The sequence below is a fragment of the Canis lupus genome, chromosome 20 (assembly GCF_011100685.1).
Source record: "Canis lupus familiaris isolate Mischka breed German Shepherd chromosome 20, alternate assembly UU_Cfam_GSD_1.0, whole genome shotgun sequence".
NCBI lineage: Eukaryota > Metazoa > Chordata > Mammalia > Carnivora > Canidae > Canis > Canis lupus.
Genome location: NC_049241.1, coordinates 38,510,778 through 39,605,613, shown reverse-complemented (window position 1 = coordinate 39,605,613; position 1,094,836 = coordinate 38,510,778). Strand labels below are relative to the sequence as shown.

The 1,094,836-nt window shown below is 46.6% G+C and overlaps 26 protein-coding genes, 11 long non-coding RNA genes, 2 other non-coding genes and 3 pseudogenes across 102 annotated transcripts; 21 read left to right on the top strand and 21 right to left on the bottom strand.

The window, feature by feature from the left end:
* The first annotated feature begins 32,501 nt into the window (after positions 1-32,501).
* Positions 32,502-62,343, top strand: SEMA3F (semaphorin 3F). Of its 3 annotated transcripts, none has more exons than XM_038566389.1 (19): positions 32,502-32,559; positions 36,540-36,699; positions 51,214-51,374; positions 51,480-51,542; positions 51,660-51,779; positions 52,476-52,568; positions 54,056-54,149; positions 55,664-55,783; positions 55,987-56,126; positions 56,239-56,353; positions 56,516-56,585; positions 56,747-56,891; positions 58,028-58,250; positions 58,842-58,930; positions 59,060-59,101; positions 59,261-59,418; positions 59,611-59,678; positions 59,975-60,108; positions 60,986-62,338. In XM_038566389.1, exons 2-19 carry the CDS (start codon positions 36,588-36,590, stop codon positions 61,397-61,399), a joined length of 2,361 nt encoding a protein of 786 aa, XP_038422317.1. In that variant the 5' UTR covers positions 32,502-32,559; positions 36,540-36,587; the 3' UTR covers positions 61,400-62,338. The 3 variants fall into 3 exon arrangements, with proteins under 3 accessions (XP_038422317.1, XP_038422319.1, XP_038422318.1); XM_038566390.1 differs by lacking the exon at positions 32,502-32,559 and adding an exon at positions 33,811-33,835; XM_038566391.1 differs by lacking the exon at positions 52,476-52,568 and having other exon boundaries at positions 60,986-62,343.
* A 2,301-nt stretch (positions 62,344-64,644) lies between these two features.
* Positions 64,645-69,679, top strand: GNAT1 (G protein subunit alpha transducin 1). The gene is given in 9 exon segments (NM_001003068.3): positions 64,645-64,874; positions 66,062-66,104; positions 66,213-66,354; positions 66,452-66,609; positions 66,704-66,832; positions 67,102-67,231; positions 67,505-67,658; positions 67,794-67,985; positions 68,380-69,679. Coding segments are annotated over 8 exon segments (1,053 nt in total). The 5' UTR covers positions 64,645-64,768; the 3' UTR covers position 67,985; positions 68,380-69,679.
* Positions 66,083-69,289, bottom strand: LOC119877324. Of its 2 annotated transcripts, XR_005374933.1 has the most exons (5): positions 69,099-69,289; positions 68,770-68,993; positions 67,808-67,895; positions 67,529-67,605; positions 66,083-67,281 (listed from the first exon to the last, which is right to left on the bottom strand). It is a non-coding gene; the product is annotated as an uncharacterized LOC119877324 (long non-coding RNA). The 2 variants fall into 2 exon arrangements; XR_005374932.1 differs by having other exon boundaries at positions 67,529-67,895.
* Positions 69,680-75,380: 5,701 nt separating the features above from the next.
* SLC38A3 (solute carrier family 38 member 3) lies at positions 75,381-89,783 on the top strand. 2 transcript variants are annotated; one of them, XM_038566387.1, is made up of 16 exons: positions 75,381-75,491; positions 83,252-83,401; positions 83,496-83,577; positions 83,746-83,861; positions 84,423-84,496; positions 84,580-84,672; positions 84,775-84,856; positions 85,961-86,043; positions 86,135-86,193; positions 86,458-86,622; positions 86,703-86,782; positions 87,023-87,123; positions 87,361-87,485; positions 87,571-87,715; positions 88,643-88,746; positions 88,835-89,783. In XM_038566387.1, the coding sequence occupies exons 2-16, from the start codon at positions 83,301-83,303 to the stop codon at positions 88,937-88,939; spliced, it is 1,515 nt and encodes a 504-aa protein (XP_038422315.1). In that variant the 5' UTR covers positions 75,381-75,491; positions 83,252-83,300; the 3' UTR covers positions 88,940-89,783. The 2 variants fall into 2 exon arrangements, with proteins under 2 accessions (XP_038422315.1, XP_038422316.1); XM_038566388.1 differs by lacking the exon at positions 75,381-75,491 and adding an exon at positions 76,352-76,718.
* Positions 89,784-101,847: 12,064 nt separating this feature from the next.
* LOC119864586 lies at positions 101,848-103,210 on the top strand. Its single transcript, XR_005374446.1, has 3 exons — positions 101,848-102,264; positions 102,412-102,592; positions 102,917-103,210. It is a non-coding gene; the product is annotated as an uncharacterized LOC119864586 (long non-coding RNA).
* A 243-nt stretch (positions 103,211-103,453) lies between these two features.
* On the top strand, positions 103,454-123,058 carry GNAI2 (G protein subunit alpha i2). Its single transcript, NM_001003364.1, has 9 exons — positions 103,454-103,607; positions 117,533-117,575; positions 117,840-117,981; positions 118,154-118,314; positions 120,591-120,719; positions 121,120-121,249; positions 121,329-121,482; positions 121,825-122,039; positions 122,618-123,058. Exons 1-8 carry the CDS (start codon positions 103,490-103,492, stop codon positions 122,013-122,015), a joined length of 1,068 nt encoding a protein of 355 aa, NP_001003364.1. The 5' UTR covers positions 103,454-103,489; the 3' UTR covers positions 122,016-122,039; positions 122,618-123,058.
* On the top strand, positions 103,615-117,526 carry LOC119864689. Its single transcript, XR_005374929.1, has 3 exons — positions 103,615-106,189; positions 106,423-116,295; positions 116,800-117,526. It is a non-coding gene; the product is annotated as an uncharacterized LOC119864689 (long non-coding RNA).
* A 7,817-nt stretch (positions 123,059-130,875) lies between the features above and the next one.
* SEMA3B (semaphorin 3B) lies at positions 130,876-145,025 on the top strand. 6 transcript variants are annotated; one of them, XR_005374924.1, is made up of 22 exons: positions 130,876-131,048; positions 132,105-132,154; positions 132,422-132,607; positions 133,308-133,465; positions 133,606-133,668; positions 134,073-134,192; positions 134,272-134,365; positions 134,519-134,638; positions 135,519-135,664; positions 135,756-135,867; positions 135,984-136,053; positions 136,131-136,275; positions 136,596-136,815; positions 137,063-137,154; positions 137,250-137,291; positions 137,531-137,688; positions 137,793-137,848; positions 137,931-138,070; positions 138,530-139,439; positions 140,067-140,124; positions 143,171-143,570; positions 143,684-145,025. XR_005374924.1 is itself a non-coding variant. In XM_038566381.1 (18 exons), the coding sequence occupies exons 2-18, from the start codon at positions 132,499-132,501 to the stop codon at positions 138,929-138,931; spliced, it is 2,247 nt and encodes a 748-aa protein (XP_038422309.1). In that variant the 5' UTR covers positions 131,098-132,154; positions 132,422-132,498; the 3' UTR covers positions 138,932-139,530. The 6 variants fall into 6 exon arrangements, 1 of the variants encoding a protein (XP_038422309.1); XR_005374926.1 differs by lacking the exon at positions 130,876-131,048 and adding an exon at positions 131,098-131,279; XR_005374922.1 differs by lacking the exon at positions 130,876-131,048 and having other exon boundaries at positions 131,098-132,154; positions 140,067-140,110.
* On the top strand, positions 140,133-145,025 carry LSMEM2 (leucine rich single-pass membrane protein 2). The gene is made up of 4 exons (XM_038566386.1): positions 140,133-140,741; positions 143,460-143,570; positions 143,655-143,840; positions 144,017-145,025. The coding sequence occupies exons 1-4, from the start codon at positions 140,723-140,725 to the stop codon at positions 144,148-144,150; spliced, it is 450 nt and encodes a 149-aa protein (XP_038422314.1). The 5' UTR covers positions 140,133-140,722; the 3' UTR covers positions 144,151-145,025.
* Positions 144,642-150,593, bottom strand: IFRD2 (interferon related developmental regulator 2). Of its 2 annotated transcripts, none has more exons than XM_038566383.1 (12): positions 150,443-150,593; positions 147,493-147,612; positions 147,322-147,406; positions 147,092-147,216; positions 146,849-147,006; positions 146,636-146,686; positions 146,367-146,545; positions 146,176-146,281; positions 145,710-145,847; positions 145,496-145,624; positions 145,317-145,412; positions 144,642-145,179 (listed from the first exon to the last, which is right to left on the bottom strand). In XM_038566383.1, the coding sequence occupies exons 1-12, from the start codon at positions 150,474-150,476 to the stop codon at positions 145,099-145,101; spliced, it is 1,302 nt and encodes a 433-aa protein (XP_038422311.1). In that variant the 5' UTR covers positions 150,477-150,593; the 3' UTR covers positions 144,642-145,098. The 2 variants fall into 2 exon arrangements, with proteins under 2 accessions (XP_038422311.1, XP_038422310.1); XM_038566382.1 differs by lacking the exon at positions 150,443-150,593 and adding an exon at positions 149,722-149,970.
* Positions 150,594-150,788: 195 nt separating this feature from the next.
* On the bottom strand, positions 150,789-156,237 carry HYAL3 (hyaluronidase 3). Of its 2 annotated transcripts, XM_038566384.1 has the most exons (4): positions 156,106-156,237; positions 151,699-152,609; positions 151,203-151,292; positions 150,789-151,087 (listed from the first exon to the last, which is right to left on the bottom strand). In XM_038566384.1, the coding sequence occupies exons 2-4, from the start codon at positions 152,590-152,592 to the stop codon at positions 150,821-150,823; spliced, it is 1,251 nt and encodes a 416-aa protein (XP_038422312.1). In that variant the 5' UTR covers positions 152,593-152,609; positions 156,106-156,237; the 3' UTR covers positions 150,789-150,820. The 2 variants fall into 2 exon arrangements, with proteins under 2 accessions (XP_038422312.1, XP_038422313.1); XM_038566385.1 differs by lacking the exon at positions 151,203-151,292.
* NAA80 (N-alpha-acetyltransferase 80, NatH catalytic subunit) lies at positions 153,295-156,107 on the bottom strand. Its single transcript, XM_038565355.1, has 3 exons — positions 155,921-156,107; positions 154,464-154,613; positions 153,295-154,338 (listed from the first exon to the last, which is right to left on the bottom strand). Exons 1-3 carry the CDS (start codon positions 156,105-156,107, stop codon positions 153,512-153,514), a joined length of 1,164 nt encoding a protein of 387 aa, XP_038421283.1. The 3' UTR covers positions 153,295-153,511.
* A 168-nt stretch (positions 156,238-156,405) lies between the features above and the next one.
* On the top strand, positions 156,406-163,866 carry LOC111091327. Its single transcript, XR_005374921.1, has 3 exons — positions 156,406-156,700; positions 160,107-160,155; positions 162,250-163,866. It is a non-coding gene; the product is annotated as an uncharacterized LOC111091327 (long non-coding RNA).
* On the bottom strand, positions 157,733-163,569 carry HYAL1 (hyaluronidase 1). The gene is made up of 4 exons (XM_038566379.1): positions 160,209-163,569; positions 158,763-159,686; positions 158,320-158,409; positions 157,733-158,125 (listed from the first exon to the last, which is right to left on the bottom strand). Exons 1-4 carry the CDS (start codon positions 160,236-160,238, stop codon positions 157,808-157,810), a joined length of 1,362 nt encoding a protein of 453 aa, XP_038422307.1. The 5' UTR covers positions 160,239-163,569; the 3' UTR covers positions 157,733-157,807.
* On the bottom strand, positions 163,721-168,849 carry HYAL2 (hyaluronidase 2). 5 transcript variants are annotated; one of them, XM_038566377.1, is made up of 4 exons: positions 168,727-168,849; positions 165,524-166,494; positions 164,925-165,014; positions 163,721-164,456 (listed from the first exon to the last, which is right to left on the bottom strand). In XM_038566377.1, the coding sequence occupies exons 2-4, from the start codon at positions 166,439-166,441 to the stop codon at positions 164,046-164,048; spliced, it is 1,419 nt and encodes a 472-aa protein (XP_038422305.1). In that variant the 5' UTR covers positions 166,442-166,494; positions 168,727-168,849; the 3' UTR covers positions 163,721-164,045. The 5 variants fall into 5 exon arrangements, with proteins under 5 accessions (XP_038422305.1, XP_038422302.1, XP_038422303.1 ...); XM_038566374.1 differs by lacking the exon at positions 168,727-168,849 and adding an exon at positions 168,553-168,686; XM_038566375.1 differs by lacking the exon at positions 168,727-168,849 and adding an exon at positions 167,322-167,433.
* A 1,911-nt stretch (positions 168,850-170,760) lies between these two features.
* On the bottom strand, positions 170,761-173,719 carry TUSC2 (tumor suppressor 2, mitochondrial calcium regulator). Its single transcript, XM_038566380.1, has 3 exons — positions 173,443-173,719; positions 172,218-172,338; positions 170,761-172,086 (listed from the first exon to the last, which is right to left on the bottom strand). The coding sequence occupies exons 1-3, from the start codon at positions 173,586-173,588 to the stop codon at positions 172,021-172,023; spliced, it is 333 nt and encodes a 110-aa protein (XP_038422308.1). The 5' UTR covers positions 173,589-173,719; the 3' UTR covers positions 170,761-172,020.
* An 885-nt stretch (positions 173,720-174,604) lies between these two features.
* On the bottom strand, positions 174,605-183,351 carry RASSF1 (Ras association domain family member 1). Of its 2 annotated transcripts, XM_038566372.1 has the most exons (6): positions 183,087-183,351; positions 181,121-181,227; positions 176,717-176,821; positions 176,239-176,536; positions 176,003-176,118; positions 174,605-175,560 (listed from the first exon to the last, which is right to left on the bottom strand). In XM_038566372.1, the coding sequence occupies exons 1-6, from the start codon at positions 183,334-183,336 to the stop codon at positions 175,414-175,416; spliced, it is 1,023 nt and encodes a 340-aa protein (XP_038422300.1). In that variant the 5' UTR covers positions 183,337-183,351; the 3' UTR covers positions 174,605-175,413. The 2 variants fall into 2 exon arrangements, with proteins under 2 accessions (XP_038422300.1, XP_038422301.1); XM_038566373.1 differs by lacking the exons at positions 181,121-181,227; positions 183,087-183,351 and adding an exon at positions 180,428-180,739.
* A 293-nt stretch (positions 183,352-183,644) lies between these two features.
* ZMYND10 (zinc finger MYND-type containing 10) lies at positions 183,645-187,890 on the bottom strand. 2 transcript variants are annotated; one of them, XM_038566363.1, is made up of 12 exons: positions 187,656-187,890; positions 187,285-187,393; positions 186,242-186,358; positions 186,068-186,121; positions 185,813-185,947; positions 185,618-185,706; positions 185,425-185,525; positions 184,925-185,097; positions 184,578-184,703; positions 184,374-184,495; positions 184,128-184,253; positions 183,645-184,039 (listed from the first exon to the last, which is right to left on the bottom strand). In XM_038566363.1, exons 1-12 carry the CDS (start codon positions 187,745-187,747, stop codon positions 183,964-183,966), a joined length of 1,320 nt encoding a protein of 439 aa, XP_038422291.1. In that variant the 5' UTR covers positions 187,748-187,890; the 3' UTR covers positions 183,645-183,963. The 2 variants fall into 2 exon arrangements, with proteins under 2 accessions (XP_038422291.1, XP_038422292.1); XM_038566364.1 differs by having other exon boundaries at positions 187,703-187,845.
* Positions 187,891-187,943: 53 nt separating this feature from the next.
* CYB561D2 (cytochrome b561 family member D2) lies at positions 187,944-195,062 on the top strand. Of its 3 annotated transcripts, XM_038566370.1 has the most exons (6): positions 187,944-188,244; positions 188,848-189,054; positions 190,909-191,052; positions 192,915-193,066; positions 193,525-193,562; positions 194,231-195,062. In XM_038566370.1, the coding sequence occupies exons 4-6, from the start codon at positions 192,940-192,942 to the stop codon at positions 194,732-194,734; spliced, it is 669 nt and encodes a 222-aa protein (XP_038422298.1). In that variant the 5' UTR covers positions 187,944-188,244; positions 188,848-189,054; positions 190,909-191,052; positions 192,915-192,939; the 3' UTR covers positions 194,735-195,062. The 3 variants fall into 3 exon arrangements, with proteins under 3 accessions (XP_038422298.1, XP_038422297.1, XP_038422296.1); XM_038566369.1 differs by lacking the exons at positions 187,944-188,244; positions 188,848-189,054; positions 190,909-191,052 and adding an exon at positions 192,319-192,497; XM_038566368.1 differs by lacking the exons at positions 187,944-188,244; positions 188,848-189,054; positions 190,909-191,052 and adding an exon at positions 192,323-192,488.
* Positions 188,818-192,318, bottom strand: NPRL2 (NPR2 like, GATOR1 complex subunit). 2 transcript variants are annotated; one of them, XM_038566365.1, is made up of 11 exons: positions 192,091-192,317; positions 191,450-191,541; positions 191,169-191,337; positions 190,921-191,029; positions 190,299-190,435; positions 190,115-190,212; positions 189,958-189,994; positions 189,746-189,839; positions 189,546-189,663; positions 189,122-189,264; positions 188,818-189,036 (listed from the first exon to the last, which is right to left on the bottom strand). In XM_038566365.1, the coding sequence occupies exons 1-11, from the start codon at positions 192,166-192,168 to the stop codon at positions 188,969-188,971; spliced, it is 1,143 nt and encodes a 380-aa protein (XP_038422293.1). In that variant the 5' UTR covers positions 192,169-192,317; the 3' UTR covers positions 188,818-188,968. The 2 variants fall into 2 exon arrangements, with proteins under 2 accessions (XP_038422293.1, XP_038422294.1); XM_038566366.1 differs by lacking the exon at positions 189,958-189,994 and having other exon boundaries at positions 190,141-190,212; positions 192,091-192,318.
* A 634-nt stretch (positions 195,063-195,696) lies between the features above and the next one.
* On the bottom strand, positions 195,697-200,451 carry TMEM115 (transmembrane protein 115). The gene is made up of 2 exons (XM_038566367.1): positions 199,116-200,451; positions 195,697-196,465 (listed from the first exon to the last, which is right to left on the bottom strand). Exons 1-2 carry the CDS (start codon positions 199,964-199,966, stop codon positions 196,261-196,263), a joined length of 1,056 nt encoding a protein of 351 aa, XP_038422295.1. The 5' UTR covers positions 199,967-200,451; the 3' UTR covers positions 195,697-196,260.
* On the top strand, positions 196,319-199,906 carry LOC119864687. The gene is made up of 3 exons (XR_005374919.1): positions 196,319-198,235; positions 198,398-198,456; positions 198,924-199,906. It is a non-coding gene; the product is annotated as an uncharacterized LOC119864687 (long non-coding RNA).
* LOC111091325 lies at positions 200,273-203,120 on the top strand. The gene is made up of 2 exons (XR_005374917.1): positions 200,273-201,266; positions 202,542-203,120. It is a non-coding gene; the product is annotated as an uncharacterized LOC111091325 (long non-coding RNA).
* Positions 202,768-341,088, bottom strand: CACNA2D2 (calcium voltage-gated channel auxiliary subunit alpha2delta 2). Of its 7 annotated transcripts, XM_038566362.1 has the most exons (40): positions 340,874-340,991; positions 315,481-315,562; positions 270,298-270,414; positions 263,860-263,979; positions 234,595-234,654; positions 227,372-227,416; positions 224,036-224,177; positions 220,611-220,742; positions 220,391-220,448; positions 219,461-219,511; positions 219,237-219,336; positions 218,971-219,129; positions 218,628-218,735; positions 218,452-218,530; positions 217,864-217,913; positions 217,602-217,691; positions 217,358-217,429; positions 217,080-217,154; positions 215,672-215,746; positions 215,524-215,595; positions 215,366-215,437; positions 215,200-215,261; positions 214,243-214,319; positions 213,088-213,108; positions 210,356-210,416; positions 208,147-208,244; positions 207,853-207,943; positions 207,674-207,736; positions 207,421-207,524; positions 207,067-207,165; positions 206,886-206,974; positions 206,635-206,685; positions 206,336-206,407; positions 206,070-206,222; positions 205,862-205,914; positions 205,692-205,747; positions 205,404-205,530; positions 205,147-205,256; positions 204,966-205,054; positions 202,768-204,874 (listed from the first exon to the last, which is right to left on the bottom strand). In XM_038566362.1, the coding sequence occupies exons 2-40, from the start codon at positions 315,559-315,561 to the stop codon at positions 204,734-204,736; spliced, it is 3,375 nt and encodes a 1,124-aa protein (XP_038422290.1). In that variant the 5' UTR covers position 315,562; positions 340,874-340,991; the 3' UTR covers positions 202,768-204,733. The 7 variants fall into 7 exon arrangements, with proteins under 7 accessions (XP_038422290.1, XP_038422283.1, XP_038422284.1 ...); XM_038566355.1 differs by lacking the exon at positions 263,860-263,979 and having other exon boundaries at positions 206,635-206,682; positions 340,874-341,088; XM_038566356.1 differs by lacking the exon at positions 263,860-263,979 and having other exon boundaries at positions 204,966-205,048; positions 206,635-206,682; positions 340,874-341,088.
* On the top strand, positions 245,912-263,738 carry LOC119864688. Its single transcript, XR_005374920.1, has 3 exons — positions 245,912-249,901; positions 255,576-255,682; positions 263,620-263,738. It is a non-coding gene; the product is annotated as an uncharacterized LOC119864688 (long non-coding RNA).
* Positions 294,482-296,015, top strand: LOC111091326. The gene is made up of 2 exons (XR_005374918.1): positions 294,482-294,576; positions 295,822-296,015. It is a non-coding gene; the product is annotated as an uncharacterized LOC111091326 (long non-coding RNA).
* Positions 341,089-370,674: 29,586 nt separating the features above from the next.
* LOC102152848 lies at positions 370,675-378,620 on the bottom strand. 2 transcript variants are annotated; one of them, XR_005374916.1, is made up of 3 exons: positions 378,395-378,620; positions 374,259-374,549; positions 370,675-370,952 (listed from the first exon to the last, which is right to left on the bottom strand). It is a non-coding gene; the product is annotated as an uncharacterized LOC102152848 (long non-coding RNA). The 2 variants fall into 2 exon arrangements; XR_005374915.1 differs by lacking the exon at positions 378,395-378,620 and adding an exon at positions 374,856-374,990.
* A 9,862-nt stretch (positions 378,621-388,482) lies between these two features.
* On the bottom strand, positions 388,483-398,619 carry C20H3orf18 (chromosome 20 C3orf18 homolog). Of its 6 annotated transcripts, none has more exons than XR_005374913.1 (7): positions 398,359-398,617; positions 397,192-397,307; positions 396,452-396,840; positions 393,564-393,589; positions 392,875-393,022; positions 390,722-391,649; positions 388,483-389,613 (listed from the first exon to the last, which is right to left on the bottom strand). XR_005374913.1 is itself a non-coding variant. In XM_038566351.1 (6 exons), the coding sequence occupies exons 3-6, from the start codon at positions 396,683-396,685 to the stop codon at positions 391,569-391,571; spliced, it is 489 nt and encodes a 162-aa protein (XP_038422279.1). In that variant the 5' UTR covers positions 396,686-396,840; positions 397,192-397,307; positions 398,359-398,617; the 3' UTR covers positions 390,117-391,568. The 6 variants fall into 6 exon arrangements, 4 of the variants coding, with proteins under 4 accessions (XP_038422279.1, XP_038422280.1, XP_038422281.1 ...); XR_005374914.1 differs by lacking the exon at positions 388,483-389,613 and adding an exon at positions 390,117-390,503; XM_038566351.1 differs by lacking the exon at positions 388,483-389,613 and having other exon boundaries at positions 390,117-391,649.
* A 1,469-nt stretch (positions 398,620-400,088) lies between these two features.
* On the top strand, positions 400,089-410,515 carry HEMK1 (HemK methyltransferase family member 1). Of its 10 annotated transcripts, XM_038566343.1 has the most exons (13): positions 400,145-400,240; positions 400,377-400,513; positions 401,247-401,349; positions 401,474-401,825; positions 402,113-402,204; positions 402,513-402,606; positions 406,708-406,842; positions 407,108-407,172; positions 407,446-407,495; positions 408,448-408,556; positions 409,400-409,495; positions 409,648-409,761; positions 410,104-410,515. In XM_038566343.1, the coding sequence occupies exons 4-13, from the start codon at positions 401,598-401,600 to the stop codon at positions 410,195-410,197; spliced, it is 1,077 nt and encodes a 358-aa protein (XP_038422271.1). In that variant the 5' UTR covers positions 400,145-400,240; positions 400,377-400,513; positions 401,247-401,349; positions 401,474-401,597; the 3' UTR covers positions 410,198-410,515. The 10 variants fall into 10 exon arrangements, with proteins under 10 accessions (XP_038422269.1, XP_038422276.1, XP_038422275.1 ...); XM_038566345.1 differs by lacking the exon at positions 401,247-401,349 and having other exon boundaries at positions 400,377-400,507; XM_038566342.1 differs by lacking the exon at positions 401,247-401,349.
* A 21,810-nt stretch (positions 410,516-432,325) lies between these two features.
* Positions 432,326-437,707, bottom strand: CISH (cytokine inducible SH2 containing protein). Its single transcript, XM_038566340.1, has 3 exons — positions 437,574-437,707; positions 434,185-434,405; positions 432,326-433,937 (listed from the first exon to the last, which is right to left on the bottom strand). The coding sequence occupies exons 1-3, from the start codon at positions 437,591-437,593 to the stop codon at positions 433,405-433,407; spliced, it is 774 nt and encodes a 257-aa protein (XP_038422268.1). The 5' UTR covers positions 437,594-437,707; the 3' UTR covers positions 432,326-433,404.
* Positions 437,708-438,036: 329 nt separating this feature from the next.
* Positions 438,037-441,199, top strand: LOC102152043. 2 transcript variants are annotated; one of them, XR_005374445.1, is made up of 4 exons: positions 438,037-438,354; positions 438,828-438,887; positions 438,975-439,163; positions 439,335-441,199. It is a non-coding gene; the product is annotated as an uncharacterized LOC102152043 (long non-coding RNA). The 2 variants fall into 2 exon arrangements; XR_005374444.1 differs by having other exon boundaries at positions 438,038-438,354; positions 438,975-441,199.
* A 621-nt stretch (positions 441,200-441,820) lies between these two features.
* Positions 441,821-469,437, top strand: MAPKAPK3 (MAPK activated protein kinase 3). 5 transcript variants are annotated; one of them, XM_038566335.1, is made up of 12 exons: positions 441,821-442,140; positions 442,395-442,662; positions 454,551-454,673; positions 460,323-460,462; positions 461,643-461,707; positions 462,153-462,232; positions 464,604-464,727; positions 465,910-465,985; positions 466,335-466,459; positions 466,911-466,996; positions 467,270-467,350; positions 468,042-469,437. In XM_038566335.1, the coding sequence occupies exons 2-12, from the start codon at positions 442,447-442,449 to the stop codon at positions 468,195-468,197; spliced, it is 1,272 nt and encodes a 423-aa protein (XP_038422263.1). In that variant the 5' UTR covers positions 441,821-442,140; positions 442,395-442,446; the 3' UTR covers positions 468,198-469,437. The 5 variants fall into 5 exon arrangements, with proteins under 5 accessions (XP_038422263.1, XP_038422264.1, XP_038422265.1 ...); XM_038566338.1 differs by lacking the exon at positions 441,821-442,140 and adding an exon at positions 451,994-452,170 and having other exon boundaries at positions 442,527-442,662; XM_038566339.1 differs by lacking the exon at positions 441,821-442,140 and adding an exon at positions 451,994-452,246 and having other exon boundaries at positions 442,527-442,662.
* A 24,264-nt stretch (positions 469,438-493,701) lies between these two features.
* On the top strand, positions 493,702-998,494 carry DOCK3 (dedicator of cytokinesis 3). 12 transcript variants are annotated; one of them, XM_038566316.1, is made up of 54 exons: positions 493,702-493,775; positions 571,770-571,853; positions 621,457-621,497; positions 665,814-665,869; positions 690,663-690,759; positions 791,639-791,787; positions 808,495-808,579; positions 832,648-832,689; positions 833,311-833,465; positions 871,546-871,627; positions 876,734-876,794; positions 878,071-878,218; positions 890,678-890,766; positions 895,656-895,781; positions 905,825-905,949; positions 907,587-907,749; positions 908,280-908,386; positions 908,963-909,134; positions 909,509-909,606; positions 912,263-912,346; positions 913,416-913,516; positions 916,878-916,959; positions 921,493-921,663; positions 924,556-924,748; positions 928,693-928,820; positions 931,235-931,339; positions 933,296-933,394; positions 943,059-943,153; positions 945,322-945,397; positions 945,921-946,021; positions 946,282-946,340; positions 948,495-948,643; positions 955,884-955,969; positions 958,326-958,352; positions 958,489-958,584; positions 963,376-963,436; positions 963,952-964,045; positions 966,477-966,625; positions 971,646-971,732; positions 973,181-973,285; positions 976,935-977,076; positions 978,301-978,467; positions 978,599-978,685; positions 979,147-979,326; positions 979,958-980,041; positions 980,165-980,281; positions 982,491-982,612; positions 983,874-984,012; positions 984,532-984,679; positions 988,671-988,789; positions 989,954-990,041; positions 993,865-993,987; positions 994,523-994,605; positions 995,403-998,494. In XM_038566316.1, the coding sequence occupies exons 1-54, from the start codon at positions 493,739-493,741 to the stop codon at positions 995,910-995,912; spliced, it is 6,174 nt and encodes a 2,057-aa protein (XP_038422244.1). In that variant the 5' UTR covers positions 493,702-493,738; the 3' UTR covers positions 995,913-998,494. The 12 variants fall into 12 exon arrangements, with proteins under 12 accessions (XP_038422244.1, XP_038422246.1, XP_038422245.1 ...); XM_038566318.1 differs by having other exon boundaries at positions 931,235-931,381; positions 984,598-984,679; positions 988,689-988,789; XM_038566317.1 differs by having other exon boundaries at positions 931,235-931,381; positions 984,598-984,679.
* LOC119877299 lies at positions 535,544-536,703 on the bottom strand (annotated as a pseudogene).
* LOC100687728 lies at positions 583,961-584,690 on the bottom strand (annotated as a pseudogene).
* MIR8799A (microRNA mir-8799a) lies at positions 674,563-674,656 on the bottom strand. The gene is given in 1 exon segment (NR_128739.1): positions 674,563-674,656. It is a non-coding gene; the product is annotated as a microRNA mir-8799a (primary transcript).
* On the top strand, positions 684,934-686,394 carry LOC100688337 (annotated as a pseudogene).
* LOC119864803 lies at positions 691,611-691,714 on the bottom strand. The gene has a single exon (XR_005375289.1). It is a non-coding gene; the product is annotated as a small nucleolar RNA U13 (small nucleolar RNA).
* LOC119864685 lies at positions 980,740-992,337 on the bottom strand. The gene is made up of 4 exons (XR_005374912.1): positions 991,912-992,337; positions 991,062-991,764; positions 990,309-990,478; positions 980,740-981,290 (listed from the first exon to the last, which is right to left on the bottom strand). It is a non-coding gene; the product is annotated as an uncharacterized LOC119864685 (long non-coding RNA).
* An 838-nt stretch (positions 998,495-999,332) lies between the features above and the next one.
* On the top strand, positions 999,333-1,003,005 carry MANF (mesencephalic astrocyte derived neurotrophic factor). Its single transcript, XM_038566334.1, is given in 5 exon segments — positions 999,333-999,370; positions 999,372-999,547; positions 1,000,274-1,000,401; positions 1,001,123-1,001,264; positions 1,002,580-1,003,005. Coding segments are annotated over 5 exon segments (669 nt in total). The 3' UTR covers positions 1,002,765-1,003,005.
* Positions 1,003,006-1,005,296: 2,291 nt separating this feature from the next.
* Positions 1,005,297-1,011,887, top strand: RBM15B (RNA binding motif protein 15B). Its single transcript, XM_038566333.1, has one exon. The coding sequence runs from the start codon at positions 1,005,297-1,005,299 to the stop codon at positions 1,007,997-1,007,999; it is 2,703 nt and encodes a 900-aa protein (XP_038422261.1). The 3' UTR covers positions 1,008,000-1,011,887.
* Positions 1,011,817-1,089,440, bottom strand: DCAF1 (DDB1 and CUL4 associated factor 1). 7 transcript variants are annotated; one of them, XM_038566327.1, is made up of 25 exons: positions 1,089,317-1,089,440; positions 1,074,247-1,074,364; positions 1,069,107-1,069,183; positions 1,066,667-1,066,740; positions 1,063,872-1,063,985; positions 1,056,712-1,056,849; positions 1,054,699-1,055,211; positions 1,054,293-1,054,394; positions 1,049,734-1,049,892; positions 1,047,825-1,048,004; positions 1,046,550-1,046,759; positions 1,045,667-1,045,836; positions 1,042,654-1,042,778; positions 1,040,449-1,041,712; positions 1,039,657-1,039,855; positions 1,038,227-1,038,309; positions 1,037,579-1,037,663; positions 1,034,604-1,034,837; positions 1,033,925-1,034,018; positions 1,033,287-1,033,391; positions 1,033,000-1,033,073; positions 1,032,177-1,032,278; positions 1,022,780-1,022,788; positions 1,016,931-1,017,183; positions 1,011,817-1,012,791 (listed from the first exon to the last, which is right to left on the bottom strand). In XM_038566327.1, the coding sequence occupies exons 2-25, from the start codon at positions 1,074,354-1,074,356 to the stop codon at positions 1,012,733-1,012,735; spliced, it is 4,533 nt and encodes a 1,510-aa protein (XP_038422255.1). In that variant the 5' UTR covers positions 1,074,357-1,074,364; positions 1,089,317-1,089,440; the 3' UTR covers positions 1,011,817-1,012,732. The 7 variants fall into 7 exon arrangements, with proteins under 7 accessions (XP_038422255.1, XP_038422254.1, XP_038422256.1 ...); XM_038566326.1 differs by lacking the exon at positions 1,089,317-1,089,440 and adding an exon at positions 1,084,105-1,084,261; XM_038566328.1 differs by lacking the exon at positions 1,089,317-1,089,440 and adding an exon at positions 1,084,105-1,084,261 and having other exon boundaries at positions 1,022,780-1,022,785.
* Positions 1,089,441-1,094,836: the final 5,396 nt, after the last annotated feature.

Genomic DNA, 1,094,836 nt, shown 5'->3' with positions numbered 1-1,094,836 from the left:
ATCAGCCTTGGGGAGGAGCTCAGCCCCACCTCCAGAGCCTTGTGCATCATGGACATGCTGCTGGTCTTTGTGCCTGGGTAACAGTCATAAGCAACCTAGTTTAATGGATCTGACAGCCAGTATGGGAGATTCTTACAGATGAAGACCTACATCCTGAAATCTGGGAAGCTCCTAATTACATGCATCCAGCTCATTAAAGGCTTAGTGGAAGCCTCTTGACGGGGTGGAGGGGGCCAAAGCTGAGCACTGGCTGGGGAGCCAGGCCCCCTTCAGCCATCTTGAGCCCCATATGGGCTGCCCCACACCAGGAAAGCACTTGAATCTGTCCCATACCATTTGGTGCAGACATCATTTTCTGCTGCTCAGAGGTCCCACAAAGATTGCTCTGGACCATAACATCTTTCAGCCTGGCATAGGCTTCCCTACAAACATGATGTCTGTGTCTATCCCTAGTGGTTTGAGCCAGCCCCTCAAGCTGGAAGCCCCCATTTCCATTTACAACCTGCTGCCCAGCCACACCCATCACTGGCATGCCAAACCAGTTAACTACAGCCTTCACCTTCCATCTGAGCCCATTTCTTGAAGTTTGACAGGCTGTACCTCTGGTTCTGGCCTCATGCTAGGCCACATTTGGGGGTTTCTGGGTATTGAATGGCTCTCATCCCTGAGGACCAGAGCTGAAGCCCCAAGAACCCAGGCATGCCCACTCCCCACCAGTCCTCCATGGTCTGCTCCAACTCCAAGGCCAGGGATGAGTGTGCTATGTCCTGCCCAACTCCCAGAGCTGTTAATCCTCCCCCTCCATGCCTGATGGGGTGCTGTGAGGGCAGTGCAAACGTCCTAATCAAGGAAACCCAAACGCCAAATTTGGAAGGGTCTCTTGCTGGATTCTCTAGGGATCCCAAGTCCAGCCTGCCCTTGGCTGAGACAACTGCTGCAATATTCAGGCTTTGAGGGCTATCCAGGAGCAGCTGTCATGGCCATGCATCAAACAAGTTTCAAAGCCCAGATGAGCAGCCAGGCCTGAGCTAAGCTCCCCAGGCATGCAATCTGGCTGGGGGGGGGGGGGGGGGGTCTCAAGGGCACCCAGATTCCAGCCACTAGTCAACCTGATTCCCAAGGTGAATGTCCTCAGGGACAGGTGGGGCATGAAGGGGAGATGGCCCTGGAGGAGGACACTGTGCTGCTGGTGGCCACCAGATGGCAGCACTCCATCGTCTATGGGGCCAGGCTGGTTTAGGTTATGGGGGGTGGGGGTAGGGGTTCTCAACTAGTTCTGAGGTACTGGAGGGTCCCAGGGCCTCTTCCAGGTCTCTGAGAGTCAGGAGGACCTGACCTAGCCTCGCTATGTGTGGAGCCAGACAAGCAACAAGTTGTCAGACTCTGAAGGTCCCCTGCCCCCACCCCCACCCTGGAATTCCCTCAGGCTGGAAGGGGCATTGTTACCCAGCTGTGGGGCAGGGGCCAAGCAGGACCCCTGCACAATGAGTGCTTCAGTCTCTTAGCATTTCTTTCCAATGCAGGTAAATAATTTCTGTGGTCGATAAAATGCATTTCTGCCTCTCACACTCCCTTCACCCACCAGCCTGATTATTGACTCGCAGAAATACTTTTTGCAGGGCCCACTACGACCCCACAGCCTGTTTGTACAGTTGAGGAGTTGGGGCAAGCTTGCCCAGGGCTTTCAGCAGAAGGCAGGGGATACCCACCTACTCTCACCCAGCTTCCCAAAGATGGAAGCCGGGGGGGGGGGGGGGGGGGGGGGGGGGGGGGGGAGGTTTGCTTTCCAGCTGGAGGCACAAACCAGAGGGAGGGCCCTCCTGTCCCACTTAGTCCCTGCACTGCTTTCATCTGGTTTAAAGAGGAAACTGAGGCTCAAAGCAGAACAGTTGCTGGAGGTTACCAAGCTAGCAAGTGCTGAGTGTGCATTCCAACCTAGGGGCTCCTGCCTAGCTGGCCCCCCAGGCAGAAGGAACTCCATGGAGAAGGGAGACCTTAGCTGCAGGCACAGGGACAGGCTCAGGTTTGGGCCGGACTAGCTCTAGCTCCAACTGAGGAGCTGAGGGTGGAGTGAGCTGCGCCTTGGGACGCCTCCCCCCACCCCAATGCCCTGGGGAGAGAGAGAAGACGTGAGAGGCAGAGAAAAAAGACAACTGCAGACAAAGCAAGGCCTAGAGGATGCTGGGAAGAGGAGCAGGAAAGGTCTGTGGTGCTGCAAGCTGCAGGAGGAGGCTGTGGGGGCAAAATAACGCGGAGTAGGGGTGGCTGGGTCTGGGGGAGTCAGCTCCTCTCCAACTCCACCTCCACCACCCCCCCAACCACCCAACCCCACCTTAGCGGCCCAGATAAGACAGCTGAGCACCAGTGGTGAATTCTGCATGCTGATGGGGGAGCTGAGGCCACAGCAGGCAGGGACAGAGGAGGGACCAGGAGGCCTGGTCCAGACCCCCAGTCGCCTGCCAGACTGAAAGGCCCGCAGGAGCCCAGCACACCCAGGCCGGCTCCCGGCTCCCAGCCCCAAGTAGGCACCACCACCCCTGAGGCCGGCTGGACAGGAGCTATTTGAGAATGATTCATGAATGTAATTAAGTGTCCCCCCACTATCCTCTTGCTCAGCCCTGATGGGGGTGGTGCAGATGTGGGAGCCCAGCCGGCTCTGTAAGGGTTAGGTTCAGTGCAGAGTGCCCCAGGATGCATCTGCAGGGCCTGGAGCAAGGCAGGGCTGGACCCAAATCCCAGGGCTGCCTGGCTGGGGGGCTTCCTCCCCTTTTGCTTTTTGCCCAACTCCTTGGGCTGAGGGTCAGCCGTTTTTACTCACAATTATTCAGCAAGAGTACGAATGCACATGCACACACAGGCCCAGATAGTCACCCGGCAGCAGCAGCAGGTATACTTCTCCAGCACCCACCCTCTCGATGATGTGTGTGGGGTAGGACACGCAGATGCCTGCAGACCCCAACACCCGCACACACATGTGTGAAGCATACAAGCTCACACATACCTCTCCCTGACCACCTGGACGTGGGCAGGCCAGGTCCAATCAAGAAAGCTCACCTCTGTGCACACTTGCAGCCTGCTCTGGCCCAAGGGTACAAAAATCATACTCTTGCTCCCCCCAAAAGAAGGAAGCCTGATCTGGCCGCCAGGTGGGAGCTGGGAGCTGGGAGGCCATACCGCAGCCATGGTGCTGCAAGGCTAAGGCTGGAAGAGCCCAGGCACACCCTTGTGCACTCCCTTACTCACCCTGTGGCTCCCTCTTCCCCAGGTAGGAGGATTTGGGGGGGTAGGTTCCACCCTGACTAGGCTCTTTTTATAAAAGATTTTATTTATTCATGAGAGACACAGGCAGAGGGAGAAGCAGCCTTCCCCAGGGGGGAGCTTGATGCAGGACTAGATCCCAGGACCCTGGGATCATGCCCTGAGCCAAAGGCAGACGCTCAACCACTGAGGCGCCCAGGTGCCCCCCAACCGGGCTCTAGAGCTCACTTCACAGAGTCCACTGCTCAGCTCTAGGCTTGAGACAAGAGCTGAGGTAGAAGGGGAAGCTAGGAGGGTGGCGCAGTGCTCCTGAAATAGATTGGCTCAAAGCTCAGAACCTTCCCTTCTAAGACTTGCAGTCACATATAGTGGGGAGAGGAGGAGGCAGCCTTCTCCAACAAACTGGTAAACTGAGGCTCAGAGATGGGTAGCAGCAAACCCTGGCTAACAGAGTTTGTTCACAGCTCATGGAAACCCAGGGCTGCTGCCCTTGCCCCTAGTCATTCCCGTGGGTTGGTGTCCTATCTCCCACCCAACACTGGACTCTGCCTGGATGGCAGACTGGGAGACCCTAGGACCAGGTTGGCTCTGCTACTCACTCCCCACCAAGCCTTGGGGTCCTCAGAATCTGCAGGGCTCTGCAGACTCCCCTTGGACTAGGTACCCCAGCACTAGCTTGGCAGGGCCTCTCTAAAACTAGGAGCCCCAGCCTGAGCCCCTCAGGCTCTACCAGATTCAGATGCAAAAACGTGAGCAGCTACCACACGCCCCGCTGTTGCCCCCCCCACCCCCCCAGATTTTTCTGGTTCTTATTAATGTAAATGAAATCTGCTCCGAGCAAGCGTCCTTAATGGAAAGCGTTCCTGGAATTTGTGCACACGTGGTGGTGGTGGGGGGGGCACCCTGAGATTAACTCTTGTGCAGCCGGACCCAGACTCCTCAGGCTGCAGTGACCCTGCGGCCTCAGGCTGGGGTGGGGCTTGGGGGGAAGGGATAGTCCCTCAGCTCCTCCCAGAACTGTGTCCCCACAACAGCAGGGGTGGCCTGAGGACCTTACAGATTCTGCCCTCCTCCCTGGGACCGGCGGGGCGAGTCCGGAGGTTTCTCAGAGCCTGAGCAGGGTAGTCCTGACAGGAAATGGGGAGCCCTGGAACGCCTTTGATCAGGGAGGCACCCAGCCAGAGAGACTGGAGGGGCCGGGAGGTGGCGAGGTGGGCAGCTGACCTTTCCGCTGTCCATCCTGCGCTCCCAACTCAGGAGAGAGTTGGGAGGGTGGACCTAGGCACCACCTACTCTTTGAGCCTCCCCACCCCGCAGGGAGAGGACTCCATCTCTGTGATGCCCCCCATCCCTTCTTCGCCTCTTACTCCTGAGACCGATGGGCCCAAACTGGGGGTGGGGGCCACAAAGGAACTGGGGACCTGAGAGTGGGCACCAGGAGGCGGTTGTCTGTGAGGTTGGGGGCGCAGAGCCCTGGCCTGGAGCCCACACCCGAGTCTGGACGTTTGTTCTGGTGCAGCCCTCAGCGGCCCCGGGGGGCTGTTTTACTGCCTTTCACGGCCAGGACAGGGATGTCTGCCTCGCAGGCGCAGGCGGGGGCAGGGGAAGAGGCTAAGATTTCAATTTCTCCCAGGTGTGGCTCGGTCTGGAGTATGCCGGGGGGAGGCCGGCTGCGGGGCCAGCACCTGGGGGAAGGGGCGGGGTGCCGGGAGGGGAGGGGCCCACCGAGGGGGTCTCAGAGAGGGAAGGGGGAGTCCCGGGGGAGCGGGTGGGCAGGGCGGGGCTCCGGGGAGGGGTGGCTTCAGAGTGGGGCCGATCCTAATGGGGGACAATAGGCTGGCAGTCCTCCCTCCCACCCACACCTGTCAGGCAGGCTGGGGGAGGGAGACTGACCCACTTAGCTGCCTCCCCTTCCGGGCTTCCACTAATGAGCGCTCTGGGCTTTGGGAGCCAGCCTTCTCCCCCCACCCCAGGCTGTGCCTGAGGCTGTCCCTTCCCCCATAGCCCCTCATTATCTACTGGGGTTCTCACTGGTTCAGGCTGCCCCCCTTATCTGCAGCTGTGCCTGCCCCTGGCAGTAAGGAGAAGGCTCTGGGCCCCCAAACGTGCCCTCTCTGCCCTGGGCTCCCTACACCCCCAGGGCTGGGGAGACAAAGGCTCCCGGCTCCCCGCTGTGCAGCTCAGCTCCGGCTCCAGCTCCAGCTCCGGCTACGAGCTGGGGCTTTGATTCCACCTGTGGGTCCCACTAGCATGCCAATGAGGGGGGCGGGGGGCGGGGGGGCGGCGGCTCCACACACGGGCTAGCCTAGCCGGGACTGCGTGCCAGCCTGACCTTTGGGACGGGGAGTCGGCCCTACTGCCCAGAGCCTCTGTGGTCGGAGTCCCACTGGGTGGGGAGAGGGGCTCCTGAATGTGTGAGAGCATAGCTCTGGAGGATGGAGAGTGGGGAACAACCCCTTTTGGGGTTTGGGGAAGACTCAGTGCCAGGAGGCAGGTATGGAGTCAGGAGAGATGGTGGGGCGAGGTTTATGTGGGGCTCAGCTCCTTGTAGATGGACAGTACTCAGGGAGCACAGCTCTGCAGGTACAAGAATATGTAGGAACGGGATCCCTGGGTGGCGCAGCGGTTTGGCGCCTGCCTTTGGCCCAGGGCGCGGTCCTGGAGACCTGGGATCGAATCCCACGTCGGGCTCCCGGTGCATGGAGCCTGCTTCTCCCTCTGCCTGTGTCTCTGCCTCTCTCTCTCTCACTGTGTGCCTATCATAAATAAATAAAAGTTTAAAAAAATTTTTTAAAAAAAAAGAATATGTAGGAACACAAATCTGGGAGGATGCTGTTGGTGGGCGCAGAGCTTCAAAGGATGTGATGAGGGAAGCACAGCTCTGGGAGGATGGGGGGACAATTATGAGAGCACGAGCACAGTCTGGGGGCTGATGTGTGGGGAGCACACTTCCCAAGAACACGACAGTTCAGGGAGGAGCCTGCCATGTCTCCCCTAGCCTTGGCCTCTTCTGAATCCTCCTCCCCCACATTCCTGGGGTGCAAAGGGAGGTCTGGTTGCTGGAGCATGCCCAAGTTCCCCCAGGCTCCCCCTGACTGTCCCGCTGTCCATCTGTCCTCCCCCTCCCCAAGGATTCCAAGGCCCAGGTGGCACACTCTCCTCATGGCACCCTCATTAGGAAAGAGCTTTGAGATCCTGAATCATCTGCCCCCTCGCCGCCCGCCCCACCCCCCCCCACCCCCCCACCCCCGCCCCATCCCTAGCCAGCTGCAGGCTCTGGCCCCTAGAGCATGATAAATATTTATGACAAGATAAGCAGGATCTGCCAGGTCCCAGCCCAAACCATTGTCCTGGGAACCAGAGTGGGAGGCAGGGTCAAAACTTGAGTTTCTAAGGGCAGAGCTGGATCTCCAGGTTCTGGGTAGAGGCCAGCCTGAAGAGTAGGCCTCCTAGGCCAGTGAGGGGGCTGGGAGGGGACCTCGCTCAGGATTCAGAGGTCAGCGAGGTATATAGGTACATACTGTGCTGGAGACACATTGAATCCCTGCTCTAGTGTGGACAGGATGATACCCTGTCTACCACTATATCCACGGTTGCGTTGAAGCCACATTTAGGGGTCAATCCTTAGTTTAGGTGTTCAAAGCCACCCTGAAATTAAAAATGACATCAATAATGGTGAGTCCATTGAGACCCTGAGCATTCCTGGCCCAAAGGGTGGGGTCCAAGTGATCCATGGGGTTACCATGGATTCCAAACCTGCCCACAGAGTGCGATCCCACAAGGCAACCCACTCAGTTCTGCCAAGCAGGGTAACCCCTGGTGATGAAGGGGGGACAGCCTAAGGAGGCATGGGGGAGGAGTCCCCACCTCTCTCAGTTTCTGGGTCCTGCCTAATGGGCCTCAGATCTTTGTCCCTCTGGCTTACTGGTGTTGGGAGCCTGGGTTTCACCTGCCAAGCCCTCTGGGAGAAAGGCCCGGTTTCTTCTGCTGTGAGGCAGTGGCTGAGGTGGACTAGCCCAGGCCAGGGTGCTCAGCTCCTGCCTGGGCCTCTTACAGGTAGCTCCAGGTGCTCCAAGCATCACATACCAGCCCAGGGCAGTGGCAACTATGCCCTTCTTGACATGGCCCAGGGTGAGGGTGGGGACAGAGACTGATGTTGGCTCAGCCTGGGGACAGCTTGACGGTCCCTGCTCTGAAGAGGGCCCAGCCACTTTGGGGCCAGTGTCAGGAGGCTGGAGTTCCTGAGTCCTCGCAGGCCAGCTCTGCTGTGCCATGGGCCCCTGTGTGTTCCCAGGTGTGTGAGTGAGAGACATGACCCACCCTGCCAGGGTCAGTGCCCCCATCCTGCCAGCCACAACTTCAGCCAAGCTTCAGAGCTACCTTTCAGACCTACCAGAGCTGGCCAAGTAGGGGTGCCATCAGGCCTTCACCAGCATGTTTTTCCTGTTTAGCAGAATTGCTATTGCCAAACAATTGTCATTTGTTAACCTAGAGCCACTTGGGCTGGTGGGGAGGCAGGACCCTGAGGGGGCCACCTTGGGCTGGATCTCCCCTCCCAGAGCTTCGTGGAAGACCTTGGGCAGACCAAGGCCCGTCTGGATTCAGCTTTTGTGCCTGTGAGGGGCCAGCTGGGCTGGGACTCCCTGTGTGAGGCACTGACTTGCCCTGGTGCTGGCAGAGCTGGGGACAAATGCAGCCCTTTTACCAATGCTAACCAACCTTCAGGAAGAGCAGGCCAAGGCAGCCTCGAGGGAGCCAGGAGGCCTCAGAGTGCCAAGGGTTCTTTCCTGCTTCTCCAGAGTCAGGGGGCATCTCTTACCTGCCTGAGGGCTGCTTTCCCCTCTACTCTCCACCCACCCAGGTACACCTAGGGGTTGCACAGCGTCCCTGATGCTCCAGCGTCTTCTCAGAACTCTTGTTCCTATGCCACACTCTCCACAGAAGGGTCTGGAAATCTACATTGTAACAAGCCTGTTTGAGGCTAGCAGACCAGGAAGGTAGGACCCCCTCCCCCGTCGCCAACCTCCTGCACTGACCATCCAGCATGCACACAGCTAGTCTGGTGAACAGAGCCACATCTCCAAGGCCACAGGCAGCCCACATCATCTTTGAAACTTGCCTACACTAATGCACTAATGGAAAAGCCCGAGACTCCAGGAGCTGAGACGCTCCCAGGTGTGTCTACCAGGCATCTTATGGAAGCACTGGGATCCCCAGAGACTGACTCTGATGGTAGGCTGTCAGGCCACAGGCCATGAGCCTGAATGTCCAGCCCCTTGCACGGAGCCTGCAGGTGGGAGAGGGTCAGCCCGGGGACCCAGTGGCTGCCCAAGTCAGTCCTAGATCTTCACCAGGACCTGTTGAATGTGACCTGTGCTCCTGCCTGGCTGGCTGTCCTGGGCTTCCAGAAAGTGTCCTCAGTAGTGACAGAACAGGAACCTTCCTGTCCCTCCTTGGACCTTCATACTCAACCAGGGTCCCAGCGATAGGGCCAGAGTTGCAAAGGCTGTGGCTCTTGGAAGACAGGACTGCCACTTTGAGGAGCTGTCCTCCAGGTGTGAGTATGTGGCAACAACCATCCATGTATGCATAACTACCTCAGGTGCATCATAGTAATCCTCGCTGAGCGGATTCCGGGCCATGTGCTTCTCTTTCTCGGGACCAGTGACTATAACGGTGACTCCCAGACTGCCACTCCCTGTGGTCAGGAGCCGACTTGGATGGTCTCTAAATTTCAGGATCTGCCCAGTTTGGAGCCCAGTTAAGTAGGCTCTGGGTTCCACTCGGGGCTCCTACGGTGGAGACATGTAAGATAGAGGTGGGTGGCGGGGGCCAGGGGATTTCTCCCAACAATCTGTTCTCCTCTGACCCCATGCCTGGACATTTGGCCCCTGGAATGGTGGGGCTGGGTGATCCCAGGTTGTGTAGCGCCCCCATCTGCTCTCACTCAGGCCCAGCCTCCTCCGCCCACCCCCTCCGGCCACATCCCAAATCCCCAATCCCAGCAGCAGATCTCGGTGTTTGCCTGTTACCATGGCAATGGGATGCACCTTTCTGTTACCATGGCAACCAGCCAGGGGTTTTTAAAATTCAGTTGAGGTAATTTCCACCCCTCAATCCTCATCCTCAGACACCTCATTCTTCTTTTTTTCTTCTCTGAATCTTAGAAGGTTGGGTTGAGGCGGGGGTGGGGGGTGCTACAGCCACCAGCCAGAGGCGGAGGGTCAGAGGGGCTGGTGGGAAGACTCAGGCCTCTTTCCTCCCCAACTACTCCACCCAGACTAGACCCTAGAGAATAGGACAGGCTCTTCCCCCATTCCCTCTCCAGGCCCAGCTCTGCAGTGAGAAGAAGGCTTTGCCTGGCTGGGCAGGCAAAGGGCAGCAGACCTGGGAGGCCTGGGTGGGGGTGCAGCCTATGTGGCCACTTGTCTATGTAGGAGCAGTGAGGGTCAGCAGAGACCCTCCCGGACCTATGTCACTAAGGATCTCAAGGCTCCAGGGCCCAGACCCCAGGACAATAGGGGACAGATGTTGTTTATGCCCTATGCTGGTGCTAAGGAGCTTAGCAGAGGGCATCAAAGAAAGATAGAGAGAAGGGGATGCAGATACTGTCCACTACCTGTCCCTCCCCCTCCCTACTAAGGAACTCTCTCCCTAGGCACCTGCTTCATTTGTCTGGTCATTGTAAATTCATGAGACCCAACATCCCCTCCATGCCCCCCTCCTGCCTCCTGGCTAGGAGAGGAGAAGCTGACAATCCAGGATGAACAGGTAAATGCCCCCTGAGCTGAGTAGACTGGATCTAGGAGATAAGGGGGTTCCCAGCCCCATGCACTGCCTGACTTCACCTCATCTGCTGGTAACTCTTTCATACCTTGACCTGTGTCTCTAGCAGACTTGTGCTCCCACAGGTGAGAGGGTACCCCAGAAGAAGAGTTGTATATTTTTCTTTTTTTTTTTAAGATTTATTTATTTATTTATTTATTTATTTATTTATTTATTTTATATGATTTATTTATTTATTCATGAGAGACACACAGAGAGAGAGAGAGAGAGGCAGAGACACAGGCAGAGGGAGAATGGGCTCCCTGCAGGGAGCCTGATGTAGGACTGGATCCCAGGACCCCGAGATTACGCCCTGAGCCAAAGGCAGATGCTCAACCACTGAGCCACCCAGGGGCCCCTAAAAGAAGAGTTTTCAAGGAGAAAGCAGTTGGAGAGAGCCCTGTAGCAGGTGTACCCCCATCTCCCCTCTTCTGTTAGGCCTGTTCTTACACCCTCAGTCATTTTGGGGGGCCGCTCCCCCAGGATGGATGCGAAGTGTCATGATAACTCCAGCAGCTGCAGGCCTGGTTCTAAAAGCCTGTGGGACCATGGGGGAGCGGGGATGCCAAGGTAGAAGGGAAATCACTTCCAGCTTCCCTGTCCCTTGGGCTCAAGGGCTAAGACCCCATAGCAGCAACACTTCTGGAGGCACAAATGGGCAATCTGACCTTGGTGGGCTACAGAGAACCCCAAGATTGAGGTCCAGGCTGTCTGAGGCCCTGCCCACTCCCGCTCTTCCCTCACCCAAGACAGGAAACTCCCAGGGACAAGAAGGTTCCTTTGGGTAAGCATTGCCCTCCCCAATCTCCTTTATGATTTAAAAATATTTATTTACTATTTATTTTAGAGAGAAAGAGAGAGTACCAGAGGGCAGGGCAGAGAGAGAAGGAGAGTCTGAAGCAGACTCTGCACTGAGCACTCTCAGGACCCTGAGATTATGACCTGAGCTGACACCAACAGTCAGAGGCTTAATGGGCTGTACCACCCAGACACTCCCCACTCCCCAATCTCCTTTCTTTTTTTTTTTTTTCCCCAATCTCCTTTATTAAACAGCAGTCCCAGAGGGACCTGGCAAGCTCAGTTTCTCAGTCTGTGTAGAGCGTGTGACTCTTGATTTTGGGGCTGAGTTTGAGCCCCATGTTGGGTATAGAGACCACTTAAGAATAAAATTAAAAAAAAAAAAAAAAGAATAAAATTTTAAGGATGCCTGGGTGGCTCAATGGTTGAGCGTCTGCCTTCAGCTCAGGGGGTGATTCTGGAATCCCAGGATTGAGTCTGGCATCGGGCTCCTTGCAGGAAGCCTGCTTCTCCCTCTGCCTGTATCTCTGCCTCTCTCTCTCTCTCTCTCTCTCTCTCTCATAAATAATTTTTTAAAAAATGAATAAAATTTTAAAGTCTTAAAAAAAAGTCCCCCCACAAAAAATAAAAAAATATAAAAATATTTTAAAAAAGTCCCAGCCCAAGGCCACTCCACCTGAGGGAGGGGCTCCTGCTGCCCTTCCCACCAAGGACTCACAAGACCCTCACAAAGTCCATGAGTGCCTGAACACCTGGGGATGTGGCCCCCCACGTGCGGATAATAAAATCTGTATTTGCCGCTTTTCAGGAGTTATTATTCCCACCAACCCCATAGTTTCCATTGGCCCAGACAAAACCACAGGGATCTCCACGGCAGGCATGGTTACCTCTTTTCTGTTCTCCTGCCAGCTGGTGGGAGGGCTGGGGGAGGAGAAGTTACACCTGAGACCTCTGGGAAAGAGGTGATGGGGCCCAGGGTTGGGGAGGACAGGACAGAGGAGTGTGGTGGCCACCAGCCCACCCCACCCCTGCACCTGCCCAAAGAGTAGGGGCTCTTTAACCCCTGCCCCTCCAAGGCTAGGTGAGAGTGGGGATGTCCTAGGCAGGAACACCCTGTCCCTGAGCCTTTCTCCATGCTGGTAGGCACCTGTCACTCACCTATTCTCTGCAGCCCCCACCCTTCCCAGGATTATGGAACACAGGGAAGAACAGGCCCCTTCTCTCCCCCCCCAGCAATTTGTGGCTCTGAACCATACTACAGTCTCCACACTTGAGACCTCGAGGCTGAAGTACTAGGGAGCAGGGCTCCAGCAGGTAGCTGGCTGGTGGGCCTCACTGATGGGGGCTTGGCATCAGTTAGAGCGCTGCCCGCTGGGCAGACCTTGCAGGGAGGTCTGCTGGCCCTGGCAGGACCCTGCAACCCTGGACTCCCACCTGGAGTCAGAGAAGGGTACGGGAGAGAAGAAGAGGATCAGCAGGCTAAGACAGGGCCGAGGCAAGCCTTCTGCTGGGGCAGGACAAATGTCAGCAGGATGGGAATAGAGACCACCTCATCCTGGGACACCTAATGGCCTAGATTCTGGGCACTGTGGAGACTCTTGGCACCTTCTCTCCTCTGGGGTCAGAGCCAGCACCCTGTCCCCCACACTCCGTGTGCGCACATCATGTAAGGAGCAGCCTCCTATGGCACTGCTGGTATCCCGGGACTAGTCTGATCCCTGAACATCAGGAAACCCCAAATTGCTCTGCCTCAGTCAAGAGGGGTCCCTAGGGCTCCAGGACCAGGAATCAGGGCTCAGAAACCGGCCTCCCCAGAGGGCATTTAAAAGAGAAGCTGGGGAAATGCCAGCAACTGTTTATAGCCCGTGGGAGATGCCAGCCCAAACCCAGAAAGCATGTCCTCGTTCTCCTGCCAGCCATGGGGTAGGCATCCTGCTCTAGAGCTGGGAGACCCCAAAGGCCCAGAGAGAGCAGGAGACTCATCTGAAATCCCACAGCTCCTGAGCCGCACAGCCCTGAGAGCCAGATGACGGGGGAAGAGACGATGCCTCCTAACGCAGGGCACAGCGTGGGGGGACGGGGGCCCTGGAATGGAGACACTCATTCAGATGGCCAGAGCAGGCCCTCAGCCCAGGACAGGAGAGGTGGGCCTGGTTAATGGGACAGTGGGGCTGAATAGGCCTCCTGGTGGGGCAGTGAAGCGTCCAATTGGTCTACGTGGAGCTGAGGCTGTCTGACAGTCTGTAGGAATGGATGTAAGGGTGGTTGCTAAGGAATGGAGGAAGTGAATTGTCTTGTCAGCTGTTTAGGTGACCCAGCCATGGGGCAGGAAGCAGATCAAAGCTGAGAGTAGAGGGGGCACTAGGTATCATCGAGGCTCATCCTCACAGCTGGCTAAGCAGACTGGAGGTTGGAAGCTGAAGAAGCCCTTCCAACTCCCCTCCCCCAATGACAGTGCTATGAAGTCTCTGGAGGAAGCACCCTTGACTCCTGACCCCAACAACCCAGCCTCTCCTGATTTTCTGACAGCCCTTCCTTGGCTTCTCTGGGGTCCAAGGGCATGGTACTTACTTCCTTTATCCCAGTCCTGTCCTCCTGGAAGATTCTGAGCTCTGGGCAGATAGAAAATATGTCTGGCTAATGTCCATACCCCTCTCCACCTGCCAGCCAACTCCAGGGGCTGAGAAAGACAGGGGCACACAGGCTGTTCCATATTCGAGGCAATGAATGATTTTGCCATAAAGTCTTAGAAATGTACTGTGCCTTGTAGTCAGTCAGTTGACTGAGGGGTTACCCAGTGCAGCTGGGAACCGAGGACCACGTGTGTGAGTGAGACAGATGTGGTGTCCATCCTCCCAGAGCTCCGAATCCCATGGGCAAGGGAGACAAAGCAGATAAGAGCAATTCGGCCTGTGATTAAGGCCACAGGGGCCATGGGATGCCAAGGCAGGGGGACTAGGGTATCTTCTTCTTCTTCTTTTTTTTTTTTTAAGATTTTATTTATTCATGAGAGACACAGAGAGAGAAAGAGGCAGAGACATAGGCAGAGGGAGAAGCAGGCTCCATGCAGGGAGACTGATGCGGATCCCAGGATCACGACCTGAGCTGAAGGCAGGTGCCCAACTGCTGAGCCACCCAGGTGTGCCCTAGGGTATCTTTGAGGAGAAGGCGCTGAGCTGAGCTGGCCTGGATGAGGGTCTCCAGTCTGCAGCCTGGTGGGAGGTGGGAGGTGGGGGTGGGTGGGGTCAGAACCCAGGCAGCACCCCTCGGGGCTAGAGCTGCCTTGATAGGCCTTCTCTAAGATAGGTCTCGGGGAGGGGAGGTCAGAGAGGAACAGGATGGGCACTGCTTGTCCACAACAGGATAGCCAGTTATGGAGCCAGCACAAGGCAGTGGCAGGACCTTGGGTCACTGCCTGTCAACTACCTGAAGGATGGGCCAACTCAGATCTCACTGGCAGCTGGCTCCACTGATCTGACTGGAGACTGAGAACCCAGCAGGGAACGACCAGGCAAAGTTCAGGCCCAGAGCACTGGGGAGCGGACTGAGCACAGAGCCTGGAGCCCTTGGGGGGGCCTTGCCATCCTGGCCTCATCTGGACTCAGCCATGTTCCTTCCCCGCAGGCGCAGCATAGCTCCTGTTGCAGCCAGCACAGGCCGGCCAGGATGAGCCCTGATGCACTCACTGGGCATACACCTGCCCCCTCCCAAGGGCACAGGGCTCGATTTACCACATCTGGACAGGTAAAGCCTATTCTACTAGCCACCCGAACAGAGCCAGCCTCCTTCCTGGGAAACTCTCTGTCCAGCTCCGGTGGCCTGAAATGAGTACCAACATCTGAACAAACAGCCGTGGAAGCAGGGGTAGGGGTGGTAGGAGGGACGCAGCCCACCCAGCCCCGCTCCGGAGCTCCAGTGACTTCCTACAGCTGCCCGCGGCCTCGGGCCTGGCTGATGACCACAGGGACCTCCAGCCCTCGGTGCCAGGGCTGACCGCTGCCTGCCCACGTTCGGCCCAGCCGGTCAGAGCTCAGAGCTGGGCTGGGCCCGGGGGCAGGAGCTGCCTATGTGAGGTCCACACTCTGCCCACCTGGGAAAAGGAGGGACTCGCAGGACCCCTCCCCCGTTCGCCTGGCATCCGGCACTGCCTGTGGGCAGCCCTGTGACCTGGGGTGGAGGAGCAGCCTCTTGGGGCCTCAGAGTTCCGCAATGATAACCCCCGCATCTCTGGGGTTTGGGGCCTGCTGTGGATATAGGGTGAACAGTGCTGGACACACCTCAGAAGGTTTCAGCTTCTGCTTTGCCTGCTGCCTGGGGCTGGGGGCGGGGGTGTATCGACCTTTAATGCATCTTTGCCCAGGAGGGACTGTCCTGCTCTCTGTCTCCTGATGGGGTCTTCCAGATAGTGCAGGGGTGGGGGCTGTGCATCCCGGCGGGCATGGACCCAAGGGCACACAGGGATTCCCGACCACCTGACTGCACCCTTGCTGCCAGACCTTGGGCCGGTGGGGGGTGTGAGGCTGCCAGCCCCTTCCTCTGGGGACTCCAGAAAAGCAGTGAGCGCATCCCCCAAAGTTCATTTTCCATTTCCTGTAGGTCGGCTCTCAACCTGACAGGCGTCCCCTCTCACCTCCCAATCACTGTTCCTCGCGCCCCTCCCCCCCACTTTCTATTCCCCACCCCTCCCGCCTACCTAATCGGACGCCCCCACCCCCACAGGGCGGCTTCCTCTCCCGGCGTCTCACTCCCACCGTGGGAGAGGGGGAGGCGGGCCCTCCTGCCCCTGCCTCCCCACAGACCCAATCCTCTCCCCTGCACACCTCTGGGACACCCCGCTCCGTCCTGAAACACCCCACCCTTCTGGATCCCTTCTCCCCAACCTGGGATTCGGTGTCCCGGCCCCCACCCTCGGCAAACTTGGCTCCTTTCAGCTCCCCTCCCTTGCGGGCAGAGGCAGGGCGTTCAAGTCCATTTAATCTTGGCAGAATGCAATTTCCTGCTTCAGGGAGCTGGCGGGTTTAGGAGGCTTAATGAGGGGGGAGGGGGGAGACGGGGAAGAAGGAGGCTGCACTGGGCTAGAGATGGAGACGGAGTCCCGGAGAGGGGTGGTCCAGGAAGCTCGGGACGTGTGTCTGGGGCTTGCCTGGGGGCGGGGGCGGTGTTTGGGATCACACAGGGGTCAGCCCTTGTCTTTGAGCTCCCACTGGTGGTAGGTCAGGGGCTGGGCTCCCACTGGTAGGTGGGGGGCCTCTCTACAAACCTCCCCACCCCCAGCTAGGTGGGGTGGAAACGGGGCGTGGGGGGGGAGTGGAGGGGCCTCAAAATGGCCCACTATCAACAAAATGGGGAGGGGAAGGATGTGTGTGTGTGTGTGTGTGTGTGTTCGCGTTCGTGAGGCACGTGTCCTCTTGGCCAACAGGGCAGTAGGGGTGCAGGTCCAAGTGTACAGACGGGAGAGGGAGTCCTGGGGAAAATGTGCAGCTGGGGGGACTTTAAATGGATTGTGCGCTCTGGGTGCGTCCTGGGGAAAGTGCAGCTGGCAGGTCCCAGACCCCTAGGTGGGGGACCCGGCAGCCAGGCTGGAATTTCAGTCTCAAATAGGATGCTTATCTGGATACAGCCACCAAGGCAGAGAAGATAAGAGACAAAGGGACCTCTCAGCTGCCGGAAGCCCCACACCTGGTGAGGGCAGGATGGCCCAGAGCCCTGCCCAACACCCAGAACACAGACAGCCCCTGGGGAGACCGAAGCTGAGCATCTTCTGAGGGCCCCTGCACTGCCACCCCATCTCATCCCCTCTCCTCACCCCTCCCCATCTCTCCCTGATTCTGTTCAGCAGATCTGTTCCCGGGAGAAGCCCTTGGAGCAGCCATAACCCGTGAAACTGGGAGTCCCCAGGCGGAGCTGGTGGAGAGGGATGGTCAGGACTGTTGTAGGACCCATCCCCAGCCCACAGGGAGCAAGCCAGGGGTGGAAGGTCTTCACAGAGAGAAGCAGGCAGCCTGGCATCCTCCAGGAGCAGCACCCTGAAAGCCTGGGGGCCTTTGGGGAGAAGATGGGGCAAGGAGGATGAAGCAGGTTTAGGGGCTCTGGAAGGCAGGGCTGGGACTGCCAGAGGTACTTTAAAGCCACTGTGCAGTCTGCGCCCACTCTTTGTTCTGGGATTTCTCATTTCCAGAGGCCTGGGAAGAAGGCCCATGGAGACACTGGAAGGCTGAAACTGGGCCAGGCCCTCTTCTGGGCCTCGGTTGTACCATTTGTGAACAGGATGCTAGGAGAGGGTCTCTGAGGAATAGCCCATGGTTCCTTGGAAGCTGGTGGGCCCTGCTCCTGCCCAAGGGTCGTTGTGGGTGTGCATGAGTGGCAGCCAGGTGTGTAGAGGAGGACACAAGGAAGCTGGGGAGGGTGAAGGTATGTGAGGGACACATCCTAGGCCTTGTGCCATCCTAGATGCCTCAAGGCCCTCCCAACCCCCCACCCTCCTGAAAGCAGCATGTTCTCCAGAGGAGGCCACCTATCCCATTGGGGAAGATAACTCACCATCTGCCAGTAGATCGAGCTCAGAGGCAGCAAAGGCCCTGCAGGCTGGGGGTCTCTAAGAGCCCCCTGCCCCAGCCCCTTGCAGGAGGATTGTCTTGGCTCCTTGCCCCTCTGCTTCCCCCTCCGCCTAGTTTACCAGTTCCCTGGGGTCACTGTCTTCTCACTTGGCCTCTTCATCTGGCTGGGGCCTCCCCAAGGACTGCTCCAAGGCCCACATCTCCCTTCCCTCTGCATCTTTGCTGAACTCAGCCCCAGCCACTCTGGCTCTTGTAAGCATTGGTAGAAATGGAGCTCGTGGGCCACTGCTGCTCCCCATGCCCCCCACCCCTGCCCCATGCCCACCTCTAGTCAATTCTGACCTGCGAGTCCCCTTCCAGACAGCTCCACATCTGACCTCTAGGACAGACCTTGGCAGGTCAACCTCCAGGTTCCTGCCCAGGTTTTCCCTTCAGCCTTCAAGCTGTAAGTTTTCTAATTGGTTCTCTGAAGGTCAGTGGCAGGGACTCCTGGGTGGCTCAGCAGTTGAGTGTCTGCCTTCGGCTCAGGTCCTGATCCTGGGGTCCTGGGATCGAGTCCCGCATTGGGTTCCCTGTGAGGAGTCTGCTTCTCCCTCTGCCTATGTCTCTGCCTCTCTCTCTCCCAGTCTGCCTCTCGTGAATAAATAATAAATAAATAATCTTAAAAAGAAAAAAGATTGAAGGTCAGTGGCAGTGTCATCTCCTCTAGGTGGCCTTCCCTGAGTCACCCTACCAGCCCTCTGGTTACCTACCTTCCCCACACCCACCAGGAGACCCCCTGTTGACCCAGAGCCTCAACACCTTGCTGACTCCCACAGCATCTAGTTCATAAATGTTTGGAGGAATTGTGGGCTGGACCCTGGGGTCATGGCAAAGCTGGAACAGGCAGGCCTGTTTGAGGAGGTGTGATCCAGCAGTTCCAGGTGGCTGCTCTCCTAGCACTGCATTCCCATGACAACCTGCATGCAGCTCCTCTCCCAGGGAAGATATTGAGGTCACCTTTGTGGTGAAGGCTCCAGTGAGGGTTAAGTGTGGGTGCCACTATGCAGGTACTGGATTCCTGCCAAGCGGGGGCAGTGGCAGGATATGGGGTCAAGGTGGCTCATCCTGAGCAGACCCTTATCCTGGATGAAAAGGCAAACACTGGGATGCCTGGGTGGCTTGGTGGTTGAGCATCTGCCTTTGGTTCAGGTCGTGATCCCAGGTCCAGGGATCTAGTTCCACACTGGGCTCCCTGCAAGGAGCCTGCTTCTCTCTCTGTCTGTATCTCTGCTTCTCTCTGTGTGTCTCTCGTGAATAAATAAATAAAATCTTAAAAAAAAAAGAAAAGAAAAGTCCAACACCGACCTACTCTCCCATGCAGAGCAATCCAGGTAAGCCTTCATGCCCCTGGGGATGGCACCCAGCTCTCCCTGTCATCCACTGGGGAGACACAGTGAGTCAACAAAGAGGATACAAGCAGAGTGTGTCCTACATATTAGATGCTGCTCCCAGCAATCTGCTCTTGGTAGCTGGTTTCACCCTCCCAGCACCTGGGTGGGGTTCAGTGGGGAGAGGGAGCAACTCGATCTTGTGTCCCAGACAGGAAACATAGTCCCAGAGGGTGGGTGAGTAAATGCATGGGGGCAAGTGAGAGCCGCTTGCATGCAGCCAGACTTGGAGTTGAGGGGTCCTTGGGGGAGCCAGTGGCCTTCTTCCCATGCATGCATGTGTGTGCACACATCTGGCACTCTAGACTTCCTGGCCCTGACACTTGAGTAAGTAGAAGGAGGCACAGTGAAATCAGAGCCCAGTGGCCCTGACTGCATCTGCCCATGGTCGCACATCCACGGAAGCTCTGGGGGTTGTGCAGACCACAATGCCAGAGCCGCCCAGCTTCTGCCTTAGCCCAGGCAGCTCACTGACCTCCATGCTTCTGCAGGACCCATGCTTCTCTAGATGTCAGGCCCTTTCCCACCTGGAATCCATCTCCCAGCCCTCATGGAGCTTTTCCAAGATGTAGGGATCTGGGTGGGGCCTGGGCCTCTCAGGAGCTTGAATCTCCAACACTGACTGTGCCATCAGGTCCCCGAGGCAGCCCCTACCCCTCAGCCCCAAGCCTAGAAGCCTAGCCTCCCAATCCTTGTAGTCAATTTTGTTGAAATTTCAGGCCAAACTGGAGTAGAGAATCAGCAGTAGGGGAGGGGATGAGAAGTTGGTGCCTTCCTCACTGGTGCTTTTCCTCACCCAGTAAGCAGGAGTTCAATGGTAGTCTGGCCCATTTTCTCCAGAACCAGCTCTGCACCCTTAGCCCAGGGAAGACTCCATAGACCCTCTGGAAAGTTCATGGCTCAGAACGCAGATGAGATGTGCAGGATATCAGCACCTGTGGCCTAGTATTCAGCACGAAGCTTGGGCACACATGATGTCTGCAGAATGAATGAATGAATGAATGAATGACATTTGACCAAGACACAGGCAGAGGGAGAGGCTCTCCCCTGGAAGCTCAGAAAACAGACTAGCTGGACAAACAGGGGAGGCTTTTTGGGGGAGACAGCGCTTGAACCAGGCCAGAAGGATCATGACAACCTCTCCAGGGAGATCAAAAAGACATTCCTGGGCAGCCCGGGTGGCTCATCGGTTTAGTGCCGCCTTCAGCCCGGGAGTGTGATCCTGGAGACCCGGGATCGAGTCCCACATGAGCCTGCCTCTCCCTCTGCCTGTGTGTTTCTGCCTCTCTCTCTCTCTCTCTCTCTCTCTCTCTCTCTGTGTGTGTGTGTGTGTGTCTGTCGTGAATAAATAAAAAAAAAAAAAAAAAAAAAGAGACATTCCTGGTGGAACAGTAGCCTGGGCAAGGGCTTGAGAGCAACATGGTCCTGGGTGTGATAAGGAGATGGCCCTCCAGGAATCCCGTAGGGGCCCAAGGAGCTGCCTGGTCCTGCCGTGGGACGTGGCTTCCAGGCGCTAAGAGGATGGCCCTCTGGCTGACTGCCTGGGCCCCATGGCAGGCAAAGCAGGCTCTGTTGGTTCTGCCTCACACTTTCCCTGGGATACCTTCAGGGTCCTTGTTCTCTGCATTTGCCAAGTGCTGCCTTTGCCTCAGGTCTGGCCTGATAGAGGGGTGAGGGGTCCCTGGCATGGGAAGATACGAAAACAGCATCCTGGAGTCCTGTGGGGAGAACACGGGGTACAGGTGAGTCTTCTAGAGTCCAGGACCTAGAACCTAGGGTTTGTGGTCCCATCTGCCAGAGTGGGGAGTAGTGCCCTTGATCAACAAATGACAGAGGGAGTGGGCTCCCAGCTCTCCTGGGAGCCCCTATTTATCCCCCACAATGAGCCCCATTGTGAGAAGACACTGGGTCCAGGGAAGCAGATGAGGAGCAGTGGTGCTCAGAAGAATTCAGCATCAGAATTTCTTATTTATTTATTTAAAAATAAACCGTACCTCCAACATGGGGCTTGAACTCACGACTCCAAGTGGTGAGCTATACTGACTGGGCCATCTGGGCACCACAGCAATCAGAACTTCTTCTAACTCTGGCTGGAGGAGCTCTCATGCCTTGTGCCCCCACCAGTCCAGGCCTTATCTCCTCCTCCAGAGTCCCTTCCCCATCAGAAGGGAAGTCCCCATCCCAGGATAATGGGAGCCCAGCCTGGTCCCCTTGTGTCCATAAGGCTGCAGAGCCTAAGACCTGAGCAAGCCAACAGTCCAGGACTGGGTCCCCTCTCTGGGTGACTAAAATTACAGCAAGAAATGCCCAGTGTTGGGATCTCTGGGTGGCTCAGCAGTTTAGCTCCTGCCTTCAGCCCAGGGCGTGATCCTGGGTTCCCAGGATCGAGTCCCACATCGGGCTCCCTGCATGGAGCCTGCTTTTCCCTCTGCCTGTGTCTCTGCCTCTCTCTTTCTCTGTGTCTCTCATGAATAAATAAATAAAATCTTTTAAAAAAAAAAAAAGAAAAAGAAAAGAAATGCCAGTGTTATCCAGAGAATGGGCCCCAGCCAGCCCTGCTTGACCCCGCCCAGCCCAGGGAATAGGAGCCCTCCATAGCCTAGCCTGAGCCCAACCGGACCCCTGGTTGGGAAATGAGGGCTTTCTGAGGCTCTGCATTGACCCAGGGCTTTGGGTTGTTGCCTGAGATCCCTTCTTTGGGCCACTCCAAGCAGCGAGACCCCTCTCAGGCTGGGGTACAGCTGTCCTTGGCTGGGAGGCACTGATTTTGGGGGTACTCAGAGGCAGCTGCAGAAGGGCAGGGGGATACTTGAGATAGCCCAGGCTCAGGGAAGGAAGTGGAGATGGGTAGTCTGTGGGCCCTGGCCCTCAAGGGAATAGGTCAGGGAGCCATAGCCCAGCCCTCCCCACAAGCCTGGCTCTGCCCCCAGAATGGGTGCCTGAGGCAGGGGGAGTGAGGAAAGAAGACTTGGGGTTTCCTCCTGGTTCCAACCGCCCACGTCTCCAGGTACGTCGTCTCCCCTAGGCAGGAGTTGGGTGCACAGAGGGAAGACAGGAGAAAAGGCAGCCTGTGGTAAGGGTGGTGTGGGAAGACCACAGTGAGGCATGGGGGAAAGAAACTGGGGTACGCAGCACTAGAAGACAAGAATGGAGGTACTTTGGGAGAGGACAACGCGTGGGCATGCCTCAGTTTCCACTCAGGGATTGTGTGGAGCCCAGCGGTGCGTGGGTAGGGGGAGGGCACTTGCCTGCTTCTGAGGAGGCAGCACCACTCTGTGCCCCTGACCAGCATCCTCAGGAATCAAAACCTGTTGGGGCCTAGGCCAGGTTAAGTGCCTGGGACTCTCTCCTGTGGCCATGACTGAGGTAAAGGTGGCACATAGGAGGTGTCGGGTGTGCTGTGGGCACAGGAATGCATCCTTCTAGGTGGCAAGGACGAGGTCCCTGGAATTAATCTGGAGACACTGGAGACCTGCAGGGCTGGGGGCCGGGTGTGGGTTTTGGCTCTCTGCCTCCACAGGCCCTGCCCCCTCCCTTCCATGTCCCACCCTCTTTATCCCTCCATCTCGGCTGGTGCCTGCTCCTTCTGGCAGCAAACATGAGCTTTGCAGAAACTTGTCTTTGGATTAAAGCTTCAACCACTGTCTCAGGAGAAGGGGGGGCAGGGAGGCCAGCCAGCCAGACCCCATGTGGAGAGTATATGGGACAGGGAAGGAGGCCTCTCTTCCCACCTCAAAACCCCAGGTCATACCTGTGGATGAGCCCCAAGGGAAAGATGAGGGGCTGGGACGCCTGGGTGGCTCAGCGGTTGAGCACCTGCCTTCGGCCCAGGGTGCAGTCCTGGAGTCCCGGGCTAGAGTCCTGTGTCAGGCTCCCTGCATGGAGCCTGCTTCTCCCTCTGCCTGTGTCTCTGCCTCGCTCTCTCTCTCTCTCTGTGTCTCTCATGAATGAATAAATAAAATCTTAAAAAAAAAAAAAAAGATGAGGGGAGTCTGGCTGAGTCTGAGGGCAGCCAGCAGCACCCCTATGATCCAGCTGGGTCCCTTCCTCCCTCTCCTGGATGCCCACAGCTTGCTTTATGGCCCTCCAGGAGCCAAAGGAATCCTTTTAAAATTTAAATCAGGGGATCCCTGGGTGGCGCAGCGGTTTGGCGCCTGCCTTTGGCCGAGGGCGCGATCCTGGAGACCCGGGATTGAATCCCACGTCAGGCTCCCGGTGCATGGAGCCTGTTTCTCCCTCTGCCTGTGTCTCTGCCTCTCTCTCTCTGTGTGTGACTATCATAAATAAATAAAATTAAAAAAAAAAATTTTAAATCAGACTATGCATGCCTCATCACCCTCAGGCCAGTCCCCCTCTCCTCTCAATCTGAGGCTGCACCTCAACATTCAAGGGGGCTCTAGTCTGGAATCCCAGACAAGGCTGTCCAGGTCCCTGCCCCTCCAGGTCTCGGTATTCCCTTCTATTAAGCGGGTATACAAAGATGTTCTGGCCACTGTAGGGCAGGGGCCTGATCCTTTCTAGGACTCCATAGGTAGTGCAGATAGAGTCCCAAGTTTCTTTTCCTTTTTCTTTCTTTCTTTCTTTCTTTCTTTCTTTCTTTCTTTCTTTCTTTCTTTCTTTCTTTCTTTCTTTCTTTCTTTTTCTTTCTTCTTTCTTTCTTTTTCTTTCTTTCTTTTCTTTCTTTCTTTCTTTCTTTCTTTTCTTTCTTTCTTTCTTTCTTTCTTTCTTTCTTCTTTTTTAATTTATTTTGACAGCTCAGTGGCTTTACTAAGGAGAGCCAGGATTACAGTGGACTTAAGAGTTGGCACTGGAGGGATCCCTGGGTGGCGCAGTGGTTTAGCGCTTGCCTTTGGCCCAGGGCGCGATCCTGGAGATCTGGGATCGAATCCCACGTCAGGCTCCCGGTGCATGGAGCGTGCTTCTCCCTCTGCCTGTGTCTCTGCCTCTCTCTCTCTCACTGTGTGCCTATCATAAATAAATAAAAAAAAAAAAAAAAAAAAAGAGTTGGCACTGGAAAAAAAAAAAAAGAGTTGGCATTGGGGCCCTAGTTCTTGGTTCTTGCCAAAGGTGGGTGCAATACTGACAAAGTGTGGGTTGTCCAGCAACCCCCCTTGGCTTGGCCTGTCTTCTCTTTTTCCTGTTTGACCACCTGGGGAGACTGCCCTCATACTTTCCTTTCCCACCCCTGGCCAGGGAACCACAGGCTTCACCTCTCAAAGCATGCAGCTGGCTACTTCCAGGGCGGTCAGAGCCTCAACGCCACACTGACCCAGGGTAGCCTCAGCCCCTAGGGGCGAGCCTGCCAGAAGCACGGCTGGATCTCTGGGGACCATGGCCTCTCGATCTGGATGCAGCTCCTGCCCGTCACCTGGAGGGCACTGACAAGGAGCTATGTGACTAAACCACAGACCACCGAGAGGATGCAGTAGCAAACAAGTGGAGCCCCCAGTTCCCAAGAGCAGGTCCAGAGGCCAGGGATGGCTACAGTCTCCACGCTGTCCTGTTAAGTTTGGAAATCAGCCCTGGGACACCTGGGTGGCTCAGCAATTGAGCGTCTGCCTTGGGCTCAGGGCGTGATCCCGGAGTTCTGGGCTCGAGTCCCGCATCAGGCTCCCTGCATGGAGCCTGTTTCTCCCTCTGCCTGTGTCTCTGTCCTTCTCCCTCTGTGTCTCTCATGAATAAATAAAAATCTCTAAATCTCTAAAAAAATAAAAAGGATATTAGCCCCTCACAGGACAGTAAGCCCTATCCAGGGGTGGGGAGCCTGGGCTCCACTTTGCCCCCCTGCCAAGCACACACAGAAGCCAGGAAGCTCATCACTGTGATGGAGTGCTAGCAAGTGCCCCGTTGGCCAGGGAAGACCTAGCTCGCCCCCACCTACATTAGCCCTGCTGCCCAACTCTTGGAGACCGTGTGCTATGAAGGGAGACGGTACACAAGGACTGTTTCTTCTTGGCCGGTCCTAATGCTACTATGCCACAGAGGCCCTGCGGTGCAGCACAGGCAGCAGTGCTGGGCAAGGTCCTCCATTTCCTGGCTCACAGGGGAGGGTGACCAAGATGGGGTATTCTTGCCTTAGACCTCTGGTCTGAAGGTACGGACACTGACCTCATATTGCAACACTTCCTCAGGGAAAACCTGGAGCCCGGCTGAGAGAAGAGGGCCAGGATGGCAGGGTGCCCAGGGTCTGCCCACCAACCCCTCCTCTGTTCAGGGGGCTGCCTTCATCTGGGCCCCACTTCCCTGCAGGGAGTAAGGGACCAGGGAAGGCCACACTGCAACTGTCACGGAAGGGACATTCCCCAGTCATTTGGAACTAAGTAAGTCCAGATCCCAGCTTACAGGCCTGGCTGCAGGACTCTCCTTGGGCCCCCCTCCCCCAGGACTGGGCCACACAGACACATGGACCGGGTGTGTGCAGCAGATGTGAGCCTGAGAGGCAGCCAGAAACCCCACAAATCAGAGCCCATCACCGTCAGCTTTGTTGGGGACTGCCCAGGTCTCCCACCAGCTCTGAGGCTCTGCCTAAGGGACTAGACCCCTCCCTGGGGGCAGGGGTGGGGGTGGGGGCCACTCACAGCTGGAGCTTCACTGACTTTTAAGTCAAGGCAGAGTCTACCCTGAGACCCTGCTGCTGCAGCTTGAGACACTCTCTTCTCAGCTTAGCTTTTAGGTAGAGGAGGAAACAGCAAATGTGCACCCATCTCTGCCTCATCCTCAGCTCCAGGTGAATGTGAGGAAAGGGTCCAAGATGAGGGTAGAAAGCTGCTCCCCATCTCTGATCAGAAGGCCCTGGCCCCCGGATGCCTGGGTGGCTCAGCGGTTGAGCGTCTGCCTTTGGCCCAGGGCGTGATCCTGGAGTCCCATGATCATGTCCCACGTCAGGCTCCCTGCAGGGAGCCTGCTTCTCCCTCTGCCTGTGTCTCTGCCTCTCTCTCTGTGTCTCTCATGAATAAATAAATAAAATCTTTAAAAAATAAAGGGGGGGATTAAAAAAAAAAAGGCCCTGGGCTCAGCCCCTCCCGTTCAGGGGTGATGATGATCAGATATTATCTGAGCAGAGACCTGAAGGAGGTAAGCCATGGAAGTGTCTATTGGAAGGCCACCCAGACAAAGGGAATAGACATTGCTGGAGCCCTGAGGCAGGAGAGGTGTGGGAGGAGGAGTGAAGAGGCTGTGGCCAAGAACAGGGAAACATGAGTCAGAGGTGGGGAAGGGGGCTGGCAGGTCAACCACTTTTAAGGACATGGCTTTTACTCTCAACAAAGTTGGAGACTTTTGAGAGCTTTGGGCAAGAGAGAGACCCGACCTGGCTTCCATATTAACGGGGTCTCTGTGCATCCTGGTTGACTAGATTGTAGGAGACAAGAGCAGAAGCTGGGAGCCCAGTAAGGAGACTGGTGTACTTGTCAGGAAAGAGACAAGGTTGGCCATCTGAGTGGTGGCTGCATAGGCAATGGCTGCAGAGCCGGGCACCAGAGAGAAGGTGGGAAGTGGTTACCTAATATTTTGCACACTTTAAGTTGCAAGTATTTGCTGATGGTTTGAATGTGGATGTGAGTGAGAGAGTCCAGTCTGGTTCTGTGGCTTTTTGGCCTGAGCAGTTGGAAAGATAGAGCTCCTCCAACTGAGTTGGGCAAAGGCAAGAAGTAGCTGGTGGGTGCTCCCAGGTGGGCTCCAGATCCAAGGTCTTCTGCACACAGCCCCTGTCTTAAAGCAGGCTCCACACCCCTGCCCCCCCCTCCCCCCCCCCCCCCCCCCCCCCCCCCCCCCCCCCCCCCCCCCCCCCCCCCCCCCCCCCCCCCCCCCCCCCCCCCCCCCCCCGCCGCAGTGGCTGGTGCTGCCCAATCATTACTACTCCAGCACCTGGAGCAAAGGCCTCTGCAGTGACAGCAGAGGAAACAGAATTCCCATCCCAATTCTTAGTGAGGAGGCCTCTCTAGAGCCAGATAAAGATTGAGCTCTAGACCCAAGACTTCGGCTCTCCAGCAGGGGCTGGGCAGGCCCAAGTGAGTGAGGGATGGCTGTCTGGCTTCTGTCTAAACAGGATATGCTCAGGCTGGCCGACGGTCATGGGTCACTTGGCAGCCAGCCAAGCCTGGGCCCACCCAACCCCCACCTCCCTCACACATTACACACACACACACACACACACACACACCCCCCAGATGAGGGGCATGGGGTAACATGTGAGGATCTCAGAGCCCTGTGTTCTCCCTTTCTTGTTCACTCTGAACTCAGAAGGACCTAGGTCCCCAGCAACATCTCTTAGGGTCTAGCTGGGAGTGCAGGACCAGCAGCAGCCCAGGGAAACTCCACTGGGATTGACTTCCTGGGAGGTAATATCTTCCCAGAGGCCTAAAGGATCTAGAAGTAAATAGGAAAGGAATTCCAGGTACAGGGGAGCAGTACGTGCAAAGACCAGAAGATGAGACAGTGGAGAGCTCCTGCCTGCAGGAAAGGAATGAGGCAGCCTCCAGAAGGGAGGTTTGCCCCTTGTGCGGATGGGACAGTGTTTGAGGGTAAAGGGGGGGGCCGAGGGCTCAGGTCTAGAGGAAACTCGGTTGACACTGGTGCTGAAGTCTGGGAAGAACATTCCTGGTAGAGGCGACAGCAGCAGAAAAGGCCTAGAGGAGGATTTGGGAAGCAGCCAGGAGGTGGCTTGTTCCAGCTTTTGATGGGCTCTGAGCCAGCCCCTGGGGCTGGCTGGGCAGGAGGAGGCTGAGGTGAACCCCATCCTGAGCCTGGGCTGCAGGCACTCCTCACTGCCCCACTCCTGGTGCTGCCCGAGCAACACCTTGCACCCCCTCTCAGGGCCCCCTTTGCAACACTCCCCTTCTCTGGGATCTAGTTCCGGGAGGCGGCGGGTGAGGGCTGCGCCTGGGGCAGAGGAGATGAGAAAACCAGAAAGTGGGGAAACCTGAGCCAGCAACACTGAGGCGGGCGGGCCAGGGCTTGCTTAGCCTGCTAGGCCCGGGAAACAGGTTCCCCGGAGACTGGGCCAGAGGAGGGGGGGCTGGCTTTGTTGCCACCTTCATCCAGGGGGCATGGCAGGTCTCTGAGGCCCAGGCCTCCAAGTCTGGCCTTCTAGAGGCTGAGGCTGGAAGGGCAGAGCATCTCTCAAGGTTGCCCAGCATAGCAGGCTTCTCTCACCCACCTGGAGGTAGGCCCAACAGAGGCAGACAGGAGAGACAGACAGGATGGACAGGGTCACACTTCTATCCCCCACAGCACAGTCTGGAAAAGCCAGAAGGAACAGAAACAGGCATGTGTATGGGCAGAAGCAAGGGCTGGGCCAGGTTGAAAGGCTGGGAGTGTTTTGGGGAGGAACCCCAAAGTGCTCCTGCCCACTGACAGCACCAGCCCATCACCTGGAGGTGGTGACTAGGACAAAGGGGCCCAATTCCTTCCCAGTTATAACCCTTGTGGTTGGGTTTTGTAGCATCTCAGAAGCTCTGGGAGGCTGAGCCATGAGTGTATGACCCAAGACCATATGGCCAGGATGTCATCCCAAGGGTCTATCTTATAGGTACTCAGAGACCATCTTGAAAGGGAGAGGGGGCTACACCAGGAGGCTAGGTCAGAGGAGAAACCGGACCTGGCCTAACCATCTCTGTGTCCACCCTCACCTTGTATATCCGGACCAGAACCAGGAATGTCCATGAGAGCTGGAGGAGAAGCATGCCTGAGATCGAGTGTCCTGCAGAGGAGGCAGAGAGGCATGGCATGGCAGGGTGGGGGGTCAGCCTGGCCTGGCTGTTTCACTTCAGGTGACCCCACAGGGCATCTGAGGTGGCTCTCAGGTGGAGATAGCAGCCAAGCAAGGAGCTTGCTTTTGGAGAGCAAGACAGGAGGACTCTGGGTGTCAGCTGAGTGTTTGGTGGGGGCAGCCAGTCCAGAGGAGCTAGGTGGTAAGACCAGGAGTTGGCTCTTGGCCTCTTGGTTCTTGGCTCATGTTCCCTCTTGGATCTGGTGCTGCAGGGATTTGCTCTCTTATTCATTCAATAAAGATTTATTGAACTCTGGAAGTGCTGCGCCGGGCTCCAGCACTCATTGCCAGCCCTGAGCGCCTGCCTCTGCCTTGGTTATAGACCCTTGGCTCCATGTGGGCCCCACAGCCTGGCCCTTCCCTCCTGGAGCCTTCCCATAACTCCTGAAAAGACCAATTTTTTCTAACCCCACAGCCCAGTGGCTACAGGCCTCATGCCACTTCTCTCAGTATTCTCTCCTTTATCCGAATAGTGGGGACTCAGGAGGAACTGCGAAGTACCTGGAGGTAAATAACCATAAATTCTGCTGGCACACAGGGCCCCCCAACCTGGCACCCAGGGTTGGTGTCAAGGCATCTTTGGATGCTTACATTAAAGGATAATTGTAGGAGGGCCCACTATATTCCTCCCAATAATGCATATTTCATATGTATAATAATGTAAGTAGGGATAGAAAATGGCCAACTCAGCATGGACACCAGATGGGGGTGCAGTGTGGCTTCACTACTGCAATGAGAATTGCTTTTCTTTCTCTCTTTCTTTCTTTCTTTTTCTTTCTTTCTTTCTTTCTTTCTTTCTTTCTTTCTTTCTTTCAAGATTTTTTTTAAAGATTTTTATTTTATTTATTCATGAGAGACACGGGGAGAGAGAGAGAGAGAGAGGGTCAGATATATAGGCAAAGGGAGAAGCAGGCTCCATGCAGGGAGCCCGACGTGGGACTCGATCCAGGGACTCCAGGATCACACCCTGGGCCAAAGGCAGGCGCTAAACCGCTGAGCCACCCAGGGATCCTTTTTTTTTTTTTTTTTTTTTTTAAGATTTTATTTATTTACGAGAGAGAGAGAGAGACAGAGACAGAGACAGAGACAGAGACATAGGCAGAGGGAGGAGAAGCAGGCTCCATGCAAGGAGCCTGATATGGGATTAGATCCTGGGACTCCAGGATCACACCCTGAGCAAAAGGCAGATGCTCAACCACTGAGCCACCCAGGTGTCCCAAGAATTTCTTTTATTTCTATCTATTACTCAGCCTTCTCAAATTGTTTAGAAGACAACTGGCATTCCATTGTGAGGTGGAGATAGGTCTCTTCCCTCTCCCTGTCTCCGCACCCCCCTTCAGAAGGGCTTCATGCACTAGGTCCATTCTATGTGTTTGAGTAGAGATCCATGGACAATTCAATTGAGTCTCTTTTCTTCCCAACCTAGCACCCTGGAGCCTTCAGTAAGTCTTAACAGTTCTGCTTCAGTGACATGATGATGATCATGCTGGGGATGGTGACAGGGGTGGCTAGGGAGACTGGGGGTGAAGGGGAATAGGAGAATGTGGAAGAGTTGGTGTTGGAAACCATAGTGATGGTGATGTAAGCTGCACTGGTAATGGGGGTGCAGTGGTGGTGACTTCAGGGGTGACCCTGGTCCAGAGGAGTAGGGATTATCACAGTGTTAATCGTGTTAAAACACGATTATCACAGTGTTTTAAATGAGACATAATGGGATGCCTGGGTGGCTCAGCAGTTGAGCGTCTGTCTTCAGCTCAGGGTGGCTCCTGGAGTCCAGGATCAAGTTCTGCGTCGGGCTTCCTGCATGGAGCCTACTTCTCCCTCTGCCTGTGTCTCTGCCTCTTTCTCTCTCTCTCTCTCTGTGTCTCTCATGAATAAATAAATAAAATATTTTTTAAAAATAAATGAGGGCAGCCCCAGTGGCGCAGTGGTTTGGCACTGCCTGCAGCCCAAGGCGTGATCCTGGAGACCCTGGATCGAGTACCACGTCGGGCTCTCTGCATGGAGCCTGCTTCTCCCTCTGCCTGTGTCTCTGCCTCTCTCTGCGTGTGTGTGTCTATGAATAAATAAATAAAATCTTTAAAAAAATAAAAATAAATGAGACATAACAGAGAAGAAGGGTGTAGGTACTGTCACTGTAGCCAGCATAATCCAGGCTGGTGTGTCCTTGCTTCAAATGGTCTCTGCTTGGAGCATGTGGGCCAGCATTCCAAATCCAGTCCAGGAGACCCTCACCTGGGTTCTAAACATCCCACCTGATCCTACATTCACAGTCAACCAGTCAGTAGGTCAGAAGGAGAGATGCCTTCTTCCTGCCTTAGCCAGGAAGAGAAGGGGGAGGAGGAAGAGAGTGAAGAGGAGGGGAAGGAAGAGAAAGAGACAGGAGAGAAAAGAAAGGAGAGAGGAGAAAGGAGAGGACAGGAGAGGGGAGAAAGAGGGAGAAAAGAAGACAGGAAGAGGAGGGAATAGAAGAGGGATGGAGAGGAGGAAGGAGAGGACAAAGAGGGCCTGTGCCCCTTGGGACCTCAGCTAAGTGCATGGGGCAGGGCTGACACTGTGGTCCTGGCTGGTGAAGCTATGGTCTTGGGAGTTGGGTTGGGTGTCAGGTCCCTTCCTGGGATCAGGGTAGGCGTTTGGCTCAGTTGCTGGGCCCTGGGGTCATCATGAGGCCAAAATGTCCCTTTCGGGAGAGGAGGCCCAGCCTATCTGGCTTCTCTGGCCGTATGGAACTGTAAGGAGTGGGTCTGTGAGGCTGCTGGTTTGAAATAGGGCTGGAGGCTGGGGAATCACAAGTAGCCCTTGGGTGGTTGGAGAGCAGTGAGGCTGGGCTGCTGCGACCTGGCGGGGCTGGAGGCGGCGAGCGTGTCCGGCGGTGGTGCCAGCCGTCCCAGGGGCTGCACCGCCACCTGCTGAGCGGCTGGGGCAGTCCTGGGTCCTATACTGCGGGACTCAGGCGCGGGGCCCGGCGCGGCCCGCAGCAAGTGGGAAGGAGTGACACGGCAGTGTGTGCGCAGGTGAGCGCAGGCTCGGTGCTCCCCGGCGCGCCCGCCCTTCCCGCCAGGGAGTTGAGTGCCCGGGTAAACACCAGGCGCGGTGCGCGCGGTGTATCCACGGAGAGACAAAGCCAGGGCGGGGCGGGGGCGCCGCCCGCGAAGCCGGGGCGGGGGCGCGGGGTGCAGATTGGTCTCCCCTGGCTCGGGTTGCCCCACCGCCCGGGAGCCCCGAGCCCGGCTCGCGGACAGGTGGAGCGGGGGGCGGGGCGGCGGCCGGGCGGGTCCCGCCCCGGGGGTGGGGCCGGGCGGGGCGGGCGGGGCGGGGCCGCGCTATGCAAATGTCGCCCACGGGCGGCCAATTGCCGGCGCTCCCCGCGCGGCTCCGAGCGCCCCGTCCCGCCGGCGGCCGCGAGACCAGAGCGAGCTAGCGAGCGAACGGCCGCGGTCAGGCCAGCCCCGAGCGCAGCGCAGGGCCAGGGCGCGCCGCGAGCAGCGGCGCAGCCCAGCGCGGCCGCCCGGCCCCAGGCCAGCCAGCAGGCGAGCACCGCCGGGCCGAGACAAGCGCAGCGCCCCGGAGCCGAGCGCGCGCCGTCGCCCGCGCCCCGCGCCGGGGAATGCGCCCTCGGCGCGCCGGCCAGGGGGCGCCCGCAGCCCACCCGGGGGGAGGCGGCCCCGAGCGCCCCTGAGCCTTCCCATGGCCCGGGCTGGGGCCCGGGGCCTCGGCTGCTGACGCGCCCGAAGCCCGGGGAACCCGTTAAAGCCGGGCCGCGGCGTCGACCCCGGCTCAGGCACAGAGGCGAGAGGGCGCGGGCAGGGCCATGGCCCCGGGGGGCCGCTAGCGCTGGCCGGCCCGACCCGGAGCCGCTCAGCCGCCGCCGCCGCCGCCGCCCCCGCCGCCCGGGAGCCCAGGCCCCGCCGCCGCGGAGGAGGTGAGTGCGGCGGGGAAGCGGGAGGGAGCGGGCAGGCGGCCGGGCCACCCCGCGATCCCTCCGGGACCTGCGGCACTGCAACTCTGCGGAAGTGTCCGGGGCGCGGGACTCGGGGAGGCCGGGGGCTTCCCGGGGACGCAGGGGCGGTGGGACTTGAGTGGGCGCTGTACCTGTTCGGGCTGCCCCGACCCTTATCGGTGCGACGTGGGCATGTGGCGATGGTGTGCCCTGCGGGGTCACCAGTGTGCAAAACAACTTTTTCTCCTAAGATTCTGGGTGTGTGTGGGGTGTCCCATGCGCCCCCCGCCCCCCCCACGTTCCTGGAGCAGGAGTACGACTGCCCCTTCTCCTGGCTCAGCTCTTTCCCACCAATGCCTCAGGCAGAGGGCTCTTCCACGTAGCCTGTGCCTGGCCTGCCTCAGTGTCCCCATCCAGATCGTCTGCTCTAAGAGAAGAGCTACACCGGCAGCCCCCACGTGGAGGGGGGACTGATCAGCAAGGCAGGAGGACCTCCAGCCCTGAAGGTTTTCTCCCAACTCTGTGCTAGCCCCTTGACCCCCCAGATGCCAGCTTGGGTTTGCTTTTCCAGCAGGGACTCTTGCTTGGCTTAGGGGCCTGTGTGAGGAGGTGTAGAAGATCTGGGAAAGCCTGCAGTTAAGCCCCCCACTTGGGCAGGCTGGGGCCCCAGGGGTGAAATGGAGCAGGGGACTCCAGAAGCTTGGTGGGCTCACCTAGAACAGGTGAGACCAGAGAGTGTCAAGGTGGCCCAGGAATGAGGCAGGCCTGGCGGGATGGGTCAACTGGAGCTAAGGCTGAGGTCCTGGCTGCTTAAATAACTTGTAATTCTTGAGATAGCTTTTGAGAACACTATCCCATGAGCACGTGGGGGGGGGGGGGTGACCTGAAGGCACTGGTGTGTCCACTCTGGAGCTGGGCCAGGTTGGGGGTTCCTGTCTTCCTGAATTCACCCAGATTGTCTCCCAGAAGCCTCTGTCCTAGTTGCAGAGATAGGAAAACTGTATCCAGGGGTTGGGAGGCTCATCCCAGGCCCGGGGGTTGGATGGAGCCGGGGCCGGGTTGGATGGAGCCGGGGCCTTTTCCGAGGCTGCCCGGGAAGTGTGCCTAGATCCCTGGGATAAGGTGTGCTGGAAGGCCAGGGCCCTGGGCAAGCCTATCCCTGCTGCTGACCCTCGGTTCTGAAGGAGCCAGGCCCGGAAGTGTGGGAGGTGTGGGGAGAGAAGACCAGCAGCCTAGCCTCAGTGCCCCCCATGTTCTGGTAGGCATATCTTGGTGGGGAGGATGAGGCTGAGCCCAGGTGACCTTGACTGGGAAACCCCTGACCATGAGAGGGGGTTTTCAATCCCACCTATGGTGGGGTGGCTCTGCTTCCTGGTCCTTGGGGTATTGGGGGAGGGGGAAAGCCAAGAAGCCAGAAAGGAGCTCTGGCCTGCGGGGGTGGGGGGTGGGGGGTGGGTACCATAGGGCTAGGGTGCTGGTAATAATTTCATCTCCATGTTCCCCCGCAGCCCCTGCTCCTGCCTGCCTTCCATCCAGGCAGTTCTTAGCTCAGAGGAGCTAATCTCTCTCCTCTGAGGCCGGCTCTTCACCCCCCACCCCCCCTACAAGCCTGGGAGGTCTGGATCAGGCTGGACGATTCGACCACCTAGCCCCCTGCCCTACCCCCAGGTGCCTCCAGACCCCCTTGTCTGGCCGCCCCTTCTCTGCACCCCTTGCCAGCCCCAGCTCCTCGGTTCTTTGTTCGAACGTCTTTCCTCCGTCCCTCCCTCTCTCCTCCCTCTCTCCTCCTCCCTCCCGCCTGCCTCCCTCCCTTGCTCCCTCCCGCCAGGCTTCTTTCCTTCTTTCTCTGCTCTCCTCCTGGTGGGCTCCCAGGTGGCGGTGGCTGTTCCTTCTCTGTCCACCCACCTGGCTCGCCTGACTGGGGGCTCCTTTGGGGCTGGGGCTAAGTGGAGTGCATTTAGGGGCTGGCAGAGGGGAAGTGACTGTGGAAACCTCTCTCTGTCCCTCTCTTCCTCTCATCCCCTCTCTCTTCTCTCCTCTCTTCCTTCCCCTATGCTGCCAAAGAGGGGTCCTGGACTGGGATCTGAGGCCCCAGCAGACTTCAACATCCCCCACTCACTCCTTTAAAGGGCTAGAGCATTGTGGGAGGTCCCTGTAGGGGCCCCAGTGGGGCAAAGCCCTCCACCCTCCTGGCTACCTTGGGGGACTCTAAAGCTGTCCCTGGTGACCCTGACCTTGTTACCATGAAAATGGATGCAGGAGAAATGAGGTCATGAGGGGGTTGTGAGTCATCCTGAGCCCCCTGATACATAGGATCAAAGATCTCTGAGGGACCCGGACTGCATCCTGCACCCCTAAGCCAGGACTGTGTTCCCCAGCTTCTTTCAGCCCCACCCCACTAGCAGGTCAAGTTCTTAAGCAAACACATGCTTGTGAGGACGTGTGTGGGCATGCAAGTGTGGACGTGTGTACATCCACAACTGTTAGTGGGGGCCCCCTGGGTGCACCCGAGGGTGATGGTGGCTGCTTAGCCCTTTCTCCTGCCTGCCCCCCCTCACCAGAGCCTTCAGATTCACTCAGCACCAGCTTTGTATGCCCGCAGACTGGGGGAGGGGCTGGTTCCAGTCTCCCCTCCCTCAGCCAGCCTCCCCAGGAGGGAGCATCTGTGATGGGGGATCTTGAAGGAATTTGAGAGGTGTGTCAGGCCCTCTAGAGAGGGTGTTCCCGCTGAGGGCACCACCTGGGGAACAGGCCAGGAGCCCTGAAGCTGTACTTCCTGTCTGAAGAACCACCAGTGGTTTGTCCTGGCAGGAGAGGCAAGGGCTCCGGGGAGGGGAGGCGAGGCGAGTGTGGGGAGGGCCTCGGGGTCTGTTGAGTGGGGCCTGACAGATGTGGAGGCTGGGCCTTGCCTCAGCATATGTCAACCAGTGCAAGGGATTAACAGGCTGCTACCTCTCACCCTCACTCCAGGGTCCTAGAAATGGGCCTAGGGTCCTGCATCCCGTGGGAAAGGGGAATTGACAGGGCAGATCCAGAGGATGGGGCTCACATTCTCATTCTCTGTGCCCCCACCCCCAGTGTATCTGAGGGGGGGGGGAATTGGCGCTGATTTTTGCCGGGAGGGAGCAATATGTTCCGACAACTGGTGCTGGGCTGCGTTTACCCAACAGCCAGTCTGCCTGGGGAGACAATATTGGAAAAACATAATATCGAAAGTTGGACCTGCTGGGGGTATGGGAGTTCTGCTGGGGACACTGAGGTTGGCTCAGACCCTGCCCCAGGCCTGCTGGCTATCCTAGCTCCCCTCTCTTTGCCCTCTAGAGGCAGAGCTGGAACTTTACCTGGCAGGAAGTCCTTCTGTACATCTGACCTGGATCCCTCCTGCTGTGATTTCAGTAAAAGTAGACCCTGCTATTCTTTGCCTCTCCTTTTCTGGCTGCTGTCTCTTCCACTTTAGGCTGTCTATGTGGGTCTTACTTATCCTCCACTCTTCTCCCATGCCCTCCACCCCAGGAATCAGGTCCGGATTTTCTTGTATGGGGAGAAGAGGTTTGGCTGGAGCAGGCAGGGCTGGATCCAGCTCTTCCCCCATTTCTTGAGGAGCAGCCCATTTGGTTGGAGGTGGGCACTGAGGAGAGAGGCTACTGGGAACTGGAGGAAGCTGTAAGATGGCCTGTTTGAGCCAGACCCTGTGGATGGAATTTAGGATGCTGGAGGGTGGGGCATTGTTTGAATTTCCAGTGGCCCCTATTAGCTCTGGTGACCCCAGGCTGCACCTGGCTGCTTGGTCTCCAGGCCTGTTGACTACACCTTTGCAGACAAAGGCAGGGACAGGAAAGCATGTAGGGTTTGCACACTGGGGCATTCATAGCTACAGGCTGAGGGTGTGGACAAGGAGAGTTGGTAGGGCAGGACACCCCCATCTGCCTTACACATTTCTGATATGGATTCCCCCTTCCCAGGTGTCCAGAAAGCCCAGCCAGTGTCCTGGGCCCTAGGCCCCTCCCACGATGCCTGTCGCTGGTCTCCTCCTCTGGGCTTCCCTACTGACTGGGGCCTGGCCAGCCACCCCAAACCAGGACCACCTCCCGGCCATGCCCCGTGTCCGGCTCTCATTCAAAGGTAAGAGACTGCCTTGCCGTTGCCCAGCATCATCCTCTGTCCATAGCACTTGGCCCGCTGCAGAGGCGACAGGAAGAGGCAGGCAGAAAAAGATACTTTGTGCAGCCCACGCGGGTCACCCTGGGTATGTGGGTGGGGAGGAGAGGACCGTGGTAACTTGCCAGGAAAGACTAGAAAGTGGGCCATGTAGACATTTCAGGGATGTCTTCTGAGTCTGGGCCCCTTCTTGAGGCAGAATGTGGGGTCTCTGGCTGGGCGACATAGGGTCTGCAAAGCACCTCCCTCGGTGTGTTAGACAACTGAGGAAGAGAGATGCCACTTCTTCACACTTGTGTTTGTGGAAGCCCTTCCTTGCCACGGTTCTGCATCTGGTCCTGCCCTGGGTGGCCCCTGAGGTGGAGGCTCAGGCAGTCAGGCAGCACTTGAGGCCGCAGAAAGCTGGAGGAGCAGGTGTGGGTCTCCATGTGGGAGGGGTTCCCGGAGAGCAGGGAGGGTGCTGCTGGGTGGGAGGGGAGGGGAGGGGAGGGGAGGCCACCTGGCAAGTTCAGGGACAGCGCATGCTATGTGACAGGTCTGAGTTCCTGAGCTCCCCAATGAGCGCTTTGCTTTGGGAGGCACTGGAAGGCTTTAATGGTGGGTTGGGGTCTGGAAAGTGAGAGACAGGCCCCTCAGCTCCATCACCTTTGTACCTTACCCACCGGCAGGTGAACACACATGGCACACACTCGGGTCCAAGTGTCACTAGCCACTTTCTCAAAGGTGTGTGTGTGATCAGAAGACTCCCCCCGCACCCCTGCCTACGGAAAGGGGATGCTGGGACCTGGGGGACCTATGGTCACTGCTGACTTCTCCTCTGGCCCAAGGTCACTTTGTCCAGCCGCCTGCCTGGGGTGGGGCTGACTTCGCCCTGGCTTGCCAGATTTCCGGGCACATATATTGGGGTGAAAGGCTGGGCTGACTTTTCCTTCCTCAGGTTTGGCTGAGGTCCAGCCTCTACCTCACCACGTTCCCATGTCCCCTTGTCCCCATGTCCCCAGCAGAGCTCCTCCCCTGTCCTCATCCCACCCTGTGAGTTGATAGGGGGATTGGGGAGTGAATTTCTGAGGATGTGCCTGGAAGGAGTCCAGCGTGGGGCCTGAGGAATGGGCGGAAGTGTGATGGGTTTAGTTGTAAGAGCACCCCTGGCCCCCAGGCCTGGGAAGGGGAGAGGTTTATTATGCTGATAACTCCACCCTTCCCCAGCGCATTTCCTCAGAGCAGATTAATAAATCTTGAAGGGGCTTGGCCCTCCTCTCCCTGCCTTCCCAGCCCAGGATGCTGGCAAGGGGAGCAGAGTGTCCCCTCCTCACACAGGGGAAGGAAACAGGGGCTTGTCTCCATACCCCTGGGATCCTAGAACCCAGACATCCATTCTGGGTGTTATATTTGCCATCACCCAGAGACCCATGAGGGGAAGCAGGAGGGATAAGACACAGGGAGGTCCTCTGGACGCATCTTTTAAACCTTAGACCTCCAGAGACAGAGGGCCTAAGACTTTTGTTCCTGTTTTCCAGAGAGAGAAACCGAGTCTCAGGCAAGGGTAGGGCCAAGGTCAGGCAGGAGGCAGAGACGAGGCCAGAAATAGAACCCTGGTGTCCTGGCCTTGCTGACGCCCACATCAGTCAGGTCGATTCCTTCTCAATTAGCTCTGAAGCCGACACCCGCGGTGACTAAAAGCCTGGCTTGCTGGCAGCCATCCTGTGGTGCTGACTGCTATGGCAGCCTGTGGTGGGGCCATAGGAGGCCTGGGGCCACCCCATCCCAGGCCCCTGTGCCCTCATACACACAGGCTTCCCTGCCTTGAATGACCTTCCCCATTCCCCACTCACCATATGGCCTAGTTGTGGCTTAGATGTCACTTAGTTTAGCAGATGCTTGAGTCCCCACTCTGCACCAGGCCCGGTGCTGAGTACCAGGGAGTCTGCAGTGAACAAGATGGTGAGCTCACTGTTACACTGGCTGAAAAGATAATGGACACCCAGTTGGTCAGTACCAGCCAGGAGCCCCGCACTTCCTGCGCCCCGGGCGCTGTGCATCCCCTCATGCTGGATGGCCTCAGCCTGGTCAGGTACACAGAGTGATGCTCAGTAAGGAGTAGGTCCTCACCAAGCATCTATAGAGTGGTTACCAACACCCATAGAAACTGGGATTTTGGACAGCCTGGGTGGCTCAGTGGTTTAGCACTGCCTTCAGCCCAGAGCATGATCCTGGAGACCCAGGATCAAGTCCCATGTCGGGTTCCCTGCATGGAGCCTGCTTCTCCCTCTGCCTGTGTCTCTGCCTCTCTCTATCTCTCTCTGTGTGTATCTCACGAATAAATAAATAAAATCTTAAAAAAAAAAAGAAAAGAAAAGAAAAGAAAAGAAACTGGGATTTCACAACCAGGCCAGGAACTGGGAAGGAGGTGGAGGCCCCTTCTCCTGGGTACACATGAGGGGCACAGAGAGGATTGTTCTCAGAAGCACCGGTGGTCACTCTTGCTCTTTGCCTCAGTTTCTCCATCTGTGCCTTGCCTGGATATAGCAGTGCATACCAGGCCTCAGGGACTCGGCCTAGGCTCCTCCCCTCCCCTCCCCTGAGTCCTGCTGCCTTCGGGAGGTGCTAGTTCCTGCCTGGTTGGGCCAGACCCTGCAAGCTGGAGGTGCTGGCATGAGGGGCCACGCTGTCCGGAGCAGCTAAAGGAACAAAAGCAGGAACTGGTCCAGGCTTGGTCTTGCTGCCTATGCATCCGCCTGGGCACCCCAGCCAGGCCTAAGGCTGAAAGGGTGGAAGGGAGATGGGGCCCAGAGTTCAGTTAGAGTCGAGGTCGGAGTGAGGGAAGGCAAGGTGGAGGGTGCTCCTATGGCTCATCTCCTGAGCTTCCATTATTAGCACAACCAAAGTTAGGCAGAAGTGAGAAGATTTCCAGGAGAGGTGAGGTGTTCCCTGATAGCTTCTGCTATCAGACGGCCTGGCCAGTAGCACCCTCTCCTCCACCCATCGTGCCCTGGAATCCCCTTAACCCCAGGGTCCCTGGCCAAACCTGGGTGGGGAAAGCTCTCCCTTCCCGTGTCCTGAGATGACCCAAGCCAGGGGGCACCCCCTCCCTCTGTAGCAGGGGGGTGTGAATGCCCTGCCAGCTCCTTTGTTCAGCTCAGGGAATGTTTACTTTATCCCGGGAAGCCACCTCCACAGTAAGCCACTGCCTGCTGCCTGGGCTGGCTTTAGTCAGGACATGGGGCCAAAGAGGCCTTTAGTGGGGGAAAGAGGTCCTATGATGACACGAGGTGGCTGGGCTACTGGGGAAACTGAAGCAGGAGTAGGGAGGTGGTGAAAAAATCAGGAAGGATGAAAGTAATAGAAATAACAGTAGGTATTCATGATGATAACCACGTGGTGTTCTCTCCAAGGCCTGAGGGGTTCTCCCTGGGTTTCCTGTGAGGCTTCCCGTCACTCAGGAGCAGGATGAAGCTGGAGCCTGGCTCTGCCTGATGTCTGAGCCTGTCCTAGGACTGAGAGAGCAAAAGGTCGGTTGAGGGAAGCAGGCACTGCTCTCCCCCATGAGCTCAGGACAGGATTCCAGGATCCTACAGCATTGGTCTTAGCCTTCCCAGCCTCATTTCCCAAGGAGATGGCTGAGGTCCCACTGGGGAGGCTTCTCATGCCCTCTGCTTATGGAAGCAACAACACTTGAGTTTGCCTGCTTCCTGTAGATCTGGCCCTCCATCACCCAGTCTTCCAATGATCATAGTCCCCTAGGAAGCTCTCTCCTTTTGGAAAGAGGAGAAGGAAAACCAGGGTCTAGGAGAGGCAAGGACTCTTGTGTCCAGAGTAGCCTTGGGATTTGGATCTTCTCTAACTCCAGGTGTAACTGACTTACTCTGTGGGGAAGGACACTCTGCAGATGGAGGGCAATGGGTGGGTGCTGGTCACTGCCTGCCCACCCACCTCAGCCCAGCCTCCAAGCCTCTGGGGCTAATGGCCCAGCATAGTGCTACTGCTTACATCATCTGTATGTGGCATCAGACAGCCAGAGTGGCCAGGCCTCCTTGTTAGGAAGTGATGACATTGGAGGTTAGGAGAGGTCGTGGTCCATTTACTTCACCCAAGGGGGAATGGAAAGTGAATATGGGTTGAGGTAGAGGTGACTTTAGCTCTGATGGAGCTAAAGCTCTGATGGATGCCCCATCCCCAAGCCTGACTGTAGGGTGAAGAGGGGGCTTGGAGCTAGGAGATTTAGCATCAGGAGAAGGAAGGAAGGGAAGGAAGTTGGGGGGCAGGGGGAGGCCCAGAAGCTTAGGGCCCAGAGGTGGTACCAGGGAGCTGAGTTGAAATCAGGTGTTCCTGACAGCTACAGTGGGATTTGGAGCTAGCAAACTGGGGAGGGGCCAATATTCCAGATAAGCCAGGAAGAGGAAGGTAGAAAGACCCAAAGCATGAACTTGAGCCCAGATTCCTGCATTTGAGATCTCAGTTTTCCAGGAAATAGGAACTGTCTTACTCCTGAGAGGGGACTTGGAAGTGGCCACTTCGGGAGTTGGGAGGTCCTGGAGGCTGACTGGCTGCCCCTTAGCTGACCAGCACTTGACACTCAGAGATAGTGGAGCAAGTCCTGGTGCATGCTGAGAACCTGTCTGAGGCCCACCCTGAGTCATCCGGGCCAGAGCCGGGGCTGTGGGACTTCTACCGTGGTCTTTCCAGGTCCAGCCAAGCCTCAAATGGGACCGCCACTAGCTGGGCCTCAGCAGCCTAGGCCTTGTCTCTGGTTCCCTGGCATGTCGCCCGCCCCTCCCTCCCTGGCTCCAGCTTTCCTTGGCACTGAGCAAGGAGCTGGTGCATGCTCAAGGAGTAAATCATGTTCCTTGGCAGCCCCCGCTGCTTCGTAATCGTAAAGAATTTAAAGAGAAACCGCCAAGATAAAAATCTCATCTCAGCCCATAAAGGTATCTTTCACTCTGTGGCTTTAGAGGCAGCAGCCTCGGAGTGGGCTCCTGGCTGTCTGCACCTGTGTGCGTGCACCTCCAACCCTGTGACCTCTCCAGAGGTGGTGGGGGCCCAGAGGGTGTCTTCAGAGCTATGGGTACTTGGCCCTGATCCCTGGGAGACCTGCTCCTTCCCAGGCATTAAATGTGGTAGAAGGCGAAGGTGGTGGTAGTGGTGTTTGAAAGGGCTGTCCCTGAAGGCAGACAGACCTCCATTCTGCCCTTGTCAGCTGTGTGACCTCAGGCAGGTGGCTTAGCCTCTTTAGAATCTGGTTCCTTCTGTGTAAGGTGGGGATAGCTGTGGCCCAGTGGAAGCGACATCCTAAGGGCTCAGGCTGCCTTGCTGGCGTCCTGGCCATGGGTAGTTCTCGAGTAGTGAACTTCTCTGTGTCCCTGCTGCATTGTCTGTAAAATGGGGATGAGAGTGGGGCTTACCTCATTGTGCTGTGGGAGGATTAACTCTGTGAGCCCAGTTACAGCCCTGGAGAAGGGCGTCTCAGTAACTAGGAGCCGCACCTAGGGTGGCAGAGGGGCTAGGGCTGGTCCTGGGAGAGGCCCAAGGAGTCCCACACTGCCTCACCCCTCCCTGTAGATTTCTAACCTTTGCTGAAGGTGACTGTGTTTGGAGAGAACTGCAGGAGGTACCCTGAGCCCTGTGCCAGGAGTGGAGTCAGGTGGAGATAGGTTGCCTCTACTGTGGGCATCCGATCAGGCTTCCTGGAGGAGGATGCATCTCAAACGGAGGAAGGGAAACTGTGGGCAGGAAGAGCAGGAACAGAGGTGAGGTGTGTGTGGCCTAACACGGAGGGGGGTGGGTGGGGGGGAGGCAAGATACCATGGAGTCTTGCTCTTGGTGCTAGGATGGAGCGTTTGTGCTTGCTCTTTGTGGGTTTTAAGTTCTTTGTTCTTCTTGGCAGAGGCATCAAGTGCATACGGTGAGGAAAATCCAATGAGAGTGGTGCACTGGGGAGGGGATGCCTTGTAGGGAGCTCCCCCCACTGAGATGAGCTGCCCACTCTGATACCCCTCCAGCAGCTGTAGTGACCCCTCCCTGAGTGCTGTTCTGTCGTCGTCTGCAGCTAGGGGCGACCAGACGTGGATCACTCACTTGGGCATCTGCATCACTGGGCTGAGAACATGGCTTCCTGGCCTAGCCTGGTGCTGACCTGGGAATCTGAGCCCTGTCTCAAGGGAGCCCTTGGAGTTTTGGAGAAGCAGAGAAGATTCCTGCTGCATTTTTCTTAGAAATAGCAAGAGGGCCTTTGCCAGAGGCCTGGATGCCAGAAGGCTCCGGTCTGAATCCAAAGCTCAGCTCACGTGGGTGCCTGAGCTTGGCAGGCCTGCAACCACCACTGCCTGCCCCTCAACATACCATACCCCAGGCTGCTGAGCGGTCTCAGGGAGAGGGTGGAGGCCTCCTGGGTTCCTGACCACTGGTCCTGACCCAGCGAAGAATGGGCCTGGGTGGTGGCTGCTGTACTAGGATCCAGGAGGCCTGTCTGTCGGGGAGGGAGGCCTCAGCTGGGCCGACTTGTGGCATTCTCACAGGGGCTGCTGGCAGGTATCTCTGTATCTCTGCCAGACGGGGACAGCCCCAAAGCAGCAGGCCCCTCCAGGGGTCAGGAAGTCTTTGGGGCATGAGGCCTCAACTCCAGAACCCCCTGCCCCCAGTCTTCTTCCTTCCTTCCTCCCCCTTATCCCCCCCCCCGCCCCCTCCCCCTGGCCTCCCTCCCTCCCATCCCCACCCTGACCCCTCCTTGGCTTCCTAGCCGGACATGCTCTTTCCTCTGAGGTCTGTGCACCCAGCCAAGAGCCATGTTTCTTTCCATTCAGGGCTCTGTGCTGATGCTCTCATTTCCCTCCACGGGCAGAGTCCACGGCTGTGTACTTGCTAGTCAGCCAGCAGGGTGGGCCCCTGTGGATTAGACACTACAGTTGGCAGAGGAACAGCTAGAACTTGGAGGGCCTTGTGGGCTCCTGCGGCACCCCGGGGGTGCAGGGCTGCTGCCTGCCCTGGGACCCCATCCTGTCCCAGCACCAGGCCTGTGTGGGGAACTAGCTGCCTTCCCAGATGGATGACTGGCTGAGTCCTGCTTGGGGTCCTGACTCTGTCTTACTGCGTCAACCAAGGCTGACCCTGAATGACTCACCTGTTGGATGCCTCACTTTCCCCATCTGAATGTTGGAGAAGGGACTGAGGCTGTCTGGGATGTCCTGGGAATCTCTGGGTGGGTGGTATGTAGGGCTGCAGGGGCCCCAAGAGTCCAAGGAGGGCAGCAGAGTTGGGGGCCGGGTGCAGGGCAGAGGGAGGGTCTTGACACCCACCAGCCTGTCAGTCCCATCCTGGCCTGTCCGTCTGGTTGATTTATCGGAGTAAATGAGCCATGGAGAGTTTGTTGTCTTTTGCAGTCACAGGGAGGAGGAGGTGGGGGGGGGGGGGAGGAGTGAGGGGTTTCCGGGCTAGGTCTGGAATGCAGGAGGCGGGGTGGGCCCCGAGGCCTGTGGAACTGGAAGCCTGATCTACTCTCCCCACCTGAGAAATGGATCAGTACAACCCTCCCCTCAGGGCTAACTGTCTTCCCACCCCCTTCACGCTTCTTGGGGTGCATTCCTGTGTGAACTGTTTGCCACCACCTCCTGCCCCATGCCCAGGGGCTACCTGTCCCTCCAGGCCAGCTTCTGCACTGTGACCTTTCTGAACTGGGCTAGAGCCCTGAGCTTTCGCCGGGCTGGTGAATGCCCAAAGATGTCCTCATAGGCAGCTGTGCATGCCGTTAAGGATCCACGGAGGGCCTCCTGGCCTCCTGAGTCACCAGCCCAGACCTAGAATGACCAGGAGCCATGGAGCTGTGGGGGCGGGGAGGGATCACTGGCGGCACTGAGGCTGGAGAGCCCCCTAGCTGCTGGGGCAAAGTGGTCCAAAGTCATCAGACATCGTTGTGGGAGAGAAGTGTAGAACCTTGGGTTTCCGGCAGGCACCATGTGCCAGGATGTGACTCTGCTGCCCCTTCCCCCTGGCTTTTCCTGGGTCAGGATGAGCTGTGCCCCCAGCCTGTTCTCTCCTGGGCGGAGCAGACGGGCACTGGGGCGGAACGGGCGTGGGAACAGCATGGCTGAGCCTGCGGGCCCCAGCCCCCAGCCCCCAGCCCCCAGCCCCCAGCCTCCAGCCCCCAGCCCACAGCCCACAAAATGGGAGGGAAGCCTACAGTGGAGCTTTAGCCCAGCTGGGTGGCTCCAGCTCGGCTCTGGCTTGGTGTTTACTGAACAGCTGGGATGTTTACAGTAGCCCTTAAGGAGGGGCCTCTAGTTCCAGAGGATTTCCCAACTTGAGGGTCCCACTGGAACTGTTCAGACTTCACTACCTTCCCACACCACTGGAATAGCACGTTAGGGAGACAGAGATTGCACCCATCCCTCCCCTCACCCGGGCTGGGCCAGTGTCACAGCACCTGCCCCTCCACCCTCCATCCTGGCCTTGTGTCCCTCTCTCCTAGAGGAACCCACATTTCCAGGAAGTGGCTGCTCTAGATGGTGGAATACGGTAACTGGGTCCCCAGTTCAGACTTTTAAATTAAATTCAATCAGAGCGGTTATTGAATATAAACACGCCAAGTCATTTACATGTTAATTATGTTGAATGGACTACGAGGCCATAATTAGTTGCTAATTGGGTGAGAGCGGCTGTAATTGGTTTTGTTGGCACCGACCTGGCTCACCTGCCTGGGGGAAGGGGGCTGAGTGTGGATGGCTCCTGGGGATCTTGTGGATCTCCAGTGCTAGAGAGCCTGGCCCAGGGCTGGGATTGAAGGGGTCAGATATTGAGGGGCTTGGGGCCATAGGAACTGGAGCCTACCCCCCAGGGAGGAGGCAGTTTAAGCCTCAGGCAAAACTCTTGGTCTGGTCTCTAGGGATTCCTATCCAGAACATTTCAGGGATAGAAAAAGGGCTAGGAGAGCAAGCCCCTGGATCAGTAGTGACAGCCTCCCCTGCCCAGCTCTATGTGGGACCTGGCCCTGAAGAAATGGGAAATGCCCCGGAGAGCCCATGGGAGCACCAGACAGATGTCACCCTGGAATATCCAGGGAGATGCTGGGGCTGTTGGTTGGCCAGGCCAGTGTTGGGGTGTCAGCATTGTGTATGAATGAGGTGGGTGTGCTGAGTAGAATGGGGGGAAGGGTGCATGCAAAGGCTTCAGGGGCTGCCCTGCCCCCAGCTCGGCCTGGCTGGGGCTCCCAGGGTTGTAAGGCTGTGGCCAGGGGCTGAGGCCTTCCGGCTGGCCGCTCATTAAAAGAGGATTAGGCTAGGAGCCAGGGGGCCAGCCCAGCCCCCAGGCCTTCCTCTGGGGCCCCTCACAGCTTTGGGGGAGTGTTAAGAGGCTGGGGGCCACCTCTCCCTAGAGTGCATGGGGACATCCAGTAGGGACTGTCTAGGTCCTGCCACTCCTGCTTGCTGCCACTGCTGCTGCCACCTTGTTCACCTCAGTTTCCTTCCTCGGAAGAGCAGGAGGATAAAGCACTGACAGACACCCTGGCCAGCACCCCCACCGCTCACCCCCACCTCATCGCTCTGCAGCTCAGGGATTAGGGCTGCACTAGCCTACATGAGGTCAGAGGTCAGGGCTGGGCTGCAGGGACCCGTCTATCACCCCCCCAGTACCCCAGCACAGGCCCGGGAGGTGACACTGTCAGTCAGGGCCTGCCACTTTGTGGGGCTGTAACCAAGGGGGCGGGGTGCCCACCTCTGCTCCAAAGACCCCCTTTTGACAGCAGCCTTTGCCTCACTGGCCACAGAGCCCGTGTCCTAGAGACGGGCAGCAGGGGTCAGGGCCTCCCACTTGGGGTCTGCGGGGGTGAGGGCTGTGGACACACCTCCTCAGGGCTGCCCACGCTCACTGACTCCTTTAAAGTAAGGCACCCGCTGCTTCCCAGAGGGGAGGAAATGGAGACCCCCCAAGACTAAACCCCTATATGCTGAGAATGCTCCTGTCTCTGGACCTTTGCCAGGCCATTCTGGGCCAGGACCCTGAGTGTCTAATGGCCACAGGGAAGTTCTAGAGGCTGGGAACGGCTGCGGAAATGAGGTGTCTGATGCCAGAAAAGGCTCTTCCTTCCCGATGACGGGAAAAGCCTTCCCGGATGTCACCCCACCCAACCTGTGCCCAGCCTGGGTGAGGGTATGGGGGTGGGGAGCCCTTCCCAGGAGGCATTATCCAGGCTCACCATCCTCTGTCCCCAAGGTCAAAGCTTATCCAGATTTAGTCGTATGTCCTCAGAAACTTTGTGTCCCAGTCACCCCCCATCCCCCCTCCCGCCCCAGTATTGCCATGGAGAGGGAGGAGGGGTGACACTCCTGCTATCAGAGCTGGGCCTGGGACAAGTGCATTGGAGGAAAGGACTGGCCTGAGCACATAGCCAGGTCCGCATCACCCACCCTCCTCAAGCACGAATGCCCCCTTGGGACCCCAGGACCCCCTTGGCCCAAGTCTCTGCTCCTTAGTGGGCTGGGGGCCAGGAGGATCTAGCTCTGCTGACACTACAGGTATCAGAGTAGGAAACCTAGGACTACTCGTCCACTTCCTTCCCCCACCCAGGCTTCTTGGAGGAATGAAGGTCTCTAGCTCCTTTGCCCTATGACAGGGTGGGGAGGAGGAGACAAGACACCAGTTTTACTTCTCACCCTGTGACTTGAGGGGAACATCACTCTTCCTTGGGCTTCAGTCTTCCTGTCTGGAGCTGGGGTACAGGACTGTCATGTGGCCCCTTGTTTTAATCTTTCCTACAATCTGGCATGAGTGAGATGAGCCCTCCAGCCATGGGTTGCTAAGTCCAGAGCCTGACACCCAGTTCACTCTGGGATCCTGGAAAAGCCATCCTTCACTTCAGTTTGTCTTTCTGTAAGCTGGGTTTAGATGGATGATTCAGGATTTTTTTGTTTGTTTTAAAGATTTTATTCATTTTTTAAAAGATTTTATTTATTTATTTATTCATGAGAGACACACAGAGAGAGAAGCAGAGACACAGGCAGAGGGAGAAGCAGGCCCCATGCAGGGAGCCTGACGTGGGACTCAATCCCAGGGCCCCCAGATCACGCCCTGGGCTAAAGGCGGCGCTAAACCACTGAGCCACCTGGGCTGCCCAGATTTTATTCATTTATTCATGAGAGACAGAGAGAGAGAGAGAGAGAGAGAGAGAGAGAGAGAGGGCAGAGACACAGGCAGAGGGAGAAGCAGGCTCCATGTAGGGAGCCCAATGTGGGACTCGATCCTGGGACTCCAGGATCACGCCCTGGACCAAAGGCAGGTGCTAAACTGCTGGGCCACCCAGGGATCCCCTGATTCAGGATTTAGCTCTGCTCCTGTGAACTGGGGGTGGGGTGGAGTGGAGACAGGCTGGAATTAGGGGAGGGTAGCGCTGAGTCAACAGGAAGCCCCTTCCTGCCCCATTATCGTCTCTGCTCTGTACCCCAACACTAGGAAATAGTATAGCAGGAATGGGACTGAGGGTGGATATCCTCCAAGAGATGGTGATATCTGGGAGCCAGCTTGCATGGGGAAAGAACTTGGACCCTCATCTCATTCTCTCCTGGCCAAGGCAGAGACCGCCTGTGAAGAATAGTGGGGGGAGGGCCCAAAGAGTGCTCCGCTGTCAGTATTTCCCAGAGTTCAGAGCAGGACCCTCACCTTAAAGGATCACCTTGAATATTGGTACTAGGAGGGCTCAAGAGACCATCTAGAGAGGAAAATGAGGACAGAATGCCCTGACTGGGGTCATGAAGCCTGCACCGGAGCCAAAGACTTCTGACCCTTGGTCCCACCCCTTTCCTACCCCTCATGGCCTCGTGGGGACTCCCCCTCAGAGTTTCCACAGTGACCGAAACATCACGTCCTGTGACAACAGAACCATTGACGCCATATCCCATGGCCACTGGGAGGCATCCCCAGGGTCCTGAGTCATGTGCCGTGTTGATGGAAGGGGAGTCACCTTCAGGCCCTCACCCTCCCAAGGGCAATTCCCGCCCAGGACAGTCCCCCCTCCACCCCCAGGACTGGCTCTGCCTGGGCTTGCCTTTCCTTCAGTCCCAAAGGCCATAGACCTGGGTGGGAATCCTACCCCCATGCTGTTGGGCCTGGTCCTTCTCTGTGCTTCCATGTCCTCATCTGTAACCTGTTGTGATGTTGTGAGCTCAGGGTTTTGCACAAAATAGGTGCTTGATGAGTAAGTGGGAGGCTCCCTCCATCCCCACTTCTGGGGCAGGGAGGGCAGGGAGGGAGGGGAGGGATGAGGGAGTGCAGGTTTAGGAGGTAGGAGTCTCCCAGTCCCCATATAGGTCCCCATGTAGGCCTCTCCCCTACCATTCTCCCAAAGGGGGATGGAGCCTGGAGAGCTCAGGCTCTGAGTGTTTTAAGCTCAAAGGGGGACTTGGACTTGAGGCTTGGGCACTGGTTCCTGCAGAGGGCGAGGGTCCAGAGCGCAGAGGCTGGAGGCTGGGCAGGGATGGAGGGTAGGGATTATAACTGCTTGTGTCTCTGGGGCTAGATGTTTGGAGCTTCTCCTACCCCAGGTGCCTATGTCTAAAGGTACCCACTTGAGCCTCTGCCTCCCTCCCCTCCATTGCCCCCACAAATGTCCCCTAACCCAGAAGGACGGGTAAGGGTACAACTCAAGGCCATGCCCCCAGCCAGGGTATAAATAACCCCTGGCGGGCTGTCCCAGCCTGGGGGGGCTCCGCTGGCAGCCCCACTTCCTCTCTGGCTGCTTCCTGGCCCTGGGGGTGGGGGAGTGTTTACTTTCCTGTTGTCACTATGGCTGGGTGGCCAGGCGGGGGACTCCAAGTGGCCCAACAACAGGTGCAGGACAGGTGCCCAGGCTGCCCTGCCCAGGACTTCAGAGGCACCGCCGGACAGGCGGGCAAAGCCGTAGCCAGGCAGGGATCGGCCCTTTGATCCCTTGGCGTCCCTGCGTCCCAGCGGTTGGCCAAGGTCATCACCTGTATTCTCTTGTGGCCACATAGGGCTGGGCAGGGCAAGGCCTTTGCTTGGCCCGCAGCCCCTCAGATGTAGGCTCTGGGTCTGCTGTGGGAATCTCCTGGCTCCCTGCCCACCTCCTACACCCATCTGAGCACATCCTGGAGCTCCCATCGAAGCTGCTCTCAGGCCCAGCCCCTCCAGCTCTGCTCCAGGGTTCACAGCACACACCAGGGTTCAGGGTCAGCCAGGCCCATCAGAGACAGCTGCCTGAGTCAGTGGGATGGGATGGGGCCACCTGCTGGTCCCATTTTCAGACAGCATCTAGGGCATCTGATCCCAGCTGTTCTCCCTCTCCAGGCCTCCCTCTTGATTGCCCCACCTGGGAAATGGGTTACCAGCCATAGGGCAGGAAGGTGGGATATGTATGATTGCCTTCATGAGTGCCTCATGTGATGCAGGATGTGTGCGCACATGCATGTACCTGGGCCGTGTGCATACATGTGCGTGCTCTTCTGTGGGCTGCCATCTCGAGCCTCCTGTGCTGGTGAATATTCATCACCTTCATTACAGTCTTCCCTCTCCTGCTAAGCTAAAAATAGCTGGAGATGGATGGAGGAGGGGCTTGCCAAAGACCCCTTGACTCTCCCCCTCAGAAGAAGGTTCCCAAATTATCTGGAGTCCTGTGTTTGTCATTGGCCAGTCACTGGCCAAGTTCCTTCCTGTCCTTCATCCCCAGGAAGGAGGACTTTCCCCCAGCCATCGAGGGTTGGGAGGGCCAGGGCTTTAAGACTCATGCAGAAGAGAAACTAAGGACTCAACCGGACCCTGCCCCAGCTTGGGGACATGGTTGCACTAGGAGGAAGACTTCTTTCCTAGCAAAGACTATTCCTGACTGGCTCAGAGTGGCCTGAAAATTCCACCTTTAGCAACCCAGTGGGATCTGGGGGGATCCGGGGGGATCTGGAGGGAGCCCAAAGTCAGTTGGACAGGATAGCTCCAGCGGGCCTTTCTGGTGTCCTGGCCAACCAGCTTCAGACAAGGTGGGGACCCTGTTGTGTGCCAGCTTTGCCCTCTGTCTGGTGGGCAGCTGGGGTGAAGACCAGGCATCCCGGCTCTGTGCCAGCATCTGTGGGCTGTCCTGAATGCACCTGCCCCCCACCCTCTTGCTCATTAACCCTTGTAAGCCCCTGTGGGAAGCAGGCCCCACCCTGGGCGTGGGATCATTAACCCCCACCCGAGTAAAGACTCTTTGATGCCATCACGCGCCCTGGCCCGCACCCACTGCCCTTTCATTGGAACCCAGAGACTGGCTGGGGCTGCTGATGAATCAGGGCTTTAGCTTTGGGTGTGGTCCCTTCGCTGGCCTGCCCACCTGTCCCACTTTCTCCTCACAGCATGTTAGGGACTAGCAAGGGAGCTAAGTAGGCCCTGGGCAGGGAGGAAGCTGGGGTTTGAGATGATCGTGTGGTGGAGGTCCCCCCTTTGTCAAAGGGTCCTGTTGAGATGGTCTCCGATGATCCTAACTACTGCCCTGCTCTCTACCCACAGAGCTTAAGGCCACAGGCACTGCCCACTTCTTCAACTTCCTGCTCAACACAACCGACTACCGAATCTTGCTCAAAGACGAGGACCACGACCGCATGTACGTGGGCAGCAAGGACTATGTGCTGTCCCTGGACCTGCATGACATCAACCGTGAGCCCCTCATTGTAAGGGCCAGCCTAGGTGTGGGGTCAGAGGGATGAGGGATATGGGGCCCTGGGACTGGAAGCCCCATTTAGCGGGCTGTACCCTCTGACCCCCATCTCCGGCAGATCCACTGGGCAGCCTCTCCACAGCGCATTGAGGAGTGTGTGCTCTCAGGCAAGGATGGCAATGTGAGTGAAGTGGGATCTATAGGTGGGATGAGGGGTGAATGGGGGTAGGTGACCTCAGGGAGGTTGTGGGGCCAGGCTGGCATCTAGGCACCTCCTTGGCTTTCCCTCTGGCCCCAGGGTGAGTGCGGGAACTTCGTCAGGCTCATCCAGCCATGGAACCGAACACACCTGTATGTGTGTGGGACCGGCGCCTACAACCCCATGTGCACCTATATAAACCGTGGCCGCCGTGCTCAGGTAAGCCGTGCCCACGTTGGCCTTGTGCTCCCCTGTTAGTAACCACATGCCAGGGTTCTGATGGGAGGATGAGCTTGAGCCCCAGCCCTGCCACTTCCAAGCCCTGTGACCTTGGGTGAGTGACTCCTTTTACTGCCTCACCTGAAGATGGGGCTAATAGCTACGTTTCTCACAGGTTGGTGTGAGGAGGAGGCAGTGAGCTAATGCTCCCAAAACTGTTAGCCTTGTGCCTGGCACGTAGTAAGTGCTCATTCCATTAGTGCAACAGTTTTCCTGGCTGTGCCTGTGGACCATGCCCCTGCAGCCAAGCCAGAGGGCCTGGTGGAGGCCTCAGCATCAGGAGGCTGGACACCTGGGTCAGCTTTTTCCACATGGCCTGGGGAAGAGCTGCCCCTTCCCCAGCTCTGTCTTGCCCTGCCCGCTTCTGCCCTTTTTCATTTCCATGTGTGCATGTTGTACGTGAGCTGGTGTGATCTGGTAGGACATATGTGAGAGTGATTGGACTTAGGGACATGTGTGTGCAGGCGCGTGCCAAGCTGTGTGCATGTGTGTGTGCATAAGCACATATGTGTGCTCTGGGGGCCTGGTTGCTCACGTGTGTTCCTGGGATGTGTGGTGTGAGAGGCTGGCAGCCCGAGCCCGCTCCCCCAGCCCCTGCCACCCCCGACTCTAACCCCCTGTTCCTCATCTTCTCAGGCCACGCCCTGGACCCAGATGCAGGTGGTCAGAGGCCGAGGCAGCAGAGCCACGGATGGTGCCCTCCGCCCGACGCCCACAGCCCCACGCCAGGTGGGACTCATCCCTCCAGGCCCTTGCCAGGCAGCCTCCAAACTGCACTGCCTCCAAACTGAACTCACCCCGGGCCTGGCCTTCCTGCTGGGAACCCACACCCCCGAGAGCTTCCTGAGAGAAGACCCCTGTCCCAGTCCTTCCCCCACAGTGCCCTCAGGCATTCCCAGCAGGATTCATGTCAGCCTTGGTGAACCCCCATAGGCAAGACATCATGAAGCCACAGGCAGAAGACAGCCTTGGAATAGCAGTGCCTCCACCCTCAGAACACATGTGTGTAGACATTGCACGAGCATATACCAACATACACTTGGGCATGTGTTGTGTACTCAAACCCACATCTCAGGGTCAGAACACAGCACATGTATGCAATCTGACATATTACTCTCAAGTGTCCATGCCCCATGCCTCTGTGGGTCATGGGTAGACACAGATGTCCTGCTTGAGACTCTGCTCCCCTGGGTTGGAAGGGGCAGAGCTGTCTGTCCTCTAGTCATGACCCGGGACTGGGCTGGGGGGGCTGGGGCTGCCAGTGAATGATAGAGCAAGTGGTCACTTGAGCGTGTGTGTTTGTGACAGGGAGTGCTGAAAAGTGGGACCGCTCAGACTGCACGTGTGCCCAGGGTGTGAACGGTGGGTTCCATGTGCTGCCAGTGATATGTGCCAAGATGTGTGTGCAGCCCCATGTGTGCAGAAAGTCACGTGTGCAGAGTGTAACTGGAAGCAGGCCTGTGTACACCTTCCCATCACCATCCCTGCCACCTGCCACCACCTCCTTCCTGCCTCTGTCCCTCTGTTCTCCCTCCCCATGAGCTCATCTTGGTCCCAGTGCCTTCATCAACTTTTCTGCTAGCATCTTCAGAGCTGGGCTGGGAGGTATGGGGGGTTTGCGAATCCCTTGTGATCTGGGCTGGACCTCTCAACTCCTGACTCACTGGGAAGACATGGGGACCTGGGGCCTCTGCTGAGTGGCAGGGGGAAAGCCATGACCTATTAGTCTGTCCTGAGGACCACAGGTAGGACATAAAGCTTGAGGACACAATATCCTCAGGGCCCTCTGGCCTGGTGGGACCTGGCAACAAAGGTCAGGGCCACAGGGTCTTGGCCCATACCTCCTGCCCTGGTCAGGTTGGCAGCCCCATGTTGGCCCAGGATGGCAGCCACAGCTCAGAGTTGTACCTCTGTGGCCCAAGGGGCCCTGACCAGCGTCTCCCTGAACCAGTTGGCATAGAGGGGCTTCAACCCCTGATTCTTAGGTCTTGTCTGTTACCTGGGACCAGGAATTACTTCCCTTGGAACGTGCATCATGGCCCTGCCCTGGGAGACCTGACTGGACAGAGTTAAAACCCAAGGATATCCAGGGAGTGAAGGGATGAGGCTTCAGGGTGTCTCTGGAGACTTGCTCTCACCCTGGGAGCCTGATGACCCTTACCCTTCCTGACTATGGGACCAGCTTGGACAATGCTGAGCTCCCCTCTGCCCTGCAGGATTACATCTTCTACCTGGAGCCGGAGAGACTCGAGTCAGGGAAGGGCAAGTGTCCGTACGACCCCAAGCTGGACACAGCCTCAGCCCTCATCAGTGAGTGCTCCTACCCCACCCTGGTTCTACAGCCTAAGTGTATGCCTCTGCCTCTGGAATAGGGAACATGGTACCAACATTTACACCAGGGCAGAGACCATGACCATGCCATCCCTGAACCACCCTCCCATAGGGCCCCATCCCATCAGGGGGAGAGGTATGGACCAGACCCCCTTGTGAGCTGAGGGGCAGACTAGTGGTTGTGAGGGTCTCATCTTGGATGGGAGTGTTTAGCGGGCCAGATCTTACCCTGAAATAGGGTCTATGCAAAGCTAGCCACAGGCTGCCTGTGAGAGAAGATGAGTTTGGTCTGTACTGGGAGTGGTAGAAGGGGAATGGTTCCATATATGTTCTTGGTTTGTCTGGGAGGCTGGGAAAGGCCCACAAGGAAGCACAGATGGAGAGTCCTGGCCCTCTCACCAACTAGGGAGGACAGGGTTTGTTTCTGGTCTGGTCAGGTATCTAGGGGAGCTAGGGGAATGTTGTCTGAGGAGGAGTCCTGCCTCAGGAGCAGCTGCTGCCCCTACCTCCAGGTTGGGCAAGCCCACCAGGACCCTGGTCCTTGTACTTTACCTATTTTCTGGCTGCCTATCCCAGTCTGCCTCTCAGAGCAACTGCTAGGCACTGTGCAACCTCCAGCCCTGGGAAAGGCCTTGGGCGGGGGTGGACTTCATCCTCCCCCTCTTGATGAGTGAAAAGGTCCTAGCCTGATGGTGGCCCCCCAACCAAGGAGTCTGATGGGGGAAGGCAGGGCCTGCCCTGGGCACATCTAGAGGGAAGAGGTGGAGTGGTATGCTAGAGCCAGTGTGGTCACTAAATTTTCTGCAAATTTTCAGGTTTTTGTGAGCCAGCTATTACTAAACACCAGGTTATATAATTTACAAATAAATTACTTTCAAAACAAAGGTAAAAATACTCAAAACTCATTAGTTCCTAATCATACTACTATATTTTATTATTATTTTTGTTTGTGAGGTTATTTACATGTGTTATATTTGTGGGGTAGAAATATGATACGATGGTGCCAGCAGCTCCCCAACTCCACTGTCAGTGATCCCAGGTTAGTGGCTCGAAGTCAGCTGTGGTGGGAGTATTTATACCACCAAAATTGGCTCTTGCTACTAATCAATGCTAATTGCTCCTTTTTCCTTTTTTTTTTTTTTTTTTAAAGATTTTATTTATTTATTCATGAGAAAGATTGAGAGGCAGAGACATAGGCAGAGGGAGAAGCAGGCGGGGAGCCCAATGTGGGACTTGATCCTGGGACTCTGGGATCATGACCAGAGCCAAAGGCAGATGCTCAACCACGGAGCCACCCAGGTGCCCACCCCCCCCACCTTTTTAAAGAGCTAATTGCTCCTAATCCCAATCCTCCCAGAGGCAGTTCTTCAGCATTAACCAGCACCCCACTGGTGAGACAGTCATGCCCTGGGGGAGCCTAAGGGGGCGACATTGGGCTGTGCCCCGGTCCTAGCCAAGGGCGGCCCCTGACTGAACCCCCCGCCCACCCACAGACGAGGAGCTCTATGCTGGTGTCTATATTGACTTCATGGGCACCGACGCAGCCATCTTCCGCACGCTGGGGAAGCAGACGGCCATGCGCACGGACCAGTACAACTCTCGGTGGCTGAACGGTGAGGGCCACCTGTGAGATCCTGGGTGGGAGCATGTCCGGGACGCCCCCAGGTCCCCAGGAGGCGCTCATTGGAGGCCTGAGCCCATGACAGGCTGGGACGGGGGAGGGGTCTTGTCTGGGGAAGAGTGGCCCCGGGGTCCTGTTGAGAAAAGAGCCCTTGGGGGAGAAGAGCTTGCCCAGCTGACCGCTTCCCACCCGCAGACCCTTCCTTCATCCACGCCGAGCTCATCCCTGACAGTGCGGAGCGCAACGACGACAAGCTCTACTTCTTCTTCCGCGAGCGGTCGGCCGAGGCGCCGCAGAGCCCCGCCGTGTACGCCCGCATCGGGCGCATTTGCCTGGTATGCGCCCGCGGGGCCCCACGCCCTCCCGGACCCAGTGCTGGCTCCAGCGTCCCTGCTCTGGCGGGGTCTTGGGAGTGAGAGCTGACCCGACCCTGCCCCCTGTCCCCAGAACGACGACGGCGGCCACTGCTGCCTGGTCAACAAGTGGAGCACGTTCCTGAAGGCACGGCTGGTGTGCTCCGTGCCCGGTGAGGATGGCATCGAGACTCACTTCGATGAGCTCCGTGAGTACCCAGCGTGCAGGCTGGATCCTATGGCTGTTCTGGGAGGGGTAGGGGCTGGATGGGTAGTCAGGGCATGTTTGGTGGGCCCCTCGGGCGGAGTGGGCAGGGCCCTGGGGCTCTTGGCTAATGTACCCCCCCAATGTCTTCTCCCTTTGCCCCCAGAGGACGTGTTTGTCCAACAGACACAGGATGTGAGGAACCCAGTCATTTATGCTGTCTTTACCTCTTCGGGGTGAGGCTGGGGCTGGGGCTGGGGCTGGCGGTGGCAGGGCTTGGCTAGACTGAGGGGCTATGACGTGTGGAGGACCCCAGCCTGGTGGCAGGCTATGGGATGGGGATGGGCTGGGGAGGGGCCCTGGGCCGAGGGTCAGCAGCAGCCTGCCTTGCCTGCAGCTCCGTGTTCCGAGGCTCTGCTGTGTGTGTCTACTCCATGGCTGACATCCGCATGGTCTTCAATGGGCCCTTTGCCCACAAAGAGGGCCCCAACTACCAGTGGATGCCCTTCTCAGGGAAGATGCCCTACCCACGGCCCGGCACGGTGAGAACCCCAATCATTCCACCTTTTCCTTTCCTTTCTGTTTGTGAAGCTTGCTCTGTGTTAGCTACTTAGCAGATGTGGGGCCCCACCATCCCGGAGTTCACAGCCAGGTAGGAGAGGTGGACCTTACACACAAATAAACCTACCATTTATCCATTTAAATAAAGCTGCATTAAAAACAAAACAAAACAGGGGTGCCAGTTGGCTCAGTTGGTAGAGTACGCAACTCTTGATCTCAGGGTCATGGGTCTGAGCCCCACATTTGGCATAGAACTTACTTTAAAAAATAAATAAATAAAACAAAATGAAACAAAACACTGTTTACAGCATCAGGCTGTGAAGAACCCAGCCAGGAACCTGGAACAAAGATAGCAGCCAGGTGTGGCAGGCTGCTTGGGGGTGGGGTGAGGGTGCTGCATGGGAGTCAAGACAAAGCTGGAGGGCAGGTTGGAGGCACTGTAGCTAGCTAACTGTAGCCAGGGAGGTGATGGCAGGCAAGGTCTGGCCTGCAGGACCTTCATGGTGGTAGGAGGCGACTCACTTGCTCTTGGTGTAATGCGGGCCCCTACAGCAGTCGAAGCAGAACAATGGGATCCGTTTGGGCTCCTTGTTGTCAGGGCTGGGATGGGGGAGCTGGTCTCAGCCTTGGCCAGGGAAGTCTTCCCCTGAAGGTGAACTTGGAAGCTGGAAGGATGGCCTGGAGTTGGGCTGGCAGAGGTGCAGGGCAGGCAGAGGGAAAGGCACCAGGAAAGGGCACGGCACCTGAGGGTATGAAGAGAACTTGGGGCCGTAGTCCCTTGAGCAGGGGGGTAGTGGGTGTAGGGGGCAGATTAGAGGAAGGAGACAACAGGGTGGGAGATGAGGACATGAAAAGGGAGTAGTCAGCTCTGCCTAATGCCACCCAAAGCCCTGGCAGTGAGGCCAGGGAGCGGCTGTGGGATCTGGCTATGTAGGACCTTGGGACCTCGGCTGGAACAGCATCTGCAAATAGGTTGGGCGAGGGGGAGAAGCCCGGATGGGGGTTCTGAGGAGCAGAGCCAATGGATGTGATGGGGACGGACAAAGGAGAGGCCGCTCCTGAAGCTAAGGGGTTCAGCAAGCGCCAGGTGGGCCTGACGCTCATCACGTGCCTGCAGTGCCCTGGAGGAACCTTCACACCATCCATGAAGTCCACCAAGGACTACCCTGATGAAGTGATTAACTTCATGCGCAGCCACCCGCTCATGTACCAGGCCGTGTACCCTCTGCAGAGGCGGCCCCTGGTCGTCCGCACAGGCGCTCCCTATAGGCTCACCACCGTTGCTGTGGACCAGGTGGATGCAGCCGACGGGCGCTATGAGGTGCTTTTCCTGGGCACAGGTACCCACTGCTGCTCCCAGACCCTCCCACGCTGGGCCCATTGGGTGGAGGGTGCTGATCCAGGGGGTGGGGACCTACCCTGCTTCAACTCTGCTACCTTCATCCTTTGGAGCCAGGATAACTGAGACAAGGGGTGGGGAAACCCCATCACCATCCCCAGCTCTTGGGGGCTGGGAGAGCAGGGCCACTGGGCACCTGGGAACCCATGTGTGGTCAAGAAAGAGGGAATAGGTGGTAGACACCTCCAGGATCCGTGGGTCCAAATACTGACATACGTGTTCTCGTGACACGTGCACCACAGATCCAGTCCCTCAACACAGGAATACCTCCAGCATCCTATTCTCAGCAGTCCCAAAATGAGGGTCTGGGGTGGGAGGGGCAGACCCCAGCCATGACATCCTCCCCACCCACCCCCGATCCCTTATCCTGGGCCCCTTCATCTGGGGGACATTCTTCAATCCTTGGTACAGGTTGGACCTGTCCTGCTCCACTGCCCTTGGGGGGTCGGGGCCTGGTGGGGGAAGGGGCTGAGGCTGGTACCCCTTCCCCAGCATCCTCAGCCCCACTGAGGCCCTGCCCGGCCCGTTCCAGACCGCGGGACAGTACAGAAAGTCATCGTGCTGCCCAAGGATGACCAGGAAATGGAGGAGCTCATGCTGGAGGAGGTAGAGGTCTTCAAGGTGGGTATGATGCCCAGTCCTATTCACCCTGGCCCTCCTTAGTACCAGCCCCTTACCTTGGACCTCATACCTCTAGATCAGGGCAGGGAAGGAGTCCCCAGTCCCCAAGCTATCCCTGTCTTCTTCTAGGACCCAGCACCTGTTAAGACCATGACCATCTCTTCCAAGAGGGTGAGTTTTGGTGAGGTGGGCTATTCTCCCTTGGGGTCATGCCCTTGGTATAGGGATGGGGGAACTGAGGCATGGAACAGGAAGGGAAGGAGCCCAACAGGCTGCCGATGGGGGCTGGCCATGGGGAAGGAACTGACCAGCCCCTCCCCCTGCCCTCAGCAACAACTGTACGTGGCCTCAGCCGTGGGTGTCACACACCTGAGCCTGCACCGCTGCCAGGCATATGGGGCTGCCTGTGCCGACTGCTGCCTCGCCCGGGACCCCTACTGTGCCTGGGATGGCCAGGCCTGTTCCCGCTACACAGCATCTTCCAAGAGGTGTGGACCCCTCCCCCCAGATCCTTGGAATTTTAACCACCAGACCGAGGGTCCTGTCCTGGGGGTTTGGTGGTGGATGTGATATTACCCTGGGGGTGATGGACAAGACTCCTTTGGAGTATTGGAGGTACAGGGGCCTAGAGGCGGGCAAGCTTCCTCCAAAATACTTGTTCAGGAGCTCTCCTCATCTAGGCGGAGCCGCCGGCAGGATGTCCGGCATGGGAACCCCATCAGGCAGTGCCGCGGGTTCAACTCCAATGGTGAGTATGTGGTGCATCACCACTGGGCACCCCTCATAGTGCGTAGAGCTGTGCAGCTCTGGAGCTGCTCCCAGGGCTCCCCACTGGAAGGACTCTCACAGAATGAGGAAGCTTGTAATTTGGGAGATGGGATGTCCCTAACCACCCACTCAAGGAAGAAGTGGATGCCCGATAGTACAGCCCTGCCTTTTTCCAGGGTGGGTTCCCTATATGGGCCCCTTGGCACTTGCCCTTTGCCAGCTTGCAGTCTGCCCAGAGGCAATGCTGCTTTCATGCCGCGCCCTCTTGTTCTACAGCCAACAAGAATACTGTGGAGTCTGTGCAGTACGGTGTGGCAGGTAGTGCGGCCTTCCTTGAATGCCAGCCTCGCTCACCCCAGGCCACTGTTAAGTGGCTGTTTCAGCGAGATCCCAGTGACCGGCGCCGTGAGGTGATTTCCTGTACCCTATAGTCCTCACCGTGGATGTGGGAGTCCCCCGTGCAGTAGAAATTCCATGTGGGTGAAATGTGGTAAAGGAGCCAATCTGGGGCAGCCCCATTCTAAGAAAGCCCTTCTAAGTTCCCTTCCTTTAAAAAAAAAAAAAAAAAAAAAAAAAAAAAAAGATTTATTTATTTATTCATGGTCTCTCAAGACACAGAGAGAGGGGCAGAGATATAGGCAGAGGGGGAAGCAGGCTCCTCACAGGAAGCCCCACGTGGGACTCGATCCCAGATCCCGTGATCACGACCTGAGCCAAAGGCAGGCGCCCAACCGCTGAACCACCCAGGCATCCCCTAAGTTCCCTTCCTGAAGTGGGTCCAGTTTTGTGGAAAGTCTAGGATTTCCATATTACATGGAAACCCCTTATAAGCATGCCTTTTTCCATGAAAAGCTCATACGTGTGCTCCATTGGAGGTATACTTCATTGTATGGAAATACCATGCGGTTGGGTTCCAGGATGTGGAAATTCTGTGGAGTAGCTCTCATTTTATGGAAATGTGTTCCAGACACCCCTCCTTAAGATAGAATCTTCCTGGAGATTCTATAAGGATACCTCAGTTGGGTATTCCCCATTAAAAAGAAATTCTGTGCGATTGCTCCAAAATTCTCTAATTGTACAGAATCCCCTCACAATCACTCCTCCTGAAATGGAAATGTGTACAGATGCCGTATTCAGATGCTATGTGGAAACTTACTGTGGGTTTTTCTTTGTGGAAATTCCACATGAGCCCCTTACATGGCCACTGAGGTGGTCTGCTCCGGGAGCTGGCTGGGCAGCAGGTGGGCACACAAGCCCTGCCTGAGCCCTGGCTCCCTGCCCCTGCAGATTCGTGCAGAGGACCGCTTCCTGCGCACAGAGCAGGGCTTGCTGCTCCGCGCCCTGCAGCCTGGTGACCGTGGCCTCTACTCCTGCACCGCCACCGAAAACAACTTCAAGCACGTTGTCACGCGGGTACAGCTGCACGTCCTGGGTCAGGACGCCGTCCACGCTGCCCTCTTCCCCCCGCCAGCTGTGAGCGCCCCGCCACCACTCCCTGGCGCGGGCCCCCCCACACCCCCTTACCAGGAGCTGGCCCAGCTGCTGGCCCAGCCAGAAGTGGGCCTCATCCACCAGTACTGCCAGGGCTATTGGCGCCACGTGCCCCCAAGCCCCAGGGAGGCACCAGGGGCGCCCAGGCCTCCTGAACCCCAGGACCAGAAAAAGCCCCGGAACCGCCGCCACCACCCGCCGGACACATGAGGCCAGCCGTCTGAGCCCTGCAATGGGCCAGCCTAGGCCTGTCCCTTTTAATATAAAAGATATATATATATATATATGTATATATATATAAAATATCTATATTCTATACACACCCTGCCCCTGCAAAGACAGTATTTATTGGTGGGTTGTATATAGCCTGCCTCAGCGGCAGCAAGGTCCAAAACTTAGACCCACACTGGTCAGAGACTGCAGAAGACAGAGCCCGCCGAACCAGGCCCAGCCAGTTGGCAGGGCCAGGCCAGGACCACACAGTCCCCAGACTCAGCTGGGAGTCCACCTGCTTGACAGCCACCACCGGAATCTACAGGACACAGGGAGGGAGCAGGCTCTACCTGGACAGGGCACGGACTGCGTACCTTTGCCAACGTGTGCTATCAGGCTGTGCCGCTGGCACAGACACGGACGCGAGGACTGCTTTGGAGACGGGGAGTGGGGGTGGGGGGCTCAGATGCACTCAGAGAAGGGAAGAAGGGGCCGTCACAGGAGGCCGGCCCTGCCTGGGAGGGGGCACTCAGTCAAGGCCAGCCCCCTCCCGGGTATTTATTCTCTATTTATTGGGGACAGGAGCAAAGGAGCCCTGCCTGGCTGGGGCACACTTCCAGCCCCTCCTTCCCTCCCTGCCTGGCCACTCTACCTCCTCTTCGCTTTTTCTGGGCCACTGTGACTTGGGGGCTGGGAGAATAGTAGAGGGGCAGGTGCAGGCAGGGCTGAGGGAAGAGGGGGCCATGGTGGAGGCCTGGGGCCTTTAGCCCTCACCCCCCCCCCCCAGGGCTCCCTTCTGCCCACCACTTCAGATGATGGGTGTAAATAGCTCTGGGGGGCTTTGGGGGTAGGTGGGAGGGGCTCCTGGCAGCCCTCGGCTGCCCAGGCCACAGCCTCCCTTGGGTTCCATCTTGCTAATAAACACTGGCTCTGGGACTGGACTTTGGCTTTTCTCCTTGGCAGGGGAGGGAGGATGGGGATTCAGCCTCTGCGCAGATTGTGGCCTAACTGCTACTCCCTTGATGTGGCCTGGCCATCACCCCCACAGCTCCCACAAGCTCAGCTTCCACTTGCTCATTCACAGGTTTGATCACTGGTTTCTCACCTGGCCTTGCAGTGGGCTTTGCACTGGGTGCTAAGGGCTCAGTATTGGCCAGACAAAGCTATAGCCCTCACAGTCAGGCTGCCCCTACTCTGAAAACTGACAACATTCTCATCTTTCCTGCTTCCTTTCAGTGGGCTCTCAGCAGAGGGACTGGTGTGAGCAGATGTCCAGAGGCGGTGAAGGCCAGGACAGGTGGGGTGCTGCTGGAAGAGAGAGAGGAGAGAGGGGCTGGGGGCCCTGGTTCAATTTAATGAGTCAAGCCCTGGCAGAGGAAGCTAAGAGCTGGGGAGGCCTGTGGATCCAGGAGGACTTATGGCCATACCTGGCTGGCAGGGAGAGCCAGGTGGTCACTGGGGGACCGTGTATGGCCCAGTTTAAATAAATACAACAGAAACCAGATTTGCCTTCATGTAACAAACCTGGGCTTCTGCATGGCCCCATATCCCTAGGAGCTGCAGAACCACTTCCAGTGTGGGAGGTGGGGGATGGGTGGAACCTGGAAGCTAAAAGTGGTGCAGATCTTCTGTTGCTCCTGGTGGTTCCTTACCAGACCCCACCCAACAGGGTAGACCTGAAGACACCAGCCTCTGCCCAGAGGCCAGTATCCATTTCCCACTGGTTAGGGACAGTCTCCAATACTGAAGATCTGAGGCCCTGGCACCCCCTTGTGGTCTCTTGGGTCTGCAACAGAGTTGAGTACTAAAAGGCTTTGGGTTTCCAGGAGGAGTCCAACCAGAAGACTCTGAAAAACTTGAGAGCCCAGGGTTTGGGGCTTTCTACAGGAAGTGGGAAATCTCCAGAGCCTGGGAACTCGACACTTCAGGCTTAACTGAACAACTTCCACCCAGCAGTAACTCCTTGTCCCATCCGAACCTATACACAGACTCTACACCCCCTAAGCTGAGGCAGGCATGCCCTACAGATGCCCTTAGGCAGGTCCCAGAGCACCCACAGGGAACAGATCAGGAGTAGAACAGGAAATGAGTCCCACTCCCCCGTGCCCCTGGAAACCTGCTCTAGGACTCATTTTCCCCATCTGACCACAGGCCTGCAAAATATTCTCTGGAAGAGCCAGGCCATCTCTGCACATTAGAGACTTTGTTGCACTCAGGTATACATGTATACATAGGCAGAGGCACAGCAAGTATGCACATATACAAGCATACACGTGCATAAATGCATACCCTCACAGGCACATGCTCACATGCACAGGCACATGCACACTAACGCATGCACGGCTCATGTACATGCATTTATACACCCAGACACAAATACCTTGGTGCACATGTTACCACATAAGCAAAGTACACATACAAGCACATGGAGAAAAATTAACAAAAGTGTCTCTACATATGTGCACACATGCACTCACAAAACACAGACACGCAGGCACATCTGTACATGTGAGTATACACATGGACAAGCATATCATATCACTGTGGTTGATGCCAGCAAAGGAGACACACACACACACACACACACACACACACAGGCACATGTGTGTAGCAGACATGCAGGTCCCCTCCCCAAGCCTGCTGAATCGAGGTGTGTAGAGGCCCTGCTCAGGTCGGATCCAGCCCTCAGTACAAGTCAAACACAATGTCTTCCCTTCCTTCTTGACTCTCTCAGAGTATGGAACCCTGATCCAGAGTCACCCAGCCCTTCTCAAACACTTCCTTCTGTGTGAGCCTCTACTTCCTCATCAGTAAAATGGGGCTGATGATGTGGGCACCCATCCACCAGGGCTTGTATGAGCTTACAAAATAAGGAGTCCAGGGCTGGGCAGGGGTAGGTGCTCCATGCTTGCTTCTCCCTCTACTCTCTGCTACCCAGCCCCACCCCTACTGCCCTGACTCTAGGGGCTCAGGGTCCTATTTGCCCCTTTCTAAGCCTGGACCCTACTGAGCTGTGGCGCAGGGGCTAGACTGTTTCCAGAGTATCTCCCAGAGGGTTGGGGCTCATAGAGAGGGGTGCAGAGTCAGCAGTTGAGGGATTGGGGCCATGCCAGCCTGATTAGAAGGGGTGGGGGCTGAGCTGGATTCACCTGTCCTTGTCTCTCATTGGCTCTTGGGAACTCCTGGCCCCCAAATCCTACTAAGCAGCCCTACCAGGGGGTGCACAGGTCTGTGGAAAGCCAGTTGATTGCCAGTCCTGGGGTCAGAAGGGTGTTGGGAGACCTGAGGCCAGCCTGAGCCCGGCTCTGGGGATCCTCTCCATCTAGAAGAACCAAATAACCATCCTGTTCACCTGTTGCCGGGACCATGGGGGCTGGGGCCAGCGCTGAGGAGAAGCACTCAAGGGAGCTGGAAAAGAAGCTAAAAGAAGATGCTGAGAAGGATGCTCGAACCGTGAAACTGCTGCTTTTGGGTACGGGTGTGGGTCCAGGTGGGGCCACTGCCACTAGGTGAGGGGCTAGGGGGTGGAGAAGGGGACAGGCAGGTAGCCCTCCTGTGAAACATGGGTGACTTGGGAAGCAGAATGACCCTAAGACAGATCAGGGAACCCAGTGGGAGCCCTGGTCCTGATATGCAATACCTTGACTCCCCAGGGCTGGGTACCCCATAGAACCCCTCTCCAGAGAGCCCTGCCTCAGGCATTCCCCCCTCTGGAGAAGTCCTGCTGGGCAGGGATCAGAAACCAGAGGCTTCCTTGGGAGTCTTACAATAGGGCTGCTTCCTTAGAAGAAGAGGATAACAGTCCTCCTGGGAGTGGGCATCCTCTAGGACATCCACAGACAACGGCCCTTAGATTCCAGAGCTTTGTTGTTGGCAGACCTAAGAGGGTGTCCCTTTTTAGAGGTAACATGACCCAGTGGAGAATAGAAAAAACACTGTCCATAGTCCCATGGGGGGTGAGGAGAGGTGCAATGTCTCCAGGCCACTAGCTCCCTACAAGTGGAAGAAGGAGCTGCTTTGAGGGGGCGGTGCAGGTTCCACCCAGGTTCTCCAGGATCCAGTCAGGCATCAAGATATTGGGCAGAGGGACCAAGCCAGAGCACCCCAGGGAAGACAGAGGCTAAGCCAGAAATCTCATTAACTGTGCCCAAAGCCCTCACGAGGGCAAGCTCAGAGGGGCTGTCGGCTCTGTCTTCTCCCCCACTCAAAGGCGTAATTCCCTCTGAGCCTCTTGGAGGCACTCCTCCTCCCTGCACCAGGTGAAAAGCAGAGGTTGACCCGGCTCTAATAATCCCCTGAGTGCAGTACCAGAACCTTCCACAACGTGGCGCTCCAGGTTTTCTTTATTTTGGTTTCAGCCTAATCAAGAATGCAAATATCAGGGGGCTTGGAAGCTCCCCAGCACACACGAGGTCGAGGTCGTTGATTGCCCCCGCCAGCCCCCTGTCACTCCTGGCATTTACGAAGAACGTTTTTCCTCCAGGGTGCCAGGACCTTGCTTGGGGGGAGTCGGGACAGGTGGAACTGGGGGTTGGACTGGTACCTGCCTTGAGTCCGGTGGCCTGTCCCCATCTCCCGGGCCTGGTTGCAGGGTGAGGGGTAGGGGGAGGTTGTGGGAAGGTGCAGCCAGCTCAGCTCTGAGGCAGGCCTTCCCTCCAGGTGCGGGGGAGTCCGGGAAGAGCACCATCGTCAAGCAGATGAAGTGAGTGCCTTTGCCCTTTCTGAGGTCCCTGAGGGTGGGGACGGACGCGCTCCGGGCCTGTCCTTCCCCACCAGTCCCCTGGCCCTGACCGGCTCACCCTGGCCGCAGGATTATCCACCAGGATGGGTACTCGCTGGAAGAGTGCCTCGAGTTCATTGCCATCATCTACGGCAACACGCTGCAGTCCATCCTCGCCATCGTGCGCGCCATGACCACGCTCAACATCCAGTACGGAGACTCTGCCCGCCAGGTGTGCAGGGAGGCCGACTGAGCAGGGCCTCTGGGGACTCGAGGCGCGAGACCCGGCTCAGGGCCACGGTCGCCACCAATTCCCACCCTGCCCTCAGGATGATGCCCGGAAGCTGATGCACATGGCAGACACCATCGAAGAGGGCACGATGCCCAAGGAGATGTCGGACATCATCCAGCGGCTGTGGAAGGACTCGGGTATCCAGGCCTGTTTCGAACGCGCCTCTGAGTACCAGCTCAACGACTCCGCGGGCTAGTGAGAGCGCGGGGGGCGCGCGGGTGCGGGGGTCCCAGGCGGGGTCCCAGGCGCCGCTCCACCCCACCCACCCACACCCCGCGGTCCCCCGCAGCTACCTCTCGGACCTGGAGCGCCTGGTCATCCCGGGCTACGTGCCCACTGAGCAGGACGTGCTGCGCTCGCGTGTCAAGACCACGGGCATCATTGAGACCCAGTTTTCCTTCAAGGACCTCAACTTCCGGTACGACCCGCGCCCGCCCTCGCCCTCGCCCTTCCTCCGCGGCCTGGCTGCTGGGGCGGCGCCCCGAGGCCCCAGCAGACCCGGAGGCCCCTCCCTAGGGGCCCCTGCCCCTTCTCTGATACCCGCCGGGAGAAAGGCCCGGGCCCTTCTCAGGGCAGGCCCCTCTGAGGGTTCCCCCCCGTCCCAGCCAGCATTAGGAGGCAAGGGGATGCTTGTGGGGCGTCCAGGGGGCTCCCTGCGCGGGTTCAGGCCTCAACTGCCCCCCCCAGGATGTTCGATGTGGGCGGGCAGCGCTCAGAGCGCAAGAAGTGGATCCACTGCTTCGAGGGTGTGACCTGCATCATCTTCATCGCGGCGCTGAGCGCCTACGACATGGTGCTGGTGGAGGACGACGAAGTGGTGGGTGCCAAGGAGGGCCTGAGTGCTTAAGGGGGAAGCCGGAGACAGTCCTGCGGGAGCGGGGCGGGGGGGGGGGGGGTCCGAGAGCGGACATTCGTCCCAGAACAGCCCGAATGAGGACACAGGACGGCCAGCAGCCACGCTGAGGGGGGCCGTGGGGGAAGCGGACTTGGGGCTGTCTGAGCCGGATGGCCCGGGCGCCCCGCAGCCTGTGGGCCTCCGCGCAGGGACGGCTGCCCGTGCCCCCCACCCGACAGCTTCTGCCCTCCTCAGAACCGCATGCACGAGAGCCTGCACCTGTTCAACAGCATCTGCAACCACCGCTACTTCGCCACCACGTCCATTGTGCTCTTCCTCAATAAGAAGGACGTTTTCTCCGAGAAGATAAAAAAGGCGCATCTCAGCATCTGCTTCCCCGATTACGACGGTGAGAACCGCCCCCCCCCCCCGCCGCGGCCTGGCCGCCAGGCGGCGCCCCACACCCGTTATCTGGGCCTGCGCTTCTCTCGCCATGGGAAGGACCTGGGACCCCCGAATGGGAGCACCCCTCTTTCCCCGCCAGGGCCCAACACGTACGAGGACGCGGGCAACTACATCAAGGTGCAGTTCCTCGAGCTCAACATGCGACGTGACGTGAAGGAGATCTATTCCCATATGACTTGTGCTACAGACACACAGAACGTCAAATTTGTCTTCGATGCCGTCACCGATATCATCATCAAGGAGAACCTCAAAGATTGCGGCCTCTTCTGAGGTGGGCTCCTCGCGGGCTGGGATGCTCTCCTGGCTTGCCCTTTGGTTTCAATACCTCTCACCCCGTCCCCAGCTCCCCACCCCACCCCACTAGGGAAGACCCCACTGCAGGTCCTGCCCCAGCTCTCTGGACGCATTCCACTGCCTAATGCTGGCCCCCAACTTCCAGGCCCCTACTCTGGACCCTCAGGCTCCACTCCACTGCCCTCAGGCCCTACCCCCTCCAGGTGCACAAGTCCCACCCACCCAATCCCTTTTGACCTTGACTGATCCCTCTGGTTGTCACCACTTATAAGCCCACCTCCACAGGGTCTCTCAGGCCACCACCAATTATTTTGGAGGCCAATTATTTCGGAGCTCAGGGATGTTGACTCGCTTCCTTTTTCTGTTCACAGGTGCCTGAACTCAGGCTTGTTCCTGACACCCTATAGTCCTAGCCTCCTAGTAGCCCTAGCCCACAGGAGCCTATCAGCACCCCCAACACACCCCCAGAATCCTGGGCCCCAGCCTGTGGTCCCACCTGCCACAGACCCAAAACCCTGAGCCCCACTAGCCTTGAGGCCCCAACCCCCCCCCACCCCCCACCCCTGTGTCTCCCAGAGCCCAGTGCCCCCAACCCCACTGCTGCCCTTCACGGCCTGGCTGCGCTGGCCTTGAGGACCCACCCCAGCCAGCCCCAGCTAGGAGCAGGCAGGACTTGGGACAGCTAGAGCTCACAGTGACTCAGCAGTGCCCAACTGACCAATCTCCTGCAGGTCTCTCTCCCCAGGGGGCCCATGACTCACCTGGTGGGTCTGGGCTCAGCAAACAGCCCTCCCTCCCAGTTTCAAGAGGGGGGCGGGGCAGGCAGGGATTCCTCCTCCAAGCAGACCTGCTGCTTACCATCAGTCCAGTCCAGCCTTACCACCTCCATGTGACAAGTCTGACACCTGCCTACCCAGGGGCCAGTGACTGTCCTTCTCAGTAGCTTCAGGGGTCCAAAGTCCAAGCACTCTGGCCTGTGTAGCTCCTGCATAGATGAATTAGTTAGTAGGGGGCAGGCCTAGGAGCCCCTGGGTGTCGGGAAGAGACTCAAGCTGGACCCTACCCCACATAGCAGGCTCAGCGTAACTACCTGTCCCCTTCCCCCACAGGCTCTGCCTCCTCTGTCCTTGGACACCAGATCCATGTCCTACTTCACCCCCTACACACACACCCACAGTACTCTAGGCCAGCCGGCCAAAGGGATGGTCTGTTGAGGGAGGGTACTGTTGACACCAGCTCTGACCAATGGTCAAACTGTCCTGAGGGGTGGCTGGGGGCAGAGTCCAGCTCCATCGATCAGCCCCAGGCAGAGGATTTGGGACATGACTGAGGCCCACGTTGGGCCCAGAGGGGTCTACCTCAGATGGGGTCACAAGCAAACCCAGGTAACCCTCTTGTCCCTGCCAGCAACTTCTCATACTCTTTCCAATCAGGGCCCATTCCCTGGCATGAAAAACTGAGGGCCATGCCCGAATTTTGTCAGGGACAGAGGCCCATATCCCTACATCCCTGCTCCCTACTTCCTCATCATGCCCTGAGTCCTGGCTGTTGCCTGTGGGCCAAGACCTATGCTGCAGTTGAGGACAGGGGCTTCCGTCTCTCCAGACCAGAGCACAATTCACACTCCCCTCAGGTAGATGCACAGACTCAGCAATAAACCTTTGCATCAGGCCCCGGCTGTCCTTTCTTGTGGGAAGAGAAAAACGTTAATTATCATGAGTCATGGGCATTTACGAAGTGTCCAGCGCTAGGCTGGACATAAATGGGAAGATCAGCCCTTCCAGGGAGAAGCCCCTGGCCCGGCATAAAAGGAGAACTCATGGGGGTATGGGACCAACCTGTGCCTCTGGAGAGAGGTTGAAGGGGAAAGGAGCATGGGAAAGATTTACAGGGATTATTTTGGATCAAGAGGGAGTTCTGTCAGGGAAAGTAGAGTGTCTAAGGCCCAGAAACACAGGCTTGTGGGCCATAGTTCAACAGGCAGGAGCAGGCAAAGGGGACATGGGGTGGGTAGTCAGTGGGCAGGAGCCAAGTGCCAGCCTGAGGGCCTGAGCTTTCTCCAGAAGATGATGGGTCTCAGAAGCCCTTGAAGCTAGAACCTAATAGCAGGGCTGAAGCAAAAGAGGCACTCACCTGGGGTGCAGAATTTAAGGTGGTGCCAAAAAGTTCAGTAATTGAGATAAATAATATATGAATGCAATACTTTTTAAATTCAAAATTACTGCAGGGGCGTCTGGCTGGCTCAGTGGGTAGAACATGTGACTCTTGATCTTGGGGTTGTAAGTTCAAGCCCCATATTAGGTGTGGAGCCTACTCAAAAAAAAAAAAAAAAAAGAGAGAGAGAGAGAAAGAAAGAAGGAAGGAAAGAAAAGAAAAGAAAGAAAGAAAGAAAGAAAGAAAGAAAGAAAGAAAGAAAGAAAGAAAAGAAAGAGAATGACTGCAACAACAACAAAACCCCATGATGAGCAAAATATCAAAATTGTAAATAAAAACAAGATCCAAGAGAACTCTGCTGAGCTATATATTGGAGCCTGAAGCAAAAGGAAACTGTTGACTCCTATATATGTTTTTATGTATTTTTAATGGTAAATGTTGAGAATATTAAAATAGTTGAAAAAATTTCAAAATAGGTATATGAAAACTCAACATTATTTTAAGCTTAGCTATTTTATCTGTATCTTAATTTATAATCTTATTTTCCTGGCTTTAATGGAAATAAAATAATCAATAATATTTTACCACTCTTTCTGGAAAAAATAATCATTAAAATGTTTCATGAAAACAGGTATGTAGGGACGCCTGGGTGGCTCAACGATTAAGCGTCTGCCTTCAGCTCAGGGGGTGATCCTGGGGTCCCAGGATCAAGTCCCACATAGGGCTCCCTGCATGGAGCCTGCTTCTCCCTCTGCATGTATCTCTGCCTCTCTCTGTGTGTCTCTCATGAATAAATAAATAAAATCTTAAAAAAAAAAAAGGTATGTAGGGGCACACATTTTTCCTGGGGGTCAGTGTGAGAGGGTATGGGGGAGGAGAACAGTGGGGCTATGGAATCCATGAGGAAGAGAATTATGTCCCCATTACCCCATGGGACCAAGATCTGCGATGGGGTTCAGCCACAAGGGTTCTGGGTCTGTGCTATTGACCAAGTGCATGTGATGTCCCCATCAAGCTGGGACTGCAGAAGTGTTGAGTGGACTGGGTTTTCCAGACCTTTGGCGACCTGAGTGAGATGTCCAGGAGGCAGACAGATACCCAGGGCTGTGCAGAAGGCAGCATTTTCAATGTCCAGGTGGAACGCTAAGCTCTGAGCCTGAAGTGAGCTGCAGAAGGGGTGTGTGAGGGTGCCCAGGCCTGAGCACAGGGTGGTGGTAGAGCACTGGATGGGTTAGAGAGCTCAGCCACGCTGGTGCTGCTCAGATGCCTGAGGGGGGGATGGGGCTTGGGCCAATGGTTCAGGACCCTCACTGGGCCGTCTTGGTCCTGGCTGAGCCTGGCTGCTCATCTCCACTACAGACCCTCTCATTGAGCAGTTTACTGGAGTGAGGTGGAGCAGGGGAATAACCTCAGGATTTAGTGGGAGGCCAGGCAGCAGATAAGAGGCTTTGAGGAGCTAGAAGTGGTAGGCTTGGGAGGGAGGAAGGTGTAAGGTGAGGTGGGCTAATGGGGTCTTCCCTGTAGTCACCTTGTCTTGGAAGAAAAGTAATGAGCTCCCCAGCCTTCTTGAGCAAGAGGCAAAGAGAATTCCAAACACCAGGCAAGGGCTGCACTTCACCTTGCAGGAAGTCCCCTCCACACACAGTTCTGATTGCAGGGTTCGGGATTGGTATTCCTGGATCTTATGGGCTGGGAGACAGAGCCTGGCCCCAAGTTGCCCTGCCTATGGCCACAGGTATGCTGGGGTCAGGGTGGGGGTGAGGAGTGGTGCTGAGTCTCCTAACTCAAAGCCTCCTTGGCCCCATTCACCACACTGGTGTAATTACACCCTAAGGAGCAGGATCAATGGGTGCTCGATGCCTGATTCACAGTGGAGGGCAGAGGATCAGAGCTGGCCACAGTCAGCACAGTGGCCACACCCTAGTCCCATAGGTAGGGGTCATATACTGTGGGCACCTCTAATCACCGCCCTCCCTGCCTGACCTGCAACCCTAGGGTACACCCAAGGGCCCTCACAGCCTTCAGCTCTGGCTCTGGCGGGAATAACCTGGCCCAGCCAGTGACCAGAGATTAGACAAGCCTGGTGGACGGTAATGCCGCTGACGTCAGGGCCTGGTCGGGTGGCCACTGGGGGCTTGGGCCCTCCCCACAGGCAGTAGCACAGCCCATGTGACCTGGGCTCATTAAGCCGCTTCAGTGGCCAGAGAGGCTGGGGGCCAGATCTCAGGGGAGAGAGGGAGGGCATGCCAGAGGTGTGGGAGCAGGCCTCAGCCAAGAGGTCGTCAGCTCTGGGGACCCAGGCTGGGGGAGGACTGTCTGCCTGTGGGTCCCTCACAGGGTTCCACACCCTGTATCACACCAACTAAACCCCTGCTTGTCCCTGAAGAAGAGCCTCCCAGACACCAAAGTGGGCAGAATATTGTCAGGAGCTACGGGTGTGGGTACCCAACCCTGGGGCGTGGAGGTGAGGACCATCCTCTCCTATGAGGCCTTGAAACCCTGCACACGACTCTAGGCCAGTGTCCTGGCCCTGTACACAGCCCTCTACCTGCTGGTGCTAGTCCCACACTCGTACTTATGTTTTCGTGTAGCCAGGCTGTTTCCTCTATCCTTATGGCCTTTCCCCAGACCCTGGCGTGTGTCTTTCTTCCCCTTGGCAGAACCGAGCCCGCAGGCTTTTCCCAATTCATGCCCTCCAACCTGGCAGGAGTTTTCCTGTCTAGACAACTCAGAGGGAGCACCTGGAGACATTGAGGCTGTGTGGTGGGATGGCAGGCGCGGCCATATGAAGGACAGGAAGAGCTGGCCAGGATATTCAGGGGGCATCTTCTATTTGAGTGTCGAAGGACATGTACGAGCCTGCTGAGGAGTGAGGGAACCAGGAGGGCCGAGGGCCAGGGAGGGGAAGGCTGGTGTGTTCTGAGAAAGGCAGGAACATGTGTGGCCAGCCAGGTGGGGTGGGCAGAGGCCAACTGGGACAAGAACTCGGTTGGGAGGATGTCAGGAGGCCAGCTGAGTGCAAGGCAGGCCCCTGCAGTCAGTGGGTACCGATGCTGGGCTCTGAGGAGGACTGGGTTGGAGGCGAGGATGGGCCTCACTGTCAGAGAAGAGTCTTGGGGCACTGTGTGGATGATGTGCTGGGGGAGGTGGTGACGTGGTGAGAGGCGGCCGCCTATGTGGAGGCTGGGAGGACATGACTGAAGAAGCAGGAGGAGAGCAAAGGGCTGCCAAGACCCCGGAAGAAGAGTCTGAGTGATCCTGGGACCCTAAGTTCTGTTTCAAGTCTCTTGCAGCCTGTGTCTCAGGTTCTGGAGATGGCGGAGTGGTAGTGGGGGCTGGGCCGAGGGCTGAGAGAAAGCTCCCCTAACTCTCTATTCCAGGTGGTTGCCCCCATCACTGTATTACAGGGATGGACCTTCCCTCTGGTCCCTGGGAGAAGGCACCCGGCAGCTCTCAGAGTCCCATCCCGGCTGCCAGCTGTCCTGCCACCACAGGCTGGGCTGGGAGATTCGGCAGGTGGCGGGGAAAGGCCTCGGGGCTGTGTTTGCCCTGGCTGGGGCCCAGACCTAGCATCAACAAACAGGCAGCCCCTCCCCTCCTGGCCACAACTGGTCTGGCCCAGGGACCCCACATCATGCTGCCTCAGGCCACCCACAGCAGCCCAGCCCAGCCCAGCCAGCCCCTGCTCCCTCCAGTCAGGATTGAGGACCCCAACACCCACATGCTGGGTGACCTTGATGCCAGGCCTGGCCCCTCAGGAACTGCCAGAGGGAGCACTCAGCCCTTTGGAAAAGGCTACAGTGAGCATCTAGGATATATGTAGCTGGGAGGTGGGGGGCAGACCCTGGTCGGTACCTCCCCTCCTGACTATCCAATGGGCAGTCCTCAAGCCCCTTTGGAGGGCTAGAGACTTAGGGTCCCTCATGACCAAGGTAAGCTCTGATCTGGGGATTATGCTAGCCCCAGATCAGGAGCGAAAGCCAGTCCCTGCCTGTTTTTCAGCCATCAGCCAGACGGGAGCTTGGGTGGTTTAAGGGATTGCCACCATCCTAGTGCTTTTCTCTTTAGTCCTCCCAGCTCCCTGGCACTCCCAGCCAAAGCTGAATCCCCTGCCGCCCCCCCTCCCCCATTTACACCTTCCCCTTCATCCACTCCCCTCAGGCCAGGGGAGAGGACAGAGCCATTTCCCTATGATACAAGGGGAAACTGAGATAGGCTAGGGTTTGGCTCTGGTGGTGCTGTGAGTCAGTAAGAAGAGAATCCAGGAGTCCTGACTCCTAGCCCAGGGCAAGAGAGAAGTTAGGCCTGTCTTCTGAGGGCATTCCCCCAGTACCAGGACTGGGGCAGACATGACACAGAGACATCCAACTTGGCTAGGAACAGCAGAGGCCATGGGATTAATCGGATCAGAGCCAGTGGCTGAGAAGCAAGGGACACAGCTGTTCTGGGAACCCCCCCCCCCCCCAGCTCACCCCCAAGGTCAAGGCCTCTCCCAGCTCCCTGCTGGCTAGGCCTGAGGGGCCTTAACATCTACCACCCACCTCTGAACACCAAGGCCTCGGGCAGGAAGGCAGGCAGGGGTGGGATAGGAGTCCCCAGCCAAGAACAGGACAACCTAAAACCCCTCCCCCATGGCACTAAGTTCAGGGCCCCACTTCCCATGGGCAGATACAGTTGTCGCTTACTCCTTAGAAATAAGGAAATGAGGGGCACGGCCAGGGAGAGCCCAGCGAGGGCTCAGCACAGGCCTAGCCATGCTCACCTCCTGTCCTCACTGGCCCTACCCTGTCTCTCCTGGATATCTGGGGTGAAGACAGAAGACTTGATGCAGGTAGCCTCCGTCCTCACCCCCATCTCATCTCTGTTTGGGGAAGGGTGAGGCAGGCAGAAAAGACATTTTGTGACTGATTGCTATCTGGAAGTTCCCCCACTGAAAGCACCCCTCACCGACGTGAAGCATCACTCTGTTCCCTTCTGGCTCCAGGCGAGGTGAGGGCAGAGCATTTCAGGGGTTAAGGGGGCGCTCAGAGACAGTTTACTCTGGACTGAAGCCTTCCTCCTGCGGGACTCAGTGGAGTCCTCCCGGGGCAACCGCTCTCCTACCTAGGGGCTCTCGAGCGCTCGGGCTGCCCGGTTGCTCCCGGCGGGCGGAGGCCCCCCGCCTCTCCCCAGACCAGCCCCTCCTCCCGCCCGCCGCCTGGGATTGGCGGGCCGGGGGCGGGCCGGGGCGGGGCCGGGCGCCCTTCATCCCCCGCCGCCGCTCAGCCGGGAGTAGAGCGGACAGCGCCAGCCGGAGCGGAGCACCGCGCGTCCCCACCCGCCGGGCCAGGTACCGCTGGGGGCGCCGACCTCAGCCAGGGCACGGGGGCGCAGAGCCCCACCGCGCACCCTCCCGTCCGTAGCGGGGCTCTGGGCAGCTCCCCTCTCCCGCCCCGCCCCGGGCGGGCGCCCCGGCCTCCCGCCAGCCAGAAGCCCGCGCGCTCTGGGCTCGGGTCCGGGGACCCGCCGGTCAGGACTGAGCTCCGGGCTGGCGCTGGTGTCCCGGGAGGGGCACCTCGTCGCCCCGGGGCCTGTCGGCGGGGCCGGGCGGGGCAGCAGGAGGTCGGCAGCCCTCAGGGCTGGGGCCGCCGGACGCCGTGTCGGGGCTCGGGCGGTGCGCGATGGCCTTCCCCAGGCCGGACCCCGCGGGCACGAGCCGGAGAGGGTCCCGGGGGGCCCTGAGAGGGGCCGGGAGCCGGCCCTGGAGCGCTGCCCCGACGGGCGCCGGACAGGCAAATCTGCAGGGCTGGCACGCCGGCAGTCCGAGTATATTTATCCCGGCTGCGCCGGGCAGGGGCTTGAGGGCAGATCGGGCCAGGCTGCCGGAGGGGCCGCGGGGCACATGTTGGTCCCAGAGCCCGTGCCATCTGCAGCCGGGCCAGCGGGCACGGCGGACACAGACGCGTGTGGCTCCCGGGCCCGAAGGCGGGGCTCCGTGCGCGCTCCTAGCCGCCTCGCTCCCCGGCGGGGGTGTGCGAGCCGGCGCCGCGCACTCGGGCGGAGAGCCGCGGCCGACGCTGGGTTTGCAGGAGCCCGCCCCCGCGCGATTAGCCCCTTGGATTGGCCGCGGAGAATGCGTGCGTTTGTTTACACCCGGGGAGGGGGAGGCCAGGGGCGGGGCCTGTGGGAGTCCGCCCTCTCCCCCGCGGGGACCTGAGCCTTGAGCTCAGGTATAGGCTCTGAGACAAGTCTGAGGGGGACTGAGTCAAAGGACCTTGCACCTTGCACCCTGGGGGACACCTCGACCCAGGCTCATCCCTCCTTCAGCCTGCCAGTCCTTCCTTCCATGGCGGCCTTGGGCCACTGTTCTGACTCTGGAAGAAGCCTTTGGACCTTCCACCCCTTCCTCTTCAGTACACAGTCTGGCATGGAGCTCAGTCCCTCCTAGAAAGGAAGAAAATCCGTCAGAGCTTCTCAGTCTGGAGCATAGAAAGCTGGAGAGATCTGGGGATAGTTCCATTTTGAGAGGGGGAGGCTCTGCACAGCCTTGGAAGTCTTCGTGCAGGAAGCACCAGAGGTGAGAGGAATCAAGGGTGGGTGAGGCCAGGCCTGGCGCATCTCCAAGAGGGCTGGAATGACTGGAATCAAAAATGAGAATCTCTGACCCCTTGGGGTTGGGGACAGGGGGCCAGTTCTCTGCGAAGGGTATGGGTGTGTATCTCAAAACTTCACTCTGCCTGGGCTCATAGAGCCCATGTCTTCACTGGCTTCTCAAACCATTCTTTCTTCAGTACTGGTTCTTTTGGCCCACATCACTCTGCCCCCACCCCCACCCCATCCCTACCCCAGTCCAGGGCTCTAGGTGGCCAAACCATGATGACTAGGTTGTTCCTGTCCTGGTGCCTGCTGCCCTAGCAAGTGGCCTTGGAGCCTTGGGCAAATAGAGAAACTGAGACACAAGACAGCCTGGGTGGTTCACGGCCTCTGAGTAGGGTCAGTGAAGGTTTTTTTTTTTTTTTTTTTTTTTTTTTTTTTTTTTTTTTTAATTTATTTATTTATGATAGTCATACAGAGAGAGAGAGAGAGGCAGAGACACAGGCAGAGGGAGAAGCAGGCTCTATGCACCGGGAGCCCGACGTGGGATTCGATCCCGGGTCTTCAGGATCGCGCCCTGGGCCAAAGGCAGGCGCCAAACCGCTGCGCCACCCAGGGATCCCTCAGTGAAGGTTTTTGAGCCGAACTGACTACACCCTGAAAGTCTAGGCTGAGTGTGGAAACAAGGCACTCATTCTGAGGGGAAAGCGTGTTTTAGGGGCGTGGTTGACTGCAAGGGAGGTACAGTTTTGGTATCTGTGTGCACAGTAAGCTGCAGTGGGATGTGCAGCCTATGCCATGATAAGATAGGAACCCTGCAGGCACATGGTCTAGTGCAGACATGGCCAAGGGCCAGGGGCCACTCAGAGCTTGGCTCAGAGGGGCTGGGGGCTTGCTAAGGACCTGGAACCTCTTCTATTCATTTAACAACAGGTACTGAGCGCCTCCCGTGCGCCCTGTGCACCTTTGGTCTGGGGGATGGAGGGCTGGCCTTTGACTCTGGATAAGAAGACAGATGTGGCGGGGTGGGGGGTGGGGGGCACTCTAGAAGACCAGGCAGAGCTGCTGGGGGCCAAAGGGAAGGACCAGCTGCTGGGGCAGGAGGGGCTTTCCGGTCAGCGGCCTGGGGTGGCTTGGTTTTGAATTTCCGCTCTGCGGGCCACGTCCTGTACACAGCCTCTCGGCCGTCACGTCTGCACACGTGCGTGGCTGCTGAGAATGGGGGTCACTTCCATTGACTGTCACCTCTGTGTATCTTTTCTATTGTGCGGGTAGATAAGTGCCGGACTGGGGAGTGGTGAGCTTTCTGGCTGGGACTGGCCACGCAGCCCTCGTGGGCTCAGTCCCACCGCATGGATGTCCCTGCACCTAGCTAACAGCGCCATAACCTGCCCTCGTAGGAACCTGCAAATGCTGTGGCTGCCTTTTGCAGGGTCCTCCAGGGTTTTGCCTGGCCATCCCTGCGGTCCCCGCTGGGCCTGCTGCCCACTCTCACCTGGGCCTCTGGCTCCCTCTTCCCTTCTCACTCCTTCTGGGGTTTTCTCTGTTGTTCATTGGCTGTCTCCCTGTTTCTCTGGCTGGTTGGCCATCTCTCCTCTCACCTCCCTGGTTGCCTCTCTCTCTCTCTGTCTCCCCATCTGAATGTCTATCCACCACTCTGGTGTGTCAATTTTCCTGTTTGGGTACCTCTGTATCCATCTGCATTTCTCTATCTCCCTGTGCCTGCCTGTCTGTCTGTCTGGATCAGTACGCACACACATGTACCATATGGATGTGCTTCCTGTCCTTCCTCTTTCCCTGTCTCTCTCCTCCCTCCCTCTGCCTCTCTGCTTCTGCCTGACAGTGGATGGTGCCTCTCCTGCAGGCCGACCTTGCCTTCAGCTGCCCCCACCAGGGTCTCCAGTGAGTCCTCAGCTGCCTCGGGCCCCTGCTCCTGCTTTCCTTGGGGCCAGAAGTCCGGCTGTCCAAATATTTGGCTGCCTCCAGGGGATTCCGGGTCAGGAGGGAGGACGATGGGCTGGCTGGCCCGGGGTCTCCCCTGCCCCTGGGGGGGCACAGGCACGTGATGTCCTGTCCTTTGCCTCAGCTGGGGCTCGGGCTGCACGTCCGTCTCAGCAGGCTGGCAATGGGGGGAGGGGTCTGCTGCTGGCTCTGGCCCAGTCTTGAGCAGAGAGGCTCCAGCTGCAGCTCCCACTGGGGGAGCAAGGAAGGTCCTGGGCTGGGTGGGAGGGAAGGCCTAGGTGTCTGGGCCTAGGCCCAACTCTAAGCATCTGTTGGGTGTCTAGAAAATGTACCCTGTCACAGGAAAGTCCAACTTCCGGCCTCAGCTGGGCGCCTCAGATCCTCCTAGACACTTCCGGATGCCCAGAACACAGAAGCACAGACCCCAGACACCAGGGCCAGGGAGCTAGACTAGGAGGGATTGGTGCTGCTGATACCTCGATGTTCTGAGCCATCTTCCTTTCTCTGGATGTGCTACTTCCTGCATACCACCCACCTCAGTGCCCACCAGGTGTTGGCCACTTACCCAGTATTGTTGGAAGGAGTAGTGGATGGGGTACTGGATCGACAGAGGTCAAAATCTGGAGAAGGGGCTAGGGGTGTATGGGGCTATAGTACTCTCCCATGTTCAGAACACCCTTCCACATGCCCTTTCTCTAGTCGCCTGACCCCAGCAATCATCTCCCCACCAATCCCTGGGGCTGTGCCCTTGAGAACATATAATTCAAACATGTCCATTGAGTCTACTTTCCTTGTTGACTGATAGCTTGTCCTAGGATGGTGTTTTCCCTCTGAAGCCTGGAGAACCAGGTGGACAAAGGGGTGCCATGATAGGAGGGTTACCTTGTCTCAGCCAAGGAGGGGAATAAGGATGGGTGAGCTGGAAGCGGAGGCAGCCCTCATCCCTGAGCCTCCAGGAGTAACCACAGTGGACCCTCAGGCCAGACCAGCTGCCTCTACCCTGAGACGTGGGCTGAGGTTAGGCCTTCCCATGCATCAGATACTTGGGGGCCATGGCAGCAAGTTCTATGGGGTCTGTGGCTCCACTAAGCATATGTGGCCACAGGGCTGAGGGAAGGACAGTGTGGATGCCTCTCTGTAGCTAGCCTGCTACTGCAGACCCACTTATGTCCCTGAGCATTGAGGAGGAAAGCAGGACTCAAGTCCTTGGTGGCTCCAAGGACCTTGATCATGGGACAGAGAGGTATGTGTCCCACAGCAGCTGATGCAAGCAGTGGCCTTGCAGTGGCCTGGATTCCTGGGCCTCAAAATCTTTAATTACCAAACTCAACACCTTTTGAAGTGTGTCTGACAAATTCTCACCCTGTGATGCCTGCGTGGGCGAGCATTACCTGCTGCACTATCCCTGTGGCTCCTGGCCTCTCCTGGCCCTTATCTCCTAGCAGAGCAAACAGGCCCTGGGGCAGTGGCCTAGGCCATCGATTTCCTGCCCAAGTCCATGCTGCACCCATGACAGATGCCATTCTGACGATCTGCCCAAGGTTGCAGTGATCTCTCTACCCTGGAGGCTGACCCCTTCCTGGGAGCCCATGGCATGATCTGGAACAAAGGCCCTGGGGAGGATCCTCACTCTGTCCCCAGGTTTGCCAGACCTCACGGGACCTCTGGAGGACAAGAGGACACCGAGGTCCTGAGTGAGGAATACTCTGCCCATGGTCATCAGTGAGGCAGGTCCAGGCTGGGACTCAGACTCAGAGTGTCTGCTCTGGGCTTTCCCAACAGTAGGTCAGGATTGGCTGGAAGCTTTCTTTACGCAGAGGCTATCCTTGGATCTACCCTGACTCCTTGCTATAAAGAAGCCTGCTAGGTGGTAGGCCTCAAGGATGGGAGATGTCAGGAATGGGTTGCCAGCCTCAGAGAATGCCTGGGGGCCCACATTCCAGGCTAGCACTCATCTCCACCTTGGCTTCTCAGCCCCTAGTCCTGCCCTACACTGAAGTACAGACTCCGTGACTTGGTCTTCAAGGCTTTGTTGGGTTTGTCTATGGCCATGGAACCTTCATTCTGCCTCATACCACACCTTAGAGCCTTTGCACATGCTATGCCTTCTGCTTCAGGTACTCTTTCCTATTCCACACTTTTTGGGACTCCTCCTGAGATGTCAGAACTGGCTCTACCACCTCCTCCTCCAGGAAGGCTTCCTTGATGCCTCTGTCTCCCCTTTTTCAAATCCCAGCACTCTGTGGCTCACATTCAATTGCTGTAGGAGCCATAGAGTGGGGGATATGTTTGGGGATTTTGTCCCTTTCAGACTAGAAGTCACTTAAGGAAGGATATTCCATGTCCTCTCTGGGATCTCAAGCCAGGCCAAGACCCAGCAGTGACTGGTTGTGAGTAATAGACAGGCAATGAAGGTCTAGGCCTAAGTCCTGCTAGGGGGATGGGGAACCTGGAGATAGGAACTCAGGCACTTTGGCCATGACCTTGCAGTGGGCTGTGGTCTCCCTGGAGGTAGTGCCTGGCTGCTAAGGAAGCATATTAAGACAGAGAAGGGTGCTTTGTCCAAGCTGCCAACTCAGCACACTCTGAGGGCCTGTCCCAGCCTGCCCAGGGTAGGAGTCCCTACCTAGCTGAAAAGGGCAACACTAGCTGAGAGCCAGGGGGCACTCTGGAGTGACTCTGGCATCTCCACACCCACCTGGGATCCTTGGAGAAGTGCTGATGGTGAGGCTTCAGGCAGGCACATGAAGACAGGCTGACTTTGGGGGCTCTCGTCCAGGGGAGGAGAGCACAAGAGGAGATGGCCTCTTGTCATGGACATGGTCCTGAGTGAGCAGGGCTGGAGGTAAGATAGGTTCAGATGCCAGCATAAGAAGAAGGAGAGGCAGGTTGAGGGAGTCTAAGGGTGCCAAGTATGGAGTCCCCAGGACCAAAATGCCCAGGATCTGAACTCTGGCCTGGGGCTGCCTGGGGCAATGGTAAGCTGGTCCTGCAGTCGGTTCTTTGTGGCTGCTGCCTCCAGGATACTGGGGCCTGAGGTCTGAACCTAGCTTCCTGTCCCCACGTATAGCCCCGAGTGCTAAGAACCCTGGTGCTTTGGGTTCTAAGCAGACCTGAGACCACCAAGATCCAGAGTGGGGATAGGGCATTCAGGGCAAGATTCAGAGTTCCCAAGCAGAGGGGGCACCATGGCATCAAGACTAGGTTCCAGTAGGGGTGACTGGCTGGCTCAGTCGGGAGCATGCAACTCTTGATCTTGGGGTTGTAAGTTTGAGCCCCACGTTGGGTGTCATGACTACTTAAAAATAAAACCTTAAAAAAAAAAATAGACTGGGCTGTGGCGGACGTGAATGGCGGTGTTGCCCCCTCCTCGGTCTCCACTCGGGTCTTAGCTCTTCTACTGGCCTCCCTGGCCTTCAGGATGTCCTTACAGATCCTGGGGCACTGTACCCAAGTAACTTCTGGGCATGGGGTAGGTGGCTCCCAGCCCCAGGGATAGGAGAGGGGCTAGTGAGAGGCAGGGGGGCAGGCTTGGTGTGAGGCAAGGAGGGAGCTGGCTGCTTTGAGACCTAGCAGAGCCATGGCCTAAAGGCAGGGAAGGGAGGACTGACCCAGTGACCCAGGCCCTTCTGTAGCTGCGTCAGGTCCTGAGTTCCTGGCCTGGGGTTCCAGGAAATGGGAATTTGCTTTAGGGGTCCACTCCTGCAGGGTGGCCCCTTAAGGGGTGACAGTATTCCCTAGCAGGGGAGGAGAGGCTTGAAGGAGAACATGGCCCTAAGGCGAGGGCTGTGTGGAGGGTGATGCCTGTGTGGCCCAGAGAGCTCGGCCCTGGGACACTCATTTCCTGGAAGGCCCCCCGAGGGCCCTTCGTGGCCAGGCGGGCAGGGCCCAGGTGTCCAGCCACCCAGCACTGCCTCAGGCCTCCTGGCTCCGGGGGGGTAGCCTTTGCGCCTGCCGTTCCCAGCGCCAGCTCTCAGACCACAGAAGGCCCTTTGTACTGGCTGCCAGCAGTGCCCGCCGGGCGGCTGGGAACAGGGCCCACAGCCCTCACCCTCTCCCGAGGCCTCCAGCCGTCGGGCAGTGCCATTCTAGGTTGGCTAGGAGGCCCCTGGCACACAGGGCCAGCACAGGAAACCGTCTCCTGGTATTAATGTCAGGGAAGGGGGAGTCGGTCCAGGGCCCACCCCCAGAGTGGGGCCTGGATGCTCGGGACTCAGCATCCTAGGGTCTGGGCACCACTGGGCTTTGAACTCAGGTCATCCAGCTGATCCTCACTCATAGACAGAGAAACTGAGGCCCCCATGGGCTTGCCTGGGCTGGTATGTGGGGGAGTGAGGGGCACTATGTATTGGCTGAGGTGTCCCCCTGGGATGTCCTGGAGAACTCAGTTATCTGAGCTCTACTCCCCCAAAATGAGGTCCCAGGGAGGCAGCAGGCACAGCTGCATACACACGTAAGTCCGCGTGAGACCTTCTGGGAGGTGTGCTATGGCTGTAGGGAGGCTGGGCCGCAGCCCGGGAGCAGGGATAACCAGAGGGACCCATTGCTCTGCAGAATTCTGTGTCGGTGTGAGAACTAGCGCTCCTGGTGGTGGCCGCTGACCATGGAGGCACCCCTGCAGACGGAAATGGTGGAGCTGGTGCCCAACGGCAAACACTCGGAGGGGCTGCTCCCAGCACCCACCCCGATGGCAGGCCACCAGAGGTGAGCAGAGGGGAGACCCAGGCATGGCTCAGGGCAGGGCAGGGTGCAGAGCAAGGGCTGGAGGTGAGCTGGCTGCTCTGGCCTGTGCCTGCAGGGTCGAGGGCCCCAGACGGAGCTGTGTTGAGGGCGAGGGCTTCCTACAGAAAAGCCCCAGCAAGGAGCAGCACTTCACTGACGTGAGCCGGGGCAGTGGGGAGCTCGGGACACCGTGGGGAGCTTGCGTGCAGTACTGAAGTGCTCTGGGGCAGCTATGGGAGGCTAAGGGCCAGTGAGGGGGCGTGCTGGGAGGCCCTCCATGCTTTGCTGAGTCGTCCCCACCTCCCATCTCCCTCTGGTGCCTGCAGTTTGAGGGGAAGACCTCATTTGGGATGTCGGTGTTCAATCTCAGCAACGCCATCATGGGCAGCGGCATCCTGGGGCTCGCCTATGCCATGGCCAACACGGGCATCATCCTTTTCCTGTAAGTCCCCTCAGCGAACCCTCTGGAGACAGGACCCCTAAACAGGCCAACAGCCATGACCTCACAGGCCCCCAGTTTGCCATCCCAAGACGCAGACTGCAGTGCATGGGTTTAACCCAAACCACAGCTAAAAAAAACCAGCCATGGCCAGACAAATATCCCTCATTTCCCAGTAAACCCGCTGAGATGACAACACAGGGGAAGCCTAACAGACCTGAGTCTATCCTTCTACCACCTTTATACGTGATGAATGAACCCCCGTGGCCAGGCCTTGTGTGGGCACACGTGTCCTTTACCTGGGAGCTCTGCCCTGCAGCCCAAATGGAAAACATGTTTGTTCCAAGAACTCAAGGAGGTGGTGCTCAGAGGCCCCTCCTGGGTCATGTCTTACCCTGGGTCAAACTGGGTGGCATTCACCACTGCTGGGACCATCAAACTTGCACCCCTACCTGTTGGGGGTCCAGACACAGATTCACACACCCACACCTCTCAGGGCTCATCACCCCACCAGCAGCAGCCATAAAAGCCCCAGGTGGCTTTTTTTTCATCCATCTTCCTCAGGTTCCTGCTGACAGCCGTCGCCCTGCTCTCCAGCTACTCCATCCACCTGCTACTCAAGTCCTCAGGGATCGTGGGTGAGCCTCCAACCCAACGTGGAGCAAGGGAGGCCTGGATTGGGGAGAGCACTCCTGACTATTTTGAGTCCTTGTCCCCACAGGCATCCGTGCCTATGAGCAGCTGGGCTACCGTGCCTTTGGGACCCCAGGAAAGCTGGCCGCGGCCCTGGCCATCACGCTGCAGAATATTGGAGGTGAGGCTGGCAGGCCGACACAGGCAGGTGGTGGGCCAGTGGACAACCTGAAGGCTGGATGTTTTAGCTGACCCCAGCACCTGCCTACCCCTCTCCCCCCAGCCATGTCCAGCTACCTGTACATCATCAAGTCTGAGCTGCCTCTTGTCATACAGACCTTCCTGAACCTGGAGGAGCAAACCTCGTGAGCTCCAGGGTGGAGTGGGGCTGGGTTAGGGTGGAAGGCCTTAGTTTGCCCTTCTGTGTGCACTGTTGGCCCTGGGAACCCGGGCTGGGCTAGTGGGAGAGACGAGACAGTGCTTGCAAGTGGCTGGTGGAGGGGCAGAGAGCTACCAGCACAGCTGACATTTAGTCTACACCCGGTTAGGGAGCACCTAGGGGAATCCCCCAGGAGGGCCAGATCAAGCAAGGGGTAGGGTGAGGCCGAGGAATTTGGGTCCCACCTGGGCCCGGACCTGAGCACGGGAAGTTGGGTCCCACCTGTGAGCACAGGAGGACCTGAGAGCCTTGGGCTTAGCTCTAAGCGCCTGCTATTCCTGATCATGGCTTGGGTGTTAGCCCCTCCCAACCAAGAAATTAAGCCCATGGTGTCCCAGTTGTCCATCATCAGTTTAGCCAGCACTAATGGCATCAAGGTAGTTCCACACAGGCCACACAGCCTACACAGGGGCTTGAAGTTGAGAGCCACTCTGGAAGGAGAAAACTTGTCAGGATTCTTCCCCCGGGTCCTGGGGGGCCCTTCCAAGGAGTCAACCTTTAGGCTTCCCTGGGAAAGAGGGTCTGATTCCTTATCCCTTTAGTTCTCTGTGCCCCCAGTCCCTTGGTGGGGGTGGGGTGCGAGATGATGCAGGATGCAGATGCCAGGAGGGACCACCAGGTGTACCGGGCCTTGGCAAGTCCCCAAGACCCTCACAGAGAATGTCCCACCACCCCACCACCACCCCCGCCAGAGCCAGGTTCTTTCATCTCGCTCACCACCTCCCTGGGCCCCTTGGGGCCACTTCCTGGGGAGACTGGACCCAGACCTGTGTGTCCTGAGAAGAGCAGCAGTGACTATACCTGTAACAGTCACCAAAGCAGGAGCTGAGCGCCTTAGTCCTCACCTGGCCCAGGAGAGTGCTGAGAGAATGTCCATTTCACAGATGGGGAAAGCGAGACTCAGAGCTATGAACAAGTATTTTTCAGGGGTCACTCAGTAACACCACTGATGGCACTGATTAGGTATGGAGGCAGTCCCCCCAACCAGGCTGAGCAGACTGATGTTGGCTCCCCACTCCTGTCCCTGCAGGGACTGGTACATGAACGGGAACTACCTGGTGATCCTAGTTTCTATCACTGTCATTCTGCCTCTGGCACTGATGCGGCAGCTTGGTGAGTGTGGCAGGGCCAGGGCCTTGGAGGGGGATGTTGGAGGGAAGCCTGGGAGGGGACCCCAGTCTCACAGCCCCTCCCCACTTTGCAGGCTACCTGGGTTACTCCAGCGGCTTCTCTCTCAGTTGCATGGTGTTCTTCCTAATCGCAGTGAGTCACCCTTCATGCTGGAGTGGAGGGCAGATCTCCTGGGGGCTCCCCTCTCAGGGGGAGGGCAGATCTCCTGATGGGCTCCTCTGTCAGGGGGAGGGGTAAACCTGGGGTGGGGGCCTCCCCTGTCAGGGGAGGGGTCAGGCCTTTCTGGGAAGCCTGGGTCAGAAGACAGCTCCTTTTGTCCTGATCTAGATGTGGCTTCTAGTGATTTCTGAGCAAACCTAGTCTAGCCCTGATCTTCGCATCCTTTCCCCAACCCAGGTCATCTACAAAAAGTTCCACGTGCCCTGCCCACTGCCCCTCAACTTTGCCAACATCACAGGCAACGTCAGCCTCATAGAGGTCACCAAGGAGGAGGCGCAGCTGCAGGTTGAGACAGAGGCCACAGCCCTCTGCACCCCAAGCTACTTCACACTCAACTCACAGGTTCCAACAGGTCAGGGTGGAGGCGGTGGGCCCTGTGAGAGTGAGGGAGCTGCCCTGACGCAGTCCTCATGTCTCCCTAGACGGCATATACCATTCCCATCATGGCCTTCGCCTTTGTCTGCCATCCGGAGGTGCTGCCCATCTATACAGAGCTCAAGGAGTAGGTGTTTGGAGAGAATGAATGTGGTCCTGACAGGATGGGGTGGGGGGTGGGGAGCGACAGGAGCCAAGTCACTTTATCAAAGATCTCCATGGCTGCCGTGAGGGGTGATGGGGGCAAGAAGGAGACTTCCAGAGCTGCCAAAGGGTGAGGGTATGGTGCCAGAGAGACCCCAGGGCACATGGGGATCTCCGGTGTGGTTCAGCTTGGCAACCAGTCCCCTCTCCTGCTTTGCCATAGTCCCTCCAAGAAGAAGATGCAGCATATCTCCAACTTGTCCATCGCTGTTATGTACGTCATGTACTTCCTGGCTGCCCTCTTCGGCTACCTCACCTTCTACGGTATGGCTGTACCATGGGGGCAGAGCAGAGGCAGGCACCAGGCTGGGGGGCATGGGGCTGGCCAGTGGCCATGACACCCTGCCTACTATAGGGGCTAACTAGGTGTGTGATGCCTAACTGTGCCCTGCAGCTGTGGAGGTGAGTCTGTGGCCACTTCCCACAGTATCAGGGTCATCCCAGACTCAGAGCCACCCTCTCCCCGGGCCACCTGCTGACCACCTTCCCTGCCTGCCATAGATGGGGTGGAGTCGGAGCTACTGCACACCTACAGCAAGGTGGACCCATTTGATGTGCTGATCCTCTGTGTGCGTGTGGCCGTGCTGACAGCAGTCACGCTCACCGTGCCAATCGTTCTGTTTCCGGTGAGCCAGTGGGTAGGTGGACGGATGCAGGGTGGGACTGATGGAGCCAACAGATCGATGACTCTTTCCACCTCCTACTCCCCAGGTGCGCCGAGCCATCCAACAGATGCTGTTTAAGAACCAGGAGTTCAATTGGCTGCGGCACACGCTCATTGCCATTGGCCTGCTCACTTGTATCAACCTGCTGGTTATCTTCGCTCCCAATATCCTGGGCATCTTCGGGGTCATCGGTGAGGGTCTGGCCCAGCTGTATATAGAGGCAGGGCATTGGCCCAGAGAATTTCCTATCTGCAAATCTTGGCAGATTCCTGAGATCATACCCTACATTTAAGTGATGGCTACTGGTCACGTGCACAGCTTGGCTTCTTGTCTGAGATTTTGTCCTTAGGGCTACTCTAATCCTTTCTGAGGGCTCAGAACCAGAGTCAACTCCCCATGCTTTGGGACAGAGTAGAGCCCAGGTGCCAGGGGCCTCCACAAAGGATCTCATTGGGTCTTGTCCCCATTTCACATATAAGGAAACTGAAGTCCATAGTGATTACAGGAGTAACAGAGCCATCAGCTGGTAAGTGGGGGGCCTTGATTAAGCTCTAGGATCAGGGGACTATAGGTTTGATGCTCTATCCACTGTCCCATTCCAGTTGGGCCTCTGAGCTGGAAGATCAGACCATTATGAGATATCTTTGGGGTGACCCAATTCAGGAGACTGATTCTCCAACCCAACTCTGCAGGGACCAACACACAGGCCTCGGGGCTGAGCGTCACAGATATCATAGACAGGACTGTAGGTTCTATATATCTGAAATCCACCTCAAAATGATTTAAGCAGAAAGGAATTTATTGGCTCAAATAATGAAAAGGCCATCAGGAATACCTAGAAGCTCAATATCTTCAAGGCTTTGTCTCTGTCTCTTGGTTTGCCTTTTCTCTTTGCTAGCTTCATTCACTGACAGATTCTTCTACTGCCAACAGCACTAGCTTTCCATCCAGGTAGACAGAGAACAAGGAGAGGGACCTGGAGGCCTCCCCAGAATTAGACAGAGTTCTCAAGTGGAGAACTCTCATCTTGAGTCTCCACCAACAAGGAATGATTGATCTCACTGAAGGGTCCACCCTTGGACCTTAGCCAATATGTGGACATGCCTTGTTCTTTGCAGGTGCCACATCTGCCCCATGCCTCATCTTCATCTTCCCTGCCATCTTCTATTTCCGCATCATGCCCACCGAGAAGGAACCTGCAAAGTCTACCCCCAAAATCTTGGTGAGTGGGTCCTGGAGGTTGGGGGCCTGGTATGGGGCTGAGGGGGCTACCCTGACCACACACCTGATTCTGACTCCTGACCCCACAGGCCCTTTGTTTCGCTGTGCTTGGCCTCTTGCTGATGACCATGAGTTTGAGCTTCATTATCATTGACTGGGTGTCAGGGACTGACCGGCATGGAGGAAGCCACTAGGAGGAGACACCCATCCTGTTCTGTCTACTCGTCCAAGTACCCCCAGAGTCTTCAGCCCTTGCTCCCGGATCCAGCCAAGGGGGAAGAGAAAGACATGGTTAACACTATGGCATTTGGCCCTGCCTCACATCCTCTCTGTGGAAGGTTTATGCTAGAGCCAGGACCAAGGCCCTTGGACCATTACCTTGCTGGGCTCCTGGGCTACAGGGGCTTCCAGAGCTGAGAGCAGGGTGGGACTGTATGCTTGCTCCCTTCCTCTTGCCTCAGATCCCACCCAAGTCTGTCCTCCTTGCACAGATGCATACACTGAGGCCCTGCAGCTGCCTCCTGAGGTCACACAGCCTATAGGGCACATAGAGCTGGAACCCACGCCTGCAGCAATCTCCCCACTTTGCTGCTGGCCCATGGCTTGCACCCTGGGGCCTCATCTCCCTCAGTGCACTTTCCTTCCCCCACTCCTTTCCCCGAGGCCCCTTTCAGTCACTTGGACTCAGGCCTTGGATACTCTTGTCTCCATCTCCCATCCCTGTCACCAGAAGCAATCCACCCCCCATACCTAGAGCCAGCAGGTTCTTTTGAGTGTGAGGCTGGTGTGGGCACCTCCAAGGGATCCCTACCCTGCCGCTTCACCAGTCCTGGGGAGGCTGGGACTCCCCCACCCCCACCCCAAGCCTGGGCCATAGCTTACATTCCACTACTGGGAGAAGAAAGAGGCTGGGGCCCAGAGTGTCTCTATCCCTGGGAGCCAAAGACCCCAGGGGCTGGTCTGGGGCAGGAGTGGAGAGGCGGTGGGCCTCCTTTTATAAATATTATACATAAGACCAGCTATGTTGTGTATTCTTGATCCCCGTGGACCCTGTGCTTCTGGAAAGTGGGTGGACGTTGGGACACGGATGGCAATGGGGGCCCCTCCTGCCTCCTTCCCTGAGATGAGGGTGGGACAGGCCCCCTTCCTCCCAAACCAGCCAGTGGCATGCTCAGACTCAGCCCTGGACCTGGGCCAGGCTCAGCACAGACCTGCTTTCTCACGGGGTGAGGTGGGGAGGAATTAATGAGGCTTCAGGAAATGGGACAGAGAGAGGCCTCCGGAAGGAGGCAACGTGAGGTGCATCCCCAGCAGCTCCGGGGAGGGTCTGAGCTGGGGGCAGCCGAGCCCTGCGGAAGCCCTGCCGAAGGGCCCCCTGCCCTCCCTAGCTGCCATGTCAACCCTCTGTCAGTGCCTTGAGTCTGGGGACAAAAGTCCAGAAATCCTGTGACCTGTCAGGCGGATCTATTAATAGTAAAACCCAGTGTGAATAAAGGTGGGTTAGTGAGTTCCTATATTAGGACACTGAGTTTTGAGTAGGGGGTCCAAAGCAGGGCAAGGCTAGTCTAAGGATGCAGGGTAGCCTCAGGTGCCTTGGCCCCAGATGGGATTGGGAAGTTGCCCACTGCCTGGGGCAGGCCTAAACCAGTTGGTACCCAGCAAGATGGAGCTGTCCAGGCCTTGGCACCAAACCCTCATTAGGAGAGACCCTGCACCAGGCTAGGCTGCTGGGGAAAGGGCAGCAGGAAAAATCCGGTTTGAACTGGCAAGGCAGTTGCCAGCTTGGGAAACCCCTGAAGAAAGAATTTCCTCAAGCTGGTGGCTGCTAGGCCCATGGCAGTGCCAGCTGACCAGAGGGGGGCTTCCTGAGTCTAGTTCCCTTTAGCCCCAGGCGCCTGACTCCAGCTTGGGGACTTACCCGGGCGCCCTGAAGCCCCAGAAAAGAGCTGGACGCTGGCCTAGAGGTGGCTGCAGCCCAGAGTGTACTGGTGTAAGGGCTGCCTTCTGGGGGTCTCTGGCTTCCTTCTGATCAGATTAGGTCACAGCCCTGCATGGGATCTGTGGTTCTTGGAGAGTGGGAGGCAGTGGAGGACAGGGTCCATCCTACTGACAGACCCTAGGGTCTTTTCTCATACTCCCTCTGTCCAAAGAAGGCTGCAGGTCAGAGCAGCAACAGGACTGCTTGGATTCTCTTAAAACCCCAAGCCTGGCTTTAGGCCTCTCAGACCAAGAGGATATGCTGACTGTAGCTCCACCTGCTCCTCCTCCTTCCCCCCACCCCCTAGAGCTGGGGTGGAAGAAGGACTCTGGCCCCCCCAGAGACCTCTGCCTGCCCAGCAAGGTCTCCTCCAGCCTGGCCAGTGGGCAGCATACCCCAGGGGAAGGAGGCAGGCAATGTGGCTACTGGACTATATATCTAAAAGCTGAGTGCCCATGTGACTGAAAACGAGTATCCCTTGTCCCTGGCTGTCAAGGTCCAGCCATTCAGGGGTGCCTGGGTGGCTCAGTAGTTAAGCATCTGACTCTTGATTTCAGCTCAGGTCATGATCTCAGGGTCATGGGATAGAGCTCCAAGTCAGACTCTGCCCTGGGCAAGGAGCCTACTTAGGATTCTCTCTCGCTCCCTCTGCTCCTCCCTCACCACCTCCCCCATTTGAGTTTCTCTCTCTCTCTCTCTCTAAAAAAAAAAAAAAGGTCCAGCCTCTCAGTTTCCATAAGGATGGATCTGCAGGCCCTTGGTCATAACTAAGCATTTTTGTATGTTTTGAAGACTTTCCTAGGTCTTTTTTCTCTCCTTTTTTGCTTTTTAAAATTTGCTCTGCTTGGAATATTAGCAAGGTAGTGCAGCCAGAAAGTCCAGCACAGAGGTCTTCTCTATTTTCACTGCTTTTCTTATGACTTTTAAAATTTTAAGTCAAATTCAATTAACATATTATTGGTTTCAGAGGTAGAGGTCAGTGACTCATCAGTCTTATATAACACCAGTGTTCATTACATCACATGCCCACATTAATGCCCATCACCGAGTAACCCCCACCATCCCCGTCCCCTTCAGCGACCCTCAGTTCCTATGATTAAGAGTCTCTTACGGTTTGTCTCCCTCTCTGATTTCGTCTTGTTTTATTATTTCCTGTCTTCCCCTATGATCCTGTTTTGTTTCTTAAATTCCACATATGAGATCATATGATAATTGTTTTTCTGTGATTGACTTATTTCACTTAGCATAATACCCTCTTGTTCCATCCACATCACTGCAAATGGCATGATTTCATATTTTTTGATGGCTGAGTAGTATTCCATTGCATATATACCACGTCTTTTTTATCCATTCATTCGTCGATGGACATCTGGGCTCTTTCCATAGTTTGGCTATTGTCTAATGACTGTTCATAGTAGTAAAATAAGATGATATAGACCAGGGGACACCTGGGCGGCTCAGCGGTTGAGCTTCTGCTTTTGACTCAGGGTGTCATTCTGGGGTCCCAGGATCAAGTCCCACATTGGGCTCCCTGCATGGAGCTTGCTTCTCCCTCTGCCTATGTCCCTGCCTCTCTCTTTCTGTGTGTCTCATGAATAAATAAGTAATCTTGTTAAAAAAAAAAAAAAAAAGACGATATAGGCCAGGAAAGGGGGCCAGAGCCCCTCCTTAATCTCCTCTGACCAGCAATCTCCCCTGCCCCTGCCCTCCTCACCTGTGTGCACTTGCACACCTTCACCTATTGATGGAAAAGAGATTCTTTTTTTTTTTTTTAAGATTTTATTTATTCATGAGAGACACACAGAGAGAGAGAGGCAGAGACACAGGCAGAGGGAGGAGAAGCAGGCTCCATGCAGGGAGCCCGATGCAGGACTCAATCTGGGGACTCTAGGATCATGCCCTGAGCCAAAGACACTCCACCATGAGCCACCCAGGTGTCCCGGAAAAGGGATTCATTCATTCAACAAGTATTTATTTTTAAAAATTAAAAAAAAAACAAGTATTTATTACTTGTGCTAGGTACTCTTCCAGCACCTGTAAAAACAGCGGTGAACAAAGTGAAGACCCCTACACATCCTGAATTCAGGTGGGGCATTGAATTCACACCAAAAACATGACACATAATCAGTGAGTTACATAATTTGTTATAAGACAGTACACAGGAATTAACAATGACAACGTAAGGACAAAAAAGAACAGGGATTCTAGAAGTGGGCCCAAGGTGAGCTTTACTGAGAAAGAGATGTTTGACCAAAGATTTGAAGTGGGAGGAAGTCATGTGGATGCCTGCAGGGAACATTCCAGCCAGAGGGATCAGCCAGTGCAAAGCCCTGAGGCAGAATGTGCCCGAGTGGGGCAGCCAGGAAGTTGTCATGGCTGATGCCAAGCGAGACCATAAAGGGTAGAAGGACAAGAGGGGACTTTTGAGGGGGGGAAGATGTGGTAGGGCCTTGTCAGCCAACATAAGGACTTTGGGTTTTTTTCTGGAAAAGAAGAGAGCCAAAGCCAATTCCTAAAAAGGAGGGGGCAGGGTCCAATGCAGTAGCAACTCTAAGTTCTGTTTTGTTTTTAAGATTTTATTTATTCATTTTCATGAGAGAAACAGAGAGACAGAGAGAGGCAGAGTCACAGGCAGAGGGAGAAGCAAGCTCCATGCAGGGAGCCTGACATGGGACTCGATCCTGGGTCCCCAGGACCACGCCCTGGGCCAAAGGCAGCGCTAAACCGCTGAGCCACCTGGGCTGCCCAGCAACTCTAAGTTTAAATGGATTATTTTAGTTGCTACATTAAGATTAGATTCTGGGGTGTGAGATGGTGAGCCAAGGGTGACACTGACACAAGGGCTACTCCAGCTGTTCCAGACAGACTGACCTGTCAGGTAGCTCAGCCCAGGTAGTAGCACAGTTGGACAGTAGAGTCAGCAAAGTTCCCTGATTATTTAGGCATGGAAGGAGGGACAGAGACAAATCTAGGGTGACTCTAAGGCTGTCTAGGGACCAAACTGCCATGGCATCCACAGAGGGAGGAAGTTCTTGGGAGGGAGGAAGATCAGTTTTACCCATGAAAAGCTTTAAACACCGACTGGACATCAAAATGGAGATGCCAAGTCAACTGCTGGATATGTGACTCAAGTTCATAGAGTGCCCAGCGCTGGAGCTTGGGTCTGGGAGGCAAAGGGGCCTGGATGAGATGAGGGTGGTGGGGGTAGACAAGAGGTCAGCAGTCAGGATGGAGCTCTGGAACACTCCTGTTAGGAAGTAGGAGAGATGAGGTGGAATCAGAAAAGGAGCTGAGCAGGGGTAGCCAGGAAGAGGTAGGAGGAAACCAGGGAGGAAGTGACAGTTGGGAGCCAGGCAGGGGGTCAAGTGCTGGAGGAGGTGAGCCTGGAGCTTCAGCTGGATTCAGGAACTTGTTGGGCCCCAGGGCCCTGGCCAGGGCTGTTTTGTGGAGGGAGGGGCAAGCCTGACTGGAGTAGGTAGAGGAGGGAGAGTACGGCCTGTGAAACCAAGTATAGATGACCTGTGTGAAGTGAGAGGAACAGGGCCAACACAAGCTTTTAGGAAGACTAGGAAGAAGCTACTGGGGCAAAGACATGGGACCATGCTTGGAGGCAGGTGAAGGCCAGGGCTCTAGAGACACTGGGCTGGAAGACAGAAGCTGGAGGTTGGACGGCTGGTACCAGGGAGTGTGCAGGGCAGACACCACCGGGCCTGGCCAACTTTGGTAGTCAGGGACATGGAGGAGCGCATGGAGGGACCCAGAGAACTCATCCAGATGTCTGCCTTGACTAAAGTCACCCACTTTCAAACAACTTGGAACAGTAATAATTGACTGGAACTTACTTAGAAAGAGGGATCCCTGGGTGGCGCAGCGGTTTGGCGCCTGCCTTTGGCCCAGGGCGCGATCCTGGAGACCCAGGATCGAATCCCACGTCGGGCTCCCGGTGCATGGAGCCTGCTTCTCCTTCTGCCTATGTCTCTGCCTCTCTCTCTCTCTCTCTCTCTCTCTCTGTGTGACTATCATAAATAAATAAAAATTAAAAAAAAAAAAAAAGAAAGAGTAGTCCTGGAAAAAATCTGAAAGAACATAACTGCTTTCACATAAAACAAATAACATAAATAATAAAACACATAAAGTTGCAAACCTGCCCTGCCACACACAGCAGGACCCGGACAAGATTAGACTGCCACCTGATCCCCACCCCCCACCCCCACCTGAGATCTGTAGGAGGCGGACTCTGCTGTCCCCTGGCGGCCACGGCTGGAGTCTGGGCGGCGCTGTGACCCACTCGACACGTTGCAGGGCTGGGTGGCTGGGACGGTCAGCTACAGCTCTGCAGCCGGGCCCTGGGACTCCAAGGCAGTCCCCAAAGGCTTCCCGGCTGGTGCGTGGAAGGAAGGCGGGCAGGAAGGCTCCGGGAGGGACAGGAGGGGGGAAGGTGGCCAAGGAGTGGCCGGGACCTTGACGGGGGGCATCCTGGGCAGGCGAGTGAGGAGCTGCCAGTCCTACCCTTGGCCAGGTCCGCAGGGGGCCAGGCCTGGACCTCCAAAGGGTTGCCAGATCTGGAAGGAAGGAAGGGGCTGGACTCCCAGAGCTACTCTTGATCTAGCCTTCTGAGAGCTCCTCCCCGCAGGTCGGAACTCCTCTCCTTATCCTGCCCAAGTCTGCGCGGGGGTCAAACTCTCAAACTCGGCGGGCACCCAGAGCCCCCACTGCGCAACCGGCCCCAGGCTGGGCGCGGGCGGTAGACACGTAGCCGCCGGGAAGTGCCCGCCGGGAAGTGCCCGCCGGGATTGTCCCCCAGATCTGCGTCAGATCTCGGATCTCCCATCTCTGCTGTGAATTTGGGGAGGGGGAGGAGGAGGCAGAGGCGGAGGCGGGAGGGCGTCCTGGAATGGTGTGTGTGTGTGTGTGTGTGTGTGTGTAAAGGTACCAGGGCCAGCAGAGGGGGGAGGTTGTCCTGGAATGGTGTGTGTGTGTGTGTGTGTGTGTGTGTGTAAAGGTGCCCTGGAATGGTGTGTGTGTGAAGGTGCCAGGTGTGTGTGTGTGTGTAAAGGTGGCAGGTGTTTGTGTGTGTGAAGGTACCAGATGTGTGTGTGTGTAAAGGTGCCCTGGAATGGGGTGTGTGTGTAAAGGTGCCAGGGGTGTGTGTGTGTGTGTGTGTGTGTGTGAAGGTGCCAGGGGTGTGTGTATGTGTGTAAAGGTACCAGGTGTGTGTGTGTAAAGGTACCAGGGGTGTGTGGTGTAAAGGTGCCCTGGAATGGGGTGTGTGTGTGTAAAGGTGCCCTGGAATGTGTGTGTGTGTGTGTAAAGGTACCAGGGATGTGTGTGTGTGTAAAGCTGCCAGGTGTGTGAAGGTGCCAGGTGTGTGTGTGTGTGTAAAGGTGCCCTGGAATGGTGTGTGTGAAGGTGCCAGGTGTGTGTGTGTGTGTAAAGGTGCCCTGGAATGGAGTGTGTGTGTAAAGGTGCCAGGGGTGTGGGTGTGTGTGAAGGTGCCAGAGGTGTGTGTGTGTGTAAAGGTACCAGGGGTGTGGGTGTGTGTGTAAAGGTGCCCTGGAATGGGGTGTGTGTGTGTAAAGGTACCAGATGTGTGTGTGAAGGTGCCAGGTGTGTGTGAGCAAAGGTGCCAGGGGGGGGTGTGTGTGTGAGGTGCCGGCCGGAGAGCGCAGAAGGCGGCCTTGGGGCCCAGGCCCGAGGGAGCCTTGCTCGTCTAGGGCGGGTCTCGGGCGGGTCTCGGGCGGGTCAGGCCCGTCTAGCTGGGAGCAGGAGCGCGGGGGACGGGGAGGGGGGGGCCGCCGCGGGGCGCCTCAGAGGGCTCGGAAGGCTGCTGCCCCGTGGACCCGGGGCCTCGCTCGCCTCCGAGCGGCGGCCGAGCCGCGGAGGCCGGGGCCAGAGCCGGAGAGGAGAGGAGCGGAAGGAGAGGCGAAGACTGCGCCGAGGCGGGAGGTGCGGGGCGGGAAGCGGGCAGCGTCGGGCCGCGCCGGGCTCCCGCGCTCGCCGGAGGCTCGCCAGAGGGCGCCGCTGCCCCGCGAAGCTGCGCCGGGCCTCCGGCGGCCACCGAAGTCCCTCACTCCCGCCTAGAGAGGCCCCGGAAGAGGCGGGGCGAGCGCTCAGAGGCCGCTTCCGGCGTCAGCTCGGCCTGGGAGGCGGGGGGCGGGGGCGCCGTGGGTGGGACCTGGCTGCGAGAATTTGGGGAGGGGGTCGAGAAGTGGGGCGGCGCTAGGGGGCTGCTGTGGGCGGGGTGGAGGACGGGGGCCGGAGGCCGCCGGCGCCTTAACCGGAGCTAGTCTGCGAGCCTGAGCCCTCGGAGCTCCCCGCCCCTTGCCTCAACTCCGAGCCGTTCCCTTTTGAAATACAGTCCCGGGGCTCCTGGGGGGCCTCGGCGCGGCGCCAGGCCTGGGGGCGGGGCGGAGAGTCCTTCGAGGGCTGGAGAGATGGGGAGGGAACTCCAGCCCCGCGGGAGGTGGCAAGTCCACAAAGGTGGGGAAAGCAGATCTGGGGCGCGGGGAGCCCTTCAGACCTATTTTCTTTAAATGTTGTCCCTTTGGAGGAGAGGACATTTCTCCAAGTCTGTGGAGAAGGCTGAAGGGAACCAACTGGCCCAAACCTGCTGGAGGAAACAAGGTCCAGGTGTACACGCCCCCCACTCCTGCCCCTGGAGCTACCTCCCAGCGGATGAGGGACGGCCGGGTCTCCGTAGGCTTCCCTCCACCACCGTCGCCCGCTGCACCACACGGTAGTCACCCCCCGCCTCTCTCCCGCCTTCTTTCTTGTCCACGGGGGCCGTAAGCCTCGTAGCTGCCAGTGGGAACTTTAAAATAGCAGATCCTGTCACCCTCCTTTAAAAACCGCTAGTTAGGGGGATCCCTGGGTGACTCAGCGGTTTGGCGCCTGCCTTTGGCCCAGGGCGCGATCCTGGAGTCCCCGGATCGAGTCCTGCGTCGGGCTCCCGGCATAAGCCTGGGTGGCTCGGCGGTTTAGCGCCGCCTTCAGCCCAGGGCTTGATCCTGGGGTCCCAGGATCTAGTACCGCATCCGGCTCCCTGCAAGGAGCCTGCTTCTGTCTCTGCCTCTGTGTGTGTCTATCGTGAATAAAATATTTTTTCAAAACCGCTAGTTGTTTCCATCACAGTTACATTCAGAATAAAATCTAAACTCTTCCCTGCTCCCATGGCCTTGATGATTCGACCCTGCTTCAGCCTGCACTGGACTGTGACATCCCCACATCCCATGCTGGCCCAGGACTTTGTCCTCTCTGATAGCATCGCAGAAGTTTTTCTCCAGCAGCCTGAAGCAGGGCCCCACCAGGCTCATTCCTCTGTGTAGTTGGCTTCAATGACAGCATTTGCTCCCTGCAGTAGGGCAGAGCAATGTCCCCCGCTCCCGGGGCTCAATGGCCAGCATCCCTCCCAGGACAACTCCCCCTTCCTCTTGTCCCTCTACTCCCATTTACCATCTACAGGAAGCCCCTGAGCCCAGGTGACCGGGCCTTGGAAGCACTGCATGGGCTGCTTGCTCTTGCGTCACCTTCATTAGGGCTGTTTTTGCTCCTTCATTAAATTAAATTCCTGGAAGCATTGCTAATGAAGGCCCTAACAAGTCGCTGGAGAGGCTACCAGCCCCAGCTTTTGGATGGCATGACAGGGAGGGCTAGGCAACAAGGTGAACAGAAGAGTGGCTCCTGGGGATAAGCTGATTATCATTTCCCAGGCCCTCTGAGGACCCTGGGTTTCCTGGGGGAGGTGGTCTTTAGAGACTGTGTATATGGCAGACAACAGTGGCAAGTTGGAACTCTTCAAGGGCAAGGAGAGGGACAGAGTTTAGACTTGGCTCCCTGGGCAGTTGTCTCCCAGTCGTGTCAGTAGCAGCCTAAATGCCAGAAACAGTTGGATTTGCAGGGCCTGCCACGGGTCATTGGCCTAGAGATGCTGATGCCTGTTGCAGCCTCAGATGTACCCCCCCTACCTCAGCATCTCAGGGACTTGGGAAACTCCTGCCTGCCCTACTCCTCAGTAGGGCCTCTTGGCAGTCTTTTCTCGCATCACTGTACCTCTTACTCTTGCTATTCTGGTCACGGTGGCTCCCTTTCTGTTTTAGGAACACCTAACGTCTTTCTACCCTAGAATCTTTGCACTCGCTGTTGCCTCCATCTATCGTTCTCTTCTCTTAGCTTGTCATATGATTGATCTCATCATTCAAAGGTCTTCTCAGACTGTTACTCCTGCATATACTCCCAGTGGCTCTCTCGTCACCCTTTTGATTTCCTCTGAAACCGTGGAGTTCATTCCCTGTTCACTTGTTTGCCATGTGCTCTTCAAGGGCAGGGTCTCAGCTGCCTCTCTCTCCCAAAGTTTCTCAGCACAGTGGCACATATGGATTCAACAGTAATCACTAGTTGAATACATAGCTCCTCTTCCCAGACCCTCCTGCCCCCCTGTCAGATGGAGCCCCCTAGCCCATCCAGAAAATTCTGGCCTGAGTTCTCCAGGCCAAAGTCAATGATCTTTGAAGAAGGTGGATGATCAGGAGGGGGGACTCTGGACCTCAAGCCCTCCCAGGCTTGGAACTCTTCCTCTGTGGGTAAGAGAAGCCTGGGAAGAGAGGTTTGAAGGAAGAGGCAGAGAGGGCAGGGTAGCCCACTCCAATCTCAGAACTGCTTCTGGGCTAAGAAGCAGGAAGGGGGAAGTGCAAGGGATGTACCAGAAGGTGGAGCCTGGGTCAGGGCTGTAGGGAGGAACCAGCTCTGGCTACTGAGATCTAAGAGCAGAAGCTGCTGAGGCTCTTATCTGCAAGGCTTGTGATTTGGTGGTCACAGGGTCTCACTGGGGACTTACTGCCACCTAGGAGCCATGGAAATAGGGTGGTCAGGCTGGATTCTGGGTATCCCTGTGGGGTCCTGCTCCTGGACTCTGGGGGAGGGCAGACACACCTACCCTGAAACTGCTTTTGAGGAAGTGCTGGTAGCTTCCCCTTCCTGGAGCCTGTGGGCTGGGGTGTCACAGCCCACTGAGAGGGTCTCCATTCCTCATCCTGTTCAGCCTGGTCCGTGCTAGGAACTCTATACAAGCTGGACCTGCTCTGTAGCCTGTGGTGAGCCCCTGGGCTATTCTAGTTGTCCGAGTGGGCAGGCAGCTGCCACTTCTCCTTTCCAGCCAGAGTGCCACCCTCAGTTCTGTTGGTTGTCATTTCACTTTCTTTTAGGGTCCAGTCCCAGGTGTTGCTGGACCATTGTATACACAGGGACAATCCTGCCTCCTCCTATGCCCATGAGGTACTGGCTAGGCAGCTATTTCCTATTTTTTTTTTTTCTATTTTCTCCCAAACAACATCTCTTAAAAGGACTCCTAGGTTCCCACATGGGAAGGAAGCAGGTGTCTGTGTTGTGCCTCACTAGATGACCAAGGCTGGGTCCTGTCCCCTTCTGATCTTCAGTTGCCTCAGCTGCAAAGGGTTTCTCAGCATGACCCTTGATTTTCTCACTGGCCCTTCCCCAAACCCACCCTCACTGTCCCACCTCCCAGTTCCCTCTTCCTGTTACAGTTGTCCTCAGCATTCTCTCCTTCTTCTACCCCTTCCCACATGACTTCCACCAAAAGGCCTCCTTCCCAAGCACCATTAGTTTCTCCCTTCTCTGAACACATGGCTATGGCAAATATTGTTATTGTAGCAGCAGGATTAGCTGTTTACAGCTTTCCCAGCTCCAGGAAGGGGAGACCCCTGGAAAGGTGGGGTAGGGTTTATGTGATTCATTCATTTAATTTGACAGATATATTTATCTGCCACCCTCAAGGATTATGCTGTAAGGGGTCTGGAATCAGAGGCCCGGGTGGCAGAGATTTACCACCAGGATAGTGGGATCTGGGCCTGGGGCAGGGGAAGCTCCAGGACAGTGGAGTCCTAGAGGCTCAGCTCACAGGCAAAGAATGAGAGATAGGGAGGAAGAATGAGTGGAGTGGGGATCAAGGGGAAGAGCAAGAGGATGGGGTGATTAAGGGCAGTCAGATGGCTTGAGTGCTGATGTGTTAAGTGGGGTGAGATGAAGTGGTCTTGAGTGGAGACAGGACTTTGCAGAAATTGCTATTATAACAATTCATTCCTACTTAAGAGTTTTCCACGTGCCATACATATTCTGAATATTTTACCTACACTTCCTCCCTTAGTGCTGCCAGTGTAGTGGGTAGATATTACTGTTAGGCCCATTTTACTGATAAGCAAACTGAGGTACCAGGAGTTTCTGGTATTTCTCCAAAGTAATTTGCAGCTGTCAAGCTCATAGACTGCTCCCCAGAGTCAACCACTATCAACCACCAGTCTACTACCCCTACCTCCTGCACAGTCCAAACCAGTGTGGGTGGGTTTTATCCTCGGGACATTGGGGAGCCACAGAAGGTTTGTGAGAAGAGAGTGAAGTGATTTCTTTCAGCAGGATCCCTTGGCTGCCATGTAGAGGATGGATTGTGGAGGAAACGAGAGAGCTAGGGAGGAGGCTGGAGGCCCACAATAAGGGAATAGAAGAGGGACACATTTGATGGGGGAGTTGGGAAGGGGAAGAAGCTGACAGGATGCTGGGCTGGGGAGCGGGGTGGTCATGGCTCTGGCTGGTGAGAGGCCACAAGGTGGAGAGACCAGGAACAGGAACCACTGGAGATGCCTGAAGTGTCTGGGGGAGGTTTCAGACCAGTGATGGACATGGGGCTGGTGATTAGAAGAGAATCTGGCTGGAGATGGCCAAGTGGGGTTCTAAGTTCCTGGAGTGGGAGGGAGGCATGTGAGTGGAGTGGCAAGCAGAAGCCTAGCCATAGCCCTGGGGCCCCCATGAAGCCAGAGAGGGGGCAGCCGGGAAGGGTGAAGCAGGGGTTGCTGGACACTGTTGGAAGAATGCACAATTGGAGGGAGTGACGATCTGGTGGAAGTGTGCGAGGACTGCACAGTCTGGCCTGGGGCTGGGGGAGGACATGCCTCCCCGTGGCCCTGTCCTGCCCTGCCTCCATCGATTGGGGTCTGTGTCTGCCCACCTCTGGTGAGCCTGGTCTCCAAGGGGCTGACAGGTTCTCCCCGTTGCCCGGCAACTGCAAGAGCTGTTAGCTGTTGCTAGGAGCCAGCTGGGGAGGCCCAAGGAGGGAGGATCAGCTCTCAAATGTGGGGCGGGGCTGGTGGGGGAAGAGGCCGGCCTTAAAGCTAGTTTTGTAGGATATGTGTGGACAGGCTGTGTGTTTTTGGCTGCAAGCACCCATTTTATAGTGTGTTCTGTGGATTTGAGGCATGTCGGAAGCTGGGCCTATATCTGGATGAATAGTGTACATCTCTGAGTGCCTGTGTCCCTGGATGGCCACTTTATTTTTTCATCATGTTTGCTGCATGCTTGTGGCAGGGCTTGCCTGAGCTTTGGCTCCGGGCAGGAGAGAACCTGGAGGAACCACTGGAGGACTTACAGGCCAATGGCTCCCCAACAAGGGAGCCATTCAGATAGGGATCCATAGACCCTCCAGGGAGAGCAGACGGCCTGAGGATTTGGAGCTGAGACAAGATGTGTGGCCCGGTGGTAAGGAGGGAGTTTATGCTGAACAGGGGGCTGTGGGTGGCCAGCTCCCTTCCTGGCTTTGTAGACCTTCTTGGTCTTTGGGCTGGGGCGTCCTCGCCTCATGGTAGTGGGGCCACACAGGACATATTTCTCTGTAACCCTTGGCAGACCTTTCACTGGAAGTCCATTAGAGGTCAGGGCTCCCTTCCTGAAGAGGATCAGAAAGACTGCAATGTTCTGCTAGAAACGCTGCTGGCCTCCGTCCACCTTTGCCCAGCCATAGGGGTGCAGCCACTGTCCAGTGGGGACAGGTCATAGGATCAGCGCCACTCATCTATCCAGAAATCAGGTAGACCTTTCTTTTCCCCACCCCCCACCTCTCTCTCTCTGGGCCTGGTTGCCATGTCCCAGGCTAGAGTCCCGGATGACTACAGGCAGGAGGATGCTTCCCAGATCGATGAAGGATATTTAAAGATTTGGGTGAGGAGAGGAGGCACCCGGCTGAGGGAGACAGCTGGGCAAAGGTGTAGAAGTGGCAGCAGACATTTTTTAAGCTGCAAACCGAGAGAGAAGAGGTCAAACCCGCCTTAAGACAGAGAAAGCCGAAGTTTAGAGAGGCTCCGGGGCTCTGAAGATCCCGAAACAAGTTTATTGGGTTCATTAACTTTAACAGGACGAAGACACGCCTCCTCCACCCCGCTAGCCCAACTTGCTTAAGCTCGAGGGTTGGTTTCTGCCCAGCCAGCGAGGTGCCCCGGATCCCCACCCTCGGGCTACAAGATCCGCCCGCCCCCGCCGTCGGGCCGCGGAGCGCCGAGCGCTCGGCACCCAATCGGAGCCCAGCCCCGCCCGCAGCTCGCCCCGAGCCCAATCCCTCTGGGCTTGGCTCCGCGCCTGCCCCTCTTCCTCCGCGCGGCTCCGCCTTCAGCCCGGGCCCGGGTCTGGGCGGGGCCTAACTGCCATTCGCTCCGCCCTCGAGCCAATCAGCGGCCCCGGTTCTCCCCTGGCCCCGCCTTCGGGCCCGCCCCGGCCCAGTCCCGGGCCTGGCCTGCTCCGGCCCCACCCTCGGCCCGCCCCGCCGTCGGTGCGCGGCGGCCGGGAAGGCGCCGCCCGCAGACGCTCGGAACTGCCGACCCGAGAGCTACTCGTAGAGGCCCGGCGGCGGGAGCCGTGTGGGTCGGGCGGGGCCGAGCCGGGCCGGGGGCCGTGCGGGGGCCGGGCGGCGGCCGGGCCGGCGGACGGCGGGATGGGCTGCACCGTGAGTGCCGAGGACAAGGCGGCGGCCGAACGCTCCAAGATGATCGACAAGAACCTGCGGGAAGACGGGGAGAAGGCGGCGCGGGAGGTGAAGTTGCTGCTTTTGGGTGAGGCCGCGCCCTGCTCTGGGACCCCCGATTCCCCGCCCGAATCCCCAGACGAGGACTTTGACCTCCAGACTAAGGGCCTTCAAGTCCTGACCTCACCCCCTATACCTGGACTTGAACTCCCAGACCCCGCCTGGCCAGGACACCCAAATAATGGTTCAAAACTCTGGGTTGGCCTAGATCTCTGATCGGAAGCCCAGACTGTAGATCAGACCCTCAACTCGCAGACGCCTAACCCCCAGACCCAGAACCTGCTTGACCATCGACCCTTGCTGACCAACCTCACAGACCCTCAGAGTCCCCCTGCCTTGTCCTTCCATCCTTCTCTAGACTTTACTCAAAAACCCAGAACCCCACTTGCCCCCACTCTCAGGCACCACCTGTTTCCCCCACCTGCTCACCTTGTTCCTATTGGGCATAAATATCCATGGGGCCCCTGCCAGCCCCCACCTCCCTCCTTCCCGCTCTTTGCCCCATCCCTACTCTGAACCCTGTATCCTCCACCTGTGCACCCTGACTCCAGGGTACTTCTTCAGTGGAAACTGTGATTGCCCATGAGCCCTCTCTCCTGCCAGAACCCCTAAACCTTTAGATACTCCTCCCTCCATCTGGCCCACCAGGTCGCTCTCTGCACACAGTACTACTCAAACCCCCTGCTTCTCCTCCCCTAAGTCCTTTCCCCACACTTTGGCCTTCCAGATTCCCCCACCCCTCCTGCACCGGTGGGCTGGGCCGGGCCCGGCGGGGTGGTGGGGGCCCAGACTCAGGGGCTGGACTGAGGCTCCACTGGTTGCGCTGGGGGAGGGAATCGGGCCTCAAGCTTCGCGGGGAGATTCCTCCCGCTGGCCGTTTCCCAGTTTCTAAGCCCCATCTGGGCCGGTGAGGGGGGCGTCTGGGGAGTAGGAGGGAGTGAGTATGGAGGAGTTTGGGTTGCGGCGCCTCCAAGGCCAGGGAAGATGGTGGCGGCTTGAGGGGTGGGGGGAAGTGGAAGTGGTGAGACAGCCGACATATTGCTGCCCCGGCGGGCGGGCCGAGGAGATATGTTGACGGGTGCTGGGCTTCCCGCACCCTTTCTGGGCCGAAAGGCCAAAGACTTGGCCTCCGGGAGTCAGGGGGCCTGTCAGATCCTGAGGCCCTGTAAGGGGGAAGTGGCGGACCAGCTAGATGAGGACTTGGGGGCCAGATGGAGTTGGGAGGCATCTGAGGTGGACTTTCACGAAGACTGTGGGCCTGGAAGCTGTCCCTAAGCGGCCTCCCGCCGGGAGCAGGTGCGGTGCCCGGTGGCAGCCTGATTCGGGGGCTTTGGGGTTGGGGGAGAGGTGCCCTCGCAGCAGCTCTGGAGGCTGGACAGTGTCTGTGGGGGGGTGTGGCCCCTCAGCCTCAGAGCCGCGGTGGGGTCCCCGGGCTGTGAACAGCAGAGCCTCCTTGCTGGGGGCCTGGCCGAGGGACAGTGTGTCTCCCATCTGAGCCCATCTGTTGACTGTCCCTGGGGGCCTGGCCTCAGGGGCACAGCCCAGAGGTTTCAAAATGGCATCCGTTCCGCCGCCGCTGCGGGTAGGAAGAGAAGGGGCGGGAAGGGGCGGCGGCCCAGCCTCCTGGGCTGTTTTGCGTTGGGCGCTTGCCTCTTCCTGTCTTTGCTGCGAGTGCGGCAGCACCAGTGAGTGGGTGTCGCCAAGGTGGAGGGCCCGTTGCCGCTGCCCACTGGGCCTGGGTAGGGTCCTTCTGGTATCGCTGTCCCCTGGTGCCCACCCAGGGGCCTCTGGCTGGCCCCTTCTCGGGCTGATGGGCTGAGGAGACGTGGGACTGGGCCATAGGGCCGTGACACAGAGGGCTCCTGGCCCTCTGTGCACCAACCCCATTCCACTAGTCTTGTTCCTTGGAGCTCAGCTCAGGTTTTGGGCCTGGCATCCCCTCCCACACTGGCCCGGCAGCAAGCAGGGGTGCAGGGTCTGGCTCAGCATTTTCTAGGCTGAGGAGTCCACCTCAGCATCCTGCTCCCCCTCTGGCCTTTGCTTCTTCTGTTGAATGGGCTTCCTGGGTTGGGGCCAAAGAGCGCTGGGCCCAGGATGGAGGGAATAGGGGCCCCGTGGAGGTTCCTGTTGGGGGTAGGGGATGGGAACTAAGTAAGGCCTTGCAGAGGGTATACAGCAAGGGGCTGAGAGACCTACCTCTGCCTGAAACTGCCAATCTGCCATGGCTGCCTGGGTAAGGGTCCTGGCTGGCCCATCCAGGTACCGGGAGGTGATGGGAGCCCAGCTGGGGCAGCTTCAGAGTGCTGGGTGCCTGTCCCATGTAGCGGGAAGAATTCTGTCCAGGCAACGGGACTCTTAGGTTGGGCAATTGCCAGCCTTCCCTTCCAGCCAGAACCACGCCTGCTGCCCCACCCGCATCCTGGCTCCTTGCCCTCCTGGGTAGCCCTGCTGGCGGATGGGCACCGGGGGCAGAGGCAGATGTGGTACATGCCATGAGAGTGTTTTTCCTGGAGCTTGGTCGAGAGGGGCAGAGCTGCTGATACCAGCCCTACTTCTGGGACACCCCCACCACCACCACCTAGTTCAACCTGACTGACCAACAGTTCCCAGGTGGGATGTGGGGCCTTGGCTTTGTGTTTTGGGGGAATGTCTCTGATTTGGGATGGGCTGGTGTGGGCAGCCTACAGAGAAAGGAGAGACTGTCCCTTGTAGGTTTCATGAAGACTTCAGAGTATAAATACAGCCCTTCTCTCTTGCCCCTGGCACTTTGTGTCTACTGTCCTAGCTTGGCATGCATTTCCCTTCTTTCCATCTAACTCACTCCTACTCGATTGTTCTTCAAGACTCTGCTCAGGGACCACCTCCCAGGATCCTTCCTTGACAAGGCCCCTTCAGACCAGCTGCTGAAGCACCTCCTCTGGCTCCTGGTGTTACTGCTTCCCCCATCGGAGCATCATATTTGCCTGCTGCCTCTCCTTGAGACTACAGGGGCAGGGCTGTGTCCTGTTCACCTCTGAGCCTTCTGTACCAAGCATGGAGCTTGGTGCCTATTGAATGCTTCTTGTCTGTTTGTCGAATGAACAAAGTGCTACTAGTCTGAGCTCAGTCTTGGGGATGGGTGGGTAGATGGGGGAATACAGTGACGGTCACTGAGCCTGACATATTGTGGGTAGGCAGCAAGGGCTCCACGTCAGGCCAGTGCAGTGTCTGGGATTGGTGGGGGATAGCAAGAGAGTTCTTCAGGTTGTTTCTTCCTTAACTCCCCACCTGCCCAGCTGGTTCCTCAGAGGCAGCCCTTATCCCATCCTGTGCGCGCAGAACTCTTGCAGTGCTCTGTCCTGTAAAGTCCGTAGCCTGTCAGAGGACAGAGCACGCAGTAGGGACTCCAGCTGTTCTTTTTTTTTTTTTTTTTCTTATGATAGTCACACGGAGGGAGAGAGAGAGAGAGGCAGAGACATAGGCAGAGGGAGAAGCGCTCCATGCACCGGGAGCCCAACGTGGGATTCGATCCCGGGTCTCCAGGATCGCGCCCTGGGCCAAAGGCAGGCGCCAAACCGCTGCGCCACCCAGGGATCCCGACTCCAGCTGTTCTATGAGAGTGGCTGGCCATGCTTCCTTTGGGCTCCGGCAGGCCTGCTGTCTTCGCCGCCCCAGGAGAGGCTGTCTAGCTCTCAGGGCTGGGACCACCCCGCAGCCACGGGGTTCAGGCCAGAGCAATGCCATGGCAGTGCTTGGCCTGGCCAGTGCAGGGACTGTACCTACAAGGCCTCAGGCTTACCAAAAAAAAAGGGAGTTCTGGGGTCTCTGTCCAGTCTGTGTTTCTAACAAGTGGCCTGGCATATAGTCAGTGCCTATTAAGCATGTGTGGAAAGAATGAAGCTCTAGAGCACAGCCATGAACGGAGATAAGTAATTCTGGGGATGTTGCGCGGCTCTTGGTCTAGCTGGAGAAGGGGTAGCCTGGGATCCTGGTTGGTGGAGTAATGAATGGGAAGAGACTGAATGGAGTGAGGGTGGGGGTCCTCTGAGTGGCTTTGAAAAATGAGCAGCATTTGCCAGGCATAGGGATGGGGCAGAGGGACCACCTCAGCAGGAGCACTGAGGCTGAAAGGAGGAGGGCTCGGACTAGCTCTTGGGATCACTCAGACGCAGGTTCCAATCCCAACTCCACCTAGTGCATGAGCTGAGAAACGCAGCGACAGGTAAAATCTTGTAGGTGCTCTGTTCCCCTTCTGTGATCTGGGAACTGGGCGCCTGCCTGCAGCCACAGGTGTTGTGGGGACAGTGCACCAAAGCCTGGGAGTGTGGAAACCAGTGAAGGAGCCGAGCCCCTAATGGCTCCTACAGAGTTGAGAGTTCAGTGGGGAGGGCTCTCCCCAGCCTGCAGGCTGCCTGGCCCCAGTCTGGAGGCCCTGGGGGAATCCCCACCCCTTGCCCTCAGGCAGCTGCTCACAGCAAGTAGGGGCACCGAGGTATATAGACAATTGGTGCCAGCTGGAGTGACAGACTGTCCAGGGGACCATAGGCCCAATCTCTGGGGACTGAGCTGCCTTCCTGGGGGCCTGAGGTTGGGGATGTGGCTGGGCCCTAGGCACCAGGTGGGCTGGTACCGAGGCCAGCCTCCAGCCTACTGGTCCTCCCCGCTGTCTTCGAGGTCCGGGCTGGAGCTCATTAGCACTTGAATGGGGGGCGGGGTAGCCTGGGCCTCCAGTCTCTCCTTCCCACCCCTCCCCCAGGCAGGGCCAGGCTTTGTCTTCCTGAGCAGCATTGGAGCTCCCACGCTGGGAACTGAGCTAGGGTCTCAGCCATTTCGGACTCCACCCTCTCCCCTGTGCTTGCATCTCACCCAGTCCCACCAAGCTCAGCCCCTGCCCATGACCCTAGTGTTGGTGTAGCCAACAGGAGGGACTTCTGGTTAGGAGTGGGACTGGGTTCTTCAGGGGACACCCCGAGCCAGGAGACTGGGTGAGTCAGGATGGCTTTGCAAAGGAAGTGATGCTGGAACTCCGCTGAGGGCATCCCAGGGGGCAGTGAGGTGGAGAACCCCAGATAGGGCTGAGCAGGTGGCAAGGAGAGGGAATGAATTGCCGCCATAAGCTGGAGGTGGAAGTCAAGCCAACTGGGCAGCACAGGCTTCCATGCCAGGCCCTGGGGCAGCATCAAGCCACCCACTGTGCTGAGGCGGACCCTAGGGTGCCAGATGGGGGCTGGCGTGGTCAGGGATCCCTTAGGGCATGGGCAGCCTGTCAGAGATTGGCCCTGGGCTGGCCTGAGCTGCAGGGGTCACTGGGTAACATCATTGGTGTCCTTGGCCTGCAAATGTTGCCCAGCAAGTGACAGCAGGTAGGGGTGGGGCCTCATCCCATCCCGTGGAGGTCAGTAAGCCTCCAGCATCACAGGGGCTGGCACTTCGGGTGGCTTGGGCCACAGGTGAGCACAGCAGTCTCTCTTGGTCTCTGTCTCTAAAAGCCACACATTCTTTTGGCAGGAACAGGATGGAAGACACTCTGTCCACATAAGCTTTGTCCATTGAGGGACCAGGGCCTCGCCCCATCACGCCCTCAGCAGAGGAAGAGATAGTCTGACCTGGAGCCTGAGTGCTGCCTCCCTAAAACCCCTTTATGCTTTGGGAGGCAGGACTAGGCAGCTGGGGGCAGGGCCCAGGTCAGCATCTGTGAGGTCTTCACAATATCTTGGGGCAGGAGTCCCAATCTAGGAGTACAATGAGAGGGAAGGGGTCACAGCTCATGGTGTTCATCTTGGTGGTTTGAGAGAAATAATCTCCTTGGAATAAGCAAACAGCTGCTGGGTCGGGTTGGGTCTCAGCGTTGGCCTTCGGCGCACACTTCCAAGGCTTGGCAGTGAGTGCCAGGTCAGCTTGAAACAAAGCCTGAAGGTGGAATTGTCTAAAGCTTGTTGAGAAGGTATCCTCATGGCTTAGAGGATTCTGGGGTACGAGGCTGCTAAGCTTCAAAATCTGCAGGGGGGTGTTGATGGTGGCACCCACTGCGCCCTGGACGGGAGGAGGGGCAGTGAAGTCTGCATGGCAGGGCTGGGCCTCTCGGGGAAGTGGTGTCCACACCAGAGGAAAAGGAGGAAGCAGCTGGAGGAGGAGGAGCCCAAAAGAGGAAGAGGCTAGAAGGCTGCTCCTACTCTGTGCTGGGGTGGGGGTGCGAGCCCTGTCAACTGGGGGATCTGGAAGGTGAGCCCCACCTGCTCAGGCTCAGCTCTAGATAGCCCTCGGGGGGCCACCACTCACCAGTGGTCACTAGGTTGACGTCATTCCAGGCTCCTCTGGCCCTTGTCCTGCCTCAGCAGCCACTGCGCCCAGCATCTCAGAAAAGGTGGTGCCTTTGAGAATGATTCCAGGCCCCTCCTTTGACCACAGGAAGTGGTGGTGGCTGGGAGAGGGACTGCAGCAGTGGGGGGAGCTAGCAGGAAAGCAGAGGGCTGCTCTTATATTCCCGAGCGGCCATTGCCCTGCAAAGCCGGAAGGCCGGCTACAGGCCCAGATGAATGCCCGGAAATGGAGCAGCAGTCCTGGGATTAGCTCACTCTGGGTTTCCCCTGTCCGGGAGTGGACAGAGGGACCTTACTCTAGCCCTGGGATTGCCCTCTACTGCTACTGTCCGCAGGGCCCGGGGGTCTGGTCACTGGGCGTCAATCTCCCCTTGGTCACAACAGCTGCTGTCTCTCATTGGGCCGTGACTGTCATGTAGGACTGGACTCTGCATGGCCTCATTGTATTTAACCCTGCGAGGCTGGGACTGACATGATACCCATTCCACTGATGGGGAAACAGGCTCGGAGATGTTATGTGACTTATCCAATAAGTGGAGACACCACACGTGACCAGATACTGACAGAGCACCTGTCCACACAACTCCCCCTTCCGTCAGGAGTCTGTGCCCCACTGGCAAGAGTTGGTCAGACGGGGGGATGAGAGTCAGATGCTATGGGTCCACGTGTCTTCTACTTATGCTTGGGGACCTGTTTAGGGGGTCGGGGGCAATTCCTCTTTTAGGAGATTGAAAGGAGCCTACCTCCTCTGGAGGCTGGGGACCCAAGAATCTGTTCATGAATGTGTTTCCTGTTCAGAGCCAGAAGTCTGGTGTGTGGCCACGGGGTGACTCTCCCAGTGCAGCTGCCCATCTGCCTCTCAGCCCACGTTCCCTCACAGGAAGACTCAGATCATTGCTAGGCCACTGAGTACTTAACTCGTCTCCTGACATTATGCTGCTCCTCCCGTAGCATAACTCAGGAGGATGGAGACTAACTAGGTCTGAGGGAGGGTCGGGGCTGTCAGAGTCCCTGACAGCTGGAGGAGGAGGCATAGTAGACCAGGTCTTGGTTGCTAGTGCTTCCAGGGTGGGGGTCCCTAAGTCTGGGAGTTGTCCGGATGAGGAGAAGGGAGGAGCTTGCCTGCAGAGGGCTCCCACTAAGCAAAGGCTGTGGTGGGCTGCCTGCAGCGCTGTGTGGCAGCTGAGTGTGTCCACAGTGTGGGCCGGCAGTAGCATAGTACGTGAGATCGGTCCTCATGCTCCTCAGCCTGTGAGTCGGAGTTTTGTGGCCTTGCCTTCCCCTGCGGAGGTTCCTGGGGGGGTCTGCTCTGTCATCAGGCCAGGCCGCAGGGGGCTGAGGAGCCTGGGGAGCCTTAGGACAGCTAGAGCAGATGCTTCAAGGACTTGCTGGGCCATGAGGCCATGCACAGAACAAAAAACCTGCATCTTTATGGCCACTCAAGACCTTGGGTCCCAGAAAGCCCACTCCCCCACCTTCTTCACTGTGTGACCTCAGGCTGTCCTTTGCCCTCTCTGTGCCCGGTCCTGAGACTGTGATGTCATGATTCTCAGCAAGGCCCCATGGCTTGTGGGCACAGAGACAAACTGTGTGCTTGGGCTGGACCTTGGGGCAGTTTGGAGTGAGTGTGAAGATCCAAGGGAGGCTGCTCAGGGCAGGCCTTGAGTTTGGCACACTCTGTGGAGGGCTACAGTTCATAGATGAGAACATTGAGGCCTGGGGGCTGGGCATCTCCCCACAACAAATCTGAAGAGAGGTGGGGTGACTCAGATTCTTCGAAAACAGCAAGGGGATTCCTTCAATGAAGAAGCATCCAAGAAGAGGAGTGTGTCAATTGGCCTGGTTCCTTGTATGACCTGGGCCCTGTCAAGCATCTCCTGGCTCCTGGAAAGGGTGAGACCTGTAGACTAGGCCAACAATGAGCAGGTCTCAGGGCCTCCTCCCTTCCAAGCTGGCCTGCCTTTGCCCAGTGCCTCAGTTTCCCTTTGTCCAGTGGGCAGGGCTCCACTACAGGGGACACGGCCCTGTCCCTGAAAGCCCTCTTCATGTCTGGTAGGTCCCCAAGCCTCTCCCTTACACAGAAAGCTCTGACTTGGGAAGAGTAGACCAGATCTTGGTTGCTAGTGCCTCCCTGGTGGGGGCATCACAAACCCCTGGAAGCCACTGGAGGCTGCCCAAGTGGTAGAGACTGGAGAGAGGGGAGTTCCAGGTTTATGAGGGCAGCTGGGGGAGGCAAGGCCACACTTGTGGGTGGGGGTGTCGCCGCCTCCTGTCCCTGCCCCCCACAGCGCCAGATCCTGATGACAGCCGCCTTGGAGGCAGTGAGGGTACCAAAGAGTAGCACCTGGAGGAAGGAAGAGACGCCAGGGGCGGGGCTTGGAGGGCCTTTGTCTGGCGGGCGCCCTCCCCCTCTCTCCCATTTCCATTGTTCCCTTGTGTGCCGGGTCTCCGGCGGCTGAGGGCCTCCCAGGCCTGGGAGAGGACTTTGAGTGAGGGTCCAGGCACCTCCCCCAGCTGCCCCTGGCCTAGGCGGCTTTTCTGGAGCAAATACTCCCCAGCCCTGCCCATGCCCCGCCTCCTCCACCGTCTCCGGCTGCCGGGCGCCCCCTGGTGGCGGCGGGGCTTGGGACCCTGAGGCCGCAGGGGAGGGGCCAGAGAGCCGAGGGGCCCAGGAACCGCTGCCTGGGCCAGAGACGTGGCACCTTCCTGGGATGAGAGTGGGAGGTGGTGGCCAGGCTGCCTTTGGGGTAGGCTTCCCAGGGTTCACCCCCACCTTCTCCCTGTGCCCCACTAGGGCAGCCTGGGGGGTGGCAGTGGAGGCGGGCCTGGTACTGTGGGTTTGAGCTGGGCTGCAGCCCAAGTCTACCCTGTGGTCCCAGCCCTGCTGCTTATGAGAATCTCTGCCCTCAGGCCGCCACGTCAGCTGGCTGCTCTCCCTAGCCCCATGTGTTCCAGGGGAGCCCACCAGCGAGGGAGCTTCTGCCCAGCCTTGTGAGCACAGTCAGTGAGCAGTGTCTGCGGCAAGGCTCTGCAGCGGGAAGGAGGCCCCAGCTATGTAGCAGTACTGGCTTATGTGGAGGGGGAGTGACGAACTCAGAGCCAGAAGCCCAAAAAGGACCAAGTGGCTCTGACTGCTGTCCCATGCTACACAAGTCCCTGCAGGGAACGGCAGTGCCAAGCCAGCTTGTTAGCCACTGGTCACAGCCCTCCATGGTGCTTTGTTGGAAAGCCTCAGACACTCTCCTTCCAATGAGGTGGCCACAGCAGGCCACTCTGCAGGTTGTGGTTACAGTGACCTATGCAGCATGGCCATTGTAGGCTGCAGGAAATGAAAGGTTTGGGGTTGCCTGTGATCTTCCATAGAGGAGAAACATAGTGATGTGATGATAACTTTTATCTGAGCGTTCACCGTGTGCTGGGCACTATGAGAAGCTCTTTGTGTCTAATCCTCCCCTCCCTCTTGAAGGAGATAATGGTGGTGTCCTGTTTCACAGATGAGGTGCCAGAGCAAGGGCAGGAAGGGGATGAGGTTCTTGGAAACGTCAGGAAGGATCAGGGTGGGCACCAGGGCCATGGAAGGTCTGAACCTCTCTCTGGGAGAGGATCTGAGAGTGAGAGATGGGCCAGCTGGCCACTCGAGGCTTGGCAGCCTCTACAGAAGGGAAACTGAGGCCAGAAAGGACAGTGGTATGTCAGGGCCTCCCAGCAGGGGCAAAGCCTGGTCTGGAACATAGAGGGTCCAGGATTGACAGCCGTGACCTGATGCTGGGGCTGGGATGGCATCAGGCAACTCGACCAGTGGTCCCATCTCTGCTGCAGAGGCCCTGGCTGGCCTGGGCTCTTGCTCGGGCAGGTGGAGCTGTGCTGTCTCCCTTCCCCCATCTGTTCCCTCCTCTATTGGGGCCCAGCACTCCCAGAGTGGAAGCAGATGTTCTAATGCAGAGCAGCCGCTGTTGCCAGCACATCGTGGCAATTACTGCCTGCCTGCTGGGGGCCCAGCATCTGCACCCTGGGGCAAGGGCTGCAGAGGTTTCTTCTTGATGGGAAGAGGTCTGGCGCAAAAGGAGCACTGCAGCCAGCCTAGAGAGCCTCTGTGGACCCCTCTGATCTCACCCAGCTGGAGAGGGGAGCACCTGGTGGGGTCCTCTGCAAGTTGGAGACTCCCGCCACCTTCCGTCATCAGAAGCACTCATCAGAAGCACATTTGCAGCAGTCGTTTGCAGCAGTCCGGAGCCAGCTAGTGAAGACCCCTCCCTTAAGGGGAAGGTCAGGGCTGGGTGGGAAGAGCCAGGTACTCAGCATCAGCAGAGTATCAGCAAACTCCAAGCCAAGTACTAGCTTATCTGATAGGGGAGTACGGTCAGGCCCTGAAGGGATGGGGCCCTGGGGAGGGGGTGAAGGGCGGGGCTGGGACCTACGGCTCCTGGGGTGCCTCGCCCCACCTGTTCCACCATCTCACGCACCTCTACCCCTGCTCCCTAGTCTGCTTATTGTAGCTGCTCCTGGGCCATGGCTCTGCTTCTGTCCCTGTGTTCCCACAGCTTCCTGCCTGGCCACCAGCACCACACCCTTGTCCTGCTACTCACTCCTTCCTGCTTGAGTCACAGCCACTGGGAGGACAAAGGGACTGTCCCAAGTCCAGGGATGGAGGCTCCATGATTTTTGTTTGTCCACCTGTCAAACGGGGGCAGAGAATGTCCTCCTAACCCTCAAAATGTGACAGGAAGGGAGCCCGAGGCCCAAAGGGGATAGGAAAGTGGGCCCTCAGTTGGCTGGGACAGGGAGCAAGTGTCCTGGCTGCTGCCTGGTCCCCCATGTACTGCCCACCTCTGTGTCTGCCAGGTCTCCTGCTGCTAGGAAAATCAGATGCAAAGCAAGTTTGTGCTGTTATCCCTATCTCTGGGCAGGGTCATGGAACACCACGCCACTACCAGGAGAGTGGTCAAGAGGCCAGACAAGGAAACTGGTGCCTTGGGTGACATGGTCCTAAACACACAAGAGGGGATACCTCACCAAAATCTCAGGTCTCCTGTGCCCTGCAGAGGTGTCCACTCTGAGTCTAGGTTTGCCTGGCTGGGGCCGGCATGATTGATGACTCATCACTTCAGATCCTTTGCCTCTGGTCCCCCATTGGGACCCCAATCCTAGCTAAGACCCCTGATTCCTGAGTCTTCCTCTGCCCCAGGATGTGCTTCCTTTCTCCTGCTCTGTGGGAGCAAGTGTCTAGGTGGGAATGACAGCCAGGAGGTCTGTCAGGCTAACACTGCCCTCCCTGGTCCTAGATATTTGGACCCTGGAGGATGGGCCTCTGTGGTTGGGCATCACTCTCAGACCTTCCTAGGCCCTCGCCCCATGTCTCCACTCGACAGGTGTGGCATGTCAGTGTGGGGGACTCTGCTGTTCCTCTGTCACGCACAGCCCAGCAGAGAAACAGTACTGCCGTTTGACCAAGCCCATGTCCAGGGGGATGCACTGGGATAGGTGCTTCAAGTGCCTAGAGGCTGAACTGATAGAGAGGCTTGTTGCCTCACACCACCCCCCAGCCTACCCAGAGCCTGTACCCTTGGGGGCTCCCCCTCCCCGCCGCCCATTAGTCCTCTGTCCTGGGAAGCAGGCCTGGGACAGTCAGAAGCCTGGTGATACCAGGCAGCCATTGGCGTTTGTGAAGAGAGCCCAGACCCTTCTCAGGAGGCCACTGGGTTTTGGACATACCCAGCCTATGCCCTGTGAGGGACCCAGCTTGCCTCTGTTTGTCCTGGTAAAATGTAGCTCTGGGGTGGGGTGGGTACGATAAATGGAGGTGGGCAGGGACCTTGGCAGGGACAGGGTGGGGGTGCTCTACTACCGCTTGGAGTGCACTGCAGAGATTCAAGAGCAATGTCGGCCTGGGAAGGCAGGTGGTGAACCCAGCAACAGGTGCAGTTGAAGCTCGAGGACCTTGTAGCTCAGCTGCAGTACAGGGCTCTTGGGTCAGCCCTAGGAGGCCAGCGAGGTGGGCCACCCACAGGGGGGATTATGACTGCGTGACAGCAGCCACTCTGTTTCCTCATTTGTGAGGTGGGATTGCTGTGATTCAGTTGCTTAGTAGGCGTAGAATAGCATCTAGCACATAGAGGGCGCTGTTTGTGGCTTTGCCATCAGGATGCTTGCTGACACTATTCTAGTTTATGTTAGCCCCTCACCCTCTGAGATTGTCTTCACCTACCCTGAGGGATGAGGGAGCCAGAGTTCCCGAATGTAACCTCCCCACAGACCCCACCACCTGGCCTGCTGAGCTGCTCAGAGGGACAGACCTACCACAATGATCAAGAGGGTTTAGGACACACATAAATGGGGCATGGGGCACATATGCCCAGCAAAGAAAACTACCTGGGCAAATGCCTAGTGCTGGCAAGAGGCAGAGCCTGGCAGGTGCAGGTGTGATGGGCAGTGAAGGGGGAGGAGCAGAGGGATCAGTCTGGGCAGGTGCTGGGAGGGAAAGCTGGCCCCACTGAGATGTGTTCTACTTGGAGTTTAAGACAGTAAAGGAAGAGATGAGGTCCTGCCCCCACTCCCACCATCCTGTGCCTGGGAGATAGGGTAGCCCTCCTGGTCTTCACACTTCCCTGCAGACTCCCTGGGGAATGTGGGTTTCTGGGCTGCACCCCTCGAGATCTGGCTTTGTGTGTCTAGGGTGGAACCTGGGAATCTGCTTCTTTTTTCTTTTCTTTTCTCTTCTCTTCTCTTCTCTTCTCTTCTCTTCTCTTCTCTTCTCTTCTCTTCTCTTTTTTCTTTTCTTTTCTTTTCTTTTCTTTCTTTTCTTCATTCTCCCAGGCCCTCCTGCAGTAGAGCCACATTTTGAGAAAGACGGGGCAGGCCAGACATCGTAGTCCTATGTGTCTCCCTGCCCATCTGAACCCTGGCTGTACAATCTTTGGCCAGGACTACTTTTCAGTGCCTCAGTGTCCTTGTCTGTAAAATGGGAACCGAAACAATATGTTTGTGGAGCTAATAGGACAGTCATGGGGAAGAGTAGTAGCAAATCCCTCAGTAGTGGCCGAAGAGAACACAGAATGGGCCTCTGCTAGACTTAGAAACATCTTGCATCAGCCCAGAGGTGTGTACGTATGGGTCCGTGTGTGTGTCTCCCAAGTCCTGGCCTCCATCTGCTTAGGGTAGACTTGGGCCATGCCTGGGAGCCAGCAGTATGACACTGTGCCCCAGCCCAGGCCCCTTGATGGTTCAGAGTATGAGGAGAAGAGGGCCTACTACACTGCTGGAGTGTGCAGGGCTGCTTCCTGCCAGCTGTGCCCAGGCCTCAGGTTGGCAAACCTACACACATGAAAATGACAGGGAGACTCCTGAGGGCTGGCCTTGTCTCCAGCCAAAGCCCCTGAGCTCAGTCAGTGGCGGGTGGGGGTGCCATGGTTTGCAGTGAAGCTTGTGGGAAGCCAAGGCTTGGGGTGAGTCCACCAGGGGTGCAGGTGGTCTAGGTTGCCTTGACCACTGTGGCCCTGCCAGCTGTACCCTTGGTAGCTTTGCTGCCCACCAGGCCCAACTGTCTCTTTCTCCCTGTGCAGTCGATGGGGAGGGGCTGCTGGCAGCTAGGCCACTGGTTAGTTATGCGTGTAGCCCCACTGGGCTGTTCCCTGACCGTCTGTGTTCTCTGTTCCAGGTGCTGGGGAGTCAGGGAAGAGCACCATTGTCAAGCAGATGAAGTAAGTGCTGTGTGTGAGAGGCAGCTGCCAAACCCTGGTTTCCCCTCTTCTTCCTCTGGGTCTGTACTGCCCCCTAAGTAATGGCCCAGCCAGTCTTCACCAGGCCCAGGACCTTGTCCAAGGCAGTCACTTATCCTCAGGTCCCAGGGGGTCGGGGGAAGTTTCCTCCTCTCTGTAATAGACCCTGCAGGCCCCAACAGCTCCAGGAGGCCATGTGTGGTTCTTGTGCCCTATGGGCCCTAACTCCTGACCCCTGGCTGCCAGGATCATCCACGAGGATGGCTACTCAGAGGAGGAATGCCGGCAGTACCGGGCGGTCGTCTACAGCAACACCATCCAGTCTATCATGGCTATTGTCAAAGCCATGGGCAATCTGCAGATTGACTTTGATGACCCCTCCCGAGCGGTATGTCCTCCCCTCAACCCCCACCTGCCTCCCTAAAGGCCTCAGAGCAAGCCTTGTCCTGGGGAACCTGGGAATACACAAGCATGGGCCCCAGGATGGAGGCGTCCCTGCCTTGGACAGGTAGGGTGGGGGGTGCTCCTGTGACTGGCTGACACCTCATCACTGTGCCCAGGATGATGCTAGGCAGTTGTTTGCACTGTCTTGCACTGCTGAGGAGCAGGGTGTGCTCCCTGAGGATCTGTCTTGTGTCATCCGGAGGCTCTGGGCTGACAACGGTGTGCAGGCCTGCTTTGGCCGCTCCCGGGAGTACCAGCTCAACGACTCCGCTGCCTAGTGAGTACTTCAAGGGGCTGGGCAGGGTTCGGGGGTTCGGGACCACAGGCTGGAGTGGAGGGCTGGAGCACCCTCAGAAAGACACTGCCAGTCTTTGTTTACGAAGCTGATGACTGTCAACCAAGGCCTTGGTGTTTTTGCCTTGAGGTGGGGGGCCTGGCATTGAAAGCCGGGAGGGGAGGAAGAGCCAGCAGGGCTGCTGTTCCTCTACAGCCAATTGAGTCTAATCTGTCTGTAGACGTAATCATTCTAAAGAGCATTTGCTGCCACCCGTGCCAAGCCCTGTGCAAGGCTTGAGGGACCCAGTGATGAGTGGAGCAGACAAATCCCTGAGCAGTGACTACTCCAGGTCGGGGTCGTGGTGGGAGTGGGGGAAGGTCCAGAGGAGGGACTGCCTCAGCCAAGTTCTGCATGAGAGATGGGCAGAGGAGAAATAGGAAAAGCTCCTTGAGGGGCGAGGGGTGGAGCGCAGCATGTACACAGTCCTGGGGGGAGTAGTGCTGGCCGCAGATGTTCAGACTGGCCGGAGGGGAAGACACCAGGAGAAGAGACTGGGAGCTGCCAGATGTCGCGTGCAGATGACAACCCAGGGCTCCGCTGGGGAGTCACGGGGGTTCTAGGAGTTCCAGAGGCCCGGCCCATAGGCTCATGCTCTGAACTCCACCCCTGAGCTACCTATCAAGAGCCAGGCCTACTGCAGGGGGCTGAGCACCCATAGAGAACAGGACAGGTTGGTGGCCAGTGCTGATGGCCGTGGGGCTGTAGGGGACATGCACAGGCTTTTTGGATTGTGTCACCCAGATAGGGAGCTGTCCTTGTGCTCATACCTGCCCCTCCCACCTCCACTGAAGTCAGCCCCTCTGTTTGCCTCCCCTTTCTCTCCTGCTGCCCATCTAGCCCTGAGCCTGCCCAGAGAGGGGCTGGGCCAGGGCCAGGGTAGGTAGGAGGCCAGCCCTGCCTGGCCCTGAGCCCTGCCCAGGCACATGGACTGATTCCCTCTCCTTACAGGGGCCTCAATGCTCTTGTGAGTGCCCCCCACAGGAACTGCAGAATCGCAGCCAAACACAACAACACAATGAGGCCTCTAGACCTCAGGGCCTCTAGACCTCAGCGCCCCACCCCCAGAGGTCACAGAGGCTCAGCGCCAGCAGAGCAGGCAGGGGTAGGCCTTGTCAACCATTAGCACCTGTGTGTCTGGGGCATTCAAGGAGATGGGGATGGGGCCACCTTCAAGGCCACTCCCAACTTGTTCATCGTGCATTCTTCATTCCCCAGACATAAAGCACCCACTGTTTGCCCAGCACTGTTCTAGGTGTGGGGGTTCAACAGTGACACAGGTCCTGCCCTCCCAGATCACCCCGGGTGGGGAGTGGATTGGAATGCTGCAGGGAGCAGTCCTTCGAGGTTGCTGGTGGGTGGTGGGTCCCTGTCTGTGGTGAGCCCTGCTGGGGAGAAGGGAGAGGCTGGTGTGGAACCCAGCCCCTAGGCAGGAGCTTCTCCAAAGGCTTCAGGGTCCAGTAAGCGGGTCATAGCACATGCGTCATGGACCCTCGTGGTCCTTCCTGTTTTTCTGTTCTGTCCCCGCATCTCTGAGGTCATTTCCCGCTGGCCCCAGCAGGCCTGCGCCAGGATTGAGACACCAGCACTGGGTCAGCAGCTCGAAGGACCCAGTCCCCAGGGCAGAGCTAGTCCCAGGGCCTGGCAAGGGGCAGTGTTGATACTAATCAAGGGAGCTGGTAATGAGGAGCCCCTGGGACTCCTGCCAAACAGGTGTCCATGCCTTCCCCCTGAGGAGCCCAAATTTTATTGGGCACTGGGCGCAGAGCCCATTGAGGCTGGCAGGCCCCAACCTGTCCAACCCCACACCAAGGGCCACAGCAGGCTACTCTGCAGTGGGTGCCATAATTGTGTCAATTAGCATCCTGAATCCCTCGCAGAAGGACTAATTTGCCCCCTCCCACCCGCCTCAGTCTGCAGCCCCACTGGCTTGGATCCGGTCCGAGGCAGGCCTGGCTCAGGCCTGGGTGCTAGGGCTTGGCTGGCCAGGCATAGAGTAGCACCTCCTCTGGGCCTATTCCACAGGCAAGAGGCGAGGGATTCTGGTCCAGTTTTTCTCGTCTGAGCAGTGAATGTAATGAGGGCAAGGGTCAAAAAGGCAAGGGCTTTGTCTGAGAAATGAGGGGATGGGAGGGAGAGGGACCTGGGTCAGCTTGCCCAGGGTCCAGGTACAGAGGCCTCATGCTGGCCCCCACTGACCCACCTGCCCCCACCTCTAGCTACCTGAATGACCTGGAGCGCATTGCACAGAGTGACTACATCCCCACACAGCAGGACGTGCTACGGACCCGTGTGAAGACCACGGGCATCGTGGAGACGCACTTCACCTTCAAGGATCTGCACTTCAAGTGAGCTGGCATGTGGCAGGGTGGCAGGGCAGGACTTGGAAGCCTTTGGGGTGACAGATGGTGGGGGGCACCCTCACCCAAGGCCTGTTAATGGCGATGCTGGGCAGGATGGGCTATTCTGGGAGTCCCCAGCCCTGCTCCGAGGTTTCTCAAGGCTGTGTGGTCGCCAGTGGGTCACCTACTCTGTTGCCTCCGCCCCCTGTGGCTGCCTTGCTGACCAAGTCTGGCCCTGCCTGCGCAGATATACTGGCCCAGAACCAGGCATAAGGCAGACAAGTATGGATAATTCCATGACAAGAGCTGCCCCACTCTGAGCCGGTGTCTGTCCTCGGCCAGCTTGTGCAATGGGGACCCTCTTGGAATTGCCTTTTCTGGAGCTAAGGTGACCTTGTGTCTGCAGGATGTTTGATGTGGGTGGTCAGCGGTCTGAGCGGAAGAAGTGGATCCACTGCTTTGAGGGTGTCACGGCCATCATCTTCTGTGTAGCCTTGAGCGCCTATGACCTGGTGCTAGCTGAGGATGAGGAGATGGTGAGAGGCCGAGAGGCCACTGGGGGGATGTGGGGGTGAGGGGCAGGGGCAGGTGCTGACCGAGCTGTCCTGCCCCCAGAACCGCATGCATGAGAGCATGAAGCTGTTTGACAGTATCTGCAACAACAAGTGGTTCACAGACACGTCCATCATCCTCTTCCTCAACAAGAAGGACCTGTTTGAGGAGAAGATCACACACAGCCCCCTGACCATCTGCTTCCCTGAGTACACAGGTGTGGGGACTGGGCCTCTGGGGAGGAGCTGGTGGTGACCAGGTGGTGCACAGGCGCCCCCCGCTGGACAGAAGGGTAACTGCAGGACATTCATGCAGGAGCTGGTGCCTCACTTAGGCTTAGGTCCTTGTGTCTGCACATAGGGCATGTACCCCTTACATGTGCACAGTTAGGAGCCCCTCTTTATACACTCAGGTGTGCATGTACACTCACATTGTCACCCCTGACACGTGCACATGTTCTATGTTTGTCTGTTTACACGCACAGAACTTTCTCGTTCATGTGGGATAGGCCTGCCTATCGTACAGGTGGCACAAGTCCTCACCATTGTGTCTCCCACAGGGGCCAACAAGTATGAGGAGGCAGCCAGCTACATCCAGAGTAAGTTTGAGGACCTGAACAAGCGCAAGGATACCAAGGAGATCTACACGCACTTCACGTGCGCCACTGACACCAAGAACGTGCAGTTTGTGTTTGATGCCGTCACTGACGTCATCATCAAGAACAACCTGAAGGACTGCGGCCTCTTCTGAGGGGCAGTGGGACCTGGCAGGATGGTGAGCCTGGGGTGGAACAGAGTGGAGCCATAGAGCCTAGAGAATGGACCGGTGGGGGTGGGGAGGTTGGGGTGGGGCGGGGGTGGAGAGCCTGGGAGCCCAGGGCAGTAGGGCAGCTGGATGACTGAATGAGGGGCGCCAAGGAGGCAGCACACAGGTAGGCTGGGCAGAGGTCCTGACAGAAGCACCTGGCTGTGCACTAGGGGAGAGCAAAAGGGCTGACTTGACCTCCCTAGGAGAATATTTACCTCCTCACCCCCAAAGCCACTGGCCAAGCTGCTGGCCCCTCAGTGTGACTAGTCTGGGCTTAGCCCTGTAGTCTTTCCCTCAGAGCTATCTGAGGGTCCTGGGCTGACCCTGGCCCCATCAGCCCTGGGGGAGATGGGGAGGACTCCCGCTAGTGCTGTAGACTCCCCTCCCTCATGTAACCCAGCAACAGACCCTGGCTTCTGGGCAGCCCTTGTATCCCTGGTAACAGGGGAATGAGAAAAACGAGAGGGTCATTGTTTAGGGAGGTGGGAGGAGAGGCATACTCTGGCTACCTCCCGACTCACACTCTGACTGTCCCCCATCTCCAGGGCCACCGCCGACTCTGCTCCCCCCAGCTCCTGAGGAAGACGGGGGCAAGAGGACCACACTCCCTGCCTGCCCCCCCTTCCCCAGCTGCTTTCCCCCCTCTTTACTCTCTCTGTTCTTGGCTCCCCTGTCCCCCCGCCTCAGTTCCAGAGACTCGGGGTGGGGAGGAACTGCCACAGGCCTCCCTGTTTGAAGCCACCCCTTGTCCTAGGTGCCGGGAATGACCGCGGTACCCCCTTCCCGGGCATCTGTTTTGGTTTTAACCATTGTCTTATTCTGTGACGGGGGAAGGGAGCATATGCTGAGTCTCCCAAGGCCTGTGTCTGGAGGGGCACTCACTTCTCCAGCCTGGGACCCCTGGCTTCGCTCAACACCAGCCCCTGACCCAGCCCAAGTCCAAATGTTTACAGGGAGCCTCCTGCCCGTCCCACCCCTCCAGCCGCTTGGAGGCCCCAAAGGAAAAAGCACAAGAAGCGTGAGACGCCACCATTCCTGGAGACTACAGTCCACCTGCTCATTCTCGTAGCTTTTTAAAAAAATGAAAGTAAAGGAAAAAAAAAAAAGATAAAACTGCAAACCTAGAAAACTTTTTAGAAAAAAACTATTTAAAACTGTCAGATCCTGACCAGCGCCCACCCAGCCCCCTTCCAGTGATTCCGTGCCTTGAGTGTGTCTGCGTGTTTACACCCATCCCTCTGCTGGCTACCCCCCGCAACCCATGCGGGCAGCTCCCCTGCCCTTCCCCGCCCTGCCCTCCACAGAATTGGGTTCCAAGGGCTGTTCCAGACAACTGCCAACATCACCGAGGGCCCCATCCCAGTGGTCCTGGGCCCTGGCTCCATTAACCTAAATGTAGCTCTTTAGCGCTAACCTAGGAACCGCCGCTGCCTGCTGAGGGCCATGCCCCTCATGCCCTTGCCCCAGGCCTGGGTCCTTCAGCGTTGAACACTTCCTTGCTTTTTTCACATGTTTTATGGAATTGTTCACCTGGTTTGAAATAATAAAATGTAGAAAGAAAAAAAATACCAAGTACTGCTCAGTAGCTCTTCCGTCCAGGGCCAGAGACTGAGACTAAAGCTGCGTCAAGGTGCTAGTGACCAGAATCCTCATTTGTGGCTAGCGCCCGGGGTGCCCACTCCTCCCAGCGCCCTGGCAGCCTCGGGTTTGTGGCAGTCTTCAGGCTCTACCGGAGCCGTTCCTCTAAGGGATTCTTCTCTATGGGGAGCATGCCCAGTGAGCCTTGCAGAAGGAAAATGTGACTTCTGACCTCCCAGGCCCAAGGCTCAGAGACCACGAGCTGCTGAGCCGCTCGTATACCCTCCCCTGTTCAGGACTGGGCTTCTTGGGGTTGACTAAACAGAAAGTTGGGGTACATGTTCAAAAAGGTCTCTGCCCCAGTGGTCCCCCTCCAAACGTGGAGGGGAGTGACAGGCAGGTGGCTACACTTCAGTGTGTGGGTAGCCAGAGGCCCAGCGGCCTGGACGACGGCAGGCTTTGGTTGCATTGGGACGAAGGCCCTAGAAAGGGGGAGACTTCTGTGAGCCTATGGGGGCACGCACGCCGCTGGAGGAGACGACGGCAAATGACAAGGCGCGGAGGGTGCCTTGGGATGGGCCCTGAGCGCCGGGCAAGGCGCCTGGACTTTGTCCCGCGGCTGGGCCTCCGGCAAAGGGCTCGGCTGGGCGGGGCTCGGGGACGCGCTGCCCCGCTCCGGCCGCCAGGGGGCGCCGCAGTCCGCGCCCGGTCCCCGCCGGCCTGGTCACGGAGGCTGACGTCAGCGGGTCCCGCGGAGGCCGCGGGGCACAAAGGCAGCTTTGTGGGGCAGCGACGGCTCCGCGCCCGCGGCGGGACAAAGCGGCCTGGGCCGGGGTCGGCGCCGCGGAGGCGGGGAAGGCGGGGGGGGTGGGGGGCGGGCTCCCCCCGGGGGCGGGCTCCCCCCGGCCCCGCCTCCGCACACCTGCCGGTCCGCGCGCGGCCTCCGGGCCCCGGTGTTTGGCAGGAGATGAGAGGCTGGGGCCGCCCGGTCGGAAGGAGGTGGACGCCCCGCAGCCTCCGTCCCCGCCCCAGCCCCTCGGGCCTTTCCTGCTGCCGCCGCCTCCGAGGCCGCACGGAGAGCAGGACCCCGCGTCCAGCCCCGGGGCTCTGCCTTCGGCGGTCAGGCCTGGACCCGGCTGGGCCCCAGACACGCGGGCGGGGCAGGAGGGCCGGGCCGGGGCCTCGATGCCCGCCCAGCAGGAAGCCGCCGGAGATGGTTCCTTCCTTCCCTCCTGAGGGGAACCCCGCGCAGAGGGACCATTGAGAGGTCGGCATTGTCTGCCAGACGCACCCAGTGCCTCTCTCCCTGGGTGGGCTCTGCGGGATTCTGGCCAGGATCCCCCTGTACCCAGCTGCAGTGGGGCGGGGCGGGGTCCTGGCAGGCAAGGCTTCCCTGGGTGCAGACAGCTAGGCTCCCACCTGCCTTCTGCCTTCCTACCCCTGCTCCCATTTGGAGGGCATAAGGCTCCATTGTCCCAGCAGGGGCGGGGGCGGCCTTTCAATTCTTCCTTGTCTTCGGCAGTTGGGAAATTCCCAGCCTTGGGGGGCAGCTGGGGATGGCAGGGGTTGGGGGTGGCATCCCAGGTGTCCTGCACCCCAAAGGGAGGGACTCCATACGGTTGACTCCTAGGGATCCTCTACTGCCTGGAGCTTTCCAGGGCCTGAACCTCTCAGTCTCTCTCATCCCTGGGAGCAGCTGGGTGAGGGCAGCCAGGGATTCAGTGCTCCTGGACCCCATGGACGCCAGCACACTCCCCGCTTGAGAAGGCCCATCTGGGACGCCTGGGTGGCTCAGCGGCTGAGCATCTGCCTTCCGCTCAAGGCCTGATCTTGGTAGGGGGATCAAGTCCCACATTGGGCTCCCTGCGAGGAGCCTGCTTCTCCCTCTGCCTGTGTCTCTACCTCTCTGTGTCTCTCATTTAAAGATTTTATTTATTTATTCATGAGAGACACACACACAGAGAGAGGCAAAGACAGGTAGAGGGAGAAGCAGGCTCCATGCAGGGAGCCCAATGTGGACTCTATCCCAGGTCTCCAGGATCACAACCTGGGCTGAAGGTGGCGCTAAACCACTGAGCCACCCCGGCTGCCCAGTAAATAAAATCTTTAAAAAAAAGAGAGAGAAGGCTCATCTTTGTGGCCCCACCCATGGGCAGCTGCAGCTATGAGGCCTGGGACCCTCAGACCGGCAGAGCTAGGGAAGGGACCCAGGTTCTTGCTTCCAGACCAAGCTTGTGGGTCCCAGGATGAAGTGAGCTGTTGCCAGCCAGCCAGTGGAGACCTCCATGAGGCTGATCCACCTCTCAGAGGGCCCACCCCGCTCCAAATAGTTGCACAGGCTTCTGATGTGGTGGCAGCCTCAGTATTTTTAACCCATCTGCAGGGTGGGGAAACAGCTGGGAAGAGAAAGACAAGCTCTGAGAGCCCAAGGGCTTAGGAGGGCAGAATCTAGGGAGACCCTCCTCTCCCTCTAGGGAGAGGATCCAGATGGGCAGCTACTCCCCATCTTCAGCCCAGGCCCCCCACAACAGGTGGGTGGGGGCCAAGATGTGAGGGGCAGGATAGGGAGGTGCCCCATGAGTTCTGGGACTTCTGAGGCCACAGGGGCTGCCAAGTCCTGGAATGACACCCACCATGTCCCCGGCAGCCCCATGGTTCCTTCTGAGGTCAGGAAAACCTACTCCCCACCCACTCAGAGCCCCTCAAATCATTACCCCCAAAGACCCCCTCCCAGACCCAGAATTCTAGGCCAGCTGGAGAAGATAAGCACTGACTCCAGCCACCTGATCTGTGGCATGGCCAGCCAGGTCCTAGCTACCCTGGGAGTCAGGACAGGGCAGGGACAGGATCCTAGCTTCCCTTGGTTGACTTCTGGGTTCAGGCTCATTCCCAGACAACTGAGCCCAATCTTTGTGACTATTGCCTTGAAAAGAGGGTTGTCTGGGTGGCTCAGCGGTTGAGTGTCTGCCTTTGGCTCAGGGCATGATCCTGGGGTCCTGGGATTGAGTCCCGCCGCGGGGAGCCTGCTTCTCCCTTAGCCTGTGTCTCTGCCTCTCTCTGTGTGTGTCTCTCATGAATAAATAAAGTCTTTTTTTTTTTTTTAAAGAGAGATCCTAGGGGCCCACATTCCCTGCCCTGGGGCTATGCATTCCCCTAAAGCCTCCTGGACACCAGAGAGGGAAAGCCAGCCCCCATCACACACACATCCAAGGAGGGCGCCAAGCCAGCTGGGTTATGCGTGCAGTGAGTGTGTCCATACTTGCCAGCCACTCAGCTCTTCAGTTAATAACATCGATGGGCACCCATGTCCAGGCGGGCAGGGGTCAACACTGTGGATCACCTTCTCTTCCCTGTCTTGGTCTTTCCCCTCGCAGGAAATAAGCCCCAAGGTTTTTATTTAGGAGAAAAATCAGTTTGCTATCCCTTCCCGTTGACTCTGCTTTCCAGCCTCACTGTGGGTGGAGGAAGTCAAGGCCTGAGGAGCTGGTGCAGGGTCAAGGAGGGACTTGGGGTGTTCCCTGTCCCTCAGTCTCCCATCCCCCCTAGGCTCAGCAGGCCCAGGAGGGTGGAAGGGCTTCCTGCAGGCATTCTGTCACCTACCACCCTGTGCTGTCCTCTGCTGGGTCCTGGGGCCCCTAGTCATGGTAGCCACCGAGAGACCTGGAGGCTGAAGAGAGACTTGAACCCCAGGCGCTCTAGGCATCTAGGGCTTCACAGAGGAGGTGACACCCAGAGAGCTGGATACTGAAGGATGAAAAAGGGAGTCTAGCAGGTGGTAAAGGGGAGGGCCTACAGGGCAGAGGGCACAGTCCAGGCAAAGTCCTGGCAGGGAAAGAGCCGCCTCCCAGAAATCTGGTGGCCAGAGCACTGGCAGGGTTGGCTAAGGCTGAGCCTGGGAACCCCCGAGCTCCAGCGAGCTCCCTGAGGTGGGGGCGGGGTACTGCAGAGGGGAGGCATTGGGAGGAGGAGTGGCAGAAAGGCCACAGGGGCACAGTCTGGGGGTAGGTGAAGAGGTCAGGCCGCAGGCCCACTGGGGGAGGAGGTGGGGCCTTGTCAGTTTAACCAGGCAGAAAGGTCTCCCTGAGATAGGGCCTCTGGGAGAAGGGATGCGGGCTTGGGCCCTGCCACGGCTGGGTTGGAGACTTGGAGGAAGAAGACTGGGGAGTCCTCAGGGGTTGGGGAGGGATGGAGGTTCAAGTGTGGGGGGGAAGCCATCATGCTGGGGGCTGTGGCAGGGGTGGGGGAAGAGGAGAGGAGCCAAGACGGAGCAGGGGCCCTAGTGAAGCTGGGCTGGAAGAGGCAGCAGTGAAGGGTCTGCCCCAAGGCCTGGATGCCTAAGATGCCCGGTGTGGAGGTGGCACCAAGAGTGGACACCTATGTTCCCCCACCGAGGCCAGACCTCCCAGGCCTGCTAGCTGCAACCGCAGGGCTGGTGAGGGGAGAGATCTGAGAGGTTCAGTGTCTCCCTAGGGACACACAGCTGGCGAGCAGCAGTCACCATTCCACCCTGCCCCTCCCAGCCTACTAAGGGGGGTGGATCCCTGGGGCAGGTTCTCCCTCACCCCAGCATCCAGAGCACCCCCTAACCTGCACTCCTGCGCAGCTATCCCCAAGCCCATTAAGGGAAGGTAGCATTTATGTTAATATATGTTAATAAGCATGGAGTGCCACCCCAGTCTACTTTGGCTGCATTCCTGGCACCCCCTCCCACACTCCCCTAGGCTGTGGAGGAGGGGAAAGGGAGGCTCCACCCGCCCCCACCGCCCTGCCCTCCCCTGCTGGGCAATGAAGAAAACAGGAGCGAGAGGAGAGCTGTGATGTGGCTGGTGGGGGGGGCTCCCCCATCCCAGAGGGGCTGACCTCAGCCCAGGAGGAATGTGCAGGAGGCGGAGGGCTGGGGCGGGTGGGGGCAGGGCCACAGCCAGAGGCCCAGGGTTCCTGGCGGTCCCTCCCTCGGCCCCTCCACCTCAGCACTGACATGGCCCTCAGAAGGGAAGGGGAACAGGCAAGGAGGGGAAGAGCTGACTTTTCCAAAAGGTGGGCCCAGGATCCCCGGGAGTGTGGATACCAGGCTGGGGGCGGGTAGGGGAAGGGCCCCAACACTTTTCACCAGGAGATCTCCCCAGGGTGGGTAGTAGCTTGTCAGGGAAGTCGGCCTCAGTTAGGCATCCCTGTGCCCATTCCTAGCCCCCAGCCTCCCTGCCCCCATGCCTAAGTCATGGTAGTGAGTCCTGGTAGTGAGTCCGAGTACCCACGTGGCCAGAACTAGGAAAGCTTGTGACGTTGAAGCCACTAGCCTTGATGGCTAAAGCAGGTGTGAATGGGGAGCCAAGACCTGACCCAGCCCAGTCTTGGCACTGGGAGGGTTGACTCTAGCCTTCCTCAGATGGATGTCCTACTCCACCCAGAGTCCAAGCAAGGGGCAGGCCCTGCTGGTAATGAGGGGTCAGGAGGCAGTGGTAGGATTTGGCACGACAATTGAGTTGTTTCCAGAATGAAAATCCAAGGCCTTGGTAGGCTGTGGCACAGTGACCGGCAGCATCAGGTGGTGGATTCCCTGGCAAAAGCTAGAGGCTAGGGACCTGTGGTGGCCTTGGGCAGGGGTGCAGGTAGGAGTAGGAACCCCAGCTGTCTTCCCTAGTTTGCTCCATTGTCAAGAAGCAGGCCAGGGCTTCTTGATTCGAGAATCATCAGAGACTCCCAGAGTCTTGTGTAAGCCACAGCCAATGACGCTGTTCCTGGAGCGCTGCCTCCATGAGGTCCCCACCCAGGGGCTGGCATACACTTGGAGCTGCGGCTGAGGGGCAGAAAGACCTCGTGGGGACAGGGACAACTAGGGCTCCCACCCCAGAAGATCTCCCTTCTGGTCCCAGGGAAGACGACACATCAGGGGCAAGGAAAGCAACACAAAGGGCCCAGGTGGGCAAGAGACAGCCCCAAGATGTTGGGAGGAAAGGTGGTGGGGGGTCCTGGTCCCACTGATCAGTATGGATGCAGGGCTGGGAGGAGATGAAATAGACTGGGGACCCTGAGCCTGAAGAACAAAAAGCAGTGGGGGCAGGTAGGGGGCCCCCGTGGGGGTGGGCGGGACCTCAAAGGCACTTGCTGATCTTGGCTGCTAGGGTGGAAAATTGTAAACAGCCGAAGAATTTTGTTTGCTTGCATGGGGCCAGGAGAGGCTGCCCAGGTCCAAACCAGAAGTTGGGAGGAGAGAGAGGCTGCATCCCGGAAGTCCAAGAGCTCAGAATGGGGTGCATCCCTCCACCCTCCCTCCTGAAAGCCCCTGGTCCTCCCACTGACCCCCACCCTTCGTCTGCCAGCCAGCCAGCCAGCCAGCCAGGCCAATCCAGGAATACTAAGGCCTGAGACTCAGGCAAGAGGGGCACGGCCCCACGCTGGCTGGGCACAGACACTGCTGCTCCAGGGGAGCTGGCAGCAGATGGGCCATGGAGCTTGAAGCCCACGGCCTCCCTCACTGACCACTGCGGAGCTGCTGACCAGCCTTGGGAGGTTCAGGGGGATGCCTTTTGGAGAGGGGGTTGGGAGGTGAAAGTCCATCCCCAAGCCCCATCACGTTCACCCGGGTAGACCCCTGGCTAGGGTCGTGCACCTGACTCAGCTCCTGGCCAAGATCCCAGACCCTTCCCAGCTGAGGCCCCGAGGCCCCATCCTGAGTCACCGGGTCGCACGGGATGCCCCCTTCCCTCCCAGCAGAGCCGCAGGACCACCCATCAGGAGGGGTCTCGGATGGCGTGAAACCCAGGGGCCTCTGGCATCTGCTCACTGCCCGGCCTGGCCCTCCCCGGCCCTCCGCTGCCGCCGCCAGCCAGGTGGCAGAAGCCCTAGTGGCCCAAGTGGTGAGGAAGGGCTGGGGGTGGCCACACGCCAGTGAGGACCTCCTCCGCGAGCCCCGGCCTCCCCGCCCCAGCTCCGCAGCCTGTAGACCCGCTGTTCCTCGCCTCACCGGGCGGGGCTGGGGGGCCCAGGGCTGCCTCTCCTTGGCCTCCACGCCCCACCACCGCCCCACACCGCCCCACTGCCTCCCGGCCCTGGCGCCGAGTGCCCTGAGGCCTGACAGGGGAGGGGTCGCCCCTCCCCTGCGCCCGCTCCCCTCGCCCGGCCTGGCCACCGGCTCCGCTGGCCCCGGCGCCCGCCTGGTCACCCGATCCGCCCCGTAAACTTGACGGCGCGTGGGGCGGCGGCTCGGTGGAGGCGGGGGCGGGGGCTGCGCCTTAAAGGAGCCGTCAGAGGGTGCCCGGCGGTCCCCAGGCTTCTCCCCTTCGGGCCGAGGGGCTGGGGTGGCGGGGCACTGCCGCCGGCCGCTGGGGCGTGCAGGAAGGCAGCAGGGTGCTCTGTGGCGTCGCAGACCTCACGGGCTCAGAAGAGGCAGTGGCAAGTGTCAGTGGGGGGCCGGCGGGAGGTGGGAGTCCCAGCACGGCGGGGGTGGGGAGCTGTGGAACTGGGCGGGGGCCTGGGGGGAGCGATCTGGCCCGTGCCCTGGCAGTTGCGCCGCTTGCCTGACGGCACCCCGGGACCTTGCCCTCCGCCCAGCACCTGCCCAGCCAGCTCTGGGAAGGACGGTGGGGACTGCAGCCAGAGGCTGGCCCCAGGAAGGGCCCTGGCTCAGAGGTGGGGGCTCAAAGATGTGGAAACCTGAGGGCGAAGGCAGGGGAGGGAGAGGCCCGGAGGCGGTAGAGGCGCAGAGAGGGACCAGGCTCACCTGAAGTGCGGGGGAGAGATTGCCCGACACCCCTGGCTCTCCCCGACTTGGTTCCTCTTGGGTCTGAAGTCTGAGCTCACAGAATTTCTGCGTAACCAGCCCTTCCAGGCCCCGGTGGGGAGCGAGAGGTCAACACAAAGCTGGGGCGGCCATCCCGAGGCTCCCCTCCAGCCCTGTCCCGCCCTGGGGCTCCTGCATAGACTCCTTCTGAGCGGTGGCTTTCAGGCGCATCTCAGAGTTGCAGGCAGTGATTGTTGCGGTTGTACTTGCTCACCTGCGTGTCCAGAGAGACACGCATACACTTGTGTGTGCACACACGTTCCCACACACATGTGTATGACGCACGTGTACACATGTATGCAAAGTACACACACCATGTATCTACACATGTAATACAAGACTCATGCCACACACTGTCACAGATCTGCACACATGTCTGCATACACCACACACACACACACACACACAACACAGATACAGATACACAAAGGGACCCTCAGAAACACACTGACAGGTGCCCACACCATTGGCTCCAGCCCCGAAGGTGCCTCTGTTTCTCTGTGGGCCTGTGGGTGCACAGCCACCTCCAGCCTGACCCTCTCCTGTCGCCCTTACTCCCATGACTGGTTTGTTTTGCTCATTGCACTTGGCGCCCTCTGAAATGACTGTACTGATCTGAGTCCTTGTTGGCATTCTGCCCTCTTCTGCATGGGGACCTTGTCTGTGTCCCCCAGTGTCCCAGGCTGGCATGAAGTAAGCGCACAGAGTTCGTGAATTAATGCCTGTGAGTGCCTACGGGAGGGGGGGTTACCCGGGAGGGTGACGTGGTGGGGCGGGCGCCTGCCAGTGTGGGGGTGACCCCAGGGTGTGCCCAGCGTGGGTGTGTCTGTGATTGTGGCCAGGCCGGGCACACTCAGAGGGAGGGGAGAGCTCGGAAGTGGAATGCGACCCCCCAGCCCCTTTCCCCAGGGGCTGTAATCTGATCCCTGGGGACTCCCCCCCCACCCCTAGCCTCCCGCCCTCGTCCTTGCTGCAGCTCCTTGTCTTCCAGATCCTGGGGCAGAGTCCAGGGCGGCTCAAGGCTCCTCCACACGCGCCCGCTGAACCCTGAGCACCCTGAGCCGCAGGATGGGGCGGGCCGGGGCTGCCGCCATGATCCCGGGCCTGGCCCTGCTCTGGGCAGCAGTGCTGGGGGATGCTACCCCCAGCCCCCCACGCCTTCGGCTCTCCTTCCAAGGTAGGTGCACCTGGCAGGCGGGAGGGCTCAGCTCTGGGCGGGCAGGAGAGGGGCCCAGGGTGGGTAGGGGACACTGCATTTGCTGTTGCCAAGTGCCACTGGCTCAGGTTCATCTGGGAGCACGCTCAGGCCATCTCCGGTTAACCCTGTCCTGGCCTCAGCCCCCACACTTTCGGTGCGCACTCTCCTCTTGCTTTCTGGGGAAGACCCCTTCCATTCCCTTGGCAACAGCTCCCACCTGTGTCCCATCTACTACCCACCCCCAGGGAAGCTGACGTGTGGGGGCCACTAGAGCCCCCTTCTAAACCCCCTACACAGGAGGGCGGTCACTGGTCACTAAGCAGTGGCATCATGCTGAGCTCAGGTTGGTGGCGGGGTTGGGGTTCTGGCTTTGCCAACTGGCTCAGCCTCCCCCAGCGCCTGGCCTCCCAGTGTGCCTGCCTGCAGACACTGCTTGCCCAAGCACGCCCCAGGAGTTCAACCCTCTCTCCCCTTGGAGGGGTGCTGCACTGCCCACCCTGGAAGCTTCACGCAGGGGTGGGCCTTTCTTCACCAGTGTGAACTCACACACTTGTAATCTCACATGTGTGTGGGCCAGGTCACATGTACAAGCATGACTTGTGAGAGAGGCAACAGGCAGGGTCTGGGGGGAAGCTTCCAGCATGGCTGGCCAACCCTCAGCGGGGTCCCCATCTTGCAGAGCTCCAGGCGCGGCACGGTCTCCGGATCTTCAGGCTGGAGAGGACCTGCTGTTATGAAGCTCTGCTGGTGGATGAGGAAAGAGGACGCCTGTTTGTGGGTGCTGAGAACCACGTGGCTTCCCTCAGCTTGGACAACATCAGCAAGCAGGCCAAGAAGGTGCCAGGGACCCCACCACCACCCTGCAGCCTCGGGGCTTCCCAGGCTGATGTCCACCCCCCACCCCCCAGCAGACACCCTCTGTGCAGAGACCCTGAAAAGGCTCTGACCTGTGTCCCATTCCCCTGATGTCCTCACAGCTGGCCTGGCCGGCTCCTGTGGAATGGCGAGAGGAGTGCAACTGGGCCGGGAAGGACATTGGTGTGAGTGCCGGCTTCCTGGAGTGGGAGTGGGGAGGCCAGCCCCTCACTTCGCAGACAGCAGCGCTAAGACAGAGGCCTGCCTGTTCTGGCTGGGATGGGGGCAGTGGGTCAAGATGGCTGAAGTTTGGAGGTAGTGAGTCAGGGTGGAGACTCATGTGATTCCTCCTGGGGGGCCTCTGAGTCACAGGGGGCAGTATAGGCCTATGTTTTTCTTCATACCCTTCTGGTGAAGGGTGGGCTGTGCTGGTCAGCAAGGTGCACCTCGGTCCCTGCAGCCCATGTGGGTGCCTGTCTGGACTGATGCAGAAGAGAGGAAGGGGTGAGGTGCCCCTGGTGAGCTGGGACCCCTGAAGGCTGCCTCCCTGGGGGAGGCCTCATTGTCCCTTCCCCGGCTCGCCCGCTAGACGGAGTGCATGAACTTCGTGAAGTTGCTGCATACCTACAACCGCACCCACTTGCTGGCTTGTGGCACAGGGGCCTTCCACCCAACCTGTGCCTTTGTGGAGGTGGGCCACCGGCTGGAGGTAAGGCCAGAGCTAGGCACAGAGGGAGGCTGGGAGGTGAAGAAGGGCCAGGAAGTAACAATGGCACCCCGCCTCCCAGGAGCCTGTGCTGAGGCTGGATCTTCGAAGGCTAGAGGACGGCAAGGGCAAGAGTCCTTATGACCCAAGGCATCGGGCTGCCTCCGTGCTGGTGGGTGAGTCCAAAGGCTGGGGGTCCATCAGAAACTCTAGACCCTCCTGAGAGCCCCAGGGATCCCCTCAGGGCCTCACCAACTCTACAGGCACCCCACACACACTTCCCACTAAGAGTCCTCAGATTGGCTAAACAGCCCTCACCCTATATGCAGGAGAAGAACTATACTCAGGGGTGGCTGCAGACCTCATGGGCCGAGACTTCACCATCTTCCGCAGCCTGGGCCAGCGTCCAAGCCTCCGAACAGAACCACACGACTCCCGCTGGCTCAACGGTGAAGGGTGGGAGGGGCTTTTGGGAGGGGGCCCTCATCCCCGACAGGACAGGCTAGGTGCCGAGTCAGGCTCCTAAAGGAAGTGAACAGCGGGTGCAGCCGGGTCCCACCAGGCTTTTACCATGCATCCAGCCCTGTGCTGGGCACTGTGGTTGCAGGGCAGACAAGATGTGCGGCCCATGCCCTCTCTCAGTTCGCAGACCTCAGAACAGATACATGGTCAGGTTGCTTCCAATGGCCACGAGACCAGTGATTGCACAGACAGAAAGGGAAAAGGAGACCAGATAGTGGTGGTGGGAGATCGAGAAAGGAAGCCACTCCGCAGAGAGAGGGGTGAGCTAATTCCCAAAGCACGGCAGGATTGAGGGAATAGCATTCTGGGCAAAGAGGACAGCTCGCACAAAGAATCCGGGGCAGGAACAAGCCAAGGAACAGACTCGGGAGAGGAGAAAGGGTAAGGGGTCTGCACTGTCAGGGGCCGGAGTCCTTTGTTATAAGAGAGAGGAGACCGAGCAGAGTGTTCACAGCAGGAATGGAGGCATGTGCTTCCTGCCCAAGAGGAAGATTCACGGGAGAAAGTAAAACTGACCCGCAGTCTCCCCTCCTTTCTCTGCCCACCGGCCTGGGGACCTGTCCGGGTGAGGTGGGAGGCTGTCTCGGTCTCTGCTGCCCTCTTGTGGCTGCTGCTTGACTCACAGGCCCTGATCCTCCAGATTCTGTGGGATGCCAGCACCATCCCAGTGAACTTGGTCCTGGGGGCTGGCTGGTCAGGTACTGCCCCACAGGCTTCTGGGGGCACCACAGGAAGGAGAGGGAGTGTGTATGGGTCTCATGAATGGCAGGGCCGGGACCCTGCTGACCCCACACCTCCTGCTGCTAGAGCCCAAGTTTGTCAAGGTCTTTTGGATCCCAGAGAGCGAGAATCCCGATGATGACAAGATCTACTTCTTCTTCCGGGAGTCGGCAGTGGAGGCTGCACCGGCACTGGGACGCCTGTCTGTGTCCCGTGTTGGCCAGATCTGCCGGGTGAGGAGTCCCTGGGCCACATCTGGTGACCATGCCCCTGTCCTCTTGCCTGTCTGGGCCTCCCCCTCACACCCTCTGATTGACCCTGCAGAATGACGTGGGCGGCCAGCGCAGCCTGGTCAACAAGTGGACCACGTTCCTGAAGGCACGTCTGGTGTGCTCAGTGCCAGGTGCCGAAGGTGACACGCACTTCGACCAGCTCCGTGAGTGCCAGGACTGGAGGATGGAGTTGGGGAGAGGGTGTGCCAGGGCCCAGACTCAGGAGCCAGGCTTCCCAGAGGGCTGTGTGCCCTCCCCCAACGAGGCCCCTTCCCCACAGAGGATGTGTTCCTGCTGTCCTTGAGGGACCGCTGGAGCCCGCTGCTCTACACTGTCTTCACCACGTCCAGGTGAGGGGCGGGAGGTAGGGGCAGGGCAGGTCCAGGCTCTCCTGGGCCTCTCACTGTGCTTCCGTCTTCCCTTCCAGCACCATCTTCCAAGGCTCTGCAGTGTGTGTGTACAGCATGAACGATGTGCGCCGTGCATTCCTGGGGCCCTTTGCACACAAGGAAGGGCCCATGCACCAGTGGGTGTCCTATCAGGGCCGAGTCCCCTACCCCCGGCCAGGCATGGTGCGTAGCCCCGGGATTCACACCACAACCCACTTAAAGTCTCAGGAGTGGAGAACTTGGCCTGGGGTTTTCTTGGTGAATGTGGTTTCTTCCTTTTGTTCTGGGCAGATAAACATCACCTTCATCAGATAGGGCTTCCAAGAGAAAGGCCGCATTTCCCCCTAAGACTCCCAAGGGCAAGGCTGGGTCTGCTCTCTTCGGATTCCCAGGGCAAGGCTCTGTCCGTTAGCACCCCCCCACACTCCCAGTTCCTGCAGGTCTCTTGTGGGCTTCCCAGGCCCTCATACCCACATCCCTGTCACGCCTCCCCCATCTCCCAGTGCCCTAGCAAGACCTTTGGCACCTTCAGTTCTACCAAGGACTTTCCTGATGACGTCATTCAGTTTGCCCGGAACCACCCGCTCATGTACAATTCGGTCCTGCCCATGGGTGGGCGCCCTCTCTTCCTACAAGTGGGTGCTGGGTACACCTTCACCCAGATCACTGCAGACCGTGTAGCAGCTGCTGATGGGCACTACGACGTCCTCTTCATTGGCACAGGTCAGTGTCCCCCCATGACCACTCATAAAACCCAGTCTGGACTCTGGCCTGTCAGTGGAAGCTGCCCCTGTCCAGTCTCATCTCCACATCTTTGCCTGGGTTATGCCCCCATCCCCTTCTGGATGCTGCCCTTATTGTTCCAACCCACATTCTTCACCCACCCAACCACATGCTCAGGGTAAAGGCCTCAGGAGTGAGGGGACCCCCAGCAGGAGCTATCAGGGAACAGTCCTTCTCAACCTTGCAGATGTTGGCACAGTGCTGAAGGTGATCTCAGTGCCCAAGGGCAGCCGGCCTAACGCGGAGGGGCTGCTCTTGGAGGAGATGCACGTGTTTGAGGTGAGGCTTAGCCCCCTCCGCCCCGCCCCTCAGCTGCCTGGAGTAACTGCACCCCACTGATGCCTGATCCCAGCACTCCTCCTCCTCCTTCTCAGGATTCGGCTGCTATCACCAGCATGCAAATCTCTTCCAAGAGAGTAAGTGACCAGAAGGCTTGGGGGTGAAAGGGCCCAGTGCGTTCCCCGGGTGCCCCCCAACCCCCACGTCTCCCTTGGTAGCTCGAAGCCCTGGGTTGGAGTTTAGGTTCCGCCTTCGTAGACTGTGTGACCTGAGACCTCAGTGTTCCAATCTGTCAAGTGGGGTGAGGGATCTCTGACCAATGGGAGGCGGGCACAGGGCTGCCTTCGGTCAGCCCGGAGCCCCTCGTGCCCCCTAGCACCAGCTGTACGTAGCCTCGCGGAGCGCGGTGGCCCAGATCCCCTTGCACCGCTGTGCTGCCCACGGCCGCGCCTGCGCCGAATGCTGCCTGGCGCGTGACCCTTACTGCGCCTGGGACGGGGCCGCGTGCACGCGCTTCCAGCCCAGCGCTAAAAGGTGGGCAGGGTTGGGGGCGGGCCACCCAGAGTACTGTGCCCCTGGCTGCGCCTGGCCGAGTGAAGAAGGGCTCACGGAGGTTCCATGTGGCCCCCTCCCCGCAGGCGGTTCCGGCGGCAAGACGTGAAGAATGGTGACCCCAGTACGCTGTGCTCAGGCGGTGAGTGCCCCGGCTGCCCCACTTCTCCGCCCTTGAGGACGCCCCACCCTGCCCGAACCTGACAATCCCTTGCGCTCCGCAGACTCGTCCCATCCCACACTGCTGGAGCGGAGGGTGTTCGGTGTGGAGGGCGGCAGCGCCTTCCTGGAGTGTGAGCCCCGCTCGCTGCAGGCACGCGTGGAATGGACCTTCCAGCGCGCGGGGGAGGCGGCCCGCACCACGGTGAGCCGCTGCCCCTCCGCTCCGAGCAGGCCCTTGGCCAGCCCCCGACATCCAGGAGAGGCCCCGCCCCAGCCTAGACCAGGGGCGCCCCGCCCCGCCCTAGCCTAGCCCCAGCGCTGGACCAGGTCGGCCCCGCCCAACCAGCCCGCTTCTGTCATTTGGTCCCTGACCTGCACGCCACACCCTGGGGAGGCCTCAGCGCGCCTAACTAGACTCCTGACACCCCCTCCCCCATCCGAGAGGAGCCCTGCCCCGCCCCCATGTCCAGGTGAGCCCTCCCCGTACGGGGATCCACTTTTGGATCCACTTTTAGAACACCGGTCCCAGGGCACCCAGCCTTCAAATGCGCACCTGCGGCCGCCCCTTTCCTTGCCCCTCCGCCTCTCCTGGTCCGGCCTGGAGCCCGGTTTCCCTGTTCCCGACCCTGACGCCCACGCCTCCCGCTGGCCCGGCCTGCAGGTGGCTGCGGAGGAGCGCGCGGAGCGCCTGCCCCGGGGACTGCTGCTGCGCGGGCTGCGGCGCGGGGACTCAGGCGTGTACCTGTGCGCAGCTGTTGAGCAGGGCTTTTCGCAGCCTCTGCGTCGCTTGGCGCTACACGTGCTGAGTGCTGCGCAGGCCGAAAGGCTGGCCCGGACCGAGGAGGCTGCGCCCGTCGCCCCTCCGGGCCCCAAGCTCTGGTACCGGGACTTCCTGCAGCTGGTGGAGCCGGGCGGCGGCGGCGCTGGCTCCCTGCGAATGTGCCGTCAGCAGCCGGAGTCGCGCCCACCCGCTCCCGAGTCGAGGAGGAAGGGCCGAAACCGCCGAAGGAACGCCCCGGAGCCGCGCGCCGACCGGGGGCCGCGCAGCGCCGCTCACTGGTGACTCGGTCGTCCACGCCGGGTACAGGGAAGGAGGCCACAGGCTGGAGGGGGAGGCCAGACCCTGGGGGACGCACCGCTGGGGGGCCCGGCGCACTGGCCCCTGGACGATGGATGATGGAGACCCCGACCGACAGGCCCTAGCCGAGGGGCTGCCTCGCCGGCTTATTTATTAACAGAGGATAACCCTTGAATGTAGCCCCGGGAGGGGCGGCCCAGGCCTGGCACAGGGTCCTGTTGGTGTGAGGAGACAGAGAAACAGGGCTTCCGAGCAACGACCTGGGTGGAGGAGGTGCCTGGAGTGCCCACCCTGGGGGAAGGACCGCCTCCCTGGGCAATGAGCAGAAAGCTGTGAACAGGCTGAGCGGGTGGGGGGGGGGGGCAGGCCAACTGTACTAATGCAATAAACACATTATCAGCCGAAGCTGGAATGGCCCCAGTGGACAACCACTGTGTGGCCTTGGGCAACTTCCTACTGGTCTCAAGAGCTCCTTTCTGCTAAGGATCCTGTGGTGAGGATTAAAAATGGTTTCCATGTGACTGAGTGGATTCTGTGGGGCCTTTTGGGGTCCTACTGACATACACAGTATATTCTGAATAATATGATTTCTTGGCAGAGTGCTATGAAGAAAATGAAATTTGGTGATATGTAAAATAATGTGACAAAGCATTGCTGAGGGGTTGACATTTGAGCTAAATGACAAGGAGCCAGCCCTGGGAGTAACGGGGGGGGGGGGGGGGGGGGGGGGGGGGGGGGGGCGGGGGGAGTGTGTGTGTGGGGAGCATTCTAGGAAGGAATAGCCAGTGCAAAGGCCCTGGGATGGAAACAAGGTTGCTATGTGTGAGGAACATCAAGGAGGCCAGTGATATAATGAAGTGATGGGTTTGGGATGTATTAGGAGGTAGAGCCCATTATTGTCTTGCTTTGTCCCAATTGGGAAGGAGGGCCTTGGGGTGCAGTAGCAGAGGGTGGGCCCTAAGCTCGGCCACTTACTCCTTTCAAGGGTAAAGTACCATGTCTCCTCGAATGACACTGTGTGACTTGTATACCCTTGTTAGGAGAGGAAGGATCTAACCTGCATTATATTAAGTGCTTCTGACATGTGGCTATATTTCCATCTTCATGTATCCTGTGCCAGGGAGGAACCATTGTCATTCCTGTTTTATGGATGAGAAAATGGAGGTCAGAGACATAAGGTTGTAAGCTTATTAATATAATAGAAATACTAATCTTCAATCTAACTTTGCCTACTGACCAACATGAGTACCTACATGTATATGTGTGTCTGCCCTCTTTGGGGGTCTCAGAGCCCTCATGGCCCTGGGCTCGTTATTCATCACCCCAATCCCTGGGGTCACACAGTGCTTGATGACCCAGCTTTGAGTAGGGGTCTTTAGGGGTGGAGAGGCGCAGGGCTTCCTTACAGATCTTGGCTGCCATGCAGGGCATCGCTGGAGGTAAACATGAGGTAGCTTGTCTGGATAAAGACACCAAGGCCTGTGCATATGTAGGGGAGGCAGGATTCCCCAGGAAAGACCCTGGACACGTGCATTAGATGGGCTCTTGTTTGGGCTCCATCACCAGCTAGCTAGGCTGGCCCATATGGGTCACTCTACCCCTCCCATGGTTGAGAGCTGCCCCCTCTAAATATAGCCCAGTGGGCTGAGCTCAGGCCTATTTTAGGCCCAGGCTGGGAGGTGGCTAGCCTTCCCCAGGCTCTGGGAGCCACTGCTGCCTCCATCCTGTCCTGCTCCTGGGTGCTATTATCAGCCCCTCAACTGCCCACCGCCCACCATGCCTGAGGAGACAGAAGGTAGGAAAGGATTATGGGGGAGGGCAAAGCTGCAGGCCTATGACCCTGGGAACCACGAAGAACCACGGAGCAACCCTGCCCCATCCCACTGACCTTACTTCCTTGACTAGTCCCCAGTCACCATGTCCCAGCTTGAGTAAAGGGACTTGCCCCGTGTGCATGGAGAAACAGCTTACGTCTAGATCCCCACCTAGCCTCAGGCCCTGGTTGTCTCCTCTGCTAAGGACAGGGAAGGTTTGGCTGGCGGAGTGGGGTGGGGGGCTTCCCAGTTTGGGGGTAGTTAACTACAGGCTATGCTCAAGTGGGCGTGCGCAGGGCAGACGCCTAGCTAGTTCAGCTCTTCATTCAGGGAGGAAGCTGGGATCCAGGGCGGGCAGTGGTTCCAGGAAGCATTTGGGCATGTGGCCCAGAGACTGCGAATGGATAGATCTCTGGCCTCCTCCAACTTGGGTCTAAATGGACCCAACCATTAGCTACTTGGAATCCCTCAGCTTCGCCAGACTGACAGCTAATTAAGACTTTGGTGCCACTAGCCTAACTGCTCCACTGCATGCAAGGAGTACAGAGGTTCAGAAGGGCCAGAACAGGGACAGCCAGATTCTCCACTGCTCCAGGTCGGTCCAGCTGGTCAACTCCTTTATTACATTTTCAACATTTCAACTGAATGGGAGGGGCCCAGCACCCAGGAGTGATGGGGAATGTTTGCTTCCTTTTGGGGTTCTAACAGCATTTACAAAAACAACAACAACAAAAAAACATTTACCATGTTCTTCCTGGGAATGAACAGAATCTGAGTTCAATTTAGAGAGTATAGGGTAAGCAGAACCAAGTACAGAGAAGAATTTAATATGACCCCCAGCCCACCACCCAAACATGATTGGCAGCATCCCTCGGTTTGCTTTGGAGCACGTCAAGGGCCAGTTTCAAGCAAATCACAAAGGCCAAGTTACTGTTCTGAAAGTGATAGACTCAGAGTCCAATCACCCTTGCCCCTTTCAGGAGGCGTTATCTCAATGCTCCCTACTTTATTACCTAGCATCCAGCTGGGTATCTGGAGGTTCAAGAGGCCAAGATTGAAAAAAAAGAAAAAGTTAAAAGAAAATATAATTTTTAGGGATGCTTGGGTGGCTCAGCGGTTGGGCGTCTGCCTTTGGCTCCTGGGGTCCCGGGATGGAATCCCACATTGGGCTCCCTGCATGGAGCCTGCTTCTCCCTCTGCCTGTCTATGTCTCTCATGAATAAATAAATAAAATCTTTAAAAAAAGAATATTAAAAATATATAATTTTTAGATATCACAAAATACTTTTTAAAAGATTCTATTTATTCATGAGACACACACACACACACACACACACACACACACACAGAGACACAGGCAGAGGGAGAAGGAGGCTCCATGCAGGGAGCCCGATGAGGGACTCGATCCCAGGTCTCCAGGACCACGCCCTGGACTGAAGGCAGCGCTAAACTGCTGAGCCACGGGGCTGCCCTCACAAAATACTTTTGATGGGTCTAAAAATAAGTAAAATCACAAGAAAGTAGAGACCCCAGAGATTAAGTGGGCAGAAACTGGGAATGGAAGAGGGCACTCCAAGGAAAGAAACCCAATCGAATAGGTCAAGAAAGGTCTTTCTCATCCCCAGTTTGGCAAACTTGTACACATGTAATTGTTTTTTGTTTTTTTTTTTTTAATGATGAAAAGGCCTAATGGTGGCGATGTACACATTTGGGGGCTGTGGACAGTCATTCTGAAGGACAGTCTGATGATGGCTTAAGAGAAAGTCCAGGGCAGCCTGGGTGGCTCAGCGGTTTAGCACCACCTACAGCCCAGGGCATGGTCCGGGAGACCCGGGATGGAGTCTGCCTGTGTCTCTGCCTCTCTCTCATGAATAGATAAAAAAAAGAAAAAAAAAGAAAAAAAAAAAAGAGAGAAAGTCCCTACTCTTTAAACCAGTAATTTTGCTTCTAGGGAGTCTGTCCTTATTAAGGATTAGGAAATTGGGAAAACCTTCATACTCAGTGATGCATGTCCTCTCCTAGGGGTTATTAACTTTTGAAGGGAACTATAAACAACCTAAATGCCCAGGCAGCCTCAAAGGGAGGCCTCAGAAGCCTGTGGAACAGCTTGATAACAAAGGCAGGTGTCCTATTATGATGTTGAATGAAAACAGCAGGGTTCACAGAAGTACAGCCAAATCGCAAATCACAGCTGAGTCCTTAAAGCAGAGCAAAGGCCACAAGGGACAAGCACCACCTAGTGAGGATAAGACTGCTTCTGCCCTGGGGGTGTGAAGGTGCTGGCACTGGGTCTGGCCTGATGGCTAACTCACAGGGTCCAGGGTCTGCAGGGGAAACTGACAGGAAGAGGCAGGGATGAATTTCACGCACTGTGGGTTTGGTCTTCCACGACTGATAAACTCTTCTCTAGGAACGAACGAGCAGGCAGAGGAAAGCCTGAAAGTCCTTCCGGTGCTTGGAAAAACCAAAGTGACCAAGTCAAATGCACCTCTTGCTACTGTGGGTGTTAACAAGTCTGTGGGATCCTGAGGTCATCCTGGCTCCAAATCAAGGATCACCCCCCGAGATGGTTTTAGGGCCTTAGGAGCCAGTGACTTTTCGTCCTTTGCCATCTTCTCTGAGCCCCTGCTGCTGCTGGAAGCCACCTACAAGGGAGGGGGGTGACCTGCTGGCTGCTCAGCTCTGCATTGTCCCAGCAGACACCATGGCACTGACGCAGAGTCCGAGGAGCAAGGCACCACCGGCCCCCAACCACATAGAGGAGGTGCGCCTGCACCAGGTGGAATCCATCAGCGACCTACACAGCGGAGGTGAGGGGGGTCAGGACAGTGGGACTGACATGCTGGGAGGGGGCAGAAGGCAAGTACCACCCCTACCCTCCTGACGCCCCATAGGTTCGCTGCACCCCTATCTGGCCGAGCAGGTGCAGCCGTGGGACGAGCTACTGGGCATCTTGCCACCATCGCTGTGTGCCCAGGCTGGCTGCAGTCCTGTGCAAGGCCGGGGAGGCTTCCTGTTGCTGCTGGCATTGCTGGTGCTCACCTGCCTGGCGCTCGCCATCCTGGCTGTCTATCTGAGCGGTAAGGCGGATGGTGCAAGGGGCAAGTGGGAACAGAGGGCCAGGATCTGGGACCGGAGGGCCCTTCTGCACACCTGGAGGGAGCAGCTACAGAGGCTGAGGCAGTGAAGGGGGGGGGGCAGGGAGGTGTAGGGTGGCACGTGGTCTCATCACCTCCATTCTCGCCCGCCCACCCAGTGCTGCAGAGTGAATCTCTCCGCATGCTGGCACATACACTTCGCACTCAGGAGGAGACGATACTCAAACTCCGGCTCGCCAGCCTCAGCCAGCTGCGGAGGCTCAACTCCACTGAGGCCCAAGCACCCAGCTGAGATACCACTTGGACCTGGGGGTTGGGAGGGTGTGTGTGTGGGGAGGAATAAAGTGGCCACTGGCAGGTTTCTCCTGACCCACTGCTCCACACTACTTCCTTGGTGAGGTTTTTGTACATGAGTCTAACCTGACCCCACAGCTACCTGCCTCTCCTGTCTTCGGGCTAGGCCTAGCCAAGTTTTCTGGGGCCAAGGACCTGCTTTGGGTGGCCCAAGGTCAGAGGAAACGACACCAGCCTCCTGGCTCCTTCTGTGGCCTGTCAGCAGCCTCTGGCTTCCCCCAGATAGCAGGTTCAGAGTCTAGAAATAGCTGCCCCCCCTGCTCAATTGCTCAAACCCTGCCATGCCTCCCAGCAGGGGTCGGGCCTCAGCACTCAAGCAGGCAGAGCTGAGTATGGGAAAGAGGGCCACCTGAGGAGACGGTCTGGGAGGGCACAGCTGAGATGGAGACAGGGGTGGTGGATGAGAGGGCAGGCAGAAACACCCAGAGCTAAGGGCTGCAGAAGGCTGAGCAATCAGTTTAATCATCTCTAATAATCTTTACAAATCAGCATATAGATCCATTCCATGTAGCCTCACCTCCCCACCTGTTTTGGCGCCATCTGTCCAGATGCCATTCCCTTCAAGAAAGTGGGTCATCCCATGGGAGCAGGGCCTGAGAAAGGACAGAAAGGGACAGCCCTCCTGCTGTCTGCCCCACGGCTCTGGGACAAGCACACATTTGGTCTGGCCTGAGACAGAGCAGGAAAAGGCCACAGCGTCGTGTGCAGGGGCAAGGGGCCAGGATCCCGAGTGCCCTGGCCTCCAGCTACCCATCCCCATGTCTGTTTTTGGTTTTGTCATTAAAAAAATAAAGCGACAATTCCTGGCAGGGACCAGTTGTTGCAGTGTCTTCTGTTAAAAACACAGGCACAGGTGTGGACCGTCTCCTCTTCAGTGGGCCCCACCTCAGAGGATGTCTGCCCGCTTGTCCCGCACACGGCTGCGCGCCTTGGTTCGGGCTTTGAAGGCAGCCGCGTTGTATAAGTGCTGGAGTGGGGACAGAGAGTGAGGACCTGGTGAGCCAGGCAAGGGGAGGCCCAGGGCTTCTCCTCTAGCCCCTGCACAGCTCTAGGCCTTTTGGCCACAGGAGCGGAGGGAAGAGTAAGGGGCCCAAGGGCGCAAACCTTCTCAAAACGTGAGATCTTGCAGGCCTTCAGGGCAGTGGCATCCAGCACCAGCACAGGGCCCAGGCCAAAGATGTCACGGAGTAGCTCATTGTTCTGAGGATGAAATGGGCAGTGAGCTGAGACTGGTCCCAAATAGCCAAGCCGGGTACCCCCCCACCCCCCGCCTGCCTTCCCACCTGGAGGTGGTGGTGCAAGCCTGATCCCAGCACGTCCTTGAAGGCGGCGTAGATGCGGCGCCGAGCCCAGCTGTCTACATAGAGCACCTCGAGACCAAAGCGTACCGACTCTTCCTCACACTCACCACCCTGCAGTGTGGAGGGACCCACAGGACAGGGCTTGGCAGCTGTGCCCAGGGAGCACTCTCACCAGGACACAGGCTCTCACACGTACCTCAACGAAGTGCAGCACGGCGCGGAAGGTAGAGCGTTGTCGCCGGCGGTCGGCCTTGGCACGGTATTTGTTGCTGTCGGTGGCCAGGGTCCGCAGGGTGCCACAGAGGGCCTCCATGTCCTCATAAATAAAATCCTCCTGCAGTGGGAGCAACAGAGGGTGTGTGAGCAGAGGCCCAGGCTCTGCAGGCTCTCAACATGGGTTTGCCCAAATCCTTTCTTACACAGAAATGGTTACCTCTTCCACCTGGCCCCCAGGAATCCCTTCTTGGCCCCTGCCTGAGCCAGATACCTCTGCTCAGAGCCCCTACCATGGCACCCGGCCTCTGAGCCTGTATTAGGGCTACCTCCCCTCCGTAAGGATCTGAGGCTGCCCTATCTTCTGTGGTGTCCCCTGCGTCCAGCCTAGGTTGGACAGGTGGTGTCGGAAGGCCCCCTCCCTTCCCTTCCCCCCGACCCCCTCACACCTCAAGGTCCCGGGCAAGCTCAAAGAGCAGTGCGATGGTCTCGCCGGCAGCGATTCGCAGGTTCACGCTTTCGCTGGACAAGAGCTGGGGCAGCCGGGGCAGCTGCCTGGGGAAGGGGCAGGCTGAGCTATGTCTGGGTTAGGGGCCTCTTCACCTTTCCCCTCCCACTCGCAGAGAGCAGTCGCTCTTACCTGTCCAGGATGTGGCTGATGTGGGTGCTGGGGCAGACGGTGAGGAGCAATGCCCAGGCTTGCAGGGCAGCACAGAGCAGGCCGTGCAGGCTGGTGGGGACCACAGGGGCTGTGGAGCCACCCGTACCACACGACCGGCTGAAAACACCTTCCAAGCAGTTGAGGCAAGACACCAGGTCCTAAGGACACAGGGAGCCAGTGGGAATGGCTCAGGGGCAGAGCTGGGGCCTAGGTGCTCTCTTACCTGTGCCCAAAGGCCACTTACTTACCTGGACATCGGCAGCAGCCACATAGCACCCCAAGCCAAGAGCAGAAGCGCACTGTTGGAAGGGGGGCAAAGCCATGCCATGGTCAGAGAGTGAGCCTGGGTTCCCGGCCACAGGGCTTACCCTTAAAGTAAGGGAGCCTCAAGGCAGGTGGAATCCACCTCTCTGCTTGGGGATTAGGGGAGCGAAGGGTGTCACAGGGCAGGAAACACTCACATGGAGCCGGGCGGCAGGGCTAGCTGTGCCATCACTGAGCACAGAGACCAGGAGGGGCTGCAGGCTGTGAAAGAGCTCCTCGCCCTTGGGACCCGGGCCCAGCTGCACACAGAGCAGGCCTAGCACGGCAGCGGCCAGTGCCTGTTCCTCGCCCTTCCCTGCAGGAATGCTTTCCAGTGAGCCCAGGCAGCAAGAGTCAGGACCCAGCCAGTTCCAGTCTCCCATGAGCCCCCAGGGCCCAACCTTTCTTGAGGCACTTTTCCAAGGCATCGGCCAGCGTGAGGCGGCGCTCCAGCAAGAAGTCGGGGAGTAAGCGGGATGCCAGGGCCAGGCGAAGGCTCTCAAGAGCACCCTGCCGGGTCTTGGCACTGGGGGATGAAAAAAGGGGATGCTGTGGGCCAGCCCTACCGGGTCACACTTGGCACAAGCTGAGCAGGGACAAGGGTGAAGGGCTGGCTGGCAGTCAGGGGTACCTCTTGTCTGTGAGGCAGTCCACATACTCCTTCAACTTCTCCTCAAGGTCCTCCTGCTGGCCCTGCTCATCCACGGCATCCCCCCCTGCAAGGCCAGCTGGTCAGCCCTGCGTCTTGCCATACCCCAGGGAATCCCCACAAAGTCCCTGCCAAACTCCCGCCCACTCTCACCGAGGCTGTCCTCTGCTGTGGTGCTAAGAAGGCTGGGGCATTCACTGGTGGTGCTACGGGCCTCACTGACAGCCTCATCCTCACTGGAACCTGAGTCCGCTTGGGTACTGCTCCGGGCACCTGGGGAAGGTTGAACACACTGTGGTAACACTTGGCTTGCCTCCGTTGATGAGCGATGGCAGGGGGTGCCTCACCCAACTTCATGACCCCACAAGAATAGAATCTTGCCCCTCTCAGAGATGAGAAAACAGAGACTGAGGTGGGAGGCAGAGGGGCTGAGGCAGGGGCCATTGAACCAGGAAGGAGGAGAAAGGGAATGAGGTCCATCAGCTGGAGAACATCAGGCACTAGGCCCAGCCTATGAAAACCTGGCAGGCTTAGTGAGTAGAGCCTCCCCTCCCTGAGCCTACAGCCGGATTTAAGGAGACTGAGCCTGGTAGAGGAAGAAGGTGCTGCATAGGCCCCACCTAGGCCTGTGGCTGAGCCTGGAGTGCGGGCCTATCTAGGCAAATCCCAGGGGAGCTCAGCCATTAGCCCAGATTATGCCTAAAACTGGCCAGGGCAAAGGTCAGAAGCTTAATTATATAATCTGTATGTATAGAACCATATAGACAGATACAGGATTCAAATTCCAGCTCCGCATTTTAAAAGGTGTGTAACCAAGTTAAGTGCCTAGCCTTTACTCCCTCAATTTCTTCACCTACACAACAGAGATGCTAAAGGACCTCTTTTGGCATAACAATCGAAGACAATAACTAAATAAACAACTAGTTATGGCTCTTCTGTGGGCCGACAGCATCAATCTGCCTTGGGGCAGAGGCCAGCTCCTAGTGGATTGGAGGGGGGGGGCTTCAAACATACTCTCTTCTTTTTTTTTTTTTAAGATTTTTTTTTTAATTTATTGAGAGAGAGAGAGAGAGAGAGAGAAGCAGAGGGAGAAGTAGGCTTCATGCAGGGAGCCCGACGCTGGACTCATCCCGGGTCTCCAGGATCACACCCCAGGCTGCGCTAAACCGCTGCGCCACCGGTGCTGCCCAAGCATACTCTCTTCTGAGCTCCCTCTGACCATCCCAGGCCTTTAGCCCTGGGTGAATGGACACACCCTGGGTGAATGCTGACCCTGAGAAATGCAGAAAGTGGAGTGGCCCCTGACCACATGAGTCCCTGAAAATAGGTAAACACGGGAGAATGTCAGGGTCAGCAAAGCTGGTATACTCCTCCGTGTGGGTGCTGCCCAGGGCCAGGGGCTGACTTTGGCAAGGGCAGCTGCTGCAGCAGAGCCCCAGATGGGTTCTGGTCACTAGGCTGGTCCCACTTCTCAGGAACTACATACTCCACGTGCCTGCTGGACAAAGTCCAGCATGCATACAGGCCTCTGTTCATCTCTTACTACCTTAACCAGCCAAAGCAGCCCCAGCCTCTCATTTGCTCCCTCCAGATGCCAGGCCTTTGCACAACTTTTTCCCTCTGCATAGTGCACTCTTCACCTTCTCAGGATTCACCCAGAAGCTCCTCGAGGATTCCTTGGTTCCTATCTGGGGCTGACACCATTTAGTGAACTTGTCTTCCAGCACCAGTCCTTCTGGAATGTCCCTACCCTCTTAAGACATCCATCCCCACACTCACGTCCCATTAGGGTTGTGGCCAAGTCTGAACTCTGCCTAGAAGGTACAATATTCCTGCACAGTAAACATATGTGTTTACTGCACCAAGACACACTCCTGTTCAAAACTGATAAGTCTCAGGACTGCCTCAGGCTGCAGGGCACTCCCCAGCCCTCTCGTGCCAGGCCCACCAAACCCCGAATCCTGAAACTTCCCTATCGCTGCCCCCCACCCACCTCGGTACCCCCAGACAGGCTAGGCCTCCCACCAATTTCCTAGTCCAGTCCAGGAAAGAACCAGGGAGTGGCGAGGGGGCAGGCTTCCTGCTCCGTCGGGCGGTTTGTCCACCACAGGAGGCAACCTGGATGGAGCGGCAATGGGGATACTGTGGCGAGGAGGCGCCCACCGCTTTAGGGCCAGTAACGCGAGCTCCTGAGCAAGCAGCACGCTCAGGTTGGACACCCACGTGGCCGCTGCCTCCTGGGGCACGTGTCGGCCGCGGGGGAACTGGGGACGCAGCGCCAGGTTGGTCGGGGCAGGAGTCTTCGCCCAAGACCCTCGGGGACACCGACGGGTAAGCCACGCAGGATCCCCACTCGTGGCTCATTAGCTGCTCTCCACTTACCCGCTCCGCGGCGCTGGCCGCCCTTGCGGGGCGCGCTACCCTTACGAGCGCGGGGCATGCCGGGAATCAGGAGCGCGGGCGCGCGGAGGGCGCGGGGTCAGGGACCCGGCGGGCGAGGGCTCCAGATCGGCCAGACGCGGGCCGGTGGGCTAAGCTGAGACTTGGGCAGACGACGGGAGCCACACGCCACATGCGACACCATCTTCGCGAGGCGCCCCGCCCTGCCAAAAGGGTCGGAGCGCCCCGCCCTGCCAAACGGGTGGCCGGGAAGGCGAGTTCTTGGCCATTGGGTTCAGACCCACAGCCACGCGGCTGAAACTACTAGTCCCAGGAGGCTGCGCGCGCAGATGACTGCCGGCCCGCCGGGCGCAGAGCACTCCGGGAATTGTAGTTTACTCCTGAGACCCAAAAGCCCACGACGCTCTAGCTGAACTATGCACCCACAATACCCTGCGTACACCCACTCCCTCCTCCCGCGCCAATGTACGTCCAGGCACGGTCGTTAACTCTGAAGCAGCCGCCTTGGAGCCGCCTACCACGGCAGGCAGGCTATCTCTCGGTACTTGAGGCTGGACATTCACGACAGGAAGAACGTGGAGCTTGGTAGAACTGTGTGAACAGTCAAACCTTAGGCAGTGGAAGAAAAAGTGACTTTATGATGAAGCAGAGGACAGAAAACAGCTTAGCACTTACAGACCTGAGCCAAAATCTTGGAGCCCACCTGTCCCTGGACGGGTCTCCTGTGACCTCTCCATGGACCCAGTGAGGAGTTGGAACAGAACTCTCGGCTGGCAACCCTAACCATCTGGAACGCTGACTCTCCCTGGGGCTGTTTCCTTATCAGAAGGGTTCAAGTGATCTCAGACGACTTTTGGTTTTAAAATGGTATAACCAAAAAATAGTAATATAAAATGGTGTAAACATCTTTTTCTGGCCCCTTCCACTTCCCAGGGATCCCATGGGAAGCTGGGAAGGTGTATGGGAAGACTGACCATAAACTGAATAGGACAATAGTGGGACAGAGTCCTCCCTCCAGGACTGGAAAAATGGCAGCAGGGACAAGAGACTCAGAGGCAGGTAACTTCTGGCTTTATGCTGCTTATTCAGGCCTAGCTGCAGGCCTGGGCTCCTGGCAGGTAGGGCCAGCCCAGCCCGGATAACATCGGCAACTAAAGGACTCCCAGGCTCCAGGGCTGCCATCTGGCTGCAGGTGCAGAAAGGCTTCCAGCTGTCCTCCATCTTGCCAGGCACAGCGCCCATGGCCATGGCACTGCTGGTGACTGCAGGCTATGGCTGCCCTGGTCACGTTGATTACATAGGGGCCCAGGGTGTCCACTAGGTAGTCACGGAGATGCCAGCACTTCTCCTGAGGAGAGGAGAAGGATGTATCAATGCTCCTGCTCCATGGCTCTGACATGGTCTTTCCCCCAACCCTGGGACTCCAGCATGGGTTGCATGGCAGGTTGGAGGGCAATGATCACCTCAGAGCTGGAGAAGCTCAGGTCCCCCCAGAGCACCACGCCGGCTGCCCCTAGTGTTGCACTCACACCAATGGTCTGCACAAGGTCATCCTGGAGGCAAAGAGCTGCTAAGCCAGGACTGAGCTGGCCAGATCCATCTGGGCCTACCTCTACCTTCCCAGGAAATTTTCTGGTTTGTTGTTAGGATCTGATTCCACCTTTAGAGTAAGGTTTCTTGGCACTTAGCCTCTGAGTGGCTTCTCAGGTCCTCCACTCAGAGAATGTCTCCCCTCAGACCAGTGCTCCAAAGGCTGGGCTTCGCCTTCCCCCTCAAGATTTTCCAAGGCAGAGGCATATTTCCATTTCAGATGATCCAGGATAGGATAGGACCTCCCCATTAAGACCTAGATCAGGGCCTCCCCATCAGACTCCCCTGGGCAAGGGTATTCTCTTCAGACCTTCCTAGGACAGGGCCATCCTTCCCCACTCAGACCTCTAGATCTCAACTTTCACTCACCTGGGACAGGAACCTCCCAGTGCTCCGATATGTGAGGCGGGCATAGGCTAGGACAGGCAGGGGATGTGGGTGCCCAATGAAAGCTACACGGAAGGCCTCCTCCAGGCGGTATCGGACAAATGCCTGGTGGTGAGTAGGTGGCAGCCTGGGTGGGAGGTAGATGCTAGGGAAGAGGGCGCTGGAGGCAGCCCAGAGCCAATGAAGTTGGGTGTTGCGGGCGAGAGCAGCTGGGTGGCAGTGGCCTGTATAATTGGAAGCAGTACCATGCCAGCCATTGCTACAGGCTGGGAAGCGATAGAAGCCCCAGAACCCATGGGGCTGCAGTGCCTGGCCCAGCCTCAGTGTGTCCTCCATCAGGGCACGGGCTGCCTGTTCAAAGCCAGCACGGGCCTTGTGGAACTGCTCCTGGGGGTCCAGGTGGGGGAATACCCGTTGTGCCCAAGCCCATGAGGCTGCCTGATAGGCTCGGCGGCGGCCCCAGTTCCCAGCCCAAAGTGGGCTCCATTCCTCCCAGTCTAGCACTGCCAAGCCAGTGAAGCCACGACCTAGGCTTCGATGGATCTGGTAGGCAGCCCGGGCCAGGTGGCGGTCAAGAGGGACAACCTGGGGGATGCCCCCATTGTGAGTTATGCCCCTGGGTCCAAGGTAGGGATAGAGGCCGAGCTGGTTCTTGTAGAAGATGGTGATGTTCTGGCCACGGAAACGCTGGCCACGGTTGGCTGTGATGCCCAGGGCCTCTAGTGGCAGGTGCACACCAAAGCGGGTCTTACAGTGTGCTGAGGGTATGTTCCACAGCACAGAGAAGGGGCGTTCAGGAGCCCACAGGGGAAGCTGGTCAAACCCCAGGCACAGGGCCACTCCAAGCACCAGGGCCAGGCCCAGCCGCATGATCATGCCCCAGGGATGGAAACCTGCAGGAGAGAGGGGCTGAGCTTAGAGGCCATGGCCATGGCTGCACCTTGCACATAGCAGGGAAAGTCAGGAACATTCCCCCAACTACTCCCAAGGATGGGGTGGGGGGGCAGGGAGAGCATGGTCCCCAGGTGGTCCTCCAGCCCTCTCAGACCAGCTATGCCATATATCAGCCTGGGCAGCTCCCCTCCCATGCTTCCCGTCTCTGTCACGGCACCACTGCACCCTCTGGTGCACTGCCCATTCACAGCACTCACCAGGCCCCTTCTGTCCTCTGTCCACCTTATTCTCTGCCCCAAGAACTTAACACCCTCCCCCTTGCCTGGTTTAACTCCTCCTTAGTGCTCAGGTCTCTGCTGTGACAACATCTCCCCCTGATCTCCAAATGGACTGAGGGCACTCGCGCTCCACTGTCCAACATAGATCCTGCCACTGCACACCTGTCTACCTAGTTGCCCATTGCCTTGGTCCAGCCTAGGGCCTAACATACAGTAGGCACTCAGTGGATGGTGATGAGTGAATGTGGAAGGGAACAAACATCTTGTCACCTGGGCCTGGGAGAGTAAGAGAGGCAAAGGGCAAAGGTGTCCCTTTATCCATGGCCCCAGGACCAAGGTGGATCTAGCAGATCTCACAGAGATAGGGGATCTAAGATGAGGCTGGGTCAACAAATAAACTGTCACAGCCACACCCAACAGAAGCCTTTATTCCACCACGTTGTCAGCTCTGAGCCACAGCTATGGAGCAATCAATCTCCCAGCCCCACTGGCACTCAGGAAGTGTGGTCAGGCTAAAGCTGTCCCCAGGGGCTAGAGCCTGAGGTATGGCCCATGGGCTGAGGCTGGTAGTGTCCTAAGCAGTCCATCGACCCTGAAGGACAGTGCCCTGCCCTGGGTAGCCCTCAGATGTCCTTTTCCATCCAGAATATGGGGCATCCTCTCAGATCCTGGTACTGAGTCTCCAGCAGGCTTTGTGGAGGGAGCCCAGCGGGAGGTGGGAGAGAGGAGGTCAAGGGCTCAGGCAGGGGAGGGGGTGGTGGCAACGATGGCCCCTTGTGGGCTCTTGGGGCAGTTTGGGCAGTTACACTAGGAGCCTTGTAGGGTGGCCGGGGAGAGGGGGCTCTGGGAAAGGCCCTGAGCAGGGTGGCAGATAGCCGTCGGCTAGTGAAGACTAGGCCCTGCACAGGCTCACCCAGGTGATAGCCCAGGTGGGCATAGAACTGCAGCTGGTCGTGGGTGGTGAGGTGCAGCCGGCGGAAGCCCCGGGCCTGAGCAAAATCCTCCAGGCCTTCCATAAGGCGGCGACCAAAGCCGCGGCCCCTCAGAGCCCGGGCCACCACCACTGTCTCCACTAGGAGGCTCTGGGGCCGGTCCAGCACCCGTGACAAGCGGGCATGACCCACCACAATGGGGGCTGCCTCGGGTGTGGGGCGGGGGCTCAGCAGCATCAGGCAGAGGGGGAAGGCATCTGAGGACTGGCCCAAGGAGTGCAGGCGGGAGGCACGGCTGCGGGGCCACTGCTCATTGATGAGGTCGGCACAGGCATCCAGGAGCTCAGGTCGGCAGTGCACAGGCTCCAGGGTCAGCTCAGCCAGGCTGGGGACGGGGGTCTCCTCTGGCTGGTGTGCGGGCTCCAGGGTCAGCTCGGTTGAGCCAGGACTGAGGGTCATCTCTGGATGGCATGCAGAACCCGGGGTCAGCTCAGCTACCCTGGGGCTCAGGGTCAGTTCTGGCTGGTGTACAGGATCCAGAGTCAGCTCGGCTGGGCTGGTACTCAAGATCAGCTCTACCTGGTGTGTAGGGTCTAGGGTAGGGGCCAGCTTTGGTGGGCCGGGGCTCAGAATAAGCTCTCACCTACATGTAAGTTCCGGACCAGGCTCAGCTGAGTCAGGCTAGGAGCCAAGGTCCTCTCCTGCTGGGTTGCAGGTGTCTCACTCGCAGGCTGGAGATTAAGGGTACAGGCTCCAGACACTGGGATCTCCTCAGAACCCAAAGGTGCTCTTCCTGTGGACAACAGCCATGCTAGGCTGTGCCAAGACGGAGGACAGACAGGATTGGGGCAGGGAGGGCCTGACCAAGTGCTAGGTAAGCCATGCGACCTGGAACTGGTAAGCTACACCTTGTCCCCATACTCACCTGATGGCACAGGTGACCTGGAGACCATCCCCTATACCTGACTCAGGTGGACAGCAGAGAAAATAGGGTGTCCTGCCCTATATAGGAGGGAGGCCGAAGGCTAAAGGCTGGGAAGAACCCAAAGGTCCTGGCCCCAGCCTGCTGTGGCTACAACTTTGTCCTCCACAGGACAGTGGATTTAGCTTATACTGTCTTGGCTGGCTGGCCATCAGACAAAACACGCAAGCTAGGTGCCATGACCCTCTACTTAAACCTACCCAAGATTCCCTTTGCAAGAAGAGCAGCTCCCCGTCCCTTCCTTTTCCCTGCATTCTAGGTCCCAGCCTTTCTGACCACTTGGACCATGCCTGCCACCTGACTGATCCTCAGGCACCACTCACCCACCCATTAGAATCGGTTTTTCCCCTTCCTGAACCGGCTTTCCTGCCAGGAGCACAGAGCCCATGCCCCCTCCCCAACACTGCGCAGCTTGGGACACTTTGCTTGGGCACAGACCCAAGTATCCCCTCAGATGGGGCTCCAGCAGCAATGGCAAGGGGCCTAGCTCAAGGTCCCACAGCAATGTGGCTCTTGCAGGCTTGGTTCCCCATTGGCCTGAGTTTCATAGTCACCCTAGATAAGGACCACAGCTTCCTTCCTAAATCCACAAGGGTGTCCAACGGCCACCAGGTTGGGGGCTCAGGCCTCCTGCGCCTAACCCCCATTGTTTGCCCTTCCTACCCCAGGCCCTGCTGCCAGGAGGGTCCATGCTGGGGGTGGTGTTTCTGGCGGTAGGGGGTCCACTGGGCCTCACCCTTCTACTCACCTGCTCCAGAGGACGTCTTGGCTCCCCTTCGCCACCTCCCCAGAGTCCCCTAAGCTTGAGGCCAATTCCACACGGCACAGGTAGGCATGCACAGGGAGGCGTCTCCTCCCCTCCCCCACTACACACACTCAGAGGGCCGAACGCCCCTCACCTGCACCAGCCGCCTCCGCAGCTGCCTCAGCCCTGGCTGGACCCAGAGGGAGGAAGCCCCAGGATCCGCCCCCAGGCTTGGAGCCCCAGACTTCCCCGCGGGCTTAACCCTTTCGGTGCCGACCCCACCCATTGTGAGGGGGGCTCCTGTGTCCTCAGAGAGAGGCAGGAAGGCTCTCCTGTACCTCGGTTTCCCCCTCCCTCCTAGTGGGTGACAAACCGTTGAGTCTTGGGGGGGTACTTCGGGAGCTTAGCTGGGTGGGTGTGGCTCGGCACGCTCTGGGAGGGAACGACAGACGCAGGGAGGGCGTGCGGGACGACACAGCCACTCGAGCGCCGCACGCGTGGGGAGGCGGGGGGCAGGGAGAACGAACACGCTCCGAGGGGGGACGGGGAGGTACTGACATGCTGAAGCCAAGGTCCGGGATGCTCCGCGTCCTCGCTGGGCTCCGGCCTGTTCCCGCTCTGTGGCGCGCACCCGGCCGGCCTCCCGCGCTGCCCCTAGCGGTGCGGCGGACGCACTGCAGCCGTCGCGGCCCGCGCCGCCCCGCCTGATGCGCGACCCCCCTAGGCCCCGCCCCCGGCGCCCGCGCCCCGCCGCTGAGCCCACGCACACCCACAGCCGGCCTCGGCCGCGGCTCCGCCTCCTGCCCCCCCGCCCTCTTCGCCCGGGGGCTGGGACCCAGCGCAGGTCCGCCTCCTCCTCGCCGCGCCCCGCCCTGAGCCCGCGTCCCCGCTCCTGGCCGCTGCCGAGGCGTCCCGGATTGCGCTCGGCCGGGGTCTTGCCGGGGCGCATCCCGCCGGATCCTTGGCCGCGGGCAGGCTCCCTCCACCTCGCTCTGCTTCCGCCTCGCCTCCTCCCGCCCCGCCCTAGGCTCGGCAGGTCTCCGTTCCCATTGGCCTCCGGGAGGAAAGGGTCCAGCGTGGAAACGGTCAGGGAGAGCTTCCTCCTGAAATTTGGACCGCATGCTCGGAAGCGGCCGCCCTCGACAGCCATCAGGTCTGAGTGAGAGAGACGAGCGTCTTCTGTGCCCTCTGGATCCCAGCGCCGGCACGTCTTAGCCACTCACTAGCTCTGGAAGCAAGAGCTTTATTTGCGAGGCTCGGCCCTCTGAGCAGATTCAGGTTGCAGGGCTGGTTACTCTCAACACACAGTAGGAGCCAAAGGGCTTTACCTCGATGGCTAGACAGCCTGGGTTTGATCTCAGCTTCTCTATTTTTGGCTGTGCAGCCTTGGGCAAAGTGCTTGCCCTCTCAGTTGTGTGCCTGTTGCCTCAGAACGTCGTGTTAGGACCGAATGAGCTATAGTCTACTTAAAATGCTTAGCACAGGATTTGGGGAAGAGTAGGTGCTCAGTGAATGTCAATTCTTGTGATTGCTACTGTTTAAAGACTGGCTCGGTGTCTCTGGAGAGGTTTATGACCCTGCTGGGTGAGTGCTGAGGCTCTAGCCCCTTAGGTAACTATCCTGGTCTGTTAAGCATTTGCACAGGTGCAGGCATATGCTCTTTTTTTTTTTTTTTTTTTTTTTTTTTTTTTTAGGCATATGCTCTTGATGGTGGCTGAGAGTACTCCTGACTGTGATCATGACTTGTTTTACTTGTGATCATGATCATGTTTTACTGCTTGTACTTGAGAAAGCTGTGGCCAGGCTCGGAATTCATTAGGTTGTGAAACCGAAGAAAAGAGACCTCATTTTAAATGGAGTCAAAAGGCAAGAAGGGGGAATTCAGACATAACCATTTCTTGAAGCCCTTTACAGACCCAACGAGAAGCCTACTTTACTACCCCTGTGGGAGGAAAGATTTTTCTGATTGCAGCCCAGCCAATGAGAGCCTCGTAACAATGAAAAGCCACCACCCTCAAACTCCTGCTTCACTCCAACGAGTTCTGTTTATAACAGGCCCTTCCCACTCCCCCCTTTATAAAACAGCATTCCTCTTCTTTGTTCTCCGGACTTGGCTATGGTTTTGCAACAGCACGCCGCATCTTGTCTCAAATTGCAATTCTCTGCTGTTCCCAAATAGACCCACTTTTGCTGGCAAAATAACGATTTTATTTTTAAGGTAAACAAGGTACTCAATGTGTATATCCTGGTGTGTGGCCAATTACCGCATGCCCTGCTGCTCACACCGCACTCCCTTCCAGCCACGATAGCAGCGACATTGAAACTCCACAGCCATCCTCATCCGATCCTCACGGGAGAGGGCACCTTGTAGGGTCAAGGGCCTGCCACCAGGAGGGAGCTGGATGGAGAAACTGGTGGGGTTGAGGAAGAGGAGGGCCTCAGGGTAGCTAGGGCGCCTGACACAGCGACCATGGCCTGAGCATAGGGCTTGACTGCACAGAAGAACCCCACTGGTCACGTTGAGGATGAAGGGCCCCAGGGTGGTGTCCACATACTCCTTGATGGCCTGGCATGATTCCTGAGTGGGGGGGAGGAACATCAGGGACACCATGATCACGCATGGGCCAATCTAGGGCATTGACTCGCTCTTTTACCTGCTGGCCAACCAGGACTGCAGGGATAGAAAGGGTGGGCCAGGGTCTCCCCTCCCAGTCAGCCTGGCAGCCCCACCCCTGCCCGCAGCCCTCACCCCCATCCTGGGCCTGAGCTCACCTTGGTTCTTGTGTTCTCCCAGCTTACCCAGAGCACCACTCCTGCTGCCCCCTGGGCTGCACTTTCCCCTAGGCTGTGCTCCAGTTCGTCCTGGGGAAAGGGACAATATGGCTCTGAGAGGCCTTCCTCCCTCCCCTCAGCAGATTGCCATAACACCGCTGGATGGGACAAATAACTCATAACCGCCACCTGGGGCTGCTCTGGCCCTGGTGGCAAGAGGCAAGCCTGTCCTCCCTCTGGCCTGTGAGTGCCACACAGCAGGTACTACATCTTTGTGTGATGAATGCTGAATCGCCTCTACAGAGCACAGAACTTGGCACACAGTAGGAGCTCAAGGAATGGAAAATAATGGATAAAAGTGCCCCAAGGCTGTGGGCCTCACTTATTAGACCTAATGCCCGAAAAGATAGGTTACAAGGTGGGTGGGGTCACAGGAGACTCACCAGGGGCAGAACGCGGTTCGTGTTGTCATAGAAGATCTGAGCATAGGGCAGCACTGGCAGATAGGGGTCCCCAACATCCTCAGCCACACGGAATGCCTCGCCTACACGGTGCCGCACATACATCTGTCCCTTCCCTGTGCCCTCCAGCTCTGTGGGCAAGTAGATGCTGGGGTAGAGGGCACGGCTCTGGCGCCATAGCCATCCCAGTTGGTCATTCTGGGCACCAATACCTGGTGGGCACTCGCCTGTATAGTTGGGGCTTAGAAAATCATAGTTATAGCAGTCAGGGAAGCCATAGAAGCCCCAGAGGCCACGAGGCCTCAGTGCTTGGCCCAGCTTGAGGGTGCCTGCCATCCAGGCCTGTGCAGCTTTCTGGAACTGGTCCCGAGCTGCTGCCTCCACCCGAGTAGCTGGCCAGTCTGGATGCTGCCCCCGTACCAGTGCCCGTGAGCGCTGCCGGTAAATGTCCTTGCTGTCCCAGTTGAAGGCCCAGCGTGGGCGCCATGCCTCCCAGTCGATGACCGCCAGTCCTGAGAAGTCAGACTCAGGTATGGCAGCCTGAATGTCCTGGAATGAGTGGACCAGGTGGGTATCCAGGCTGGCATTCTGGGGCAGGCCACCAAACACAGGCTCCCCAGCAGATGTGTAATATGGGTAGGTGCCCAGCTGGTAGCTGTAGAAAATGGTCATGTCGGGGCCACGGAAGGTCTGCCCTGGGTTGGCCACCACATCGAAGACACTGACATCCACATCCACGCCGTATTTCTCCAGGCACCACTGGGTGTTTGCGTTCCAGATGGTGGTGAAGGGCTGGTTGGGTACCACGGAGCTCCTGGAGCCTTGGGCGGTGCCGAGCAAGGTCAGGAAGAGGGCATAGGTGGGAAGCAGATGGACTGCCATGGCAGAGGATGAGTCTAGGGAAACCTGGCCAGGGGAGGCAAAGCTGAGAGCAGGTTCTGAACTCTCTGACTCCCTACTCAGAAAAGGCCAGCCAAGCCCCTTGCTCATTAATCCACCCCAGCTCCAGCTTTAGGTAAACATTGACCTTGGCTCAGGGCTCGGGGAGGTCAGAGGGCAAAGGAAAGGCACGGAGGGGGTGCATATCTGAGTTGTCTCTAGGATGGGGCCTCTGCCCTCTTGTCTCCCACAGACTTTGTCAGGCTTTGTGTGTGTGTAGTGTGTGCCTAAGCTAACGGATCCCCTTCCCCCGGGGTGTTGCGGGGGTGGGGGTGGGGGCGCGACAGAAGCTATGACTTCTGTTTTGAGAAGAGCTGCTGAGAGCCAGGCCCTCAACCCCCAGGCTGACCTGACTGATGGAGGATCCTTTCCTGTCTCATCCCCTAGGAATCCTGGCCAGCCACTGGAGGAAGAGATGCTCAGCGACCAACGACAGGTCAGCCCAACCCTCCAGGATACCCGCGAGTCTGCCCACTTGTCCCTGCTGACCTCAGGGCTGAAGGGCCTCATCCTCCACATTTCCTGACCCCCGAGTGAGGGCCTAGGCAGGGCTCAGCAAGATTCTGTTCCTCAACTCTGGCCCCAGCGGCACCAGACTCTGGGAGGAAGCTGCTGCTGGAAACTCTGAGCTTTTGTCAGGGGGTCACCCCACCCAGTCTGGGGGCGGGCTGAGGGGCAGGCCTGGGGCCGGAGGGCTGGGCCAGGCAGCAGAGCCACCTCGCATCCCTAACAAAGTGCCTTGTTAGGAGGTGGGGCTGGGCCGGAAGCGGCCCTGCCCACACGGTCAACACCTCCACTGGGCTTTGTGGCTTTATTTGGGTTGGGGTTCGGGTGGGGATGGCAGCAATGCAGGGGGCCTGCCTGGGTGGCAGACCCTGCTGGACAGGCCTGTTTGTGATACTGGCATCTGGGATCCTTGGTACTGGAGATGGAGGGAGCATACTCTTGTGCAGGGGTGCCTTAGGACATTTGTGGGGCTCGGGTACTTTCGACTTTCTGGGCCCCTTCCTCAAAACATTAAAGAGTACATTTTATAGCTATGCTGGTACAAAGACAAATGCAATCCAGACTGAGGTCATTATCATATATTCATTATTAATCTGTATCTTCCTCTGATTAAAAAAGTGAAGACCTTTTTTAGGCCCCAGGCCCAACACTGACTATGCCCAGGGGGTAAGTCACCTGTGCTTTTGGGACAAGTGTGAAAGGCACTGTGTCTGTGAAGTTGGGCTGGTCACTGAGCGCATCCTTGTGAAGCCCTGCTCAGCTTTGCTCTAGGCTTTTGTGCAAGCTCCAGTAGAGCATGTCTGTGCAAACATGGGATCCAGTGAGACTGGCAGTGAGACTCCGGTCTTGTGACTATGAGACCCCATGTTTGTGTGACCATGGGTGTGTCAGTGACCACATGCTTGTTCATTCCATTATGATTTCATTTCTTTGCTGATTCAGAAGCTGGTTCTTGAGACCTGCTAGGTGCCCACACCCAGGTTTACCTGCCAGGGTGGAAGGAAACGTCATGTCCCTGGTCCAGGTGAAAGTGCTACCTGACTCTATGGCCCAGTCTGAGCCTGAGCCAGTGCTGCCCCCTGACAACAGTGGTCAATGAGTCAGTCACATAGCTTGCGGTCATCTGGACTTGGTCCTCCAGGCTAGGATGGAGAAGCTGACTGCATTGAAGCAGGAGGACCCAAGCACAGGATCACCACAGAGGTGGTGGCTACTGATCCTGTTCACAAAGTAGAGTCCCAGAGTGATGACCATTAGGCTCAGAGAGCCTGGCACAACTCCCAAGGGCTGAGTGGACAGAACATCAAGACAGCCCTGACTCCCTCTCTGAGGGTTCATACTACCTTCTGGTGCCCCCAGAAACCTAGTGCCATGATTGGCACAATCCAGCCAACCACTGGGCTGGCGTTCTCTATCTGGATTCAGTTTAGCAGAGAATCTCTAATGGTGGAACAGCAGGAAGATGCTGGGGCACCTGAAGTCCTCCCCAACCTGAGGGCCCTGCCCCTGCTGAGCTGGTCTGGCCGGAATGGTCCAAGTGCTGTGTGTGTCTGGGGTCAGTCCACCTTCGTGGTCCAGCCCTGCCTGCTCTCTCTGGTTGCGTGCCTACCCCGGGTCTGAGCCACCTCGCTCCCCATTACTCTCACCCACCCATCCACAGCTGTGGCGGTCCCTGCACCTTCCATGAGACTGTCTTCCAGGTCCTCCTGGAAAGTGATGTTATCACAGGTTTGCACGGAGGGGGCCACAGCTAGATGGGTACAGGTCACAGATGTTGGGGGGAGGAAACCGTTGTGTAAGATCATATGTGTGGGGGAAATCTCAGCTTTGCATAGGTATGAAGAATTCCTAGCTAGATGGGAAGTCACAGAGGTTGGGTATTACAGATGTGGGTAGGGTAGTTCACAGGTGTGTTTGAGGGTCACAGCTGGGTAGGGGAAGTCAGAGGTGCGAGGGCAGTAAGTCACAGCTTCTTCCTTCACCTATTTTTCCTTGACCAATATTTTCATCTTCTGCTCAGCAGGCTTCTCCCCACCATGGCCATGAGCAGCTGGGCACCCCTCCTCCACCAGGTGAACTGACACTGCCTTCCCGGATGCTACCACCAGCCCCTTCCCTCCATTCTCTGCCATCACCAGCCAGAGGGACGAGGATCACTTTACAACCTGAGCTGACATCAGTTTGGTGTGGCTCGCTTCTCCAGACTCTGCTCCCCCGAGCACATCTGAATTGGCCTTTGCATCTAGTGTGCACCCCCTTGACGACAGCACTCTTTCCTGGTGTGGCTCACAGATGCAGCCTAGCACCGGCATGTGTGTTTACTGTGTGTTTACTGCACAGGTGAGATGGTCACCGCCATCAGGCAAGGTCAGGCGTACACCCCGCCCCACCTGCAGTAACCCCTTGGCCACCCCGCAGCCTCAGATTGCCATAACCCCTTGGCCACCCCGCAGCCTCAGATTGCCAAGTCCCAGCTGTGTTCTGACTTCCTCCAGTCTTTGCCCTCACTTTATCTTTACTATCAAGCTTCCGCTTCCACTTTCAAAACTCAGTGTAGAAAGCACTTCCTTGAGGATACCTCCTTTGAGTCCTTGCGGCTGGAATGCCCCCTTCACCACTTGGCTGATTCTGGAGTGTGTCTCCTCACCTTCAGTGTATGCTGAGGGCAGGGCTGGCGTCATCACTAACACAAGGGGACCCCAAGTGTGGGTCTGATGACTGAGAAGAGAAGCAGAGACCCTCTGCTCCCAGAGACCAAGTAACTTCAAAAGCAGGGGAGTGAAGTAGGCCAGAGCTAATCTGATTACTCCAGCAGCTACCCCTCTCCCCTGGGACAGCTAGGGATAAGCCACATTCTCCCATGGCCAGGACAGGGCTGACCTCTGAGGACGTCTCTGCTCCCAGACTCAAGATGCCTCCCTCTCGCGCCACTGTGCATCTTTGCAGCGGGACAGGAACGAGGTCCCAAACCCCAGTGGAGGACTGTGACCCAGCTGGGAAGAGGCATGTGTGGCTGGAGTTCACTGCCCTTGGGAGCTGGGAGTGGAGGAGACGCCCCTGCCTGTGGGAACAGTAGGGAGGGGTGGTCTGGCTACTTGCCCAGCCAGGGAATATCAAATATCTACTTCCCCTTTCTCCCTGGATGGGCAACGTGAGGTGAGTGGCACTGGCCCAGCTAGGGACCCAGGGGCAAGTGGGCGAGCACAATGAGTCTGGTCCCTCACAGAATGTCGGGCCCAACTGCTTTCTTATCAATATGGAGAAAGCAAGGTCCTTGGTGTTGGGGTGCAATGTGAATCCTTCTGTTCCCAGTGGCCCCTGCCCCAGCAGAGCAGCTGCAGAATGGGCAGCTCTGGGCCTCCGGGTTCCATGGACTGCATATAACAAATAAGATGTCCCCAGCAGAGTCTCACAGGGACAGAGCTGAGCTCAAACCTGAGAGACCCCGAGTCTCTCACGTGTCCTGGCCTAGGTAGGTGCAGATAGTCCAAGCATAGAAGCAGTTGTTTTATATTTAATTTACAAAAGAGACCCCAAAAAAATAATAATAAACTATTCAGGGGCAGGAGAGTAGGGTCAGGTCCTCTCTGGCCCGGCTGTGCCCCTCTTCCTCTCAGGCTGGGAGAGAAGGGGCCTCTCAGGGGACTGCCCCTCCCCCTTAGAACAGGGGGGTGAGAGCTGGTATGGACGCGTTGGGGATCCCAGGGGCTCTGCCCCCCCTCCCCAGGCTCCAGTTTGTCCACCCCTCGCAGGCTCCTACAGGCCTAGCAGAGCTCTTGTGGCAGAGGCCAGCTTGCCTGGCAGCCAGGTGAGAGACCTCTATGAAGTCCAGGTGAGCACCAGGGCTGCCACAGCCAGCGGGCCGGTGAGGTGGGACCCAGCCCAGGCCCCCCGGGCACCCCCAGCTGCCCGTGTATGGTCCCACTGGCATTGCTCGCCACCCCAGCCTAAGTAGCACTGGCAGCGGAAGTGTGTCTGCAGGTGATTGAGATCAGCCCAGCTGAGCTCGCCCTCTGGTCGAAGCTGGGGCTCACCAGGTACGTGGCTAGGCACCAGGCGGAAGCTGCTGGCACTGAGGTGCAGAAAGGTATTGGCGCTGGGGTCACGGCGTACGCAGCGCCCGTGGCCATGGCACTGTGCCCAACTGCAATACTGGGCGGCCCAGGACACGTTGACTACGTAGGGAACCAGCAGCCGCTTCAGGTAATCCTTGAGGTACTGGCAGGTCTCCTGGGGGCAAAGGCCAGGGATCAGAGTCAGCCGCCTCAGCCCACAGGCCCAGATGGACATTCTGTGTTCACACTGCAAGGTCTGTACTTTCTTTTAACAGTGTCCACCTGTGTATGTGTACAGGCATGTTTGAGCCCTACTGTCCCTGTCCCTGCAGAGAAGGGAGGAGGGGACGGGGATAAGCCCAGCAGGGGAAGAGGGAAATGCAGGGGGGGCGGGGCGGGAGAGGGGAGTTAAGGGGGTAAGGGTGGAACTCAAAGGCTGTTCAGGATACCATGACTCCTTTCCTGGGACTAGGGGAAGAACGCTTTCTTCTCTGTTGGGATCAGAGGTGCCTGGGTGTGAGACAAGGGACCCAGACTAGGTTGGTTTGCCCACCTTAAGGTGGGCAGCCCAAAGCTGCACCTGTCTGTCTGCCTCCTGCAGACTCCACTTTGGCAGGCTGGTGGAGGGGGGGTTCTTACTCACCGTGCTAGTGGTGTAGCCTGCGTCGCCCCAGAGGATGACCCCGGCTGCGCCCAGGGCTGCACTCTCACCAATGGTGGAGATGAGATCCATCTGTGTGGGAGGAGGAAGAGAGTCAATGGGGAAGACCGAGACCACAGGGTGAGGACAAGACAGGCTGGGCAGGCCCCAACCCTGTTCTGACTTGCTGATCCCTCAGCCCAGTACCCCTCCCCAGCCTAAGGCAGAGGTTGTTAGATTTTCTCATTAGATGTGCAAGCCATTTGCTTCCGTACTTTGGCTTCCATTTCTCAAGCCAATGGCCCACTTGAATCTAGGATGTATCTATCAGGATGAACTCCAAAGTCAGAATGCCTAGTCCCAAGTCCCTGCTCTGCCTCGGGTGTGCTGGGAAGCTTTGAGCAAATTTCTCAGTCTCTCTGGATTTCGATTTTCTTACCCACAAAATGGAGAGACCTACTCTGCCACCCTTTCACAGGATCCCAGAGAGAATGACGGCAGGGGATTTAGGGCAGCTAGTCAGCTAGGGGGCAGGTCCCCCTGCTATCCCAAACCTGCAGTGGTACCCTGGGGAAGAAGGCAGGGCCCAGGAAGGCACGTACCTCGCTAAGGCCTGTGAGCCTGCGGCTATAGGTGGGTCGTGTGAAGACGTAGACCGGGAGCGCATGGTTGGCGTGATGGGTGTGAGCCACGCGAAGGGCCTCCTGAACTCGGAAGCTGACAAAGTTGCGGCCATGGGTGGAGGACGCAAGCGTCTCGTCCAGGTAAACAGAAGGGAAGAGGGCTGTGCTCTCGGCCCAGAGCCAGGCCAGCTGATCGTTCCGGGAGACCTCAACGTCAGGGCAGCGGCCGGTGTAGGTCTCCCAGTTCTGCACATAGTCGTGGTTGTAACAGTCGGGGAAGAGGTAGAAGCCCCAGAGGTGCCGTGGCCGAACTGCCTTGACGAAGCGCAGGGTCTCCAGCATGAACTGCCGGGCAGCAAACTCAAACTCGTACTGCGCCTGCTTCACCACACGGTCTGCAGGCCAGTCAGGGTGGCGAACAGCCACCAGCTGGCGCGATGACTGGCGGTATATGTCCTTATCCTGCCAATTGCGCACCCACACAGGCCGCCAGTCCTCCCAGTCGATGACTGCCAGGCCTGCAGGCTCCTGTGAACGAATGTAGTGCTCCACATGTTCCTGCAGCATCTTCAGATGTGCCCAGAGGCTGCCATTCTGTGGCACGCCACCATGCACAGACCTCCCCACTGAACTGAAGCGTGGATACAGGCCCAGCCGGTCATGGTAGAAGATGGTGATGTTCTGGTTCACAAAACCCTCATTGGGTGAGGCCTGCACATCAAAGGCCTTCAGGTCCAGTGGTACCTTGAGACGAGGGCCACAGTCTTGTGTGGGCACATCCCATGCTACCACAAAGGGCCGGCCGGTAAAGATGGGTGGTGCTGTGGGTTTGAGCTGGGCGGCCCATGCCACCACCACCAGGGCCAGTGTGACGGCAGGGCCCAGGCCTGCCCACATGCTGGGGGCTGCAGGGAGACGGTGGTGTCACCTGCCTGACACCAGCTCAGGAACTGGGGGAAAGATGGGAGAGAGCAAGTCAGTCTACAGAATCCTGGAGGTGTCCACCACAAACCCATTCACACCCCCAAAGCCCAAGCTGTGTGGGGCACTGTGCCCAGTTAGGGGACTGTAACAGGTCTGAGAGACCACAGACCACTGAGAAGGCAAGACACCCTGGGAACTCACTGCCAGGAACATAGGGCTCCTTCCTGGAGCAGGTGGCTTATGGCTGGGCAGAGACCTCTGGTAGATCTGTGGGTCTGAGAATTGGCAGGCTGAGCTATGGACTCGCTGCTCAGAAATACAGATGCCTGCACACCGCCCAACAACACACGGTTTCAGAGAGCCCCAAACCCAAGGCCCACTCTGTACCCCGTGAAGAACTCCTGATCTAGAGAAATGCTAGCATTGGGATAAGGCAGGGCAGAGCTCAAGCAGCCACCAGGAAGCTGGAAGACAGCCGCAGAGCTGGTATCTGTGCAGCACCCGCCTGGCGGAAGAGCGAGGCTGTCAGGACTGTCTCAGGCGCAGACCTTCTCTCCCAAGCTCGGTGGAGGCCCCACCGGGACAAAGGGGCGGCAGACCTCCCATGGCGGCGCCGGCGACCGGCCCTTCCCTCCGCAGCCACCGGGAATGCGCGCGCCCGCTGGCCAGGCGGGCCCGGGGAGGAGCTCACTTCTCCTGGCCTTTGTGCGGGACCCCGCCCCCGCCCCGCACGTGGGGCCTGAGCCGGGCCGGGGGGGGGGGGGGGTCCCTGGGCCGCCCCGCTGGGCGCATCCCCGAGGGTCCAAACCCAGCCTACGGGGAGAGCCGCTAGGCTTGCACCGTTCGCCCTCACCTCGCGCGGGGCGCCGCCGGGACCCGCGCCACGGCCACCGCCATCCCCGACCCAGCCCGGCCCGCTCCGGCCGCTCGCCCAGGCGCGGTCCCGGCTCGGCGCCTCTGCTGCTCCGCCCCCCACCGCAGCCCGGCCCGCGGGCCCTTTAAGAATCCAGCGTGGAGGTGGGCCCCGGGCAGGACTTGCGGCGGCGGCGGGGAGGTGGGCCTCACTTTCGCGCAGCCAGTGCCGCCTTTAGGCCTCCAGGGTCCCCAGATCCTCCGCCGAGGAATGTGGCCACGCATCTGGGGTCGTGAGGCCCCTCTAACGGGGCCTTCTTCTGGAGTCTCAGGCGCGAGCTCCAGTCAGTCCAAGATTTCCTCCCCCACCAGCCCGCGGCCGGTGGTACAGTCCTCCGCTCGGCCGCGCGACCAGCCAGCTTAAAGGGACAGCATCCGGGACGCGAGTCGCGGAGGGAATAAAGAAGGCGGTGTTCCTCCGCCCGTCCATAAGGTGGTGCTGCGGCGCCCGGGGCCTTGGCTGGGGGCAGCCCAGGATCTGGCCCTGTACCCGCGAGTGTAGCTTCCAGCCCTGGGGCCGTAGTTTGGAGAGAGAGACGGTGACCAGAGCCGACCTCGGGCCTCCCTGGACAGTATTGCCAGGTCCCTACGGATCAGGGCTCCCCTCCCCCCGTCCCAGTCTGAAGGGAAGCCCCGCCCCCTGCCCGACTGGGAGAGAGGGGGCCAAGCTCCTGCCGTTTAGCCCTCGCCGGGCTGGGCGGAGGCAGTGGTTGTCTTGGCAACACGAGCTTTGAGTCGCAGCGTGGCCGGCCCCGCTGGGGGCCGGTAAGCCCAGCGGGCCCTGGGGGTAGGGGCCCAGTCTCTGTGGAGGCCCGTAGGAGCCCCCCAGGCCTTAGTTCAACTCTGAGAAGGCTGCTGCGGTTGCAGCAGTGCCCGGCCCGACAGCAGAGAAATTGGCCTGGCTAGAGGGGCTTCCCCGAATCTCCACCCGCTATCAGGAGCCCTTTCGCCCCACGAGCCCCTCCTGTTGAGGAGCAGGCTTGGAGCTAGACCGGGCCGCCCTGCCTCTTCCTAGATCCTCTCCGCCGAACCCCGTACAGGGCTCAGCTCCCCAAAGGGCCTGGGTCTGCACCAGCAGCCCATTCCCGTCCGCGTGCCAGGGACAGGAGAGAGGTAGAGCTCCTGCGAGAGGATCTACGGGGTTGCAGGCCAGTCGCCTGCACTGGGCTCACCTGTGTGGGAGCCCGTGGGCCCAGTAGGTCGGCGGCCTCCCTCCTTCCCCGGGTGAGCCTCTCCGGCTAAGCTACTCGCACCAGCTGCTGCCCGCCGGGCAGCCCGCCGGCGACTTGATAAACCCCATCCCCTCCCACCCGCTCCCGCCTCCCACCCCAGCCCTTTTTCCTCACTTCCTGCTGCCCCTCTGAGAGGAAAGGGCCAGGAACCGGCGCGGGGGAAGGGACCGCCTTGACCCTGTTTCCCTCCGGCTTGCCCTGCTGGCTGGCTGCCTTCCCCCCTCCTCCCCCAGTATGCCCTGGCCCTGCGAACTGCACCAGGTGACAGGAAGGCTGTGGGACTTGGCTCAGGTGACAGCCTGCGCCATGCCGGCAGGGCAGCTTCCTAACCCCGAGAGCTCTTCTCCTTAACCTTCCCTTGGGATTGAGGCCCATCCTCAAATCCAGTAGCCTGTGAGTGCAGGGCCCCAGTGGTGGGATGCTTGCCTCAAGGTCCCCAAAAACAGGTGGTGAAGAAGGGAACTGGCTCTGAGGGGGTTTGGGGGAACTTCCAGGAGCTGAGTCAATTTTTTTTTCCACTGAGAGCGGAAGTATCCCAAGTGACAGACTGGACAATGTGTTGATGTGTGTGACTGCAGGGTTGGGGTGGGACAGGGGCTGGGAGGGGTCTATAGGCCTCCAGCTCTCCTGCCAGAGGACATTCCTGGGTGAACTTCACCAAGACACTGTAGAGCAGGGAGCTCATAACTGGTGAGAAAAGGGTTGTTTCCATAGGAAGAGGGTGCCTATAACAGGGCTGGCCCGAGAGAGCTGCAGCAGAGTCTCAGCAGACTGTTCCAGAGGGTTGGACAAGTATGCACATCCTCAAGTCACCCTGAGCTTACCTTGTTCACCCTACCAGCCCACCTCCTTGATACCCAGGGCCTCTGTCCTAACAGAAGGCTGCAGAAGACTGGGCAACTGGGGCAATTGGGTACATGCCTCAGAGTCTGTCCCTGAGGACCAAGGAGTCCAGGACATGGCAAGGGAGGGTGTGTCCTCATACCACTGTGCTAGCTCCACAAGGGACAGAAGCCTTGGAAACTGCGAGGGTGGGGGCCCCTGGGGAAACAAAGGCCAGACCAGACTGTCCCAGGGCAGGACACTTCCTCAGGCAGCCAGCAGGAAGGAAGTGAGCACAGCCCAGTGGAAGGGAGTGGAGGAGCACTGCCCTGACCCCCCATTGTTTCCAGCTTTGGGGTCAGCTGGGGCAGGCTGAACACAGGGAGTTCCCCCACACTGGGAGAGTGGTGATGGGAGATGGGATGCCATCTGGCATGGAAGAACCCTGGCCTTGGGGCGGTAAGGGGGATAACGGAGGATGACAGGCCTTATGTCTGGCATCTGATCAGGAAAGTGGGAAGGTGCCCAAAGAACTACAAAGGCTGCACAGGATGATCCTCCTCCGGATGTGACAAATTTAAGCCTCCAAAAGACTGGCAGGCCAACTCCCCAGACCCAGAAGCCTGTGTCCCTAAACTCCCTCTTCCCTAACGAGAAGAGGGCTGATGGCCAAGGGCTGAGCTGAGAAGCAGCCTTATAGCAGGGCCTGAGAGGTGCAGGCCAAATGTACATAGGGTGCAACTAGAGGTGAGAACACAGTGTCAGAAACGGAGAACATACTAGGTGGGTGAGTTTGCATGATGGAATAGAAGCCCCAAGCCCATTCTCCTGGTGGAATCCACATGCAGTCCTGGGAGGAAGCAGGTGGGTTTGGGCTACATAGCCTGGCAGTAGGCCAAGGGCATGGTGGCACCCATCTGATTGCTGTCCACTTAAGATGGGTCTTGGCAGTCCATGGGGTTTGTGCTGTGACTTCATGTGAGGTCAGCTGGCACTGCTTGGGGCAGGATAGCTGTTGGAGAACTACCTGAGGTGATGGTCTCACATCAGGTCTGGCAGGTGGGGCCAATCCCTAGTGAACCACCCCAAAGCCTTCCAATTCCTTCCAATAGTCCCCACCTATTAAACACAATAGACAAGTTAGGGCTTCCATTCTGAGGGGGCCTGCCCTGAGGGCTGTGAATACACTGCCACCTGCTGGTCACAGCTGGGATGACCACAGGCTGGGCTCAGGCTTACTGGGACTGAGCCTTGCTGATATACATGGGGGGCCATCAGAGTGGCCCAATCTAGACACTGGATGTCACAGCAGATGGCACTCTTGTATGCAGGGTCTACAAATAATTTTATTGAAACTAAACAAATAACACAACAGCTTTCTTAGATTGGGGACCACCCTTCCCAAGCCATTTCCCATACTCTTAAAAGCACAGAGCTTGCACAGTAAGGAATTAAAAAAAAAAGTCATTTTGATGTAGAAATCAGACTCTGCCCCAACATCATGGACTAGACTATTTACAAACTTTCACATTTTAAGTATTCCTTTATGGTTGATCTCTCCTTTATGTCTCTACCCAGGGGCTCTAGTACCTTCCGTTGACTGATCCTGAGGGATGGGTATACTGTAGGAAAAAGGGTGGTGGGCTCCTTACCGCTACTGGCACCAGCCCTAGCGTGCTGTCCCTCACCAAAGGGTGGCAGATGATCTCCTCCCAATAGCAGGGGTAGGTAGGTGTGTGTGTGTGTGTGTGTGTGTGTTGGGGGGGCTGGCACAAAGGCAAGGAGGAATAGACAAAGTAGGTGGGTTGGGGCAATTCCCCATAGGCACAGGCATCATAGCCCTTCCTGATCCCGTCTGTCTTATGCCCTCTCAACTGGGTGTGTGTGTGTGTGTGGGGGGGGGGGGGGGGGGCAACAGTAGTTGCAATGGGGGAGGGATCAGTCCAGCCCTGGGTGAAGGGAGAATCCTCCCACACCAGTCCCATCTCCTATTAACAGCCAGAAAACTGTCCATCCATCTGAGAGTCGGAACAGATGAGCAGGCAGGCAGGAAGAATCAGGCTTGCACTGCTCTCTGCCTCTGTCCAACACAGAAGGAATCGAGGTAGCAAACGGCTGAAATGCTCCAACAAGGGGGTAAGGGAAATGAGGGAAAGGAAGTTCCCACTTGTGTATAGCTCCCACAGCCCAGGGGCTGGAAGAAGGCAGACCTTGCTTGTAAAGTGCTGTAGCCCCTAGCAGGGCTGGGCCCTAGGCAAGCTTGGAAGAAAGCAGGCCAGGCAAGGGTGCAGGAACCAGGCATTCCTGACCAGCATATGCCCTGCCATGCTCCTTATAGGGATTGCTGGGGAAGGTGGGCTGGTAACTCTGCCATAGCCCTCGCCAGCCACCAGCCACCTCTTGTCCACATACAAACCAACACCCAACCAATATTGCAGGACTGCCCTGCTCACAGCTGAAGTTTCCAGGCCAATGCAGTTTATTCAGGGTTGTGGCCCCAGCTTAGGTTCCTTAATGGAAGCCACACCTTGAGCCTGGGACTTTCTCGATGGGGTAGGGAGTGCTTATGCCTGCCACTCCCCAGGCTCACACCTCATAGAGGATCACAGGAAAATCCACGTGGATGCGGGGAGGATCCAGCTTCACGATGCCCTGCCATGGAAACAGAGGCTTGTGAGGGCCAGCTCCTCCCCCCAAAAAGCCCCCACCATGACAGCAGACCCCATCTGGGTCTACTTCCATATACTCAACATAGGCTCTATGACCACTGCCCAGCCCCTCACCTGAGGAATCAGGTTCTTATGCACCCGCCTCAGCTTGGCCCGCTTCTGCCCGTTCTTGGTGACGATTGTCTCCTCGTAGAACTCATGAGCCAGATCCCCATCCTCGTCATAGAACATGGAGCTGTGTGGAAAGACAGGGAACGGGCTGGGCTGGAGCCCCATACCCGGTCATGGCAAATGACCAGACTACAGGGAAGTGTACCCATCTCCAAATGGGGAGGAACAACGTTGGTGGGAGGGAGAGAGGATAATAAGCTGGAAGAAACCCTTGTTTAGGGCCTGGGTCTACTAGAAGCAAGTGGGGAGTGGGATGGTAGCCAGGGCTACCCTCTCAGGCTCTAGGAAGAGAGATCGTATCAGAGCACATTGCCAAGGCCAGTTCTCATCATTGGTTTGTTAAGCAAAAAGTAGCCACGTCAACATCAGGCCCTTGCCTTCACCCAGGACTTCTAGAGTGGGTAGCATGATGACCTAGGCATGTGTCTCACTCCAGAAAATACTGCTGGCCTTGGGCCAACCTGAGATGGCAGCTGCCTGAGCTAGGAGGGAGCCTAAAGAGAAAAAGGTTGAATCCTCCCCACCCACCCCAGGTGGCTGTTGTAGGCAAACTACCACGGTTGGCTCTTTCTAGTATCTACAGTCAAGTCTCCAGCATCACGAGTACCACTTCCCTGGGCCCAACAGGGGCAGGCCAATATAGTAGTCCGTCTGGGCCCATGGAAAAGATAGGGGAGGTCAGCACTCCAGATCTGAAGAACGTATCTGGGTGAGGGTCCTTTTACCCAGGCTCCATCCTCAACACTAGGATCCTACTTTCCTGGCTACTACCCTCAGAGACCCAACGCCACCACGGTGGGGTATGGAAACAGCCAAAATAGGGTTATTCCTCCTTCAGAAGAATTGGAGGAGACGGAGGCTAGGAGCCTTCAACTTGCATGCTGAGCTGGAAGGGATGAAAGGAAGAAATCCTGAAGTCTCAGGGAGGCTTTATCTCAGTTTTACCGTGCAGAGGGCCTGCCCATGGACAAGCCGCAGGCCCAATCTTCCCCTAGGGAAACCTTCAGAGCATCCAGGTCTCTAGGAACTGACTGCTCTGCTTTCCCCACCTCTTGATCCCACGGGGGCCCGAAACATGGGACTTTTCCTGGCTCGAACTGGAGATCCCTCTGACGTGGGGCGCCCCGCCGCCCGCCTGTTCTCCCCGGGGCGGAATCCGCACCCTTACCCGCGGCGCGTGAATACGAAGGGGGGCACGACTCGACCTCGCGGCCGTACCAAAGCTTGCTCAGCGACTGCCGACTCCGGGCCGCCGCCCCCCGCCGCCGAGGCGAAGGGCCACAGGCCCCGAGCTTTGGAGCCGCTGGCGCCCATGTCAGGGCCGCCGGCGCATGGCGAGCCCCGCGGCCGCTTTGCTCTCACAGGACAGTCGGCGCCGCCATGCCCTGCTTCGGCCTCCGCTGGCAGGTGCTGCCGCTGCCGCCGCCGCTGCCGCCGCCGCCGCCTTCCGCAGGCTCCGCTGTCTCCACGGAAACCTCACTTCCGCTTCCGCACGCTCTGCACGCTGCCTTCTCTGATTGGCTGGCTCTCTCGTCGGTCCTCGGGGCGGGACCAATAGCCTTTTCAGAAGCTAGGCATCCCAGCAGGCACCGCGAAACGTCAGGTCCCAGCAGGCCACGCTCTGTTCAGCTGGGACAGCTCCCACCCAGTAAAGTGGACGCTGTGTCCTCCTGCTTTCTTCTTGTGTGGCGGCTCCGACGTCCTCGACCCGCAGAGGTCAGGTCCAGCGGGCCTGCCCAACCACCAGCTTCCCCGCAACCAGCACTTTAGGGCTGCCCCAGGCCAGGCGGCGCACTGCCCTCTGGACTCCCTTTTACTCCCAGTTTCTGCGATCTACACTGTCGCATGTAGAGGAGAAACAAAACCTAAGGAAAATTAATTGGTCAAATGTATAGCTACGTTCAGTCTGAAGAATTTCAGTGTTCTTTACAAACTCACTAGGAGGCATGCTTCACGAAGGCAAGAATTAACAGATGTCGCATCTTCGGTGCCATGAACAGTATCTGGTCCACAGTAGTAGCTCAGTAAATATTTGGTGAAAACGCCTCCCACAGCTTGGGGTATATATATATATATAGTGTGTGTGTGTGTATGTGTGTATTGGGAGGGATGTGAGTTCCCTAAACTCTAGCTTATATTCTTGCCCCTACCACCACCTGAACCCCATGGTGCTGTGTAATAAATGATAGAACATATTTGTACCCCATATCCTTCACAAATTGATCACATGGTGACTTTGAGAAGGTGCTCTGTGAGCCTGTCCATCACCCTTGGCAGCCACTGACATAAGGGGCAACTTCAGTTGAGGGCCCATAATAAAGAGTTCAAAAGCAGAATTCTTAAATCTTTATTCAGCCAAATCTCTCAGGCCCCAGGCCCTGATGATGACTGTCACCCCCACCCCCTTCCCCACAGGAGGTATGCAGCTGAGGCCACAAAACATTACATACATTCGCACACATCATCAAAAATAACTGAGGGAAAGACCCTCGCTTTGATTGGCAAACAAGGCACAGACCTGGACCAGTGCTTACACTCACACAGACCCTGGCCTAGGGACATCCTCCTTGGAGGAGGCACTGAGGCACTGTTGCTGCACCATGAGCAAGCATTCCCTGATCCCAGTGTGTATGAGGAGTCAGAAGCCACTGTAGAGGGAAACCTAGACTCTTCCCCTATGCTTGCCTTATCTTGAACACCCGCCCTTGGCTCTGACTGTCCTGACCGCCCCCATCCAAGACCCAAAACATACGACCTTTCTCCATAGATGAGGGCCCTCCTCCCTCCAAACATGACCCTATTCTGTTTGTAGGGTCTCCCAAGATTCTGGTATCTGAGACATGAATTAAGGAGACTTAATTCTTCTCTATCCCTGCTGCAAGCTTGGAGCAGCTTCCAGGGGCAACCCTGGCCCACCATGACCCACTACACGAAGGGCAGAAGGGTACAGAGCCATACTCTGCTACACTCATGGGTGGACACAGGGGGCCAGCTCCCTTGCTGTTCTCTGGGCTCATTCCCCCAGTAAGTGACGACCTCCATGCACACTCATTCTTCAGGCCACATGGGCCCTGTCACACTCACACGGCACGCCCTCGGCGCTGCCTACTCTCCTCCTTTCATCCAGGGGTATGAGAGGTCACCCCAGGGGGCAGGCGTGAAGGGCTTCCTGGATCTTCTGACGGCAATAAGAGTACTTTTGCAGGATCTGGCGGAGGTGCTCCTCTTCCTCCCGCTGAAGGATGCGCAGGAAGTTGTGTAGTTCAGGCATGCTAAAGGCATCCCACTGCAGGTGGAGAGGGGGGAAACAGGCTGCAGCAGGCATGGCCAAACCAGGAGGCCCTCCCCAGAGAAGAGCAGCAGTCATGTCGCACAGCTAGGATGAGGCTTTCTGTTAGGTTCTGGCCTGAATGGCCTGAGCTAGGATTCTTGACAATAGTCTGTTTAGAAGATGGGCCCCACAACGTAGAGCAATCACCTCAAAGACAGGCAACCAAACCAGATGTTCCCCAGTAATCTGTGGACAGGTTATGCCCACACTGTGTCTCCACAGACCCAATACTTTGGAGCCAGAAAGTTTCATTGTAGCTACAAGACTCACATACTCCTGGAGAGGCTTTGCATGGCTTTTTCTCCAGTCCTATTCCTCCTTCCAACTTTAATGCAGCTGCAATCCACTAGCCCTGCCCAATGACAACCAAGAAACCGAAAGAGGGCTGTGTACTTACATTCACCTCCCCAGAGTCATTCTCCTTGAGGACAAAGCTTAGGGCCTTCTCGCTGGGCCCTGCAAGGAGCCGCAGACGCAGGGGCTGTTCATCATCCGACAGCTTCCGGAGGTACACTGAGGGACAGGCAGGGAGGCAAGAGTGTTTGATTAGAGTCAGGCCCAGTGCACTTAGCCCCTCACACATGGTGCATGCATATATACCCTCATGCATGGTGGGGTAGATGGGAAGCCCACCTTGGCCATGGCGCTCAGCCCGCTCAAAGAGTGCAAACTTGCGGGGGTCATCCACCACCAAGAATTTGCGAAGTAGGGCCTCAATGACCTCACGTGCCCGCGTGCGTGACAACACATGCAGGTGCTTGACAGCATCCTTGGGCAGGTAGAAGGAGGTGCGACGCTTCACAGCTGTGCCTCGCCCTGGGCCCCGCCTCACATCCTGCAAGGACGGTGGCTTTTTGCTGGAGGGCACTGAGACAGGGCGCACCAGCTTCAGTTGAACCTTGATGAAGCCTGTGTAGGAGCCATCCTTGTTCTGAAGAAGAGAAACCGAACCATGACTAGGTTCTAGTGAGATGGAACAGACTTGGACACCGCTAGTCCACTTGGGACTAGGCTGGATGTGAATAAATCACTGCTTAGGCCCACCCAAGAATACCTTATACAGGAGAGCTGTAGCCTCTCCTCATACCCCTTCCCCAGGCTGTCGACTCACCAGGCTCATGAAGAGGTTGCTGTTGATCTGGCTATTGTATTCCTTTATCTTCTGCTCAACCTCAGCCTGAGAAAGGTCAGGTATCTCCCACTCCGCAGGCTCATCCTGAAAGATGGGACAGGATGGACATAGGGCCCTAAAAGAACCTATCTCACTGCAATGTGTGTTACAGACAGGGAGGTGAGTCTGTGGGCCACTTTGAAAAACTGCGTCTGGGGGAGCCTTTGGAAACTGACTACAAAGCTTGAGTCCTGATGAGAAGAATCCATTACTGCTCCTGGTTTTGCATGCTATGGATGGGCACAGCAAAGGCAGAGTCATTTGGCTTCTTAATGCTGCCCACATGAGGTCTCCTCAGCACTGGGTGAGGCCCTAAGGATACCTTAAAACCAAGACAACTGAATATACAAAAAAAGATGTGGGATTCTTTTTTTTTTAAAATAAGATTTTATTTATTTATTCATGAGAGAGAGAGAGATTGGCAGAGACACAGGCAGAGGGAGAAGCAGGCTCCAAGCAGGGAGCCCGATCTGGGACTCAATCCCAGGACTCCAGGATCATGCCCTGGGCTGAAGGCAGGCACTAAACTGCTGAGCCAGGCATCCCAAGATGTGGGATTCTTATTGACAGTAAAACCACCTTTCAAGTGCACAGCCTGACTTCAGCATCCTAGTTAGGTGGGGTCAGAGGTGTCCCAGAGAAGGGAGACTACTTGGCTACTCTGCCCTGGCAAAGGGCCATGACCACAGGGTGAAAGGTATGGGGACTGGTGTACACCAGGAGCTCAGCTAGCTGTGGGTATGAGGGTGAGGGCAACCTGTACAATGTTAACACCCTCTCATGGGGGACTTGGGGCCAGCTTTGTTATGTTTCACACATTGGGAGGAAACCACTGTGACATGTCATTTGATCTTGACACAAGCTGCACAAAAGGTTGCTTCAGGCCAGGCTCCAATCTGCCTCCTAGTAGAGCCTGTCCCACGAGTGCCAAGCAGGTAGGCTTCTGTACCTCCTCCCTCCTATCTGGAGGTTCAGCCCAAAGAGTTTTAGCTCTACCACTCAGCACAGCCCCTAATCCTCCAGGGGCTGGATTCTTGTTGGAAGGGTAGAGTAGGGACCAGGGCAGCCAGAGCTCTGAATTAACTTTTTTTTTTTTTCTACCAAACTCCCTGGTTCCGTTGCATCAGCCTTACTTCCTGTTGACGTCAGCCCTGGTTGAAATGGGAGTGTCACAGACACAGCTGAGATCACTGCTGACCAATGCTTTGTCCCAGGGGAGTTCTTACCAGCTGGTCTCCTGCAGAATAACCTCGTGTCCAGCTCTGAGCCTAGGAGAGGCAGGCTTCTCCCTGACTGCTGCCTTGGAGCCCCTAAGCTTAAACCATCTGATGGGGATGAATAGGGAGGATAGATGAGACTGTACACCTGGAACAGCTTTTTAGCAGTATGCTCTTTACCTAGAACCTGCCAGTAAGTATGTGGCACTGAGGACTGAAGTGGGGGCCTCACAGGGAAAAAGTATTAGGGGAGAGGTGGGGACTGAAGCCTGTTTGCTCCCCCAGGTTTTAAAAAAAAAAATCCTCTGGATGGAGGAGAGCACTAAGAAGTGAAAACTCCAGTAGAAATCTTACTGGGGGGAGGGACAAACCCTCTAAGACTAGTAATGAACAAATAGTGTGGGCCCTCGGAAATGGGAGATTGGAAGATTGGCTGGTAAAATGAAGGCTGGATCCTGGGAATAAAGGGTGGATGTATTTGTTCAGGCCCAAGGAGAGGGCTTGGGACAGGAAGAAGTACCAGGATGGGAGAGTGCTATGGGGCAGGAGGAGAGCGGAGTAAACTCTAGTACCAGGACCAGAAGGAAGAGAATTCTGTTTACAGAACAGTGGGCAGAGAGATGGCACCAACCTATTTCCCCTCCTTGGGATGGCTCTGAGCTCCAGCCTGAGGATGAGAACACTTGCTTCTTACTCATCCCTTCCTCAGTTATCAAGGAGCCCTGACTGAGGTGCAGCGACCTATGTTCTAGTCTCTTACCCTCTCCAGGCAAACCTCCCTTAGTACTTTTTTTCCTCCTTCCTTAGCATCTTTACTCATATAACAAGGGACTTGGACAGGAGGCACTGCATTGTCCTGCCAGGATTCTAAAAGAAAAAAGTTTCTTTTTCCACTTCCAAAGCTTCCTGTTGGAGGATTCCAACAGCCATCGCAGAGGTGTGCACAGCAGGACCATGGAATTTCCCTTCTCCTGCACTACACTGACCCACTGTCCACTCTACCACTGTCCATAGTGACTGATGGTTTTTACTTTACATACAATTGGGGACTCCCCAGACTCCTTTCTTTCTTTCTTTTTTTTTTTTTTAAGATTTTATTTTTTGATGAGAGAGAGGAGAGAGACAGAGAGAAAGAGACAGGCGGAAACACAGGCAGAGGGAGAAGCAGAAGCCACGCAGGGAGCCCGATGTGGAACTCGATCCCGTGACTCCAGGATCGCGCCCTGGGCCAAAGGCAGGCGCTAAACCCCTGAGCCACTCAGGGATCCCCTCCCAGACTCCTTTTCAATTGGTTCATGTCTTGTGGTTTTCTCACCGTTCCACAATGGAAAATGGCTCAAGCCTGAGTGACAGTCCCAGGGATCCACATTCAAACCTTATATTTTAAGATCTGGGCTGAACTTTTGAGTAAAATTTAATCTAAGAGTATAAAATTTTCATCTGAAGAATTACTCACAAGTCCCTTTTCGAGGTTCATGTGAGGAACTCTGCCCTATTGCTGCAAGATATCCTGAGCTTCAGGGTCCCCGTCTCTCTTCCCTGATGCTCTGTCCAGGGTGCTCCCCTGAGGTGTACCAGCTCTAGAACAGTTACCTGAGCTTGGCCTTCACACTCATGACACACAGCACAGAGGTGTCTGGTAATGGGGACACCTAGGAGATTCCGAGAGGAACAGCTGCTCTAGCACCACATCTTACAGTCTTGGGTTAGTGGCCCCTCTTTCTTGACCCCTCCTCTGGGCTTTGTACTATCTAGCCTGCCTCACTTCCTGTGGATAAGATGCTCCTGTTTGCTAACAGTCCAGAACTAGGCTTCCTGCCCATCCATTCCCAAATACTCTTCCTACAGGTCCACACCAATTTTAGTATATGTGCTCCCGAAGCGAGCACTCCAGGCAGGTCCACTCCAGAATCCTCCACTTTCCAGCAGCTGGTGGCAGGCCAAGCTGGGTAAGAGGTGGGGACTCAGTTGGCTCCGACCAGGAGTACAAACGCAGGGGCCCGAACCTTCCTGCTAAACACATTTCCCAGTTCCCGGCGAGGACACCTCCCCTTCCACTTCCTCCCACCACCCCCACCTCCACCCCCGTCCCCCAGAGGCAGTGGGAGCGTCCGAACGCAGAAACCGAGGTGCTCGTCCAGACTGCGCAGTCGGCTTTAGTCATAGGTGGATCATGCCCGTCCCGGGTCTACCCCAAGCCACGTAGCTGCTTCCCCTGGTTCAACCGGTCTGTGACAGAGACGACAAGGCCTCGGCGCCCGGCACCGAGGCGCGAGAGCCCGGCACACGGTTCCGCGGGCGGGCCCCGGGCCGGTATGGAATCCCCACTGATGGGAGAGAGGGACTGCGCACCGACTCGAGCCGGCAACTCAGCGGAAAGGCGCAGGGGCCTGGCGATCATCACCGGCCCGCCGCCCAAAACCCCGGCCCCCACCTGGTCCCGACGCGGCCTGCGCGCCAGTGAGGTACGCGCGGTGAAGTACTGCTCCAGCTCCGAGTCCGAATCCTCCTGGCTGCAGTAGCCACTGCTCGTCGTGCTGCTCCAGGTCATCTCGAAAGAAGGCGTCCCCGCGTCCACCTCGCCCATCGCCGCGCCCGCCCGCCAGCTCCTCGAGCCCCGTGCGCCCGTGGCCTCCAACCACCGCCCGAGACGCGTGTGCGCGTGCGCTGGGATCAGGGTTCGCGCCGCAACCGTTAACGCCGAGACGTAGACAGCCACGATCTGGCTCCCTTCTCATTGGGGGGGGGACTTCGAGGGGCGGGTTCACACACGCCCCGCCTCCAGGAGTGACCTCATAGCCCAGGCAGCCCAGCTCGGCTCCGCCTCGCAGACCACACCTCTTTTGGGGAACAAGTCGGCGCGTCTGCGCATGTACACCAGCGTGGCTGCACGACCGGATGCGGATGCGGGAAGGTGCGGAAATTGCGCGGGCGTGGAGCCTCGGCTATTCCGGGCAATCCGCGCGGAGTCAGCATCCCTGGTACCCCTTCCAGCCGCTCTCGGCCGCGGGAAAACCCGCTGTTCGAACGCGCATTGCGCGTAACCGGGCGGCCCTAAGCAACTCCTGCCGTGTGGCCGGCTGGTCTGCGCACCTTTTCCGTACGCCACCCCTTGCCCCGCGCTCACCACGTTCGTGTCCCGCTCCAGCGCAGGTTCCCAGCCCAGGTCCCGGGGCCCGCAGCAGTCCAGGCAGACAAGCGCGCGGCAACGGTAGTGGCATGTGAACTTGCAATCTGCAGAGAGGCCTGGCCGTGAGGCGGAGCCCCGGCTCCAGTTCAGAGAAGCATCCCGGGGACGGCAGAGAAACCCCGGGACGAAGGCGGTTGCCCGCCAGGCTTTGCATGACCCGCCTTGTCTTACGGCCCGGGTACCCTGCCGCTGCTATGCAGATTCTAGTGTTGGTCTCCCGACGTCTGGAAACTGGCGGGAAGGCCTCAGGCGGTTAGGGATCCAGGCCGGTTGAATAGCTGGATCTCTAGCACGGAGATCCCCCTTCCGCACTGTCAAGCGCCCCCCCCCCCCCGCCCCCAGCATTTACTTGAAGGGCAAACCCCCCAAATCTTTAACCCTTTAACCCCTTTAGCTGTCATCTGTCTACATCCCTCACACCAAAACATATCATTTATCTGCATACACAGTGTAATTCCTCATCTTCACTCTCTCCTTTACCCATTCCAGTCAGGCTTGATCCTCCCTCCAGGATAATGGTTAGGGTCCTTAGCAACCTGTGCACGTTCCAATGCCAGATCCCTTCTGCATCCTCACCATGCCCCCCAGCATCGTTTGATGCTTGCTCCCCTTGGCTTCCAGGGCCCCCCATTGCCCCGGTTTTCCTCCCATGCCCTGCAGCTCCTGCTCAGCTTCTTTGGTTCTGCCTCAACTCCCAGATCTAATGGGCAAGAGTGTTTGAGACTCAATCCTGATCACTGCCATTGCCCTGCTCTGTGTACAACCCCAGATCCAAGTCTTCCATCCCTAACCTCCCTCCTCAGATCAAAGCCTGTGTCAACCCAATGTGACCAAAACCAACTTTTCTTTCACCTCCCCTCTCCTCTCCCCAGAGCTTCTCATCTTAGCAAAAATCACTACTGTCCCTGTTTGAGGCAAAAATCCCAAATCACCCTTGATCCCTCTCTTCTCTTTGCTTCTGACACATTGTCCTGTATTTCATCCCTATGTCACTTTATTTCTCCATGGGATCACTGCAATGTCTCAGCCCTTGCTCATGCTTGGTTTTCTGTCACAGCTCTGGTGTTCAGGACAGACTCTTGTACTGGATGAGAGGGTCTCTACACCTACATAGGCCTAGGATACCTTCTCTAAATCCCTAAATGGGCCAGAGGAGTGATTCTCAATTGCTCTCAATTCCAGGCTGCCTACTGAAATGATTTTTTTTTTTTTTTTTTTTGTAAATTGCTGATACATTCCTAGTGATGGATTCAACAGGTCTGAAGTCCAGGCATAGGGGTTTGGAGGGCTGTAAAATCCCAACCAATTCTAGCTGGTGTATAGCCAGGGGGACAGCAGCCTCTGCTTGCTGGCAGAAAGACTGCTGGTGTGTGATGTTTTGTGTTTTAGCACCTGGTTGGCTGGGCCTGCAATAGGTATTTGCTCAATTAAATTCTTGCTTGTAGAAGACCCACCCAAGGTACTTTTTCCCTGCTTGCCTCCATAGGTGGGTAAATTCCCCCTCCTCCCAGAGATTCTGGGGGGGTGGGGCAGTGAGTGAATCTTTGGGAAAGAGCAGGCTTGGGAACATGGACTTAGAGATTGGTCGAAATACAGACTTCTCAAGAAGAGCCAAGGCACTTAAAAGATAAAAAGCTTGAAATCAGCACCTTGTTCATAGTTATTCACAGGCATCCGCCTCTGCATAAATGTGCGCCCAATGCAGGTGGTATAGAACAAGGCTATAAACCATCTGTCTGCCTGCACTTTCTTACACGATGGAGCAAAGGCAGTGGACCTGGCCCACTGCCAGTTAGGAACCGACCCTGCCGACCGACCCCCTCCTTTGCGACTTGACACGCAGCGACGGCACTGCCCCTTGGCCGCGCATTTCGCTCTCCCAGCGCGCGGGGCTGCTACTCACGCGCGCACTGCAGGCCCTTGCGCACGACGCCCCAGATGAAGTCGCCGCAGAGGTCGCACCACGTGTGCGTGGCGGGCCCCGCAGGTTGGAAGTGGTGGCCGCGGCCCGCGACCAGCTGCCGTGCCGGATTGCGCGCGGTCCCCGGTGCGATGCGCAGCGCGTTCGCTCGCTCCAGCCGGCTGCGGCCCGGACCTCCGCGCCGCGCGGGCTCCAGTTCCCTCAGTTCAATGAGCTCGGGTTCGGTGGACATGGCCGGGTCGGGCCCGGACTCCCGCCGGCTTTGGGCGCGAGCGAGCGCGGGGCGGGCGGGGCCGCGGGGCGGGCCGCGAGGCGGCGCCGCCCCCGGGATCTAGGCTGGGCGGCGAGAGAACCAGGGCGAGCGGCGCAGTGCAAACCCGGGTGCCCGGGCTGTGTCGGCCCGCAGGCGGAGTAGGGGCGGGGGGCGATCTCGCAGAGTCCCGGCGCTCCCTTTCCTTTTCTTCCTGCATCCGGGTGCACCCCACCCCCGCCCCCCGTCCCAAGACGACGACCACCAAGAAGGGCCACTCGGAGACAGGCTGTTTCTAGAGACTAGCTTTACTGTGCTAGAGGCACAGGGTCCCCACATCCGGCCCTTGTCTTGCCTCGCCCAGGCCTCCCGCTCCAGCTGCTGAGGCAGCACCCTCAGCCTACCCGCAGGGTAGGGCAGGAAGCGAGCAGCCTTTACTGGGGAAGATGGGTCAGCAGCTTGCTGGGCTCGCTGTGCTCACTACCTCGCGGCGCTCGCTCTGCTCACCACCTGGGAGGCTGGAGCCCTGGCTGAGGTTTCGAGAGGTTCAAGGGCACACTGGGGGTGGGTTGTAGGGCATGGGTGCTTGGCCCTCAGCAGCTGCAGCTTTCACTTGGCTCTGTTACCTTGGGCTGCCAGGACACAAGCCTTTCCATGCTTCTTCCAATGCTTGACTTGGCACTCCCTGCAGGCAGGTGGGCTGGTAAGCATGCAGTGCTTGTGCGGGGTATAGAAGTGGGGCTTAGGGGTCCAAGTTCCTAGGATACCCTCACCTGCAGCAATACCATTCATTCTGGCACCGTGAGCACCGTTTGGAGGCATCTGCACTGCAGTAGGCACAGCGGGGCCGCTCTGGGGTTACTGCCTCTAGGACGTCCAGGCTGTAGGTCTCAGCCCATCTAAGAAAGAGGTCAGGAAAGGCTGGCTGTGCCTGGCCAGTGGGGGCACAAGAGCACCTCTGCCTGTGTCCATGCCTTCTGCATCCCTCCTATCCCTTCTGCCCACTCAGTGGGCCTCACCTTCGTGCCTGTAGTCGCAGGTCCTGCTCTGAAGGGCTGAATATGTGCCTCAGCTGGTGCTTGGCAATAGCCTGCCACTTGCCTCTGTTCTCTCTTTCTAGCCGCTCCCAGATTTCTGGGATCTGAGAGAGAAAAGTGGAAAGTGTCAGGGAGGAGCTGGCAAGGTGGGCAGTAGTCCTGAGCAGCTGACTTCCTGGTACCTACCTGTTCCAACACCAAGTCCTTCTTTGGGGGCTGGGTTTCCGTCAGGGCCAGGTGGGCCAGGAAACCCTGCAGGTCTGCCAGGTTGGGCAGCTGGTCGAGCAGTGTGTCTGTGAGGAAGGCCCGAAGCTGCAAGGGAGTCCAGGGAAGGCCAGTGTGAAGTGGTGCTGACCAGGGAGGGCCTGGGCTGGGGTGCCTGTGGGGACCACGTCCCACTAGCTGCTGCGACACCTGAGCTTCAGGGTCTGGAAAGAGGACTGGGGCTGAGGCAGGTGGGCAGTGATAAGCAGCAGGGGTGGGGCAGGGCAGGGTGGGATGGGGTGGCACTGGTGCAGGAGGAGCTCCCCCACCTTGAGTAGCTGTCCCTTGGCAAAGCTGGTGACGCAGTAGCGGGTCCGGGCTTCGGGGCTTAGCAGCAGGTTGTATAGGGCGATCCACACCTGCCCATCCAACTTGCTCAATTTTGGGTGCTCTGTGGGGGCCACTGTCTGCCAACGGCCACCCTCAAATTGCTGCATCTTGCCTGGAGAGAGGAGCCAGAACACTAGGAGCAGGTGTTACACACTCTGAGTCAGCCAACTGAATGGGCTGGGGTCCTGAGTGCTGCCCGGGTGCACGACTCACCAAGGCTGGTGTCTGCTTGCTCCAGAGCGGGGTGAGTCTTTAGCAGTGGACACACAGGCCTTACCTGCTGCAAAGCCCAGGTCTAAGCTAGTTTGTGTGAGGCATTCTGGGCTCCTCTATGAGCTAGCGGGCAGTTTGTGAGCAAGCTGCCTGTCCCCATCAATCCTGGGGTATGTCTGGGAAGCCATGAGCTGGGGCTTAGGCAAGGGGGTGGGGAAGACCTTACCACCTTCCTGTCGGCTCCAGGGACTGTGTTCCAGCAGTTCCACCAGGAGGCAGGGCAAGTTGTGGGTACTGAGCATGCAGTTCAAGGTGCTCAAGGAAAGGCTAGGGGTGGTGGTGGAGAGAAGTGAGCGGCGGCTACAGGCCCAGGATCCCAGTCCTCCACTGCAGGTCTTGGGCCTTGCAGGACTGCCCACCTGTCCACACAGTCTGTGATGTAGCGCAGCACTGAGAGGGCCTTCAATGCGATCTCAAACTCCATCAGCTCTGCTTGCTTCTGCAGCTCCTGGGTGGCAGGGGCACATGGTGCTCTAGCTGGGCCACCCCCTGCCTGCTCAGGCCTTGAGAGAGCGTGTTATACCCACTGGCACCTCCAGGGACCCTCAGCCTACCTGAATGGGGGTGCTCTCCTGAGACTCCTCCTCGGGAGGGCTGCCACGGCCACTTCGGGCCACCAACATAGTCAGTTTTCGGTGGCAGTAGTCTACCAGGTCCAAGACAGCGTCCTCTGCTGACTCACACACCTCCTGAGGGACAGGCAGAGGGGAACATTCTGTCTCTGATGCTCTCCCCACACAGACACAACCCCTCTTCCCAGTCAGGCCTTAGCCTGTGGCAACAGCTTGTGGACAGGGCTGATGCCTCACTTTATGGAAGAACACTGTCTCCAGAAGGTTGATGATAGAGGCCTCGTGGTGTACCTGTCAGATAAAGAGAACAGAGCGTGGAGCCACTGAAGGAAGAATCAGATTACCAGCTCTCTTGTCAAATCCAGAGCCCTCTAAAGGCATGAGCAGGGTGTGACCAGGGGCCCAGCTTACCACCATGTATATGGGAAAAGTGTTCTGGGGCTTGAAGTCCTCCAGCTTGCACAGCACAGGGAACACCTTCTGCTTCCACATCTCCACTGCAATCAGCTCCTCCACCAGTGTTGGGATCTTTGAGGGGGAGAGGAAAGGACAGAGATGAAGTAGGCCTACCTTGGCCTTGCCACCCTCCCATCCCTGGCTTGGTCCTGCCTGACTCCTCAAACTCCCCTAGGCTCCTAGATTCTCTCCATAGGTACCTTCCCAAGCTCTCTCCTGCACCTTAGACCTTCATTTCTAGCTGCTCTCAATAACTTTGTGGGGACATTCCCCATGCTTCCTATAACTGGCTCTTGCTTTGTCCCTGGGCTGCCTTGGCCCCCTACACCTCCCCACCCCAACTACACCCTTGTCCCCTCTGTCCTCATCCAGGTGTTCCTCTCAGGCTGGCTCTCCTGTTCATGCCCTCCTTGTCCCTGTCCTCCTGCCTTCCAAGGTTCTCATGTGCCTTGACCTCACCCTTACTCAGGGCCCTGCACAATTTCCTAGTCCTCTCCCACCCTCCAGTAGGGGGCTCCACCTTTTCTTTGCAGAGGAACCCTTTTGTCAAGTGATATCTCAGGTCATTTATTTGAGTCACCTCCTGGCTCATTTTCCAGGTAGGCTCATCCCTGGTTTCTAATTCTTCTCTCAAGTTATGAAGGCTGCCTTCTTCCATGCCAAAGTTCCACCTCCACTTCAGTGAGGGCCCCCTCTGGCCTGACAGTCTATTCAAGGATGTCTTTAGAACGTAGGCTCTCCCCCTACAGCCTGGGCTGCTGTATGATCTACGACTATCTCTCAAATCAACCAACGTCTCACACTTGGCCTAGTGTGCCAGTGTCCTGTCCAAAAGGGATGCAAAATCAAATCTGTAACACACTCCTCTCTTTTCTCTTGGGGAAGACAAGAGTACCATCTAGAGGGAAGTGAAGGCATCCGAGGTGCTCCTGAGAGGTAGAGTGGTGGGGTGAGAGGTGGTAGGAAGGGCAGGAACCCTGCCCGTGACCCCAGCATACCTTCCCATGGGTGACCAGCAGCTCCTGGATGGGCTCACCCTGGCTGGCTGTAGCATCAAGGATAGCCTGCATGTTCAGCTTCTCCAGGTTCTCATGCTGCTGGTTCCACCTGCCCCAGAGAGAGGGGGTGGATGTGTTTTGGGGTGCTACTGAAGCCTAACCTGGGTTTGGGTACTATTGAATTTGGGTATTACTGAACCTAATCAGCCTAACCTGATCCTGAGGGGCCAGAGGGGGCTCAGAGATCTTTGTCTCCTCACTTGGGGATTCCTCCACACTGGGTACCCTCTCCCCCGTGTCAGGCCCATACTCCTCCATTCAAGGACTCTGACTCTGTGACACCGCCCGACCCTTGGATCCAGCTGCCTCACCCTCCGGAGCCCATCTCGCGCAGCGGGAAGCTGCGCAGCCCCCGCACCAGCACGTCAGCCTCCCCCGGCAGCAGCAGCTCCAGGTCGCCCATGTTGTGGCCAGGGCCAGGGAGCCAGAAGGCGGGATTCAGTTGACCCCGGACAGCAGCCGGCGCTGGGGCAGGGGAGCCGAAAGTCTCCGGCTGGGTCCAGGCTGTGGACGCAGCTGTTGCGGAGCGGTTGGGGCGCGTGGGTCCTCGCCGTCATGGAAACGGTTAGCTCGGCGCCTGCGCAGTGCGGCCCGCGCAGGCTCCGGCCCCGCCCCCGGCCCCGGCCGCCTCGCCTTCCCCGCGGCGGGTAAGGAAGCCCCTTGGATCCCAAACTTCTCCCTCACCTCCGACTGCGGCTCGAGGGTCTGCCCTGAGCGACAGACTCCTGTGGCCTAAGCTCCCTCCTCCGACGTCAAGACCAGCTCAGGGACAGGGTCATGCTGCCCCCACCAGCTCTTCCTGTCGCGGCTCCAACTCCGCCGCGCGGATGCCCCTCTCCGTGGCTTTCTCGCTCCACTACGTCTGGCGCCGGGCTCCGCCTGCTGGCTCTACCCCCCCAGGTACTGCGTAGGGGCCACGTCTTTCCATCCCAGTCTAACAGGCTGCCACCACCTCTCGTGAGGAACTAACTGCTGTAATCTTTTTCTGGGTGACTGTATGGCTGCCTCCAGTTCTTGAAATAGTATGTCCAAACCAGCTTACCAGCATCTCTGCAGTATCACTTTTGCCCCTTCGGTACTTCATTTCTTGCCCCTCTCCCCATTGCCTCTTATGTTCCAGCCTTGTGGGCCTCTCTGGAGTTCCTCATACATCCTAAAGCTGTTTTTGCTTTGGGGCTTTTGCACCTGTTACCCCAACCTGGAATACTCTTCCTCCATCAAGCCTCAGTTCAAGTCACCTCAGGGAGGCCTTCCTTGCTTATTTAATCCAGAACAGCTTCAGCTCCCACCCCACCCCATTCTTGATCACAGCTACCTGATTGTTCCTTTCTGGCTGTTTATTTCAGTTCCTAATTAGTGGACACATTTGTCCATAGTTAGTCCTGCCACCAGATGGCGCAGCAGTGGGCCAGGACCACCGCTATTTCACTGCCAGTTCTCAGGTGGCTGGTTCAGAGGCGATACTCAATAAAGGTAGGTTGAAACAGATGCTTTTATTTACAGAACTGAGGGTCACCCCTGAGACAATACGGACTAGTCTACGGGTCTAGCCCTCATGCACCAGACAGCGCTTTGCAGGACGAAAGCAGCCACAGTCGTGTGCCTAGTTTAGCCCCCACCAGCCTCACTTCCAGCAGATGATGATATTGGGGTCATTTTCCAGCCGTTCATCAAGCTCGTGGTAGCTCATGCCTGTTTGGGACAGTGCAGGTGAGATGAGCAGTCTTGCCTTGGCCACCTGCCCTGACCCCACCCCAGCTGCAATGTCTGCCTCCACCTGTCTTGCAACAGATCTCATCATAGCTGTGGCAGCCTGTGTAAAGCCGGGCAGGGTGGCTCCGCTCCTCCCGAGACACCCGCACGGGATACTTCTGTAGTCGGCGGATGAGGTTCTTCATAAGCCCAAACTGGATCAGCTTTCTGGGGTGGGGTTGAGGGAGAGAAGAGTGATGCCCTGGCTGGGCCTTCCTCCAGCCAAGCCAACCCTTTTCTGCAGTCTCCCCTCAGATTTTGTCTCAATGACCAGACTGCCTTCCAAACCCAAAGCCTGGGGTTTTGGAAAGCCTGCCTAGACTAGTAGTGCCACATGATTCTGCTCACTGGGAATCTCCTGCTTCCTCTCTAACCCAAGGCTCCAGAGACATACAGAGTGTATATGCTTTTAGGTAAACCCCTCATGACCCTGGGAATCCCCTTCTGACCGTTCATCAACACGCTGCAGCTGCTGGGGGTGGCGGCCAATGAGGTCTCTCACAGTAGTGCCAGGGCTCAAGCTGCAATACAGCTGGAACACATCCCGAAGGCTGGCCCTCTTGTGCCCTATGGGTACCAGGGGTCAGCTCTGTAGGTGGCTCTGCCCGCCCCCCGCCCCGCCATGGCCTCCCCCAGAGCCCACTACTACCTTGTTTGGTCACATAGGATAAACATGCCTCTTGCAGGGACTTGTCATCTACCAGGTCCTGGACCTTCGGTGTTGGGCAGTACACATTGGAATACTGGAGGGTAGCAGGAGGCACAGGGGCCTGAGTGAGGGGCTTGGAAATCTGACATAGCCCTAGTCTGGCCAAGCCACATGATTCATTCTCCCCTTAACCAAAGCCTAGACTCACCTACCTGGAGGATGGACACCAGTGTCACAACTCCATAATACCTGGGGGAGATAGTGTGCTCAGCTTCTGAGGGTCATGCCTTCCCACCCCACACACTCAGTGTCCTGGGGCTCTTCCCTGGCTAGCAGCTCTGTCCTGAGTGTGGCTGTTGCCCTACTCACAACAAGTTCTGGATGGCGATGCGCACCAGGTTTAGCTCCACATCTGCCTCAGCTGAGATCTTCTGGACATGGCGGAAACCATCAATGTAGGGCAGGATCTGGGCAGGGCAGGATCAGTAGAGGTGGGATGAGGCCAGAGCTGTGGCCACCCCTAGGTGATGATACCCAGGGAGGGACAGCTCACCTGTTGTGTGGTGAGGTCCCATTGTGAGTTGAAGAAATCTTCCTTGTCCTTGGTAAAGACAGGCACATCATACTCCTGCGCCACAGGAGGGTCAGGCCGCTGCTCAATCACCTTCAAGTGGATGGTGTTGGATTCATCTGTAGGGGCCCCACCCATATCTTCAGTGTCATCTCTTTCAAGAGGCCCTCAATTACCCTTCAGTCCTCCCAGCAACCCTTGAAGCAGATGGGTGGCCCTGGGTAGGGCCGATCTCCCCCACCCCCCACTTCTTAAGTAAGCTCTGCGTCCAACGTGGGGCTTGAACTCACAACCTCAAGATCAAGACTCACATGCTCTACTGACTGAGCCAGCCAGACACCCCCAATCTTCCTTTTTTATGGAGCAAAAGACAGGTCCAGAGAGGAACAGGAACATGCCAAAGGAGCATAGACAGCTCTCTGCTGGCCTCTATATCCCAAATCCCAACATGCACTGGACTCTGGACATCATCAACCCAGCTCATGGCTATTTATTAGCCATCAATTTGTTCATGAATCTTGTCCATGGCTGGGCTTGCCTTCCCTTGCCATGTTCCTATCCCTCTTCTACCCTTCTGTTCTCCTTGGTAAAGGCTGGGTCATACCGATTGGCAGAGTGCACCGGCCTGAGGCATTTAGCTCCTCCAGCAAGATGGTCATGATGGGCACCAATTTCTGCTTGCTCTCCTCTGTTGACACGAAGCTGCTCTCTAGCTGGATGGAGCATGGACAAGATGGTGGGTATACCCTGGGACCCCTGGCTGGCATCCTGCCCTGGCAGATACCTAGGTCTGTAGGGCTTTGGAAACATTTGTCTGCCTGCCCATCCACTCAAGCCCATTCTGTTGCAGACCTCCAGTGTGGTCAGGTAGCCAGCCAGCTTTTTGACGATGGGCTCGAGGGCACAGGTCTTGGCCTGGGCATCACACACAAAGCCTAGGTTGAAAAGCAGGGCATTGCGGCTGTACTTCTTGTGTTCAATGCACACAGGGCAGCCAATCAGTTTCTTGTCCATGGCTGTGCTGGATGGGGGGGGGAGGGGGGAGAGGTGGGTACAGAGTCAGGCTCCTCTTGACCCAAGCTTGTTCACTTCTCCTGGGACATCCCCCCCCCCCTTCCCCGTTAGGGCCTCACACAGTGATGAGTTTGTTCTGCAGCTCTGGCTTGGTGATGATGTACACCTGGACTGTGTCAAACAGCTCCCTGGAGATGAAGTCTTCAGGGACCTGGGGGTGAGGGAGTGGGGGAGTGGCAAGAGGCCCCTCAGTGGACCCTGGGACTAAGCAGAGTACAGTAGGAGATCCCCAAGGCCTAAGCCCTCTTGTCCATTATTTCTCCTCTCTCCCATCCACCCAGACCTACTCCTCCTTTGTGTTTCCAAACACTTGCCATGTTCTTACCTGCTTCCTGGCTTTGCATATGCTGCTTCCCCTACCTGGCACACTCTCTCCTTCACCTAAGTTCCTAAGCATCCAGGAATACTATTGGACTGCGCGCCCCCGCCTCTCTTGGACCTGGCACCTCCCCACAGTCCGACTTCCCACAATCACTGCCTATGGGATTGTTTGTCTGCCCCATCAACACGGGAGTCTGGGACTTGGGTCTGAGTATCCTCTCGGTCACGATTCTCTGCGAATGAAGAAGTGGTATGCCTGCGTGCAGCACCGGGCACGGGAATCCACCGCTTCCAGGAAGCTTGCTGAGCTCCCGAGAGCGTCCCTCTTCCACCGCCCCCCTCCCCTCCCTGCCCCCGGCCCTGAGAGCCCGAATGGCACCTGATAGGTGATTTTGGGTCCCAGCGTGGGATGGAACTCGCTGAAGAATATGCATTCGATGCGGCAACCGCTGCCCATGGTGCTGGCAGGGCCCAGGTGTGCAGCCCCTGGCGCCCGGACCCCTGTGAACACCCGTCGGAATCAGCCCGCAGGCCTGGAGCTCCAGATCACGCACGCCTGCGCACTCACACCCGTTAAGCTGTGTGCTTAACAGCGCCTGCGCAGCTCGACTGAGCGGTGTGGCTGGGCGTGGAGGCGCTCGTCTCAGGAAGTCCCGGCTGGGTAGACGTCGCACCCGGAAGTGAAGCGGCTCCGCGACGGAGCGGCGGCTCGCACGGCAGGGCCCCGGGTACCCCGCTTTCTCGGGAAGAAGCCACCGCGTCGGGTCAGCGCTGCGGGTGAGGCAGGCGAGTCCCTAGCGTGTAGGGGCAGCATGCCAGCAGCACGTGGGGAGACTAGTGCGCGAAGGGATTCAGGCTGTACTATGATACGCAGATGGGAACTACAAAGACCGTAGTGCTTCACGCTCTTCTAGCTGCCGCTTCCGCGCGGCGACGGCATGATGCACGCTGGGATTTGTAGTCTATTACATGGCCTTGCGCATCCTACCTGGAAGGTGGGCCAGTGATCAGTGCCAGCCAGTTCAGATGCGGGTACACGCTGCCACGCTGCCAGTCCTCGACTATTTCTGGTACCCGTGTTGGTACTGTCCCTTCCTACCTTACTTCTTGGAAGAGCGTGGCATTCCTGCCCTGCATCCCTTGCTCCAGTGAGGAGTGGACAGCAGGCACCTCAGACCCTTGCTCATTCTACTATGCTTTCAGGCTACAGTCACTGGCCTGGTTGACCATGGCTCTTTCTGTGGAGACGGAGTCGCACATCTACAGAGCTCTGCGCACTGCCTCTGGGGCTGCTGCCCACCTTGTGGCCCTGGGTTTTACCATCTTTGTGGCTGTGCTTGCCAGGCCTGGCTCCAGTAAGTAGAATTCATAGTTGACTTCTGGAAAGGAAAGTGCTCCTTCTCTTGGGGAGCAGGAGCAATAGGAAGCCTTGGGCCTGACACCTGGGAAAGGCTTGGCTGGTTGGGCGACATCCTATGCTGGAGGGATAAGTGGGGAGGAGGTGAGTGTTGGGGGCTCTACCAGTTTGGCCAAGGTACCTGGCTTCTCTGGTCTTGGTGCTCCACTTGGCTACCTTTTGTGAAGTGCTACAAGGAGGGAGGACTGCCAGAGTGGCAAAGGATGGCCTCTGCTCCAGGGAGGGACCAGGAAGCAAGGATAAGTAGGGGGTGAGCTTGTTGCAGTAAGAGGGGGCTAGCATTTTGGCAGCACTTCCTTGGATGATGGGTGGCTCATTTTCCTCACCCTGTAGGGATTGGTGTGGCTGGGTTCTTCTTGCCTCAGCCTCACAAAACAAACCTCCTTTTCATTCCAGGTCTGTTCTCCTGGCACCCCACACTTATGTCTTTGGCTGTAAGTAGTGGGCCTGGCCAGCTCTTAGGGGTGGGAGGGAGCATAGGTACCAGGGGTGGCCCTGACAGGTCTTTGGAGGGATGGAATGTGGGATTGGAAAAGTTGCATGCTCCAACTCCTGCCCATGGTATATATCCCAGACTGGAACTGTAGTGTTCAAAACCCAGGGCAAATTTGTCTAAGCAAATTTTCACCTATCTTCAGGCAGGAAGCTTAGAAAATGCATTTGAGTGTACCTGTGTTCCCTTTTACCTTAACTTAATAGCGATGCATCTAATTTTCCCTGAAACAGTGCACCCCTGTGGCCAGCTCTTGCCAAGAAATTTTATCTAGCTCCATTCAAGGAAACAAAGCTTGTGAATCGTTTATAACTGCCACATCTCAAACCTTGTGTTTGCTGGGTAATATAGCAGAGATGACATTTCAAAATACCACCTAGGAAGGAGTGTGGAGAGGTGCATACCTCTTGCCAGTTTTTTGGGGCAGATGTTCTGTCCCTGATGAAGTTCCTCACTCCTGCCCCACCCAATGGATACTCTTGTCATTGGGGAGAGAATGAAGAGGTGAACTTTGCCCAGAATGACTGGCAGTTTAGAAAGTTATCTAAATCTCTTTTTTTCTTCTGCTGAGCAGCACCCTAACTTCGTTTCCCATCCCTATCTCCCCAGTTCTCTTTCCTGATGACTGAAGCACTGCTGGTGTTCTCTCCTGAGAGTTCGCTGCTGCGCTCCCTCTCACGGAAGGGCCGAGCACGCTGCCACTGGGTTCTGCAGCTGCTGGCCCTGCTGTGTGCACTGCTGGGCCTAGGTCTTGTCATCCTCCACAAGGAACAGCTTGGCAAAGCCCACCTGGCCACGTGGCATGGGCGGGCAGGGCTGATAGCTGTGCTATGGGCGGGGTTGCAATGCTCAGGTGGGGTGGGGCTGCTCTACCCTAAACTGCTACCCCGATGGCCCCTGGCTAAGCTCAAGCTATACCATGCCACTTCTGGGCTAGTAGGCTACCTTTTGGGCGCTGCCAGCCTTTTGTTGGGCATGTGTTCACTGTGGTTCACTGCCACGGTCACTGGTGGGGTCTGGTATCTGGCTGTGCTCTGCCCTGTCATTACCAGCTTGGTCATCATGAATCAGGTGAGCAATGCCTACCTGTACCGCAAAAGGATCCAGCCGTGAGCTCTTCCCAGCCTAGAAGCCTGGATTTGCCTCTCAGTGTAGTAGCTGGGGCTGGAACCTCCTGGACTCTTTCAGCTAAGTCATGGGGACACCTCAGGCACTGGGGCAGTCTAGAGTAGGAGTCTTGTGTGTGACATTTTTGGTTGCTCCTCATCCTGGAGTGCTTCCCCTTTCCTTCTGTACTGTCCCAGAGGAGCTTACAGATGATGTGTCTGGATGAAATTGGGGTTGCAAGGCTACTTCCCCAGCAACTCAACTCGTACTTGTACTGGTATGTCCAGAAATTACAGGAGAGAAAAAAAAAATAAAAAAGAATGACTGAAAAGACTGGATGGGAGGAATAGCTTAGAGTTGGGGATAGTTCTTGCTAATGCATGAAAAAACATGCAGCTGGGCAGGATGGGGAGCCCTGTCCCTGACCACTCACTGAGGGGCTGAAGCTCTCCCAGCACGCAAGCTCCCAGGATCTGGCTGCTGAGTGGCCTCTGCCACCAGGGCCCTAGAGCTATAGCTGTGAATGGTACAGCTGTGTGTCCCTTCAGTCTCCCAGCTGCCCACTGTGCTGGCATCTCTAGACTGTGGTGGTTAGATGTGGACAACGATAAGATACGGAGGTGGGGATGGGCTATTTCCATAGGCGTCAAGCACTGAGCACTCTGTTTTTGGCGTGAGCCATCAATAACAGCTCTTTAGGATAGAGGGGCCCTCAATCATCAGATCTGGGCAGGGCCTTCCTGACTGGGAATCAGGGAGAGAAAATGAGTAGGGATCTGAAGTGATAGCTCTGGGAAGGTTATTTAATGGTGGGCATGTGGTGGTAGGGGGAGTGGGGGCAATAGGCTTCTTATTGAGCTGGAGTTGCCATGGAGACCAAGCCCTAGAACCTAGAGTAAAGTCCCTAACTTTGTAGTTGAACATGATGAGGGGGCTGCATGAGGTGGTCTGACAGAGCTCAGGAGCCATACCTCAAAGAACTGCTTTATTGATACTGCGAGGCTGGGCATGGCTGCCCACTCAAGTGGTCCTGTAGAAAATACTTGGGAGCTGTGGCTCTTCTGGCCCAGAAGCAGCCGTAGCCACCACAGCAGAGGGAATCAGAAATCTTCACATGAACATAGTCTTTCTGAGAGTGGGCAGGGAATTGCAGCCCTGCGCTGGCTGGACCCCCAGAATGTTTTTGGCAAATCCTTGCCTTGGCTCAGGGCTCTTGGCAACCAGTATGAGGCATAAGGGTTGGCCCAGGAGCTGTGGCACCGGTGTCCCTGCAGCCACTTGCCTGGGGCTCTCTGCTGAGGTACAGTCTTACCTCAGATGGCCTGGGCTGTCTGATGCCTGGCATAGTGGTTGTCTGGAGTTGGAACCAGATAGCAAGAGTCCCGGGTAGTGTTGGCGAGAAATAGCAGAAGGCTGTGGAAACCCCCAGCAGGCCTTCTTCCCTCTCCTCAGAGCAGTCAGTGCCCTGGAGTAGCTGAGAGGTGTCAAGGGGGGCTTGGGAGAGGAGGTGCTATACTCAAGGTGGTCTGGAGTTACAGCTTCGGGGGAGCTGCCTCGAAGGTGATCAGGCTGGATTCTGGGGCAGCCGCCTTCCCTGGGAGTGTGGGGGCCTTGTCTGAGGGTAGGGGGCTATCCACCTTGGCCCCTGCCTCCTCTTCATCGTCATCCATGCTAGGCCAGACGGACTGGTCCTCCACTCTCTTCAGCCGCTCATTGAGGGCCTTCAGGGCCAGTTGCCTGGAGCCAGAGGAAAGATGACAAGTCACTTTGGGTTTGGATTTGGCTCATGCCCTATACATTTCCCCATGAAGCTGACTCCTCCTACCACCCAGACTTCTCTCAGAATCCTGTGCAGGGACTGGACAGGGCCCAATCTGCCATCAGAAGGAGGATTCAAAGGCTATATAGAGCCTTCTCTTCATAGGGCAATTCCAGGCTGAGAAGGCCAGTAGGGTGTCTGGCAGACTGCCCAGCAGGCCAGGCTCAGGAATGATTCTAAGGGTGGTGCCTAAGCATGGACAAAGCTGGTAACCCAAGGAAGATGGGTGGAAGGGTAAGTCACTTGGATGTGGACACTAGCATCACATCCAAGGAGAGGGTTATTACTTCTTTCTCTCCTTGTTAGGTGTGTTTTGAGTCTCTTGGCAAGGGTTGAAGGGGAATGCTGGAACTCAAGCACCTATGTTGGATCTCAATCTGGGAAGCAGGGCCAACTTAGGTCAGCCCATCCTTCCTGACTAATGTTCTCCTACCCCAAAGCCACCAGGACCCGTGTTAGAGCAGGAACATACCAAGTGCTTGGAGAAAAGAGGAGGAACAACGTATGTGTATAGAACACAAGCCAGAGCCTACTGGTTCCAATGGACAAACCCTTTTGGACCTCACTTTGAGGGGAGGTGGGAAAGTTGACTGGAAGGTATACATGTGTGCATGTGACCCTACCCAGGAGGTGGAATGCCCATGCTGCCAGGTAATACTTCCAACAGTGGTTACTGTGGAACCCTGATGTCTCACCCTGTCTGTGCTGTAGGTATGGGGGACAGCCTATAATAGCCTTCTAAATTCCAACAGAGAAGCAAAGCCTCCAACGTGTCAGGAAACATGACAGGAAAGGCAACAAGAACATGGGCACAGAAAACCCTAGCACAATTCCACCGTGTGCTCCAGCCTGACACATGGCAAATTGGCACAGAAAGGACGGTTCTTCCCCATGCTACCCAGGCTCCCATCTTGGAGACTGCCTTGCAATTCTCTCTAAAGCCTGCTAAAATGGAGAGACAGTGGCATACTAATAACTTTCTCACAACGGTCAAAGATAGGAAACCCTGCCTCCCATTACTAATAGCCCTTTGGGCTTGGGCATGGCATGCTGCCAGATGCCCAACTGGTTGGAGAAGTAACAACCACAAGGCTGTGTCAAGAACCTGCTCCCTGACAACCTTCTGTACCCCGGTCTGCCATTTCTTGGGCCAAAGCAGAGGTGTTTTGAATTTCCAGCCAACTCTAGCAATCCAAGACTCACTAAAGGAGGAGTCACCACTGGGAGCTGCAGAGCTCTGAGGACAGCTCAGTTTCTATCAGGTCTAGCCCTCTTGGTCCTACGTCTCCACTGGATAAAGTGAAGATAGAGCTCAGTCTTTACGATTCATCAGCTACAGAGACACCATAGGGCCCACATACTGACCTGCAGCATGCTTTGTGTGCTTTTCAACACCCACCACTTTAGGCAGTAGTAATCTGTGGCCCTTCCCCAGCTGGAAACTCCTTCAAGAAAGGGGTGTGTCTCATGCTCTACTCCACCGCCCAGCGGAGAGTAAGCACAGGGATAACCTTTCAGCTTAATTCATAAAGCTGCCTGCCAAGAATCCATTTCACAGGTGAGCAAAAGTAGAAGCCTTTGACAAACCAGAAAGTAGGAACAGAGCCTGCTCCAGATTTTGCTACTAAAGTAACTGCCTCAAAATACCCCTCAGCGATAATGTTGGAAACGGAGTAGTGACAACTCTGGTGAGTATGGACCTGGGAGAGAGGGACAGAGGGAGGGGGGAAGGAGGGGGGGGGGAGAGAGAGAGAGAGAGAGAGAGAGAGAGAGAGAGAGGAGAGAGAGAGAGGAGAGAGAGAGAGAGAGAGAGGATTGGATTAAAAAAGATCTGCCCTGCCCTGTCCAAGGTGCATCCAGTGAATAATTCAGCTGGGACTCCAGATGGTGCAGATGGCTTAGTTTACAGGTAATGAAAACAATCGTCTCCACTCCCTGTGTGGTCAGCAGGCTCCCTTGGTGGGTCACATGGGCTGTCCCCTGGGTTTGGTGTCACATACATGCTGAAAGGACAGAGTGGTAAATCTAGTAATACCCCCAAGGTTCCCTCTCAAATACGTGGCAGAGAAGCACAGCATCTGAATTAAGACCCAGGAAGAGGATATGGTTCAGCATTTTGAATTTGGGGTGGCCCAGACTGCCTCATAAAGAAGGTCTCCTTGTCTGTCTCTCTCTCACTGGGGATATAGGACCAGTAGATTGTTTCTGGCTCCCACAGGACCAGTGTCTAGGATTCCAAGATTCTGAGACAATGCCAGGATTATGTGTATCTGGCTGTCCATTAGCCCCTCACACAGTATCAAAGGAAACTGGGCATCTCTTAGGACTTATTAAGCTGTCTGAGTGGTGAGAAAGGCAAATTTCACTCTAATGTAGGAAAGCACTACTGGAGCCCAGCATGTAAATGCCGAGTTTCTCAAGGCCACAAACCAGATTTTATCTCCTGAGGCTGCCCCAACACCTGACCCTTGGCTGCCAGTCAACACACAGCAAGCACAACAGATGGAATGGGACTTGATCAATAAAAAGTCTCTTAGCTCAGTAAGGTTTTGGAAGACTCCACAGTACCTTCTCCGCTCTGCGTCTTGAGGGTCTGTGCCTGGGAGGCTGATGGTGATGGAAGATGGGGCACCTACATCATAGCGCTTCACTGTCTTCTGGCATATCTTTACCTTCACCAGGAGGCCGTGCACCAAGTTCGCCAACAGCCCCACCACAGGCTGCAGGATCTCAGGAAAGAAGGTGGCAAAAGCAAAGTGGTCAGCCATATCCCCTCGGCCTCGGCTATGGCGCTGGTAGAAGCGAAGATACACCCAGCTGGAGAGCAGCCCAAAGCCATAGGAGGCCAGCGCTGGGCTCTGGAGCAGCGTGGCCAGCCGCAGCAGCAGCAGCAGCCCCAAAAGCAGCATGGGCACCACGCTGACGCGCACCTGCGGCACACGCAGGACCACGCAGTCCCCCATGGTTTGCTTGAGTGCCACCAGGACACCACCTAGGAAGCCCAGGGCTCCGTGGATGCGGATAGTGAAAAGGTAGACCAAGTTGAAGGAAGCCATGTAGGTGAGGAGGTAGGCGAAGGCCCCCAGCAGCCCCACAGACACGTTCACCACTGAGAAGAAGATGAGCAGCTCCAGGGCCCCCCAGAGGGGCTCCAGCAAACGTCCAGCCACCACCACTGTGGCCAGGCTGATGGCCACATCCCACACGTGCTGTTCCATCAGCCCATGGGTGGCCAGAGTCCAGATCCAGAAATTGGGCGGAAAGAGGTAGCCTGGGGTGACCGCCAGGCAGCCCGTGTCCACGGCAAAGGACAGCAGATAGAGGAAGAGTACTGCCGCGCACAGGGTCTTTACCACCACGCTGGCGCTGGCCAGGATGGCCCCCAAGTGCTGGCGGGCGCCCGGTAGGGCGCGCTGCATCTTCCCGAAGGGCGTCGGCCTGAGGGAAGGGTCTAGTGTGTTAGGGGCCTCCCCGGGGCCTCGTCCCAGTCCGGCCCCGACGGGAGGCCCGCGCCTAGCCTAGTCACTGGCCTATGGCCCCGGTGGAGACTCCACTTCTGGTCGGGTTGGCTCCGGTCCAAAAGGGCCAAGCGGGGCCTGTTAGAGGGCCCGGGACCTAGGCCCCTCGCCGGGGACCCGAGCGAAGGCCCTGGGAGGCTTCGGCACGCCTGCCGGCCGGCCTGCCCACCCTGTGGGCCCCGCGCCAAGCTGACCGGGCGGGCGTTGATCTCAGGGCTCGGCCTATTCCATCCACTCGAGAGCCCTGCGGTCTGCGCGGGGATGGAGCCTAGTTCCGGGCCCCGGTCAAATCTTGTCAGCTCCGGCTCGGCCTCGGTCTTGGTCTTGGCTGCGAGCGTACCCCCTCCCTTCCCAGGCGCCGACAAACAGCACTGCTGCGCCTGCGCGCCTCGGGCAGCTGCGGGATACCCTTCCGGTTCCACGGCATGCTGGGACACCGAGTCCTGGGCGGAAGCCGGGCACGAGCGGAAGTCAGGGTTCTGCGTAAAACTACAAGTTCCAGGAAGCTGTGCGCTCCGGCCGTTCCGGTTGGGAAGAGAAGGGTGTGCTGGGGAGTTGTAGTTCTCCAGACCGTTTCGTCTGGTTGCCCGGAGGCGGGGAGGAGTGAACCGGCTTCGTTAACCTCGGGAAAGCTGCGGGTCCCCGCGCGGCTGCGCAACTGCAGACACGCGCTTGCTGAATTTCCTGGTACATCTGAGTACATCTGAGTGTGTTTTGTGGACAGGCGTGTAGGTAAGAATGTAGGCGGTCTTGGTGTGCCTACCAGGGTGCGAGAACTCCCGAAATTTCCGCAGTCTCGTGTGCGCCTGACCCAGGTTGTATGAGTGTATGGGACCTGACACATGTTGGAATTCTTGCTCTGCCATTTGGCGGCTCTGTGACACTGGCCAAATTCCTCAATTTCTTGGACCGTAAAATGGAGATGAGCGAGCGTTCAAGGGGATTGTGGTGTAAAATGCCAGTCCAGCCTGGGTGCTCAGTGAGTGTGTTGGCCAGGCTAACCTTGTTACAAGTGTGGTGGAGCTGCGCCTCCGACGCAGGCCTCCTGCCCCCAAAGAGGCAAGGCTGCGTGGGCTGCTTTTAGTGACTCTCTTCCCCACTACAGATTTCTCATCTCTGGCCCTGAGGAAGAGGGGTCACTACAGACTTGGGCCAGGGTGTCCCTGGGCCTCCACTTTACTGCATCGGTGGCTTCCTGCAGGTTGTATCCTGTTCACGGTTTTTTTTTTTTTTTTTTTTTTTTTTTTTGGTGTATTGAGTTACTTTTTAAAAATGTGCATATAATTAAAATAATTATATGTCAAAGCACATGTTTAAAGTGCAGAGCCCCTTCCTTTAAGCCACTGATCTCAGTCACAACTGCACACATAGGCTTCCAGGTTACAAACGGTGTTGACACCCGTTTCTTTGGGGTCTAGGTTCTCACTGGCTGCCACCAGGGTAGAGTTGCCAGATTTGGCAAATCAAAATACAGGGTGTTTGTGCTTGCTTCGGCAGCACATATACAAAATACAGGGTGTTCAGTCAAATTTGAGTTTCATATAAATGAATAGTTTTTTAGTGTAAGCATGGCCCCAGTCTTTTTAGTATAGTTATGTGTCATGCAATATTGGAGACATACTAAAAAATATTTGTTGTTTATCTGAATCCAAATTTGACTGGATGTTCTACATTTTATCTAGCAAGCCTACCCCAGGACCCAGCGCTGTTGCAAGGCATGGAGCTCTCTCAGGTTACTAGTTAGGCATTGCTCTGTGGCCAACTCATGGAGGGGAATGAGGAAGGATGTCTTTGCTAAGGACTGGAATGCCCTCCTCCATTTATTTAGTATCTAAGGCCCCCCAGCCACAGGTCACCTCCTCTCCGAAGCCTTTGCTGATTTCTTGCCCTCCTCTCCAGTGGGGGGAGAGGATTTCTCCCAAGTCTCACTTTGTCTATCTGCAGTATGGAGATAAACTAGTACCCAACTCTAAGGTTGTAAGTTGGCTGCTTACTGGGTGAGTGCAAAGTGTGCATCATAAGAGAGTGAACATCAGTAGTACTGGGAAACCTTTACACTTGGTGGTTACTAGTTTCTCTCCTTGAAAAGAGCGTGAGGGGTCACATGGACTAGGGTTATTTAGAGAGTTGGGATTAAAATGGACACGGGCAGGCCAGAGGAAGGTCTGAGAGGATTCACCGAAACAGACTCCGTTTTGGGTTCTAGTATGAGCAACAGCAGTCAAGAGCACTGGGTCTTAAGCCTCCCCTGGGCTGGAAAGGAGCCATGGTCATGCTAGTGGGTGGGCCAGACCCTGGCCTCCTCTGGACAGCAGGATGGGGCCCTCAAGCACCAGGTCCTGGACTTGGGCCAGGTACTAACTCATTGCTCCAAGTGGATGACCTGCCCGTTAAGCCCTGGTGGTCTGACCTGATGCCTAGATGCCTGCCTAACCTTGAATCTCATCTGTCTTCTTCCACTATCCTGGCCTTTAAGGACAGCTTTTCTCAGAGGCTTTTGAGATTATATGAGACAAAGGATGTCAAGGATCCGGCATTTTGGAAACCTAAGAAGCATTATGACCTATACCCTCTTGGGTACCTGGGTTGCAACGGCCTTCACTCCCAGCGGAGTGGTAGATGGGACTTTGAGCTCATGGCCACCTACCTGTCTTCAAGCTACCCAATCCCCACCCTCAGGCAGACACAGTGGATGGGAACCATTTGAAGTGAAAATATGAACATTATTTAATAACTGATCTTCTGTAATAAACCATTTGAAAATATTTTACAAGGAATCACACACACAATATTTTACAAAGTTTCTTGACTTTTTTGTCACTGTTGTTTTTCTGACTTGTCTGTACAAAATAGAACAACAACCAAAAAAAAGGGCAGAGAAAAGGAAATGGCCCCCCAGTCCCCCACAGATCCCCCGAGCCCGAGGTGAGGGGGCAGCCAGGTCGGGTGGGTGATGAGAAGGATCAGACCCAGCTGGGGGTTGGACAACTATCTGATGGGGATTGTTTGTCTGTTTTCCTGTTTTTTAAACTTAAAATAGATATTTTTCTATATATGTTTGATTCTTTTTTATTTTTATATTCTCCATTGAGCACCTGACTACACTACAGTTACACACACGCCCCCGCAAGACATGGCTGGCATCTAGGCTGGGTGTACAGCATGGGTGCCCACCCTGGCACCAGCAGCGGGCATGGACCATACACACACACTGAGAAAGCAACAAGCAACATGACATTAATTAACGGAGCCATTAATTAATGCATCACCCTCCCCCCTCCTCCCAGTCCATCTGAACCTCATGGCCACGCCCCCCTGCCCTCAGTCCCCCACTTGCCCCCAGGCTGGGATGCCTTTGGGGGAAATGATCAGAATGAAAGGTGTAAAGACATGTGCCTGGGCCCAGCCTCTGTGTGTGCACAGAGTGTGTACATGTGTGTATGTGTGTGCAAGTGTATTCAGCAGGGAGGAGCAGTCTGCCCCCCCCCATTGGGGGCAGGGTGTGTGTGTGTGTGTGTGTGTGTGTGTGTGTGTGAGAGAAGAAACAGGGAATAGGCACAGGCCTGAGTGTGTAAGGGCCAGATTGGGGATGGGATGGCCCAGCCAGGAGTGATCATGTCACTCTGGCTAAGGCAAAGGGCAATGTCTGGTGAAGATTCCTCTGCCAAGAGGTGCAGGCAGTCGCATGTGGTCCCACTGGGGGCCTGACACTAGTGCGAAATGGTTACAATGAGCACCTGGCGGGGTGAGGGACGTTTCCGGGATACTGGCGGCTAGGATGGGACAGAGGGGTCTTCACCCTCTGCCCCAGCATTTGGCACTGTTTGACATTCAGCTTTAGAGACAGAGGACCAGCTGGGCTGCAGGTCAGATTAGAGGCGGGTGGTGAGCAGGAGATGAAGTGTGCACATGCCAACCCTCCCACCGACCCCATGCCCTGTGTAAGGCTTTGTGAGCCCCCGCCCCCACCCCATGGTATATGTGTGTTTGTGTGTGTGTCTGTGTGTGTGTGTGTGTGTGTTCTCCTTGGTATGTCTAATGTGAGTCCAGTTTCTGCCCTCAGGGCTCCAGGTGTGTATGGGGTTGTGTCTGAACCAGTGTCAGTCACTGGCTTGTCACCCCCACAGCTGGAGGAAGGTGGCTGTAGGCCTGAAAGGGGCAGGTGCCCATTGTGGGGCTGCCTCACGAATTCTCTCCTGCTAGAATGGAAGCTGGGATGCACAGGCCTCAAACTGCCCATCTCAACTTCATTATTCCCAGGGAATCCAGATTTGCTCCTGGGTGGGGCATAAGGGCCAGGTTAGAGGAGTCCAGCTGGGGCAGGGCCTAGGTCTCCCGCACAAAGGGAGCCTTGGGGCAGGGTGGGCAGTGGAGGCCTGGTTTGGCACCAGTACTGTGGCTTCCCTGTCCCAGCCCTCAGGGGTGGGTACGTCCATTGGGAATAAGGGGTCTGGGGTCACTTTGACAGTTCAGCGGTGAGATGTGGCTTGGGGGCCAAAGACCTGTGGCACCCTCCTTTGGGACCCCCCCACTCCAAGGCTCAGACCCTGGGGCCTGGCCGCTCAGGTCCTTCAGTGAGGGAGGAGGCGAGGCTCTAAGGCGGGGTATGTGGGGCAGGGGAGCAGGGGAGAGGCGGGGAAGCCTGGAGAGGGGCAGGAGGGGGGGCGCTCAGAGGCGGCGCGAGGCGTGGGCGGGGACTTGGGGCTGAGGCCGGGGAGGCAGGCCCAGGAGGAGCAGCAGCTGCAGGGAGACCAGGACGCCCAGCGACGGCGGGAAGGAAGCTCCGCGGCCGCAGTCTGAGGTATCTTCCTGCGGGAAGAGGCAGGGAGCGTGTCGGCCGGCGGCGCGGGGAGGGGAGAGGAAGGGAGGGGGGAAGTCAAGTGCGCCGCCCCTTCCTCACCGTCGCGTTGTAGTCAAAGCAGATGTGCGGGCCTCTCCGGTATCGCGGTCTCTGCACCAGTTCACACTGCTCCGGGCCGTCCGCTGGGCATGGGTGGGGAGTCAAGGAGGCGGCAGGGCACGGAGGGGGCGCGGGGGACGGGAGGGGGCGCGGGCGGCGGGGAGCAGCGGGGGCAGGATACAGTGTGTCTCCTTCTGCAGCAGCCGGCCAGCCTCACACTGGCTGCACAGCGGCTTCTCGGCCACCACGAAGAGAAGGTTGGTGTTGGTCAGTCTCTGCGCGTGGAACAGCCTGCAGGCGGCACGGAAAGGCGGGGCGTTGGGGCTCGCCCCTCCCCTCCCCGCCGCAGGCCCCGCCCCTCCCCGCCGCAGGCCCCGCCCACCCGGCCCGCCCCCGCGGGGCCCCATTGGGTCCTCGGGTCCGGCTCCCCGCGGGCACCTGGAGCAGTTTCCGCAGTCGATGATGGCGTTGTAGGAGGCGTTCACCGACCCGAAGTAGTACTGAGTCTGTTTCATGACGCAGCTGCTCTCGCGCGCCTCGGGGCTCCCCTCGGCCTCCGCGGAGTCTGCGGGGCCCAGAGCGCCTCAGCCCCACCCGTACACCCTGGCCAGCTCTCCGGCCCCAGCCGCGCTCAGCCGTAAGCCCCGCCCTCTCTTGGCCGGGGTGTCGTCTGAACTTAGACTGGGGAGGGGAGGTTCGAGGTGGGGCCTCCAGAGCCCGACCTACCTGCCTGGAACCAGCTGTGATAGATGAGGCCATAGAGGAGCTGCTGGAACAAGGACCTGCAGGGTATGAGTGAGAGTGCTCACCAGAGACCAGTGCCCTGCGCCACCACTTCTCTTGTGCCCTCCTGCCCAGGGAGCCCCCGCCCTCCCCTCCTCCTCCCTGGGACTCACCAGGCTGCAGCGGAGGTCCACCAGGCCAGGTTAAGGAAGTCTGCAATGGTGGGCTGCAGTGAAGAGAGGGGCATGGGCTGCCACTGCTGTCCCTGGACCCGGGTCACCCCCAGCTCTCTCCTCAGAAGTGGAGCGTCGTCTGTGGGCAGGTCTCCCATCCCCCCCCACTCCTCCCGCAATCTCCTGGCCAGGCATCGCTGAGGCTCACCACAAAGACGCCCCGCGGTGCAGCACCCAGGTTGCCAGGGGGCTGGGGGGCGCAGGCTGCCTGATAATCGTAGGACTCTTTGCGGGTGTAGAAGGAGTTATTGTAGAGTGCCAGCATCAGGTTGGCGTCCACCTCACTGAAGAACCTGCCCACCTGGGAAGGCCGGGAGGGAATGGGAGGGAATGGTAGTCACGGAGCAGGTAGTGCCACACCCCCAGAAGGCTCAAACCCTGGCTCCCTCCTTCCAACCTCTTCCTGACCCTCACCTGGTCCCACTGATGATTCTGGTTTGACAGCACCAGGAATCCCCCATCATCAATGAGGACACAGAGCAGGTCCTGAGAGGTGGGGAAGGGGGAGGAAGACGGAGACTCAGGCACAGATCTTCCTCCCCAGACCCTGGCAGTCGGGTCGTTGGGTAGAAGGGCCACCACTCCCCCCAGCTCTGGTAAACCTGTGAAGTCAGAGTGGGATGTTGGGACCCCCAGGCCAAGGGATGGGCTAGGAGTTGTAGTGGGGACTAAAGTGTGGGATTGGAGTAAGCTAGGGTTCAGGGCACACATACCTCATTGTTAACCTCGCAGTCCATCTCACAGTGGCTGCTAGGGCCACACTGCTGGGCAGAGAGCAAGGACAGTAAGGTGCCTGATAGTTTCCCCCCTCCATCACCCTTCGTATATCTGGGTCCCCACACTATTTGCAACAGCCACTGCCTCCCCAGAGGCACAGGAACCACTCTGAATGAGTGTTAGGGGTTCCTGGGGGCCTCTAGAGTTAGTACTGCTGGGCTTACTGGCCCCACCCCCACTCAGGTACCTTCTGAGGCTGGTCCTGGTGGGTACGGTTGCTGGCTAGCACCTTGAACTTCTCAGCCCAGGCCTCTAGGTCCAGCTTAACACCTACCACTAGAGAGGACAGCAAGGGGCCATCAATGCCCACCTGCCTGGGCAGCACCCTGCCCATCGTCTCTTTCCCCACCTCTGCCCCAGGCATTCACCTGCTGGCCTCAGTGTGCGCCCGCCCAGGCTTAGCTCCACAGCTGTGCTGACGAGGATGCCCACCGTGTCATTCTCCAGCTCCAGTGGCCTTAACAGGGCTGGAGGGGGTTGAGGAAGTTAGGAGTAGAGCACATGGATCACCCTGTGCTGGGCCTGTGTACCCAGAAGCCCAAGCCAAGCCCCCAGTACCCAGTGTAGTGTTCGGCACAGCCTAGCTCTGTCTTCTCATCTGCCCCAGTCTCAGCTAGCCTCGTGTTTGAGAGGGGTCTCAGACAGCAGAACCTAGCCCTGGCTGAGCAGACAGGGAAGCCCCAACTTCCCACCTGCTGCTAGGCGCCTGGGAGAATACTCACCATCCTGATGTGGGGGTTTGAAGATATAGCCGTGGTTGTCCAGGCTACGGCGATAGAAGCTGGCATTGAAGGGCTCCGGGTTCTCCGTCCAGTCCTCAGCTGCTCTGGTTATCCGAGACAGACAGAGAGGTTGGTGGAAGGGGTGGTGTGTGGGGACCGTGTCTCAGCAGGTGCAAAGAGGCCTGTGGGCAGCAGGGCAGAGGCAGGGTCCTAGGCAGGGGCAGGGTGCTGGGTGGCAGGGTAGGTCACTTACTTGTTGGGGAAAACGCGAGTGATGCCGCCGTCGGTGGCAGCAAACACGGCCAGAAGGCTGTACCTGGTGGGGGGGGGGTGCAGCAGGGAGGTGAGTCATAGGCCTGCCTTCTTCAGGGCAGGGCCAGGGCCTCCGGGCCCATCCCCACCTCCTGCCCCCACAGGCTGGGTGGTGCCTACGTGTTGAGATCTTGGTCCCGCCACACTCGCTCTACCAGCTGCTGTGTGATGCCCGTGTCCAAGATTAGGTTGTGCAGAAGAAAGTTGTTGCCTGGAACGGGAGGGTAGGGGTGGAGGGGGTGTCATCTCATGGCTTCCTGTCCGTTCTCCCCCACATACTCAAGGCTCCAAAGGAGCCTTCCTCACTGCCTGGGCTTGGGTCTGCCTCATACCTGCCCCATCTCTGGGTTCTTTTGGGCTGCCCCCTTCTGGCCTGGGCACTACCCAGACCCAGCTGCCCCACCAGGCACTCACACTGCTTGGAGTCTGGAGTCACTTTCTCCATGAGCTCAATGAAGTTTTTCAGGAACTCGGTGTTGTTGTCTGAGGCATTCAGGTCCTTGCAATACTCTCTGGGGGTGGGGAGGGGCAAGAAGAGTAGGCTTGGGGGGCTGGACAGAGCAGTAGTGTTGAGGCTTCCCCACAGGCCTGCCTGGCTGTTGGCTGAGAAGCCTGGGCCTCAGGCAGGGGCATGTGTATTTTTATGGGTTGTAGCCACTACATGCCTGGCAGGCTGCCACGTCTGAATAGGGGCAGAGCTGACACAAGAATGATGGTCTGCTTCCTCCAGCCTGGCTGTTTCTCCCCCCTGGGTATAGCCCTGCAGGGCCTCCCACGCCTCCTGTGGAGCTGGACCCACACGGCCCACCTGGGAGGCCCCAGGCAGTGTGTCACTTCTGGCTGGTCCACCTGTATGCTGTCGTGTTCCCGCGGGCACAGGGTGGGTGAAGTCCCGGCACCGGCTTCGTCAGCCTGGGTGTGAGACCTCAGCCTGCCGCTTCCTGGCTTTGCACCTCTGGACAGCTCACTCAAGCTCTCCAAGTCTCAGTGTGGTCCATCATACCACAGAGGGTGTCAGGAAGCCAGTGGGAACACGTGGGGCCTCAGACTGGTTGTTCCCCCAGCCCAGAATGCTCTTCCCCCAGAAGCAGACAGGCAAGATCCCTCACTTCCTTCAAGGCCCTTGCTGGGCTCAGGCTCCGGGGCCAGAGAACATGGGAACTTTGGGGGCATGGGTGGCCTGCTTAGGGCTCTGGTCCCCAGGAAATGTTGGCGAGCAGTCCTTCTACCCTGCTAGATGGAGCTCTCTCTCCTGCCCAATCCCTCGTTCACACTTCTGCCACCAGAGGCCTTCCCACTGGCCTGGAGGCAGCAACTTTGGGAGTTTTTAGAATGCACTGCTTCCCTGGGCTGTGCTAGGGCCCATGGTTTGGTGAGGGCACCTGGGGTGGGGTTTCAGCACCCACTTGCTCTTTGGCCCCGATGGTCTTGTACAGTGCCCAGCCTGTACTTCTGTGGTAGCGGGCACACCAGACACATCCAGAGTGACACCCATCCAGTTGTACTTCAGATACAACTCCCCTGCCGTCCCCCCACCCCCCGTCCCCCAATAATATGTACATTTACGGTTGTGGATTACTTCATTCATTCACTCACCCAACACGTGTTCATTGAGCTTTCCCAAGCCAAAGATACAGAAGTCAAAAAAATAAACAGTCCCCTCTCTCAGGGTCATGTGGGCCACACGGGCCTTTCTCACTCATTTCCACAGTCATTCAGGCACACAGCCCACCCCACATTTACATTCAGACCCTTATGAATGTACACAATTGCTCACAAATACAAACACACCTACAGAGAGTCAAGAGAAATGTGTGGGTGCATGCACACACGTGCACACACATGGAGGTCAGGAATGTCCAGAGCCCCCGTGTGGTGCCAAGAGTCAAGAGTGCCCCTGGGTCTGTGTCGGCTGCATCCACCTGTCCTCATCCAAAGCCAGGTCACAGTGGAGGGCTTCACCACCTGGGGGCCTGTCGGCCTCCTCACTGTGGGCCAAGAGGCACAGGGTGTGCACCCAAGGATGTGTGTGCATGCTGACTGTGCACTTCAGGGCTGGTCCAGGGTGCGGGGCCCCGACCCCTCACTTGACAGAGCAGCTCTTTGAAGGCCTTGTACTCCCCACCTCCCCCCATCCTCCGTGAGCCACCACACCTGAATTCAGCACTGCTGACAGGGGCTCTGGCTGGCTCATCCCCAGACCACACAAACACTGACTGACACAGGACAAGGATGGGGTGCGGGGCAGGGGGTGGGAAGGGCACCACAGACCAGAGCAGCAGCTGCCCAGTGGAGAGTGTGCTGCGGACAGCCTGTCCAGGGCAGAAAGGGTCCGTCCTGGTGGCCTGGGAAGGCAGGGAAGAGCAGTGGAGTCTGGAACCCTCCTGTCCCAGGTTCAGTGGGGGCTGGCGCTGTCGGCGGCTGGCCACTGCTGCCTGGTGCGGCTGCATGGCCCGGGTATGCACATGGCCGCACATACGGGGCTATGCATGGGGTGGGGGTAGGGATGGGGGCGACACTGCACAGGACACACACACACAGAGCTCCGGGCAGCAGTGCAGGAGGCAGGGCCAGGGCAGTTGGGGTTGGGGAGGACACCTCAGCAAGGCCACACGCAAGCTACCTGGGAGCAATGAAAACATGTCCTTCAGACTCAAAGCTGCTGGGGAGCAGGAACTCAAAATCTGCAACAGAAACGGGGGGTTATCCGGCGGGGGCTGGGGAGGCAGGAGGCCAGGGGGCTCAGAGCTGACAGGGCTGGAGGGACAGGGAAGAGGGTGGCTTGAGGGAGGGGGAGACACCAGCAAAGAGGGAACCCGCCACTTCCACGTTCAAGTTCGAGCCAGAGAGAAGGGGCGGGCAGAGAGAAGGGGCGGGCGGGGAGGGGTGGAGGGCCTGTGGAGACTACAGCATCGCAGGAGGAGGGCAGTTATAGCCAATATGTTGCCCAGGCCTGGTCCTCTGTCGGCAGTGAGTCCCGTGGCGTGGCTGTATATGCTTCCATACGGCTGTATAGCACATATACACGGACACACACACACACATATATATATACACACACTGCTATATATATGCATGGTCTGGGGGAGGCACCGGTCTTGCTCTTATCATATCCATAAAGGAAAAAACCGCATGCTGAGCTTCCTTTGCCTCCAAAGAGACTTTGAGGAAGGGAATTGGCTTTTGGCTGCGGATTTTTATCTCTCTTTCTTTGCTGCAGCTGTTTGCATTTTGGTAGGTCTTGCTTTTGTTCTGTGTCAGGCATCAACATGGCCAAACCGAGGGATTTCTCACGGGCACAGACAGTCCAACCAGAGACGGTATGGGCAGCTGGGGCTGGGCTGCAGTGCATTGTGGGGGTCCAGCGGTCCTTCCTGGACTGGGAGGCTGGGTGAGGGGAGACTCTTGAGGTATCTGGGAATGTCCCCATGCTGTGGGAGGAGGGTCTGGGAGCCAGGAGGGGACACCTGCTTGAACCTGTACACCTGCCCTCTTGGGCTGGAGGTATGAGGGCAGGTGGGGAAGAACAACGAGCCTCCAGGACCTGTTGGTTCAGAGCAGCCAAAAGAGGAGTGCTGGGGCTCCAGAGTGGGGTGCTTTTCAGGGATCCACCAGTTAGGCTGTGCACAAGTTTGAGAGTGAGCATATATGTACATGGGAGAGCATGTGTGTTTGCATAAGTGTGCATGTATACAAGTGTCTCTGTGTGGGTTTGTGAGTGAATCTGAGGCTTCTCTGTGGTGTCTCCCTGCCCAGGTGGATCAGCTACCTGGCTGATCCGCATCTTGGAGGTGTGCCCCTGCTCCTTGGTCTGCTGCACCCTGGGCAGCCCACCTTCCAATCCTGTCTTCACCAAGGTTCCGACCTCTCTGTCACCCTAGGGCTTTATTTTTGCAGAAGAGGGGTCTTCTGTGTTCCCAGATACTCCCACAATGCACTGCAAGATTCTGGGAAGTGGATTAGGGGTGCCTGGAGGGACTGGGCAGTCACTGGTTGGACTGTTGCTTTCTGTTGGGACTGTGAGGCAGGGTTTGGACACAAGCCGACAGGGAACGGGTGTGGGGGAGGGGAAGGAGGAGAAAGAAAAAGGAGGTAGGGAGACTAGGCTGTAGTTGTCATTGTAACCAGAGCCCTGCATTTCTGGGGACACTGGGAGGGATGTGGAAGGGGGAGAAAAGACAACTCAAGCCAGTGGGGGTAGGGCCTATCCCCCACCCCCACCCAGGCCACTGGGGCCAGCTATATCCCTTTTGCTGGACTAAGCTGGACAGGGCCCCTTGGGCTTCCTGGGCCATCCCCTGGTTGCTCTCCATGCCCATCTACCCAGGCATGCCCTGGGAGCGGTATCTCTGTGCACCAGTGGTGGAGACCCTCATGAGCTTCCCCCTCCACTCCTCTTATTCTCCACCCGAGTCTGTGAGTTCATTGCCTACGTTACTCCAGAGTCTCTGGCTTGGGTATCTCTAAGTGCCAGAATTTTTCTTCACTCCCAGATTGATTCCCTCTGAGCTCTTTTGCTGGCCTTTGGGGTCCAGATACATTTCCTTCCATTCCTGGCTAGGCGCACCATTGGGAGTCTGCTTTTATTCCCCAGGGGAAGGCCTTCTCTATACCTGAGCACCTGCCCCAGTGGCAGTGGGTACCATGGTTGAGCTGGGCCAGCAGGCTTTAGCAAAGTCTAAAGTAGTGGAGGCAGCAGGGGATAGGGGCGTCAGCACCTAGGCCAGTGCCCTGGATGGTTGGGTCTGCCTTGCTCTCCCAGTGGCCTGGCTGATGACCTATCCTGCCCAGAATCAGAGTGGGGGGCTTCCAGAGCCTTCCAGAGCCAACTCCTTGGAGAGCTGCCAACTTCTGGACCATCTGCCAGAGATCATAGGAGGGAGAACTAACCCAGAGGAAGGCTCATGTGGCTGCAGCTTTCCTTTCCCGTAAGCCTCTCGTAAGCCCCACTGAGGATTCATCTAGCCCTTGCCTATCAGGACTCCTGCCCTGTTGGGTGGGAGGTGGTGGAGAGGCATCCAGCCCTATCCCCACTGTTGAGCTGTCTTGGAGGGACAGAGATTTTGGGGATGGGCAGGGACCTGCCCAGAGGGAGCAAGAAGGATGAGGAGGGGGCCTGAGTTCTCAGAACACCCGGAGACCACCCTGCAGGCAGGGCCAGGAGAAGGGCCGCTGGCTGTAATTGGGGTTTTAGGGATGAGGGAAAAGGCAAGAACTAGAGGAGCCAAGGGGATGCTGGGAGAGAGCCCTGGAGAGCAGGGGTTTGGCTGGTCCTGGGCAGGGAGGGGGGCAAGCAGGGGTGTGAGGGTGGGTGGGGTGGGGAGAGGAGGGTGCACTGGTTCTGAATATACTTGCCCTTCAGTTTGCTGATTGGCACTGGGACAGTCCACCAAGAGAGAAAGCGAGGAAAACAAAAACAACACAAACACAAAAACAAACGAAAAGGGGGAGGGGAAGGGGAGGGGCACAAACAATATTTTATTCAATGGCTGTTTGAATGAAAATATTGTGTCTCATCATCATACCGAAAGGAAACTTCTTGCAAAAAAACGACATGAGAGAGAAAGAGAGAGCGAGAAAACTCAAAGGAGATGAGCCCCAGTCGGCCAGGCAGGTGGGGGGCGCCCGGTGGGGCCGGAGCCCCAGCCTCCCTCCCAGTGACTTCGGGCGGTGGGCAGGCGGGGCCACAGGCTCCGGAGGCCTCTTGGGGGAGGCCCAGGGTGAGCAGGACATGCAGGGATGAGCCACAGGCAGAGGAGTGGGCGAGGGAGGGAAGGAAGGAAGGAGAGAGGTCCTAGAGGAGGAGAGGGGGGTGAGGGAGAAGGAAGAAGAGGCAGGGGGGTTGGGATGTAGGGGATGAAGATGGGGAAGAGAGCAGAGGGAGGGAGGGAGAGAAACTAGGGATGCTGGGAGAGGGGGAGAGGGAAGGAGCAGAAGGGAGGGGGGAAGAGAAGGTGGGGGTACAGGGAAAGGAGAGAGAAGGAGGGAGGGAGGGAGAAGGGGAGAGAGAAGGGAGGGAAGGGGGGAGAGAGACAGAAGGGCAGAGGGGGTCAGAGAAAGGAGGGAAATGAGGATGAGTGAGGGGGCGAGGAGGGGGAGAGAGACCCTGGGGGGTGTGGCACCACAGAGGGGGAGAGCTACAGGGCGCAGGGGGGAGGAGAAATGAGAGGAAGGGGTGTCTTCCAAGAATGCAGCCCCCAGGGGTGTGCGGTGGGGAGGCAGGCTAAGGAGGGAAGACACGCAATAGGAGAAACTAAAACCAAAACCTCAACGGAAATCATGAGAGAATGATCTGGAACCAAATCTGAGAAAAGGCGAGCATGCAGATTTCCACAGACTTTCCGATGGCTGGTGCCCCAGCCTGCGGGTGCCTGGGGTGGGGGTGGGGTTGGTCAGACTGGGCAGGAGGGGCTGCCTTTGCCGCCAGTGGCTGGCTATGCTGCCTGGGGCCGGCCAGGGTGCGGGGCAGAGGCAAGGGTGCAGGGCGCAGGCAGGGGGCGGGCCACTTACACTTGACCTGCAGGATCTGGTCGCTGAGGTTGGCTTGGAGGTAGAAGGTGCTGTAGGGTGGGAGCACAAGCCCGAGGCTAAGGAGGAGGGGAGGGGAGAAGCATCTGTCACTGCTGGGGAGAGGTGGGCCACACTGGCATCTATCCCCCCACTCCATGGCCTGGGAGCTGGGTAGAGTGGCCTGGGCTGTGATGTCCCCTTTCCTGACCACCAGGGCCACCTTTCCCTGTTAGCTGTGGGAGAGTCATTCCCCAGACTCTCATGGAGGCCTCAGAATGCCCAGTCCCAGAGGAAGTCCCCACCCCACTCCCCACCTCCAGCAGCACCCCCCAACACACATCAGGTACCCAGGCAGCCTCCTTAGCCAGGCCAGCGGCAAAATCACAAGGCCCAGAGTACTGTCAGTGAGCTAGGCTGCTGGGTGCACAGCCATAGGATTGGGTCCTTAGTCCCCAGGGACTTAGGCCATGTGAAGCCAGTGAAAAGCAGGCCTGGGGCTTACATGGTGAGAAGCAACCACACACTGGGATTGGGGTGTGAGTGAGACCAGTTCTGGGGGCACAGGAAGACAGCCTGCACTGCCTGGGACTGACCACAGGGTACTCCTCCGAGGGCTGTGGTGCCTGTTGAGAGCAGGCCTGGGGATGTGCTGAGGGACATCCTGGGTGCAGACAACCAGGGGTACAGTCCAGGCAGGGGTGACATGAGGGGCTAGTGTGGCACAGGGAGACATCAGATGCACTGTCTTGTCTCTGTCCTGTGCTCCGGGAGATGGCCCTTGTTCCCGAAGGGCCAGCAAGAGGCCCTTGGGGGACCGAGAGTCCTGGGGTGAGTAGTGAGCAGCCCTAGCTGCTGGTGCTCCACGAGGATCATGGCTGTAGCTGCTAGGCACCCACAGACCCTGGGCTCTGGGGCTGCCCCCGCCTCTCCCTGCCGGCCCAGCCCTGCCCCACTCACCTGTAGTTGGTGCTCCTTATAGGCACCCAGGTGTAGTTCCGCACCACCTCGTCTACGTACCTCTGAGAGAAGAGGCTGGGTCAGGTACTTGGGCCAGTAGGCAGGGGTGGGATGGAGAGTGGGAGGATGCGCACACTGATTCTGTCCCCCTCTACCACCTTCTCACCTCGTCCAGGGACTTGACCAGTGTTCTGATCTGCTTGTGGCCCTTGTTGCCATCAATCATGCTCCGACGGATCTGGAAGCACCAGAGACATGAGGGGTGCAGCCCCCGCTCCCGGCTGCTCTGGGTGCTCCTATCCATCCTCCCCTCCTTTCCCTCACCTCCTCCTTGTTCTCATCCTCCAGCTCGGCGTCCAGGAAGTCCAGAGTCACAGGCTCTCGGAAGTTGGTGGTCTGTGGAGGCAGGGCAGGAAGTCAGGGGTCCCCATTTTGTAGGGTTGACCCTCCTCCTGGCTGCTCCCTGGCTCACCTGGGGCTTGAGGTTGGGGTGCAGCAACACGTAGCCATTCAGGTCAATGGCAAACACGTACCCGTTGGCTCCAAGCTGGGGGCACAGATTGGGGGCTCAGAGCTGGGAGGGCTGGGCAGGGATTCCCCAGACTCTCGAGCTCTTCCTTAGCCTGCTTTCCATACCACTGACAGGCACCATTTGCCTTCCCCGGGCCAGGGGTCCCCACACACCATGTGGCCTTGAACCTGTTTCTCAAGTCCAGCCTGGCAGGCTGGTGGCCCTTGCTGGGGCAGGTGGGCTCCATGGGACCCTGATTCCATTTGGCCTTCTGCCCCCACAACTCCTGATTCTCTTGGAGGTGTCAGGCAGCTGGATGTTCTGCCTCCAGGGGTCCCTCCCTGTGCCCTCCCCACTACTGCCTCCTCCTGCTCCCAGGCTCAGTAGGGCACATAGGGAGGGGGGTACCCATGGAATCCTTGGGTACTTCTTCCAGATAGAAGTGATGGAGGAGTGAATGGGATCCTGGACTCACCCTTTGCTCTGTAGGCTGTTTTCTCACTGCACGTGGAGGACAACGACAGGGGGCCTTCATGTGGCTTGGGCCTGGGCGAGCTGTCACACACGTCCCACTCCCCACCCCTTTCACAACCAAGACTGAAGCTGAAGGCCTGATTTCACTACAGGCCCTGGGCCAGCCGCGCTGACCTTGCCCCTACCCTGCTTTATGACTTTGGTTTTCATCTTCAGTCCTTTGCTCAAAGAGTTTACTGTAACTCTAAGGTATACCTCCTGTCTATTTGACTATCCAGGGGTTGGCAAATTATGGCCCATGGGCACCATATGGCTAAGAATGTTTTTTACATTTTTCTTTTTTTAAAGATTTATTTGGGAGAGAGAGAGAGAGAGCGTGCACGTGCATGTGTGTGCACTGGTGGCGGGGAGGGACAGAGGGAGACATGCTTCTGCTGACTCCCTGCCAAGCGGCCTATGTGGGACTCAGAGCTGACACCAAGAGTCGGACGCTTAACCTGGCGCCCCTGTTTTGTTATGGTTTTACATGGTTGAGAAAGATCATGAATGTGAAAATTACATGAAACTTATATTTCAGGATCCACAAGCAAAATTGTATTGGAGCACAGCCATGTCCATCTATTTGTTTTGTCTGTGGCCATTCTCAGCGCAATAGCAGAACCGAGTATGAGTATTTACGCTGGCAGAGCCTAAAATATTCATGGTCTGGCCCTTCGCAGAAAGTTTGCTGACCCCAGCTCTAGGCCCAAGGTCACCTCCTCCAGGAGCCTTTCCTGACTGCCTGAATTCACAGGTTTCCCTGGAGGTGCTATCATCCCCATCTGACTCCTTCTGCTGAGCCTGGCTTGTGTCCAGGGGGAGGCAGAGCTGGCTAGATGGGCAGATGGATACTTACTGTGTAGTTTGGGGTCAGCCTCTTGATGTCATTCAGAGCCACATCGATGCCCATCACACCCAGGATCAGCTGGTTCTGGGAGCAGAGGCATGGGGCGTGCCATGGGCTCAGTTCCCCGGAGGAGCCCCAGGGTCCAAACCTCATGCCGCTCTCAAGTCATAGTTATCCCTGTCCGGTCTGAAGGCTTGCCTGTCCCTTCTCCATCTCAGGCCTGCTAGGAGCCTGCCCAACCCCCTCAGGGATGCCTGGCCCTTCCCAGGGGGGAGGGGGAACCTTACCTTTTTCTCCCCAGGGCCATCCTGTGTCAGGTTGAAAACAGGGAGGGTCCCTGTCACCACCAATCCCAGCCCCTGAAGGGAGAGGATGGTAGGTTAGTCTCCTGTGGCCAGCTTGCCCCACCCTGAGTGGTCAGAGGATGGGCTCAGGCATAGGCTCGTTTTATTCTTCTCTGGTTTACTCCCACAAAGGGGCCCTTAAGGAACTTGGCCTTGTGGGCCCATCTGTGGGGGCCCGAGGCCTTACCAGAGCATCCTCATACACGTTGGTCCATTGCACCTGCTTGGCCTCCTTGCCAGCTAGCACCATGGGCCTGCCCAGTACGTCCAGATATTCCTGGGGAGAAGGTGACAGGGGTCACAAGTCCACTTCCCACTGCACCTTCCCTGTTCTGCCTCCCTCTATATCAGCATGCCACCAGGGGGCGCTCTCACACCACAGCAGCCCAGCACTCACACTGTGCTCAGGAAGCAAGGGGCTAGGAGGAGGGGGCCCCCTCGGGTCTCACCTGCGTGTTAATGCGGATGGCTCCAATGGAAGGGATCTCAAAATAGTAACCTGTGAAGGAAGGTGAGGCAGAGGTGGGCCTGGGTGGTACTTGGGACCCATGGCACAGGGGATCCTGTACCCTGGGGTGTGTCCAGGCCCCTTCTCTTTCTGGTGTCACTACCCCCAGACTCCTATCCCTTCAGTGCCCCCTTCCACTGCCCCATCAATGGGGCCAATGCCAGGAAAGGGGCCATGAGTGTAGGGGTGCAAGGAAGCAGAGGCAGGGTAAAGGCAAGGGCCTGAGGCTGAGTCCATCCAGGGGCCAGGCCCACATGCATGGATTGGGAGACTGACCAGCAAGCAGACATAGGAGCAATAAACTGGGAGATGGATGGACAACGGACAGACAGATGGTCAGAAAGATATGCAGTCAGATGGACAAACCACATGGCCAAATAGAGACGGACAGTCCCATGCACAGGCAGGTGTACAGTGGATAAGCAGGCAATTGGAAAGCTGGACATACGGGTGGACAGTTGGACAACCAACCCGATGGACAGCAGGGCATGGCCGGCAAGCCACCAGGCAGTGATGCTGGATGGGATACCTTTGTTGGCGCAGGCCATCCACTGCAGGGGTGTGACGTCGTAGTTGTGCTGCCCCACGGAAAAAGTGAACACGCGCACCTGTTTGGGGCTGGAGGTTACTGCTGTGGCCGCTAGAGGACAGCCCTCCCCCTACCGGGTACGGGTCAGGGCGGCCCCCACCTGGGCTGAGCCTCACCGTCCGGTTGGGCCAATTGTACTTCTCAAAGACATCCTGCACACGGTCCTCACCACCGTCCGTGAACATCATGATCATCTTATTGCAGTTGGCACGAGTGATGTTGGACTGGTCAGGAGCAGGGCTTGGGTCAGGTGGCTCTTGGCCCCTCCCTGGTCCCGGGGTGGATTTCCCTCCCCTGGAAGGCCTGGTCCTCAGGCCCTCTCCCCCACAGCAGATGGTGCAATCTGCCCGAGCTGCCTGTTGGGCGCTAACAAGGCCATTCATCTTGATTTCCCTGGTGTCACCAAGGCCAGGCCTTTGCCTGTCCCCAGCCACCCGCTCATCCACCCACGGGGCTCACGTTCTGCAGCTGGTCGAAGGCATACTCAAAGCCGGCCTTGTAGCCTGTGGTGCCCTTGGCCACCATGCCCTGCACGGCTTCCTTGAACACCTTCTTGTTACGCACATTGGCCTGCACCAGATGTGTGAAGCATGACACAGGCTGTGCCTTTTCATTGAACTGTGGGGACAGTGAGGGTGGTGAGCGGCCTCAGGCTGGCCAGGGCATTCAGCATGGGATGGGGTGGGGTGGTCCATTCCTCACCCACCTGCCACCTTGGCACTCACCGAGGCCACGTTCACATAGTCATCATCTGAGAGCGTGTCCAGCATCTCACAGACGGACGTCTTCATCAGCTTCAGGGTCAGGCCGCTCACACTGCCACTCCTGGGAAGGTCATGGAGGCGCCAGGTAGGCCTCAGGAGTTCTAATGCTGTTCCCTTATGAGGTTCCCAGGTGGCAGACTCTTACCCCGTTCCTCCCCATGCCCCTGTAGGCAGTACACACTCACACGTCCACGATGATGACCATGTCCTTGGGTGATGAGGCCCCCTGGATATACCTGCCCGGGAGAAGCCTCAATTAGGGTCAGCCTCACTCGGACCCTGTAGGCCTTGTCTTCCTTTACCCACATATTGATTCAACATGTTTCTATTGAGCGTCTACTGCATGGTCAGACAGTGTTCTAGGCACTGAAGATACCACATTTAATAAAACAGTTCTGGAGCACCTGGGTGGCTCAGTGGGTTGAGAGTCTGACTATGGCTTGGGTCATGATCTTGGGGTCCTGAGATTGAGCCTCACATCAGGGTGTCCCCTCTCAGTGGGAAGTCTGCTTGTCCCTTTCCCTCTGCCCTCCCCTGGCTCATGCTCTCTCTCTCAAATAAATACAAATCTTAAACAAACCAAAAACCAGTCTTTGCCCATTACATGAGTGACCTAATCTCCCAGCACATGAATGACCCCAAGGAGGGATGAATGGGTGATCCAGAGAGGGGGCAGGAGGTATGTTCCCTGGTCTTAGTGGCTTGTCATGTCCCCTGTCCCAGGACAAGACCCTGAGGTCTGAGTCCTTGCTGTGTGTGGGACTGAACAGGAGAGAGGAGGTCATGGGATGCTGCAGGAGAGGCAGAGCAGAGGGTGGGGTGTCCAGGGCTCAGATGGGTGGCGTGGGGGCTGGCCACCCTTGGAAACCCCCACTGGCCCAATCCCTCAGTCCCGAGGGGGTGGAATGCCAGGCAGTGGATGGGGGGCAGAGGCAGCTGGGAGGCCTGCCTGGGTGATGGGATCCATTTTCCAGTGGCAACGATGTGTGAAATGAAAATTGGATAGAGCTGGCTGCGCCCTGCTCCGAGTCCTGGATATCGGGAGGGAGGGGAGCAGGCAGCAGAGGTGGGGGAATGGAGGGGTGTTCCTGCCCGGCTCCTCCTTGCTCACTCACCAGGGTCTCCTTCGGACATCATACAGGTCGATTTTCTTGGGGGCTCGCCATGGGGTGGCTGTGGGAGGAGAAGGTCAGGGGGTCTGGCAGGGAAGGGCCTGGCCAGGGTAGGCCGCCCTTGCCAGAGTGGCTACCCCACAGCCCACAGGGTGACCAACCACCCCATATGCCACAGGACAAGTGGGGGGTGGGTGGACAGGAGAGATGGGCTGACACCTACCTGGGTAGTAGCGAGTGACTCCCGTGGCACTTCCGAAGACCTGCCACAGCAGCGTGGGGTCCTGCCGGCGATTCTCAATGAACACATTCTCCAGGGCTTCTGTCCAGTTGAGTTCGTTAAGGATGACAGTAGCTGTGGGGGAGACAGGGGTCTGGGGTGAAGAGTGCCTGGGCTGTCCCCCTGCTGAACCTCACCAGGACACCCATGCACATATCCCCCACTTAGAGAGTCTCACCTGCTCTCTGCTTAGCTGGGCTCTCATTCCTCAGGGCTCAGCTGAGGGCTGTGCCAGCTCCTCCAGGAAGACTTCCAGGTCCTCACCCCTCCCAAGCCAGCTTAGCCTACCCTTCAGTCAGGCCCCATATGATCAGGCAGGCAGCTGTGGCCTGTGGCCCCTGGAGAGGGGCTGCCCAGGTAGCAGGGGTTGTAAGTTGGGATGCCCATCCAGCATGCTGCCTGGAGCTTGCAGCTGGTCCCTTGGGAGCTCACCCACTCAGCATGCACTCCGGGCTGCAGCCACAAGAAAGCAATTAAGGGCCCGCTGATGGGGCTGGAATTATTCAGCTATTAAGGTACCTGATAAGCTGGAAGCCACTCAGCTCCATGATTAATCAACTGGGGCCAGAAGCAGGCAGGGGCGGGGGAGGAGGCTCTTGGAGGGGCAGGGGCTGTGTCATGATCCTGCTCCAACACAGGCACGTGCACTTGCACAGACATATACATGCATGCACACAGACTGTACTCCCTAACAGGTATATCTGCACTGAGCCTCTGTGTTTCCAGCCAGGTGTGTGAGTCCCTGGTCCTCAAACCTACCTTCCCAGCAGCCCGAATGCTGCTGCGGGCATGGGCACGCATGCTCACACCTGCACAGCACTCTGTACCCACAGGAGGACAGCACTGGGTCTTGCTCTCACACACCCCTGTGACTAGTTACCCCTACCCTCCCTTTCCCCTGACCTCTGGTGGCACATGTGTGATCCCCTGGCCAGACCCGCCCCTGCGTACACTCACAGAACGAGGCTTCTCTCAGATGAATAGGCTCAGTCCCATAGATCCCTCAACTAGGGCAAAAACACAGGATGGCTTGGGCAGCACCCCCATCCTCCAACTCAGGACAGCCCTAAATGAATGTGTGTGTGCATGTGGTATACCTGTCTCTGCATGTGTGTCTTGCATGCAGTATACATGGTCTCTGCACATAGGACACTTGAAGAAACCCACCAGGGGGGATCCCTGGGTGGCGCAGCGGTTTGGCGCCTGCCTTTGGCCCAGGGCGCGATCCTGGAGACCCGGGATCGAATCCCACGTCGGGCTCCCGGTGCATGGAGCCTGCTTCTCCCTCTGCCTGTGTCTCTGCCTCTCTCTCTCTCTCTCTCTCTGTGACTATCATAAATAAATTAAAAAAAAAAAAAAAAAAAAAAAAAAAAAAAAAAAAAAAAAAGAAACCCACCAGGTGCTAGACACCTACCACTGTCAGGCCTCTGTACCTAAACCCCTCCCCTAAGGGCCTATATTTTTTCCTCCACTTCCTTCCTTCCCAGGTGGAGCCCTGATACCATCGCCCCGAGATCCCTATCAAAGATCCGCCCCAAGTGAGAATCAGAGAATGCTTTCCAAAAACGCACAGCCCTTCTCTTCAGAGCAGAGCCTCGGAACACTGAAACCTATAAAGCAGATGAAAAGCTGTGACTGAAAGATACAAATGCTCAAGGCTCTCACAGTCCGGGGGCGCTGACACATTGCTGGGCACAGGCCCTCTGCTCTCGCCCTCCAGCGTGGGGCCTCTGCTGCATATTGTCTGCGGCCTGTTCTCTCTCTCTGCTCCCACTCCCTTCGCTCGCTCTGTCCTTGTAGCTTCCCTTAACTGACCATAATGTGAAAACAAAACACATTTCTAGCATTGGCTGTGCCTATTGAACAGTATGTTATGGTCCTGTTCCTAATTTAGAAACTTAGTGAGTCGAACAATTTCTATTTTTCACTTTAACGAAAAAATAAAGCTGGGTTCTCAAATGTTTCGTATAGTACTGCCTGCCCTGGGAGAGTCAGCCTGGTAAGTCCCAACCCTTAGTGGGCCTCGGTTTCCCCATCTTCCCAAGGAGAGGCCTAGAGCCGACTGCCCTGGAAGCCCTTCTAGCTGCTGGCAGAGGGGCATTTCTGATTCAGGTTAAGAGCCAAGGGTAGACCCCTGCCTCTGGGCTGCCCCTGCAGGTATCCACAACAAGATGTACACACACGCCTTCACTCTAAGACACACTTGTGCAAACACTCCAGCCTCCCTGCCTGGAAAGGGCTTGCTACTCAGCCCTACATACACACACCCGTACCCACGTGCACACACTCTCAGATCACGCTGAGTTGGGAAACGGGGACCATGCCCCCTCAGGCAGGCGATTACAGATTTAATTAAAAGTGACACAGTAAATAAAAAACATATAAAATGTAATTTGTGTGGGTAGCGAGGGGTGACTGGGGAGGGCGGTATGGCTCCTGTTTTAATTAGTGTGCCTGCCCGTGATAGTGCTCCTCGACTGGCTCGGGCAGGTGGCCTGCGGGCGGCCGGTGGGAGGGACTGCAGGGGTGGGGGGAGCATCTCTCCTTACCCCCACCTGAGGCTGCCTAGAAGGCCTGGCTGACCCCCAGTGCGTTGGGGGCCTCCCTGAGGACCCTGGAGGATTGCCTGCATTCTGGAGACCTTCCAGAAGCTCTGGGACCTGTGTACCAAGCTCCTCCACCCAGTGATCCCCCTTGGGTCACCCTGTAGGTGCTCACAGAATTCTACCCAAACCAGCAGACTCCAGGGCCCTAAAGCCTGCTGCCAGAGCTCTCTCTGTAGTGCGTGACTCTCGGCCTCGTCCCCCTACACCTCCTAAGATCTTCAGGAAGTTCCTTCATATGTCTGACTCAAATCCTTTCAGCTATAGTGACGTGGTTCCCCATCGTGCAAAGCTGCCCTGACCCTGGCCAAGGAAGGAGGTGTTCTAGAGTTGGCAGCTGTTGAGTGAGGAGTTGCACCCTTTCCCCCAGACCCAGTGTTCCTCTGATGCAGCAGCTCCTCCACCATTGCTATCTGGGGCCAGGGAATGGGGGGTGGTGGGGAGGAGTTGCTTTGGGGGCACATGGGGATTTGGTCCAGGCTTGTGGGGGAGCAAGTTGTGTGTGCACATTTGTGTGGGCACATGCAAACGCAGGGGCAGGAGATTGTGCACGCACAGGGGTGAGAATCCGAGGATTTCATAGCTTGCTGCGAGTTAGTGTGAGGCTGTGCCTGAGGATGACTTGACGCCTGCGTGTGGGTGGGCACGTGTGACCTTGGGTATAGGGGGCTGAAGGCAGATGGCACTGGCTGAGCACCCGGGACGTGGCAGTGCCCAGGACGTGGTGGGTGGGGAGGGCTGTTTCTGATCGCTCTGCACACTCACAGCCTTTGTAGATGTCCGTGGGGATCTGCACGGCCGTGTACGAATAGTTGACTTTGTTCTTGAAGTTTGAGTCCTCAACGAAGTCCAGCCTTAGGGTGCTGACCTTGGACCCCCTCTCCACATCCTCACTCTCAGGGTCGTCCTGCAGAAAGGGATATCGCCCCCCACCCCCCACGGTAGTATCAGGGCTGGAAAATGGTGGAACAGGGTCAGACAGCTCTGCAGGCAGGACAGGGCCAGAGTCCAGTCTCAGAATCAGAGACTATAGCAGCCAGAGATGGGGAGAGATGGAGAGACACAGGGACAGATGGATAGGGAGTATGGACCTCTCACCCAGGAGGCTTGTGACTCCCATCTGCCCCTCCCCTCCCACACCATCCCTACATTTGTTAAATCCAAATTTCAAAACCAAAACCAAATTGACCCTTCCCCACATTCTTGAAAACCAATTATCAGTGAAGAGGACAAATCCCAGTGAGAAGGAGCAGGCGGCTGACCTCTGCTTACAAGGACGGGCTTGTGCGATCACAGGGAGGCCAAGGCAGCCCTTCCCAGGAGCCTTGGGCCGCACCCATCCCTGCATGCAGTTCCTTTGGCAACAGGGAGTGCGTCCTTGCCCCATCTGGGGGAGGGTCATCACCCCTGCAGCAGGTGGCTGTAAGGGTTGAGTTTGGGGGGAGAGCTGGGTTGGGGTGGGGGCCAGCATTGAGACCGGGTAACTTCCAGAGGGAGGGTCCTCAGCGCCTGATAGCAGCAGGATGGCAAAGGCCCCTGTTGACTTTCTAAAATGAGCTGCAGCCGTCTGACAGGTGCCAATTACAGCATCTTTCGGCCGAGCAGGCTAAGCATGCGCCGTGCACCCCCGCCCACCACTACAGGCTGGCAGGAATGGGTCTGCGGCTACAGCGTTGATGCTGCAGCCGAGCGGTGGTGGTGGTGGTGGTGGGGGTGGGCAGGCCCGGGTGCAGGTGTGCAAGGGGGAAGGGAAGATGGTGGTAGAGAGTGAAGAGGAAGACAAGGAAGAGCCAGACAAGGAGGAAGGGAGGGACGGAGCCCAAGGCAGAGCAGGGGCGGGGGGCTTATGCCCTGGGAGGAAGGGATGTAAATAGCTGGACCATCCACAGGCCCCCTCACTGCCTCTCAACCCCTGTGACCACTGTCAACACCGGGCTCAGCTCATTTCCACCCCCTGTGGCTCTGCAGACCCCACCGCTTGCTGGGTCCTGGGACACGTTGTGTTCCTGTCTCCTGCTGTATTTTGTCCAGGGAAAGGGTGATCGTGCCTCCCTACCCAGCCAGATGTGCTCTCCCCACCCCAGGAGTGCTCTGGGTCCCTCCTCCTGCCTGAATGGGGCTGTGGCAAATACCCTTGGAGTCTCTTCAAGGGTGGATTCTGTACAGCAAAATCCAAGCCAGCTGCTGTCCACCCCTCACCCCTTGCCACGTGTGCCCCCTTCTGGCCACCTCGGCACACCCTAGGAGGACCCTCAGAAGCTCCTGGATGCTGGGTAAAGCCAGGGCAGGCAGCTGCCGAGCCTGCTGCCTCTGAGGCCTCTGAGGCGTGAGCCACTCACGTTCTGCTTGCAGGAGGGGGAAGTGCGGGAGAAGAAAGCCCCCGAAATGTCAGCGGCAGATGAAGGGCGCTGGAAAATTTAATCTCCCAACTTTCCCAACTAATGTGACATTTGGATTCCGTTCTGATAAGCTATCAGCTGGCGAACTTTTTCCTTCCTTCTCTTTCCCCCACCCCCACCTTCTGGCTGGTAATTTAAAAGTAAATGGTCTAGAAAGATCTCTAACTGTACCTCTGGCAAAGATTAAAAAAACAAAACAACACAACAAGCACGGGAGTCGGCAAATGTGTGCATGTCGATATTTATAGAGGGCTGGGCTTTTGGCCTGACCTGAGCCCAGCCCCAGCCAGGGTGACTCTCCCGCCTGGGGCTGTCCCTATCCTGCCTCAGGGCTGCAGACAGAGAATCAGGGATTTAGGGGGGGTGGGGGAGGGACCTAGACACTGGGAGCTCAGTGAGTTGAAGGGATTTTGGCAGGGGACGGGGCACCAGAATGGCCAAGGAGCCCCTCTGTGCCACCCCCACACCCGGGGGTTTTGTATGGTGGGCAACCACAGTCTCCTGGTTTATATTTAATGCACTGATTGCTAAAATTACAGCCTGCTGCTGAGGGGGGTAAGGAATTAGATTCAGGGTCTAATTAAAGGTTCGCTCTTCATTTGAATTTCAGATTCCAGCTTTAATTTTAGCAACTTCTCTGGGAGCCACGGAGGCTCAGCCAAGGGGGAAGCACACCTGCTTTAGCCCACCCACCCCTCCCTCTCAGGCCCCCTGCCCGCCTGCCCTCTTGAAGGCTCACCCTGGCCAGCCTGGCACCACAGACCCTCTGCAGGGATCCCCTCCTGCCCACCCACCTCCTGGTGTCATTGTCTACCTCCTGCTTGCCCCAGGAAATGCCCCTGGCCAATACGCCTGGGAGAGGAACACTGGATTTGGGGTCTCCTGCCCCAGTGACAGCGGGTGGGACCCCAGAGAATGAGCTGTTATGACACTTCTGTTTGCAGAGGAGACAGTCAGGTTCAACTACTTTTGCCTCAAAGGCAGGCAGATGGACTTGGGCCTTGACAGTTTCAGCAAACACTGCCTACTCTGTGTGTCCTGCACTCTCAGACACTCTGGCCTCCTCTGGAGGTCCCCTGCCACCAAATGGCCATCCGGCTTTTCTATGAGGCCTCTGGTGATGGGGACCCAAGCAGACATTAGCCAGTCAGTGGCACAGAGGCAGAGGAGCAGTGTGGGTCTGGGTCGTCCAGTAAAGCTCTGGTGCCATCACTTCCGGGGCAGTGACCCCAGCAGAGCCTGGGCCCTGGCCTTCGTCGGAGGAACAGGCACAGGGCTGGGCTGCCTCTGCAGCTGGAGCAAGCCTGACTGAGCTCAGGGGAGCCCCCTATGGTAGGGCCAGCTGGGGGGTATGCAGTACACTGAAGCTGCTGCTTCCCTCACCACAGGGAAGGAACCTGCATGAGCTGAAACACATGGCCCCTGCCTGCCCGCCTCCAGGAAGCCCTCTCAACTGCTCCCTCTCTTCCCTGCTCCCATAGTGCTCAGCCTCCTCCATGTTGGCAACCTGGACTGACCCACAGGAGGAGATCCAAGTGCCTCGCTACTACCTGCCTGAGGCCGGTGCCCCTGTTATTCTGCAGGGTGACCTCAGAACGTGGGAGAGAGCTGAGACCTCACATTTTACAGCTGAGGCTATTAGCCCAGGGAGAGTGTGGGGCTCTGGCAGCCCTCCCTCCCCCAATAGAGGTGGGGCACTCACCAGCTCAGCGTCAGCCTTGGCGTCATAGTACAGGATATCTTCCTCCTGGTGAGAGAGAGACCCTCATAGCTCCTCAGAAGTTGAGGTGCAGCCAGGGCCCCCTGCCTCGAGGCCAGCCACAGTCCCCTCGGGGGTCCAGAGCAGCCTTGGGGAGGGCTGGCTGAATCAGGCCAGGCATCGCCCCCTCAGTCCCCGACCCCCACAGACAGACTCCCTCAGAGGCCCTCACAGTCTCCAGGACCAGGGGTTCTGCCTGCAGTCCAGCTGACAGGTGGGGTCAGGGCCAGCCTCTCTGCAGAGACTCTGGCTGAGGCGGACCCGGGGGAGTGAGGAAGATGGGAAAATAGAGCCGAGTCTGGGCCAGAGTGAAATAATGACTCGACACCGCATCTTCCAATTTCTTCTATTAAAAAGCCTGCTCATTACAGGCATGTACTTATTAATTATCTGTGATTTGTTGTGAAAAGCAAGGGGGTTTACACAACAGGAGTGGGAGAAAACAAAGCTCGGCCCCCATGCCTGCCTCCCAGGCCCGCCGTGCCTGCCGGTGTGAGCCTCGCCTGGCCTGGCCTCGCCCGCCGGCCCGAAGCCTGGGTTCTTGGCCATCTGCACGTCATAATCACCCGCCACCCCGGGGACCCGTAACACAAACGGGCTAATTTCATGTTTAATGATCTTTAATCAGAACTGAGCGTCGCTGACAGAGGCCGCCAGAAGGTGAATCTGGTGCCATCCAGTGCCACTGGCTCAGGAGGGGCTGCCCCACTCCTGCCCCTATGGGCTCTAAGGTCAGGACACAGGATAAGGCCGAGGTCTGAGTCACCCTGCTCTAGTGCTCCTCAGTGCTGTTTCCTACAGCAAAAATTCGGTGCGTGGCCCTGGCAGCCTGTTTCTTTGTGGTCTGGAAATGGGGGTGTTGACCAAGTGTGCTCCCAATGGTCTGGCTATAAAACAGCAGAGAGCCAGCACTTCCTGTTTGGTGGGCAGAAGTCACCTTGGCCACCCCTCTGCTGTGTGACCTCAGGGCTGCACTGTTCCCTCTCAGCTCAGGCTCCTCAGGCTTCAGGGAGGGGCCTGGCTTTGGTGACTGCCCAGGCGTTGGGTCTGAGGTCATAGTTTGAGGCGGTCAGTATGGGGGTGCTTGTTGTGAGGACAGTTGTGAGTTGTCTCCCACCAGAGGTCTGGAGGGGGGGCGTGGTACAGGCCACTGGCTGGACCCGTAAACGCAGTCCAAGCATTCTGCAACACTGACTACATGCCTGGCAGCACACTTGGGCCAGACCACAGCAGCTTGATGGATAGAAGGCCAGAGGCGACCTGACCACTTCAGTCACCAGAGGCATCTGCTGCGGCCGGCGCTTTGCACGTACTGTGTAAAGAGCTCTCCCAAGAGCCCTGCGACCCCCATCATACAGATGCGGACATGGCATGGGTAAGAAAGCCTTTGCACCCAGGCTCCAACCCGCCTTCCCTTGGCATCTTCACCCTTTGCCACACCACCCACCCAACAGTCCAAAAAGACTGGAGCCTGGGTGGGCCCAGGGTGGGGGCCGGGGCCGGGGCCCAGGCTCCAGGGTGCTCGGCCTTCCCTTGCGCCTGGCTCCAACCTAAGCACATAATGAAAGCTGACATTACATCAAACACAATAAGGAGTTTCGGTTGATGAAGATCATTCCTGAACACACAAACCCATTAAACCGAGGGGAAAAAATATCAATTCAACACACTCGCTGGCAAAAAGAAAATGTGATTTGTTATCTAAAAGGGGGTTATAAACACGGCTCTGATGCTCTTTCCCTCCGTAATGAAAACAGGCGGGTGCGGTGGGAGGACTACAGATTAGAACACAGGGCTTCACTCACCAACTTTTTAGGCAAACCTCCTGCAAGGACAGGAAAGGGCATGGGTGGGGGTCGGTAACTCCAGAGGGGGGGTGCCAGGAGACATGCGTTCCTCTCATAGGCTGGGCTGGGTTTTGCCTGCACTCGGGCCACCCCTGGGTCACCCCTCCAGCTGCTCCTATGGCTCCCTTTGTCTTTTTGTCCTGCTTTTTCATGGTCTCGGCAGAGGATCAGATGCTGGTGGCATCAGTGACACAGGGGGAATGTGTCATACAGGAGGATTCCAGTCCCCTGTAGATAATGAGTGAGGCTCAGGAATCGGTATGTGGCCCTTGTCCCCTCCCTACTTCTACCTTGACAGGGTCAGGCCATGCCCCTTCCTTGGTAGAGAGAGGATGAGCATTGGGTGGTGGCGGGCAAGGTCACATGTGTAAAAATGCATTGTAAACCCAGCTGTGGTCTTTATGCTCGATGTAGTGTGGAGCTGGGGGTGTGGCAGAGTGGGGCCAGCAGGGTTCGGGTGGGAGGGGCCCTGGAAAGGCCTCTGTGTCTGCCTCAGCCTGCACACTGTCCCAGTGTCCACCATTACTGTCCTGCCTTGGTTAGACCATGAGGAGGTGGTACTTATCGATTACACACAGGGGCATTGGCTAAGGGTGCTGGCCTCAAATCCTGACCCGAACATGTGTACTCTGGGATTTTGCATGGTGTGTAAAGACTGAGCCTGAAGTCTCCAAAGTCCCCAGGGGCCCCGTGACTACTCCCGGAGGTCACCCCCATTTCAATGATGAGACAAGGGTGCCTGTTAAATCCTGTAGCCTCAGTGAAGCTTTGCTTCAGGGTCTTGATTTCCCACTTGTAAAATGGGGATGACGATGCCTCCTCTGAGGGCATAAAAAAGGGAGCTGGGCTCCTCCAGGCGTTTGGGCCAGCCCTACCCATGGGAGGCTCTTATGTTTGCTCCACAGCCCTGGGAGGGGCTGGAATTTGGAGGAAACCCTCTGGTTGAGGAGAAATGGGCATCCTTAATGTCTGGGGTCCATACCCAACACCCTCTTGTTAATGGTATTTTAGGGGCCATTTTGCTCAAACTTGGCAGGGGTGGTGGGAATCGCCCCTTCTGAACTCACATTTCTCCCCCTTGTAGATTTCTGTACACAAATGACACATGAAGGGTGGGGCTAGGGGGCCTGCAGGGCCTCTGTATAGATGACATATACACTGTCCCTAGCTGGAGCTGAGCCCAAGAGAGAGCACAAGGGGTGCTGGCAGGTGGGAAATGAAGAGGGGGTGAGCACGGGCTAAGCATGGAGAATCGCAGTTGGTGTCTATGTCTGGTACTGTGGGGTACAGTGAGGATACTTGGCCTTCCTGCCCTGGCTCATGGCCAGCTCAGCTCAGCCAAAAGGACCGTTTTCTGAGAGAGCCGTCTGTCGCCGGCTTGGCAGAGAGGCAGGTGGCAGGCCTGATAGCTGGGGCAGACCTCGGGCAGGGGAGGCCACCTGTCCTGTCCAGCCGGCTCCTCTGGCCTGGTCCAGCCTTCACAGTCTTCCTTTTGGGTTCCCAGACAGCTATGTCTCCCATCAGACCCGCAGGGTAGGGCTGTGTCTCCCCCTTCAGATTCTCCAGGGTAGGACTACTTCCTCTCTTAGACTCCCAGGGCAGGACTTTGTCCCCCGCAGGCCCTGGTGTTGGCACTGAGGGCCTGGGGCCAATGGCCTCCCCCACCTCCTCCACCCACGTCCTGGCTCAGCTCCTCCCTGGTGGCAATCTAGACGGCAGATAATGCTGGCACAGCGGTACTGGTGCCAGGCACCATGTCCAGCAAGCAGGACATTGTCATCTACCCTAAACGTTATGGGCACCTGCTATGGGTGCCTGCTGCCTGTCTGCAGCAGGGTCACGGGAGCTGTTGCTTCTAACAAGGACCATGGTTTCCCTGTGTCCCAGGGCTGCGGCCAGGTCTGTGGCCACAGGTTCCCTGCTTCTGCCACAGCCGGTGTGTGGAGTCCTGGCCCGAGACTAAGAGGGGAACAGGGGCCTTCATGTGCAGACACCTCTTTCTCTCTCATGTGCCAGTACTGACTCTGTAGACCCCAGGAACCCCCCAGGTCCCTGGGCTGGTGTCAGTGGTGTCTGTCTGTGTGTACCTGTGGCTATACCACTACTTCTCAGAGGTCTGCATGTAGACCTCCTGTATGCTGTTGACATAGGGAGGGCCACACCCTGCTGATCACACAGGGGATTCCAAGTGCCAAGCAGCCTCTCTGTGCCCAGAACTTCCGGGTGCCATTCTCCCATCTCAGAGGTAAGAAGACCGAGACCCAGCTGCTCTTGGCCAACTTATCCACAGGGCCCTTGGCTGGGCACGTGGACAGGTGATGGGCAACAGTGAATCAGGCCCAAGTGCTTCTGGCCTAGAGGAGCCCTGAGTGGGGCAGTCAGATGAGTCCACTGGGATACTGGCCTGGGGCAGCTTGTACTGGGAACTATCAGGGTAGGGGCTCCGGAGATGGACGCTGGGGGCCGTGGGGGCTAGTCCCAGGCCTGAGACCAGAGAGAAGATGCCCAGGGAGATAACTGGAGAGGGAGAGGCATTGCCCTTCTGAAGGGGTGGGGGGGGGGCATTCCTGGGAACAGACCCAGCTTGCGTAAAGGGCCCGAGTTTGCCACTGGCATTGTGGCTCTCCTGAGTGCCACATGGAGGAACATGCTTCTCATCTGTACCTCCTGAAGGTCACTGAGAAGGACATGGTTTCCAGGGTGGGTGGCGTGCCCACAAGGGACAGAAATACCATCCGTTTCCCAGCCTCAAGTCCCCATATCCCCCTGGCATGGGCGGTCTCCACCTGCGGCTGCGGCCAGCTCTCCCTGGCAGCCCAGGCAGGACTGGCTGGTGTGCCAGCTAATGGGCCCACCTTTAGCGTGAGTGCCTTTCAGCCTGGCAGCGGGGGTGACTGCAGTGCTTCTGCTGAAGAGCAGGGCGCTGACCCTGCAGCTGGGAAGGAGGGGCTGATCACAGCTCCACCCTCCCAAGATACAGACAGACACGCAGCTTAATGGACCGAGGGGGAGGCGGTGGTAAACACCCGCTGGCCCTGTGATCACTTCCACAGCTGGGGGCATCCCAGGTTGAGCCAAGGGGAGGGGGCCAGTCAGAGCCCACTCCTGCCTCATCTTGGGGCAGGAGCACCCAGGGCCAGAGATGCATCTACAGTGTCACCAAACTGGCATCTCTATGGCCTGCCGTGTATACCAACCCTTTCACACCCCAGGCTGGGCCAGTAGGAGGCATTAAACACCAGAGTCCTTTGCCAGATGGGGAAACTGGAACCCAGAGAGGGGCAAACCCTTGCCGGGCTCCACGGGGACTCAGTGTGCAGGGAGCATACTGCTTCAAGCGCACTCGTCTCAGCACCCCTAGGATGCCCCTAAGACCTTGGCCCTCCTTCCTGGCAGGTCCCCGTGGTCCCTGCTCTGGCTTGGGATAAGCTGTTCCTGCCTTGGGGAGTAGCTGAAAATTAGGCGTCAGGAGTCTGGCGGGAAGATCCTTAAATTCAAACAAACAAACAAAAAAGATCCTTAAATTTTGAGTTTTCTACAGTCAGGAAAAGAAAATAGGTTTGTGGCTAAGGCAGCCTCTTTGTTTGTTTGGGGCCTGGCCTGTGAGGGAGAGGAGACCAGGCTGAGGGCACAGCTTTTCATTCCCTATTCCCTAGTCCTTCATTCTGTCCTGTGTCTGCTCTGCATACCACCCTGGAAGGGAGGAAGGACGCAGATATGGCAGGAACTAAGGAAAGGCAAGAGCAGGAGCTGAGGGTCCTGGATGCCCAGAAGGTGGAGGGGCTGATGGACTGGGACATAGGAGCAGCCTCACTGGGAAGGACCAGATGAGTCAGGCCACCAGGAGGTACAGAGGCATTTGGGCAGAGACCAGGAATGGGCCTGGAGTGAGGTGTTCAGCATGGCTGGAACACAGTGAGGAATGAGGTTAACAGGGGGACATGAACAGCCTGATCCTGGGGCCCTAAGTGCAGGCTCAGGCTGGGCCTTGAAGAGGACATGCCAGGGCAGGGGCTGTTCATAGGTGGTAGCCTAGTTGGAGTGGTGGGTGCGAGTCTGCTACCATGGGTGTTTCTGATCAAAGGACCGAGGAGGCATGGCGACGCAGGGATGGGTGGTGAGAGGGAGAGAAGGGCCAGTCCTGAGCTCCTGGGGGAGGTGGGGTCAGCCCATGGAGTCATCAACTCATTTATGTGTTCGCTGTAAAAAATCATGTTGCCTCCATTCCCCCCCCCCCTTCCATGAGCTCCTTAAGGGTAGCACTCAGCACCTACCAGGCAGCAGCAAAGAAAGAATGCCATGATGTGGGCAAGGCAGGAGAGGACTCAGTGTGGCCGGGAGGGATGGAGGCCAGGGAGGAGGAACAGACAGGTTCAGGGGGCCTGGATCATAGGCATGAATCCCCTGGTACCTGACGGCCTGGCTGTGAATCTCCACCATCAAAAGATACCTCAGGTAGGTCCTTTAAGTAGAGATAATAATCCAGCTGCTCACCAGATATGCAAGGCCCAGAGCTGGAGTGGCAAGGGCCTACCCTACCTTATTGGCCCCTGGGCCTCAGCAGGCAGCCTAGGGTGCCTCTTCCTGTGGTTAGCAGAGAGACCATGGCTCTGAGACACTGGCGTGACGGAAACGGTGCAGGTGTATCCAGCACCAGCCCAAATCAAACATAGCTGCCTGAGTTTGTGAGGGCCACCTGGGTGGAGACTGGCAGACAGTGAGGGTTCCCTTCCCTTCCCCACATTTGGGGCCTTTCAGCCCTCAAGAAGAGACCTAATATGAGCTTCTCACTCCACCACTCCCTTGGCACCTGGCCTCCTTCTGAGCTCTCCTGGTGGAAGCAGAAGTTTCTGTGGCTGTGACAAGCCTGGTCCCTGATCCTAGTCTGATGGTCTCCTGGAAGACAGGCTGTTGCTCAGGTTAGTCCCAGGAGAGGACAGAGTTCCCTTCTTGCAGGGACTCTTCGAGGTCAGTGTATCAAAGTCTGAAAGATCCTGGAGCCAAGGGATTTCTTTGCCCTGGGTCTCTCCAGATGACACCAACTTTGGGGAGCATCACTTTATAGCACCCTGTCTGCCCACAGGGGACTCCACAGCTCTTCTAGGGTGGCATGAGAGGTTCATTTCTGCACCCTGTGTCCCAGCACCAAGAGGAGCCTCAAATACTTGCTGAATGCTGGATGAAGGTTCCAGGCTCCACTCCAAAGAGCCCTCAGTGCTACCCTGTGAGTCTGGGCAGCACTTCCTTCCCCAAATTCACATCTGCCCTTTCTGGGGATGGGCAGGTCGTAGGGGCTGGGGATGGCACTGTAGTTCTTACCTTGATGTTGTCCTGCCAGCGGTGGGCTTTCTGGAAGTTCTCGGCAGCATCGGCCAGTCTCTGAGGAACAGAGCACGAGGAGGTCAGAGGCTGAGGAAGGTCCATGCCCAGCCTGAGCCTTCTCTCCATCCTTAGTACTCTCTGGGGCCAGGCTGGCTCCGGGTCTCCCTTGCCCCATCCTGCCAAGCACTCAGGGATTCCCTGGCTCAGACCTTTACCAGCTTGCTCAGTGGGCGCTGCCCCCCCCCAAAAGCTGGGTTCACACAGGACAGCTGAAGCCTGCACAAAGTGACCAGAGTGCATCTCTATGGGACTCCTTATGCTTCAGCCCAGCCACATCTCCTGCCCACAGGATGGCTGGGTGACTCCCAGGACCTTGTGGACCCAGGCCCTGGAGTCAACCCCCATTGCCACTTTATCTCTGATGAACTAGTGTCACTCCAGTGCCAAGAGGAGGTCCTCCCTAGTCAAGGGTGAGCCGCCACAAGTGATGGGGTGTCCTGCTGATGCATCTTGGGCCCCAGCTTGCTCAGGGCTCAGCAGGAGGTGCCCCTAGCACATTTCTGCCCACCTAGGCCCATTCACACTGTCCTTAACCCAGCTTCCTGAGCCCCTTCCCAGCATGGCTCTCCAAGCCTCTGTCCACACAAGCTTGGCCATCCCTTGGGGCTGGTCCCCGCATTCTCCTCCATCACGGCCCCTCTGCTTGTGAGCAGCCCTTCTATCCCACACCTTGGTACCGCTATGCCTGGCACATGCTGATGTGCAGAGAGGTGGCAGGCCACCCCGGACCCTCACAGTCTAGAGGAGGAAACAGACACAAAACTGGGTAGGACAACTGGAACAGGAGCAGCTGAAGTGTTTCCAGGAAGCTTAGTGCGATGGGAACTTGGGGCATCAGGGAAAGCTTCCAGAGGAGGCATTAGCACTCTGCCACCCTCAGGGCCTGAATCTTGGCTGCCCAGTAATTCTTATTTTGCACCTCTGTGGATACTGTCCCTCCAGGAACTCTGGAACTCCTGAAGATGGCCCTCTGGGGCCTCCTGCAGAGCGGAGTGCAGTGAAGTCCTATTAATCATATTGATGACTGTTATCATGAACTGGTCACTTACTACATGCCAAGCCTGCCACCAGGCCAGTGACACATCATGTATACCTGTCTCTGTCCATGCCTAACATCTTTCTCAGATGAGGACACCGAGGCATGGAGACAGTGAGCAGCCTTCCCAAGGTCACATTGTCTAGGTTAAGCTGCAGCCCAAAGTCTGGGCTTTACAACCACGTTTATCTTGCTCAGCCCCTGCACAAGGTCTGAAGGCACATTCCATGGGCCCACCATGCCTGGTGAGGGACAGGGCATTTCTGGTGGGGGTAGGGGCTCTGGTCTTCTACCCCTGCCCCACTCCATCCCATGGGTGAAACAGTGGGTCCTGCCTCCTGGCCTCCAGCCCTTACTCAGAAGGCCCTGGCCTCTTGGCATTTAGGACACGTGCGCCCATCCATGAGTCCAGGCCTGGTGTGGCCAAAGCCTGGCAGCTGCCCATAATGGGGACATGGGAGCCGGGACTCGGGATACTGGTTTTGCTACCCCCTAGCATGGAACAGGGTGGTGGTGGTGCCTACATTCTCTGGGGCAGGATGTCACCTCTGGCAGTTAAAAGGGCTGACCAGGGCCATCCTCAATCCCACTGGGCCTAGCTCCCCTTCCTCAGGCCAAGAACAATGAGTACTGGGAAGACTATGAGTTGGGGGTCTTGGGGACAGGGTAGGAAAGTCCCTCTTGAAGTCAAGCACCCTCCCTTTACAATGCTGAGCCCCTCTTGGCCTCCAATTCTCCCTCCTGTTATCCCACCTGTCTTCTTTGTAGGTTCCAGCCTCTGCCCACCTGTTATGCTTGGGGGGGCCCCACCCCCTTTACCGAGCTTCAAGGACCACAGGCCTCTCTACTCCCAGAAACCTCCCATATCTTGCCTCCAATCCTGGCGCCCCCGGGAGGTCCTGGACACCCTCCTAGGGTGGCCCTCAGGCCCACTGGAGTGCATGCCATCCCCTCTTGGAATGAACCCATCCCCACTAGAACCACTGCCACCTATCTCTTACTTGTGCTATCACTCAAATCACCTACCATTCATCCCCAGCCCTGGCTCTGTCCTCCCTCAGGCTCCTGTATCCTCTCTCACCCTTTGTCATCTAGTCTCTCACTGTGGATCTGATCCTGTGGCCACCCCCCTACCCCTTCAGCAGCTCCCTATGGCTCTGCATAGAAAAGGCAAAGTTTTCTTAGGGTCCCCAGGGGTCCACTTATACTCACTTCCATCCTGGGGCCTCTTCTCAGCCTAAATGACAAATACCCCTATCCTAACCCCAACACCCAGGATGGGGGAGGCCCCTGATTCACAAGTCTGCAGTGTTCTTTTGCAGACAACATTACTATGTAACATACATGGCACAATAGCTGTTATTACTGTTAACTGAGCATCTACTGTGCCAGCTTAGCACCTGGGCTAGATGAGAGGGTGGGAAGCCCAGGGACAGCCCCTGCAGGGTGAGTCTTGGGCAATCACTTCATGCCCCCTTTGCTTACCCAGTGGCCTCTACCTTCCCAGGGACCCCAGACCTTTCTCAGAGTAGGCCTGAAGCCCACGTGGGGCTCCCCTGACACCAGTGCCCTTCATGAGGGGATGAGGCGATGGTAGTGTGTGGGATTAACAGGATCAGGCCTCTTGCTTCAGAAAAGCCACAGGCTTGATGGGGTGGCAAACACCAAACTGACATCAGCTGGAGTCTCCCAACTGGGCCGCAGCCTCAAGGGGCTGTCCTTTCCTGAACCCACCTTCCCTGCTGGCCAGGGGTGCCAGCTCTTTCACCCTCTCAAGGCTCAGCTCTGTCTGTGGGAGGCCCAGGCCCGAGGCCCAGGGCTCCCTAGCTGCACAGCTGCGATGAGGAAGACCGAGGGGGCCCTAGCCCTGAGCCTCTTCGAAGTCCCACGGGCTTGAAGGCCCAGGTCAGCCCGCTGACTCGTGAATAACGGGGCTGCAATAGCCACAGCGAAAGGATTACGTTTAATCCTCAGTAACGATCAAGCCATTATTATTTGTTCGGTGTTACAGATCAATCAGCCCATCCCGGGGTGGTGGACGTGTGGAAACTGCTAAACACACAGGCCTGGTGGTGCAGGAGGACGGGTGGAGACAGCGGAACGGGGTTGGAGCAAGCAAGGAGGCTGTGGCTGCTGGAGGTCCCATCAGGTCTGAGGGGGCGAGGGGAGGAGGAGACCCGGCCCACCCACTGGCCTGCCTGGGGGGGACCGAGCAGCCACCAGAACCTGGACTCCTGGAGTCTTGAGCCCTGGCCTGGGTTCAAAACCTAACTTCCTTGAGTAAGTGGCTTCCCCTGCTGGCCCTTGATTTCTTGTCTGTAAACTGGAGGGGCCAGTGCCCTGGGGTTTCTCTTGTTGGCTCTGAGCACACAAGGCTTTTGCCCACCTCTGGGTCTTCCTCTGTTACCTACTTTCTGCCTGGGATGTGCTCCCTCTCACCTCAGTCAGCCCTATCAGATTGTCACCGCCCCTGGATGCCTCCTTTTGCCTCTGCCCAGTCCCTGGGGCTCCTCTGCCCTGTCAGGCACTCAGAACCTTGGGCTCCCATCTCCCCAGAGCCTGGGCGGTCAGCCCTGCTCAGGGCCATGTGCTCAAAGCTGAGGCTCACCCTGCCCTAAGGTTCATCGTGCTAGCACATCCTTCCTACCTCTCCTGGGTCCTTATGACAGCCTCTGGGCAGGCAAGATGGGGAAGGAAACTGAGGCCCAGGGATCCCTGGGTGGCGCAGCAGTTTAGCGCCTGCCTTTGGCCCAGGGCGCGATCCTGGAGACCCAGGATCGAGTCCCACGTCGGGCTCCCGGTGCATGGAGCCTGCTTCTCCCTCTGCCTATGTCTCTGCCTCTGTGTGTGTGTGTGTGTGACTATCATAAATAAAAATTAAAAAAAAAAAAAAAAAAGAAACCGAGGCCCAGAGGTGAAGACAACCCACAAGACTCTCAGCAGGGCCAGGGTAGAGGTGGGTTCACAGCCTGGTCTCATGTCCGCGATACTGTCTGCCTGGGGAGATATGCTCTGTTCTCATCCCTCAGCCACTGGTAGCCTCCTGCTACCAGCCCCTGCACTCTGCTTCTATCTTGTGCATCATCACCCAGACTGTTCAGGGGGTTTGCTCCCTCACCCCTGAGGTGTTAGCTTAGGTCTCATACCCCTTCTAACCACTCCTTGACTCCTGCCAAGCCCCCATCTGTCCCTATCACATCTCATTGTTTTCTTCCTTGAGCTCCAAGCTTGGTGAGGGCTGTATCTGATAGCTGTTCACTTTACAATAAGCTGGCCTCTTGCACACAGTAGGTGTACAATGAACATCTGCTAACTCAAGGTCAGGGTATCTCTGAACTGGGTAGAGACTCAGCCAGGAGTCTGGCTCTGCCAACCAGCTGCGTGACCCCAGAGTATATGGTTTAACGTCTCTCAGCCACTTTTCCTCATCACGCTGGGGAGGGTTAGTGTGGCCTCTGAGGGTGATGCTGCTGCAAAGCTGCTGATGGTGGCTTGCCTGGCCTGAGACGTCCTCATTGTGGCCAAGGCATTGGCAGGAGCCATGGTGGGGCTGCTGGGCAGGGCTGCTCATGGCCAAGTCCATCACAATAACAGCAGGCATTTCAGAGGCAATTATCAGAGAGTTTCACTTAACAATCAATTTCCCTCAGCTCTGGAAACTGTTCTTACAGGAAAAGGCAAGAGAGAGGAGGACTGGTGGTGTGCTGGGCTGGGGATGCAGCTCCCCTGCGGAGCAGCCCTGTGCAGACACCTTCAGATTTCACTAAGTTAAAGGTCTTTCCATTGCCATGGAGCTGATGATCTCCAATGAGGGGCCTGAAGCCTTGGTGGGTGCCCCTCAGAGGCCAGCAGCTGGTGGTGGTGGTGGGGGTCCAGCCCCTGCTGCACGCTGGGAGGGGCGGGGCTTGGGTGTGAGGGGGCTGGAGCCCTTAGGCTTCTCCCTCCTTATTGGGGGCCCACCCCTCACCCAATGCTGGGTGCCCCACTTCCCCCAAGCCTCCTCCTCTCACCCCAGTGCTGGCCTAGTCCGAACGGGTCCGGGGAGTGACTGTCTATCAAACAGGATTTGTTTCGTGCAGCCCAGAGGGAAAGATTGTACGAGGTGTTTCATCTTAATTAGTTATAGCTACTCCCTCTTCCAAGAGGATACAAGAGGCTTAGGATGAAAGGCCCTGAACCCATGGGGAGCAGGATATTGAGATCTAGACCCCTGAGGGCTGAGCCTGGCAGAAGCTATGATGGGAGACCCTGAGATGGAGGCTGGGGGCTGCAAAGTCCTAGCACCAAGCAGATACCCTGCAAACATTGCCTGAGGGTTGCAAGGAAGGTACTGGTGGCAGGTGACACCAGACCCCACTCCTGGCAGCTCCCTTGGGCCAGGGCTTCACCGACTGTGCAGTTCATCCACTGAAAGGTAGAAGACTGGGCCTTTCCTTTATCTGCCCCATCCTATCCTAGCAAGACACTGGAGAGGTGGAGTCTTCTGTTCCCCTGCCTTTTACAGGGGGAGGGGACCGAGACTTGGAGCAGTAGTGCCACTACCCTAGGCCTCTGGTGGAGAAGCGAAGAGGGGCCATGAACCCAGGGCTATCAGTAGTGTTGGACAGTGAGCATCTTAGGGAAAGTCTAGGTCTGGCCAAGCCCATGCTTGGGCTCCAATGCCCCCTACCTGCCCCTAAGAGCAGTTCCTTTGTCCTTTTGTCAGGAGAGTGGATCAGTAACTGGGCTCCCAGTAACTGCTCTGAGCCTGGAGAGCTGACCTTGGAGTCACGGGCCCAGACCTTGGGAGGGGTTAAGGACTAGGGTGTCCAGCAGCTCCTGATCAACCCAGCACTGCCACTGATACCACCCTGCTTCCCTCCCTGCCTGCGGGCTCTGTATTAGCTCTGTATTGTGCACTGATAGATACTAAGTACAGATTTCCAATTTCCAGAGCTGTTATGGTCTAATGAGTAAATAATATACATATTTAAAACTGTCTAAAAACATATCTGCATAATTAAAATATCTGCATAATAATGAAGCAAGATGCAACGTAGCAAGGAGGCAGCTAGAGCTCCAGGGCTGACAATAAGGGTCGATGTGCAGGTGGGATTGGGGGTCACGGCCCTCTGGGTGTCTTCCTTCCTGCTACTTTGGCCTGAGTGGCCATTTGTCTGGGTGGAGAGAAAGAAGCACACTGGCATGGGCAGAATGGGTTGCCCTGGACCCGTGACTTACACACGGTAGTCAATGGAGATGCCTGTGCCTTTGCCTTCCTGTCAAATGTACATGGACCCCAGTGCCGCTTGGGCAGGACAGCTCCTTGCCCTCCCCCACCCCCTCCCTGCCTCCTTCCTCTCCTCCTGCCTCTGTCCACACTGGACACACCTGGCTCCTGTCCTGTGACACCCCTGACCCACCCTTTCTGTATGAGCCAGACTTTCAGCTGAAAGATAAAACCACCACCAAAACAATGAAAAACAAACACTCAAACCTCAGACCAAACTGCAGGGAAAACAACCAACAGGCCTCGAAGTGAAGGTAGCCTTGGGGAAAAGCCATCACAGGAGGCCCAAGCTATTGTTGGCAGCAACAGGCTCCCTCACCTTTTCCCTCACCAGCTGCACATGTTCTCTATGAGTTTATTAAAAAAAATTAGTAAGATGGATTTTTTTCCTTAAAAAAAAAAAAAAAAAAAAAGGTCAGAATAAATGTACCAGGAAAAAAAAACATTCGAGTTGTGGTTCCCCTCTGGAGAGGCTACTGCCTCTCCACCCCAAGGCCCAGGCTTGCTTGCTCTTTGTGGGCATCTTGGGCTCATTATCGATTCCTGTGCCTCCCCTGTCCTCCCTGCAAGGACAGCCTGTGCTTTAATTTCTCAGGAAAAATAGGAAGAAGTGAGGGGTAGCTTGTACTAAAAATGGGGATGGGGCTGGGGAATCTGGTATCCCAGAAGCTTGAATTTCAGACAGGACGGGATTTCCCAAAACATCCTGGGCGCCCAAGGAAGGTTGCTGTGTTGTATTTTGCCTGGGGGGACTTTTAAAAAACCTATTCTCTCGTTACTGATATGTTACCCTATACTGGATAGTTTAACATCAAGAGTAGGAAGCCATGTGGGAAGAGTAGGAAGGAAAGGAGGTGAATTGGCACTCAGGTTGATGACATAAATTCCACTGGCTTCACTGTTTTAGCTTTCAGTGGGAACCACAGTCAGTATAGAAAGAGCTGGGTCCAGTGTATTATGGGGCAGGATCCAAATGTATCCACTGTGAATGGGGCAAGGGGCACAGAAGGGGGGGGGCCTCTGTGGCTGGGCAAGGACATTCACAAGGGCCTGCTTGAATTTACGGAGCAGTTGTCAGGAACTGCGGATGAAGTCCACCCTTGGGAAATTTCAACTCTGGTGTTGGGCTGCTTTAGGAAGATATGAGTGTGGACAGCCTTGTGCTGAGGGCAGCAGGATGGGCCCGGCTCTTGGGGCCCTGCCCTGCCCAGTCACTGCTGCTGCTCCTGAGTTTCCTGACAGGTACCTGCAAGAGTTTCCCTGATGAGAAATGAGCCAATACATCCAACACACAGGTCAGAGCTTGGGCTGCGGCCTCAGAGCCCAGCCGTATGCAAGCACCTTACCCCCAAGGAGCATGAGCTGGGGGCTGGGCCATGTGGATTCCAAGGCTGAAGGGGCTCCTTCCAAGGTACTGCCCCACTCAGCACAATCCCTCAGGTAGGCTCACATGGGTGAGAACCCACCAACCTAGCTGGCACCCCCTTAGACTCCAGCATGAAACCTGTGTATCTCTATAGGTGAATTGGTCCCTGGTGAGCCAGGTGAAATTTCTCATAAAATTTCCAGTTTTGTCAGGTTCCTCCCTCTGAATGATCACCCAGTGTAACTCACCAATGTTTCTTTCATTCCTGATGATAGCATCAGGTGAGGGTGCCAGGCCCAGGGCTGTTGGCACTCTCCAGTTAGAGGAGATGAGCGACACACCATTTATCAAAGTGTACCATGGAACTTGTTGCTGACTTCTTTCCCTCATCAGGCCACGTTCTAGAGACAAAGGTATATTACAATGGCCCTGCCACAGAGGCTAGGAGGCCTGAGCTCCTAAGGCTGGCCCAGTGTATAATTTGGGAAGCGATGCCTTCATCTCTCTGGACCTGTTTCTCACTTGTATGATGGGGACCAGAATCCCACCCGGGCTTGCTTAGGCCCATGGGAATTCAGATGCAGAATAAGGTCTAGACAGAGAGCAGGATTCTGAGCAGGATGCAGACTCACTCTGGGTATTAGAGATAGAGCCCCAGGTCCTAGGCTGCTCCTTCCCTCAGCTCTGCCCAAGGACCCACCGACTGCTCTATCACAGCCTTGGATTCTCTTAGGCCTTCTGACCTTGGCTTGACCTGGCTTCATTTGAAGCGTATGCCAATGGACTGTCCCTCTCCTCAGCCTCGCCTTTGTCCACTGGCCCCCAGCACCCTGCCTGGCCTCCAGCCTAACCCTGCCTTGGACAGAACAGGGAAGTGGGGGGATCCATTTGAATGTCCTACTTGACCAACTCTACCCAAGCTGGGCTGTCATTTCCCCAAGGCCATCCCTTGGAAGCTGCTCTCCTCCAAAGCCCCCTACTCCTGTGACTCTCTTCTCCCTTCTGACCGGACCTTTCCAAAACTGCCCTCAACCCAACTTCAGACTCCTACCCAAGCTGCTTAGCATAAGCTCATCCTCCCCAGGCCCCCACACCTTTAGGCCTCCCACATAGGCCCATGTCCTTCCACCACCTCTTTCCTGTTGTCACCCTTTATGGGGACCTGTGTGGCCTGGCCTTGCCAACCTAGGCACTCTTCCCCCATGTTGACCTGGAGTTCTGCCCTTCCACCATGCTTAGGTTCCTTCCCCTTGTTTGTGCTGTACTCTAAACCTGGACTGGTCCCTCCACCCCCTCACCTGCTCATCCACCTCCTCCAGGAAGCCTGGTACTCCTGCCAGTCTGGTTTCCAGAATTCCCTATGGTACTTCCATCACTACTTTGTCTGATTCCCCCCATATGTGGGCATGGACTTGATTCACGGATGTGTGTGACCCTGGTGCCAGGTGTAGGCTTCTCCCTTGGTCAGTGAGGTGGGGTGGGGGCATGATCAGAAGGTGCCCTTAGAGATCTGCTGGCTTAGAGACCACAGATTTCCCTGAGGGTTGGAAATGGCAGAGAACAGGCCAGAAACAGCACTGATGACAGAACACGGGGATCCCAGAAGGTGCAGAGGTAAAGGCTGAGTGAGGGTAATGGGTAGAGTGAGGCTGACTACAGGTCCGACAGAGCACCCCATACAGAGGGGTCAAGAGGTTGCCTCAGGGGTCTGAACTGAAGATGTCTGCCTTCCAGGACCCCAGCCTCACTCTGAAATTCATGAAAATGTTGTCCACCAGTCCCACTTGGCTGTTGCCAAGTCAGTGATAAAATGGTTTAGAAGCAAAAGTCACTGAAGCCTTGCCAGAGTGAGAGGCTGGGGGGTGATGGACATGGGTCTCTAATCTGGCCAGGTCAGCCAGGAGTTGGGTCCTCCTGCTCTGGCCCCAGACCAGTGCATTCTCCTATAATGCTCCAATACCCTCCTCCAAGAAGCCTTCTCAGGTGTCCTTATGCCCCACCATGGCTCAGGGACAGGCCATGAGAGGGTAGTGGTTCCAGTGGGAAGAGATTGATATGACCTTCCTTCTTTTCTGCCAACAAATGTTTATTAAGCACCTACTGTGTCCCTGACCTATGCTAGGTTAGTACAGATGTGGTACTGCTCTTAGGCAGTGTACCCTCTGTAAGTTCTTCTTTATATCCCACCTATCTTATCACTACAACTCAGTCCTACTGTCCTAAGCATGGAACTTGGTAGAGGCCTCTACAGTAACAGCTGCCCAGGGTAGCAGCTTTATTGGTAGAATTTAGGGGTGCTAGAGGCCTCTCTGTTATGAAATGTATTTCCACATAAAAGCTGAAACTGAGCACCCCCCACCAACTAGAGTAGAGGAGTCCAGGCCCCTGCCTGTGAGGACAGCAGAGCCCAAGCCCCCACCCAGCCACCATGCTCCCTTCCCATGATGTTATTTTTATACTTTTTCCTAAAACACAGCCTGAGCGGGCCCTTCTCGACTCTATTAACATTAGGAATCTAATCAGTAATCAGGCAGCTCATAATTTTCTGATTAGCTCTGATTAGACCCAACCTCAGGGGGAGAGGGAGTGGGACAGTGAGAGGGGAGGTGGGGCCAGTGGGGCACCAGGATATGCCTGAGGGGGCATTGGCTGGATTGAGGATGGAGGGCAGAGGGAAAGAGCCTCTTGCCCCACTGTCCTCTATCCTGGCAGAGGGTACAGGGTGGAGTCTTGGGTTGCACTGGGTTAGAAAGGTCCAGGGGTCAGAGAGCAGGGCAGTAGGAAAGGGGCGCCCAGTCCACTTGCTGCAGCGACCCCAGAGCAAGTTGGGCCTGGACTTTCAGAACCATGGACAGAGGCAGGCAGGCTTGGCAGGGTGGCCCAAAGGGCCAGGTTTAGGCATCTACCTGGGTCCTACCCTGTCTAGGTCACATTCCAGGAATGATCCCAGGAGTTGCCTTAAGTGGTGATGACAGTGATGGGATCCAGCTGCTCAGAGGGCTGCAATGTGTGACCTTCACATGGAGAACTGGCCCTGGCCACTGTTGAACACACTATAGGCAGAGCTTGATGATCATCACCTTCAATGTAAAGACAATGAGGCTGAGGGTCCCACTGCACAGTGGGGGAGCCAAGGCCTGGACAGACCACCCAGGTGATGGTGCCAGTTTGGGGCAAGCCTGGACCTATATGGAGGCTTCCCAGACCAGTCTAACCTTTCTTCTGCCTGAAGGCTGTTTGTCACCTTTACACCACATGCAATGGATGGAATCATCGTGCTGGTCAAACTAGACCTCCTAGACCTACCACACATGGAGCTGGACCTCTGGTCTGTCCCTAGTCCTGGCCGATCATGGATACTGACCTCCTCCTTGCCCCCCTTCACCCCTGTCTAGTGGCTTTCCCCACAGGCCCAGACTCTTCTGAGCCCCAGTCAAGTTAGGGTCAGAGTGGCCCTGCCCTTGCCCCTGGTCTGGATTACCCCTTGTTGGACACAACCATCCAGGTGACCTCTGATGAAGCGCATGAGCCCTGTTGGAGGAGATGTGCACAGCTAATGCCATGCAAATTGGCACGGAGGCAATCAGCCTGACTCTACAAGCTGCCCCACCGGCCGCAGGCTGGCTCATTGTCTTTTCTGTCAATTTGCATCTCATTACCCAGAAGGCTATGCTCGCTAGAGGTTAAAAGAAAAAGAGAATCAAGCCCCACCGCACCCTGCCTCCAGCTAGAGCACAATCCACACATCGGACAGAGCTGCCTGGTGCACTGCCTCATGAGGTACACTCCATGGGAAGCCTACCAGCTCTACCACCCCCATCTCCATCATCACCACTGATGCCCACTTAACCACTACCAACATTGCTCATCACCCAACACCATTATTCCATCACTGGTCCTCCCATCACCAATCACCACTACTATTATTACCTTCATCTCCATCATCACAGGCACCAACACCATCACTGTCACCTCCACCACCACCACCTTCACCACTGTAGCCATCACCCCACTGGGGCATCTCTGCTAGCACCTCACATTACCTCATGATCACCAGCTGCTTCATCACCTCTGCATCCCTCAGGGAAGTCTGGTGAACAGGTAGAGACCACGGACTCTATCTTTCTCTGACCATAACCCTCCAGCATTATGTGAAGGTTAGAGAAGCCATAAACAAATGATCCAGTGATCAGAGACCTCATAACTCAACCACCTGGACACTGGTGCTTATAATTGGGTGTCCCAGGAAGGAAGCCCATAAGACAGGGTCTAGTTGAGGATGCCTGCCACTCGACAGAGCCCCTAGGAGACTGGGCTTTGTTTACTCCCCTGATTAGCACTCACTGCATCTTGAGGGGCAGAGCAAGGAGCTGCATATGTGACACGGTGACTGACACCCTGTCTGAACCTCGGTTGCTTCATCTCCAAAGTGGGGCTTCTAATCGTCTTGACCTCATAAGGCTGTGTGAGGATGAGAATAGATAATGAGAGGAGAATATTGAGCATCCAGGACCCGTTGGATGGTCACATAAAACCTGTGGGCAAGGAAAGTGATTAGATCAGGCTGGGAAGGCTTCTGGGAAGAGGGGGCAGCAGAGCAGACTTGAAACAAGGTCAGATGGATGGGAAAAAGGAGCAGACTCCAAGTGGGAGCCTGAACAGGGCCAAGTTGTGGAGGTGGGAATGAGTGGGCTGCTTCTCTGTGGGGAGAGGACAGTCAAGGCCAGGGCAGCTGAAGCAGGCCTTTGCTCCTCCTGAGCATCCTTGGGTATTTGTGTTCACGGTGTGGCTAAGACTCTTCCATAGGACACCATGGTTTGCATCTTGCTTCACACATGTGTTCCCTCTAAGCCCCATGGAGCCCAATCACTATGCCCATTCTACTGACAAGGGCACCAAGGCGGAGACGAGCCTAACCCAAGGCAAAGTTAGGGGCTTCCCTGCAGAGGTCACCCAGAAGAGTGGGAATTGGAGCCAGATCTTTCCACTCAGGCCATTACTCTGCTGGGTGTGATGCCTGAGACTCAACCTCATCACTATCCACCAGCTTTGGTGGCAGCAGCATGAGCACCACCTGGAATACAAAGCTGGGCACTGGTTGGCCCGGAGGCAATGCTGGGGGCCTGGGAAGAGCTGACAGGCAGACAAAGGCCTGGAGGTGGAGGGTGGGGTGGGCACAGCCTGGTTGCCAGGAGGAAACGCCCAGGGTAAAAGCTGCTCTGAATACTGGCTGCATCCCGCTGCTGCAATCAGCTTCGACACTTGGTTATTATGAGGAGTAAAGGCGGCCGGCGGGACAGCTGGAGCCTTGGCGACAACATTTAAGGCGTTTGTCAGAGCCATGGGACACGGGCTGCCAGGCGCTAATGGCTTCTGCTTGCTGCTGCCAAGTGATAGGAGGGTGGGCAGGTGGAGGCGGCCTTGCTCCTGCCCGGGCCCCATGCCCACCTCATGCATCGTGGCTGCTCCACGACAGGTAGGGCCCACCTGGGCCTTACAGATGCCTAGCAACGGCCGCAGAGCCATGGTACCAGCTGGGGAGGGTGGGGCAGGCGGCCGTGCAGCACGTGCCTGCCTGTCTAGGACGTTATCTTTTCCATCTCCATTCAGCCTGCGGCCCTGCTCTGCTGGGAAGACGGTCTGGTAGTCTGTCCTCTACCATGCCATCTCCCAAGAAAGGGGTCCTGGATCCCAGGGGGCTAAGGCTGCTCAGCCCCTGATCTCAGCCCTTTGGGTTGGACTTTGTGTGGAAGGGACCCTTCTAGTGACAGACCCATGGTGGACTCAGATCCATCCTGACTGGGTGATTTCAGCTCTCCTAGCCCCAGTTTTCCTCCTTGAGAAATGGGAAAATGGAACCATCCAATCAGGGAGCCTGCATCAGTGAGAAAACAGGGGATGCTGAGGTGCTGGTGATAGGGAACCCAAGGGCACCTGAGCTTATTAGGAAGGGCTAATGTCCCAGTCACATGTCACCTGGCAGTAGGGGGAGTGTGGCCCCCGGGCCTGCCTGAAGACGAGGACAGCCCCCAGAGGAAGAACCAGAGAAAACTGCAGAGATCACAGCCAGGGATTTTCCAGGGAGGAGAAACCCATGGCCAGGTGACCAGGCAGGGCTCTGAGTAAAAAATGTTCCTGAAACATCCATGGCCAGGAAGGAATTCCTGCATCTGGAAGTGAATTTGTAGTATCTGTGCTTCATACACACTGAGTGCTCGATGTGCCCCAGCACCGTTCATTAATCCCTAGAGCAGCCCCTACAAAGCAGGTCCCATTTCTAACCTATGCTGCAGATCAGGAAGCCGAGGCTCAGATGTGGTTGCTCAGTTTGTCTGCAGCCATAGCTCTCTGAGAGCAAGGAGGAGGGCGTTCCCCCTCCTCCACTCACTGACTCATCCATGAGACACCCTGAGCCCCTACTGAGGAGGAAGTGGGTCTTTGGCTGGCTATGGATCAGAGAGCATGGGGTTGGAGGAATGCCATGGGGCTGGGAGAGGGATCCAGGGCACAGGAGAAGACCTGGATGGGCCTGAGCTCAGCCTTAGCTTTCCTGGATGACCTTGCACTTGTCATCCTGGGAGTTCCTGTCCATCCCTCTCGCTCTGGCTGACGCCAGAAGAGGCAAGAGGGGTCCCTAAGAAGGTGGGGAGCTGTGTGCTCTTACCAAGGCCACCCACGAGCTCTGGCCCCCAGGAGCCCTCTGCCACCTACAGTCAGCCTCCAGCACTACTACTACATGGAGGATGTGTGTGCATGTGCATTCAAATGTATACACAAGTACAAGCATGTGAGCATGGGAACACACGCACAGACGTAAGAAATCATATGTGAACACAGATACACATGTGGGAGTATATGAACAGTGTATATGTGCATGCATCCCCACATGCGCTCAGGCGCATTCACACAAGGCTGTTAAGTCCACACCTTCATGTCCTGGACTCCCTTCCCAAGGCACAGGTGGCGAAAGGCCTCTTCCTGCTGTGGTTGGGTGTGGGGTGGCTCACTGGGCCTGTGGCTCCTGCCCACTCCTCCCTGGTCAAACAGACTCTTCTGGCTACCACCTGCCTTGTTCCTGCTGAGTGGTCCCTCCTGAAATGTACCCTCAGTTTATTCCCTGGTCTGCCTTCCTTCCTGACCTCACTCTAGCTTATGATCACTTTGCTTTGTGTGATCTTATCCCAACTAACACCATAGTATGGAATAAATGAAAAGGTGACCCCAAGACCCCTCTTCTTTCAACAAGCATGTGTGTGGCCTGCGCTGGGGGCTGGAGACACAGGGTGAATCAGACCCAGTCCCACCCTCCCAGACTGCCCAGTGGAGGGTAGGGGCTTCCACCTGTCTCCATGCTCACCCTCCAACCCCGCAATCACAGTACAGCCAATACCAGGCCAGATGCACATGCAGACTGAGGAAGTCTTGGGCATAGTCTCACAGCACCTGCCTGACAGGTGCCTTCATCATTACAGTTATCACTCATGTGACCAACACAACCATGGGGAATAAGGCTGGTGCTACTGATCTGTTTTTCAGAAGAAAAACTAACAGGAGGAGGATCTGGGACCCAAACGTAAGTCTGTTTAGCTGCTAAGCCCAGGCCTGCATTGCACTAGCCTGCATTGGCCGTACCTGTGTGACCAGCAATCCCAGCACTCTCAGTGGCTCTGAGGCTGAGGAGGTGGGACATCCCCAGGGTCACACTACAGCCCATGTGCTAGGTCCCAAACCGTTTCTAGTAAAGGCAGGAGGGGCTGAGGGCACAACTGTCAAAGTCACTCCCAGACATAATTCCATGGGAAGTGGGAGTTGGCTTCTATGGGAATTTGATCTCAATGTCTCCTCTTCTATAGTTAGAACACAAAGCAGTGGGTATCCCGTTTTCCTTTGGCTACCAGGAGGCTCAGAGTTGACTTAGAGACTCAACTAGACCAAATGCTTAGTCTATCAGGTGTTGTTTACCATGGCTCTTTTGTCTCATCCTTATTATTCATATTCTATGTTTTACTAAGTATGTTTTTGTGAAGAGATGCTCAGTACTCTGCTGAATGAACTAGTGAATAGACCACATTAAACTGCTACCCAACCTGTCCATGCTTTCCTTTCCTTTTTTTTTTTAAGATTTTATTTATTTGAGAGAGAGCCAGACAGCATGAGCAGGAGGAGGAGGAGGAGGAGAGAAAGAGAGAGAGAGAGAATCTCAAGCAGACTCCCTGCCGAGCGTGGAGCACGATGTGGGGCTTGATCCCAGAACTCTGAGATCATGCCCTGAACTGAAAACAAGGGCTGGATGCTTCACTGACTGTGCTCCTCCACCACCCAGTGCCCCCTCACATTTCCCTTTTCTAAGAGGCAGCTAGACCCCTTGGAAGGAACACTGGACAGAAGTCAGGAGGCCCCAGTGCTCCATGGGCCAGTTGCTCCCCCCAGCTTTAATTTTCACCCTTCCTGTGCCCATCTCTGCATCCCCTCCCAGTCCAGCGGGGCGGATTCCTCCATGAGGCTAGATGGACTGGGGGTGGGCAGTGAGGCCCTGCTCGGAGCCACCACCCCGCCAATGTGGTAGGCCAGCATCTGGCAGGGACAGCCGTCTCCCTGGAAAACGAGACGCTTCTTATTGAGATAACGAATCGCTCCATTTAGATCCAAATTAACCTCCCCCAATTACCCCATTTTCTACCACATTTCACCAGATCGAAATCCCCTTCTGCCCACAAAGTCATGTGCCTTGCCCCTCCTCACTCCCAAAGCGACATTCAGCGGCCCAAGTGGGGCCAGCCAGTGCACCTCCCCCTCACCGTGACCATGATTTCTTTTCTTTCTTTCCACGGGGTGGGGGGTGGGAGCAGGGAATGGGAAGCTTGATGCAGCTGTCGCTCTGAGGAGTGAGAATTTTTATTTTATTTTTTTAGCTCATTCTTTGAAATAAGGATGCAATATGGGATCAATTTTTGATGACAGTGAAGTAAAAGGGGAAAATAGTAGCAATTTTCTCTTCTGAACATGCCCTATTTAATGGAAGGATGTCACGGTGGTTTTATCCAGAGGAGAGAGAGGGCCTGGTTCTAGGGACACATGGTCAATCAGAGATGTCTGGCGGGATCTCAGCCTTGGGATGGCCGGGCACCCCCACTTGCCAGTGCCCCCCTGTTGCTGGGGCCCAGGACTTGGTGAGAGGAGATTGAGGCTGCAGGGTCCATGTCACCGACTGGGGGCCAGCTACTATGGATTGAAATTCCATCTCCAATGACCCAGCCCCAGGTGGACCCTCCCTGCCTTGTGCTCTGCTGGTCTCGGCCTGCATCAGGATTCTAGAGCTGGAACCCCAGGGAATCCAGTGTTAATTAGGGTTATAAAATCCTGCCCAGCTGCTGCTGCTGCCTTTGTGTTAAACCTAGGGAGCTGAGCTCCGGTTGGCCTGGAGCTGGTGAGGGTGAAGAACAGAGGTGGAGGCTGACAGGGAGGGTGGGAGGGGATGGGGATGCACTAGGATAAGAGTGATTGAAGTGCTGAATCCAGAGCTGGCCAGGATTGGGGGATCAGGCATCCAGCTCTTTGTCTCAGGGCTCAGGAAGGAGAGATGGGATGATAAAGGGGACAGTGGTGGGGGAATTTCTCAGTGGGGGTGTTTCTCAGGGACACTGCAGTAGGAATTATGTGTCCCAGCCCCAGTCCCTGTGTTAGAGATGACCTGGAGTCACACCTGGGCTGAGGGAGTCAGGAGGCCTTCAGACTCAGTCTGGCAGAAATCCTGGGACCCTTGCTGGGGATCAGGAGGACTGGCCCTGCTCTGCTGCTCTAAGTTGCCCCAGGGGAGGTTAAGATCCCAGGGCTGAGCGTACTAGGAGGCCAGGGGGCTGGCTACCAGGGCCCCATCTTCACCGGGAAACCCAGCCATTCACCATGGAGCCCCCTTGAAGTCTGGGGCACTCCCAGAGCAGCTGAGGGACACCCTGGCCAGCCTTGGCCTGCCCTTCCTGAGGTCTAGTCCCCTCTGGCCATCAATCTTCCAAATCCTTCACCTTGCAGAGCAAGGACTAGGAACAAAAGTGAATTAGAGCCATACCTTGAAGGACTGAGCTGCTCAGCTGCGGGCATCTCATTCACAGACACATGCAGTCACCCCACGCTGCTTATGACCCGCAAACACAGCACTTGGTCTCGCCATCCCCACATGCTGCCATGTGCCTGTATAGAGCCCCCAGTTATGAAGACATCTAGCCACACGCCCTTGCAAGCACAGCCCCTGCCTAGGTGTGGTTGTTACAACCAATGACTTTGACTTCACACAGTGAGAAAAACACTGGCCTCTCTGAAGCCTTTTTCCACTCACCACTCATGGGCCCACCATATAAACAATCTCAGACCCCCAAAGTGACCTTCCAGAATCCCTACTAGGAAGCCAAAACAGCACTGGCAAGAACAGGCCCTGCTGCCTCCTCTAGGGCACTCCTTGCCCCCAAATATCTGCAGATCCTAGGCGACAAGTAGAGAGGTGGCCGGCTGGGCTTATCGTCGACAGATGCCACCCCAAAACTGCGCCCGCCACCTCCCTCCTCTCCTCGGCTGTGGCCGGGCCTCTGAAATAATTAGCAATTCTGCTCGACAAAACACTGGCCCGATGGGATAATAAACTCCAACATCTGTCAGAAGAGCGAGCTCCTATGGAATTGCCAAGAGAAACATTTTTCTCCTCATTCAATTCACATTTAAATCGAAAACAACCCCTCCAAGTCTGCGCCAGGCCGGCGGCACGGGGCTCCGGGAGCCCACAAGCTGTTCCCGGGCCTGCAAAGAGGCTCGGACGAGTGGTGATCACTCACTCAAATTAACAAATCATTTTATTTAGAAATGAAGAGAATTTGTAAGTGACGGATGGCTTGAGAGCCACTGAAGAAAAGAGGCAGCCAGCCATCGGCCCTGCTGCCACACTGGGGGGCAGCCCTGGGTCTCCACCACCCCTTCTGGCCCCTGGCAGAAAGGCCTCTTCGGGAGCTCCAGTCATGGGAGCCAGCACTCCCCATTGTCACAACTGCCCTATGTGGTAACAGGCCAGGAATCACGTTGCTATTTTGTAGTGGGAAACCGAGGCTTAGTGAAATGCCTAAGACCCCAGTAGTTCCTGCTGGCCTGAGAAGGACACAGGCCCCTGTGTGACAGAGCCTAGGTAGGGCTCACTCTGCTCCCCACCCCTCCAAAAAAAACTACAAAACAACACTCAGCCTCCTGGGCCTGCAATTCCATTTCTGGGCTGGTGGGGGTGCTGTGCAGAGAGATCTGGGTCATGTGTGAGTCCAGGGTGCAATCCTTGCTTTATCCACTATAACTATATTCTTTCTTTTTACAACTGCACTCTTGAGACAGGAGCCCTAGAGACTTGAGTTCTGGGTCTAGGGCCCAGCTTTACTGTCTATACAATGTAAGATGTAGACCTGGATTGCCAAGGGCCTTCCCAGCTCTGAGGGCCTCTGAAAGCTGGATATCCAGTACTGACAAATGAGCCCCAGTCCTGGCCACGGATCTCCCTGGGGTTCTGATGGTGTCCTGTGTGCCTCCATAAGGTTTCCTCTTGAGGGTTCCCCAAATGCCAATATGTCTCCCATCACACCCCTCCTCAGAGTTCTCCCAGGACCTACACGCCCTCATCAAAGACGTCCCTGCTCTGTCACATGATTTCCCCAACAGGCTGTGCCCAGTTCTTGGTAACTCTTTGCTGCATAAATGAATGACTGAAGAAATGTCTGGCTGCACAGACACTCAAATGCATGAGACAGGGGCTCGATTAAGTGTCTGATTATCATGATATCTCATACCTCCATGCTTTTGCACAGAACATTCTCTCTGCCTAGAATGTCATTCCCCTCCCTGCTCTGCCTACACAATTGTTTCCTGCTTCTTAACGTCCAGCTTAGTTGGACTCTGTGCTGAGCTTCTTCCTGCTTAGCCTCTCACAGCTGTGGTTACCACCTAGGCACCAGGCTATTTTAAAGGCTGGCCACCCTGGACCAGGTTCTCTTGAGGTCACAGTAGGGTCTGAGGGCTTGGCCTCCCTCTGAGAGTTTTCCAGTTGGGGATGTCAGGAGCCGCTGAAATTGAGGAATAGCGTTGGAGGGAAGAGGGGGTTGTGGTGGGCCTGTAGGACAGAAGACAGGGCCAGAGGGATGGGGAGAAGAGGACAGACTCCCAGGAAGACAGATGGTCAGAGATGGGATTGTTGGGAGTGGTGGTAAGGCCTGGTGGAGGGTTTCATTGCTTCTGTAGGCCACTGTCCTGCACGAGGCTCAGGGAAAATGCTTCTTCTCAAATTGTAACTGTGAGCTCGGATGCTCCACTGGGGGCTTCAGGGAGTCCCTGCCCAGGAGAGAGCAGACAGGAATAGGGTGCCCTGAAAACAGCATGCCTCTGTCCTGGACTCCACTGGCTCTCAAGGGAGCATCGGGAGGCCATGACACTAGCTGTGGGGCTGTGTCATACTTAGATGGGATCCGTGGAGACTTGGGCTCAAGCTGGAGCCATCCAGCGCTCTCTGCCCTTTGCCTTTCTGCACCTCAATTTGCCAGTCTGTAAAACAGAGCCATCCTCCACTAGGTGTGTGGTGCAGAAGGGATGGAGGGATGAGAGAGTTATGACAAAGGGTACCCATACAGGAATGGTCATGTGCAGGGGTGTCTACCCGGGACACACAGTTGCACACATGTGTGCATGCACAGGCCGGGCTGCACACATACATGGGAATCACCTGCAGGTATGTATGCCTGTCTATCTGTAGTCACTAGTGTGGGTGCATGGGCTTGGGTGTGCTGCTTTGGCTGCAGAGCAGGAGATGGGATGGAAGCACATGGGTTTTACACATATACGTGTCTGTGGGTGCCTGAAGCATGCCCACATGCGTACCTGTGAAATGGGCCATGTTGGGCAGCAGGAACCTTGAGGTAGGAGAGCTCTTCCCAGCCTTCCCACCCCCAGCTCTTCAGACTCTTCCAGTGCACACCCTGCGTATCACACGTACACCCATGCATGCAGGCCCTATCACGGAGGGCCCTGGCCTGCCCCTAGGCCATACACACAGGCATGCATATCCATTCAGCACCAGCCCTGATATGCATATGGGGCACATCCCAGCCATATTGGCAGCCTCCCACAAACAGAGACATACTCCACTTGTGTTTTGGTCTCAGGTAGGCTCCATCACCATTGTTGAGAACTCTAAATGGCAGTTGGGGTTCTCTTTTTTCTGACATGAGCAGCTGCCTAGGGTGGTCTGGCACTGGGCAGCCCAGGAAGATCCAGCACTGCCTGCTGAGCTGACCCTGCATCTCCTACCACCTGCTTGGAAGCAGCGCTCTGTGCACAGGTGGGTGTCTGCAATCTATGGGAGGCTCCTGTTGACTCTGGTTCCTGGCAGGAGCCGGGTTGGGCTGTGGGAGGGAGACCCCATAGATGCTCAGGAAGTGGTGTACCAGGTCGGGAGACTGGGTTTGATCTTGAGCCGCTGCGGCCCTGCTCAGCTCTGAGATGTGTGTGTTTGGGTGCCAATACCCACTCCTTGCCTCCCTGATGTGACTGTTTTCTGACACCCCTCTGAAACCCCATTATGCATCTTCACATTACTTGTTTACCCTCTGCCTCCTAGCTGGACCACAAGGTCCCAGAAAGCAGGACCAGGTCTGCTTCTGTCACTGTGGAGTCCTCAAACAACCAGCCTGACATTCGGTATATACCTGGGAAATGAATGGATAGGTGGAAGCTGACATGATGGGTCCAGGGAGCACGGAGATGTGCTGCAGTGGGAGGAAGAGTCCCCCAGCCCTGCCTATATCAGCTTTGGAAATCACTCGGCCCCGTGAAAGAGTGAGCCAGGAGGAGAGGGCAGTGCCGTGAGAGGCAGGACTGTACTTCTGCTCCTATGAGTCAGAAGAGGCTGCCCCCTCTGTCTTGCGGGGAATGCACAGGCTCCTCCCCTATGATCACTGCCAGTGACATCCCCAGAGCCACAAAGCATCTGCAGTGAGTGTGGGCACTACCTGGGAGCTGGGCCACAACACAGGACCTGGCAAGCAGTAGGTGCTCAATATATGCTGTATAATGAACATCCCTACCTTACTCAAGAGGCTGCCAGGGCTTCCAGTACCTGCGGTCTAAATCCCTGTGCTTGGGGTTCAAGGCCTCCCACTGCCATTTCTACCTTCTTGGCCGTGCACTGCTTCCACCTCAAGCCAGCCCCTGCCCTTGACCCCTTCATACATTTGTGCTATGGTTCTGTCTGGCCTGCCCCTCCTCCTGGCCAATTCCTTGGCCAAATCCTGTCCCAGTCCACCAGATTCTGTGGGGATGTCTTCCCAAGTGCTTCTAGGGCCAGCCAGGGCAGCCTCTAGGTCTGTGGAGCAGGATGCACACAGTGTGTCAGGAGGGGTGCTAAGGGTAGCCCAGGAAGAGGGGGGTGGGGAGACCTCTGTTCTAGCCCCTCAGAGCCGATGTCCCCATTGCATCCCCTTCTCTGAGCCATTGCAATGCTTCCATGAGGGCTAGCAGTGTCCTCTGTCCACTGCTGTGGGCTGGACAGGGAGAACAAAGCACGTAATAAGGTGCTGGGTCCCTGGAGGCATGGGCTCTGCTGGCAACGTCTCTGCTCTTTCCCTGGGCTCAGGCCTGCCTGGGGTCTTGAGTCCTGAGCCTTTGGGGGCTTGGCCCTTGGGGGTGGGAGAGGTGCAATCTGTGCTGGGGGCATTGTAGGATAGGACAAGGATGAGTCTGAGTTTGTGGGGGGCTTCCTGGGCTGTGCCTGGACACCTTCAGATGGAGTCCCTCAGCCTGGAGAGGAAGGGAGGAAGAGATGGGAACACAGGGAGGTGGCGACTCAGTCCCTGTCTCCTGGTCTAGGGAGGGCTTTATGGGCAATGGGCAAGGAAGTGTAAGCCAAAATTCCCTAGAGGTGGAACCAAGGCTTAAGATTTAGCAAGAAAAATCATGGTCTGACATTAAGGAAGAACTTCCAGACATTTGGTGGGCTCCAGCTCTGGAAAAGGAATCTGACGACACAGGGGCATTTCCCTCCAGAGTGAGGGGTAGGCTAACATACCACTGTTTGCGGGAAGGGGAGTGGGCCAGCCTCCCTCCAGCCCCATGATTAGAGAAGCTGTTCTGGTTTCCTGGGATCAAGGACCTGTGTCCAGCATTCCTGGGGCCACAGTCTTGTGACCTGACCTTGTGCCCCTAAGCTGAGCTGGGAGTTCTGTATATGAAGTATCTATGACCTAGCTGGTGACCTCGGGCCTCCGACACCAACCCTGGGAACACTTCTCCAACCTGTGATCGACAGACTCAGGAGTGACCCTGAGGCCACTGGAGCAGACAACACTTTCATGAAAAAGCAGGAGCCCCTTCCACTCAGTGGTAATCTTGAGTGATTGCACAGGGCATGGTAGGAGTGTGTGAAGGCCCTCAGGGGCTGGCACCATTCCTAAAATCTGGCTGTGGCACCCAGGGCTGGAGCCCTGAGATGCCTCCCTCAATAGCCAGGAAGCCAGGGAGGGTGATACAGGGCAGGGGGCAGCCGGCTGCCTCCTCCAGGCCAGGCCCTGGCTCCCTTGGGTCCCTTACAGAGACTCAGGAAGGCCTGACCTCCACTTCTTGCCCGCCATCCCCTTCCCCCCATCTCTCCTTCTAAGAGGAAAATCACAAGGAAGCAAACCTTGGGGGGAGAAAGGAGAATGTTTTTAATTAAAAGTTTAAGAGAATTCACGTCCTGAGGGAGTTGAAGCAAGAGAAGGCGGGGAGACAGTAGGGGCAAGGGGGAGGGTCGAGGGAAAAAGTAGGCCACGCCAGCTGAGGGCTGGAGCCCGATCCTTCCAGCTGCCCAGGCCCATGGCTGCAGCCAGCTCTGAGCCTTGAGGCCGGGGCAGCTCTGGTCTCCCATCTGGGGAATGGGTGGGGGAGATGGGGGCAGGGGCAGAGGCTGGGCAGCGATGGCTGGATCAGAGTAGCACCAAGCTCTGAGGCTTAATAAACAGCTCAAAGTCCAGCGCTGTTCCTTCTGCCTGGCCTCACTGCTGGAGGCAGACGTTCCTGGTGCCCCTGGCTGGAGCTGTCTGCTTGGTCAGGGCCTTGGCCCTGGTCACCTGTGACCCTCCTGGGTGGCTCCATACATGCCCTGTCCATAGTCACAGTCCCAAGCAGCCCTCACCTCACAGCTAGACCAGACCCTGGTTGGGGCAGGGGGTGGGATGATTTGGGGGTTCAGGGTAGCCTAACTGCTGTGGCACTTTGTCCAATGGGTGGGGGTGGCAGACAGGTGATAATGAGGACCACTGGGATTCCTATAAACCAAGTACTGGCTGCACACATGGCTCAGCCCATCCACACCGAGCAGAGGCCTTTGGCATTCTGCCCCCTTACCCCCAGCCTGTCTGCCATACACATGCCTACAAGGGGCAACTCCACTTAGTAGCTTATTGGTCTGAGCCCAACTTGGGCCTGAGCCGTCCCTGCATGTGAGCATGTGAGCAGGTGTGCAGAGGGTGCTCCTGAGCAGGGCTTGGTCAGCCTTGCTCCATCCCTTCCTCCTGATGGAGGGAGGGCATGGATACCTTCAGCCCACTGGCCTCCATCTGCTCACCAGGCCCTGGTGCCAGGATGTGTGTTAAGGGGGCCAATGCATGTATCAGAGTGTGGGGGGTGGTGGTGGCCAGGGCTGATGTAAGGTAGACTCATCCCCAGTAATCTTCCTTGACCCCATCCCCGCCTACCCTTTCCTGGGAAAAGGAAAAGGCGGTGGGAAATAAGACAGATGCAATATTTTGCAAAATGAGCTAATTACACGGCAGTCACACAAGGAGATGAGATTAGCAGAATATTTCATAAAAGGAGGCACAGGTATGCATGTGGGGGGTGGGGAAAGGTCACTGCTCTTCCTGGGAAATTGTGGGGCCCAGTACTTCTGCCTGGGCCACGGGGAGCCAGGGCCGCAGCCCTGTCACTCAGGCCACAGTCACGTAGGTCTGTCCTGGGCCACGTGACAGCTACAACCACAGGGAAATAGGTATGTGCAGACACACGAGGAACACATGCTCATGTCTAGACACCCCCATGGGATACTGCACACATGTGCCCAGGAGAAAGAAGAATGGCCACGCTCTCTCCGACCTCCCCGATAGCCTCTCCCTTGCAAGCTCATGTCTGGGGGTTAGGGCTGCACTTGGGGTAAAGGTCCCACGCATGAGCTTCTAAGACGGAGGACAGTGCAGCTGCAGCTGCCACCAACCGGGCTGTCACTGCTGTTACCAGAGCACGGTAGGTCCATTGCTCTGTTTAAATGCCCATTACTCATCTGCTGGCCCCTGGAGTCAGGACCCTCCCACCCGAGGGGTGTGGGGACACTTTGGCCCAGGCTGCTCCTCCTTACCCCATGGTGCCTACTCTCCAGTTCTTTAGCCCTTGGTACTCTGGGTGCACAGGAAGATGCTCTGGGACCCCCAAAGCCCACATCTAAAAACCAGCCCCCAGCAGAGCTCTGAGGCCCCCAGTGACCAGAGTCAAAGATCCAAGATGCAAGCTCAGAAGACCCTCAAGCCCCTCGGAACTCTGGGCGGGAATGTATACTGATGCTAAGCTTGCGCAGGGACTGAGATGTGAATGGGTCTGGGTGGAAGGCCACACGTCCCACCCCCTGAGACCTCGAGCACCGGCATCACTGCTGCACACCAGCCTCACTTGGTGGCCCTCTGGGGGGCGGTCAGCAAACACCTGGGGAAGGAAGGTGGGGGCAGGCAGGCATGCTGCCTACTTGCTGACAATCCCCATTGACTCCCGGGGGTTCAGCTTGTCACTCCACAGCCTATCCCATCTAAGACCCCCTGTCCCCAGAAGCGCCATCTTCCCCCACCCCGCAACCCCAACCCAGAACGTGGAGGGTTCTCCAGCAACCACGCTGGACTCTGCCTGACCTCCACTCCTACTTGTAGGACCCCTCCATGCTCTTCTCTTTCTCAGAATGTTCTTCCCCACCTTCTGATAGGCAAAGCCCCTCCTTCCCTCCAGCCTCAGCCTCAGCACTACTTCGCTGTGCTTCCACATAACTGGGACCTGTTGATGAAAGTTCAAGGTGAGGTCAAGTGACAGGATCTTCCCTGAGGTCCAAGTCCCTGTCCTGGAACAGTGATGACCTCATAGCACACATGTGTCTAAGAGCCAGCCAGGTCTCAGCTCAGACAAAACACTTGGCAATCCCGCCAGGTGGACTCTTCTCAATCCCCTGCCCTGACCCTGTCTCAATGCTTGTCTATCCATCTGTTCACTTCCCTGACTGCTGCTGGGTCCGAAGACTAGGAACAGGGTTGGGGGTGGGGGGTGGGAGGGTGAGGGGTGGAGCTGGGCCTGGGGAGGGATTCAGCATACGGAGTGGGGAAGCCCTAAACTTGGCCTTCAGATGCCTGAAGGCTGTCTCTGCCAGGAAGCTCCCGAGTGATGCCAAGGGGAGACTGTACTGGTCCCTCTGAGTCCTGCTCTCTGCCTAGCTGGCTCCCCATACCTGCCCAGCCTAGGCCCAGCAGTCCTGTGGGTGAATAGGTGGGTCGTAGGTGGGGAGCTGCCCACTTGCCCACAAACCCCAATCACCCAGGGAGGGGCTGAACCCAAGGCACCTGGGCAGCTGGCAGATAGGCCCTCATACCCTCGGCTCCAGCTGGTGTTGACACAGCAAACATGCTGCAACTCCCATTCGCCGAGGCACAGAGTGGGCAAACACAGGAAGGCTGGAACAAAGGGCCTGACGACCGTGACCAGCCTCTCAAACAAGGAACCCAAGTCCTGTGCCAGGAGGCAGGAAATATTAAGCAGCTTGGACAGTGTGGTCCACAGAAGTGGAAGCTAGGGACAGGCTCTTGATGAGGCATCCAGAGCAGGGCAAGCTGGCACAAAGATGGAAGATCCAGGGTTGGTCCCATTCTGGGCACAGGCCAGTCTTGTCCACGGGGCCTATCCCATGTGTATCCATTCTTGAATCAGCATCACCAAGGCCTGGGCATAAACTCTGATGAGGCCATACTTGTTCCTATTGTACAAGTAGGGAAACTGAGGCTCAGAGAAAGTGAAATTGCCAAGGGCTTGGTGTGCTTCTCAGGTACAGAGTGGGGGCTGCAACACAGCAATGGTTGAAGTCCCTGATTCTTGGCCACCTTCTGCTCTGGGCCTGGTCATGCATATCATGAGCCATACTTGCATTTTTCTGTGGGACTCATGGCCTGAGTTTCTTTTGGGGGCAGCACGAGGTCTGGACTGTGCAAGTTGTGGTCACTAGGCCAGTAGACTCCAAGGAATGGTGACTGCACTGGGCACAGCCATGCACATCTCTGCTTCAAGACATGCCTCACTGCATTATGCACATGCTCTGCAGAGCCAAGCCACCGAGCAAGACCCTCCATCACCACATGCATGCAAACGCTCCAGTATGAAGACATGCATGTGCTCTCCCTCTGGTCTGTACACTGCCGTGCCACTGACTTGGAGCCCATACCTCTGTCTGGCTACATCTCCAGCAGCCTCCACCCCCACCTCAGGTCCCCTAGGCCTGGTCAGTATCCATGGGCTTACCATCCTGGCTCCACACTTTGTGGCATGGGTCACAACACTGTCACCTCCAGCAGACTGCACTCCTCGAGGGAGGGGCCCCATAGGTCTATTCCCTCATCTCTGTACCTGGTAACCTAGTATGGTGTTTGTATACAACAGGTGCTCAGCACTCAGTAAACAGAGGCTGAAGGAGGCAAAGGGCACCTGAGGTACCTGGTATCTCATGACACAATGAGCCAGGGTCAACTGACCTCTTCCAGGAAAACCTTAGGGGACTCTGCTCCCAGGGTCACCATGGCACCAGGAGCTGGCCCAGCCCTCCGGTGTGTCTGGAAAGACTAATGAGGGACCACACCTGTGCTGGGTCCAAGGGACCAGGCCCTCCCTGCTGGCAGCCCCAGGAGTTGGCTCACTTCTCCCGAGGTACTCGCTGTCAGAGTTAAGGCATTGGTCCCTATGTATTTTAAGCCATAGAAAATGGGGTGACATAAGTAACTGGCCGCTCCCAGGGCCGCTGAAATGTGAAAGGGCCATGCTTACAGATGTGCAGCTACCACCCCAGAAGTCAGGTGGTGAGCCCTGCCCCCTGCTTCTGTCACCTCTCCATCCCCTGTCCCCTCCAGTAGAAACAGTGATGCACAGGCTGTACCTGCCCGGCTTCCTTACAGCCCACCACACTCCAGCAGACAGCCTAACTCACTTCTGCTCATTCTGTCAAGCCAGGGCTTGATGCCTTCCTTCTTCCCTTTCTCCACTTTTGGATATTTCACCAGCTTAAGTGCCACCACCTCCAGGCTGTCTCCTTAGACTTGCCCCTCCCATGTCAGCTGTTCTGCACACCAGGACCTCTTAGCTTGTTTGTCTCCTCGAAGGCTGGGGTCCTAAAGGATGGGGACTAGCTGGGCCACTGGCCTGCCCTGCCTTAGATGCACTCTCCCCTCCCCCAGCACTTGTACACGAGGATTTCAGAACAAAGGGCCAGAAGCTATTAAAACTCAATTAAGTTTCTCACTTCTCTGATCCTGATTTAGACTGGTTTTGTCCCTGTGGCACTTGCAGGCCCGTTTCCTTCCACACTCCAGCATCTGCCCTCACGTGGCCAGCTAGGACCCCCCAAGGAGGTGGGCAGAAGCTGGAGAGGATCTTCCCTCGGTGCAGGCTTCTCTGGGGGAGTGGAATCCAGTGTGTCTCCATCTGGTCAGCCCCTCACCCCCATGACCTGATTCCCCCTCCTGTAGGGGTCAGGGTGCAGACATATTGAGAAGAACTTAGGGCAATGGTTCTCAGACCCTTCTTTGTGATCTGACCTCTGACTGGCAGAGCCTCAACTTTTCCCTCCCCGACCTGGGGCTTCCTCCCCATCCTTGGGAGCTCTGGGCAGGTACACAGGCTCAGGAGCCAGGGTGAGCGGGGGAAATCATGACCCTGCTTTAGCCAGGCAGTAGCCAGGGCTGGCACTGTCTCTGCGCCTGTCTTCTCATCTGTAAAATGGCAATTCTGCTCCATAGTGAGTGGAGACTGGCTCCACACCCAGGGTCAGGCTGCGGGCAGTGGGAAAGTCTGCTGAATGAGTGTGCAAGTCAATCACAGGGAGGCTGAGCAGAGCTCTGGGGATGCACCTAGCATCAGGAGCAGGGTCACTGGGCAGGCAAGGCTGGCACCCCATCTTGGAGGGAGATCTGGGCCTGGGTGCCTCAGCTAAGCTGTCTCCTCCTGTCTCCACAGGAGGTAATCCATGCTGGTCGGGCAAACAGGATGTGGAGCTTCCTGGCCTGACACATGGCCCTTCAGTTTCCTCTGACCTGCAGCCACTCGGGAGAACTCAGCAGGAGGGCGAGTGAGTGTAAGGCTGACCCACCAGGTTCTGGGGACCTCAGGGGTTGTACCCCAGGCCCCCTGCCCCTTTGGCTAGCAGATGCTGGGGAATGAGCACAGCTCTTCTGACCCTTCTTGATGCCCCCTTACCTTATAGGAGGAGCCAGGAGAGGCACAATCCCATGGATCGAAAAACCAGGCCCAAACACACAGCTCAGCCTTTCCTGAGGCCTGACAGGCCCATCCAGGCCGACATCTGGCCACCACCAGCTAGGATGGGTAGGAGAAGAGGAGGAATATTTCCCCTGAGGATCCTGTGGCCACATCCTACCTGCACGGTCTCCCTCTTCCCAGGAGGCCAGCTGAGCCAGGAAGCCTCCGAGGGGGCTGTGGCTTCTTGGCCATCCGGTGGGGACGCAGATAGGGGAGGCCGCCTGCCTTCGCCCAAGGCTCACCTTCCCTCCCGGCCACATTCAGGCCTCCCCCTCAGAGGAGCTCCCTCGGAGCCCTGTTCCTGAGTGGTCACTCTCCCCCACCGCATGCTGCCTAGCCTCCCCTGAATGCTCACCACCGCCCGGCCCCGCCCTGTCTCCTCGCTGGCCGGCTCCCTCGCTGCCTTCCTCGGTTAGGTGGGGGGCCCCGAGGGTTCCCACGCAAGGAGCCCATTCACTCATTCAGCATTCCCCCCATCCCTGGGGGCCCCAGGTGGCTCCTCTGGGTGGCACTGGCACCTTGCCAGGAAGTAGCAGCGCTGTTTGGGTGAGGGGAGAATAATGAGCTGTAAACGCCGCAATCAGGGAGAACCGGCTGCGCAGGCCCCTGGCGCCCACGCGTGCGCCTAATTGGCTCCACGTGTCTGCGGCTCCTTTCGAGAGCGGGAAAGTGGAAGGGTCAAGATCTCTTAATGTTCGTAATGAAGGGGAGGCAGAAGCCACCGCCGGCCCCACATAAACACCTTTTAATTGCGCCAAGAAGGGTGGGCGGGGGCAGCGCATGCTACAGAGTCCCCCGCTTGTCTGTCCCCCCTTACTGGGCCTTGTAGAGCTTTCCCAGGCTGGAGTCAGATCCCAGCAGCTGACCTCTAGCCAGAAGGCAGAGCCACGGCCCTTGCACTTGTTCTACTTCTACGAATATTCCCAGGCCAAGCCTCCTCCAGGCCTTTCCTTGCCGGGCTGATCTACTCGTCGGACACCCAGCAATCAGTGCACCACACTGATTGCACCTAGGTCTGAACCAGTTTCCAGCTGTCCCGTGCCAAATTTCCCCCTCTAAATCTTTGCTGCCTCCTTCAGGCAGCCCTAAGCTCACTTTTACCCTCTTAAACGGAAGGAACCTTCTTCCTGCTGGGGCTGGTCCAGTCCATCTGTACCTCTCTGAGGTCCCCATGTCCCCTGCTTACTGAGCTTCTATTCATCATGGCTGCATCTCTCCCATTAGACCAGTGGTTCTCAACTGGGGGCCGGGAGGGCGGGGGCTTTGCCCCTAGGGGACATTCGGCAAGATTTGGACATATTTTTCCGTTGTTACAGCTGGGGGAGTGGTGTACTGCTGGCATCTAGTGGGTAGAGGGCAAGGATACTGCTCAGCATCCTGCAAGGCACAGAGCAGCCCCCACAACAAAGAATTCTCCTGATCAAAATGTCAGTAGTGCCGACACCCTGCCTTCAATGAAGCCTTAGAAAGAAAGCAGCCAGTAAGCAGGAGCTAGAGCTAAGTGGAATGAGCTCCCTCCTGAAAGGGGTGGTCTGCTCCACAGCTCAGGGGGCGTCCTCGGCCCCCTCCCTGGCTCATTCCTCTTGTTCCTCTGAGCACCCAGCCCAGAGCCGGGTTCCTGAACAGACCTGGCCACACTGCCAACAATGCATCAGTTTAATTGGGTTAAGTGGCCATTAGCAGCAAAAGCAGGGCGGCTGTGTGCAGAAGGGTTTTTAATTTTACTCTTTAAATGATGCTCGCTCTCCAGAGAGGCGAGGGTGGGAGGGTGGGAATGCTGCCCACTGGAGCCCCCGGATCCAGGGCTGCAGCTGTACCACCCCCTGTTCTATGCATCTGGGCTTCATGGGGCTGGGCTGGGAGGGGTGCTCAGTCTCCACTGCCCAAGCTCTGAGGGGGCAGAGACTTGCCCAAGGTCACTAGGTCATCCCAGAGAAAGGCCCCGTCAGAAGAAACCAGAGCCCCATCTCTTGCTCCCTCAGCCCTGCCTCCCTGCAGACAGTGAATGTCATGTGGCCTCCAGCAATAGTATAGAGCGGGTCAGCACTAGGAGGCAATCTGTGGGTTCTGAAACCCAAGTGCCCAGGTCTAAAGCCTGAATTTGGTGTGAGACCTGGGGTCAGTGGCTTAACCTTCTCTGGGGTTCAATTTCCTCAAATATAGATGGGAATGAGATTCCCTTGGCTTGTACAGAGAATCTGGAGCAAGCGATCTGGAGTGTTCTGGCTCATGGCACTTGCTCTGGCACTTGGCAGGTCCCAAGAAAGAGGCCAATAATCACGGAAGGGAATTATTTCTGCCCATTTTAGGGGAAACATTCTGACCTCTGAATATACACAGAATCATCTGTGGAGCACTGGAAAATATTGAAGCCTAAGTCTACCCCTGGAGAATCTGATGTATCTGGTTTGGGTTGGGGCCTGGGCATCATGATTTAAAAGCTCCTCAAGTGACTCCAATGTTGGAGCAGATTTTAAAACACCACATGAAGACAAAGGTACAAAAGCACGGAACCTGGAAAGGTCTTGGCCCTGGGAACAGTGGGAGGTACCTGAGGTGGAGCATGGGGAACATGGCATGGCAGGAAGGGCAGAGCTAAGGACCAAGGTGTCTACCTGGATCCCCAGGCAGGCCTCTCCACTGCCTCTGGCTTGTCTGAAGTTGGAGGTAAGGAGGTCCCCCTTAGAGCAGGTTTCTAGAAACATTAATGTCCCATTCTCTGGAAACCAATACAATGAAGCCACAATGCCCAGGGCCTCACCCCCAAGAGGAGGCTGGAGCCCCCTGCACTGGGGTCACTCCTCACCTTACCAAGCCTGTGTCTCCTCCTGTGGCCCTTTCTCTAAGCCACATAGCAGAGGTGCCAGGGATGGTGTTGAAGGTGGTACAACCCTTCGGGACGCTTTTTTCTTTGTGGCCTTTATAAATGATGGCTCCTGGAGCTGAGACCAGAAGTACTGCTGGGATGGTCTCATGTACCTATTTTACAGAAGAGAGACTAAGGCCTGGGATAGGACTGAGTGCTCTATGAGGGCAGGCACAGGGCCTGTCCTGCCCCTTGCCCCTGTCCCCCCGACACCGCCTGGCACACAGGAGGCCACTAGTGACTGTGGATGACTCAGTGGAGAAAGAAATACAACCAAGTGGAAATGATTTTTCTGAGAGAGGCGTTGTGTGTCAGGGGCCCCGCAGGGAGTCCAACAGTGTCCTGATTTGGGTCCATCTCTGCCTCAATGTGTTGTAAGAACTCAGGTACCTCCTTCCCTCCTCCTGGGACTCCGGACCCTTAGAAAGTGGGCCCTGCTCAGAGGACCCCTCTCCCTGGGTAGTATAAGTCACAGGACAGTGTCCCTCCCTGTGTCCAAAGCTGAGGCCCCAGCAGGTTTCCTGGACTTGGGAAGGCTGGTTGCCTGTGTCGCAAGGCCCCTGACCTGGCCTGTCCCTGCCTGACTCTTGGCCCCATAAATCACCTTGTGCAGCTTGGAGAAACTCGTAACAAGCATCTGATTGTCCCTGATTAGATGAGACAATGAACTTCCGTCCTGCATTGCTCAGATCCCTCTTTGCAAGCCCCCAATTAAAATTCCAGACCAGAGCAAGAGGATTTAAATTGGATTACTGGATGGGGTCCAGGGAGAGAGGAACAATGGAGTGGGGGGTGAGGGGTCCAGGCCCCCACATCCTTGCCTCCATATGCACTCAGGCTGCAAACAAATGTGGGAAAGGAGAGAAGGGCCAGAACTCGATTAAAAGCAAATTTAAAACATAATTAAGACCGAAGCTCAGCCTGAACAATTAGGACCATGGCAAGGGAAGGATGGTTGTCCTCTGCTTCCTCTGGGGACATGGACAGAAGCATCTCATGGGCATAGAGCCAGAGGCACTGCAGCAGGAAGGAGTGGGCCAGCAGAGCACTGGGAAGGTAAGGGCTGTGGGTTCTGTGTGTACCTTGGGACTCATGTGCGGAGTCAAGGACCTGGCTTAGCATCAGATTGACCTGGGTGTGTATCCTGGCCTGATGCATGGCATGTCCAAGTCTCAGCAAACCTCCTCTATGTGAAGTGGCCCTCCCCCACAGGGTGATTGTGAGAGTGGCTTGTGGCACATACGCACATGGTGAGAACCCAATTGGTGAGTCCCCTTTCCCATTATTCTGCTATTGAAAATAATTCGTATTTGGTGCCAACTGTGGACCAGGCCATGGGCTAGGTTGTAGATGCAGTGGGGAGGGAAGAGCCATCTGCCCTGCCTCATGGGGTAGGGGACAGCATGTGGGGTACAGAGAGAGGGTTGGGATCAGGACCCAGGCGTTGGGCTCTCTCCTCCCTGCCAAGCTCTCAAGGTTGATTGTTTAGGAGTGGGGAGAGGAATTGGGGGAGGGCCCCCAGCCCTGTAATGCCCAGAGAGTTTGGGCAGGGGGGCTGGGCCCTGGCCTCTATGTGTGCTTGGCAGGCCAGGCACCTGTCATCACCAGTACTCAGCACCGCTCACTGAGGTGACAGTCCCAAAGCTGGGGTCGGCAGCAGGCCTTAAGGCCCAAAGGACGCCTCTTCCCAAATTCATCAGAAGGTTTCAACACAAATTCAGGGCTGGTGGTCTGTACTTTGTAAACTGGAGCAAAGCGACAAAGTAGTGAGCAAATGAGGAGTCTGGAATGAATGGGACAGAGAGACCCAGAGAGAAGAGAAAGGAGGGAAGAGCATGCAGGTCAGGCCCAGTCTTGGGAAAAGCAAGGAGAAGACATGATGTGCTGGGTGGATGGGGCAGTAGAATGTTTCTCACAATCAGAGGAGACACTCATGGATTCCCCCTCCAGGGACTGCTGTTCCAGCCAAAGGCTGGGCTTTACCTCCTTCCCATGGCACTACCTTTCTCCAGTCATCTCCCCACCTGTGACCCCATGAGATCCTGAAAGTCAGGCTGGGCTGGAGGCTGAGCCCAGTTCCAGGTCGTTTAGATCCACACTGGGTGGGAGGCTGTCAGGGTCCACCTCCTCTGGGCCTCTAGTCCCAGGATGCCAACCTCTCCCTATCCTGATTCTAGGTCACATGGGATGGGCAAGGGACCCCAGGGGGAGAGCAGGGCTCAGGTCCTGGGGAAGTGGATCCTAGTTCTCTCCTGGGCCTGGATGTGGGGGGTGTTTGGGCCAGGTCACTGCTCTGATTTGACTCAGCCAGGCCCCTGGCATGAGCTTGGGTATGGCTGTGTGGATTTGCTCATCCTTTTTTGTCACTAGTTTTACTGAGACACATTCACATACTACAAAATTTGCCCACATAAAGTATATATTTCAGTGTTGGTTTTTTTTTTAAAGCATATTCAGATTTGTGCAACCATCACCACAATCTAATTTTAGAATATTTTCATCACCCCCAAAAGGAACCCTGTACCCATTAGCAGACACTCCTTATCCCCCCTCCCCTTCCACCCTCTCTTCTAGCCCTAGGCAACCACTAATGTACTTTCCATTTCTATGGATTTGCCTATTCTGGACGTTTCACAGAAATGGCATCCCACAATAGGTGGTCTTTTGTGGCTACCTTCTTTTGCTTAGTAGAATGTTTTCAAGTTATCGAGGTTGTCATGTGTATCACTACTTCATTCCTTTCGACTGGACTCCTCTTTCTGGCACTGGCTAGGGCTGGGGCAATGGCAGCTGTGCCTCTGATCTGGGGGCAGCTTGGACACCCTTCCTCATTTATTGTACAACCCATGGCAACCCATATGCCCCAGGGCACCTTGCAGCTCCAGAAGCCCCTCCCCACCTGTACTCCCTGGGATGGGTGGAGGATGAGGGGTCTGCTGGCTTTGTCCAACTGATCAGGGCAGCCTAGCAGGTTCTGTCAACTTGCAGAACTATAGCACCTTGGAGCTGATAGGCACAACCTCTCCAAGATTAGAGGGGGAAACTGCACTCAGAGGGAGGCAAAGAAACATTCAAGGTCATGGGCAGAGCAGAGGCTCTGACCTCTAGCATCACATGGTTCCAGCATTCTCTATGTGGGCATTCTGGGCCACTCCACACTCCCTCCCCATCAGAGCTGCAGCCCACCCTCCCAGCCATCAACAGGTGTTCCCCCAGGGCACACTCATAGTACAGAGGAATCAGAGGACTCTAAGACTGCCCGGATCCCACCTTCATGCCCATGGAAGGCCCCCAAGACCCCAGATCAGCCTCATGGAGCTTCCTCCTGATAAAACCACCTGCTCCTGCCAGACCTGCCCATATCCAGGTGGGCACAGGATGGCCAGTGACAGCCCAGCCTGAATTTAGAGGGCCAGGAAGGCCATGTGTTCACACCAGGTGGGGACATCATCCGTGCACGGCAGCGCTACCCCACCTGGCCCTCCCTTAGCCCACACAATGGCACCTACCTTCAGGGCCCGCACCTTCCTGTCCAGCAGGCTCTCAATGTCTCCTGCCACCTTTTCCACCAACTTCTGAGGCTCGTTCTCCTGCACCTCAAACAGATTCCGGTTGTCCTTGTAGATCTAGAAGGAAGCAGGAGCCAGGGGTGAAGCCAGGGTGGTCCCACAGTCTTATGCCACAACCCCCTGCATATCCTCTCTGCCCAGTATGGTCCAGCCCTTGGCCCTGCCCCAACTCTGGCTCTGGCCATGGAGAGAGTACGGATGTCTGGGGCTTGGGCCCGGTGCCCTCCTGAACATGAAAGATGGCTATAGTCATAGATTCCACAGCTGGCCCTGGCTGTGGCTGATGGGATGGGGCTGTCACTGCCTTCTCTGGACTCAGGATTCCTCTTTCACAGGTGCATGAGCAATACCCCCCTGCTGACTTCAGAGCAGCTGAGAGCAGCAGAGGCAGAAGGGTGGGCTGGCGAGGAGGCAGGGTGGGTGTGTGGGGGAGACAGAAACACTAAGCACACATTGCATACCACATGCCGGCTGACACGAAGACACTGTCATACTTACTACGCACACCTACATACGCATCAGAAACCCAGAGCCACCCCTCCCTGAGGACTCAGGCATCTGTACCCCTTTTTGCTGGTGCTGCCCCAGGGCACTTACAGAAACTGTAGTGGGAACTCTGGGCATCCCTAGGGGCTCCTCTGTCATTCAGGGCACAGAATAAGGGGGCAGGGACCCAGGAAAAAGGTAGGTGGGAAAGACAAATCTGCCTCCCTCTCCTCCTTGGGGACTGGGTCTGTGCACACATGCACATGGATGTGGAAAGCTGACAGTTTGCATCTGCATGTATGAGTGTGTTATGGCTCAACACATCCATCTGTGTGCACGTGCCTGCGTGCTGGGGGTGGGGTTAGAGCCTCTAGATGAAGCCTGGGGCTTCTATGTGAGTCACAGAAGCAAAATTCAGTGAGCCTGTTTGTTCCAGGCCAGGGTCTTGGGTGTGTGCACATGTGTGAGTGTGTGCATGTGCATGAATATGTGTGTGTGCATCGTACACCCCTGCATGTGTCCATCCAGATGACCCCAGGAGGTCTGTTCCCCAAGCTGACTCTTTCCCAGAGGTCACGTGCCACTACTGAACTGCCACCACTGGGCCGTGCCATCGGGCTGTGCAGAAACGGAGGGATGTAGAGAAAGAAGAGGTGATGAGGAGATAAGGAGGTGGGAGAGGCAGCTGATGAGAGACAGACAGGCAGGCAAGATAAGGTCGGGAGAGTGACAGCGAGACGTGGGGGAGATAAGGCCTCCAGCAGCTGATGAGGGAGGAAGTAGGGGGCTGGGTGCTAGAGCCTGGGCCCTGCTGCCCAGGCAGCACCCAGCAGCCCAAGGGTTAAAGTGCCACACAAAGCCAGCTCAGGCAGTCTCCTCCTCCTGCCGCCCCCCCATCCCTCCTGGCTTCTCTTTTTGTCCTTCTCTTAGAACAAAATAATTTGTGGTGAATTCACTCCTTCCCACAGAGCAGTGGCGATTAGAGGGTGAGGCGTGAGGCCTGGACACAGGGCAGGGAGGATGGGGACCTCAAGTGGGCACCACGGCCAGTCTGCTCCCTGGGCTCCTTAGGGCAGAGGTCCCCAGATGAGAGGCAGTGATGGGGACAGAGGTCAAGGAGGGGTCTGAGCTCAGTGGCGGAGGCGGGGGTCACAGGGAAATATGGGGACCTTGGAGCCTAGGGCCCACTGTTGGGGGAAACTGAGGCTCAGACACAAGAAAGGACAGGTCAAGGCCACATGACTCTGAGTGGCAAATCCAGGTCCTCCATCCTCCCAGACCTCTCCTTCCCAGGTTTCAGGACTCTCAAGATTGATTGATTGACTGATTCAGATCACAGGTAGGAGGGGCAGAAGGAGAAGAGAATCTCAAGCCAAATCCGTGATTCCTGGTGCCCTGAGGGCAGAGCTCTACACCGGGGGCTGGATCTCATGAGCTGAGATCAGGGCCTGAGATCACAACCTAAGCAGAAACCAAGAGTAGGTCGCTTAACCACCTGTGCCCTCCAGGCGCTCCCCAGGTTTTAGGACTTTAAAAATACACACTTTTCTAATCATGGGCCACCGCCCCAGGCACTCCTTGAGCCTCATCTCAGCCACACTGGCCAAGCGCACCCTTGGTCCACTTGCACCAGCAGGGGGCGCAGCTGCCTGACTTCTCAGGGCAGGGAATGAAGTTCCCACACCGGACTCCTGTCAAGGTCATTCTCAGGTGTCCCAAACAGGGTTGCCCATAGCAGTGGCAGCCTCCTGACAACTCTCCCCCGGGAGCCGGGGAGTTCCTCTCCATTGGGTCCAGGGTATCCCTTGCAGCCTGGCATGGTGACTGGGCCAGGCTCTGGGGCCACAGAGGGAATGGGTCTCCAGGAGGCAGGGTCATACCCCAGGGCTCTGAAAGGTGGCATAAGGGCTTGAAAGCAGGCACTCTGTCAAGAGTCACCTCTGAACCTCAGTGTCTGATTTATTAAATGAGAGAGCAGCTGTCCCCACTTTGCAAGCTGATGGAGGCCTGCAAAGAACCTATGCTATTGTCACTACTGCTATTGTTGAGGATCACCAGAATTCTGCAGAAGGAATCACAGTCCCTCCCTGCCTCCACTCTGCTAGATCTGTACACTAAGGATCTGAAGTCACTGGCTCTCATTCTTGGGCAGACAGCCTCGGTCTCCTGGGGTTGGCCCACTTCCAGCCCCACCCTCTCCCAGGCCTCCCTGGTGGCCCCTCTCCAGCCATCCTGTCTTTGTCTCCAACACCTCAGGCTGGGCCCTGGAAGTGACAACAGGGGGACCTAGACACAGGGACGCCACTGATACAGCATAGCAAGGACAGCTCGCTTTTAACTCTCCCAAAGTACTGGGCCTGTGTGTAATGGACCCTTGGCAAATGCATATGCCCGATTCCATGTTCAAGAGCAGAGCTCTGAGACCAGCTAGACCGCAGGCTGACCCTTGTATTTCTGCTTGCAGCTGAACTACCCCTTGGAGCCTGGGGCTGCATCTGCCATGCTTCCTTCCTGTCCCAAGAACCCTCTATGACACCCTCCTGCTCAATCCTGGTGGCAGCCCATGGGCCTGGCATGCCCCTGCAGGCTTCTGGGTCCCCAGCCCATCCTGATGCCCACTACCACACTTTTGCTCATGCTGTCCCTGCTTCTTTTCCATCCTTCCCTGCCTAAATCCTTCGTAGAGCAAGGGCTAGAAGGAATTTCTGGGGAGATGAGAGCTGAATCCTAGAACTGCAGGGGCTGGTCAAGCTACCAGCCAACACTGTCCCCCAATCCTAAGAGTCCCTGAGGTGAAACAGCCCTTGTTCCCTCTATCTCAAGTGCCTCACCCCTCTCAACATTTCCCTGGACCTGTTCCACTTGCTCCTATCCCCTGGGATAGGCCCTGAGCTGAGCCCTGTGTCACAGGGAGATCTGAATGATAGAGTTCAGCAGATGGTCCCACCCTGGGAGATAGGTCATCTCTCCATTGATGCTGTCTGAGGAGGTGCTTTCTACCTACAGGCCGAGGAGAGAGCCTGGGAGAGCCCAGGGCAGACAGCATGCCCAGGGCTGGCTCCCCTTGAGCCCCAGCCTCTAGCCCTGGTCTCTGGGGCCAGCTTGGATGCAACAGACAGGCCAGGGTGCACCAGTGCAGGGCCTTAGCAACCACAGCAGGACTGCATGCCCGCTGGTGTCCTTGGCCCAGCAAGCTAATTGGAAAAACCCAGCAGCTCCCACAGTAGCACAGCCTCCAAGGTCTCCACCTCTACACAGGCAGGTGGATTGAGGAAATAGATGGCGGCCGGCAGGTCTACAGGTTGTCACAGTTTCACACTAGCAGTTATGGGGAAGGAGGAGGCAGGGACTCCATCCCATAGAGATGGTGAATGGTAGTGGGACAGGGCAGCAGACTAGCAGACAAGCTGGCTGGAGCCCGGTGAGCATGTAGGGGTGGGGTAGGGGGAACAGGGAGAACAGGGGTGGCTGAGACCTCAAGGGACAATAATTCAGAAGGCAGCTTGCAGCCTCTTGTTCCCAGGAGTTCCCGGCTCCCCTCCCTTGTACCAGATACCTATGGCCTCCTCCCCAAAAGGGCACCTCCCCCCATCGGTCCCTCCATCTCTCCCCTCATCTCCTCACCTCCTTCCTTGCCCAACCCCCCACCCCCGGCCCTGTGCTGGCCCCAACCCCAACCCTCTCTCAGCTCTAGTGATTCTTTAGTTAAGCAGCATTTCTGGCCAGCCTTTCAGCCTAGGGATTTCCAGGGCCGGTGGAGGCTAAGGCCTCCTCAGGGGGTCCAGAGCCTCCGCCATGGCCCCTGCTTCTGGCTCCACATAAAGAGGTGAACCTAGAGGACACTTTGAAGAACAGCGACCTTGGACAGGAGGCACAGGGACATGCACAGGGGCAGATGGAGCCAGCCTCAGCCCCACAGCTCCCAACAGCTCTAAGAGTGGGGTCGAGTTCTGAGGAACCTGGAAACAGAAAGCCACTGCAGGAGACAACAGGCCTCAGGGCCAGGGACCCGGACAGGCCCCTGTCAGACCAGAGAGGACTCTGCAAAGTCTCAGAAAGCCAGCAGCAGTGGGGCCTAGCCCTGAGCCAGCACTCGACCTGCCTGGGGAGAGGAGGAAGGTGTGGGGAAAGGAGAGGAAAAGGAAGGTGAGGAGGGGAAGCAGAGAAGGGCGAAGTTGCAAGGAGGATGGAGGCCCCGGAAACGCTCCTATGCAGAGTGTTTTCACACTCGACCTCACCGATCTTGAACAACCCAAAGAGGGACACTTCTGATCACGTCTGTTCAGCAGACAGGACACTGGAGGCCAGAGAGTTTAAGTTATGCAGTAGAACTCAGATTCAAAGGGGATCTGTCTGACCGAAGCCCCTGTTTCAGGTCATACTCATTCTCATACTTGAAGGTGAGGTACAAGGTGAGGTGGAGGGGCACCAGGGATGGGGGGGCCTGGGGGGCAGACCTGGGTCACAGCAGGGGAGCTGGCCTGGAGGGGAGGACCAGCAGAATCAGCCTCATAAACTAACCAACCACCCAGCCCGGGGAGTGAAAACAGATGCAGACGCATGTGAGGCTCCTCTCTGCAGCGAAGGTGAACGGGTCCTAATCTCTGGAAAATTAAATCAGAAAGAAAATGGAACGAGGAAGATTTGACACAGGCTGGGCCCTGCTGCTGGCTGTGTCCTCAAAGGCTCAGGCTCGGCTGGGTGTTCGGCTACCTGAGGGGCCCTAGCATCCTGGCCCCCACCCCCCCCCATGTTACTGGGGAGGGCGCAGGCTGGACTGGGGATGTGGAGCCCCACAATACAACCCCCAGGGATGTGTGTTCTGCAACCCCCTCCTCCCCTCCCCCTGCCAGTCACATCTTGGTGTCCTGTCCCTGGTCTTGCAAGGAGCAGCCGGTGGGGGTCCTGACTGCCCAGCCCTCATGCCAACAGCCCCCTGGAGGGAGAACAGTGAGCAGACCAGAGATGGCGGGCTAGACCCCACAGGGCAAGCACTGGAAAGGCCACAGGGGCTGGGACTGGGGACAGCTGCTGGAATGGGGTGCACCTGTGCCAGGGATCAGGAGAGTCTTGGATGGGAGGACAGGGGTCTCACGGTAGTTTAATGATCCTGATCTGGGCCAAGAGGTGGGGGAGACAGGTGGTGACTGATCAGGGACCCCAGCCTGTCAAGACAAAGCTGGGCTCTGGGCTTCTGCCCTTCTGTCAGGCTGGTGCCCATTTCCTGCATTTGTGGGGAAGATCGAGGGTACTGACATAGCTGCTAATCACCCTTGAAGACCATAGGATCGAGGGAATAGTCAGATACCCTGTGGTCCCCTCCCATGGAGAGCACTCAGGACAGATCCAGGACAGGCTGTGGCTCCTGGGCTTTCCCTTCACCCGAACCCTGAGCTCCACAGCTCAGCTCCTGATGGGATAATGGGGACTACCCCACTGTGCGTGCAGAAAAACCCTAACCCAGCTGCTCAGGAGACACACCAGGCCCTGGTCTATGTATGTGTGTGACTGACAGCTCCCCAGGGCCAGTTGTAGCCCCTCCCTTGCCTACCTAGTACAGGACTTACAGTAAAGCAAGGGCCAGGGAGCCTCAGAGCACATAGTCAGTGCACAGGCAGGGATTAGGTGCCACTCACTTGCATGTTCACCAGCTGCTGATATTCACCTGCTGCCATGGTAGTTCTCATGTGGCCATGCCACACCGCCACCATCCTGTGGTGGGCTGGGTCCATAGTTAGCTGTAGATGGTGTCATGCCACTAGCAGGGCTTGCACATTGTGATGCTCGCTGTTACATGATTAACATTCATACTGAATAGGGATTTCCTGGAATGAACCCTCCGTTTAGAGGAAGTTGCAGACACCACCCAGGCCTTTACAATGCAGCCCTGTGTGAGCTACAGTGGAGAACACAAGGCAGTGTGGGGGGAGCGGGGAGGAGGGCTCCTGGTGTGGCTTCTAGGAGCGGGTCAGACATGGCCCTCCTGGGTCAGTGGCCTATTAATTGCTCCATTTCCTCCCCACCCCCGCCCCCATATCCTTACATTTCCATTGGGCCATGCCATATTCATGCCACAGGCTCTGGGGCCCTCTTGAGCCCAGGGCAGCAGAAATGCACCAGATCTTGTCCCTGCCTTCCTGGGACTCACCATCCAGAGGGGACAGATGTTCCTTCAGACTGCTAAGAGTAGAGGGGTGGCAGAGGGGAGAGGTATGCAAGAGACACAGGAAATGGAGCAGGCCTGCTTGGGTACAGCCGCCCTGGAGGGAGCCGCCCAGGAAAAGACTGGGATGGTTTTACAGGGGAGAGTCTGAAAGGCTCAAGTGGGAGTCTGCCAGACTTGGGGGTGGCTGGGGGCTAAGAGACCGGGCAAGAGTAATTGTAGGTGCAGAGGCTGGGAGAAGGAAAGTCAGTGGACTCTGCAGCAGCAGGAGCACAGGGGCTTGTGAAGGGCAGAAGGGAAGTGGGGGGCTGGGTGGGGGGACAGATTCTGAGCAGATAGGGGGGTGGATACCCAGGTGGCTCAGTGGAGGGAGAGTGTGGCCTGGATTATAAGGTAAGCTGGCCCTGGTGGCTCAGTGACCCCTTGGCCCCCAAGAGGCAGCTGCTAGGAGCTCTCACCAGCAGATTTCCCTTCGAAAAACTCACAGGGGCACAAAGCCCCCACCGCCACCCCCAGCAACGCCTCCCTGTTTTTAAAGTTAAAGTTTAGTTGACTGTCATCCATTACCGCAATTAGTACATTATGTCTAATTATGCAATTAGTGTAAAAAGTGCACTTGCTGCTGAGAATGGGAAATTACGCTGCCTCGTTACGCTGTAAAATCCATGTCATAAAAAGGCTCAGTCTCTTGTTTTTCAAAAGACACAAAACCCAACACAAAACAATAAACCAAATCCTCCCAGTTGAGCTAGGGCCAGTGTACGCGGCCCTCCCTGCACTTGCCCCCACACAGACCCCCACCTCCGGGAGGCCAGCTGTACATACCCCAGGCTGAGGCCTGGGCCACCACAAGGATAGGCTGTTTGCGGGGCCCATTCCTGGGTGTGGCCCGTCTTCATACTCTGAAACAGATGTGAATTTCTAAGCTGACTTTAAAACCGTGGTAATCCTGATTATCCATCCATTATTCCAGACTTGACTTGGAGCAAGGCCTCCCTGTTAAGGCCTATGTATTTCAGGTGAGAGCAGTCCTGGAGGGGCATGGCTCCACCCAGCTCTAAGTACAAGACTTTTCTCCAAGGTTCCTGAGGGCACAACTCTGAGGTTCCTGATGGCATCCGTGACGACAGGTGCATTTTCCAGATCAGGGGAACTGAAGGAACTTCCCCATGCTCCAGGCTCCCAAGCCCCGGGAACATTGCCTGGATAAATAGGGAGCTCTCCATCACAAGAAGCATACAAGCCTAGCCATCAGGGGTGTTGAGCAGGAATTCACTTATGGTCACTTTGCACAGGGCTGGTCTCCAGGCTGCCATTAGCAGCAGCATTCCCACGGCTGTGCGCCTGTGTGAAGCTTGTAGTCTGTGACTTTCTTCCCTAGGTTCTGGCTCCCTTGGTGGTCAAGCAAATAGTCTGGGGACAGGAAGGAGATGAGAAAGGAATCTGACAGGGTAGGGGGTTGTCTAGCACCTCTGCTCTACCACAGAGGTGACAGTGCCAAATGGTCAAGTGCATGGGGGCTGGGAGAGCACACTCCAACGTCCCTGACTGCCTGTGTCAGCACTGGGCACCTGTATCTCAAGAGGGTGATGCAGTGCCACGGACACCCCTTCCCAGCCATGAGTCTGCCCTGACCTCAGGGAGATGATGCACGAGCCTCCTAGGGCTGCCACTGCCGAGCTCAGACAAGGTGCTCACGGAGCAGAGAACCAGAAACATGGAGCCCCAACATCCCAGGGCCTGTGGGGCACCAGGGCCCCTGCCGCCACACCCACCTATACCATACAGCCATTAGTCCTGGGTGTGCCTAGGTGTCTGGGTGCTGGCCACATCCCAGTGGGAAGCACGCACTGGGAACGCAGCTGGACTGTGGGGATGGAAAGGGCCTGGATCTTATTAGAGGGACACCTGTCGCCCAAACACAAGGCATGGGTTGCTGATGGTTCCAGCCTCTAGGCCTCTGTCTGCTCAGGTGCCCTTGAAGAGCAGGGGAGCATGTCACGCCTCAGCCACCTGGACACCAGAGGAGATTCTTAGGGCCCTGTCCTCCGGATTTGGTTCAGGATAGCATCAGGAGTGAGGGACTTGAGCCCGAGGTGAATGGAACTGCAGGCAGAGCCGGGGCCCCTGCTGGCTCCCAGCCCTGAGCCGGGAGCACCGGCTGTTGAGGCAGCTGGGAGGGAAGCTGTGCCCAGCACACCAGCCGGCACGGGGGAGTGCGAGTAAACACACCCGCGCTTCCCAACTCGTGTGGCTGGTGTGGGCGCCTGTGTTTATGGGAAACAGGTTGTTTGTGCCAGCGTCTGGGCCCCCATGCCACCCACCCTGGCTCAGCTCTCTCCGGCTGCCTCCCCACCCAGTGGGACCCGCCTTCCTTTTCCCAGGACTCCGCAGCCTCTCAGCTGCAGAGGGACAACAATGACGACAGGTTCTACCCTTCAGGTGCTGAGACAGGGCTCAGCACTTTACCCAATGAGGCAGAATATTCCCCAAAGGCAGGTATGGTTATGATCCCCGCTTTACAGCCGAAGAAACCAAGACTCTGGCATCTGGAAAAATGGGCTGGACACTAGGCTGGGGGTGGAGGAGTCCATGACACTGGGTTTCTCAGTCTAGTCATCAGTTTCAGGTCCTAGGGCCTCCAAACCACCCCTACCCCCGAAAGCCTGGTCTGCCCTTTACCTGGGGCACCACTTCGAGGAGCCCTGGCCCAGCATGGCCTTAGATGTGTACCCTGCCCTCTGAGCAGGGCACACGGCCCGTTTCTCCCATACAACAGCCTAAGGAGAGAGACCTGGGGCCTGGTCACTGGTCTGCCATCTGGCCTTTTCAGGTCCTTCATCCTCTGACCTCCTGCCTCTCAGGGGCAAGAGTCTTGGCAGGGCAGGGTACAGGGCTCTGGGAGTCAGTGTGGACAGCGGCTCCAGCAGACCCTTGGGAACCCAGGGAGGACTCTTCAGCATTTCATGGTTTTAGCTATTATGGAGATCTCCTCTGTGACTGTACCTCGGTCCAGAGTAGCAGAAACTTAGCCCCATAAAGACCCTCATGAAATAGGTTTGAGGCTGGCTAGAGGCAGTTTTGAAGGCGATGGGGCAAAGAACATAGCCTGCTTCCTTTGCCCACATCACCTCCATTCCACCCTCCCAGCAGGTTTGGCAATCCTCTTCAGGGTCTGGGATAGGTCTCTCAGGGACCCCAGAATGTCCAGAAACCAACCCTGTCCTGAGAGTCCCCGGGCAGGCTTCCTGGGGAGGGAGGTGGGTTCACCTGATTTTTCTTTATCCATCCCCCTCCCTGACCTGTGACAAGGACACCAGGAGGTGCTCAGCAGCTAGGCAGCTTCTGATCTCACAGACGAGGAAACTGAAGTGGCAAAAGAGCCAGAATTTGTCCAAAGGGGAGCCCTTCCTGCTCCTGAGTCCTCTCCACTTGTAGCCAAGAATGGCTAAGAAGCTGTGGCCCAAATCCTGGCCCTGCTCTTTACCAGTCAGGTGGCTTGGCACGAGCCTTCGCCCTCAGCATCCACACAGCCTTGAGCTGCCTCAGCCAGGCCTCGTGGGGGTGTTCCTCGATGATGAAAGGTCACAGGCAAGATGCTGCTGGCTTCTCATGGGGCCTTCTTCCAGGGCTGCTCTCAAGGCTCTGAGAGATTTCCCTGCCCCATGCTGCCCTGCAGGGCCAGACCTTCTAGGCCTTGCAGGCGAGAGGTCTGCCCTTTGCTCCTGCTGCTGAAGATGTCCCCAAATAATGATAGCACTGATCACAAGGAGAAGTCCTCTGGCCAGCTGCTTTTGTGAAAACATGAGATTTTTGCAAACCAGGTATCTTCGCAGAGACAGAGAAGTAAGGCTGGGAGGTGGCCCTGCATCCAGGGCCGGTCTGGGGGTAGGGTCATCACAGGGTCCCACCCCATCCCTGTGCACACACTATAGGTCCAGGCGCACCAGTTAGACCTTCCAGATCAGCTCATACACACTGACCTCACCACATTCACACCCAGTGCCCAGGAAGCTGCTCTGGACCGTGCCCGGCCTCACACTTAGGCTCACAGAGATAAAGCACCACAGCCCAGATGGATCCACTGGCTGTCACTGGATGTCACCTGGGGTAAGCTCTATGGGTTTCTGTACCTCTGCAGTAGACTGGAGCCATCTGAAATGTTTTAAGCAGTGAAACTTCTCTGGCGCCCTATGGTTGGGGCTACCCGAAGGTCGTGGTCCTAAATCCTCCTGATGGACACAGTCCTGGAGAGGCTCCACACAGCCAGGGTGCTGGGCCTGGTGAGGGCCAGGACATGCCTGAGTGATGGTGGCTTCTGGAACAGGTCCCTAGGAGGGTCACAGTGCTCGAGTGTCAGGCACTGATAAGGCAGTGGGTACCAGAGCCAAGTGGGAACCTGACTGTGGTGAGTGTGCAAGCGAGTGTATGAGGGAACACAGCCATGCTGGCCGATCTTGTCCACATCCTGCGTCAGCACCTCCCAACCCCATCTTTGTCCTTCCCCTTGTTTTTCTTTTATTTTTCTCCTACTTCCAATTTATAGGCTCTTCTCGAATTTTATGTATCTCTGTAAGTGCCCTTAAATCTTCCGTAGACTACGTCGGAAGCATACAAAAACAAACAAATAGTACTTGGACACGGAGGCCTTGCACATGCTGAAGCCATAGTGAGGACAGGCACACATTAGGGATGTGTGTACATCACAGACATGCACATGCTGGGGACACACCAGAGGGCCCATGGTCTCCTGTCATTCACAGGCTCTCCTGATCCCTCAGAGAAAAGTTCCCACATTTGGACAGGAAAAATTCAGAGTAGTCACCACACGAGAGTGTCCCAGAGCTAGGGGGCCAGGATCTCCACACCCCTCCAGGCTAGGTGCTCCTGATCCAGCCCTTGCCCCTCTCTGCACCTCAGTTTCCCCTCACTATACTGTGGGGAGGGAGGGACAATCTTTGGCGCCCACAGCCCCAGGTTCTCTCTCCATGAGTGTAAGAACCCAGAGGCTGCTGGGGCCAGCATTTGTCTTCACTGCGTCCACGCGCAGTGTTTGCCATGCAAACGAACTATGCACACAGGACCCAGTGCCCAGCCATACTGGCAAATGCTATGAAGGCCCTTATCTAAACATGAACTTCCAAGTGAGAGTGCTGTGCTCAGGGAGGCAGATGCTGTGTCCAGACTCCCACTCCAGGTGGGCCACCCCTTTGGTGCCCAACTTTGGGGGCTACTTTATGGGGTGAGGACTGCCACAGGAAATGCTAACACCAGCCAGCCATCCGTTAGATCAAACCCTCATAAGCCCTAGACATTGTCCCCATTTCATAGACAAGGCCACTGAGGTACAGAGTAATTAGTGGAGCTGGGATTCAATGACTACTACACAGACTAACCACACACTAGACCATGTTCCAGACCCCCGCCCCCTCCTTCCACCAGCTGGTCTCCATTGCATGGGAACCCGTGACCCTCCACAGCCCCAACCTTGTCCCCCAGGCCTCCTCCTCTGGGAAGCCTCTCGAATGCCCCCTCAGCTATGTCCATGAGATCTCTTGCCTTAGGGCTATGGGCATCAATGGGGGGTCAGCGAACTCAGGTGTTTGCAAATCTTGCCCTGTTTTAAATGTTCTTGGAAAGCTCATCTTTCAAAGGCACCTGGACCAATCCTTGCAGGAAATGCAGCCCCTTCAGGACCGCGAGCCCCTATTTCATCTGCCCAGGGTCATCTGCTCAGATTGATGCATGGTGCCAACTGAATCCTCAGTGGCTCCACCAGCACCCAAAGGACCCACCAGGCCCTGAGGTCTGTCATTTGCCCAGCCTGTCTGCTCAGTAGGACTGTAGGAGGGACAGGCACTGATCTGCACTTGACCCAGTGGTGGGCATGCCCCCAAAGAGGTGCTTCTACCTGCAGAAAACCATCCTGGCCTTGCAAGTCTGGAAGTCTAGGATCTCAGGATACAGATGGGTAAACTGAGGTCCAAGAGGGAGAGGTAAGTAGCAGGGCAGGGCCAGGAAGACCCAGGTTCCAGCTGCTGGCACCTCCTTCTGTACTAGGGAGGGCAGAGAAAACTTTCCAGAAGAGGAGTGGGCATGAGTGGGGAAGAGAGAATGTCCATTTGGCAGGGGAATGGCCAACAAAGGTAGAGGTGAATGGGCAGCTAGGCGCAAAGCAAGGAAAGAAAGCTGCTGGGCAGGGGTATCTAGTGGCAGGGCAGAGGCAACTTTGTCCTCCACCCCTCACTGGAGCCTTGGGGGAATGGTCTGCTGGTGTGAACGCTCTCAGAACTGTGGGGTCACCTGGCAGACCGGAGGTGGGAGGTCTGGGCTTCTGTCCTCTCTGCACCCCCTTGTCCCTGGGGCTAGGTGCCCACCAGGTCTTAGCAGTGTTGATGCTATGGGCTCCTGTGTCCTCTGCTCAGCGACCTCTACCAGAAGGACGGACGCCTGAGCTTCTAGCTCTGTCAAGGGCTCCCTGAGCAAGGAGGCGATGAGGGCAATGATGCCAGCAGGACAAGAGCGGAACAAATTGCCCCAATTATGTAAGGCGCCTCTATTTCCTCCTTAGCAGGGAGAGGAGACCAGGGAAGCTGTGTTTCTCTCAACTCCACCCCCACCCATGCCACTGGGCCTACTGGGAGACCCCTCACAGGGGCCCACTCAAGTCCCCCCCAAGCAGGGTCTGTAGGCCCAGGTCACTGGGGGTACTGGGGAAGGATCTTTGGAAGATCCTGCTTTCCCCTTTCCTGGGGCCTACAGGATGGGACCAGGGCAAAAGGCCTGGGTCTGATCTGTTCAGTCATTGTTCCTTGAGTGTTTCTGAGTGTACCCTAGCCTCTCTGGTTTTCTTGCCTGTACACTGGGGTGGGCAGCCCATGTGTTAGGCCTCTCCCCTGCCCCGGCCACTATGGAGCCCTGGGGAACTCTGAGCCTTTCCAGAATCCAATTACAGTCCCTACCTTGTCATACCCTCACTAGGACATGCTCAGGTCTGTTCTTCCTAGTGACCCATAGGGGTCCAAGCAGGAAGCCCCTTTCTCCAGACTCCAGAACCAGACTAATATGCCATACAGCCACATCCTCAGCATGGCCTCTGGACTGCACTTGCCATGAACACAGTCCGGCCTCCACTCCCACCCCAGGGCCTGGACCCCTCTGAGTTGCTCATCCTCCATCCCAGGAGAATGCCCTGGGGAGCACTGGAGATGCCCCAGGCCAGCGCCTTAAGGTAGCGCCCTGCTTCTCATCCCTACCTTGGCACAGGTGGTCTCTACCCAGGCCCCTCTTCCAGCTGGGAACTGAGTGTGCCCGGAAGGCTGGCCTGCCAAGCTGACTGGGAAAGTCCTTGTACACAGCCCCATGCTTTGCTGGGTTGCCAACATGCCATGAAGCCCCAGCTAGCAGGCTCTTTGAGTTTATGGTGCTAGCAGGTGAAGGTTGCTAAACTGTAAATTTATCTCTTGCCATAAATGCGGGCAACACAGGGGCCAGTGTATATGCCTGAGTGTGTGTACATGGGTGCCTGGAGGCATCACGTGCTGTGTACAGCAGAGTACGTGTGCACAAAAGAGGGTTGGTGTTCCTGTGATTTTGCAATGCACGCCTAAGCACGCGTTCTAGGGTGTGTCCTGGGACATGAAGGTCTCCCCAGGTCTGTCCTATGCACAGTGTATACACAGATGTTCTCCGAGGCCTACTGTGTGCTATACTTGAGCAGAGGGACAGGGGACTTGGGGCTGCACTCAGGGAAGGATGCACCTGACCTCATTTGTAGTGAGCTTTTCCTGTGTGCACATGTGAGCCTGGACGAACGCACACCAGGATATGTGCTCCCCAGGGCACTCTCCTGGGATGAAGGAAGAGACAGCAACTTAGAGGGGTCCAGGCCCTGGAGAGGGAGTGGAGGCAGGACTGTGTTCATGGCAGGGGCAGTCCGGAGGCCGTGCTGAGCACATGGCTGCATGGCATCTTTGTCTCCCTGCCTGTCATCTCAGAAGGATGAGAGCCCAGTCCTGGTTACAGAGCCATACTGGGCTGGTGCCTCTTCCAGCCACTGACCCCACCACCACAGAAGCCCCCCTGTACACTCTGCCAGGCCACAGCATAGAGAGCCCCAAGGCACAAACTCCGTCCCGTGTGTGTGTGTGTGTGTGTGTGTGTGTGTAGCAACAATGGGACTGCAGGCTGAGGTGATCCTTCCTGCCTACCCCCACTCCCAGAAGATGTAGAAACACCATGAAAACAATTGATCTCCTTGTTGATAGTGGGTGAGAAAAAATTGCCTTTCTTTAAACACTAAAAATAATGCCCAGTTTCCTAAAAGCAGGGCTCTCCTCAGCCCATGGCTGTAGCCAGGTCTTGTTGCTAATTCCAAACATGGATTTGTTGGAGAAGTGGGGTGCTAACCCTTGGCTGCCTCACCAAGGGGCTCAGCCTTGGGGCAAGATGGCAGCCCCCAGGATCCAGGCCCAGATCTTGGCTATGCAGTGAGCCCAGATGTTTCGATCTCAGGCAGGCGGGAAGAGGGCAGCAGGAACTGGGTCCATATGCTGCTTGTGCCCAGCTAATGGGCTGACAAATTAGCAGGTCTCCCCTCTAAGAAGTGATGAATGAGCAACTGCCCAGGAGAGCTGGGGGATGGGCCACCTCCCCCACGGTACTCCTTAGGCTCAGCCCTGACTTGGCATCTCTGGGGTGCCCAAGCCGGAACCAAGACTCTTGAGGGGTGAGGGTTGGAGGCTGGGATGGTGGGGATTGTGGGTATGAACAGGGGGGAGGTAGAGTGGGTATAAGAGGGTAACCCCAGCCTTGGAGATGTCCCCACACACGTGGGCCCAAGTCAGGGAGGCCTGAATTCCCTGGGCTGTTGTCATGCTCTGTGAAGGTCACCATGGAGGAAGGGGTTAAAGTGCAGCTGACCTTCTTCAGCCTCCTAAGACCACTGTCACCGCACACAGAGCTGCCTGAGCTGGTCCAGGATGGGTCTGCAGTGTGGGAGCCCTTAGGACTGATGACAATAGGGGGACACCTGAGCCACCCATGGAGCAGAGCTGCTTCTCCTGCAGAACAAGAGGAGGGCAGGCTCTCAGGCTGACAGGGGTTGTGGAGGAGACATACAGACAGAGGTGAGATGCCATGTGGGGAGGGGTCCAGGGAACCGGAGTCAAAAGCAAAGTGCTGCCTCCAGAGTTAGTGAGCCCTCATCACAGAAGGGGTCAGCCTCAGTCAGTCCTTTCTGGCCAGGGCGGGGGTGGGGGGAGGTTGGATCAAATGGTCTTATCTGTCCTTTCTGACCTGAGAGCCCAACATCCTTGATTTGCTCCCCAAATAGTTATATGGTCCTCCTCCTCCATGTACTCAGAACATCTAAAATAGGGCAGGGTTTACACATTCTTTTGACAGAGGTTGCCCTGGCTTCCTAGGAAAGCTGTCCGGCCAGGCAAGGCAGCCTCTGACCAAGGTCTTCTGCAGGCTCCCTGTCCAAACAGCCCCAAGCCCTGGGCTTGTACTGCCGCCCCCCAGCCCCCAGCCCGCCCCCACCCCGTGTAAACAGAACCCGCCCGCTCTCTCCCAGGGGCTGCTAATTCCTCGCCAGAACTGCTCGGACGTGAAATTGGAGTGAGACAATGTGTGTTTAAGGAAATGAATCTCGAATCTTAAGAGGCTCGGGGAGCCCGCCCTGCACCCCATCACCCTGCCCGCCCACCCAGAGCCAAGGAAGGAGCACTTGGCATCAGGGAAGAGAAAGGCGGAGGTGACATTCAGTGCCAAATTAGCAGCCGCCACAGCCAAATATTGTACTTGCCTCCAATCTTCTTTTATTTTTCAAAAGAAAAGGCTTTTACAAAGTGAAAGAGGCTGTTGGAACACCAAGGCTGATGATAGTTTTAAAAGGCATGCCCGCCATGCGCATGCCCATCGTAGAGCCTCCCCTTCCTCCCAGCTTGCTGTCTCTTCCCTGCCCACAGGCACCCCCACAGGCACCTGCCCCCGTGGTCAGGCCCCACTGCACCAGCCACTCGGGCTGACATCATAGGTGTTTTTGGCCAGCATGATCCAGAGGCTCTGACCCTGTGCCAGTCTTGGACATGGGACAGCCTCTGAGACACCTCCCCACCTGCATGGAGCCTTTGCCACTGAAGGGTCAACTGTGGCATATACAAGACCACTCCTGAGAAGGCTCAACAAAAGTGACCAGCCTGTGGCCTCTGCAAGGCATCCTTGTCCACCTCCTGATAGCCCTCAGTGCCCCCACCATGGGCAGCCATGCTGCCTGTGCTTGCCCCCATCATTACTAGCCCCCTCCACTCGCAGTTAGATGCCTGATGGTCCCTAATCTGGTCACTTTGTTGTAAAAATGACACCAGTCATCATGGAGTCCAGCTCTTGGAACCCAGCCTGCCACCATGGGCCACTAATTTATTAACCCATGGAACAGGCTGAGCAAACACTCTCTGCTTGTTCCTCCAGAGGAAACACTTTTCACCCTTAACCCCTCGACCAAGAGCTGGGTCATCTCACTCATTGCCAGGAGTCAAACATGATAGTGTTTTATCAACAATGCAGACTTAGTCCATGTTTCCCAATTCTTTAAACTGGGGCTGCCTCAGACCTTGGTTTCCTAGTTGAGGGAGAGGATGGGGCGCCTGCTAGCTCCAGTGGTTGGAGGCCCCTAAGCCTGAGCCCCCACCTGGATGGTGACTAAAACTTGGCCCTGCCCCCCCGCCACGTGCAGCCTTGGGCTCTTTCCAGTCTGGCCCCTGAGTCCTATACCTAATAGTCCTGGGGTTGGAGGCTTAGCAACCCCTTGTTTTACAGTTGGGACACTGGGCTCAGGGAACTCTTGGGACTTGCCCGAGGTCTCAGTTGGTAAGAGGCACAACTAGAACCTGGATCTGAATCATGTGGCACCACAACATGGACGCTGTGGTGTGCTGCCCAGACTGCCCCTTCAGGACAAGGCCCTCATTCCCCCAGCTGCAAGACACTGCCCACTCTCCACTGAGTCCCTGCCTGGGCTGTGGCCAGAGCAGGAGGGAGCCACCTTATCCACGCTCTGGTTGACACACAGATCATGCAGAGAAGCACAAAAGGCGACCTCAGTTGGGGACAACTCTGAGGGGTGAGGCCAGCTCCAGCACCCTCTGCAGAACTGGCTGAGGCTTCTGTTATGACTGCATCATAACCAAACTTTTGCTGCCCAATCCGGCTTCCTTTGCCCCTCCTAGGTGTGATCCCTGAGAGTACACCCCAGGAAACACCTGCATACACCTGATTCCAGGGAACTGACCCCACCGCAGCTAGTGCTGGGAGTGGTCCCTGAAAGCCAACTTTAAAGTGGGCACTGTCTTGCTGGCACCAAGGGCCTCACCATGGTGGTAGGTGGAGCCTGCGATAAGGAACAATTGATCAAATGTTCACCCATTATGAACTGATGTAGGATAACAGGGGATGGGTACAATATTTCAGGTGTCTGAGAGTTTCAGGAAAGTGTAATTATAAGGACTATGGAATGGGATGGCTGTTGCTGAGGGCTATCAATGCTTTGGACAGAGACAATGAAAGGCTGAGTGTGATTAATCATGAATTTAAGGTGAAGTGTGAAAGTCAGAAGCCCCCTTGGCGGGATATAAAAAGACTCTCATCTCCTGCAGCCAGAGGGAGAAAAAGCTGAGGGTCAGGCACAGGACTTAATTAGAAGAGTGGCAAAGATCCAGAGGGAGTTACAGTTTCAATCCTAGCAGGTTGGTTACCCAAGGTCAGGACCCTGATTGGGAAAAAGTGGGTCCTTGAGTTCTGGGATGGGGACATCTGGGTCATTAAATTAGAGACCTTGAAACTCCAGACTCCCCTAAACTCTCTGAGTCTATAGCAGTGGCCACTCCTCCTTGTTGATGCTAGGGTCCCCCAGACCCCTGCCTTGCTTAAAGATGATTAAGAGATCTCCATGTTGGGATCCCTGGGTGGCGCAGTGGTTTAGCGCCTGCCTTTGGCCCAGGGCGCAATCCTGGAGACCCGGGATCGAATACCATGTCGGGCTCCCGGTGCATGGAGCCTGCTTCTCCCTCTGCCTATGTCTCTGCCTCTCTCTCTCTCTCTCTCTCTGTGTGACTATCATAAATAAATAAAAATTAAAATTCAAAAAAAAAAAAGAGAGAGAGAGAGATCTCCATGTTATAAAACAACACACACTCCCCTCAGGATCTGTACCTTCTAGTCACCAGACCAAACACAACATAAAGTCAAGTCACAACGTAACCAATCCAGGAAGTGTGGGGCCTGCTTTGGGAAAAGAAAGGACTATCTCTGAAGGTGCTCTAGAACCTAGCTGACAGTTGGCACCGGATCCTGAGGTTGCTGGATCGAGGATGGCAGAAGACAGGTTGGATATAGGAGAGATCATTAATATGGAAGTACTTTCCCACGATATGGGATCTAACACCCTAGCAAAGACCCCAGGAGATTATGGGAAGGCTGGCAAAAGCAAGGGCCTATACCAAGGGAAGTAGAAATGCCAGAATTCCCATAAAAAACAGTTGACAAAGGGATCAAAGGCTCAGACAAGTGGACATACCACAATGGTTCTACCACAAAAAGCCAGAAAACCTACCATGACCATGTTTCATGGGAAGGCTGTTCGCCAATCTGAGAAGGACACAGTCATAGAGAGAAACTCAGGCAGGGTTGTCCTCTTAGACCAGCCTGGCTGGAAATACTGCTCCATCTCATAGACCAGGTGACATGGAAGGACCTCAGTTCTGAGTGAAGCCCAGAGTGAGAAAGGGCTCTGTGGCAGGTTTAGGATGAGGTGAACAGGGCCCTGCAGCTTGGGCTGTGTGATCTAGCTGGTCCATGACATGAGAAGTATCGTTTGGGGAAAAGATGCTGTGTGGAGTTTATGGCAGATTCTATTTTTAAAAAATATTTTATTTATTTGTTTGACAGAGACACCAGGAGAGTGAGTAAGAGAGCACAAGCAGGGGGAGCGGCAGAGGGAAAGGGAGAAGCAGGGAGCCCCGATGTGGGGCTTCACCCTAGGACCCGGGGAGTACGACCTGAGCCGAAGGCAGACGCTTAACCAACTGAGCCACCCAGGCACTCCATATGGCAGATTCTAATAGAGAACCACAGTATAGTTGTAGGGTCCAATCAATTTTCAACAAAAAAAATGTACCATTCTGATAGCAGCTCCTGATTGTTACTGGGTCCTGGCAGAGATGGCAGGTGGAACATGATTAATGACCAAAGCATATTAAATCATTTGGCTTTTGGCAGACCCATGAAATCATGAGATCTTACAAGCCCAAGAGCCATCCACCTAAGAAGCAAGAAATGCATCTTTAGTCAAGTATGAGCCTGGTCAGAAGACACAAGAAGGCTGCATAAGCATGTGGTCCAGATCCCATTCATTCACTACCATTGCATGAGTGCCTCTCTCTCATCCTCTCAACCAAGACTGCATGAAGGCTGTGGGGCCGGAGGGGGGTTGTTCCTCATGACCAATGGTTGGAAGATGAAGAAGATTGAGGTTATTCTCAGATGGGTCAGCTTGGTATGAGCTGAAAATAGATAGCAGCTATATTATGCCCCACTAGGATGGCCCTGAAACATAGTGTAAAGGAGAAATCCTCCCACAAAGCAAAGCTCTGAACGGCAGCACACTTGGTCATCCACCTTGTATAAAAAGTAAAGAATGGTAAGAATATATACAGATATACGGAAATTGACAAACAGCTTGGCCAAATGTCAAGATGAAGAAAGTCTGGAAGATCATGGACAAGAAAGCCTGCTAAAGAGGTATGTGGATGGACCTATGGGCACAGACATGAAGATCTGTGAGTGTCAATGACTATCAGCACTATCAGGAAAGGGGCACCAAAAAGCTGGACAAAATGACTCAGCTGGTTGCCATCAGCCAGCCTTTGTCATTGGCCACTCCAGGGCTGGTATGATGGGTGTGCAAACAGAGTAGCCATGATGGTGGGGATGGAGACTATGCATTTGCCCAAGCCCAAGTTTGATCTAGCTACCGCTGCTGAATGCCCAACCTGCCAGCAACAGAGACCAAATGGTGAGTTCCTATGATGGCACTATTTCTCAAAGAGATCAACCACCCTATTTGGTAGAAAACTGATTACACTGGACCTCTTCAATTTTAGAAGGGGCACTGATTCATCTTGACTAATATTGGCACATATGCTGTTACACATCAGGTCAGTTTTCCTTTCCTGTAGGGTACTGGCTGTTTGAAAGTTCATCAAGTGTTTGATCTACTGACATGGGATCCCATCGGTTTATGCGATCAAGGAATCCACATTATAAAAAAAAAAAAAAAGGAATCCACATTATAGTATAAGAGGTGCTTCAGTGGGCACATGAACACAGGATCCACTGGTCTTATTACTCATCTCACCACCCCAAAGCCACCAGTCTGACAGAATGTTGGAATGACATTTTTCTTTCTTAATAACAGCTTTATTAACATGCCATGAAATTTACCTTTTAAAGTACAAAATTCAGTGATTTTTGTCTATTCATGAAATTATACAAGCATCAACACTCTTAATTTTAGAATATTTTCATCACTTCCAAAAGAAACCCTGTACCCCATTCCTGCCACCCTTGTCTCTGGCAATCACTAATCTACTTTGCGTTTCTGCAAATATGTCTATTATGGACATTTTGTATAAACTGAATGGTATGTCAATATGTGCCCTTTTGTGATGGGTGTCTTTCACTTAACACACTGTTCTTAAGGCTTGTTCACATTATAGAGTGTATCAGAACTTTATTCCTTTTCACTGCTGCATAATATTCCATCACACAGCTATATACCACATTTTGTTTATTCGTGCATCAGTTGATGGACTTCTGAGTTGTTTCCACTTTTAAACAATCTTACAAATACTGTTGCTATGAACGTTTGTGTACAGGCTCTGTGCGGACGGACGGACACGTTGACAATTCTCTTGGGTGGAATATCCTTTAGAAGCATGGCAAAGCCATCAGCTTGGAGATGATATCTAGCAAGAATGAGGACTCACCCTCTAGGACACAGTACACACTCTCAATCTATGAGCATATAAGTGCCACATCCTGGGGCGCCTGGGTGGCTCAGTCAGTTAAGCATCTATCTGCCTTCGGCTTGGGTCAAGATCCTGGGGTCCTGGGATCAAACCCCATATCAGGCTCCCTGCTCAGTGGGGAGTCTGCTTCTCCTTCTGCCTCTCTCTCCCTTTGTGTGCTTTTGCTCGCTCACTCTCAAATAAATAAATCTTAAAAAAAAAAAGGTGCCACATCCCTGATAGGCAAGAATACAATGGTTTCACTCCCCTCACTCCCAGTCTCCCACTTGCAGACGGGGAATTTTGGCTTCTAGTCACTTTGATTTTAGGCTCTGTGAATCTACAAGCCCTGGTTCCTGGAGAGGGAACGTTATCACAAGGGACACAGTGAGAGTCTCAGTCTAAGTTTCAGCTGCTGGCTGGTCACTTCAGGCTCCTGAAGCCACAAGAGCAGCAGCCACGGAAAGGTAATTGATTCTCATTATCAGGAGATGCCGGAGCAGGGAAATACACATTGAATACCCAGGTGACACACTGGGGAACCTCTTTGTACTCCCACACGTCTAATTGTTACAAAGGATGAACAAATGCATCAGCCATGGCCTGAGAAGGGCAGAGTATGTGGGGCTCAGGGATGAGGGCACGGATCAGGGTGAGGGGAATCTAGGGTGGTTGGGAAGGGAGGGAGAGCATGTGTAACAACTCTGGCTTTTTTTTTTTTTTAAGATTTTATTTATTGAGTGGGAAATATCAGAAAGGGAGACAGAACATGAAAGACTCCTAACTCTGGTAAACGAACAAGGGGTGATGGAAAAGGAGGTGGGTGGGGGGTGGGGGAGAGTGGGTGACAGGCACTGAGGGGGGCACTTGATGGGATGAGCACTGGGTGTTATGCTATATGTTGGCAAATTGAACTCCAATAAAAAAATTAATTAAAAATATTTTATTTATCTATTTGACAGAGAGATAGAGTGCACAAGCAGGGGGAGTGGCAGGCAGAAGGACAGGGAGAAGTGGGACTCAAACCTAGGACACTGGGATCATGACCTGAGCCAGGGGCAGATGCTTAACCAACTGGGCCACCCAAGTGCCTCCAACTCTGACTTTTATGTTGGGAGGGCAAAGCTCATCTCAGTATCCTTCCTCTTGCAAGTTTCCCAGCTAAAGGGACCAACCAGAATTCCAGAGCAACTGAGTTCCCACGTAGGTAAAACTTACTACATGAAGCAGGGTGTCCAAGTGACTGAAGAGACAGGCTGCTGTGGATACTGCTGCAGGTTCCCCCTCCGAATCAGCTCTCATTCCCCACCTGTCAGATGCTGAGGGCCTGCAGCAGAGTCTATGTGGGACTCCCCTCTGGTTGAAGGGAGCCACCTCATCCGTGGTCATGCCCCGTCCTTAGCAGTAGCCTGCATCCAGGCATGGGGCTGTGCCGAGTACAAAGGCTAGGACCCCAGCCTCAATTTAGGACATCTCTAAGGAGCCATCCCAGACCCAGAGCTCCCCAGGAGGGCAGGCTGAGACCTCCATTCAATTGCATGTGGTCAGCTTCTCTCCCTGCCCAGGCCTGTTCTGTTCATCCCTTTACAAGTGTGGTTCCTCAGAGCACCCCCTACCCCCAAATGAATCTTCTGTTTGCGAATCTTAGTGTCTTAGAGCCTGTTTCCCAGGAACTGACCCAAGACATGGGGCCCAGGCTATCTGCCCCCATCCATGTCAAACCCCGGATCAGCCTGCAGAGGCTCAAGAAGGCCCTTGCCATGGCAGCTGCTGGACCTCCAGCCCCCCAGGCCTGCCTTCACACTCCCAAGCCTACATTCAGGCCCCACCCTCTTCAGGGAGGTGTGATTACAAGGCCCTTTTACAGGTGGAGAGACCAAAGCTCTAGAGGCGAACTAGCCCATCCAAGGTCCTGGTGCTAGAAGGGGGCTAATCAGAGTTGGAGTCCCAGTCTGTCTTAATCTCCTTGACCATCATTCCCATGACTTCCATAATTCCTGCCATAGCAAGAGAGAGGGACAGGTAACAGACTCTGAGAGCTTGGAGGGAACAGCTCATCTTGGCCTGGAGAGGTGGAAAGGAGCTCCAAGGAGGAGCTCTGGGGCTCAGGCAGGTAGAGGTGCAAGGAAAAGTGTTGCAGGAAGACGGAGCAGTGAGGGCAAAGGCTGGGAGACAGGCGTACTGTGGGGTGAGGCGCCCTGGTTTAGGGTGACAAGTAGGGGAAGGGAGGTGTGATTTGTGTGAAGGTCGTGATGGACACAGATCAGGCTCAGGTCCTGCATCTGTTTTACCCTGCCCCCACCTTCCTGTGTCCCATCTCCCCCCAGGTTCCGGTGCCTGCTCAGAATGGCCAATGAGGCCATCTGATTGGCTCATCAAGGGCAAATAATAGTTTTTGCTGAATTCAGCTGCAGCCAATCAGAGGCAATCAAGCACACAAGAGGCCTGATGGGCCACACAGGCGGGTGCACCCACAGGCACCAGAGCTGGCCCCTCAGTCAGGTTCGGGAAGTCTCCTTCCCTCCCCTACCTTGTGTGGGAGAACTGAGGTGGAGGTTGGGAGGGTGCAGGGGGTCTTAGGAAGAAAAGAGGGAGTGACCCAGCTGGGCTCCAAAGCATTTACTTGGCACCTGCTGTGTACCCAGAGCTCTGGAGAAGCTGTGTCCTGATAAGGAAGATGCAAGCAGAGGATACACTCACCCCAGCAAACGCTCTGCAGAGCAGGCCCAGCTCACAGGCCCCAGGAGGGGGCCTCCTTAGGAGAAGCTTTCCTGAGCCCCATAACAGCCTCCCAGCATTTGTCCCTCAGCCGCCTCCAGCCTGCCTTCCCGAGTGTCACTGTGCTAAGTTCTTGCCTCTTCCCTGAGGAAAGTGGAGCCTCCAATCAGACCCTGGGAAAGCAATTTTTCAATCTCCAACTGCAAACACTAATACTGCTGAAGCTAATTTTATAGATTTCCACTTCGAGGCCTCGCCTTTGTCCCAGAATCCCTCAGCCCGGGAGATTAGTAGTTTAGAGACTGGAAAAAATAAGGTATTTTAAAATTCAGCATAAAACCCTCTCTTAGATTCAGTGAGCTTAAAAAAATTTATTTTTGATTAGAAAAGAGCCTGTTAGTGGAGGAGCCAGGTCTGGTCCCTGCTCCGCCAGGTGGCCAGAAGAGGGGCACTGCTGTTCCAGCCCCCGATGCTGACAGCCTCTGCGACACAGCTGGGACCCACAGCCTTGGAGTGGGGGGAGGCTGGAGAAAGGCGAAGAGTCAGGCCCCATCCTGTGTGCTGGGAACCCATGGGCCCTCTGCTCAACCCTTTGGGATGTGTGCACCCCTTGAAGCTACCCAGGATTTCCCTGAACCCAATCCTCAAAGCCTGATGGGCTATAGAGAAGCTTCGGCCCCTGGGATAGAACAGGCCACAGGTGTGCTGCCCAATTTGCTAGTGAGGTGATTCCATTCCAAAGCAGACTCTCTCTGGGCCTCAGTTTCTCCATCTAGCCAACTGCCAAAGTCCCTGGCCACGTGGCTCACCTGGAGCCATGCAGCCCAGCACTGCACAGCCACTGCACATGCACACACTCGCTCAGACCCCTGCCCTGGCACAGACCATCAAGCACGGGATGTGTTTGGTGGTCCTCACTCCATGAGCACCTCTCTATTGCGTCTCTCCCAGATGAACAGCGTCATCACTCTGGCTCTCTGGGAGCCACGAACTCAGAAACAACCTAATGAAAAATAAATGTATTTACAGGGAGACGTCAAAGCCGCCAGGACGAGTCAAAGTAATATGCCTGCGACCGGCACGTGGACTTTTATTTCTTCCCCCTCCACGCTCCAGAGCTGCTCCTGCGGCGTGGAGAGATAAATATTTTAAATAGCGACACTTTGGCGATGCACAGTTATGCAAGACAAGGAATAATTAGAAAATAAATTACTTTTTTTAAACACGGCGTTACAAACATCGGGCGCATCAGATGATTCCTCCCCGCGGTCCAGGGCTGCACAGCTCCAGAGGCCAGCCTAGCAAGGACCTCGGGGAGCGACCACACTTCAGCCTGTCCCTACAACCCCCAGACGGTGACATCCCCTCCCGCCCGCTTGGGGAGGCTCCCAGAATCGAATTGAAGACCACACTTGGCAGCTTCTAGAAAATCTCAGCGATGGAAAGGCTTCCTCCGGCGTCTCACCAGCAGTGGCGCAGACTAAAAATAGTTTAATCTCCTTGAAAGCAAAAGGAGCAATCAGCAAAACAGACATTCAGGCTTGCATGCACCCCCCACCGATCCTCACCATGCTCTGCCCCCATCTATCTGGGCCTGTCCCGACTGCCAAACATCATCCATTTCTGGCAGACCCCTGGGCAGCATCCTGTGATCCCCTCTCCCCCAATCTGAGGAAGACAGCTCTCACCCATCATTCAAGGCTCCTAGTACCTGCAGGCCCAGACCAAGATAGATATAAGATATATGTCCTTTAAACCTAGTGAAACCCTAGGAGGCAGAATGGGGAGTACTATCTTTGCTTTACAGATGAGGAAACTGAGGCAGCATAGAGAAGTAGAGTCACTTGCCCAAGGCTAGAAAGGATGGAGAAGAAGTCAGACCCAGACAACTCTAGTTACTAGCCCGGGCTGGATGCTAATGGCAGAGGGCTTTGGCCTCTGCAGAAAGGAGGCTTGGTGGCTTTTCATTAGCACCAAACCTGAGTCTCCAGAGACGGTTTCTGAGAAACAAAAGCTGCCCAGGGCAAAAAGGGGCAAAGACCGGTGGAGTGGGGAATTCCCGGGAGAATCTCACACATTCAAGAGGCACAGGACTGTTGGGACAGGTCTGTCACGTGGATGTGTCTTGCCTCCTATGGCCCAGGTGACATTGTAATCTCCCCTATTTTTACCCCCTGGCCTAGGATGGACTCTGCACACCTGTGTTCTGGCCCAGCTCTGCCACCAGCTCGCTGTGTGACTGAGAGTCTGTCCCTGTCCTCTCTGGGCCTCGGTTTCCTCAGGGATGGCCAAATGATCTGAGGGACAGAGGCCCTGCCAGGAACTCTGCTGCCCTCCAGGCCTGTACCCCCTCCACTCTCTGCCTCTCTTTACTCAGCCCTACCTTTCCACCTTTGTCCACTTGCCCTTCCTCCTTGCCCACCTGCCCCACATCAGGAGCATGGACTCTTCTGTACCCCAAGCTGGTTTTACAGACAAAAGCTCAGAAATGGGGAGGGGAAGGTCACATGCCCAAGGCCACTGTGTGGAGGTCAGAGAAGGCACAGCCAAGGGCGGGACCTGCTCTCTGATCCAGTTCCATGCCTTTCACGATGCTCTTCATGAGCTCCCCACGAACGCTGCAGTCTCCTCAGAGTTCACAAGTATCTTCTGTTCCCTGCCCCCATCCTTTGGAGAAGGAAGCCAGGGCATAAAGCTATACATCAGGCTCTGGCGGGTGGTCCAGCTTGCCCAATCTCCCAAAATGCCATCAGGGAAGTTGGAACTGAGACCTCCTTTCATACTAGTATCTTTCCTGGTAACCAGTAGCTGCAAAAAATTACTCCATAACCTTGCTCTGAGCTTTTCAAAAATAGCCTGTGGGCCTGCTTCTAGAAGGCATCAGACAGCCCAGCCCTATCTGTAGCGCCGAGGAAGGTAGCTTCATCTCGCCTCAGCCCCTGGAGCCCTCTGCCCTGGCTTCCTGGTCCATCGCTCAGCCTCCCTGTTCCACTGGCTAGCCATGCCCTCACATCCAATCCTTGCCTCCAGCCGAGTCCAGCCCCTGGTCCCTAGTCCAGCTCTTGCCACTGCAGCTTAGCATACATAGGGCTTGGTGCTGTCACTTGCAGCAACTCCACATCTTTTGTCATCTCAATCCAACCCCAGGGGCAGACAACCCTCTCTCTTTTATAGATGAGGACACTGAGTCTCAGGTCACCTGATTGTGAGGGGCAGGGCCCCACTCACCGTGACAGCTTCAGGAGAAGCTGAATTTGAACAGGTGGAGACTAAGGAAGGTGGAATAAGCAGGGCAAGGGTATGGCCCTGGCTGGGGAGGCTTAGACATGTTGTGCAGAGCTGAAGAAAGGACTCTGACTCACTCAGAGCAGCCTGAGTCTTTGGGAGCTGCTCTAGTGGATGATGCCCCAGCCCCCAACCAGGCTCAGGGAAATGCCCTGCCCTGGTCATGGGAGCCCTAGGTAACCCTACCTGAGCATGAAGAAGGTGCTTGCTGCTGGCGGCACCCAGGGAATAACTGGCATGCTGTTATTAAGGCAGAACTTTTTTTTTTCTTTTTAAGATTTTATTTACTTATTCATGAGAGAGAGAGAGAGAGAGAGAGAGAGAGAGAGGCAGAGACACAGGCAGAGGGAGAAGCAGGCCCCTTGCAGGAAGCCTGACATTGGACTCGATCCCTAGTCTCCAGGATCACACCCCAGGCTAAGGGCGGCGCTAAACCACCAGGCCACCAGGGCTGCTCTCAAGGCAGAACTTTATCTGCAAAGCTCTTCCCCACTGCTGACTGCATAAGCCAGGCTGGTTGGGGCTTCCAATGGCACAGATGGGGGAGCTGAGGCTTGGGATAAGGGGCACCTGGTCATAGGGAGAGAACTTGGCTGCTGAAGTTTCCTGTTGCGCCCCCTGCCTTTCTGCCTTCTCTCCAAATCCCTTCCTCTGTTCTCAATGCTAACCCTAAGTCAAGCCCTGGGCCTGCTGTACTCCCAGGCACAGGGCAGCAGTTCTCAAAGTGTGTTCTCTGGAACCCTGGTCAGGAAGCAGCAGGGATCATGTGGAAGATCAGGGGTTGTGAGAGGGAGGTCAGGAGGCCAGCCTGACTGTTGCCTCCCTCAGCCAGAGAACCCCCACCTTATCCATTCACTGGCCGGGGCCCTGCATGGATTTCACTAAAAAAATGGCAAGGGCTCAGCTGCTCGAAGAGCATGACAGCGGTGGTGCCTAGTGGATTGAACTTCTTTTTTTTTTTTTTTTAAGATTTTATTTATTTATTCATGAGAGATACAGAGAGAGAGAGAGAGAGAGAGAGAGGCAGAAATATAGGCAGAGGGAAAAGCAGGCTCCATGCAGGGAGCCTGATATGGGACTTGATCCTGGGACTCCAGGATCATGCCCTGGGCTGAAGGCAAGTGCTAAACTGCTGAGCCACCCAGGGATCCCCGTGGATTGAACTTCTATTCTTTATCAAAACTCCCTGAAACCACAAGAAAGGGCTATTCAAAATGGCAAAAACCTATGAGTCAACGAAAACATGGAGGAGGTGCCAGAAACAACATCTGGAAGCTGGAAGCAGATGGACCATGATGACTGACTCAGCAGGCCCTGGGAGGGTCACCTGTGCCAGCAGTAGGTTGAGGTTGGGGAACCCCAAAGAGTAAGCCCTAAAACCCCAAATGGGAGGCTAAAAGAAACTTCCCTGGGAACCTGTAGCCCAGAAGAGCCATTGGCCAGATTACCCACAATGAAACCGAAGTCCATGAACACCCATACCCCTACTCCCGTGCCTGGAGCTCTCAGCTCCACATTCAGTGGCCCACTCTCTGGTGGTTTTTGATGAGGCTCCGAGGGTTGTGAGCTCCACTTCTCAGTTCCTATTACATAATCTCCTGTCTGCTTACATATATGAGTAGACTATATGGAACCCCAAACATGGAGGGGAGATGGGCACATAGTAGTCAGAGACCAAAACAAAAAATACCTGAAGGAACCCGGGCTACACAGAAACGGAAGTGTGAAAAAAGTTCCATCAACTGTGCATGCTAGGGTTGAAGAAATCTGTAAATGTATTATAGACAATGAGAACTGGGTGTCTCACTGTTGGAGAAGGAAGTCACCAAAGAGGAAGGGAGGAAGACTTGATTGAGCCTGTTGCATTGGACTGAAGACATGGGTAGCAGACACACACATATTTCCCATTTCCATGTTCTGATCGCGAGAGGGCCTGGAAGCAGTAACACCCTAGGAGCAATGAGCACACACGGCACACAAATCTTAATTTCTAAGTACCATCCGCCAATAAATGGAACCAGAACTCCTCGGAGAAGTGGGTGATTCCAGGGAAAATACAAGATGATCTTGGAGTATCTTGTAACAACAGAAAGTAAGAAAGCGCTCAAATAAGGAGAGGAGTATGTTAAAAGGGCAGAGGAGTCAACATGGAAGAGATCCCAATGGCCAAAGTGGGAATAATTCTTTTTTTAAAAAAAAAGGATTTTATTTATTTGAGAAAGAGAGTGAGTGAGAGAAAGAGCATGAGTGGGAGAGAGGGGAGCAGAGAGAGAGGGGGAAGCAGGCTCCATACTGAGCAAGAAGCCCAAAGCAGGGGACTCGATCCCAGGACCCTAACATCATGACCTGCTAAAGGCAGATGCTTAACCGACTGAGCCACGCAGGCACCCTCAAAGCTGGAATAATTCAAGCAACAAAATAAATAATGATAATAGTGAATTATAACCCATAGAGTAATTCATGAGTTGATACTGATATAAATAAGTAAAACAGGGGAGAAAGGACAGTTTTTCCTTATAGAAAGATTCTGATTAATAAATGTAGAAGGAATGAGAGGATAGAAAAGCACCATTAGAACACCACTGCAGGCAAGACCCACCAATGGATGCTAAAATCAATGAACAAAAGTTTCAGAGAATCAAGATATTTGTTTAACCTCAAAGCTTTTCCCCAGAAATTTATTAATTATAAAGGGAAAATAGCAACTTTATAGTGGGGGAAGCAAGCAGACACTACCTTAACCAAATTACCAAAGTTAACATCACCAATCGTACTGACATAATGTACTCCCCGGTATACTGATATACTGAAAACACATCATTCCTATGGTGTTCTAAAAATGCGTAACCTAAGTCTACACATAGAAAAACATCAAACACAAATGTTAAACAAAATAACAGATGGGTACTTTTTAAAAAGTGTCAAGATCACAAAAAAGACACTACCAAAACTGTCATGGATTAGAGGAGCCTAAGGAGATATGCAGTGTGGGATAACAAAATGCAGTGTGGGATCCTGGTACAGAAAAAGGACATTAGTGAAAAAACTGGTGAAAGCCAAATACAGTCTTTTCTTTGGTTCATAGTAATGTACCAACGTCAATTTCTCCTTAGCTTTCGTACTTGTACTATGGTTATGCAAGATGATAACATTAGAGGAAACTGGGTGAAGCGTTAGGGAATTTCTGTGCTATTTTGCCAAGTTCTCTGTAAGTCTAAAATTATCTCAAAATACAGGAGTGTGTGTGTGTGTGTGTCTGTGTATGTGTGTGTGCATGCACGCATATCTGTGATTTTAAGTAGGCTCCATACCCAGTACGAGGCTTGAACTCATGACCTCTAGATCAGAAGTCCCATGTTCTACAGACTGAGCCAGCCAGGGGCCCCTAAAGGAATTGTTTTTTTTTTTTTTTTGCTGTCTTTTTTAAGCTATAATACTACCATCCTCAGAGAGCTAACAGACATTGTGGCAACAATGAAACAAGAGCTAGATGTTATTTGTTAAAAGGACCAAAAAGAGATCCTGGAAATCAAAAACATGGTAAATAAAACATAAAATTTGATAGAACTGTTGGAAGATAAAATTAAGAAACCTCCTGATTTAAAAAAAAAAAACACAGAGATGGAAAATCAGAGAGAAAAGAGAGGGGAAAAAAAAGGTCTGAGTTAAAGGTTCTAGAAAAAGAGGAGAGAAAATATTAGGGAGGAAATGGTCAAAGAAATCATTCAAGAAAACTTCCCAGGCCTGAAGGATGTAAAAATCCAGCTTGAAGTGTCTGCTGAATGGTAAGGAGTGAGAATAAACCCCACTAAGTTATGGCAATGTGGAATTTCTGAACACTGGGCACAGGGAGAAAGTTTCTAGAGATAAAAACCAGGTCATGTACAATGGATTGGGAATCCACATGAACTTTGGATCTCTCCAGAGCAATTCAAGGAGCTGGAAAGAATGGAGCACTGCCATAGGAACTCTGAGGCAAATGGTTTCCATCCTGGACTTGCACACCCAACCAAAACCTCTGCCAAGTGTGAGGGAAAGGGCAGGCTTTCTGGAATGTGAAAGTCTCAAGTCTGGCTCCTGGGTACCTTTCCTCAAGAAACCAACTGAAAATGTCCTCTACCCAAATGAGGGAGAAAATCAGAAATCAAGGAAGTAGAGCCCATGATATCCAGGAATCCGGGGTTCCAATCCAGATGACAGGGGAAGGGAAATTCTAGGCACAGTGTGAGTCCCAGGCCAGAAAAGCAAGTAAGGAGGCTCCAGGTAAGACTTCTCTGAGTGGTTAATTGGACAGAACCCCAGCTGCATCTGCACTATGGCAGGACGCTCAGAGAGGAGGGCAGGGAGTTTAGGAGGCAGCATTAGCAAAGATTCACAGAAAATGAAGCAGTCCCCAGACAATTGTTAACCTGCAAGAAAAAAATGCAAAAATTGTACCCCAAAGTGTGTACTGAGTTACAGCTCTGAAGAGCATTTGCCCGAGTCAAGACCGTGTCAATCAACCCTGTATCCTGATCCACCAGTCCTGACCCACCCACATGACCATGGGATGGTAATGGGAGGGTTAGAGATAGGGCTATGCATGGGAAGAAGAGGAGTGCTAAGAGCTAAGTCCTCCTCTCTCCCAGTGCATGTCCATGGATAATGCCTAAAACTGAACAATCATGAAGTAGTGACATATAAGTATGTCATTTAGAGATATGGAGCTCTGAGACAAGAAAGTGATAGCCTCTAGGGAGTTGGAAATGGAAAGGAGGGGATGCTGCGCCCCTAACACAACATGCCTGGTAAAGCTATGGTGCTACACCATGTGCGCATATGACTTTCATTTTAAAACCCTGACTTTAAAAATCCATCTAGAAAGGTAAGAAAAAATTTTAAAAATATGAAGAAAGGGAGGAAGGAGGGGGATGTGGAAGAAAGGAGAAAGGATAATGTAGGCAGAGGAGTCGGGGCAGGAGACTGACTGCTTTGACTCCAGCCTCTGGAGGCCCCCAAAGGGCAGAGCTGATATCATGCTCTGTTGACATCACAACCACCTCTGTTTACACTTCCAGCAAATGAAGACAGTTCTAAGGTTTCAATTCCCTGATCAGCTAAGTACACAGACCTGGCTCCTTAGGTTAAAACACCCATTTAGTATCTGGGTGACCCCTCACCCTCACTTCTACATTTCCCCAAAGTTGAAGGTAATCAGAAAGCAAGCCGAGGGACAGTGGCCCACAGTGGGGAGCAATACTGGATGGGAGGAAGAAGATCCACACCTTCCTTGTGTGGATCTGTGTCTGAAGCCATGGTGTACTCACTACCTCTGCCCCGACCTCTGTTTAAACTGATGCTGAGGTGAGTCACTGAGACTCACAGGCAGCCATGCCTGGGGAGGGCTGTGGAGGGAAGGGACCACCTGAGAAATGGGGCTGGGTGAGCTACAAACATCTGTACAAATTCTCACTCCCTCCCTGGAATCCCCAACTAATCATGCAATTTTCTGGCAAATGTGAAAACCTGCAACTCCTTTACCCACTGGCTTCCTTGGACTGGACAAATGTTCATCCCAGGGGCCCCCAGTCCCAGGGAGGGAGGGAGGACAGGTATGAGACCTGCATGGAGAAGCTGCATACAGAGTATAAGCTCAGATGAGAGTTGGGCTCAACAGGAGGAAATCCGGAACCCTCGGAGAATGGAGAACCAGACATTGGACCCAGACCCCCGGTCTATGTCTCAAAAGGGAAGATCGAAAGCCAGACAAGTACCCTCTGTCACCCAGGCCTTGTCCCACTCATGCCCCTTATGTGCCTCCTTGTGCCTCACTGCAAAAGGAGCCCCAAAGTCCCCAGGAGGCAGGCAGTGGCTCACCCAGCCCCAGGGATGGACATGACCTTTTCCAGCTCGTCAAGGGTTTCTGAGGAGGCTCGGTGGGCAAATATGCTGCTGGTGAGACTCATGCAGGTGGCAGAAGCATGCCTCCTTAGGCAGCAGGGAAGCACATGTCCTACCCTGGGAGCCAGTTCAAGGTGAGAAGCAAAGGCCCAGTCTGATGGCCCTGTCCAATGAGAGAGCTCCTTGGCCTCCAGGGAGATCCATTCTGCTGTGGGGTGCAGCCACCACCCTCATATAGCTGTGGTCAGAGGAGACAGCGTGCAAGCCCTGGAGGTCCTAGTCTGAGCTGGGGGGCTGCCAGACCCTCCTTGATGTGGAGCAGTGAGTTTTCAGGGCCAGTCTCCTGCCTTCCCCCTGCAGAAGGCTCCAGACCTCCGTTCCCCCTGAGCAGCTCCTCTACTTAGCAACAGACAATTTACATAATGCATCGAGTGTAAGAGCAATAATGGCTGGGGAAGCAGGGTGCCCGTTAGTGGCTCCTTGGGAGAGAAAATACCTGTTCCCACACCACCACCTCCCCCATCATGGATCTGCCGTGATGCTGCTGGGAAGCAGGTGCCTTTAAGTGCTCAGTGCTGCCAAGAGGGGCCTTGGAAGGGCCGAACCAGCCCTGGAATTGGAGCAACCTTGGGACAGAGATGCATGCAAGAGGAAATTTCCAAAGCACCCGAGTTTTCCACATAAATCCACCCAGCCGTGCTCTGGAGCCTGCACCCCTGCTGGGCCGGGGCCCTGCATCCAGAGACTTCCCGGAGGAGGAGGCACTCCAGCAGGCATGAAGCTATAGCCAGAGGCCAGGGAGCTAGGCTGCAGCTGCCCAGGAGGTGGTCACGTTCAAACACAAAGGCAGCGATGGAAGGGGGAGAATACATAAAAATTACTGGCATGGTAATTGCTTTTTATATAAATGTTCTTTTTAAAAGTTTTCCCCAGTGTGAAAGTCCCTCTTTAAAAAGAATAAATTCACTGCACACCAATTTATTCTGTGCCTGTAGATGGAGCATAATGAAGGCTCCTCCGTCAACACCTGATCAAGAGGCAAGTGACTGCCACTTGACCCAGCTTCCGGGTCTCTCTGCGCAAAGACGACACAGGCAGCAGCAGGGCCAAGGGGTCTGTGGGGGCAGCAGGAGAGTGGGGAGCTGGCATCCAGGAGACTCTGGGCCTCAGAGCCAAGCCCGACATACCCCATTAGAGCCTTAGGAGCTGCACTTAAATGGAGGATTTGGAAGAGGGGCAGCCACCATCACATACACGGGGAGATACGTGGGGCTGTGGGAGCTGGGGTGCATAGGAGGACAGCAGAGGGGAGGTATTCAGCAGGCTTTTGGGGGGGGGGGGCGGGATCAGGCCCTGGGCCTGCCTGCAGGGCATATACAGGAAGCTAGCTGGTGACAAGGCACTGGCAGTTGTATGTTGGAGAGGTCCGTCCTGTGCTGCAGGAAGCTCTGGCTCTGCTCTAAGCCCACAGGCACCCAAACTCTTCGGCCACCCCCAGAAAGTAACACTTCAGGGGGCAGGAAGGGTTACTCTCCCTCACCGGGATGCCCAAGACATGGAAAGGAGGTTCCTGCCCACACCCCTTCACAGCCACGGTTCCCTCATCTGTGAAATGGGAACACTGTCTCAGGGGCCTCACCACCCAGCCTTTCTGAGCACTGGACTGGGGACAATGAAGACTGCCTGCACAAGCCCTGTGCTCTCCAAAGAAGGGCTGCTTGGTTCAACACCCATCCCAGGATGCAGACACACGGGGCTGTAAGGACACAGATCCACAGCCGACGGGCACCCTTTCCCCTGCAGGGCTGCCAAGCACAGCGCAGGAGGCAGAGTAACTGGGTGGGGAGGTGGGGAGGATGTTTACTGCGCATGGGAACATGGCGTGTGTGCATGAATGTGAGCTCCTCGCCCACAACTGAGATTTCTCAGCTTCACTAATTAACCAGTTCAGTAGTTCTCGCCTGCTCGGGTGACACAGAGCTCCTGGCATCTGCCTCCTCGTGGTCCCACCCTGCTCTGTAGTGTGCCCGCTCCCACCTCCACGCAGAACTCAGCCGCATACACATGCTTGCGTGTACACACTCACCTGGTCACACCCCCCTACAAAGCACACATGCTCTCCCGAGCACACACTCACACATGTTTGCACCCGCACATGCAGCACGCATGCACACAGATTTGCAGGTCCTCTCCCAGGCGCACATACACTCCCATTCCCACTCGCGGCATCATGCTTCTGTCCTCTCCCACATGTGGTCAGCCTCACTCCACTTATACCAGCCTCCGCAGGTCAGAGAGCCTTCTCCCAGTGAGACAGGGATCAAGAATCACGGTGGGGAGTGCCCCGGGGGCTGCTTGCCTTCTAGGTCTGACTGCCCGTGTTCAGGTGGACTCCAAGGAGCCTGGGCGTGACCCTGCCTCCTGGTCACGGTCTCCCTACCCCATTTGATGCCCGCCCCAGGGTCCTGGCAGCTCCTGCCTCCTGTCTGTACCCAAAGCAAGCAAGCGCAGAAGGTTGTAGAGAGCACTGGACACTACTGGCTTCAGCCCTGACCTGGAGGGCTTCCTGGGTGAGGGAGCTTTGGCTGGATTCAAAACTGGGGTGAGGCCTGGAGGGGATGGGGGTGTGTGAGGAGAGTGGCAAGTGCACTAGGGAGAGAAGGTGGGATGTCTAGCTGGGGACCGGGAGGGCACAGGGATGGCTGGGAGGCCCAAAGGTTCCCTGCTCCCCTGCCCAAGCTACACACCTTGGCCAGACCTTCAAGTCACTCCGGTAACAGCCCAGCCTCCCCCACCCCAGCCTGACATCTGGGTGCTAGCACACCTTGCAGCTGGCTCTTCTCTTGGCCCTTCTTCCAGACCCCCACACCCTCCATTCCCATTCCCTCACAAAGAGCAATCCAGGACCCTCTATGTGAGGTCAAGCAAATCCCATGCGAGCCTACTTCTCCCAAGGCATCTGGCACTGAAGCTGTACTTTGATACACTGGATCTGTTTCTCCATATGGGCTGGGTAGTTCCCAAGGTCCTGTGGGAACGCCAGGGTCCTGGTCTCCCCCTTGTCAGTCTTCAGATGCCTGCCGCTTTGCTTATCTACCCATTGAACAGTTACTAGGTAAACAGTTACTCCTTGCCAGCCTTGTGGGCACATATATGCATGTCTGTGCACCACAGGCATGTGTGTATATGTGCACCCTGTGCGTGTACAGCCTGCTTCTTCACCCAGAATGTACATCCCCCAGCCCCCAACCCCACACTCTTAGACCAGGACGCTTAAGCCTTGGAGTTTACTGATTCATGAGAACCCAAGGATGCACAAGGAGTGAGCTGAGGAGTCTGTCCAGGATCCCCCTGACCTCTGCCTCATCTGCCCCCCTGCCCCACCCCACCCACACACACACATAAGTAGCCAGCCAGCTGCCCTGCAGAGCCACTAGGTCCCAGGGCTGGGAGAGAAGTATGTGAAAGACAGGAAGTTTGGGGCTTTGTAACGTTCCCCAAACTCTAGATCTTTGCTCACAAGGCTCAGAGAAGGTGGAGGGAGGCCAGGCTGAGCCTCCGTCTCCTGCCTGGTCATGGTAAATGCTGCTCATACCACCCCTGAGGCCAGCTGTGGTTTGTCAGAACCAATTACTTCTCTGCCTCTGCCAAATGCTTGGGGCTCCACAAATCTCAGGCACATGTCCCCATGGCTGTCACCAATCCCGCAATAGATGGGGGTGGAAGAGGAGAGAGGAATGCATATCGGGTCAGCCATACCCGGGGGTGCAGCATGGAAACCCATTTGGCCCTCTACCCCCATCCCCCATTTACCACCCCTGATGATCCAGACGGGCCCTTAGCTCTGGATCTGCAGCCCCATTGCTCCTGAGATGGATGCAGAGGCCAGGATGGAGCAGAAGAGTCCCTGGCCTCTTTTCAACTATCTGCAAGTACTGGGCCCCCCTTGGAGCTGATCCCCAGCTGTCCTGCTACAAGGCCAGCCTCTCTGGGGACTCTAGGGGAGAGCCAGGGTGTTCATTAGAACTATCTTACTGCATGTGTGTGTCGGTGGAGGGGTGTGTGTGCGTGTGTGTGTGTGTGTTTGTGTCAGGGAAGGAGCGTGCAGCAAAGCCATGGGTTCTCAACTATAACCAGGCCTCTGAGATTGTCTTTTCTTTAAACTGAAGGACCCCAGGCCTGGTTGGCTCAGTTGAAGGAACATGTGACTCTTGATCTTGGGGTGGCAGATTCAAGCCCCAGGTTGGGTGTGGAGATTACTTAAACAAATAAAAATAAGGAAACTGAGGGACCCTAGTCACAGAACCTTCCAGAGAAAGGAAGCTACCACCCTTAAGAACCCATGATCCTCAGCCTTGGGTTTAGCCACATCATTTTCTGACCCACTAACCTATCCCCAGTGCCAATACCTGGGGCCAGCCCTTCACTCCAAGCCCTGTAAGGTTTCTAAAGATGGCATGCTCAGTCAGTGCTAGGGACTGAGTTACCTGTGCCACCCCAAAATTCATGTTGAAACCTAATCCCAACATGACTGTATTTGGAGGTGGGCTCTATGGGAGGTAATTAGGTCATGAGGGCAGAGCCACTTGTGAAGGGGATTGGTGTCCTTATTAAGGACCCTAGAGAGCTCTTTCTACCGCCTTCTACCATATGAGGACATGGTGAGAAGACAGTTGTCTATGAACCATGAAGTGGGCCTTTGCCAGACACCAAACCTGTTGACCCCTTATATTGGGCTTCTCAGCCTCCAGAACCATTAGGAAGAAATCCTGTTGTTTCTAAGCCACCCAGTCTATGGTATTCTGTTATAGAAGCTACAACGGACTCAGACGGCAGGGACAAGAAAACTGATTTCCAAATTCCTGGGTTAAGCTAAGCAAAAGGGACATCGTGGGCATCTGAACTTCCTCAAACTATGACTAATTCCTGGAAGGGCAAGGAGTTGATAGTGGAGCGGGGGCAAAGGTACCCCCACATTTATAGGGCTCTGTCTGTAGCCTTTCTTTGCCCGTGGTCCCTTGAGATCCTCTTGTCTCCCGTGAGGACAGAGGTGCTCAGCTGCCCATTTCACAAGTGGAGGCTGGGAGGGGCAGGACAACAAGCTCCAGGCCCCTCAGCGTGGGAAGGCCCAGCACTGCCATTCCTGCCACCCGACTCTTTCCACCACCTCCTGCCGGGGGGTTGCTGCCCATGGCACAGGTGCCAGATTCAAGTCCCAGTTCTGTCATGTACCAGCTACGGGACCTCAGGCAGGTCTCACCTTAGGAATGCACAACTCTTTTCTCCTGTTCCAACCCAGTCCCCATCCTCTGGAGGTGACCTCAGCCATGGCACTGTGGTGACCTTGTGGCATAAACTGGAAGCTGGTGGTCCATCTGCCAGGCCTGTGCCACCAGCCATGGGTCTGCTAATCACACCCAGAGAGGCCTCTCCCGCAGACCTGTCCCCTCCACACCCACAACCTCTATAGGCACTGGGTAGCAGCTCTTCACTGAGGCTGTGCCAGAACTCCCAAAGCCTCCTACCAGGGCTCCCTGCTCTAGCCTCCCCCTGCAAGACTCCAGAGCAATGGGCTCTGAATTGGCCATGGAGGCAACCACCCACTCATGCTCCTCTGGGGACTTTCCTATCACTGCATCCTCCACCTGCTGTGAAGCTGTTCTGTCCTAACACACTCACATCCAGGGGAGTAGGAAAAGGAGAGGCCTGGGAGGGGATGGGGGCTGAGAGGGTCACAGGTACTGGCCCAGCCTTAGCAGCTCTGGAGGAGCCCTTGGGGTGCGGGAGGCTCCAGTAGCTGGTGCCCATGGAAGGCATGATCAACGTAAACCAGGGTCCCCAGGCAAAGTGTCTCGGGGCAGCCCTCCCCCTACACTGACCTCCCTGCACCCCTTCTCTGATGGGAGGATGCGTGGAAGGGGTGTTGGAGACCCAAGCTAGTCAGCTGGCCCGCAGGCAGGAGCTCCTGCCACTGATGAAATGGCTTTTGAAAAGCTTCAAAAATGGAATTTCCTCCTGTAGGCGACAACAGAGTGTGTGTGGGGAGGGGGCAAGTAGGACACACAGTCTCCCTGCCTCCTGGTCTCTTGTCTCCCCACCCAGTACTCAGGAGACAGCACTCCCAGACCTTATGTGGGGGAGGGGCAGAAGAGGCCACCCCAGGGCAGGTCTGGGAAGGGAAGGAGTGGGGAACAGATCGGGCTGGGGGGACAGAGAGGGGGTCCAGGCAGGCTTTGGCCGGGCTTCCCTGCATCTGCCTCTGTGTATCTAATTATGCTCAAGTGGCGGCCTCACCACGTTTCAGACGCCCTCCCAGGAGCCCCTCCTCAGCCCCATGCATCCCCGCTGGGTGCCGAGCAAGAGGACCATATGGAGGGAATAATAAGACAATTAACTTTCCATTAAAGAATAATATATGTGGGTTTTTAGAGAGGCGAGCGGCAGCAATCCCTACCCAGTAGCATATTTCACACCCGTGCCCCCCACCACCTCCACCCCCATGCACCCCACATCCTGATCATCTTCACCGGGAGAAAGGAGGGCGCTGCTGGGCCTTACTGGGAGGTGGCTGGAGGAGGGGTAGGGGCTTTGGGAGGAACAAGAGCAGAGGCCCTAGGACTAAGGTTCTGAGGCTTCTGGGAGACTTACGGAGGGGTTTTGATAGGTCTGTCTGGGCTCCCTCACACCCTTCACCTGACTATGAGCACATCAGCCAGGACAGCTGTGCCGGTCTCTGGGCGGGTGTGTGTGTGTGTGTGTGTGTCCCAGTCCCTCTAGGGTTCTGAGCTTCTCTGGCGCTCTTGAACACTGCTACTAACCGCATCTGAATGCCCAGATACCCAGAGAGGACCCTCCACAGATGGGGGCCAACCACAGCCTTGGCCAGTACCCCTGAGCCAGCATGTGAGAATGCATGAGTTGCAGGAATTGGCAGTACCAGCCAGGGGGGAGGGCTGGAGGGACAGTGGGAGGCCTGTTTCAAAGGAAATGTATGAAGGAACCCCTGTCCTTGCTTCCCTGAGCCCCTTAGGAAAGGGGCCCTTTATGTGGCCAGACTTTGGTCCTTGCCAGGAGCCTACTCCAGATGTGGCCCTCTGCAGATACTAATTACACATTCCCAGGGAGCATGAAGCAGACAGGGTACAGGGATGGCCAGGGGCAAACAAGATGGGCTGGGACTGGCACCATCACCCATTCAGCAGTGCCATTCCTGGCCACCTGGAGAAGTGAGGACACATGGGCGCCATCAGTCTGAATCACCATGGCTATCCAAAGGAGCACATCAGTGGGGAGGGGAGTAGGAGTTTTGGGGTTAAAGGTCTCTGAGACCTGGGTTTCCTGTTCTTTGTGGACACAGCTCAACAGCTGAAGGGAGGGGCTTCCTCGGGGTAGCTCCTCCAGACAGGCCTCAGACCTGCACCTCTGGCTTAGTACTTCTCCCCGATCCCACTACCACTTAAGACTGGCCTGTCGGGGCTCCAGGATGGGACTGTATGGTGGAGACAGTTGCTCAGGACCCTCGTTTTCCCATTTGTACATTAAGACCACAGGAGTAACCAGCAGCATGCAGCTGAGCTACAGTCATCATGGAACTGAGGCAGCCAGGGATGTTGACAGGGTTCTAAGCCATTTCTGCCCCAGTTGGAAGGTGAGGTAGGAGTGGTTGATGTCAATACAAAGGCTCCCAGAGCCCAGGCTTGGCTTGACACTTTCCAGAGAGTGGTCTGTGGACCCCAGACACGGTCATCCTAGGTCTCTGTTCCCAGCCCAGCTTCGGCCAGGAAGCCTCCTCTCACCCCAGAGAGACGATCTTCTTACATCCTTCTCTAGAGACCCTCCAAGGAAGGTGTTTCACCCAGGTCAGGAACCCATCTCCGGATGGTGGTGCACTTTTGAGCCACTGGTTCTTCCTTACGTCTGACTATAATCTCTCCTGCTTTGCTTTCCCACAAGGTCCCTAGAGTTGTTCTCCTTTTGCACTGGACACTCAGTCAGAAGTGAGGAGGTTCCTGGCTGTACCTGTCAGAGTGACCTGGGCTTCAGAGTTGGGAGACTGGCCATCTCCATATCTTCCCCCAAGCACCCCCAGGCACCTGATGAATTATTCATCCTGATCAGCCTCATTATGTAAATGAGCTCAGAGCCCAAGCATCTGCTCTCTGCTCTTCACCTCCCCTCCCCCCAGGATGGGGACAATATGGTGCTGATGGGGGAGGGCAGAGAAGGAACTTGGAGATCTTGATCAGCCTCCAGGGGTTCTGGAGAGGGCACACTAAAACAGAGTCCACACTTCTGTGGCTTGTTCACATTAGGAGTAGGCCAAGGCATGGGGGGGAGTAGGGTACCCAGCGGGGACATGGCTCAGGGGCGTCTGGCTAAGCATGGGGGTGGGGATGGCACATGAGCACCAGGCCACAGTGGGAGCACCCACTATGTGCTGGCCCTGAACTCAGATGAGGAAACATGGTGGGGTCTTTGCAGACAGCCCACACACCCCACCTTGGTGTGCTATGGTTCCTAACCTATAAGTGGGCCCCAGTCTGTACCCAGCCACGTCCCCAAGGGGTTGTGCTCAGGAGGAGCAAAGTGCCAATGCAAGGAAAGTGCTCCCAAATGCCACTGCCTGCAGTTTCTGGACTCTTGTAGCTGCCAGCTCTTGCGGTGTCTAGCTTCTGGGAGGGGGACAGCCTCTAGGACTGGAGTAGAGGCAGAAGGCAGCCATGCAGGGGAAGAAGGCCAAGGGAACCCAGATGCCAGGACACCTTAACTGCAGGGTGTTTGCGGGGAGCATAGAGTCAGCTCAGGGAGCCTGGGGAGGCCACTGGGGGCTGAGGTTGGCAGCTTGGCAGAGCTGGTGCCAGGATCCCCAGGAGCATCAGCAGTTGGGTCAGGGCTGTGCTGCAAGCATTCTCCTGACTCAGAGCTGGACATAGGCTAGGCACACAGGCCCACTCATACGCATTTGAAGGAGAGCTGTGGTGACTCAGTCAGGTTTGGGGTGGATTGTGGGGGTGGGGAGGCTGGCTCCCTCCCACTCCCATGGGATTGTCCTTCTCTAGAACTCTACCTGCTTCTCTACCACCCACCCTCACCAGAGTGCCTGGTGCCAAGAAGCAGCCCCAGAGCTGTCAGCAGGAACTAAGAGACTGAGGAAGCAGGTGAGAAAAAACTGGAGCAGGACAGAGAGCCGCTGGAGAGCTGGCAGCCGGCAGCAGGCAGAGGATGCCAGGAGGAGCCAGCCGGGAACGCCAGGTCAGCACTTCTCTGCCTGCGGCCAGGCTGGCCACAGCCGCAACAAACATGGCCCCTACTCCAGCCCAGCTCCCCACTTCCCCAGCCTCACCCTGCCTCCCTTCCAAGAGGTGCAACCAGAGAAGGGGTAGCGCCCTAGAGTCAGGAGCCCTGGTCCAAGCCTCAGGTCTGGCGTAGCCAGCTGTATGACTCTTGGTATGGCTGGCCGGGTGGGGGCAGGATGTGCTCATTGATGAGAGTGTCTGGAATCACTCAACTCCCATCAGAAAGGAAGGGACCAACATGTCCTAGGAGGGAAAATGATCAAGGAAGGAAATTCAAATTTCCAGAAAAGGTGGTGTCTGTGTCAGTCCATCCACTGTTATTCTCACCACCTCATCCTCCAATCATACCTCCTAGCCACACCATAGACCAAGAGTGAGGATTACAGAGGGTCTAGGACTCGCCCAGAAGCACACAGTGGGGATGCTGAGCTAGCCTTCCATCTCTGCTTCTCACCAGCTAGGGAGCTCAATGGTTCACAGAATCAAATCTCACGCATGAAATGTGTGCATTATCTTCTCACTGGCAAACTTTCGTGGTCTGAGTTGCCCATGACCATAAAATAAGCAATGGCCTCAAGCTGAAAATTCAAAGCATGGAAGATTCTTGACTGGAGGTGTTTAGTTAACTGCTTATATGGGGTACATCTTAGGTTCCAACACAAAACTTGGAAAGGCACATGACACATATTCAGGGTACTATCCCTTCTTCATTAACCTACACGGCTACACTTGGCAGAGCCCACTTAGAACCTAGTCAGTGCCGGGTGCAATTCCTGAGCATAAATTGACTTCTGTTCCGGAACAGCTTTTCCTACAGTGCTTTCTCTGGAAAGCTCTGCTGGCCTCCAAGTACGGCTGAGTCATTGAGAGTTCACAGGAAGAGTGGGGTGGGGGTTACTGCAATTCAAGCCCAGCAATTACGGTGGAGGAGTTCAGAGAGACTGGGCCACTAGTCCAGTGCCAGCCCCACTTCCTGGGTACCTGCTCTAAGCTAAGGAGGAGGAAAGGACCGAGGAGAAAACCCCATGGTAGCTTCCCCACACGCACTGAGCCCAGTCCTGACCAAGAAGGATGTCACAAACAATGTCCAGACCCAGACTCTTGGCTGAACCACCAACAAGAAACTCTGTTTACTCTGCTGTTCCAGGACAACCATCGGCAGGTGAACCCTGTTATTTCCCTGCTTAGGTGTCCTGGCCCAAGCCTTCAGCAAGAGCTTCTTGAAGTCCCCATAGGTCCCTGGGAGTCCCACGCAAGCACTCCAAGAGCTCAGCTCTCCGAGCCTCTGCATTTCCACATAACGAGCGACGGCTCAGGAACCTGACAGCGACACATTTTGCAGCCTTCTGGGGGTGACGGATGGCCTGCTCTTCACATCACTATTTCAAACATTAACATAATCTCCAAGGATGAATGTGGTTGCTCACGCCTAATCAATCACCCCCTCCTGCCCTGATCCCTCAACTCACCAAGCACAGGCTTTCAACCCGTCTCCTGCTACAGTGTCCTGTGTGGCCAGCGCAGCTCTCCACTGTTGTTCGGCCTGGACACCGCACTCATTGTGTGGACAGCCCCTCAGCCTCTGTGTGCAACCACATCCACTGCACGCTCCAAGGCCTGGCCTTTTGCCTCAGGCGCTACCACAAACACAGACCTCACCCACTTAAAAACCTGAGAGCCTGGCATGCCTGAGTGGCTCAGTCACTTGATTCCGGCTTAGGTCATGATTTCAGGGTCATGGGATCAAGCCCCATGTCAGGCTTTGTGCTCAGTGCAGAGTTGGCTTGTCCCTCTCCCACTGCTTAGAGATAGAGCACAAGTGAGCAGAGAGGCAGGCAGAGGCAGGGGGAGAAGCAGGCCCCCCTGCTGAGTAGAGAGCCCAATGCAGGGCTCGATCCCAGGACCCCAGGATCATGACCTGAACCAAAGGCAGACACTCAACCCACTGAGCCACCGAGGCATCCCAATAAATAAAATCTTTAAAAACAACAACAACAACAAAAACAAATCCTAAAACCCTGCAAGCCCAACACCCTGACAGCAGAGCTCATTGGATAGTGCTCAGTACCAGGAAGAGCAGGCTGTTTTTCTAGTTATTTCCTCAACTGCCCTGATGAGCCCAGCAGTGTTCCACCACACCTAACCTCACTCCTTATCTTTGAAGCCCTTCTCCCATTCCCAGTCAGAAGAGGAACCCTGAGCAGAAAGCAAAGAGTACCACACTTACCTCACGGAGCTGCTGGACACCCCCAAAGATCCGCATCACGCCATCAATCTCTTGCTCCAGGCGTCGGGCCCAGTGCTGCATCCTGTGTGCAGAGAAGAGAGGTGTCAGGAGGGCCCCCCCACCCAGCACTGGCACAGCCCCACACCAAGTGATCTGGGGTGTGACCAGTAGCAACCACTCCTTCAGAACCCAATTTCCACTGGAGGAGAAACAAAGGCTAGGAGCCACAGTAAGCCTGTGATTGCCTTTGAAGCCTAGACCTGGTGGCCCAGGCTCTCCTCATGTACTATTGGACAGACAGGGAGGAGAGCGGATTGTAGTTTAAATGCACTGAGGGAGTCTAGCAGCTCCAAGAAGCCTGCAGGGAGACTATTTCTCACCGTGAAGAGTCAGCCCTTGATGTTGCAGCTCTGAACATGGGGACTCTGGACACTAGGGAGGAGGGGAATATGAGTGAGCGATGTGGGGGCTGCTGGTTCTCAAAGCCTCCGGTCCTCGAGGCTCCATGAGGCCTGGAGTCCTGTGTCCAGCTAGAGTCACTGCTGTCACCACCAAGTCATTGTGTAGCCGGGGCAGGTTCCTGCCCTTGTGGGCCTCACCGGAGATGCGGACATGGAAAGCTTCTGGTGGAGGCAGCCCTCACCTTTCTGGCTCTCTAAAACACAGATGCTATGTGAAGCTCACTGCTGCATGCCGTGCATGAACTGTCCACCTGCAGGTCCAGTTCGGACCATCCTGACCCTTTCTGGGGGCCTGGGAAGCCCCATGAGTCGTTCACCTGAGCCACCAGCCTAAGTAGGCCTCCTTTACGCTGGCGTTACTCTGAACTCATTCGAACCCATCTGTGTCTCAGTTTCCTCCTCCAGAAAGTGGGGATAACTTGGGGCCACCTCATAGGGTATGAGAAGGAAAGGCGGTCAAGAGTGCTACACAGGGATACTTGTGAGTGGACAGGAGGGACAAGTGGCCTCATGGCCCAGTATTTCCAGCCCACACCCACGAACAGGAATGGCATTTGGGGAGAGGCTTGGTCCACCTTCTAACCTGTGATCCTTCCTTCAGGCAGTGCCAGATCAGGTGAGCAAAATCCTACCAGTCTTTGCCAAGAGCCTACCAGGGAGATGTTCTCCACACTTCCAGAGGTGTTCTCTGCTGTGACCAAGAGCCCCTGCCCTAATGCATCTGAAAAGGCGCCTCCACTTCCTCATCCCATCACACACAGAACGAGGCCATTCCAGGGAGGGCTCATAGGAGAGTTACCACAAAGATTTAAATGCACCATGGGTTAGGCATAGCCCATTGGGAAAGGTAGGGGTGGGTGATGCCAGCCCCCCAGTCTCTGGAGGAGTATCCCAGAACCCACAGGACCCAGGAGATGGCGCCTGCCCTGGGCCTGCTACCTGCCTTACCTTCCCCAGTGCCATGCGGGGCCAGGACTCTACTAGCTCTCTGGGTCAGAAGAGCCTGAGCCTCCACCCCAGCCCCCTGCCCCACATCCATCTTCAGGCCTGTGGCTGGGGGGCTGGGCCTGTGCCATTGTGTGTGCCTGGGTCGGTTGGCATGGGAACTTGGAGCGGGAGGCGGGCGGATCACTAATTGCAATTTGCCAAGCTGAATGTCAGGACCATGATGGAAAAAAAAAAAAATCAAACATCAAAAGAAATAGGTATTAGCTTCAGCATGTTGCTGGCTAAGCCACAGCCTGATGCCCACCTCCACTCCCGGGCACAGGGAAAAAGCTAACCCCAAGCTCAGGAGGAGGCAAGGCTGCAGACCAGGCTACAAAGGGCAATCAGGCCCCAGCTGCTAGCCAGGGGAGGGCAAAGCCCAGCAGAGAATGGAAAGCCTGCTTGGCCCCTGTTCCTATGCACCAGGTGCTGATCGCTTGGCCTTGGCTGTGGGTGGACGGGGGGCAGGTGGCTGTTTTGTGCTCCTGAGACAGAGCCCAGGGCGGCCAATGTTGAGATGGCTTGCTGCACAGTCCTGCGTCCAGCTAGATACAAAAATGGGTGAGGTCAAGGAGCTGATCTCCAAAGGGAACCATTAACTCTGCTCTGCCCCTGCCCTCAGCCACTCATTGGTTTATGGGACGAATGCCAATCATAATCCTTTATGGGACTAATATGTACAAGGGCACCCATTATGCATATGGAGTGGTGCCAGCGTGCCACTTGCTCTCTTGCTTCAATCCTCACAAAGCTGTAAACATCATCATTCCCAATTTACAGATCAGGAAACTGAGGCACGGGGGCTTTACGTGACCAGCCAAAGGTTACCCACCTAAGAAGTGGTGAACACAGAACTTGATACACAGACGTGCTAGAGTCAGCAAGAGCCAAGCAAAAGGGTGTACTTCCTCCCAGCTCTGCAGCTAGTACTGTCACTTTGAGAACTTGAAATCGGCCATCGTGGGAATATTTATACCACAGAAATCGGCAAATGTTACAAATCACAGTTTTTTCCCCCTGGAGAGGGAATTGTAAACATTTACTAGCACACCACTGATTCAGCCCCAGGCTGTTGACTCTTTTCTACTGTATCTATAGGTCTCTGGTTCTAGAATTTCACAGATAACTAAAAGAAAATTAATTGGAAGAACAGACATGGATGCCAAGTTTTTATTTTGTTCAGACAACACATTATTATTATTATAATCACCATCATTTCATCTAAAAAGGCTATTTCAACACTAAAAGAATTTTAGAAGAGCCAAATCTCAGGATAAAGTCCAATTCTTTCCAAGACACACACACTCTTTCCTTCCCTCCCTCCCTGCTACTCTCTCTCACACTCATACACACCCCCCCCACACACACACACACACTCACATGGTTTCCCCACTTCTTCCCCCAGACTCAGCAGCTCTAGACTCTGCTGTAGGCCACAGGGACAGTCCGCCCATGACACAGCAGGACACACACATCCTCCTGGAACCTGGGGATGGCCCTAGCCCTTGGTCTAGCACCTGCCTGATGGACAGACCCCCAGACCCTAGCTGCACTGAGCATCAAAACAATGCCAGGGAAAACAAGTTGTTCTGATAATTCACCTAAACCAAACCCAATTAGGAAGGCAATTATGTGTGCCCCAGTATTAAGAAGAACATGATAGATAAATCATTTCACTATCATAGAGATGAGATTCTGTGGGCTCCAGGGTTTGGCTGGTGTACAGACCTAGCTACAAGGTGTGACACCAGGCACATTGGGTCAGAGGCAAGCTGACAGAATCTTGCCTGGGCTCCCATCAGCCTGGCTCCAGGTGCCACGCCTCCCTATCAGACAGTGTTGCCCAGGGGTCACCCTCCCAATAGGGTAGACACACCTGCTGGTTCCCTCCATCCCTGTGATTTTCCATGCTCTTCATCGAGATGACACTGTTTCTCTATAAGTGTCTCTGAGTGCCAAATTAGCAAGACAGGAGGAGAAAAAGTGTCTGGGAGGAAGCACATGCAGCCAGGGGCTACAGCCCTTGGGATGACTGGTATGGGCAAGAGAGGCTGAGGACAGACCCTTGTGTCTGTGTGTCCTCTATGTGCCTGAATACAGGGAGGTGCAGCTGCCAGGCCCCCATTACGCAAAGGCCCCTGGCAAGGATGGCTGAGGGGCCACCTACTCACAGAGAAGCCAGACCTGTCCTTCCTGCTCTATCAGCTCCCTGACCCCACCCATCCAGGGTTCAGCAACTTCTGGGAGGCCTCAGGCCCAGGAGGCTGTGTGACCTTGACTCAGGGAGTCCAGCTCCCTTCAAATCTCAGTATTCCTATCTGTAAATGGGGGGAATGACTGGCTGAAAGCTTCAATGGCCAAATCCTCATGGCAGCCTCAATGCATAGTTACCAGGGACTCCTGGGGACTACAAGAACACCCAACAGAGTGGCCCAGGGCTTAGGAAATCTCCCACGAATGCCCACACTTGGGAAGAGGGGTGCGGGGGGAGGGAGTGTGGAAAGAATTCCCCCAAAGCCTGAGAGAGGCAGGGAGTGGGCACAGGGCAGAGAGCACTCATCCTGGGCCTGCCGGTCGGAGGGCAGCCCAGTGGGAAGAAGAACCAAGGTGCTGCAAGACACCAGGCCTTGCTCTCCAGGGCACGCTTCAGAACCTAGAAGGGTGTGTGAGAGAAGAGGCCTTGTCACTCTCAGGCAAGGGTGTGGGCTCATCTGCGTGTAGGCCGAGGACCCCTTCAGCAGGCGGACCCACAGAGAGCCCAGCTTGAACCTGGGGAGGCCAGCTGTGCAGGCTCCCCCAGAGGGGAGCAGCAGGGCAGGAGAATGGGGCAGGAAAAGGGGGGGAGGGGGAGAGGAGAGAGGGAAAGAGCCTGCGTGCAGATGCCGCAGGACAGATTAAACTGTTGCCAGTTGTTAATTTTATACACGAAGTTGTTGATCAGAATGTGATTTAATTGTACAGTATAATCCAGGCTTTTGGAATAAATTATGCAGAAAACTCATCTATAATTAAACAAATCAAAAACCCAGAGACAGGTGACACTGCAGGTTTCCCCTCAGAGGGCATGGGTGGGTGTGGGCATCTGGACCCTGCAGAAGGGCAAGAAGGGAAGGAGGCAGGCTTTGTTCCAGAGCAGACAGGGGCAGACCCAGGGAGGCCGAGGCCTCAGGACTACCAATCTCTGCCTCTGCTGGCCTCTTCACCACTATGGAGGCATTTTGCCATCAAAGCCCTGCTGCAGGATGCCTCCACCAGGCAGACTGCCTGGATAAACCTGGTTCCACTGGGGACCTATAAGCAATCTGCTGTCCTCCCACTAGCTTAGCAGAGCAGCCATCGTGACAGGGCGGGTGGGCGGGTAGGTGGGGGGCAGGGTGCAAGGGTGGGACTGCAGGTGAGGCAGGAGGGGTGGATGGGCTGGGGCAGGTGAGGGCCATGAAGGCCACTTGCTGCTAAGGGCATGCAAACCAAACCTGGCAGTGATGGCAGCCCACAGGTCTCCTACTTCTCTTGTGACAGGCTGGCCAATTATTCTCCCAGCGCTGGGGGAGGCAACGATTTAAAATAAATTGTTATTTAATTATTCTGATTATATTTCACCTGGCCTGCCACCTCCCACCTCGGCGCCTTCACAGTCTTCTAAAGGGGAAAGAAGAAAAGATAGGGCAGGAGAAGGGTGGTGAGGGAGAGACAGACAGAGAGACACAGACATGAAGAGAGCCCCAGAGATGGGCTAGAGGGCCTGTATCAGGCTGAGCCCAGCCTGGGGGAAGATGACTGGTGAGTGGGCCTGGAGAGGGCACTAGTCCCCCAACAGCTACCCCAAGCTCAGAGAGCACATGTGGCCCCTAGACCATGGGCACATGGCAAATGGCAGGAGGCTCAAGGCCGCACCCCAGGATTGTGGCATCTCCACAGCCACCTCCACCAGGGAGTCCTCCCTGACTGCTCGGGTGGATGTCCCTCTCTACCGAGACTGAGTGCCAGGATCAGCCCTGGCTCTTTTGAGGCCTTGAACCAGACGTGTCCTGTTAGGCCCCAGTTTTTCCATCTGGAAAATGGCAATAAAGCTCACCACTTGTCTATCTCTCACAACCCTTAGAAGAGGCAGGTGGAAATCACAGCCCTATGGAAGGGACATCAGCAGTGCTGCCTGCCCCACACACTCATGTGCACAGACCCACAGTCCAATCTTCTTCCTCAGACCTGCAGCTCATTAAGTGTGGGGTGGCCTTGCCTTTTCCTTAGACTGAAGCCTCCAGTTGGGCTGCAGCACCCCCCTGCACTGCCTCAGAGACCCTGACAACAGGGGCAACCCCTCAGGAAGGCCAGGGCCTCCTGTGATAGGAGCATCCTTCCCTTGTCTACTCAGGAGAGAAGATGCTTGGGCCTCAGCGTCTTTTGGGGCTCAAAGCCCGGGGTATCACTCTGGACCCTGATCTGATTACAGTCTCCTGAGGACAGCAGAGGGGAAAAGTCTAGCCAAGGTCATCTGCTCCTGAGAGGCCAATTGGGTCCAGGCACTCCTGGCCAAGGACATGAGAGTGCCTACAGAGGTAGAGGCCAGCCAGCACAGTTTGTGGGGAGCATGCTGGCTCAGCTGATTCAGGGTGGAATGAGGCTCCCCAGCTAGCTGCCCACCCCTTCAGCATGTAAACTGAGGCACAGGACTCAAAGGAACCGAAACCGGCCCATCCTCAACTGATTTGGGATTCAGCTAAGGAAAGCCCTATAGTGTGAGCAACATGGTACCCAAACCTTCCCCCAAGTCATCCCTCCCTAGCTCCCAAGCCCCCATTCCACATACACAGAGACAAAGGCAGTCCACTTATCACAAGAGATCCTCAGGGACCCTGGGGAGCTGGGGAGGAGCTGATGCTGCCGAAGCTCGAATTAGTCCAAATCCATTGGCCTCGACTATGTGTGTCTTGGGACCCTGCCCAAATACTGCTCCTTAATGAGGTTATTAATTACGGGCTGTCCCTTCCCTATCTTTCCCCGGGAAGACGCTTTTCCTTCTAGTTGGCTCTCGGCTAGGAGGCAGCGGTGGCAGAGAGACTGTGCCTCCCCCCTCAGACTAACAGTGAAGAATCATCCAGCTTTAATTAGGGCGCTGGGTCCAGCCCAGTATTTACTCCTAACAGCCTGATGAGGGGAGGACAGGAGAAGACCCAGAGCCGGGAGCAGCATGGCCCAGGGCTGGGAGAACCAGGCAGCCCACCTGGCCCAGAGAGGGATGGACTCACACAGCAAATGGTCACAGACCTCAGCCTCATTCCACAGAATGCAGGATTAGGGTCCACAGGGGCCCCAGCAGTCAGGAAGGACCCACAGATGCGGCAGGCCTCAGCCAGGGATGTGGGGGCGGGGCTCCCCAGTAGTATGGAGGGTCACTTGAATTTGACTTCTGTTTCTGTCATGGTTAGCTGTGTGACCTTGGTAACGTGCTCTCATTTAGAAAGTGAGGTGGTTGTCATCACCCACAGCCACAGGGTTCCTGAGCAGCCCCCCAGCAGGACGCCCCTCATCATGCCTGGTCTGAGGTTTCCAGCAGTGGGGAGGAGGCCCTAAGGGGGACTGCTCCAGCTTCCATGGAAGCAGCCCTTGCAGTACTATCAGAGTGGCTGGAGAAGTCGCCAAGGGGCAGGGGAGGAGTGGGGCTCCAGGCCAGAGCTCAGGTTGGAGGGTGGGGAGGGGCCCTAGAGCCGTCTTTCCCTCAGCCATTGTGTACCAGCCATAGCACTGTGCTTGGCCTCTCCAGATCTCTGTTTCTCTCTCTTTGCCCAAAGAGGGGTGGCCTGAACCCTCCACAGGCCATGTAGGGATTCATTTCCCAAGGGCTGTAATTGGGGTCTTCCTTCCCCTGTGAGTTGGGTGTTGCAGCGGTGACTGAGACTAGGGCTCACACTGCACTGCCTCAATTCATCTTCATGGCTGTCAAACCCTCATCCCTACTCTTCAGAGGAGAACACTGAGGCACAGAGCAATTGAGTGATGAGGTCAAGGTCACACAGCTAATGAATGCCCATCAGGATGACACATACCTCTCCTCTGGGTCCTGGTCTCAAATGCCCGGTTGCTGGGTGCCAGGGCCATTGGGATGTCCAATAGGTCTCTAGAACTGAATGGATCCAAAACTGAGACCCTGACTTCCCTCTGGATCCACATTCTCCCTTCTCTCCCTCACTGGCCACCGCCTCTGGCTCAGCTGACAGCAGGTCCCACTGCTTAGCCCAAGGCCTCAGGGTGACCCGGAACCTGCTTTCTCTCTATCAGCAAGTCCTGTCGGCTCCACCTGCACTAAGTATCCAAATCTGCCTACTGCCTGCCACCTCTCTGGCCCACAGCCTGCCCTGGGCCACTACCATCTTCCCCCAGCACACGTGCCGTCACCAGCTTCTGCCCTCACCCCCACTGCCCCTAGTCTGTTCACATCCACATGCAGCCAGAGTGTCCTGTTGGAATGGTGTCCTTCCTCTGTCAACACCATGCTGCAGCTCCAGGCCACCACAGGAAAGGTAAAGTCCATCCAGCGGCTCTGCTCCCAATGGCATTCTTGCCCTTACTCCTCAGGCCACACTGGCCTCCTCACTGGGGCTTAAATACACTCCTGTACTCTATGCACAGGTCTTCGCACATGCTGTTCCCTCCGCCTGGATTGGCCTTTCCTCAGAAGTCTAGAAGGGCCCTCTCTCACCACTTCCAGGTCTCTGCACACACATCACTGGCTTGGTAATCCACTCCCCCACCCCACTTTAAGTAGGCCTCCCACGCAGCAACTGATCTCCCCATGCGCCGTGGGGTTACTCTTTTAGCTAGCATTCTAGTAGACCTCCTCTCTTTTTGTCTACTGTCCGCGTCCAACCTGGTCTATGAGAGCCAAGAGAGGAGCCTCCTGCTCTCTGGCCTGGAAGAACGGGCCATGTGCTGAGTGGCTGCACCTCCCCAGAGTCGGAGTGGCCTCCCCACCACCCTGCCCTAGCTTGCGCGTGGCCGGCATAGGAGCAGGCAGGTGGGTTGGGCAGCAGAAGACTGCAGAGGGGCTGGCAGTGCTGCAGCTGCCCCAGGGCTGGCCCAGGAGGCCCTCCCTATCCCTGGCTCCTCTCCGTATGAATTATTAAAGCTCATTTATGATGGGCCTGCCTAGGCCTGTGGCTTCTGTGCATAATTCATGGCTCTCCCAGAAGGACTGGGTGCTGGAGCAGCCAATTTTTCCAGGAAGCAAGAAGAAAGTACAGAGAAGGAGTAGCCCAGAGCTGGGCTGTCTTCTGCGAATGTCTGCCTCCCTGTCCCACCTGGGGCAGCCCAGCACCTCCACCCACCCTTGCCCCATGCTGCCTTCTCCGGCATACTTGGATTCTGGTTCTTGGGGCCTGAGTCCCTGGGCTTTGTGCAGGCTCACCCACTCCTGTCTCTGTGCCTCAGTTTCCCATCTGTGGACAGATGGGGTTGTGGTTTTCAAACTGCAGTGGCACCAGGATCATCCGCCTGGGCTCCCCTGTTGGGTGAGGATCATGGGTCTCAGGGTACCAACACCTAGGTGTCACTGTTTGCAAATTTCCTAGCAGTCTAGAGCTGGGATGTAGCAATGAGCAAGAGGAGTTCATGAAGCAGCTGAGGCCTCCCCCGAGCAAAGCAAAGGGTCCAGGCCAAGGACACAGGGTACCTGCCAGCCAGTCTGCCCAGGATCCACCGTCTGCTCCCCAGGCCAGGAGCCACCTGCCCTAGTTACTGGCACAGATCAAGGCTGTTTTTGGGTCTGTAGCACCTGCTTCTCACCCCAGTATATTCCCCAGGGAGTCAGGCACAATGGGAAGGTAACCCCTAACCAGGCCCATTTAGCAAATGGGTAAACTGAGATTTAGCAAAGCTGACTCTTAAGAGGCAGATATATTGATGCAGACCCCATGTGCTCAGCCCTGTGCTGTGATAGGGGAGCCATGCCTGCTCTCAGGAGGTACACAGTATGGATGAAGCCCCTCTAGAGGCCACCGGGTGAGTCAGGGAGGAACCTAGGAGCTCCAGCCACCTCTCCCTGCCCCACACCAATAGCTGAAGGCTGACTGGAGATGGCAATATAGGTTCTATCCGTGTGTCACCAACTACTTCAGTCAGATTCTGTGATTCACACGTCCCCATCTCCCCTCCTGCACATCCTCCCCACCCCCTAGCATGAGTCAAATCCTCGCTGAGCCACAAATAGCTGTCCTCTATGTTCATCCTCGACATGGCCTCCTGCCTTGAGAAGAACAGAAACCCCTTACTTGGGGGTCCTTAGTTCCTTCTCAGGGCAAAGATCCGTCTGTGGAAGCTGGCAGGTCCCTGGAGGACACCCAGGTACAGAGAAGAGGTAGAGCAAAGACCAGAATTCAACCTATCAGGCCAGTTTTGTTCTCTGGCCTTGACTCACCTCTACCAAGTCACCTCCACCAGGAAGTCTTCCCAGATTTCCCCCATGCCCTCTCAAACCCATAGTTCTTATCCCACTTTACTAACCCTTGCCTTAAGTTGGGACTGTAGCCTGATCCCATCACCAAGCTCCCTGCAGAACTTAGCTTGCAGGCTGGCAAAGAAGAGTCTTCTGGAAATGCCTAGGGACAGATTTATCCAAACATCCTCTGATACCCAGACTGGCACCTGCCTTGTTCACCTACCTTAGCAGTGGGGCAGAGGCTGCAGGGCAGGCTGGGAAAGGGCCTCCAACTTCAACAGCTAGCAGAGCACCAAGAAACGGACCAACGATATGGAGCACTTATGGTATGCTGGGTGCTCTGTGTGCGATTCCCACTGATGTCACATAGCACCCTTGGCTAGGTGCACACCAAACCAGGCCCATTTCATGGATGAAGACTGAAGCTCAGGGGATGAAGCAACACACCCAAAGCCACATAGCTGGTCCGTGCTGAACCAGAATTTGAACTCAGCACAGTATGGCTCCCTATCTTCCAGGGCCTCCCTAATCCCAGGATGGATGTCAATGGCCAAGATTTAAAGTAGGAAATAAGGTGCAGACAAGGGCCACCCCTCTTTTATGACCTTTCCCAGTTTTGATAAGGGGCCCACCTTCTGCCTCCTCAAGCAAGCCAAAGCTGGGTGTAACTGGGAAGTTCTTACCCTCTCCCCAGAGCTGTCCTATCCTAGTCATGCTGTCCCACCCCAGGGAGCTTGGACTAAGTCAGGGCTGGGGGTGGGGAGGATGCCCACTTCCTCTGGGATTTGCTTCTTGCTAGTCCCTGGCTTCTCAGAGGCTCGAAGCTGCATGTAAATCGAATGTGAGTACTCAACCCGCCTTGACATGCTTTGGGCTGGTTCCTCACAGGTGCTCTGTGGTGAATCCTTTAGCAATGCAAATCCTCTCTGAGGGCTGTGCTGTGCAGGATCCGTGGCTACAGCAAGGAGGGGGGTTCAGAGGCCACCTCAGCAGCAGCACCTCCTTCTGAGGAGCCCCAGGGAGGTGCCCAGGCCAATATGAGCCACTCTGCCTGGTAAGCCTGAGTTGTCATGGGGGCTGGCCGGAGGAGAGACAAACCCGGCAGGGCTTATCACCGACAACATACTCTGCAGGTGTTTCCAACCTTCTGCAAATTCCCCACTAGCTTGCTCCCTCCCTCTCCATTCATTCATTCAGATGGTTCCTGCGCCAGGCTGCAGGCTGGGTCCCGGAAAGGGATACAGTGGTGGTCAGGGCAGATCTGGGCCTGCCCTCAGGAGCTTGGCATTCAAGCAGAAAGGATGGACGTCTGATCGGATTCAGACCCGATGAGTGGAGAGAAGAGGAGTCCAGCGAGCCTTGAGGGGTGGGATGCGTGCCAAAGGGCCTGACCCAACCCAGGGGTCTGGCCAGGTGAAGGTAGCACTGCAGAGCTGGTGTGCAGTCCTGACAGGTGCAGCACGTGCAAAGCCCAACAGCTCTGCCCACAGCGACGTCCTGTGAACACACAGAACAAGCGTGAGCACCAAAGCAGGCTGCTCTCCCACACAGAGCCTGGCAGAATTCCCACCTCAAGTACATGGGGAGCACTTCCATGTACCGAAGGGTGGAGGGTGGTGGGCTCCTGACAGTGGGGAGATAAGGAGAGCAAGGCCCTTGTGTCCCCCTCTCACTGACTTGCAAGGGTATCTGCCCTATGTTTACCAGCCCAGTTCACATTCACCCAAGCCAGTCTGCCTCTCCCCATTTCTCAGATGAGAAAAACAGGGTTCAGAGTGGCTGCCCAGCAACTTTGTAAATTGGGCTTAACACAAGATTTCCTACTACTTGTCCTGATGGGAGAGGTGCTTAACACTTGGCCCCTACCCTCTGGGATCTCTCCATCTGGGAGAAGTAGGGCCCCGGGCTGCATGGGTCTGGAAGTACCCAGGGAAGGTTGGCCCTCTGGGCAGGGGAGAATGGGGAACAGACTGGCAGGGGAGTGCTCAGTCTCCATTTACTCATTCATTCCAGACTAACAACCAGGCCCTGGTGCAGAGCCTCCTGCCCTGGGCATCCCAACACTGCCCCATACTTTGTAACTTGTGACCTTGACACCTCCCCCAGTCACCCCCCTTCCCCGAGCCCCCTGGCTGGGGCCAGCAAAGAGCACTGAATCTCAGCTTAATGTACATTAGGGATTGGGAACAGTATTATTATCTGCACAGGCTAGATGGGGCTCCAGCAGTAAGACCCTCCTGCTGCCACTCCAGCCAGAGGTGCCCGCAAGTGCAAAGCACTCACAAATTCCCTGATGTTTTTGACTGTCACAAAAACTGTCACAAAAACACTACCTCCTGAGTACAGGGCCAGGCACATAGCAGGTGCTCAGAAAGCATTGGCTAAAAGACTGGATGCTCTATACTCACAACTAGAAAAATCCAAGAAATATGATCCCATTTTAAAGATTAGGAAACTGAGGCACAAAAATGACTCAAACAAAATCATATTTGGGACTCTTTTTAGGACCCATAGCTTCTCTCCTTCTCAATTCCCACCTCCTTGACCAGGTTTTCTAGCAAGCAGCAGGCAGGTGCAACAAAGCCAGTAGAGTCCATGGCTCTGGGTCCCTCTGGAAGCCTCAGGGAGTCCCCACCCTTCTGCATGTTAGAGTAACGGCCTCCATACGCCACCAATCTGGAAATCACCTGTGAATTTATTTCCTCAGGCGCTGGCTCAGAAACCATGTAAATCACCCCCACTTAACGGCCTTTGGGATTGTTCCCTGCCACCCTTCTCCAGCTGCTCTGTGCCACGGAACTCAGTGCCGCAGGGCCCCAGTCGCAAGCAGTGCACAGCCCAAGGTGTCCTGGGTGCTAGGTGCACAGCAGGACACGGATGGAGCCTGCCTGGAGCTTCAGAAACTGGGCTGGATCTGTACGGGCAAACCCCTCCCCTACCACACCCCTGCCCCTGTCCTTGCGGGGGTGGGGGTGGGGACATGCTTTCTCTCAGAGGGAAGTGGGTGTGAGTGCTCTCCCCAGCCTCCACAGCCCTGTCTGGGGGAGGCTCAGGATCATGGGAATGGCAGAGACCCTGAGGACGCCTGAACTCCATCTGGAAAATGAGCCCTGCCCCACCTCCCCCACCACTACTGGAGGCAATGTCTCTTCACCCCTTGGATGCTGCTTGGAGCACCAGTCACGCATAGTTATTATTTATTCAGCCTTGCTTCCATTTCGTCTTCACTGACGGTCTCCCCCACAGACTGAGCTCCCAGAAAGCAGGCCCAGCACACAGCTAAGTGGACTCAGGCGGGAAGGGGTGGTCAGGAGGGGGGCTCTGAAACACGGGCAGGCTATGGAGTGGTCAGCAGGGTGCATGAGGCAAGAGCATGTCAGGAGGGAGTGGGGGCACTCAGCTGAGGAAGCCTGGTGATCTCCCTGAGACAGGCCACAGACTCTGGCCACTGGCCACATGCAGAGGAACCTGGGAACAGACAGCTTCCAGAGGCACCACAACCAGGAGACTCCCCAGAACCAGTATGCCAACCCCTACCCCTTCTGCCTGGAAGCCTCCATCTCCCTTGCTGTGGAGGTGGGGTGGGGTGGGGTGGCAGAGGGGAGGGTCCTGTGTTTACTTTCCTATTCCCTATGGCCATGCTTCTCTACCTTGGCTCACCTGGGTGGCTCTGGAAGATACTGGTACCTAGGCCCTGCCCCCACCCAATTAAATAACATAGTCTCATGGGTTCCTGGACCCCACCTCCCCCTCTCCCCTAAGGGCAGACCTTAGAGTCAGCCCCTGAGCTGGGACAATTCCTTGTGAGAGAGCCACAGGAGGGTGTGTGGAATGGCCTTTGTCTTTTGGCACCAGCAAAGCCAGGCCCATATGGAGGCCCTGTCCTAGACCTTAGTTACTCCAGCTTCCAAAGACACAACTAGCTTGGTCTGTAGACACCTGTGTAGACTCTGTTTGGTGAACATTTACTGAGTTCACTTACTGAGGAGTGGCCCTGCCCCTGCCTATCCCAGGCACACAGCCTCGAAGGGTAGGCAGCAAGGTCTACAGCAAGACAAGAATAGGGGAACCTTCAGGCAGCCTAGGGAGCCTCTGACCCACAAGGGGAAGTCAGGGGAGGCTCTGGGGAACAGTGACTCCCAGTCAATCACTAAGGGACAGGCAGAGGTCAGTTGGACCACAGGCAGGCCCTTTGCAGCCCATTTGACCACTCCCTGGCTTACTCCACGTTTGGCTCACAGTAGCTGTTTGTTACACCCCCATGGAAAGTGATGGCTGCTATCCTGCTATCCCACTCCTAGGCCCATGAGAAGCAGCCCCCCTCGGGCAGCCCAGGTGGCTCAGCAGTTTAGCGCTGCCTTCAGCCCAGGGTGTGATCCTGGAGACCCAGGATCGAGTCCTGGCATTGAGTCCCTCGTCGGGCTCCCTCCAGGGAGCCTGCTTCTCCCTCTGCCTGTGTCTCTGCCCCTCTCTCTCTCTGTGTGTGTCTCTCCTGAATAAATAAATAAACTCTTAAAAAAAAAAAAAAGCAGCCCCCTTGGCTATGGTCTCCACAGCACCAGCTTACAGGGGAGGACAGAGAGAAGAGCCACACAGATGGAGTATCAGGAGAGCATCATCCTCAGCTGAAGAAAGATCCATCAATCTGGGGGGGGGTCCCAGGAATAATGAGGACCCTGAGGCTCAGAGGAGGGCAGTGGCTTGCCCAGACTCCCACAGTGAGCTGGACACAGACCAAGGATAGGGTGGGGTAGGAGGACACCGACAGAGGGAGGAAGGGCAAGGGGAGGCCCAGTCCCTACAGCACAATCTCCTGAGGTTTCTGGGCACTTCAGCAGCCAGGGTCTGGCTTAAATACTTGACCTTGCTGCTTCTGAGTCTCCCATGGGTAAATCTAGGCACCACCAGGGATGGGTGGGAGTTGGGGGATGGAGCAGGTGGGAAGATGGAGGGTGAAGGGTAGGTAGAGTGGTGGGGGCAAGGGGGGAGTGAATCTAGGCTGTCCTGCTCCCCTGCTACTTGTCCACATGGGTGATCACAGTACTGTCAGCTCCCAGCTGGCTAATGGGAGAAAGCCTGAAGGAGGAGGTGGGCTGCAGGAGGGCCATGTGAGGCTGTGGCTGGGTGCTCAGACCTGAGTACTGGAGTAGGAATCCCACCTCCACTACTATCTGTGTGATTTCAGCATCACTCAGCCCTGCTGAACCTCAATTTTTCTTGTTCATGAAATGGGAATAAAAATGGATTGATCTCACTGGATAGGATACATGAAACACATTACTCAGGGCCCAGCTCATAGTGATTGGTGATGTGGTTAAAATAACCACTTTCCTAACAATGTTTCCTTGAGCATGGACATGCCCCTTCCCTTCCTTCCCTCCCACCTTCTTCCTCACCCCCATCCCATGTTTAGGCCTCTGGTCTGATCTTGGAGCAGAAATCGCTTCCTATTCTCCATTGCTCCCCGCTTCTTGCTAACAAAACCCAAGTCTGTAAGCATCTCTCCTGCCTCCAGCCCCAAGGTGACCCCATCCTTTGCTCAAGGGTAAATCCTGATTAGCCAGAGCCAATCACAGTACACTTTCTCCCTTGCCAGTGATTGGTTTAGAGTGGACATGTGACCCAAGTGCTAACCAATGAGTTGTGAGGCGAAGTTGGCTAGGGGCTTCTGAGCCAGGTTTCCTGGCTTCTTAAGAGGAATCCAGTATCTCCTTCACTCCTATTGTCTAGTACCTGTGATGCCTGGAGCTATGGCAGCCATCATGTTGTCACGAGGGGAGTTGGCCAAGAATAGACCCACTAAAAGTGAGGCCAGTCAGGCAGAGTGCAGGGGTGGACTCAGTCCTTAATGACAGCTCTGACCTCCCTATCAGAGGATAAAAGGACTAACCACAATGAAAAAAATCATCATGCTGTAGTCGCCATGGTGTATGCAAAAACTCCTTTTCGTAGTAGTAGCCAAATGTATTCTTCAGACTCACATTTTGGAGGGGTAGTAGTCAGCCCAGTGCCTACTCCTGGAAGGGCCCTATACACTGGGGCATAGGGTTGTCAGAAAGGCCCACAAAGGGCTGGGAAGCCAGAGGCAGGCATGGGTGAGAAGGGCTCTTTGCCTCAGTACTTGGGTTGAACAGACCAGCCTGACAGAAGGATATGATGAGCAAGGGCCAGGAGGTACAAAGGCCAGAGCTCCTACTAGGATCTGCAAGTGGCTGGGCCTGGCTGGAGCCTGGAGCGTCACAGGGCTAGTGGCCAGAGAATAGAGCCAGCCCAAGCAGCCTCAATGCTGGCCTGGGAAATGGGGCTCTGCCCACAGTAGGCTTCTGGGGTACAAGGTCATCACTACCCCTCAGCAGGAGACACTGCAGCATGCCAGGGGGTCCAGGAAAAGAAGGGAAGTCTTCCAGGTTTTCCCCCCACCCATCCCAGCCTCAGCTCACAAGGAGAAAAGAGAAACGTCCATCTGTGACAGCCATCAGCACAGAAGCCTGTTTCACCAGCTCATTTCTCTTTTCTAATAAATGAAGCTGGGGGCAGGGCTGAGGTGGGTTGTTTTGTTGTTTGTTTGTTGGAACTGGTAGCAGCACCAGGCCTGACCTTTAAGGCTTCAAATACAGCATTTTAGGCGGCGCCGGCAGGCAAAGAACACGGGGCTGCAGAGGGAAGTTATCAAGGCTAAAATGCCACGTCAGGCTGGGAACTCGAAGCAGAGCAGGGGCCTCTACCCATCTCAGGAACACACCAGGCCATTCCTGCCTGCCTAGCGACAAAGCTGTCCTTTCCGAGGGTACCCTGAAAGCCTTGCTGACTCTAAAATGGCAGGGAGGCACCAACGTCTGTCCCAGAGGAAGACCAGGAGTTGGAGCCTCACACCACACAGGCACCTTGCTCTATAGGATTTGCCAGAGGAGGCTTCAAATTGCTCCTGCATCCCATGTCAGGGATGATGATGATGATTGTTTTTGTTTGTTTTTTAGAGAGGGAGAGAGAGAAGTGGAGGGACAGAGGGAGAGGGAGAGAGAGAATCTTAGGAAGGCTCCATGCCCAGCTTGATGCTTGATCTCATGACCCTGAGATCATGACCTGAGCCGAAATCAAAAGTAGGATGCTACACTGACTGAGCCACTCAGACACCCCAGGGATGTTTTTTATCAAGAGAACCAGTTGTATGTGATAGTGCAAGGACAGCTAAGCTGGGATCATTCTCTGAGCAGCCTGTATTGAGCACTGGGGACTGAGCCCTATCCACAGGGTTTGTGCAAGCGAAGACACGTAGGGCTTGAAGGTTCCTCTCTGCCATCTCAGACATCAGCTTCCTTGTCTTAAAATGGAGGTGCCTGGGTCCCCAGAGGCTTCTGTGGTTGGGATATGTCCTTCCCAAGACAAGGAACCATGCAAAGTCCATACTACCCAAGGAGACAGTCCCGCCCAGGCACCCTGCCCCCCAACCGGAACCCCCACTGGTCCTGCAGGCTCCAGAGGCCTTCTCAGTCACTTCTGCTTTTTGCAGAAGCCCCCTCCCAAAATGCCGAGGACATTGGGATACCCCAGTACTGACAACACACAGACCCTGAGAATGCCAGGAAAGCAAAACTTATGATCCGCTCAGCCATCAGAACCCACATCAGAACCCATCATATCAGGGCCAGAGCTCAGCTGGGCACACAACAGCCCCAAGGGCCAGCACCCAGTAGACAAAAACTCATCCTTGGAAGGAAGAGACTTCATGGGAGGTGCCCTAACTAGAGAAACATATGGGGATCATTGAGCTTCTGTACCCCAAATCATGCCAGCAACCGACTGCACAAATATCTTCCTAGGGGTGAGAACCCTAGACCTACAGCAGATGTTCCAAGGATGCCAGTCTCCCTCCCTTTGCCGTGCAAATGAGAAGCACCCACTCCAAGAGGGGGAAAATGCCAGCCCAAGGTCACACAGCAAGGGTTCCCACTCTCACTACCCAACCTCCCTGCCTACCCTTCACATTCCCCACAAGGGAAGGTCTGTCTGCAAAGATGCTTCACTTCATAGAGGACTCACCAAGCTCCTCTGAGTCCCAAGTCCTCCAGTGCATCTAAATACCACTCAATTTGCAAAAATTTGAATTCCAAGGATGCAGCCTGTGTGTTTCCTTCACAGACTGTCATCGAGCCAGTTGGTAGATGATCAAACTTTCCAGATCAGCCTTAACTCGGGCTGTTCCTGACATAAAAGTTTGCAAAACACTGGCCCTAACAACCAGGCTGCTTTAGTTCCTGCTGCCAGCATTTGCCCAGCCAGCTGTGGCATTAACTTCAAAGGCGGGTGCGGGAGGGGGCACTGAGAGCACGTCCTGGGTACAGAGAGATGAACCACGCGTCTGCATATGCACACATGCACAACACACACCCATGTTTGTGCTCCTGTTCATGCACACCTGCACCTATGTATACACATGAGCACATACATGCACACATACCTGCACATGTGCAAACAATATGCCAGCACACGCACACAGGGACACATATGCACATGCACACACACCCACACAAGCACATCTTCGTGTACAAGTGGAATTCACACAAGTATGTGTTCACGTGAGCATACCCAACACATGTGCACAAACACACACAAGAGCATACTCTTAGATACATCCACACACAGCCCAAGGCAAGGGCCAAGCACAGGAGGAAAGACACAGAAACTACAGCTGCGTGTCAGGTGCTTATAGGGCCTGGAGGTGCCAGGGGTGCTGTGGGTGACAGGAGAGGTTTCTGGCACTTGAGAGGGTGGGCCTGGCTGGGCTGAGAACCGTAGCAGATCAAGTCAGGATCCACACAACCTTATCATGTACTCCCCGGGGCCAGGCCCGTCCCCTGGGACCTTTCATACCCCAGCCCTGTGAGGCAGCACGCTCAAGGAAACCCTATTTTACAGATGAGGCCCCAAGACCCAGAAAGGCCGAGGAAGTCCCCAAGGTCGCACAGCTGGTGAGAGGTGTGACAGCCTGAGGGTGCACCAAGCAGGGCGCTCATTCAGAGAGATTTGGCTGGCAGGCAAGGAAGGCATCGAGGTGGGAGCCAGGAACCCACCAGCTACGCAGGGCAGTGAAGGAAGGCAGAGGGGACAACTCCCCCCTCTTCTCACCACTCCTTTCCTCTTCGTTTAACAGAGCCATTTCCAAGGTGGGGAGAGCTGGTTAATGACCAGCAGGGAAGATTTCCCATGCCCCTCCCTCTCTGCTAAACAATTAGGTTGATTAGAGCTCAAAGTGGGTCAGTCTGAGAAGCAGCTTCGAGATACCCAAGGTGTGGCCAGAGGCCAGTATGTGAGGTGCGTGCCCCTCCCGCTGGCAGAGGGAGGGTCTGGCGGGGCTGGGGGGTCAGGCCTCACTCTGCAGCGAGAACACAGCGTGAAGAGGAAAGGAAGACCCTGAGCCTATCTTCCTAGGACATGGGGATGTCAGTCAGTTGAGCCCTGGAAAAGAAACTGAGGCCCAGGTGGAGGAGAGGGGCCTTGTCCAAGGTCACTGGCATGCAAGCCACCGAGCTGACAGGATTGGGCTGGAAATGCCTTTGACAGAGGTCCCTCCCAGAACCAGGCTAACCCGAGGCAAGGGCCCCCAGGCCCCCCATGTGAAGCTTTCCCTCACCTAATCCCAGCTAGACAGGGTCTCCTACTCCATGAGGTTCCATTCCCCACAGGCTCAGGCACTAGCACACACAGCGGCCAGAAGCCAGGCGGACCAGCCCAGGCCCAGAAGGAGGGGGCCCAGCTCAGATGGGAAAGGGACTAGGTGGCCCACAAGCAGGATCAGGCCCAGGGACACCAAACCTATGACCTAAGTCCCATAGTGGAAGGGCAGGACCAGACAGAGTCAAGCCTCGGGGTTGTGCCTACATAAAGTAGGGCTCAGACCGTGTGGGCCTGAATGACAGCATCCTTGACTCCTTTTGGGTAGCATTACGAGATCCCTGTGCCCCCCCCCCCCAGGGGCATCCCAATCCATTGGTGGTCACCTGCACTGCCAACTCCCCCACCGACCTTAGCCACAGGCAACTCGGAAGGCTCTTTAGGTTACACAGAACAAGAGAAGAAGGGAAAAGAAAAAAAAGCAAAAACCACACATACACCTCCCTCTGGGAATACGAATATTGATTCTGTAGCTTCTTGTTTAGACAGTAGGCACCAGAGGAAAAAAAAAAACCAACCTGACATGAACAGAAGCTCGCCAGTTGGCTGAAGGAATTGTAGCCAGCAGTGGGAAAGCCCCCCACCCTTGCCTTCACAGTACCCCAGACCTTGATGTATCCTGCCCCCACCTGAGGCCCTAAGCCCACTCACTTAAAGACACAGGTCACCAGTTCCTGAGGCAGATGTCAATCTAGAAGACTGCAAGGACAGCAGCAGGGCAGGGGTACTGGAAGGGGAAGGAGAAAGAGACCAGCCCCCACCCACACACACCACTACCTGCCAGATAGGCTCATCCCACAGGCCTGCCTAATTTGACTCCCAAAACCTCCAGCTGGCCCTCGAAGAGTTTCATAGTCCCCCAGGCCACACCAGTCCTTGGAGCATGAAAACCGCTAAGGTCTATAAAGCCTGAGTCCTCTGAAGTCCCCACGGGGCTGACAAAACTCCCAACGGACTAGAGGATCCAGCCTCAGGTTTCCATTAACCACCCCCATGCCCTTTCTCTCCAGAATCATACTGGAATCTGGAGGGGGAGATGGCATTTTGGCATCTTGCACTGGGAGCCCCTCCTGCCCAACCCCCCATACCAGGCAGGTCTGGCTGATGACTCAAAGCCTTGGAAAAGAACACCTGAGTTGGGGGCCCCATCATCACGTGTGTATGTGTGGAAGAGGGTGGAAGTGGGCCGGCAGGGCAGCCTTGGGGCAAGGAAGAAGCCCCCCCCCCCCCCCCCCCCCCCCCCCCGGCTCTTCTGAGACCTGGAAGAGCAAAGCGACAGTGCAAGAAAGGTTACAGCTGGAAGGCCTAGGCACACTGCCTCACAGGTCTTAGGCCTCTTCATTTTCATCCAAAGACCCAGGTTTTGGGTCCCCACCCCCAACTTCCTGGGCCTACTGCTCAGATGTGCCCAGGCCCCTGGCAGGGCAGCTAAGCATCTAGACAGATCAGTCCTCTCCCAGGGCTGCTTTCAGAAATTGTGGGGCTTTGGGCAGGGCCTTCATCTTTCTGAGTTTCAGTGTCCTCATCTGTGGAATGGGCATGAGCCCAGGTTTTAAGGCCAAGGGAGTAATGTATCTAAGGGCCTGGCCTGAGCTTACTGAGAGGAGGCCCACTATTAGCCTGGTGATGCTCCCCACCACAGTCAAGCTGGGCTCAGGGAGGGAAGGAGGGAGGTGGCCCAGAGTCTGTCCTCCAGGAGCTGATACCCTATGTAGGGGTATAGTCTGAGCCTTTAGAAGGTGTGGGTATGAGACCTATGTAGGTGGGTACAACCCAGAAGCCTTTAGAAGGTGTGGGTATGAGACCTTGAAAGAGGTATTTAAACCCCTCAACAAAGCATGCAGTGATGAGGGGAATCACCAGCAAAGCAGGATAGGAGGTGCTCAGCCCTTGGAACAATGTGAAAAGGCTGGTGGGCAGAGGCCTGTCTGGCTGCAGCATTAGGGCGAGATGCTGACGTTTACAACAGGTGCCCCGGTGCCCACCCGTGGAAGCCTCCCCACCCCTCAGAGGGCTATGTCCCCTCACAGGAATTCTCACCACCAGCCTCTTAAGCAGGTTCTATTATCTCAGCTGGGGAAACTGAAGCAAGGTCATCCCAACAAGAGGGTCAGCTCTGGAGGCCAACGCTTGAGCCTGCTGGGCCTACACCTGACACCCAGCATGTCCCCAAACTGCCTCCTCTCAGGAGCTGGCAGGGTCCCCCAGACACATCTGAGGTGCCAGAAGCTGACGGTGCCCACCTGCATACAGGCAGCAGAGAAAAGGAGGCACTGAGTATTGAAGTATTCACTCTACTTGTAAGTCAGTCTCTCCTTGGGGACACCAGGGTGACTGAGAATCTAGAGTGAGATTCGCCCACAGATTATGAGGAGACTCATCTTAAAGAATGGCTCCCCCACCTCCTCAGGGGTTAGTCTGACATGGCTCACCAGAAGGAGGTGCCCAACAGGGGTAGGGCACAGCAGGAACAGCAGCCCGGGGTCTCTACACCAAGAGGGATGTGAGCCCTTGGCAGCTCTGCACACCAGTGGTGGTGGCAGCAGGCTGTGAAGTCTCACCCCTCCCTCCTGCAAAAGCTGCGGCAGGTCGTTGGGGAGATGGGGGACCCAGATGTGTGATGTTGCCTCCCTCTAACAGGGAGAGTCACAGGGAGGTGAAGGCGCGGGCTCCGAGGCCCAGACAGGCACACGTCACCCACCATTAACCATAGCTAGACTGACGCATGCCCCGTCGTGGGCACTCAGGAAAAAGAGCACGTACTCCAGCTGTCATTAATCTGCTAGGTGGGTTCAGACCCCTCGGGCCGCTCTCAGCTCCCCACTCACCCTGCCAGAGGAAGGGAGTGCTGGCCAGTGCTGTCACCACGACAGAGTGGGGCTAAGAGGGGGTGACCAGCCAGGCAGCTCAGCCTGGGGCTCCCACAGCACTCAGCCAGGGCCCCACAGAGCAGGCGACGGAGGAAGCCAGGGATGCCAGAGAACTGGGTTCAGAGGTTCCCCCAAAAGAGGCGGTCACAGAGCACTGAGAGGGATGGGCAAGGAAATGGAGGAGTGGGGCTGCGGGGGCCCCAGAGGGCGGCAGGGGAGGGGACCAGAAGACACATGGGAGAAAGACGCGGAGAGAGGCAAAGCAGTTGCCCTCGGCAGGCAGCGGTGGCCATTCGCCATTCAGGGCCACGGCGGGAGTGCGCAGAATTGGGAATGGGGAGGTGGGTAAAAGGGAAGAATGTGCTCTGACTCCTTCTCCCCCAACTTCACCCCCAAACACACGAGTGCACGGGTACACATCCATGTACCTGCTCTCATGGCCTCCTCGTTTGAAACCCCGATTTAGGTCCAGGCGGGGTGAGGGAGTTCCCCCCACCCTCTGCTGCCAAAACCCAAGCCCTGTCACCACTCCAGCGGCAACTCCTCTGCCCTCCTTGGTTCACTGCTGCCTCGGTCCACTCGCCTGATGGGCACAGAGCCACTCTGCCACAGCAAGCACAGAAATAATGGCCACCGGACCCCAAACCGACACTGGCTTAAAACCAGTGGCTCGCAGAGCTCTGCCAGACGCAGACGAGGAGATGACTTTCCCACCTAGGGCCCTCTCCGCCCAGGGGTCGTCACCCCAGTGCCATGACGATGAGGCTCCCACTTCCCATCTCAGAAAGCCACCTGTATCAAAGTCTCATCCTAGCCTGGCCGCTGACCCAGGAAGAGTTCAGGGAGGTCATCTGCCCCCAAGGCAGCCCCACGGCAGGCAGCCGCCTCAGCCTTTTATGTGAGTTCGACAAAAGCCCCAAAAGCCCCTGCTCCAGCTAGCCATGCAGGGGCCCTCACTCCATTCCCTCCCCTTCCTCCTTGTGAGGATCAATGGGCATCCGCATCTGCGGGACCAGGGCAGCTGAAGGGCGCTGGCTGTCACGGTAAACCCTGTGTGTCGTCGTCACATTAGTCACTTCCCCCTGGACCCTCAGAGCCGCGAAGCCCCCGTCCCACCCCCACTCTCGTTCTCTAATTATGGTTTGCGAGACATGTCCCAAACCCTCAAATTAGCTCCAACTCTACGGACAAGAGAAGAGCGTCCAGCTGGAAATGTGCCGCTGCCATCACACCCGCCTCATCCTCTTCTTGCTGGGGACAGAGTGACAGGTGTCCACTCTGGTCAGGGTCTCACACTGTCCTTCCAATGGAGACCCACGCAGGCCCAGCAGCCATCTGGTCCATTGCAGGTTGCAAGGAGAGGGGGCCAGGTGGGAAGAGGTGAAAAGAGACATCTATTTAAACCTTCATTCAAGGAGCTATAAAATGGCTAGGGAAAAAATATTGTGGCTTGGCTTTGAGGAAAAAAGAACAACAAAATAATGCTTTTGCTCTTTTTTAAACATTGTTGCTAAAGTCCATTTTCATCACAGCAAATAAAAGACAATAACGCACCCACAGGCCCTGAACTTCCATATGATTCTCCTCTCCTTGAGCACCCCCTCCCCACAACACATACACACACACACACACACAAATCCAGACGGTTGACAGAGGACACGTCCGTGCGGCACCTGTAATTTGCCAACTGATCACCCGCCTGAGCACAGCCAGGCTGTATGAGGAAAGAAATGACGAGATGAAGAGACACTCAGCAGTGCCTTTCCGAGTTTGTTTTTCCCTCATCTGAGCGAACCTACCAGCTGGAGTCGGCAGGTTTTGAGGCAAAACCAGGGTCTCCTACCCTTGGGCAGAAATGGTCTAATGACGCAGAGTCAGCCTCTCCCCTTCCCTTAGGCCAGAACCTTCCCCTTGGCCACTAGCAGCCCAGCTACTCATTTCCCAAACCCCAGGCCTGGCTACTGGTGAAGTATCCCAGGGACAGGTGGCTCCACAGACCTGGAGACAGATAGCAGACAGCAAGGCAGTCACCACGGCCCAAAGCCACAGGGGTGAGAGGTGTCTGGGCACTGACCTAAGTCTGGGGCATGGTGCCCACAGAAATAGCTGCTGTCCTAGAGGCCACGGGCACTGAATGCCTACTCCAAGCCCCAGACACATCTGGCTGAGCTCATCAGAGGAGGATGCCCAAGTTTGCTGGCCCTTGGGGAGGGAGAGAAGGCTCAAAAGGACCATGAAAACCGGCAGAAGCTGGCAGGGCCAGGAGATGCTATTCCCTTGTTGGCAGCAGCAGCAGAGGCAGGCAGGGGTCCACCCTGCCATTCACTTTCTGCCCCCATTCCAGCACCTTCACCTCCCAGCTCTCCAGGGGACCCTGCCCTCAGGTGCAGCGAGGGGACAAGCACAAGGGACACTGACCCCCTCTGTGGCACTGGCCACAGCAAGAAGGTGCTTGCACCCTCTGCATCCAGTCCTTCCCGTCAAAGGAAAAGGCCAACGAAGACAGGTGTGGAGGTGTCCTCCGCCTCTGGCTCAAAAGCGCCGGGTTCCCCCTGGGGAGGAAACGTGGGGCAGACGCGCGGCTCCAACTCTGCCGGGCAGGGGTCGCCGGCCACCCCCCCACCCAACCTCAGGCTCCCCTCTCAGCGGGACAGCGGCAGGGCAAGCAGCGGGCAAACTCGGAAGCCCCCCACCCCATGCCGAGGTTTGCAGATCTTGCTCTGCCCCGTCTGGGGTGGGGGTGGGGGCTAGAAGGGGCACCGCGGGGAAGTTTCGCGACGCAGCCAGAAGCGCCGGGACCGCGGCTGCCACCGCGGCTGCCCGTCCTCGGGTCTCGGGGCCGCCGCCCCCGGGCGCAGCGGGCGGCCGGACCCAGCGCCCCGCCCCGGCGCGGGGAGGGACTGGCGCGGCCGGGGGCGGAGGGGCGCGCGGGGCTCGGCCGGGGTCCCGCGGCCGGCGAGGAGGCCACTTACGTGTGCTGCTGGGGGAAGCTGTAGGCAGACGCGCCGGGGGCGGCGAGCAGCGGCAGCAGCAGCAGCGGCGGCAGCAGCAGCAACAGCGGGCGCGGGGGCCCGGACGGCGGGCGCCGGGAGCCGGGGCCGGGCCGGGGGCCGCGGCCGGGCCAGGGGAGCGCAGTCGGCGCCGGGCCGGGCCGAGAGGCGCCGCAGGTCCAAGCCGGCACCGCCATGTTTCCATTCAAGATGCGGCGCCGCGGGGAGGGGGGGCGGCGGCGGCCGGGTGGGGGGGCGCGGGCAGCGGGCGGCAATCCGGCCTCTCCGCCTCCTCCGCCTCCTTCGCGCCGGGCCTCCCGGGCTGCACGGGCCGCAGCGCCTCTGCGGGCTGCGCGCCGCGACCTCCCCGCCGCGCCGACTCGAAGCGCTCTGAGCGCCCGGCCCGGGACCCGCGCTCAAATAGCGGCCGCCGCCAACCTGCCGGCGCCGCCCTCCCCCCTCCCTCCCCGGCCGGCCCGCCCCCGCGCGCCCCCGCCGCGGCCGCGCGCCCGCCCGTGCCCGCGCGCCCCTCGTCCCCGCGCAGCCCCGAGCCGGCCCTGCTGGCCCGCGCGGCCGAGCGGAGCCTGTGCGCGCGCGTCCTGCCCCGGCCCCGGCCGACCTCCCGGTGCGCGCCTCTGCCCCCAGCCCCGCCCCTCTCCGCCGCGCCCGCCGTGGGAGTTCCGGGCTCCGCGGCCCACGGCAGGCGCGCGGGTGACCCTTACGGGGGCTCGACCTTCAACAGGCTCGAGGCCTGGAGTCGCAGGTTTAATGGTGGAATGGCAGACTTCAGACCAGAGAAAAGGGCATCGGTGCTAAACTCACACCCCCAGCGGCTCCGGCTACCTGCAAGAGTCCTCTCGTAGGGGACTGGGGTCCTCACTCCCTGACAGAAAGGAAGGGTTTCGGTCTCCCGGGTCTAATCGCACAGTTGTGCGGGGTTTGAGAATGGCAGGATGCAGCCCTCTACAGCTACTCATTTACTTCACGGGCCTAAGCAGGCAGTGTGTGCAGACCAGACCCTAGCCGCCCCCCCCCACCCCCCCGCGAGACTTCCAGAGCCTCTATTTAGACTCCTTAGGGCCAGGAAGCTCATCCCTGCACCACAATCCGATCAGTTCTGTCCTGAGGCCCCTGGCTCCTCCCTGCTGCAGGGAGAAGCCTGGGGCTGGTGTGGCTTCTGACTCTGCAGCTTGTGGGCCTCTCAGAGCCTCAGTTTCCTCTTTTGTGGATACTTGTGTGGGGTGCTTAACCCGATTTCTAGCATGAAGTGAGAATGGGAGTGTATTGCTTGGTAAGTTGAAACACTCTTGGTTGGCAGAGATTCCCAAATCTGAGAGATTCCCCTGAAGTTGCCCCTGGAACTCTGCTCTTCCCTCTAGACAGGATGGAAGAGTGCTTCCTGCCAGCTTGGCTTGGGGCAAGATTCTTTTAGCAGTAGCTGACCACAGACTCTGGGAGTTTAACATGAAGAATGAGGAATAGTAGCCATGTGGGGAAGAGTCCCCACTTTATGGTATCTGTGTGAGCCTTCCATCACCCACTCATAAGTCAGCCTGAGGAAGACTTAATGTTGAGGAGGGAAGAATGATGGCCCCCAGACTAAGGAAGGCAGAGGTCAGGGGCTGGAAATAAGGCTTGGGACAATCCTTACTAGCTCCCCAGTCCTGCCTGGGGTGTCCCACACCTGCCCCCACCCTCATAAGCCAGGGCTTGACAAGTGGACAGCTTTGAAGTTTTCCCCCTCCCTGATCTAAGTGAGGTTTGCCAACAGGCCACGAACTCTGAGGCCCCAAAAACATTATCAGAGAAAGGCAATGCCCTGGACCTCAAACCCCTGACAGTCTTGGGGCCTGGTGAGCAGGAGGGGCCTAGTGGACTCTGAGAGGCCAAGCTAGGCCAGCTATATGGGGACAAGCAGATGCCTGATTGTGCCAGATGTCCCCACCCCCACCTCTGGATAGGGCTAACCCTCCAGGCTAGACAGAAGGGGGTAGGGGGTGGGGGAGTTCTGCACAGAAGAGGCAACAAACCCTGAGCTAACCAACCCCCTCCCAGCCCCTCCTGCTGATACCTGTCTCCAGCATCTCTGTTTCTCCCATACTCAGGGCAGGATGGGCCCATGGTGTCTTCCCCCATCTGTTTGCTGGATAAAATGCCTGTAGTGCATGGCTCCAGGGAACCTGCACAAAGGGTGTTACCCTCTGGGGTTAGGTGTGCTCTGGGGTTAGGTGGGAACCTTCCCACGGCAGACTCTGCAGTGTCAGGGTAAGAAATGTCAGGGACAGTGTCTCTGCCCTTTGACACCAGAGTGACAGTACTGTAGCTGAAGAGTGCACAAGCCATCAAGCACCTATATCCAGACTGGGTACGGTGAGTGGGCCTTGGTAGTAGGGCATTTCAGTTCCAGCCACCACAGATGTGCACCTAATTGAGGCTGCTGGCACAGAGGGAAAGGCGGGAGATTTTGGTTGACAGGCCGTTAAAGGAAGACAAATAAGGAGGGGAGGTAATTAAGAGTACACGGGTAGTAAGAGTTTACACATTCCAACTTCTGAGGCTCACAACATCCTCGGTTTCCTGGCGGCTGGCTCCAGCCACAGTATAAAGTCATGGGAGGAAAAATCAAGACTTCCCAGAAACGCGGGGACTTCCATGGCAGGTACATTGATATGTTTGGCAGCAAAGGCCTGGGGCTACCCACCTGGCCAGAAGCGCCTGTGTTGGAACACAGGGGGTGGCAGAGGGGGGCCAACCATGGCAGGGGACCTGGCAGGTGCCAGTTCTGCATGCAGGCTGAGGGGAGGTCATCTTAGCAGACCAGAAGAAACCAAGAAGTCTTTATGGAAACCCTCCAGTGGGCCAAGCAAGTCCTAGGTTTGATTATGCCATACAAGGGAGGAGGAAGCCCATCAGGAATGTCCATCTCAGATACCTGGGCCAGCAAGATCCCCCCTCCAGCACTCCCTCACCTCCAGCCTCCCTCTCATCACCCTTTGCCACTCCATTAGCCAGTGGGCTAGACAGCTCCCTGTTTTCTTAAGGCTTTCCTCCTATGGTTGCCTCGATTTGAACCCAGGATATTTATGGAACCATAATACTGCTTATGCCAGGAAGCCCTTCCCATTCCAGTCCCTACTCTCCTGGCCCCACTTCTACACACACACACACACACACACACACAGCCTGCAGCCTCCATCTTAGATTCAGGAAAATGCTTGCACACTGGACTCTTGTTAAGCTGGGACCTGAGCCTCCCTTGTCCCTGTCACATCCTCAGGGCTCCACACAGAACCTGGCCATTAGGAGAATGCAAGAATTATTGACATAAGGACTTTTGAGTGGCATCTCCAGGAGCTTGGGGGTATGCCTGGGAAGAGTGGTCTAGTCTGGGCATGAGAAGTGAAAGTTTTGGCATCAGATATTATAGGGTAAGTCACTTTGCCTCTCTGAGCTTCCGTTTCTTTATCCATGTAATGGGAGCCATGGTACCCAACTGGAAGGGGCATTCTGAAGACCCAAAGCATGTAAAACCTCAAGGGCAAGGCTTGGCACCTAGCCAAGGCTTAATGAAAGGAAACCACAGAGAGACTCAGGCATCCCCAGGAAGAGCAGGGCCTACTTGCCGGCAGGGAGGGAAGTCTTCCTAGAAAAGAAGAGATTCCAGTTTGGCCTTGTAAGACAAGCAAGATGGGATGGGCATATCAGAGAAGGAAAGAAAGGAGACTCCCCAGACTTGACCATGACCTGAGCCAGGACCCACCATTCTGAGCCCCATTGACCCAGCTCTGCCTCTGTCCTGGCAAGTATCCTTCTATAAGAGGAGGCTGTCCTCGCCTCATTTAGCCCCCTCTGATGTGCCGATTCTCTGCCCGCTTTGGGCTAGAGCCAGTGGTCCCTAAGGGCCCCCAGCCAGGACACCTCCATGTATGGGCTGACTGCCAGCGCTCACACCTGCCAGTGGCTACTTTGGCTCGCCCACTAACTCCTTAGGGACATCCAGGGATGTGATGGTCCCACAAATGTTTCTGCCTGATCATGGTGCAGATGCAGCATGACCTCCAGGTGTAATCAGACAGGACCCCACTTCCAAAGACATTAAAAATCCTTCAAGGATTCTCTGCACAGTAAATGACCCACAATCCCTTTAGTGTCACTTATTGTAATAAATGGAAGGGGCCGGAGCTTAACCCTTTCAGGTAATGTAAACCATAACCACTGGTCAAAGTCAGGGACAAGTCCTAGGCTACAGACTGTCAGAGCCTATAGGACCTCCTTGTTAGACAGAGAGGGAAATTGAGGCCCAGATCGGTGAGGAGACTTGCCTGAGGCTGGCAGTCAGTGCAGATCAAGGGTGGAGCTTCAAGTTTGAAGACCTAGGTTGTCATCCCAGATCTGTCTCCCCATGACCAAGAGTGATGCCAGTCACCCAGACCTTTGTGTCCCCATCATGGCCTCTGATATCAAGAACCCAGTACAGTGCTCCTGGGGGAACCCAGGCCTCCTGGTACTATAGTGGAAGCTCCCTGGAAAGTCCTCCATCATCTTGAGCGACACTGAACTCTGCTTATTTGACCTAGAAAAGACATTAGTTAATTAGGTAGGTTCTGGCAGGTGTAGAGGTTTGATCCTTGGCCCCTGGGAACTCTCCACTTAGTAGGGAAATATGACATAGGCAAAAACACAACGAATACCTCAAACGATGAGTTACATCCTGTGGGTGAAACAGAGTATGTGGTCACTCAGCAATGTGAGGCTTGGTGATCAGGGAAGGCTTGCTGGAGGAAGAGGCTTTGAAACTGACACAGAAGAAGTGGGAAGGCTTGAATGGATGAGTGGCTGGAGATGGAGAGAAGAGCATCTCTGGGAGAGCATCTGAGCAAAGGGCTGAGGCAGGATGGAGCCAGACGTATACAGGTTGCAGTGAGGAGACTGTCTGCCCAGGCTCCGGCTTCTTTCTCCCTGGACCTCTTCTCGAGGCGGAGGTGGGAACACAGCCCCCCGGAGGAGTTCCTGGCAGAGGCAGGGAGGTGGATGGCAGGATGGCTCAGCTTCACAGGCAGCGTGGGGCAGGGCTCAGCTCAGGGGTGACGATGAGCGAGGGTGTCAGGACAGCCTGTTCCCCTCTGCACTGAGATTCCAGAAGCCCAGGTGGCCTCATCCTTAGAGAAGGAACTTTGGTTGTGTGAGTACAGGGAAGCACACCTTTGCTGCCCTAGCTGCCCTTAGCCAAATTAACCAACCTTAACCAACTTAGGCAGGATGGCGATGGACACAACTTCCCATGAGTAGCCCCTGTCTTGGTAGTCCCCACTCCCACCAGTAGCTGTTCTGGACAGTTTGCAGTTTTTCTCAGAGAGGTCCAGCCTCTCCTTTTCCAGATGAGGAAACTGAGTCCCAGGGAGGGGCAGGGCTTGACCCCTGAGGGGTCATGGTGGGCAAAGAGACTCAGGCCATAGGCTTGGGTCTAGGTTCCATACTCTGTGCCCCTCCCAGCCCCTAGAGCATTCCCAGAACTCCTCTTGGGAGAACCCTGATCTGAACATCAGCCCCTGGAGGTCCAGGGGCTGCCCCTATGTCCCACATGCAGTGCTGATTGCATGGCACATAGGCTCAGATGCTGGCTTCGCCCCCTGGCCCTGGGGCCTTCATCCCACCATGGCAAGAGAAAATGAGGACAAATAAAAGAGAGAAATTCTCCCCTCAGAAGAGCATTAGGTGTCTAAATGGCTTCCAAATAAATAAAAGTCTCCTCGGAGCCCCTGGCCAGGACTGACAGTGGCTCTAACTCTCCACTAGACATGTTTTTCTGCCTCCAGGTGGAAGTGAAGAGTGTCAGCGGTGGGCTAAGTCAGGCTCTGACGGAGTCTGCCTTCCATCACCGCCTAACGCCCCATCAGCAGAATGGCCACGGCAAATTGCCTCCTCTGATAGCCGCCCCTCCAGGCCCTCAGATTGCAGAGACGAGTGGGTGCTGGCCTCCCCCACCAAGACTGGGAAAGAGAATAACCTGTCCCTAACTTGTTCCTTTAGCAAATGAGGGAACTGAGGCACAGAGGGTTTTGGTGCCTTGATGGATGTGTCATCTGAATGAGTTAGCTCTGCTCAGTGTGAGCACAGAATGAGAAATCTGTTTCCTAAGGGAGGGCTCTCTGAGGCCAAATCCACACCTCATGCCATCCACCTTCCCCTCCCCAACAGCAAAAGGCGCTTGAATGGAGGCAATAAGTATTGACAGGTACATAAAATGGTAGGAGAGACCAATGCTGGACTCCAGGGAGTAACTCTTTAAGCAATGGGCTAGGGAAACTCCTTGAGGAAGGTTCTTTTGCTTCTTCTGCTAAAAGTATTCCTTGGCTTTTGTCTTCTAACCCTTTCGTGGATTATCCTCTGCTAGGTGGTCGAGGGGAGGGGAGGGCAGGACACAGGTCCACCATCACTTAATTTAACTGATGGCTGCTGTTCCTGTGAGGGGCAGTTAGCACTTCATTTGTTGAGCCTGGAAGATGGATGAGGCTAGGTGTTCTTCGACTACTGAAGGACGCTGACACTGTGGGAGGTGGCAGGAGGACCACTCAGAACAGTGTGTTGTAAGAGGCTGGAAGTCTCCAGAGAGGGTGCTTTGTCCCATTCCATGAGGCTGCTGCCTCCTGGGGCTGGTGCTAGCACTCAGGACCCTCCCCCTGAGGTCCTCGGACACCAGGGAGGAGAAGGGAGGCTTTCTGCTAAGAGCCGGTCCAGATTTCCCATTAGCACTGGGTGTGAGTCTCTCCACTCTCAGAAGCATGGCTCTGTCTTCAGCCTCACTATCTCCCTGGGCTAGATCTTTTGAGACCCCTGCCTAGCCCAGGGTCTGAAGTGAAGTAGAACAGGGAGCCCGAAGGAAGGAGGCATGGGCCCCTCCCATTTTGGTGGCGCGGTGGGGGGATGTAGATCACAGAGAAGCCCCTCTTAGGCTGGACCTGTTGTCACAGAATCCGGGACATTAGCCTCAAGCACAATCCAGGTGTACTTAGGATTTACCAACGACCCAGGCCCTTGGAGAAGGAGGAGATTTTTCCAACCCAATCCCCTGTGAAACCTTCAGTGATGCTGACTCAAGGGGGAATGAGTGAGCCATTAGGATCTGCTCAGGAACGTTGTGTGGGTTGGAGGCTACTCTGCTCTCTAGGGGGTGCAGTGGAGGCTTGGGGAGCTTAACACAGATGGGCCCAGGCTGGGCAGGCAGCAGAGCTGGAAGCCCCAGCTTTTCAGGCCACACAAAGAGGCAAACAGGCAGGGCTGTCCCTCTCCCTGGCCTGAGCGGAAACATACCTCTTTTCCCTCTTAGGCATGAAGTAGTACCAGGTTAGGCAAATGAAGGGGGCACCTGGTCTTGACGGAAGGCACAGCCTGTGCTGTGTGGTGGGAAACAGGTGCAGAGGCTGGCCTGGGACCACTGTGCCCCAGATGGGCTAGCTGAGAGAGAGGTACTTACAGTCCAGAAGGTATGGGGCGGGGGAAGGGAGGTTGTCCAGGGTACAAGCGCCACAGCTGACTGTGGCTTGCAGAGATTCTGGATCCTTTCCCAGCTGGGCCCAGGGTCTAGGCAGGTGGGAAACATCCTGGCTGTTCTGGAGATGATTGGGCCCCAGAATCTATTTCAAAGGACAGTAGGGAACCCTCAAGGCAGAGTTAAGCCTCTCTGTAAAGTAAGGATGTCAGAGAGCTTCACTGGGCTCCAGGCAGGCAGAAGGGGGTGCTTGGGAAGGTGCACCCCGGTAGGCCAGTGAGAGTCAGGGGGACGACAGGAGGTTTCTGCCTGTTTATATTCCCCCCAGCTGGAAGGGATCCTCCCCACCCACGGCCACGGCCTCACTAAGCCCAGTCTGGCAGCTCCAGTGCACCATCTTGCTGAGGTCTTAATTTCTAAATGAGCGAGGAGGAGTTTTGGAGAGGCAGAGGCGGATGGAGAGACACGCTGAGAGAGACAGAGAGAGACCTCAGGGAGGATCAGGATGTAGACTCAGCATTTTGCAATGAGACACTCAGGTCTTGCCTGAAAAGCCAAGCCAGCTGCCTTCGGGTGGCTGGGAGCACGCCATGGACAGGAAAGACTGCTGATGACTCAGGCATGGGACAGGAGTGGGGGATGGTGCTTGAACCAAGGGGCAGTAGATATGCTGGGCATGCTCAGGCCCCCCAAAGGGCAGGGAATTATCAAATACTAATGAATGACTAAATGACTATTTAATAATATATCACCTCCACTGTATTGGGGTCTGGAGTCAGGCTTGCCATGTGACCACTGCCAGTCCTGCTGGTCAGATCCCGGGGAGCGAGGTGCACCTTGCCTTCAGACTCCTCCCAGGTTCCTGTGCTGTTCTCTGCCCGCTACGTGTCTCTGATTGGACTGAGGGCTCCCCATAAGCCCCAGCCTCTTGATGCTCCGCACCCTCACACTGTAGCGATTCTGCTGGACACTCCAGGACAGCCGTTGCCCATTCAGGCTAGCCTCAGAACACTGGCCTAGCTGCTCTTATAGAAAGCTGGGCAAATCTGGAATCTCACTCCAGGCTCTGCTGACACCCCAGCCCTCCAGACTTGCTCTTGGCAGAGTCCGAGGACCATACTTGGACATCATTAAGAGTCTTGCTGCATCTTTCTGTTAAACAGCACTGAGGAGTGACCCTGCTCTCAAACTTTCCTGGGAAATGAGAACCTTCTGGTTCCTGTACGAGGAAAAGAACTTGCCTTGGGTCACTCTGGCTTTCCTGTGAATTTCAAGGGAGAACCTTTCCTTTTGAAAATGAATGAGAATAATAAGTCCCATCAGTGTTCCCCCTCCGGTCCAGCCCCTCCTTTTCCACACATACCAGGCACAGCTGGGAGGAGGCCTCAGTCCCACAATAACCTGCCAAGTACATAGCATTAGCCCCCTTGAACAGGAGGAGGAAACTAAGGCTCCCATGGTTCAGAGTGAGTTTTTCTATCTGGCCTGGAAGCTGCGGAGATGGGATTTGACTCCCAATCTAGCTCCTCCTGGGTTGAGTCATGAGGAGCACAATGTGATCTTTAAAAAAAAAAGAATTTTTTAAAATAAGTCCATCTTATCTCAATATGCAAAACTACACACACCGCATGCAAAATAGCACTTCCTGCCTGCTCCCAGGATGGCAGTGCAGCCTTCAAGCTTGACCAGTGTCTAACAGGTCTTGTCTCTCTTGCTTGGACTGAACCTCTCTGCACTGTTTGCCTACCCAAGGCACTTCCAGGCAGGGCTTTGCAGGCAGCAGTTTCAGATCTGTCCCCAGTGGGGCCCTGCCCCGCCTCCTCCCTTTCCCATCCATGAAGCCCCTGGCCCAGTAGAATTGAACTTGGGCACTTCAGGATGCATGAGGACAGCGACTGCTTTCTTCAGGGAGATATGGGAAGGCTTTCTGGAGGTAGAGGAGAGGGCATTCTAGGTGAAGGGAACATTGAGGAACTAGTAAAAGGTGTGAAGGTAGGATCTGCAACAGGGAAAGCCAGCAGAGCATTTAAGGTCTGCTCTGTTTCGAGAAGTGAGTTTTCCATGATGAAAGAGCCCATTGCACTGGAGCAGGCAAGCCAAGAGGCCAGGAGGCGGGTGGCAGAGCTGGATATAGCTGTGGCTGCAAATCATAGGAGAAATGTCCCATGAGCACAGGGTGGAAAGGACAGTCATCCCCATGCTTGGCCTGATTCATGGCTAGGGAGGCAGCGGACATTCAGCCGGCCCAGGTGACCTTGAGCTCATTACCTAATGTCACTGTGCCTCAGTCTCCTTGAAGGTAATATGGGTTTAATAAACCCCCTCATCTTCCTCTTAGAGCTGCTGGGAAGCCATTTGGGGCTTGATCCATTGCTGAATCATAAGCAGGCTAGAAGAGCTGCACCCGAGTGGGGAGAGGGGTCCTCCAGAAACCATGGGGGAGGAGGGGCAAGAGTACTGCCCCGCCCCTACACACACCATCTAGTTGAGGCAGTGAGCCAGGCCCAGCACACACTGACACTGCCCTGGACAGCTTGGAAGTGAGCCCCAAGCCAGGGGCGGGACTAGGATTGGATCACATTTCAGAGTGATGTGTCAGTGAAGTTGGGGCAATGTACAGAGACCTTCCTGCAGCCCCTGAAATACACAGAGAGTAGGGTGGCCTGTGGAGAAATGTGATAAACAGGAACAGGTGACGGGTGGCCCAGGTCAGTCTGGAAGCTTATTTTCTGTGAGAGAGGGCCAGGGAAGGATTCTAGGGAATAAACTGATTTGTTCATTAAATGGATCAGATGGGGGCAGCTGCCAAGCAGGGAAGGGTCCGTGGAAATCTTGTCAGCCTCTTCCAGGACACTGGATTTCCAACTGTCTTCTTAAGCAACATGGAATTCATTTTAAACTAAATTTGACACAGATCCCCCATATATGACAGATTAAGGTGGGGCTGGTCTGATGGAGGATGGCAGAGGGGAAGAGGTTCAAGAGGCTTCCAGAACAGAGTTAGGGTGTACACCCCACCCCAAAGATGGGTACAGGGAGGGCTGGGTACTGGGCACAAGGCCTTGGCTCCAGACAGGTCTGGACTTGTTTCCACCCTCTTTGGATGACCTTGGGAAAGGCCTTTTACAGCCGGGGGCTCATGCTCCCATCTGCAGAATGGGTACCTTTTAGTACCTTTGCCCTCAGTTGCTAGAACAGGGGCAGAGACTTCTCCCCCCATCACAGAGAGGGGGTATTTACTCATCTTCCCGAAGCACTGAAGTCTTGGGGAACTCATCTGCCTCCTGGCTCAGCTAATTGGAATTGCTTCCCCCTTCTCCCCTGCCTCTCAGTAAATTATGCGAATTCCCCCAGTCAGAGGCCTGGGTGATGGACAGCCCTGTCACAGCAGCCTAAGTGTTTAGAGAGCAATTGTTCTGGGGAAGGCTGCCATTCCTCAAGCCTGTGCTGTGCAAGGCTCCAAGGGGAGAGCCAGCCTGGCCCTGCCCAGGCCCCAGTCCATGCTCTGCCCCTGCCCAGCCACCGGAGCCTGCTCCGCCTAGCCCGCCAAGCACAGGCTTCCGGTACGTTATCCTTGTCATAACAATCAGAACAGCCGAGAGGTATTGCTCTTAAACCCTCAACACACATTTTTATAACCTTTCTGTTTAATAAGAAAGAGACAGCTCCAATTAGCTGGGAATATTCTGCAGAAATGGGATTATTTTAAAAGCTCCAGCAATATTATAAAATAGCTTCAGTAAGTGAACAGCTGTTGCTGGGCCCCGCCCGCCATGCACAATGCTCTTCCCGCACCCTGTCACCGGGTGGGGGCTTCTCTCCCCTCTGCAGGCGCCCCAGAGTCCCCAAGAACTCTACTCTGGCTGGCAGTCAGGGACCCCTGTTCTGGCAGCAGAATGTAAGCTGTGGAGGTGCGAGGCATGGTGCCCCCTCCTCCGGGCTGGAGGGAGGGTGGCTTGGACCTCCCCCTGCTTAGGAGACCATGGCCTTACCCAAGTCCTGCCTTCTCCAGGAAAGCAGATGTGGGCACCCCAATGTCAGTGGTAGAGGGCCTCCAGCCCACCCTGCTGCCATGTGACCTGGACATATACTCCTCTGTGACAGGATGGCCATCCACTGCTCAGGACTTCCTGGCCTTTCCTTCTTTCCATTCAAAGGGGGCAGGGCAGGGTTACCCAGCAACTTCATTATGGTTACTGTGCATATTCTGAGTCCACTCTGTCCAGACCTGTCTCGGGGCCAGGTGAGCATTTTACCTCAGGGGCTCCCCCCTCCTCTGTCTTGGGGCCAATTGCCAACTCCTCTTTGGAGCCTCCTCTACTCCCACCCACAGGCCTCAGCATTCCTTCTCTCAAGAAGGAATCTTTGCTCGGTTCCCTGCCCACCAGAGCTAGGAGCTTTATTTCAACTGTGTCAAAGCCCCCCAGAGCCAAAGCCAAGGTCCCAGGGGTCTTTTCCTTTCTCCCATGTCTGCTGGCAGAGCTCTCCAGAAAGGGGTTCCCACCTCCCCAAACTCTGGGGCTGTGTCTCAACCATAGCCCCTCCATCAGCAGCCAGCTCCACCTGGGCCACTGTGGGCCCCATGCTACCTCCTCCTGGAGCCAGCCCAGCCTCTATGGGGAGGAGCTGGAGGCAGGGCCTTTTGGGAAGGCTGTGGATCCTGTTTGGCCTGCTGGACAGAGGGGCAGAGAGATTTGCCTTCCCTTTCTCCTTGTCCACTTGCCCCTCAGCCCACAGCTGCTGGGTCTCCCCAAGAGTCAGGATGAACAGCAGACAATATTGGAACACCCTTCAGGGAAGGATAGACTTGGAACAGACCTCAGAGTCTGGCTCATAGAACCTGCCACTATATGGTTGGGGACACTGAGTCTGAGTGAAAGGAAGATCCAAAGCTATAGTTTTTTTTTTTAATTTTTAAAAAAGATTTTATTCATTTATTCATGAGAGACACAGAGAGAGAGGCAGAGACACAGGCAGAGGGAGAAGCAGGCTCCACGCAGGGAGCCTGATGTGGGACTCCATCCCAGATCCTGGGATCATGCCCTGAGCCGAAGGGAGACACTCAACCGCTGAGCCACCTAGGCGTCCCCCAAGGCTATATTTCTAAGCAGGATAGGAGACAGGACCCAGGCTGTCTATGTCAGCTCTGGCATTAAACATTAAACCCTTGTGGGTGTGGTGCTGGCACAAATGATGGGGTTTGAAGCCTCAGCCCTCATGTGGTGGGACACATTGATCTCTGCCTCAGTTGCCCTGGTGACTGTAAGCCACTCCATCCCCTCTCTGAGTCAGGAGCCCCATGACGCCCTGCCTCCTAGGTCAGGACTCCTGGGGCTGAGGTGGGTGATGAGACACCTGGGCTGACTGGGTGGCCTTGTGTGGGTACTCTGTGTCAGAGCCGGGGCAAGGACTGGGCCAGAGGGGGCTCCTTGGGATCAGGCCCCTCCAGGCCCAGGCCAGAGAGTGTGAGGCTCCAAGGTCCCCCTTGAGGCTACCTGGGCAGAATAGCTCCATGGCCAAGGGACCGCCCAAACAGTGGGCCCCGCCCAGCGCCGTGGCCTTGGCCTCATTGGGCCCAAGTGTCGGGGACACTGCCTAGGGAATGGGAACAATTTCAGGGCATCCTTGGGAGGAGACCGCAGCCCAGGAACTGCAGCACGATGCAAATGCACCATGTGCTAAATGGGGAAAAATGAATTTTACACCCAGACAAAGTGACTTTTATCATGTTAACGACCATGGTTTGCTCATCATGTCTGCTGCAGTGAAATGGGGCCTGTGGATGTTTTTCTTTTGGTTCTGCTTTTAAATGGAGGCATTTCCCCCCCTCATAGCAGACAAGCCAAGCCCCTTAGATTGGGATGACAGAAGTGCCGATTCAGCAAAAACAAAATGGAGGATTTTTTTTTTTTTAATCTTCATCTGTGCCTTCCAGCAAAAATAAGCTCAGAATGAGGAGCTGGGGTGGCTGTGAGGAGCCCTGACCTGGAGAAAGGAATGTGGCTCTGGCCCAGCTCACCCCTAAGTCCCTGTGTGACCTGGGACCTATCTCACACCGGCCTGACCTCAGTTTGCCCATTGGTACCAGGAAGGAGGTGGGCTGGAGCCGCGGTGCCTACAGCTCAAGAGCTGCTCTGCCCTGGCCCTCGCCCAGGCATATGAGGCAAATTCATCACACCCCGTGTGTCTGTGTCCAGAACTGCCTACTCACAACAGCCCGACTCCCAGAGGGCAGGCCAGAGTGGAGTTACTACTGAGTCGGTGGTGCCCCCAGTGGCCAATACGTGGCCCTGCATGGATGGGACACAGATGTTTGTTGCGAGAGCCAAAGCTACTTCCCCTGACATCTGCAAGGAGTATCCAAGAGAGGACTTCGTTAGCCAAGTCCCTGAGAGTCCCTCCCAGCCCTGGACCCCGCGCACATCATTGACACATGGCAACTCCATATTGTGCTCATCAAGAGTCAGGAAAACACCATCTGATGCTTTGTACAGCTGCCCAGCCCAGCACCCAGCTCCCCGGGAGGAGCCTCTGCTGTGCCCAGTGGGGGAATGCTCAGCTAAGGCAAATGAAGAGGTCTTTGGGGGCTGGCATATCTGGAAAACCTCTGCCCTGACACCATGCAGTACTGCTCTGGAAGGCTCGAACAGGTCAGGCAGGCAGGGCACTTGACGAGCAGAGATCAGCAGACAATTAGCCAGCCCCAGCGGAGGTAATTAATCAATGTCCGAGGCCTTCCGTCTGGGTCTGCTGTGATCACTGCTGAGCCAGTGCCCTGGTGGAAGTCAGGGCCTGGGCTAGGCTGACAGGGCTGGACTCCATTGCTGTCAGCATCCCCACCGCCAGCACAGACACTGTCACCAACACTGCCTCCAGCAGCTCAGTGTTGCTGTCACCCTCACAGTCATCATTGCTGTCACCATCATAGTAGCATCAACATCCAGCTAGGGCCTCACTGTCCCTATCCCCATCCATACTCACCTGTGCTTATTCTTCCCAATTCAAGCGGCTTTCACACTGTCCCCTCATTTGCTTCTTCCCAATCCAAAAGATATACAGGTGTCTTGCTGGTGGGGAGACTGAGGCATAGAGAAGCAAAGGGCCGGGGGTGGTGGTGGGGAACCTGGCCTCCTGGCATACAGCCTACCCTCACTACCATCCCTCTCCTCCTTTCTCCCAATACCACCTGGTCTCAGAGTGTATCCCTCCTCCCCATACCAGTCAGGCTAGGCTTAAGTAGGCTGCAGTAACAAATCTAAAATCTTAGTGGCTTCAAATAACGAAGGTTTCTTTCTTTGTGCTGCTACGTATCCTTCACAGTAACCAAGGCTCTGCCCTATGTCATCCTCATACTGAGACCAGGCTGATGAAACAGCCAAAGCCTGGGAAACTGTCGTGGAAGAGGGGAACAGGGCCCAGAAAGGTCTCACACCATCAACTAATTGCTCTGGCCTGTAAGTGTGGCTTCTGTTCATTACTCACTGGTCAGAGCCAGACACTATGCTCCACTTGACCATCAGGGGGCAGGAAGGAGCAACTCTGCCTTTAGGCTGGAAACAGGGAAAATGGGAATTTGGCAATTGCCAACAGTGGCTGTGAGATTCCCGCTTCCTTCTCTCCTTCCATTCACCTTCCAGACCCAGGGCACCCACATTCACCAAATGCTAGCCCAGCTGGACTTCGAGGGTTGACATGCGGCTTCCTCAGGTCCCTTGGGATCATGAATTGGGCTTCCTGCTTCAGGAAAAGAAGTCCCCCAGAGGATAAGGCTAGATGAGCCAAGAAGTTCTTGGAGCCTGTCCTGTCTTGGTGGAGCCTTGTGGAAAGGGAAGGAGGATCCATGTTGAGCTTTAGGCCATGACTGGCCACAGGTGTGGTGATGGGTGGGCTGGGAGAGGCTGAGGCAGAGATCAGCCAGTAGCGTCTCGTAGGGATTCTGAAAGGGCGAAAAGCAGCACCAGCTGCTGGTGGGAGGCCATGACAGAGGAAAATGATGAATTAGGTGGCCAGAGAGGTGGCCAGCAGCTCTGGGTGACTGGCTGGTTGGCTAGTTCTGGGCTGTGTGCACAGGCATTTATAAGGCACCACCTGGGGCACCCCAGTTACACACTGCTCTTCCAAACCTCTAACCTGCAGCCAGGCCTCCCAAGTGGCTAGACTGTAGGAGGAAATCTGATACTAGAGATTGGAGGGGAAAGGGGTTGCTTGGGGGCTCTGGGTACTGGCTCTGGAATTCTGGAAATCAGCCTCAGGACTCCAGATTCCCAATTTAGCATTCATTTTGCTCCACCACCATGGGCCAGGGCTGGAGGTGGGTGATGAGGTGGCAGGATGGGGAAAGTCTGGATCCAGGTGAGGCCACATCTGATTCTCCTGGTGCTGGGGTGCCTGTGCCAGGGCAAATGTGTCTCTTCCCACATCATCCATCACTGGGCCACAGAAGGCTGGTTATGATCAATAAAACAAACAATTATCCTGTCATTACTGATTGTGAGCCTGGGGCAGAAGCAGCAGCTGAGGGAGGAGCACTTGGGGTGTGGGGGAGCTTCTGATGACGACAGCCCACACCTAGGGTATTGGCCAAGGTTGGGGGCTGCAGGAGATGAGGACTGTGGAGGCCGCCAGGCAAGGCTGCCCAGGAATAGGGGGCAGGGCCTGGAACCAGCAAAGCAGGAGGACTAAGCTCTAACTGAAGGAGGTGGGATGCAGGCCAGTCCCCACCTGGCTCTGAGTGGGCTGGTTGGCCCACCCTCTTACCCACTCCCCTCCTGCTGGTGTCCCTCTCCCTGAGCAGCCTAAGCATGGGGAAGGGGACACATCAGGGAAGGTAGTAACTGTGAGCGATCCTAGTTACAAATTAAGAACCATCCTCTGTCCGCCTATCCCACCTCCCACATCCCGGGATCCCTAAACACTCAGACAAAATAATCTGTCTCCACTGCCCCTGAGGGCATGTTGTCTTGGCTTCCCAGACAGGGGAGTATCCAAAGCAGTGGGTATGAGTCTGGCTGCGGGGAGGTGGTGGGGGCGGGGGAGGAACCACCACTCTGGAACCTGGATCCCAGTTCTGGAGAGCTGCTCTGGCTTCTGGCCAGGGAATGGAGGACCTGCTTTCCAAGCCCCTTGGAGGGTGGAGCAGGCCCAAATCCTGTTGAACCAGCAGAGAGGAGCCAGGGCTACAGAGCCATGGCCACCTTGATCCCCCAGTTCTGTTCCCTGTCCTATTCCAGCCCCACAGAGGGGAAATCTCTCTCCATCAGAGGGAAGGGACGAAAGGAGAAGTGATTTATTATTCTATTCCATTATGCCTGTTTCCAGAGAAACTAATTATGGTGCATTGTTGTATTAGATACTTTCAGAAAGATTACATTTTCTTACTTTGGCCGATAAAAAAATTAAATCCATCAGTTTTCCTAAACACATTACAGTAAAGACAGACTTGCTCCTTGTAATTATTAATCAGTCGGATTTGAGGATGCAAAGCATTTGACTTAAGCTCAATATAGTCACGAACAATGTCCCAGGATCGCATTTGGTATTGAAACAATTTTTCAATTTATTAAAAAGTCATTAAGGCACTTGGAGTGGGAGGTGCAGGGAGCTGGGCTAAGCCGCTGAGTCAGAGTTGTGGATCTGGGGGTGGCGGTAGGCAAGGGGACCTCTGCAAGCAGGAGGGGACCCCAGGTCTGTCTTGCTCCTAAGCCTAACTCTATCTAAGGGGCCTGTGCAAGGTGAAATGAGACCTTCAAAGTCAGTGCCCGCCCCCACCCCCGCAACCCCGTCCTAGGCCTATTCAGCTGTCTAGAATTTGTTCCTCCAGACCGTGAGCTCCACGGGACAGAGCAGTGGCAGTAAAGGGTCCCTCTGGGAACAATTTGGCATACTGCTCCCTGAGCCCACTTTGCAGCAGTCCTGAGGGTCAGGCACAGAAAGCCGAGGGTCTGTCTGACTCTCACCCACCTCTGACGGGGAGATCAGCCCCTCCTACTAGCTCGGACTCTCAGAGCCTCCAACTGAGGACATGTGGCTATTTGGAAGGACACCTGGTGTGGCCGGGTGCCTTGCTTCAGTAGCTGGCCCTGCTCACTCAATCATTTAATTACTCCTCTGACACTTCTTACTCCCATAAGGGATTTGCAGGAGTTTAGGAGGCTGGCAATCTACAAGCCCAGCTTAGCCTGTGTCCTGTCTGGGGTGGGAGCTGAGGGGCAGCAATAAGACCTGGGATCAAGTCACAGCTCAACCCACTTGCAAACTGTTGACCTTGGACAAGTCAGTTAACCTTGCTGCACCTCAGTTTCCATCCTTGGAGAAAGTGGATGCTGCTACCTGTCTCCTCACACAGGGCAAGGCAGGTCACAAGATTTGTCTGTCTCTCCTGGTCTGGATGGCAGAGGGGTGGCGGGGTGTCATGTCACCCCCCTGCCTCTCTGCCATCAAGGCAAAGTCCTGGCTACTCCCTTGGGGGCTACTTCACCCATATTGTTCCCTCTGGCTGGAATACCTACCCTCTCCCATGGGTCTTACTTCTAGAGAATTCCACTTTCAAGCCTCTGCTATAAGGATCTTCCCTAAATCTGAATGGGACTTCTGGGTGTTCCCATGGCCCCTGGGCTGTTCCCTTTGATCACACAGTGCCTGACAAGGGCTTCATCTGCCCCATTAGGCATGGCCCCCCAAAATCAAGTCTTGTCTCTGACATCCACCAGCAGACCCGGGACCTCGTGCCCCCCTCCACGTGAGACCCACCCTAACCAAGCCTGAGACCTTGCTGGAATGAGCTAGCCATTCTTTCTGGGGCTATGTTGGGAGGGTACAGGACCCCGGAGCCAAAGGATAAGACAGTGCTAGGCCTTCATAGGGTCTCTTTATTCGGTGCTGAAAGACCCTATTCAGCAGCAAGAGCTTTCATCTCTCTCCCCTACCCAACCCTAGGGCTCTGCTCTGGATGTGTTGCCAGGGAAGGAAGTCAACCCCAGTCTCAGAATGTCCCAACAAGAAACCCAAGATGAGGCAGAGGCTGGGATGAGGACTTGCCCTGCCACTAATTTCTGGATTACATACCCTGATTAGCTCTGTCTCTATGTGCCTCTGTTCTCCTCACATGTATGCCCCCCATCCTGTTAGCTGAGCAGGGTTGTAACTAAGAATTATACAGCTGAATGGAGGCAAGACTCTAGGATAGCAAGGATCTAGGAGCAGGGCTGGGGTTTGAGTGTCAGTATAATTGGGGGTGACTGGTAAGGTTGAAGCTGGGCCCGAGGCACAGGGTTGGGTTCCAGGCCTGTCTAGCTCCCTATAGTCCTGGACTACAAAGCCACAGAGAAGGATCTCTGGGGATGGGCACCCTGCCCCAATCCCTGCACCTCTCACCTGCGGGCAGGTAGAATTGAGCGTGTTCCAGACACTCCATTTCCTGGGAATTTATGGAGGGTTTTATCATTCCTCTTTGATCACCAGTGAGGGGAAGGAGAGGGCACGCTTGGCTCCCTCCTCTCTAGAGGGGTGAGGAACAGCAGCCTGGCCACCCTCAAGCTTGGAAAATATTGTCTGAATCCCACCTCAGCAGCCTCCCCTTCCCCCTATGGGGCCTTGTCAGGGCCCGCGGAGTATGGGGAGGGGATGGCAGCCATTTAAGCTGTCACCAGCTCCATCAGAGGATTTAAATCACTGACACAGAGTAACAGCGCCATAGATTACAGCACGTGAGCCACGTGGGCACAGTACACCAGAGGCAAAGCAGGGGTGAGGGGGTGGTAAGGAGGTACGGGCCAAGAAAGGCATAGCTCTAGCACCTCAGTTGGGGGGTGTGTGGGGGAGCTCTCTGCAGCTAAGGCCAGCCCAGCGGGGAGCCCATGAACACCTTGCCTGCCCTTCCACTCAGACTAGGGCCCTATAGAAGCCTCCACACCTCTAGGCTGCTCCAGAGCCTCTCCCCAGCTGGAGGATCCATCCTTTGTGCCCTCCAAATAATGGCTGAGGCCATGGCTCATGTCTTTCCCAGGTTCTTTATAGACCCTGCATCCAGAGGCCTCTCAGCCACGGGCACCCCTGTGAGTGGGTGAGGGCAGGAGGGGGGTTGGGGGCACCTGGCAGGGAGCCTGCCTGCTCCTGCTCACAGGCACCCAACCATTGTCTCTGATTGCATGGTATTAGCCGTAAATTACAGCCTTTGGGAGGCCGCATGTAAAAATAAAATAAAATAAGTGTCAAAAGACAGAGAAAATATTGATTCTTCAGGGAAAAGAAAAGATGGCTTGGTTAAATTAAAACTTTGAGAGGAAGGAGAGTGTGGGAAGATGGTCCCCAGGACTAGAGAGCAGCCTGGGCAGGGTGGAAGTAGCCTGGGAGACCATGATTCAGTTGGTCAACAAACAACTGCTCCTGAAATCCTGGCCCATCCAGGCCAATGTGGAGGAGACACAGGAAAGATGTGACACCACTCACTGAGGAGACAACAGACCCATCTGATTCACCAGGAGGGACCCCAGACACTGACTCACAGGCCAAGACTTGTCTCTCTGCCTGGGGCCTGGGTCGGTTGTGGGAGCTCTCCATGGTTCTGATTCCCATCCGCTGGGTAAAGCCCTGCCCATCCAGCCTAGTTATAGCCTAGTTATATCCCTCCCTCTCTGCCTAGTTCTGGGACCTGGGGGGCAGGGCACATGAGGGCCCAGTTTGTCCCGCCTATCCAGTTCCTCCTCCAGAAACACTCCTCTCCTTGTCCCTCCTCACCTTCTTCCTCTCTTCTCCCCCTGAGAAAGATGAGATTTCCCAAAGCTGCTTCAGTAAAGGTAGAAACAAAAGAAAGACTGAAGGGTTGACAAAGGCCCTCACTGCCTGGGGCAGATGGACCATATCCAAAATGATGTTTCCATAGCAGATGGCATTTCCCGTTGTGGTCTGATACAGATACTAGATGTACAGCACCTTGAAGCTAAGGCCAGGTACTTAGCATCTCTGCATCCCTGAGCCTGTGAAGTTGGGCTGAGGCAGGGAGGATACTCAGAGCATGGGGGGTGTTGGGTCCAAAGGGATAGACAGCAACTCCTAAAAGGGTTGGCTGATAAAGGCTGGAGTGACAAAAATTGCCCTTCCTCCCATCCCTCCATAGATTGCCTGGACCTCTAGATTGCCCCCTTGAAGGAACCAGGAGAATTCTGAGGTGGCAGCTATTTTTCTAAAGGCTTCTTGGCCTCAGATTGAGGGACCCATCTGTTTCGTCAATAAGCAAAATGCATTAAAATGACATCCCACTCCCAGCAATAGTCCCTGGGTCCTTCACACACACACCCTCAGCCATGGGAGGAGGAATGCTCTAAGCTAGTCCTGCCAGGCTCCCTTTCCTATTCTGAAAGTAGTCACAGCAGGGACATCTGTAAGGTGCTTGCCATGAAACAACGATGAACTGGGCACGGTAAGGGAGCAAGGGCCATGTAGCTGGACAAAGCCTGAGCTGGGGGTCAAGTTCCTCGGGGTGAGACATCTTGCCACCAGGGGCACCTGCCTGAACCTCTCCCCTTTCCATCATCTTCTACCCCTGGTCCCACCCACCTAGCTGCTCCCACTTCTCAAGCCTACGGCTAAGTACTGCCTGACCTCAAAGTGTGGTAAGATGTAGAACTAGATACAGCAGGTCAGCTGATAGGTCCTGCACTCTAGTGCCTGCCCCCCCATCAGCAAGTGGGTCCCTGTCTGGAAATGACCCCTCTGGTGAAGGTACCCACATGATACTAGGTGGCTAGATGAAAGCCACCTGTTTTCCTGAAGCGGGGAAGTGCACCACCTCTGGAACATCTATTCACCTTCCTGCTCAGTAGCCCTGAGGATGGTCATGTTTAATTCTCCACTGGCAGTCAAGGTCAAAGCCTGGCCCTGGCCTCTTCTTGCCACTTGGGCTCCCTGACTCTGGAGCCCAGGTACAGCTGCCCCGGATGCTCATAATGATGACAACTGCAGGACTCAGGAGGTATCTGGGGGTAAATATCTCTTTGAGGGCCCCACGGAGATTGAGACTAAAAGCCCCCTCCTCAGTGCCAACATTCTGTTTGACTTGTCTGTCCCCTTCTGGTGCCCTTGAGCCTGTTGTCCCCTCCCATAGTTTGGCCCCTGGGGCAGCCTTTCCCATCATCCATCCTTCTTCAGGCATTCCTCATCCCAGAGCCTCTTTGAGTCCCCTTCTCTTAACCTTTTCCCCACTCTGGACTCCTCCCCTGCCCAGCATAGGGGCCATGCTGGCTGATTTCACCTTGAAGCTCCCTTATCACAATCTCCATCTCCCGAGGCCTTAGCTGGAGCAAAATTGTTTTCTTTGTGCTTGCCCTGAGCAGTGGGGCCGAGTGAGTGCAGGGATGGGACTGGGCCACGATATGTGGAAATTCAAGTCCTGAGATCCAAGGGTCTCCTTTTGCCCCCTCTTTCTGCACCGGAACCCTGTCCCTACTCCCCCACCCCTGGACCAGGCACAGGCCTGGCTTACCCTAAGTCACTATTCATGCCCACACTCATTCCCTCCTTTCATCCTGGGCTCAGCTGACCTGCTGACCCTTGAATTACCCCCTCCTCTGTGTGAACATGCTCCCCCCCCACTCCACGCCTATGGGCTAGGATGCACACAAGCACATGTTCACGTTCCTTCGGATCCCATTTGTACTTGTGCTCCCCACTAGGCAGGCACACACTCCCCCCAAAACATGTATCCACATGCCTGTGCATATGTCTAACAGAGTTCCAGAAAACCAGAGCCCATTGGAGATCCCTGGGTGGCTCAGCAGTTTGGCGCCTGCCTTTGGCCCAGGGCGTGATCCTGGAGTCCCAGGATCGAGTCCCACGTCGGAGCCTGCTTCTCCCTCTGCCTGTGTCTCTGCCTCTCTCTCTCTCTCTCTGTTTCTCTCATGAATAAAATCTTAAAAAAAAAAAAAGAAAAGAAAAGAAAAGAAACAAAAATCAGAGCCCAGAGAAGCCCAGAAGTCTTTCATTTCCTTAACCCAGTCCAAATACCCTGTTGTACAGATGGGAGAGCAGAGGCCCAGAAGGGTGAAATGGAAGCAGGGATCCTGGATGGGAGGTGGGGTTGCAAAGTCCCGAGGAGAGGTTAGGGTTAGGAGTCCACTTGGTTTCCCTCACTGACCTCAAGACAGGCCTCTCTGCTGGGCTATTCACCTGGGTGCATTTTCTCTCCAGCCTTTATTCCTGCCCAGAGCAATCAAGATCTCAATGCTCTGCCCTGGGTGCTCCAGTTCCCCCCACATCCCTCAACCTCTGCCCTCTACTGTCTCTTCTCTATCCCTGGCTTTCTCTTAGGGCCACCTCCCCATCAGGAAAATCATCTCAGATCCAGTCACACTCTGGAGTCCCAGCTCCAGGATCCTGCTACATGACTTCTGGCAGGTCGTCTCACCTCTCTGAGTCTCTCCATTTCTCCAGCAAATGCAGGTGATGACAGAGCTGACCTCACAATCTCACATGATCTTATGAAGCTGACTTACCTGGAAAGGACTGAGTGCAGGGAACAGGGTCCTGTACCAATATAATAATAAGAGCAATGGTAATAATAAAGCTGCTGCCCTTCCTGCATCCCTGGCCCTGGCCCCACCCTTGAGGATAATGTCTCTATCAAACTTTTTGCAAGAGTTGCCTGCACCCCAGCCACCACTTTCTCTCCATGCACATATTCACCCGTGGGGGTGTGCCCCTCAAATTCACATTCCCATCTAGTCTACACACATGCTCTTACACATGCACAAATAGTAAACAGAATATAATTCATTTGTAAAGGAGACTCTAGTCGTACCATCCATCTTAAGCTAAAATACAATACTTCCCAATGTAGCCCATTGGGTTATGATGAATGGAGAGGACAAAGACTCTTACCCACACTCCCTGCTCTCTGGAACATCTAACCATCAGCCATGAGGGGCCAAGTAGGGACAGAGAGGCAGGGCAGCAGGGCAGCAGTCCAGCCATCCCAAAAGGGGCCCCCTAACAGTCTAGCAGCCCAGTTGGGGCCAGAGCAGGAACTACTCTGAGTCTGTCTCCCATCTATAGCCTCCCAGAGGTTCAGATGTTCCTTCTCTGATGCTGTGCTTTTTCTGGGCCTTTTGGGGCCATTGTAGCCTGACCACAGGATAGGTTGAGCCTCTCCAACTACCTGGATGCCAGTCTCCACTCAATTCTACTCCTCTGTGCCCAGCCTTTTCTTCCCTCAGCTACCTGCTCTGAAACAAAAGCTCCGCTCTACCTGCCTGCACTCAATCCCCTCAGAATCTGTGGCCATTTCTCAAGTACCCTTGGCCTTTGCATATACTTACTGGCTGTTCCTCACCTCAGATCACCATTCCTTTCCTTCTTTTAATTTTTATTTATTTATGATAGTCACAGAGAGAGAGATAGAGAGGCAGAGACACAGGCAGAGGGAGAAGCAGGCTCCATGCACCGGGAGCCCGACGTGGGATTCGACCCCGGGGTCTGAGGGGATCGCGCCCTGGGCCAAAGGCAGGCGCTAAACCGCTGCGCCACCCAGGGATCCCACCATTCCTTTCCTTCTTAACCTGAGGAACTCCTTTGTATGATTCAAGGTCCAGTTCAAAAGCCCCCTCCCCCTTTTAAGACTTTATTTATTCATGAGAGATACAGGGAGAGAGAGGCAGAGACACAGGCAGAAGGAGATGGAGGCCCCCTGTGGGAGCCTGACACGGGACTCGATCCCAGGACCCCAAGGTCACGACCTGAGCCGAAGGCAGACAATCACTGAGCCACCCAGGTGCCCCTCAAATGCCCTTCTTCCAGGGTGCGGGCCCTCGCCTTCCTGGAAACAAACAACCCCCACGCAGTCAGGGTGACTAGAGCCCCAAGACTGGACGCAGTGAGGGAGGACAGAGCATCTGTCAAGGCTCCACCCTGCAGGCCGCTGCAGGCCAAGGAGGAGGCGCAGACAGCAGTCCAGGCAATGGGGACCCATGGAAAGGATTGAGGGGGAACAGCGTGACCAACGGAGGCTCCTGGGTGTGGCTTTAATGGGAGGACGCCAGGCCCTTTCCCCTCTGCCAGGGTCAGCCAGGGTCAGCGGCTCGGCTCGCTAAGTGCGCATTCCTCCTCCGCTTGGGGAGTCTGACGGCCCGCGGGGCTTCCTCCGCAATGGCCTGTGCTGTTTACGAACCCCTCTCCAGCTTGGAAATAGACTGTCTTTCCTGAACGATTTTCTCTTTTCCCATTTACTAAACATTGATTTCCCCCCTCCTGAGCCTCTAATAGAGCAGAAACCAATACGTCTTTGTTTGCTTTTCTCGCGCGTCGGGGGCGCGGGCGGCTGCGGGGGCGCTGCGGCGGCAGGGCCCGGCGGCTCCGCGCATGTGCACCGCTCGAGGGGCCCTGCCCTCCCCCAGCCCGCGGCCGCCGCAGCACCGCCTCCAGGGGCCTGCGGGAGTCCCGCGCGTGGGACACCCGGACGGCAGAGCGGACCGGGAGCCCCGGTCCTCTGGGCGGCTGCGGGGCGCGGTGGCCGTGCAACCCGTTCCAGCCATCTCCCAACTTTGCCGCAGGCGATTCCCTTAGCAGGGCCTCGCCTCCCCGTCGTCCTCCATTTAGTGTCTGGGGCTGCGTTCAGTAGTGGCCAAGTGGGGCTGGGACGTTCATTCCTCCTTATACCTTCATGCATCCAGTCACCACCAGACATGTCAGAACGTCTGCTCTGAGCCAGGCCTGTGCTGGGGCTTGACATGGAGGAGGACGAGCAAGACAGGGGAGGGGTCTGCCCCAGAGGCTCGAACTACAGACCCCACCCTGCTTTCTCAGAAGCGGCTGGAAGGAAGATATTCTCTGGCTCAGGCAGCTCTGGCAGGTGAGTGAGGAGCATCAGATTCCCAGGGATAGGCCCTGGGCAGGTCACTGCCCCCTCTAAGCATCAGGCTGTGCATCTGCAAAGCAGGATTATAATAGCTCCCTGAACTGTGTGGCTTCAGGAATTAAGTGTCGCCCAGTACTGTGCCTGGCACAGTATAGCTGCTCAATAAAAGTTTCTTTCAGGGATCCCTGGGTGGCTTAGCGGTTTGGTGCCTGCCTTTGGCTCAGGGCGCCATCCTGGAGTCCCAGGATCGAATCCCGCGTCAGGCTCCCTGCATGGAGCCTGCTTCTCCCTCTGCCTGTGTCTCTGCCTCTCTCTCTGTCTATCATAAATAAATAAATCTTTTATAAAAAAATAAATAAAAGTTCCTTTCCATTCTGGCGCTGTCCACCACCTCCCCCAACTGAAGAAGCAAACAAACGGGGGCAGGGAGGAAGGACAACTGAGTGTGAGGTCACTTGTGACCACAGTATTCCCCAGACCAGCTGGCCGTGCAAGCTCTCCCCTTGCATAGTGGGGCCCCATCTCCCTGCCACCAGGGAGCTGAGGAGCTTGGGAGATGGAGACCCTGCTAGACCAGGATTAACATGTGACTTTGGCAGGTGCCTTCCCTCTCTGGGCTGTCTCTATCTGGAACATGGGTCCAGTGCTCAGGTGAAATAATACTGCTGACCAAGGCTGGCGCTGCCCACCCCAATCCTCAAGAGCACCCAGACTCACCAGCAACCACTAACCCACACCAAAACAAGCTGCCACAGCTCTGGGTTTAAATTCTACTCTGCTGTTATTGTCTTTTTTTTTTTTTTTTTTTAAGATTTATTTATTTATTTTTGGGGGAGAGAGAGTGCATGCATAAGGAGGGGTTGGGGGCAGAAGGAGAGGGAGAATCCTAAGCAGACTCTGAGCACTGAGCGTGGAGCCTAACTCCAGACTTGATTTCATGACCTGAGCTGAAACTGAGTTGGATGCTTAACTGATTATGCCGCCCAGGTGCCCCTCTACTCTGCTGTTATTAACTGTGGGTACTTAGGCATATCCCTTCCCTCTCTGGGCCTGCTGACGGTCCCTACCTCATAGGGTTGTGCTGCGGATCAAATGGCATGAGATAGCGCAGTTCCTGAAACCCAGTAAAGACTCCATTCTTGGGATCCCTGGGTGGCACAGCGGTTTGGCGCCTGCCTTTGGCCCAGGGCGCGATCCTCGAGACCCGGGATCAAATCCCACATCAGGCTCCCGGTGCATGGAGCCTGCTTCTCCCTCTGCCTATGTCTCTGCCTCTCTCTCTCTCTGTATGACTATCATAAAAAAAAAAAAAAAAAGACTCCATTCTTGGAGAAGGTACAGAAAGGATAGGTGGGCCTGGGTATGAGGTCCCAAAGGATAGGTTAAGGACTGGGGTCCTGCCCACTAGTTATGTGGTTATGTATTCCTCTAGAAACTCCACGGATTTCCTAACGGCTCTGTGAGGGGCCTTGCAGAGACCATGGTTTGTTCCCATTTTACAGATGAGAACAGCAGGAAGTCAGAGAAGGAAAGGATCTCGCTAACGTCACACAGCAAGAGAGAGCAGACCCAAGAGAGGGCCCAGGCCTACTGGCTCTAGGTGGAGGGAGTCTATAGTCACTGGATGGATCAAGGGGAGGGGCCAGCATATCTGGCAGGGATCCCTGCTGGGAGTGAAGATCTTGAGGCAAGAACATGTGTGACAAAAAAAAAAAAAAAAAAAAGAACATGTGTGACACAGGCTGGGGGAGGACAAGTTCAATTTTGAAACTTCCAAAGAATTTGGCTCTGACCTGCTTGTACCGGAGTGAAATGTCAGAGGGGCCTCTGTGGAGAAGGGAAAACCAGAAATCTTAGGGGACAAGCACCGAGGGAAGGAATGAAGCTAGGGCAGATGCAAAGAGGGGTGTGGGCAGGCTAACGGGCAGATGATCAGACTAGGAGACCTACTGACAAACTGACAAACAGGCATACAGGCAGAGAGATGGATAGATGGAGGCGCAAGATAGATGGGTTGACAATGGACAGGTGGATAGACAAATGGGCAATGAACAGACAGAGAGCACTGAGCAGGATTCCACAGAGCTGAGAGGAGGAAGGGTATTCCAGGCAGGAGGGCCTGGGTGAGCAAGGGCTCTGAGAGGAGGCTGGGAATGATATCGGGGCTCTGAGCAGTTAGGGAGGAGGCTGGTGTCTCTTTCAGTAAAGCTCAGAGACCCAGGGCCACACAGAAGGCAGGGCTGGGGTGGCAAGTGGTTGGAAGGTAGGAGAAAAAGTGAGTACGTCCCCCTCCATGCCCCTGCCAACCCCAGGCAAGGCCATAACAGGACAAAGGCAGTTCTGGAAGGGGGGTATTATCGTACCCCAAGGGTGGCTGTACCCATTAGCTCTGCACAGTGCCCAATGTGCATTTGGAGGATGGACCCAGGTTGAGATGCCTTCACTGCATCAGGAGCCAGTTGTGTGGCCAGCCTCTGGAGCAAGGCTGTAACCCCCCTGGGCTAACTAGGGCAGGTGGTGAGCAAGCCAAAGCCACCCTGAGGGAGCCAGCTCCAGCCATAGCACAGGGAGCCTCAGTAGGGGCCGGGACCAATTAGGAAGGAAGGGGAGACAGCAATAATTAAAAATTAAAAGCCAACAAGACAGCAGTTTAAAAATGGAAGGAGTGAGTAAAACAATTAGCAGAGATGAGGCAACAGGGCAGGCACGATACAAATGGAGCTGATCACAAAGCGCTAATGACATCGGGAAACCTAATTTTTACGGTGTCAGGACTGTGTGATGAAGCACTGGGCCTGCTCCCCTGAACCAGCCTCGTGCCGTCTGAGGTCGGTGGCATTTGGTCTCCCTCCCCACGCATCAGAGGAGCCTGCACGGGGAAGCCAGGGGGCAGAGGGCACTGGCTGGTGGGGACACTAGGAGGCAGGGAGGCCCAGGGACAGTGCTGAGGAGGAGGCAAGGAGGCCAGTCCGGGAAACCGAGGCACAAACTGGGGGTGATGGGGGGATATGGTGATGGTGGTGGCAGATACCACCCCCTCCATGTCCCGGCCACAAGGCAGTGGTGGTGAAGTCACTCACGGTCCTCCCTGGTGCGCTGCACCGGTTGCCGCGGAGACCAGGCGACCCTCCTGGCAGAGGGAGGCTGAGTCAGTTTGAGTAATGGCGGAGAACGCTGCCGCTGATGGGGAAAAATACATCTTCATAACAGGGTGAACCTTTTGGAAAATGGAATAAGTAAAATAATTGAGAGAAAGAAAATTGAGTTTTTATTGCTTTTTAAGTGTTTAAGTGGAGGTTTCATTTAGGGAAATTATCGTTGCTTTTATTTTTAGCCACCCGGTGGGGTAGGGTGGGGCCTGGGAAGGCTTTGATTCAGGGCGAGGCCTGGGTGTCTGCCCCTCGGAGCCTCATCCTGGGGGCCTCAGGGGCAGCCCATCTCCCCAGGATAGAAAGCAGCCAAGGCTCCTTCTGGATCCCGCCGTGCCTCCTGGTGTCTCTTGGGTCCTACCGTCAGGCTGTCCGCTTCACCCCCTCTCTTGCTCGCCTCCTGACTGTTGGAATAGTCCCCTTTAGCCGCTCCGTACAGTCTGGGAAGACTCCCCCCACCCACCACCCCCGCTAGGATCCCTTGCTCCGCTGACTCTCTAGATGCCCCACTTTTAATTTCCTGGCTCCTCCTCACTGGTCCTGTGTCTCCTGTCCGAAGCCCTGGTGGAGGAGTGGGGCGAGACGCCTCAGTCTTTGGATCTGATGCCCAGAAGATGCTTGTTCAGCCTCTCTGTTGCCGTCTGCCGAGCCCAGGTGTCTACAGCCTCATGCGCCCTTCCCATCCCCATGCGGCTCCCCTGTCCCACCCTGGAAATGGCTCAGGGCAAGGCCACCAAAGACCTCACCAGGCATACCGCACACAGTGGATGAGGTGGCCTGGCTCCCCAGACCCCACTGCCCTCCTTCTGCCCCATTACTTGCCTGTTATTTAGGGTTCCATCCTGAGTCTACTCCAGTAGTCACTCTTCCATCTCTGAGATCGGTCCCTTCTAAGACTCCAGTCTTCCTGGGATCTTTCAGGTTCTCTCCTGAGCCCCAAATGGAAAGCCTTGTGGGCTAGTCTTCTTCACTCTTCACTGGACCCAGCATCCCTTCTTGCCCACCATCCCTTCTTGCTCACTTCAACCACTGATGGATTTAGTTAACAGACCCCGTTAGCTCTCACCGAGATGGCAGCTCCAGCAACTCCTTGATCTCCCATCTCCATTCTTGGGCTCCCTGCCCTGGCAGCTTTTTTCAATGCCTCAGTAGTGTCAAGCTTTTTTCAACCCCAGGGCCTTTGCTCATGTTATTCTCTCTGCTGAGAAACTTTTCCCCCCTCACTTGGCCTGAGCAAGCACGAGGGTACTTTCACCCTTTAGGTCATAAATTGGGAAGTAGGAACCATGACTCATATAACTGCATTAACAAAATGGAATTTATTGGCACAAGTAACTGAAAGTCTAGGTCTTTGAGCATGGCTAGATGTAAATGCTTAAACATTATTATCAGAACATAGCCTCTCCATCTTGTACTTCTCTGAGTATGAACTTCATGCTCCTCCAGGACTTCCCAGTCCTGCCCCCTCAGGATACCTCATTCTCATACTGCCAGCAGAAGCCTCAGTGCCGAGTAGGTCACATTCCATCCCAGAAAGTCACTGTGGTCTTGAAGCTGGAGGAAGCTGATTGGCTAGGCCTGCACCAAGGATGGGGGAATGTGCTTGTCTCCAACCCAAGGAGGGAGAATGATGGGGTCAGGGACTCCCCAGGGATTACTGGGAATGAGCACCTGAGCAGGCTTGGCCTCTGCTGGGCCTGCCTGTTGCCTTAACTTCTCTTTCCTTGATTCATTCTTCTAGGGGCAATTCTCTTCTTGCCTGGCCCCCTCTAGGCTGTGAGCCCAGAGGCAGGAACCAGCCTGTCTTATTCACCACAGGATCCTCAGTGCCTATGAGTGAGGAGGAGCCCCCTCATATTATAGATGGGGAAACTGAGGCAGGGGCTTGGCTAAGATCACACATCTGTGTTCATACTAAGGGGCCCTGTGCTTTGTTCCTCATGTCATCTCCGTTACCCTTCCATCAACCCCTCTTCCCAACCTCCTCCTAGCATTCCCACAGCCATCCCCCCCACACCACACGACCCCCATTCCCGCACGTGCCTACAGCTGTCTGCCTGTCTGTCTACTCATCTTTTCTAAACTCCTCCCAGGGTGTCCACACTGTGATCTCTACTTCCTCTGTTCCAAAGCTGCCACGTGCAGCTCCCAGGCCCCCCACTGATTCTGACATGCACACAGCAGCCCCTCACCAGCATGCGGCTTGTTAGCGACTGCTTTCTACATCACACAACTGCCCCTTGGCTACACTGCCTCAGTCTCTTCAAACGTGTCTTCTTCCAGCTTTCTCTGGATCATGCCTGTCCCAGGGCTCTGTCCCCACTGCTGGTCTTACACCTTCTCTCTGAGTCCATCCTTGCTTGTGGCCTCATTCTCACCCTTGGGCTGTAGCACATATAGGTCCTATTCATATAGGAGATTCATGGGGTATCTTCTATGCTGAGTTCCAGATCTATCCTCAGACATGCTGCTCCCACCCACAAGCAATCCATCCCTCCTCCCAGCCCTGCACTTCCTGCAGGGCTTCTGGCTTGGACAATCCAACCTCCAGATGGGGCTTCCCATCCCACCTCTGCTCAAAACCATCCCTGGCTCCCTGTTGCCCTGTTGCCCTCAGGACCAGCCTGAGCTCCTCCCACCCACTCCCACCACACTGACTGCTCCAACCCACCCACAGACCCCTGGTCCCCACAGATAGACAAAGTGCCATCTCCAGAGGGTGGGCTCATTGGCCCTCTGGCTACGCCCCTGCTGTCCCCAATGCCTGAATGCCTACCCTTCCTGTCTTCTCCCTACACCCACACGTTCCTCTGGTTAACTGCTCCTATTCTTCCACCTTAGGTCAGAGATTGCCCAGTCTAGGGATCCTTCTGTGCCCTCTTCCCTGAACCAGACTCCTTCTGTCCTGTCCTCTCCCCTGCGGGAGGATGTTTACCCATGTGTGCATTGACGTCTCTTCGGGTCTGCTTGTGGCAAACCCTGAGCCTGGTGCTTAGTGGATGCTCAGAGAACATCACCGAATGAATGAATGAATGAATGAATGAATGAGTGACTTTCCAGCACTTTCACCCATGGGGCCAGTTCTCCTGTGTGCAAGATGTGGTCAAAGAGGCCTCCTAGGGCACCCTTGGGAGAGCCCGGGACCAGCATGACCAATAGAGCAAGTCCTAAAGCATCCTGCAAGCTTGGAAAAGTGTGTGTATTCTTTTTTTTTTTTTTTAAGATTTTATTTATTGGGCAGCCCGGGTGGCTCAGCGGTTTAGTGCCGCCCTCAGCCCAGGGCATGATCCTGGAGACCCGGGATCGAGTCCCACATCAGGCTCCCTGCATGGAGCCTGCTTCTCCCTCTGCATGTGCCTCTGTCTCTCTCTCTCCTCTCTGTTTCTCATGACTAAATAAATAAAATCTTTTTTAAAGATTTTATTTATTTAGTCATGAGAGACACACAGAGAGAGGCAGAAACATAGGCTCCCCGTGGGGAGCCCAATGTGGGACTCAATCTCAGGATCCCAGGATCATGCCCTGAGTTGAAGATAGACACTCAACCACTGAGCCACCCAGGTGTCCCATATGTGTGTATTCTTACCACTGGCCCCTGCCCCACCAGGAGGGGACCCTAGGGCAGCTGAGAAGACACAAGCTCTTCCTCTGCCCACCTTGGGTCTCCTTTCCATCTTTCTTATTCTCTCTGCCACCACCCAGTCCTACCCTGGTCCTTTTGGTCAGTGACCTTGGTCATAGTTCCTTTGCCCTCCCCTTGGCTTCTGCTTTCTTCCCCAGAGTGCATTCTGTAGCTGTCTCTAGCAGCCCCCCACCCCCTCCTCACCTTGCCCTGCCAACTCTATTCCCTCCCAGTGCAGCCTCTGTCTCCTGTAGCCTTGCCCTCCCTCCACTGAGTACAGCTGCTTTCCTCTAAGAAGTTAAGTTGAATTGATCTGCTGTTTAATTGCCTGATGTGTTCATTGCCTACGTGGCCTATTGGCAGAAGTGGCTAAGGTGGTGGATAGGCAGAGAGCTGGGGTGTCTCAGTGCCTGAGTGGGCACCTGCCTGCCCACCTGGGAGCATTACAGTACGGATGTGCTTCCCAGAGAGGCCGGGGCAGTAGGTAGGAGAGTGTACCCACCTACTCACACATGCATTCTTGGACACACAACAAGCATTGGCATACTCTGCTACCAGCTACAGCCAACAGCTGTCTCTCCTAGGCCTGGCATTCAAGGCCTCCATGATCAAGCCTCAACAGACCATGCCAGCCACACCTCCTCAAGGTATCCCCGGGGACGCTGGGGGCTGACCAGAGGAGGCGGCGTTCCATCTCTGTCCATCAGTCTGTCTGTGCATCTGGGGAGGCACCAGTCACTCTGGGGGCTCCACTCTACAGGCACTTCTCGCTGAGCCTGACAGGGTGGGCAGGGATGAGCCAGGCCTCACACTCATGCACAATCTCCCTCCTCTCTCAAATCCACACTGGGCAGCACCTGGACTCTGCCTAGCCCTGAGCTAACCCCGAGCTCTGGAAAAGGAGGAGGGGTGACAAGGAAGACCCATCCTGGAGGAGGCAGAGTCAGACGATGAGCCCTCACTGAGCACCTAGTATGTGAGGAGCTTTGACACCACTGTTGCTGTCCCATTTGGTGCTCATCACAATCCCAGCCATCCTGTCCCCTGCCTGCACACGCTCCACGTCCCCCCTCCCCGTCCAACTAGCAGTAAGCTCCTCGGGGAGTGCCCATCCCAAGTCACACTGCCCTGCTTCCCCCTCTCCAGCATTCCTTGGCCAAGGATAAATCCCAGTTGCACCTGCTCTCTGGGCCAAGCAGGAACCCTGGGGTAGGGGGTGAGGGGGAGAGTGGGCTCTATTGTCCCTTTCGCTCACTGCTAACCTAGGTTCATCTCGCTATTTCTGCCGTGATGCTCTCTGATCTTGCCTCCTCTGGCCAAGGTCCATGTGCCAGGCAGCTTCTTAGGTCCTCACAGGCTCTATGGTAGAGGTGTGCCTCATAACCCCATTGTATACATGGGGAAGGTGAGTTGTTGAGAGTTTAAGTGACTTGCTGGGGAGCTCACAGGTAGAAAGTGGCAGAGGCAGGAACTGACCCTGGATCAAGTCATCATTGGGCTGGCTGATATCCAACTCCTTCGACATCTTCTAGACAGGTAGGAAGACGGAAGCCCTGAGGCCAAGAAAGAAAGATGCATGGTGGTTCCATGCCCCGCAGCATGCATGGTATTCAATACATGGTATTCTTTCTGGAAGACAAAGCTTCCTCCTGAGAATTTCCTGCAGATTGGATTCCAGATTACAGGGAGCATGTCTAGGGATGGGATGCAATCCCTCCCAGGCCACAGCTCACATCCAGTGCCCTCTTATCTCCACAGCCCCTGGGGCCTCTCTTTGTGGGGTACCGTTAGCTGCTCCTCCCCTTTGAAGGAAAGTGACCAAAGGGGTCTTTGTCCAGCACTTGGCCTGGGAAGCTGACCTTGGATGAGTGAGTACAGTGGCTACTGTCCGTAGCCATCCCTCCAACTCCTTTCTCTCCCCAAGGGAGGAAGGAAGAGGTGGTGAGAGGAGGAGGGGGAGCGGCAGAGGAAGAAAAGAGGGAGAAGGGAGGGGAGGTAGGGAGGAGGGTGAGGAGGCTGGCAGGGGTGGGGGGAGACTAGAGGGAGAAGGGTAGGGAGGAGGAAGGTGAAGAGAGGAGATGAAGGGAAGGAAGGGGAGGAAGTGGGAAGGGAGGGGAGGGGAGGCAGACATACAACCACACACCCTGACCTGCAGTGAGGCTAGAGGGAGGGGAAGGCTGGCCGCAGGGGAGCCTGCAGTGGCTGCAGGAGATAGATAAGGTTGGGGAGAAAGACGGGGCTGATGGGAGAGCAGGGATTAAGGGCTCCAAGGGCCTGTCCTGGGCCTGTGGGTGGAAATTCAAGAAGGGAGGCTGCCCTATGAGAAGGGATGAGAGAAAAGAGAGATCTTACTTCAGAGGACCCCTGTGCCTTTGGGGAGCAATGAGAAAAGCCCCACCCCCATTCATCTCTGCAGCCCAGTGAGCCTCCTGAACAGGCTCAGGCCTGGACCCAGCCAGAGGGACAAGGCAGGGTGGAAGATCCCCTGAGCTGTAGGGGAGGCAAAGTTTTCCCTTTTTCCCTTCTGGGCTCTTCAACTGGCCTAATCATTAAATTGACATAAGACAGATTAACGGTAGAAAAACATTTCATTTCATATGTATAGGAGCTCATAAAATATGAGACTCAAAGAAGTGACCAAACAGGCAGCTTTTGTGCCTTTCAGACAAAGAAATACTAAATTTGCGAAGAGCTGACAAGAAAAAGAAGTTTGGGCCAGGGGTAGGAAGTTGGTGAAGAAATAACAAGGTTTGTTTATGCGGCCCTCCTGACCCTGAATTCCCCATCTCTGGTAATGAGGATGTGTCTCTACCTCCTGGTATGGGGAAGGTACCCTTCAAGTGGGAGATTTATTTCCTGCTTTCAGGGGGACAGAGGAGGGTCAGAACATCCTTCTTGCACCAGCTGCCTCTTAAGTAACTTTGATTCAAGAAGTCAGTATGTCAAAATGCCATGTTTTGGGGGGAGCCTGCCCTGAACCCTATTACCTCCAATCAAAGAAGGCAACTCATGGCTATGGCCCATCCACCACATACCAGCCTGGCATGCTCACACCCTGGCAAGTATGTGTGCCAGGCATGGAGGTGACAGGGACCATCCCTGCCCTGGTGGAGCTTCGCTACCCTTCACATATGTGTCCTATGCAGCTGTGTCCTTACTGATGGCCACACATAGTCTCTCAGACACCCCCACCTTTGCTTGGTACCTGGGGCCTCTCACCTGGGGCCGGGGTGGATAGGGGAATGGGAGACATACCCATACCAGTTAGGCAGGGGCGGGCAGTACCAGGTGGGGTAAGAGCCCTGGTGGAAGCTGTCATTCTCAGAGTTAGAGCCTGAGGACGCTCCTCCTCACCTCCAGAGGCAGGATGAAGCAGGCCCTTGGTGGAGGCCTACGGGCCCCTGTTCTGAGCTGGAGGAACCCAGGCCTGAGGCTCCCTGAGTTTGCATTGGTCATAAGGCTGGGCCTGGTGATAGCGTCCTTCCTGGTATGGGTGATGGTGGGATCTGTGCCTTGCTTCCCTCTGTTGTGCCCAATACCCAACCCACATGAGCATGTTATGGGCACTCATAGATGCCTGCAGTGAATGAATCTTGAACTCTTAGAAGCTGGGTTTCCCAGGGACTTGGTAGGAAGGGGTTCCTTCTCCAGGACCCTGCAGAACAGTGTGGGGACTTACCTGTGGTGGCTTCCTCCCTGGGGGGGTCCAGCTGATGAGGCTGGGAGTTAGGGAAGGGCTGCCCAGTGTCAGCCCCATGGGGTAGAGATAGGACCTGTTGGCCGAGGGCCTGGTTGCTGGGAACAGCTGATGGAGATAAATGGTCCTTGTCTGGGTGGGGGTCAGGGCTGGGTAAGGTAGCCTTGGGCCTGACAAGTGACTGAGAGCTGGGCCAGGAAGTTGGAGAGGCTTCCTGCAGTGGATCTGCCCATGTAGCAGGGACCCAGCTGTCCATAGCCCCACCTCTGCTGGGGGCTGAGAGTCTGGGGAAGAGGAGAGGCCGGACCCACCCTGTCACAGATGTGGAAGCCGAGGCCCTGCTGGGTCCACAGCTGCCCTGGGGGCCAAGCCCCTGTCCAGATAGGAAGTGGCGCATTTTCCTGGACGTATTTGTCATGACCCTCCTCACAAAGACCTCAGGGCAAGACCTGAGCTCTGGAGAGCCTGGCCCCAGGCCTCATTTGTGTGTTCATTCATTCACCTCTTCATTTGTTCTCATGTCTGTCCCTGGTGTTCTTTCTGGCCTGCTAGAAGCCCTTCCCCACCCAATGAGGCCAGGCCCTCCCTTTCCCTGGCATCTTCTGTCACATTGGCCTCTTGACTATTTCTCTAAGAAACCTCTAGCCTCTGCTTTTGCTGTTGTCATTTTTCTCATCTGGAACCTTCCTGCCCCAGGTGCACATGTGGATAGCAACTCTGGACATTGGAATGTCAGCCCTGTGCTTCAGGTGGCTGCACTTCCTTTAGCGCCCATTTGAAGCTCCTCCTCCACTTCTTATTTCCATACAGTTCTGTTTTGTCTGCCTCAGAGCCTAAAAATACCTTGTTTATTGGTTCGTCTGTTTATCATCTGTCTTTCCCAGGCATTGGGGAGCCCAAAGGAGCCATCACCTCACCAAGCCCTTCCTAGGAGCTAGGACTCAGCTGCTTTCCCTACTGGTCCGTGAGTGCCCAGGACCCCGGGGCCAGTCAGGTCAGCATAAGGCAGGCCCTGTTCATGGGCCAGTAACAAGAGGATGATTGCCAGGGCAATGGTCTGCCTGTCGCTGATGATCCCACATAGAGGCTTAAGGCTTTGATGCAGCCTGTCAGAAGGGGCTCAAATGGCCATGACTCCATGAACCCTACACACCCAGAAAGCAGGTTCCTCAAGCCCTGCCTGGGCTAGGCCCTGTGGCTGGGGCACAGAGACGGTACATGTGGAGATTGACACCAAGTCTGGGCACCTCCTCATCCAACGTGATGGAGATAAACGAGAGGCGTCTGGAGCTGGAGTGGATGACAAGGAGGCTGGTGCAGCCTGAGTGATGCAGGGCTTGGGGAGGGAGACAAGGCAGTGGGGGATGAGATGCTGGGAGAATTCATAAACCCTCTAGGACACCGTCCCTCATCTCTCTGTGGAGAGAAAGGAGATATGCTGCTGTTGGGAGGGGTGGGCCAAGTTCAGTCTCAGCCCACGGATAGGTAATGTTAGAGCCTTCAGTGCCACCCTACTGCTGAATTTGGGATGGGGGACCAAGCAGGGGGCAGTGGGATCTTGTCCAACAGTCCTGGCTTCCTTCTCACCCTCTTCCTCCTCCTTCATCTTTCCAGGGTCCTCAGACGCCAGGAAGGATCCTCTCTGGTTACCGACTGGGAGGCAGTGGGCATGGTTAGGGTAGCCAAGCTCCTGAGACCCACCTCAGGAGCAGTCCTCAATCTCTGTTCCTCCTACCCAGCTACTGCCCCAGGAGCCTCTACAGAAGTGGTGCTGAGAGAGGAGTCAGGGCCACGGCCCCTCATCCCTCTGAGATGGAAGGAGATCCTGTGCCTTGGAGGAGATGTGGTCCCCATCTTGCCTAAGCTTCTTGGAGGTCCAGGACCAGCAGATAACCTCAGGGTCTCCTTGGAGGTCAAGCTCCACTGAGAAAGCTCCACTGAGAAAGGACAGAACGAGGCACACTAAGGCTTCCACTGCTGCCACCAAGTGGCTGAAAGAGGTAACAAATCTGCTATTCCAATTTCCAGAAGGAGGTGGAGGGAGGGACATCTTTAGGGTTGGGGGCAGAGGCCCAGAGGAGGTGGGGGTGTGTGTGTACTATATTCACTCCTCCACCACCACCCCCGCTAGCTTCCTGGCACAGAACCCGGGCCCTCACTTGCCTTGGCCCAGAGCAACTCCAGGTGCCATCAGACACACATCAGAACTTCCCACAATGCCTTCAAAGCAGGTCTGGCATTAGAGATTGCCCATCTGACCTCCACTGTATTAAGGGAGGACCAGGGGCCAGAATGACATCCGAGATCACAGCTAATGGGTCTTGGCAGAGAAAAGGGGAAGGAATAGGAGCCTGGAGGGAGCAGAGAAAAAGAGGAGCAGAGAGAAGGGGGACTGGGGAGGCGGGTGCAGCCCAGCTGAGCCCTGCCTCACGCATCATAATAGTTCTCCCTACACCAGAACTGGGGAGGCTAGGCCTTGGCCAACTGACCCCTCAAATGGTTCTCAGGAATAGATTTCCCTTCCTGCTATCTTTTAATTCCCCACCACTCTGCCTGCATCAAGGTTATACCAAGGTCACAAAATGGACTGAAGGAACTATGGTATGACAGGCAAAGTTAAAACTGAGTACCTAAAATGACCATTTCTGGAGTCCAAGCAAAAAATCAAATGCAGCCCCTAATGTGGGCTTCTCTTTCCCTTTTCTTAACCTCCAAGGGCTATATCCACTTTGCCACCCTGTCCTACTGGTGCTGATCTCCTGACGCTGTTTGCCCCTGACCACCCACCAGTAGGACACCAGGCCACAGGACATGCTATTCCTCCTGTGGCATATTTCCCAAGTCTCAGTGACTCATCAAGAATGCCTTCCAAGAGGGACACCTGGGTGGCTCAGTGGTTGAGCATTTGCCTTCAGCTCAGGGCCTGATCCCAGGGTCCTGGGATTGAGTCCTGCATTGAGCAGGACTCTCTCTCTGCCTCTCTCTGTGTGTCTCTCATGAGTAAATAAATAAAATCTTTAATAATAAAAAGAGAAGAACCTCTAAGAAAAGATGATGCTAAAATCACTAGGCAATAGTTTGAGGGGAAAATTAACTTGGATCCCTACCTCACACCTTAAAACAAACACCAATTCTAGTTGGATCAAGGCTAGAGGAACCAAAAATGAAGAACACATTTCCACAAGAAAAGAAAGGGATTTTTGCAGAGTTTTAATTTGATAGGACTTTTTCTAAATATAACAACAGCAGCAGTAAAACCCAGAAAAGTCACAAGAAGAAACAAACCAGACACATTTGACTACATAAACATCAAACATTTCCACATGAAAAAAAAAAAAGTTTAGGGATGCCTGGATGGCTCAGGGGGTTGAGCGTCTGCCTTCAGCTCAGGGCATGGTCCTGGGTCTGGAGATCGGTCCCATGTCGGGCTCCCTGTGAGGAGCCTGCTTATTCCTCTATCTATGTCTCTGTCTCTGTGTCTCTCATGAATAAATAAATAAAATCTTAAAAAGAAAAGAAAAAAAAGTTTAAAGACAAACAATAAGGAAAAAGTCGCAAACTTCTGTAACATACGAAAGGCTCCTATAATCTGGAAGGAAAAGACCAGCAATCCCACTGAAAAATGGGTAAAGGAGATGAACATAGAGTTCACACAAAAGGGAATCCAAAAGACTCAACCACTGAAACCAGGCTCAACCTCATTCCTCTGAGAGAAATGCAAATTAAATAGGCAAAGCTGTGAAAGGTCACTGAGCATTTCGAGCATTTCGCATTCAGCATTGCACATTCCACATTTCGCATTTCATTTCTGGAGAACATGGGGGAGACATGCTCTCCCCCATGAGAGCAACTCGTAGCTGCTTCCTAGAGTGGAAATTGTAGAACCTCCATGAAAGCAACTTGGCAATATCTATCAAAATTAAAAATGCACAGGTCCTTTGACCTAGCACTGCCCACTTCTAGGAATTTATCCTACAGATACATTCATATGCATGTGAAATTATACCCCAGGACGTTCATTGTGTGATGTTTCTAAGAGTAATTGGTTGGAAACACCCCGCCCCAGGAGCCTGGCTGAGTGACTATGGAGCATCCTCCTTGTACAGACTACACAACTATTAGAACAGATGAGGGTGGGGCGGCGCTCCATGTAGGGAGGTAAGAACAAGGTGCAGTGTATGCACAGGATGTTAATCTTAAGGTTTTTATAAAGAAGGGTAAGTGTTATGGAACACTGAGGTGCCCTCCAGACCTCTCAGCCCCTGTCTTCCTTGCCCTGTCCCAGGAAATTGAGCCTTGGGTGTCCTCTATCTGACTCCGCCCTCTCTCTGGTGCTTATTCCTTTGGTCCCTCCCAGTCCATCCTCCTTTTGATTTTTCTAAATGGAAATCGGGTCACATTCCTCCCTGTTCACACTCGTGGCTTCCCATCCCTCTCTGAGTAGAAGTCAATCCCCACCTCTGATCATGAGGCCCTGCCATGGCTTTTGAGGGTCTGTTCCGGCCGTCTCCCTGTCTTCTGTACCTCCAAATCTCTCCCAGGCTCCTGGTCTTACCATAGCTCCCTCTGCCTGCGATGTGCTCCTACCTGAGGGGACAGCCTCCCAGGCCAAACTTGTCCTCTCCTGGCTGCTGTGCTCCTGCCCTCATAGTGTCAGCCCTCACTGTAGTGCCTGCTGCTAGGCTGGGCTCTGCCAGGAGGCTGAAAGCAGGAGTGCTCTTTCCTGAGCCTCACCAGTGCTCCTGGAATGCAGAGTTTGGCCAAATGGACAGTAGTTCTGCAAGGTTCTTGGTCTCTGAAAAACCTTCCGAGTCGGAGTTCTGTTGTGGGGCCCAGCTCTGGTTCTCCCAGACTTTGGAAAGAAGGTGCCCTACTTGACTCACCTACAGGAGGCTGGACCAAAAGAGTCCAGGGAGGACCCAGGGGACTGGAGACCAAGACTCAGGGGAGAGCCCTAGTAGGACAGGGTAGGAAGAGGGCTGTGTGCAACCAGAAGTCACGTTTTTAAAAATAACTCTGCTGTCAGCAGTGGTGAAACAATATAATAAATATGAGAAATAAATCTCGTTAACATGTAATGAGTTGCCTTATTAATGTGTTAAACTTGTAAGAAATGCTTAAGTGTTTAATTGGCACCTAATGAGGGTGCCAATTAGGAATCATTATACATTTCTTTAAAAAATCCTAATTGGCAGGGGGCCATTTCAATCAATGCCACAGGGCTGGCTCCATAGGGACCCTGTCCTGGTGGTGCATCTGGTAGCGCTACCTGCAGGGCCACACAACTGGTGACTAGCCCCACTGGAGCCCATGGCAAGGTCAGGGCCACCTCGGTTGGACTTGGCCCAAACCCCACCAAGCACAGAACTCAGTTTCTCCTGGGCCACCAAATACTACTGCTGATTAAAGCCCACCTGAAACAGTGTCTCTGTCAGGAGGCCATCTTATTCCTCCAGCCAGATGGGGGAGTTGGTCTGTCTGGAGGCTTCGAGAAACTGGGAGCTCACGACCGGGAGAACCAGGACTATGGCTCTCCACCAGTGCCCAGCTCACAGAATCTCTGTATCACTTGCTCAGCTCCCCTAGAAGCCAAGAGGGGGGGCTGCCACTGGGGTAGTGTGCTCCCATGACAGGAAAGAATCAGGCTGAGAAGCAGTGTTAAAGAGCATCCTAGGGCACCCCCAGGGCCTCCCCAGAGGCAGAGAATTTCTCTCTCTCAGCTAATTCTCATCATGGCTACCTTTACAAGCAGCCCCTGTGTGCCTGGCAGCGTCCAGGGGAGGGCAGGCAATGGACACAGAGTGGATGCCAACCGTCCTGTCTTCAGGGCTCAGCCCCCCTTTCCAGGAAATTAAAGCCCAGCAGATCTATATTCTAGGCCAGGCCAGCAGAAGAGAAGCATCTTGAGCAGCCAGAGCATGATTAATTACCAAATTAATTACCAAATTAATCACTCGGGTAATTGCCAGAGAGCTGGGAGGAGGGCAGGGAGGGTGGATATGGCCCACTAGGGGCAAGAGCCAGCCAGGGGGCAGCACAGGGCATGACCCCAGCCCAGGCATGGGGCTAGAGGGCAGGGGGCTGGCAATGATCTGAGCACATGGCTTGGGCAGAGAAGGCAGCAGGTTGATGGCCTTGGGGACTAGACTAGAGAGCTCCAGAGTTCAGTGGAAGCCTTGCTGGCCCGTGAGTGGATGGAAGGGCCATGGGGGTGATGTGGCAATAGGGATGGCTGGGAGCCCAGTTGGGGTGGCTGGGAGGCCCAGGGAAGATGACCAGGTGCTCTGTGTGGGTATACTCGTAAGACTTGGTTGGGGGCAACTAGGTGGCTCAGTGGTTGAGCATCTGCCTTTGGCTCAGGTCATGATCCCGGGGTTCCAGGATCAAGTCCTGCATCGGGCTCCCCACAGGGAGCCTGCTTCTCCCTCTGCCTATGTCACTGCCTCTGTCTCTGTGTCTCTCGTGAATAAATAAATAAAATCTAAAAAAAACAAAAACAAAAACTGGGTAGGGGGAGGGAGGTACTTGGTCTTGAGGGCTGCACAATGGGATAAGGCCCCAGTTTCTGGCCTGGGGACTGGGAAAGCAATTGGCATTCCCCAGTTAGAGGAAGTGATGGGACAAGGGGCCAGCCCCTCCCTGCAGCTTGTGGACCCCAGGCCTCCTGGCTCTGAGCACATCTGTGGCTCTTGCATTAGGAGTGACTGGGGAGTGGCCAAGCAGCCTCTGCCATCCTCTGGTTTTCAGGAACTGTCAGGAACCGGAGGGAATCCCATCTGTCCCAGAGGAAAAAACTCAAGGAGGTGGCTCCGAGCCAAGTCAGAGGGCTATCTGGCTCTGCCCTGTCCTTCTTGCCTTCCCTAGCTGCTACCACTTGTCCCTCCCAGGGCCACATCCCAGAGTCTGAGCTGTGTTCCCAGAAGGCCCCAAGTCAGGTCAGGTTTGGACAAGGAGGGCTGAGTGGGGCCATATGCACCGTGGGCAGAGGCAGCTGTACAACTTGGGCGACTCAGGGTTTAGAGGGCAAGACCTCAGGAGGTGTGACTTGGACCAGGTGGACCTGCAGCCCCTGTGGACGCCAGGGCTGCTGGAAGCCTGAGCCTATATGTGCCTCCTCCCTCACTTGCGAAGGCCCTCTACTCTCCAGGCCACCATTTAGATCTTCAGTGCACTGTTTATTTACCTAGTGTTTCCTATGTGTCAGGCACTGTTCAGGGCCCTCCACAAATATGAATTCTTCATTTTATGAAGAAGGGAGGACCAGCCCCACTTTACAGATGAGGAAACTGAGGCAAGAGTTTCAGAGACTTGTCTGGAGCTGCATAGTGGTTGAGCTGGGATCCAGACCAGCTCGTTCATGCAGTAGGGGGCATTCAGGTGAGTCCAATTGTCCCGGAGTCCCTGGGCAGGGGTCTCTGGGATCCCTGGCACCAGTGCCCATGGTGGAAGGCAGAGCTGACTTGCCATGAGCCATTCCTCCTCTTGGCAGCTGGAAGAGGATCCAGGGCCAGTTGTACCACCACTTCGTCCTTGGAGTCATTCTGCCTGCTGCACTTGACCGCCGGTAATCACATTGCAGGAGCCGCTTGTTTCCTGCTATCTCTGCCTTGTTGGAGATGATGTATGGGAAGGAGATGGTGCAGCTCCTGCCCTCCCCAGACACACAGCTTGGCTGCTGCAGGCAGCAAACGCCCCATCTCGCGTGTTCACTCATGAGGATACCACAGCTGAATGGAAAGGGCCTCTCGGTGTGTACCCAGGAACCGGCCTCAGCCCAGGACCAGACCAGAAACTGCCACGAGGAATGTAGGAATAAACCAGATCCGTTCAGAGGATGGCCACAGAGCTGCATTCAAACCCCGTGCGACCTAAGACAAGTCACTCAACCTTGCTGAAACTCGGGTTCAGGTGGAATAGCTGACCGATCTCATGAGAGTTCAGGGGGGAGAAAAGCCTCCATGGTTGGGGAAAGGGAGAGACAGTTATCATCTTTCTGCCTGATGCCCTGGTGGGCACTGTAAGGAGCTGGGATTTGAGGTACAGGACTGGCATTTACAGTGGAGGTCAGGAGAGGCACAGGTGGCAGTGAGAAAGTTCCAGGAGGGGGTGATCTGCTGATCTGTATGCTTGGGTCATGGCCACCAAAGGTCAAGTTCCCCAGCTTCACCCCTGCCCGAGCTCCAGCCACCTGACCCTGCCAGCGGGCCAGAGCGCCAGGACAGAGAATCTGGCTCTCTCTCCTCCTATGGAACACTCCTGGTGGAAGTGAGGGAGCCCAAACCCCCTGCCACCCTCAGTGCTGGGCACAGATCCCTGCTGTCCCCAAATATCCACAGGACTGCTGCATTGAATGGTGAGGCCTTTGGCGTTCAGTTCTTATCCCCTCCTGGGCAAAGCTGACCAGATCCTGGGGTGGGGCCCATAGTTCAGACCCCTAAGCCCAAGATGGGTAGGGCCTCTGGGGCCTGTGCTCTGGGAAGAACCATCTTTCATAATAAAAGTACAAATAACTACATACATTTATTGAAGACTCTCCATGTGCTTTTTATATATTAACTCATTTAATTCCTCATGAGGCAAGAACCACCTATCAATCCTCCATTCATTAAATAACCCTGAGCACCTACAGGGCTCCTTTCTGGAGGCTCAGGCCACAGTCAAGAACAGTTTCCTTGACTGTCCCCAGTCCAGACCTGTTCCTGGCAGGAAGCAAGCAGTTTCACTGCACCAGCCATTCAGAGTCCTGAAAAAAAGTCTCAAGGCCAAATTTCACTCAGAGCACATCACCCTCCACCTCCCAGCGCCCACCTCCCCCTGCCAACACCCCCCGCCCCCAAATCTGGGCCTGTACCGCCACCTGGTGGTCATGTTGGGAAAGGGCTCCGAATTGAGTGCCCTTGTCTCCAGCAGGAAAATCAGGCCTGGGAAGGTCACGGCTTGGGAGTGGGGCCAGGCCCCCTGAGGCCTCCTGGAGGGAGTGGAGATGGGTATGGTCTGTCTGGGGGATCCGCTAATCAGCAACACCACTGTCCTGGTTTTTGCAGAGCAGGTTCTGATGGATCCACTCTCCTACCAGCACCAGTGTCCCAGCCGGCACAGCGTGAGCCCTCCATGAGTGTGGGGTCACCTGGGGAGATCCCCATCCCTCACGCCCTGGATGTGAGGAAGCCCATGGTTCCTTACACCTTGCCTAGCCTGAAACATCCCCCACCACCTGTGTCCAAACCCGGTGCAAGACCCAGGTCGGTGAAAGCCCTGCCTTGGCTCCAGCCAGAAGTGATGGCCTCTTTCGAATTCTCCTGTCACCTGACTGCATCTTTGTCACTTCCTGAGGAGGGTTTGTTGTTGCTCTCCCTGTCACTGCTCTGGCTTGCATACCAGGTGGGAGTTTCCCATGGCCAGCCCCTCCTGGATGCCTCTCAGCTCCAGAGCCCAGCAGAGGCCCTAGTATGGGAATTGGGAGGCTTTTGAAGGGAATGAATGAGGGGCAAGAGGAGGTGGCTTCTCTGTCTTCAGAGAGCCTCCTTTCCTTCTTCGGGAGTGTTGGGTGTAAGCTCTGGGGCTGGCCATCTGGGGTCAAATCCGGGCCCTGCTTCATGCTGAGCAAACTCAGTTTCCCTATCTGTGATATGAGGGCACAAATGATGCCCCTGCTCTGGGGCTGCTAGGGGGTTATATGGGTTCTGATTCTGCCCATGAGTGTCCCAGGAGGTTCACACACATAGACTCTGGGTCTGACCTGCCCACAGGGACTTACAGCAGGAGTCCTGGCCTCCTCCTTAGCCCAAGGCTTCACCTTATTGACCTGTTATTGAACTGCTGCTAAGCCCCTTAAATCTCCCATAATCTGGTGTTCTCAGCCTCCTCCCGGTGAAGAGCATGTCTGTGAGCTCCAGCAGGGCAGGGGCCCTCACTTTCCCTGCCCAGATTCCTGGGGCTTCCAGCCTGCTGGCATGGGGGGGGGTAGGGATCAGCATCTGCCTGCTGGACCCTGACCAGGCAGTGGCACCAGGACTAGGACGAGGCGAGTGAGGCATCTGGGGCACAAATTTAAGGAGGTTCTCACATTCAGGTTGGTCCATGTGCCTTTTCAGCTCCTGAGTGAGTGGCTCTTACATTTGGAATCTGGGGCCCCCATTCACCTCACACTCGTCCTGGCCCTGCCAGGTGAACCCCTGACGTGGGGCTTGCAGCGTGAGGGCTGCTCTCCACACCAAGTGGGGGAGAGGCTGAGTGCAGGCTTGAGATTCAAGGATGGGGCCTGAGGAGAAGTGGGGTAGGGGTGGTGGTGGTGGTGGCTGGGATCCAGGCTGCTACAGAGTCTCAGAAGGGATCCAGTCCTACCCTTTGCCTAAGAAAGCTGGGCTGAATCTATGACCGTCTCCTCTGAGATGCCTGTGTGTAAGAGGTCTGGGACATGCCCAGCCTCCCGCCAGGCTACGGACCAGGAGGGCAGGGGCTCAGGGCACCTTGGGCCACCCTAGTGGCTGTAGGCAGTGTTGTTAGTACTGAAAGGCTCCACGTTGAGACCTGCCTGGGCTACATGAGTTGCTGTGCCCAGGCTGTACCAAGCCCCGATGTGCCCTTCACCGGCTGTACCCAGAGCCCTGGGCTGCTTTCCCCTCGCTGCTCAGTTGCAAAGTCCTCACTGATGAAGCGGGAGTGAGACAGGCCACCTTCCCAAGCCATTGTGGGCATCAGACATGATGTATGTTGGTCCCTAGTGAGATACTTGGGGACTTCCTCCCTCCCCAGCCCACACAGGAATCCCAGGTGGCCTATACATTCACGGATTCATCCAGGCACCCAGAGAGTTACCTTTCAAGCTGAACCCTGAGAAAGAAAGGGACCCTCCAAAGCTGAGGGGAAATCCTGCCCCAGATGGGTGGTCTCCAAGCCAGATGGCATTCCTCCGACCGGGGACTGGAAAAAGGAACCCCCCTTCCCAGATGGATCTCGGTCCCACCAAACCCTCGGCTCCTCACACAGACACCCTCCTGGGCTGAGCAATTCTCTAGACCTCAGGGATTCTTTAGACCTTCATGTTCCTCCCCAGGCATGCTTACTGACCTTCCTCAGCAGGCTCCCGCAGGCATGTGCAGATGATCCTCCCTGGGGAGAACAGACACCTGCCCTGAGCTTCCACTTGCAGAATCCAAGCAACCAGGGTGACGAATGGGGGTGAGGATCACTGCCGAGGGGCTTTGAGGTGGGAGTTAGAGAAGTGCTGAGGGCAGACCCAGGTGCAGGTGGGATGGCATCCCAGCCTCATCCCTCTCAGCCTCACCTGAGGGTCTTTACACCCTCCCCTTTCCCTCCTCCTTTCTCTGCATGGCTGGCCTTTCAAGAGTGGCCTCTGTACAGCCATAGATACCCCTGTCTGCAGTTGGCCCCTGTCCTCAGCCCACAGACGTCAGGCAGGATGGGGATGCCAGACCAGCAGCTCCTGGGGTTCCCTCGGGTATCCTCAGTCAAGACCCTCCATACTGAGGACTGGTGAGGGGTGCTACTGGACAGGATAGGGTGGGATGATCTGCCCTTACCTCTGGCTGCCTCCCCAGGTACTCCTGTCTTCTTTTACATATAGATGTAAACATGTAGACAAATAGTTGTGTACATATACACATCACACATGCACGCATTCATCCTTTCTTCCTATTTGACATCTGCTTCCTCCCATCTCAAATGGAGATGCAGGCACCACCCAATGGAGCTGGTTCACTGACAGGACCACAGCACTGGGCTCAGCAACATTTCTGGAAGGAATCCATAGTAGTTGGTCAGATGGCTCTACTGGAGTTTTGGGGCTCGCGTCCACAAGAACTTTCCTTTACATTCTGTAGGTGTCCCTGGCATCTGCCTGCAGCGAGGCAACGGGATTATTGTATTCACTGTATTGTAGTGACACTTCACTTCATTAAACAAGACGGCTTCCTCGGAAGGCCCACTCGCGTCCGCCCTGACGGCACCCACTGCAAGCCGCTCTAGCTTCTGCCCTGAAGCCCTGGTTGCTACTCATGAATAGGGGTTTCGCCGGTCCATGTATGTGTGTCCTGCAGGGGCGTTTCCCAAGGGGTTCCTTTAGCAGACAATTTCGGGAGCAATGAAGGCAGGCAGGTGATTGTCCTACTCTGCCTGGCGAGGGCGGTGAGGGGAGTTCTAGTCAGCCTGCCAGGCCCATGGTCACCAAGACATGCCAACTGGATCCTTTCACCCCAATATTTATTGACCCCATGCCCTGTGGAAGACCTGGGAACTTGTGGAGAGTTTGGTTCTCCTCCAAGACTCGGAAAGAGAGCCAGCAAACAGAAGGTGGGGAGAAGAAAGAGGAGGTGTTTGAGGGGACAGGGATGAGGCAGTGGCCCCCTCACCCATGAAAAGCTGCCCTGTCCACCACTTAGTTAGGCCCATCTGTGGGAAAGGGGGCTGAGGCAGGCCAGGGGTCCATCTGGAGTCCCCACCTCCATCCCTAGATCCTAAGTGCTAGCCTTACTCTGTAGGCCCGGTTTTTTCAGGGTCCCTCAGACATTGGGTCTTTTATAGCTCCCACATTCTTGGATTGAGGGGTTACCCAGCAGAATGGGGGCACAGAGCCCACCCCCACTTCTCTCACCCTATGGCCCTTAGGAATCCTTCTGTTAACTGCTGGGGGAAGGAGACCCCCTCTGCAAGACCACGGTCATCATTGTCAAGGCCAGCTGTCTGACTCCAATGTGGATGGCCCATGGGGTCCTGGGGCCTCCCTGTTACCCAAGACCCTGCCCCTCAACCCTTCCACCCAGCCCTCCACCACAGAACTGGGGTGCTCACCCCATCTTTGTTTCCTATTCTGGCCCAAAGGCTCAGCTCTTTAGGGGAGGATCTGGGTGTCACATAGAGTCTTGGTTTGTGGGATTTCCAATGCTGTAAATTGGGCCATCCTGAGAGAACCAAGACAGTTGGTCACCCTAGTGTCATTCTCCCCAAACCCTTCTGAACCCTGTAGGTAGTTTCCATGCAGATAACCTTAATGATTCCCAGCCCTATCCCATCCCCTGAACCCTTGTGCTCTGGAAAGACCACATTCTTTTGTTTCCTTTTGTTTCAGACCCAGCTCCTATGGATCCTGAGACATCACACCTACCCCTGCACCTTGGAGCCCAAGCCCCCTCCTTCCTCAGGCCCCACAAGGTTCTGCCCACTTGGCCTTGCCACCCAAGGGGATGGCAGGCATTGTGACTCCTTTCCACAGCTGAGGCACAAGGTCCCAGAGCAGCCTGAACTCAGGGCCAGAGGCATTTCATCAGACAGATCAAGGAAAACCAGCTGGGCTGCCAGCTCATAGCTGGGATCCAAGTGACTATTCCCAGGACCCCCACGGCCCCTAACTCATCCTGTCCCTTCCTGGGGTTTCACACCCCAAGTGTCACAGGCTCACACTCTCTTTGTGTAAACATCTTAATTACATCTTTAATGCTCTCACATGGAGGTGCTGAGTTCCATTACAGCGTCTGTGCATATCCTAAATTACCCACAGCCCTCCAGTTGGTTCAAGTGCTAATGTATTTATAACCTCCAGAGGAGGGAATACATCCCAAATCTTCCCCACACGGGTCTCCCTGGCCCTCCCCTCCTGACGCATGCTATATGCCCGACAGAAGAGCTGTGCTGCTGCCCCCGTGTCCCCTTCCAAGCAGCGGAGGGCAGCAATGGTGGAGAGGCTGGGCACAGAGCATGCTTCTGGGCATCCTCGCCCAGAGTAGAAAGTCACTCATGGGGTCTGGCTTGATCCCATGCCTTGCCCAGATGCCCCGGACTGGTAGAAGAATTCCTGAGGGATGTGGGGTGGGTGGATGACAGGTGGGTGGGCTGTGCTATCCAAAAATAGGTCTGTTTCTCATAGGGCTACCCCCACCCCGTTTCAGGTGCTCAGAATGTCCCCAGATACCCCACAGCCTGGGACCACTGCCCTCTAACCAGTAGCCTCTCCCACAACCCTAGATTCCCATTATACACCAGGATGGAGAACTGTTTTCAGAAGCAGGTTACCTGGCTTGTAGAGCCCAGTGAAGTGATGTGGTGGGCAGCAGGGCCTTCACCTTGGCTTCCCTCTCCTTTCAGTCACTGACCACTGAGGCAGAGTAAGCGGCCTATCCTGGTGCTCCCACACACATCATGGGGTAGGGTGGACTTGGAGGGTGGAGCCCATGTAGAGCATGTCCCTCCTACCCTGTGCTGGGACAGGCACATGCCTGCACACAAGCACATGCCTGGGGCCCTCTACACCTATTCCCCTGCCTTCTTTTCCCTTACCAAGCCAATGGCTGGCTGCCAGGGGGGAGGCGGCGGGCACTGGGAGGCCTTGGGGACCCTCCAAGATACAGTTGGGCCTTGGGTAGGAGCAGCCCTCTTCCTGGCATCCTTGCCCACCAGGCAGTTCTCGTTCCATCCCTGGGCTTCTGCCGGGGTGCTACCACACCCTGTCCCCAAGACCTGGTTGATTGCCCCTCCCTGCTCCAGAGGAGGCCCCAGATTCCAAAGATAGGTCTCTCCCTGACAAAGGGGAACCCCTCCCCACTTGCCTCCCATTCCCCCTCCCATCCCATCTCTCCCTCCACTTCCTCCACATTAGAGGAGCAGACCCCAATGTGAGGGGTCTGGGCAGGACACAAGGAGCCAGTAGCGGCTCTTCCTAATCAGGAGACCTTAGTAGCCAGATGTGCAGCCTGGCCAGGCCCTCTCTTAGAGCCTAGAGAGTCAGCAGGTGGGTCCTTGGAACAGCTGGGCCTCAGCAGTGTGGGTCCTGAGAGTGGGTCTGAACAATCACGGAGTGGGCAGCTCAAAGGGCACAGTGGCAGATGTCTTCACCAGAGGTCCAGGTCTGTCCTCGGGCCAATCATGCACGGATGGCGTTGGCTACGTCAGTGAACACCAGCCGGCTGGGCCTCTGCAGTGGGCCCTGAGAGGGGAGACTGGTCTGTGGAGAGATGTCAAGGGCATTAGGGACCTTGGCCAAAGCCATGTACTCTCTGGCCCAGTCACTTTCCATCCTTGCTTCCCGGTTTGCCTGTTTGTGCTTGGCACCAGCTATGCCTTCTGCTTGGAATGCCCTCCTTGCAAGTCAGCCTGGAAATACCATCTGGCTTCTGAGGACTCCTCCCCCCACAGCCATCACCAGCTTGCCTGCGAGCCCTTCCCTGTGGGCCTAGAGACTGTATTAATTACGTATGCACTACTCTCTCCCAGCAGAAGAGGGCTCGCCTCCGCATCCCCTAGCTATGGCACAAGGACTGGACAGAGGGAGGCACACAGGAAACAATGGTCAAATTGTCAGTAGTCCCACGGGTGGGGTGGACCAAGGTTTTCAGCCTGATTTCCTGAATATCCCAAGTGGGGAATATGTCCTGATCAGTTGCCACAGTACTGGTGGCAAAACCAGGGGTTCTCCAGGACTCCCAGTCTGGACTCTTCCTGAGTCCAGTCTCCTAATTCTATCCTCTGGCAAGGCCAGATGCCCCCAGCAACCTGTGAGGTCAAGGCAAGGAGAAATGCAAAGCGGTTTCATGGGTCAGGGAAAGACCAGGCCTCCTCATGGTGCTCTGGCCTTTGGGGGCTTGGGGGACTGGTGGGTGGGTGGGCTGGCCACGTGACCACATGGGTATCCAACCCTTTGGACTTAGGAGGCAAGTTTGGCTGGGGTCACCACCTGCCCAAGGTCTGTCAGTTACTAGCACCCACTAGTCTACTCAGAGGAGCCATTGCTCCAGAATCTGACCCCATCCATTCAGGAAACATGGGCTCTCAGGGCGCCAAAGGCTCTTAGCCCTCCACAATCTCTCCCATCAGTCCTCTCCTGCTTTCCTTGCCAAGACATGGGGACACAGGGCAAGAATTAGGATTTTCAGTCATAGATGAGAAAGCAGAGGCTCAGAGAGACCAAGGGAGCTGCCAAGATCACTAGGCTAGCCAGGGAAGAGCCGGGCTGGATCCCAGGGCTCCCTGGCCTTGTGCAGTCAGTTTGTAGGTGGCCTTGGAGAAATTCTACCAGTTGCTAAACAAACCTGACAAACCTTATATAACTAATAGGCACCACCTGACCACATGGCAGGTGCTGGAATGCTGCAGGAGAAAGGAGGGAGGGTGGCAGTGGAAGGTTCATGAGCAGGCTGCAGGCTGGGTGGGGGAGCCCGGTCAGTGCCCACCTTGCCCTGCATGGCCTGCACAGAGGCAGCAGCCTGCATGGAAGCAGCATCCCGCCCGTGCTCCAGCAGCTCCTGTTCCAGTTCATCTTGTTCCTCCGTAGGGTCGAAGTTGTACATGGGCATGAGCTGGTGGCGGAGCTTCTCCAGCCTGGGGGTGGGGGCAGAGGCTGCTGGGGGCATGGCAGGCCCTTCCTCCTCTTACCAGGCCTGCCCACTGTCCCCCTGAGCCATAGCACACAACTATGTTTTGGCAGAGAGGATGGGAGGGAAGCTCAGATTTCCCTTGGGATTAAAGGAAAGATGTTCTTGTATTTGCAGTACCCTCTTCCCCCTCAGATGGATAGCTACCCCCTCTTGAGACCAGATGGGACCACAGCCCACAGAGGCATCATCTGTGGGGTCTACAGGGACCGCCTAGGCCAGGGCCTTGTGTGATCTGCAGCCTGTGGGGTCCAGGCAGGGGAAGGGAGTCAGTGACCTGTAGCTCGGGGCAGTGGGGCGAGGGTGGCTCAGCACTCCCTGAGGGAAAGTAGTCATCCCAGCCATCAGCGGGCAGAAGAGGACCTGGCTCCCTAACAAGGGAGCAGAGCCCCGATGCTGGTGGGCTTCTCTTTTCCCACCCCCGTCCCCTGGAGTCCAGCTCCACATTGCCAACAGGCTGGAGTTTTGGGTGGCAACTGGGGAGTTACCTCTTCTTCTTCCTGATGTACAAAACCTGCAAAAGAAGGAACAGCGTCAAATGGCTAAGACGTCCCTGATTAACCAGCAGATCCTTGGGAGAAGGGACAGCCTGAGGCTGATGAATAGGAGAGCAGTGGATCCCCTTGTCCTCAGGGATTCCCTCCCAGGGACACACATGTCCTGCATTCGTGCCTCTTTTTGATGTTTATCAGATGCTGACAGTGTCTGGGCTTCCAAGGGGGAGCAGGCCTGCGCTAGGGGAGCCCAGCCTGGGAAGAACACATAGTCAGGCCTGGCCCGGAAGCAGGAGGGTCCCTCTCTCTGCCAATACACACCCCAGCTCCAGCCACTCAGCACCTGCCTGGGACTTTTCCCAGCTGAAAAGGGAGAGGGAAGATTTTAGTACATCCCCTCCTCTCAACTCCCTTAAGGGCCAGAGCCAATATGGGAAAAAAGAACAGGGGACCGGTAGTGCCCAGACTCTGCGGGGCTGTGCTTGAGGCAAGACTCAGGGCTGGGCTTCCAGGGGTTTCCATGGGAGGCTGATGTCCAGCAGCCCAGACTAAATGCCAGAACCCAGATGCTGGAGGAAGGTAGGAAGGCCCCTGGACCCTAACCCCCATTGTAGACCTAAGCTAGGCAGCCTGAAAAAACATACAAGTCCCAAGAGCTCCAGGCTGGAGCAGGACATCCCTGTATATAACACATTGAGAGAGGGGAGAAAGGGCTGACCACTGGGGCAGGGACTCCAGGGACCTCCCCTACCATCGGGCTGTTCCCTAAACTGGTAGTTTCTGACCACCAGGAGCACGACCACTTCTGCCTGGGGGAAAGCCATGTCCCTAGACTCTGTCTCAAACCCTCTATGGCTCTCATACCCTTTGTGCCTCATTCACAGCTTTAATCTGGTTTCGTTTCTAGCCTGGCCCAGAGTTCCTCCTGTTGCTTGTTTCCTGGGAAACCCCAAAGTCCCGAAAAGAAACTGAGGTGTCCCTTGCTCCCCATTCCCTCCAGGGGATGCTCTCCTGTGGGTAGGATGCTGGAGGAGCTCCAGGTCTCAGGCCTAGCCCCTGCCTGCTCTGAGCCAGTGGCACTAGCCCAGCACCCAGACTCCCTGTTCTCCCTCCACTCTGGCCCAGCCCCAAATTCTCCTCCCTGTCCCAAGGCCCTGTTCTCCAGAGGGATCTTCACAAGAGGCCGGAGATTTATCCAATCTCCAGCCTTGCCCCTGCTGCTCCCTCTGCCTCAACTGCTGACATACTCCCACATACCTTCCTTTCCAAATTTTCCCCACCCCTCACCATCCAGCTACGGTCCTATCTCCTCTGAGAAGCTCACTCATATTGCTCTGTGTGCTTGAGGCACACAGCCTGGCACTCATTTGCTCCTCCTTGTCTCCAGCATGGCCCTACTTGGGGGCTGGCATGAGGCGAGAGGCAGAAGCACTCGGGAGCATCTTTGGACCTGTCCCCTAAAGCCCAGGAGCTGTTTCCTGCCCTCCACTGCTTTGGTCCCATAATCTTCCCACATCTGGTTTGGGCAAGAAGGCCCTCTACTCTGGCGCTCTGAAAATTCCTCCAGAACAAAGCATAAGGGAGTCCTCCCAAGTTCCCGGACACAATCTTTTGCCTACAGTTACAAGGGCAGATTCCAGACCCCACTTTTCCCCTGAGGTAAGGTTGTTTCAGTTTGCTTAACAGCCACACGGGGCTGTGGGGAAACACTGGCGCTCTGCCTCACCCTCGCCCCAGGAGGCCGCTCGCTCTGCGTGTGGCATCCTGGCCCTGCTCACTGGCCAGCAGTTGTCCCCTGGCAGCGATCCGGAGCTGACAGGGCCCATATGGCAACCCTGGTTTAACAGCAGCTCCAGCCAGGTTACGGATGGACCATCCGCAGCCCTATTTGCCAGAGCAACATGGTCCTGAGCCTGAGGCCAGCCATCAGAGCCCTGGAGGAGCAGTGGACAGGATGCAACCATTGTCAGCCCACTGGGGGACCTCAGGCACACATCCTCCCCTTCCTGGTCTCAGCCAGCACAATCCTCAGCAGGCCCTCAGCGACATTCTGAGCATCCATGTGGCAGATTAGGGGGAGCGCCCATATCTGCAGGGACAGGCACCAGATCTGGAAAGATTATATCCATCATCAAGTCCTCACCCCAGCTCCCCTCCATCCTGAGGTCTGCCCAGTTCTGCTCCTTCCTGTGGTCCTGGGGGTCCACTTTGGGGTTGGTTCAGCTCTAACATTGCTTCTTTAGTTTGTCCCTTACGGCCCAGCCTGGAAAGCCCTCCTGCTCAATTCCCCAACCCAGTCCCTCTGGACTTCCCTTGGCAGCCTTGGTTTTATCTGTCTCCTATTCCCCAGAAGAACCACTGGGCAGGACTTGGTCTCCCTAGTCCCTAGGGAGCTGAAGGCTCAGTCGAGGGCAGGGGCCTAGGAAATCCCTGCCAAGTGAATAAACGCCGCCAGCAGCCTGCCATGCCCAGGCACACTCCAGGGCCCATGATCTATTCCCATCGCCTTCCGGCCTCTACTCCTATCACACCCCTTCCCCCCCTTGCCTCATTGTCCTGCTTGCTGCTCACAGAACCTCCTGCCTGCCTCCAAACTTTGCCCATCAGGACCCTCACCCGGAACACCCTCCTCCTCAACTCCTACGTGGCCCTCATGGCCCAGCTCAAGTTGCCATGTATCCTCAGAACCCTCTCTCGTTCTTCCAATTGGAGGTAGCCCCTCTGGTCTCTGGATCCCCAGTGGACAAATCCCTGGAGAAGGGGAATCCTGTGCTATCATTCACAGACGATTCTCTTTTGATTAGAGTATCTAAAATCAAAACACCAGCCATGCTCCTCCAACTGGCGGCCACCTGGGTCAGCCCCAGCCTCTCAGCTCTTACCATGGCCACAGCCAGTCCAATGACGGTGATGATCCCAAAGGACAGAAGCATTGTGCCCACGCCAGCTGTGCCACCAGCCACATCAGGGATTCTGGTGTCATTAAAGCTGGTAGCTTCTGTGCTGAGGGTGGTGGTCTCGGAGGCTGGCCCCTCTGTGGCAGGCTCCAGGTCAGGCTCAGAGGTGGGTGGGCTACTGCTAAACCAGCCCCGGGCAGGGGGGATCCTGGAGTTCATGCTGATACTGACAGGGCCCTGGCTGAGCGACTGCCTGTGGTCAGTCAACCTGCCAACTCGCTTCTGACATCAGTGGTGTCCCAGCCCGTGGCCCCTTCCTATACTTGCAGGTTGCCACCTCCTGGGAGAAAAGGAGCTCCCTGGCCCCCTGGGTGCTGGAAAAGAATGAAAAACATGAGGCTTAGGACAGGACTCAGTGGTGACATCAAGTACCCCCAAGTTCTGGAGGTACTGGGGTAATAAAAGTTTGAGGGCAAAGGCAGGTTCAGGGGACATCAGGACATATGCTTTATTTAAGTATAGCTCCCTCGTGGATTTAGGAAGGTGAAAATGAAGCCCTGCCCCTTCTTTGAGGGTATGATAACCATAGTGATCATACTTAGAAGATATGAAAAGTAGTCGGGAGATTTGAAAGAAAGTCTCTCCCTTGCAAAATACCCACTTCTCCACCCCTCTACTCCCCACATTTCCCACCTCCTCACTCCCTGCCCCCCCATATCCCTTACCTCCTTCTTGGAGGAAAAAAAAAATACTGCAGCTTTTTCCTTTCCAGGAGGGAAACGTTTGCCCAAGAGTCAGATGACCCTAGGCTTGTCACTCCACCTCTTGGGTCTCAGATCTCCTGGGTTTTAGGTAGAGATTAACAACAAACAAACAAACAATACCCCACTTCCCTCACAGCCTCACAGGTCATAAGGTCATTGAAATGTCAGAATGAACTTGTCCCTAGCAAAGACTTAGCTCAGCGCAACCCCTGCCCACAGTAAGTACCCAGTATATAGACGTTCCCCCCCCCCCCCCCACCAACTGCTTCTTGGAGCTTGGGAAGAGGAGCCACAGGAGCTCCCCACCTAGCCCACTGTGTAATCCAAGCTGTGTTTGTGGAACAGGGGTGAGGGGGGTGGATGGTAAGCATGGAGAGACCAGAAGGCAGGAAGGTGAGACAGCTAAAGTCAGGTCCTCTGGCAGGGCTTCCCTGCAGGCTCTTAGGGTCACTGGACCTCCATGGGGAGCTAGGGGCTGCCAGGGACAAGGGAGACAAGGGGAGCAGGGAGCATATATTCACATGCAGGGATGGGGCTCCCACTCTGAGGTGCTTCTCCTCCCTCACCCTCCGCCATTGAGAACAGAGGGTGAGAGATGGGCCCAGACCAGGGTGTGGCTTACATCTTCCCAGGCCAGAAGGCCCCCGGTAAGGCCAGGTGGGACAGGGTCCCAGCCAAGGTGCAGAAGGGCGGGGCCTAGGGAGAGGGGGGATACACAGCTCCTGGCTGTACACATGCATCCCTGCACTAGCTCATGGGGGTTTGTGGGGTGCCTCCCTGTGCAGGTGCATGGGTGTGTGTGAGGCACGTACACACTAATGATTGCTCCTCAGGAAGGGGCAAGGTGGGCAGGGAGATGTGGGGGTTCATCCTTCTCTGCCCTCTCTCTCTGGCTAGGCTGAACGCGACAGCAGTCCCAGGTTCTTTCTTGGCTCTGCCTCTGACCCCAAACCGTGACCTTGGGCCTGACCCTTAACTCTTGCTCTGGGCTGTTTATTCCTGGGTCCACAGCAGAGAAAAAGGCCCTGCTCTTCACTGTCTGGGACTGCCTGGGGGTCCAAAGGGCAAGAGAAGGGGGTCCAAACGGGCGAAATGGGTTGGCACCGCGACCTTCGAGAACCCGCATACCGTTGTCTGCCAGGTTCCTCAGTCCTCCCTGCTCCAATCCCCATCCCCGCCTCTGCGACTCGGTGATTCCTCCATTCCTGCACAGAAGCTGCGGCTTCAGCACTTACTTAATCCTCTCTGGGGCGCCGAGCTCAGCCGGAAAGGCTAGGGGTGCTGGCGATCGGCAGGAGGCCGGGGCGGGGGGCGGCGGGGCCGACCCCGCGTCCGCCCTCCCCCTCCGGGTGAGCTCCGAGCCGCGGGTTGGGCCCGCTGCAGCGCACGGCCGGCAGCCGCGAGCGCCGGCTCAGCCAGCCTCAGCCGCCGGGCGCGGGCAGGCAGGGCCTGGACCCACCGCGGGGGCGGGGCCGAGGCCGGGAGCCCCGCGGGTCCCCCGCGCTCCGGCGCCTCGCCTCCCCGCCGGCTCCGCGCCCCCGGCTCCCGATTGGCTGCCAGGCCCACAGCCTGCCGGGCGCCGGCCCTCTCGCCCGCCGCGGGATCTGGCTCCGCCCCCAGTAGGAGCCGGACACAAGGTCTCGGGTCTTGGAGACCACCCGTGACCACCCGTGCGCTACGCCGAGGTCGGGTGGGGGTCCGTGGGGGTGGCCAAGCCCTTCCTGCCCCAGAACTCGCGCGGAGCTCCACCTCCGCCGATGGCTTCGTGCTCCCAGGACGCAGGCGGATGCTGGAGGCTCGGGGAGAGCACTGTACTGGGAGTCCTCGGATCTGTATTGACCTCTGGCTCCCCCCTCTGTTGCTTTGTTACCTTGACCGACAAGCTTCCCCTCCCGGGGGCTCGGCTTCCAGCTTAGAAGGGCTCTACTGAGAGGGCTCTTGGTAAACGACACCCACTTCGGGCTAAAAATAGGGCAGCTTAGTCCAGAAAAGTTGGGAGCCTTTGGTATTATTATTATTATTATTGGTCGGCCGGACACAAGCAAGACTACATATACCCCTAACAATAGCCCCCATCTATGGCGCGAAATCTCAGGGGAGGGACCCTCAGATACCTTCTAATCCTCGGGTTTTCAAAGGAGTTTATGGGGATCACCGGAGAAGCTTCTGTTACCAAGGAGATCCCTGAGCCCCCCTCCCCCCTTCCCCTCCGGTCTGGGACCCAGTCCAGGAAACTGCATGTTTAACATCAGTTAACAGTGATCTACTTAACAACAGATTCTGATGGGGTAGGGCGTCGGCACCACACTTGGTGGGACACTGTCATGAATTTTGTAAAAGGAACAGCTGAGGCCCACAGAGTGAGCTGCCAACGGTCGGGATTCGAACTCAGGTCTCCGGCGTTCGGTTTTGAACCTTCCTGCCCCAAACCCTGAAACCCGGGAGCAAGAGGCTCCAGAGCGGTCCTGGGGTCTAGTGGCCACCCGGCCGCCAGCGCGGCTCCGGCAGCTTCCTCGGCCGAGTAGTGGACACGGGGTCCCGCCCCCAACCCTGGAATCCGTCCACGTGCTGCCGGGCCTGCGGGAGGCTACGCTAGACCACGCCCCTGGACCGACCCGGCGCCCCGGTTCTCGAACCCGAGCTGGCTGGTGACCCGCCGCCGCGGCCGGGTACCCAAACGCCAGCTCGGAGTAGTCCCCTCGGGCTGCGAGCGCGTCCCTTCCGTGACCTTCAGGAAGAATCGCCGGTCGCGGCCCGCAGGGAGCCAGCTCCCGCACATCCACGCACTCCCCCGGCCCGCGGGGCTGCGGGCGTGACTCGCGCGGCTGCTGCAGCGTCCCCAGGGCTCCCCCGGCGGAACCCAGGAGCGCTAGGAACCCTGGAGCTGAGCGGCCGGGTCCGCCCGACCCTTTTCTCCGACGCTCGGCGCAGCGCGGGTCCGGCATATCCGGGAGCCGAGCCCCGGCCTCTGCGCAGCCTGGCGGGCCGGCGGGGGGAAGCCTCCAGGCAGGTATGCGCTAGGAGTGGGAACCGGGACGGGGCCCCCGGACTGCCACACCCTTGAGTCCCTCCCCCCGCGTTATACAGATGCTGAAACGGGCTTGGGGAGAGGCGACGTCGCCTGGGTCATTAATAATGCCTTGCAGAGCTGAGAGGGAAGCAGCTGCGTCCCTGACCTCGGACCTCGGGCGCCTCTGGGGCAACGCTTAGTGGGCAGAGCCGCCTCTGAAGTCCGGGGGACCTGGGTTTGTGTCCTGCGTGGGACACGTCTAGCGAGGTGATGGTAGGCCAGTGGCTTTCCCTCTTGTAGCCTCCTTTCTCTTTCAGGTTCTCTTTGGAGATGTGACACCCAGCAGGGGCTCTATTAATACATGCTAGTTTGGACCTTGGTCTGTGCCAAGGGAAAGGGAAGCACTAATTTGATTTTTTTAATTATTTTTTTTATAAATTTATTTTTTATTGGTGTTCAATTTGCCAACATATAGAATAACACCCAGTGCTCATCCCGTCAAGTGCCCACCTCAGTGCCCGGCACCCAGTCACATCCCCCCCCACCTCCCCTTCCACCACCCCTAGTTCGTTTCCCAGGGGAACCACTAATTTTAACCCTTCTGTTAGACTTTGTGACAAATTAAAGTTAACAAAAGTGATAATTTTTTTTTTTTTTTAAGGCGGCAGTTTATCCTGATGTTTAGGATTATGGGTGAGACGGGGGTTGCGGGGGCGGGGGGTTAGCATACAGGTCAGTCACAGTACAAGAAAATGTCAAAAGCAAAGCTCCTAAGCAAAGGCAGTCTTCTCTTTCTTGTAAGTAGTTAAGGGCACGCAACAGAGTGCCTTCTGTGTGTTGAACTGGTTCCTGGCCCTTGACGTTCATTGTATAATATACTGCTTGCTATGGAGTTGGTGTTATTGTCCCCCCATTTCATGGAGGAGGACACTGGAACTTAGAAGTAATGACTTTCCCAAGGTCACACACATTAGGTGGAACAGATCTGTTCAAACCTCAATCCTAGGCCACGGTGCATTGCCAGGGACTGAGCTCCGGATTCAGCCCACTTCAGCTAAAAACATGAAGAAGACATAACTGGTCACAGAGGAGAAGAATGAAATAGATGGGTGAGGGTCTAAAATGGGATTGAGGTTAGCAGAGCAAGGGCATGCTCTGTCTCAGGCAGCAGGTCAGAGGGGAGTGGGTCACACAAGGCTCAGCTGCTCTCCTGGTTCTCCTTCCTTCTCCCAGGGCAGCAGTCACATCTGGAGCAGAACCACCTTGAGGAACCAGTGTCCATGACCATCTTTGGCAACTGACATCACAAGGAAGACTTACGGACTTGGGAGTGTTCAGGAGAATCATTCCCCAAGATATGGAGCTTGGGGGCCGAATGCTCTGGGCCCTCCTGTCTGGCCCTGGGAGGAGGGGAGGGACCAGGGGCTGGGCCTTCAGCTCATGGCAACCCCATCTGCCTCTGGCTGGGTTGTTGAATGCCAAAGAACTGGTCAGGCACTGGACTGCAGTCTTTGAGAAGAGGGGGATCCCTGAGGCCCAGGCATCCAGTGAGTACATCGTGGCTCATGTCCTTGGAGCCAAAACAGTTAAGTGCAGTATTGTCAAGAGTGCAGAAGAGGAGGGAGGGAGAGACCTAGGGAAGAACATCCAGGCATTTCTGCCCCACTGAGAATGCTGAGTTGAGAGTGATGGGTTTTTCTGGAGGAATGTTTTTAGTAGATACTTATTTATTCATCCAATGAACTATTACAGTGTGTGTCAGGCAGTAGGGGTCCAGGGATGGGTTGGTGTTGGGCCCACAGGTATTGTTCACATAAACCTGGGTCAGGCCCTCGATTGGGGAGTCAGCCACTCACATTCTCTGTGGGGCAGTTTCAGAGCCTGAGGCCAGAACTTTGGACACAGCCCCTGACCCCTTGGCAGTTGCAGTGCATCCAGGAGCTAAGTAGCCGCCGATTGCAAAGGTGAGCACCCATGGGCCAGACCTGAGGACTCTGTCAGGAACAGGTGTCTGGTTTCCACCAGGCCGACTCATGCACGGTCAGGAGGAAGAAAGTATCCGAGGACTAGGGAGGTGTTGGTATAAGGTATGGATGAGAGGGGGATCAGGCAAGTAGAAGGGAAGGAGGGAATGCCTTGCCTCAGAGTCCTGGGGTACAGGAAGCATGACCCTGACATTTTTGGTATCCCGCAAGGGGTATCTCTCAACCCAGTCGTGGTCCTGTTGGTCCAGGCTCTGGCACTGATGATCACCCAGCTGCCCCCTCTGCAGGATGCCTGTGCAGTACATCCTGGGTGAATGGGACTTTCAAGGGCTCAGTCTGAAGATGGCCCCCCCAGTGTTCATTCCTCGCCCGGAAACTGAGGTAGGTGTGCTACCAGGGCAGGGCAGCATGGATAAGAACAGTGGGGTTTTGAGCACCTTTCTTGCCCCATATTTCCTCCAGGGGGCGCTGGGACCCCATGATTTTTGTCCTCAGAGGCCTTCTCTGGCTACTGGTGTCTCATGGTTGGCTGAGTAGGAGGGGCCAAGAGTACAGAGGTCTCCTGCTGGCTTCCCTGACTGTCCTCGTGTCCCAGGCCTGGCCTACCCAATCCATGGTGGGGGAAAAAATTCCCTCTTCCTTCTCAGGAAGCATGGGTGAAATGGATAGTGTTCCAGCAGGACACCCAGAGGCCTGGTACAGCTGTGTGACCTAAGGGCCTCTAGCCTAGGGAGGGAATCTGACTTGGTCCTCTTAGATCTACTGTCTGGTCAGGTAATCACCTGTGTCCCTCATGTTACTATTAATAGGGATTGTGTGGCCCCAGTGTGCTATTCCTTGGTGATACACCCTTATTCTGGGAGAGATGCTCCCTGTGGCCCTTCTTGGGTTTCCCCCTAACACTGTAGGGAGCCAGAGAGAGCAGAGCAGATGGATAGGGCTGATGGGCAAGAAGGCACCAGGTTCCGAGCAGGGGTGTCTCTTGAAACGTACCCAGGCATACAACCATTCCCGGGAAAGATCAGGCTTCATTCACCTGCCCAAAAAGGGACCCAGAGCCCCTCCTCACTTTCCTAGCCTCTCCCCCCGAGCCAAGAAACTCTCTGACCCCATTCGCTTCCATATCATGTGCTTGAGAAGCCAGGTCCTCACTTTACGGCCCAGTGTTGGGAGGGACAGTAGGGAATATGAGAACTTCCTGAAGTCGCAGGGCTGCCAAGGGGAGGAGCATAGGGGCAGCATTTAGACTTCCTGACTCAGTCGGGGCCCCATCCTTCCCATGGGGCTACTCTATCTGAGATTGGATGAGTTGGGATGGAGTGCAGAGATCCAGAGCAGGATGTGAACTGCCACCTGTAGCCTCTTGGGAGGGTACCCAGTGTCTTTCCCAGGCATGTGAACTTTGGCTGGGAGGTCACTCAGAGTCTTCTGAGGCTGCTAAGGGTCAGGGCAGGGGAGGGAAACTAGTGATGACCTTTGAGTCCTCCTCAGGGCTGATCTGGCACCAGCCATGTGCTCCAGGGTTCTGAATATCGGATGTAGACTTCCAGCTCTCATCGGCCCCCCGGCCCCCATTCCTCTGTGGGTCTGAGCCAAGAAAGCAGCTCTGCTGCAAGGGGGAGGGGAAAGGGAAGACAGAGGGGGAGGCTGTGGTTGGGAGGCCAGGTCCTTACCTCACTGTACAGACGTTTCTGAGAACTTGCCAGGTTTGCCCCATTGTGAAGCCACATTGGGGGTGCTTTACCAAGAACTTGAAAGGACGTGGCCTGTGGCAGGGAGTAGGGAGAATGAGTTGCAGGGGAGAGATCATGGTGCCTATGTTCTTTCCATCCACTGAAAGGCAGTTTTGGTTAACGGGGGCAGAAGTCAGAAATGTGAAGGTGTATGTGGCATGTGGCTCAATGAGTTGGGCTTTCCCTGGGGGTGGTAGGGTGGCTTAGTCTTCGGCCTGCCAGTGTGTGCAGTGGGAAACCCAAGGCTGGGAGTGTGAGCCATCCCTATCCAACCTGGAGAGGTGAGGCTCTGTGGGGTGTAGGAGGCTCAACGCCTTGTCTGTGGTTGGCTTGCGGGAGATAGTGCCACCCTCCTGGGGCTGCCTACCAAGAGGATCCTAATGGAGGGTACTCAGAGCACTCAGTTCCTGCTGAGGCCTTGGCCGACCTCTTGAGGGGTCCTGGGGTCCAGTTGAGACAGTGGCTCCAGCAGAGCCAAAAAGCTGCCTATTTCCCACATTTCCCCATCCCCCATCCCAGGTCCTGCTGAGGCCTTGGCTGATCTCTTGAGGGGGTCTGGGGTCTTGTTGAGACAGTGGCTCCAGTAGAGCCAAAAAGCTGCCTGTTCCCCACATTCTCCCATCCCCCATCCCATCATGGTTTTGGATTCTTATTTACCTGGAGGAGGTGCCCTGGGTCTGTGACCATTTGGCTTTCAGCCTCCCCTAAAGAGCCACCAATTTCATGCTGATGGAGGCTGGAGGCTCTTCACTTGGTGAGGAGGAAAGTTTCTGGACTTTTTGCGGGTGGTCTCTACCCCTAGCACCCAGGTGGTCCCAAAGCTAAGATAATGCTCGAGTGGTCTGGAGTGTAACAGAGGGATTAGAGGGCACTGGGGGCAGTGGAGGCCCAGTCTTACACTTCACATGCTGCCTGGGGTGGCCGTTCATATATGTGGTATGCGTCTCTGAGGTCAGGGGTGTCTCTGTGAGGAGGCTGGTCAAGAGGTCATTCTCCAACCAGAGTAGGTCTGTCAGTGGCCAGGAAACCAAAAGAAGTTCACACCACTGACAAGTCTCAGCTATTCTATCAACCGCTCAGTATGTGGCCTCAGCGCTGACACCACAGTCTCCACTGTAGCCCTAGATTACTTGCGCTATGTCATTCCCAACACTGTGGGGCCAGATTGCTGCAAGCACCCTTACAGTCTCCCGGAGTGCCTGCTACAGCGCTGGCGGGAGCAAGTGAGGGGAATAGAAAGGGTTGGACCCACTGACCAAGTTCTACTTGTCTTGGACTTGCTACCTAGGGACAGGTGAGCTCTCTGCTCCTGGTATTGGGGGGCCTCTAAGAGTGAAATGCCTTTTGGGACTCAGCACTTGAGGAGCTTACATGGAAAACGGATCTGAGTGACCTGGAGCCACTGAGCCTGACTGTTGACATTGGAGGTTTGGGGGGACCTGGTGAGGGAGTCTGAAACTCAGAGGGTAACTTCCCACAATCACTGAGAAAGAGCTTTCCAAAGCCCTTGTGAAGTAGTCAGGAGGCCTCCCTGAGGGTCAGACCTTGCCTGTGGGACACGCTGTGATGGGTTAGATCCCTGGTCTTCCCATCATGGAGCCTTCAGTCTGGTGGGAGAGGCAAACCGCATCCTAGACTTGAGACTCATGGTGAGGAAAACCATGAGAGAGACCCTGCCAGGGGGTGAGGAAGCCTTTCTGGAGGAGGTAGACTTCTTTATAGATGATGGAAGCACCCACTTGCTGACCCCTCTGCCCATTCCCTGAGCCAGCCCTGCCTGGGATCCCAGGAGTCCCAAGTAAGACAATCACTCCTCAGGGCTGCCTTTGAGAAGGAGGGACACTGCCCTTTTCCAGCCCCATGCCAGCTACTTGGGGCCTCACTCCACTACTCATTAGAAACGATTGGCTTCTGGGCAGCAGCAGCCCCCTCTAGCCCTCACCTCTTCCCTCTATTGGCTTCCATGCACAGTCCCCCGTAGGTGGCAGATGGTGGACAAGACCATTGTTTCCAAAGTGACAGTGTCTAGAAGTGTCCCCCAGCCTCCAAGACAGGTATGGTGCAGTCAGGCACCTCCCATCACTCCATGCCCACTTATCCCATGCCCTGTGTGGATGGGGCTCAGGCAGGACTCTGTTGTCTCTACTATGCCCCACCCCTATGAAGGGAATTCCCTGTTCTTTTGGCCTGGGAACCTCCCTGGGAGCGTCCTAAGTTCAGCTCTAGGAAGAAGCTGGGGAAACTTTGGCTCCTGATGATTGGCCACTATGAGCTGTAAGCTGGGCTCTAGGAGGGGCCTTGACCCCTGGGCCTTGGCTTCCTCATGAGCTGGTTGTGAGGATCCAACAGATTAAAGGAAGGAAAGCTCTGGAAGCAGGGCCAGTCACAGAAGAAGTGGCCAGGAACCATCAGGTGTGGTTCTTAGCATTGCCATGAGCACGAGACAGAAAACTGTCTATAAAGGACCTAGCTGGGGTTATTGGACACTTAACACGTACTGGGAACAGGATCTGTGTTTCATGAATGCGGTTCTGTTTAGTCCCTCAGACACTCCGATGAGGTTGGTTATCCTCAGTGGCTCAGTTTTACAGATGGGGAATCTGAGGTGTAGAGAGGGAGATGAAGCTGTCTGGCTTTAGTCATCCCCTCTGCATTCACACAAAAGCTAACCATGCTTGGGCCTCTCTGCCAAGACCCCCAAGGAGGCCAGGTTGACGCTAACTCTGATTCAGATCCCTCTGCCTCACAGGAGTTGGTTGAGTGGGTGCTAGAGGAGGTAGCCCAGAGTCCCTGTGCAATGGGAACCCAAGATGGCCCCCTCATCCTGGAGGTGGGCTGTGGATCGGGAGCGATCTCCCTCAGTCTACTGAGTCAGCTTCCCCAGGTGAGCCCCCTCTGCATCCCTGTGCCCCACCCTGAGTAGACTGGGACTGCCACTCACTGGTCCTCTCCCCATCCATCTCTGCTAGAAGCACTTGAAGGGAGGTGGCCACACATGAGAGGACAGGGCTGCCTCCAGCCCATCATGGTTACAGCCTCTAACTCCCATCTTCTGTCTGGCCAGACTCTGGCTACAAAGAGGGGACAGCTGTTGAGTATTTCTCCAGGCACCCTGCCTCCTACGTACCCTTTGATTGTTTTTGGTGCAGAGCCGAGTCATTGCTGTGGATAAAGGAGAAGCTGCCATCTGTCTTACCGAGGAGAATGCTCAGAGGTAGGTGGGCAGAGGGGACAGAAGGTCAGAATTGGGGAAATCCAACTTTGGGCCCTGATCTCAGTCCCTATTCAGATGTTAAACTCATTGACATTTGCTTTCCACTCCTAAGAAAAGGGAGACGGGGAAGGGTGGCCTAGCCTGGATCCCACAGGATTATGAGGGATGGTGGGCACCAGAGATCTGCCAGTCCAAGAAGGGTTTATTCTCACAGTCCTGGTAGCCATGAGTAGGAGTCTCCCCCGTGCTCACCCTCACTTTCCATTTCCCCAGGCTTCGGTTGCTGGACAGAATTCGGATTGTCCCCCTCGATGTGACCTTAGGTACTTTCTCTACTGACCTTCCCTGGGGTGGGGATCCTGGGTATGGGTACTGCTTTGTGGGTGGGGATTCTGCAGAGATGAAAGGAGAGCTTCCCCAATGTTCATTCATACGTGTGCTCGCACATGCACACGCAAACATAGGGGTATCTCAGACCAATCCCTGCTGAGGACACACAAGGCCCTGTTGCATCATAGGCTGATCTGACCCATGCAGGGATTGGCCACAGGACCTTTCTTACTTTCTGAACCCCCCATAACTAATGAGTATAACTAGGGCTTGCTTGTTGTTAAGAGATGAACAGAAGCTCAAGAGAAAGCCTTTAGGACCAAAATACTTTAATACTTTAGTGCCTGCCTGCCCTGTTCATATCTGGCCCAGACACTGTATGGCTCAGCCACACCTTTGCAGAGTGTCCTTGGGTTCTGGCTCCAGTTCTGGCTTCATTACGCATCTGTAGGATCTTTGAGCCTTGTGTGCACCATCTAGAGTGTGATACACTGGGTATAGCACATGGCTCCTGGACAGACCCAGTAAACAGTTGCCAGGAATTGACTAACTGAGACCAGGCATGCCCTCCATACACTCAGCCCACGTTGGTTATGAGGCAGTGTATGGCAGGGCCAGTGGAGCTGCAGAGGACACAGGCTCTTGCTTTGACCAAGCAATCAGAGAGGGCTTCCTGAAGGTAGCACCTGAACTGAATTTTGCTTATTGGGGAAATTTTTGACGGGAAGAAGAGAGGGCAGGATATTCTAGGGAAGAGCTGTCATCTCAGAGTATACCCACTCCTGACCCATCTGTAGGCGGGGACCCTGGGCACTAATCTGCAACTCTGGGTTATCAGGGCTAGAGACAGGCCCAAGGTATGGCTTGGGGAGAGGGACACCCAAGGGACATGGTGGGAAGTAGAGTTGTCACCCTTTCTCTGCTGTATGTTCCCTTTGACCATAGAAGGGAGCTGGGCGCACCTCCTGCCCTGGGGCCCCGTGGACCTGGTTGTCAGCAACCCTCCCTACATCTTCCACCAGGACATGGAGCAGCTGGCCCCTGAGATCCGCAGGTGCAGGGTGTGGTGGGAGGGAGGCTGGGCCTGAGAGGGTCTAGTGGGCTGTGTCTACCCTGGGGGACTGTACCACTGGGAGGCACAGGGAGGGAGAAGGGGCTGAAAGGGGCAGCGATGTTCCAAGGGAGGCTCACTCTGGAGCCCACAAATCTGCTTGGTTTGACTTCTGCTTTCCCGTTTAAGACACTGGATAATCACTGAACCTCTCTGAGCCTCATTTCTGGCTTTTGAAAGGCGAGTGTTAGAGCTTTGTAGGGCCATGGGGAAGACCTAGCAATGACTGACATAACAGATGTGGTATAGGATACATAGAAGGTGCTCAGATGGGTATGTCATTTTTACGGAAGATTGAGGCCCAGAGAAGAAAGATGCCTGGTCTAGGGCCATGTGGGGGCGGAGCAGGAAAGCTGGGACTAAGACCCTACTCCAAGCTTTGCTCTGAGCCATCCTGTTCTCAAACAGGGACTGAGAACCAAGGGTAGCCCAGGAGTCCTTGGACAGGGCAGCGGTAATGTAGATCAGGGTGCTGGCTCCCCTTTTCTGGGTTCTCAGGAGTGGTCTGGGCCAGCTCCAGGCCTCTCCAGACCAAACATGGGAACAACCTTGTTGTGGGTAGATCTTCATGCCCTGCTCTCAGTGGGATTCACTGAGAACGCCCAGCATTGCCTGGTGGGGTGCTGCCTGTGGGAGGTAGGAGAATCAGAGCTGCCATTTGGGGGCCCCCTCTTCTGGCTCCTCAGATTTTCTGAGGCAGAGAGTGTAAGTTCCATAGGGCCCCTTTGTGGAGGGCCCTGCTTAGCTCTTCCACACTTTTTACACCTCCCTCTGTTTCCCCTTCAGCTATGAAGACCCACTAGCCTTGGATGGTGGGGAGGAGGGCATGGACATCATTATCCACATCTTGGCCCTGGCACGTTGGCTCCTGAAGGACTCTGGGTATGGATAGGGCAGGTCTCCTGGATCTGTCCCAGTGTGTACTGGGCCTGTCCTAACAGTCATTCTTATCCCAGTCCTCCCTGCCCAAGCAATGCAGAAGTGCAGGTCCTACCTCTAGCCTGGTTGAGCTGACCCATTTCTCCCCCATGTAGGAGCATCTTCTTAGAAGTGGACCCAAGACACCCAGAGCTTGTTGGCAACTGGCTTCAGAGCCAGCCTGACTTGTCCCTTGATCTCGTGGCTATGCGCAGAGACTTCTGTGGGAGGTGAGCTCTACCCACCCCACCTCCACCCCCACACTTGTCTTTCTTTTATTTATTTATTTATTTTAAAGATTTATTTATTTATTCATTCAGAGAGAACGAAGAGAGAGACAGAGACACAGGCAGAGGGAGAAGCAGGCTCCCTGCAGGAAGCCCGATATGGGACTTGATCCTGGGTCTCCAGGATCACACCCTGGGCTGCAGGCGGCGCTAGACTGCTGCGCCACCGGGGCTGCCCCACACTTGTCTTTCTACAGCTCTGGCTATAGGGAGAGTGTGCTGTTTCCACTCTGCTCATCCCCTGGGACCTAGGCAGTAATTGGTCTCTTATTTCTGTCTCCTTAGGCCCCGGTTCCTGCATATCCAGAGGTCTGGGCCACAACGTGGCTGCCCTGCAGATGCCTGGCCAGGGCCCCAGCCTGCCAGAGTGCCTGGCTGATAGTTCTTCCTGGAATGCTACTCGGAGGGAGGTGATGGTACCTTCCAGAACCCAGGTGCATTTGACATTTCACATGGTTCTGTGATTCTACATTTCTGTATGTTCTATATATCCTAGGAGACTTGAGGGTAGAAGCAAGGGTGGAGTGGCAAAGAACAAGGGCATCTATAGTTTGGCTCAGAGCTGAGCAGGCCCAGGATCCCAGTCTGGCTCCATCACATCAGTGTGGCCAAGGGCAGGTTGCTCAATGTCTCTGTGGGTGGAATTGCCTTGGGGAAGTTGGGAGGTTGGCCAATAAAGTGTTGAGAGACCAACAAATAGTGATCTAATGTTTTGTTACTGTGATTTGTGGGTCCCCTGACCCCCTGGTCCCCAGTGCTTGGGGTAAAAGCTTCCTCCTCAATCCATCAGTCTCCCAGCCAGTGGGGGTTTGGGAGCACAGTGTGGAGAATGGCACATGGGTGCTCTTCCTGGCCTTGGATCTCAGGGTGCACGGCTCTGAGCAGCTCACTTCTGGGGTTGACTTAGCCCTCCACTGCCCCAGATGTGCTCCCACATACTTCCCTGATGCGTTTAGGTTCTGAGCACAGGAATATCATCTGAACTTCAGTTCAGAGACAGCTGCCTGCTTTGCAGGAGGGGAGTGGGCTGAGGGACTTTGTTGCACTGTTCTCTTATCACATATCCGCATTTATTTAATGGGAGGCTTGTGTCAGTGAGGAGTGAGCAGGGTTTATGTTTACTTTTTATTCTCTCTCTGTCTCTCTTTTTTTTAAAGATTTTATTTATTTATTCATGAGAGACACACAGAGAGAGGCAGAGACACAGGCAGAGGGAGAAGCAGGCTCCATGCAGGGAGCCCGACGTGGGACTCGATTCCAGGACCCCAGGATCATGCCCTGGGCTGAAGGCAGGCACTAAACTGCTGAGCCACCCAGGCGTCCCTTTACTTTTTATTCTCATAGTTTTTGGCTAAAATATTCCTTCCAGGTTGACTTTGGAGTTTCAGATAACCCATCTGTCCCTGGTTGGGGCTGAGGAGAGTGAGAGGTCCAGAAAAGCAGGCACCCGGTTGTGACCCCAGCTCTGGTCTGTGCAGATGTGTGACCACCAGGAGGCCTAAAAGCCCAGCCCTTCTGTCCATAGCGGCAGAAACCTCCAAGTTGGCAGGTGCTGGTATGAACCTGCATCAGGTTGGGTCCTGAGGAATGTGGTAGACCAGACTGGCTCACCCCACTGGCATTTTCAAGGGCCTGACCTCATGGTGCGGTGGCCAGAGGCAGTGTGGTTTAGTGAGCAGCATCCTCTGCTGGAGCCAGGATGCTGGGTTCCAGGGCTGTGTCTTGCACCAGGACAGTTCCTTTTCCTTCAAGAAGCTGGCTCTTACTGGTTCCAAGCCCAGTGCAAGGTAGCAGCCTCATTTTACTTTCTGTAAGCCAAGTGGTGTATGTAGCTGGCATCTGAATTCTCACTCTCCTGACAGGGACTCCCCAAGAGATATGGCCTGCTTCACATCCCATTGTGAGGTAGCCAAGTGGAGATGGGAAGTGAGATCCCTGCCTTTGGGATCTATATTGCTGGGATCCTACCTGGCCTGAATGACACCCCCCCCACACACACACACACTGTGGCTTAGCAGGGACCACACTGCAGCTCCCAGGGCTCCAATATCATGCCCCTTGCCCAGCCCCAGCTGCAGGGACTCCTCAGAGGAGGAGCAGGGACTCCCTGTCACAGCTGTCTGGAAGGAACCTGGGAGGGTGCCGTGTAGAACACAGCCAGAGTAGGCTTCTGGCTTTCAGAGCCCCTTCTGCTCTCGGACCTTTGCCTATGTAGGTCCTTACTGGTGTTGCCCTTCCCCTCCTGCTGTGCCCTTCGATTCGTGCTGTCTTTAGCAGCATCTCAGGGCCACTGTCCTGACCTAGCCATCAGTTAACCCCTGGTCTCACAGCCTGGGCCACACTTCTGCCAGTGCTGGCTTCCCTGATGGTCTCAACCTCCTGGCCTCAGACCCATCACTGAGGAAAGGTCTTGGCAAGCATGTGGATATGGCACCTTAAAAGGACATAATGAAGAGAGTGACAATGTAGGGACAGCTGGGGTCACTGAAGCAGGAGCCACTTTTGGGGACAACCCTTCCCAGAAAGCTTGATTCCTTTGGTAAAGAGGTTCAGGCCAAGTGGACTGACAGGCAGGGCCTCAAGCCTATAGCCACTGGCTTGATTGGGCCTTAATGTTGAGCTCTGATGTTGGAGCCACATCAACCTGTGCAGATCCCGGCATTTGCCTTTCGCCAAGATGTGACCCTGGGCAGGTGACTTCACTTCACTTCACTTCCCTCAGCTTGGCTTCCACACCTAATAAACGGGACCACATGCTTTATCTCATAGGATGGTTCTGAGGAGTCACTGGGATGCACCTTCCATGGGGCACTGTGAGTGTTTTCACTGCTGCTTCAGAGAGCAGATGTGGGGAGATGGAGGGCCTGTGTACCCTCATGGGTCTGTCAGGTGCTTGTCACCAATGCAAAGCAGGCAGAGTCATGGCAGTCTGGAAAGGAGGGAAGGCTGGGATTTTACTCTTGGGCTCTTGACTTCTACCTGCCCTCTGGAGATGGAGCCCCTGAGAGGTTGGTAGCCTGGTTGCCCAGATTTTCCCTCAGCCTCTCCTGTCCCTCCTCACATGGCTTGAATGTCCTGAGGTCCAGGCCATAACGGCTGGTGGCTCTGCCTGGAGAAAGCCAGGCTCACCTGCCCTGTCCTCCTGCTTTCCTGGGGCCAGAGCAAGAGTTGAGTTGAGTTGTCCCCTCTGGCATGTGTCATGAAACTGATGGTACAGTCCATCTTCAGGTCCCTGAGGTCTTGAGGGATGTGCCTGTTGCCTGTCCAGCCTCCTTCAGCCAAGCCCTAAGCATGGGCACCGAGTGAAGGAGTCCTTGACTGATGTACTCTGAAAGCCACTCCATCCCCTCTGCTGACAGTTGAGGAAACCGAGACTTTGCCTCACAGTTGGATGCTTGTCCTAGCTGCCCATGGGTTTCTCCATGAGGGCTCATCTAGCTGCTCTATTGATGTGTGCCCCCCAAACCCTTTTCTGCCACTCGCCTCTATCTGAACCCTGAGCCATTAACTGCTGCCAGTCCCTGCCTCAAACCCATGGCTGTCTCATCATAACTTGAGTGTGTTTGCTGTGGCTTACAGAGTCCAGGTCTGAAGAGGTACGGCAGGATGGCTCCAGGAAAGGCCCTGTGGACCCTTTTCGGGCCCCATCAGTGCTCTGAGTAAGCACTCCTGTCCGTCAAAACAATGGGTTCTACTGCTCAACAGTTTTGAGAACTGCTTTAACCTTTTCAGACCAGCATGTCCTTCCCTGTCCACAGCTCTGGACTGCAGCCTCCTTGCAGAACTTTCCATTCCCTAAACGCAACTCCTTCCCTTCTTCTAGGTATGCCTCCCATCAGGAGTGACTTGCCCACCACTGCCAGTCCTAACGATCCCTTCCTTCAAGCTCCAGCACAAATGCTGCCTCCTCCAGAACACCTGCCTTTTCTGACTTCTCTTTCTCCCCGCCAGCCCCTAGGTGAAACTTCTGCCAATACCAGTGACATTCTGCCCCATGCATTTGGTAACCTTCTGGTCTCCCTCATCTCTCCAGGGCCCTGTGTGGGTCTGGTACACCCCAAGGTCAGTCATATCCACTAATAAACCAACAATATATGTGTTTTTTAGAATGAAGCTGGAACTTCTGTGTGGCTCACATCTGCTCTGATAGCAGCTTTTGCATATTCTAACCAGTAGGGAGAAGAAGCCATGAGGGCCCAACCTCCCATCCGAGCTAGGCAGCTATTCAAGTTGAGCCATGGCTGCTAATGGGCTCAAGTGCACCTGATCTGTGCACAGTGGCTGCGCCAGGAGTACAGGCTGTCCTTGGCGGCAGCAGGGGCAGGCGCCAGGTTTCCTGGAGCTCTGGGCTCCAGCCAGCCCGCAGCCAGAGTCTTGGCCAGAATAGCAGCCTGAGCCCCCCATCATGACTCCTCAGTCCTAGATCAGCCCCCTGGATGGGGCGTGGGAGTGGCAAAGCTACCGTGCCCCTCCTGTGGCAGATAGGAAAATGGCTCCAAAGATGCTCGTGTCCTAAATCCCCCAAACCTGTGAATTTGGCAAAAGGAACTTTGTTGGTGTGATCAAGTTAAGGGTCTTGAAACGGAAAGATTATTCTGGATTATTCAGATGGGCTCAGTGTAATCAACACGTGTCCTTAGAAGAGGAGGGCTGGGCTATCAGAAGAGATATGAGGGAAGCAGAGGTCACAGTGAGGCAGCCGAAGCAAAGGGCCGTGAGCCAAGGAATGCAGACAGCCGCTAGACACTGGCAAGGGCAAGGAAATGGATTCTCCCCTAGAGCCTCAAGAAAGAGTAGAATCCTGCCAACACCTAAATTTTCACCTAGTAAAACTAATTTTGGATTTTCAACCTCCAGAACTGTAAGATGATTAAATTTGTGTTGCTTTAAGCTGCTGGATTTGTGGTAATATGTTATAGCACCAATAGGAAACTAATACAGATTGTGGTACTTGAAGTGCTGCTGTAACAAATACCTAAAAATGGAAGTGGCTTTGGCAATGGGCAGGGGCCGGAGGAATTTTGAGGTGATGATAGATTGCCTCTGCTCTGAGAGGTGGGGTGGCTGGGATGGGGAACCCTTCTCCATCTGGAGACCTGAGCTGCCCCGGCCCCCCATCTACAGGTCTCACATGTGGTAGAGCTGGCCCTTATAGCAAAAAGACTAGAAGAGTGCTCAGGGTGGCCCTGGAGAAGCTAACCTGGCACCTGGGGCAGCTGGGGAATGGGACTATGATCCTGGGAGAGGAAGCAAGGCTGGTTCCATGGCCCATCTCTGGTGGCATGGGGTCCACCCAGGCCTTCAGAGAGGATCTCAGAGACTGGATCTGAGTGTGGTTCTGGCCCCCATGGAGTCATGTGGCTGGCCCAGCACCTCTTGAGTATTGAGGATGAGTAGGGGCTCTGTACTCTCTGGGATGCAGGTACCACATCTGTGAAATGGGCACCATAGTCCCTGACTTCAAGCTGATGACCCCGACCCCTCTCTGTAAGCTTTGGAGGATTCAGCTTTAGCCACCAGCCAGTGCCCAGCTCCTGCTACAGGCCTGGACTGGGCTATGTGGCTCAGATAGAATTAAATCATTCCTAGGATTTTCAGCCCTGTGGTTCCCAAAGCTAAGGTGCCAGTTAGAGTCCTTGACCCTGTGTCTGTCCACACTGGGACCAAGACTCCACTCCAGATGAAGGGAACTCAGGGATCTGGAGGCACCATCCCACCTGGCCAAGGCCTGGGGCTTCGGAAGCCACAGTCCCATCTCAGGAGCCACAGGGAGAGCTACTAGGAGGCCAGACATGGGCTGGTGTGCTCATGGCATGTCTGGGACTGTGGATTCTCCTGATACGCTTTGTATGAAGCTGAGAGGGCCTGATTGTATTAGATGGGGTAGATTGTAGCAAGATTCGTGTCCACTCCCTGATCTTCCCTTTTTCTAAACAGAAGGAAGGGGGTTACTCAGGGTCGCATAACACTTGCCTCCTGACTCAGCCTCCATTGCTGCCAAGGGCCTGAGGTCATTTACTTGGATGGTGTGGCTCTTTCATATAGCTCTTCATGTGGCTCCTAAGCAAAACTGACTTAACCCTTGCTGAGGAGTTGGATGGAGGAGTGGGTGGCCAGGACCACAGTGGGGCCCTTGACTCTGACTGGAGCCTGGGGTTCCTGGGGCCACCATAAATTCGGGAGTGGGGTAGTAGGGATAGTCAGCTTGAGAGTGTGGGATGCCATCAGGACATCTCAGAGGCAGTGTCAGACAATGGGCAGGTGTCGGGAGATCCAGAGGCCACCAGGCCACAGTGGGGCCCTTGACTCTGACTGGAGCCTGGGGTTCCTGGGGCCACCATAAATTCGGGAGTGGGGTAGTAGGGATAGTCAGCTTGAGAGTGTGGGATGCCATCAGGACATCTCAGAGGCAGTGTCAGACAATGGGCAGGTGTCAGGAGATCCAGAGGCCACCAGGGCAGAGGTCAAATTGGGAAGGTGAGGTGAAATTGGGAAGACTCTTCCCAGTCCTGAACATGGCCAGCAACTAACAGGGCATCTCCAGGTGCCAGGTGCTGCCCACACTGGCAGAAATCCCATCCATACATCAGGGATGGCTTTCTTGGCTGCTAGATGGGTGAAGAGACTAGAGCTTAAGTTGCCCAACGTCACACAACCAGGAAGTGGCCATGGTCCTCTGATGTCCCAGCTGGAGGCCAGGGTGGGGGGAGTGAGGAGGGGGAAAGGGGAAGGCAATGAGCAGGTCTGGGAGGCTGACTGTAGCCCAGGGCCTCAGTTCCCAGGAGGGTCCCCACCTACCTGTGGGTAGGGGGGTGCAGCAGGGCTGACCAGGTCTTCTAGGTAGAGGGGAATGTGCTGAATCATCCAGAAGCATCAAGTGTAGAGCAAGCATCCTTCCCTTCCAGGTATGCAGTTTTCACGCTCAGCATGGGAGGAACCAGGCAAAGGGCCCTGCGTGCAGGGCAGAGCATGGCCACTACTGAAAGGAGACATGTTCTCTGGCCATGGGGTGGGACTGAGACCTCAGACTCTGCTTCTCCATTGATAGGCAGGTACAGAAAGTCCCATCTCAGCATGAAGGGGATCAAGCCAGCTGTGGCAGTCAAGGAGTTTTAGGTCCCCAGGCCTGGGGGGTTCTGGAAGGAGGCGCCCAGTGGATGTGCCTGCAACCCTTCTCAAAGGCATTCCACAGGTCTCCCTCTTTGCCTGCTCACAAGTCCACCATCGATTCCTCATTCTGCCCAGCCCCTTAGAACCATGGGGTTTGTTCTTTCAAACTAAGTTTCAGGTGGAATTCAAATATGTATTTTTACAAAGATAAAAACAATATCTTAAGCATAAATTTATTTTTAAGGTTCACATACTCAACATCTTAGCATTAAGTCCATCAAAAACAGCAGTGAACACGTTTGTACTGAGGGCTGAGATAGAAGCCACAGTCTTGTGTCAGCCTCGGAGATCAGTTTCTTTCCATGTTTGATTTCAGTGACACAGGACCAGGTGACGCCCGACTCTCACAGATATGTGGTTACAAGTGGTGGTGGTGGTTCTGAAGGCCATCTCACAGGCTCACTCATTCACAGGGACAGCAGGAGAAGCCTTGTTTCAACCGGGCACAAACCCGGTTCCCTGGACACATGTGTCATAATTTGATAGTGTGCCTGTTTGAGTCTGTGTGTGGGTTTTTAAATTGGGCTCTTTTTCCCCAAGGATTTTATTTATTAAAGAGCACAAGAAAAGGGGCGGGGGGTGGGCAGAGGGAGGGAGAGAAGCAGGCTCCCCACTGAGCAGGGAGCCTGATGTGGAGCTCAATCCCAGGACCCTGGGTCATGACCTGAGTCAAAGGCAGACACTTAATCAACTGAACGACCCAGGTACCCCAAATTGGGCTCTTAACAATAACTAAAAATATGAAAAGAACAGAGAGGGAAAGCAAGAGGAAGGAAAGGAGGAAGGGAAGAGAAGGGAATGAGGAAGGAGAAGCCAAGGGTGAGGAAGCTTATGTGGGGCTCCTTTGGGTTCTTGGTGTTGGCAGCCTCCATTTCTGCCTCTCCCAGGAAGCCTGCCCTGACTGCTCTACCCCTTCATATCCTGGGGATTCCCAGAGCCTCTTTTCACCTAGCATCTGTCTCAGGAAATGAATCTGGGTCACAGATTCACTGAAAAGTCTCAGGAATCCACAATCTCCTCTTGGCTCCAGTGTGGACCTTCCAGGTACTCAATCCCTAGTTCTGTGGCAGGGAAGAAGGTGCCAAGCAGGGGCCAGAGACTAGGGGCTTCCCTGGGCCCTCTGGTGGTGTCTCCAGGGGTGAGAGGACTGGGGAACCCAGTGCCCCTGAAAGCCTGGGGTTTCTATAGTTCTGGGTACCTTCATTTCTGGGAACTTGCTATGCTTTGGAAAGAGAGAAATGAGAAGCAAAACCCTAGTGCCCAGCAGCTCCCCGCCTGCCCCCCCCCCCCCTTCCTGCCTTCCTTCCGCTGAGTCACAGCCAAGAGCCTAGTAGCTCAGCCTCCTCTTGGGGCCACTTGGGTGGGGTGGGATTCAGGGTCATGTGAGGATGCAGCATCTGGGACAGTCCTTTTTTCCTGCCAACATCCTCTGTGAGGTTACTGAGGGCTGAGGCTAACCTCCCAAGCTTGGGGGAACTGAGGTATTTAGCTGTTGTGTCTCCCCTCCCATTGCCAGGCCCATTGTTCACCCACAAGCACTGAGCACCAACTATAAACCAATCCATGGGGTGGGGTGGTTCAGGTGTTCCCTGGTCATTGAGGAACTCATGGACTTGGTACAGGGACTCCCTCTGACAGGTCCCCAGTGTATGGCTGGGTCCTTAGGTTTGCTTTGGTCAGCAATGGGGAGCCATGGGAAGCTTTAGGCTCTGAAGGAACAAGGCCACATCACACACGCCCATTATAGGGACCTGTACACTCCTACACAGGGACCTGTGTGTACATGCATGTGCATAGGTGTGAGACTTGAGCACTTGGGTCTATGTCCATGATCACAGGTATCCATGCAGGGCCTCCCATGGTTGGTGGAGTTCTAGACTCTGGGAGCCAGGTCAAGGCCTTGTGTGTGTGTGTGTGGGGGGGGGGGGTTGGGGGGGTCTCACTCTGTCTCGGAGGCCTAACCACTGTCTCTTGAGTCATGGGAACCCATGGGAACTTGAGTGCTGTGACCCTATTTCATGGAAAAGAAAGCTGAAGTTCAGAGAGGGCTCATGCCTCAGCCAGGATCACACAGTAAGTTAGGGGAGATCTGAGCAGTGAGTGAACCAGACCTGGGTGCCTTGCCTACATTCCTGACCTCTTTGACCTGGAACTTGGGGTTTGAAACTCCCTGATGACCACACTGCATTAAACTCTGGGAGATGAGATTGGTGATTCTCCCAGCAAACTCACCTGAGGACCAACCACGGGGTCTTCCCAAGCTTTATGGACCATTGCCAGGGATTTTCCACACACTACATCTTTGGTTGGTTTGTCCTAGATTCTTGGAATGCTCTCGTTCTTTCTCTCCTCTCTTTCCCCCCTCCCTCCCTATTACTTGAATGAAATCCAGACTTCTATATTCTATTTAAATGCTTCCTCTACCTTCTGTGACCCCATATAAGTTTTCCCTCTTTCTGGAGTCTGCTAAGCATCTCTCCCTCTTACTTTCACCTACTGTTCACCCACTAATAAATATAAAATTGGTCTCTACAGGCCTCGGCTGGCAGTGGAGGCTCCTTGAGGCAGTGATGGTGGACCCAGGCGTCTCAGCCCTTCAGACTTCGCCAGTCACTGGAATGGGCCCGGAGCTAGGACAGGAAACTGCCTCTCCTAGGCATCACCACCTGCCCCCAACTGTGCTGCTTCTCTGAAGGCACAGCAAAGCCCTGTCCTCTGAGGGTGGAGGAGACTGTGCTCTAGGCAAGATGGGCTCCCCATGATTTGCCATTCCGGGTTGTGTTTATCCCTCCTCGCCCCGAGCACCCCTCAGCTGTGTGCTAGGCCTGTGCCCGTGTCTGGCCAGGTGAAGGATGGGGGCTGGACAAAGTGTACAGAACCCCGGGTTTGATGGGTGCTGCTCTTTCATTAAATGGCCCCGGACTGAGTTCTCTGCTCCTTTGCAGAGCTCTTTAGTTCCACTTGGTCTCAGGAAGGGGGCAGAGGGACTGCCTTTGCCCCATGAGGCTCTAAGCCCCATTGCTACCTGGCCATGCCTTCACTCCTCCCCACCCCAAAGAGCTAAGAACTCTGTCCAGGCCTACAGCTGCTAGCTTTGCTGTGTCTCAGGGAATGGACCCAGCCCACCCAGCCCCTGGAAGGGCCAGCTTGTGTCCAGCCTCTAGTGCAGAGGGGCCATGCAGGGGAGCACATCAGGATCTCGCCTGTGCACTTGGCTTGGGGCCCCAGAGAAGGTTCAGTGGGTTATGGGGGGTAGGGGGGTAAAAGTTACAGTCAAGAGGAAAGCGGTTTTCAGTTTCTCACGCCTCATTTCCTCCCCTGGCTCTTTCAGGTCCATGCCCCTCATGAAAATTTAGCTTTGTTACTTATCTGTTATACAGTCATACAGTGTTTGTTGTCATTTATTATACAGGGGGATGGCCTAACTGGTTCTTGCTGATGCATGGGAAAGCTGTTAATTTATGTGGTTTATCTTATAATTGACCACTTCTTAGTTTCTCTTAGCTCCATTGTTCTTTGCTTCTCTTAGATTTTTTTTAATTTTTTTTTTTTGTTTAAAAAATTTTTTTTTAATTTAAATTTTAGTTAAACATACAGTGCGATATTGGTTTCTGGAGTAGAATCCAGTGATTCACCATTTACATAAAACCCCCAGTGCTCATCCCAACAAATGCCCTCCTGAATGCCCATCCCCCATCTAGCCCATTCAGCCCCCCGCCCCAGCAGCCTTCAGTCTGTTCTCTGTCATAAAAAGTCTCTTATGGTTGTTTCCCTCTCTCCCTTTTTTCTTTTCCTTCCTTCCCATATATTCATCTGTTTTCTTTCTTAAATTCTACATGAGTGAGATCATAGGGTACCTTCTCTACATTGATATTTTACCGCTGAAAATAATGACACATTTGTCTTTTCCTTTCTAATATTTATAGCTCTTATTTATTTTCATTGTCTTTTGGCTTGGCTAAGACCTTCAATATAATATTGTAAAATAGTGATGGCTAGAGCACTTGTACCTTGTTTCCCATATGTGTAGGGAAACTGGTGCCTCCCTGTTAAGTGCACTTGCTTTGATTTTGGAGAGACAGCCTTTCTCTAGTTAAGGATGGCTCCATTCTAGTCCTAGCTGACTCCATTTTGTTTGTTTATTTTAGAAGCTTCTTTATTTGCATCATTTGTGTGACAAACCTTCAGTGAGTGCTGATGTCAGGCCTACCCTTGGTACTAGAGTATGAAGGAAAACTTGACACAGATGCTGCCCCTAAGGAGCGCACTGCCCAGTGGAGGCTAGAGGCAAGTGAACAGGTCCTTGTCTTTCAGCCACATGGCATGCAATTGGCAGCTGTCTGCTCAGCACCATGCAGGGCACTGGGGTGGCCATGTTCACATAAAGCCCTGCTGCCTTGAAGCCCCGGGGTGGGGGGGCCTCATATCCTCTCCCACTGAAGTTCCCACACAGCAGTTGCAGTGCTCAGCCTGAGGCCTTCTCTGATACACAGGCCAGCTTGGTAAGTGGGCTCCAAGCCTATGCCCTGGAGCAGGCCCAAGCCAGGGAAGGTGGGAGTTGGCTACACACCCCCACTTCCTCACTCCTTGGGTGGGAAACCATGAGGTATGTTCTGCTCTATCTCTCAGCTGAGGAATGAGCCCCAGTTGCCCACAGAGGGAACCCATTCACTACCATACCTAGCTAAGTTTCCTTCCCTGCCTTGCTTCCTCTCTCCTCTATGTCAGTAACTGGGAAGGCTCTATGATTTTGCCTGACTCACAGGCTAACAAGTTAGCCCATTATACTCTCAAAGCTGCTGCCAGAAGGCACAAGACTTATGGTTCAGAAATAAGGATTGGTTTGTTACAGTAACAGCAGGGGACAGAGGATCAACTTTTTCTTGCACCACTTCCCTGAACCCCAGTTACCAAAGGTGACCCAGGAAGCACCAGATGGGGCCTGCACATACAGTGGGTTTGTATTACAGGAGAGGAGCCCTGGGGCTGGGGGCCTGAATGTTTTGTAATAGGCTGCCAGCAAACTTGCCAACCTTGGCCTCAGAGGGAGCTACTGTCTTTGCTGTGCTGGAGAAGAAAGAAATCTGCCTTTTTCCCTGGAGAGAGATATTGTCTCTGTTTTCTAAGGCTGCTCAGTTTAATAATCACTCTTGAAAGGATTGTTTGGAACAAGGGAGTCATTGCCTCTATAGGTAAGGATACGGAAATGGGAGAGAACCATGGAGAATTGTCTCCCAAGACCCTAATGGCGAGTCTTTTTTTTTTTTTTTTTTTTTTCCGATGTAGGTTCCACACCCAGCATGGAGTCCAACACAGGGTTTGAAATCATGACACTGAGATCTAGACCTAAGCTAAGATGGAGTCAGATGCTGAACTGCCTGAACCACCCAGGCGCACCCCTACTGGTGATTATTGGCATCACCTCCCAAATAAGCTACTTGCATTTGGATCATTGTCTTAGGGCCTACTTCTGGGGAAGTCCTCCCCAACCTCCCAGACACTAAAAGGGCATTAATGGATTTCTGATGTGACTCACCTTTCCGCAGACCGACATGCCCTGCAAATAATTCAGGGGAGCACATGAAAGAAGAAGCTTCCTCACCCAGAATCAATACTGTTGTGACCCTGAGGGAGGTGCTCTAAAGGGCTCTTAGGGTTTCCTTTATCATGTTTAAATATTTAACATTTATGGTGGTTGCCTGTGTCATGTAGACATTGGACTTTGTTTTTTTTTTTTTTTTTTTTTCCAAAGCATTCCAATACCATTTATTAGAAATTGTGTCTGGTCTCTTACTGCTCTTTTCTCATCTGACTGGGTCCTGTCATTTAGAACATTATCACAAACACACAAATGATCAATTCACAATAAATGGGCTAAAGAATATGTGGGCATCACGATCATTGGGGATTTGACCCTCAGTGCTGGCACAGGGTGAGACAGACCCAAACACCTACTCGTGATGATACCATTCAGGCCCTGGGGAAATGCAGAGAGATTATGACCCTGCCTCAGAGTTCACAGAGGATTTGAATGTGAATTGGGAAGGTTTATTTCTATAAAAATAATTAACAGTGAATAAAAATTTCAAAAAGTTATAGTTTTACATCTTTTTTTTTTTTTTTTTTTTTTTTAGTTTTACATCTTTTTAATTTAAATGTTATCAATTCATTGTAACATATTTTGCCTTTTAATTGTACTAATTTTGATTATTGTTAAAATCGCTTTTTGAGTATATTTTAAATAGTTTTCCATTTTTGTTTATTAAAATTTTCAGGGGGGAGCAGAGGGAGAGAGAGAATCTTAAGTAGGCTCCACGCCCAGTGTGGAGCCTGATGCAGGGCTGGATCTCACGACCCTGAGATCATGACATGAGTCAAAATCAAGAGTCAGACACTTTACCAACTGAGCCACTCATGCTCCCCAATACTTTTCAGTTTTTTTTTCTTTTCAGTTTTTAAATATATTTAATTTATATTTCATTTTGTGCTCTTTGAATGTAATATTTCACTTTACTCTTTTAAATCATTACTGCCAATAGGATAGTAATTATATGAAAAATCTTGATTATAATTAAGATAACCAATAGGTTTAACTGGAATAAAACAAGAACAGTGAATGTTACAGAATTAATATATAATACTTTATGAGTTAGGCATGTCTTTATTTTCTAGATGTTACTCATCTAACACCACTGAACACCTGGACGTGAGCAATAATCATGAAACTTAATCATCTTTGATATCTGACTTCCTGATATCTTTATGTGACTTCCAGACAGAAAAACCACAGATACACAGATTTTGTTTTGTTATGAAATTTTCTTTCTTGAATAGGAGGATAGAACATATTTTGCTAGTACTTTATAGCTTGATTTATGATGTTTAAAAATGTAAATTCTGTAATATGGCCCTGCATGTGTCCTTTTGCCCAGAGCACTGAAGAGTCAGGGCCGGTGCTCTGGTGGGAAGAGCAGACATGTCCATGGGTACTTCTTGCCCCAACAATGGCCAGAGAAAGAGTGCTGCTGGGGTTCACATCTTCGTGGGTTCATGTTAACGGGGAGTGGGGGGTGTAGTAAGACTAAGGAGGAAACCCCAAGGAGAAAGGAAATCACTTAATCTACACATTTGCTCCTTACTGTGATAAAGATAAGTGATAACATCATCCCCATGTTTTTTTTTTTTTTTTTTCATCATCCCCATGTTACAGAGGGTGGCTCAGAGAGGATTCGTGAATGGCTCAAGTCACGCAGGTTGCCTAGTTCTGAAACCACCTACAGCAGGGCAGCAGTATCCCCCTGCAAACCTAGTAGATGCCACTCAGTAGCTCTGTTACTCAGGTTCTTTCCAGCCAGCTTGACCTGGGTGCAGGTGCAGGGCCTCTAGGTGGTGGAGAATGCAGCATTTCCCCCACTGCCAGCTGCCTCAGGTAGCCTCAGAGCACCAGCATGCCCAGACACAAGCACATTGATGACCTGTGTCCCTAGGCTGCCCCAGCATTCTCCTGTAGGGGTCAAAGGACCTCTCTGTCACAGGTCTGACTCACAGCCCCACCCGGGCACTGAACCTCAGGACTTCTCAATGCCAGGACTGGCCCTGGAGGATGTGTTGGGGGAGGGTGGTAGCAGGCTTGGGGCTGTGCTCAGTGAGAGTCAAAGAGTGACCTGAGGGCATGAGGGGAGGGATAAGTCCCTGCCTCTTGTCCAGCCTAGGCTAGAGAGGGTTCTCCATTCTTCTGAAGGCAAACCTGTCCTGAGAGGTTAGAAGGCTGCCCTGAAGCCACCCAGCCAGAGAGGGAGGCCCTTACTTGCTCTCTGTGCTGATCCTGATCTGTCCTCAATCCCCTCAGCCAGCCTTTCAGGCTCCTACTCTGATGGTGACCACCCTGGGACCTGGTAAGGGGAACACTGAGCCACACTCAAAAAACGTAGCTGAACCCCAGCCCTGTCCCAGGCTTGGGTCATAGCCCCCAAGGGCTTTCCTAGGGGCCCTGTAGCATATCATCTTCATTAGCCAGGCAGGGAAACTGAGGCTCCAATTGGCTGGTTGTGTGCTGCAGGCTGCCCAGCTGGGCATTGGGTTGGGACTGCTCTACATGGCCTGACGCTAAGATTGAGGCCTGTACCCCAACTGTGGGACGGGGATCTGAGGGAAAGGCCACAAAGGAAAAGACTGCCTGTAGGAATGACAGGAGTTCTGACCAGGGGTTGTCTGTCCATCAGGAAGGGGAATTCTGTGAGCCAGGCCTGGCACCACTGGCCCTGCTCTCCCTCCTGCTCTCCTTAGCCCTTCGCACACTGCTGCTCACTGGTCTGAACAATACAGTTGTGCCCAACATCCCACCTATACCTGTGTGCTCACACCCGCATGCTGACCCAATCCCCAGACACACATGCACACACCCCCCTTCCCTACTGTTTCTGGTTGTCCACTCTGTGCCCATTTCTGGGCTGGAAGCTGAGTACTGCAGAGGCTGTGCCAGAACTAGGCCTCTTCTGGGGCCCAGGAGACTTAATGCTGAGATGGTGGAGTCTCAGGAGGCAGCTGCAGTCAGGTAGGGCTTCCTGGAGGTGAGGACCCAAACTGAGGCCTCAGCACCCCTACCCCCCTCACTGAGGTCACTGTCTGTCCTCTGAGCCTCTCTCCCTGGAGTGGCCAGCAGGTTCCAGGAAGTGTCCCTTCACCCTGCAGTGCTGATTCCAAGAACTGTAGCTCCTGGCAGGGCTTGCTCAGGATCCTTTCCTAGAACACAGGCCTTGCCCCGCCCAGGCTGCTGGAGCCTATTGGGCAGCTGGTGGAGGTAGTGGAGGAGGGGGTACCCTGGGAGGAGCCTCTGGAGGAACCAGACACTGGGAGGGGGGCCCAGGCTGTCTGCCTGGAGGGGATGGAGGCCAGAAAGTCAGTGAGTGTGAGGGTGCTTTGACCCCTTGTTGCTATGGGGGGGGCCCGTCCAGTGATTTCAGCTCAGAGCCTCGCTGCACACACAGGAGGCTCGCTCCTTGGGCCCAGGAATTTAGTAGGCTGCTGCAATTCCACCCAACATCTCACTCTGTGCCCCTGCTAGCCTGGCACCCTGGGGTCCCATCCCGTGGACGAAAGGCACAGGCCTTAATCTGGCCTCATAGTGGGGCCTTCATCAGACAACCTCCAGAGGGAGAGGCCAGGGGACAGGAGTGGCAGGCTCAGAGCTGCGAGAGGGGAATGGGACTGTCAGTCTTGGGGCTCTTGGAAGGATGTGACATCTGCATTATTAATACTCTTAAAATTTCACCTAGCCTGGTTAGGACAGAGGAAGTCACCCCACCGCATAGCTCAGCAAGTCAGGTCAGGTAGAGGGGGGTCCGGGGGACAGGATCAGGTTCATGGACAAGGACAGGCCCCAACCTCCGTCAAGGTCACGGGCCAGTCCTCCACCCCCACCCCCGCTGAGCTGGCAGCCCTGCCTGGCCCGCCTGGGACCTGCCAGATCACGTTGAGCAACCAGTTCCTGAGAAGCGTTGAAGGCTGTTTGGTTTAAAATTAACTCCCCCACTCCTCCCTCCCCTGCCTGTGGGCCTCCTCTGAGTTCTTGGAAGAGGCGCTCTGCTCTTTCTTCCTGGGAAGAGGCCTCCAGCCGCAGCTGCTCCGATTCTAGTGAAAACACCTCACCCCGGGTGGGGGCGGGGGTGCGACACCAGCCTTCTCCGCCCTCTGAAAGGCCCAGGGATCCTCCTGGAGCCTAGCATGCCCTGGTTTGCCCAGTGAGACTCAGAGGAGAAAGGGAGTGATTGTCAAGGTACTGGCAGGGGTGCTACTGCCCCAATCGGGGGCCCGCTGGCTCTGAGCCAAGAGGTAGAGGGCTACAGAGACCCAGCCTGGGCCCTGGCGTAGAGAGATCACGTGCGGACGGCAGACTCAGGACTTCGGCTTCTTTGAGACCCATGTGGCTCAGAGAGATAAAGCTAGCTGTGCGGGGTCCCCCAGCTTTGCTGGCCAGGCTGACAACACTGACCTGGCAGTGATGCCCCAGGGCAGCCCCCGAAGTCACTTACCTTGGAGCCGGAGCCCGGAGCCAGAGTGCTGTCTGTGAGGAGGTCCTTGTCTCTTACCCACACTCCTCTAACTGCCGGAACTCACTTTCTTTTCAATAGGCCTTAATCATCTAGTGTCTCCCTGGACTCCATGTCTCTGGGGCTTTGGAGAAAAGGTTTCCTGAGAACCTGCTCTCCTTATGGCTCCTCCTACTATGGCCATCTATCCAAAAGAGCTGAGAAAAACAAAGGAATGTTGGCCAAGTGGAAAGGTCAACACACACACACACACACACACACACACACACACACACACACACTCAGTGCTGTTCAGGGGTGGGACTAATGGGGGTAGAGAGCAGTGAAATGCTCTTTGGGAGGAGGCTGAGGGCCTAGAGGGCCCTTTCCAGATCAAAGTTTTGGCCCAACCCAGACTAAGTAAAATTCTCCCCTCTGATAGAGGAGGACCCCAGCTCTGCTGAGGAAGAGCCCAGTCTGGCTCACTGATGCTGTGTGAGAGTCCTCGGATAGGGCTCTACCTGGGGAGTATTGCTGGGCACCATCTCAGTGTGAGTCTCACTAGGGAGGACTGTCTGGAGGAGTCATGGCAGTCCCAAGGTCCCTCGGCCCTCGCAGACCACTTCTGGCACTCTGAGCCTGCCTGCCTCAGCCAGGCCAAGGTCATAGGAGCAACTATCTTTCCATTCAGCATAAAGCTTTGGGTGCACCAAAAAGGCTCCTCCTGCTCTGGGCCTACCTCATCTCCTGGGGTTCACAGGTGAGCATCACTCCACTCACTCCGCAAGCCAGACCCAGCCATTTTCCAATCACCCTGGGGCATGGGCCTGACCACTAACTATTTCTGTTAGATGGATAAGGACACTAAGGCTCCAGGAAGAAGAATCCAGCTTTAGACACGGGGAGTCTGAGGGGCCATGAGCCAGGCTCGTCAAGTTGCAGCCAGCAGGCAGCTGACTCCAGTGCAAGAGTTCGAGGGGGAGAGGGACAAGCCTTGGGGTGGGACTCAGAGCCCTGGCTCTAACCCCATATGTGCACTTCCTCCTGGAGACTATGGACAAGCTACTTTGCCTCTGTAGGTTTCAGGCTTGCATCTTTGAAATGGAGGCAGACGCAGAGGCCCCTGCCCAGCTCACCTCTGTCACCTGTAGTTCACCTCTGAGGGCACAGAATACCGATGGCCAGATAAGGAACAAACCTTGAGGGAGGCCATCCTCTGGGTCTGGGGCAGGGTAGCAAATGGCCTAATCTTTACTATTACTATGAGAGAAGTTGCTAGAAGGTTGGGCTGGCCTTACTTCCACCCTAGCCCACTCAGAAACCAGACCAAAGGGTCTGTTCACCAGGACCAGAACCCAAGGTCCCTGGCAACTGACTCCTGAGGGTGGAGGGCTGGGCGTAGAGGGCAGAGCTAGTCGGGAGAGGGCCAGCTTATGGCTCCAGGCGGTTCTAGCCCAGCTCCCCTACAGCCCCGATGGGGACCTCAGCAGACATCAACACCTGCCCAGCCCTCCTCTCAAAAAAGACGAGAATGATGGACTGGGGAGAGTTGCAATGACAGCCGCAGCAACTCTCCTCAGCATCACCTCATAAATCCTCCTGTGCTCCCCATGTCCGCCCTGAGGGAGGTGCTGTCATTCTCCTCACTTCACAGCCAGGAATCTCTCCTGGGTCAGTGAGGTTGAGAGAGACTCCCCAGAGCCGAGTGCACGGCACACAATCCAGACTGGAGGGGAATGGGGGTAAAACCAGGGTGGGGTTGTGTTAGCCAGGGTTAAATCTCCAGGGCCTCCTCTTCTGGAATCTCAGATCCGTGAGGCTCAGCCTGCTGCCCAAGGGGCTAGCTGCATGGCTGGCCTAAACTGGGGAGGAAGGCCCAAGCCATGCAGTCCGGGTGGCGAAGACTCACTCACTATCAGAGGTTGTTGAGTTTCTGGCAAAGCTTGAACCTGCTTTATATTAAAACTGGTCTAACAGGTTGGTGTGAAGGGACTGCCTAGGCCTGCAGAGGCTCCACTTCTGGAAGAAGAGGACCTTTGTGAGGTCCCCAGAATCCTCCTGCTTTCTTGGTCAGGACTTCTTTCAAGTGCCCGCCTGCACCTCACCGTGAGCAGCTGTGCAGGGTGAGAGGGCTCCCAGCTGAGAGTGCGAGCTGCCCAGCTCTGCCCCCAGCCCTCTTCAGAATTGCGTTTGGCCTTGGCCCAGCGACGTTGCTCAGTTGACATATTAAAAGCTGAGTCCGGGTACAGGGGCACCGATGATCCAGGGGGTGTTAGGACACTTGGTGATCATGGAAGAAACATCCCAGCAAGACCCTACTGACGAGAGAAATCTGGATGGCCCAGTCGTATCTCTGTCCCAGTCGTTCCAGAAGGCTCCAGTGAGTCTAGGAAGGGGACACCATGCAGGATCATTCTCCAAACCCATCAGCCCCTCCCAGAAGCAGGTGGATTCTGGAGACCTCACAAAGGTCCTCCTCTGCCAGGAGAAGTGGAGCCTCTGCAGGCCTGGGCTCCCCACTGCTTCCTCCAGAAAGTGCTCCGGAACCCCCAACCCCTTTCTGTGTGCCTTCAGCACCCTGTGGCACCCGTAGCATTTCCTTGAGGAACTTGACCTCCTCAGCCCTCCTGGGCAGCCATTCTGGACCTCTTACTCCTGATCACAGCAGGTTGTTCCTGCCTCAGGGCCCTGGCATTGACAGTTCCTCCTCCCTGGATGTCCTTCATCTATGTTTTCTGCACAGCCGGTTCTTTCTTTGCTCGAGTGTCCAGGCTCAGTGCCCCCAGAGCTCTCCCTGATCATCCAATTGGTGGTAGTGCCCCCCATCCAAAGCCGCCCTCTGTCCTGCCCCCAGCTTTGCCTTCTTTACACTCTTAAAACTTGCTCTGAGTGCCCATTTGTTCACTTCTCATCTCTTGCTCAGCAGCCCAGGAGCCGGGACCACATCCCTCTTGTCCCCTGCTGTGTCCCCAGGGCCCAGATGGAGTTGGGCCCAGCTGGTGTCTGAGGAGTGTGTGTGCTAATAAAGGACTTAACTGAAGGCTCCTGCATTTGTCCCCAGCCAGTGCTGGCAGGGCACCCCCCTTTTACTAGCCCAGAACCAGCCGGCAGTGACTGCACCACCGAGAGGATTTTCAGCATCTGTTAGGCTGGGTCTCTGACTTGGGTTTGGGCCTGACGACATGCCCTCTATTGTCTCTCTTCTGGGCAGGCATCATTCACTCCCCTCAGAGGGAAACACGAAAAGATTGAAGCAGAGAAATATCAGGTGTCTGAGGTAGTCGGCAGCCCCTCCTCAGCCAAGAGCTGGACGCTGGCTTGTACTGAGGTGAAGGTGGGGGGGGGCAGGATCCTGTTGACCAAACCAATGTCCGGCCCAGAGACCTTAGCAGGAAGGGACATAGGGGGACAAAACCAGCATCTAACTTCATCTCACCTGAAAGCTGCCAGCCCCCGCGGCCAGCTCTTGCCAGCTCATGTAGTAGCCCGGGCGCAGATAGGTCGTTGGGACACCCCCAAGGCAAGCTCGCTCTGTGCCTCACGCCCTCAGCTAGTGTCTTGCCCCCCTCTGGGTCTCAGTTTCCTCATCTGTGGGGTATGGGTAATACTTAGATCTACTTCCACAGTTCTTTTTTTTTTTTAATTTTTATTTATTTATGATAGTCACACAGAGAGAGAGAGAGAGAGAGGCAGAGACACAGGCAGAGGGAGAAGTAGGCTCCATGCACCAGAAGCCCGACGTGGGATTCAATTCCGGGTCTCCAGGATCGCGCCCTGGGCCAAAGGGAGGCGCTAAACCGCTGCACCACCCAGGGATCCCTACTTCCACAGTTCTGGTGAACACTGCATGGGGTGCAAAGCCCTCGTCTATTGCCAGCAGCTGGCAGGCACCCTGAGATGCCTCCCCCTCTACAGACAATGAAGAGTTTGTGGGCTTCCTCTTGCAGCTTTCGGGCCCAGCCATGTCGCCAAGTGGAGAACACCCTGCCTCTGGCCCCATTGTGTCCACTACTCACCCATCAGGTGACTGAGATCTGGGGTTAAAACAGACAGAATGGTCACCTCAAGCACTCTGGGAGTCACAAAGGGGCTAAGATCCAGGCTGAGGCAATGAGGAACAGTGAGCATCCCTGGCAGGGCCATGATGACCTGGAGGAGGCGTGCCATCGGGCCCTGCAGCCAGCAACAGAGAAGGTGCCAGGCTGGGCACCTGGGCCTGGGCACCCATCCCAGTGAAGTCAGTCTTCACTCACCTCTTGTTTACTCTCATCCAGTATTAGCTCTTTTCTTTTCTCTAACTATGTCCACGCCCACACATTTCTGGGCCTCCACAATTCTGGCTTTTTATCCTTTCCTGCTTCCTCCTTGCCATCAATATACCACTCCTTATACCTTTCTGCTCTCAATCTGCCAGCATTTGTCTCTTCTAATCACCTAAGGCCCAAGAAAACAGGAAGGTTAGGACTATTTCTAAAATTAGGGTTAGAGGGCTATAAATGAGTTTCAGAGGAGCTTTCTTGTGAGTTATTCAAGTAAAAGTGCAGAAAATTTCAGGATACAGCAGAATTTCAGGTACTGAAGTGTTACGTTACAAAGTCAGACCATCAGATGACAGAGAGTGTTTTCATTTTTATTGCTCTCCCATCTGCTTCTGGGGTATAGGGCCCTGAGAGGAGAGGGGTCCCCCAATTCCAGCTAGCCTGTGCCAGAACCCTTCTGGGTCCCCCGGGGCTCTGCCAGCTTATTGACCGCTCTCCCCAACTCCACTGTTCTGCTCCACCACACAGAATGAGCCTTCCCTACGCCTCCTTATGGTTGGGAATGAGCTTCCCAGTCGTGCCCTGGTGCCTTTGCAGTCCCTGTACCTTCTCCCTGGAAAGACTGGCCCTGACTTCTCTGTTGACCTCCTCATCTCAAAAGACACTGTCCCCAGGAGTGGACGCCCCCACAGCACCCATCCCCCAGCATTCTCCACTTTCAATTTTTCATTGACATCTCCTGTTTACACATCTCTTGGGTCTGGTGCTCTTCCGCCATCACCCCCTACTTGGCAGTGGCCTGGTCAGTGACCCTGCGGGCAGTCCAGCTGGCCTTCACCTCCTGCCTCCCAACCTCCAAGGGGAATAAGAGGTAGTGAGAGAGAAAGGCTGCCCCCTGGTCACATCCACTCTTTAGTGAGTCCCCTAGCAGGCCCTGCTCAGCCACATACGGTCACTGGGCCCCAGCTGACCCAGACATAGAGTAGGGGATAATAATAATATCAAAAGGGACGAATAGTGTAAGAACTCAAAAGAGGACCCACTGGGGGCTCCTTAAATGAAAAGTACAATTTTATTGTCAATACAGAAAAATCAGTAGAAGAAAAAGACTACCAAACTGGGTTTTGCTTGTTATAATAATTCTTTTATAAAGTCTTATCAGATATGTATTTCTTTCCCTTTCATGTGCAGGCACCTTCCTGGGCAGAAAGCAGGCCCAGCAGACCTGGAGCGGTGGCCCTTGAGCCAGACACCGCTTCCTGACATAGCACACAGTCTTCTGCAGGCCTGCAGCCCAGCCAGATCAGCTCTGTGCAGATAGGGCTCTGCCCTGCAAGGGGCGAGCGGCAGGCTCTGCTGGGCACTGACGCTTTGGCTCCAATCTCTTGTCTATTTACCCACCCTCCCAAAGCAGGGCTGGGGGCAGAAGACCGGGGACACATTCACAGGTTGGGTGGGTCAGCGCCAGGAGAGCCAGAACTGCCTTGGGTCCAGCAACATGTCTCAGGATGGGGCTCTCCGCAAAGAGGAACCAGAGAAGCTGGGGCAGAGCTGGGGTCTCCAGAGCTCAGGGCTCAGGGCAGAGAGGTGGGGTTGGCTCACCTCGAGGCCACCCCAAGGAGAATAAATAAATAAATACAGGTTAACTTTGCAGTCCCCCAGCCTGGCCTGTTACCCCATAAGGGGACTGTCACTGTCAACCTCAGTTCCTCTGGCTGCCATCCTCCCTGAGACAGGGAGGCAGGAAGGAGGGGGCCTGCCCCACCCTGTGGACTGAAAAACCGGGGCCAGCAAAGTCTACACAGTTCAGGAGGCCAGAGTGGGCGAGTGGGGGCCTGGGCCGAGCCCACAGGGTGAGACAAGGTCCTGCCTGTCTCCCTCTTTTCTGACACATGGCTCACCACAACAGAGCCACAAGGATGCTGGGGGTGTTGACCTCCAAACTGTGTGATGCTTTTCTCTACCCCTCACCCCCAGCCTTGTTCCTGCGGACTCTTCCTGGTCCAGCTATCAGGTGCATGCAATCACCAGGATGACTGGAGGAGGGGTGCCGGGGGGCCCGAGTCCAGCTGGGGCCGCTGTCCCCTCCAGGGTACAGTTGGGGGAGGCTAGGCAGATGCTCAGACGGATCAGAGCTGGAAGGGGTACTGCCGGAGGTAGTCGGCCATGCGCCGGGGCAGTGGCAGGCAGTCTACGTCGGGCACCAGACGGTTGATGACAAGGCGGCACAGGTGCTGCAGGCTGCGGGCGCTGCTTCTGCGCACAAAGGGCTGTACCAGCCTTAGGTGTACGGCGGTGACTGCGGGGGCAGGCGGCGCTGCGTCCCCGGGCACATCTTCCTTAGGCGTAGGCAGGGCCGGGGTGGGTGCAGGGTCAGGGCTGTCACCTCGGGTGTCAGTGGCACAGGAGGCCACGTAGTGCTGCACAAGGCTGACCACGTCGGGGAAGGCCAGGATGCGCGGCCTGGACAGGCAGTTGGAGTCCAGGCGGAAGCTGGAGTCGGCATACTCGATGCGCACGTTGGTGGGGCCTCGGGTGGTTTTGACCGACAGTGTGAATAGGTAGCTGGGGTGGGTGCTGTCACGTACTAGGAATGTGCCCTCTGGCATCTTCTGCAGGTGTTGCCGGGCCTCACTGGCGGTAATGGAACCCCAATACCAGCCTAGGCAAGTGGAGAGGGGGCCAAGAGACTGGTTACAGGGGAATTTAGCTGGGGGCACCGATGCGGGGCAGGGCAGGGCAGGGGAGGACGCTGCCTCCCCATTTATGCTTCCTGGGGAGGGCTGCACCTCCCCTATCAGACTCTCCTGGGCGGGGCCATGTCTCTCAAATCAGACTCAGCAGACAGAGCTAAGCTTTCCCCAGTGGACTTCCCAGAACATCCAGCCTGCTTCCCTCCTCAAACTCACCAGATTCCCGAAGGTAAGAGAAGGTCTTGGCTATGCATAGCAGATCCTCCTCAGGGTCCAGCACCTTGGGCTCACTCTCTGGCTCGGCTGGGGTCTCCTCTGTCACCTCCTCCAGAAAGGCCCCGGCAGGCAAGGGCTGCATAGCTGGTTCGGGCAGCTCCAGGGACTGGGCCCACAGGGCCCGCTGCCCGATCCGCTCCACAGCCAGCAAAGAACAAGGTCTAGAAGGGGTTGGATGGGCAGTGAGTGGCAGCTCTGTGCGCTCCCTATTTCCAGAGATCCACTGCACCCCGGACAGCTACATGACCTCTGGCTAGTCCATTTCGCACCTCAGTTTCCCCTCTGCCCACTCATGGGCTCAATGAGGTCAGCACACCACACCTCCCAGTTATCACAAAAGCCTCCTTGATGCCTTCTCCCCATGTTGATTCTCTTTTGAAACAGACTTCTCCACCTTCCTGTATTTATTGAACAGTAATTAGTCTCTATTTTGCACCAACCGGAAACACAGATCATTCCCTATAGGCATTTCCAGCTCAGAATGGGCAACTGGTGTCTCTGCCACTGCTAAGATCCAGTGCAAAGAAGCCTCACGTTTGTGCCCTGTAAGCTGCGGTGGGCTGATCAGAAAGCACTGGTCCTGCTTGTGCCATGGCTGGGGCCTTCATGGAGTGCTCCAGAGAGGCCCCCAAACTATGGGAGGATGCCTGAGGTTACATGCTACCTCCAATGGACAGGAGTATTTGTCGGAGGGACCAAGGTCCACACTGGCTAGGGCTGAGAGTCTGGAACAATCTCCCCAAACAGGTCAGACTCCTATCCTGTCTCTTCCTCCTCCTAGCTAAGGGTCTAGGGTGGACAGTATTCTCCGAAGGCACTGAAACATCCCACCTCCCATAAACATGAGCTCCCAGCAAAGGGCAGGGTACCCATTCCACATTCCAGATCTCACCCTGGCAAGCCAGCCCTACTAGGCTTTATGATCCTATGTAAACCTTGCTATTCACTAGGGCTATTCAGCTTCTCCATCCCCTAACAAGGGATGTGACCTGTCCAGATCCTGAGGGGTTTGGCTATACCATATTCCCAGGTGGCTAGAGTTGGGTTGCTGAGCCAGCCTCACTCTGAGCAGTAGACTTTCTCTAGGGACAGGTCATCCAGTTTGGTGATCCTGGGGCTTTCTGGGAGTGAGGGGTGTAGGCCCTGGCTCCCAAGGAAGAGACCACTGGTCCTAACTCAGTTCTCAGGAAATAATATCCTCAGGCCCCAGTTCTCGGTCTGGTCCCCTCCTGGGCCTCAGGACACCAAGATAACAAAACCATGGGGCTTGCATTCCAGGAGAATTTATAATCCAAAGTCATAAAAGCAAAGGGTGTCATGGGGGAGTCAAGGTCTGCCTGTTGCTGAGCTGAGTCTGTCAGGCCAAAGGAAGGAGCAGGGGGGAAGACACTCCAGGCAGAGATGACAGTATGGGTGAACAGTGCCAGGTTTCTTATGCGGCAGAGAGAGGTGGACAGAAGCCTTGGCAGGATGCAGGCAGAAGAGCCAGATCTCACAGTGTAGGTTATAGGTGAGCGTTAGAAGATTTTGACAAATAAGGAGAAGGGGCTGTAGGACCCCGGCTCACCACAGCCTGCCTAATACTTTCCCACACCCACTCTGGGTGCATTATAGGAGCTCTGGCCATCTCCAGGCAGCTTAGCAGGGCACTTGTAGGTGTGGGCACCTCTAGAGTCAATGTGGTGTCTGGGTGTGTGAACGGTTGTATTGGGGACGCCTGGGTGGTTTAGTGGTTGAGCATCTGCCTTTGGCTCAGGTCGTAATCCTGGGGTTCTGGAATCAAGTCCCACACATCAGGCTCACTATAAGGAGCCTGCTTCTCCCTCTGCCTGTGTCTCTGCCCCTCTCTCTGTGTGTCTCATGAACAAATCAATAAATCAATATCTTAAAAAAAAAAAAAAGTAAAAAACCCAGCTATATTGGTCTCCACAACCTCCTGAGGACTGTGTATCTGAGGAGGGGTGTGTCCACAACTGTCATCGTGATGGTGGTGGTGATGGCTGGTGTGTTCCAGGTGTGGGTGGCCTGTACGTGTGTGTGCCTGTTGCAGAGCGCAACCTGTGAGTCCTGACTGGGGACACATGCCAGTGGAGCCTACTCCGCCCTAAGGGTGGACCCCTCACACAAAGCCGGCTGCCCAAATCTACATTTGGGAGTCTCTGTCCCCTACCCCAGGAGGGCACCAGCTGGTTTGTGGCTGTGCATGTGGAGGTCTTAAAAATCTTGCTCCCTGACTGTGAACACTGGCCCTGAGGTTCCAAAGTGCTTCATCTGGAACAAAGTAAAAAGAGAATGTAGGACCCCAGAATTGGGGGAAGGGTCCTGAGGACAAGGGTGTGGGGGTGTTTAGGAGTCCCAAAATTCAGAGGAGATACTGGAGACAATTAGGGGGAAAAGTATAGTAGTGTAGTCTTCCTAGCACCTCCAGCCCTCCCCCCTGGCAACTGCTCAGAGCAAGGGACACTTCAGCCTGGCCCCACCTTCCACCCTTCTTCACTTGGTACTATGCCAGTTCTGATAACAACAGTCACTGGGCCTCCCAGCTCTCCCTGGGTGGGGAACACACTCATCTCTCCTTTCTATCTCCCTGGAGCTTTCTGAGTTCCTGTCAGATCAGTCCGGAGAGCATCAGACCTATTGGTTGAAAGGGATGCTGAGGCGGAAGGAATGTACCAAGAATGCTCAGTTGAGGCCAAGACTCTGTCTTTTATCAGTCCCCACCCTACCCCAGTCTTTGGGGGGAAAGTTGGAGAAGGGAGGCAGGCGCCAAGTCCTCACATTGAGATCCCAGACTGGGCCGAAAGGAGGGGTGAGGCAATGATGGGGCACCACAGGCAAAATTAGGCCCAGATCAGACTCTCCAAGAGCTGCTGGTCGGCAGGGGCCAACCTGGGGGGAGGCGAGGATCTCAGGCCGGCTTCCCAAGAAGAGCCTAATTGCTGGCCCACGGCAGCACGGCGGGTGGGGCGGAGGGGGCATGGGCTAGCCCAAGGTCACCAGGAGGCCCCGCGGCCTCGGGCCCCGCGGGCGAGGTAGAGAGCTCGGGGCGGGGGAGCCAGCGCCTGGAGGACGAGCTTCGCCGGCTGGCGGTCAACGGCTCCAGCCAGCACCCAGGGTTGGCCCACCCCGCCGCCAGCCGACCTCCCGTGTCGGGCCCCCCCGCTCCCGCTGGTCACCCCGAGGTCCCCCTGCACCCGCTCATCTCCGACCCGTCAGGCCCTCCCACGGCCGGCAGCGAGCACGCGGCGCTCGGCAGTCTCCGCACAGGCCGCGGGGCGCCGGGGCCGGGGGGGGGGGGGGGGCTGGCGGGGGGCGGCGAGCGCGCTTACCCCTGCACGCAGAGGACCATGTCCCGGCAGCGGCGGCGGCAGCTCCGGAGCTGGGGCTCGGCCGGGACGGCGGCGGCTGGAGGGACCCGGGGGCGCAGCTCTCGCTCGCGGGCAGGCTCCCCGGCGCACCCGCGGCGGGCTGGGACTGGAGGCGGCGGCGCGGGCGGCGGGCCGGGAGGGCGCGGGGGGCGGGCCGGGAGGCGGGGCGGGGCGGCCGCCTAATCTTTTGTCCTCCGTGTCCCGGCCCTTCCCGGAAACGACGTCTTCCTAGAACCGCCGGCCGTGCAGCCGGGCCGGGGAGCGGCGGGGCGGGGGCGCGGCGGCTGCCTAGCGCGGCGCTGGGGGCCGCTAAAGGAAACACCTTTGACAGATTTCCAAGAACTTTCCAGGAAAATGGGGCGGGGTCCCGCTCGCCGACCAATCGCAGCTCGGGGGGCGGAGCCGAGTGGCCGGGGCGGGCCAATTGCAGCCTTGGGATAGGAGGCTGAGGAAAGAGCTGGGTTGAACGTGACCTCGACGCCAGTAGGGAAAGACCCGGTTGGAGAAGGCCGGGGAGGCGTAGGGGTTGTACCTGGCCGAGCCCAGACTTCTTTTGGGCATTCCGCTTCCGCTTCGTTGGGGACCGGCGCCTTTATCTCTCTGTTGACCTGGTGGCAGGGCAAGAGCAGGGTCACGGGCCTGTCCTCCCAGCTAGCGCCGCTCCCATAGCGGCCGGTCTGCCGTGCAAGCGCCCCCTGCGGCCGCATTTGGATCCCCGGACTCTGCGTGGGGTGGTGGGGAAGTGAGTGGCATGGGGTGGGGGTTTTGAGAACATAGGAGGAGGGGAGGAGTGCAGAGGGGGGCCTCAGATCCGAACAGGTCCTCGGGGGTCAAGGATCCACCACAGCGAGAACGTTTTCTCTGAAAGAGTTGGGGGAGAAGGCGCACCCCAACTTTGGGATGGGGGCAGGTGTGGCGACCTCATTACCCACTTGATGGCTGGGGCACTGGGAGACCCCACCATGGGGCACCTATGCAGGGTGCAGTCTCTTCAGTAGAAACTCTCTACCGCCCCCATCACTATGAAGACAAAGGGGTTTCACAGCTGCCAAGCAACAGAACTAAGATTTGAACCTGGGTCTCTATGGGACCAAATCCCAAGCTCTCTGTCCCGGGACTACTTGTTCCCTCTAACTGGACACTTAGTATGTGCCATGTACTATATCAGTGATTTCCAGCCTCATCTAACCACTACATATTGGGTCCTCTTCACAGGTGAGGAGATGGAGGCACAGAGAAGTTAAAATGTACCCTGAATCTCACAGCTGGCAAGTGGTGAGTTGGTGCTTGGAGCCCAGTCCACCCCCCCCCACCCATCCTATCTAGGTGCCCTGACCTAACAACTCTTAGGTATCCTTCAAGGTCCAGCTTTAAGGCCCTCGGTGAAGCTTCCCTGCCAGTCAATGTCAGAGCACCACAGCTGTCCCCTTGGAAGCTCCCTTACAGATGTCAGTGATTAAGCAGTTCTGTGGGTTAAAGGGCCCCAAGGATTTTGCCCTCCAACCACCTTTTGTGAATTTGACAGAGTTAAGCACCTCACGTCTCTGCTTGGTATGTGGTGTGCCCCTGTTTTGCCCCAGGTGTTGTGGGTTCCTGGCCATCTTATCACCATTCCTGCTCTGGTTACTCCCTACCCAACCCTGCTCTGACTGCTGGGCCCACAATGCCACCCAGTGGTAATTCCTCTCAGTTTCACTTGTCAAATTTTCTTGTTCTCTCCAGGATAACCCCTCCTGGCACTCCTTGCACCTTGCTGCAGGGAGTCCCTGCTCCTCCCCACCAGGAGTAGTCACAAGATGGGTCATCACAATAATAATACACAGCAGTGCCTTCCTCAAAGTGTGGCTCATTTGGTCTCTCTAGTCTCCTCATTTCAGCCTTTCCTCTCCCTGAAGAATAGTCCACACAGGTGTGTATGTGTGTATATGTGTCGGGGGTATGTATATTCAGTCCTCTACTCCCCATCCCTACTCCTTGATAAACGCGCGCGCACACACACACTGGACCCCTTTAACAAAGTCTGCCACCATGAACCCACCCCTATCCTGGCCCAGCCATCCCAAATAGTGAATTCTCACACCAGTATGCAAGTGGTTGCTAGAAAATGAGCATCTAGGGGAAACCATGTATTCTGAGTCTCTTGGGTTGAATCAATAGTTCAGAACATCTATGATGGACCTATGTGGGACATGTGTGTGTGCTTGTGTAAGCATTGGCATTGGTGGTGGAGACTGTAAAGGGACAGGGATCACCACCACTGCTTACTTTTCACATTTCCCTATGGTCTGAATTTATTGTAACAAGGAAGTTTTACTTATGCAAGTAAAATTTGAATTAAAAAGAGATCACTTAAAAAATACAATTATAAGATGTTTAGAACAATTATAATCAGATTCGATTTTTAGAAACTAAGATAGCAATCACAGCATACACTGAGATAATTTGGCTGGGAAAGGAGCCAGCCCCCACCCTCAGCGCTCTGCTTGTGAGTAGGACCCTGCTTGTCCAGAAAGATCTTGCTCAGCTTTGGGTTCATCTGGCCCAAACCATCACCTTTAGAGGGAGGATCCATCTCCACTCTCCAAGCTGTAGAAGCTTCCAGATCACGGAGCTTCCTCCAAATCTCTGAGATCTTAGATCAGATTCTGAGATGGGGCTCAGGGACCGAGGTCTGGGTCCAGCTGGGCATAAATGTGAGTGTGTGTGTGTGTGTGTGTGTGTGTGGTGCATATGTATGCCCATGTGTCTGTACACATGTGCAAATCTGTGCTTGTGCATCTGTGAACATGTGTAAGAGCATATTTGTACAAGTGGATGTGGGAGGGGACAGGAAGGCACAGGACAGGAGGGCATCATTTGAGGGTGAGAGCTGGGCCCTGGAATTGTTCTCTGGGGGTTCGGATGGAGACCCTGCCATGAGACTTACTGATCTCAGGCTGGTTGCTTGATCTCTCAGGTCTTGTCTGTCTTGCGTGTCTGTCCTGTAGACTGCATGACGTGGGTATAACCCTGTCGCCTCTGGTCCCAGTGAGATCATGGAGTTCCCAGGTAGAACACCCTCTCAGTGTCTGATCCAAGAAAAGGGTTCAGTAAGTTGAGGCCATCGTCAGGGTTTCTGTTTCACCAAACTCTTCTAGCCTGAAGGTTGTCTCAAGGCGACAGGGCAGAGTGCCGGGCCCTTTCTTCTGGCTCAACCCCTGTACAGAGCAGGTGCCAGTTCTCCAGGAACTGCTGATCTGAAGAGCCTTGGATCTTCAGCCCAGGAGTCCACGTGCATCCACCTGCGTGTGTGCTGGGGTATGGGGAAGTTGGTGGGAGAGCTGTCTGGGCCCAATCCTACCAACAGCAGGAAGGTCTCCGAGGCACGGGAGGGGCCGAGGCCTCAGTGCCTGCAGTCCTGACAGTGGCCTGTAGATGGCAGCAGAGGCTCGCGCAGGGACCCTGACCCAGGCCTCACCCACCCAGTCCTAAGTGAGCCACCAAGTTCCAGTCCCTCAGCCTGAGGGTTGGGGAATGGGCGCGGTGTGCTGGAAGAGTGCAGATTTGTCTCAGCAGAGAGCAACACCCCCTGCGGCTCTATACAAGTTGTTTCCTCTGGGTGTGTGGTGGGGGAGGCGGGGGGGGGGGGGGGGAGGTTGCTCAGTTTCCTCATCCGTGAAATAAGAGTTGTTTAACAGCCTGTGATGGAAAAACTGGCTCAAAATACCTAAGATGGGCTCAGAATAGAAACCTAAAAGTGAACGGCAGCACCATAGCTAATATGGAGTATATAGAGTAGGAGGAGGAGACTTTTCAAACACGACACCAAAAGCTCAAAGTATAAAGTGAAAAGTTAATGGATCTGGCAAAATGAGAATTTAGGATATCTGGTCTAAGTACCCTGTGTATCCCAAGGGGAAAAATAAGCCACAGATATGAGCAGGAGATGCACACAATGTGAAAGACATCCAGAACCCCCAGGGATTGGAAAGAGGAGAATCACAACGAAATGCCATTTCACTCTGCCTGGTGGCAAAAATTAGGACTTTAGGTACGCTGGCGGTGGGCCACCACTAAGGAAGTCGCAAGCCGTACGAGCCTTGCTGGAGGGCGGTCGGCAGGGTGCAGAGAACACGCCCGACTCCAGGGCTTCCTGAAGCTCCAAGAGAAACAAGAGTTTCTGCGCTGTCACTTCCTAGGTCGCTGGCAAACTCCGGGGCTGGCGCAGTCCTCGCGGGCCGCTGGGGGCCCGGAGCCAGGAGGTTTCCGCCCCCTTGGAGAAGCCACGCCTCCTGCTCTGCCCAGGCTCCGGGGCGGGGCCCGCCGAGGGCTCCTGCCCGCCCGGTCCTGCCAGGGCCCGCCTGGCCCTTTAAGGCTGACCGAGCCGGGCCCCAAGTCCGGGACGCTCGTGGGGGGTGGGGGGCGGTCACGTGGGCTGCGGCCGGCGCGACTCGGCTCTAGGCGCTCGCGCCCGGGGCTCCCGGGACCGCGGACCCTGCCCCTCGCCGGCGCCAGCCAGGTACTCTGCTGGCAGGGACGGCCTCGCCAGGTACGCCCTCCTAGGGCCCCCTCTACCTCCCACGCCCTCCGGCGCGCAGCCCCTTCCCCTCCTGCCAGGTGTCCCGCAGGACTCGCTACGCCCCGTCGCGCCACCACCGCCCCCTGCCTCGCGTCCGTACTTCGGACAGTTCCCGCCCGGCTCCCGGCGCAGTCCGCTGCCCGCAGCCCCGCCAGGCTCAGGGGCTCCAGGCTGGGGTGTATTGGAGGAGTCTAGGCCGAACTCATTCTTCTCTTACCCCCTAGGTGACCCCGGACGCGCCAGGCTGGGGTCGCCTCTGAGCGCCCCGCGGGGGCCATGGATGGTGAGACAGCAGAGGAGCCTGTGCCCCCTCAAGGAGCACCCTGCGGACCTGGCTCAGCTGGCGCTCCTGCCCTCGGGGGGCGGCGGGAGCCCAAGAAGTATGCAGTGACCGATGACTACCAGTTGTCCAAGCAAGTGCTGGGCCTGGGTGTGAACGGCAAGGTGCTGGAGTGCTTCCACAGGCGCACTGGGCAGAAATGTGCCCTGAAGGTCAGTGGCCCCTCACTGCTCCGTGGGTACCTGGAGGGCCCAACAGCAGAGGCCTGGGGGTGCACCAAGATATGCCCAGGACCCTACTAAGCTTCTTAGGATCAGTATCTCCTTTCCTTCTCACACTCCCCTGTTAGGTCAGGCTCCTGGTTCTCCTTGCTTTACAGATGGGGGAAACAAAGCTTAGTCCAGTTAAACTCAGGGTGTCCCAGAGAGCAAGGGGTGGAGTCAGTATGGGTAGAGTCTGTTGGTCCCGGAAACAGGGAAGGAGTGGTTCCTGACTCTGGGTTTGTGGCTGGGCCTCTGTGTTCTGACCAAAGGTGGGGGGGAGGGGCTTACTTGGAAGGAAGGTTGTTCCTTCCATATGAAGCTCTTTTTTTTTTTTTTTTCATGAGAAACTCTTTTGACTGGAATGGATCTGAGTTTCCCTCTATCTGAGGCTGAGTCCCCACCAAGCCTTGGGGTGAGGCTGCTTTCTCTTGTGGCCCCTGATGGCATGGGCTAGAGTAGGGGGTGGGAGCCTCCCAGGACTGGCTGGTGGGCAAGGAGGGTGCCCATCACACTTGTGAACAGGAGGCTGCTGATGGGCTCCAGCTGAGTCACTGGCCCTACGTCGAAAAGGGCAGGTCTTCCTCCAAGCCTGACTCACCCTGGTTCCTGGGCGGAGGGCAGGCCAGCTCTATCCATGTCACACCACAGGCTCCCTGGAGGCCTGGTAAAGAACTCACTGATACAGGTGGAATCCAGGGAGTTCTGGGGGTGGCTGATCTAGCCACATATTTCTGGCTTAAGTCATTTAGTTCCGGGCCCAGGACCCTGCCCCATACCCAGAATGCCTTGAATCTGTTGCCACTGGGAGCTTCACTCAAGAGCAGTTTGTGCCATTGGCCACCTGGACAGGTAGATCATAGCAAGGAAAGTGGCTCCTGGAGGTTAGAATACTGCAAATGATCTTCTCATTTTACAGACATTATAGTTATGAGCCTGAGTGCAGAGTTCTGAATATGTGGCTCTAATCTCTGGCCTGCATTTACCAGCTCTGTGACCTTGGACTAGGTCCTGGACTCTGGAAACAAGGTTTCTGCCTCTGCTTAGGGGGAAAGATAAAGAGTTGATGTGAGCTTGGAATGAGATGATGCCTGTAGAGTAATTGGTACTAGGCCTGATGCAGGCCTGGAGGACTTATTTAAGGCACAGTGTTTGCAAGTATCTGAGCAGGGACCTGGGTCCAACTCCCTGTGTTTTTCCTGGAGGCACTAGGGCTGATAGGATGGGTCTGGAGGAGGCTCAGGGCTGGGCTGGTGAGGCTGAGCCTTGGGCACAGCTTCCTCATCTACTAACCCAGCAGTGGAATGGGGTGGGGGGTGGGGCCTTATCTCTGATTCCTTTAGGGGAAAAGTGGCTCTTCTCAGAGGAGAGTCTCTATCCCTTCCCTCAGTACTGTCTTAGCTCTCTCATCTGTGCTGGGGTCAGGGGTGGTCTGGGTAGACAAGGGGCCAATGGAAGCCAGAGAACTCTTCTTAATACCAAGGCTTTGGCCCTGTGAGCCAGGGCTGGGCTCTGACCCGCCCCTGCGGTGTTTCAGATGCTGTGAGCAAGGCAGAGATGTAGTAGGAAGACAGAGATCTTGGGCCAGGTAGCACCAGGTTTAAGCAGGGCTGGGTCCAATCTCTTCTCCATAGGTGCTGTGTCTGACAAGTGACTTTGGGGAACTTCTGACTGCAACACTTTCCAAGATACCTCCTCTTGAATCTAGGGCCTCAATGCTTTCTCTGATCTAGATTGGGAAGTAGGACAGGCCTAGAACAAATTCCCCTCTGAGACCCCTTTAGGTTTTATGGGTGAATATGGCTAGAGCTACTGCCTTGGGCCTTCAGGACCTGGCCCTAGGAGAACATGGATTAAATGTGCCTCCCACTCCAACACCTTCCTTTGCTTGCCCCCAGCCCTCCTCTAGTGACCAAGTCTGGAATTTTCTACCATCTGGGAGGTCTTTACCATCTTCCAAGATGGTGCTAGCACAACTCTGAAATATTGTACTTGTACTGTGAGTGATGACTCTAGCCTCGAGGAGGAGAGTGGCATTTTTCTGCTTAGCCTCTGCCCTCTGCCATCTCTGTCCTTCTTGGTGGTACAGGCTGAGTGCCCTGGCCTCACTCCATGCCTGTCCTCTTTGCCCTGTTGCTCAAGATGGCAGATAATGCTTAGCTTGAAGCCTGGAATGTAACAGGCATTCATAAAACAGGAAGAGTTGTGGTCAGTGTCCTTGTAGCTGGGGGCCCTGGAGAGACAGACTCCTCCCCGGGGCGCTGGGCCTCTTCCCCTTTCCCTCAGTCCCTGACCACTGGAGTCAGTGGTCAGAAATCATGTAGCTTGATTGGGATGAGAGATTGTATCAGAGGCCAGCATCTCCTTCCCTACTAACTTCCTGCCCAGCCCACTTACGGTCCTCTGCCTCATGGCAGGCAGAAGTGACCATGGCACTTAGATAAATAAAAGCAATATGAGGTTTTAAGAAGACTGAAGGGCTCTGCACGTGGGAGGAGAAGTAGAGTCTTCTTTCCTGCCCCTGCTTTCTGGGCTCTGGGGCTAGGAGCCCTCCTCTCTGACCATGGGAGTATGTTGGAGACCCCTTGGGCCCCCAGTGCTCTTCTCTCCTCTTCTTTATCAAACCGAGTAGAGTGCTGGGGTGCTGGATCCACATGCTGGGGAGTTCCCGCATTGCTCCATGGGTGGGGCTGACCTGTTGAAGCTGGTGCTGTAGAGCTGGATTTGAGGCTGGGTGGGGCTGCCAGGCAGGCCAGGTACTTTCTCATTTGGCAGCTACCACCCCCTCACCTGCCATCCCCCGACTGGTCAGATCAGCCTTGGCAGGGCCATTTGTTACTGAGTCAACAAATCAGGAAGCATGTGGAGGGGCTGGCAGCCCTGTCCAATGGAGTCCCCAGTAGGGGTTTCACTGTACCCAGCCTCCTCCCCAGGCTGCCCCTCTCCTGGAAGGAAAGAAGCTGAGGAGCTCGTGTGCTACCATGCTGGTGGAACCTGCTGAGCTGTCATTTAATTTAATTTTCTGTTTAAAAAAAGATTCTAGGAGGGTCATCAAACCCTAAAAAATGCAAATAGTGGAGTTTTTGGCAGAGATTGTTTTGAGCTGCTTCACATCTGCCCAGGTGGCCTTGCTCACAGGTTTAGAAACTGTGCTCAAAGCCTAAACCTCTGCTGGGGATCCCCTCTGCTGGGACTGCCAGGATCTTCCCATCCTATCCAGGAGCTAATGCCATCTCTCTAGGCCTCAGGCCTTGGTACTATGGATTCTAATATTCTCATAGATGGCTAACAGTTTTCCAGACTGTTGTGCCTGGCAGGCCCTGTCCCCAGTGCATGATATATATTCTCTTACCTAATTCCTGTCATTCCCATTCTGAGGATAATGTCACTGATATTCAGCAAGGTGGATGACTTGCCTAAATGCACAGCTGAAGAGTGGCAGGCTGTGATGTGAGCCTAGCAGTTTGAAACCAGAGTCTCAGCATTTAAATCACCCATGCCTCATGCTAGTTTATGGGGACGTAGGAGGCCGCTGGCACCATCTTCTGTGGTTCCACCAGGAGACCAAGTGCTGCTGCTCATATTTGTCTATATCTGCCCAGCTCTTCTCACTGTGCAGGACTCTCTGCTTGTGAGTGGACAGATGGTCCCACAGGCCAGCACACAAGGACAAGATGGCTGTGGAACTGTCTCAGAAAGGTTGTGTGGTTCATCCCAAGGCTTGTGAGTCTCAGACAAGCCCAGCCCAGCAGACTCCAGACTGCTACAGGCAGGAAGTGAGGTCAGTCAGTGGGCGAGAGGAAACTGTGTCTGGGCTGGGCCAGCTAGGGGAGACTTCCTAGAAGAGACTGCCAGCTTTATTCTAAGCCTCTGGTCTGAGAAGGATGTGAATGACAGAGGGGGGCACAGGATATATGTGACAACATGTCTGTTTTGACTGCTCAGCACCTGCTGTAGAGTACCACTTCCCCACTCACAGTCGTGTGTGTCCTGGCAGGATGTGGCTGATCTTAATGGGGCAAGTGTCCAGGCCCCGACAGATGCTGGGAGCTGTGGAAGGACTCTGAGGGCTGAGTCTTCTTCTGTGGAAGAAGAGTTCTTTACATAGGGCCTTGAAAAAAGGTCAGCGACTCTCCCTTTCATTCTCCCACAACTCAGATTCATACCTTAACCACCAGGGGCCTCTTTCTGTCTCTGGTATCTTCCCTCACTCAGTGGGCAAAAATTCTCCTTCCTTCCCCCAGAATTTTCTTTCATGACATCAGCAAAACCCTCATGGAGCACTGTTGCTCAGGGTGCTCTAGGGGCTTCTAGGTCACCTGGGCTGTCATTTAGTTCAGGCCGTTTGGGAAGGAAGGGCCTGGTCTCTGTGGCAACAGAGGTCTGTTTAGGTCTCTGCTGGGGTTTGCACTTGGGGGAGCTATTTCCCTACTTGGATCCCTCATCTCTTCCTCTGAGGGCCTCCTTGGGATATCATCACAGGATACCTCTGTGAGTGGGCAGTAGATGGAGCATCTACTTGTGTAGTCCCCTCACCTCTTTTGGTCCAGCCTGGTGACAGGCTGCCAGGTGTCCAAAGATGCTGGTCACCAGGCAAGAGTTGAAGACAGCGGTGATCCCTAGGTGCGGTAAGAATATGCACCCAGCCGTCCTTTGTGTGTGGGTCTGCTGCTCTTAGGGCAATAAGAACATGGCTCCTGTATTTTTCTAGGAGAATTTCGATTCTGCTAGCCTTGCTTCTGTCTATTCAAGAACTTATGTGTTCCCATATGAGAGGCTCCCTGGGGTTGAGAGAGGGAAGGGCTTTGGACTTGAAACCCTTCCTGACACTTTCTCCCTGAATGACCTTGGACAAAACGCAGTTTGAGAATCTTTTGCAAAACCATCATCTCTGTGGTGCAGTTGAACCCTGGGTTTGAACATGTGGCCAGAAGGGGGATTGAGTCTTGGTGGCCATAACTGTCCCTGCATTCCTGCTATGAGACAGCACAGGCTAGCAGACACTCTCCGAGGGCTGCCGAGTACATCTTTCAGTAGCCTGTTACTGGCCTTCGTGAGGGTTCCCTTGGGCCCATTGTGCACCTGGGGAAGCCAGCCCCGTGTGGGGTGAGAAGGAATAGTGTGAAAGGAACTTTGGGTCCTGGATTCCTCCCTGCCCTCCCACCCTTTTGGAACTAGGGGGACTAGGCCCTGTGGAATTGTGGATAAAATCCTGCTCCTGGGAACTGTGGGGGTTTTGCTTAGAGCAGGAGTAAGAGAGGAGGCTGCCGTTTGAGGAGACAAGGAGCCTCAGGAGGCCTTTTTAGCACTGGACAGGTGAGAGACACAGAGAATATTGATTTGGTTTTTGTTTTTGTTTTTGTTTTTTTTTTGTTTTGTTTTGTTTTTTTGCAGATTTGGTATTTGGGTTGCCTTTTTCTTTAGACTAGGGCTTTGTCCTTGCTGCTTTCTCTTTATGGCACTTTCTGTTCTTCTTTTCCTCCTTGTCCCTTTCATTTCTTCTTTCCCCTGCTGTCACTTAGTCCCTTCCGTCTCTGGCCTTGCTACTCTCTGTCTCAAGAGTTTCAGACTTAATGGGCCTCTTCTCTGCAGCCCGCAGGCCAAGGACAGGTAGAGGAAAGATGGGGGCTGGTCAGGTGTTGAAGAGTCATCCTAGTCACCCTGAAAGTCTCCCCCCGACAGTGACAGCGTAGGGTAGGGGTAGGACAGGAAGGAGGAGCATCTGGCTGTAACCATGCCACTCACAATGTCCTCTCCTGCTGCTGGCCTTGGCAGTCAGAGCAGTGAAGTCAGGAACATTTGGGCCAAGCCTGTAACCTGAGGAGTCCCCTGTGGAGTGTGGGAAGTCAGCTTCGGCCGTGGCCTGTGACCTCTACTGGGTCTCCTTTTATGGCTCAGTGGTCTGAGACTTTTGCTCAGGACAACAGTGTGAGACCAGGAACACTGTGACTCCCAAGGATTCTCTGGCTGAGGCTGAGTAGAGAAGGGGCTCGGGTCAGGGCCAGAGCCTCAGAGCCAGTGGGAGGAACTTGTGGACAGACTGGGAGGGCTGGAACATGAAGTGCAACCTACATCTGCTCTAGGGGCCCAAGCTGCATGTGAGCTGCCTTGCACCAGCTGGGATGAGTACCCCAGAGCATCTGACTCTCTGGCCTGCACCCTGCACCTGACCCCCTTGGCTCAGTGACACTTGAGGCTATTTTCAGGGGTGTGATGGGCCAGGGCCTGAACTTGCCACACCCACCATTCCATTCCTAAGGGTTCAGCCTCCAACAAGGGACTCACAACTTGTTCTGTAGTTGTTCCCCAACCTAAACAAGCCCCCTTCTCAGGTTGTGGTGGAGGAACAGGCAGGTACTCTCTATGCTCTCTGGCAGGCAGTGCACATGGGGTAGAAGTTGGGGGTGGGGGGATGGGGATAAGAGCACCCACTTATCCCTTGAGTGCTTCCTACATGCTAAACACGAACACAGAAGAATCTAAGAATGGGTTGTGTCACCTCCATGTCATGGATACAGAGACTGAGATTCAGGAAGGCAAAGCAACTCATTCAGAGTCAGAGCAGGGACATGCCCTGGCTGGGCTGGAAGCTATCCCTGGGGGTCAGGAGCCAGACCTCTCTCCCAGGCCACAGTCCATCCATCTATAAACTGAGGGGCTGGATTCTCTGCTTGACAAGAGCCCCCCTTCTAGCTCTGAAGACCTTTTCGGTGGGCAGTGATTGTGGGCATTGCCAGGGAAGTAGGCAGGTAAGTAGTGGTGCAAGTAGATGGGCAGTGTAGAGACTGGCTAGAGGTGCCTCCAAGATGCTTGTCCCGAGCTAGCTAGTAAATGATGTTACTGGAGAACCGTCAGCTGTGTGGCTCCACTAGCAGGGTCTGTGTCCTGCTACAGACAGGAACTCAGAGTTCTGACTTAGGTTTGAAGATATTTTCCATTCTATTCCATTGCCCAGCTAAAACCTTTAGTCAGGCTGAGCCTGTACTGGGTGCATCTTTACCGTAGGAAGGCCTGAGATGGGAAAGAGTCACTGTTGCCTGTTCCCAGGGTGGAAGTGTCCTTCAGTGCTGCCAGGCCACTATCCTGGTCTCTCAGAGGACTTCCCCCTCCTCGTGGCTATGGCTCCAGGGCATGCTCAAAGACCAGGACATCTTCCCAGGAGTTGGAACTATCAGAGCCCTCTAGCAGGAACACAAGCAAGGGAGAGAGAAGGCCAGGGCCAAAGGAAGTTGGAAGCCACTGTCCCTGCCTCTGCTGGGAGGAACCTGAGTAAAGCAATAGCTGCCTGTGTTCACCCAAGCCTGTGTGGGGAGCTATAGGGACATGGATGAAGCCAAGGGAAATAGAGCTGCCAGCAGATGTGATGTTGGCTGTTGGCTTCAGAAAGAGCAGATCTAGGGGGATGGAGTTAGAAGGTCCCCTAGGATCTCTACACTATGCCTCTAGGAGTAGTCTAGTCTGTACTCCCCCCCCCCCCCATTTATTCCTCTCTTATCTTTGTGACATCTCCTCCAGGGGGACAGAGACCAGCTGTCACTCATCTCAGAGCTAGAGGGCATTGGGTCTCCTGTCTCTAGGGCTGGCCAGGGGCATGGCCTGCTGGGTGCCTCAGCAGGAGTCCCCTGGGCATGGCTTCACTTGCCCTGGTCATCTCCTGCTTAGGGAACATGACCACCGCCCTCTGTAGCCCCATTGGCTGTGTAGGCATCACTGTGGCACAACTGGCTGTTTGGGGGCTCAGACAGTGGCTGAGATGGGGGGGGTCTCTTCACAAGGAGGGACCATTAAAGGGACATTGCTTCTGAGATTAGAATAAAACACTTGCACTTGCTGAAATTTTCCAGTCTTAGGATGAAAATGTCCTATTTTTACACTGTCATAGGAGAAATAAAAACCAAGATAATGTTTCACCAATGATGTAGCTGATTTTTTCCAAAAAGGTGGCTTTTTTTCCTCTAAGAAGTTAAAAGGAGGATAATAGAACCCGGACCTCTGAGTATGCAGTCAGGGGCCTCAAAAGGCACCCGAGTAGCCTTTCCTCAAACCCTCTGTCAGAATTCTGTGGGTGGACTGCTGGGCTCCAATGCCTGCCTGGGGCAAAGGGACTTCTGGTTCTGCCACTTACTCTCATGTAATATCCGAGAGAGGGAAAGGGAGAGGGAGAGGGAGAGAGAGAGAGAGAGAGAGAGAAAGAGAAAGAGAAGGTTGTAGCTCTCTCTGGGCCTCTTTCTCCTCCTATGAAGTAGATGCTGGTAGTCCCAGACCTGCCTATCCTCCTGTCCCCATTGCCATGTGTGAGGAGACTGCACACCCATTTCCACAGCTGGAGCTGAGAGACATTAAGTGATCAGCCCAGAGTCACCACATACTTTGTAGAAGGGGACGTTTCTCAAAAGGCTGCATGGAGGAGTTGAGGGGTATCAAAGTGGCTGCCATCTGAGAGTGAAGATGTGCCCCTTCCCTAGTTGGCCAAAGCTGAGAGCTGGCTTAGGTTATCAGGGCTCTACCTTGCTCTTCCCACCCCCATCCCAGGGTCCCTCCCCTGGGATCAGCCATCTTATCTTCTCACCACCCCGGAGGGTCTGTCCCTTTCTCTCTGGGCCTTTCACAGCAAAGCAGGCTCCAGAGACTCTTGATTTTTGGTCCATTTTTGCAAAGCCAGGTCCAATCCTGTCCCTCTCAGGGTTTGAGACCATTTCTTGTGACATGCTGGATTGCAGGGAGTCTGTCTCCCCTTGGTCCCAGAGGCTGCATCTGGATTTCCCCAAGTTCTAAAGGTAAAGGGTGTGGGGTACCTCAGGGCAGACCCAGGGGAATCCTGAAGCCCATTGGGCAAATCTCAAAGCCCATTTCCACTCAGTATCCCTTGGCACTGTGCTAATCTGAGCTCTCTATGTGTTCTTGTTCCATCCTCCTGGCCACCTGGGATCATGCATACTGTCACTGCTCCTATTTTCCAGATTGGACTACTGAGGTTCAGAGAGGTTGAATGGCCTGTCCAAAGCTATAGGCATGTGGAAGATGGAAGTGACCCCTGCATCTGGCATCCAGATCTGTCTGACCTGGAGGCCTGTGCCCACAGCGTGTCCTTCATAGTACATAGTCCCCCGGCTGAAGTCACTGGGACCCCTGAGCCTGCCCCCAACTAGCACTTATGTTCCTGCTGTCCCTCTCCCTCCCTGCCTTGGAGCCCAGCTCAGCTTCCTCTTTCTGGAAGCATTCTTCCCCTCTCCCACCCATTTCTAGCTCTCCCCAGACCTGGTACTTTTGCCTTTGTTTCCAGGTCATCTGTGGCTGGTGGGAAACAGATAAACAGGCTATCAAAATTTAGCAAATTGAAGGAGCCTTTGTTCCTGAGACTCGACAATTTCCAAATGTGTGTTGGATCTCCTGTTGACAGAGCTTCCGGGGAAGACAGCCGGTTTGGAGCCTCAACCATCCTCTCCTCTCTCAGGACCTGGTAGGAGGCAGTCAGGGAGGCTCCCAGCCTAGCAGCTTCCCTACCCTCACTCCTGTGCTCTACTCCCTGCCATCAGGTGCTCTGGACTTGGCCTGGAAGGGGGTTGTTTGGGGGCTCTTCTTCTTCCTGGGCTCCCTTGGGTGGGCTACCCTGTCTTGCCTGCTCTGCTAGGGTCTGGCTCTAGAAAGAAAAGAAAAGGGAGAAAAGGAGCCAGGACCAGTTCCCTAGGGGTTACATCCTCATCAAGCACTCTAATTGGCAGTAACTCATCCATAGACCCCCAAATCCTTAAGGACAGAGTGCCTGTGGCCATATTCTCAGCTCCAGCTCCAGCTCCAGGCCTAGCCCTCAGGCAGGGCCAGTAAATGTTGGCAGAAGTAGGGGTGGGATCTATAAAATGGGCAGGGCTCCCTAGGCATCAGGATGAATCTTGGTTCCCAGAAGACTCCCGGATGCAGAGGTGGCCACATGTAAGCCACAAAACTTCCCTGAGCCTCAGTCTCCTGGGTCACTGTTATAACAACCACCAAGTGCAGACCCTAGTCTAGACCCCAAGATATGGGGCCAAGCCCTGCATATGAAAGGAGCAAAGTGGCTATCTGCATTGGCCCCACTGCCTAGAAGCCAACAGATGGGTTCAAGTCCTGACTCTCACTGCCCAGCTGTGTGACTTTGGGCAAGTCACTTAACCCACAGTTTCCCCACAGTTCAAGGATAATACTAGTTCTTCTCAGGGTATGGTGAACACTGAATGAGGTGATGTCTGTGATCAAATGCTGTGGGCAACACACCACTGGCAGAGCACCAGGGAGAGACAGCTGTCATGAGGGGGTTGCTAAAACTGATCCGACTCTATCAGCCCCTGAGCATCTAGCCTGGGCCTGGGCATTTGGGGTCAGTGGTGTCATGCGAGCTGACCTCCCTGGAACTTAGCCTGTGAGGAGGAGTGGGAAATGAACCAGGCAAGCCGGAGGACAGGATACGGTCAGAACTTAATGAAGTGAGGTCTGATCTGGCATGAGGCCAACTAATCCATAGCTGCAAAATTGGTTCCATTAGCTCCTTTAATGAGCTACAAAAGCTGGGGAAATGAGTGTGTGTCAGAGTAGCGGCACATGTCTGAGGCTCTAATTTGAAACTGTGGCTAGAAAGTTAGATTTGACACTGCAGGCAACTCTCCAAATAGCACTAGTGCCCTTGGATGGGATGGGGGTTGGGGGAGGAGGGACCATGGGTCTGGCTTTATAAGAGGATACTGAGGACTTAAGAAAGAAATTCCCGCTTCTGAATTCTGAATTTGAGGTCAGTCTATCCCATCCTATCCCTGAGGCTGTGGCCTCTGCTCTGAGTGGACAGAGCAGCCTACGACGATCACGGGCTGGCCAGGGACCACAGTGAGGTGTGTTGTGGTGCTAGCAGCACAAGGTAGGAGTGGTCTCAACAACTGACCATAAAATGAATTTAGCTATTCCAGTGGTGTGTCTCTCATAACATTAGAGATCTGTCTAATGGGGAAAATAATCCCAAATAATCAGAACCAGGCACCAGAAGGGACCTTAGACGTGGCTGAGTTGAACACTCTTATGAAGGAGGGAGTATGTTAGGTTCAAAGTGCTTTTTCTTATCCATGACCTCTATTCTCTGTAGAGAATAGAGGTTTCTCACAATGAACAAAACAGGAGTTGAAAACCCGTATTTTCCTGTAACATTCCATTAAATTCTATAGCCTGAGTGTTTGGTATTGAACGTGTGCAGCCCAATGTAATCAATAGCCCAGACATGCAGCTCTTCAATGTTCTAGAAAGTCTGCCCTTCCTTGCCTGAGGCTGGGATGAGATCCCCAAGTGGGAGACGAGGTATTGTGGGGGGACATACTAGTCCTTCTTATGTGTCTCCCTCTTCTCCATACTCTAGCACAGAACAAAGCTGGAATTCCCAGAAAGTAGAGGGTCTGGTGATGTTATCTCAGGCCCCTGGTGGGTATGCCAGGTTCCAATGCCACATGCTGGCCCTGGTCTTTAGGAGGGGATTTATATCAGATAGTTTCATACAAGTCTTTCTGTACCAAAATTATTATCGAAGGCATCCTCAGAGTGTTATACTTCTCCCTCATGTAAGATCTGATGCTGAATCCCTTTAAGAATCTGGTCTTGGAAAAAGTTCAGTGAATGTCTATGCTTCTCTTTATGAGGTGATGAAAGCCAGCAGAGCCTATCTGGTTTCCTTCTTTGCCAAGACTCTCAGGAAGCTCAGAATTAAAATGTGTCTGTCCTCAATTATAGTTATGAGCTTACATGGGTTTTTGGTACATTTTATTTTTCTCTGCGTTCTAAAGAGAATCTGACTTTTTTTTTTTTATTTGATTTCTGTCATGCTTTAGGATTATAGAATGCCTGAAATCCTGTTGTCCAGGAATAGAGCAGTGGAAATAATGGGACTTAAAAGTGGCCCACTGGGCAGTGAGAACAACTGGATACCTGGCCTCCAGGAGATTCCCTTTGCTGTAAGGATGATGTTTCTCAGTCTGTGGGGTGTCATGAAATCCAGAGTTAGTATTTCTTAATTTGTTAGAGCCTCACTGATGGGAGAGATTGCAAGCCAGATCTCTTCCCCCGGAAGGAGTAGGTGTTCTCACAGAGGCCACAGAGAAGCTTGGCCCAGGCTGTAGGTTAATTGGTCGGGAGTGTGGAGGTTGGGTTGGTTGGGGAGGATGCCTGTCCAGGCCAGTGGCCTTGTGTGTGAGATAGATGGAGATACTATGAACACTTTTTACTTGAGAAACCCCCGGCCATGGGGTTAGCCAGATATGGACTACTGGGTATGTGAGTGAGCACATGGGCCTGAGTAGGTGGCCTTTTGGGGGCTAAGAGGTGGCTAGAGTAGGGTATTGGGGGCTTGTCCCAAAGTTATGTCTTTACAGACATCCCAGTTCTGTTTGATGCTCTAGGAAAGCAGACAGAGTGCTTTTACAGCTCTGGGCAATGTGAGGTGATGCAGAAGATGGGAGAGGAGGTCTGAGTGGAGGGATCTGGGCTTGGTCACCTGCTTGGGCAAGGCTGTCACATGATGAGTAGTGGCAGCAAGATCTCTAGTCTTTCTTGGGCACCTCTCTGTGCCCAGTACCCTGGTAGGCACTTCCGAGAGATAGAAAATATTGGATGAATAAATCGACAGATGGGTGGGTTCCACTCTCTGGGGGTTCAGAGTCACTATTGCAGGGGCTGGAGACATGCACGCCCATGGCCCCATACTCGCACACATCCACCACCCCCATGCTCCCTAGACCTATACAGCCCCAGGGGCATACCCCTATATGTGCCTGCATCCATGTTCCTGTGCAACCCTCCCGGCGCCCCCCCACACCCCTGCGGAACCCACACCTGTGCACACATTCATTTCAGAGCAAGTTTCCCGTTGCCTGTAAGTGTTAGTTTTGGTCGATGCCTCTACAACTTGGTGCCACCCCCTTCTCTCATTTCCCCTCAGGGAGGGGTTGTCTGGACACTCAAAAGTCCCTTCTCTTCCCTGTTCAGCCTTGCTACACTCCAGCGTGGTGGCCCCAGGGCAGTGACTTCATTCTCCTGAACCTCTCTTTCCTCAGTCTGTAAATTGGAGTTGCTGGTCCTGCCCAGCTGGCCTCACAGGGCGGCACCAGTGTTCCCATGAGATAAGGGGAGAGAGTGTTTTGTAAACTGCAAATTGTTTTCCAGTCAAATGTTGCTCTGGCTTTCCCAGCTCCTGAACTAGGGAGTCCTCCCTGTGAAGGCTGTCCTGGGGTGGGGGAGGAGGCAGTGTGGAGGGAGGGAGGAGCCCTGCTAGGCCAAGTCTCCCATTTCACCTGGTGCTGCTGGGGCTGGGGCGGGCGGCGGGGTGGGGTGGGTGGGTGGCACAGGCCCCTCTGCCTCAAAGTCTGCTGAGGCTGAGGTCTACTGTCCGGTGGGGTTTGCAGGGGTCTTGGCCATGTGGCGGTAGGCTCTGGGAGCTCAGAGAGTTTGGCAAAGGAGAGTGAGGGAGAAGGGAGAGGTGGAAACTGCTTCATCACAGCCTGAGGCTAAAGCAGAGTCGTTTGTTCAAGGAAATGTCCTCTCAGATTTGAGACTCATTAACTCCAGTGGGGGCCACAGCTCCAGTACAGCCAGGAGCCCCTCCCCGCGGAGCAAGCCAGGGTTCTGTCTCCTGGGTGTGTGGGTGCCTGCTGGGCACTGGCTGGAGCTCTCAGGAGCCATCACAGGCCCTCAGCTTTGGTGGACCCCTTTGGGGCCCAGGGACAGGGGGTGGGAGGGAGGCAAGGGCAGAGGCTGCTGAACTGGATTGTCAGAGGGCTATGCTATCTTCTTTCCTTCCTAGCTGTGATCCAGGACCAGGTGGCCCTCATTGGGTTCAGGCATTTGGATGTGGGTCTGTGGAGCCTCAGGGGCTGTGCCATGGGGAGGTGATGTGGGAGTGGGGCCATAGTAGTTACTTTGGGAGGAGACCCTGACCAGAGGTTTCCCTTCCCCCAATCTAGCCCAAGCACTGTAGCTCAACCTTAGGGAAAGAGAGGCCCAGAGAGGCAAAGGAACCACCAAAGGTCACTCTGAAAGTAAGAGAAGGACCTGAGCCTCCTCTCCTAGACCGGTGCTCATTTCCATGCCTGGGAATATTGGGGCTCTCACTTGGGGACATCTTATATGAAGGGTTATGTGGACTCATGTACCTGCGTGAATGAAGCCAATGGATTACCATTTATAGCAATGGCCTTGTGGGCTGAAGTGGTCAGGATGGGCTCCTTAGAAGAGAAGGTAAAGTCTAAAGGGAGGGTGGGTGAGGCACAGTGGGGAGCAAGTTTGGCCAGGTTGTCATGTCTCTCATTTGTTGACCCTTCCTGGGTCCTTCTCAATTTAATTTTATTCTGTCCTCATGATGAGTTGTGAGTCTTTCTTCCTCTTACCCCACCTTACAGATCTGTTCAATAAGCCTACAAATATAAACTGAGCCAGTGCTCTGTGCCAGGTTCTGAGTCCCAGTACTAGGACCCAGAGGTGACCCAGCAGGCTGACCATGCCCTTGAGGGCCCATGATCTGATAAGGGAGGCAGCCTGGTGCTCACCAGGCTGGGGGATCAGCTGTGGGATCTGGGACCAGTTACTTCCCCTCTCTGTGCCTCTATTTCTCAGCTAAGGAATGGGGAAAATGAAGCCCCTTGCTCCTAATATTTAGAAAGGGCTCAGAACAGAGCCAGGCACATCGAAAGTGCAGTATCTATACATGTGTGTTTGTTTAAAGAGTTATCAAAGGAACAAGCTAATTGTAGGTTGTGAGTCAGTGCAGCACAGGAGGGTGGTAGGAAGGGCAATGACATGGGAGCTTGCTGGGAAGCTGGAAGCGTTTCTGTCTTGGGGGTGTGGGTCACATAGGGGTGCATAGCTTTTAAAACTCATCAAGATGGTCTCTTGAGACCTGTGCACTTTACTATATGTGAAGTATACCTCAGTGAACAAAACACATATATAAATAAAGAAAAGGTGAAGGGAGAGTGAGGGATCCTTGATGTCCTTCTTTGTCAGGGTGGTCAGGGAGGGCTTCTGAGAAGAGGTGATATTGGAGGGAAAGGAAAGAAGAAAGGGAAGAGGAGAAGGTTCTGGCTATGGGGAAGACAGATGAGGAAACTGAGGAGGTTTGGGGCCACACTCAAGGCCAACCGGAAAGATTGAGAGTGATAGCCCAGGAGGTTTCTTGGCAACTGGGCCTAGGTGGGTCAGGTGCAGGGCTCTGGCCTCTCTCACCCCTACAGAGAGGCTAGTGGGGACATTTATTGTGTTTTCTGGGTATGGTCCTCTCCCCACCCCTGTGGCTGTTCTCAGAGCCTTGGCACTCAGAAAAGGACTATTTTCATCCGTGTGGGAAATGGGTTTCTAAATATGGACTGAGTAGGGTGGGAGGCATTCAGAGGTTCCAACTCAGGGCAGCTCCACCTGCTCGCCTACCTCAGGGAGGCACAGGGTATAGGCTCAGGCCATGAAGCCCTCGGGCCCCTCCTTGGCCATCTGCTCCCCTCCTCCTCTCCCTTCCACAGGCCTTCCTTCTAACACCATGTCCACCCTCCCACCCTTTGTTTGTTCAGGAGCCCAGTGTTTTCTGTGGCCCTGGCCAGGAGCCTACAGGCCAACCCGACTGGAATTCCCCTAAAGCTATTCTCAGCCTGGTGGGAGATAGAGAGGCAAAAACCATAGGAGGAGATGCCAGGAGGTCTTTCCAGAGGAGGAGACATCTGAACTGAGCCCAGAAGTTTCCTGAAAAAGAGGGATTTGACCCAATGGAGAAGGAGAAGGGCAAGAGTGCACATAGCATAGGCAGAGTGAGGACTGCTCCAGTCAACAAGTACATAATTCTGACCAGAACAGAAAGGGTTGGGGGTCAGGGGTAGCAGGCAATGAGAGGGAGGCAAGCCTGAGTGCCAGGGAAGGAGGTGGGGATAAAGAGTGGGGGCAAGGATAGGTGGGGCTGAGGACCCCACTGGGAGGTTTCTGGCTGTGTACTTGGGATTTTACGAGAGAAGAGAGAGGATTTGGGTGTAGGGTAAGATGCCAGAAGCAGGGCAGAGTGAGGAGGGGATCCAGGAGCCAGCCTGGAGATGTCTACAGGACACTGTCAAGTCTGGCCAGACTGGGGAGGAGATGGCAGGGGGCAGAGAGAAGTGTAGGGAGGCCACGCAGAAAAGGGTGCAGAGGAGACAGAGTAGGGAGGGAGGATGGTGCATCTTGGGTCCTGTGGCTAAAGACTGGGATACCCTTGGCTAGAACCACCTCTACACAGTGGGGGTGAGCTGGTGTGGTGAGTGGGGGTGACTGAGCCCCTGTTCCCAGCAATGTGAGCAAAAAGCTGGTGCTCAGTAGCCATGTGGGCATGGAGCTGAGAGATGTTCTGGGAGGCAAAGGCAGCAGGAGCAAGGACTGGTTTCCAAGCTGGGAGTCTGTCCACAGCAGCTTCTATGTGCCCCCATCCTGGACTGCTTAATGGAGCAGTCCCAAAACTGGTGGAGGGCCTTTTACCCCCAGGCTAGGGCCAAGGTGAGCAGCTCCAGGGATGGAGGAACAGCCATAGGGCAATAGATGAGAGAACCTACAGGCTTCCTCTATACCTCAGTCGACCTTTGCTTAGAGAGCTTGGTCCTGGAGTCTGCCCCATGCAGTGCCTTGGCAGAGGGGAAACAGTCCTGTAGAGGAGGACACCAAGGCCAGGGATGGCCCAGGGTCCTGTGGGTACTGAGAAAGATGAAGCTGATCTGAGGCCTAGGCTTGAGGTCTGACCGTGGTCCCCAACCTGATCAACTAGGAAACAAATTAGGCAGGGTCTCGGGTGAGCAGTGCTGTGGGAGGATGGTTTGCTCTGCTCTCCACATTCTGGACCACCTCACCTTGCATGCTGTTTTCTCCCCTACACCTCCACCCAGCAGGACTGCTCAGGGCCTTGCTCATTTCCAGTGATTGGCCTTCTGATTGGCAGCCATAGCCTAGGGACAGCCTGGGGCTGAGTTAACCTAAGCCGGGATCCTGACTCCCGCCCACCGGCTGCATTCCATGCTGTGATGCATCCTATGGGGATGATTCTGTTATTACTCCATTTCACAGAGTTGTGGGCTGTGGCTTAGAGCTGTGAATGTTTGCCTGAGGTCACACTGAGTCATGAGAGGAATTCAGCCCCAAACCCAGGCCTCAGCCCATTGGGCTGTCCCCTCCTTCAGCTAGGGTCCCTCTTGCACCCAGACTCTACCTCTGGCTCTACAACTCTTGAGCCACCCCATTGTAAAAATGGAGTTCAAGGGATATGTCTGGGGTCTTCCATCTGATGTGTGATTTGTCCAAAAAGCCCACTCAACTGCCACTTCACTTGCAGCCCCCAAGAAGGAAAGCAGGCTTTCTCTGGCCTCTGAACCTTTCCAAGCCATCAAGTACCTCCCAGGGCCTTCTTGTGGTCATTGGACCACAAATCACAGAAACCTGGATTTGAATCCTCATTCTTCCCTTCATAAGGTGGGTGACCTTGGGCAGGTCACAGGCCTCTCTTGAGCTCACATATTCTTGTCTGCAAAGTGAGGGTGGTGGCACCCTCTGGGTGGCTGCTGGGGAAGTGGGCTGTGTGCCTGACACTTTCTGTGCCTACCTGCTCTCAGCTCCTGTACGACAGCCCCAAGGCCCGGCAGGAGGTGGACCACCACTGGCAGGCCTCGGGTGGCCCTCACATTGTGCGCATCCTGGACGTGTATGAGAACATGCATCACAGCAAGCGCTGTCTCCTCATCGTCATGGAATGGTATGCTGGCCCATCCAGCTTTGGTGCCTCTTTGGTACTCCTGTGGTCCCCAGGCTCCCACCATTCTTCTAGGGGACCTTCTTGCTCTTAAGATAGCAGCTCTGGGAGGCACCCCAACCCCTGAGCAGTAATGGAGGGGCAGTTGCAGGCCTTGCCCATGGAGCCGTATGGCTGCCACAAGGCTGTTCCCACCAGAGTGGGCAGGGAACTACAGGGGCTCCTATATGGCTCCCTGGGTGTGATTTCACTCTGTGAGGAAGAGCTGAAAGAGTTGTCAGAAAAGGTAGGCAGGCCCTGAGTGTGGGTGGGGTGGGGGGTTGGGGAGAGATTTGGGAGGAACAGGACACACACAATCACCTCCACCTTTTCCTTCTTACCTGGGTTTCTGTTCCCGTGTCCCACCAGATACTAGGAGCCAGTGGCCTCTTCTACCTTGTACTTCTTCCAGTAGCACTGTGGCTCAGCCCTAGCCTTCCTCAAACCCTGAGTCTCGTGTCTGGACCTTGAGCTCCTCCCCATCTACCTTTAAGCACCCCGTCATCCTACAGGTTAGCAGCTCTTGAGTCAGATTTGAGGTTCAGATCCTGGCTTTACCGCCCACTAGCTGTATGATTTTGGGTAGCTCTTAACCTCTCTGATTTTCTGTAACTGCTGTGTAAAATATGGAAGAAGATCTTAAGGTAGTATTTGCCTATACCTGACTCCACATTCTAAGTGCTCTGTGTATACTGCTTATTCAGTTTGCACAACTTTGTGATATTGGTGCTATAAATCTCATTTTACAAAAGAGAAAGCTGAGGCACAGAGAGGTAAAGGGACCAGGCCAGGGTCACATAGCACTGTAGGTGTTCAGGAAATAGTGGTTATGATGATGACAACTGACATTTCCTCCCTTATTTGAGGAAAACTCAGACTTGGATGAGGATTGGCCTGCCCTAGGAATGCAAGGGCCCCCTGATGATCTGAGGATCTGAGCCTACCCTAGTTCTAGGAGACCAGGTCAACCCACCCAAGCTGATGGCCTGCTATACACCAGATTCTGCAGGGCACAGGGAGGCTGCCCGTAACTGTTCCCCAGGGTTAGGGTGGGCAAAGCCTAATCTCTGGGCCCACGATTCAGGGCAGGGGCAGGCTGACACCTGATTCAGGGGGCCCTACTTTTAGTCACTTTCTCTTCCAGCATGGAAGGTGGTGAGCTATTCAGCCGGATTCAGGAGCGTGGTGACCTGGCTTTCACCGAAAGAGGTATGTGTGTGTATCAGGGCCAGAGGGGCCACACAGAGTTGCTGTGTGATGCTGGGCATGGCCCTGCTCCTCTCTATGCCTGTCTCCCCAGTTGAACAAGAGAGGGTGGGGCAGGATGTCCATACCCCAAGAGTTCTATAAGTTTGTAACATCTTGTCAGAGATGGATTGTCCATGGCCTTGGTATGGAGGCTTCAAAACCTCTTGGTGCCAACCAGCACCTTATCTGGGAAGAGGTAGCCCAGGCCTAAGGAAAGAAGTCCAGATGGGCTGCGGCATCCCCAGAGGAAATTAGGATGACTGTGTTGGGGTATAGGATGGGTGTCCTGGGTAGCAGGACTGCTATCACCATCTTGTGCTGCTGCAGGAGGAATGATAGGGTGGAAGCCCCAGGCTCCTGGACCTTTGGCTGGCATCACTGGCCCTTCCTCTCTCTGTGTCTGCAGAAGCTGCAGAGATCATGCGGGATATCGGCACCGCCATCCAGTTCCTGCACAGCCAGAACATTGCCCACCGAGATGTCAAGGTGAAACACTAGGTTGGGGAACCAGAGAAGGGAATACACAACCCCCAATGGCTCCCAGCACCCACTAGATGGAGGCAGGTTTCCTTGATCTTCATTCTCTGTCCCTCAGCCCAGACCGCTCTTCACAGCCACTTCTCCTGTGGTTCCAGCATACTCATTCTGCTCTAGCCAGATCAGTCTCCTTGTTTCTTTCAAACACTGTGTAATCCCAATAGGCTTTAAAAAAAATATTTTATTTATCTATTCATGACAGATACACAGAGAGAGGCAGACACACAGGCAGAGGGTGAAGCAGGCTCCCCACGGGGAGCCTGATACAGGACTCAGTCCCAGGACCCCAGGATCACATCCTGAGCCAAAGGCAGACACTCAACCACTGAGGTACCTAGGCACCACCCCCAGTAGGCTTTAGAAGAACTGGATACCTACCTCAAGCCAGTAGACCCTGACAAGCATCTTGTTTAATCCTTACCTAACCCTATGATGTAGGTGCCATTACCCATTTTACAGAAAAGGAAAACAAGTCTCAGAGATTGTGTCTTGCCTAAGCCTGAACAGATGCTGCACTGGTATTCATTAACTCATTCTTTCAGCAAGGATTTTGTTTTTATTTTGTTTTTTTTAAGATTTATTTATTTATTTGAGGAGGGGAGGGTTGGGGGGCAGAGGAAGATAATCCTTCAAGCGGACTCCCCATTGAATGTAGAGCCATCCCAGGAGCCTGAGATCATGACCTGAGCTGAAACCAAGAGTTGGGTGCAGAACTGATGGAGCCACCCAGGTGCCCTCATCAAGGATTTTTTGTGAACATTCAGTGTGCCAGATCTGAGGAGGCAGAGGCTGCCTGCCACTGTTGGGGCTTCTGTGAAGTAACAGCCTTAGTTTCGATAGATTAGGCCCTATAATGCCAGCATTTAAAAAAAAATGTTTTTTTAATGCCAGCATTTTTAGAAAAGACTTATTTCATTTATTTTAGAGAGAGAGAGAGAGCAAGAGAGAGCGATCATGTGTGCGAGTGGAGGGAGGTATGGAGGGAGGAGCAGAGGGAGAAGGTGGTAATAACCAGACTCCCCGCTGAGCGCGGCTCCTTTCCAGGAGACTGAGATCATGACCTGAGTTGAAATCAAAAGTTCTAGGCTCAACTGACTGAGCCACCTGGGTGCCTCTAATGCCAGCATTTTAAGGGAAAGAAGCTGTTTGCTAGGAGGCAAGGAGGAATGAGCAGAGGGGGTCCCATTCCTGGGTCTGCTTGCTCTTTCAGTGGACGGGCTCTCTACATGTCCTATCCAGGGAGGACTGGGTCCTAGAGGTCAGCAGGAACAAATGGGTGAAATACAAACCATGTGAGGCAGCCCCATGTACGTACACATATATGTGCCCACCACCAGAGCAGAAGCTGCAAGTCCTGAGTCGTCTGCCCCAGGTCTAGAGTATCATCTTGAGGTCTGTTTCCTCCTGAGACTGGGCTGAGAGGAGCTGAGGGCCCAGCTGCGGCATCAGGTTCTTCCTCTGGCTGAGTATTGCCAGCCCATTTATCCTTTGATTCTGGATACACATGGACCCATGACAGGCTCACCTTCTGAACTTTATTTTGGCTCTGGCTTCCTTTTTTTCCCCTCGAAGGAGAGAAAAACCTTCTGTAGAGGTGACTCCTTTGTGTAGACTAAACATACTTTCCTGTTTTTATCCCAGTCCAAGGTCAGATCATCTCAAATAGAACCAGAGAAAAGGCTTTCACTGGCCCCAGACTGGAACTCCATCCAGCACCCTGTCTTTCTAGCCTAGCTCTGCTCGACAGTCGCCCCTTTCCTACATGGCCCTAGGTCCTACCCATTCATTAAAATCTAGCTTCAGGGCTGCCTCCTCCGTGCATACCTCCCCACTGCTGTCTTCCTCCAGGCCTCTGCCTCTGTGCAGCTCCTGGGGTCTAAGTAGTGGGGGCCTTCTCCCTGAGCAACCTCAGGCGGGTTTCCCTGTTGCCTTGTTCTGGGTTGGGTACAAGACATGTGCTTGGCGACATAAGCAGCCTATCCTGCCCCAGAATGGTCATTTTGGTATTTCATGGCAGCATCACCAACTCAGGCTCAAATTTCCTACCCCTGGCCTCTCTGTGGCACTTGGCTCTTCACAGCTTTGGCTGAACACTTGCCTCTGTTTCCCTTCTGCAAAAGGAGGATCACCTCCTAGCTACCTTGGTCTTCTCCATATTTGACCCGCATTGTTGGCGACCAAGGCCCAGGTATTTTTAGTGAGATGGAGCTGGCTCCTTCTGAATTGATTGGGGTGATGGAAGTCTGCCTGAAGATCATCTTGACACTCTACCCCCACCTGGTGCCTGACTACAGACCAATGCTTTCTCTTCCTGGCCCAGCCTGAAAACTTGCTCTACACGTCCAAGGAGAAGGATGCAGTACTCAAGCTCACCGACTTTGGCTTTGCCAAGGAGACCACCCAAAATGCCCTGCAGACACCCTGTTACACTCCCTATTATGTGGGTGAGTCCTGGGCCCTGCTTGCTGTGGGGCCTGTGAGTGGCAGAAGCCACAGGGTTAAAGCCCAGTAAGGAGGAAGGATTCTGTCTTCGTGGAGGCGGTGACGTGGGGGGCCGGAGGCTGCAAAAATATTCTCCCAAACTTCAGCTTCTGCTTTTGAAAATAGATCCAGGAAAATTCTGGCTGTGGCCTGTGAGCTGAATGACATCACAGCAGCTCTAAATATATACGTGATAAAAGGCTGCCATCAGCTTGGGACGGAGCCCAACTGTGGTTGTTTTTCTCCAGTTTTTATCTTTCTGGGATTCATATTCAGAAAGTAGGCAGGCCTTTCCTCTCATATTAGAAGGATACAGCCAGCCACTTGTCTTGAGGGAGAGGGTCCCTTAGGCCAGGGCAGGAATCAGACTTGGAGGTGGCACATGCTCATGCTGCCTTGGAGAAACTTCCTGCTCCCTTGCGAGTGGGGAGCCCAGATCTGGAAAAGCCCCTGCTGAAAAGGCCCCTGACCTGAGAGGTGTGATGCCTCGCTTTACCAAGGGCTCTTTCCCCTCAGGGGAGGCCTTCTCAGCGAGCTACTTAAGGAGTAGGGAGCCCCTGAGATGGCTGAGATGGCATCCTGTTTACCAGGATGTGTTTTGCAGTATCTTAGCTTAGAAATCTTCTGGCCTACCCATCTTATCACACAGGTGGGAAGAACCAGGCCCCATGGGATGGTGGCCAAGCTGCAGGTGGAAACCGGAGCTCTCCTCCAGCCCCCGCCTTGCCGCGGCCTAGGCCATGCATCCACGGAGACCAGGGACCCAGGGCAGCTGGGGGGCTGAGGCTCTCTCACCTGTGGTGGGGCCGTACCAAATCCTAGACTGGCCTTCTCTCCCTTTCTTTTTTTTTTTTTTTTCCTTCTCTCCCTTTCTTCCTCACCAAGGCTGATATCGCCCCCAAAGAAGCTAGGAGGCTATCATTCTTTACAGCCCAGCCGAAAAGTGGGTTTATTTTTTCTGGGAGCTGTTTTACCTCCCCTAACTTCACACACATGCTGCCTTCCCAGAAGGTGCCAGACACCAGTCTGCTTTGCCCCACCCCCAACCCAGGCACCTGCTCCCCACCTTGCTCAGGCTTCAGGCTCCTATCTGGGCTCCAAGACCCTTGGGGCTGAGAGCCCTCCTGTGCCCTCTGCCCTGGTAGCTCCTGAGGTCTTGGGTCCAGAGAAGTACGACAAATCGTGTGACATGTGGTCCCTGGGCGTCATCATGTACATCCTGTGAGTACCACCCCCCTCAACCTCCTATACTGCCTACTTCCTTGTGTACTCAGTACTACTTCTGCCCCCATCCCCACCCCAACCCTTGGTGAGGGCTTTGACTGGGCCATTCATCATGCAGGCTGCTCTTCCCTTCTGGTCAGGGGACATCCCTCCTTCAGGTTGCTGGAAGGTCTCTCCATGCCAAGGGCAGATGACATTCCTGGGATGAGCCCAGAGTCCAGAGGGCTAGTATTCTTGCCAAGGTGGCTGCCTTGGTGGCTGTCTTCCCAGTCAGGGATTTGGGGGGAATGAGTCCACCCTGATGCTGCCCTCACACCTGTGCCGAATGACCTCCACTCTCTCCCAGCCTGTGTGGCTTCCCGCCCTTCTACTCCAACACGGGCCAGGCTATCTCCCCAGGGATGAAGAGGAGGATCCGCCTAGGCCAGTATGGCTTCCCCAATCCTGAGTGGTCGGAGGTTTCTGAAGATGGTGAGTGAATCTTCTGCCCCAGTTCGCTCCACCAGACCCCATTAGCCTTCATCCTGCGAGATACCACTTCAGTGTCAAAGCAACCTGTTTTCAAATCCTGGGTATGTGACATCCCACTTCCCATTTCCCAGCTGTGTGACCCTAGGCAAGTCACCCAAACTTTCTGAACTTCAGTTTCTATATCTGCTAAATGGGCTCAAAACTTGCCTCCTCAAAACTTCCTTGAACTCCTATCCCTTATTAATATTTTCCCTTTGGGGACCACAGACAAATTTGCCCTGTATCCATTCTCTATGGCTGCTTAATAAGTTGCCCCCAACACTTGGTGACTTAAAACAAGAAACAGTTATTAGCTCAGTTTTGGTGGGTTAGGAGTTTGGCAGCACATGTAGAAATAGGGCAACTGGCTCTGAGGAACTCTGCGACCTCCCCACCCCCCTCTATTCCCTAGCCAAGCAGCTGATCCGTCTCCTGCTGAAGACTGACCCCACAGAGAGGCTGACCATCACACAGTTCATGAACCATCCCTGGATCAACGTGAGCACCTCCTTGTCCTGTGGTGGGGGGGTGGTGGTGAGCTGGAGTGAGGCAGTGGGCAGGAGGGTAACAGTTCTGGAGGGCCCTGGTGCAAGCCACAGATGGGTGGTGGGACCCCACCAAGAGCTTGATTTTGCCACTGCTCTGTTTAGGCTCCTTTACCTCCCTGAGCCTTGCTTCCCATATCTGAGGCCAGAAGAAAGGGGGTGGGGGCTGGGAGCCAGTGCTGTCCCATGCACCTGTTCTAATCCATGGGCTTGGGGCTCCTTCCAGCAATCAATGGTGGTGCCCCAGACGCCTCTTCACACGGCCCGAGTGCTGCAGGAAGATAGAGACCATTGGGATGAGGTCAAGGTGAGTGAACACTGTCTTAGTCTCCCACGGTCTTGGGAAAAGGAACTCCAGAGTGGTGGCTCCTGAGAGCCTGAGTCATCAGCCTCTCCCCTGTTCCAGTGCACAGGGTGTCACTAACTGCACCAGTGGTCCAGCGGGGCATTCAGAGCACTGGGTGGCATGACCCCATTCAGGATGGCACTCATGGCACACTGGGACTTGAGGCCAGGGGCTCAGTGAAGGAAGGGGCTTTGGCCATAACCCCCCTTACAATCTACATTTGGGAGGGAGGTCAGCTTGGCTTTAGACTCAGCAGGTTTGAGCCTGGTGTGAGCATATGGGACAGCAGCTCAGAGCCCCAGGACACCCCAGGCACAGTCTTTAGGCTTCAGTCCCTTGGGTCCCCCACAGGATGGTATCCCCTGCAGGCCTGTGATTCTTAGCAAGTGGCATAGGTCCAGGTCCCTGTCCTACTCACCCTTGGTGTGGTCGCAGGGGGTCACTATACTTTCTCTGCCTTAGTAGATAAGTCACAAAGGAAATGGAGTGTGGATTATGTGACACAGGGGATGACCCACTGTTGGGTGTGCAGTGGGTGCTCGGGCAATATTGGCTATCACTGCCCTCATTGACATTAGTAAGGGGCTGGAGACAAGAGGGTGATGGCTCTTGAGGCCAGTACATCCTGACTTCTGCGGACAATTGTCATCAGGAGGAGATGACCAGTGCCCTGGCAACCATGCGTGTGGACTACGACCAGGTGCAGATCAAGGATCTGAAGACCTCTAACAACCGGCTGCTCAACAAGCGGAGAAAGAAGCAAGCAGGCAGTGGCTCCTCAGCCTCACAGGGCTGCAACAACCAGTAGCGCGTGGGGCCATGGACGAGCCAGGCCTCTCCACGTGGGGGACAGACGGGACTGTGCTGAGGCCCTGCCCCAGAGGGCCTGGGGTCATTTTTTTTTTTTTTTTAACAAAATGATCATTTTGTTGTGTTTTAATTTGTCACCTAGAACATCAGGATGAGGGACCGTGACTCCAAACCTCCTTAGAGGGGGCCCAGAGCCTGGGAGTAGGGAGCCACCTGCTGTAGCTGCAGTGCCTTTGGGCAGAGCAATCTGAGTGAGATGGAGCTCTGTTCTGTGCCGGGGCATGGCTTTAGACTTCTAGGGTACCAGCAGTTGTGGCAGGCTTCCCTCGTCCCTTGGAGACACCCCCCTATAGGGTGGTCAGATGAGCCTGGCCTTGGGAAAGGTGGCTGGCCATTGGTTGCCATGGTGACCAGGGACCGGCTTGCTGTGAATGCTGAGTGAGAGAGCCAGGGAGGGAGAAGGGGCAGTTGAGGGTCTGCCTCTGCCTGCTTGGAGAGGCTGGGCCCCTCATGCTGCTCGACCCTCTCAGGCTTCCTCCCTTCGGTCTCCAGAGGCCTCAGGGAGGCCGCAGGGTCGGAGGCCCAGGGTTGGTCTGCCTGCCTTACTGGGCAGTCCCGCCTGTCTTGCTGCAACTCCATCGCACATGGCCCCTGGAGCTCCCTCCTCGAGTCCCTGGGCCTACCGATCCTGTTACTACCTTTTACCCAAAGAGTGGCCTTTCATCTCAGGGGAGGGTGGGAGGTATTTTTAACCCTTTTCTACTTTGGAAAATGTCACTGTGACAAAAGCCAGTACAGTTCTCCTGCCCCCACCCACTCATTGGATCCCAGGCAGGAAAGCTTCTCTCTGTAACGGTTCATCCTTCACCTTGTTCTGGTTGATGGCAGGGGCTGTTTCCTGGTGTACTTTTGTGAGGGTGGGGGCTTCCCATTAATCAGGGGTCTCTTTCTACACTCTTGGTCAGACCCAAGGCAATGGAGAGAAGTGCTGAGTGATGCTTAGAAAGTCTGGACCCTCCAGAGAGGATCCTTTCCTTGCTGGCCCAGGCTTACCCAATGTCACACTGCCCAGGGTAGCCTCATGGCTCTCAGGGCCTGATATGGGCCTGACAAGTGCCTGCAACCCAGCCTGGTTCCTGACCTTTCACTCACTGGCTGGGAAAGCCTAGCCCACATCAGATAGAAAAACACTGCTGGGTTTTACATCTAGATAGTAATAAATACCATTTTGGCATTTCCTCCTGGTTCCTGGATTTCTCTGTCTACATGAGTGGACAAAAGTGGCCCAAGGGCAGCTGCTCACACCTACTAGTAATTTCCCTCCCTTTAGGCCTAGTAAACATGCCAGGCTGGCTTCAGGGCCATTGTGGCCTCGCCAGGTGTTGGAAAGGTCAGAGGAGCAGAGGAGTGGCAGCTGCCTTATGCCACCAGTTCTGGGGCACCCAGTGCACTGTGTGTGTGACACCCACCCCCAGGCCCCGCGTGCGCCAGTGTCTGCCCACAGTGGCCACCCCCAGCTGCATGCCAGCCTGCTGAAGGGCGGGCAGAGAGCCTGCTGCAGCGCTGAGCTATTTTCAGAAGCTGCCAGATTTCATTTGGCAGTGAGAATGTCGGGGATGGGAGGGGGCGGGATGCTGGAGACTGTCTTTTGACTATTTCGGCAATAGAGCACCCTCAGCCCTCGGGAGCCCTTGCGGGCAGCCTTGAGGGGGGGCCCTGACTGTGGCATATTCCCTCAGCTCCTCTCTTGAAACCTCCCAGTTTTCTAAGAGCCCAACCAGCCCCACAGCTCTCCTTCCTCCACCTCCTGTCCCCTGGGAGATGTTGGGGAGGGGGGACAGGTGGTAGAAGGCAGGGAGAAGCCAGCACTCCTGAATGTGGGCTGCTTCCTAGCTTGGCAACCTTGGACAAATCCCCCAGCTTTCCTGCCTCAATTTCTTCAACTGCAACCAGGAGGTGGTGCCCACCCTGGGCAGTCATCTGGGGGATCCAGGCAGATGATTGTGTGACATGCCTAGTGGGTTGCCTGGGGCATGGCTTGTGCCCATCACCCATCTGCCACCCTTAGCCATCAGGAAGGAGAGATGTACCTGAAATTGCAAGAGGGAAAAGCCACCCATCCCCAAATCTACCACAGGGACTTTCCACCCCCAAAATCAGGCATTCGCCACCCAAGCGGTTTTACTCCCAAGGGCCTGCTCTCCAGAGCAGCATCATATAGGTTTTCTGAGCTTCAGGCAAAGCCCTGGGCTTTGAGGAGGGTGGCCCACCCTACTGAAGGGCCCCTACACTCCCCAGATGAATTGTGGGGGACTCAGAGCCTGTGGTTCAGACCAACCATCATCATCATCATCGTTGTCGTCATGTACTCTGCCAGTGAAATACTGGCCAGATGCAAAGGCAAATTGTGTAGTCACAGAGCTTCAGACAGGCTCTTCACTCAGCTGCTGAGCACCCACTGTACTTGAGCCCCCCTGCTGGGTACAAGGAAAGTGGCAGTGAAAGCTGCACGCAGGGCTCTCACCTCAGGGAGTTTACACTCAGAAAGAAGGACAAAATATCACACAAATGCGTACTGAATCACGGGCCCATGTGGTCTATGAAGGAAGGGCGTGGCTTGAGAAGGCTGTGTCATAGGGCCTTTTAAACCAAAGAGAGAATCAATGCACCGCAGTGGCTGGGGAGCATGCCTGGTTTATAGGATTATAAGATTGAAGGTAGAACTGCAGGGACCATGGCCTTGGGGACAGAGGGACTCTGCAGCCCTCAGCTCTGCCTTTGCTTCTTCCTGGGGCTGACCTTGAAGACTTTGGCTTTCAGCAGTCCCAGCAGGAGGCATCTGCCAGGGGCCTACACTCCGGACCCAGGGAAGGATTCTTATCAGCCATACTTGGCTCATCACTATTTTGGGGAAGGAGGTGGGTGACTAGGTTGGTGGAGGTGCCCAAGAGGTAGTTAGCGAAGGAGAGGGTGGAAGGATTGCCCCTGGATCTCCCATGTCTGCTAGGGCACTTCCAGGAGCCGAAGAGAAGTGTGGTCCCCTGATCTCTGGCATCAGGTACAGCTCTCACAAGCCAGGGCTAGGAGGCCGGATGCCCAGTTAAGTCACACTCTGGGCCTCAGTGTGGCTCTCTGTGAAATAATAACAAACCCCTGACAATCATCTGGAATTAGGTGAAAAAGCCATGTAGCCACATATTCTCATCAGCCTGTTCAGACACAGGCATTTGCTTGGCCTCCATGGTGGCTTCCCTGGGAGCTTTCAATAAAAATCCCTGAGAGATGTATTCACATGTGTGCATGAGTGAGTGCACATCTGTGTGCGTGTGTGTGTGTGTGTGTGTGTGTGTGTGTGTGTGTGAGAGAGAGAGAGAGAGAGAGAGAGAGAGAAAGACGTTGCTTCCCAGTGATGCTCCCCCTGACCCAGCTGACAGCAGAGTTCTCTGTCTTGCAAACCTGGTGCTGGCTGGCTTCCAGCAGCCCAGCTCATTGCTATTCCACACCAGCCCCTCTCCGCCCTCGATTCAGCCCCTCCACAGCAGCGTCAGAATTGAGCCTCAAATGCAGCCTGCTGCAATCTCTGTAGGGGGCTCAGTGCTCCCAGGCCTGCTGGAAACTCTCTCTGGCAGGCCCAGGGATGAGGCAGAGGCCCTGGGGATCTCCAGACCTGACCGCCTTAGACAGAGCCTTTGCCTCTCTGGTGGGTCCTCACAGCTGCCCTCAAAGCCAGTAGGGTAAAATTCTTCCCTTTGTCTCACTGGGCATCCGACATGTTCACCCCTTGGAATCAAGGCCAGCAGGTGGGGGGAGGGGCTGGGAGATCCACCTTCCTCCCAGTGGTTGGGGTGGGGTGGGGTGGGGTTATTTAGTTTAGTTTAACTAAACTATGCCTTTAGTTTAGAGCCAGGATACTTGAGCATTGGTTTACTGGAGGACTTGGGCAAGGCTGCTCCAGTTTTTGAGGTTCCCCATCCTCACCAGTAACATGAAACATGGATTAAGCAGGGTCAGATCCTTCCTCCACCCTTGGCATATGTGCTGCCACCAACCGAAGGCAGATTATGCACTTTGCTGGGCCTCGGTTTTCTTTTTTCTTTTTTTTTTTTAAAGATTTAATTTATTTATTCATGAGAGACACAGAGAGAGGTAGAGACACAGGCAGAGGGGAAAGCAGGCTCCATGCAGGTAGCCCGATGCGGGACTCGATCCTGGGACTACAGGATCATGCCCTGGGCTGAAGGCAAATGCTCACCAACTGAGCCACCCAGCCGTCCTAGGGCCTCGGTTTTCTTCTTAGATGGTAGTAATCCTTGCAAGGGTGGGCAAGGCTGTGGAAAAGGGTAGAGGGACAGCCAAGCCCAGAGGCCTTGGTCACCGGTGTTGCCCAGGTGACTGCTGGGTAACACACCAAGGTGCCAGGACTCGGCCAGTTCTGCTGCTTCTCTGTTACCCATCCCCAGGAGAACGCAGCAGGAGACTCAGGGAGCTTCGTTTCCTAGGCCTGAAGCAGTTGGTCAGGGCAGGTTAATTGGGGTGTGGGGCCACCTGCTGGTCACCCAAGTGAGCATTCAGTAGATACCTACTGTGTGCCAGAGCCTGAGAGAGCTGTGGTCCTGCCTGGGTGGAGGGGGCGGCCACAGCATCACAATGAACAGCTGCTGTTTATTGAGTGCCTACTGTGTGCCAGGATGGAGCAGGGACTTCACATGGACCATTGCAGTTCTCACATTCCCATCTTCCAGATGGGGAGACTGAGCCCCAAGCTCTTAGCCATTGCCCTCTCTGCTGGAGAAGGTCATAGGAAGGAATACTACTTTTGGATGGGGGCAATTGTGGAAGGATTACCAGATGTGGTGACGTGTGAATTTGAAGGGCAAGTCAAATTTGGAAAGAAAAACATTTAGGAAAAGTCATTCCAGCTGGCAGGTAGAGGGGGAGGCAAAGCGAGGAGGCAGGAATGGGCTCTACTTGTGTGAAGAATGGCGAACAAGTAGGTTTAATGAATGAGAGGCAGCCATGGCAAGGAGATTTCTTTCTTTTTTCTTTCTTTCTTTCTTCCTTTCTTTCTTTCTTTCTTTCTTTCTTTCTTTCTTTCTTTCTTTCTTTCTTTCTTTCTTTCTTTCTTTCTTTCTTCTTTTTTCTTTTTTTCTTTCTTTCTTTCTTTCTTTCTTTCTTTTTTTGTAAATTTATTTTTTATTGGTGTTCAAACAAGGAGACTTCTGTTTTTTTTTTAAATAAATTTATTTTTTATTGGTGTTCAATTTACCAACATACAGAATAACACCCAGTGCTCATCCCGTCAAGTGCCCCCCTCAGTACCCATCACCCATTCACCCCCACCCCGAGACTTCTGTTTTTTGTTTTTAAATCCCATCTCCTAAAGGGAGGGAAAGTGGGGACCTCAGGGGTGAGAAGATGGGCACCTGGTAGCAGCTTCTCCCTCTAAGCACTCCAAGTGCACTCCGTCTTCCCCCCTCCCCACATTCATATGTGCCTCCTTACAAATGTACCCTTTTCTTTCTTTTTTTTTTTTAAAGATTTTATTTATTTACTTATGAGAAATACAGAGAGAGAGACAGAGACACAGGCCAAGGGAGAAGCAGGCTCCTCATGGAGAGCCCAATGTGGGACTCGATCCCTGGACTCCAGGATCACACCCTGAGCAGAAGGCAGATGCTCAACCTGGTTTTTGATGCATGTTTGTCAAACAACCCCATCCACCCCCTCTTGCTGCTGTGACATTTCCAGGTGGCTCCTGTGTTGCTTGTCAGGGGCCAGATCTTTCCACACCTGACTTCTCAGGTCTTCAGGATGTGATAGAGGAGTCCTAGGGCCCTCCACCCCTGCTTCCAACAGAGCTATTTTGTGTATTAGGGTTTCTCCTGAGATGTAATTTGAACAAGAGTTTATGTGCTGGGGATCCCTGGGTGGCTCAGCGGTTTCGCACCTGCCTTTGGCCCAGGGCGCGATCCTGGAGTCCCGGAATCGAGTCCCGCGTTGGGCTCCTGGCATGGAGCCTGCTTCTCCCTCTGCCTGTGTCTCTACCTCTCTCTCTCTATGTCTATCATAAATAAATAAAAATAAATCCTTAAAAAAAGAGTTTATGTGCTTAAAAATTTTTATGGGCCATTGAGCTAAACACTTAAAAAAATTTATCTCAAATCCTGCAGGTAGGCATTATGATCCCATTTTCCAGATTGGAAACCAAGGTTCAGAGCGGCTAAATGGCTTTCCAGGGTCCATGACTGGGCTCTGACAAGGCAGACTGACTTCAGGCTTGTCCTTTCTCCACTGTCCCTGCCCTCAGAGAGTCCAGAATCCACCGGGACAGGCAGGGAGCAGCTACTTGCACTCTCTGGTGGGCAGCAGCCAAGCACTAAGAGGGAGCAGAGGTGACTGGTGATCATGGCTCTTTTAGGCAGGCTTACTTTCCTCTTTCTTGTGGGGAATTCAGAGAAAGTTAGGACAAAGAAGTGATAGGGATGAGGGGGCATTGGCGAGCTGGTCTTATCCTACGATGCTTTCTCTGGCTGCAGGGGCAGTGTGGGTGAAGTCCCCACCTCAGGCCTTCATCTGTGTTCACAGCAAGCCAGTCAGCTCTAAGACCTGGCCAGGATTCTCTGTGTAGGAACTCGATGAGTCCTTGAGCCACCCCGTGGAACAGCCCCTATGTGGAAACCTTCCCTGGTACGCCTTCCCTTCCAGCTGATGAGACTTTGATTAATGGGCCATGTCTCCCCATCTGGGCTGCTGGGGCTGCATGGAAGGTCTCAGGGCCCAAGGGAAGGTCGGTGGGTGAGAGGGCTGGGTTTCCCAGCTCTGGGCTTAGCCTTCCAGTCACGTTTTGAGCACCTAGAGTGTGCCAGGAATGTCTCATACAAGATCTCCTTTACATTTCTTTCCTTCCAACAGCCCTCCTAGGCAGAGGTTATGCCTTGCAGACAAAGTCACTGAGGCTTGAGCAGCACCAAGATAGAATGCCCAGGTTTCTAAATGTGGTGTGTGGTAGGGCTAGGTCTGAACCTGGGAGTATGGGGCTCTAGAATACCCTCCCTAACAGGAAGGCTGTCCCTGTCCAAAGAGTCCCAACCTCAGCTGACCTCTCCCCTGACCTGGCCTGACTGGAGGAATCACAGACCTGCCCCCTTTCTCCCCTGGGCTTCTCTGCCCCTGGCTGCCAGGGGAAGGGCTCTTGAGGGTGACTGCTCATGCCTTCTAATCCCTGAACCTGGAAAGGGAGCGCCAGCCACCTCCTAAGATGGTTTATGGTCAGGGAACTTCCCTGAGGATGAGATAGAAGTTGGGTGGGGTTACACAGCCTGGGGTCTCCTCCCAGCTCTGTTCTGTGACCTTGGACAACTCCCTTAATTTCTCTGAGCCCGTCTCCTCATTAGAACATGTGGACAAGTGATACCTCTCCCCTGGACGATGAGACTGTGAAAGGGAAGGCACAGAGCCCTGCAGAGCTCTCAGCATGTTTTAGGTCCTGAGAAATGTCACCTCACTGAGAGACTATGGGGTCTGATGGTGTCCAGGAAAGTATTGAGTTTCAAGCTAAAAGCTTTTGGAAAGGAGGCTGTCTTCCTGGGAAAAGCTGCGGTCAGAGCTCCCATCTGATTGAGCAGCCCACCTGCTCTTGGGGCCTCTCTCTCTGAAGGTTCCTGTCAGACCAGGGCCTAGTGGGTTGTGCAGAGGGACTGGCCTGGGCTGTGGGGGGTAGACAGGTGAGGCAGAGGAGGCTTGGAGCAATGGCAACCAGGCAGGTCCAGAGAACTCCTCCTCACAGGGTCATGAAGGGGTCCTATGGGACACATGCTGGTCACGACATTAGCCAGATGAGAGGATGAGCTGACTCAAGAGTGTCCAATGTGAGCAGATCTCTCTGGGCTATTGAGAGGGGCAGGCTAAGCAGTTGGAACTCCTTCTTTAATGACAGAGCTCATACCAAAGTGGGGTGTCAGGCAGGGACAGGAAGTCAGGGAATGTCTCTGAGAAGGGGACACTTAACCGAGGATAAATGACAAGGAGTTGGTTGTAAGAAGAGCAAGAGGAAAGGCATCCCAAAGAGAGAATAGCCAGTGTAAAGACCCTGGGGCTCAAAAAACCTTCAAGTATCTAAGAGGCAAAATTGAGCACAATATGCCTAGAGAATGCCAGTCCAGTTCAGCCGCTGCTGGACAGAAGTGGATGTGTGGGCAGCCTTATGGAGCACCAGGAAATAGGAATTTTGGAAGTGTCTTTCTCTGGGCTCTGCCACTGACCATCTAGAATAGGGTCTGGCCCAGGGCTTAGGACACTTAGACAAATGTGAATCGGCCCCCATCAGGCCCTTGTCTCTACAAATAGAACGTCAGCTCCTGAAACAGCTTTAATATCTAATTGTTGGCAATAAATCGAACCCATTAAACTGTGGATCTAAAGTTTGCTGGGACCGTTAACATCAGCAAAGCCAGTGGCCGTGTCTGTTTCTACACAAGATGCAGTAAGGTAGAGTTTCTCTCTAGAGGCAGGTTCTACAGAGGTAGGCTGCAGCCCTCTGGGCCCAGGAGAGAGGGGCTTGATTCCTGTTAATGAGCAACTGTAACTGGGATTCACTCTTATTGGAGTTATGTGACTATTCAGGCGGGATATCCTGGGGCAAGGGATGTGCAGAGGTTCTTAGCACTAGTCACCCACCATAATCTCAGTCAGGGGAAGAGAAGGCCCTCCTCTCTCCAGCCCATGACTCGATGCGGGCCACCCATCCCTTGGCTGGGAACACTGCCAAGGGATGAGGGGACCCCAAAGTATTCTTCCCAGAACAAGAACCCCACCTCCCATGCCTGCCCTGGCCTGACCCTGGAAGATTTTCTTTTCTCTGTTGCTCTTGAGGTCAGGTGGGTTTTCTCAGTTAATTCTGTGGAATAAATTCTGCCCACCTGAAGCTGGGAGGGCTGCCTGGAGGAGACAAAGGTGGAATGGGTAGGAGGAAGTTAAGGAGAAAGGCAGGTGGCCATGTTCTGTCTTCTGGGGAAGAAGGAGGCCGGAGGCCATCTGGTTCATCCAATGCCACACAGAAGCTAGTAGTGAAGCTGTGGACAGAGGAAGGCTTCCTGAAATGGCCATAAAGTTGGGGGCAGGGAAGAGGGCATCAGGATGGGAGGAGCCCAGAAGAGCTTGTGGCTTCCAGCTTCAGGGCTTCTCAGAGTCAGATTACCTGGAGGGCAAGTGGTGCCTCTCGGGTCCCTGTACTTTCTCATCTCTCTATGTGTCCTCCTGGGTGGGCCAAACCCAGCCCTCCAGAGATGGGAGTGGACCCAGGACCAGTGAAAGTCATCACAGGTAAGTTCAGACACAGCTTTGAGAGCAGATCTAGATAGGATCTGAGAAGGTCAGAGCTGGAAGGTGCCTTATTGTATTTATTTCCCAGTTTATAAATGAGAAAGTTGAGGCTCACAAGCCAGCCTCTGAGCTTAGACAGCTACCCCACACATGCACTGCCTGCCTCCTGTTTTGCCCGGGGCCCCTTCCCTGGCTTCAGAGTTCTCTCTTGGCCCTCTTGGCTCTCACCTCCTTCTGCAGAACTGTGTTCCCTTCTCACTCGCTCCTGAATAGGACTTGTCAGTGACTTGCTTGGGGCCTCCACGGCTCTCACTTGGGCTTCCTTTCCAGAGGCCTTCAGGTGACAGGAGGGTTTGTGTTTGGCAGGGGTATGGGGCCCTGCCAGGGACAAGCAGAGAGGGATAGGTGTGCGGGTAGGCTGGTCCTAGAGGCATTGGGTTGCTCCAGCCAAGAAGTGTGGAGGCCTGAAGGGTGGGGCTTCCTTGTGCAGATTCTGCTGGAGCCCAGGGGGCTTCTTTGAGTCTGAGACCTCTGGCTCCCGGGTTGACTGTTGATGTCTCCCTCTTGGCCACTCCCAGGATTGGGACTACCTGAATGCACAAGGCATTTCCTGGCTGTGCCTTGAGGACCGAGAGGACTGCAGCTGTGGAAATGTTGGAACCTGTGGCCTGTTTGATCTGGAGTCCTTGCTTTCTGGCTGAAGGTGTGACTGCTCCCTGCAGACTCCTTCAAGGTGGACTCTCCAGAGAAGAGAACCTGCCTTAGCCTGGATGGCACCTACATTTATTACTAGCTCCTTGAATGACTTTGCTACTAAGCTTGGTTTGGTGACCTTGACCCCAGCTGACCACCCTTAGTGGTCTCTCACTGGCCAGTGGTTGCCAGCACTGCATCTAGAAAAACCCCAAAACTTGGGCCATATCCTTGAGGTGGATGGGGTGGGGGTGAGGGAAAAGCCTTCCCTACTCCTCTCCCCCAAAGTATCTTCCACAGCTTCCAGACTTCTCCCTGCAGATGTCATAGTGCTAGGTCTGGCACTGCCTATTCCAAGTTTTGCAGAAGGTTGAAGACCAGCCCCTCGAAGACTGGCCACTGCTCTTCCCTGCTATGGAGAAGGGGTTTCCATGCCAGGAAACACCTGGAGCTCTGGGGTCTGCTGCTTTGTGTGATCTTGGGCAAGCCTCTTTCCCTCTTTGGAATCTTAGTTTTCTTGCCCATAAAATGGCCACAAGGATGCTCATAGGGTTCTTGAGAGGATTCAATGTGAGAACGCAGGAGAAAACACCATAATTACAGAGTCTGCTGCTCCAAGAGTTGAGATAGTCCCACTCACCTGGTAGCTCAGGACTCTTTCTAGTATGGGGAGAAGAGAAGGATCTGGAGGGGAAGTGAAAACTGGTCTGACAAGAAGACTGAAGCATCTAGGAATCCAGAGGCTCCTATGCCTTGCCAAGACCTCTGCAGTACAGACACCGAGGGTGGTGTGCCATTTACCCAGAAGGGTTCCTAATAGCCAAAGCTTGGGGTCCCGGGAGGCAGAAGTAAGCAGTGTTGGGAGCCTGCCTGGAGGAAAGAGACAGTGGAGGGAGGGAGTAGAAGACGGATTGTCTTTTCCAAAGACTACATGTGAACCTGAGTCCTCCTTCAGGCCTTGGGTGTGGGAGAGTTAGTCTCCCACCTCCTGCCCACAGAACCGGTTGACAGGATGGGAAAGCTTCAGATTGGTGAGGCCAACGTCCACTTCCCAAGCATAAGACAAATCCTGAGGGTACCATCTGGTTCTTGGTCCAAAGATGGAAAGCCTTCAGCCCCTGGCTCCAGCCCATTCCCTGACAGTCTTGTCTATCTCTCAGAGCACAGACCGGTACCCACTCCAAGGCCAGAGTTCTGAGCCCAGAAGTCAATACCTGGCCTTGACCTGATGAATGAAGCAGGTCAAATATAGGCTATATGCTTTCAGCCTTGATTTGTCTAATCCTCCAAAGCACATCTGAGGTGGAGCTAGGGAAACATCCACACCTCAGTTCCTATAAGGAGTAGCATTGGGTCTGTGACAGGCTCTAAGAACAGTCCATGGATTTGTTAGTTGGTCCCTGTTGTGGATAAACAAGTCGTTTCCCAAGTTTTTTATGCTTTATAATTTATATAAAGTAAAATTTTAAAAAAGATTTTATTTATTTATTCATGAGAAACACACAGAGAGAGAGAGAGAGAGAGAAAGAGAGAGAGAGGCAAAGACATAGGCAGAGGGAGAAGTAGGCTCCACGCGGAGCCTGATGTGGGACTCGATCCCTGATCCCCAGACTCCAGGATCACACCCTGAGCCAAAGGCAGGCACTCAACCGCTAAGCCACCCAGGCTTCCCTATTAAGTAAAATCTTAAGTGTAAAGGTAAATTATTTTATTTTAAAAATATATATTAAAATATTTATTGTATTATTTTAAATAATATTTTTAAGGACATATACTTTTTTCTATTTTTTTTTCAAGAGGTTTACTTAAAAAATAATTCTTAAAAATTTGAGTAGAGTTGGGGAGCCTGGTTGGCTCAGTCAGTTAAGTGTCCAACTCTTAATCTTGGCTCAGGTCATGATCTCAGGGTTGTGAGATCAAGCCCCATTTCAGGCTCCGTGTGGGGCATGGAGCCTGCTTAAGATTCTTTCCCTCCCTCTCCCTCTGCCCCTCACCAACTCCCCCACTCCCTTTCTTAAAAAATTGCATATAGTTGACATACAATGTCACATTAGTTTCAGGTGTACAACATAGTAATTCAACTTCTGTATACATTATGCTGTGCTCGCCAAAAGCATAGTTACCATCTGTCACCACACACCGCTGTTACAGTACCATTGACTATATTCCCTATGCTGTGCCTTTTATTCTCGTGACTTATTCATTCCATAAGTGGAAACCTCTATCTCCCACTTCCCTTTACCAATTTTGCCCATCCTCCCATTCCCCTTGTCTCTGGCAACCATCAGTTTGTTCTCTGTATTTATAGGTCTGATTTTGCTAAATGAGATCATTTTAATCTAATGCATATACTCGTGTAACCAGGATCCCAGTCAGGATATAGGACATTTCCATCACCTCAGAAAGTGCCCTAATAACCCCCTATCACAGATACTGATCTGATTTCTATCACCATATATAAGTGTTGCCTATTCTGGAAATTCATATAATCACTGGGATTATACAAGTAGGTAAGTATGTAGCTTTTTGTGTCTGGTGCCTTTTGCTACTTTTCAAGATTTATCCATGTTGTTGGATTAGTAGTTCTTTCCTTTAATTGTTGAGTGGTATTACATTTTATGAACATACCACAATTTGATGGTTATTGGGCTGTTCTAGTTTTGGGCTATTATGAAAAAAAAAAGCTGCTAGGAACATTCACGCACAAGTCTTTATGTGGACATATATTTTCATTTCTTTCGGGTAACTATTTAGGACTGAAATGGCTAGTCAATACTCAGAAGTAAAATTTCTGAATGTACATTATGGATATATCTAACTTTTTGAGAAATGCAAGATTTCCAAAGTGGTTGTATCCTTTTATGTTCCCATCAATAATTTATGAGACTTCTGATTGCTCCACATCCTCATCAACATCTGGTGTTATCAGTCCTTTTTATCTTAGCTATTCTGATGGATGCATAGTATTTCATTGTTATTTTTCAGTGTATTTCACTATAATTTTAGTTTGCATTTCTCTGAGGTTAACAATGCTAGGGACTTTTCCATGTGACTACTGGCCATTTGTAAATCTGTTCAAGTCTTTAGCCTGTTTTCAAAACATCAGGTTGTTTGCCTTTTTATTATTGAGTTATGGGAGTTCTTTATATACTCTGGATACACACCCATTTTTATAGATATGTGTTGGAAGTGTTTGGGTTTATCTACTTCTCTACTTATCTACTTGTTTTCTTAATGGGTGCTTTTGATGAACAGTAGTTTTTAGTTTTTTTGAAGATTAATATTTATGATTATGCTTTTTATGTTCTAAGAAATCTTTACTTACACCAAGGTCATGAACATCTTTTTATGTTCTCCCTCATAATCTATATAATTTTGGCTTTTACATTTGGGGCCATGATCCACCTGTTATTGATTTTTTTGAGTGTGGTAGGAACTTAGGATTGAGGTTTATATTTATCTTGAAGAAAAAGAAACATTTCTTTCCCTGTTGAATTGTTGCGGCACTCTTATAAAAGACCACTTGACTATATATGTGTGGGTCTAGTTCTGGACTCTATTCTCTTCTGTTGATGACCTCGTTGTCTACATATTTGCCAATACCATATGGTCTTGATTACATTCAATCCATGAACATGGCATATCTTTCCATTTAAATCTTTTAACATTTTTTTCTCAGCAAAATTTTATAGTGTTGTACATCTTGGATTACATTAACTGCTAGTATTTTTAGGTTTTGGGTGTTATTCTAAAGTAGAATCTAAAAATTTTTAAATTTTCCAATAGCTTATTACTAGTTTATGAAACTACAATAGATTTTTTAATGTATTAATCATGTATTCTGTGACATTGCTAAATCTATGTATTAGCTCTAGTAGTTTTCTACATTCACAATAATATCTGTGAATAAAGACAGCTTTACTTGTTCCTTTCCAATCTTTATGCCTTTATATTTCTTGCCTGTACACTGACTGGGACTTCTAATACAATGTAGGATAGCTGCAGTGAGAGCAGAGTAGAGGCTTTGTTTCTTGGGAGGCCATTCTTTTGACTAGAGGAATGACCTGCTGTGATTTACACTTAAAAAAAATTCTTCTGGCTGCCTGGGAAGAATTGTAGGGGCAAAGTGGATGCAGGGAGACCAACAAAAGGCTGCAGAATTCCTAGTGAGAAAGGGAGTAGCTTGGCCTGGGATGATGGGAGATCTGGGATATATTTGGAGTCAGAGTCATAGAACTCACTATAGAATAGATCTGGAGGGTGGGGAGGGGAGGGGAAGGGCACCAAGGATGATTGCTAGTATTGCCATGATCTGTGGGGGCGGTGATAGAGATGCTGTCTCTTGAGGTGAGGAGACTTTGGGGTATGCAGCTTTGGCCACTTTCATTTCAAGATACTATTAAGACATCCAAGGGGTCAGGAGGGCAACATGAGTGATGAAGCTTGGGGCACAGCTTTTGGGAGACATCATGACTTAGATGGGATCCAAAGCCATAAGACCAGACAAGAAAGGAGAGAATGTGGAGAAGGATGAAAAGGAGACATAATCCTGGGGCAGAGGCCCAGGAACTTGAAAGAGCCAGGAAGGTAGACTGAGAGGGAACAGTGAGGTAGGAGGAAAACCAAGAGTATAGTTTTTTGGAAGTCTCTTGGAGCAAATGTTCCAAAAAAGGGGTGGTTACTGTGTTGGCTGCTGCTGAGCAGGAAAAGTGGGACAAGGACAGAGAGACGACCATCAGATTTTCCATCACAAATGTCCGTGGTGGCCTTAACACAGGCATTTCATTTTTTAAAAAGATTTTATTTATTCATGAGAGACATATAGAGAGAGGCAGAGACATAGGCAGAGGAAGAAGCAGGCACCCTGCAAGGAGAGCAATGCGGGACTTGATCCCAGGCCCTGGGATCATGCCCTGAGCAGAAGGCAGATGCTCAACCGCTGAACCACGCAGGTGACCCAACACAGGCATTTCAGTGGAGTGATATAGCTTGAAGCCCAGCTGGGGAGGTGGGAACTGTAGATAGCACAGTGAAGGAGAGTGGCAGCCTTTCTTCCAGCAACCAGTAAGGAGTCTTGCGGAGTTCTAGGTGTCTGCAAAGAGACCAAAGCCCTCACTGGCTGTGGGGAAAAAGAAAAATGGGTCCTGTGCTTTGGAAGTCAGGGGTTGGGTCAACCAGGAGAAGACAACCTTGGGAAGGGATGAGAGGATGAAGCAAACATAGGAATCCATGCCCAGTGCTGGCCCTGGGTCTTTATAACAAACGTCCAGCTTCTAGAACTTATCATGCTCATTACCAGGAGGGATGAGCTCAAGGAGGGTGGGCGGTGGTCCCCTGGGTGGAGGGCAGCAGAGTGCAGTGTGGCTTAATTGCACGTCCTGCCTGTGTGTGTTGTTTCCTAAGAAAGCTGCACTGCTTTGTACAGGTAAGTTTGTCCTAAAAGCAACACATACTCTTTGGGGAATTGCAGAAAAGAGGGAAAGGTTTACTTCTCGGTATATTTTACTCGGTTTTGTTTTTACATGTAATTGTTCTTGCATAATTATAACTTTGCTATGAACAGAGTTTTAGGTGTGATTATTTTCCACCGAATGTTATATAACAGACCTTCTCCATGTGGATATATGGCTTTCATTGTCATTATTAGTTGCATAAAATTGCAGGGGTTTTAGTGCCACTTCCCCAGGTTAGGCCCACATCCCAGCATCAGGGACCTGTGGGACAGTCACAGTAACCTTTCAGCCTGTCCTGTACTTTCTCCTCTAAGCTGTCCTTAACTCTGCCTGCAGTCACTTCCCCTGGACCTGGCAAAGTCTTTGGGTAACATGCTTTGACCAACTGACCAATCTAGTCTCTACTGGCTGCTCGGAATTCTCAGTCCTCTTCCTCCACCCAACTGCCATCTCTCCCAAGGACGTCTCGGGCTCTGGTCACAGTGGCCTATTGCTGTTTTCCCCATGTCTTGGCTACTTCTTCTCTCAGTGCCTTGGTCACAAAACCTTCAGCAAGAGTGCCCCTTTACTCCTGAGCCAGCCATGTTCAACTAGGCTCATCCTCAGAGAACTTGCCTCCTCAGTCAAGCCTTCCTGGTTTCCAGTCCACTTGGCCTCCCTGCCTCTGAACATCCATAGCATTTATACTCTATGGGGTCCCTGAGAGGGCCCTCAATAAATCATCCCCTCTGCCCCATTCCACTTCTGAACAAATTGAGAAATAATACCTAGATGGAGGCTAAAGCATCATCTTCTTCATTGAAAAGCAGCTCAGTGAGGCCAGCTGGACCTGTGAACTGGGCCCAAGATTAAGCTCACTTTCTCCCTCTCCACCCCTCTTCCCCATTGTCACTGCTCTGGGGGAGTGAGGCCCAGGCATCACAGCCATTGGAGACCAGCATGTGGAAAGTGAGAAATCCACACTTTTCCCTGCAGTCCATGACCAGGGAGAAGTGCTAAATCCTGTCTTATTACACAGTCACTTTCTATGGGTTTTGCTGCTTCTACTCCACTGTGAGCTCCTTCATTCTAAGGTATGTATGGCTTCTGATCCTCACAGTGCCTTCGGAGAGGGTGAAGAGAATTGGCTCTTGGAAAGCCCCTCCTTCTTCATGTGCACCCACACCGGTGAGGTCTGTAGTTCTGTTCAGTGGGCTTCATTTCTCCATTGATGCTGGCCTGAGTAGCTGGAGACCCCATGGGCATAGGTAGCTGTGTAACCACTGCCAGTGGTTCACTCAGGCTCAGTCAGGAAGGTAATAGGCCCTTTCCTCAGAGCAGGCTTCCATGGGGGTGCAGGGTGTGGGGACACAATTACTGCTGGTACCCTCATACTAGGAATGAGAAGAGAACCAAACTAGCAGTGGAGTGCTACAGACTTGCTTTGCTTAACTCACAATTGGGCTAAGAGCCTACTTTGAGCCTTTATTGGAGTGACTGATGAATGACTGGATCATCCAAGGCCTCAGGATTATTTTTTTTCGGCTGGGGATTCCATGGACAGAGCCAGGTTACAAACTCCACTGCTCCACTGGCTGCTGCTTTCTAGAGGAATCTGAGCCTTCACACAATTTGGAGCCCACCTGGTAATGCCTGGATCCCAGAGCTGTGGGTGCACACACATCATTGCACCACGTAGAGTCAGAAAAAGATTTCTCTAAAAATAACCACCAAGGAATATTTAATTTGATAGCAAGACTGTGACTAATGCATGAAACAGAGAGAGTCTGTGTGACAAGTCACAGTACAATAATGGGGAAAAATTCATATTTGACCTTTAAACCAGTGTAAAATGAAACTGATCTAAGCCTCGGCCCCTGAGGAACCTGTGGCTCTAGGGAAAGTGGCTGTGAGTAGGGAATGTGATGGTCATGGAGGAAAAGTGAGGGTACTATGTGGCTTTCAAGGGTGTTGCATCCTGGAAATAGGTCGAGGAAATCAATACCTTTTGGTGTTAGATAGAGAGAAGGGCTGGTGCTGAGCTAAGAGCTGGCTGGTGAGAGGCGGATGCAGGAGGCCAGCCCAGCTGGATGGGGGTGACTGAATCACAAGCTGGCTCTAAGGAGAAGCTGATTCCACAAAGGCAAGGAGACCCAGCATTTCCGGGGAGTGATTGGAGTTGCTGGGGCAGGGAGTGGGGTTCCAATGTTGAGTAAACACTTACCCTGTGGAAGGCTCTGTGTTGAGAGTTTCACAGGCATCACCCTCCTAAGCATCTCTGACGCAGAAGCTATTATTGCCACTTGACAGAGGAGGAAACTGGGCTCAGAGAGGTTAAGCTACTTGCCTGGGATCACCCAGTTGGGAAGTGTCTGGAGCTGGATGTGAACCCAGGGACTTCAAATGCTATTTGTTGCTACTAGGTCACTTAAACTTGAAAAAAGTCCATGAGTGACAAGTTGGGTTTGGAGCAGTCTGAGTGTAGGTTGTGGTTTCTGCTGGGCTACATGGTAACCAGTTCTCATGGAAAATTGCCATGGATCCTGGCATGACAGGTTTCTGGTTTGTGATCATTACCCCAATCTTTCCATAATTCATGATTGCATATTATGGACTCTGATCCATCAACCTCAGTGCTACCTGGAGAAGAAAATAGTCTCTATTTCTTAGAGTTTCTCTTCTTCAGTGTCAACAGGACGAGTCCTGCTCCTGCCATGCCTGCGTCAGTGTCCTACATGTTCTGAGTACACAGCCAAGGTGTGTTCTCAGAAGAGAGTTCTTCAAAGAGTTTCTTTCTTTCTTTTTTTTTTTTTTTTTTAAAGATTTTACTTATTTATTCATGACAGACACACACAGAGAGAGAGAGAGAGAGAGAGGCAGAGACACAGGCAGAGGTAGAAGCAGGCTCCATGCAGGGAGCCTGATGTGGGACTTGATCCCAGGTCTTCAGGGTCAGGCCCTGGGCTGAAGGCAGGCGCTAAACCGCTGAGCCACCGGGGCTGCCGTCTTTCTTTTCTTTTCTTTTCTTTTCTTTTCTTTTCTTTTCTTTTCTTTTCTTTTCTTTTCTTTTCTTTTCTTTCCTTCTCTTCTCTTCTCTTCTCTTCTCTTTTCTTTCTTTCTTTCTTTCTTTCTTTCTTTCTTTCTTTTTCCTTCTTTCTTTCTCTTTCTTTCTTTCTCTTTCTTTTTTCTTTTCTTTCTTTCTTTCTTTCTTTCTTTCTTTCCTCTTTTCGTTCTCTTTTCCTTCTCTTCTCTTCTTTCTCTTCTCTTCTCTTCTCTTCTCTTCTCTTCTCTTTCTCTTCTCTTCTCTTCTCTTCTCTTCTCTTCTCTCTTTTTTTGTATCCTCTACTGTATAAATGTTCCTGAAGGAAGAGATTAGCAGTGGTCTCTGATTGGATTCAGAGCCAGTTGTTGATTGGCATGCTTGGTGATGTTCTTTCTCTAGAAACCTTAGCATGGACAGGGCTGGACATGACAAGCAAGGTGTTGAGAACACAGTTGAAGAGGGGGCAGAGACCCTTCTAGACTTTGGGGAGTTGGCTCCAACAAGAGATAAGCTTCTCTCCCCTCTGAGCCTGAGAGATGAGGGCTGAGTCTCTGCTCAAGTGTGCCATCATGAGAATCAAGGAAGGATTGGCTTGAATAGAAGAGGGAAGTCTGGAGTGGTCCTGGGTGAGAAGTGGCTCTGTGCAGCATTTGTTGGGTGCTCTAAGAATTGGGGAGTGTGCACTGATGCTTTTGAGCCCAGCATATAAAGGGACAGGACTTTGCTTCCGTTGTCCTCCTAACAAGCCCACAATCTCCTTGAGGAGCCTGGTCTTACTCATATCTCTCATCTCTGCTTCTGACCCAAGATCTGGCAATGGTTGGTACCCCCAAGATCTATGGGACCCAGCAAGGCTCCAGTACCTGCTTCCCATACCAGCCACATCTTTCTTCATTCTCTGCTTGCTCACTTATCACACCTTGGTCAGACTGGCCTTTCCATTCCTCAGGTATATCAAGCTCCTTCCTTACCAGACCTCCCTCCTAAAATGCTGCTCCCTCTGTCTAGAGCACTTTCCTTCTTTACTTGGCTGATTTGTCTGCATTGTCAGGTTCCAGTTTAAACACCATTTCCTCCAGGAAGTCTTCCCTGATTTACCAAACTAGGTCAGGGCCCTTGGTATATGCTCCCTTTGTACACTGTAATCTTTTGTTCTAGTACTTATGTCACCAACTGGATATTCGCTTGTGTGATAATTGGTTCAATTCTTCTTCCCCCAACTAGATAGTAAACTCTGTGATGGGAAAAATTGTGAACATTTTCTACTCTGGACCTGGTCCATAGCAGGTGCTCGATAAATATTTGGTGAATGAATGATTAAAATTTCCCATACTTCAAGGTGAAAGGTGTGAGGAGCTGGTAGGAATGAAGGTTCCTTTTCTAGCCCCAGCCCCATAGCAATTCAGAGATAAGGTAGGTGGTGCTACACCAAACAAACAGGCATTGTTTTGCACTTAAGTGAATTAGTGAAGGCACTGCAATTGGTTGCTTTTTATGTGTAGAGAAATTACCTCTGTCCTGATTTGCAATATCCGTGCTATTTTGGGCTGTTTTTCTCTTTTGGGCCTATTTGTATTAGGGCAATAATTTCACCATTTGGCTACGCAGAGGCCCAATTAATATTACAAATATGGTCCCATAAAATTCACTTCTTGACATTAGAACGTTTTGTTGCTAATTACTCTCCAAGGTTTTTAATTTCAATTCCTCCTTGGTGACTTAATGCAGAAATTCAAGGGCACAGTTATTTCCCCCAAAGGGAAAGGAGGACTGAGTAATGCCAAGTTTGGTATCTACTTGCCCTTCCTTCTGGGTGTGTGTGTGTGGGGGGTGGTATTTGTTTTTCTTACTTTCTCCTCCCTTTTTCCTGGCCAGAAAGAAATAACAAACAAACAAAACTCGTTTTGGAACAATGATATATATTTGTGGAAAAATAAGCAAAAGCACTCATCTACTAATGTATTCATTCAAACAATATTTACTGAGCACCTACTATGTTTCAAATCCTGTGTGCAAGGCACTGAGAATACCAGAAAGACTACAGCATGGTACTGTTTCCATGTGGCTCACAATCTTGAGTGAGCAGGGCATCTGAGGAGCCTGGGACATATCCATGGGTGCCTCTCATGGTGGGGCTTGATAGCCACAGCCCATGCAGAAGAGCCACATCAGTCTTCAGTGATGGAGACCAGGGAGCTTTTGAAGCCAGGGAACTTTTGGTCATTTCTCATTTGAAAGACCTTGGCTAACCGCAAGGAATCTGCATTTTAATAATATTTTGAATGGATTGATAAAACAGGAACAGATGGTTAAAGTTTGTCATTTTAGGGAAAATAATGAAATATTGCACTGCTTAATCTGTCTCTTTTTCACACTCTTCTCTATCCCCTCCCCACCTCGAAGATATTCAGATGCAGCAAAATTTAAAGCAAATTACTAATAATATCTTCTTAGTCACTTAGGTCTCTTACCTGAAAGGACCCTAACTTTGTCAGCCACCTCTGTGTAACCTACTCTGTTAGCTCTTTACTCCAGTGTTGCCTCCTGAGAGGAGGCTTCCAAAAAGGTGTTGCTTTGGGGGAACATAATGGGTGGAGGTGAAGTGAGACTAGCTCGTGCGTCTCTCTGCCATGAAGAAAACTAGTTTTGTAGATGCTTTAATAACCAGAGTAGACTCACCCCTAGAGGATCCCAGTGAGGCAGAGATGTTGGGTAACAGGTGTTTCTGAGCATCCTATCCACCTGCCCTTGGGCTGCTTATGGCCATAAGCCCCAACTGCAGGCACCGCCTGAAGAGAAGGCAGAATAGTCACCACTATCACCTCTACTCTTAGATTCACCTCTCTAGGCACTGTATTTCTCTGAAATTTCCCCACCATCCTGCTTGGATAAAGTATCAGATGAGATCAACCACTGGTAAGAGGAAGTGAGTGCTGCTCTGGCACCATGGCCAGAAACTCTTGGGAGACTGAGCATCATGTACCACTTGTCTACCGCTCACTGACTTCAGTAGCAAAAGCCTCCAGAATGCTCCTGGATAAACATCATCTTTGTGGCCACACATTGTTTTATGAGCTGAGTCATCAGACTGGCTGACTCCTTAAATGCTGCTATCTGATTCTCCAGGCAGCAGAAAAAAATGGGAGAAGATATGAAGTGTAGCTCATTGAGCTCTGCAGAGAGGGCTGATCTCACTGGCCAAAAGTGATGAGCGGATTTATCATTATGGAGTTTGCTTATGGTAAAAACTTGATTAACATAAGTTTCATTTAAGTGAAAAAGATGATGCTGTCTGCATGCCTTGTATGTTATATACAAAATCTGTTTGGTTATGGGCTATTTTTAATAGCCACCCATCTTCAAGGACATTCCTGCTGAAGACTTGATCCCTTCCTCAGCCAGCAAGTTGCAATTTATCATCTTAGGTAATAAGTTCAGTCCAAAAGTAATAGTGACATGTTAAGTCAAACTGTTTGCAGAATTGTTTTTTTAGATAAGAAAGCATGTTTATCTTTTACATAGCTACTTAGTAAGATGTATCAATGCATTTTAAAAAAGATTTTATTTATTTATTCATGAGAGACACACACACACAGAGGCAGAGACATAGGCAGAGGGAGAATCAGGCTGATGCGGGACTCGATTCCAGGACTCCACGATCACACCCTGAGCCAAGGGCAGCGAAGGGCAGACGCTCAACTGTTGAGCCACCCAGGTGTCCCTCAATGCATTTTAAAGTCAATGTGCCTATATCAAGGAAATTTACTCTTATTAACTCAGATTTCTGAATTTGGAGACTTGTGACTTGCTGAAATAAATTTCTCAGTTCTCTTTCCAACCTATTGCATCATAGTCTCAGGAAACATACAAGTAGATCATTCCCCAAGAGTTTATGTTGACTTCCTGTTAGGTGATAGGCATTGTTAGTCTCTGTGTGCGGTAAAAATAAACAAAGAGCAATCTTTGCCACTGAAGAAGGAAACAGATGTTTGTGCAAGGCAGACACATTTGGTCTCTTGGAGGAAGGTGGGATGAGTAGGTGCTACAGGAAAGGCCCTCATGGGAAAGCAAAATCCCCTTTAGCCAAAGACAGTTGGGGAAGCAATCCTGGGGAGATTGGTCCTTGGAAAGTGAGAAGGGTCCATGAGTTTCAAGAGAGGAGAATACACAGGTTGAGGGATACTGTTTGCAAAGGCCCACCCAGAGCCAGGAAAGGGCAGCTGCTTGTATCTGGAGTTGGGATGGCCCTAGAGATTTCTGGGAGAGCAATTTCTGGGAGGTAAGAGGGTCAGAAACAAGACCTTTTGAGAGTCAGATGAATTACATTGAAATGATCCAGAGTGGATGATTCTTCTTCAAAGTCTAGATAGAGGAGGAAGAGGGGGAATGGTGGATGAGAGTACCAACAGAGCAGATGTTCCTGGAAGGAACCTGTGGAGCAGAACCAGGTGAAAAAGGAGTGCAGGTAGCAACAATGGTGCAGTGAGTTCCTGAGGATCCTGATAAGGAGCAGACAGTAAAGCTGGGTGGTGGTGAAAACATAAGGAAGTGGATGGAGAGGAGGGGAGGGCAGGGCACCGAGGGTCCTGACTTTCAGAAGCAAGCTGGAGGTTGGCTCACATGCTGAGAGGGGTGTGTATATGTGGGGTGAGAGTGTACAGAGAGCACTAGGAAGGGCTCAGAGCAGATGCTGTGGGTGCAGGAGAGCAGGTGTATATCCCTGCTGAAGGCCAATTCTCTATGATGTGCTCTACACTCTTTTGCTTCAGCTCAAGAAAACAATCTAAATTTAGTATAAAGAGAAAGATTGTCGAGTCTGGGACTTACCAGATGCCCTTCTTCTCACCTTGGCTCCTTTTCTTTTCTCTTTAAAGTTGGGATTAATGCATTCCTATCCCTGAGCTGTGGTGTGTAGTTGCTGATTGGGACTGTCTTCGTCTGGGGGAAGCTGTCACCTAGGGTGAATTCAGACTGGGAATAAGAGAGTAAGCTTTGGGAAAACCAGTCCTTATGCTGAGACTGTGATCATGTATATCAGCCAATGGGGTGGAACTAGGAGGTGAAATAAGAGCTGTAAGGTTGTTCAGAAAGTCTGTATAACTTGGATCACTTACTAGATAGCTCCCTGGAGAAAGCTTTGTGGGAATGTGGCTTCATTCTGTTGTGACAGTCCATGGTGGTACTGGGCAGAGGTCTTTCTGGAACAGTTAGCTGCATAAATAAGGGTCTCTCTTTTATTATGTTCTTGAACTACCCCGAACCTCAATGTATCTAACCATTGAGAAACTCAATTATTTACAGAATATTTTCCCAGGACAAGAGTGGGCAGCCTCTGTTTGTGGGAAGAGTCTATAGGGAAGGAGTTAGAAGTCCATGGCAAATTGAGCTTAGTCAGGCCTGGGAGGAGGAACCAATCATAAAGGGCATTATGAAGAGTCAACAAAATCTGTTGATTACCAGGATATTCTTGTATTAGTCTTGCTTCCTATTCAACAGGTATGTGTCAGATGTTAGGTGAGGTGCTTGGTGCTGAGGAACCAAAAAGATGACTTTAGTCTGGAGCTTGCCTTTTGGGAACTGTCAGTCTTATGAGAGAAATAAGGCACAAACACACAGAATTGGAATCCTAGCCCAAAGAGGGAAGGATCCAGTCTGCTAGCTGCAGGATCAGGCGAACTTTCCTGGAAGTACACTGATCTGGGCTTTGAAGAGTGGGCTTGTTCAAGAATGATATTGAGGGATGGATGACACTGGGTTTTGGCTTGGAAGTGCTGGTAACAGAGATGGATGAGTCTGCTGGGATTAGGGCTGGGAACACAATGTGGTACAGATGTAGGCGGAAAGGAGAAGTCCTGTAGTTGCCAGGATTATACTGGTCTTTGGCGAATGGCTGACCTAGAGTCACAAGGTGATATTTGCAGAAGGAAGAGGGAACAGATTTTTGGGGGAGGAGAGAAAGGAGGAAAGTTTTGGGACAGAGCCAGAAAATCCGTGCAGCCTGTAAGGCAAGGGACTTAGGAACAGCAGTGACCTAGATCCAGCCTAGGGCAGGATCTAGGATCCCAGCGAGGAAGTGCTTCCTTACCAGGAAGCCTACTGTGATTGTTCAGACTCCAAACATCTACCGCATAGGCCAACTCTGCGAAACAAGAAATGGAAGAGGCGGCAGGACTTTGGGCTGGAAGGCATCCCAGAGACGAAGGGCAGAGCGAGGGGCCTCAGTACGCTCCACCTGGTTCTCCCGCGGCTGCGACTTCACCACCTTTTCGGGTCTGGCGATACGCGGGGTGGTTCCAGGGACCTTTCCGGGGATGGAGCACGGATGGACCACGCTGTGGGTGACACTGGGATGGGTCCGAAGCCAGCATCCTTCCCTTGTCGGACAGGGGTCTCGCGGCGATCCCGGTGCGCCTGGCGGGAGGTACCGGAGGAGCCAGACTCCAAGGGCCTACGGCCTCCCACCTGCCCAGCCCGCCTGTTCCAGCGCTTGCAACCGCGGAGGGCGGGGGTCCGCCGCGCAGCCAAGCCTGACCCCCGCCCCGCGGGGCCGTCCAATCACGTCTCGCGGATTTCCCTCCGCTGGCGCGCGGCGGCGGCGGCGGCGGCGCGTGGGCTCGCGGGCTCGCGCGCGGGCTCGGGCGGCGCGAGCCCGGGCAGCGCGAGCCCCCGCGCGCCGGGGAGTGGCGCATGCGCGGCCGCCCTGCGAGCCCGCTGAGGCGAGCCGAACCGCGGCGGCGCCGGGAGCCGAGCCGCGGAGCTGTGAGGGACCGAGCGGCGGCGCGGGAGCAGCGGCGACGGACAGGTGGAGAGCCCTCGGCCGCGCCGCCCGGGACTGCTGGGCCGCCCGCAGAGCCTCGCGGTCCGGACGTGGCGGCGGCGGCGGCGGCGGCGGCGGCGTCCCGGACGGCCTGTGAGGGATGCGCCGCCCACTGCCCCGCGCCGCCTGACCGCCCCCGCTTCGGCTCGCGGTGCGCCACAGCCGGGCCCGCGGCCGACCCCGCCGCGCTGTCGCCCGGCCGCCGCGCCCGCGGGGCCGCGCCCGGCCCGGCCATGTGGACCCCCACGGAGGAGGAGAAATACGGCGTAGGTAGGTGAGGCTCCGGCCTGGCCGCAGCGGGGGTCCCGGGGACGCGCCCGTGCTCTCGGCCCCGTCGCGGCCCCGCCTCGATTCGCGCCCGCGCGCCCCCGCGCCCCCGCCCCTGTCCGCAGGCTGCGCGGCCTCGGCGCGGGGCGAGCGCGGGGCGGGGGCGGGGGCGGGGGCGGCGCGGGCGGGGCGCAGGGCGCGGGGCGCGGGGGGCGGGGAGGGCGGCAGGGGGCGCTGGCGGCGCGGCCTCGGCAGGTGCGGCCCGCGGGCGGGGCCCCTGTGACCGCGCGAGCTCTCTGGCGTGGGGCACAAGGCGGTTTTACCTAAGAAGCCAAATCCGGGGCTTGTTTTTTCCGCTCTCAATTTTAATGAGTTTCTGCACCTGAGTTGATGAGCCCGATGGCTGTTTATTTTTGGACTGGAACCTTTCAGATAAAAGGACAAAAAAAAAAAAAAAAACCAAACCAAACCAAAACAAACAAAAAAACAAACAAACCACGTTGACATCATTTTTCTCCAGTCCAAATTTTTGCAGACATTGGACCGCAAATGTTTGATCTGTTTTAATTTGTTTTGCCTTCAGGATTAGAAATAATTACCTTACAATGAGAAGTGTTTTTGGACATGTCTCAGCGTTAAGTTCAGTATGTATTATGGTCACAGTTTTGTTAAAACAACAACAAAACAGCAGCCAAGACCTGTTTTCAGATGAGACTGTTAGTCCTCTTTAGAATCCTCTTTCTTTTAATCTGTTAACTCTAGAAACTAAATAATTCTTGTAACATTACACTTGTGTAAAAGGAACGTTCAATAATTTAAGAGATTGGACGTCAGTTTTCCTTTTACAATGTTCGTGTTTTGTGGCAATAACATGATAGAAAGGTTCAGCCACATTGCATTATTGTAAGTCATCGGTCATCTTGTTGAGTCAAAAACAGATTTAAAATGTTGAACGCACAGATTCCTCTCCCTCTCAAGCTTGTAATGGAAAGCTATAGATGAGGAATCTCTCCAAACATAGACTTTTATTTCCCTTTTTAAAACTGCAGTTCAATCAAGATTTAGCTCACAATGCACTACGAAATAACTTTTCAAACTGACAGTAGTTACAAACATTTAGGAATAACATCAGGCAAGTTATCATGTGAAAATTGAATTTATTTAAATTTAAGGACCTGCAGAGAGATCTATGCTGGTAGACAACCATGTTTTGAAAGGTAACTTTCTGAAGTTTTTAATGAGCTGTGCAATAATGGCAGGATAACATGCTAGGACGGAAGTGATAAAAGGAGTCCTAGAGCTTGAGTCACTGTTGAGAAGGAATTGGGAAATGGTGCTCAGAGCCCGGATTCACCTTTGGGGACATTTTACCCTTTCTCTTAGAGCATTCTCTAAATACTATATAGATTCCATGAGGTGAAGGGTTGATGGCTTATCTTCTCCATAACTTGCTTTCAGAACTGCTGAACTGTAATAACAAATAATTGATATGAAAGTGGTCAACTGTTCAGTGGCATCTAAGTGATAATTCCTTCTGGGGAAGAACCCTTGAGAAGGGAGTTAGCCAAATTCTGAGTCTTGGCCTCTTTTTACAGGCGTTGTGGGCAAGTTATTTAACATCGTTTTCTTAATGTGTAAATAGGGGCTAGTATTTACCTAAGGGTCGTGAAAATCAAGTGAGAGCATACCAAGAGCTTAATAAATGTTAATTTCTTCTTTTCCCTTTAGTACTTAGAGTACTAATAACACTAGGTATTTCCTCTGGTGTGTTAGTTCTTAGAAGGAGGCAATGCAAGGCAATCAAGATAGGTATATGTAAATCTCAAAGCACTAAGATTTGGTGTGTGATATAATGGGAAGATGGAATAAAATTTTTGTATTCTGAGGAATGTGGGTTTAGTTTTAGAAAAATGGTTATTTCCCAGGAAGGGGCACAACATTGGGTACAGGGCAGGACTTAAATGCTTGGTAAATGAGAGAGACTGTTATTCGGAAGACATTGACAGCAGTGACTTAGTGTAATTTAGATGCCTTTTCTGCCGAACAAGGCATCTTTTTTCCTATTTCTCTCATAGCTTTCTTTTACTGTCTCTTCCTCAGTTATGATCTGAAACATTGTTCAAAATTTAGGGTACATCTCTTTCCATAAACATGTTAGGGCTACACTCCTAGGTCTTTTATTTAATAAAATGCAGTTTAGCTATAAAGTAGTTTAAATATTGCACTTACATTAAGAAAACCAGTTAATCAAAAATAGTATTCTAGCTGCATAATTTAATTGCTAGCTTGAAAAATCTGTTACCACTATTCCTATGAGAAAATATTTTGAGTTTCAACTTTGATTTTTATGACCAGTGTGGAGCACAAGTCTCTATCTCTGCTTGCTAATCCATAATCCTTATAGCAGGGAGGGAAAACTTGTACCTACTTCCTACTAATTTGGAGAAATTGCCTGGGTGTTAGGGAAGGAGCCCCCTGTTGCAGCAGTGCAAAGGAGTTTTTTTTCCACTGCAGCTGTTCATCTGTATTTGACATTGGTAAGGTGTTTGAGATCCTGTAGAAACATCATACTAGTTTTTAATTTTTTTAAAATACAGAAATTCTGCATAGCATTTTCAAATTATTTGATTTATCCACTTTGAAGTAGGTATCTGAGCTTCCATTTTTATTGTAATATTCTGTGGTTGACTTTAGAGGAAGGAGAGGAAACTGTCCTTGTTTGAGGTTTAGTTGTGGGCCGGTCAGCATGCTGCTAGGGAATTCTCACTTATGTTACACCATGTAGATTTGTAGAGCAGATCTAACTGGATCTCAGGGGTTGTTAGTCTTTTTTTGTCCTTCATAAATGGAATATGCGCCTTTATTTTCTTTTTGGCAATGGGCAATATTTTGTGATATACTTGACTTTCTTGCTATCCTTCTCTAATATTAAAGGGGCTGTTTTTTAACTGAATCCTTTAGCCCATGTTCTGGGGCTCTCTTTCCCTCTCAGGTTCTCTGCTTTTGTTGCCATTTATGCTTGGAAAGCCCTGCATCTTTCATTCTTTACCTTTCCAAGAAGCTTCCTGTTCTAAAGTGCATTAGGTGAGAACAGTCCAACAATTTTTGTGAAACACTTGTCTTTTCCCGTACTGATGGCACCCAAACTACCAAATATAGAAACCGAAGACCAAGAAAGTGTTTTTCTCATCCTCTAATCACCGAAGCAGTAGTAGCAGCAGCAACCACCAATAACAAAACAAGGATGTTTATAATTAACTTCTAAAATAGAATAGCAGCAATATTTTAGTACATGTGTACTTGTTTGGCATTTTAGGAGTGGAAGCTTGCCTCAGGTTGTCATTTGTTATATGTCATAAGGCAATTTGTTATTATGTCATATTGTCATAAGGCAATTTTTAAAAAATAACTCAGGGCATTTGTTGCTGATTTCCTAATCTACACTTAGTAAACCATGACAATTTTTCCTCATTATTAACCAGAATAACTTATATTTTAGTTTTGTAATGTTTTGTTTATGTAATTAAAAATGATTTGTTATATTTATTTTTATCTAATTTAAAAAGTAATTTAGATTTTCTGCCTTACTTTTACCAGATTTCCTTTTGCTTGATTTTCCCCAGGTAAGGAAAAAAAGCACTTTAAAAAAGAAGCCCTGAGTCCTTAAAAGAAATTTAGCTTGTGAAGATCCTGTAGTGCAGAGACAGCTGAAACTGGGGAGGGAATAGATTGATGAAACCAAATTGGAAAGAACCAGTGATCACAGAATTTTAGTAAATCTGTTGGTAAATAGGCTACAACTTACTAAAATAGTGTGAAGGCAGTAGGCTTTTTAGTTACTTGTTTCACAAGGGAATCCCAGTCTTTGAAGCTTCCGAAAGGGCCCCAATCCCTTTCAGAGTTTAGTAAAGGCATCCACTAGAGTAGAGAAGATGTCATATACCCAAGAGTTTATTTTGTTCTGAAAAGTGAGGCTGTGCTTGATCTTTAATGGTTGGGGTTTAGTGTTTACAGGAACTTCCAAGTCATTATTCTACTATAATATCACCTCTCCTCTCTTACTAAAACTGATGAGAAACTTTAAGAGACAAGTTAGGTGACTGATCTAAGTAATTTAAGCCAGTAACTGCTGAGTTGAGATTTGAACGTAGGATTTTGGAATTCTAAGCCACAGCTGCTTTTATTATATCATGTTGTTTCTGAAAGGAATTTGTTGGTAGTGTATGTCTCTTGCTCAAAAGATAAGGCATTCTCTACAGACCTTTCCATTTAAATTTGATAGTTACACTTAAGGAATTTTATTTCTATATTAAACATTTTTATAAGCCTACATGGTATTTATTGTTCTTCTAATTATAATAATTTGCATTGGTAATGAGTACATATTCAGAGCATGACGAGTCAGAAGGCAGGTTTTTAAACAGCCCTGAACAGTATGTTGGGTTGTATTGCCTTTTCTTAAGACACTGTTGGTTGAGGGGAAAGAAGGTGAATTTAGCAAATACTTATTGAGTGCCTCCTCAAACCAAGAGGTCTTTGTTTTGACCTGTCATTCTGTAAAGCAAACAGAAAATAACCAACAGTAAATTATCAACATTTTAAATAGAAAAGTCATTACGCAACAATATTCTGTAGTCTACTCAAATGTTACAGTTCATTTTATCATGCATTGTTACAAGAGAATGTGCTGTGGAAACATTAAGTTAAATTATAAACATGACACCTTTTTCTGTTTAGCATTTTTAGACACATTTGAAAGCATAGCGGTCTCAAAATAATGATCATTGAGATCGAAAGTACTTTATACCATATTTTTACATTGGTGCTGAATTTTAATTTTTAATAGTTTATATTTTGAACCTTTTTTTTTTGAATTCTGTGTCTTTATTCTTGATGATTTATTCTGTGTCTAGGGAAATTTTTCCCAATGTGTAAGCATTATAGAGTATGCTATATTAGGGTTTTAATTCCAATGTTATGCTTTTACTCTAATGAATAAACTTGTTTGTGATTATGCTCTCAACTCTTGCATAACCCTTCTTGACAGATTTTGTATGGAGAAGTAAGATTTTTTTTTTTCACATAAAGCCTCTAGGAACTTAAAACATTTTTCGTAAATACGTTGTCAAATTATTTTAGCTGTGGTCCAGGTATTTGCAGTTGATTTGCTATATCACACATTAGGATACTCTAGTAGAGATAATTACCGTGTTGGGAAATGTTATTCAGAAGCTTCCTGTTTTCCTATTTTTCATTAATGGAATAAAATCCCAACCTCCTGTTTCCATCTGTTTCTCTTTCTCTCTTCAAAACTCATTCATGAGCTCTTACTCATTGGTGAGTGAGAACCAAGATTGTTGGGGGAATTAACGTATGATGAATGCAGAACTTTATATTATAGACTTAGTATCATATCTCAGATGTGCATTTGGCCTTTATTCAGATACATCTAGTGATAGTGCCCTTACTACTTTTTGGGACAGCTCCATTTTATTTAGACAGCTATGATTTGAACATCTTCCTTCGTGAATATACTCTGTAATTTCTTATAAGTCCACGTCCTGTGCTTACATTTGAATAATTTTGCGTCATAGCCCTTCAGTAATTCATAGCATGTTAGAATTGTAAGGGATCTTAAAGATACTTGGTTTAAGGTTCTAGAACTAAATAAGTCTTTTGGAATAGCTAACATTCATTAAGTGTTTACTCTGTGCCCAGCACTTTCATGTTATGGCTCTCTTACGGCTCAAATTAGCTTTTTTAGTTTCATCTGCAGACCTGCTTGTACTTTACACTTTAGCCAAACTGAACTTTCCCCAAGTCTTCCAGGTCTCTAATTATACCAGTGCTGCCATGTGCCAGCACTACTTGTCACCTATTAAACACTTCTTATTTTTACTGCATCATGTATTGTTCATGTTATTCCTTTTACGTGGGGTCTTTTTCCTTTTCCACATCTCAAGTTTTTCCTGCCTGGCAAGGTTCCTTTCATATATTGTTATCTTTGTAAGTCTTTTTCTAGACCCTTGACCCTCTCTCCAGCCAGATAGATTTTATTCTTTTAAAATTCATGGAACCTTGTACTTTGCAGTGGTATATTTGTCTTCTTCCACTAGACTAGTATCTTTCCAACTTTTGACTGTGCTCTACAATAAGAAATAGATTTAAAGTTGCTATCTCTTTTGTGTGTATGTGTATCTATATATGCATATATACAAGGATATGAAAAAGTTAAACAAAAGTTTAATGATATAGGACTCTGTACAGTGTACTCTGATATTTTCTATTAATTTCTATTTCACTAAGAAATATTGGTGGTACCTCACTGAATGGACTTTGTGACCCATTGTTGAAAAAATGCTGCTTTAGGCTATAAACTGTTAAAAGTAGGGATTGTTATATTTTTATTTGTATTTTTGGCAGACGTAACTCAGTGCCAGGCATGTAGAAGGTTTTATACACATATTTGTAGAATAGAATTGGACATTTTAAGTTAATGTGGCATAAAGCCTGATTTTTGGACACGTTTGGCTACCGTTTCACACTGATTACTCATGTTGAAGTTATAGTAATTAAATTCTAGGTTTTCTGTTACATGAACTGGAGTCAAGCTAGATCTCTTCCACCCTGAATTTCTATGATTACTAATAAACATAAATTTAAAATTTTAGTTTCGTTTTAAAAAGATTTTATATTTCCATTACGTTTCATCAAGGGGGAGCATATTTGATTTGCCACTGTAGATTCTGAGTCGGTGGGGGACTAGATGTATTTGGCTCAGCAGTATAGTCTGTCAAGTCTTTTTGAAGCTTGAGTTTTTGATCTCACATACTATCTTTTCTTTGAACTTTTATCTACACAATTGATAAACTTGTCTTCTTTTTCCAAGTGGCTGATAAAAGTGTTGAACAGAATCAGAAAAATTTTACTGTCTAGAGGGAAGTGTCTAGTTTATAGACAAATAGATTTTGCTATGTTGTGTTTTGAAAACAAATTATCTGGATGATTTATTGAACATTTTATGAAATTGCCAGCTGTTGCCACCTTTGTGAACCTGATGGTGGTTGGGATTAGGATGGACTCTATAGCCACAGAGGAAAGATGTTGCTAAGAGATCTGTGTAGCTGTACATTTAAGTGTGGGGGACAAGGAAATTTAGCATTAGAAAGATGTTAAGTCCATTTTCATCGTCTGTATCAGATTTCATGTGCATTTCATGTTTAGGAGGAAGGGTGGCACCAGACTTCTAGAGTTTTGTTTCTGCCATGGTCTTCACATTTGCTTCACTAGATTTGGGTGGACAACTCAACTCACCCTTTTCCAGACAGGCTTTATAACTTTCCTACCTTTGTTACTTTGCTTAGGTTCTTATAATATGATGAACGAAATACCTTTCTCTGCCTAGGGAATGCCAGCTTAAAAAAGCTCAAATGTCATCTCTTTGATGCCTTCCCCAGCTCTGCTGGATATAAATAAGCATTGCTGTTTGCTCCTACAGCAGTTGGTACCAACCTCTTGGTACTTATCCCTTTGGACGCATAATTGCCTCTCTCTCCCTCAGGGGATTGAGCTTCTCCAGGAGAAGGAACTTTATCTTCATGTTTGTAACCCCAGGACCTAGCACAGAGTGAGTGATCAATAAATGCTTAATTAGGAGTCCAGTCTAGTCAGGAGTTTTAATTTATTTTCCTTTGTTAATCCTGGTAGTATTTTAAAAGTCAGGCTGTAAATCTAATAATATTTAGTTAGAAATTTGTGCCATCATGAATACATTTTTTTCCCCCTTAGCCTTTCTATTTCTTAAGCCTGTTAGAAAGGTTTACTGCTGAGTTCAACTAACTGACTTTGGGTGGCAGTTTTAGAATTCCAGTATGAATCCATTTCACCTAGAGTTTCACAGTTATCACAACAGTGATTCAGAAATCTTGTAGCAGGTAATTGGGATGTAGTTTGAAATTACCCCAACAATTCTTTCATTTGACATCTTTGGAGAAGCTATGTTTTGGGTGAATGACTTTTCCAGAGAACTCAAGGTTAAACCTTTAAAAGCACCAAGAAAAGATTTTGTCTTTTGTTGTTGTTGTTGAATTTTTTCTAAAATATATTCTTCCCTGTATTGTGATTTCAATATGTGAAATACATTCAAGCCTTCTCTTTCTGTGTTAACATTTTCCTTTTGATTACATAAGCTATATATTCATTAGAAATATGTCAGTAAATATAGAAAAATACACAAAAAAAGAATATGGGTGATATCTTACTTTTGTAACCCCATAACTCCTGTCAACCTATTAGTATATCTTTCTAGTCTTTTTTCTATGTACGCATTTAAATAGGCATTTTAGGGGCATCTCAGTGGCTTAGTACGCTAAGCGTCTGACTCTTGATAACATCTCAGGTTTTGAGCTCAGGGTTGTGAGTTTGCACCCTGCATTGGGGTCCACACTGGACATGGAAACTACTTAAAAAAGTAGTAAGTTGGCTTTTAAAATAAACTAAATTTAAGGCCATCCTGTGTATATGGTCTTACAACCTTTTATTTCTATTATGCTCTGAACCTTTTCTTTTTTTTTATTTTTTTATTTTATTTTATTTTTTATTTATTTTTTTTTAATTTTTTATTGGTGTTCAATTTACTAACATACAGAATAACCCCCAGTGCCCATCACCCATTCACTCCCACCGCCCGCCCTCCTCCCCTTCTACCACCCCTAGTTCGTTTCCCAGAGTTAGCAGTCTTTACGTTCTGTCTCCCTTTCTGATATTTCCCACACATTTCTTCTCCCTTCCCTTATATTCCCTTTCACTATTATTTATATTCCCCAAATGAATGAGAACATATAATGTTTGTCCTTCTCCGACTGACTTACTTCACTCAGCATAATACCCTCCAGTTCCATCCACGTTGAAGTAAATGGTGGGTATTTGTCATTTCTAATAGCTGAGTAATATTCCATTGTATACATAAACCACATCTTCTTTATCCATTCCTCTTTCGTTGGACACCGAGGCTCCTTCCACAGTTTGGCTATCGTGGCCATTGCTGCTATAAACATCGGGGTGCAGGTGTCCAGGCGTTTCACTGCATCTGTATCTTTGGGGTAAATCCCCAATAGTGCAATTGCTGGGTCGTAGGGCAGGTCTATTTTTAACTCTTTGAGGAACCTCCACACAGTTTTCCAGAGTGGCTGCACCAGTTCACATTCCCACCAACAGTGTAAGAGGGTTCCCTTTTCTCCGCATCCCCTCCAACATTTGTTGTTTCCTGCCTTGTTAATTTGCCCCATTCTCACCGGTGTGAGGTGGTATCTCATTGTGGTTTTGATTTGTATTTCCCTGATGGCAAGTGATGCAGAGCATTTTCTCATATGCATGTTGGCCATGTCTATGTCTTCCTCTGTGAGATTTCTCTTCATGTCTTTTGCCCATTTCATGATTGGATTGTTTGTTTCTTTGGTGTTGAGTTTAATAAGTTCTTTATAGATCTTGGAAACTAGCCCTTTATCTGATATGTCATTTGCAAATATCTTCTCCCATTCTGTAGGTTGTCTTTTAGTTTTGTTGACTGTATCCTTTGCTGTGCAAAAGCTTCTTATCTTGATGAAGTCCCAATAGTTCATTTTTGCTTTTGTTTCTTTTGCCTTCATGGATGTATCTTGCAAGAAGTTACTGTGGCCGAGTTCAAAAAGGGTGTTGCCTGTGTTCTTCTCTAGGATTTTGATGGAATCTTGTCTCACATTTAGATCTTTCATCCATTTTGAGTTTATCTTTGTGTATGGTGAAAGAGAGTGGTCTAGTTTCATTCTTCTGCATGTGGATGTCCAATTTTCCCAGCACCATTTATTGAAGAGACTGTCTTTCTTCCAATGGATAGTCTTTCCTCCTTTATCGAATATTAGTTGACCATAAAGTTCAGGGTCCACTTCTGGGTTCTCTATTCTGTTCCACTGATATATGTGTCTGTTTTTGTGCCAGTACCACACTGTCTTGATGACCACAGCTTTGTAATACAACCTGAAATCTGGCATTGTGATGCCCCCAGATATGGTTTTCTTTTTTAAAATTCCGCTGGCTATTCGGGGTCTTTTCTGATTCCACACAAATCTTAAAATAATTTGTTCTAACTCTCTGAAGAAAGTCCATGGTATTTTGATAGGGATTGCATTAAACGTGTATATTGCCCTGGGTAACATTGACATTTTCACAATATTAATTCTGCCAATCCATGAGCATGGAATATTTTTCCATCTCTTTGTGTCTTCCTCAATTTCTTTCAGAAGTGTTCTATAGTTTTGAGGGTATAGATCCTTTACATCTTTGGTTAGGTTTATTCCTAGGTATCTTATGCTTTTGGGTGCAATTGTAAATGGGATTGACTCCTTAATTTCTCTTTCTTCAGTCTCATTGTTAGTGTATAGAAATGCCACTGACCTCTGGGCATTGATTTTGTATCCTGCCATGCTACCGAATTGCTGTATGAGTTCTAGCAATCTTGGGGTGGAGACTTTTGGGTTTTCTATGTAGAATATCATGTCATCGGCGAAGAGGGAGAGTTTGACTTCTTCTTTGCCAATTTGAATGCCTTTAATGTCTTTTTGTTGTCTGATTGCTGAGGCTAGGACTTCCAGTACTATGTTGAATAGCAGTGGTGAGAGTGGACATCCCTGTCTTGTTCCTGATTTTAGGGGAAAGGCTCCCAGTGCTTCCCCATTGAGAATGATATTTGCTGTGGGCTTTTCATAGATGGCTTTTAAGATGTCGAGGAATGTTCCCTCTATCTCTACACTCTGAAGAGTTTTGATCAGGAATGGATGCTGTATTTTGTCAAATGCTTTCTCTGCATCTAATGAGAGGATCATATGGTTCTTGGTTTTTCTCTTGCTGATATGATGAATCACATTGATTGTTTTACGGGTGTTGAACCAGCCTTGTGTCCCAGGGATAAATCCTACTTGGTCATGGTGAATAATTTTCTTAATGTACTGTTGGATCCTATTGGCTCGTATCTTGTTGAGAATTTTTGCATCCATGTTCATCAGGGATATTGGTCTGTAATTCTCCTTTTTGGTGGGGTCTTTGTCTGGTTTTGGAATTAAGGTGATGCTGAACCTTTTCTTATGTCTGGAATGTTCATTGCTTTAATGTCTACTGTTCCATAATATTGATGTACTACTCCTACTTCTGAACAGTTGGTTGGTTGAAATGATTGCCAGGACAATGAGGGTTGTTATTTCTCTGCACCCTTGTCCTTTTAGGACAATACTTTCTCTACAGATTTGCATTTTTCAAAAATTCAAAATTGATACATACTTGAGGGGAATAAATCCTTAAGCATTACAAAAATAAAGTGTTTCCTACTACGGCTTGATTTCTTGGGCATCAGTTGTTTAACTGAACTTTCTTTTTGGTATTATTTATAGAAACAAATGGTTATAATGTTAATACAGTGATATTTGTTGCTTCCTCACTGAAATCCCTAATTCCATTTGGTGATTCTCGTTTGCTCCTTTTCTCACCTGGCTGTGATGCACTTAGGGAGTTTGGGGTGGGATATGTGGTACTCTGATTCATTAATGATGACTTGAAATTGTTTTTGTTTTTTGTATTCTTTCTCTGTACATTTCTTTTCTTGGTAGGTACTTTGAGTATCATCCTTTTCTTTTTTGCATTTGCTAGCCACACATTGCTGTTTTGCTTTTCTCCCTAGCAATACACTTGCAAGCTAGACCTGCATTGAACTTGTTCAAGGAAAATTGGGTAATCAGCCATGTGAAAAACTAAAGTGGCTCCTTTCTTCTTTGGAGTGAGAGTCAGTGCCTTTATGATAGATTCAGTCCTGTTAAAAGAAACTTCTGACTCATGGTCAAGGCTGGGTTCTGTATGAAGGCCTGTCTTTGAAACAGAGAGTATTCTGAGAGTGGTAAAACCTAATGTAAATTTAGTCTGTTCAGAGGACACTTTTCCTTGTGGACAGGTACATGTAGATAGGACATGATCTGGTACTGCTGCAACATTTTTGTTGTTATGAGGAGAGCCAGGAAGAAGGAAGTTTCGTTTTACTTTTCAGTATGGGAAAGGGATTTAAGTACTATGGTTGGAGGGAAGGAGCCTTTGAAAAGAAAATATTGTGATTCATTTATTATTTTTTTTAAAATTTTAAAGGTTTTATTTTAGAGAGAGTGTGGAGGGGTGGGGCAGAGGGAGAGGGGCAGAGAGTCTTAAGCAGGCTCTGCACTGGGCTTGATCTCATGATACTGAGATCATGACCCTGAGCCGAAACCAAGAGTTGGATGCTTAACTGATGTGCCACTCAAGTGCCCTTGATACATTTAAACGTATTGGAATACTTAAGCTTTTAGGAGACTGTGGTTTATGATTGTAAGTAATGATACTGTGTTTGTCCCATAAAACACTCATTGTTTTTATTGATTTACTTTCTCAGATGCTGTAGCAGGTTTCTGTATTAGTAATGATCTATTTTAATTGATTAGTTCTTTAATATTTATTTACTTATTTAAAGATTTAATTTATTTATTCATGCTAGAGAGAGAGAGAGAGAGAGAGGCAGAGACACAGGCAGAGGGAGAAGCAGGCTCCATGCAGGGAGCTCGACGTGGGACTCGATCCTGGGACTCCAGGATCATGCCCTGGGCTGAAGGCAGGTGTTGAACACTGAGCCACCCAGGAATCACAGTTCTTTAATATTTAAAAATTATTTTTATTATGGTAAAATATACAGTTTACTAATTTTAAGTGTATAATTCAGTGGCATTAAATGCATTTAAATTGTTGTATAAACATCACTATTTACTTCCAGAAAATTTTGATCATTCCAAACAGAAACTCTTTACTACCCCCCCCCCCCCCCGCTGCTCCTGGAAATCTCGATTATACTTTTTGTCTCCATGAATTTGATTATTCTAGAAACTTCATATAAATGGAATCATACAATATTTGTCCTTTTGTTTCTGGCTTATGTTACAGCATAATGTTTTCAAGGTTCGTCCATGATGTAGCATGTAACAGACTTTCATTTCTTTTTGTGAATAAATAATATTACATTGTATGTATATATATGACATTGCTTATCCATTTGTCTGCTGGTGTACACTTGGGTTGTTTCCAGCTTTTGGCTCTTGTGAATAAGGCTGCTATATGAACATTGGTGTACAAGTGTCTCAGTTTGAGTCCTTATTTTCAGTTGCTGGATCAAATAGTAATTCCATATTTAACCTTTGAGAAATTACCAAACCATTTTCTCTACCAGCCATACCATTTTCCCTTACTAGCACCAGTGTGTGAGTTCCACATCTTCACCAACATTTCTTATTTTCCTTTTTTTGATAATAGCCATCTTAAATAGATAAGAAGTGGTATCTCATTGTGGTTTTGATTTGCATTTCGCTAGTGATTGGTGACGTCGACCATCTTTTCATGTGCTTATTGACCATCTGTAGATCTTTGGAAAAATATTCCAGTGTGTGTGTGTGTGTGTGTGTGTGTGTGTGTGTGTGTGTGTTGTGTGTATTCCATTTTGTTTATCCAGTGTTTTTGGACACTTGGGTTGTTTCTTCCTTTTGGGTATTATGAATAATGCTGCAGTGAACATTTGGCATATGAGTATCTGACTCCCTGGTTCCAAATCTTTTGGGTATATAACTAGAAGTAGAATTATTTATCATATGGTAATTCTGTATTTAGTTTTTTGAGGAACCACTATACTTTTTTTAAAGAAGATTTATTTATTTATTCCAGAGAGAGGGAGAGAGAGCACACGTGTGAGAGGGAGTGCCTGGGGAGATGGACAGAAGGAGAAGGAGAGAGAATCTCAAGAAGACACCCCAGTGAGCATGGATCCTAATGTAGGGCTCAATTCCAGGACCCTGAGATCATGACCTGAGCTGAAATAGAGTCAGACGCCCAACTGACTGAGCCCCCATACTGTTTTTCATAGTGCCTGCAGTATTTTACATTCCTACTAGCAATGTCCAAGAATTCCAATTTCTCTACATCCTTGCCAGTCCAGTATGTTACTTTCTGTTTTTTAAAAATATGTCTTTATAATAGCTGTCCAGATAGGTGTGGAGTGGGTTTCATTGTGGTTTTGATTTGCATTTCCCTAATAATTAATGATATTGAACATCTTTTTTATATGATCATTGGCCAGTTGTATGTTTTCTTTGGAGAAATGTCTATTCAAGTACTTTGTCCATTTTTTTCTTTTTCAAGTTTTTATTTAAATTCCAGTTAGCTAACACACAGCGTAATATTAGTGTCAGGTGTTGAATTTAATGATTTATCACTTAAATAAACACCCAAGTGTTCATCACAACAAGAGCCCTCCTTAATACCCATCACCATCACCTGTTTATTAACCCATTCTCCTGTACACCTCCTCTCCAGTAACCCTCAGTTTTTTCTGTATAGTTAAGTCTATTTCCCGGTTTGCTCTCTTTCTTCCCCTCTGTGTTCATCTGCTTTGTTTCTTAAATCCCACATATGAGTGAAATCATATGGTATTTGTCTTTCTTCGATTGACTTATTTTGCTTAGCATAGTACTCTCTAACTCTATCCACTTCATTGTAAATGGGAAGATTTCATTCTTTTTTATTATGTTGCCCATTTTGAAGTAGATCTTTTGTTATTGTTGTAGCTCTTTATTCTGGGTACTAATCCTTTATCAGATACATGGTTTGTAAATGTTTTCTCCCATTTCATGGTTTGCCTTTTTACTCTTTTATAGTGTCCTTTGATACACAAAAGTTTCTAATTTTGACAAAGTCTACTTTATATTTTCTTTTGTTGCTTGTGCTTTTGGTGTTATATCCAAAAAAAAAAAAAAAAAAAGAAAAAGAAAAAAATCATGGTCAAATCCATCATGAAGCTTTTCCTATGTTTTCTTTTAAATGTTTTATAGTTTTAGCTTTTACATGTAGATCTTTGATACATTTTGAGTTAATTTGTATATATGGTGTAATGTAGGGGTCCAACTGCATTTTTTGGTATGTGGATGTCCAGTCTCCCCAGCACTATTTAAGAGTCCTTTCCCCATTGAATTGTCTTGCATCTTTATTTGAAAATCATTTGACTGTAAATGTGAGTGTTTATTTTTGGGCTCTCTTCTGTTGACATATATGTGTCTTTATGCCAGTACCACACTGTACTAATTACTGTAGCTTTGTAGTAGGTTTTGAAATCAGGATGTGAGTTTTTCAACTTTGTTTTTTTCTCATGATTGTTTTTGGCTCTTTTGGATCCCTCGAGATTCCATGTGAACTTCTAGGATGAATTTTCTATTTCTGCAAAAAATGTCATTGAGATTTTGATTAGAATTGCATTTAATTTGTAGATTGCTTTGGATAGTATTGTTATCTTAACAAAATTAAGTCTTCCAGTCAATAACCATGGATGTCTTTATGTTTGTTTTGGTTGTCTTTAATTTCAACGGTGTCTTGTAATTTTCAGTGCACAAGTCTTTCACCTTTTTGGTTAAATTTTTTTTTCTAAAGATTTTACTTATTTATTCATGAAAGACAGAGAGGGAGAGAGAGGCAGAGACACAGGCAGAGGGAGAAAGCAGGCTCCATGTAGGGAGTCCAATGTGGGACACGATCCTGAGACTTGACCCCGGGACTCTGGGATCACGCCCTGAGCCAAAGGCAGATGCTCAACCGCTGAGCCACCCAGGCATCTCTTTTTTGGTTAAATTTATACTTGAGTTTTTTTTTTTCAATGATGCTTTTATAAATGGAATTTTTTTCTTAATTTCGTGTTTGTACTGTTCATTCTTAGCATATAATACAACTGATTTTTGCATGTTAATTTGTATCCTGCAACTTCTGAGTTCATCTATTAACTCTGATTTTTTGTGGGGGAGCATATAGATTCTGTAAGGCTTTCTTTCTTTCTTTTCTTTTTGTAAGAAATATATAAGATCCTATCATCTGCAAAGAGAGATAATTTTATTTCTTTTCCAATTTGGATGCTCTTTCTTTCTTCTTTTTTTCTTTTTTGTTTTGTTTGCCTAATTGCTCTAGTGGGAACTTCTAGCACTATGTGGAACAGGTGAAAGCAGGCATCTTTGTTTGAGGGGGAAAGCTATCAGTATTTCATCATTAGTATGATGCTAGCTGTGGGTTTTTCTTATTTTTTTTGTTTAGCTGCAAATTAATTTCCATTTCACTTAGTTCATGCTACTACTTGTTAGTGGCCCTGCTTTGCACGTTGTTTTTATCTGTAAAAATGTATCACCTGAATATGGGCATTTAATCTCATTCTTCCTCTCAGAATTCATGCCTCATTTTGTTGGTAGTTTTGTGTCTTTCCTCAGTCCTGATTCTTTCTTGCCATAAAGTTAACACTCACAGTGAAGAGAAGATACTAAAAACTTATTTATATAATTCTAAAGAATATTTTTTAATAATTTTATTATTTTATTTTTTAAACAGTAGTTTATTTTTTTTAAAGATTTATTTATTTATTTATTTATTTATTTATTTATGATAGACATAGAGAGAGAGAGAGAGAGGCAGAGACACAGGAGGTGGGAGAAGCAGGCTCCATGCCCGGAGCCTGACGTGGGACTTGATCCTGGGACTCCAGGATCGCTTCCTGGGCCAAAGGCGGGCACCAAACCGCTGAGCCACCCAGGGATCCCTTTAAACAGTAGTTTAAAATTACACAAGTTAACCTGTGGTTATTGTTGGAAAAGTAGAAGGTAGAAATGGGTAAAACACATTTATTTAGCTCAGATCTTACTACCCAGAGTGAGTTATTTATTTATTTATTTATTTATTTATTTATTTATTTATCTATCTATCTATCTATCTATTTATTTAAGATTTTATTTATTTATTCATGAGAGACACACACACACAGAAGGAGAGAGAGGCAGAGACACAGGCAGAGGGCAAAGCAAGCTCCATGCAGGGAGCCTGACACGGGACTCGACCCTGGGTCTCCAGAATCAAGCCCTGGGCTGAAGGCATTGCTAAACCGCTGAACCACTTGGGCTGCCCAAGATATTTATTTTTTATGGTTCCCCTCAGACTCCTCTAATCAAATGAAAATGATTTGAAAGTTGAATTTGAAGATAAGTTATTTAAAGTCAATCTGATCTTCGTGAATCAACACATAAGAGTGGCTCCCAGGGTGGCTGGGCGCGGTGCACTTGGTTAGGTGTTGGACTCTTGGTTTCAGCTTGGGTCATGATTTTGGGATCGAGCCCTGCCTGGGGTCCGTGCTCAGCATGGAGTCTGCTTGAGATTTTCTCCCTCTTCCTCTGCCCTTTTCCTCTCTCTCTCTCAAATAAATAAAATCTTAAAAAAAAAAAAAGTGGTTCTCACATGTACTTTCACTTGGGGATGTTCTAGCTAATTCTTCACTCCATAGAAACCATGTAGTTTAAAATAAACTACAATGTTGAGAGAAAGGAACTCATGCAGTTGTAGTCAGTGGAAGGTTGGTGGAAGCATTTCAGACATTTAATATGAAGGTATAAGTAGATAGAAATTGTTAAAGAACAATTCAGCCCTGAACATGTAGACTTGGAGATGAGTTTAGTTATGATTTAGAGATGGAGGATAAAGATGGTATGGAGATTAACAGGTTACAAAGATTGGGTAGTTGGATCAACTACAGTTGTTGGAAGAAAGGAACGTTAAACTGTGCTTCTTGGCAAAAGTGGAAGAGTAAGATATTTCTTTGAGATAATGAAAAACATAGGTAGTAACATGAAGTTAAAAGTATAAGTCTAATTGGCAAGTTAAGATATCTCATTGAATTTCTTTTTTTTTTAATTGATTTGGTAGACATTTGTTGAAGATCTGGTATCTAGGCTCTGGGGAATAATGAAGGAAGACGGCACAGCTCTATCCAAAGACCTATAATCTAGAGGATTGTGAAAATTATATTTGGGAAGTTGTGTTTTATGAAGATAATAGTTTAAACAGTGCCAGTGGATAAGAATTTTTAGCTAAGGATTATATATATATATTAGGATTATATATTCATGGAATTTAGGTCTGGAACAGACCACAATGATGTAGTTCAATCTTTGTTTTCCTTGTTTTTTTTTTTTTCTTTTTTTTAAGATTTTATTTATTCATGAGAGAGAGAGAGAGAGAGGCAGAGACACAGGCAGAGGGAGAAGCAGGCTCCATGCAGGGACCCTGATGTGGGACTCGATCCCGGGACTCAGGATCACACTCTGGGCCGAAGGCAGGCGCCAAACCACTGAGCCACCCAGGGATCCCAACGTTTGTTTTTCTGATATCAGCAAGGTCAGAGATGTATAGTGACTTGCTTATGGTCACCCAGTTTGGATGTTTAGGTCTTGAATTCAGATCCTAATTTCCCGTACAGGGCTTTTTCTCCTATATATTGAATCTTGGAAAAAAAAGAAAAGTCAGAAGAAGATAGGAATCAGTCTAGAAATATTCATCAGATGCCTTCCTATATAGTAGAATTAATAAAGGAAACAAACATTCCTGTTTTTGAGGAGTTTATGCAAAGGATTCTTTCATTTGTAATAGAAATCCATCTCAAATTGAAGGAGAAGGGAGAATTTATTATTTCATGTAACCAGAAAAGACATGAGTGAATCTGGCTTCAGGATAGACTGGGATCAGGGCCTCAAGACATCAAGACCACTCTGTCTCCCTCTTGCATTTTGGCATATGTCTATGTATTAAATTCTTTTTTTTTTTTGCAGTTATTCTTTAAATATGCTTCTTTCATGATTGGGAAACATAGCTCCTGGCAGCTCTGGGGTTATATCTTTATAGTGCATGATGGAATAGGAAAGAGCTATTTCCTGTTGGAAAGACTTCAGGGAATGAATGATACGTAGCCCAGTCTACTTCACTTGCCATCATGTGGTTGAAGGTGTTCTACCTGACAGCCCTACTGAATCACATAAAGTGGGAGAATTTCTGTAAAGGGGGAGGATTAGGAATGCTGGGCATATAAAACAGTAAGGAGGGGATCCCTGGGTGGCGCAGTGGTTTAGCGCCTGCCTTTGGCCCAGGGCGCGATCCTGGAGACCCGGGATCGAATCCCACGTCAGGCTCCCGGTGCATGGAGCCTGCTTCTCCCTCTGCCTGTGTCTCTGCCTCTCTCTCTCTCTCTCTGTGACTATCATAAATAAATAAAAATTAAAAAAAAAATTAAAAAAAAAATAAAACAGTAAGGAGGGAAGACTGCCTGACATGCGTACACACCATGCACACAAAACCATAGTAGGTGTCAAATATAGAAGTAGAATGTGCCATAGGAGTTCAGACCCTGGGACGTCAGGAAATATTCCTCAAAGTGAAATAACGGAGTCTTGGTGAGTGAATAGGATTTTTGTAAGTGAAGAGGAAGCATGAGTGGAGATCCAGGCAGTAGGAAACAGTGAGGTATGAACTAGAGACTTATGCAAAATGTTTTTGGAGAATTGTGAGTAGACCAAATCCTGTGACTTAGAGAAGACTGGGAAGATGTGTTTGGCTTAGAGTGTGAAGGGCCCTGAATGTTAGGATAAGGAATTTGACCCTTACTCTGTGGGCAGTGAGGAACCATTGAAATATTTTGATCAAGGGAAAAAAGGTATTTTAGAAAGGTAAATGGAGGAGCCTAAGAGTGATTTTATTTTATTTATTTTATTTTATTTTATTTTATTTTATTTTATTTTATTTTATTTTATTTTATTTTATTTTATTTTATTATTATTATTTTTTATATTCTTAAAAATATTTTATTTATTTATTCATGAGAGCACAGAGAGAGGCAGAGACACAGGCAGAGGGAGAAGCAGGCTCCATGCAGGAAGCCCAATGTGGGACTTAGTCCTGAGACCCTGGGATCGCGACCTGAGCCAAAGGCGGATGTTCAGTTACTGAGCCACCCAGGGGCCCCTAAGAGTGATTTTAGATCAGAAAACTTAGATAAAAAAACAATGGAATTTATTTCCAGAGGAGCTAAGCTATACTGTTCCTAATATGAAAAACATATAATAATTGTGAACAGATCACTTACCTGTTTTCTATTTGCCTTTTCAGTAAAATAAATATGCTTATCTTTCCTCATATGAGATCAGAGTTCATATATAATTTTAGTAAGAAAATATTATGGGGACACCTGGGTGGTGTGCTTGAGCTTTAGAGACACTATGGAATGCTTATGCAGATGGAATGTGTGTATGTATGACATAAGGAAATACAGTGTACTTAATACTTTTTTTTTTAAAGATTTATTTATTTATGATAGACATAGAGAGAGAGACAGACAGAGAGAGAGAGAGAGAGAGAGGCAGAGACACAGGAGGAGGGAGAAGCAAGCTCCATTCCGGGAGCCCGATGTGGAACTCGATCCCGGGACTCCAGGACCGTGCCCTGGGCCAAAGGCAGGCGCTAAACCGCTGACCCACCCAGGGATCCCAGTGTACTTAATTCTTAAAAATCGTTATGGGTTTTAAAAAAAATTTGAAAATAAAACTTGTGAGAGTCTCCTTTTAACTCATTCTCCCACCCTGTCCTCCCAATATAGCCTTGTTTCTCCCTTCACCCAGTTCAGGTAACTACTATTAGTGGTTGGTATTTCAGACTCTATGTATAGCTAAAATATATGTATGTACATACGTTTTTCAGAGTAAATAGTGGAGTGATAATTTCAAACACTTATGTAGTATTTACTTTGTACTAGGTACTATTACATATGTTAGCTCTTTAATCCTCACTATAATTCTGTGAAGTATATATTATTCCTATTTTAAAGTTGAGGAAACTGGGACACAGGAAGGCTAAGCACCTTGCCTAAGGTTATATAACCAGTAAGTGCTAGAGCTAAGTTTCAGACCCAGGCATTTTGCTTTTGGAGCTTGTGTCTTCAGCCACTAGCTTTAGTGGGAAGATGCCTCCCTCCCTGTGGGGACTAAGAACAAACCTACCTTTGTCCCAGATCATCTACTTGAGAAAACAAATCTTGGTTTTGCTTTTAAAACCTTTTAGGTAAACACTTACTATGTATCATTGGTCTTTTAAAGCTGTCATCTTTTCTCTCATGTAGTGCTTTTTTGAGGGGGTAAATGTCAAATTCCATTTTGAGAATCTGTTAAATGTTACAGACCATCTCTTTTCAGGAACATCCACGTATGCAAAAATAAAATTTTACTGGGCATATCAGAGTATTTATGGACTTTAAGTTCATCTTTGGACTGAGCTGAAAAAAATCTTTACTTGCAACATTTCAATTTGTCTTTTCTCTCCATTGTGTACACATTTTTTTAGCCTGCTCTTATGTTATTAATTTACCTTTTTTAAAATTTTTTTATTTATTTATGATAGTCACACACACACAGAGAGAGAGGCAGAGAGAGAGGCAGAGGGAAAAGCAGGCTCCATGCACCGGGAGCCTGACATGGGATTTGATCCCGGGTCTCCAGGATCGCGCCCTGGGCCAAAGGCAGGCGCTAAACAGCTGCACCACCCAGGGATCCCTAATTTACCTTTTTATATATTGTTTCTACTTCTTTTGCTTGTTTCTACTTCTTATTTTGCCATTTTTTCTTTTTTTAGTATCATTACATACTCATATATTTTTATTTAATTCTGTATGATAGAATCAGTCATTCTGATTGTAATTCTCAAATTATTGTAATGCATTTAAAGTTCTCCTGAGAGGATTTTTTCTGACTGTACAGATAGCTGCTTTCATCCTTGTTTTGATTAATGGCTGTATTTGGTCTTAGGTTCTAAAGTCTGTGCCTTTTTAATTTTTTTGAGATAAATATCAGTTATATAAAATTTCCTTTTTACTCTGGTAAAAAAAAAAAATTCTTCTCTTTCCTGGGATTAGTTTTCTTTCATGATACTTGTCACCTTTTGCATGCTATTTTCCTTTCTGGTTTTGTCTTTTCAAGAGGTAGTATTATTGAGATACAATTCACAAACCATATAGTTCACCCTTTAAAGTATGCAATTCACTTGTTTATAGTCTGTTTACAGAGTTGTGCATTCATCACCACTGTCTAATTCCAGAACAGAAACAGAGTTTACCCCCTATGTTTTCATCTAGGAGTTTTATGGTTTCAGGTCTTACATTCAAATCTTTCACCCATTTTGAGTTGATTTTTGTATATAATGTAAAGTAGAAGTTGGGTTCATTCTTTTGCATGTAGCTGTCTGGTTTTCCCAGCACCATATTTGCTGAGGAATCTACCCTATCTTCATTGTATATTCTTGGCTTCCTTATCGTTAATTAAGTGATAATTTCTGCATGGGTCTGTTTCTGTTCCTTTGATCCTTTTTTCCTTCCTTTTTTAAAAAATATTTTATTTATTTATTCATGAGAGACACACAGAGAGAGTCCAAGACGTAGGCAGAGGGAGAAGCAGACTGCCTGTGGGGAGCCTGATGCGGTATTCAGTCCTGGGATCCTGGGATCATGCCCTGAGCCAAAGGCAGATGCTCAACCATTGAGCCACCTGGGCACCCCTCTTTTTTTAAATATGTTTTTATTCCAGTTAACATATAGGGGAACATTAGTTTCAGGTGTATGGTTTAATGATTCAGCACTTACATACACACCTAAGTGCTCTCCTTAATCCCCATTATCTATTTAACTCACCCCCCACTTCTTCTGGTAACCCTTAGTTTGTTCTCCATAGTTAAGAGTGTGTTTTTGGTTTTCTTCTCCCCCCCCCCCACCGCTGCCATGTTCATTTGTTTTGTTTCTTGAATTTCACATATGAGTGAAATCATATGGCATCTGTCTTTCTCTAATTTTATTCACCTAGCATTATACTTTCTAGATCCATCCATGTTGTTCCAAATGGTAAGATTTCATTCTTTTTGATGAGTGAGTAATATTCCATTGTGTAGATATACCACATCTTTATCCATTCATCAATTGATGGACATGTGGGCTGCTTCCATATTTTGGCTATTGTAAATAATGTTGCAACAAGCATAGGGGTGCATATGTCTTTTTAAATTGGAATTACTGGATCATATTATGGTAGTTCTATTTTTAATTTTTTGAGGAATCCTTTATATTGTTTTCCACAATGGCTACACCAGTTTGTATTCCTACCAACAGTGCAAGAGGTTTTCTTTTTCTCCATATCTTTTCCAGCACTCGTTGTTTCTTGTGTTTTTGATTGTAGCCATTCTGATGTGTGAGGGGGTATCTCTTTGTGGTTTTGATTTGCCTTTCCCTGGTGATGAATGATGTTGAGCATCTTTTCATGTGTCTGTTGGCCACTTGTATGTCGTCTTTGGAAAAATACCTATTCATGTCTTCTGCCCATTTCTTAACTGGATTATTTGCTTTGGGTGTTGAGTTTAATAAGTCTTTTATATATTTTGGATACTAACCCTTTCTCAAGTATGTCATTTGCAAATATCTTCTCCCATTCTGTAAGTTGCCTTTTAGTTTTGTTGAATGAATTTCCTTTTCTGTGCAGAAACTATTTATTTATTTGAGAGGGCAGGTGAGGGAGAGAGTGTGTGCCCACTATTGAGCAGGGGAAGAAGAATAGAGAATTTCAAGCAGATTCTCCACTGAGCACAGAACCCGAGGCAAGGCTTTATCTCATGACTGTGATGTCATGACCTGAGCTGAAACCAACAGTCAGATGCTCAACAGACTAAGCCACCCAGGTGTCCTACAGAAGCGGTTTATTTTGATGAAGTTTCAGTAGTTAATTTTTGCTTTTGTTTCCCTTGTTGTGGGCGACATATCTAGAAAGAAGTTGCTATGGCTGATGTCAAAGAGGTTACTGACAGTGGTCTCCTCTAGGGTTTTAATGATTTCCTGTCTCACATTTAGGTCTTTAATCTATTTTGAGTTTAGTTTGTGTATGTTGTAAGCAAGTAGGACAGTTTTATTTTTCTGCATGTGGCTGTCCTGTTTTCCCAACACCGTTTGTTGAAGAGACTGTTTTTTTTCCATTGGATATTGTTTTCTACTTTGTTAAGGGTTAGTTGACCATATAGTTGTGGTTTCTTTTCTGGGTTTTCTATTCTGTTCCATTGACCTGTGTGTCCTTTTGTGCCAGTACCATATTGTCTTGATGACTACAGCTTTGTAATATACCTTGAAGTCTAGAATTGTGATACTTCCAGCTTTGCTTTTCTTTTTCAAGGTTGCTTTGGCTATTCAGGTTTTCTTTTTCTTTTTTTTTTCTTTTTTCTTTTTTGTGGTTCCATATAAATTTTAGGATTGGTTGTTCTAGCTCTATGAAAAATGTTGATGATATTTTGATAGGGATTGCATAAAATGTGTAGATTGCTTTGGGTAATAGAAACATTTTAATGATATTTATTCTAATCCATGAGCATGGAATATTTCCCTTTTCTTTCTGTTATCTTCAGTTTCTTTCATCAATGTTTTATAGTTTTCAGAATACAAGTTTTTAGCAATTTAGTTAGGTTTATTCATGAGTATCTTATTATTTTTGGTGCAGTTGTAAGTGGGACCGATTCCTTAATTTCTCTTTGTGCTGCCTCATTTTTGCTGTATAGAAATGCAGTGGATTTCCATATATTGATTTTGTATCTTGTGATGTTACTGAATTCATTTATCAGTTCTAGCAGTTTTTAGGTGGAGTCTTTAGGGTTCTCTCTATATAGTAAGTCTTCTGTAAATAGTGAAAGTTTTACTTCTTCCTGCTGAATTGGATGCCTTTTATTCCTTTTTCTTTTCTGACTGCTGTGCCTAGGACTTTCAGTGCTATGTTGAATAAATGTGGTGAGAGTGGATACCCTTGTGTTGTTTCTGAACTTAGGGGAAAAGATCTCAGTTTTCCCCCATTGAGTATGATGTTAGCTATGAGTTCTGTTTTACTTCTTGTTTGATTTCTCTTTTTCTCTCTTTTTTTCTTTTTGGTTTCTGTTCTTATTTGTTTTGTTTATATTTTTCAAGTGTTGTTTTGCATTTTCTGTCTCATCTATTTTTTGGACATAATGACGAGACAGAAATTCACCCCAAAAGAACAGGAGGCAGTACTCACTGCCAGGGATTTAGTCAATATGGATAGCAGTAAGATGTCAGACTTAGAACTTAAAACAATGATTATAAAGATACTAGCTGGGCTTGAAACAACACAGAAGACATTAGAGAATCTGTTAATTGAGAAACAAAAGAATTAAAATCTAATTAGGCCAAAATTAAAAAGGCTGTCAAAATGAAGTAAAAAATGAAGGCTCTAACTGCTAGGATAAATGAGGCAGAAGAGAGAGTCAGTGATATAGAAGACAAAATGATGGAGAATAAGGAATCTGAGAAAAAGGGAGGAAAACAACAAATGGATCATGAGGGGAGGATTCGAGACATCAGTGACTCTATATATAGTGAAATAATATTAAAATAATAGGTGTCCCAGAAGAGAAGGAGGGGGGAGGGCAGAAGGTTTATTTGAACAAATTATAGCTGAGAACTTTTCCAATCTGGGGAAAGAAACAGACATTTAAGCCCAGGGGGCACAGAGAACCCCCTTCAAAATAAATAAAAATAGGTCAACACCTCGACATATACTAGTGAATTTTGCACATTTCAGAGATAAGGAGAAAATCCTGAAAGCAGTGTGGGAACAGTGGTCCTTAACCCCTACAAGGGTAGAAACACAAGGCTGGCAGCAGACTTGTCCACAGAGACCTGGCAGGCCCAGAAGGACTGGCATAATATATTCTAGGTGCTAAATGAGAAAACTATGCAGTCAGGAATACTTTAGCTAGCCAGGCTGTTATGCAGAATAGAAGGAAGATAAAGAGTTTCCAGGACAAACAGAAACTAAAAGAGTTTGTGATCACAAAACTAGCCCTACAAGAAATATTAAAGGGGATCCTTTGAACAAAGAGAGAGTCCAAAAGTAACAAAGAACAGAAAGGGATTGTGACTTGACAGGTAATATGATGCACTAAGTTCATATCTTTCAGTAGTTACTCTGCATGTAAATAGGCTAAATGCTCCAAATGACACAGTATCAGATTCGCTAAAAAAACCCAAGACCCATAGATACGCTGTCTACAAGAGACTCATTTTAGACTCAGAGGCACCTCCAGATTGAAAGTGAGGGGGTGAAGAACCATTTGTCATGCTAATGGACATCAGAAGAAAGCTAGGGTAGCAATCCTTATATCAGACAGACTAGATTTTAAACCAAAGACTATCATAGAGTGAAGAGGGACGCTATATAATAATTAAAGGGTTTATCCAATAAGAAGATCTAACAATTGTAAATATTTATGCCCCTAACTTGGGAACAGCCAATTATATAAACCAATTAGAAAAATTAAAGAAGCACACTGATAGATGTACAGAAATAGTAGAGGACTTTAACACTCCACTCAGCAATGGACAGATCATTGAAGCAGAAGATCAATAAGGAAACAATGACACACTGGACCCAGATGGACTTCACAGATATATTTATAGCATTTCATTTTAAAACAAAAGAATATATATTCTTCACAAGTGCACATGGAACATTCTCCAGAATAGATCACGTACTGGGTCACAAATCAGATCTCAGCCAGTACCAAAAGATTGGGATTATTCCCTGCATATTTGCAGACCATGATGCTTTAAAACTTGAACTCAATCACAAGAGAAAATTTGAAGGACTACAAGTACATGGAGGTTAAAAAGCATCCTACTAAAGAATGAGTGGGTCAACCAGGAGATTAAAGAAGAATTAAAAAGATTCATGGAAACAAATGAAAATACAACAAACAGTTCAGAACCTTTGGGATACAGTAAAAGTGGTCCTAAGAGGGAAGTATATAGCATGATGAACCTTCCTCAGGAACAAGAGAAGTCCCAAATATACGAGCTAACCTTTCACCTAAAGAAGCTAGAGAAAGAACATCAAATAAAGCTTAAACCAAGCAGGAGAAGAGAAATAATACAGAATGGAGAATAAATCAATGAAATAGAAACCAGAAGAACAGTAGAACAGATCAACAAAACTAGGAGCTGATTCTTTGAAAGCATTAATAAGATCAATAAACCCTTAGCCAGACTTATCAAGAAGAAAAGAGAAGGGACCCAAGTAAATTAAATCATGAATGAAAGCAGAGAGATCACAACCAACACCAAAGAAATACAAACAATTATAAGAAGAGATTATGAGCAACTAAATGCCAACAGATTAGGCAATCTAAAAGAAATGGATGCATTCCTAGAAAACATATAAACTACCAAAACTGAAACAGGAAGAAATAGAAAACCTGAACAGACCAATAACAGCAAAGAAACTGAAACAGTAATAAAAAATCTCCCAAGAAACAAGAGTTCAGGGCCAGATGGCTGCCCAGTGGAATTCTACCAAACATTTAAAGAATTGATACCTATTCTTCTGAAGCTGTTCCAAAAAATAGAAATGGAAGGAAACCCACCAGACTCATTCTATGAGGCCAGCATTACCTTGATCCCCAAACCAGACAAAGATCCCACCAAAAAGAATTACTAATACCCCTGATGAACATAGATGCAAAAATTCTCACCAAGATACAAGCCAATAGGATCCAACAGTACATTAACAGGATTATTCACCACAAACAAGTGGGATTTATTCCTGGGCTGTAAAGATGGTTCAACATCTACACATCAATCAGTATGATACAGTACATTAGTAAAAGAAAGGGCAAGAACCCTTTCTTGATCCTCTTGATAGATGCAGAAAAAGCACTGACAAAATACAGCATCCTTTCTTGATAAAAACTCTCCACAGTGTAGTATGGTTAGAGGGAACATTCCTCAATATCATAAAAGCCATACAGGAAAAGCCCACAGTGAATATCATTCTCAATGGGGAAAAACTGAGAGCTTTCCCCTTAAGGTCAGAAACACGACAGGGATGTCTACTCTCAACATTGTTGTTTGGGATGGTACTGCAAGTTGTAGCCTCAGCAATCAGATAACAGGAAGAAATGAAAGGCATCCGAATTGGCAAAGAAGTAGTCAAACTCTAACTCTTCACAGATGACGTGATCCTCTGTGTTAAAAACCCAAAAGATTCCTTCCAAAAATTGCTAGAACTCATACAGAAATTCAGCAAAGTGCCAAGATAAAAAATCAGTGCACAGAAGTCAATTGCATTTTTGTACACTAACAATGAGGCATAAAAAAGAGAAATCAAGGAATCTGTCCCATTTACAATTGCACCAAAAACCATAAGATACCTAGGAATAAGCCTAACCAAAGAGGTAAAGAATCCGTACTCTGAAAACTAATGAAAGAAATTGAGGAAGACCCAAAGAAATGCAAAAACATTTCATGCTCACAGATTGGGAGAACAAATCCTGTTAAAATGTCTATGCTACCCAAGCAATCTACACAGTCAGTGCAATCCCTATCAAGATACCACTGACATTGTTCACAGAATTGGAACAAATAATCCTAAAATTTGTATGGAACTAAAAAAGACCCTAAGTAGCCAGAAGAATGTTGAAAAAGAAAACCAAAGCTGGGGGTATCAGAATTCCGGACTTCAACCTCTATTACAAAACTGTGATCATCAGGACAGCATGGTACTGGAACAAAAACAGACACACAGATCAGTGGAACACAGTAGAGAACCAAGATATGGACCCTCAACTCTATGGTCAACTGATCTTTGACAAAGCAGGAAAGAACATCCAATGGAAAAAAGACAGTTTCTTCAACAAATGGTGTTGGGAAAATTAGACTGCCACATGCAAGAATGAAACTGGACCATTTTCTTATAATATACACAAAAATTCAAAATGGAGGAAAGACAATGTGAGACAGGAATCCATCAAAATCCTAGAGGAGAACACAGGCAGCAGCCACTTTGACCTTGACCATAGCCACTTCTTGTTAGACAATCTCTAAAGGCAAGGGAAACAAAAGCAAAAATGAACTATTGGGACTTCATCAGGATAAAAAGCTTTTTTGCACAGCCAAGGAAACAGTTGACAAAACTAAAAGGCGGCCTATAGAATGGGATAAGATATTTGCAAATGTCTTATCAGACAAAGGGCTAGTATCCAAAATCTATAAAGAACTTATCGGGGATCCCTGGGTGGCTCAGCGGTTTAGCACCTGCCTTTGGCCTAGGGTGTGATCCTGGGGTCCCAGGATGGAGTCCCACATCAGGCTCCCTGCAAGGAGCTTGCTTCTCTCTCTGCTTGTGTTTCTGCCTCTCATTCTCTCTCTCTCTGTGTCTCTCATGAATAAATAAAATCTTAAAAAAAAAGAACTTATCAAACTCAATTCCCAAAAAACAAATAACCCAGTCAAGAAATGGGCAGAAGACATGAATAGTCATTTCTTCAGAGAATACATATAAGTGCCCAACAGACACATGAAAAAATGCTCAACATCACTTGACATCAGGGAAATACAAATCAAAACCACAGTGATATACCACCTCATACCAGTCAAAATGGCTAAAATTAACAAGTCAGGAAGCATCAGATGTTGACAAGGATGTGGAGAATGGGGAACCTTCTGACGTTGATGGGAATGCAAAGTGGTACAGCCACTCTGGAAAATAGTATGGAGGTTCCTCAGAAAGTTAAAAATAGAACTGCCCTATGACCCAGCAATTGCACTGCTGGGGATTTACCCAAGTGAGCACAAGCAAGGGGAGCTGCGGTCAGAGAGAAAGAAGCAGGCTTCCCACTGAGCAGGGAGCCACACATGGGGCTCAATCTAAGGACCCTGGGATCATGACCTGAGCCAAAGGCAGACACTTAACTGACTGAGCCATCCAGGCACCCCATCCTCTGCTTTTTACTATGCATTCTGCAGTGCTTATTTTTTCTTGTGCCTCCTAATTTTGTCTTCATATCTTTTTTTTTTCCTTGAGTTGTGTCATTTTTTTGTCTCATTTTCTTCTGTTGCCCTAACATTTCTTATTAAGAATGTTAATAAATAAATAAATAATAATAATAATAAATAAATAAATGTTAATGTACAAGAGTACTTAATGCGTTGTGGTCCTTTTTCATAGGCTTTATTATGTTTTTTAATGATGAAATGTTTGATCACAACTTTTGTCTTCTCCATTATGATAGTGAAGGATATTCCTTGTTTGCTCGTACATTTTGCTGCTCTTGTCCACCATTTTTCATTTAGTATTTTTATATCCGTACTGCTCTGGTTGTTGTTGTTGTTGTTGTTGTTTTTAAGATTTATTTATGAGAGAGAGAGAGAGAGAGAGAGAGAGAGAGAGAGAGGCAGAGACACAGGAGGATGGAGAAGCAGGCTCCATGCTGGGAGCCTGACGTGGGACTCGATCCCAGGACTCCAGGATTGCACCCTGGGCCAAAGGCAGGCGCTAAACCACTGAGCCACCCAGGGATCCCCGCTCTGGTTGTTTTTAAAAAGCATCTTTATTGAGGTATAATTCACACACAATAAACTGTGTATATTTAGAGTGTACCATTTGATACATTTCAACATGTATATATTTGTAAGGCCATCACTACAAGCATGATAATGAACATATCAGTTATTCTCAAAAGTTTTCAGTTCCCTTTGCAGTCCCTCTTTCTTGCCTCTCCTCCACCCATTCTTAGGCAACTCTGCTTTGTGTCATTATAGATTAATTTGCATTTCCAGAATTCTATGTAAATGGAATCAAAAGCATGCATTTAATTTTTGGCCTGACTTCTTTTACTCAGCATAATTATTTTGAAATTCATTCATGTTGCATATATCAGTAGTTTTTTCTTTTTTATTGCTGAGTAGTATTGCTACTAGATTAGAGAGGAACATATATTTTCTGTGACCAAATAGATCATAGCTGGCTGCTTTTATCCCAAGGGGAATGGTGGGGGGACGTGAGAACTCATCACAGGGTAGGGGGAAGTTAACTTTCACTGAACTTTTAATGATTCATCAGAATCTTGAAGACCAAGAGTCACAGAGCAAGTTTGCACTTACCTGCCAGTTATTTCCCATCGGTCTTCACTTAGCGTGGGGTGAAAGTGTGCCAGAGGCTGAGGAAAAGGCAAGGAGATTATGAGGAAACCCCCAAGAGTCATTGATCTTTACTAAATGCATGGCAGTGATGTGCAAGTGGCTGGGAACAAGGCATGAAAGCTGAGAGAGATCTCCCTGAGATGCAGGAGTACTTCATCAAGAGCATAGTGGCAGCTGCTGAAAACTAAGAGAAGGCAGGTAGGTACAAAGTGATTTCCCAAGATATAAAAATCCAGGAGTCTAAAAGGCTGGTAGTTTGGCTGTCAGAGAGCCAGAGTGAGATAGGTTGAGAGCTTCTGTGGTTTATGAAGCAGAGAGAGAGCTTTTGTGGTTCAGCTGGGCTAGAAAGCCATAGATCTTAAAAATCTTGCTGGCACCCAGATCTCTAACCTTGCTGAAGAGAAAGTTATGATTCTGTATCCAAATATTCATGAAACAGTGGTCAGCTAAATCAAAATAAAGTTGAAATAATCAAATTAAAGGTGAAATAAAGCCAGACCTAGTGTAAGTACCCAGATGGACTTAGTCTTCTAGTCTAGTGGCCTGATAGAGGAAAGGGCATGCTTTACAAAGCACGGTTGTCTGGCCTACAATAAAAAATTGTGAGACTTGCAATGAATGATGATAAAAATGACTCAGTCTAAAACAAAATAGTCAATAGAAGCAGCCTCAGAGATGTTAGCATTAACAGATAGGGACTCCAAGATAACCTTGATAAATATGCTAAGGGGTATATGGGAAAGATGGACAACATATACAAAGAGATGAACGATTTCAACAGGGGAAATGGAATCTGTAAAAGAGTGAGCCATATAGAAATTTTATTTCTTTTTTTCTTTATGATTTTAGTTTATTATTTTTGAAGATTTTCTTTTTTTTTTTTTCCTAGAAAGATTTTATTTCTTTATTCATGAGAGACACACGGGGGCGGGGAGAGAGAGAGAGAGAGGCAGAGACACACGCAGAGGGAGAAGCAGGCTCTGTGCAGGGAGCCCGATACGGGACTCGATCCCGGGTCTCTAGGATCACGCCCTGGGCTGAAGGCAGTGCTAAACCGGTGAGCCACCGGGCTGCCCCATATAGAAATTTTAGAACCAAAAAGTACAGGGTCAGAAATGAAGAATTCATTTGATGGGCTTAGCTGCAGAGAGGACACAACGGTTGGAAGGATGAGGTAGCTCATAGACTACTGAATAGAAATTATCCATACTGAACTATAAAGAAAAAGATGGATGATGATAAAACTGAACAGAGCTTTTCAGATCTGTGGGATAAAATCAAGCTAACATGTGGGTACTTGGAATTCTAACAGGAGATAGAAAGTTGAACAAAAAATAATTGAGAAAATAATGCCTGAGAAATTTCCAATATGAATGAAAGACCCCAGTGCACAGACCCAACAAGCTCACAGAAACCCAAATAGGATTACCTAGGTAAATACATTCAAAGAAAACCTTAAAATTAGCCAGAGTTAGAAGGCACCTTAAGGGGGAAACAACAGGAATGAATAATGTCTGGTTGAGTTTATAAATATCTAGAGGCAAAATATGACAACAGGAGCACAGATGATGGGAAAATAGAGATAGTGAAGATAGTCTTCAACTGACTTTTTTAAGGTATGTTATTTGATGTTTTTAGAACTTTGGAGATTACAGTATGCATCCTTAATTTACTGTAGTCTTTCCTTAAGTAGTATCTTAATACCTCAGAAACAATGTGAGAACTGGCTTAGTAGGTGATGGGCATTAAGGAGGGCAAGCGATGTGATGAGCCCCAGGTGTTATTTGCAACTAATAAATTATTGAACACTACATCTGAAACTAAAAAAAAAAAAAACCCCAAAACACAAACTACCCTCAAAAAAAAAAAAAAAAAAAAAAAAAGAAACCATTGAAATTGTAAAACATTCTTTGTTAACCAGAAACAAAGGGGGGACATGAGGTCACCAGTAATGGCAGAGTAGGGCACTTTAAGGATTCACCCCTCTATTGAAGCAGTGATCAAGCTGGTAAAAACTGTCATGATGAGCTTTTCTTTTGAGCGTTGGAATCTAATTAAAAAAAAACAAAACTATAACAACCAGGTGTGAATACTTAGGGGAAAGAGGCTGCTAAATTTTGATAAAAGGGTATTATGGTAAGTACCACCCTCCATTCCCTGGCTGGTAGCAGCTACGGGAGCAATAACCCACATTCCTGGTGTGGTTTGCTAGGGCCAGAGTGGGGGCAATATGGACTTGATTCTGAAAGAATTGAGGTTGTGTACTTTGACCTGTCTAGTAGTGCTGCGAGGGATCAGCTCAGGGACTTGCCTTTGTTTTGCCTTCCCTCAGAATTCTTTCAGGGCTGGAATAGCCTCCTTGTGCGTATACTAGTTATAATCACTTGGGGCAAGGGACCACAGATGGGATAAGCAGCAGAGACACTGAAAAGCCTAGGAAGGGATAGGCTGGTGAAGGAGATACAGTGGGGGAATAATAGGCTTTACAAAGTGTATGCCAGGGAATTAAAAGTCTGTGTGCATATCAAGAGCTAGACACATGCTCAAAAAGACCCGAGAAGACTTGAACTTGCACTTCTGGCTGGTCTTCAGGCTCTGTGTGAGCAGAAAGTGAAGATTAAGTCAGAATTGTAAATGGACTGGCTAAACATTGAAGGAGTGCCCTAATTCAAGCCAGACTGCAAAGACAGGGGAGTACTTCTCCTCACTTCCCCGTTTTGGCTCCAGGCCTTTAAGAAAATCTCTGTAAAATCACAAGCTGAGCACTAAGCCAATGTAACAGAGATGTCAGTGGCCATAAACCTCTCAATACACTTTACAAAGCTAGTTGAGGAAACTCACTAAACAAATGACTATAGCCTACAACGACAATAAACTCTGGGGAGGGAGAAGAATTAAATTTTCAGTTACCACATTATAATAATCAGAGCTTCCAGTTTCTAATTAAAAAAACTTATATACAAAGAAACAAAACCTATCGCCTATTCATAGGAAAAAAAGAAATTAACAGAAACTGTCCCTGACAATGCCTGGACACTGGACTTTAACTACATGTGACTTTTTATCATCTGCCTTAAACACACTCATAGAGCTAAAGGAAACCATGGGCACAAAACTAAGGGAATCTAGGAGAATGATGTTTTGCCAAAAACAAAGGAGGAAGAGGAACAGAGAACCAAGACTGTAGACCTAAACCATATAAAAATTATGTTAATTCTAAGTAGACTAATCCATTTTAAAGACCAACATTATCAGACTGAATAAAAAAAGTGAGACTCAACAGTACACTCTTAACAGGAAATGCACTTTAAGATGAAGATATTGATAGATAATACCTAAAATGGGATAGAAAAAAATATGCTGTACAAACATTATGCATAAGAAAACTGATTTTGTTGTATTATTATCAGATAAAGTAGACTTCAGGGAATACTACTAGAGACAAAGGACATTTAATAATGATAAAAGTTTCAGTTTACTGAAGATACAAAAATCCTAAATGTGTATGTGCCAATTAATAGAACCTTAGCACACATGAAACAAAAATTCATGGAACTAAAGGGAGAAATAGATATATGTATAATAATTGGGAGATTTTAACATATGTCTTTTAATAAATGGTAGATCAAGTAGACAAAGTATCAGTAAGATTTTGGAAGATTTAAACCACACTATCAGCTCAAACTTGGCACAATTGAAATTTTAGATCACTACACCCAGCAGAGGACAGATTTTTTTATTTTTATTTTTTATTTTTTTAAATTTATTTTATATTGGTGTTCAATTTACCAACATACAGAATAACCCCCAGTGCCCGTCACCCATTCACTCCCACCCCCCCGCCCTCCTCCCCTTCTACCACCCCTAGTTCGTTTCCCAGAGTTAGCAGTCTTTACGTTGTCTCCTTTTCTGATATTTCCCACACATTTCTTCTCCCTTCCCTTATATTCCCTTTCACTATTATTTATATTCCCCAAATGAATGAGAACATATAATGTTTGTCCTTCTCCAATTGACTTACTTCACTCAGCATAATACCCTCCAGTTCTATCCACGTTGAAGCAAATGGTGGGTATTTGTCATTTCTAATGTCTGAGTAATATTCCATTGTATACATAAACCACATCTTCTTTATCCATTCATCTTTCGATGGACACTGAGGCTCCTTCCACAGTTTGGCTATTGTGGCCATTGCTGCTATAAACATCGGGGTGCAGGTGTCCGTGTGTTTCATTGCATCTGTATCTTTGGGGTAAATCCCCAACAGTGCAATTGCTGGGTCATAGGGCAGGTCTATTTTTAACTCTTTGAGGAACCTCCACACAGTTTTCCAGAGTGGCTGCACCAGTTCAGAGGACAGATTTTTAAATTGCATAATGTAGTCATCAAGATAGACTATACACTAACCCAAAAAACATCTTTATACATTTTGAAGGATTGAAATAATACAGAGGATATTTTCTAACTAGAATAAAATTAGAGCAATGATAAGATAATCAGGAAATCCTCAAATATTTGGAAATACTTCTAAACCCATCCATCAATTTAAAAAAATACAAAGGAAATTAGGAAATGTTTTGAATTTAATATTGAAAACATACCATCAAAATTTGTGGATGCAGTAAAGCAATGCTAGAGGAAATTTTAGAGTCTTATTTATTTTATTTTTTATTTTTTAATAAGCTTCTTAGTTTGGAGTGATTTTAGGTTTGCAGAGAAGTTGGAGGGTGGTACAGGGCTCCTGTACCCCTTGCTCAGTTTCCCCTGATGCCAGCGTCTCAGATTTCCATGGTGATTTGGTCTAACTCACGGAAGCAATGTTGGTCCATTGACTGATGCACGGCTCTGTTGCCTGGGTGTGCCTCTCAGGCCTAGTCTGGCCAGGCCCCACCTCATCTTTGGCAGTTCTTCTGAGCCTGTTCTGGACTGTGAGAGTGTCTCAATGAGTTTCATTCAGGGTCTGTCTGATGTAAGGTGAAGTTCTGGGCTTTCAGGGGGAATACCACAGAGGTAACTGCACTTATCATAGCAGGGGGAAATTTTATAGTTTTAAGTGCTTATATTGGAGGAAAGAAAGATTTTTTTTCAAGTTTTTATTTAAATTCCAGTTAGGTAACATACAGTGTAATATTAGTTTCACATGTAGAATTTAGTGATTCATCACCTACATACTATAACACCTAGTGCTCATCACAAGGTGCCCTCACCTTAATCCCCATCACCTATTTAAGCCATCATCCCTCTACCACACACTTACCTACCCTCTGGCAATCATCAGTTCTCTGTAGTTAATAATTTGTTTCTTGGGGGCACCTGGGTGGCTTAGTCCATTAAGCATCTGCCTGTGGCTCAGGTCTTGATCTTGGAGTCCTGGGATTGAGCCCCACGTTGGGCTCCCTACTCAGTGGGGAATCTGCTTCTCCCTTTGTCACTCACCCTGTTCTTTCTTTCTCTCTCTCTCTCTGTCTCTCTCTGTCTTTCTGTCTCTCTCTCACATAAATAAAATAAAAAAAATGTGTTTCTTGGTTTGCCTCCCCCCTCAATATTCATTTGTCTTGTTTCTTTTTTTTTCTTAAGCTTTATTTACTTATTTTAGAGAGAGAGCAAGCATCACAGGGGAGAGGGGAAGAGGGAGAAGGAGAGAGAGAGTCTTAAGCAGACTCTGTGCTGTGTGCAGAGCCCAGTGTAGGACTTGATCCCATGACCCTGAGATCATTTCAACCTGAGTTGAAACAAAGAGTTGGATGCTTAATTGACTGTACCATCCCAGGCACCCCTTTTTGTTCGGTTTCTTAAATTCCACGTATGAGTGAAATCATTGTATTTGTCTTTCTCTGACTTATTTCACTTAGCATAATACCCTCTAACTTAATCCATGTCATTGCAAATGGCAAGATTTCATTCTTTCTGATGGGTGAGTAATATTCCATTTATATCACATATATATTTATACACACCACATGATCTTTATCCATTCATCAGTTGATGGAACTTTGGGCTCTTTCCATAATTTGACTATTGTTGATAATGCTGCTACAAACATCAGGGTGCATGTATCCCTTCAAATTAGTATTTTTGTATCATTTGGGTCAATACCTAATAGTGCAATTGCTGGGTCATAGAGTAGTTCAATTTTTAACTTTTTGAGGAATTCCATACTCTTTTTCCAGAGTGGCTGGAAGGAAAGAAAGATTTAAAGTGGGTGATTCAAGTTACCTACCAAGAGAAACTAGAAAAACAATAGCAAGTTAAAAATAGAATGAAAGAAATAAAATCAGAGCAGAAATCAATTAAGTAGAAAATGGATGGAGACTAGAGAAAACTAATTAAACTAAAAGTAATTTTTTTTTAGATTTATTTATTCATTCAGAGAGAGAGAGAGAGAGAGAGACACAGGCAGAGACACAGGCAGAGAGAGAAGTGGGCTCCATGCAGGAAGCCTGATGCAGGACTTGATCCGGGGTCTCCAGGATCACACCCTGGACTGCAGGTGGCACTAAACCGCTGGGCCACCGGGGCTGCCCTAAAAGTAATTTTTTGAAAGGATTGATAAGGGATCCCTGGGTGGTGCAGCGGTTTAGTGCCTGCCTTTGGCCAGGGTGCAACCCTGGAGACGGGATTGAATCCCATGTTGGGCTCCTGGTGCGTGGAGCCTGTTTCTCCCTCTGCCTGTGTTCTGCCTCTCTCTCTCTCTGATGTGACTATCATAAATAAATAAAAACCATTTTTAAAAAATGAAAGGATTGATAAATATGATAAATATGATCAGTCTTAGTAAGACTGATCTAAATAGAACATATTCATAATGAAAGAGGGAACATAAGGGAATATTATGAATCATCTTACTTAACAAATTCCTTGAAAGGCATATTTGAACAAAATTGACACAGAAAGAAATAGAAAATCAGAATGATAAATATATTAAATAAATTACATTTTTCTTCCAAAGATTTTATTTATTTGAGGGAGGGAGCAGAATGAAAGAGGGAGCATGAGTGTGGTGGGGAGGGGCAGAGGGATGACCTGAGCCAAAGGCAGACGCTTAACTGACTGAGCCACCCAGATGCCCTTAAATTTCTATCAAGAAAATTTTCTCACAAAGAAGACTCAAGTCTCAGATGGTTTGACATGTGAATTCCATGAAACATACTTTTATTTTATTTTATTTTAAAAAGATTTTATTTATTTACGAGACAGAAAGAAAGGGGCAGAGGGAGAAGCAGGCTCCCTGAGGAGCAGGGAGACCAATGTGGAACTGATCCCAGGACCCAGAGATCATGACCTGAACTGAAGGCAGACGCTATAAGTATGTTTTGGCCACCCAGGTGCCCAAAACATACTTCTAGAAAGCAAAAGAGGATGAAACATTTCCTGACTCATTAGGAAGCCAGTGTAACCTTGATCTAAAACCTAACACGGATATTAAAAGAAAATTGTAGACCAGTATTCCCCTATGATTATAGATGTAAAAACCCTTAATATAAACAAATATTTAATTTATATAGCCTATATATTTTATATAATACTGGATTTGTCAATCTAATAAAAGGCACATATGAAGAACCCACATCTAACATTATGCTTACTAATGAAACATAGAATGTTCCTCTTCAAACTTTGGGAACAAAATAAGGACATCTGCCTTTACAACTTCTATTTGACATTGTTTTGGGAGCTTTGTTAGTCCCATAAATCTAGAAGGACAAGTATACTTTGAAATTGTAGTAAGTTTGGTTCCAAGACCACTGCAATAAGTGAATATCACAATGAAGTGGGTCAAATGAATTTTTTTGGTTTCCCAGTGCATGTAAAAGTTATGTTTACATTAAATTATAGTCTTTTAAGTGTACAATAGCATTATGTTTATAAAACAGTGTAATACCTTAAGTCAGAGAAAGACAAATACCATGTGATCTTACTTGTTTGTGGAATTTAAGAAACAAATGAGCAAAGGGAAAAAAAAGAAAGACAAACCAAGGAGTCATAACCATATAGAATAAACTGAGTGCTACCAGAGGGGAGGTAGATGGGGGAATGGGTTAGATAGGTGATGAGGATTAAGAAGTACACTTGTGATGACCATCAGTGTTGCTTGGAGGTGTTGAATCACTATACTGTACACCTGAAAATAGTATTAGTTACACTGCATGTTAACTAACTGGAATTGTAATAAAAACTTAAGGGATGCCTGGGTGGCTCAGTGGTTGAGTGTCTGCCTTTGGCTTAGGGTATGGCCCCAGGGCCCGAGATGGAGTCCTGCATCGGGCTTCCTATAAGAAGCTTGCTTCTTCCTCTGCCTATGTCTCTGCTTCTCTCTCTGTGTCTTTCATGGATAAAAAAATCTTTTAAAAAACACTTTAAAAGAGTATTTATAGTCCCCTCCCCCCAAATTATAAAACACTTTATTGCTAAAAAATGCTATCAGGGCACCTGGGTAGCTCACTTGGTTGAACATTTGACTCTTCATTATGGCTCAGGTCATGATCTCAGGATCATGAGATCAAACCCTGCATTGGGCTCAGTGGGGAGTCTGCTTGAGATTCACTCTCTCACTCTCTCTCCTCTTTCCCCTCCCCTTAGATAAATCTTTAAGAAAATACTGTCAAGGGGATCCCTGTGTGGCTCAGCGGTTTAGCGCCTGCCTTTGGCCCAGGACGTGATCCTGGAGTCCCGGGATCGAGTCCCACATCGGGCTCCTGGCATGGAGTCTGCTTCTCCTTCCTCCTGTGTCTCTGCCTCTCTCTCTCTATGTCTATCATAAATAAGTAAAAAAATAAATCTTTAAAAAAAAATACTGTCATCTGAGCTTTCATTAAGTTATAATATTTCTGCTAGTGGAGGGTCTTGTCTTAACAGCTGCTGACTGAGTAGGGTGGTGGTTGCTGAAAGTGGCATGGCTGTGGCAGTTTCTTTAAATAACAGTGAAGTTTGCCACATCAATTGACTTTTCTATTTACAATGATTTTCTCTGTAGCACGTGATGCTGGTTTTTTTTTTTTTAATTTTTTTTTTAAATTTATTTATGACAGTCACAGAGAGAGAGAGAGAGAGAGGCAGAGACACAGGCAGAGGGAGAAGCAGGCTCCATGCACCGGGAGCCCGATGTGGGATTCGATCCCGGGTCTCCAGGATCGCGCCCTGGGCCAAAGGCAGGCGCCAAACCGCTGCGCCACCCAGGGATCCCACGTGATGCTGTTTGATAGCATTTTAACCACAGTAGAACTTCCAAAATTGGGGTTAGTCCTTTTTTTTTTTAAATTATTTATTTATTTATTTATTTATGATAGTCACACAGAGAGAGAGAGAGAGAGAGGCAGAGACATAGGGAGAGGGAGAAGCAGGCTCCATGCACTGGGAGCCCGACGTGGGATTCAATCCCGGGTCTCCAGGATCGCGCCCTGGGTCAAAGGCAGGCAACAAATCGCTGCGCCACCCAGGGATCCCGGGGTTAGTCCTTTTAAGTCTGCTGCTGCTTTATCAATTAAGTTGATGTAATATTCTAAATCCTTTGTTGTCATTTTAGCAGTCTTAACAGCATTGTCACCATGAGTAGATTCCACTATTTATTTACTAATTAATTAATTAATTCACGAGAGAGACAGAGAGAGGGAGGCAGAGACATAGGCAGTGAGAGAAGCAGGCTCCCTGCAAGGAGCCCGATGTGGGACTCGATCTGGGACCCTGGGATCATGCCCTGAGCAGAAAGCAGACACTCAACTGCTGAGCCACCCAGGCATCCCGAGTAGATTCCATCTTAAGAAACCAGTTTCTTGGGACACCTGGGTGGCTCAGCGGTTGAGCATCTGCCTTTGGCCCAGGGCGTGATCCTGGAGTTCCAGGATCGAGTCCCATATTGGGCTTCCTGCATGGAGCCTGCTCTCCCTCTGCCCCACCCCCATGTCTTTCGTGAATAAATAAATAAAATCTTAAAAAAAAAGTTTCTTTGTTCACCCATAAGAAGTAACCCCTTATCTGTTCAAGTTTTATCATGAGATTATAGCAATTCAATCACATCTTCAGGCTCTACTACTATTTTTGGTTCTCTTCTTGTTTATACCACATCTTTTGTTACTTTCTCCATGAAAATAATGAATCCTTCAAAGTCACTCATGAGGATTGGAATCAGCTGCTTCCAAACTCTTTGTTGATATTTTGACCTCTTCCTTTGAATTACAAAAGTTCTTAATGGCATCTAGAATTGTGAATCCTTTCCAGAAGGTTTTCAATTTGCTGTGTCCAGAAAAAGGAATCACTATCACTAAAGAAGATCTTTCTTTCTTTCGTGGAGTGGGGAGGGAGGGAGGGAAGGGAGGGAGGGGAGGGATGGGTGAGGGAGGGAGGGAGGGAGGAGAGGAGGGGAACGTGAAGGAAGGATGAAGTGACTGAATTCCTTCCTTCCTTCCTTCCTTCCTTCCTTCCTTCCTTCCTCCTTCCTCCTCCCTCCCTCCCTCCCTCCCTCCCTCCCTCCCTCCCTCCCTTCCTTCCTTCCTTCCAACGTGACACTTATTCAAAGAAAAAAAAATGACACATCTATCCCTTGGCTCCCTTCCCTCCCCTTCCTTGTTGTCTTCAGCCCCCCATGGACTGAACCCTGGGTAGGGCTAGGTAGCAGGATAGCTCCAGGGTCAGCAACACTGAAGGGCATCTCCTCAGTGGAGGTATTGTAGATAGTCTTGATATCTTGAACAAGGAATCTCCTTGTCTTCTTTTATCACCATGTTAATAGTCACACGCTTTTTTTTTTTTTTTTTTAATAGTCACACTCTTAAGGCAGAATTGTCCACTTCGACCAATTCTGTGGATATAGTTTTCCCTGTTGGTGGGAAGGTCATAGTTAAAGACTAAAGAAACTGCTGCACATCAATGCCTCTGGCCAGCAAATCAATACTCTGCTAGAGCCAGAGTATTGTGATAACATCTCTTTCCTTTTGGTCCATATCTCTGTGCATGGCAAACATAATGAAGTCTTCGGGATGCATCTTTTCAGTGAGCCAATCAGACTTCCTTTGGGTGTTGATGAATATGACTGCCTGCAAGATGGTTAGGGTTTCATACAAGTCACACAGTGTATTCAGCCTCCACCCTTCTTGTTCTACATTCATATAGAACTGGCGGGTACCTTCCAGGGTCAACTCTTGTTTCTTGACCAGAATCCAGATGGGATATCTCATGAACTTCTTGGTCGCCTCAAGCATGTTGGAAGGTATTGTAGCTCACAGCACAACCCCTTGGGTATTGCTATTGAGCTTTTGGAATATGTCATAGATTTGGTCCTTGAATCTGTAGCTTAACACTTCATCAGCTTGACTAGTACAAACATCTTGAAGTATTTGGGATATAGGTATCTCTGGTTAAGCATATCAAATACATGACCTGGGGTACCCATGGTGATATGCGGAGCTTCCATCTGAAGTTTCTGCACCTCAGCATGTACATTGGTTCCCTGAATGCAGGCATGGCAAGAGGCACCCATGTAATCTCCTAATGCCATGACTACCTTCTGTATCTGCTGAGCCAACTCTCTAGTAGGTGCCAGGACCAAAGCCTATGTAGCCTGTTAGATCCAGTTCAGTCTCTTACACAATTAATATAGCAAAAGTGGCTGTTTTTTCAGTCCCAGATTGGGCTTGAGCAATTGCATCATAACCTTGATACAAAGAATGGCTTGCTGCTGGATGGCAGAAGGCTTCTCAAAACCGTAGGCATAGATGCCATGGAAAAGGGACTCAGAGAGGTTCATGTCATCTAGCTGTCAACAAGCTCATTCCAGTTACTCTCAGTGACACCTTTGGGCTCTGTCCCATTGGGGCCATTGTGTCTGGATCAGGAATTTTGACATGGCAGACAGACATGATTCTTAGAAACTAGACAAAATTTATTTCTTAAATAATAAGACTTGACAGTTGAAATTACCTCACAAACCATGGGCTGAAATGGATGTTGTGTTAGCGTTATATTAACAGGCATGAAAACAATATTAATCTTGTTGTACATCTCCATTAGAGTTCTTGGGTGACCAGGTGCAGTGTCACCAAGCAGTAATATTTTGAAAGGAACCTTTTTCTGAATGGTAGGTCTTAACAGTGGCCTTAAATAATCAGTAAACCGTGTTGTAAACTGCTGTGCTGTCATTTAGGCTTTGCTATTTCATTTATAGAGCATAGGCAGAGTAGATTTAGCATAATTCTTAAGGGCCCTAGAATTTTCATAATTTAAGTGAGCATTGGCTTCACCTTAAGGTCACCAACTGCATTAGCTCCCAACGAGAGAATTAGCCTATCCTTTGAAGCTTTGAAGCCAGGCATTGACTTCCCTCTAGCTACAAAAGTTTTAGATGGCGTCTTCCAATATAAGGCTGCTTTGTTTACATATAAATTCTATTGTTTAGTTTAGCCACCTTCATTACTTATCTTAGCTAGATCTTCTGGATAACTTACTGCGGCTTCTACATCAGTCATTCTTGTTTCTCCTTGTACTTCTGTGTTAGGGAGATGGCTTCTTTCCTTAAACCTCATGAATCAACCTCTGCTAGCTTCACACTTTTCTTCTGCAGCTTCCTCATCCCTCCCAGCCTTTGAAGAGAGTAAGGACCTTGCTCTGGATTAGGTTTTGGCTTTAAAGAATGTTGAGGCTGGTTTGATCTCTTATCCAGCATATATCATCCATATCAGCAATAAGACTGCTTTGCTTTTTTATAATTTGTGTGTTCACTGAAGTGATACTTAAAATTTCCTTCAAGAACATTTCCTTTGCATTCACAACTTGGCTAAGTATTTGGTGCAAGAGGCCTAGCTTTTGGCCTACTGGCTTTCAACATGCCTTCATCACTAAGCTGAATCATTTCTAGCTTTTGATTTTGAAGTGAGAGACATGTATGTTTTCCTTTCAGGTGAATACTCCATGGTAGGACTATTAATTGTCCTCATTTCAATATTTTTGTGTCTCAGGGAATAGAGAGGCCTGAGGAGAGGGAAAGAGGGGAATGGCTGATTGGTAGAGCAGTCAGAACATGCACACACACAACATTTATTGATAAAGTTTACCTCTTTTATGGGCACAGTTCATGGCACCCAAAACTGTTGCAGTAGTAACATCAGAGATCACTGATCACAATAATAATTATGAAAAAGTTTAAAATATTTCAAGAATTACCAAGATGTGACATAGAGACTTGAATTGAGCTAACACTGTGGAAAAAATGGCACTGTCAGTCTTGATTGAGGCAAGATTGTCATAGACCTTCAATTGTAAAAATGCAAAATCTGTGAAGCATTATAAGGCAAAGTGCAATAAAATGAAGTATGCCTATAGCAAACATGAATATTGGAAATAAAGAGGTAGAACACTCAAACTTATAGATCACTGTGATTATGTACATAGAAAATTGTAAAGAATCTGAAAAGAGATTACTGGAATTAATTATGGAGTTTGGCAGCGTGTCAGAATAAGGCCGATATATGTAAGATCAGTTATATATTTTTGTTTTTCTAATGAACAGTTTGTGAAATTATAGAACATCTTTACAATAATAGCAAAAACATTGAATACTGAGGAATAAATACAACAAAATTTGTAGGATATGTAAGAGCTCTGTTTTGAAAATAACAAAACATTGCTGAGAACTGAAAGTAAGTTGAAAGATAACATGTTTATGGATTGGAGGACTCCATATTATTATTCCAATCAGTATCTAACAGACTTTTTGCATAATTTGACAAGCTAAAATTTATATATATATAAATATATATACAGAATAGTCAAAACAATTTTTAAAAAGAATAGTGTTGGAGAGTGTATGGGATCTGACTTCATGTCTTCTTTTGAAGCGACAATAAGCAAGGCATTATGGTATTGGTGCAAAGATAGACATTTAGATTAGTGGAATGCAATAGAATCCATATATACATAACTAGTTTATGTGTATATGGATTTATTTATGTACACATGGATTTATGTATATGGAGATTTTTGGCAAAGAGACCATGTAATTCAGTGAATAATGAATGAACAATCTTTTAATCATATAGTACTAGAAGAACTTGATATTCATGGAAAAATTAGTCTTGACTTCTAGTCCACACCGTATACAAAAACGAATTTGAAATGATTCATAGACTGAAAAATTCCTTTTTTTGCATTTCTGAGTCACTTTATTTTATATGTGTTTCCTTTTTAAATAAAGCATGTGGTTGGGTCTTGCTGTGTGTATCAAACTGAAAATGTTTGTCTTTTAATGGATGAATAAAGCCCATTCACATTTATAGATAAGACTTAATTTTGGTCTTGACCCTGCCCTACTTTTTAAAATAATTGCTATGTGATTTATATTTGTTATCTTTGTTATAGTGTGATGTTCTCTATATCTTTTTGTGCCTTTTTTCAATCTTGTAGATATTTAGCAACACTTATGTTTTTACCCAAGCTATACTTTTTTTCAATGCACTTAATGTCCTATATTACTATATAGTTAGCCATTTTCCGGTGTTATCCTTTATCTCTCACCTATTATACAATGAGCAGTAAGCTAATTTCACTTTTGTTCCTTTTCCTCCTTTCTTTAATATTTAGTTGCATTATTTATATGTCATCAAAATATATAACATTTATATATTATTTTTGCCCTCACCTCTATATTTTGTTAGATCTATAATTAAGTATATCAGATTTATAGTCATTTCCTTTATAATTCTTTCTCCAGTCATCTTTTGGTTGGACGAGTCTCATTCTTTAATAGTTTGCTCAAGAAGGGGACATGGGTATATAGAATTCCCTGAATTCTTGAATTCAAAATTTAAAAAAATGTGTTGGTACTTGAAAGACAGTTTGATTTGATAGACAGTCCTTCATTCATACTTTCTTTCCTATGGTTTCTTGAAAATGCTGCTTGTTGCCTTGTTTTTGAGAATTCTGATATCAGTATAGTTTTCTTGTCTTCCTAATTGATTTTTTAAAAAGATTTTATTTATTTATTCATGAGAGACACAGAGGGAGAGAGAGAGAGAGGCAGAGAGACAGGCAGAGGGAGAAGCAGGCTCCATGCAGGGAGCCCAACGCGGGACTCCATCCCCTGTCACCAGGATCATGCCCTGGGCTGAAGGCGGCGCTAAACCACTGAGCCACCTCGGCTGCCCTGATTTGTTTGTTTTTGATGTCTTTTCCTTTTTGGTTTATAGAGTTTGGGAGGATGTGTTGTGATTTGGATTTATGTAACTGCCAATACGTTGACTACCCTAGAACTAAAAAATGGAAGCCAAATGACCGTCTTGAAGGTTTTATAAATCTCAAAATAGTATAAGCAGCAGTAATTACTGTGTAGTTGCTACTGCTGTGTAGCAAATTTTTTTTTTAAGATTTTTATTTATTTATTCATGGAAGACACGGAGAGAGAGAGAGAGAGAGAGAGAGAGACAGAGAGAGACAGAGACACAGGCAGAGGGAGAAGCAGGCTCCATGCAGGGAGCCTGATGTGGGACTCAAATCCCAGGACTCCAGCATCACGCCCTGGGCCGAAGGCAGACGCTAAACCGTGTGTAGCAAATTTTTAATATAAAAGCATCCAGATTTCAGTGGTGTTTAGTTGGTTATCCTTCTGCATTGTTGTCATTTGAAAACTGCTTACTGTTCTGACTATAGTCTCTTGATTTCACACTTGATCTTGGCCAAAAGGCCGAGAAGTGATCACTTTTGATTTCACAGTATGCCCTTTAACTCTTCTATGTAATGGGATCCTGTACTTTTTTTTTTCTTTGATCCTATTCTTATCTTTCCCAAATAATATAAATATATTTTCAAGTTATATATCTGATAAGAGGGTAATACCTAAAATGTGTAGAGAACTCATATAACTCAATAAAAAAAAAATCTGATTTAAAAATGGATAGAGGGCTAGGGTGCCTGGGTGGTTCAGGTGATTAAATGCCTGCCTTCAGCTTAGGTTATGATATTGGGGTCCTGGGGTCAAGCCCTGCACTGGGCTCCCTGCTCAGTGGGGAGTCTGCTTCTCCCTCTCCCTCTACTGCTCTTTCTGCTTTTACTCACTCTCTGTCAAATAAATACATAAATATAAACATACATACAGTCTTTAAAAAAAAGGTGAGAGGAACTGAATAGATATTTTCCAGAGAAGTTCTACGAATAACCAAGAGGTACATGAAAAAGTACTCAACATCACTAATTATCAGAGAAATGCAAATCAAAAGTACAATGAAATATCACCTCATACCTGTTAGAATGGTCATTATAGGGGTGCCTGGTTGGCTCAGTCATTGCAGCATGTCCCTTCATCCTAGGGTTGTGAGTTCAGGTTCCATGTTGAGTGTAGATATTACTTAAAAACTTAATAAAATCTTAAAAAATGATCATTATCAGAAAGACAAGGGATAAGTGTTGATGAGGATGTGGAGAAAAGGGAACTCTGGTGCACTATTAGTAGGAATGTAAATTGATGCAGCCACTATGGAAAATAGTGTGGAGGGTCTTCAAAAATTGAAAATAAAACTACCAAGTGATCCAGCAATTCCACTTATGGGATATACATGGAGGAAATGAAATCAGTATTGACAATGAGATACCTTCATCCCCAAGTTCATTACAGCATTATTTGTAATAGCCAAGACATGGAAACAACCAAAGTTTCCATCAGCAAATGAATGGATTAAAAAAATGTGGTGTTATATGTACAATGGAATATTATTCAGCTATAAAAAAGAAGGAAATCTTATCATTTGCTACATGGTTAGACCTTGAGGGCATTCTGCTATGTGAAATAAGTCATGCAGATAAAGAAGAATACTGTGTGATAGTGGAAAAGAAAAAACAGGTTCATAGAAACAGAACACATTGGAGGTTGCTAGAGGCAGGGATGGAGACTGAGGAAAATGGGTGAGGATAGTCAAAAGATACAAACTTCGTGTTATAAGAAAAATAAATTCTGGGGATATAATGGACAGTGTGGTGACTAGTTAACAGTACTGTGTTGTATATTTGAAAGTTGCTAAGAGTAAATCTTAAAAGTTCTTAGTATTAGAAAAAATAATTGTAACTGTTAGATGATGGATAGTCACTGAACTTATTGCAGTAATAATTTTCTATATATATATGGGTAAAGAATAATGGATAGAAGTATAAATAGTAAAATGGGACTAGGAAAACAATACAGGAAATCAATGAGAATGAAAGCTTATATATTGAAGAGAGAGGGACACTAAGCTGACAGGCTGATTTAGAAAAAAGAATAGAGATACCAGTTACCAATATGAAGAACAAAAGAGAGTGTATCACTATAGATCCCATAAACATTAAAAGGATAAAAAGGGAATATTATACATTTTATGCCTATGAACTTTGCAACCTAGGTGAAATGGAAAATTCTTGGAAATAGACAAATTAACAAAAGTTATTCAAGGAATAATAGGAAACTATAATAGCCCTATATCCGCTAAAGAAATGGAATTTGTAACTAAAAGCTGTTCCACAAAGAAAACTCCAGGCCCAGATGGTTTCACTGACAAATATAGCATTTTATTTTATTTTTTATTATTTTTTATTTTTTTAAAGATTTTATTTATTCATGAGACACACACACACACACACACACACAGACAGAGGGAGAAGCAGGCTCTGTGTAGGGAGCCTAATGTGGGACTCGATCCCGGGTCCCCAGAATCACAACCTGGGCCTAAGTCCGTGCTAAACTGCTGAGCCACCCGGGCTGCCCCCAAATTTAACATTTTAGGTAGAAATGATACCAACCCTAAACAAACTGTTTCAGAAAATAGAGAAGAGAACCGTTCCCAATTATTTATTATTTATTTGATATTACCCTGATACCATGAATCAGACAGACATATTGCAAGACAACTACAGACCAAAATTCATAAACATTGGCTCAAAAATCTTTACTATATTTTTAGCAAACTGAATGCAAAGGTACATGAAAATGATAATACACCATGAACATTTGGGGTTTATCCTGGGAATATTAAGATTGGTTTAACATTAGAAAATCAGTTTAATCTGCTTACTAGGATCAATAAGAAATGCAAAACATTTGACATATATAACTTAAATAATTCATAACATAATTTGATTCATAAGTGCAAAAACATTTGACAAAATTAAACACCCATTCATGATAAAAACTCTCAGCAAACTGAGAATAAAAGATAGTTTTGCAGCTGATTAAAGGGCATCTACAAAAATTTAAATGGAAAGACAATGAACATATAAAAACTATCTTGAAGAAGAGTAATATTATACGATTTACAATACCTGATTTCAAGACTGACCTACATCAAGCTACTATAAGTAAGACAGTATAGTATTGGCATAACTATTGACATATAGATCAATTAAATTGGATAGAATCCAGAAGTAGACAGCTGATGAATCACTAAATTCTACCTCTGAAACTAAAAAGAAAAAAAAGAAGTAGACTCATACTTAATGCTCAGTGATTTTGACAGATATGCTAAAGCAGGTCAGCAGGAGAATGGACAGTCTTTTCAACAAAGGGTGTGGGAAAAGCTGGATTTCTGTATGAAAAATAACCTCAATATTTTTCTTTCCTTTTTTTCCCCCTTTTTAACGATTTTTATCATCATTCATGAGAGACTGAGAGAGAGGCAAAGGCATAGGTAGAGGGAGAAGCAGGCTCCCCATAGGGAGCCCGATGATGCAGTGAAGAAAGCTAAAAGGCAGTCATACATAGTCTTGAAGAAATTATTTGCAAACCATTTATATGGGAGATGATTTGTAATCTCAAAACTCGCAGTAATAATGCAACAAAAGAATGGGCAAAAGACTTTAAAAGACTAACAGTCTTTACAAAAGAAGACATACCAGTGGTCAATGAACTGAGCTATTGGCTCCAACTTGTCCCACGTCTTCATCACCCAGTCATCAGTTTGGCATTGGTTGAGTCAACAAAGTGTGAGGTATCCATAGGATAAAGTACTGTTTAACAGTTCAAAGGAACGAACTATTGATACATGCAACAACTTGAGTGAGTTTGAGGGGGCTTATGCTGAATCAAGAAGTCAATCAAATGGTTATATGCTATATGATTAGATTTTTATGGCATTCTCAAAAAGACAAAACTATAGTGATGGAAGACATATAAGCAGTTGCCATGGGTAGAGATGGAAGGAGTGACTTGAAAGAGATATCATAAGGGGATTTTTCTGGGGTGATGGAACTATTCTGAATATAACATAGTAACATAAATCTATGCATGTGCTAAGAGTCATAGAATCATACACTGGGAAAGAAAAAGTTTCAACTTATAATTAAAAAAATTAATGTAAGTCTAAGATTTACCAGTGTTGTGCATAGCTCTAATATATTGTACTTCATTAATCCTTACTTCTGTCAGTTCTTACGTGTTTTTTTTTCCTTCTCTTTTGTTACTAAGAACAGTGCTGCTTTGAACCTTCTGTGTTGCTTCCTGGCATACATGTTTATTTTTCTTAGGATATGTGATTAGGAGAGGAATTGCTGAATTGTAGCATATGCATAGTCCAATCTGAGAAGACAATGCCAGAAATTGTTTCCCAAGTGCTTTCAGTTAACATTTTCTTCTACAGCTATAAATCTTTTGCATGTCTGAAGAGGTCTTCATTTTATTGTAACTCTTCAGCTAGGTATAGAATGCTAGGTTAGAAATTCTTGGGATGCCTGGGTGGCTTAGTGGTTGAGCGTCTGCCTTCAGCTCGGGGTGTGATCCCAGGGTTCTGGGGTCGTCCCCTGCATCCAGCTCCCCTCTGGAAGCCTGCTTCTCCCTCTATCTATGTCTCTGTCTCTGTCTCTCTCTCTCTCTCTGTGTCTCTCATGAATGAGTGAATAAAGTCTTTAAAAAAAAAACTATTCAGATATTCTTTTCCTTCATCATTTTTAAGGCATTGTCCATTGTCTTCTGGTGTGAAGTGTTAGTATTAAGCCTGTGGCTCTGAATCTTTTGGATATGATCTGTTTTTCATATTTGGAAGCTTATTAATAGAACCATAATTCTGCTGCCAGGGTTCTGAGATTTCACAGTATATTCTTTAGGGTGGGTTTATTTTTGTCCAACATGTTGGGTCCTTGGGGGCCGTTTTGATTAGCTCTAAATTAATAGCATGAGAATGCCCAGAGGTAAAAAGCCTAGGATACCAGAATTCTGAGAGTTTAGGGTTAGAAGGGGGCTGGAGTTTTTTCCTGTGTATGTTCATATAATCTATTTTTTTGTAAAGTTTTTTTTTTTAATTTTTATTTATTTATGATAGTCACAGAGAGAGAGAGAGAGAGAGAGAGAGAGAGAGGGAGAGGCAGAGACATAGGCAGAGGGAGAAGCAGGCTCCATGCACCAGGAGCCCGACATGGGATTCCCGGGTCTCCAGGATCGCGCCCTGGGCCAAAGGCAGGCGCTAAACCTCTGCGCCACCCAGAGATCCCTCTTCTATTTTTTTGTACTCATCTCGACTCTTAGATGAGCCTGGTGTCAGCCAATATAGAGTAAAAGTCCATTTACTCTTTTGGAGAATAAACTTTCCAGTGGAGGAAAGGGAACACATTGAGATGTGGATTGAAGGAGGTGAATCTAATGATTTAAATGTCTAGAAATTTTAAATCCATCTTTTCTTATTTTAGCTTCTCCCTTGAACACCTTCCTCCCTACCGCCTTCCCACCACTTCCGTAGTTACCTGTTATTGCCAATTCTTGAGCTTGTTAAGGATTTTGAGGTGTAAATTGGGTTGATTCTTTTTACTATTGGTATGGGTTTGGTTTTCTCAGACTTGCCCATCTGTTTTTCAGCTTTCAAAATTATTTAGGTTTTGTTTCCTTTCCCATTTTCTTCATCCTATGGGTTACAAGACTAAAAATAATTTTTTCCTTAACTATGGTTTTAGATTTTAGGAGGGAGTGAAATTGGATGCTTGCATTTGGCTAGCTTCCTTTGCAACTTAAATTTAAAAATTTTATGGCTCAAGTATTTGTTGGAGCAGAAGGAAATGATGGTTTTTAAACCTTCATATCCTAACAAACCTGGTAAATCATCAAGTAATTAATTCTTAGGTATTGGGATACCAATATCAGAGGAGTATATAGTTTGAAGAGGTTTTTCCCATAAAGAACCAGAAGTCCTATTCTCTTGAATGCTTGACCCAGGAATTTAAGATTGAGTGCTATATTTTTGCAAGATTTTTAGAAATCAATTAACTTTTTCATAGATATCAGTGAACTTAGATGCATATTTCTCAAAGAGTGGCCATAGCTTTGATCAAATTCTCAATTAAGTTTCTCTGCTTGAGGCATGAAGTTACGTATTAAAGTGAAGTGATTTATGGATTTTATTCTGTTTTCTTCTGTCATAGGTAAAGATTAGATCCACCCTTTGAATCCCAGCATTTTGTCAGTGTTGGCCTTTATGCAGTCAGTTACAGTGAGGAACTGTTTGCAAATCATAATAGAAAATTGTAGGGTGTTTTTTCTGCCTTAAATAAAGTATCGCTTTATTTTTATTAACTTGTTTTCAGTTTGTCTGCTGTGTCTAATGAGCCTGGTTTGTATTAATTTTCTAGGTTTGTGATTTTGCATCTGTAGCCTTAAACTATTATATTTCAGATCTCGGTTTATGATTGCAAATATTTTTAAAATCATATTTTTTTTGTACTTCCAGGCAGAAACAGTTCTTTATAATTATGCTACTGCATAGTGACAGTTTTCCAGCTAAATAAACAGCACATTGAGATTGTGTGCTATGATTATTATGCTAACTTTTGGAGTTATGTTCTTTCACTTGAGGTTTTTGGCATTTTATTTAGATTTAGATACAGTATACTTTTAAGTATCTCTAGTTCATTAATTTTCTCAAATATTAATCTCTTGTAGCTTTTTGTATCATCTTGCTGTTTTGTTTTTCTCATTGACCTATAGTGGAGAATGGTGTAACTGTCCTTAGGCAGAATGGATATATACCAGTGAATTGGATTAATAAATTAACTTTTTTTAAGGTAGAGCCAATTTACTAATGTATCTTTTCCTTCTTGTTTATTTTATTTTTAGGTCAGCTGTCATTTTGTTGGCCCTCCATTCCCACCTGTCCTTTTCACATTAGTGATTGTCTTTTGTATTGTTCCTTCAAACTTTTCTACTTTAAAAGAATTGAACAACCCATTCTATAGCACTTCATTTTATTTCCTATCTTAGCATGTACTCGACACTGTACCATATGTTTTTGACTTTTAAATAATTTTTAAAAAGATTTTTAAATTTATTCATTCATGATAGACACACACACACACACACACACACACACACACACACGGGGGGGGGTGGGGGTGGGTGGGGCAGAGACACAGGCAGAGGGAGAAGCAGGCCCCATGCTGGGAGCCTGACATGGGACTCAATCCCTGGACTCCAGGATCATGCCCTGGGCCAAAGGCAGGTGCTAAGCCACTGAGCCACCTAGGGGTCCCCATAATTTTTATTTTTTTAAATAATCGGTTTATTCCCAGAATGTTTTAGCTCCACAGGTGCTAAGGTTTTGTATCATTGGGTTACTGCTATATCTCCAGAGCCTGCAGTAGTCCCAAGTATAATAAATACTTACTGAATGGATCTCTACCCATTCATATGCTTTTCTTCTTCAAAAGAAGTATGAAGAGAAAGGTCTTGATTACTACACAGTACTGGATTTGAATCCTGGTTTGACTTCTTACTAGTTTTGTGACCTGAGGTTGGCTAATTGAACAACTTGTTATCTTTTTCTTTCTCTATAAGACTTGGCAACTAAACCTGTTGGATTTAACTTGAGCTATCCCAGTTAACCTTGACTGCCTAAAAAAAAAAAAAAAAAAAACTATCAAATTCCGATTGACATGCAGTAAGTTGCCCCTATTTAAAGTGTACAATTTGGTAAGTTTTGACACACGTATTCACCCTTGAATCCATCACTATAATCACCTCCAAAAGTTTCTTTGGTCCCATCCTTGCATCCCTTCTTGCCTCTTTTCTTATCTTCAAACAATTACTGATCTGCTTTTTTGTCACTCTACATTAGTTTGCATTTTATATAAATCAGTCATACTGCATGTACTTTTCTTTTGCCTGCTTCTTTTCATTTAGCTTAATTATTTTGAGATTTACCTGTGCTGTTGCATGTATTAATAGTTTATTTCTTGCTGAATAGTAACCCATTATATGGACATACCACAGTTGTTTATCCATCAATAGTTTATTTCTTGCTGAATAGTAACCCATTGTATGGACATACCACAGTTGTTTATCCATCAATAGTTTATTTCTTGCTGAATAGAATCCTATTGTATGGACATACCATCCATGATGGATATGTGTATTGTTTCCACCTTTTTGTTGTAACAGGTAAAGCAACAATGAACACCCATGTATAGGTCTTTGAATGGTTGTATTTTTCCTTTCCTCGTGAGGAAATACCTAGGATTGGAAAGATTGGATTATGTGGTAAATATGGTTTAACTTTTTTTTCCCCCAAAATGATAGTTATTAATTTATAATCCCACCAGCAGTACATGAGAATTCTAGTTCTTCCACATCCTTGCCAGTATGGTCAGTCTTTTTAATGCTTGCCATATGTAGGTATGTAATGGTATCTCACTGTGTCTTTAATTTGCATTTACCTAGTGACTGATGATGTTGGGCATCCTTTAATGTTCTTTGGAGTGAATGTTCATATCTTTTTGCCCATTTAAAAATCAGGCTGTTTTCTTGTTTTGGGGCTTTTTTTGTTGTCACTGTTTTTGAAGTTTTAGAATTGTTTATTTTAGCCATGCTTTCCATGATCTTAAAATTTCATGCCCCATATCTGGGTTCTTCTTTTTACCATAATAGCTTTTAAAAATTATGGTAAACTATACATAACATAAACTTTACCATTTTAACCATTCTTTTTCTTTTGTAAAATTTTATTTAAATTAACAGATAGTGTGTTATTAGTTTCAGAGGTAGAGTTCAGTGATTCATCATCTGTATTTAAAATCCAGTGCTCATTACATCATGTGCCCTCCTTAATGCCCATCACCTGGTTACCCCATATCCCCCAGCTACCTCCCCTCCAGCAACCCTCAGTTTGTTTCCTAAAGTTAAGAAACTATAGTTTGTCTCCCTCTCTGATTTCATTTCATTTTATTTTTCCTTCCCTTCTGCTTTGATCCTGATTTCTTTCTTAAATTCCACATGTGAGTGAAGTCATATGATAATTGTGTTTCTCTAATTGATTTATTTTGCTTAGCATGATACTCTCCAATTATATCCATGTCCGTTGAAAATGGTAAGATTTCTTATTCTGATGGCTGAGTAATATTCCATTTGTGTATGTGTGTGTGTGTGTGTGTGTATAATTTTATCTATTTTATCTATTCATTTGTTGATGGACATCTGGCTCTTTCCATAGTTTGGCTATTGTGGACATTATTGCTATAAACATTGGGTACATGTGTCCCTTTGGGAGCACTACATTTGTATCCTTTGGGTAAATACCTAGTAGTGCAATTGCTGGGTCATAGAGTAGCTCTATTTTTAGCTTTTTGAGGAACCTCCATTCTGTTTTCTATTTTTTGAGTATATTTGCAGTGTGATATAATCATTACCATTGTCTATTTCCAGAACTTTTCATAATCCTAAACAAAACCTGAACTCATCAGATTGTAACTCCTCATTCCACTCTCCCTCAGTCTAGATATTTTATAAGTGGAATCATGTAACATTTGTCCTTTTGTGTTTGGCTTATTTCACTTAGCATAGAAGTTCATCCACTTGTATCATGTAATAGTACTTAATTACTTTTTATGGTCCACAGTATTTCTGTGTGTGTGTGTGTTTGTGTGTGTCTGTATGACACTTTGTTTAGTAATCTATTGAAGGGTACTTAGATTGTTTCCATCTTTTGTCTGCTGTGAATAATGCTGCTGTGAACATTGATGTACAACTATCTGAGTCCCTGTTTTCAGTTTTTTTTGGTATATATGTAGGAGTGAAATTCTTGGATCATACGGTAATTCTATGTTTAACTTTTTGAGGAACCACCAAACTGTTTCTCATAGCACCTGAACCATTTTATGTTCTCACCAGCAATGCACAAGGATTCCAGTTTCTCCACATCCTTGCCAACACTTACTATATTCCATTTTTTAAAAGAAAAAAGCAGCCATCCTAGTGGGTGTAAAGTGGTATCTTGCAGGTTACATTTGTATTTTCCTAATGACTAATGATGTTGAACATATTTTCATGTGCTTATGGCCATTTGTGAAATGTCTGTTAAAGTATTTTGCCTGTTTTTGAGTTGGATATATTTTTAATTTTAATTTTAATTTTAATTTTTTTGAGTTGTAGGACTTATATATTCTGTGTATTAAAGACATGATTTACAGATATTTTATACCATTCTATGGACTGTGATTTATCTCTCCTAACAGTGTCCCTTGATGGACAAAAACTTTAAATTCTGATGAAGTCCAGTTTATTTATTTTCTTTGGTTGGATCTTTTGGTGTTATATCTGAGAAATCATTGCCAAATCTATTGTCACAAATATTTTGCCTCTGTGTTTTCTTCTTTGAGTTTGATCGTTTTAGCTCTTATGTTTTGGTCTTTGGTCCATTTTGAGTTAATTTTTGTATATGGTATACAAAAGGTTAGGATCCAACTTAATTTTTTTGCATGTGGATATTCTTTTCCTGAAGAGTCTTTTTTCCATTTGATGGTCTTGGTACTCTTGTTAAAATCTATTGACTATATTTGTCAGGATTCATTTCTGACTTTTAATTACATTCCACTGAATCTGTATATCTGTCTTTATGCCAGTACTATATTGGTTTTCTTTCTTTTTATAAAAGGTTTTCTTTTTAATTCTTTTTTTTTCTTTTAAGATTTTATTTATTTATTCATAAGAGACAGAAAGAGAGAGAGAGAGAGAGAGAGGCAGAGACACAGGCAGAGAGAGAAGCAGGCTCCATGCAGGAAGCCCGACGCAGGACTTGATCCCGGGACTCCAGGATCATGCCCTGGGCCCAAAGGAAGGTGCTAAACTGCTGAGCCACCCAGGGATCCCAATTCTTTTTGTTACTTAAAGATTTTATTTATTTATTCATGAGAGATACTGAGAGAGGCAGAGACACAGGCAGAGAGAGAAGCAGACTCCATGCAGGGAGCCCGATGCAGAACTTGATCCTGGGTCTCCAGGATCACACCCTGGGCCAAAGGGAGGCGCTCAACCACTGAGCCACCCAGGTGTCCCTTCTTTTTAATTCTTAAGTAATCTCTACACCCAACATGGGGTTCAAACTCATGACTTTGAGTGATATCAAGAGTCATATGCGCTTCCAAATGAGCCAACTAGGTGCCTCCCATATGTTTTGATTATTGTAGTTTTGTAGTAAGTTTTGAAACTAGAACATACGAGAACAACTTCGTTTTTATTTTTTTTTCTTAAAGATTTATTTATTTTAGAGAGAGAAAGAGCATGCACAAACATGAGCAGGGGGAGGGGTATAAGGAGAGGAAGGGAATCTCAAGCAGATTGTCCACTTAGTCCAGAGCCTGAGGCGCAGGGCTCAATCTCACAACCCCGAGATCATGACCTGAGCTGAAATCAAGAGTCAGATGCTTAACTGACTCAGCCACCCAGGGACCCTTCAGTTTTGTTCTTTCTTAAGATTATTTAGGCTATGTGGAGTCTTTTGAGATTCCATATGAATTTTAGGGTGAGTTTTGCTAGTTCTGCAAAAAATACTCTTGGGATTTTGGTAGGGATTGCATTGGATCTGTAGATTGCTTTGAGTGGTATTGTCATCTTAACTATTCTGTCAGTCATGAACATAGGATATGTTTCCAGTTATTTATATTTTTAACTTCTTTCAGCATTGTTTTGTAGTTTTTAGCATACAAGTCTCATGCCTCTTTGGTTAAATTTATTTCTAAGTATCTTATTCTTTTTGATGGTGTTGAAAATGGAATTGGGTCACAACCAAGGCATGTATCTGCAGTGGTCCTTCAGGAACCTGTCATATCATCCACAATGTGTAACACTGAATTTTTTGGAGGATGAGATCCACACTGCCTGTTCTGGCACCAGGCAGCCGCTCCAGGAAAGCAGGCTGCTATTCTCATTGCTGAACAGGGTTGAGGGACGGGCCTGGGATAGCCGATTTACATACGTTTTTCTACTACCCAGGATCTGCAACATCTCCCTTCATCCCTTCATAGTGAATACTCCTCTGGTTGTTATAAGTGTCCAGTTAGGTTCCAGAGTTCTAAGATAGTTGATTCTAGTAATTTTTTCCAGTTACAGGTTCTTTCAGTGGAGGGATCAACTCACAGAATTTGCTACTCTGCCATTCTGTGTAATATCACTCTTGCTGGATTTTAAGAAATTAATTAATTAGTTAATTTTAAATATTTTGTTTATTTATTCATGAGAGACACACAGAGAGAGGCAGAGACATAGGCAGAGGGAGAAGCAGGCTCTCCTGGGATCACACCCTGAGCCAAAGGCAGATGCTCAACCACTAGCCACCTAGGCATCCCATATTTTAACAATTTTAAAAAACGTATTTGGGACAAAAGTCCTTTATCAGATATATGCTTTGTAAAGGTTTTATTCTAGTCTGAGTCTTGTCTTTTCATTCTCTTAAAAGTGTCTGTAAGTGGCAAAAGTTTTAAATTTTGATGATGTCCAGTTTATCAATTTGTCCTTTTGTGGAATTATGTGTTCAGTGTCCTATTGAAGAAATCTTTGCCGAGCCCAAGGTCACAGTGCTTTTCTCTGATGTTGTCTTTTGGAAGTTTTATAGTTTTGGGTTTATATTTAGGTCTGTTATCTATTTCAAGCTGTTGTTTTATTTTTTATTTTAAGATTTTATTTATTTATTCATGAGAGACAGAGAGAGAGGAAGAGACATAGGCAGAGGAAGAAGCAGACTCCATGCAGGGAACCCGGTGTGGGACTCTATCCTGGGACTCTGGGATCACACCCTAGGCTGAAAGCAGGCTCTAAACTGCTGAGCCACCCAGGCGTCCCAGTTTTTTTTTTTTTTTTTTGATATGGTGCAAGGTATGGACCTGCACTCATTTTTTTTTTTTCTGTATTGATATCCAGTTGTTCTGGCACCATTTGTTGAATAGGCTAACCTTTTCATACTGCATTTTTATTGTATCTTTTTAAAAAATTAGCTCTCTGTATATGTGTGGATTTTTTTCTTGGTGCTTTATTCTGTTTCACTCATCTGTACATCTATCTTTACATTAATACATACTGTTATGGGGATCCCTGGGTGGCGCAGCGGTTTGGCGCCTGCCTTTGGCCCAGGGCGCGATCCTGGAGACCCAGGATCGAATCCCACGTCGGGCTCCCGGTGCATGGAGCCTGCTTCTCCCTCTGCCTGTGTCTCTGCCTCTCTCTCTCTCTATCTCTGTGTGACTATCATAAATAAATAAAAATTATAAAAAAAATACATACTGTTATGATTATTGTAACTTTATAATAATTATAGAAATCAGGTAGTGTTAATCTTGTTAACTATTTTCTTTATTTTTTTAAAGATTTTATTTATTCATGAGAGACATACACAGAGAGGTAGAGACATAGGCAGAGAGAGAAGCAGGCTCCATGCAGGGAGCCTGATGTAGGACCTGATCCCGGACTCAGGATTACACCCTGGGCAGAAGGCAGGCACACAACTGCTGAGCCCCCTAGTTGTCTCTTGTTAACTGTTTTCTTTTTCAAATTTGTTTTGGCTGTTCTATGTCCTTTCGTTTCTATATAATTAAAAAAAATAAGTTTGTCAGTTTGAACAAAAAACTGGGATTTTGATTGAGATTGCATTGAATCAATAGATCAGTTTGGAGAATTGTTTATTTATTTATTTATTTATTTATTTATTTATTTATTATTATTTTATTTATTCATGAGAGGGAGGGAGGGGCAGAGACACAGGCAGAGGGAGAAGCAGGCTCCATGCAGGGAGCCTGATGCGGGACTTGATCCCAAGACTCCAGGATCACGCCCTGAGCCGAAAGCAGATGCTCAACCGCTGAGCCACCTGTGATTAATTTTTGTTTAGTGATCTTGTAATGTGTAAACATACTAAACTTACCTTTTCTCGTTACTTATTTGGTAGATTCCATTTGATTTTCTGCTAGATAATCATGTCATCTGCAAATAGAATTTTACTTCTTCCTTTCCAATTTTTATGCTTTTTATTTCTTTTTCTTGCATGACTGTGCTGGCTAGATTCTTAAATACAGTTTTGAAGGTGGTGAGAGTGGGCATCCTTTCTTTTTTCTCATCTTAGAGAGAAAGGATTCAGTCTTATAAATTGACTTCTGAAAATTAAACTAGTGAGTTATCACAGTGAATGTCAGTAACCGCTGTGGAGGAAAGCCAAGAAATGATGTAGGATGCCAGAGAGTTTGCAATTGTTCTCTGTCAGGAGCAAAGACTGCAGTGTGATCACAACGGGGGAACGAATGAATAAAGGGCATAGTCGGTCAAGAGAGTGGAAAAGTGAACTCCAGAGAGCCAGATGTTGGTAGCATTTGTGTGTTTTTCAGAGAAGAGAGTTTTTTGAACAAAGTACAGTTTCTAGAGAATAGTGCTTAATGGTGGGACAAGGATGGGACTTTTAGGTTTTGCATGACTTGGATGAAATATTGCCTTTAAACTCTTTACTCTCCTTTTACAATGGTTTCTTGCTTACCAAATTACCTTCTGATTGGCTTGTATATTCTCCTGCCAGTAGTATTGCTTTGAAAAGTGGACATGTCTTGGATGCTGGGAAAGAAAGTTAAGTGTTAAAAAGCTACGTAGTAGATTGGTTATTTTTGGTGATTGATTATTGAGGGGTTAGATTGGGGTAACTATGGGTGTCAGATGAAGTCTCTTGGAATGCCTTCTTTTTTTTTTAAAGATATATTTATTCATGAGAGTCATAGAGAGGCTGAGACACAGGCAGAGGGAGAAGCAGGCTCCCTGTATGGAGCCCAAAGTGGGACTCGATCCTGGATCCTGGGATCATGCCCTGAGCCAAAGGCAGACAGACGCTCAACCACTGAGCCACCCAGGCGTCCCTGGAATGTCTTCTTATTTGTTGTAAGAAATAATGTTCTATTTTAGGTCTTTTAGAATACTTTCATCTAGGTTTCGCCTGCTAATAACTAAATTTCCCTCTCCACTTCCTTCTCTCCCTTCTTTTTCCTTCCCTTCCCTCCTTCTTAAATTAAGATTTAATGAGATAATATGTGTGATATGCCTAGGAAAGTGCTGGAGACAGGAGTAGGCCTTCATCAGTTAGTCTATATCTATCAATGCTCATTTCCTCCCTATAGCCTTTGTAGGTATACCTTTTTTTTTTTTTTAAAGTAGGCTCCATGCTTAGTGTAGAGCCCAACATGGGGCTTGAACTCACCACTCTGATATCAAGACCTGAGCTGAAATCAAGAGTCAGACACTTAACTGACTGAACCACCCAAGTGCCACTGTAGGTATAGTTTTAAATAGTCTTATCTTACTCCAGAGGGTGCCTGGGTGGCACAGTGGGGTAAGCATCTGACTCTTGGTTCCCACTCAGGTTGTGATCTCAGGGTCATGAGATCAAGCCCTGGGTTGGGCTCCCTGCTCATTTTTTAAAAAAGATTTTATTTATTTATTCATGAGAGAGAGGGGATGGGGTGGGGGCAGAGACATGGGCAGAGGGAGAAGCAGGCTCCCTGTGAGGATCTTGATGTGGGGCTTGATCTCAGTCTCTGGGATCATGCCTGAGCTAAAGGCAGATGCTCAACTGCTGAGCCACCCAGGCATCCCAAGATCCCTGCTCATTGTAGGAGTCTGCTTAAAATAATTTCTCCCTTTCCCTCTGCCCCTATTGTCCCCGCCTCACTCTCTCCCGGTGCTCACTTTCTCTTTATCTCTCAAATAAATAAATCTTAAAAAATAGTCTTTCCTTCTCATACTTAATTAACATCTTATTCTGTTTTCACAGCCTAAGACATTTTAACATTGAACATTTAATGTTTGCATAGCTGTAGATGATATAGTTTTTGTCACTTACGTTCTGTTGGAAGTACATTTTTAGTATGATATGGCATGGGGGAATGGGAATAGGGAAGGAAAGATTATATTTAGAGCAAAGGGAAGTTGAAAGAAAAGTAAAAGCTATGGTTTTCTTCTCTACCTGGCCTTTTAAATAGTTTTAGAGAGCTGATTAGTAACTATGTTTGGCTTAAGTGTATAGTGGCTTATTAAGGATAGATATTTTCAGGAATCAATCTATAGTCAATATCCCTTTCCAAACTTGTTTTTTTTTTTTTTAAGATTTTATTTATTTATTCATGAGAGACAGAGAGACGCAGAGATACAGGCAGAAGGAGAAGCAGGCTCCATGCAGGGAGCCTGATGTGGGACTTGATCCTAGGTCTCCAGGATCATGCCCTGGGCCGAAGGTGGTGCTAAACTGCTGAGCCACCCAGGCTGCCCCCAAACTTGTTTTTTTAAATTTTTCTCAGTCTTATCAGTGGGTATCATCTGTGGCTACCTTTACCACTGAGGATTAAGCATGGCTTATAGAAAAATTCTATCATAGGTGTTCCTTATCACCTAGTTAGCTCTTCTAAAAAGAAGGGAAGTCTCTCTAGAAGCAAATTACAGTTAAATTGTTATATTTAATTTCTAGTAAGAGATCAGATAAAAGTCTTGGGCCCTTGCTGTAAATGTAATCATTACAGATTGAGGTGGCATTTAACTGATAGTGTTTTTCTTTTAAGAACCTAGCTCTATAGTTAATTTTCTTATTTCCATCTCTGTTTTCAAATTATTATATACAATAGACTTTGGCCAGTTTCTATTAGCTCTGAAGGAATACACTTTTTTATTTTATATTACAGTGCTTCATTTGTTTTGCATGATGTAGTGCTATAGTTAATTATCCGTTGGGAAAGAGGTCTTTCCTCAAAGGGAATTACTTTGGCATTATTCATGGCCAATTGTAGTGTGCCTTAAGCTAGATTTTCTTTGCTATCCATGTCCTCCCAGGATGTGTTCTGTCATCCTGCTGAAGGAATGCAAATTAACTTCATTTTGGGCCCAAATAAGACTTAGTTTAAGAGGACAAATCTGCTGAAGGAAAATGATGTGTTGCCAAGCCAAACAAACTATTTTTGTTTGAATTATGTTTTTTTTCTTTTCATTGATATGGATAATACAGAAATGACTTATTGGGATTGTTTCTCATTTAATATATTCATCCTGGGATTAACTAAGTAGCAAAGCAATAATGTGTTGAATGCAAACTATTTTGATTTTTTTTAACCTAGAAATTAAAAAAATAAAATATTTAAGATACTGATAATATTTTTGTGAGTTTCTAAAGTAGTACTAAGGTGATCGTGTGGTATACATAGTCTATATTTAAACTATATGGAAAAAAATACTTTCAAGTGATTTTTTTCATGTGTCTTTGGACATATAATGTGTTTGTTGCAGGGGCTTAAGAAGAGTTGACTTTTTAAAAATTTTCATTCATTTGAGAGAGAGAAGTAGAGGGAGGGGCAGAGAGAAAAGTAGATTCCCTACTAAGTAGGGAGCATGGTGTGGGGCTCTATCACAGCAACTTGGGATCATGACCTGAGCTGAAGGCAGATGCCCAATCGGCTGAGCCACCCAGGTGCCCCAAGTTGACTTTTTATAATTAGTTTTATTGTAATGAATCATAGGTATTAAAGTTTATATAAATAAAAGTTAAGTTGATAGTAGTTTACTATCTTGAGATTACTATGATACTGTAACAGCAATGAATTACATGTACAGTAACAGGAAAACACAGGTTTTTTTTGTTTTTTTGTTTTTTTTTTAAGGTTTACTTGTTTATTTTAGAGCATGATTCAGAGAAGGGGTAGAAGGAGAGGGAAAGAGAATCCTCAAGCAGACTTAGTGCTAAGTGTGGAGCTCCACATGGGCCTTGATCCCAGCCAGGACCCTGAGATCATGACATGAAAGGAAACCAAGAGTAGGCTGCTCAACCAACTGAGCTACCCAGGTGCCCCCACACAGGTCCATTCTTCTTATTTTCTTTAATTTTATTTTTTAGAGAGACAGAGTGGTGAGAGTGCTCAACACAGGAGCTCAGCACAGAGCCCAATGTGGGACTTGATCTCATAACCTTGATTTTTTTATTTAATTTTTTTATTGGAGTTCAATTTGCCAACATATAGCAGAACACCCTGTGCTCATCCCACCAAGCGCCCCCCTCAGTGCCCATCATCCACTCACCCCAACCCCCCGCCCACCTCCCCTTCTACTACCCCTTGTTCATTTCCCAGAGTTAGCTGTCTCTCATGCTTTGTCACCCTCACTGATATTTTCACTCATTTTCTCTCCTTTCCCTTTATTTCCTTTCACTAATTTTTATATTCCCCAAATGAATGAGACCATATAATGTTTGTTCTTTTCCGATTGACTTACTTCACTCAGCATAATACCCTCCAGGTCCATCCACGTCGAAGCAAATGGTGGGTATTTGTCGTTTCTAATGGAGTAATATTCCATTGTATACATATACCACATCTTCTTTATCCATTCATCTTTCGATGGACACCGAGGCTCCTTCCACAGTTTGGCTATTGTGGACATTGCTGCTTTAAACATCGGGGTGCAGGTGTCCAGGCGTTTCACTGCATCTGTATCTTTGGGGTAATCCCCAGCAGTGCAATTGCTGGGTCGTAGGGCAGTTCTATTTTTACCTTTTTGAGGAACCTCCACACAGTTTTCCAGAGTGGCTGCACCAGTTCATATTCCCACCCACAGTGCAAGAGGGTTCCCCTTTCTCCACATCCTCTCCATCATTTGTTGTTTCCTGCCTTGTTAATTTTCCCCATTCTCACTGGTGTGAGGTGGTATTTTATTGTGGTTTTGATTTGTATTTCCCTGATGGCCAGTGATGCAGAGCATTTTCTCATGTGCATGTTGGCCATGTCTATGTCTTCCTCTGTAAAATTTGTTCATGTCTTTTGCCCATTTCACAATTGGATTGTTTGTTTCTTTGCTGTTGAGTTTAGTAAGTTCTTTATAGATCTTGGATACTAGCCCTTTATCTGATAGGTCATTTGGCTGCCAGTTTTTAAGGTAAGTGTGACCACTTTCCTTGTTTGGTTGCTGAAGCTGAATTTTTATGGCACTTAACACTTGCACTAAAAGATGAGAATCATAAATCCCACTTGGTCATGGTGAATAATCTTCTTTTTTTTTTTTTGGTGAATAATCTTCTTAATGTATTGTTGGATCCTATTGGCTAGTATCTTGTTGAGAATTTTTGCATCTGTGTTCATCAGGGATATTGGTCTATAATTCTCCTTTTTGGTGGGGTCTTTGGTTTTGGAATTAAGGTGATGCTGGCCTCATAGAACGAGTTTGGAAGTACTCCATCTCTTTCTGTCTTTCCGAACAGCTTTAGTAGAATAGACATGGTTTCTTCTTTAAACATTTGATACAATTCCCCTGGGAAGCCATCTGTCCCTGGCCTTTTATAAAAAAGTCTTGGGAGGTTTTTGATGACTGCTTCAATTTCCTCCCTGGTTATTAGCCTGTTCAGGTTTTCTATTTCTTCCTGTTCCAGTTTTGGTAGTTTGTGGCTTTCCAGGAATGCGTCCATTTCTTCTAGATTGCCTAATTTATTGGCGTATAGCTGTTCATAATATGTTTTTAAAGTCGTCTTTATTTCCTTGGTGTTGGTAGTGATCTCTCCTTTCTCATTCATGATTTTATTAATTTGAGTCTTCTCTCTCTTCTTTTTAATAAGGCTGGCTAATGGTTTATCTATCTTATTAATTCTTTCAAAGAACCAACTCCTGGTTCTGTTGATCTGTTCCACAGTTCTTCTGGTCTCGATTTCGTTGAGTTCTGCTCGAATCTTAATTAACTCTCTTCTGCTGAGTGTAGGATCTATTTGCTGCTTTTTCTCTAGCTCCTTTATGTGTAAGGTTAGCTTTTGTATTTGAGTTCTTTCCAGTTTTTGAATGGATGCTTGTATTGCGATGTATTTCCCCATTAGGACTGCTTTTGCTGCATCCCAAAGATTTTGAACGGTTGTATCTTCATTCTCATTAGTTTCCATGAATCTTTTTAATTCTTCTCTGATTTCCTGGTTGACCCTTTTATCTTTTAGCAGGATGGTCCTTTACCTCCACGTGTTTGAAATCCTTCCAAACTTCTTCTTGTGATTTAGTTCTAGTTTCAAAGCATTATGGTCTGAAAATATGCAGGGTACAATCCCAATCTTTTGGTATCTGTTAAGACCTGATTTGTGACCCAGTATGTGGTCTATTCTGAAGAAAGTTCCATGGGCACTTGAGAAGAATGTGTATTCAGTTGTGTTTGGATGTAAAGTTCTGTAAATATCTGTGAAATCCATCTGGTCCAGTGTATCATTTAAAGCTCTTGTTTCTTAGGAGATGTTGTGCTTAGAAGATCTGTCGATTATAGAAAGTGCTGTGTTCAAGTCACCAAGTAAGTGTGTTATTATTTAAGTATGTCTTAACTTTTGTTATTAATTGATTTAAATATTTGGCAGATCCCACATTCAGGGCATAAATATTCATGATTGTTAGGTCCTCTTGTTGGATAGATCCTTTATGATATAGTGTCCCTTTTCATCTCTTACTACAGTCTTTGGGATAAACTTTAATTTATCTGATAAAAGGATGGCTACCCCTGCTTTCTTTTGAGGACCATTTGAATGGTAAATTGTTCTCCAATTTTTTATTTTCAGGCTGTAGGTGTCCTTACGTCTAAAATGAGTCTTTGTAGACAGCAAATAGATGGGTCTTGCTTTTTTATCCAGTCTGAAACTCTTCGCCTTTTGATGGGATCATTAAGCCCATTCACGTTCTGAGTTACTATTGAAAGATGAATTTAGTGTCATCATGATACCTATTCAGTCCCTGATTTTGTGAATTGTTTCCTTGGACTTTTTCTTTTACAGAGCCCCCCTTAATATTTCTTGCAGAGCTGGTTTGGTGGTCACATATTCTTTCAGTTTCTGCCTATCTTCAAAGCTCTTTATCTCTCCTTCTATTCTTTTTTTTTTTTTTTCTCCTTCTATTCTGAATGAGAGCCTTGCTGGATAAAGTATTCTTGGCTGTATGTTCTTCTCATTTAGGACCCTGAATATATCCTGCCATCACTCTCTGGCCTGCCAGCTCTCTGTGGAGAGGTCTGCTGTTAACCTAATACTTCTCCCCATAAAGGTTAGGGATCTCTTGTCTCTTGCTTCTTTAAGGATCTTCTCTTCATCTTTGGAATTTGCAAATTTCACTATTAAATGTTGAGGTGTTGAGCGGTTTTTATTGATTTTGGGGGTGGGGATCTTTCTATCCCCTGGATCTGAATGCCTGTTTCCCTTCCCAAGTTAGAAAAGTTCTCAGCTATGATTTGTTCAAATACACTTTCTGGTCCTCTGTCTCTTTTGGTGTCCTCTGTCTCTTTTGGCGCCCTCTGTCTCTTTCGGCGCCCTCTGTCTCTTTCGGCGCCCTCTGGAACCACAATTAAACATAGATTTTTCCTTCTGAGGCTGGCTGTCATTTATTTCCCTTAACCTGTCCTCATGATCTTTTAACTGTTTTTCTCTTTTTCCTCAGCTTACTTCCTTGCCATCAACTTGTCTTCTGTGTCACTCACTCGTTCTTCTACCTCTTTAACCCTCATTGTTAGGACCTCTAGTTTGGATTGCATCTCATTTAATTGATTTTTAATTTCTGCCTGATTAGATCTAAATTCTACAGTCATGAAGTCTCTTGAATCCTTTATGCTTTTTTCTAGAGCCACCAGTAGCTTTATAATTGTGCTTCTGAATTGGCTTTCTGACTTTGAATTGTAATCCAAAATTTGTAACTCTGTGGGAGAGAGTACTGTTTTTGATTTCTTTTGTGGTGAATTTTTCCTTCTAGTCATTTTGCTCAGTGCAGAGTGTCCAAAAACAAGTTGTACTGGAAAAAAGAGAAAAAAAAAAAAGGGGTGGGGAACAAACAAAACAAAAAACAAGGGGGAGTATCCTTTGATCCTATATAGTGTAAATCCCTCCACTTCCCCTGGAACTTTCCAGAGCTGCTTGGTCAATAAGTTGCTTTTCCCCTGTCCTTCCAGCTGGTCTTCTGGGGGAGGGGCCTGCTGTGCTGATTCTCAGGTGTGTGCACCTGGGGGAGCTGTCCAGCCCCCTGCCAGGTGCAAGGCTCAATGGGAGCTGTTTATCCTGTGAAGCCCCTGCTCAGTCCCAGGTACAAGGTGACACCAGGAGGAACAACAATGGCGGTGGCCAGCTCTCCAGCTCTAGAGTCAGCTCCCGCGTTAATTACTGCAGCTCCCAGCCTGCAGGGGCCTGGATGCTCCAGGGGCAGGGGACGCTGATATGCACAGCTCGGGGCCGCACAGCGGCAGGAGCGTCCTTGCTGCCCTGTGTCCTCCCAGCCTCCACCTGTCCCGGGGGGGTGGGGAGCAGATCTCGGGCAGTGTCCCCCAGCGCCCTTGGTCCGGGGCCTGCATTGCTGAAATCATGCTCTCAGGGCGGCACAGCCCCCTCTGTGTGGAGCTGCCGCCCGAGCTGCTGCCTGAGTTGCTCCCAGGTCCTGCTGGATGCGCACCAGCCTTTTAGGGAGCTCGGCAGCGGTGTGTAGTGTGCTCTCCCCCGGGGCACAGTTCCTCTGTTAGTGCCCCTGGGCGCCTGAGGGCATCCCTGCCCCTTCTGGGATCCTGCCTGAGTTCCCTGCGAGCGCCTTTCTGTCCAGGACAATTGGTAAACTTTCTGTTTTTCTGGGACTGGGCTTTTCTGTCCGGGGGGTTCTTGCTGCCAGGCCTTAGCCGGGCTCCTCGCGGGGGGCCCCTCCCCCTTGGATGCTTTTTTCTTTATTTTTTTCTGTCTTCCTACCTTGATAGAAGCTTGAACTCTTCTCACTGTAGCATTCTAGCTGTTCTCTCTTTAAATCTCAGGCCAAATTCATAGATTTTTAGGATGATTTAAAAGTTATCTAGGTAAGTTGGTGGGGACAGGTGACTTGGGGACCCTACTCTTCTACCATCTTGCCCTGCCTCCACAACCTTGAGATTGTGACTTGAGTTGAAATCAAGAGTTGGAGGCTTAACCCACTGAGCTACCCAAGTGCCCTTCATTCTTATATTTTTATGTTTGAAATAAACTCCAGTACCCATAAGAAATTTTCTTTGTTTATACTTTCCTTCCTGCTTCATAGGGAAGTTATCAAGTGGAAAATGATAATTCATAGGAAGGTTTGTGAATTCCTTGTAAGAAGAATGTATTATGTAGGGGCGCCTTAACAGTTTGTTAAGTGTGGAACTTGATTTTGGCTCAGGTCATGATCTCAGGGTCCTGTGGTCCAGCCCTGTGTTGGGCTCTGCACTCAGTGTGGAGTCTGCTTGTCCCTCTCCCTTTGCTCCTCCCCCTCTTTGCACTCCCTATCTCTAATATAAATATATATATATATTTAAAAAATGTGTTATGTAGTTTTAAAATATGCTAGTGAAGAGGAAAAAAACTACTCTGTGACCGTAAAGTGGAGGCAGTCAGTGAACACACAACACACTATAAATTCCTCCCTCCTATACTTGGTGTTACTTTTGTCACATATTTTACTTTTCAGAATACTACAAATACACAACACATTGGAACTATTTTTGTTTCAGACTAGGAGTTGACAAATTTTTCCTCTAAAGGACCAGATAGTAAAATATTTTTAACTTTGTTAGCCTACAAAGGCAAAATTGATGTATGTTTTGTAGATATACTTAGGCAATAAGAAAGTAAATAAATTTCCACACAGTTTTTATTGATGAAATTTAAAAATAATTGAGCACAATGTTTTTGGTAATATATCTCTAATGATAAGAATAAAATTTTTTTTGGATTAATTGTCTTTAGTGTTAATGTTCCTTATAATCAAAATCAGTCACAAATCTTAATCTGTTAATGCTGACCTGTAATGAGATTTTATATTTTTCATCTTTATAAATACTTTTTCAGACAAGTATTGCCAAATACTGATGTCAGTCTGTAGACACGTTTTGAGACTATGCATCATTTGGAAGGCATTTATGGAATTTGTTTAGCATCTTCTCTTGTTATTTGCCATTTAGCATGTTATTACATTGCAGATTAGAGTACTTCCAACTGATGGTCAGGTGGAAGTTCCTCAGTTGACCATTATATGGATTTTGAAATATGGAAATTTCCTTTGTAGTTGCATTGAAGTTTAAAAAAACTCTACAGGAACTGTATTTTGAGTACAAAAATGTGTGTGTAATCCAAATTTGGTTTAGAATGGTGGAGATAGGGATCCCTGGGTGGCGCAGCGGTTTGGCGCCTGCCTTTGGCCCAGGGCGCGATCCTGGAGACCCGGGATCGAATCCCACATCGGGCTCCCGGTGCATGGAGCCTGCTTCTCCCTCTGCCTGTGTCTCTGCGCCTCTCTCTCTCTCTGTGACTATCATAAATAAATAAAAATTAAAAAAAAATATTAGAATGGTGGAGATATTGTTTCTTTTTTTAACTTTTGAAAGTATGAGAAGTTTGGAAAGCAGTTTAACATTAGTTGTGATTTGAGTTGGCATCAGAATATCTTTAATATAGATATGCTTCACAAATAAGTGCAGTTTTAAGTTGCATTCATTAAGAAGCCTTATCAAGACTGAATCAAAAACTAATTTCCAAAACCATTTATTATTTGACAGTAATAGTGGATGAGGGAAGGGGTACCTGGCTGATTCAGTCAGTGGAGCATGTGACTCTTGATCTTGGGGTGTGAGTTCAACTACCACATTGGGTGTAGAGATTTTTAAAATTTATTTATTTATATTTATTTATTTATTTATTTTTAAAAAATATTTATTTATTTATTTATTCAGAGAGAGTGAGAGAGAGGCAGAGACACAGGCAGAGGGAGAAGCAGGCTCCATGCAGGAAGCCTGACGTGGGACTCGATCCCGAATCTCCAGGATCATACCCCGGGCTGCAGGCGGTGCTAAACCGCTGTGCCACCGAGGCTGCCCTAGAGATTTTTTTTTTAAATAAAATGTTTAAAAAATAGTGGATGAGGGAAGTTTTCACAAAAATTTCAGCCACAGCTTGAAGTGCGATAAAGTTACAATAAAACTTGAGCACTACTAAGTCATCTTGCTACTGTGCACTTGAGCAAGTCAGGATACTTGCTTTCTGTTTCTTATAAAAATTCACAGAAGTGAAGCTGATCAGGTTCATGAGAGCAGATGAAGTTCTTTGTTGACTGATGCAGAATAACACATGAAATAGTCATATAATTTCTACAGAGTATTTGCTAATGAATCAAATATTGAATAACCATAGATTTTAAGCATCTTACATGTTTTTACAAGCTTTGTAAACTGGTCCAAGTTATTTTCTGTCCGTGTATATTTTCACTACATCAGTCATAACACATCTTAGTAGCTTCCACATCACATGGTACTGAGTTAGTGTTGACTCCATTTGTTCAGTCACTTCAGACTTGGAATTGACTTCTTGAATATAACGGAGCAGGATCAGTAACACATGTTGACTCATGAATCAAGGGAAGCAAAAAAAAAAAAAAACAAAAAAAACCAAAAAACAAAAAACAAAACAAAACAAAAAATCAAGGGAAGCCACTAGGATTTCTTTGCCTTTTAAAAAAGATATACAGGGATGCCTGGGTGGCTTAGTTGGTTGAGAGGCTGCCTTTGGCTCAGATCTCAGGGTCCTGAGATCAAGCCCTGCATTGGGCTCTCTGCTCAGTGGGGAGTCTTGTTTCTGCTCCCACCCCCGCTTATGTGTTCTCTCTCCATTTCTCTCTTTCTCTCAAATAAATAAAAATCCTTAAAAAATAAGGGTATATAATTCAGTGGTTTTAATGTATTTAGAAGGTTGAATAACTGTTATCACTATCATATTCCAGAATATTTTCATCACTCCATAAAGAATCCCTGTACCCAATGACAATCACTCCACATTTTTCTCTCCTGTCCAAGAAAATCACGGTTACTAGCCTACTTTCTATGTCCATGGGATTTGCCTATTCTGGACATTCCATATGAATGGAATCATGCAATATGTGGTTTTTTGTGTCTAGTTTCTTTTTTTTTTAAAAGATTTTATTTATTTATTCATGAGAGACACAGAGAGAGAGGCAGAGATATAGGCAGAGGGAGAAGCAGACTCTCCAAGGGTGCCCGATATGGGACTCTCTATCCCCAGACTGGGATCACACCCTGAGCTGAAGGCAGACGCTCAACCGCTGAGCCACCCAGGCGTCCCTGTGTCCAGTTGCTTTAACTTAGCGTAGGGTTTTTTTTTTTTTTGAGAGACTCACAGAGAGAGAGAGAGAGAGAGAGAGAGAGGGGGGGGGCAGAGACACAGGCAGAGGGAGAAGCAGGCTCCATGTAGGGAGCCTGACGTGGGACTCGATCCCGGGTCTCCATGGTCATGCCCTGGGCTGAAGGCAGTGCTAAACTGCTGAGCCACCTGGGCTGCCCTAGCATAGGTTTTCAGGTTCATCCATACACTAGTATATATTAGTACTTCCTTCTTTTTATGCATGATCATATTCTATTGTTGGATATACCACATTTTGTTTATCCAGTCAATTATTTGATGGATATATGGTCTGTTTCCACTTTTGTCTATTACAAGTTGTGTTATGATCCTTTGTGGATAACTTTTTGTATGAGTAAATGTTTTCAGTTCTCTTGGGGTATATATGTAGGAGTGGAAATGCTGGATCATGTGATAATTATATGTTTAACTTTTTGAGGAACTGCCAAATGATTTTCTACAGCAGCTGTACTATTTTACATTTCTACCAGCAATACATCCCTCAGTTTTATTGTCAGTCTTTTTGATTATAGCCATTGTAGTGGGTATGAAATGGCATCTCATGGTTTTGATTAGCATTTCACTAATGACTAATGATGTTGAACATTTTCATGTTTTTTTTCTTTTTTAATTCAAATTCAATTAGCCACATATAGCACATTATTAGTTTCAGATGTTGTGTTCACTAATTCTTCAGTTGCGTATAATACCCAGTGCTCATCACATCACCCAATTACCCCATCTCCCTACCCACCTCCCCTCCAGCAACTTTCAGTTTGTTTGCTATAATTAAGAGTCTCTCATGGTTTTTCTCCCTCTTTGATGACTTCTCAGTTTTCCCTCCCTTCCCCTAGGATCCTCTGCACTGTTTCTTATATTCCACATATGAGTGGAACTGGTCGGTATTATTTTGAGTGAAATAAGTGAATCGGAGCATTTTCATTCTTTTAAGAGATTTTATTTGTTTATTCATGAGAGACAGAGAGAGAGAGAGAGAGAGAGGCAGAGACACAGGCAGAGGGAGAAGCAGGCTCCATGCAGGGAGCCCGATGCAGGACTGGATCCTGGGCTGAAGGCAGGCACTAAACTGCCGAGCCACCCAGGGATCCCGCATTTTCATGTTTTATTGGCTACTTGTATATCTTCCTTAGAGATATACCTGTTCTGATCCTTTTTCAATTTTTAATTTTTTATTGTAAATGTTCTTTTATATATTCTGGATGCAAATCCCTTGTAAGATATATTATTTGCAAATATTTCCTACCATTATCTGGGTTTTCTTTTCTTCCCCCCCCCTTTTTTTTTAAAAGATTTTATTTATTCATGAGAGATACAGAGAGAGAAGCAGAGACACAGGCAGAGGGAGAAGCAGGCTCCCTGCAGAGAGCCCGATGTGGGACTCGATCCCAGGTCTTCAGGATCACGCCCTGGGCTGAAGGCAGGCGCCAAACCGCTGAGCCACCCAGGGATCCCCCAAGATTTTGTTTATTTATTCATGAGAGAGACACAGGCAGAGGGAGAAGCAGGCCCCCTGCAGGGAGCCCAGTGTTGGGAGGGGGGGCACGACTTGATCCCTGCCTGTGGGATCATGCCCTGAGCAGAAGGCAGATGCTTAACCCCTGAGCTACCCATACATTCCTCCCTGGATTTTCTTTTTCATTTGCTTGAAGGTATCCTTTGCAGCACAAATGTTTTTAAGTCTAATGAAGTTCAATTTATTCTTTCTTTTTTTGTTTATAGTTTTGGTGTCATATATGAGAAAGCACTGACTAAGGTCATAAAGATTTACTCTTATATTTTCTTTAAGAATTTTATAGTTTAGCATTTATATTGTCTTTGATCCATTTTGAGGTAAAATTCCCATATTTTGAATTAGGTGTACAGTTTTGCCTAAAATCTATACTTATGTAACTCATTGTCATACACTATTTCTGTCTTTCCAGAATATTCTTTTTGTGCTACCTAATCATTTTGATTTTATTTATCTTAGATTAATTTAGCCTGTTCTAGATCTTTTTGTAAATAGAACTATGTAGTATGTACACTTTTGCATTTAACTTTTTTTATTCAGCATAATGATTGTGATATTTGTCCAATGTATTACTTGTATCAGTGGATCTTTATTTTTTTATGGCTAAGTGATACTGTATTTTTGAATATGGCATATTTTATCTATACTTATTGATGGCCAGTTGGGTTGTTTCCATTTCTGGGCTATTGTGAATAAAGCTGCTATGAATGTTCTTATAGAAATTATTTGTTTTGAGTTACTCTGATGAGGGGTTTATCACTTTTTTTGCATCTTTTTTCACTGAAATGTAGTTGACACACACTATTACATTAAATTTAGGTGAACAACATAGTGATTCAACAGTTCTGTAGGTTATGCTATGCTCATCACAAGTATAGTTAACCATCTGTCACCATATGACATTATTGTAGTATCATTGACTAACATTCTTAATACTGTACCTTTCATCCATGTGACTTATTCCATAACTAGAAGCATGTACCTTCCACTCCCCTTCACTCATTTTGCCTATTTCACCAATCCCTGGCAGCTATTAGTTCTCTGTATTAATGGGTCTGTTTCTACTTTTTTGGGTCCATTTTATTTTTTAGATTCCACACATAAATAATACGGTATTTGTCTTTTTTTAAAAAAAATATTTTATTTATTCATGAGAGACACAGAGAGAGAGAGAGGCAGAGACACAGGCAGAGAGAGAAGCAGGCTCTACGCAGGGAGCCTGATATGGGACTCGATCCCGAGACTCCAGGATCACGCCCCTGCCAAAGGCAGGCGCCAAACCGCTGAGCCACCCAGGGATCCCTGTCTTTTTCTTTTTGACTTATTTCACTTAACATAATACCCTCTAGGTCCATCCATATTGTAATGAATGGGAAGATTTCATTCTTTTTTATAAATCATATTCCATTACACACACACCACATCATCTTTGTCCATTCATCTATCGATGGACACTTAGGTTGCTTCCATACCTTGGCTATTGTAGATAATGCTACAGTCAACAAAGGAGTGCATATATCTTTTTGTTTTGTTTTGTTTTATGCTAGGAGAGTTACCAGTTTTTTTTAATTTATTTTTTATTGGTGATCTTTTCTAATTAATATTCTTATTTTCCTTGGGTAAATACCTAGTAGTGGAATTACTGAGTCACATCCCATTTTATTTTAAGTTTTTTTTAGGAGTCTTCATACTGTTTTCTGCAGTGGTTGGACTGATTTACATTCCCATCAACAGTGCGTGAAAGTTTCCTTTTCTCCACATCCTCATCAGCACTTGTTATTTCTTGTCTTTTTGACACTAGCCATTCAAAGAACTGATTTTAGATTATAAGACTTGGTATATAGTAGTATAAGTCCTTCAAGATTGACAAGGCTATTCTTGTTTCTTTGCATTCTTATATAAATTTTGAAATAAAATTATCATTTTCCTAAAAAAAAGACATGGGATGAAATTTAAAACAATTTTTAATTCTAGTATAATAATATACAGTGTTCTGTTATTTTCAGGTATACAATATAGTGATTTAACTATTCTATACATTACTCAATGCTCATCATGATAAGTGTACTCTTAGTCTCCTACACCTCTTTCACCCATCTCCCATCCATCTCCTCCCCTTTGGCAACCAGCAGTTCTCTGTATTCATGAGTCTCTTCTTTTTTGTTTATCTTTTTTTTCTTTCTTTGTTTTGTTTCCTAAATTCCACATATGATTGAAATTATATGGCATTATCTTTCTGGACTGACTTATCTCATTTAGCATTATACCCTTTGGATCCATCCATGTTGTTACAAATGGCAAGATTTCAATCTTTTTTATGGTTGAGTAATATTCCATTGTGTGTATGTATATATACAGACATACTACATATATACATGCATGTATATACATATACACTACATATTCTTTACTCATCTATGAATTGACAGTTGAGTTGCTTCTATACCTTGGCTATTGTAAATAATGCTGCAATAAATACGGAATTTTGATTGATACTATAGATTTTCTCTTGTACATTTGCTGTTTATTTCATTAATTTTTGTTTATATATATATTTTTTAATTTATTTTTTATTGGTGTTCTATTTACTAACATACAGAATAACCCCCAGTGCCCGTCACCCATTCACTCCCACCCCCCGCCCTCCTCCCCTTCTACCACCCCTAGTTCGTTTCCCAGAGTTAGCAGTCTTTACGTTCTGTCTCCCTTTCTGATATTTCCCACACATTTCTTCTCCCTTCCCTTATATTCCCTTTCACTATTATTTATATTCCCCAAATGAATGAGAACATATAATGTTTGTCCTTCTTCGACTGACTTACTTCACTCAGCATAATACCCTCCAGTTCCATCCACGTTGAAGCAAATGGTGGGTATTTGTCATTTCTAATAGCTGAGTAATATTCCATTGTATATATAAACCACATCTTCTTTATCCATTCCTCTTTCGTTGGACACCGAGGCTCCTTCCACAGTTTGGCTATCGTGGCCATTGCTGCTATAAACATCGGGGTGCAGGTGTCCCGGCGTTTCATTGCATTTGTATCTTTGGGGTAAATCCCCAACAGTGCAATTGCTGGGTCATAGGGCAGGTCTATTTTTAACTCTTTGAGGAACCTCCACACAGTTTTCCAGAGTGGCTGCACCAGTTCACATTCCCTCCAACAGTGTAAGAGGGTTCCCTTTTCTCCGCATCCTCTCCAACATTTGTTGTTTCCTGCCTTGTTAATTTTCCCCATTCTCACTGGTATGAGGTGGTATCTCATTGTGGTTTTGATTTGTATTTCCCTGATGGCAAGTGATGCAGAGCATTTTCTCATGTGCGTGTTGGCCATGTCTATGTCTTCCTCTGTGAGATTTCTCTTCATGTCTTTTGCCCATTTCATGATTGGATTGTTTGTTTCTTTGGTGTTGAGTTTAATAAGTTCTTTATAGATCTTGGAAACTAGCCCTTTATCTGATATGTCATTTGCAAATATCTTCTCCCATTCTGTAGGCTGTCTTTTAGTTTTGTTGACTGTATCCTTTGCTGTGCAAAAGCTTCTTATCTTGATGAAGTCCCAATAGTTCATTTTTGCTTTTGTTTCTTTTGCCTTCGTGGATTACAGACCAATATCCCTGATGAACATGGATGCAAAAATTTTTGTTTATATTTTTATTATGGGGACTTTGTTTCTCAAAGTATAATCATCTTTATAATCATAATCAAATATAATATAAAACTGTTTATATTAGATAAGAAGCCTCCAGTGTTAATTTCTTTTTAAATAATTGTAACAGGGGTGGGGGGCCGGTTTTATAAATAAATCTATATATATATGTACATAGGAAAAAAAAATAATTGAAGCATATTTGCCCCAAAAGGACAGGTGAACACAAGTTATGCTGAGGGAAAGAAAGACTCTGCTTACAGAAGCATTTTTATACACATGTGTGGTATGGGGTAATTTTGCTAAAATGTCCTTCAATATACTGAGCTACTTTATATTACTATTCAAAATATAGACTGAATTGAAGGGAGCTTATGTATTTGAAAGATGAATTAGTGAAGAAGGGAAAGTATGTATTTAAGAAAAATTAGTAATTATTTTCTGTGACACTGACCTTGTCTCAGTATTTAAAAATGCTAATTGGTGTGTTTACCTTTGTTTTCCTAGTGATATGCAGCTTTCGAGGATCTGTCCCTCAAGGGTTGGTCTTAGAAATAGGAGAAACAGTTCAGATTCTTGAAAAATGTGAAGGTAAGTATGGACCTATATAGTACACAATTAGTGATAATTTTGGGTAGTATTATATACATTTATTGTGTAATCTTAGATTATAAACAATCATTTTGAAAGCATAATTGACCACATTATGATATATTGTTATAAAATCCTTCCTAATCTATGTTTATCATAAATGTAGGCTATTTTGGTTCTAATCTAATAGCAACAATTAAATAACTCAATGTTGGCCCTCAGAACGTAATTTTTACATACTATGTTAAATGATTAATTTTATAATCAAATAATCTTCCACCCATGCTTAGCTGCATTTGAATAGAATTGAATTGTAATTAGTTCATTTGTGTGTTTCTGTTTGACTGGATGTGATCGGTTATAATTAAAACAAGGCAGTAAATATGCTCAAATGAAGTTTGGCTTGACTATTAGCCTCTTCTGTGATGTATATAGTTATTTCTGCCATAACATCTATGTATTATTGACATAACAATGTAACATAAACATAACATAAAAATGTAACATTTTTCAAAATCATGCACTCAGGGGCACCTGGGTGGCGCAGTTGGTTAAGCATCTGACTATTGGACTCAGCTCAGGTTGTGATCTCAGGGTTGTGGGATTGATCCCTGTGTTGGGCTCTGGGCTCAGCACAGAATCTACTTAAGATTCTTTCTCCCTCACTCTTTGCCCCTCCCCTTCACTCTCTCTCCATCTCTAAAATAAATAAATCTTTAAAAAAAAATCATGCACTCAGATCAACAAGATACATAGGAAAAATTAAGTTAGGGAGAAATCACATAAAATCAGAGTATTGACAAAACCAAAATTGATACCATGGGTATCTGGGCAGCCTAGGCTGGCAGTTCAGCAGGACTAGAAGCCATCTCAAATTATATAACAGAATGGATGTATCTTGTAAGAAGTTACTGTGGCCAAAGATGAATGGATAAAGAAGATGTGGTTTATGTATACAATGGAATATTACTCAGCCATTAGAAACGACAAATACCCACCATTTGCTTCAACGTGGATGGAACTGGAGGGTATTATGCTGAGTGAAATAAGTCAGTCGGAGAAGGACAAAAATTATATGGTCTCATTCATTTGGGCAATATAAAAAATAGTGAAAGGGAATAAAGGGGAAAGGAGAAAAAAATGAGTGGGAGGTATCAGAAAGGGAGACAGAACATGAAAGACTCCTAACTCTGGAAATGAACTAGGGGTGGTGGAAGGGGAGGTGGGGGTGTGTGGGGGTGACTGGGTGACGGGCACTGAGGTGGACACTTGACGGGATGAGCTCTGAGTGTTATTCTATATGTTGGCAAATTGAACACCAATAAAAAAATAAATGTATAAAAATTACATAACAGAATGGAAATGTTGCTATATGAGCATGGGGATAGGGGAGACAATGCCATGTAAATGGAGCTCTGATCCAGTTGCCTACTGTTAAGGTGGATATGGAAGTAAGTATAACCTACCATGACCCAGGAATATGTAAATTTGGGAGTGCACTTTTCTGGAAAGGGAGCTCTTGTGCAGCAGTCATTTAACATTTTCTTAAAACAAATATAAATCAGTACCCTTTCATGATAAAATCTCTAGGCAAAATAATAGAAGGGATTTTTCTTAATCTGGTAAAGGATGTCTAATAAAAAGTCTATAGCAAATACCATTATTCATTTATAAAATATTGAAAGATTTCTCATTGAGATCTGAAAATGAGACAAGGAGACTTGGTATCATTGTATATGTTGAACATTATACTGGCAGTACCAGCTAGTGTGGTAAGAAAAATAAGATACGTAAAGAATGGAGAGATAAGATTGAAACTATCATTTGTACATGATTGTGTATATGAACATCCAATAGTTTCTGTTAAAAAAACTCTGGGGATAAATATGGGAACTTAAAAATATGATGGGTACAATATCAATATATTAAATATACATTATTTTATATCTATTTGCAACTAAGTACTAGAAAAAGAATTAAAGAAATAAGGTTATTTATATAGTATCACAAACATCAAATGCCTAGAAGTAAATCTAATAAAAAATGCAAGACATCTACATTAAAAGCTACAAAAACATTGTTGATAGAAATTAAGGAAAATCTAAATAAGTGGAAACATATACCATATTTAGATTGACAGACTTACTGTCATAAAGATGTCAGTTCTTCCCAGATTGATCTTTGTTTAATACAATCCCAACAAAATCCATCAGGTTTTTTCTTTTTTTTCCTATGGATATTGAACAGCCGATTCCATCATTCGTTTGAAAATGCAAAAGGTAACAAATAGCCAACACAATCATGAAGAAGGCAAGAAAGTGAAAGGTTTATACAACCAGATATGAAGACTTATTATAAATGAAGACATTGTGGTTTTGGGGCAAAGACAGAATAAATGAAACAGAATAGAGGGGCCAGAAACATACCATCATGTATATCATCATCAGTGATACATGAAAAAAGTGAAAGTTGCAGTGCACTGGGGAAATGATATCCTTTGCAAGAGATGATACGGGACCACCTGGAATAAAAAATGATAGCACATTCAGTAAGTGTTATTGTGTCAATATCGAAAGCAATGAATTGTGATCTCTACCTCATAGCATTTGTCCCAAACACCATTTTAAGATGGATGGTAGACCTAAATGTGAAATGTAAAACCATAATGTACCTTGAAGGAGATATAGGAAAATACTCTTCTTGACCTTTTCAATTTTGCTTTTCAAAAGACATCATGAAGGAGAGAAAAAAGGCAAGTCACGGCGAGAGAGATGTTTCACAAAGGACTTGTATTTAAAGTATCTAAACTATTACAAATCAAAAATAAGATATTCCAATAGAAACGAGCAGAAGGCTTGATTAGGCTCCTCACAAAACATATTCCAGTGGCTCATAAACATTTGGAAAGGTGATGGGACACCTGGGTGGCTCAGCGGTTGAGGTCTGCCTTTGGCTCAGGCCGTGATCCTGGGTCGGGGGATGGAGTCCCTTATCCGGCTCCCTTGGAGAGCCTGCTTCTCCCTCTGCCTGTGTCTCTGCCTCTCTCTCTCTGTGTTTCTCATGAATAAATAAATAAAATCTTAAAAAAAAAAGTTTGGAAAGGTATTTAATTTCATTCAGCAGGGAAATACAAATTAAAACCACAATGAGATACCACAACACAGCCACTGGAATGACTAAAATTCAAAACTTTGGCAATACTAAACTGCTGGTAAGGTGTAGAACAACTGTTACTTTCATACACTGCTGGTGGGAGAGGAAATGGGGTAACCAGTTTGGAAAAGTATTTGGCATTATTAACTAAAGTTGAATGTACATATACCTGATGATCTAACATATCTATTCATAGGTATAAATCCAACAGCAAAATACATGTATAAGATGTTAGTGATCACTTTATTCATAATTGTTGCAAACCAACCTGGAAAAAATATATGTTCATCAACAGCAGGATGGTATATTCATACAATTGAATGTGACACAAAAAGGAAGTGAATGAATTATTACGTACAGCATTACAGATGAGTCTCACAGATACACTCTTTTTTTTTCAATAAATTTATTTTTTATTGGTGTTCAATTTGTCAACATACAGAATAACACCCAGTACTCATCTTGTCAAGTGCCCACCTCAGTGCCCACCACCTAGTCACCCCCACCCCCCGCCCACCTCCCCTTCCACCACCCCTAGTTTGTTTCCCAGAGTTAGGAGTCTTTCATGTTCTGTCTCCCTTTCTGATATTTCCCACTTACTTTTTCTCCTTTCCCCTTTACTCCCTTTCACTATTTTTTATATTCCCCAAATGAATGAGACCATATAATTTTTGTCCTCCTCCGATTGACTTCACTCAGCATAATACCCTCCAGTTCCATCCACGTTGAAGCAAATGGTGGGTATTTGTCGTTTCTAATGGCTGAGTAATATTCCATTGTATACATAAACCACATCTTCTTTATCCATTCATCTTTCGATGGACACCAAGGCTCCTTCCACAGTTTCACAGATACACTCTTGATTGAAGTCAGATGTAAGTGTTCGTGCCGTTATGGTCCTGTACACATAAAGTACTGAATCAGGTAAAACTAATATAGCTGGTGATATTTGTCGGAATATTGAAATAACCACCCTTATATCTGGCTTCTTTTGCTACAGTTATATCTGTGATATTGTTATTTGTAGTAGCAATCCATTTTCCTTTCTGTATCACTTTCAATTTAAGAGTGTGTGCATGTTAATGACTGAAAGAGACAGGAGTGGCATTTGGGATGCTGCTATTATTTTACTTATCTGAGTGGTGGACATACAGTTGTATATTCTTTGCAAGTTTACTTAGCTGTAGACTAATGATTTTCACATTTATGAATGTTACATACCAGTAAAAAATTTAAAAAATAAAAGGACTTGGTAAATTTTATGAGAAGTATAAAGATGCAACAACATGGTTATATCTAAAAATACATTGAACAAATGAACCAGATATGAAAAATTACATTCTCTATGATTCAACTTCTATGAAATTCAAGAACAAGCAATACTATAAATCTGTGATGATAGAATAGTGGTTGCCTAGGAGAGTATTGACTGGAAAGAGGCATGAAGGAACTTTCAGGATGATTGAAGAGTTCCGTGTCTTGATGAAATCTGGGTTATGTGTGTATTACACTTGTTAAAGCTTATAGAATGGTACATTCACAGTCTGTGCATGATATTGTATGTAAATTATGCATCAATGAAATGGATTAATGAAAAACCAAGTTACAAACTGGAATTTTTTGCGATATAAATGACAAGGATAATATAAAAGAACTCATGTAAACCAATGCTAATAAATAACAAGTGAATAGAAAAATGAACAAAAATATGACTATGGACTCCATAGAAATGCTCAGTCTTGTCAACAAAGAATAGCAAGCTACAATCAGAGTGATGAACAAGTCTATACATACTAGTTTGAGAATAAAATTAGTCTGATCTATCCAGATGTTGACCCAGATATTTTTCAGTGGGAATTCTTATATGGAGGATAATGGGGATATCTTGTGATGTTAGATGTGCATATCCTATGATTTAGCATTTAAATGGCTAAGTGTATACCTTAAAGAAGTGTTTTTAAAGCTATCCTCATCAAATCATTAGTGGATTACAAATTTCATTTAGTGCTCACTATCAACATTAATAAAAAATATCAGGAATATTTTGCTATATCAGTTATGATCTATTTACAGTAATAATTTGAATAGGGAATATTTAATATAAATGTTAACTGGTAAAAAGTAATTACTAAAAGGGGTAAAAAAACATTAAAAATTTATAGAAGTAACAGGTGCCAAAGTCAGTGACTACTGAGGAAAAGTCAGTAAGCAAGGAATTAATTTAAAAGAACACTCTCCTGTCTCAAGGCAAAGATTCAGATCCTTTTGGAAAGGCCATGGCTGCCATAGGAACATGTGGCCTGTCAGTGGTCAAGAAACTTGCCGGAGGGCATGGGTTAGAGCTGGCCAATAGCAACAACCTGCTGGGTAGCAGTAAAACTTATGGAATGGTATGAGTGAGCCAGAGCTGGTCCATAAGTGCAGTTCCTCAGATGCCAGAGCCTAAGAGCCATAGCTTGTCTGTGGAGGTGGCTGAGATAAGCACTGCTGGGCCTCCAACATGCCGGTCATCTGGCTAGGGTGCTGACAATAAAAGAGTGCACTGGAACCAAGAAGGGAAACTCCTTTCTGCTATGGGCTTGCCGTGTCACATGAGTACTCTATTGACAAAGCCTAATGTGGGTGAGTTTGCAAAGAAGAAATGTTGATAGGCTCTATATTAGTCTAGGATTGCCAGAAAAACCAGTAGGAGATATATAAGCATATGTATAAATTTATTACAAGGAATTGGTTTGTATGGTTATAGAGGCTAAGAAGTCCCAGGATCTAGAGTTGGCAGGCTACAGACTTAAGTGAACCAATGTTCTAGTCAGAGTCAGAAGGCCTGAGAACCCGGAGAGCTGATGGTGTAAGTTTCAGTTGGAGTACAAACCTGAAGGCAGGAGGAGGCCAGTGTCCTAGCTTGAAAACGGGCAAAGAAAGTGAAATCTCTCTTATTCCACCTATTTGTAGTATTCAAGCCTTCAGTAAATTGGATGAGATGAGCCTCACTCATATTGGGGAAGACAATCTGTTTTATTACTCAGTTTACCAATAAAAAATGTCAATATGATCCAGAAACTCTCATATACACACCCAGAATAATATTTAACAGTGTCTGGGCACGCAGGTAGTGCAGCCAGAGTAACACATAGGATTAACCATCATAGAACTTAATTCCAGAATTAAAAAGCAGGATAGACAAGGGTAGATTGGTCCTGAGGGGTAGTCAATTGGTAGGTGGCATAATTGCATGTAGCATCATAGATTTTTTTCTTTGTGAGATTTGCTTCAATTTCATGTGTATGGGATTATGATACAAAATCTATTTCTAAATCTAGGCCATGGTAGGAAATATTTGAATGTATTAGTCTGGAGAAACTTCTGCAAATGTGCATATGAAGACACCTACAGCATTGTGTGTAGGAGCAAAAAATTGATAACATCCTAAATGTCTACCAAAGAAAATAAATTTTGGGATCTAACATATAGCATGATGATTATAGTTAATAATTCTGTAATATATATTTTAAAGTTGCTAAGAGTAGATCTCAAACATCGCTACAAAAGGAAATGCTAATTATGTAACTTGATGGAAGGGTTAGCTAGCTGCTCTATGGAGGTAATAATTTTCCAGTATATATGTGTATCAAATCAAAGTGTATCAAAGGTGTAATGTTGTACACCTTAAACTTACACAGTTATATGTTAATTACAGCTCAGTAAAGCTGGAAAAATGTAAAAAAAAAAAAGGCAATAAAATAATAAAGAAAACAACATGAAAAATAACTTGTTTATATTTCTATTTCTTAATTTTTTCAAATTTTTAAAAAAGATTATTTATTTGAGAGAGACAAAGCAAGAGCACAAGCAGTGGGGAGGGTCAGAGAGAGGGAGAAGCAGACTTCCCATAGAGCAGGAAGTCTGATGCATGCATGGCTCAATCCCAGGGTCCTGGGGTCATGACCTGAGCCAGAAGCAGATGTTTAGCCGACTGAGCCACCCAGACGCCCCTAATTTTTTCCATTTTATTCTTATGTATTTACTCTGCAGTGGAAGATAAGATTTTAGCCCTGTTCTCCTTTCCCATCCCAAACATATACAAACATGCTTCTTACATTCTTCCAATATACTTATCATCCTGTTAGTTAAATTAGTATTTTTTTTTTTTTTTAAATTTTTATTTATTTATGATAGTCACACAGAGAGAGCAAGAGAGGCAGAGACACAGGCAGAGGGAGAAGCAGGCTCCATGCACCGGGAGCCCGATGTGGGATTCGATCCTGGGTCTCCAGGATTGCGCCCTGGGCCAAAGGCAGGCGCTAAACCGCTGCGCCACCCAGGGATCCCTAGTATTTGTTTTTATTACTATGATTAATTCATGGCTGATACATATATAGTATATTATCACTGTATCTTGTATTACTATTTGGTTTCTAGAATTAATATTTGACATATATATTTAACAAGTATATAATTTAAATAAATAAATAAATAAAATACACACACACACATCACCTTTTCTTTTTTTTTTTTTTTTTTAATTTTTATTTATTTATGATAGTCACAGAGAGAGAGAGAGAGAGAGGCAGAGACACAGGCAGAGGGAGAAGCAGGCTCCATGCACCGGGAGCCTGATGTGGGATTCGATCCCGGGTCTCCAGGATCGCGCCCTGGGCCAAAGGCAGGCGCCAAACCGCTGCGCCACCCAGGGATCCCCATATCACCTTTTCTTTATCCATTCATCCACTGATAGACACTTAGGTTTCTTTGTCTTAGCTGTTGTGAATAATGCTACAATGAACAATGGAAAAAAGAATCTAGTTTTAAGTTTTTGAGGAACTTCCATACTGTTTTCTGTAGTAGCTGTACCAATTTACATTTCCATTAACAGTGCACCAGGGTTTCCTTTTCTCTACATCCTTGTCAGCATTTGTTATCTCTTGTATTTTTGATGATAGTGATCCTAACAGATGTGAGGTAATACCTCATTGTGTTTTGGCTTAGAATTTAAATTTAGAATTTTGATTTAGAAGTTATTTTGTGAGAGCAGTCAGGTGGCCTCAGACTGGATTTTGGTTGGTTAGTTAACATCATTTTCCCTGTCATAAATAATACCAGATTCTAATTGTTTCAAGAGCCAATTCAAGCAGGTACTCTGTCTTTATTACATTCCCTCCAAGCCAGGAATTCCACTTAAATTCACTTGCTGGGCTCATGTTTATAAATGACAGTGTGTAGTAAAATTCTCTGGCTTCCTTAGAGAATACTTCCCGAGATAGTATTTATTGCTTATGACATATGCTTTGTGCTGGAAGACTCATGTCACTTATCCCCATTGTGTCTGTTTGCTGATTTGTTACCCGTATAGCTCTCCAAAGCCATCTTATTCATACCTTGTTTTACTGTCTAGATTCATGATCCATAGGGTGCTTTGACTTTGGGTCTTGTAGGTATTCCTACTATGGGTTTCTCACTCAATTCCTTCTTCCATTTTACTTTGAACATTTCTGTCTTCTGTCCCCTTTCTTATTGTCTTAGTCTGATTTGACTTATCTGCCTATTCCTGTGCTGTCCTTAGTCCTAAAGTTGATGCTGGCTTTTCTGTAAGAAAATTTCCACTACCAAGCTGGAGAGTGTACATCTGATTTTTTTCTTAAATTATATTATAGATACGATAATATATATATAATATATATTTAATAACAGGTTTCTTTTTTAAAGTGTGTGAAAAAGCAACTTGTAAAAAAAGTTTAAAAATAATCTTTTATTCCAAGGGATCTAAGTAATGTAAATATTTATTAATTCTTTAGTTTCTCTGTGATTAGAATGAATCCAAATGTACAATAGTTATTTTGTTTGCAGAGGGAGAAAAGAAATAATTAATTCAGTATTCATGTTGCTCAAGGTGAATCTATCAGTGAATAGGCAAGGTGAGCCAGTATAAGTCATCTAGAAATCTCCTGATTTCCTCTTCTAATTTTTGATTCATGCATATTCCAACCAGTAAGACTATTTTGTATCAACTTTTCATTTGCTTAATATTTGGTTTTCCTTTTCTTTTTTTTTTAAAACTTATCACCCATTTCCTTTTTTTTATTTTTTATTTTTTATTTATTTATGATAGTCACACACACAGAGAGAGAGAGAGGCAGAGACATAGGCAGAGGGAGAAGCAGGCTCCATACACCAGGAGCCTGACGTGGGATTCGATCCCGGGTCTCCAGGATCGTGCCCTGGGCCAAAGGCAGGCGCTAAACTGCTGTGCCACCCAGGGATCCCCCTTTTCTTTTTTTTTTTTTTTTTAAAGATTTTATTTATTCATGAGGGATAGAGAGAGAGACAGACAGACAGACATAGGCAGAGGGAGAAGCAGGCTCCGTGCAGGGAGCCCAACGTGGAACTCCATCCCGGGTCTCCAGGATCATGCCTGGACTGAAGGCGGCGCTAAACTGCTGAGCCACCTGGGCTGCCCCTGGTTTTCCTTTTCTTATCTTGCCTTTCTATAATATTCAGACTAAGAGTCAGTATCAGCATCTGCAAACCAGTGTAAACTTTGATATATATATATCTATATATATCTATATATCTATATCTATATCTATATCTATATATATAGAAATGAAAGAAGGTATTGTTGAAAAATTATGTAATAAATAAAGAGACTCCAAGTTTAGGTACCATCTTTATTAGTTTCTATTGTACTTTTTTGGATTAGTATTTGCTTCCACTTTCTAATGGCATTTAAAAACTTAAGCTTTTAAATACTAACCCTTTATCTATAATGTCATTTGCAAATATCTTTGCCCATTCCGTAGGTTGCCTTTTAGTTTTGTTGATTGTTTCCTACACTGTGCAGAATGATGAAGTTCTAACAGTTCATTTTTGCTTTTGTTTCCCTTGCCTCCAGAGATGTGTCTAGTAAGAAGTTGCTAGGCCTAGGTCAGAGAGGTTGCTGCCTGTGTTCTCATCTAGGATTTTGATGGCTTCTTGTCTCACATTTAAGTCTTTCATCCATTTTGAATTTATTTTGTGTATGGTATAAGAAAGTGGTCCAGTTTCATTCTTCTACATGTTGCTGTCCACATAACACACTCAACACTCCCCAAAATAAATAATCCAGTTAAGAAATGGACACAAATTGGGATCCCTGGGTGGCGCAGCGGTTTAGCGCCTGTCTTTGGCCCAGGGCGCGATCCTGGAGACCCGGGATCGAATCCCACGTCGGGCTCCCGGTGCATGGAGCCTGCTTCTCCCTCTGCCTGTGTCTCTGCCTCTCTCTCTCTCTCTGTGACTATCATAAAAAAAAAAAAAAAAAAAAATTAAAAAAAAAAAAAAAAGAAATGGACACAAATAGACATTTTTCCAAAGAAGATATACAGAAGACTAAAAGACACATGAAAAGATGTTCAGCATCACTCATCATTAGGGAAATACAAATCAAAACTATACTGAGATGCTACCTCACACTCATCAGAATGGCTAAAATTAGCAAGTCAGGAAATAAAAGATGTTGGTGAGGATGTGGAGAAATGTAAATCCTCTTAAATTGTTGGTGGGAATGCCAACTGGTGTAGCCATTTTGGAAAATATGGAGGTTCCTCAAAAAGTTAAAAACAGAACTACCGGACACCTGGGGAGCTCAGCAGTTGAGCATCTGCCTTCGGCTCAGGTCATGATCCTGGGATCCTGGGATTGAGTCCCACATCAGGCTCCCTGCTTCTCCGTCTGCCTATGTCTCTGCCTCTCTCTGTGTGTCTCTCATGAATAAATAAATACAATCTTTGAAAAAAAAAAGACAAAAACAAAAAGGAGGAATAACATTTTTGGTGAAGCTATTGAAATAAAATGTTTATCTTTTAAAAACAAAACAAAACAAAAACAGAACTACCTATGACCCAGCAATTGCACTACTAGGTATTTACCCAAAGGATACAAATACACTTATTTGAAGGGGCACATGCACCCCAATGTTTATAGCAACATTATCAACAATAGCCAAAATATGGGAAGAGCCCAAATGTCCATCAACTGATGAATAAAGATGTGATATCTGTATAAAATCAAATATTACTCAGCCATCAAAAAGAATGAAATCTTGCCATTTGTAATGATGCGGATGGAGTTAGAGAATATAATGCTAAGAGAAATAAGTCAGAGAAAGGTTCACTCAAATGTGGAATTTAAGAAACAAAACAAAGAACAAAGGGGAAAGAAGGAAAAAAAAGAAGGAGGCAAATCATAAGAGATTCTTAACTATAGAGAACAAACTGAGGGTTGCTGGAGGGGAGGTGGGCAGGGGAATGGGGTAAATGGTGATGGGTATTAAAGAGGGCACTTGTGATGAGCTCTGGATATTATATGTAAATATTAAATCACTAAATTCTACTTCTGAAACCAAAATTACATTATATGTTAACTAGAATTTATTTTATTTATTTATTTATTTATTTATTTATTTATTTATTTATTTATTTATTTATTTTGTGTGTGTTGTTGGTTTTTTTTAATTGAAGGTCCCTTACTGGTCCTGTTTCCATGAGTGCCAAGACAGGGGAAAAGGGGAGGGGAACCAGGTGGCGCAAGGAAGGGTCATCTCCACAACATTCCATTTATAAACAGAACTAAACAGACAAGCACAGAGTCACTATTGCGGTTAGAAGTTGGCAGCGGGATCCCTGGGTGGCGCAGCGGTTTGGCGCCTGCCTTTGGCCCAGGGCGCGATCCTGGAGACCCGGGATCGAATCCCACGTCTGGCTCCCAGCGCATGGAGCCTGCTTCTCCCTCTATGTCTCTGCCTCTCTCTCTCTCTCTCTCTCTCTCTCTCTCTCTGTGACTATCATAAATAAATAAAAATTAAAAAAAAAAGTTGGCAGCATGGGAAAAGGGAGAAACAGGTGAGGAGCTGGGGCGTCGTTAAAAAATAATACAGCCCCCCCCCCAAACTGGGGTGCCTGGGGGGAACTTGGTCTGCTTCAACCCAAAAGGAATCAGAAGATCAAAAATGGTTTGGGAAAGCCAGAACCGTCAGGGATAGAGGGAGGAGGAAGATCCAGAGGGTGAGGGGGCTGTTTGGCAACTGGGGTGAAGAGATTGCCCTCCCCCTGCTGGGATCCCCCCAGCCCCTCTGGTCTGGCAGGAAGGGGGCAGCCTGCAACCCCCATGGGCAGGTCTGGGGCTGCCAGATACTCCAGGCAGGGGGCTGGAGGGGGCTCACAAAGGCTTGCCCTCCAGAGAGATGATGGCACTGCCCCCCCCAGTTTCTCTGCCAGGGTGCAGCGGTCCTTGACCTCCTTGTAGCAGTTTGCTTGTAACTCATGCTTGATCCCGGTCAGCTTTTTCTTGATGGCATCCTTGGAGCTGACATAAATCATTTTGCTCTTAAGGGGTGCAGACTCAGGTGCCCAGAAGATAAACACCAGGTCCTCCTTCTTGCTCTCATAGGTTGCATCATAGAGGGCATAGTGGCAGTCCTTGTCTGGTAGCATCTTGACAAAGGTGGTGTAGGGGTCGTCTACAGTCTGGCCCACGTCACCTACCAGGATCTCCTTGCCCTCCTCGAGGATGATGTTCTTCTTGTCCTCGCTCAGGCAGAAAAGAACTGCCTTCTTGCGCTTCTTCACCTCCTCTGGTGTTGAAGACTTACGCACCTTCATGTCATTGAACACTTCTGACAGCATCAGAAACCGCCACGCCAGAGGCCATGTTTCCGGAAGTGAAAGGGAGATAGCAAAACGGGTCAGAAGAGATGAGAGCCGCTGCAGCTGCCGCCAGGATCCAACTGAACCTGTTAACTAGAATTTAGATAAAAACTTGAAAAAAATAAAAACTTTAAGTTTTAAAGAAATTTTATGGATAAGAAAATTTGCATCTTTCTGATAAGTCTCCTTGTGACTATAAAGACTATTTCTGTTCACTTTAAGAAATGATTTATGTATGATTTATGTATTTGTCACAGAATTTCAAATCACGGTACTTAGTGTACGTTTATATAATATAACTCTGAACTCTTAACTATTACTTTTAAATGCCTTTGGAAGATTTTTAATTATGTTTGCAACTTAAGTTAATGTTTAAAAGTAATTAAGAGTTTCATAATAATCATTTGCTCTCTACCATGTTCTGGGCAATAGTGGTAGATATTATACATTCATTATTTCAGCTAATACTTAATGTGACCTGTGAAACATTACTGCCTCCATATTTATTTGAGGAAACTGAACCTTATGAGAGTGAAGAGAAGATAGGTAGTATGTGGCAGAAAGGATTCTGCTTGTCTGCTCTGAGTAAGCTATTTGGAACTCATTGAGACTCTAGTTTTGGAAAAACTATTTCTTGAGATTCACTTCTAAAGTCTATTGAGTTGTGTAGGGCTTGCTGTTTCTTTACTTTCAAATAGTAAAGGTTACTATTTGAAATAGGTTACTTTCATAAGTGAACAAATAAACACTTAACAGGTGTGTTTATGAGGCTTTCTGTTTTTGGACGTTTGAACAATAGAAGTTAGGAAGGTTTTCATTTGTGGAGTATTGTATGAGAGTTTGTTAAGTTACTAATATATTTTGGGTTATAAAAAAGAAGCCTCAGGATTTGAAGTTTAAATAGAGATGTGTTTGCCTCCATTGGGTTTGTGGTGCAGAGGAGGATTGTAAATTTTTTTTGTAGTTTTGTATTTATACTTGAAATCAGATTTGTCAGGGGTTCAGAATGATGCTGATAATCTAAGTCTCATGAGACCTTTGATGAGTGGCCCAGGCATCTTAAACTGTTCTCTCTTCTCTTTGTACTCTCATTTCCTACCTATTCACTGCTGTTTCCTAGTATACCTTCATCAGGATACACCATTGGTTTTGTGAATAGGATAAATGGAATGGATCTTGGGAGACCAGGGTTCTACTTCTAGTTCTGTTGTGGATGATTTATAACAGCATGACTTTGTGATGCCTTACGTTCCGCTCTGTAAGATATTCAAAATAGCTATTTTTTCCATAGACATTTTAGGCTGATAGGTGAAGTTTGGGCTTCTCGCAGGAAAAGCACAGGTATGTTCAGATATGCTGGATGGTATTCCTCTCAATTTTTCTATTACACTTTGGGTGCTGCTACTAGGACTGAGAACAGATCATGCATCTTTGTATACCATCTTTATCCCTTTTTGTGCCAGGTCTTTTTTTTTTTTTTTTTTAAATTTTTTTTTTAATTTTTATTTATTTATTTATGATAGTCACAGAGAGAGAGAGAGGCAGAGACACAGGCAGAGGGAGAAGCAGGCTCCATGCACCGGGAGCCCGATGTGGGATTCGATCCCGGGTCTCCAGGATCATGCCCTGGGCCAAAGGCAGGCGCCAAACCACTGCGCCACCCAGGGATCCCCAGGTCTTTTTTTTTTTAAAGGTTTTATTTATTTATCTGAGAGAGAGAGAGAGAGAGAGAGAGAGTATGTGAGCATGAGCAGGGGGGGAAGGGCAGAGGGAGAGGGAGAGGCAGGCTCCCTGCTGACATGGGGCTCAATCCCAGGACCCCAGGGTCACCACCTAAGTAGAAGGTAGATATTCAACTGAGCCACCCAGGTGACCTCTGTCAGGTATTCATTTTTTTTTAAATATTTATTTTTACTTATTAGAGAGTGTGGTGTGGAAGAGTTGAGGGAGAGGGAGAGAGGGAGTCACAAGCAGACTCTACACTGAGCATGGAGCCCACTGTGGGGGTTGATCTCAGGACCATGAGGTCATGACCTGAGCTGAAACCAAGAGAGTTGGATGGATGCTTAACTGATTGCACCACCCAGGCACCCCAGGTCTTTTTAAAAGACTTTTAAAATTCTTTTAAAAATTGCCTGCCTTTTAAAAATTCTTTTTAATCATTCTTTCATTTATTATTAAATGTGACCATAAATTTACAAACAGTGTAAAAATAAATGTTACGGCATATACATCTAGATGAATGTTATGTTTAGAGAAGTCACAATGGTAGATTATATAATTAATTCTAGTAATATTGAGCTTTTTTTTTTCAAAAATTATTTGGAATGCCCCTCAAAATAATTTTACAAACTCCCAAAAGGATGAAAATTTGCTACCATATTGAAAGAATGTTTGGGAACTTTTGGGTTATGATGGAGTATTGAATATTCGTATTTGATTTTACTTTTTTCTGAAATACTACAGAATGAAAGTATAGAGGTTTAAAATTGCAGTGCACCCACAAGAATAGGCAAAGTTGGCAAGGCATTGGAAGAGTGGAAACTATGGTTTTACCCACCAAAAGGTAACTGAATCCCAGGCATGTAGTAGAAAAAAGCTGGGAACCAACCTTCTTTATACTGCAGATCCTTAAAAGACAGGAATTGAAAGACAGGAATTTTGGAAATGAGCATGAAATTATATAGCTCTTCTTCTCCCTTCATTTCATTTGGTGGCAGCTCCTCTCTTATCCTGGTACAAGGTAGTTTGTTTGTTTGTTTATTTATTTGAGAGAGAGAGGCGCAAAGGGAGAGGGAGAGAGAGCCCAAAGCAGACTCAGTATTAAGTACAAAGCCCAACACGGGGCTTGATCTTATGACCCTGAGATTATGACCTGAGCTGAAACCAAAGTCAGTCACTTAATTAAGTGAGCCACCCAGGTGCCCCATCCTGGTAGAAGTTTTGAGGTTTATTTTTGTTAGAGGATAAATAGAGCATATGTGGGTTGGGAGACTTCACAGTTCCATAGGAGATAGGCTTTGTATTGAAAACTGGGGATTGTGACAATGTGCATACTGAATACAGAAACTTCTAGCCTTCATCTCCCACCTGGCTCTGGAAATACTGGAAGTCAGACCTTTACCTTCCAAAACAAAAGATTAGAAGACTCTTTGGGGACAGTCTGAATAGGTAGGGCAAGATGAGGGACTTAGAAATATTGATTGTGCCAGTTATTGACTTATTGTCTCTGAATTCTGAACCTGCCCTTCTTAGCCCTTTTTTTGTGATGCTAAAGCTGGAGACTCTGCAAACCACATTTCTTCTTTGCCAGCTGAATATTTGTTAGATTTTGCCAATAAAGAGGTACTGTAGGGAGACTACTTGCTTGGGTGATGAACGGACTTGGTTCTTCCTGTTTTTATTTTATCCCTGTAGTTAACTGCTCTTCAGGCAGTTGGTCTCTACACTATTCTTCATGGCAAGTAGCAGTCTTGGTTTTGGTGAGTGGCCTCCAGCAATTACCACTGTAGCAGAATAGCATGTTTCTGCGGTGGCCCACCATTTCATCAAAGATCAGTATCTTCGCTTTTTGAGACCTGTTCTGTAAGTTACTAAGCTGTGTTTCTTGTTTACTTTTCTCTTAGCTGTAAAGATGGCAATATCTTTTCATAGTTGCTACCTTGGTTATATCTTAGAGTTCTCGTTTATATTTTAGTCATTTACCATCTTTTACCTATTAATGGTTTTTTAATAATACATTTTTTTTGTTTGAAAGATTGGTTTTTGTCTCCTGACTAGACCCCAGTTGATACTCTGATATCAGGGTTTTCACAACAAATGGTAGTGAGATCTCTAAACAGTGAATCATAAGGTCAGCAAGATTCATTCACCCATGCATTTAGAGCTTATAATATACTTTTGATTTCCTTTCTTTTAAATATGAGCAGACAACCAATGATACCAGGTATTTGAGGATGCCTTTAATATGAACAATGGCTCTTCTCCTTTCCTCCAAAAAAAGAAGAAAGAAAAGAAAAAGAAACTCATGGGAAGGAGACTACATAGGTTGGAGAAAACTTAGAAAACAAGCCTTGTGAATGATTTCCTCAGAGATAAAAGAAGACATTGCATTCATGAAACTAGAACAGGATACTATTAAAAAGGAACATTAGACAACAGAGAGGAGTTCTTGGAAATTAAAAAACATGATAGCAGGAATGGAAAATCTCAGTAGAAGGGTTGGAAAATAAAAAAAATACAAGTCATAGAAGATTAGAGAAGATAGGACAATGCAAAGTCGGCTTTAAGAGGACATCAGTTGGTGGAGATTCAGAAAAACATAGAGGAAAGAAACTGAGGGAAAGAAATTGGCTATGAAATAATTCAGGAAAATTTTCCGGAATGGGAGGACATGGCTTTTCATATTGAAAGGACCCAGCAAATACCTAACACAAATGGATGAAAATAGAGCCATATCATTGTGAAATTTCAGAGTATTGAGACCAAGAAGATTCAGCTATCACTCAGAGATAGAAAAGAGCATGGTGTATACAAAGGACTGGACTTTAACTGTGGGAGACAGCGGAGTGATGTCTTCAAAATGTTGATGGAAAATGATTTATAACCTAGAATTTTTATCAAAATCCAGCCAAACTTTGAATTGAATAGGAGAATATACTACATGTATTTTCCCAGTAGTTCATTTTTGTTTTTGTTTCCCTTGCCTTTAGAAATGTGTCTAAAAGAAGTGGCTATGGCCAAGGTCAAAGGGGTTGCTGCCTGTGTTCTCCTCTAGGATTTTGATGGATTCCTGTCTTACATTTAGGTCTTTCCTCTGTTTTGAATTTTTGTGTATAAGAAAATGGTCCAGTTTCATTTTTCTGCATGTGGCTATCTAGTTTTCCCAACACCATTTGTTGAAGAAACTCTCTTTTCCATTGGATGTTCTTTCTTGCTTTGTCAAAGATTAGTTGACCGTAGAGTTGAGGGTCCATATCTGGGTTCTCCATTTTGTTTCATTTATCTGTATGTCTGTTTTTGTGCCAGTACATGCTGTCTTGATGATCACAGTTTTGTAATAGAGGTTGAAGTCTGGAATTCTGGTACCCCAGCTTTGGTTTTCTTTTTCAACATTCCTCTTCTATTTTGGTTCCATACAAATTTTAGGATTATTTGTTCCAGCTCTGTGAACAATGTCAGTGGTATTTTGATAGGGATTGTATTGAATGTGTGGATTGTTCTGGGTAGCATAGACATTTTAACAGGATTTGTTCTCCCAGTCTATTAGGATGGAATGTTTTTCCATTTCTTTGCATCTTTCTCAATTTTTTTCATAAGTGTTCTATGGTTTTTAGAGTACAGAGGTAAAGGTACCGCTTTGGTTTATTCTAGGTATCGTATGGTTTTTGGTGCAATTATAAATGGGATTAATTCCTTAATTTCTTTTTCTTCAATCTCATTGTTAGTATATAGAAATGCAACTGACTTCTGTGCATTTATTTTGTATCCTGCCACATTGCTGAATTCCTATATGAGTTCTGGCAATTTTTGGATGGAGTCTTTAGGGTTTTTCACATACAATATCATGTCATCTGCAAAGAGTGAGAGTTTGACTACTACTTTGCCAGTTTGAATGCCTTTCTTTCTTTTTGTTGTCTGATTATTGAGGCTAGGACTTCTAGTACTATGTTGAACAACAGTGGTGAGAGTAGATATCCATGTTGTATTTCTGATCTTAGGGAAAAAGATCTGTTTTCCCCCACTGAGAATAATATTGGCTGTGGGCTTTTCATATATAGATTTTATGATATTGAGATATGTTCCCTCTATCCCTACACTGTGGAGAGTTTTTAATCAAGAAAGGATGCTGTATTTTGTCAGATGCTTTTTCTACATCAATTGAGAAGATCATGTGGTTCTTGTCATTTCTTTTCTTAATGTGATCTATCACAATTGATTTGCAAATGTTGATCCACCCTTGCAGCCAGGAATGAATCCCACTTGGTCATGGTGAATAATCCTGTTAATGTACTATTGGATCCTACTGGCTAGTCTCTTGATGAGTATTTTGACATCCATGTTCATCAGTGATACTGGTCTGTGATTCTCCTTTGTGATGAAGTCTTTGGTTTTGGGGTCAAGGTAATGATGCTGGCCTCAGAACGAGTTTGGAAGTTTTCCATCCATTTCTATTTTTTGAAACAGCTTCAGTAGAATAGGTATTATTTCTTCTTTAAGTGTTTGGTAGAATTCTGGTGGGAGACCATCTGGCTCTGGACTCTTGTTTGTTGGGAGGTTTTTGATTACTGCTTCAATTTCCTTGCTGGTTATTGGTCTGTTCAGGTTTTCCATTTTTTCTTTTTCTTTTTTTTTTAATTTATTTTTTATTGGTGTTCAATTTACTAACATACAGAATAACCCCCAGTGCCCGTCACCCATTCACTCCCACCCCCTGCCCTCCTCCCCTTCTACCACCCCTAGTTCGTTTCCCAGAGTTAGCAGTCTTTACGTTCTGTCTCCCTTTCTGATATTTCCCACACATTTCTTCTCCCTTCCCTTATATTCCCTTTCACTATTATTTATATTCCCCAAATGAATGAGAACATATAATGTTTGTCCTTCTCCGACTGACTGACTTCACTCAGCATAATACCCTCCAGTTCCATCCACGTTGAAGCAAATGGTGGGTATTTGTCATTTCTAATAGCTGAGTAATATTCCATTGTATACATAAACCACATCTTCTTTATCCATTCCTCTTTCGTTGGACACCGAAGGCTCCTTCCACAGTTTGGCTATCGTGGCCATTGCTGCTATAAACATCGGGGTGCAGGTGTCCCGGCGTTTCATTGCATTTGTATCTTTGGGGTAAATCCCCAACAGTGCAATTGCTGGGTCGTAGGGCAGGTCTATTTTTAACTCTTTGAGGAACCTCCACACAGTTTTCCAGAGTGGCTGCACCAGTTCACATTCCCTCCAACAGTGTAAGAGGGTTCCCTTTTCTCCGCATCCTCTCCAACATTTGTTGTTTCCTGCCTTGTTAATTTTCCCCATTCTCACTGGTATGAGGTGGTATCTCATTGTGGTTTTGATTTGTATTTCCCTGATGGCAAGTGATGCAGAGCATTTTCTCATGTGCGTGTTGGCCATGTCTATGTCTTCCTCTGTGAGATTTCTCTTCATGTCTTTTGCCCATTTCATGATTGGATTGTTTGTTTCTTTGGTGTTGAGTTTAATAAGTTCTTTATAGATCTTGGAAACTAGCCCTTTATCTGATATGTCATTTGCAAATATCTTCTCCCATTCTGTAGGTTGTCTTTTAGTTTTGTTGACTGTATCCTTTGCTGTGCAAAAGCTTCTTATCTTGATGAAGTCCCAATAGTTCATTTTTGCTTTTGTTTCTTTTGCCTTTGTGGATGTATCTTGCAAGAAGTTACTGTGGCCGAGTTCAAAAAGGGTGTTGCCTGTGTTCTTCTCTAGGATTTTGATGGAATCTTGTCTCACATTTAGATCTTTCATCCATTTTGAGTTTATCTTTGTGTATGGTGAAAGAGAGTGGTCTAGTTTCATTCTTCTGCATGTGGATGTCCAGTTTTCCCAGCACCATTTATTGAAGAGACTGTCTTTCTTCCAATGGATAGTCTTTCCTCCTTTACTGAATATTAGTTGACCATAAAGTTCAGGGTCCACTTCTGGGTTCTCTATTCTGTTCCACTGATATATGTGTCTGTTTTTGTGCCAGTACCACACTGTCTTGATGACCACAGGTTTGTAGTACAACCTGAAATCTGGCATTGTGATGCCCCCAGATACGGTTTTCTTTTTTAAAATTCCGCTGGCTATTCGGGGTCTTTTCTGATTCCATACAAATATTAAAATAATTTGTTCTAACTCTCTGAAGAAAGTCCATGGTATTTTGATAGGGATTGCATTAAACGTGTATATTGCCCTGGGTAACATTGACATTTTCACAATATTAATTCTGCCAATCCATGAGCATGGAATATTTTTCCATCTCTTTGTGTCTTCCTCAATTTCTTTCAGAAGTGTTCTATAGTTTTGAGGGTATAGATCCTTTACATCTTTGGTTAGGTTTATTCCTAGGTATCTTATGCTTTTGGGTGCAATTGTAAATGGGATTGACTCCTTAATTTCTCTTTCTTCAGTCTCATTGTTAGTGTATAGAAATGCCACTGATTTCTGGGCATTGATTTTGTATCCTGCCACGCTACCGAATTGCTGTATGAGTGCTAGCAATCTTGGGGTGGAGACATTTGGGTTTTCTATGTAGAGTATCATGTCATCGGCGAAGAGGGAGAGTTTGACTTCTTCTTTGCCAATTTGAATGCCTTTAATGTCTTTTTGTTGTCTGATTGCTGAGGCTAGGACTTCCAGTACTGTGTTGAATAGCAGTGGTGAGAGTGGACATCCCTGTCTTGTTCCTGATTTTAGGGGAAAGGCTCCCAGTGCTTCCCCATTGAGAATGATATTTGCTGTGGGCTTTTCATAGATGGCTTTTGAGATGTTGAGGAATGTTCCCTCTATCCCTACACTCTGAAGAGTTTTGATCAGAAATGGATGCTGTACTTTGTCAAATGCTTTCTCTGCATCTAATGAGAGGATCATATGGTTCTTGGTTTTTCTCTTGCTGATATGATGAATCACATTGATTGTTTTACGGGTGTTGAACCAGCCTTGTGTCCCAGGGATAAATCCTACTTGGTCATAGGTGAATAATTTTCTTAATGTACTGTTGGATCCTATTGGCTCATATCTTGTTGAGAATTTTTGCATCCATGTTCATCAGGGATATTGGTCTGTAATTCTCCTTTTTGGTGAGGTCTTTGTCTGGTTTTGGAATTAAAGTGATGCTGGCCTCATAGAACGAATTTGGAAGTACTCCATCTCTTTCTATCTTTCCAAACAGCTTTAGGAGAATAGGTATGGTTTCTTCTTTAAACGTTTGATAAAATTCCCCTGGGAAGCCATCTGGCCCTGGATTCTTGTGTCTTGGGAGGTTTTTGATGACTGCTTCAATTTCCTCCCTGGTTATTGGCCTGTTCAGGTTTTCTATTTCTTCCTGTTCCAGTTTTGGTAGTTTGTGGCTCTCCAGGAATGCATCCATTTCTTTTAGATTGCCTAATTTATTGGTGTATAGCTGTTCATAATATGTTTTTAAAATCGTTTGTATTTCCTTGATGTTGGTAGTGATCTCTCCTTTCTCATTCATGATTTTATTAATTTGAGTCTTCTCTCTCTTCTTTTTAATAAGGCTGGCTAATGGTTTATCTATCTTATTAATTCTTTCAAAGAACCAACTCCTGGTTCTGTTGATCTGTTCCACAGTTCTTCTGGTCTTGATTTCGTTGAGTTCTGCTCGAATCTTAATTAACTCTCTTCTGCTGAGTGTAGGATCTATTTGCTGCTTTTTCTCTAGCTCCTTTATGTGTAAGGTTAGCTTTTGTATTTGAGTTCTTTCCAGTTTTTGAATGGATGCTTGTATTGCGATGTATTTCCCCATTAGGACTGCTTTTGCTGCATCCCAAAGATTTTGAACGGTTGTATCTTCATTCTCATTAGTTTCCATGAATCTTTTTAATTCTTCCTTAATTTCCTGGTTGACCCTTTCATCTTTTAGCAGGATGGTCCTTAACCTCCACGTGTTTGAGGTCCTTCCAAACTTCTTCTTGTGATTTAGTTCTAATTTCAAGGCATTATGGTCTGAGGATGTGCAGGGGACGATCCCAATCTTTTGGTATTGGTTCAGAGCCGATTTGTGACCCAATATGTGGTCTATTCTGGAGAAAGGTCCATGTGCACTTGAGAAGAATGTGTATTTAGTTGAGTTTGGATGTAAGGTTCTGTAGATATCTGTGAAATCCATCTGGTCCAGTGTATCATTTAAAGCTCTCGTTTCTTTGGAGATGTTGTGCTTAGAAGACCTATCGAGTATAGAAAGAGCTAGATTGAAGTCACCAAGTATAAGTGTATTATTATCTAAGTATTTCTTCGCTTTGGTTAATAATTGATTTATATATTTGGCAGCTCCCACATTTGGGGCATATATATTGAGGATTGTTAAGTCCTCTTGTTGAATAGATCCTTTAAGTATGAGATAGTGTCCCTCTTCATCTCTCACTACAGTCTTCGGGGTAAATTTTAGTTTATCTGATATAAGGATGGCTACCCCTGCTTTCTTTTGAGGACCATTCGAATGGTAAATGGTTCTCCAACCTTTTATTTTCAGGCTGTAGGTGTCCTTCTGTCTAAAATGAGTCTCTTGTAGACAGCAAATAGACGGGTTTTTTTTTTATCCAGTCTGAAACCCTACGCCTTTTGATGGGGTCATTAAGCCCGTTCACATTCAGAGTTACTATTGAGATATATGAGTTTAGTGTCATCATGATATCTATTCAGTCCTTGTTTTTGTGGAATGTTCCACTGAACTTCTTCTTAAAGGGGAATTTTAAGAGTCCCCCTTAAAATTTCTTGCAGAGCTGGTTTGGAGGTCACACACATATTCTTTCAGTTCCTGCCTGTCTTGGAAGCTCTTTATCTCTCCTTCCATTTTGAATGAGAGCCTTGCTGGATAAAGTATTCTTGGTTGCATGTTCTTCTCATTTAGGACCCTGAATATATCCTGCCAGCCCTTTCTGGCTTGCCAGGTCTCTGTGGAGAGGTCTGCTGTTACCCTAATACTCCTCCCCATAAAGTCAGGGATTTCTTGTCTCTTGCTGCTTTAAGTATCTTCTCTTTATCTTTGGAATTTGCAAGCTTCACTATTAAATGTCGAGGTGTTGAACGGGTTTTATTGATTTTAGCGGGGGATCTCTCTATTTCCTGGATCTGAATGCCTGTTTCCCTTCCCAGATTAGGAAAGTTTTCAGCTATGATTTGTTCAAATACATATTCTGGCCCTCTGGCCCTTTCGGCGCCCTCGGGAACCCCAATTAAACGTAAGTTTTTCTTCCTCAGGCTGTCGTTTATTTCCCTTAATCTATCTTCATGGTCTTTTAATTGTTTGTCTCTTTTTTCCTCAGTTTCCCTCTTTGCTATCAACTTGTCTTCTATGTCACTCACTCATTCTTCCACCTCGTTAACCCTCCTCGTTAGGACTTCTAGTTTGGATTGCATCTCATTCAATTGATTTTTTATTTCCGCCTGATTAGCTCTAAATTCTGCAGTCATGAAGTCTCTTGAGTCCTTTATGCTTTTTTCTAGAGCCACCAGTGGCTGTATAATAGTGCTTCTGACTTGGCTTTCTGATATTGAATTGTAATCCAGATTTTGTAACTCTGTGGGAGAGAGGACGGTTTCTGATTCTTTCTTATGAGGTGAGGTTTTCCTTCTAGTCATTTTGCTCAGTGCAGAGTGGCCAAAAGCAAGTTGTATTGGGAAAAGGAGAAAAAGAGAGGAGAGAAAGAAGGAAAGAAAAGAGAAAGAGAAAAAAAAGGAAGAAAAAAAAACAAAAAAAAAAAAAAAAGAAAAAGAGAAAGAAAAAGAAAGAAAGGAGAAAAAAGGGGGGTGGGGGAAGGAAACAAATCAAAAAGCAAAACAATACAAAACAAAACAAAACAAAAAAAGAACCACGGGGGAGTATCTTCTGATTCTGTGTACTTTAAGTCCCTTGGCTTCCCCTGGAAGTTGTCCGTCTAGCTGGTCTTCTGGGGGAGGGGCCTGTCGTGCTGATTTTCAGGTTTTAGCAGTTGGGGGAGCTGCTGTGCCCCTGCCTGGTGCAGGGCTCAGTGGGGGTTGTTTACCCCGTGAGGCCCCAGAAGCAACAGCCCTATTGGCGGGGCTAGTTCTGGAAACCTGGATTCAGCTCCGGCAGGAACTCCGGAGCTCTCGGTCTGCAGGGCCTGGAGGCTCCGGGGTGGGGCCGCTGATCTGCTCAGCTCGGGGCAGGAGCGTCCTTGCTGTCCCGGGCCCTCCCGGCCTCTGCCTGTCCCGGGGGAGGCCGGATCCTGGGCTGTGTCCCGGCGCGCGGTGTTCCAGAGCCTGCGGTATTGGATTCGCGCTCCCGGCCGCGTAGCCCCTCCGCAGAGCCGCCGCCCGAGCCCCCCCCCCCAGCTGCTTCTGGAACCGCCCAGCCCCCTCCGCACGGAGCCTCTTCCTCTGCCCGAGCCCCTCCGAGCTGCTCCCTGGGCGGCGTAGCCCCCTCCGCGGAGGCCGCCGCCCGAGCCCCTCCGAGCTGCTCCAGATCCCGCCGGGTCCCGCCATGCGCGATGCAGCCCTTAGGGAGCTCGGCGCACTCCCCTGGGCACGCAGTTGCTCTGTTAGTGTCCCCGGGAGCCCGAGGGCATCCTCGCCCTTCTGGTTCCTGCTCCAACTCCCTGGGAGCCCCTTTCCGCCCGGGAAGGTTGGTGCAGCTCCTGCTTCTCCGGGATGGGGCTCTCCTGTCCTGGGGACACTCGCCCCGGCCTCAGCCCGGCTCCTCGCGGGGCTCCTCCCCCTTGGAAGCCTTTGTTTCTTTATTTCTTTTTCCCCGTCTTCCTACCTTGATAGAAGCGCGAACTCTTCTCACTGTAGCATTCCAGGTGTTCTCTCTTTAATTCTCAGGCCGAATTCATAGATTTTCAGGATAATATGAAGGTTTTCTAGGTAATTTGGTGGAGACAGGTGATTTGGAGACCCTACTCTTCCGCCATCTTGCCCCTCCTCCTCCATTTTTTCTTGTTTCAGTTTTGGTAGTTTATATGTTTCTAGGAATGGATCCATTGGTTTCAGATTGTCTAATTTATTGGCATATAGTTGCTCATAATATGTTCTTAAAATTGTTTGTATTTCCGTGGTGTTGGTTGTGATCTCCCCTCTTTCATTCATGATTTTATTAATTTGGATCATTTCTGTTTTATTTTAGATATGTCTGGCTAGGAGTTTTATTTATTTTATTAATTCTTTCAAAGAATCAGCCCCTAGTTTGTTTATCTGTTATCTGTTCTTCTGGTTTTTATTTCATTGATTTCTTCTCTAATCTGTATTATTTCTCTTCTCTTGCTTGGTTTAGGCTTTATTTGCTATTCTTTCTCCAGCTCCTTTGATGTAAGGTTAGCTCGTGTATTTGAGTTTTTAAAAAAATTTTTGAGAGAAGCTTGTATTGAAATATACTCCCTTCTTGGGACTGCCTTTGCTGTATCCCAAAGATTCTGAACAGGTTTTGTGCTTTCATTTTCATTAGTTTGCATGAATCTTTTTGATTCTTCTTTAACTTCCTGTCTGACCCATTCATTCTTTAGTAGGATGCTTTTAACCTCCAGGTATCTGACTTCCTTCCAAATTTCCTCTTATGATTGAGTTCAAGTTTCAAAGCATTGTGGTCTGAAAATATACAGGGTATGATCCCAGTCTTTTGGTATCAGTTGTGACCTGATTTGTGACCTAGTATGTGATCTTTTCTGGAGAAAGTTGCATGTGCAGTTCAAAAGAATGTGAATTCTGTTGCTTTAGGATGGAATGTTCTGAATGTATCTGTGAAGTCCATCTGGTCCAGGTATCATTTAGAGCCCTTGTTTCTTTGCTGATCTTCTGTTTAGATGATCTATAGCTCTAAGTGGGGTGTTGAAGTCTCTTACTATTAATGTATTATTATATGTATTTCTTTACTTTGGTTATTAATTGGTTGATATAATTGGCTGCTCTCAAGAGCATAAATATTCATGATTGTTAGATCTTCTTGTTGCATAGACCCTTTAAGTATGATATAGTGTTCCTCTTCATCTCTTAATACAGTCTTTGGTTTAAAATCTAATTTGTTATAAGGATTGCTACCCAAACTTTCTTTTGAGGTCCTTTTGTATGTAAATGGTTCTCCACCCCCTCATTATCAGTGTGGAGGTGTCTTTAGGTCAAAAATGAGTCTCTTGTAGACAGCATATGGATGGGTCTTGCTTTTTTATTCAATCTGATACCCTATGTCTTTTGATTGGAGCATTTAGCCCATTTACATTTAGAATAACATTGAAAGGTATGAATTTAGTACCATTGTATTACCTCTAAAAACCCTGTTTCTGTAGATTGTCTCAGTTTCTTTTTGGCCTATGTTACTCTTGGGCTCTCTCTTCGCTTAGAGGATCCCCCTTAATATTTCCTATAGGGCTGGCTTGGTGGTCACATATTCTTTCAGTATCTATCTGTCCAGGAAGCTCTTTGTCACTCCTTCCATTCTGAATGACAGCCTTGCTGGATAAGGTTTTCTTGGCTGCATGTTTTTCTCATTTAGTACCCTGAATATATCATGCCAGCCCTTTCTGGCCTGTCAGGTGTCTGTGGATAGGTGTGCTGTCAATCTAATGTTTCTGCCTCTATATGTTAGGAATCTCTTGTCTTGAACTACTTTGAGGATTTTCTCTTTATCTCTGAAATTTGCAAGCTTCACTATTATATGTCAGAGTGTTGATCTATTTTTATTGATTTTGGGAGGGGTCCTCTCTACCTCTTGAATATGAATGTCTATTTCCTTCCCCAGATTAGGGAAGTTCTCAGCTATGATTTCTTCAGATATACCTTCTGGCACCCCCTTCACCCTCAGACACTAAAGTAATTCTGATGTTGGTTGTTTTCATGGCATTACTGATTTCTCAAAACTGCTCCTCATGGGCTATTAGTTTTTTAAAATCTTTTCCTTAGCTTCCTTCCTTTCTATCAACTTGTCTTTGTCACTTACTGTCCCTTCTGCCTCATTTACTGTAGCCGTTAGAGCATCCAATTTAGGCTGCATCTCAGAGTATTATTAATTTCAGCCTGATTGGTCTCATTTCTACACTGAGATTCTCTAGTGTCTTTTATGCTTTTTCCAAGCCCATCTAGTAACTTTATAATTGTTATCCTGAATTCCATCTATGACATTTTATGTAAATCCGTATCAATTTGATCTGTGGCAGAGAGTATTATCTTTGTTCTTTCTTTTGTTGTGAATTCCTCCTTCTAGTTATTTTGTCCAGAGAAGGATGAACATGTGAACAGAATCAAAAATATCAACCATGACCCAAGCAAAATATACACTAGACAAATCTGATGAGGTCAGGAAGGAAAACAGAAAAGCAAAAGAAAAAGCAAAAGGAAAAAAAGCAAAAAGGGAGGAAGAGGGAATACAATCTCACAGGGTGGACAAAACAGGATAATCCATTTGTTCTTGAGTGTATTTTGGTCTCTGTATTAGCAGACACTAAATCTGAAGGTTGTAAATAAATCAAAACTTATATTATACAAAAATAAAATTGAATAGAGTGAAATGAAGTAAAAAATGAAGTATATATCTATTAAATATAAATGTAAAAAAAAGTTAAAAAAAGAAACTTAAAAACGAAGAGTTGATAAAATAAGAAACTAGTTGAAAAGAGAAAAAAGAAAAAAGTAATGGAAAATTATAAATTGAAAGATAAATGAATCATGAGATAAAAGCCTTGAACGCTATATATTATTTTCCCCTAGCTCTGGAGTTTTAGTCTTATGGGATCTGTAAATTTGCTGTGCACCTGTTTTTCCAGTTGGTCTTCTGGGGGAGGGCCTGCTGTGCTGCTTCTCAGGTGTCTGCCTGGGCGGAGTTGCACCCAACCTTGCCAGGGGGCTGGGCTCAGTGAAAGCTGATCCTCAGTGTAGCTTTTGTTCTCTGAAGGCTTTTTGGTCTCTTTAGACCATCCAAATAAAAATAACCAGGCCTTGATCTCTAGCCCTAGAGCGGAAAGATGGCAGTCCCTTCTCTTCAGTAAACCCTCAGGGATAAATGGTCTTCACTTTTGTGTGTGCCACAGTCTGCATATTCCTGTGGTACATGCTTATACCAATACTCCTGGGGAAAGTCGGAGTGTCTTGCCTTACTGCATTTTGTAGGGGGCTAGCAGTGAGAGCAGTGGTGGGATGTGCAACGCACCTGCTCTCCCCTTCCCAGAGGAAGATGGAGGGTCCTTGCATTTGAGTCCTCTGCAGGTTCCGCAGGCAGAGAGAAGTCACCCAATAGGCTGGCTCCTGGTCTATGGTGACAAAGTTGAGAACCCCCTCCTGGGCTCTCTGACCCCAGCCAGTTTTCTAGCCCCATTACCTGGGAACTCTACTAGCTCAGGCCACTGCATTAATTCTGTGACTCTAAGGATCCTGAGACCATACTGTCCCACCTAGAATTCTGCCCATTTCACCACCTGAGCACCTTTGAGGCAGGGATGTTTCTCACTGGAGTAGATTTCTAAGGGTTCTGATTTTGCCCTCGGGAGTGGTATCACTTTCCAGTAGCCTGTTTACAGAGGCTCCCCCCTAACCCTGCCGTTTATCTTCCCCCAGATTCACTTCTCTGCACCTCTTACCTTGCCAAAAGTGGTCACATTTTTACTTGAAGAGTTCTGGTATACTTTTCTTACATCCCAGGTTGAATTCATGGGTGTTCAGAATGCTTTTATAGTTATCTAGCTAAATTTAAGGGACCAGGTGACCACTCTTCTGTCATCTTGAGTGAAAACTTCAAGTACTCATTTTAATAGTGTTTCTTTTAGTGCAGGTTTGCTGCACATTCATTCAGCTTCTATGTGAATCAGTTTTTTATTTTTTAAAAGATTTTGTTTATTTATTCATGAGAGACATACACACAGAGAGAGAGAGGCAGAGACATAGGCAGAGAGAGAAGCAAGTTCCATGCAGGGAGCCCGATGTGGGACTTGATCTCGCGACTCCAGGATCACACCCTGAGTTGAAGGCAGACGCTCAACCACTGAGCCACCCAGACGTCCCAATCAGTTTTTAATTTGTCATCATTTTTGAAAGATGTTTTCCCTGGATATAAAAGTCAAGGTTGATGAATATGTTCTTTTAATATTTTAAAGATTTTACTCATTAATTTTTGATTTCTGTAGTTTCTGTTGAAAAGTTACTGTGCATGTTTTATTATTCCCGTAAATGTAATGTGGCTCTGCTCAACTCTTTAGCCTCTTGGCTGATTCTTTCTTCTGGGCTTGTTGGAGCATTTCCCTGCATCCTGTTTAGGAACTGGGCAGTCCCAAAAGTGGAGATTGTAATGGTAGCTCTCAGTGTTAATCTTTTTCTTCTTATCTCAGTGAAACTGAAATTTTTTTATTGGATCCCTTCATGGAAAGTCAGGTGAATGAGAATCTCATTTTGATGTTTTCTTTTCTAAAGGATTATAGTACTTCAGGTCTTATCTATGATAGTTGCTTTCCAGTGCTCTTACGCAATTGTTTCATGTATTCATTCAGGTTTGTATTCGTTAAATGCAAATAGTTTGTCAGGACTAAGACCAGAAGTTTATAAGCTTTTGAATTCTAATAGAGTTTTAAAAATATCTTAATCAATGGCAGTATTACTGAAATTTGTTTGTGGCTCTCCAAAGGGACTAATTTTAAGGAAAAAGTAACTCATTTAGAAGTAAAAGACCTCATTTTTAAAATGTGCATTTATTTATTGCTAATTGTCTTTTATATTTAACTGCTGATGAATGAAGATTGAAAATAGCACTAAGTTATGCAAATATGTGGAGTAGATTGTTCTTTGTTTTCAGTGAAAATACTGGCAAGATCATTTTGAATGTGGACCTTTTGAATAATTTTGTTTCCTGTTTTGGGGCTGAATTCTCTATAAAAGTTGATACAAGTGGCTGGCACTTTCTTTCTTGCCTATTATGTAATTGGAAAAGGATGAAAAATTGTGTGAGCTGTGCATGTTTTTATTGATGTATCAAAGAAAAAATCAGTATTTTTAGATAATTATAGATTTTGTTTTTGGCCCTTTATTTTTTAGTTGGTTACGTAAATGATTTCTAAAGTTGATCTACATGGAAGTCTGCCCTTTACAATGGACCGTGATTTTTTTATTAAGCTATTTTTAATCATGATATGGGGGCAGCCTGGATGGCTCAGCGGTTTAGCGCCACCTTCGGCCTAGGCCATGATCCTGGAGACTCTGGGATCGAGTCCTGCGTCAGGCTCCCTGCATGGAGCCTGCTTCTCCCTCTGCCTGTGTCTCTGCCTCTCTCTCTCTCTTTCTGTGTCTCTCATGAATAAATAAAATCTTAAAAAAAAATCATGATATAGAATAGAAGTTGTGGTTGTCATCTACCTGTTTCTACTTCCTGTGCTGCTCCTCTTCCAGGATAGTAGGTGGGGGTAATAAATTTGCATTTATTTTCCTTTTGTTGGTGAAGATATGTTACACCTTTGAAATAAAAAGCTTGAAACTTCTTGTTGAACGGTACTTTTTGTTAAACTGCATTTGGTGCTTTTGATTTGACTTAATTGGTCTGTACCCAGTATCTTTGTAAAGGACTGCTTATTGTTGACTGTCACATGTCCTGAACTCTATAGAAGCTTTATTCTTTTGACTTAACACTGCTGACACTGTTCTGCTGCCTCTCTGCCAGTAGCCATTGTAGTGGTACTGTTGGCTCTTTTTGATAGTATAGCTTCCCTTACATTGGGAGACTGACAAGGACAATTCACAACCTAAATAATGCATATTTAACAAAGCAGTGGTCAGCTGTGTTTGAGATTATAAATGTGAAAACACCTAGCACAGAGCATGGCACAGGGACAGGTGACCACTACTTTTTTTTTTAAAGGGAAAGTTTTCCCTGGCACTTTATTTATTTATTAATAAGTAAACTCTATCCCCAACATGGGGCGTGAACTTGTGACTCTGAGATCAAGGATTGCACGTTGTACTGACTGAGCCAGACCGATGCCCTGACCATTACTTTTTGCCTAAATGTTTAAATAATTGTAACTTTCAGATGACTTAAATATCTATCTATATAGATTTATAAATATTTGTATATATATTTATACACAAGACCCAGAGTATTTTTCTAAATAGCCTTCCCTATTGATTAATTTGTATTTCCCTTCTTACTTATTGCTATTCTAACCTAATGGTATTAAAATTTTAAGAAAAGTGTTTTTTAAAAAAATCAGAGTGAGAAGTTAAGATGGTGGAGTATTGGGGGGACCCTGAGCTTGCCTTGTCCCTCAAACACATCTAGATCAACATCAAATCATTCTGAATAACTAGGAAATTGATGTGAGGATTATGGAAACAGCTTCCACAATTGGAGGGAGAGCATGGCAGATGCAAGGTTCAGAGATGTGAATTGGGGGAGAGAAAAGCCCTAGTGATACGAAGAGGAGGCAGCCCTTTTTCCTGAGAGAAGTCAGGAAGAGAGCAGGAGAGAGAACAGAGTGTAGGGTTTGTTTTAGACATCCCAGTGTGGGGATCCCCTGGGTTGCACTGGAAGAGAATGCTCCTCTTCCTGGATTACATTTAGAAGAGGTTATTTTGCCTCTTCAAGTATAGGAGGCCTGCTGGGCACCTTTGAACAGCTGATCAACAGAAAAGGAATGAGGCACAGTAGAGGGCAGATTACCTGGTCACAGCTTTTTGCTGTCTACGGGGCTTCACCATAGACTCTAGGCACCTTCACAAGTATGTGACTGCTTTTCTGGGACAGAGCAGTGCTGGGTGCAGTGCTGGGAAGCTCTCCTCTGGGGGAGGGGAGCAGGTGTGGGCCTTTATGGTCCTTTAAGATTTGGAGTTTTGAATCCCAGCCTCTGGCCAGAGATGAAACAAAGGAGAACCGTGGCACCCAGCATGCTAATGGCTGAGGGCAAAGATCTGACAAAAGCCTGGAGCACAGAAGAGAAGATTTTTCGCTTTTCTGTGATGGCCACCTGAACAGCAATGCCACACGTTCCCCTTCCTGGGGGTGAGAGGGCGGGGTGATATGATCTTCTGCCCTCACCATCCCCTGCCCACTAGCACAGTGGGACTTCAGAGAGAAACACAGTGCTTCCAATGGAGGCTGAAGTTACTTACACCAAATACTGCCCCCCTGTACTCTGCAGGGACATCTTTACTAGGGCAGGTCTGACTGTGAGCCAGTGCAGTGGGCCTTTCACTCAGAAGACCAATACAGCTGTCACCCCACCCCAACATGAACCAAGTCTACTGATCATAGAGTGCTCCAAAATGTCAGCTTCAGTTCTGGTGGAAATAGGAATAAATTTCTTTTTTTAATCTTTTAATTTTTCTTTGGAATTAGGCTCATAGTTTTTGTTGGTTTGTTTCCTTTTATATATATATATCTGGCTCCTTTTTTTTTTTTTCTTTTTTCTTTCTTTTTCTTTGGAATCAGGTTTATAGTGTTTTTGTTTATTTGGTTGTTTTCTTTTTTTCTGTTCCTTTTCCTTCCCCTTTTCTTGGACCAGGCTGTTTTTTTTTTTTTTCTTTTTATCAGGCTTTTATCAAAGCACACCTAATTAAAGGTCCAAACACTTCCCACTGCAACCAAGGAGAAACTCTGTAGAGGACTGACCTGGGGGAAAGAACAGCCAAAACACAACAGCAGAGTGCACACAGCATATACCAGAAACACTCCCTGAAGCACCAGGCCCTGGACAGTGTATGACCCTTCTTAATATAGTTTTACTCTGAGAAGCAGGAAACATAACAATCTTTCTTAATACACAAAAGACAGAAACCCAGACATAATGAAAAGATGGAAGAATTCTCCCCAAAAGAAAGATCAAGAAGAAATCACAGCCAGGGATTTGCTCAAAACAGATGTAAGCAATATATCTGAACAAGAATTTAGAACAGCAGTTATAAGACCACTAGCTGGGCTTGAAAGAAGCATAGAAGACATCAAAGAAACCTTGGCTACAGAGATAAAAGACCTAAAAATTAGTTAGGTCAAAATAAAAAAGTGCTATAAGTGAAAGCCCACTGGATGTAATTGCAATGAGGATGGAAGAATCAGAGGATCAAATAGGTAATATAGAAGATAAAATTGAAGAAAACAATGAAGCTGAAAAGAAAATGGAAAGAAAACTAATAGATCATGAAAATAGACTTAGGGAACTCAGCAATTCCACAAAATGCAATAATACCTGTGTCAAAGGAATCCCAGGAGAAGAAGAGCAGGTAAAAGGGGGCAGAAGGTTTACCTGAACAAATTATAGCTAAGAACTTCCCTAATCTGGGGAGGGAAACAGGCCTTCTCATCAAAGAGGCACGGAGAACTCCCCTCAACATCAACAAAAACAGGTCAAAACCAAGAGATATCATAGTGAAAGTTGCAAAATACAAAGATAAAGAGAGAATTCTGAAGGCAGCTAGGGACAGAAGGTCCTTAATCTCCGAGGGTGGACACACAAGGTCAGCAGCAGACCTGTCCACAGAAACTTGGTAGACCAGGAGAAAGTAACATGATATATGCAACATACTGAATGGGAAAAAAAACATGCAGCCCAAAATACGATATCCAGCAAGGCTGTCATTCAGAATAGGAGAGATAGACAGTTTCAGTTTCCAAGACAAGCAAAAACTAAAGAAGTTCATGAACACTAACTCAACTCTGCAAGAAATGTTAAAGGAGACCCACTGAGCAAGAGAAAGAGACCGAAAGCAACAAAGACTAGCAAGGAACAGAGACAATCTACAGGAACAACAACTTTATAGGTAAATCAAGGGCACTGAAGTCCTATCTTTCAGTAATTACCTTGGATATAAATGGACTAAATGCTCCAATTAGGAGACATAGAGTATCAGAATGGATTAAAAAAATAAGACCCAGCGATATGCTGCTTGCAAGAGGGACTTATTTTAGATCCAAAGACACCTCTATATTGAAAGTGAGAGGGTGGAGAACCATTTATCATGCTAATGGACATCAAAAGTAAGCTGGGGTAGCAATGCTTATACCAGACAAAATAGATTTTAAAACAGACTAATAAAAAAATAATAATAAAAAAATAAAACAGACTAATAAGAGATGAAGAAAAAAGGGGTCTATCCAACAAGAAGATCTAACAGTTGCATATATTTATGCCTACAATTTGGGAGCTGCCAAATATAAAAATCAATAACAAACTTAAACTTATTGGTAATAATACAATAATAGTACATTTTACACCCCACTCACAGCAATGGACAGATTATCTAAGGAGAAGATCAGCAAGGAAACAATGGTTTTGAATGACAATGGACGATACGGACTTCACAGGTAAAGTCAAAGCATTTCATCCTAAAGCAACAGGATACACATTCTTTTTAAGTGCACATGGAACGTTATCCAGAATAAATCACATACTGGGTCACAAAACAGGCCTCAACCAGTAAAAAAAAAAAATAGATGGAAATCATACCATGTATATTTTCAAACCACAGTGCTGGGAAACTTGAAGTCAACCACAGGAAAAAAAATTGGAAAGACCACAAATCCTTGGAGGTTAAAGAGCATCATACTAAAGAATAAATGGGTTAACCAGGAAATTAAAGAAGAAAGAAAAAAAAATATGTGGAAGCAAATGAAAATGAAAACATGATAGTCCAGGGATGAATCAGAGGTGCTCATAAAGGGAAGTTTATAGCATTACAAGCCTTCCTCAAGAAGCAAGGAAAGTCTCAGATACACAGCCTAACCTTACATCTAAAGGAGCTGGAAAAAGAACAGCAAATAAAATCTAAAACCAGCAGAAAAAGGGAAATAAGATCAGAGCAGAAATAAGTAACAGGAAATTTAAAAATCTAGTAGAACAGATCAACAAAACCTGAAGCTGGTTCTTTGAAAGAATTAACAAAATTGATAAACTCCTAGCCAGACTTTCCAAAAGTAAAGAGGGGGTGCCTAGGTGGCTCAGTCATTTAAGTGTCTGCCTTCAGTTAGGTCATGATCCCAGAGTTCTGGGATTGAGTTCCACATTGCGCTCCCTGCTCAGTGGGGAATCTGGTTCTCTCTCTGCCCTTCCCTCTGCTCGAGCTCTGTCTCTCTCAAATAAATAAAGTCTTTAAAAAAATTAAAGAGAAAGGACCCAAATTAATAAAAATCATGAATGAAAGGATCACAACCAACATCTAAGAAATAGAATTGTAAGAAAATATTCTGAGCAATTATATGCCAACAGATTAGGGAATCTGAAAGAAATGGATGAATTCCTAGAAACATATAATATATCAAACTAAAACAGGAAGAAATAGAAAACCTGAACAGACCCATAACAAGCAAAGAAATTGAAGCAGTAATTAGAAACCTCCCAACAAACAAGAGTCCAGTACCAGGTAGTCTCCTAGCAGAATTCTACCAAACATTTAAAGAAGAGTTAATACTTATTTTTCTGAAGCTGTTCCAAAAAATAGAAATGGAAGAAAAACTTCCAAACTCATTCTGTGAGGCCAGCATTACCTTGATCCCAAAACCAGACAAAGACCCCACTAAAAATGAGAATTACAGACCAGTATCCCTGATGAACATGGATGCAAATATCTTTACCAAGATACTAGCCAATAGGATCCAACAGTACATTAATAGGATTATTCACCATGACCAAGTGGGATTCATTCCTGAGTGGTTCAATATCCACAAATCAATCAACATGATACACCACATTAATAAAGAAAAGGACAAGAATTCTATGATCCTCTCAATTGATGCAGAAAAAGCACTTGACAAAATACAGCATCCTTTCTTGATAAAAACTCTCCACAGTGTAAGAATAGAGGGAATATATACCTCAGCCTTGTAAAGGCCATCCATATATAAAAGACCCACAGCTCATATCATCTTCAATGGGGAAGAACTCTCAGTTTTTCCACCTAAGGTTAGGAACACAACAGGAATGTCCACTCTCACCACTGTTGTTCAACAATGTACTGGAGGTCCTAGCCTCAGCAGTCAGACAACAAAAAGAAGTAAAAGGCATCTAAATTGGTAAGAGAAAAAAAAAAATTAAATTGGTAAGAGCATCTCAATAGCCAGAGGAATGTTGAAAAAGAAAACCAAAGCAGGAGCCATCACAATCCCAGACTTCAAGCTGTATTACAAAGCTATAATAATCAAGACAGTATAGTACTGGCACAAAACTAGACACATAGTTCAGTGGAACAGAATAGAAAACCCAGAAATGGACCCAATATTCTCTGGTCAAATAATCTTTGACAAAGCAGGAAAAAATGCCCAGTGGACAAAAAATCTTTTCAGCAAATGTGGAAACTGGACAGCCACATGTAGAAGAATGAAACTGGACCACTTTCTTACACCATACACAAAAAATAGTTCAAAATGGATGAAAGACCTAAATGTAGGAACAGGAAAACATCAAAATCCTTGACAAGAACACAGGCAGCAACTTCTTTGATAGCAGCAACTTCTAGCTAGACTCATCTCCAAAGGCAAGTGACTTCTCTGACATCAGCCATAACAACATTTTTCAAGATAAGTCCTTAAGGCAAGGAAAACAAAAGCAAAAATGAACTATTGCAACTTGATCAGGATAAAAAGCTTTTACACAGCAAAGGAAACAGTCAGCAAAACTAAAAGGTAAACTAAACTATGGGGTGGGAGAAGATATTTGCTAGTGTCTTATCACGTAGAGGGCTAGTATCCCAGAGCTATAAAGAACTTATCAAACTCAACACCCCAAAAAATAAATAGTCCAGTCAAGAAATGGACAGAAGACATGTACAGACATTTCTCTAAAGAATACATATAAATGGCCAATAGACACATGAAAAAATGCTCAATATAACTTTCATCAGGGAAATACAAATGAAAACCACAATGAGATACTACCTCATACCAGTCAGAATGGCTAAAATTAATAAGTCAGGAAACACCAGATGTTGGCGATGATGCAGAGAATGGGGAACCCTCTTAACACTGTTGGTGGGAATGCAAGCTGGTACAGCCACTCTGGAAAACAGTATGGAGGTTCCTCAAAAAGTTAAAAATAGAACTACCCTATGACCCAGGAAATGCAATACTAGGTATTACCCAAAGAATACAAAAATGCTGATTCGAAGGGGCACCTACATCCCAGTGTTTATAGCACTATCAACAATAGCCAAATTGTAGAAAGAGTACAAATGTCCATGTATATATGTATGTATACATTCTTCAAAAGGAATGAACTTTTGTCATTTGCAACAATGTGGATGGAACTGGAGTGTTTTATACTAAGCAAAATAAGTCAGAGAAAGACAAAATATTATGATTTCGCTCATGGAATTTATGAAACAAAACACGAATATGGGGAGTGGAAGGAAAAATAAGAACAAACAGGCAAAGCATAAGAGACTCTTAACACAGACAAATAACTGAGGTTACTTGAAGGAGGAGGGTGGTGGAAGTGCTAAATGGGTGATGATTCATTAAGGAGGGCACTTATAATGAGCATTGGGTGTTATATGTAAGTCATGAATCACTAAATTCTGAAATCAATGTTATACTATATATTAAAAAATTTGGATTTAAATAAAAAAAAACAGTTAAGTGACTTTTTTTGTATATACACGAAGTGTGTTTGGCATGATCGATCATGGAAGTCGTAATCCAGAGTTAAGTTGACAAATGCATATTCTTACAACTATCCCAGTTCATTCATACAGTAAGTATTTACTGAAAATTCACTTAGTGATAAGGACAGATACACACTAGTCTACTGCTGTCCTACTTCTATGACAATTATCTAGTATTCTCAGTTCTATATTTTTACATTAATTACCTTTAAATAGTGTAATGCTTTTTTTTTTTTTTTTAAGCTTTAACAACAGACATTTATTTTCTCATAGTACGGTAGGTGAGAAGTCTACAGTCAAGGTACCAACATGGTGGTGTCTGGTGAGATTTCTCTCCTTGACTTTAGATGGCCGCCTTCTTGCTGTGTGCTCACAGTGGTCTTTTCTCTGTACAAATGGGAAGATAGTTCTCTGGTCTCTCTCATTTTCTTATAAGGACACCAGTTTTGTAGGATTAGGGCCCACTCTTGGGACCACATTTAGCCTTAATTGCTTCCCTAACTCTAAATATAGTTACATTGTGGTTTTGGACATATGAATTTCAACATGTGAATTTTGAGGGAACACAATTTAGTTCATAGTACTTAGTAATAGTTTAATATGTTCTATAATATATTTTTTAGAAATTTCAAATACTTGCGATTTACCTTTGTCAAATATACTCAGAGTTTAACATTTATTTTGTGTTGTACATTAACTCAAAATAGAAGAATTCACACTAGTTATTAATTATAAATATATACTGAATTATGACAGTTAATTAGATCAGTAAAATACAAAGGTCTTATAGCCAAGTTATGGTAATATTTTAGCTAATAGAGATTCTTTTTCATTTAAAAGTAATGATTTATTGTGTTCTGAAATATTTGGTTTAGAATCTTGCTTTTTGACAATGAGTGAACCTGGTTCATTTCATTAAATTAAATCCTGAAGATAAATATCTCATGTTATATAACTGAAAATTTTATGGCAGAAAACTGTGCCTTATTGATATTTGATAAAGAAAGATATTAGATGCATAAAAATTGGATGAGAACAGGTAAAGTTATCATTATTTGCAAATCATATATATATGGATAAAAAAGAACTATAGTATTAGTGGAAATATGAAATAGTGAAATATGAATAACAAATGGTATGGTGAGTCCTTAAAAAATTAAAATATCATTAGTATATTATCCTGCAATTTCACCTCTGGGCATTTGCTTAAAAGAATTGAAAATAAGAACTCACACAGCTATTTGCACACTCCTATTTATAGCAGCATTATTCACAATAGCCAAAAGGTGGAAGCAACCCAAGTTTCCATGGATGAATGAATGGATAAACAAAATGTGGTAACTCCACAGGATAAAATATTATTTGGCCTTAAAAATGAATAAATTGTGATACAACATGGATGAATGTTAAGGATATTATGCTCAGTGAGATAAACCAGACACAAAAAGATATGATTCTATTTAGAGTAGTCAAATTTCCAGAGTCAGAAGGTAGAATTGTGGCTTCCAGGACCTGGGAGAAAAGAGTAATGGAGAATTACTGATTGGTAAATGGGTACAGATTTTCAGTTTTGCAAGATGAATTATAGAGATGGATCATGATGATAGTTGCACAATTCTATCAATGCCACTAAACTGTACACTTAAGAATGATTAAAATGGCAAACTTTGTGTGACATATATTTTAATGTAATGCTTTTCTAAGTTCTATTATCTTTGAATATAGTGAATCCTAGTCTATCTAAAATTTATAATATGCTTCTGGCTCTTCAATGTTATGTGGTTATTTTTAAAAATATATTTTTTCTATATTTGTTTTCATCTTATTACTGAACTAATTGCTTAAGTAAAATAACTCTTTGAATAACTTTTTGAACTATTTTAAATAACTCTTAAATTCTAAAATCTCTGGTGATGTCAGTATGAAATAGGATTTAGACTACATCTCAGCTAAAAATTTATTTTATTTATTACCTTAATTTTTAATCACATTTTATAAAATGACATATTTAGAGCTAAGGTGTATGATATTTTTTAATGTAGAATTCTTGGAAATACATTAATAAATTTTCTAATTTCACTAGTATATACTTTTTAAATTTATGTAATATTACCATTCTTAGTAAACATAATCAGTGTTGTTTAAGTTGATGAAATGCATATGTGTCACTTTTTCAGAGCTCTCCACTAGGATTATGATGTCTGGGTAAAAGAAGTTTGCATAGCATGGGACTGTTTCTGTATCAGATGAGGCTAAGACTGGAGAAATAACGCCATAAACAAGTATTTTTATTAGATACTTGTGCCACAGTATCACTATATGTTTTTCACCAAATTACTAAAATCCAATCTAGGCTCCTCCTCCTCCTCTTGGCCTCTGTCTCTGTGTCTCTCAAGAATAAATAAAATCTTAAAAAAAAAAAAAGAAACTGAGCTATAAGCACAAGAGATTTTTTAAAAATATTTTATTTATTCAGAGAGAGAGAGAGAGAGAGAGAGAGGGCAGAGACACAGGCAGAGGGAGAAGCAGGCTCCATGCAGGGAGCCCGATGTGGGACTTGATCAGCTTGATGTGGGACTTGATCCTGGGTTTCCAGCATCACAGCCCAGGCTACAGGCGGCGCTAAACCGCTGCGCCACCGGAGCTGCCCAAGAGATGGTTTTTTAATAAAATTGTGGCTAAAATCATATTTGTCAGGCAAAGAATTTAGGTTTCATTAATGATCAGTAATGTTGGACAGATTATATGGTGAAAAAATCTTATTTTGTTGGAAGAGTTATTTACTTTCCATGGGTTTGGAGGCTCTTTACTCATCTACTATGGTTTTATGTTCCGTGATTGTACTTTTTGTTGCAGGTGGTAAATCTCTGTTAGAGTGTATTAACATTTTGCTCATAAGAAAAGAAGATGTAGATGTTAATTCATGCACTAATTTGAACCTTTGTTAGATGGGTAAGAGTATTTTTAAAAAAATTTACATCCTTTTCCAAAAATGAGTTAAGAGAGCTATTTAGGAGTTTGTATTTTTGGACCCCCTAATGTTTTTAGAATGAATACCATTTATATTAAGAAACTTCAGGTTGCAGTTCTTTTATTTCATAAGTCCAGGCTCCTCTGTAAAGTCTCCACTTGACAGTGTTATTTAGCAAACAGTTTCAGTGTAAGTTACTCCTCTGTCACACCTTGCCCACTCCATAACTGAGTTATTACAGAGTGTTTGAAATTGCTCAAGGTACTTTACATTTTATCAACAAACTTTCCAGGTAGGTATTATCACCCCGTATATTACAGATGCATTCGTTCTTTCACCAAATATTTGAGTGCCTAATGGAGATGAAGCACTCTTGTAGCTCCTGGGGCTCAGATCTAAAAGAATAAAGCAAAGTCCCTGTTCTCAATGAGAAGATTAAGGAAGGACAGAACAGAAGGTAGCAGATAGAGTGACTGTGTGCATTGAGGGAGGGTGATGGGGTGGGGTGGGCTTCTTCTATGTATTTATATAGGATAATCATGGAAGGTCTCTCTGAGAAAATAACATTTGGGCAGAGAATATGTGGAGGTAAGGAAGCAATCCTGTGGTTTTCTAGGATAACAGTCCAGGCATATGTGCAGAAAGTATAAATGCCTGCAGTGTGGCAGCTTACTTAGTGAGTTGAAGGAATTGCAGGGAGACTGGTGTGGCTTCAGTAGAAGGGTTAATTGGGGAGGAGCAGAGAGAGTGGTGGGAGATAAGATCAGCAGAGCCTGTAGTAGGACTTTGGGATGGGATAACTAACGTTAGACAGTTTAAGCAGAGGTATTCTGAGGCTCAAAGATCTTTACTTTGCTTTTGGAATTTGAAGACAACACCCAAACTTTTCCCAATAGTTCTTGCATTGTAAAGTTTCATCACTAGACATTTGGGTGAAGTGAAGAATTCTCTGTTTCTCCCAGTATTCCCTTGAGTAACATGTCCCTAGCTTAGAAGTTAGAGAGTTGCAACCAATTATTAAGGAAGGGAAGATCTGGTGTTTCTGGAGGCAGTACTTGTTTAGCATTTCTTAGAATTCAATCGTGATATTATGACTTAAGTTAAAAATATACATGTTAATTGGTTCCCTGAAGGGAACAGTCTTGTAGAAAATTAAAATCTTGAATATTGTAATAATGCCTTCCTTTACTCATTCACTTTTCCATAAAAATTGAGATCTGAAAATGTTAGAGGATAAAAATATCTCTGAATCTTAAGTTCAGATTAAACTTAGTGATCAAACCATCAGATGTTGACTTAAGATGATAATGACTCCAGTATACTCTTCAATTTAATGCATATGATGATGGCAAAATTGATGAGGTCTCAGGCAGTATGACCAAGCACTGTGAAATCTTGGTAAGTCAAAGATCAATGAGGAAAATGAAAGGAGAGATTTATAGCTATAACGGTAGATTGTCCAGGGTTCTTGTAATAGAAAAACAGACATTTAAAAGATGCTTTATTGTGCTAGCTAATTAAAAACATCCTTTTTTTTTAACCGATTCTTAATGATTTTGGAAATGTTTGAGTTGGTTTTTTGGTTCTTTTATCTGAGAAGTTATGAGCTTTTGATCTGTATGTAAAAGGCATAAAAGGAATGTGAGTTCGCTATCTTCTTCCTTCTCTCTTATCCTTTCTTGACTCTCTTCAGTTTTAAATCTTACATGCATAGAGTGAACACATTTAGCAAAATTTGTAGCAGAGATTTGATTTTAAGAAAAGGTGATGCCTGAAATTCTTTGAGCACAGCCCTCATGACCCTCACAATGTTGGCATCCCCTGGAGGTGATAATGTTGTGTTTTTGAAGCTGTTAAGTATTTGACAGAACCGGTCTCAGGCTTCTCTCCTCTGTCCCCTGACCTCCTATTGAGAAGCAAGAGTTTATATTGCATTCTAATATAAATATTTAAGTAATAAGGAAGCAGCTTTTAATAAGCAATATTGTGAGAATTCATTGGATGACAAATTACTGACTTTTGTAAACATGCTATCTGATTGTTTACTTTAAATCTTGAGGTGGTGCTTCATTCTAGTTATTCTCTCATTATCATTTTATAAAAACAAAAAATAAGTGAAATATAGTAATTTGCACCAAAACATCTGTTAGTTATATTGAAGCATATGGATTACATGACTTGTTAATAGTTTTTCTTTGAGTAGTATAAGGGAGATTCAAATGTTAACATGAATGGCATTGCAGTCAGATATAAAAATACCTTTCATAAGATTTAACAAAGTGGCCCCAAGGATTTATGAAATATGAGAAAATGTGAAAGGGTGACCAGTACTTTGATATTGTATGTAATGTATTAACAGCAACAGTGCATTCCTGTAAATGTCTTTCAGTGCGTATGTACAGGAAATTTTCTAAGGGCACAGCTTTCAACCTTTTCAGACCCAGTACTGTCCTGCCTTTTTTCCTTTTATTTTTTATTTTTTTTTTAAGATTTTATTTATTCATGAGAGACACACAGAAAGAGAGGCAGAGACACAGTCAGAGGGAGCAGCAGGCTCCATGCAGGAAGCCTGATGTGGGACTCCATCCCGGGTCTTCAGGATCACGCCCTGGGCTGAAGGCGGCGCTAAAGCACTGAGCCACCTGGGCTGCCCCTTTTTCCCTTTTATAATAGCTTTATTGAGACATAATTCACATACCATAAAATTCACCCTTTAAAAACACACAGTTCACTCTTTTTATAGTATAGAGTTGTGCAACTACAACCATCACCACTGACTAACTTTAGAATATTTGTATAACCTGAGAAAGAAACCACACTCCTGTTGGCAAATACTCCCTGTAATCTTCTTCCCCCCAGACCCTGGCAACCACTAGCCTACTTTCTCTGTCTATGGATTTGCCTATACTAGACATTTCATATAAGCGTAATTATTGAATTTGTGTCTGGCTTCTTTTACTTAGCACAGTGTTCAAGATTCATCCATATAGAAGCATGTATCAGAACTTGATTTCTTTTTATAGTTAAGTAGTATTCTATTGTAGACATATACCGTATTTTATTTATCCATTCATCAGTTGACATACATTTGGGTTGTTTTCACCTTTTGGCTGTTGTGAATGGTGCTGGTGTGAACATTTGTATGCAGATAGTTGTTTGAATACCTGCTTTAAAATTTTTTTGTTATATACTCAAGAGGGGAATTGTTGGGTCATATGGTAGCTCTACCTTTAACATTTTGAGGAACTGGCAAACTGTTTTCTAAGGTGGCTGCACCATTTTACAAACCTGTCAGTAATGTGCTAGCATTCCAGTATCTCCTTATCTCTGTTAATGCTTGTCACTGTGTTTGTCATTGCAGCTGTTTTATTGGGGGAAAAATGGTATCTCAGTATAGTTTTGATTTGTATTTCTTTAATGACTAATGATGTTGAACTTTGCTTCATGTTTTTATTGGCCATTTGTGTATTTTCTCTGGAGAAATGTTTATTTAAATCTTTTGCCTGTTTTAAAAAATTATCTTTTCAATTAGTTATGAGTTCTCTATATATTCTGGATACTAGTCTTTTATCAGGTATATGATTTGTAAATATTTTTGTCCATTTTGTGGGTTATATTTTAATTTTTTTATGGCCTTTGAGGAACAAAGCTTTTAATTTTGATGAAGTCAAATTTATTTTCTTGTTGTTTGTGCATGAAACAGTGTAACCTAAGATCATGATTTACACTGTGTTTCTCCTAAGAATCTTTGCATTTTGAAAATATAAATATTTTTAATGTCGTTAACTCGACCCTCCCCATTTCCAAAAATTTCTCTAGAATGCAGTAATATCTCCAAATCAATGCTACTGTATAAAGGAGGGATAAGATACAGAAGTACATTTCTAGTGTTATACAATACACGTATAATAAATACTGCATTGTTTTTGAAAGTGGGGGCCATTTATTATCACTCTCACTAGCACTCTCTGATTGCTCCAGAATCTCTTGCCAGCATCTGCTATTGCTAGAATTTAAAATAAAAATTCTAACCAATGTAGTAGATGTGAAGTGTTATCCTGTTGTGTGTGTGTGTGTATGTTTGTTTTAGTCAGGTTATTGGGGTATTTTTATGAACAGTAAATGTCACCCTTTCTGGAGTACATTTCTCTGAATTTTGATAAATGTATAACTGTAACCATAGTTAAGTTATTCATATAACTGAATTTTGATAAATGTATAACTGTAACCATAGTTAAGATACAGAACATTTTTGTCACCCCCAAGTGTAACATCAGGTTCCTTGTAGTCAACCAACCTTCCTAATCCTCTTTTCCCAGGCCTGGAAACCACCAATTTGTTTTCTGTCCCTCTAGTTTTGTGTTTTCTAAAATGTTATGTAAATGGAATCATACATTGTATATCCTGTTGTGCCTGGCTTTTTTTCACTTAGCATAATGCATTCAAAATTAATTCATATTGTATGTGTCTGTGGTTTGTTTTTTTTCTGAGTAGTATTTTGTCATACAGATCTAAGCCACATTTTATTTATCCATGTAGCAGTTGATAGACATTTGAGTTGCTTTATTTTTGAAGATTATGAATAAAGTTGTTATAAACATTGTGTATAGATTTTAGTATGGGTTTTTTTCCTATTGATTAAATACTTAGAGGTGGGATTTGTGGATCACATAGAAAATGCATTAAAAAATAGACTATTTTTTAGAGTAGTTTTAGGCTCCCAACAAAACTGAGCAACAAGTACAGGAAATTCCCATATGCCCCCTACCCCCATACATGTATAGCCTCTCCCACTATCAACATCCATACCAGAGTGGATACATTTGTTACAATCATTGAACCTACATTGGCATATTATTACCACCCCAAATCCAAAGTTTACATCAGGGTTCACTTTTCGTATTGTACTATTGGTTTGGATAAATGTATAATGACAAGTATCTACCACCATAGTATCACATAGAATAGTTTCACTGCCCTAAAGATCCTCTCCACCTATTTATTCCTCCCACTCTCACTCCCTTCAGCCTTTGGCAAACACTGATACTTTAATTGCCTCCATGGTTTTGCCTTTTTTGGATGTCATATGGTTGGAATCATATGGTATGTGACCTTTTCAATTTGGCTTTTCTCATTTAGTATTATGCACTTTAAGTTCCTCCATGTCTTTTTGTGGCTTGATAGCTCATTTCTTTTTGTCACTGTATTCAGCATATACCAGTGTCTGGATGTACCACAGTTTATTTATCCATTTACCTGAAGGATATCTTGGTTGCTTCCACATTTTGGCAGTTATGAATAAAGCTGCTGTAAACATCCAGATGCAGATTTTTGTGTGGACATGAATGTTCATTTGAGTAAGTACCAAACAGTCAGACTGATGAATCCTGTGGTAAGACTATATTTAGTTTTCTAAGAAACTGCTAAACCACCTTTCAGAATGGCTGTACCATTTTGAATTCCCACCAGCAATGAGTGAGAGTTTCTGTTGCTTTTCACATCAGCATTTGGTGTTGTCAGTGTTTTGGATTATGGCCATTATAGTAGATATGTTTTAAACTCATTTTAATTTACAATTCTTGAATCATATTTGGTATTGAACACTCATATGCATTTTGCCATATGTATATCTTCTTTGGTGAGGTATCTATTCAGGTCTTTTGCCCATTTTTCAACTGAGGTGTTTTTATTATTAAGTTTTAAACATTCTTTGTATATTTTAGGTAACAGTCTTATATGAGATGTGCCTTTTTTTTTTTTTTGAGATGTGCCTTTTATAAATATTTTCTCCTGGTTGTGGTTTGTCTTTGAATTCTCTTGATAGTGTGTTTTTGCGGAGCAGTAGTTTTAATTTTAATGAAGTCTAGCTTATTGATTGTTTCTTTCATGGATCATGCATTTGGTGTACAACCTTAAAGGTCATTGCTATACACAAGGTTATTTAGATTTTCTCTTTTAGTTTTGTGTTGTACATTTAGATCTTTGATCCATTTTGAGTTAATTTTGTGAAGAATGTGAGGACATAAATGTCTGTGTCTAGATTCATTATTTTAAAATGTTGTGTCTAGTTTTCCGAGCACCAGTTGTAGCATCTTTGTTCCTTTTTAAAGATCAGACTATTATTTATGTGGGTCTACTTCAGTGCTCTCTATTCTGTTCTGTTGATCTATTTGTTCTTGCTCTAATATTGCACTGTCTTGATTACTGTAGCTTTATAATTGTAAGTTTTGAAGTCAGGTAGTGTGAGTCTTCCATTTTTGTTACTCTCCTTCAATATTATGTTGCCTATTCTAGGTCTTTTACTTTCCCTTATAAACTTTAGACTCAGTTTGTCAGTATTCAGAAAACAACTTGTTGAGATTTTTATTGGCATTAGGTGGTCTTTCCATGCTGTTGATTTTGTCTTTTGATGCACAGAAGTTTTAAATTTTGATGTAGTCCCATTTATCTATTTCTACTTTACTATTTTTACTGTTACCGGTGCTTTTGGTATCATATCCAAGAAATCATTTTCAAGTTTATATCATGAAGATTTTCACTGTTTTCTTCTAACAGTTTTGTGACTCTTAGAAGAGCAAAATTTTAAAACTTTTATGAAGATTACATTATTAATTCTTTTATAGAGTATGCTTAAGAAATCCTTGTCTAAACCAAGGTCACGAAAATATTCTACTTTTGTTCTTGTACCAGTTTTACCATTTACATTTAACTCTGTGATATATTTTGAGGCAATTTTATGTAGGTTTGAGGGGTTTTTTTGTTTGTTTTATGTATATCCAATTGTTTCAGCAATGGATATTTGTTAAAAAGACTATTATTTTCCTTTGCACCCTTTTTGAAAATCAGTTGTTTAGTTACATGTGGGTTTTTTTGTTTTCCAGTGTATTTCATTGGAAATAACATTTTTTATTCCTTTTCAAAATTATTTTGACTATTCTAGTAGTCAGTTACCTAAATTTTAGAAAGAACTTAATACCTACCAAGATTTTTGCTGGGATTTTGATTGGCATTGCATTGAATCTATAGACCAATTTAGGGATAATTGACATCTTAATAGTACTGAGTTTTGCAGTTTGTACACATGATAAACCTCTTTATTTATTTATTTATTTTTTTATTTCCCCTGTTCTGTCTCCTTCAGGGGCTGTTAGTTTTCTGGTTTTCATCTCTAACATGGGACTTTTGGTTTTCAAGTCTAATACAAGGCTTGCAGGGCAAATTAAAAAGGTCTTTGTTCTTACCAAGAATCAGATTTCTTGAATAAGTACTTTTTGGATTACATCATGTCTTTGGTTTACTTCCAGAGTTCTGTAGAATTTGATTTTGACAGTTTTTGCCAGCATTCTTATTCCTTTTATTGAGGAGAGGCTTTTTTGGAGATCCTTACTCTGCCATTCCTGCTGATATCATTCTCTGTGCTGTTTCTTAAGTTACTATAAAATGTCACATTTGGTAAATCACTTTTTTCTTTTTAATAAATGAAGATACTGAAACTCTCCAGGTAGAATTGAGTTATTCAAATTTCTTATCTCGGCTGTTGCACTAAACATAAACAAGGATATTTCTTCTTTTATTGTTTGTAATGATTTCAGGAAAGTTGACTTTTTCCTCATAGCTTTTTTTGCAAGATTTAAAGATTAATGCATATAGAACAACCTCTCTCTGATTTATTTATTTATTTTTATTTATTTTTTATTGGTGTTCAATTTGCCAACATATAGAATAACACCCAGTGCTCATCCCATCAAGTGCCCCCCTCAGTGCCCGTCACCCAGTCATCCCCACCCCCCGCCCACCTCCCTTTCTACCACTCCTAGTTCGTTTCCCAGAGTTAGGAGTCTCTCATGTAGAACAACCTCTCTATTGCAGTACATAGAACTATAAGCTCTTAGTTATTATTAATTATTATCAATAATCTCCTTTTCTTCATTTTCTTCATTCAATACACCTCATTGGAACATTTTCCTCTTAAAACTCAAGGAGAGAAACTATAACAAAACTCTAAAAATAATAGATTGGAATCGAGAAAAGTTGATAATGAAATTTTTTCCTGAAAATTGTTTTTATTTTGTAATTGAAACTTTGATTATTAATGCTGTGTGAATGCTGAGAAGAAATAACTGAAGAAGAGATGTCAACTTTAGCATCTGGAAAGCCAAGAAATGTAGTTTTGTGCATGGAACATTGAATAAAACCAGGAAACTGAAAGTCTGGGCTGTAGTCCCTATCTGCTACCAAAAAAGCTATATGATTTTGGCATTTTCCTGCCCCTAACTAATTCATCTGAATTTTCATGGAGTTGAATTACATGTTCTCTGAGGTCTTTTTTAATTTGGGGGCTTTATTCGGTTGAAAGTTTTACCTTTTGAAGAAAATTGGAAGTGTATTCTAGGACTGTTCCTTCTAGAGCAAACTACTGCTAATAAAGGTACACTATTTGTTTTGCATTAATTTTTCCTCTTAAAAAGTCATATTATGTGTTTTATAGAAAATAACATTATGATTTTAATATCCTTTGTATGCTTTGTTTTAGGTTGGTACAGAGGAGTTTCAACAAAGAAGCCAAATGTAAAGGTAAAAGTTTATTGTTACCTTTTCTAATGTAGGAAGCTACCTAGTATGTTTATTTGATATAAAAACAATTGTTACTTGTCCATCTTCTAATCTTTTGCAATAGTTATACTCATTGTTTCCTTTACAGAGCTGAATCAGACTCTGCTCTTTGTCAGCAATATTAACATGTTTTTTTTTAAAAGGACAGAAAATACCTGTATGATCATAGCTACAAAGCTTATTTTGAAAAAACCTGTTCAGATCATTTACTATTTTTTCCTTCAAGTATTTGTCAAAAACTAAATTGACCTCACAACCAACACCAAAGCCATACAGACAATTTTAAGATAATATTATGAACAATTACATGCCAACAAATTGGGCAATCCGGAAGAAATGGATAAATTCCTAGAAGCATATGAACTACCAAAACTGAAACAGGAAGCAATAGAAAATCTGAACAGACCCATAACAAGCAAAGAAAATGACGCAGTAAACAAAAACTTCCCAACAAATAAGAATCCAGGGCTGGATGGTTTCCCAGCAGAATTCTATCAAATGTTTAAAGAAGAATTAATACCTATTCTGAAGCTGTTCCAAAAAATAGAAATGGAAGGAAAGCTACTAAACTCATTCTAGGAGGCCAGCATTACCTTGATCCCCAAGCCAAAGACCCCACTAAAAATGAGAATTACAGACCAGTATCCCTGATGAACACGGACGCAAATATCCTTACCAAGATACTAGCCAATAGGATCCAACAGTACATTAACAGGATTATTCACTACGACCAAGTGGGATTCATTCCTGGGCTACAAGGGTGGTTTAGTATCCACAAATCAATCAACATGATACACCACATTAATAAAGAAAAGGATAAGAACTATATGATCCTCTAGTAGATGCAGAAAAAAAGCATTTGACAAAATATAGCATCCTTTCTTGATAAAAACTCTCAACAATCTAAGAATGGAGGGAATATACCTCAGCCTCATAAGGGCCATCCACATATGAAAGATCCACAGCTCATATCATCCTCATTGGGGAAGAACTCTCAGTTTTTCCACCTAAGGTCAGGAACACAACAAGGGATGTCCACCCTCACCACTGTTGTTCAGCAATGTACTGGAGGTCCTAGCCTCAGCAGTCAGACAACAAAAAGAAGTAAAAGGCATCTAAATCAGTAAAGAAGTAGTCAAATTTACACTTTAAAATGACATGATACTGTGTGTAGAAAACCCAAAAGACTCTGCCAAAAAATTGCTATAACTCATTAGGAATTCATCAAAGTCGCAGGATATGAAATTAACACACACAAGTCTGTTGCATTTCTGTATACCAATAATGAAGCAGCAGAAAGAAATGAAATCAAGAAATTGATCTCATTTATAGTTGCACCAAAAGCCATAAGATACCTAGAAATAAACCTAACTAAAGAGGTAGAAGATCTGTACTTTGAAAACTATAATACACTTATGAAAGAAATTGAAGACATAAAGAAATGGAAAAAAATTCCATGCTTTTATGGATTGGAAGGAAAAATATGTTAAAATGTCTATATTAAAAAAAATGTCTATATTACCCAAAGCAATCTACACATTCAATGCAATCCCTATCAAAATAACACAAGCATTTTTTTACAGAGCTAGAAGAAACAATTATAAAATTTGTATGGAATCAGAAAAGACCCTGAATAGCCAAAGTAATGTTGAAAAAGAAAACCAAAGCAGGAGGCATCAAAATTCCAGACTTCAAGCTGTATTATAAAACAGTAGTCATCAAGACCGTTTTGTATTGGCACAAAAACAGATACATAGATTAGTGTAATAGAATAGAAACCCAGAAATGTACCCACAGCTTTTTGGTCAACTAATCTTTGACAAAGCGGGAAAAAAATATCCAACGGACAAAAGATAGTGTGTCAACAAATAGTGCTGGGAAAACTGGACAGCCAAATGCAGAAGAATGACCACTTTCTTATAACATACACAAAAATTCAAAATGGAGGAAAGATCAAAATGTGATACAGAAATCCATCAGAATCCTAGAGGAGAACACAGGCAGCAACCTCTTTGACCTTGGCCACAGCAATTTCTTGCGACATGTCTCCAGAGGCAAGGAAAACAAAAGCAAAAATGAACTGTTGGGACTTTATCAGGATAAAAAGCTTCTACCCAGCAAAGGAAACAAACAGGCAACAAAACTAAAAGGCAAACTATGGAATGGGAGAAGATATTTGCAAAGGACATATCAGATAAAGGGCTAGTGCTGAGTGAAGTGGGTCAGTCGGAGAAGGACAAACATTATATGTTCTCATTCATTTGGGGAATATGAATAATGGTGAGAGGGAAGATAAGGGAAGGGAGAGGAAATGTGTGGGAAATATCAGAAAGGGAGACAGAACGTAAAGACTGCTAACTCTGGGAAACGAACTGGGGGTGGTGGAAGGGGAGGAGGGCGGGGGGTGGGAGTGAATGGGTGACGGGCACTGGGTGTTATTCTGTATGTTAGTAAATTGAACACCAATAAAAAAATAAAATTAAATTAAAAAAAAAAAAAAAAAAGATAAAAAAAAAATAATAAAAAAAAAAAAAAAAAAAAAAAAAAAAAATAAAATGTGAACTGAAGTGGGGATGAGGGTGGGAGTGGTGTGTGATATATTAACCCATTGGCTTCCATGACATTCTCCCATGCACTGGAAGGAAACTCCCTCCACTGAGTGAGTAGCTCCTGGGAGCACAAGAAGCCCCACAGGCAGGGGCAAATACAAACTCAGTAATTACATCTTCTTAATGCTGCTACTTCAAATGAACAGAAATCCTCTACTGAGAGGCAGGGACACTAGCTGAGCCCCATGGATTGGGAATCACTAAATCTGATCTAAAGCTCATAGCTTGGCTGTTGGTGAAACTGGAGGGTTGTTGATCAACCCTGGCACATGCTGCATGCATAAATATGCATGAGGGCTTCAGCTTGGGTCTGAACAAGATGTTTTGTGCTATCTTGTTTTGAGGGATACTGTAGGGAGGAGAGAAATGCGGAGAATAGAGAGGAGGAACTGGGCCTTTTACTCAAGGAGCCCCTGGGCCTGTCTTGGATTCGGCAAGACTCTGGGCCCCAGTGGAGCTGTTGTGGGGTCTAGGTATACAATGAAGTACTTGACAGTACTTGAAAGTACAATGAAAAAGTACATTGAAAGTACAATGAAAACTAAGGATATACTAGTCCCCTCTCAGTTCAGAGTACAGCCCTGTCTCTCACTTCAAAGATGAGCAGTTTGAGGAACAGCAAGAGGCAGCCCCCACTTGGGCATGGACAGAGATATCCTCACAGTGGTGACTGTGATGAGCAAGAAGATGAATGCAAGTCTGTAAAGCACAAATATTGGGAGAAAAAGGAATTTTTAAAAGTGCGACCTGAATGTCCCATATATATAGATTGAGGCAAAAATATGAACTTGAGGTTATTGATATTAACATGTCCCCATCAGTATCATCAGGGAAAAATCTGGAGATAGTGTATAATACTATTTCCTTAAAAGCTCATGTAGTACATACTAGGATTTACCCAAAGGATACAAACATAGTGATTTGAAGGGACACCTGCACCCCAATGTTTATAGCAGCAATGTCCACAACAGTCAGACTATGGAAAGAGCCCAGGTGTCCATCAACAGATAAACGGATAAATGTATATATATATACACTTGTGAATAATGTATATTTTCTGTCTATACAACAGAATATAATGTATATTTTCTGTCTATACAACAGAATATTGCTCAGCCATCAAAAAAAATGAAATTTTACCTTTTGCAATGACCTAGATGGAACTAGAGGGTATTATGCTAAGCTAATAAGTCAATTAGAGAAAGACAACTATCATATGATTTCACTCTTATGTGGAATGTAAAGAATAAAACAGAAGATCATAGGGAAAGGGAGGGGAAAATAAAATAAGACAAAATCAGAGAGGGAGACAAACCATAAGAGACTCTTAACTCTAGGAAACAACCTGAGGGTTGCTGAAAGGGAGGGGGTGAGAGATGGGGTACCTGGGTGATGGGCATTAAGGAGGGCACATGATGGAATGAGCACTGGATGTGATATACAACTGGTGAATACTAAACTCTACCTCTGAAACTAATAACACACTGTATGTTAATTAATTTAATTTACATTTTTAAAAAGCTCACGTAGTGCAAATGCTTTTTAAATAAAGTTGGATATTGTTGTTTACTTTTTTCAATAAAGTTATATTTTTACCAACAAAAAAAAAAAAAAAAAAAAAAAAAAAAAAAAAAAAAAAAAAAAAAGATAAAGGGCTAGTATCCAGAGTCTATAATGATCTTAATCAAACTCAACACCCAAAAAACAAATCCAATCAAGAAATGAGCAAAAGACATGAATAGATATTCTCCAACGAACACATACAAATGGCTAACAGACATGAAAAATGCTCAATATCACTTGGCATCAGGGAAATACAAATCAAAACCACCATGAGATACTACCTCATACCTGTCATAATGGCTAAAATTAACAAGTCTGGAAACACCAGATGTTGGCGATGATGCAGAGAATGGGGAACCCTCTTAACACTGTTGGTGGGAATGCAAGCTGGTACAGCCACTCTGGAACAAAAAGTATGGAGGTTTCTCAAAAAGTTAAAAGTAGGGTACTTGGGTGGCTCAGTGGTTGAGCATTTGCCTTTGGCTCAGGTCGTGAACCTAGGGTCCTGGGATTGAGTTCCACATCAGGCTCCCTTTAGGGAATCTACTTCTCTGTCTGCCTATGTCTCTTCCTCTCTCTGTGTCTCTCATGAATAAATAAATAAAATCATTTTAAAAAAGTTAAAAGTAGAACTGCCCTATGACCCAGCAATTGTACTGCCAAGTATTTACCCAGAGATACAAAAACAGTGATTTGAAGGGACACCTACACCCTAATGCTAATAGCAGCAATGTCCACAGTAGCCAAATTGTGGAAAGAGCCCAAATGGATGAATTGATAAAGATGTGATATTATGTATACAATGGAATATTACTCAGCTATCAAAACGAAATCTTGCCATTTGCAACAATGTGGATGGAACTTAGAGTGTATTATGCTTAGTGAAGTAAATCAGGCAGAGAAGGACAAATATATGATTTTACTCATATGTGGAATTTAAGAAATAAAACATGAATATAAGGGAAAGAAAAATAAGATAAAAACAGAGAGGGAGTCAAACCATAAAAGACTTTTAATTATAGAGAAGAAACTTAGTGTTGTTGGAAGGATGTGGGTGGGGGTATGAGGTAATTGGGTGGTGGGCATTAAGGAGGGCACTTGATGTAATGAGCACTAGGTGTTATATGCAACTGATGACTTATTAAATTCTACCCATAAAGCTAATGATATACTACATGTTAACTAAGTTGGATTTAAATAAAAAATTTAAAAGAAAAGTAAGTTGACTTATTCAGAGTCCTAGTCCTGTAGAGCCGTGTGATTATATAGAAGAATTTATTTCTAAAATACAAAATGAAAAAAACTTTCAAATAATTTTCAGTTATATGTCTTTGTTGATGATGATAGTCTTGTTAAAATATGGATTTAAATATGACTTTTGTGAACCGGATTTTATATATTTATTCTGTTACCAATAATATTAATTTGATCAAACAACGTATATTTTAAGTGCTGGATATAATATATTTAGGAACATTTTTCTCCAGTAATGCATTTGCAAAAACTTCTTTCTACTTACTGTTTCATGTAATTAATATTATCAGCTTTTCTTTTTTCTTTCTTTCTTTCTTACTTTTTTTTTTTTTTAAAGATTTTATTTATTTATTCATGAGAGACACACAGAGAAGGGCAGAGACAGGCAGAGGGAGAAAAGCAGGCTCCATGCAGGGAGCCAGGCGTGGGACTCAATCCCAGGTGTCCAGGATCACACCCCGGGCCAAAGGCAGGCGCTAAACCGCTGAGCCACCTGGGCTGCCCTTCTTTTTTTTTTTATTAACAGCTTTTCTTATATTTTTTCTGTAGCTTGAATTTTAATATATTAGCTTTTTTCTTATACTGAAAAATATCAGAATTACTATTTTTATTAAAAAATTGTTCAGAGTTCTAACCATCAATTTTTCCAGTAGAATCAATCATTCATTTTTGTTTTTAAGATAATGATTTTAAGAGGACAGTATCTTCAAATTTTAATTCCTCATATCCTTGGCATTGTTCACATTTTGGGCCAGATAATTCTTCATTGTGGGGAGTTGTCTTGTGCATTTTAAGATGTTTAGCAACATATATGACCTCTACTTCCTAAATGTCAATAACATTTCCACCCTCAAGTTGTGGCAATGAAAAGTGACTGCAGACATTGCCAAAGTCCTCCCTCCCCTATCATCCCTAGGGATGGGGTGGTGGTGGTGGTGGTGGTAAAATTGCCCCAATTGAGAACCATTGCTCATAGGTAATTTTTTTGTGTATTTCTGGTTTTGTAAGAAAGATTTTATTTATTTATTTGAGAGAGAGAGCAGATGTGCACCCACAAGCAGTGGGGCTGGGAGACGCAGAGGGAGAAGGGAGAAACAAATTCCCCACTGAGCAGGGACTTGAAAATGGGGCTCCATTCCAGGACCCTGACTGAGATCATGACCCAAAGTGAAGGCAGATGCTTAACCAACTGAGCCACCCAGGTGTCTCTTGTGTTTCTAATTTTAAAATAAACTTTCAGGTATTATTTCTACCTCAAGAGTGCTCTTGTGGATGGGACGCCTGGGTGGCTTAGAGGTTGAGCGCCCGCCTTGGGCTCAGGGTGTGACCCTGGGGACCTGGGATCGAGTCCCGCATCGGGCTCCCAGTGTGGAGCCTGCTTCTCCCTCCGCCTGTGTCTCTGCCTCTCTCTGTGTCTCTCATGAATAAATAAATAAAATCTTAAAAAGAAAAATTCTTTTTAAAAAAAGAGTGCTCTTGTGGAAATAATTTCTATTTGTATTTTATGTGTTTTAACTTAAAATCATAAAAAATTAGAACTTGAATAAATGAGAAATTTTATAAATGATCAGAGAGTTGTAATTTATGATATAACATGCTTTTTATTTATTTTAGTTAATATTTGTGACTTTGGCCACCCCGTCACCTTGTTTCCAATACTAGTGTTTGAGGATCATTGTGGAGACGATGGTCACTGAAATTATTACATGATTGTAATTAAAATAACCAGTTGATGAATGGTGTGTGGTTTGAAAACCTTCTTGTGAGACATACACATGGGATGGTATATGTGATACCACCTGTGGCTACAATCATCTGGAGGCTCAGCTGGCTGGAGTGTCCAGGAGGGTTTATTCACAGGTCTGGCAACCTGGCAAGGATGGCTGGAAGGCTGTCCTTAGCCAAATCTCTGAAATAGCTAGACTTCCATCTAGTCTCAAGGTCTGTCCTTCTCCATATGGCTTCTCTAGCAGGTAGTCAGAGTTCTATTTTATTTTTATTTATTTTTAAAATTATTTATTTATTTATTTATTTATTTATTTATTTATTTATTTATTTGAGAGAGAGAGAGAGAATGGGGAGGAGCAGAGGAAAAGGGATGAGCAGACTCTGTGCTCAGTGTGGAGCCTGACACAGGGCTTGATCAGATGACCCTGAGATCATGACCTGAGCTGAAATCAAGAGTTGGATGCTTAACCAACTGAACACCTAGGTGCCCCAGTCAGAATTCTGTTTTAGAGTAAGGGAAAGGTGCTCAGAATCTCATACCTATTTTCTAAATTATTTTTTCTGCAACAAAGATATTTACAGACTGTGGGAGAGGCCACCTTGTGATTAATCTTAGTGGTGATTTCATAAGCTAATCAAAATGAAGAAACCAAATTAAACTAATCTTAAGTCTTAGGGCTCATTTTGTTTGATAAGACTCTTTTAATTTCTTTACTTTTGACTAATGTGATACTCTTGAAATTGTCTATTTTGGTAATACCAACTTCATTCTAGAAACTTAGATTGTAGCATTTATTAATAACATCTGTATACTTTTAATAGCTTGTATTTATATTATTTGTACTTGTCTTGTTAAACTTTAAAAATTTAATGGAAATAGCAATTTCATTTCCTGTGGCAATAATATTTTGTGGAATCACGGTGATAATTCTTTAGTTTGTAAAATATCTTCATTTAATGATTCCATACACTTAAAGTGATAAAAAATTCCTATGTCTTAATATTATAGTCATAATAAGTAAAAATTTCAGTAGGTTTTTTGTAGCTGTTAGCGGTTAAATAAATTTACAAGGTGGCTTATTAGGATGTCTTTAGTTGTGTATGACTTATGCTAAAATTAAAATTCAAAATAGCCCAAATAAAATAATATCTGAACTAGATAGCAAATATCATATTCAAAAATCTTACTAAGTGGTAAAACATTTCTTTCTATAAAACAAGAAAATCTCAAAGCTGAATTGTTTTGTTCCCTATGAATATTCTGTAGTAAGATGTTACATTCTTAAGAGAAAACCAGGATGATTATAAAATACCCTTTCAGTTATATATTTTTGTGACCACATAATAAAATTGTACAGTTTAAGAGAAGGATAATATGTAGGAAAAATATGCTACTCAGTTTTATGCTCATTTATCTTAAGAATGATAGGTTTTTGTCTTTTGCATTTCTTTGAAGACTTTATTTTTACAGCATATACTGTAGGGTAGAACTTATTTTGGTTTTATAATTTTAGAAATCAGAAGTTTTGATACATAATATTATCTTCTGGTGAAATGTCATGTTATATAATTGTTAGGCTTGCCAAAATATTAGCTTTCTTAAGAACATACATAAAGAATAAGAGAGTAAGATAACAACAGTAGATATTTGATGATAATTTTGTGGGCTTTTTTTTTTTTTTAAAGATTTTATTTATTTATTCATGAGAGAGACAGAGAGGGAGAGGCAGAGACACAGGCAGAGGAAGAAGCAGGCTCTGTACAGGGAGCCCAACGTGGGACTTGATCCTGGGACTCCAGGATCACACCCTGGACTGAAGGCGGTGCAAAACCACTGAGCCACCGGGATGCCCAATTTTGTGGGTTTTTTAAATAAAATGAGTGCTTAAGAGGAAAAGAGCAAAATTCAAGAGAGTTTATGTTTTCCATTTTGTAGTTTCAGGATTAGCTTTTATGTAACTACTGTCAGCTGGATACCAAGAATTCTGCCAGATAGCTACAGTGCCTTATAGAATGTTTTATATCACAAGTAGAGAGATAGAGGCATGAAACTATAAGAAATGTTCAAGGATTATTAGATAGTCCAAACTGGGTAGAGCCTAGTACAGGAAAGTGATGGATGGCAAGGCAGGAAAGGAAAGGTAGGTTGGATCCATATTTGAAGACTGTTATATGCCAAAGAATATAAAGAATGCTAAAGAATTTGGATTTTGTCTCTCTGGCCACAGGAAATCTGCCATTTAACAGAATCATGGATCTACGATTGCCACAGAGCATAATAATAATAATAACAGAACATGGAAGACTCCTAACTCTGGGAAACGAACTAGGGGTGGTGGAAGGGGAGGAGGGCGGGGGGTGGGGGTGACTGGGTGGTGGGCACTGAGGGGGGCACTTGATGGGATGAGCACTGGGTGTTCTTCTGTATGTTGGCAAATTGAACACCAATAAAAAATAAATTTATTATTAAAAAAATAAAATCTTTAAAAAAATAAAAAATAAATTTACTTGAGAGGGACGGTGGGAGAGAGAGAGTGGAGAGGGAGTGGCAGAAGAAGAGAGAGAGAATCTTTTTTTTTTTTTAAGATTTTATTCATGAGAGAGAGGCAGAGACATAGGCAGAGGGAGAAGCAGGTTCCCTGAAGGGAGCCTGATGTGGGACTTGATCCCAAGACCCCAGGATCATGACCTGAGCCAAAAGCAGATGCTCAACCACTGAGCCACCCAGGCACCCCGAGAGAGAATCTTAAGCAGAACCTCCCCTTTCCCCCCTCACTGAACATGGAGCCTGACTCAGACCTCAGCCTATGATCCTGAGAGATCATGACCTGAGCAGAAATTAAGAGTCGGACTCTTGACATGCACTTAACCCACTGAGCCACCCAGGTGCCCAAATACAGCATAATTATAAAAGAGTTTATTGGAAAAATAGTAAGCACCTCTTAAAGGTACATATTGAAGTATTTATGGATGAATTCTAAAATTTTCTCTGAAGTACTGCAGTAGGTAAAAATGTGTATGTGGGGATTAATTAATCAAGATTGGCAAAATGTTGGGACACCTGGGTGGCTCAGCAATTGAGCATCTGCCTTTGGCTCAGGGCATGATCCCGGAGTCCCGGGATCGAGTCCCACATTGAACTCCCTGCATGGAGCCTGCTTCTCCCTCTGTCTATGTCTCTGCCTCTTTCTCTGTGTCTCTCATGAATAAATAAATAAAATCTTAAAAAAAAAATTGACATTGATCATCATTAAAACTGAATGATAGGTTCGTGTAGAGTATGTTATTCTGTCTAATTCTGTATGTATCTTAAATGGGGATAATTATCATTTTATTTTTTATTCATTCATTCATTCATTCATTCATTCATTCATTCATTCATAGAGACAGAGAAAGAGATAGAGACATAGGCAGAGAGAGAAGCAGGCTCCCTGCAGGGAGCCCGATACGGGACTCAATTCCAGGACCCCGGGATCACGACCTGAGCCAAAGGCAGACGCTCAACCACTGAGCCACCCAGGTGCCTTAGGGATAACATTATCCTTAGGGATACTTACTTCATAGAATTGTTATGAGGAATCATTGAATTTACATGAAGCTTAACACAGTGCTTATTAGCACACGATAACAGCACAATAAATATTTACTTCTGTTTCTATAACAACTACTGCTATGATAGCATAGGGCTGCAAATAAGACTTTAAAGACTTGACAACACTCAGAGGACAGAATAAGAGGAACTAGCACAGAGAGGCTGAGAAATAGAAGTGATAGTTGGCTAAGGAGAAGAAAGGTTTTTTTTTTTTTTTTTCTTTCAAGGGTAATTAATGATTTCAGGTACTGTGGAGTAGTCTAGTAGAATGGGTACTGAGTAGGGCCTACTATGTTTGGCAATTAGAAGGCCACTGGTGATTTTTAAGGGAATCACTTTTAATAGCATAACGGTGGCACAGAGCCAGAATCTAGTGAGTAGGTTATGTGTGAAAGGAATGAAGTAGATGTAGATTCTACGGAGTATATGGTTGTTGGTTTGGGGAGTAGAGGACTCTGATGAACATTTTGAATTTGATTTATGTAAAATTCTAGAAAATGTTAATAATTTATAATGCCTTAAAAAAGTTCAGTAGTTGCCTGCCAATAGTGTTGAAGAGAGAGATGGATGACAAAAAGATGTGAGAAAACTTTTGGGGATGGTGCAAATTTTATTATTTTAATTGTGCTCATGATTTCACTGGCAAATGCACTATATGCCAAAAGGCATCAAATTCTATACTATGTGTAGTTTGTATATCAGCAGTGTGTAGTATGTCATCTATACCTCAATTGTTAAAGATTTTTTTAAAAAGATTTTATTTATTCATGAGGACACAGAGAGAGAAAGAGAGGCAGAGACACAGGCAGAGGGAAAAGCAAGCTTCATGCGGGGAGCCCTGAGAATTCTTCCTGGGTCTCCAGGATCAGGCCTTGGGCTGAAGGCAGCACTAAAACACTGAGCCATCCGGGCTGCCCCAAAAAAGATTTTTATATCAAACCCTGAAGATGTGATTTCACATTCACTCTGAGAGTTATCATCTCAGTTTTTCAATTTACTTTTAGTTTTAGTGGTTAGTTTTGATACAGGCTTGGTCAATATCAAGTAATACTGAGACCTTATCTAACGATTTTTTTTAAATGAAAGAAAACTAGTTATCAGTAGGAGTTCTCCTAACTGAAAACTTTTAAAAAATAACATTTATCATTGTTACTCAGCATTGGCATTTTATGTTTGTGGTTTGTATTTTATCTTACAGCGACATGTTAAGTGTACTTCATCGATGCGCCTTATTATTAGTGTATTTGTATTGTTGTAGGTGGGGAGAAAGTGGTAGAAGTTGAAAGAATGAAGGTGAGGTGGTATTTTGTACCAGGCATACTTTTTATTGTGTTTGGAAGTCTTCAAGACCAACCCTAGATTTGAAGATTTGCTATGAGGACCCACAGGGTTCATTATATAGTTGCTCTCAAAGGTATGAATTACTGCAGTGAAGAATACAAATCAAAATCAATAAAAGGAAAAGATGCATGGGTTAAAGTCTGGGGAAATCAGGCTCAAGGACTTCCAAGAGTCCTTTCCCAATGGAGTCACACAGGACAAACCTAATTCCCCCAACAACACTGTGACAGCACATGTGAAATGTTATCAACCAGGGAAGTTTGTTTGAGATCCAGTGCTCAGAGTTTTTATTGGGCACTGGTCACATAGGCAGCTTCTGTCTAGCATGTAACAAAATTCCACGATCCCAGAAGGAAAAAAGGTGTTCAGCATAAATGATATTCTTTGTGTCAAATAGTTAGGCAATGTGAATGATTCTTATCAGCAAATGGTGAGAACCCTCCCCAAATTTAAGTTTAAAAATAAGTATGAGAGTTTCAGTTGGTCTGCGATTTCAGCAATACTTTTCATTTTTAGTCTTTGAAATTTTAGCCATTCATATGAATGGGCTGGCAGTATCTTGTTATGATCTTAATTTTTATTTCCCTGATGACTAATGAGGTTGAACACTTTTTCAAATGTTTATTGGCGTTTCACCTCATTTTTCTGTGGAGTGTCTGTTCAAGTTTTTCACTCATATTTTACTGTTTTTTAAAAATTGAATTATATGAATTCTTCATTTTGTATATTTTAAATATACTCTTGGTGTGTGGCTTGCCTTTTTATTTTCTTAATGTTTTGTTCTGAAGAATAGATTTTAATTTTGATGAAGTCTAATTTGTCATGGTAGAGCTAATGTTCTGTCTTCAGTATTGCCCAATTCATTTTCTGTCAGTTGAGTTAGTTGTATTTTGTAGGAAATTTGTCTATTTTGTTTTTTCTTTTTGTTACTGTACAAGCTATTATTTTTAATGCTTTTTTATTTTTTCAAGATCATTCATTCATTCATTCATTCATTCATTCCTGAGGCATACACAGAGAGGGACAGAGACGCATAGGCAGAGGGAGAAACAGGCTCCCTGATGGGAGCCTGATGCAGGACTTAATCCCAGGATCACAACCTAAGCCAAACCAGAAAACAGATTGTTAACCATAGAGAATGAGATGGGTTTAATGGGGTGATGGGTGTACTTGTGGTGAGCATCAGGTATTGTATGTAAGTGATGAATCACTGAATTCTACACCTGAAAATCATATTACAATGTATGTTAACTAACTGGAATTTAAATAAAAACTTGAAATAATGTAGAAATAAAAAAAAACTTTGACCTTTTTTTCTACAATTTCCTCAAATATTTCATTGCTACTTTTTTTTTGGTGTTCCAGTTACATATGTTACACTGTTTTATATTACTTGACAGTTTTTTTTAACCATTGTTTTATTTTTCAGCTTTTCCCTCAACTCTCTTACTTGCATAGTTTTAATACTAGGTCTTCAAGTGTGCTACTCTTTCTTCCATGGTATTTAATCTGCTACTAAACACCTTGAATGAACATTTTCATTTAGATGTGTTTTTCAGCTCTTTTATTTCCATTTTGTTCCATTTTATATATGTATTGCACTTTCATTGTGTTCCTGTTTTCTTTTAAATTCTTGAGCAAATTTTTTCTTTTTTTAATATAAATTCAATTAGCCAACATATAATAAGTACATCATTAGTTTCAGATGTAGTGTTCAATAATTTTAATAGCTGTTTTAAACTTCTTTCCTGCTAGTTCCCGTTGTGTATCATTTTTGGTCTTTTTACTGGCTACTTTTTCTCCTGTTTATGGCTTATATATTTTCATACCTAGTAGTTTTTTTTCTAGAATTTTGAAGTTATGTTGTTGAATTTTTTGATCTGAATTTTGTTACCTTTCTTTAAAGAAAAAAATTTTTTTTAAAGCAGGCGCTATGCTCAGTGTGGGGCTTGAACTCGTGAGCCTGAGATTAAGAATCACTGAGCCAGCCAGGTGCCCCTAAAAGTTTAATTCATTTGTGCAGGGAATTGATTTACTTATAATTCAGCTTGATCCATAAGGTTTGTTAGAATAGGTCTAGAGTAGCCTTTACTTTAGGATTCTTTGACCTTAATCTTAACGTTCAGTTTTATTGGGTCTTTATTGAAATACCCATGGGTTCACTAAATTCTTTCTACTCTGCCGGGTTAGAACTTGAATGTGTACCAACCTTATGTTTGCTTCAGGAATGAACTTCTAGCTGCCCGTTAGTTAGTTGCCATTTCCCTGGACTTGTAGAGTCTCACTCAGCAATTACAGCTTAGTTTTCAGTCAAAGACTCCAGGAAATTTCTGTGAGGAATTCTTTAATTCTTGGTCTTCATGATTCCCTTTTGTTCTGTTGCACAGAATTCACCTCTCCCACTCTTAATAATGCTTGACAGTGCTTTGCTCTGTACTGTCTCTTTCTGATCTATAAAGGCCTCTAGACAAAAAATGTTGGAAAATTGTATCACTCACTTCATTTGTTTCCCTTCTCCTAGTGATTATACATTCCTGTGCTGCTGGTTGTCCAGTGTCTGAAAACAGTTGCTTCACATAATTTGTTCAGTTTTTTAGTTGTTTTTGACAGATGATAGATGTGGTTTTCTTTGTTATACTTTATATTTTTGAGATGATTAAAAAGTTATATGCAGTTATCATAAATAGATATCCAAGTCCTCCATTGAAAACATCTTGTAAAACTGTAGTACAGTATCAAAACCAGGATAGTGACATAAATATAATTAAGAGGCAGAATATTTCCATCACCACAAGGATCTCTCATGTTGCCCTTTTATAGCCATACCCACATCCCTCCACCTCTGTTGCCTGATAATCTCTGACAACCAGCTAATTCCTTCTCTGTTCTTTTTGTTGTTGTTGTTGATTTATAATTTTGTCATTTAAAAATGTATGTGGGTGGGAGTACCTGGGTAGTCAGTTGGTTAAGCGTCTGCCTTGGGCTCAGGTCATGATTGCAGTGTTCTGGGATCAAGCCTTGCACCAGGCTTCCTGCTCAGTGGGGAGTCTGCTTCTTCCTCTCCTGCCCCTGCTCCTTCTCTGTCTCTCTCTCTCCCACATGGGTATGCTCTCTCAAATAAATGAAATCTTCAAAAAAATATATGTAGGTGGAAGTATACAGTATGCAGCATTTTGGAATTAGAGATTTTCATTCAGCATAACTCTATCAAAATTTGTCCATGGTTTTTGCATGTATTAATAGTTCATTACTTTTTATTTCTGAGTTATATTCATGGTATGAATGTACCACCATTTGCTTAGCTATTCACATTTTGAAGGTTATCAGAGTTGTTTCCAGTTTTTTACTTTAAAAGAGAGCTGTTATAAACATTTAGGTACACGTTTTTATAGTCTTGTGAACAAAAGTTTTTATTTCCCTGTGGTAAATGCCCAGGCATGCACTTGTGTTGGCTTATATGATAGTGGCAGATTTAGTTTGTTAAGAAACTGCCAAACCATTTTCTAGGCAGGTGGTGGCATTTTACATTTCCGACTGCAGTGTATGAGAGATCTAGGGTCTTTGCATTCTTGGCAGCATTTGATTTTGTCACTATTTTCTATTTTAGTCATTCTGATAGGTGTAGTTATATCTCATTGTAGTTTTTTTTTTTGTAGTTTTATTTTTTATTTATTTATTTTTTTTAAATATTTATTTTATTTATTTATGATAGTCACAGAGAGAGAGAGGCACAGAGACACAGGCAGAGGGAGAAGCAGGCTCCATGCACCGGGAGCCCAATGTGGGATTCGATCCCGGATCTCCAGGATCGTGCCCTGGGCCAAAGGCAGGCACCAAACCGCTGCGCCACCCAGGGATCCCTTTTTTGTAGTTTTAATTTGCATTTCCCTAATGGGTAATGATGTTGAACACCTATCTTTTCACATGGTTATTTGCCAATTTATATATGCTTTTCATGCCTTTTACCCATTTTCTGATTGCACTTCCTGTGTTTTTAAAAGTTTCTTTAAGTTCAGTTAGCTAACATATAGGACATCATTAGTTTCAGATGTAGTTCTCTTTTTTTAAAAATAATTTGATGTATTTTGATAGCAAACTTACAGGAACAGCACAGAGGACGGGCAACATTAAAAACATGTACTTACATGTAGGACAACTCAGCTAGAAAAGTATAGTGAATGAATGGAATCTACTGTATGATAAAAATGCAGCAAACACCACTTAGTTGCCATTAGTAAGAATTTACTTGTTTTAAAAAAAACCAAATGCTAGCATTGTCCAGCAAATTTTAACAGGTTTATTTATAATTGTTATACAGTCTAACTGCTGAAACGTGTTCACTGAAACATTTTGACCATTAATGCTTTATGCCCCTGCATTTATATTAAAAATTCATACACAAATGAAAATGGGAAAACTGTCAATACTTGATTTCTGTCCCCTGTTTTTCCACTTGCAGTCATATACTTAGGTACCTTTGACCCCATGGGGGGAAAAATCTAACGTTCAGAACTACCAAAAACAGGAAGAAGAGAATTTTTTTTAAAGATTTTATTTATTGGGATCCCTGGGTGGCGCAGCGGTTTAGCACCTGCCTTTGGCCCAGGGTGCAATCCTGGAGACTCGGGATCGAATCCCACGTCGGGCTCCCCAGTGCATGGAGCCTGCTTCTCCCTCTGCCTGTGTCTCTGCCTCTCTCTCTCTCGAATAAATAAATAAAATCTTTAAATTTTTAAAAAATTTTTATTTATTTATGATAGTCACACACAGAGAGAGAAAGAGAGGCAGAGACACAGGCAGAGGGAGAAGCAGGCTCTATGCAGGAATCCCGATGCAGGACTCAATCCGGAGACTTCAGGATCATGCCCTGGGCTGAAAGCAGGTGCTAAACTGCTGAGCCACCCAGGGATCCCCAGATCTGTTTTGAAGCCCCGAGCAATTTCTTGCACCAGACCCTGGAAAGGAAGTTTGCGGATCAGAAGTTCAATGGACTTCTGACAACGTCTTATTTCCTGGAGTGCCCCAGTACCAGACCTGTAACGATGAGGTTTCTTCACCCGTCCAGTAGAGGGCGCAGTCCTGCAAATGGCTTTTGTAGCTAGTTGCTTCCTCAGTGCTTTACTACAGGTGGATTTGTGATTTGCCTGCAATCTGCTCTGTAGCAGCCATGGTTACAGGCTGCTACAGGTTACCTCCTTCCTTACTTCTCTTCTTGGACTTGAGCTCTGTGGGCTAGAGGTGATGCTGGCGTTAGTGAGCAATGGCCCAGATGTAGTTTTCAGTAATTCATCAGTTGTGTATAACACCCAGGGCTCATCACATCACCATTTGGAAAAAGACAAATATCATATGGTGTCATTCAAATGCAGAATATAAGAAATAGTGCAGAGGACCATAAGGGAAGGGAGGGAGAACTGAATGGGAAAAAATCAGAGAGGGAGACAAACCATGAGAGACTCTTAACTGTGGGGGACTTTCTGTTTTTAACTGTTGTGTTTTGGAGTTCTTTTTTTTAGTTAATTTATTTTTTATTGAAGTTTAATTTGCCAACATATAGCATAACACCCAGTCCTCAACCTGCCAAGTGCCCTCCTCAGTGCCCATCATCCAGTCACCCCAACCCCCTGCCCATCTCCCCCTTCCACTACCCCTTGTTCATTTCCCAGAGTTAGCTGTCTCTCATGTTTTGTCACCCTCACTAATATTTTCACTCATTTTCTCTCCTTTCCCTTTATTCCCTTCCACTAATTTTTATATTCCCCAAATGAATGAGAACATATAATGTTTGTCCTTTTCCGATTGACTTACTTCACTCAGCGTAATACCCTCCAGATCCATCCACGTTGAAGCAAATGGTGGGTATTTGTCGTTTCTAATGGCTGAGTAATATTCCATTGTATACACAGACCACATCTTCTTTATCCATTCATCTTTCGATGGACACCGAGGCTCCTTCCACAGTTTGGCTATTGTGGACATTGCTGCTATAAACATCGGGGTGCAGGTGTCCCAGCATTTCACTGCATCTGTATCTTTGGGGTAAATCCCCAACAGTGCAATTGCTAGGTCGTAGGGCAGGTCTATTTTTAACTCTTTGAGGAACCTCCACACAGTTTTCCAGAGTGGCTGCACCAGTTCACATTCCCACCAACAGTGTAAGAGGGTTCCCCTTTCTCCACATCCTCTCCAACATTTGTGGTTTCCTGTCTTGTTAATTTTCCCCATTCTCACTGGTGTGAGGTGGTATCTCATTGTGGTTTTGATTTGTATTTCCCTGATGGCCAGTGATGTGGAGCATTTCCTCATGTGCTTGTTGGCCATGTCTGTGTCTTCCTCTGTGAAATATCTGTTCATGTCTTTTGCCCATTTCATGATTGGATTGTTTGTTTCTTTGGTGTTGAGTTTAATAAGTTCTTTATAGATCTTGGGTACTAGCCCTTTATCTGATAGGTCATTTGCAAATGTCTTCTCCCATTCTGTAGGTTGTCTTTTTGTTTTGTTGACAGTTTCTTTTGCTGTGCAGAAGCTTTTTATCTTGATGAAGTCCCAGTAATTCATTTTTGCTTTTGTTTCTCTTGCCTTCATGGATGTATCTTGCAAGAAGTTGCTGTGGCCAAGTTCACAAAGGGTGTTGCCTGTGTTCTTCTCTAGGATTTTGATGGAATCTTGTCTCACATTTAGATCTTTCATCCATTTTGAGTTTATCTTTGTGTATGGTGTAAGAGAATGGTCTAGTTTCATTCTTCTGCATGTGGATGTCCAATTTTCCCAGCACCATTTATTGAAGGGACTGTCTTTTTTCCAATGCATAGTCTTTCCTCCTTTATCGAATATTAGTTGACCATAAAGTTCAGGGTCCACTTCTGGATTCTCTATTCTGTTCCACTGATCTATGTGTCTGTTTTTGTGCCAGTACCACACTGTCTTGATGACCACAGCTTTGTAATACAACCTGAAATCTGGCATTGTGATGCCCCCAGATATGGTTTTCTTTTTGAATATTCCCCTGGCTATTCGGGGTCTTTTCTGATTCCACACAAATCTTAAGATGATTTGTTCTAACTCTGAAGAAAGTCCATGGTATTTTGATAGGGATTGCATTAAACGTGTAAATTTCCCTGGGTAACATTGACATTTTCACAATATTAATTCTGCCAATCCATGAGCATGGAATATTTTTCCACCTCTTTGTGTCTTCCTCAATTTCTTTCAGAAGTGTTCTATAGTTTTTAGGGTATAGATCCTTTACCTCTTTGGTTAGGTTTATTCCTAGGTATCTTATGCTTTTGGGTGCAATTGTAAATGGGATTGACTCCTTAATTTCTCTTTCTTCCGTCTCATTGTTCGTGTATAGAAATGCCACTGATTTTTGGGCATTGATTTTGTATCCTGCCACACTGCTGAATTGCTGTATGAGTTCTAGCAATCTTGGGGTGGAGTCTTTTTGGGTTTTCTATGTACAGTATTATGTCATCGGCGAAGAGGGAGAGTTTGACTTCTTTGGCAATTTGAATGCCTTTTATTTCTTTTTGTTCTTTATATATTCTAGATACTAGTTTTATATCATATGTGTAGTTTGAAAATTTTTCTCTCCATCTGTAGCTTTTCCTTTTGTGCTCTTGACAGAGTCTTTCATAGAGAAAGTTTTAAATTTTGGTGAAGTCTGACTTGTCAGTGTTTTCTTTCATGGATTGTGCATTTGATGTAAAGTCTTAAAAGTTCTTTCCTACCTCTGTATCTCCTGTGTAGAAAATTTCCTCTTATATTTTTCTAAAGTTACACAATTTTATGTGATCTATATGAAGTTAATTTTTAGAGCAGTTATGATGGTTAGGTTGATTTATTCTGTCTTTGATTGATTTTCATGTCAGGGTTATTGTTTTGCTTTGGATGTCCAATTGCTCCAGCTTCATTTGTTGAAAAGGTTATTTCCCCCCTATTGCTATTGTAAAAATATTTAGGTATGTTTGTGTGAGTCTAATTTTGGTTTCTCTCTCTTTTAAAAAAAAATGATCTTACTTGTTTATTCATGAGAGATGGGGTGAGCGGGGGCAGAGACATAGGCAGAGGGAGAAGCAGGCTTCATACAGGGAGCCTGATGTGGGTCTCCATCCCGGGACTTCAGAATCACGCCCTGGGCGGAAGGCAGGCGCTAAACCACTGAGCCACCCAGGGGATCTCCCTAAATTTGGTTTCTCTTTTCTTTTCCATTGATCTGTTTTTCTATTCCTCTGCCAATACTTGATTTCTGTAGCTGTGTAACATTTCTTAAAATCAGATAGACTGATTTTATTCTCATGCTTTATTCTTTTTTAAAAGATTTATTTCTGGGATCCCCGGGTGGCGCAGCGGTTTAGCGCCTGCCTTTGGCCCAGGGCGCGATCCTGGAGACCCAGGATCGAATCCCGCGTCGGGCTCCCAGTGCATGGAGCCTGTTTCTCCCTCTGTCTGTGTCTCTGCCTCTCTCTCTCTCTCTCTCTGTGACTATCATAAAAAAAAAAAAAAAAAAAAGATTTATTTCTTTTAGAGAGAGAGTGCACAAGCGGTAGGGAGAGGGAGTGAGAATCTCAGGCAGACTCTACCCTTAGCACAGAGGCTGAAGTGGTGGTTGATCCCATGACCCTGAGATCATGACCTGAGCTGAAACCAAGAGTCTGATGCCTAACCGACTATGCCACCCAGGCGTCCCCTCATACTTTATTCTATTTAAAAATTCTTTTAACTATTCTAGTTTCCCTCTTTTCCATATAAATTTTAGAATACTTGAGTGTATGTAAAAAATCTTGCTAGGATTTTATAGGGATTATATGAATAAATGTCTATTGGTTTGGGAAGAATTGACATTATGCTGAGTCTTCAAGTCTATGCACTTAGCATATCTCTTTGATTTATCAGTATTTTTGACTATTCTGCATACAAGTTATGTATCAGTTTTGTTAGATTTATACCTAATATAAATAAATATTTAGGTATAAATATAATAAATATATATAATATAATATCCTGGTTTTGAGAGATTATATATAGTATCGTATTTTTATTTTCAGTGTGCACAGATTCATTGGTAGTGTATAGAAATACAATTGATTTGTATATGTCTATTTGTATCCTTTGACCTTGTTGAACTCTCTTATTGATTGTAGAAGGGTTTTTTTTTTTTAAAGCTTCCTTGGGAAGCTACATAGACAATCATGTAATTTGTAAATAGGGTCATTTTTATTTCATTTCTGAACTGTATGCCTTTTTGTTTCCTTTTTAAAATTAGTGTCTTACTGAACTGGCTAGAACTTCCAGTTCTATGGTGAATACAGTGATGAAGATGAACTTCTTTGCTTTACTCCTGTTCTTAGGGAAAAGTTTTCATTCTTTCACTGTTAAGTATAATGCTTCTCTGTAGGTGCTTTTCATCAAATTAGTTTTTTTTTATCTGTTCCTAGTTTTGATTTTACTTATTTTTCAACTTTATTGAGGTATAATTGACAGATAAAGTTGTATATGTCTAATGTGTTCAATGTGACGATTTGATATATGTATGCTTTGTGAAATTATTACCACAGTCAGGTTAATTAACATATCTGTTACCTCATGTACTTACTTTTTTTTCTGGTAAAAATGCATAAGATCTATCCTCTTACCAAATTTCCCATATACAATCCAGTTTTATTAATAATAATACGTAATATGTCAAATCCTCAGAGTTCATTCATCAGCTATGTGTTTCTTATTCAGCTTATAATTAAAAGGTTGTACCCTTTGATCAGCACATTTCCCCTATCCCCCAGCCCCTTGTAGCAATCATTATACTCTCTGTATAAGTTTGACATTTATTTACTTACTTGCTTATTTATTTATAGATTCCAAATACAAGTGTAATCATACAGTATTTGTCTTTCTGTGTCTGGCTAATTTCACTTAGCACAATGTTCTCCCATTTTATCTATGTTGCAAATGGCAGGATTTCATTCTTTTCATTGACTGAATAAATTCTATTATGTGTGTGTTTGAGTGTGTGTGTGTGTGTGTGTGTATCACATCATCTTTATCTGCTCATACATTAATAGGCATTTAGGTTATGTCCATGTTTTGGCTATTGTGAATAATGCTGTAATGAATGTGGGAGTGCAGCTATCTCTTCTATCTCTTTGAGACATGACTGAGTTTATAGTTAAGATTATATCTTGCAGATATATAGCCAAAGTAGGATTCCTTGATCCATATAGTAGTTCTATTTTTATTTTGAGGAACCTAAATAGTGTTTTACAAAATGGTGTACCAGTTTTTATGCTACCAGTAGTGATAGGGTTTCCCTTTTTTCACATCCTCACCAAGACTTGTTAACTTTTTGATAATAGCCATTTTGACATATGTGAGGTGGTATCTTGTTGTTGTTTTGGTTTCTATTTCCTGATGATTAGTTATGTCAAACACCTTTTCTCCTATCTTTTACTGTTTGTATGTCTTTGGAATATGTCTATTCAGTTCCTTTGCCCATTTTAAAGTCAGGTTGTTTTTTACTTCTGAGTTGTAAGAGTTATTTTTAGTAGATATTTTTCTTTCATTCTATAAGTTGCCTTTTCATTTTGTTGAGTTTCCTTTGTTGTACAGAGGCCAATTTTTAGTTTGATGTAATCCTAATTATCTACTTTAGGCTTTTGTCTATGCTTTTGATGTCACATCCAGAAAAATCATTGCCAAGACCGATGTCAGGTGGCATTTTCCTTGTGTTTTCTTCTAGGATTTTTATGGTTTGGGGTTATTTATTTATTTATTTATTCATAGAGACAGAGAGAGAGAGAGAGGCAGAGACACAGGCAGAGGGAGAAGCAGGCTCCATGTAGAGAGCCTGACGTGGGACTCGATCCAGGGTCTCCAGGATCACGCCCTGGGCTGCAGGCAGCGCTAAACCGCTGCGCCACTGGGGCTGCCCTCGGGTCTTATATTTAAATCTTTAATCTGTTTTCAGTTGATTTTTGAGTATAGTATATAAGGGTTAACATTTATTCTTTTGCACGTGTATATCCAGTTATCCTAATACCATTTATTGAAGAAACTATCATTTCCACAATGTCTATGCTTGGCACTTTTGTCATAAATTAATTTGCCATATATATGGGTTTATTTCTGGTATAAATATAATAAATATATATAATATAATATTCTGTTTTCCTCTATTCTGTTCCATAGATTTATAGGTCTGTTTTTATGCCATTGCCTTAATATTTTGATTAACATTGCTTTGTAATATAGTTTGAAGTCAGGAAGTGTAATGCCTCCAGCTTTGCACTTCTTCCTTAAGATTGTTTTAACTCTTCAGGATCTTTTGTAGTTCCAGGTGAATTTTAGAATTGTTTATTTTTTTGAAAAGTGCCATGGGAATTTTGGTAGGTTGTTGCATTGAATCTGTAGATGGTTTTGGGTAGTTTGGACACTTTAATGATAGTAATTCTTCTAATGCATGAACATGGGATATTTTTCCATTTATTTGTGTCTTCAATTTCTTTTGTCTGTCTTACAGTTTTTGGTGTACAGATCTTTCACTTACTTGGTTAAATTAATCCTAAATATTTTATTCTTTTTAATGCTATTGTAAGAAGATTGTTTTCTTAATTTCTTTTTTTAAATTTTTTTAAATTTATTTATGATAGTCACAGAGAGAGAGAGAGAGAGGCAGAGACACAGGCAGAGGGAGAAGCAGGCTCCATGCACTGGGAGCCTGATGTGGGATTCAATCCCGGGTGTCCAGGATCGCGCCCTGGGCCAAAGGCAGGCGCCAAACTGCTGCGCCACCCAGGGATCCCTTAATTTCTTTATCTGATAGTTCATTATTAGTTTAAGAAATGCAACCTAGGGCAGCCCGGGTGACTCAGTGGTTTAGCGCCGCCTTCAGTCCAGGGTGTGATCCTGGAGACCTGGGATCAAGTCCTGCGTCGGGCTTCCTGCATGGAGCCTGCTTCTCCCTCTGCCTGTGTCTTTGCCTCTCTCTGTGTGTCTCTCATGAATAAATAAATAAAATCTTTTAAAAAAAGAAATGCAATCTAGTTTTTGTATATTGATTTTGTATCTTGCAATTTTAAGAGGTTAATCAGTTATGAAAATTTTTTGGTGAAGGCTTTATAGTTTTCTCTATGTAAGATCTTGTCATATGCAAAAACAGACAATTTTAACTTCTTCCTTTCCAATTTGGATATCTTTATTTCTTTTTTCACCTAGTTGCTCTTACTGCTTCTATTTGATAGAAAGGGTAAGAATTGGCATCCTTGTCCTATCTGATCTTAGAGGTACAGTTTTCATTGAGTATGATATTTGGTGTGAGCTTGTCATATATGGCCTTTACTATGTCGAAATATATTCCATCTATACCTGATTTGTTGAAGTTTTTATTATAATAGGCTGTTGAATTTTGTCAAATGTTTTTCTGAATTTATTATGATGATCATGTGATTTTTATCCTTCATTCTATTAATGTGTGTACCACACTGATTTTCATATGTTGAACTATCCTTGCATTTAATGGATAAATCCCACTTAATAACAGTGTGTGACTTTTAATGTGCTCTTGAATTTGCTAATATTTTGTTGAGAATTTTTTTGCATCCATGTTCATCAGGATACTGGTCTTTAAGTTTCTTTCCTTGTAGTCTCTTTGTCTGACTTTGGTATCAAGGTAATGCTGACCTTGTAAAATGAGTTTGGAAGTATTCCTTCCTTTTCAGCTTTTTGGAAGACTGGAAAAGGATTGATACTGATTTTTCTTTAAGTCTTTGGTAGAATTCATTAGTGAAACCATCTGTTTCTTGAGAAGTTTTAAATTTCTGATTTAATCTTAGTTATAATTAGTTTGTTCAGATTTTCTACTTCTGACTCAGTTTTGTCAGAGTGTATGTTTCTAGGAATCTTTCCATTTCTTTTAGCTTAACCAATTGTTGGTGTATAATCCTTCATAGTAGTCTCTAATGATCCTTTGTATTTTTATGGAATCAGTTGTAGTGCCTCCTCTTTCATTTTTTATTTTATTTGATTCTTTATCTTATTTTCTTTACTAGTCTGGCTAAATGGTTTTCAATTTTATCTTTTCGAATAACTAGATCTTAATTTCATTGATCTTTTCAATTGTTTTCTATTGTCGATTTCATTTATTTCTCTCTAATCTTTATATATCCTTCCTTCGCTAATTTCGGGCTTATTAATTATCTCTATACCTTCAGGTATAAAGTTAGGTTGTTCTTTTGAGTTTTTTCCTTATTGTAGGCATTTATCGCTATAAACTTCATCTTAGAGCAATTTTTTTCTGTGTCCTATAAGTTTTGGTATGTTATGCTTCCATTTCCATTATATTCAGTTACCTTTTTTTTTTTTAAGATTTATTTATTTATTCATGAGAGACATGGAGAGAGAGAGAGAGAGAGGCAGAGACATAGGCAGAGGGGGAGAAGCAGGTTACTTACAGGGAGCGCGATATGGGACTTGATCCTGGAGCCTTGATCCTGGTGTCTCTTGAGTTATCTTTTTAACTTCTCTTTTGATTTCTTCTTTGGCCAGTTGGTTGTTCTGGAGTGTGTTGTATAATTTCCACATATTTGTGAATTTTATAGCTTTGTTCCTTTTATTGATTTCTAGTTTCATCATTGTAGTTAGAAAAAATAATCGGTATGATTTCAGTCTTCTTGAATTTAAGACTTGTTTTGTGGCCTAACATGTTATCTATGCTGAGAATAATCTGTGTGTGTTTGAGGAGAATGTGTATTATGTGGTTATTGGATGGAATATTCTCTATATGTTTGTCAGCTGAATTTGGTCTAAAATATAATTTAAGGGGATCCCTGGGTGGTATAGCGGTTTAGTGCCTGCCTTTGGCCCAGGGCGCGATCCTGGAGACCCGGGATTGAATCCCACGTTGGGCTCCCGGTACATGGAGCCTGCTTCTCCCTCTGCCTCTCTCTCTCTCTCTCTCTCTCTGTGTGTGACTATCATAAAAATAAATAAAATAAAATAAAATAAAATAAAATAAATAAATAAAATAAATAAAATAAATAAAATAAAATAAATAAAATAAAAAATAAAAATAAAAATAAAATAAAATAAAATTTAAGCTTAATTTCTTACAAATTTTCTGGACGTATCCATTGTTGAAAGAGGGTATTGAAATCCCTTACTTTTTTTGTATTGTCTGTTTCTCCCTTCAGATTTCATTATTTGTTTAATGTATTTAGGTGTTCTGTTTTTTTGGGTGTGTATATATTTGCAATGGTTTTATTCTCATGATGAATTAACCCCTTTGTCATGATAAAAATTCCTTCTTTGACTCTTGTTTGTGACTTGAAATCTAATTTGTCTGATATAAATATAGCTAACTCTGTTCTCTTTGGTTTATATTTACAGGGAATATCTTTTTTAATTTCTTTCCTTTGAGCCTATGTTTATCCTTAAAGGTGAAGTGAGTTTCTTGTAGGCAGCATGCAGTTGAGTTATATTTTTTAGTCCATTCAGCAACTGTTAGCCTTGTGGTTAGTTTATTTAACCTATTTACATTTCATTATTAGTGGGTAAGGACTTACTAATATTACTTTGTTTATTGTTTTTTGGCCCCTTTTTAAGTTCCTTTGTCTTTCCCCTTTTGTTGTGTTCATTTGTGAATTGATGATTTTTCATAATGGTATGGTTTGATTTCTTTCTCTTTTCCTTTCGAGTATTGTTGTAGGTTTTTCTTTGTAGTGGCCATGAGGCTTACATAAAACACCTTTATGCTGATAATATTTGGACTTTAATCTCATATAAAAAGTATATTCTTTTATCCCTACCCACATTTTATATTTTTGATGTTGCAGTGTACATTTCTGTATATTGTTTATTCTTTAACAAATTACTGTAGCTATAGTTATTTTTAATACTTTTGCTCTTTATTCTTTATTGGAGTTAATTGATTAATATGCTGACATATTACAGTTTTAGAGAAATAAGAATTTAAATTTATAACTTAATTATAATTAATTTTAATTTAATAAACTTTAACCTTTGCCAGTGTCTTTTATGTTTTTATTATATGTTTTTTATGTTACTAATCGGGGTCTTTTAATTTTAACATGAAGAACTTCTTTCAGCATTTCCAGTAAGGCATCTTTAGTTGTGATGAACTCTCAGCTCTTCTTTGTCTTGGAAAGTCTTTATCTCTTTGTTTTTGAAGGGCATCTTTGCCAGATGAAATATTCTTAGTTGGAAATTTTTTTCTTTCAGTACTTTGAATATATCATCCCACTCTCTCCTGGCCTGCAAAATTTCTGCTGAATTCTGCTGATAGCCTTATGGGGGTTAATCTTGTAAGTTACAAACTTTTTTTCTCTTGTTGCTTTTAAATTCTTTTTGTCTTTGATTTTAGTTTAATTATGGGTCTTTGAATTGATTGTTTTTGGGAACCTACCTTCATGAACTTGGATATTCACATCCCTTCCCAGATTTGGGAGCTTCTCAGCCATTATTTCTTTAAATCAAATTTCTGTCCCTTTTTTTTCTCCTTCCTCCTTCTAGAACTACAATAATGCATAGATTGTTTCCCTTAATGGTATCCCATAATTCACATAGACTTTCTTTACTCTTTTTCATTCTTTTTTCTTTGTTCTCTTCTGGCTAGATAATTTCACAGTTCCTGTCTTTAATCTTTAATCTTGATTCTTTCTTCTGCTGATCAAGTCTGCTTTTGGTACTCTGTTTTACATTTTTCATTTAATTCATTGTAATCTTCAGCTCTAGAATTTCTGTCTTAATGATCTCTATTTATCTATTAAACTTCTTTTTGTTTGTGTATTTTCCTGATTTTGTTTGATGGTCCGTGTTTTTTTTTTTTGTTTGTTTGTTTGTTTCTTCCGGAGCTTTTTAAGAACAATTACTTTGAATATCTATTGGGCAAATCAAGATCTGTTTCCTTGGTCTTGGTTACTAGAAAAAGTTATATTCCTTTGGTGGTACTCAGTTCCTTTATTTTTCATGTTCTTGAACTCTTGCATTGCTGTTTTTGCATTTGAAGAAGCAATCATTTCCTCCATTTTTATTCATTGTCTTTTGTAGAGAAATAACTTCTGTTAGCCCTGTTTGGTATTCTGAAACTCTCTTAGTCCTTTCCTTTGGATGTACCTGCTCCACACTTCTTGTTCCTTTTTGGGGTGTAATTCTTAAGATTGTATGCTTTCTTTCAGTCCTGCAAAAATCAAGCCAATTGCTAAGTCTCTTGTGTGCTTTACCTAAGGCAATGGTGAATGCTCAAGTTTCTGTGCTTTCTCCCAGTCCCACAGAGTTGGGTAGCTTCCTGCATATGCTCAATAACCATCTGCAAAGGGTTATATTTGTTATTGCACAGGGAACTGGCCATGGAGTTGGAGAGTAGCTGGGAGACGTGTGCAGTGTGTTGGGGGTGCCTGTGGGTCATTTGGCAAGATTTGCAGGTAAGATGTCCCCACTGGCTCATGGAGGCTTCCTCAGGGAGTCCATAAAGTGATTAGTAGGGTTCTTTGATGTCTTTTGAGAGTCCTGGCTGCTCTCCTAATATCCCCTTCTTACCCTTCAGTTGTGTAGTACACCTCAATATGCTGGATGGGGTAAGAAAGAAATGAGCCTCTTCAGCAGCATCCCATAAAGCTGGGGAAAATCCAGTTGCTCACTCAGATGCTCTCACTTTCCCCCATGGGAGAAATCACAGATCAGGAAGGCCTCTCTTGGCACCGAGCGGGGCTGCCTTATAGGAGGGATAATGCAGGTAGAGTGAAATTGTTCTTTTTACTCTCTTCAGTGCATCCAGTCTCAGATTTTTTTTTCTTCCCACACTGTGTTGGGACTTTTCCACTGGACTCCTGAACTTCCACAAGGTCATTCTTCTTGTCTATGGTTGATTGTTAAAATCAGTTTTCATTGGTGGAAAAATGGTAGAAAACTCCTATTCCTCCATTTTATGTATGTTACTCTATGATTTTATTACCTTTTTCCCTACAAGTCTTATTTTAGTCATGAATTAGTGTTGAAGTGTGTCATATGCTTTTTATGCAATTAATGTAATTATTTGATTTTTCTTTATTAGATTTAATATGGTAGATTACAGGGCAGCCCGGGTGGCTCAGCAGTTTAGCACTGCCTTTCAGCCCAGGGCCTGATCCTGGAGACCCGGGATAACATTTTGTTAAGGATTTTTACATCTATATTCATGAGGGATATTGGCTTATAGTTTTCTTTTTTTTATACTGTTTTTGATTTTGGTATCAGAGTAATACTGGTTTCATAAAATGAATTGGGAATTTCTTTCCCCTCTTATTTTACGGTAGTGATTGGGTAGTAGTAGTGTTCATTCTTCAATCATTTGGTAGAATAAAGCAGTGAAGCCATCTAGGTTGGGATTCTTTTCTTTGGAGTTTTAAAATATGAATTCAGTTTCCTTAATGGTCATAGAGCAGTTCAAGCTATTCAAATTATAGTTGATCCTTGAATAACATGAGTTGGAACTGTGTGGGTCCACATTTGTGTGGATTTGTGATAAATACAATATAGTACTGTAAATGTATTTTCTCTTATGATTTTTAAAATATTTTTTCTCTAACTTACTTGATTGTAAGAATAAACTATATAATACTACATATACAATATATGTGTTGATTGTTTATGTTATCAGTAAGATTTCTAGTCAACAGTAGGCTATTAGTTGTTAAGTTTTTGAGAAGTCAAAAGTTATACATGGGTTTTTAACTGTGTGGGGGATTGGTGCCCCTAACCCTGTGTTGTTCAAGAATCAACTGTATATACTTTTATTGATTGGGTTATGGTACTTTATATTTTAAAAGGAATTGGTCCATTTCATGTATGCAGTCTATTTATATAGAGTTTTGGAAATATTCCTTTAATATCTTTTTAATGAATACATAATATCCCATTTCATTCCTGATATTGATAACATGTGTCTCATCTGTTTTTTCCTTTTTTAGTCTTGGTAGAAATTAGTCAGTTCTGTTGATGTTTCCAGAGACCAGCTTTATATTTTCTCTATTGTTTTTCTATTTTAAATTTTTTTGATTTCTACTTTTTTTTTGTTCTTTCTGTTTGCTTTGGTTTTATTTTGCTCTTCTCCTTCTAATTTATTGATGAGAGAGCTTAGATTGTTGATTTGCAGTTTTATTTTTATTTTTAAATTTATTTTTAAATTTTATTTATTTTTTTAAAGTAGGATCAAGAGTCACATTTCTACTGACTGAGCCAGGTGCCCCATGCAGTTTTCTTTTTTGATAAATGCATCTATCTTTTTCTGACTGGCTTATTTCAGTTAGCACGATATACTCTAGATCCATCTATGTTGTTACAAATGGCAAGATTTCGGTTTTTTTGATGGCTAATATATCATTGTGTATATATGTCACATCTCTTTTCTTTTTTTGAAGATTTTATTTATTTGAGAGTGGGTGTGCATGCGTGTGAGGAAGGAGGAGAGAGGGAAAGGGGCAGGGAGGAAGGGGAAGGGGAATGGACAAGCAGACTCCAAACTGAGCATGGAGTCCAGTGCAATATGGCTTGATCTCACAACCCTGGGATTATGACCTGAGCTGAAACCAAGAGTCAGATGCTTAAGTTTAGCCAACTAAACTACTCAGGTGCCTGCACATCTTCTTTATCCATTCCTCAGGTTGATGAACATTTGGACTCTTTCCCTAAGTTGGCTATTGTTGATAATGCTGCTGTAAGCATCAGGGTTTATGTATCCCCTTGAATCAGTATTTTGTGTCCTTTGGGTAAAATCCCTAGTAAATGCAATTACTAAGTTGTAGGGTAGTGTTTTGTTGTTGTTGTTGTTGTTGTTGTTGTTGTTATTGTTGTTGTTGTTTAAACCCATGGTTTGACCCCTCTCTGATTTTTTTCCCATTCAGTTTTCCCTCTTCCCCTATGGTCCTCTGCAGTGTTTCTTAGATTCCTAATATGAGTGAAGGAACCTCCATATTGGTTTGCAGAGTGGGTCTATCAGCTTGCATTCCGAACAACAGTGTAAGAGGATTCCCCTTTCTCCACATCCTTGGCAACATCTATTGTTTCCTGTGTTGTTAATTTTAGCCATTCTGACTCATATGTGGAATTTAGGAAACAAAACAGATGAACATAGGGGGAAGGAAAAAAAAAGAGAGGAAGGCAAAACCATAAGAGACTCATAACCATAGAGAATAAACTGAGGGTTGGTGATGAAGATAGGAGGGAGATGGGCTGCATGGTTGATGGGTTGATGGGTATTAAGGAGGGTACTTGTGATGAGCACTGAGTGTTATGTGTAAGTGAGGAATCACTAAATTCTACTCCTGAAAGCAATATTATATGTTAACTAACTAGAATTTATTAAAAAAATTTTTTTTAAAGATTTTATTTATCTGAGAGAGAGAGAGAGAAAATGAGCACGAACAGAGGAAGAGGGAGGAGAAGCAAACTGCCTGCTGAGCAGAGAGCCTGATATAGGGCTTGATCCCAGGGCCCTGAGATCATGACTTGAGCTGAAGGCAGACAGTTAACCAATTGAGCCACCCAGGTGCCCCAACTAACTAGAATTTAAATAAAAACTTGAGACAAAAAAAAATAACGTACACATTTAATGCCAGTAATTTCCCTTTCAGCATTTCTTTACCTTTGTCCCAAAACTTTGATATATTGTATTGTCATTTTAATTCAGTTCAGGGTAATTTTTAGATTTACTTTGAAAAGTCCTCTTTGATGTATGGATTATTTAGAAATATGTTTTATAGCCAACATATCCAGATTTTTCTTCTGTTATTTATTTTTTATTTTTTTTTACTTTTTTAAAGATTTTATTTATTCATGAGAGACATACACACAGAGAGAGAGAGAGAGAGAGAGAGGCAGGCAGAGACACAGGCAGAGGGAGAAGCAGGCTCCATGCAGGGAGCCTGACATAAGGGACTTGATCGGATCCCGGGTCTCCAGGGCCACACCCTGGGCTGAAGGCGGCGCTAAACCACTAAGCCTTGCTAAACCCGGGCTGCCCCTCTTATTTTTGTGTGATTGATTTCCAATTTGATTTCATTGTGGTTAAGAAAACATTCTGTGTTTGCTTTTGATTGCTTTAAATTTATTGACATTTGTGTTTTTGCTCAGGAATGATTTATCTTGGTATGTGTCTTGTGGGTACTTGAAAAGAATGTCTATCGGCTTTTGTTGAGTGGAGTGTTCTGTGAATGCCACTGGATCCTATTGGTCAATGTTGTTGTTGAGTTCTCTATCATTGTTATTTTTCTGTTTAGTTCTGTAAGTCTCTGTAATTGTGAATTTGTCTATTTTTGTCTATTTCTGTGAGTTTTGATTCTCTTGTTTAGTGCATATACATTTATGATTGCTGTTTTCTTGGTGGTTGACTTTGTATCAGTATATAGTGTTCCTTTTTGTGTCTGATTTTTTTTTTTGTTCTTGAGTCTACTTTACCTAATATTAACTCTTGCTTTTCATTAATTTTTGCATAATATGTTTTTTCATGCTTTTACTTATTTGCCTTTGTTGTTATACTTGTAGTGAATTTTTAAAAAAGATTTATTTTTTTGAGAGAGAGAGCACATTGCAGAGGGGAGGGGCAGAAGGAGAGGGAGAGAGAGAATGTCAGGCAGACTCCCTACTGAGCGTGGAGCTGGACCTGAGCCAAAATTGAGAGTCAAATGCTTAACCAGCTGAGCCATCCAGATACCCCTCCATGTTGACATTTAGTACATTCATAGTATTTTACAAGCATTACCACTATCCAATTCCCAAACCTTTTCATCACCCCAAACATGGAACCTTATACCCACCATTCCCCTGCTGCCCAGCCCTTGGCAACTACTATCTGTGTTGTCAGATAGTAGAATAGGATTTGCCTATTCTGGATATTTCATATAAGTGAAATCATGTAATACATAGCCTTTTGTGTCTGACTTCTTTTACTCAGTGTAATATTTTCAAGATTCATTATTGATGTGGCATATATCAGAACTTAATTACTTTTATGGTTGAATAACATTCCGTTGTATGGATATACCACAGTCTGTGTGTCTGCTTATCAATTGATGGAGACTTGAGTTATTTCTACCTTTGGCTATTGTGAGTAGTGATGCTGGTTCTCTCTGATTTTAGTGAAAAATTCACTGTCATTTGAATATTTTTTCCACTAGAGGTAAGGCATTGTTTTCTCTTGCTAATTTTAAGATTTTTTTTTTTTTTGCCTGTGGTATTTAGAAATGAAACTATGTAGTATCTTGATATGTGTTTCTTTTAGTTTATCCTTCTTTCAGTTTGCTATGCTTCGTTAATATGTAGACTTGCCTTTTGCCAAATTTGGGAAATTTTCTGTCATTTTTTTAATTTTAAATTTTATTAGACTTTATTTTTTAGAACAGTTTAAGGTTTACAGAAAAATTGTACAAGGAGTACAGGATTCCCTCTCCCAGTTTCTCCTCCTATTCACATTCTGCATTTGTGTGGTACATTTATTATATTTGGTGAACTAATACTTATATACTATTAGTATTATTTATCATTTACATTAGGGTTCACTGTGTTGTATAATTTTATGGTTTTGACAAATGCATAATGTCGTGGATCTATCATTACATTGTCATAAGAATAGTTTCATTGCTCTAAAATACCCCATGCTCCCCCTATTCACTCCTTTCCTTATTCTCCAGGACTCTTGGCAACCACTGATCTTTTTACTGCCTCTTAAAGAATGCCATTTAATTGGGATCATGTAGACTGTAGCCTTTTTAGATTTACTTCTTTCACTCAGCAACATGCAGTTAAGATTCCTCCATGTCTTTCCATGGCTTAATAGCTCATTTGTTTTTTTTTTCTTAAGATTTTTTAAAAATAGATTTTATTTATTTGAGGGCAAGAGAGCACAAGAGTGGGAGTGGCAGAGAGAGAGAGAAGCAGACTTCCCATTGAGCAGAAAGCCTGACGTGGGGCTCAGTCCCAGGACCCTGAGATCATAACCTGAGTTAAAGGCAGACACTGAACCGACTGAGCTACCCAGACGCCCCAAGATTTGATTTGATTTTTTTAAAGATTTTTATTTATTCATGAGAGAGAGAGAGAGAGAGAGAGGCAGAGATACAGGCAGAGGGAGAAGCAGGCTCCATGTAGGGAGCCTGATGTGGGACTCGATCCCGGGTCTCCAGGATCACACCCTGGGCTGAAGGCAGGCGCCAAACTGCTGAGCCACCCAGGGATCCCAAGATTTTATTTTTTAAAGTAATCTCTACACCCATGTAGAGCTCGACCCACGGCCCTGAGATTGAGTTGTATACTCCACTGACTCACCCATCCAGGCACTTTGATAGCTCATTTCTTTGTATTGTTGAATAGTATTCCATTGTCTGGATAGACTATGGGTTGTTTATTTATTCACCTACTGAAAGACATCTTGGTTGCTTCCAAGTTTGGCATTAACAAAGTAACTATAAAAACATTTGTGTGCAGGTTTTTGTGTGGACATAAGTTTTCAGCTCACTTGGTCATTACCAAGGAATGCAATTGCTAGATTATGTGGTAAGAGTATGTTAGTTTTATAAGAAACTGCCCGACTGTCTTCCAATGTGGCTGTACCATTTTGCATTCTCACTAGTAATGGGTAAGCGTTCTTGTTGCTCCATATTCTCACTAGACTTTATTCTGTTCATGCACATTTTAAGCCTTGCCCTTTCCTTCTTTCTTCCTAGGACTTGATGGCAAGAATGTTAGATACCTTTTTGTCGTTGCCACAGTCATATAGGCCCCTGAGTCTCTATTCACTTTTTTTTTTTTTCAGTCTGTTTTCTCTTTATTCTTTAGTCTCCCAACACTTCTCACATAAAAAGTGTGGGGTTTCCAACACCCAACAACCATTTCTACAACTGTTGGGATACCTACTGGGTTTCCAACAATTCAGTGCAGTTCTGACACTAAGTAGTTAGTGTCAGACCCCACATGTTAAGGGCTCAGTCCCACCTTCACTTCAGATGCCAGTCTCAAGTCCTGGGCTTCTCATACTTCTGAACAACCAGTTATAAGTTGAGGGTTCCCATATCCCATTTTTCCATGTTTGGTAATTTTATAGAATAGCTCACAGAACTCAGGAAAACAACTTAATTACTATTATCAGTTTATCATAAAGGATCCAACTTAGAAACAGCCAGATAGAAAAGATGCTTAGGGCAAGGTATGTAGACAAGGACACGGAACTTCTGTGCCCCTTTTTGGCATTTCAACCTCATAGCAACTTTGTGTGTTCATTACCTTGGAAGCTCTCCAAACCCTATTGTTTGTTTTTATGGGAATTCCATTGTGAAGGCATGATTTATTAAATCAGTGGCCCTTGGTGATTAACTCATTCTCCAGTTCTTCTCCTCTCCTTGGGGGTTGGAGAATGGAGCTGAAAGTTCCAACCCACTAATCACATGGTTCTCCTGGTATCTCCCATTCTAAAGCTGTCTGGGGGCCTACCAAGGGTCATCTCATTAGCATAAATCCCAGTACAATTGAAAGGGGCTTATCATGAATAACAAAAGTTGATGCTTCTCCTATCCTTATCCAGAAATTCCAAGAGTTTTAGAAACTCTTATGTCAGTGATTGGGGATGAAGAAATACATGTTATTGTATCACAATATCACAGTCAGTGTCATTTTAAATTTTTCTGACGTATGGCTCACTGATTTCTTTCCTCTGTCTCCTTTATTCTGCCGTTGAGTGAATCCATCCATCTTTGGTTTCTTTGTTGAGACATTTTTATTTCTTGCTGAAATTTTTTTCCATTTGTTTGACACATATTTGTGATTACTCGTGAAACATTTTTATGATGGCTCCCTTAAAATATTTGTCAAATAGTTCTAACATCTTTGTTTTCTTGGTGTTGGCATGTATTGTTTTTTTTCCCCATTCTATTTAAGATCTTCCTGGTTCTTGGTATGACAAAACCTGGCCTTTTGGGTATTATGTTATGAGATACTGCTTTTATTTAGACTTTTTGCTTTATCTGGCTTTTGTGACAGTGCTGCTGTAGGGGAAGGACAGAATTTGCCTCATTACTGCCATTTGGGGGTTGAAAGTCCATGTTTCCCACTCAGGTTCTCTTGATATTGAAGGGTGCAGGCTCCTTGTTACTGTCGAATAGGTGTGGGAATTCTAGCTTTCCAGTAGTCTTCCACTAATTATTCACCAGCTAGAAAGCATTGTAGAGCCATCTTCTGTGACCCATGTGGCCTCTGATACTACCAGGAGGACGGTGGTGGCCTTGTTATTGCTGAGCAGTGGTGAAAGCCCCCACTCTCTCTTAGGCCTCTTCAGACACCACAGGGGAGAGTGATAGAGGAGTCTCACTAATGCAGGTTAGGGATAGAAGTTCAGATAATTTCCACTGCCGTTCAATGATTGTGGCTTGTTATTGCCCACTTGGGTAGAATGTCTTGACTCCCAACTTGGCCTTTTCAGACACTATACCAGTGCAGGGTTTGAATGTGTTAATTATAGTTCAATGAGGGTGAAAGTTCAGTCTCTCCTGTTAACCTTGCTTGTGTGGGTAGGAGTTGGGCCATAGCTTTTTTCCTTTCTTTCCTTTTTGGTGATGTTTGGAAGCAATATAGTGGTTATTATTGAGATGTTTTCTTTGTTGACAGGTTGACTCTCTCCTGGTTCTTAAGCTAGAGAGAACAGTCCTTTTTTGTCTGTGCCTGTTGGTGTTTCTAAGTTTCTAGCCTTTTCAGCTTCAAGTAGCAGATGTAAAAGGTAAAAGAAAATCTAGGGAATTCACTACTGTGTTTTTTCTTGCATCTCAGGGTCTCTAGTTGATCTGCCTTTTCTCTCTACCTTTCAGAATCTTCCTTTTCAAAAAACACATTTATTTCTAGAGTTTTAAAAATATATGATGTATATCATATGCTTTATATTATATACATGTTATATGTGTGAAATATATGTATATTTATGTATATATTACATATTTGTCTACAGTTTTTCTTTGTACTTAGCAGGAGGAATAGTGAAAAGTATGTCTCATCCATCTTCCTGAAAGCATACACTAATCCTGTCTTTTTACTTTTTACTGTTCTTCCTTTATAGATAATGCATTGTCATCATTTAGTTTTGGTTGTGTGCAGTTGTGTGTTTTATTCTAAGTCCATATTCTCCTGTATTAGGATTCCCCTGTTGGTATAGGTTATTTTTTATTATGGACCAATATATAAAATATATTACTGGTAGACTTCATGTCAGAATCATGGTGCCATAAGATGTCCCTAGTTTTTGTTCTCATTCTCAACAACAAACGTTCTGTATCCATCCACAAACAAAAGTGTTTTGGGGATCTGTAGCATCCTGTGTCATATAACAAGGGACCCAAGGGGAAGTCTAACTCATCTGTGCATTGGGTATTAGGCAGACAGACCTCAGTCCCAGCTGTGTACCCTGAAGTGACCCTGGTTGTCGTCTTAGAGTTTATGAACACAATCACTCTTGGATGAGAGAAACTTTCTGGACGTCTAGGTTTCTATAGATGAAGATCCAGCACTCAGAGCAGAAAGTAAGAGTTTGGATACATGGAATAGGTAGTAGGAACAATTTCACTTTACCTGCATCAACTTTACCACAGAGTAGCATAGATTAAGGCTATAGATCATCTTTTTAGACCCATGATTTCTCCTGTGAGGGCAAGAGAGAGCTTGTGAATGAGCATCCAGCTTCTCAGCTCTGCAGATCTTGCCAGAGAGGCTCATTTCTGTTTATCCCTATCCAGAGTACTAAATTGAGAGTTCCATGACAGAGATGTAGAAAGAGTTTGGGAAAGTGGCACATAGGATTTTTGAGCAGCCTTAAAGAGACATAGAACCTACTGTTCAGCAGACTCTATCAAGAAACCCACCCATTAACTGCTGCGAAGGCCCCACCCATGGATTCCCCCACTGGGTCACGAGTATACCTAGTGTTTTGTGTGTCTCACACTACCCCCACCCCCCATGTTGCAGCTGGGTCACTGTGCAATCTTCTTAAGGTAGTGACAAGAACAAGCTTTGGAAGACTGCTCATGAACACACATGGAAAGCAGGCAGAATCTGCAGTCCAGAGACCACAAACTTGAGTTGTAGTGCCATCTCTTCGAAAACACAAGAGAGACTGTCAGCACTCAGCCTGGTGCATTGTAGGATCAATAGAAGTCATTCATGCTGAAGAATTCTGCCCTGCCACAAAAGTGAGCAAGAAGCATGGAGCAGGTTCATGAAAGGTTTGAGAAATTTGCATAATCTCTAGGAAGAATGATGGAAGGTATTTCTATCCTGATGACAATAAAGACTAGAGAGGGTGACTGCAACTTCAAAAGTAAAGACTATAACACAAAACTCCATGAAATATGAAAAACCAAAGAAATCTGTGCTACAATAATCATCCAGTAACTTCATCCAAAGACTTGGAGATCCACAATGTATCTGATAAGGAATTCAAAACTGTTTTAAAGAAATTTAATGAACTAAAGAAAACACTGAAAGACAATTCAATGAAATCAGGAAAGCAATACATTAACAAAATGAAAAAATTATCAAAGACATAGAAATAATGAAAAAGAACCAAACAGAAAGTCTTGAATTGAAGAATTTAGTGAATGAGATGGGAAAAAATTCAGTAGAGCACCTCAATGGCAGGCTTGATCAAGCAGAAGAAAGAATCAGTAAAATTAAAGACATGGACTTTGAAATGATCTAGACAGAGGAAACCTGAATAGAAAAGAAGAAAAAAAACAAGGAAGAGTGAATAAAGCCTTCATGATTGGTGGCAGCTATCAATAGGACCAATTTGTGAATCATTGGAGTTCTGAAAGGAGAAGAGGGGGGAAAGAGACAGGAAACCTATTTAAAGAAATAATGGCTAAGAACTTTCTAAATCTAGGGAAAAATTTGTATATCCAAGTTCATAAAGTTCATAGGTCATCAGACAAATTGAAGAAATCTCCCCCAAGCACATTATAATAAAATTGTCAAAGTCACAGACAAGGAAAACAAGAGAAAAAGCAGCAAGAGGAACAAAGTTTGTAATTTCCAAGGTAACCCCCCATTAGACTATCAGTGGATTTCTCAGCAAAAGTATTACAGGCCATAGAAGCATAGGATACATATTCCAAGTGGTGAAAGGGAAAAAAACCTGGCCAACCAAGAATACTTTACCTAGCAAAGCTGTCCTTCAGAAATGGAGGAGAGAAGGGCATCTCAGTGGCTCAGTGATTGAGCATCTGCCTTTGGCTCAGTTCATCATCCCAGGGTCCTGGGGTTGAATCCCACATCAGGCTCCCTGTGGGAAGACTGCTTCTCCCTCTGCCTATGTCTCTGCCTCTCTCTCTATGTCTCTTATGAATAAATAAATAAAATCTTAAAAAAAAAAGGAGAGATACAAACTTTCCCAGTTAAACTAAAGCTGAAGGAAATTATCACAAGTGGACCTGCCTTACAAGCAATACTAAAAGGAGTTCTTCAAGCTGAAATGAAAAGACACTAATTAGGAACATGGAAACATGAAAATATAAAACACACTGGTAAAGGGCACCTGGGTGGCTTAGTCAGTTAAGGGTTTGCCTTCGGCTCAGGTCATGATTCCAGGGCCCTGGGATAGAGTCTTACATCGAGCTCCCTGCTCAGCAGAGTTACCTTCTCTCTCTCCCTCCCCCTGTTCATTTTCTCTCTCTGTCTCTCAAATAAATAAAATCTTTAAAAAAAACCCTAACACACTGGTAAAGATAATTATATAGTCAAAGTTAGAATACTCTAATACTATAATATAATGGTGTATTAACTCTAGTATTAAAAGATGAGAGAATTAAAAAACATAGCTGCAGTAATTTTAAAATATACAATACAATTTTGCTAAATTGTGACATGAAAAAAAAAGGGGAGAGTAAAAGGGTAGAGTTTTTGTATATGATCAAAGTTAAGTTATCAATATAAAATAGTGTTACAAGGGGGATCCCTGGATGACTCAGTGGTTTAGCGCCTGCCTTTGGCCCAGGGTGCAATCCTGGAGTCCTGGGATTGAGTCCCGTGTCGGGCTCCTGGAATGGAGCCTGCTTCTCCCTCTGCCTGTGTCTCTGCCTCTCTCTCTCTCTGTGTCTATCATGAATAAATAAATAAATAAATCTTTAAAAAAATAGTGTTACAAAATGTGTAGAACCATAGTAAGCACAAAGCAAAAATCTACAGTAGAATCATGGAAGATAAAATATACGAGAATCAAAGCATACCACTGTGGAAAATCATCAATTCACAAAGGAAAGCAGCAAGAGATGAAGAAAGGAGCAAGGCAATTATGAAAGAACTGGAAACATTAGGTAGTAGTAGTAAGTCTTTATCTATTAATAATTACTCTAAATGTAAATGGATTGAATTCTCTAAACAGGACAAATGTGGCTGGATTGATTAAAAGACAAGGCCTAACTAATTGCATGCCGCCTATAAGAAACTTACTTTAACTTTAAGGACACATGTAGGTTGTAAGTAAAGGGATAGAAAAAGATATTTCATGCAAGTGGAAACCAAAAGAGAGTACAGGTAGCTGTACTTACATTGGGTAAAATAAACTTTAAGACAAAAACTATAACTAGAGACCAGCAAGGTCATTATATAATGATAAAAGGATCAACTCAAGAAGATAATAACAGTCATACATAAAGGTGCATCAGAAACTAGTATATTAACATATAATATATTAAATACATATTTGAAGGGAGAATTAGATAATACAATAGTAGTATGAGACTTCAGTACTTCCCTTTCAGCAGTAGATAGATTATCTGGACAGAAAATCAAAAAAGAATCATGGGACTTGAACTGTACTTTGGACCAAATGAACCTCACAGACATAGAACATTTCATCCACCACCAGCAGCATATACATTCTTCTCAATTGAAGATGGAATATTCTTCAGAATAAATCATATGGACAGGTCACATAGCAAGGCCTAGCGAATTTAAGAAGATTGAAATTTTGCCATGTGTCTTTTCAGACCACAATATGTGAAAATAGAAATCAATAGTGGGAAGAAAACTAGAAAATTCACAAATATGTGCAAATTAACACAGTTCTGAACAACCAGTGGGCCAAACCAATCACAAAGGAAATAAAAAAATATCTTGACGCAAATGAAAATGGAAACCATACCAAAATCTATGGGATAATACAAAAGCAGTTTTAAGAGGGAATTTTGTAGTAATACATGCCTACAATGAAAAAATAGATGTCAAATAAACAACCTAACTTTACATCTCAAGGAACTAGAAAAAGAAGAACAAACTGCTCAAATTTAGTAGGAGGAAGGAAATAACAAAGATCAGAGTAGAAAGAGTGAAAGAGAGACCAGAGAACTATGAAAAGATTAATAAAACTAAGAGCTGTTTTTTTTTTCTCCTAAACAAAATCAACAAACCCTTAGAGAGACTAAGGGATAAAGGAAAGACTCAAATAAAATGAGACATGAAATAGAAAACATTAAAAATAATATCACAGGGATACCTGGGTGGCTCAGTGGTCAGGCGCCTGCCTTTGGCTCAGGTTGTGATCCCAGGATCTGGGATCGAGTCCCACATCAGGCTCCCTGTGAGGAGCCTGCTTCTCCCTCTGCTTCTCTCTCTCAGTCTATGTCTCTCAAGAATAAATAAATAAATCTTTAACAAAAATGATATCACAGAAATAGAAAAGATTGTTAAGAGAATGCCATGAACAATTAATGCCAACAAATTGGATAACCTGGAGGGAAATGGAAGAATGCCTAGAAACCTATTACCTACCAAGGATAAATCAAGAAAAAACAAAAACTATTTATCATCCAAATAATGAGTAAGGAGATGGCATGAGCAATTAAAATCTTCCAACAAAGAAAAGTCCAGGACTTGATGACTTTACTGATAAATTCTGCCAAACTTTAAAAAATTAATACCAGTTCTTTTCAAACTCTTCCAGAAAATCAAAGAGGAGGGAACACTTCCAGACTCATTTTTATGAGGCTAGTAAAACCCAAGCCAGATAGGGACATTAAAGGAAAAGAAAAACAAAGGTGATATTCCTGATGAATACAGATGCAAAAATTCTCAACAAAATATTAGCAACTCGAATTTTACAGCCTTTTAAAGGATCATATGCCATGATCAAATGAGATTAATCCAAGGGATGAAAGGATGGTGCAACCTTATCAAACTGATAAATGTGATATATACCTCATTGATAGAATGAAAGATAAAAATGTTATAATCATTATAATCATTTCAACAGATTCAGACTGATAAATGTGATATATACCTCATTGATAGAATGAAAGATAAAAATGTTATAATCATTATAATCATTTCAACAGATTCAGAAAAAGCATTTAACAAAATGCAACATTTTGTTAAATTGGGTTTAGAAGGAACATATCTCAACATAATAAAGGCCATAATATGACAAGTCCATAGGTAACATCATATTCAATGCTAAAAGGTTGAAAATGAGGAACAAAACAAGAGTTCTCACTCTCACCACTCCTATTAAAGTACTGGAAGGCCTAGCCAGAACAAGCAGGTCAGAAAAGGAAACAAAAAGTATCCAAATCAGAAAAAAACAAAGTAAAATTGTATGTGCTTGCTTGCATATGATACATGTAGAAAATCCTAAAGACTCCACCAAAAAACTTAAAACTAATGAACAAATTCAGTAAAGTTGCAGGATACAGAATTAACACACAGAATTTAGTTGTATTTCTGTTCACTAACAGTGAAATATCTGAAAAAAGAAATAAAGGCAACAGTTCTGTTCGAAATAGCATTGAAAGCAAGCAGAAACTTAGGAATAAATCTAACCAAGGAGGTGAAAATCTGTACACTGAAAACTATAAAATGCATTACTGTAGTCCAGCTGCTGATGGCCTTGTGTGGTATAGATTGGTGGTGTAGGCCAGAGAATATAAAAAATTAAGGGTTTGTATTTTATTTCAAGGGAGTTTCATGCATCAGGAGAAGGAATGAAGTGCTGATTAGAAAACTCAGTTGTTTTTATTTTTATTTTTATTTTTTTTAAAGATTTTATTTATTCACGATAGACAGAGAGAGAGAGAGAGAGGCAGAGACACAGGCATAGGGAAAAGCAGGCTCCATGCCAGGAGCCCAATGTGGGACTCGATCCTGGGACTCCAGGATCACGCGCTGGGCCAAAGGCAGGCGCTGAACCGCTGAGCCACCCAGGGATCCCCAACTCAGTTGTTTTTAAAAACAATTCATTTTTTATCTTTTAGGAATTTAAATCAAATTATAATAAATATCCGAATGGAAACTCTAATGAAAGAGTGAAAGAAGACATTTTTGTTGTTGTTGATTTTTTTAAAGATTTATTTATTTATTCATGAGAGAGAGAGAGAGAGGCAGAGACATAGGCAGAGGGAGAAGCAGGCTCCATGCAGGAAGCCTGATGTGAGACTCTGTCCCAGGACCCCAGGATCAAGCCCTAAGTCAAAGGCAGACAGATGCTCAACCTCTGAGCCACCCAGGTGTCCCAAAGAAGAAATGTTTATATAAACTTCTGAATTTATTCATTCTTGTGAATATAAATGTTAGTCAGAGTCTGAGAATTGTTTCTCTAGCTCAGAGCTGGATTACATGTAACCTGTTGGTTAGGTGATATTGTTGGTTTTATAGATACATACCAAACTCTGTACATAAGTCTGTATTATGAGAATGATTAGATAGAATATTTCCAATCCATAACTTAAAAAATCTTTTTGATGGTTACCTAAGATCACAGTTTTCCCCTGAGGATAGACAATAAAATTCCTATCTAATGTATATAGTTTGTGCAACTTTGAATTCTTTTTTTTTAAATTTTATTTATTTATTCATGAGAGAGAGAGAATGAGAGAGAGAGAGAGAGAGAGAGAGAGAGAGGCAGAGACACAGGCAGAGGGAGAAGCAGGCTCCATGCAGGGAGTCTGACGTGGTACTCAATCCCGGGACTCCAGGATCACGCCCTGGGCTGAAGGCAGCACTAAACCACTGAGCCACCCAGGCTGCCCTGCATTCTTAATATACAAGGTAGTTGCTACATTAAGAGATCTACTGTATTATTGATAGAGTACTTCCATGCTGAAATCTGGCTGCTATTTTAGTATATATGAGATATTAATTACAAATTTCCTTTTCTAATGAGAAATCTTTTCTCTTTTACAGGGGATCTTTCCTGCAAATTACATTCACTTGAAAAAGGCAATTGTCAGTAATAGGGGGTGAGTAGTTGGCCTTACTAAATTTATTTATAATTTTTATAGGTTGCAGAGGAAGGCTTGCTTTCTTTTTGGTTTGTAGTATAAAATATGCTATTAACTTGTTTTCTTACCAAAAATAAATTTACTTTATCATATATATATATATAATTCTGAGGACATAACTATTTCTTAAAATACTGACAATTTTAATTTGTTTTCTTGTATACTGGAAAGGTAACTTGTGTTTTTGTGAATTTTATAAAAACAATTATGCTTGCAGTATGTTTTTTACAGTTATTTACATTTCAGGAATAATTTCTGATAGGATAACAAGTGCAATCTCTGAATAGAAGACAGACAAGATGTAAATATATCAAAATGTTAACATTTGTTATTTTTGCACATTCAGATTATGAGTGATTTTTAGAAATTCTTTACCATCATGCCTTCATGTTAAAAGTAATAAATATGTATTATTATAAAATTGTGATTTTATTTTTCAAAATTTATAATTTTAAAATATAAAATTTAAGGTACTATCTAAGTATGGTAGCTTTTGGTTCTAGAAATATTTTTGAACAGGTTGAGAAAGCATCAGTTTAGTTAAGGTTGAGTCAGGAAAAGAGACTCTTACGAGTTACTTTCTAAGATAGAATTTAATGTAGGGAATTGTTTACACACATGCTTAAGTGAAAGGAAAAAAAGAGGAAATAGATAATAGTTCTGTCTGTTAATAAATAGTCATAAATAGTAATAAATAGATAGAACCCAAAATAATAACTGCATAAAGAAGTCTCTAATGGCTGGGGAAACAAAAGATAATGGATTGGGGATACCAGAACTCAGGAAGATGGATCTTGTTGAGACACTTGAGCTCAGATTCTGAGGAAAGGGCATCACATGGCTGCTGTTGGTATGTATGAAGAAGAGCAGTGAGGCTGTTTCTGGGAATACCAAAAGAAACTGGAGGCTGGAACCAATTTTCTCTAGTGGAATGGTTTATGGGAAACACTTAACTTCCTTTTCCCCAGTATCTTTCTAGTGCTGCCCACCAGACAAAGGAGCTTGAGAGCAAATCCCAGCCTCAAGAGTCAGTGCTTAGAAGGGTGTATTTAGAGATAAGAAGTATTAGTAAATGACTGGTATGCCTTCTAAGATAAAATTTGTTTTTGAGGAATAGTAAGACTGTAACTAATAAGATATTTATATGAATGCATGACTAGCATACTTTTTATTGTTCCCTTTCTTTTATAAAATATCAGAGATACAAGGATATAGAGACAGGAAACTTGAAAGTGCTCTTTTAGTGAACCTTTGCAACATATAATATGCTACTTCAAATTTATAGGTAAGGATTGCCAAAAGCATCAAGATTTGTTAGAAGTTGTGTGGAAAAAGGAAAAGGGAGTGCCTAGGTCAGGATCAGGAAGGCATGTATTTCTAAAATACATTTTCTGAATGTGAATAGCTCAACTTGAAACACAAAAATATTATCTCTGACTTATAACACTTCTGTAATGAGACTGATGAGAGCTGAAATGTGGCAGAAGCAACATGAAGGGGAGATGAGAAAAGGAGATAGAATGTTTAGGGATCTAGAAATACAGTGCTTTAGAAAATGCCAGCAAAATCATACACTTCCTGATAACAAGAGACTCATCTTAAATCCAGGAGCACTGTTTCTATTTATAATAGTTGTAAAGGAAATTTGGGACCACTTTGTTAGCAGAAAAATCCGTACCTAGATTCAGTTTGTTTCAGGAAGGCAGAGAAACAGCCTTTGTGATGTCCAGAATAAGATTTCTAAAATCTGAAAAAAATTATTTAAAAAAAACACTTCGGGTGTTGAAAAGCAATCAATGTATAGGTGGATCTTTTTTTTCCTTGTTTTTATTTAAATTCCAGTTACCATACAGTGTAATAGTAGTTTTGGGCGCAGAATTTAGTGATTCGGCACTTCCATACAATGCCCATTGGTCATTACAACAAGTGCGCTAATTAATTCCCATCATCTATTTCACCCATCTCCCCAGCCCTCTACCCTCTGGTAGCTGTTGATTCTTGAAGGAAGGGATGCATATGGGAAGAGTTCATGTTTATTTTGGCTTTTTTCCACAGAGAATTTTTTAGTTTACTATGATGTGATGGAGCAAGCAGATCCCAAACAGAAAGTAGTAGTCTTTCTGGGATGAGGAAACAGACATTGGAGTTTGGAACTCTCAGGGGAACTGATAAGAAGTAAGAGGTTAAAACCCAGAAAGGAGAGAACCTCAGAGAATAGGACCTTAATCTGCTTACAGACTCCCCCTAAGTAATAGAATGAGTTTTAGCTTCTTTTGGGCTGTATTAGACTCAAGGAATCTTAGTAGAAAAGTACAGCTAACAAACTGAGTAGATCTTACCAGCCACATAATATTGATGAGAAAAATATTGATGAGTTCAAGGACTGGCAAGTTACAGGGGCCTTGGTAAAACATTTCTTTCTCTTGAGATCCCTAAAGGAATATCCCCTAAATGTAGGGCCATGCTCTTGGATAAAGGAAAAACCAAAGGTATGTGGGCAAAAGTGAAATAGTCCAGTCCTAACAAAGTATAAACCTCTGAAAACACACGGGATGTTAGAAGAACATAAAAACACTCAATACGGTCATCCAGAAATAGCAACTGTAATGGGTTAGTGTGTTTCCCATTTTTTTATGCATGGTAGTTTTACTCTGTTCCCTGTAATAAGCTAATTATCCTTTATCCTTCTTATCCCACGCTTAATAATATTACCTTGATGGTATATCTTTCTTTTTTGTTTTGTTTTGTTTTTTTCTTCCTTAGTTCCTATGACTATTCCTGTTTTCACTCTTCCTCTTGGGCTCCCCTTTGTTATTCTTCTCAGACTCCTACTCCTCTTCCAAGCCCTTATACTATTGATTCATGAGCTTTATCTCTACTCTCATCATTTATGTGCAAAGCGTGCCTGTCTTGTCTGGGTGGAATAAGGCAGATGGTTTAATTACGGATGTAGAGGTGAGACCAGTAAAAGGAAATAAGTTGAATGACAGCAAGAGGATAAATATTGTAGGGGATTGTAGGCCATGTGAGGGGAGGTCTTTTATTGAATGAGCCAGGAAGCCACCAAAAACTTTCAGAAAGAAAAGGGATATGTTTTATTTAATTTTAAATGTATTATTCTGGGCTGCTTTGTTGAAACTAGGACTATATTGGGACAAGGTTAGAAGCAGAGAGACTTGGTAGAATATTACACTAGTCCGTGGAAGACAAAATGATAACTTGAATTCATGTGTTCACTGGAGTGATAAGAAGTGGTAAGGTGCAGTATATATTTTGAAGTTAGAGCTGAAAGGATTTGCTGAGCGTGTAGAGACAAAGAAGAATTGAAGATGACTCCAGAGTCTTTTGTCTTAATAACTGTGAGGATGTGGTTGCCATTCACTGAAATGTGGATGTTTGGGAATGGATATTTAGGAAAGAAATTGAAGGATTCAATTTTCAACAGGTTAAATTTGAAATGATCCTTAGATACTCAGGTGTCAGGTAAGCAGCTGACTATGTGAATGTGGAGTTTTGGGGAGATTTTGGAGCTTCAGACTCCATGATTTGGAATCCTCAGCTTTCAAACAATATTTAAAGGTACAGGGCTGGATAAGAACAGAAAAGGAATTACTATAGATAAAGAAGAAGCAAGGTGAAGAGAGAGTACTGGGGAACTGTAGTATTTAAAGATAGGATAAAGAGGAGAATCTGTCAAAAGAATCTGAAAAGTTGGGATCCCTGGGTGGTGCAGCGGTTTGGCGCCTGCCTTTGGCCCAGGGCGTGATCCTGGAGACCCGGGATTGAATCCCACGTTGGGCTCCCGGTGCATGGAGCCTGCTTCTCCCTCTGCCTATGTCTCTGCCTCTCTCTCTCTCTCTCTCTGTGACTATCATAAATAAATAAAAATTAAAAAAAAAAAGAATCTGAAAAGTTGTGGCCAGGGAAGTAGATAATGTAACAGTAGTGTCTTGGAGACCAATCAAAGGAAATAATTAGAGAGTGGATTAATCAAATATGTCTGGTGTTGTTGAAGTTGAGTAAGACTGAAGATCTTGTTAGCACTTCACATATATTGGTAAGAGTGAAAACCTGATAAAAGATTTGACAGAAAATGAAAGAAGAGGAATTAGAATACAGTAGACTCAAGTTATGGCCCTTAAACCATAACTGATGGCGGATGGCACCATACTTGGTTTGGGGATAATTTTTCTGTGTAGTCCTTTTAGAAGAATCATCTAGGGCACTGGTGGCTCAGTCAGTTAAGCATCTAACTCTTGATTTCGGCTCAGGTCATGATTTCAGGGTCACGAGATCGGGTTCTGCATTTGGCCCCGTGGTCAGCAGGGAGTCTGCTTGAGATTCTCTCCCTCTCTGCCCCTCTCCCTGCTCTCTCTCTCTCTCTCTCTCTCTCTCTCACACACACACACACACACATGCACACACTCAAATCTTTAAAGAAATCATCTGATTCAAAATAAGTCAGTCAGAGAAAGACAAATATATGATTTCACTCACATGAGGAATTTAAGAAATAAAGCAGATTAATATAGGAGAAGGGAAAGGAAAATAAGATAAAAATAGAGAAGGAGGCAACCATAAGACACTCAACTTTAGAGAACAAAATGAGGGTTGCTGGAAGAGGGGTATGCAGGGGATGGGCTAAATGAGTGATGGGCATTAAGGAGCGCACTTTCCAGGATGAGCATTGGGTATTATTATATGGAAGTGCTGAATCATTAAATTCTGCTCCTGAAACCAATACTATGCTATATGTTAACTAACTTGAATTTAAATTAAAAAAATTATCTGATTCTTAACCATTATTTTATTTTGAGAAATTTTAAATCTATACAGAGGTTACAAGAATAATATAAGTAGCACTTATATCCATTTCCATAGATTCACTGGTTACCATCATTTTGCCATATTGAGCTTCCCTAACCTCTGCTTTTAATATAAGAGTAAATTTTAGACATTCTAAGACTTCACTGTTAAATACTTGAGTATGTATCTTCTAAGAAAAAGACATTCTTTAACATAATCACAATATAATATACTCAAGAAATTTAATGATACAAATAGTACTATAAAATACCTAGTTCAAAAAAAAAATACCTGGTTCATATTCAAATATCCCTAATTTTCCCAAAAACATCCTTTATAGCTGTTTTGTTTGTTTGCTTTTTTTTGGTGGGGGTATGGTCCAAGATCCAATCAAGAATTAAGTATTGTCAGGCTTCCAGTTATGGAATGAATAAGTCATGGGGAAAAGAGATAGAGCACAAAGAATATAGTCACTGTAAAAGTGTTGTATGGTGACAGAACTTGTGGTGAGCATAGCATAATATATAGAGATGTTGAATCACTATGTTGTACACCTGAAACTAATGTAACATTCTGTGTCAACTATACTCAAATAAAAAAAATTTAAATTTTTCATTATTGGTGTATAGAAATGCAACAGAAAAGCTCTCAGTTTTTTCCCATCGAGGATGAAGTTAGCTGTGGGTTTTTTTGTATGTGGCCTTTATTATGTTGAGGTATGTTTCCTCTAGACCTACTTTGTTGAGGGTCTTTATCATGAATATATATTGTACTTTGTCAAATTTTTTTTAATCTATTGAGATCATACGGTTCTTATCCTTTCTTTTATTAATGTGATATATTGTGTCAATTGATTTGTGGATATTGAACCACCCTTGCAACCCCGGAATAAATCCTACCTGATCATGGTGAATGATTCTTTTAATGTACTGTTGGACTATATTTGCTAGTATTTTGTTGAGAATTTTTACATCTATGTTCTTCAGGGATATTGGCCCCTGGTTGCTTTTTTAGTGGGGTCTTTGTCTGGTTTTGGAATCTGGGTAGTGCTGGTCTCATGGAATGAATTTGGAAGTTTTCCTTCCATTTCTGTTTTTTTTTTTTTTTTTTTTTTTGGAACGGTTTCAGAAGCATAGGTATTAACTCTTTAAATGTTTATAAAATAAATGATTAAGTGTAAATGGATTCTGTGACTAAGTGGAAATTGACAGTTGTGTTGCTTTGACAGGTTGTAAAGGTAAGCCCCTCACAGCTTGAGACCTTCCAGAGACCACAATGCAGGGCCACCCCTTTAACAGGAAGAGTGAGTGCACAGGAACCCCTGGGAGAGAATGGATTTGTATGTCTAGATTATGTTATTCATTTGAAATATGGGAAATCTCTGAGTCAGCACCATAGAATAACAGCAGTTTATGATCTTTAATAGTACTAAGGTTTGTTTAATCTTTGGGTAGCAGGCATTGAGTACAATGTAAAATGGCAGGCTCTAAATGGCTTAAAAATATGCTTATTTGGATTATATTAAAAGCAGTTAGATGTATAAAAATTTTGGCACTTGTGGGCTCTGAGCTAATGGTGTTTCCTTGCTGTGAAGAAGTAAATAGCATAAGGGCCCAATATAGAGGAGGTCACTTTCACACATTTATGTAACACCATTACATTTGAAACACTTATAAATATTTTTTTTATTTTGAATTGTGGAAAATTAGTCATTCGAATTAGGAATGGCTAACTTCTGTAGTCTTAGGAATTGTCAGTTTTACTGATCACTAACCAAATTTCAGTTTATTTTTTTTATTTTATTTTTTTTTAACAAATTTCAGTTTAATTGAAAAATAATTGGATGATGGGCATTGAGGAGGGTACTTGATGTAATGAGCACTGTGTGTTATATGCAACTGATAAATCACTAATTTCTACCTCTGAAACTAATTTAAAAAAAAGAATAAAAGGAAAAATATATCTTTTATCCCAGAAAAAAAGCTTCTAAATCTAGGGTCAAATTATAATGGACTAAATTTATTTTAGGAGGGAGATACCAGATATTACAGATAGGCCAGTGACATACTCTTATGTTCTTTCTGTTCAAGGAATTATTCATGTTCATATTAATTTTTGGATATTACTTCTTTAGTCTGGTTTAATGAGCCTGGTTTCAAAGTGGAGTGAGTGTGTGTGGGAGGATATACATAGGAGCATACATGTGCCATATAAGGAGCACATAGAACAGCATCAATTTCCCCTAAATGTTCCACTTTCCCTCTTTATTAGATAATTTTCATCAGCTTACAACTTCTTGAACTCATTACTTGTTTTTTTCACAGCAAAATTTCTCAAGATTGGCTATGCAACAGTGCTTATTGAATATGAATAAGTATATTTGGTACATTATGTTCATTTTTGCCTTCTTTATAGTTTTTATTTTTAAAAACACATACATATAATTCTGTAACAAAACTTACTTATACCACTAGAGTAAAATAAGCAAAGCCTGTTTATGGGAAAACCAGAACAAAGTTAATTGTATTTGTAGTTGGTTGAACATCTGTCCAGGAATGTTTATCAATTCTTTCTTTGTGCCAATGATCTATTACACTTCTATTAGTTCCTACTCGTGTGTCTTCATCTTCAGCTCATTCTCTGAAATATATACATACTTAGTAAAACATAATGGGTAAATGAGTAAGTTAGAGACTTTAATAATTTGATACTAATATAGTAGGTTTCTGATGGCAAACAATGGGTTATAACCCTAATCCATAGCCATATTGAATAAAAACAACTAGATGAGGAGTGCCTGAGTGGCTCAGTTGGTTAAGAGTCTGACTCTTGATTTTGGCTCAGGTCATGATCTCAAGGTCCTTGGGATTGAGCCCTGGGTTCAGTAGAGAGTCTGCTTGAAGATTTCTCTCCCTCTCTCTCTGCACCTCTCTGCCACTTGTGCATGCTTTCTCTAAATAAACAAGTAAATCTTTAAAAAATAAGTAAATAAAAAATAAATAAAAAACGACATGACCTAGAAATAGAAATTAAAACTTTTCCTTAAAATTATTAGAAAGAAAAAAATTATTAGAAAGATCTAACATAGCTCACAGAATGAAAGGAAAAGATATACCAGTTACAAAAGGATAAAAGCTAGAATATAGCAACTTACTTAATGAACAGTCTCTTTGGGTGCCACTCTTCAAGTTTTACTATTTTCCAAACCGTATGGCTCTTTTTGACATTCACATTATCAGGAAAGTGGCAGAAGAGCAGAGATTGGGTTGTGTGTATGCAATGGATTTAATAGATGCAAACAAACAAACAAACAAAACACAACCCATTTGATTAAATCATTACTCATTTAAACCACATATTTTGGGAGGAGGGGCAAGATGGCTGAGGAGTAGGGTCCCCAACAAATTACCTAGATAACCTTCAAATCATCCTGAAAATCTACGAATTCGGCCTGAGATTTAAAGAGAGAGCAGCTGGAATGCTACAGTGAGAAGAGTTCGCGCTTCTATCAAGGTAGGAAGACAGGGGGGGGGGGGGGGGGGGATAAACAAAAGGCATCCAAGGGGGAGGGGCCCCGCGAGGAGCTGGGCTAAGACCCGGGCGAGTGCCCCCAGGACAGGAAAGCTCCGTCCCAGAGAAGCAGGAGCTTCACCAATCTTCCTGGGCAGAAAGGCCTTCGCAGGGAGTTAGAGCAGGACCCCAGGAGGGCGGGGATGCCCTCAGGCTCCCTGGGATGCAAACAGACACCTGCGCGCCCAGGAGAGTGCGCCGTGATCCCTAAGGGCTGCAGCGCACACGCATTGACCCAGGAGCAGCTCGGGGGGCCTCGGGAGGCGGCTCCGTGGAGAGGCAGGCTGCGCGGCCTGGAGCGCGAATCCAACAGCGCAGGGCCGGGAGCACTGGGCGCCGGGACACAGCCCAGGATCCGGCCTCCCCTCGGGACAGGCAGAGGCCGGGAAGGCCCAGGACCACAAGGACTCTCCTGCCCGGAGCTGAGCAGATCAGCGGCCCCGCCCCGGAGCCTCTAGGCCCTGCGGACGGAGAGCTCTGTAGATACTGCGGGAGCTGAATCCAGGGCTCCAGAGCTGGACGCCGCCACTGTGATTGTTCCTCCTGGGGCCTCACGGGGTAAACAACCCCCACTGAGCCCTGCACCAGGCAGGGGCTTAGCAGCATCCCCAAGTGCTAACACCTGAAATCAGCACTACAGGCCCCTCCCCCAGAAGACCAACTAGAGGGACAAGTTCCAGGGGAAGTCAAGGGACTTAAAGTATACAGAATCAGAAGATACTCCCCCGTGTTTTTTGTTTTTTGTTTTTGTTTTTTTTTTTTTGCTTTTTGATTTCTGTTTGCTTCCCCCACCCTTTTTTCCCTTTCTCTTTCTCTTTTAATTCTCTTTTTTTTTCTTTTTTCTTCCTTTTTTTTCTTCCTTTTTTCTTTTTCTCTTTTCTTTCCTTCTTTCTCTCCTCTTTTTCTCCTTTTCCCAATACAACTTGTTTTTGGCCACTCTGCACTGAGCAAAATGACTAGAAGGAAAACCTCACCTCAAAAGAAAGAATCAGAAACAGTCCTCTCTCCCACAGAGTTACAAAATCTGGATTACAATTCAATGTCAGAAAGCCAATTCAGAAGCACTATTATACAGCTACTGGTGGCTCTAGAAAAAAGCATAAAGGACTCAAGAGACTTCATGACTGCAGAATTTAGATCCAATCAGGCAGAAATTAAAAAGCAATTGAATGAGATGCAATCCAAACTAGAAGTCCTAATGACAAGGGTTAACGAGGTGGAAGAACGAGTGAGTGACATAGAAGACAAGTTGATGGCAAAGAGGGAAACTGAGGAAAAAAGAGACAGACAATTAAAGACCATGAAGACAGATTAGGGGAAATAAACGTCAGCCTGAGGAAGAAAAGCCTACGTTTAATTGGGGTTCCCGAGGGCGCCGAAAGGGCCAGAGGGCTAGAATATGTATTTGAACAAATCATAGCTGAAAACTTTCCTAATCTGGGAAGGGAAACAGGCATTCAGATCCAGGAAATAGAGATCCCCCGCTAAAATCAATAAAACCCGTTCAACACCTCGACATTTAATAGTGAAGCTTGCAAATTCCAAAGATAAAGAGAAGATCCTTAAAGCAGCAAGAGACAAGAAATCCCTGACTTTTATGGGGAGGAGTATTAGGGTAACAGCAGACCTCTCCACAGAGACCTGGCAGGCCAGAAAGGGCTGGCAGGATATATTCAGGGTCCTAAATGAGAAGAACATGCAACCAAGAATACTTTATCCAGCAAGGCTCTCATTCAAAATGGAAGGAGAGATAAAGAGCTTCCAAGACAGGCAGGAACTGAAAGAATATGTGTGTGACCTCCAAACCAGCTCTGCAAGAAATTTTAAGAGGGGACTCTTAAAATTCCCCTTTAAGAAGAAGTTCAGTGGAACAATCCACAAAAACAAGGACTGAATAGATATCATGATGACACTAAACTCATATCTTTCAATAGTAACTCTGAACATGAACAGGCTTAATGACCCCATCAAAAGGCGCAGGGTTTCAGACTGGATAAAAAAGCAGGACCCATCTATTTGCTGTCTACAAGAGACTCATTTTAGACAGAAGGACACCTACAACCTGAAAATAAAAGGTTGGAGAACCATTAAACATTCGAATGGTCCTCAAAAGAAAGCAGGGGTAGCCATCCTTATATCAGATAAACTAAAATTTACCCCGAAGACTGTAGTGAGAGATGAAGAGGGACACTATCTCATACTTAAAGGATCTATCCAACAAGAGGACTTAACAATCCTCAATATATATGCCCCGACTGTGGGAGCTGCCAAATATTTAAATCAATTAATAGCCAAAGTGAGGACATACTTAGATAATAATACACTTATACTTGGTGACTTCAATCTAGCTCTTTCTACCCTCGATAGGTCTTCTAAGCACAACATCTCCAAAGAAACGAGAGCTTTAAATGATACACTGGACCAGATGGATTTCACAGATATCTACAGAACTTTACATCCAAACTCAACTGAATACACATTCTTCTCAAGAGCCCATGGAACTTTCTCCAGAATAGACCACATACTGGGTCACAAATCGGGTCTGAACCGATACCAAAAGATTGGGATCATCCCCTGCATATTCTCAGACCATAATGCCTTGAAATTAGAACTAAATCACAACAAGAAGTTTGGAAGGACCTCAAACACGTGGAGGTTAAGGACCATCCTGCTAAAAGATGAAAGGGTCAACCAGGAATTAAGGAAGAATTAAAAAGATTCATGGAAACTAATGAGAATAAAGATACAACCGTTCAAAATCTTTGGGATGCAGCAAAAGCAGTCCTAAGGGAGAAATACATCACAATACAAGCATCCATTCAAAAACTGGAAAGAACTCAAATACAAAAGCTAACCTTACACATAAAGGAGCTAGAGAAAAAAACAGCAAATAGATCCTACACCCAGCAGAAGAGATTTAATAAAGATTCGAGCAGAACTCAATGAAATCGAGACCAGAATAGCTGTGGAACAGATCAACAGAACCAGGAGTTGGTTCTTTGAAAGAATTAATAAGATAGATAAACCATTAGCCAGCCTTATTAAAAAGAAGAGAGAGAAGACTCAAATTAATAAAATCATGAATGAGAAAGGAGAGATCACTACCAACACCAAGGAAATACAAACGATTTTAAAAACATATTGTGAACAGCTATATGCCAATAAATCAGGCAATCTAGAAGAAATGGACGCATTCCTGGAAAGCCACAAACTACCAAAACTGGAAAAGGAAGAAACAGAAAACCTGAACAGGCCAATAACCAGGGAGGAAATTGAAGCAGTCATCCAAGACCTCACAAGACACAAGAGTCCAGGGCCAGATGGCTTCCCAGGGGAATTCTATCAAACGTTTAAAGAAGAAACCATACCTATTCTACTAAAGCTGTTTGGAAAGATAGAAAGAGATGGAGTACTTCCAAATTTGTTCTATGAGGCCGGCATCACCTTAATTCCAAAACCAGACAAAGACCCCACCAAAAAGGAGAATTACAGACCAATATCCCTGATGAACATGGATGCAAAAATTCTCAACAAGATACGAGCCAATAGGATCCAACAGTACATTAACAAGATTATTCACCATGACCGAGTAGGATTTATCCCCGGGAAACATGGCTCGTTCAACACTCGTAAAACAATCAGTGTGATTCATCATATCAGCAAGAGAAAAACCAAGAACCATATGATCCTCTCATTAGATGCAGAGAAAGCATTTGACAAAATACAGCATCCATTCCTGATCAAAACTCTTCAGAATGTAGGGATAGAGGGAACGTTCCTCAACATCTTAAAAGCCATCTATGAAAAGCCCACAGCAAATATCATTCTCAATGGGGAAGCACTGGGAGCCTTTCCCCTAAGATCAGGAACAAGACAGGGATGTCCACTCTCACCACTGCTATTCAACACAGTACTGGAAGTCCTAGCCTCAGCAATCAGACAACAAAAAGACATTAAAGGCATTCAAATTGGCAAAGAAGAAGTCAAACTCTCCCTCTTCGCCGATGACATGATACTCTACATAGAAAACCCAAAAGCCTCCACCCCAAGATTGCTAGAACTCATACAGCAATTTGGCAGCGCGGCAGGATACAAAATCAATGCCCAGAAATCAGTGGCTTTTCTATACACAAACAATGAGACAGAAGAAAGAGAAATTAAGCAGTCAATCCCATCTACAATTGCACCCTAAAGCATAAGATACCTAGGAATAAACCTAACCAAAGAGGTAAAGGATGTATACCCTCAAAACTATAGAACACTTCTGAAAGAAATTGAGGAAGACACAAAGAGGTGGAAAAATATTCCATGCTCATGGACTGGCAGAATTAATATTGTGAAAATGTCCATGTTACCCAGGGCAATTTACACGTTTAATGCAATCCCTATCAAAATACCATGGACTTTCTTCAGAGAGTTAGAACAAATTATTTTAAGATTTGTGTGGAATCTGAAAAGACCCCGAATAGCTAGGGGAATTTTAAAAAAGAGAACCATATCTGGGGGCATCACATGCCAGATTTCAGGTTGTACTACAAAGCTGTGGTCATAAGACAGTGTGGTACTGGCACAAAAACAGACACATAGATCAATGGAACAGAATAGAGAACCCAGAAGTGGACCCTGAACTTTATGGTCAACTAATATTCGATAAAGGAGGAAAGACTATCCATTGGAAGAAAGACAGTCTCTCCAATAAATGGTGCTGGGAAAATTGGACATCCACATGCAGAAGAATGAAACTAGAGCACTCTCTCACCATACACAAAGATAAACTCAAAATGGATGAAAGATCTAAATATGAGACAAGATTCCATCAAAATCCTAAGGAGAACACAGGCAACACCCTTTTTGAACTCGGCCACAGTAACTTCTTGCATGACACATCCACGAAGGCAAAAGAAACAAAAGCAAAAATGAACTATTGGGACTTCATCAAGATAAGAAGCTTTTGCACAGCAAAGGATACAGTCAACAAAACTAAAAGACAACCTACAGAATGGGAGAAGATATTTGCAAATGACGTATCAGATAAAGGGCTAGTTTCCAAGATCTATAAAGAACTTATTAAACTCAACACCAAAGAAACAAACAATCCAGCATGAAATGGGCAAAAGACATGAACAGAAATCTCACAGAGGAAGACATAGACATGGCCAACATGCATATGAGAAAATGCTCTGCATCACTTGCCATCAGGGAAATACAAATCAAAACCACAATGAGATACCACCTCACACCAGTGAGAATGGGGCAAATTAACAAGGCAGGAAACAACAAATGTTGGAGAGGAAGTGGAGAAAGGGGAACCCTCTTACACTGTTGGTGGGAATGTGAACTGGTACAGCCACTCTGGAAAACTGTGTGGAGGTTCCTCAAAGAGTTAAAAATAGACCTGCCCTACGACCCAGCAATTGCACTGTTGGGGATTTACCCCAAAGATACAAATGCAATGAAACGCTGGGACACCTGCACCCCGATGTTTATAGCAGCAATGGCCACGATAGCCAAACTGTGGTTGGAGCCTCGGTGTCCAACGAAAGATGAATGGATAAAGAAGATGTGGTTTATGTATACAATGGAATATTACTCAGCTATTAGAAATGACAAATACCCACCATTTGCTTCAACGTGGATGGAACTGGAGGGTATTATGCTGAGTGAAGTAAGTCAGTCGGAGAAGGACAAACATTATATGTTCTCATTCATTTGGGGAATATAAATAATAGTGAAAGGGAATATAAGGGAAGGGAGAAGAAATGTGTGGGAAATATCAGAAAGGGAGACAGAAAGTAAAGACTGCTAACTCTGGGAAACGAACTAGGGGTGGTAGAAGGGGAGGAGGGCGGGTGGTGGGAGTGAATGGGTGACGGGCACTGGGGTTTATTCTGTATGTTAGTAAATTGAACACCAATAAAAAATAAATTAAAAAAAAATAAAAATAAAAATAAAAATGGACTTGAAGAGTGACAAGCAAGACGGTGGAATGGGAGTTTTCTACCATGTCCTCACAGAAGCATCAATCTTTAAAACTAGCAATGGACGAGATTACCTTTGTGTAATCTGGATTCAGGACTTAGATAATGGACATTACGTTCCGGATGCTACTTTTGAAGTTTTACATTGTTTTCCATTTCTGCTCTGTTGAGATTCCACTCAAGAAATGTAGCATACTGTTGAAGCGAAAAATCTGAGAATAGATGCATTGAAGAGGATAAGAAAAGTTTCACTTTACCTGTGTCATCCTTCCCAAAGGAGTCACAGCTTATTGCCAAGAGAGATTCACTTGGCCTGCAGTTTTTCTACTAGGGGATTGTGAGAGCAGTGAATGAGCACTTAAGTTTCTTGCCATATAGGATGCTGCCCTAGAGGCCTGCTTTTTTCTCATCATACGTAGAATCCTGAAGTAATCAGCACAGCAAAGTGGTTGAGAAAGGCTGGAAGCAGTTAAGAGATGGGACTCACAGCAACCAGAGCTCAGAAGTCATCAAAGAACCACAGATCTGACTGACTAACCACTTTAGAGGCTCCATGCTTAGAATCCTGAAGTAATCAGCACAGCAAAGTGGTTGAGAGAGGCTGGAAGCTGGTAAGAGATGTGAGGACTCATAACAACCAGGGCTCACAAATCATCATAGAACCACAGATCTGACTAACTAGCCACTTTAGAGACTCCCACCAAGAAGCCTGCCTATAAACCAGTGGGAACATCTTCCTACAGATTCTTCTAACTGGCTCATGGACACTTAGAATGTTCTGGCTGCCTTACCCACTCTTCCTGTAACTATATCACCTACATTTCATGTGCTCCATGGATGGTGAGTTGCAAGCCTTTGCATATGACTTGTGATTCTGCAGAAAGCCAGATAAGCTCTGCATGATCAGGAGAAGGCATATGACTCGAGCATTTCAGGTATTGCTCTAGGGAAAGTGAGAAGTTATCAGTCAGCACCTGGCCTGGCTTTGTGAGATCAAGAGAAGGCATATAATATTAAGAATTCTCACTAAAGCAGTAATCAGAGATGTGGAGCTATAGCATATATAGAAAAGATCTAAGAGAGCTTTAGAATTTATTCCTGGATTGACTAGTAAAGGCATTTCTCTCCTGAGGGCCCTCAGTAAAGACTGGAGAAGGTAACTTCTTAGAATAAAAGACAGCAATGCAAAAACATCAGGGAATAAGGAAAATCAAGGAAATATGACACCACCAAATAAGCACATTAATTTTCCATTTACCATCCTAAGAAATAGAGTCTATAAATTGCCTGGAAAGGAATTAAACATTATTTTAAGGAAGCTCAGCAGCTATAAGAGAACGCAGATGGATAGTGAAATCAGGAAAAGAACAAATGAACAAAATGAGAGGTTCAACAGAGAAATGGAACTCAAAATTCTAGAGCTGAAGTATATGGTAAACAAAATAAAAACTGTAATTAATAGTATCAACAACAGACTTGATCAAACAGAAGAAAATATTTGTGAACTCAGAAATAAGTCACTTAAAAATATCCAGTCAGAAGAGAAAAAAGGAAAAAAAAATGAATGAAAAGGAATGAACACAGCCTACTGAGTTTATGACATCATTCTCTTAAACTAATATATGCCTGTGGTAGCCGCCGAGCCCCTCCGAGCTGCTCCCGGGTCAATGCGTGCCCGCTGCAGTCCTTTAGGGAGCTCGGCGCACTCTCCTGGGCGCAGGTGTCTGTTAGTGTCCCAGGGAGCCTGAGGGCATCCCCGCCCTTCCTGGAGTCCTGCTCCAACTCCCTGCGAGTGCCTTTCCACCCGGGAAGATTGGTGTAGCTCCTGCTTCTCTGGGATGGAGCTTTCCTGTCCTGGGGGCACTCGCCCTGGTCTTAGCCCGGCTCCTCGCGGGGCCCCTCCCCCTTGGATCCTTTTTGTTTCTTTAATCCACCCCCCCCCCCCCCCATCTTCCTACCTTGATAGAAGCGCGAACTCTTCTCACTGTAGCATTCCAGCTGTTCTCTCTTTAAATCTCAGGCCGAATTCGTAGATTTTCAGGGTGATTTGAAGGTTATCTAGGTAATTTGGTGGGGACAGGTGATTTGGGGACCCTACTCTTCCACAATCTTGCCTCTCCCCAAGTAGGGACTTTCTATGATTATGGTTCTTACTTATATTATTTCCGTATCTTTTAACTGCTCTCTCCCCTTCTATTCATGCCCTCTTAAACAGTTTATTCTCAACATAGCTGCCAGAGTAATTTTTAAAAAATAGTTAGATCATGTTACTCCTGTGTTTAAAACCTTCCAATGGCTCCTATCTCAGCATAAAAACCAAAGTTCTTACAAAGGCTTACAGGGTTTTATGATCAGACTTTGCCTCCTCTGCTCTACTTATTTCTCAGTCAGCTTCAATTACACTGGCTTCCTTGCTTTTATTCAAACATATCAGATATGCTTCTGCCTTAAAGTTTTTGTTCATGCTGTTTCCTCTCCTTGGAGTACTATGCCTAGCTAAAACTCTGTCACTTCTTTCAAGTCTTTTCTCAAATCTCAATGAGACATATCCTGACTACCATATTTAATTCAGCCTCCTCTAGTCCCCTCACTATCTTAAAACTGAATCCTTCCACAGGACTGCTGCCTCTGGAAACTAACTGTAGCTGCCACCAAGTTGGTTTCTTTGTAGTCTCTGTTTCTTTGGGTAATTGGTTTCCCTTTCTAAGTCTGGGATAGATGGAGCTCAGGTAATAAGCCATTACCATAGTCATAGAGGGGCTGAGAAATCAAGTGTCTGTTATTTTCTGCTTGTATAGTAGAAGGCCACTCTGTCTCTACATTTGGGGTTTTTATCAAAGAAAGGAGTTATAATACTGGAGAGCTAAGAAAAAGAAAACCACAGTTTTCTATAACGCCGCCATTCTTTTCTCCTAGGAATCCTGTTACGGGTAGATTGGAATTCTTTTACTTCTCCCTTATGTCTCTCTCTCTCTCTCTCTCTCTCTCTCTTTTAATTTTTATTTATTCATGAGGTACACAGAGAGAGAGACAGAGGCATAGGCAGAGGAAAAAGCAGGCTCCCTGTAGGGAGCCCAATGCAGGACTTGATCCCAGAATCCTGGGATCACACCCTGAGTCAAAGGCAGATGCTTAACTGTTGACCCACACAGGCATCCCCTCCCAGGCATCCCCTCCCTTATGTCTCTTAAGTAGTCTTTCATACTTGGGTTACTCTTTTGCTCTGATTACATTATGGAGTGATTTATTCAGTACTACCTTGCTATTATTTTTCTCTTGAATTCTGCCCAACATGTATCTTTTCTGTTGAGGTTTGTTATTTTTTCCCCACTGCTGTTATTTTTTGACATCTTAAAAATTGTGGTAAAATATTCATAACATAAAATGAACATTTCAACCATTTTTTTTAAGAGTGTAATCCAGTGGCATTAAGTATATTCACAGTGTTGGCAGCAACCTTCATGAGTATTCGACTCTGGAATTTTTCATCATCCCAAACAGAGACTCTGTAGCTCTTAGGTAACTCCCCATTCCCCCTTCTTTCAGCCCTTGGGAACCTTTCTTCTTTATTTATGAATTTTCCTATTCTAGGTACCTCATGTAAATAGAATCATGCAGTATTTGCTCTTTTGGCTTATTTTACTTAAGATAATGTTTTCAAAGCTCATCCATTTTGTAGAATGTATCAAAATTTCATTTATTTTAATGTTGAATACCATTCCTTTATATATACATATTACATTTCATTTTTCTATTAAACCATCAATGGACACTTTCTTCATAATACTTTTCATTTGGAAAATTTCTCATTGGTTCTTCTGTCCACATTCATTGTCTCTTGTTTTATTTGTGTTTGCCTGTGTTTCATACTTTTCCTTTTTTATTTTTAAAAAGATTTTATTTATTTATTTGGCAGAGAGAGAGAGCAAGCACAAGCAGGGGGAGAGGTAGGCAGAGAGAGAGGGAGAAGCAGGTTCCTCGCTGAGCAGGGAGCTCATAGGGCTCAATCCCAGGACCCTTGGATCATGATTTGAGCCAAAGGCAGATGCTTAACCAACTGAGCCACTCAGGGGCCTGCCATACTTTTCCTTTTTAAAATGGAAGTTATTCATTTCTCTAAACATTATAAACATATAAAAATGTTTATCAGATTTTTATAATATTCTGAAAAGATTTTTTTAATATTATTTTTAAGCCTTGACATTATATTTTCATATGTTTTACAATATTGGCTTTTGGAAATGAAAGATTTTGTTTTTCCTTCCCTTCTCTTCTTCTGAGCATATCCCTCTAGTGCTTCTGCAGTTACCTCTGCCTGCTCCTAAAGCCCCCGTGTAGAACCAAGTCTTAAAACAGAATGCTAGATCTCCTTCCCTAGAGCTATTTGGGGCTATGGCAGATCCTGACCTTAGGCTGAGGGGAGGAGGGGACTGCTTCAGGTCCAATCTGTTTAGCCCTTGAGCTTGCTAAAAGCCATAGTTCCAAGTGAGGTTCAGTAGGAATTTTTTTCTACTTGGCCTGTGGAAAAATGTGTTTGTAATAATTCTATATATGTATTTTAAGAGTCTGTGATACTGATTGTGTATTATGATCTAAGAAAAATAAGTTAGTTTTAGTTTAAACTTAGATTAGTATAAATTGAGGTGAATCCAAAACCTTATGGTTTTAAAATACGAACATTTTAAATTTCCCATGGGTCTCCCTAGTTAAAATAGCTGAACATGTAATAGATGAAACTTTCTCCTTTATTCCATACATCATTTCTGCTTTAATCTTACAAACCACAGCACTCTTATAACATCTCCATGTCTGTTTCCATAGGGTCAAGTTTAAATCTCTTAACCTTGCCCTGACAATACCTTTCTATCTTTTCAGTTTCCCATGTGTCCCCAGCATGAATCTTTTTTAATATGTTAAAAAGTTTTGCTCATTATTTCTCTGTACCTTTTTCATAGCTTGTTAGAGCCAACAGGGCTCTTTCTACCTCCTTGCCTTTCAGACCTAACCTTTCTTTAGGAACATTACTTCCTTCATGATGCTTTATCTGATCATCAGTTTGCAGTGAACTCTGTCCTTCAGAACTGCACTAGAACTCATAGTTGATACCACATAGCACCTATTTGTGCTTAAATTATATTTAAGTTTTGTCATTAAGATTGTAATTTCTCGTCCCGTACCTCCTTGACTCCCCTCTCCCGACTGAAGCCCCGGGGGACTGAAGCGAGACAGGGGGACCATGTTCCGATGCAAGTTGATGACCCTCAACTACCACAACCTGGCTGGCTTCAACTGCAAAGATGAAACAGAATTTAGAAACTCTATTGTTTGGCTTGAAGACCAGAAAATCAGACACTACAAGATCGAAGAGAGAGGTGATTTAAGAAACATCCACAGCAGTGACTGGCCCAAGTTCTTTGAAAAATATCTCAGAGATGTTAACTGTCTTCTCAAGATTCAAGATTGACAAGATGCAATTGACTGGCTTCTTGGTTTAGCTGTTAGACTTGAATGTGGAGATAATGCTGAAAAATACAAGGACTTGGCACCTGATAATACAAAAATGCTGACAATGCAGCTAAAGATGCTGAGCTATTTATCAATTTGGATGTAAATAATCCTGATTTTAAGGCTGGCTTTGGCTAACCTTCTTCAGATTCAGCGTCCTGATGATTACCTGGTAATGCTTAAGGCAATTCACGTTTTGGTCCAGGAGTGCCTGACACAAGATGCAGTTGCTAAAGCAAACCAAACAAAAGAGGGCTTGCCTGTTGCAATAGATAAACACAGTCTTGGTTTTGACACAGGAGATGCAGTTCATAATGAAACTGCTCAAATTCTGCAATTGCTGAATATAGCTCAGAGAGCTACAGAAAAAAAAAAATTAATGAAGCCATAGTAGCTGTTCAGGCAATTATTGCTGATCCAAAGACAAACCACAGACTGGAGAAAGTTGGAAGATGAATGTTTTAGGATTTCAGCTTCTCACCTACTTAGTATAATTGGGAACCATGTTATGCTCTGGCATGTATTTGGAAATCAAATGTCACATTTTTGAGGGAAGAATCCTAGAAAATTGACTATGTTCTTGAGATTTACCATCATTCCTTTTTCTTTAATAAAGTTCAGGAAAGTGGGAAAAAATTGTAATTTGTCTGATTGTTTCTATAAATCTCCTGATTATCTTTATAGCATTAACACATATAAAAATAATTTCAGAAATTAACATTTATACCCAGTTATCCAGTAGTTTGGAGAAATAAAGGATGGCTTATCATTCAGTTCAGTTTTGCGTAGGAAGTCATTAAGACTTCCTCTTTTTCAGGTCTGGCATTTGCCATTGGCTGTACTCTTCATCTGAGAAGTTCAGCATGACTTACTTTTTAAAAATTAAAGTAAAAAAAAATTAAAGTAAATTAAACCATTTATTTAAAAAGTATTGTAGTAGTACTTGAAATAATTGGTCAAGTTGAGTCTAGGAATCACTACCTTGGATGCTAATGACACAAGGAAAAAAATGTATCACATTTTACTCTCACAAAGTCCTTGATGAAAGCTTTTATTTTAATCAGCTTATAAATTTGATGAATATGGATAATGCTCTGGCATCATTCCAAGAAGATTCTTTTTATCTGCTGAAATAAAGCACACAAAATAAAATAATAAAGCCATAAAACATCATCAAGTAACTTTATTCATTGACACTTGATATTAATGCATTGAGTCATCTTTGAATACAGTGTGGTTTGTCAGCTATCTTCCTGTGTAAAGTCATAATACATAATGCTAATTTTGTGAAATACACTTACCTTTGCACTTTCCAAGTGGTTGATTGTGGCTAATAAATCAGAATTATGGGTTCTAATCACCTTAGCATATCAGTATTTAAAATTTTTAGTCCAGAAAATACTTCATTATCTCTCACAACTGGCATAAGCATTGTAAAAATATTATCAAGTGGTGCCCCTCCTTTGAATAACCTTTCAGTAACTTTTCATTCATTTTACTTAAGATCTGGAATGTTTAGTATCATTTGAAAAGGCTTGTTGAGAGCTGGCCTCAGCATACCAGCCTTTTTAAAGTTCTTGTTTATCATGAAATTCTTTCCCTTATCGGTGGCTTCTTGTATACTGTTTCCTCTGCAGGTGGCACTATACCTGTTTCTCTTCTTCCCTACACACTTCCTCCCTATACATTTTTCCTGTTATGACCTTTTGCATCTTTTGGGCCTTAACACTTGTTTAGAGAAGATTTCACTGATCCTTTTTAAAAATCATGTCCCCCAGCTAAAATCACTGGTTGTACACTTTAATTTCCTTCTTAGATTCATCACTGTTTATATCAATATGTTGTGATTATTTGTTGATTCTTTCTCCAGACAAGATCCCTATCTTTATATTTTTAATTGTTTTTAAATTTTTTATTGGTGTTCAATTTGCCAACATAATAGAATAACACCCAGTGCTCATCCCGTCAAGTGCCTACCTCAGTGCCCGTCACCCAGTCACCCCCACCCCCCGCCCACCTCCCCTTCCACCACGCCTAGTTCATTTCCCAGAGTTAGGAGTCTTTCATTTCTGTCTCCCTTTCTGATATTTCCCACACATTTCATCTCCCTTCCCTTATATTCCCTTTCAGTATTATTTATATTCCCCAAATGAATGAGACCATATAATGTTTGTCCTTCTCTGATTGACTTACTTCACTCAGCATAATACCCTCCAGTTCCATCCACGTCGAAGCAAATGGTGGGTATTTGTCGTTTCTTTTTTTCTTTTCTTTTCTTTTCTTTTCTTTTCTTTTCTTTTCTTTTCTTTTCTTTTCTTTTTCTTTTTCTTTTTCTTTTTCTTTTTCTTTTCTCTTCTCTTCTCTTCTTTTTTGCAACAAGAAGAAAACACTAGTTTATTTTTTAAATAATAAATTTATTTTTTATTGGTGTTCAGTTTGCCAACATACAGAATAACACCCAGTGCTCATCCCGTCAAGTGCCCCCCTCAGTGCCCGTCACCTATTCACCCCCACCCCCCGCCCTCCTCCCCTTCCACCACCCCTAGTTCGTTTCCCAGAGTTAGGAGTCTTTATGTTCTGTCTCCCTTTCTGATATTTCCTACCCATTTCTTCTCCCTTCCCTTCTATTCCCTTTCACTATTATTTATATTCCCCAAATGAATGAGAACATACAATGTTTGTCCTTCTCTGATTGACTTATTTCACTCAGCATAATACCCTCCAGGTCCATCCACGTTGAAGCAAATGGTGGGTATTTGTCATTTCTAATGGCTGAGTAATATTCCATTGTATACATAAACCACATCTTCTTTATCCATTCCTCTTTCGATGGACACCGAGGCTCCTTCCACAGTTTGGCTGTTGTGGACATTGCTGCTGTAAACATCGGGGAGCAGGTGTCCTGGCGTTTCACTGCATCTGTATCTTTGGGGTAAATCCCCAACAGTGCAATTGCTGGGTCGTAGGGCAGGTCTATTTTTAACTCTTTGAGGAACCTCCACACAGTTTTCCAGAGTGGCTGCACCAGTTCACATTCTCACCAACAGTGCAGGAGGGGTCCCCTTTCTCCGCATCCTCTCCAACATTTGTTGTTTCCTGCCTTGTTAATTTTCCCCGTTCTCACTGGTGTGAGGTGGTATCTCATTGTGGTTTTGATTTGTATTTCCCTGATGGCAAGAGATGCGGAACATTTCCTCATGTGCTTGTTGGCCATGTCTGTGTCTTCCTCTGTGAGATTTCTGTTCATGTCTTTTGCCCATTTCATGATTGGATTGTTTGTTTCTTTGGTGTTGAGTTTAATAAGTTCTTTATAGATCTTGGAAACTAGCCCTTTATCTGATACGTCATTTGCAAATATCTTCTCCCATTCTGTAGGTTGTCTTTTAGTTTTGTTGACTGTTTCTTTTGCTGTGCAAAAGCTTCTTTTTTTTTTTTTGTGCAAAAGCTTCTTATCTTGATGAAGTCCCAATAGTTCATTTTTGCTTTTGTTTCTCTCTCTCTCTCTCTCTCTCTCTCTCTTATTGGTTCTGCAGGCTGACTTTTATTTTTTTATTTTTATTTTTTTATAAATGTATTTTTTATTGGTGTTCAATTTGCCAACATATAGAATTACACCCAGTGCTCATCCCGTCAAGTGCCCACCTCAGTGCCCGTCACCCAGTCACCTCCACCCCCTACCCACCTCCCCTTCCACCACCCTTAGTTCATTTCCCAGAGTTAGGAGTCTTTCATGTTCTGTCTCCCTTTCTGATATTTCCCACTCATTTTTTCTCCTTTCCCCTTTATTCCCTTTCACTATTTTTTTATATTCCCCAAATCAAGGTCCCTATCTTCCGATGAGACCTTATCTGGTCCCTATCTCTGAAGATATGGACCTTGTCCACTTTTGTTCACTGATAAATCCTTGGCAGTTAGCACAGGGACTGACACCATACTGGATGGGACTAAGGGAACCCCAGCATCTTTCTGATACTTACCAAGATCAGAATTCTTCTACCAGACCCAGAATTCCTCTACTGACACAATTTTCAAAGGAAATACAATACCCATATAAGGGAGAGTTTATAAAATGTTTCAAAAACCAGTGCCTGGGTGCCCTTTATCCCATTTTCATCAGATCTTTTATACCAAGAGCAGGAGCTAATTTGCATTACTAGTAAATGTTAAAGGACATTAATAATTTAAAAAATTAATTTAAGCAAGATGTGGGCAGTATATGGCCTTAAAGAAAAAAGCCTTAAAAAGTCTTTTTAAAAAGTTAGTTTTACTTTTTTTTAAGGATTTTATTTATTTATTTGAGAGAGAGAAATAAGCAGGGGTAGCAGCAGAGGGAGAAGAGGCAGCAGGCCTCCTGCTGAGCAGGTAGTCCAATGTGGGGCTCAATCTCAGGACCCTGGTATCATGACCTGAGCCAAAGGTAGACGCTTAACCATCTGAGCCACCCAGGTGCCCCTTAAAAAACTGTTGTAAAGACAGTATTTCTAGGGATGCCTGGGTGGCTCAGTTGAGCGTCTGCCTTTGGCTCAGGGCATGATCCTGGAGTCCTGGGATTGAGTCCCACATTGGGCTCTCCATGGGGAGCCTCCCTGCCTCTGTCTCTCTCTCCATGTGTCTCATGAATAAATAAATAGAATCTTAAAAAAAAATAAAGACAGTATTTCTGAAAGTAAAATTGAGGACTTACATAGAAAACGCAGATGTTTTTATGTTAATTTAGTTCATTTAAATATTGCAGTATATTATGGCAAAGAGTCTAAAGTCGGTTGGGTGTAACTCTCCTTTGTATTTGCATGAATTTAAAGTTTGAGTTACACACATTGAAAAGGTCAGTAGATAGCACTCTGGTATTTTATGAAAGATAATGTGGCTATTTGTTGTGGCTCTGGTTCTAGGCAGTATGAAACTGTGGTTCCACTTGAAGATTCTATTGTGACTGAGGTTACAGCAACTCTACAAGAATGGGCCAGTCTATGGAAACAACTCTATGTGGTAAGTATTGATAACTAGCTTACTAGATCATTAAAGTTCTATTATGAAAAAAGAATTATCTTATATATGCCAATTACAAATTTTTAGATTTATGAATAATCACAACTTTTCAATGTTCCTAATATTAACTGAAACATTGTATACTGAGTGTTGTTCAACCTGAAGAAAACACATTATTCGTATGCCTCCGGTCCCTCTATGCTATCCTAGTCACTAGAATGAATATAAGTTCCATAACACCAGGAATTTTAGCTGCCTTACTGCTGGAGCCCCAGAAGCTTTCATAAAACAGGTGTTTACTGAATGAATGTACAGACTTAAGAGTTTCATTGTGTACCTAAAGGTGAGTAAAGGCCAAGAAGTTGTCTCAACAGTTTCTTACAGCTACTAAGCTTAAAGGGTATGCTATATAGGACATGTTTCTCTAAGCCCACAATTAATAGAAAGAATAGTAAAAACCTAGTCCATATACTCTGGAAGCATAGAGTGAATGGAGGACACAAAATCTAGGCTAAAAATAAGTGTCAAGGTTTGGGTTCTGTTTATTCCATCTGAACATTCTGTTATACTCCTCTTACTAATCACAACAAAAATCCTGGACAAAACCCATAAATCATCTACCAGAAAACTCTGAAAGAAAAGGAAGGTGGAGTGACTAGGGACCTTTGAACTCAAGGATTGAGTGAGGTCCCTGATTGTTGTTTTTTCTTGCCTCTCATATACTTTGGTCTGGGCTCTAGAGAAGCCCACCACTTGGAATACTAATGGGTGCACACAGAAAGCACCAAAGAAAACCTTTTCCTTTTAGCCAAAGGATGACCCAGCAAAACAGAAACCTTTTTTCCCCTTCATATCAGACCAGTTATGTGCAGAGGTTGTAATAAGGTTTGAGTGAAGCACATGTCATATAGTGGCATCAACACTCAATCACCATGCTTATGAACTACAAAAGGATCAAGACAGAAACCTTTTAATTTTAACCTATCCTTTCTGTTCTCTAGAGAACATTGCAATAAAAGCTGCACCCCCTTGTACCCACCCAACAGGCATTACAGTAGTGGAATTGGTGATCAGAACTTCCATCTTACACACACTCTTCCCCACACCTGCAATAACAAGATGTCCCTTTCCAATGGAACCTCAGGCCAAACTCTGACCTTCTACCCCTTCCTGCTGTGGTAATGAGGCAGTACCTCTCTTGAGTGGGGCTTGTAGGAGGATTCCGACTGCAACTTCACGAGTACTTGCAAGGTGGCACCTTCCTCAGCAGAGCCTGTGGGTGGGACTCTGGATTTCACAACTACCCAGTGTTAACAAGGTGATGCCCTTATTTTACAGAGTTCTGTGGGCAAAACTCTGACTTCCTCCTGTGCTCTGAAGTAAGGAAGAAGCATCCTTCTACAGAGGACCCTGTGGTTAGAGCTCTTGATTTCCACTTCCCCTGTAATAATAAGTGGGTCCCTCCCAAGCTGAGCCTGTAGGCAGGACTGACTCACATCTCCCCAATTAATGAGACAGTGCCCTTCTCTAGTACACCATGTCAAGAATACCCTGTTTTTCATCCTTGTCCTGCTGAAATAAGGCAGTGCTTTTCCCCACCCAAATCCATGCAGAGTGTAAGTAAAGTGGAGTTCTGCTATCTACATAACACACAAATGGGGGAAACTAGAAGAGTACTGGAAAGACTTTATATACTAAATTGACATTTAAATTGACAGTCCACAAAAGTGAGCCTAGGATTACATTCTGAAGCTAAGCTGGTTGACCTGCTAATTAAAAGATTTAAATAGGACTCCTAATGTCATAGGATAATACTTAAAATGTCCAGTGTACAGACCAAATTTCCTTGTTATACGAAGAATCTCGACTCTAATAAGAAAAGAAAATCAACAATGCCAACTTCGAAATGACACAGATGTTTGAATCATCAGCAAGGATCTTAAAGCTGTTTTTGTAAAATTGCTCCACTAAACAATTAGAGACACTCTTGAAACAAATGAAAACATAAGAAACTGCAGCAATAGAAGTAGAAAATGTAAAGAATCAAGTGGAAATTTTAGAACTGAAAAATACAGTAACCAAAATTTAAAAATTACTGGATAGGCTCCATGCCAGAATGGAAAGAAGAGAGGAAGGAATTAGTGAGCTTAAAGATGGATCAAAAGAAATTATCCAATCTTAATAATGGTGAAAAACTAAATGAAAAAGTAAGCATAGCCTCAGAGACCTTTGGGACAATAACAAAAGATCTAACATTTGAAGCATTCTGTACTAGATAGGACAGAATGTGGACCTAAAAAAAACTGTGAAGAAATAATGGCTTACATATTCCCAAATTTGGCAAAAGACGTAAGCCTACAGACTTAAGCTGAGTGAACTCCAAACAGGATAAATGTAAATAAATCCATGTACAGTCACATTAGTTAAACTTCTGAAAATTAAATGAAAAAATCTTTGTATATACATATGTATATATGTATTTTAAAATTTTTATGTATTTTAATATTCCAATTTAATTAATATGCAGTGTTAGATTAGTTTCAGGTGTACAAGATAGTGATTTAGTAATTCTCTACATTACTTAGTACTTACATTAAGTATACCACTTTTTTCATGTTTTTAAATTTTTTATTTAAATTTTACTTAGTTAACATACAATGCAATATTTCTGAAGTAGAATTCATCACTTACATGCAACACCTAGTGCTCATCACCACATGTCAAGCCCATCTCCCACCCACCTCTCTCCATCAACACTCAGTTTGTTCTCTGTCAATAAGAGTCTCTTATGGCTTATTTCTCTCACTCCTTTTCTGTTTCTTCCCCTTCCCATATGTTCATCTGTTTTCTTTCTTAAATTCCACATATGAGTGAGATCATACGGTATTTGGCTTTCTCTAACTATTTCACTTAACATAATACAGTCTAGCTCCATCCATGTCATTGCAAATGGCAAAATTTCATTCTTTTTGATGGCTAAGTAATACTCCATTATATATGTGTGTGAGTGTGTACATGCACATACATACATACATACCACATCTTTTTTTTTTATTGAAGTTCGATTTGCCAACATATAACACCCAGTGCTCATACCATCAAGTGCCCTCTTCAGTGCCTGTCACCCAGTTACCCCATCCCCTGCCTGTCTCCCCTTCCACTACCCTTTGTTGGTGTCCCGAGAGAGTTAGGAGTCTCTTATGGTTTGTCACTCATTTTTTTCCCACTCATTTTCCATCCTTTCCCTTACAATCCCTTTCACTATTTTTTATATACCCTGTATGAGTGAAACCATAAGATGATTGTCTCTCTGATCGACTTACTTCACTCAGCATGATACCCTCCAGTTCCATCCATGTCGAAGCAAATGGTAGGTATTTGTCCCTTCTAATGGCTGAGTAATACTCCATTGTGTGTGTGTGTGTATGTGTGTGTGTGTGTGTGTATGTATGTGTGTGTGTGTTCCCCTATTAGGGAAATGGCAATTTGAATGACAGCAGATTTTTCATAAGAAATTACGGAAGACACAAGAAGGTAGCCCAACATTTTTTAACCATTGAAAGAAAAAAAATTGATGTTACCCCAGATTGTGTATCCTGGAGAAATATACTTCAAGAATGAAGGAGAAATAAACACATTTTCAGATAAAGGAAAGCTAAGAAAATGTATTGATAGTGGATTGGTTTTAAAATAGTAACTATAGAGGAAGAGATGATGGAAGAATACTTGGAACATAGGAGTGAAGTAAGCAATGGAAGGGGTAAAGTCTCTTCAGTTTTTAAAATTGTCTTAGAGGATACAAAACAAAAATTATGACACTGGTACAGTTCTCAATGTATATCAAGGTTATATTATATTTAAGAAAGTTGTATCTAAAGTGGTGAGGGAAAGCGGCATAGATTATGGTAAGGTATCTGCATTCTATTTCAGGTGGTAAGATGTTGATATGAGTAGATTATAATTTATGTATGTATGTTATAATCTCTAGAGCAATCATTAAAAATACTAATAAAGTAACATAATAAAAATACTGTAAATAAACCAAAATGGAATAACTAAAAATGTTCAAGTAACCTTATAAGAAATTAAGAAAGGGAAAACAGAGGAAAGTGAAACAGAGGGAACAAATACTAAAATGTGGATTTAAATCCTAACGTATAAATAATAGAAATATATAAATTGACAGAGTTGATAAAAAAGACTTAACTGTGTGCTGTCTGTTAAGTAACTGACTTCATTTATAATAACACAGGAGGTGAAAGTTAGAAAAATATATGCCATGCATACACTAATCAGAAGAAAGCTATATTAAAAAGAGATTATTATATTAATTATGGTTATTTCTTTCTTATATAAATAAAAATAAAATTAATTATATTACTTTTTATAAGTGGGGTACCCAGGGTGATTCAGTTGGTTAAAGCATCTGACTCTTGGTTTCAGCTCAGGTCATGATCTCAGGGTCCTGAAATCAAGCCCTGTATTGAGCTCCCTGCAGGGAGTCTGCTTGAGATTCTCTCTTTCCCTCTACTTTTGCTCCTCCCCCATGCTGCTCATGTTCTTTCTCTCTCAAATAAATAAATATTTTAAGAATTATATTACTATAAGAAAAAATTGACATCAGAATAAAGAAAATACCAGGGGCAAAGGGATATCACAAAATCATAAGAGGATTAATTCACCAAGAAAGAATTAATAAGATAGATAAACCATTAGCCAGCCTTATTAAAAAGAAGAGAGAGAAGACTCAATAAAATCATGAATAAGAAAGGAGAGATCACTACCAACACCAAAGAAATACAAACGATTTTAAAAACATATTATGAACAGCTATATGCCAATAAATTAGGCAATCTAGAAGAAATGGACGCATTCCTGGAAAGCCACAAACTACCAAAACTGGAAAAGGAAGAAACAGAAAACCTGAACAGGCCAATAACCGGGGAGGAAATTGAAGCAGTCATCCAAAACCCCCCAAGACACAAAGTTCAGGGCCAGATGGCTTCCCAGGGGAATTCTTTCAAACGTTTAAAGAAGAAACCATACCTATTCTCCTAAAGCTGTTTGGAAAGATAGAAAGAGATGGAGTACTTCCAAATTTGTTCTATGAGGCCAGCATCACCTTAACTCCAAAACCAGACAAAGAACCCACCTAAAAGGAGAATTACAGACCAATATCCCTGATGAACATGGATGCAAAAATTCTCAACAAGATACGAGCCAATAGGATCCAACAGTACATTAAGAAAATTATTCACCATGACCAAGTAGGATTTATCCCTGGGACACAAGGCTGATTCAACACTCGTAAAACAATCAGTGTGATTCATCATATCAGCAAGAGAAAAACCAAGAACCATATGATCCTCTCATTAGATGCAGAGAAAGCATTTGACAAAATACAACATCCATTCCTGAGCAAAACTCTTCAGAGTGTAGGGATAGAGGGAACGTTCCTCAACATCTTAAAAGCCATCTACGAAAAGCCCACAGCAAATATCATTCTCAATGGGGAAGCACTGGGAGCCTTTCCCCTAAGATCAGGAACAAGACAGGGATGTCCACTCTCACCACTGCTATTCAACACAGTACTGGAAGTCCTAGCCTCAGCAATCAGACAAAAAAGGCATTCAAATTGGCAAAGAAGAAGTCAAACTCTCCCTCTTCGCCGATGACATGATATTCTACATAGAAAACCCAAAAGCCTCCACCCCAAGATTGCTAGAACTCATACAGCAATTTGGCAGCGCGGCAGGATACAAAATCAATGCCCAGAAATCAGTAGCATTTCTATACACGAACAATGAGACAGAAGAAAGAGAAATTAAGGAGTCAATCCCATCTACAATTGCACCCAAAAGCATAAGATACCTAGGAATAAACCTAACCAAAGAGGTAAAGGATCTATACCCTCAAAACTATAGAACACTTCTGAAAGAAATTGAGGAAGACACAAAGAGGTGGAAAAATATTCCATGCTCATGGATTGGCAGAATTAATATTGTGAAAATGTCAATGTTACCCAGGGAAATTTACACGTTTAATGCAATCCCTATCAAAATACCGTGGACTTTCTTCAGAGAGTTGGAACAAATCATCTTAAGATTTGTGTGGAATCAGAAAAGATCCCGAATAGCCAGGGGAATTTTAAAAAAGAAAACCATATCTGGGGGCATCACAATGCCAGATTTCAGGTTATACTACAAAGCTGTGGTCATCAAGACAGTGTGGTACTGGCACAAAAACAGGCACATAGATCAATGGAACAGAATAGAGAATCCAGAAGTGGACCCTGAACTTTATGGTCAACTAATATTTGATAAAGGAGGAAAGACTATCCATTGGAAGAAAGTCTCTTCAATAAATGGTGCTGGGAAAATTGGACATCCACATGCAGAAGAATGAAACTAGACCACTCTCTTGCACCATACACAAAGATAAACTCAAAATGGATGAAAGGTCTAAATGTGAGACAAGATTCCATCAAAATCCTAGAGGAGAACACAGGCAACACCCCTTTTGAACTCGGCCACAGTAAATTCTTGCAAGATATATCCACAAAGGCAAGAGAAACAAAAGCAAAAATGAACTATTGGGACTTCATCAAGATAAGAAGCTTTTGCACAGCAAAGGATACAGTCAACAAAACTAGAAGACGACCTACAGAATGGGAGAAGATATTTGCAAATGACGTATCAGATAAAGGGCTAGTTTCCAAGATCTATAAAGAACTTATTAAACTCAACACCAAAGAAACAAACAATCCAATTATGAAATGGGCAAAAGACATGAACAGAAATCTCACAGAGGAAGACATAGACATGGCCAACATGCACATGAGGAAATGCTCTGCATCACTTGCCATCAGGGAAATACAATCAAAACCACAATGAGATACCACCTCACACCAGTGAGAATGGGGAAAATTAACAAGACAGGAAATCACAAATGTTGGAGGGGATGCGGAGAAAAGGGAACCCTCTTAACACTGTTGGTGTGAATGTGAACTGGTGCAGCCACTCTGGAAAACTGTGTGGAGGTTCCTCAAAGAGTTAAAAATAGACCTGCGCTACGACCCAGCAATTGCACTGTTGGGGATTTACCCCAAAGATACAGATGCAGTGAAATGCCAGGACACCTGCAGCCCAATGTTTATAGCAGCAATGTCCACAACAGCCAAACTGTGGAAGGAGACTCGGTGTCCATTGAAAGATGAATGGATAAAGAAGATGTGGTTTATGTATACAATGGAATATTACTCAGCCATTAGAAACGACAAATACCCACCATTTGCTTCAACATGGATGGAACTGCCGGGTATTATACTGAGTGAAATAAGTCAATCAGAGAAGGACAAACATTGTATGTTCTCATTTATTTGGGGAATATAAATAATAGTGAAAGGGAATATAAGGGAAGGGAGAAGAAATGTGTGGGTAATATCAGAAAGGGAGACAGAACATAAAGACTCCTAACTCTGGGAAACGAACTAGGGGTGGTGGAAAGGGAGTTGGGCGGGGGGGTGGGGGTGAATGGGTGACGGGCACTGAGGATGGCACTTGACGAGGGCACTTGACGGGATGAGCACTGGGTGTTACTCTGTATGTTGGTAAATTGAACACCAATAAAAAATAAGTTTATTAAAAAAATTCACCAAGAAAATATAAAAATTTTAAATATACATGCACCAAAACATAGAGCTGCAAGATAAATGAAGTAAAACTTGAAGGGACTGATAGAGAAAATGGAGAAATCATCTCCTATACTTGATGATTTATAACCCTTTCCCTAGTAATTGATTACAACCACTTGACAAAATTCACCAAGGATAATTAAGGATGGAACAGTGCCATCAACCATCAGGATCTAATTGAAATTTTTAGAATGTTTCATCCAATAAAATTGGAATACAGGTTGTTTTCAAGCATACATGGGACATTTAGCAAGATTGACAATATCTTGGGTCATAAAACAACTCAACGAATTTATGATAACTCCTATCATACAAAGGATATTTTGATGCTAATAGAAACAAAGTAGAATCAACAACCAGAAGACACTAGGAAAATATTGAAGCACTTAAAAATTAATATACTATTAAATAATCCATGGTCAAAGAGGAAATATCAAGAAATAAAAAATATGTTAAAGCGAACATAAATGTAAATATAATATATTAAAATGTGTGGGATGCAGGTAAAGCAGTGCTGAGAGGACATTTTTAACATTAACTGCATTTATTAGAAAAAAAAAAATCCATGGTGTCAAATCAGTAATTTCAGCTCCTATTCAAGAAAGCAGAATGAAGGGAAAACTAGAGCAGAATTTAATGAGGTTAAAAATAGAAAAATAGAGGGACACCTGGGTGGCTCAGCAGTTAAGCATCTGCCTTTGGCTCAGGGTGTGATCCTGGAGTCCCAGGATCAAGTCCCACATCAGGCTTCCTGTGAGGAACCTGCTTCTCCATTTGTCTGTGTCTCTGCCTCTCTCTCCCTCTCTCTCTCTCTTTCTGTGTCTCTCATGATAAAATAAAATCTTAAAAAAAAAAAATCAACCCAAAAGTCAGTTTTAAAAAATATCCATAAAATTAATAAACATCTGCCAAGACTGGCATAGAAGATAAGAGAAAATAGTAGTTACCAATATATTGGGACTAAAGAAAGAAATACCACTGTGGATGCCACAGACATTAAATGGGTAATGAGAGAAAACTATAAACAACTTCATACATTTAAGTGAGAATCTATATGAATAAAACAAGTCCTTGAAAATCACAAATCACCAAAATTTACCCAAGATAAAAATAGGTAATCTCAGTTACAAAAAAGCTATCAAAGTTTTTTTGCAGCTATCAAAGCAATAAAATCTTATTAATTTATTTATAAAAAGATTTTATTTATTTATTCATGAGACACAGTGAAACGTAGAGACATAGGCAGAGGGAGAAGCAGACTCCCTGTGGGAAGCCTGATGTGGGACTCGGTCCCAGGGCTCTGACCTGAGCCAAAGGCAGATGCTCAACCACTGAGCCACCCAGGTGCTCCTCAAAGTGATTAAATTTATGAAAATCGTTCCAAAAAGGAAATGTCTGGGCCCAGATGGTTCCACTGGTAAATTCTACCAACAGACTAAAGAAAAAAAACTAGTAGATCACATCAATTGTTTCAGAAAAAGCATTTGAGAAAATCCAACACTCTCTCATGATTAAAAACTCTCAGCAAACTAGGAATAAAGGGGACTTTTTCACCCTGAAAAAGGGCATTTATGAAAACTACAGCAAATGTCATGCTTAATTGTGAGAGTTTGCTTTTGGGAACAAGGTGAGGATGTCTGCTTTTAACAGTTTTATTCAGCTTACTACTAGGAGACCTGACTAGTGCAATAAGGCAAGGCAAGGGAAGAAGAGAGATACAGATTAGAATGAAGGAGAAAAGCTAATCCTGTTTGCAGATAGTGATTGGCTACATGGGAAATCCCAAATAATCTACAAACAACAAAACCCACTAGAGTGTTCCAAAGATACTCCTAAACAGTTACAGGATATTAACTCAAAATACTCTCTTTTTCTTTCATTCATTCATTCAATTAATTAATTATATTGCCATATATTAGCAATGAGCACTTGGAAACCAAATTTTTACAAAAGTACCATTTGACTAAAGGCTTAAATAGGAGACCTGAAACCATAAAAATCCTAGAAGAGAACACTGGCAGTAACCTCTTGACATTGGCCATAGCAACATCTTTCTGGATATGTCTCCTGAGGCAAGGGAAACAAAAGCAAAAATAAACTCTTGAGATTTCATCAAAATGAAAAGCTTCTACACAGTGAAGGAAACAACAAAACTAAAAGGCAACCTATGGAATGGGAGAGGATATTTGCAAATTACATATCTGATAAATGATTAGTATCCAAAATATATAAAGAACTTAAAAAATCAACACCCCCAAAATGAATAACCCAACTAAAAGATGAGCAGAAGATGTGAATAGACATTATTCTATAGAAGACATACAGATGGCCAACAGACACACAGAAAGATGCTCAATATATTCATCATCAAGGAAATAGAAACAAAAGCTACAGAGAGCTATCACCTCATACCAGTCAGAATGGCTAAAATCAACAACACAAGAAACAACAGGTGTTGGCTAGGATGTGGAGGAAGGGGAAACCCCCTTACACTGTTGATGGGGATGTGGACTGGTGCAGCCACTCTACAAAACAGCATGGAAGTTCCTCAGAAAGTTAAAAATAGAACTACTCTATGACTTAGCAATTTGCATTAGTAGGCATTTACCCAAAGGACGCAAAAATACTGATTCAAAGAGGTGCATGCGCTGATGTTTACAGCAGCATTATCAACAATAGTCACACTGTGGAGAGAGCCCAAATGTCAATTGGCTGCTGAATGATTCAGATAGAATTGTGATATATATACACAATGAAATATTAGCCATCAAACAAATGAAATCTTGCCATTTGCAATGATGTGGATAGAGCTAGAGTATGTTATGATAAGCACACTAAGTCAGAGAAAGACAAATGCCATATGATTTCTTTCATATGTGGAATTTAAGAAACAAAATTATAGAGAACAAACTGATGGCTACTGGAGGAGAGGTGGATGGGTTAAATAGATGACAGGAGTTGGTTCTTTGAAAGAATAAGATAGATAAACCATTAGCCTTACTAAAAAGGAGAGAGAGAAGACTCAAATTAATAAAATCATGAATGAGAAAGGAGAGCTCACTACCAACATCAAGGAAATACAAACGATTTTAAAAACATATTATGAACAGCCATACGCCAATAAATTAGTCAATCTAGAAGAAATAGACGCATTTCTGCGTCTAAACTACCAAAACTGGAACAGGAAGAAATAAAAAACCTGAACAGGCCAATAACCAGGGAGGAAATTGAAGCAGTCATCAACAACCTCCCAAGACACAAAAGTCCAGGGCCAGATGGCTTCCCAGGGGAATTTTATCAAACGTTTAAAGAAGAAACCATACCTATTCTACTAAAGCTGTTCGGAAAGATAGAAAGAGATGGAATACTTCCAAACTCGTTCTATGAGGCCAGCATCACCTTAATTCCAAAACCGGACAAAGACCTCACCAAAAAGGAGAATTATAGACCAATATCCCTGATGAACATGGATGCAACAATTCTCAACAAGATACTAGCCAATAGGATACAACAATACATTAAGAAGATGATGGGGCTTATGGAGGACACTCATTAGGATGAGCACGAGATGCTGAATGTAAGTGATGAATCAATAAATTCTACACCTGAAACTAATATTACCTGTGTGTTAACTGGAATTTAAATAAAAACTTGAAAACAGTACTGGTGTTTTAAAGAAAATACATTTTTTTTCTTTTTCAAGAGAGCACAGGCATTCTGGATCTGTTATGGCAGCTCTACAGTCTATCAAGGATTCAGGATCAGAAATGTGAATAAATTAGAGCTGCTATTTAATGCAATAGCTTGGGACATTTAAAATTTGAAAAATCTTTCAGGTATGCTTTGAGGCCAATATACTCACTGATTTTTGAGAGACATGGAAAACCTTGAGAGTAGGAGGAGGCTGTATTGGAAAGGACAGCTGCGAACAGTAGTTTTTGATATTTTATAACTAAAATTTGAAATTGCCATGGTAATTTTTAAATTTACCTTCTGACATGGAATATTGCCTTTCTTTATCATTTTAACAAATTGCAGTGTTTTTGGTTAGTTCTTTTAAAAATATTGTCAATATGACAAGTAGTCAAATGATTGTTGTTTTTCTATAATGGATGTAGGAGGTCAGATGTGTAGCCAATAAAATTCAAAACAAATGAATATACATTTTCTCCACATGACTCTTTCTACTGGAAGAGAATAAATTTGTTGTATTATTGAAGTCAGTAAGATAGCTAAACATTCTCCTTTGTTTTCTCTACTTAATTTCAAGCCTTATAGTTCTTCTTAATGTGACTTTACTAAAAGGTAAGTAATAACGTAGTTGTCCTTTGAGGAAAAAGTATACTTAAGAACCAAAATGAATCTAGGTAACAACTTTTAAAGTCTAATTTATCTGATTCTGAAAATGAAAGAAAAATAATATAAATAAAAGATGAAGAGTAAACTGAGAAACAAGTCTCAACATGTATAACTATGAAGATTAACATCTTTCTGTGTATAAAGTACATAAAAATAAGAAAACCAGTAAGAACACCAGTAGATAATCAGCAAAGATAGAGACAAGACATTCACAAAACAATATACTAAGGAAATAGTATCACTAGTAAGAGGTGTAAATTAAATCAATCAGATGATGAGATAACCCTAACCATTCCTAGATACTCTCCTTCAAATTAACAGTTAAGAAAGTAAAAATTATCCTCTACCATTGAATTTCTCCATACTTTGCTAGTGGATATCAAGTTTTAGTTAGCCTATCTAAAAAATAATTTAGGAAAAGCCTTAAATTTCTTCAGACTTTTAAGTAATAAAAGTAATTCTAATTCTGGGAAGTTGTTTTAAGATAATAAGGTTAAATATGAGAATGGAGTAAATCTCTATTTCATAAATATTTCCATGGAAGCAGTATATGCAGTAGCAAAAATAAATTTACTTCTCCAAATGTGCCAACTGTGGTCCAGTTAAGACATAGATGACTTAGTGTTTACATCTAAAGAGCCATTAGAAAAATTTAAATAGTATATAATAAGGTGAGTTTATGTACAAATTATATATAAAGTATAATTCCACCTGTATTATGAAAATATATTTGGAATATGCATGAAGTAAATGCACCATAATTTTAATGGAGATTGAGGGGCCAAGATTTTAGATGTCTTTTTCTTAACTATTTAAAAAATTTTGAATTATTAATATATATTATTTTAATTGTTAGGAAAAAATAAAACTTTCATTAAAATAATGAATGATATTGTAAAATAATACTACCAGTGTTAAGTGAATAAGATATATGTACAAGAGCTGAACATAGGAGATTATACTAATTAATTTGCTGTATTTAGCTTTTATCACAGCATCAGCAAGTATATATTAAATTCTAGAGAAAGGGCTTTGGACTTAGGCTCAAATCTGGGCCTGTCACCTTATGTTAGGCTTCTTATTAAGTCTTAGATTTATAATACTCATTTATACACAAGAAAACTATTTCACAGGGTTGTTAGAGATTAAATAAAATTGCATATAAATCTTTAAGCACTCAGTCAGTATTATCTTGTTTTTGATATGAATTCTATGTCTCTCCAGGTATACATAATTGACATCTATTTTCTGATATAGATGGTATTTAGAATGATACTTTCATCACTTAAGTTTCTTTCTCTCTGTAGAGAAATATAGACTCAATGCAGTGGACTTCATTTGTATAATGAGGTATAATGGAGTGCTAGGATAAGAGTGTATGTAATACTTGAGCCAGGATGGAAAAATCTCCATCCCTCTGAGGCAGTTAAAACCTAAATCTCCCATTCCAGTAACCTTATTCTGATGTGAAAACCATTGTTTATGGAAAATGGTGATATCATTACCCATTCCTGTCAAAAAAAAGATTGTGAAATTTTAAATATTTATGCTACAAGCACTTTTTGGTTTCTTTAAACAAAAGCACATTAGAAATCACACACAGGGTACCTGGGTGGCTCAGTTGGTTAAATGTGTGTCTTCGGCTCAGGTCATGATCCCAGAACCTGGGATCGAGCCCTACTTGGGCTCTCCACTCAGTGGGGAGTCTACTTCTCCCTCTCCTCCATCTGTGTTCTCATGCTCTCTCTCTTTCAAAAATAAGTTTAAAAATCTTAAAAAAAAATCACACAAACAAAAGGTATCTTTCTCCTTTTGCCAAGATAACAGTTGAGGTCAATTATTAATAAAAGTAGAAAATAAATGTATTATCCAGAATTATCTTTATTCTTCATTTTTAGAGTTCTCACAGCAATGGGAAAAAAGAATTTCCAACAAGTAAGAAGTCTTTATCAAATAACTATATATAGTTGTTTTCATTTTCTATGAGTGGATTTAACAAGCAATTACAGTGTCTGTTAAGATGACACTATAGGGATGCCTGTCTGGCTCAGTCAGGAGAGCATGTGCTCGATCTCAGGATCAAGCTCCATGTTGGGCGCAGAGCCTACTTTAAAAACAAAAAAGGTGACACTACAGATATAAAATTATGTGTACTTGAATTAATTTTGGAATATTAATTTTTCCTTAAGTATATAACTGAAGCATTTTATAATGGTATCTAAATTGTTTTAGTCATTTATTTGTATTATTTTAGGATGACATGATATTAGAATTTTTGCTTTCATATTTAAAACTTACCTTTATTTAAGTGGGATCTGTAGTGAATTTTATCCTGTAGTTTACTTTTCCTTTGTGATGGAATATACCTTAACATAACAATATTTCCATGTTATAGGAAAATATTACACACATTGCTAATAGAATATAGATATTAAAGTGTGCTTTTTAACATTTCTACTTTGTATTAAGTAAAAAGTTTTTAATTTTTTTTAGGAAGCCCTAAGAAATGAACAGTTCCTAGATTTTACTAGAAAGAAAGCACAGCTCTCTAAATTCTGCTGTATAGTATCTTTCTAATCTTTGGAAGATTAAATTTATAAATTGAAGGTGGCATGTCATGTTGGGGTCCACCTAAACAACAGAGGATAGAAAATTCATTTTTATGGTCATCCTAAGAATATTGATTTGCCAAGCATTAAGAACATATGTGCTTACCTCATCATATGTTTAGGGTCCATATGAGAGGAATTCAGCAGAGAGACATGATAGAGTGGCTAAGTGCATGAGCTCTGAAGAGATACTCCCGGACTTCAAATTCAAACTTGGTAGCTGTGTGATTTTGTGCTTCTTAGTTTCCTCCTAGGAGATAATAATGGTATCTACCTCCTAGGGTTGTCAGGTCGCTTAAATGGTATAAAAGTTTAGAATGGTGGTTGGCCTGTTTTTAAATGCTTGATTAAATGCTTACTCATTATTTCATTTTTGTTGTTATTTAATAGGAATAACGTTTCCTGTTGTAGGAGTCTGTTCCTAAAGCAACTCTTCCATCTTCTTTAGTCCTACATTTTTTACAAAGATATCCTAGCCTCCATTCCACTTTATCCTAAAAATATTAATCTTTAGAAGGGCAACTTCTTTTTCTTGTTGCCTTTTCAAATATATTTTATATATAACAAAGTGATAGTTTTAAAAGGTTTTCTCTCCAAATATACTCTGTAAATCAGTGGGGGTTTTTTGTTTATTTTTTTAATAATAAATTTATTTATTTATTTTTATAATAAATTTATTTTTTATTGGTGTTCAATTTACCAACATACAGAATAACACCCAGTACTCATCCCGTCAAGTGTCCCCCTCAGTGCCCGTCACCCATTCACCCCCACCCCCCGCCCTCCTCCCCTTCCACCACCCCTAGTTTGTTTCCCAGAGTTAGGAGTCTTTATGTTCTGTCTCCCTTTCTGATATTTCCTACCACCCTTTTAATGATTTTTAAGCCTGGTATTTTCAATTGAGGATAACTTTTAATATATTTTGTTTTAGCTAGGTTTAAAATCTAAAATAATATTTCAGTGGACATCCTTGTGGCTGTCCGGTATCCACACTCCTCTTTTTCCTTATTAAAAGAGCCCCAAACTGTTTAGCTCAGCAGTGTGTACAGCTAAAGTACAACCTTTCTAGATACCCTTGAAGCTAGCAGAGACTATGTGATGCATTTCTGGCCATGAGCTATAAGCAGAAGTTTCTACAAGTGGTTTCTGGAAAAGCCATTGTTTTTCTATAAAAAAACAAGTGAATTTACTACATAGGTATATGGTGGAATTACCATCTTATTGCTAGGAGATGACATTTATGAGGTTAAAAATCACCTTCCAAGGATTACAGAGCACAAAAATAGATGTCTAAGATATTGCTGATACTGTAGAGTCACTTTAGTGCCATAGACTATTCACTTTGGAACTTTTTGTTATGTGAAAAAATAATCCTGTATTTGATTATTTTTATCAGGTTTATAAAATGTAGCCAAACACAAGTCTAATTGATATATGAGATGTCAGTGAAGGAAAAGTGAATTGACTCAATAAATGATTGATTACCACTACTTTTAATTCACTAATATTATTTTTTCTGGAAAACAGTGGACTTGCCTTTATTATTGTCTATATTTATTGAAGTGGAAAGAAAAAATTTTAAATTGTTTCTATACAAATGCAGGCATATTCAATTTACATTTGTTTGAAAAGTTACTGAATTCATGAAGATGTGATAACTAAAGAACAGATTACCTAAGTAGTAGATATTATTTCATTTTGTTATACTGCCTTTTCTAGTGAGCTAAATTTTCTTTGTGAAGTGAATTTTTATTTCAGTGTTCTTTTTAAAGTATTGCAAAAGAAATGATTTATTAGGGTTCCTAGATTACTTTTATATCATCATTGGGGAATTGTTTTAACACAATAATATAACACAGGGATAGATGTATGGAAACAGAATGTTAAAATTGGACTGTTTCTATCTTACATACACTTACATCCTATTTTAAGGCCTGGAATTACCCCCCACTACCACCCACACACAAAATATGCTAAGAAACTGTGAAGCATGCCTAGTTAATATTAGGTCAGTTTAATGAAATATGTGTAACATTTGCCTACTAAAAACTGTAAAATATTACTGAAAGAAATTAAAGAAGACCTAAATAAGTGGAGCAAGAAGTCATGCTTGTAGAGTGGTAAGCTCAATTTTGTTAAGATGTCCATTCACTCCAAAATTAATGTATGCATCAGTACAGTAACAAGCAAAATTTCAGTGGCATTTTTAATAGAAATTGATTACATTAATTCTACAATATATATGGACATACAAATGGCTGAAGTATCCAAAGAAAACTTGAGGAAGAACCCAGTTGGAGGTCGTTGTATATGTGATTTCAAGAGTTACTAAGAAGCGTAATAATCAAGACAAAAGGTATTATTGACAAAAGGATAGGCATATACATCAGTGGAATAGAGACCATAATTGACCAGATAGATGCGGTCAATTAATTTTTTTCATTACTTATATATTTAAAATGAAGATTGCATATAATTTAAGGTGTGCAACATGATGATTCAATGCATATGTAATTGGTGAAATGGGTACTAGAGGCAACCTAATTAACATGTCACCACCTCCTCACATAGTTACCATTCTTTGTGTGTGATGAGTATCCCTGAAATGTACTGTCTCAGCATATTTTTAGTAATCAGTGTAGTAATAGTAAGTTTAGTCATCACACCTGTATATTAGATCTCTGGATTATTCATCCTGTGTAACTGCAACTTTGTATCTTTTGAGCAACGTCTCCCCATTCCTTCAGCCTCTGATACTACTGATCTACTCTCTGCTTCTCTAAGTTATACTTTGTTTTTTAGATACTGTATATGTTATATAAAAAATATATTTTTAGACTATGTGTGTATATATATTATAATACATATTAATCGTAAGTGATATACATTTGTTTGGGTGTTTATATGGTTAAAATTACTCTGTGTACATACTTTTCTATAACTTCCTTTTATCCCTCAATAGTATCTTTTCACATTTATTCATGTTGTATTTCTTTATGTTGTATTAGCAGTTGTTCATTTCATGATTATGTAGTATTCCATATGATTATGCCATATTTATTCCACTGGTGGTTGATATTAAGGTTAGTTCCATTTTTTTTGTTGTTGTTGTTTTGCCCGTGTTCAAGAGTGAGACTGGTTTATGATTTTCCTTTCTCCAATAGACCTGGTCTGGTTTTGGTATCAAGATTATACTAACATCGTAAAATGAACTGAAGAGTTTTCTTATTTTATTTTTTAAAAATTTTTTTAAAGATTGTGATTACCTGCTTCTTGAATATTTGATAGAACTAAACTTTAAATTAGGATAGTATTTGTTTTGTGAGATGATTTCTTTAAATTACCAATTCCATTTCTCCAGTGATTTTGAAATCATTCAGGATTTTTTGGCCATTTTGATAATTTCTTTGATCTAGGAATTTTTCTGTCTCATTTAAGTTTTTAATTGTAAAGACAAAATTTGCCTTCTGGACACCTGAGTGGTGCAGTCAATTAAGTGTCTGCCTTCAGCTCAGGTCTTGATCCCAGGGTCCTGGGATAAAGTCTTGCATCAGGCTCCCTGCTCAGTGGGGAGTCTGCTCCTCCCTCTCCTTCTGCCCCTCCGCCTGTGCGCACTATCTCTAAAATAAATAAATACAATCTTTTAAAAAAAAGACATAAATTGCCTTCTGCAATAGTTACTTCCTGTTTTCATTCCTAATATTCTTTATTTTTGCCACTTTATTCATCTCACTCAGACTTGCCAGAGGTGTCTGTTTAATTTTTAAATTTTAATTTTTTAGAGATATATTTATTTGAGAGAGAAATAGGGCAATTGGGAAGAGGGGCGGGGGAGGGTAGAGAGCATCTCAAGCAGACTCCCTGCTTCAGGCCTAGCTAAGGGCTCAATCTCATGACCCTGAGGTCATGACCTGAGCCAAAATCAAGAGTACAATGCTCAATTGACTGAGCCACCTAAGTGCCCCTCTATTTTAGTAACCTTTCCAGGTAATATTTTTTGGCTTTGTTAACCTTCAATTATAGTCTCTTTTTCCATTTATTTAATCTATGTTCTCGTTTTATTTCCTTCAACACTTTTTTTGTGGGTTTATCCAGTTTTTCTTTTTCCAACTTACACAGTTGGATACTTAGCTCATTTGTTTTTAATTCTTTCTTTAGACATGTTTGGTCAGCTATTTAATGAGCCATGAATTCACTGATTATATTTGTCAGTTCTAGAAATTCTTTGGTTACTTTTTAAAAGTTTTAATTTTAATTCCAGTTAACATACACTATTGTATTAGTTTCAGGTGTACAGTATAGTAATTCAACACTTTTATAGATCACCCTGTGTTCATCACAAGTGTACTCCTTAATCCCCATCACCTATTTAACCCATCCTCTCCGCCTACGTTCCCCTCTAGTAACCATCAGTTTGTTCTCTATAATTAAGAGTCTTATGGGTAAAATCAGCAACACAAGAACAACAGGTATTGGTGAGGATGTGGAAGAAAAGGAACATTGTACACTGTTCGTGGGAATGCAAACTGGTAGGGCCTTTGGGGGAAACAGTGGGACCTTTGAGGATGTTCCTCAAAAAGTTAAAAATAGAACTACTTTCTGATCCAGCAATTGCAATACTGAGTATTTACTCAAAGAATACACGAACACAAATTCAAAAGGGATACATGGGGATCCCTGGGTGGCTCAGCGGTTTAGCCCCTGCCTTCAGCCCAGGGCGTGATCCTGGAGTCCCAGGATTGAGTCCCACGTCAGGCTCCCTGCATGGAGTCTGCTTCTCCCTCTCCCTGTGTCTCTGCCTCTCTCTCTCTCTCTCTCTCCCCGTGTCTCTCATGAATGAATAAATAAAATCTTTAAAAAAAAAAAAACAAAAGGGATACATGCACCCCGATGTTTATAGCAACATTATTTATAATAGCCGAGATGCGGAAGTAGCCCAAGTGTCCATTGATTGATGAATGGATAAAGAAGATGTGGTATATACACAATGGAATATTATTCAGCTGTAAAAAGAATGAAATCTTGCTATTTGCAATGACATGGATGGAATAGAGAGTATTGTGCTAAGTGAAATAAGTCAGTCAGAGAAAGACAAATATCTTACATGATTTCACTCATGTGTGGAATATAAGAAAAGCACAAGGAAAATAGTAAGAGAGACAAAACAAGAATTGTTTGGTTATTTTTTAAGTCTGGTTAATTTTTACAGCCTTTTTCTTCTTGGTATATACTGTACTCATTTACTTATTTAAACATATTATAGATACCCATTTAATATTCTGTATGTAATCATTTCAGTCTTCATTTTTTGTTATTCTGATTCAGTTGTCTTTTTGCTGACTTGCTCATATTTGCTTGCTTTAATCCTGATTTTGGTGTTTTTTTGAGCTGATGTTCTTTGGAGTTCTAACTCTAGGAATTTTTTAAAGCTGGGGTTAAAACATTTCTCAGAGAAAGTTTGCATTTGTTTTTGCCAGGTTCTTGTGGTATTATGTATCTGAAAACATGTTAAAATTTAGATTGAGGTTTCTTGGTAGGAATTACATTAAATGTGTAGATTGTTTTGGGTAGTATAGACATTTTAACAATATCTGTTCTTCCAGTTGATGATCATGGAGTGTTTCCCATTTCTTTGTGTCCTCTTCCATTTCTTTCATCATGGTTTTTATTTTATTTTTTAGAGTACAAATCTTTTACCTCTGATTAGTTTTATTCCTTTGATTATATTTATTATGGTTTTTGGTTTGCTGTAGTGATCAAGACAGTATGGCACTGACACTAAAATAGACACATGGATCAATGGAACATAATAAAAAAAACTCAGAAAGGAATCCACAGCTATGTGGTCAATTAATCTTTGGTAAAGCAACAAAAAATATCAACTGGGAAAAATATGGTCTCTTCAACAAAAGGTGTTAGGAAAACTGAGCAGCAACATACAAAAGAATGAAACTGGATCACTCTATTACACCATACACATAAATAAATTTACAATGGATTAAAGACCTAAATGTGAAACAGGAAACCATTAAAATCCTAGAGAACACAGACAGTAACCTCTTTTACATCGGCCATAGCAACTTCTGTCTAGATATGTCTCCCTAGGCAAAGGAAACAAAAGCAGAAATGAACTATTGGGACTTCATCAAAAAGAAAAAGCTTCTGTATAGCAAAGGAAACAATTAACTAAACTAAAAGGTAGCCTTTGGAATGGGAGAATATATTTGCAAATGACATACCTGATAAAGGGTTAGGATCCAAAATATATAAAGAACTTATAAAACTCAAGACTCAGAAAACAAATAATCTAGTTAAAAATGGGCAGATGAGATGAATAGACACTTTTTCCAAAACTGATGGCCAGCAGACACATGAAAGATGCTCAACATCCCTGATCATCAGGGAAATACAAATCAAAACTATGGTGAGATATCCCTTCACACCAGTCAGAATGGCTAACACTAACAACACAGGAAAAACAGGTGTTGGTGAGGATGCAGAAAAAGGAAAACCCCCTTACACTGTTTGTGGGAATGCAAACTGGTGCAGCCACTCTGCAAAACAGTATGAGTTTCCTCAAAAAGTTAAAAGTAGAACTACCTATGATATAGCAATTGCATTACTAGATATTTACCCACATAGAAAAACACTAATTCAAAGAGATACATGCACCTCAATGTTTATAGCAATATTATCAACAACAGCCAAATTAAGGAAACATCCCAAGTGTCCATTGACTGATGAATGGATAAAGAGGATGTGGTGTGTATATATACAGTGGAATATTACTCAGCCATTAAAAAGAATGAAATTTTGCTGTTTGCAATGACATGAATGTAGCTAGAGTATATTATGCTGAGGGAAATAAGTTAGAAAGACAAATACCATATGATTTCACTCATACGTGGCAATTTAAGAAGTGAAACAGATGTACATAGGGGAGAAAAAAGGCAAACCATAAAACAGATTCTTAACTATAGAGAACACATTGATGGTTACCAAAAGGAAGGGGGGTGAGGGAATGGGTGAAATAGGTGAAGAGGATTAAGGAGTGCACTTGCTGTAATGAGCACCAGTTGTTGTATGGAAGTGTTGAATCACTATGTTGCACACCAGAATCTAATATTATACTGTATGTTACCTAACTGGAATTTAAGTAAAAACCTAAAAAATTTTAGATTGGAATTTCTTAAGCTGTAACAGTAGAGTGGGTTCCCTCCTCAGACCCATGGGAATGCTCATTTGGAGTTAGTATTCCTTTTTGTGCCTCATTCCATCTATAATGAAGGCTGAGACACATACTTCATCATGTGTATCTCTGTGTGTGATGGGATTTATTTCCTCCTAATTTATTCGCCAAGGGTATCTGCCTTCTAGAATCCTAGCCTTGCAGGGTTTGATCCCACCTCCCATCTAGCTCTGACCTAAGATACTTGGCTAAAACCCAGGGATTAGCTGGTACCCTGAGGATAAGTGCAGATGCAATGATAAGTTCTCTGTATTTTGATGTTATAGTAGTTTCTGGCTTTATTTTCCTCACTCAGTCAGATATTAGATGTTTTGTTTTCATTTTCATGTTATTTATTATTTATAGGTTTTATGTTATGTGAGGGGTTATCTCTATCTGATTTGTGATAGTCCTACATTTTAGAGTAAGTGTTCTATGTTCCAGAGTGCTTCTGTTTCTTCTTTAAAACAGCTTTCCCCAGGGGTTCTCTTCCCTTAACAAAAACTGACCATCATTTATTGATGATTTATATGGACTCAACACTGTTTATACATTTATAACCATTTTCTACTCATAACAGTCTTGTGAGATGGCATTAACATTCTCACTTTATACTCTGGTAAATTGCAGAACTAGGAAATTACTTAAGGTGACATGGTAACATGCTACCTCCCTTTTTGCTTCCTCTCCTGGGTTTTACTAGATGGGAGTTGATGGGTGAACAAATCTGAGGTGTTCTTTTTGCCTCAAACCTTGTCTCTAAGCAAATCCCAGAAAGACTCACTGTATTTGTACATTGTAAAAATAATCCTCATTACTTCTCCATATTTGACTTCATGTGAATTCACAAATAAAAAACCAGTATCTTGTTCCAATATGAATTCTTTATGGACTTCATAATGGCTTTTACTTTAAACCAATTTAGGGGCAGTTATCAGAGTAAAAATGACATTGAAATATTGATCCACTGGTGACCATTTGGTCCTGATCTATGTCCATAGAAGAGTGGATGTAAACGATTATTTAAAGATGTATTATTTTGTCTAATCTGTTTTTAGAACTTTTCCTTCATTCATATTAGGATCACTAAGGCTGTTTGGGTTGTCCTATAATTCTTTAATAGTAATCATTCATAATTTTACTAAGAACATTTTAAGCTGTTGTCTTGTTTTAATCTTGAGAAAGGACATTTTATGAAAACTATGAGGAGTTACACAGTTCTAAAATAAGACTGAGAAAAATGAAACCTAGGACCTCATTACTGCTATGATGCCTTAACACTTGATTCCATTGTACTTACCCTTGGATACCTCTATGAACTGTGGCAGTTATATCACAGCACTCATTTCTGACATTCTGTAAAATTGAAGTTTCTGTGAAAAAGGGCATCCTGTTTAATGTAGTTTGGGCTGAGTTATTAGTCTTCATTAAACACACTTTCATGGGGGAAGTAAGTCAGTTGGAGAAGGACAAACATTATATGTTCTCATTCATTTGGGGAATATAAATAATAGTGAAAGGGAATATAAGGGAAGGGAGAAGAAATGTGTGGGAAATATCAGAAAGGGAGACAGAACGTAAAGACTGCTAACTCTGGGAAACAAACTAGGGGTGGTAGAAGGGGAGGAGGGCGGGGGGTGGGAGTGAATGGGTGACGGGCACTGGGGGTTATTCTGTATGTTAGTAAATTGAACACCAATAAAAAATTAAAAAAAAATAAACACACTTTCAGTAGAAATGCATTTAATATTTCAGGCAAACAGTGATGGACTGGCTGGGAAGCTTGAGTTCTCTCAGAGGCAGCCCCAGTGGGGTTGCATGTCCTCTTTGCAGAGCATTGGGTGAGCAAGTTATACCCAAGGACATTCTTTCAATGTAATATAACCACTTCTGAGACTTGCTTTTTGTGAATTTGAGTTACAACAGCAGCATATTTAAAATGCCTAAAATATTACAATACTTTCCTAATTCCTGGGAAATGTTTTTACCTAAAAGGAGCTGGAAGTGATTATTTCAAGTATTAGATGTTCCAAAAGGTAGGTATCAAAAACTTGGAGGAACACAACAGTTTTAGAACTGGTTCAAAGGGTATAAATTTGTTTCTTCCCCAAAAGACTAAACTGGGGGCTAAGAAATTGTTATTGTTGTTCATAGAAAAGAGTATTTCCAAGAAAGCAGATGCCTGTTTTTCTCAAAATTCTCTCCTAAAGAAAGACCTTTTTTTTTTTTTTTTAAGAAACCTGCTTTTAGAAGCTGCATATATTTTCTTGCTGTTACCCTTACTCCCAGCTCTAAATGATGACTCTGATGTATGTTGCTGTTAGCTTTTCCATGCCCTCTGAGGATGATGACACTAGTGCTGCAGATTATCATTTCAAATCAGTATTTACTCATTCATGGGACTTCATCCACAGCTGAGCCTGCCTAGACTATGATTCTGACTTTTTACTGAGGACAGCTGCATATTTCCTATACACTACTTTTTTTTTTTTAAGCTCATCAGTCCATCAGCGACTGTTGTGTTTGTATTTTGTTCAGAATTTAAAAGAAAATTTGAAGGCAGAACATTATATTTCAATATACAACTTCTGTCCAGCCAAACAGTAAAACATCACAGTAAAGTATTGACGAGAAAATGTGGTATTTCATTTGCAATGTATGGCAAATGGCTAACATCCTTAGTCATAAATGATCTCTTAGAAACCAGTAAAAAAGACACTAATTTTTAAAAACAACAAATTGCCTTTTATGGAAGATTTTTTGGGGAAATATGTGAGAATAGGAAAAAGTCCATGGTTGGAGAGCAACTCCAATAAAAAATAAAAATTTGAGTACCCATGCACTAGTGATTGCAAGATTATGTTGGTGCATACAGGTTATTTTAAGAATCACACATTGTCAGAGGAAGATTCCCGGAGTCTTCAGAGATTCTTTATCCGTACCTTTGTGAGTCAGAGTTGGGCTTAACTCATTTCAGCTATTTGTGATTTGAAATTGAATAAAAACAACTAGCCTAGTTGATTTTGTGAAGTACAGGTTGAATTTTGGTATGATAATATTGCCATATATGTGGTTGGTATATTGGAGCTTGAGTGCTTGGTGTTCATTTTTTCACTTTATCTTTACTATGTTTAAGAAGTTGGGGAAGGAAGATTGCTTTTTTACCCTCTGCTTCTGTTTTATAGATATGGAAACTGAAAATTAGAGAATAAAGAGTATCATAATCAGCTGAAGGAGATAAATTCTAATTAGATAAGTAGGCAAAATGGAAATAGAATAGGGTATTCTACTTTGACTCCCAAGTTTTCCATGCTTCACTTAAGTTGAACAAACTGACAGTTCTTGTTAACTATTAATTATAAGGATTTTTTTAAGTTGGTATTTTATGTTAATCAGTTTTCATTGAAACATCTGGATACTTCTAAGAAGTGGACAAATTGTAATATTGTACTAAACCTTTTCGTTAATATTTCTAGATTTGTTTCAAATGTTTAAAACTTTAAGATTTTGATTCATAATATTGCAAATAAATAGCTATTGTGTAAACATGGAAAGAAAACCTTTCTGTCAACAGAGAAGAAAATTTTTATAGCTGGGTATTGATACTCAATTTGGCTTCAAATTGAAACTTAATATAAAATCACTTGCTTTTAAAAACTGACATTTAATGAGCATTAGGTTTCATTTCTAGTTACTCCTTTAGCCTCTGTAATCTAACATTACCTAGTTGGCGTTTCAAATCTTGGATGATTTTAGGATTGCCTTATTCTGAAAATAACACTGCTAATCTGTCAGAACCAAATGCTGGGACACTTTTCCCTTTGGTGTGGCTAAAAACAGAGCACTGGCTTTTTATCTCCTCATTCTGAGCACTTCCATAGCAACACATTGTTAAAGTAGAACAATGTATTTTAGGGAGGGATTTTTTTTTTTTTTAAAGACAAATAGCATTTCTGTTTACCAAATCTGTGGCGCTCAGGTAAATATTTTAAGGAATGCTTACATTGTTGAACGCCAGACAGAATATCAGAATACACCAGATGGAGACTTTCAAATTTTCATCCAGAAACCTTCTGATACATGACAGATTGTTTGTATTATTCCCTAAATATCTTTATTACATTTTAAATATTTGTATTAAAACATGCAGTTGAGCAAGGTGTGAGAATAATTCTGGTTCTCCTCATTTGTTTTTTTACTTCATTTAGGTAAATTTAAAAAGAAGGATTTCTAAATTACATATTACCTAACATAACCATACTTTTCACTCTATAATTTCCTTACTTTATTCTTTTGTCTCTCTGAAAGCTTATTTTCAAGTTGTTTTTTTTTTTTAATTTTATGGACTCTCAGTTTATTTTTCTTTTCTGTAGATTGTTCTTCTCTTTTTCTCCTACCCTGCAGGCACCATATATTTTCTTACCTGTAGCAATTCTTCCTTTGATAGGACTTTCAGCTTCCCTTCTTTCTATCCAGTCCCATATTCTGTCATTTGAAATTTCGTCCTCTCTGGTAAGATTTAGTTTGTTTTTTCCTCTAACTATTTATGTTACTCTTATTATGTTATTTTTCTACTTGTAAACTCTCCTTGACTAAGTTGCTTTCTGTGGAAAGAAGAGCACATTAATTTTTCCTGTATACACTGCCTCTGCTCACTCAGACTTGTGGTTTCACAAAAATGATGAGTCACAAGATGCGATGAGCCAGATCACGCCACTAAACAGCATCCCTTTATTTCTAGCTGCCTATTGGCTTGTTAGTGATATTTGCCCAGATGTACTAGAGGTGGCTCAAGACCAACATGTCCGTCCCAGTCTCTGTTCTCTCTCATCTTTTTTGTGTCCTCAAGCTTTTGTGAGGATCAACTATGATAATACCTATATAAGTCTTTGATAATCACTGTTCGGGGTACACTTGTAGAAGGGTATGGGATTAATAGTGGGCAATGCAGAGCATCATACATGTTTGATATTCTTCTCAGAGGAAAACAATAATTCATGTATTCATTCATGAATATTAAATGTTCAATACATTTCAGCATATTGTTCGATGTTCAGTAATTACAGTGCCCTGCCTTGCTGCTGGGGATTCAGCAGTTAACAGAAAAGATAAAGTCCCTGTCCTTTCAAAGCTCACTTTCTATAGTGGAAAACAGATAATGAACAAACAAGAAATGTATTTAATATATTGTGAAAAACAGGGTGTTTCATATTTCTGATTAATCAAAAATTGGGGAAAAAAATTGGGAAGCTTTTTTAAAAATAGTTTAATAATTTACATATCTTAAAGGTCATCCATTTTGTGTATACAGTTAGATGATTTTTAGTAAATTTGCAGAGTAGTGCAAACATCGCCACATCCAGCTTTAGAATATTTCCATTACTCCAAGAACGTCCCTCATGTCCATTTATAATCAATCCACACTCCCACAAAGCCCCGAGTGACCATTTATCTGCTTTCCTTCTCTGTATATTTGCCCTATGGCATTTCATTTAAATGGAATCTTGTGATACATAGCCTTTTGTATCTGGCTTCTTTTAGTTAGCATAAATGTTTTTGGAGTTTATCCACATTGTAGCATGTATCAATATTTCATTGTATCATTCATGTATCAGTAGTTCATTCCTTTTAATCCTGAATTGCATCCCATTCTATGTGTGCATTCTGTTATCCATTCAGTAGTTGGTGGACATTGGATTGTACGTTTTTTTTTATTATTATGAATAATACTGCTGTGAACATTTATTTACATGTCTCTCTGTGGACATGTTCATTTGGGGTAGAGTTAGATACCTAAGAGTAGAATTTCTTGGTTATAGGGTAAATTTGTGTTTAACTTTTTAAGAAACTTCCAAACTTTTCCACAGTGTCTGTATCATTTTCCATTATTACTAGCAGTGTGTGAGGGTTTCATTTTCTTTATATTTCTGGCAGCACTTGTTATCATCTGCCTTTTAAAAAAAATCAAAGCTCTTCTGGTGGGTGAGAAATAGTATCTTATTATAAGGTTTGGTGTTTTGGGGTTTTTTTTTTGCTGTTTTTTTTAAAAATTTTGAGTATAGTTGACACATTATGTTTATGTTAGTTTCAGGTGTACATAGTGATTCAACTTCTCTATTCATTATGCTCTGCTCACCAAAGGTGTAGCTACCATCTGTCACCATACAATGCTGTTGTACTACCATTGACTATATTCCCTATCCTGTACCTTTTATTCCTGTGAGTGATTCATTCCATAACTGGAAACCTGTATCTCCCACTCCCCTTCCCCTACTTTGCCCATCTTCCCACCTCTCTCCCCTCTGACAACCATCAGTTTGTTCTCTGTATTTATAGATTGATTGGTCTGCTGTTTCTTCTTCTTCTTTTTTTAGATTCTTTCTTAAAGATTTTATTTATTTGAGAGAGACAGAGAGAGAGCATGAGCGAGCTTGACCAAGGGGAAGAGTGGAGGGAGAGGGAAAAGTAGATTGCCTGCTGAGCAGGGAGCCCAACCAGGGCTTGATCCCAGGATCCTGAGATCATGACCTGAGCTGAAGGCAGCCACTTAATTGACAGAGCCACCGAGGTAACCTTGTTTTTTAGATTCTACATATAAGTGAAAACATATGTTATTTGTTTTTCTCTGACTCATTTCACTTAATGTAATACTGTCTGTGTCCATCTATGTTATAAATGGCATATCTTGCAGTTTTGATTTACATTTCCCTAATGGCTAATGGTGTTTGGCATCTTTTCAAATGCTTAATGGCCATTCATATATCTTCTTTTGTAAAATGTCCATTCAAATCTTAAGCTCAATTTTTGTTGGGTTCTTTGCCATCTTATTAATATGAAAAAGTTCTTTATAAAGCATCCACATAGTTAAAGAAGTAAAACTGTCACTATTTGCAGATGACCTGATGCTCTACGTAGAAAGCCCTAAAAACTCCACCAAAAACTTGTAGAAGTAATACATGAATTCAGTAAAGTTGCAGTACACAAAATTAATACACAGAAATCTGTTGCACTTCTACACACTAATAATGAAGTAGCAGAAAGAAAAATTAAAAAACAATTTCATTTACAATTGCACTAAAAGGAGTAAAATACCTAAGGGTAAACTTAACTAAGAAGATGAAAGGCCTGTACGCCTAAAACTATAAAACACTGATGAAAGAAATTGAAGACAATAGAAACAAATGTAAAGATATCCCATGCCTGTGGATTACTAGAATCAATATTAATTCCATAGTACCCCAAACAATCCACAGATTCAATGCAATCCCTATCAAAATACCAATAGCATTTTTCACAGAACTAGAACAAATAATTGTGAAATTTGTATGAAACCACAAAAGATACCTGAATGCCCAAGAATCTTGAGAAAGAAGAACAAAGACGGGCATAGCAAAATTTCAGATTTCAGGGCACCTGAGTGGCGTGGCTGGTTAAGCATCTGACTCTGGATTTCACCTCAGGTCATAATCTCAGGGTGGTAGGATTGAGCACCACATGGGGCTCCCCACCCAGTGGGCAGTCTACTTGAGATTCTTTCTCTCCCTCTTCCTCTGCCCCTCCCCTTGCTCTCTCTCTTTCTTAAATAAATACATATTTTAAAAAATTCAGATTTCAAGATGTACTACAAAGCTATAGTAATCAAAACAGTATGGTACTAGCACAAAAATAGATCAATGAGACAGAACAGAGTCCAGAAATAAATTATGCTTATATGGTCAACTAACCTGTGACAAAGGAGGCAAGAATATACAATGAGGAAGACAGATTATTCAATAAAAGATTCTGGGAAAACTAGGCAGCTACATACAAGAGAAAGAAACTGGACCATATTTTCACAACGTAACACAAAATTAAACTGGATTGAAGACCTAAATGTGAGACCTAAAACCGTAAAATGTATAGGCAAAATCTCTTTGACATTGGCATCAGCAGCTTTTTACTAGATATCTCCTGAGGCAAGGGAAACAAAAGCAAAAATGAACTGTTGAGACTACATCAAAATAAAAAGCTTTTACACAGCAAAAAACTGTCAGCAAAACAAAAAGGAAACCTTCTGAATGGGAGAAGATATTTGCAAATGATATATCCAATAAGGGGTTAATACCCAAAATATATGAAGAACTTAACACTCAAAAACTAATCTGATTTTAAAAATGGAAAAAAGATGTGAATAGACATTTTCCAAAGTATACATACAGATGTCCAACAGACACATGAAAAGATGCTCAACATCACTAATCACCAGGGAAATGTAAATCAGAAACATAATGAGATGTCATCTCACACCTGTCAGAATGGCTGGTATCAAATAACAAATGTTAGTGAGGAGATAGAAAGGAACCCTTGTGCACTGTTGATTAGAATATAAATTGGTGCAGCCACTTAGGAAAACAACATGGGGGATTTTCAAAAAATTAAAAATGGAAATATAATATGATCTAATAATTCCACTACTAGGTGGAAATTGAAAATGAAAACAGTGATTCAAGAAGATATATGCATCCATATGTTTTTTTAAAGATTTTATTTGTTTTAGAGAACATGCATATGGGGGAAGGGGCAGAAGGAGAGGGAGAAAGAGAATCTCAAGCTGATTCCATGCTGAGCACAGAGCCCAACCCAGGGCTTGATCTCACCACCCTGAGACTACAATGTGAGCTGAAACCCAAGAGTCAGAGGCCCCTGCACCTGTATGTTTATTGCAGCATTATTTACAATAGCCAAGATACGGAAGCAGCGAAGTGTCCATCAGTAGATGAATATTTAAGTGGGTAAAGATGTAGTGCATATGTGTGTATACACATGCACATGTGCGCATACACACACATATATACACACAAAAGAATGTTAGCCGTAAAAAACAATGAGATCTTGCCATTTTTGACAACATGAATGGATGTAGAGGGTGTTATGCTAAATGAAGTAAGTCAAAGACAAATACCATATGATTTCACTTAACGTGTAATCTAATAAACAAAAGAAACAAAACCAAAACAGACCCATAAATACAGAGGATGAACTTGCTAGAGGCAAGGGGGCATCAGGAGCTAGGGGAAAAGGGGTGAAGAGGGATGCAAGGTACAGGCTTCTAGTTATGCAATGAATAAGTCACAGAGATGAAAGGAATATAGTCAATGGTATTGTACTAGTGTTGTATGGTGACAGAGGGTAGCTACACTCTGGTGAACATAGCATAAAGTATAGAGCTGTCAAGTCCATATGTTATACACCTGAAACTAAGGTAATACTGTATGTTAACTATATTCCAACTAAATAACATTTTTTAAAAGTTCTTTATATATTCTCTATGTAAGGTTTTTAAAAGTCAGATACATGATTTACAATTATTTTCTCAGAATGTGTGGCTGTTCTGTTCATTTTCTTAAAATGTCTTTTGAAGTGGAGAGATTTTTAGTTTTAATATCCAATTTATCTTTTTTTGTTTGTTTAGGAGTTGTTCTTTGTTGTCATATTTACGAACTCTTTACCTAACCCACGGTCACTATATGTTTGTTTTTTTTGTTTGTTTTTTTGTTTTTGTTTTTGTTTTTTGCTGTATGTTTTCTTCTTAAGTTTTATGAATTTAGACCAATTACCCATTTCGGGTGGTGGTTGTTGTTTTTAAAGATTTATTCATTCATGAGAGACACAGAGAAGCAGGCTACCTGCAGAGAGCCTGTACAGGATTCAATCCCAGGACTCCAGGATCACAACCCGAGCTGAAGGCAGATGCTCAACCACTGAGTCACCCAGGCGTCCCCCATTACCATTTTGAATTAATATTTTGTTTGGTATATGATAAAAGTCTAATCTTTTTACATATAGATGTGCAATTGTTCCAACATTATTTGTTGAGAAGACTGAAATTTCCCTCCATAGTAAAAAATTAATATAACACAAGTATGATAAGGGAAAACTTTTGGACTCTCAGTTCTGTCACATTGTTCTGTATTCCTGTTTGTATGCCAGCACCACATTGTCTTGATTACAATAGTTTAATAGTAAGTTTTACAGTTTGGAAGTGTGTGTCCTTTACTTTTGTTCTTCTTTTTTTAAGATTTTTTTGGGGGGCTATTCTGGGTCCTTTGCATTTCCATATAAATTTTCAGGTTAGCTTGTCAAAGAAATTAAAAAATATCTTCCAGTTAATGACCCCTTATAATTTTCAGCCTTTTTTCTTTTATAGTGATGTGACTTACACTGGATGGTATCTTAGATTCAAGTAAATATGGTAAAATATCAAATGATGTTACATGCAAAGGAATGAAAGAATGAGGTGAGAGAAATAAGAACGTTAGGGATAATATTGCATTGCTGTTTTATAAACAGTGGTGAAAGAAGGCCTTCTGGATAAGGTGACTTTTGAACAGAAACTTGAAGAGTGTGAGGAAATGAACCATGGCAGTATCTGAAAAGTGGTCTTGTCAGAGGAAGAACAAGTTCAAAAACTCTGAGTTTACTAACTCAGGAACACACTGTGTTTTCCCAGGGACCAAAGATGAGATCATAGTAGTATGGCTTTAACTAGACTTCATCTTATTTATCTGAAGGTTAAATGAAATGAAAGTCAATTAACATTTATTTTAGGGTGAATATGATTCTTCCAAAGGCAGTACAAGCATTGCAGGATATAATTTATCCTCTTACCATCTTGATTCATTCCTTTGTTCTTATTACACTTCTGATCCATTCAGTATAATGTGTATGAAATGGTCTCAGAATTTTAATAGAAAGGTACTAGGATCTTTTAAATGTTTCTCCATTCTCATTTCTTATGGAGAGAAATCTAAAGCATAATTTTGCTTAGTCCATAGTATATAACTACTAGAAGTCTTTGAAATCATCCACCTAACAAGAACCCATGTCAACAAAAGACTTCCAAGGTATATTTTTTTAAAGTTATGATTTATAATGTGTGCTTGAGTGAAGGTTCCTCAGCTGATAGCTAAAAACTGTTATATAATTCCCTGACCTTGTTTTTTTTTTCTTTAAAGATTTTATTTATTTATTCATGAGAAGCAGAGACATAGGCAGAGGGAGAAGCAGGCTCCCTATGGGAAGCCTAATGTGGGACTCGATCCCAGGATCCTGGGATCATGACCTGAGCCAAAGATGCTCAGCCACTCAGCCACCCAGGTGCCCTGATCTTGGTATTAAAGTGACTCTCTCCACTTTTCACACCAGGGTGAATTTTGTGAAGTCTATGGAATTCTTTTGTATGAGATTTTATTTCTCACTTCCTAGTTTCCATGGGGGCTTAGAATGATACCTGCCATGGGAAACAGTTATATTTCTAGACAGATGTAGAGAATATCCAGTTCATTCTAAGAGCAAGAATGGCCGACACTACCAGATCTTCAATAAATCCATATATGCTATCAATATTTAAGCCAGATTTCTATTAAAACTCAAAGGCTTGCAGGAAAATACTATTATTATGCAAGGAGACAGATCCAGTGAGATCTGTAGCTCAGAAAATATGGCTAATGACCAGGGCTCTCTGTGTGTGTATCATATATGTGATATATATAGGATACGGATATTCTATATATATCTATCTAAAATCCTGTTCTTCTTTGTTTGTGCTTTGATACCTTCTGTGTTCTACTTGATTCTTTTATAGATCTTTGTAGTCATAGAGTATATCGATCTTTGTAGTCATAGAGTATATAAATATTCCCCCTTTTATGTAATAGCTTTGTTAATCTCAATTTTAAATGCATCAAACTAGCTTTTTAAATACATTGTTTGTTAAATACTCTTGTAAAATATTTTGTGGAATGTACCCATACTATATTACATGCAAGTTCTGAGTTGCTTTTATCAGCATCTCTAAAGTATTACATAAGCTTTGTACTTCTGTGATTGTCTTTAGGCTTTTCTCATTCTAATTACTTATAGTAAATATGATGGGATGGCAGTGTTATCCCTCCCCTTGTGGCATTAATTGTATCTATTTTAGTTCATGAACTTAGACATGAAACAAAATATTAGCAAATTGAATCTAGCTATATAAAAAAGATAACACATCATGACCAAGAGTTGTTTATCTCAGAAATACAGATTTAGTTTAACATTTAAAAATCAATGTAGTCGTCTATTCCTACCCAAGATGGAGTAACTGACTCTATATATCCTTCACTTGAACAACAACTCAGACAAAATATAAAGAAACTGGACATCAAACAACAATGAATAGTGACTTTTGAGAGACTAGATATAAGGTGAGCCCTAAGATTATCTCAGCTTACTGCCTTAAAAGAGTTTCCACATTGCATCACAGGGAGGTGAAATTTAAGTGGAGCCTAGTGGACTCCAGGATTTGAGATCTGGTGAGAACAAGACAGCCAAAGTTGTCAAGTAATGGTACTTAAGAGGAGAGAGCTACAGAGAGAGAAGAGGACAGAATAAGAAGGAAGAGGAGAAATCCTAGATATCTTCAGAGGGTCCCCTAAGAGTAATCAGCAAGGTGATGACCAGTTTACACATGTGAGGAAACTACTCAAGGCTGGAGAAAAAAATCATAAGATTGGATTATAGTACAGTATCTGACACATGGTACTGGTAATAGTGCCTATTCTCACTAACCACACTGAAAAAAACTTGTGATTCATGGAACATTAGGTAGACTATTCAGGAGGGTTTTACCTCAGGTGTGTGGAATTATTATCTGTTGGTTGAACACAGAAAATAATAAATCATAAAAGCAAGACCTGAAAAGATCAGACTATTTCCAAATGATTAACTGTGTCCCAGAATAAAACTCAAGAATATTTATAGAAATGTAGAAATTCCCAGGGCACCTGAGTGGCTCAGTCAGTTGAGCATCTGACTCTATGTTTGGCTCAGGTTATGATCTCAGGGTTGTGGGATTGAGCTCTGCCTTGGACTCTACACTCAGCATGGAGTCTACTTGAGATTCTCTTCCTCCATCTCCCCTCTGTCTCTCCCCCCATTTGTACACACACACTGTCTTTCTCTCTTAAATAAATAAATAAATAAAGCTTAGAAAAAAAGAAATATAGAAATTACCAGGACCCAAATATGATCTATAAAGAAGAGTAATTAATCATTTGAAATCAACCCTGAACTGACATAGATGTTAGGATTGGAAGACAAGGACATTTAAATGGTTGTTACAATTAGATTTAGTATGTTCAAAAACTTTAGTGGTACATGGAAGATACAAAAAGCACAAGTTGAATTTCTAGAGATGAAAACTTCAGCGTTTGGGGTAAAATTGAAACTAGATGGGATTAACAGACTCAAAATGGAAAAAAAAATAGTTTCAAACAGCAATTTAGTTACTTTAATGCCTTTAAGTGATAACTGATAGTTTGAACAAAAATGTTAACTGTGCACTGTGGGGTTTATAACATATGTGTAAGTAAAATGAATAACAATAGTAATAAAGGCTGGGAGGGGAGAAATAGAAGTGTACTACTATGCTTTTGTAAAGTTTTATACTTTACATGAAGTGATATAATATCACTTGAAGATAGGCTGTGGTAAATTAAAGACATGTGCTATAAGCCTAAGTCAGGGGAACCTGGGTGGCTCAGTCAGTTAAGCATCAGACTCTTGGTCATGATCTCATGGATTGTGATCTTATAGGTCATAAGATCGGGCCCGCAGGGGGCTCCATGCTCAACAGGGAGTCTGCTGAAGGCTCTCACCCTCTGCCTCTCCCAACTTGTGTACATATGCTGTCTCTCTAACATAAATAAATATTTATAAAGCCTAAAGCAAACACTAAAATAACAAAGCAGGGGCACCTGAGTGACTCGGTTAAGCTTCTGACTCTTGATTTCCATTCAGGTCATGATCTTGATTGTGAGATTGAGCTCTACAGTAAGGCTTCTGGCTCAGCGGGGAGTCTGCTTGAGATTTTCTCCCTTCCTCTCCCTCTGTCCCTCCCTCCCTGCTCTCTCTCTCTCTCTTTCTCAAATCTTTTAAAAAATAAAATAATAAAACAAAGAGTTATGACTAGTAAGCCAATATAGGAGATAAAATGAAATCATGACTATTTCCCAATTAATCCAAAATAGGAGAAGAAGAAAGGAGAATCATAGACTAGGTGGGGAAAAATATAAAACAAATAGAAAAATGGTAAATCTTTACCACAACCATATTAATAATCATACTAAATGTAAATGGTCTAAACACTCAATTTAAATGGCAGAGGTTGAATGGTCTAAACACCCCAATTAAAAGATGGAGATTGTCAATTGGATTTAAAAAGTAAGATGGGGCAGCCCCGGTGGCCCAGCGGTTTAGCACCGCCTTCAGCCTGGGGCATGATCCTGGAGACCCGGGATTGAGTCCCATGTCAGGCTTCCTGCATTTAGCCTGCTTCTCCCTCTGCCTGTGTCTCTGCCTCTCTCTTTCTCTCTCTCTCTCTTTTTCTGTCATGAATAAATAATTAAATCTTTTTTTTAAAAAAAGAGCACAAGATAAAAACAGAGAAGGAGGCATACCATAACAGGTGCTTAACTATAGGGAACAAACTTGAGGGTTGTTGGAGGGGAGGTGGATGGGAGCATGAGGTAAATGGGTGATGGGCATTAAAGAGGGCACTTGTTATAATGAGCACTAGGTGCTATATGCAAGTAATAAATCACTAAATTTTAACCTTACTAATACTATACTATATGTTAACTAACTTTAATTTAAATAAAATCTTGAAAGAAAAAAAGCCCAACTAATGATGCCTATAACAAATCCACTTTATTTTTTTAATTTTTTTTGAGAGAGTAAAAGAGCATGTGTGCAAGCAGAAGGAGGGGCAAAGAGAGAGGGAGAAAGAGAATCTTAAGCAGGCTCTATGCCCAGCACAGAGTCCAATTTGGGGCTTAATATCATGACCTGAGCCAAAATCAAGAGTCAGGTGCTTAGCCAGCTGAGCCATGCAGGCACCCCAACAGATCCAACTTTAAATATATTAAAAGCAAAAGTATAGAAAAAGATATTCTGTGAAAACAATCAGAATAAAACTGGAATGGCCATATTAATATCAAAGTAGATTACAGAGCAAAGAATATTACCAAGGATAAAGAGAGTCATTTTATTATATCAAGAGATCAGTTCATCAAGAGGATGTAAGAGTCCTACCCAGCCATTCTTGTACCTAATAGTAAAGCTTCAAGATACATGAAGAAAATCCTAGAACTGAAAGGAGAAATAGTCAAATGTACAGTTACAGTAACAATTCAGTACCTTTCTCTCTCTCACTCAGTAATATAATTAGATACAATTAGAAAACTAGTAAGAATTATAGAAGACTTGAATAACTGTATTGACCAACTTTGATCTAATTGGTGTTTATGAAATACTTCACACAACAACAGCAGAATACATATTTTTTTCAGGTACACCCAGAACACTTAACAGAGTAAGCCATTTGGGTCATAACACAAGTGTTAATAAAATGGAAAGAATTTACGTTATACAAAGTATGTTCTTTGACTACAGTGGGGTTAAATTAGAAGTTAGTAATAGAAACATAACTGAAAAATTGCAAAAATATTGGAAAAAATACACATAACTTCTAAAAAGTCCATGAGACAAAAAAGAAAGAAAAAGGAAATAAGGGATGAGGTTGTTGGTGACAGTGGCAGAAGAGGGATATGCAGGACTTATCAGGATACAGTTCTGTGATTACTGATTTATGAACCTGAATAAACAGGACATCTGACTAAAAAAATTTTTTAAAGGATTAAAAAGGAAATGAGAAGATAAATGACCTGAATAAAAAATAAAACACAACATATTAGAATTTGTGGGATGCAGCTAAAGCAGTACTTAGAGGAAAACTTAAACACTAGATGTCTATATTAGAAAAAAGAAAGAGATGTAGTACTTCCAAATTCGTTCTATGAGGCCAGCATCACCTTAATTCCAAAACCAGACAAAGGCCCCACCAAAAAGGAGAATTACAGACCAATATCCCTGATGAACATGGATGCAAAAATTCTCAACAAGATACGAGCCAATAGGATCCAACAGTACATTAAGAAAATTATTCACCATGACCAAGTAGGATTTATCCCTGGGACACAAGGCTGGTTCAACACCCGTAAAACAATCAGTGTGATTCATCATATCAGCAAGAGAAAAACCAAGAACCATATGATCCTCTCATTAGATGCAGAGAAAGCATTTGACAAAATACAGCATCCATTCCTGAGCAAAACTCTTCAGAATGTAGGGATAGAGGGAACATTCCTCAACGTCTTAAAAGCCATCTACGAAAAGCCCACAGCAAATATCATTCTCAATGGGGAAGCACTGGGAGCCTTTCCCCTAAGATCAGGAACAAGACAGGGATGTCCACTCTCACCACTGCTATTCAACACAGTACTGGAAGTCCTAGCCTCAGCAATCAGACAACAAAAAGATATTAAAGGCATTCAAATTGGCAAAGAAGAAGTCAAACTCTCCCTCTTCGCTGATGACATGATACTCTACATAGAAAACCCAAAAGCCTCCACCCCAAGATTGCTAGAACTCATACAGCAATTTGGCAGCACGGTAGGATACAAAATCAGTGCCCAGAAATCAGTGGCATTTCTCTACACGAACAATGAGACAGAAGAAAGAGAAATTAGGGAGTCAATCCCATCTACAATTGCACCCAAAAGCATAAGATACCTAGGAATAAACCTAACCAAAGAGGTAAAGGATGTATACCCTCAAAACTATAGAACACTTCTGAAAGAAATTGAGGAAAACACAAAGAGATGGAAAAATATTCCATGCTCATGGATTGGCAGAATTAATATTGTGAAAATGTCCATGTTACCCAGGGCAATTTACATGTTTAATGCAATCCCTATCAAAATACCATGGACTTTCTTCAGAGTTAGAACAAATCATCTTAAGATTTGTGTGGAATCAGAAAAGACCCCGAATAGCCAGGGGAATTTTAAAAAAGAAAACCATATCTGGGGGCATCACAATGCCAGATTTCAGGTTGTACTACAAAGCTATGGTCATCAAGACAGTGTGGTACTGGCACAAAAACAGCAGACACATAGATCAATGGAACAGAATAGAGAACCCAGAAGTGGACCCTGAACTTTATGGTCAACTAATATTCGATAAAGGAGGAAAGACTATCCATTGGAAGAAAGACAGGTCTCTTCAATAAATGGTGCTGGGAAAATTGGGCATCCACATGCAGAAGAATGAAACTAGACCACTCTCTTGCACCATACACAAAGATAAACTCAAAATGGATGAAAGATCTAAATGTGAGACAAGATTCCATCAAAATCCTAGAGGAGAACACAGGCAACACCCCTTTTGAACTCGGCCACAGTAACTTCTTGCAAGATATATCCACGAAGACATGAACAGAAATTTCACAGAGGAAGACATAAACATGGCCAACACGCACATGAGAAAATGCTCTGCATCACTTGCCATCAGGGAAATACAAATCAAAACCACAATGAGATACCACCTCACACCAGTGAGAATGGGGCAAATTAACAAGGCAGGAAACAACAAATGTTGGAGAAGATGCGGAGAAAAGGGAACCCTCTTACACTGTTGGTGGGAATGTGAACTGGTGCAGCCACTCTGGAAAACTGTGTGGAGGTTCCTCAAAGAGTTAAAAATAGATCTGCCCTATGACCCAGTAATTGCACTGTTGGGGATTTACCCCAAAGATTCAGATGCAATGAAACGCTGGGACACCTGCACCCCGATGTTTATAGCAGCAATGTCCACAATAGCCAAACTGTGGAAGGAGCCTCGGTATCCATCGAAAGATGAGTGGATAAAGAAGATGTGGTTTATGTATACAATGGAATATTACTCAGCCATTAGAAACGACAAATACCCACCATTTGCTTCAACGTGATGGAACTGGAAGATATTATGCTGAGTGAAATAAGTCAATCGGAGAAGGACAAACAGTGTATGTTCTCATTCATTTGGGGAATATAAATAATAGTGAAAGGGAATATAAGGGAAGGGAGATGAAATGTGTGGGAAATATCAGAAAGGGAGACAGAACATAAAGACTCCTAACTCTGGGAAACGAACTAGGGGTGGTGGAAAGGGAGGAGGGCGGGGGGTGGGGGTGAATAGGTGACGGGCACTGAGGGGGGCACTTGACGGGATGAGCACTGGGTGTTATTCTGTATGTTGGTAAATTGAACACCAATAAAATATAAATTTATTATTTAAAAAATTAGGAAAAAAAAGAATGACCTCAGTAATCTCAGAATCCATTTTAAGAAAATGGAGGAAGAAGAGCATATGAATGTAAAGTAAATAGAAAAATGAAAATAATGAAGATCAGAACATAAAACACCAGGAGTGAACCCTTCTGTACATATGGACTTTGAATGATAATGATGTGTAAATGTAGGGCCAGCATTTGTAAGGAATGTACCACCTCTGGTGGGGGCCTTGATAATGAGGGAGGCTATGCGTGTGGAGGAACATATATGGGAAATCTCTACCTTCCTCTTAATTTTGCTGTGAAGCTAAAACTGTTATTAAAAAGTCTTTATTTTAAAAACTATGCACATGTGGAATTACAATCTAAAACAAAACCCTTCTACATTGTGTCCATTCCTTCCTCCTTACTGTAAACCCCTTTAATCCTCTTTGATTTTGTCTGTGACATGTATCTTCAAGAATGACAAATTCCATATTCAACTGTGAAGATGAGTTTGGACACTATAAATTCCATGGTCAAATATGCAAATGTGATTAATTCACACACACACTGTACTCTGTCCTCATCCAATTGCAGAGTGACATGGTCTTGATACAGTCTTTCTTAGGTTGGTTTTCACTCTTATTAGAATATCTTGTGGGATTTCAAAATGAACCAAATACAGTTTGCATTGCCTTTCTGGATGTTCTGAATAACCACATTCTTTGGGGTTTTCTCTCTTGACATTATGCTAGATCTGTTCTTTCTGCTTCTGCCTTACATATGGCACATTTTATATTTTAAAAGAATAGCATTAAAAATCTTTATGAGCAGGGGATCCCTGGGTGGCTCAGCGGTTTAGCGCCTGCCTTTGGCCCAGGGCGCGATCCTGGAGTCCCGGGATTGAGTCCCGCATCGGGCTCCCGGCATGGAGCCTGCTTCTCCCTCCTCCTGTGTCTCTGCCTCTCTCTCTCTCTCTCTTTCTATGTCTATCATAAATAAATAAATCTTTAAAAAAACTCTTTATGAGCATATTAAAGTACATATCATAGAAACAGTATACATTTACATTGAACTCTTTATATCAATCTAAGCTTAGGCTTATATCTTACAAGAAGGGGTGTTATGGAAGGATCCAAAAGTTGTTCAAGCATAGTACTTTGATTTGTGGGAAAAGTATCATTTATAGAAACAATACACTGTAATCCTAAAGTGCTACAGCCTGGAAACTCATTGCTTAGCAACCACATACTAACTCTGTCCATTTTCTGGGCAACATTCTCTAATTTCCAGTCTATTTTTTTTTAAGTATAGTTAACACACAATTATGCCATAGTTTCAGGTGTGCAATATAGTAATTGAGCAAGTCTATACCTTATGCTATAGTCACCACATGTGTAGCTACTATCTCTCACCATGCAACTCTATTAATAAAATACTATATATTCCTTATGGTATTCCTTATCTGGTATATTCCTTATGCAGCGCCTTTTCTTTCCATGACTTAACAATTCTCTAACTGGAAGCCCATTCCCCTTCACTGATACTACCTCTCTCCCCACCTTCCTTCCCTCTGGCAACTGTCAGTTCTCTATATTTATAGTTCTGATTCTGCTTTTTGTTTATTCTCCAGTCCATTTTGAATATCTTGGTGTTTCATCTTTTTCAGCCATAGACATTATAATGTTTTAGCAAAGACTGCTGCTTCTCTTTGTGATTACGTCCCATAAGGGCTATATGTCAACAGATATGTGCATTCTTAATTCCTTTTGTTTCCTTATAGTCTCTTTACCATGATACTGATTTTCTGCTGTTGAGTACACATTGGTAGGATTGATATATTAAATCTGTAGCAAATATGTCCTTTATTATTATTATTTACTTCAAAGATTTTATTTATTTTTATAAATTTATTTTTTATTGGTGTTCAATTTGCCAACATACAGAATAACACTCATTGCTCATCCCGTCAAGTGTCCACCTCAGTGCCCGTCACCCAGTCACCCGCACCCCCCGCCCACCTCCCCTTCCACCACCCCTAGTTCGTTTCCTAGAATTAGGAGTCTTTCATGTTCTGTCTCCCCTTCTGATATTTCCCACTCTTTTTTTCTCCTTTCCCCTTTATTCCCTTTCAGTATTTTTTATATTCCCCAAATGAGTGAGACCATATAATGTTTGTCCTTCTCCGATTGACTTATTTCACCAAGATTTTATTTAAATTCAAATTAGTAAACATATAGTGTAGTATTGGTTTCAGGAGTAGAATTTAGTGATTAATCACTTACATATAACACCCAGTGCTCATCACAGCATGTATCCTCCTTAATACCTATCACCAATTTAACTCATTCCCTCACTGACCTCCCCTCCAGCAACCCCTAATTTGTTCTCTATAGTTCAGAGTCTATTACAGTTTGCCTCTGTCTCTTTTTCGTCTTATTGTTTTTCTTTCTGTTCCCCTGTGTTCATCTGTTTTGTTTCTTAGATTCCACATATGAGTGAAATCATGGTATTTGTCTTTCTCTGACTGACTTATTCCTTTTAGCATAATTCAGTCCAGTTCTAACCACATCATTGCAAATGGCAAGATTTCATTTTTTGATGTCTGAATAATATTCCATAGTATACATATACCACATCTTCCTTATCTGTTCATCAGTCAATGGACACTTGGGCTCTTTCCATGATTTGGCTATTACTGATAATGCTGCTATAAACATTGGAGTGCATGTGACCCTTCAAATCAGCATTTTTAAATACCTGGTAGTGTAATAGCTGGGTCATAGGGTAGTTCTATTTTTTAACTTTTTTGAGGAAGCTCCATGCTGTTTTGCAGAGCAGCTACACCAGTTTGCATTCCCACCAACAGTGTAAGAGGGTTGCCCTTTCTCCACATCCTCACCAACATCTGTTGTTTCCTGAGTTGTTAATTTTAGCCATTCTGACATGTGTGAGGTAGTATCTCATTGTGGTTTTGACTTGTATTTTCCTAATGATCAGTGATGTTGAGCATTTTTTTCATGTGTCTGTTAGCTGTTTTTATGTCCTCCTTGGCGAAATGTCTATTTAGGTCCTTTGCTCATTTTTAATGAGTGTTTTTGGTGTCAGGTGACTGTAAAATTTTTGCATCCAACCCACAGTTAGAAATACATTTTGTGGGGCGCCTGGATGGCTCAGTCAGTTGAACAGCAGATCCTTGGTTTTGCTTCAGGTCGTATGGTCTCAGGGTCCTGGATTGAGCCCCACACTGGGCTCTGCGCTCAGTGGGGATTCTATTCACAAATTCTCTTTCTCCCTACCTCCTCTCACACCCTTACTCTCTCTAAAATAAATAAATAATCTTTAAAAAAATAAATATATTTTATATTGCAACCCAATACACATATATAGAAAAAATTTATGTATACAAGTATATCTATAAGAAATAAACACAGACATACCCAGAGATACACTGAAACAAGTATAAAGGAATAAAATGTTTTATAAAGTAATAAAACAATACTTTTTCTATACATTGCACTCTTATGATTTTTTCTGGTTTATTTTATTTTTTTCCTCTTTTTATTTATTTATCTTTATTTTTCTGGTTTATTTTAAAGTAGTTGCTTATCCCAACCCTCTAGGTAGATTTTATGACTGACTAATAGGATGCAGTGTAAAGAGTACTGGCTTGCAGAGTGCTGTAAAAACCTTTGACAGGTAAAAGAAACATGACTTTGGCAGGAAAATCTTGCTTCAAGGCCACATAATGAGTATATTATCAATCCAACTCCTCCAACTCTGCCTTAGTCCCATGTTCTTACTTTTCTCCCTTCTACCCCCTATCTCTAGCTGAAGAGAAAATAACTATATTATGGCTTATTTGTGCAAGAATACACTAGAGAAGTACTTAGAGTCTTACATTTAAAATTAATTTTCATGTTGGTTAAGGTTAAATAAAAGAAATATATTAATGTACGGCTTGCTGTCCAGTTGCTTTTCTGAGTAACTGAACTAAAGTCCTAATGTTTCAAGATTGAGCTTTTTCAAAGCGATTTTTATTATCTTGCTGTTATAGGAGTAACCTCATTCATTTAATATATTTAACTATCATATTCAGAAACTAGAAAAATAATGAATTTTTTTCATTGACTTTGTTGACTAGAATCCTGTGTTTAGGTGAGATATATTATTCATACTCATGACTGTTAAAATAATGACAAATACTGACAGTTTGCCCATAGCTTCTTTTTCTTGGATAATTAAAAGAGATTTTCATTGTGTCTATGTGTAGCCACCAAATACTAAAATCCCACATATTTAGAATCTAAATGATAAAATACACATCACTGATATGCACATTTAATTTAATCTGGATGTTCATGTGACCATATTTTATTCAGTGACAAAAAATGACAATTTAAAGTGGGAATGAAGATTAAAAGTACTTTTATAAATGGGGTTAGTTTTAGTGTTACCTGGAAATTTTCTGTCTTTTTACTATTGCCAACTAATAAGCTCACTACACATTTCATTTAATATTTTAGCGCCTATTCTTGCAGATAACTTACATGTAGTCCTTGCCTTCAGGAAGCTCTTGTTCTTACTAAAGGGACCAGTACACAGGTAATAGGGCTATGTGATAAGAGCTGTAAAAGAGATATGAGGAAAGGGCTCTAGGAAGTAGAGGTGGGGGTGGGGGAAATATTACTGTGTCTGGAAATGATAAAAAGGATACCAAAAGACAGAATTATGAGCTATCTCATTGATAATTAGAATTCTCATTAGTAGAGAAAATGGGAAGTTTTCCAAGCAGAAGGAACATGAGGATGTGAAAGTACATGGATATTCAGAAGATTGTAGATGGTTTTGTGTAGCATAACTTTTGATACATGAAAGGAAAACAAAGTTCATCATACTATTTAGGTTTTCCAGTTGTCAGGAATAGACTTTCTCAGTTACTATTATAAGTAATGTTATTAGTTTATTACATAGGAACCCAGTAAAATCTTAGGTGCATAGGCCTCAAAATGATTGGGAATTGGGTATAGGTTTGGATCCAAAGTGGTTCTGTGAACTCCAGTGGCTTTAAATGTTGGAGTTCCTTAAGGCTTAGTCCTACACTCCCTTTTCTTCTTCTCATTACTCTCTTCCTAGGTCATACCCACAGCTTTAATTGTCTCTCTACCAGTGTCTACCAGAAACGTATTTCTGGCTTTGACTTCTCTTCTGATATTTAGACCCATATATCCAGCTGCCTACTTGCCACCTCTAAATATAATGAGCATAGCTGTTTTACAATCTGTCTGATAATTCCAGTAACTTAAGTCTGCTTTTGATGTTTGATGTTCTGCTACTGGTTTTACCCTGGTACCTGAGGTGCTTGGATATTTGGCTATATTGCTCATTGTTTTGAAATTTTATTTATAGTGGTACTTTGAGGACTAAAGCAGAAGAGCCTTCCTCTGGAGAGAATTTGCATTTAATTTTGTTAGATCTAGGAATGCTAGTCTGGAACCACTTATAACAAATAAAGTTGAGGTTTTTTGGCCTACACCAGGATGTACATTGAACATCAAATATACAGAAAAGCACTAAAATAGTGATTACAGCCTTTAGGGAAAAGGTTCTCTACTCTCATCTTCTGTAGTGGTAGACCATCTCCTCAGTCCTGTGGAGTAATGTGATTTACTTCTAGTTTCTCAATATCCAGAGTGTAGTCTTTTGAGGTGCTAGTTTAATGTGGGAGTGTCTCCCATTAGACCTTTCACTTGGGTGAGTTCTCACATCACGTTGTGTCTCTAGCCTGAACAGGCTCAGTGCTGTGGTTTTGCCTAGATTAGCCATTGCCCTTAGGGGAATGGAGTTAGGTTGCTTAGCTTCTTTCTTTGGGTTTTTACTTTCTTTCAAATTTGGCTTAATAATTCTTTATTGTATTGTTGGCTCTTTGATGCTTTTAAGAAACTGGGTTTTGAAATATTTTATGCAGTAATTTTAGATATTTTTAGCATGAAGATTTAAATAACTCAGCCTGGAATAACTGGAATTGGAAACCTTCCTAGTTATCTTCTCTCTGTGATTGTCTCAAAGCATGTCAAACCTGGTACTTCCAAAATAAGACTCCCAGCCTCTTCTGCTTTTTTAGCTTGGTCTTTCTCCATTCCATATCAGCTTATCCATGCATATGAAAAATTACTGTAAACTCATCACCTAATTTTCCATGTTTTTGCTACTACATATCTTTTCCTTTTACCTTTATTTCTTTTCTTTCTTTTCTTTTCTTTCTTTCTTTTCTTTCTTTTCTTTTCTTTTTTCTTTTCTTTTCTTTCTTTTCTCTTTTCTTCCTTCCTTCCTTCCTTTCTTTCTTTCTTTTCTTTTCTTTTCTTTTCTTTTCTTTTCTTTTCTTTTCTTTTCTTTTCTTTTCTTTTTTTCTTTCTTTCTTTCTTTCATCATATTTTTAAATCTCTCCACCTCCATTGCTTCCATTCTGATCCATCATCTCTCACCAGTTAAACTGTAGTATAATGTACAACTCCATTTTTAGGCTCCTATATTCTGGTCTTCATATTATAGTCAAAATTACCTTTTAAAAATTAACGTAAGCAGGGGCACCTACGTGGCTCAGTGGTTGAGTATCTGCCTTTGGCTCAGGTCATGATCCCAGGGTCCTGGGATTGAGTCTTGCATCAGACTCCCCGCAGGGAGCCTGCTTCTCCCTCTGCCTATGTCTCTGCCTTTCTCTCTTTGTCTCTCTTGAATAAATAAATTAAATCTTTTTAAAAATTAATATAAGCAAACAAAACCAAACTTCTAATACATAAAACAGCCACTAGAGGGGAATGGGGTTGGGGAGCAGTGAAATGGGTGAAGGGAGTCCAGAGGTACAAACTTCCAGTTATAAAATAAGTCATGTGGATGAAATGTACAGTATGGTGGCTATAGTATGTAATATTATATTGCATGCTTGAAAGTTTCTAACAGTAAGTCTTAAAAGTTCTCATCACAAGAAAAAGTTTTTGTAACTTTTTGTATGGTGACAGATGGTAACTAGACTTATTGTAGTGACTATTTTGCAATGTATGCAAATACTGTGTTGTATATCTGAAACCAATATAATGTTATATATCAGTTACACTTCAGTTAAAAAATTGATCATGACATTGCCCAGCTAGAATCCTTTAATGGCTTACCTTGATTTTCAGGACAAAACCCAAATCCTTATTGTTGGTCAGGCCTCATAGGGTCTAATCTGTGCTGCCCCTAGCCAGAGGGCCTTAATGGTAAGTCTTGATAATACATAACTAGAAGAGGCTAAAAGTTTTAGGTTATAAGGTTTTTAAAAAATTTTTGATAAGGTTTTTAAGCAATGGAAGGATATAATAATGCCTGCTCTTGCAGCATTGACGATGGAGTAGAGTAGAGTGGCGAGGCTGAGGAATCTGTGAAGGTGAGAAATACTGTGAGCCTGGGCTAGAAGGATGGCAGAGGTTGCATACAAGAAAAAAATTAAAATTGGAATTAGTGAAATCCAGCAACTTACTGTATGTGGTTGGCAAGGGAAAAGGGGAAGTCAAAGAAAATTACAATAAACTATTTCACATGTAAATTTATCAAGTAATACTGTATATTAGACACTATTATAAACAATTTAGTATATTTGCTTTTATTCTTCACAGTCACCTTATGAGATAGATACTATTAATATCCTCAGTTTTTCAGTAAAGGAAATTCTGACATGGAGAGATTAAGTACTTTTCCTATTTGGCATGGCTGTTGAGCAATTGAGATATTTCAAACTCTGACAGTGTGATTTCAAACCTGTGTTATTTCTTGCCTGAGAAATCCAGTGTACTGTAGTTGTGTTAACTAAAATATGAAACATAAGAAGATGAGCAGACTTTGAGGAATAGTGTGTATATGTCTGAAGATGAGGAAGAAAGTGGGAAAATAGTTTGTTTTTGGACATCTAGGAGATCTCTATAAACGTTTGAAAATGTAGGTGTGGATTTGCAAAGGGAGAGTGGAATTGGAGAATGAGGTTATAGACAGTCATTAGTGATGTTTACCAGAGCCATAGAAAGTCCCAAAATTATCTAAGGAAAAGTGTGACCTTGTATGCCTGGTTTTGAGGATTCAGTTAGATAAGACCGTGAAGAGTGTTTAGCACAGTAGCTAGATCACTGAGAGCTCAGTGAGTGGTATCTGTTATTATTAATATTGTGTAGCATAAAAAAGAAAGGATGAGGGATGCCCGGGTGGCTCAGCGGTTGAGTGTCTGCTTTCGGCTCAGGGTGTGATCTCAGAGTCCCAGGATCAAGTCCCACATCGGGCTCCCTGCATAGAGCCTGCTTCTCCCTCTGTCTATGTCTCTGCTTCTTTCTCTATAAATAAATAAAATCTTTAAAAAAATATATATATATATATAAAGAATAAAAAAAGGATGAGAAGCTACAAAAGCAACAAAAATTTTGATTTTTTAAACACACAACAGTGTGATAAATTGAATTATATTACTTAAATTGAATTATGATGTTATGTTAGGTATGTGGTGAAAGATAAGGAATTCCATAGGCCATAAGTAACTCTCTATTCCTGAAACAGCAAAAAGGATTTGGATTGACATTATTAGGATTATTTTTTATATAGCATTCTGTATTGATGTACATAAGTATTATTGTCACTTGTTTAAACATTCTCAGTAGGAGAAATATCCTTGTTTGGATGATTAAATTAATCTGGAAGAGCCAATTGACATAAATAACCTTTGACACCTATAATAAAGACCCTAATTTTAACTGACAGAGGAGTGACTGCTGCTGTTTTTTGTTTGTTTGTTTGTTTGTTTGTTTGTTTTTTAGTTTTTGTCTTAAGCAGATTCAGATATGGAAGTTTTTTTAGCAGTTTAATCAGTGCCACCTACAAAACTTATTTAATATTTAATTAAGAGGCACAGTTCTTAGCAATAAGGCTCTAAAATGTCACTTGGGCTCTGAAGTGCTGTTCATCATTCACATAGCTTTTTCCAGTTTAACATGCTGAGAAGGTGGAGGCCAGGTTACCTGAGAAGCTACCAAAGAGCTACAGTATGGAATCTAAGATTAGGGGGGAGTCTTAAGCAAAAAAATAATTTGTGATCAGCCATTATTTCTTGCACTCCTCCTCCTCCTCTGAGGACTGTGTTTTGCAGTTAGGAAAAGGGATAGGGTATGGAGAATGCACTTAATTATAAAATATGGCCCCAAATTTCAAGATACTTACAGACCTTGGGGGAAGGAAAGGTTCACAGAAGAGAGGTGATAAAGGGCAATTTAAAAAATCAGCCTACTCCCTAATAAGTACTAAAGGCAGTGAGTACTGCAGGTCTTAAAAGTTGGAGATAAATGACAGTTCAGGAAGGATGGTCAAGAACAAAAAGTAAATTTAAAAGATAGGAAGATCATTAGTTGGTAGGCACATAATAGGAAGTGTTCCAACCTAGAGAAAGTGGTCAGAGTCTCGTAATGTCAGGCATTGGTGCATCAATTTATTTAGCCATTTGTTCTTGCATTAAGTATTGTCAAACTCCTGTTTATAGAGTATTATGCAGGATATTGAGACCACACCTAATGTCTGTTAACAGTGGTAGTTAGTTTTGGATATCAATTCTGATGTAGATATCTTTATAAGGAATTTATTTTAATAACATTGCTAAAGTTACCAGAAATGTGAAGGGCAATCAAAAATTCTTATACAACTCATGGAAGGCAGTTTTGTATAAGTCAGAATTGAGAAGTGGGCATATAAAAATATCAGCCTGAAACTTAAACATTGCTGACTACACATATGTATAGCCATCCCAAATATAAACAGTTAAAAAGGCGGGGGGAATGTAACTGTAGCTTTTTATACCATCTTTACTTGGGGGTGCAGTCTTCTTTTTTACATTCTCAAGAGAGCTCTGTGTTTTCTGTTCTTTGGTGATCTCATATCATTTATGCCTTTTCTTCTTTGAGAGTGAGTTGACTCTAGTAGATACTAGTCTAGTAGTTGGCTAGTAGACGAGGAACTCAACCTAAAGGCAGCTGGCTGGCAAACATATCCTGAAAGAAATAGATTGTGGCTGGCATCTGTGTAACCCCTGGAGACCTTCAGCCTATTTTTGCCATGCTCGTATTTGTATATACAGATTTACAAACATTTATGTCCACAGTGTTAGTTTGCTTCACTTTCCCACATTTTGCCATTGTATAAGTCTATAAATGGAAATGTCATTTGGCTATTTTTTCTGCATCACAGCAGTTACTTTTTCTAAAACAAAAAAACACAGCTCCATGTCTTAAGAAAGATTGTATAGCAGAATGATTTTAAAGTTTCTGGAAGAATTTTGGCCAGAACCAAAAGCAGTACTAAATAACAGCCATTGATGATATTTTTCTAAATGCTGATAGCAAAATGTTTATGTAGGCATTTCATTAAAAAGGAAGTACAAACTACCAATAAATATGTGGAAACATGTCCAACCATACATTGAAGTAAATACAAATTAAGAGGAGATAGGAACTTTACTTATCAGATTGACAAAACAAAAAAGATTGACAATACCCAGTGTTTGATGTTGATGTAAATATAGCCTTTTAAAAAAAAGATTTTATTTATTTATTCATGATAGACCCAGAGAGAGACAGAGACACAGACAGATGGAGAAACAGGCTCCCAACAAAGGAACCTGATGTGGGACTCGATCCCAGGACCCCAGGATCATGCCCCGAGCCAAATGCAGATGCTCAATCACTGAGCCACCCAGGTGTCCCTAGATATAGACATTTTGGAGTACAATTTGACAATATCTCTCAAACTGTAAAACATGCACATCCTTCTGCAAAGCAGTTCCACTTCTAAGACTATGACACAGATAAGCTTTCCCTGGTCTTATATCAGTATAAGAAAATCTGTGGGACCATCATTGCTAATTGTAGACGATAGTAATAACCAAAAAATCTTCAGTAGGGACTAGTTAAAAGAATTATGATGTATTCATTTGTTTGATAAAGTTAAAAAAAATCTCATATGCCCTCTTAGGAAGTGTTCTTCCCAGTGCTTTTTTTTTAAAATCTATAATTCCCTTTTCTTCATTATTCTTTAAAACATAAATAATATTTCAGTAAGCCCCATTATTTCTGTCTTCATAATATATCTTGAGTCTCTCAATTTCTTTCCATCTCTGCTTTTTTTGTTGATTTTTTTTAATTTTTATTAATTTATGATAGGCACACAGTGAGAGAGAGAGGCAGAGATACAGGCAGAGGAGAAGCAGGCTCCATGCACCGGGAGCCTGACGTGGGATTCGATCCCGGATCTCCAGGATCGCGCCCTGGGCCAAAGGCAGGCGCCAAACCGCTGCGCCACCCAGGGATCCCTTTTTTGTTGATTTGAATCTGAGGAGGGGAAACCATCTATGTAACACTGGCCTAAAAGAGAAGAAGTGGGATGTGTATGGCATTTTTTTTTTCCCTTTGTCTCTCCACACTACAGGAACCATAATCTCTTTAAAATGCATGTGGGATCATTGTGTCCTTTCACTGGTCAGCCTTTTAGTGGTTCCCATTGCATTTAGAATAAATGCCAAACCCTGGGCTTGATCCCTGCCTGCATCTCTATTTCCCTGTCCCGTTTTCCAAAGCACCAAACTGTTTCCCACCTGGGATCTTTGCTCTTGCTTGTTCTTCTGCCTGGAATGTTCATCCCTGGCTCTTTGTTTTCTGACTCTTCCTTATTCTTTGGTTTCTACTTACATGTTGCTTCCTCTAAGACACTTTCCCTAGCAGTTGACAGAAGTAGATGTCCTGATTATTTGTTATCACACTATTATGTGGATTACATTCAATGATTTCTTCTGTTTATAATTAAGCTTTTATTGTTTCCCCCACTAATCTGTGAATTCCCTGAAGTATTTGTTTTGTTTATCTTTGTATATCACCTAATAGTGCACCTGTATGTATATGTTTGTTCATTTTCCTAATAAATATTCATTAGGCCTAACAAAATCAAATAAGTGAATGAATATATTTCTATTGAACTTAACAAACATTATGTTTGTTAAGAATAAACATTCTTTATTACTTTAAAAAATTTTTTCCCAAGTTTTTATTTAAATTCCAGCTAGTTAATGTACAGTGCAATATTAGTTTCAGGCATAGGATGTAGTGATTCATCACTTACACACAGAATAGAAAACCCAGAAATGGACCACAGCTATATGGCAATTAATCTTTGACAAAGGAAGGAGGAATATCCAATAGAAAAGACAGTATCTTCACAAAATGGTGCTAATTGGGAAAACTGGACAGTGACATGCAGAAGAATGAAACTGCACTACTTCCTTACACCATATACAAAAATAAACTCTAAATTGCCTAAAGACCTAAATGTGAAACAGGAAATCATTAAAATCCCAGAGGGGAACACAGGCAATAACCCTTTTAACACGGTCCATAGCAACTTCTTACTAGATATTTCTCTTGAGGCAAGGGAAAGAAAAGTAAAAATAAACTATTGGGACTTCATCAAAATACAAAGCTTCTGCACAGTGAGGGAAACAGCAAAATTAAAAAGCAAACTTTGGAGTGGGAGATTATATTTGCGAATGACATATCTGATGTTTTGGATACTAATGAGTCAGAACTTATAAAACTGAACAATAAAGAATTTATAAAACAATATTATGACTTCTTTGTAAACAAGGGATTACTGAAATTTAATATACAAAGCAATAAATTAGGTTAGTTTAAAAATCTTTATTTTATAAATAAAAAAACTATAATTCAGGTAAGAAATATATTTAAACACAAATCCTGGATTTTGAGTAAATAGATTATAGAATTTTTTCTTTTGGACATTGTTTTGGTTAATTTCAAAACTTGAAACAGTCATCCCAAAATGTTGGCTTGAAATGTTATCATTAATCTGTACTTAAGTAATATTCATCTAATTTTTTTTTAAGGGGAGAGGAGGGACAGAGGAAGAGGGTGAGAGAATCTGAAGCAGACTCCATGCCCAGAGCAGAGCTGACATGGGGCCCAATCTCATTACCCTGAGATCACAACCCAAGCCAAAATCAAGAGTTGGATGTTCAATAGACTGAGCCACCCAGGAGCCCCTTATTTAATTTTTATTGAATTTTAAATTCATATAATTAACAGCAAGGTTTCTTTAAGAATTAAAAAATAGAAGTTAAAATCGCTGCTTATTGTGGTATAGCATTTATTTGCTATTGATTAAGCAAATACTACTAAAGAATTTTTCTGCTGAAAAAATCTATAGAATGACATACCAGAAAATGACAACCCAAATTGAAAATCTGTGTTCATTATCAGTTAAATATAAGTACAGATAACAGTTGTTGGTTAACTTGTCAGTTTTTCAACTCAATCTGAAATTTTTGAAGAGAGGTATCAAAGGCCTATATCCTTTTTTAAAATTATTATTTTATTGAGATATTCATACACCACAAAGTCACCCTTTTATCCTTAAATTTTTAAATTCTATTATTTTTAATATACAACGTTCTGTTGGCTTCAGTATACAACACAGTGATTCAACAACTGTATATTGTTGCTCATCACAATAAGTGTACTCTTAATCCCCTTATCCTATTTCACTTATTGCCCTTCCCTACTTCTCCTCTGGTAACATCGGTTTGTTTTCTATATTTGATTATTTTTTTGTTTGTCTCTTTTTTTCTTCATTTTCTCCATTTGTTTCTTAAATTCCATATATGTGTGAAATCATATGGTATTTGTCTTTTTCTGACTTAGTTCACTTAGCAATATATCCTCTAGATCCATCCATGTCATTGCAAATGGCAAGATCTCTTCTTTTTTTATGGTTAATAGTCTATCTATATACCCCATATCTCCTTTATCCATTAATCTGTCAATGGACACTTCGGTTGCTTCCATAGTTTGACTATTGTAAATAATGCTGTAATAAACATAGAGGTACATAGGTGTTTTTGAATTAGTATTTTCATATTTTTTTGGTAAATACCCAGTAGTGGAGTTACTAGATCCTACCTGATCTAGGATCCACTTCTTGAGGAACCTGCCTTCTGTTTTCCATACTGGCTGCACCACTTTGCAGTACCACCAACAGTGCACTGGGGTTTCTTTTTCTCCACTTCCTCAAAAATACTTGTTGTTTCTTGTATTGTTGATTTTAGCCATTCTGACAGGTCTCTGGTGATTGCTTATTGTCATTTTGATTTGCATTTCCTTGATGATAGGTGAAGTTGAGCATCTTTTCATGTATATGTTGGTCATCCATATCTCTTCTTTGGAGAAATATCCGTTCATGTCTTCTGCCCAGTTTTAATTGGATTATTTGGGTTTTTTGGTGTTGAGTTGTATATTTATATATTTTGGATACTAACCCTTTATTGAATCTGTCATTTGTAAATATCTTCTCCTATTCAGTAGATTGTATTTTAGTTTTGATTGTTGTTTATTTGCTGTGAAGAAGCTTTTTTTAAAATATATATTCCAATAGTTTATTTTTACTGGTTTCCCTTGCCTCAGGAGACATATATAGAAAAATGTAATAATGGCTGGTATCAGAGAAATTATTGTCTGTGTTTTTCTCTAGGATTCTAAGGGTCTCACACTTTGGTCTTTAAACCAATTTCGAGTTTATTTTTGTGTGTGATGTAAGAAAGTGGTCCAGTTTCACTCTTTTGCATGTTGCTGTCCAGTTTTCCAGTCCAGTTTAATGAAGAGACTTTTTCCCCATTACATATTTTTGCCTCCTTTGTCATAGATTGACTGTATAAGCATAAATTTATTTTTGGCTTTTCTGTTCTGTTCCATCAATCCATGTGTCTGTTTTGTCCCAGTACCATACTATTTTGGTTACTACCACTTTGTATATCTTGAAATCTGGGATTATGATACCTCCAGTCTGTTCTTTTTCAACATTGCTTTGGCTATTTGGGGTCTTTTGTGGTTCCATACAAATTTTAGGATTATCTGTTCTAGTTCTGTGAAAAATGCTGTTGGTATTTTGATAGGGATTGCATTAAATCTGTGGATTATTTTGGGTAGTGTGGACATTTCGACAATATTTATTCTTCCAATCCATGATCACGGATATCTTTCTGTTTGTGTCATCTTCAGTTTCATTTATCAGTGTTTTATAGTTTTCAGAGTATAAGCCTTTCACTTCCTTGGTTAAGTTCATTCCTAGGTATTTTATTATTTTTGGTGAGATTATAAATGGGATTGTCTTCTTTATTTCTCATTTTGCTACTCCATTATTAGTGTATAGAAATGCAGCATATTTCTGTGTTTTGACTTTATTTTCTGTGACCTTACTGAACTTACTTACCAATTTTAGTAGGTTTTTGGTAGAGTCTTTAGAGGTTTTTATTTATAGTATCCTGTCATCTGTAAGTAGTGAAGGCTTTACATCTTCCTTACCAACTTGGATGCCTTTTATTTCTTTTTGTTGTCTAATTGCTGTGGCTAGGACTTCCAGTACTATTTTGAATAAAAGTGAGAGTTGACCTTTTTATCTTGTTTCTGATCTTAGGGAAAAAGCTCCCTGTTTTCCCCATTGAGTATGATGTTAGCTGTGGGTTTTTCATACAAGGCCTTTATTATGTTGAGGTGTGTTCTCTCTAAACCTACTTTGTGGAAGATTTTTATTTTGAATTATACTTTCTCAAATGCTTTTCTATATATGTTGAAATTATCCCATGGTTTTTATCCTTATTCTTGTTGGTGTGATGTATGATATTGATTGAGTTGTGAATATTGAACCACTCTTGCATCTTGGTAATAAGTCCCACTTGGTTGTGGTGAATGATTTTTTTAATGTATCATTGGATTTGGTTTGCTAATATTTTGTTGAAGATTTTTATATCTATGTTCATCAGAGATATTGGCCTGTAGTTCTCTCTCTCTCTCTCTCTCTCTCTTTTTATAGTGTCTTTATCTAGCTTTGGTGATGCTGCCCTCATAGAATGAATTTGGAAGCTTTCCTTCTTCTGTCTTTTGGAATAGTTTGTGAAGAAGTTAACTCTTCTTTAAATGTTTGGCACAATTCATCTATGGAGCTGTGTCATCCTGGACTTCTGTTTGTTGAGAGTTTTTTTAAATTACTGATTCAATTTTATTGCTGGTAATTGGTCTGTTCAAATTTTAAATTTCTTCCTGATTCAGTTTTGGGAGGTTATATGTTTCTAAGAATTTATCCATTTCTTCTAGATTGTTCCATTTGTTGGCATGTAATTTTTCATAATATTCTCTGATAATTCTTTGTATTTCTGTGGTGTCATTTGTTGTTTCTCCTCTTTCATTTCCGATTTTGTTTATTTGAGTCCTCTCTTTCCTTTTGATGAGTCTGGCTAAAGGTTTACCAATTTTGTTGATCTTTTCAAAGAACCACTCCTGGGTTTGTTGATCTGTTGTTCTATTGGGGTTTTTTAGTTTCTATTTTATTTATCTTTTTTTAATTACTATTTTTTTCTTTTTAAGTTTTTATTTAAATTCTAGCTAGTTAATATATGGTAAAATTGGTTTCAGATGTAGAATTTAGTGACTTCTCACTTACATATAACACGCAGTGCTCTTCATGAGTGCCCTCCTTATTATCCATCACCCATTTAGCCCATCCCCTGCCCACCTCTCTCCATCTACCCTCAGTTTGTTCTCTGTAGTTAAGAATTTCTTATGGTTTGATTCCTTCCCTCTTTTTTTCCCTTCCCATATATTCATCTGTTTCTGATAAAGGGTTAGTTAGTATCTAAAGTCTATAAAGTGCTTATCAAATTCAACACCCCAAAAATAAATAATCTAGTTTGGAAACAGGCATAAGACATGAACAGACATTTTGCCGAAGAAGACATGCAGGTGGTTAACAGACACATGAAAAGATGCTCAACATCACTCATCACCAGGGAAATACAGATCAAAACCACAATGAGATACCACCTCATACCTGTCAGAACAGCTAATAGTAGCAACTCAAGAAACAACAGATATTGGTGAGGATTTGGAGAAAGAGCTTCCTCTTACACTGTTGATGGGAATGCAAACTGGTGCAGCCACTCTGCAAAACAGCATGGAGGTTCCTCAAAAAGTTAAAAAAAGAACTACCCTATGACCCAGCAATTGTACTACTAGGTATTTACCCAGAGGATACAAAAATATGAATTTAAAGGGCACATGTATCCCAATGTTTATAGCAGCATTATCAACAATAGCCAAACTATGGAAAGAGCCCACATGTCCATCGACTGATGAGTAGATAAAGAAAATGTCATATCTATAAACAATGGAATATTACTCAGCCACCAAAAAGAATGAAATCTTGCCATTCACAACAACATGGAGCCAGAGAGTGTTATGCTAAGTGAAATAAGTCAGAGCAAGACAAATACCATATGATTTCACTCATATGTGGAATTTCAGAAACAGATGAACTATTTCATTTATTTCTGCTTTAATCTTTGTTATTTCCTTCCTTCTACTGGTTTTGGGTTTTGTTTATTCTTTTTTAGATCCTTTAGGTATAAGATTAGGTTGTTTACCTAATTTTTTTTGCTCCTTGAGGTAAGCTTGTATTGCTATAAACTTCCCTATTAAAATAGCTTTTGCTGCATCTCAAAAATTTGAACTATTATATTTTCATTTTTATTTATCTTCATGTATTTTTTAATTTCCTCTTTGATTTCTCAGTTGACTTATTCATTGTTTAGTAGCATATTATTTAACCTTCATGTGCTTGTGAACTTTCTAGATTTTTTTTTTTTTGTGGTTGATTTCTAGGTTTATATCATCAGAAAGGAGGCATGGTATGACTTCAGTATTTTTGAATTTGCTTAGACTTTTTTGGTGCCCTAACATGTGATCTCTTCTGGAAAATGTTCCATGTATACTTGAAAGAATGTGTATTCCACTGTTTTAGGGTGGAACATTTTAGATCCATTTGGTCCAACATGTCATTCAAAGTCACTGTTCCTTGTTCATTTTCTGTTTGGATAATCTATCCATTTGTGTAAGTGGGGTGCTAAAGTCCCCTATTATTATTGTATTACAATGATTATTTCCTTTATGTTTGTTATTAGCTGTTTTATGTATTTGGGTACTCCCATGTTGCGGACATAAAGATTTACAATTTTTTTATGTTCTTGTTGGATTTTTCCCTGTATGATTATTTAGTGTCCTTCTTTGTTTCTTGTCAAAATCTTTGTTTTAAAGTCTATTTTGTCTGATATAAGTATTGCTATACCAGATTTCTTTTTACTTCATTTGCATGATAAATACTTTTCCATCCTTTCACTTTCAATCTACATGTGTCTTTAGGTCTAAATGAGTCTTTTTGTAGGCAGCATATAGATAAGGCTTGCTTTTTTATCCATTCTGCATCCTGTATTTTTTGATTGAAATGTTTAGACCATTTACATTCAAAGTAATTATTGATAAGTCTGTATTTATTACTATTTTGTTATTTTTTAAAAAGATTTTAAATTTATTTATCCATGAGAGGCACAGAGAGAGAGGCAGAAACATTAGGCAGAGGGAGAAGCAGGTTCCATGCAGGGAACCTGATGTGGGACTCAATCCCGGGACTCCAGGATCACACCTTGGGGCAAAGGCAGATGCTCAACTGCTGAGCCACCCAGGCATCCCTCTTGTTTTTGTATTTTCTCTCTGTTCCTTTCTTCTCTCATGTTTTTCTGGCTTTCTTTAGTGATATACTTAGATTTCTTTCTATTTTTTTGCATATCTATTCCTGGGTTTGATTTGTGGTTATAAGACATCTTATGCATATAGCAGTCTGTATTACCTTGATGATTGCTTAAGTTTGAATTCATTCTAAGAGCCCTAAAGTTTTACTCTTCTACCATGTTTTAGGTATATGGTATCATACTTTACATCCTTCTATTTTGTGACTCTCTTGACTGATTTTTACAGAGACACTTAATTTTACTGCTTAAAAAAACAATTGTATATATTTATTTGACAGAGAGAGAGAAAGAGAGCAAGCACAAGCAGGGGGAGTAGCAGAGAAAGAGAGAAGCAGGTTCCCTGCCAAGCAGGGAGCCCAGTTCGGGGCTTGAACTGAGGACTCTGGGATCATGACCTGGGCTGAAGGCAGATGCTCAATGCACTGAGACATCCAGGAGCCGCAGTTTTATTGCTTTTGAAGTCACTTTTTAAAGTACACAATGCAGTGGCTTTTTAGTGTATTCACAAAGTAGTGTAGCTATCATCACTAATACCGTACTATTTTATTACTCCCAAAAGAAATCCCATGGAACCAAACAATATTTGAACTTTTGTGTCTGGCTTCCTCTGCCTTGCATACTTTCAAGGTTCATTCACATTGTGGCATGTATTCATTCCTTTTTGTGGCCAACTAATATTCCATTGTGTGGGTATACTATGTATATAGTTTATCTGTTTGAGTATTGGTAGACATTTGGCCTATTTCCACTTTTTGACTAGAATGAATAATCCTGTTATCAACTTTCATGTACAATTCCTTTCTTTTGGCTATATATCTAGGAATGGAATTTCTAGGTCATATGGTAATTCTGTGTTCAACATTTTGAGGCATTACAAAACTATTTTCCAAAGTAGCTGCACCATTTTACATTCCTACTAGCAGAGGTTCTGATTTTTCCATATATCCTTTTCAGTCTGTGGCATAGCCATTGCAATAGAGCTCTGTGGTATTTTTTTTTCTTATAATTCATGTATTAGAAAGAATTGGGTGGCCAGCCTGGGTGGCCAGCGGTTGAGCGCCATCTTCAGCCCAGGGCATGATCCTGGAGACCTGAAATCAAGTCCCATGTCGGGCTCCCTGCATGGAGCCTGCTTCTCCTTCTGCCTGTGTCTCTGCCTCTCTGTCTCTCTGTCTCTCATGAATAAATAAATAAAATCTTTAAAAAAAAATAAAAATAAATAATTCATGTATTCATACATGGAGGACCTTTAGGGCTAGACACTGGACTGGCTGTCTGTGGTAGAGACTTATATGGTAGACTGTCAAGGGCTGGAGATAGTAGCTAGCCCTTTCTTTTTTATATAGATTTTTTATGAAGATTTTACTTATTTATTCATGAGAGAGACAGAGAGAAAGGCAGAGACATAGACAGAGAGAGAAGCGGACTCCCCATGAGGAGCCTGATGTAGGACTCCATACCAGGACCCCAGGATGATGATGCAAGCCAAAGGCAGACACTCAGCCACTGAGCCACCCAGGAGTCCTCCCCTTGCTTTCATTCACATATTTATATTAGGTATTTCTCAAAATAGAAACTCAGTTTTAACTATACAGTAGATATCCTCTGACCTCTAAACTTAGAGCACCACAGGGTCATTCCTCTAGCTTTTCCTTATACTCTAGATTTTTGTCAGCTTTGTGACTTTAAATACTGATCTTTATACTGATGACTCACAAATTTATATCTCTAGCCAGACATTTTCCTAGTACACCAGACCCGTATATTCACTGTTTATCTAACATCTTCACTTGGATGTCTAATAAAAATATGAAACTCAGCATGTGCAAAACAAACTCTTATACCCTGTCCCCTCAGTTTGCTCTTCCCCATCTTGCTAAATGGTAATTCTATTCTCTTAGTGTACCTCAGGTCAAACATTAAAGTCTCTTGACTTCACCAAACTTAAATATATATATTCCTCATCATGTGTGGTCACTGAAGTTGCTCTTCCTTGAGTGTGGTTCAGCTGTGATTTTGAGAGAGATTTCTTTAAATGCTAATTGTACCACACAAGAACACCAAGCACTTCTTGTCTTTTGATGTTGATTCTGTGGTAAATATTTCTTTAAAACTTAGGTAGGCTTACATTGACCCTAGGAATCAGCCCAAGGTGGAAGCTGAGGGTCTTCTCTGGTCTTGTCTTGGCATGCGTACTTTTGAGTGTCTTAATTTCAAAAAAACCTATCCCACGTTTTGTTTCTAGACCTTAAGTTGTCTATTTTATGTATTGAACCATACTTTTTGGTCTCAGGTGTCTGTGGTGTGTTAGTTTATACCATTTTCTAAGGAAGCATGCTTTTCCAACCTGTGTCCAAATTAGGCTAAAGAGAGACAGTGTCTTCCATCAGTCCGTCAGGATCCCCCAGACAAGTTAAAACATACACACACAATTATTTCTGAGTAAAGTCTGCTCTGCTCCCTTTAGAACCAAAGACCAGTGTCCCTTACTCGAAACACAGCCTGCTGCCACTTTAAGACTGCTACTGCTTTAGAACTGTGCCATACTAGAAAGGGTCTTAGGCAAGAGCAAATAAAAACAACACAAAACTTTCCTATCACTTGTAGGTTGCATTTTTCTTGGTTCAGCATTCACTTGGATTCTATAATCTTTTGATTATTTTCCAGAGTTCTGAGAATATTGGTTTTGATCGTTTTGCTTGTTTTGTTTTTCAGTGTTTCTGTGAGAAAACAAATGCTTGGAGCTGCCTAAAGTGCCATTTCCTTTTTTCCCTTCAATGTGGTATTTAAATTTTAGTTAATTAACATACAGTGCAATGTTGGTTTCAGGAGTAGAATTCAGTGGTTCATCACTTAAAGCAGCCACTACTCCTCATAACAAGTGCCCTTCTTAATACCTATAACCCATTCCCCACTCACCTCTCTCCATCTTTCACCCTAACTTTCTTTTATTGTTAAGAGCATACTGTACCATTTTCTAATGTCACACAGTTAATTTCTTTTTATCCTGAGAAGTACTGCATTGGACAAGATATATGACAAGTTGTCTACCTGTTTGTGAACATTTGTCTTGTTACCTACTTGGAGCTATTCTGAATAAGGCAGTTGTGATGGTTAATTCTGTGTCAACTTGATTGCCACAGGATGTCCAGATATTTGTTTGAACATTATTCTATGTGTGTCTGTGAGGGTGTTTTGATTGAGATTTAACATTTGACTTCGTAGACTGTATAAAGCAGATTGCTCTCCCTAATGTGGTTGGCTGTCATCTAATCAGTTGAAGGCCTGAATAGAACAAAAGGCTGACTTTTCCATGAGTAAGGGGTGAATGGCTCTTGCCTAACTGCTGAACTAGGACATTGGTCTTTTCCTGCTTTTAAACTCAAACTATACCATCAACTCTCTTGAGTTTCCAGCTTACTGACTACAGATTTTGAGACTCTTCAGATGCCATAATTTTGTGAGCCAATTCCTTGTAATAAGTCTTCATATATATATATACACACACCTCCTGTAGGTTCTGTTTCTCTGGAGAACCCTTACTAATAGAGTCATGAACATCATGTACATGTATTATGTATATGTCTTTTCATTTCTCTTGGGTAAATATCTCATAGTAGAATTACTAGATCATATGGTGTAGGGTCTAGAAACATTTAAAAAGAGGCAAACTTGTGAATGTTTGTTCCCAACATAAAATAATGTTTCAGACTTCTAGAGTTTCTCCATAGCTCTCTTCAGTGCTTTGAATTTTTCTGTCAATTCATTAAAAAAGTAGTAACAAAAAGAAAATGAGAAGAATACCTCAAAAAGATCTTAGTGGCTTTTTATATTTCTTAAAGAGCCACTTAGCAATTTTAGCAGAAAACAATATGTTCAACCTGAGTAATATATTATTATTCTCTGTAGTCTGTAGATTAGTTGGGAATGAGAGCAAAGGGTCATATATCAAAGCATAAGAGACAGAGTCTATTTACAATAAAAGTGTAAGTCTAGAATCACTGTGTTTCACATTTCCTTATATATTTTGTTATTCGTTAAATCTTAAGAGAGACAAATTTATAGGTACAGTTTCCATTAACAGAACAATTCACAAAAGTGCAAATAAATGAAAGTCATACATTTACTCTAAGGATTTATGTGTGGTAGGTCTCACTGGACCTACTTCTTGCTTTTTGGCTCTGCTAGCTGTTAGGGTATTAACCAAAAATTAACATGTTTCATGTAAAAATACATAAAAATAATTTTTTTTCTGTAAAAATTTACATAAATATTTTCATGTAAAAATATTTAGGGAATACCTTCCTAAAGATCAGGAAATCTTAAATATGTAAATTTTAAATATGTAAATATATCTGGCAAAAGTGTTTGTGGTAGGCAGCCTCTAAAATGTACCCCTGTGAGCCTTACCTTATCTTTTGGTATTCCCATGCTTGTGAAATCTCCACTTGAGTTTGGGCTGAATGTAAATGACTTGCTTGTAATGAATTGAATACAACAGAAGAGATATAGGATTTCACGTCTGAGATTAGATTTTAGAAAGACTAAAATTCCCATCTTGGGTTCTTGTTTCTGTCTCTTGGATCACCTTGGGGGAAGCTAGCTGCCATATTTCTTTTTTAAGTTTTTATTTTAATTCCAGTTAGTTAAAATACAGTATTATATTGATTTCAGGTATACAGTCTAATAGTTCAACACTTCCATAAATCATCACCCTATGTTTATCACAAGTGCACTCCTTAATCCCCATCACCTATTAAACCCATCCCCATAACCCCCTCCCACTCTGATGACATCACATTGTTCTGTATAAATAAGAATCTGTTTTTGCTTTATCTTTCTTTCATTTTTTCCCTTTGCTTACTTGTTTTGTTTTATTTCAAGGCAGACTGTGAAGAGGCCCAATTAGTGTGTTTGGAAGCGATTTTACTTCAGCCAGATCCTGAGATGACTGAGGCCCTGGTCAATGTACTACTTGTTATCCTTATGAAAGATCCTGAGCCAGAATCACTCAACCAAGCCATTCTCAGATTCCTGATCCATAAAAACTATGAGATCATGTTTTTAATTTCTAACCAGGTTGTAGGGTATTTTGCTATGCAGCAATAGATAGGTAACTAAATAGTTAATAGATAACAAACACTTAAGCCTTCTCTTACCATGAGTATACTAGAGATTATGATTACACCCATGCTTATGAAAACAGAATTTTGGAACCAGTAAGAGCCTAAAACATGATTAATCATCCCTGAGATACTATATTTTCTACTTTGCAGTTAAGTAATTTCTCTCCCCTTTGTACTATAATGCAACCTTCATGAGAGATTTTTAAGAATTGTTTTATGCATTGACATAACCCCAGTCTGTAAAATAGGTAAGTATACCCTTCCTGCATCATTTCTCAATAGATGGCTAGAATTTCCTTATTCTATGGAAATGTAGAATAGTGATGATCACAGTGACTTGGTTTAAGGATGTAGCTTATTTAAATGGAATAGATTTCCCATAGTCTTTCTGTTTTTAAGCCATATTGGTTATTCAGGCCTATATATTTTTAATGTTTCATACTTCATTTGAGAACAGTGTTTTGTAGAGATGGAGTTAATTTGACTTTAAAATTCCTTCATTACTTCATTTAAGAGTAATGACCTTCTTTATAGGTCTTGCCATCTTATCCTTCATATCTCTGCTGATGTTGTAGTCTCAGCCACAGTCTCTTGGTCATCATATTTAAAATTATAAATGTTCGGGATCCCTGGGTGGTGCAGCGGTTTAGCGCCTGCCTTTGGCCCGGGGCGCGATCCTGGAGACCCAGGATCGAATCCCACGTCGGGCTCCCGGTGCATGGAGCCTGCTTCTCCCTCTGCCTATGTCTCTGCCTCTCTCTCTCTCTGTGTGTGACTATCATAAATAAATAAAAATTTTAAAATTTTTAAAAAAATTATAAATGTTCCCCCTCACACTCCTTTATTTCCCAATCCTGCTTTTTCTCTGTAGCATTTATCACCTCTAGGATATTATATATTCTACTTATGTAATTTTTTTCTTTTTTACTATAATGGAAGCTTCATGAGAGAAGGGATTTTTTAAAAAATTTTGTGCATTGCTGTAACCCTAGTATCTAAAATGGTGCATGGCACATTGTGGGTCCTTCGTAAATATTGATGATTTACCATAAATGCCTTTGTTGGTGGAATTTCTTGAAGAAGCATCTATTTTGGAACTGTTAAGTTAAATCACGTAAAATTGCTGATATTTGATCTGTTTGAACCTAAAAAAACGACAGTTTCATATTCAAACTAATAAGATAGCTGGTAATTTGGCTATGCATATGAAATATCACTAAATAAGAATTTTCTAAGACAAATTATGCAGTTTAATTATTGTCAGTAACAGAATTACATGATGATGTATAGATGCACTCTTGATGTGCAAATGGTTTTGAGATTTTTAAGATCACTATTAATAGAATTCTTTCACTATGTATGCCTTTTTTGTTACTTAAAATTTTTTTCTCATTTCTTCCACACACAATATAAGGAATATACTATTAAAATTGTACATTCAACTGCATTGTACCTTTTCAACTGCCATTGCTAAAGACACTGTTACTAACTGAATCTCAGAGGTACTTCTGAGTGATAAGTAGTAGACTGGATCTTAACTACCTTGTCAGTACTTGCTGAAGAATGAACATCCAAGAAGTACGCTTGACACTTGAACAATGTAGGGGCTACGAGTGTTGACTCCCTGTACAACTTTTGACTCCCCAAAAACTTTACTACTATCAGCCTATTGTTGACTGGAAGCCTTACAAGTAACATAAAGAGTCGATTAACCCATTTTTTTGTATGTTATATGTATTACATACTGTGTTCTTACAATAAAGTAAGCTAGAGAAAAGAAAATGTTATTAAGAAAATCATAAGGAAGAGAAAATACATTTACTGTACTGTATTTATCAGGAAAAAAGACTGTGTGTAAATGGACCTGTGTAGTTCAAGCCCATGCTGTTCAAGACTCAGCTGCAGTCAGAGTAAATTGAGTCTAACAGAAGGCAAAGCTGTCCTCTCCACTCAGTGGAAGAAGGGGGCCTGCAGGGTGCTCTTTTTGAGAGGCTTCTGTGATGACAGGCCCAGAGCACTCAAAAAGATGGCTCCTTGCACTTCCACTGCCATCATCCAAAAGACAAACCAGCTGTCTATGGAACCCAATCCAGAACCTGCATTCTTACTCTACATTTTAGTTTTTCTTACTTTCAGTATTTTCAAAAGGAAAAAATAGCCCATAGTCTGACAGAGTATTTTTCTGCTGCCTTTAGATGATGACAGTCTAGGGAAAAAGTACTAGAATTGCATGAACATTTTGTTATTCTGTGGCAAAAATAGTACTGATTGGGGATTCTGCAGAACACCTAGCTTATTTGATAGCCTTATCTGTGTCTCACATCCTTCAGTATTCATCTACTCATTGTATGTGTATTATGCTTACTGAAGTGTAAAAATCTGAAGAATTAGGAGTACTGAATATTCTATATCTGGATATGTAAAATACAATTATGTGAGAGTTTTGCTTCATGGATCTCTCTTTTTCTGCCTTTCCCCCTTCAGTGTCTTTAGCCATGTTTTCTTGTCCATTGTATAACCTCCTTGGGTATTCTCATACATACCCACTATAGTCACAAACTAAATTTCTATAGCTCCATCCTGGACTTCTGCCATGAATTTCTGGCTTGTATAGCCAACTATTTATTGTACTTCTCTACTAGATCCATAGATATTTCAATTCAATATGTTTAAAAATGCTCCTCCAGTAGCTTCCAGTACAGTCCCCTCAAACACCTTATGAAGAAACCTGGGAGTCCTCATAGGCTCTTCCCTTTTCTTCACCCCTTTGAATGATCAAATTTCACCACTTGTTTCCTAAATACTTCTGAAATCTATCACTTCCTTTCTGGCTGTACCTCCACAGACCTTCATCATTTCCTACCTGGACTTCCTACCTAGTTTTACTGTTCCAGACTCATTCTCCCTTGCAATTTCCACCTCCTTCATCACTTGTATCCAACATTCTTCACATTACTTCCAGAGTCACTTCCTAATCATAAGTATGATCATTTTATTTCTGATTAAATGCCTTCAGTGGCTTGCTGTCGTGTACAGAATGCAGCCTGGGCTCTGTAACATGGTATACAAGGCCTTTTGTGATTTAGCTCTCCTTTCCTCTCTAGCTTAATCTTCCTATTTCCCCATAAACATCCAGTGCTCTAAATCATTCCAGAAGACTAGTCCCGGAAGGTGCTAATTCTTCCACACCTCTAGTATCTTCATCCCATTAATCCCTGCTCCGGCATACCCACTTCTGAGAAACCTTCCCAGAGTTCAGTGCCCACCTCCCATAGCTACCTGTCTGAAATAGCACTTATTTGAGTATATTCTAAATTTTTGTTCATTCATCGGGCCTTGTCACCAACCCTTCTGGAGTTTAAGCTTCTTAAAGTCAGTGACTTTTTTTCATCTATAATGTTTACCATGGGGTTGGGCACATAGTAGTGTTTGGTAAATGTGTGACTTAATGGATAGGCATAATAACATCATGAAAAAGTAATTGATGAAGTTACATGAGCACTCTGCTGAAAGTTTCCTTACCACTACATGGAGGTGATAGTATTATCTCACAGTGCTGCTATAATGGTTCTGTGCATTAGGAAACTCATTTGAGCTCTGAGTCTTACCCCTGCTGCATCTAAGCAGTGACCAGAGTGAGTGAGTCATATAGCCCTTCCAAACCTTACATGCTTCATCTACCAAGTGGAGAAGAGTACAACAATATCTGCCTTCCAGGTTTGTGGTGAAGATTACAAGAGATGTATTTTGCAAGAGTTTAACTATCTGAAATGTAATTAGGAGCTTTATATATTTTCCTATTTTCCTTACTTCATGTTCCCTGTTATGTAATTGCTACTTTCTTTCTCTGTTTCAGCATTTGTTCTTGGGAATGCCAAAATCTTTGTCATTTTCAGTCCATGCGAGTACTTAAACTTTTCAGATTCTTTTCAGAAAAGATATCTTTCCTTTATCTCTAGCTTTTATAGACCTTTTTGAAACCCTTTTTTCCTTTGAGGAAATATTCTACTTTATTTAACTTTATCCCCATAAACCTCATGATAACCGTAATTATTTCTCTGAGCTTACAGCGTCTGTGTGCTTTTAAAGGCTCAGCCCATTTCAAGGCTTACATTCTCCAAATTAAAAACTTTGCATTTACTCTTTTAGTCATAAAATTACTTTCGCCTAAGTCACACAGAAATATATTCTAGAAGTAGACACACAGTAGAGATAATTGTTAGTTCTTTCAGCTTGGTCTTCTGTACTGTGTTCTCTGTAAACTGGCACTCTGTCTTCCTTTTTTTTTTTTTTTTTTTTTAACATTATTTGTATTTATTCATGAGAGACACACACACAGAATGAGGCAGAGACCAAAGCAGAGGGAGAAGCAGGCTCCCTGCAGTGAGCCCAATGTGGGACTTGATCTGATCAGGGGACCCTAGGATCACTCCTTGAGCAGAAGGCAGATGCTCAACCACTGAGCCACCCAGGTGTCCCTTTCTTCCTTTGAACAGAGGACATATGGCATATATAATTCAGCAATTGATTCTTGTAGGGCATTTGTTTCCTTAGCAGTTATACCAACCACTTCCGGATCTTTTCCACCAAACTCCTGCTGCTCAGGAGTGAATTCCAAGTGGCCTGCTTAGGAAGACTGATAAGAGACTCGAACCTGCATCATCTATTTATCAATCTCTTCATATAAGAAGAGATTATTCTGGTCCTTTGAGAGATTTGATGATTTGTGAAACCCAGATAATTTTTGAAGGTGGAGGTGTGAATAGAAGAAAGTAGTCCCTTCTCATAAATATCTTAAATATCCCAAGAAATGACAGTACTTTAATTTCTCAGATATCCCTATTATCCAAGACAGTAAAAGAAATATAAATAGAATATAGCCTTTCCAGAAAGACTGGATAATGATGATTTGGAATTAAATTGAGTGGACTGTCAGTTCGTAGGTCAATTCACACCTGTTTTTCAGGATTATGTATATATATCCATGAAGGTATTAAAGGCTTTTGCAAAGATGTTGCAATATAATTATTGCTGGATGGGATGGAATTGCTGGGTTATTACCTATTACCTAAGTAGGCAAATAGCCAACTTTAATAGACACTGCCAAATAACTTTCTAAATAGAACAATTTACTTTCCTAGCAGCAATATATGACAATTTCAGTTGTTTCATGTTTTTTTCCCCATCAAAATTCTTAGCTTTGTCAGTGTTTTTAATTTTAGCCATTCAGTTTAGCACATATCAGTGTTTCACTGTGACTTTATTTTTTTAATTTGTTTTTGCCTACTGAAGTTGAATATCTCTTCATAAGATAACGGTCTGTTTGGGTATCAGTTTCTTAAAGTTTCGTGGTTTTTTAAAATTTTTCTATTAAATTAAAAAATTTTTATTGGGGCACCTGGGTGATTCAGTGACTTATGCCTCTGGCTCTTGATTTCAGCTCAGCTCATGATCTTGGGGTTGTGGGATTGAGCCCCTCATTGAGCTCTGTGCTGGGCGTGGAGCCTGCTTGGGATTTTCTCTCTCCCTCTCCTTCTGCCCCTCCCCTGCTTGGTCTCTCTCTCTTCTCCTGTCTAAAAATATATATTTTTTATTGATTTGTAGACATTTTTATTTATCCTGCATAGAATTCTTTGTTGTATAAACTGTTAGAAATATATTATCCTACACTGCAGCCTGTATTTTTAATCTCTTAATGGTGTCTTTTAATGGACAGAAAGTCTTCATTTCATAATAGTTTAATGTAGTAGCCTTTTCCTTTATACTTAGCACTTTCTGTGTCCTGTTTAAGAAATAATTGTCTAACAGAAATTCATGACTGTGTTATAATCTAGAAGTTTTATTATTTTACTTTTCACATTTAAATCTGTATATCTGAAGTTGAATTTTGGTCCCGGAAATATGAGGTCAGTTCATCAGTTGACCTAGCACACGTATCAAAAAGAAAATCCTTTTCTTACTATATTGCAGTGTTACCTTTGTCACAAACCTAGTGACCATATATCTTTGAGTCTGTTTATAGCTTCTATTTTATCCTATTGGTTTATTTATTTATTCTTATACTAATACAACATGTCTTAATTAATACGGACTTACAAGTCTTGATATTTGCTAATATAAATTCTCCAGAGTCTTTAAGATTTAAGGAATATTTAAAAGATTTTCTTGGCTATTGTTGGCCCTTGACATTTCTACCTAAATTTTAAAATGAGCGTTCCTGGGATCCCTGGGTGGCGCAGCGGTTTGGCGCCTGCCTTTGGCTCAGGGCGCGATCCTGGAGACCCGGGATCAAATCCCACGTCGGGCTCCCGGTGCATGGGGCCTGCTTGTCCCTCTGCCTGTGTCTCTGCCTCTCTCTCTCTCTCTACTATCATGAGTAAATAAAAATTAAAAAATAAAAAAAATAAAATGAGCATTTCTTTAGTTTTAAGAAATGTTAAATTTGCTCTTTCCCCCTCATTAAATCCCTTGTGGATTTTGATTGGGATTATATTTGAACCTGTAGATCATTTCTAGGGGAACTGACATTTAAACAATATTAGGTTTTCTAATCAATGAACATAGTCTATACCTCTTTTATTTATATAAGTTTGTAATTTTTCTCAGTGTTTTGTAATTTTCAGTTTAGAGGTCTTACCTTTATTTCATTAGCTTTATCCTTAGAAATATGTGTTAATTGTTCCTATTGCAGGTTAAAAATTTTAGTCATTTATTTTCCAGTTTTTAAAATCCATGTATTTTTGGTAGATTCACTTTGTATTTAGTGATCTCATTAATTAGTTGTAATGATTTATACGTAGATTCTTTTTTTTTAAGATTTTATTTATTCATTCATGAGAGAGAGAGAGAGAAACACAGACACAGGCAGAGGGAGAAGCAGGCTCCATGCAGGGAGCCTGATGTGGGACTCGATCCTGGCACTCCGGGATCACGCCCTGAGCTGAAGGCAGGCGCTAAACCACTGAACCACCCATGGATCCCTACAAGTAGATTCTTTTGGAAGTTCTGTGCATATATAATAGGTCATGTTGTTTGTGGGTAATGGTAATTATAATTAATATATAATATAATATATATATAATTATCTAATAATATATAAGAGAAGATATAATAATTAATAATAACCTAATCTATTAGAGTAATAATCTAATCTAATTATTAGATTAATACTTATTTTTTATTCTTTCAATAAAAGTTCTACCTATTTCAACAACTTGTCAATGGGCTGTAGGTAATAAGGAAATTTAGTAATTTTTCTTCGACCTTTGTTTCCCACATCATAGAACCCACCTCACTGTTTTCCTTCTTTCTTGAATCTTGGCCTTGTAAGGCTTGGCTGTCTTGAAAACTCTTAAGCTTTAAAAAGATGCACTTTTGTATATTTCTAGCATTTTTAGTTATGTTCACAGGAGCATTGGACTGCTCCAGCTATTCTATATCACTGGGAGGCAGAAGTTTTCATACTTTTCAGTTTGATACATCTTTAATCAGTGACCTTTTTTTCTGGTTCCATGCTTTGTTTATTTTCATCCTTTCATCCTTTTTTTCCTTGATCATATACACTGTTGGTAATATATCTTGGTATGAACTAGAGTTGAAATCTGGGCTTTAGGGTTCCCTGGGTGGCGCAGCGGTTTAGCACCTGCCTTTGGCCCAGGGCGCAATCCTGGAGACCTGGGATCGAATCCCACATCGGGCTCCCGGTGCATGGAGCCTGCTTCTCCCTCTGCCTGTGTCTCTGCCTCTCTCTCTCTCTCTCTCTCTGTGACTATCATAAGTTAAAAAAAAAAAATTAAAAAAAAAAAGAAATCTGGGCTTTAATGCCTATTTATCCTTGTCAGTTTTAAGAGATCAACTTTAGGAAAGAAAATACAAGAATCACAAAACCATGTTGATAACTCTAGTTTGCATTACTTTTCCAGGCAATTTCTGGTCATTATTGTATTATTAAATTCTTAAGGAGGAGCAACATTGGATGGAAGCTATTTTATGTTTTAATTCACAAGCCTTGGGGCTTGAGTGGAGAAGCAAGAGAAAGTAGATGTTTGTGCCAACACTCATTTTCAGCAGTACTTTTGTTCCAGCAAAGTTTGTTCTTTATCTTTTGTGTGTGTGTGTGTGTGTGTGCATGCGCGTGCAAAATGGTAGTTTTATTAAATTGCAGGGAAAGTAGAAAGGATCTGTGGGCAGAAAGAGCTGATGCATTGGGGTCATAATGGGTGATTGATTATATATATACTTGGGAGTTGGGGGAGATAAGGAAAAGGGAGATTTCAAAAGGATTTTCTTATGTTAAAGAAGACTCACAGGATACCAGAGGCCTTACCATTGTCAAGTCAGGGTTATTTTTCCCTCTAGTAAGGCATTAACATTAAGACATTTGACAGCTTTCTGTAGGAGTATCACATATATCCCATCCTGGAGTGGGGGTTGGGGTTGGTGTGGGGACGTTACATGGTGTCTGCTTGGGCTTTGTCTTCAATGAGCCTTCTGTTCCATCATCATTTCCCCCCTGAACAATTTTGACCCTTAAATCTTTAAGGTTGTTGAAGGAAGAATGTCTTATCTTCTGTAACTTCTTCCTGCTGAATAGGAGTGTAGAGATGTCCCTAACTTCAAGCTGACAGACGGATGGATGATCCATCCTATCTTCTACTCAGGGTGGTCCATATTTGTTGTCTTTATTGGATTCAACTGCCTCCCTCTTTTTGTAACTCCCCTGTATGTTCTTTATCTTGATTTTATCCTGCTGATAGAACAACCCTAATTGTTATTGCTGATTTTATAGTAAAAGAACCAACAATAACGTTCTCAATGTTTGGGAAAGAAAAAAAAATTATTGAAAGTGGTGTCCTGTGCTATGGTTACCCACCTTCTACACACATCAGTTTAAGATAGTCTTCTGTGTGGGACACCTGGGTGGCTCAGCGGTTGAGCGCTTGCCTTTGGCTCAGGGTGTGATCCCAGGATCGAGGATCGAGTCCCACATTGGGCTCCTTGTGGGGAGCCTGCTTCTCGTCTCTGCCTCTCTCTCTGTGTCTCTCATGAATAAATAAATAAAATCTTTAACAACAACAACAAAAAAGAGATAGTCTTCTGCTTCTTTGTTTCCCAAGTTGTCTCTTATTCTCATACTCCTACCTCTCCTTCTTCTCTTCCCCCCTCCCCTTGTGTGTGGTTAGTCCCTGGAATCTTCACTTCTCATTTTGTTTTTCTTAAGTTTATTTTGGGAGAAGTAGCTGGCATCCCCAACTACTTTGTAATTTTAACAAAACAGGAAATTGCTTTTAGCCATAATGTGCTTTAGCCCCTCAGCCGCAGTTTTGTGTTAGTAATCCCAACCCCTAAATGACACTCTATTTCCATAAGTGCTTATTAATGATACTGTATAATTTAAAATTTTTTTGTTGAGGAATAATTTACATATAATATAGCATATCCACTTAAGGGGTAAAATTTTATTAATTTTGGCAATGGTATTCTTGTCTTGAAGTTTATTTTATCTTATGTTAATATAGCCACTCCAGCCTTTTTATGCTTATTGTTTGCATAAAATATCTTTTCTTCCATTTACTTTCAACTTCTCTGTGTCCTTGTATTTAAAATACATTTCTTGTGGGTGGCATTTAGTTGAATATTGCATTTTACCCTTTATGATATTATGTGCATTTTAATTAGAGTATTGATTCTCCATAGATTTAGTGTAATTATTAATACTGATTTACATCTGCTATTTTTTTGTTTGTCTCATCTGTTTTTTTTCCTTCTTCTTTTCCCCTTTATCATATTTTTTGGAATTATTTGGATATTTTTAAAAAATCCATTATAATTTATGTATTGGCTGTTTTCTGTACTTCTTTGCATTTTTGGATTATTTCTCTAGGAATTATAATATATACATCCATAGCTTTTCATAGTCATGCAGTGCTAACATTGTTTTACTTCATATGAAATATAAATAACCTTACAACTGTATATGTATATTTACAAAACACACCCCACTGCCATTCTTTGTTGTATTTGTCATCTGTATTACATCTTTATATAGTATAAGTCACTTAAGACAGTATTATAATTTTTTAGTCAATCAGATTTTAAAGAAATTAAGAGCTACAACGTCTTTTCATGATAAAAACCCTTAACAGACTGGATGTAGAAGGAACATACTTGAACATAATAAAGGTTGTATATGGCAAACCCATAGCTTACATTATACTCAGTGGAGAGAAATTGAAAGCATTCCCTCTAAGGTCAGGAACAAAGGAAAGATAGCCACTCTCACCAGTCCTGTTCAATATAGTACTTGAAGTCCTAGCTAGAGCAGTTAGGCAAGGCAAAGAAATAAAAGGCATCCAAATTGGAAAAGAAGTAAAATTATAATTATTTTTTTGTAAAATTATAATTATTCACTGATAATCCTGTATATAGAAAATCCCAAAGAATCCATTTAAAAATTGTTGGAATTAAAAAAAAAATTGTTGGAATTAATCAGTGATTTCAGTGAATGGCAGAATACAAAATCAGCATATAGAAATCAATTGCATTCCTTTGCACTAATGATGAAGCATCTGAAAAAGAAAAAGAAACCATCCCATTCACAATAGCATAAAATACTTAGGAATAAGTCTAATCAAGAAAGTGAAAGTTCTGTACAATGAAAACTACAGAACTTTGCTGAAAGAAATAGAAGACACAAACAAGTGGACAGACATCCTGTTCATGGATCAGAAGAATTAATATTGTTAAAATGGCTGTCACCTACAGATTCAGTGTAACCGCTACCAAAAACAAAGGCCTTCTTCACAGAAATAGAAGAAACTATCCTAAAATTCTTGTGAAACCACAAAAATAGCCAAAGTGACCTTGAGAAAAAAAGAACAAATGTGCCAGAGGTATGCTTCCAGATTTAAAACTATGCTGAGGGGATCCCTGGGTGGCGCAGCGGTTTAGTGCCTGCCTTTGGCCCAGGGCGTGGTCCTGGAGTCCCAGGATCGAGTCCCACGTCAGGCTCCCGGCATGGATCCTGCTTCTCCCTCCCCCTGTCTCTCTCTCTCTCTCTCTCTCTGTCTATCATAAATAAATCTTAAAAAAAAAAAAACTATGCTGAAAAGCCATAGTAACAAAAATAGGATATGATACTGGAACAAAAATTGACACTTTGGTTGATGAAACAGATTAGAGAGCCCAGAATTAAATTCTGTCATATATGGTTAACTAATATGTGACAACAGAGCCAAGAACACTCAATGGGGAAGGATAGTTTCTTAACAAATGGTTCTGGGAAAACTAGGAAAACAACTGGGAAATAATGAAATTGGACCCCTATCTCATGCCACTCATAAAAAATTAACTTGAAATGGATCAAAGATTTAAACATAAGAGCTGACACCGTTAAACTTCTAGAAGAGCTCTTAGGGAAGAAGTTCATCAGTTTCGGTCTTGGCAGTAATTTTTTTGGACAGGACGCCAAAAGCAGGAGCCACAAAAGAGAAAATCCACAAACAGGACTACATCAAACCCAAAAGCTTCTTTGCAGCAAAAGAAACAATTGATTAAAATAAAAAGATACCCTACAGAATGGGAGCAAATGTTTTCAAACCATATATTAGATAAAAGCTTATTATCCAAAAGTATATGAAGAACTTCAACTCAAACACTCTATTTTAAAAATGGGCAGAAGAACTAAATACCATTTCTCCAAAGAGGATATCAAAATGGCTAGTGGATATATGAAAAGATGCTAAATAATCACTAAATCATCAGGGAAATGCAAATCAAAACCACAGTGAGAGATCACCTCATATCTCTTAGAATGGCTGTTATCAAGAAGACTAATAAAACAACAGGTGTTAATGAGGATGCAGTGAAAAGAGAACCTTTATTTCTTATTGGTGGGAATATAAATTGGCCCAACCACTATGGAAAACAATATGAAGTTCCCTCAAAAAATTAAAAATAGATTTATCATACTACACAGCAATTGCACTTCTGGATATATACCCAAAGAAAATAAAAGGATTTCATTGAGATCTATGCCTTCTTGTGTTTATTGCAGCATTATTCACACAAATAGCCAAGATTCAACCCAAAAGCCCATGAGCAGATAAGTAGGCAAATATGTGGGACATACACATAATGCAGTATCATTCAGCTACAAGAAAGGAGGATATCCTCTTATTTATGACAACATGGATGGACTTTAAGCATATTATGCTAAGCAGGATAAGTCAGACAGAAAGAGAAGTACTTTACAGTGTCACTTATATGTATAATCTAAGAGTTAACCTGTAAAAAACAAAGTAAAATGGTGGTTACCATGGGATGAAGGGAGGGATAAGAATGATAGCGTTTAAGGGTACAAACTTGTAATGAGTAGTAAGTAGTCAGAGAGATCTAATGGATAGAATAATGAATATAGACAATAATATTGTATTATGTATGTGATCAACATTTGTATTATAATATACAAATGTATTAATATAATATGCTTTGTACCTTAAATGTATATACAGTGTTACACATCAAATTCTTCTAACAAAAAAGATTAAGAGCAAAAATATTCTTTATGTTTACCCATATATTTAGTGTTTCCAATGTTACTCTTTTATGAAGTCCAGGAGTTTTCCTTTGGTGTCCTTTCCCCTTCAGTTATAAAGAACTTTTGTTAACATCTCTTATCATGTGAGTTTGGTGGCAATATTGTCTTTAATTTTCCTTTTTATTTTTTTAAAGATTTTATTTATTTGAGAGAACACCCAAGCAGAGAGAGGATAAGGAGCAGAGGGAAAAGCCAACTCCCCACTGAGCAAAGAGTCCTATGCAGAGCTCAATCCCAGGACCCTGGGATCATGACCTGAGCCAAAGGCAAACACTTTAAACAACTGAGCCACCCAGGCATCCCATTTCCCTTTTTCTTAAAATGTTTTTATTTCATCTTCAATTCTTGAATGATATTTTTCTGGAGTTAGAATTTTGGATTGCCTTTTTCTGGTACATTAAATATACTGTTCCATTGTGATCTGGCCTTGTAGTCTCTGATGAAAAATCAGTGTAAATGTGAATCATTATTTTGCTGTCTATAATTTACCGTTTTAATATTTTTTCTTTATCTTTGGTGTTTCATAGTTTGGATATGGTATAACTATACATAGTATGTTTGCAAGTTTGCTAATAAGCTTATTGAACTTCTAAATTTATGTCCTTCACCAGTATTGGGAAGGTTTTTTTTTTGTTTTTTGTTTTTGCCATTACATCTACAAATATTTTTTTCTGCCTCATTCTTTCTCCTCTCCTCTCTCTGGGATTCTAATTATGGTAGAAATTTTAAAGTTGTTCCACAGATCTTTGAGGCTCTACTTTTTTTGTTGTTCAAGTTTATTTTCTCTTTACAAATCAGATTTATTCTGTTCATTTGTCTTCAAGTTCATTGACTCATTTGTTATTTTTATTCTGCCATTAAGCTCATTCAGTGAATTTTTAAATTTTCTCATATTTTATGTTCTAAAATTTCCAAAATTGCTTATATTTTCTATTTTTCTGCTGAGATTTGTTGTCATTAATAATAGCATATTTTCCTTTATTTCACTAAATGTAGTTATAATAGCTCCTTTAAAGTGTTTGATAATCCCAATATCTTGACATCTCAGATTTGGCATCTGATGATTGTCTTTTCCCTTGAAACTAAGTAACATTTTCCAAGCTCATGAGATTCAGATCAAATAACTTTGGATTTAAAAGAATAATAACCTTGGATTATGTCCTGATCATGGTGAATGTTATGTTGTGGAGAATCTGGATTCTCTTACATTGCTCCTAAGAGTGTTGAGGTTTTGGTTTTAGCAAACAGTTAATTTGGCTCGATGCTACCTGCATGCTCTTATGCCTGTGGAAAGCAGTACAGTAGCTCAGATCTTGGTTCAGTTCTCTAAGCCTTGGGTGCAAGCTGCTTTCAGTTTGCTCCAAGGAGGCATGGTTCAGGAGCCAGCCAGAGACTTGATATGTATGAATGTATGTATGTATGTATGTATGTATGTATGTATGTATGTATGTATTTATTAAAGATTTATTTATTTATTTGTAATAGAGAGAGAGAGAGAGAGGCAGAGACACAGGAGGAGGGAGAAGCAGGCTCCATGCCAGGAGCCCGATGTGGGACTCGATCCCAGGACTCCAGGATCACGCCCCAGGCCAAAGGCAGGCGCTAAACCGCTGAGCCACCCAGGGATCCCCTTGATCTGTATTTAAACGCAGAATTCAGGGTTACCCTTATCAGACTGTCTCCTTATTAGTTATTTTTCTCCCCTTTATAGTACTCTGACTGCCCAGAATCTTTTCCTGTTTCCTTTAGCCGTAAAAATTACTGGCTTTTTATTAGAGTTTTGGGAGCAATGAAGACTGCAACTTCCATTAAGACAAAATCATTTTTCAAAAAGTGTGGGGAAGGTGTTGTTTACTTCATGTTAATAGCTTCACATTTGACTCCCTTCCAAAATCTGTTTGCCTTCATTCAGTCTCCAGAACTCTCAGATAGTTGGGTTTTGTTTGTTTGTTTGTTTGTTTGTTTTGTATTTTGCCCAGAGTTGAACTGGGGTTTGTGGAAGGATTGATTTGTTAGATAGTCACTCTTTTCTTTGGGGAGTGAAACTTCAATACTATATTCCTTCTTGAGAGGCTAGAATGAAGTAGAACTGTGATCTACCAAGCCCTGATACCTGGCACCCTTTGTTTATAATACAACAAACCTTCACAGAATTTATTGTTCTTGTTAATCAGTTCTAAGTCTAGAGACAAAAATACTCTTTACCTGGCAGTTTGAGAGGTAATCAACATAAATGGATGAACATTTTACCTTCAGGTAGTTTCTCTTATGCTAAAGTCTTATACCTGTTACTCTGCCATTGTCATGCACACCTTTTGCTCTACTTTTTATTTAAATACTTTCTAGAAAACCTACAAATGGAGAATAGACACGTGAAAAGATGCTCAATATCATTAATCATCAGAGAAATGCAAATCAAAACTGCAATGAGTTGTACCTCACACTTGTTAGAATGGCTAAAACCAAAATGACAAGAAATAAGTGTTGGGGGGGTGTGGAGAAAAAGAGCTCTTGTGCACTATTGTTTGGAATGTAAATTAGTACAGCCACCATGCAAAACTGTATGAACTTTTCTCAAAAAATTAATAATAGAAATGGCATATGATCCAGTAATTCCACTTTTGGGTAGAAAACAAAACAAAACACTAATTTTATTTAGAAAACAAAAACACTACTTCAAAAAAATATATGCATCCCTGTGTTTATTGCAGCATTATTTACAATAGCCAAGATGTGGAAACAACCCAAATGTCCGTGGATAGACAGACGGTTAAGGAAGATGTGTGTATACACACATGCACACACATAGAATATTAGAAAGCCTATTGTGACCCTCTTCTGCTGAAATCACCATTATCTTGACTTCTGTGATATCATTTCCTTCTTTTCTCTATGATTTTCCATGTGATGATTTTGTGAGCTTTTCATTTATTCTTTCATTCTGAAATAATTATCATTTATTGCATGTCATACGTTGTTATGGATTCTAGAGATGTAGCTGTAAATGAAATAGGCACAATACCTATCTTCATGAACTTTTTTACAGCCTATAGGACCTCCGTTTTATGGTGAATTTTATTAAAATACTTCTCAGAGAATCTATAAAAAGATTTATTGAATAGCATCATACCCATATACCATTAATAAGGTTTCTTTTTCATTATCTCATTCTTTTAATCATTATCAAACTTTGTGTACTTAAAAAAGCTATTTTATGCCCTAGAAAGTAGCAGTAAGCCAATACTGGCAAAAATCCCAGCCCCTATAAACATGTTGGTTTTCTTTCCTGAAGACAACCTTACTGATAAGGAATGAGTCACCCAGCTCTTTCAGCTTATTTTAGTATATCTGATGAATCTGTCACCTGAGTCTTAAGCTAAATCGTTGTCTACTATGGTCTGAATGTTTATGTCCCCCCCAAATTCATATGTTGAAAATTTAATGTTTGATGTGATGGCACAGGTGGGGCCTGCGGGAAGTGCTTCGGTCATGAAGGTAGAGCCCTATGAATGGTCTTAGTGCTCTTATAAAAGCACTTATAAAAGAGACACTAGTAAGCTTCCTAAGACCTCCTATCATGTGAAGACACAGAAGTCCACAGTCTGAAGTTCAGAAGAGGGCCTTCACCAAAACCTAACCAAGCTGGCACCCTGACCTTGCATTTCCAGCCTCTAGAACTGTGAGAAATAGATTTCTATTGTATATAAGCCATCCAATCCATAGTATTTTGTTATAGCAGCCCAAAAGGACTGAGACATTGTCTTATCATGTAAAAAAAAAAAAAAAAAAAGAGCACTGCGTTTTAACTAGTCTTCCTTCTCCTTAACCATTGATGACCTTGTTAAAAGCAACAGTATTGTACCAACTATATTAAGTCAGTCATTTCTAAGACTAAATATATAGAAAGGAAATTGGTCTAGGTAAGTGAATATTACCCCTAAGAATTCTAAAGAGAAGTAGTGTTTCTTGGGTTGTTCTTTTTTTAGATTTTATTTAAATTCAAGTTCGTTGACATAAAGTATATTATCAGTTTTAAGGGTAGAACCCAGTGATGCATCAATTGCATATAACATTCAGTGTTTGTTATATCATGTGCCCTCCCCAATGCCCATCACCCAGTTACCCCATACCTCCACCCACCTCCCTTCTAGCAACCCTTAGTTTGTTCCCTATAATTAAGAGTCTCCTATGGTTTGCCTCCTGCTCTGTCTTCATCATACTTTACTTTTCCTTCCTTTCCCTGATGTTCATCTGTTTTGTTTCTTATATTCCAGGTATGAGTGAAATCATATGCTGTTTGTCTTGCTCTGACTTATTTTGCTTAACATAATACACTCTAGTTCCATCCATGTCATTGCAAATAACAAGATTTCATTATTTTTAATGGCTGAGGAATAGTCCATTGTGTATATATACACCACAACTTCTTTATCCATTCATCAGTCAATGGACATCTGAGCTCTTTCCATATTTTGGCTATTGTGAACATTGCTGGTATAAACACTGGGTGCATGTGCCCCCTTCAGATCACTATTTTTGTATCCTTTGGGTAAATACCTAGTAGTGCAATTGCTGGATTGTAGGGTGGTTCTATTTTTAACTTTCTGAGGAAACGCCAAACTGTTTTCCAGAGTGGTTGTACCAGTTTGCATTCCCACCAACAGTGTAATAGGATTTTTCTTTCTCGGTCTCCTTGCCAACATCTGTTATTTTCTAAGTTGTTAATTTTAGCCATTCTGACGAGTGTGAGCTGGTATCTTTCTGGTGTAGTGTTCTTTTAAGTTTTTTTCTAAAGATTTTATTTATTTATTCAGGAGAGACACAGAGACATAGGCAGAGGGAGAATCAGGCTCCCCACAGGAAGCCTGATGTGGGACTCAATCCCAGGAGCCTGGAATCATGACCTGAGCCAAAGTTAGATGCTCAACCACTGAGCCACCTAGGTGCCCCTATTATTTTTAACATGGGAAAGAAGAGTAACTTAGCATAGATTTCTTGAACTTTTATTTCTCTTAGCAAATATCTGAGAGGAGCTAAGAAGTTGGGCACATGTTGATTCATTGTTAATTGTAGAGTATGGTGATAACAGGTTTGGGTATTAGTCATGTTCTCCTAGTGTTTGACAATAGCTCCTAATGCAGAAAGAAAAGGACTTTTTAAAAGAGAATTAAGAGCATTCCAGTGCTCTTTCTTTGCATATGTCATTTCCTTGGATTTGAGCCTTGAAATAGCTTTACCCGAGTGTAATTCAAAAATAGACTTTTGTTTATTCTCCTTTGTATTTGAAAGTGATCCTGCTTATGAATTAAACTTACTTTTTATAAATAGTCATAACATGACATGAGTTCTTTTATTCTAAGATGCAAGTAGAGTGATTCTGCCATTAAAATAAGGAACAATACTGACAGTAATTAAAAGATTATTATTATTTGTTGTATTGTTCCTTACTTAATAGCAGTGTTGTTAAAGTGACTTCATATCACTTCATCTTACTGAATTCCAAAGTATTTTATTTTCAACTAAAGGAGAACTCTGATTTTCTGCTCATGATTCTTGAACTATGACATAAAGCTACCATAAGCTTAACAAATGCTAATCAGAGTCAAAGGTCCTATAAACAATGTATACTGAAGATTAAGAGAAAAGGCTTACTGGGGAGGAATTCATTGCATCAAGTAAGTCAGTGAATATCAGTAAGAAACAATTTAGAGGTTAGGTCTTACTTCAGTGCTACATCTGGCCTGAAAGGCAATAAAAGAAAGTAAAAATGAAGTTATCATTCCCAAGAACTTTTGAAATGAGAAAATAAACTTTATCTCTGAGAGTTAATGACAAAAGCAATATATAATTGTTCATAGCATCTTGCAATTACCTTAGGAAAATAATACTGCCTCTTAGACTTTTTAGGAACTAATATGAATTTATCTTAAGAAAAATTGTTAGAAGGGTGATTTTTAAATAATAGACATGTAGAGGAAAAAGGAGTATTTCAGAGTTGAATGTCAATACTGCCCAATCAGATAGTTTGTAGTTAGACTGGCTCTACTCCTTCCCTTCTTGGGGCATGTTTTATCTGGTAAGCTGAGGTATATATGCAATGGATTGGCAAGGTTCCAGGATCCAGGCGGGAGAGAACTGATTTTTCAGAAGTCAGCTATAAAATAAAGTAGAATTTAAGATTTGCCCCAGAGAGAGGTAAAAGCTAGGTACTGCAGTAGAAACCATTAAGAATAATCAGAACCAGTGGAAATTTCATAGAAGCAGAGAGGCATTTATACAGCAGAGAGAGTTCTGGTTTCATTACATTGTGGAAATGTATCCATGAGACCATCAAACTATCCTTTGAATATCCAAGTAACACACTCATTTCCCATTGTTAGAGTCTATTCCAGATATGCAACCTTCTGATGTTTTGACTGTTTATGTATAGTGTTGCCAAGGTCAGTGCTAATATCAGGCTCTATTAATGTTTCTCATTGTAGAGTAATAACTTGACATACTGTTGTGTTTATTATATTTTCTTTTGAGCCTCAGGTGAGGTTTGAGATATTCAAAGCTGCTAGTTTATGGCACACACTATCATCTGTCCACTTAAGGCTTCTCCCTTGTTTATTTACATATGTCTCCCATTATTCTCTATCTCTACTCCTATTCTTCCCCTGCCACTACTGTGGGCAATTATTCTAATATATTTAACATATGTTCTTAGATATGTTATTATTCCTCCCAGATTTTGTGCATGTGTTTTTAATTTTGCATAAGTTATTGTAATTTGTATTTCCCCAAACAATATGTTGCTTTGTGTACTTTTTTTTAAGATTTGTTTGTTTGTTTATTTATTTATTTATTATTTATTCATGAGAGAGAGAGAGAGAGAGGCAGAGACACAAGCAGAGGGAGAAGCAGGCTCCGTGCCAGGAGCCTGACACGGGACTTGATCCCAGGACTCCAGGATCTCTCCCTGGGCCAAAGGCAGGCGCCAAACTGCTGAGCCACCCAGGGTTCCCCTGCTTTGTGTACATTTAGATTATTATTTCTTGCTGTTGCTCCTAGTTTGCCTCCAACTTCCTGATGCTACAAATAGTTTTTTTTTTTAATATTTTATTTATGGGATCCCTGGGTGGCGCAGCGGTTTAGCGCCTGCCTTTGGCCCAGGGCGTGATCCTGGAGACCCGGGATCGAATCCCATGTTGGGCTCCCGGTGCGTGGAGCCTGCTTCTCCCTCTGCCTATGTCTCTGCCTCTCTCTCTTTCTTTCTCTGTGTGACTATCATAAATAAATTTTTTAAAAAATTTTTTTAAAAATATTTTATTTATTTATTCATGACAGAGAGAAAGGGGCAGAGACACAGGCAGAGGGAGAAGCAGGCTCCATGCAGGGAGCCTGATGTGGGACTCGATCCTCAGGATCACATCCCGGGCTGAAGGTGGTGCTAAACCACTGGGCCACCGGGGCTGCCCTACAAATAGTTTTGTAGTAAACATCCTGCAAAAGCTTCCTCAAGAAACTGTGTCAGAGTTTCTTTGGGATATCACTGGGAATAAGATTGCTGCATTGTAGTAAATATGCCTATTTTTTCCAGATTTATTGAAGTAAAATTGGCAAATAAAATAGTATATATTTCAAGTGTACAACAAGATGATTTGATATAGATATGCATTGTGAAATATTTGACCACAGTCAATTTAATTAACACATCCATTCCCCCACATAGTTACTTTTTTTCTGTGTGTATGGTGAGAATCCTTAAGATCTACTGTCTTAGCAAATTTCAAGTATACAATACAATATTACCAAGTATGGTCATCATGCTGTATCATTAGATCTCTAGAACTTACTCATCTTGTAAGTGAAGTTTGGGCCCTATGATCAATATCTCTCCTTGTCCCCCACCCATCTCATCAAGCAGCATTCAACTCTTTGTTTCTGAGATTGACTTTTTAAAATATATAAGAACTTGCTTTTTTTTTCTTTTTTTTTTAAAGGCTATAACTATTGGTCATGTTGTTTGTTTGTTTGTTTGTTTTATTTAGTATTTATTCACGAGAGTCACAGAAGCAGAGACATAGGCAGAGGGAGAAGCAGACCCCATGCAGGGAGCCAGACATGGGACTCGACCCGGGTCTCCAGGATCACGCCCCAGGCCAAAGGAGCTTAACCTCTGAGCCATCCAGGCATCCCTTGCTTTTTTTTTTTTTTTTTCAATTTAAATTCAAATTAGTTAACATATAGTGTAGTATTAGTTTCAGGAATAGAATTTAGTGATTCGTCACTTACATATAACACCCGGTGCTCATCCCAACAAATACCTTCTTTAATACCCATCATCCATTTAGATCATCCTCCCTCCCACCTCCCCTCCAGCAACCCTCAGTTTGTTCTCTTTTTTTTTTTTTTTTTTTTTTTTTTCAGTTTGTTCTCTTAACTGTAGAGTCTCTTATGGTCTCTGTCTCAAAAATAGAGAGTCTCCCTCTCTATTTTTGTCTTATTTTTCCTTTCCTTTCCCTATGTTCATCTGTTTTGTGTCTTAAATTGCATGACGAAATCCTATATTTGTCTTTCTCTGACAACTTACTTTGTTTAGCACAATACATTCTATTTCCATTTATGTTGTTGCATATGGCAAGATTACATTCTTTTTTATGGCTGAAGAATATTCTCATGTGTATGTGTGTGTGAGTGTGTGTGTATACACACACCACATCTTCTTTATCCATTTATCAGTCAATGGACATTTGGGCTCTTTCCATTATTTGGCTATTGTTGATAGTGCTGCTATAAACATTGGGGTGCATGTGACCCTTTGAATCAGCACTTTTGTATCCTTTGGGTAAATAGTAGTGCAACTGCTGGGTCATAAGGTAGTTCTATTTTTAACTTTTTGAGGAACTTCTATATTTTCTAGATTGTTGGTGGGAATGCAAAATGCACCAGTTTGTATTTCCACCAACAGTGTAAAAGGGTTCCCTTTTCTCCACATCCTTGTCAACATTTGTTGTTATCTGAGTTATTAATTTTAGCCATTATGACAGGAGTCAAGTGGTATCTCATTGTGATTTTTGATTTATATTTCCCTGATGATCAGAGATGTTTAGCAGTTTTTCATGTGTCTGTTAGCCATTTGTATGTCTTTGGAGAAATGTCTCTTCATATCTTCTGCCCATTTCTTAATGGGATTATTTATTTTGGGGGTGTCGATTTCAGTGAACATGGATGCAAAAGTTCTCAACAAGATACTAGCTAACTGAATCCAAAGTACATTAAAAGGATTATTCATCATTATCAAGTGGGCTTCCATGGTGGTTCAGTATCTGCAAAACAACTAAAATAATGCATGACATTGGTAAGAGAAAGGATCAGAATCATATGATCCTCTCAGTAGATGTAGAAAATGCATTTGACAAAATACACCATCCTTCCTTGATAAAACTCCTCAAGAGAGTATGGAAAAAAGGAACATAGTTCAACATCATAAAGGCTATTTATGAAAGACCCACAGCTAATATCATAATGGGGGAAAACTGGGAGCTTTTCCCCTAAGGTCAAGAACATCAGGGATGTCCACTATCACCACTGTTGTTCAACATAGTACTGGAAGTTCCTCAGCAAACAGACAACAAAAAGAAAGAGAAGGCATCCAGTTCAGCAAGGAAGAGGTCAAACTGTCACTCTTCACAAACAACATGATTTTCTGTGTAGAAAACCTGAAACACTCCTTCAAAAAATTGCTAGACCTGATACATAAATTCAGTATAGTCACAGGTTATAAAAGCAATGTACAGTCACAGGTTATAAAAGCATTTCTATATACCAATAAAATAGCAACAGAAAGAGAAATTGAGGAAGACACAAAGAATTGGAAAAACATTCCATGCTCATGGATTGGAAGAAAAAAATACTGTTAAAATATCTATAGTACCTGAAACAATCTACACATTCAATGTAACCCCTATCAAAATAACACCAGTGTTTTTCAGAGTTAGAACAAGGAATCCCAGACGTTGTTTGGAACCAGAAAAGACCCTGAATAGCCAAAGTAATGTTGAAAAAGCAAAGGAAAGTGGAGGCATCACAATCCCAGAGTTCAAACTGTATTACAAAGCTGTAATCATTAAGATGTTATGATATTGGCACAAAAACGGATCCATAGATTGATGGAACAATAGAAAATCCAGAAATGGACTTGCAACTAAATGGTCAACTTTGACAAAGCAGGAAGAAATATCCAATGGAAAAAAAGACAGTCTCTTCAACAAATGGTGTTGGGAAAACTGGACAGCCACATGCAGAATGAAACTGGACCACTTTCTTGCACTATAAACAAAAATAAATTCAAAATGGATGAAACACCTAAATGTAAGACAGAAGTCCATCAAAATCCTAGAGAACACAGAGGGCAACCTCTTTGACCTTGACCAGAGCAACTTCTTATTAGATACATCTCCTGAGGCAAGGGAAACAAAAGCAAAAACAAACTGGGGATTTCACCAAATAAAAACCTTCTGCACAGCAAAAAAAACAATCGATAAAACTAAAAGGCAACTTATGAAAAAATAAAACTAAAAGGCAACCTACAGAATGGGAGAAGATATTTGCAAATGACATAGCAGATAAAGGACTAGTATCTAGAATCTATAATATATAAGAACTTTATATGAAAACCTTACAGTAGAATATACTGCATATAATGATGTACAAATTATGTATGCCATATCAGAACCCTATGTAAGACCCTTATACCAGAATAGATTTAGTATCCCCCTTCTAATTTTTCAATTATTGTGTACATTTCACTTCTATTTATGTTTTTTGTTCTCTTGTGTTTTACAGCTTTATTAAGGTAAAGCTGTATGATTGATAAAATATAAGATACTTAAAGTGTACAAAGTATTTAATTGGTAATTAAAAAATTAAAATTATAATTGACATACAATGTTAGTTTTAGGTGTACAACATAGTGATTCAACTTCTCTATACATCATGCTATGCTTACCACAGGGGTAGCTACCATCTTTCACCATATAATGCATTACAGTATCATTGACTATATTCCTTATGCTGTGCTTTTTATTCCCACAACTTACTCATTTCATATCTGAAAGCCTGTACCTCTCACTCCTCTTCACCTATCCCTCTTGCAGCCATCAGTTCTCTGTATTTACAGCTCTGATTCTGCGTTTTTGTTTGTTTAGTCATTTAGTTTTTAGATTCCACATAGAGTGAAACTATATGGTATTTGTCTTTCTCAGTCTGACCTATTTCACTAACTCTCTAGGTCCATTCATGTTATTGCAGTAGCAAGGTCTCATCCATATTTATGGCTTCATAATATTCCTGTGTGTGTGGTGTATGTGTGTGTGTGTATACACTCTATCTCCCTTATCCATTTGTCTATTCATGGACACTCAGGTTGCTTCCATATCTTGACTATTGTAAATGTTGTAATATAAACACAAGGGTGCACACATCTCTTTGAATTAGTGCTTTAATTTTTTTAAACTTTATTTAAATTCAGTTAACATATAGTGAGTGTATCATTAGTTTCAGATGTAGAGTTCAGTAATTCATCAGTTGTATATAATACCCAGTGTTCATTACATCACATGCCCTCCTTAATGCCCACACCCACTTACTCCATCTCCCCACCCACTGCTCCCTCCAGCAACCCTCAGTTGGTTTCCCGTAGTTAAAACAGTCAAAAAACTAAAAGACAACCTACTGAGTGGGAGAAAATATTTGAAAATGAGATTTCTGATAAGGGGTTAATATCCAAAATATATAAAGAACCTCTATAACTCAACACCCAAAAACTAAATAATTCTGTTTAAAAATGTACAGAAGACATGAATGAATATTTTTCCAAAGAAGACATGCAGATGACCAGCAGACACATGAAAAGATGCTTAGTATCATTGATCATTAGGGAAATGCAAATCAGAGTCACACTGAAATATCACCTCACACCTGTCAGAGTGACTAAAGTGAAAAAGACAATAACAGGTATTGGCAAGGATATAGAAAAAGGGGAAGCTTCCTGCACTATTGGTGAGAGTATAAGTTGGTGCAGTGGAAAACAGTATGGAGGTTCTTCAAAAAATTAAATACCATATGATCCAATAATTCCACTACTGGTATTTATCAAAAGATATGAAAACACTCATTCAAAAAAGATATATGGACCCCTGTGTTTATAGTAGCATTATTTACAATAGCCAGATTATGGAAGCAACCCAAATGTTCACTGACGAATGGATGAAGATAATGTGGGGTGTGTTTGTGTGTATATTTATATTTATTTATATTTAAATATATATTTATAAAGGTATAACGGAATATTACTCAGCCACAACAAAGAATGAAATCTTGCCATTTGCAATAACATAGATGGATCTAGAGAGTATTACACTAAGCATAATAAGTCAGAGAAAGACAAATACCATATGATTTCACTCATCGGTAGAACTTAAGAAACCAAACAAACAAAGAAAAAAAGAGACAAACAGACTCTTAATATAGAGAACAAGCTGATGGTTACCAGAGGGGAGGTAGGTTGGGAGATAGTTGAAACACGTGTTGGGGATTAAAGGTATGCTTATTATGATGAGCACTGAGAAATGTATAGAATTGTTAAATCACTATATTGAACACTTGAAACTAATACAATACTGCATGTTAATTACGCTGTAATTTAAAAAATTAAAATTTTGGGATCCCTGGGTGGCGCAGCGGTTTGGAGCCTGCCTTTGGCCCAGGGCGCGATTCTGGAGACCCGGGATCTAATCCCACATCGGGCTCCCGGTGCATGGAGCCTGCTTCTCCCTCTGCCTGTGTCTCTGCCTCTCTCTCTCTCTGTAACTATCATGTAACTATCATGTAACTCTGTAACTATCTCTCTGTAACTATCTCTCTCTGTAACTATCTCTCTCTGTAACTCTCTCTCTATCTGTAACTATCTCTCTGTAACTCTCTGTTATTATCATAAATAAATAAAAATTAAAAAAAAAATTAAAATTTTATCAGCAAAGTTTTCATAGTATATTCATTTTAGTGGTTTACTTTGAATTCTGCTTTTATAAGTAAGTCCCAGGCAGGCCAGGTGGCTCAGAGGTTTAGCGCTGCCTTCAGTCCAGGGCCTGATCCTGGAGACCCAGGATCAAGTCCCACGTCAGGCTCCCTGCATGGAGCCTGCTTCTCCCTCTGCCTGTGTCTCTGCCTCTCTCTCTCTCTCTCTGTGTGTGTGTGTGTGTGTGTGTGTGTGTGTGTGTGTGTGTGTCATGGATAAATAAATAAAATCTTTAAAAAAAAAAAGAGCACTGACTAGGTTCCAGGCACAGTTAATACTTATAATAACCCCAGAGAAATGCTTTCTTTTTATTGTTTTTGTTAAAAGTCACAGAGTTTAATAAATTTCCCCAAAGCACCATAGTTGGCAAGGTTGAAATAGAAGACCACACATTCTGACCCTAGAACCAATACTCTTACCCACTATGGTATGTTGTCTCTACGTTAAAGAATCATGAAACTCAAGAGCAAGATTCAGTAGTAGGAAGGCAGGAGATTGTCTAGATAAATTTCAGTGTTTTTAATGGTCATAAACTTGAGGGAAAACGGTAAAGGGTGGAGTGAGAGGGTGAAGAAGTTTGTGTTTTTGTTTAAAGTTTCCAGCTATTTTGTTTCAGTAAGTAAGACAGAGTCATTTAAAAGGGCTAGAGCAGACTGGTAGGATTTAGCACAACACAATCCCTTAATGCCCTTGGCATTATAACCTGGTGTGAAAGTACTGTTTGTGATGCATCTCTAGATAACTGAATGCAGGGGGATCTCTGGGTGGCTCAGTGGTTTAGCACCTGCCTTTGGCCCAGGGCACAATGCTGGAGTCCCAGGATTGAGGCCCACGTCGGGCTCCCAGCATGGAGCCTGCTTCTCCCTCTGCCTGTGTCTCTGCCTCTCTCTCTCTCTGTCTATCATAATGAATAAATAAAATCTTTTAAAAAATAGATAACTGAATGCAAATGTGCACTTTTTGCTTTCTCCCTTTCTTTGCTGCAGCAGGGTGAGTCATATCCTGAAGGGGCTTGGTTGGCAGGGCAGCTATCATCCCAGTTCTGTATGTATTGTCACTGGAGTGTGAAAGCTCTGAATGAACAGATACTATGCTGTAGTTAAGAGACAAAGCTTTCTCTAGGGCATTCTTCTGCTGTGTAACGTGTTTCCTTTCTCATCCACTCTGGGAATAAGATATATAAATGGTCTCGCTTTTTTGTTGATTCTGACAGGGAATCATTGCACTATTTTAGGTTTGGTTGGTTTCATGTTAATATGTGAAGTAATAAACATCAGTGAAGCCTGGATTGGATAGCTTAAGTTTGTGACCCAGAGCAAGCCACTTGGGGTAGAGGGTATAGGAGGGTTAGGAGGACCTTTTATGGTAGAGGTTATTTAATTTCATCTTTTAAAAAATCAAAGATATGTTTATATGGGTTTTAAAATCATATATATTAAGGGCAACTGAAGTTTTTTTTAAAGATTTTATTTATTTATTCATGAGAGAGAGAGAGAGAGAGAGAGAGAGAGAGAGAGAGAGGCAGAGATATAGGCAGAGGGAGAAGCAGGTTCCTTGCAGGGAGCCTGATGTGGGACTCGATCCAAGGACTCCAGAATCATGCCCTGGGCCAAAGGCAGGCGCTAAGCCACTGAGCCACCCAGGGATCCCCAAGGCAACTGGGTTTTTAATGAAAATAGTGGTTTTTGGCCCTGTCTCTCCCCATTTCTGATTCCCATTGCACATGCATGTGATTCAGTTTTTTTAGCTATTTCTTCTGATAATTCATACATCTAAATATTTTCTTTTAATATGTATCTTGATTTCTTTTCTATTTTAGGTATCATTTCATGATTTCCTAGTATAGAAGATGAGAAATTAAGCTCTGAATGTTCTTCTCCATACGTGTATACTCTTCCCTCCTCCAATACTTACTAAGTAGTTGTATTACCATTTTGTTGTTGTTGAATCAATACACAATTGCTACTATGCCTATATGACTGCTTTCATATCTGAGCCATATAATGAACTAAGGTTACATTTCCTTCCTTATGTAATTTTGGGGTTTTTTTGTAGTTAATAATTGTCTCTCTTTTTATTTGTTTTGTTTCCTCTGTTTTCTAAGTCTTAACCTTCTGGCAAAAATGAAAATCTTTGAGCGTATTCAAACATTGTATGTATTATACCAGTTTACTTTTTTTCTCAGTGATGTCTTGTCTGGAACCCTTTAACCTCTTGAGTTAATCTGGCCTTAGGATTTTCTTTGCCCCTCTCCTAGGTCCCTCTGTCTCCTGGGTTAAATCAGTGGGATCTTAATTCTTGGTTTACTTTCTAGTTTGATGAATCACTGTCTGCATAGCTTACTGAGAAAAGTATATGTGAGAATTTGTTTTGAAATTTTGCATATTTGAAATGCCTTTACCCTTAGATTGGTTGATAGTTTGGCTCGATATAAAATTCTTGGTTATAAATAAACTACAGAAGTTTCAAAAGCATTCTTTCATTATTTTTTAGCTTTTAGTATTGTTGACTCCAGTGTCATTCTAGTTCCTTATTCTTTTATTGACAAGTTTTCCATGAAAGATTCTAGGGTCATCTCTTTGTTCCCAGTGTTCTTAAGTTTTACAATAATGTGTCTTAGTTTTATCTTTTTTCCTTGATTATGCTGACTACTTAGTAAGTTCTATCATTCTAGAAACTCATTTCTTTCAGTCCTAGGACATATATTAGTTCCTTGATGTTTTTTTCCCATCTGTTTCTATAATTCTCTCTTCCTACAATTCATTTATTAGAATTGGACATCCTGGAAAGATTCACTAATTTTCTTGTATTTTCTCCTCCATTTTTCCATTGTATTACTTTGTTTGTTCTATTTTCTGGCAGAATTCTTCAATTTATTATTTTATCACTTTTACTGAATTTTGCTTTAAATTACATTGATCCTACTTAGAACTTTCAAAAGTTATTTTGGGCTCTAGATCTTTTTTTTTTTCCTTTTCTGTTATATCCTCTTCTTATTTCATGGATATACTATAATCTTTATGCTATCTGAAAATACTAACTATTACCTTTTTGAAATTTTCTTTTACTTCTGGCATTGTATGTTTCCCCAGTTTCCATTTTTCTGATTGTTTTGGTCTCTTTACTTCAAGTTGGAAGTTTACTTCATTATATGTTATACTTTTCTGTTGATCTTTAAGAGTGTTAAAGTGGCCAGAAAGCTCTGTGAATGGACTAGTATTTACTAGCCAGAGGAGATTAATATGGAATGATCAGAAGAGGAACTGACTTTTCATTGGAGAAGGAGAGCAACATCAGTATTTCTGGGTCTTTTCCCCTGGGCTGAATTTTCCTAGTGAGGAACCTTGCATACTCCTTTCTAGGAAAGTATAAGCCTGGCTGGCAGCATTTTGGGAGCTCAATGTGGGAAGGGCACCAGGGATTCTATCATTTACTATATAATTTTTTACTTAATTTCACTATTTTGGACACCATCAGCTCTATCTGGGGCCCTCCAATGTATGGTTCCCTGTTATAACCACTGCAGAGAGTTAACTATCACATGGAAAAAGAGAAAGCCTGGCAGAATAGAGTTAGGGATAATGACCTGAAGGTCTTAAAGACTTTTTTTTTAATAGAAAAAAGATAGACTTTATTTTATTATTTTACTTTAGAAAACTCTATTTGTTTTTTACGTTTTTATTGAAATTTCAGATAAACATACCATGTAATATTAGTTTCAGTTATACAATTTAGTGATTCAGCACTTTCCTACGATACCCGGTGTTCATCACACAAAGTGCACCCCTTAATCCCCATCACCTAGTTCACCCATCCCCCCATACATCCTCCCCTCTGGTAACCATCAGTTTGTTCTCCATAGTTAAGAGTCTTACAAACTTTTAAAAGACTTATAACCACTTCTGTTTCCATTCCCCAGGTACACACTTCAGACCTACCATACACACACACACCCCTTCAGGGGTTCCTGGTACCTCCAATCCCTGAATCTTTCTGTATAGATAACAGACCCAGTTCTTACTGATTTCACTCTGACCCTCTTACCCTCCCCAGCTGTATTCCCCCTCCTTGTCCCCAGGGCTTCGTTTTCAGTCTTTTAATTTCTGACAAGTTGCCTACTTTCCAACTTTTATATTTAGCATTTGGAGTAGGATTGGGGCTGATTTCTTACTGGTTTCTGTCTAAGAAGAGGTAGGTACCTCCTGGAGACAGATTAAATGCTCTCTTAGGGTTTGTTCCGTCTTGTGTAGAAGGGTGGCAACCGTGAGCCTGAGAATGCCTGAGCTGTCCACATCCCACTGTCAGGTAAATTCATCATGTTCAGAATTGTGAATGTGTGACTTTGACAGCAGCAACTGCTGTCTCCAGTTTTTGTATCGCTAATATTTTTTTTACCTTTCAGTTGACTTTGCTTCCTTCTTATGAAGATTCATATCTGCTCTAGGAAAGAATATGATCAACTTATTTAAACTAAAGTAAAAAGAATTTTTAAAGTCTTAGCTCTCCTGCAAATACTTGTGTTATAAAAAAAAGATTGACGTTATGAAGGGTGTTATTTTGGTTCTCATTAATTCCGTGAGGGAGGGTCTGTTTGGGTTGAGAGTGAAATGAGGAAAATATCTTGGCCCCCCAGAGGTGGAGGAATAAATATGTATGCAAGGCAAGTAGATTGTATTAGGCATACTCCCATATTTGTGAACAATTTAAAAAGAATTCCCACATTTGTATTTTTACTCCCTGCAAATATGTGCTTGAAGATCCTTGTTAAATTGCTTGGATTTAGATACTGTTTCATTTCACAGAAATTTCTCTTTTGAACTCAGTTTCAAGCCTTGCCCAACTATGTGTGGAACAACCTAAAATGACAGTCTAAATTCCTGAGTTTAACGATATTTTTGGCAGAAAAGTCACTGGGCTTGCAAGTACTGCATTATAGATATTTTTATATTACACTGGGATGAGTCCTAGAGCTCTGATGTATAATGTAAACAGTTTGAATAGGATTAGAGGTTACTTCATGATAGTAGACTTTATTTAACAGCAATAAAAATTACTGGAGTTTAAAAAAAATTTTTAAGATTTTATTTATTTATTCATGAGAGACAGAGAGAGAGGCAGAGTCACAGGCAGAGAGAGATGCAGGCTGCATGCAGGGAGCCCGATGTGGGACGTGATCCTGGGACTCCAAGATCACACCCTGGGCTGAAGGCAGGCGCTTAACCATTGAGCCATGCAGGCATCTCTGGAGTTTAAAAAATGTATTTATTTTATTCAAGTATAATTAATATACAGTGTTATAATAGTTTCAGAAGTTTGAGTAAACCCAAGTTCTTTATGATTAGTTTGTTTTCAAGAAATAAAGTGAGAAAATAAGCCATCTCCCTATATATAAATAAAAGAATGTTCAAAAATAAGAAGTAAAATGTAGAGAGATTGGGAATCTGCTCTTAACAACTTGAGCAACTTAAGTTAGATGCAGTGTCTAACGTCCATTAAATTGGTTTTCACCTTAAGTTTTTAGTACTCATGGCAGGAAATTGTTCTTTTTGAGGGTAGCAGTACTTTGATGTAATTTTTAAATTAGATTTTTATAATCTTTCATTAGCATGTGTTAACCAGTCTTTGTGCATTGTAGTTTTAGAATAAAGCTAGCATACTTGGTGATGGACACTTAGTAGCCTTGCTCCTTTGCTAACTGTAAGAAGCAGCATTGCAGCACAGCCTTTCTTTCCACATTGGATTACAATCAGTTTAGTAAAAATAATTCTAAAATCAGGAGTATTAAGGGGTGCCTGGGTGGCTCAGTCAGTTAAACATCTGCCTTTGGCTCGAGTTATAATCTCAGGGTCCTGGGATTGCGCCCAGTGTCTGGCTCCCTGCCCAATGGGGAGTCTGCCTCTCCCCTCCACTAATACTCTCTCTCTCAAATGAATAAATAAAATCTTTTTTAAAAAATAAAGTAAAATCAGAAGTATTAAAACTCACATTTTTTCTTGCAGAGTTCCAGGGATTCTTTCACAATGAGGAGGCAAATTCTGCTTGGCTTGTGGTTGCAGAGTAGTTTAATTATTCTAAATGTATCATTTCTACTGACTGTTCAATATACTTCCCAAATATTCTACAACTTTTTTTTGACAAATATTAGACTATGGAGCTTTTAGAGAGGCTGAGCGTGTTGTTAAGAAGGGCCATAGATTTCTTTTGCTTTTTGTTCTTTTTTTTTTTTTTTTTTTTAATTTTCCTGCTTTTATTTTAGCCTTGACAGGATCTAGGGATGATTACACTGGAAAGCTAAACCTCACCACCAACCTAATTGTACTGTTATTTTAACTTACTGAGGAGCAGGACTCTTCGTAGAATAGGATTGTTCAGCTTGAGTGGGACATTCAGCTGTCCTGTGCTGTCAAGTGATCCTAGGTAAATTGCTCTGGTACCAGTCACTCAGGATTGCTCACCTTGAATGGTGTGTGTTTTCTGGTAGCAAACCCAAGAGTGCAGTGTGGCATCAGAGCAGTGCTAGTGGAACAGCCTCTAATGCTAGGTCTTCTGGTCAAAGAGGTCATTAGGTTGGACTGAAGAAAAATTAGCACCACATGGATTGTAATAATAGTTCTACTTTCTGATTATGTGTTCCATTTCATTCTTAGTGCAGGATTAGCATTCCTGGCTTCGTATAATTAGAAGCAATAACTGATTATTCTATTTGGAAAAAATACTGAACAATTTTCCCAACTATCTACATAACAAACTACCCCAAGCCTTAGTGGCTTAAAACACCCTTTATTATATTTAATTCTTCTCTGGATAGAGTGAGCACAGTTGGATGGTTTTCACATAGGGTTTCTCATTCTGTTACAGTCAGATTTGGGTGGGAGCTATAGTCCCCTGAATGTTATACTGGGCTAGGCATAGCATCTCAGATGGCTCACTCATACATCTGGGACTGCTTTTACTGGAGTGTCTCCTTGTGGCTTCTCCATGCAACTTGGACTTTTCACAGCATGACAGCTGGAAAATGTACTCAGGAGCATGTATTCCAAGAGGCAGGAAGCTGAAGCTGCCAGACAAGTTAAGGGCTGCTTCTAGGACTTGCTTTAATTCCCTGCTGTTGTGTTCAATTGATCAGAGTAGTCTCAGGGCCTGCCCAGATTCAGAAGTGTGAAGAAATAAATTCCGTCTCATACTAGAGGAATGTGAGGGTCACATTTTTGCAGAATAGTACTTGGGAGGTATTGTAGTCATCTTTGGACAGTACAGTCTGTTAGAAACTCTTGATTAATGGGGAGCCTGGATGGCTCAGTCAGCTAAGTGTCTGCCTTTGGCTCAGGTCATGATCTCAGGGTCCTGGGATTGAGCCCTCATTAGGCTCTCCACTCAGCAGCAAGTCTGCTTCTCCCTTCTCCCTCTGTGATCTCTCTCACTCCCTCTCTCAAATAAATAAATAAATAAAATCTTTTTAAAAATCCCTACATTCTTGATTAAGAAAATAAATGTTTAGTATCTTAAAAGACTCTATTAGTATATTCTGGCATCAATATCATATATGTGTGCATGTATATATTACATAAATATTTTGTGTATGTGCATTTGTGCATAGATATACATGCATACACATACATAAATGTACTACATATATACATACATACATGATATTTCAGTATCAATATACATCATTACACTTGGCTTAAAAACACACACATAGGGATCCCTGGGTGGCGCAGTGGTTTGGCGCCTGCCTTTGGCCCAGGGCGCGATCCTGGAGACCCAGGATCGAATCCCACGTCGGGCTCCCGGTGCATGGAGCCTGCTTCTCCCTCTGCCTGTGTCTCTGCCTCTCTCTCTCTCTCTCTCTCTCTCTCTCTCTCTGTGACTATCATAAATAAATAAAAATAAAAAAAAACCAAAAAAACCCAAAAAAAACCACACACATAACCACACTCTTAGTTAGTGTTCACAAATCTCAAAACCATCTGACAGTTGAACTACCTATCACCTGCTGAGATTGTGTTACCACTCCCTATGAAATTGTTTTATATCTTCTCTATTCTCAAATCTCTAACACCCCCTCCCACCCTACTCACTCTCAGTTGATGACCTTGCTTCTTATTTCCTTGAGAATAAGGCACCCAGAGAAAAAATTTAGTTCTCCTGTCACCAAATCTCCCAAATCCTTGTTCTTTGCCTTTCCTCTGTGACAATATATAGAATATTCAGCCTAAATAGAGCCTTCCTTTCTGACCTGGAATGCATCTCTTCTTGGAGGACTTAACACCTGCATCATCAAATTTGTTCTCTTTACTAGATCATTCTCTTCAGCATACAAATAGTCTCATTTAATAACACCCTCTCCTGATTGCACAATACTGTTCTACTACCTCATTTCTCTGCTTCCAATTACTGAAAATTCTACAAAAGAGTTATCTGTACTCTGTTCCCATTCTCTTTACTCCCAATACTCTTGAATTAAACACTGCCTTTATGGTAGTTACTGGTGGCCACCACAATGCCAGATACAGTGGCTAACTCTCAGTCTATATTTAAACTCTCAGTGCATTTGACAGGGTCCTCCTTTAAACCCTATATTCAGTACACTCCTTTTCCTGTCATCTCACTGATTTTTCCTTCTTAGTTTCCTTTGCTAGATACTCCTCACTTTCCTGACCTCCAGATGTTGGATCTCAGTGTCAACCCAGCATGTTCCAAATTGAACCTTGTTTCCCTCCTCCAGACATGCTCCCCAGGCCAGGAAAAGGAGTAGTCCTTGACTCCGTTCATATCCCACATTTAATCCATCAGCAGATCCTAACATCTCTACATACAAAACTTAGAAACCTCCAAGCCCTAAAAGTTTTACATTACCATTCTTACCCTTGTCTAGTCATCTGCCATCCTGTGGATTGTTGTAATAAATAGCCTTCTGACTGGAACTCCTACTTTCCTCTTTACCTTTTCATAGTTTATTCTCAACGCAGCACTCAGAGTGACGTTTTCAAGCCATAAGTCCTATCATGTCACTCTTCTGCTCCCTATCTCCAGTGGCTCCCTGTCTTACTTGGAATAAAAGCCAAACCCTTTAACATGGCTTACACAAAAGCCCTGCCTAATCTGGTCCCTGTTGCCTCTCTTACTCAATCATCACCACTCTCCCCCCTTGTTGACTTTGCTGCAGGTGCATGTTCTCCATGTACATGCCACGTCTACTTCCACATCAGGGCAATTGTTCCTGCTGTTTCTTATGCTTCAAAAACTTCCCCAGGTTTTTTTTTTTTTTTTTAGTTTTTATTTAAATTCTAGTTAGTTAACAAACAGTGTAATAAACTTCCCTGGTTCTCCCAAATGCTGTCACCTTATTTTATTCAGGTTTCTACTTAAAGCTTAGCTTCCAAAGAAGCCTTTCCCTGACCACCCTACCTGAAGCAGTATCTTCCCCTACTCCCCCAGCCAACCCACCATTGGCCACCTAATCTCCCTATTCTGCTTTAATTTTCTTTTTAGAACATATCACCACCATTATTTATTTGTCTCTGATCTGTCTCTGCTCTCTAGAATGAAGCCATGAAAGTAAGGAATTTTTAAAAATTATTTATTTATTTATTTATTTATTCATGAGAGACACAGAAAGAGAGGCAGAGAGATGGCAGAAGGGAGAAGCAGGCTCCCTGTGGGAGCCTGATGCAGGACTCAATCCCAGGACCCTGGGATCACAACCTGAGCTGAAGACCATTGCTGAAGACCACTGAGCTACCCAGGTGTCCTGAAAGTAGGGACTTTGTTTGTTTTGAAAGTAGGGACTTCTGATCACAATAAAGTGATAGCACTCATCAGGTGCTCCATAAGCATTTGTAAACCAAGTGAATGAATAAATGCTTATGTGTATATGCAGTAGATTATTGCATATGGTTTGATGGGAATTTAACTTTCTATTTTAAACTTAGACAGGTAACCCTGTTTTATAAAAAAAAAAAAAAATGCATGTGCTGGAAGCAAAGACCACATTGCCTTTATTGCTTACCTTAAGATCTCAATTTTCCAGATGATATACTTTGCTTAGGCCTTGTTACTTGAACTGGCAAGAATTTGTGAGTTCTGCCCTTCTGCCAGCATTGTGTGCCATCAAGGTACTTAACTTTTCTTCATATGATCAAGTGAAGAAAGGACCGCATGCTATTTGAAATGATATCATTAGAGTGCATGATTCCTAAGGTCTTCTACTTAAAAATAATTTCTCTCTGAGATAGACCTTTAAAGGTCTCATGCTCCATTAGATGATTTCTAAGTAGCATGATGTCCTGAACATTTTAATCATAATGTCACTGCCACCTAAGAATATTAGCTGATTCTGCTAGTTTGTAATTTGCTTTGTTATTAATTTTATTTATAGTTACTTTAATCAAGCTTATTTTGGCAGAGATCTTTTTAGGGGAAATTCTAGATAGAGGCTTTCCTAATCTTATGGTACAGGTTGATATGACCTTAAAGAGCATTCTTTATGGATAACTTACATTCCAAGGCTTTTAGTTATCATATAAAATCCTGCTTCTCTATAACAGAAACATAAATCTAAAAATTTCCAAACCAAGATGATACTTGTGAACAAATAAGACTTTAGTTCTTAAATCTATAGTCTTGAGTTTTTTCCTCAATCATCTACTGTCATGGCATTTAAATTTTTTTGCCTATAAGATTGAAACCCCTATGATAACCATAATTAAGTTCATTAGGATGTTTCCACTTAACTCTTATAAAGGTGACACATTATTAAACTGAAAAGAATAGAAACCTGTGACACTAGGGACACATATTGTTTACAAAAGCTAATTAAAACTAGATGAGGCCTGGAAACCTGGAGTGTGAATGTTACTCTAGAGACTGTAGCTCTTTATTGAAACCTTAGTTCCTTCAAAGTAGGGCAAGTGATTCTCCCTGTGCCCTCTGCAATTTGAGTATCCCTCCTAAAGAAACAGAGACGTTACGTACATAGGAACTTCTGACAGAGAAAGCAACTCTAGGCCCCTGTTTAACTTTCTGTTCTGATAAAGTTTAGTAACTCTGACTTACTAGAAAATGAATTCTCCAGAATGGAGTAGAGATAAATGGTATTCTGCATGATCCAGATCAATTATATTACTTGAGATGTCATTATATAGAGAATTTTAGGCAGTAGGAACTAAGGACTTTAAGATTCATAAATATGCTCCTCTTTACATTGCCTTTTTTAGAAGGTTAGAGAAATGAACACTTTTCATAGTTTAACTATTTCTCTTTCTTTTTTCATTCTCTTTCCATATCCCTTTTTCATTTCACCCAACACCAAAAATGCCCTTTCAGAAACACAAAGTAGATCTTTTCTACAAGCTACGCCATGTGATGAATGAACTTATTGACCTTCGAAGGCAGCTACTGTCTGGTCACCTCACTCAGGATCAGGTGCGGGAGGTTAAACGGCATATCACCGTGCGCCTGGACTGGGGTAATGAGTAAGTATGAATATCATTTGGGCATTTCAGTTACATATATGTTAACTTAGTTCTTCCAGAGTTTGTACCTGATCAAAGCTTCTCTTTAGTGATGAAATGATGTTGTTATATTCTCCACTAAGCTTTGATCATTTTTACTATGAGTAGTTGTTTCTTTTAGGTTAGCAAAGTACTGGCTCTATACACTGAAACTCTCTCAGTCTTTATTTTTACTTCTTGAAAATTAAATAATTGGACTGCATTATCCTCTGAGGTTTCTTCTAGCTCGAATTACTTGATTCTGGATCCATGAATCAGAGTACACTTCTGTTTCATCTTTTAGTATCTATTTTTTCATGTGAATTCTGTGTCTTTTGTATTTTATAGCCACACAATTAATCTGATTAAGCATATACTACAAATGAACCCTGTCTACATCTGTACTTGAGAGTATTCTTAACTAATCTGTCATTCAAAGGTAGTCCTGCATTTATGCAGTAGGTATGATTGTTTGCTGTTTTTATATAAGTAGTATTCTAAGACTTTGGCATGGGAAGCTAGAGTAGATAGTATTCAAATATATTTCTTCCTACATATAATTAATATAATTTTCAAGCGATTTTGTCTCATTATCTTAAAGTCAAGTCCATTAAACTTTGAAGTGAGCAGTTTGCTTTCTATTTAAGATATACATATACCTTAAATATATTTTAGTACAAGTCTTTATCCCCTCTCCCATGTCTCTCAAGACATCATTGAAGTGATATAAAAAGAATGGTAGAGGGCCCAGCAATAAATGAGGTATATGAAATCCTTTCTAAAAGCTGGAAAATGTATAGAATATTTAGTGATGATGGAGGAAGCCAAGTATATGTGGAAGAAACTTTAGCTAATGAAAGAGTTGTTCTGTCCTGCAGTTTGCAGAATCATGGAGGATAGGAGTGTGCCTTGGTGCTTAAAAGTACATAAAAAGGAATAACCCACTGCCACAAGTAGAAAGAATGGCAGCCAGATGTTTCCCCTTCAGATAAACATATACAAAGACAGACTGCCTGGGGGGAATTGGGCAACAAGAATGTGCCCTGGGACCTTATTGCAGAGTTCTCCATATTTTACCATTTAAGAGTTCCAAAATGTAATGACCAGATCCCTTCCACTTACTGGGAAGAGAAGCTTGCTAGTCACCCACCATGTGCAAAAACTCCCCACACTTCTAGTGCCTCTTAAATTGAGATGGAAAATTAAGTATCACCAGGTATTTAAAATCCTTCCCCGGACAAGAGAGAGAGAGACCAGGATAAACAAAACAATACTTTGCCCACCCCCCAAGGAAATAACCTGGCCCCAGAGGCAACTAGATATTAGTAGTAAAGAACTTCTAAAAAAAAAAAAAATCCTCTGTGCATCCTCAAAGAGAATCAAGATCCATTATGTAGAATAAAATACTCTGAAAAAGTAATGGAGAATGTGATTTCCAAAATAAAACATTCAAGAAGAGAGCAGTAAGATCATTTTATATTATCTCTGAGAAAATAAAACAAGAAGATGGGAAATGGTTGAGGAAAAAGAGCAATAGAGCAGTTCAATCCAGGGAGTCTAACATCAGATATTATAATTTCCAGGAAAAGAGCAAAGGCAATAAAAAGAAAATTCTAAAGAAGTGATAGAATTTACCAGAGCCAAAGAGCCAGGAGTCTTAGATTGAAGAGCCCACCCAATACCTAGTATAATGAATGGAGTGGGGACCCAAAACCCACAGCAATGTACTTTAAGATATTTTAATATTCCAGGGATGAAGAGAAGATCCTAAAAGATTTTCAGGCAGGGACACAAGTCTTACAAAAGAATAAGAATCACACCAACCTCGAAAGTTTTATCAGTAACAATGGATCCTAGAATATAGTGAAATAATATTTTCAAAATTCTGTTGGGAAATGATTTGCCAGCCAGATTTTTATAAACAGCCAAACTATCTAATCAAGTGTAAAGGCCAACCAAAGCCATTTTAAAGCATTCATGAATGTGAAAGTTACCTTTGATGACCCGTTTCTTAAGAAGGGACTTGGGAGGGGCGCCTGGGTGGCTCAGTTGGTTAAGCTTCTGCCTTTGGCTCCGGTTATGATTCCTAGGTCCTGAGATGGAGCCCCATGTCAGGCTTCTGGCTCAGTGGGGAGCCTGCTTCTCCCTCTCCCCCCTGCTCGTGCTCTTTGTCTCTCTCTTTTTCTCTCTCTCAAATAAATAAATAAAATCTTTTTAAAAATGGGTGGGGGGGGGACTTGAGAATATGTTCTTACAGAAATGGAAGAGCAGAGGACACCTGGGTGGCTCAGCGGTTGAGCGTCTGCCTTCAGCTCAGGGTGTGATCCCAGAATCTGGGATCGAGTCCCACATGGGGTTCCCTGTAAGGCCCACTTCTCTCTCTGCCTCTCTCTCTCTCTGTGTGTGTCTCTCATGAATAAATAAATAAAATCTTTAAAAAAGAAAAAAAAGAAATGGAAAAGCAAATCAGGAAAGAGGAAATAGAATCTAATACAGCCAATCCAACCAAGAGTGGCTGCTGTTCATCCTTAGAAAAGAAAACAAGTACAACCCTAAATTGGCTATTTTTGACCTTTTAAAGTGATAGCATACTATCCTTGTTTGTTTCATTAAATTACACCCTTTCATGACTGTCAGTAGAGTTGCTTGGCATACATCATAGACTCCTGGTATGATATAATATGACTTCAGATGTACCATAGATCAGACAGCTTTCTCTAGATCAAATTTTGGGCAATAAAAATCTGGCAAAATGCTGTATGTTAGCTTACAGCATAGCTGATTCTGTCCCTCAGCCTCAAACAGTGCCATCTTATAAAATGGCATTATTACATTTGTTTAATAAATTAATGACAGTAATAATTGCAAAAGTAACATCACCATGTGCCAAGCAAACTGTAAACTTGAACTGATGACACTAAGTTGTATATAAGTCATTATGTTATAGTTTAGCTGCAGTTGTGCATACTAGTAAATGAAGAAAAATACTAACAAATATCAGTACATCTTTGTTGTTGTTGTTGTTTAAAGATATTATTTATTTATTCACAAGAGACACAGAGAGAGAGAGGCAGAGACACAGGCAGAAGGAGAAGCCGGCTTCATGCAGGAGCCCAACGTGGGACTTGATCCCGGGAATCCAGGATCACGCCCTGGGCCAAAGGCAGGCTCTAAACCGCTGAGCCACCCAGGATCCCCTCAGTACATCTTTGTAATAAAACTTGGAGAGCAGACCAATCAGATTTTGCAATCAAATTTGAAAACTTAAGATGATAGCTTGGAAATGAGTTCAAATTATATTTGAAAAAGGCAAAGGCCATTGTAAATACCTGTCAGTAAATTGCAGTTATCCCACTTTCATTAATAACTTTTGCTTAAAAAGTTTTCCTTCTTACTTTAAAAGAAGGGATAGTATACTGTAAAAATAAAGTCACTTTGTACATTAGGTTATGTAAAGAAGACATGTTCCACACAGTACCTGAGCACTGATAACCATATCCGTTGTTCCTGTTTTATGCCTCAGAGTTCCACATTTTTTGAACCACCACGCTTCTATAAGTGCCATAAAATACTGAAGCTTAGCATATCTTGGCATGTGGGAGATGCATTCCAGTGTTTGTGGAATATATTTTTATGCTTTAATTGATAAAAGTAAATATGAATCATATAATTTTTTAACTTTTATGCCTTTTCTATAAGCCCTTACACAGACATCATAGCTCTGCCTTTTCAGAACTTATTTTAGAAGCTATTAATAACAGCTATTAATTATTGAGTACATCTACTTATATCACAGTGGTAAGTGCTTGGACTAACATACATTGTTGGGTTTGTTTGTTTTTTCAAATATTTATTTGAGAGAGAGTGTGTCCACATGTGAGTTCGGGAAGGGCAAATGAAGCGAATCAAGCATACTCCTCAGGGATCATGATGCAGAGCTCTCGCAACCCATGAGATCATGTCCTGAGCTGAAGCCAAAAGTCGAACGCTTAATTAAGCCACCCAGGAACCCCTAACATATGCATTGTTACAATAAAATGCTATTATGCTCTTCCAAGACAAGAGCTCCATTTTACCTGATGAGGACACTGAGGCTCCAAAGTACTTTTTCTATTGTTGCACAGTGAGTGGTAGAACTGGTTTTTATACCCAGAGCTGATCCCAAAGCCCATAAACTTTATGCAGGACCTTACCATCTCTCTGATTATTTTTAAGTGCGAATCTTAAAACTAAGCAAATTATTGCCAGTATTTCTAGTCTATGGGTTATTTGATTTTGTTCTAGTCTCCTAGTATGAACACTCTATGTCCCATAGTGTATATTTGATTTCACATTGAATTAGAACTTTCTAGGATAGAAACTAAATTGGTATTATACTCTTTTATTTAGAGTTTAAAATAAATGCAGAGCTTTCCACGTCTTTATAACCACAATTTTTATTTTGTTTATTTGGTTTATACTTGTTAGCCTGTTTGCATATGTGTACACTCATTCCATAAGTTAAAATTACTAAAATTATATCATGTAAAAATCAGTACTTGTAAGTTGTGTTCTTATATTTTTAGAAACTGAAATACAGGAAGGGCATAAAACAAAGTTTGCTCAAATAAACTAGCCATTATCTCTGCGTAAGTCTCCTATACAAAGACTAAGTCAGTTAATTATATCCTCTCCAGTGGAATTTTAAAAGTTTATCTAGCAATAGAATTTCATTGTGTTAATATTTTCAACATCTTCCATAAAAGTGTTGCTAAAAGTTTATTTTTATTCTAATGTCATCACTACTATAGCATACCTAAGTTGAACTTGTGTTAACCCAGAACCAACACAGCTTAATTGATCTTTGCCTTAGAAAAATATCTAAGTAAGAAATGCTTTATTCATAGAATAATTTGTAAGATTTTTGTATTTCTTCTTTAGGTAGAAAGTACAGATTTGAATACAGTGTAAAAATTTTATAAGCTTTTGTTGAGTTAGAATGATGTTTCTGTAGATTATAAGTATCAAATGAAATAATTCATATATTTATATTCTGGTCTCAATGATTAAGACAAATCACCAATAAATATATAACTTCTAGTTCTTATATTATCTTTCTCTCCCTCTATCATAGTCTCTCTACTCCTTCTCTCTTTTGTACTCTCTCCCTTAGACTTTCATATGTCCTAACCCACCCATATCCCCTTCTTTTTCCATAGTTTATATTCCTCACCAAGGGAATTTCTTTTAGAGGAAGCAACACAAGCAGAAGTTTGGATTGTAGTATGCAGAAAATACTGCCACCCCAGCCTTTGTGCCAACAAGTTTCCTCTGAATAGATTTGTAGCTAGGACTCAGAAGGACTTATGGCTCAGTACTTTGCCTTTACGAATGTGCTTATATTTTTGAGCTTCAGGACATCTGAAATTAGTAGAAGTTTCCAACAACTTCTTCTTAGAGTTATTCTGATATAGGGTGTTGTGCCCATCAGTTACTATCTTGCTGTATCCAAGAAGTCAGAGATAACTATGTTTAAAGTGTGCATGTGTCAGAATCCTTCCATGAAGTTATATTCAAATCAGTAAATTTCCTTTATCTCTCTCTCACTCTTTGTGCATCTGTTTTGCTCATCTGCACTTAGCACAATGTCTGCACTTGACAGGCACTACGTGAACGTGAATCTAAGTAATAAAATAGGTTTGTTCTTATGCCTGGTGGACACTCATTCGCCAACCTGTATTTGTTTCCTTCTGGATTGACATATTTGCACAAAATTATCCCTCAAACTGTTAATGACTGAATTGATTACAGTCACTTATTAGTGTTTAACTTTCATAATTGTTAGTAGGAAGATAGCAGGTACAGTGAAAATACCATAGGCTCAGAGTAAGATAGATATAGTTTGAGACAAGCCCACCTCTGCGCCCTTCATAGTTGACTTCATTAACCTCTCTGGACTTCAGTTTCATCAATTATAAAATGGATCTAATACTGTCTACTTCCCTTGGTGCCTATATAAGAGATATAGATAGATAGATAGATAGATAGATAGATAGATAGATAGATAGATAGATATCTCCATCCTATCCCGTGTAAATGTTCAGCAAAGGGTAGCTATTATTATTTTTTTATTTTTTTTTATTTTTTAAAGATTTCTATTTATTCATGAGAGATACAGCAAGAGAGAGAGGCAGAGACATAGGCCAAGGGAGAAGCAGGTTCCGTGCAGGGAGCCCTATAGGGACTCAATCCCGGATCCCAGGATCACGCCCTGGGCCAAAGGCAGATGCCCAACCGCTGAGCCACTCAGGCGTCCCGTGTAGCTATTATTATTTATATCTTATTATATAAATATACTTTCATTAGTGTAGTTATTATCTGTATGCTCTCTTTATTATGAGTATTAGAAAAAGCTAGTACCTACAGGAAATCTTAATATCTTTAGCCTTTCTCAACCAATTTTGGGGGAGAATTAAGTGCTGATGCTTTAAAACATCCATTGTCTGTAATTAGTTAACTTCACATTATTTTCTATGTTCTGTGGTTCAGATGAGGAACCACAGAAGAAAACGGTAACATGGAAAATAGAAGAGAATAGAGAACATTCTAAGGAAATGTAAAATTCAAAGAATTTGGTATAGAGATTCAGGGCCTTTAAGAGGTGTGCCTGAAAGAATGTAGGACTGGGAGTATCTCTTATTCATCACTGTGTCCCTAAGTTCAGCGTGAACCTAGCACAGAGTAGATGCTAATAAATATTTATTGAATTATTGAAATAAATGAGTGAGTGATCAATGGCATGTGGTGAGACAACACTAAATGTTTCTGTGAAGACTGTTCACCTAAACAATTAGTAAGACCATTTTTGAAAACAGCTCTATACTACATCTGTATACCGATGTATACCTCCTGCTTGTGTCCATCTGTTCAAGAGTCTCTTTTTCAGACATCGTATCTCTTTGATCACAGTCCTTATACTTTAGGCCATGTTTTGGCTAGTAAAGTAACACATACTTATGATAATTATAACAGGAGTGGCAGTTTACAATGCCAGACAGTGCGCTAAATGCTTTACAGTAGCTTATGATAGATATGACAGTGTGGCCTGGGGGAAGAGCCAAAATGCAAACCAGGCAATTGACATCAGAGCCCATGCTCCTCAGAACTCTGCTGCCCTACCTCCCTGTGCTAGGAAGACAGAGAAGAGACTAAATTAACCACTCTCTGTACTTGCTGTTCACTATTCTTAGGGTAAACTACAGACAGAAATAGCCAGAAACCTCCTTTCCGGAATGAAATATGTAGTGAGCCTCTGTGGCTTTTCACCATGCAGCATCTCTGCCTTTTTCCAATGAGGCCAGTCCTCCAATTTAGCTTTTGAAAATTACTCTTCCTCCATTGAAGACTAGTGGACTAGTAGAAGGAACTCAGTCTTCAGTTTTAGCAGATTTCTCATTAATAATTTTCTTATTTCCTAAATAATGAAATCAAGAATCTAAAAAGTATTGTGCTCTGGTGACTTCTAGGAGACAGAAAATACTATTCTTGGGAGAATTATGAACATTTGCTTGCCTCAAAACTGCTGTATTCCCTGTATCCAAGATCATGGGGGGGAAATTATAGGTTCTCAGAGAATCCCTGTGAGTGAGTGGTTGGGTGTATGCATGGACAGTTGAGTGGACAAGCAAGCTAAGGGTGTCATAGTACTGAGACAGAATTTGCATAAATGCCAGTCTACACAGCCCATCCCTGTGTATGGTGCACAACCACACAGCACATACACTGAATCCCAGCCGTATTGATTTAGGTCCATTGGATTTATTTCTAATGCTATCGTTTTGAAAATACCTGTTTTGTTTGCAATATTCACACAGGCCTTTTTGTTACTTAACTGTGACATTTAACTATCATATATGTTATGAGCACTAATGGTTAAAGAATATGTATGGAATTTTGATTCTCATTTTTGTATTTAAAAAAGTTTTGATAGCATGACTATAGAAAATTGGAAAATGTTTTTAGTGCTCAAATGTATGATTCCATTTCCCTAATATAAATACTAATGTCATCTATTATCTTTTCACTGCTTTTCTACATGCTTATAAAAGTATTTTAAATACTTTTGAGATCATATCTGCAAAATTATCTTTATGATGTAAATTGCTTTTCATGACAAGGGAGGTGAAAAGGTTGTGCTTCAGCTTTCTCGTACTTTCCATGACACTGCTGCCTTTACCTGCAGTAAGTGTTGGAGGCTAGAGACCTGAAATTGTATCAAAGAAATTAAGGATAACTAATAAAGTGACTAAATGCAATATTTCTTTGATATAAGAAGGCAGGATCCTAGTGTTAGAAAAATCAAATCGCTTCTCAACTTAAATATGTTAACTTCAATAATCGTACCCAAAGTTATTTCTTCTTTAAAAATTCATGTTTTTCTTTTCTCCCTCTCGAGAGAGAGAGAGAGAAAGAGCATGGGTGGCAGGGGCAGAAGGAGAGAGAGGATCCTAAGCAGGCTTGGCACCCAGCACAGAGCCCCCCAACACAGGACTAAATCTCAAACCCTGAGATCATGAACTAAGCCAAAATCAAGAGTTCGATGTTTAACCATCTGAGCCACCCAGGCACCCTATAAAAACTCATGTTTTTCTATTAAAGAATAATGTAAGTTATAATATATAATAGAAAGGCTTGAGATTTTATCTTTTTAGTAGAAAAATAGGTATATCCTTTTTTTTCCCCCACTAAAAAGCACCAATCTAAATTTTCATTCTTAATCATGGTTATCATATTAGCCTATACAATTAATATGTTTGTTTCTACCTTTTTCATATAGTTTTGAGTTTCTGTTTTTATTTTAGCAATCTTATTGAAACTTCTTTAATCTCTTCATACCTTTTCCTATAAATAGGTCACAAATTATAAATAAAACAAATGTATTTTGGATGTATAGATGGTTTTAATTTTTAAATAAAATAATTTATTTTTTCACATGGTTTTATTTTATTTTATTTTTTATGTTTTTATTTAAATTCCATGAATTAACACACAGTGTGGTATTAGTTTCAGGTGTACAACACAGTGATTCAACACCCATACAACACCCAGTGCTCATCACAAGTACTCTCCTTAATCCCCATCATCTATTTCTCCGATCCCACACCCATCTCCCCTCTGGTCACCACCAGATTCTTCTCTATAGTTAAGTGTCTGTTTCCTGGTTTGTATGTCTCTCTTTTTTTCCTCCCTTTGTTCGTCTGTTTTGTTTCTTAAATTCCACAAGTGACTGATATCATATATTTGTCTTTGTCTAAAGTTTGACCTATTTTTGATACACATATCTCCATTTATTTTACTTTTATAGCTGCTAGCATTCTAACACCTTCTATATTTCTTTTTTATTTTAATGGAGTTCAACTTGCCAACATATAGCATAACACCCAGTGCTCATCCCATCAAGTGCCCCCCTCAGTGACCGTCACCCAGTCACCCCCAACCCCCGCCCACCTCCCTTTCCACCACCCCTTGTACGTTTCCCAGAGTTAGGAGTCGTTATGTTCTGTCTCCCCTTCTGATATTTCCCACTCATTTTTCTCCTTTCCCCTTTATTCCCTTCCACTATTTTTTATATTCCCCTAATGAATGAGACCATATAATGTTTGTCATTCTACGATTGACGTATTTCACTCAGCATATACGCTCCAGTTCCATCCACGTTGAAGCAAATGGTGGGTATTTGTCATTTTTAATGGCTGAGTAATATTCCATTGTATACATAAACCACATTTCTTTATCCATCTTTCAATGGACACCGAGGCTCCTTCCACAGTTTGGCTATTGTGGACATTGCTGCTAGAAACATCAAGGTGCAGGTGTCCCAGCATTTCACTGCATCAGTATCTTTGGGATAAATCCCCAGCAGTGCAATTGCTGGGTCATAGGGTAGCTCTATTTTTATCTCTTTGAGGAACCTCCACCCAGTTTTCCAGAGTGGCTGCATCAGTTCACATTCCCACCAACAGTGCAAGAGGGTTCCCTTTCTCCACATCCTCTCCAACATTTGTTGTTTCCTGCCTTGTTAATTTTCCCCATTCTCACTGGTGTGAGGTGGTATCTCACTGTGGTTTTGATTTGTATTTCCCTGATGGCAAGGGATGCGGAGCATTTTCTCATGTGCTTGTTGGCCATATCTGTGTCTTCTTCTGTGAGATTTCTCTTCATGTCTTTGCCCATTTCATGATTGGATTGTTTGTTTCTTTGCTGTTGAGTTTGATAAGTTCTTTATAGATCTTGGATACTAGCCCTTTATCTGATAGGTCATTTGCAAATGTCTCCTCTCATTCTGTAGGCTATCTTTTGTTTTGTTCACTGTTTCTTTTGCTGTGCAAAAGCTTCCTATCTTGATGAAGTCCCAATAGTTCATTTTTGCTTTTGTTTCTCTTGCCTTCGTGGATGTATCTTGCAAGAAGTTACTGTGGCTGAGTTCAAAAAGGGTGTTGCCTGTGTTCTCCTCTAGGATTTTGATGGAATCTTGTCTCACATTTAGATCTTTCATCCATTTTGAGTTTATCTTTGTGTATGGTGCAAGAGAGTGGTCTAGTTTCATTCTTCTGCATGTGGATGTCCAATTTTCCCAGCACCATTTATGGAAGAGACTCTTTTTTCCAGTAGATCGTCTATCCTCCTTTGTCGAATATTAGTTGACCATAAAGTTGAGGGTCCACTTCTGGGTTCTCTATTCTGTTCCATTGATCTACGTGTCTGTTTTTGTGCCAGTACCACACTGTCTTGATGACCACAGCTTTGTAATACAACCTGAAATCTGGCATTGTGATGCCCCCAGCTATGGTTTTCTTTTTGAATATTCCCCTGGCTATTTGGGGTCTTTTCAGATTCCACACAAATCTTAAGATGATTTGTTCCAACTCTCTGAAGAAAGTCCATGGTATTTTGATAGGGATTGCATTAAACGTGTAAATTGCCCTGGGTAACATTGACATTTTCACAATATTAATTCTGCCAATCCATGAGCATGGAATATTTTTCCATCTCTTTGTGTCTTCCTCAATTTCTTTCAGAAGTGTTCTGTAGTTTTTAGGGTATAAATCCTTTACCTCTTCGGTTAGGTTTATTCCTAGGTATCTTATGCTTTTGGATGCAATTGTAAATGGGATTGACTCCTTAATTTCTCTTTCTTCAGTCTCATTATTCGTGTATAGAAATGCCACTGACTTCTGGGCATTGATTTTGTATCCTGCCACACTGCCGAATTGCTGTTTGAGTTCTAGCAATCTTGGGGTGGAGTCTTTTTGGGTTTTCTATGTAGAGTATGATGTCATCTGCGAAGAGGGAGAGTTTGACTTCTTTGCCAATTTGAATGCCTTTTATTTCTTTGTGTTGCCTGATTGCTGAGGCTAGGCCTTCCAGTACTATGTTGAATAGCAGTGGTGAGAGTGGACATCCCTGTCTTGTTCTTGATCTTAGGGGAAAGGCTCCCAGTGTTTCCCCACTGAGAATGATATTTGCTGTGGGCTTTTCATAGATGGCTTTTAAGATACCGAGGAATGTTCCCTCTATCCCTCCACTCTGAAGAGTTTTGATCAGGAATGGATGCTGTATTTTGTCAAATGCTTTCTCTGCATCTATTGAGAGGATAATATGGTTCTTGGTTTTTCTCTTGCTGATATGATGAATCACATTGATTTTTTATGAGTGTTGAACCAGTTTACATCTCAGGGATAAATCCCACTTGGTCATGGTGAATAATCTTCTTAATGTATTGTGGATCCTATTGTTTGGTATCTTGTTGGGAATTTTTGCATCCATGTTCATCAGGGATATTGGTCTATAATTCTCCTTTTTGGTGGGGTCTTTGGTTTTGGAATTAAGGTGATGCTAGCCTCATAGAACGAGTTTGGAAGTATTCCATCTCTTTTTATCTTTCCAAACAGCTTTAGTAGAATAGATATGGTTTCTTCTTTAAACGTTTGAAAAAATAAAAAATAAAAAATAAATAAATAAACATTTGATAATATTCCCCTGGAAAACCATCTGGCCCTGGACTTTTGTGTCTTGGGAGGTTTTTGATGACTGCTTCAATTTCCTCCCTGGTTATTGGCCTGTTCAGGTTTTCTATTTCTTCCTGTTCCAGTTTTGGTAGTTTGTGGTTTTCCAGAAATGAGTCCATTTCTTCTAGATTGCCTAATTTGTTGGTGTATAGCTGCTCATAATATGTTTTTAAAATCATTTGTATTTCCTTGGTGTTGGTGGTGATCTCTCCTTTCTCATTCATGATTTTATTAATTTGAGTCTTTTCTCTCTTCTTTTTAATAAGTCTGGCTAATGGCTTATCTATCTTATTAATTCTTTCAAAGAACCAACTCCTAGTTTTGTTAATCTGTTCCACAGTTCTGGTCTCGATTTCATTGAGTTCTGCTCGAATCTTTATTAACTCTCTTCTTCTACTGGGTGTAGGATCTATTTGCTATTTTTTCTCCAGCTCCTTTAGGTGCAAGGTTAGCTTTTGTACTTGAGTTCTTTCCAGTTTTTGGATGGATGCTTGTATTGCGATGTATTTCCCCCTCAGGACTGCTTTTGCTGTATCTCAAAGATTTTGAATGGTTGTATCTTCATTCTCATTAGTTTCCATGAATCTTTTTAATTCTTCCTTAATTTCCTGGTTGACCCTTTCATCTTTTAGCAGGATGGTCCTTAACCTCCACGTGTTTGAAATCCTTCCAAACTTCTTCATGTGATTTAGTTCTAGTTTCAAAGCATTATGATCTGAGAATATGCAGGGTACAATCCCAATCTTTTGGTATCAGTTAAGACCTGATTTGTGACCCAGTATGTGGTCTATTCTGGAGAAAGTTCCATGGGCACTTGAGAAAAGTGTGTATTCAGTTGTGTTTGGATGTAAAGTTCTGTAAATATCTGTGAAATCCATCTGGTCCAGTGTATCATTTAAAGCTCTTGTTTCTTTGGAGATGTTGTGCTTAGGAGACCTGTTGATTGTAGAAAGTGCTACATTCAAGTCACCAAGTATAAGTGTATTATTATCTAAGTATGTCTTAACTTTGGTTATTAATTGATTGATATACTTGGCAGCTCCCACATTCGGGGCATAAATATTCATGATTGTTAGGTTCTGTTGTTGGATAGATCCTTTAAGTATGATATAGTATCCCTCTTCATCTCTTACTACAGTCTCCAGGATAAACTTTAGTTTATCTGATATAAGGATGGCTACCCCTGCTTCTTTTGAGGACCATTTGAATGGTAAATGGTTCTCCAACCTTTTATTTTCAGGCTGTAGGTGTCCTTACCTCTAAAATGAGTCTCTTGTAGACAGCAAATAGATGGGTCTTGCCCTTTTATCCAGTCTGAAACCCTTCACCTTTTGATGGGGTCATTAAGCCCATTCACGTTCAGAGTTACTATTGAAAGATGAATTTAGTGTCATCATGATACCTATTCAGTCCCTGTTTTTGTGGATTGTTCCCTTGGACTTCCTCTTTCTATTACAGAATCCCCCTTAATATATCTTGCAGAGCTGGCTCTGTGGTCACATATTCTTTCAGTTTCTGCCTATCTTGGAAGCTCTTTATCTCTTCTTCTATTCTGAATAAGAGCCTTGCTGGATAAAGAATTCTTGGCTGCAGGTTCTTCTCATTTAGGACCCTGAATATATCCAGCCAGCCCTTTCTGGCCTGCCAGGTCTCTGTGGAGAGGTCTGCTGTTAATCTAATATTTCTCCCCATAAAAGTTAGAGATTTCTTGTCTCTTGCTGCTTTAAGGATCTTCTCTTTATCTTTGGAATTTGCAAGTTTCACTATTAAATGTCGAGGTGTTGAGCGTTTTTTATTGATTTTAGGTGGAGATCTCTCTATTTCCTGGATCTGAATGCCTGTTTCCCTTCTCAAGTTAGGAAAGTTCTCAGCTATGATTTGTTCAAATACATATTCTTTGACCTCTGTCCCTTTTGGCACCCTCGGGAACCCCAATTAAATGTAGATTTTTCCTTCTGAGGCTGTCATTTATTTCCCTTAACATATCCTCGTGATCTTTTAATTGATTTTTCTGTTTTTTTCCCTCAGTTTCTCTCCTTGCCATCAACTTGTCTTGTGTCACTCACTTGTTCTTCTACCTCGTTAACCCTCGTTAGGACCTCTAGTTTGGATTGCATCTCATTTAATTGATTTTTAATTTCTGCCTGATTAGATCTAAATTCTGCAGTCATGAAGTCTCTTGAATCCTTTATGCTTTTTTCTAGAGCCACTAGTAGCTTTACAATTGTGCTTCTCAATTGGCTTTCTGACATTGAATTATAATTCAAATTTTTTGACTCTGTGAGAGAGAGGACTGTTTCTGATTCTTTCTTTTGAGGTGAGTTTTTCCTTCTAGTCATTTTGCTCAGTGCAGAGTGGCCAAAAAAAATTTGTACTGGAAAAAGGAGAAAAAGAAGAGAAAAAAGAAAAGACAAAAGAAGAAAATAAAAGGGGTGGGGGGAAGCAAACAAAACAAAAAACAAGGGGGAGTATCCTCTGATTCTATGTACTGTAAATCCCTCGACTTCCCCTGGAACTTTCCAGTGCTGCTTGGTCAATAACTCACTTTCCCCCTGTCCGTCTAGCTGGTCTTCTGGGGGAGGGGCCTGCTGTGCTGATTCTCAGGTGTGAGCACCTTGGGGTAGCTGCTCAGCGCCTTGCCTGGTGCCTGTTTATCCTGTGAGGCCACTGTGAGGCTCAGTGGGGGTTGTTTATCCTATGAGGCCTCAGGAGGAACAACAGTGGCTGCGGCCAGCTCTCCAGCCTTAGAGTCAGCTCCCGCAGTAACTACCGCAGCTCCCAGTCCGCAGGGGCCTGGATCCTCCGGGGGTGGAGGCTGCTGATCTGCACAGCTCCGGGCCGCCCGGTGGCAGGAGCATCCTGGCTGTCCTGGGCCCTCAGGCCTCTGCCTGTCCCGGGGGGAGCGCCGGATATGGGCTATGTCCCCCGGTGCCCTGGGCTCCGGGACCTGCGCTGATGGAATCGTGCTCGCCGGGGCGCACAGCCCCCTCTGCCTGAGCCACAGCCGGAGCTGCTCCCGGGTCCCCCGGGCAAGCGCTCCAGCCCTTTAGGGAGCTTGGCTGCGGTATGTGGTGCACTCCCCCCACCCCCGGGGTGCAGGTCCTCTGTTAGAGCCTGAGGACATCCCCACCCCTCCTGGGATCCTGCTTCAACTCCCTGCGAGCACCTTTCTTTCTGGAAAGATTGGTGAAGCTCCTGCTTCTCCGGGATGGGGCTTTCCTGTCCTGGGGGCACTCACCCTGCGGCCTTAGCCCGGCCCCTCCCGGAGCCCCTACCCCTTGGTTGCTTTTTATTTCTTTATTCCCAACCCCCCCCCCCCCCCCCCGTCTTCCTACCTTGATAGAAGCATGAACTCAAAAAAAAAAAAAAAGAAGAAGAAGAAGAAGCATGAACTCTTCTCACTGTAGCATTCCAGCTGTTCTCTCTTTAAATCTCAGGCCGAATTCGTAGGTTTTCAGGATGATTTGAAAGTTATCTAGGTAATTTGGTGGGGACAGGCAACTTGGGGACCCTACTCTTCCGCCATCTTCGGTTTTATTTTAAATAATGGTAGTTTTATCCACAGAAAGAGACTACAGAATTAGTTTTGCTAGCATTTTCTAAAAGTAGTTCATAGTCTAGTTGAAGAGAAAAATATATATACTTCTTTCATTGTCTATGGGATACTTTTGCCAGATGCAGTAATTTATAACCCTAGTGTTCGAGTGTATAGTAAGGTCACCAAGAAGCTCTGAAACCCTGATGAGAGTTATAGATCCTCTCCTCAAAAAAAATCATACATGAACACACATACATACTGTTGTAAGCAATTTTGGAGTCCACAGCCCCATAGCTCCATTTGACTCCAGGTTTAGAGAGTGAGAAAAGAGCTAAAACATTTACTGAACATAAATTATGTACCATATTTGAACCCAGGAGTCTGACTGTCTTGAGTTATTTACACTGCCTCAAACTGCCTGCCCTAGTTAGTCACTAATCACCATCTCTTATTCTTGCCTCCCCAAATTATACCAGAAATTCCAAATATGGGGTATTTTTTTTAGGAGTAATACTCCTTGGCTACAGTTTCATATAAAGTTTCTTAAGGTATTGGCTAATATGTGCTAAGGTCTGTACTATAACCAGTGTCAGTATCAGTTAAATTGAAAATGAGATAAAAACTCAAACATACCTTTCTTTGGGTTCAGTATCTTTTGGAGGCAATTTTTTATGTGTTGAATTACAAATCTGCTTAGACCCTGAATAATTTTTTCATCCTAATGAAAGTAATGCTTGACTGAGTCTTGAACATACTTGTAGGATTGGGAGGAAGAGAAAAAACACGACTTATTAATGATCTATAGAAAATATATCCTTAACGAACTCAAGCACTCTCTTATAGACATGATACTGAATGGATTCTTTTTACCATCACAAGACGAAACTTCTTGGTGATTAAAATTGTCAGTCTTAAAATCTCCAGCCCCATTTATTTACCTTAGGTGAGCACAATTAGGTATTACTGGATAAAAGCATGTCCCTGTTGGGGTAGTGTCTTAATCTCTATCCACAAGGTCATGGCAATTATGAGCTTCCAGTTACATAAAGAAAGATGAGTAATCTGAGGACATGGCATGCTGAGTGTGTTCTTTCTTTTTACTAGACATTTGGGCCTGGATTTGGTGCCTCGAAAGGACTTTGAAGTAGTGGATTCAGACCAGATTAGTGTCTCAGATCTCTATAAAATGGTAAGAAATCTACGCAGAGTATGCATGTTCCTGTACACCTCGTTTTTTTTTTTATCATTTTTTTCCTCCTTTTTCATCCCTAGTTATACTATGAAACAGTATTGCTAAAGTTGTTCCTTTGTCCGTCCCACTGTAGGTAAGGGGTCTTCCTTATTATGACACAACATACCACCTTAGTTTTCTAAATGGCATTACTGTGTAATGCTGTACCATAATATCCAGGGGTCATTTATTTGTTTGTTTTTCTGGTGAATGGAGTTCCTTCAGCCTGTAGAAGTTACCAAAATTCTGTCTCTCCCCACTTCTTAAAAATAGAAGGTAGTTGAAGCTATAAAGAGCCAATTTATTGGTTAATGTAATGATTAAACCTATAAATAAGGTACCAATATTTCTAAGTGAGACAGACCTGATACATCCTTAGCTGTCTGTTGGCTATTATTAAAATGTATTGAGTTAATTGACGATCAAGATTATATTTTACAGGCTGAATGAGAAGTAGCTAAAAGAAAGGTAAAAACTTTTAAGGTAAAACAAACATCAGAAACTTTTGGCAACTATTATGCTTAGACTAAGGGACTGAGTAAAACCTTTGAGGAGTTATGTATTTGAGAAGTATCTACTGGTGAGAATTATAGGTTTTAGAAAGAATTATAAATGTAATTTTTTATGGGGAACTTTGAGGATATGATGTTGCCTGTTTGAGAATCTTTGGAAATTTGCCTAAATAATATACAAGTAACCTATCAATTGCTTTATGTGTATTTGCTAGTGTACAAAAGCATTTGTGTATAGTTGCCTTAATTATGCTCTGTTCAATGTGATAAAATGGGATGTAGAGATTAAAAATGAACAAGACTTATCCCTTTCCTCAAGAATATCACCATCTGCAGTATTGGTTCTTAACCCTTTCTGGGTCATGAAGATCAGATAGAATTTCTTCCCAGGACAACCCAAGTATGGTTTTACATGTAAAGTTTACACTCAGTTTTAGGGAATTGGCAGTTCCTTCTGATGATTGCCCATGAAGTCTATAATTGGTCCTCATGCTTAGAAACTATTCTAGTGGGATCAAATAGACCACAAACAAACAGTAGCCATATATGTGTTGCATATACACTGATGTTGTTAGAAGGAGTGACTGATTACTTAGGGCTGGGAAAAATCAGTGAAAGCTCCAGCAGCAGTAATACAGAAGGTGAATCTTGAGGCATGGACAGGGGTTAACCCAGAAGACAAAAAAGGAGAGCTGTTCCCAGATGGCACACAGCATAGGGAAGTGGTAGTTCCTGGGAACTATATGATATATGGTAACTTTGGCATATAAGTATGTGTTAGTGATTGGGATAGTAAGATGCAGAAGGAGCCAAGGGTCAGATCATGAAGAGTGTTGTAAGCCCCAAAGTACACTCTGCTCAGTAGTCTGATGTAACCAAGGGAGTAACGTGATTGGATATGAGTTTTTTTTTTTTTTGGGATATGAGTTTTATATTTTATTTTTTAAGAGAGAGAGAGAATCTCAAGCAGGCTCCATGCCCAGCATGGAGTCTAAGGCAGGGCTTGATCTCACAACCCTGAGATCACGACCTGAACTGAATCAAGAGTTGGACACATAACTGACTGAAACCACCCCAGCACCCCTGGATATGAGTTTTAATGCTGTCTCTGTCTATAGAGAATATAAGATGCAGAAGACTGGAATCAGGGAGGAAGGACACCATAAAAATGATTTGGGCCATAAATAATGACTAGCTAGCAACAGAAATGAAAAAGAAATGCAATAGAGAATGTAGGTGTTAGTAAAAAATCAACTTGATCAATTAGATGTGGAAAGTGAAGAGAGAGTTTGAGGCTAAGAACTTCCCTCACAGTAGTAGCTTAGAAGATACTTTGGTGAGAATTTTGCATTTTATTCTAAGTGTGACAAAAGTCTGTGAAGGCATTTGAGCCGAGGAATTACATGATCTGGCTTATGTTTTAAATGGCTCCCTCCAGCAGATGTATGCAGAAGGACTGGAGTGGGGCAAGAATGGAAGCAGGGAGCAGTCATTCAAACAAAAATATTTTAATTTTCAGTATTTAGGCTAGAGTTGGAGCAAAGAAGATAATAAGAAATTGTTGGATTCTGAATGTGTGTTGGAGATAAATCCATTTGGAGTTGTTAATAGATTGATTTGGTATGTGTGTACAAAAAGAGAAAGGTCAGAGAAGAATGACTCTCATGTTTTGATCTTCCCGACTTTGATCTTAAAAAGTGGAATAGGAAATATTGTGGGAGAAGCAGGTTTGGGAATATAGCAGTGGGAATCAGTGTATTGGTTTGGTTTTTCCTTTCAAGTTTGAGATGACTTTTAAACTGCCAAACTGAGATGGTGAAAGTCTGGACCTCAGAAGTGAAGTTCAGATATAACAGTTTCAGTCATCAGAGTATATGTGGTATTTAAAGCTGTTGAAGGAGTTGACCACTCCCTTCGTTAGATCTCCATACAGTGAGACCCAGCGTTAGCAGATCCTACATAGCACTTCCAGACAGCCAAGCATCAATAAACATTGAAGCAAACCTCCCACATAAAAGTTAGAGACCAGAACAAATATATGTGAAAAGAACTTGGAAGAAACAGACAAGTCAGTAGAAGAATATGGTGATTGCTGTCTGCAAAGAGAAATGAGGAAACAACCAGGAAACTGGAGCAATCGAAGAAGCAATTGAAGAAGCTCTAAAAAATTACAAATGAGATAACTGGGATAAACTCGACATAAAGATTAGAAAATAGGATGACAGCAACAAAAAGTTAGCAATAGGAGAGAAATGTTAGAGGTTTGGTCCAAGAGGTCCAATATCCAGATAATGGAGTTTCAGAAGAGAAAACAGAGAAAAAGAAAGAAAATTCCCAAAGAAATCTTATTAAAAACTTTTCCAGGGTGGTGATATCACCAAGATGGTGGAGTAGGAGTTTTCCATCCTCTGCTCCCCATGAAGATCAGTAATTCAGCACAAATGAAAAATAGCTCTGGGAGAGCTCAGGAGAAAGCTTTCACTTAAGAAGCTTCAGTAATACAGTAGAGCAAAACCTTAGAATAACCATAAAAAAGGGTAAGAAGAACAATTTCATTTTCCTGCATCATTCCATACCCCAAACTGGTACTGCTCAGCACCAAGAAAGAACTCCCTGGCCTAGGGATGCCTGGGTGGCTCAGCGATTGAGCGTCTGCCTTTGGCCTGGAGTGTGATCCTGGAGTCATGGGATCAAGTCCCACATCAGGCTCCTCGTAGGGAGCCTGCTTCTCCCTCTGCCTGTGTCTCTGTCTCTCTGTCTCTCTGTGTCTCTTATGAATAAATAAATAAAAGAAAAATCTTAAGAAAAAGAAAAGAAAAGAAAAGAAAGAACTCCCTGTCCTAAAGGAGTTCTCCTTGAGTCCTTGAGCTACCAGCTTCCCAGCCCTTTAGGCCACTGTACAAAGACCCACTTTAGTTTTACCCCACCTAGAGACTGGCAAAGTTGATACATCTAGAGATAGGTAGGACCAAGGAAAAGGGTAGGGGCTACCCATGTCAGCCATACAGCGAGAGTGACCATGGTTCCAACTGGGCTGCTCTACATAGGATCCCAGCATCCTTTAATGCTGGACTTCAACAATCCTTATAGATGCTGCAAACTCCCTCAGCTTTCATCCCTGAGGACCTCGTCATGGATCCCAGCAGACTGCTCACAGAGGACCCCAGCATCTCTCACCTTTGAAGAAACCAATGGCCAGCAAAGCTGCCACAGAACCCCTGCAGATTTTTTTTTTACCAAGTTTTTCACTCCATAGGACTTTGCATTCACAGATGCCAACCCCCTGACCATCTCATGCTCTCTCCCTACCCCTTGCTGGGGCATGAAATATGCAGCAGCCAGCTGTAGCCTCTGTGGCTATGAATATGTAATATGCCAGCCTAGACTCCCAAGGCTGACACTCACAGTTATGTATATGTTCATGCCTAGCCCATGCAACTGTATACCTGCACACTGCTGGCCTGACTTCCATCACTGGCCTCCATTGTTGTGCATGCTCCCATGGTGAACTCCTGTAGACAGAGAAGTGTATACAGCAGCCAAGGCCCCCCACAGCCGCTTATGGGCCCATATCTGCCCTTGACATTTGTCAATGGCCTGCATCACTGGGCTCACCTAAAGCTAGCCCCTGCAAGTATGTATCTGCATACTGCCAACCCAACTCCTGTCCCAGTCTTCACTGCCTCTAGAGCTGCACAAATGCATGCCAACAACCAGGGCCCCTGCAGTTGCTAATGCATGTGCAATTGGCATCAGCCTCTTCTGCTGGTCCCAGCCCTTACCTTACCTCTGTGTCTTCAGCTTTCCCCTGACACTTTGCAGGTACCTGCAGCTGAGGATACACACTACTACCTCTGGCCACCACTGCTCTCTGCTCATATTCCTAGCTGCTGGACTTGGAAGAGCTACTGAGGACCCCAGCAATCATTGCAGACACTGTGGACTTTCTGCAGCTCTTCACAAGGATCACATGGTTGTTGCTGTTGTGGACCCACATGGCCTAAACCAGTGAGATACACATTCCTGGGCCCAGAGCTGCCACATGGATATGGCACCCTGCACCACTAGACCCAAAGTCACAGCATTCCCTGGCATACCCCCACCCATTGGTGAAGGTCTTTCCTCACTTCTAAGTCAGCCAAATATGTTCTGGAAGAAATGACTGCTCTTCACATGCACAGATAATTATTCAATAGTAGAGGAGTCATGAATAATTAAAGAAACATGATACCACCAGAGGAACACATTAAACTTTCAATGACCCTAAAGAAATGGAAATAAACAAATTTCCTGATAATTCAAAATAACTGTTCTGAAGATGCTTAGAGAGCTTATATCTCTCACAGAAAAACAATTCAACAAGATCAGGTAAATAAGAACAAAATGAAAAGTTCAACAAAAAGGAAACATAAAAAATAACCAAATAAAATTTGAAGCTGAAGGATACAAAAAATGAAAAATTCAATAGAGAGCTTCAATATTAGAATGGACCAAACAGGAGAATCTGTGAATTCAAAGACAGGTAAATTGAAATTATCAAGTTGAAGGAGAAAAAAGAAAAAAGATTGAAGAAATCCTGTGAGATTTTTAAGACACCATTAAGATAATTAATCTACACATTATTAGAGTACCAAAGAAGAGAAGGAGAAAGGGGCAGAAAGCTTATTTAAAGTGATAGTGGCTTCTGGGGAGAGATTTGGACATCCAAGTTCATGATATTATTCATAGGTCTCCAAACAATTTCAATCCTCAAAGAGATCCTTCTCCAAAGCATTACAATAAAACTGTCTAAAAATCAAAGAATCATGAAAGCAACAAGAAAAAAGAAGCTTGTCACTTACAAGGAAACCCCCATAAGGCTATGAGCATATTTCTTAACAGAAACCTTGCAGGCCAGGAGAGAGTGGGATGACATATTCAAAATGCTGAAAGGAAAAAAAGTCCTGCTAGCCAAGAATACTTTACCCAGGAAAGTTGTCCTTCCAGAAATAAAGGAGATATAAGGATTTTCCCCGACAAAAGCTGAGAGAGTTCAAAACTACCAGATCTGCCTTACAAGAAATGCTGCAAGTTCTTTAAGCTGAAATGAAAAAAAAAAAAACAAAAAAACAAATTAGTAGCATGAAAACTGATGGAAAGATAAAACACAATGGTAAAGGTAAGTATATAGTCAAATTCAGAATACTCCAATACTGTAGTGTGGTGGTTTATAACTCTAGTATAAAGATTAAGGGACATGGGACACCTGGGTGGCTCAGTGGTTGAGCGTCTTCCTTTGGCTCAGGTCATGATCCCAGGGTCCTGAGATCGAGTTCTGCATCGGGCTCCCCATGGGGAGCCTGCCTCTCCCTCTGCTTATGTCTCTGCCTTTCGCTCTGTGTCTCTCACAAATAAATAAAATCTTTTTTTAAAAAGGTTAAGAGTGGATAAAAAAGATGTGGTTTATGTATACAATGGAATATTACTCAGCTATTAGAAATGACAAATACCCACCATTTGCTTCAACGTGGATGGAACTGGAGGGTATTATGCTGAGTGAAGTAAGTCAATCGGAGAAGGACAAACATTATATGTTCTCATTCATTTGGGGAATATAAATAATAGTGAAAGGGAGTATAAGGGAAGGGAGAAGAAATGTGTGGGAAATATCAGAAAGGGAGACAGAACGTAAAGACTGCTAACTCTGGGAAACGAACTAGGGGTGGTAGAAAGGGAGGAGGGCAGGGGGTGGGAGTGAATGGGTGACGGGCACTGGGGGTTATTCTGTATGTTGGTAAATTGAACACCAATAAAAAACAAATTTAAAAAAAAGGTTAAGGGACAGAAAAATTTAAAATAACTATAGCTAACACAAAAATAGGCACATAGATCAATGGAACAGAATAGAAAACCTACAAATGGACCCACAGCTATATGGTCAACTAATCTTTGACAAAGCAGGAAGAATATCCAATGGAAAAAAGGTAGTCTCTTCAATAAATGATGTTGGGAAAACTGGACAACAACATGCAGAAGAATGAAGCTAGACTGCTTTCTTACACTATACACAAAAATAAATTCAAAATGGATCAAAGACCTAAATGTGAGACCTAAAACCCTAGAGGAGAACACAGGCAGAAACCTCTTTGACACTAGCCATAGCAGCTCCTTACTAGACATATCTCTGGAGGCAAGGGAAACAGAAGAAAAAATGAACTGCTGAGGCCTTATCAAGATAAAAACTTCTGCATGGTGAAGGAAACAACAAAAGTAAAAGGCAGCCTTCAGAATGAGAGAAGATATTTGCAAATGACATATCTGATAAAGGGTTAGTATCCACAATCTATAAAAAAAAAGTATCAAATTCAACACTCAAAAAAGAAATAATTCAGTTAGGAATTGGGCAGAAAACATGAATAGACACTTTTCCAAAGAAGACATCTAGATGCTTAATATCACTCATCATCAGGGAAATAGAAATCAAAACTACAGTGAGATATCACCTCACACCAATCAGAATGTCTAAAATCAACACAGGAAACAGGTGTTGGCTAGGATGTGGAGGAAAGGGAATACTGCTGGTAGGAATGCAAATTGATGCAGCCACTCTGCAAAATAGCATGGAGGTTCCTCAAAAGTTAAAAATAGAACTACTCTATGACCCAGCAGTTGCACTACTAGGTATTTACCCAGGAGATACAAAAATACTGATTTGAAGGGGCATATGCACCCTGATGTTTATAGCAGTGTTATCAACAATAGCCAAATTATGGAAAGAACCTGAATATCCTTTGACTGATGAATGGATAAAAAGAGGTTATATATATATTATATATACCAAATGGTTTCACTGATATATGGAATTTAAGAAAACAAAACAGATGAACATAAGGGAAGAAAAATAGAGAGAGGGAGGCAAACCATAAGAGGTGCTTAACTATAGAGAACAAACTGAGGGTTGCTGGAGGAGAGATAGGTGGAGGATGGGCTAAATGAGTGATGGATATTAAGGAGGGCACTTGTTGTGATGAGTACTGGGTGTTGTATGTAAGTTACAGGTCACTAAATTCTACTCCTGAAACCAGTATTACACTATATGGTAACTAACTAGAATTTAAATAAAAATTTGAAACATGAAAAAGTAACTGTAGCTAATATAATTTGCTAATGGTTACATAATATAAAAAAATATAAATTGGAACATAAAAAATGTAAAGAGGGAGGGGTTGTGTAAAAGGGTAGAGATTTTGTATGGAATTGAAGTTGAGTTGTAATCCTCTTAAATAGGCTGTTACAGTTATAAGATGTTTTATGTAAGCTTCATGTAACCAGAAAGCAAAAACCTACAGTAGATACATGCAAAATAAAGAGAAGGGAATCAAAGCATACCACTATGGGAAAACATCAATTCACAAAGAAAGACAAGAGAGCTGAGGACAGGAATAAAGGAACTACAGAAAGAGCCAAGAAATATATATATATATATTTTTGGAAAACAGGTTTTTTTTTAATGGCAAGAATTAATTCTGCCCTATCATTAATTACTTTTTTATTTTTTTAATAAATTAATTTTTTTGGTGTTCAATTTACCAACATACAGAATAACACCCAGTGCTCATCCCATCAAGTGTCCCCCTCAGTGCACGTCACCCATTCACCCCCACCCCCCGCCCTCCTCCCCTTCCTCCACCCCTAGTTCGATTCCCATAGTTAGGAGTCTTTATGTTCTGTCTCCCTTTCTGATATTTCCCACACATTTCTTTTCCCTTCCCTTATATTCCCTTTCACTATTATTTATATTCCCCAAATGAAGGAGAACATACACTGTTTGTCCTTCTCTGATTGACTGACTTCACTCAGCATAATACCCTCCAGTTCCGTCCACGTTGAAGCGAATGGTGAGTATTTGTCGTTTCTAATGGCTGAGTAATATTCCATTGTACATAAACCACATCTTCTTTATCCATTCATCTTTCGATGGACACCGAGGCTCCTTCCACAGTTTGGCTATTGTTGACATTCCTGCTAGAAACATAGGGGTGCATGTGTCCCGGCGTTTCATTGCATCTGAATCTTTGGGGTAAATCCCCAAGAGTGCAATTGCTGGGTCGTAGGGCAGGTCTATTTTTAACTCTTTGAGGAACCTCCACACAGTTTTCCAGAGTGGCTGCACCAGTTCACATTCCCACCAACAGTGTAAGAGGGTTCCCTTTTCTCCACATCCACTCCAACATTTGTGGTTTCCTGCCTTGTTAATTTCCCCCATTCTCACTGGTGTGAGGTGGTATCTCATTGTGGTTTTGATTTGTATTTCCCTGATGGCAAGTGATGCAGAGCATTTTCTCATGTGCATGTTGGCCATGTCTATGTCTTCCTCTGTGAGATTTCTGTTCATGTCTTTTGCCCATTTCATGATTGGATTGTTTCTTTGGTGTTGAGATAAATAAGTTCTTTATAGATTTTGGAAACTAGCCCTTTATCTGATACGTCATTTGCAAATGTCTTCTCCCATTCTGTAGGTTGTCTTTTAGTTTTGTTGACTGTATCCTTTGCTGTGCAAAAGCTTCTTATCTTGATGAAGTCCCAATAGTTCATTTTTGCTTTTGTTTCTTTTGCCTTCGTGGATGTATCTTGCAAGAAGTTACTGTGGCCGAGTTCAGAAATGGTGTTGCCTGTGTTCTCCTCTAGGATTTTGATGGAATCTTGTCTCACATATAGATCTTTCATCCATTTTGAGTTTATCTTTGTGTATGGTGCAAGAGAGTGGTCTAGTTTCATTCTTCTGCATGTGGATGTCCAATTTTCCCAGCACCATTTATTGAAGAGACTGTCTTTCTTCCAATGGATAGTCTTTCCTCCTTTATCGAATATTAGTTGACCATAAAGTTCAGGGTCCACTTCTGGGTTCTCTATTCTGTTCCATTGATCTATGTGTCTGCTGTTTTTGTGCCAGTACCATACTGTCTTGATGACCACAGCTTTGTAGTACAACCTGAAATATGGCATTGTGATGCCCCCAGACATGGTTCTCTTTTTTAAAATTCCCCTGGCTATTCGGGGTCTTTTCAGATTCCACACAAATCTTAAAATAATTTGTTCTAACTCTCTGAAGAAAGTCCATGGTATTTTGATAGGGATTGCATTAAAAGTGTAAATTTCCCTGGGTAACATTGACATTTTCACAATATTAATTCTGCCAATCCATGAGCGTGGAATATTTTTCCATCTCTTTGTGTCTTCCTCAGTTTCTTTCAGAAGTGTTCTATAGTTTTTAGGGTATAGATCCTTTACCTCTTTGGTTAGGTTTATTCCTAGGTATCTTATGCTTTTGGGTACAATTGTAAATGGGATTGACTCCTTAATTTCTCTTTCTTCCATCTCATTGTTCGTGTATAGAAATGCCATTGATTTCTGGGCACTGATTTTGTATCCTGCCGTGCTGCCAAATTGCTGTATGAGTTCTAGCAATCTTGGGGTGGAGGCTTTTGGGTTTTCTACGTAGAGTATCATGTCATCGGTGAAGAGGGAGAGTTTGACTTCATTGCCAATTTGAATGCCTTTAATGTCTTTTTGTTGTCTGATTGCTGAGGCTAGGACTTCCAGTACTATGTTGAATAGCAGTGGTGAGAGTGGACATCCCTGTCTTGTACCTGATCTTAGGGGAAAGGCTCCCAGTGTTTCCCCATTGAGAATGATATTTGCTGTGGGCTTTTCGTAGATGGCTTTTAAGATGTTGAGGAACGTTCCCTCTATCCCTCCACTCTGAAGAGTTTTGATCAGGAATGGATGCTGTATTTTGTCAAATGCTTTTTCTGCATCTAATGAGAGGATCATATGGTTCTTGGTTTTTCTCTTGCTGATATGATGAATCACATTTATTGTTTTACGAGTATTGAACCAGCCTTGTGTCCCGGGGATAAATCCCACTTGGTCATGGTGAATAATTTTCTTAATGTACTATTGGATCCTATTGGCTAGTATCTTGTTGAGAATTTTTGCATCCATATTCATCAGGGATATTGGTCTGTAATTCTCCTTTTTGGTGGGGTCTTTGTCTGGTTTTGGAATTAAGGTGATGCTGGCCTCATAGAATGAATTTGGGAGTACTCCATCTCTTTCTATCTTTCCAAACAGCTTTAGTAGAATAGGTATGATTTCTTCTTTAAATGTTTTATAGAATTCCCCAGGGAAGCCATCTGGCCCTGGACTCTTGTGTCTTGGGTGGTTTTTGATGACTGCTTCAATTTCCTCCCTGGTTATTGGCCTGTTCAGGTTTTCTATTTCTTCCTGTTCCAGTTTTGGTAGTTTGTGGCTTTCCAGGAATGCGTCCATTTCTTCTAGATTACCTAAGTTATTGGCATATAGCTGTTCATAATATGTTTTTAAAACCGTTTGTATTTCCTTGGTGTTGGTAGTGACCTCTCCTTTCTCTTTCATGATTTTATTAATGTGAGTCTTCTCTCTCTTCTTTTTAATAAGGCTGGCTAATGGTTTATCTATCTTATTAATTCTTTCAAAGAACCAACTCCTGGTTCTGTTGATCTGTTCCACAGCTATTCTGGTCTCGATTTCGTTGGGTTCTGCTCGAATTTTAATTAACTCTCTTCTTCTGCTGGGTGTAGGGTCCATCTGCTCTTTTTTCTCTAGCTCCTTTATGTGTAAGGTTAGCTTTTGTGTTTGAGTTCTTTCCAGTTTTTGAATGGATGCTTGTATTGCAATGTATTTCCCCCTTAGGACTGCTTTTGCTGCATTCCAAAGATTTTGAATGGCTGTATCTTCATTCTCATAAGTTTCTATGAATCTTTTTAATTCTTCCTTAATTTCCTGGTTGACCCTTTCATCTTTTAGCAGGATGGTCCTTAACCTCCATGTGTTTGAGGTCCTTCCAAACTTCTTGTTGTGATTTAGTTCTAATTTCAAGGCATTATGGTCGGAGAATATGCAGGGGATGATCCCAATCTTTTGGTATCGGTTCAGACCCGATTTGTGACCCAATATGTGGTCTATTCTGGAGAAAGTTCCATGGGCACTTGAGAAGAATGTGTATTCAGTTGAGTTTGGATGTAAAGTTCTGTAGATATCTGTGAAATCCATCTGGTCCAGTGTATCATTTAAAGCTCTCGTTTCTTTGGAGATGTTGTGCTTAGCAGACCTATCGAGGGTAGAAAGAGCTAGATTGAAGTCACCAAGTATAAGTGTATTATTATCTAAGTATTTCTTCACTTTGGTTATTAATTGATTTAAATATTTGGCAGCTCCCACAGTTCGGGGCATATATATTGAGGATTGTTAAGTCCTCTTGTTGGATAGATCCTTTAAGTATGAGATAGTGTCCCTCTTCATCTCTCACTATAGTCTTCGGGGTAAATTTTTGTTTATCTGATATAAGGATGGCTACCCCTGCTTTCTTTTGAGGACCATTCGAATGTTAATGGTTCTCCAACCTTTTATTTTCAGGTTGTAGGTGTCCTTCTGTCTAAAATGAGTCTCTTGTAGACAGCAAATAGACGGTTTTTTTTTTTTATCCAGTCTGAAACCCTGCGCCTTTTGATGGGGTCATTAAGCCTGTTCACGTTCAGAGTTACTATTGAAAGATATGAGTTTAGTGTCATCATGATATCTATTCAGTCCTTGTTTTTGTGGATTGTTCCACTGAACTTCTTCTTAAAGGGGAATTTTAAGAGTCCCCCTTAAAATTTCTTGCAGAGCTGGTTTGGAGGTCACACACATATTCTTTCAGTTCCTGCCTGTCTTGGAAGCTCTTTATCTCTCCTTCCATTTTGAATGAGAGCCTTGCTGGATAAAGTATTCTTGGTTGCATGTTCTTCTCATTTAGGACCCTGAATATATCCTGCCAGCCCTTTCTGGCCTGCCAGGTCTCTGTGGAGAGGTCTGCTGTTACCCTAATACTCCTCCCCATAAAAGTCAGGGATTTCTTGTCTCTTGCTGCTTTAAGGATCTTCTCTTTATCTTTGGAATTTGCAAGCTTCACTATTAAATGTCGAGGTGTTGAACGGGTTTTATTGATTTTAGCGGGGGATCTCTCTATTTCCTGGATCTTAATGCCTGTTTCCCATCCCAGATTAGGAAAGTTTTCAGCTATGATTTGTTCAAATACATATTCTAGCCCTCTGGCCCTTTCGGCGCCCTCGGGAACCCCAATTAAACGTAGGCTTTTCTTCCTCAGGCTGACGTTTATTTCCCCTAATCTGTCTTCATGGTCTTTTAATTGTCTGTCTCTTTTTTCCTCAGTTTCCCTCTTTGCCATCAACTTGTCTTCTATGTCACTCACTCGTTCTTCCACCTCGTTAACCCTTGTCATTAGGACTTCTAGTTTGGATTGCATCTCATTCAATTGCTTTTTAATTTCTGCCTGATTGGATCTAAATTCTGCAGTCATGAAGTCTCTTGAGTCCTTTATGCTTTTTTCTAGAGCCACCAGTAGCTGTATAATAGTGCTTCTGAATTGGCTTTCTGACATTGAATTGTAATCCAGATTTTGTAACTCTGTGTGAGAGAGGACTGTTTCTGATTCTTTCTTTTGAGTTGAGGTTTTCCTTCTAGTCATTTTGCTCAGTGCAGAGTGGCCAAAAGCAAGTTGTATTGGGAAAAGGAGAAAAAGAGAGAGAAAGAAGGAAAGAAAAGAGAAAAAGAAAAAAGAAAAAAGGAAGAAAAAAGGGAAAGAAGAGAAGAAAAAGAGAAAGAAAAAGAAAGAAGGGGAAAAAAGGGTGGGGGAAGCAATCAGAAATCAAAAAGAAAAAAAAAAACCCACGGGGGAGTATCTTCTGATTCTGTATACTTTAAGTCCCTTGGCTTCCCCTGGAACTTGTCCAACTGGAAGCTGGTCTTCTGGGGGTTGGGCCTATTGTGCTGATTTTCAGGTGTTAGCACTTGGGGGAGCTGCTCTGCCCCCTGCCTGGTGCAGGGCTCAGTGGGGGTTGTTTACCCCGTGAGGCCCCTGGAGGAAAACCATAGTGGCGGGGCCAGCTCTGGAGCCCTGGAGTCAGCTCCCGCAGTAACTCCAGAGATCTCCGTCTGCAGGGGTTGGAGGCTCCGGGGCGGGGCCGCTGATCTGCTCAGCTCCAGGCAGGAGTGTCCTTGCGGTCCTGTGCCCTCCCGGCCTCTGCCTGTCCAGGGGGAGGCCGGATCCTGGGCTGTGTCCCGGCGCCCTGTGCTCCCGGGCCTGCGCTGTTGGATTAGCTCTCTAGGCCACGCAGCCGCCTCTCCGCGGAGCTGCGCCCGAGCCCCTCCGATCTGCTCCCGGGTCAATGTATGCGCGCTGCAGCCCTTAGGGAGCTCAGCGCACTCTCCTGGGTGCACAGGTGTCTGTTAGTGTCCCCGGGAGCCTGAGGGCATCCCCGCCCTCCTGGAGTCCTGCTCCAACTCCCTGCGGGCGCGTTTCTGCCGGGAAGATTGGTGCAGCTCCTGCTTCTCCGGGACGGAGCTCTCCTGTCCTGGGGGCACTCGCCCCGGCCTTAGCCCAGCTCCTCGCGGGACCCCTCCCCCTTGGATGCCTTTTGTTTCTTTATTTCTTTTATCCCCGTCTTCCTACCTTGATAGAAGCACGAACTCTTCTCACTGTAGCGTTTCAGCTGTCCTCTCTTTAAATCTCAGGCCAAATTCATAGATTTTCACGATGATTTGAAGGTTATCTAGGTAATTTGGTGGGGACAAGTGATTTGGGGACCCTACTCTTCCGCCATCTTGCCCCTCCTCCTCATTAATTACTTTAAATGTAAATGGTTTAAATTTTTCAATCAAAGATATAAAGTGGCTACATAGGTTAAAAAATGATCAAAGAATATGTTACTTACAACAGACTTCCTTTAGCTTTGAGGACACATATAGGCAGAAAGTAAAGGGATAGAAAAAAAGATACTCCACTTAAATGGAAACCAAAAGATGGCAGTGGTAGCTATTCTTATATCAGACAAAATAGACTTTCAGTCAAAAGCTGTAATGAGACAAGGTGATTATATAATGATGAAAGGATCAGTTAACTAAGAACATATGACAGATGTAAATGTATGTATCCCCAACTTCAGAACACCTAAATATAGAAAGCAAACATTAATGAAACTAAAGAGATAAATAGCAATATAATAATAACAGGGATGTCAATACCCCACTTTCCACATTGGATAGATCATCCAAACAGAAAAACATAGACACATTAGACTTGACTTAGGTCCTTATACTTAGGACCAAATGGACCTAACAGACATTTATCACCAACAGATATTCCATCCTAAAACAAAATAGGATCCACATTCTTCTCAAGTGCATATGGAACAATCTACAGGACAGATCATATGTTAAGCTACAAGATAAGTATTAACAAATTTAAGAAGATTAAAATTACATGAAATATCTTTTCTTATGACAATGATTATTTGAAACTAGAAATCAATAACAGAAAGAAAGCTGGAAAATTCACAAATGTATGAAAATTAAGCACCACACTCCTGAATAACCAGTGGGTCACAGAACAAATCAAGAGAGAAATTTTTTTAAAAAGCATCTTGAGACAAAAAAATGGAAACACAGCATGCTAAAATTTATTAAACATTAAATAAATAAAGCAATTATAAGAGAAAAGTTTACAGTAATAAATGCCTGCATTACAAAAAAAAGAAAAATTTCAACTGAATTTAATAGCTCAAAGAACTAGAAAAAGAACAAAGTCCAAATTTAGCAGAAGGAAGGAGATAAAGTCCTGCTAAGAATATAGAAAATGGATAGAAAAACAATAGAAAGGATCAAGAAAGTAAACTAAGATTTGAAGGGTTGTTTTGTTTTGTTTTGTTTTGTTTTTAGAAAAGATAAAATTGAAAAACCTTTAGCTAGACTTACCAAGGAAAGAAGAGAACTCAAATAAAATTGTAGATGAAAGGGAACATTGCAATTGATACAACAGAAATACAAATGATTATAAGAAAGTAGTATGAATAATTATATGCCAACAAATTGGACAGTCTAGATAGAAACATACAATTTACCAAGACTAAATCAAGAAGAAATAGAAAACGGACTAGTAACAAGTAAGGAGAGCAAATCAGTAATCAAAAACTTCCCAACAAAAGCTGAGGACCAAGTGGCTTCATGGGTGAATTCTATTGAACATTTAAGAAGACTGAATACCAGAAAAAAAAAAAATCTACAGACCAAAATCCCTGATGAATAGAGGTGCAAAAATTCTCAACAAAATACTAGCAAATCAGATTCAACAGCTTATTAAAAGGATCATACACCATGAACAAGTGGGATTTATTCCTAGAATTCAAGGATTGTTCAGCATAAAGGTGATACACCACATTAATGAAATGATACATTGAAATCATAGGATCATCTCAATAGATGCAGAAAAAGCACTTGACAGAATTCAACATCCTAACATGATTAAAAAAAAAATTGGACACCTGAGTGGCACAGGTGGTTGAGTGCCCAACTCTTGGTTTCAGCTCAGGTCATGATCTCAGGGTCAGCACAGAGTCTTTTTGGGACTCTCTTTCCCTCTCCCTTTGCCTCTCACTTCTCATCTCGCTCTCTAAAATAATTTAAAAAAAAAAACCTCTCAACAAAATGGACATAGAAGCAACTTGCCTCAACATAGTAAAGACCATATGTGACAAGCCCACAGCTGACATCATGCCCAATAGTGAAGAGTTGAAAACTTTTCCTCTAACATCAGAAACAGACAAGGGTACCTAATCTCACCATTCCTTTTCAACCTAGTATTGGAAGTTTTAGCCAGAGCGATTAGACAAGAAAAAAAAAAGGCATCCAAGTTGGAAAGAGAAAAGTAAAATTGTTTCTATTTGCATGTGACATGACCTTATATATAGAAAATCCTGAAGTTTGTCCCCCAGAACTGTTAACTATAAATTCAGTTAAGTTTCAGGGATACAAAATCAACACACAAAAGTTAATTGCAAAAGTCAGAATACACTCACAATGAACTATCTGAAAAAGAAATAAAGAAAACAATCCCAATAACAATAGTATCAAAAACAATAAAATTCTTAGGAATAACTTAATCAAGGAACTGAAAGAGCTATACACTAAAAATTATAAGACATTGATGAAAGAAACTGAAGACGATGCAAGTAATTGGAAAGATACCCATGTTTATGAATTGGAAGAAGAAATATTCTTAAAATGTCCATGCTGCATAAATCCATGTATAGATTCAATATAATCCTTATCAAAATGCCAGTGGAATTTTCCAGAATTAGAAAAAAAATCCTAAAATTCAAATGGAACCACAATAGACCCTGTATAGATAAAGCAATCTTGAGAAAGAACAAGGATGGAGGTATCACACTTTCTGATTTCAAATTATATTATAAATTTATAGTAATCAAAATGTTGTGGTACTGGCATAAAAATAGACACACAGACCAATGGAACAGAATTAAGACCCCAGAAGTAGACCCACACATGTATGATCAGCTAATATTTGACAAAGGATCCAATAATATTCAATGGGGAAAGGATTGTCTCTTTAGTAAATATTGAGAAAACTGGATATTCACATTCAGAAGAATGAAATTGTGTCTCTGTCTTAAAATCACCACAAAAATTAACTCTAAATGGATTAAAGCCTTAAATATTAGACCTGAAACTGTGATCTCCCAGAAGAAAACACAGAGCAAAGCTTCTTGACATTGGTGTTGGCAGTGTTTTTTTGAATATACCAAAAGCACAACAGTGAAAGTGAAAATCAACAAGTGGGACAACATTAAAACAAAATAGCTCCTAGTCAGCAAAAGAAACAATCAACAAAATGAAAAGTCAGCCTACAGAATAGGAAAAAATAGGAGTGCCCGGGTAACTCAGTTGGTTAAACATCTGCTTTCAGCTGTTTATCACAGGGTTGTGATCCAGGAGTCCCAGGAATTGAGCCCCAGGTCAGGCTCCCAGCTGAACAGGGAGTCTGCCTCTCCCTCTTTCTTTACCCCTCCCCCCGCTCCTTTCTCTCACTCTCCTTCAAATAAATAAAATCTTTCAAAAAAAGAATTGGAAAAAAATATTCACAAACCATATAGGTGATAAAATTTAATAATCAAAATACACAAGGAACTCCTTAAGTTCAAGAGCAAATAACAAATAATCTGATTTTTTAAATGCGCAAAGGATCTGACTTTTTTCCAAAGAAGACACAAAAATACATGAAAAGGTACTCAGTATCACCAATCATTAGGGAAATGCAAATCAAAAACACAATGAAATATTACCTCATACCTGTTAGAATGCCTGTCATCAGAAAGACAAGGTACGTACAAACTTTCAGTTATAAAATAAATGATTCATGGAGTGGAAAGTGCATCATAGGAAGTATAGTCAATAATATTGTAATAACATCAAATGGTGACAGAAAGTGACTACACAACTTTGGTGAACATTTAATAATAGTATTTTTGAATCTGTGTTATAGACATGAAACTAACATATGTCATTTATATTACAATAATCAAAAATAAAAGAAACAATTTTTAAAAGATGAGATAAATAACAGCAAGGATGTATAGAAAAGAGAACTCTTGGGGCACCTCAGTGGCTTAGTTGGTTGAGTGGCCCACTTATGATTTTGGCTCAGGTCATGATCTCAGGGTCATGAGATTGAGCCCTGCATCCTTGGGCTCCACACTTAATGGGGAATCTACTTGAGATTTTCTCCCTCTGCCCCTCTCCCCACTTGTGCTTGCTCATTCTCTCTCTTAAATAAATAAATGAATCTTTTTAAAAAAGAAAGAAAAAAGAACTCTTGTCCTCTGTTGTTGGAAATACAAATTTGTACAGTCACTATAAAAAACAGAATGGAGAATCCTCAAAAAAGAGAAAATAGAACCACCATATGATCTAGCAATTCTACTTCTGGGTATATATCCAAAGGAATTGAAATCAGGATCTCAAAGAGATAACTGCACTTTCTTGTTCATTGCAGCCTTTTTTACAATAACCAAGACACAGAAACAATCTAAGTGTCCATTGATGAGTGAATGGATAAATAAAATATAGTATACATGCAATGGAATATTAATCATACATAATAAAGAAGAAAATCCTGCCATTTGTGACAACATGGATAAACCTTTAGAGCATTATACTAAATGAAATAAGCCGGAGAATGACAAACACTTTGTGATCTCATTTATATATGAAATCTAAAAAAGCAGAACCCCAAAACACAGTAGATTGATGGTTTCCAGGGGCTGGGGAGAAGGGAAAATGAGATATTATAAGAGGATTAAGTTCTGGGGATCTAATGTGAAGCATAGTGACTGTACTTAACAGTAGTATATTTTGTACTTGAAAGTTGTTAAAAGAGTAGACCTTAAATGTTCTCACCATACCAATAACAAAAAAGTAATTATGTCAGATGAAGTATGTAATTAACCTTATTGTGGTACTCACTTTGCAGTATTATATATGTATCAAATCATCATGTTCTGTTCCTTAGATTTATATAATGTTTTATGTCAATTATACCTCAATAAAGCTGAAAAAAACTTCTCCAGAACATAGATATGAGTGTCCAGATTGAAAGGGCCTAACAAATATTTAGCACTTAATTATGAAATCTCAGCTCACTAAAGCTGAACGCTTCCAGCAAGAAAAATAAGTCACCTATTAAGGATTTATCATAAAAATAACATTTGTCTTCCTAGTAGTAACGTTGAAGACTAGAAAATAATGAAATATTGCCTTTAAAATTCTGAGGAAAATAAAATTTGACCTAGAATGTTATTTTTATTCAGCTACATTATCAATCAAATGGGAAAGTAGCCTAAAGAAAATTTTGGTCACCCAAATTATCAAAACAAACAAAAAGTCTCTTTAACCATTTTTCAGGAAACTACTGAAGGATAAATTATTTCTTTAAAATGAAGGAATAAACCAAAAGATGCTGTTATGTGCCATCCAGCAAAAGGATTCTGACTACCAGGAGAGGTGCAAAGAATTCTCAGATTACCATCAGAGGGAGGTTCCAGGATGACATTCATGCAATAGACCTGGAGAGTAACTGATTCAGATGAAGGCAGAGGGCAGCCAGGAAACCTCTCCAGGAGGAAAACGACTTCAGACAATATTTGATAGTTTTACCACATGGAGAATGTTTTTCAAAGGTATTTTATTTTAAAAAGAAAAGTATTTTATAGAGTTGTAGGAGGGCATAAGAGAAGATGCTATAGTTTAAATACAACTGAGATTCCAAAGAAAAGCAGAATGTAGTAGAAGAAAGGAAATGTAATTGAAGTACAGTATTTGGCTCACCAGTAAACAATATTTAAAAGTTACAATCTTATAAACAAGTTTTAACCAAAGCTTGTGAAATATTAGGAAGATAAATGAAGGGAAATTGATTTAAACAGATGTGGAAATCCTTAGCTGCCATTATAAGAAGCCAGTAGGTAAATCTAAAACTAAATGTGACCTTTAGAAATATTCGACAAATTTTGGAAAAAAAGTTGTAAAAAGTTTGAAGTACTTACTTCTAGGAAATAGTACAGGTGAGTAGAGGACTGATAATTTTATTGCAAGGCTTTTAGGGTTATTTAACTTTTAATACTGTATGCTTATATTATGTTTAGCATACTTAAATGTTAATTTTAAAATGTTAACTTACCAAAAAGGCCAAAGAAAAGTTCAAGCCCCTTTTAATTGTTTTCATTTCATATTGTTTTTTTCTGTATTTTATCCCATGTATTTGCTTTTAGAAAGAACTAGATATAGTGAAGAAAAACCATTTGAAACCAACCTTTTGAAAGTCCATACATTTATTGAAAACCACTTATTTTTATGTTAAATTGCATACAGTAAATAAATGCACAGTAAGTGTTTGGGTTATATTTTAAATTTATCAACAAGTTTCAAAGGAATAACCATTTAGAACATTTTTGTATTAACATTTAAATCTATTACTGGAGGGCAGCCTGGGTGGCTCAGTGGTTTAGCGCCACCTTCATCCCAGGGTGTAATCCTGGAGACCAGGGATGGAGTCCCACGTTGGGCTCCTTCCATGGAGCCTGCTTCTCCCTCTGCCTGTGTCTTTGCCTCTCTCTCTGTCCCTCATGAATGAATAAATAAAATCTTTAATAAATAAATAAAATGTATTTATTACTGGAGATTACAGATTCTATGTGAAACTTTCTGATTAATACTCTGTCACTCATTTTACAAGGAAACCTTTATGAGTAGGATTATACCTTAAGCTGACATTTAGAACATTTTGTTTTTCTTAAAAAAAAAAAAAGGCAACAATCCCCTGTGCAAATGATGAGTGGTAATAATTGATAAAAAATCTCTTTAAATGCACAAATGGATTTTCTCTTCTATATGACAGGAGCCAGAGGAAGCCACTAATGCTCCTCATTTCTTGCTTCTGCATAGTAACATGTCCAAATCCACTTTTAGCAACAGAGAATTGGTGCTGCCCAAACTAGAAAGCATTTCAAAGGGCAACAACAAAGTATTTATATTAATTTTAATTAGGTATGCCGCTTTGGGGAATGTAGACACTTGAAGGTTGTATAAGAGCTTCTAAATTGTGCGAGGATCTAACAGAGCACTCATGTTATAACCTCCTGTTATGTTATTATCTTTCCACATTAGCATGTGTTGGGAACTGTGTTAGTCTGTTATCTTCCAGTGGTAATTAATATTTTTATTAGATCAGTGTTTGTACTTTCTTTTCTGGACTAAATTAAATGATTGGATTATTTACCAACAATGAAGCATCATTTTATTAGCGATCCTGACTAGATATGTCTTATATTTCCTTGTAAGACCCACAATAGTTAACATAATTCTAAACCTTTATAGCAGGCAATTAATTGTGTTATTCAGCTGAATAGAATGTCTAAAGCAGCAGTGGGTTTTTTTTTTTTTCATATCGGTAGACTTTTGTAGGCTAAATGAACCAGAGACTTCAAAGGGATGAAAATGCCTTCTATATGGAGGAAATTTAGCAGAACAGTAATGTAGTGCATACATTTTTTTTTAATGAGAAAGGAAAATTTATTCCAAACATAAAGGAACACAGAAGCAATTGTAAGAGAATATTTTAATTATCTAGTAATAAATGAGAAAACTTGGCTAAAATAAAAAAGTTTCCCTAGGAAAAGATAAGTTACCCATATTATCAGAAATACGGATTTATTTTATTTTATTTTTAAAGATTTTATTTATTTATTCATGAGAGGCACAGAGAGAGAGGCAGAGACATAGGCAGAGGCAGAAGCAGGCTCCCTGCGGAGAGGCCGATGTGGAACTGGATCCTAGGACCCTGGGATCACAACCTGAGCCAAAGGCAGACAGTCAACCACTGAGCCACCCAGGTGCCCCAGAAATACAGATTTAAAGGAAAGAAGTATTAGTATTTGGCTGACCAGATAGATAGACCTCTGGCCAGCCAAATATTTTATATATACTCACAAAAGTCTTTGAATATTTTATATTATTAATTAGAAAATATAATTATAACATTAACAGCAAGCAATTTTTTGAAGGTTTATAATCAGGAGACAAATTACTGAATGATTAGGTAATCACATCTTCAGCTCTAATATATTAGGCCATATTTTTTTCACAATGACAATATATACTCCCACTAGCAATGTCCATGAAATTCTTAATGAATTTATACTTTTGATGTACTTAGGATATAAAGACAATTAAGATAGGGTTTTTTGCTCCCTGGGAGGGCAGTCTAGAATTGGGTAGCAAACATGGAGACATATACATAATACATTATAGCTCTAATACAGGTGGTGATGGTTCTGAAGAGGGATGTATCAGCTGGCCAGCTGAATACTGCCTGGTAACAGGGAAGTGGTTTTTCCTTATAGTGCCATGAAAGATGTTCCAGAATGCCAGTTTTGATGCCCTTCTCTGGCCACTCATGTGGTGTGCTTTTAGACTGGTTTGAAAGTTCTCCTCAAACTTATGCTTCTGAAATCTAGAATGACATTTGTTATTGTCAACAGGGATGTTTTACACTGAAATTAGCTGTAAAATTCTATATATAGTATAACTGAACATTTATGTTTAAGATTGGTAGTGATTTTTAAGAGTTAATCAGTAAATCCACTTGAGAAGAATGACTTAGTGCAGCCCCTGAAAGTAAAATAAAACCAAGGAAAGTATTTTAGGCCAGTAAACTTCCCAGTAGTATATGGGCCAGTGAACCATAGGAGACTTGATTTTTTTAAACCTTTTTTGCATATGATGCTTTCTTCTTACATCACATTTTATGCGATGATTTCCCAAGCTGATGGTGGCCTATTTTGTGATATTTAATATGTATCATGGAATAATCTAGTCCCAAGAATGAACATTAATAGTCAATAATAATTAACTAATATAGTTAATAATACACATGAATATTTAATAATTGGCAAATACAGCTAGTAAAATACATTTAAATTAATATTTAATTGTATTCAGTTTTCCAAATACATTTAACCCTAAATAAAAGAAATGAAACTATTCTACTTAGCGACCATCCTTCCTACTCATGTGATGTAGAGTAGTTCACCAAATGAGTGCTGTCTCACACTTCTGAGACCCAAAGGAAAACAGATAGAAACTCTCATTGTTGAGTTTACCAAGACCAGAGACTGAATTGTTTGAACCCACAATTCTTCCTGGCCAGGGTCTCCTAAATGTGACGGACTTTTCTGTAATAACTACTTATAAAGAAGAATACCAGTAATAATAAAATGAGACTGATCAGCCACTTACAATATAATAGGAACTGTGCCAGGTCAATCTGCACAAAACCCTATGAGGTTGAGTTCAGTACAAAATATTATCCTTACTTTGTAAATCAGCAAACACAAATGTGAGTCAAGATGTAAAACTAAATGTCCTGACTTCTGCAGTTAGGTCCCTAACTAATGTATTGTGCTACATCCTATTATATAACTTGAGCCTCACAATAACTCTATGAGGAAAACAATAAAAGCTTTTATGTTAGTTTTACAGTCAAGGAAAATATCTCTTGGGGAGACTGATTTCATAATTCATTTACATGTAGCTGGGATTGAAATATGCTTTTAACATGAGCCAGCAGCAAAGGAACAGCATGTTTGAGAGGGATTTAAAGACTTCCTCCAGTGTAGAGAGCCTGAAGAAGCTGGATCTTACAGCTTGGGATGTGGTAGAGGGTGGAGAGAACAGCGCCAAAGCATAAATCCAGTAGCAAGCACCTGTGATTTGACTGGTACTTTGAGCTGGAGAGTTTGAATCCAGACTTTGCCACCTTCTTGCTGTATGATCTTCAGCACATCACTTCTTTACATCAACCTTTAGTTGCCTCAATCAAATACAAATAACATTGTTCTAAAAAGGTTTTCAGAATTAAATGAGAACATATATGTAAAAGATTCCAGAATGCCTAGCATGTAGAGGATGCTTAATAAAAGTTAGTTTCCTTCCCAGTTGAGTGAATTTTTCTTTTTCTTTCTTTCTTTCTTTCTTTCTTTCTTTCTTTCTTTTCTTTCTTTCTTTCTTTCTTTTTTTTTTCTACAGCACTTATCTAGTCGACAGAGTGTCCAGCAAAGCACATCCCAGGTAAGCAGCTTAACTAGATCTCCCAGTCTTTTGCCTCAGCACTTCATTTTAAGAGATCACAGCATGGGAATGCATCAGGCAAGGATAGCCATCACTGACATCTTGATCATGTGATTCCTTTCGTCTAAATAGCCCTGACCTCCAAGCAGATTTGGCCATTCCACTCATTCCTCTGTGCAAATTTACATAAGCACAAATTAAAATAATATGGACTGGGAGACTAAAATGAATCCATCTGGAAGAAAGTAGAATGTCATTTAGAATGGTATCTATTACCATCTAACAATGTAAATCAAGTACATCATCAGGGTGACAGCATCTCCAAGGAATAACTTGGAGGATTTAGAAGTGTGTGACCTGGTGAAGATATATAATTCACTCATAAGTTGGAATTGCTGTTCCCATAGCTCCTTCACTCAGTTTACTTCTCCCAGCTGCATATTTGCTCACCTCAAACCAAGCATATTGATGCAGCACTCCCCTACTAGCAGAAGACACCTCTGTCTCTCTTCAGTGATCCCCTTTGGTAGTATGAAGAGAGTCATTTAGGTTTCATTTTATTTATGGTCAATATAGTGAATAACTAAAGTAGGAATCACTGTTTTTTGCCTTCCTCATTAGGTAGATACAATGCGCCCACGTCATGGGGAAGCCTGTCGGATGCCAGTGCCACACCACTTCTTCCTCAGCCTGAAGAGTTTCACCTACAATACCATTGGGGAAGACACCGATGTCTTCTTTTCCTTATATGATATGAGAGAAGGCAAGCAGATCAGGTAAAAGTTAGTAGAAGTTGTGGTGAGATTGAGACTGTATAAGGATGGTATTGCCTGGGTCATAAGCATTTCTGGCCTTCAGAGAAGATAGATGCACAGAGAAGGAAAAACAAGATAAAGTAACCTCTTACTTAGCTGGGAGTTTTGCCTCAAATCCCAGTGTACCTTGAAGTTGTGTGTGGCCTCTTTTTTATCCTATGCCTATTTCCATATGGAAATTCAAATCTCAGTCTTGGCTGTCACCACCTCAGGGAGAGAAAAGGATGCATTTATTCAGTGCCAGAGGAAACGCATAGGAGAAACACAGAATGAAGCAAATTCAGCAGAGGCCCAGCTCTAGAATGCAGGAAGCCTTGGCCCCTGCCTTACTACAGGTGGAAGAGAGGGTTCACAGGGGAATAGGCTAATGGTGTCTTCCTGTCTGAGAGCAGCCTCAGCCCTCAATGCCATTCCAGCCCTGCAAAGGGGAGAGCATCTTCTGGACAGACAGGAAGGTCGGTCTGACTCCATCATTCCTCTTCTCCTTGGATTGGAAATGAGGCCACAGAATGGGTCTGATACTCAGTAGACCATGTATCTTGGCAGAGCAGTGAAGCAATTAAACATGAGCAACTGCAGCAGCGCTTTCTTCTTGAAAGGTGGAGAGGAGTCAAGGAGACACTCAAGGCTTCGCTTTCATTACAGGCCAGCAAGGCTTTGATGGGGTGATATGATCATTGTAGCCAATTTTAGGGAGTCCAAACACTTCTCTGGTTGTCTTCCAGGTGGGGCAGAGAGAAAATAAACTTGGGGATACTTCTATATTGCTTGGAAACTTCCTGCATTCAGAGTGCTTTATGGGTCTTTTATTTTGCTTTTTTACATAAAACTTGAAAACAGGTGTCCATTTTTCCAAATGTATGTTATATATAGGAAAATTAAGAATGGAAGTTATAACAGTACCCATAAAAAGCAATTAATTAGCATGTTCCACAGTACCTTGACACACCTTGCCCTGAAAATTAAAGCACCTTGCTTCATTTTGGTATAGAGATAAAATGATGAGTTCATTGATGGGAGCATGTGGGTTTTCTTGTCATTGGTGTCTCCCATTATGTGTGTCTAGGAAAGCTGTGGTAGAAGGTAATTGTGGCAGGAATAGTAGCTACAGCTGCTGTGCACAGGCAAGAAAACTTCAGGCCAGGGCTATGTGGATGCAGATTCTTGCTGCCTCTGTATTTCTAGTAGGCCAGATTTGTAAACTTTATTACTTATTTTTGTATGTGGAAGAATTCTTTTCAAGCTAAGTTATATGAGAAAGCTCAATAAATGAAATAGAACTACTTTACTATTGGAGGGAAAAGGTAAATAATAGGAATCTCACTATGCCCTTTCCCCCACTCAGTGCTGTGTGTAACCACTGAAAGCCCTTGGATTGCAGTTTGAAAACCAGAGTACCCTACTTTATCATCCTTGAGTGCTAGTGTCTTCTCTTTCCATGATCCCAGTACATGCCCAATACATGCTTTATAGGGCTTACTGCACAGAGAAGATCCACACCCAGCAGAGACACCCCTGCTCTGGTTTATAATCCATGCAGGATCATAAGTGCATCATGCATCACTTATTATTTTATAATTGAGCCTCAAGAAACAATAAGACATTTTAAAAGAAGAAAGTAAAAAAAAATCTTTTGTAGAGTTGCTAGAAATGTTTTGCTCATTTAAAAATCCCTATTATTAGAGAACTATACCACCTTTCCATTCATATAATAAACCTGTAAGGTCCTTAGTTGAAAATAACCATTTACTTTTAGTTTTAAGAGTGAACTAATAAGCAGAATTTTATTTTATTATTTTATTTTATTTTATTTTGCAGAATTTTAGATCTAGGTTTTATTGGTAAGTGTTCCTTCTTCTTTCCATTAGCATTTGTATAGTTGTATAAGCCCTCAAAAATTTTAGTTCATTGAGCTGATGATACCAGCTAAGTTTGCTATCATAATGATTAGGCATATATTACTTCCTAGAAGCAGTTATTGGAAATCATGCAAGGTTAGGGATATATTACATTAGGTGCACAGAGTGTTGATACAAAGCAATCAGATTATCAATCAAACAGTGCTAGTCTAGTATTTGGTATTGCCAGGACACTCTCACCTCTGTGCCAAAAAGTATACGTGAGCAGGGGGAGCTGGCTAAAGAGAGGACCAGATGTTCCTGCACGCTGAGTCTCATTGCTGATCTTACAGGCAAACCTAGAGAGGCTCCCATGAATGACAAACTGCAAACCTGCATAGCACATCCTGATAGATATTGACTGATGAGTATTAAAAAGATCTGCAGGAAGGAGGAAACAGCAGCTGGTAGGGCCTTAGTAGCTGTAACTGGTTTTGTGACATTTTATCATTGTGTACAAAATCATAAATATTTAGCCTTGAAATCTAAATCTCCGATTAAGACCTCTCCCCTGAGCTTCAGAGTTTCATTTTCTTTTCTCTACCAGACATCTGTCCTTGGATGTCCCTCAGATATTTCTACCTCAGGATACCTAAACTTAATTCATTTTCTTTCCTCACACACATATTTCCTTTTGTGCTCCTTAAATCAAGTGAAAGGCATTATCATTTGCTCAGAGATCCATGTCAGAAACTTTGGCATCCTCTTAGGCTCCTGTCTCCTTCCCTTCTCAATTAATCGCTATATCTTAGCAACTTCTGTCTCCCGAATATCAATCAGATCACTCCCCCTACTCCATCCCTGTTGTCATCCCAGATCCTTCACGTTTCTACCAAATACAGATTCCCTGAATCTACTGACTACCCTGAGTTATTGTCCACAGCCACCACCATACTTAACCTTTTAAAAATGCAAACTTCATGTCAGCTCTCAGTTAACCTACAGCCCTTGTTACTTAATGTGATATAAAAGGACCAGCATGATATAATTCTATTTCTTTAACCTTATTTCCTACATCTTGGTGACTTAGTTGTCTTTCCTTAAACATACCTTGCTCTTTGATGCCTCTCTATCCTTGTTGGCTTGGTAATTTCCTGTCCATTGAAATTCAGCTATACGAAACCTTCCTCAATATTTATGAGTATAGTCCGGCCCTGGGACTTCATTGTGCACATGTGAACACCCTGTACCTAGCTTTATTCCATAATTAGATGTGAAATTGTAATTACACACATGCATGTAGATTTCCCCGACTGGAATAGGAGCATTCTTGTGGTCTTTGTACCATCCCTCCCACCCCCTGCCCCAGTACTAAGCACAGGACTTTGGATATTAGAGCATTAAATAAATATTTATTGAGTGAGTGAATGAATAATCATTCATCTGTCAAATAAGTACTGATCGAGAAATTTTTATTTAGTTGAATATTTTGGCAAGAATTTCTTGTTTGTGGGCCCCTGTAATAATTGTTTGGGATTTAGAGGTTAAAAAGGAATGTCCCTGACCCTGAGGAGGTCTGATCAGGGCACTACAGGATTTCTAGAAGGTGTGACAATATATTTTCCCAATTTTAAGTATCAAAGCTAAGTGGAAAAGTAAGATTAAGGCATATATATGTCTTACTGAGATGTAGCAAGACTTTAAGCACAATAAACAGTCAGGAAAAAACAAAAAATACAATCTTTTTAGATAGAAGCTTTTACTGAGTTTTTTAGGCTAAAAAAGTGAGCAGTCTTACGTAAATCATTGGTTGTTGGTTTTTTTCTAATCAATTACATATTAGACCTTGCTTTGTATTTAGAATTAAACTATAGTGTGGGAAAGAGATACAGTCAACTTTACCATGTAATACACTGAGAGAGACAGCTTTTTCTGTCATAGTGAGCTAGATCAGTTGTCACCAAGGTTTTGAATTCCATATTCAAAGAACAATTTTTTAAAAAAGAAGTTAGAGAAAAAGAGGATCATTGAAAGGCTGTGAAGCCAGGCTCTTGGAGAAAATGAAAGTAGTATAATTAAGAGTGGTCAGGATCTAGATAATGTGCTAATTCATTTGTTCAGCAGATATTTATTAATCATCTACTAGCCATTAGGATAGAACCTAGGGATACTGAGGTGAACAAGAGAAATACCTGCTTGTCTTCCTAGAGCTCATGATTTATAAGAGAGAACACTTCTTTCTACTAGAGAGATCACTAAACATATGATGACATGAATAAGTATATTAGTTTTAAAAATGTGATAGGTGCTATGAAGGAAAATCATGCAGAGTGCTCTGAAACCTCATGTGAATTGTAGTGAGAGGAGGCACTTATGGCATCCATGTTGAAGGCTTAAAGTATGAGTAAACAGAAAGAGTAGATAATGAGATCTAGACAGAAGGCCTGATGCATGGAAAAACTGTATTCAGAGAACTGAATGGCATTCAGTGTTGCTAGAATGTTGCAAATGAGAAAAGGAAAGAATATATAAAGAGGGGATTGAAGAGATAGTCAAGGATCAGATTATACAGGACCTTATTGCCATGAATGCATTTTGGATTTTATTGTAAATTCAAGAAGAGAAGATACTCAAGCACAAAAAGTAGCAAAGACAAAAGCATGAGTCAGACACAACAAAGACACCAAAGTATATATGCAGGTAATTAGAAGAGGTTATTAGAGACAGGAAGAGGTTTGTATTGACAGTAAGCTTATGAATAACCCTTATGAATCCTTGAGCAAGGGGATGCCATGAATGACATGCTGAAAATGATGAGTTGATATTATCATAGTGGTAATATATAGGTTAAATTAGAAAACAGGTAAGTTAGAAGCTGTTGCAGCCATGAAGTGATAAAGCCCCAGGATAAGGAAACTAGTAGTAAGATAAGAGAAGATAGGGCATCATGCCCAGCCTTGTTACCTCTATAGCCTGACTTCCTATTGTTCCCCTTGATCACTCTACTTTATACTGGCCTCTGCTATTCCCTGAAATATAACATGTTTCTACTTTAGGGCCTTTCTTTGCATCTGCTATTTCCCAGATATCATCACGGTGCTTGCATCCTCACCTTCTTAGGTTTTTACTCAAATATCATCCTTTCAGGCTTTTCCTGGCCACCCTATCTAGAATTGAAACTATCAGGGATACCTGGGTGGCTCAGTCAGTTAAGCGTTTGCCTTCAGCTCAGGTCATGATCTCAGGGTCCTGGGATCACCACCTCCACATCAAGCTCCCTGCTCAGCAGAGAGTCTGCTTCTCCCTCTCCCTCTGCACAATCCCCCACTTGTACTTTCTCTCTCTCTCAAATAAAATTTTAGAATTAAAATCATCATTACCCGGCAGCCCCAGTGGCCCAGCAATTTAGTGCCGCCTTCCGCCCAGGGCGCAATCCTGGAGACCCGGGATCAAGTCCTGCGTTGGGCTCCCTGCATGGAGCCTGCTTCTCCCTCTGCCTGTGTCTCTGCTTCTCTGTGTGTGTGTGTGTGTGTGTGTGTGTGTGTGTGTCATGAATAAATAAATAAAATCTTTTTAAAAAATCATCATTACCACCATTTCCCACATACACATGCATATTCTCAGTGTCTTTTCCTTGTTTTATGGGTTTTTTCTTTTTTAGCACTTAGCACCATCTAGAATACTAAATAGCTTACATATTTACCTTTTTTATTATCTGTTTTCCATCACTGGACTGTAAGCACTATGAGAACAGATTTTTTAATCTTATTCACCAGCAAATCCCCTGAACCTAACAGAGTATTGGCATTTGGTAGGTACTCAATAATTATTTGCTGAAACGATTAGTTCTACTAAATGTAACAATAAACTTAGTTATTCCTCTTAATCACTTTTTCTATTTCTAAAACCTGTAATTCAGTGGGTTTGTTTTTTTTTGTTTTGGTTTGTTTGTTTGTTTGTTTTACTTTGGAGACAGAGAGTGGTGCTATAATTATTGAAGCCAGCTGAGTGAAGGAAATGAGTTCAATTTGGGATTTGTTGAGTTTGAAGTGATAACTAAATAACCCACAGGTCATGTGGTGGGGGCATCTGGGATACAGGTAAGATGTCACAGAAATGAGAATTTTCATGGGAATAGTTTCTGCATACAGAAACAAAGCTATCTGAAAAAGTGAGAACATGTGAGAAGAGCAAAGGGCAAAAAAGAGAATATTTCAGTCATTAAGAAAACATTTTATGTATACCTAACATGTACAATAATCTACTGCCAAATAATTTAGAAAGTCATTTAAGGTTGGAGAATAAATGCCAGTGAAAAAGAAACTGAACACAACTGGAAGCATCATAGTACTTGAATTCAAAATATATTACAAAGCTACAATAATCAAAACAGTATGGTACTGGCATAAACACAGACATAATGACTAATGCAACAGATCAGAGAGCCCAGAAAGAAACTTACACATAAACAGTCAACTGATCTTTGAGAAGGGTACCAAAAATACACAGTGGGAAAAGGATAGTTTCTTCAATAAATGGTGTTGGGAAAACTGGATATCCATATGCAAAGGAATGAAATTTTTCACACCATTCCCCAAAATTAACTCAAAGTGGATTAAAGACTTAATGCGTAAGACATTAAATCTTAAAACTCCTATAAGAAAACACAGAGAGACAGCTTATTGACCTTGACCTTGGCAATGATATTTTGCATATGACACCAAAAACACAAGCTTTTTTGCAAAAAATAGACAAATGAGATTATATCTGACTAAAAATTTTATTCTGCACAGCAAAGGAAGAAACAGACAAAAAAATTAAAAAGCAGCTTTATGATATTGGCAAAAATATTTTCAAACCGTGTATCTGGTAAAGCATTAATACTCAAAATATATAAGGAAATCCTACAGCTCAGCAGTGAAAAGAAAACCCATTTTAAAAATGGGCAAAGGAAAAAAAAATAAAATAAAATAAAAATAAATAAAAATGGGCAAAGGAACTGAGTAGACATCTCTCCAAAGAAGACATACGTATGCATAAGCAATAGGCTATGAAAAGATGTTCAACATGACTAATCAACAGGGAAATGTAAATCAAAATCACAGTGAGATATCACCTCACACCTATGAGAATACCTATCATCAAAAACCAAAAGATAACAAGTATTGGGAAGAGTGTGGAGAAAAGGGAACCCTTGTACACGTTAGTGATGTAAATTGGTACAGCCAGTGTGGAAAACAATATGGAGATTCCTCACAAAATAGAAAATAGAATTACCCTATGATCTAGCAATCCCATCTTTACATACACACACACACACAATTTAAATTAGAATCTCAAAGAGATAGCTGTACTCCCATGTTCATTGAGTATTGTTTACAACAGCAAAGACATGGAAATAACCTAAATGTTCATCAGTGGATGGATGTATAAAGAAAATGTGGTATATACGTACAGTGGAATATTGTTCAGCCTTAAAAAAAGAAAGACATACTCCCATTTGCAACAATGTGGATGAACTTGGAGGGCATTATGTTTTGTGAAATGACCCAGACATAGAAGCGCAAATATTACGTGATACCACTTATATGAGGAATCTAAAATAGTCAAACCCATAGGGGCAGAGAGTAAAATCATGATTGTCAGATCCTTGAGGGGGAGAAGGAAAATGCAGAGGTATTCGGTACAAAGTTCCAGTTACATGAAGTAAGTCCTAGAGCTTTATGTACAGCATAGTGTTTATGGTTGACAGTACTGTGTTGTGTTTCTTAAAATTTGCTAAGAGGGTAGATCATATCTTGTATTTTTATCTCACACTATAAAAAATAGTAATAATTAGAGTGGGAGGAAACTTTTAAAGGTGATGCATATGTTCATGGCATAGATTGTGGTGCTGGTTTCATGGGTATATACTTACCTACAAACTCATTCAGTGTATACATGAAATATATACAACTTTTCATGTCAATCATACTTCAATAAAGTGATTAAAAAAAGAAATATGGGGCGATGTGAATTTTCCTAGCAAGTGTTGCACCTGATAACAATCTAAGAGTTACTAGCTCAAATGTTATATGTATCACATAACCAGTATGACAAACATTATTCATGCTCTGAAACAGAATTTTCTAAGATAACCAGTGATCTTATTACAGAAAAATAAAATTATCTTTCCTTCTGAAGAAAAAAAATAGGAGGAACTAACCTTACTCCCTTCTTTTTTAAATGGCATTTATCACTTCCTATATTCTACATAGGTTAGTCATTTATCATGTTTATCACTTAACTGTTTCCTCATTTTACCTTTTTAAATAAAAGCTCCTCCTGGGCAGTGATGTTTTTATTTTGTTTACTGAGGTACCCAAGTGCCTAAACCAGTGCTTGCCACCTATTAAGTGCTCAATAAATATTTGTTGAATAAATGAGTGTAACTATCTAGAATGTAGCAAAGACACATAAGGAGATGAAAAATGAGGGATCCCTGGGTGGCGCAGCGGTTTGGCGCCTGCCTTTGGCCCAGGGCGCGATCCTGGGGACCCGGGATCGAGTCCCACGTCGGGCTCCCGGTGCATGGAGCCTGCTTCTCCCTCTGCCTGTGTCTCTGCCTCTCTCTCTCTCTGTGACTATCATGAATAAATAAATAAAATCTAAAAAAAAAAAAAAAAAAAAAAAAAAAAAAAAAAAGGAGATGAAAAATGAAAGAAGTATTATGGGACATGGAGAATAGAATGAGAGTATAATAAACACTAACTAGAATCACAGAACAATAGAAAAGAGTGAAAATTTTCATTACTGATGAAAGACATAAACGCACAAATAAAAGATTGCTTATTTGCTTTGCTCTCATAAGATTTTTCCTCAGGAACCATGCACTCTTTGACAGTTGTCAGAGGATGGAAAAGCCAAAGTTGTTAAATAGAAATTGTTCTCTTCCCCACCATTTCACTCTATGGTGATGGTGAATTTAGAACATCTAAGTTGGGCCCAAATGCTTTGTTCTTAATGGATATAGTATAAATTGGGGAAAGACATGAAGCTCACTGATGATTTATGGTGTTTTGATTAAAGGTGTCACCACCACAACAATCAAAAAAAACTTTTGAACTAATTGACTTTTTTAAAAAATATTTTTATTTATTTATTCAGAGAGAAAGAGAGACAGGCCAGAGACACAGGCAGAGGGAAAAGCAGGGTCCATGCAGGGAGCCCGACGTGGGACTCGATTCCGAGTCTCCAGGATCACATCCCGGGCTGCAGGCGGCGCCAAACCGCTGCACCACCGCGGCTGCCCCTAATTGACTTCTTATTTATTTATTTATTTATTTATTTATTTATTTATTTATTTATGATAGTCACACACACAGAGAGAGAGAGAGAGAGGCAGAGACATAGGCAGAGGGAGAAGCAGGCTCCATGCACCGGGAGCCCAACATGGGATTCGATCTCAGGTCTCCAGGATCGCGCCCTGGGCCAAAGGCAAGCGCCAAACCGCTGCGCCACCCAGGGATCCACCCTAATTGACTTCTAAAGAAAGCACTGTTGGACACAGATACAATTAAAATTTAAGAAATAAAGTTGTTCACAAACCCCTAGATTCTCTAATCCAACATAGAGTCAGATGTGACCTTAAGTACGGTCAAAGACTGCCATTGACAGTGCACATTACTCTCATGGAAGAGCCATGATACAGCTGTTTCTTTAGCTACCTCCACATTGCTGGCCTTTGTGGGCAGCTGCCTAAACATTGCATAAATGTTTGTCGGTGCGTGGATGCCTTCCTGTGCCCCTGTTTTGTTGAGTACCTCCTCCATGTTTACACATCAATTGTTAACAAACCAGATCATTGGCAAGTAGCCCCTCACCCCCCAAAAAATGAAAAATAAATTATTTACATTTTGAGATTGGGATGCTAGAAAAAGAAAAATAAAGTAAACCTAATGAAAGCAGAAGAAAAAAAATAATAATAGAACTTAAAGGGTCAATATAATAAAAGCTGATTATCTGGTATACCTTTTTTTTTTTTTGGAAAAATGCCTATTCAGATCCTCTGCCCATTTTTTAATTGGATCACTTTTTTTGATGTTGAATCCTGTTAGTTCTCCATATATTTTGGATACTAAGCCCTTATCAGGTATATCATTTGCAGATATCTTCTCCCATTCTTTCTGTAGGTTGTCTTTTTGTTTTGTTGATGGTTCCTTTGCTGTACAAAAGCTTTTTGTTTTGATGTAGTCTCAGTAGCTTAATTTGGTTTGATTTCTGAGGAGACATATCAAGATTTGGTTTGACTGAGGAGACACATCAAGAAAAATGTTCTGTGGCTGATGTCAAAGAAAGGACTGCCTGTGTTTTTTTTCTAAGAGTTGTATGATTTGTTGGTATGGAACTGTTGGTGAGGTTGCAAATTGGTGTAGCCACCGTAGAAAACAGTATGGAGGTTCTTTAAAAAACTTAAAATACAATTACCATGTAATCCAGTAATTCCACTACTAGATCTTTACCCAAAGAAAATGAAAACACTAGTGAAAAGCTATATGCATCCCTATGTTTATTGTAGCATTATTTACAACAGCCCAGATATGAAAACAACCCAAGTGTTCATCATTAGATGAATGGATAAAGAAGATGTGGTATGTGTACACATACACACACACACACAATGGAATATTACTCAGACATTAAAAAGAATGAAATCTTGCCATTTGCAAAAATATGGATGGACCTAGAGGATATAATGCTAAGTGAAGTAGGTCAGACAGAAAGGACAGGTTACATAATTTAGCTCATATATGGAATTTAAGAAACCAAACAAAGAGACAAAAAAAAAAAAAACAGACTCTTAAATATAGAGAACAGACTGGTGGTCACCAGAAGGGAGGTGGGGAAGGGGAGGAGTGAAAAAGAAGATGAAGAGTACACTTATCTTGATGAGCACTGAGAAATGTATAGAATTATTGAATCATCTTATGGTATACCTGCAACTAATATAACACTGTATGTTAATTATCTTCAATTTAAAATAATTTAATAGGCATACCAATAGCAAGAGTAATCAAGAAAAGAGACACAGATAAGCTATAAATATTAAAAATTAAATGGAACACATTTATTTAAATTGAGGTAAGGTTGACATAGCATAAAATTAATTATTTTAAAATGAATAGTTGAGTACCATTTATTATATTCACAGTGTTGTACAACCATCACCTCAGTCTACTTCCAAAATATTTTCATACCCCAAAAGGAAACCCTGAATCTAAAAAGCAGTTATTCTTTATTTCCCTCCTCAGGCCACCCTTGCTTATAGCTCTTGGCAGCCACCAGTCTACATTCCATTGTTATAGATTTATGTATTCTAGATATTTCACATAAATCATATCATATAAAAATATGTGATCACTAATTTCACGTATAATATTTTTTAAGGTTCATTCATGTTGTAGCACATAGCATCAGTACTTCATTTCTTTATATGGCTAATTAATATTCCATTGTATGGATATGCCATGAATTATTTATTTGTTCATTCACTGTTGAATAGTTGCACTGTTTCTACCTTTTGGCTATTGTGAATAGTACTACTGCAAACATATATGTGTATGTATTTGTTTGATTGCCTGCCTTCTATTCTTGTAGTTAAATATCTAGAAGTGGAACTGCTGGGTCATATAGTATTTCTATGTTTAACTTTTGAGGAACTGCCACACTGTTTTTCACAGAGATGTAACCATTTTACATTCCCACCAGTGATGTGTGAAGGCTCCAATTTCTGCATATCCACAGCAACACTTGTTCTTTTCTCTTTTTTTTTTTATTCTAGCTATCCTGCAGGGTATGAATGTGAATTAGTACCTCATTGTGGTTTAATTTGCATTTTAATGGTAACTAATGATGTGCACATCTTTTCATGTATTTATTCCCCATTTGTATATATTCTTTGGAGAAATGTGTATTCAAGTTCTTTGCCTATTTTTAATTAGATTACTTGTCCTTTTTTCTTAGAAATTTAAAATATATTTTTAACTGAATATTTTGTTTTCAGTTTTTATTTAAATTCCAGTGAGTTAACATATAGTGTAATATTAGTTTCAAGTATAGAATGGTGATGTGTCACTTACATAAAACATCCAGTGCTCAGGATCCCTGGGTGGCGCAGCAGTTTGGCGCCTGTTTTTGGCCCAGGGCGTGATCATGGAGACCCGGGATCGAATCCCACGTCGGGCTCCCGGTGCATGGAGCCTGCTTCTCCCTCTGCCTATGTCTCTGCCTCTCTCTCTCTCTCTCTCTCTCTCTCTCTGTGACTATCATAAATAAATAAAAATTTTTAAAAAATCCAGTGCTCATCACAAGTGCCCTCCTTAACACCCATCACCCATTTAGCTCATCCCCCCCTCCTACCCCCCCAACTCTCAGTTCTCTAAGAAAAAGAGTCTGTTTTATACTTTGCCTGTCTCTTTCTCTTCCCCTCTATGTTCATGTGTTTATTTCTTAAATTCCACATGTGAATGAAATCCTATGGTATTTATCTTTCTCTGACTGACTGACTTTGCTTAGCATAAAACACTCTTAGCTCTACCCACATCTTTGAAAATGGCAAGATATCGTTCTTTTTGATGGCTGAGTAATATTCCATTGTATAGATATACCACAAGCTCCTTTTTTCCAATTTCTTTTTTTTTAATTTTTATTTATTTATGATAGTCTCACAGAGAGAGAGAGAGAGAGAGAGAGAGAGAGAGGCAGAGACACAGGCAGAGGGAGAAGCAGGCTCCATGCACCGGAAGCCCGATGTGGGATTCGATCCCAGGTCTCCAGGATCGCGCCCTGGGCCAAAGGCAGGCGCCAAACCGCTGCGCCACCCAGGGATCCCTCCAATTTCTTTATACATTCTTCAGTTGATGGACATTTGGGCTCTTTCCATAATTTGGCTATTGTTGATAATACTGCTATAAACAACCAATTTTTAAAAATTTTCATTCCAGTGTAGTTAACATACAGTGTTATATTCGTTTCAGGTGTACAATATAGTGATTCAACAATTCCATATATCACCTAGTGCTCGTCATGACACATATACTCCTTAATCCCCATCACCCATACCCCAATCCACCTCCCCTCTAGTAACCATCAATTTTTCTGTATAGTTAAGAGTGTGTTTCTTGTTTTGCCTCTTTCTCTTTTTTTCCCTTTGCTCATTTATTCTGTTTCTTAAATTCCACATGTGAGTGAAATCATATAGTATTTGTCTTTCTCTAACTTATTTCACTTAGCATTATACTCTCTAGCTCTATTCATGTTGATGCAAATGGCAAGATTTCATTCTTTTTGATAGCTGAGTAATATTCCATTGTGTGTTTGTATGTGTGTATGTATGTGTGTGTACACACACACCCCATCTTCTTCATCCATTCATCCATTGTTGGACACTGGGCTACTTCCATAATTTGCTGTTGTAAATTATGCTGCAATAAACATAGGAGCCTTTATCCCTTCAAATTAGTATTTTCTTAATCTTAGGGTAAATACCCAGTAGTACAATTACTGGGTCATGGGGCAGTTCTGTTTTAAATTTTTTGAGAAACATTTATATTGTCTTCCACAGTGGCTGTACCATTTTGCATTCCCACCAACAGTGCACAAGTGTTCCTTTTTCTCCACATCCTCACCAGCACTTGTCATTTCTTGAGTTTTTAATTTTAACCATTCTGACAGGGGTGTGGTGATATCTCATTGTCATTTTGATTTGCATTTCCCTTGATGAGTGATGTTGAGCATCTTGTCATGTGTCTGTTGGCCATCTGTATGTCTTTGGAGAAATATCTGTTCATATCTTCCATTCATTGTTCAATTGGATCATTTGTTTTTTGGTAGTTGTATAAGTTCTTTATATATTTTGAATACTAATCCTTCATCAGATATGTCATTTGCAAATATCTTCTCCCATTCCATAGTTTGCCTTTTAGTTTTGTTGGTCATTTTCTTTGCTGTGCAGAAGCTTTTTATTTTTATGAAGTCCCAATATGTTATTTTTGCTTTTGTTTCCCTTGCCTTGAGGACTTACCTAGAAAGATGTTGTTATGGCTGATGTCCAAGAAGTCACTGCCTTGGCTCTATTGTAGAATTTTTATTGTTTCAGGTATCACATTTAGGTTCTTAATTAATTTAGAGTTTATTTATGTGTATGGTGTAAGAAAGTGGTCCCGTTTCATTCTTTTTCATGTAGCTGTCCTATTTTCTCAACACCATTTGTTTGAAGAGACTGTCTTTTTCCCATTTCATTCTTGCCTCCTTTGCTGAAGATTAATTGACCATATAATTGTACGTTTATTTCTGAATTTTCCCTTCTGTTCCATTGATCTATGTGTCTGTTTTTATGCTAGTACCATACTGTCTTGACCACTATAGCTTTGTAATATAACTCGAAGTCTGGAATTGTGATACCTCCAGTTTTGTTTTTCTTTTTCAAGATTGTTGTTTGTCTTTTTGTTGAGTTGTAAGAGCTCTTTGTATTTCCTGAATACTAGATACAGATATATAATTTGCAAATATGTTCCCCATTCTGCTGGTTGTCTTTGCACTTTCTTGATAATGTCCTTTGATGCACAACAGTTTTTAATTTTGATGAAGTCCACTTTATCTGTTTTTTTTTCTTGTGTTGCTTGTGTTTTTGGAGTCATAGAACACATTTTTTTAATTGTATACCTATACTGTGAACAACTTGACATCAATAAACTTGGGTTCATATATGAGTGTTATTTTTGTAATAGCAGATATCTTGAAGCAGTCTAAATGTCTATAAGTAGAGAGATAACTAAATAATAGTATAACCTTTGAAAAGATTGAGGTGAAAGAAGTGAGAGAGGAACTGAATTAATTTTCAATTGTTGCACAGCAAAGTATAGCAAATTTTATGGATAAAAGAATACCAATATTTTTAGTTCACTATTATGTCAGTTAGAAGTCTGCCAAGACATGACTGGGTTCTCTGCTCAGGGTACCACAAAGCTGAAGTCAGAGTGTCAGCTGGGCTGCATTCTAGTCTGAAAACTCTGAGGGGAATATGGTTCCAAGATCTTTGGTTGTTGTTGGCAGGATTCAGTTTCTTGTAGTTGTAGGACTGAAGTTCCATTTCCTTGCTGGCTTTCAGCTAGGAGCTGCTCTCAGCAGCTAAAGGTCACCTGCTTTCCTTGCTATGCAGCCCCTTTCATCTTTAGGTTATCAGCAGTGCAGTGAATCTTTTCCATGCTTGGAACCTCTGACTGTCTTTTCTGCAATTAGCAGAAGAAAATTCTGCACTTTTAAAAGATTCATGGCACAAGTCGTACTCACCCAGTCAGCCTCCCTATCTTGCATTCAATTGTGTCATATAACATAACCTAATCATGAGAGTAAATGCCACCATATTTACAGTCACAGGGATTATGAAACTCCAAGATTGAGGAGGAAATTTTGGGGGACCATATTAGAATCTGCCTACAGCAGGGATTATCTCTACATCAACCTGTTCTATATATTTTTAAAGTTAGTGAAATATTCTTCAGTGAAAACAGCAAGTTTACAGTTGTATGTTTAGTATGGGTTATATTTGTGGGGGTCAAAAATATATGTCTGTATGCATATAATGTACATTATAATCTTCAATAATTTTTAAGGGACTAAATTCCTAAAAAGAATTCTTGAACTGACAGACATTTAAAGTTTTGGTAGTGATACTTTCTTAAAGTGACTGGCAACTTTCTTAGGAGAGAGACAATTATAGGAAGTTATAACAAACACTGACTTTGCTATATGAGTAGATAAATAGACCAGAATGTTTCATTTATATTTCTCCCCTTCATCAAATGGCCAGCTCCAGATGTCAGTGTGGAATATACATCTGCTTTGTGTTAAGTGACAATTAGGTAATAGAAGAAGAAAGCCTATAAAAGGCCAGAGTTTAAAATGTCCTTTGTATTTTTCCCCAATATCATAGGTTCCCCGTCTATAAAAGGAATGCATTGCCTTAATTTTTTTCTGAATACATATCTGTTAAGATCATTAACCGTTATCTTAATCTAGTTAATAATTACCACATAATTACCTCCTCAAAATAGTACAAATAATTTTTTTTTTAGAATTGAATTTGTGTTATGGTTTATATTTGGTTCTGTATGGATTCACTTATTCTATTATGTGAATTTCCTTTTTCATGCAAGGAGTGTTATTGGGTAACTAGCTTATTTTCTGTGTACCTCTGGTTACATGCTGGCCCTCTCTTAATGTGCCTAGTTTTCTTGCTGGCCCTTTACCAATTTAGCAAAGTGCTCTAAATTCTCAGGGTACCAGTGATTGATTTCATCACTCAACTGGCTTTCCCTAAAGAGCCTTCCGTATGCCAGGTTTTTCTGCTAGGCTTTGGGAACACAAAGTTGCCTTCAAAAACTTCATCTTTTCTTTATTATCACATGAAAACACTTATGTTAGCTATCTTCTCATAGCTGCTGTGCAAAGCAAGCTAAAATGCTTATTTATTATTCTCCTAGAGTTTATTCAGCTTTTGAATACCCTTGTGTGGAATTAACTTTTTCTTGAAAATCAGCTGTTTCTATAGTTGAAGTACAGAACTCTCCTTGAGAGTCCAGCATGCTACTCAAATGAGATAATTTGCCTCTGTGAAAATCTCAGGTGTTATGGAGAGGAATTTTCTTTTAAAATGATGTGTGAGAATTTTGTTTATTAAGTCAAACAGTTTTGCTTCCCTCTGCGAAAAAGGTCATGTCTTACAATACAACTGGATCTTACTGGCAGGAGCTCAGACAGCCAGTGAGGGACCTGAAGTTCAGTCCTGGTCCTTCCACTCAGGGCCCCATGGTATGGTCTACCCTCCTTTAACTTGGTCTGGGACATAGCCTCCAGCTCACTACCCAACATTCCACTCCCCACCTCTCCCTCTACCCCCCACCACCACCCCACTCCCAGTCCAAGGATTTTCCTGTGAGTCCCAGGAGAAATAAGAGGAGCTAGTACCCTGGCTTAGGTGACTGTCACCATCACTTTCCTTTTCTATTCTGATCTCTAGAGTCATTGTCAATATGCATATCTTCCTTGGATATTAGAGATCTATGGATATGAAAATTAGCTCACTCTCTCTCATATAAAGAAAGCCAGGGACCTGTGGATGGAGAAACCCACACACAAATATTTGAGTGAATCTCTATATAATCCTATTATTTTGCAAGTTTTTTCATTAATATATTTTCTTATGTAACACAAAATTGAAAATATGGAATGAATGTAAATCTGGTTTAAACCTAATATATTTCATTCCAGTGGCCAAGCCAACCCAGCATGCTTTCATATATATGCCCAGGGCATCAGGTCTTGTTCAGAAACGTTAAAGTGAAAATCTGCTAAGGAATACACAAAGTGAAACTTCCTTTAGACATGTACTTTGGTCTATGGTTAAACCCATGTCTTTTTTCATCTGAGAATAACATTAGAAGTTGCCAGTGGTTATCATGCTCTGAGTTTAGCTGTCAGGCGACAAAAAAATTTTAATACAGTGTGTTACAGAGTTTAAATGAAAACAGTTAAAGAAATGGTCACGTTCTTTAAGAAGATCTTTGTTTAGAAGAAATTTGCTTTCTGCTCTATTTAGATGATAATGCACAGTGCAACTAATGCTTCTGACCTAAGTTCAAAAAAACAAAAAATATCCCTGCCTAGAGAGGCTTATGGAGAATTAAGGGGTACCAGAAGTAGAAGTTATAGTAGATTGGTGTAGTCGTTTATTTATAAATCAGATATTTAATTTGCAGTTACTATGTGCTTCCACTGCTACAGTCTCTAGAGATATGGCAGTGAATAGAACACACAAAAATTCCTGCTCTCGTGAAGCTTACGTTCTGGTAGCGGGAGTCAGTCAATAAATAAATAAATAAAGTGTATAGTATATTTGGAGGGGTAAATGTTATTTTAATATAAAGAAGTAAACTGTAAGGGAGTATTTGCTATCTTGAATAAAGTATTCAGCGTAGGTCTTACTGAGAACGTGAATATAAATACTATGGGGCTGTCTTCCAGGGGAAAGACCTCTTGTCTACCATCCTCTCATCAGTGGATCTCAAAATGACTTCCAAATTAATAAGGTGGAGCCAAGGGATGAAATTATATCAGTTTCCTTACCCTTGGCCAATTTAAGGATAAATAAATAAACTAGATAGATAGATAGATAGATAGATAGATAGATAGATAGATGAGAAATGAGGGTGCCTTAAAGGTAGAACTATGCTGGTTTCATTTCTGTTGTGGTGGTCTAACAGGCAAGACCTCTCACGATTACCTATTAACACTGGTTAAAAACCAAAAAACAATCACCTTAAGGTTCTGCAGAATGAACAAAAGCAGGCCAATATTGGAGGGGAGTAAAAACGTGGAGAGAGGAATCAACACATGTTGAATTTCCTGCTTTTGTGGTTTTTGTCTGAGTATGGTCTCAGAACACCATGGGGTAGCTAAAACTCCTGCAGAAAGCCTGTCATATTTTTAGTCTGAGGAACCAAGGGATGGAGTCTAGAGCAAGCATGACCACTGCAGAGAGTATTGGAGAGGAGAGAGTGTAGGAGATGGACAGTCCCAAATTCTCTATATGAATTCTGCCCATGTCAGCAGGTTGATTCCTGAACCACAAATAGGCAAGAAAAGGGATCCCTGGGTGGCGCAGCGGTTTGGCGCCTGCCTTTGGCCCAGGGCGCGATCCTGGAGACCCGGGATCGAATCCCACATCGGACTCCCGGTGCATGGAGCCTGCTTCTCGCTCTGCTTCTCTCTCTGTCTCTCTCTCTCTCTCTGTGACTATCATGAATAAATAAATAAAAAAAAAATCTTAAAAAAAAAAAAAAAACAAATAGGCAAGAAAAACTCAAGACAGCAACTTAAGGCTGAAAGAAAACTGAAAACTGATATTTGAGACTTGTCATCAATCATAGGAGAAACATTACAGATTAAGTCTAACCAAGCTAATTCTTATTAAAACAAAAATACTAACCCTCTTGAAACTATAAAAGAATCCAGCATCTCCATAGCACAACAATTACAATGTGCAAGATACAGTCTAAAATTTTAGGACATGACAAAGATCCAGAAAAATGCAACCCATTCTTGGGTGAAAAGGCAATCAACAGAAGCCACTCCTGAGATAACTCAGATGTTGAAATTATCAGATAGGGCTTTTAAAGCTGCTGTTATAACATATTCAATGAATTAATAAATAGTAAAAATCTCAACAAAAATATAAAATACTTTTTTAAATAACCATATGGAAATTTTATAACTGAAAAATACAATATCTATATTAAGAATATCTGGAATAAAAATATCTCTGGATGTGAGGTTAATTGAACCAAGAGATCGTAGCAGAGAGAATCGGTGAATATAAATACCAATATGAATTATCCAGTCTAAAGAAAAAAGAAAAATATTGAAATGTAGCAAAATAAACAACAAAACCATAGGGTGACAATTTCAAAAGGCTCACACTGAAATTTCAAGAGGAGAAAAAAAGAATGGGTCAGAGAAAACATTTGAAGAAATAATAACAAATAACTTCAACAAATTTGGTGAAAGACATGAATTTACAGATTTAAGAAGCCTGTTAAACACCAAACTGGATAAATGACACATAATTGTCTAACTACTTAAAACCAAAAAATAAAAAAAATACAGTCTTAAAAGTAGCTAGTAAAAAAATGTCACATTGTATACAGGGATACAGGGAAAATACAATTCAAGTGATTGTGGGCTTCTTATCAGGAACTATAGAGACCAGAAGAAAGTAGAAAAACATCTTTAAAGTGTTGAAGAACAAACACAAAATTATATATCTAGTGGAAAAAGTCAAGAATGAAGGCAAAATAAAGACATTTTCAGATAAAGAAAAAGTGAGAGAATATATCACCAGCAGAATTGCACTTCAAGATATGCTAACCAAAATTCTCCAGGCTAAAGGAAAGAATTGGAGCAAAACCCATATTTTCAGAAATGATTGAAGAACACTGGAAATGGTAAATATATGGGTAAATATAAAAGTTTATTTATCTTCTAAACTTTAAAAAATACATGACTATTAAAGCAAAAATAACATTTTTTGAAGATTTATAATGTATGTACATGTAGTACATATGACAACTATAGCAGAAAGGATGATGGGGAATGGTAATATAGCCTCTAAAGTAGAAATTATTTCTACCTTTTATGTAAAATAGGAAAATATTAACACTAAATTTATCATGAATAATTAAGGATATATAAAATAATACAAAGAAGTATAGCTAAACCCAGAAATAGAGGTGCCCGTGTGACTCAGTTGGTTAAGCAGCTGCCTTGGGCTCAGGTCATGATCTCGGTCCTGGAATCCTGCCCCATGTCAGGGTCCCTGCTCAGTGGGGAGCCTGCTTCTCCCTCTGCCTTTCCTCCTTTCTTATGTGTGCACGCTCTCTCTTGCAATTTAATAAATAAAATCCTTTAAAAAATAAAAATCCCATAGGTAAATTAAATGGAATCCTAAAATATTGCCTAGAAATATTTTGGTCCTTTGTTTTTTCACATTCTAAACTACATGTTCATGGTGTCTTAAAAGCCAACTCCACATTAAGAGAGTATGATTTTAGGTATAAAAATTTCAGGTATAGGGCAGCCCTGGTGGCTCAGCGGTTTAGCGCCACCTTCAGCCCAGGGCGTAATCCTGGAGACCCAGGATTGAGTTCCATGTCAGGCTCCCTGCATGGAGCCTGCTTCTCCCTCTGCCTGTGTCTCTGCCTCCCTCCCTCTCTCTCTCTCTCTCTCTCTCTCTCTCTCCTCTCTGTATATTCTCATGAATAAATAAAATCTTTTTTTTTAATTTCAGGTATATTCAAAATGATAAGAATTGCTTCTGTGGCTAAATTTAATTAGTCTTTATTAGAAAATTGCTAGATTGTAGATGTCAAAATCATCAAGACACTAGAGAATAAAACAGAGAACTTATGGTAGAAGGAAAATCCTTTGTGAATAAAGTGGCAATAACTTTTGAGCAAGTTTTTCAACTTAAATTGAAAACTAGAAAATTGCCACGATACACACACATTAATTCCTCCCTCACTTCTATTTTGAGTATTATATGTGCAACCCAAAAATGTTACAGAGCCTGAAGTGAGATGGTAACATTTATCAAAAGAAATAATGACTTGTTATAAACTATCAAGATGGACTTCCAGCATTAACTCTACAGTTAGAAAAATGAATTTGTGTAGAATCTAGATGAATTCAGATAAAAAGCATTCTCTCATTTCCCTCATTTCTACTTCTGCCTCAAGGCCAAAGCCATATATAGAGTGATTCAGGCAGGTTAGTCAGTCCCACTCCTGTCCCAGCATCTACTTGACTGCACACCTTGGCCTGCTCATTCTCACCAGTTGCTAGTCAACAGAAGAGAGCTCTCAAAGGATCCACTGCTCCATCCTGGCCCAAAAAATCATTTAAGTAACTGCTATAGTCTTCTCAAATACAGCTACTGCAGACCACAGTCTATTAGAGCCAGTGGAAAGCTTCTGCCAGAGATGTCAGGGCCCTGCTTGGGATATCCACTGATCGCCAAAGGGCTTTTGTTAAAGAAAGATATTATTCAGACACTTGTTAAAGACAGAAAGACAGACTTTCAGAACCATTATGACGGGCTTAAGGACCACTGCAATAGGATTTTGTCTTAGAGGAGAGAGACTGGGCTCAACTATGATTACAAGGAAAAAATGGGAATTTTATAGCCAAAGTGCAGGTTTGGAAGTTAGTGGATGGAAAATTACTTTGAGACACAATGACAATGACTAAATTTGGAGATTATCAGGAGGTTTTAAATGATGTGTTTTAACCATTGGATAAGAAGAAGCTAACAGGTGATTGAATGGGTAGTACAGAAATGTAGAGGCAGGGATGAGGATACTCAGAAGAAGTTTGGTAAAAAAAAAAAAGGAAAGAAAGAAAGAACAGCAGGGCTGAAGGAGCTTTTAGAAGGGAGCATGAAGGTAGTGAGAAGAGATAGTGCAATGGGGCATGGTCACACAAGGGCTGGAGAGGAGGAATGGAAGTGCCTAGAATCACAAATAAATTGGATTAGGCTATGATAAATTTGGAATACATCCTTCTCCAAAGACTTACTTTCCATTGAGGATTAAGGAAGAATTAAAGGTTTAGATCAATCTTTGTGGAAAAGGAGAAATAGAAAAGGACACAAGTGAGTACTCCTTGGGTACATATGATGTGTCAAGCCCCATGCCAGGAGCTTTACAATGTCACCTAATTCAGTCCCTACATCAACTTGGAGTGTGAACAGTTTGCTGGTGTCCAGTCCAGGATTCAAGTCCCGGTCTGCCCCCCCGCCACCCCCTGTATTTCTGTTACATCATAATGTCACAGGGATTTGTGAAAGAATAGGCAAGCAGATTGCAGGAACACCAGAAGATAGAAATCAGAAAATTTTAAGGAGACTTAATGGTCATAGTCATGGATTCCAGCAGCCAAGGGATCTGTACTTGGTGACTGCCTACCATACCTTCCAAAAATAAGTAGATTTCTCCATCAGCAATCCCCTAAGATACAGATTCTCGATGTTTGAATGTTCTATCACTGGAAGCACATCAGCAGCCCAGATTTAAGAGAAAAGCTGAAGGAAAAACTGAGGTCAAAAATTAAACATTTATTTGCTTCAGAAACCCTGAAATATAAGTTGTTTTACTTCTTGGTTTGCTTTGAATTTCTGCACTGAAACGTCTTTTTACTTCCATTAAGAAATTTGTGGGATGGAAGCACCTGCCTGGGTGGTGCAATTGGTTAAGTGTCCAACTCTTGGTTGGTTTCAGCTCAGGTTATGACCTCAGGGTCATGGGATTGGGCCCCGAATCAGGCTCCCCAGTCAGCTTGGAGTCTGCTTAAGACTCCCTTCCTCTGCCCTTCCCCCACACTCTACAATTTGTCTCTCTCTCAAATAAATCTTAAAACAAAACAAAACAAAAAAGAAATTTGTGGAGTATATTATAGCTTAAACTGATAAGGCTGAGTACCATATGGATAGCTTCAGAATTACAAGTGACCTAATTTATCTTAATTGGTTAGTGACATTTGTGTAGGGCCAAAAGTAAAATATATATATATGGCTATAGAGAAAATGGAGGAATCACCTTGCAGTGAGCTTCCCATGCCCAGAAGAGCATCCTGGTATCGCACATGGGCTTGCAAGATTTATGGATGAATGAAGACACAGATGTAAACCAGTGAGGAGAACAGGATCCTTTGGTACTATATTCTTGGAAGATTGCTTGTGCACACAAGCAATTAACATAACCCCTTTACATCCATCTTCTGAGGGTACACAGAGCTTCTGAAACCTGTCTGATCACAAGTTGAGAACTCCCCTTTAAGGCAGAAATAGCCCCCTAGGAACAGGTCCTGTGCTATCTTAGTAGCTATGCCTTGGCATCCACATTATTCCATCTGTCAGTTCTGGCTCCACACTCTGATTCTGACCAGGGTGTGATCATCCATCACCAGTCTGTGGCTTTATCCCACTGCCCCTGAAGATAATTCAACCCACCCATGGTTCATCGCCAATCCCAGTTCTGCCTGAGATTCTCTCGCCTCACTCCTGTAAGTCAGGACCTATCAAGATTCCTGGACTTGATTTCCAAAGTTTGTCCTTGCCCTTGTGTTAAACTCTGAACTCACACTCCTGACAGAGCAAGCCTACCTATCTTACTATGGTTAATGCTGCCTCCTAAGCTACACTGCTTAACTCCTCTGTGCCTTCATTTGCTCAACTATAAAATAGTATCTCGCCTTTTCTCCCCCATTGTAGTGTGTGTAGTTGACTGTTCTTTGCCATATCTTCTCACAGAAATATCAGTATCAGGTGATTCCTGGCCAAGAAACAAAAGCAGAATCATCACATTCCCCAATGGATTTGGATGAAAATTGGTAATGAAATCAAGTATAACTCCAAGAGGAGACATTGGAGTACCACCAAGCTGGGTCTATAAGGAATCACACATGAGATGGCACACATATTTATGCTGTGTGAGGTCACTTGCTCGCATCATATCACTCTGTAAACATCACTACTACCTGAACAACAACATGTTTTATTGAGAAGATGGTTTTTCTGTTACTTTGCTGCTGCACCAGTAGGTTGGTTCAGTAATAAATATGTGAGACCTTTTGTTTGAAAAAACAAAATAGTAGTGTCTCCGTAATTAAAGTGACAATACAGTCCCTAGAACAAGGCCCTAGAAGATAGTAAATTTCAGTAAATATTCACAGTTATCATCTTTATTATACATGTTTAAGCTTTGCTCTTGAATCTAAACATCAGTGTTCTTTATATGCTTTAGCTGGGCTTGTGAAAGACAGGAAGGGCATATAAAGATTGGTTGTTGCTGCAAAGATTCTTCCCACCACAGAGACCCTGCTTTTGCTAGGCACCTGGCAGGCAGTCTTCCCTAGGACTTAAGTAGCATGATCTTTGCCAGCTTTGCCTGGGTGACAGGATAGCAGAGAGATTCCATGATGCTAAGATATCATCAGAGCCCTATGGCGGCAGCAGGCACATTCAGAATATTCATTTATTGCTGTGAAGCTCTTGAGAGCCTTTAAAGCAGGAAAAAAAGCTGTGTATGTACAGATAGGAGCCTTCTGTGGGGAAAACTACCCTTTTATTATTTCTTATTTTGCTCTCAGCTACCTTGATATTTTAATTGTGTTGTCCTTAAAAACATAAAGTCATTAGAAGTCAAGATTTCATTAGGTAAAATTTATTTTTATTTAGTAAGTCTCTGTAAGCTGTAAGCCTCTATGCTTGATTCTTTGAGGGCTGCAGGAGACACTGTCCTGCTACTTTGCAGATAAGGACGCTGGACTTAAAGGATATGTTAGAGAACCTCAGGACAACCCCTAGTGGTCATTCATTAAAAGGACTTCTGGGATTCAGCATATAGCTGTATCCATAGCTTAGGTTTATTACAGTGACATAGTAAGGATACAGAGCTGGATCATAGGGGAGAAAAACACAGGCAAAGCTTAGAAGAATCCATGTGCAGGCTTACTTATGGTTTCTCCTTCACGTAAAGGGATCACACAGAGCACACTCTTCCAGCATTTGAAAGTGCAGCAATATCTGTGCGGTGTTTTCCCCTAGGAAGTCCATTAAAGACTCACTATCCCATGTTTATAGGGAGCTGTCACATAGGCACTCTTTGATTACCATGTACAGAATTCCCAGAAAGGAAGCCGATGTTCAGCATAAGCCATATTGCCCACAAAAACAGTCTAGGCACAGTGAGCCACCCCTAACTGTTCTGTTTACTTCTTTAAGAAGTAAATTCCCAGATGTCAGCCAAAGGCTAACCTTGAAAGCATACCTTTCTAAGATAACAGCCTCAGGCCTGCTATGTTAACTCTTTTCTGCACAGAGAAGGTGTCACATATGTACACACCAGCTCTAATGCTAGCCTGTCACAGGCATAGCCATAAATGGTTAGATGTTAGTGGAGGACAGATGCTTTCTGACAGGGCCATAGAAGCCTTCATTACAAAAAAAAAAAAAAAAAAAAGAAGCCTTCATTACACTGCATGTTTGAGCTAGGCCTCAAAGCATAGGCAGAGTTTGAGCAGAAGAGGAAAGTAGAAAGATAGGATGTAGTGGAAAAAGAATGCTTTTTAGAGAAAGGCAAGCAGGCCCATCTGGCCTGAAACAAGGTATGTTGATAGAAGTAAAAGAATCTAGGGAGACAGAGGACAAATGCTAGAGGGTCTGGTCTGCCAGGTGGAAGCTTATGAGCTTCATCTGCAGAGCTGGAGCAGTACTGAAGATTTCTTTTTTAAGAAAAGAAGTCCTGGGCAGCCCAGGTGGCTTAGCGGTTTAGTGCCGCCTTCAGCCCAGGGTGTGATCCTGGAGACCCAGGATCGAGTCCCAAGTCGGGCTCCCTGCATGGAACCTGCTTCTCTCTCTGACTGTGTCTCTGCCTCTCTGTGTGTGTGTGTCTCTCATGAATAAATAAATAAAATCTTTAAAAAAAAATACAGGGAGAGGAGCCCTGGCTGGCGCACGCACACTCTCTCTCTCATAAATAAGTGAAATCTTTTTTTTTTGTTTAAAGGAAGTCCTGGGGATCCCTGGGTGGCGCAGCGGTTTAGCGCCTGCCTTTGGCCCAGGGCGCGATCCTGGAAACCCGGGATCGAGTCCCACGTCGGGCTCCCGGTGCATGGAACCTGCTTCTCCCTCTGCCTGTGTCTCTGTGCCTCTCTCTCTCTCTCTGTGTGTGACTATCATAAAATAAATAAAAAAAAAAATTAAAAAAAAAAATAAAGGAAGTCCTGTATAGTTCAAGCTATGTTTGCAGAAGATGCGTATAGGGGTGATAATACAGGTTGACCTGCCTAGAGATGCAAGGTTACTGAAGATACCTGGACTTGTTCCTAAAGGACCTGGGCTTCAGAATCTGCCCATTTATTTTTGGTCCACCTCACTCTATAGGAGTTACATACAAGACATGGGAAAGGTAAAGTCTGACTCTATATGTGCCTTAAAAATACCCAGAGTAGCCTGGCTGATAGGCAAGAGTTAGCTAAGTCTGTCTTAACATGTGTAGTGAATTTGTGCTGCAGCATTCTAAATGCAGAAAAGAGATTATGTTTACTGAAAAATATTGTACACCCTACACTGATCAAAGTACTCAGAAACTACCAAATCCCCATTCCAAGCCTGCACAAGTATCTGGCTGTCTTGGCCCAGCCACAAGCACAGGTAGAACAAATCTCTGACCTTAGTACACCTTCTTTCATGAAGCTACAAGGCTGCCTCTCTCTCAAGAAAAAGTTTGGAAAGGGCCAGAGGGCAGACCACATGGGACGTGCTCACTGGCATTTCTTTATATTCTATCGGACTTCCTGGATTCTTGTCCCATATCCTTGGCTATTGACGTCTCAGACTGTCTCACTTTGGCCATATGCTCCTGGCTCACAGAATTTTGGCCTAGCCCATCCGTGCAGACCACTCCTTATCTATGCTTTGGTTGCTAGGTTTTCAGAGGTCAACTTACCTCTCACATGCCCATTTCTAAGCTTTAGGAACTAAGAATGTCTGCACCTAGGGAGTGTCATTCCTAAATCTGGCCCTCTGAACACCTTTCCTCCAACCCTCAAACCCTGCCTATGCAGACTGGCTCTAGTGTTGCTAGCATTATAATTTTGTACCTTGGAATAGTGCTGCTATGCAGTACAGAGTCTTTTGTCCCACTGACCCCCCACAGACCCTATAGAACTTAACAGAATGATAGAAATGTTCTATGTATGGCAGAACATTATGGTGTGCATGGTAGCCACTAGTTTCACGTGGCTATTTAACACTGACCAAGAACTGAGTTTCTAATTATATTTAATTTTAATTAAGTTTAAATACCAGTAACTGCATGCAGCTAGTGGCTACCATATTGTGTACAGCACAGCATAGAACCTGGTAGGCTGAGTGATCTCCTGAACTGGTTGTGAAGGATCATGGCAGAAAGGGTGGGTAGATTGAGTCTGTGGGCATGGAATATCAAGAGGAGGGGAAAACATGAAGCAAAATAGTAAAATTAAGAACAAGAAAATCCTTTTTTAGTCTCAGATGTATACATTTGTGTACATTTATAGGTATGTAATATTTAGAGATGTATAGTTACTTTCAAATTGATTTATTGCTTTTTGATCAATGTTCTTATTTTCATCATTTAAATATATATCACGGAAGACAATGGGAATGAGTACAGGCTTGGAGAATCCAGACACGAGTAGAAATCTTGTCTCTATACCTTATTAGCTATGTTACTATAATATTATTTTTAAAATAATATCACTAGGGGCGCCTGCATGGCTCAGTTGATTAAGCACCAGACTCCATTTCAGCTCAGGTTGTTGTGAGATCAAGCCCTGCTTTCACCTCCACACTCAGCAGAGAGTCTGCTGGAGATTCTCTTTCTCCCTCTGCCCCTCCCCTGGACTTCTCCTCTAATAAATAAATCTTTTTTAAAAATGACATCACTTTGGGTTCCACGAGGAACCCAGCACGCCTGCCTCAGTGGTGGCCATCCCCAATGAACATTTACTGAATCTGGTGGGGATCGGTTCCTGCAGGCACCCCAGTGAGCTACAGGGACACAAACAGGTGAGGAGAAAAGCTTGGGAAGGAAGAAAGTACACACTCATGTGGTAGCTGGTGGGTCTTATTTTGTTACAAGCACAGATGAGCCTATCTGAGTGAGGGTCATGAAATAAGAAGTGAAAGAAAAAATCAAAGACATAGCAATTTATGCACATCTTTACCACATTAAAATCATATAAAATCTACAGTACATGTAATGATGGACAATTGTGACTGCAACTGCACATTTTGAAATGAACTGAGATAATAAAGCAGATATATGTATCAAAAAATGACATCACTAATTGTCCCATATTAAGGAAGAATAAAAGAGAATTTGACATAGTTACAGTGAACATTGTTCCTATATTTTAAACTTCCTGGAAAAAAATTAGTTTTTAAATACTTTCAGTTTTAGTACTTAGGAAATCTTTATTTGCTGTTGTTCCTTGAGATTATTTCTGGGCTTCTCAGTGTTATTCTTTAAAAGCTTAGAAAATGTCTAGTAAAATGTCTGATGGATTTAAATATTCATTGGGCTTTCAAGTTGGCTCAGTTTTCTAGCTTCCACTCGGAAAACAATCAAGATTTTTCTGTTTCTCCTGTGTATATTTATTTTGGTTTCTGTAAGCTCTGCTATTCCCATCAGGATTCCCTCTTGACATATAATATATTAAACAGCAAAACAGCCTCATTGAAGCATGGAAACAACAGCAGAAATAGTGACAAGAACAAGCTAATAAATATAAATAATGTATATTCTGGTATCCTTAGAGGACTTATGTAGTTACAATATCCCAAGTCTGTAGCAGAGAGAGAGAGAAAGAGAGAGAGAGAGAGAGAAATAGCAGACCATGAAAAACCTCAGGCAAATGCTATGATTTTGCTTCCATCTGTGAATATATATTCTTCTTACTCTATATCATGCCAAACAGAAAAACGTGTAGTGAGTAAATGAATGAAATTTAAGAGACAAAACTGTTTATATTCTGAACAAAGAACAGGAAAGCACAGAACAAAATATTATCAATATAAATATAGGTGACAAGGGAGAAAGGGAGCAGGGTCAGGAAGATACTCTTTCCATTGAAAACTTGGAGTACTCCTGCCAGGTTCCTGCATATCATATGAGGTAATGTATGAAAAAATGCTGATAAATTTTATAAAATGTAGTACACGCGTTGATAATTGCTGTCATCCTGTTCAAAACCTTGGTGTGTGTTTCATTTACATTATGCCATATAGAAATTTCCAGAGCATAACTGTGAAGACTGAAAAGTTTCATGCACTGAATTCCTGGAGAGAGTGACGTTTGCTCAAAGTTTGTTTTACTTGCAGTCACAACCTACTAGTGAAAGAGTGAATTTTTGTGGTCATCTTTTTCTAGTTAGTAGAATATCCATTAGGAAACACCATGATTGGACTATGTTGGGTATGATCTTTCATAAAAGACAGTCATTTTTCTGTATTACTGCCAAGACAGTTTTTACATGAAGCCTTAGTATGTAAGCACACTTTAGCATTTATTTGAGTCTTTCCAGTTTGCATAGTAAATACATTGGGAAACATTGTAATAAATAAATAGAAAGACATTAGATCATGTTATCAGTGATTTGCTCTTAAGTGCTTTATTTTTCTATGATAGTGCTTGGCCATATATTTAAGTACAGTCAGATAAATTATGAAGTAGTATTCCTTCTATACACTTGATGAATGTGTTCTTAGAGAAATGGTCTTTTTCAGCCTTCATTAAATTATTTGTTTAGCATTCTTTCTGAACTACTAAGTCTGAGTTACTCTTAAGAAGTTCCAAAGGACCTATCTATGAAGGGTGCATTTGTCTATGCCAGACTAAAGAGCTGTCCTTGAATACAGAGAAGCAAACCACTGTTCTAACATTGCTTATTTGGCATCAAGGGCTAATATGATTATTTTCCTATAACACTTCAGACTGCTTTACCTACAACTAAGAACTATAAAGGTGTGATACTTCTTTAGACCCCATAGATGTAATTAGAAAAACACAAAAGGCAGGGTCATTCCCTCTGCCTAACTTTGCCACATGGATATACACTTTTCTTAGAAGCATTTTGACTTGAATGTTGAAGGTGACAAAGATGAACTGACTCAGCATTGTGCTGTCCTGTCAGCAAAACTTCACCCTCATTGCACCCCCATTTACTCATATATGTGCTTTTTGTTGTTAGAATTGGGAGCTTGATCCTGGACTGAGAGCGTAAATCATTAGAGTAAAAAACTGTAGCTTCCCACATAACTGATCATTAAGCTACCATTTAGTTTGATTTCATGAGAAGTACATGATTTCTAAAGACCCTGTAGGGGCTGTATAATTAGAAAAATACTATTCAAGAATAGTGATAATAGGTTTACTATTATCACATATTGGAGAATATGTGATAACAGGTTTACTCATGTGTCTCTTTTGCTTCAGAGAAAATGAAAAGAATCTGTTTCCTGGGATTGTTTGTCATTCAAGTCTCTGCTTGTTCCAAATCAGGCAAACCATTGTTCCCATCACCTCTCAGTCTCCTGGATGGGAGTGCCATAAACTTCAAACAGACTAAGTGTCACCAGCAGAACTGGGATGAGAGTTTAGCATAAATTTTCTTTTTTTTACATTAAATATATATATTTATTTATATATATATTAAAATCCTCTTCATAAACCAATATATAGATTCAGTGAAATCTCAATCAAAATTCTTTTTTAATAATAAATTTATTTTTTATTGGTGTTCAATTTGCCAACATACAGAATAACACCCAGTGCTCATCCCGTCAAGTGCCCCCCTCAGTGCCCGTCTCCCATTCACCCACCCCCCGCCCTCCTCCCCTTCTACCACCCCTAGTTCATATAATTTTCTAATCAAATGGGTTAAGTGTCCCCTGTAGGTAATAGGGATTATGGGGTTAGCTGGATTTCCTTCAGGCAGCACCTCTGGGAGCCCATGTGACACAGACATTCACTGTGTATTTCATGGGCAAGCATTACCCATGGAATCCCTCTCCCGCTCCCGCATCACTTTTTTTTTTTTTCCCAATGCTCATTTCACAGGATGAAATACAGATAAAGTATGGGCTTTGAAGTCAAACAGATTCAGATTATAATTCCAACTTCACTGTTCTCTCTCTACTTTCTGATCTCACACCAGGAACTTTGCACCTCTGTCTCTGTTTCTTCAGAGATTAAATATCTGTTATGAGGATTAAATACAATTAGGCTAGAAAAGAAACAGTTTAAACAATGCCTGGTACAGGGGCGCTGGGTGGCTCAGTTGGTTAAGTGTCTGCCCTTGGGCTCAGGTCATGATCCCAGGATCGTGGGATGGAGCCCTGCATTGGGCTCCCTGCTCAGCGAGGAGTCTGCTTCTACTTCTCTCTCTGCCCCTCCCTTGTACATGTTGTACATGCTCTCTCTCAAATAAATAAAACAACAATGCCCAGTATATAAAAGATAGTAAGTGGCTGCTGCTGCATGTTGCTATAGCAAGTTGTTGGGTATCCAGAGCTTCATCTCCCACCCATGTCTTTTCCCCTGAACTTCAGACTTGGGCTTTAATCCTCCTGTTTTTTTTTTCACCTGCATATTCTACGGAGACTTCAAATTCAACATACATGTCTGAACTTTTTATCTTCCCTGGTTACTACCACATCCAGTCAACTACTGCATGTGGTCAGTTTGTATCTTACATCCATTCTCCTCTCTTCTGTTCCCAAACTGCATCATAGCTTTCTGGGGCTATTCTAGTTGTCTTCAGAGTATTTTCTATGTTCAACTTGCTTTCAACTTTGTGGCCCAAGTAATCATTCTAAGAACTTAGGATGGTCAACACTGCTTCTCATAGGTGAACTTCCTGGGCCTCTCTAGGGCGTAATGGGGATTTTCCAAACTTGCTAATCCTAAAAACCGAGACTTTTTTTAAAATGCAGATTTTTGCACTCTCTCCAGAAATCTGAGTCCTTTCCTATAAAATTCTTTTTTTAATAAAGATTTTATTTATTTATTCCTGAGAGACAGAGAGAGAGAGAGGCGAGACACAGGCAGAGGGAGAAGCAGGCTCCTCTCAAGGAGCCCGATGTGGGACTCGATCCCAGAACTCAGGGATCACACCCTGAGCTAAAGGCAGACACTCAACTGCTGAGCCACCCAGGCATCCTCCTATAAAGATTCTGATCCAGAAAACATGGGACGGAGTCCAGGAATCTGTATTTTAATAAGTTGCCAGTTACTTCTGATAATAGCCAAGTTTGGAGAACACTCACATACAAGTCCACTTTGAATTTGTCCACTCTGTGTTGCATAGCATCCTTGACCACTCCTCAGATCTCCAGTGCCCTCCTAACTCATGGTTGAATCCTTTTCACCATCAAGCTGCCTCAGACCTTTGAGAATCTGCACTTGGAGCACTCTCCTAGAATCCCCTTCTTTTCATCTCTAACTACATCTTACCAAATACTGAAAGCCTAGCAATATTGCAAGAATACTTTACAGTATCTCATTTGGGCAGCCTATCCCTATCCCAATAGAATTTGTCAGTAGCCCCTTTCTGTGTAATTCTAGCATTTTCACATTGTGTTGTAATTTTGGGTTTATGTGTGTCTGTCTCCCAGTAGACTCAAAATCTTGAGGATAGGGAGGCACCATTCATTTCTCTATTCCCAGTATCCATCTCAGTTTCTGGAATATGGTAGAGGCTCATGAATGCCTGTTGAAATGAATGAAAAGGAGGGAAGAAGGCTGGAATGAATCCTTGAATTTTACAAAGTTACAAAAGTATTCTTTGGAGCCCTGAAGTGTCTCAGGGCAGGTGGTGGTTAGGAGAGAGGCCTAAATTGGGAGGATTCTTTCCCCCACCCCCAGCCTTTCCTCTCTTTGAGCTAAAGTAGCCATCTTTATCAATTTTGCATATATTGAACAGTGTAAGGTTTTATTGAAGAGAAAAAGCTGATACTAAAAATAAATTTGAAAGCCACAGTACTGGTTTGCCTTTATGAAACCCCTTTATGCATTTCTGCTCTTGTGCTTCAGAATGAAGTGGGAAAACTTGAAGAACTTGAAAAATAAAGCCAAATGATCTAAATTGGAAAATGAATCTGTGAGGAAATACTAGAGATTTTTTAATCTGTTTGATTGTGCTATGTATTATGGCCTTGGGGCTACTTGTCTGTTTTTAAGCACCTGGGAGATTATCAGGAAAGAGATGTTAAGTAGTTGCTATCCATCTCCACAGAGAACCAAATGAGAAACATGAAGATTAAATTGAAAGAGTTGAAAGAATTCCTCTGAACTTATTTAAGGAACATGCTTGTATTTCCAAAACAGAGTCTTCAAGAAATATCCTTCCTAAGTATCAGAGACTCTCTGCCTCAACATAGGCTGGCATCTTATTGGTGGCCACTGAACATTTGCTGTAGGGATGCATGAATTCCTATTGACAGAGATGTGTATGAGTGTGTGAATTAGAACTTTCATAAAATCAAGTCATCTTAAAATTGAAACACTCTGTTAGACTTGCCACAGATTCAAATTATGGAATTCATTTGTAGCAACATGCTCAATAATATGAAATTATAAAATTAATATAACTTCATATACTCTTCATGCATAGCTCATCATAAAGACAACTAAATGTGGAGCAGTTCTCTTACTATGTTGCTTATTGAAAAGTAAGAATTTAATACCATCTCTTTTTTCTTTTGAAAGAATTGAAGTTTTCTTACCCATATTTCTTACCAAAGAGGAAAATTGACCTGTTGCTCTCATATAGGTGATGTTCCTAAAATCTCATTAATAAATTTTACTCTCTTGGCTACAGTTCCTTTCAGACCTTTGGGAAATGTGAGTGGTTGCTGTAGCTCTCATTGGCAAGTAGATTTGATCAGCATTTATCAAACTTTGTACAGACTCTATTGCCTTACATAAAAGCAGCTTGTGGAGACAAATGTCATCTGTCCCATTGATATTAAAACATATAGTATTTTAAGCCTCTGAAAAGTCCTAGAGGATAGAAAACTGTTTAACCATGTTTAATGCAGTATTTCCCACTTTTTTTGGTCAGGGGAGGGCCACTTCAGGAAACATTGGATAGATATTTGCCTTCAAATAGTGTGAATGTTAACAGAAAGCATTATTTGTTTATCATTCCCATTGGAAAAGCTAGCAAAATAGGAAATAACTAGATGTATATCCTCAGCCCTATGAAATGAAAAAAAAAGTTATTTTCAGTTTCACAAATTGTGAAGAAGGCCAGGCAAAACCGGAAGCATAAAAGGCTCTAGGACATGTGAAGGTCCTGTGGGCACTGTGAGAACTGAGGGGCCTCCTCTCACTGTTGAGAAAGAGAAGTTCTTGGGTTCTGATAGGGCCAGCAACCCTGTCCACTCAGGAATTTGCTTTATGTACCCTTTTTCTTTGGACCAGAGCTTGATGTAGCCCCTCCAAATCATATACCCTTCTGTGGATGTCCAGCAGCTCCAACAACAGCCTGCTTTGTAGATGTCTGTCCTTGAGCGGTTGGTAATGTGATAGAGCAGTTGCAGGTGTTCCTTCAACAAAGAGTGCAGAAGTAATGATAAATTCTCTTGAGAAGACATAAACTTCCAATGTTTTTCTATTCGTGTATCAAGTTAAGAGCTAACTGGGTGATTGTTAAATGCAAATATACATGTTAGGATAGATCCAGTACAGTAACAGAAAGATGTTACTTTGATGTTCTTATCTCCTGTTCCTTTGATAAACCTCAACTTTCCATTACTAAAACTACTAACTTATGTGTATCTATACGTGTTGTTTCCTCCTCCATTCTTTCCTTGATTCTCTGTTTTCCCAAGGAGGTGGGAACTACCTTTTCCTTTGTCAGTTATTTTCTCTTTCCTCTGTCTTTAGGACTTCACTGTCTACAAACATTGTCCTATTAAAAGCAAATGTTCTTCAGTGTGCCCCATCTTTTTTTGAAGTCAGGTTATTGAACTGTAATTTACATATAGTAAAATTTGCTCTTTTTAATACATAGTTTGGTGACTTTTAACACATTTATAGTTGTGAAACCACCCAGAAAGTTCCTTCATGCACCTTTGCAGTCATTCCCTGCCCTCCTTCCTCAGGCCTGACAACTCCTGATCTAGTTTCCTTCCTTATAGTTTGCCTATTCCAGATTATAATATAAGTGGAGACATACAGTATATGGTCTTTTGTGACTGATTGGATTCTTTCACTTAGCATATGTTTTTGAGATTCATCCATATTATTATACATCTTAGTAGTTCTTTTATTGTGAAGGAATATTCCATTGTATGGAGATTCCATTATTTGGATTGTCCATTCATCTCCTTATGGCTATTCTGGCGATCTGGCTGTTGTGATAAAGCTGGTATAAATATTCACGTATATGTCCTCTGTGTGGACATAGTTTTCATTTCTCCTGAGTAAATACCTAGGAGTAGAATGATTTGATCATATAATAAGTCTAAGTTTAACTTTATAAGAAACTGTCAGACTGTTTTCTAAACTGGCTATACCATTTTGCCTTCCCCTCAACAGTTTATGAGAGGTCTAGTTGCTCTACATTCTCACCAACCCTTGGCATACTTCATCTTTAGTTTAGCCATTGTCATAGGTGTGTAGAGGTATCTCACTATACTTTTAATTTGCATTTCTCTAATGATTAATGTTTTCTTGAGCTTATTTGCCATCCCTGTATGTTCTTTGGTGAAAGATCTACTCAGATCTTTTGTCCACTTTTAAATTGAGTTGTTACTTATAAAGAACTCTCAGAACTCCATAATATGTTCTTAATACGGTCCTTTCTTAGATGAGTTTTTATAAATATTTTCTCAGTCGATAGCTTGTCTTTGCACTTTAACAGTGTCTTTTCAAGAGAAGATGGTTTTAATTCTGGAAAAGTTCAGTTTATCATTTTGTTGTGATTCATGATACTCAATAATCTGAGATCACAAAGATTTTTCTCTTTTATGCTAAATACGGAAATACAAATATGAATAATATATACAAAGGTACTTGTCTTCATTTTCTTCTGTGTTTTCTTATAATTTTAGAGTTTTAGCTGTTATATTTATGTCTGTGATCCATTCAAGTTAATCTTTTGTAGGCAAGGATCAAGGCAAACTAAATCAAGGATTTAGTTTTTTTCATATGGATTGTTGAGTACTATTTGTTGAAATTTCTTTGCTCTGTTGAAATTATTGACAACTAATTAAATATAAACATATGTGTTATCCCACATGTTAATAAAGACCTCCCTCAACCCAATGTACCTATTCAAATATAAGTTCATCACTTTTACCTTTCCATAGCCATTTATTAAAGAGTAGTCTAGACTCATTGTTTCTATCTCCTCACTTCTTATTCCTCACACTGGGCTGTTTCTACCATCCCACTAAAACAGTTATTGCAAGAATCACAGTAGTCTCTGTTCTGAACAGCTAGAGGGACGCTCTTGTGCTTATCTCATGTGATTCTCACTGGCCTTGGACCTCACTGACCCCTCCGTCCTCTTTCAGACATTTTCTTCCCTTGACTAGCATAGCATCCCACCTCCTCCTCATTTTTCTTGTTTTCCTATTTGTCCCTGTGTCTACTTTGCTAGTTCTACTTCTTTCTTCCTAAATATCAACGTCCCTCAGGATTCAGACCAAAGCCCTTTTTCCTGCTCCTTCTATGCGCATTCTCTCTTTGTTGCCATCCAACCTTCTGGCTGAAAAAAATCTCATTTGTATCTGGCCCAGATATTTTCTGAGCTTCATTTCTGTATATGTCTACCAGAATGACAAGCTCTATGAAGAAAAGTACCTTGTATGTATCCTGTCAACATTTGTATTCCCATGTTTAGCACCAGAACATAGTAACTATTTGACTAAATGAACAAATGAATACATGAACAAAGTATGCAACCTGTGAAATTGATATTAAATCTTATAATTCTAAGACAATATTTTAATATTGACCTTTTCACTGATACCACATATATGTGGTGAGTACATGATTGTAGGCACAGGAGAAGTAAATTACTTTTAGAATCACATACCTGGTCTTTGCCATGGCTCAGTTTTCTTGTTGCAGTTGATGGGGAAGCCTTGGGATGAAGAGATGGGAAATTGGGAAATCCTAAGAAGGAGCAGGCAGGAGTAAGAGAATGAGGAGACACCTCTGCAGATGTCATAAACACTGTATCTCAGGTTTTTAATCCAATAATTTACTTCAGGAATTAACCTGTGTTGTTTATGCAATAAAGTATTTTAATGGCCCTATTAAATTCTGATTGCAACTTTAGTTATTTTTATTATTTATTTTTATTTATTTGAGAGAGAGAGCATGAGCAGAGGGAAGGAGCAGAGGGAGAGGGAGAAGCAGACTTCCCACTGAGCAGGAAGCCCAATGTGGGGCTCTACCCCAGGATCCTGAGATCATGACCTGAGCCAAAGGCAGATGCTTAACCTACTAAGCAACCCAGGCACCTTGCAGCTTTAGTTATAATACATTATTTCTCTTTGACTTTTTGCCCAAATTTTGTAAGCCCCTGTAACATTTTTTTCTTAGTCCTGAAATTATTCTTAAGAGATGTAAATTGGATAATATAGATTCTTTTGGCTCAAGTATGATGGATATTTTTATGATTTGAGTGTTCACATCAGAGAATGTATATGCTTGTTATGGGCTTAGTATTATGACTAGAGCTTTGGAGGTATTTGGAGAAAAAAATAAAAGATACAATCTTCATTGCTCCCCTCAGGGAACACACACCTTTAGGGAGATAAGAGCCACTACCAGCAAATAAATAGCAACAGCTGTTAGGCAGTTTGTAGTGTCCATTGCATGCTGCTTGGCAAGAAAAATAGTGTCCTGCCATTAGATATGTACTTTTGGCCTTGCCTGTCATGATGAGCTGTTCTGAAAGTGTTTAGGGCTTCTCTATAAATGCCCTTTTTGTTTGTTCTGGAGCATGTGGTCCCTTACATTTTTCTGTCTCTCTCTCCTACATTTCAGTGAGCGGTTTCTGGTGAGACTGAACAAGAATGGTGGGCCAAGGAACCCAGAGAAGATAGAACGAATGTGTGCCCTTTTTACAGTATGTGCAAATTCTCTTTCCCTTCTCTGCTGTTGACTCTAACCAGGGGTCTGCTATGTGGATATTGTCACCCTGGAAACGAGCATTTATTCTTACCTCCCCACACACTGGGAAGATTAGGACTTGATTTATGCTTCTATCAAGTTTTAATGAAATATTTAAAGAAAACTGAAATCAGCTATAGTTTTAATTGAATTCTTCATTAAAGAAATATAATCAAGTACCTTTGATTAATATAGATTTTAGAAGCTATTTAATATAATAGACGAAATCTGAAAGAAGTCTTTCTTACTATTCTTATTCAAGGCCACTGGGAATTTCTCTGATGTAGAAGTATAATTTTCTAAAGGCATCAACCAAATTTACAGTTCTGCAGTTTTTTAGTGAATGCATATAGAGAGAGACAAACTAAGTAGTTCTTCTCTCTCACATATCAAATGAAGAATCTTTTCCTCTGATCTGTAGTTTCATTTTTTCTGAATAACCATGCTGTCATTCATGGTCTCCAGGATCACACACTCATCAGTTCAAAGAAGACATAGTAATCTGCTTCTGGAAGGTGCTCAGCCTCACAATACCACATTGCCTTGTGTATTCTTCAAGTTGATTCTGACTTACTAAATGTTTTTTATTTAGTTAAAAAAAAAACTAGTGTGCAGCTTTGTTTATTTCAGGTTAATTTATTTGCTGAAGGAGAAAACAAGACTGTGCTACAACTTTAAACAAGTTTTGATTGTCATGGAGTCTTTGATTTGCTTCAATGATACTGAGATACACTAAGACCCATTAACACTGGGAGGTGTGATAATCTCACAGTGCCACTGCCCTGGTATGGGGTGCATGATTGATGGCTGACAGTCAGGTGTCTCAGAGCTTACAGTGTACCTCTTCTTTTTACAGTGTACCTCTTAAACATAAATGGGATTACCTAGGTACCTGATATGTGACTTTCTCTGGAAGATAAAATTGGATTATTTTGTTCATTTACTACAACTTTATTTTTCAAAACCTCAAAACAATGTTACTATAGAATCAGAAGCCACTTTACAGGGATAGCTTCTATTGAAAATGCTCCAGATGTACAGAAGCATTTATAAATCTAGTTAAGCTAAAGTGATTTTTTTTTAACCCATCTTTGAGCTCAGCATTCAGACCTCAGGAGATAATTCAGGAAGAAAGAAAAAATAAAGCAGACCTATGAAGATAGTTAAGGGAGTTGAGATGGTATAGTCTGGGAGAAGCAACACTGTTTCTTCAGTAGGAAAAAAACAAGGGAAAAAGTACAAGTTGCAGTTAATGGGGATTTAGATTAAAATATTGGGAGAGAGCTTCTGAAGTGAAAGTGTCTAAACACTGAGGAGGTCCTTTGGGGCCACCTTTCTGAAACAAATAGAAAGAAATGAGAAAGGAAATGAAATAGAAAGAAATGAAACAAAAAGAAATAGAAATGAGAAAAGAAATAGAAACAAATAGAAAGAAACCATCTGTCTAGAATGCCTCAGTGACTTTAGGAGGTTTTTCTAGATCCTTTCTCTGATATTATTTTGGTAAAGCAGCAAAAGAAATCACTGATTCCTTGTCCTTTGGCATTATGAGAACAGAACTGTGTGCTTGTGCTATCCTTGACTAGGAGTGCAGTCCTTTTCTCTTGAAAAATGAACTTAATTATGATGATATTTGAATGTAATTACAGTAAATCAAAATTCTCATTTTGCAGCACTTTAATTATCTGTATGGGCCCAGAGGCATAAGTTGTAGCTCTGACTTTATAAATCAAAGATGCATATAACATTCATGTTGTGCTCCTATTCTGCCACAATGGGAAGACACAAGGCTGCTAAAAATACCACTTCTATAGTTCCCTTTGCAGTGTATAGCCCTTTTTTAAGATCCCAAAGAATGATTTGAGAGATTTTTACAAAGCACATGAAATTTTTGAACAAGATTGTCTTAGCCAGGATTTTCATGTTTTGCTTTAAGCTTTATGAAATAATAATTTTGATGGAACCTATTTTTCATCTAAGACTTGAGTTCCTCCCGTGCGCTAAAGGAGTTTTCCAGATTGACATATTTGCTACAAAATGTGAGAGTAATACAGGAAAATGCAGCCACAGCTGTGGTCAGTGCCAACCTGTTAGTTTACCTTAGCATCAAGAAGAGGGAACCCTGACAAACTGAGCAGTTTTGCAGGATTACTCAAACAGACTTCAGAGTCACATTGCAGACCATCACATTATTTATGGCTCAGCCTTGTTCTCTGTAAAATATGGTGGTTTTGTTTGTTTGTTTGTTTGTTTGTTTGTTTGTTTTACCTTGTTAGAGTTCAGAGCTCCCTATCAAGGAAGAATTGTATCTAGAAGGAGGTGTTTCATATTTATGTGGATGTCTACTGTGATTTCCTAACTTTCTTGATAAACAATGGCTATGTGTATGAGCATGTGAGAGCATGTCTGTGAACTTACTTCTTATTAGATATCCAGTGCATCACATACAATGCCTGGCAAATACTAAGACTTCAGTAATGATTTGTTACATAAGTAAATGAATGTTTATTTTTTATTATATTTGAATGACCAACTCAGAAAATAAACTTGTGCTGTTTTCCCTGCATTCATTGGCATTGTATTTTCTATATTTATTCGTATCTTCTGCTTCTTCTATAGCATAAGTATGAATAAATTGGCTTTGTTTTATATTTGTAAATTCTATTATCTCTACAGAAAAAGGGCAGTTCAGGAACAGGAAAATGAGTTGATCTTTCCATGTTTCAAATGGAACATCAGTAACTGAGTCCAAGATGCTGAACCCTGAGTTACTGCCCTATGACTACCATATAGTTGGGAACCAGCTTTTAATTATGTAGGATTGGAGGGTATGCTTCAGTGAGTAAATCTAAATTGAAACTGTCCTCACCAAGTGAATGGTGGGAATCCCTTTTCCCATCTTGGTTTTACAGGTTTTGTGAGTATTTTAACATGGATAGTCACACTCAGTGCTTAATCTTGAAGAGTGAATGTTTACTTACTCTATGGTAACTGTGTTTAACCATACACTTAGGTTTAATAAGATAGCTTTCACATTGAAATTCGACATTGAAATTGTGTAGAACTCACAAACAATAATTTTACTTAAAATATTTTTTTGCACTGATTATTCCCATTTTATATTTACTGACTTCAAATATATACCACGGAGAGTTCTGAGTACCTTTTACAAAATAGTCAGAAAGGGCCCCTACTCCATCTACTTGGAAAATACCATAAATTATATTTCCATTTTCTTCTTTTCATCACTTAGAGCCAAGAGAGAGGTCCTATGCTGATATGTTAGTGATCATATCAGATCAACTGATCTGATTAGTGTTTGATCATCTTTGGTAACTGGCATGAATTCTTAGATGTAGGTATTATCATACGTTATTTGGTAGTTCAGATTAATACAGTCCAAGCTATGTAGAAGGAACCATTTCACTTCGAAATGTGTCATCATTTCTCTATCTTTCAGTAAATAGACATGTTTCGATCCCCAAAAAAGCACATGAAAGTGGTAATCTGGTTTTTTTTAATTTTTATTTGTTATTTAGTAGCCATTTTAAGTGTTAAAATACAGAGATATTTTGAGGATATAATTTTAAACCCCATTTCTAAATTAAAGGAATTGGTGAAATGGAGCCTGAACATCCTTTTTCAGTTTCAAAAGACAACTTTCATGTAAAAATATTTCTTTGTGATTCCAAAGATACAAATTTATGTTGAATTATTTTGTAACCCATTTCATTATAAGCATATTTCATTATTCCATCAAAAATTTGGTGTAACTTCATAATGATCTAGAATCTAAAAGTTTAAATTTCACCATTGCACATTACTTTATAATGTCTCCTTTCCTTTCATATGTTTAAGACCACTCTACAGAGCAGAGCTGGGACTACAAGAAGGCAAGCAAAGCACAAGATCCTGATAGTGAGACCTCCTTAAACTTTGCACCTTGGGTGCCTTGCCTGCCTTACCATAGTCCTAACCCTGTAAGAAAGTTTTATATTTTTTTTTTATAAAAATAAAGCAAACATGGAGACTCTGGATCTCAAAGCTCATTTGAAATTATAACTGTTACTTGGTTGTCCTTTTCCCTGCTTTTTTAAGAAGAGACAAGCATCTGGGACCAATCAAAAGATAAAAGATGGGAAGGAAAGGGATCTAAGGGACCTTTTCCTAGAAGCCAAAGAGAAATCTTGGGAAACTGTCCCATTAAGGACAGAGATTATTCCACCAATCCTCATTGATTCACAGCAGTGTGTCTGAGTGAGCAGCAAGTTGACCTGGTGAGAAGTCTGAAACAGTATATTTAAAGAAAGTTTTATTATTTTAAGTACAACATGTTAAAGTAAAATACCCATAAATGAACATTTTATTTCAAAATGTGTTCTAAACATAATTTAATGTATAAAATTATTTTCATAACTCTAGTTTTAAAAATTACTTATTGGATCGGATTTGTTTACTTAAAGGAAGCCTTTAGAATTTTTTAGATAAGATTATTTTCAGCTTTATACTTCAGTACAGATGATGCATATCTAAATTTAGAAATGAAAATCAAATTATTGAGGTTTCACTAAGGCCAAAGTAATCTTTTCTCAAGGGAATATATCTAGTGTATAATAATCATTGTGGACCGCAGAATAAAGATAAAATTAGTAAAGGGTAAACTTTTAGAATTTCAGTCATTAATAAACTTTTTTGTTTTCCCATTTTTTTCTGCATTAAGCATGTCTTTTGTCTTAAAATGTTTTATGTGATGTTAGAATAAACATAGATAAGGCAATATTATGAAGATTTCTAATGTGAGAACTCTTAGAGATACTTGTTAGGTGTTCTAAATAAAAGCTGGGAAAATATTACAAATAAAATAGAGTTCCACAGGCATATAAGTTATTCAAACTTTCACTGTAGGAATCTTATAAACACTAAACCACAATGTGCTTTTGGTCCCCCACCCCACCTATAGCATATGCTAAAGTAACAAAAGCTGATGATTATGAGGTTCAAAATGAAATTTACTATTTTCTGTATATTCAATGCCTTAATTTACTTTTTTTTCTTTTCTTAGGATCTGAGCAGCAAAGATATGAAGAGAGATTTATATATAGTTGCCCATGTGATACGAATAGGTACTGTCGATCTTATCTGTTCACATGACTAAGACCAGCCCACCTTGGGATAAGGATCTATACTGTGTTTGAGCTTTGTCATCTGCCTTACTCTTACCTGTAATGTTAGGTCTCAGGATGAGAGTCCAGCTTGTATTGAAACTCTACCTTAAGCTCAGTTGCTATGGTAGCTGAATTTGACATAAATGAAAGCTTTTTTTTTCCACTTGAAATCTTCTGCTCCCAACTTGTTTTTGGACCCAGACTCTTTAAGTGGTCTGCTTTTTTGGCATTCTTTCCATCCCAGTGTCTTGCCTTTGTACCACATTTTCCACTGCAGAGATCTTACGACAGGTTGCGGGTTGCCATCTTAACAGGTGGTAAATGGCCTTTGCTGTGTTTTGTATCCAGAAGTATGTATCTGTACTATTTTCCACAAAATGACAGTTAACTATCCTTACTGCAGTCAATGTATGGTATTTCACTTTTATCCCACCTAAGATGAAAACAGTGATTTTTGCTACTGTTCTATGGTTGATTTACTCAGCCTTATTTGAAGCATTTGGCATAATTTGGGGTGCTAGGACTAACCAAGTCTTCCTCCATAGTTTTGGATTCTGGCATATCTTGTACATATCTTGTACAAAACACCAATTTTGCTGTACTTTTGTTTTGCTATACTTCGTAAGCATTTGCTGAAGTTCTGGTTCTGCTTTTGCAAGTCCTCTTGCCAGCTCCATAGGCACAGCCTCAGTAGGAGGAAGAGCAAGCTCCCATTCCTTCTTTTTTTTTTTGCTCCCATTCCTTCTGAGACAACTTTCACTCTGGCAGTGGTTTAGGAGCAGCTTTGACAGCAAAATTTGGCTGGAAGAATAACACATTGTTCTTATCTTTGCATATATAGTTTTTACCTGGCAACTAAAATATTAAACTTTGTATCCTTAATATGCCTAAGAAATTTAAATCTATTAACATACTGATTTTCCTAAGAATTTTATAAAACCATTGTTTCATTCTCATATGATTAATAAACGAACTATTGGTATTAACATAGATAATAAGGATAATTGATTGAATGTGGTGCAGGGGGAGAGCCCTGGCCAAAGGCCTGTTTAGCATTCCTCCACATAAATATTCTGCATCCTTGGATGGCTCCTTTCAATTCTAAATGAGTCTTCCAATTTAGAGATAACTCTCTAAGGTGCCTATCACTCTGGCATCCTTGGATGACAGTCAGGTGATACTGGAGAAGAGCATGGAGTTCCCAATCTGACCAGTGTTTTCTACTGTGCTTCAGGGCGGATGCTCCTGAATGACTCAAAGAAAGGCCCCGCTCACCTGCACTACCGGCGACCATATGGCTGTGCAGTCCTAAGCATCCTGGATGTTCTACAGTCTCTCACAGAATTAAAGGAAGAAAAGGATTTTGTTCTTAAGGTTTACACGTGAGTAACAGATATCAGAAATATTAATAATTTACAACATAAGACATTCCAGCATGACCCTTGAAAGCAGCAGTATAAGATAGGGAGTTTTTTGAAAATGCAGAGATTTTTATATATTTCTAATATGTTCTTAATATATTTCTAATCAGGTCTGTATTTCTAATAAGCCTTCCAGGTGATTCTGAAGCAGCTGAATTTGGAAACCTCTAGCCTAAACTAGAAATCTGGTATATAGCCTTCTCTACTACCTCTTCTGTCTAGGATTAACCAACATTATTACATATTTACAGAAAAACTAATAATGTAGTTATTACTACATTTATATATAGTTGCCCATGTGATATGAATAGGTACTGTCGATCTTATCTGTTCACATGACTAAGACCAGCCCACCTTGGGATAAGGATCTATACTGTGTTTGAGCTTTGTCATCTCAAGTAATAATGTAATTTCTCATGTGTTTTGGATATAAAAGAGTCTTCTTTGTCTAATACTTGCCCCCTAGCTATTGTAACTGAGCTAGATCCTGATACAAATCGCTTCAGAGAATGATCACAAGTCAAGTTGAAGAAAAGCAAGTTTTTCTGAGGATCTGTGGTTTCACTCTTCATTTCTGTGACCACAGATCCATAAGTCACACCCAAATAGTCATGGCATTATTTTTAGTGTTCATTAACCAGTGGATCTGCCTTATAGGAGGGATGCATCTCCTCCTGATTCTTGTTAAGCAGTAGAAAAAAATAAATGAAGAAAAAGAACAGAATCCAGGCATACCATCCGTCTTTGCAGACTTAGGAGTGAATAGTAGTGCTGAAAATATGATCTGTGGTGAGTTTAGTGAGTTTTTAAATTAAGTGTTTCTAACTATGAGAATTTTTTTTAAAAAATCATCTGTCTTATTTTGGTTTTAACCCAATACTGTTTTTCCAATTGAAATCTAATACTATCCATCACCATGATAATATATCTTTATCATAATATTGTATTTTATGTATGTTAATATTTTTCTGTACTATCTGTTCTGATTCAGGCAGGAAATGAACTTAATTCACCATTACACTTAATTTGAACCTTTATATATCAACTACATTTTATTAATTTTAAAATAAAAGTCTAGACCTCCTTATTTACCTATTTTGCTTTAAGCACTGTTCTGTTCAGAGTGGTGTTCTTTATGGGATAAGGATCTTCCTTTGGAATAGTAACTTACAAAGGAAATTTTGGTGGGTTTTCTCTTCCTTTTATTCATTAGTCACAGACTTTTTCCATATACCAAATCTCTTCATTGATGGCTATTGGGAACTGCTTTTGATACACTTCCCTCCTTTGAAGAGGACTAAATGAAATCCAAAATCATCATCATTATCTTCTTACTCCACTCTATTTTTCCCAGGGGCACTCCCAAAATTTATAGGTAGCACTCCCAAATTGCATCTCTTTGCATGTATCAGCTGTTCCTTGCTTTACTACTGATTCTCATTGTGAATAGGGGCTTGCACAGCATCCCTCTTGAAATCATGCTGTCAGGCTTAATTGGCCTAATTGCTTCTAAAACAACAGAAGACCATTATCAAAAAAAAAAATGTTAAGGACTAATACAGTCAAAATGTAGTATAATTTTTCCATTTGAAAATATGAAGACTGTCAAATAGACTTCCAACTTCATGTTTGTGAAATTGATTTTGTGCAGAGTATGGAATTCCTCTAGGATTAGTGTTTTAAATCCACATCAGCACAGTGAATCTAGCCCTCAGGAGAAGCAATATTTTCCAATACGTTTCATGGCACATGTTTGTTAGATTGAATTGGAAGCTTTAAGGATTTAATAATTGGTATTGATAGTGCTTTAGCCTTTGTTAGGACAGGATTTTGCAAGGATTAAAAAAAACCCTTGTATAGTTTTATTTTTTATTTATTTTTTTTACATTTTATTTTTATTTTATTTTTATTTTTTTTAATTTATTTTTTATTGGTGTTCAATTTACTAACATACAGAATAACCCCCAGTGCCCGTCACCCATTCACTCCCACCCCCCGCCCTCCTCCCCTTCTACCACCCCTAGTTCGTTTCCCAGAGTTAGCAGTCTTTACGTTCTGTCTCCCTTTCTGATATTTCCCACACATTTCTTCTCCCTTCCCTTATATTCCCTTTCACTATTATTTATATTCCCCAAATGAATGAGAACATATAATGTTTGTCCTTCTCCGACTGACTTACTTCACTCAGCATAATACCCTCCAGTTCCATCCACGTTGAAGCAAATGGTGGGTATTTGTCATTTCTAATAGCTGAGTAATATTCCATTGTATACATAAACCACATCTTCTTTATCCATTCATCTTTCGTTGGACACTGAGGCTCCTTCCACAGTTTGGCTATCGTGGCCATTGCTGCTATAAACATCGGGGTGCAGGTGTCCTGGCGTTTCATTGCATTTGTATCTTTGGGGTAAATCCCCAACAGTGCAATTGCTGGGTCGTAGGGCAGGTATATTTTTAACTGTTTGAGGAACCTCCACACAGTTTTCCAGAGTGGCTGCACCAGTTCACATTCCCACCAACAGTGTAAGAGGGTTCCCTTTTCTCCGCATCCTCTCCAACATTTGTTGTTTCCTGCCTTGTTAATTTGCCCCATTCTCACTGGTGTGAGGTGGTATCTCATTGTGGTTTTGATTTGTATTTCCCTGATAGCAAGTGATGCAGAGCATTTTCTCATATGCATGTTGGCCATGTCTATGTCTTCCTCTGTGAGATTTCTGTTCATGTCTTTTGCCCATTTCATGATTGGATTGTTTGTTTCTTTGGTGTTGAGTTTAATAAGTTCTTTATAGATCTTGGAAACTAGCCCTTTATCTGATATGTCATTTGCAAATATCTTCTCCCATTCTGTAGGTTGTCTTTTAGTTTTGTTGACTGTATCCTTTGCTGTGCAAAAGCTTCTTATCTTGATGAAGTCCCAATAGTTCATTTTTGCTTTTGTTTCTTACCTTGTATAGTTTTAATCAGTGAATTGGCGTAATACCTCATTAGCTGTTGACATTTTCATCATTTCTGTCATTATTCAGTTGGCCTCAACCAATGAAGTTTCAAGGACCTGTGTGTCTCTTGCTATAGCCATTACTCTGGTTTTATAGATGTTGTTTAATATCATGTGTGTATGTGGTGAAGATCCCACATAATTTTAAGAAAATATCAATAAGAAGCTGAGACATGAAAACTAGGTTGCTTCCTAATGAGACAGAATCCTGAAAAATCATAGATAACCACTATTTGCAATTCAGTCAAATACGGATATCATGTTTCCTCGTGGCCAGACGGACTAGAGTCACAGGCAGGCCCAGGACATGTTGAACCTGGAGCCTAGGACACAAAAGGAGAGGAGTGCTAAGAAGCTAAAGCCAACACTAGGGTGAAGTCAAGGTGCCATAAATAATGCATGTGACCAATACAAGATGCTTTTGCATATGCAATGACCATTCTCAAAATTCACAATGCGACACAGTCTAAATATATATTTTTAGGCCAACCTTAATGAAATAGGTAAATAATGACCTAGAATATTAAATATATTATGTCAGTTATATTTTAAGTCATATTATAAAAATTGTATATTACCCATTACATATTCAATCACATGTTATATAAAATTGAGAAGTATTATTATATTTTCTCCACTCTCATGTGTTACGAGAAGATTTTATTCAAATTCCTCATATGCAACCATGCCATCAGGTCTTTGTCAGCATTAGAGCCACTTTCTGAGTCATCTGATACAGTTTTCCAAGGTGTGTTCTTTTACTTCCATCAGGTTGGTTTTGATACTTCACTCTTTAAATCCTTGATAATGCTTTCACTGGAATTTCATCTTGAGGCTCAATTACATTTTTGCTGAATATTTGGACACTTGCTGTTTCTGTGTCTTTATTTGTCCTATAGACCCAGGTATGTGACCTTAATGATAGAGTTGCTTACTATGCTGCTTTTAAGGTGAGCTTTACAGTAACATCCAGCTATTCAGTTTGGAGGTCATACCAAGGGTAATTACTAAATCTATGTGGTTTTGCTCTTTTAAAAAAGTCTCTAACCAATTCTGTCAGATAAGTTATATAAGCATCTAAAACTTGCATTGATTCAGATAATTTCAGGCTATGTAACTTACCCAAAATAGCTGTGGCATCCAAAAAAAAAAAAGGATACAGGGGAGAATGCCCCATAACGTGAGAGGATTTGTGAGAATGGAAATAAATATAAGATGGCAATCTGTTCTCTTTTGTGATGACTGGAAGGGACTCTCTCCTTTTGTGAGATAGACATGCATTTCCTCTGAACACTTTGGGGTCTTTGTTTCATAGCCACCTTATCCATGAAACTGCCTTGAGTTGAGGGTACTTGTATAAGAGGTATTCTTAAATGGAGGCCCATTCTTAAAAGGAGTGAAGGGCCATTGGGCCATCCTCATTTTCGTACAGAGAAAAGAAGACTCAAGTCTTTATATATATAAAACAATGTTGGATGAAAATGCTGCTCCTCACTTACAAATCATTTAAGGAAGTAAATGACTCATATTTCTCCCTCTCCTAGCCCAGGCCTTCCCAATTTTCCATGGATCATTCCTTTACAATTTTCCATGGATCATCATCCACCCAGGACTATTATATGCTGTATTATTAGTGTGTGAGGACCTGTGCCAAATGTCTGCTCGGGCCATTACAAAGAAGATCTAAATCCAGTAGGTCCGTGCCCATGGAACTACTCTGTTTTGATTTGCAGTGCCCACCATCTCTAGCCTCACAGCCTAGTTAGATTTGTTTGTGTGTTAGTGCTAGTGCAAAACAGAACTCACTAAATAATGAGCCAGAGTAAAGAAAGTCAGCTCAGGATGAGTCCTGTTCATGTAGAGGCGAGGAGGCTCACGACTCTAACATAGAAGTGTTGGCACACTGAGGTCTCAAATATTCTCTGCCACAGGCTTGGAAAACACATCTGTCTTCCCCCTTCCTTTTCTGTTGTGCTGTTCCTGCAGGAAAGTCACATTGAAAGAATGATGGTTCTAAGAGTAGACAAACACAGATCTGCCTTGATATAACAACTTTGTTAGCTGATTTTTAAAAAGATTTTATTTATTTATTCATGAGAGACAGAGAGAGAGAGAGGCAGAGACATAGGCAGAGGGAGAAGCAGGCTGAGCCGAAGGCAGATTCTCAACCACTGAGCCACCCAGGCGTCCCTGTCCCTGTTAGCTGATTTAAAAGTAGTCAGTGGTATGTGTGATTCCATTTTGGGTTTTTTTTTGTGTGTGTTTTTTTAAAAAAGATAATGCTTTCATCTATTAGATAGATGAATAGATTAGATAGATGAGGTGATTGGTAGACAGAAGCTGTGAGTTTTGGGAAAATCACCCTAATTCTCTGAACTTCAGTTTCTTCATCTACAAAATTGAAGGAAAAAAAAGGAATAAGGTAATATAAGAGACCAAAAAAAGAAATCCATATGAACTAGTGAGTCAAACAGAAAAAGATGGTAAATAAACAGGTGGACCAGTGGCTCAGGCAATGAGATATACCCAAATCATGGGCATACTACGTGCCATCTAAAAAGGAGTTTCCTAGGATTTGTTTTGTTTTGTTTTACTAATGACTCTTGGTTATAGGTAAGCTCCACTTTTACATCTGAACTACAATATATAATTCAATGTATAATATCTTCATTACCTATGGTAGTCACATAAAATTTGCTCAACAGTCCACGTACTCTAGTTTAAAGAAGAAGTTGACCAAATTCATCTTTCTTAACTGGTGAGAGAAAGCAGCCCAAGATCCCAGATGTTCTTTTTTTTTTTTAAGATTTTATTTATTTATTTATTCATGAGAGACACAGAGAGAGAGAGAGAGAGAGAGAGGCAGAGACACAGGCAGAGGGAGAAGCAGGCTCCATGCAGGGAGCGCAACGTGGACTCGATCCTGGGATTCCAGGACCACGCCCTGGGCCAAAGGTAGCGCTAAACCGCTGAGCCACCCGGGCTGCCCAAGCCTAGGTGTTCTTGCCAACATCTCTGCCTCCAGCTTGCCAGAGTTCCAGAATGCCCTTTTATTCCTTCACAGGGATATAAAGAGCATTTTATATGCTCATATCATTTTATATGATATATGGTATAATTTATAGTGAAGATCTAATTGTCATGACCCTTATGCATAAAACTCAAATTTGTTATAGTCAATTTATTAGAAATACAAAGAGAGGATAAAAGCACAATAAAAGCAAGAGACTTTTAACATGCCTCTTGACATACAGAAAGACAAAAATGAAGGATGGAAATAAATACTTAAATCAAGTAATTAACTCTGACTTAAGAGAGAATCTGAATAAGGTTGATGTGACAGATAATAACAGCATCTTTGAATGCTCACCATGGGCTGTTGTTACCCTACTTTTACAGATAGGTAACAGGGCACAGAGTGGTGAGGCATGTGCCTGAGCAGCCTGGTTAAGAGGCTCTTAACCTCTTGTCCTCCTACCTCCAAATAGGGTGAGCATAATTTATCATCTAAATCAGGACATTCTGATAGTCAAAAGGAATGCTGCTGTTGCCAGCACAGCAGGCATAAATGGAGTATCCCAGCTCGCCAGGCCATGTGGTCTTCCCACCTCTAGACAAATCTTTTATCCAATAAATGGAATATATCTTTTCCAGTGTCCATGGAACATTTATAAAAAATTATTCATAGTTGAGGATCCCTGGGTGGCTCAGCAGTTTAGTGCCTGTCTTCAGCCCAGGACATGATCCTGGAGTCCCAGGATCGAGTCCCACATCAGGCTCCCTGCATGGAGCCTGCTTCTCCCTCTGCCTATGTCTCTGCCTATGTCTCTGCCTCTCTCTGTATCTCTCATGAATAAATAAATAAAATATTTTTTAAAATTATTCATAGAAAAAATTTCCATAAATTACATAAGGCACAAGCCACACTCTCTGATCACAGTGCAATTAGCATATAATGCATCATATTAGTCATCCAAAAGGGAAAAGACGTATGTATACTCATCCTGATATCAAAAAAGATACTTGACAAAGGTCAATCTTCATTCCCAATTACTTAACAATTTCAGCTTAGTAAACTCAGAATAAAATGCTGTTTGTTGCAGTTTGAGGGGGTTAAAAGATATCAGTAGATAGGTTCTAAGAGCACAATGTTAATAAGCAGGTATAGATAAAAATGGGTATATAATATAGTAATAGCATAGATGGAATTTTATAATGTGTGTATGTACATATGTATTGTGTAAATATGTATAAATAGTATATATAAACATGTCACTTTGATTAGCAAGAAAACTTATTTGAAATCATGGTTTAGATCTATGAGCCCATGGACTTTTGTATTTGTTTCCTATGGCTACTATAACAAATTACTACACATGGTGATTTATAACATAGAAATTTATTCTCACAATCTGGAGGCCAGAAGTCTGAAATCAAGATGCCAGCAGGACCGCACTCATTCTGGAGACTCTAGGGGCAAATCCGTTCTTTGCATCTTCTGGGGGCTGTCAGCATGCCTTGACTTGGGGCTTCATCACTCTAATTTCTGCTTCTGTGGTCACATTGCCTCCTCCTCTCCTATCTGCATTTTCTTCTCTCCCATGTCCTAAATCTTCCTCTGCCACTCTCTAAGGACATTTGTCATTGAAATTGGACTCACCCAGATTATCCAGGATTATTTTCTGATCTCAAGATCCTTAAGTTAATTACATCTGCAAGGACCCTTTTTTCCAAATAAGGTAACATTTGCAGGTTCCAGAGATTAGGATATGGATATATCTTTTTAGGGACCACCATTCAACCCACCACAACTTGTGATTAACATGAACCCTGAGTCAGAAAGACTATTAAAGTCATCATCAACATGGAACCTGGTGGTGCAGAAGGGATTGTGTGTTCTCTGCAAACAGGTTGGTCCCAAAAGAGGGAAGAGGCAGAACTGAGATGTTTGTGCCCAGGTCCTTCTTCTAGAAGCTCTGGCCAAAGAGGTCTCTCTTTCTCCCAGGAAAGTGACTAAATGGGGCAGAAATATTACTTATGGAAGCCCTTCTACCACCTGGAAAAAGAAGGAGTAAAAGTATTCCTGTTAAAGTGTGTATGTATGTGCACGCACTATTTGTCTTTTTTTAATACTCTGTGCCAAAATAAACATATATAGGTTGTAAAACAGTTTAAATTTTTCATAAATAAAATGCAATTTCATGGCCTATGAGAGCATATCAAGAATGTATAAAATTGGTGTATTTGTGTCAGCTTGGTCCTGGAGATTCTGTTCAATTAGCCCATTTTTATAGAAATATGTGCTGTTTTTCTTCATCCTCTGGATACTTCTGCCCCTTTTTGCATTTTAATAAGGAATAAGGACTACATGAAACAATGGTCAGCATCGGTAGTGTTTTAAATTTGTAGGTTGTTGCTTATTTTCTAGCTTACTAGGACTTTCAACCAAATAAAGGCCAAAATAATACCCAAAGAGAAAGAATTTTAATTGGAATATTTGCACTAAATTCAATTGTCAACCATAGTCACGACCAAATAGTTGTAGTTAGGTAGAGACAAAATGAGAATGCTGACTGATTTCAAAGACACAGTGCCCTGAAGCCTGGTGCAGAAGTAAGGTTTCAGAGTTATAGTCTTCAGCCTTTTTCTCTTTGCCCCCAACCCCAACCCTGCCTACCAGTCTTGCTTTGGGGACCAGGTAGATCTGTGTTTAGACTCCAGCTCCACTTCACTCTTTTCAGTAAAATGAACATGATAATACCTATCTTACCGGATTATGAGATTAATTCACTTAAGGTGAAATAAAATATGGGAATATACCCCAACCATTGCCTATCTATATAGTAGACCTCCTTCTAAAATGCAAACTTAAAAAAATAAAAACTAAAATGCAAACTTAAAGGTCTTAAAATCCTTTAAAATGTCTTAAACATTTTTTTGTGTTGCTTACCCTGGAGAAAGAGGAGAAGAAAGTTGGGTGAATAACCATCAGAAACACAGAAATTAAGAAGTTATAGACATTGTAGGGAAGAGGCAAATGCTAGCTTGTGCTTTGGTACACGAGTGAATGAGAAGAGTACTCTGAATTCTGTTGAGAAGAACCTACACTCCTTCTCCAGGTGCCTCTGAGCACTTGTGAATCCCATGTAGAAAAACCAAAAACCTCTCACCTCTCTGTCCTATTCCTTGAGTAAAATCCCTGGACATGTAGTAGTTGAAGTGCTGTGCTGCTTATCTCCTCTGTGAGGAAACAGACTGCTACAGAGGCATACAGACCTCTTTTAGATCATAGTCTCTCATGTGTCTTATGATTGAGGACAAACTGGCAACATCAGTAATCATGCTCTAAGTATTAATTTGATTGGATATAACATAATCATGCTTCATTATAATCACAACTCATTTGATTATTTAATAAATGCTTACATTTATAATTTGTCCTTACAAAATATCCTAGTGATTGGTTAAAATATGCTGATGACACCACGTCCACTTATTTTCAGATGATTTGAGCAGCTCCTTGGCATTCAGGAAAAGGAGATATTTGAAAGATCAGTTAGAGGTGACTACACAGGTCCAGAAAAGAGATGATAATGGCTGAACCAAGGCCATGAAGAGGAGAGATGAATGAATTAATACACATTGTCACTGTGAACGTGGTTGACAAAGCACTGTCTCCACTATATTGCAAAAAAAAATTAGTATTTTACAGGAGAAATGCTGAAATTACACCATCTATTGGAGGGAGGGAATTAATTTTCAAGACTCTTCTTTTGAAGTGAGAGGGGGAGTATGTTATTTATGACAAACTGTAGTCAGATTTCTGTTAAAGAAAGTAACTACTGATCTTGTAAACCTAGAAAGTGACAAAAAAAAAAAAAAACTGACAGAAAGACACGTCTTTGAAACCTCACCAGCTGGGCACTTCTCTGATGTACCGACTGTTTGGAAGAGATGAGACAGTGTGCATGTCAGACAGGAAGGGCTAGATGTGCTGTTGCCAGCACCTCTCACTTTTGATTTCCAACTGAGTTGCTAAATCACAAGTGCTCATCTTAAAGAACACTCTCCCCCTTCCTTTGTTTGGAAGGAATTCTGTAAGTAGAAATTATCCTTTCAGCTCTGGACTATGAGAACTTCATCTTTGATAATTTTTGCAGCATCTCTGAGTAAATGAGACTTTTTACTGACTAAAAACTCTAAAGAGTCACTGATTGAGTAACAAAATTAACAAAAGTCAACAAAATGAATAATTTCCTTTATCTCTGAATGGCTTCTTTATTATAAACCCTTTTATGTAGTTAATCTTCACACTCTTGGATGGCACATGATATGACTTTTTTTTCTGTTAAGTCTATACTATTTTTTCAGTTCCTTACTCTTTGATTTCTTTTTTATTATTATCTGAATATGGTTGATACACAACATTACATTAGTTTCAGGTGTGCAACATAGCAGTTCATCTTCTCTATACCTTATGCTATGCTCACCACAAAAACAGAAATACTTATGATCCAGTAATTCCACTACTGGGTATTTACCTAAGGAAAACAAAAACACTAATCAAAAAAATATATACACCCCTATGTTTATTGCAGCATTATTTATAATAGCCAAGATATGGAAGCAACCCAAGTGTCTATTGATATACAAGTAGATAAAGAAGATGTGGTATACACACACATACACACACACACACACAGGAATATTGTGGAATCTTTAAAAAAAAAGATTCAAAGGGGCACATGCACCCCAACATTTATGGCAGCAATGTCCACAATAGTCAAAATATGGAAAGAGCCCAGATGTCCATCAACAGATGGATGGATAGAGAAGATGTATTTAACACACCACACCCACACACATACGCACACACACACACACACACACTGGAATATTACTCAGCCATCAAAAAGAATGAAATCATGTCATTAGCTGGGATGCAGATGGAACTAGAAGGTATTATGCAAAGTGAAATAAGGTAGAGAAAGACAAATAGCATATGATCTCACTCATGTGGAATTTAAGAAACCAAATGAATGTAGGGGAAGGGAAGGAAACTAAAATAAGATAAAAACAAAGAGAGACAAACCATAAGAGACTCTTAGCTATAAGAAACAAACTGAGGGTTGCTGGAGGGGGATGTGCGTGGGGAGATGGGGTAACTGGGTGACGGGCATTAAGGAGAGCACTTGATATAATGAGCATTGGGTGTTCTATGTAACTGATAAATCACTAAATTCTATTCCTGAAAGTAATAATACATATATGTTGACTAAATTGAATTTAAATTAAAAAAAATTAAAGATGAGATCTTGCCATTTTTGACAACACAGATGGACCTAGAGGGCATTTTACCAAGTCAGACTGAGAAAATAAAAAATCATAATCATTTCTCATGATAAGACTCTTACTGAGTTTCCTGTTTGAAGTGGCTGTACTGGACTGCACCCTTCTGAGTAACCATGAAAAGATCCTGTGAGCTTTTCTTTGTCCTGGTCTTCCATTTTAGGATCAGAAGGTATGGATCCATACCTTCCTATGCAACAGGGAGAGGGGTGGAGCTAAGGCTATGGGGACTCTTGATGTCACATGGAATTTTCAACAGATGACCCTAGTCTCATTTCAGTTGTTTCATTGTGGTGTCTGCATTAAGATGAGGAATTCCTAGTCTCTGTTTCTAAACTTTAACAAGTACTTGTGTGGTTGCAGGAAGACTCTGAAATGTCAGAAATTAACAGAGGTGCAGTGCTGTTCCTCTGTTCTCTCTTTTGTCCCAATCCTGAAGCCCCTAGGAAAGGACTTTATATGTTCAGACATTCAGCCTTCTCTGCTAAGCCCTCCTTCTCCTTGACTACAGAGGATTTCACTGTGGATCAAACTCACTGCTCTCCTAAACTTTTCTTCCTCTCTTGGTTTGGCTAAAACAGCCCCAAGCAAATATCTACACTGCCCGGAGCTTATTAGCAGGATTTTCCTCTGGGGCCAGTATAATGACTACTGAATGATCGTACAAAACCAATGCTCAAGGCACGGCAGTGTCTGAACAGTAGTATTTTTTTTTTTTTAAGGAACTAGTATTTTCCCTCTCAGGAACTTGCCTCTGGAACCGTGTGTGTGTGTGTGTGTGTGTGTGTGTGTGTGTGTATAAGGGACTGGAAGAGAAAAACCTGTCATGTGGGAGACTGCTGCTTCAGAGAATAGGATATTTTGCCACTTAAAATATTTGTTGAGATTCATTTTAGAATTTCAGCACTTCCCCCAAGTGTGAATCTTCTATGGGCCTAAATGGAAAACAGGCCTTTAGTAAAACATAGGAAAGTGAGTTTGAAATTTCCCTTCAAAGTTAGCATTTCAGTTGGAACATCAGACCAGATGTTGAAAAAGCCATAAGAGCCATAATGCCTGTCCTTCTGTTGCAGGTGCAACAATGAGAGTGAGTGGTCCCAGATCCATGAGAATATCATCCGCAAGTCCAGCGCCAAGTATTCTGCCCCCAGCGCCAGCCATGGTAACATACTTCTCTGGCTAGAAAACTTTGCTTTGCATTTGCTGTTGCTAATCATACAGACCTCAGTGAATTTGTGCTTGATCTGTTGCCATATGTAAAGTTCAATTCCCTACAGACATTTATTCTCCTCCGCAATCACTTTCTACTATTTCTTTTGTGATAATTTGAGACCTCTCCTAATTACTTCCAACCAAAATACATTTTTCTGTTCTTTCTATAATGGATTCCATGTGCTTTGATAGGTAACTTGAGTTCCAATTTAAATCCAGAGGGAACAAAAGTGTTGCAGGGTTTGTCACATTGTGAAGTCCGTGTTTTCCTGAGCAAATAATACACACCCCAGCCAAAAATAAAAGACAGATATTAATAATCACCTTTTCTATTCCTGTTCAGTGTTAGCATCACCAAGAAAGCCTGACACTAATGAGAATCAGTGATTAGTGTGCCAATATCATTCGGAACTGGAATAAACAATCTTTATTTTATAACAGCTTTTATCTTAGCTCAACTTCTTTTCCTTTTCCCTCCATTTCTTTTAAAACTGCTTGATTCCTATCTAAATCTTGGTGCAATTCCACACATTAGAAAGATTGTACTATCTAAATTAAACATTAATTGCTTGATTAAATTAGAAGCACTATTTAAAAGCCTCTGAGCTTTTATGCACACTTGAAGATAGCTATCAAATGTATGCAGAACCATGTTTCTTCTAGTAGTTTTAATCTCTCAGTTATCTCATAATCTTTTACATAATTTTCTTTGTTTTTTAACTTCCATAGCCTTGTTGTAAACAGGAAGTGGGCCTTTTTTTTGCACAGAAAGTGCAAAGCCACTGCAAGGCATGGCAGTCTCCAAAGTTATTAAGAACTAAGTTTTCACTACCGAGTATTAACCTAAAGGGTAAAAATGATGCTTCAAAGGGACACATGCACCCTTGTTCATAGCAGCATTATCAACAATAGCCAAATTATGCAAAGAGCCCAAATGTCCATTGATGAATGGATGAAGAAAATGTGGTCCACATATACAATGGAATATTACACGGTGATCAAAAAAATGAAATCTTGCCATTTGCAACCACATGGATGGATCTAGAGTGCATTATTCTAAGCAAAATAAATCAGAGAAAGACAAGTACCATATGATTTCACTCATATATGGAATTTAAGAAACAAAATAGATGAACATAGAGGGCGGGAAGGAAAATAAAATAAGATAAAAACAGAGAGGGAGGCAAACCATAAGAGACCCTTAAATATAGAGAACAAACTGAGGGTTGCTGTGGAGGGGTCGTGGGTGGGGTGGTAGGCTAACTGGGTGATGGGCATTAAGGAAGGCACTTGTTAGGATGAGCACTGGGTGTGATATGTGGGTGATGAATCACTGGATTCTGCTCCTGAAATCAGTGCTGTATGTTAACTAATTTGAAATTAAAAAAAAAAAGAACTTAATTTTTTCTTTATCAGGGTCAGCAGATATTTAACTGTGAGGGTCCTCAGAGCAGCTCCACACCAGAGGCTGCGAAGTTTGAGACCTTTGCTGGGAGTACTTGGTTTCTCTAAAACTCTAGCACGGAAAGCCTCAGGGTCTCTCTCATTATTTTTAAGGGACTGTTTTTTCCTATGTATGTACCTGGATGCCAAGGAGCTCCATGCAGTGTGCTTACAGGAGAGGGGAGCCCATATTTCTAAAACAAAGCTAAAGCAAGAAGCAAATAAAATCTTGTTTTTAAAATATAAGAAAGTTACTGGTACTTTGGAAGACTACCATTCACTTATATTTATGGTGTTCTTTGCTTTATTTACTTACTTGATTTGTAAAGAGCTGCCCTTGGCTACAAGTTCTTGTATGATTAAAATATGGAGAACATTTTAAAAGAAAGATGGTAGTAATATTACGTTTTTTTAAACAACTGAAAAATTAGTTTCCACCATCACCTCCCCAGGTCAAGATGTTGAATTGTGTCTCACTCCCCAGAGTGAGCAGGGATGGTACGATCTTCAGTGTCTGTGGTTTTTGTCCAGAACTCACAAACACTGGCCATTTTTCACAGTGTTACAAAGGCTTCCCAGACATCAGAGAGCCTCAGTGAGGATAGCCCAGTTAGAGAAGGTCTCCATGCACTTATAGAATAGCCAGGAAGAGAAATAGGCTGCTCCTCTTTGAAGTATATATCTGACATCTTCTAGGCAAGGCTTGACTTAGAAGCTGGTTGAGATCTTGGAAATTACTTGTTTCAACTCCTTCATTAAATAAAAGAGGGAACTGAAGTTCCATGAAATGACTTCGTGGCTGACTCAGGGAACCCAGGTTTCCAAACTCCAGGTCACTGGCTTTCCACTCTGTTGCCAAGCTTCTGAGCATGAGGTTTCCAGTGCAGGAAGACTCTGGAGTCTTCGTGTCAGAAAATTTTATAGATTACTCAAGTAATAGTTCAGGTCTTTATTAGTCTCCTAATTAAAGATATATCATCATTGAAATTTTACTTTGCTATAAACTGTCACTCATCTTTGTTAAACATCAAGGACAGGTCATTGCCTTGGCAATTCTGTTTCAGAAATCAGTAGTGCTTTCTGTTCCACTCAAATCATACAAAAATGCAGAAGGAATTGCTATATTAGTTTTAAATGCTGAGACTAAAAGTATATCATTCAGCACTAACTCCCTTAGGTTGGCCTCTTAGACACGTAGCCACAGACCTAATTTTTAGTAATTCTAGTAGCGCGAAGGTCATTAAAAACAAGTGAAGACAAATAAAACAGTTGACACATTAGATTTTCTGTGTATTTTAAATGACTGTTATACAGCTTTATTTACATGTCTTGGGGTGGGGTTAATTTATATTATTAATCCTCATCCAGCTCTTCCACAGGGATGGGGTTGGGGAGAGTACAGGGACCAGGTTGCTGACTCTCCAATATTCCAAACAAATGTCAGTTCGTGCAATTACTTTCTTATGGGACAATCTTTAACGTAAGATGAAATGGTCCTATTTCTACTAAAGTGGAAGCTTTGCAGTACTCTATGATCCATAGACCTGGTGTGTGCAGGGGATTTGTGCTGGTCTTATGGGAGAGGGACCCACTGCTGCTCTGGTTCTCAGTCATACTTGCTCTAGTGAAAAAGACACCTGCAGAGTGCAGGGAGGCACACAAAAACAAATTCAAAATGGATGAAAGGCCTAAATATAAGACAGGAAACCACCAAAATCCTAGAGGAGAATACAGACAGCAACATCTTTGACCTCGGCCTCAGCAACTTCTTACTAGACATGTCTCTGGAGGCAAGGGAAACAAAAGCAAAAGTGAACTATAAGGACTTGATCAACATGAAAAGCTTCTGCACAGTGAAGGAAACAGTCAACAAAATAAAAGGCAACCTACAGAATGGGAGAAGATATCTGCAAACAACATATCTGATAAAGGGTTAGTATCCAGAATCTATATGGAATTCATCATAATCAACACCCCAAAAATAAGTAAACCAGTTAAGAAATGAGCAGAATATGGGCAGCCCAGGTGGCTCAGTGGTTTAGCACCACCTTCAGTCCAGGGTGTGATCCTGGAGACCCTGGATCAAGTCCCACATCAGGCTCCCTGCATGGAGCCTGCTTCTCCCTCTACCTGTCTCTCTCTCTCTCTCTGTCTCTCATGAATAAATAAATAAAATCTTTAAAAAGAAAAAAGAAATGAGCAGAGTACATGAATAGACATTTTTCCAAAGAAGACATCCAGATGGCCAACAGATATGTGAAAAGATACTCAACAACACTCATCATCAGGGAAATATAAATCAAAACTACAATGAGATACCACCTCACACCTGTCAGGATGGCTAAAATTAACAGCACAGGAAACAACAGATGTTGGCAAGGATGTAGAGAAAGGGGAACCCTCTTGCACTCTTGGTGGGAATGCAAACCGCTGTAGCCACTCTGGAAAACAATATGGAGGTTCCTCAAAAAGCTAAAAATTGAACTACCTATCCCATGACCCAGCAATTTGCACTACTGGATATTTACCCAAAGAATACAAAAATACTGATTTGAAGGGATACATGCACCCTGATGCATAATGTTTATAGTTTTATAGTAGCATTATCAACAATAGTCAAATTATGGAAAGAGCCCATATCTCCATCAACTGATGAATGGATAAGATGTTGTACAGACAAACACACACACACACACACACACACACACTGGAAATCTTGCTATTTGCAACGATGTGGTTGGAGCTAGAGCGTATTATACTAAGCAAAATAAGTCAGAGAAAGACAACATGATTTCATTCATATATAGAATTTAAGAAACAAAATATATGAACATGGGGGGAAAAGAGGGAATTAAACCACAAGAGACTCTATTTTTTCTTTAAGTAGGTTCCATGCATAGCACGGAGCTCAACAGGGGCTTAAACCCTGAGATCAAGACCTGAGCTGAGATCAAGAGTTGGATGCTTAACCAACTAAGCCATGCAGGCACCCCCTAGAGACTCTTAACTATAGGGAACAAACTGAGGGTTGCTGGAGGGGAGGTGGGCGGGAGTGGGCTATATGGGTGATGGATATTAAGGAGGACATGTGTGTTGTGTTGAGCAGTGGATGTTACATGTAAGTGATGAATCACTAAATTCTACCCCTGAAACCAGTATTATATTCTATATGTTAACTAGAATTAAAATAAAAATTGAAACAATAAAAAAGATCCTTTAGCTTTCTAGAATGTTTCTTTAGAATAACATATACTTTCTGCATCAAAATTTTTCTCAAGTGCTGAACTTTGCATATTTTCCTCCAGAAAAAAAAATGTGACTCTTTACTGTGTTTTCTAGTACCAGAATACAGGGTGGAAATGTATTCTGAATAAGAAAATGCTTTTGTTTTTGCAGGTCTTATTATTTCTCTACAGCTTCTTCGTGGAGACATGGAACAGATTAGGAGAGAAAACCCCATGATATTTAATAGGGGATTGGCAATAACAAGAAAATTGGGATTTCCTGATGTCATCATGCCAGGTAGGCAGTACTTCTTGGGGCTAGGTTGGGAGAGGGGTTAGAAGGATGAGGTCTGGTGTTCTCATGAGCAGATGGTGAACTATGCTGTGGAGAAGCCCTGCAGCCATTAAAAGCTGCTGAATTCCAAGTCAAGTTGCTGACTACAATCTGTAGTCAAGGGTTTCTCTGTTGGCATCTGTTCTTTTCCAAAAGCCCCCACATCATATTCACCTATGCAACATGACAATCCAGCAGATGGGCTTTGTTGTCTCCTGTAGAGACTGGATGCTAGGAACCAACATGGAACTCTTCTTGGGGATGTCTTATACACTCTTCTCTTCCATTACATTTCTTAGAAAAGAATTGGCTCACAAGACCTTCCTCCTTAATGGGAAGAATACTCCAAAATATGTGCCTGTAGAATTGATGAATCCAATTCATGTAGAAAAAGCAGATACATTTTAATGTATCAGAAAAGAAATCAGGCAAATGGTATGTTAGGCATTAGGAATAGTACTACCTAGCCAGTTTCTCAGGAATTGGCTCACTCTTCTCATTTAATGCCCAGTGGAGAGCCAGAGCAGAAAGTGGGAATGCATCAACTGTCAAGTGTGGTTCTTGAAAGTCAGTCCCAGGTTCATGTTTCCTAGTCAGGTCGATGCAGGCAAAGCTAGAGAAGGGGATTGAAACAGACCATCAGAGCCAAGGGGGCCCTAGAGATTGAGGGAAGGATAGAGGCATGGCTCAGTTGGAGGGCAGGTAGTCTGATAAGTAACAAAGAGAAGGAAATCAGAACAGGCTAATAACTGCTTTTCTGAAGGATTACAGGAGTTATGGACCTACCTTTTCCATTGAATTTTAATGATCTGATAAAAGCTTGTTTGCTTCTGTTTGAAACAGCCAGGGCAGGCCAGACTGAACTGATTGTCACCACTCTACTATATATCACCTATTTAGAGCTCTTCGTGGTATTCTAAATCCACTTGTTGGAAATATTTGTCAGCACATACCCAAAGAGGAGTAGGACCTGAGCACAGGGAAGGGCCCCGTAATGGATTCCAACTGCCTTCCAACTTCCCACAGTGTGCCTGGACTTGTTTTCTATTGCCTGCATCCCCTCTCCATAGACACTATGAATGCAGAGGAAGCTGCTATGAACAGCCTTCATCTTCTGCTCGTGCACACAGAAAAATCTTTTGAATGGGAAACCTAGGCCACTCAATCAATTCCATGTTTATCTTTAAATGCTAGGGAGACTTCATACTTATGAAAGGCTCCCATCAATATCCTTCATAGGGTACTTCTTCCATCCTGTCCTGACACCATTTCTCACCCCTGGTTATCAGGACAAGAAGAGCCCAGGCATAGTCCTGGCTTCTTAGCAAAATGTCTGGAAGAAAAAATAGATGCTTACCAAAATTGATCTGGTGATTTTTTTTTAAAACTTGGTTATCCAGGCTCATGAGGTGGTAAAATATATTCTAAGAGATATACTTAAAGTTCTTCCTATCTTTTAAGAGCTTTTTTGCCTAAGATTATACATTTCTTTCCTTTTAGTCTTCACAGAGAATTAAAACCAAGTGAATAGAGACTAAAAAGGAACAAAATTCAGTCAAAAAAAAAATTTTAACAAAGTTTAATTTCAAGAGTTATGTTGTCTAACTCTCATCTGTGGAAAGAAATCTTTTTGTGGAGCAAAACACATCTCTCTGCATCAATGATAAATAGGTGTATAAAGGACCTCTGGGTATGCTAGGCCTGTCCAGGAATCAGCTGTATTAGGCACTGGTGAGGCAAGCTAAAGCTAAGGTAGTTACGTTCTCTCCCCTAGTCAGCTAAGGGACCATCATATGATTTCCCCTCCCAGGGCTGAGACACTGGGCGACCCTGAAAGGTCCAGGCCAGGCCTGTGAGTATGCTGCTTCCTGGGTTGTCTGCCTTTGAGTACTAAGTGCTAGAGCTGAAAGTTAATGATTGCCTCACAGGCAGGAAGCAGTCCTTTGTGCATAATCTGTCTCCTCCTCTACCCTTCCACCCCGTGAGAAAAGAGCTTTTTTGCAGATGGCCACTCCCAGAGTTGTGAGCTAACAACTGACTGACCTCTTAATGCACTCCAAGATATCATCAGAGTGAGCTTGCCATTCTCAGACATAGTGATAGGGCTGGCCTGCAGGTTCTGCTGGAACAGCAGGAAGTGTACAGGAATGTTTTACATCACAGTCCACTCTCTTAGGAAACCATATGCTCTGAAGTCCCTTGGTGAGACTTCCTGCAGCTGATCCACCCTTCCCCTGTGGGAATGTTGTACTGGCTACAGCAGTCCCCCAGCCCATATAGTGCTGGTAAGACCAAATTACAAGAAGTTGCAATTTCTTGATACATGGACATATATATGGGAAATGAACAAGGCAATGAATTATGTCAGTAACTGTGAGATTTCAACACTTAAGTCTGAGAAATTAGAGTAAATGGAAAAATTAGAATGACTCATAAACTGTGATTCTTGTTTTAAAACTATCCAAAATTTGATAGAAATTTCCAGGCACTTATTTGGGGAGGTCTTTTTTTTTTTTTTTTTTTTTTTTTTTTTTTGCCAGGATGGCCTAGATGGGACTTTATGAAAGCATACTGACAGAGCTTAGATCTCTGAGTTACAGAGTTCAACCAGGCTCTAGCCACCCCAGTATCCAACATATCATTTTGAAAAAGGTCTCTTTGATGGTCTCCCTTTGCTTTCCATGGGTGTGTAACACACCACGTGACCACTGTGAACCACAGATGTACTATTCTGTGCCACAGCTGAGGTCCAACTCTGCTCATGACTCATGGTGGTGAACAAGAGGCAGAATTGCTGTTGCTAGTGCTCTAGGAGGTCTCAGAGAAGACATACCAACCAGATGATATTCTAGATTATAGAAGAACAAATAGATATGAGAATTTAAGCCTAATTTTGAAACCAAGCCCTCACAGCCTTTTATAGGTTGGTTACCATATTCATGTGGGTACTTCTTCCTTCTCTCCAAACTCATTTAATAACTCCCTTCCTAGATTTATTTTCAAGAAGATGGGCAGGAATTACTAAAGCAGGACAAGTGTTCCAGGTGAACCAGTTGGAGTTAACATTGTTCTCAGTGAAGTAGCCAAAATAAAACTTTAAAGAAAACTGCCGGCCAGGAGACTGTAAACTGAAAAGAATGATTTAAAAGTTTTTGCTCAGGAGGAGGTTATCCCCTCTTCCTTGCAGACCATGCCTGGCCAGCAGAGCCTGGCTACCACCTTCTATATATCCCTCTGTAATTTTTAGCTTTCCTGTTAAGTCTGTTTCCTGGAGTCAGTAGGAATACAGAGTTCTGTCAGGGGCCTGTGGGAATTACATTTTAACTTACTTTCTAAGTCTTGAATTTTTAAAGGTTTTCACTTACTGTGGGCAATATGGGCCACGTTTCATATGAGTTAAATGGTCTTCCATCTTGTCAGAAGAAACCTGCCCTTTGATGTAATGTGCTCTGGCTGAGGACTAGGTGTTCCCCCAAAGAAGTAGTTCTCCATCCTTAGTACATATCTGAGTCACCTGCAGGGCTTGGAGAAACAACCTGCTGGCCACCCCCAGGAGTTTCTGATACAGTAGGATTGGAGTGGGACCCAACAATTTGCATTCCTTACAAGCTCTGAGGTGATGGTAGTGCTGCTAGTTTGGGACCCCTTTTGAGAACCATGTCCTTGGGAGACTCTGCCTTAGGGAGGCTTTGTCCCTCCCTGAGTCAGACCTGGCACAGGTAGTGCTCCTCTCTGCATTGCTCCAAACTTGCCCTTAGAAGACAGCTCTGCAGGCATGGCATCCTTCTAGGGGACCCTCTGACTCTTGCCCTCGTGCTCGGAAATACACTCTGTCCTTTGCTTTGACCCTTGATAAAAAGTGCATGCTTCATCACCGACCTGCAAGTGATGATTTTTTTTTTTTCTCTTTTCCTGTCTGTCTTAATTGTTCTTGTCTCTCTTTGTGCTGTCCCTTCATTCTCGCCCCTTTCTTTCTGGTGCAGAGATGAAGATAGTTGGGTGTAAGTTCCTGCTTTTGTGTGCCCTGTCTGCTTCTGCCTGCTTTGTTTCCATCTTCATTTGTCTCATGGAATGTTGCAATATTGGGTGGGGTATCATGTACATTATTAATCCTTCATCAGCCTCACTTTTTGGGGTAACTGACAAAACATAAAACAAAAGAAGATACCAGCCCAGCCTAGAATACTATGTATAACTTTAGGTGCTCATTGAGATTTGAGGAAACTAAGAACATATTGGAATGTTTAAAAAACCTTAATAAGGGCAGCCCAGGTGGCTCAGTGGTTTAGCGCCGCCCACAGCCCAGGGTATGATCCTGGAGACCCAGGATTGAATCCCACATTGGGCTCCCTGCATGGAGCCTGCTTCTTCCTCTGCCTGTGTCTCTGCCTCTCTTTCTCTGTGTGTGTCTTTCATGAATAAATAAATAAAATATTAAGAAAAAAAACCTTAACAAGCCCTAGGTGTATAACTACACAGAAAGATTTTTAGGAGATGCATCAGCCACTTCCACTGAAAAGAAAATGAGATATACTTATACCAAGCTACACAGAATCACAAAGGTAGAAAGCTTTTTTTCTGCTCTGTTGGACACATCTCACACAAAAAGCAGACACACAGAGACCTGACTTTTGAAAGAAAGCTCTCCTCAAAGGGAGTGATGAAAGTATTTACCACAAGTAGATTTATAGGACTGTGGTAAGTCTGGGTGTCAAATGAGGTTTTGGCAATATGTAAGGGATAGTTTAGGAATGATCATATCTGGTCCCAGAGCAGGTTGAAAGATCATCACATCCTTGACCCAAGAAAGGAATAACAACATAATGATGTTGTACTATGCCCATTCCTATCTTCCTGATAGAGCAGAGAACATCCGTGGCCTCATAACAGTACAAACCACTAGAAGTGTGACACTGAAGACATGGTTTAAAAGTAATGAACCCATCCCTCCTGGATATTCTGAAGAAGAGGTTTTTTTTTGGAGAGAGAAGGTCTCTTCCTTAAAATAAGAACTACAACAAAATAAAACATCAGTCGTATGTCTAAGTTGAATGGTTGTTAATGTCTCCATATTTCCATGATGCTGTCAGGAGACTTTACTCCTATTCTGCCAAGAGATAAAATTGGTGCCGTCCTGAGCAGGCTGCTGTGTCTTCTAAGAGTAGGTTAGTTCTAGTTTCACATGGTCTTAAGGGAAAGAAAGCACTATCCCTGATAACCCTATCTAGAAGTAGACAAGGTATAAGTAATACAGTAATAAATACTAGTATCCTTGAACCCAAAGCCTCCTAAAATGTGGTGTGACTAATTTATACAGAAGGAGCATGAATATAATAATCCAAACAAGTCTGAATGCCCAAACCTGTGTGGGCTGTCCTGGATCATTTCTCCTGGGATAGAATTCCAGATAGGCTGTAACCGTGTGGCCCCAAAATTCCTGGTAAAGCTGGAGTGTCTGGCAGGAGATTCTCTTCCTAACAGATGCTCTGGTGCCTGAGCCAGACTTCAGAGGTTCTGAAATTGCTAGAATCTGCTCTCAGAAGAGAAGTGCAAACACATTGTGAGTTCAGTTTCTTCAGTGTCATACTAGGATGCCAGTCTTCAGAGGATCCCGCCTGGCCACTGAGGCATGCGGTTCTCTATCACTGTTGGATGCAGCTCTGTCACAGTGCTCCCAGCCCCCTAAGGTTTTTGGTAGCTGAAAAACAGTTTCCTTTTAAGACCTCTCACTCCATAAAGACCCCAGAATGTTTCAGACCAATCCTTGGTGTAATAAAGTGGTCTTAGTTTCATTACCTTGCACCTGCCTAGCACCTGCTTGTGTAGACTTAGAAGAATCTGGATCTGATGTATAGTTGTAGTGTAGTGAAACTGTTCTTGACATGTAAACTCTCCCAAGCCAGGTATCAGGAAATTATAGTCCCTGGGCCAAATCCAGCCACCTGCCAGCTAAGAATGTTTTTTCACATTTTAAAACGGTTGTGAAAGCGACATGTAACAGAGACCTATGTGAACCACAGAACCTAAAATATGTACTACCTGTCTTCTTACAGAAAAAGTCTGCCGATCTCTGCCTACCCTTCTTAAGTCTCTAGTCTCCTGGTATGCAGCTGTACCATCAGCTGGCATTGGCTACTCTGGGAGACTGTGAAAAGGAAGAGACAATATATTCTGAGGCCCTCTGACTAGAACAACTTCATTCAATCATTTTTCCATTCAAGAAACTCTGTTGCATGTCAGCTGAGCACTAAGCACTCAGAGATACAAGGCGTTGCTGATGCCATTACAAAAACTCGGCTAACCTCAGGAAGCAGAGGTCATATAATAAAGGGAGGCAGAGCCACCCTCAATGATACCGACTCCCACACTGTACAGAGAAACCTCCCCTTCCCAGAATGCTTTCAGCATTTCTCTGTGCTGCCTAAGAGCTGCCTAGCCCCGCACACCCAGTCAGATCTCATAAGCATCTTCCCAGCAAACCCCATGGCATTAAACTATGGTCCCCTGGCTTTAAACCCTGGAGAGCATCAGAATCACCTGGTGATTTTGTTAGTTCATTTAATGTACGTACACAAACTCCACCGAAGACCAACTGGAATCTCAAGGGGTAGATGCTAGAAATCTAGTTTTAATAAGCTCCCTAGGTGGTTAGAATACAGCCAGCCAACCAGTGGTCTGCAAACTAATATCACAAATCACTGCTCAGGCCTTCTCTTTCCCATCCTCATTGTAGTTTGCCTGTCCTCGAACCTCTCAATATTTCCTTGCAATTGATGCTAAAGTTTACAGGAGCCTCCTGGAGACAGTGCCTTAATCCAAATGCATGATTCCACTGGTAGGCTTTGTGAACATGTAACAGGGACAGCTGAAGATCAGGGAACCTAGGAGGCTATTGATAAGGCAGGGCTGGGTCATTAAATCTTGAGGGCTTTCACATTGACGCTTCTTAGGTTTTCTCCTAGTTCCAGGAGAATTAGTGGAGAGCTCTATTTAAATGATCCCCCAGAGAGTTTTTGACAAGAAGGCCCCAGCAACATTAACTATCACAGTTCTTGAAATTGAGGCCATAATTTGCAAAATTGCAACCCATAAAGCAGGCTAATATCCATTCTGCTGAGAATAGCCCCAGTCTTAGGCAAGTCTGTTCTCCAAATAAAGAGCAGCAAAAAATCTGATGAAATCAAGCTGCTTCAGTCTGTAACTCAGAGGGTATGTTTACTTCTATTGATAAATTTGCTCAGCAAGATACCACTAAAGGCATTCTAGAAAATTTAAAAAGAATGAAAACTGTAGGAATATCTAGCTCAGCTCTTTCCTATGAAATTGACATTTTGATTTAAAATGCCTTGGAGGAGCTGCCCAGCAACCATGGGCTCACCCTATAAAATCAACACAGACCAAATTCTGTCATCAGTCTCCAAGATAATACTTTCTTTTGCATGAGTATTCTATATCACATATTGTTAGGAAACATTTAAATGTTTCATTTGAAGGACACATTTATTTATAGCTAACTTTTGTATAGAGTCACAGAAATTTAAAATGTTTGTACAAGCTAGAATACTATTGCCAAGAGCTAGTATCTGCTTTTACAAGTCATGTGTATTATCTTGAATAATTTCTAGAGAGTGCTGGTTGCCTGGGTGGCTCAGAGGTTTAGCACCTGCCTTTGGCCCAGGGTGTAATCCTGGAGTACTGGGATCGAGTCCCACATCAGGCTCCCTGCATGGGGCCTGCTGTGTCTCTGCCTTTCTCTCTCTCTCTCTCTCTCTCTCTCTGTGTCTCTCATGAATAAATAAATAAAATCTTCAGGAAAAAAAAAAGAGTAGTAGTTAAACAAAGCACCTATTCTTTCGATTAGACATTAAAATTCTCCGAACTATTCACTTCATGCCAAAACAGCCTAGAATTTTAATAATTACTTAAATTCCATAGAAAGGCTAATGTGTAACTAAAAGACTTACATCAAAAGAAAGTTCTAAAATGTATGTTTCGGTTATTAAAAATTCAAGGTATAACCAACTCTTATTTATCCCATTATAATAGCAATAACCTACAGTAAAGTTCCCATTTAATTTTGATTTTTACTTTCAGTACTGGTTTTACTCAGCTTCTGCCCATATAGTAGCAAACTGATGGATTTGAATTTCCCTTCTGTTTTCCTTTCCTACCCTTCCTGCACACCTGAGTGCTGTTTTCATGATATGCTAGGAAGGCCCAAGCAGAGATGCCCAAAGGAGGCAGATTAAAGTACAGACTCAGGAGAATTCAAAGTAGAGGCTCTCCTCACCCCAGGGGAGAAGTCTGTGTGAACTGCAAAGGAGAGACACCCTCTAGGGTGTCCTACCTATCCAGCAGTTAGTTGTATTTGTATGTGATTTCCAGAATGTATTTTCCTTTCCCTTCATGGTAGCCTCAGGGCTATTTGGGAAACATGATGTTTTTCACATATTAGAGAAAGTTCTCTGGGCTGTCAGAGAATAATTAATTGCTTCTTATGGGCTGCTCTTCTCCACTAGAGTGGAAATATTTTAAGAGCTTCATTATGCAACCAAATAACTATGGCTACGTTCCTGGTATAGTAAGATGACCTGAAGAATAGAATGTCTGGTCATGAAGAACTCAAAACCCAGGTATATGCCAGTCCTAGTCTGTCATGTTTCATTCATAAGAGACATTGAGACACTTCCACAATCAGAGAGGTGGTCTGTACAGAAAAGGAGCCATCATCATGTACCAGAAAGACACTTGCTAACCAAAAACAATACCTGTATGCCATTGTGATTCCAAGTAATAAACATTTTTAGATATGCCAGGTTTGCTAAGAACTGAGGTAGAAAAAAATACTCCAAATTGACTTGCTTTGCAAGTTAATCATTCTATCACCTCTCAATTGAATTCTTCAGACTAACACATCTTCACTTTGGCCTTGTGTGTTTTCCTTTGCCATTTTTTCTTCGAAGATTTTTTCCCAGAGACTTTACTACATTTTTTTTTCTGAAATTCAAAAGCCCTTTAGAATATGTGAATAAAACTGGTCATGTTACAAATTTTGAAGCTTAGTGCAGGCAAATGAGCTCTTCTTATATCTGAACAGACAATCCCATTCCCCTAAAAAAGGCAGATGTGGTCACTTCTTAGGTCATTTCAGTTTGCAGTTTGAGCTTCTCCTGCCCAGTCTTTAGCAGCAGATATTGGCAAAGTGGGCAGGAGTCAGAGCACAGGGTAGCAGGGAGAGCAACAACAGATTGTCACCCCAGTGCTTTAGCACCTGTGACTCTGGAGTCACCTGTTCCCAGAGCACTTGCAACACAAAGAAGAAAAAAAATGACAGCCCAGGAACCTGGGTCTGGCACTCCTCAAGGGACAGGATTTGGATCTAAGCCTCCAGAAGGAAAAACTAGTGTATCCTCTGTACATAACTAATGAATTATTAAACACTACATCTGAAACTAATGATGTACTATGTGTTGGCTAATTGAATTTAAGTAAATTTTAAAAAAAGGAAGACTCAGAAGGGTTACAAGTCGAAAAAAGAAAACCCATAGAAGAAAAAGGCAACTACTTTTTAATTTATTTTGGAGGGAAAGGAGGAGGGATTAGTAGTTAAAGCATATAGACATGATAAAAATAAGAAATTTAGAATACTATATATTCTAAAGTTTTTCCCCTTCGGAAGGCTTAGATTTCAGCTATTCTCCTAGAGGGTTGAGAGACTGAGCAGTCATCTATGATAAAAGAAAAGACTCTCCACCCCACCTTTTCCCACCCTGGACAAGGTGTGGTGAACACCTTTAGAATCCAGACTTAGAGCACACATGTCCAACTAACCAACCTGAGTACTGCTGCACTGATATGGGTAGACTGTCCACTCTTATTAACCAAGCTTGCAATGCCCTGAGCACCCACCTGAACCCTGGAGGACTCAAATGCTAGCCTGGTCCTCCATACACAAGGGGCAGTATGGCTTCTGTGGTTGTGAAGAAATGGCATTTCTTTCCCTGTAGGCGATATCCGCAACGACCTGTACCTAACCTTGGAGAAGGGAGATTTCGAGAGAGGAGGAAAGAGTGTACAAAAGAATATTGAAGTGACCATGTATGTGCTTTACGCAGATGGCGAAATACTGAAGGTAAGATTTGCCAGTCAGTTTGGAATGGAGGTTTATCCTGTAATAATTCTAGCAAGTCTATGGACTTTGTCCAGAGACCCATTCTCTTCATGCAGACTGCACTCACATCACTGCATATGCATTCTTCTCTGCCTTTTCTTTTCTTCAAGGAAACCCTACAGTATGCTTTGATAATGACTTCCAGTGTCAGACAACCTGTTTAGAAACTCTTCCTTGTGTCTGACCTCAATCCTTCCTGCTCCAATTTAGACCTGTTCCCTCTAGTTCTGTCCTACATGTTACTCTTTATGCCATTCTGTCTAGCATCAAGCTGCCTACTTTTGGTAACTGTTGTTAGGCCCCACTCTTTTTGTTCCTTAAGCTAATAAAGCTACATTTGCTCTTTGGTCAATTGTGGGACTTAGGCACTCACTTGCTGGTAACAAGTAATATGACAAGGAATAGCAGAGTCAGGCTCTAAAAGATTATTTCCAACCAATGCCAGTATAAAATGCAAGTATATTTTCTGTCATTCTTCATTCAAAGTGAAGTCCTGGAATGTTGTTTTTCCATGGTTGGTATGTCATGGTGAAGTCCCTGACAAACAACAAGGCATCATTTGCATAGTACTTGATAGAAGGCAGATTACTCTTTTACAGATCTTACTCCTGTATGTTGACAATAGCCTTGTGAAGTAGGCAGAACAGGAATGATCATCCACATTTTGTGGAAGAAAAAAGGTAAAAGTAGTCAAAATCATCTCCCCAAACTAGAAAGAAATAGAGGAGAATGTTTAATTGGTGATAGAAACAATGATTTCTGTTTCATTTTAAAAACTCACCTCAAGGAAATAAATTTAAAAGAAGAGTGCCTGGCTGGCTCAGTTGGAAGAGCATGTGACTCATGATCTCAGGATCTTGGGTCAAGCCCCATGTTGGATGTAGAGATTACTAAAAAAAAAAAAAAAAAAAAGTAAAAAACCTACCTCAAGGCCTAAGGCATATCCTTTGTTTCATTGTTTGCATGGATAATGCCAAGATCAGCAGAGCTGTCAGCTACTCATACCACCCATGTGCAGACAGGGAGCTGCCCCTGATAGTGTTGCCTGCAACTGCCTGTCTTCCAGGAATATGGGACTACATCTTTATGGCAGTATTCGGAAAGGGGGCCAAGTTAAATCTGGTCTGCCTTATCTATACCCAAGGACAGTTAGCCAAGGGCAACCTAAAATGCCAGTGCAACATTGGGGTAAGGAAGATTAGAAAACAAGGTCTTTTCACTTTATATATTAATTAATTTTCTGATCAGGTGAAGTGTATGTATGGCTGATTTCTCCTGTGGACTCCTTGCTTCCTTTCTTAATGAGGATGAAGAGCCTTTCTTAGTGGTTTAGGTACCTTCTTCAGCTTATTGAGTTGTGTGTGTGGTTACTTCCACCCCAAGGAAAAGAAGGAGCATTGTTGACTGCTGATTCTTTATGCCATCTACACAGTTGTTTCCAAAAGTATTTAATTTAAGTCAAATGAATTTTCTCATCTTATAGATTTGGCCTGGTGGGAAAATAAGACCTGGACAAAGAAGAAAGTGTTCTAGTGCCACAGAGAAATCCAGGGTCTTCCTCTGGGAGGATGACACTTTATTTTGCTTCTCTCTTTCAGGATTGCATAAGCTTGGGTTCAGGAGAGCCAAATAGGAGTTCCTACCACTCCTTTGTCCTCTACCACAGTAATAGTCCTCGCTGGGGAGAAATTATCAAATTGCCCATCCCCATTGACCGGTTCCGGGGCTCCCACCTGCGCTTCGAGTTCAGACATTGTTCCAGTGAGTGAGACTTCTCTCCACATTCCTTGGAGGATATGAATGTTCTATTGTCTCAGAGCTCTTTCCTCAGAAAGAGAATTCAGAGGGTTCTTATTATTGGGACAAGAAAATGAGGAGTTCTGAATAAATGGGTCCTCAAAGATGGGATGTCATCAGAGGCTGTTGTTGAGATGGTTATTCAAAACGTGGCGCCTGGTACTGGCCCTTCCTAGTGTCTGACCCAGACACTGAATAATTACCAGTGTCATTCTCCTTTGGGTATTTCCTTTCTACATATTAAACTGCTTCTTAAAGAGCCTCTGGTTTATCAAGCCCAGCAATCTAGTTTCTATTTGGGTCTAGGTAGCCTGTGTACCTTGGGATATAAATGGAAATTCAGTCCAGTACATCAGTCCTGCAGTCAGGTAGCTACCTAATTAATGAAAGCAAGGGAAGAAAAAGTAAGGAACGTAGGTGATAAGCACCAGGGTAATTTCTGTTAAAAAGCAGAGTGAGGGGTAAAAACAACTAACACTTAGCTCTGGTTGCAGCAAAGGACAAAGGGGAAAAGAAACTCTTTGGCTTTGCATTCTCACCCCTGATGCGGGATGATGGCACCACTCTCTCAGATGACATCCATGAGCTCTATGTGTACAAGGTATGGAGCCTGGCTGTCTTTTACCTCAACCCTCACACCCCTAAGACAACTCTCACACATAGTTCTCAGCTAGGTGGTTTTCAGTGGGCAGGACAAAGGATCCAGGGTAATGCCCTGGTGGATGACAGCAGGACAACTGTGGGCAGGCTTTTGTTTTCCAGCCACAGTGGCCTTCCTTCCACAAATAATGTCAGCAGTCCCTTTGTTTCCCACCTCCCACTTCACAAGTAATAGAAATCTGTTACCAACTCCTCTGTGCCATTGTGGCCTTGGCTCAAACATTCAGAGACCTGCCATTTGAGATCGTGGTTCTGTCAGCTGTTGCAACACAGCTGCCACCCAAAGTTGCCTGCACACCAGGTGGAAGCCACCTGCCCCAACATGTTCTCTTTAAAAGGCATGTGAGCCATTCTGGGAGTTTCCAAACAGAAATCACTCTTCTAAGAGGACCTGAGGCCCAAGATCTAGTCTCAGGAAGATGAGAGCAAACATCAACATCAAAAAATCTCCTGCAACCTGATTTTTAAACATGGCATGGTTCAGAAAACATTCTTTGTTCTCTACCTTTGCCTGTAGTGTGATGAGAATAGTACCTTTAACAACCATGCTCTGTACCTGGGCTTGCCCTGCTGCAAAGAGGACTACAATGGCTGCCCTAACATCCCCTCCAGCCTCATCTTCCAGCGCAGCACCAAAGAGTCTTTCTTCATTTCCACGCAGCTCTCCTCCACCAAACTCACCCAGAATGGTAGGTGATGGGATCTGCAGGGTACTGCCCTCCCTGTCCTCACTGGCTGGTTTCATATTGCTGATGCATACTAAGGGAGACAGAAATTCATTGCTTTTTCATGCCACAATGAGGGCATTCTTTTCACCTGAAGTTGGAGGAACCACTTGGCAATAACAGCCTTTAAGATTTCCCGTGGTTTTAGCAGCTCTGGAGTATACCTCTAGACTTCATGGATGTGCCTTTGGCCTTAACGTCAGCACTAAAGAGATTTGTTTTAATGCTTGTGGCTATTTCTCTTCCTCTATATTCCGCCTGTCCTTGGCAGGGAGAGACTGGGTTTTGCTTGCCCTTGGCATAGTCAGTGTTCACCATCTTTTGCACTTGCTTTTTAGTGGACCTCCTCGCTCTGCTGAAATGGAAGGCTTTTCCAGACCGGATCATGGACATCCTAGGGCGACTGCGGCATGTCAGTGGGGAAGAAATTGTTAAGGTATGGCTTTCTGAAATTCATACATGCTGCCTGAGCAAGAATCTGGGCAGAAGGTCTTTACTTCCCCTTGATTTCTACCAGTACCCCTCTAAGACCACTTCTTGAAATATAATCAGATGAGTAGAAATAAAGTTGTTTTTCCTTTTTGTTACTGTTGTTAGCTTCCCTTTTTAGAGGTATCACATTGGGCTTATACCTCTTAGAAACTATATTTAGAAAAAAAGAAACTATATTTAGGTTATAAATTCTATTTTCTGACTTATTTTTCTTCCTAGAAAGCAAAACAATAATTAGAGGGTAGTGGTCAAACCATCCTCTCAGAAACACACCCAGTGCTTTGTGTTGTCTCCTCTCCTTCCTTAGGTCTCTCTTATTTTCCTTATTTGTAACCCTTTAACCACAAACCTAGCCTGAAGTTTTTTCTGACTCTACTCATTTGATTATATAGGAGAACTCAAAATACTCTCCATTAACCTAGAGCTTCTGATTTTGCCCAGTCTCTCAGTCTATACCAGGGATCCTTCCCTACTCCCTGCCTCAACTGCTTTCTCCAGGTACCTTTGTGACATTTCCCATCTAATGACCTGAGCAGACTGACAACAATACTACCAGTCCTCAGTTGTCTTCCATAAGGGCTTCTCTGCATTGTACAAAGTGTTTGCCCACCTGGTTTTAGCACAAGAAAACCCCGAAGTACCTCCTGATGCTGTAAGCCCTGCAGGTGGATTCTACACGATGAACTGAACTCTGCTGAGGAAAATGGAGGTGCTTTTGATGATCAGCAAGAGCAGTGGAATGTAGGATAGAGACTAAATCTCAGGAAGGCACCTTGTCCATCAATGAGCATTCTTAGTTCTGTCATTGTAATTACCAAATCAACAGAGATATCCTGCCAATACTTTATTTTACAGCTCCATTGACTCAGTAATATACATGATGTCTCCCAATGAGAAACAGTTTTAAAGTCTGTATACCTCTGTGTATTTTTATAAAGTCTTGTCTGAATTTTGTTTTCATCAATTAATCAGAGTATCATCGATTTTTAAAAACTTTTTTTTTATTTATGATAGAGAGAGAGAGAGAGGCAGAGACAAAGAACTCTTAAACAAGCTAATACTAGTTTTGTTTTGTTTAGAGAGGGAGGGAGAGAGGGAAGGAGGGAGGAAGGGAGAGAGAGAATCTTAAGCAGGCTCCAAGCCCAGCACAGACCCTGACGTGGGCTCAGTCTTACAACCCTGAGATCATGACCTGAGCTGAAATCAAGAGTTGGGTGTTTAGGGGCACCTGGGTGGCTCAGATGGTTGAACATCTGCCTTCAACTTAGGTCATGATCCTAGGGTCCTGGAATCAAGCCCCATGTCAGGCTCCCTGCTCAGTGGGGAGCCTGCTTCTATCTCTCCTTCTGCCCTTCCTTGCTCATGCTCTCTCTCTCTCTCTCTCTGTACTCTCTCTCTCAAATAAATAAAATCTTTAAAAAAAAAAAGTTGAGCGCTTAATCAACTAAGCCACCCAGGTGCTCCTGCTAATACTAGTTTTTGAAACTAAAAATCAGTTTATCTTCAGGGCATTTTTTTCTTCTAAATATTAAAAATATTAATTAGTAAACAAAAATGTATTTAAAAACTCTGTAATCTTTTTAAGGCTGAGTTGTTTTATTCCTGATAAGAGAATATCCTATCAGCATATATGGTTTTAGCATCAATAATTGATTTCAAGCCACCAGAAGAGTATGAAAAGAATCTGCTAGAATTAAAAAAAATTTGTTTTGACTTTTTTTAGAATATTTCAAGCATACACAAAAGTAAAATAGTATAAAGAACCCTATGTGTACCTATCACCTAGATGATCAACAATCATCATCCTGTGGCCAGTCCTGCCCATCAGCACCCCTATCCACACCTACCACATTAGACATTGCTATAAAATAAACTGTAAACATAGTATCATTCAATTGCCTTTTGACTGACAGAATGTTAGATTTGACTTTTAAAGACTGCAAATATCCGTGAGTATTCATCCTTTCCATGGATTTTGCATCTCAGAAAGAAAAAGGCATATGTTAGAAATAAAACAAAACATAACAAAACCAAAATGGTGCTTCCAGATCTTTTACCCTTGTTGATAGCCCTCATCAGCAGCTTCCTCTCTTCTCCCAGAATACTGATTTCTAGACCAAAACATGGTTTCTGTACTTAAGACCTACTTGCCACACCCTTGTTCAAGTGTCCTCTATTGAGTTAGGCTACAGTAGACAGTAAGGAACTCCTGCACTCTCTGGGGTCCTGGGAAAGTGAGCTCTTTTTCTCAAAATTAATTTGGCATCAGAATCACTTACAATTGTCTTTGTTTCAAAATTATAATCTACATGGATGTCCTGTGTTTTTTAGGTAACTGCTCTTAGAAGTTTAGCACTTACCCAGGAGAAAGAGCCTCTGAAAATCTCTCTCAGGACCCTTGGGCTGTATGCAAACACCCTGAGTCCACCTAGTTATCCTTTAGCTAGGTAGACGTAGGATACTCATTTATTTTTAAACAGTGATTTGAGATCTTGGGAGATTTTTGAGTTTGTTTATTGGAAGATAAATTCATTGGTGTATGGTGTATGGAAGCTTGTACTAGGTCCTAACACTTGAGCCCCCTGATTTTTATGTTACAGTTTCTGCAAGACATCTTAGATACACTCTTTGTGATTTTGGATGATAATACAGAGAAATATGGCCTGTTGGTGTTTCAGTCTTTGGTAAGTTATCATCCTTCCTGACTTTCATTCTTATTAATTATTTCTGTCAAATGTTTTTAAAAATCCAAGGGAAACAATTTATAGAATGAGTCAACACAAGATACAGAAGTTTCTAGTTGAAAAGTGTCACCCAAGGAAGTCCACCCAACCAACTTACCAGGTAGATCCCTACAGTATCAGATTTGAAGAATTGAGCCTGGTCTGGTCCATGCCTCAACTTTGCAGTTCGTATACTTAGTCTCATCATTTTTGCAGAGCTGCCTAACCTCTGAAATAGAGACCTATAAAAACAGAATGCTCGGAGACTAATATAGGAAACCAGATGGCTTGTTCTTTCACCTACACAGGAGGATATAACCACCAAGAAAAGCAGAGACTCACCTGCTCTGGTCTGAGCATCACACTGTCTCCCTGTGTGCAGTTGTTTGGAAACTGGAGTCTCCAAAGGTTGCTTAGTGAGAATGGGCAGTGATTTGAATGTTCTGTGCATTTAGCTTAATATATCCAGTTCCATAGGAGTGCTGTCCATTCAAAGGGAACCACATACTCTAAGTCTACTTGATAGATGAGAAGAAGTGAGAGTTAAAATGACACTTGCATAGCTTGCCCCTTTGACTTTTCTTCTTCCTTGTTCTCCTGGCCTGCCAGCCCCATTTCTGAAGATCACAGCCTCTCATAGGCTGAGCTAGCTCAGAGGAAAAAAAAAATTTTTTTCCCTCTCTTTTCTAAGTTTTTTGAAACACCTTAGTATTTATGCCACCTTACATAGGTACTGTTTTGCTTTTTCCAAATCTGTATTGCACCACCCAACATTATTGAGAAGAGAGAGACTTATAGTAATACTAGAACAGACAGATAAGCCCCAAGTCTGAATTCAGAGATTGGGGGCCATAGGAATAAAAGAGACAAGACAGAAATACAGACCCAGAATAGAAATCTTACATTCCCATGGGGAACACTAGAGAAAATACCGACAGTATGTCATTCTTTAGAGAAACATGAGTTCTGTTTTCTGCTGGAGAGAAGTCCAAGGCCTTCAGTGAACCCTGGTACCCTTCATGTCCTCCAGGTATTCATCATCAACCTGCTCAGAGACATTAAGTATTTCCACTTCCGGCCTGTAATGGACACATACATCCAGAAGCACTTTGCTGGAGCCCTGGCATACAAGTAAGTTCATTTAGCATTAGGACTTGTGTTTGGATAGAAGGACAAGCTTAAAAAAAGCTCAGTGACAACCACCATTCATTCATCTGACCTTTTTTTAAATTAATTTTTTTCTAATTGTGGTAAAATATATATACTATAAAATATTCTATTTTTAAGTGTACATAGTGCACATAGAATATAAAATATCTATTTTAAAGTATATAGCTTAGTGACATTGAGTATGTTCACATTGTTGTACAACAGCCATCTCCAGAACTTTTTTCATCTTCCAAAACTGAAACTCTGTACCAATTAAATATTAACTCTCCATCACCTCTCCCCCTGCCCCTGGGCAGCCACCATTATATTTTCTATCTCTGAATGTGCCTATTCTGGATACCTCATGTCAATTGAATAATACAATACTTACCTATTCGTATCTGGCTTATTTCACTTACCGCAATGTCTTCAAGGTTCATTCATGTTGTAGCATGTGTCAGAATTTCCTTCCTTTTAATGTCTGAATAATGTTCCACTGTGCATATATACCACATTTTGTTTATCCACTTACCCATTGATAAATAACTTGGGTTGCTCTTGCCTTTTGGTTGTGAATAATGCTGCTGTGAACATGGGTATACAAATATATCTTCAAGACCCTGCTTTCATTTCTTTTGGACATATACCAGGAGTGGGATCATGAGTTTGTTAGTTAGATAGTTCTATTTTTTTAATTTTTTGAGGAATGACCATACTAGTTTCCACAGTGGCCACATCATTTTTACATACCCACTAACAGTGTTCACGGGTTCCAGTTTCTCCACATCCTCAAGCCCAGACTTGTTATTTTCTATTGGGTTTTTTGGGAAGAGTGGGGGTTTTATAGTAAACACCCTTAATTGGTGTGAAGTAGTATATCATTGTGATTTTAATTTGCATTTCTCTAATGATTAATGTTGCTTAGCATCTCTTCATGTATTTATTGTGTATCTTCTTTGGAGAAAAAATTTATTCAAGTCCTTTGCCCAGTTCTTAAGCAGGTTGGTTTTTTATTGTTGAGTTTTAGGAATTCTTTATGTAATCTAAGTATTAACCCCTTGTCAGGTACACAGTTTGTAAATATTTTCTCCCATTGCATTTCTTTCTCTTGGTTTTGTTGTATCTTTTGATGTACAAAAGTTTTCAATTTTGATATAGTCCAGTTTATCTATTTTTTCTTCTGTTTCCTGTGCTTTTGATGATACGCCCAAGAAATCATTGCTAAATCTAATGTCATAAAGCTTTTCCCCTATGTTTTTGTCTACAAATTTAATTTATAGTTTTAGATCTTACATTTAGGTCTTTGACCCACTCTGAGTTAATTTTTGTTTATTGTGTTACATAAGAATCCAGCTTCATTCTTTTGTACATAGATATCTAGTTTTCCTAATATAATTGTTGAAAAGATGATCCTTTCCCCATTGGATGGTCTTAGCACCCTTGTTGAAAATCATTTGACTGTCTCTGTGAGGAGTTATTTCTGGGCTATTTATTCTATTGATGTGTATGCCTGTCTTTATGCCAGTACCATGCTGTTTTGGTTACTGTAGCTCTATAGTAAGTTCTGAAATCAGGAAATATGAGTCCTCTAACTTTGTTCTTTTTCAAGATTGTTTTGGCTATTTGGGGAGCCTTGAGATTCCATATGAACTTCAGAATGAATTTTTTTATTTCTGCAAAAATTGCTATTGGGATTTTGATACAGATTGTGTTGTATCTGTAGATCATTTTGGGTCGTGTTGACATATTAATAGTATTTAGTCTTTCAATCAATGAACATGAATGTCTTTCCATTTATTAATATTTTCTTTAATTTCTATCAACAACATTTTATAGTTTTCAAAGTACAATTCTACAGGTCTTTCACCTCTTTGGTTAAGTTGGCCCTAAGTAGTTTATTCTTTTTGATGCTACTATAAATGGATTTTTTCCCATAATTTCCTTTTTCCTTTTTTGAAGTGCTCATTGTAAGTGTATAGAAATGCAAAGGACTTTTGTATATTAATTTTATATCCTGTAATTTTGCTGAATTCATTTATTAGTTCTAAAAGGTTTTTTGTGGAATCTTCAGTTTTTTTCTATATATAACACCAAGTCAGCTGCAAAGATAACTTTGTTTCTCCCTTTCCAGTTTGGATGCCTTTTATTACTTTTTCTTGCTTAACTGTTGTTCTTCCAGTACTATGTTGAATAGAAATGGCAAAAGCAGGCATCCTTGCCTAATTCCTAATCTTAGAGAAACAACTTTCTTTCACTGTTGAGTAGGGTATTAGCTATGTATGGTCTTTGAGCTGACATTTTAAACCATAGTTTGCTACATACTTGTCATACTTTTCCTTCTAGGAAATGATGGCAAAGCTACTAAAAGTAAGTCTTGCTTTTTTCATGAGAAACGTGAATAGGTAAATATAGCACCCACAAATAAATGTCAAAGAAATAAAAAGTTGATAAAAAATATAAATAGTTAACATGGGAAACAGGTTATTTAGAACGATTGAAGCAATTTTTTAAAAAGCCATCACTTTCTTCTGTGGAATTACCACAAGTTTTGTAAATATAAGTAAAACCCAAGGTAACAAGACTGTGGAGTTACTGGTACTCTGGTGCTTTGATGTCAGTCTGTAGGGCAGACACTATGCTGTGCTTTAAGCATCATCATCTCATTAGTATTCACAATAACTTTGAAGTGTACTATTGATTTCTCTGTATTTTAAATAAAGAAAATGGCACAAAGAGATCAAATAACTTGCCCAAGGATACAGAGCTAGAAATTGATAGGCCACAGATGTGAACCCTGCTGTCTGACCAAGGCCTGTATTTGACTTCTGTGCTCTATTGCCACATAAAGGAGCAGGCCTTCTGATCTTGTCATCTCCTTTCACTCAGGTTACTTGGGCCTAAGGAAATAAAATATATAGGATAAAGGTGAAGCAAGGAGGAGCATACAGGACTATATACCTTTATCTGTGTCTACTATTTACTAGTAATTGTTGTATGTTCCGGAGACATAGCAATTTTAGACAAAATAAAAATACATGTAAAATCCGGGATTTGGGGTAATTTCTTATAATCAAAGAATAAATGTGTGTCAGGGAGAGTGAGAAAGAATGATTATAATTGCTAATTAAAATGTAGCACCTCTGTGGAGGAAGTAGGCTGTCTGAGTGAGATATGTTGTCTGGTCTCAGATGATCTGGAGATTCCACAGCCTAATGGATCCATCATTACATTCTGGCTCATCAGCAGGATATTATTCCTGTGTGGCTAATTCTGGGCTGCAAAAATTTCAAGCTGCATTGCTTTTGAATTAAAGTGGGGTTTCTGGAACTGTTCTCTTTCCCAGGGAGCTCATCCGCTGTTTGAAGTGGTACATGGACTGCTCAGCAGAACTGATTCGACAGGACCATATTCAGGAAGCCATGCGGGTAATGTACTAAGCTCACTGTACATAAAGGGACCACCCCTGCAGTTGTTTGTCAGTAATCTCAATGGTTTATAGTGTGCAGGACAAGCAGACATCCTAGTACACTAGTGTGCTTTCAGGAATGCTGTTGACCACATAACTCCCCTTTCCTCACCTTGGTTTTGCCCCAGAAGATCTTTATTCTGGATAATGTTATCTTAAGGCAGGCAGGATGGATGATGTGCATGTAGCTCCTGGCCATCCTGCCTATCTAGTTTTTGTCAACAGCATCCGTCTCTGCTTCTGCTGGCCAAAGCATCATATCTCCTTCTAAATGTTGATGGCAACATTGATTAGAACTGATCTTCCAACAATTTCCCTTGTTCAGTGGTAACTAAACATTGTAGAACTGTTTTAAATAAAAAGACCTAAGTGTGGGGGGATCCCTGGGTGGCGCAGCGGTTTGGCGCCTGCCTTTGGCCCAGGGCGCGATCCTGGAGACCCGGGATCGAATCCCACATCGGGCTCTCGGTGCATGGAGCCTGCTTCTCCCTCTGCCTGTGTCTCTGCCTCTCTCTCTCTCTCTCTCTCTGTGACTATCATAAATAAATAAAAATTTTAAAAAAAAAATTAAAAAAAAAAAAAAGACCTAAGTGTGGATGCACTATCTATGGATGTGTTGAGAAGAAGATAATCTTAAAACCTTGACCTTTGGAGGAACCCAGGGTAACCCCTGGCAGTGCTCCTCTATGGACAGGTTCCATGATAAGGCAGCCCTTTGCATTTCTGGGCAGCTCCAGTTTTCAGGGTACTGAAATCCTCATTGCAAGTTAACTTTCTGGTAACTTCTTTTTATGGTACTGCTTCTACTGTAATGAACCACCTATGAGACTGTTGATCCCTTTTTTGCTCAACAGTTCTCCAGATAACTATTTAAAGAAAGCCGCCATAACCTCTGGGAACTCACAGCGAGTCCGTGCTTTCTCCCTTTTGGCCCCTACGTTTTCTTGTTCTTGAGTTACTTTTTTTTTTTCATTTGCTTTTTAACTATGTCTTTCCCACCCTTTCCAGTTAGCAATAAAAGAAGGGCAACAAAGTTCTGTTTTTTCTCTGTCCTCTTTTAATTTCACATCATCTGCTCTAAGTACTACTGGGCCTGTGATTTTGCTGTTCTTATCCACATGGTAACAGGTGAGACAGGTGTTTCCCCAAGCATCATCAGACTGAAGAGGCAGAGTCATAGGTCTGTGTTCCCTTGCCTCTTCTCTGTACATTCTGTAAAACTCTAAGGCCACAAGTATTATTTCTGTGCTCCTTCAAATAATACGTATCTACAAAGCAGTCAGCATCTATCGTGGGTGTTAGGATGCAAAGAGGAGTAAGATAAGCCTTTCCCCTTGAAGAAAACATTCCCAGTGAAGCATGCATGAAGCACAGATGTAGAGCAGTGTTCTGAGTTTGATGTGGGGGCAGGGCCTGAGTTCTGTTCTTCTCTTAACCCAGTACCTGTCAGATGCCTCATAGATATTTGAGGGGATAAAAATTGAGTTAAATGCAAGATATTCTATGTGAGTCTCAAAATTAATTGCTCAGGATACTGAAGCAAACACAGAAGTTGTTCTCCTAAGAATAATTCATTCAGTCATCCAGTCACTCAGTGTTGCTTGATACCTGCCATGTGTCAAACACTGTAGTAGTCACTGGGGATTCAGCAGGGGCCCAAGCAGAAAAGGCTAGGCCTTCATAGCACTTCCATTCAAGTGGAGGAGAGACAGACATGTAACACAGATAAATACACAAAGTCCGTGAAAAAAAACTTGATGAATACTATGAAGGGAATAAACGGGATCATAGGATAGACTAGCTGGAGAGGAAGGTTTACTTCAGACATTTTAGGAAAAGCTTCTCTGAGGAGGTAACCTCTGGACTTAAATCAATGTTCAGAGTAGGAGGATGAGCATTCCAAACAAGAAACAGCATGTTTAAAACCCTCTTTAGGGGGTGCCTGGATGGCTTAGTTGGTTAAGCTTCCTACTCTTGATTTCAGCTCAAGTCATGATCTGTATCAGGCTATGCACTGGGCATGGAGACTGCTTAAGTTTCTCTCTCTGGTCTCAAAACAAAACAAAAACAAACAAAAACAAAAACAAAACCCTGGGAAGCTTGAGTTTTCAAGCAACCAAAAAGTGGCTGATAATGACCAAAGCAAGGGATTTCAAATGATAAATTTGATGTGAGAGGTAACAGAAGGGAAAAACTGAGGCTGGTTCCAAGGAGTCTAGCTAGATCAGCTAGGTTGATCTCAGGGTTACCTCAGGAGATGTACCTCAGGATATCAGGTTTGGGTGAAGAGAAAGAGGAGTTCCCTTTGGGGGAGCACTTTTTTGAGGTACTTTCATATTTATTCTCATCATTTCAAGCTTGTTTGACTGGCATCTCATACTAATCTATACCATATTAAGGTTCTATCAGGTCATTTCCCCTTCATCAAATTTTTTTTAAAAAGTTCATTTATTTGTTCATGAGAGATGCAGAGAGAGAGAGAGAGAGAGAGAGAGGCAGAGACATAAGCAGAGGGAGAAGCAGGCTCCACACAGGGAGCCCCATGTGGGACTCGATCCCAGGCCTCCAGGACCATTCCTTGGGCCAAAGGCAGGTGCTAAACCTCTGAGCCACCCAGGGATCCCCCCCTTCATCAAATTTTAGTTGATAAATCCTCTTGACTAAATCAGTAAGTCCATATCCAATCCTCTTTTCATCCTTCATGTATACACATTGTTCTGGTCTGGCAACTCTCCTTTCGGTGTGATAAAGTGTGGACCAGGAAACCTGTTCTTCATTACTCTTGATTCAATACATGTTGCCACCCATACCCCATGTCTTCCTTTCACTTTCAAAGTCATGACCTTTCTAAGAAAGTTTGACCACTAAGGAAAGTGAAAACAAAGAGTCCTTGATTTTCTTACTCGGTTGTTTGTTCCCTTGTGAATGGCCTGTAGGAGATATCTTTGGTGGGTTTGAGGATGGTATTTGGCAACATTCTAAAAAGATAGCACACTTTTCATTGCTGAGCTGCATCAGGTCCTCCAGGCATCAGGAAAGAGCAAGCACAGTGGATCTTCTTGTGATAGAGGGTTATAATAATTCTTAGGATCGCTTTTCCCTTCAGGTTTATTAACTTAAGTAGAATTTGACAGAGCAAACTCTTCACCCACAGTTTAAGTGTCCATTGTCTCCACACAGGGTTAGGAGCACCCTAGAACTTTACATAAATCTCATAGGCTCCACCACTCATGCTCAGGAAGTGCAAGAAATTCTGCTGTTTAGTTCTGTCTTTTACTGTGAAACTAGTGGATGTTTCAAGCCATTCAATACTTTTCTTGTGTTAGCTGTTTCAAACTGAAAGAAGAAAAAATGGTCATTTTTCTTTTTAAAATTAGAGTATGTAGCACAGATTTTCCTGGTTCTTTCCAGACCACCATTAAAAGGCTACAGAAACAGAGGCTGTAGCATTTATGCTGATAAGGCCACACACTGTAACTTTTTTCTACTGGTACAAGGTTTGGAAGATGCATTTTTCTGACCTAGCCATTCTGCAATGCCAACTGAATTCTATCTGGGCCACAAAACAAAGTGTGTTTTGTTTTGTTTTGTTTTTTGTTTTTGTTTTTTTGTTTGTTTGTTTGTTTTGCCAAACCTTATACATGCATAGGTCATGAAAGGTAGCTTAAGAATTATTTCCTACTATATATTTTAAGTAGCTGAACTCCATTTGTTTCATTCTTGGATAAGTTTCTCTAGTGTCTCTGCCTTTCCAGTATCTGGAAAATCTGTGGCATTTCTTTGATGAGAATGCAGAGTCTTAGATTTTCAATCTGTTCTTTTAAAAGATAATTACTGTGCTCATAAGCATGGGCCAAGCTGCAGGGACTCCTCAGAGTGAGATTCTGCTCCTAAAACATGTTATGAGAGCTTCATCTTCTGCAGTGGTCAAAAATTGGGTATGGAATGTGTCCTGGTTTGGAAGAGGATAGAGAGTGAATGTGTCAGTTCTGCCTGGGGCTGTGCAACCTGGGGTAAGTTTTCTCTAGACTTGATCCCCAGTGAGAAGGCTGGCACTGTATCAGGCCCTAGCTATATCTCAAAGGTGCAGAAGTCTCCTTAATTCCTTCTTGGAACAAATTCAAGAGAAGTTAAATCATTGCTTTTGAAGCCTCCTATTTCCAAACCTGAAAAAAAATGCAAAGAAACTTAATTTTCTTTTGATCCTGTATGTTCTTGAATTCAACTGCTCCCATAACAGTCTGTGGTTCCTCATTTCCAGAACCACAAAAAGAGTTGTGAAACAATTTGGTGATTCTCTCAGTAAGAAGTCAGCTTCTGTTCAGTGCCCATTTGGGCTTTTGAGGAAAAGTTAAAAAAAAAAAAAAAGTGCTTGTCTCCACAGTTGAAATTGTCCATCACCTGATTTTGGTGTAGAATTTACTGTTACTTTGCCCTTGATGCCCTACTGTGTTAGTTCTGGCTATCTGTAACACCTCTCTATCCCCTCCAGGCCCTGGAGTACCTTTTCAAGTTTATTGTGCAGTCAAGGATCCTGTATTCCCGAGCCACCTGTGGGATGGAGGAGGAGCAGTTCCGGTCCAGCATCCAAGAACTTTTCCAGTCCATCCGCTTTGTGCTCAGTCTGGACAGCAGAAACTCGGAAACACTTCTTTTCACTCAGGTCTTTGAGCTGCAGGGATGTTTTGCTGCTGAGTTCTTGTCTGCCTTCCCTGTTTGTTTCTTTGTCCTCTGGCTTCTAGAGTTGCAGAAGCACTGCCAGACTCCTGAGGTTTGGGTGAGAGGTGATTTGCAAGGAAATACCTAATAGAACAAAACGCTACTTTTACTTCAAAGCCAGTTCTGCCCCAGCTGCCAAATATAAAACAGCCCAGTGACTTTATGGTAGAGAAGAAGCACAACTTATTCTCAGAAGCCCTCTTTGCACCACATTTATTTAGTTACCATAATATTTGTCATTTATGAACATCTTATTTAGAGGGAATGGTCAGAATGTATAGAGAATTTTGTTTCCTAGTCACTCTATTAATTTAAAGAAACTTAAAAAAATAAACTTTAGATTAGTACTTATCCACTCCAGAAGTTAAGAGTAAAATAGGCAGACATAACTAGAAAACTTCAGTTAAGAATTAAGATTAAATTTTATTAGAAATATCAGTGTGGGAAGAAAATTTACTTCCTTATATTACAAATCTCCAGTCAGCTGTTACCTTTTCCAGGGAGCCTCACCCTAGAAAGGATCAAGGATATTGTTTATTACATACCCTATCACAAGGGGGTTATTTTCTCTTATAAATAAATGTCAGAATTTTATCTAATAGATGCATTTCTTTGATTTTTTTTTGAAGCCAATTACTACTCAAAACCTATCAGCAATGATCACTCTCCCGTCCATTCATTCAGTTGCTACCAGGACTGTCATGAGTGCAAATGTATGTTTAAATGCCTCCTTTAAGATTAGAATAGTCTGCTTTTTGTTTTCCATTTGACCGTATGTTGCCCCTGATGCCAATTGCCTTTAAGCCCCTTGGACCAAAGAACATGTGAGCAACTGCAAGCTAGACTTTATAAAAGAGTGGGAATTCCCTAAGGTTTCTAGTGTCTCTATAAGAAAAGGTCATTCCATGGCCTCCCTTGTGAAACACCTCACACAATGCATCCTCCTCCTCCTATCTGTCCTCCTGCCCATCTGTTCAAACCAAGAAGGGCCCAGGACACCTACTTTTCCCCTCAGCATACAGAGATATGAGGTGTTCAGAGGTAGCTAGCCGAGCAAGGCAGATATGCTTTCTCAGAACTTAGCAATGCCTTGTACTCAGTGGCATGTCCCTATCACATCAGGAGAGTTCAGATCTAGTCTCAGCTTAGACCTGCTTCTTTGGTGTCAGGCTCATGTTTTATGAGTTTCAGAATTCTCAGCAAGTCTGTGTTTCAGTCAGATTATATGTCTTTTCTTTGACTACTAGGAGATGTTAGGATGCCAATGTCCTTCTGTCCCAGTGCATAAGTATAGGAAAGCTCGCCATTTAAGAAAACATTTACGGTTTGTTGTGGATTATGAAAGGCCTGTTTTTCCCACTTTGTCTTTTGTATCTAACTGCTTATGATAATAGGTTTTTGTGCTTGTTCTAATTGCTGCAAAAAAAAAAAATCTCTTTGATATCCCAAGGAGTTATAAATCTGTAGATAGAATTCATCTAAGTTCTGTCCTTAGGTCTGGCCTGAATACAGACTACAGTATGATAACCAGCCTGTTTCCCCATGGCATAAATTTTCACTTACTGTAAGCAAGTATCTACTGCCTGCTGAAGCAGTTAAGGAAAGCAGCCCCACCCCACTCCCCATCACTACCTGCCACGTGAGAGGAATGCACCCTCACTTTCTGATCTCACAGTGACACTCCATTCCCCTTTGTGGATTCTGGGTTAATTGTGTAAGAGGACTGAGAAGTAGGAAAGCCTCTTTTGTGTTGCTTCCACATAGAAGAAGGAGAACCAGTATTTATCAAAGACCAGTGAGGTGCTGGGCACTCTGCTGGAAACTAACTTAATGCACTTAATTTTTTTTCGTGCCAATACCAGGAGATAAGTGATAGCATCATTCTCATTTTATAGATGAGAAAAACAGAGAAATAGGCAGTAACTCCCCCAAGATTATGTGACAGATATGTAGTAAAGCTGAGATTTGAACTCATGTCTGTTTAATTCCAATACCTGTTTTCTTTTTCCTATACTACACTGCCTCTGAAAGGCTCTGGAACTATTATCAGATTGTCCTGAAGAGGCCACTTCATGGGTCTACCAGAGCTGAGATCCATGAAGAGAAATCTCCAAATACAAACACTCCCGTCTGGGCCACCTAGGTTGCCAGACTGTATGCCAGCATCACCCCCAGTCTTCAAGAGTTCACAGCTGACTAAATCCACACATTCTCCAACCTTGTGGATTTATACTTGCCACTGCCAAGCATCACATGAAGGACATGATTTACAAAGTCGTCAGATTTTATATATTCAAGTCAATGTCCCTATCCTGGGAAAATGGTTCAGTTTTCAGAGCTAGATTGCTGGCTACAGGGCTGTGAGCAGAGCTCAGCTCATGCTGCTTGGTGGTGCTCAGCTCTCTCCACCGTATTTTCTTTGAGCAATTCCCGGCTTGAATTTGAGACCAAAATTAGAAAGTTGAGAGTTTGACCATAGAGACAGACAAAAAATTTAAATCCATTTTGTGAGCAAAACAGCTATGGCTATTAAACCATATTGAGCTGATTTCTTTTTATATTCCCTTCTCCTGCCAGCAAATGTATTGGCAAATTATGAAAGCTTCAAGTGGCCTGGGCCCCAGCAAATTTTCTTGTTTTATTTTCCTTTCTGCTCCTGTGTTCCATGCCCCAAGAGTGCTGTAGGGGATGTGTGGAGTTAAAGGCCCTGGAGGAGCCTCCATGAGGCAGGGGTGCTGCAATGCATTTTCAGCCTCTCACCCCTGGGTATGATTGTCTGATCACATGAGTTAGACACCTTACTCTGTGCTAACCACAGCCTCACTTGCTTCTGCAGGCTGCACTCCTTAATTCCTTCCCAACCATCTTTGATGAGCTGCTGCAGATGTTCACCGTGCAGGAGGTGGCAGAGTTTGTCAGAGGGACTCTAGGGAGCATGCCCAGCACTGTGCACATTGGACAGTCAATGGATGTGGTGAAGCTACAGTCCATCGCCAGAACTGTGGATAGCCGCCTGTTTTCTTTCTCAGGTAAATCACGTTGGGATGAGAGTCAGAATCACCTTTCCTCCTCTTCCAGGGTGTTATCAAGTTGTAACCAAAGGATTGGTTTTATCAGCCATTATGCAAGAAGCCTGTGGCCCTAAAAATGCAGAGTATTTGAGGAACTATGTTAGATAATGCAGCCAAGATGTAGGCCTACTGCCTCACTCATGATTTATCCTTAAGAACCCACAGCCTGGGCCATGCCCATGGGATGGCCTGCAGAGCAATTTCCAGGCTCACAAGTCTACAGCTGCCAAGCATAGGGCCTGCCACACCTCTAGCAGGTTGGGAAAGCAGAAGGAAAGGAGGGGGAACAAGAGTGAAGGGTATAGCCCAAAGGGATAAGAGTAAGTTAAGGATAGAGGACGTATCAGATATTAAACTGATAAGAACAGATACTACACATGGCCAACATGCACATGAGAAAATGCTCCGCATCACTGGCCATCAGGGAAATACAAATCAAAACCACAATGAGATACCACCTCACACCAGTGAGAATGGGGAAAATTAACAAGGCAGGAAACCACAAATGTTGGAGAGGATGCGGAGAAAAGGGAACCCTCTTACACTGTTGGTGGGAATGTGGACTGGTGCAGCCACTCTGGAAAACTGTGTGGAGGTTCCTCAAACAGTTAAAAATAGACCTGCCCTATGACCCAGCAATTGCACTATTGGGGATTTACCCCAAAGATACAGATGCAGTGAAACGCCGGGACACCTACACCCCAATGTTTACAGCAGCAATGTCCACAATAGCCAAACTGTGGAAGGAGCCTCAGTGTCCATCGAAAGATGAATGGATAAAGAAGATGTGGTTTATGTATACAATGGAATATTACTCAGACATTAGAAATGACAAATACCCACCATTTGCTTCAACGTGGATGGAACTGGAGGGTATTGTGCTGAGTGAAGTAAGTCGGTCGGAGAAGGACGAGCATTGTATGGTCTCATTCATTAGGGGAATGTAAATGATAGTGAGGGGGAATATAAGGGAAGGGAGAAGAAATGTGTGGGAAATGTCAGAGAGGGAGACGGAACGTGGAGACTCCTAACTCTGAGAGATGAACTAGGGGTGGTAGAAGGGGAGGAGGGCGGGGGATGTGGGTGAAGGGGTAACGGGCACTGGGGGTTATTCTGTGTGTTGGTAGATTGAACACCAATAAAAAATAAATTTAAAAAAAATGACAAATACCATTTTCTTCAACGTGGATGGAACTGGAGGGTATTGTGCTGAGTGAAGTAAGTCAATTGGAGAAGGACAAACAGTATATGTCCTCATTCATTTGGGGAATATAAATAATAGTGAAAGGGAATAGAAGGGAAGGGAGAAGAAATGTGTGGGAAATATCAGAAAGGGAGACAGAACATAAAGACTCCTAACTCTGGGAAACGAACTAGGGGTGGTGGAAGGGGAGGAGGGCGGGGGGTGGGGGTGAATGGGTGATGGGCACTGAGGGGGGCACTTGACGGGATGAGCACTGGGTGTTATTCTATATGTTGGCAAATTGAACACCAATAAAAATAAATTTATTATTAAAAAAAAGAGTAAGTTAAGGAAATTAGAGAGACACTGAAAGGGAGCCCTGATGACCCACTGTGTTTACTTTGTTCCTTGTCTCAGATAGATTCCTTTCCAGTCTTTGAAAGAACCTCTAAGGATTAGACAAAGAAATAAACAGTAAGCCCTCCACACCCCAAGAGCTCACGGCAGCCTAACAAATAATAAACAGCCCAGACTTCCCTTCAGAAAGAACCTCTGGATTCATACCTTAAACTACATTTAGCATTATCAGCCTGGCAGTAGTACCAAGTGCTCAATGGCCAAATGTTAATTAAGATCAATATGAGCCTTAGCCTTTAAATGGAATATCACAGTCATAGGATAAACTTCTGTGTTACAAAAATAAATCTCAAACAGTAACGAAACACTTGTTATTAGAATTTTTTTTAATATTTCATGAGAGACACACAGAGAGAGAGGCAAGCTCCACTCAGGGAGCCCGATGCGGGACTCCATCCTGGGACTCCAGGATCATGCCCTGGGCTGAAGGCAGGTGCTCAACCACTGAGCCACCCAGGTGTCTCTAGAATTTTTACCTTTAGAATTTTTGGTAGTAAAAATCTTTGACTTTTAAAATATAAGAACAATAATTTCTCAACCAAATGCTACACAATTGCAATACTAAATAAATGTTCCCTTTAACTTAATTCTGCTAGTGTATTATTCATGGCAAAGCTGACACTAAGAAAGTTAGCTTTTCTCTACCAATAACTATTTATAGTAAACACTTCTCCCTTCACCACTTCATGGGCTGGAGATTTTTAGCACTGGTTTGTATGCATTGACACGGAGGCCACTGCATACGTTCAAGCTTTGTGCACTGCTTAAAGAACGTGGGAAGGGGGACAGCAAAGTGCCCTCACTGACATCCTTTATTTCTAACATTTTTGCACGTACTTACTCCTTCCCATAATCACTTAACAACAACCGTTCTAAACTTTATGTGACAGTAGAACTTTGTAGTTGGATTTTGAGATGACAGGCCACCACCAGATTTTCATTTGCATCTCTGTTTCATTGAATGTTTGAGTTGCAGCATCTCCCTTGAAGCGAGATTTTTACCAGTGTTGTCTTTTAGGCAACACTTAAAAGTCTTCTCAGAGCACATCAGTTTGGTCTCTTCTTCAGCAGGTTCTGGCAAGAAACTATTGTTTTCTCTGCAGGTAGTTATTGGTTGTTATAAATTCTTCTCTGTTGGTATTTTGGCCTGCAGAATGTATTATGAATTCCTCTTTTGTCCAACCATCATTTTAAACATAAAATAGCTGTCATTCATTTTATTTGAATATATTCTAAGTATTTGACAAGACAGCCCCAAATCTCTTGTAAGTCATGTAATTGGTCTCTGGCTGAAAAAAACAATTCTTTCTGAATTTTGTCTGGAACACTTAATTATGGTCAGACGTGAACAATAAATCCAAAATGCCCTGGCTTGTTTGTTGTTATTATTGGTAATCTGACTACATCATGTTGGCCAGATAGGAGAGTACCTGCAGAGTCACACAGTCACTGACCACATAGGAGTGCAGAGCACCAGAAATGTTCACACTTGTATTTCACTTTGTCTTCTCATCACACCTGTGAAGTAAATGCAGAAAAGGCCATTAGTACCTCATCATACAGATGGGAAAAAGCAAGCCTATAGGAGGAATGAACCTGCCTAAGGTTCCTTAGGGTGAGTTAATAAAGGAATTTGAACGAGGATTCAGCCTTCCTGACAGTTCTAAATATAGTCATCTCCTGATGAAAATGTTGTTCAGGTAACATTAAGGAGAAAAGCATTAGCATTAGCTCATTATCAAAGGTTTAGGACAAAACAAAGTCCTGCTACTATTCTACTCATTGCTCTGAACATGCCAGACCTGTCCCCTGAGCCATTAGGAGATAGACCTAATGGCTGCCACCAAGTTAATGCTCATGCCAGGCCACCTAGCCAGAGCGTCATAAAAAACGACCATTTATAATCCGTATCAAGTCTGCAGGTCCAATCAGTAGAGTTCACAGAACTAGGTGTGTCATGTAAATGGAATTTTCACTGTAAGCTATGCTTTTAATTTGAAATCTAGTCATTTAAGAGATTTTGTTTGGAAGTAGCCTAATGTTCATCCTGCACAAAATGCCATAGACATTGAGGCTTAAAATGAGAAAGAAGGAAAGAGAGATGGAAAGACAATGCTGTGGGATGTCTTCGTAATGTCCAGAAGTGGTCTTTTACGCCCTCAGAAGGGAAGGAGTGACCTCCAGCTTGGCACCAGTTTTAGCCCCACCTGTTTTAAGACCATTTAAGACCCCCAGTGTCACTGGCTTCCAGAGGTAGCTAGTTCTCTGAAGGGCTGCTTCACCCTTGTGTTTTCTCTCTCAGAATCCCGCCGCATCCTGCTTCCCGTGGTTCTCCATCACATTCACCTTCACCTGAGGCAGCAGAAAGAGCTGCTCATCTGCTCAGGGATTCTCGGCAGCATCTTCTCCATCGTCAAGACCAGCTCTCTGGTAGTGGCCCCACATCTGCTCCACCCCCCTCTCCCCATCAGCTCTGCCCCAGTCTTGTATTACTTTAGCCAGACACAAAGCAACAAACATCACTTTGTACATTCCTCAGAGAAGCTTTCATCAGTGAGAGGAAGGTGCCCAAGTGAATGGAGGCCTGTGTATGCCCAGCAGGCTTCTTCACACAGCAGCTTTGCTTTTTGAAAAAGTTGCGTTTCCATAAATCCACCCAGAAATGTAGTTATCTTTAACACCAGAAAGCCGAATCCTGTGCCATGTTCTATTTCTATCAAAAGGTATTAATCCTGTGTTCCTGGGAGTATTCTGAGGATACTCAGGCACAAGCACAGGGAGGTAGGCCCAGGCTGAGAGGCAGCTTGCTCATTCAGACTTTTCTGTCAGCTTCCTAGCAGCTTGATTCCACCCATATGGCATTCCTATACCATGCCAGATGAGGTCAGGATGTACGAGAGATAATTGTTGCCCGCAGGAGCTCTGAGCCTCATGGATGGGAGAATTGCACTTTAAAGATGAGGTTGCAACTAGTAATGCTTTTGTCTATTTTCTTTCCTCTTTACTTTTTATTTTAAAAAGAGTTCTGTGGTGGGAGGGGAGGGAAGGAAGGAAAGACATGTATTAGGCATGAATAAGGGTAGGAATCTATTTTAATGATATTTATTTTATACATATTATAGTAGAAGAAATGCATATTAGAGAAAGTTTGTAAACTAGGGAAGTATAAAGAGAGAAATCAAGAACAAGAATGAGTTTTTTATTACAACATTGTACTAAGCTGAAATAAAGTTTCTGGAGAATAAAATTTCAACCACATTTAAAATGAAGGCCAGAAGCCAGGTGATAAGAATGTACAAGGTTAGGCTATCCATGTAGAGCAGGAGAAGTCCTGAAAGAAAAGAGCGTGATTGCTTTGAGCAGGATTAGGGACCCAATAGGGTGCTCTGGTTCTAGACTTAAAGTGCCATCTGGTGTCAGGGGCCTCACTTGGCAGAGTGCCTACGGTGGTTGTAGTGGCCCTATTGTTTGCTCTTGGCTCCAGGCAAGGCTTGGCAGCTCTCCTTCCCACTGGGCCTCAGAGAGGCAACTCTAGACACATAAGGTCTTTTAGCAGCCCAAGGTCAGACTTGAGGAGGTTGGAGGCTTATTGCTAAAGGAAGGAGAGAAATTAAAGGGAGAAAATAAAGGACGGGAGAGGAATGGAAGAGGAATGGAAACAGGTAAAAGCCTGAAGGGAATGGTCTGGTTCTATTTGTGGGGCTAGAGAGTTGGGTGCAATTAGTAGCTTACAACTAGTCAGACATCACACTGTTACTCCAAATCAGAGTGTTACAGTCACTTCAGCAGATGAGAAAGAGGACTTTGGCCCCAGGAGCTCCTCACATTTTTCATGTGGACTAGGGCACAATATAATTACATTGAATGAATGGGTTGGGGTGGAATTTAAGCTCCATGAGAGTAGCAATACTATCTTTGTTGTTTACCTCTGTATACTCAGGTTCACAAATGGTGACTGGCACATGGTAAAGGCTTAATAAATAATGGATTGGTAGATGGATCGACAGATGGACATTTATACCAGTAATAATATTAAGAGGCTAGAGAAGGGACAATGGGAATCTTTCAGATAAATAAAATCTGATTTGAGATTCAGTGTTGAGAGGCCTGTAAAAGGATAGCACAGACTCTTTCTAAATTTAGAGTGTGGTGGCTGAGAAGCAGAACTTAGTGAGGAGGTATGCTCTGTTGTTTCTGTGAGTCTGCCCAAGAAAGACACATTGAGACCAGAGTCCTTCAGGTGAACTAGGGAACACAAGCAAAAATGCTGAGGAGCTAGAAGTGAGATGCAGCCATATCTGAGCAGCAGTTGGGGCCAGCAAAGCTTGAGATCACCTAAGGAGAAAATCCTGAGGAGAAAACAATCATCTTAAAGACTGAGATACTTCTATGTGCATTAGCAGTTGTGTTAGCAATAGTGAAGGTGCTACTACCACACCCTATGGCGTGAACACTTTACCATTTTCTCACAGTGTTAGCAGTGTTGTGCTTTTTCCTGATTTTTCTATGGAAACCAAAGAAAACATGTAACTCAGGACGGTCACTTCTGTCCTGTATATTGTGATTAATGTATCTACTTGAGGTTCAGAACTGTGGGTGTCAGGTGGTGCTGGGTTAGGCGAAGGCCCTGGCCACCATACCAGGGCAACAGAGGCAGGTTCGCCTCACCTTCTCTCAGAGCTGTTGTCCAGGTTCCTTGACACTGCATGCTAGTGAGGCCGGAGCTCAGTGTTAAGAATCCAGTCAGAAGACCACTCCTGACGTCGCTGACTTAGTAAGTGCTGCCAGCTGTGTGTCAGCCTGGCCTGGGTGCTAACGGTGTGCTCTCTCGCTGCTCGCTCCAGGAGGCAGATGTCATGGAGGAGGTAGAAATGATGGTGGAGAGCCTCCTGGACGTGCTCTTGCAGACTCTGCTCACCATCATGAGCAAATCGCACGCTCAGGAGGCGGTAAGAGGGCAGCGGTGCCCGCAGTGCACAGCCGAGATCACTGTTAGTAACTAACATTCAGGTTTTCTTGCTTTCTTTTCTAACCTGGGGCTCCTCCACACCAACCCCCACCTCCTCATTGCACCACCTCCATCTCCACCTCCCTTCCTGCATGGTTGTCAGCATGCTGCCTTCTTCCCTTTTTGCACCTGGTTCCCATCTCCACTCTGAAAGCTCTAGGTTCATAGTCCCAGAAATTTACTATAGAGTTGATGCAGGGAATGCTTCTTGTCCTGTTTCTCTGCACACTGTCTCTGTTGGCCTTTGCTTTTATGCCAACTCATTTTCTATTGTGTAGAATGGAGCAGAGATGTAGTAAGAGATTGAAGGTGAAAAATAGACTTTTCCTTACAGGAGCAGGTTCTCCTAAATGTTGTGCACTAGCAGAATAATCTTCTTAGAATTAGGTTGTATCTACAGATTAGTTGTTTTTGTCTACAATGTTTGTATCCAAATATCTAGCATCCGGAAAACTGTGATGAGGTAGAGTTGCACTGATTTTACTGGACAGAAGAGAAGTGGCCTGCAGAGGCTTCTCAGAAGAGGCAGAGAGACAGCCCCCACTCCTGTACCCAGAGTGGACTTCTTAACCCTGATGTTAGAACTCCATTAACAGATTGCATGGATTCTTCCAGTTGGCAGGTGGGAGATTACAGTGATTTCTTTGAAGTGAGTCCTCTGTGGGAGTAAGCCAAGCTCCAGCATGCTAGAGAGAGCAGAGAGCAGACATGTGTTCTGAAGCACTGGGTTTAGAAAGAATGTCTGTTCCCTTGGGAGCTCCTATTGAGGGCACTCTGGCTGCAGGTAAAAACAATTGTGCCCTGCTATGTCCTGGTAACCTGTCCTATCCAACAACCACACAGTGCTTGCTGTGAGCCAAACTCTACTCTGTACCCTTTCATTTAGCAATATTAAATCACATAGATGTAGTGAAGATGATAATAACTGCATAATTTACCAAGCACACCTTTATGTACTGGACTTGTCCACTGAGAAGCTTTATATATATTCATTCCTCTGACCCTCATAACAAATCTATGAATTATGGCTTATTATGCCCATTTCTCAGATAAAACTGTGGTTCATATACATGTATATATATTCTGTGTATACATATGCTATAATAATTTTGTGTGTGTAGAAATTCTTTGAGAGACAATAAAATCTATTGTAAAATTTCCATGAGTTTAAAAACACTTGGTCAGCTGCCCCATGACAGAAATTGCCATAGGATGGTGAAAATCTTGAAGTCCTTAAAACAAGATTTTCTTCCATGTTACTGCAGTTGGAACTTAAAGAAATTTTAAAGATTCATTTTTTTATCCTCAGATTTTTTTCTTATCTTAAAGCCCCTAACGTCTTCTCATAAAGGTCAGTTTTGACTCCTCTGGTTTCCAGAAAGCTATGTTGACCTACTGTGTTCCATCTTCCTGGTCCAGTAACCATATATAAGCTCTGGGAGGTCCCCAAGAGATCCTTGTAGAAGGGCTACTCCAACCCAGTATGATGGGAAGAGCCCAAATTCTGCCCAGAAAAGGCCAAGTACCCTGTTCTGAAGAACCCCTTTAGGACCTCAGTGTGGTGGCCTGGAAATATATAGTGACAATGGACTGTTTAGCCAGAAATTTCCTAGGAGAAAAATCTAGACTCTCTGTCTCACTTTGCAGTACTTCTTTGTTACAGGTTAAGGTTTTTCCATTAGCCCCATGCTGCAGAGGTCTTATTAAAACTCCCAAGCCCTTCAGACCTCTCTTTAGCAGAAAAGAAAACTCATTCTCAGGGCCAGAGTCCTCCCCTTCCCTTTCATGATCATTGGGGCCATTTCAGACCCTTCCTTCTCTCCTTGCCCTCTGTGGATTGGGGAAACACAGCCCTTGTGACTAGCTGTGCTGAGTGGTTTTTTTGGTTGATCCCCAGGGTGAGTATGTGTCCTGCCTTCTTTCACTGCTCCGCCAGATGTGTGACACCCATTACCAGCACCTCCTGGACAACTTCCAGAGCAAAGATGAACTCAAGGTGGGCAACAAACCTATCTCAAAACTGACTTTTGAGGAAAGGATGCATGCAGCTAAGACTCTCCAAGGGCTTTCCTCCTACCAGGGGGCAAGTGCAAGTGATCAGGACTGCCTAGGGTGAAGGGTTCACCAGCCCCCTTTACAACTGGGGATGTATGTGCTCCCAGAAGCTAAAAGCCAGCAATGTTCTTAGACAGATTCTATTTTTTTAATTTTTTATATTTTTAGACAGATTCTAGTAACACTAGCAAGTCTTCCCTGACTCCTAGCAGTCCTATGACTATTTGCCTCAGTGAGAGGCTGCTCTAGGTCGTAGTAGTCATCCACAAACCAGAACTCTTCCCTTTCTTATTGACTCAACAGTCACCTTATATTTTGCCCCTGCAAACCAGACTTTGCTGTTTAATAGCTATAATTATAATAATGATGATGACTTTTCTTCATTAGCATGTATTTCTGGAAGTGCCCTATAGAAAGCAAAAGTGAGCAGTGCCCATTGGCTACCAGATTCAGGATCTAGACCACTGGGGCAGATAGTGCAGAAAAATGGGCCCATGATCCACAAAACAGAAGAACATTCCCAAGCTTCATGTGGTATTAGCTGTTGACAAACTTCTGGGGCTTGTCTTTGCTTTAGAATGCCCTACTCAATTCATCCCTGGATAAACAAACTATTGCAAATTTTAGTGGTATGCTCTGCCTCTATTCAGAACCAAGTCATTTGCATTTCATAGTAATGCATTACCCTTTTTTCATTTTTATGACCTTTATTAATCATATTGTATCAGTTAATAAGTATTATGTGTCACTTTCTAGTATCTGGTCTTGCCTGCCTTTCCACAGACATGGAGCTCTGCAGATTGTTGTCATTAACTCGTTTCAGTAAGGTCAGACTGTCTTCTTGGAGGGATGAGTTGACAGCCCTTGAAGTGAACCAAAAGTTAGCCAGAGACCAAAGCAGTGCTTGAGCTGGGTTGTAGAGCCTGAAAATCCAGTGTTAGCTATTCTAGATTATTTTCATCCTTTGTGTTTTCTACTAACTGATTCACAATCAGAAGCTTAGGCTGTCATCATTCTCTTACTTTTTATTTACAAGTTTATTTTTATAACAGCAATATGTATACATATTTTTTATTGTAAATTTATTCTTCATTTATTGAAAGCCTGCTATATGTAAGCATTATACCCAGACCTTATGGGTTTTTAAATTTTAATTCTAGTATAGTTTAATATACAGTGAATATGTATACATACTCTTAAAAGCCAAAAGCATGTTACAAAGCTTATAACATGAAATGGTTGTTCCCTGGTTCAGCCTCATATCAAGTTTCTATTCTCCAAAAAGCAGTCACTTTGAATAGCAAAAGCTGTTCTTTAAACTTCTACTGCCATTTTAAATTTTAACTGGTAGTTATTATCTATTTTCGTATTCCCATGGAAAATGAGAGTGACTCTCCTGTATCATTCCTCTCTCACACACAAGTCTTTCCTCTCATTCTTCCAATATAGTTTGCATACATTTTTGTTTAAATCGGCAATCGACTTCTTTATTACAGCTAGGTAAATACTGTGGCAGGCCAGCTGCTACACTATTACACTTCCTTTCTTATAAAACTTATTGGTTTTTTCCTGGAATTATTTGCCTCTTTTGTTATTTGCACATTTTTTGTTTTCTTTTGATTTTCAAATCTGGCTAGGATTTCTTCTTTTCCCTTTCTGTAATAAACCTCTTCTTCCAGCTTTCCCCAAGATCAGATCTGTCAGATACTGTCCAGTCACTTTTTCTTTTCCTAGAAACTTGCCCTGTTTTTATTTATTTCAGTCTCTAACTTTCATGTTAGAGACTTTCCTCCTACTAGAGACTTTTTTTTCGTTGTTCCTTTTTTTAAATATAAATTTATTTTTTATTGGTGTTCAATTTGCCAACATACAGAGTAACACCCAGTGCTCATCCCGTCAAGTGGCCCCCTCAGTGCCCGTCACCCATTCACCCCCACCCCCCGCCCTCCTCCCCCTCCACCACCCCTAGTTCGTTTCCCAGAGTTAGGAGTCTTTATGTTCTGTCTCCCTTCTGATATTTCCCACACATTTCTTCTCCCTTCCCTTATATTCCCTTTCACTATTATTTATATTCCCCAAAAGAATGAGAACATATAATGTTTGTCCTTCTCCGATTGACTTATTTCACTCAGCATAATACCCTCCAGTTCCATCCACATTGAAGCAAATGGTGGGTATTTGTCATTTCTAATGGCTGAGTAATATTCCATTGTATACATAAACCACATCTTCTTTATCCATTCATCTTTTGAATATTAGTCTATGTCTAAAGTGAGGCACTCTGGTGCTAATGAGAAGTGCTTTGTGTATGTGTATCTGTGTGCAGGCCTTCCCTGTAGCTGACTGAAAAAAGTCTGATCAGAGCCTCCTCTAATCTCTGTATCAACTAGTCTGTGCTCTTGGACTTGTCTGTTTCCTGAGAAAAAGAATCCTTTTCCCTTCCTAGGAATGGAATAGCCTACCAATATTTTGGGATCAAATAGCAAAAAGAGGCTGGGAACCTTCCAGCTCAGCAGGTGAACTTTCTCTCAATGCCTATTTTCATTTTGGTATCTCAGCCCTTACCTGTTGCTATATCCTTGAGAACAGATCCTCAGTGATCAACTACTCCAGAAAGCAGCCCTCAGTCTTCTGACAGGATGGGGAAAGCCTGGTCACCCAAGGACATGAGATGAGAAGAGATGACAGAAGAGGTCTTGGGAGACTGTAAATCAGTCTTCCTGTTTTCAGCCTTCATATCCCAGTCCCACAGAGGTACTTAGTGATGCCTGCAGTTTCTGAGATTCTTGCTTCCTGTTGCTGTCACTTCCCAAGGCTGTTGGCTATCATCTTTCTCAAGTATATTAAGTCAGTACATACAAGCTTTCAAAATGTATTCACCTCAAAAAAAAAAATGTATTCACCTCTTCTCATTACTGTGTTCTTATTTCCTGTTTCCTTTGTCTCTGTGGGTATATATTTATTACTTGACTGTCATTTTAGAGGATTTGAGCTGAAACAGATGAGGGACATATGCAGTCCACCACACCAAATATAGAGTTCAGCACATTTATTCTTTTTTTATCACAGCATTATTGATATATAATTTGCATACCATAAAATTTACACTTTTAAACGGTACAATTCAGTGTCTCTGATTATATCCATCTTAAAAGACTTCTCACAAAATAACAAGATCAAGTTAATAATTTATAACTTCCCACAAAGAAAAGCCCAAGAGCATATGGCTTAATTGGTGCATGCTACCAGATTTTTAAAGAAGAATTAATACCAATCCTTTACAAGCTCTCATAAAAAATAGAAGAGGAGAGAACGCTTCCCAACTCATTTTATGAGGTCCATATTACCCTGACATGAAAACGAAAGGCAGACATCACAAGAAAAGCAAACTATAAATCAATATCCCTTATAAACATATAAGTGCAGCATACTAGCAAACTGAATCCAGGAACGTAGTAAAAGAAGTATACACCATGATTATGTGGGATTGATCCCAGAAGTGCAAGATTTGCTTAACATGCGGTAATTAATCAACATAATACACCATTAAATAGAATAAAAGACAAAAACAAGACCATCATAATGAATATTTTAAAAAAACATTTTTTTAAATCCATCCACCAAACTTTCATGATAAAAATCATTCAAAAACTAGAAATAGAAAGGAATTTCTTTAGATTGATAAAGGGCATCTATGAAAAATTATTAACATCATAGTTAATAACAAAAGACTGAATGCTTTCCTCTTAAGATCAGAAACAAGAGAAAGACAGATAGCTGGTCTAGCCACTTACACTCATTATATTAGAGGATCTAGCTGGAGCAATTTGGCACGAAGTTGGACAGGAAGAAGTAAAACTATTTATATCCTCAGATGACATGATTTTGAATACAGAAAATCCTAAGACATTCATAAAAACACTATTGGAAGTAATAAGTTCAGCAAATTTTCACAATATATAATTAATATACAAAAATCAATTATATTTCTTGGCAATATTCCTTCCTTCAAAAAGGAAATTAAGAGGAAAATTCCATTTATAATAGTATAAAAACACAAAATAGATAGGAAAGGAAATTTAAAAAGACCTAAATAAGTGGAAAGACACCCCATGTTAATAGATAGGAAAACTTAATATTATTAAGAGGACAGTACTTCACAGAGTGATCGACAGGTTTGATACAAGACCTCTCAAAGTTTCAGCTGCCTTTTTGTAGATATTGACAATCTGATCTTTAATTCATAGAGGAATGAAAGGGACTCAGAATAGCCAAACAATCTTGAAAAAGAAAAAATTGGAGGATTCACACTTCTAGTTTCAAAACTTACGAAATAATGGTAATCAGAATTGGTGCTTGCATAAAAATAGACATAAAGATCAATGGAATTGGATTGAGAGTCTAGAAATAAACCTTTATATTTACACTCAGTTGATTTTCATAATATTATCAAGACAATACAAAGAGTAAAGAAGTCTTTTCAGCAAATGATGAACAACTTAATATCTAACCTCTACCTTATACCATATGAAAAAAACAGCTGGAAAGGGATTGTAGACCTAAATGTAAGAGCTAAACTATAAACCTCTTAGAAGGAAACAAAAGTGTATCTTAAAAAAAAAAAGTGTATCTTTATGTCCCTTGATTTAGCAATGATTTCTTAGTTATGACACCGAAAGCACAAGCAAGAAAAGAAAAAATCGATGTTAGATTTCATCAAAATTACTATATTTCAAAGGATGCCAACAAGAAAGTGAAGACAACTCACAGAATGGAAGAAAATATTGGCAAATCATGTATCTAATAAAGAACTTGCATGAAAAATATATAAATAACTCTTACAACTCAAGAATGAAAAAGCAACTTGGTTTAAGAATGGGCAAAGTACTCCTAACTCTGGGAAACGAACTAGGGGTGGTGGAAGGGGAGGAGGGCGGGGGGTGGGGGTGAGTGGGTGACGGGCACTAAGGGGGCCACTTGACGGGATGAGCACTGGGTGTTATTCTATATGTTGGTAAATTGAACACCAATAAAAATTATTTTATTAAAAAAAGAATGGGCAAAGTATTTTAATAGACATTTCCCCAAAGAAGATACATAAACAGTCAAAACACACATGAAAAGATGCTCAACATCATTAGTCATTAGGGAAATGAAAATCAAAACTGCAATAAGATACCACTTCACACTGAAAGTGGATATCATCAAAAAGACAAATATTCGTACTAATTCTAGTTTAAATATTTGGTGGAATTCACCAGTGAAGCCATCTGGTCATGCACTTTTCTTTGTGTGAAGATTTTAAATTATTAATTTGATCTCTTCACTTATGATAGGTCTCTTCAGATTTTGTTTAGTTTTAAATGAATTTTGATTGTATCTTTCTAAGAATCTGTCCATTTCATCTAAGTTATATAATTTGTTGGCATACATTTGTTTATAGTAGTCCCTTATAATCCTTTCTGGTTCTCTAACATTGGTAATTATTCCCTTCTTTCATCCCTAATTTTAGTAATTGAGTCATCTTTCTCGCTTTTGTTTTTCTTTTTTTTTTTTTTTTCTTGGTTTCTCAATTTTGTTGATCTTTTCAAAGAACCTATTTTTGGTTTTATTTTTTCCTCTATTTTTCTATCTCTGTATCACTTATTATTCCCTTCCTTCTGCTTGCTTTATGTTTAGTTTGCTCTTCTTTCTCTAGTTTCTTAAGGCATAAATTAAGTTATTGATTTGTGACCTCACTCTCTTTAATGTAGGCACTAAAGCTGTAAGTTTTAGCTTCATCCCATACATTTTGATTTGGTGTATTTTCATTTTTATTATTCTCAAAGTATTCCTGTTTTACTTATGCTTTGTTTTTTGACCATTGGTTACCTGGGATATATTGTTTAATTCACATATTTTTTTTACTTTTCCAAATTTCCTTGTGTTATTGATTTCTAACTCACTTCCATAATGGTTGGAAAACATGCTTTATATGAGTTTTAGTTCTTTTAAAATATAGTGAGGCTTTCTTTTGGACTAGCATCACGTCTGTCCTAGAGAAGAAAATGCATATATCCTTCTATGTATATCCTGCTACTGTTAAGGAGTGTCATATAGATGTTAAGTCTAGTTAGTTTATAGTATTTTTTAAGATTTCTTCTTCCTTGCTGATCTTCTATTTAGTTTTTTCTATACACAATTGAAAGTAGTATATTGGAGCCTCCAGCTATCATTGTTGAATTGTCTATTTTTCCTTCCTTTTAATTCTGTCAGGTTTTGCTTTATGTGTTTGAGGTTCTATTTTAAATGCATATGTGTTTATAATTAAGTCTTTCAGACATATTGGCTCTTTTGTCATAAAATGTCCCTTTTTGGTCTCTAATGACACTTTTTGTTAAAGTCTCTATTGTTTAAAATAGCCACACCAGTTCTATTTTGGGTGCATTTTTCATCATATATATTTCCTATCCTTTTACTTTTGATGTATTTATGTCTTTGAATCTAAAGTTATGTATCTTGTAGACCACATACAATTGGATCATGTGTATTTTTTTCCATCTTCCCATCTCTGCCTTTTGATTAGAATGTTTAATCCATTTATAATTAATATAATTACCAATAAGTTAGGATTTACACCTACCATTTTGCTGTTTTAAATCTGTCTTATATCTTCTTTCTTCCTCTATTTCTCTATTTCTGCCTTCTTTTATGTTTAATATTTTTAATTCCTTCATTGTTTCTGTTAGTGTATTTTTATAGTTATTTTCTTAGTAATTGCCCTGGGAATTATAATTAACATCTCAAAACAATCTACCAATTTCATTTAATAGTACACAAAAACTTCACTCCACTAAAGCTCCAATCCTTTCTCCCTTTTTTTGCTGTCTCTATCATATAAATTACATATTTATACCTTATAATCTCATCAACATAATTTTATAGTTATTGCTCTATGCAGTTGCCTTGTAAATCAAATAGGAAAAGAGTTACAAACTTACCTATATATTATCTTCTATATTTACCTGTAGAGCCATTTTTCCTAGTACTTTTTCTTTTTTCATATGGATTCAAGTTACTGTCTAGTGTCCTTTTATTTAAGTCTGAGACTCCCTTTAGTATTTCTTTTAGAGCAGTTCTATTAATAACAAATTCTCACAGTATTTTTTAAATCTGAGAATGTTTTAATTTCTTCTTCATTTTTTAATGATAGTTTTGCTGGATTTAAGATTCTTTATCGACATTATGTCAGTACTTTGAATATGGTATTCCACCACCTTTTGGCCTCCATCATATCTGCTTGTATGTCACCTATTATTATTGAGAATAATTTGTACATGATAAATTATTTTTCTCCTCTTGCTTTCAAGATTCTCTTTTTTATTTTTGACAATTGATAGTTTGACTATGTCTGTTTGTAAATTTCTTTGATTTTTTTTTCCTATTTGGAGTTCGTCGAACTATTTAGATGTGTAGATTAAAGGTTTTTTTCAAGTTTGAGAAGTTTTTAACCAATGTTTCTTCAAATATTTCTTCAAAATCTCTTCCTCTTTTTCTCTCATCTCTTTTTGACACTCCTATTATAATGTTTTTATACTTGGTGGTATCCCACAGGTCTCATGTTGTTTGTTTTTCTTCATTTTCTTTCTATTCCTCTGGATAATCTGACGTATCTTTTAAATTTGCTGCTTCTTTCTTCTGTCAGTTCAAAACTGTTGTTGAGCCCCTCTAGCAAGATTTACATTTCACTTATGGTGCTTTTAAAGTCTAAAATTTCTATATGATGCTTTTAAAATGATTTCTATCTATTCTATTGATATTCTCTATATGTTGAGATATTGTTCTTGTATTTCCCTTTAATTCTTTAGGCATGATTTCCTTTAATTCTGTGAGCATATTTAAAACATCTACTTTAAAGTTTTTTTCCCCAATAAGTCCAACATTTGAGCTACCTCAAGTAAAGTTTCTGTTGACTTCTTTTTTCCTGTGTATGGGTCATACTTCCATATTTAACTTCTTATCTTATAATTTTTTGTTAAAAACTGGACAATTTAAATAATTCAGCAACTCTGGAAATTATATCCCCCCCACCACATCCCAGGGGTTTTTACGTTTTATTGTTTTGTTGTTGTTATTAATATATATTTGGTTGCTTGTTTAGTGACTTTCTTGGACTAATTCTACAATGTCTATATTCTTTGTTGTGTCCAGCCACTGAGATCTTCTTTCTGTTAGCTCAGTGGTCAGCTAATACCTGGACAGAAATTTTCTAAAATGTCTTAAGTCAATAAGTCTTTGATACTTTGCTGAATGTCTGTATGTGTGTGTTGGGGCTCACCTTCAGTGCTCCAACAGCTTATATTACTGCCTTAGCTTTCACGTCCTGCTTTACAAAGAGCCTCAAAATCAGCCAGGATAAGAGATTACGCTTCTCAGGTCTTTCCTGGGAATATGCACAGCCCTAAACATGTGTGTGGACTTCTAGGTACCAAGGAGTATGTCAGAGCTTTTCAAAGTTCCCTAGAGATATCCCATTCCCCAGATTTTTCTTTTAATTCTTTTGGCAGTTTTCTTGATGCCCTAACAATATGGCTGCTTCATACGGCTAGAATCTTAAATTATTATGGCTGATTTTTTTTCCCATAAATACTCTAGGTAAAAAGCCTTCACTGAGTGAGCTCTGGGTCAGATCAAATAAGCCCTCTGAATGGAGACTTCCCAGGTTTCTGCCAGACAGATAGAAAAGTAGCAGTTTGGGGCGGGAGTTTTTTCAGGAGCTCACTACCACTGTGGTTGTGCAGTTGCTTATTTTCAAGGATACCATAGAGGTAGGAAGAGGATACCATAGAGGTAGGAAGAGGAAGAGTAATGAGACAAGCTAAAGTGCAACAAAGTTCACTATTTCTATTGAAATTCAACTATTTTTCTTGAATAACACTCCTTGGATTGTTTACAAATCTTTGCTTAACCTGACTTTGCCAGTATTCTCATTACTTCAATGAAGGAGCACATTATGGAGGTCTTTACTCTGCCATTCCTAAAATGCTTCTCCTGTCAATGTGTTCTTAACATCCAAGAAAGCAGGTTAAGATTTTATTTATTTATTTTAGAGAGAGAGCGCGCATGCAAGTGGGGGGAGGGGCAGAGAGAGAGAAGCAGAAACCAGGCTGAGCATGGAGCTCAATCTCAGGATCCTGAGATCATGACCTGAGCCAAAAATCAAGAGTTAGACACCTAACCGAGCCACCCCGGCACCCGCGCCAAAAGACAGGTTCTTATAGTCAGGTGCTCAAGGGTCATGGCCCAAATAAAGAGACTCACAAACCCAGTTGGATACCAGTTCTGCTGGCCTGTAGCCTTCTCTACACTTTGGGTTTTAGCTACTGGGCTTGGGGTATAGAACTGGCTCTGTTCTACCCAGTTTGGGTCTGCTCCCACCTGGCCTGATAGAGTGCCTAGATCTCACTTTCATGTAGGCCTCTAAAAAAAATAACTCACAACGGAAACCAGAATCTAACCCACTAGTCCCATCCATTCTCCTGGTCTAGAGGTCAGGAGAGCCCTGTAAAGGAAATGCATGCTATAGTGGTAGTGGTGTCTCACATCAGATTTTCCTGCTGGATCAGGAATTCCTGCTGAAGATTTTCTGTGTCTTCCGGAACCTGATGAAGATGAGTGTCTTCCCTCGGGACTGGATGGTGATGAGACTTCTTACAAGCAAGTGAGTGTGGAAGGGGCCTGCACCCAGCATCAACAGAGCTATTCTCAGACTAAGGAGAGAGTATGTATGTGCGTGTGTATATGTGTGGCAGAGAGAGAAAGCAAGACAGAGATCATTGTGAAGGCCATGGGGGCAGAGAAGACAGGGTAAATTTGAAAAATATTTGGAAGCATAATCAGATGGACACGACCATTTACCATAAGTTCAAGAAGACGAAAGTGTTAAAGGTAGTTCAAAATGGAGCCTTAAGTGCCTGACAGAGATGTCATGGTCAGGACAGAAAAGGAATGTAAAGAATGTGAAATAATAATACCTAAAGAAGGATCCTCCTTGAGGGAGGCCTGTTCCATGGACCACTGGCCTCTGTTGCTCTATAGTTTCAGGTAGTTATCCCAAGACCTCCTCTTGATTTGACTTCTGTTGTCTGCCAGACACTATCTGCCTCCCATAGCTAGTGCTAATTACCCACCCGAAAACTGGCTGTAAGGCTCTGACCACTTCTGACTCCAGCAACATAATTCACTCTTAGACTGCCCCCAAATTGCCTGTTCCATTCATATTTCTAGCCTAATTGGCAAACCAGATGGGTGATGCAGGTAGCATAGTAGTGGTTCATCAGGTCTCCCTCTACTCTGGAGAAGGCCATTTGGCCTCCACTCGCTAACCTGCTGCCTTCTCCCACTGATCAGCTTTCTTTCTCTTTCTTTATTTCTCTCTTTCTCTCTTTCTCTCTTCCTTTCTTTCTTTCTTTCTTTCTTTCTTTCTTTCTTTTTCTTTCTTTCTCTCTCTCTCTCTCTCTCTCTCTCTCTCTCTCTCTCTCTCAGAGAGAGTGGAGGAAGAGGGACAGAGGGAGAGGAAGAGAGAGAATCCCAAGCAGACTCCATGCCCAGCACAGAACCCAATGTAGGGCTTGATCTCACAACTGAGATCATGACCTGAGCTGAAATCAAAAGTCAGATGCTTTTGTAAATTATCATGGTTTTCTGCATTAAAATGGCCATTTCTGGAAAAAAAAAAAAAAAGAGTCAGATGCTTAACTGACTGAGCCACCCAGGCACCCTGATCTGCTTTTTATGTCAGCATTATGCAGAACGTAGTGATATTACTTATGTTAGATTTGTTAGCAAGCTATCACCATGATCATTCCACTTTGTACCTTTTATATAAAGGGCACTTTTTTCTTTTTTCAAAACTGCAAACATTTTATACAGAATGCAAGAATGGTTATAAACAAAGTTGCATACATATTTTCTCAAATAGTGGATTTTCCATTTGACTCCCTCTTGTTTCTTTATTTTTTCCCCCCTCTTGTTTCTATCTCTTAGCTCTTCTCAGCGCACTCAGGGCCCTGAGCCCATCCTACAGGAACAGCCTCTTCTTCCAAGGCTTTTACCCTTCAAATTTGTCACCTCCTCTGCCAGTAAACTAGGCTCTCTGTTTTTGCCTTGCCAGTAGACTAGGCACTGTTTTTGCCTTGCCCCTCTTCTGCACCAAAGCCAGAGTGCTCAGTGTTCCTTTGCCAGGCACCCAAGGCAATCAAACCCTTCTCTGCCTGTCCCACTTCATTTCCTTTCTACTTGAACCTCGGCTCCAGCAAGCCAGCCTCCCATTGCTCCTTATGTATACCCAGGTTAAAATTGAGGAACTAATATTCTAGACCAAAGACTGAAAACAAGTAACTTATAGATAAAAATAATACTATGTGACAACAATAGGGATTTAATCATTATAAGCCCTTATTATCAAGTAAAATAATAAAATTATACTCTAAGCCCTCTGGAAGCCCATAATATACATTCATTACCCAGAAGTCCTCAAAATACTAGAATCCCTCTTTGAACTAGAAGAAATCTTAAAGAACCAACTAATTCCTCCTATCCCCTCTTATAGGCAGGGAAACTGGGGCCCAGACAGAAGTTGTGCCAAAGCCAGATAATGGCAAAACCAAGCCTAGAACCCACTGATGTTCTTTCTATCCTGTACTGCCAACTATGGGGCATTTCTCCAAGATCAGTTTTCTGTGAGGTTCGTGCCATCTATCTCTATAGTCATATCTTATATGAGAGCAAGTTGTACTCAAGATGTTTACTCATAGGTCATAGATGCTAAGTTATTGGACACTATTGTTAGTCTTTTAACCCTGCCAATGCCTTGTTCCCTTACTGCAGTATTATCGTCACTACTGTCCAGTACCTGTCTTCTGCACTGCACAAGAATTTCACAGAGACAGACTTTGACTTTAAGGTAGGAGCTCCTGAAATCCATCACTATCTTTGTAATAACACTAGGATGCCAGAAAACAAGCTCACTATTTTTGTTTTGTTTTTACTAAAATAAAAATAAAACCATTCTATTTTGCTAACAATTCTTCAGGTCAGGAATTTCAGAAGGACTGCTAGGTGTCGGATGGGTGGCTAAGAGCTGGGGCAAGCTGACTGATTTTTGCTTTATTAAAATATTTGTAAAGTATTGAACCACTTCCAAGTTTGAGAGTGACTAGGATATAACCTAAGAGCCCCCCTGTTGGAGGTACTGGGAGCCAGACAACCAGGAGTAGGCTTTCTAGCCCAGAATCAACACTACTGGTTTCAAGGAGTCAAGAAAGAAAAAAAAAAGTTCTGTTTGCAAAGATACTTGAAAAGGAGAAAAAAAATCAAGATTTAAAATTGTGAAATGAATTCTCTGTTACATCCATATATTTAGAATTTCTCTTTGCAAGGTTAAGGACTCAGGCTGTCACATGTTTTCTGTTTCTCTGTCTCTCTAGGTGTGGAATTCTTATTTTAGCCTGGCAGTTCTGTTCATAAATCAGCCAAGCCTTCAGCTAGAAATCATCACTTCAGCCAAGAGGAAGAAGATTCTAGATAAGTAAGACATATGTCTCTTCTTCACCTCCCTATCACATGCCCAGATGGGGTTATGTTTAAGTGAGAGGCTCCTCAGAAGTCCACAAGGTTCTCACTGGGTAGCTTCCCAGGGAGCCAAGTGTGAGAGTTCAGTTGACAGCCAAATGACTCAGTATTGGGAGGAAGCATTAGAAACAGAAGTGCTAGCCTTATTGTATTTTGTGGCCCTGCCTTCCTGAACTTTCTTCCACTGAAAGCTGGCTTCACTGTTACTATTTCCAGGTATGGGGACATGCGTGTGATGATGGCTTATGAACTGTTCAGCATGTGGCAGAATTTGGGTAGGTCTTTTCTCCCTATTTTTTCCTTCCACATATTGCATAGCCAAATAAAAAGTGACAAGACTAACAAATTCCCCCAGATTTATGAATACTAACTCAGACCCAAGAGACCTTTACATATCTTTAATGTAACACCTCAGCTAGGTGGCATAGCACACATGCACAGAGCTCTTGGCAAAGAGAGGCCGAGAAGCAAGACCCCAGTAACACATATGCACACTCCTTTTTTTGAGAACTGAAGTCAAAAAGAGAAGAATATAAAGGCTCTTGGAGTTTTTCCCAGCTTAAGGACTCATGCTGGTAAGATCCTTTGTGCTATCCCACTCCAGATGTTGCAGGTTCAGAAGCATAGATCTTTTTTTAATTTTAATTCCAATATAATTACCATACAGTGTTGTGTTAGTTTCAAGTATACAATATAGTGATTTTGCAATTCTATACATTACTCAGTGTTTATCATGATAGGTGTATAGAAGCATAGATATTGGAAATACTCAGCAAATGAGCAAGGGCAGCTATTCATTTTCATAAATATTGAAACACTTTTGGTGTCTCTGGTATTAAGACCATGCAGATCAGGTTTCTGCCACCAATTACATGATGATTGCACACAAGAAGGGAATTGTAGCCCCTAGGTGAAATTGATTTTATCCCGCTTTCTTTTGGCAGTTTCTATTTGTAGCTTCTCTAATATCCAGTGCTTTTGATCTGAAATTGTCAGTGTTTGATAGAATCCTTGGATTGCCCCAGTGACTAGGAGAGCCATCCTTTGGTATATAGGCTTCTAAGTGGCCTCTCAGGATGCTAGAGAGGCCATTATACTTCCTATTACTCTTCAACTGAGATCATGATTCTGAGGCCTTAGGAATGATGGGCATAAAATTTTACTTTTCCATTAACCATCTCAATCACTAACCCTGGAAGCAGCAAACAAGGTATGAGGCATCCCTGCCAGTTAACACTAAGGCTTCCCTCCATGAATGAAGATACATTTAACCAAGGCTTTCCAGCCTCAGTATTCCTACATCCTTCATCCAGCATAGTCAGGGTATAGATTTTAATCCTCAACCTGACATTCATATTCCCAGGAACACAAGGTACTAACAAACCGTACCAAATACTGAGATTGGAATATGTAGAGTCAGCCTCAGGGCTAACATTTGCTCCTTAGATAGGCTTTCACAATGGAGGAAATAAAAATAGATGCCAAGTTTGCCTGATAAAGCCATTCCTGCTTCATTTTGGTTTTTGGTGCAAATGGAATTTTCTGGTCCTCAAGAACTGATTTTACTTTGGCTGGAGCAATCATTACAAGGCCCGCAGTTTGTCCTCTTTATAGTTTCTGAAGGACTGAAAGCAGAGCTCTTAGAAGATGGCTCATTCTATTTCACCACTACTAGGAAGAGGAAAGTTCTATCCCACAGTCCTCTGAACTAGCCCTGGCCTCTAGAAATATGCCTCAGATTACAGGCCAGTCACAGGGAAACCTGCATTACCCACTTCCTATGGAAAGACCTCATAAGAACATTGGAGGATATGCTGAGCTGGCCTGGGTAGATGTAGTGCTACCATCAAAAATGCAATGGGAAGACAAGGGGCAGGGATGGGGAGGATCACAGACAGTCCCTGAACTATTCTGTCCTATTAGGGCTGTGCAGGAGGCTCCTGCTAACTAAGGAGAAAACCTCTTGGGCATACATGAGCACAGGCAGTGAAGAGGCTCATGAATTTTAGGCCTATAGCTGCTAGACCAGAGGTAGAACCCCCAAGGATAGTGTTTAAGCAGAAATATATGGATTTTTCTTGCTAAATAAACCCTGAGCAGGACAATCTGAAACTATCATAGGGTTATTCAAAAATCCTTTTCTGTCTAACGTAATGAATTCTGTCCCTTGACCTCGGAATGATTTTCAGATAGTTTACTGAGCCTTCCATGAATTCTTTGGAAAGGCAGTTTGTGCCTATTGAACATTTGTTTTAGCTGGGCTAGGCCAGTTTTACCTATGAATTCTCAGAAAGCCATAGGGAAGAGCTTGCTTTGTTCTCAGATGCTTCCAGGGCAGTTGAAAGTAAATACTGTGGCCCTACTTGGGAAGCTTCTGTAGAAGGAGCAAAGAAAGCATAAACTAATATCTATTGGGTTTTGTTATTCAGGTGAACATAAGATCCACTTTATTCCGGGAATGATTGGTCCTTTTCTGGGCGTGACACTGGTCCCACAGCCAGAAGTGCGGAATATCATGATTCCCATCTTTCATGACATGATGGACTGGGAGCAGAGGAAAAACGGCAACTTCAAGCAGGTAAGACAAATGCCTGACAGTATTCTGGGTGCTCTCCTCTGCATGGACCCCTTCTGTCCAGGCAGATGATCCAAATGGCCAGACCATGGTTCCAGTGGGAATGGGCCAGAGCTTGGCCATCTTGAATCCTATTCAGGGGTTTTCCCTTACTTGCTAGCCAGAATTGATTTATAGATTTTCTTTATGAAGTTAGAGGTCAGAAAGAATCAGAGGAAAGGAATGAGCATCATATGAAAGAAACTTTCTGTTCAAGGAGAGAATGGCTGAGACTGTAACCTCCCAGCTTCATTCAGGAGAGGGCCCTGGAAGCATGTTGTCCTTCCTCTCTGGTGCATGATCTGGGCATTTCTAAGACTAGAGCCGAGACCAGATGACTTCATAGCTCAGGGTAGCCCAGAATTACACAGACCCCTACAGAGAGAGGTGGGTTCAGGAGGTGTAAGCCCTTAGCTTTTGACTAAGTAGCTTCAAGCTGTCCCTCTGTGCAGACCTTCTGCTACCTCTAAGGTAAAGGAGATGCCCCTTCCTTTCTCTGTGTAGCTCTAGAAGATAGACCTAGAATCAGTAGGGATCAGTGTCAGGAAAAGTGATTTTATCTAATAAAAGAAATAACTTGCTAGTAACAGGAGCTGTCCAGTGTAAGCTGGCCTGCTTTAGGAGATGAGGAATTCTTTGCTGGTGATTCTCAAGCAGAAGTTCCCAGGAGGCCTCTAAGAAATTTCTGTATCAGATTGGGGACTGTACCAGTTCCCCACTAAGTTCCCTCCCAACCCTGTGACTCTGAGTTAAAGCAGTGATCTTAAAGTGAGTGATTATAACAGTAAGAAACAGCAAACAATAATTTTTTAATTCTTATTTATTTTTAAATTTACAAAGAGTAAAACTCATTCTTTGTGATTCACAGTTCTCCAAGTTTTGGCAAGCATATAGGCATGTGACCACCACCACAACCAAGATTTCCTAAATTCCTAAAAGTTCCATCTTGCTACCTTTTTGTAGTCAGACCTTCCCCCTGTCCTTAACCTATGGCAACCCTTGATCTGTTCTCCACCACTGTAGGTGGGCCTTTTCCAGAAGGTCGTGTGAGTGGAATCGTGTACCCTGTAGCCTTTTGAGACTGGTTTCTTTCACTCAGCATAATGCTATCAAGAGATTCATCCATGCTGTTGCACATGTCAGTTTTTCTATGGCTGAGTAGTATTCCATTGCAGTTTATTTACCATCTAAAAGACATTTGCATTATTTCCACTTTTTGTTGACTACGAATAAAGCTGCTTAAAAAACATTTCTTTACAGGTTTTTACATAAATATAAACTTTCATTTTTCTTAGGTAGATATCTAGGAATAGGATTGTTGGATGTTGTGGTAAATATATGTTTAATTTTATGAGGTGCTATCAAATTTTATTCCAAAGTGGCTATACCATTTCCCAACAACATTGTATGAGAGTTCTAGTTGATCAATATGCTCACCAGAATTCAGTATTATCTCTCTGCATGTTTATTTTAGCCATTCTTTTTTAAAGATGTATGTGTTTATTTTAGAGAGAGAGTGTGTGTATGTGAGTGGAGGGAGGGGCAAAGGGAGAGGGAAAGAGAAAGAATCCTCAAGCAGACTCTCTCTGCTGAGTGCAGAGCCCAATAGAGGGCTCGATCCCAGGACCCTGAGATCATAACCCTAGCTGAAACCAAGAGTCAGACGCTTAACCAACTGAGCCACCCAGGTGCCCCTATTTTAGCCATTCTAATAGGCATATAGATGTATATCATGGTGGTTTAATTTCCATTCATTTAATGATTAACGATGTTGAGCATCTTTTAATATTTTTGTTTACCATATTTATACTTTCTTTGGTGAAATTATTATGCAAAACTTGTGTTCATTTTTAATTGGGTTATATGTTTTCTTATCGTTGAATTTTGGGAGTTCTTTATGTAACCTGGGTGTCAGTCTTTTGTTGAATATATGTTTTACAAATATTTCCTCCCAGTCTTTAGCTTGTCTTCTCATTTACATCAAACAGTGTCTTTTATAGAACAAAATTTTTTAATTCTTATGCAGTCCAGTTTATCAGTAATTTTCTTCTATAGATCATACTTTTGGAATCATATCTGAGAACCCTTTGCCTAACCCAGGACCACAAATTTTTTTCTCCTGTGTTTCTTCTAGAGGTTATATAATTTTATATCTAGATCTATTACCTATTTTGAGGTAACATTTGTATAAGATGTGAAGTAGGGATCAAGACTCTTTTTTTTTTTTCTTTTTCCACTTGGATGTCCAATACCTTTTATTGAAAGAAAAGACTATATCAAAAATCAGTTGACCATATGTGTGCAGTTCTCTTTCTGGACTTACTAGTCCATTGATCTGTGTCTTATCTTTTACCATTACCACACTCTCTTGGTTATGGTAGCTTTATAGTTAGCCTTAAAATCAAGTGGTGTAAATCCTCCAAGTTCGTTCTTTTTTTTCCCCAATGTTTTCTTAGCTATTCTAGTTCCTTTAACTATAAGTCTCAGAATTAGCATGTCAACATCTGCAGAACTTCTTGCTGGAATTTTGATTGAGAGTACATTGTAATCTATAGATCACATTGGAAAGAACTGCTATCTTAGTAATACTTAATACTTCTAGTCAATGAAGGCAATGTATCTCCATTTTTTTAGATATTCTTTTATTTTTTTCACTAATGTTTTATAGTTTCTGTATACATATCTTATACATGTTGTTAGATTTATATGTATTTCCTATTTTTGGTGTTATTATAAATTATTCTGATTTTTAAATTTTATTTTTCAGTTTGTTGCTAGTACATAGAAATGCAGTTGTTTTATATATTAATATTATTTCCTGCACCTTTGCTAAACTCACTTCTACTTCCAGAAGGTTTTTGGAAATTCTTTGGGATTTTCTATTAGATAATCATATCACCTTCAAACAGAGACAGTTTTGTTTCTTCCTTTCTAATCTGTATGTTTCTTATTTTCTCTTCTTATATTTTCTTTTAGAGAGAGAATGTGTGCAGGTGCAAATGGAGGTGTAGGGGTAGAAGGAGAGGGAGAGAGGGAATGTTATACAGGCTCCACACCCAGTGCAGAGCCTGATGCAAGGCTTGATCTCACAGCCCTGAGATCATGACCTGAGCTGAAATCAAAAGTCAGACACTTAACCGAATGAACCATGCAGACACCCCTTATTTTTTTTTTCTTACCTCATTGCACTGGCTAAGACCTCTGGTCTGGTGTTAAATAAGAGTAATGAGAGTGGACAACCTTGCTTTGCTCTTTATCTTTGGGGAAAGCATTTGGTATTTCACTATTAAGTATGATGCTAGCTCTAGGTTTTTTATAGATGCTCTTTATCATGGGTAAATAGTATTTAACATAAAAATCCATTTGGGGAGCATGCAGCTCTAATGCCTTTATATTTTGGGGAAATAATAACTTCAAACAAAAAAAAAACTGTTGCTTTTCTGTGTTGTCACAGCCTTCTAATTGTGCAAAATTCACAACTGCCTGATGAGAGAACCTAGTTACCAAGAAGTAGATGGCATTGCAGAGCTGCACCATGGATCATCTGAGTCTGTTAAAAGAGGGGCTAGGCTGCATTCCTCCATTACTACTCCTGAATAAAGAAGGTTAGCTTTGTGGAAGACTAAGTTGGAACTCCTTTGTCTCACACTTTAAGACTCAGCTGTTAAGCTGTGTTCTTTCACTCATTAAGACTGTTGTTCAGTGTCTGAGTGGTTTAGTAGTTAGGAGTCCAACTCTTGATTTCAGTTCATGATCTCAGGGTTGTGAGACCAAGTCCCATGTTGGGCTACATTCTGGGCATGGAGCCTGCTTAAGATTCTCTCTCTTCCTTTCCCTCTGGCCTCGCCCTCCCCCGAAAAAGACTGTTTTGAATAATTGATATCTAGCAAGCCATGTAAACCTTGTTGTCCCTGGTTAGAAAAATCCTGCTGCTGCTTCCCTATCAAATATTTTAACAGAGTGGTCTACTCTTTGCATCCCCCTTTTTCTGCTTCTGACCCTCCTCCTATCTGTTCAGTGTAGTGTGTATTATGTACCCACTTCTGTTGAAGCTGCTGTCTTCAAGATCACCCGTTACCTTCTAATCATCAATTTTCAGTGACTTTTTGTCTTGATTCCAATTTTGCTTTCCACAGCTTTGGCTCTGTTAACTATTCCCTTACTTCTTCCCACCTACTAAAAATATTTCTTTTACTTATAAAACCAGTAGTTATTTAATGTAGAAAAATTTAAATTATAAATAAGCTATAATGAAAAAATGTAATCCATAATCCTACTAATTAGTAACTTGGGTAGTGGGGTGTGGTATGTCTTTTTTAGACATTTTCCATACATTGAGGTTTTGAAGTTAAAAAAAAAAAGTGTATTTTGTTTCAGGAACCATTGTGTCTATTGAGTTTTCATCTCCCTTTTAGTAGTACTTTGTCATCACTGTCTGTTCCAGTCAGTTAATGCTTCTTGGTACTGCAATGTCAGTTTAGAGGCCACAGAATTCCTTTGCATGGCTTAGATCACAGTGTTTTTAGTTAGGCTCCTAGTTTTAGAAACTCAGATTCATTCCAGATTTTTGTTGGTAATATTGCAAAAAACATATCCATTCCTAATTCCTCTCTTAGGTAAACTCACCTGTAATCACTGGATCAAAGAGCAAAAAGCCTTCCTTAAGTTTTTACAACACTACTTTTCAAAATTCTGCTGTCCATTGATGTCTCAGACTGCAGGCCACCCTCTCTGTGCACTGTCCCAAGCGTTGATCATGCTGAGCTGTGTCAGCTGTTGTCCCTCCCTCCTCTACCAGATGATGAGCTAGCTATTGGGGAACAGGGCTATTTCTTGTGCTTTTATTCCTTAGAACTCAACATAGTACCTGAGACATGCTAGATTCATGGAGACGAAAATCCAAACTAGCATTCATTGAACACTTCCAAGAGCTAGGGCACAGGAATACCAAAGAGGACTGTTAACCTCTGTTACTGCTTCAAAAGCAAGGAAACATAAGCTGAAAGAGGAAATATCTTATCTTGCTCGGAAGTAGGTGGCTGGTTGTCACAAGACAGATGTTGTTGAATCTGTCTTGATATGTCTTGAATAACAAGGTGTCACTTGTCACTTTAGGAATCCTGGTTCCATAGAATAAAAGTAATTCTGCAAACCTAAAATTGTCAGTATTGCCAATTATGACATGATATATTTGAAGAACTTAGCATTTCATTTGACTTAAAGACATTGGTTTTGCATACATTGATCTGCAGCCTTCCCTATTTTGGATTTCTCAGTTTCTCCTAAAACTTCTTCCTTTATCCAGACTGCAGAGGTTGATGATGTAATGTCCCCACAGCCTTCTATCACCAGCTCCTTTGCCTAACACAGAAGTTCTAACACTTGAATAGGTATCAGAACTACCCTGGAAGGCTTGTTTGAAACAGGGTGCATCTCCCCTTCTCAAGTTTCTGATCCATTGGGAGCCTAAGAATTTGCATTTTTTTAAGATTTATTTATTTATTTGAGAGAGGGAACACACCTGCAGGCACGTAAGTGGGGGTAGGAGTAAAGAGCAAGGGAGAGAGAATCTTAAGCAGGCTCCCTACTGAGCCTGGAGCCCAATGCAGGGCTCAATCTCATGGCCCTGAAATCATGACCTGAGCCAAAATCAAGAGTTGGATGCATAACCAACTGAGCCACTCAGGCACCCTGAAAATTTGCACTTCTATAACATCTCTGATGACTGATAATGCTGGCCCAGAGACCCATTTTGAGAACCCCAGGCAACTGCTGCACCCATGTGTGCACTATTTTACTCTCTGCTGCTCCAGGTCCCCTCCCCACCTTTGCCCTGTTCTGAAAAATGCAGTCTTCCTGTATGGCATGTGTTAAGAGAGATCCCTTGTTATAAACAGACCCTTCTTCCCCTAGGAGGCTTGTAGCCAGATGATTGACCCAGTAAGACAAGATAAAATTTGAACCAAGAAGGAGATACCTTGGCCTCTGGGCTTGGCTCTTTCTGACTTTGTATAACTCCAGGCAAGTCCTTGCTGAAGGCTCTTCTCCATACAAAAAAGGATGGATGGCATTGATCCCTAAGGACCCCTGGTCTCAGATTTTCTATTTTCTCTGAAATGTATATTCAAGCAGCTGACTCACCAGGCCAAACATAAATGTATGAGAGTCGATCCTGGCCACATAGCAGACCCACTATAACAGGACTGTATTTCTTCATCCATTCTCATTTTCTGCTGAAGGGATTTCAGAAGCCATAATTGCTTTTGATGAATTTCCTAATTCAATTATTTTTTTATTACTTCATTGCCTTAGGACTCTTTGGCCCTATGTGAAGTGAGAAAATGCTTCTGTTATAGCTCATCATTAAAAGCAGCCATGCCATTTTTGTTTATATGAACTATCTGTATAAATAATACCACAATACCACATTTTAAAGGCTAATGAGGGGTTTTAAAGATTTTTATCTCACACCACTTACAACTAATTTCCCACCTCAGAGTAAATCCAGGGAGGCTTATTAGAAAAGAGGCTGAGCACTGCTGAATGCCTTGCAGATCAGTGAGGTGGGAACAAGTGCAGTCTTGCTCCCTACAGTTTAGGAATTCAATAACAAATGCAGAGGCCCCAGTGATGAGACAGCAGCAGCCGCTCCAAGGGCTTTTAGGTCCTAGGACAAACAGCAGAGCTTTGTATCCTGAAGGAGAATCTCTGAATGAAGCACTCATCTTTGGCTCACCTCAGAATCATATCAGCCATTACAGTGAGGACTAGCTCTGCAGCAAGCTTCCTTTCTGACTGGCTGACTAGAGGAGAAAATTCTAACCAAATATATTTTACTTACACAAATTTTTCAGAATGAGCATTTTTAAAGAAAGATGAATACTTGATAAAGGCCTCTTTTGGATCCAAAATACTTTTCTTTCCAGGGAATCCTTGCCTTTTGTCCCTAGACTGGGAAAAGAGTATCTGAGGTGTGTAAGTTCCAACTTTTATTTAAACCACTGGAGTGGGAGGCCTTCCTAATCGGGGGAGACAGGGTGGTTTCTTGGTGCTGTAGATGAGATCCTGCCTTCCCTAGGATTTTTTTGGTACAAGGAAAAAATCAGGAAGGAGTTCCCCATCATCCTCACCTGTGGTAGGACCTGGATTTCCCATCCTTCCTCTGAAGTCAGCATGGGTTTACAAAGTCTCTGCTTCCCTCTAGGTGGAGGCCGAGCTGATTGACAAACTGGACAGCATGGTGTCAGAAGGGAAAGGCGACGAGAGCTACAGGGAGCTCTTCGGCCTGCTGTAAGCTGTTTCAGCCCATGGCACCCCACGCTGGGGGAGGGGGTGAAGTGGGCTGATAAAGGGTAGTGCAACCCAAGCTTCAGAGGGTAGGTATCAGGAGAGACCTGGGTTGTTCCTAGTCAACAGGAAGGTGGCATTTAGGCAGCAAGCTCTCTCAGGGATTGCCATAGTTGACTAAAGAGGTAGAGATGGGCAATAACTCCGAGCTCTTATATTTGCTGATAGGAAAAGGATCATCATATGTCTTCATAGCATGCACTGTATCCAGCTGGGCAAACAGCCCATGGAGACTCAGCGAGGGCTCAGTGCTGGCATTTCTAAGAGGAAAAAACTTAAGTCCCTGGTTTGTAACATGATATAATTAGCTTGAAAAAAAACATTACCATGGATATTGTGACTTTAACACGTTGTACCCACTCTCCAGGCCAGCTTCCCTGTTTGTGAAATGAGGTTGTACTGAATTATGTCAAGGGTTCTCCCAAGTCCACCATGCATAGCTTCTGTCTTGAACTGATGGAGGCCAAGAGACCTTATAGGAATTGCCATAGGGCTAAGTCCAAAAGAGGGACTCCGGGGAGCCATGGTCCTCCTAGATAGTGATGTTGGACACTTTATCTTCCTAAAAAACAAAATCTTAAGACTCTTTCAGCTCTAAAGTCCCCTCACATCTTACTCATTATTTCCAGCTTTAATATTTTGTTTTAGTGTCATTTTAAAGATAAGCCTGTAACATATTTTTCCAATAATAATACTGTACATTTGCTTAGAACTTTACAGTGTACAGAATATGTTGACATTTCTTGCTTGATCCTCACAACACACCTGTGAAGTGGTCAGAGCAAAAATTACCCTGATGAGGTGATAAAACTGAGATCAAGAAAGTAAGTGTTAGCAGGCCTTCAGTTGAATGACCAGTGAGAAGCAGCTCTGTGAGGGAAGACTCAGATCTTCTAATTTTGACAGCAGGAAATCTTTCTGCTATATCCTGCCCACTTTGTTCTTGGATGAGTCACACAATAAATTTGAATTTATTTGAAATTTAAATAATTATAATTCATGAAAATTAATCCATATTATAGTATTTTTCTTTTAGCTGAAGATGTTTCTAATTATGGAAATAATGCAGAGAAATCTCTTCCTAAGTCACTAGCAGATGATTTTACTACAGAGGAAAAAAGCACACAAATAACTTGTAGTTACTGATTACCTGACCAAATAGTGTTTCATAAACTCTTCTAAGTCATGTCTGAGGATAAAAAGCTGCTGAGAGCCATGGAGCAGCATTTCCCAATTTGTGTTTAGGGGAAGATGCTGGGAAAAAAAAATATGTGGATCATGGGCTAATCAGTTCAGAAAAAGATTCAATTAGACAAAATTGAACAGTCCTCTGTATTTTAGGATTTCTCAAAGCCTACAACACAAAGAAAGATGTGAAATACCTCCAAAAGGTGTGTGACTAGCATTTCCCAGGCTTCTTTGTTCACAGAATACCTTTCTCAGTCCTCCAAGACAGAAGAGCTCTGTAGTTTGAGAAAATACTGACAGCGGCTTCATCCACACAGCTTAGAGGCCAGAGCAATGGTTCTGCCTTCTCTCTAGAGTAATATGGGTCACATAGGAAAGCTTCACTTTCCCAAAAGCTTTGGCTAAAGCCACACACTGTGTGGGGAAGACCATCACCATCATGGCAGCATTAACAGCAGCCAGGCTGGACCTCTATCTGAACCTGCCATTCCAGGTGACTTTTCATGACTTTTAGGGAGTGAGAGACAGTGTGGAAAAGAATCAGGAAAGAGACCTGGACCTGGGCTTATCACTGGAGCAAGCAGAGAGTCCAGGTCATCATCCCCTAGGAGAGATATGTAAGAAGGCAGAGAAGCCAGAGGCTGCCCTGAGGTACCAGGAACATGGGCTGGCAGATGAGAAAAGGACCTGGGCGTTTAGCTCTTGGCTCTGGTACATTTCACAGGAAAGCATCCCTGGACAGTGAAGATGACTAGATATAGCTCCTGGAGCTACCTCACTACTCTTCATACTGGACCCTCAAGAGTAGTTGGAACCTTTTTCTTGGTTTATGTGAAAAGATAAGTTTGTATGTTTGCCAAGGATGCCTCTTGAGCAGTGATAGAGGTAGACAGCCAACTACAAAGCCAGATCCATCCTCAGTGGGCTCTCACTCAGCTGCTATTTCACCTCAAACCTCACAGTGACACTAAAGGGCTGGCTGGGGCTTTAAAACACCTTCCTCAGTTCATTGGCATCCTTAGGAACTTATACAGGAAAATGGAAAAATATGCTCATCTGTTCCTGCCAGTTCAGTAATCACCTTGTCTTTGCTTTCTGCTGCATGGAGTAGAACCCAGCTGTTTGGGCCCTACCCCAGGTAAGACTGCAGTGTGGTAAGTCTGCCGTCTCCAGATCCATCACAGGCCCCATGGGCTCCGGGACCTCACTCTGGTGCCCAGGGAAGGCTCATGAATTGTATGTTGTGTTTGTTTCCCCTACCCTCCTACCAATAGCCTGCTGGAGAAGGTTGAACAGGAAACATGGCGTGAAACTGGCATTTCCTTTGTGACCTCAGTAACCCGCCTCATGGAACGTCTGCTTGACTACAGGTATCTTCTCAGGCAACTACCTACCTGACCTCTTCTCTGATCAGGATATTTTCCTCAGCAAGGACATCCCCTGACCTTAAAATTGAGCCCATGTAGCCCTCAAAACCATGTTCTTGTTTTCAGTGCCATCACTAGTCATTAGGAATCTACTGATGGGCAGGAAAGAGAGGGAAAGAGCCTTCTCCCACAAGTAGGCCAGGGCTTCCTGGGATTCCCCCATAATATGTGCCACCGGGGGGTATCCCAGGGATATGCCACCAACTGGCTTTCCATCCAGAAAAGGCTCAGAGGAATGGGCACAGCTTAGCAATGCAGGAAACAACTGTAGGCCTTTGTGCAGATGTTCCTGAGGGCTATATGGCAGATGGGTAGGGAAATGTCACCTGGTGCAGAAGTGTGACCTCATAGGACTTCCAGTTGGTTTTTCCAGGGACTGGAGACCCTACTTTTCCATGCCTCTATTCTTTGCCTAAAGTCTATTTATTTCTATTCCTCGGTCCTGGCCATGAACAGATTAGAGGAAGCAGACTGTGAGCTGAGAGATCTTTATGCTGTGTTCACTCTGAGAATTCATGTAAAATTAATTTTTTCATGAAGTCTTGCCTTCTATCATATCATGGGTTTGAATTACTCCAGAAGTGGCAATGAGGCCCCCATGACAGGTTTATTTTCCCAGCAGAGTTCATATGGTGGCTAAGGATACCTTTTGGGAGCCTAGAGGAAGGTGCTAGGGAGTGAGGAAGAATAACAGAAGAAATCCATCACCAAGCAGTAGTTGTCTCTTCTCTGCTACAAGATGTGCAAACACTAGGGGGAGCACTTTCAATCCACGTATCAGGAAATGAGGGAGTGGAGGCCACCTTCAGTGGCTGCTGAATAGAGGGTACTGCTATGCCAAGACTTCTGCTTTGCAAAAATTCAGGTGTCCAGTGCACTAGCCAGACATGGAAATGAGATTCCTGAGAAATGGGCTTGCATCTTAAGCATCCCTTCTTCCTGTAGCACAGTTGTGCTTTTGTGAGTTTTAGCCCATTTGGGGGGGGGGGGGTCTAAGGAGGTCACAAGTGGCCTTTTGGGGACCCCTTTTAGAATAGTGAACTCCTTTGCTCATGCCACATTCCCAACCTTTTCTGCACCTGCCATCAGACAGGGAAGAAGGGTGGACAAAACTCTGTAACCTTTTCTCCACCAAAACATTTACTAAAGGTCAGTTCTATTCATTGTGGCCTACCAGAAAGAGTCAAAATTAATTTCTAGCTGTCTTTTTTATTTTTGTACCTACATTGTACAAACAACTCAAATTCATGGCCAAAACCAATTTCATTCTCTTCCATTTATTGTCTCAGAAATGGTTCCTAAAAAAAAAAAAAAAAAAAACAAGGTTCATACTCTTTCACAAGGCATAAAAGTCCTTCATTAACTAGCCTTTGCCCATGTCTCCAGCCCTGTCCCCTGACAGTCCCCACTGCCCATGTGTACACTCTAACCTCCTACTGTTGCTCCTTGTTAACAGGAAAGGAAACACCATAATGTTTATAATGGCTCTTATCTATTAAAAACATACCATGTGGGGCAGCCCAGGTAGCTCAGTGGTTTAGCACCGCCTTCGGTCCAGGGCGTGATCCCAGAGATCCAGGATCGAGTCCCACGTCAGGCTCACTGCATGGAGCCTGCTTCTCCCTCTGCTCTCTCTGCCCCTCTCTCTCTCTCTCTCTCTCTCTCTCTCATCTCTATAAATAAATGAATAAAATATTAAATATCATGTGCTCTGTGCTTGATAAACATTGTATCTAAGCCCATATGCAGTCCTGAAGAGTTATCCTGGTTTTTATCAGTGAAGAAATACCATTGGTAGGAAATGCCACTGCTAGGATCTGAACCCACATCTGATTCAGGAGCCCTGCCCTGCCCCTTCATCCATGTTGTCACCACTCACATCCTTCTCTTTAGGCTTCTTTACATACTGCGTCCCACCAAGCTCCATCAAGGAGGCTGTTGCAGATAGGAGCTTACCTGGATCTTTGCACATACTTTTTTCAAAGTATCAGTCACCTTGAATGATGATCATTTGTCACCTTTCTGACTCATTCAATTGAAGAGAGCAGTTCCTTAAGGATAGGGACCTTGTCCTTATCTCCCTGGTTCCCTGCATGGAGACTTGATGGTTCTCTGTCAGGTATACAGTACATATTGATTGATTGGGAGACCATGCAGAAACCAAGGAAGTCTCTTCAACCACAATGCAGTTTAGTTCAGTAAGAACCTACTAAGAAAATAGTTGGAAAAAAAAGAAAAGAAAATAGTTGTTGGCAGTTAAATGTATATACATTAATTATACAAATAATTAATAGGTTTAGGTTATACTCCAGAATGACCTGAACCTAGAGTGGGAGACTCCGTTTTAGACCAGCATGAACCTCATCTGAGTACCTCAGAGTTGAAGAGTACCTCTTCAACTTTTGTGTTAATGTCTTCAGCTTTTGTGTGAGTGACATTTTATGTCAGATATAAAGATGCTCACTGGTGGCAGCTATACTTTCCATGTGAGGAAGCAGACCCCCTGGAGGTCAGGGTTGGGGGGAGTGGTTCTTAGGGACAGAGATAGAGTTGCCAAACCCTTGAGGATTTAAGTGGAATCAGAGGAACTGGAGGTTATGGAACCTTCATTCTCACACCTCTCCAGTCTCACTAAAGGCTGCCCTGGCCCTACTCTAGATCAGCACCAGCGAGATGCTCGCAGCCAGTTGCTTCAGAAGCCTTTTTAGGAGAGTCTTCCCTATTCATCCTCCAGAGAAAGAGTGAAGGAGAGCAGAGCAGTGGCTGCACCCAAGTCATTGGCTTTAAAAGATACCCTCTCAGGATGCCCGGGTGGCTCAGCGATTGAGCGTCTGCCTTTGGCTCAGGGCATGATCCTGGGATCTGGGATCGAGTCCCACATCAAGCTTCATGTGTGGAGTCTGCTTCTCCCTCTGCCTATGTCTCTGCTTCTCTCTCTCTCTATGTCTCTCATGAATAAATAAATAAAATCTTTAAAAAATAAAAAATAAAAGGTATCATCTTTGTTGAGTAGCCACACAGAAGAAAAATGTTAGCTGTTTGCAGTGCATCGGAAAGGTGGTCATAGCACACAAAGATGAATAGGAAATGTCCCTAGCACCACAGGGTTGAGGCCACTGCTTTTGTTTAATTGACTTGGCAGTGAAGTTCTAGTTATGGCCAAACAGAAGGTGATGCCTGGTAAGTGTTTCAGATGCTTTCTAGAAAAAAACAAACCATTTAATGCCAAAGTATCTAGTTGAGATCTCACTGCCCTATGTGGGGCCAACTTATTGGAGAGACAGATGCCTCCTGCTACCTTGTGTGTTGCTTGTAACAAGTTGACCATCTGGCCCTCCTCTTGAAAAGTCACAGCAGTTTCCCATCCCTGCTAGCTCCAAAAGGGGCATTTCCTATTCATCTAAAAGGTTCTGCAGTGGCATGTTCAGGACACCCATATCTGGCTACAAAGGAACCAAATACCTATGACTGATATTAGGGAACCCAACAAGAAGGACCTTGGTTTCAAATCCCAAAGAGCCACCAACTCTGATAGTAACCCTCCATAGATGGAAGGACACTTGACTTTGTGGAATATCATGAGAGTTGTGTAGATTTCTCAGTATTCTTTCTTCCAAAAAAGTCATCATCCTTCTGGGAGCTGGATTGCAGCTGGGAAGGTGCAGATAACTGCATTTGTCAAACGATCACCCAGAGGTTCAGTGACTTGGACTAGGGCTCCTGACTCTCAGTCGTGATGCTCCTCACTGTGCCCCATGCCTGTAGGTGGAGAAAGCCAAGGCACCCTCTCCACCTGATCTTAGTGTTCCATAAACCCGCTTATGCAGCCTTTCTCTAACCTACAGCTATACAAGGAGCTGTATCTATATACCAGAGCAGTATGGGGTGCCAAAGAGGCACAACAGGCAAATGGGACTCTGACTGGCTGTGTGCACAGGAGGCTTCTTGCAGGATTCACCAGTCTGGTTCTCCTTCTCCTTTGTCTCTTCGTGCCATGCCTCTGCTTCTTCAAGAGGAGTGTAGTTTTGACCCCTCTCTCCATAGGGAAAGATCCATTCTCAGGGTTCCCATTGTTCTGTGTCTCCCAGGCCAGCCCTGACCCCTACTACACCCAGCCCTGGCTGAAGCTACCCCTAAGCCAGAAAGAAACTTCAAATGTGCTGCTTCTTATTAATGCACAGGAAGGAGACCACAGGGAGAAAAGCCAGTGAGGTGGTTAACATGGCAACCATGCTATGGTTGCTGTAGCCACAGAGTCCTGAAGCTCAGTCCATGAAGTAGAGCATCTTAGCTTCTGTTAAACACTATCCTACAAAAGGAAACTTCCCTGTATGTTGGCAAATTGAACACCAATAAAAAATAAATTTATTATAAAAAAAAAAAAAAGAAACTTCCCTGAAAGAAAAGCTCTGTGCCTCTCCTTGGGGACTTGGGGATTCAATATTCTGTTTTACTGATAAATTCTTCTGTGCTGAGGATATTGGTCAGTGCCACTTAATGCCCTGTGTACTATCTGGGCCCTACACTCTGCCACCAGAATGAGGGGTTCAGTTGAACAGAGACTTTTGAACCCTAAAAGTGGGCCCAAAGCTCAGAGGTTGCTCACTGTACAGTCCCCATCTGTGGAAGCATTTCCTGTTGGAGGGCATCCTAATTTAGGGTTTAGTCATACTGATACCTCCATGATACTGCAGTTCTATGCCATGGGACATTCCTTTGTGTTCTCCCTTCCAGGGACTGCATGAAAGGAGAGGAAACAGAGAATAAGAAGATTGGCTGCACTGTTAACCTGATGGTGAGAGGACATGGGCCCTTCTTCCTATCTGCCTAGTGGAATGGTTTCTGTCCTGCACTGTGATGGGCATGGCCCTTCTACAGTGGCTGTGAGCCTAAGGGTTTGAGTCAAGATTTCAGCTTTGTCCCTGGTATCGTGGAGACTGGCACCTCATCAGTCACATTCCCATTTGGAAAAGGAATGACATGAGCTTCTCTTTGGGCAAAACTCCACCCTGGCCTCTTGGCAAGGTCAAGTCAACCCTGACATATCCTAATTCTCAGTCTGCCTTGGCACTCTTCCTCTTTCTCACTACTTAGCACTCCTGCAGATCTGTCACAGGCTCCACCACACCTGGGGAGCAGGTGTGCCTTCTGGCTGGTCCTTTCTTTTTCTGGTGCTGAATGCCTCCATACCCTGCCCTCCTTCTCCTGCCCAGCACACCCAGGACCTTGGCCAGCTGCCTGGAGCTCAGGTATGGCCACTACTGGTGGAAGCCTCTCTCATCTTTATGTATATTTCCTTCTCTCTTATAGAATTTTTACAAATCTGAAATTAACAAAGAAGAGATGTATATCCGCTACATCCATAAGCTTTGTGATATGCATTTGCAGGCTGAAAACTATACAGGTGAGTGGAAGGGGGACAGTCATGCCTCCCCCTGAGGACAGGCTGGACAGGAATGCACAGCTGGCAGAAAAAGGCTCTGATCTGGTACCTTCCAGATCTTAGCAGAGTGTTGGGGTCTGTGCTGTGCCTTCACCTCACTGCTTTCCCTCAACTCCTTTGCAACATGTAGTGGAGAGAAAGTGGGCAGAAATCGTCCTTGTACTGCCATGCCAGGTCCTCTGCTGTCTGAAGCTGTTCTGCTCTCTCCTTGCCTCATATCTACTCACTGTGAGGCCTCAAGGGTAACCTCAAATTCTGATGTGCTAGGTTCAGAGCATCCTGAGCTCAGTGTCACTCCATGAGCAGAGCCTTCCTAAGGACCTCCATAGCCAGAGCTAAGGGAGACCATAACACAGAAATACCCACTTAACCCTGGGACTTCCAGAACTCACTGGCAGAACTGCTTTGCAGCCTACACTGCCCTGCCCTGCAACTGCACAGCAGCCCCACTTTGAGCTCCCAATGGAGAATATGGAGAGGGTTCATCTGGCTTTCTGACAGGCCAGACACCTTTTCATTGTATTTACAACTTAATCCATACTAAGGCCTGTTCTTTTTTTGGAGGGGTAGGGGCAGGAAGAGGGAAAGGGAGAGAGAGAATCTTAAGCAGACTTCCCTAGAGTACAGAGCCCAACTCCAGGTTTGATCTCACCACCTGAGATCATGACCTGAGCTGAAATCAAGAGTCGGACACTCAACTCACTGAGTCACCCAGGCATCCCAAGGCCTTTTCTAATGGAATAAATTTAACAGCAGTCAGCCTGCCTGTCATGCTGTTTACTGAGTACCGCTCTTAGTTAGGTGGGTATATGTGCATGTCTCTCCTGCCTGATCACCTTGTACCATAGTTCCCCCCAAATAGCCACCTTCTTCACTGTAGTGACCAGCCACCATATCCTTGCTTTTGAGCCATACAACTTGAATTTGTGTGACAGACCAGGAAATTCAAGCTATTCTTGTCCATAAACATGACTAGAATTAGATGGATTTATAGAAACACAGAGTCCTCCTTCCTTATCTCTAAATGTAAGAGACTGTATGGCATAGATACAACCTTTCCTGACCACACAGGTTGGCAAGAATTAAAATCTGAAATGACTGGGCTGACTATGACAATCTCTGCTTCCACTCATGATTCCAGCAACCCTCTGAGAAAGTGGTGAAGTAATAGATTTTGATAAATTTCATGGACTCTAGAGGCATTTACTAAACTCCTCAAGGACTGGCCATGACTGAGAGGCTGGGTCAGGGATTTGGATAGAGAGAGGGTGCTGAACCACATCTCTGGTGGCCTCAGGAATAACATCTGTAAAGGATACAGCCAAGAAAGGAAAAGATCTCACCTGGTTTCCTCAGTTCCAGAGGAGGCCTTGAGTGCCTCAGGGTCTTGCCCCCAGAAAGAAAGGACTTCCCATCTGGATCCAGTGAGGAGGCATGTGCATCCCTGGACAGGAAGGTCAGTGGCCAGAGCACAGGCAGAGAGACTATTAGAAGGAGCATGGAGAGTGGCTGGAGGTAGCTGTATTTGGCTAAAACTAGAAGGGGGTTATGGGATAGTTAGAAATGAGATTCGTCACAGTCATGGGGCGTGGATGTGAGTAGGCCTTGAAGGCCAAGCAGAAACTGGGCTAATCACCTTGCCAGTAGGAGAGGCCCACTAAAAATGAGCAAGTACAACAGTGGTTATAATTCAGGGTGACACATGCCTTAGAATTTAGGGAACCATAGTATTTAGTTGCTTTTGTCTTCTGTAACCCTCTCCAACAGTTCCACATCCAGGGTAAGGTGTCACTGGTCCTCTGGTCTGGCTCCAGCATCAACTTTAGATGCTGGAATGGAGCTTCTGGCTACATGCCCATCAGATAGTTACCACCATTTATACTCCTCTCTGGTCCTCTTAGAAATAGTAGAGATAAGGGCCATGCTGAGGTCAAAAAACCATGCTAGAGGCACTGGGGCTGGCTTAGGAAGGGCTGAGGGAAGTCTTGGTCAGTGCTCACCCACAAGAGCCAGTCTGAAAAGGTTGGGAAAGAAGCTGTAGTTAGTTGACCAAAAAGGAACCCAACAACTCTCTGACAGGTCAGTGTCCCAAAGTAAGGCAACCTGTGCACAGATTCTCAGGGAACTAGTCCATCCTTTATCTGGAGCCCCCCATTAGTGATTAGGCCATGAGAGGAAAATGTCTGCCAGGATCTTAGGCCCCTGAAAGCTATGGGCAAGGGTTATTGGCTGGCTGCACAGTCCCTCTGTCTTACCTTTGGTATCCAGTGTCCCTGATCCAGGCTGCACATGCCCTGCCCTATCATGGTGTTTAGCCTAGTCGCCTGGCACCAGGCTACTCCTGGACCCCTGATGAGAAGCCCCTGGACCTCCACATTGCCTGTCCCCACAGAGGCCGCATTCACTTTGCTTCTCTACTGTGAGCTGCTGCAGTGGGAGGAACGGCCACTGCGGGAATTCCTGCACTACCCATCCCAGACAGAGTGGCAGCGGAAAGAGGGACTATGCCGCAAGATCATCCACTACTTCAACAAAGGCAAGGTAGGTGCCATTACACTAGCCTTTCAACTCTTACACTTCTGCTATAATGCATGGCATCTCGACACGTAGGGAAGGGCAAAAGCTAGAGGGTGGTGTGTGGGGCGGTGAGTGGATAGATGCCCATGGGTGTGCATTACCTTTGGAGGCAGCATGATTTTTTTCTCTGGGGAAAAAAGATATATAACAGTTTAATTCTGTGGCTTAGAAGCCAATTCCAGATTGAGGGTGTAAGAGACAACCCCACATACCAGCTTTGCACATCTATAAATGCTGCTGCTCCTACAGCAGGGGTTTTTGGGCCCCACTTACATTTATTAGATTTACTTAAAGAATTAATGTAGCTTTCCTAATCTGCCATAGAAAATATAAGCTGTAAGAATGAGTAGATTTTAACCTTAGTCAAAGGAGGTATGTCCTGCCTCTCACTTGTACATGTTATCTTGAATTTCTCTCAGCACAGACTGAACTTCTTTCATTGTGGTTCTTCCCTATCAAGCTCAAATCTGTAATCCTGACAGGCACTGTAAGCATTGGTGTTGGCCTCCTGGAGACTTCCCAGCTATCCTGTTCCCATTTTCCAGAAGGCTTCTCATGGGACCCTCTGACCATCTAATGTTGGTTGTGGCCCATGTACTGGAATGGCTGGTTTCGGGTCTTGTTAATAGTGTTTGCTGATTATTCAGCTTTGAGTATGCTTTAAAAAGCTGAATTTGGATCACTCAGGGAACGATTGTGGCTGAATTCCTGACTTGAATGGAAATTGTTTTTTTTTTTAAATGAATTTTTTCATCATAAAAAAGAAAGATTTAAACATTGATGGGTTTTGCACAGAAATCAGGAAACATTCATCAGTTTTATTTAACATAGGAGATATCTTTGTTAGAAGCATTCATCCATGCAGGAACCTTTCCAAATCCTCAGGAGCTCTCATGTAACCTAACGCAGGAGGAGGCCCATGCATGACTGATCCACAGTGCCATCCCGAAGCCTCCTCTCCTTGCCAGTCCAGGGCTGGGACTTAGGGCCCACACCAGTACACTTTCAGGCCTGCCTTTCTGGTACCCAGCCCAGCTGAGTCTGCCGTTTATCCACATGCCCAGCAAGCCCTGCCAGCTTGGAAGGAGTGGCATGAGCATTGTAGGAGTGTGCATGAGTGCTTTTAGTGTATTCTCTTTTCTTTCTGGGGACACAGAGTACAGAGTGGAGAGTTAACCTAATCTGATGGAGCCTACCAGTAGGAGAATGGTTCCCCTCTTCATTCCACACTCTAAGCACACAGTAGTGTTTAGAAAAGGAAGTTTACAGCTTAGTAAACTAAGACAAGAGAATGAAATGCAAAAGCTGCCTGAGTACTGTAGATGACCAGGATAGGGGAGAGGACCAGAAGACTCCATGGACTACCTTCTTGAGCATCCCTCACTTGCTCTAGCAGCCCTGTTTTTGCTGTGAGTTTCTGAGGGAACAGGTTCTGTGCCCTTTCATAAGCTCATCCTCAAAGAGATGTTTGTCAGATTCATCCTCTCGGGTTCATACAGAAGGTCCAGTTTCTGTGTATCAGTACCTGATAGAACCAGTAGATAGGGCTAACCAATTCTTGAAAGCATTCAAGTTTTTTTATGGGCTCAAAAAAAGCAAAACCTGGCTGTCACACACACACAAAAGTGTTCCTATAGGGTTCTTGGTGCCAGGAGAAAACCTACTTTAGCAACAGGAGGAAAGCAGAAAAGGAAAATCTGGGGAGGAGCAGGGAAAGTAGTTCTAGCCCTCAGCACTGCCAGCACACCCTGCCTCACAAGGCGGGCTCTCCACTTTTCTCCCATACACATCCAGCCTTTCTGTTATCTGCCACGTACAGACAACTCAACATCCTGTGATGCTGTGTTTATTCATAAGCACCTAGAAGGATTGAGTCAGAAGTTCAACTCAAGGTCATAGTCTAGCCCAGGGCCATTCTCTCCAGTGGTGAGGTGGTTAACCTAGAAGCCTGCCCCAAGCTGGACTGGGCTCCAGTCCACAGAGGGTCAGCATTCCCAGGCAGACAGAGAGGAGCACTCAAAAAGGGTCTGGCAGAGTGGGAGTTGAAAGAAGGAAGGAGAGGTGTGAAGATGGGAATAAGTCCTCCATCAAAGGACAGAGGGAGCAAACAGGAAGGGAAGCTGGACAAAGGCCTCTGACCTCTAATTATCTGGCATACAGACCATCAGTACCCAATCAGTATTCCACAGCCTTCTCTGTGGAGCTGGGCTTGGGCTCTCCTACTAAGGGTTGCTGTTGCCCATGCTCCTCTGAAGGAATGTTGAATCTGTTGCTTCTTATATGCTGTGTGTAAACAGAAGTACAAAGACCACCAGGCTGGAGTCCCAGGCCTTTACAAAGCTCCTTTCCAGTTTTATTAGAGTGAGCCCTAAATCATGTAACTTTTTTGCCATCCCTTTCAGAGAGGCCACAAGGATGTGTAAAAGCATACGTCTGCCAGAGTTGGTAGAAATAACTGGATTTCATACATTGATAAGGAGTTTTAGAGTTGGCTTTGTCTTCTGCCAGAAGAAGGAGACCAAGAGAAAAACTATAGCAGGGATGCAGTATACCTGCAGCACATTCCTTACCCTTGTTGAAAGGCAGCTCTCAAAGCACCCAGACATACCAGGGTTCCAGCACAATCCATTAAGGCTGACAGAATGTCTTCAAACTCTTGGTCCTGGCTCACTCTAAGGATAATTGGGAGTAGGTAGGAGGAGGGCTTAGAGCAGGAGAGCAGATTACACAAATTAGGGCAGAAATGCCAGCAAAGCAGATGAGCATTGATCCCAGTAGGGGAGAAGATCTGCTTTAGCAGGAGCTACTGTCAGCAGACTGAGTGCCTTTAGCCCCACGTGGGGTTCTCATCACCTAAATGAGCAGCTCCCCACGGGGTGCTCTTGGCAAGCTGGACAGAAGTCTGCACAGCTGGGCTGCTTAGCCAGCCCCCATGGAGCTGCCTGCCAGGCAGACCCTGTTGTGGGTACTTGGCTGAAGCCTGCCTTAGTGGCACTTGGAGCCAGAAAGAGGGCTGACATGTCCCCCCTTGAAAGATGCAGTATGGGGGTGTAAGAGGTTTTCTAGCCCACTGAGGCAGAGGCATTGTATTGGCTCAGGGAGCTAGAGTTTATTTAAAAATTCCCTTTGATTTGTTTTAATATTTTTAATTGGTCCTGCAGTTTCAATCCATATGGCACTAATTCTTTCAAAGGATAGAAATAATAAGCTCTTTTTGAGAAACACGTCCCAAATGACATAGTGTTATCCTTCTCCCTGATGCTATTTCAAATATTTTTTAAAATATAGTTCTTATTATTTATGCATTCATATTGAAATATGACTGAGTGAAATTATATGATGTCTGAGATTTGCTTCAAAAACTCTGGGGGGCAATAAGCAATTGGGGTCTGAATGATACAAGACTGGCGATTAGTTGGACATTCTTGAGGCTGGGTGATGAGTACCTAGGGGTTCATTCTTCTATTTTTCTATATGCTTAAAATGTCTTATAATAAAAAATTTTAATTAGAACTTAGAAGTTGGGGAGAAGAGCCTAGCTGAAATATCAAGTAAGCCAATGATTCCCAATCTAACAAAACAAAGCACTATATTAAAAAGCAGAGGAAATGAGCAATACTGGCCTTCAGTGAAGGCCTTTTAAGCCCTCCTTAGGCACTCGTTATGTGGGCCTATCACCATATCAGAGGCCACACCTCAGAGGCACCCTGGGATCTGACTAGGTAAGGATCATTTGAAACCTTCTTTAAGACTAGAATATTTCTATAAAGGAAATAGAGCCATTACTAAGTCCTTGGGTAGTCACTATCTGCTTGGCTTCCATACTTTTTTCTGAGCTTCAGTAATCTTAATTTAAAAGTCATTGTTTCCACCTAAGTGTCCATTGACAGATGAATGGATAAAGAAGAGGTGGTATATATGTATACAAGAGAATATTATTACCCAACCATCAAAAAGAATGAAATCCTGCCATTTGCAACAACATGGATGGAGCTAGAGGGTATCATGCTAAGCAAAATAAATCAGTCAAAGAAAGACAAATCCCCTATGATTTCACTCGTGTGGAATTTAAGAAGCAAAACAAATAAGCAAAGGGGAGAAAAGAGAGAAACTGAGAAACAGGTTCTTAACTATAGAGAACAAACTGATGGTTACCAGAGAGGGAGAGAGTGGGGGGATGAGTGAAATAGGTGATAGGGATTAAGAGTACACTTGTTGTGGTAAGCACTGAATATTGTATTGAAGTGTTGAATCACTGTATTTTACACCAGAATCTTTTTTTTTTTTTTATGATAGTCGCAGAGAGAGAGAGAGAGAGAGAGAGAGAGAGAGGCAGAGACATAAGCAGGCTCCATGCACCAGGAGCCCGATGTGGGACTCGATCCCGGGTCTCCAGGATCGCGCCCTGGGCCAAAGGCAGGCGCCAAACCGCTGCGCCACCCAGGGATCCCTTACACCAGAATCTAATATTATACTGTATGTTAGCTAATTGGGATTTAAATAAAAACTTAAAAATAGTAAAAGTCATTGTTACCTTCATTCACTCATTAAATAAATCTTTATTGAATACCTGCTCATGCTTGGCACTCCTCTAGGCTCTGAGGATAAAGTATATAAACAGGGTTCCTGTCTTCATGTAGTTTGTCATCTAATTGAGACTAATACACAAAAAAGTAAATACTTTTTTAAAATAAAGAGAATAACAAAACAGAATGCAGGGGATGGGGGAGTTCCTATCCTTGATGAGGTAATCAGGGAAAGGCCTCTTTGAAGTAAAGACATTTGAGGAGAAACTTGAGAGCTATGCCTTGAGCTAGAAAGCCACAGCACTATGTGTTGTGCTCCACAGATTCCTCTTGAGTGGATGTTCCTTGTGATGAGTTGCAGGAGGCCTTTGGTTGTGCCCTTTGATGTGTTCCATGTGAGCTTGGACTGTTCTGAGGATGTCTGATGTGCTGAAGCCTTGTTTTTATTTCTGACACAGAGCTGGGAGTTTGGGATCCCATTGTGCAGGGAGCTGGCATGTCAGTATGAGAGCCTCTACGACTATCAGAGCCTCAGTTGGATTCGGGTGAGCTTGGCCCCTTCCCCTATCCCAAACCTGACTGGAGGTGCTAGCACTTTCCTGGCATCAACTTCTGAGTGAGAATTCACTGCGGGCCTAGCCCTTGTTTTAGTGCTGCGGACAGTATGAGAGAAGCAGAGGCCAAGGTTCCTGCCCTCAAGACACTTACAGTCTGACTGGGGAACTAGTTAAAACACGCATATGACAAAGAATGATATCCAGACCGCAGGAGCCACTGGTGCTCATGACAAAGGATGATATCCAGACCGCAGGAGCCACTGGTGCTCAGGGAAGGGAGAAGCAGCATATGCAGAATAAGATGGAGGGGGTTCAAGGAAGAAAGAGGTGGCAGCTCAACTTTATAGAGAAGCTTTCCTAAAATGATTCTGTTCAGGGATGCTTCATCTGAAAACTTTATAAGATCTTTTTCTGCTTTGGCTTGTGGTCACTTTCAAGCACCTTGTTCTTACTCCATTCTTTGATGCAAAATATTCAAAAATTAAGTGAAATGTCCCATGGACTTTGAAGGTCTCCCCAAATTTTCCTGGTTGTTAGTGCTGGATTATGAGTCAAAGCAGCTACAGACTTCATTAGCAGAGAGAAGTCGGCAGTCTCAGCTCACCATCCTCCTCCACCCAGTCCGTGTGGTAGCTCTGCCATGTTTCCTGCTCCAGGTAGGGATTGGGGTCTATATAACAAATGGGGTTCTCTAGAAGTAGCTTCTTGACTGGTCTTTGACGGCCACTGCTCTCCAGCAAGCTGGCTTGATTGAGTGCACTAGAGCTACCTTCCTAGTCAAAATTCAGCAAGTTTTTCTGAATGTAAAGCCAGGTCAGCCAGTACTAAGAAATATACTCACCTTGGTAATGCCAGATATCATGGATATTCGTTGAATTTTTAAAGTTTAAGATCCCCTAAATTGGAACAGTACCAGTGATACTGGCAACTGAGACTTTCTCACTATGACTGTTAGCCTTGTCAGTCAGATGATAGATGGACAAGAGCAATGCAGCTGGACTGATGGAAAGTGGTGCTGAGAAGAGCTATTAACCAACCACCTATAACTAACACCAGCCAGAAGTCAACTTGTGTGTAATGAGTGTCAACCAAAACCAGAAATCCCTGGGGGAAGTCCATGTTAAACATGTGCCCCTGAAAGACCAAGAAGCCTGGATCTGTGTGGGGTTGGGTCTACACACTGGGTCACACTGGGTAGGACACTCAGCCACTGTCCCCACCCCACTGTCAGAAGATGATGAAGGAGGAGGTCTGCTTCTGCCATCATGCTGCCACCTGAGAAGAGGCTGATCATGGTAAAGGGCTCACTTCTTACACAGTCTGAGTTGCCATGTTCTGTTTCCAAAAGATAATGTCTTCTTGGGCCTGGGAGAACTTGCTTTGGACACCACTAGCAGTCAGGCCAGCCTGAAGGCAACTGCCTTTTTCATTCACAGAAAATGGAGGCCAGCTACTATGACAACATCATGGAGCAGCAACGCCTAGAACCCGAGTTCTTTCGGGTCGGCTTCTATGGCAGGAAGTTTCCTTTCTTTCTTCGGGTGAGTCCATTGAGGTAGTCACAAGAACTTATATTTTACACATAATTCATTTACAACTGGGTTTTTTTTTAAACCTTTTTCCCTATTCTACTGAATACTATTTTTTGAAGGACTAACTAGTGAACAAAAGGCATTTGACTTTGTTTGACTGGACTGGCTGCCAACTTTAGACTTTTACTCTGCTGTACTATTTTGTAGCAACCTGGAATATATAAGGGTGATTTTCTTACCAAAACCTATTCCTTTAGGAAATGACCAAGTCTGAGAATGTCCCATAAGGTATGTCTAGAAACCTTCCAACTTCAAGTTCCAGTGCCTGGAATCCTCCATTGTGACCATTCTCAGCCAGATAGGATACCAATACAGCCTTGACCTCAATAGTAGGATGGCCTCTTGGTTTGTCATTTAAGATAATGGTTCTCCCTCTGGCTGTACTATAGGCTATGCAGCCAGGATGGAGAACCTGTTGATTTCAGAGAAATTTGTCGGAGCTGCCAGAGGGGATCTAGTTATGGAAAGCCTTTTCTAAGCAGCCAGATCTCTGGCCCAGGAGGGTAAAAGCCATTTCTCCCCATCATTCCCTGGAAGTCTGAGCTGGGTACACCAACAGAGTGGAAGGAATGACTGAGGATAGATGGACTGACACTAGCTGAACAGTTGTAATTTTCTTCTTTATTCCACAAAAGCCAGAGGCTCCAGGAGCAGTCGGAGGCTTGTAGGCTGTAGCCCAGAGGGATTGAGTGTTCTCAGGTGGCCTAAATGAAGCTGTACTGATGGGGATCCCTGGGTAGCTCAGCAGTTAAGCATCTGCCTTTGGCCCAGGGCATGATCCTGGAGTCCCAGGATTGAATCCCATGTCGGCTCCCTGTGTGGAGCCTGCTTCTCCCTCTGCCTGTGTCTCTGCCTCTCTCTCTCTCTCTATCCATGTCTCTCATGAATGAATAAATAAAATCTTAAAAAAAAATGAAGCTGTGCTGATGAAAGGGCCTTAGGGCTCTTGAGAACTAGGGCTAGCTCTGAATGTCCCCAGTTCCAATATATTACTAAAGTTCTGTGTCTGCAATTCTCAAAAAGCAGTTGGGAAAGTTCATAGAATCACTTTGATATGTTTGAGATCCTGTCTTATCAGAGAAATTGCTTTAGCCAGTGATCAGCGATGAGCTTGATCTCACATTACAGGTCAGGTGCCCTTTTTTTTTTTTAAGATTTTATTTATTTATTCATGAGAGACACATAGAGAGAGAGGCAGAGGAAGAAGCAGGCCCCATGCAGTCCCAACACAGGACTCAATCCCGGGACTCCAGGATCACGCCCTGGGTCGAAGGCAGGTGCTAAACCACTGAGCCACCCAGGGATCCCCGGTCAGGTGCCCTTAATGTCTCCCTTAAATTAATTAATTAATTAGTTAAAGGGTCTCCTCAGGGGAACTGGACTTGTTCACTCTCTAGGGACCATCCACCTCAGGCATTTCAGAAGTGGCATCCTTATTGCCCCCACAAGCTTAGGTCATGCAAAAGCAATGGGAGTAGAGGTCAGCGGAAGGGAAAGAAGGAATCACACAAGAATCAGAAACCAAAAGCATCTCTAGAAAGTCCTTAGACAAACTAATGATTCTGGCCTTATAACTTCTTTCTCATTTTGTCTTTGAAAATTATGCTTTATTGTCATTTTATTCTCGTTGTTCGGTCCCATAATTTGTATATCAAAACCAGATTTTACTCTTAAAATCATCATCAATCAAACATCATTATTTTGGATGTTACAAAATCGGGCCCTGGTATCCTCATTTCTGTCTCTGCCAAACAGAGGTCTCCATCATAGTTTTCCCTGGCTTCCACCCCACATGCTCATGTCACAGGGCATCTCGGTGTTTCACGACATGCAGAGCATGCATCTGGCCCATCCAAATAATGCTTGGAAACAACGGTCTGAATGTTCAGTGGTGCCAGTAATGGAGGAAAAATAGCAGTGGGTATTAGGAAACGTCACACTTCAGTCCATCACCATCTCCACACAAGGTGCAGTTCCTAGGAGCTATGTTTCATGCATACAGATCTGCCTGGCCTAGCCACATGCTGCCTTCCCTTACTGCAGCTGCTCAGTTAATCTTTGGCAAATGGAATAAGTCCCAGTGGAGGTAGCTGTTTTGCCTGGTAGATGGCAAGGACCAAGTACAAAGCAATGGCAGCCAGATCTGTCTCACATGAAGATTATGCAGGCAAACTTGAAACCAACAACGAGCCTCAAGGTCGATGCTATGTGCCTTCCTCCTGCTGAGTCTTCCCCAGAAAGCTAGGCCACTCCCTCACCTCCTTTGAACACATAGGCCATCTATTACTTTGGCTCTGTCAGCTTGGTTTCTCTGGACCATCTGCCTCTCTCGCTTCACAAAGCGAGATTATCTACTAATCTGCTCAGAGTCAGGAAAACATCCAGCCCTCCCTTCTTGGGGGAATTTCTATTTCTCTTCATTTGACCCATGAATAAATACTGGTAAGGATAGTACATTTGCAAGTTGATATGAAAAGACCAGTTCTTTATCATTATCTTCTTTGTTAGTTCTGCTTATCAGGCAAGGGACTTAGAAATGTCTCTTGTCCTTTGACTGTTGGTGTGTTCCACCAGAGAGGCCAGCCTGCTCCTCCTGACCTTGACTTCTCTTCTGGTATTTTCATTCTGATCCATCCAGACATGTGGCCCAGCCTTAGCTGAGTTCTCCCATAGTAAGAGGGGAAGTGAAAAGGGGGCAGAGGTTCTATTCCAAAAAAATTTAAGGTCCTCCAAGGCCTGGCCAGTGATCATCCCCGTACCGGTAAGTATATGGCTGGCCCTATGGACCTTTCTGTCTCTCTTCCTCTGAAAATATGCCAAGAGGAGGGGTTGCCATGCCTGATGCCACTTTGTCAAAGTGAATCTAGTGAGGCAGCTAGGCAGGCAGACCCATGTCACCAGAGGTCTGAACGAGTTTTCCACTCACTCATGCGTGACCAGCTGTGAGGTAGGCAGAGCATCAGGATTGAGGGCGCCTTGTCATGTCATCAGCCCACCAGGAGAGAAACTGAGACCTAACTCAAACCAAATATGATGTAACACAAGGTTTTAAGAAATGTGTAGTTAGGATGATGTCCTAACAGTTTGTTCTGCTGATGTAATTGCAAAGGAATTTATTGCCAGTGCAATGAGTAATTGTTGAATACCTACTGAACACTGGGCGATATTTAGACTGTTTTCCCAGCTAATAAAAGTAGTCCTTCCAAAGCAGGCCCTGGTTGTCACTGTACCCACACAGAGTGCCCTTCCCCACTTCTCTCTTAGAGCTGACCCAGTTGGGCCTTTCAGTACTCCCTTCAGGCGTGACTTTTTCTAAAATCCGCCCCCCCCCACCTCAATCCCTTCCTGGGTAAGATACCCTCCCTCCTCCAAGCTTCCCACAGCCTGTGCCCTGCCTCCAGGTTGCCACATCACAGTGCAAGTCTACCTTTGTCTGTCCCCCTCCTTCTGATCATCGCTTCCCCTAGGGCAGGGACTGACTGCTATGCCTATCACAGGAGCTCCTAGGACATGCTTGTGATGTGAGTAGCTGATGACAGCCATGTGGAGGCAGGAGACTGGAGGCAAGGCATAGAGCATGTTCTCTTGTTTGTGGCAGAACAAAGAATACGTGTGCCGAGGCCATGACTACGAGAGGCTGGAGGCCTTCCAGCAGAGGATGCTCAGCGAGTTCCCACAGGCTGTTGCCATGCAGCACCCCAACCACCCTGACGATGCCATCCTGCAGTGTGATGCCCAGTGTATCTTTTGATGCTTGGTGGGGGATGGCATTTTGGGATCCTGGGAGGTGAGGCCCACCCAGTCAGCTGTGTCTCTGCTGTGTTGTTGGCCTTACAGACTAGATTACCCATACGTCCTGAATAGAGTGTGTCCTCATCACTGAACCCACATGTAGGAGGGCCCTCATGCCTCACAGAGGCAGCCATGGCATGCCCTTAGCCATGGAGTGCCTAAGTAGAGCTTCAGGGGGACCTTTATCCCTGAGGTTCACTGCTACCATTACCTTAGTCCCTACCTTGCCCTGTGAAGGACCTGTCTAGGCATCTAGGAACAGTCACATAACAGGATGATTTAGGGTCCACCAAGGCTCTTACCACAGGGATAACCACCACTTCTGTGCCCTGCTTCTATGTGCATCTGTTATTATGCCTTGTCTTTGTGAGGAGGACTGAGGTACAGCATTGGGAGTGGATGTGGAGGGAGTCGGGAAGGCGATGGGGAGTGCCTGTGGTTTTAGTGGCACTTGGAAGTCTGGTTGCAAACACTAGCCTTTCCCTCCTCCCCTTCACATAGCTTCCTTGGAGACCTCATGACAGTCATGATGACTGTACAGGCTTGTTCCAGAGATGGGAGAGCAGGTGGACTCCCATGATATCTCTCCACAAAGACCCCAAAAAGTACTGTTTTTTTTTTATTTTTATTTATTTATGATAGTCACACACAGAGAGAGAGAGAGGCAGAGACACAGGCAGAGGGAGAAGCAGGCTCCATGCACCGGGAGCCCGACGTGGGATTCAATCCCGGGTCTCCGGATCGCGCCCTGGGCCAAAGGCAGGCGCCAAACCTCTGCGCCACCCAGGGATCCCCCAAAAAGTACTGTTATTAAAAGATTCTTCTTCAGGAAATACAGTTTACCTACAGTGGGCAGGCCCTGGCCCTTGCAACTTTCTTGCTCCTGCAGGGTGGGCACCTGCATTCTCCTGACCCCTTTCCATTTTTTCTTGGCTATTGACATCTCATGTTGGCTGGTGCTCAGGAGACGCAGTGCTAGAGCAGGAAGAGGAAACAGATAGGGAGGTTTGGTCTAACTGCACTTGGGTTTCATCTGGCCCTTGAGATGCATCTGCTGCCACCAGTAGGGGACAGGGGCTGTGGTATTCTCTTCTCCTTTAGGGGATAACGGGGGTGAGTACTCAGATCCATTTTTCTGGCAAGCCTGGGTTTCCCCTTTACTTCCTGCCCAGACTTGCAGATCTACGCAGTGACACCCATTCCAGATTATGTGGATGTCCTGCAGATGGATAGGGTCCCAGATCGCGTCAAGAGCTTCTACCGTGTCAACAATGTGAGGAAGTTCCGGTACGACAGGCCTTTTCACAAAGGCCCCAAGGACAAGGAAAATGAATTCAAGGTGAACAACTCTAGGAAAGCCGGGCAAGCCCCACTTTCTTGGAATCTCATCAGTGTCTCATCCTTCAGGCAGGCAGGCAGGCACGGCAAAAATTGCTTAATGGCCTGTACCCGCCTGTGCCCTCCTTACAGAGCCTGTGGATCGAGCGCACCACATTGACCCTCACCCACAGCTTGCCCGGCATCTCTCGGTGGTTCGAAGTGGAGAGGAGGGAATTGGTGAGATATGTTTCAGATGTGCTGACCCTCAGCCCTGGCTTTGGGGACCTTCCTTTAAGGACTGAAGACAGAAAGCGAGCTTCAGCCACCTGCCTGGCTTGGGCTGCCACAAGCCAATCCTATGCCAGCAGCTCTGTACACCTTCTCTCTTTGAATCCTCATAACATCCCTAGGCAGCAAGTATTTTTAATCTCCCAGTTTACATATGTGGAAACTATTCTCCGAGGTTCAGGAAGCCAGAGCTCTCAGACTTCAGAACTGGTGCTCTTCACTATTTACTGTACTTCTAAGTACCTACAGATCAGAAGAAAAAATTCAAAAGAGGTCAAGGAATCTTAAATCCACAGGAACAAGGGTGGGAATCAGCACCACTGGTCTTAGATCACCACTGCTCTTAGGACTATGCTAAGGGAAGGGTTGTCATTGTACCTGAGATGACACTGTATGCTGTGTGCCCTCAGGTGGAGGTAAGTCCTCTGGAGAATGCCATCCAAGTGGTTGAGAATAAGAACCAGGAGCTACGGGCCCTCATCAGCCAGTATCAACACAAACAGGTGCATGGCAACATCAACCTGCTCAGCATGTGCCTGAATGGTGTCATCGATGCAGCTGTCAATGGGGGCATTGCACGCTACCAAGAGGTGAGCTAGGTCCTGGACCAAACCCATGATCTTGCTGGGAAGGTGGGTTGGGTGCCTCTTCTTGAGACTCCAACCTCCTAAGACAGCTTTCCCAACTAGCCCTCTCCTCACTGTGCCTCAGTTGACTGAGGATGGTCCAGGGGTAAGGCTTTTAAGTTCCCTACCACTCCCTTTTTCTGTGGCCTGGCTCTCCCAGGGGGCCTTCTCTTCTTTTTTATTCTCTGAACTCTGACAGATGGGTAATCTGTCTGATTATGGAAGGTGTTAAGTGGCCTCCAAGAGGAGCCCTGGAGCTCAGCCCTTCACAAGAAGCAAGTTGTGTGTGGCTAAGAGAGTGGTCCCACACCCTGACCACAAGCCCTGCCTGCCCCACGCAGGCCATCCAGGCTCCCTGAGGGACTGGGACCAGCCCTCCAGGATTAAATTATTTGGCTACCTTCAGTCCTTCTTAGGTACAAAAAACACACCTGTGATTGCAGGAGGTTCAAGCAGGCCAGACTAGAGATGGTGTGTATACCTGTGAGGGGGGAGGATCTGCCTTTCAAGAGGCACTTTACACTCAGGCTTCCCAGACCTCCTGTAAGTGGTAGTCCTGAAAAGAGTCTTCCTGACTTAGCCTTTCCTTTCACAGGCTTTCTTTGATAAAGATTATATCACCAAGCACCCAGGAGATGCAGAGAAAATTACTCAGCTCAAGGAGCTCATGCAGGAGCAGGTATGTCTTGCAGAGCTTAGAGGCCAGTGGCCAGAAGGGAACAGCTATGTACCACAGGATGCCTGTAGTTCTCAAGGGCTACCCCCTTGGCTTGCAGAGTGGCCTTGTCTGTCACCCTAATAGGTCCACGTCCTTGGAGTTGGGCTGGCAGTTCACGAGAAGTTTGTGCACCCAGAGATGCGCCCCCTGCATAAGAAGCTGATTGATCAGTTCCAGATGATGCGTGCCAGTCTCTACCATGTAAGCTGATCCCTGTCATGCCCCTGCTGCAGTAGAAAAGGGTGTCATTTCCTGCAGAGTGCCACAAGCCAAAGGAAGGGGAGAGGGGCGGGGAATGTGAAAGAAAGCTGTTCCCACCACAGAGGGGCAGGAGGCAGAGGTGAGTGCTCTATCCAGGGGAAGGATGCCCAGGATCCCCTCATTCACTCCCCTCCCTGAGGAGGAGTCAGATTCAAGGGAAAGAACATTTTTCAAGATACTGTGTTGGTGACGAGAGATTTTCATATGAGAAAGAAAAGAGCTAAAGTATAAGGCCCACACGTAGATATCTCTTTGGAGATATTTTTCATCCCAAGACCCTGCAGAGGTAAGGCATAGCCTGAGCCAGCCCTCTCTCCCCATCTCCCTCTTTCCCATCTTTCCCTCGCCATCTGCATGCCATCTCCTCCCCCATCCCTCTTCCTTCTCTTCCCCCATCCCTCTTCCTTCTCTTTACCTTTCCCAAATTCTACCTACTTTCTGTCTGTCCATCCCTCTTCCTCCAACATGTCTGGTAACCCAGACTCACATCTGACAAAACCTAGGGTGGGCCCAGGCTCCAGAAGCTCTCCCTGACTCTAACCTGGCTCTTAGGCCTCCGTAGCAGGGTTTGGCCTGAGGAATGATTCACACAGGCAAAAGAAGAGCCTGTATTCCAGGACTAGAGTTCAGTGGTCTTGAGCCCCCTGTTTACATACTCTTACCCCATTTTCAACCATTTTCAAAACACTCCCAAGTGTTTTCTAGAAAAACTTATCTGCTGAACAGGTTGGCTGCCAGATCTCAAGGGGTGTGAACCCAGGTACTGTGGCAAGGGAAGTAGCTGTTCAGTGTAGGGCAAGGCCATCAAAAACAAGAGTTCCTTATTCAGGGATGATCACTGGGCTGGGGGAAGCTGAACCATTCAGATTCAGTGGACCTGACCTGTTGGGGTTGACCTGCCTTGTTCTTGATGGTAGAGGTTCTGGTGATCTCAGGCCCCCAGCCATTCCTGCACAGGTATAGATAGCATGAAATGTAAAAAGAGAAAAAGAAGTTTGTCTGTAGTTTGACAAATGGGTACATTTTCCAGAGCCTGAAATTTGTCCTTTTTGTAAGGATTCTGTCATAGTATTTCAGGGTGAAACATGCAGAGGAAGTGTTTCCCCCTTAAAATTAAGATGTCCATTTAGTAAAGAACTGGGTAATAGCACCGAATCTGGTGGGTATTCCATGAACTCTCATTCTTGGCTGGTCTCTACTGTGTGCAAACTTCCACATCACAGCAGGTGACCCAGGCAGACTGGAGCCTGGCCAATGGGGTGAGAAATGTTCTCTGCCATGCAAGACTGTTGGGTCACTGCAGCAAAAATCAGAAAATACTCACCTGCATACATCAGAGTCACCAGGAAACACGTGCAGGTGTTTTTCCAGTTTGCCCTTGTTTTTTATATTTCACCATGTTGTGGCAGGAGGGGGTTGGAAAACCAGCTGCTTCTTCAGGTCAATCTCAGAAACATCCCCAGTAGGACTTATGACCCACGGATTGTGAAGGATTGAAGGAATTTAGACAGTAGTGCTTTGTTTCTCCAGAGTCACAGATAGGAACACAGACCAATGTGTGTTACCCAGGAGGGTTTGGGTTCAAAAATTTCTGCTAAGATGTCTATCTACTTAATAAGAATTTAATCATGCCAAAATAGAACTGTACTGTTTTTTCAGGGACAAATATCAGGATTTGGGATCCTATCTTCCCATAGACTGTGTCATAGGCAACTTAACCCAGGTCCCTAAGAGCCGAACCATTTAACAATCCAAGAAACCCAACTTCTGTAAAAGGTGCCCACTGTCTGACAGCTGATAATCAACTCTTCCTCTCCTGCTCCCAGCTCTTATTACTCTTATTCTGTCCTGAGAATGCCTGTTAACACACTCCTATGAACTCAGAGCAATGTCAGCTTCTTCCAGATGCATTCTCTTAGTGGGACTAACCCAGGGCCTCCTGGCCTCTGGTTTAGACTCCAGTGCCATTAGAAGGGTGTTTTAGTCATGAAGGGGCCATTGCCCAAAAGTAGTCAGCAGTTCAGGTTCAACCAACAGTATCAGATTCTTTTTCTTTTATATTTTTACCACCAGCCCACACTCTACCCACTCACCCCTTAATTACTTACTCATTCTTTACTCTGATGAAGGGGCATTCATTTCTCAACAGGAGTTTCCGGGTTTGGACAAGCTAAGTCCTGCATGTTCAGGCACCAGCACCCCGCGGGGAAATGTCCTAGCATCCCATAGTCCCATGAGCCCTGAGAACATCAAGATGACCCACCGGCACAGGTATGGCCTTAGGGCTGGGGAGGGTCCCCTCGACAGAGGGAAGTCTGGATGTCAAAGGTCAGAGCTAGGAAGTCTGAAATAGTAGGTGTGTGTACTTGCTCACATACTGTCTTACTCATGGCACACAGCAAACACACAGCTCTTGCCACAGGACCCACGCTCACATCCAGTCATTCTGGGTGACAAAGGAGTGTGCATGATATCATGAGACCACAGAGGAGGGGGCATTTGGGGTAAGTCTAGAGGGATAAGTAGAAGTCTGTGAGGCAGAAATGAGCTGAGGTTAGGAGGGTGATGAAACAGGATCTGGGAAAGAGACAGACACATGCAAATGCCTCAGGAAGTAAATAAGCCAGCCTGGTCATCCCCACCAGCAGAGCCTCGTGGCTGTAATGCAGGATTCCAGAACATGGAAGGGGGACAGTTCCAGCTCTAAATGGGCCACGTTTATTCAGGCCTTTGGACCTGATCCCAAGGGGAATGAAGATCACTAGGCGGTTTAAGGGAGAAAAGCACATGGTAAAGTAGAAACACATCAAGGTGTAGCTACTCTGAACTCAGGAGTCCTGGTCTGTCTGGGCTCAATTGGAGATACTCCAAGTTTCCAGGGCAGGAAGGCCAGCTCAGAGGAGGAGCCAGGGAGAGGAGCCCCTCACTCTTGGGTTTGTTTTGCAGCATAAACAGTCAATCAGCACAGACTGGGCCTCCATAAAGGAGATGGAAGGAATGAATGAGGGGCTGCCTACTGTTGATAGAGGAGAGTACTAGCAAGCCTGTGACCACACATGTAAAAAAGCCAATAGATGGTTGCCAACCAGCTATTTAATAGCTTGCCCATTCCAGGAAGATGCTCCTGGCCTAGGAGCAAATCCCAGCAGGGGGTGGCTGCTGGCTCAGACTAACACCCCATAGCAAGGGGACCTGGAATCCTTGACCTGATTCAGCATATCATTTTCAATCCTCCTGAGAAATTGCTGTTATTATCAGACTGAGTGGCCATAAACCATTTAACTCCAGGTGGAGATATTGCCAGCCTACTATTGGCCCTCCCACACCAGGGGAACCCTGAGCAGCAGGTTGGGCTCACAACTGCTCCAAACCTTAGATAGGCATAAGTATTAGGTATGAAACCCTCCAGGCCACTGGTGGCTGAGGCTCGAGGTGATTGTTTCACACATCCCCTTACACTGTCCTCCTACCACCTAGCAAGGTTTCTCAGCTCCAGGCCTGACTCCTCCCTATTTACCACTCTTGTTCACAGCCCCATGAACTTGATGGGCACAGGCCGCCATTCATCATCCTCTCTCTCCTCACACGCATCTAGTGAAGCGGGAAACGTGGTGATGCTGGGTGACAGCTCCATGGGCGAGGCTCCCGAGGACCTATACCATCATATGCAGGTACCAGAGCTGTCCAAAGAGAATGGGCCAGGGCACCATATCTGGAGGACTCACCTCTCTACTGGCTGATTTGATCTGAGCACTGGCATCACTGCCTAGTTTTCTAGTTTCTGAATTTAGAACACCCAGAGCCAGTAAAACTGCCTTCCCTCCACACCATCCCATGTCACAGTTCCCAGGCTTTATTTCCCAAGAAGGAAATCTAGCTTCAGTCCTGGTTGCTCTTAGAGATCCCATGGGAGAGGTCCTCCACCAAATTGCCCTCCTTCCTTGGCATTCCTGACGGCTAAGTCCTGCATCCTCAGTGGGCACCATCACTAAAGTCAACCCAACAACCCTGCTCCATGGGTGGTGTGGGTGACCCTTAGTGCCAGCCATTAACCTGGCCTCCATCAGACCTAGGGTATTGCATCAGACACCGGGTCTTGGCACCTCATGGCATGAAGAAGCCAACTCTGGGTCAGCCCTACAATCCTGGCCATTGAGACCTCTATCCTGCTGATTTTTCTCCCTTTGCAGCTCGCGTATCCCAACCCCAGGTACCAGGGCTCAGTCACCAACGTCTCTGTTCTGTCCTCGTCCCAGGCAAGCCCTTCTTCCTCCAGCCTGAGTTCCACTCACTCAGCACCATCCCAGATGATTACCTCTGCCCCTTCCAGTGCCCGAGGTAAGGAGGGCAGGGCGCTGCTTGCAGAAGGGAGAGGAGAGGGCCTCATGAGCCCCACCTGTCCTCCTCTCATCTGTGGCTCTGTCTTTGAAAGTGGCCCTGGGACTTAGAGAATGCTCCCCTTTGAGCACTAAGGACTCAAGGGTTCCTAGCCCTGGCTCTCTCTCTGGCTGGCTCCAGGCCCTGCTCTGAGCAGTGGATGTTGCTGTGCTGCCACAGAGGTGGCCCGCTGTCACATCTCCACCTCAGTAAGAGGATACACAGTCCATGAGAAAGCTCAGTTCTTTTCCATTGAAATGTTTGCAAGAATAAAAATCAAAGTGAAGGCAACAGTGAGTCTTGTCTTGAGGAATAGAATGTGAATGCACAGTGTGAAAACTCAATTTGAGGACTAAATTTAACCCTGAAAAATGTTATTCTAAAAAGTAACAACAATCAAAAAGACCTTGTTCAATTGAGAAAGGCTTAATCAGGAGAGATGTAAAAAGCTCTGTGAAAAGCCATGTACTTTGCCAGTTATTGCCCGACTTCTTATCATTTGGCAAAAAATATTGTTCTCTGGGAGCAAGCATCTTTTTCAAAGTCTGATCCTAGTTCTCACAGTGAAATTTGATTCTCTGTCCATTTAGACAGAAGCATTTGTGGTAGAATGGTATACTTGGCTGTAGTAACTAGTGCTTCCCGGAATGACTGTGCGGGATGGCAACAGAAGAGAGTGGTCAGAGCTCACCGGCCAGTCACTACTGGCTATTGCTGCCAGGCTTGCAGTCTCTCATGAGCCTACAGTCAGATGTCACCTAGGGCTAGAGTCATCTAAAGGTTCAACTAGGCTGGACATCCAGGATGGATGGCTCACTCACACAGCTGATGGTAACTGTTACCTGGGAGCTCAGCTGGGGCTACTGACCTGAGTCCCTACTTAGGGCCTTTCACCCTGGCTTGGGCTTCTCACAACATGCAGCTGAATTTTCTCGGAGCAAGCATTCCAAGATACCTAGGCAGAAGCTGCAAGGCTTCTTATTACCTAGGCTTGGAAATCCCAGAATGTCCCTTTTGCCACATTCTGTTGTCTGGTCAAGTCACTAAGGCCAACCTAGATACCAGGGTGGGGAAGGAGACTCCATCTCTTCATGTGAGGAGTGGCATTTGTGTTTTGGAGGGAAGGCATTGATGGTTGCCATCTCTGGAGGCAAGCTATCACCAGGATCAAACTCCAGAATATCACAGAGAAAGGTTTACAGAAGGCCTTTCCGTTTCTGGAGTAGACATTAAACACAAAGTAAACAGAGAGGTTAAATGGAACTTGGCAGGGTATGGTGATGATGGCAGAGGCAACTAAGAAAGAGCAGGATTCACTTCAGGCTACACCATCCATGCAATCCATGTGCAGGCCAATATGGAGGAAACCATGGGCCCTGTATGTAACCTACCAGCGGTGGGCCCTATGAGAGAGGATAGAGAGAAGACCTAGACTAGACATCACAGAGGAAGCTGATATTGTCAGATAAATGTGGGAGATGCAGTGGAGATGCTCTGGGGGCCCAGAAGGAAGAAAGCAGTCCACTCTGTTTCTGGTATTATGGGTGGAAGGGAAGGCCTTGAAGGAGAAGGTGTTCTGGAGGGTATTTGGCATTGGAAGTACTTCCTCCACACCCAGGAGTGGTCATGACACCAGTGGCCTTCCTTGCCAAGCCTATTGATACTCTCTGCTGTGGTCCCTGTTGATTTGGAAACCTTCCAGAAGGCGTGGAAGGCACACTCTAAACTCTGTAAGTAGGTAGCTCCCTCTAGTGGTGAAAAGACTAATTGGGGTTAGGAAAGGGGGAATTTTTTTTTTTTTTTTTTTTTTTTTTTATGATAGTCACACAGAGAGAGAGAGAGAGAGAGAGAGGCAGAGACATAGGCAGAGGGAGAAGCAGGCTCCATGCACCGGGAGCCCGGCGTGGGATTCGATCCCGGATCTCCAGGATCGCGCCCTGGGCCAAAGGCAGGCGCCAAACCGCTGCGCCACCCAGGGATCCCAGGAAAGGGGGATTCTGATCCTCTTTAAATAACTCAGTCGTGCTGGGACTTAGCTTCCTTTGGGTTTACCCAGACCACAGCTCAAGTAGTGCAGAAGTCCTGTGACAAAAAAGTTCTTGTGATGTTTAAATATATTCACAAAAAGTATCCATCACTCTCTGCTCCCATGGGATTGGCTTCCCAGGGCTGAGAGCAGTGGGAGAGAAGTAGATGGTAGAGTTGAAAAGCAGCCGTAGCACAGAGCACCCCTTTGTTATAGTACCAGAGAGGCCCCCATCACACGGTTTCAGATCCTCTGCAGAGCACCCAGGGCCTGCAGGCTTCCATCCCTCCATCCTAACACCCCCAACACGTATCAGGACATTGAGTATGCAGATCTGAGGTTGGCCTGATAAGCAGGCAGTGAGCTCTGCAAGGTCAAGGACCATAGTCAGCCCCAGTGAGGCAGTATGTCATGTGCCAGATACATGCCTAGTGTAGGATGGGTGTCAGTAGAAGTCATATGTAACTGAATTGGTGAAAAGGCACACATCTCTTTCTGAGCACATTAAGTGGAGGGAAGCCCTGTCCAGAGCTGTGGCTGGCAGGGTTCAGGGAGCATTCAGTTTCTTGGTGGGAAGGCACTATAGAAATCAGTGGGATTAGGAGCTCTTTTCTATTGTTCTCTAAACAGCCACTGATTATTATTATATTGACTTCTGCAAAGAATTTATGCCTCATCTTCTTGGTCTAAAATGAGTACAGGAGGGCTATCTCAAGGACTCCTGGGGCAGGCTGACTAGAGAGACCTTTTATAGTTGTGCCCTGACAGTGTGTGCCCTGCACACTCAGGGACCCTGGGTCTCAGAGACATAGCACCTCCAGAGTTCCAGCTTCACCTCTCAGTTGGAGCTCATGAGCTCACCAGCTTCACAGAGGGCATGCCACGGAAGGGTTTCAATCACCTGAGCCAGCCAGAGGCAGCCAGTTTCTCATGGATGTGCTGGTGTCTGGCAGAATGAGTGGTACACATGTGGAGGGCCTTCTCAATTATCCATTCCCAAGGAAAGCCAGCAAGTTATGATCTGTTTCTGTGGAAGGTCCCCTCAAGGACCATGGGCTAGCAGGTTTCTGGGCCTGTAGCTATGGCCTGCATTGATGGAAACTGGGCCACAAATCTAGGGTGGTCTGACCTCTGTAACAGCCCCTCGGGCCAGAGGTCACCACAGAAACCTCACAAGAGAAAAGCGTGAACCAAGTCAACTCAAGAGCCTTGGGTTAAAGGCCCACAACCCTCAGCCTAGCTCCATGACTCCCAAGTTCACTGAAGGGAAGTCTCAGAGTGAGAAACCCCAGAGAGCCACCTGTGTGCAGGGCTCTGGAGCTCCTGCCAGTCTGGCTCTGGGGCTGCAGTAGGATGGCCAGCAAAGCAGAGACCAGGCTCTGGGGGCCTGGAATCTGGGAAGGAGAAGCCTCTGGGAAAAGGTGCTAGGGAGCCAGCTGAGAACAGGGCCAATGGTGTCTGGAGAAGGTAAGTGTATGGAGACACAGTGTATCAAACAAGAACTGTACCACTATGTTATCTGAGTGTCTGTCTCTGTGTGATGACTCCATTGCAAGCCGGCCTGTGCCCATGCCTGGGCCCCCTGAGAGAGCCCAGATCCAGGCCACATCCATCTCCCAAGAGTGCTGGATGCAGGGGGCCCTTTGGGGCCTGGCTCCAGTCCTCAGTTCTCCTGCCTCTGAGCATGGTGAAGGGGCTCTGTCAGTGGGCCTGCATCACCACCTCCGCCGGAACGTCAGGTTCAGCACCCCTACCCCCCATCTCACCAGCAGGCTCTGCTTCATTCCTCCTGTGCTTGCTGAGCTCATCCTCACCCCAGCTGCGAGGGGACATCTACCCTGGTTCCCTGGCCCCAAGGATGCTTGCCTGCTGGGCCCTTCATCTGTGGCTTGTCATCTGTGCGTGATTGTTCTCACTTGGTTACAGGCTCTCCCTCTCTGCCAGATAAGTACCGCCACGCCCGGGAAATGATGTTGCTGCTGCCCACACACCGGGACCGCCCAAGCAGTGCCATGTATCCAGCAGCCATTCTGGAGAATGGACAGGTAGTAGACACAGACTCCTGACTGCCCTCTGCTGCAAGTTCGTCAGCCTGGGCTTTTCTCATTGCATCTGCTAGGCTTATTGTATTGTCTTCCGTGCCTCCTTCGTTCTGCCATGAGACCCTCAGAAGGCTGCTGGGCCCCTGAATGGGGACTACAGTGGCTCTGAGGCTCAGCAAGCCAGATGGAGAGCAACTGTGGGAAGAATGGTGGTGTGGTGGAGCCACTGTTGCCTGTGTAGCTATCTGTCCTTCTTGCCTGTCTCCTGGACTCCTCCCTCTAGTGGAGGAAACTGGCTCTTTCCTGTCCCTAGAAGGCAGTGGTAGATGTGGGTCTGGAGGATGGCCTTTCTCCGTGTGTGTGTGTAAAGGCCATCTTCACTTGGGCAAACTCTGCCTGTTTCATCTGGCCATCCATCTACCGGAAACCCCTCACTGGCTGCTGGGACTATTCCATGCCGTTTGCACAGCCCTCCAGACACCCTACCTAGAGGTCTTGAACCAGAAGCTGTGGGAGATTAACTCCTTCCCCACCCAGCCTGCCTACCCTTCTATCAGAGTCCATGAGAGTCACCTCCAAGCAACTGTTACCTAGTTCCAGAGTGCCAGGAGTTGCTCAGCAGTACCTCTCTGTGCCTGATCAGCCCCGCCAGGCAGAGGGAACAGGCCTGCTTGGCAGCTGTGCATCAGAACAGTGGGTCCTGTCCGTGACTTTCTCGGCTTGAGTGCTGCCCTTTTTTCTTACCCTCAGTGCTGACTTGGGCCTGTGTGAGGACCTCAGGAGGCCAAGTCTGCCACTGCTGAGGGGTCAAGGGGTCCCTCAGCCTTTTCTGCCAGTGGGTCTCCCTGCAGGACAGAGGGATGCCGGTAGACACCTTCACGTGCCTATGTCCTTTCTCTTGGCCATGCCCAAGACAGCTTGGAGCCCAGCCAGGCATGGTAGGGAGGTGACTCCAATGTTGCCATAGCAGCACTCAGAGCCAGACAGCGAGGGACAGTCTTCTTTTGGCTGGCCTGAGCTTTTCAACACATCTCAAGCATGAACCCTACCACTGCTTTGATTTCCCCGTCTTCTCTTAAAATGTCCTGGCTCTTGGGCCCACAGCATTGCTCCCCAAGGTATAACTGGTTGTTTTCACCCTCTTTGATACTTCTCTCCTTCCCTCAGCTGCCAAATTTCCAGCGGGCCCTGTTCCAGCAAGTGGTCGGATCCTGCAAACCCTGCAGTGATCCCAATCTGTCTGTGGCTGAAAAAGGTATTGTTCCCCTTCCCAGGGGGCCTCCCCCCATGTCTTTTCCCATCCTGAGCGTCTGACTCTTGTCCCTGAGCACCAACTGGCCAAGGCTGTGCCATCCTTCAACACCCAGGCCTGTCTGTCTGTCCAGAGTCCTGATCACCTCCTGTGCTCACTGTTAAACCGATGTCTGGCTTGATGCTAAGTTTTGATCCTGTTAGTTTATAGATCTCCCTCCCCAGGGTCCACCCTCAGAGAGGCTCCAGCTTCCACCTGCCCTGAGCCCACCTTTATGGAAACTCAGGCTGCTGTGTTCAGGCTGTGGGCAGTCACTCCTCTGGGCTCCTTCCAACCAGCCTCAGAACTCAGCCGGCCCTGTGGCCCCTTTGGTCACTCTCAGCTTGGGCCCTCAGGTACCTCTCCTTCTTGTCCAGAATAGGCCTGGGCCAAACAAGCCCCTAGAAGAATGGGAAGGACAGACCATGGCAAAGTGAATTTTCCAGAGACATGGCAAAGTGAATTTCCCAGAGACAGTCATTTCTAAGGGAGGCCCAGGTACTCTGAGTCTAGTCTTCCTGTAACCACTCTGGCCAATGGCTGCTGTGAGTCCGTCTTATACATTGCAGGCCCATCAGCTTGGGCATGAGGCTGGGCAATCCATAGAACAGAGGCTGTGTGGATAGTGCACTTTTACCTGGTGTTCCGCCATAGCAAGCTGATGGAAGAAGCAGACTTGGACCCACAGGACCTTGGCCCAAAGCCTCACATGAGGAGATCTGAGTTCATTTTAACCCAGAGCAATACCTTTATGAGGACTGTGCTAGCACACCTGCCACCCAGAACCTGGCCCATACCAGCCCCCCTCCCTGTAGCTTCCCCTCTCTCTCCCCCATATGTTGGAGTGTAGGGCACACTCAGTCCCCGGGTATACTACCTGCTGTCCCATCAGAACCTGTCCTTAAAAAGCTGTCATGTTGTCATTGCACCTCCTCACCAACTGCTGTCTGCTATCCCCACTGTCATTGTTCCTTCCTTACTCACCACTGAGGACAGGCCTCTGTGTCTTCTTTAAGGAGACCAGACACAAGGTCCACAGCCTCAGTGGCTGGTGGACATCAGCACCAGGTGCTCAACCATAAAGGCTACGGAGATTCCGGCTGAAGATGCTTTCCTAGCCTCAAGGCGGCACATCCCTGAAATATGCAGCCTACCTGGACCCTGCACCTGTTACAGAGTGCCTCAGCGGCCCAAATCCACAGTGCCTTTTCTTCACCTGAGATGCGGAGCCCTCTGGCAGCTAGCCAAGAGCACAGACAGGCTCAGAGCTCAAATGGGTGCTGGTGGCCAGACCAGGACTCTACACCAGCTGGACACAGAAAAGCATCAGGCCTCAGACCAGGCTGCAGCAAGAAGCTGGACACTTCCCAGGTGTGGGAAGGAAAGAGTCTGAGCCCACTGCAAGCACATCCACTCCACAATGCCGGCACTTCGAGGGCAGCAAATGAGACATTTACCTAGTGGGAACACACAGGCCAGAGTAATAGCTCCCTAAGTCTCTACCTGGATCCTCCAGGGCAGGAGCTGTACATACTTGTCACCATTCTTATCATCAGGATCCTGAGTCCCACAAGGACTCCACCTCTCACTTGTGGTCATCTCTCTTTGCCAGTGATTCCCAGCCCAGATAAGCCTGCCCTCAGGGCTGTAGACTGTGCAGTGGGGACCTCAGGCTAGTGCTGGACCTCTGTTAACAGAAACAGAGAGAGAGAGAAATGGCCAGGCCACAGCAGGGATTGCCTCCCCCCCATGCTAAGTCACTCTTTCTTAGATTTTCCCCTAGTCCCAGTGTACTTGTGCCACATAGCAAAAGTCCATAGGCCTCATTACTCACTAATCTCAGGCTACAAGGTGAACTGGATGACTTTTGGTTCACATGGAGTGACTCAAGCAGGCACCCTTTGTAAAGCACTGCAGCCTTGCCAGCTTTCTTCCCCCATAGCCTCCCTTGCCTGCAGGTTTCTTTTGGCTCTTGTGGGTGAACTTCTATGGCCCCACAGGTCTTCCAGGGCCTAGACGTACATGTGAGGTCTTGCACTGTTAGCACCCCTTTGAGGAGCTGCCCATACCCATCTCCCAAGCTTCTTAATTTCTGACATTAGGTGACTTTCTTTGGAACCTCTCTCTTTGGAGATAGAAAGCTTCAGTGCTGAGGACCCAGAAGCTCCTGCTCCATTTTGAGGAAGCCTATGTGAGAATGGGTCTGTCCTGTTCTTCCGGTGCCCCTGGCTTCCTGAGGAGGCTTTATGGTGGAATCTACCTGGTGGTGCTCATCAGACTCAGAATTCTTTGCTCTCTTTAGTCACAATTGAGGGTCTGCCCACCTGGTCACCACCATTCCCTCCCTCCTACCACCAGCCATCAACCATCCCAAGACACTGAATGGTCCTGAGAACTGAAGCTGTTCAGACAGTGGAGTTCTACTTTGTGTTTTGCTGCAGGCCCACTATAGTTCCAGAAGCATGGGGAAAGAGAGAAAGGACATCACCACCTTATCCCCAGACTATGTGGGCCCGACTGCTCCTGGCCACATCCTTCTTGAAGGCTAGATTCCAGCTCCTTCCCTTCCTGAACCTCTTAGGTCCCATCAGGCCCTAGCTTTCCCCAGTCAGTACCTGGAGCATGGAGACTCTAAACCCCAGCCCCCTGAGGCACAGTTTAGTTATAGCTGCCTCAGAACAAAGCCAGCACCTAGGTGCCTGGACTGTGAGCTTCTTCGCTGCTGCTGACAGCCCAAAAGGGATATTATGCTTGCCTGGCCCCATCAGAGAAAAGGTACATTTCTTGTCAGTGGGATCTGGTCTCCAGTTGTTGGCCAACAGGATTTACATCCTGCAGAGTAGCACCCTCAGAGTTCAAGTTCCAGCCATTCCTCTTTTTGTCTCCCTTCCTGCAAAGTCACTCACCATAGCCATAGCTGGGGGACGAAGGGGAAGCATTCTGGCACTGAACTCCTTCCTTAGCATAGGTAGACACTCTTGGTTTCCCCTTGTCCAGTGCCCACTCTATCCTGTATCCATGACATGTGGGTGCCAGGAACTGGGCCTCTCTGCAGGCCTAAAAGCACCCTTGGCTCTATAGTCCTCCTTCTTCTGGAAGCTGCCAGTCCAGCCAGACATGAGCCACAGCTCTTGAGCTGTATACTCTTTCCTCCAGCAGGCACAGTGAACACTAGTCCTTGCCTGAAAACCCCTGTGCTTCCCAAACCCAGTCAGTAGGCAGAGAAGTAGTAAGATGAGCACAGCTTGTTTGTTACCACAGGCACCTTGGAAGACAGCCCTTGCCCACCCCCTATCCGTGCACTAGCTCTAGGAGGGGTGGTCTCTGGCTCCCACCCACCATGCTCCCTGCTTTTCCCACTGGGCCAGGGCAGTTGGAGAGCCCTGACCTGGCTCTGGGGAGGAGCCCTATGGCCTGCTGTATGTCTGCATTCTCTCATCAGCCCGTTCCACTCTGCTTTGCTCACTTCTTCTGTTCTCTATCCTCCTCCTGGCAAGTCCCAGAGGCAGATTCTTGCTGTTTGATTCTTGCTGCCCTCTCAGCTTTCTCCCCGAGTACTCTTCAGATGTCAGTTCCCTCTGTTGCCATCCTCTTAAGCAGCTTCTGTCCCTCCTTCATGGGCCACAGTGTCTCACTTGGCCAGCATTTTTAGAGGCTGGCATGCCGTTCTCACATGTGCTGGGTACCTAGCAGACACCTGGAGAAGCCATAGGCTGTAGGACAGGCTTCTCCCTGAGGATGGCTCAAGAAGTAACCTCCCTTCATGCCATCTGTTTCCACCCTTCAGCGGTGCCAGCAGCCCCCAGCAGCTGGAGCCTGGATAGCGGAGCCCAAGAGGCCCAGCCCTTCCTGTCTGCCCACATGGGGCACATCCTGGCCCCCCCAGTGCCTCCCCGAAGCCTGCTGCATGGTAAGAAGACCTCCAGCGGGTCCCCCAGATAGTCCCTGGGACAGACTCTACTCAGGGGCAAGGGCAGCAGAGCCCTCCAAACTAAGAAGATGGGCCATTCTCTGGGCTGACTCAGCAAAGGAAAACACATCCCAACCACAGGAAGGATCCTGCTGGGCTTTGGGGTCAGTGAGGTTTCCGAGTACAACAGGTGAACTCAGTAATGCCTTCCCAGCCAGCGGGGCTGAAGACCATGGAACTGACTGTGCTGAGCCCGCTGCCTACCAACTTGTCAGAGAGCTGCAGTTGCTTGCGGCCCGTCGTTCCATGGGCTCTGACATACTCGACTTTCTTGACCTTTTGTGTGGCACAGGTGTCTTTTACTCCAGGAGCCTGTTTCGGAGAACTCCAGTGAAAAAAGGTTTTTCTGTGGCCTTCAATACTGAGGGGTCCCCAGGAGCCTCTTCCTATGGCTGCCCAGTTGGCTCAGCAGGATATGCTGGCACACAGCCCAAGAAGAGCCCCAGCTGAGGCTCTGGTTCTGTTCCCTTTGCAGGTCATTACTCCCTACACTTTGACGCCTTCCACCACCCCCTGGGTGACACCCCCCCAGCCCTGCCTGCCCGGACTCTGCGCAAGGTAATGTACTGAAGCAACAGCCCCACCAGGGTGTGAGAAGAATCTTCTCATCTCCTCTGGAATCACCTGGTTCTACAAAAAGAACTGCAGTCTTCCCCTGCTCCTCTGTCCCAGAGCTCCCAACCTGGCAGAAGCTGGGAGCAGCCAGAGCCACGCTCGGGATGCAGATGACTGATGTGTCCTGCAACCAAAGCGACAGGGACAGGGAGGTTAGAGGGTCCTGGGGACAGCAACACGTGGGACCCAGAGCACAGAGTGCATGGGCAAGGGGCAGTGAGGGGCTGGAGGGGCTCCTTGCTGACACCGTGGGTTATCGGCACACTACCCTTCAAGAAGTAAAGAAATATGCCCGTGGTAGATGGTAGAGCATTTTAAACTAGAGTCCAGTCAAAAGCAAGAAGCAGGCGGCAGCAAAGCCTCGTGAAAACTCATTCATTTTTCTGCACATTGGAAAAGATGGACTCTGTCACAGATTTTAGCAGCAGAATACATTCATCTGGCCCATGGTCCCTAGGATTCTTTCTGCTGTCCCCAATGGCCTGATGACCCAGCCCTTTTGTCAGCACCCCAGAGCCACAGGGTACAAGTGCCTAGCAACCAGGGCAGGGCCATTTTTGCTCACACAAATGCAGCTGATTCTGGGGCTCCACTAGCTTGCTGGGGGCAGGGGGAGCCAGGGGATGGCTGCTAAAGATGCATGTGTACAGCTGATGTGTACAAGTGCCTGGCCCTCTCTTCCCACGGGAGCCAGCCCACCTGGAGAAGGGGTTCTAACGTGCCCACCCTTTCCTTTGCAGTCTCCTCTCCACCCTATCCCGGCCTCCCCCACCAGCCCCCAGTCGGGTCTGGACGGCAGCAACTCTACACTGTCTGGCAGTGCCAGCAGCGGCGTGTCCTCCCTGAGCGAGAGTAACTTTGGGCACTCCTCGGAGGCCCCACCTCGAACCGACACCATGGACTCCATGCCAAGCCAGGCCTGGAACGCCGATGAAGATCTTGAGCCACCCTACCTCCCTGTCCACTACAGCCTCTCCGAGTCCGCCGTCCTGGACTCCATCAAGGCCCAGCCATGCCGAAGCCACTCAGCCCCAGGGTGCGTCATCCCTCAGGACCCCATGGACCCGCCTGCGCTGCCCCCCAAGCCCTACCACACCCGCCTGCCGGCCCTAGAGCACGATGAGGGCGTGCTGCTACGTGAAGATGCCGACAGGCCTCGAGGCCTGCACCGCAAAGCCTCGCTGCCCCCCGGGAGTGCCAAGGAAGAGCAGGCCCGCATGGCATGGGAGCACGGCCGTGGGGAACAGTGAGGGGCGGGTGGGGGGCGGCTATGATGCCGCCCTCAGTGAGCAGCTTGCCCAACCACTCCAGGTCGGAAAAGCAAGTCCCCCCCGCCAGGGAGCCAGAGAGGCCTGGCACTCAGGAGAGAACCACCCCGAGTCTACGTTCTACTGCCGTGAACTCGTGTGTTGCCATGTGCAGAGGCCGCAGCAGCATGAAGGCTTGTGGCTTCTCTTTTTATTTCATTTTCTACGTTTCCATTTCTATGGGTTTTCCTTTCTTTCCTTTGTGCAGTAGATGCTTTCTTCCTCCTGCAGTTCCAGACCACGTGGAGCTATTCGGAGATATTGCACAGACAGAATTGCTTTGCAGCTTTGTGGGGCCCAGAGGTAGGAGCCCAGGCCCTCCCTCCAGGGCAGAGATGCACAGAAGAATGGAAATTGCACTAGGGACTTCTTCCGTTGCTGCATGGACAGAAGAGCTCATGGTTGTATTCAGGGATTGCAAGGACCACGTGGACTACACGTCACAGGTGGACAGGGGAGCTACAAGCCGTTTTGCACAAATGCCTACCCACCTGCCCAGTCTTGAGTCCAGGAGTGTGCAACTGAGGGGCTGCTTGGGCCATCCTGCCAGCTCAGGCATGTGACCTGGCCTAACTGCACGCCCAGGGCACACTGCCGGGCTTCCATGGGCCAGCCCTGCCTCCCACTCTACCTTGGACTTTTCCCTCCATCACTTTTATTTCTGACCATTTGCTCACTTCCACTCTCAATACACCTCATGTCCTGCAGGAGCCCCCTTGGCAAATGGATCTGCAAAGGTGATTCTCTGCCCTCTGGGGTTTGTGGGAGGGGTGTGGAGCCAGAGGGACGACCCTAGCCACCTTCCTCCCCAGGGCCCAGGAGGCCAAGTGTTGAGAAAAGAGCTGGCATAGTAATGAGGCTAGGGTGTGGCAGGGGCCGGAAATCCTCTGAACTTTCAGAAGTGGCCAGAATGCCTGTCATCCAGCTCCTGAATCAGGGATTTTCAGCACTACCTCTGAGCCGTGGGGCTGGCTGCCCAGCCAGGCTTCCAGCCCTGAGGACTCCTGGTCAGGTTCAGCAAGCTCCTGGGTAAAGGGGGTGGGACGGAGCTCCTCCTTTTGGAAGCAGAGAGCCATGCAGGTTGAATTATCCTCTCCCAAGTGGCCAAGTGCAGTCGTCCCCGCCCCCCCACCCCTTGCTCCAGGCCCTTAGGGACCAGCACTCAGGGTTCCGGGCGGGCAGGAAGGCAGTTTCTCCAGCCTCCCCAGTCTGTTGGGCAGAGTGCAGAGGTATCTTTATAGGAAACTTTTTCAGGTCAGGGCACTGATTTTCCTCTTGGTTTATTATTTGGGGGGATAGGGTGGGGTGGTAATAGTATTTTACCAGGGTGCTTCTAAGTTACTCTAAAAAAAAAAAAAAGCCTACAGATAAAATATTTTTCTTTCATTTGCCTGAGTTCCTAACTTTGATGGTCACAAGGCGGCCTTCTCCTTGTTGAGCAGGTGTGTTCTCCCATAGTTCTACTGGCCTGACCTCCGTGGCCAGGCCTGGGGCCCTAGATCCCATCCCTTCCCCACAGTTCCTCTTTCCAAACAGACAAGGCCGGTCAGGGTGTTCTCTTTTAAACAAACGCCAGCTTATTGAACAGGAATACCAGCAAGTAACTTATTGGGAAAGATGGAGGGCCGCTTACCTTCAGGGTATCTGGAGGGTGTTTCTCACCAGTGTGGGTCCTTTCTGATACTGTAAGGCTGGCTTCAGGCAGAGTGGGTCAGTCATGGCAACCTCAACATCAGAGGGCAGGCCTGAAGCATCTGGTGTTCACAAGTGTTAAGGGTCAGGGGCTAGCTCTGGGTATGAGTTTTAGGTAGGAGGGCATCTTTAGATCTTAGGGCACTTCTGAACATCACTCCCTGGACAAGGCAGTCATCACATAAGAACATCGACCTTCTCCACCTGGTAGCACAGGATAGTAGGGAGGGGAGTGTGGGTTGCTTTGGCCTTGCTTTTTTATGCAAGGTGAACTAGGTTTGTGTTTTCCCTTTCCATTTTCCCTAACTGGATGAAAAGGACATAATCCAAATCCCTTTTGTTGGAGAACGCCAGTCTGAGGGGAAGTGGGAGGTCAGAAATGAGAATCCTCTGAAAAGATTGTGAAATACTGATTTTCATTCTTTCAAGCTTATTTGTAAATACCTATTTGAATGCTGTGTATTTGTACAGGAATTTGAGCAAAAAATGTATAGAGTGTGATGTCCAATTGGTATTCAGCCCTATAAATGTGTTTTTAACCTCCGGCATTCTGTGCTTATTTAAAATAAGAAAACTTCTAACCATTTCTTTTGTGTATTTATGTTTAAAAAAAGTGATTTAAAAATGATCTTACCTGTACCAGAAAGCAAAGTTAAAAAAAAAAATTTGTACTAGTGTCCCAAGAGGTATTTTACTGTATATATTGTGGTAGCATGTTCTAAATCCAACAAGTAATGTGAATTTTAGATGTAAATATCTGCCACTTGATTTTCCCCCTTTCCCCACTCCCTTGACTGCTGTGAAATGAATTAAAGATGAATACCTGATACTGACCCACTGAATTCACTGAATGGGAGCAGCCCAAGTGCCCCTCTCCAACCCCCGCTGCTGGGCTCCAAGCCCTGTAGCCCCATAGGAACCTCTGCACCGAGCACAGAGCCAGCCAGCCAAGCCTCGCACTCGAAAGGAGGCAGCCGGCGAGGAAAGCCCCCTCCGAGCGCCAGTGGCCGACCTACTCGCGAGGCGCCCCCGGCGGCCAGGGCCCCGAGCGCTCCCGGGGAGGCCGGCTCGGATCCCAAGCCGCAGCGCCCAACCGGGGCAGGCGCTCCCCCGGGGCCTAGGATGGTAGCTCGGGGGGGCCCTTCCTATGGGAAGTCCTCCCGCCCGGCGTCTGTCCGCCCTGCCAGTGTCCGGCCGGCCCGAACAAGGCGGCCTCCGGCCTGAAGCGGACCTTCGGATCTAGTCGGCGGGCCTCGGGCGCGGGAGCCTGGATCCCCCGCCCACGGGATTGTGTGAAAAAATGCAAAGAAAAGGAAGCGGCCCGGAGCCTGCCCTTCGGGCCGCGGCTGACTCCACAGCCGCTGGCCTGCGCCAAGATTGGGAGCTCCCGGAGGGGAAGCCCGCGGGGTTTTCCGGGAGGGCGTGGTGCCCAGAGCAGGGGGTACTCAGGACCGTACAGCGGGCGCAGGGCGTCCGGCCTCAGCCGCAGCCGCTGCCCCTACTCAAGATGGCGGCCCAGGCGCTTCCGCCGGCCCCGCCGCCGCTTCCTGCGGGCCACCCTGGTTCAATCAGCGGCCGACAACTGTCTAGGGCCAAGGGCGGGCGACGCTACGAGCCAATAGGGAAGGGGAGCGTGGAGCCGCCCGTCTGGGCTCCGAGGCCCGTGGACCAATGGGAACGCGGCGAGTAGGAGGGCGCGGGGGCCGCCCACCAATGGGGAACTACGGCGCGCGGCCGGGACCTGGAGGTAGCGCCGCACGGCGGGCGCGGTTCAGTCGGGCGGCGGCGGAGGCGGTGGAGGATGTGGGCCACGCACGGGCTGGCGGTGGCGCTGGCTTTGAGCGTGCTGCCCGGCGGCCGGACTCTGCGGCCGGGCGACTGCGAAGGTGCGGCAGGGCCAGGGTCCGCGCCCCGAGGCCCGCCTGGCGGCGGCGGCGCCGAAAACCACCGAGCGGCCGAGAGGCCGGGGTTGGAGCGGGAGGGGGCGGCGACCGGCCCCAGCGGGGTCTGCCCGAGGGGCAGACGCCGGCCTAGAACATAGTTCCTGGGCCTAGGAAACTGGCCCGACAAGAAAAAGTTGGGACTAGGTCGTGCAGAAAACTTGGCTTGACGTTGAGAGAACGCCGGAGTTTTTGTCGTTTCCCATCACTGAGCAGAGGCTCTCCCAGGCTCAGGTCGGGAGCCCCTAGGGCCAGCCGTGGGCACCGCGCCGGGCCCGTGCGCTTGCGAAGCCGCACCTCGGGGTTCGGCGTTGTGTTTGGAAACGAGAAGCATTGGGATCGTTTTTGTCTTCGCCCTCCGGCTTGGCCTCTTACGAGGTCACAGTCAGTCCATCTCAAGGACACGTGTTCATTCTCGCCTTAAAGTTTGTGGAAGGAGCAGGGAGGAGCCGTGTGTAGGTCACCGGGTGATGCTCGTACCCCGCGTGCCCTGGGTGTACGGGGGCGGGGGGACCCCAGCAACTTGGAGCCGGGTTGAGTCGGGCACCTGAGAAACCCCGGTGACGGAAAAACTCACCTCCGTGTCTCCTGTTAAAATTGCTTACGGAGTTCCCTCCTGGTGGATTGGGGTACAACTTGGTGATTGCTGAGCATCTCCCCTCTCTTTTCCAGTCTGCATCTCTTATCTGGGAAGATTTTATCAGGACCTCAAAGACAGAGATGTCACATTCTCACCATCCTCTATTGAAAAAGAACTTATAAAATTCTGCCGGGAAGCAAGAGGCAAAGAGAATCGGTTGGTGAGTAACTGGTTACCCTCCCGGGCTGGCCCTGTCCACTTGCTGTTCAGGAGGTCCTCTGTTCTGCCCGGATGCTGCTGTGGGACGCAAGTGCTTTCCTGCAGTCTGCAGTTAGGATATTTTTCATCCTGTTAGAATTGATCAAGCACCTACTATGTGCTGGGCACCGGGAGTATCAGCGGTAAGAAATGACAGGCAAACAAATGATGGCGTGAGATGAGGGTCCTGGAGAAAATGACCAGGGTGCTCTGGCAGAGAGGGTGGGTGCTGATTTAGGCAGAATAGTCAAGAATCTCTCTGAGGAAGAGTCGTCATTGTTGGACAGGATAGAGCATCCCAGGCCGAGGGAACAGCCTTTGTGAGTACCAGAGGCCACGTGCAAGGACACAGGAGAACAGTGGGCACAGGGTGGGCTGGGGCTGAATTGAAGACAAGAGCCCTGACAAAATGACAGCTTTTGTAGCTTTACTCTCCCTGGCGGTTGCTGGTTTGTCTGTGTAAAGGTCTGAATCCTGGTAACTCGTAAACTTACTTGGAGGCTGTCTGCTTGAGGACCGGGCATGTATTAAGAGCCCGGGGTTTACACTGACAGTCTGATGGCAGTCCAGGCAGGGCATGGGAACATGAGGTCCCTGCCAGAAACAGAGGTTTTGAGGTGTCAGTGTGTTGTGGAGGAGAAGGCTCTCCAGCGCCTAAAGGCCATTGTCCTCTCTTGCTGCAGTGCTACTACATTGGGGCCACAGACGATGCTGCCACTAAAATCATCAACGAGGTGTCAAAGCCCCTGGCCCACCACATCCCTGTGGAGAAGGTCTGTGAGAAGCTCAAGAAGAAGGACAGCCAGATCTGTGAGCTAAAGTATGGTGAGTGTGGCCAGGCCTGTGTAACCAACACAGAGCATGTGTGCTCAAGCTTTATGGAGTTGACTTTCTAGCTGGAAGAGGCCAATGAGAAACCAGAGCCAGGGTGTGTGAGATCTACAGCAGGCTAGATGGTGTGAAGTGAGGGGCTATGGATCTGGCATTCTTGGTTGGTGGAGGTTAGAACAAACCTCCCCAAGGAGGGGACATTGAGCCAACTTTCAAGGCAGTAGAAGATGAGCCAAAGGGAGCTAATGGAAGAGCATTCCAGGCAGAGGAAATAGGCCGTGCAGAGGCAGGCAGTGGCATGATGTGTGGACAGGTCACAGAGGGCCTTGCAGGTTGGTGAAGATTTGGCTTCAGATCTTTAATCTGAATAAAGTTGGGAATGCGGGTTGGTTTGTTTTGGTTTTGTCCAGGGGGTGGGGGACAGAGAGGTGTTTTTTTTTTTTGTTTTTTTTTTAAGATTTGTTTTAGGGTGTGGGAGCCATGGAGGGAGGATCTCAAGCAGACTCCCCACTGACCGTAGAATCCAATGAGGGGCTCGATCCATGACCCTGAAATCACAAACTGCGCCAAAATCAAGAGTTGGACGCTTAACTGGCTGAGCTACCCAGGCCCCAGGAACATGGGTTTTTGAGCAGAGAAGGGATGTGGGCTGACTTGGGCTTAATAGGCTCATCCTGCTGAAGGCCCAGCAATCTTGACTATATTGAAGAGAACTGGTGTATGCTTCTGAAGAGTGCTGGCACTGCGGCACCTCTTGTGGAAGAGCTCTCTGGTAGAACAAAGCAGGCCAGGTGCTCAGAAAGAGTAAGGACCAGGAATAGTTGTCCTTGTCTATAAAATTTAAACACCAACTTATTTTATTGCGATTCAAGTGTCCAAGGGCCTGTGTTTGCCCACTTGCATCAAGGATGTCTGGTCTCCTGAGGTGCCCTGGAACGGGCGGTTGGCCCCAGGCCTCTGGTCACAAGCAGTCATGGAGGGCAAGCTTCCGACCAGGGCCTATGGTGGGAAATTGGAGCTGGGGGATCTATCTGCTCTGTCACCCTGGAGCTGTCACTCTACAGTGACTGTCAAGGCACTTGGGGAGCGGGAACCACCTTTGTCCTGTAAGGGTCAGTGCCCCTGGTGTGGGGCCGTGGGTGCTGACACACCAGCATGCATCTGGAAGCATCTGTCCCCCCTCCAGCCAGTAGGGCTGCTTGTTTTAAGGGTTGGGGGGCCCTGTGGGTGTGACCCGTCCTGGGACCGTGTCTGGGGCAGGGAGGTGTCTGTTGCTGCTCCCACCAGCTCTCCCTGCTCTCTCCCCCAGACAAGCAGATCGACCTGCGCACGGTGGACCTGAAGAAGCTCCGGGTTAGAGAGCTCAAGAAGATTCTGGACGACTGGGGGGAGACATGCAAAGGCTGTGCAGAGAAGTCTGACTACATACGGAAGATTAATGAACTGATGCCTAAATATGCCCCCAAGGCAGCCAGTTCACGGACTGACTTGTAGTCTGCCCCGCCCCTGCTGCCCCTGAGGGAAGGCAGCGCACCTGCGCCTTCCCCACAGCCGTTTTGTAATTTATTTTTTAGGCGGGCTCCTGAAAGTCCGTGTGAAGCCTGGAGCTTTCCTGACGATGCTGGCTCTCCAGCGCCCCCCTGGGGGGATTCACTTTATTCTGTTGCTGGTTTTCTCTAGGACTTCAAAGTGTGTCTGGGAATTTTTTATTAAAGGAAGAAAATTTCTAGCTGTCCTTGGAGAATTAAAGTTAATCTGAAATAGGATTTGGACCCTAATGAAGATCCCACCAGTTTATGCTTTCTAGTCCTCCAGGGCAGGACTGAGGCACAGGGAGGGTGCTGAGCAGGACTGGAGCAAGTCCTGGAGGAGGCTGTGCCTGAGGCGCCCCCTCCAAGGTCACTTGAGGTCACTGAGGCGAAGTCACACAAGAGGAGCAGGAGGCCACACAGCTCCCAGCAGAGCACAACAGGGAGTTGCATCTGGTGTTAGGAGGGAGGGGCTTTCTTGCAGGACTGAGAGTATGATTGGTGTGGCTTTCCAGGAGGATGACCTCAGTAACTGCCTGCATCCTGTACCATCACATTTCTAAGATGCTCTCAGCCTGGCTACCTCCGCCAAGCACTGTCTAGATCTGGCCATCTATGTGGTCATCTGAGTTTGTGGTCTGCTCTCAGCTCCAAGTTCTGATGCCTAATTGGAGTTTTGCTCGATTTGCAGGAGTTGGTTTATACAAAGAATCAGTGAGAGACTCCCTTTTGCATTGTTTCCCAAGATAAGGCTAATCGATGAGGTCTTGTCCCAAGTCTGGTTTTTTAGTTCATCTCCAGGGTTGGCTTTGGGAAACCTAGTTGTCAGCATGAGCTGTGATTTGGTGGAGACCCCTCTGCATCTCAGGCCTCCGGAGACTACCAGAAAGAAGGACTAAAGCAGTGCTTTCCTAGGAAGACTGCAGATCACATTTGTGCAGTTGGCTGAATTCAGTTTGCCTATGTAGGCCTTGTTACAACCTGCCGTGGCTTCCACAAATGACAACCAACAGCAGCCCCACATTCAGCACATCCTCATCACGATGTCTAAGAGGAAAGCAAGAACGCTAAGCTACTCCTCAGGCCGAGACTTTCTTGTTTGGGGAAAATAGGTGGGCTGTTGAGATGTGACCAGCGCAGTGTGTCCTGAGCCCCTTATAGGTGCTGGGAAAATCCACGGCTGGCGATAGAAATCTTAGGAAGTAGATGGCCATGGCCTACAGGCCACACTGAACACAGGAACAGAAAAACAACCCAACCACTCCCACTCTAGGGCTGACCCCCACGGTTATCTACAAAGGGTTAACTCATTCCTGCTGGAAGGGGAGTTAAGATCAGACAATGTTACAGATGTTTCTTTTAAGAGCTTTCCCCTTGCACTTGCCTCAGCTGCTCCAGGAGCTGCTTTATGTATGGTCATGGGAGGAGGAGGAGGAGGAACTGGCAGCCTCTTCCCCGCCCCCACGGTTTCCGTGCAGAAGGGTCAGGTTCTGCGATGCTTCCAGCAGCTCTCGGGAATAAAACCATCCCAAGGCCGCTTGGGCACCCAGGCAGGATTCTTTCCGCCTCCCCCGCACCTCACCTCTGGAGAAGAGGTCCTGGCCCTCGAAGTGGATAGAAGGGCACTGGTCAGCCTCAAGAGGTAAGCGTAGCAAGCTGTGCTAACGACTGGGTTTGGCCTTCTCTTCGCCCTTGGCTCCGTGGCCCTGCCCTCAGCCCACTGCTCGGAGGGCCGCAGCCTAGTGGCGCCAATTCGCACTCGGTAAACGGCGGGTTTGCTGGCGCGGGTTTCTCCGCCTCAACCCTGCTGAGCCTCGCCTTTTGCATGGACAGCCCTTGGTCATCGCGGCCTTTCCAGGGACCGCAGCAGGTGATACCTGAATGCGGAGGATCCCTGCTTTGTGGGGCGTGGGCGCTGGACAGGGCTGAGGGAGCGGCGTGCTTAGATCCTCTTCACCGTCGACCCCGGACCAGTCGGGGGATGCTACGTAAAGAGGCCGCTGGTCAAGAGTCGGGAGCCCGGCGCCCACAGGCACTGCCACTCCTGTTCCACGCAGCGCGGGCCCCCGCGCCGGAAGCGGGAAGCCTAGGGCCGGCAGGAGCGAACCAGGCCCGCTCTCGCGATGGCCCCCATCTCCGCGCAGCCCGGCCCCAAGGCCGCGCGGTGGCGCCAGAGCTCAATGCCGGGCCGCGATCGCCCGCCGGCCTCCCGGCCCCTGCCCCGCCCCCGGGGGTCACGTGATGGGGGCGGCGCAGTCCGATGACGCACACCCGGCGTAGCTCTCGCCCCGCCCGCCGCGGGGTCACGTGACAGTCCGGCGCTGCCTGATAACGCGACGCCCAGCCCCTGGGCGCCGCTCCCGCCCCGCCCCGCCGCCACCGCCGCGCCGAGTCCTTTTGTCCAAGATGGCGGCGCCGGGGGCGCTGCCTCCTCGGCCGCCGCCGCCGCCGCTGTGAGGGGCCTGCGGGCCGCCCGCCCGCCCGCCGCGCCGGCGCCATGAAGAGGCAGAGCGAGCGAGACTCGAGCCCGAGCGGGCGCGGCTCGTCATCGTCGGCCAAGCGGCCGCGGGAGCGCGAACGGGAGGCGGAGGCGGGCGGGCGGCGGGCGGCGCACAAGGCCTCGGGCGGCGCCAAGCATCCCGTTCCAACGCGGGCCCGCGACAAACCCCGCGGTAGCGGGGGCGGCGGGGGTGGGCATCGCGACGGCCGCGGCGCCGGGGACGCGAATCACCGTGCGAGCAGCGGCCGCTCCTCGGGCTCGGGCGCTGGCGGCGGGGGACGCGGTGGCAAGGCCTCCGGGGACCCAGGCGCTTCAGGTGCATCACCTCGCGCGTCTCCGCTGCCGCCACCTCCGCCACCGCCCGGGGCCGAGCCCGCGGGGCCCGGCTCATCGGCGGCCGCACCCGAGTACAAGACGCTGCTCATCAGCAGCCTGAGCCCCGCGCTGCCCGCCGAGCACCTCGAGGACCGACTCTTCCACCAGTTCAAGCGCTTTGGCGAGATCAGCCTGCGCCTGTCGCACACGCCAGAGCTGGGCCGCGTGGCCTACGTGAACTTCCGGCACCCGCAGGACGCACGCGAGGCCCGCCAGCACGCCCTGGCCCGCCAGCTGCTGCTCTACGACCGGCCGCTCAAGGTGGAGCCGGTGTACCTGCGTGGCGGCGGCGGCGGCGGCGGCGGCGGCGGCGGCGGCGGCGGCGGGAGCAGCCGGCGAAGCAGCAGCAGCAGTGCTGCCGCCTCCACGCCGCCCCCAGGGCCGCCCGCGCCCGCCGACCCGCTCGGTTACCTGCCGCTGCACGGCGGCTACCAGTACAAGCAGCGCTCTCTGTCCCCAGTGGCCGCCCCTCCGCTACGGGAGCCCCGCGCCCGCCACGCCGCGGCGGCCTTTGCCCTGGATGCTGCCGCCGCCGCCGCAGTAGGACTGTCCCGGGAGCGGGCCCTGGACTACTACGGTCTGTACGACGACCGCGGGCGCCCATACGGCTACCCCGCCGTGTGCGAGGAGGACCTGATGCCTGAGGACGACCAGCGGGCCACGCGCAACCTCTTCATCGGGAACCTGGACCACAGCGTGTCCGAGGTGGAGTTGCGGCGGGCCTTTGAGAAGTACGGCATCATTGAGGAGGTGGTCATCAAGAGACCTGCCCGTGGCCAGGGTGGTGCGTATGCCTTCCTCAAGTTCCAGAATCTAGACATGGCCCACAGGGCCAAGGTGGCCATGTCGGGCCGGGTGATTGGCCGAAACCCCATTAAGATAGGCTATGGCAAGGCCAACCCCACCACTCGCCTCTGGGTGGGCGGCCTGGGACCTAACACCTCACTGGCCGCTCTGGCCCGGGAGTTTGACCGCTTCGGGAGCATTCGGACCATTGATCACGTCAAGGGAGATAGTTTTGCTTACATCCAGTATGAGAGCTTGGATGCAGCTCAGGCCGCCTGCGCAAAAATGAGGGGCTTTCCCTTGGGTGGTCCAGACCGAAGGCTGCGTGTGGATTTTGCCAAAGCAGAGGAGACCCGGTATCCCCAGCAGTACCAGCCCTCACCCCTCCCTGTGCATTATGAGCTGCTCCCAGATGGATATACCCGGCATCGAAGCCTGGATGCAGACCTCCGGGTGCGGGATAGGACCCCCCCACACCTCCTGTACTCAGACCGGGACCGGACCTTTTTGGAAGGGGACTGGACCAGCCCTAGTAAAAGCTCTGACCGCCGAAACAGCCTGGAGGGCTACAGCCGCTCAGTGCGCAGCCGGAGTGGGGAGCGCTGGGGAGATGGGGACCGGGGCCTGCCCAAGCCCTGGGAGGAGAGGCGGAAGCGGAGGAGCCTCTCCAGTGACCGCGGGAGGACAACCCACTCCCCTTACGAGGAGAGGAGCAGGACCAAGGGTGGTGGGCCACAGGTGGACCGGGGCTCTGACCGCACTCCTGAGCGCAGCCGTAAGGAGAATCACTCCAGTGATGGGACCAAGGAGTCGAGCAGCAACTCCCTCAGCAACAGCAGACACGGGGCTGAGGAGCGGAGCCACCACCACCACCACGAGGCTCCAGACTCTTCCCATGGGAAGAAGACCCGAGAGAGCGAGCGCAATCATCGGACCGCTGAGGCTGAACCCAAGCCTCTGGAAGAGCCAAAACACGAGACCAAAAAGCTCAAGAATCTTTCCGAGTATGCCCAGACACTGCAGCTGGGTTGGAATGGGCTCCTAGTGTTGAAAAACAGCTGCTTCCCAACATCTATGCACATCCTAGAGGGGGACCAAGGGGTTATCACGGGCCTCCTCAAAGACCACACTTCCGGGAGCAAGCTGACCCAGCTGAAGATTGCCCAGCGTCTGCGGCTGGACCAGCCCAAGCTCGATGAGGTCACGCGGCGCATCAAGCAGGGGAGCCCCAATGGCTATGCGGTGCTCCTAGCCACCCAGGCGACCCCCAGCGGGCCTGGCACTGAGGGGATGCCCACGGTGGAGCCAGGCCTACAGAGGCGGCTTCTCAGGAACCTGGTCTCCTACTTGAAACAGAAGCAGGCCGCAGGGGTGATCAGCCTGCCGGTGGGTGGGTCCAAGGGCAGAGACAGCACAGGCATGCTCTACGCCTTCCCGCCCTGCGACTTTTCACAGCAGTACCTCCAGTCAGCACTGAGGACATTGGGCAAGCTAGAGGAGGAACACATGGTGATAGTTATAGTAAGAGACACTGCCTAGCCCAGACCTGGCTCCAGCTCCGCGTTTGTGTCACAAAAGCAGTTCTTTTAAAATCCGACCACCACCCTTCCCCACATCCTACCCCTTGGTTTGAATTCTCTGCTGGGTTATTTTGGTTCATTTGATGGGGGAACCAGAGTCCTGACCCCCACCAAAACTAAGTTCTTAAATTTGGGGATTTTGTTTTTTTGTTTTGTTTTGTTTTTTTCCAGCAATGAGAAAAGGGACTCCTGTCACGTTGATTTCTAGTGTACGAGATACTGTCTGCTGTGTTCTGTATTTTTTTTATTTTTTGACTAACTGTATGGAAAGTTGTCAGTAAAACCTTTGTCAGAGGATGGATTTTTAATCCTGTTCAGAGTCCTGGTTTAATCGAGTTTTTCCTCAATGAATGGAAGACTTTTCCCCACTACACGCACACAAATGCCCTACGTCAACTTCACAGCACTGGTATTAGCTCAAAGTCCTGCTGTGTTGGTGGCTCTCGGCACCTCAGCTCTTTGGGCCGAGTCGGGACTGCGTTCACATTTGTTTTTAACCTTGGCTGAGAGCAGGTGGGCTTCATTTTGCCTCTGGCACCCTGCCTTGCCTGCTTGAGCAGAGCCCATGCAAAGGAAGGGGGTGAGCCTAAGGTCTATAGCCGGCAGCTTTGGTAGTTTTGGAGTTCTTGTTTTCTGCCCTAAATGTGTGTGTTGATCTGTCTGAACCGTAGCTGTTGGACAATGTGCCTAATCTTGAGGCCTTTTGCAGGCAGGTAGTCTTTAGCAGTTCTGTGGTCTTGTAGACACGGGGAAGAAGAGTACAGTATTGATGCCACAGCGTCTTGGTGTCACAGATTGAAGCAGGCTCCCCTTCTTTTCAGCCTCCCTTCCAGCCTTAACATGGCAGCCCAGGAGTACCCCGTTGGAGGCAGAGCTGCCTCAGACCCCCCAGGAACCCTGAAGGCCAAGTGCTGGAATGGAGGGTGGGAGGAAGCTTCTCTTGGCTAATTCTTGAAATTTACCCAGTGTTTGTGAATTCTGGTTCTTCCTTTGGTTGTTTTGGGGCTGATGTATAGTGGAGGGGACCTCTTCCCAGTACCTAGAGCTTTGTAGGGGACCCTACAAACCCTGAACTGAAGAATTTTTGCAGTGCTGCCAGGGAGCACGGTGGATTAGACAGATACTCTTAACTAATCAGTTTCACGGGTGTAAGGTGAGAACGTGTTCCTCAGCCTCTTGCCCTGCTGCTGAGGTGGGAGAAGGGTGCTTCTGTGGGGAAATGAAGTCACAGGTGCCAAGGTGTTTGGGCAGTGCTCGTCAGAGCCACTGAAGCCAAGCTGGGGAGGAATGTGGAGGCATCTTCCAGCTGGGAGAGAAAGATGGCTTGAAAGAGAAAAATGCTGTCATCCCTGGTCTCTAATGAGGTCATAGGACAGCACCGTCGACCAAGGAGGGAAGCCAGTCATAGAGCAGTTGTCAACATAGAACACTGCCCAAATAGACTTTTCAGAGTGTGTTGTGTGGCAGTCTGGATGTCCCAAAGGATCACTGTCAGAGCTGGGGGACAACAGAAGCCTCAGAGAAGTGAGCCCCCCAAATGGCCAGGAACTCCGGGTTCTGTTCCACTCTCCTGGCCTGGTCCACTCCCAGTCCATGCAGGGCAACACGGGACGGCTGGGATGCTTTGAGAGACCATCCTGAGGTGGAGGGTGAGGCCTGGAGGGTGGACTGCCTGGACGATACATGCTTCACAAGGATCAGGGAAGAGGTGGCTTTTTGAGACCTTAGGGATTTAAAATGAACAGGGGAAGGTGCCTGGGGAGGTACTGCTCACTGGGCTATAGCTGGTGCTCATGAGAGAACAGGCATGTTCACAACAGAAAACATGAACAAAGGAAGTGTTAAATGTGTTTGCCAGTTTGTACTTGAGCTGTGGCACAACTGCCAGGTGTCTGAGCAAGTCCGTGGAGGGGACCAGCTGACCCCAGCGCCACCATCCCAGGGTAGCTCGTACTGCCAGAAGCAGGAATGGGCCTTGTTCAGAGTAAACAAGGTAGGGGTGGCTTGAAGGCGTATTGCAGGGCTTCCTGCAGATGTCTGAGAAATGCCTCGGTCACGCATCAGCCAGAGTTGCCTTGTCCTGTTACGTCCAAAACTTCTCTGGGCTGTTCTTCATAGGGTGGGTGCTCAGAACCCAGAATACTACACCACCTAGCAGCATTTCCAGATATAAACCTGCTAGGAAATGTGGTTGGAGAAGACACTTCAACCTTTGTTTTGTCTACTTTCCAGGGATAGGTGCTCTCTGGCCCCAAAAAGAACTATAGAGTTTTGGTAAAGAACCACAGCCCACTGTGTGACCCTCTTCTCAACCACTTCCTTCCTTTGGCTCTTAAGACACAGGTTCTGTGAACTCTCAGGCCTTGGCCAGCCCTCGTAGGGCAGGAGGTCAAGGCGCTGGTTGATTTAGGACTGCCCCACAAAGAGAACAATTTAACTGCAGGGGTCCAGCGCCTCCACCTGCGGGTTCAGATCCTGTCTGAGGTGTCACTTAAATGGGGGGGAGGAAATTAATCTGAGGCAAATTGTATGGGTTTCTTCTGAGTGACTCAGATTTTCAGCTCTGGTATAGTAAGAAAGAAGGCTGATGTCTCCTTAGCCTCTCAGGGCGCTGCCCTAAGGGCGAGTTGTCAAGTCAACCAGAACTGCGCCTCCCTGTTGGAGGCCCCCATCGCCACCACAGAGACCTGCAGGCACTCCCAAGAGCTGTTGGCAGAGTTGAGGGAGGCAGCCAGCAGCAGCTCAGCTGAATTCATGACTAGAATAGCGTTTTTACTTCTTGACTTTTAACCTGCTTTCTTTTGATGCACCCATCCAGCACCAGCAGTCAAGGCTACTCCACTGGTTAGGTGTTAGTAACCCATTTAAGCTGAGGCATGAAGCAACATAAGAGCTGAGACCTCTGCTCTCTAAAGGACCAAGAGGTACCTGTGTGACACAGGCCCACTTCAGTGTGCGATCAGTTGTATGGTGCTCTGAAGCCCAGCAGGGCTTTGCTGGCCCCTGGTGAGTTATAGCCCGTCTTGTCTTGTTTATTTCACAACCAAATTTGTCCCCTCTTCTCTCAGCAAAGGGAGAAAAGTCCCTAGCTATTTGATACCTACATAATAGAAACCAAGAAGCTGTTACTTGGACAACTCGAAGAGACTGCAATCTCCTATTTATTGTAGGAGGAAAGGGTGAGGTGGGTTAAGTGAAAAGGTCAGAGCATGTGGCACTTTCCCTGGCGGTTCCCCATGTTCACCAACCACAGGCTGATTTCAGAGGCCTGAGACCTGTCTAAACCCAGCCGGCCCAGCCCCCGCTGCCTCCAAACTGCCAAAAGTGAAAAACAGCTCTGGTCCGCTGTTAACTCTCCCTTGAGGAAATCGTAATGACAGTCACCCAACTAACTAGAGAGGTGGCCACTCCTTAGCTTTGCCAGCACCCAGGACCCCTATCATGTCAGCTCCACTAGATCTGTACTGCAGAGCTGCCTTCTTTAGTCAGAACCTAGGACAGAGAGGTGTCCACAGCTGACCAGACCCAAGCACCTCCTCCTCCACCCCAGCGTGCTTCTCGGGCACAAACCGATACTCCCTCTGGGGGAGGGCAGCAGACCAGGGTTAGACACTGTGACTAAGCTACTTTTCTCCCCAGAGTGCTTTATTTGGGCAGAATGTGTTCTCACCACCATCCTGGACTGCCTCTCGGAAGGCGTCTTCTCTACTGGCTGGCTAGAGGTGCAGGGAAAGGGACCACTGCACTTTGGTAAAAGAGAACAGGGAAAGGCCATAAACAAACAAAGACAGACTTGTAGTTTATTTTGTATTTTTTTTAAATAAATACACTTTACATTAAAGAAAAAGGCCTTTGATTTGTAATTTCCACATTGGGGAGAAAGGGAAGAAAAAAAATTTTTGAAAAACTGAATCACAAAGAAAAATAGAGGGAGTGAACTTATATCCTAAGTTCCCTCAACTCCACAAAACCAATATCCACAACGACCTTGCTGCCCCCAAACCATGAAGGTGGGTGAATCTAGGCATTTACTCAGCAAGCAATGCACTACCTTCTTCCCCACCTCTGGCACGAAGGAAAACAAATTAACCTGACAGCATATGAGGCAACAGAACAGGTTAAAAAATCATATATTATATTTATAATAAAATATTCTTAATCCTTATCAATTTAAGAAACCACGATTTTCCTTTTCATTTAAATACGTATGTAAAAATGCCTCTATATTGTTCTTTAGACATCATTTTCTTCCATAGAAAATGAAGTGCAGGGACAAGAGACCTGGTGGATATAAGTTCATACCCTCAGTTATAAATGCCTGTTTTTTTTTTTCTTTTTAAATTTTATAAAAAACTATTTCTTGTTCTTTAAGTAAAGAACGTTATACAAAGAAAATATATTGTGAAATAACCCCAGAGACATGTTTTTTTTTCCCCTTGAGGAAAGAGCTGTCCATCCTAGGAGAAGGGGGAAGCAGAATAGGGCCTAACCCCTGTTGTCTTTTTTGTGGTTGTTATTGTTTTTAGAAGGACCCTCAGATTCCAGTGAGGCTCTCTAAGCCATAATCCTCTGAATGCAGGGCATGCAGTTCCTTAAAAGACAGCCCTGGGAGAAAGGGAAAGGAAGGTGTTCTGAATTCATCTGATTCAGTTTCTCGCCTATCAAGAATGTCTTCCACATGGTGACGGCTCCTCACTCATTCAGAGATAAGATGATGTCATCTTCCAAATCAGAGTTGTCAGAGCTGTCCGCTGAAAGGTAAGAGGGAAAGACTAGGTTATGCATCAGGCTTATGGGAAGCTTTCACAAAGGAAGCACCTACATATACATACATTTATACCTAAGCAAAGTTAATCACCAGTTTCTAGAAGAAAACACACCAATTAACTCCTTGGAGCTGGCTCTGGAGAATATACTTGTTGGCAACAGTGGCCACTCCTGGGACCTCTTGCTCTTGTACCTTTCAAAAGACCTGGATGCAACACTCTCTGCCATTTAGAGGTTCTCCCTGACTGGGGGGCCCTGAAGGGACAGGGCCAAGGGAGAAATGAATGAGCCTCGGCAGCTCTTTAGCCTCACATCCTCCTCCTGGGATGGGTGCACAGACCACAGACCTACCTGACCCACCTAGAACCACTAAGCAGGCTGAGCCTTAGGCAAGAATGAGATTTCTTTCAAACAACAGCTCTTAACAGAAGGCCTCATAAAGGTTGAGATGTCACCCTAGGACTCACTCCTCTGTAGTTCTGAACAGAATCAGCAGGGAACAAGTTCCCAAAAGGGTTCCCAGAATGTGGCAATACCAGAGAACAAGTACCTGGAAACTCCAGACCAGAGGCCAGCAGGCAGCAACTATGACCTCCTGGAAGGTGGCACCAGGTCTCTGGCACAGGAGGAGCCCTACACTTGACCACCTGCCTTCTCAGGCAGTGAGCAGACCACACTAAGTAACACCTCTGCAAGGAACCACTGAGGATTGAAACTAGGCAAAAGAACCTTCAAAATGAGATCGATACATCATGTGTGGCTGGTCAAAATTGGAGAGAAACATAGTACCTAGCTCCTCAGGGCTCTAGTATTTGCTGAGTGAAGGTAAGGAAAAGATCTCCGTGCCCCCTCTGATTACAGCTCAAGAAGGTGTGAAACCATTTTATAACAAGGTTTCCAGGGAAGTGGGCGGATAGACTATGAATCCCCAGGCGTGGGCTTCCCATGCAGAGAGGGACACCAGTGGCTCCACAGAATTCCCCATCAGCCTTTCCCAGACGCCTCACATTCCCAAATCTTTCATTCACCACAATCTCCTTTACAAAGAAAACTGAAACAGATAAAGAAAAATCAGCAAACGCCTGGCTGTGATACAAAAAAGTCCTGGATGTAAACAAAAGAGATGTCTGGAAAAAGCCAGGACTCCTGGGCCTAAGAGGGCATGAGCAGAGCCCAAAAGCTGGTGAAGAGTGGGGGAAACACACACCTAACAAGGTGAGCCCAATGGCCTCATCAGCTTCCTTGCTGCAAGACCTCCGAGAGGAAGTGCCAACAAGGGACAACAGGCACAGCGCCGTGTCCTGCCCCAGGCAGACCCCCAGAGACTCCCAGTGCTCCTGCAGTCTATGATTTGACCATGCCAGACCAACTGCCTGAGACCAGTCCATCAGTTCTACGGCTGCTAAGAGTCTTAATAACTTTGCATCACATGTAAGGAGTATGAATGCAGCTGGATGAGGACCAGGACACAGTCTTCTTTACACAAATAACCGTCAGGCACAGTGTTTGAGAACCTTCAGGACCAGGCACGGACTCCCTCTAGGTGGTCAATGGCTCCTTTCTCTACCTTCCTCAGCCTTTTCGCATCCTCAAGTGTTAAAAACCCAACTCCAGACCCTGGTCAGGGCCTCTTCTGAAAGGCCCTTTGAGACAAAGGCAGTCTAGATGTAAATAATCAATACCTGCAAAGCTTAACCTGCTGCTCTATAACATACAGGCTTTGAGAGAAGGTAGAACTGACTAGAACAGAGAAACACAAAAAAGACTTTAGAGTCAAGGTGTTTTCTCTTCCTAGGGTTGGGGTTCTACATCTGAAACCAATCACTGGGGCTCTATGGGATCTGGGGCCTCACAAAGTTATGGGATAGCATGGGAGTGTGGTTTTCTATAGTCTCGGGGACTTTCATCACATCCTAAAAGAGCTCTATAAGCTCAGAAAGGTTAAGAACTAATGTTCTAGATGATTACTACAGCAAAATATCAGCACACCAAGGGTACAGAGAATGCTCTTCCTGCCTGCTCTATTGTGAGCTCCTGGAGGCCTCTCTAAAACAAACAGGAATGCAGGACACACTACTCATGCCACCTCCATATCACCACCTCAATTCTAATGCCTGAACTGAAATGTCCTCAAGTTGTCAACTATTATGGCATTTTTACATCATAAATATTCCTACAAAAATAAGGTGATATTCTTGTTCATAAAAGAATTAAGCTTTTCCAGTACCTCTTGGGCCTAAAGGAAGGAATTTCCTAAAGAGTTAAAAGAGGCAGTAATTTTATAGGCCAAATACAAATTTAGTGGCTTTATATTCAAATTAAGAATAAAAAAATTAGTGATCCTCTCATGTCAGGCATACCATACTAGTGCTCTCCTACCTTGTTACTTGTAATTGAAGGAAACAGAACTTGTATCCCACATGGCACTATTCACAGATGACAAAAAGGTTCAGTAAAAACTGCCCTTTTACTCTGAATACTGTCATGTGTGCCTTGCCCTTTAATCCTTCTTAGCTGGCTCTCTGACCACGACTAGGGACAAGGCAAGTCCTCCTCCACTGAATCACCTCAACCTCCAAATATGCAAAAATGGAAGCTTGTAAACAGCAGATGAGCAGATAAAAAGCACGCACTCCCAGCCCCACTTCCCTCCCGCCCCAGTTTCCTCAATATACAACTTTGGTAAGAGGACTTATGTAAGAAAAAGTCTCCCTTAAGCCAAACCCACCTTCAATCTTGAGGGCTAGAAGCACATATAAGATTTTATCCCAAAGAAAATGGACTTGGGTCACTGTAGAATAGAATCTTTTATACGTATGCTTAAATAAACACTATCACCCACCCTCTGCTACCACACACATGTACATGCACACTCTTCCTCCTACCACCAACCACCAATGATTATAAAAACCAAGGATCTACTATGAAGAGCTTTGGCATAAATTGGGCCTAGGCCAGCACTCAGATTTCCTGTAAATGTTCTCTATCTGTGCTGTTCAATATGGTAATCACATGTGGCTACCAGATACTTCAAATGTGGACACAAAATGACGAAATGAATCTTTAATTTAAATTTTAATGGCCACATGTGGTTAGTGGCTACCACATTAGGCATAATATGTGCCATAGTTGTGAGCATCATGGCCTGGTTAGCAACATGAAAATGGCTGGATATCACAGGGATTACCCCCCAGTTAGCCAGGGTAGCACAAGAACCAAGATCACCGCAAGCATAAGTCTGTCAGCAGTGACACACGTCACAGTGATGCTGCCAGATATATCCTCTTGAAGTGGGCAGACTATAACTGCAGAAGTAGCAGACTCTTAGAGCTAGTAGCTGGTTTATTCAGGATTCATTAGCAAAGTCAGGGGACAATTTGACTTCAGAAACCTGTCCTAAAGGGAAATTATTAGAAAAATTAGAGCTTGTACTTTATAACGTAGAGGGGGTGGGGACAACAAAACAAGCCAAAGAGAAACATTTGTCAGTTGGCCTTTAAGAGGGCTTAGGCAAAAGCATACAGGAAGACTCTTCCACAAAGGGGCTTTTACATTATAAATTTAGAAAGAAGCAGGGAGGGCACCCCATAAGCAGCTGCCAATTCCAGCTCTGCCCCTTAGGACAGGGCACTTAGGTGGGAAGCACTACCTTTTGGCCTTCCATTCTAAGGCTGATCCTCTAAAGCAGGAGTGAACAAACTAGAATCCACAGGCCAAACCAAGCCCACCACATATTTTTGTAAGTAAAGTTTTACTTCTAAAACACAGCCACAATCATTAATTTACGTCTCATCTCTGGCTGCTTTTACACTATAACAGCAGAGCCAAGGAGCTGCAAGAGATACCATATGGCCCACAAAGTGTAAAATATTTAACTGTCCAGCCTTTACAGAAAAAAAGTTTGCCAACCTCTATTTTAAAGATAACAGCCTTTTAGTAACACAGTCTGGTAAAAGAACAGAGGATCAGAGATATGAAACTGCTTTTCCTCAAGGGGTCAGAGTGGTGAATCTATAGTTATGGGGGCACAGAACCCTTGTGTGGCTTGCTTCCTGGGAGGGTGCAGGGAAGGGACCTTCCCCTGGGTCCCAAGGTTCAGCCTCAGGGTCGGCCCTAGACTTACTGTCCCCCAGGATCAGTTCCACTTCCTCGTCTGCATCAGAGTCTTCATCCTCCCCATCCTCTCCCTCCTCTAGAAGGTTTGCTAGCTCCTCATCAGAGGGAGAAAAGTCATTGTCCCCATCCTCCCCTGCATTCTCGTTGTTGTCATCCTCCTCCAACTCCGCCTCCAGCAACTGGTCAGTGTCAAGCTCATCTAGGTCATCAGTATCGTCATCATCTTCATCGTCATCTTCTTCTTCCTGTTCTTCCTCTTCCTGGTAAGAGAGCATGAGGTCCATTAGGAAAAACAGAGAGGCCTAACCCACATGCGCCACATGGGCAGTCTTTCCCTCCTTCCCAAAGGGCAGTGGAGGAAACTGTCAGTAGAGAGAGAGTGGTAATCTAGAGAATCTAATGAAGCCTGAGACAGGTACACACATGGCCCCCAAGATACTCAAAGCACCTCTCAGATAAGGATTACTGGTCACTCCACAAAGGCATTACTGGTTACACAGCCCTTATCCAAGAAAAAACACATAGCTCACTCACAGAAGGCTCTGCCATCAACATTCTAGGTTCCTAAATACCTAATAACAAAACCAAGGGAGCTCTTCTCTCTCTCCTGCATCAACCAAACCAAGTGAAATCAGTTGGGCCACTGGAACAAAAGCTTCTACTGGAATCTAAAAATCAGTGCTTTAACAAGACAGAGGAAGAACACAACTGCTGAGTCAACACAAAGTTGAGTCAAAGAACACAACTGCTGAAGCCTAAACCCTTCAAGGTCTTGCCCTTGATCTTATAAAGAAGTAGGTAAACCTCTTAACAGTGCTATCATAAGTATCTAATGATCCAATAAAACTGACTTTACAATACAGAACATAGATATGTACATTTTCTGTTACAAGCCACACACATGAAAACACAAAGTGTGCTAGAGAAACTGTCCTTCCCTCCATTCTCAAGAGATCTTCAGACAGTCAGGAAAACTCCAAGAAAACTAATGAAATACTGGCTTTGTACTGGGCTTTGTAAAGGATACATTCTAGCATCTGCCACAGATTTCAACTTTGCACTAGAATCCAAACTGTGTCTTCTGCTTGAAAGGAAACAAAGACACCCCTGTTGTGAAAAGAGTAACAGGTATTCCCCAAGTAAATGTGACCATCATTCACTTATCCTTCTTCTCAAACACCAACTGTCAACCTTGCCAGTAGCAAAAGGACTCTAATTCCTGCAATAATAAAATATAAAATTCATTTAATACATCATCATCCTAAGGAGAGTCAAAAAAGAATAAGCCCAAGATATACAGGAAAAAATAGGTAAAACACATTTTTAAAAGTGTTGCTGGGAAAAAAAAAAAAAAAAAAGTGTTGCTGCATGCCAATCACTTAAAAACCTAAAATGTTGTACTTATTTGGCCACTAGTGTTCATCATCTATAATATAAACTAGACTAATGTTCAGCAGAGAAAGTAGCCATGCTTTATGGACTTTTGATAATTTTGGAACCACCCTTTAGAGACTTTTGATATACTGTTTGGCCCAGTGACTTAGACTTTTCAACAATTTTTGGCAGCTATATCGGAAAGACTAACCCCTTTACCCAGTAAACCTAAGGCTTGTACAAATGTGTGTATGGTCTAAACCAGAACTTGCACGTGCTTGTATATGAGAACACACATGATAGCCTAGATCACTGTTCCACAGCCTAGGCTACATTATTACCTCCATATGGATGGCTACTAAGCATTCACTTACTGGAAAGGCATTGAGAGTGCTTGGAGGCAGTAATGACAAACTGAACCAGAGACAAGCTCCTTAGCCCCTACAAGCACATCAGCTCATACAAATACTAGGAAAAAGGGAGAAAGGTCAAAATTCAGGGAAATAATCCAAAGTGCTTACCAGATTACAATTTTTGCCTCTCTTCAGGCATATTTTCATGGCCTTGACCAAAATTAGTTCTAATCCATTAATAAAGTACCATAGTTAAAAACAAGTACACTAAAGAACAGAGTATCCACAGCCCTATGGTTCTTAAGCCTCTATGGGACAATATAATTACATTTAAAAATTAAGAGAACTTTTTTATTTTTATTTTTGATTCCGAAATTAATACACAGTTACTGATACGGATACACATTTGGCATTATTTAAAGAGTATGGAAAAAAATAAATAAATAAAGAGTATGGGACAGGAGAAAATGCCTGGGCTTTGGGATCAAACACGCCTGGTTAGAATCTTAGCCCTGCCAATTACATGGTGTGTGAACACGGGCAATTTACATGAATTTTCAACGTCCCATAACTTTTAAAGGTCCACAGCTGAGTGGGTATATAAAAGGTTACATGGTTCAAACAGGCACCTGTTAATAACCAGCAAATTTAGGTAGACCCTTCTTTTTCACTTCTAAAAATATCAAAGCCTAGCTGATCCAGAACTGCAAACAACTCCTAAATCAAAAGCATTCTTAGAAAATAGGTCAATCAGGGTCTGAGCTCTGAACTACAGATAACATTCCAGATTATTACAAATCTAACCTTACCTAATCTTGTAGAAGAAATAGTTTATATATATTCATCCTGGAAGGCCATGAGGACTTATGTGACCATGACAGGGCAAGGGAAACGAGTAGGAAAGTCTACCTGAATCCATCATTTTTTAAACTCCATGGTTAATGACCAATGCTGGTTTAACACGTATTTTGTTATACATGGATATGGCCGTATACTCACTTTCTAAATTTTAAATCTGAAACCCAAATCATGAAACAGAGGCTCACAAGATCTGTCCAAAAAACTGTAGAATCTGGGGCGCCTGAGTGGCTCAGTCAGTTGTGTGTCTGACTTTGGCTCAGGTCATGATCTCAGCATCCCGGGATCAAGCCCCACGTCAGGCTCCATGCTCAATGGGGAGTCTGCTTCTCCCTCTCCCTATGCCCCTCCACTAGTGCTGTCTCTCAGATAAATAAAATCTTAAAAAAAAAAAAAAAGAAAGAAAACAAAATATAGAATCTAATTCTGTAGCTGAACCCAAAAGTGAGTTTAGAAAGTAATTTTAGCAGCATTCTCTGCTGGTTTAGTTACCTAGTTGGTAACATGAACCCCTCTCTTTCATATCTAAAGAATTAAGGAGTTGTCAAAAGTGGTTTTAAAAAAAGAAAAAAAGGAAAGAAAAGAAACTAAAAATTATTACTTAATGAAAACAAAAATCTTGCTAGAATCCAGAATTGTCTCAATTTTTTTTTTCTTTTAAGATTTTACTCATTTATTCATGAGAGACACAGAGAGAGGCAGAAATACAGGCAGAGGGAGAAGCAGGCTCCATGCAGGGAGACAGACGTGGGACTCGATCCGGAACTCCAGGATCACACCCTAGGCTGAAGGCAGCGCCAAACCGCTAAGCCACCCGGGCTGCCCATCAATTCTACTGTTAAGTCAATTTCATGGTTATCCAAAATCCCAAACCCCTGCAAATTAAAGAACCCAATTCCCCTCCTTGTACAGAAAGGAGGTCAACTGGTATGAGCTCCCTCCACTGCCCTCTGATCCCATCTCCACATCTGAACCTGACTTAACCCTGGTCTGAGTAGGAAGCCAGCCTTTCATTCATACTCTGCACAGCAGTCCTCTCTGGATCTCATTACCACTGCCACCCACCTGCCACCCCCACACACCCACCTTCAACACTTCTCTCCACTGGCTTCTCACCCCTGAGGAGGGTCAAAGTTGCCCAAACCTAAACACTGCTCCATCCACACAGGCTCCACATTGCTTCCAGGCCTCCATGTACCCCACCGCCACTTGCTCACTCATTCCCTCACTCTCTCCTCCTCTAACACTGGACTCTGACTTTTACCCCATCACTCCATAGGGCAGTAATTAATGGTGTTTATTCTGGAGCCAGGCTGCTGCCACTGAACCCAAACTCTACAGATGGAATAACTGATTTTTGGATGACTTACTTTGCCTCATAGGGTTGTTGCTAGGGCTTAAAGGAGGGAAATAATGTGTACACATGTATGTATATAATCACTTTGAAAAGTGCCTATTATATACAAAGTGTTCAACAAAAGTTTGTTGTTCCTATTACAATGACTGAAACATTCCTAAAGGAACAGGAAGGCCTGGAGAGCCAATCATGGGGCTTCTCTCTGGTGACTGACACCAATCCTGGCCTCTACAATGGGCTCATCTGTACCTGGTCTCTTGCAAATCTCCTCAGCCCAGAGGTTCCTACAACTTTAATTTCTGCCTTCATATTTCCTCTAATTCCTAATTCTTGAACTCTCAGGTGGCTCTATCCATTCATACCATAGAAACTTAAAATCTCTTAATTCTAAAACTAACTCTAATTCTAAAAGCACCTTTAAAGCCAGTACCTTTTCTATACTTCTCCCAGTTACCAGCTGAAAATCTCAACTATCTTTCACTTCTCCCACTCCTATGGCTTCACATCCAATTGACTACTGTTTCCCACAAATGTCAGGTACCCAGGACTCCCTCCTACCCACTCTCATTACACTCACTAATGCATCTCCCTTCTCTTGCCCGTCTCTAGTCTCTCCAGCTCTCTATGGTCTTTTCCATTCCCAGAACCAAAACCACAGGAGATCCATAAATACTGACCATGTTCCAGAATTACAAGGGAAGCACTACTTATTGAACAACTCTCTAATGCCAACCTCTGTGAATCCCAATTTCTTGATAAAGAGGTGAGTGGCTCCTACTCAAATGTGATCATCAGAAGCACCTGGGAAAAAGTTTCCCAAAATACAAATTCCAAACCACACCCAGGGTCCAGGCTGACAGAGCTAACTTTTACAAGTGAAGCTCACACACATGGATTTTGGAAAGTTTCCCCAGGAACTGTGAAGTGCACCCCTAATGAAGAATCTCTGTATAAGTATCTTCTAATGTTCTCCTTTTCTGTAATAATATACCCTATCCACAGACTCCCAAAAACAGAACCAAAAAGGTAATTCCAGGTATTTCACTGATGTTCTCTGCTACATCCAACTGTCTTGTTGTCTAGAACTTAAACAATTTGATTTTTTTTTAACAATTTGATTTTTTAAATCAGTGCAGCATTTGTTCCTAGACCATTCAAAATTCTTCTTGAATATGTCTCATTTTCAAGAGAAACAGCTTTTAGCATATATATATATAGATATAAAAAATATATATATAGATAGATATAAATATATTTTTTTGCTTTTAGCATATATTACCTTCAAAAATATAACCAACCTCTTAGAAAACCAAACTTCTGGTCATACTTTAAGAATAGTTAATCTAAAAATCAAGATAACTTTATAAAAATGTAATTAAAACCTGAGCTTAGAGGTGACTGAGTGGCTCAGTTGATTAAACGTCTGCTTTCCACTCAGATCATGATCCTAGGGTCCTGGGATTGAGCCCCACAATGGGTTCTCTGATCAGCAGGGGCCTGCTTCTCCCTCTCTCCATGCTGCTGCCCCTGGCTTGTGCTCGCTCTCTAGTAAATAAATGAAATCTTAAATAAATAAATAAATAAATAAATAAATAAATAAATAAATAAATAAATAAATAAATAAATAGAAATGAAATGAAATGAAATGAAATGAAATCTGAGCCTACTCTTCTTGACAGTTCATTCAACATGTCTTATCTTATAAAAGTTAAACTCCTGCTTCTCTTTTTGACAGTTGTTCCTGGTGTTTAACAATCATTAAAAGGTTCATTTCAGAGTCATAAACTTGTGGTTTTTCATCTCACAGGTAGAATCTAACTCACATACATTTAAAAAATTTAGTGGGGAGAAAAAGGTCTTTTAGGAATCAATGACCAGGCTTATAGCAGGTGTGTAATCAGTAAAGACTCTTACCATCCGCTTCTAGGCAGTGGAGAACACACAGGAAGCACAGCACACAGTGTGTCCCAGATTCCAAAATGGAGTGGAGAAAAGAGAGCATTATTCCCTTGTTTTTGTTTTTTAAATTTAAGGTTAACTATAATTAGTTGAAATGTATTGCCTTTTCAAAATCTAGAAACAATGATCAATTACTAATCTGATTTTATAATTTTCCTAAAAGCCAACATCAAAGTTGACTGAATTGATTTGTAAAAGAACAACACAGATACCAAAATTCCAATGGATAGTATGAGCTTTCATAAATGACTGGCTTATCTCTGCTTTCATCAAATGCCTGAAGGCTGGAGGACTAGCAACCTTAGGAACCAAATATTTATGGAAGCCAAATACATCATAGATGTTTTCATTCAACAATATATTGATTCTATTTGTTCCTTCTTGTTAATCTCCAAATTTATGGAAATGTAAGGGCAAAAAACAACCATTTTTATGGTATGTAAATTATATCTCAATAAAGCTTTCTAATAAATATTTATATAGGCACTTTATGCTGGACAATTTTATCAGGTGGCAGCTGATCATTCATACTTCTAATTTTATTTTGCTAAGGTGAAAAGGCAAATTCAAAGTGTCAGTCACAGGTGCTGGCATCCCTGAGCCATATAAGTCATACCTGGGACATCTGAGGAGACCTGAGAGCAGATATCTAGACTAGGACAAAACTTTGAATGGCAAATGACTTGCAAGAAAATTAAGTCTCTAATTTTAAAATTAGGTGAAGCACACAAAGGAAAGGGAGTTAAAAATAAAATCAAGCTGGCACACGGAAGACAGAAATCTAATGGAAATAGTAGTAAATACTGCAAAATACTACTACTGCAAGATTCCAAGTTGACACATAAATCAACAGAATTCAGGAGACAAAGGAAATGTGCTTAGATAGATATGGTATCTCCCACTAAAACAACTCTAAATCAAAATCAAAATGCCAAGGGCTTGAGAGTAAAACCAGATCTCTAAGGAGGTCCTTCAAAAGTGCAATGCACCAGATGATCCCTAAGGACAGTGATGTCATTAGGTAATGAAACAAGCCTTGAAATCCAGAAGCAATGCTAACTCACCTACATTGCCTACACAGACACATAGTCCACAATGGCCTAGAGCCATTCATTAGGGCCTTCTTGAGCCTGCCTCTCTCGACCTTGGCTATTTGTGACAAGAAAGTCTCTATTTTTCCTTCCTGTACCACAGTCAGAAGTCCCAACAACTACCCTACCCAGCCCCCTTTCTCCTTCTCTCTTAACCTTACCAAAAGGAAAGTTAAACAGAAGCATAGGAAAAGAATCAAGAAGTCCCTTCCCTAAAGTTGTTCTTTTATGGTGGTCTCTTGCTTCCACAGCCAGCCATGAGAAAACTCACTTCTCATCACTTTACGTCTGCAAGAAGAATGAGGCCAATCCTGAGAACAGCAGCCTTCCAGATCCCAAGGTGTCTAGGGCAATGCTAGTTTTAATTCTCCTGACCTCTTCCTCAAAGATAATAGGTACCACATGGACTGGATCCAGGTGACAGTCCCAAGACTATTACTGCCACTCCCTCATAAACTGCAAGGATGTTAGGAGGGTAGGAATAATGGTATTGATAAATAAACTCCATTTCTGCTTTAAATTTACAGTACAACGTGCAACATCCAAGAAGCTTGAGACATCTGATAAGTGGTAATGATCTACAGGTGACGGGAGTAGTGATGAATGAAGCCATAGAGGATGAGATCATCTGTACCACTGTAACATACTGACAAATAGCTCAACAACATCATCTTCTGTATCTATTCAAGGATAAACTACATCATGTTTCATGACAGTTACAGTGGAAAAGAGTATGCATTGAGTGAGGTGACTAAGATAACAGTTGGCCACTATTAAGAAACCACCAAATCAAGGTAACCATGTAACATTTGGAGGATCTAGTAGCACTTGTGGGCTCTGCTACCAAGAAACACTACCAACATGTACAAGTTAAATAGTATAACACTCAAGAGAACATGAAGATCCATGTCACAAAGATCTCAAGTGAGCCACTTGGTTAAGCGACCAACTCTTGATCTCAGTTCAGGTCTGGATCTCAGGGTTGTGAGTTCAAGCCCCATGTTTTAGCTCCATGCTAAGTATGGAGCCTATTAAAAAAAACAAACAAACAACAAAAAATCCTCAAGTATCCTTCTGAAGACCTCTCCCTTTTGTCCGTATCTCAAAACTCACGTGAACTTTCAACAAAACAGGCTCCTTCTCATCCATGAAACCAAGGAGATCACTGAGGACTCTCCAAGCCATGAAGCTGGAAAACATTAACAGAAATCCCCTTCCACACTAGGGAATTCCCTAGAAGCACTGGGTAAAGTGGTTTAAACTCCAAAGCCTATCTTTTAATAAATAAGGCATTCAAAAACCACGGTAATGGGCACCTGGGTGGGTTAGTCAGTGATCATGGTTGTTTCAAATTCCTCGTCTAATAACTCCTGTCATATCTAAGTCTGGTTCCATTGCTTTCTCTGTCTCTTCAAACTGTGTTTTTTTCCCTTTTAGTAGGTCTTAAAATTTCTTTTTTTCGAAGATTTTATTCTTAAGCAATCTCTATAGCCAACGTGTGTTGATGACCGGGGCTCAACCTCATAACCCTGAGATCAAGAGTCACATGCTCCGCCAACTCAGCCACCCAGGCATCCTGTAATTTTTTTCTTTTCTTGATACCTGGATATGATGTGCTGGGTGAAAAGACCTGCTGTAAATCGGCCTTTAATAATATGGTGGCAACCAGGTGCCCCGAAGGCAACTATACCAATGATCACTTAGAGTGTCAATATTCCAAATGCATCAATTAAAAAACATTATCAATGTGAATCAAGAAACAAGACCAAGTACATGCTGTCTACCAGAAACCCACTTCAAATAGAAAGACCCATATAGATTAAAAATAAATGGACAGGGCAGCCCCAGTGGCTCCACGGTTTAGTGCCATCTTCGGCCCAGGCGTGATCCTGAAGACCCAGGATCGAGTCCCACATTGGGCTCCTGCGTGGAGCCTGCTTCTCCCTCTGCCTGTGTCTGTGCCTCTCTCTCTCTGTCTCTCATGAATAAATAAATAAAATCTTTAAAAAATAAAAAATAAATGGATGGAGGAAGCTATATCATGCTAACACAAATTAAAGAAAGCCAGGGTAACTACTTTCAGACCAAGACACTCAGACTAAGGAAAGTTACCAGGGATAAAGACAGACATTATATGATGATTAAGGAGTTAATTCTCCAAGGAAACGTAACAATCCGTAACATACATATGCCTAACAACAGAGCATCAAAATGCAAGAGGCAAAAACTGACAAAATAGACGAATCCACTTACTGTAACTGGAAACTTCAATACCCCTCTATCAGAAATGGAAAGATAAAGGGGTGCCTGGGTGGCTCAGTGTTAAGTACCCACCTCCTAATTTTGGTTCAGGTCATGATCTCAAGGGTCCTGAGACTGAGCCCCACACTAAGCTCCGTGCTCAGCGTAGTCTGCTTGTCCCTCTCCCTCGCTCCTCCCCCTACTTGTACTTTCTCTCTCAAATAAATTAATTAAATCTTAAAAAAAAAAAAAAAAAGGAAAGAGCAGGCAGAAAATCAGTAAGGACATTTTTGAAGTGATCAACATCATCAATCAACAGGATATAATGGGCATCCATAGACTACTTTGTCCAACAACTCAATACACATTCTTCTCAAACTCATATGAAACATTCATCAAGATAAACCACATTCTGGACCATTAAGCACACCATAACAAATTTAAATAGAAATTATATAATGTTTGCTCTCAGACCACAATGGCATTAAACTAAAAATCAGTAACAGAAATATAGCTCGGAAACTCCAAATACTTGTAGATTGAACAACACACTTCTGAATCCATGAGTCAAAGAAGAAATCTCAAAAAATACTTTAAATGAAAATACACTTATAAAAATTTGTGGGGTGCAATGAAAGCAGTGCATAGAGGGAAATTTATAGCACTGAATACATATTAGAAAAGAATAAAGATCTAAATTCAGTTGCTAAGCATCTACCTTAGAAAACTAAAAATAGAAGAGCAAATCAAATCCAAAGCAAGCAGAAGAAGAAATAACAGAAATTAGAGTAGAAACCAATGAAATTGAAATCAGGAAATTAACAGAGAAAAATCAATGCAGTCAAAAAAGCTGATTCTTTAAATATTAAAGACTGATGAAATTGGGGGCACCTGGGTGGCTCAGTAAGTTAAGAGTCTGGCTTCATTATAAAAAAAAAAAAAAAAAAAGAGTCTGGCTTCAGCTCAGGTCATGATCCCAGGGTCCTAGGATTGAGCCCCATTTCGGGCTCCTTGCTCAGTGGGGATGCTGCTTCTGTTTCTCCCTCTCCCTCTGCTCCTCCCCTGCTCGATCTCTCTCTCTCAAATAAATAAATAAAATCTCAAAAAAAAGACTGATAGAATTGATAAGCCTCTAGCCACGCTAAGAAAAAAAGGGGACAGAAATTACTAATATCAGAAATGAGGGATCCCTGGGTGGTGCAGCGGTTTGGCGCCTGCCTTTGGCCCAGGGCACGATCCTGGAGACCCGGGATCGAATCCCACATCAGGCTCCCGGTGCATGGAGCCTGCTTCTCCCTCGGCCTATGTCTCTGCCTCTCTCTCTCTCTCTCTCTCTCTGTGACTATCATAAATAAATAAAAATTAAAAAAAAAAAAAGAAATGAAAGACAGGATACATCACTATAGATCCCATGGACATTAAAAGGATAAAAGAATTCTGAGGCAACTGGGTGGGTGGCTTAGTCGGTTGAACAGCTGACTCTTGGCTTCAGCTCAGGTCATGATCTCAGGGTTGTGGGTCAAGCCCCATATCAGGCTCCATACCCCACTGTACCTCCCCCTGCTCGCACACACAAAGTCTTTCTCTAATAAATATTTTAAAAATAAATAAATTAATAAAATCTTTAAGAAAAAAATTTTAAAGGATAAAAGAATTCTATGAACTGTATGACCACAAATTCAATAACCTAGATGAAATGAACTGACCCTTTGAAAGGCACCATTTGCCAAAATGCACAGAAGAATAGATAATCTGAATAGGGCTTTAGCTATTAAAGAAACTTAATCAGGGATCCCTGGGTGGCGCAGCGGTTTGGCGCCTGCCTTTGGCCCAGGGCGCGATCCTGGAGACCCGGGATCGAATCCCATGTCGGGCTCCCGGTGCATGGAGCCTGCTTCTCCCTCTGCCTGTGTCTCTGCCCCTCTCTCTCTCTGTGTGTGACTATCATAAATAAATAAAAATTAAAAAAAAAAAAAATTTAAAAAAAGAAACTTAATCAATAATTAATAACTTTCCAAAACAGAAAGCACAAGGCCCACATGGGCTCACTGATGAATCCTACTTAAACATAATACATATATAATATATTATATATGTGTGTGATACATATGTACATATACATGTACATATATATATATATAAATTCTCTAAAATCTCTTCTAGGAGAAAGAAGCAGATAAAATACTTTCTGATTCATTGTAAGAATCCAGCATTACCCTAATACCAACTCCAAAGAGATTACAGTAAGGCCCCCCTCCTTATCCAATAAGGATATAAGGATATGTTCCAAGATACCCCATCCCCAGTGGATGCCTGAAAACGAAGGACAACATCAAACCCTATATATATATATATATTTTTGCTATACATGCATGCCTATGATAAAGTTTAGTTTATAAATTAGGCATAGTAAGAGATTAATGTGAATATAGTCTCTCTCTCAAAATCTGATTGTATTGTAGTCACCCTTCTTGTGATGATGTGAGATGATAAAATGCCTACATGGTAAGATGCAGTGAGGTGAATGAGGCACTGTGATGTAGGCTACTAATGACCTTCTGACCATACATCAGAAAGAGGAACATCTGTTTCCAGACTGGAGTTGACTGCAAGTAACTGAAACCATGGAAAGTGAAACCACAGAAAAGTGAAACTACAGATGGGGGGCTGGAGGGTGGGGAAGGGACTACTACACAAGAAATGAAAACTACAGTCCAACATCTCTCATGAACACAGATGTAAAAACCCTCAACAAAATATTGTACATTGTATAAAAAGAATTACACACCACAACCAAATAGAATGTATTACAGCTATGCAAGGCTGGTTCACATTTTAAAATCAATTAATGTAATACATTACTTCAACAGGCTAAAGAAAAAAGATCGTATCAACACATTCAGAAGAAGACTAACAAAACCCAACACCCATAACTAAAAGCTCTGAGTAAAATAGGAATGGAGGGGAACTTCTTCAACTAGATAAAGAACATCTATCTATAAAGAAACCACAACTAACATCATTCTTAATGGTAAGAAACTCAGAACTTTCCTGCTAAGATCAGAATCAAGATCACTGCTTTTCAACATCATATTGAAAGTCCTAGCTAATACGGTAAGACAAGAATAGGGGGGAAAAAAGAGGGTAGAGGCTGGGAAGGAAGAAATAAAACTCTTTGTTTGCAGATGATACGACTTTCTATGCAGAAAATCCCAAAGAACTGACAATGAAAACTGAATTAAGCCATTATAGCAGTGTTGCAGGACACAAAGTGAATTCATAATCTTTCCTAGGACAGCTTTCCTGTACACCAGGAATGAACAAATAGAAACTAAAATTAAAAACACAGTATTACTTACATTTGCCCCACTTCTCAAAATTAAGTACTTAGGTATAAACCTAACAAAATATGTACAAGATCTGTAGGAGGAAAACTACATTATTCTGATAAACAAAATCAAATAATTAAATAAATGAAGAGAGAGTCCATGTTCATGGACAGGAAGCCTCAATATTGTCAAGATGTCAGACCTTCCTAACCTGGTATAGAAATAAATTCAATGCTCTTCCATTCAAAATCCCAACAAGCGGGATCCCTGGGTGGCGCAGCAATTTGGCACCTGCCTTTGGCCCAGGGTGCGATCCTCGAGACCTGGGATCAAATCCCACATCGGGCTCCTGGTGCATGGAGCCTGCTTCTCCCTCTGCCTATGTCTCTGCCTCTCTCTCTCTGTATGACTATCATAAGTAAATAAAATTAAAAAAAAAAAAAAATCCCAGCAAGCTATGTTGCAGATATCAACAAACTGATTCAAAAGTTTATATGGAGAAGCAAACAACCCAAAATGGTCAACACAATACTGAAGAACAACAAAGTTGGAGGACTGACACTATACCAACTTTTTGTCAAAACTTACTATGAAATGACAGTAACCAAGACGGTGGTTCTGAAGAATATAGACAAATAGATCAACAGAACAGTAGAGAGCCCAGAAATAAATCTACATAAAAATAGTCAATAGCCTGGGTGGCTCAGTCGATTAAGTGTCCAACTCTTGATTTTAGCTCAGGTCATGATCTCATGGTCATGAGACAGAGCCCCATGTCAAGCTCTGTGCTGGGCATGGAACCTGCTTAGGATTCTCTCCTTCTCCATCTGCTCCCCATCTCCCCCAAATAGTCAACTGATCTTTGAGAAAGGAGCACAGGCAATACAATGGGAAAAAAAGTCTTTAACAAATGGAATTTAAACCGGATATCCAAAAAAAAAAAAAAATCAATGAATCTCGACACAGACTTTATACCCTCCACAAAAATTAACTCAAAAAGAATCACAGACCTAAATGCAAAATGCAAAACTATACAACTCCTAGAAAAAGAATCACAGACCTAAATGCAAAATGCAAAACTATACAACTCCTAGAAAATTAACAGGAGAAAATCTAGATGACCTTGAGTTTGAAAACTTTTCAGATGCAACCTCAAAGGCACAATTCATGAAAGAAATAACTGATGAACTAGACTTCATGAAGACAAAAATTTCTGCTCTCTGAAAGACACTGTCAAGAGAATGAGAAGCTACAAACTAAGAGGAAATATTTGCAGGTAAAGGATTATTAGCCAAAATATTAAAGAACTCATAAAACCCCAATAAAAACACAAGCAACCCAATTTAAAAAATAGGCCAATGACTTTGACACCTCATCAAAGATCTACAAATGGCAAATAAGCATACGGAAAGATGCTCCATCAGGGAGATGCAAATTAAAATAATGAGAGCCTTCCACTTAAAAAGAAGCTCCCTGAAATGCGGGAGGAGCCCAAAAGGGATTGTAGAGAAAGTCTCCTTCCTTTTGGTCTGGTATCAGCCATCAGGAAGGGTGTCAAAGGTTCATAAATCATTCTCAGAGAACATTTGTAGAGGTTCATAAAACTACAAGACTAATTCCTTTCTACTCCAAAAAAATCAAACCACACATTTTGACTGTGTGTAAAAGGAATGTCTATCAATTTTTTAATTTAATTAAATAGTGATATATACTACTACATACCTATCAGAATGTCCCAAATCCAAAACACTGATAACAATGTCCAAAATCCAAAACATGATATCAAATGCTGGTAAGGATGTGGAACAAGAATTCTCATTTACTGATGGTGAAAATGCAAAATGTATGTATACAGCCTTTCTGGTAGAGTTTGTCAGTTTCTTATGAAACTAAATATAAATCTTCCCATACAACATAGCAAAAGCACTCCTTAGTATCTACCCAAAGGAGCTGAAACACACAAAAGCATGGATATTTATAGGAGCTTTATGCATAGAGAATGTGATATGAGCCCAGTTGAAAGGAAAGATCTGCTCAAAGTCAGAAGTTTAAGAAACTCTTCATAACAGATACCAATACACCACATAGGCAAGCATCTAGCATAGTTTGACCATAACTTAAAATCCCCTATGAAAAAAACTGTGAAACATACTATCTATCCACATTTAATAAATGTTTAATTTCCAAAAGCATCAAAATCTTCTTTACTTATAAGCTCCAATCGATTACTGTGAAAAGAGACTATGCCATAAAACAGAAAATGCAAACCAGACCTTTACAAGGCTTATTAAGCCATTTTCTAAGACCCATCTCAGCAGACTGACATTGTTTTGTACTGACACTGGGAATATGGGGACTGCTCATCCTGAAGCCATACAGGGCACTGGTCCAAAAGTGAGTTCAAGGAAACATCTAACATCTAAAACAATTTCAGAGATTGCTAACATCCAAATTAATCTACAAATGGAACTCACAAGACCATCAAGTACTGGGGTTAAAGTTTTAGAATAACAAAAATCTACTTTCTTCTGAGTTTTAGTTATTTTAGTAATTGTATGGCTGATACACCTGCAGAATATACCAACAGGTAGCAAAGACTAATAAAAAATCTTTATGGCAAAAAGCAGAAGAGCAAAATCTATTGTTCTATAAAGCATTGTTTAGAAACAAGAAATCTCAAAGACCACTGACCTGGTCCTCTTCTTCATCCTCGTCCTCTGCCAGACGTTGCCTGCCCACTTCATACAGCCTGCACACTGTGTCCATATTCAGAGCATCCATGCTGCCTTGGTTCTGAAATAGAACACCCAGTCCAAAAAGAGCAGTTAGTTTTCAGAAGGCCCACATCTACATCTCAATTATGACTAGCACCCATGCACCTTGACCCTATAACTGTCAAAGCTTCTGATACTCAAAATTCTTGAACTAATTCTGAAAATGTTGGCTGGAACACAGAAAGGGAAAGAAAGCAAGATGAGAAGGCTTTAGAAGAGCAAGGGATACAAAAGAGAGACCACCATCCTTAGAATGAACCTATCTTGCTCTGGCAAGAGATCTAGACTCCTTTAAGAAAGGGATAACAGGGGCAGCCCGGGTGGCTCAGTGGTTTAGCACTGCCTTCAGCCCAGGGCCTGATCCTGGAGACCCAGGATCGAGTCCCACCGTCAGGCTCCCTGCATGGAGCCTGCTTCTCCCTCTGCCTGTGTCTCTGCCTTTCTCTCTCTCTCTCTCATGAATAAATAAAATATTTTTAAAAATAAAAAAAAAAGAAAGGGATAACAGTGAATCCAAGATATTAGAAGATAAGATTGTCCATATCGTTTTATATTGGAATTTTCTTATTATATCTCTTACAATGTCTATCTCCTGATCAAATGAGTAGGTTATCAATAACCACCTTCAGAAATGCATCAACTTTAGAACATATCTTAGATCAGACAAAATGCCTGTAAAACTTGGAAAATTATTCTAAACATCAGAACAAAACAGCAAGGTTTCTGTTGGCTCACTTTACCTCAATGACAGCAAGATAGCAGTCTTTGGTGTCTGTACACAGGTCAAAGATGTTCCGTTTCACATCAATGGTTGCTGGAAAACAGAATGTGACAAGACTCAGGACTGGACTATTGCTGTGACCTTAAAACAATCACCTTAAAAATTCCTCTAAAGGAATTTCAAGGTGATTGTTCATAAATATTTCCATAACTTCTTGGCTTTTCAATGAAAAACTACAGAAAAGAGATGGATTACGTAAGGAAAACAAAAACATGACAAAATGAATGTCTGTTTCTTCATGCTTACCTATAGGTTTGTAGTCAGTTGCATTAAATGTTCGGAAGGATGATCCAAAAGGGCTTTTCATCCTCTCTTCCATTAAGTCATCTTCATCATCTGCCTGCAGCATAGCTAATTGGGAAAAAGGGATAAAAGGGGCAAGGAGCAAAATACAATTAGACATAAGAAACATCCCCTACTCACAAGTGCAGAAGTATTAATGGACAATCAAGACTTTAGTGAGTTTCGTTGTAGTAAATTCACTCTATCTAGTTAGTTCCTCTCAATGCATCCTCCTTGCATACACCAAACAGGATCCTCAACCTCTCATCTAGCTCTCAGCAAGTATTACAGCTAAAGGCTTACAACATCACAAGACCACAAATGCAAAGATTCTTCAAGTTCATAAAGATACAGATGGGAAATTAATGCATGAAATTTCTCTATATACAAAGTTTGTTATCTTCAAAACTAGTGGCCTTTCACCCTAAATCAACATTATTTTCATCAACAAACTTTGTCACCATTTGTGCTATCATTTTGTCTTTTATGTTACAGCCTTAAAATGCTTTCCAATTCACATTTGAAAGACATTTCCAAACAAATTAATGAGGAGGAAGAGAAAAGAGAAAAATAACAATGTAGAAAAGTAAAAAGTTTATTACCTCCATACATCACTGTCCCCGTGTGGTTAAATACCACACGACACTGATCCAGAGCAGGAACTGTGTGTAAAAGATGGAAAGTGCGAAGATCCCACTAGGAGGAGAGTGGTCAAGGAAAACTATTTTATACAAAATTTCTTATGCAACTTCATGAGGAAAATTCTGAAATACCACTTTTTTCCCCTCCTGTGAGATATGAATGCCTTAAAAGTACACTTTTTTAAAGGCAGAATAAAAATGCTTTCAAAGTAAAACAAAAGCATTTAGAATGCGTATTATAGAATAATGTCCCTGAAAACTTACTATGGTATTCTCACATATATACATGAAAGTGATACAAATTCCCTTCTTCTCAATAGTAGCACTTCATTTTACTCTTACATCTAGCAACTGATTTCTGTAATGCAAAAGTAAAATTGTTCTGAAGACATGAAAATCTGTTTAATACTTGGAAAAGCACAAGGAGGAATCTGGTCACTCTTCTCCATACAAAGAAAAACATGCTCATCAAAGTCATTGGTAATTATCAACCACTGGAGATTAACACTTCCAATCAAAGGAGAGGCACCAAATTATTACCTGTGTGGATACTTTAACAGGATGTTGGTAGAAAGATAAATTATTTCTGCATCACAAACCAGCTAACAAATGGGAAGTAAGACATAGGTATGAAGGATACAATCTCAGTATTAATGATGACCTCCAGTCCATTCGGATGGAAAACACCACTGATGTTCATGTTGAACTTGTCAAACTTGTGGATGGCCTGTGCAGAGCGGACATCCCAGAGGACGCCATCATTTAAGACAAGATCATCTGTAGGATTAAAGGTGGCACAGTTCCTCTTGTAGTTGTTGGCAAGATCTGGGTTAAACAGAGTCAACAGCTTGTTGCCAGTCTGAATATCATAAATCTTTAGAGAAGAAGGGGTGGGAAGAGAAAAATCAGAACAATCCATCCACTGACAATTCAAAGAGAAGCTGTGTAAAATATCTTTCCATGCTTTCCAAATCCCAACAAAATCATGGAAGTCCTAATGTTGTAGAATACCTGAAAAGTAGGAAGACTATACCAATCCAAGCAAAGTTTAAGTGCTTTGGCTCCCATTCAAGGTTTGAAAAGTCTCTTTCCCACAGGAAAATTAAAAGAGAGATTGCAAAAAAACAAAACAAAACAAAAAAGATTGCAATAAAGATATGAAAACCCTCTTCTACCCCTCCTCCTTTCAAGAAACAGAAAATGTTTCTATGATTGAAATGGAGAAATTCATATGGATTGACCAATAATTACCCAGATACTATTAAAGGGTCACTTTTTGGAGAAAGGTATCAATGAAAGACCCTTTCTCCTTAAAATTTCCCAGTATTTTAGCCTACAATACTAACAGTTCCAAAGTCTACAGTGTGAAACCCATGCAGAGAGACCAGATCTTTCCCATCAGCTTACACATATAATATTTCCAATCTTAAAAAAAAAAAAAAAAAAATCCTCCTGTAATATAGGAACAAATAAGGAGACACCACAAGAAAACAAACAAATTGAGATCATGAGACAAGACAACTAGTCTGGTCCCTTCAAAAGTCAATGTCATGAAAACTAAAGAAATGCTGCTTGGCTTTAAAACATTAGTGAGGGGATCCCTGGGTAGCTCAGCAGTTTAGCGCCTGCCTTCGGCTCAGGGCGTGATCCTGGAGACCCAGGATTGAGTCCCACAGCAGGCTCCCTGCATGCAGCCTGCTTCTCCCTCTGCCTGTGTCTCTGCCTCTCTCTCTCTCTGTATCTCTCATGAATAAATAAATAAAATCTTTTAAAAAAATAGAATAAAATAAAACATTAGTGAGACATAACAACCAAATGCAATTATGTGAATCTTGGCTGGATCCTGGTTCAAAAAAAAAAGGCACTTGAAACCAAACACATCAGGAACAAAGGAACAATGGGGAAAACTGAGTACGGATGAATATTAGATGATTATTTGGGAACTAATATAAATTTTCTTATGTTTGATAATAGAATATTATTATGTAGTAAAATGTCCTTATTGCTAGACTATGCATGCTGTAAGACGTAGAGATAAAATGTCCCGATGTCTGCAACTAACTTTCAAATGATTCAGAAACACATACATATATTTAGAAAGAAAAATGGTAAAACATTACATTGCTGAATCTAGGTGGTCGGTATATGTACTACTCTTTCAGCTTTTCTATGTATTTTAACATTTTCAAGTGAAGAGTTTGAGAGAATTCCCCCCTTCAAGCTACTATACCCCACTTCTCTGCTTTGTTTTCCAGCAAAAATACTTCAGAAGACTGGTCTCTACTCAGTGCCTCCACTTCCCTGTTCTCTCATGAACCTACTCTAATCAGACTGGCCCTGATGCACAGAAGTAGCTCCTCACGTGGTTAATAAAAAGCTCCAATTGTTCAATCAAAAGCACCTCTCAAACTCTCATCTTAAAAACTCATGAATAGTTTTTGACTCAGCTGATCGAGTCTTCCTCAAAAGAATCTTCCCTTGCCGTCTGTGGTATATTTTTTTCATAAGGTCTCCTGCTGTCTTACTGGCCATTCTCTTTGGTCTCCCTCCCAAGTCCTGGTCACATGGCAAATCTGAAATATTGGCACATCCTAGGACTGTCCCCACAGTTCTCTTCTCTAGCCTCCTTAATGATCTCATCCAGGTTCATGGCTCTAAAGACTATCAACATGTAGGTAATTCCTGTATTAGTATCTGCTATCCCAGACCTCTCTCTTGAATTCCCATTTTGTATATTCAACTGCCATTTCTTACTTGAATGTCTAATAGAAGAACTGCATGCATCCAGAATCCCAGGGCCTAGCTGTATCACTTCTCATCACCTGTGCCATGCTCAACTGGGCCCAGCCCATTGCAGGCCTCACATGCAAGTTGTCATGACACCCTCCTAACTGGAAAGCCTGCTCTTGCTCTAGACTCACATTTTAGGAACTTTACAGCCAGTCATGTGTCCTCTGCTCACCCTATAGTGTCTGCATCTCATTCACAGGAAAAGTCAAAGGTCCTAACAACAGCCTGTCAGATGCTACTATGACATGTCACCCTCTCCCCCTGACACTGACCTGAGCTGTTCCCCCTCCTCTCTCTCCCACCTCCCAAGTAAGGACTTTTCCCTTGACATTCCCTCTATCTTAAAATACTTTTCCCCCAAATATCTACATGACATCCACAATTCCTTCAAAATATTCCTTAAACATTACCCAGTCAGTGATACTGACTATCCTAGATAAAATACAAGTCCCCCACACCATCACCACCACTTCCTCTTACCCTGCTTCTTTTTCTTGGCAGCACTTACCAACAGACATACTATATATTTGCTTATATACTGTCTCCCCAGTAAGGCTTCATAAAGGCAGAGACTTAAAATTCATCTAAAACTTAGTAAGTATTTGAAAATAACTGCTATGCTAATGACATCTTTCTCGAATTGCCAGATTAGTTCATGTTTGGTCCCATATAGCTTAGAACTACTTAATTACACTTCTAGATTCTATCTACAAAGAATATCACTAAGTAATTTATTGTTGCCCTTAGGACTGTCCTTCAGTCCAGGAGCTTTGAGCACAAACAAATGGGCATAATTAGCTTGAAAGCAGGGGATTAAGTACTTACGTGAGCAATGTCTCCTTTTGTACCTATGACCCGATCCTGAGAGTGCTTACTGAACTCAACATAGTGATCTTCTGTGAAGGAATGCCTACAAACAACAGAAGTACATAAGCAATGGACCTTCAGAACATATCCACTCAACACTGAAAATAAACATGATTCTCAGCCTCCTGCCTGACCATACTCATCTCAGGATTCCCAGCAACGAAAGAGGAAAAATTGTATGTTTAATATTAAAAAAAAAAAAAATTTTTCCTCCATGTTTGACCAAGAAGACCCAAAAGAATTAATTACAGGTAATTAACAGGAGTTACTTGGTTTAAAAAAAAAAAATGGCCACACATGTCTTTGAAAGATAAAGAGTGCAACTGTCATATGTGAACATGAGAAAATACACAGATGTGCCATTTTGGATTAGTGAAGGGTCAGCTGTGTGATGGGAGTGGTAAGAATACTTGGTAAGAATATCCTGGAATTAAAAAGGATACAATCTTATTAAATATGAGCCACAGATGAGAAAGAGAAACTAACAATAACTCACAGCATTCATCTTTTCCCAAAAGGCTTCAAGTTGAAGAACTGGATGAAGGGGAATACAAATTAGGTGATTTATAGAACAGAAAGACTAGGGTTATAAAAGTAGATACATACTTCATATCAAATACTGATTTCATTCCCCAAAGTGCAGACAGAGGCTGGCTCCAAGTAGCAGATGTCAACAGCAAGGACCCATCCTAAAAGAAGAAGGAGGCCCACAGTGGGTAATCACGTTTATATAAATGCTACCTGCCCTTAGCATTTTAAAATGCAAGCTTAAAAAAATACTACTGTATTATATAGAAAACAGAAAAACTCCACAAAGAACCAAGAAATGGTTGAAGCTGCTAGAATTTCAATATGTGCACATGCAATGTCCTAAAAAAATACTTAAATTTAGGAAATACTAAATCCTCCTGACCTAGTAACAAAAAAATATAATAGTTACAAGGGTAGGGGAAGAAAAAACTTGGATGTCAAAGATGGTTCCTCCTTTCTTAAATATTTGGCTATATTATACCTCAGTCTCCCTCATCTGAAATACCAATTTGTTAGACTTTCTTAGCTAAAAACTCTTAAAATTCTTTCAAAAGAAAAAAGCCCAGGCAGCCTGGGTGGCTTAGCGGTTTAGCGCCGACTTCAGCCCAGGGTGTGATCCTGCCAGGATCGAGTCCCACGTCAGGCGCCTTGCATGGAGCCTACTTCTCCCTCTGCCGGTGTCTCTGCCTCCCCTTCCCCACTCTCTCTCTCACTCTGTCTCTCATGAATAAATAAATAAAATCTTAAAAAAAAAAAAAAAAGCCCAATAAGAGCTGAGTCTCCTTTACTCTAAAATCAAGGAAATTACCCTTGTCATCTTAATGAATTATAGACTTCTTAATGACTTATAGAAATAACAGGGCAGCCCGGTGGCTCAGCAGTTTAGCATCGCCTTCAGACCAAGGCGTGATCCTGGAGACCTGGGATCGAGTCCCACATTAAGCTCCCTGCAAGGAGCCTGCTTCTCCCTCTGCCTGTGTCTCTGCCTCTCTCTCTCTCTCTCTCTCTCTCTGTGTGTCTCTCATGAATAAATAAAAAATTGTAAAAAAAAAAAAAAAAAAAAGAAATAACCAAAGTATCAATTCCATCCACAGAATAATACTAATAAACCAGGACCCACTAGGATCCTATAATGTTTTCCTAAAAACAGTACTTTGAGATTTCTTCCTAATACAAAAAGAAAACTTCTGTGATCATAGCTAATAGACTGTTTCCATCTGAGGCAAATTAAAAAAAAATTTTTTTCACATTCACACACAGCTCCCCCTCTTAGAAGAGGATTGGTAAACTTTCACTTGAAGGGCTTTGTGAGCCATATGTCTGTGTCACAACTACTCAACTCTGCCATTGTAGCACAGTTGCAGCTACAGACCGTATATAAATGGATAAGCATGGCTATGTTCCAATAAAAGTTTATATACAAATAAAGAGCCAGCCTACAAGCCCACAGCTCACCAACCCACCTTAGAAGAATGACCTAGAACAACCTAAGAAGGGATCCTTACTCTGGAAGGTTCAAGATGTGTGATAGCCGAGTTGTGACAGTTATAGCTGGCCTCCTCCTGTCCACTAAACACATTATAGAGCTTCAATTGCCCAGTGCAGGTGCCAAGCATCAGGAACCGCTCCCGTGCTGAAAATGCACAACAAGTGAAGCCACTCTCATCTTCATTGGCTTCCCTGAACACTGAAATTGGACGGAACCTAAGCAAAAAAAAGAAAGAAAGGAAAAAGAAGAATCAGAAACAAAGAATGCACAAGGACTCCAAAAAAGAAAACTTTGCTAGAAGTCTGAAAGAAGAAACAAAACACATATGTTTAAAATTCTTCCAAAACATCACAGTGACGTTCAGTGGTTCATTTGCATTTTAAGTGAGAGAAAAGGACTTCTACTTACAAATTTTAACAAAAATCCCCATGTTTAAACCTTGCGATTCCATCATCTTATATGAAATTTGTGAAGGATCAGAGTAGGAAACAACTTGCACCAATAAAAAAAAAATAGTTTGGGAGTCTAGTTAGGCACACCATGGTGCATGGGTTCTAGAAAACAGAATAGTTATAACAAGAACACAGAGTATCCTAACAATATACAACAATCACACAAAGAACCCACGGTTGACAAAAGGGGGTATAGTTACATTACTCATGTATTCACACAAGGAGATAATCACTGGAATTTCAGGCCAACAAACAGTCTGGCATTCTGGATTCATCATTCTATACTAGTATCACCCATACACTTTGTTTTAAATAGAAGAATCATTCCAATTCCCAGGGAGGTGGCCTCTCCTTACCTGCTAAAGATAAGGTGCCTATCAAAGCACCCTCCATCCACCCCTCCATACTTTGGAAATGATGCCCTGCGGTTTAGCCTTGAGGTAAAGTTTATTGGCGCTTGCCGCCTCTGTTTTGGCTCAGGGCATTGATGAGGAGTAAAGAGAGAGAAAGGTGGGCAGGTGGCAACCGGGTTCTTGCATCGAGCATGTTGCTCTCTAAGATATTCTGTGATGATACTGTCCAGCGTAGGTGGGGACGGAAGATGTCTGTCCAATTGCTTTTTTATGGCTGGGCTTTGGCTGTAGGCGCCATGGTCCGACTTCTGCCGCAACACTCTGATTTTCCTGCCATTGCAGGGTGATGGCCTCTCTCTGATAAAACTGATCCTACCAATCAAGGGGGAACTGCCTGCATAAGATGGTCCAGGCAAAGCTAGTGAACTCTGGGGGGGCCGTGGCTGAGGATGGGCAGTGGGAGCAGGAGGGGCAGAGGCACCCACAGGAGCATGGCTGCCCAGTCGAGTTGCAATGCCATTGGCCATGCGAGGGGTTCGGGGAAGAGAGACAGGAGAAGCAGCAGCAGTGACTGGGGTGAAGGCAGAAGAATGAGAGGCAGCAGTCATGGGCAAGTCAGCCTCTTTTGTCAGCACAGTTGCTGTCTCCCCAAGCCCTTTAGAAATGAGATGGTTTCGTATCAACAGAAGCAGCTCTTTCTCAGGGAAGGAAATCCTCGATTGGGCAACAACATCTGCTTTCTGCAGTCGTGCCAGAGACACATCAGTGCCAATGAGAAGTGGCTTTCCTGATACTCGTTCAATGAGCTCAGCAGCATACTTGCAGAACTTGACATGGTCACTGCGCTTGTCCTGCAGAACAGGCTCCTTCATCAGCTGCTGAATCTGGCAGCTGCTGAAAAGAGGCAGTTTGCTGATGATCTGCCGCACGGTGCTACTGCGTGATAGGCCCACTAGGGCCTTGCAGGCCAGAGCCCTTATCTGGTCTGCATCAGTGATGGGCATCTTGATGGACAGTAAGGACAGGAGCACCTTGATGCCATTGTTGGACTGGACCACATTCCACATCTTGGCCAGGGTGTGCTCGCTGCTTTTGGGAGTCTGAGGCAGCTTTCTCCGAGGAGTTCCAGAGATGAATTTGCCAATACTGGAAATTCGGTTATCCGGGCCACACACACAATTGATAATAATCTGAAGTGCTGACTTCTGAATTTCAGCATCATGGATAAAGAACTCACCCTCAGCCACTCCCAAAATAATGCTGATACCTATGGAGTAGAAATACAAAACATTTCATATTGTTCCTCATAAAACTAACAAGCAACTTCAATGACTGTTCCAGAGTCAAAATTCAGACTTCCATTCATGTTGTTCCACTTAAAACTACCACACTGTTGTATTAAAGTACAAGAATTTTTTTGAATAAAATGCAATCAGTTCTACTACAATATATCTTCATGACGCAATACATCATATGCAGTTGTTAAATAGGGGAATGATGTCAGTATTATGTGAAAGTCACTAAGGGTTATGTGCAATTTTTCCTGGGTAAGGGGAAGAAAAATAGTAGGAATAAATTAAAACCTTTAGCAAAAAAGGGAAGAGCCCTCAGCCTGGATGTCACAGTGGCATCAGGAACCCCTTTTGCTACATATGAAGAAAGGTAAAAACAAATAGCTGCATCTCAGGCTTTCTCCCCAAAGTGGTACACCCAAGACTCACAACCAGTCACACCACTCTGCATGCTCACCTTAGCAAGAGCCTTTACCAGCCCTTCTCTTAATAAAGTATATTTCAAAAAACTGTATTTTCCTTTTGTTCTTGTGTATGATTGCTTTTGTCCATTCTGAGCTGCTTGCCAATTACGGATTTTGTTAGAGCTCAGATTATGAAGTAGTTTTAAGTTTTTTACTGTCTGTCCCAACCCATTTTTCCCACAAACTTTATTTTTAGCACAAGACTCTACAATGTATAAGGTTTTCAAGAATGAACATGTGCCATCATAGCACATGTACTACTCAGAAAACCTGAGTTCACTAACTTAACTTCCCTTAAATAAAAGCGTATGGCACAACATAGATGGGACAACGCACCCTCCACTACTACCTTCTGTTCTAATGTTGCAAATTAAGTAAACAAACATGGCCAGAATAGCAAACAAAAACAAATCCAGACCAAGCAATCACAAAAATGGAAAGGTACAACCTACCTACAGTGGAGACAGTAGAGCCAGCCTCATCCAGCACATCCACTGATTCTGCCAACTGGAGCTGGATTTTTGGCACAACAGTGAGAATAGCCAGGACATCCAAAGCAAAGCGTACAGTGTCATTCCTGGACAGGAAAAACAATTACTCAAATAGAAACTAGGATACAGCCAAAAGAAACAAGAGTTAAAAAAGAGAGAGATACACAATGGATCAGAACTACTACCTGTGTGGCTCTGTCCCTAGACATGACATCAAGAGAGGATTTGTAAGTCACCATGACATTACTTCCAAAACAATGAGAATGGAATTTTCACCACTCACGCTGCTAAGATTAAAAACAAAGGATAATCCCCGATGCTGGTAAGGATGTATAAAGACAAATGCTCTCTCAAACTTTTGGTGGAAGTAGAAATAGGACCCTCTTTTGAGAAAATAATCTAGAAATAGGAAACAAGATTCTTAAAATGCGCATAAACTTTGGTCCAGGAAATTTCACCTGGAGGAATCTGTCCTAAGGAAATAATCAAAAGTACAAACAAGCATTTAGGTGTTAAGATGTCCATTACCCCATCATTTAAAATAACAAAAGAATTAGAAAATCTAAAAGACAATAGGAATACATGAGTGTCAAATTATGGTACATTCATATGAACTACTCTGCACTGCAGACAGTTGTTTTCAAAGAACTCTAAAGGACAAAGGGAAAGGCTAAAATACAACATTAATGAAATGGAGAACATAAGATAATATTTTATGTCTGACATTACCAGTTATTGAAAAAAAGGTAGAGAAATGAAAACCCCCATATCCTGCTGGTGAGAGATGAAAATGGTATGCAACATCTACTAAAGATGAAATGCAGGTGCCCTATAATCCAGACTACATACATCATATCCTCAAAGAAACTCTAAAAAGAGGTTTGTGGTACCATTCACATGACAGCAAAAAAGAAGTAACGAGCACTAAATACCCATCAATAGAATCATAAACTAATATAGAAATACAAGAGTTCAAAAAAAAAAAGAAAGAAATACAAGAGTTCAAATAAATATCACACATAAATCTCAAACATAGGGTGAAAAAAGCAAGTTGCAAAAGATACATGCAGGATAATATATGTTAAAAAACTAAGAAGTATTACATTACTGTTTACATACACACACATACATATAAAAACATGAAAAAAAAATGGAGAGAATGCACTTCATAAGATTGGTCACTATGGGAAGGCAGAAAAAGGAACTGAGAAAGAATAATGCCACCACATGCCAACCCTGGGCACTAAGTAGTTGTTTTATTGGTCTCTGTACCTTTTTATATTTTTAATTATTTCATAAAAAAGATGAATTTGGTTAAATACTATATTCTCAATTATGTATATTTACATACATTATAGAAAAAAGACTGGAGAAATTAACAGTGGCTAAGAATAATTTTCTAAGGATCTGTATATTCTAAACAGACGTACTTAATTTTATTTCTAAAAATAAACTTTTACAGTATGTATTCCCAATATATTTACATTTCTATGGATTTACCACTCAAAGAAATGTTTTTATAATCTTCCTAGTTCTCTTTAGAGCTTTCATCTTTTCAACAACATTTAAGTACTTATAATAACCTACTTTAATATTTTAAAACAATGGTTCACAAAGTGTGGTTAGGGGACCCCAGGGTTCTCTGAGGCCCTTTCAGAAAGTCCTTTGATGTAAAACTATTTTCATAATAACACCAAGATATTATACTTTCTCACTCTTATTCTCTTACAGGCAGATAGATACTGGAGCTTTCCAGAGGCTATGTCATGTGTGATGTCACGAAAGAGTAAATACAGAGGCAGATATGAAGTATTAAGTAGATAGAGCCATACTCTATTCAACTCTGCTGAAATTATCAGATTTTATTATGGAAATTTTTCATAAAAAATGCTAATCGATGTCATTAACTCAGATTTTTAAGTAAATTCATAAGTATTTTTATACTTTCTCAGTTTTATTTTTCAAATGTTAACTATCAATAGATTTTAACACAAAAACAAAAGCTCTTTGAGGTTCTCAATAATTTTTAATAAAATGGTCTTGAGACCAAAAAGTTTGAAGTGGCTGCTGCAAAAAGTTATCTCCTTAAGATTTGATATCCTGACATTTCTCAAACAAGCCATATGCACCCTAAATAAGCCTATCTTGTCTTTAATAGCAATGGCTGGGTAGGGAAAAAAAGTAAAGAGCCACTCTTTATAAACTGTTATCTTCTCTTCAGATTCTATCTTTTCCAAAATATAGTTTTCATTATTTTACATCATCCTCAAATAGAAGCCACCCAAGCTCCTAATTCTATCAGCTGTCCTTTTCTGAGCCTCTTCCTGTTTTGCACCAATGAATCTTAACTGAATCGTGAAAATCATTAACAAAAGCACAAAATACAGTTTTATGTGAGAGGAAGATAAACATTACATGTGGCTGTCAAACAGTAGAGAGATATTTACAGTCTAAGTACCAAAAAATACTAGATTGCAGTCTCAAGACAGGACTTCAACCCTACCTCTGTAGCTGTGTAAATTATACAGCTTCTTTGAGAGTAGAGATGTTGATCTCTGCATATCATGCAGTATTCATCATCAGAACCATAAATATAAACAAGTATTCTTTAAATTAAAAATATTATCCTCTTGGGGCACCTGGGTGGCTTCAGTTAGTTAAACATCTGCCTTCAGCTCAGGTCACGATCCGGGATCCTGGGATCAGGCTCCCATGTTAGTCTCCCTGCTCGGCGGGGAGTCCTGCTTCTCCCTCTCCCCACCTGCTCGCTCGTGTTCTCTCTGCTCTCTCAAATAAATGAAATCTTTAAAAAAACATATGGATATTATCATCCTTACTCTAATTTCTCAAATTCACACCCAAAATTTCACTTCAGTTCAACAAAGGTTTGCTAAGCATACACTATATACAAACCAACATCAACTATACCAAAAAGCAAAATCCAATTTCATTTAAAACCTTTCCCTAATCCCACCTTGCATAATAGGTCTTCCAATTGCAGGCAATTGAAATAAGCTGCAACAAGAGTTGAACACAAGAAAGTTTGAGGAAGACTTCAGCTGGTTCCCAATACAGTTGCGCTGGGCCATACTCTATCAAAAACTCCATCATTTCCACAATCTGTTCATGAGTATATGAACATGCCTATAAGGAAATATACACATTATTAAGGAATTCTATTACCTGTCTGCTACCTTCTCCATCACAGCTCAGTGGCCAACAGGTTTTAATAAAGCTAAGTAATAAGAGCTTTCGAATTCCACAAATGAGTCAATAGCTCACATGTGAAATAATATTTGTTTAACCTTTTATTTATAACCAGACTCACAATACATTTTGCCCAAAAAAGTTAACAAAACATTCAACATGTTGATGCATGTTTTACAGCTAAAGAAGCACCACATAAAATAATTGGTCTGTTTTCAATATGTGATTTTTGTAACATGCAGATATTAATCTTCACTCTAAAACACAGCCAAGTTAAAAAATGATAGAGAAGTGGAGTAACAGATGTACCATTTCAGGAAAAAAATTCCACAAAGGAGGTAGGATATCTAGTACTTTTCATAAAAGAAAGCCCTTTTATACACACCTCAGTTCATCTTTTAGTTCTAATATCCCAGAGAAGTAGCAACCTAGAACTGGGAGCAAAACAAGTCCCTGGTACACCCATTTTCACATGTTCTGCCTCCAAAGGGCATGTATACACCAACAATGGATATGCCATACTGATCTGAATGACTTTCAAGACTAAGATTCTAAAAAAAAATAAAAAATAAAAAATAAATAAAAAAAAAAAAAGACTAAGATTCTATGGAGAGCTAACAATTTTTCCTTTTAAGACAAGGTCCTCTCACCTTGTACGGGGGTTGAGGATGGACAAGAATGCCACCCTCAGTTCTCTGAAGGGACTGCTTCACTTGTTCCAATTTAATGGCCAGGTGGGCCTCAAAGTACTTGCGCAAGGCCATGCAAGTGTGTTTCCCAGTCTGGCGGCTGGCAAATATTTCATCATCACTCAGAAGTGCACCCTGGTCTTCCAAATTTAGAATCTCCAAAGTACTAATCTATTAAGAAAGAGACAAAATAGGGCAAAAGAGGAGGAAGGGAAAAACAGAGAAAAAAGTAAAAGGAAGAAAAAGATTACATTAAAATTTTATGCTCAACAACATTGACAAACATCAAAGTTTATCCATACAACATGCTAAGAGTAGCCATATGAAAGCAAAACGGCTTTTAAAAATAAAGTTATTAAAAATAATAATAAAAAACAAAGTTATTGAAAAATTATATAGCTTGGGGTGCGTGGGTGGCTCAGTTGGTTAAATCATCCGACTCATAGTTTCGTCTCAAGTCATGATCTCGTGGGTTATGAGACTGAGCCCCATGTTGGGCTCTGTTGCTCAGCAGGGAGTCCAGTTGTGATTCTCTCTCTCCCTGTCCCTCCCACACCTTGCTTGGGCACATGCATTCTCTAAAATAAATTAATTTAAGAAAAAAGAAAAATTACATAGCTTTTTTTTTTTTTAAGATTTTGTTTATTTACTCATAAGAGACACAGAGAGAGAGAGGCAGAGACATAGACAAAGGGAGAAGCAGGCTCCTCACAGGGAGCCCGATGCAGGACTCGATCCCCAGACCCCAGGATCAGGCTCTAGCTGAAAGCAGATACTCAGCCACTGAGCCACCCAGCCGTCCCAAAATTACATAGCTCTTAAACATGTTGAAAGACATTCAGGTACATAGCCATTGCTTTTAAGAAGATCAAGATTATAGACACAAATCCCCTTATGAAATTACTATATTCAAGACATGTCTTTTAGCACAGAGTCCTCTAACCACTTAAGAGGAAGAGAAATTTGATACTGTAGAGAGGAAAAAGACTTCATTCACAGAGAATAACAGCAAAATTCCTCCAGTCAAAAGCTTCCTCTCAGGGTACCTGGCTCAGTTGGTGGAACATGACTCTTGAATTCAAGTCCCACGTTGGGTGTAGATTACTTAAAAATTAAATCTTTAAAAAAAAAAAAAAAAAGGAAAGAAAAAAGCTTCCTCCCTTCAACACTGCTGAAAGATAGTGAAGAGAAGTTGGACCCCTACTCCTCACTTTGAGGAGCCATCGAGAACCTCACCAAATTCACCAGACGACGAAGACCATCATAGCGGTCAAAGAGCTCCAACACGGCCCGGAAGGAGAAGCAAATTGAGAAAAACATGGTAGCATGGCAGCATCCTGAGGCATGAGAACATTCCATTAACCACAGGGTATAGTTCACCACATCAGACAGAACATTGTGGGGATGCATACAAACCTGCAAACAATAAACAAAACATAATTTTTAAAAATTTCAGGCAAAGGAACCTTCAAAAGAGATGAAAAATTCACCAGTGTAGTGAGTAACTTTGCAGTGTATAAATATCTTTGCAGAATGCAATGATCACTACTAATCCAGTCATTCTGAGTTTAAAGCTTAAGTTACAAATGAAATTCTGTAACAATCTATTCCAAACCTGAAAACCTAAATTTAGATACATACTTAAATCTGAGCTGTATTTACTGAGTGCCAAATTTTGCAAATATTAACATCCTTTAATGCTCACAGTGCTCAGTTCCATAGGTATTAGGATTGCCCCTTAAAAGGTAAGAAAGAGGGGCATCTGGGTGTCTCAATAGTTTAAGCGTCTGCCTTTGGCTCAGGTCATGACCCCAGGGTCCTGGATTGAGCCGCGTGTTGGGCTCCCTGCTCAATGGGGAGTCTGCTTCTCTTCCTTTTGCCCCTTACCCTACTTGTGCTGTCTCTCTCTCTCTCAAATAAGTATCTTAAAAAAAAAAAAGAGAGAGAGAGAGAGAGAGAGAAAGAAGTTCAAAGAGATAAAGGACTTCCCCAGGGTGATAAAAGTGACCAAGCCTTCTGATACTAAAGTCTACAAGTTTGTTATCCAACCACTCACTGATTCATTTCACACATCTGATGTCTCTTATAGATGGATGAATTCTACAGCATTACCCAGGTTTGCTTTTTTTATCTTAGCCATAATTAATTTTGTATATACACCCACAGATTGATTAGGTTACTACTCTCAAAGAGACTACATATCTTTGCATAATGCTGATCTCGAGGGAAAAAAATTAAAACTAAGACATTACCTTTTAATACATATGCAAAGATGAATCAAGCCATAGCCCAAGAATTTACCAACTTCACTCTACCAGCAAAGCCACACCACATAGAATATTAGAAAAATATTCCAAGCATAGAAATGATAAAATCTTCCCCAAGTGTGTCTAAGGACCCATTATTTTTCAAATATAACTTAATAATATTTTTTTAATCACTAAATAAAAAAGTCTTAACTGGAAAAACTGAAGAACCAGATGGGGAACCTCTGGAGCCCCAAAAACAACTGGAATTATTTTATTATCTCCACCACCCAATATTTGATAACATACACAAAGTCTTATCTACTGTTTTTATAACAGGCTGACTCAAAATCCAAAATATAACTCCATGAGGGAGGTACTCCTGAAGAGAGCCCCAAAACTAATATTAATTCAACAGAAATGGCATAAACTAAATAAAGCCCCAAGACTCTAATCCATCTTGCTTGTTTTTATTCAGAAGTCAGGAAAAAACAAACTTTTGCAAACAATTTTACATTTTAGAATGCTTTCTAAAGGTGATATATTCATGCTCTTTGCTTCTTTCATTAAAATTTACTCCAAGGGGCACCTGGGTGGCTCAGTCAGATGAGCGTCCAACTCTTGGTTTCAGCTTAGGTTGTGATCTCAGGATCCTGAAATTGAGCCCCACAGCAGGTTCCATGCTCAGCAGGCAGTCTGCTTGAGGATTCTCTCATCCTCTCCCTCTCCCCCTCCTCCTCCCACCCACACTCTCTAAAATAAATGGACAAATCTTTAAAATAATACAATAAAATTTACTCTAACTATTCATTTTGTCTTACCCAAAAGTCATTCTGTGAATGTGTTAGAGTGACTGCCTGCCCAATTCTATTTCCATACCCTAAATGGACTGGACTTACTCTTTCCATAGCATCCTGGTTGTAGGACAGGTAATACAAGCACATGGATACACCAGTTGCAGCCATAGAAGGACGAGGAATTTCCAGTAATTTCTGTACTCCACCATGTGCAACAAATTCTGTGGCAAACTTGTTATGGAGCAGGAGAGATGCAAGGTGCTAATAAGCAAAAGGGACACATGTTATTGTGGAACAATCTAGAATAATCACAAAATCTCTTCACAAAACATTAAGTCAAACTGCTAAATAGAAGGAATCCCCTGAAGTAGACAACCACTCCCTAATAACAGAAGTAAAACCAGTATTGCTTAAGGAAAACCAAAAACCCGGGGATCCCTGGGTGGCGCAGCGGTTTAGCGCCTGCCTTTGGCCCAGGGCGTGATCCCGGAGACCCGGAATCGAATCCCACGTCGGGCTCCCTGCATGGAGCCTGCTTCTCCCTCTGCCTATGTCTCTGCCTCTCTCTCTGTGTGTGTGTGACTATCATGAATAAATAAATAAAATCTTTAAAAAAAAAAAGGAAAACCAAAAATCCTAAATTAATTAATTAAAATAAAGTAAAAGATTTTAAAAAAGGAAAACCAAAAATCCAAAAAAACTCTAAGATTTTATAATATTCCCTTCTAACATCAAAGGTTTTCATAAGAGTGAAAAACAAGATATGAAAGATACTGCTATAAAAAAACGGCATAATCCCATAACCATTTTATTACATAGCTTCCCTAAAGGATTTTTAACCTTCCCATTTGAATCCTTCTAACATGGGATCCCTGGGTGGCGCAGAGGTTTGGCGCCTGCCTTTGGCCCGGGGCACGATCCTGGGGACCCGGGATCAAATCCCATGTCGGGGTCCCGGTGCATGGAGCCTGCTTCTCCCTCTGCCTGTGTCTCTGCCTCTCTCTCTCTCTGTGTGACTATCATAAATAAATAAAAAAATAAATTAAAAAAATATTATAAATTTAAAATAAATAAATAAATAAAAATAAATCCTTCTAACGTAATCAGTTCTATGTTCTAGTTTTGGCTCGGTCACGGATTCATCATCTAATAAAATAACAAACTTTGTCTTCTTTTATACTGATTCTCAATATATATGACCCCACATACCATCTTCAACAAATTACCAAAACTAGTAAAATTTTTGAAACTTATCAGAATGCACCTTAAATTGACCTTTAAAAGTTGGCACCTGGGTGGCTCCATAGGAAGTGATGACTCTTGATTTTGGCTCAGGTTGTGATCTCAAACTTTTGTGGGATCAAGCCCCTAATGTGGCTCCCTACTCAGTGGGGAGTCTGCTTCTCTCCTTCTCTCTGCCCCTCTCCCTGCTCTCTCAAATAAATAAATAAATAAATCTTAAAAAAAAAAGTTTGTTATCTTTAAAACTTTGTTAACTTCCTGTTCAATAACCACTAGCTTCTCCACTGGACCTGATCTTCGGGGTCAATTTTAAAGGCAGGAAGTATAATGCTAAGCAGCAGGCTACTTGATGACTGAACCTAGGCGAACGTGGACAGGGCCTCAGAAGAACTAGAGCTCCCCCTCCTGTTTCTCCTACCAAGGTGTCTTCTGGGTGGTGACACAAGTTGCACAAGTGCAGACAACACAGATTGGCAAGTCCATAATTTGATACAAATCTTGCCAAGGTCAATGGCTAAAAAAGACAGGCATGTATCCTCTTCGGAAGTTCTCTCAACATCCATATTCCAATTAATCCTTATATGTAATTCAAATCCCTTCCCTCTCTAGTCTTTTTGTCTGTTAAACAAATCCATCTCCCAAGAAGTAGCTAAACCACATATGGTTCCCCTCCTACCCTTAAGCCACTGAATGTATAGTCTTTCACATGTCTGCCACTACCATAAAGTGGCAATTTCACTGCCAGGATAGGTAGGTGGGAAAACAGAATAAGCAGGCTCACCCTTTACAACAATACAAAGCTTATGTGCTTGCTTCAGCAGCACATATACCAATACAAAGCCTATAACCTAGATCACTAGTGTAAACAGAGATTCTATTTTCAGTCCTTATGATGTGTCTCCATATAAGGGCTGGTTCAAATTACTCTTTTAATCCATTTTGTTTCTACTAATTTCAATACCTGTCCCTCCTCCTATACAACTGAGTTTTCCTTTTGAATAAAAAAGTACACCTTTCTATATATATACACATATATACATATATTTGTGTGTGTGTATATATATACACACACACACACATTATATATATATATATATATATATATATATATATATATATATACATATATATTTTTTTTTTTTTTAATTCATGAGAGAAACAGAGAGAAAGGCAGAGACACAGGCAGGAGAAGCAGGCTCTCTGCAGGGAGCCTGCTGCAGTACTTGATCCCAGGACTCCAGGGTCATGACCTGAGCAAAGGCAGATGTTCACCCACTGAGCCACCCAGGTGCCCCTCTACATTACTTTTTTAAAGATTTTTTAAATTAATTAATTATTTTTAATTTATGAGAGAGAAAGAGAACGCACACGTGCCCAAGTAGGAGGATGAGCAGAGTGAGAAAGAGTGGCAAGAATCTCAGGCTCCACACCAACCACAGAACCAACATAAGGCTCTATTGAACCAACATAAGGCTCAATTCTGAGATCACAACCTGGGCCAAAACCAAGAGCCCAGATGCTCAACTAATTGAGCAACCCAGGGGCCCCATCTACATTACTACTTCTCCATAATAAAGATCTCTTTTGTGATTTTTCCCTATTCACCCTTATTTTATTTTCTTTAATCCTTTATACAACTCTGCATGGAAACAGTTTAATAATGACACCCATTATAACTCCTCATATGTAACCTATAGAAATAATAACTGCCCAAATCCCCTCTTCTGCTATATCCTATTCAGGACAGAATGCTACACTGGAAAGCAACACCTTTGAAGCAGAGAGAACTCTGACCTCCAGCTTCATCTCATTGTTCAAAGTATAATGAATTTACAAACACACACACATACATCCACACACAGGAACCTAAGTAACCCCAGTGTATATCTGTCCTCCTCCAAATTTAAAATTTCTGGGATCTGAAAGACAATTTTCCTCATTTCTATTTCATTTCAAAATACTGTGGAACAGTCCTTTCCAATATAGTAGTCACTGGCCACATGCAGCTAATTAAATTAAAATTAAGATAAAAATTCAATGCCTCAGTGGCACTAGCTACATATTAAGTGCCCATACAGCCAGTAGCCACTGTACTGAAAAGCAGAGATACAAAAAATTTCCATCATTACTAACAGTTCTGTTGGACAGCACAGCTCTGGAATATCAAATATAAAGTTGTAGCTTTATTTTTTTTCTTCAAGTTGTAACTTTAAAGAGCCAGAGGGCGCATCACTTCTTTTTCAGAGGTGTTTTCTGGAAACATTTCTTAGGTAGAAGAAACCACCTCTTCCTTTGTATCCTATACTTTTTTCCACAACACCTGTAATATCTAAAAGAAATCATAGGCTTACATGACTGTCTCTCTTAACCAAATCATAAAGATTTGATCTATTAATCTTAACATTGTAAACATTCACAGAAAAGCACTCTGTTCATCAGTTACCTGCTTGGTAGAACTATATGACAGCCACAATGTTATTCATTCAACTTCTCTCTCTCCATACAGATTACCTTTATTATCATAGAAAAGTATGGATTTGGTGGGCTAGACTAACCTGCCTTCCCATATTTAATACCTCTGCACCCTAGGAAATCATTCACCTCTACTGAATTCGGGTGGGCCTCTTATTTCTTTACCTCTTTTCTGATTTGTATTTTGTTCAATCTAAATAATCTAACATCACACAGTATATATAATTACAAATTCAGAAAAAGTGGTGGTGCCTGACAGGGGTAATATTTTAAAAATTAGTAAGATATAAGGTACTACACAGTTTTCCATTCCTATTCAGCAATAATAACTGAGGCCACTCCAAAATCTAGATCCAGTTTCTACATTAATATTCAACCCCCTAGAATTGACCCCTGAATTTCTGTGAAAGCACTTGGTAACCCTCATGTGTTCTATCTAAATAAGAAATTTTCATTCATTACAATTTTGTCACATCTGGCAATAGAAAGCCCTGAGCAATAAAATCCAGAGATGCCATAGACCAAACACGTGGGTAAGATCCATGTCAATAAAATGGTCAGTATCTAATATTTTTTTTAATTTTATTTTATTATTATTTTTTTAATTTTTATTTATTTATGATAGTCACAGAGAGAGAGAGAGAGAGAGAGAGAGAGAGGCAGAGACACAGGCAGAGGGAGAAGCAGGCTCCATGCACTGGGAGCCCGACGTGGGATTCGATCCCGGGTCTCCAGGATCGCGCGCTGGGCCAAAGGCAGGCGCCAAACCGCTGCGCCACCCAGGGATCCCAGTATCTAATATTTTTAAGAATTTTACCAGGAGTGGGGCACCAGGCTGACTCAGTCAATGGAACATGCAACTCTTGATCTCAGGGCTGTGGGTTCAAGCCCCATATTGAGTTGTAGAGACTGTGTAAAAATAAAATCTAAAAGGAAAAGAATTTTACCTTGAGGGCCTCAAACGTAAGCAGGACATCATTCGTCTGTTTCAGGTCAATATAGAACATCATCAGTTCCCGTGATCCAAGTTGCATGAATATGGGAAGTAACTGAAATGAAGACAAAAATAAATCTTAACACTGGCTTTATTTTCACATATTTTCTATTCTGAGTACAAAAAATTTTTAAAAATGAGATACCTCTCCTCTATTCCTTTATGAACATACAAACACACTTTTATCAAAGAGAGCTGCATCAGAAGGGACCTAAGACTTTACCAGTAGCATAAGACTTCACCAGTTTAGGGCCAAGCCTTTTTTGCATTAGAGTAAAAACATATCAAAGTATAAAATGCTACCATAAATTATCTCAGAAATAAGCACAATAGTCCCAAAGCATGAACAGTAACCTTACCTCCTGATATTCTCCTAGAGGGGTCAAATACTGGAGAATAAGACGCTGCTCAATAGCAGGGGTCATAGGATAAAGGGTATAATTGGTGCCAATCACCCAAGGTGACATTTCTGACCAGCTGCTATTAGACAGCTCAACAAACATGCGATCTGGATCAGACGTTGAGAAACCCAACTTCTGCTTGGCTTTCCTAAAACTCTCTCTGTCACCCTGTTTTGCTGCCTTGTTTTTTCTCAATCCTCCTTCCTCAGGTTTGGCTGCTGAGTTCACTCTACTACTGGTCTTGTGGCCTGAATCAAGATGAAAAGAGATCTCCATGTCCCCAGAAGCTTCCTCTTGTTCGCCATCCACTACATCTACAGCCATGTCACCATAGTCCATATCCACAGCTTCTTCATCCAGAGGTAAAAGAGGTTCAGAGGAGAGCTTTCGTGGGCTGGGACGCTTGTTTTCTTGCCGTAAAGCCACTTCCTGAAGCTGCAGCTCCCTCAGTCTTCGAAGTACTATTGCCACCTATCAATAGATATTGGAGTAAAAAGCTTTATTTCTCCTGCATCTTAATTTAAAGGATTCTTAATAAATATTCTTATTTCCATTTAAGGAAAACTAAATCTTCAAGCAGTCATCTTAATATCTGGAAATGGTAAAGACTTAATAAATATTTTGACTTTATTTCTATAGTTTGATAAAATAAGCAATAGCTAAAAGTCTCATTCCTCATAAAATGTCCCAGAAAACCTAAACCACATTTACATATCACACATCTTTCACAATTGATCTACCTAGATCAAGCTGGGCTGGACCATCACACCTAATGAGGAAGACACCAGACATATTCATGATTTTTAAAAAGTATCTTTGAAAATAAAACATGAAGGTTTTCTCAAACTTGTACCTGTTATAAATTGTATTGTTAGATACTGCCATCTACATAATTACATGATCTAGTTTTCAAGTTTACCGCTTTTTCACTTTTTCTTTTAAGTATTTATTTTTTGGGACATCTGAGTGGCTCAGCAGTTGAGCGTCTGCCTTCAGCTCAGGGCATGATCTGAGGATCCGGGATTGAGTCCCACATGGGGCTCCGTGTGGGGACCCTGCTTCTCCCTCTGCCTATGTCTCTGCCTCTCTCTCTCTCTCTCTGTGTGTGTGTGTGTGTGTGTGTGTGTCTCTCATGAATAAACAAATAAATCTAAAAAAAAAAAGTACTTATTTTTTTAAGCCAACCCTAAAATGTAGTAGTATGCTTAGTTTTTAAAAAAAAACAGGGGCGCCTGAGTGGCTCAGTGGGTGAGCATCTGCCTTTGGCTCAAGTTGTGAACCCTGGGTCCTGGGATTGAGCCCTGCATCAGACTCCCTGCCTGCTTCTCCATCTGCCTATGTCTCTGCCTCTCTTTCTGTAAAATCATAAATCTTTAAAAAAAGTTATCTGCAAAAAATGGTGGATGAATAGAAAGAAAGGTGGGTGGATGGGTATACAATAAGTATACTAAAACATTCACAAATAATTTAAGTGGATGTATATAGCTACTATCTGTAAATTCTATTTTGCTATATGCTTAAAATTTTCATAATGCAAATATTGGGAAAAGAAAGGGGATGGTACTATTCTTTACCTAGTACAAACTATCATGATCCTTGGCAAAATGGAAAATGTCTATTTCAAGTTAAAAAAAAGTAAAATCAGGGACGCTTGGGTAGTTTGGTGGTTGAGCATCTGCCTTTGGCTTGGGTTTGTGATCCCAGGGTCCTGGGATCGAGTCCCACATCGGGCTTACTGCAGGAAGTCTGCTTCTCCCTCTGCCTACATCTCTGTCTCTCTCATAAATAAATAAAATCTTTTTTAAAAAAAGTAAAATCAAAACGTGAAAAATAATCTTCCAATATCGAAATTATAGCTATACTCCAATACAAAGTAATGAATAAGATCTACTATCTGAGTTCAGGTAGCAAGAAAAAACTTGTGAATATGCTCCAATCTTATACAGAAAGAAATTCCAACATAATCCTTACCAGCTGTGAATTCTCATCCCTATAATTGGCAGCAATATCTTGATTCTCCATAGCACCTCCTAACAATCCAGTAGAATACGTCCTCAATGGCTGATCAGCCTCTCGGGCCCATTTGAAAAGATTCTCAACGATTCCTTCCTATATAGTAAAGAAAATGAAATAGTACAATTCAGCAAAGATCATTTTCATAATTAAAGATATAAGCAAAGATTTCAGTCTTGTGAAAAAAAGTTAATAAAATACTTCAATGCTGCTTATAAGATTAAAAAGCACAAGTAAACTAAGTTTCCAAATGGTTTAGTTAAAATAGCTATCCATCGGGGCAGTTGGTTAAGTGTCTGCCTTCAGCTCAAGTCATGATCTCAGAGTCCTGGGATTCAGAGCCCCACATCGGCTCCCTGCTCAGCAGGGAGTCTGTTTCTCTCTCTCTCTCTCTCTCTCTCTGTCCTTCTCCCTGGCTCTTGCTCTCTCAAATAAATAAATAAAATCTTAAAAAAAAAAAATAGCTGAGCATCTGTGAAATAGATTCCTATTTAGCCATTAAAATCCAAGCTAAAGGTCAATAACCACATAATATAGTCCTACATTAGATGTTTAAGACCCAAAATGTTCAATAATCAAGTACGGAGCACTAAAAATTCTATGTCCTCCTTTGAAATTCACAATGCACAATTAACAATATTAATGAGAAGTCATCCATCAAAGAAGTACTTAACTCCACATATCCCAAACTTATTTATTATGAAATAATACATGCAAACATATATAATCCAAAGAAAATGAAAATCACCCATGATCTACCACTGAGATTAATAAAAACCTTCCCTATGTCCCTCTTTGTGCCACTCCTATGCTCTCTCCCCAAAGGGTATCTACAGTAACGGAATTTTAACAATTTTCCTATTAAACTTCTGTTAAATGTATCATACTTTGAATTATATAAACCCCATGGTACTGTATTTTTCTTCAACTTATTACTCAACATGTTTTTTACATTCACCTATAGTTACATGAAGCTGTCACCCACAGCATTCAACGTAAGATAGGCTTTGGACATAACTACTTATTAATTTCTCGGGGCACCTGGGTGGCTTAGCAGTTGAGCATCTGCCTTCACTCAGGTCAGGATCCTGACATCCTAGAATCGAGTCCTGCATCAGGCTCCCTGTATGGAGCCTGCTTCTCCCTCCCTGTGTTTCTCATGAATAAATAAATTCAAAAAAAAAAAATCTTTAGGGATGCCTGGGTGGCTCAGCAGTTGGGCAGCTGCCTTCATTTGGGTCATGATCTTGGGGTCCAGGACTGAGTCCCACATCAGGCTCCCTGCGAGGAGCCTGCCTCTGCCTATGTCTCTGCCTCTCTCTCTCAGTCTGTGTCTCTCATGAATAAATAAATAAATAAATCTTTTTAAAAAACTTATTAATTTCTCGTATCAACCCTATATGTTTGGGTAAGTACCTGCAGAAGAGAAAACGGAGTCACAATAAGGTTAAGAAATATGAGTGGCAGAAGGGTGTCTGATCCCAAGTAGCAACCTCCAGATGTTCTTCACCTCCATATTTTGCTGCTATTTTGTTAGTTTAAGCAACTACAACTATTTTTGTGCAAGCATATCCCTAGGATGAAATCTAAGATCAGAACTGCTAAATCACAGGATATGTATGCGCTCAACTTTACTGAAGGATGCCAAGTTATCTTCCAATGTGACTGCAACAATTCATATTTCCAACAACAGTGAATAGTTCTTTTTTCTACACCTTTGTCAAAACATGGCCACTGTCACACTTTTTATTTTCCACAGTCTGGTGGGTATAAAAACAATATTTCAGAAGGGGAAGTGGGTGGGGGGGTTCGGTAACTGAGTGACAGGCACTGAGGAGGGCACTAGATGGGATGAGCAATGGGCATTATATGCTGGCAAATCAAACTTCAATAAAAACAAATGAAAAAAAAAAACAGTATTGCAGGGACATCTGGGTGACTCAGTCCGTTAAGTGTCTGACTCTTGATTTCGGCTCAGGTCAACAATCTCAGGGTCATGAGATCAAGCTTCGTGTTGGGCTCCATGCTAAGGTGTGGAGCAAGCCTGCTTAAGATTCTCTCTCTTGCCCTCTGTCCCTCCCCCTACTCGACCCTCACATGCTCTCTCTTAAAGAAAAAAAAAGGCGGACACCCCAGGTGGCTCAGCGGTTTAATGCCACCCTCAACCCAGGGCATGATCCTGGAGACCCAGGATCGAGTCCCGCAACAGGGTCCCTGCTTGGAGCCTGCTTCTCCCTCTGCCTGTGTCTCTGCCTGTCTCTCTCATGAGTGAATAAATAAAATCTTTAAAAAAAAAAGAAAAAGAAAAAGAAAAAAAGGCATTGCATTTAATTTTAATTTCCTCATTTATTAATAAGGTTAGGCACAGTTCATGCCTACTGACCATTCAGGCTTCTACTTCTATGAAATACACATCTTTTAAAGGTGTTTTATGATAAACACAAGTTCTTAATTTTTATGTAATCAGACTTAACAATATTTTCTTTTAAATTTTGTACATTTTGTGTATCTTAAACCTTTCCTTAGAGTCATGGAGTCATTATCCCACATATTTCTATATACTTTAACCTCTTTTCAAAAAATTAACACTCTGAAAAATACATTTTGAAAATTTTTGTTTTAAAACATTTGACATGAGGTGAGCCTAGGTGGCTCAGTGGTTGAGCGTCTGCCTTAAGCTCAGGGCATGATCCCAGGTCTGGGATCAAGTCCCATATCAGGCTCCCTGTGAGAAGCCTGCTTCTTCTTCTGCCTATGTCTCTTTCTCTATCTCTTATGAATAAACAAAATCTTTAAAAAGGAAAAACATTTGACATGAAAACATATTTAGTATTTTAAGTGCCTTTTATTTCCCCTCTTTCCAAACAGTGTAAGAACTTTAAAATACTAACTCCAATGAGCTCCTTCTATCTACATTTTACTCAGAATTTTTGTTCCCTCTTTTGTTTATTTGGTCAATACTTCTAGGTTTACAAAGGTACTCTGAAGACATTTTCTACTAGTACCTGGCCTCTACTATTACCTTTGCTGCTGTGGCAAAGTTCATTCTGTTTGATTATTTGCAGGAATCTTTTTTACTCTGGTTGCTTTTAAGATCGCATCTGTCTTTAGTATTTCTTTATTGGGCTTCCTGAATCTTGAGTGGTCACGTCTTCAATTAATTTGTAAAATCCTAGCCTCATCTCCCTGAATATTACCTTTCCCTTTTCTTTCTATTCTCTCCTCCTAAAAATTCCTTTTAGATACACTTGGAACTTTCTAATTCTAGTCTCTATATATCAACTTCTTGCCTATTTTTCAGCTCTCATTTCTAGGGGCTTTATTATTGGTTATCCTATTAGATCTTCCAGTTTATTAATTCTATCTTTAGCTGAGTCTAAACTTAACTCTAATTCATCTACTAAGTTTTTAAATTCAGTAACTGTTACTTTTTATATCCAGTAGTTCTCTGGTTCCTTTCCCAAATGGCCATTTGTCTCCCACAGTCTTGGACTTTTCTTGAGAGTTGTAATTCTTTTACATTCAATAATTTTGAACCATTCAAACCATTCTTAAGGGTACAATTCAGTGGGATTAAGTACATTCACCATGTTGCATAACCATCACCACTATATTTCCAGAACTTATTATCCCAACAAAAAACTCTATGCCCCACTTTCAATAATGGATAGAACAACCAAACAGAAGATCAGTAAGGAAACAGAGTTGAACACTATAAATCAATTAGACCTAATAGACATATTGAGAATACCCCCACGCAACAAGATCAGAATATACATTCTTCCTAAGTACACATGGAACAGTTTCCAGGATAGATCATGTTAGGCAACACCATTGGTAATAAATTTTAAAAGTTGTTCTTTTTTTTTTTTTTAAGATTTTATTTATTTATTCATGAGAGACACAGAGAGAGAGGCAGAGACATAGGCAGAGGGAGAAGCAGGCTCCATGCAGGGAGGCTGATGTGGGACTCAATTCCAGGACTCTAACATCATGACCTGGGCCAAAGGGAGGCGCTAAACCCTGAGCCATCCAGGTGTCCCAAGAATAAATGCTTATAAAGAATTTTCTCCAAGGATGCCTGGGTAGCTCAGCGGTGGAGTGTCTGCCTTTGGCTTAGGGCGTGATCCCAGAATCCAGATTGAGTCCCACATTGGGCTTCCCACAGAGAGCCTGCTTCTTCCTCTGCCTGTGTCTCTGCCTCTCTCTATGTCTCTCATGAATAAATAAATCTTACAAAAAAAAAAAGAATTTTCTCCAATCACAATGGAATGAAGTGAAAAATCAATAACTGGGATGCCTGGTTGGTTCAGAGGTTGAGCGTCTGCCTTTGGCTTAGGGCGTGATCCCAGAGTCCCAGGATTGAGTCCCACATTGGGCTCCCTTCAGGAAGCCTGCTTCTCCCTCTGCCTATGTCTCTGCCTCTCTCTGTATGTCTCTCATGAATAAATTAAAAAAAAAAAAAGATAAAATTTAAAGATATTTTCAGTATCTCAAAGTACAAATTAGCAACTTTATAAAATGGTGGCTAAAAGTAGTAGAATCAATTTAGTGACTTGCAACCACCTCTAAAAAGGAAACAAAATATGAATGCACTAAACAAAGAGTAAACAATGTTCAAAAAACTTTTCATACATACAATGTATGTAATGGATTGCATGTAAAAACATTATGTTTCACAAAGTTTGAGAAACACTGCCCTAAGCAATGCATCTTAACCACAGCTCTGTGAAACACCAGTAGCCAATCTGTCCAAAAATAATGATTTCCAACTCATTAACAAACTATAATTAAATGTTTTTTTAAAGAAATAAGATATTGATTCATATCAAGAAATATGCATAGGATACTCTGAAAGATAAAGATTATGTAATCCAACAGTAAGGTCTCATAATATCCAAGAAGTTTGTAATCTGTGGGACACCTGGGTGGCTCAGCGGTTGAGCATCTGCTTCCAGCTCAGGGCATGATCCCGCGATCCCAGGATCAAGTCCCACATCAGGCTCCTTGCAGGGAGCCTGCTTCTCCCTCTGCTGTACCTCTACCTCTCTCTCTCTCATGAATAAATAAATAAAATCTTAAAAAAAAAAAAAAAAATGTCGGGATCCCTGGGTGGCGCAGTGGTTTGGCGCCTGCCTTTGGCCCAGGGCGCGATCCTGGAGACCCGGGATCGAATCCCATGTCGGGCTCCCGGTGCATAGAGCCTGCTTCTCCCTCTGCCTGTGTCTCTGCCTCTCTCTCTCTCTCTCTCTCTGTGACTATCATAAATAAATAAAGAAAAAAAAAAGTCTTTAATCTGCGTTTCTAGGACACTGGATTCAAGGTTATGTTATTTCTTATGATTTTCCTTAATAATTCACTTCTCCCCAAAAAAATTATTCATAAACAAAACTGTTGGGGGTACCTGGGTGGCTCATTCATTTGGGCAGCTAACTCTTGATTTCAGCACAGGTCACGATCTCAGGGTAGTGAGATCAGGCCCTACATCAGGCTCCACACACTGGGCATGGAGCCTGCTTGGGTTTCTCTCTCTCCCTCCTCTCCCCACTTCCCCTCTAAAAAAAAAAAAAAAGAAAAGAAAAGAAAAAGAAACAAAAGTGTTCTCCAACTGCAGAAAGCTTTATTATTCAAAATATCCCTTAGTGTTTCTGACATCCAAAGGGTATGTACTTCATTCTAAATATACAATGATGAAACTATAAAGGAACCAGAGATGGTTTTCCTACAAAGACAACCAGGAAACTTTCACAAAGCACAGTAAAATCATCTGTAATCTACAAATCTTGCATATATAAACACATTGCTATAAATGCTTCACTTGTCATTCTGTTTTCAAAAGAATTCATATTAAAATATTTCTGACAAGCATATAGATATTTTTAGCCTCCCACAATAGTAAACTAATTGGGATTTTTTTTTTTTAATTTTTATTTATTTATAATAGTCACACAGAGAGAGAGAGAGAGAGAGGCAGAGACACAGGCAGAGGGAGAAGCAGGCTCCATGCACCGGGAGCCCGACGCGGGATTCGATCCCGGGTCTTCAGGATCACGCCCTGGGCCAAAGGCAGGCGCCAAACCGCTGCGCCACCCAGGGATCCCTAATTGGGATTTTTAAATCTAGTCTGTATACAATTGTAGCATTAATTGCAACATTATTCTTGAAAAGCCTTTATGTTACACAATTCTATAATAAAATTTTCTTAAAAGTTAAGTGAAAATCTATTTCCATTTGGTTTATACATTTAGGGCAGCCCAAGTGGCTCAGCGGTTTAGTGCCGCCTTCAGCCCCAGGGCCTGATCCTGGAGACCCGGGATCAAGTCCCACATTAAGCTCCCTGCATGGAGCCTGCTTCTCCCTCTGCCTGTGTCTCTGCCACGCTCTCTCTCTCTCATTAATAAATAAATAAAATCTTAAAAAAAGAATGGTTTATACATTTAACTACACTAAGGCTTACAGACTGTTTCAGAAGATTAAATTTTAATGACTTTGAAAAAGAAAGCAAGCCATGTGCAAATTCTTAACGCGGAGAACAAAAATATCTACATTACTTATAAAAACAGAGTAATTTTTTACGTTTAAAGTATACACACACAGTCATTATCAAATTATCATTTTCTGGTCTTCCTAGTACTTATCCTTATTTGAAATTATCAGTTTATCTGTGTCTGCCTTCCCAGACACATTATGTGAATGTAAGCTCCCATCTTGCTGACAAAATATTACCAACCCCTAGGATAAAACACAGCACAAAATATGTCTTCAAATATTAAGAAATTTTAAATACCACCCAAAAGAAAAAAAATAAAAATTAAAAAATAAATACCAAGAAGAAGAGAATGAGCCTCCTCAAAGTAGAAAGTCCTTCCTCACTAAGACAACTCATTAAGAATAAGAGTTTGAATGAGATCATAAAAACATATGACCTTAAGATTTTAAGAAATACTATAGCACCTAAGCAGCATGAAAACAGTTATTCTTAGATTTTTTCTTATTGCTTGATTTCTTACATTTCTACATTATTGTTATAAGAATCTATAATATTTTAACAAAGACAAATCAAACAGATCAACATCCAACTTAAAAATAAAATGATGACTTTTCTTTTTAGTAAATACCTTTTCTTGAAAGACAACAGCAGTTTCCAGCCCTGGCATGATGTCCAGAAGGAGTCTGCAAGCTGCAGTGTTTAAAGGGGGCTCTCGGCTTGTCATCACATAAGCATTCACCAGCTATAAAAAAAGGAGGAATAATTTTCATCTGAAATTCAACCCAATCATATTAATAAATTCTAATAAAGGGCAGCCCTGGTGGCCCAGCGGTTTAGCGCCGCCTTCAGCCCAGGGTGTGATCCTGGAGACCCGGGATCGAGTCCCGCGTCGGGCTCCCTGCATGGAGCCTGCTTCTCCCTCTGCCTGTGTCTCTGCCTCTCTCTCTCTCTGTGTCTGTCATGAATAAATAAATAAAATATTTAAAAATAAACAAATAAATAAAATAAGTAAATGAATAAATTCTAATAAATCCTTAATATATTCCCATCACTTGCCTCAGGGATATTAAGAACTAACGATTTCTCATTACACCTTTATTTATTATAAACAGTTACAATCCTGCTGAGCCATGATGGAGTCATATATTATTTCTTCTGCAGCTTTAAAATCAAATCCCCCTACAAAACAACCTATCAACAACCACAGAATTAAAGCTCAAAGAGTATCATTTTTTTACCCCCTACTCCTTTTCAGAAGGATAAAGTAGGGCAAGATAACCCCCTGCCCATTCCTGACAATGGTGAATAAAAAACTTGAACTTTGTACTTACACCATAAATACATTTAATATTACACATAAATTCTAATTATATATATAAATGTATTAACGAAACTTTCCTCTTGGCACTCAAATATTACTCAATCTCTACTACTAAGAGGCACTGTGTTCTGTGCTGGGTATACAACAGTGAATAAGATGCAGTCCCACCATCAAAGGGCTCATAATCCAAAAGAGGTGACAGAAAAACAAGTATCATTGAATACAGAATGCTACAGAAGCCTGTAGGAGGCCACCCAACCCCTGCAGAGGAATCAAAGAAGACTTTAAAGGAGAAGGGATTCTAAGGCAGACTGTAAAGGAAAAGTAGGAATAGCTAAGGAGTAGGGAGGGGAGGAGAGCCAAAGGGTGACAATTTAAAATTAAGAGAACAAAAAGGCCAAAGAGAAACTGGGTTTGTATTTCAAACTAAGGAACTTAAAATTTATTTTTAGGGCAATGGGAAACCACTAATGGATTGTAAGCAAAAGGGTGCCATCACTTTTTGCATTTTAGAAAAATTTCTGCGCTATAAAGTGAATAGGTTGAAGAACAGACAAGATGATAATCAGTTAAGAGGCTATTGTAATAGCCAGGAAATGGTAGTGGTTAAACTAAAGTCTGGCAACAAGGGCAGAAAGAAGTGGAGGAATTTGTGAAGGTTAATAGAATGGGAATGGTAAGACCTGTAAGTTCACTGAATAAGAGAGCTTGGAAAAATAAAGGATAGCTTCTAGCTGGCTACACAGGGACACCATCACTGAGCTAGAAAACAAGAGAAAAAGACTGTAGAGCAACAATTAGACATGTGGAATTCAAGGTGCCTGTGGAGAATATCCAGGTGGGAATATTTAGAAGGCTGCTGGAAATAACCTGAGGTACAGAAGAGATGCTGATAACTGAGAAATAAATTTAGGAGCTAATACAATACAGACAATAATAATAGCTAATCTTACTGAGCCCTCATGTACCTCATGTACCAGGTTCTGCGTTAAGAACTTTTATGGGACACCTGGGTGGCTCAGCGGTTGAGCATCTGCCTTCGGCTCAGGGCGTGATCTTGGAGTCCCTGGATCGAGTCCCCACATCGGACTTCCTGCATGGAGCCTGCTTCTCCCTCTGCCTATGTCTCTGCCTCTCTCTGTCTCTCATGAATAAATTAATTAAATCTTTAAAAAAAAAAAAAAAAGAACTTTTCATGATTAATTTCATTAAAGACTACAAAAATATCTTTAAGGTAAGATCATCCCTATTTTATAGATTAGGAAAATAAAGCTTGGGACGCCCGGGTGGCTCAGTGGTTGAACATCTTTCTTTGGCTCAGTGCATGACCCTGGAGTCTCGGGATCAAGTCCCACATCAGGCTTCCTGCACGGAGCCTGCTTCTCCCTCTGCCTGTGTCTCTGCCTCTCTCTCTGTCTCGAATAAATAAATATATCTTTTTTTAAAAAAGGAAAATAAAGCTTGGAGAAAATGAAGGTTGTTAGAAGCTTAAGTTGCCCCAAGATCAAACTGTCAGTGAACAATAGAACTGCATTTAAATCCAAAACACGGACCCCAAAACCCATGCTCTCAAACATCATGCAATTCGGCCTCCCAAAACAAACCTAATAGCTACAACTTACTGAACCATTACTATGTCTCAGGAGCTGTGAACACTAGAAATAGATATATTTACTTCTCAAGAGCCGACTTAGTATCTTTCTCTCCCTCCACATGCCCAATGCACACACCACAGTCTCAGTGCAGAATCATGCCTCATATATTACTTTTACTTTTCTATTCAGAAACCCAAGAAAATGTCTATATTCCCAAACTCAAAATCACCTTGCCCAAGGATGAGCAGACGCCTTGTGAGTCCTTGACGATATTCAACTGAACAAGGTATACACCAAAAGAAAACACCTTAGCCACAACCAAGACTTTGGTAAGAAAGAAATCCATGATGCTTATCTCGTTGAACCAATACCAAACAAACAAAAAAATCTACGCACTCTATTCCCAATTTTGTCAAGACTTTAGGAGAAAGCAAACTATTCACAAATAATAAAGTGTATAGCATCTGCTGATGAAAATCTCTCGAGAAAAGTAAAAAGCAAACCTACTGCATTCATGAAATCATCATTCTTGAAGAGTATTCTCAGCAAGTGGCCCAGCATACACTCTGGATCAGCCCGACCTACCAAAAGAAGAGGGGAGGAACAAACAAAGGAATGAGTAAGTCATCCCAGTCAAGTAAATTAAACCTCTGGAAAGGCACCTAGGTTGTTACAAGTACTATTAAAATGCTGCAAAAATAAATGGAAACAAAGAAAAGATTCTCTTGATGAATTAGATTTCATAAGAAACATACTCTAAAATTAAAAGTGCTAATATAAAAACTCGAAACACTGCTAACTTTCCCATCTCCCAGCATATCTCCCAGCAATGCTAAATTAAATAATTGTGCAATAGACCCAGACCAGCATTACTAAGAGTGTACAAGGTCTAAAAAAGAATCATAAAGGAGATTTAAGAGAAAGAAAAACCCTGATATCCCAGCCAGATTAAGGTAGGAAGCACAACTTATTGTGATGGGTGGCCTGGAGGAGATAAGACTCCCAAGTCCAATCTTTCAACTATAATGCCAACAATAGCAGAGATGCATCTTCAAACCTGTAATGATACCCCAGGTTGTGGGGGCAGGGTACAGGAGGGGAAATCCCACTAAGCAATCACCAACTCTAAAGATATGGTAACTTTGGCCATCTTAACTTTCTGAGTTCCTGGGGAAAGAAAGGCCAGGAACCTAGGATCTACTCAATACATAGCCTAAAGGTAAAAGAATTACTTAATGATTGAGGGAATTATTGGTTTTTAAAACAGATACCATCTATTTTAATTTTCCTTTAAGATCATTAGAGTGGCAAATTTAGTCAAAGGATACAATTTAGGATGAAGAAAAGACGTGAGCTACTGATTCAAAGTTTCTACCAAGCTATAGTTAGTATTCCAAAGTAAATTACAAAAAGAAAAGTTACAGAATGGTATCATAAAAACTAGAGGAGGACCTCAGATTACCTAACTTTCTGTTTATTTTTTACAAATGATGAAAATGACACCCTCATTTTTATTAATAGAAATTATGCCTAATGACAACTATTGCTTAACGTAAGAGGTAGGGAGGAAAAAATAACTCTTTAAATTTACTACTAAAAAAAGGGTATAATTCTGTCTCTTCCTTCTTCCTCATTACCATTTCATCCCTTCCAAGGTCACTAAACATGATCATCTCTCTTTTAATTCTTTTCATAACCCCAAATGTTAACTTAATTTCTTATTCACATTCACATTCGTACTTCTTCATGCTTTGATTGCCTTACTGAAGAATTAAATAGGGCAGCCCCGGTGGCGCAGCGGTTTAGCACCGCCTGCAGCCTGGGGTGTGATCCTGGAGACCCAGGATCGAGTCCCACATCGGGCTTCCTGTGTGGAGCCTGCTTCTCCCTCTGCCTGTGTCTCTGCCTCTCTCTTCCCTCTCTCTGAATGAATAAATAAATAAATCTTTAAAAAAAAAAAAAAGAATTAAATAGGTAAGTAATCCTCTAAAGTCACAAGTGGGGATGCCTAGGACAAGTGCAACAAGTATTACATAAATAACTGGATACTCAATCTGAAATGCCTAACTTACTTATATTTGAGAACAAAAATCTAGGAAATAGAAATTAACCTATACCATTCAGGTAGGCATACAACGCCCTTTTTTTAATTAGTCTCACTCATTCTCATATCTCTCCACATACAATCTCTTTTTCCAACAAAAGACTGCTTCTGACTTTACACAGAGAAAGTTGATATGCAGCATGGGCTCATATGATTTAAGCTTTACCCACTAGTACTCTACCTTAGAGAAAACATAAAATGGTAAAGTCTCCAGTCTCATATAGCTCTATATCATACCTAATTCCATGCCAAAGCAGACTGGATTGTCATGGTTCTAATCAGCCCAAAATAAAACCAAATTAACATGAGATGCCATACTTTAGCTGCTGAGATACTAAAGCAGACATCAAGAAACCTATTTATTATTCAAGGTTCCAAGTATCAATTTTATAACCAAAAACAAGGCACTGAATGTATTTTCAACTACATTTCCTCATTAGTTAAGGCATAATTATCCCTTTTTCTGCTTCAAAGAATCCAAGTACATAACTGTTTCAAACTGTTGTTTGAAAGATGAAGGCACAGAGGATAACCTCTTTGGGGCTAAAAGTCAAGAACAGAGAACATTATTCTCTTTTTAAGTAACATTCCAATGGAGTCAGTAAGCTATAAAACATAATTTAGTTCCCTGAAGTTAGTTATCTTCTATTCGATAAATATTACAAATATTTCAATTTTCCAGGAATTTATTTTTCCTCACTACCTCCACCTTGAGCAATATTTTAACAATTAGATGATCTTACAACTTATCATGAAAGATGCTATTTCAATGTAAATTTTCCTATTAAGCTATTTTCTTTTTTAAGAAAATTAGAGCCAGGCTTAAGAGAACACAGGTCTCACCAGGATGTCGGTCATCAAATGGGTCTGGATCCCCCTTACGATATTCTTCAGTTTCTTTTTCAATCAATTCAGACATCCTAGCACAAAGGGAAGACAGGGTCAACTCTAAACAAGTACACAAAAAAATGTACCACCACCTACAATAGTCAATTCAACAATGAAGGTGTAAAATAAAAGCAAAAAGTTAGCAAAAAGTATTTTCTTGATGAACAGAGATCTAAGCAATCATCTCATAAAACAATTTCCACTCCCAAACTCCTTATCTCCACTTTCCTGTCTCAAAAAATAGCACTACCATCTCCTCAGAAGCCTAAGTCATCATTAAAACCTTCCTTTTCTCCTCATCCCCCACAACAATTCCTGTTAGCCCTACCTACCATCTCCTGATTTCAATCATTTCTTTCAATCTTGACCATTCCTATCCTTGCCCAGAACACCATCAACTGCCTGAACTACTTGCCACAGCCTTTTCCCCAACTTCTTGCTTTAGTGCTTGACACAATTCATTCTCCATCTCCCAACAACTTACCACAATAACTTCAATTATACCCAAGTACTACCATGGCTTATACTAATCTAGCCTCTATTGCATCTCTGACTTCTACTATCCACTCTCCCTTCATAAGCTTTAGTCACATGGCCTTCTTTGCTCTTCAAAGAGTCCAAGTTCATAACTGTTTCATGGCCAAAGTCCTATTACTTCAGTCTGTAACATTCCTCACCCCCCTAAGCTCCCACCCCTATCCCAAGCAACCAATTATCTGCTCACCACAGATTAGTTTTGCCTGTTCTAGAATGTCATACAAATGAAATGACATATACCCTTTTCGTAACTGGTCTCTTGAGTTCAGCATATTTTGAATGATCCATGTTATTTTTTGCATGTATCAATCATCTTTTTTTTTATTCATGCATTCTTTTTTTTTTGAAACAAGAAAAATCACATTTTGAATACCCTAAGCAAGAATGACACTTTAACCTATCATGATAGTCAAATACAAGGCAAATACACTCTCCAACATATATTATGCTCTGTCCTAACTCAAACTCTCCTGTATGTATTATGTCCACAAAACCATACTTCCTAGTCTTAAAAGGTTAGCTTCCTGGAAAAACTTGTGCCCACTCTGGCATATTTTTCCCCATTAAGGCTCAAAAATATTTCTACTTTTCTACTCTCCCCTTCAAGCTGTGAAAATTCACTTTGCCACAAAGGGCTACCACACAAAATATGTTTAGAATTACACAATATAAGATCTATCAGTATCTTCCGTTGAAACTAACAATATAGCACAATGGAAGTTAAAAACATGGATTCTAAGGACAAACATTATATGTTCTCATTCATTTGGGGAATATAAATAATAGTGAAAGGGAAAATAAGGGAAGGGAGAAGAAATGTGTGGGAAATATCAGAAAGGGAGACAGAACGTAAAGACTGCTAACTCTGGGAAACAAACTAGGGGTGGTAGAAGGGGAGGAGGGCGGGGGGTGGGAGTGAATGGGTGACGGGCACTGGGTATTATTCTGTATGTTAGTAAATTGAACACCAATAAAAAAATAAAAAAAATAAAAAAAATAAAAACATGGATTCTGGGGCCAGCTGGCCAGGGTTCAAACCATACCTCTTCCACTGTGTGACTCTGGTCAAGTTATTTAACCTTTCTATGCTTCATCTGTAAAATAAAGGTCCCTATCTTATAGAGGTTCCTTGATGTTTACGGTAACGTATGTTCTCTGCTTAAAACAAAACCTGACATGTGAAAGCTAGTTAAGTGTTATTGTAATGAATACTGAGAATCAAAAACAAACAGAAAAGTAATTTAAGGTAGATTTGACTAGGACAGGGCAGGAAGGAGCCTTGTGGACACAGTACTCAAGTTCTTTAACTTGATATAGGTGATAGTTTTACAAGTAGAGAATCCATCAAGCAGAGTACTATACAGTATATATCTCAGTAATATAAAAAAACAAATCACAGAACTTGGGTAGTACTCACATAGCTTGGTCCAATGCTAGTCCCTTTTCACAGAATCAAGTCAAAGGCTTGATTATAATAAACAAAACAACAATACAAATAATAAATAAAAAGTCAAAGGTAAGGGCAGCCCGGGTGGCTCAGTGGTTTAGCACTGCCTTCGGCCCAAGGTGTGATCCTGGAAACCCGGGATCGGGTCCCACATCAGGCTCCCTGCATGGAGCCTACTTCTGCCTGTGTCTGTGCCTCTCTCTCTCTGTCTCTCTCATGAATAAATAAATAAAATCTTTAAAAAAAAAAAAAAAGTCAAAGTTATAAGAAGCCACACATTTTTCTTAGGAAAACTGACCAAAAATCATGAAAGCTGTGGCCAATAAAATAGGCAAGCCTGAAATTCATTGTTTTTCTAATGAAAAACCTACAGCCAGCTAAGCTGGGGGATAAGGGGGAGACCACAGATATGTGAAAGAACTTCAGGAAATATTCAATGAACTAATACACCCACAATTTGGATAATGGGAATTGCCCCTTTCTAAAATAAACTATACTTTTAATTCATCCTACTATCTCTCACACTTGCTGATCCTTTAAAGATCTTGCTCCATGTAACTTTATTTTCCATTTCCACCTTATATTCACCTTCCACTCTGGTGAGGCCCATTTCCTCACTGTCACAAAAACATGTCCCAGTTCCTTCTACTCTCAATTAGGGAGTCACATTTTTCACTTTTCCTAGAAAAGTCTGATTCTCTGCTTTTCATCAAGCTATATTCTACCACCTTTCAAGTCCCTATTCCAAAAAAACTTTACCACATCCTATATTGGAAAGCCCAGTGGAGTTAGGAGTTAAAATCCAAAATTCCAAGCTTAGCTTTCCACTGTCTACCTATGTTGTCTTTTCCAAGCAGCTCCAAGAATGGTTGTAGTTTAACAATGTAGCTCTCAGTGATACTTCTAGTGACAATAGAGGAAATTAGGTTCAGAGAAGTATCTGACAATTCCCACACACAAAAGGTCCTCAAATACTTGTTGAGTGAATAAAAGAAACTGACTCATTCATTCTCATAACCCATGCAATATTCAGGAATCATACTTCCCAAATTTAGCACCTCATTATATACTTATTTGTACTATTCTGCATTGTTTCATATCTGTTAGTTACTTCCCAGATGGTTATTTCCTTGAAGACAGAGTCCCTCTATTTTCGGCTTTGCACTACTGAATATCATAGCACAGTGACAAAGTTGAGGGTCAAATATGATCATGGATATGAAATAATCTTAAAAATAAAACAATGAGTATCTTTACTATATGTTCTCAATAAATATTTTTCCAATTAAGTGACTCTACCATTGACATTATCATCCCCATTTATGTCTTTATCCTCTCATAGTTACATCAATCCACGTTTTAACTGCACAATAATCAGATTCTTTAATTCATGTGGCTGCATTTCAAATATCTTGTGATTAGTAGTTCTTAATCTCCAATGCCTCTACAAATTAAAATCCACTTTCCACCAGTCAGCAATAATCCTGTCCCTAAAAAAACTGTACTTTTTACATATTCCCCCATCAAGAGCAACAAAGCATTTAGCCCCTCTTAAACTTTCATAGGACCATAGTTCTCTTTATTCATATAGAATACATCACTGCACAAACAAAAGGCTTTTTCCTCTGCCATATCAAAGGCTAAATGTTAAAGATCTCCATGTTCCAGGAACCTCCTACTTAGAAAACCTATGGGCATTCCTCTCCAGCCTTTATTTTTCACTCTCCTGTTTCACACAATCATTCAGGAAAATAATGTCCCACAGAGTTACTATGTACCAGGCATGCACAAGTCACTGCCTGAGGAGACACCAATAAAAGTGCAGTACCTGTCTATAAAGCATTTATAATTAAAAAAAAAAAAAAAAAAAAAAAACTTACAATTTAGTGAAGTTACACATGCAAAAAAAATAATTTTAGTACAATGTGGTAAGAGTTAAGAAGGGGAGAATTATAATTATACCACATTTTATATATATATTTGTATGTGTATACATACACACACACACACACACACACACATAACTGGAGTATTAATAAAGAAAATAAAGGAGTGCCCAAACCCACACCTGTGGATGTCAAAGTCAGAGAAGGTTCTACAAATTCTACATGATTCTCAAATTGCTTTTTGAGTGAGAGTTTGCCAGGCAGATAGATGTACCAAAGAAAGGCATTTCAGGCAAGGAATAGCAAGTGTAAACACACACAGACATTAGAAAATATGGTACTATCCCTTACTGAAGGAAACTAACATTAGGAGGCAGAGAAAGGAGATAGAGGCCAAACCATAAATGGCTTCACTGGCCCCTCTAAAAAGTTTACATTTTATTCTGAAAGAAAAACAGAGCCAGAGAATTATGATCAAAGGTATGACAATTAGATTTGTATATAAGGAAGAAGACTCTTTAGCAAAGAGGAAGATGTATTAGAAGAGGGTAATCTAGAGATGGAGAGAAAATTCACACTGCCTAAGAGGCCAGTCAAAACATAACCAGTATCTAATGAAGGAAGTGGTATGGGGGACTGGGGAAGAAGAGAAAGTAGAAATCCTCACAGGGTGTAGAGACTGAACTGTGCTAGTACAGGAAGACACCGTACACCAAGGTGGGGAGTACAAAAGTACAAACTGTGAAGGAGAAAGGAGGCAGGATGAAGATGATAAGCCCTACTGTAGACATGGTACGTTTCAGGTGTCTGCAAACAGGCAGGTAAAGATGTGTACACCAAGCAGCTGAGAAAAGAGTCTGAAATTTTAAAAAATGTCTAAAGTAGAAATAGCGACTTGAAAGTTAACCTAAGAATAATGTTTTAAATCATGGGCAGGAATGAAACTATCTAGGTAGAATATATAGGGTAAAGAGAAAAAAGAACCACCAACAAAACCCTAAGGTTGAAACACAAGAAAAGAACCTACAAAGGAGAATAAGGACCAACAGCCTGAGAGGAAAAGTAAGAAATTTAAAGAGCTTCAAGAAGTACTGAGATAAAGACTAGTTCTGAGAGACAAAACGGTTTTAGAATTCATAGTCAAGATGAAAATGTTCCCATACTATTCTCTAATTTTTCCCTTTTTTAAAATGAATTTCTAAAAAATAATAATAATTGTTCATACCTGGTAAGGATAGGTACCATGTCCTGCCCACTGCCATGTTCCTTTTCCCACTGCTCCAGCAGGGTAGTGAGCTCAGCTTTAGAGTCCACATGCACCGCTACTGTAGTCATGGCTTGGCCTAAGGAATCAAAAATATACATAAGTAACACATGAACACAGGCAAATAAACCTGACATACTTCCTAAAAGTGAGGAGGGGGCAGCCCCGGTGGCGCAGCGGTTTAGCACCGCCTGCAGCCCCAGGCGTGATCCTGGAGACCCTGGATTGAGTCCCACGTCAGGCTCTCTGCATGGAGCCTGCTTCTCTCTCTGCCTGTGTCTCTGCCTCTCTCTTTCTCCGCATCTCTATGAATAAATAAAATTTTTTTTTAATTTTTATTTATTTATGATAGTTACAGAGAGAGAGAGAGGCAGAGACACAGGCAGAGGGAGAAGCAGGCTCCATGCACCGGGAGCCCGATGTGGGACTCGATCCCGGGTCTCCAGGACCGCGCCCTGGGCCAAAGGCAGGCGCCAAACCGCTGCGCCACCCAGGGATCCCAATAAATAAAATCTTAAAAAAAAAAAAAAGTTTAAAAAAAAAGTGAGGACGGAGAAAAGAGGTGAGCAAGCAACAATGCTTAACTTCTAGACTCTTCAGATAATTTTATTTGTGACACAATGGAAAACTCAGCACTGGGAACCAGGATACTCTTCAAGTCCTTTCACCCCCTCCCAACCTCAATTTGCTCAACTGTCAAATGAGACAAGGAACTGAATCAAAATCATGATTCTTACCCTTTTTAGGATTAGAAACCCCTCTAAGAACAGACAGAAAGCTAGGGTCCTCATTTTCTCTCCTCAAAAATGCATACACCTGGGGCACTTCTGTGGCTCAGGTGGTTAAGTGTCTGACTCTTGGTTTTGGCTCAGGTCATAATCTCCCAGTCATGGGAGCAAATCCCAAATAGGGCTCAATGCAGAGTCAGCTTTGAATTCTCTCCCCCTCTCCTTTCCCCTCTGTTCCTCCCCCAACTTCCTCTCTAAAAATAAATAAATATTTTTTTAAAAAATAAATAAATATTTTTTTAAAAAATGCATACACCTACATATCAGACACACAAAACTCTAATCTAGACCTCTAAGGTCCAAAACTTTGAAGCTAAGTTTTTTTAATAGAAAATGTAGCAAAAACCACTGCTCCAAAATATTTTGCTCTTCTAAGTCTTCCAGGTGAAGTTTATGAAAGATAAACAACATGTCCCTGTTAATTTTTTTTTTTAAGAATTTATTTGAGAGAGAGAGAACATTTACTTGAGAGAGACCACAAGCAGGGGGAGTGGCAGAAGAAGAGGGAAAGGGAGAAGCAGACCCCCCTACCATGCAGGGGCTCAATCTTGACTGAGCCTCTCAGGTACCCCTATCCCTGTCAATACTTTTTTTTTTTTTTTAAAGATTTTATTTTAGGGATCCCTGGGTGGCGCAGCGGTTTGGCGCCTGCCTTTGGCCCAGGGCGCGATCCTGGAGACCCGGGATCGAATCCCACGTCGGGCTCCCGGTGCATGGAGCCTGCTTCTCCCTCTGCCTGTGTCTCTGCCTCTCTCTCTCTCTCTCTGTGACTATCATAAATAAATAAAAATTAAAAAAAAAAAAAAAAAAAAAAAAAAAAAAAAGATTTTATTTTATTCATAAGAGACATGGAGAGAAGGCAGAGACATTGGCAGAGGGAGAAGCAGGCTCCATGCAGGGAGTCCCAATGTGGGGCTCGATCCCGGAACCCCAGGACCACACCCTGAGCCAAAGGCAGATGATCAACTGCTGAGCCACCCAGGCGTCTCCCCCTGTCCATTCTTAACAGAAGGCCAAAAACTAAAGCGGATATCATTATCAGCATGAAAACTGGGAAGGTGTATAACAATTATAAGCCCATTTGTCCATCAGGCTTCCTAACTTCTCTCACAGCTGATTTCCTGAAAGGAGCATGAGAGGCTAGAGAGAGAGAAGTTGCTGGATTGAGTGGTCAGCCCAGGGATATAGAAGGACAGGGAGCTGAAACAAGCTTTGAAGGAGTTGCATGAGAAATTCACATGAGTAAGAGAGGGTTATTTATAAAGGGCTCCAAAAGGGATAAGACCCAACTGTTTATATGGTTTACAGATCGACTTATTTGCCAAAGTGGCCTTAGGATCAAAATGGCAGACCTTCCATGCAAAATTTGTATTTTCACAGAAAAAGCAACAATTCTACGAAAACAGTCTAATATTAGCACAAGATTACTGGCTGATCTAGGATTATAATGGACTCTTCTAAAGATACCCACCATAAGGCCAAAGGAAATACATGGGAAAGATACCACCAACTCTAAAATGTAAACATCGTGTTTTAATAAAGTAGAGGCAATTCTAATAACGAACAGTGATTCATGTCACCAAAGAAGAATAAATATTTCAAAAAATTTTTTTTAATTTAAAACATTATTTTCTACAGAGAAGAATCCACATTTTCAGTCTTTCTAGCCAGAGTCACAAAAAGGAAATGCTGCAGTGTGACTAATAGGACCTCTGACTTTAATTTGAGAAAACCCAAACTTTAACTTGAGAAAACCCAAGCCAACCACAATTGACTAACTATGCATTTTTTTAAATAACTTTATTTGGAATAATTTTAGATTTACCAAAAAAGTTGCAAAGGTAGTAGAGAGAATTCACATATATCCCTCACCCAGTTTCTTTTAATGCTGCCATTTCATTTTATAGTTATATAATGTCAAAATTAAGAAACCCAACATTGGTAGATTACTATTACCTAAACTTAACTTGAGGGATGCCTGGGTGCTTCAGCGGTTCAGCGCCTGCCTTCAGCCCAGGGCGTGATCCTGGAGACGGGGGATTGAGTCCCACATCAGGCTCCCTGCATGGAGCCTGCTTTTCTCCCTCTGCCTATGTCTCTGCCCGCCCCCCTCATGAATAAATAAATTTAAAAATCTTAAAGAAAAATAAATGATTTAAAAACAAAAAAATCTGAATCAACTTGATTCAGATTTCACCAGTTTTTCCATTCACATCCTTTTTCCGTTCCAAGATCTTATCCAGGATACTACATTGGATTGAGGTGTCATGTCTCCTTTATGTACTCTGGTCTATGACACTTTCTGAGTTGTTCCTTGTTTTCCACGACCTTGACAATCTTGAGGAAGGATTTTAAGGGGGGATTTTATGATAAAGATCTAGAAATTGTGCAAAGCACTTAACAGCAAAATTAAGCTTTTAAGGCACGTCCTAAAAGTATGAGAGCGAAATGGCTTTACAGGTGAATTGTAATAAAACATTTTAAAAAAATCAACATCATCCTCAAACTCTTCCACAAAAGAGGAAAGACACTTCCTAATCTATTCCATGAAGCCAGTATTACCCTCATGCTGAAGCCAAATAAAGCCATCACAAGAAAACTACAAATACCTTTTATCAATAGAAACGCAAAAATCCTCAACAAAATACTAGCGAGATGAATACAGCAGCACATTAATAGAAACATATATCATGACCAAGTGGGATTTATCCTAGAAATGCAAAGGTGGGTGTGACACACAGAAATCAATTAATGTAATATATTAATAGGATGAATAAAAAAAAAACACATGCTCATCTGATTGATATAGAAAAAGCATCTGAGGGACGCCTGGGTGGCTCAGATGGCTGAGTGTCTGCTATCAGCTCAGGGTATGATCTTGGTGTCCCAGGATCAAGTCCTGCATCGGGCTCCCTGTGGGGAGCCTGCTTCCCCCTCTGCCTATCTCTGCCTCTCTCTCTCCTCTCTAAGTCTCCCATGAATAAATAAATAAAATCTTTTAAAAAAGAAAAAGCATCTGATAAAATCCATTACCCTTTTGCGAAAGAAAAAAAAAACCTCAAACTGGGAACAGAAGAGAACTTCCTCAATATGGTAAAGGGTATTTTAAAAAACCCACAGCTACCATTATACTCAATGATGAGACTGAAAGCTTTCTCCCTAAAATTACAAAAAAAGACAAGGATGCCTGCTTTCACACTTATATTAAATATTGTACTGGAGTTCTAGCCAGAGTAAGCTAGAAAAAGTAAAGGTATCCAAGTTGGAAAGGAAGAACTAAATAAATCTTTAAAACAAGAAAACAAACAAGGGACGCCTGGGTGGCTCAGCAGTTGAGCGTCTGCCTTCAGCCCAGGGCGTGATCCTTAAGTCCCGGGACTGAACCCCACATTGGGCTCCCTGCATGGAGCCTACTTCTCTCTCTCTGCCTATGTCTCTGCCTCACTCTCTCTGGGTCTCTCATGAATAAATAAATAAATCTTAAAAAAAAAAAAAAAGAAAAAAAACAATTTCATTGGAGCCCCTGGCTGGCTGGCTCAATCAGAAGAGCATGCAACTCTTGATCTCAGGCCTGTGAGTTCAAGCCCCACATTGAATGTAGAGATCACGGGGGGGGGGGGCGGGGGGAGTTAAGCTTACAAAAAAGAAGACAATATCATTTAAAATAGCATCAAAAATAATAAAATATTAAGAATAAGTTTACCCCAAAAAGCACAAGATTTATACATTGAAAATTACAAGACACTGCTGGAATAAATTAGAGAAAAACTAAATAAATAAATGGAAAGACATCCTATGTTCATGGATAAGAAGACTTAATATTGTTAAGATGACAATACTCTCTAAAGTGGTCAACAGTCAATGCAATCCCTGTCAAAATTTTACTGACCTTTTTTTGCAAAAATGGAAATACTGAAAACCAAAACTATCTTAAAAAGAACAAAGTTGGAGAATTCATACCTCTGATTTCAAAGCTCAGATACTGCTATAGTGATCGAAACAGTATGGTAATGGCATTAGGATAGACACAAACACCAATGCAATAGAACTGAGAGCCCAGCAATACAATCTCACATTTATGGCTAACTATTTTTCAACAAGTGTGCCAGACCATTCAACAGGGAAAAGAATTTATTGAAAGACCAGTAGACCATTAGTAGAAAGTCAAATGGTATTTCAACAAACTGTGCTGTGAAGGGACGCCTGGGCAGCTCAGTGGTTGAGCATCTGCCTTCGGCTCAGAGCCTGATCCCAGGGTCCTGAGATCAAATCCCACATCAGGCTCCCCACAGGGAGCCTCCTTCTCTTACTGCCTAGGCCTCTGCCTCTCTGTGTCTCTCATAAATAAATTAGAATCTTAAAGAAAAAAAAAAAAACACACACAAATTGTGCTGTGAAAACTGGATATCCACATGCAAAAGAATAAAGTTGAATCCCTGACTCATATCATATAAAACAAAGACCTAAATGTAGAAGCTTGAACTATACTAGTCTGAAAGGTAAACATAGGGATAAATCTTCATGACCTTGAAATTAGCAAGGGATTTTTACTTGTGACACCAAAAGCATAAGCAACAAAAGAGCAAACAGAAAAATTGGTTCCAACCTTTAAAACTTTTGTGCATCAAATGATATAATCAAGAAAATGAGAAGACAAACCATGAAATAGAAAATATTTATAGGGATCCCTGGGTGGCGCAGCGGTTTAGCGCCTGCCTTTGGCCCAGGGCGTGATCCTGGAGACCCAGGATCGAATCCCACGTCAGGCTCCCGGTGCACGGAGCCTGCTTCTTCCTCTGCCTGTGTCTCTGCCTGTCTCTCTCACTGTGTGCCTATCATAAATAAATAAAAAAATAAAAATAAAAATAAAAAATTTAAAAAAAAAAGAAAAAATATTTACAAATCATGTATCTGATAAGGATCTAGTATCCAGGATATATAAACAACTCCTATGGATGGTTAACGATCAATTTATGGTATGTGAATTTTACCACAATTTCTTTTAAAAGCGGAAAAAACGGGGTGCCTGGGTAGCTCAGTCAGCTAAGGGTCCAACTCTTGATCTCAGCTCAGGCCTTGATCTCAGGGTTGTATGAGTTCAAGCCCCACGGAGCCCACTTTAAAAAACTAAAAATAACTAAAAAATAAAGTGGAAAAAAAAAAGATCAGGAGGGAATGTCTCTTTGATAAGTGATCAACACAGTAGAGCATATAAAGCCAAAGTTTAAGGAAAATATTACATTTAATAAAGGTCAACTCAAGGGCATTAAAATACTAAAATTTTTTTAAAGATATTATTTATTTATTCATGAGACACACAGAGACAGGCAGAGACACAGGCAGAGGGAGAAGCAGGCTCCCCCCTGGGAAGCTTGATCCAGGACTTGATCCCAGGACCCCAGGATCACGACCTGAGCCAAAGGCAGACACTCAACCACTGAGCCTACCCAGGTGCCCCAAAATACTAAAATTTTAGAGTTTAATTTAGAAACATCTTCTCTTTTTTTTTTAAGATTTATTTATTTACTTACGATAGACATAGAGAGAGAGAGAGGCAGAGAGACACAGGAGGGAAAAGCAGGCTCCACGCAGGGAGCCCGACACGAGACTCGATCCCGGGATTCCAGGATTGCGCCCTGGGCCAAAGGCAGGCGCTAAATCGCTGAGCCACCAGGGATCCCCAGAAACATCTTCTTTTGGCATCATTTTCAAAACTTGCAATTAATTATGATGAAGAATAATTATAACTTTGGGAATGATCACTTGCCCAAGAAAAATATAAACTCAGACTAAAATAATAACAATGATAACTCATTTAGTTATCAATGAAAGACAATTAATATAAAACGTTAAAGGTGCAGTCATCCTGTTATGCATCCAACAGTGATGGTGTGTTACTCAATTCACCATGTTTTAAAGTGAGCTAAGTGGTATACAGAATTTATGGCCTATCCGTAATAACACAATAGTTACCAATTATTGAATTTTTTAAAGATTTTATTTATTTATTCATGAGAGACACAGAGAAAAAGAGAGAGAGGCAGAAGCACAGGCAGAGGGAGAAGCAGGCTCCATGCAGGGAGCCCGATGTAGGACTCGATCCCGGGACTCCGGGATCTGGCCCTGGGCCGAAGGCAGGTGCTAAACAGCTGAGCCACCCTGAGATTCCCCCAATTACTAAATATTAATATTGGACAGACATTTGGGTGATTTCCTATGTTATTGTGAATTTTCACAGCCACCGTCCCTATTTTTTTTTTTTACATATGATAAAACGGGCTCAGAGAAGTCCCAAAGACCAATCAACTGGTAACTTCGTAGAAAAGGGTTTCAAGCATTCACATGCCAACTCTGCAGATAAACCTGTGAGATCTTGGTCAAGTTATTTAACTTCTCCAATCTCAATTTCCTTATCTGTAAAATGGAAATGGTTTTTGTGAGGATTAAATGGTAATACTGTCCATGTAATGAAATAATATAAAGCCCTACAAAAAATATGTGGAACATCCTTATCCTAAATGTTGCCTGCCAATATTTAGGGGTGATGTATCTGCAACTAACTTCCAAATGATTCCACAAAATAAGAAAAATACACATCTATAGAGAAAATATAACAAAATATTAATAATTATTGAATCTGAATGGATAAACAAGTGTTCATTTCACTATTCGTTCAACTATTTGAAAATTTCCATAATTAAGAAGTTGAAAAAATTAAAAAGCATTTCCTTTCCTAATGTGAACCAAATCTCAAATACACATCAAATGAGGGGATCCCTGGGTGGCTCAGCCATTTAGCACCGCCTTCAGCCCAGGGCCTGATCCTGGAGTCCCAGGATTGAGTCCCATGTTGAGCTCCCTGCATGGAGCCTGCTTCTCCCTCTGCCTGTGTCTCTGTCTGTCTCTGTGTCTCTCATGAATAAACAAATCTTTAAAATATATATATATATATGCCAAATGAAAAAAGCAAAATGTGGGCAGCCTGGGTGGCTCAACGGTTTAGCACTGCCTTCAACCCAGGGCGTGATCCTGGAGACCCGGGATCTAGTCCCACGTCAGGCTCCCTGCATGGAGCCTGCTTCTCCCTCTGCCTGTGTCTCTGCCTCTGTGTGTGTGTGTGTGTGTGTGTGTGTGTCATGAATAAATAAAATATTAAAAAAAAAGAAAGTTGTTAAGAAAACAGATCTTAAGAGTTCTCATCACAAGAAAAAAAATTATAAAAAAAAAGAAAAAAGCAAAATGTGTGTGTGCGTGTGTATGCACCTGCTCCTTGAATATCTCTGGAAGAACACACAAGAAACAGATAATACCTATTACTTTTGTGCAAGTAACAGACTTTCTGAGGGATAATGGTAGGATAAGGATTTTTCAGAGTATGCTAGTTCTATCATTTTTCTGCTACTTTGTAAACTTTTAGAATTTTTTAAATCATAAAATCTGTCCTCCCCAAATACATGATTCATAATGGCCTATTCAGTAGAAACTATACGAAAGACTAAAATCAAGTACATGTAAAGGACAGATCTCACAAGGTTAAAATCATGAAACAAATCTAAAAGCATTCTTCTTTATTAAAAAAAAAAAAAAAAGGAGGAGAGAGGTGAGAAATCCAAGTTTAGAGCTTCAAGTAAAATTTACCCAATAATTGGTTTGACAGATAAGATCACATATAACAATATTCTACTAGCCTCCATGTCAACTACAAAAATTATAATAAGGAAACTGATATAGACCCAACTTCATTAACTTCAAACTATGTTTGTGGTTCATTCTCAGATTCCTCCCCTATCAAAAAACTTTACAAGAACAGTAAAACACTGTGCTCAATCAGAGATTTTGTTCATAAAATGACTTCCTTTATATTATCCACTTTCTGTATCCATTACCTCCTTGCCATCCAAAATATCACAACTCAAAAATAATACTGCTTTATACAAAAATCTCGCCAGCATCAAGCAAAAAAATACCAAATCAATTCCTAAAGAGTCTACAATATACAAGCTTATGTAAACTTTAAACTCCAATACACTGGAAAAAGAAAATTACAGGACGACATTGCCAATGAACCTCTCACTCTATACATTAACAAAGCATATAGAACAGGAATATGATGCTAATTAAACGTGTACACTAATTAAAAGGCTTCCCTGAAAAAGCAGAGTTAAAAAAAAAAAAAAAAACAGGACAATGGGATGGTATGGAAAGACATTTCCATACGTTTGGGGTTTAAAAAGAACCATTACACACTCCAAAATTATTCAACAGATGCGAAACCCAAGCGCTAACCCTACAGTAAGAGGAAGTGAGAAACCGTCTAGGAAGAGAAGAGTTAAGGAAATGCCTATCACCCCAGCTGAAAACGACCATAACCCCCGGAAATAGGCTCCCGGGAAGCTAGGCAGGCACTCCGAGGTTTGTTTCCACGCGGCAAGACCCACACACCTCTCTCTCCACCCCTCCCCTCCACCATGGGGGTGGGAGGAGTGCCCGGAAAGCTCCGCCCTCCTCGCCCGGTCAGAAAGCCGGACGGGTGCAAAGGGAGGTGGCACGAGGCCGAGGGAGGGGAGAGCCCGCCCAGGTGACTGGAGCTGGAGGCGGAGACACAGCTTGGGAAGGGGGCCGCCGTACGGCAGGGAAGATGGAGCCCCCCAGCCCGTACGGAACGGAAAATGGGAAGACTTGGAAGGAAAAAGGTTGACGAGGGGAACGAGAGGCACCCTTCCTCCAGGCAGGGGCAAGCGCACCCCCACCCCCCAATCCGGGCGGAAGAGTTACTCTCGGGAAGCTTCTTTTGCGGACTGGGAGAAAAACGTGGAGGCCCCGCCCCCGAGCCAAGAATCTGGAGGAGGCAAAGTCCTGTCAGGCCCCGGACCCAGCCTCCCTGGCGGCCCGGCCCGCCCCCTCCCCGCCGGCGGCCCAGGCAGGTGCCGCCCCTCCCCCAGTCCGGCGCCCACTCTCCCTCCTGCCCGGCCACGCGCCCTGTCTTCTCTCCGCCTTCCCAGAGAGCCGTCTCCCTCCTTTCCCCACTCACCTTCCCGGGCGGCTCCGCCGCTCCCCCCTGACCCCGCCAGCGGCCACAGTTCACACACACCGCCTCAGGTCCCGCACTCACTCTCCCTCACTCACACACAGCGCGACCACAGATCCAGAGCGGCCCACATATTATGCGTCACTCGCGTGCTACGTGCCCCGCGCGCGGTAGCGCGCGCGCGCCCCGACTTGGCGCGAGGCTCGCTGGCAGGGGGCGGGAGGAGAAATCGAAGAGCCCCGGGGTCGTCTGGGAAATGAAGTTCCGCTTATAGGAACGGGGCCCGCTAGTTTTGATTGGTGCTTGAGTACTTACTCCCCGCGCAGTGACTTCTGGACTTTGTAGTTTTTCCGCATAGACCCGAACTGCTGTGTACTCATTGGCGGCTTCGGTAGGCGGAAGCGAATAGAGAGGGGACCCGATCCACCCAAGCCAGGGCTACAACCACTTGACACATTCTCAGTACCTTATTCTCCCCTTTGTGGCAGGGGTGAACCTCTGTTCTATTCTCTCATTGGCCCCATTATACCTAGAGTATACCAGCATCTAGGAAAATATTACACACAGGAGGATCAGAAATCATAGCACTCATTAAACAGAAGACACTGGTTTTTCTTTGTCTTTCTGTTCAAGACCTAACCTGTAGGATCAATAAATACTTATCCTAAGTCTCACGGGAGGAAGAGAAAAGGAAAAAATTAAAAGACCATAGAGTAAGGCAGGGCTGACCTCAGAGGTTATCTAATTTGATTCCTTTATTTTGCGTCTGAGAAAAGGCCCAGAGAGTGAATGAGTTGCCCAACACGTTCCACAACCAATTAGCAGTGGAACCAGAACAACTCCTGACTCTAACTCAGGTATCCCTTTTTAGGGACATGAAAAATAAATATGATGCCACAGCTGAGCAGAATCTCTCCCTGACAAGATCCTACCCAGTCTTTCTTTCTCTAGAAGTACTGAACAAGTTTCTATGCATTTCTATGGAGTCCTCACAGACACCACTTTCAAAGGGGTGGGAACACAGGATGCAGCAATCCTGCTGCTATGCTTAGGTTCCACACTTTTAAGAAGCTAGCCAGAGCCTGGATGTGGTTCTCTTGATTCCATTCCTCTCTTTCCAGAAAAGAGACTTCCCTTCTCATTTTAAGTGTGTAACTTGGAGCAACTGCTCAGGCACGAAATTCTAGAGTGTGGGGCAGCAGTGCCACAAACCTGTCACCTCTCTGCAAACCTTTCACCTGCCATGACACACAGCTCTCTCCTATGTGTTTCTGGAACTTTACCTGTATTAATAATGGCCACTACCATTTCCTTTGACTTCACCTCAGGCTCAGCTCTGAGCCAAGTGTTTAAACCAAACGTTTTCATATAACCTTCACTACCATCCCGCAGGGTAGATACAGTTAGCCACCTACACACATGAGAAATCTGAACCTAGAGAGGTGGCTCAAGAAATGGGGCCCAGGTTTGTGGGTCCAGAGGCTGCACTCACAACTTTCCTACACCTATCCTCCAGCACTCCTTTGGCTGACTTTCCTGCCATGCCTCCCTGAGCCACATACCCAAAATGCACGAGGTTGAAACATGTAAGCTTTAGATACCCTCCCTCTCTGTCCATGGTCTAGCTAACTTCATGGTGACTTCCATTTGGCTGGGGTTCTCAAAGAGCCCTTACAGGAACCCACAGTCCAAGCTCACCTGCTCCTGGTGCAACCTTAGTCTACCACCAGATGGCACTGCTCTCCTTCAGAAACCCAGACTGCCCCCCCCCCACCCCACCCCCCCCTCCCCCTGGTCAATGATGGGATTGAAGAGCATCACAGATGGCTTTGGAGAAGCCAGGACCCAAGAGACTGGGGAAGCAGAGCAGGAGCTTTACAGGGCCTGTAGAGCTGTTCCCTCCAGAATCTTTGCTCCATAATGCCTGCAGCTTCCCTACCCCTACCAACACACATACACACAGCCACACAACTGATGGCACATCCAGATTCCCATTCTGAGAAGCAGAAGGGACAACACCCTGGTTTTCCGGGCTACATACACTTCCCAGGCATACTGACATATTTCACAGGACAGGAACATGTACCTGATACAGAAGAATGCACACCTATGCATTGGCACACATATGCAAAGACATCACTTTCACATCTAAGAACATGCAAGCACAAACCCACACACCTGGCTTGGTCTGGCACATTACTCCTGAATCACTGGAAAGAGATTCTTGGGCCTCTTTGAAAGAACATCTCTGGACTGTCTCCCCCTGCTCTGCCTGTGCCCAAACCCTCCCTGTGGTGTGCCTCAGAAAGCAGCAGCCACCATCCAAAAGGGCAATAAGTCATGCTAATAGGGCTGCATGGTGGCAGAGAAAGAGCAAGAGCAGCCCATCCCTGGCCCCAACACCAAGGGCTACAGACTCAGATATGCTTTACCTGCCCTCACCCTTACTAAGTATGCCCGTGCACTGGAGTAGGAAAATCAATAGCACCAAGTCTTCTCGGCCTCAGGATGCTCCACCCCTCTCTATCACTCCTTCTCTCCAGTCACCTACTTCCAGGCTCACAGGGTCCAGGTATTTTCACCCGCCCATCCCCACCCTGGTGCCACACAGTTCCCGTGCCACCTTCTTCAACTCCTTGGGGCCAGAAAACAAAGCCAGCTATCTCACATCCACCCTTGCTCCACTGTTGGCTGAACAAGACTGCTGCAGCAAGTGTCCAAGGGTCACAGGAGCCACCATAGAGAAGCTTAGGGCTGCCAGGCTCTGGGGACCCCAGTCTGGACAAAGAGGGAATTCCAGTCATTCGCTTGGTGGGTGCCCTCTCCCTGCCTGAGAACCATGGCAGCCCTCTAGAGAAATGTAACACTATCCCCACTGCCCATGCAGTGTGCAAAACAACCACTCCTGTATAATAGCATTCGTACCCACCACTCTTATTCTGCAGAGGAAGAAATTGAAGCTCCACAAAGACAAGTTTAAGCCCACCTTGTCCAGTGGCCACTGCACCTGCATCTCCAGAACCCAGTCCTGCCTCCTATTCCCCTCCTCTATAGAGAGGCCTGAGGCTCAAGTGAAAAATGAAGCAATGACCTTCCCCCCAACCCCCAGACCCACCCCAGCTCCCACCTACTAGGGGCCCAGCAAGACTGAGGAACCCCCAGAATGCAATCTTTAGGACACATTTATATTTTTAAAAATATGGTTTATCTGACATTAAAAGTGAACTGGTCATCTTATATTTTATCTGGCAACCCCAGAACCACTGCTCAGCCACAGACCCCAAGGACTCCCCACCAGTGGCCCCCAGAGCCCCTCTTAAATCATCTGCAAAATATTTAGAAGTGAATCAGAACAGCTGGCTCCCAATGGGTCTCATTAAAGATTAGACAGGCCAAGCAGGCAAGCTGACAATGTGGGTGATGGAAGGCTCAAGGTCTTCCCTTTCACCTTTCTCTCTTTAACTCTATCACTTATGGTCAAGAATGAGAAAATAGCTTTTCCTCTTTCCTGGGAAGAGTTTGCAGAAAATGTGTCAGCAGTTGAGTCCAGCTTTGGAAGAAAACAGACCTCCATCCTAATACTGGTGCTCCCATTTACCAGCTGTGGGACCCTGCCCTAATCACTTCACCTCTTGAGTGTCAGTTTCCTTGGCTGGAAAGTGGGAATAAGATCTCCTTTCTAGCATTGAGAATTAAATGTGATAATGCATGTAAAATGCTTAGTTTGAGGCCTGGCACACAGCAACTGCCAGGGAAGTGATGACTATTCCTACTCTGATTATTTTGATTATTCTTGATCTAATGCTGCCATCACTGTTGCAATTCTTCCTCTGGTTTCTCTTTGCCCCCCACTCCTCAGGACTGCCTGCTGGAAGAACTCAGACTTTCCTCATTTAAATGAGAAATGAGCACCTCACCAGAAAAATCATCAGGCATATTTTAAGAAGTGCTAGGAAGTAGTGAAGTAACCACCCCCAGGGATCACTATCCACTCTCTGTCCCAGCCCAGAACTGAAAACATCATAGGTCAGAGGGTGGTTTAAGAAGATCTACTCCTAGCCATCCTCATGTCTTCAAGGGCTACCACTGATCAAGGGTGAAGGCAGTCAGGATCCCTGGATTGCTCAGCGGTTGACCGTCTGCCTTCAGCTCGGGTCCTGATCCCGGGGTCTGGGATTGACTCCCACATCGGGCTCCTTGCTGGGAACCTTTTTCTCCCTCTGCCTATCTCTCTCTCTCTCTCTCTCTCTCTCTCTCTCTCTTGCTATGTCTCTCATGAATAAATAAATGAAATCTTAAAAAAAAAAAAAAAAGGTGAAGGCAGTCAAGGCCAAGGAGCCCCTTGGATGTAAAAGCCAGACATGTCATTCTCCCCAAACCAGCCTATCCACCCTGGCTCCCTGCCAGGATGAAACCTGCATCTGGAACCCTTTCCCAGAGCACGCTCGCTTCTTTCTCTAGGTCCTCTGACAGGACAGTGATGTCACAATCAAAGTAGAGGGTGGAGGGGTTAGCCAGAAATATACCCTGGGCTCCCCTCTCAATGAACCCACGCAGCACAAACAAGCGCTAGTGCATGAAGAGGGCCAACCTTTGCCTTCCAGGTACCCCCCCGCCAGGACCTTCAGATGCCCCTACCTGGCTGCCAGTTGATTCCTGGGGCCTGCCCTGGGGCTATGCTCCAGAGGTGGGGGAACAGGTGCAAGGAAGGTAAAGAGAAAGTACCCCCAACCTCTTTTGCCTCAGGTTCCTGGAATCATAAATTCTTTCAGGAGAAACAACAGTGGAGTCAGCCCTGGAGAGAAAAGACCTTCAATTTTTGACAATACCTGTTTGTGGTCATGAGACCTTTCTATGGAATTCAGGGATCTCAGTCCTGAGCCATTTGGATGCATACTGGAGACTGCTAGGGCCAACCCTGATGAAGACTTGAGCCACATAAAGCTTCTATCAGTCCTTTCACTTTGGAAAGCCTGGAGAAGAATGGCTTTGTCTAATGAGAGGAAGCTGGTCTGACTTCAGATTCAAAAACCAGAGAGAGGCTCACCACTATCACTTGAAGTAAGCATCACCTCCTGCTCCTGCCTAAACCTGGTTGCAATGGGCCTGGACCTCTGAAAAATATTGCCAGTGTAGCCAGGAATATCCAGTCAGGACTGGAACCCAAAGTCATCAAGGAAAGGTGTCTCTACGTGTAGATGTCCTGGGCTCTTACCATGAGGCAGTTCCTCTTCATTCCCTCAGAGGTGGGGATGTCTCTCCACGAAAAGTCACATGATGTTTCTGGGGGGAGCCCCTCTGCCCAGCTTCTGCTTCATCCGGTCCAAACTTGTCACAAGATAGCCATTTGTGAAGTCACAAAGCTGGCTGCCTCCCCACAGGACCAGGGACTAGGACCAGGGACTAGGACAAGCAGGCATGACTTGTGGTACGGAGGGTTTCAGAAGCGGCATTTGAACTCTGGAGAGATGTGTACGGTCTGGAGAGGCTCAGATTGTAAAGCATGAGGGGGTCAGTCACAGACCTGGGGATGAGGACAATTTCTCAGATCTTAGTCATGGTCAGCAGGTGAGAACAGCAGGAGCCTGGATCTGTGGAGTTTGGCCATCATTCTGTCCCTTGAAACCAGGGAAGAGGGGGACTAGAGGGCCCCACACAAACTGAGAACATACGAAATTTCTAATCTGATGTTCTGGATATTCTGTGGCAAAGAGAGGTTAAGACCTTTGAGCCGGGGACCCAATCTTCTCCTCAGTGCAATACATCAATGATTCACTTGTAGCTGAATATTCCACCTGTTTCCTGGGCAAGCACATGATCTCAAATTCTCCTGCATTGATAAATAGCCCTGATACCCATCGGACTGCTCAGAGGAAGAAAGTTGGGATAAGAAATGGGAGTGCCTGGGATCCCTGGGTGGCTCAGCGGTTTGGCACCTGCCTTTGGCCCAGGGCGCGATCCTGGAGACCCGGGATCGAATCCCACGTCGGGCTCCCAGTGCATGGAGCCTGCTTCTCCCTCTGCCTGTGTCTCTGCCTCTCTCTCTCTGTGTGACTATCGTAAATAAATTTAGAAAAAAAAAAAAAAAAAAAAAGAAATGGGAGTGCCTGGAGCCCACTCTCCCCAAAGTATAGAGATTTTCACCACCATATAAGCCAAGCCAGGAAAGAAGACAGAAGGGAGGGGCAGCCTGGGTGGCTCAGGGGTTTAGTGCCGCCTTCAGCCCAGGGTGTGATCCTGGAGACCGGGGATCGAGTCCCACATCAGGCTCCCTGCATGGAGCCTGCTTCTCCCTCTGCCTGTGTTTATGTCTCTGCCTGCCTCTCTCTCTCTCTCAGAATAAATAAGTAAGTAAATAAATAAATAAATAAATCTTAAAAAAAAAAAAAAAGAAGGAAGAAGAAAGTTTCACTACATGTAGGGTAGAAAGCCACTGTTTGTTTGTGAGGGATAGGGAGAGCTATTTGAGCGAAGCCTTGTTTCAAAAACAAATCAACAAAAAAATATGTTCAGTCTTGAGGATCCCTGAGTTCTGTCTCTATGCCTAGCCTTGTGCCCTGTGTCTCTTGGGCTGAGGAGAATGCAGCACAAGGTAGAGATTTCATGTCCTGCCCGCAAGGGCCCATAGTCTAGGGATTCAGTGGCTGTGCCCAGCTGCCTCTCTCAAGGAGAAGGCTAATCTCCCAGGAAGTAGTGGGGCAGCCTGGAACCCTAGAGCCCTGCCTCTGAGGCCAGGCCCCCACATTTCCCTGAGGGTAAGAACACACTGGAATCTTGAGGGCTTTTGGACATTAGAGCCAGGGCAGCTTCGCCCTGCTTCTCAGGCACTGCAGTTCTGGGTTTTGTGTCCTTCAATTTGTTGAGAGCAGCCATTCCCTTTGTGGCTCCTCTCATTGCCATTATTGTTGCAGCATTCAAGCCATGCCTCCCAGAGGGCCTTTTGTTGTCTACTCTGTGGAGCTTGTGAGTGAACTGTTGGGACAGGCTTAGCCTAAGCAAAAGAATAGAGGATGATCCTGGGCGAGTTTCCCCATCAGAAGTTTACTAGATCTGTGGTTTTCAAATTTTGTTAGTATTAATTTACTGTAGAATCCTGTTTTTCCCAGTGAAATCTTATACAGCTATTCATTAAGTAGATAAAAGAAGCTATGTTAGGTGTTGCAAGACACGGTGTGGCAGAGTTACTACCAATTCTGAGGAACTCCCGAGGATTCAAAGGAACTCAGTTTGAAAACTGTCGTTTATGTATACAATGGAATATTACTCAGCCATTAGAAACGACAAATACCCACCATTTGCTTCAACGTGGATGGAACTGGAGGGTATTATGCTGAGTGAAGTAAGTCAATCGGAGAAGGACAAACATTGTATGTTCTCATTCATTTGGGGAATATAAATAATAGTGAAAGGGAATATGGGAATATAAATAATAGTGAAAGGGAATATAAGGGAAGGGAGAAGAAATGTGTGGGAAATATCAAAAAGGGAGACAGAACATAAAGACTCCTAACTCTGGGGATCCCTGGGTGGCGCAGCGGTTTGGCGCCTGCCTTTGGCCCAGGGCGTGATCCTGGAGATCTGGGATCGAATCCCACGTCAGGCTCCCGGTACATGGAGCCTGCTTCTCCCTCTGCCTGTGTCTCTGCCTCTCTCTCTCTCTCTGTGACTATCATAAATAAATAAAAATGTAAAAAAAATTAAAAAAAAAAAAGACTCCTAACTCTGGGAAATGAACTAGGGGTGGTGGAAGGGGAGGAGGGCGGGGAGAGGAGTGGTGGGGGTGAATGGGTGATGGGCACTGAGGGGGGCACTTGATGGGATGAGCACTGGGTGCTATTCTGTATGTTGGTAAATTGAACACCAATAAAAATAAATTTATTATATAAAAAAATAAAATTACATTTGAACATTAAAAAAAAAAAAGAAAGAAAGAAAACTGTCATGTGGCTTCCAGCCCCGTCTAAGCTTGACCTGCCATTAATCTGTGACTTCACACTCCAGGCTTTACAAAGAAAGAGAACAAGCCAACAAATGCCGTATTTAGTAGCCACCTCAGGGTCCTGTCCTGAGAATCTTCTCCCCACTACCACTTCTGTTTCCTGGTTCTGGTCCAGCTTATTTATAACTGCCACAGCATCCCCAACTCACCTCTCATCTGGCCATCTGCTCCTAACTTAGACTTATGGGTTCTGAAATCAGCATCCAGGCCCCTGTGGCCCAATGCCACATAGATACCCTAAAACAGGCACCTTTCTGTACCTGAGTTCAGTTAAGCAGGAGATGGGAGATTCTCATTCTCTGGGTAGCATTCAAATTTGTCTGACTCTCTCCTGAAATTCTTGTAGCCTCCAGAATTGTTCTTGTCCTTTTTGAATGCAGGACATATTTGATTTCATGGGGCCAGCAAGCCTTACCTAGGAGCCAGAAGATACCTAAGGCAGCCTGGGTAGAGAGCAAGCCTTGCCCTCGCCATTTCTTTTCCTCAAAGATGTAGAGTAGAGGGGATTCAAGTAAGATGAGCTCCTTGCCCCCAAAGCAGGCAAAACTGGATTCCAGGGGCTTTCGTTGGAAAGAATCTATAAAAAGCATCCTGGCCTTGACTACTCTAAGGACAGCAAATTCAAGAGGCCAGAATAATGGTTCTGTGGACCTTGTTACAGGGAGAGATAGTTACATTGTATCTTAAAGCAAAGGTTGTTCTGCCCTTATGGCTAGGGAGGCAAACAAAGAAAAGCAGACATTCCCTATGGCCAGGCATGATGAGCCAACAAACGAGGCCCTTCAGTAAGCTGACAGGCTGGGTTCTCAACACTGGCTACACGTTGGAATCACCTGTGGAGTGCCAACTCTAGATCAGTATCTCTACAGATGGGTCATAGGCATCATTGGTTCCCAAAGTTCCACAGGTGATCCATTACAGCCAAGGCAGAGAAATACTGGTCTGGGAGTAGAGACTGGCATCAAATAGGACATGAGTGTGATGTTCTTCACCCTGACATGGAGCCTAGAGGCTTGAAATCCTGGGGGCCGAGATGGACCCTGCTGCTACTGGAAGCCATGGGATCCCCTGTTTCCCACCTACCTACACACCCACTCACCTGCCACACATACACCAGAGCACCTATTCTAGTGAAAGCCAGACAAGACAGAAGGGTCAGTGATCCAGCTCCAGAGAAGGAGAACATGCACCCTGGTTTATTTATTTTAGGGGGGATTATTTATTTATTTATTTATTTATTTATTTATTTATTTATTTATTTATTTATGAGAGACACAGAGATAGAGAGGTAGAGACAAAGGCAGAGGGAGCAGCAGGCTCCCCTGATGTGGGACTCAATCCCAGGACCCAGGATCATGACCTGAGCCAAAGGCAGACGCTCAACCACTGAGCCACCCATGTGCCCCTGCACCCTGGTTTAGAACCCTGTCCCTCTTTAGCTATGTGACCCTGACACCCTTCTAGGTCTTAATTCCTCATCTGTTAAAATGAGTGCCTACTTTGAGGGTGGTTAAGAGGAAGTACCCAGCTCACAAGAAGAGCACCAGAGATTGGGCTGCTAAGCAGCCAACCCTCAGACTCCCTCTTTCAGCAGAGGCAATGTCCTAGTGATCAGTTGTCCAACCCTCTGATTTTTTACATGAAGATCTCAAGGTCCAGAGGGGAGAAATTTGCCCAGGATACAAAGACAGCCACAACCCAATCTTCCTCCACCCCAGCAGCTTCACAAAGGCAGCCTTCCTGTGCTGGGCTTTAGCTCTCCTCATCTGGCAAAAGTCCAAACTTGATTGCTGGAGCTTCTAAAGAAGCAAGTGGGGATTTTATAGTAACCTCTAGGATGTCTTATTGGAGATGCCTGGCTGACCTTGGGGTAGAGGGTATATTCAGCCATTCTGACCATTTGGCCCCAATGGTCTATTTGTCCCCAGTCCCTTTTGATATTCCTGACCCAGGAAAGAAGGTTCATTACCTCAGTACTAAGGGTGCAACCTCCTGAGGCTGAGGACCACGTAATAAGGATGCCATTCTGCCACTGGGGTCTGGGCCCAGGATTAGAAAGGAAGAGTGATCAGGGCAGGGTTGGTTTTTTTTTTAAGATTTTATTTTTTTATTCATGAGAGATACACAGAGAGAGGTAGAGACACAGGCAGAAGGAGAAACAGGCTCTCCACCAGGAACCCAATGCGGGACTTGATCCCAGGACCCCGGGATCACACTCTGAGCCAAAGGCAGACGCTCAACCACTGAGCCACCAGACATCCCAGGGTTGGTTTTTCATATAAGCTTTTTTTTGTATTCTAGCTTTGAAGCCACTAAGCATGTACTGCTTTTGTAAAAATAAGTTGTATTGAAATTAAAACTATACTTGTCACCATACATTTTTCCAAACCCATAGAATGTACAAACACCAAGAATGAACCCTAATGTAAACTATAGACTTTGGGAGATGATGATGTGTTAGTCCACACTTCATTGTAGCTCATTGACTCTGATAAATATACCACTATGGTGGAGGATGATGATAGTTGAAGAGGCTGGGGGGTGGGAGAGCAGGGGGGTTTCGGAATCTCTGTACTTGTTGCTTAATTTTGCCATGAACCTAAAACTGCTCTAAAAATAGTAAGTAGACAGAAATAAACTGATATATACAGAGAATAGTGTCCTTCTTATAGTGTTTGCAAGGATTATATGAGCTAATGGACGTAAAAGACTTAGTCTGACCCAGGTAATTGCTCA

Excerpts from the sequence above, each read along its gene's own strand:
- SEMA3F (XM_038566389.1), top strand. The coding sequence starts at position 36,588 with ATGCCTGTCGCTGGTCTCCTCCTCTGGGCTTCCCTACTGACTGGGGCC. Across the intron at positions 51,375-51,479 it reads TCAACCGTGAGCCCCTCATT|ATCCACTGGGCAGCCTCTCC; the intron begins GTAAGGGCCAGC and ends CATCTCCGGCAG. Across the intron at positions 60,109-60,985 it reads CCAGTGACCGGCGCCGTGAG|ATTCGTGCAGAGGACCGCTT; the intron begins GTGATTTCCTGT and ends CTGCCCCTGCAG.
- SLC38A3 (XM_038566387.1), top strand. The coding sequence starts at position 83,301 with ATGGAGGCACCCCTGCAGACGGAAATGGTGGAGCTGGTGCCCAACGGC. Across the intron at positions 83,578-83,745 it reads AGGAGCAGCACTTCACTGAC|TTTGAGGGGAAGACCTCATT; the intron begins GTGAGCCGGGGC and ends TGGTGCCTGCAG. Across the intron at positions 84,497-84,579 it reads CAAGTCCTCAGGGATCGTGG|GCATCCGTGCCTATGAGCAG; the intron begins GTGAGCCTCCAA and ends TTGTCCCCACAG.
- GNAI2 (NM_001003364.1), top strand. The coding sequence starts at position 103,490 with ATGGGCTGCACCGTGAGTGCCGAGGACAAGGCGGCGGCCGAACGCTCC. Across the intron at positions 117,576-117,839 it reads ACCATTGTCAAGCAGATGAA|GATCATCCACGAGGATGGCT; the intron begins GTAAGTGCTGTG and ends CCTGGCTGCCAG. Across the intron at positions 117,982-118,153 it reads TTGATGACCCCTCCCGAGCG|GATGATGCTAGGCAGTTGTT; the intron begins GTATGTCCTCCC and ends CACTGTGCCCAG.
- SEMA3B (XM_038566381.1), top strand. The coding sequence starts at position 132,499 with ATGGGGCGGGCCGGGGCTGCCGCCATGATCCCGGGCCTGGCCCTGCTC. Across the intron at positions 134,193-134,271 it reads AGGTGGGCCACCGGCTGGAG|GAGCCTGTGCTGAGGCTGGA; the intron begins GTAAGGCCAGAG and ends CCCGCCTCCCAG. Across the intron at positions 136,054-136,130 it reads ACTGTCTTCACCACGTCCAG|CACCATCTTCCAAGGCTCTG; the intron begins GTGAGGGGCGGG and ends CTTCCCTTCCAG.
- LSMEM2 (XM_038566386.1), top strand. Across the intron at positions 143,571-143,654 it reads CAGCGACCTACACAGCGGAG|GTTCGCTGCACCCCTATCTG; the intron begins GTGAGGGGGGTC and ends GACGCCCCATAG. Across the intron at positions 143,841-144,016 it reads CCTGGCTGTCTATCTGAGCG|TGCTGCAGAGTGAATCTCTC; the intron begins GTAAGGCGGATG and ends CCGCCCACCCAG.
- IFRD2 (XM_038566382.1), bottom strand. The coding sequence starts at position 149,779 with ATGCCCCGCGCTCGTAAGGGTAGCGCGCCCCGCAAGGGCGGCCAGCGC. Across the intron at positions 146,546-146,635 it reads TGGCTGCTGCCGATGTCCAG|GACCTGGTGTCTTGCCTCAA; the intron begins GTAAGTAAGTGG and ends CTGTGTCCTTAG. Across the intron at positions 145,413-145,495 it reads GCTTGCACCACCACCTCCAG|AACAATGAGCTACTCCGTGA; the intron begins GTGGGAAGGCAG and ends TTTCATCCTCAG.
- HYAL3 (XM_038566384.1), bottom strand. The coding sequence starts at position 152,592 with ATGATCATGCGGCTGGGCCTGGCCCTGGTGCTTGGAGTGGCCCTGTGC. Across the intron at positions 151,293-151,698 it reads CTGGGAGGTTCCTGTCCCAG|GATGACCTTGTGCAGACCAT; the intron begins GTGAGTGAAAGT and ends CTTTGCCTCCAG. Across the intron at positions 151,088-151,202 it reads TGAGCTTCTCCAGCTCTGAG|GAGAAGTGCTGGCATCTCCG; the intron begins GTGATCATTGCC and ends TCCTCTCCTCAG.
- NAA80 (XM_038565355.1), bottom strand. The coding sequence starts at position 156,107 with ATGTCAGTACCTCCCCGTCCCCCCTCGGAGCGTGTTCGTTCTCCCTGC. Across the intron at positions 154,614-155,920 it reads TACCCCCCCAAGACTCAACG|GAAGAGCACCTTTGGGTTCT; the intron begins GTTTGTCACCCA and ends TGTTGTCCACAG. Across the intron at positions 154,339-154,463 it reads GGTCCGGAACTTACATGTAG|AACTGACCCTGAGCCCCAGG; the intron begins GTGAGAGCTTAT and ends TACACCAGCCAG.
- HYAL1 (XM_038566379.1), bottom strand. The coding sequence starts at position 160,238 with ATGTGGAGGATGAGGCCCTTCAGCCCTGAG. Across the intron at positions 159,687-160,208 it reads TGAGGCCCTTCAGCCCTGAG|GTTTCCCTAGACTCATCCTC; the intron begins GTCAGCAGGGAC and ends TCCCCTGGCCAG. Across the intron at positions 158,126-158,319 it reads GGGAGAACACAAGAACCAAG|GAATCATGCCAGGCCATCAA; the intron begins GTGAGCTCAGGC and ends CCCCCCACTCAG.
- HYAL2 (XM_038566377.1), bottom strand. The coding sequence starts at position 166,441 with ATGTGGGCAGGCCTGGGCCCTGCCGTCACACTGGCCCTGGTGGTGGTG. Across the intron at positions 165,015-165,523 it reads GGCTCACAGGCCTTAGCGAG|ATGGATCTCATCTCCACCAT; the intron begins GTACGTGCCTTC and ends CCTCCCACACAG. Across the intron at positions 164,457-164,924 it reads CAGGCTACACCACTAGCACG|GAGACCTGCCAGTACCTCAA; the intron begins GTGAGTAAGAAC and ends CTTTGCCCCCAG.
- TUSC2 (XM_038566380.1), bottom strand. The coding sequence starts at position 173,588 with ATGGGCGCCAGCGGCTCCAAAGCTCGGGGCCTGTGGCCCTTCGCCTCG. Across the intron at positions 172,339-173,442 it reads TTCGTATTCACGCGCCGCGG|CTCCATGTTCTATGACGAGG; the intron begins GTAAGGGTGCGG and ends CTTTCCACACAG. Across the intron at positions 172,087-172,217 it reads ATAAGAACCTGATTCCTCAG|GGCATCGTGAAGCTGGATCC; the intron begins GTGAGGGGCTGG and ends TTTCCATGGCAG.
- RASSF1 (XM_038566372.1), bottom strand. The coding sequence starts at position 183,336 with ATGTCCACCGAACCCGAGCTCATTGAACTGAGGGAACTGGAGCCCGCG. Across the intron at positions 176,537-176,716 it reads GCAACCTCTTCATGAGCCTG|AACAAGGATGGCTCCTACAC; the intron begins GTGAGTCGACAG and ends TCTCTTCTTCAG. Across the intron at positions 176,119-176,238 it reads GGCTGAGCGCCATGGCCAAG|TGTACCTCCGGAAGCTGTCG; the intron begins GTGGGCTTCCCA and ends CCTGTCCCTCAG.
- ZMYND10 (XM_038566363.1), bottom strand. The coding sequence starts at position 187,747 with ATGGGCGACCTGGAGCTGCTGCTGCCGGGGGAGGCTGACGTGCTGGTG. Across the intron at positions 187,394-187,655 it reads CGCGAGATGGGCTCCGGAGG|GTGGAACCAGCAGCATGAGA; the intron begins GTGAGGCAGCTG and ends TCTCTGGGGCAG. Across the intron at positions 185,098-185,424 it reads CTGGAGCCGACAGGAAGGTG|GCAAGATGCAGCAATTTGAG; the intron begins GTAAGGTCTTCC and ends TCCTCTCTCCAG.
- NPRL2 (XM_038566365.1), bottom strand. The coding sequence starts at position 192,168 with ATGGGCAGCGGTTGCCGCATCGAATGCATATTCTTCAGCGAGTTCCAT. Across the intron at positions 191,542-192,090 it reads GACCCAAAATCACCTATCAG|GTCCCTGAAGACTTCATCTC; the intron begins GTGCCATTCGGG and ends CCTCACCCCCAG. Across the intron at positions 191,030-191,168 it reads GCTACCTGACCACACTGGAG|CTAGAGAGCAGCTTCGTGTC; the intron begins GTCTGCAACAGA and ends TGCTCCATCCAG.
- CYB561D2 (XM_038566370.1), top strand. The coding sequence starts at position 192,940 with ATGGCTCTTTCTGTGGAGACGGAGTCGCACATCTACAGAGCTCTGCGC. Across the intron at positions 193,067-193,524 it reads GCTTGCCAGGCCTGGCTCCA|GTCTGTTCTCCTGGCACCCC; the intron begins GTAAGTAGAATT and ends TTTTCATTCCAG. Across the intron at positions 193,563-194,230 it reads CCACACTTATGTCTTTGGCT|TTCTCTTTCCTGATGACTGA; the intron begins GTAAGTAGTGGG and ends CTATCTCCCCAG.
- TMEM115 (XM_038566367.1), bottom strand. The coding sequence starts at position 199,966 with ATGCAGCGCGCCCTACCGGGCGCCCGCCAGCACTTGGGGGCCATCCTG. Across the intron at positions 196,466-199,115 it reads CAAGACGCAGAGCGGAGAAG|GCAACTGGCCCTGAAGGCCC; the intron begins GTACTGTGGAGT and ends CTCTGGCTCCAG.
- CACNA2D2 (XM_038566355.1), bottom strand. The coding sequence starts at position 341,088 with ATGGCGGTGCCGGCTTGGACCTGCGGCGCCTCTCGGCCCGGCCCGGCG. Across the intron at positions 208,245-210,355 it reads CATGTTTTCATTGCTCCCAG|AGAGTATTGCAAGGACCTGA; the intron begins GTAGCTTGCGTG and ends CCCCACCCCCAG. Across the intron at positions 204,875-204,965 it reads GCTTTGACTACAACGCGACG|GAAGATACCTCAGACTGCGG; the intron begins GTGAGGAAGGGG and ends CTCTTCCCGCAG.
- C20H3orf18 (XM_038566353.1), bottom strand. The coding sequence starts at position 396,685 with ATGAACTCCAGGATCCCCCCTGCCCGGGGCTGGTTTAGCAGTAGCCCA. Across the intron at positions 393,590-396,451 it reads TTGGACTGGCTGTGGCCATG|GTTTTGTACATCAGGAAGAA; the intron begins GTAAGAGCTGAG and ends CTTCTTTTGCAG. Across the intron at positions 393,023-393,563 it reads TACATCAGGAAGAAGAAGAG|GCTGGAGAAGCTCCGCCACC; the intron begins GTAACTCCCCAG and ends CCCCACCCCCAG.
- HEMK1 (XM_038566341.1), top strand. The coding sequence starts at position 401,598 with ATGGAGCTTGGGGGCCGAATGCTCTGGGCCCTCCTGTCTGGCCCTGGG. Across the intron at positions 409,496-409,647 it reads TGGCTCCTGAAGGACTCTGG|GAGCATCTTCTTAGAAGTGG; the intron begins GTATGGATAGGG and ends TCCCCCATGTAG. Across the intron at positions 409,762-410,103 it reads CGCAGAGACTTCTGTGGGAG|GCCCCGGTTCCTGCATATCC; the intron begins GTGAGCTCTACC and ends CTGTCTCCTTAG.
- CISH (XM_038566340.1), bottom strand. The coding sequence starts at position 437,593 with ATGGTCCTCTGCGTGCAGGG. Across the intron at positions 434,406-437,573 it reads ATGGTCCTCTGCGTGCAGGG|ACCTTGTTCTTTGCTGGCTG; the intron begins GTAAGCGCGCTC and ends AACCCCTTCTAG. Across the intron at positions 433,938-434,184 it reads CTCTTACCTTCGGGAATCTG|GCTGGTATTGGGGTTCCATT; the intron begins GTGAGTTTGAGG and ends CCACTTGCCTAG.
- MAPKAPK3 (XM_038566335.1), top strand. The coding sequence starts at position 442,447 with ATGGATGGTGAGACAGCAGAGGAGCCTGTGCCCCCTCAAGGAGCACCC. Across the intron at positions 460,463-461,642 it reads CTCCTCATCGTCATGGAATG|CATGGAAGGTGGTGAGCTAT; the intron begins GTATGCTGGCCC and ends TTTCTCTTCCAG. Across the intron at positions 466,460-466,910 it reads GTCGGAGGTTTCTGAAGATG|CCAAGCAGCTGATCCGTCTC; the intron begins GTGAGTGAATCT and ends TCTATTCCCTAG.
- DOCK3 (XM_038566313.1), top strand. The coding sequence starts at position 493,739 with ATGTGGACCCCCACGGAGGAGGAGAAATACGGCGTAG. Across the intron at positions 958,353-958,488 it reads CTGTTTGGGCCCTACCCCAG|CCTGCTGGAGAAGGTTGAAC; the intron begins GTAAGACTGCAG and ends TCCTACCAATAG. Across the intron at positions 982,613-983,873 it reads AAGATGACCCACCGGCACAG|CCCCATGAACTTGATGGGCA; the intron begins GTATGGCCTTAG and ends TCTTGTTCACAG.
- RBM15B (XM_038566333.1), top strand. The coding sequence starts at position 1,005,297 with ATGAAGAGGCAGAGCGAGCGAGACTCGAGCCCGAGCGGGCGCGGCTCG.
- DCAF1 (XM_038566327.1), bottom strand. The coding sequence starts at position 1,074,356 with ATGACTACAGTAGCGGTGCATGTGGACTCTAAAGCTGAGCTCACTACC. Across the intron at positions 1,056,850-1,063,871 it reads CTGTTGTCTTTCAAGAAAAG|GAAGGAATCGTTGAGAATCT; the intron begins GTATTTACTAAA and ends TTTACTATATAG. Across the intron at positions 1,049,893-1,054,292 it reads TTACGTTTGAGGCCCTCAAG|CACCTTGCATCTCTCCTGCT; the intron begins GTAAAATTCTTT and ends TTTGCTTATTAG.